Raw genomic sequence first — 1,042,894 nt, forward strand, 5'->3', positions numbered from 1 at the left:
TCTGGCCCCTCTTTCTCCTCACCATAACTCACCTGGCAAAACCTCTCCATGGATTCAACCCATTCCTCTGCCTATTCCACTCTTGTATCTAAGGAGATGAATACAGTTAGAGAAAAATGCAACCACACTGACTGTGTAGTTGTGAATTTATGAGTCCAAATTGAGCAGACCACAGCGTCATCCACCCCACTGATCCTGGCCACTTCACTCTCCTGTACTCCCAGAGAACAATCACCCCTTCTCTCTTCCAAAACTCATCTTTCTAACTCTCAGCTGATTCCTGATTATGATTTTGCCTGAGATGATGGAAATGATCAGGAAAGAACTTTCACTTCTTCCTATCTTGAAATTCATTAATCTATCTGCATCTCTGTCCATAATCCTGCCTTCCTACCTATGACAGTGGGTAAACTGTCACCTTCCTTCTGAGGCCAGCCCTTCCACTTGTGCTCTGAGTCCCATCTCCTCTTGCCTCCTCAAGGATAAGGCCCCTACAAAGAAATTTTTTAAAGGCTGCCTTCTTCACCTCCCCTTCAAGCTACTGTTACATTTCCTTGTCTCTTTGTGTAGAGAAATCTCCTAAAAGATTTGCCTTTGCCTGCTCTTAATACTTCATCCCTTCTGCTCTCTTGAACACATGCCAATCATTTTCACCCTCATCTTGCCATGAAGTTGCTCTTATCTATATGCAGAGCTTCACAGTACAAAGCCAAACTTTTGTCGCCCACCCTGAGCTTCCCTGGCATCTCAGGCCCATTTAGCATAATGCTCTCTCTTTCTTGAATCACTTTCTTCACTTGGCTTCTGAAGCACAGAAGCTGATCTATGTTGGCACTATTACTTACTAAGAGGAAATCAACATAAAAGCAGGAAAAACAATTAAAGGAGTTCCCTGTGACAGATATCTTCAGGCAAACTAACCCTCAGCTTGCCTATGAAATATGTGTCCACATTCACATAGGCATCAATTTATTGGTATTCAAGTACTTTTCCCCCCACAAAAGTATTGTTATTTATAGTCCCAAGCGAGGAAACAACCATTTATTTCATCTGTAGCAGCATTGGTTGATTTGATGTTGGAGAACAAAGGCTGAAATGAAAAGAGAGAATGAGAAAGAGAGGGAGAGAGAGAGAAAGAGAGAGAGAGAGAGGAGAGTTTAATATTTTCTTGAATACAGGACCAGCCTAAATAAAAAAATAATTGGCATTTGGCATTGATTTTTCCCATCTCCTTTTCTGAACCCTTCTCCATGTGTCTTGAGCACCTTATTGTAGCTCCTACCTTTTCTTCCGAAGGGACTCAGACTCCAAAATTCTTTCCTACACCCACCCTTATCAAAGTGTTCATTCCCTTAGTGTGTTTGGTTTGCAGAAGGTGGTAGGAGTCATGCAAATGTATTCAATGAACTAACTTTGCAGTAACAGCCCTTCAACATCCCAGAAATACCTCCATTTTTCCTAAACATGTTTCTAAATTGGTGGACCCTCAGAATTTCTTCAAGTAAAATGAGAAAGGATGTTATTAGATGATATGCATATGGGATTTCTGCCTAACTGAGTTTTGTACCTGCCTTCACTTCTGAAATCTACACAATTTTGAATCGTCTTCCTGACTTGGCAGCCATATTAGTTGGGAATGAGGGATAGGAAGTGGCAGAAGGGCATAGCAACACCTTCTTGAAGGAATGAGTTGTTTTGAAGTTGATGCTTCCTAAGTCTAACTAACCAGGAAGACACGGAAAAATCTGAACAGACCACTTATAGTAATGAAATTGAGCCAGTAATCAAAAACCTCCCAACAAATGAAAGTCTAGGACCAGATGTATTCATAGGTGAATTCTACCAAACAGTTAAAGAAGAAATACTATCTATCCTTCTCAAACTTTCAAAATATAGAAAAGGAAGGAATGCTTCCAAATCCATTTTATGAGGCTAGCATTACATGTCTGATGCCAAAACCAGACACTCTAACAACAAAAAATTACAGATCAATATCCCTAATGAACATAGATGCAAAAATCCTCAACAAAATATTAGCAAACTGAATTTAAAAAAACATTAAAATGATCAATGTGACCAAGTGAGATTTATTCCAGGGATGCAAGAATGGTTCAGTATCTACAAATCAATCAATACAATAATTCCATTAACAAAAGGAAGGATAAAAACCATATGATCATCTCAATAGATGCTGAAAAAGCACTTGAAAAAATTCAACATCCATTCATGATAAACACTCAATAAGGTGGGTATAGAGGGAACATACCTCAACATAACAAAAGCCACATACAACAAACCCACAGCTAACATCATCCTCAATGGCAAAAAGATTAAAGCTTTTCATCTAAGATCAGGAACAAGACAAGGATGCCTATTCTCACCACTTTTATTCAACAAGTATTAGAAGTCCTAGCCAGAGCAATTAAGCAAGAAAAAGAAATAAATGATATCCAAATTGAAAAGGAAAAATTAAAACTGTCACTGTTTGCAAATGACATAATATTATATACAGACAACCCTAAAGACTCCACAAAAAAACTAAGAATGAACTCAGTAAACTTACAGAATACAAAATTAATATATAGAAATCTGCTACATTCTATGTACTACTAGCAAACTATCAGAAAGAGAAGTTAAGAAAACCATCAATTACATTTGTATCATAGAAGAATAAAATATCTAAAGGTACAAATAAATGCAAAGATATTCTGTGCTCATGGACTGGAAGATTTAATATTCTTAAAATGTCCTTAACACCCAAAGCAATTTACATATTCAATGTAATCCCTATAAAAATTCTAATGGCATTTTTGATATAACTAGAAAAATACAATTCTAAAATTTGTATGGAACCATGGAACACCCTGAATAGCCAAAGCAATCTTGGAAAAGAAGAACAAAGCTGGAGACATCATGCTCCCTGATTTTACACTATATCACAAAGTTGTAGTAATCAAAGCAGTATGGTATTGGCATAAAAACAGAGACATAGCAAACAGGACAGAAGAGAGAGCCCAGAAAAAAATCCATGTATATATTGTCACTTAATTTATGACAAAGGATGTAAGAAAATGCAATGAGGAAAGGATAGTCTTTACAATAAATGGTGTTAGGGAAACCAGACAGCAACATGAAAAAGAATGAGACTGGACTACTATCTTACAACATGCACAAAAATTAACTCAAAATAGTATAAAGACTTGAATGTAAGTCCTGAAAGCATAAAGCTCCTAGAAGAAAACATAGGCTGTATGTCTTTGACAGTGGGTTAGTGATAACTTTTTGCATTTGACACCAGAAGCAAAGACAACAAAAGCAAAATAAATGGGACTACATCAAACTAAAAAGCTTCTACGTAGGAAAGAAAACTACTAAAAAATTTAAAAGGTAACCTACTTAATGGGAGAGAATATTTGCAAATCCATATATCTTATAAAGGGTTAATATCCAAAGGAAAAAGAACTCAAACAACACAATAGCAAAAAAGAGACAAACAATCCAATTGAAAAATGGGTGGAGGACCTGAGCAGACATTTCTCCAAAGAAGAAATACAAATGGCCAACAGGAACATGAAAAGATGCTCCACATCACTAATCATCAAGAAAATGCAAATCAAAACCACAATGAGATGAGCTACCACCTCACACCTGTTAGAATGGCTATTGTCAAAAATACAAGAAATAACAGTATTGGTAGAGATGTGGAGGAAAGGAAACCCTGTGCACTGTTGGTGTGAATCTAAATTGGTGCAGCCAATATGGAAAACAGTATGGAGGTTCCTTAAAATAAAAAAAGAATTACCGTATGATCCAGCAATTCCACTCCTGGATATTTATCCAGAGAAAATGAAAATGCTAACTTGAAGAGATATACGCACCTCCATGTTCATCACAGCATTATTTACAATAATCAAGATATGGAAACAACTTAAGTGTCTGTCAAAAGATAAATTGATAAAAGATGAGGTGGTATACATATATACAATAGGATATCATGTGGCCATTAAAAAGAATGAAATCATGCCATTTGTGAAAACATGGATGGGCCTTGGGGACATTACATTAAATGAAATAAATTAAATAGTGAAAGACAAATACCATATGACCTCACTTATATGTAGAATCTTAAAAGAAAAAAAACAAGCTTATGAATACAAAGAACAGATTTGGTGGCTACCACAGTGGGGAAGGTGGGAGAGGTGGTAAAATGGGTAAAGGGAGTCAAAAGGTACAAACTTCAGTTACAGACTACATAAGCATTGGGGATACAATGTACAGCATGGCAACTGTAGTTAAAAATATTGTATTGCATATTTTAAAGTTGCCAAAAGAGTAAATCTTCAAAGTTCTTAACACAAAATAATATCAATAGTTAGCTGTGAATAAATGTTGACTTGGTCTCTGATTAATATTATGGATATAATTAGAGTTAATAACAATGGAGTAGTCTTTCCTTGTTGCTTAATTTCAAGGAGCACAAATTTAAAATTCAGCGTGAATAGATCTATCAGGACACTGAGTTATAGTCACCATTCTGAATGAACATTGTCATCCTGTTTGTGTTTCTCATTTCAGTTTTAGTTAAATTCTTAACAGTCTCATGTTTGGAAATTTTGTCTTTTCCTGATTTAAAAAGAAGCACCATTTAGGGGCAAAAATTTCAATGTAATTACCATGGAGTGGTCACATTATTTCAGTATTTGTCAGGGACCATCTTTGTCCCTGCAAAACACATGTCTTCATTCCACTCCACTGCTCTGTGCCAGCAAGACCCTTGGTGCTGCTCTTGACACAGCCAACATCATTCTTTTCTTTAAGCATCATAAAACTTGACCAGAAAATTTCTACATCTACTCTACTGAACTGAGACACATGTCAAGTTAATGTTAAAGCTAGACTGACAAAGCACTAGAATGTTAGAATAGAGTCTGCATTTCTTTAATCATTAGTTAAGCAATCATATTTCTGATTTTATAATTCTCTTTAGGAAGCTGATAAAACTTCAAAATCCCCTGAGCACTATGGGAGTATTTCTCTTTTGACCTAGAAAGAGGAAACTATAATGGGTTTCCTGCTGCACTAATTCACAAAAAAGAACTATTTGGTAAATATAGTTGTTAAAAATCTCTATTTCCATTTTCATTATGAAAAATGTGAAAATGAAAACACCCAAGTTTTACCTTTTGCCTAGTGCATCTATCTGAAACTCATTTCAGTATTAGTCAGAGAGGAAACTTTGGCCAAGGCACCAGAAATTGAATTCTAGATGTCTAGCACTCTGTCATTAGCCCTGACAACCTGCTAAGAAACATTAATACTCTCCTTCCACAGTCAAGCTTATTCGCCTCTGAAATAGGCTCATGGTAAAAAGCCTATACCAACCCATTTATATCGGCTGCATAGTCATTTGTCCAAGTTTTCAGAAAACAAACAGTAGATGCTTACTTTAATAAGATGGAAAAGGGAATTGTCAGAATTGATACTGTAGTTTATTCTATGAGAATCTTATTAGAATACTTTAATGTTCTGTAGGAGAGTATGATGGGAAGAAATGGGCAACTTTGCTAAGCTGGGCTCACAGAGTTAAATATCTTGACTATACTTTGAAAATCCTGTATTCACTATCTTACTTCCTGATTAACTTTGAGAAAGATTCTCAAAGTTTCAGACTCTCTTACCTTCCAGTATGTCTGTACAGACAATTGTGTGTGGATGAAATGTTTTCAGGGGAAGTAACTAAATTAATAATAGTTGGATCCTTTTTTATTGATAGCTGCTAAAGCTGTATTTTGTCCAAACAACAGTCTATCTAACTTAAAATAAATCTAGATAATAACAAGCTTTCCGCACAGCCTACAGAAAAGAGTTTCTTCTGCAAAGGTCAGTGGATTGGTTCATTCATCATGGTTTGCAAGTACTTAACAAGAATGTGCATAGCATGTTTATCACTGTAACACTAGAATGTGGGATTTTTGAATTCATCATTTCAACTACTTATATAGTTTGCCATAACGAAACACTGGCATAAAAGGCAGCAGTGAGCTTTCCTTCTGATTTGAAATCTATATACATCTCGGTCAGTCGTGAGCAATGCTTTTTAGGCCTTTGTATACCTTGTTCTCAAATGAATGAGCATTCATTTTTCACAAATAAGCTGAAGACTCTTTGCAGCAGATATTTTATCCTTTGAAGTAAATTTAAAAGAGGTTTTCAGATATATTCTTTCTTAATTAGCAAACAGAAAATACTGTCCTAAATTTCACCTTCTGACATCTGGTAGAAAGCCTTACAAAGCAGGATCCACTCTACAAGCAAATGACAAACTCTCTGAAAATCATAATTTGCCCTTTTTAAACACACACTTTTCCACATGCTAGGGTTTGGAGGTTATTTCCTGTTATATTAGAAATACAATAAAGTCATTGCTTTAGAACAAGACAGCATGTGGCTCTTGGACTAATGAAATTTATGCTAAAAACTACAAATTTTGAAGTGTCTTGTTTTTTCATTTTGACGTAACTATGCTTTTTAAAATTTATTTACTAACTTCCCTTTATTCAGTGTAGAGCTATGAAAAAACTCCAGAGTAGAAAGAGAGCAAGAGGCCTCAGGTCTGGTCTAGGCTCTAGCATTTGTTTTTAGGAAGTACTAGTTTTTTGTTTTTTTTTTTGAGAGGACATCTCTCATATTTATTGATCAGCTGGTTGTTAAGAACAATAAAATTCTGTATAGGGGACTCAATGCACAATCATTAATCAACCCCAAGCCTAATTCTCAACAGTCTCTAATCTTCTAAAGCATAACAAACAAGTTCTTACATAGTGAATAAGTTCTTACATGGTGAACAGTGCAAGGGCAGTCATATCACAGAAACTTCCAGTTTTGATCATGCATCATGAACTATAAACAATTAGGTCAAACATGATTATTCATTTGATTTTTATACTTGATTTACATGTGAATCCCACATTTCTCCCTTATTATTATTATTATTATTATTATTATTATTATTATTATTTTTAATAAAATGCTGAAGTGGTAGGTAGATGCAAGACAAAGGTAGAAAACATAATTTAGTGCTGTAAGAGGGCAAATGTAGATGATCAGGTTTGTGCCTATAGACTAAGTATTAATCCAAGCTAGACAAGGGCAACAAAACATCCATGGATGCAGAAGATTTCTCTCAAAACAGGGGGGGTGAGGTTCTAAGCCTCACCTCTGTTGATCCCCAATATCTCACCTGATGGCCCCCCTGCGACTGTGCCTGTCTTAGGTTGTTCCTCTCTTGAGGAATCTTACCCGTCTCTGGCTAACCAGTCATCTTCTGGGGCCATACAGGGAAATGTAAAGTTGGTAAGTGAGAGAGAAGCAATATTCTCTGAAAAGGTTAGCTTTTTACTTCTTTGCAGATTTATTCCCTGTGGCTTCTATTCCCAGCATTTGTCTTGAGGTATCTTTACCACTTGGAAGAATTATGATACTCGGTAATTTTCGATATGAGGCACAAATTCTACTAAAGGGTTGTAATTAGGAAAGAAGAAGAAAAGCTATAGAAGTAGCAGACAGAAGAAAACATGGGAAGATTATTTCTTTAAAATCTCTTCTTGTAGAGTAACATAAGGATGTATAGGTTTTAACAAAGTACCAATTAAATTGCATACACACATTAACAGAATAGGAATACAGATACATAACAAAAGCAGACCTAAAATTACCAGCCATATCCAGTGAAACCAAGAAAACCAGTTAGGTACCCTAAGCATTTTTGAAAACTTAATAATATGATGGATATTGTCTAACTGAATTTGAATAGTTTGAGAAAAATCAGACAAATTAAAACAACACATTCCTGGGAACTGTTCACATTCCATATGTTCTTTTAACAGTAGATAGTCTGTAGTCGCAAGATTTTGGAGCACTGCAACTTGCAACTTCTCCTAATTCTTGGTTGAGTTCCGACAGTATAGATCCAGTCCAATTTGTTGTTTTACTGTATGCACAGGCCAGCTTAGATTTCTCTTTCTTCATTCCAATGGCAAGTCCAGGAACAGGCGGGATGAATGCAGCTACAACTGCAACAGTGCCAGGATCTTTGTTGAAGTTTTTTGATGATCATCTTCTGGAATGACTCTTCCAGAGGATGTTGATGTTGGAAGTTCTTCTTCAAATCGTATCTTAATTCATTTTCTAGGTAGCCAAATTAGGCTTTGATCCTCTGTATAAACACAAACAAACCCTTTGCCCACACTTTGATATGCCCTTTATACCATTGTGAAGAACTTATTGGAGATCACCACAGAGGAACTGGTTTTTTTTTTTTTGAAGAGAAAGGAATATTATCAGAAAAATGTACTTCCATAGCTGATCATCTGACACCCTTTAAATGACCAAAATTAAGGATATTTAAAGCATGCATTAATTGGTGATTTACAGTTAGTTTTATCCTATCAGGGAATAATCCCCCTTTTCTTTCTTTTTTTTTTGTTATCATTAATCTACAATTACATGAAGAATATTATGTTTACTAGGCTCTCCCCTATATCAGGTCCCCCTCACAAACCCCTCTACACTCACTGTCCATCAGCATAGCAAAATGCTATACAGTCACTACTTGTCTTCTCTGTGTTGTACAGCCCTCCCCTTTCTCCCACCCCTAAATTATGAATGCTAATCATAATACCCCCTTTCTTCTCCCCCCCCTTATCCCTCCCTACCCACCCATCCTCCCCAGTCCCTTTCCCTTTAGTAACTGTTAGTCAATTTTTGGGTTCGGTGATTCTGCTGCTGTTTTGTTCCTTCAGTTTTCCCTTTGTTCTTATACTCCACAGATGAGTGAAATCATTTGGTATTTCTCTTTCTCTGCTTGGCTTATTTCACTGAGCATAATACCCTCTAGCTCCATCCATGTTGTTGCAAATGGTAGGATTTGTTTTCTTCTTATGGCTGAATAATATTCCATTGTGTATATGTCCCACATCTTTATCCATTCATCTACTGATGGACACTTAGGTTGCTTCCAATTCTTGGCTATTGTAAATAGTACTGCGATAAACATAGTGGTACATCTGTCTTTTTCAATCTTGAATGCTGCATTCTTAGGGTAAATTCCTAGGAGTGGAATTCCTGAGTCAAATGGTAAGTCTATTTTGAGCATTTTGAGGAACCTCCATACTGCTTTCCACAATGGTTGAACTAATTTAGATTCCGACCAGCAGTGTATGAGGGTTCCCCTTTCTCCACAACCTCGCCAACATTTGTTGTTATTTGTCTTTTGGATGGTAACCATCCTTACTGGTGTGAGGTGATACCTCATTGTGGTTTCAATTTGCATTTCTCTGATAATTAGCATTGTGGAGCATCTTTTCATGTGTCTGTTGGCCATCTGTATTTCTTTTTTGGAGAACTGTTCAGTTCCTCTGCCCATTTTTTAATTGTATTATTTGTTTTTTGTTTGTTGTGGTGTGAGCTCTTTATATATTTTGGACGTCAACCCTTTATCGGATCTGTCATTTACAAATATATTCTCCCATACTGTAGGGTACCTTTTTGTTCTATTGATAGTGTCTTTTGCTGTACAGAAGCTTTTCAGCTTAATATAGTCCCACTTGTTCATTTTTGTTATTGTTTTCCTTGCCCAGGGAGATATGTTCAAGAAGAGGTCACTCATGTTTATGTCTCAGAGATTTTTGCCTATGTTTTTTTCTAAGAGCTTTATGGTTTCATGACTTACATTGAGGTCTTTGATCCATTTTGAATTTACTTTTGTGTATGGGGTTAGACAATGGTCCAGTTTCATTCTCCTACATGTAGCTGTCCAGTTGTGCCAGCACCATCTGTTGAAGAGACTGTCATTTCCCCATTGTATGTCCATGCTCCTTTATCAAATATTAATTGACCATATATGTTTGGGGTAATGTCTGGAGGCTCTAATCTGTTCCACTGGTCTGTGGCTCCATTCTTGTGCCAGTACCAAATTGTCTTGATTACTATGGCTTTGTAGTAGAACTTGAAGTTGGGGAGTGATATCCCCTCTACTTTATTCTTCTTTCTCAGGATTCTTTGGTTATTCAGGTCTTTGGTGTTTCCATGTGAATTCTTGAACTATTTGTTCCAGTTCGTTGAAGAATGTTGCTGGTAATTTGATAGGGATTGCATCAAATCTGTATATTGCTTTGGGCAGGATGGCCATTTTGACGATATTAATACTTCCTAGCCACGAGCATGGGATGAGTTTCCATTTGTTAGTTTCCCCTTTAATTTCTGTTAAGAGTGTCTTGTAGTTTTCAGGGTATAGGTCTTTCACTTCTTTGGTTAGATTTATTCCTAGGTATTTTATTCTTTTTGATGCAATTGTGAATGGAGTTGTTTTCCTGATTTCTCTTTCTATTGGTTTATTGTTAGTGTATAGGAAAGCCACATATTTCTGTGTGTTAATTTTGTATCCTGCAACTTTGCTGTATTCCGATATCAGTTCTAGTAGTTTTGGAGTGGAGTCTTTAAGGTTTTTTATGTAGAATATCATGTCATCTGCAAATAGTGATAGTTTAACTTCTTCTTTACCAATCTGGATTCCTTGTATTTCTTTGTTTTGTCTGATTGCCGTGCCTAGGACCTCCAATACTATGTTAAATAACAGTGGGGAGAGTGGGCATCCCTGTCTTGTTCCCGATCTCAGAGGAAAATTTTCAGCTTCTCGCTGTTCAGTATGATGTTGGCTGTGGGTTTATCATATATGGCCTTTATTATATTGAGGTACTTGCCCTCTATACCCATTTTGCTGAGAGTTTTTATCATGAACGGATGTTGAATTTTGTCAGATGCTTTTTCAGCATCTATGGAGATGATCATGTGGTTATTGTCTTTCTTTTTGTTGATGTGGTGGATGATGTTGATGGATTTTCAAATGATGTACCGTCCTTGCATCCCTGGGATGAATCCCACTTGGTCATGGTGTATGATCGTTTAGATATATTTTTGAATTCTGTTTGCTAATATTTTACTGAGTATTTTTGCATCTACGTTCATCAGGGATATTGGTCTGTAATTTTCTTTTTTGGTGGGGTCTTTGCCTGGTTTTGGTATTAGGGTGATGTTGGCTTCATAGAATGAGTTTGGGAGTATTCCCTCCTCTTCTATTTTTTGGAAAACTTTAAGGAGAATGAGTATTATGTCTTCACTGTGTGTCTGATAAAATTCCGAGGTAAATCCGTGTGGCTCAGGGGCTTTGTTCTTGGGTAGTTTTTTGATTACCATTTCAATTTCTTTGCTTGTAATTGGTTTGTTTAACTTTTGTGTTTCTTCCTTGGTCAGTCTTGGAAGGTTGTATTTTTCTAGGAGGTTGTCCGTTTCTTCTAGGTTTTCCAGCTTGTTGGCATATAGGTTTTCATAGTAGTCTTTAATAATTCTTTGTATTTCTGTGGAGTCTGTTGTGATTTTTCCATTCTCATTTCTGATTCTGTTAATTTGTGTTGATTCTCCTTTTCTCTTAATAAGCTTGGCTAGAGGCTTATCTGTTTTTTGTTTATTTTCTCAGAGAACCAGCTTTTGGTTTCATTGATTTTTGCTATTGTTTTATTTTTCTCAATTTTGTTTATTTCTTCTCCGATCTTTATTATTTCCCTCCTTCTGCTGACTTTAGGCCTCATTTGTTCCTCTTTTTCCAGTTTCGATAATTGTGATATTAGACTATTCATTTGGGATTGTTCGTCCTTCTTCAAGTGTGCCTGCATCGCTATATACTTTTCTCTTAAGGCTGCTTTCGCTGTGTCCCACAGAAGTTGGGGCTTTGTGTTGTTGTTGTCGTTTGTTTCCATATATTGCTTGATCTCTATTTTAATTTGTTCATTGATCCATTGATTATTTAGGAGCATGTTATTAAGCCTCCATGTGTTTGTGAGCCTTTTTGTTTTCTTTGAAGAATTTATTTCTAGTTTTACACCTTTGTTGTCTGAAAAGTTGGTTGGTAGAATTTCAGTATTTTGGAATTTACTGTGGCTCTTTTTGTGAGCTAGTATATGGTCTATTCTGGAGAATATTCCATGTGCACTTGAGAAGAATGTGTATCCTATTGCTTTTGAATGTAGAGTTCTATAGATGTCTATTAGGTCCATCTGTTCTAGTGTGTTGTTCAGTGCCTCCATGTCCTTACTTATTTTCTGCCCAGTGGTTCTATCCTTTAGGGTGAGTGGCGTGTTCAAGTCTCCTAAAATGAATGCATTGCATTCTATTTCCCCCTTTAGTTCTGTTAGTATTTGTTTCACATATGCTAGTGCTCCTGTGTTGGGTGCATATGTATTTAGAATGGTTATATCCTCTTGTTGGACTGAGCCCTTTATCATTATGTAATGTCCTTCTTTATCTCTTGTTACTTTCTTTGTTTTGAAGTCTATTTTGTCTGGTACTAGTACTGCAATACCTGCTTTTTTCTCCCTGTTGTTTGCATGTAATATCTCTTTCCATCCATTGACTTTTAATCTGTTCATGTTTTTGGCTTTGAGGTGGGTCTCTTGTAAGCAGCATATAGATGGGTCTTGCTTTTTTATCCATTCTATTACTCTGTGTCTCTTGATTGGTGCATTCAGTCCATTTACATTTAGGGTGATTATTGAAAGATATGTATTTATTGCCATTGCACGCTTTAGATTTGTTGTTACCAAAGGTTCTAGGTTAGCTTCTTTAGTATCTTACTGCCTAACTTAACTCAGTTATTGAGCTATTATAAACACTGTCCAGTGATTCTTTATTTCTCTCCCTTCTTATTCCCCCTCCATTCTTTATATGTTGGGTGTTTTATTCTGTGCTCTTTTGTGTTTCCTTTAACTGCTTTTGTGGGTAGTTGATTTTATTTTTTGCCTTAGGTAGTATTTGGTTGGTCTGCTTTCTTTGCTGTGATTTTATTTTCTCTGGTGACATCTGTTTAGCCTTAGGAGTGCTTCCATCTAGAGCAGTCCCTTTGAAATATCCTGTAGAGGTGGTTTGTGGGAGGCAAATTCCCTCAACTTTGGTTGTCTGGGAATTGTTTAATCCCTCCATCATATTTAAATGATAATCGTGCTGGGTACAGTATCCTTGGTTTAAGGCCCTTCTGTTTCATTGCATTAAATATATCATGCCATTCTCTTCTTGCCTGTAAGGTTTCTGTCAAGAAGTCTGATGATAGCCTGATGGGTTTTCCTTTATAGGTGACCTTTTTCTCTCTAGCTGCCTTTAAAACTCTTTCCTTGTCCTTGATCTTTACCATTTTAATTATTATGTGTCTTGTTGTTGTCCTCCTTGGGTCCTTTCTCTTGGGAGTTCTGTGTATTTCTGTGGTCTTATTGATTATTTCCTCCCCCAGTTTGGGGCAGTTTTCAGCAATGATTTCTTCAAAGACACTTTCTATCTCTTTTTCTCTCTCTTCTTCTTCTGGTACCCCTATAATACAGATATTGTTCCTTTTGGATTGGTCACACAGTTCTCTTAATATTGTTTCATTCCTGGAGATCCTTTTATCTCTCTGTGTCAGCTTCTATGCGTTCCTGTTCTCTGGTTTCTATTCCATCAATGGCCTCTTGCATCTTATCCATTCTGCTTATAAATCCTTCCAGATTTTGTTTCACTTCTGTAATCTCCTTCCGGACATCATCCCTTAGCTCTTGTATATTTCTCTGCATCTCCATCAGCATGTTTATGATTTTTATTTTTAATTATTTTTCAGGAAGACTGGTTAGGTCTGTCTCCTTCTCAGGTGTTGACTCTGTGATCTTTGTCTGCCTGAAATTTTGCCTTTTCATGGTGATAGAGATAGTTTGCAGAGCTGGCATGAATGACGGCTGGAACAACTTTCCTTTTTGTTGGTTTGTGGCCTTCCTCTCCTGGGAGAACAGCAACCTCTAGTGGCTTGTGCTGGGCAGCTGGGTGCAGAAGGACTTCTGATTCCTGTCCGACTGCTATGGAGTTTATCTGTGCTTTTGCTGTGGGCGTGGCTTGCCTCAGGCTGCTGCTCCGATATGGTGGAGCCCGTTCGAGGGGGAGTGGCTGGGAGGCTATTTATCTCTGTGAGGTGCCTCTGTGCTCCCTGCTGCCCAGGGGGTGAGAGTGCTCAGTGTGTCCGAGGATGCTTCTGTCTGGTTTTGGGGTCCCTGTCCATTTAAGACTTCCAAAAAGCACTCGCAAAAAAAAAAGCCACTCATTTTCCTTTGTCCCTGGGCACTGGCCTCAGGGACCCTCTCACAGGTCTTGCTGTCCTGTTTCCCTAGTATCCAGGACCACACGCATACACTGTGTCTACACTCTGGTCTGGATGGTTAGGGCTAGGTGTTTAGCAGTCCTGGGCTCCCTCTCCCTCCCCGCTCTGACTCCTCTCCTCCTGCTGGGAGCTGGGGTGAGGGGCGCTCGGGTCCCGCTGGGCCAGGGCTTGTATCTTACCCCCTTCGCGAGGCGCTGGGTTCTCGCAGGTGTGTATGTGGTCTGGATGTTGTCCTGCGTCCTCTGGTCTCTATTCTAGGAAGAGCTGTCTTTGTTATATTTTCATAAATATATGTGGTTTTGGGAGGAGATTTCTGCTGCTCTACTCATGCCGCCATCTTGGCTCCACCAGGAAGTACTAGTTTTTGAGAAAATTCTTAAACTCTTTGGGCCTCAGTTCTCCCAACAAAACTAAATACAATCTTCCAATGTCCCGGGTCTGCAACTCCATGACTTCATGACTTATAATCTAAAGGAGGCAATTTGGCATAAATAAGATGGCTTAAGTTCTTATGGAATATTAGTGAATTCTGGTATTAACTACCAAGGGGAGGAGCTGCCCAGGTAGGGTTTCAGAAAGCATAGCTGTGCCTGATAATGAAGTGTGCCTTTAGAATGCAACCTCTTCCTAAATTTTCATTCTTAATTTTCCTAGGGTATTATATACAACAACAATTGAATCTGTATTCAACATTATATCTTTTCTTTTAGGGAACTAACTATTCATCTTAAATATAATAAATATACTTTTCTCATAAAAGTGAGATGATATATGTATTTTTATTATATTTTTATCTCCTACAAATACATGAAAAGAAAGAAAATGGAGCTCTACCTAGCACACAATATGTAAGCTAAATCCACTTATAAGCATAATACGTTGCATTTAATTATTTTATACTATCATCCAGGAGTCACATAAATTTTTAGTATTTATCCATAGGTATATAGTGGTATTTGTATTTTACCATGGGAAAACAGGCAGAGGATAAACATTGGACCTACTCACGAATACACAGTAATCTATGAGCAGCTCAAAAATGAGTTTCCTTACTTCGCCATCCCAGTGAAAGAAGCCATTATGCTTAGCTCAGCACTACCACCTTCCCCATCTCAATTTCACAATTGGTGTATTTCTAAATATATTAATAGCACTGACAAAAATTTTGTCTAGAACCACTAACAACATCAAAACTTATACGCAAATATTACAAGTAAAAGTTGGCAATAATGTGACTATGCTTTTTTTTGTTATGGTATTATTAATATGCAATCACATGAGCAACATTATGGTTACTAGATTCCCCCCATAAGCAATTCTCCACCACATAACCCATTACAGTCACTGTCCATCAGCATAGTAAGATGCTATAGAGTTACTAATTCTCTACTCTGTACTATACTGCCTTCCCCCTACTCCCCCCTACATTGAGTGTGCTAATGGTAATGCCCTTAATCTCCTTATCCCACCCTTGACCCCCAGCCTCCACAGTCCCTTTCCCTTTGGTAACTGTTAGTCCATTCTTGGGTTCTGTGAGTCTGCTACTATTTTGTACCTTCAGCTTTTGCTTTGTTCCTATACTCACAGATGAGTGAAATCATTTGATACTTTCTTTTCTCCTCCTGGCTTATTTCACTGAGCATAATACCCTCTAGCTCCATTCATGTTGTTGCAAATGGTAGGATTTGTTTTCTTCTTATGGATGAATAATATTCCATTGTGTATATGTACCAGCTCTTCTTTATCCATTCATCTACTGATGGACACTTAGGTTGCTTCCATTTCTTGGCTATTGCAAATAGTGCTGCAGTAAACACAGGGATTCATGTGTCTTTTTGAATCTGGGATCCTGCATTCTTAGGGTAAATTCCTAGGAGTGGAATTCCTGAGTCAAATGGTATTTCTATTTTTAGTTTTTTGGGGCACCTCCATACTGCTTTCCACAATGGTTAAACTAATTTACATTCCCACCAGCAGTGTAGGAGGGTTCCCCTTTCTACACATCCTCGCCAGCATGTGTTGTTGTTTGTCTTTGGATGTTGGCCATCATAACTGCTGTGAGGTGATATCTCATTGTGCTCTTAATTTACATTTCTCTGATGATTAGCGATGTGGAGCATCTTTTCATGTGTCTGTTGGCCATCTGAGTTTCTTCTCTGGAGAAGTGTCTGTTCAGATCCTCTGTCCATTTTTTAATTGGATTATTTGCTTTTTGTTTGTTGAGGCACATGAGCTCCTTATATATTTTGGATGTCAACCCTTACTGGATATGTCATTTATGAATATATTCTCCCATACTGTAGGCTGTCTTTTAGTTTTACTGATGGTGTTCTTTGCTGTACAGAAGTTTTTAGTTTGATATAGTCTCACTTATTCATTTTTTGCTTTTGTTTCCTTTGCCTGGGGAGATATGCTAATGAAAAAGTTGCTCATATTTATATTCAAGAGATTTTTGCCTATTCTTCTAAGAATTTAATAGTTTCATGACTTACATTCAGGGCTTTGATCCATTTCGAGTTTACTTTTGTGTATGGAGTTAGACAGTAATCCAGTTTCGTTCTCTTACACGTAACTGTCCAGTTTTGCAGCAGCCATTATTTCTCATAGTTGTGCTTTTGTTCTGTTTTTCCTTTTCATCTTCCTCTTTATAAATTTCTTTTAAGTATGTGATTAGAGCCAGATGTAAAAACACATACAGTATCATGTGGTATTTCTATTTTTAGTTTTTTGAGGAACCTCCATATTGCTTCCCACAATGGTTGGAATAATTTACATTTCCACCAACAGTATATGAGGGTGCCCCTTTCTCTGCATCCTCGCTAGAATTTGTTTTTCCTTATCTTTTGGATTTTGGCCACCCTAATTTGTGTGAGGTGATATCTCATTGTGGTTTTAATTTACACTTCCCTGATGAGTAGCAATGTGGAGCATCTTTTCTTTTTTTTTCTTTAAATTTTTTTATTAAGGTATGATTGATATACACTCTTATGAAGGTTTCATATGAAAAAACAATGTGGTTACTACATTTACCCATATTATCAAGTCCCCACCCATACCCCAATGCAGTCACTGTCCATCAGTGCAGCAAGTTGCCAGAGATCCACTATGTCCCTCCTCTGTGCTACACTGTTCTCCCTGTGATCCCCTACACCATGTGTACTAAACATAATATACCCCTCACTCCGCTTCTCCCTCCCTCCCCACCCGTCCTCCTACATCCCTCCCCTTTGCAAACCACTAGTTCATTCTTGGAGTCTGTGAGTCTGCTGCCATTTTGTTCCTTTAGTTTTGCTTCATTGTTATACTCTATAAATGAGGGGAATCATTTGGCTTTTGTCTTTCTCCGCCTGGCTTATTTCACTGAGCATAATGTCCTCCAGCTCCATCCATGTTGTTGCAAATGGTAGGATTTTTTCTTTTTTATGGCTGAATACTATTCCATTGTGTGTATGTACCACCTCTTCTTTATCCATTCATCTACAGATGGACACTTAAGTTGCTTCCATATCTTGGCTATTGTAGAAAGTGCTGTGATAAACAAAGGGCTGCATATGTCTTTTTGAATCTGAGAAGTTGTATTCTTTGGGTATATTCCAAGGAGTGGGATTCTGGTGTCAAATGGTATTTCTATTTTTAGTTTTTTGAGGAACCTCCATATTGCTTTCCACAATGGTTGAACTAGCATACATTCTCACCAGCAGTGTAGGAGGGTTCCCCTTTCTGTGGAGCATCTTTTCATGTGCCTGGTGGCCATCTGGATTTATTCTTTGGAGAAGTGTCTGTTCAGATCCTCCACCCGTTTTTTAATCAGGTTATTTGCTTTTGGGGTGTTTAAGCATGTGAGCTCTTAATATATTTTGGATGTCAACCCCTTATCAGATATGTCATTTATGAATATATTCTCCCATACTGTAGGATGGCTCTTTGTTCTGCTGATGGTGTCCTTTGCTGTACAGAAGCTTTTTAGTTTGATGCAGTATCATTTCTTCATTTTTTTATTTTGTTTCCCTTGCCAAGGAGATAATGTTCAGGAAAAAGTTGCTCATGTTTATATTTTAGATTTTTGCTTATGTTTTCTTCTGTGGGTTTTATGGTTTCATGACTTACATTCAGGACTTTAATCCATTTTGAATTTACTTTTGCATATGCAGTTAGACACTAATTCAGTTTCATTCTCTTACATGTAGCTGTCCAGTTTTGCCAACACCAGCTGTTGAAGAGACGGTCTTCAATTGAATATCCATTGTATATCCATGGCTCTTTTATCATATATTAATTGACCATATATGTTTGGGTTAATATCTGGACCCTCTATTCTGTCCCACTGGTCTGTGGCTGTGTTCTTGTGCCAGTACCAAATTGTCTTGAATACTGTGGCTTTGTAGTAGAGCTTGAAGTTGGGAAATGAGATCTCCCCTGCTTTATTCCTCCTTCTCAGGATTGCTTTGGCTATTCGGGGTCTTTTGTGGTTCCATATGAATTTTAGAACTATTTGTTCCAGTTTGTTGAAGAATGCTGTCAGTATTTCAATAGGGATTGCATTGAATCTGTAGATTACTTTAGGCAGGATGGCCATTTGGAGATTATTAATTCTTCTGACCCAAGAGTATGGAAGGAATTTCCATTTATTATTGTCCTCTTAATTTCTTTTACTAGTGTCTTGTAGTTTTCAGGGAATAGGTCTTTCACCTCTTCCTTGGTTAGGTTTATTCCTAGGTGTTTTATTCTTTCTGATGCAATTGTGAATGGAATTGTTTTCCTGATTTCTCTTTCTGATAGTTCATCATTAGTATATAGGAATGCCACAGATTTCTGTGTATTCATTTTGTATCCTGCAACTTTGCTGAATTCAGATATTAGTTCTAGTAGTTTTGGAGTGGAGTCTTTAGGGTTTTTTATGTACAATATCATATCATCTGCAAACAGGGACAGTTTAACTTCTTCCTTACCAATCTGAATGCCTTTTATTTCTTTGTGTTGTCTGACTGCCGTGGCTAGGACCTCAATTAACATGTTGAATAAAAGCGGGGAGAGTGGGCATCCTTCTCTTCTTCCCAATATTAGAGGAAAATCTTTCAGCTTCTCACTGTTAGGTATGATGTTGGCTGTGGGTTTGTCATATATGGCTTTTATTATATTGAGATACTTGCCCTCTGTACCCATTTTGTTGAGTTTTTATCATGAATGGGTATTGAATTTTGTCAAATGCTTTTTCAGCATCTATGGAGATGATCATGTGGTTTTTGTCCTTCTTTTTATTGATAGAGTGGATGATGTTGATGGATTTTCGAATGTTGTACCATTCTTGCATCCCTGGGATGAATCACACTTGATCATGTTGTATGTTCCTTGTGATGTATTTTCTTATTTCAGTTTGCTAATATTTTGTTGATCATTTTTGCATCTTTGTTCATTAGGAATATTGGTCTGTAGTTTTCTTTTTTTGTCATGTCTTTGCCTGGTTTTGATATTAGAGTGAAGCTAGCTTCATAGAATGAGTTTGCAAGTATAGTCTTCTCTTCTATTTTTTGGAAAACTTTAAGGAAAATGGGTATTATGTCTTCTCTAAATGTCTGATAAAATTCAGCAGCAAGCAGCAGTGAAGCCATCTGGCACAGAGGTTTTATTCTTAGGTAGGTTTTCAATTACCAGTTCAATTTCATTGCTGGTGATTGGCCTGTTCAGATTTTCTGTTTCTTCCTTGTTCAGTCTTGGAAGGTTGTATTTGTCTAGAAAGATGTCTGCTTCTTCTAGGTTATCCAATTTGTTAGCATATAGATTTTCATAGAATTCTCTAATAATTCTTTGTATTTCTGTGGTGTCCATTATGACTTTTCCTTTGTCATTTCTGATTCTGTGTATGTGTGTAGATTCTCTTTTTTTCTTGATAAGTCTGGCTAGGGGTTTATCTATTTTGTTTATTTTCTCAAAGAACCAGCTCTTCGTTTCATTAATTTTTTCTATTGTTTTATTCTTCTCAATTTCATTTATTTCTTCTCTGATCTTTAAATTCTGTCCCTCCTTCTACTGACTTAGGGCCTCATTTGTTATTCTTTTTCCAGTTTCAGTAATTGTGAATTTAGAATATTCATTTGGGATTGTTCTTCCTTCTTTAAATAGGCCTGGATTGCTATATACTTTCCTCTTAGAATGACCTTTGCTGCATCCCACAGAAGTTAGGGCATTGTGCCGTTGTTTTTCCTTGTCTCCATATACTGCTTGATTTCTGTTTCAGTTTGGGCATTGTTCCATTGATTATTTAGGAGCATGTTTTTGAGCCTCCATGTGTTTGTCCCTAATTATTTTTAATGGTGTTTCTTTGAGTATACTACCAGTACCATAGTGTTACAGTAATACTGTTTATCTAGAATTAAGCTGAAATCACCTGAATTATCAAATAAGCCTATGTGAACTTCTCATTTGAGAGTGTCATGGCTCTTCTAGAGTGAGTGAGTGTGTGCATGTGTGTGTAAATACAATTTTATGCTTTCTGACCAATGTTTCTTGAATTTGGTTTTCTCCTAATTCCTAGAGCTAGGAGTAGTAAATAGGCGTGATTCACTTAACTTTTTGATGGAGCTGAGGAACTTTACCACAAAGCCATGATATATGTAATTGTAGCATGGAGCAAAATATCTTCTAAATTAAAAGCATCAGTCAGTTGTCAAAATGACCATTATGTGAAAACATATGAGATGTTTGGTTATTACATTTTTTCTTTCTCTGGTATCCAGCATTTTGAATGCCATACCTTATGCTTGCAATTCTAGTAGCTTTGAAGCATGTGGTGAGAAAGTTCTATCTAGAAGTTTGGAATATATTTTACATAACAGCAGCCATTAATTCTCATAGTTGTGCTTTTATTTTGTTTTCCCTTTCTTTCTTTCCTCTTTATAAATCTCTTCTAAGCATGTGATTAGAGCCAGATATAAATACACATGCAGTATCATGTGCAATTATACCCTTAGCTACTCTTAACTACCTGTACAGTAGAGAAAAAAATCATGCAGATGTTGGAAGAAGATATGCATTAGTATGCAGGAATACAGTGAGAGGTTAGAGGACTATATGGAATTGTAGAAATAGTGCTTAGGATTGAAAAAAAGTTTATTAATCTTTGCAGCATGATCACTAATGTATGGGGAAATGTAGGTTTATTTCTAATACAGGTAAAAGGCAAAACAAAAAGCTAATTATTGGAAGAAAAAAAGTTTTTTAATTTGAACTGGAAAAGTACCCTGATTAGGAAATATAATAAAAGGTATTTTAAAACTTTTTTTGAAAGCCTCTAATTTGTGCATAGTACTAACTAAATAATCATTGAGGTAGATGTAAGTTAAAGAAAATAAATGGATATATACAAAGCAAAAAAAGCTTTGTAGGACCCCCATTTAAAGTTAAATCTGACTTATTATACAGGCATTGCTATTGGAAATAATCTTTACTTTGGGTGGGACAGTGTTTTGAGAATTGTATTCCTGAAGGAAGCATTATTGGGACATCAGTTTTAACAAAAAATTAAAGTGTGGTGTGAGCATGTCTAGATTTTAACCTTGATGGAGGTAGGTAATGATGTTTGTTAACTTGAAACTGATTTGCTTGAAAATATGGCAACATATTATTACTACTCAAATAGCAAAATGCTCCCTAATAAGTGAAATTTTCCTTAAGATGGTTTTCAGAGAAGAAAATTTTTAAATATTTAAAACTCACTTCATTAACACTGTTAAAACATATTTTGGAGTATATAACTTAGGTGTAGCTCAATTGAGAAAGTCCAAAGGTAGAGTAGAAAAGCCAAGTTCAAGTGTATAATTGTATTGTAGCTATGAAATATTAGATTCTTATTTTTTAATTCTCTAAGAAGCTATTTTATCTCATTTATTAAAACATCTTCCTGTTAATTAATACCTAATACCTGTCCTCTGTACTCATCAGGGTTCCATTTACCTGTCCATACATTTATCCTCATAATCAACTTTATATATTTATTGAGACTTGAAGCATGGAGTCAGGTATAAAGTATAGCTGTTGGTAGAAGACCTTAGAGTATGGCAGCCTGGGAAAAGCTTCATTATCTGTTTTGAAGTACCAACTACATGTGTGCTGACATTATTAGTAACAGATGGTTTGTGACCTCTTAATTCCCTCTCCCCTCCCCGTCTTTCCCCATCCATATTTAAAATTAAATATGAATTAAATATGAATAACTGTTCTTTTGCTGTATATTTTACTTTGTTCAGTGCTCTTTGAGATCTTTTCATGTATGTACATCATATTTAAAATTAAATATGAATGGAATTAGGTCAATTTCCTATGTTTATTGTTGTATTCTAAGATTATTGCAAGATCTCTATTTTGTCTTTTAAAGTATTCTAATTTCAAATTTTCAGATATTTTAAATATTCCAATTTTGTTTTTTAGGTATCTTAAATAATCCAATGTCAACTTTCTATTTATAAAATGTGATGCCATTGTTGTTTAGATACCTCAGTTACTATTCATGGTCATCAATCCACAATATATTCTAATTTTCCTAATCTTTAAGATTTTTATATCCATTCAATCCACATTCTAATTGAATGTTTGGGTTTTTATTAAATTCTCAGAGTGTGACTAGTTTATTGATTAAGAAATTAATCGTTCTCTCGATATCTTATATTTTTAATATGGAAGGCATCTTCAGAGCTCATTATTATCTGAAAACTAATACAAATAAGCTGAAATTTAGGGTCTTCAAGTAGAATCCATAAGAGGCTTTAACATGATTTTGAGAAGGAGTAATAGTGACATGTGGGACAGCGTACAGTAATACTCTTCAAAGAATAGATTGTCTGAACTTGGATTCAAGATAACCTAACTCTGCCCTAGATGCTTGAAAAGGCTCTAAAAATCACTGTGTCTCTTTAATGTTTTCTCCTTTCTACCCTAAAAAACTTAAGTTGCTCTTCACTCCTATTACTACGTCTCTTTTCTAACACTCTTTTGATACTCTTGCTTTTTGCTTTTTTTGCGGGGTGGAGGGATAGTTGGAGGAGGGAAAGTAGTTGCATATGAGTATATATTAATTACGAAGATTAATGAAATATTTTGGAGCTGGACGGATTTGGAGAATAATCCAAATCCATTTTTGCAGATAAGGAAACATATTAAAGGGATAAAATGACTCTGCTAAGGTGCTAGTACTAGTTAGATTGGACTGGGTTATAGCTTTTTCAGGTTTGGAGCTCAGTATTTCATTTATTAGATCATTTGTAACAACTGAGAACTAGATTGCATGGATTTTCAAATTTATCATAGTTAAGGCCAATATGTGTATAATGCTCAATCATCTCAGATAAAAATATTTCTAACCACTTGCATAAATCTTATCAAATTTAATAGTTGATGTGACTGTAACAAAATATTTGAGTTGTAGAGAGCATTGCTTAGAGGCATAGTCTTCTTATTTGGTTTACAATTTTTATCTTTTATTCCCATTCCCGACTACCATTCACTCTATCTTTCCAAATCCTCACTTGTACCCAATCTAACATGTTTTATGTATGTTCTTGGTTATCTCTCTCTATCCTTGTAAAATTATGGAGTTCTTTTGTGTGTTTTACATCTGCATAACTGTTCTTTTGCTGTATATTTTACTTTGTTCAGTGCTCTTTGAGATCTTTTCATGTATGTACATCTAGTTCATTGCTTCCAACTGTGCAATATTTCATGGTTTGCTCCAGCACAAATTACTTACCAGTTCCTTTAATGATGGATATGCAGGTTGACTCCTACTACTGGGTATGAATAGTTCTGTAACAAACATCTTTCTAGGTATTGATTATGACTGTGGTAGAGTTTTCCTGGGGGTATATATGCAGGCATGATATTGCTGCTATAGGTTACTGTTGAATATCACATATTCAATTTCACTAAGTTCTGCCAGGCCATTTCTAAAATGAGTACACCAATTTTCACCCTCACCAGCAAGGTGTAGAAATTCCTACTTTTGGTATTGCACAACATCCTACATTTTATTCATTTAATTGTTGTTGAACAGAATTTCATGGTTGCTGTGATATGTATTTCTCTGTTTATGAGGAATATCAATCATTTCTTCATATCCCTGCTAGTCATTTTGGGTTTCTCTTTTCATACCTGACCTCTTCATACCCTTTGACCTTCTTTTTGGTTGGAATTTTGACTTGTTTCCCAGAGTTCCTTGTGTATTTCGAAAGCAGTCCCTTGGTGGTTTAAGAATAGCAGATATTTTACTAATGTATCATTTATAAGTTGACTGACTATGGTACAGGAATCCTTAATTTTAATGTACTTGTCTATCAAATTTTTCAGTTTGTGGGCAATAGACCATCCTTCCTGATACATAAATTGCAAAGATATTTTCCTAGATTTTCTTCTAGTAGTCTTGAAGTTTTGCCTTTCATATTTAGGTCTTTAATGTATCTGAAGTTCACCTTTGAATATAGCATTTCTTTCTTAGGAGCAGCAAACATAATAGTTAAGTGTTGGAATCCAGCTCCAGTGAGTATAGGAGTCCCTGAATGATGGATGGTATCAGTGACTAACCAAAATAAATGAGGACACAGACACTAGCAAAAGCTGAGCCTGGCCTTTAATGAAAAGTAGTAACTTGATTATAGACTCTTTAATTACATAAAGTACAGATTTTAATCATTTAATTGACACATAGCACGGTTACATGAGTTTAGAGAATGAGATTACATCATTTCACAGGTATTAGCAGTTAACTTGTTTCTAAGTAAGCTATGTTTTTAGTTATTGTGGCCAGAAAATTTTACAAAGGTTAGGTAGGTGCCAGACTCTTAGTTTCTTTAGCGATGACTATCTTAAGTTCACTATTCTATTAGTTTTATATAGGGCCTTCATTCTTTCATAGCTATACTCTCATTCCTCATCTCAGGCAGGAAAGAAAGAGGCTCCCTCTAAAAGGACACGATGACTTTTTGGCAGGCAAGGACAAATTTTATGGACTGTGCCTCGGACCCATTTTCAGTAATACTTACAATGGAGATTTTCTGATCTGGAGTTAGGTAATGCCCCGTTCTCATTTGTTTTGTAGTTTACCAGGCTGTTCTCTGGCTGGCTAACCACAGAATAGCATTTGTTCTCTGTACCCACCTGTTGCCATTAATCATTGAATACGTTATTTGGAGACTACATAGGGGTTGGGGAAGGAACCTTGACCAGGTAAATTTCCCGTATCTTTTTTCCATAAACTTGGGTTCAGTTCTCATGGGATATCACTTTCCCATCATCAGGGGTAGTCAAAGGGGCAGTAGTGGTCTTCTCCAATTCCTTTAGGGCCAGTACCTAGAATTTTCAGGGAGAATTAGATATGGCTGTGGGATTAATGGGCTTAATATATAAATCAAGTAATATAGAAATCAAATGTATGAAGATATGTGACTTGATTGTCTCTCCTACGACATCTGATGTTTGGTCAAGGACACAATGATTAAAGCCTTAAAAAGTTCCTACAGCTTGTGACCGCCCTCATATGGTTTCGGTGTCCTTGAGGAGTGTCCCACCCTTGGGCAGGACTCAAAGATAGATGATGAACATGTGCTGAACCCCCTACTCAGATTTCTTCAGATGTTCATTTACTCAGTAAATATGAGGAGTGCCTTCTCGGCATTACTCTTGAGCTGTTACGCCTTGAGTCCCCTGGCTGGTCCGTTCAGGTCTTCAGTATCTCATGGTGTCACCTCCTTAACCTGTGGGTCGGAGATGGGGAGGAGGCCGACATATGGCCTCTGCCCTGAAGGGGAAGTTTGAATTAAAACCATAATGAGAAAATTTATTAGGAGGGACGTTTTGAGCAGGAGGGATATCGGGGTTGCTCCTCTGGGAAGGCCGCTGTGCAGTCCCTTCCATCCAACTGCCTGGACTGTGTCATCAGGCTGGCGGATTGGACCAGCTCCTGACAGTTAAAAGAGTTTGGGTTATCCAGTAATTTACTAGCTCAGTCACTGTGGTCAAATTACTTAATTTCCCAATACTTGAATTTCCCCATATATAAAAAGGGGATGATAATGTCATTGTTAGGTTAAATGACATGTGTGAAGCACTGTGCCTAGTACATGTTTTAGCATTCAATATATATTCTTTTAAAAATTTGCTTACATGATTAGATTAAGTTTATTTGTTTTAAATATACCTTGCATCAACTAATACTTAATTTCATGTCCTCTTGTTGGATATTAACTGTATAACTGCTATCTAAGAGAATGTTGTTATAAAATTTGTTCATGGTTTCTGTATCTTTAAACTTAAATGGTGCTTAGTTCTGACCTTAAGAACAAGGATGTTTTTAAGTCAGTAGTACAATTGTATCTTAATTATATTCTTGATATGGATTTCTGCTTGAGGAAGGCTCCCTTGGACTCTTTTTAAGGGGCATTATTTTGAGAGAGACCTGGCCATGTTACTTTTACATATAATATTGATGTTAATTTCAAGAATAATGCCCCAGGGTTACTCTATTGCTTGAAACAAAGGAACCAAGCTCAAGGAGGCTAAACTTTATATTTTATATTTGAGTAGCCTAAGAAGTGTGAGGTCCACAGCTTTTCATACCATTTCATTCATTCAGTTTGGAATATATTTAAGAAGATGGTTGTATGTTTTTTTCAGACAGAGTGTGTTCTTGTGGTATATAGATTAAGGCAATCCTAAGACAAAACTTGAAACGATACCTTGTTTTGTGTGCATGTTTTAAGGAAGTTTATTGAGGTATGTAATTCACATACATCATTACACATATACATTTTGATATTTGACATACTTACACATCTATGTAACTACCACTGTTAAGCTATCCAGCCTTTCCATCATCACTGAAAGTTCCCTTGTAATCATCTCAGTCAACCCTTCCTACCTCTGGCTCAGGCAACCAGTGATCTGTTTTGATCACTGGAGATTAGGTTTACTGTTTCTAGAGGTTCACCTAAACAATCACAATGTATGTATTCTTTTATCTACCTTATTTTGCTCAGCATAATGTTTTGAGATTTAATCCATGTATCAGTAGTTCATTGCTTTTACATTGGTGAGTGTAGTATTTATAGGCTGGGTGACTAGTATTCCATTGCATGAATATACCACAATTTATTTACCCATTTACCTACAATGGATTTACTATTTGTGTTGTTTCTGGTTTTGCTATAGAATAAAGCTGCTATGAACATTCACATACAAATTTCTGTATGGATGTATGCTTACCATTTCTTTTGGGTAAATACCCAGAAGTAGAATTGCTGGGTCATATATAGTTTTAAGTGTATGTGTAACTTTGTAAGAAACTACCAAACTGGCTTCTAAAGTGCTTGTAACATTTTAGAATGAATAAATTATTTCAGAGAAGTTAAAGTATACAAAATTAATTCACAGAAATCTATTGCATTCCTATATACTAACAATGAATTAGTAGAAAGAGAGTTGAGGAAAGCAACCCCATTTACAATTGCACCAAGAAGAATAAAATACCCAGGAATAAGTCTAACCTAGGAGGTGAAAGGCCTATACTCTGAAAAGTACAAGACACTCATGAGAGAAATTAAAGAAGACATCAATAAATGTAAATACATCTTATGCTCATACATAGGAAGAATTAATATTGTCAAAATGGCCATCCTGCCTAAAGCAATCTGGAGTTTCAATGAAATCCCTATTAAATAACCAACATTCTTCAATAAACTACAACAAACAGTTCTAAAAATCATATGGAACCATATGAAAAGACCCAAAATAGCCAAAGCAATTCTGAAAAGGAAGAACAAAGCCAGGAAGGGGGTGGGGAAGCTGGGATTATGCTTCCCAAGTCAAGCTCTACTACATAGCCACAGTAATCAAAATAATTTGGTACTGGCACAAGAACAGACCCATAAATCAGTGGAACAGAATAGAGAGTCCAGATATAATTGCACACATGTATAGCCAATTAATATACAATAAAGGAGCCATAAATATACAATGGGGAAATGACAGCCTCTTCAACAACTGGTGTTAGCAAAACTGGACAGCTACTTGTAAGAGAATGAATCTGGATTATTTTCTAACTCCATACACAAAAGTAAACTCAAAATGGATCAAAGACCTGAATGTAAATCATGAAACCATAAAACTCTTACATGAAAACACAGGTAAACATCTCTTGAATATAAACATGAGCAACTTTTTCATGAATATATCTCTGAGAGCAAGAGAAACAAAAGCTGAAATGAACAAATGGGACTACATCAAGCTGAAAAGCTTCTGTACAGCAAAGGACACCATCAGTAGAACAAAAAGGCATCCTACATTATGGGAGAATACATTCATAAATGACTTATCTGATAAGGGGTTAACATCCAAAACATATAAAGAGCTTACATGTCTCAACACCCAAAAAACAAATAACCCTATAAAAAATGGGTGGAGGATCTGAAGAGACAGTTCTCCACAGGAGAAATTCAGATGGCCAACAGGCACATGAAAAGATGCGCCACATCACCAATATGGGTGAAGGTTGAAACCACAATGATCATGTGAAACCTTCATAAGATTATATATCAGTGATACTTTAATTTTAAAAAGTGCTTGTAACATTTTACATCAGGGAGATGCAAATTAAAACTACAATGGGATGTCGCCTCACAACAGTAGGATGGTCAACATCCAGAGGTCAAGAAAAAACAAATGCTGGCAATGATGCAGAAAAGGGGGGACTCTCCTACACTGTAGGTGGGATTGTGAATTAGTTCAACCATTGTGGAGAGCAATATGGATGTTCCTCAAAAAACTAAAAATAGAAATGCCATTTGACCCAGGAATACTACTCCTAGGAATTTACCCAAAGAATACAAGGTCTCAGATTCAAAAACACATATGCACCCCTTTGTTTATTGCAGCACAATTTACAACAGTCAAGATATTGAAGCAACCTAAGTGTCCATCAGTAGATGAATGGATAAAAAAGAGGTGGTACATATACACAATGGAATATTATTCAGCCATAAAAAGGAAGGCAGTCCTGCCAGTGGCAACAACATGAATGGAGCTAAATGGTATTATGCTCTGTGAAATAAGCCAGGCAGAGAAAGACAAGTATACAATGACTTCACTCATTTGCGGAGTATAACAACAAATCAAAACTGAAGGAACAAAATAAAAGCAGACTCACCAACTCTGAAAAGCAACTAGTGGTTCAAAGGGCAAGGTTGGGGAGGGTGGTTGAAGAGGGAGAAGGAAATTAAGGGGCACTATAATTCTCAATCACGATATAGGTGGATCTCAGGGAAGACAGTACAGCATGGGAAAGACAACGACTCTGTAGCATCTTACTACGCTGATGGACGGTGACTGCAGTGGCAGGGGTGAGGACTTGATAACATGGGTGAGTTGAAACCACAATGTTCATATGAAACCTTCATTATATTGTATATCAGTGATGCTTTAATTTTTAAAAAGTGCTTGTGACATTTTACAATGTATTAAAGTTCTAGTTGTTCCAATCATTGCAGACATTTTTCTATATTTTAATTTTAGCTGTTCCACTAGTTGTGTGGTAGTATCCTTTTGGTTTTAATTTGAATTTCACTGGTACTAAAGATATTTGAGTATCTTTTGATGTACTTATTGGCTATTTTTAAATGTTTTTTATGAACTGTCTGCTTCAATCATTTGTTTTTAATTAGGTTGCTTATCTTTATTATTGAGATACAAGAATTCTTTATATATTCTGAATCCATGTTCTTTGGTGGATATAGGTATTTAAAATAGTTTCTTCCCTTATGTGGCTTGTCTTTTGATTTTCTTAATGGTATCTTTGAAGTGCAAAACTTTAAAATTTTGATGAAATGCAATTCATAATTTCATCCTTTCAGACTTTGTGCCTTTTGTGTTCTAAGATATCTTTGCCCACTTCAAGATTTTTTGCTCCTGTGTTGTTTTAGGTCTGTGATCCACTTCAGGTTAATTTTTTTCTGTACCATATTTTGATGTTCATTTACAAGCTTGCCTGAGGTAGGCCTTGCATAGTTTGAAAGACAGAACAAGTTGGTCTTAATCATCAAAATTTGGTATGAGAATTTCCATTTGACTTTTTAGGAGTGTTTTTCAGGACCCAACTAAGAACTAAAGCTCAATATTGCCGGAGTCCAGCTCCAATGAGTCCAGGAATCCCTGAAGGATGAACAGCTTTGGTGACTGAATGAATGAGTGAGGGCACAGACACCAGCAAGAGCTGAGCCTGGCCTTTAATGAAAAGTAGCAGCTTGATTATATACTCTTTGATTACATAAAGTAAAGTACAGATAGTAATCATATAATTGACACAAAGCACAGTTACATGAATTTGGATAATGAGATTATATCATTTGGCAGGTCTTAGCAGTTAACTTATTTCTAAGTAAGCTTGGTTTTTAGTTTTTGTGGCCAGAAAATCTTACAAAGGTTAGGTAGGTGCCAGACTCTTGGTTTCTTTAGAGATGACTAAAGTTCACTATTCTATTGTTTTTATGTAAGGCATTCATTCTTTCATAGCTATACTCCCATTCTTCATCTCTGGTAGGAAAGAAGGAGGCTGTCTCTAAAAGAACACGGTGAGAGAGGAGCCAAGATGGTGGCATGAGTAGAGCAGTGGAAATCTCCTCCCAAAACCATATATATTTTGGAAAATACAACAAATACAACTATCCCTAAAAGAGAGACCGGAAGATACAGTACAACAGCCAAGCGACATCTACACCTGCAAGAACCCAGCACCTCATGAATCAGGTAAGATAGAAGCTGCGGCCTGGTGGGACCTGAGCACACCCGTGACCCCAACTCCTTGGTGGGAGGAGAGGAGTCGGAGCGGGGAGAGGGAGCCCAGGACTGCTAAATAGCCAGCCCTAGCCATCTGCACCAGAGCACAGACACACAGTGTGTGGTGTGCTGGATATTAGGGAAATGAAACAGTAAAACCTGCTAGTGGGTCCCCACAGCCAGTGCCCCTGGGACAAAAGAAAAGCAAGTGCCTTTTGAAAGTCTTAAAGAGATAGGAGCCTCACCGCTGGATGGAAGCATCTCAGCACACTTAGCCTAGCAGCTGGGAATCCTGGGGAACTCTGGGCAACCTAACCCCCTGGGCAGCAGCACAGCTCTGAGGGTCCTCACGGCAATAAACAGCCTCCCGCCCTTTCCCCCTCTGGTGCGGCCCCACCATAGCAAAGCAGCAGCCTGAGACTGGCCACACCCACAGCAGCCGCACGGAGCCTACTCCACAGACGCCTGGTCCGGACTCAGAGAACCCGCTAAGGCACAGCTGCCCAGCACAAGCCACTAGGGGTCACCATTCTTTCAGGAGAGGAAGGCAATGAGCAAGTGGAAGGGATTTTGTTCTCCCAGCTGACGCATGAGCCAACAGTCCATGACTACCTCTATTACCATGAAAACGCAGAAGAATTTAATACAGACCAGAATAACCCAGACACCCCTTGAGAGGAACTTGGGAAGATAGATTTAACCTATCTTCCTGAAAAAGAATTCAAAATAATGGTTATAACCATGCTGATGGAGCTGCAGAGAAAAATGCAAGAGCTAACAGATAAAGTTAGGAAGGAGAATACAGAAATAACACAATCTCTAGAAGGACTTAAAAGCAGAATGGATGAGATGCAAGAGGGCATTAATGGAATAGAATCAGAGAACAAGAATGCAGAGAAGCTGACGCAGAGAGAGATAAAAGGATCTCCAGGAATGAAAGAATATTAAGAGAACTGGGTAACCAATCCAAACGGAACAATGTCACCATTATAGGGGTACCAGAAGAAGAAGAGAGAGAAAAAGGGATAGAAAGTGTCTTTGAAGAAATAGTTGCTGAAAACTTCCCCAAACTGGGGGAGGAAATAATCGATCAGACCACGGAAGCCACAGAACTCCCAAAAGAAGGGACCCAAGGAGGACAACACCAAGATACATAATAATGAAAATGGCAAAGATCAAGGACAAAGAAAGAGTATTAAAGGCAGCCAGAGAGAGAAAAAAGGTCACCTACAAAGGAAAACCCATCAGGCTATCATCAGATTTCTCAACAGAAATCTTACAGGCCAGAAGAGAATGGCATGATATATTTAATGCAATGAAACAGAAGGGCCTTGAACCAAGAATACTGTATCCAGCATGATTATCATTTCCATATGAAGGAGGGATTAAACAATTCCCAGACAAGCAAAAGTTGAGGGAATTTGTGTCCCACAAACCACCTCTTCAGGGTATTCTAGAGGGATTGATCTAGATGGAAGCACTCCTAAGGCTAAATAGATGTCACCAGAGAAAGTAAAATCACAGCAAAGAAAACAGACCAACCAAATACTAAGTACAGGCAAAAAATATGATCAACTACCCACAAAACCAGTCAAAGGAAACACAAAAGAGCACAAAATAAAACACCAAACATATAAAGAATGGAGGAAGAGGAATAAGAAGGGAGAGAAATAAAGAATCATCAGACTGTGTTTATAATAGCTCAATAAGCAAGTCAAGTTAGATGGTAAGATAGTAAAGAAGCTTCACTTGTACCTTTGGTAACCACGAATCTAAAGCCTGCAATGGCAATAAGTACTTATCTTTCAATAATCACCCTAAATGTAAATGGACTGAGTGCACCAATCAAAAGACACAGAGTAGTAGAATGGATAAAAAAGCAAGAACCATCTATATGCTGCTTACAAGAGACTCACCTCAAACCCAAAGACATGCACAGACTAAAAGTCAAGGGATGGAAAAAGATATTTCATGCAAACAACAGGGAGATAAAAGCAGGTGTTGCAGTACTAGTATCAGACTAAATAGACTTCAAAACAAAGAAAGTAACAAGAGATAAAGAAGGACATTAAATAATGATAAAGGGCTCAGTCCAACAAGAGGATATAACCATTATAAATATATATGGACCCAATACAGGAGCACCAACATATGTGACACAAATACTAACAGAATTAAAGGAGGAAATAGAATGCAATGCATTCATGTTAGGAGACTTCAACACACTAATCACACCAAAGGACAGATCCACCAGTCAGAAAATAAGTAAGGACACAGAGGCACTGAACAACACACTAGAACAGATGGGCCTAATAGACATGTATAGAACTCTACACCCAAAGCAGCAGGATACACATTCTTCTCAAGTGCACATGGAACATTCTCCAGAATAGACCATATACTAGGCCACAAAAAGAGTCTCCTAAATTAAAAAAGTTTGAAATTCTACCAACCAACTTTTCATTTTGCAAACTTGTTTAAGGTCACACAGCTGTTGAGCAGATAGTGCAGAAGAAAACTACATTATTAAATTAAACATTAACACCAAACACCTTACTATTGTAATGGGATCATACAAGGCATTTATATTACAAAAGCAAAGCACTTTAATTCCATACTCTGGCAGAACAATCCCACTACTATTACAGAAAATCTGCTAGGACATTCAAATTTCATCCCTCTTATTTCTAGATGCTTTAAGTAATATATTAGGAATTTCTTCTATGAATAAACTGAGCATACAATGTTTCTGCCGAGGCTTTTTATAACACAGTGTAACTATACCTTATGCGTCAAAGTTTATTTCTGATTTTGCAAGAAGAATGCTCTCAGTACACCAGGATTTAGTCCATTTAGAGTTCCTATTTAGTATTTCACATGGCATTTTTGGCTTCTCTTTCTTGTAGAGTGCTAAAATAACGTCAGGATGATGGAGAGTACCTGATGGGTAGAGAGGGTTTGCTCCTTGGTACCAAAAACATTCCAAGAACCACAAATAGCTGGGCAATCAGAAGGCAAGTACTGAAGCATGTGAGGCCCCCATTGTCAGTCAAGGGGAAGGTAAAAAACAAGCAAGTCAGGATGTCTGGAGATCAATCCTCTGATACAATCATATTAAACTATTTCTGGTTATTGTTTCCAATTTTAAGTAATACTGACTTGGTCTTTCTAAGTATCACTTTCTAGTAGAAGATAACAATGATTATTTTAAGGTAAAATAAGAGATTGAAGAAATAATTAGAAATTTCTCATAACTGATTATACTACTCTAGCCTATGAAAAACTAATAAGGATTTTTCACTGTTTTAAAGAATGCTATATTATACAACATAAATTGTCCTTAAAAAAAGAAGCCCAGACAAAAGATTGGAGACTGACGAGAATTAGGCTTGAGATGGATTAATGATTGTACATTGAGCGTTGACCCCCCTATACTGAATTTTATTGTTGTTAACAACCATTTGATCAATAAATATGAGAGATGCCCTCTCAAAAAAAAAAAAAAAAAAAAAGCCCAGAAAGAAATGAAATTCAAAAAGCTACAATGTCTAAAATATCAGGTTCACCATGACACAAAAGAATGAAAGATTAAAAGCAGAATGGATGAGATGCAAGAGGGCATTAATGGAATAGAATCAGAGAACAAGAATGCAGAGAAGCTGACGCAGAGAGAGATAAAAGGATCTCCAGGAATGAAAGAATATTAAGAGAACTGGGTAACCAATCCAAACGGAACAATGACACCATTATAGGGGTACCAGAAGAAGAAGAGAGAGAAAAAGGGATAGAAAGTGTCTTTGAAGAAATAGTTAAAAAATCAGTGCACGTTTTAAGTGTCACTATTGCCAGCTGCTAGAAGCTTCAAGAAAGAAACAGAATAAAAAGAGATCCTCTCCATTTCTCTCAGTGACAGTTCCCCAGGCCCTGGCTGTACCTCAGAATGACAGAGCTTTTCCTTACTGGTACAACCACAGACATACAGGGCCTGAAAAACTAAGTCCATTTAGAGTCTCTCCACTTAGACTCCTTCTATTCTTTCACTTGTCAACAATTTATACAGAGTGCTCATTTAAAATATAGCTGGCAATTTGCATATGATACACAAGAGGACTAATCCAACACATTTTTCTCCTATTTTTCATATAGATGCTACTAATAAGATAAAAATTACTTACAGATGGAAATGTAGCTCAAGAAAGATTTCTCTGTGTGCACATGGATACTATAATTATGCTATTTATTGAGCTTTTTTGCTTACATCTTTAAGTAATATTTGTTTACTTTACCTAAGAAAACATCACAGGTTATTCCTGATTTACCAAAGTTTTTCCTTAGTTGTCTGGTTCGTACCTCTAGTAGATAATACTCCTCATAGCTATTAACTAGCACATGGTAAAGAGTACTATCTCTTTCTTGTTACTACTGACATAAGGAGACTCACTGGTCAGGGAACTTTAAGCCAGCTGCTTGCTTACCTCTGCACTGGCCCATCTCCCACAATCCTTTCTGCTTATAGAACATGAGTGCTAAGTTCCCCCCAATACCTCCTCTTATCAGAAGACTCCTTCAAAGGAATGAGGCTCTTCCTTCAACCTATCAAGGAATGTAATCTCTTGTTTTTCCCAATGGTTTCCTGCTGCCTGCTCTACTCTTTAAACTTCAACTCAAATTTCCTTTCAGATATTATTTAAATTTGATCAAAGAAATGACTTCTTCTTTACAGAGCTCCTTGGGCAACCTTATACGTTAGTATGACAGAACTGTCTAGGTGCTTTCAGGCTACCACTTTTCATTGTTACCAGAACTCTATGACCTATACTACCACCCCCACTTTAAGAGAAACTGAGGCTCAGAATTAGAGTGTAGAAAAGCCAGAACTTAAGCAAAGGCTCTTTTCCCTTACTCTGAATTTCTTAAGCATGTTTGTATTCTCTCTGTCAAATTATCTCACTGTTAATATTATCTTGTGGCCATTGGATGCACACATGTCAAGAGGCTTGATATCTTCATTACAGTATTGGCACTAACTGGACTAATTATGAAAGAAGCACTTACTTTCAACTCCACACACTGAAAATGCACTCATTTTACAGTGAACGTTAACATTTGGGGATCTGTTCCCCTATCCAATCTACCTCCCCACCTCTCTTTGCCCATGCCCTTTCACTGCCCTCAGGCACATGGCCTTGTCCATGCCCTCTCATGGCTCACTGGCACCACTGCTAGATGGTGGGGAAAGGCCTACGTCTCAAACTCTGTATTACTGATCTATTATGGAGAAAAGTTTTATGTGGGAAGAGGCTAAAGTAACTCTCTAAAATAAGGGTTTGATGCTATATGTGAACTATGCCCAATATCAGATATAAGCTTGTGTTGGCTACATTAAAGAAATTTCACATCATTTAAATAATTTAAATAATTAACTGCCAGGATTTCCTGATGCCACTGAGGCCAAGGTGTTCAATACTCTTATTAGTACCTTAATGTAGTGTTGTGGTGGATAAGATCTGTCAAGGGTCCTGGTGCTTTTCCTGCCCACACTGGGTCCTTTCTGCCTATTCTGTACCCTCCTCTTTTACTTTCCTCAAAAACATTCCCTTCTCCTTCCCTTCACTCTCCTGAATCAACATTCCACAGAGGGGTCTTGTTTGCTTCAGAGACTGAGCACCAAGCAATCAGTGCACGTTTTTAAAAACACTTCCTTCCTCTTTTTCAGTGTTGGAAAATTGCGGTCTTTTCAGAAGCCTGGCCCTCTGCTGATCTTCCTTGTGGAAACATCTCTTAGGCCATTTTGGATAGGGAGGTTGATGTACTCCCCAGTTCCCTGAATGCCACAAAGACTCTTCCCCAAACTGCTGGGCCCATCTCTCTGCCTCCTCTGTAAGGTAAGGGGGTGGAGACTATACAAAACTCATTTTCAAAGTAGGTTCTGTACAGCATCAGGCCTTCCCCCAAAGAGGTTTTCTAGTTAAATTAGTTTAAAAAATTACTAAATATACCTCCTTTGAATAATCACCATGCATAAAATCATATTAAAGGTTTTAGAATCTTTAAGCAAATTCTTTTAATCAAGCATTCCCCAAACTTATTTGACCACAAAATCCTTTCTTCTTGAGAAACTTTTGAAAATGCTGCACTAGAGGCACCGTAAGGCTCAGTAGAGTGTAAACATTTTATAATTCTGAATACGATCCAACACTTAATACTTACAAAACACCAGGATGGATTTTTATAAACTACCCATGAAAATTAGTCTCAATATAGCATGGACCAGAATATTCACCTAATAGCAGCTATATTACTTGGTAAACTAAGAGATTTAAATCTAGATTCTTTCCTACTGAAGCAACTCAATTAGTGAAATACTATATCCAGACCTAACTCTCTCTGTGTGTTAGAAAAAATGCTACCAAACACAACCTTAATTTAGGAAGTTCTAAAGCACTTAATGAATGGAAATTAATTACCAATAATCACAGAAATAGACACATTGGGGGGCCAAGTGGTCCTGAATTCACCTGAAGAGTGAATACCTAAAGTCAATAAATTTTTTTTCTGGTTAATTTCCATACTGGGCAATATTCCTACAGATATCAAGGCTCATATATGGAGCATTTGTAAACTTTTGACAAGAAAGGTGGTGACCACACACCACTCTGGAATACTGAGCATGGGGGCTGGGGAGTAGAAGAAAGGGTATTCTCTAGTACTTTCCCATCTGGCTCCAAGAGATTTTCACTAATTCCACTGTCATTTCTTACCGTCTTGCTGCTTACCTGGCAATAGTAGTTTCTCTCATACTCAGAAATCTTTTGTCCTTAAATTTTATAACCCCCAAACTCATTTCTCTTCCTTTCTCTTGTGCCAGTGATTCAGTGTGGGGGGCAGTCTGACATTTAGTCCATAGATAATCATATCTAATAAATTATATCCTCTGGCCTGGAACTTCTTTCAGATACTATATAAACTAGCTTTCTAAATGAGACGTGTTCCCTAAATCTTGTTTAACTAAAATGTAACTCCCAACTTGCAAGATACCCCATAAGATTTCATGTCAAAGTAGTGGATGTTAAGGTAACTTGAAATAAGATTTACAAAAGGCAATGCTTACCAGCTGAAGGGTGAAGGGTGAAGGGTAAGGAAGCATAGGGAAATGATAATGTCAAAAACGTTCTAAACTAGTTGCATAATGACAAGACTGAGGTAAGCTACACCTTTGACCCACCTCGTTCTTTTATTATATCTAAGATTGTATTGGTTTCAACAGCTTACATGAGGTGAGGTATATTTCCACCTTTCTAACTCTCAATATCTTAAAAGTCAGATAAAATGTGCGGGTTAGCTTATCAAGTGAAAACCACGGTACACAGGGCATACCCATGAGAAGATTCATAAGAAACAACATGAGTAAACCAACCTAGCACCTAATTGTTCCTATTAGGTTAAGAAGAAATATTCTCCCTCCCAGGCTTTCAGTAGGAACTGTTATAAAACACCATCTTTAAAAATTATATATATATATATATATATATATATGGCACCAATCTGATTTAAACACCTGAAAATTTTACCTAGTCTACTTAGTTTATAAGATGCACACAGCACAAAAGACAGTAGTAGAAGAAAGTAAAGAAAATACCAGTGGTCTGCATTTTTCAATAAATTAACCTGTGGATGCGGCACATCCTAAAAGAACAACATCTGACAATTCTTTTAAAATTTAAGGTTTGTTAAGTAAAATTACACAACTAGGTATCATGATAAAATTAACACCAAAGTATAATGTGAATCTCAAGCTTTAGTTACTTTTGCTGACCTCCAGGACTAGACTGCTCACCAAAAATCACAGAGGATGTACATTTTATCACTGACTGCTAATAATATGTCTAACTAATCTGACCTGTCAAGCCATTTATCATTTAGCTTTGTGGCACCCATCCCTTTTCACTATGAGAATTGAGATTGTAAAAAAGTTGGAAGACCCCCCGATAGTGACTGGAACTCTTTATCATCTCTTATTTGAAAAACATACACCTGAAAATGGATTTGAGGATTCCTTGAACTAAACTGGTACCCACCCCCTGGAATCTGAAGCCACAAGATGGGACTTCAGTTTAAAACAATCACATAAATACTGAGTCAAAAATACACAGTATTACCACTGTCTATTCAGTACACTGTACTGTTTATTCCTTAAGAGGGATTACCCCTATTTTACTAGTGAAATGGCTTGAAAAGCACAGTATCAGTAATGCACTTATTCTTAAATCTGCTATCGCCGTGACTTGCATCACTAAGCACAGGTGCTGGCACACAGTAGGTACTCATATTTGAGTGAATGAATCATTGACCAACCCTAGGTAAATCATTCAAGTACTCTATATACTTAAAAATTTCCATATATAAAAGTAGGCTCTCTCTGGCCTGCTTTATCAATGTTTGATTTGGCTTGATCAAGGCACTCTGAAACTTTGGCATCAAGGCAATCAGAAAAAAAGATGCTTCCATTTCATGCAAAAATCACACAGACAAAGTATATGTCATGATCACCATGTTCAGGCTCATCTGACTTTCACTGTACATTAAGCATCACTTCTTCAGAAAAAAGTCTCCCGAACCCCAAGTTAGTAACTCTCCTTGAACACTCTATTTTCCCTTTGCGGTACACACAATAGTCGTCATAATATCTGTTTTATTCTTTGTTTAACATTTGTCTTCCTCTCTAGACTTCAGACATCCTGAAGGTGGGAGTCATGTGGGCTTTGGTAACAGACCTTCTGTTTCTTGCACCTGGAAGTACCTGGCACATATGTTTAGTAAATATTTATTCAATAAATATTTGAGAGCAAAAAATCCAGCCAATGGCACTCCTTCAATATACTCAAATAATAAAAGCTTAGATATTAAGGGAAAGAACATGAGGTCATCAAAAGTTGAATGTTCAGAACATCACTCTTCTCTCAACTTGAAACTAAGTTTCTCCCTGGCAGTAACAGTAATAAAAGAAGTAACTGTGCTGTAGGGTATCCGTGTGCCATTTTACAGCTTTCAAAATGCTTTCATCACATATGTGGTCTCATGACTGAAAGTCTTCAAAGAGCTCATACAAAACTCTCTGTGGTTTGACAGGAATGTTTTAAAGCATGGTGACAGGTATATAACACCTATTTATCCTGAGAGATTTTCTAAATGACTTATAGACTTGTCTGGAAATTTTTTTTTAGTGCCCACTGCATAATATTGCCTCTGCAAACTAGATGGAACGAAGCCCCTTTTTTTAAAATTTCAGAGCACTGACATAAATACTGGTTCCAAATCAAGTCTTCAGCCATCTTAGAACATAGTAGCTCTATTTTCTCTAAGGACAAAGAAAGGCAATCTGAAGGTGCTGCATGCCAAAGGGACTTCCTAAGGATTGTTGGTAAATTGAGCTGCACATGGAATGTTCCATTGTGAATGCCCAACACCCTTTCAGAGGTGTGGAAAAGAATAGGAGAAAGACATATTTAAATAAAAAAACTTTAATGCTCTTTGGTGATTAATTTTTTTTTTTTAGTTTTCTATGACGAAAATTCATAAATAGTAAGACCACACAGTGGATCAGAATTCTGGCAAATGTTATAGTAATGGAAGTGCTATAGTTCTAAAAGTCTCTGACAGAACAAAGGGGACACATACAGCTTCCTATTATCTGTGTCTTAATAATCTCATTTTAAAACAATTTCATCTTAGAGGTTATGAACACCTCATACTATAACTTAACTAGCTTATATCTAATCCTACATCATTTTTGGATTCCAACAGGTCAAAACCCAAAAGAAGTTCTGTTTCAAAGCTTTGACACAAGCGAGCAAAATACTTGTCTTTAAAAAATATCTTGTTCTTTCTATCTAAGGAATATGTTTGGAAATATGGGTTTGCAATAACACACTATCTTACATCTCCATCAAAGTTTATGAATGTCAAAGTGTTTGATATACAGTATCTAATCCAATTCACACAATAATCTTGTGGAATAGGCAGACCAAGAATTTTATAAATGGAGAACATGAGGTTCCAAAAGGTTAAGTTTCTTGACCCAGGGTCATAAGTTACAAAATGGAAGAACTAGGGCAAGAAGACTTTCTGATCACTAGACCATTGCTATTTCTAAAGAACTCTACCATTCTGGCCCCTATCAAGCTGTTGTTCACTTTTTATCCCTCACCAAAACAAGCAATAAGATAGCAATATCCATAACTTCAAACATGTAGAATACATAAAGAGAGTGTAAGATATTTCCTTCTAAATAATGATCATAACCCACTACGACACTATATAGTTTCAGGTTTTAGAAACATTATAAAATTATGAGTTGCTATTACTTGGTCTTGTATCAAGCCTGTACAGAGAGCACAACTTTGCATCAGAAAAGGACAATAAGCATGTTTTCTCCCCTTATGAAAGACAAGGGAGTTTCCTGACAAGCATTAGAATCACTAAATTCAAGTTGCTCTACAGTCTAGGGTAAGGTTAGGACTCAAAAGTGGGATAAAACTCAAAGTGTCACCTTTCTTGTTTAGCAGGGCGGGGGTAATGGCAAGAGGGCTCAAGATGAAAGAATGCTGTGAACTATAGAATGTGGGTGAGAGAGGGCTTGTCTTTTTTTAAAACTGAGTGACTCAGTTTTTTAAAGGGAGAAAAGTTGGATTCTTTATGTAAAAATACCTTGAACATCTGTGAATCCTACAATTTTATAGGAAAAAAAATCCATGTTAAATTCTTTAATCTGTTTTCTTGTCTATAATGTACACTGGGCTATTACATCTGCACAACACCTAAGTAAAGATAGAGAAAGGCCTATCAAATAACCTCTGTAGAATATAAGGGTCAAAGCAGGATTTATCTATACAATAGGCCCAACTCTGACCTTTGGTAGCAAACACACTATTCTATAAAGCAGTGGTCTTCAACCCTGGATACATATTAGAATGAGTTTTTAAAAAAATACTGGTGCCCAACCCTGCTCCAGACCAATGAAATCAGAATCTCTTTAAAGTAGCAACTGGCTGGTTCCAGAGTCCAGCTGGAGTTGCAAACCTCTGGGCTAAGCACTTTATAATCCAGTATCAAATGCCCCAACATGACATCATTTTCATATTTTCCTATGAAAGAAATATTCACAGTACCAGGACCAATAACCTCAATCACTAGAAACATCAGAATTTCATAAGCTGAATGAGTTTATTAGTTCGATATAAGCGGACATTCTTTAGTTAGTTACAAATACTACACTTAATGAACACAAATCATTAAAAAAAGCAAAAATTCTTAAACCAGAAAAAAACATTAAAATTCTTTTTGAAAACACAGGAAAACTTTATATAATTATGAATGTGTAACTAGGTAATGCTCATTTAAGTATGGCTTAAGTATTGCACCATATTTTAAAATTTATCTTCAACTAAATAGTTGTATTCTACATTGTAAAATATTTGATTTTTGGAATTTTCCCACAGATATTAGAAAAGGCAAATAAAGAAACCAGAAGTACAAGACACCCTATTATACAGGTATATGAAATCAGTTCAAAGGGGAGTTTCCACTGCTTAGAGGACAAAGGACTTCTTAGAAACATTACTGCAATCATATTGCTCATTTCTTACTCAACACAGTACTACTGAAAAGGATGTTGCTAAGTTCCCACCTTAACTGCCTTATGTGTTGTTCCTGTTACAGCTGGACTCAACAAAGATAAGTTTAGCTTCTGGAAAAAAATGAAATGCCAACCTTCTTTATTTTTAACCTTGCTCTAAAACTCTTTCATATAATCTGATCTTACAAATTTTGCAATAGCTATATATTAGTTAAAGCTGGAGAATGAGTAACTAAACCTGGTCTAAGTTGTATGCTTAAGCAAATATAACAATAAAAACAAGTTCTATGCAATTTTTAGCATTTTATAAAGATCTATTCGTATTCAAAGGAGGCTTACACTAAAAATTTCAAAACAAAAAATATAAGACAATCTAAAACAGATAAAATATCCTAATTAAACCTAGGTGGCCTAGCTGGGAAAATATTTAAGATTTTTATTCTATAAACTTCCTAATTTAGAAGAAATCAATAGCTGCTACAGTAAGGATAAAGGATGATGAAAGGTTAGAGAAGAATTTTGTTTTTGTGTTTCCATTTCTAGGTCAGTGAGTTGTAACCAAATATATCCAGGTAAATGGTATAAACTTACATGACTTATCATAGATTGAACAGCTTTTACATAATGGTTTAGTTCCCAATCCATCATAGCAAATTCAACCATTGCCTTGTCCATACTGTATTCGCTACTCACTTCAGCTGAAAGAAAAAGAAAGCAATTATTGTTTTCCATTTAAAACACCATATCTGGAAAAAGTTACACCAATAAAATATATAGTCTAAATAATATATAGTCTAAAATTCTAAGACTACGCCCAGTAGAAGAAGGCTCAAAGGCAATGTTGTGGGTGGAAAGAAAAGAAGCCTGAGACTCAGGAGTTCCAGGCTGTGCCTTACTTGTGTGATCTTGACCCAGTCCCTAAACATCCCTCAGCCTCAGTTTCCTTATCCGGGAAAGCAGCCTGTCATACATCTGTACACAAACCTCAGAGGATTATTAGAGATCAGATAAGGCAGATTTTCACCTCTAGTAGGTTAGGGTATGTGGACCAATCCTCCTGTTGAAAGCAACTGAAATGACTGGATAAATAGAAAAAAAGGAAAGAAAGAAATCTTAAAAATAAAAGCATGAGAGGAGGTGGAGCCAAGATGGCGGCGTGAGTAGAGCAGTGGAAATTTCCTCCCAAAACCACATATATTTTTGAAAATACAACAAAGACAACTCTTCCTAAAAGAGAGACCAGAAGATACAGGACAACAGCCAGACTACATCCACACCTGCGAGAACCCAGCGCCTCGCAAAGGGGGTAAGATACAAGCCGTGGCCACGCAGGACCCGAGCGCTCCTCACCCCAGCTCCCGGCAGGAGGAGAGGAGTAGGAGCTGGGAGGGAGAGGGAGCCCAGGACTGGTAAACAGCCAGCCCTAGCCATCCGCACCAGACTGCAGACACAGTGCATGTGTGGGGTGCTGAAAATTAGGGAAACAGGACAGTAAGACCTGTGAGTGGGTCTCTGCAGCCGGCACCCTGGGGACAAAGAAAAGCGAGTGCTTTTTGGAAGTCTTAAAGGGACAGGGACGCCACAGCCAGACAGAAGCGTCCCGGGACACTTAGCCCAGCAGCAGGGAACTCCGGACACCCTAAGCCCCTGGATAGCAGGGCAGCTCAGAGGCCCCTCATGGAGATAAACAGCCTCCCGGCCATTTCCCCTCCGATGTGGCTCTGCCATATTGGAGCAGCAGCCCGAGGCAGGCCATGCCCACAGCAACAGCAGAGATAAACTTCATAGTGGCCGGGCAAGAATGAGAAGCCCATCTGTGCGCAGCTGTCCAGCACAAACCACCAAGAAGGGACGTTCTCCCAGCTGTCACTCATGCCAGCTCTGCAAACTATCTATCACCATGAAAAGGCAGAATTTTAGGCAGACAAAGATCACAGAGACAACACCTGAGAAGGCGACAGACCTAACCAATCTTCCTGAAAAAGAATTCAAAATAAAAATCATAAACATGCTGACGGAGATGCAGAGAAATATACAAGAGCTAAGGGATGAAGTCCGGAGGGAGATTACAGATGTCCGGAGGGAGATTACAGAAGTGAAACAAACTCTGGAAGGATTTATAAGCAGAATGGATAAGATGCAAGAGGCCATTTATGGAATAGAAACCAGAGAACAGGAACGCATAGAAGCTGACTCAGCGAGAGATAAAAGGATCTCCAGGAATGAAACAATATTAAGAGAACTGTGTGACCAATCCAAAAGGAACAATATCTGCATTATAGGGGTACCAGAAGAAGAAGAGAGAGAAAAGGGATAGAAAGTGTCTCTGAAGAAATAATTGCTGAGAACTTCCCGAAACTGGGGGAGGAAATAATCAGACCACGGAAGTACACAGAACTCCCAACAGAAAGGACCCAAGGAGGACAACACCAAGACACATAATAATTAAAATGGCAAAGATCAAGGACAAGGACAGAGTTTTAAAGGCAGCTAGAGAGAAAAAGGTTTCCTATAAAGGAAAACCCATCAGGCTATCATCAGACTTCTCAACAGAAACCTTACAGGCCAGAAGAGAATAGCATGATATATTTAATGCAATGAAACAGAAGGGTCTTGAACCAAGCATACTGTATCCAGTACGATTATCATTTAAATATGAAGGAGGGATTAAACAATTCCCAGACAAGCAAAAGTTGAGAGAATTTGCCTCCCATAAACCACCTCTACAGGGTATTCTAGAGGAACTATTCTAGACAGGAGTACTCCTAAGACTAAACAGATGTCATCAGAGAAAATAAAATCACAGCAAAGAAAGCAGACCAACCAAATACTAACGGCAAAAAATAAAATCAACTACCCAGAAAAAGCAGTTAAAGGAAACACAAAAGAGCACAGAATTAAACAACCAACATATAAAGAATGGAGGAGGAGGAATAAGAATGGAGAGAAGAAAAGAATCTTCAGACAGTGTATATAACAGCTCAACAAGTGACCTAAGTTAGGCAGGTGTTGGATGATCAGCTATGGAAGTACATTTTTCTGATAATATTTCTGTCTCTTAAAAAAAAAAAGCAGTTCCTGTGTGGTGGTCTACAATAGGTTCTTCACAATGGTATAAAGGTCATATCAAAGTGTGGGCAAAGGGTTTGTTTGTGTTTATACAGAGGATCAAAGCCTAATTTGGCTGCCTAGAAAATGAATTAAGATACGATTTGAAGAAGAACTTCCAACATCAACATCCTCTGGAAGAGTCATTCCAGAAGATGATCATCAAAAAACTTCAACAAAGATCCTGGCGCTGTTGCAGTTGTAGCTGCATTCATCCCGCCTGTTCCTGGACTTGCCATTGGAATGAAGAAAGAGAAATCTAAGTTGGCCTGTGCATACAGTAAAACAACAAATTGGACTGGATCTATACTGTCGGAACTCAACCAAGAATTAGGAGAAGTGCAAGTTGCAGTGCTCCAAAATCTTGCGACTACAGACTATCTACTGTTAAAAGAACATATGGGATGTGAACAGTTCCCAGAAATGTGTTGTTTTAATTTGTCTGATTTTTCTCAAACTATTCAAATTCAGTTAGACAATATCCATCATATTATTAAGTTTTCAAAAATGCCTAGGGTACCTAACTGGTTTTCTTGGTTTCACTGGATATGGCTGGTAATTTTAGGTCTGCTTTTGTTATGTATCTGTATTCCTATTCTGTTAATGTGTGTATACAATTTAATTGGTAGTTTGTTAAAACCTATACATCCTTATGTTACTCTACAAGAAGATACGTCAAAGAAATAATCAATCTTCCCATGTTTTCTTCCGTCTGCTACTTCTATAGCTTTTCTTCTTCCTTCCTAATTACAGCCCTTTAGTAGAATTTGTGCCTCATATCAAAAATTACCGAGTATCATAATTCTTCCAAGTGGTAAAGATACCTCAAGACAAATGCTGGGCATAGAAGCCACAGGGCATAAATCTGCAAAGAAGTAAAAAGCTAACCTTTTCAGAGAATATTGCTTCTCTCTCACTTACCAACTTTATATTTCCCTGTATGGCCCCGGAAGATGACTGATTAGCCAGAGACGGGTAAGATTCCTCAAGGGAGGAACAACCTAAGACAGGCACAGTCGCAGGGGTCCATCAGGTGAAAAATTGGGGATCAACAGAGGTGAGGCTTAGAACCTCACCACCCCCCCCCTGTTTTGAGAGAAATCTTCTGCATTCGTGGATGTTTTGCTGCCCTTGTCTAGCTTGGATTAATACTTAGTCTATAGGCACAGACTTGATCATCTACTTTACCCTCTTACAGCACTAAACTATATTTTCTACCTTTATCTTGCATCTACCTACCACTTCAGCATTTTATTTAAAATAAATAAATAAGTAAATAAGGGAGAAATGTGGGATTCACATATAAATCAAGTATAAAAATCAAATGAATAATCATATCTGACTTGATTGTTTATAGTTCATGATGTGTAATCAAAACTGAAAGTTTCTCTGTGATATGACTGCCCTTGCACTGTTCACCATGTAAGAACTTGTTTGTTATGCTTTAGAAGATTGGAGACTGTTGATAATAGGCTTGGGGTTGATTAATGATTGTGCATTGACCCCCCTATACTGAATTTTATTGTTGTTAACAACCATTTGATCAATAAATATGAGAGATGCCCTCTCAAAAAATAAAAAATAAAATAAAATAAGTGCATGCAATAAATCCATTATTTTGAACCTAAAAAAAAAAGTCACAAGGCTGAAAAGCACAGCATATGGAATATAGTCAATAATATAATAATTTTGTATAAAATTATAATTTTCTATAAAATTGTAATGATTTTGCGTAAAATGCTAAAACATTCTCACATGAAACTTATTTTGGTTCCTGATACTGAAAAATACTTCTTTGAATATTAAGTATTTTCATAAAGACTAAAAACAAGCCAAAGTTAGGACATTCTCTACAATTTGTTAATTTCGAGAATGGTGTCACTAGATAAATACCTGATATTGAAAGGGTTACAAAATGAATATGCTGTTATCTTTGCTTTTATGAAATTGTTTATTTAATAGTCAGATGAAATTATGCTTTTTCCTATAATATAAATTGAGTATAGTCTGGACTGTGATAGCATAACGTTGGTAAATGGGGCATATATCAGGTGATGGCATACTTTTACTGAGTTCATTTCAAGTGATTTATTTGGTAACATCTGCTTACGAGGATCAGTAATATATTTTGGAAATGCTCTTTGCAAATTATAAATAATGAATAAGTTAGGCCCAAGGACGTACTTTCACCTCTTCCCTAGGTTCTCTGTAGACCTAACTTGATCTGGAGAACAGTTTGACTGCTACCAGCTCCTTTTGTGCATCAACACCATATGATCACAGGAAACAAACCACAGACATGCCAGAACATTCCTGGCAGTCTGTACGTTTTGTTTCACAGATCCTACACTGAAAACAATGCACAAACCTTGAGATTACAAATGATCTTACTAACAATTTAAGAGACTTTCAATTTTTGACTTCCTGCCTGCAGGAAGGAAATGACAGTTGGAAGTGTGGAGAACAGGTGTTAGCCTGGACAGCATGATATCTTCTGCTTACTAAAATAAAAAACACTGCATCAACACTCCTACATGGAAGTCAGTTCTAACCACAAGACTCAGTCTTTCACCACAGACCCAGCTTCAGAAGATCAAATCTGTTTCCTACCAGGAAGTTGTTAAACCCAGCATTAAAGAGCAGACCAAGGGACAGAGTTCTTTGAATCTGTCTTGGACAAATCCAAGAAAAGAATTTGGGAATTTGGTTTGAAAATGTCCCCCTCCATGTCCTTCCAATTACTGGCAATGTAATTGCATGGCAGACTTGTCAGGGGACTTAGGAGGGAAAGAATCAGGATTGGTATAAACAGGTTCCAGCTGAAGGGTAGGTGATTTTACACTCCTTCTCATCTCCCTTTGTCTTTGTCCGCAAGTAATGAGTCTGGTGTTCTCACCTTCAAGTGGCTTAATGTTAGCATAATGGCATTCTTTTTCTTTGCTAAGCTAGTTAGTTGCTCTATCCTTCATGAAGAAACCTTCTTTGCCTCCCAATCTGTTCAAGAATTTAGACAGATGACATTTTAGAAGGGCTGAGGACTCTGAAATAATTGAAGGCTATGCCTTGGAATAGACAAATGCCAGACAGTCCTCTCCAGCCTCCTGCACTAATGGTTAGAATCCACTGTAGAATATGCATTCTTGAGGGCCCACGGAACAGAAAAAGTTGGGAAAGATATTTTAGCGCTGGGACATAGAAAGTCTTTGTGAATGCTTGCAAAGAGGTGTAGTCTTTTCCTGACATGCATCGTGAGATTAAGAACTCTGCAATCCCCATGGGCTTTGTCTTTTCTTTCCTATCTAGAGACCTTAAAGAGCCACCGCTATGGAGGAAGGGGATCTAGGAACTGTAATTGGGACCATGCAAGGCAACTGAAGCTCGTGTGCTGAGTGAACCAACAACTGTGTTGGAACATGTAGTACTTGAGTTCTACTTAAAGGGCGGTGTGAGGGACAGCATTCCCTTGGGGAAAAAATGAGTTAGCTATTAGGAAAGCCCCGCACATTCCCCCTGCTGCCCACCACTCCCATTTGTTCCTTCATGCCTTCCACAAATACGTTTTAAGGGCCTATTATGTGCTAGGCACTGTGCTGAGAAGGGATGATGCAAAGATGGAAGCAGATGTTCTCTGCCTTCCAGGGGCTTTTGGAATTTTAGGGGACCCGCGTGTAAACAGCAGAGGAAAAAGTGCTGCAGGAGCCTTGTGAGTGAATACAGTGTTCAAAGATGTTTTGACATAAATGAGGAAATGCTCAGCTTCTGCTTGGACAAAGAGAGTAAGGAAAGGTTTCACAGAAGAGAAGACGCTGACACAGGGGCCCTAAAGGTACAGGGTACCCTTTCTCACACTCTCCTGTGAGATCAGAAAAGGCAGTCAAATTCATCACAAAATGCCTATCCAAGAAACAGTTATTCAAGGCTTTCCCCTGTCTTCAGCTTGCCTTTTGGCTCTTTCACTGCTCTGTAGTACTGCCATTAAAGGGATACATGGAATGTGCTTAATTTTGTTTCTGCTGAGAAGTGAGGGAAAACAAATTGGTGGAGGGAAAATGAAAAGAGCAGGATGCATAACTTTTTATTGATCTGGAATTACTTTGTTTAATTAACTTTTACTAGTCTAAAATTGTCTTCTAATTTTTATGCTTGTGAAATGCTACAAGCAAGCGAGTAACAAATAAAAGATGAAACCTCCTCCACCCGCAACCACCCATCCTATACCCCCGGGATGGCACTGTTAACAGTTGATGAGTATCATTCTGGATTTTTAATTTATATTTAAATCTACAACTAAAATATTTTAAAATAAAAATGAGACTGTGCCACCCATACTGTTATTCCATAGCATCTGCAACTTGCTTCTCTCTCCTACCCTCTTCCCAACTCACTGTATTGTGAATATTCTTAGAACTATTTTTCAAGGAAAATGTCATTATATGATATAGAGAAGATTGCTTTTTCCGTTCATTATTCTCAAAGCCCTTTTGGTTGCAAAAAACAAAGATCCCATTTTTTAAGAATACATATGACCTGGTAAGTTCAATAACTGAGGGACTGGTCTTTTTAGGTGGGCTTGCATATCTCTGTTCCAGTTGTCTCACTCTCTGGACTGGCTTCCTTATTCTACTAGCTCTTTTATTCCCCCACTCTTTTATTCTCTCACTATTTGGCTTCCAGTTTTTCATCCATCCATCCATCGATTTATTCATCAGAGAGTTAGTGTTGACAACGTGCCAAGGATGGTTCTGGTACATACAGTTTGGGTTGCTCTAATTCTGACTTAAAATCATAGCTTCCTTTAATCCAATTATCAAATTCCTCCCATGTTTTTTAGTTCAAATTCCTAAGGATGAGAAAGTGATTGACCCAGTTTATGCCAGGTCATACTTAGATGGCTGGACCTTCTGTGCCCAGTGCCTGTTCATCCAAATGTGGCTGGAGAAGGGGGATGGAGCCCTGTGGGCAGAAGAGCCCTTCCCAACCTTCCCCTGCCCAACTCACTCCATAAATGTGCATCTGTGTCATCTCCCAACCAGAATGTAAGTCAGTAAGGACAATGTCTCTACTATGATGTGCACACATTAAGTGTTCAGTGAACAATGTTACACAATCATTCATTCCTTACATGGGATTGGGAAAGCTGGGGGCAGAGGTCAAGAATCACAATCTGCCTCCCACTCAAAGCACAGCTTGTTATCAGAGCATTCCATGTGGTGGAGAACAGCAGGTAGCAGCATGTGAGAGTGAACATCACATGAATGTTGTCCTTGAAGGTAAAGGTGAAGAGAGATAAGGAGAAAATTGTAGGTGAAAAATACAAAGTGAATTTCAGTTTTACATGGATATAAAAATTGAGCATTTTAAATTGGAATTACAGACGTGGGTAAGAGTCCTGATCCCTGGAGCCAGTCTGTTTTTCCTCAACAATTGTCTTCAAATGCTCAGGCCACAATTTTTATTAATACACAATGTTTGTAGAAGCAATTATACTACAGCATAGCTGATGACTCAAGGCAAATGGTTAGGAGGTCAGAATATAATTTGTATCTTGTACCTTTTAAATAGATACTTTTTCAGGATGATATAGAGAACTGATGTTGATTATATATTAGAAATGGTTGGTGGCAGAACCATTGCTCAAATGGTTTTCTGACCCATCCTTTCATACTCTTGTCACTGTTCTTCTAAATTTCTCCTTTCATTTGAGAGGACTTCGGTTAAACTTCAGCAGATTTAAAATTTGAGGTCATATAAAATAATCAGTCAGCTGAAGAAACTGGCTGAATTCTCCTGTAGTGGGAGGGCAGGAGGTGTTAATCCTCAGAGCCATCACCAGAATCGTAGATGCATCTGGAGCGCGGCAGGGCCCCTTCTGCAGAGGACCTGGGGGATAGGTGCCTAGAGTAGCATTGGCTTGCTTTAGTGTGGCAGCAGGCACAGGGGAGGCCACCTATAGAAGCAGGCTCGTGGCAGGGATTCAGTCTGTGTCTCGCTGCAGTGCTCTCTCCAGCATGGCACCTTCACTGGGGTAGCCGAGCTCTCAGCCCCTGCCACAGCTCCTTTGTGGTGTCCAGCTGGCTTCCTTGCCTTCAGGTTGATGCAGCTCCTGTCCTGCAAACCAGCATTCACTCTTCTTTCCAGTGGTCAAATGACATCTCTGTTCAGAAAATGTGCTTTTCCACTGCCCCCAACCCCACTCTACCCTCTACAAACCTGCCCCAAACACACACCCCAGTCCTGGAACATTCACATTCTGACCCCAGCTAATTCTCCTGCCACCACCTTCCCTGATTTCCTGCCCTGCCGCACCTGACTCATTACAGCTCCAGCCTCCTTACTTCCTTTTTCTGCTTAAAATGTCACTAACATCCGTCATCCGTTCTCCTCTTCCTTATCTTTCCCTCCCCTTCCCACAGCCCAAAGAGGAAGTTCTCCTCTGTGTTACCATAGCATTGAGGTTATACTTCTGAGTTCAGTTATTCTTTGTTATTTACAGATTTGTTTCCTCCATTGGACTGAGAGCATTTCAGGGCAGGAACCTGCTGTCACTTATTCATCTTCACACACCAACACCCCAGCACCTAGCAAAGTGCTCATTGCAGGTACTCAAAGTGGTTTTTGAAGGAAGGATATTCATGGAGGCAATTGTTGTCTTTTAAATATTTGATAAGCTTTTGGACTAGATATAGATAACTCTTAGTATTAATCCTGATAACAGGTTTCTGATATGACCATGTTTGTTTCCTGACCAACAAAATAAACGTTAAATCTGTGTTACATAGCAATTAATGTGCAGGAACAAATACATATTTCAAGCACCAGGAAGAAGTTTGGTTAGGAAATTGGCGGAGTGAATCCAAACTCCCCTTTCAAGCACTTGGAAGAAAAATGAGGGATAGTTTTCCAAAATGAAGATGCAGGTTTTGGATATCTGTTTTTGCCTGAATTTGCTTAGATATAAAAATAGGACATGGAATTTACTCTATTCTTCCCCTTTAACTCAAAATTATATTATTCCAATAGCTCTACGTAACAAGTGTTAAATTTTACATAAACGTTTTTTTGTGCTCAGATTAGCAGTAAAGGCTACTTTAAAAGGCCTGCTTTTATCATTGCTCCAAAGCATGTTCTGAAGTTTATTTGACTTATCATAACAGATGGGCAGACACATTAGGTGACCACTTCCACAGCTGCTGTTTCTTTAAGAGACCTCGGTTGTTAAGTTGGGAGATCATTGAACCATATGAGGGTCAATAAAAGAATAAAAAGCCACTGGTTAGTTATATGAGTACAAGGAACTTGATCCTACTTCAGTTATCTATGTCCATATTCTGCTCATAATCCAAGCAGGAGCAGCTTGCATGCACTCGGGATGGCTTCTGGAAAACTAATCAAATTTCTGGTTTTTGAGCTTCTTGAATTTGCTGCTTTCTCCATTCCCACGCTTGTGATTGTGGAGCAGTTTGCCACTGCCTATCAAAGTACAAGGAATAAAGATGAGAAAATGCACTATTGGCTAATTGTTTCCTGTTCAATTGCTTACGTGGCTTCAGTGACTCTATTGATTTGGGTTCCCATGAAAGTTCTGTTAAAAAAGAAACGTCATCTTTACAAAAAAATTAAAGGATGGTAAGTAAAATAATTGTCTAACAGTAAATCCCTGTGATACTTTCAGAGATTCTTTTTCATGTACTATGTGTTAGGATGTGAGCATAGCATAAATGTATATAATGTGAGATTAATGAGAAATAATTACCACCATTTCTATAAATGCAGTGTTATTATGGTATGTTCCATATTTTTTGTAGGGTCATTTCTACAGACTGATATTAACAAATTACATGTATTCATAAGATTGTAGTTAGCATGAGTCCATGATACCCTGAGTAGTAAATGTTGGACCAAATTCCTCTGTCCACTAAACTGCGTAAAGTTATCACAGTTAATTTACAGAAGTCATAATATCAATTATAACATATAATTTTATACTTTTGTGTATAAACCAGAAGTTGTCTGTTTTAAAATGTTTACATTGCATTGTTTTGCAGGTCTAAGGCATTAGATCATTAACCAACTGAGATTTAAGCAACAAGCTCCTTACCTTTAAAAAATATATACTATGTTAGCAAATTCTATTACCATGGTGGGGGAGAAGTACTTTAATAATAATACAAGTATTTTAAATAAATTAAGATTTAATGTTGATTTAAATGACAGTTTAGCTAATGACTGTATTGATCCATGTCGAGATACTGAGAACAAATAATCTCTGATACTAATGTATTTTTCCTCTTAGATCTTCAGGTCTGATTCTTGCTTATCTGGGATTTCTTTCATTTCTTTGATAAATTAATCTTTCTCTCATACTGTTCTTGTAAAGTTGAACAACATAGAACACATTTGAAAAGCGAGGAGCTGGGAATTTTAACATAAGCAAGGGCAAAAATGTAAAAATTATAGAAATAGCAATATAGCTAGAAATACCGTTAAGAGGATGCAGGAATGGAGAGCTAAAGCACACTTTAGGTACTGACTGGGGGTGTAGCTCCATAAACCTCGCCACAGGACTTTTAGTTCCCTGAGGGTAGAGCTCTTGAGGGGTTTCTGGAAATGACTTCTTTGGCACTGCTTTTACCAGTAGTATGTAGGGATTTTCTAAACCATGACCCAAAACCTGAGGATCACCTAAGGGGCGGGTCTGGAGCTGAGCTGGGCTCTCCATCTCTTGCACCCACTTGGATTTGCTTTGACTGTGTAAGACTCAAGGCTGGGTTAGGGAGCTTTGAGGGAATGGTGGAAAATCCACATGACTGCAGCAGTAAACCAATGGCAAGCTGGTCCACGCCATCCCTGGAAGCTGCTCTTTGATATTTTTTTTTGCATTGGTTCAAATGCCTAAGTTCTGAATATCATTCTGGCAGCAAAACTTCCTTATCACTTACCATCATCATCATCATCAAGCTATAATTGCTTCCTTAATGATCACTTGTATGCTGACAAATGTATAGATGAATTTCATTTCACTCTTTACCACCTCGTGAAGTAGACATTTTCAAGTTTATTATTCCCAAGAGAAAGCTAATGATAAGAGAGTCACACAACTTTACCAACCAGTTAACTAATGAGTAGAAGGCCCAGACTTTGGACCTAGGTCCATCTGATTCTGTAGTTGGTACTTCCAACAACTACCCTAAACTGCCCCTTTGAAATAAGAGGTTCCAATCTCCTGAGGTATTTGAGAGGGAGGAAGAGGGTAGTCTTTCTTTCCTACTCACTCCCCCCAGCCCTGAGCACATGTTTCCTCTGAGCCATGACATGTCAGGAATCCTGGGCAGTGAGGACTTTAAAAGACACCAACATTTTGGCCTACATTTTGCCTTTGTCCTGGGCTGTTAAAACAATGACATCATTCAGTGATTTCTTCTGGAAAGTGCCCTTCTGGCCTTTAGTTTCTGTTTGTGGGTGTGGCTGGCCACAAGAGTTTTAAATAATTTTAGATATAGGACAGGTTATCTATAATTTCAGTGAAACTGAAACTTTTTCCTCAAGGCCTCATTCATGAGCACTATCATATTGTTATCTCTTACTGACCCTAAAGAAAAGAAATAGTTACTGAGCAGTATTATAGAAGCTTTACACATTCTGTCCTATTATACTTAGACTTTATAACCAGAGAGGTGTGTGCTAGTATTCTTAGTTTATAGATGAAGAAATAGAAACTTGACAAAATGATTAACTTGGTCAAGTGACGAAACTCTTAAGTGGTGGAGTTGGGATTTGTGAGCCCAGATCCATCTGATTCTGTGCTGTTTTCTCTATGGCATGCAGCTTTTCTTTTATTCTTTCTGACTTTGACTGCCAGGTGTTGTTTGCATGAAAATTACAACCCTTTATTGTTATAAAGATATATTTTCTCCAAAGATAGATGTTTGGATATTATATATGATTCCCAAAGATGTGTATTTGGATATTTTAATATATGTGGGACTATAGAGTATGTCATGTATCTTAATTGCTAGATGAAGATGGTGCAAAAACAATGCTACTATAAAAAGTCCAGATTGAAAGTATGAGTTATTATTGAAGAACACTTAGATGAGTAGTTGTCTATGTGAAATTTCATAGATCCTTAGCATTCACAGATGCACTGTTGATGAGCCTGTTTGAGAACCTCCCTGTAGGTCTGTCCACTTGACATCGTTAGCCTTGTGAGGCTGGTATTCAGCAGAGAGCAAGCCATTGGCTAGTGAAGGTGTGCCCTGGCATTACAGCTGAGGGATGCAGACCTGAGTTCAAATTATAGCTTCGACACTGGCTGTGAGACATTGTATGAGCTATTTAAATTCTTTGAATTTTAGTTTTCCCGTGAGCAACACAAGGACACCCTAGTTTCTTCATTAGAGTGTTGTTTTAAGGAACTGAATAAGATTACACATATAAAGGTCCAAGCACAATGCCTGGCACATAGTATGAACTCATTGAATATTAGTATAATTACCTCAGGCTGAACTTAATTATTTCCATTTAAAACATGATGTTTAATCTTCAGAATGACTCTGAGGAGTGGTAGAAGTGAGGATAAAACTTGGTAACACTGGAAAAAATTATGAATAATACTCTTCAAGTTTGGAGACTCTTGTAGGCCTCTTATATCCTTTGAGAATAATGAGGGCCAGTACAGTGACATCATGAATATCTTGTAAACTATCTTGCATATTCACAGTTTCATTTTCATTTATGTTTCATTTTTTCACTTGACCTGTGTAGCAGTGTTGTGAAATTGACCAAGAGGTTCTGATTCCCATTTTGTAAGGCAGGAAACAATGTCAGAGAGCTTAAGACATACACACTAAATCAACGGTAGAGCCTGAACTTTAGTCCAACACACTTTCCTTTACTCTTGTTAAACACTTTAAGAAGTTCCTTTTTTAGGGATGCCTGTTGTAATTCATATTGGACTAGGGAGATGGTTTGAAGAAAGAAGAAAAGCTATTTATATACATATCAAATTGTATATCCCAGTAAATAAGATAAATCTTTTCTGGGATGTCAGTGAATATGTAAAACCATTGAGCTGCAAGGCTAGCCTGAAGGTGGAGCAGATTTCGATGAAGAGGGCACTTGGGGCAAAATGAGGACTTGTGCAGATTCCTGGACTGCCTTGGGACCCAGAACTATGTTTCAGGAATTCTCTTGGCTCTTTCAGAGTACAATTACTTTAGACCATAACATGTCAGGAACACTGGGCTGTGCTGAATTTGAAAGATACCAACATGTTGGCCCATATTTTACCTTGCTTAAGTCCTTAACGTATTTGATGAGATTTTGCTGTTGATTTGTTTGAGGTAGTGGTAGTAATGGTAATAGTTATAGTTGTAGTAAAAGAAGAACAAATATTCATTGAGCAGTTACTATGTACCAAGCATAGTTGTAAACATTGCCTGTGTTTAGATTATTCTCTAATATTTATAGTTAACAGTGTATATGGTGCCCACTTTACAGATGAGGAAATTGAGGCACAGAAGTTTAAAGACCACATAACCAGTTGAATAATGGAGCCAACACTGACCCCAGGGTGTTTGTTTCCAGAGCCTGGTGTCTTGAGCACCTTACTGTTACAGCAGCACACACAAGTGATGTGTATACACTAACACCTGGGACCTGCTGGACAGGCTGGCCAGCAGGAGAGAAACAGAGATAGCTCTTATCAGCTCCTCAGAGGTCACTGGTAAGTGACCATGAACTGAACACTGGTGCTGAACAGTTACTTCTTCCCAGAGCACTCCCTTTTCTGTCAGTGCATCTGTCATCTTCCTGTATACTCTGGCAATAATTCTGTGGTACTTGACTACAGGCTTTCTCTTCCTTGCCCCAACATATCCAGAAAATCAGCAAGAGCATATTTACTTTTGCTTTTCTCTTCTGCCTATGTAACAAGTCACCAGATCCCACTAATTCTTCCCCTTTTGTCTCTTGCATTAGCTGCTTGTTCTCCATGACTCTTTTCCTCACCCCAGTTAGGCTATCCTTTCTAGGGTCAGTGTACAGCGGCATGGTTCCCCAATTTTCATATATCCACTTCTAGTATCAGACCATTTTTTTCTGATTGTTTTGTTCAAGAAAGCATGAAGAACATTTTACTAACTAATGCAGGGGTCTGGCAACCTTCACCAGCTGGCATCCATGTCCTTTCCTTCTCTCCCACTCCATTTCCCTCTCAGTTCTTGTAGGCACAGTCTTGAAAATTGTTTTCTGCACCTTTCCCACCCTTAAAAATCCCCTTTTGCCCTTACTTTTACAATTCAGTGTTGGCATTATACCACAGAGTCCAAAAGCTGGAAGGTACCTCAGAGTTCTACTACACTCTCTCTCCTAGTGCAGATAGACCGTCTACCTCTGATTTTAAAGGGAATTCACTATCTTTTGTATCTCTAGTTATGAGAACTGTCTTTCTTATTTCATTATATTGAAATAAAATATGCCACCACATAACTTACTCCCCATTTTCTTCGTAGACTTCATGTCCTCCCTTTATATGCCAGTGAATTTGGCCATGGTCAAGAACTCTACACATTGCCTCCTGATTTCCCCTTTTTACGGCTTTTCAAGCAGCTCATTGGCTCATGATATAAACTGCCACTTGTGTGATGACAATTCCCACAGTTGTGTCTTCAGAGCTGACTTCTCTGAGCTCACTGTTTATGTTAAAGCTTTTCAAATACTTGAAGATAGCCACACCACTCGGCCAAATCAGCCATACCCCATCCAATCTGCTAAGTCTTCTCCAGAGTCCAGGTTTCATCAGTTATTCTTGTCCTGTCATCTCTGGACCTGTTTCTCTTTTGGACATCTCCTTGGGATGCTGGCTGGCTTGTCCATGTCTGGGGGGAACTCACTGATACCCTGCTGTCCCATTGGTGCAGCTGCTGACTTCAGCTCTTGATGTGATATATTGACTTCATTTGCAACCGTGTCACTTGTTCCATAACTGAATTCATGTTTGACTAAAACTCCTGGAAAAACTTGTTCTCATCTTGAGCTTGGGCCACTCCCATGAGCCTAGAAGCACCTGACAGTCAGAGTGTATCTGATATGACTTTCTATTCTTAGAACAGAGTACTGTACACACATTTAACAACAGTTTAGGTGAATGGATGAATACTTGAACTATTTTTTTAAATCTGAATTCAGTGATTCACTCTTATTTCTATTAAATATCATGTTGGTTTTAGCCATATTTTTAATCACTTGCAGTCCTCTAAATTCTGATTGTGTCCCTATTAATGCTAGCTGTCCCACCTGATATTGTGTCATCTGAAAATGAGATAAGCATATCTACCTCATATCCCCAGAGTTACGAATAAATGTGTTAGATGGCACAGTTTTACTAGAAATCCTCCAGGTTGGCAGTGATTCACTAATCCACTCCTAGGGTTTGTTAGAATAGCTGTGAATTCACCTATCTGAATTTCCTTCCAGTTCCCATTTCTCATTCATGCATTCCCTCTTCAATAAACATGTATTAAATAGCCATTGACTCTCTGACAGACCTGTCCACATGTGCACATCGGGAACACTAGTCTTACCATATCCTAGGACACCCTTGCATTCAAGATGGTCCATTCTCTGACTTCTATCTGTGTCTCCAAACTACTTCTTCACACAGATTCTTCATTCTAATCTACACGGTTCCCAGGCTACCATCAAGGAAAACCTGACTATATTATGTATTATCTCCTTCCTCAGGGCTATTGTAGTCCACTGTGGAGACTGCACAGTAAGTTACACAAGAAAATAATCTGAAACTAATTTAAAACTACATGCACTAAATCACAGAATACCACATGATCCACCACAAGTCCTTGATTAGCCTAGAGAAGAAAGTCATCACAGTTTAGCACTAAGAGTAGGGAAGGTGCCCTTTTGATTCATCCTTCCTACCCACCTATCTCAGCCCATTAGGGGACACACAGAGCTCTGCTGGTGGTGCTCTGATGTAGTCTTTCATCTGGAAATCACACGTCTACAAATCCTCTTCAGCCAATCTGTACTTTGGTTGCAATCTTGTGTTAGTTTCAGCATGAGTACACCTTCCAAGTATCTGATATTTCTAACCTAAATTCTTTACTCAATGTATTAGTTTCCTAGGACTGTTGTTACAAAGTACCACAGACTTGGTGGTTTAAACAACAGAAATTTATTGTCTCACAGTTCTGGAGGTCAAAAGTCCGAGATCAGATTGTAGCAGGGTTGGCTCCTTCTTAGGGCCGTGAGGCAGGCTCTTTCCTCCAGGCCTCTCTCCCAGCTTCTGCTGTTTGGCTGGTACGCTTTGGCACCCCTTGGCTTACAGACACATCGCCCTGATCTCTGCCTTCATCTTCACGTGGCACTCTCTTTGTCCCCTCATAGAGTTTTCCTTTTGTTCATGCCTGTCTCTAAATTTTCCCTTTTTATAAGGACACCAGTCATGTTGGATTAGGGGCCGCCCCAATGATCTCATTTTAATTACCTCTGGAAAGATTTCCGAATACAGTTCATTCTGAGGTACTAGAGTTGGGATTTCACCACGTCTCTTTTGGGGGACATAATTCAACCCATAATCTTCCCTGTGTCTCCCCCAGTCCACAATTCATGTTCTTTCCACATACAAAATAGATTCACTCCATCCCAGCATCTCCAAAAGTTTTACTCATTCCAGCATCAACTCTAAATCTAAATCTCAAAGTCCCAAAACTCATCATCTAACTCATCCAAATCAGTTATGGGGGAGAGATGGGCTATTCATCAGAGGGCACATCTGTAAACCTGCACAACCAGGCATTGAGTTATTTGTTTCCAAAATATAATGGGAGACTAGCAGAGGATATTCCCATTCCCAAAGGGAGAAATTGGAAGGAAAAACGGAGTCATGGGTCGCAAGCAAGTCTGAAACCCAGCAGGACGAATTTCATTAGATTTTAAGGCTTGGGAATAATCCTGTGTCTGGATGCTGTGTCCTGAAGGATGTCACCATCAGGGTGGGGGTGCCATCCCTTCCCTTGGTCCTGAGCAACAGCCCTGCCTTCTGGGTCTGAGAAGAAAACCTCTACCCTTGGTGGCAGAGACAGTGGCAGCCTCTCTGGCCTCTGAAGCATTATCAGACTTATTCTTCCCTTTTCTTGAAGAATAATATGTGTCCACAGCCAAGTAGCTCCATCAGCCCATTTCCTGCTGATTAAATCCCAGAAGTCTGACTGCCTCCCTTCATTTTGCCCCATTTCTGTCCCCCGTCAGTTCAAGCTGGCAGTGTTTCTGCTGAGATGTCTTATTGGATTCACACACCACACCCTTAATATTCACTCTAGCACGTGTTCTCATTTTTTACAATATGGATACACTGATAGTTTTCCAAATCTTCCAGTTCTGGTTCCTTTTTGCTAACAATTCCTTCCTCAATTTATCTCTCTCCTCTTGCATTTTACTATAATCAGCAGGGAGAAACGAAGCAATGCCTTCAACACTTTGCTTAGAAATCTCAGCTGAGTTCATCACTTGTAAGTTCTACTTTCTACCTAACAGAGCACAGTTCAGCCAAGTTCTCTGCCACTTTATAAAAAGGATCACCTTTCCTTAGTTTCCAATAACACAGTTCTTATTTCTGTCTGGGATGTCACCAAGAAACACCTTTAACATTCATATTTCTAGCAACATTCTGTTCATGACAATGCATGTGTTCTCAAAGGCAATAGTGGCTTTCCCTACAGCTGTCTGCTTTTCTGTCTGAGCTCTCACCAGAACATCTTTCCACTAACAGTCTCTCCTAGGCAATCTAGCCTTTTCTAGCATGTGTCTTCAAACTTTTCCAAACTCTACCCGCTACCCAATGCCAAAGCCACTTCCACATTTTTAGGTACTTGTTACAGAAGTACCTCACTTCCCTATAGCAAGATCTGTATTAATTTCCTAGAACTGCTGTAACAAACTACTTCTAACTGGGTGGATTAAACAACAGAAATGTATTGTCTGCCAGGCTGGCAGCTGGAAACCTGAGATCCAGGTGTTGGTGGGATCGGCTCCTCCTGGGGGCTCTGAGGGAGAACCTGCGTAGGCCTCTCTTCTGGCTCCTGGCGGGGTGTTGACATTCTTTGGCCTCCCTTGGCTTACAGCTGTGTCACCCTGACTAGTCTCTGCCTTCATCTTCCCATGGCATGGCTTCTTCCTTTGTTTCTTCACATTACCTTCCCTCTGTACATATCTTTCTCCAAATGTTCCCTTTTTATAAGGACATCAGTCATGTTGGATTAAGGCCCATCTTAATGACCTCATTTTAACTTCTTACCTCTGGAAAGACCCCATTTCCAAACAAGGTTCTATTATGAGGTAGGTTTTGGGGATTAGAACTTCAACATGTCTTTTTGTGGGAACATAATTCAACCCTTAAGACTGATGAATTATAAGCATGTGCTAGCAGTAAGTCAAGATTTTCAAACGCGAATTATCATTTCTGTTAAATACAACACAGACTTGGACTGGTATCAATTTATAATTCTTCTATCCATTCATTTGGTATTTATTGAATCCCTACTATGTGCCAGACATTCTCTAGCATCCTGAGGTTCTTGGACTTGAATGAGAAACAAGTGACATCTTTATTTTCACTAGCCTCTAATTGAAAGCTACATTCCTTACATTTTGAATGTTACAAATCACATTAGCAGGACCTGTAACTGTATTTAAATCTTTAATACCACATATCAAAGATCTTTCCATATCACATTATAAGTGTTACAGATACTTCAGAATATGGTTTATGATCTTCATTATCTTGAAATTATGGGTGAGTACAATTTCTACTTTATCTTGAGTACTCCAAAGAAAATAAAAAGGCAGTGTATTCATAGATAGACACATATATTATTATATCAAAACTTTAAAAGAATTTGGATAACTATTTTAGTGCAACTGCTTTGTTTTGTAAATCTATGTATTTTATTTTATGCTATTAAAAATTCTGTTCTTTGAAGGGTCCATAGGATTTACCTTATTATATGTGTTTCTATGTAAAAAAACTGTTGGATTCTCTCAAATAACTAAGAATTAAGAGTAATCCTTGGAGTACTCATCCTTTAGAGGTCAAGCTGAGAAAAGGACTCTATGAATGCTCTAGCCAGTTGTGCAATGCTGGGTGTTACAGGAATCTGGATCTGGGCTCAGAAGAAGAGGAAAAGCTACCAATTTAAAATCCTATAATATCTCTGGTTTTAGCAGGTAGTACTGAGTCTGGCTATGAGAAAGGGGCTATCATGCCCCCTAACTTATGTCTACACCTAGAACATCTAAGATGGGTGTGGGATTGAGAGGAGCATGACAGGACTGATAAATTCTTTGTTACTTCAAAGAGTCCAATACTTTTTGTACTTAGAAATACATTATCATATAAATGTAATTAATATAATATGTATTTAAGGAAAGGGGAGGTAAATATTTCTTTATAGAAAAGCTTTGAGCATATTTGTCTTCCCATAAATTTATGATGCTAAACATACATTTGAATTCTTCCTGTCATAAGGTAGACTATTATATACATATTATATATCAATAACTATTTGACTGATTGATCATGAAATGTATAAGTAGTGGTCCAAAAACGGTTTAAAAATTGATTTATATATATGATTTTTTGGTGTAAGTAAAAAATACTCAAGTGTCTCCACTTAAAGGCATAGTAAGTAATAGTATGCCATCTCTAAATGTGTTTTTTGAAAAATCAATTTTACAACATAGGGCGTCATATAAATTGAGAAAGTCATGCTATTCTTTTTTTCAGTTGGTCAACAGAGACTGAGCTCTTGGACAGAAGTCCAATTAATGAATTTTGGAAATATTGAACATCATTTGTCTTGTGCTGTGACACTTTTAGTAGTCTATGCTTTGCTAAGGATAGTTGATGCTTGAACAATGCAGGGTTTAGGGGTGGTAACCCCATGCAGTTGAAAATTCCCTTATAATTTTGGCCCCCCAAAAGTTAACTACTTATAGTCTATCATTGACCAGACACCTCACCAATAATATAAACAGTTGATTAATACATACTGTGCATGTTACATGTATTATATACTGTATTATTAAAATAAAGTAATCTAAATAATTTTTTTTCAAATTGTCACAAATTTCCAAAAGATTTTTGAAAAAATTTGGGTATATGTGGACCCATGCAGGGGTTCAAGGGTCAGCTGTATTTGGAAAACTCTCAACCTTTGTTCTAGAAAAGCATTCTTGTTGTTGCATGTGTTCCCCTTTGCCATACTCAAACATTTAGGAAATGGAAATAGGGAAGCAGTAGCTTCTTAGAAAAACTATAGATGAATGAACAGGAACTGCAAAATTAGCAAAATGTAGTAGAACTGTTGATCTTGTACATTACTGCTTTTGCTTATTTTTTCTCTTTTGCTAGGAGACCTGTTCTTATGATGTGTGTGGTACTTACCACACTTCCCAGCTTCAGCTTTTCAATAGCAGTGACTGAGGTATGGCATTTTTAATTTCTTCTGCTGCAAGATTTTGAGTTTTTAAACTTACCTCTATACCTGGAATTTGACAGAGCAGTGTGCCAAACAATATTCTGGAAGTTTATTTTATCTGTTCTTTTTCTAAGTTGCAACATACATATTTAAAGCACTAAGATCATTGTCACCTCTGTAGTTGTGGAGGAAGGTGTGTCTAGCATTCAGGTTGAAAAAATTGCTTCTGTGTTTATGTGTGTGAGACAGGGATAGGTTATTTCAAACAAAATAACAGAAAATCAAGGAATTTGAAAGTAGATCCACATTTTCTTCTTCTAACATGATGTTTTTCACAAGTGTCCTCACTTCAAAATGTAATAAAATAATATCTAAGAGAACAACCACTGACACTCTAATAAGACCTTTGATAATATATCCATTGACAAATGATTCACACATGATATATATTTGAAAATATATGTTTAGACTACATGCAGCTTCAAAAGGACTCTGATGTCTGTGGGAGAGGATTATTATAGGCAGAATTTTCAGGCTGTAAAAACTTTATTGTCCAAGAAGCTCAAAGAAGGATGCCCTTCTAATCTTATAATTTGCAAGGGGCTGTGAATAGATAGAATTTTTATTTCTCCAATGTGCACAACTAAAATTACTTTGTAATATTTCACTTATACGTTAAGTAGATATTCACTGAGTGCATCTTGCATGTTAGGCACTGTGTTAGGTACCAGGATAGAGCACTCTGGAAATCTGACCTTCAATAATTATTTATTGACAGTAGAGAGATAAACAAGCAGGCAGATTAGGTATGATATGTGTTTTGAGAGAGGTAATGTACAATATCATTAGATATAATTGTTAGAATAGGTCCTAGTTGCTATATTAGGACTATATAAGAATGCATAGAATAACCTTGAGAGGCCCCACAGATATACTTTGCATCAAACTGCAGCACATGAATACTTTAATCGAGAGTTATCATTTTCTCCTCCCTCTTCCCCAAAGACCTTGTAAAGTACTGGGGAGATTCCCAAGTTATTAAAAAAATGCAGTTTACAACCTTTCAAAGAAAATTACTATAATAAAAAGATGGTGTATCTGTGGCTTTATCACCTTTTTTTGGTTCTTTCCCATTATGTCTGACCCACTTACATATTTTTCTTTCCTACTTTTAACTTTTCACTGAAGTGTAACACATAGACAGAAAAGTGCACAAAACATAAAATACACAATATTAATGGAATACCACAAAGCAGATCCATGTGTAAACACTACTCAGGTCAAAAAATAAAACTTTGCCAAGTCCCTAAAAGCCACACCCATGCTTCTTACCATGACTACATTTCCCACCTCCCCAAAGGTAACTTCTACCTTAACTTCTAATACCGTACATTAGTTTGTCTGCTTTTAAAACTTCTATAATCTATCTATGTAATTTGTATCTGGCTTCTTTTATTCAAACGTGTGGTTTATCTATGTTTTTGTATTCAACTCTAGTTTATTTTCATTCTTATAGAATAGTTCATTTTATGAATACATCACAATTTATCAGTTCTACCTCTTGATAGCCAGTTTGGTTGGTTCTAGCTTTGGCTATTACAAATAATACTGCTGTGAATATCCTTGAACTTGTCCCTTGATGTACATATGCAAGCATTTCAGTTGGTTAAACATGTAGAAGTAGAATTGATGGGTCACAAATTATCCAAATGTTCAACTGTAACTGATAGAATCCGGACCTGAGTACCACCTTTCGAATAAGCCCCACCCACCATCACAGAGAGACCTAGGTGTCATCTTACCTAGGCTACAAGTATTCTCCAGAGGACATGTAAGCAAGCCACAAGCCCATCTTTCCCCTGACCCCTCCCCTCAAAGAGCCCACCAAAAACCCTGGCCGTAAAAAGCCTCTTGACCTGTTAGAGACCCCTTTTCCTTTGTTCTGCTGGCCAGGACAGAGGGGTCCTTCTCAGGTTCAGCAATAAACCTTCTTGGACTGTTGAGTGTTCACATCCCCTCTTTTTTCTTTCATCTATCCCCTCTTTTCTTTCACCTATTCCCTCTATCCCTTTCAGTAACAGAAAATGGCAGTTTTCCAAGGAGATTATACTATTTTAGAGTTACACGAGCAGAGAATAAGCATTCCTGCTGCTCCATAACCTCACCAGAACTTGCATTATAAGTCTTTTTGTTTTAGCCATTCCAGTGCCTATATTCTTGAATCTCATTGTACTTTAAATTGCATTTCCCCAATAATTAATGAGACTGAGCATATTTTCATCTTACCCATTTTTTCTATTGTGTTGCCTTTTAAAAATTGATTTGATAAAGTTACATATAAGTAATACAGATTTTACCCTCTGTTGAATATGTGTATTGCCCATATTTTCATACTTGGTGACTTAAAACTCTTGATGATATCTTTCAATGAAGAGAAGTTCTTAAATTAAAATTAGTTGTTTATCAATTTCCTTTATGAATAGTGCTCTTGGTAACTTCTCTGAGAAGATTTTTGTCACATTGTGAATCTGAACAAAGACCTGAAGGTATTCTGTATTATATTTTGGAGACTGTATTGTTTTACCATTCTCTTCTAGGTGCCCACTCCAACTGGAATTAGTTTTCATATATGTTGTACAGTAGGGAGTCAACTTTTATTATTTTTGTCTGAAAGTAACATCCAATGGACTGAGCACCATTTATTACAATCTGTCTTGCCACTTCCTGGCAGTGCCACTTTTGTTATACATGAGGTGTGTGTGTATATATATATATATATATATATATGTATGGTCTATTTCTGAGCTTTCTGTTCCATCCTATTCCTTAAATTTCTATTCCTGTGCCAGCACTGCATTAACTTAATTCTTGTAGATTTATGGTAGCTTTTTATATCCAGAAGAGTAAATCTAAAGTTTCTTTTTTCTTCTGGAGTGTTTTGCCCTTTGTGTTCCTATATAAATTTTAGAGTCAGCTTGTCATTTTCTACAAAAACTTGGAATTTTTATTGAGGTAGCATCAAATGATATCATTTTTTGAAATCTCATTTTCTCTTTGTTGTTAGTCTATAGAAATAATTTATCCATTTTAGAGGGTTTTCTCTATATACAATCATTTATTCTATGCATAATTATATTTTGTTTTTCTTTTCTTTTCAACACTAATACTCTTTCTTTCTTTCTCTTGCCTTATTATACTGTCTGGGACTTGTGCTACAATGCTGAATAGAAATAATTATGGTGGCATCTTTGGTTCCTGATCTCAAAGGGACAGCTCTGAACATATCATGATTAATATGGTGCTTGCCATGGTTTTTTTTTTGTAGATACCTTAATCAGATGAAGGAAGTTTCCCAAGCCTATCTGGGTTTACCTGAGCTCTCCCTAGACTCCAATGCTTGTTCCCCTAGCTATCAGAGCTGAGAACACCCAGAGGCTTTGCTTAGCAGTAGTGTTGCAAGGACTTGAGCATTCCACACTTACCAGGAATGTGCTGTGTTATTTTTGCATGTATTTACCAACGTCTGTCTTTAACTGAAAGCTCTTCCAGGGACATGAATCCTTATCACATCTTTAGAAATGGTTCAAAACCTTGTGGTCCTGAACACTTGAGAACCTGAAAGACAAGCTTCTAGTCCTCTAGTAAATGTGTTTGTAATTCACTTAGCACTGCTTTCAGACTGTTAAAATAATTTTGAACAAAGAAAGCGCAAAGATGTAATGCTTCTAAATGGTTTTTTGAAAACAGATTCAAAAGGATATGAATGGTTCTCTTGCTGTCTTACCTGATACCTTACCTGACCTGCCAGTTTCCCTGGTTGTGACTTCCTTGATCATGGTTGATATTATTGAAAAACTCAGGATATATCCTCTTAGAGGGAAGCAAAAGAGTAAGTACTCTTTTAAATATAAATTTTTAGAAGTTTGACATATTATTCACTTTTTCTGTCACCCTAATTGTTTAATGATACCTTTCCTTAGAGCTAATGTTACAATTAGAAGATTACAAATGAAGATATCTAAATATGATTATCTTTAAATCTACTTTGATAGATATACAGTTATTATTTGCTTTATGATAATATGAATAATAAATGAATAAAGTTATTAATGAATAAATATTTAATATGAAAACCTTAATGTTTATTCTAGCAAGAAAATTATCTAAGTAAACTATTATAGATTTGTATTTTTAGGAACTTTCTTAAAACCTTAAGTTTAGGTAAATAAATACATAGTTTATTTTGGATAACTTTGATACAGCAGTTAATGTGACTACTGCAATTAAGTCCTTGAGAATTATATGTTTTAAATTGTGGATTGTCAAAAATTAAAGATCACATAAATGCTGCATTCTTCCAAAGGGATCAATCAAAACTACATAGAGGTTGTTGGTCTTTAAAAAAAGGTATTTTATTAATCAAAAATATTTTGTTTGGTCAGTTCATGAATTCCCACAGCTTTCATTTAATTTCACGTGTTTATCATGTATCTGTGTTTAAAGTACTTGCAATATTTGGATGCTACAAGTATTGTATGGCTAAAATTTTGTATTTGAAATGGGTAAGTTTTATCTAATCACTTCCTCCTGGGTGGTTGGGGTAAATTGAGTGACTCATAGGAGAATGTTTTAGAGTAATAGGGATGACTATTATAGCTTGGAAGGAAGGACCAGGGAATCATTTTTGGGTCATGAAACACCACCCTTCCTGTCACTTTTGCTCCTCGTTTTGAAAAGCAAAACTGTGTTGGAGACCACCAGGAAACCTAAGACTCTGAGATTCACATTTTGCACTGTGTCCTGTGAGGGAAATGATATACTGTTGTGTTTAATCTAACACAGATGGCAAGTAGATAAAATGGCAGCCAGCGGCCAACTGCTGAGAAAAAGATACTCCCAACTGACAACTGTGCCCCAGAGTCAAGTTTATTTAACTTAAACTGAAGAGAGTTGGGGATCACCAAACCCTTTGCTACTTCTCTAGACTCCTTAGTGACATAGACCTCTTTTGAAATTGGACTGTTTTTAACAACCCTGTATTTTCCATGTTAATGTGAACTTTCTGTCCAACTTTTTAGTGAAGTTCTCTTTTAAAAAAATGCACATTATATTTTTGGGAATAAGTTATTGGCATCTTATATTTTAAGCGATGAGTTGTATTTTTAAAGGGAAATATTCCCTGTATCCAAAGTGATGATGACAGTGAGAGTTGAAGTAAGAGAACCCCAAAGAAAAAGTCAGTCTTGGGGGGAAGACTCTAGAATGTCTTATACAACTGCTTGTTCTCAGTTGAACAGCCTCCTTGAGTCTTCTCTGCCTAAACTTCGGAGAGTTACTATCTGGTGTAATAGCTCCACCACTGAATAAGACCATACTTCTTGTTCACTCAAAATACCTTTGTAAACATTAATTACACATGTTTTCAACTTTTAGGCAAACTTTGAACTCAGATAGTCTCCTGTATTCATTTTACCATGCATACCAATAAAATAAATTATGAATTTTGAATCCATGGAGTTTTCTCATCCTGTGGAACTTAATACATAAATCCATAGATATATACATTGTAGTATATAAATGTGAACATAAGCAAAGATGCTATAAATATGGCTTCACTGCATGCAGTACTTCAGAATCAAAGAGGTAGGGTACAGGTGGTTGATGAACAATGCCTAGAATAATTTGGCTCACTTTAGAAAATTCTGGGACAGGCAGTGTACTCTGTTCTGTGCTTGTAGCCTGAGCCTCACTTGGGAATATTTTCTAGTACGTAGATCTCACAGATCTAATAATGACAAGCCCTAGTCATGTGAAAAAATAATAAGAATACAATATATATCTTGATTGCCTCCAGGCTCTTACTAGTATCAGGGTACAAGTAAGCACACCTTAACATTTCTATTTGAATTTTGTTAGCTCAGTCCCAACCAGTTAATGACTAGACCTCCATCTCTCCTTTTCCCTTACTGTTCGTCTCCCATTTTTACATCAGACCCATGGCGAGTCCCCTGTGATTTGTTGGTGCAGATTGTTGAATATCCTATTGCTCCTGCTTTCCTTTCAGCCATCATTCTCATGCACAAACAACTTGGCTTATTTTCTTCCCACTGCTCCTGCTTGACTCTTTGCTCTAAACACTCCTAGTACTGCTGTTACCTGCCTCTGGGATTTGGCTTGATGTTCTGCAGTGTTTTAGACTGATTACCCTTTTTCTGCCAGTTGGAATGCTGACTTCCCCCCATTGAGTTCTGTTTGTCCCTAGTGGTCCTGCAAAGAGTAGTGGGACAGCTGTTTTCATTTGGAAATACAGCCTTGTATTCCCAGAATATATATATATATATATATATACCAACAGATTGGCTGGGCTTTAATGATTTCAAGTAATGGCCATTCTATTCTATTCCACAGGTAACCACTGTTCCCCTTCCTGTCACTAGATTTTGTGGCTGATTCTGAATCTACATTTTTTTCTAGTTTTTAACTAGTAAAAATACTTTTCTGACTCTGTTGAGAAGTAAAAATGATTGTGAAAGAAAGATAGGATGTGGTTAGAATGAGTAGGGTGATGTGTGTTTGAGTCAGGCAGGGGAGACAAGCCATGTTCAGAGTGCACATATATGGGTGGTGCGGGTGGTGTGTGTTCAGTGGGACCCTGTGATTTAAATAAGCATTAGAAGCCACTCGAGGTGACTGGCCAAGCAGAGGCTGGGGACAAAGAGTTAAGTGCCAATGGATGACAGCCAGATGATATCAGGATGATGACTGCATAGAATGTCCTCAGAAGACCTTGGGCATCTGCACATGCCCAGACTACTTGGCAACAATACTGGCCAGAAGAATAGGACTATTATGCACTGATTGTACATGCAGACAAATGGTGGGAGTCTTAGGGGGTTGTACAAACGGGGGTGGCAGCATGGTTTGGCTACATTAGGGATATCCACATAGTCAGAGGCAGCTTGCTAGAGGTGAGGTCCACAGGCTATTTGAATGGAAACATCAGAGTGCTGCAGAGGAGGTGGTTTCCACTGTCATATCAGTGAGAGGTGCCAGCTATGATGTTGGCAGTAAGGCTTTCAGATAAACCTGCTCACAATGGCCCTAGTCCAGTTCCTTCTGTGTAGTCTCTTTAATACCCAGACCCTTGGGCCAAGTGCTCCAGGACCTCAGCAGCATAGATGATTATTTCTTTAGATTAAATGCCTGGATGTGCAATTTCTGGCTCAAAATATGTGCAAGGTGTTAAGGTTTGGATATGTGTCAATCAATCAAATAATTCCTAAATAATGTCCTAATTTACCCTCTAAAAAGCAGTGTAAGAAAATACCTGTGTCTCCTCAACCTTGTCACACTGGATACCTTCCTTTTCATCTATGCCAATTTCATAGGCAAAAATAATATCTTACTGTTTTAATAATTTGCTCAAGGTAGTATCATGTTGAACATTTTCTGATAGATTTATGGCTATTTGTGTTTTTAAAAAAATCATGTATTTATGTTATTGATCTGTTTTCCTGTTGATATATTCACTTTTTTAAAAATTCATTTTGTTATCATTAATCTACAGTTACATGAAGAACATTATGTTTACTAGACTCCCCCCTTCACAAAGTCCCCCCCACAAACCCCATTAGAGTCACTGTCCATCAGTGTAGTAAGATGCTGTAGAATCACTACTTGTCTTCTCTGTGTTGCACAGCGCTCCCTATGCCCCCCCACATTATACATGCTCATCGAAAGGCCCCCTTTCTTTTTTCCTGCCCTTATCCTTCCCTTCCCACCCATCCTCCCCAGTCCCTTTCCCTTTGGTAACTGTTAGTCCATTCTTGAGTTGTCTGATTCTGCTGCTGTTTTCTTCCGTCAGTTTTTCTTTGTTCTTATACTCCACATATAAGTGAAATCATCTGATACTTGTCTTTCTCTGCCTGGCTTATTTCACTGAGCATAATACCCTCTAGCTCCATCCATGTTGTTGCAAATGGTAGGATTTGTTTTCTTCTTATGGATGAATAATATTCCGTTGTGTATATGTACCACATCTTCTTTATCCATTCATATACTGATAGACACTTAGGTTGCTTCCATTTCTTGGCTATTGTAAATAGTGCTGTGATAAACATAGGGGTGCATCTGTCTTTTTCAAACTGGGCTGCTGCATTCTTAGGGTAAATTCCTAGAAGAGGAATTCCTGGGTCAAATGGTATTTCTATTTTGAGCTTTTTGAGGAACCTCCATACTGCTTTCCACAATGGTTGAACTAATATACATTCGCACCAGCAGTGTAGGAGGGTTCCCCTTTCTCCACAACCTCCCCAACATTTGTTGTTCTTTGTCTTTTGGATGGTAGCCATCCTTACTGGTGTGAGGTGATATCTCATTGTGGTTTTAATTTTCATTTCTCTGATGACAAGCGATGTGGAGCATCTTTTCATAAGTCTGTTGGCCATCTGAATTTCTTCTTTAGAGAACTGTCTGTTCAGCTCTTCTGCCCATTTTTTAATTGGATTATTTGCTTTTTGTTTGTTGAGGTGCGTGGGCTCTTTATATATTTTCGATGTCAAGCCTTTATCGGATCTGTCATTTATGAATATATTCTCCCATACTGTAGGATGCCTTTTTGTTCTATTGACGGTGTCCTTTGCTGTACAGAAGCTTTCCAGCTTGATATAGTCCCACTTGTTCATTTTTGCTTTTGTTTCCCTCACCTGGGGAGATATGTTCATGAAGAACATGTTTATGTCCAAGAGATTTTTGCCTATGTTTTTTTCTAGGAGTTTTATGGTTTCATGACTTACATTCAGGTCTTTGATCCATTTCGAATTTACTTTAGTGTATGGGGTTAGACACTGATCCAGTTTCATTCTGTTACATGTAGCTGTCCAGTTTTGCCAGCAGCATCTGTTGAAGAGACTGTCATTTCCCCACTTTATGTCCATGGCTCCTTTATCGTATATTAATTGGCCATATATTTTTGGGTTAATGTCTGGAGTCTCTATTCTGTTCCACCAGTTTGGTTTGTAGCTCTGTTCTTGTGTCAGTACCAAATTGTCTTGATTACTGTGGCTTTGTAGTAGAGCTTGAAGTTGAGGAGTGAGATACACCCCACTTTATTCTTCCTTCTCAGGATTACTTTGGCTATTCGGGGTCTTTGGTGTTTCCATACGAATTCTTGAACTATTTGTTCCAGTTCGTTGAAGAATGTTGCTGGTAATTTGATAGGGATTGCATCAAATCTGCATATTGCTTTGGGCAGGATGACCATTTTGATGATATTAATTCTTTCTAGCCAAGTGCATGGGATGAATTTCCATTTGCTAGTGTCCTCTTTAATTTCTCTTAAGAGTGTCTTATAGTTTTCAGGGTATAGTTTTTCACTTCCTTGGTTAGGTTTATTCCTACGTATTTTATTCTTTTTGATGCAGTTGTGAATGGAATTATTTTCCTAATTTCTCTTTCTATTGGTTCATTATTAGTGTATAGGAAAGCCACATATTTCTGTGTGTTAATTTTGTATCCTGCAACTTTGCTGTATTCCGATATCAGTTCTAGTAGTTTTGGAGTGGAGTCTTTAGGGTTTTTTATGTACAATATCATGTCATCTGCAAATAGTGACAGTTTAACTTCTTTACCAATTTGGATTCCTTGTATTTCTTTGTTTTGTCTAATTGCCATGGCTAGGACTTCCAGTACTATGTTAAATAACAGTGGCGAAAGTGGGCATGCCTGTCTTGTTCCCGATCTCAGAGGAAAAGCTTTCAGCTTCTCACTATTCAGTATGATGTTGGCTGTGGGTTTGTCATATATGGCCTTTATTATGTTGAGGTACTTGCCCTCTATACCCATTTTGCTGAGAGTTTTTATCATGAATGGATGTTGAATTTTGTGAATGCTTTTTTAGCATCTATGGAGATGATCATGTGGTTTTTGTCCTTCTTTTTGTTGATGTGGTGGATGATGTTGATGGATTTTGGAATGTTGTACCATCCTTGCATCCCTGGGATGAATCCCACTTGGTCATGGTGTATGATCCTCTTAATGTATTTTTGAACTTGGTTTGCTAATATTTTGTTGAGTATTTTTACACCTATGTTCATGAGGGATATTAGTCTGTAATTTTCTATTTTTGTGATATCTTTGCCTGGTTTGGTATTAGGGTGATGTTGGCTTCATAAAATGAGTTTGGGAGTATTCCCTCCTCTCTTATTTTTTTGCAAAACTTTAAGGAGAATGGGTATTATATCTTCTCTGTATGTCTGATAAATTCTGAGGTAAATCCATCTGGTCCGGGGGTTTTGTTCTTGGGTAGTTTTTTGATTACCACTTCAATTTCTTTGCTGGTAATTGGTTTGTTTAGAATTTGTGTTTCTTCCTTGGTCAGTCTTGGAAGGTTGTATTTTTCTAGGAAGTTGTCCATTTCTTCTAGGTTTTCCAGCTTGTTGGCATATAGGTTTTCATAGTAGTCTCTAATAATTCTTGGTATTTCTGTGGGGTCTGTGGTGATGTTTCCTTTCTCATTTCTGATTCTGTTGATGTGTGTTGATTCTCTTTTTCTCTTAATAAGTCTGGCTAGAGGCTTATCTATTTTGTTTATTTTCTCAAAGAACCAGCTCTTGGTTTCATTGATTTTTTTTATTGTTTCTTCTCTATTTATTTATTTCTTCTCTGATCTTTACTATGTCCCTCCTTCTGCTAACTATAGGCCTCATTTGTTCTTCTTTTTCCAATTTTGATAATTGTGACGTTAGAGTATTCATTTGGTTTTTTTCTTCCTTCTTTAAATATGCCTGGATTCCTATATACTTTCCTCTTAAAGTGCTATTGCTGTGTCCCACAAAGGTTCGGGCTTTGTGTGTTGTCATTTGTTTCCACATATTGCTTGATCTCGATTTTAATTTCGTCATCAATCCATCGATTACTTAGGAGCATGTTGTTAAGCTTCCATCTGTTTGTGGGCCTTTTTGCTTGCTTTGTACAATTTAATTCTAGTTTTATACCTTTGTGGTCTGAAAAGTTGGTTGGTAGAATTTCAATCTTTTGGAATTTACTGAGGCTCTTTTTGTGGCCTAGTATGTGGTCTATTCTGGAGAATGTTCCATACGCACTTGAGAAGAATGTGTATCCTGTTGTTTTTGGATATAGAGTTCTATAGATGTCTATTAGGTCCATCTGTTCTAGTGTGTTGTTTAGTGCTTCTGTGTCCTTACTTATTTTCTGTCTGGTGGATCTGTCCTTTGGAGTGAATGGGTGTTGAATTCTCCTAAAATGAATGCATTGCATTCTATTTCTTCCTTTAGTTCTGTCAGTATTTGTTTCACATATGCTAGTGCTCCTGTGTTGGGTGCCTATATATTTATAATGGTTATATCCTCTTGTTGTACTGAGCCCTTTATCATTATGTAATGTCCTTCTTTATCTCTTGTTACTTTCTTTGTTGTGAAGTCTATTTTTTCTGATACTAGTACTGCAACACCTGCTTTTTTCTCCCTATTGTTTGCATGAAATATCTTTTTCCATCCCTTAACTTTTACTCTGTACATGTCTTTGGGTTTGAGGTGAATCTCTTGTAAGCAGCATATAGATGGGTCTTGTTTTTTTATCCATTCAGTGACTCTATATCTTTTGTTTGGTGCATTCAGTCCATTTACATTTAGGGTAATTATTGATAGGTATGTACTTATTGCTATTGCAGGCTTTAGATTCGTGGTTACCAAAGGTTCAAAGTTAATTTCCTTACTATCTAAGAGTCTAACTTAACTCAGTATGCTGTTACAAACACAATCTGAAGGTTCTTTTCTGTTTCTCCTCCTTTTTCTTCTTTCTCCATTCTTTATATATTAGGTATCATATTCTGTACTTTTTGTCTATCCCTTGATTGACTTTGGGGATAGTTAATTTAATTTTGCATTTGCTTAGTAATTAGCTGTTCCACTTTCTTTACTGTGGTGTTAATACCTCTGGTGATAGCTATTATACCTTAGGAACACTTCCATCTATAGCAGTCCCTCTAAAATAGACTGTAGAGATGGTTTGTGGGAGGCAAATTCTCTCAGCTTTTGCTTATCTGGAAATTGTTTAATCCCTCCTTCAAATTTAAATGATAATCTTGCTGGATAAAGTAATCTTGGTTCCAGGCCCTTCTGCTTCATGGCATTAAATATATCATGCCACTCCCTTCTGGCCTGTAAGGTTTCTGCTGAGAAGTCTAATGTTAGCCTGATGGGCTTTCCTTTGTATGTGATCTCATTTCTGTCTCTGGCTGCTTTTAACAGTCTGTCCTCACCCTTAATCTTTTCCATTTTAATTACTATGTGTCTTGGTGTTGTCCTCCTTGGGTACCTTGTGTTGGGAGATCTGTGGATCTCCATGGCTTGAGTGACTGTCTCCTTTCCCAGATTGGGGAAGTTTTCAGCAATTACCTCCTCAAAGACATTTTCTATCTCTTTCTCTCTCTTCTTCTTCTTCGGGTATCCCTATAATACAAATATTGTTCCATTTGGATTGGTCACACAGTTCTCTCAATATTCTTTCATTCTTAGAGATTCCTTATTCTCTCTGTTCCTCAGCTTCTTTGTATTTCTCTTCTCTAGTTTCTATTTCATTTATTGTCTCCTCCACCATATCCAAACTGCTTTTCATACCCTCCATCATGCTCTTCAGTGATTGGATCTCTGACCTGAATTCATTCCTGAGTTTTTGGATGTCTCTCCGTACCTCCATTAGAATGTTGATAATTTAATTTTGAACTCCCTTTCAGGAAGAGTCACGAGTCCATGTCATTTAAATCTTTCTCGGGGGTTGTATTAACAATTTTACTCTGGATCAGGTTTCTTTGGCGTTTCATGTTTGTATATGGCGCCCTCTAGTGTCCAGAAGCTCTATTCTGGATCTGCTCATCCCCTGAAGCAATGTCGGGGGTCTCAGGGAGCAGTGCTGGTGCCTGGAGGGAGGAAAGACCTGTTCCCCGCCTCCTGGCTGCTGTGCCTGTCTCCACTGCCTGAACCAGTGGGCTGAGCACACAGATATAAGCTTTTGTCCCAGAGCAGCCAGATATAGATCCCTGCTTTCTAAAAGCAGTTGGAATCCCAGTCTCCTGTGGAACTCCGCCTGTTCCAGCTTTCCAATCCCGTAATCGGAAGGGTATGATGAAAGCACCATGAAATGTAGGTTTGTGCTCCCAGTGCAGATCTCTGCAGCTAGGTATTCAGCAGTCCCCAGCCTTCCACTCCCTCCCTGCTCTGTTTGTCTACCTCCTGCCATTGAGCTGAGGTTGGGGAAGGGCTCGGGGGTTCTGCAGAGCCATGGCTCTGGTACGTTACCCCATTGGGTGAGGTCTGCTCTTTTCCCAGGTGTGTGCAGTCTGGTGCCATCCTGTTTCCTGTTGCTCTCTCAGGTTAGTTGCGCCAACTGTGTTTTCTAATTGTATCCAGTTTTAGGAGGAAGCCTCTGTCTCTCCTCTCACACTGCCATCTTTAATTTAAAAAATCCTCACTTTTTTTTTAACTGCAGATTTATGAGTTCTGTAATTGTAAGGACGTTAAGTTTTGCCTGTGATAAGATATCATATATCCTAGAGTTATTTGCCATTTTATTTTTCTATACTGTTTTTGATATAGGAAATTTTTAATTTTTATATAATCCAACCTATAAATATTTCCTTTATGGACCTTCTGTTTGGTTTTGTCAGGTGGAATCAACACAACTGTTATACTAAAGATAGTTTATTCAGAGACTTACCGGGGCTGTGGCCTGGGGGTCAGCCTGTCAGTGCACTCTGATGAGCTTCCCTGAGCCCCCTCCATTTGGAGACATCTTAACTCCTTCCTCTACAGCAGGGGATGCATGGAGAAAGGAGGTCACATTTATCAGTACATCAAGCAGTGTGACTAGAATACATTTAGTCATTTTCCTTAAAGATCATGCTGTAGACTTGCTAATGCTCCCTATGTGTGAGAGGAGACAAGGAGCAGGGTCTCATTAGGTCAGTGCCCTCATCTTCCTGCAGAGATAGAAGGGGCCTATATGACATTATCTTATACTTGCTGACCAGAAAACTCCTGACTGACTGCATTTCTGGGAGAGGTTGGAACTACAGTTAGGTTGATCATTAGGCCCTCGTTTGGTGACCTGGCCTGGCAGAGGTGACACTATGTTGGGCCAGTGTCTTTCTCTTTAACAGTGTTATGCTTAAAAAATCTTTTTTCACTCCAAGGTGATATGAATATTTAATAACTGTTTTCTCAAAATATTTTTGGATATAAGTGTTTAATGTAGAAAAGAAGTTGGATTTTCTGTGGGGTACACACTCATTAATGTATCAATATCCAATCATTAGACTTGATAACCTGTATATTAATTTACTTGATCTGGCAAAACTTTCAGACCCTGTGTCTATGGTATTTCTGTCCATTTCTCCCAGTATTCCCAACATATAAAAAGAGTGCTTTAAAATATCAATGCCAGTCTTAGCCTCCCAGATAAACTGAATCAGGATCTCTAGAGATAAAACTTGGGCATGTGTAGATTTTTAAAAAGAAAGCTGCATCAAATTCTGATTTATATCCCCAGTTAAGAGCAGTGTTTCTCACTTTTGGCACATTGGAATCATCTAAGGCGCTTAACATTTTTTGACTCTCAGACCGCATCCTAGATAATTATCTGATGGGGAATGGAGAGCAGGTACAAGTAGTTTTTAAAGCTCCCCAGGGGATTCACGTTTTATGAAATGTGACTAGAGTGGATGGGTAAAAAGCAAGCAGATTCAGCTGACACCTGTTTAAAGTCCCAGTGTCTGTAAAACAGAAAGGAAAGTTATCTACTGAGGGCCAAGAGGGATGGATGGAAGGAAGAGAATCTGTGATAGAATGGGCAAGGTTTGGAAAAGTGCTGTGGGGAATGGAACTAAAGTAGGTCAGGGATAGGAGTTGGATGAATGTGGGATGCTTAGGGTTTAGCAAGGGTAGAAACCAGGAACTTGTCCTGGGACCATCAAGATTATGAAGTTTTTCTTCAATGAGTCTGAGAAATCTGGGCACTGACTGTAGAAAAAAATAGAACTGTAGGACTGACGCAGGTTTGGGAGTTTGCAGACCAAGAATGGAAGAAGAAGGATCTGTTACTTTCTGAGATATTTCTTCTTATTATTGACCTACCAAAACATAATTTCTTAAAAGACTAGCAGTGATGATTTTTATTGAACTTCCAAGCAATTCGCAGTGAATCATGGAACACCTGTTAACATATATGCAGAGGCACTTATCCTTGGGTACCCACCAGAGGGATCTTTTCAGAACACGTACATGTGAGCTCTGTCTACTGGTCAGCATATCAGGGGACAGTTGTTGGGCCTCTGCATAGATGATTACTTCTTCAGGTTAAACGCCTACATGTACAATTTCTGGCTCAACGTATATGCAAAATTTTAAGCCCAAATCCAAATTCCTAAAGCAAACATGCTTTCCAGATTTCCTTGAAATGGAATTCATCACACCTTCATCAAAAAGAATGTATGAGATGCCACAGAAGGGAAAAGAATGCTGCATTTCTCTGAATAAAATGAATGGCATTTTGAGTTCCCTTTTGTTTCTTTTTAAGAAAAAGCTTATTATACGTTATGAGCCCAGCATGTGAGCTGGGTTTTCACAATGTGTTTTGCAATGCATTTGGAGAATATGTATAAGGAACACTGTGTTCAGGGCCATGCCAAGAAGGGGGAGTATTTCCTTTCAAACCCTCCCTTTAGTGTTTGGAAGAAGGAAGTTTCAGGAAAGTATGTCAGTTCTAGGATTTTTTCCCCCTTCTCCAAAAATCTGTAGCCATTTACCAGACTGAGGTAAGAGAAGAGTAGAATTTCTGATTTATACTTTGTAACGAAGTCCCAGCTGTCAGGATTAGGTCAGTGTGGACTGGGCAGAAACCATAGGGCAGCGATCCCTGTGCCAAAAGACACAGGACATTAGGTGCTGTCCAATCATGAGCTAGGGCTCCCTTTGATGAGTACGGCTTTATGTGATTTTAACAGTTTAACAGCTAATTGTTACTTTTTTCCTACATGGGATTTTTGAGATTCTTGACAGTTGCATGCTATTTTCAAAATAAGTATTTCAGAGAGACTGACAGGAATAAGGCAACATAAAGAATTCAGCATGCATTACTTCATAATACCAAGCCTTGTTCTTCATAACATTATTAACCAACAGAAGTTTATGGCCCCAGTGTGAAAATAAAGGCATACATCATTGATTTTCAATTATCTAGGTTCTCTTGTGTTGGATTGAAGAGGGTGATACAGGTCGAGCTGATGGCCTGCCAAATGTGCAGAGATTCGTGGTCATTTCTTGTTTACACTGTGTGTATATCGGTAGTGGGGTACTATGTATAGGAACACTGTTTTGCTCCAGCGCTGCTTCTACCTGCTATTTTAGGACCCCAAGTTCCCCAGTTTCTGGATGAGAATGGTTCTAAGGCTGCCTCCAATGAACTCACAGATGTTGTCTCCTCAGAAACACGTATCAGCAATTTCGGCACCTGACCATTGACTGCTGAGGCTGCTGGAGCCTTGGAAACCTTTGAAATGCTTTGAAACATGGCCGCCGCTCTTGGTGCCATTTCCCACTGATGTCTGCCTCTGACCTGCTGGGCTAAGCAAGAGCCCCTCTTCGCTGGCTCACTCTGTTGGGCCCAGAGCCATGTTATGCCCTCTCTTACCACTGAGCAATGCAGGTGCCCAGGCTGCACTGCCAGGAGCTCCTGATGTCTTGCAAGGCTTGTTAACTGAATCCGTCCTACGGTCCTCAAAGGCTCTCTCCAGGATCTAGGCCAGATAGCAATCTGAGCAGTAGACCCTGTGCAGGACTCCAGAGTCCTTCTTCCTGTTGACTGGGGGGAAGAAGGGTGGATGTTCTTCCTGTTGACTGGGGGTGGACAGGAGGTTGTTATGAGGCCTGGTTTTTATGCTTTGGCTACTTGCCTTAGTAGAGATTTTTGACAGTGTTATTTGAGTCTGTAAACTAACAGTGGAGGGGAAAATGTTTTTTACAGAAAAATTCTCTTAACATTTTACGTTGTGTGAAATCCAGAAACGATGCATTTATTTGTTGTCATATTTATGCAATGCCTGGCAGGAACCGAAACTGAACAGGTTTTAAATTTATTGAATAACAGTGCAATGCCTTTCATAAAGAAAGTTGCCAAAACTATCTCACAGCTGGGGCTGTATGCCTATGAGCTCTTCCACAACTGATGATGGGTTGAATATTTGTCTGAAATTCATTATCATTAATAATTATTATTAGCTAGTGAAAACTTGCATAACATTTTGAGCACAAGTGGTAGAATGTTGGTCAGTGTTTAAGCAACTGTCTCTTGGGGGACAGAGGTGAAGCCCTGATTTGTAGTAGCATTTGCCACTTTCTCTGGTGTATGTATCTCTACCATAACCATTTTCAAGCTGCCAAAGTGATGTCACAAAATACTGATCATGGAATTGGGAAGAGATGTACAGTATAGGTTCTTGTTAGCTGGTGCAAGCTGTCTCTGCTGTATCTGTAGGCTGGCATTTTTCTTTGTGATATAAACAGGCAAATAAAAGAATTACACTCATGACCTTGTTCAGGCTCTGTAGTGTGATGGAATTTCTCAAACTTTTTAACCTTCCCCAGTATATGGGATATTGGGTAACAGTCTAACTATAACCGAAATTTAACAAACTGTAATCACTTTTACTATTTACTGCGTTCTGATAGTTTCTATTGTATACTAATTCCTTTAAAATAATAAGTTGTTTAGTGACTGCTACTTTTATTTACTGAATACATATATCGCTATTTCTATGTGTCAAGCACTATTTCAAATGCTTGCATATCTTGACTACTTTTCACCACCCTGTTAGGTAGGTGCTGGGTTTCTTCATTTGTTATTGTGCACTGAGATTACTTGTCTTCCAGACCTCAGATATGCTCCTCAAAGGAAACACATACATAGTTGTATTGCCAATGGGTTTCAGCCCCTGGCAAGTTCACTATGGATTCAGTGTGACCAAAGAAATTACAGTAAAATGTTCTTGGGGTGAAAGGGTTATACCCAACTTTATTTCCATGGTGGCAAGTCAGTCACTAAAATTCAGTTCACTCAGAGTGAGTCTGCATGCAGTAAGCCCCTCTCTGCCTCTGGGCCCCTCTGCTCACACAGCCATCCTCTGGGCCTCTGCCCTTTGGTCTTAATGCCTGGAACTCCTGCTCTGGTTTCAGTTGTTGCCATAGCTCCAGTAAGATTCTATTTCCTTCCCATTTAATTTCCTTCCATCTGCTCCTACCTGTATTAAATCAACCCACATCTGGGTCCTCATAGCCTTCATAGTGCCCTTTAAATTCTTCTTGTGAGTGGCAGACCTTGTTTCTTTTCATGTTCTCATTGCTTCAGCCTCTCCTAAGTCTGCTACTGTATGTGTAACCTCGCTTATGGGCTGCCCTAAGTGAGGGGAAAGAATGGCCACTAGAGACCTAGAGGGATGTGGAAGCTGTTTGAAGCATAATATTTCTCATACCTCTAGTGGAAGTTTCTTCATCTGCGTCATGATTCTCTGATGGCATTTCTTATGCCTAGCATCTGTAACACCTGTTGGAGTTCAGCATACGTCTGCCATCTAACAGGAGAGGACGGTAGATCACCCTGATTGGGCCACACAGCAGGAAATTCAGCCATAAGCTAATCAAGTTGGGAGTGATTCCCTGGGGTCTGATGTGTACTTTGTAACCGCTGCTTCAAGGTGGGCTGAACTGTCAGGGAAGCCAGCTTTCTCATCTCTGATTCTGACAGAACAATTTCATCCACTCCTAATTCCCACAGATGCATGAGTCAAGCTGATATTGACTCCAAGGGCTTCTGCCTAAACCAGGAGCCCAAATCCACCAGCTCAGCCTGAGTATAGGGGTGGAGCATAGAGTGCTCCACGACCTGGGGAAGGGGCTGCTTCTCTCCTTGGGGAACCCTCAGCTGCTGGGTCTTTATTTTCTTTACAACGACTGGGTGTGCTTTCAGTAGAGGAGGGGTCAGTGCCCTCGGCACCACCCCTTCATCCTTCCCCAGCTCCTCCATTTCCGGGGCTGATGGCACCTTTCTCTCCCCTCCCCTGAGTGCCTCCTCTGTTACAACCTTTACCTTTTCTACTGTGCCTCGCAGCAATGCCAGCTCAGTCTTCAGCAGCTCTTACCTTCACCTTAGTGCTTTGCAGCGGGTGTTCTCGTGCCACCTCCACCTGTGCTTCCCTTAGGAGTCCATCTTTTTCCTTTATGGCCTTTCCCTCCTTCAGAGCACATGGCAGCACTGCTCTCTCATTCTGTAAGGAATCTTTTACCTCATCAATGGCACCTCGCTGCTGGCACTCTCATGCTGCCTCCTCTCATATCAATGTCATTTCCTTCTTCATTGAATCCACAACAGTTTGCAGCTCATGTTCTTGTGCCACCATTTCTTGGGTCTTTTTCCAGAGCATGTCCTTCTCTTCTGTAGACTTTTTTAATACTGTGAGAAGCAACCAACCCACAGTCCCCACTGCCTCACAAGCACTCTGTCTCTCAAAAGCCCTACTTACTAGACCAAGGGCCACCCCTACAGCCTCAGGTGTCACCTCCATTTGCCTGCAGTCCTGGAGTGGGGCCCAGCCCTCTAGGAGGCAAGCCACCTCAGACCACAAACCCACTGGGGGACAATCCACTGTCTCTCCATTCATAGGGGCAGCCTGCTGAAGTACCCCTCCCATAGCAGTAGCCTGTCATTTTCCTTGGTCAACAGTGTACCCTGCTGACTTTGCCAATTGTCCTACCAATGGGTTTCAGCCCCAGGCAAGTTCACTATGGATTCAGGGTGACCAAAGGAATGACAGTAGAACGTTCTTGGGGTGAAAGGGTTATACCCAACTTTATTTCCATGGTGGCAGGTCAATCACTAAAATCCCTTTCACTTAGAGAAGTCTGCATGCGGCAAGCTGGTCTTTGCCTCTGGACCCCTCTGCCCGCACAGCCATCCTCTGGGGCCCTCTGCCGGCACAGCCATCCTCTGGGTCTCTCTGTCCACACAGCCATCCTCTGGGCCCCTCTGCACAGTCATCCTGCACAGCTGTCCTCTGGGCCTCTGTCCTCAGCACTGCCACCACTCCAGCCTCTGCTCTGCTCTCCTGCAGCCTTGCAGCCCTGCCACTGTGTCACCCAGACCACTGGGCAGAGCTCTTTATATACAGTCAATAGCAATGTATTGCCCACATGTGTGCAGTGAGCTAGCCAACCAGGGCCAGGTAAGAATCCTGGCCACAGGAACTTTCATTTTATCCACAATAGTACAGCAAATAACAGTGTTTATAATTTGCTCTGGTGTGCATTTTAATATTTTGTCCTCTTATTGCCTAAGAGTATTATACCTGAAAGTGCTTTGTGTACTTAACATGTGCTAAAATAATTTTAATAAGACTGTTAAATTTTTCTTTTCCATATTTTTTCTCAGATTTTGTTATGTCTAAATCATTGCATTTTTTTTTTGTAGAATATTTTCCTTTCAGGAAAAATGAATTTTGGAGACTATTAATCAAGAGTATTCATGCTTTTTCTGAATAACTCTTTTAATTTATTTTCTTCTGGTTGCTGTGAATTCAGTAACAATCTCATTTTGCATCAGTTGCCAAACTGGACCCAAGAGCCTCTTTGCTGATGTCTCCATATCCTCCCTGTCCCTTCTGACTTCTTTACTCTTCATCTTTAGTGGCTTTCTATTGACTTTAAAATAAAGTTTAGAATATAAACCTTTATCATGGCCCATAAGGTTCTGTATAACCTGACTGTGCCACAGATGGTGTGGTCTAGTGGTTAAAGGTTTGAGGTTCAAGTTCCCATCTCTCTCTTTTCTAACCATGTGATTTTGTAGACAATTATTTATCACCCCATGCCTCAGTTTACTCATCTTTAACATGAGAAGATAATAGTATCTACATCATAAGGCTTTTTTTAAGGATTAAGTGAATTAATGCATAGAAAGGGCTTAGGACAGTGCCTAGTATATAGAAAAAACACGGAATATATTAGATCCTCTCCTCCTCTCTTCCCTCTGCCTTCCAAACCCTCACCAAGCCCTCTTTCCAATACATTGTAGCTGAGGGATCTTTACACATGCAGTTCCTACTACCTGGAAAGTGCCTTTCTCCATTCTTCACTTAATTTACTCCTACTTATTCTTCAGGTCTCTGGTTAACTGTCACTTCTCAGATTAGCCTTCCTGACCCTCTGTCTAATTCAGACCCCCACGATAGTCTCTTCACAGAACTGACTTTCCTTTTAAAGCCCTGCCACAGTTGATTCTTTTCTGTTTATTGATGTGATTGCAGGTGGGGACTGTTTCCAGATTATTTGCTACACCATACTCAATGCCCAGCTTAATCTTGGTACAGCATCTAAATTTTGTCTGCTCAAAACAGATGGCTGGGAACCTAAATAGTGCATTTTTAGTATTGACTTCATTCCTCTCTTGTTTTTAGGTGCTTTTCCTCGTGATTCTTCTCTCGTTACTTAACTTCTGTGGCTTTCCTATTCTATTTGCAAGAGGAATACATACTCACTCCAGAAAATTCCTCAGTACTGATTTGTTAGGTTGTCCTTAGTTTTCCCTATCTAAAATTTGGGGGAATCAAGTTAGAAATACATCAATATAAAGTGAAATGAATATGAGTTACCAACTTAAAGATATATCTGCGATCAAAATGACATTTCCTTAATTAGTTAGCTTGCTTGCACAGTGAAAATAAGTTGTTTTGGCAACTGGAATCAGATGTGGAAAACTACACAAATTGGCTGCTATTTTTAATTTTTACAGTGCAGTGTGAACCTCTCAGCAAGTGAGTAGATCTCTTTCTTCATGCTTATACCTTTTCTGTGGATTTTACACAAACAAATATTGTGTTAAACAAATAGAACACTAGCAACTAACAACAATAAAAAGAACTCCACCTGCAAGTGGAAAATTAAAAAATAATAATTTGGAGGGAAACTAATCTTATAGCCAAAGTGAATGGTATTGAATACATGAAAGTTATACAGCTCAGGGATAAAAATTCTAATGAGCAAATGATTTCTTGACTTTTCTAACTCTACTTTGCCCTCTGGAGGGCCAGTAGTACCCCTAAATGTAAAGTAGTCCCTATTGAGCTGTGGCAACATAGGAAGCTCCCACTCTGGGTTCACCAAATACACCAGGATTAGAGCCTTAGTATTTTATTAGAAATGAACTCTAGCCAAGAAATTCATAATTCATCCCATAGCTTTTATCCACGGATATTAAGATTCTTACTGACTGAAATGTTAATGTGTCATTTCTTAGATTGCCACTGAAACAATGCTGAATTTGCATTAGACTTCAAAATCCCAAATTATACATTGTGTTTTTCATGTTGACAAAGGAATTTGGATTTAATTCAAACAGCTTTATCTACTAAAAGAGGTGAAGGAGAGTTCTCTAGGATATGCTATACACTAAGAAACATATTTTCTATATTGATTTTTTTTTAAATGAGAGACATAATTGATGCCCGTGAGCATCTGAATTTAAAAAGAGATGTTTTATGAATATTAAAATTGTAGTAATTAGTATGTAATTTTCTTTCTTACTTGAGTATTATTTATTAAAATAGTACTCTTTCAGGCCACTGTGACATCTAAGATTGGTAAAGAAGTTTCTAAGGATTATGGGTCCTACCATTTATTTATGAATGATTCACACTGAAAGTAATATTTCATCAAGAATTTAGATTATCTTTTTAGTTTATAAATATATTCAGTTCACACTTAAAATTTTAAAATAGTTAATTGTATAAAAGGGAAACCAAGGTTTGTCCTTTAAACATCACCTGTTTATGGTAATCAAACATTTTATTAGTCATTAATCATAATAACATTTATTTTTAAATGTTTTCACTTTAGCTCAGTACTGTTCAAATTTTTATTGACTTTGTGTCTTTAACCTTTAGAGCTATTTAGTTTCATAACTTCCTTTAAATTTTGTCTTATCAAGCAATATGATAGCTCCACATGTTCCCTAGGTAAACTTTGTCAAGACCTAATAAATTCTTAGCAACAGCAATGGTGCTTAAACAGATCAGTGTTTGAAAAATAATGTGTTGTACCTTTCATGTAGAGAAACCATACCAGTCAACACTGCTAGTAAGCCTTGAGATCTGAGGATTCCTTCATATTCCCCTGTATTCATATTCAACCCCACATGTACACAAAGCTCTCACCGTCTTTCTCTCTCCTTCCATTTTCATCTTCCTCTTCCTCCCTCTCTTTGCCACACACACACACACACACACAGTGTGCCATTGGTGAGAGAATGCTTCAGGCATTCAGATGACAGGCATATTGACCAGGCATAGCCTACCAGCCACAAACAAGATGCTTTAGTCTAACCAGTCACACTGACTAGTTCAGACACTTTGGGACAAGAACAGCTTAAAAATCTTAGATTCAGAGTGTCACCCTTCACTAAGACTCTCTCATTGTCAAATAGACTCCCTTCTGAGCACCAACCTCTAAATCTGGAGATCTGGGTTGTAGTGATTAGACCATTGAACTTTTAAATTCAGTTAGTTTTATGACATTTATATGTTTTACAATCAGCACATGATATATTGCCTCTAAAACAGGTAACAGCAGCCATAAAGTTAAGATATTGTCAATTGAGGTCAAGTAAATCTGGGTGTGAATTCCAACTCTGCTGATTATGAACTGTGTATTCAAATTTGGGTGTCATTTTACATCTTGGGCCCAGTTTCCATATTTATAAAATGGGATAGTGGTCCCTCTCTCTCAACTTTTTTCTGAGTATTAAATGAGATAATGTGTGACAGTGCTTGACTCAGTAACCAATAATGGCTAGTGCTATGAAATGGTCAAAATGACAGGATTCACATCCAAGAAAACAAAGTAACATGAAGAGCCTTCTTTACCTCTGTATGTTTTTTTCTCTTTGCAACCCATTGTTGTCTTAAAGTTACATGAGTAAAGCAGACCTCAAATAAGAACACTTACAATTTTATTTTTTTAATTTAAATAAAAATTCAAAGTTTAAATTTGAAATTGTAATAAAATTTGAAAATTAAAAAAATTTAAATCAATTTATCACAGGTAATGAAGACAAGCACATGCATGCAACCACTTTGCAACAAGTAAAAACTGTGATGGACCAAGTGAGGCAAAAGGAAGAAAACCCTGAGCTTCCCCAGCCAGCCAGGATGACCCAGGCGTCGCTGCCACCAAGAGCCACCACACAAAGCTGGGCTCCTGCTCTGGCGGGACCTCAGGAGCCCTCCTTTCAGTCAGCAGTGCTGAGTACAATGTCGCAGCAGGACCATCGTGCTGAGATCTTCCTGTGGAGCTTTCTGCTGTGGTCCGACACCATAGAAATGGTGCGTGTGGCCGGCCACCAGGCGGTGTACAAGTCGGGCTGGGTATACCCAGTCTACATATTCAGTTTTATTTCTCTCCTTCGAATTATATTCACTCCCCAGAACCCTCTCCTCAATTCTCTGGGCATCCTGCTCCAGGATTTACCCTTTATTTTTGTTAGACTTAGTTTAATCATTTCCTTGGGAACTATCACACCCACACTGGGCCTTTGTAAAAATGTACTAGTGACTCTCTCTTATGTTTACTTCAATTACTTAACCAAATTCAGAGTTTTCTCTACCTTTGAAATGTCTTTATTTTAAAAAGAAAATGTAGTATATTCAAATCTCTTTATTATGCATGTAATCTTTTTTTCAGGGGCATAAGTTTTTGTACTGCATAAAACAATGAAGAATAGCTTGTACAGCATGAACTATTTTTAATAATAAAGTTAATATTTTAATAGTTTAACTGAAGCATGTAAGTTTATTCTTAATGTATGTAAGTGGTGCTAAATATAAGCAAAATTATATTCTTATAAGTTGATGTAAATCCGGGGAAAGGAAATCCCGGGGCAAAATACCCCTAAAAATCAAAATCAGTCAAAGGGAGAAATAAAGTTTAAAACCCTTTTATTGCTCACAAACTGCAGTCCCAGGCCGTCTTTCTTCTCTGCTCAAGCAGCAACCACACCGGCCCTCCCCCTCACCTCGCAGGTGCAGATAAGCCCTCCTTTGCCCGGGTAATTACCCATTGATATGGAGATGAACTTCTCCACCCCTGAGGAAAGATGCAAATGCACTAAAGCCATACTTCTTTCCACTTCTGAACACCTATTGATATGCAGATACACTAAAGCCAGGCAAGATATTCTGGAAATATTACAATTTTACCCACAGTTGGTTTCCCAAAATCCGTAGAAAATGTTAGTGGTTAATTTTAGTTAGCTACATATAATGCAGTTTTTCTCAAAATCCTCTTCAATGAAGCCTTAAAAAAAATTAGAACATGTTTTCCCAAGAAGTTAGACCAAGAAGAATGAGATTCTGTCATTTATATAAAGAGAATTACAAGAATTTATTAGTTAAAATTAATTTTTAGGAAACATATCTTAAGTTATTGAATAACTTTTAGATTATGCTTTAAAATTTTTTGATTTGTAGTTTTAGGGTCTCCTTCAAACATGGAATTATGTTCTTTATTCTACTGTGTCAAGGGACATTTGTGTAACTGGTTGATTTCAGCCTAAAAAGCAATTTTGTTTAACAGCTATTTGGGCTCAGTTTAGGACTTAGCTCTTTTGCTAGTACTGAGCTAACACAAATATTGTTTAATATAATGAAGTCCAGGTACATTAGATAATAATAAAGTTTATCTATAAAACTTTAGATCAAGTTTTATGATAAGGCATAAATTGAAGATGTAGATTTCAAAGTAAAATATATTTATGGAATCATATTTATTTGTGGAATTTGATACTATCATAAAAATAATCGCACATAAGCCCTGTTTAAAAATAGTAGTTCAACTTCCAAATACAATAGCTAACACATTAGTGTGGTATATGATAATATATTATGAATATCTTGATGTTAAATATTTAGGTACATACTGTAAGATAAATTCTAACCGAAATAAGCAGGCGACGAGACGCAGCAAAGAGCCAGGCAGTTTATTTGAGCGCAATCCCCGGCGAGGTTCACCAGTCTAAAACACAGGCGGGGAGTTTTTAAAGAAGGTAGGGGGAGGCAGAGCTCAGATTTACAGCGGCGCGAGAACTGGCTAGCCTAAGGCACCTTTTCAGGTTGGGACGGGGCAGCAGCCGGGGACTTTGGCACGTCATCAGTGTCCGAAGTGCTCACCCCTCTCTCCGGTGCCGCCAGCCTTACACATACTTATGTAATTTGCCTTCACTATATTGGGGCACTCTCAGGTATTTGAGGTATTTGTGATAGGGGCTCTCCATTTTGTATGAATTTTCAAATGCTAGAAAGATTTGTGAGGGGCTGTGTGCAAAGTAACGTTTCACATTGCAAGTCTCTGCAAACATCTGTGGTATCAAATACTTTACGAGTGAACGGATAACTGGACTTGCCTGCCACCCCTACTCTCCATGAAATTCCCATCTCACTCCACCCCTGCCCCTGCTATATGGTTTTTTCACACACTGTAAGAGAACTTCTGTCCACAGTTGTTAAAAGTTTAGCTTCTGGCCTCTTTATATGACTTGGGGCAAGTTTCTCTGACCTCTGTAGGCCCTAGTTTCCACATCTAAAAGATCAGCATAATAGGACTTTAGTAGGGTTAAATGGTTCTTTTGTAGATTTTAAGAGTATTAAATGAGTAGGGAATAGTCTCATCACAGTGGCCAATAATAACAACTTGATAAACACTAAGTATTTTAATTGTACCAAATCCCCAGGAAACAAGTGGTAAATGCACTGTTTTAATTTTCCTTTTTTATTTTTTTCTGTGTCCCTGATTACCCTCTGGGAATAAAAATCAAAACCATACATTTGTGAAAGATAATATGCAAGATCTTAAGGTTACCTCAGACTATAGTCTTTCACCTAGTAGTATTAGGTTCAAAAGTGAGCAATCTACTGAATATACAGATTAAAGCTGATGTGAATGAATATTCATTCCTCAGGCATGTAAGTTAGTGTACCTCCTGTGAGTTCTCATACAACCCTAATTATAGTACTTGATTACTACTTTCATTACTTATTTACTTTTCTGAGCTTTCCATTAATCTTTAAGTTCCTTAAAGGAAGCCTGAGAGTCTTACTAAACTATGCATCTTTATCTTCATCTGTCAATCCAACAGAAATTTATAATATTAGAGCTCTAAAAAAATTACAGTATAAATATTCAAATTTTGCCATAATAATCCTTTTTATTAAGAAAAACCTAGGACCAAGTAGGTGATCTGTAATATTGCTAAATATAAAAATATTTTATATATACTTGTATGCCTAAACATACAAATATTTTATATACACTTGTATTTTGTCTTTATATTGTAAATTTATAGCATGAACAGTGCCCAGATAAACTGTAAAGGATTACATATTTGACTTAAGATTGCATTTTGTATCTTATTTTGAATATGGATGTACCTGATATTTTGAGAAATCACAACACTATACAAATAATGAAGGCATGTACAAAAATTACACCTAGGAGGAATATTATTGATATCTAAATTTAATTTGATTTCATATTTTGAGAGTATACTCAAATTTATAAAATGTTAGTCTATGGTAGTTTTTTTTAATGTATTTCAATATTTATTATTTTTATTTTTTAACAGAAGTATATTTGACATATAATATATTAGTTTCAGGTGTAAAACATGGTGATTTGAAATTTATATATATTACAAAATGATCACCATAAGTCTAGTTACCGTTTGTAATCATACATAGTTATTACATTATTAACTATACTCCCTATGCTGTGCTTTACATTTTTGTGTCTTGTTTTAAAACTGCAAGTTTGTTTTTCTTGATTGCCTTCACCTATTTTGTGCATCACCCTCTCCCTTCCTCTGACAACCACCAGTTCTCTGTGTCTAAAAGAGTCTGTTTCTGTTCTGTTTTGTTTTAGATTCCATGTAGAAGTGAAATCTTGCAGTATTTGGTTTTCTCTGAATCATTTTACTTAGAATTATACTCTCAAGTTCCATCCTTGTTAACAATGGCAAGATATCATTCTTTTTTATGGCTAGTGATATTCTTTGTGTATGTATATGGCACATCTTTATCCATTCATCCAAGGGCACTTAATATTGCTTCCATATCTTGGCTATTATAGAGATAATGCTGCAAGAAACAGAGGGATGCACATATTTTTTTTGAATTAGTGTTTCCATTTTTTTTGGATAAATATCCAGAAGTGGAATTCCTTGATCATATGGTAGTTATATATATATATGTATACATTTATTTTAGGAACCTCCATACTGTATTCCATAGTGGCTGCACCAATTTACATTCCCATCAACAGTGCATGAGGGTTCCCTTTTCTGCATATCCTTGCCAACACTTATTTCTTGTCTTTTTGATAGTAGCCATCCTGACAAGAGTGAGATGACATTTCACTGTGATTTTGATTTGTATTTCCTTGATGATTAGTGATACTGAGCTTCTTTTCACTTTTCTTTTGGCCGTCTGGACATCTTTTTTGAAAATGTCTATTCAGTTCCTCTGCCCATTTGTATATCACATTTTTATTTGTTGAGTTATATGAGTTCTTTTTATATTTTGGATATTAACTCCTTATTAGATATTATGGATATTAACCCCTTATTAGATATGATTTGCCCATTTAGTAGGTTGTCTTTTCATTTTGTTATTTCCTTCACTGTGCAAAATGTTTTTAGTCTGATGTAATCTCAGTTGTTTATTTTTGCTTTTGTTTCCCATTCATGAGAACACAGGTCAAAAAAATAGTTCTGAGACTTAGAATGTCTGAGAGTTTACTGCCTGTGTTTTCTTTCAGAAGTTTTATAGTTTCAGTCTTACAGTGAGATTTTAGTACATTTTGAGTTTATTTTTGTGTATGGTATAAGAAAGTGGCCCAATTTCATCTGCATGCAGCTGTTCAGTTTTCTCATCTTTTCCTAAAAACACAGGCTTGCTCAAACAAAATATATGTCAGAATTAATCACCTGTTTCAACTGTTAGAAATGATAGGATAGGTTACTAAAGAATTTGTTGAGCTAATTTTTTTGGAACTATTTCAGAGGAAAAGAGTCACTGAGTTCATCTTACATGGATTTGAGTGGGTGTGAGGTACATGATGCTTGAGAAAGAAAAAGTCTAGATGGAAATGAAAGAGTTGAGCAATTGTCTTGCCAATTGAAAAAAAAAGGATTTCCTTTATGTCATATAAACTTCTTTAACTAAAGGAAGTACTAGTTAAAAACAACCATCATCAACAGCTAAACAAAAACCAGAACCAAACTTAGTAGAAAGATATAAAAAGGATGTTATAGGAGATGGATTTTATTTTAATGTGATAAAATATGCATACATAAAATTTAGCATTTTAACCATTTTTACATGTACAATTCAGTGGCCTTAAATATATTCACAGTGTTGTGTAATGTCGCCATTATCTTCACAACTTTTCATCATTCCAAACAGAAATTCATTAAACAATAGCTATCATTCTCTCTTCCCCTGCCAGTCCCTCTATTCTTTCTGTTTCTGTAAATTTGTCTATTCCAAATATATAAATGGAATCATACAGTATTTTTACTTTTGAGTCTTGATTATTTCACTTAGCGTAATGCTGTTTTCAAGGTTGTACATGTAGCAGGTATCAGAATTCCTTTTTATGGCTGAATAATATTCCTATGTATATATACCATATTTTTTTACTGTGCATCAGCTGATGGACACTTGGGGGTGTTTCTTTCTTTTGGCTACTATGGATAATGCTGCTATGAACATTGGTGTACAAATATCTGTTGGAGTCTGTTTTAATTCTTCTGGATATGTACCTTGAAGCAGAATTGCTGGATCATATGGCAATTCTCTGTTTAACTTTCTGAGAAATGGCCAAACTGTTTTCCACAATGTCTGTGACATTTTATATTCCCATCAGGAATGTATACCTGTTCCAGTTTCTCCATATCCTCACCAACCTGTGTTATTTTCTGGTTTTATTTTTGATAGTAGCCATCCTGATGGATGTGAAGTGATATTCCATCATGTTTTCATTTGCACTCTCCTAATCACAAATGATGTTGAGCATCTTTTCATGTGCTTATTGGTTATTTGTATATCTTTGGTAAACTGTCTGCTCAAGTTTATTGACCATTTTAAAGTGGATTGTTTTGTTGTTGCTGTTGAATTATCATTCTTTATATATTATGGATAGTAATTCCTTATCAGATACATGATTTGCAAATATTTTCTCCCTTTCTGTGGGTCGCCTTTTCACTCTTTTTTTAAAAAATTGAAATACAGATGACATACAGTATTATATTTCAGCTATCCAACATAGTGATTTGACTGTTATATATATTATGAAATGCTCACCACAATGTGTGCATGCCATATCACCATACAAAGTCATTACAAAACAATTGACTAAATTCCCCATACTGTACTTTTTATGCCTGTGACTTATTTAAATCCATAAGTGGAAGTTTGTACCTCTTAATCCCCTTCATCTATTTTGCTCATCTCGCACTCCCTTCCCCTCTAGCAACCACCAGCTGGTTATTGTATATATGAGTCTGTTATATCTCTCCTATGCTAATACCACACTATTTTGATATTGTAGTTTTGTAGTGAGTTTTGAAACTAGGAAAAATGACTTGAATCCTCCAACTTTGTTCTTTTTCAAGGTTGTTTTGGCTGTGTGGGATTTCTTGCAATTGCATATGAATGTTAGGATGGCTGTTTCTGTTTCTGCAAAAAATGTCATTGGGATTTGGATAGTGATTGCATTAAATATATAGATCTCTTTAGGTATAGTATTGTCATTTTGACAATATTAAGTCTTCCATTCTATGAACACAGGTTATCTTCCCATTTTTTAAAGTATTCTTTAATTTATTTCAGCAGTTTTATAGTTTTCATTGTATAAGTCTTCTACCCCCTTGATTAAATTTATTCCTAAGTATTTATTCTCTTGATGATATTTTAAATGGAATTGATTTTTTAAATTCCTTTTCATATTTTTCATTAATAGTGTATAGAAACAACTGGTTTTTGTATTTTGATTTTGTATCCTTCAACTTTGTTGCATTTGTTTATTAGCTATAACAGTTGTGTGTGTGTGTGTGTGCATGTATGTTTCAGGGTTTTCCATGTACAAACTAATGCCATCTGTGAAGAGATAATTTTCCTTTTTCTTTTCCAAATTATACTTACATTTTTTCTTGCCTTATTGCTCTGGCTAGAACTTCCAGTACTATGTTCTGAATAGGAGTGGTGAAAGCAATTAAAAGCAACTATAAGCCTTCAGAGCACACAACCCTGATATTTGGGGGACAAAGTCCTTTTTGTCCCCCCTGGCTCCAGCAATCTGCACCAGAAATTCAGTCTACCACTCTGCTCCTGCTGCCTGCCTCAAAGATGGGAGATGGAGGATGGTAGCCACTACTACAGGGAAAGGTTAAAAGAAATCCACCAAAATTTACCAGCCTCTCCATCAAGCTCGCCACTGGATGTTCCAAGTTTTCTATTAGAGTCTAGTTCCAAAATAATTACTTCAAATAATTCCTGCCAGTTGAATTGTTGGTTAGGTGGAATGATGGATTTCTAGAGCTTCCTATTACACCATCTTCTATGATATCACTGCCCCAAAGATAGACTTCTTTTTCTGTCATCTCTTTTAGCCTGATAAATCTTTGTTTCAATAAGGTCAAAGTCCTGGAGTAACTTCTTTGTGGGATAGTTGGCTTCATTTGTTTCAAAGTCACATATTTTACCACTGATTCTGGTTGGCTATATGTGTAATTAAAACAAAACAAAACAAATCCAAATGTGAATGTAGAGAGAATTCAATTAAATTTTTTTGCTTCTGAAATTGATATAAATCTACATTAGGCTGAACTTTCTGAATTTTTATAAATTACTTACATTTAAAAGAGTTTTTTCATGATAAATCAATGAAGCAATGTCATAGAAAGAAACATTTTGTTTCATCTGTTCTGTTTTATAACCAACTTGTTTTTTTTTCAAGAATTGGCTAAATGAAGAAGAAACATTTGCTCTGTATCCTACATTTTCACCATCTTTTTCTTCCTATCAGAATAATCTTAAATTTAGAATGTTAAAAAACAATCAAGTATTAAATAATGTATGGTATCAACTAAATAAAACACCATGTATTTACTATCAAAAATAATCATAAAGACTATGGAAATGTAAAAAAAAAAAATAAGAGAAAATCATAAGTGAAACAGTGAAAAAACCTTATAAAATATGTATTCTACAATTACAACTGTATATATGTATATATATGAAACTTGACTAAATAAAAAATAAAAAGTTAAAAAAAACAATAAGAGAAGCATGTCATGTTTCTTATTAAGAAGTGTATAACTTTATCACAAAGATGGCGAATCTTGAAACTTTACACTTGAAGATAAACTATTCAAAAAACATCAGTATTTCCAGTGGCTTCTTTTTGAATTGCTAACATTTACCACATTCCGCTTGTGGGTTGGCTTTCCAATTACTTTCATCTGCTTCAAAATGTTCTTAATTCATGTTTTACTATTGAAAAATAACAAAACAGTTGTTTATTATTAATAATATTAATAAGGTTAATATTAATACTGTGCTTAATGAAAGATATGTTACCATTTTTTTAAAGAAAGGATTAAACCCATCCTATAATGACAACTTTCTGACTCAACGAGCAGATTTTCTCCTAGCAAGGGGACCCTTCCAAACCTGAAGAAGATTGAAACTGGGTAGCAAGACTTTAATGCAAATGCTTTGCCACTGTTTTCTCTGGCTTTCCAGAGGACTTTCTAGGAATGACTTCTAGAACTTTCTCCCTCCTGGCCTTACTGAGATTCCCTTTTAAGTTTAGCCTGTCTTTTGCATTTCTTCTGGCTAAAGGAACAAAGCTCCATGTGAAGTGTTTCTTTTTAATTTTTGAAAGAAAAAAAAAAGAACCTTTAAGCACTGATAGGAAGAGTGAGGGGACCCATTTCAGCCCTTAGGAAAATGTTTCCACCATAAAACTGTCCTTTTTAGTGCCTCTCATTTCTGTCACTTTAGAATGGAGGTTGTCTGCTGAAGGACCGTTGATGCATCCACTTCCCAGACAACTTCAGGTTTCCGTCCCAGGTAATGGCCTCCAGCTTGCTCTCCACACAGCCCCATCGGAGAAGGCCTGAGGTTCAAAACTGTTTCACTTCTTCCCTCGCAGCAGGCCAGCCCTCACTCCTCATTTCCCACCATCACCCTCCCACCTCCCCCTTTCTCACCCCTCTCCCACACATGTCCCTCTATCCCCTTCCTCTGTGTCTGCGCTTCTCAGAAGTTAGCTTACAAAGCAGAGTTGTGACTTTGAATTCCTGTTTTTCCAGCTACCCTCATGTGACAGGATATCTCCTTATTGGAGGTTTTCCCTAATTTCAGAAGCCCTTTAAAAGCAAGAGCTTCCTCCGCACTTTCCAGCAGCACAGCTCGGAGAATGGAGTAGGGGAAGGGGTAATCGTGCCCTCATTGCTTTGGTTCTCGTTGCCCCTTCTCTCCATCAGTGGAAGAAAAGGAAAAGCTCTGGGCCATGAGGCGATCCCTGCTCCTAGTTTTCCTCTTTATTCCAGTGGCTGTGCAGCTGTTGGGTAAGTCGCCTCCGCGGTGGGAGCCTTCTGACTTGGAGTCTGGGTCTTACAGCACACCTTCCCTTTTGAGTCAGTGTTAAGAGGTTCCTTTCAACACCTGTGGCGGGGAGGAAGCCAGAAAATCCACCGCAACACCAGTTCTACGGGCAGCCTGTGGCCTCTACCTGGCTGCCTGGAGGAAGAGGGAGGCTGCTCCTCAGGTCAGAAGGGCTGCAAGGCCCCCACCCCAGGACCCCTGTCTTCCTCCTCATGTCTCTCATCTCCCATTGTTCCTTCTCTGCTTTTTTTGTAGAGGGGCTTCCTCTGTGGTCTGTGCGGTCTAGCTTTCAAATCGCAATACTTCTATCTAACCCCCGAAAAATATCTTCTGAGTGTTTTGGCCGGAAGGAGGGAGCACTGCTCTCTCTCCTCATATTAGGTCTAAGGATAGAATCACAGATCATCCCCCCAAAAAGGGATTCCTTGTGATTTTTCATAACACACCTTTTTTTCTCTGAACAAGCTATTTTAATCATTCCTGGTTTTTATTGTTAGAAAGTTCATCCTTATTTGTATCCTAAATTGTTCAAACAGATTTATTCCTGTCCCCTCTCCCCTCTGATTTTTTTTAAATGAGTGAGTTCTCATGAGGAGCAGATTCAGAGCTTTTCAAATCCTCAAAGTCTCTCTTATTGAGTCTCTCTTCTATTTCTCTAGACTTAACCTGCTTAAACTTTAGATTGAAAGTGTCTGTAAGAATTTTCATTCCCAGTTTTCTTTTGAGATCAGATAGAAGGGATTTCAACTTTGAATTGTTGGTTCCTGATCTCCCTCCATATTAACAAGCACTGTCTGCACCCAGTGTGTTCCAAGGGTACTCCACGCACTTCAGTAACGGTTGTGGGGGGAGGCCTGGAGAGACAAGGATAAGATAGAACCTCCCCACCACCAGGGAGCTTCCTGGGAAGCACATTTGATCACAGAAAATGTTTTATCATATGAGCATTCGTTAGTAATGATTATAAAAATATAAGCAAAGCCAGTAGGGTTTGCACCCTGTCCCTGCCAGGAAGCTACTTAATTTCTTTGTGTTTTAGCTTCCCTGCCTATTAAGTGGGGAGCCTAACATAACCTGTTGCAACGATTCAATGAGTTAAAGTGTGTAAAATGTTTGCGATATAGGATGGCCCAAAGGAATTGCTTCATAAGTGCTAGCTATTAAAAGCAGTGACATTTTCCCCCCGTAGTAGTAATTTTGTCTAACAAAAGCAATACATTAAGCATTTGTTGGAAAGATTTCCCAAAAAACAATGCTGAAGAAAGATTCCTGGAGCCCAGGGGATATTTTGTCTAAGTCCTGGCTTGAAAGTGTAATGCTCACTGAGCAAGGGGGTGCTGAAGGGGAAGCTCCTTAACTCAGGTGGGACAAGGCTGCCCAGTGGGATTGGACATGGTCACAGTCTTCATCTTGGAAGTCTGTTTTGTGCAAGAGGACTAATATATTCTCTTTGCCCCAAAAGTCCGAACTAAGACCAGTAAAAATCTTTTAAGGCTTGTGCTGTCTTAAATAAAGTGGTCTGAAGAAGTAAGTTGCCTGTCACTAACGGTCTTCAGATAGGAGTGGGATAAACTGGGCTGTGTCTGAGATCTGGACGCTAAGCCCAGTGCAGTCCATAATGGGAACCTAATTATGTAGCCACATTTAAAAAGTAAAAGGAAACAGGTGGCACTGACTTGGTAAATATATTTTATTTAACCCAGTATATCCAGATTTTATTGGTCAACATTAATCAATATAAAACTTACTGGGATAGTTTTATATTCAGTTTTAATAACTTAAATCTTCAAAATCCATTATGTGTTTTATACTTACAGACCATCTCAATTCAGAATGGTTTCATTTCAAGTGCAGTGCCCAGGGGGCTAATAGCTACCACATTGGGCAACACAGACACAGCCCCTGATTTTCCCTAAGTTGACTCTTAATGCCTTTGGGCAAAAGTGTTTCTCAATTGGCATAGGAACTTTTCCCTCCTTGAGACAGCAGGATGCCTTACTCTGATGGATGTCTTCCTCTTCATAGGCATAAATATGGGAGAAGCAGGGGGGTCCTGAAGATCTGTTTAGTTATAGAATAAGAAACAAACAAAACATGGGTGAAAGAGTCCCTTCCAGATTTTTTTTTAACTTGAGAGCCTCTAATTATTTCTCTTTTTCAGAGCACTGTTTAGTTAGTAACAGAATAAAGGGTATATGAATTCTCCAGTCTTCTCTTGGCTCCTACTGAATAAGAAACCCACAGAAAGATCACCCTACTTCCTGTGACTTATTTGTTTTCAACCCAGAACCCTTTCTCTCACTTTCCTGAGAGCACCCCACATCACCAGCACTATGAGCATGGCATACCCTGAGGGGCCGAGGAGACCCACCTAGCAGGGAGATTCTCTCCCCTCTTACTCCTCTCCTTCCCTGGCTATCTCTGGCTATCTTCTTAGCAGGAAGAATTGCATTTAGCACCAATATTTAAACCTCAGAGTAGAGATATGGGGAGTGCTGCTTAGACACAGAGTTTGGACCTCAGCAGAGAAGTGTAGCTGGAAATGAGACTGGCTCACAGGCAATGTGTTTTGGTAAACTTAGCAATTGGTTCTCAGAAGAGAAAAAGCTGATCTGTGGCATTTTCTGATTTCTGTGGTGTACACTCCCACCATAGGTGACTTAAAGCTGCCAATGTGATGCTTCTGGAGACAGATTGGGAAGAGATGCCCACAATCAGCTTGCACTAGCAGGGGAAAGTATAAAAGAAATATGGTCAATTTGGTATCTAGCACAGTCCCAAGCTGCAGCCAACCTCCTTGTTTTATAGGTAAGAAAATCAAGGTCCTGACAGGTTAAGTGATCTTTCCTGGGTCTCACAACTAGTTAGCAGCACAAACTGTTTTGTGCTCAGGACTCCTGACTCTCAGTGGAGTGTTCTTTCTACTAAACAGAAGCAAAGCATTTTTGCTGAATGAATGGTTGGTTTTATACCAACCTAGGATTTCTTCAAGAAATAATTCCCCTCTGCCATTCCCTTACTAGTTTTAATTTTCATAAAGTTCTCCTTATAATATGTCTACTTTTCTTTATTTCTAGTGTCTTCTTTCTTTTTATTTATTTATTTATTTATTTATTTATTTATTTATTTCTCATCTCACACTTTTCAAGAACTTGGAGAACCTTTGTTTTCAATTACGTGTCATCTTTCTTTTTTCCAATTGCTCTTGCATTTGCCTATTTTTCCTATTATTATTCCAAACTATACCTGAATTTTCCTGTAATTTGGAAATGGAGATCTGTGTATTTACAACAGTGTAGGTATAGGTAAGAAGATACTTGCTTTGTTGCATGACATTTTGGTGCCTTTTGAGGGTATTGTTCCAATCTCTAGGTAAGAAGAGTCATCACTGGTTAAATATGAACTTTAAGGGGTGAAATGTACTCAACCCCAGTTAAAGACAAAGACCCTTGTCTTCAGAAGATCCCCTTGTCCTTCAGTGCTCACGTCCCATAACCTGGCCCTGAGACTGAATCCTGAGCAGTTAAGGCAGAAGGAGGAGGTCACAGAGGCCACAAAAGTTGCTGAACAAAAGGAAGTTAGCTTTTGAAATAGTGTGCATTGGCATAGCAGAGAGGGAGTCAAACTGATGTCAAAACTGAGAATGGTCCTGGCATTTTGCCTCTTGGCTACCATCAAGTTTTGTTGAGTGGAAAAACCATATGGTTACGTTGGTCCACATGGGAGACTAGTGGAAATTAAGGGGAGCAAAAGAGGGAGTAGAAGGAGATAAGAAGGCAAGGGCTCTTTCAAAAAGAATTGTAACTGACATAGGAAGAAGAAAGTAGTCCAAGACAAATTCTTCCCAGGACAAACCAAGGTAAGGTCACAGAGCACTTTCAGATCCTTAATCCCATTAATTAATCACATTCAGATCCTTAATCACCCTTACAACAACCCTGAGAGGTGAGATGGGTAGATGTTAAGATTCCACGTTATTATGTAAGAAAACTGAAGCTCAGAAGTCAGCTAGCCAGTACAGACCAGAGCTAAATCTTGACCACGGTCTCCTGGTTCTGAGGCTAAGAACTAGGCATCACTTACCAGCTTGGAGTGTGTTGATTAGGAAAGACATGTGCTTCAGAACAATAGTATGTCAAAGAAAGACTGTATTTGTATAAGTTGTTTAGACTTCTCACTTGGAGAGGGGAAGGGAGGGAATTAACATTTGGGTGTTTACTAAATGCAAAATGATATGCTGGGCACTTTACATAAATTTTCTCACTTAGATGTTCATGGCAACTCTACCACAGAGCATTAATATCCCCATTTTACAGATGAGGAAATTGAGGCTAGAATGATGAATTTAACTAAAGCAATACAACTAGTATGTGGTGGAATTTGAATGCCCCAGAGAACATACCTCCTTCCACCACATCCCCTGTCTGTTAGGGTTGGAAACTCAGGGGCCCTCATTTTCTCTGTCCTTCTGTCCCTCTCCCTGCACTGCTGCAACAGCTCTCTTGTTTTCTCTAGTTTCTGAACCATTTCACACTATCTTCAAGACTGATTTTCCCAAAGCAATGATAATAATAAGTGAACATGTATCAAGCAATTTCTTTGTGTCAGAAACAATTCTAAGCACTTTATTTAGATGATCTCATTTAGCTCTCACAGCAAGCAGCAGGTCCTGTTTATTTCCCCCTCATTTTTTGGGTGGGGAAAAGGAAGCACAGAGTAGTTTAGAAATCTGACCAAGGCCACACAGCCAGTGACCAGTGAGGCTCTTGTCATGTTAAGAGCAGGTTGACATGATACAGAAAGATTAATTAATTAATTTGCATGGCTAGAAAAATAAAAAGTGGTGTAATGCCATTTTGGTACCTAAAGGTTCTGTTTGTTCATCTAATGTTGGGGGCAGAGGCTGGCATTGTGAGGTTGAAGATACAGGAGAAAAAGGAAAGGATAGTGAGTGGAAGGGCAGGAGTGGGTGGACTCCAGGACAGAGATGTGGGGATCAGCAGGCCAAGGGAGACCAAATGAGATGAAGGACCCGGGAAGGGTGTGGACATCCACATATTTGAGGTGGGAGGCACACAGTTGGTAGTTTCTCGCCTTTGGCCTCTCTTTTCTCCTTGCAGTCACAAGCTATGTTGGATTCATATTTGTACTTCCCCAATGGCCACATATGGTGACTTAGATTAGTAGGTTCTCAAAATACCTGATGAATGCATGACTGAAGTGAAAAAGTAATTTTCCATTTTTCCCCTATTTTTTAAATTCAATCTTTACTCTTCCTCCTCCCCCAATACTTGGCATAATTTTCTCTTGCATATAGTAGGTGCATAATAAATATTTGTTTTTCACTAAATTTATGTTCTTTGGGGACACAGGTAGGTTGTACATTCATATACTGAGGCTAATGGACAGATTTCTTAGTCTGGGTTGCTCAAGACCCTGACCTCTGACAAAGATTTGAGTGAAGTAATTTATCTGGGAGTCAGTGCCAGGAAACACTGGCAGAGGAGTGGAGAGATGAGGTTGAAGGGAAAGACAGCAGATAAAGGGTGTGTTAAGGAGCCATTGACCATTGTGGACAACTGGAGCTCAGCCCTGCTGGGACACTCTAGGCGGTGATGTGTTAGCCTTCTGGGTGGTATTCTGGGTGTTAGGTCTCTGAGCCTTCTTGTCTTTGCAGTGTGAGGGTGTGGGGGCTCTGATGGCCAGAACACACCCAGGGCCCAGAGATGATGGGGTGCCGGTCTTGGGGAGCTGGGCTGACATGCACTGAAAGGGCAAAAGGCAGGAAGAAATAAGCGGGTCTGGTAGTATATGCTACAAAATACTCATTTAGTTTCTTCTTATCCAGCTTCTCTATCTTCCACAAGTTATTTTCTTTTATGTTTTCATGTTGACATTTTATTTATTGATATTGGGGAAAGTCTAAAAATGTATAAGGATATCTAACATATAATAGTTATATCTCTAGTCACCTTTAATAACCTACTGCCCTTTGGCAATAAGTTTGGAGATTTAATCATTTGCTCAATGTTATGGAATAATCAAAAACGGTTGAAACATGCTTAAAAGGAAATTCACACCCATGTTGTTGAATATCTAGTCTTCAATTCTTTTTGTCCTGAGATACTGCATTGAAACTTACTGCTTCTTACTTAAATATATTATGTCCTTTGGTATTTCTGCCCTTGAACTGACCACAGCAGAGTATGAGCACAGTGTGGCAGGGAACTTGTCTCTGCTTTGTCTTTGCATTGTTGCTAGCATGGTGCCTGACACGAATCTGTTGAAAAATCAGTGTGAGATTAATAAAATAGAGTTGACATGGAAGGAGGGTCTTTTCAGTTCTGTAATTAAGTTTCTGATGTGTAAATATTAAAATAATAGAGAACACACTTTCAATCCCATAAACGAGATTGCAAAGAAATGAGTGCAGTTTTCGGTCCTCATTTGTTCATCTGTGAATATTTCTATTACAACAACGTAATTAGCAGAGACAAAAAAATAGAATATTTATACAAATAAAACATTGGTCTGAGTAACAGTGACAGAAATGCCACAAACTGCCTTTTGGTCAAGGCCTTGAATCACTTTCAGAGGAAGAAGTATGACTTCTCAATCAGAGACAATGGTAAAAGCCAAATTACATCTTGACTAGTTGGGGAGAAGAGTAATTTATGAATGTAGGGCCATAAAGTCATAATTTTAGATTTCCTTATATTGTGCAGTGAAGGCAATATCATACTTGCTCTGCTCCCTAATGTGAAAGATAAAAAAGGAAACAATAATAGATAAATTTGTATTGAAATAGAAGCTTTTTGTTTCAAAGTACTCCTTTCATAAGTACAAACATTTGCAAATTGCTCTTCGGTAAAAATAAACTTTCAGGGGAAAAGTAATATTGAATAGACCCATCACAATCAATTATTAAATCAAAAACATCTCTGAGTTACTAGTCAAGATGCTTCAGATTTAATAAATATTCTTTCATTCATTCAGCTAATATCTGTTGGGAGCCTCTTTTGCTCCAAAAAGAGAGAAAACTGTGCAGAACCAGAAAGATAAATTCTTTCTATTCTTGGAATTTACATTCCAGCAGAGGGGCACTGACAAAATATAAGTGAACACATTTTTTAAAAGAATATTTTAAAGGTGGTGGTTATGAATATTATATAGAAAATAAGAAAGTAAAATTAGGATAGTCAGCTCACAAAGGAGTTTACACTTAAGGTGGGACCTCAGTGAGCCTCCCAAGAAGAGGGAACTTGACATACGAAGTTTCTATATTGTAAATTAACTTGAAGCATTTGAGGAACAGAAGTGTCTTGTGGTTGGAAGGTGGTGAGTGAGAGCTGGAGAGGCAGAAATAAAGCAGAAAGGCAGCTAGGCAGGATTACACACCCCTGCTGAGCTCTGACTTGGATGCTGGATGTTTTTTCTTCCTGTGTACAGTAGTACACTGTTTTTTTTTTGATATCATGAATATACAATTACGCAAGCAACGTTGTGGTTACTAGATTCCCCTCATTATCAAATCCCCACTACATACCCCATTACAGTCACTGTCCATTAGTGCAATAAGATGCTGTAGAGTCCCTACTTGTCTTCTCTGTTATACTGCCTTCCCTGTGCCCCCTACATTATGTGTGCTAATAGTAATGTCCCTTTTTCCCCTTCTCCCTCCCTTCCCACCCTGCACCCCCACCACAGTCCCTTTCCTTTTGGCAACTGTTAGTCCATTCTTGGGTTCTGTGAGTCTGCTGCTGTTTTGTTTCTTCAGTTTTTGCTTTGTCCTTATGCTCCACAGATGAGTGAAATCATTTGGTTCTTGTCTTCCTCCACCTGGCTTATTTCACTGAGCATAATAGCCTCTAGGTCCATCCATGTTATTGCAAATGGTAGGATTTGTTTTCTTCTTATGGCTGAATAATACTCCATTGTGTCTATGTACCACATCTTCTTTATCCATTCATCTACCAATGGACACTTAGGTTGCTTCCATTTCTTGGCTATTGTAAATAGTGCTGTGATAAACATAGGGGTACATATGTCTTTTTGAGACTGGAAAACTGCATTCTTAGGGTAAATTCTTAGGAGTGGATTTCTGGGTCAAATGGTATTTCTATTTTTAGTTTCTTGAGGAACCTCCATACTGCTTTCCACAATGGTTGAACTAGTTTACATTCCCACCAACAGTGTAGGAGAGTTCCCCGACAGTAGTACACTCTTGAAAGCTTTAGATTGTTGGGGAAATATAGGTAAAAGCAAAATCTCCCAAGCTATAAAACCTTTCCACAAAGCTAGGAGAACAAGAAAATCATTTCATTACTGAATTAGCACTTAACATCACCAGCAATCTTCCAAACAGATTGTGAAAATAGAAATATGAATCTTATATAGCTAAGTAGAAATGACCCACACATTAAGTAGGTTTTGCAATTTGGAGTCAAGTGAGAAGGTAGACCCATGTCACCCAGGACCCTAGGAGATAAGGCATTACCTTCTTTGATGATTACATTTCAAAAAGAGGAAGATCAGAGCAAGACCATTGGCTTGGTTTAGGGTGGTGGCAATGGAGTTGCAGAGAAAAAAATGGATTAAGATATATGTATTAGGGTTCTCCAGAGAAATAGAACCTATAGGGTTTGTGTATATGTATCTATTCATCTAGCTAGCTAACTATCTCTGTCTGTCTATTTATCTTTTAAGAGATATTTCTTTTAAAAAATTGGTTCATGCAGTTGTGAAGTCTAGGAAGTCCAAAATCTAAAGGGTAGACTTGCAGACTGGAAATTCAGGGAAGAATTGATACTGCAGTTCAAGTCCAAAGGCAGTCTAGAAGTAAAATTCCCTCTTCTTCAGGGACCTAGGTCTGTTTTCTCTGAAGGCTTCAACTGATTGGGTGAGGCTCACCCACAGCGTGGAGAGCAATCTGCTTTATTCAAAGTCTACTAATTTAAATGCTAATCTTATACTAAAAAAAAGAAAAGTGCCTTCACAGCAACATCTAGACTAGTGTTTGACTAAATATGTGGGTACCATGACCTAGCCAAGTTGGCACATAAAATTAACCATCCCACTATATTTTTGAGTAGAGCCAATAGAATCTGCTTTTGTCCTATAGAGTGAAGGAAAGCTGGAATCCAGGATGACTCCTGGGTTTTTGACTCTAGGTGGGTGACGATGCCATTAATGATGAGACGATCAGATGTTTGCTCATTAAATACCATCATACTTAGAGTGAAATATGGATGAAAAAATTAAGATGGAACTACAGATGAAAATTAAATAAATGAAATAAAGTTCAAATAAGTATGAAAACTTTTGTGCAAAAAGACTTTCAAGCACCTTACCTTAAATGGCTGGTTACCAATTGGTTGGTTGACTGAATTTGGGCAATTAATAAGTGTTGGCTGCTCAACAATACAATCAAGTGACTGAAGTATCAGGTGGAAGATATATTTATTATTGACAATGAAAAATTACTGAGGAAAACTTTCTGAAAAGTGGAACATAAATCTAGATAGAAAAGCAGACAAATTAAATGTAAACGGCAGTACACTTGAGTTTACAGATATATGTGACAAAATTTTCAGAGTTCATTACCTTTTTAGATTAGAGAAGCCTAGATTTACATTTGTGTGTGAGAAATTATCATAGGGCTCTTTAAAAGAAAAAGCATAGTTTCCTATTTCCTAAGTTTTATTGTAAACAAAATGCCATCTGATTGAAATTAAAATTCAATTCCAATGCAGAAACTTGCTTATTCTGTCACACTGGGACATGGGCAGCAACAAAATGACAGCTAACCTAGGCAGGAGTTCAGCTAGACAGGAGGAGATGCCATCAAGCATTGCATGTTAGGTTGACATACGTCAAGTCCAGAGGAGGCAACAGAGGCAGGTATTCTGAATTTAGACTCTATTGAGTCCCAGTTCCAAGAAATCAAACCACCAGAAATGAGAAACACAACTGAGGAACTAGGCAGGGTTCAAAGCAGCACTTAATTAGGAACCCAGACCAGAGAGAGGCAGGAAGTCTCTAACAAGGGCAGGGCAAGAGAAGATAACAGGAGCACGGAAGAAGAAAATAATCTTTTGAGGCAAAGATCCACTATAAACTCTAAGTTAATGGTCCAAGAACTGCTCTCAGAGTGTAAATGGTGCTTTTAAACAGAGAAAGACTCTGCTAGTGGGATTATTATTACTTTGTCATATTACACTAAAATGATTTGAATAAAAGTAATGAGGTCATTTAATCAGACCCTAAAACATCTGTAATACTACCAGCTCATTTTGAGAGAGCCACTTAAATAGTAGCAATTTAGTAATCCCTCATAAGAAGTATTTAATTTGCATTTATGTCATGAAATTAAAACAGTTCCTTTCATTTGTCTATTCTTTAAAAAGTAAGCAAAAAAAGAAAAATCTTTACATGAGTTCGATTTTGATTGAAGGGGGAAAATATGATTACCAGATCCCTTTTTTGCGCGGGGTTTGGGAGAACAAGAGGAAGTCCAGTTTTGCCAGCTAGCATCTATGTACTATAAGTATAAACTGTCTATACATATTTATTTCACTTGAGCCACATATTACTAGTATGAAAAAACAGTTATTTGTAAAGTTATTCTCTTAAATATTACATCAAATGATATAATGCTATAAAAACTTACATTTATTTAACCCTTACTGCAAACTTTTACAAATTACTAGACTTTTAAATATGTTTTTTAAAAATCTTTTTATTATATAAAAGCTAGGTTGAGTATGCCAATGGAATGACAGTTAAGTTATATAACAGGTACTAACTTATTTCTAGATGTCATATCTCTGCTGTTGTAATGGAAAACAAAACAAAAAACTACTCTGGTTGCCCAGGCTTGGGCTACCCAGAAAGCACTTAGTTCAAAGATTCATTGAACAAAAAATAAAGGTAAAATTTCTATCTAATGTTATCAGTGGAATGATCAGATACAAGTTTCATCTATCTCAAAGAGGGAAAGGGAGGGTCAGATTTCAAAATTCTATTCCAGAATATACATACATTTAGTTTTACAGCTTATTGGATTCATATCCAATTTTTTTTTCTCAAATGGGTGTTATTTCTTTCTTTGTCACCTACCTTTTATGTTTACTCTGCTACAATTTGTATGCATTTAAGGCAAGCCTTTTCATACTTTTATAGTGAATTAGGACATCTCAAAGAATCCCAGCCCACTTCTGGCAGCCACTGCTTCTCAAGAGGGGCTCCTCAGTCCTGTCTCTCTCTAACTTCAGGGATCCCCCAGATGCTGAGCTGTCCTAGAGAATCAACTTTACCCCTTTTGCTGTGATCAGAAATCTTTAGAGAAATGTAAAGTTGGGAACTTTTGACTTAAAACATCATCTTTGTCACATGTATTAACTTAAACATTCTTTCTTCTTTTTTTTTTGAACAGACACTAGGCAATTTTTAATATATAATGAAGACCACAAGCGCTGTGTGGAAGCATTAAGTCCGAGTGCAGTCCAAACGGCAGCTTGCAACCAGGGCAATGAAGCACAGAAATTCCGATGGGTGTCTGAATCCCAGATTATGAGCGTTGCATTTAAATTATGCTTGGGGGTGCCGTCCAAAACTGATTGGGTTGCTATTACTCTGTATGCCTGTGACTCGAAGAGCGAATTTCAGAAATGGGAATGCAAGAATGACACCCTATTAGGAATCAGAGGAGAAGATTTATTTTTTAACTATGGCAACAGACAAGAAAAGAATATTATGCTTTACAAGGGATCAGGTTTATGGAGCAGATGGAAAGTCTATGGAACCACAGATGATTTATGCTCTAGAGGTTATGAAGGTAAGCAGCATGGAATTCTTTTGCCTTTCTGTCAAATGTTTCTCATCTTAGTTAGAAACTAATTCAAGAAAATAAGCATGTTCTTGTTTAGTCTGTACTAAAAATATTAATTGGTTGATTTTGTGTTTTGAATTATTCTGTGTTCTATGAGAACATGACAGTGAATAAATGGTCAAAGTCTTGAGTGATACTTTAACTATTTATAATTAATAGGAAGACATGTTTTAAAACTTTTGCTAAGTTTTTTTTTAACCATAGGTTAAAATTTTAGAAATTAATTTTCACTGTTGTCTTTATGCAAAAGCCTCTCATTTGACATTATACCATTGTAGTGATATATGAATTTAGCCAAATGTTTCTTTTCCTTTGGTTTAAGTTATACCTGGATAAATGATCCATGAAACAGCATTCTTTATCTGGTCAGATTGCCTAAAATTAAATCTTGGCATTCCTTGACAACTTGGGTTTCTAAATGGGTATTGAGAGACTGTAAGAATAAAAACATTAGAAAAACTGGAGGAATTAGTTTATAAATTAACACAGAGAGTATTTAGTCAGCTATTGTAGGAAGTGGCAGCACAGTGGGGCAGGAAGTAATTTTATATGAAGGTTAAATAAAATCTTAGAATTTAGTCTTCACAAAGACTTCTTGAGTCCGATGTTATAACCACATTCGAACTTTGGACACTTGGTTATTGTGAATTGTTATCTAGAACAACCTCAGGGTCAGAGAAAGCCTGCATTTTTGAACAAGAGATCACCTTTTTCCAAGCTTCCTATGTCACTGAGCCTGCCAAGATAGGCTGAATTTAGCTACAGTCAGCAAGCAGAGCATAAGATTTCTGATATTTGTAAGGTGGGAATTTGTCAGCTTTTAATTTTCTTTGTACATAAAGAGGAGGGAGAGTAGGAGTTGAAATAGAGTGAGAAGGAACATTCAGAAAGAAGGTGTCCTGAGGCATTTACTGAAGAAAATACAGGTTTAGAAGTTATATGAAAGGCAACCTAAGCAGTATTAACTTGGCCTTTCTATCAAGTTAATCCACTTAGTCAAATTTGGTTCAGTCTTGTCCTGCCCTATAATTTTCTGTCAGGTTAATCCTGCTAGAAGATCTAGACCATCAGAGTGATCTTGGAATCCATTCACTGGAATATGCATTAGGTCTGAAGACTATGCAGAGAGAGTATATGTAGTCCCCCTTTCTCTACAGAAAACTTGGGGGAAAAAAACAGCTGAGGCCAGGGATCATTTTAGAAATAGGATCAGAATTGTAGACTTAGAAGCACCTAAGGGTTGTCTGGAAGGTTGGACCATGTGAGAACAAGTAAATTCACTGTAATTATATGATGTGGCAGTGAAGTGGCTGGAGTGCAGGATTCTTTTGGCCTCATCAGTTCTTGGCTAAATAAATCAGGTTAGTTTGAAAAGTCCATTTCTGATTGACATCCAGAAGTCCAGCACTGAAAATTCCTTGCCTAATTTAATGAACAGTGCAAGTAGCCCTCAGATAATCTAAACAGGTTTTTTTTCACGTGAAGAAACAGGTATCCCACTTATTGAGGGTAGCATAATTATTTCTGAACCTAGCATGTTCCTTATACAATATATGGTTTTGAAAAGTAGTCCTGTAACTTAGTGGAACAACTAGGTCATTGGCAGAATACTAATTTTGAGATAGTCAAAAAATAAACCTACCTCTTAAAGAGAACTAGGTAAGTACAGTGAGTGAAGGAAAAGGAAAGGAGGTAAGGAACTTCTATGTACTATGTACTTAACACATGTTAGGTCCTGGGCTACATGTTTTACAAACTGTTATCTAAATGACTTTTAAGATGTCTATAAGATATTTAAAAATCTTAAGAACTTTTTAAAGTCACGGAATCTATAAAACTTAATTAAGAAAAGAACATTCCTATCTAGGACAAATTCTGATATTCATTGGTGGCAAAAGGCTAAATACTTCCATAATAGAAGGTTACTGTCTCCCAAAGGGGCAGCTCTACAGAGAGAGACTTTAAACATACAGGAGCATTTAGCTAGGTGAGTGGTGTGGCTGTCAGTGGAGAGAGGGACTTCTCTAATTCTTTTGACTTAAGCCAAACCAGAATAAACAATGATTCTACACTTTTTCAATTTTCCTTTCTTGGAAAACTCAGAGCTTCCCATTTTGATCTATTTGAATTCAGTTTTTTTTTTTTAAAGACAAATATCGATTGTAGGTGACATTTGATGGTTTTGAGTGATGTGTTTCCATGATGTAAATTAAAGTGTTATACCAAAATGCCTACCCTTTCTCACAGCCACTGTTGAAGGACTGAAGTGGAAGCTAGCTTGACAAGAAGTGGTTAGAGGGGATTTAACCATGTGCTTGTATCTCACAGCTATAAGGTTATTTTTCAATTTAGAAATCTAATAATTCTACAATTCCAACCAAGAGGAAGCATACCCTCTTTTCTGTGTTGGAGGAAATGGAGAAGTCAAAGCTGGTGTCAGTAGAGCTGACTACTTTTGCCTCACAAAAGGAAAGAGGAAAATCTGTTCTAAAAGACAACAGAAATGAAGTGGTACTAGACTTATCCTTAAGTACAGACTGCTGTACGTACTCAGCAAAAGATAGGGGTAGAAAGAGAAGAGCAATATAAGAGGATTCCTGGGGGGGGGGTACACCGAGTGTGATCCAAAGAGTAAGACCTAGTCTTTAGATATCCTCCTTATTGGAAGGTCAACGTTCAGAAGATTCACTTACATTCTAATTGCAAGCCAGTATGTCCCTTCTAGCCATGTACACCCTCCTGGGCAATGCAAATGGAGCAACGTGTGTATTTCCATTCAAGTTTGAGGACAAGTGGTATGCAGACTGCACAAGTGCTGGGCGGTCAGATGGATGGCTCTGGTGTGGAACCACTAGAAATTATGATGCGGATAAGCTATTTGGATATTGTCCATTGAAATGTAAGTAAGTTTATCATCCAGAAAAGTTTGGCACATTTAGTAGGGCAATGTAGTGTGATGGAACCTTGTGTTTATATAGAATGTTTCCCCTCAGACTTATTTCTCACTTAATATCTAATCATACTCCACAACCACTTTTTTTTAGGTGTCACTGTCCACATTTTATAATGGAGAGAGTGATTCATATTGGCCAAAGACCAGAATGTACATCTTCCACCTCTCAGCCCTGGGCTGTGCCCAGTGCCTGTATTTTCACCAACTACTTCTTTTTCTCAACTTCCACTGTTACTGTTGCTTACTTTCTAAGACTTTAGGACAAATTACACTGTAGATGATGGAACATATACTCAGCACCAGAGGTAGGCATGCCATTCCCCAAACCCGCAATAACTTTCTGTTATGAAGCTACAGATTAAAACAGAATTTAAACAATGCCACAAGCATGTGATCTGATGGAGAGAGAGATGAGGGGGCTCCTGAATTTTGTGTCAGTGTAATGAAAAAGACTCTGTACTGTGAACATGATAGTATTACAATTAGAAAGTTTAATTTAAGGAGAGTATCATTTAATTTAACACAGCTCTGCATCAAATGGAAGTGGGTCATGTGTATGCTTGAAGGGTTTTTAACATGGGGCTTTAAGTGGTATTGCAAAAATGCGAAGTAAGTGGCACTGCATTAAATCGAAGAGAGGAACATAGATGCGGTCTGGGATGGTGTTAAGGCCATCTGAACTGCAACGACTTTGCTTACAACTAACCTTCCAAGATCACACATACACACACAACCACATTATTCTATGCACATTGTAAAACAGAACAACTTACAAAAACTTTTAATTTGTCAAGTTAAAGTGAGAATTTGAAGAAACGTGTTTATCTCTTTTGATTTATAATCCCTAACCATCCCACTAAAAATACATTTGATTTCTCAGCCCCATGTATTACTGTAATGCTCCTCGTGTGTGCCATTCCTCCATTCGGGGTGAGTATCTGCCAAAACTCACAGGCTTCCCGTTCATAGTGATACTGCTCTACTGGTGAGTAAATGTATTCACCTCTCTTTAACATCATTTAGAGGTTTGATTCCTGTGGAACGTTTGTAGATATCTGATCTCTGTAGAATTTTTCTAAAGACAGAAATGGAGTTTTTTTTCCCCCTGAGATAAAGCAGTACTTGTTTATCAGCGATTGAGGAGTGTTTTTCTCCATTACTTAGAAGGAATGGTTTTTCTAAATCTGTTATTGTGGAGTTTCTTGGGGGTATAGATTTCAAAGGTCCAATTATAGCATACTGCACATAAATGGTGCTGACAAAGGAGTTGTTGGATGTATGTATGATTTAATGAGTCATTCAGTAAATCACAAAAAACGCTCACAACTTTGGGTAGATGTTTGTTGGAGGAGCATTCTGAGTATGTTCTAGAATAATCCTTCAGTCTTGTTACTTCTAATTTATGTCTTCAAAACCAAATTGTTTATTTTATAATTAATGTAAAAGTAACTGTAGACAAATTTAAAACTGATTTCAATACACATTAAAAATTTAAAGCACACTTAACACATTGCATGCGTTTTTAAAGGGCTTTGCAATTTCCCAGTCTATTTCATTTTCCTTGTGTTTCTTTCCAAACGAACATGTTATTTTATATTAACCTTAAATTAGCTGGCTCAATATAGGAAGATGGGATACCAGTTACTGACTTAGTGACACTCAATATATACTCTCATTGTCCTTTGCATTGTTTCTTGTATTGTTTTCCTTCTACTTACACATTTACTTTGGAGTACCATGAGAACAGGAAAAGGAAAACATCCTTTTCTCTCAGTTCTCCACAGCTTCAACTTTAGCTTTCACCTTCAGTTGTGCTGGTTAATTGTGGGAATTTGAACAATTTGGGTAGATGTAGAGTCAGCAAACCTATACATTCATTGAGAAACAGGTTTTTAATTCCTTGATTTAAAATGCAAAATACACTTTCTTGAAATTAAGGGCCAAATTGAATTCCACCTTTAGTCATTTATATCCCTTTCCTCCATTCCTGAACAAGAAAATAACCCCCTCTTTTTTTGGTCTCTCATTTTCTTGTATATTGTGAGCAAAAAATATTTATTTAAAACATTTCCATCTTCAAATAAGCCTCAATCCAGTCTCATCTGGATGATACCATGTGGAGAATAATCCATTTGCTCATTAAACTAGTAAGCCCTGCAGATCATGATAGTTTAAATGGAACATTACTAATTCAAATTTATTTTTTATGTAAATATATAATGATTTCACAGTTAAAACATCTTAGGAATCCCTATACTGTTGCCTGAATGAAATTTTGATATATTTTTCTTCCTCTTTTGTGTGCCATGGGACTGCAAAATTCATATCATAGTATGCAGTATGCACATCAAAAGGTTACTTCCTCATCAGATACAAAGAACCACAGCAGTGTAGGCTATATGCTTATGGAAAATTGCCCTATTTCTTAGCAAGTTGAATACTTCTCAGAAAATTTCAAAAGTTACATAATCCTTTATCTCTTCCTTACAAATAAATGAACGGATTATTACTTCACATGACGTGTATATAGAATTTTCTATTATTAAAAAGGCAAGAGAAATTTTCATAATACGAGGCACATAAAAATATTTCATTTGTTGATTGTTTTCCCAAACATCTTATATGTAAAATGCTATAAATAATATTTATCTATATGTATTATTGGCCTTTTATAGAGTATAGCCAATATATACAGTATATTGGGAATTATAAAATAGCAAAGGAAAGTATAAGCTAAAATCATTATTTTTTACTCTGAAGAAAGAAAAACTAACAATCAACATCTACTATTGCCAGTAGCTTATCTATAGGTAATATTTTAGAGATGAGAAAATGAGACTCGAAAAGTTAAGAATTTAAACAAGGTAAAACCACTGCTGAGTGACTGTGTCTGGATACAGGTCCAGGTCAGTCCGTCTGCAGTTTGTGACCTTCCCTTCTAGTGCCTGTGTCTTGGTCTGAACAGAACAAACTAGAAAATGCAGGCAAAATACTTGCTGAGAGAAGGTATATATTTATTTTCACCTCTCCCTTTATTTATTTTTTTCTAAATTAAGGAAGTTGGGCTGGTATCTTTATTCTTACTTGATTTTCATATTTTCCTCACTTCCCAACTCAAGTGATCCCAAATATCCCAACAGAAAAATAAGGAGACTGTGCCTCCCTTTTCCCTTAAACACGTGAAAGAGATTGATTGACCTTTTGAAAACTCCTGTTTTTCATTATCAAGAGTGAAGGAAATCTCATAGACACTTGAAAAATACAGAAAAAAGAAAGGAAAAGAAATACAGTGTTTCAGGCAATATTGCTACTAAGATTGTTTAAAAAGCATTGTTCAGTGAAAGTCTTTTCTTGCAGTTATTCAGCCAATCCCACTGACTTCTTTTACAGTTGAGGGCAGTGAAAGCTTATGGAATAAAGATCCATTGACTGGCATTTCCTACCAGATAAACTCCAAATCTGCTTTAACTTGGCACCAGGCGAGAAGGAGCTGCCAGCAACAGAATGCTGAACTCTTGAGCATCACAGAGCTACATGAGCAAACCTACCTGACAGGTAATGACATGAAAAAAAAAAAACCCCAATATCTTAAGATTATGATTATTTTATTCCTATATTTAATGTAAATGCAGACAGCACAAATGATTATAGCCATCATGATAGAGTCAGTCCTAAGCACATAGTACAGATCGTATGATGAATCTGCGCCCTAAAAAGAGATACCCAGGATGGCAAATAGGTTTCAACTTATGAGGCATCTGGATGCCTATCAGTTGTGACAACCAGAACTGAGCTGGGGATTCTGAGGATCAATCTAGGCTCAGAATAGAAGATACCACAATCAATTAGTGACGGTGTTCTTGGACACAGGTCAGGGGTATCGTGCTGTTCAGGTTTCTGGGTCTAACCTGAAGCCAGAGGTTTTCTGTTAGCATCACAGAATTCAAAATGATAAGATGAATGCTAATAAAATGCTGCCACCATTTCCAAGGGCTGATGAGGAGCTGCTCTCGGACTCTGCATCCTTTCTACCTCCTGTCTCTCAAACTCCCAGATGCTCCTCTTTTTCAGGCCTTATTGATAGCGTTGCTACAGTCTGTTGGTTTTTTTGAAGCATGTGTTCTTATAGGATTGTGAGGATTAAAAGAGCTAAAGTTGAGAAATTCTCAAGATGGCAGTGTGAGTAGGGTGGTGGAAATCTCCTCCCAAAACCATATGTATTTTGTAAATACAGCAAATACAACTATTCGTAAAAGAGTGAACAGAAGGTACAATACACCAGCCAAGCTATATCTACATCTGCGATAACTCAACAGCTCACGAAAAAAATCAGACACAAAGCCATGATCTGGAGGTACCTGAGCACTCCCCCCACCCCAGCTCACGGGCCAGAGGAAAAGAATCAGACTGGGGAGGGAGTGGAAGTACAGGACTGCTAAATAACCAGCCCTAGTAATCTGCACCGGGAGTACAGACACACATTGCATGGTGTACTGAATATAAGAGGAATGGAATATAAGAGGAATGGAAAAGCAAGACTATAAACAGGTTCCCACATCCAGCTGCCCTAGGACAAAACAAAAGTGGGTGCTTTAAAAGTCTTAAAGGAACAAGGGTTTAACAGGTGGACAAAATCGTCCTGCACACTCAACCCAGCAGGCTGGGAACTTTAAGGAACTTCAGGCACCCTAACCTCCTGGGTAGCAAGCAGCACTGAAGCCCCTAACAGTGATAAGCAGCCTGCCATTCATTTCCCCAATGGCACTGCAAGCAAACCAGCTGCCCTGTCATTGCAGCAGAGCAACTGGGGAGCAGCCCCACCCACAGCAACCACACAGAGGCTTCTCCCCATGCATAACTAACTGGGCCTGACCCAGAGGCTGCCCCCTGCCCATTGTCAACCAACATATACAGCAGAAATGGGCTCAGAGTCTGAAAGGCCCAAAGGGGCTTTATTCTTGTAGCAAACATGCGCTGCTTGCCTGCAACCTCTGCCAGTGCCCTAGGCCATCCTGAGGGCAGCCCCATCCACAGCAGCTCAGGGGATTAACCAAGGGGCTTCCCCCTGTGAGCAGCCAACTGGTAAGGGCAGAGTCAGCTGGTGCACAGTCTGGAAAGCATGTAGGGGCTCTGTTCTCACAGTGAATATGCATTGATTGCCTGCAACCACTGCCAGTGCCCTAGGCTATACAAGGGCCACCCCCCATATGGCAGCCCAGGGAATTAACCCAGAGGCTGCACCCTGTGTGTGGTTGATTGGCACAGGCAGTGGAAATGGGCAAGGTGACCAGCAAACAGGAAGGGACTTTGTTCTCACAGCTGACACACATGCCACTCACCGGCCATCACTTCCATTGTAATGAAAAGGCAGAAGAACCTTGTTCAGTTCAAAATCCCTCAAACATGAAAGAGAGGGCCGGGTGAGACTGAAATCACCAAGCTTCCTGAAAAAGGATCAAAATAAAAGTCATAAGCATGCTGATGGAGCTACAGAGAAATACACAAGAGCTAAGGGATGAATTCCGGAGGGAGATAACAGAAATGAAACAAACAATGGAAGGACTTAAGAGCAGACTGGATAGGGTGCAAGAGACTGTTAATGGAACAGAAATAGAGAACAGGAATACAGAGAAGCTGAGGCAGAGAGAGACAAAAAGATTTCTAGAAATGAAAGAATATTAAGAGAACAGTGTGACCAAATCAAAAGGACCAATATTTGCATTATAGGGGTACTAGAAAAAGAAGAGAAAAAAGGGATAGAAAGTGTCTTTGAAGAAATAATTTCTGAAAACTTCCCCAGTCTAGGGAAGGAAATAGTCTCTCAGATCAGGGAAGTCCACAGATCTCCCAACACAAGGGACCCAAGGGGGACAACACCAAGATATATAATAATTAAAATGGCAAAGATTAAGGGCAAGGACAGAATATTAAAAGCAGCCAGGGAGAGAAAAAAAGATCACCTACAAAGAAAAATCCATCAGGCTATCATCAGACTTCTCAGCATAAACCTTATAGGCCAAAAGAGAATGGCATGATATATTCAATGCAATGAAACAGAAGGGCCTTGAACCAAGAATAGTGTATCCAGCAAGATTATCCTTTAAATTTGAAGGAAGAATTAAACAATTCCTAGATAAGCAAAAGTTGAGGGGATTTACCTCCCACAAACCATCTCTATAGTGTATTTTAAAGGGACTGCTCTAGATGGAAGGGCTCTGAAGGCTAAATAGATGTCAACAGAGAAAATAAAACCACAGGAAAAAATGTAGACCAACCAAATGCTAACTAAATGCAAAATAAAATCAGCTATCCACAAAATCAGTCAAAGAAAACACAAAAGAGTACAGAATAAAACACCTAACATATTAAGAGTAGAGGAGGAAGAAAAAGAAGGGAGAGAAATAAAGAATCATCAGACTGTTTATAATAGCTTAATAAGAGAGTTAAGTTAGACAGCTGGACAGTAAATAAGCTACCCTTGAACCTTTGGTAACCACAAATCCAAAGCCTGCTATGGCTATAAGTAAATATCTATTGATAATCACCCTAAATGTAAATAGACTGAATGCACCAATCAAAAGACACAGAGTAATAGAATGGATAAAAAAGCAAGACCCATCTATATGCTGCTTACAAGAAACTCACCTCAAACACAAACACATGCACAGACTAAAAGTCAAGGGATGGAAAAACATATTTCAGGCAAACAACAGAGAGAAGAAAGCAGGGGTTGCAGTACTAATATCAGACAACATAGACTCCAAAACAATGAAAGTAACAAGAGATAAAGAAGGATACTACATAAAGATAAAGGGCTCAGTCCAACAAGAGGATATAACCATTATATATATCAATGCACCCAACACAGGAGCACCAACATATGTGACACAAATACTAACAGAATTAAAGGAGGAAATAGACTGCAATGCACTCATTTTAGGAGACCTCAACACACCACTCACTCCAAAGGACAGATCAACCAGACAGAAAATAAGTAAGGACACAGAGGCACTGAACAACACACTAGAACACATGGACCTAATATAGATCTACAGAACTCCACACTCAAAAGCAGCAGGATACACATTCTTCTCAAGTGCACATGGAACATTTCAGAATAGACAACATACTAGGCCACAAAAAGAGCCTCAGTAAATTCCAAAAGATTGAAATTGCCAATTTCTCAGATAACAAAGGTATAAAACTAGAAATAAATTCTACAAAGGAAACAAAAAGGCTCATGAACACATGGAGGCTTAATAACATGCTCCTAAATAACCAATGGATCAATGACCAAATTAAAATAGATCAAGCAATATATGGAGACAAATGAAAACAACAGCACAACACTCCACCTTCTGTGGGACACAGTGAAGGCAATTCTAAGAGGAAAGTATATAGCAATCCAGGCCTATTTAAAGAAGGAAGAACAATTCCAAATGAATAGTCTAAATTCACAATTATTGAAACTGGAAAAAGAAGAACAAATGAGGCCCAAAGTCAGAAGAAGGAGGGACATAATAAAGATCAGAGAAGAAATAAACAAAATTGAGTAGAATAAAACTATAGAAAAATATCAATGAAACCAAGAGCTGGTTCTTTGAGAAAATAAAGAAAATAGATAAATCCCTAGCCAGACTTATTAAGAGAAAAAGAGAATCTATACACATAAACAGAAATACAAAATCAGAATGGACAAATCACTACAGATACCACAGAAATACAAAGAATTATTAGACAAGACTATGAAAATCTATATGCTAACAAACTGGATAACCTAGAAGAAATAGGCAACTTTTTAGAAAAATACAACCTTCCAAGACTGACCCAGGAAAAAACAGAGAATCTAAACAGACCAATTACCAGCAATGAAATTGAATCAGTTATCAAAAGACTACCCAAGAACAAAACCTCCAAACAAGATGGGTTCACTGCTGAATTTTATCAGACACTTAGAGAAGACATAATACTCATTCTCCTTAAAGTTTTCCAAAAAGTAGAAGAAGAGGGAACACTTCCAAACTCATTCTATGAAGACAGCATCACTCCAGTACCAAAACCAGGCAAAAACACCACATAAGAAAACTACAGACCAATATCCCTGATGAACATAGATGCAAAAGTACTCAACAAAATATTAGCAAACCAAATTCAAAAATACATCGAGAGGATCATACACCATGATCAAGTGGGATTCATCCCAGGGATGCAAGGATTGTATAACATTTGAAAACTGTCAACATCATCCACCACATCAACAAAAAGAAGGACAAAAACCACATGATCATCTCCATATATGCTGAAAAAGCATTTGACAAAATTCAACATTCTTCATGATAAAACTCTCAACAAAATGGGTATAGAGGGCAAGTACCTCAATATAATAAAGGCCATATATGACAAGCCCACAGCCAACATCACACTTAACAGCGAGAAGCTGAAAGCTTTTCCCCTGAGATCGGAAAAAGACAAGGATGCCCACTCTCCCTGCTTTTATTCAACATGGTACTAGAGGTCCTAGCCATAGCAATTAGACAACAGAAAGAAATAAAAGGCATCTAGTTGACAAACTAGATTGGTAAGGAAGAAGTCAAACTGTTACTGTTTGCAAATGACATGACATTGCACATAAAAAACCCTAAAGAATCCACTCCAAAACTAGTAGATCTAATATCTGAATTCAGCAAAGTTGCAGGATACAAAATTAATACACAGAATTCTTTGGCATTCCTATACACTAATGATGAACTAGCAAAAAGAGAAATCAGGAAAACAATTCCATTCACAGTTGCATCAAAAAGAATAAAATACCTAGGAATAAACCTAACCAAGGAAGTAAAAGACCTATACCCTGAAACCTACAAGATACTCTTAAGAGAAATTAAAGAGGAAACTAATAAAGGGAAATTCATCCCATCCTCTTGGGCAGAAATAATTAGTACTGTCAAAATGGCCATCCTGCCTAAAGCAATCTACAGATTCAATGCAATCCCTATCAAAATACCAACAGCATTCTTCAACCAACAGGAACAAATAGTTCAAAAATTCATATGGAAACACCACAGACCCCGAATAGTCAAAACAATCCTGAGAAGGAAGAATAAAGCAGCTGGTATCTTGCTTCCCAACTTTAAGCTCTACTACAAAGCCACAGTAATCAAGACAATTTGGTACTGGCACAAGAACAGAGCCACAGATCAGTGGAACAGAATAGAGTCCAGATATTAACACATGCATGTATGGTCAATTAATATATGATAAAGGACACATGGACATACAATGGGGAAATGACAGCTGCTTCAACAGCTGGTGTTGACAAAACTGGACAGCGATGTGTAAGAGAATGAAACTGAATTATTGTCCAACCTCATACACAAAAGTAAATTTGAAATGGATGAAAGACCTGAATGTAAGTCATGAAAACATAAAACTCTTAGAAAAAAACATAGGCAAAAAATCTCTTGGACTAAACATGAGCAACATCTTCATGAACATATCTCCCCAGGCAAGGTAAAGAAAAGCAAAAATGAACAAGTGGGACTATATCAAACTAGAGATCTTCTGTACAGCAAAAGATACCATCAGTAGAACAAAAAGACACCCTACAGTATGGGAGAATACATTCATAAATAACAGATCCAATAAAGGGTTGACATCCAAAATATATAAAGAGCTCACACACCTCAACAAACAAAAAGCAAATAATCCAATTAAAAAAATGGGCATAGGATCTGAACAGACATTTCTCCAAAGAAGAAATTTAGATGGCCAACAGGCACATGAAAAGATGCTCCACATGGCTAATCATCAGAAACATGCAAATTAAGATCACAATGAGATATCACCTCACACCAGTTAGGATGTCCACCATCCTAAAGACAAACAACAACAAATGGTGGCGAGAATGTGGACAAAGGGGAACCCTCCTACACTGCTGATGGAAATGTAAATTTGTTCAACCATTGTGGAAAGCAGTATGGAGGTTCCTCAAAGAACTCAAAATAGAAATACTATTTGATCCAGGAATTCCACTCGTAGGAATTTACCCTAAGAATGCAGGATCCCAGTCTTAAAAAGATACATGTACCCCTATGTTTATTGCAGCACTATTTACAATAGCTAAGAAATAGAAGCAACTTAAGTATCCATCAGTAGATGAATGGATAAAGAAGAGGTGGTACATATACATAATGGAATATTATTCAGCCATAAGAAGAAAACAAATCCTACCATTTTGCAACAACATGGATGTAGCTACAGGGTAATTATGCTCAGTGAAAAAAGCCAGGTGGAGAAAGACAAGTTTCAAATGATTTCACTCATCTGTGGAGTATAAGAACAAAGAAAAAACTGAAGGAACAAAACAGCAGAAGACTCACAGAACCCAAGAATGGACTAACAGTTACCAAAGGGAAAGGGACTGGGGAGGATGGATGGGAAGGGAGCAATAAGGGGGAAAAGGGGGCCTTATGATTAGCATGTCTAATGTAGCAGGATGGGGTACTGGAAAGGCAGTAAAGCACAGAGAAGACAAGTAGTGATTCTATAGCATCTTACTATGCTGATGAACAGTGACTGTAATGGGATTTGTGGTGGAGCTTGATAACAGGGGGAGTCTAGTAACCATAATGTTGCTCCTGTAATTGTACATTAATGAGACCAAAAAAAAAATGTAGAAAATAAAAGAGCTACTGTTTGCTTGAGATAAGAGTATGTTTTAACTTCTGAAATTTGCACTTGGGAAATAGATTAGAATCAGAAATGAGTGTGGGAGAAAAAGCACCCAGAATTTGCTGCCCCAGGACCCCTTCACACTGCTCGCCCCTGCACTGCTACTAGATCAGTATACCTCTGATCCTATGACTGCCATGTTAAAAAAATCCTTAGTGATTTCCCATTTCCTCTCAAATAATTAACAAAACACTTTGCCTGACATTCAATCACTTCAATGGTTGGTGACTTCATCTTTTAAGGAGGAGGTTGTGTGAACTAAGAAAAGGAACAGAACAGGTCCCCAGCTGTGCCTCATTTTCTAACACTTCCCTTTCTCCAACTCTTTTCAGATGATGCTCTTCATCAATCAGAACACAATTCTCCTCATAAGTTGTTCTTATGTTTTGAAATTGAATTTAAAGATGTTTATTGAGTTCTTTTTTGGTGGAAAACAGTGTAACCTACATTGATTTACCACACCTTGTGAAATACATGTTTCTATTCTTAGTCATTTCTGAGAAACAAATCATGAACAGCTCCAGTGTAATGAAATGTTTCTTGCAATAGTTGGGCACCAAGTTTAACATTTATTAATTTTTTCTTTTACAGTATAGGCAGCAGTTCACCCTTTTCTTTCCATTATTATTAAGAAAACTGACTGTAGGGAAGCAATCTGACCTCACTGTGTATTCCTAAACCCAGACACAGGATAATGCCTGTCTGCTCAATTATTCTGTTTGGTATTGGGTTTATAACATGGAGACAAAATATCAGAATGATTAATATTTACAACCATATATAAAAATATAACAATTCAGAGCAAGAGAAGAAAGCACAGAAATAGAAAAAACTAAATTCATGTAGGTAGTTAAGGAAGAGGATTAAAGACAATTCTGGAGTTAGTTGTGCACACTTGGCGTGAGTGAGGGAAAAAATCTGTCAGGAGTGAAATCAGGTTTCACTTGGCTTTTTTTAAGTAATCTGTCCGTGGGTTGTATTATCTTGATTCTTCTGAGCTGAACTTCTTTTCTGGCTTTCTGGATGCCAAGGAATGGAGAGCACAGGTTACCTTTTAACTGTCTACCAGCTGCCTGGAGGAAAGGGGTTGGATGAGCAAGATAGCAACTCTGCCCAGCTCTGGACTGGTTTCCTCCTCCCTGGCTCTGCTATCAGTCTCCCGCTGCAGGAAATGCTCTCCTAATCAGCGAGTGTTATTATTGTGTGCCTCTGGAGAGCAAACAAGCCCTAAGAGATCCAGAGGTCGAGTTCACCTCAGATACACATTTGAATCTCATCCAAGTCCCTGGAATTTCAGTCAGCAAAATTTAACTGAGATCTGGATAAGAATGACTTCTCTTGTGATATTTGTAGTATTTCCTGCTTTTTTCTAAGTTAAAAATATCATGCATTAGGAGAAAAAAAGGTCTGATGGGAAATTTAAAAAATGAAACAGAACTATGTTTTTTTGGTGGAAGATTTCCATGACATTCAGGATTTATTGGGATATACTGAGGGAGAATCTACAAAATAATGGTGTGAGTGGGGGATTGTGATCTACTCCATTTTGGGCAATATGCTACTAAAATAAAACACCCACAAAAAGTTGTACTTTTAAAATAAAATTTATTTTATGAGAGGATTTTGAGGAGTAATATCATTACAAAAATGGATAAGCTATTTGTGGAGTATAACAACGAAGCAAAACTGAAGGAACAAAATAACAGCAGACTCACAGACTCCAAGCAGGTACTAGCGGTTACCAAAGGGGAGAGGTGGGGGAAGGTGGGTGAAGAGGGAGGGAGAAGGATGATTGTGGGGTATCATGATTAGTGCACATGGGGTGTTTGGGGTCATGGGGAAGACAGTGTAGCACAGAGAAGACAAATAGGGACTCTGTGACATGTTACTCCACTGATGGACAGTGACTGCAATGGAGTATGGTGGGGGGGACTCGATAATATGGGTAAATGTAGTAACCACATTGTTTTTCTTGTGAAACCTTCATAAGAGTGTATTTTATTGAAACCTTAATAAAAAAATGGATAAGATATGTTATGACCCTGAAATCAAATTATCTGTCATTTATTGAAGAGCTGTGTGTGTCAGACCTTGGGCTTTATTTCTAAAGCCCACACCAACCTCGTACATGAATATTATTGTCCCCACTTTATAATGAGATAACAGACAAGGAGAGAGAAGTTAGAAATTTGCTGGATGCCTCACGCTCAGAAAAGAGCTGAATTGGAATTGAACACTGTCTTTCCATTTCTCTCCGCCCGGGTCTCCCTCCCAAAATCAACGAGGATCTGGTAGTCCCCAAAGCACTAATGAGAACCCTTAATTTAAATGTCAACATCTCCTTGTTGCAGTGAAGTTATTTCTAAACTGATTTCACAATGTTTGCAGGGCTGACAACTTCTGCCCTGCCACCCATGCTTACATTACCCAGACTTGTTTCATTGCCTTTACTTCTAGTTCTACCAGCAAAACATGTCAGGACCCTCCATTTAATCCTCAATTCCTGAACCAGATCTACAACATATGTGAAGTATTAGGATTTACAGAACTGATATAAAATATAGGAAGTGAAATTTGGTTCTTACCCTGATTGTTTTTGCCTTGCATGTGGGCTAGGAAACAAAGTGGCCTGCAATATAGAAAAGAAAAATGCACTGTAATAATGAACATGAATACATCTTCCATTATAGCTAAGTTCAAAAGTAGGTATTGACCAATTCAGGCAACATATGCAGAAAGATTAAGGATTAAAAAGTTTAGCATGTAAAATCAATGCTTTGTATAGTAATACTACAAAAAATTTGGTCTCTCCTTTGTGAAATTATGAAAGCACATTAGAGAAAAAAATTCGTGGGTGATGCTCAACTGCTTAAGTATATATTTAACCCCAAATTTCTATTTTGTTTCTAACTCAGACTTTTTGCCAACCCTAATTCAGCATAATAATAATGATAGCAACAGCTTATATTTATTTGGTATGTATTATGTATTAGGCCCTGTTTTAAGATGTGTTCATTAATTTAATTCTTCAAAATAAACCTAGAAATACCAAGAGCAGATGAAGAATGTCAAAGGGTAGATAATTCTTTTAAAGAGCTATCATCTTTTCTCCTCAGGATAAGCAGTAATTTAATTAAGCAATCTTAGGCAAAATCTACTTTAATATTTCCTATACTCCGAATTATTTTTGGTTTTGAAAACTTAGATATGCTTATTTTCTTAACTGATAAGTTTTTTTTAATGCCAACATTTTTGACGTGGGGGAATAGCTATATTTAACATTTTTGAAATGTTACTTTTAGTATCATTTCTTCTAGTATACCTCTATGTAAGTATAGAGAAAATTATTATTCAAGTTAGTACAACTTCAAAGGATTTATGAAAGAATCATGCAATGTGCAATAGCATTTAATGGAGTAATTATTAACATAAAACACAGTCTCAATGTGACATTGATCTCAGAGTGACATTTCTAAGGTACAGACTTGTAGACAGGTGTTTCCTCCTGACACCCTGTAAGTTATCTATTTGCATGAATGAGGTGGGTCAGCACTTTATAGTTGCTTTCTTTTAACTTATCCTAAAGAGATATAAGTAATAACATAGTACTCAGAAAGGTTTTAGTAACTATATGTAAATGAATTAATAAATTAAAGGAAACCTTTGATGAGATGAGTACTATATAGTTGATTTCATATGCACGAATTCTTATCACTTCATAACTGTTATTTTTTTAATGAATACAGTTATTTTTACTGTATGAATATATTTTTTAATGAATACAGTTACATCATGTTTAATGATGACCATCCCAGAGATTTAAGACTAAAGAAATATAAAGATTTCCCTTTTTGATAATGTCATTTCCTTGGCATAGCTTTTAACAAGTATTTCCATTTTTTTTTGTAAAGTTGTAACTTTGGAGAACCAAATGCTGTCTTCACAGGTGACAGGAACGAGTTCTGGCATGGACTATTGTTTGGGGAGGCCCGACATGTATCTGAGATATCTGTCTTCTTCATTGTTCTTTGTATGAAGGTGCTCTAGCACTTAAAGTTGTCTAGAAAAGGTATTGCAATATTAACTCACAGGCAAATTTAACTTAAACAGGGTTTATATTCACTGGAAAAAAACAAATTAATCCCTGGGTTCCAATCCTAGTCCACCAATTCTCTGCTTCACTCTCCACAAAGTTCCTAACCTCTTTGTCCTCAGTTTCTTCCTCTATAAAATGAAGGAATTGGATTAGATATCTCCCAAGGTATCTAATGTACCTGAGGACAAGAGCCACGCTAGCTCAAACATTTTTTCTAGAATGCTTGTTAAAAATGAGTGAATGTGAATTAATTTTGATTGATTTTTTTTACATGCCAGTATTTAATTTCATCCCATTTTTATTGTATTACCTTATTTAAAGAAATCACACAATTGGGTTTACTTTTCAATAAAAAATCCAGCGTTTACTAAAATTCAGTTTATTAAGCATCTATCTACCTAATGAGTATCAATCTTATCGGTATCCTCAAGTGGGTTTTCCCTTGGCAAATGCCTCTCTGCTAAATGCTGAAAAAACTAAGTGCAATTTTGGGGTCACATGAGCTCTAATAAAAGAGTGATCACTTTTATGGAATTGAGTGCAATAAATGTGAGATGTGATTTTTCTGGCATTGAATTACTGTAACCTGTGTTCACTTGAATTTCTGTGTTATGAATTAATAAAAAGCTGGAGAAAATTTTAGTGACTTTGAGATATCTCTGTTGGTTACATCAATGTCATAAGAAACTGGGTATAAATTTCAGCTGTGTCATTTTAGCTGCACATGTCACCTGAACTCTTTAAGTCTCTTTTCCTCATATATACAATGGAGATAGCAGTACATAATCATAGTTTGTGAGGCTTAAATGAGCAAATACAGTGCTGAAAATAAAGTAAGTGGTAATTCTCATCATTGAAAAGATTTGATTGGGAATATATCCTATAGATTATAGTAAATGTAGATGGGTCTATTTATGTTTATCAGCATGTACAGACACTTATGGTATTTTATTAAAGACAAAGGGTAGTGTTCTTTGCTCATTAACTCTTTTTAATAAACTAACAAGGCTGTAGAGAGAACAGATAATCTATAGTTTTTTAAAAGGTATAGGTAATAACAGAATGAAGTGTTTGACACTGGAGGGCTGAGGTACATGTTGCTTCTGTGTTTTGTTTTATTCCATATCAGCCAAGCACAGAGCTTGAAACACTGTAATTATGATTTATTAACTGCCTAAATAAAGTGTTGTCATGGTAGCATAAGCATTTAGTACTTAGATTTAATAATCATCTTCATGAAAAGAAAAACTGATTTTTAAAAGTGTCATAAATTTCTTAAAATTTTTCATGATAGAAAACTGGCTTATACAAAATAAATCTCACTTGTGCTTGACAATGAAGTAAAAATGTTGTTATTTGATGATAGTCAAACAAAGTCATCTAAATTAGAAGCACATTCATACCACATTAGAAGAGTGGCAAAATGATGGGGTTAAAGTCTGTTGAGATCTGAATTTGAACCTTACCAAGAATCTCACGAGCTTACTTATGCTCTCTCTCCTCTGTTTCTTTACCTTCCAGCGGAGGTAGTAGTTGTACTTATCTTAGGTTTTTAGGAGAATCAAAGGAGAAATATTAGGCTTGATTTTTATTCATCCCCTCAAAGACATTTTGATTCAAGCACTTAATTCTGATTTTGATTTTGCTGTCTTTTCTGAATGTGAGTTTTGTTTTTGTTTTTGATTTTGTTATTTAGGACTAACCAGTTTCTTGACTTCTGGACTCTGGATTGGACTTAACAGTCTGAGTTTCAGCAGTGGGTGGCAGTGGAGTGGTGGCAGTCCATTCCGATATTTGAACTGGTTACCAGGTAGGGGTAAGTTTGTCTGTAGTTGAATTCATCTAAATTTAATTTATCTGAATACCATGAAGACCTTCATCATTTCACATGTAGACCTCAAAAAGAAGAATTGGGAAACTTCATCAAATATCCAAAATCCATTTCTCACCATGCTTTGAAATCTGCCATCTAGATTTGAGTATACTAAAACCATAAGGTTATACCAGCTTCCTGGGACAAGGACTTATCTGATTAGGATGATCACACAAATCAATACAGGACTTGGTTAAAATATATATTTTTGGAGTATCACTGATTTTCTAGGTGTTATATTCAAAATCAAAGTTCTGAATTTTACAATGTTTCTGTTGATAGTGTTTAAGTGATACTTATGAGATATATATAACATATACTACTACATAGCATATTAAAAGATTTTATACATATACTATGAATTAAAGTGAGTTTAAATTATTTGGGGTTGGAGAATTTCTCCTTACCTGGAGCTGTGAGATATTTGCAATATTTCTGTTTTTGTATAATTATCTTAAGGTCTATAACAACACCATATTCTCCTGTTTTTAATCTATCAGAGTTGGACTACAAATAATATTTAAGTCAGAGATTATGATACCCCATACTAACATAATAATTCATTAGCACTTTTGTTGGCAATTTGTAGTGTAATTGTAGAAAACCACAGTTGGAGGATGATCCAGCCTTCAACAGAATTTTTTGGAAGACAGAAAATGCTCTGAACTAATTATGTGTACATTGTCATAACATAAAGTTAACAGAACATAAAAGAGACTAAAGAATGTTTTATATATACAGCAATTACTCAGGGAAAAACAAAAGGACCAATGGTGACAAGTTTTCATCTTAGTCATCAATACTAACCGCTGTTAGTATGTGCTGGAGGCACTCTGCTGAGTGTGCCTCTGAGTTCCCTGCCCACACCCCAGCCCCGTACTGATCTAGGTTTATTAGAAAAGAGGCAGTTAACAATTAGTGATGTCTGCCATGGATGTGGAAAAGGATGGGTCTCATCTTCATTTATCAGTTCTGTTATGGAAAATACCAATGTGTTTTTTCATATACTCAGACTTCTTTTTTAAATCCATTGAATGTTTTTTGCATTTGACCTAAACTCTCTATTTTCTATATCACTTCTTATGATAGTAAAAAAAAAAGGAAAACTTCAAAAAAAATAAAATAAAATTCAGAACAGATACCAAACACAAATGGGACTTTTTAGAGGATATATTTTGGTTTGAATTGATTAGCTTTTACTATGAATTCCACTTTTAATGCATTCATTTAATATATGATGGTTATAGGACCATCACTAAAGTCAGCTCAGATTTCCTATGGAATATGGGAAGTAAATATTGCTGTCAGAGAATATAAAATGTCCTTTATGGATGAAGGTTTGATTTTTCTGCCTTAGATTAAATTGGAGAATACCAGAATACCAGCTGGGCTCAATCAGATCATTAAACAATAATAATCATTTATTATGTGACTAGAGTTTATTCTTTCCTGATTTGCTATTGTACAACATTAGGCTCACTTTATTTATTATTCAATTTTGGAGTGATTATTGTAATATCTAGCCACTTGCAATCCAACAGTTCAGTGAGAAAATCGGAGGGTTAACTTCAGTGAAAGTGGGGAATAAAATTGGAATATTATTGAGAAAGGAAAAGAAATGTCCTTCCTTATTAAACCAAGTTCCTGAGAAATAGGAGACAGGATTAAATCACCTTCTGAAATAATATGAGAGTCTCTTCCAACTAAAATAAGAAACCTTGTGGGATATTAGATGTTGCTGTTGTATAAATTGTTCAGTCAAGTACTGAACTATTTACCCAATAAGAAATATATTTACATTTGAAGCGAGGGTATTTTATGCAAATGATGTAAAGTGAGTTCAAATGTGTAACTGTGGTGACAATTAGTTGATATATTGAAGTTGGTAGTGGTGTTTGTATTGATAAATCAATACATAACATCATTTACTAGTTATATGTTAATTAATAAGCAGTAGCTATAAAATGTATTATTGTTTCTTGGAAGTTTCTAATATTGACATCTGTTCAGTTATATGTGAGTTTGGTCACAATAACAGCACATTTTAAAAACAACTTTATCTTTAACACTAACATTTCTTTTCTTTATGTGCTGTTCAAGCAACTTTCAAAAATTGTTCACAAAAGCTTTATAGAACAGGTCATATGATTCTCATCTTGCAGGAAGGGAAAGTGAGGTCCAGGTCCAGGTTATATGTATGTCAAAAGGCATGAAGTGGAGGCATTTGCAAAATGTGGCTCACCACCCTACTACTTCAGGTGTGAGATGCTAGTTTTTAGAGCAGGGGTTTTAAAATAATATATTAGTGAAAAAGTATGAGAAATGTGGGTGTCAATAAATGTGTCCATCACATTTGCAAAGTTTATTTTATCTGGTCCTTTAAGCAGCTTCCAGTAAGAAATGAGTTGAGGGGTTAGCTGTTTAAAATATTCTTCAATAGGCTGGGTTGAAAACCTTGAGAAAGAAGCTTTGTTGTGGGTGCACATTCTCGGCACGGGCTGTGTCTTGGTGCTGCTCCAGTGTTCCTTTCCCTTCATTTCTCTTCTACATTGTCTTTCTTTTCTGTTTCTTCTTTCTCACTGGACAAATTTTCCCACATCCACAAATTCTCTACTTTGGTCCTCCCGGTTAGTTGACTTAGATTTTTGGTAAGTAGCTACAGTGTTTATTATGGCCAGTTTGGAACATCATGTATTCTTTCTCGCTACATATCTCTCTATTATACACAATATGATCCCGTGTAAAGATTGTTCAGGACTCATGGTCTATCTTTATTATTTGATACTGTGAAAGAAAGTTATTTCAAAAAAGTAAACTTGTATAATCAACATTTTAAGCACTGGAATAATCCAAGAGCAAGGGAACAAATAGACATTCAACATGTGTTTTGCTCTATAGTCAGTAAATGTTTATTTATCAATGTGTAGCAAAAGACAGAATGGGGATCCATTAAATCCCAAGAATGAAGGCATAAGGCTGTGGGGGCTATCTCCTTGTAATACCTATAATAGTTCCACTTTGATTTTTCCTTTTCCCCAAAGGAAGTCCATCAGCAGAACCTGGAAAAAGCTGTGTGTCACTCAATCCAGGGAAAAACGCAAAATGGGAAAATCTGGAATGTGTTCAGAAACTAGGCTATGTTTGTAAAAGAGGCAACACAACTTTGAATTCTTTTATTATTCCCTCAGGTAAGTGATCTATTTCATCTGAAGTGTATAAAATAGGAAAATCTAAAGGTAAAATCATATCCTAGCCATAACTGTATGAAATGACAGGTTTGGTTGATAATTTATGGAGTAAACTCAATGATATTCCTACACAATTCCTTTTTGTTGTTACTACCTCTACTGCTAGCTAACATTTCCTCGTGTGCTGTGGTGTTCGGGCCTGTGGAAAGCCTTTGACAGGACATAAATAAGAATTTTATCTTTACGGCAGCTCACACATTCTGGACGAGGAAAAAGATATTCAGAGGATATGTAAAACTTTCACATGTGACAAAACAAATCCAAGCTAGGAAATAAATATCTGAAGGGGATGTTTTTATTATATCCTTACTATTTAAGGATCTGTCTGGGATGCAGTGCTATTCAGTTTAGCATCTTACTTTGAAGTCTTCATGGAACTGGAATAAAACATCCAGAAGTAATACCTGAATTTTATATATATAGGCTGGAGTCTAGGGAAGAAAATCAATTATACTCCCTATTATAATTTTATAGAAGAATTAAACTACTAAGGCAAGAATGCATCTTTTCTTCAAACTGACAGAAAGCAAACGAACTACATTTTATTCACTATTCAAATAAATAAACTATATTTATTTCACTATATTTTTAAAGGGACATAATACTTTAAAGGGATGTATGTATGTATATATTCTGCTGGGGCAATCTGACTGTGTGGCATTTTTGACTCTTCTCCTTGATATTTAAAATCAATTTCATTTATTTAAAAATGTGACTGACATAGCTAGAAAGTCAAAGGTACAAAATAATAAATAATAATGCTTTCCTCCTACTCTCACCTCTAACACCGAATTTCCCTCCTTGGTGAATAACTCTTTCTGGTTGTATATCTTAACCTAGTTATTCTATGTATATTTTTACTTAGTCTATAAATACATAAACAAATATGTTTATAATTATTTTTTCAGTTTTATACAAATATCAGCATACTATCCATATATTTTTAACTTTTTCACTTGGTAATGACTTTGGACATCTTTCCATATGGAACATACATAACTTCTTAGTTTATTTTTACGGCTGCACAATAGCCTTTGCAGAGAGAGACCATATATATTTTTCAATCAGGCATCTATCTAATCGAACTTTAGTCACTTCTACATTTCTATTATTACAAACAATCCTGTGGTGAATAATTTTATACATGTCATTTCATGTATGTGATGATTCCTAGAAGTAAAGATGCAGGATCAAAGAGTAGGTATGTTTGCAATTTGAGTAGATAAAGGTATGGCTAAGATCTCCAATGGATATAGATGAGGGCCCTGGTTATTGAGTTTTATTATATTTTACAGGGTCATCATTATGACTGTAGGCATGGCTTGAGGATACTGTAATCATTTTTGTACTTTATCTCCTCTATTCCTCACGTAAGAGAAATAGTATAATTCTTCCTTCTTGGGAGAGCTCATACAGTTCTCTAAGACTTGGAATTACCACTTTGGGGAAGATGAGAATGCCATTTTTTAGTTTCCTTGCACAGGAAGCAGAATTCTGTCACTTGGCCTTGTGACTTAATCCTCAAGTTTTAGGAACTTCATCCATAAAATGGAAACATTAACACCTGTTGTTCCTGTGAAAGTATGCTCATATTGTCAAGCACTCAGTAAATTACACTTATTTTTCTATTATACCTCACCTTGCTCCACTTGCTAACCTTCACTTGACTTGGTTTTTAAATTTCTCTATTCTTCCTAGATTAATCATTGTATTTTATATATAAAGCCAAATAAACCAGAGCTTGCAAAAGCATATCAAAGTTAAAGTTATGCAGTACATACAATTGGCGATCCTTGGGCAAGAGTTCCACCTCGTGTCCTGTTGGCCCTTGCACTGCTATCCTCTTGGTCCTTAACTCCCGTGTCTCTGCCGCTGACTGTCCAGTTCAGTAACCATGTACCTAGACTTCCAAGACTTTGCAGGGAAAAGAAAGTAAATAACTCATTTTTTAATTGATCGCATGTTGAAATGATGATATTTAGGATATATTGGGTTCAATAAAAATTTATTAAAATCAAATGTAGCTGTTTCTTTTTCTTTTTATTTAATATGACTACTAGCAAATTTTAAATTGTGTATGTAGCTTTCATTTGGGGCTTACATTAGATTTCTGTTGTACACTGCCCACTCTTGAGGAACAAGCAATGGTTTGTGGCTGCCCCAGGGAATTCCCCTTCATGGCATGTTGTCATGTTTTAAAACATTTTCCAAGTTTTTCTGTTCTGATTTTGAAGTCCTCAGCATTTGCTAATATTATTTTCAGCTTCCTAGGCAGCAAAATTAAAATATCCCATCAGAGGGCTCTAGAGCTATTCTAGCATAAATATATATTTGTAACTGCAAACAGTGTACAGTTTCTAATTGTATTAAGGGAACATTTTTTAAAGTGCATGTTTTTCTATTATAATCATACAGTGCTCAGTCGTCATGGCTGTTTACTTCAATGTCTGCTGAATGCAGAATATTGGGCTCAAAGGTGTTACAGACAGTCCCTGCCTTTAAGGGAAAATGGCTTTAAGAGAGTTATTAAAAATAGCAAAGCTACCCTATATTGAACATTTACTAAGACAGTACTTCTAAGAACATTTACTATCAAACAAATACATAAATTGATATTGATTTTGTAATATAGTCCCTCTTTAAGCATGGTATGTTGCTAAACTGCTGTTTGAAATAGCATCTGTAAAATAGTAATAATAAGCTGCTGTATATCCAATGTAACTTCAGTACTTTTTCTCAGCCAACATTCATTATACCTGCCATTGTGCTAGGCTTCATGCCAGTTGTAAGGCATATAGGGAATGAACAAAGTATCTTCCTTTGAACATCTTCTCCTTCTCTTTCCCCAGCTAATTATGATTATAATGCATTTTTGCAATGTATAATCAAGCTTTATGAAATTTGACCATAAGCAGTAGTAGCACTAATAAGGATGTTGGCCACTATTGATGGTTTAACTAAATCATAACTGTGTGCTGTTTGTAATGTATAGTCACATTATCTCAAATGTTTTCTAGTTGAGAAGAACACAGTGAGGAGAGTAGCTGAGTATTAGTATTATTAAGTTTTTACATATATGGAAACTTCAGTTTATGTGGTGTGGCTTGCCTAAGATCACAAAACTTGTGCCAAATTCAGGTTTTGCCTCAAAGACTTCTGAATCTAAGTCCCTGTGATCGCCACAATGTCACATGTCAACTTTCAGGAACAGGTCAGCAGTAGTGGGTCAGTTCAGAGGCACAGGGGACCAGCTCATGCTGCTACAGAAGCTCCTTGGTGACCCCTCTCTACAGAATAGAGGTGAATTGATATCTTTTAAGCAATGTATTATGTGTCAAACCCTTTTGTGCGTCCAACATTTACATAACATGCTTAGTACAAGTTTGCTGATGATAAAATGCAGATATCATGAATCATTCTATTCTTAGTATGCCTTCTTGTAGATACAATTTTTTTAAAAAGTGAGATTTCATATTTATCTCTTCTATTCCTCACATAAGAGAAATAGTATAATTCTTCCTTCTTGGGAGAGCTCATACAGTTCCTTTCCCTTCATTTCTCTTCTACATTGTCTTTCTTTTCTGTTTCTTCTTTCTCACTGGACAAATTTTCCCACATCCACAAATTCTCTACTTTGGTCCTCCCGGTTAGTTGACTTAGATTTTTGGTAAGTAGCTACAGTGTTTATTATGGCCAGTTTGGAACATCATGTATTCTTTCTCACTACATATCTCTCTATTATACACAATATGATCCCGTGTAAAGATTGTTCAGGACTCATGGTCTATCTTTATTATTTGATACTGTGAAAGAAAGTTATTTCAAAAATCAAATATTTTTTAGTCTAAAAGCAAACACAATTAGTCTATCTTCTTTGAAAATGTATGCCAAAAATGAGAACTGTTACCTTTATTTTCTATAACTGTGAACTATTTCACATACAGAATGATGGAAAATACGGTAATAATTTTAGAAAATTCACATACAGAATGATAGAAAATACGGTAATAATTTTAGAAAATCTTCCTTTTTCAAATGTTTTCCAAATTCTTCTTTTTCTAGAAAGTGGTGTGCCTACTAACTGTCCAAGTCAGTGGTGGCCATATGCAGGTCACTGTTACAAGATTCACAGAGAAAAGAAGAAAATCCAAAGGGAAGCCTTGATTGCTTGTAGGAAGGAAGGTGGTGACCTAGCAAGTATCCATAGCATTGAGGAATTTGACTTTATCATCTCCCAGCTAGGATACGGTAAGAAACCTCACATCCGTAATATGCTCCCTGACTTTCTACCCATCTCTGGAAGATGTAATCATGAATGTTAAATTTAATAAATTCAAATTAATGATTTACTTGACAATTTAAGAAATATAATAAATACTAATCATGCTTCAAATGTAAAAATTGCATAAAAATTTAAAGGATTTTTATTACTGACATAATTTTATTTTTCTTTTAACAATCAATTTATGGATAGTTTTTAAAATGTTATTTTTCTGTATATAATCTGGATTCAGAAGAGTCTACCTTAAATTTGTCAACAGTATTTCATTTATTGGAATTACGTATGTTTATATATTTTCTTTTCTAAGGCCCATATTTTGTCTCACAAAAGGAAGGGCCCTTAATGAACTGTCTCATACTTTGGATTTTATTTTCGTCACTAACCTCACTAGTGCTGCTAGAGCTAAGCAGTGAAAGAAATAGGGTATTTTATTGGAGTGGTTAGGTGTTGGCCTAAACATTTGAAAGAAGTTAATGTCTAAATTTTAGGTATGTAATTTAAGAAATACATAGAGAACGTGCTCACTAAAATATTGTTGTGTTTTTAAAAACTGGCCCTATCAAAAGGCAAAAAAACGTGGGTAAAATGAGTTGGGAATACTTATCCTGAAGAGGAGGAGGGTGAGGAAGACCTAATGGGGATGGGCACTCAGCAGTACCTGCTGATTAAATGATTATGATTTTCTGCTTCCACTGACGAGCCTGCTGAAAAGCTGCAGCTGTTCATTTCCAGCAATCAAAACAAGAGGAAATGGATGGTGGTGACAGTGAGGACAGCTTCCTGACTCCTCTTGCCTGAGAATTGATAGGCATGGGGGAGGGGAGAAGAAGAAACAATTAACAAATAGATGAGAAAAAATAAAGTAGTTGCAAAGGAAGATTGAAAAGACCTAAAACATTGCCTAGCACCTGTGCCAAATGGAATTCTTTCTCCTTCTCTTACTTCAGGGAGTTTAGCAGGCCATGATAACAGCCTACTGCAACCTGTAAATAATTTCTTCATGTTCTGTTATTTACCTATCTTGGAGAATTCACACTAGGCAAAAATAATGTAATCAAACCTGATATCTCTGAATAGTATCATGACATATATAAGTCATGATATTTCTGAGGTAATAAAGTATGTAAATGAGTCCATGGAAAATAGATTGAGAGACCGTTAAGAGACTGTTGGCCAAAAGAGCAAATTTGGCTCTACTTTCTATATCATGATGTAGTAATAGGACACAACCTTATGTTGTTACTGCTATAGTTACATAGGGAAGTTAGATGATAAAAGTTGCTTTTATTATTTGCTTATTTTTAAATGGATATGTAATTGGCATCCAGCATATTAGTGTTAAGCATGCAACATAAAGATCTAACATTTGTATTCATTGTGAAATGATCACCACAGGAAGTCTAGTTATCATCTGTCAACACATGAAGTTACAAAATTCTTTTTATGATGAGAACTTTCAAGATTTACTTGATGTCTTTCTAATGGGTTTCAGCCCCCCGTAAGTTTGTTATGGATTCAATGTGACCAAAGAAATGACAGTAGAACTTTCTTGGTGTGAAAGGGTTATATCCAACTTTATTTCCATGGTGGCAGGTCAATCACTAAAATCCCATCCACTCAGAACGAGTCTGCGTGCAACAAGCTGGTCTCTGCCTCTGGGTCCCTCTGCCTGCACAGCTGTCCTCTGAGCCTCTGTCCTCAGCACTGCCACCACTCCAGCCTCTGCTCTGCTCTCCTGCAGACTTGCAGCCATGCCACCGTGTCGCTCAGAGCACTGGGCAGAGCTCTTTATGTAGAGTCAATAGCAATGTATTGCCCACACCTGTGCAGTGATCTAGCCAGCCAGGGCCAGGTGAGAATCCTGACCACGATTTTCATTTTATCCACACTTGAACAGTTTTCAAATGTAAATAAAATATTATTGACTATCTTCTACATGCTGTACATAACATCCCATGACTTATTTTTTTACAACTAGAAATTTGCTCTTCTTGATCTCCTTACCCATTTTGCCTACCCCTCATCCCCCTCCCTTCTGACAACTCCCAATCTATTTTCTGTATCTCAGAATTTTGTTTTGTTTTGTTTGTTCACTTTTTTTGTTTTTTAAATACTACGTATAAGTGAGATCAAATGGTATTTGTCTTTCTCTGTCTGACTTATTTTACTCAGTATAATGCCCTCAAGGTCCATCCATGTTATTGCAAGTGGCAAAATTTCATTCTTTTTTTGTGGCTGAATAGTATTCCATCGTGTGTGTGTGTGTGTGTGTGTGTGTGTGTGTGTGCGCGATCCATCATCCACCCATTGATGTACACTTAGGTAGTTTCTATGTTTTTATTTCTTGGCTATTACAAATAATGCTTCACTGAACGTGGGAGTGCATACACTTTTTTTTGAGCTAGTATTTTTGTTTTCTTGAGATAGATGTCCAGAAGTGGAATAGCTGTATCATCTGGTAGTTCTGGTCTTTTTCTATGGACCCTCCATACTGTTTTCCATAGTGGCTGCACCAGTTTGCATTCTCACCAGCAGTGCTCAAGGGCTGCCCTTGCTGCCCACCCTTGCCCAGACTGTTACTGTCTTTTTGACACAAGCTATTCTGATAGGTATACGGCGATATCTTAGTGTGACTTGAATTTGCATTTCCCTGATGATTAGCAATGTCGAGTATCTTTTTTATGTGTTTTTTGGCCATCTGTATGTCTTCATTGAAAAAGTGTCTATTCAGAGCCTGTGCCCATTTTTAATGAGATTTGTTTTTTATTATTGAGCTGTATGAGTTCTTTATATATTTTACACATATTGGATATATGAATAGCAAATATTTTTTCCCATATAGTAGGTTACCTTTTTATTGGCTATTCTGACAGATGCTTTAAGATTAGCAAATGGACCTCCTTCACATATGGTTTAGGCTGTTTTCATGCTGCAGCTTCTGCACATGGGTTGTTAGTCTGAGCATGAGCTCTGTAAGACCAGAGTCTCCATTCCCTACAGCTTTGTCTCCAGGACCTACATCCTCTGGCTTTCAAAACCAGACATTTTGAGTCTGGTCTCTGCAGTGCAGGTGCCATGGGTTGGGATGCCTGAGGTGGAACACAAACCCCTCACTCCTCAAGGGGAAGTTCCTCACTTGTAAACCCCCACTTTTGGTTGCAGGTTGCCACAGCAAGGTGGGTCTTTTGGCAAGACTGCGTCTCTGTCTCTTGCGCCCATCTCAGTATGGCCCTTTTATCTTTTGTTGTAGAGTTGCTGCTCAGCTGGTTGTCAGGTCCCTTTCAGAGGGAAGTGTTCCCTGTGTAGCTATAGATTTGTTGTGCCCCTAGGAAGAGGTCGGTTCAGGATCTTTTTACACTGCTATCTTGGACAACCTCCATCACATGTTGCTTTTAAATTCAGTGTGAGAATTAGTTAAGTGTCACTATGGAAACCTTCCTGTTTTAAAATTATTGATAGGATTTAGTTATATAAGCAATAATGTCAATAATAGGATTTATTATGTAAGCAATACCAATAATATTGATAAAGATAAAGAAAAGTCATTAAATGATTGCTTCTAAAATGATTGCTAGAAAAACTTTTCTTGATAGTTGTATTGGTATCTTTTATATTAATCATGGAACTACAGTAGACAAATTGGGATCAGCACACATATGTTACGATTATATCAACTAAGACAACTTCCTTGATTTATAAAAATCAGTGTAACAACTTTATACTCACAAGTTTTTTTTTAATATTAAAAAATGTTACACATTTTTGTAGGATCCAGGCTGTGCTTAGGGATTACAAAAGCTATGCATGGAGAACAGTTTAGTGAGAAAAATATTTATAGGAAACTTTTAATATTTTATTATAATTCTAGACCTTATGAGTTAAAATTTTTATTAGTCTTGAGCCTAAATCCTAGAAGGGTATATGAAGCCATTTTGAAGCCTGTATTTGCTGCTAAAAAGATCACGTTTGGCCAAATTAAGTGAAAGGAAAAGAGGATCATCCTGGCAATGTCCATCATGCTTCTTGGTTCTGGAAACATCTGCTGGGGCTGGCACTGGGTCAGTCAGGAACTTCTCCAAAAACAAAGATGAACGACAACTTAGGAGGAAGAGACTAAACCATTTAGGGAAATTCCTATATAGTGTGGCATTTTCTCATTTCCTACTACAACATCATCTTATCATCCTTTAGCAAATAACTTCATTTAATCTATTTAAAGAACATAAATCAAACATTCATGATAGAATTACCAGTAATGCAAATTAAATAGATATTGAATTGTGCTTATTTTTCATTTTAAAAATTTGGAAATGTATGTGTTTTCAGCCGTGAAATCTTAAGCCTTCAATTATGTCTCATTTTAGTTGTGATATTTAGAATATTTATAACTACTGAGAAAATCAATGATGTTCACTCAGAATTTTAAAGCAAAATAATCATATTTAATATCTATACCAGGTTGTTTTTGATTTAACCTTTATTTCTTATTTGTCTTTTTCTGGTATTTCATGGTGAAAATGATTACAGATTTATTTATATTTTAGACTAATAAATAAATCCTAAATGTCAGGAGATAGCCTCCAGTTTGTGTATTTTCTCACTGTATAGATCATTTTCATTACTATTATAGTGAAACAGAAACACAGAAGTGTTTTTAATATTTATTATTTTACCATTTAATAATGCTCAAATAGATTTATATATAAATAAGCTATCTTATTGCCAAAACTGTGAGTGCAGGCTGTATGGTAAGTTATTCATTACAAAAAAGAGGTTTTACAAGAGAGAGGGTAATGATACAACAACCTCAACCTCACTTTAGCAGTCTTACATTTAGGAGATATAATTTACAGTAGCATAACAAAAGAACAGAGTGACATTCACAATGTAAAGAATATATTACACAATTAAACAGAAATTAACAAGACAGAATGTAGCTGATATCTCTACAGTATGTAGATCAGATTGACACTCAAGTGGATGGTCTTTTATGATAGTTACACCACCAGGGTTGTAGAGCTGCTGTTGATAAAGGAGAGGGCCCTCCTTTCATAACCTCCTGATCTATGAAAGAAACATTGTATAAATTCCTTGTTTTTCTTCCTGTTTAGAGCCAAATGATGAGTTATGGATTGGCTTAAATGACATTAAGATTCAAATGTATTTTGAATGGAGTGACGGGACTCCTGTAACATATACCAAATGGCTCCGTGGAGAACCAAGCCATGAAAACAACAGGCAGGAGGACTGCGCTGTGATGAAGGGCAAGGTAAAGCGGCCTTGATCAGGGATGTCTAGCAAAAGCTGCACGGATTTTCTTTTGCCCCAATTAGTGTGTGTCATCTTTTAGACGGTTTCTCTTCTATGTTAATTGACATAGATCAAGGCTGAACCAAATTGAGATTCAATTTTCTGAATCTCTCACTGTTTAGCTGAGTCAAATTTTCAAGAGGACAAGAAAAGCAACAGATGGAAACTTTTGTTTCACCAATGAAATGAACCAATAATTAATACTCATATTGTTCCTATGCTGGGTTCTAAATGGCAATATATATATATTGCTTGGCTGATCAAATTAGAGCTTTGGTTATACTTTTGACTGGTTGCTCTGAGTAAATGTAGACTTAGTTAGATCTACTCTGGGTTCCAGAGCCTGGAATCTGTACTTGGAGAGCTACATTTGTTTTTGTAGGTTACATGGTGGCGTGAAATGTGGAAAGATTGATTCTATGTCCTAAATATGACTTCAGCTACTGAAGAATATCATCAAATTATCTTTTGTTAATAGATGATGAACATGGTGGTTAAGAGGCTGGGTTTTGATGCATAGCTTATTTCCTTACTTGTAAAATGGGCATAGTAATTGTACCTTGCTCACATGGGTATAAGGGTTAAGCATGTTAATGTATCTAACATGCTTAACACCTGGCTGAAACTTAGTGTATGATGAGTATTAACTATCATTTTTGTCATGGTAGTTGTTGTCAGTGTGATTAATTGTAAGCTTAAGAAAAGAGTAAGTGTTAACTATAAAAAAGAATAAACAGAAGTATGTCATCCTGGGAAGAGGAAACCAGAAAGCATCAGTCTCGCAAAGCACTGAAAGGACAGTATGGCTGAAGTGTGGGAGTTATAGGTCCAAGGGTGGGTAGGAATACTAGCACTGAGAGTGAGAAAACACTCAGGAGCCCAGGAGTGGCAGTGGCAAGATCAAATATGCAATTTACAAATATTACTCTGGCTGAAGAATTGAGTACCAGTTTATAGTGGGAGATGAGTGAGAGATGAGGAGTTAGAGGTAGACAATACAGAATACAGTTTTCAAGGTGTTTAGCTGCTAAGGGAAGGAGAGTAGCAGTCATTTTAATGTGGAATCTCTAAGGAAAGGGGCAAGCGTGGAACGTGAAGCAGAGTGGAAAGTACAGCCTTAGATCCAGGAGGGACCCTCATCTTTAGAAATTGGAAAAGGTGCCATCACACAAGGGCTTACAAGGACTGTTAGTTTCTCTCTAGATCCCTCTAAATTATGGCTTGGCCAGCCAAGATATGAAAACATGTTGGAGCTACAATTTCTCTTTACATCTTTGTAGCCAGAGTTAAATGTGTTGTTCTCTTATAATATGTCAATTTGCCACTCCTTTTTGCTATTTTCTTATAAAACGCGATTTACCATTCCTTTACAAAGATGCCATTTTCTCTTAGCCTTGAATCTTTGTTTTCCTTTTCTGAGGCACAATTATAAGAAATATAATTACAGAGTCAAAGAAAAAAAATGTGAAACAACTGATCACTGATTTTTTCTCTTTGCTTTCTGCAGGATGGGTACTGGGCAGATCGGGCCTGTGAGCAACCCCTTGGCTATATCTGTAAGATGAAATCACAAACTCAAGCTCCAGAAACCGTGCATGTTGAAACAGGCTGCCGGAAAGTGAGTACAGAATTTCAGATCAGCAAATATAATATGTGATATCTTGGTTCTATTGTCTGTGAAAGTGCTTCATTGTGAAAGTATCATAGGTATAGTCAAATGTTTCAGCTGTGTAAGTGTTCAACAGTGTATTGTTACTGTTTGGTATTGTTGTTCTTCCTGAAGTCTTCTTCAGGTGTTGTTTACAGCTAATATGGGTATGTGGGTCAGTAACTTATTTCTGAAATTGGGGATTGGGGGAATGGAACAGGAATTGGGGGAGAGAGAACAGAGAATAAAATGACCCTCAGTTGGATGCTGGTAAGGGTAAAGATAGTAAGGCAAGTCATGGCAAAAGGGTCATTGAGGTATTGGTAATCAATGATGAGGTATTAGTCATCGATGATCCTATGGGTTACAAGAACATTTCCAGTAGATGACCTTGAGGTTTGGATAGCAAACTATCGTTAGTCACCTTTTCCACTTCACTATTTCTAACGAGCCTTCTTCTGGTGGGGATTCTTTCTGGTAGATGGCTGCAATGGGAGGCGGGACATCTAGACCTCCACCGTTGGTAGTGGGAAGTAAATCTGTTAAACTGAATGAAACCATATCAATTCTATTGTGCGTCCACCTCACCTGCAAAATAGTAATACCACCTCACAGGTCTTATGTTTCTCTGAAGTAAATGATTCCTGTGAAATAATTTCAAACATAGAGAAACTGTCTCACACAGGGCACGTAGTGATCACTGTCCTGCTTGACTGATGAGTCAGTCATCTTCCTCTTTCTCCCTTTTCTCACTTCTCTCGGTAAAAATACAGTAGAAACTAATTTTCTTTCCAAGAGTGACATGTTCTAATCAAATTATGTTACAAAAAAGACCAGAGTGCTGAGAATTCATGAAATATAATTTAAAAGCTCTACAAAAACCCGTAAAGAAATATAGAGCAGATACAGAAAATCCCAAACTGTTTGAGATGTAAAGCATCTTACTGATGATCAAAATCATTTTTCACATTCTGGAACTTTCAGCCCAGAGAAACTATAAGTTTATTAGAGCCTAGACCTCAGGCTTCCTGCTCCCAGAACAGTATAATTTCACTAGCCTTCATTTATATATTCTTTGCCTAGTTATATGCATAAACAGGAGATTGTATAATGATGCTAATTTTCTATAACTAATAAACCATCCTTAAATCTTATTACTCCTATAAAACCAAACTAAGTTGTATATATAAAAATCTATTAATTGTTATATCTACAATCTGGGATAAAATTAATTTAACCACCAGGATGGTAAAAAGAAATAAGAAAATATCATCAACTTTGTTGAATGTGATTATTATACTCTCAGTGATCTTAAAGGATATATATTATATTCCTGATTAGATAAAAGAGGAAACAGAAGCTCAGAGACATGAAATATTTTGGCCAGGTTAAAAAAAGCCTGCTCAAGGCAGTAACTTTCCCAAAGAGCTGGAAGACTAGGAAAAAAAAGCCATTCACCAGCCAAGGAAGACAAGATAGTTTTTTTTTTTCCTTTTTTTTTTTTTTTTTGAGAGGGCATCTCTCATATTTATTGATCAAATGGTTGTTAACAACAATAAAATTCAGTATCGGGGGGTCAATGCTCAATGTACAATCATTAATCCATCTCAAGTCTAATTCTCATCAGTCTCCAATCTTCTGAAGCATAACGAACAAGTTCTTACATGGTGAACGAATTCTTACATAGTGAATAAATTCTTACATGGTGAACAGTACAAGGGCATTCATCACAGAAACTTTCGGTTTTGATCACGCATTATGACCTATAAACAATCAGGTCAAAAATGAATATTCGTTTGATTTTTGTACTTGATTTATATGTTGATCCCACATTTCTCCCTTTATTATTATTATTATTTTTATTTTTAATAAAATGCTGAAGTGGTAGGTAGATGCAAGATAAAGGTAGAAAACATAGTTTAGTGCTGTAAGAGGGCAAATATAGATCAGATGATCAGGTGTGTGCCTATGGACTAAGTATTAATCCAGGCTAGACAAGGGCAGCAAGACATCCACGGATGCAGAAGATTTCTCTCAAAGCAGGGGGGGTGAGGTTCTGAGCCTCACCTCTGTTGATCCCCAAATTCTCACCTGATGGCCCCCCTGCGACTGTGCCTGTCTTAGGTTGTTCCTCCCTTGAGGAATCTTACCCGTCTCTGGCTAACCAGTCATCTTCCGGGGCCATACAGGGAAATGTAAAGTTGGTAAGTGAGAGAGAAGCCATATTGTTTGCAAAGGTTAGCTTTTTACTTCTTTGCAGATTTATGCCCTGTGGCTTCTATGCCCAGCACTTGTCTCGAGGTATCTTTACCACCTGGAGGAATTATGATACTCGGTAAATTCGATATGAGGCACGAATTCTATTTAAGGGTTGTAATTAGGAAGAAAGAAGAAAAGCTATAGATGTAGCATATGGAAGGAAACATGGGAGGATTGATTATTTCTTTGACATATCTTGACAAGATAGTTTTTTGTCTGAACCTGGGCACTTGGTGAGAGAGAGGTCTTTCTGGGAATACAGAACCATGGATGGGCCTGTGGTCATACAGATCTGGGATTCAGTTTTCAATTCACTGCTACCTATGAGGGAAAACATGAGCTAAGAATAATATTAAGTGGTCTTGAGTTTGCTAAAATTCCAGGATGTTTGACAGATGCAAATTTAAATCCCTTTTCCAGGCTGAGAAGGAATCTCACAGTTAAGTCTGAAATCCAGAATTATAAAATACACCACCAGGAGCTATAGATGGTGGAATTATGGATATAACATTAAAATGAATGTATTTTAAAATACTTAGAGAAATAAAAGGTGGAACCAAGTTTTGTTATTTAGTGTTTTCATTATCCAATTTGAGTTTCATTATCCAATCCAATTTTCAGTTTCCTTTAAGATTTCTTTGACCCATGAATTGTTTAGAAGTGTGTGTGTGTGTGTGTGTGTGTGTGTGTGTGTGTGTGTGTTGAGAGTGGTGGGGGTTTTGGTGGTAGTGATGGGGGTTTTGTTTGTTTTTTAGTTTCTAAATAATTGGGAAGTGCCATTGATTTTTAATTTCACCTCATTATTATTACATAAAGTTTCTGTTGTTATTTGTTAAGATTTTCTTTATAGTTTAGGTCAGAGTCAGTTTTTTAAATATTCTATGTGTGTTTGAACAGAATTATCTTTGATTATTGGGCTTATGGGTCTATATATGTCACCTAGATAAAATTTAGCATTTATAATATCCAGATATTCAATATTCGAAATATTTCATCTGCTTGACAAAATATTCTTCTTGTAATTCTGTCAATTTTTGCCTTATATACTTTGATTTGTGTGATAGCTTCCTGATGAATCAGTATTTTACTTCTTCTTTCATAATAATGCTTTTCTTTTTTTTAATCATTCAGTCAATTTTAAATAAGCTTTCTTTTGCACAGTATTTTCTTGAAATCTTTTTCCAACTGATTGCTTTTAACCATTCTGTGTCATTATATTCAGGAATGCCTCTTGTAAATCTATACCTGCATTTTTGTTTTTAAACTAATTTGAGGCACTGTCTCTGAACTGGCAACATACATTTAGATTTGTTTTGTATTTGGATTTGTTTCTACCACCTTATTTTGTGCTTTATTTTGCTAACCATTCTGTTTTCTTCCTTTTTCTCCTTTACTGCATTCCATTGGTTCTACTGAATATCTTTATCCCACTTTTTGAAATATTATACATTCTACTTGGTATTTATTTTCAAATAGAAGAATTTTTCCCTGCACCAAAACCCCAGCCAGATGACTAGACTCTGGCATTTCCTGGTTCTGTGGGATGGGCTTTCTAGCTCTCCTTTCTCAGAAGGGCTACCTTTGGTGGGTACCATCTTTATGTAAGGACTTCTATTCCACCAGCCTTAGGTGGGCTGATGGCCAAATATCCTAATCTGTATGGACATTCATACCCAGCCCCTAGATGCTAAGACCTAACTTAATCGAGAGCTGATACAGGACTGGATAGCTACAATCTTGGCTTGTGCATGTTCCATTTCACCTTTTTAGTTTTCTATTTATCTTTGGTACCTAGAGATCCCTCTTCTTCTCTCAAGCTCTAGTATAGGTTTTTTTTGTTGTTGTTATTTTTTTTGCTTAGCATTCCTGTGTGAAGTGCAGGAGAGGAACCATGCCAAATCATGTTGCCGCAGTGTGATAAGTGTCCTCTTGTGACTAGATGATAACAGCTTTATACTCAGCATCGACTAGTGGCTTCACTAGGTGACTAGGCTTGCAAGAGTGCAAATTATTTCCTAAAGTTGCCTCTTTTAAAACTGAAATCTTAGCCGTTCTGGTCAGTTTCCTGGTAAACATTTCACAAATCATTTTTTTGGAGAATGATCAGAAGTGGAGAGAATGACTGTCCCCTGCCCCCAATTTTGTATCTTAATTTGTCATAGGAGGAACCATCTGCTACTATTTTCTTTATTCCTATAAATGATTTTCATTGCACTTCAAATTATTTGGGTTTGAGTTCTTTAGAAACTTCTATTGTTTATTGATTTATGTTTCATGATACAGGAATTATTAAGATAATGTTATCAAATAAATATGCATCATAATCTGCTTGCTAACATTGATAGGACTGGAAGAGACATGGCTTCTACTGCTATTTGATTGGAAACAAACTTTCAACATTTACAGAAGCAAATCAAACCTGTGGAAATGAAAAGGCTTATCTAACAACTATTGAAGACCGGTATGCAACTATTTTAATTTTACTTGGAAATATGTAATGAAACATTTTCAGAAAAGCCTAAGTATCAACAGGCTCTAATCAGATAGTTCTATTAACACTCTAGTAAATACAATTATAGATCTAACTTTTTTCTGATATAGTCTATGTCAAATTTTTTAAAGCAGAAAAAGTAAGTAAAATTTGTCAGTTCAAAAACCCTACTATCTTTACCTCTACCTCCACCAAAAAACAGGGCAGAGAGATTTCCTGAATATTTTATTCATCCTTTCCATTCTTCCACTCCTTTCTTTGCTCTGCTTTGGTAGGTTTACTAGATTGGTAAGTCCAGAAAAATCACATGGACATAGAGGATTTTTTTATTTGGTAACTTTTGACCTCTAGAGTCCCATACCTCTTTGAGGTTTTAGTATTTATTTACTTTCCCCCTACTCTTTGCAGAGCTGGTTAGGCTAAGAAGAAACAAAAGAAATTTAAAGTGTTCATTTGATTTGCAGTAAAAAAGTAAGAACATACTGAGTTTTAATGAATAAGTTATATTTACTGGCCATTCAAGGCTGACCCTATAAAATGTAGAGAATGCTATTGATATTAAAAAAATCCTTTGAGAAAATGAAAGCTGTCATAGAATTTGTGTAGTCTTTATAAAACGAAATTTGTACTTGACCCCATCTCCTTTCATGTACAATTAAATGTCTAATATATTGTAAGCACCCTGATATAATGCTAACATCTGAAAATCAGAACACATGCTTCTTATCTAATGACACGGAGATGAGCTGCACATCTTTAATATCATAGAGATATATTCTGAGCTTCACCATAATTGATCTTTTGGTCTATTGGAGCAATGATTTCCCTATATTTTATATTCTAGATTTTTTTTTCATGTGTTTTCTATTATATTTATATTCAGGAGCTCATTAAGTGTGGTTAAATTTGGTTTTTACACATTAAAGAAAAATTAAGTTCGGAACTTTTAACTTCTTAGTTTATTTGGTCTAGAGAGTGACTGTTATTGGAGCCCCCTCTCCTTTCCCCTCTCTGCTCTTCCTGAAGGCACGTACACCTCCCTTTGTGCCTGGAAACTTTGGCCACCACTTTTGTCTTGCTCCAAAGAGAGGCTGTTGCCCATGGTGCTGCCTTATTGTCTATTTGTTGATAACGACAAACTTTGGTTGCTTTCCTAACCAAATTGTATTATCAGATTATGTCAAATACATAGATGAGATCCGAAGGGAGAGAAAATGTTGGAACTCATGATTTTGCTCCCAGTTCTTTCCAAATATTACATCTCTGCTTCTTTTATTTCTTGATAATTTTCTTTTTTGTTTGAGAGCTGAGATGAGAATGAAAATTGAGGAGAATGTGCACACAGGTTATTCCATTTGTATTATCCTCGATAATGTTACCTCTCAACTTCCTTAACCAAGAATTGTATGGAGTCTTTGAAATATTTGAAATATTTGAAAAGTGGACTGACTTTTAAACAATGTATTTTAAAATGCTATAATTTTCTTCTGTGCATTTTCAGAGTTCTCATATTTTGAGGAGGGGCAGAGAGGCTGGTGAGGAATAATAGAGAGAAATGGCTTGCGTGTATATGGACTGTTTTATTCACTCACCTCCATGGTCTTTTCCTTCAGAAGAACACATTTCCTTAGTGAAAACCTGCATAATTTAAATGACATATGAATATAATGTCAACAAATCATATGTTTGAGTTACCAACAAATCATAGCTCCAACATATAATTGAGATACTTTTTATGTTGATAATTAGAAAAATGCCTATGTTCCTAAAACTCAGTAACTTTTCTTTTTTAAAGATATGAACAAGCCTTTCTGACTAGTTTGGTTGGATTGAGGCCTGAAAGGTATTTCTGGACAGGACTTTCAGATGTACAAAACAAGGGAACCTTTCAATGGACTGTTGAGGAAGAGGTTCGATTCACCCACTGGAATTCAGACATGCCAGGTAAGCACAGCACTTCTGTCTGCCTTCTTCCTTCACCCTCAAGTCCACCAGGCCAAGCCCAGTAGCCCTCCATGTACCTTCCCAAAAAGGCCAGGTAAATTAACTTTGCTTTCACTATTCTATAGTTCATTCCCTGTCTCTTTCTCTCTGTCTCTCTCTTTTTAATTTTCCAACTAGTTTGCAGGGATCTAAGAAAACAAAAGATAAAACTAGTAGGTTATCTGGTACTGCACTATTTGAAAAATATTGATGAAATGTTAAGTAGCCACAGATGTTCCAAGTGGTTGTTTCTAAACACTTAAAGCTATAGTAAAGGGATACAAAGCTTTTCAGTGCAACAGTGAATAGCAATATTAGTGTGCCTGATTGGAGGAGCCAGGGATAGTGCTCAAGGGAAGCACTTTATTTCAGTATCTTGCATGTGCCACCCTGCTGAGCCCTTTACATGCCTTGAATTTTATTTTATTTTTATAAGAAACCTGTAATGTAAGTTTAGATATCTTCATTTTAAAAACGTGGAAACTGAGAATCAGAAAATTTGTGTGACTAGAAAGTATGTGTACACAGATTTAGACTAATCTGTTTAATTCCCAAATCTGTGCAATTTTATGCCTCCTGATAAATTTTGATGTGCCTTTCCTACTAAGTAGTCTCTGAAATAGACTGAAATACTGTTTGCCTGCATGATATGCCAGTATGACAGCAAATGGCATTATTCATTATTCACGTGGTATGACAACACCTGGGATGGGTGGAAAGCCTGGATGCCTGGGTACAAGCTAAGGAAGGGCTACCAGCTCCAGGGTATGAATTTACTACTTGACCTACCAAGTCCTAGTCTTTTCAGGAGTTCTTTTAATTTTTATTCTCATCTGTCCAATAAAGAAAATAAATCAGTAATTTGGATAGTGTGATCCCTGTTTAATTATTCAATGTTCTAAAAAGCAGTAAGATTTCAGTATATTTTAAAATAACAGCATTAGTATCTCTCTTCTGCATTTTCCCATCACATGTAGATTTTCCCACATGATTTGACACTCAGGTTTGGACTGTCTTCTGTGAGCATTGTCAGCCTTCAGTAGCACCTGTTCAATAATTTTGTATTAATCTATGTGTTAATATGTTTTTAATATGTATTTACCATCTATTTAATGCAGGGCGAAAAGCAGGGTGTGTTGCCATGAGAACTGGGATTGCAGGGGGCTTGTGGGATGTTCTGAGATGTGAAGAGAGAGCAAAATTTGTGTGTAAGCACTGGGCAGAAGGAGTGACTCACCCCCCAGAGCCCACGACGACTCCTGAGCCCAAGTGTCCAGAGGATTGGGGCAGCAGTAAAAGAAACTTGTGTTTCAAGGTCAGTTTTACTTGCTAAGCTAATAAAGGCTGTGGAATGTACTTCAGCCTGAAGAATCACCTATGGAGTTTAAACAAACCACCAAAACCCACAATGCCAGGCTCCCCTGTAGAAATTCCAATTTTATCTGGAAGGGGGTCTGGGCATGGCTTGTTTTTAAAGAGCTCTCCTCAGGTGCATGCTAATGACCCGCTGCATTTAGGGCAGGACACCACACACAACACAGAGGCAGCCCCCGGAGCCTCACCGTGCTGTGCCCTCATCACCTGCTGCCTGTCCCTCTCTCCCAGGATTTCTTGCCCTGGTCTGAGCTCCCACTTTTCATCATAATGAAATTTCTGCTCCCCCTCATGTTATCCCATTGCATCTCATTTTTGCCCTGGTCTTCAAGCTCAAGCTTTCAGGTAACTGAACTGATAAATGAAATTCCAGTAATGCCACACAGGTATCCTAGAGGTAATGCCTCATTGTTCTCATTTAACCCTTGATGATTGTGCCTGATGGGAGGTAAAGGCGTCACCACATGGCTGTTTGGTGCCCTTTAAGTGATGGTTTGACATCCTACTCTTACTTTATACATTCCTAGGCTGGACCATCCACTTTTTCCCTTATGTATTCTATTTACCAAAACAAAATCCCAATACTGAGCACCTGAGCCTTTTTCTTTCTCTCCTTGTAAGTCATATCATTTCTAGAAAAGGCTTTATTTAGACAAATACAGAAGTGTACTTATTCAGACAAATACAGAAGGGTAGTATTTATTTAGATAAATACAGAAGTGTACTTATCTACAACTTAATGATATTATTCTCTGAAGAGTCCCATTCTCAGGGTTCCTTTTGTTCATTCCTTTCAATGGCATATAGCCATGGTATGCCCAGTAAGACAGTACAAGCTGTGGAAAAACTGGCATTATTAACACGTGTCAGAATTAAATTGTTTAGTCTTCTCAAACTCAAAGGGGATGGCTACTTGGGTTGATAACTTGTACTAATAGCAATAGAGACTGTTGAGCTGTTCAGTACAGATTAGCCAGTCAGGTCTAAAAGCATAATTTACATAGAAGGGAATATATTTGGTCAAGACAAGAGAGAGGATTTTGTAAATGGACTAACACAAAGAAAATCAGATACTCATTGTTGCCTCTGGAAACTTTTGAGTTACCACACAAAGGCCAGGCTCTTCCTACACCCAGCCACCCACCTGAGGGTGGTAGGCTGTAGAGACGTGTTGCAGGATTTTGAGAGAAGCAGCAGAATTCTCCAGAGCTGGGCAGTGAACCAAGGGTTCCAGAAGAGATAGTATTCACCTGGGTAATACAAATAGTAAATGTGTTTAACAAAATAAAGTTTTATATCACAGTCCAGCAAGTTGAGGTGCTCACAGGGGTCTTGGGAGTTACTAATGTGGAAACTTGCTCAAGGCAACTTTGTGCAGCAAGCTCAAGCTGGGGTCAAGGTGAAGGCAGCCTTGGGTTGCATGGGGACAACTGGGAAGCCATAATCCACTGGAAGCAAATCTCACAAGCCTGTGATAGTGAGGGTTATGACTCATGAGAAACAGTGCATGAAAATTATTAAAGTTGATATATACAATGAATTGCTATATTGTTTGCATGTTTGGTGTTTCCCAGGTCACTGTGGACTCCATTTCACTACAGTCTTCTGGATAATATATTTCCTAAATTACATAATCTATTAAATTTACATCTTTTTAGATGCTCTGCCAGATAAATCTTTTGTGGCATGATCCAATAGTTGTAAAAATATACAAACATAAGGAAAAAAGACAAGGTAGTTTTGAAGGATACCACCCACAATGTATTGAAAGACTTTCAGGTTATTCGTTTAAGCTAAACTGGGTAACAGACTATGGCCTAATTTTAGGGAGGTTATTTGCCTTAAAATTTCCTAGTTTGTATTTACTTTCTCTGTATCAAAAGTTCTCTTTTTTTCCCCATCTCAGTGCTTCTTCTATATTTAAACAAGTTATTCCTGTCCTCTACAATGGTCTATATGCCTAACCAATATGCCTACAGTTTTTAATACCTCACTCTACTTTCTCCTATGCTATGAAATAATTTTATTTTCTAAGGCTTTCTCAGAAAAATCATCTCCCCAAATTTTTCTACCCAAATATCTACTCCTAAATTGATTGTCAGCAAAGAAAATTACATTGTTTGGAGCCATTGCAATGTCTTGCTTGTCTCTAAATGAAATATCATCAGAAGTAAATAATTATCTCTCTTGATTTGATAAGCACTGAAATGTAAAATAACTTCTGAAACTCTTATCATCTTCAGCTGTTTGCAAAAGGAAAACATGAGAAGAAAACATGGTTTGAATCTCGAGATTTTTGTAGAGCTCTGGGTGGTGATCTAGCTAGTATCACTAACAAAGATGAACAGCAAACAATATGGCGGTTAGTGACGTAAGTATCTTTTCTATATAATGCTCCTTTCTTTTACCTATTTGATGCTGATATTATGAAAATTCTTGTTTCTGAAATTGTTGACCCTTAATGCTACTGTGAGTATGTCATGTCCCAAATCCAGAGGCCCTTTTTGATCTAGTTTCACTTCCATATACTCCAATTTTATAGGTATAAATCCTGTGATAAACTGCTCTATAAATGTACAAGACACACAATACATATTGTTAAATGAATAAACAAAGTATTATCTTTCCATGCTTTACAATTACTTATCTTCTAATGGTAGCTTGTATTCAGTATCTTTATGGCTTGTACCAAAATGCACATCTCTTACATAATGCTTATATTCAGTCATTGAATCTCTTGACCTGTGTACTGATTATGTTTTGGAGGTAACTTTCTAATTTGATTAGTCCTCATAGGTAACCAAACTTGTTTCATGAAATGGCATAAGACTTCTCTATGTCTTATACATTATAGGGCTAGTGGAAGTTACCATGAACTATTTTGGTTGGGACTGACATATGGAAGTCCTTCAGAGGGCTTTACTTGGAGTGATGGTTCTCCTGTGAGTAATTTGACTTAATATATCATTTTCTTACTTTATCATGTATTTATTTTGATGTTGTCTTTGGCTTAGTCCAAATTTTTGGTAAGATAGATTATGATAGCAAGAAACATTTTCTATGCAAAACAAATGCTATTTTAGAATCATTATTCTGACCCTGTCCCAGTATAGTTCTCCTTTTCACCCATGGTGTACCCTTGGTTGACTGGATGAAAAAAAAAAAGAGAGAGAGAAAACTCATTCCTCTAGTTTATATAAAATCATGTATTCATTCTGTTGTGCAAAATTGGTGTGCAAATAGACTTCTTAAAACTTGAGATTTTATAGCCCTTTAAGGATCATGAGACTGGAAATAACTTTTGATAATCCATTAATAGGCTTTGTTGGGCTTCCTTATTCTCAGGAATGGAGAAGTGAGCTTGTGGCACATGCTGGCCATATTGCCCATTGTTATGTTAGTGACCCTCTAGTTATCATAGGAAGTGATTTTGGTAATTTCGGTTCTGCCTCATTTTCACACCCACTAGCAACTTGTCAAGGCATTGGTCACGGTGGCTTATTTGACAGTTCCATTGATATCTGGGTTTTTTAATTTATACCCCTGGAAAATAGATCATGATGTTTAGCCTAAAACCTTGTGGGCTTTGATTCCACATTGAAAATAGCCCTCCCATTTATTTCCACTGTTCACTGAAAGTTTGGTAGTTTTGTTAGCAACCTTTCATAAGTCTTTTTCTTTTATAAAAAGAACTAATTATATTTCTTTATCCTACCCATCTGATAAAGAGAAAATTTCCAACATCAACACCATACTGAAATATTATCTCTTAGGAAAGGGTACAGATTTAGGAACTCCCAGTACTGAGAAGTGGAGCATTTTTTGCCAAGGTTCTCCTGTATATAAGTCCCTCTTTTGTGGTCCTGGATCCATTCTATTTAGTAAGAATGAAGAACATTTTATGATTAATAACACACTTTATTCAACTTCAAAAGTTCCCATGTGATGAAAGCTGTTGCTTTCCCACCCATGTTCACAGACTTTGCCTTTAAAACAAAGCTATTGTGAAGAAAATGAAAAGTAAATTGATTTAAAAAGTGTAAATATATGTTTCCTTTCCTATTTGGATAGGTTATTGGCATTGGTCTGATATAAATGGTTAATGGTTGCAACATAATGTTTCTGACATAGGTTTCATATGAAAATTGGGCTTATGGAGAACCTAATAATTATCAAAATGTTGAATACTGTGGTGAGTTGAAAGGTGACCCTGGTATGTCCTGGAATGATATTAACTGTGAACATCTGAATAATTGGATTTGCCAGATACAAAAAGGTATGATAATCTACCGTCTCTTTTATCTGAGGTTAGAGAACTAACCTCCTGACATCCCCATATCTTCCCTTTATTAGCAGAACCAAACAAACAAAATAACAAAGTAAGGAATCTGGCAGGGGCCACCATTTCACAGGATAAGAATGAAGTCACTGAGCACAGATAAATGTTCTAAAGGAACAGAAGATCAAAAGGCCACCCGGGAATCCTGGACAAGAGTCACGTCCTCCAAAATAGTTCCCATGAGCTGTGATTCTGGCTCAGGTTCTATAGTGGTGGGTGTGGGTGGGTGTTCTACTCTGTACAGGGTAATGAAAAAGTCATTTATTTTTCAGAATTTTCACCCTCTGACCTACATAGTCATCCAGTAATTGAAAGTTTCTCTAAGTCCAAATAGTCTAAGGATTGATTCCTTTAGTAAATGTTCAACACAAAGAACAAGCACCATTTTGAGGCCCCTGGTGCTATTAAACCTACCATGTTATTGATGGTCAAAAATACCAATGCATGTATTAATCTTGATCTGTTAGAAAATTCCACATATACAAGTCAGGCATTGAGGCAGGGGATCTAGGTTCTTACATTAAGATAAACAGCCCCACCCTTGAACCATAACATACCTAAAGCTAAGTTCCTCCTCCTTTGTAAACATAAATGGAACTATGTTGCCCTCTGCTGTTGGGGAATGCTGGCTACTTTGCTCTCCTGCTATCTGCTTCTTTTCCTTACTCCTGCCTAGATTAGTGTTTTCAAGTTTTCAGAATGGAAGAATACATAATGGCCAGTTTTTCTTTAAAGGGCTCCTAGCTGCCTCTGACTGGTTTTTCTTATGTATTATTAGTAGCTCTATTCTTGCAGTTGTAAGTACATTAAACCAGAAGCTGGTTGTTTAATCAGATTCTAACAAAGTTCTCATATATCATTAGCTACTTGGAAAGAAAGATTTCATTTAAGTTTCAGTAAAATACATACTTAATAAAAATAAGATTCTTTGAAGGAAATTTTTTTATTAATAAACAGTTCATATTTAGTGGTTTTAAGTAATGAAATTTTAAGTATTTTCACAGCTAATTAGAAAATGTGTGACTGTAAAAATGACATCTATTGAGTCTCTTCTAAATAACAGTAACTCAAATATTTTACCCTACCTCTTCACACATACCACTAACTCCTTTTTGTAGATGACAAAATTAAAAGTTAAGCAGTCTAAACCCAGGTCTGGGATTTGAACCTAGGCTTTCCAATTCCAAAACTCTTGTTCTTTTCTTTCCTTTATATGGTACTACTTGTTCCTGAAAACTGGGTCCCATTTTATGGTGACTGTTATTGTACCTAATCTGTTGAACTGTTAATTAACTACTTACTTCTCCTCCTCCATAACATGATAGGGGAATTGGCAAGTGGGAAGGAGGGAGAGACAGAGAAAGGACAGCTAAGTTGTTAGCTATATTGACCCACGAAAATAGTGAAACTAGAAGAATATGTAATAGAAGTTCAAGCATACATAATATCTAATTTTCTTTTGTTTTCCAGGACAAACACCAAAACCTGAACCAACGCCAGCTCCTCAAGACAGTAGGTGTTTGTTTATTTCCTGATCTCCCTATTGACAGCCTTTCCCCCTCTTTCCTTTCTCAGTAAAAAAAAAAAAAATACTTATCCTAGGAAGGTGGAGAGCAGAGGTTCTTAATATCTTGGAGAATCTCATGAGAGTTTGGATCTCCCCCTCCAGATGGATGCTCACATGTACAAATATAAGGCATGATAATAAAAAGCCTCAAGAGTTCACAAATCTAATTCAAGGCCCAGGTTTCTTCTTTAGCACATGTATTAGTTTCCTATGACTGGTGTAACAACTTGTCACAAACTTGGTGACTTAAGGCAATAAGCCACCAAGCTTATTGTTTGGTGAAAAGTGCATTTATTCCCTTACAGTTTTGGGGGTCAGGAATATGAACTCAGTTTCACTGGGCTAAAATCAAAGTATCAGCAGGCCCACCTCCCCTTGAGAAGCTATTTCCTTGTCTCTACCAATTTCTAGAGGTGCATTACTTGTGTTTGTTGGTTCATGGCCCCTTCCTTCATCTTCAAAACAAGAAATGGAGCATCTTGTTTCATTTGTCACATTGCCTTCTGCTTCTGCAGGCAAATCTCCTCTGCCTCCTTCTCTAAGGAACCCTGTGATTACATTTAGGGTCCACCCAGATCATCTAGATTGTCTCTCCATGTCAAGATCTAATTGCCTTTACAAAGTACTTTTTCCCATATAAGGTAACACTCACAGATTTCAGAGATTAGAACCTGGATATCTCTGGGGGGTCTTGTTCAGCATTCTACAGCAAAGAACCCTAGAATTCCATGGTTTGGAAGAAGACTTAGGAGCTCTCCTGGTATGTGGCTTCCTGGATTCTCCAGCAAAGTCCAAGTTCTTTGTTATGTTGAGATGAAAGCTGATTTTGCTCAGCTTCCAACCCTTGAACCTAGAACATCACAGGTGCCTGTCTGTAAAGACTTCCAGCAATGCCATCCTACTGATGAAAGTCACATCGGGAGTTCTACCCAATAATGATGCATGGAACTTAGTTGAGAAGAAAAAGTGGCTACTTTATACGGAGTTGGTAGAAAGTGCATATCTGGCCTTAAATAATTCAATCTGTATTTGGCATAAACATCCCCTTATTCTGGGAACTCAGATCAGTTATAGCTAATCTGCCTTTTTCACTTTTGTGTACCATACATGCCAAATTCTTGAATTCATCTAAATAATAGTCATCACCTTTTTTCATTAATTTTTCAGATCCACCAGTCACTGAAGATGGGTGGGTTATTTACAAAGACTACCAGTACTATTTTAGCAAAGAGAAGGAAACCATGGACAATGCACGAGAATTTTGCAAGAGGAACTTTGGTGATCTTGTTTCTATTCAAAGTGAAAGTGAAAAGAAGTTTCTATGGAAATATGTAAGAATATGATTAATTTAAGAATGAAACAGTGACATATAATAAACAAAGATAATGTCTATGATTGGTACCTTGAGGGACAATTTCATGTTATATGCTGAATTGGAAACTTCTAAGGTCAGAGGTAAAGATGTGAATGCCAGAGGAGGGGAGAGAGGTGTTGGCCATAAGAGAGGTGAATGACATGATTGCTTAAGATCCATTCAGTACAGAATCACAGAACCCAGAAACAGTTTTCAAAGACTAAGATTTTTAACTAGTTGTTATGTATCAATCTTGGACTCTGTATAGTGCAGGTTGATTATTAATTTAAAAATCTGTCTCAGCTGGACCAAATTGTCAGTTAGTAGATAGTACAACTTTATTATTCACATCAAAATCTTTTGTGGTTATACCCAAACTGTTGGCTAACAGTGAAGGTGTAATTTATTTTTTCCAAGACTGCTTGGCTCAATCTTTCTCTTTAAACATATTCATGACATCCTCATTGTTTGCCAGAAAAGAAGTAAGAGGGAGAGCAGAAAAAATAAGCTGAATAGTAATGAAAGAATGGAAATTCTTTTGAGTTTGAATGTAGCCTGACTTATGTTCATGTTTGTGGATACACCTTGGTTTGAAATTCTCAGGATATTTCTTAAAACTGAACAAATATATATGTGAATGAAGAAGTGTTTCCTTAGTTGCATAAGCCTAAATGGCAACTTTGTTTTAAAGAATGTCTTCAATAACCTTTAATTACTTCAATTAAAGGTTCAATTACTTTAGGCATTAGATAGTATAGAGAATGACTTAAGATATTGGTTTTGTAAATGCAGGTTGTTTTATAGTATGCATATTTTTCTTTTTATTTCTATGAAAAACGTAACATTGAATATATACCAAAATTTCTGCATGAATCTGTTCTTAGAAAAGGCTCCAAATAGGGACCTCATGAGTATGTAGGTTTTTTTTATAAGAATTTGCTTATTACATAAGTATAGATTGAACTTTGTATAAACTTCCATGTTTTAGGTAAACAGGCATGATGCACAGCCGGCATATTTTATTGGCTTGTTGATCAGCTTGGATAAAAAGTTTGTGTAAGTAAATCAAAATAAAACAACTTTGTTTAGGATAGTTATCCAGTCTTATTTTGAGACTTTTGCTTTGCTGAATTTATTTTTAAATATTGCACTGAGTTCTCAATCTAAAAATCATCTTTGAAAAAAATAAAAAGAATTTTAAACTCCTGTTAAATATTTTCAATATTATAATTCTCACATAAACAACTCAAAATCCAACTTAATCTTGCAAAACGTCTATCTTTGTTGTAGGGTGTCATTACCTGTTAGCTAGTCATCTACTAAGATGAGCAATTATGCAAAATGAATACTGAATTTATCTTAAAAATTATGATGCCCATTTGCCCTGTCCTTGGTGCGCAGACGGAAGGGTGCCTTCATGTTGCCCTACTCACTGCTCTAACAGCCCTGCTCTGAGGAACCCTTTCAAATTCATGATATGCTTTCCCTTCAAAGGACAGACTGTGCTGTTTTTCATTAGATACAGGGGCCAGGAAAAGCAGCAGGAAGGAGGAAATTAGTGCATTTTGGGGGTTTCTTTCCTTGTTCATTATTACATGTTCTCCTAAGTTTGAAATGCAGATATGTTTTCCTGGCTCCTGCACAGATATTTTAGCCACTGTGTTGTTTCAGGTGACTATTATTGTCATTTTCGCGCAATGGAGACCTAGACACACACTCATTATTTTTAAAGATCAGAAATGTTTGAAGCTGTTTTGGACAAGCACCAGTTTTAATCATCTCTAAAATGAGAGAGTTGAATTCGTTGATCTCTTGGTCTCTTTCCAGCTAACAGTCTCTGAATTTGTGTAGTTTATGAAAATAAGCATTGGCCCACATACCTTAAGAGAAACCAGTGTAAACACAAAAATCAGAGAATGAGCCTAATGAAAAACTATATTCTCTGCCTCTCTTTGGGTGGTTTTGTTTTGTGGTAATCAGACCTAAGAAGTACTATGGGAGGATTTCTGCTTCTGGCCCACTTCCAGAGTAACTGGGATTCCTACTTTTCTCACTGCAAGACTAAAGGTAGCCTCTTCCAGGGAAGGAAAATGAGACTGACTAGCCAAGGCATTGGGTGTTATTGATAAGTATGTCATGGGAGCACTGATCGCCCCTGAGATCTGCCCGCTGGTCTCTCTAAAACTCCCTTGTGCTTCTTTCATCTGGGTTGAGTCACCCAGTCCCACCACTAGGTGGTTATTGTCATTACTGGATTGTTGTTAAATGCCTGAATTTTCTTTCCCAGTTGGATGGATGGAAGCAAAGTGGATTATGTGGCTTGGGCCACAGGTGAACCTAATTTTGCAAACGACGATGAAAACTGTGTAACCATGTATTCAAATTCAGGTAGACAATATAAAAATCCTCCTGAACTGGCTTTGTGTGTGGTGTGTCATATGCTACATCCCCCTAGGCTAAAACTAATAAATTATGAACCTAGTCAAAAAAGGAAGAGACAATGAAGAAGAATTGTAATTGTAGCAGCATACTGTTCAGTTTGTAAGAATGGGTGCTTAACATCCACTCTAATAAATGATGCAATCTTCTCACTTCTTATTTTATAAAACATTTTTCATGCTCTGATTTGAGGAAAATATCCAGAATGTTCATGTATCTACTTTATCTCTCTCCATATTTTTATCTATAAAATGGGAATAATGACAAGTTATCTGTTGTTGAGAAGATCAAAGAAATAATACATGTAAAACACTAAATAAATGTGTGGTATGTATAAAGCTTAGGTATTATCAGATTATTATTATTAGTTATTGCTGTTTAGATAAGAGACAAGGAACATCAAATATATGCTTGACTCATGGGAATCACTCTGTAAAGTTGAACTATTTTAGTTTAAGTGAAAGAGCAAAAGATTATTGCATAGACCTGTCTAGTCACTTGGGTAAAAATGATGCTTGTCATCTAAGTCATTTCTGAGAATATTATATATAAACTCTGTTTCCAAAAAAAGTTTTTAAATGTAACTATGTAAATCTAGAAATTCATAATAAATAATAGTAACAATAAAATAAATCAGTAATAAATAAATCTAATTTGGCTATTTTGTTCTTTGCCAGGGTTTTGGAATGACATTAATTGTGGTTATCCAAACACCTTCATCTGCCAGAGGCATAACAGCAGCGTCAACACCACAACTGTTCCTACCACGCCCCCCACCCCAGGAGGTTGCAAGGAAGGTTGGAATTTTTATAGTAACAAGGTACTAAGAGAATTAGTTGTAGTCTTGGCATTGATCAATATGGAGAGTGACAGTGCAAATCTTACAGCCTTAAAGTTAGCTTTGGCTTCACTCATCACTTTAGAACATTTTAGGCAAGAGTAGGTGGAGATTCCCGTGTCAAATACTCTAAGGAAACTGAGAGTATACTTGAAAATACTATCCAAATAGCTGTGCTCTTTTTCCCAAGGGGGAAAAACTTTGCAAAGAAAGTTTGTGGGTAATAAAAGTAACTTAATTTTTTAGATCTCTATTTGGCTGTGAGAAAGTTTATGTTTAGCTATAATCTTCATAAATAATGTTAATTTCTTTAGAGCAAATGCTTTTCTCCTTACTTAATCCCTATGCTTTTTTTTTTTCTCCATCCCAGTGTTTCAAAATACTTGGATTTGTTGAAGAAGAAAGAAAAAATTGGCAAGAGGCACGAAAAGCTTGCATAGGATTTGGGGGAAATCTGGTATCCATACGCAATGAAAAAGAACAAGGTGTGCAGGCCATTTACAAGCAAAGATACACTTAAATATGTAATATTTTTCCTTATAGCAGTAGAATGTTGCTGATAGTAAAAGATTTTTTTAGTCTTTCAGAGTAAAACCTAGAGAGGGGGAAAAAATCAAACACATAAGGAGAACTACAGTTAACCCTTGAACAATGCAGGGTTATGAATAGTGACTCCCATTAGATTGAAAATCTGCATATATCTTTTAAGTCCAGACACTTAAATACAGTATCCTGTGGTTGACTGGAAACCTTACCAGTAATAAACAGTTTAACACATATTTTGAATGAATATGTATTATGTACTCTCAACATTAAAGTAAGTAAAAGAAAGAAAACGTTTTTTCAAATTGTTGTAAATCTCCACCAAATATTCCATTATATTTGTTGAAAAAAAATCCACATATAAGTGGACTCATGCAGTTCAAACCTGTATTGTTCAAGGGTCAACTATAGTATTCAGGGAGCCTTGAGTCAAGGTTCTTGCCAGGTAAATGGTAGGGTATGGAATCATACTGGGTCTTCCAGCTTAAATTCCATTCTGTTTCCACCAAACCAGTTGTTTCCCTAAGAGCCAAAGAAGTAGAGTAGTCCTAGAAATAACATTTGAAAATACTGATTTACCATTTACTGCTCTTTTAGCCACTTGGTCACATAATTTCTAATGCAATAAAACTAATTTTTAAATATGAACTTTGAACAAATTGAGAAAAATTTTTTGATAAAACAGAAGTATAAGTCAGAGCTTTGAAGAAGAGCACTGGAGAAAACTTGCTCTATCCATAGAGCAGAGTACAGAATTTATTACACTGCTGTTTGGGAAAAGTACCTGACCACTTCTCCACTTTCTCCCTTTCAGGGCCACAGAGCCTACAAGACTTATTAGGTTAGAATTAGTGGCTTCTTGCTTTAGGAGGATGTTGCTCAGCAGCGGCCATTCAGATAAAAGTAACTGAACTAATGAAGGGTTTGGAATCACAGCCGGCAGCAAGTGAGGAGTGTGTGAAAGACCCTCATGTTTCATAGCCTGGAAAAGAGAGAATATGGACTCCTGTGTGGCTTCAAAAGGAAGACTTAGGACCAATGAATGGCAGTTACGGGGAAATAGATTTAGGCTCAAAATTAAGAGGTCATTCTAACAATTAGATATGATTGGATGGGGTGCTTCATGACTTCTCTTGAGGAGCTGTGAAAGGCTTATATTGGAAGGTTCTCAAATGGATGCTATAGAGTCATATATATTGACAGGTATGTAGCATGGAAGTTGATCAGTAAATGTTGAATAAATTTATGCATGATGGAGTAGCGATGTGGACTGCCTAATTTCCAAGTTCCTTTGGTTCTCAGATTCTTTGACTTTCAGAATCACTTACTGGAGAAAATGGTATGTCTCAAAAAAATGTAAGAAAGAAGAAAGACACTAGAACCCTGTATGGAGCTCTGCCAAATGTTTATTTTACTCCATAAATTCTTCCATGTGCTCTCTTGGAAAACATTATATGACAGAACAACTGAGGTTTCACTGAGAACCTTTCAGCGACTTTTCAGACACCAAAAAAAAAAAAGGAGGTCAAACCGTAGCACATTAAAAAAAAAAAATTGAGGAATATAACACTTACATTTCTCTAACTGGTCTACCATATCTTGGGTTTAGCTACCCAGCAGAGAAACACAATAATTGATTTCTTCTCTTAACCACAAAGTGCTGATTCCTGGCATTAACATAAGTAGAACCTGGGTATAGAGATGTGCAGAAGGAAACCATTTTCAGATAAACTAATATTATTCCTGGCAAAGCAGGCACACTTTGCCAAATTCTTATTGTGGCTCTTGGCAGAAAAAAGGTCAGTGCTGCAATATTGGCAGGTAGAGCTTTCTCACACTTCATGTCAAGTTGGGGATAGGGCAACAGTTACGATTTTTTAGGAAATAAAATAAAACCAAAATAAATAGCTACCCATGCTCTTCTTTCTCTTAAAAATATTAGAAGAAAAAACAAAAAAAGTTATTTCTGTTTTTTTTTTTAATTGAGAAATCTCTGAACAACGTGGTAACTGCTTCTACTACTTTGCAGAAAAGTAAGCATGTAGCCATGGCCCTTTCATGGAATTGTTTGTTCATAAGTAAACATATAATTGTATCTCTGTGGGCTTCTCTCTGTTGTGCATTTGCCCTTAGTAATCTAAGTGCTTAGTCATTAGGTTTCCTATTTGCATTCAGAGTGGTGTTTAAGCAAACGTATTTGGAAATTGTTGTTCTATAGGGCTGCTCCCCATTCACCTAGGTATCCATGGCTCCTGTCAGGTAAGGCAGCTGGTGGTGTGGGAGGCCTGGGGATGGGCTAATGGGGGGCTAATGTAGCATGTGTACATATAAACGTTTTACAGCTTCTCGATACCTGCCTCCTCTCTGCCACAGAACTGATATGGAAAAAAGAGGCCATATTTGCTGTATATTCTCTGAATTTCTTTAGATCTTCTTCTCTCCTAATGATATGAACACTCAACAACAGGATGCCCCTGGGTCTACTCATGCCCAGTGTATGGCCACTAACCCCCAGGAGTGGCCACTTAGGACTAGTTCCAATCAGGTGGCTCTTCTGATTTGGCAATTCAAAGTAGTGCTAATCTGACAGCCTAGTGTTTTCCTTTGACAACTGTTTTCATGTTCAGAACTTTTCTGGATTAAGAGCCCTCTTTGACTCCAAATTATTGCAATCAGATTATTTATAGAATCTGGACACCTGCTAATTCATAGGATGGTTGTGTATGAATTAGAAAAATGTACCTCTCCCTGCAGAATGGTAGGCAGCCACAATCCAGATTAGGGTGTAGGACATGGGGAGTAGGGCCTGGGGTGGACTTCGGAGTCCCTTGCCTCAGGGCCAGAGTGCCCTGGGCAAGGCACAGTCTGCACAAAGCAATCTGCAGTGGCCCCAGCGAAACCTAGACTTTCACTGAACGAAACTTTTCAAAGTCCAAAGCTGAAGCAATAACATGATGCCGAGGACAGAATATATGTATTTTCATGGCAAGTGCTTTTAAATTACCATAAAGTCATTAAATCACATGTGCAGTATTTTGAAGTTAAGTGTGTTTCAAATATTTTCCCCCAAAGTATAAAATTATCTTGTGAAACTTCTTTCAGCCTTTCTTACCTATCACATGAAGGACTCTACTTTTAATGCCTGGACTGGGCTGAATGATGTGAATTCAGAACATACATTCCTTTGGACGGATGGACGAGGAGTTCATTATACAAACTGGGGGAAAGGTTACCCTGGCGGAAGAAGGAGCAGTCTTTCCTATGAAGATGTAAATATCCGTTTCAGACCACCTCTCCGTACACAGTCAGTTTGCTTAAAGTCATCTTATTTGTAGTTTATCTTCTGTGAAAAATCAACTAGACTACTCCTTGATCTGTTGTATCCTTGTAGATTTTAACTGTTACAGGTGAAGCCAGCCTTAAGGGATGAGGTATAAATTTAGCTAAGAACTCCTCAGCTTGCAGGGCAGGAGATCGTGACAGTAAGGAATGGGCAGTGTGGGCCTGTGTTCAGTTAGGATGTGCCCTTGAACCAAAAATTATCAACTGTCTTCGCATCAACTGCCTCAGCTCTTGAAGCCTGTAGTCTTTGCAGCCCTGCCTGGAAGTTCCCACAACTTCTAAAGACAGCATCATGTCATCATCACTATCATCACTGAGCTGCCATTTGTAGAGTGCCTTCCATGTGCCAAACACTATGCTAAGGGCTTTTTTACGTTAACCTAAGAGACTATTCTTTCTTTATTCTACTACTCTTAATCCTATCATTGAATGTCAACCAATCAACATTAAACACCATACTAGGCATTGAGGAGAAACATGAAGAAACCTAAGTTTTTGTTCTTACCTTAAAGAAGCTTACATGTGTGCTAGCCCACAAATCTTATGTAAGCAAGAAGATAGTAAAGAAATGCAAGTGCATGAGGACAGAGTTCATCACAAAGCACTGGAGAACGTGGGAAAAAAGAAACTTACTATGGGATAAAGTGATCCAGTCAGTTAGCACTTATCTCTAGAGCCCTTTATTTGATGGAGAGAAACAATAGCAAAAAGATTCAGCTATGGGTCTTATTCTCAAGAAGTTTATATAATGATCAGAGAAGAATTTCTGTGAAGATATTGTTTGAATCCTCATTACATAAAGGAGGGCTGAAAACTTACTAAGTTAAAGTAGGACGGAGTGAGGTGAGGTTTGCTAAGAAAGATTTCTGGATGAGAGGTGAATTTTATGGATAGCAAAAAAAAATATTCTTGCACAAGAACTTTGTTTTTAGAACATAAAAGCAGAAACAACAAAACCAAAATCTGCTAATTTATGGTTAAATTTATTTCTAGACTCTTTCTTAGTGCACATAAAAATATGTGTTTATGCTTCACAAAAATGGAATCGAAACACATACTGCATTGTTACAATTTCAGGACTTGAGAAAATAGAGAGCATTAAATACAGTTTGATAGAAAGTACAAGAGAACTCTCCATATATTTTGTTGGTGGAAATGTGCTTGTTGTGTACAGGTTTTCTGGAGTAGAGCAAAGATTCTGAGCTGTAATGGAAGAGAAGAATAGCTAAGAAGGGAGATAGGATGAGTGGAGAGTCTTTGAGTGTAGGACTGGGATTCCCTGAGAGCTGGGGCTCACGGGACAGGGAGGCTGGAGGCAAGGAGGAGGGGGAGACAGCTGTAGCAGTGGGGCAAGCTGTGAGAGTGGTGGATGAGGGCCTCGGGCAGAGCTGTTTCTCAAACACAACCACATTATTAAGGATCGGGGTTCTTTCTGCCTTTCTGCTCCCATCATTATTGTGCTGCCCTCGCTCTTCATTCTTGCCTGGCACATAGAGAAGTTTCAGGTGTTACATCCAAGCAAGACAGTACCCAATCTTTACTTCCTTTGTGGCTTTGTATTAACAAGGAGCCCTTTCTGGGGAGCACTCCTGCCCCAGCACCCTTCCTTGCTGAAAAGTAATATACCACTGTAGTTAGATTCTATGCTAGGAGGCTGAATGCCTGGGTATGAATCCTAACTCTTACTTATTGGCTGTGTAATCTTGGACAAGTTACTTCCATTCCCCGTGCCTTGCTATAAAATGGGTTTACTCACAGCACCAGCCTCGCCAGGACAGATGGGAGTTCAAGTTAAGTGATACATGTGTAGTACTTAGCAATAGGTTGGATGCTGAGTATAAGCTGTAATTATTAGAATGATAGGTTAAAAAAGCCCAACACAGGATATAGTCAAAATCTTAATCTGACACTGGATGAAGACGCAGGTTTCATGAATTTTTTGCTCACTTTTGGCTTATGGATTATCCTATGGAAACTTGAAATCACAAACACATTCACAGAAAACACTTTTCTCAGCCTTGGAATAGTCCCCTGTAAAATTATGAATAAGATGTGAGATTTTCTAGTTATATTCCAACAACTTGCTCTGAATCCATATACTTCTACAAATTAAGTTAACAATGAGAAATATAGACTATGCCTATTTCCCTTTAATAATAGGATACTTCTTTTGGGATTTAGCTCATGATAATTTATATGGAGAGGAAATGGTATTCTCATATATTTGGTTCCTAAATTTTGATAGAGATTAATACAGTTTTTGAGAGTAAAATGTTCTCAGACCTGTCTCCAAAACTTCTCCAAAGCTATTTGGTTTTCAATTAAAATAGCAAGAGCTCAGTGTGAGGGATATACATGGAACATGAGTATGAACTGAGCATACTGCAAATGAATTAGAATGATCTTAATATTTGGAGGTCATGGATGAGGAAATTTTTTTGTTTATTATGAACTGATTTAAAAAATACTTTTCTTTTTCCTTTCTCCATGAATGCACAGGTTGACTGTGTTGTTGTTATTGGAGGGAAATCAAAGGATGCGGGAAAATGGATGGATGACACCTGCGACAGTAAGCGGGGCTACATATGCCAGACACTTCCTGGTAAGTTCTACCAAACCTCTGCTGCCCCTAAGTGAATATTGTTTAAAAATGACCTTCTCCTCAATTTTGCTGTGAACCTTAAACTGCTCTAAAAGGCAAAGGTTTATTTTTAAAAGTGGCCATTCCCTTGCACATCAACAGGTTTGTTTCATTCTTGCTACAATCCATCTATGCCTGTGACAGACAAACAGGGCAGTATTTTCTGTAATTTATTCATGGGTGTGCCTCCTCATCCATTACTGGAAAGTTTTGAGTACATTAAATTTTGAGCTGAAACTTTTTCTAATTTTGTTAGAAATGTGGGACATTTGTCTGCTTGTACCTGTTTGAAAATGTCAGAATAGGAATACCTCAGTTCAACCTACATGATTTGAGATTCATTAGTACAAAATGTGACATATGCTTCATTACTTGCTATCTGATTTGTGTCCTTATTTTCATCTTAGGATGCCTGCATAATGTATTTGAGCATATATGGGTACTTACTGAGAATCAAGATTATGGTTACACACATTTTGGTTTTTAGTGAAAATAGAATTAAAATGTCTACCTATATAGGAAGAGGGTCAGAAATTAAAAGCAATAATCATTCACATGCATATTTAAAATAATCTTTTTCTTCTTACAAACATAAGTGATAGAGTATTTGCCACCAGTAAAAGCTTATTGGAAAATTTAAAAATATTCTGTATATATTCATTCATGTTATTTATATCAATTCATGTTTTTATTCACATGTCTGCATACATGAATACAGAACAGTTTTAAAGCATATACAACACACTGAAATTTTAGAAAATATAGAAAAACATAAAGAAAAGAAAAAACTACCCACAATCCAACCACCTGAAAATAACCACTCAATATTTTAGTTTTCTTTTTGATTTTTTTCTATGAACGTTTAAATAAACAAGCAACTTGGACAGATGAGCTGTTTCCTAGTTGCATATAGTCTTCCATGAAACTTGTTTTTTAGCTTTATCTTAAGCCTCATTCCCAAAATTTTCTAGTGATACTAAGACAAACCTGGATATCCCCAAGTTGGGGAATGTTAGGACAGTTTAGTTCCTACAGGCTGTACAATTTAAGGGTCCTAGTTGGAGTCTCTTGGTTTAGTGATATTCTATCAACGCAAGGTGGCAGCAATTAGCTGAAGAAAGGGGAGGCTGCCCTTGCCTGCCGAGCTGAAGCTGATGCCTTACTAGGCATGATCAATTAAGTTTGTCATTTGGATAGTGACAGAACAAGGCATATGGTGGATTCAGCTGGCATGTAGTGGAACTGGTTGAAAATTGGCCAACACAAAATTTGTAGGCAAGGATATCTAGAACACTAGACTAGGGCTTGGAAAATTTTTTCTGTAAATAGATGAGTATAAACATTTTAGGCTGTAAATATAGTCTCTGTTGGAAGTATTCAACTCTGTTATGATCTTGGATAATAATAGACCATACATACACAAATGAGCATAGTTGTGTTCCAGTATAACTTTATTCATGGACATGAATTTGAATTTCATATATTTACATGTCAGAAAATATTATTCTTTGATTATTTATTTAAACAATTTAAAAGTCAGTCTTAGCTCAATGGACTACAAAACAAAAGCATTCAACAGGCCATATTTCACCTTCTAGCTGTCATTTGCTGACCTCTGCCCTAGAGCATCAATTAAAACACACAGAACCAAATGCTTTATTTGAGTCTTGACAATAAGTGGCACAAGGTATGGGTGGGCATAAGTGTATCTAAAAGTTATTAGTAACCCATGCCAGGAAATTGAGGAGGAAAAATCAGGAAGCCAAAGTAACTGGCTAACAAGGGCTCTGCCCTAGAGTCAGTTTGGATAAAACATGGGGGTCCTGGGGTAAGGGCATAGGAAATCATCAATGAGAGTAAAGCTTGATCCTGAGATCAAGGTTAAATGAACCAGGGACTGGTGTATGACTTAACTCTGGAACTTACACCAGTTTCCTGTAGGTACATTACTGACAAATGCAGTCGGATAGATATAGAGAGATGCAAATGCATCGACAGAGTGGAGCAAAAGTGGGGAGAGGGAGGAAGATTGCCTCTGACCTTGAAATTTGGCCACAAGGGAAAAATAAAGATGAATAATGCCAGAATGATAGGTGTTTTTAAATTTAACTGTGGCATTGCATTTCTTTCATCCAGATACTAAATCCTGCTGAAGTTTGCAAGTTTGTTTTTTAGTTTAGAAACTTGATCATATATCTAAGTTAATATTCTAAATAAAATTTGAAAGTTATTTAATTCAATCAGGCATTCAATTAAAAACAGAGCTTTGTTTATTGCAGCATTATTTACAAAGCCAAAATACAGAGACAACCTAAATGTCCAGTAGATGAATAGATAAAAAGTATGTGGTACACTAATCTAAAGTCTGCAATGGCAACAAGTATGTACCTATCAATAATCACCCTAAATGTAAATGGACTGAATGTACCAATCAAAAGACATAGAGTCACTGAATGGATAAAAAAACATAGATCCATCTATATGCTGCCTACAAGACTCACTTTAAACTGAAAGACATACACAGACTAAAAGTGAAGGGATGGAAAAAGATATTTCATGTAACTAATAGAGAGAAAAAAGCAGGATTTGCAGTACTTGTATCAGACAAAATAGACTTCAAAACAAAGAAAGTCACAAGAGACCAAGAGGACATTACATAATGATAAAGGGGTCAATCCAACAAGAAGATATAACCATTATAAATATCTATGCTCCCAACAGAGGAGCACCTACATATGTGAAACAAATACTAACAGAATTAAAAGGGGAAATAAAATGCAATGCATTCTTCCTAGGAGACTTCAACACTCCACTCACTCTGAAGGACAGATCAACTAGACAGAAAATAAGTAAGGACACAGAGGCACTGAACAACACATTAGAACAGATGGACCTAACAGACATCTACAGAACTCTACCCCAAAAAGCAGCAGAATACACATTCTTCTCAAGTGCACATGGAACATTTTCAAAAATAGATCATATACTAGGCCACAAAAAGAGCCTCAGTAAATTCAAAAAGATTGAAATTGTGCCAACCAGTTTCTCAGACCACAAAGGTATGAAACTAGAAATAAATCACACAGAGAAAATGAAAAATGCAACAAACACATGGAGGCTTCACAATATGCTCCTAAATAATCAATGGATCAATGACCAAATAAAAACAGAGATCAAGCAATATATGGAGACAAATGACAACAAGTAATTCAACACCACAAAAATCAGTGGGACGCAGCCAAGGCAATCCTAAGAGGAAAGTATATTGCAATACAGGCCTACCTCAAGAAAGAAGAACAATCCCATATAAGCAGTCTAAACTCACAATTAATGAAACAAGAAAAAGATTAACAAATGAGGCCCAAAGTCAGTAGAAGGTGGGACATAATAAAGATTAGAGCAGAAATAAATAAAATTGTGAAGAAGAAAACAATAGAATCAGTGAAAGCTAGAGCTGGTTCTTCAAGAAAATAAACAACATAGATCAACCCATAGACAGACTTACCAAGAAAAAAGAGAGTCTACACACATAAACAGAATCAGAAATGAGAAAGGAAAAAAATCACTATGGACACCACAGAAATACAAAAAAATATGAGAGAATACTATGAAAAATTATATGCTAACAAACTGGATAACCTAAAAGAAATGGAAAACTTTCTAGAATAATATAACCTTCCAAGGCTGACCCAGAAAGAAACAGAAAATCTGAACAGACCAATTACCAGCAACAAAATTGAACTGGTAATCAAAAAACTACCTAAGAACAAAACACCTATACCAGATGGCTTCGCCACTGAATTTTATCAAACATTTAGTGAAGATCTAATATCCATCCTTAAAGTTTTCCAAAGAGTAGAAGAGGAGGGAATACTTCCAAACTCATTCTATGAGGCCAGCATCACTCTAATACCAAAACCAGGCAAAGACACCACAAAAAAAGAAAATTACAGACCAATATCCCTGATGAACATAGATGCAAAAATACTCAACAAATTATTAGCAAACCAAATTCAAAAAATACATCAAAAAGATCAACCATCATGATCAAGTAGGATTTATTCCAGGGATGCAAGGATGGTACAACATTCAAAAATCCATCAACATCATCCACCACATCAACAAAAAGGACAAAAACCACATGATTATCTCCATAGATGCTGAAAAAACATTTGACAAGATTCAACATCCATTCATGAGAAAAACTCTCAACAAAATGGGTATAGAGGGCAAGTACCTCAACATAATAAAGGCCACATATGACAAATCCACAGCCAACATTATACTTAACAGCAAGAAGCTGGAAGCTTTTCCTTTCAGATCAGGAACAACACAAGGATGCCCACTCTCCCCTCTTTTATTCAACACAGTACTGGAGGTCCTAGCCATGGCAATCAGACAACACAAAGAAATAAAAAGCATCCAGATTGGTAAGGAAGAAGTTAAACTGTCACTATTTGCAGATGAAATGATACTGTGCATAAAAAACCCTAAAGAATTTACTCTAAAACTACTAGATCTAATATCTGAATTCAGCAAAGTTGCATGATACAAAATTAATACACAGAAATCTGTTGCATTCCTATACACTAATGATGAACTAGCAGAAAGAAAAATCAGAAAAACAATTCCATTCACAGTTGCATCAAAAATAATAAAATACCTAGGAATAAACCTAACCAAGGAAGTGAAAGACCTATGCTCTGAAAACTACAAGACACTCATAAAAGAAATTAAAAAAGGTACCAATAAATGGAAACACATCCCATGCACAATCCCAGGAAGAATTAATATTGTTAAAATGGCCAACCTGCTTAAAGCAATCTACAGATTCAATGCAATTCCTACCAAATACCAACAGCATTCTTCAACGAACTAGAGAAAATCATCCTAAAATTCATATGGTACCACGAAAGACCTTGAGTAGCCAAAGCAATTTTGAGAAGGAAGAATAAAGCTGGGGGGATTATGCTCCCCAACTTCAAGCTCTACTACAAAGCCACAGTATTCAAGACAATTTGGTATTCACACAAGAATAGACCCATAGACCAATGGAACAGACTAGAGAGCCCTAATATAAATCCAACCATATATGGTCAATTAATGTATGATAAAGGAGCCATTGATATACAATGGGGAAATGACAACCTCTTGAACAGCTGGTGTTGGCAAAACTGGACAGCTACGTGCAGGAGAATGAAACTGGATTATTGTTTAACTCCACACACACACAAAAAGTAAACTCAAAATGGATCAAAGACCTGAATGTAAGTCATGAAACCATAAAACTCTTAGAAGACAACATAGGCAAACATCTCCTGAATGTAAGCATGAGCAACTTCTTCCTGAACCTATCTCCTCAAGCAAAGGAAACAAAAGCAAAAATGAAATCGTGGTTTGACTACATCAAACTAAAAAGTTTCTGTATGGCAAAGGACACCATCAACAGAACAAAAAGGCATCCTACAGTATGGGAGAATATATTTGTAAATGACATATACGACAAGGGGTTAACATCCAAAATATATAAAGAACTTAAATGCCTCAACACCCAAAAAGCAAATAACCCAATTAAAAAATGGGCAGAGGATATGAAGAGACAGTTCTCCAAAGAAGAAATTCAGATGACCAACAGACACATGAAAAGATGGGCCACATCATTAATCATCTGGGAAATGCAAATTAAAACCACAATGAGATACCAGCTCACACCAGTAAGGATGGCCAGCGTTGAAAACACTAAAAACAACAAATGTTGGCGAGGATGTAGAGAAAGAAGAACCCTCCTACACTGCTGGTGGGAATGTAAGCTGGTTCAACCATTGTGGAAGGCAATTTGAAGGTTCCTCAAAAAACTAAAAATAGAAATACCATTTGACTCAGGAATCCTACTCCTTGGAATTTACCCAAAGAATACAAGTTCTCAGATTCAAAAAGACATATACACCCCTATGTTTATTGCAGCCCTTTTTACAATAGCCAAGATATGGAAGCAACCTAAGTGTCCATTAGGATGAATGGATAAAGAAGGTGTGGTACATATACACAATGGAATACTATTCAGCCATAAGAAAGAAACAAATCCTACCATTTGCAACAACATGGATGGAGTTGGAGGACATTATGCTCAGTGAAATAAGCCAGGCAGAGAAGGACAAATGCCAAATGATTTCCTTCATTTGTGGAGTATAACAATGAAGCAAAACTGAAGGAACAAAATGGCAGTGGACTCAGAGACTCCAAGAATGAACTAGTGGTTACCAAAGGGGAGGGCGAGTGGGGAGGGAGAGAGATGGGGATTGAGGGGTTTTATGTTTAGTACACATGGTGTGGGGGATCATGGGGACAACAATGTTGCACAGAGAAGGCACACAGTGCATCTGTGGCATCTTACTACACTGATGGACAGTGACTGCATTGGGGTATGGGTGGGGACTTGATAATATGGGTAAATGTAGTAACCACATTGTTTTTTCATGTGAAACCTTCATAAGAGTGTATGTCAATCATACCTTAATAAAAAATTAAAAAAATAAAAATACAAAAAAATGAAATCTGTTTTAACCTTTAAAAAAATGTAAGTGGTGCATATATACAATGGAATATTACTCAGCCATAAAAACAGTGAAATCTTGCCATATGAAATAACATGTATAGGCTATGAGGGTACTATCCTAAGTGAAGTAAGTCAGACAGAGAAAGACAAATACTAGATGATTTCACTTATATGTGGAATCTAAAAATACAAAATAAGCAAACAAACAAACCAAACAGAAATAGACTCATAAACACAGGTGAACAGACTGATGGCTGCCATAGGGGAGGGGTTGGGAGCATGCGTGCAACAGGTAAAGGGGGGGATTAGTGAGAATGTTTTATATTTTGATCTGGCTGAGAGTTATATGAGTATATACACATGTCAAAATTCATCAAGCTGTACACTATTTGTGCATTTGGTGTATTACTATATTATAAAAAATTAAAGCCATGTTTTCTGCTACAAAAATGGACCATGAAAATATCTTTAACACCTGATGGTAATCAGCTCTCCTGATTATTTTTACGATGTAGAAAATATAGTAGTCATGTAGTGATGGCATTCAAGTAATGTTATTTAGGTAATGCTAATGAAAATAATCTTTTTATTCCAGACTCTTCCTTGCCTAATTCTCCAGCAACAGTTCCAACAGATGGCTTTATTAAATATGGTGAAAGTAGCTATTCACTCATGAAATTAAAATTACAATGGTATGAAGCAGAGGATTATTGCAAGCTTCACTCTTCCCTTATTGCTAGCATTCTAGATCCCTATAGTAATGCATTTGCATGGATGCAAATGCAAGCAGTTAATGAACCTGTGTGGATCGCTCTGAACAGTAATTTGGTAAGATGCTGGAAACATGTGTGACTTGATGTGAATGATAAGTTGTGATTGAATATGATTCTCTTCCTGTTCATTCTGTTGCACACTTGTTATGTGTAGGCAACTGTGCCAGGCAATGTGAATGCTACTAACATGAACAAAACCCAGTCTTTCAAGATTCCATTGTCTCTAGAGATTTAGCAAGCTAATGAAGTGTATTAGAAACCAAACTAATATCAGTTCTCATATTGCTTTTGAATATTAAAATTAGATTCTGTATCTAAACAGTTTTATTTAGTAACTTACTTCCTTCTAGGACCATGATTACCATGCCATAGGAATTAAGAAAGCAGATCAGGGGCATAGTTCCTAGATAATGAGGACACTTTTTATTTTTTGTGGCTAGCCATTCTAGACTTGTTATCAGTCTGAAGTTGTGGAGCTTCCATCCATGTGTGAGACACTTCACTGCAGTCAATTCCCTGTGTTCTGTAGCAGAGAAAGCAAGGTTGGCAGAGAATGGGGTAGAAAGAGGGAGGAGGCACAGAACTATAACTGGTGCTGGATTTGCCAAAATACTCTTAAAGTGAGTCTTCTCTGATCCATCTATCCTCCAAACATATATCCATCTATCTAGCTAGTCAATCAGCAAACTTCCTAGTAGAAGAAATAGAGATGTCAACAAGTCATTAAGACATAATGCAAGTGTCAAAGTGAGGAATATACAAAGTGCTGGGAGAGGAGAGAAAAGGGATCCTTTGCACCAGGGAGGAGAACCAAGAAGGCTTCTCAGAGAAAGTTAAACTTCAGAGATGTAGTCTAGGACAGTGGAACATAAGTCTAGGACAGTGGAACATAAGAGGATAAAACTTAATGTAAAGAGGAAAGTAGATTGGTGTCAGATTTTATAGAGCATCTAATGCCATGATGCACAGATAGAAATTCACACCTCATGCAATGATTATTTCCTAAGTAGGGAAGTGAGTACCATAACGATTTCTGTGATTAAACTTATGCAAGATATTTTTATGTCTGTCCTGACCCTATTTTTAGTAATTAGTTCACTTGGTAATTCATTCATTTTCGTCTCACAGACATGTTCATAATTCTCTTATGAATCTAAAATAGGCTTTTATTTATCTTTAGAAAGATTAGTTTTTTACTGTACCAACATTTATAATTAAAACAGTAATATCATCTTCCTTACATCTATAGAATTAATGATTATTTAAGCATTATTTGATTAAAAATGATAAAACACTACAAAATTCTAACTTGAGATATCACATACATTTGATTTTGTCATTAGATCTTTGGTGATTGGCTTGGTAAATTAAATAATGCATTAAGGGGACACGTATTGTTTAAAGACTTAATTATCTCTGATTAATGTTATATATCATCTGTTCTTAGGAATTATATATAAAATCTCTTTTAGGCTATAAAGAATATTATTGATAAATAATATTTTTGATCTTATCAATTGATTTGTATGTGACCATAAATGTGTTCCACCAAATATAATAAGAAATTAAATGTGCAATAAGAAATTAAATGTGCAAATTGAATAAAAACAATCATCTTTGTAAAAAATGCCATTAAAAAATAATTTCAAAATTTTAAAATATCATTGAAAAGACCACCCAACTGGAAGGCAAGACACAGGCTCCTTTATTTTCTACGGGTGTAACCCACCTAAGGCATTTGTCATCTGCACATTTGAACCACTGAACAATGAGATCACAGGAGATTAGTGTTTCCCCCAAAGCTTCACAAGTTCAATGAAAATTACTTTTTATTATCATTTTAATGATAATACAATAAGTACTTTATTTGTTCTGAAGATGAAACTTCTCTTTCATACTGAAAACCTGCAAATAAGGACAGTTTTATAAGAGAAGATGTAGGTTTTTAAGACAATGTTTTTCAAATTAGCTTTCAAGAGTGGATTCCTGGGCATCTCCAAGAAAGTCTTTTTAAAAGGCTGCATTTACTGAATTTGAGTAGGTAGAAATGATTTATAATGTTCTTTTTATTCCCAAATCTTTGAGATTCTTGTCAAATGACAGCATTAAATATCCTTTTTGTTCCTCACTCAGTTCGTTTGTTATTTGCTAAATGAAGCACGTCTCCATGTTAATGGTTGTTTTTGTTCTTGCAGACCAATAATGAATATGTTTGGACTGATAAATGGAGGGTGAGGTACACTAATTGGGCGGCTGATGAGCCCAAAGTGAAATCAGCATGCGTTTATCTGGACCTTGATGGCTACTGGAAGACAGCACAATGCAATGAAAGTTTCTATTTTCTCTGTAAAAGATCAAATGGTAATTGAATATGCAAAAACAATCAGGGGATCTGAAATTATCTCAAAAAGCTGACAATAAATATTGCTGTTGATATTAAACAGTAACATATCTTAGGTAACTTAAGATAAAACATATTCCTTCACTTAGTAAAAGACCAATTTGGTACTAAGCAAATATACATAGGTCAAAATAATAGAGATAAGAAATTTTGTTCATTGCTCATGTTCATTTACTATTTATAAATTTCTGAATTTTTATTATTGAGATTATCCTCTGAATCTATGATGTCAGAGTCCCCAGCAAATTAAAAAATGTTTACTTTTGAAGTTAGTAGCATATCTATGTCAAAATAATTTTACCAGAATGCATGTAGATTAATCAGTCAGTGATATCACAGTACTAACAGCCCTGGGACTGGACAGTGATTAAGTCCTTGAATTTTACCTACAGCACAGATGTCAGCCACAGCTAAGAAGAGTTTACAGGGGTTAGCATCCCAGAAAAGGAAGAGCATCTTGAAGGGGGACTCCTTTGCAAATTATTTTTGTGTGGATTCTGTTTTGTGAACTTACTAACATCTTTGTAGATTTTCTGTAGATCTGCATTCTTAATCATGGATGTGATCAATTGCTACTGTACCATAGTGCATTCTATTGAAATATATTTAAATTGAAAAAATATGATGCAGTAAAAAGAAAATTCAGTAATAAAAGTGGAAGATCCAAATGATTACATTAAAACTTAAAAAATAAGGTGATAGGTAATAAAACTTTTTTAGCTGTTAACATATTATTCTATGTACTTACTATGAAACTTTAGGATGTACTTTATTTTTTAAAATGTCTTTTTATTAACAGAAATCCCAGCCACTGAACCTCCACAACTGCCTGGCAAATGCCCAGAGACAGAACACACAGCCTGGATTCCTTTCCATGGCCACTGTTACTATATTGAGTCTTCATATACACGAAACTGGGGCCAAGCTTCTCTGGAATGTCTCCGAATGGGTAAGTTCCACATTTACTGTAAGAAAATCTCACAATCATCTATTTTGGATTACCATGGTACTAATAACACTATATATTACAAACATAAGGATGTAAAAATACCTGCTTATTTTTTCTTACTTTGTCATTAATCTACAATTAGATGAACACCATTATGTTTACTAGGCTCTCCCCTACTCCAAGTCTCCCCAACAAACCCCATTACAGTCACTGTCCATCAGCATAGTAAGATGTTGTAGAATCACTACTTGTCTTCTCTGTGTTGCACAGCCTTCCCCTCCCCGCCCTCCAACATTATACATGCTAATCATAATACCCCCTTATCCCTTCCTATCCTCCCATTCTCCCCAGTCACTTTCCCTTTGGTAACTGTTAGTCCATTCCTGGGTTCTATGATTCTCCTACTGTCTTGTTCCTAAAGTTTTTCCTTTGTTCTTTTTTTTTTTTTTGAGAAGACATCTCTCATATTTATTGATCAAATAGTTGTTAACAACAATAAAATTCTGTATAGGGGACTCAATGCTCAATGCACAATCATTAATCCACCCCAAGCCTAATTCTCAACAGTCTCCAATCTTCTGAAGCATAATGAACAAGTTCTTACATGGTGAACAAATTCTTACATAGTGAATAAGTTCTTACATGGTGAACAGTGCGAGGGCAGTCATCACAGAAACTTTCGGTTTTGATCATGCATTATGAACTATAAACAATCAGGTCAAATATGAATATTTGTTTGATTTTTATACTTGATTTATATGTGAATCCCACAGTTCTCCATTATTATTATTATTATTTTTAATAAAATGCTAAAGTGGTAGGTAGATGCAAGATAAAGGTAGAAAACATAGTTTAGTGCTGTAAGAGGGCAAATGTAGATGATCAGGTGTGTGCCTATAGACTAAGTATTAATCCAAGCTAGACAAGGGCAACAAAACATCCACAGATGCAGAAGATTTCTCTCAAAACAGGAGGGGTGAGGTCCTAAGCCTCACCTCTGTTGATCCCCAATTTCTCACCTGATGGCCCCCTGCAACTGTGCCTGTCTTAGGTTGTTCCTCCCTTGAGGAATCTTACCCGTCTCTGGCTAACCAGCCATCTTCCGGAGCCATACAGGGAAATGTAAAGTTGGTAAGTGAGAGAGAAGCAATATTGTTTGAAAAAGTTAACATTTTACTTCTTTGCAGATTTATGCCCTGTGGCTTCTATGCCCAGCATTTGTCTTGAGTTATCTTTACCACTTGGAAGAATTATGATACTCAGTAATTTTGATAGGAGGCACGAATTCCACTGAAGGGTTGTAATTAGGAAGGAAGAAGAAAAGCTATAGAAGTAGCAGACGGAAGAAAACATGGGAAGATTGATTATTTCTTTGACATATCTTCTTTTAGAGTAACATAAGCATGTATAGGTTTTAAACTACTAATTAAATTGTACACACATATTAACATAATAGGAATACAGCTACATAACCAAAGCAGACCTACAATTACCAGCCATCTCCAGTGAAACCAAGAAAACCAGTTAGGTACCCTAGGCATTTGTGAAAACTTATCAATGATATGATGGATATTGTCTAACTGAATTTGAATAGTTTGAGAAAAATCAGACAAATTAAAACAACACACTCCTGGGAACTGTTCACATCCCATATGTTCTTTTAACAGTAGGTAGTCTGTAGTCGCAAGATTTTGGAGCACTGCAACTTGCACTTCTCGTAATTCTTGGTTGAGTTCCAACAGTATAGATCCAGTCAAATTTGTTGTTTTACTGTATGCACAGGCCAGCTTAGATATCTCTTTCTTCATTCCAATGGCAAGTCCAGGAACCAGTGGGATGAATGCAGCTACAACTGCAACAGCGCCAGGATCTTTGTTGAAGTTTTTTGATGATCATCTTCTGGAATGACTCTTCCAGAGAATGTTGATGTTGGAAGTTCTTCTTCATATCGTATCTTAATTCATTTACTGGGTAGCCAAATTAGGCTTTGATCCTCTGTATAAACACAAACCCTTTGCCCACACTTTGATATGCCCTTTATACCATTCACAGGAACTGCTTTTTTTTTTTAAGAGAAAGGAATATTATCAGAAAAATGTATTTCCATAGGTGAACATCTGACACCCTTTAAATGATCAAAATTAAGGATATTTAAAGCATGCATTAATCGTTGATTTACAGTTAGTTTTATCCTATCAGGGAGTAATCACCCTTTTCTTTCTTTCTTTTTTTGTTACCACTAATCTACAATTACATGAAGAATATTATGTTTACTAGGCTCTCCCCTATACCAGGTCCCCCCCACAAACCCCTTTACAGTCACTGTCCATCAGCATAGCAAAATGTTGTAGAATCAGTACTTGTCTTCTCTGTGTTGTACAGCCCTACCCTTTCTCCCACCTCCCCATTATGCATGCTAATCATAATAACCCCTTTCTTCTTCCCCACCCTTATCCCTCCCTACCCACCCATCTTCCCCAGTCCTTTTCCTTTTGGTACCTGTTAGTCCATTCTTGGGTTCTGTGATTCTGCTGCTATTTTGTTCCTTCAGTTTTTCCTTTGTTCTTATACTCCACAGATGAGTGAAATCATTTGGTATTTCTCTTTCTCTGCTTGGCTTATTTCACTGAGCATAATACCCTCTAGTTCCATCCATGATGTTGCAAATGGTAGGATTTGTTTTCTTTTTATGGCTGAGTAATATGTACCACATCTTTATCCATTCATCTACTGATGGACACTTAGGTTGCTTTCAATTCTTGGCTATTGAAAATAGTGCTGCGATAAACATAGGAGTTCATCTGTCTTTTTCAAGCCGGAGTGCTGCATTCTTAGGGTAAATTCCTAGGAGTGGAATTCCTGGGTCAAATGGTAAGTCTATTTTGAGCATTTTGAGGAACCTCCATACTGCTTTCCACAATGGTTGAACTAATTTACATATGCAACAGCAGTGTAGGAGGGTTCCCCCTTCACAACCTCGCCAACATTTGTTGTTGTTTGTCTTTTAGATGATAGCCATCCTTACTGGCGTGAGGTGATACCTAATTGTGTTTTTAATTTGCATTTCTCTGATAATTAGCATTGTGGAGCATCTTTTCATGGGTCTGTTGGCCATCTGTATTTCCTTTTTGGAGAACTTTCTGTTCAGTTCCTCTGCCCATTTTTTAATTGGATGGATTGTTTTTTGTTTGTTGAGGTGGATGAGCTCTTTATATATTTTGGACGTCCAGCCTTTATAGGATCTGTCATTTACAAATATATTCTCCTATACTGTAGGGTACATTTTTGTTCTATTGATGGTGTCTTTTGCTGTACAGAAGCTTTTCAGCTTAATATAGTCCCACTTGTTCATTTTTCCTATTGTTTACCTTGAACGGGGATATATGTTCAAGAAGAGGTCACTCATGTTTATGTCTAAGATGTTTTTGCCTATGTTTTATTTCAAGAGTTTAATGGTTTCATGACTTACATTCATATCTTTGATCCATTTTGAATTTACTTTTGTGTATGGGGTTAGACAGTGATCCAGTTTCATTCTCCTACATGTAGCTGTCCAGTTTTGCCAGCACTATCTGTTGAAGAGACTGTCATTTCCCCATTGTATCTCCATGGCTCCTTTATCAAATATTAATTGACCATATATGTTTGGGTTAATGTCTGGAGTCTCTAATCTGTTCCACTGGTCTGTGGCTCTGTTCTTGCACCAGTAGGAAATTGTCTTGATTACTATGGCTTTGTAATGGAGCTTGAAGTAGGGGAGTGAGATCCCCCCCCACTTTATTCTTCTTTGTTGGGATTGCTTTGGCTGTTTGGGGTCTTTGGTGTTTCCTTATGAATTTTTGAATTATTTGTTCCAGTTTGTTGAAGAATGTTGTTGGTAATTTGATAGGGATTGCGTCAAATATGTATATTGCTTTGGGCAGGATGGCCTTTTGACTATATTAATTCTTCCTAGCCATGAGCATGGGATGAGTTCCCATTTGTTAGTGTCCTCTTTAATTTCTCTTAAGAGCGTCTTGTAGTTTTCAGGGTATAGGTCTTTCACTTCTTTGGTTAGGTTTATTCCTAGGTATTTTATTATTTTTGATGCAATTGTGAATGGAATTGTTTTCCTGATTTCTCTTTCTATTGGTTCATTGTTAGTGTATAGGGAAGTCACATATTTCTGTGTGTTAATTTTGTATCCTGCAATTTTGCTGTATTCTGTTATCAGTTCTTGTAGTTTTGGAGTGGAGTCTCTAGGGTTTTTTATGTACAATATCATGTCATCTGCAAATAGTGACAGTTTAACTTCTTTACCAATCTGGATTCCTTGTATTTCTTTGTTATGTCTAATTGCTGTGGCTAGGACCTCCAGTATTATGTTAAATAACAGTGGGGAGAGTGGGCATCCCTGTCTTGCTTCCGATCTCAGAGGAAAAGCTTTCAGCTTATCGCTGTTCACTATGATGTTGGCTGTGGTTTTATCATATATGGCCCTTATTATGTTGAGGTACTTACCCTCTATCCCCCTTTTTGTTGAGAGTTTTTATCATGAATGGATGTTGAATTTTTTGGAATGCTTTTTCAGCATCTATGGAGATGATCATGTGATTTTTGTCTTTCTTTTTGTTCATGTGGTGGATGATGTTGATGGATTTTCAAATGTTGTACCATCCTTGCATCCTTGGGACGAATCCCACTTGGTCGTGGTGTATGATCCTTTTGATATATTTTTGAATTCGGTTTGCTAATATTTTATTGAGTGTTTTTGCATCTACATTCATCAGGGATATTGGTCCATAATTTTCTTTTTTGGTGGGGTCTTTGCCTGGTTTTGATTTTAGGGTGATGTTGGCTTCATAGAATGAGTTTAGGAGTATTCCCTACTCTTCTATTTTTTGGAAAACTTTAAGGACAATGGGTATTATGTCTTCTCTGTGTGTCTGATAAAATTCCGAGGTAAATCCATCCGGCCATGGGGTTTTGTTCTTGGGTAGTTTTTTGATTACTGTGTCAATTTCTTCTTTGCTCGTAATTGGTTTGTTTAACTTTTGTGTTTATTCCTTGGTCAGTCTTGGAAGGTTGTATTTTTCTAGGAAGTTGTCCATTTCTTCTAGGTATTCCAGCTTCTTGGCATATCAGTTTTCATAGTAGTCTCTAATAATTCTTTGTATTTCTGATGGCTCCATCGTGATGCTTTCTTTCTTATTTCTGATTCTGTTGATGTGTGTTGATTCTCTTTTTCTCTTAATAGTCTGGCTAGAGACTTGTCTATTTTGTTTATTTTCTCAAAGAACCAGCTCTTGGTTTCATTTATTTTTTTCTGTTGTTTTATTCTTCTCTATTTTGTTTATTTCTTCTCTGATCTTTTTTATGTCCCTCCTTTTGCTGACTTTAGGCCTCATTAGTTCTTCTTTTTCCAATTTTGATAATTGTGATATTAGACTATTCATTTGGTTTTTTTCTTCCTCCTTTAAATATGCCTGTATTGCTATATACTTTCCTCTTAAGACTGCTTTCACTGCATCCCATAGAAGTTGGGGCTTTTTGTTGTTGTTGTAATTTATTTCCATATTTTGCTGGATCTCCATTTTAATTTGGTTGTTGATCCATTGGCTATTTAGAGTCGTGTTGTTAATCCTCCATGTGTTTGTGAGCCTTTTTGCTTTCTTTGTATTTTTTATTTCTAGTTTTATACCTTTGTGATCTGAAAAGTTGGTTGGTAGAATTTCAATCTTTCTGAATTTCCTGAGGCTCTTTTTGTGACCTAGTATGTGGTCTGTTCTGGAGAATGTTCCATGTGCACTTGAGAAGAATGTGTATCCTATTGTTTTTGGGTGTAGAGTTGTATAGATGTCTATTAGGTCCATCTGTTCTATTGTGTTGTTCTGTGCCTCTGTGTCTTACTTAGTTTCTATCTGGTGGATCTGTCCTTTGGAGTGAATGATGTGTTTAAGTCTTCTAAAATGAATGCATTGCATTCTATTTCCTCCTTTAGTTGTGTTTATATTTGTTTCACATATGCTGGTGCTCCTGTGTTGGGTGCATATTTATTTATAATGGTCATATCCTCTTTTTGATCTGAGCCCTTTATCGTTATGTAATGCCCTTCTTTATCTCTTGTTATTTTCTTTGTTTTGAGGACTTTTTTTTCTGATACTGGTACTGCAACACCTGCTTTTTTCTCCCTATTGTTTGCATGAAATATCTTTTTCCATCCCTTGACTTTTAGTCTGTGCATGTCTTTGGGTTTGAGGTGAGTCTCTTGTAAGCAGCATATAGATGGGTCTTGTTTATTATCCATTCAGTGACTCTATGTCTTTTGATTGGTGCATTCAGTCCATTTACATTTAGGGTGATTATCGATAGGTATGTACTTATTGCCATTTCAGTCTTTAGATTCTTGGTTACCAAAGGTTCCAGGTTACTTTAGAGTCTAACTTAACTCACTTAGTATGCTGTTACAAACACAATCTAAAGGTTCTTTTCTATTTCTCCTCCTTTTTCTTCCTCCTTCATTCTTTATATATAAGGTATCAAATTATGTACTTTTTGTCTATCCCTTCATTGATATTGGGGATAGTCAATTTAATTTTGCATTTGCCTCGCAATCAGCTGCTCCACCCTCCCTACCGTGGTTTTACTGCATCTGGTAACAGCTATCCAACCCTAGGAGCACTTCAATCTATAGCAGTCCCTCCAAAATAGACTGCAGAGATGGTTTGTGGGAGGTAAACTCTCTCAGCTTTTGCTTATCTGGAAATTGTTTAATCCCTTCTTCTAATTTAAATGAGAATCTTGCCAGATAAAATAATCTTGGTTTCAGGCCCTTCTGCTTCATGGCATTAAATACATCATGCCACTCCCTTCTGGCCTGTAAGGTTTATGCTGAGAAGTCTGATGTTAGCCTGATGGATTTTCCTTTGTATGTGATCTTATTTCTGCCTCTGGCTGCTTTTAACAGTCTGTCCTTATACTTCATCTTTCCTATTTTAATTACTATGTGTCTTGGTGTTGTCTTCCTTGGGTCCCTTGTGTTGGGAGATCTGTGGCTCTCCATTGCCTGAGAGACTATGTCCTTCCCCAGATTGGGGAAGTTTTCAGCAACTACCTCCTCAAAGACACTTTCTATCCCTTTTTCTCTCTGTTCTTCTTCTGGTATCCCTCTAGTGCGAATATTCTTCCACTTGGATTTGTCACACAGGTCTCTCAATATTCTTTCATTTTTAGAGAACCTTTTTTCTCTCTGTGTCTCAGCTTCTTTGTATTCCTCTTTCCTAATTTCTATTTCATTTATTGTCTCCTCCACTGTATCCAACCTGCTTTTAATACCCTCCATGGTGCTCTTCAATCATTGAATCTCCAACCTGAATTCATTCCTGAGTTCTTGGATGTCTTTCCATACCTCCATTAGAATGTTGATGATTTTTACTTTGAACTCCCTTGCCAGAAGAGTCATGAGGTCCATATCATTTAAATCTTTCTCAGGAGTTGTATTAATAATTTTACTCTGGACAAGGTTCCTTTGGCATTTCATGTTTGTATATGGTGCCCTCTAGTGTCCAGAAGCTCTACTCTGGAGCTGCTCAGCCCCTGAAGCAATGTCGGGGGTTGCAGGGGAGTGGTACTGGTACCTGGGGGGAGGAAAGAGCTGTTCCCTGTCTCTTGGCTCCTGTGCCTCTCTCCACTGCCTGAGCCTGTGGGCCGGTCACATAGGTATCAGTTTTTGTCCCAGAGCAGCCGGATATGGATCCCTGCTTTCCACAAGCAGCCAGAATCCCAGTCTCCCCAGGAACTCTGCCTGTATTAACTTTCCAACCCAGTAGTCATGCAAGTCTCATGAAAGCACCATGAAATGTATGTTTGTGCTCCCAGAGCAGATCTCTGGAGCTAGGTATTCAGCAGTCCCAAGCCTTCCACTCCCTCCCTGCTCTGTTTCTCTTCCTCCTGCCCGTGAGCTGGGGTGGGAGAAGGGCTTGGGTCCCACGAAGCCACAGCTCTGGTACATTACCCCGTTTGGTGAGGTCTGCTCTTTCCTCCAGTTGTATGCAGTCTGACACTGTCCTCTTTCCTGTTGCTCTCTCAGGATTAGTTGTGCCAATTAAATTTTCTAATTGTATCCAGTTTTAGGAGGAAGCCTCTGTCTCGCCTCTCTCACCGCCATCTTAAATACCTGCCAATTTTTCTCACTTATTTATACTGTATTAGAATGCTCAACACCAGGCCCCTCAAATGGAATTTCCAACATTGTAGCCTCAATATTTTAAGGAATTACAGTAGAAAACAATCATTTGCTGAACATGTCTTAATTACTTTCTGCCTAATATTCTAAATTGTTAAGATTCTCATTCTCAGTTATCCAGAATGTTGTGCTCTCTTCTTATTACTGATAATCTCAGGTTCCACAAGTTCCCAGGAACCATTTTGCTTTGCCATTAATAGAAAATCATTTATATGTGGTTATCTTATTTGTGGGGGAAAAAACCCTCAAATAGACATGATATGGAAGGATAAATTCCCCCCTCCCAAAATGTCAAAGTAATTTTTCAGGTTCTATTTAAAAATCCACTTAACTAAATCCCACTGGATATTTTACTGAAAACTTTTTTACTATATTTTGATTATGCCCGGGCAGCATTCTTTATCTAACCATGGTGTGCAAGGATTGTATCCTCATTTCTTCAGGTTTGTCCAAAAGTCTGTCTTAAGTTTTGATGCTTTCTTCTTACTTTATGTTTTTTTCCCACTTTGCTGAAGTGCAATTGACAAATAAAATTATAATACATTTAAAGTATGCAATGTGATGATTTGCTATACATATACATTGTGAAAGGATTCCATGTCAAATTAATTAATACCACCATTACATCACATACTTACATTTTTTTTCTTTTTTGGCGAGAATGCAAGTTCTCCTCTCTTAGCAAATTTCAGTTATAAAATACAGTATTATCAACTATAGTCACCATATTGTACCTTAGATCCTAAGACCTTTTTCATCCCTTTTACCTTTTTGTACCCTTTTAGCAGCATCTCCCTATTTCCTACAATCCCAGCCCCTGGCAATATTGACTCTGCTCTGTTCCTGTGAGTTCGGCCTTTCTAAAAAATTCCACATATAAGTGATACTCTGCAGTATTTGTCTGTCTCTTTCTGGTTTATTTCCTTAGAATAATCCTCTCCAAGTTAATCAATGTTGTTGCAAATGGTAGATTTCTTTCTTTTAAAGGTTCAATAATAAATATTCTATTGTATTTACATGCTACATTTTCTTTATCCATTCATCTGTCAGTGGACACTTAAATTGTTTCCATGCCTTGGCTACTGTGAATAATGATGCACTGAACATGGGAGTAGAGATATCTCTTTGAGATAGTGATTTCATTTCCTTTGGATATTTATCTGGTAGTTGGATTGCTGAATCTGGATCATATGATAGTCTATTTTTAATTTCTTAAGGAAACCCCTTGCCATTTTCTACAGGGAATGGACCAGTTCACATTCATACTAATAATGTACAAAGGTTCCCTTTTCTCCACATCCTTGCTGACATTTGTTATTGCCTGTCCTTTTGATACTAGCCATCTTAAAAGGTATGAGGTGATATCCCGTTGTGCTTTTCATTTGTATTTCTCTCATGATTAGTGATGTTGAGCACCTTTTAATGTACCTGTTAACCATTTACTTGTAAGTCTTCTTTGGGAAAAAAAGTCTATTCAGATTCTCTGCCCATTTTTAATTGAGTGATTTGTTTTTTAGTGTCAAGTTGTGTAAGTTCCTTACATATTTTAGATATTAAATCCCTAATAGGATATACAATTTACAAATGTTTTCTCGCAGTTCACAGGTTGCCTTTTCATTTTGTTGGTAGTTTTGTTTGCTATGAAAAAGTTTTTTGTTTGATGTAGTAGTCTCATTTTTTATATTTTGCTTTATTGTTGCCTTTGCTTTTAGTATCAAATCCAAAAAAAATCATTACCAAGACTAATGTGAAGGAGTTTACCCACTCTGTTTCCTTCTTGAAGCTTTATGGTTTCAGGCCTTACATTCAAGTCTAACCACTTTTGGTTGATTTTTATGTATAGTGTAAGATAGGGATACAGTTTCACCCTCTTGCTTGTGGCTCTCCAGTTTTCTTAGCATTGTTTATTGAAGAGATTGTCCTGTTCCTATCAAATATTTTTGGTTCCTTATTTGAAAATTAATTGACACTATATGTGTGGGTTTATTTCTGGCTCTCTATTCTATTCCATTGAACTATGTGTCTCTTTATGCCAGTACTATACTGTTTTGATTACTATAGCTTTGTAAAATAGTTTAAGATCAGGAAGTGTGATCCCTCCAATTTTGTTGTTTCTCAGGGCTGCTTTGGCTATTTGGGGTCTTTTGTGTTTCCATACAAACTTTAGGATTGTTTGTTCTATTTCTGCTTCTTTCTCTCTCTCCTTTTCTTCTAGAACTCCCATTATGTGTATTTTGAAGCCCTAAGTGCCTACAATAAATAAGTTTCCCAGGTCATTTTGAGGGACTCTTGTCTGAAGACATGCCTCCAGACCTCATATAAGTGGGCAGTTTAAAACTCTGTCTTAGCCTTCACTTCCTGCTTATACAGATGCTCAAGGTCAGGTGGAGGTGAGAGCTTAGGAACTTCTTGAACCTTTCATGGGCATGTGTATATTCTCCAGTGCATGTTTGTTTTCAATTTTAGGTGACTATATTTTTGTGTAAATAAAGTTAATGATTCTCATTCATCAAAATATGACACAAATATTTCGAAATGGATACTATATATATGTTTAATAATGGAATATGTAATTGTGCAATGGAAACAATTATCAAGGGGATAATTCCAGACTTAGTAACATCAGATGCAGGCATATGGTTAAGAGTAGGTCCTCAAGATTCAGAATCCCTACACCATGACATGATTCTGCCCTCTACTGTCATTAGGATCTTGGCAAATTACTTACCCTTTGTACTTCAGGTTCCTTATCTATAAAATAGGATACCATTAGTACCCATTTAATAAAGTTGTTATAAAGTTTTAATGAGATCATACTTGTAAAGCCCAATGAAAATATCTGGCATGAAGTGCTTAAAATATATTAGTTGTTATTATTAAAAAGCTATAGATTTTTACTACAAAATCTAAAAATGACACTGAATCTAATATGAGTTGTCAATGCCATAGTCATCTAACTTTCAGTTTCATCCTCTTCTTACTTTGTACATCCTAGACATAACAGTTCTATTAATATTCCTATAGTGCACTGCATCATTCTGCTGCCTAGAAAAACTAAGTGCTCCTTATCACCACATTACCTTGAATACCGATCTCTTGTCATCTGCAATGAAGGTCTAACCCAAATATTTTTTCACCAATTGACCAGATTAGTCCAACCAAACAGCCATCTATTAATTTCTACCAGTAGACTTATCTGTCTATCTGTCTCTCTATCTAGTATCTATCTATCTATCTATCTATCTATCTATCTATCTATCTATCTGTATCTTATATCATAGCACCATAAACCAAATATGAAAGATTCCATGTATGTGTCAGTAGTATGCCTAAAGAAGCTCTATGTATCCCTCTTTGCCTTTTCTATTATTCCTCCTCTTCCTGAAATTATTTTCTATCCTTTCTATTTGAAATCCTGTGCTCCTTGATATTTAAATTCTATTTCCTCCGTGCTACCGTGCTTCCTTTTGATTGATTTAGTTGCTAAAAGAAATCTTCTCCCTATCTGACAGGTCAATACAGGTCAATAGCGTGTTGTACTTATTTTTGCCTCTATTACATTCCTTAATACTCTCAAGTCATTCCTACCATAGCTTATAACACCACTGAACCATAACCTTCTTAAAGTTAACCTACTCACTGTTGTATACCCTGCAGCAACTTTCTCAGTGCTTGTAGCACTTTTAAGCACAAATAATGCTTAAAATGTCATGTTTTCAGAATGGAAACTGAAATTCTGAGGGGGTGAATGTTCACTCTGAAATTGTTTCCCTTAAGTTAAGATGTTGGGGTGATTTTTTTGCTCCTGGTATCAATACAGTAATTATAAAAATATTTCCAGCTACTTAAAAGTACTTCTTTCATATTTGTTCTTGTATACTTGGCAGATTCCTCTTTGGTTTCCATTGAAAGTGCTGCTGAATCAAGTTTTCTATCATATCGAGTTGAGCCACTTCAAAGCAAAGCCAATTTTTGGATAGGATTGTACAGAAATGTTGAAGGTAATTTTTACAGAACACTTATTTATTAAAAAATATTTCAAAATATTGTGTGTAAAACAAGGTTTCAGTTCCACAAAGTCTTACCTTAAATAATGATTAATTTGTGAAGTTTAAAAACTCAAATTCATATTTCATTTCAAAAAATAAGTGGAATTTTAAATGACTCATATATGCTATTTTGAAAGTTGCTAATTAAAAGAATATCTTCTGTAGCTAAGTCAAAGAAGCTTTAAAAATATTTTCTATTTTTTGCCAGAAAAAAATTAGAGAAGGATAAGTATACATCTTTGCATTAATTAAGTATAAATTTTTAACTAAACCTATAAGAAATGTATTCATCTCATTTTCTTTCCGTATAATAATTGGTTATTCTAATCTTGTCTATTAAAAATCTGGTTCTAAAAAAAGCATTTAGAACAATATGCTTAGAAGTTTTTCGTGAATATGTAAAATTAATTTTAAGTTGGGTTATTTTTAACTTCTATTTTTACTGGTTTTATTTGATAACCAGGGAAGTGGCTATGGATAAACAACAATCCACTCTCCTTTGTCAACTGGAACACAGGGGATCCCTCTGGTGAACGAAATGATTGTGTAGTTTTATATGCATCTTCTGGATTTTGGAATAATATTCACTGCTCTTCCTACAAAGGATATATTTGTAAAAGACCAAAAAGTAAGTAAGAATTTGACACATATGTTCAAAGACTACAATTTCTCTCAAATATTAAAATTTCAGGTGTGGGATTATAATGTGATTATAGATCCCTTGCAAACTCTCCCCATCTCTAAGTGAAAAATCCTGTCTGCAGTGGTGATTAATTGTTGTATGCAACTCTGACTGAGCATGAAACACTCTCTGTCTACTTAGCTGACAGAATTATTTTAGTATATGAATGTATTTATAATGGAATATCCATGCATATGGATTTGTGAGGTTCTAAGCATTTTGAAAAGCCAGCCTACAAAGCCTTATGGCATGAGAGGAAAATGGATAAACTAATCACCCTGGCTAAACCAGCAGGGGCCAAGGCTCCAGAGAGGAATCAGAATTTATTATGTAATAAATCATGTAAGACCAATTAAGTCTCCTTCTAAGACTGAGTGGCAGGCCATGTAAGGACAGGGATTGAGGAAATTAATAGTGTTATATGCCCATGACATGATACTGTTGGGCTATAACAATATTTTTATGCCACTTAACTTCATATAATATCCTTCCCAAGAGATGCTATTATTAATTAGATAACACATTTGAATAAATAAATTAGGTAAATCAATGCTTTGTTCTTCAGTAGATTTTGCTGTTTTAGAATTGTGTAGTTCTTCAGTCTTTTAAAACTCTGTTCTGAAAATAGCATAATAAGTGATTTAAGGTAGACTGAACATGTAGATAGTAAGAAAGCTATCCTTGAACTTTTGGTAACCACAAATCTAAAGCCTACAATGGCAGTAAGTATATACCTAGTGATAATCACCATAAATGTAAATGGACTGAATGCACCAATCAAAAGATATAGAGTCACTGAATGGATAAAAAAGCAAGACCCATCTATGTGCTGCCTACAAAAAACTCACTTCAAAGACATACATAGACTAAAAGTGAAGGGATGGAAAAGATATGTCATGCAAATAACAGGAAGAATAAAGCAGGTGTTGCAATACTTGTATCAGACAAAATAGATTTCACAACAAAGAAAGTTACAAGAGACAAAGAAGAACATTATATAATGTTCAAAGGGTCCATCCAACCAGAAGATATAACCGTTATAAATATCTATGCAAACATAGGAGCATCTATATATGTGAAACAAATATTAACAGAATTAAAGGGAATAATAGAATGCAATGCACTCATCTTAGGAGAAGTCAACACACTAATCACACCAAAAGACAGATCAACCAGACAGAAAATAAGTGAGGAGACAGAGGCACAAAACAATGTAGTAGAACAGAACCTAATGGATGTCTACAGAATACTCCACTCAAAAGCAGCAGGATACACATTCTTCTCAAGTGCATATGGAATGTTTTCCAGAATAGATCACATACTAGACCACAAAAAGAAAAAAAAGATTGAAATTGTGCCAGCCAGCTTCTTAGACCACAAAGAAATGAAACTAGAAATAAATTATGCAAAGAAAATGAAAAATCCCACAAACACATGGAGGCTTCCCAACATGCTCCTAAATAATCAATGGATCAATGACCAAATTAAAACAGAGATCATGCAATAGATGGAGACAAAAACAACAACTCATCAGTCCCAAACCTGTGGGATACAATGAAGGCAGCTCTAAAAAGAAAGTATATAGCAATACAGGCTTACCTCAAGAAAGAAGAACAATTCCAAATGAACAGTCTACAATCACAATTAATAAACCAATTAAAAGAAAAACAAATGAGGCCCAAAGTCAGTAGAAGGAGGGACATAATAAAGATCAGAGCAGAAATAAATAAAATTAAGAAGAATAAAACAATAAAAAGAATCAGTAAAACCAGGATGTTGTTATTCTAGAAAATAAACAAAATAGATAAATTCCTAGCCAGACTTATCAAGAAAAAAAGAGAGTCTACACACATAAACAGAATCAGACATGAAAAAGGGAAAATTACAATAGGCACCATGGAAATACAAAGAATTATGAGAGAATACTATGAAAAATTATACGCCAACTATTGGATAACCTAGAAGAAATGGACAACTTTCTAGAGGAATACAACTTCCAAGATTGATCCAAGAAGAAAGAGAAATCTGAACAGACCAATTATCAGCAATAAAATTGAATTGGTAAACATAAAACAACCTAAGAACAAAATCCCTAACCAGATGGCTTCACAGCTGAATTTTATCAAACGTTTAAAGAAGACCTAATACCTATCCTCAAAGTTTTCCAAAAAGTAGAAGAGGAGGGAATACATCCAAACTCATTCTGTGAGGCCAGCATCACTCTAAGACCAAAACCAGACAAATACACCACCAAAAAAGAAAACAACAAACCAATATCCCTGATGAACATAGGTGCAAAATTCCTCAAAAAAATATTAGCAAACTAAATTTAAAAATATATCAAAAAGATCATCCATTGTGACCAAATGAGATTTCAGGGATGCAAGGATGGTACAATATTAGAAAATCCATCAACCTAATATACCACATCAACAAAAAGGATAAAAATCATATAATCATCTCAATAGATGCTGAAAAAGCACTTGACAAAATTAAACATTCATTCATGATAAAAACTCTCAACAAAATGGGTATAAAGGGTAAGTACCTCAATGTAATAAAGGGCATATATGACAAATCCACAGCCAACATCATAGTTAACAGTGAAAAGCTGAAAGTTTTTCCTCTAAAATCAGGAACAACACAAGGATGCCCACTCTTACCACTTTTATTATTCAACATAGTACTGGAGGTCCTAGCCATGGCAATCAGACAACACAAGGAAATAAAAGATATCCAGACTGGTAAGGAAAAAGTTAAACTGTCCCTGTTTGCAGATGACATGATATTGTACATAGAAAACCCTAAAGAATATACCCCAAAACTACTAGAACTAATAACTAAATTCAGCAAAGTTGCAGGATACAAAATTAATACACAGAAATCTGTTGGATTCCTATACACTAACAATGAAGTAGCAGAGAGAGAATTCAGGAAAACAACTCCATTTACAATTGCATCCAAAAGAATAAAATACCTAGGAATAAATATAATCAAGGAGGTGAAAGACCTATACCCTGAAAACTACAAGCAACTCATGAGGTAAATTAAAAAACACCAATAAATGGAAATACATCCCATGCCCATGGGTAGGAAGAATTAATACTGTCAAAATGGCCATCTTGCCTAAAGCAATCTATAGATTCAATGCAATCCTTATCTAAATACAAACAGCATTCTTCAATGAACTAGAACAAATAGTTCTAAAATTCATATGGAACCAGAAAAGACCTCGAATAGCCAAGACAATCCTGAGAAGGAAGAACAAAGCTGGGGGAATTATGCTCCCCAACTTCAAACTGTACTACAAAGCCACAGTAATCAGAACAATTTGGTACTAGCACAGAATAGATATGGCCAATTAATATACAACAAAGGAGCCATGGATAGACATTGGGGAAATGACAGCCTCTTCAAAAAATGGTGTTGGTAAAACTGGACAGCTACATGTAAGAGAATGAAACTGGATTATTGTCTAACCCCATATACAAAAGTAAACTCGAAATGGATCAAAGACCTGAATGTAAGTCATGAAACCATAAAACTCTTAGAAGAAAATATAGGCAAAAATCTCTTGAATATAAACATGAGCAACTTTTTCCTGAATATATCTCCTCAGGCAAGGGAACCAAAGTCAAAATGAACAAATGGGACTACATCAAACTAAAAAGCTTCTGTACAGCAAAGGACACCATCAGCAGAACAAAAAGGAATCCTATGACATGGGAGATATTCTTAAACAACTTATGTGATAAGGGGTTAACATCCAAAATATATAAAGAGTTCACATGCTTCAACACCTAAAATACAAATGACCTGATTAAAAAATGGACAGAGGATTCGAATAGACACTTCTCCAAAGAAGAAATTCAAACAGCCAACAGGCACATGAAAAGATGCTCCACTTCGCTAATCATCAGGGAAATGCAACTTAAAACTACAATGAGATATTACCTCACACCAGTTAAGATGGCCAACATCCAAGAGACAAGAAACAGCAAATGCTGGCAAGGATGTGGAGAAAGGGAAAAAACCCTCTTATACTGTTGGTGAGAATGTAAATTAGTTCAACATTGTAGAAAGCAATACAGAGGTTCCTCAAAAAACTAAAAATAGAAATACAATTTGACCCAGGAATTCCTCTTCTAGGAATTTATTTGAAGAAAACAAGACCCCAGATTCAAAAAGACATATGCAGCCCTATGTTTATCACAGCACTATTTACAATAGCCAAGACATGGCAGCAACCTAAGTGTCCATCAGTAGATGAATGAATAAAGAAGAAGTGGTACATGTATACAATGGAATATTATTTAGCCATAAAAAGAAAACAAATCCTACCATTTGCAACAATTTGGATGGAGGTAGAGGGTATTATGATCAGTGAAATAAGCCAGGTGAAGAAAGACAAATACCAAAAATGATTTCACTCATTTGTGGAGCATAAAAACAAAGCAAAACTGAAGGAACAAGACTGCAGCAGACTCACAGACCCCCAAGAAGGGACGAGCAGTTACCAAAGGGAAGGGGTTGGGAAGGGTAGGTGGGGAAGGAGGGTGAAGGAGATTAAGGGGCACTATAATTCGTAGTCACGTAGGTAGGTCATGGAAGGCAGTACAGCACAGAGAAGACAAGTATTGACTCTATGGCATCTTACTACACTGATGAACAGTGACTGCAATGGGGTTGGGGGGGACTTGACAGTATGGGTGAATGTTGAAACCACAATGTTGTTCATGTGAAACCTTCATAAGCTTGTATATCAATGATATTTTAATTTAAAAAAAATTAAATTATATTATATTAAAACTGTTCTGAGATAACCACACCCTTTGGTGCAATGTTGGAGTCTTATTTTACTTTTCTTTTTATTGCCTTGTAATACTTTAGACTTCATGGGCCAATTTGAAAACTGTTAGCCTAGAATATATCATTTATGTGTAGATTGAGTGGATTTTGAGGGTATCAGTGGCTTAAATACAATTTGGAGGATTGTATTTTCAGATACTCCAATGTATTCAAATTCACCAAACATCTCTAGGATGCCCTTACAGATACATAGATCAGTCTGTATAGCTGTATCTATTTTTCTATTATCTATCTATATCAAATCATATCCCAATAAACCAAATAGGGAAGATTCCATGTATCTGTGAACCAAATAATACTCACTATTCTACATGTAATAATTATGTTTTCTTAATATATGTATTTGATTTTCTCTTATTTTACATACAGTTGTTGATGTTGAACCTACACAGACATTAATTACAACAAAAGGTAAGACCATTATGAAATTTCAAGTCTGTATTGGTAAATGAATCAGCACAGTGTGTTTAGTTTTAAAACCATAATAATCCAGTCCTGTATTCTCAGTAGAATTGTTTGAGCTTCACTAGCCTTTGTCATTATTTCATCAACCTCTCTTGCGTGATGCTGTAGAAAAATAGGCCTTGGAGTTAGAATGGTGTTTATCATAGATATTATTAAAGACACTGATTGATCCATTATGAAGAGTTTCCTTAATGAAAACCCATGGAAGAAATTTCTGTGGAATCTTTTGGTTTTTCTCTTTTCTTTTTTTAAGCAATGTTTTAAATTTTGACTTAATTTAAATTTTTAAATTTAATGTTTTAAATTTTGCCTTGAATTAGGTAAATGATTCTATCTCATGCGTTTTGCTGGCTGCTAAAAAACTCAAAGTGAGTTTTATGGCTTGCCTGCAACTCATTATTAACCTTATGGGTACTTTTTGTTAATTAATTATATTCATGAGTTCATATTTCCACTACTCTTATTTTTCCTTTTCCCAAATTATCTCATACTTTTTACTGTCATCATTTTTGCTGCTGTTTTACTTATCTTCACATGATATATTTGTAAACAGCCTTAAGTTAGTTTGAGACAGGTATAAATATTTTAAAATATTGATTAACTAGCTCGGTGCTACACAGATGAAATATTCTTGCAACTTGATAATAATTTTAACATTTAAAATAATCAGTTATATCATATAGATACATATTTTCATGTCCTGTGTTTCTCTTGGACAAAAAAAAAAACGAAGTTGTGTTGTTCTCTGTATCATTCTACCCTGTACCTCCCTCCACATTCTTCCTAATGATTTTATTTCTCTGTAGCCAACTCAAGGAAGATGGACCCTCACAAAGCATCTTCCAGCGTGGCAGGAATAGTGGTCATTGTGATCCTCCTGATTGTGACTGGCGCTGGCCTTGCTGCATATTTCTTTTATAAGAAAAGACGTGTGCACTTATTTGGAGAGAGCACTTTTGAAAACACTCTCTATTTTAATAGTCGATCAACTCCAGGAACTAGTGATACCAAAGATCTCATGGACAACATTGAACAGAATGAACATGCGGTCATCTAGGATTATAATGTGATTTAGATATATTTGAATTTTATAAAATTAAAACTAAAATGTTAAGGCCTTTAATTCAATGCAATTGTTTCCTTTAGAATTAGTACTGTATTGCACTGGCCTGTCCTTTTTCTTTGCCTAATTGAAGACATAATTGCTCATTTTCAAGCCTGGAGAGATATTTTCAGAAAAGAGGGATAACAGTATGGATTACCACTTTAAAAAATATCTTAGGTGAATACACAGCACAATAATACCAATATTTAAGCATCACTGGTGGTAACTAGTGTAAATTGCACGCAGATCATAAGACCTCTAGACACCTAAACTTCCTGAAATGGTTTACAAAGATTTCAAAGAAAGGTTATTTATTAAATTGCAATTCAATAATTAGAAGATCATTAAAAAAAACAAGTGCAAATAATATCAGTGGAATAAAAATTTAGTCACTTTTCTTTTTTTACCAATCTTGATTTTCACTCCAATTATTTAGAATTATATTTGTACATGTGCAGAAAGGATGAGGCAGCTGAGAGTCTTATTTCCCCCCAAGAGGGGTTTTCCTGGCTGAATATTACAAATACGTCCTTTGTCCTGTTATATGTATATCAGGAGTGCAAAGATGTGAAATAAAAATGTAAATTTGCGTAACTGGATGTACTTGGATAATGTGAAATAAACATCAAAAACAAGGACTATTTTTAATAGACTTGTATTTTGGTGATCTTAGTAAATTTAAACTGTCTTTTAAATACAATTTATTTATCCAGTAGCATTTAACTTTACTCTGAAAAATAAACAATATTATTAGTAGACAAATTTAAATTAAGCCCTCCTTCTATTTGGAAAAAATAGACTGCAAAAGTGTATGTGTGAACTGACTTGTTTAATCATGATGACTTGCACAGTTTCCCCTGATCGTCCTATACAGCACTGGCTCAACTGTGAATTCCACGACCAAAGACATTGTTATTGAGAATTAGATTTCTAAGTATCTGTTTCTCACTTTAACAATTTCTTTTTGTTTTAAAATTTTTGCCTGAGATAAAGCTTCACATACATTGTGAGATACTTCAGTCTGGGTATCACATCTCATACAGATATCATCCTGTCTGCTCATGCTTGCCTTTCCCCATGGATTGCTCATGGGAAGGAGTTCCTTACCTCAGGCCCCTGGATTCCACTCCTTGGATGGTATTAAGGGGTCTGTAAAGGTCCCCAAATTGCATGCAGTTTACTTGCAGATGGTCTGCCCTACGGGTTTCAGACTAGCTTGGCCTGTCTGCCACAATTACCTAAGCCAGTTCCTTATAATGTGTCTCTATATTTGCCTGCCTATCTGTCTGTCTATCATCTATCTATCATCTATCATCTATCTATCTATCATCTATATCTATCTATCTATCTATCTATATCTATCTATCTATCTATCTATCTATCTATCTATCTATCTATCTATCTATCTATCATCATCTATCTATCATCTATCTGTCATCTATTATGTATCTATCATCCATCTATATCCAGCTATCATCTATCATCTATTATCTCTATCATCATCATCTATCTTTGTTAATATTTCTTACTTCCAGAGCCTGAAAGGATGAGAAAATTATCTTGGGGGTAAGAGGTGAAGATAGGGATGGACACTAGACAGAGGGTGAGATGAGAAAAGCCTCTGGTAGCAGATAGGGAATGAAGCGAGATGAATGAGGCAGGGGTGGAGTGTAAGGATCACACATTCAAGTACTGACAGGAGGCAGCTTTCCCTTGGGTCCGTCTTCCACTTTATCTGCATTCAGAGCACTTTGATATGGTGTCCACCTCTGCTGGTTGATTTAACCAAGGAAAGAATATATTTCATTAATTTTTTCCCTTAACACACTACCAAAGCTGTGTGTTTAATTTGGCCTAATTTAAAGAGGCCCTCAGAAATAACACTCCATTTGACTCAGACATTTGCATTTGGGGCCATTAAGATATATTCTAGCAGTGTGAAGAAGAATTAGGCTCAGAGACCCCTGGAGATTTAGAGCACATAACTGTGGGATGCTTGGAACAGTAGGCTTTTCTCTATAACAAAATTAGAGACAAAAAGTTCTACCTTAATTTAGAAACCTTTGTACTGTTAAGAATGTAAAGCACCTATACTAGTGAGAATTTATTCTTTGCTAATATCTTAAGGAAAACCTATTACATTGGTTCAAAATGGGTGTGTTGATACTGGTTGCACATTTTAATCCCCTGGCCCTCACCTCTGACTGGTGAAACTAGAATGTGGAAGCAGAAAGCAGGCATTGGTTTGACTAGCAGAACAGAACAGGGCAAACAAATAAAAACTCCTCAGGTGATTTTATGAACTGGGCAATGAAGAAATTACATTAAATAGTGGTAGCTTGAAGCTGTTAATTATCCTTCAGGGCTCCCTATGAGGTCACAATTCTCAAGAATATAAATATAGTGTTATGTCTCTCAATTACGGGATGGCAGTTGGTGAATTTCCTGATGCAGAATGACTACCCTTAATATGCCTGTTTTTTTTTTTAACTAAAAACAGATTATGACTAAAAATAGTAACATAATTTGGCTTTTCATATTTCTGGTTTTTCTTAGAGATTCCATACTGTGTCCAAATATCAAATAAGAAAACTTCCTTAAAACAAACTGTTTTTGGTTAAGTCTATATAGTTATTAACATAAAAATGTTTCAGGAGATTTCTTCCATTAGGAATTTTCTCCAAAAGTCTCAATAGCATACCAGGAATGTGTATTTTGATATTAGAATTTCTTTAGCCTTCTGTAAATAATGGTTTTCATTCAGAAGGGGCTACTGACTGGCAGCACCTCTAAACAAAAGGTGGCAGTGACATTGGAAAGGTTTCCTGAGTTGGCTGGAGTCCTGGCTCTACTGTAGGGGCTCTAAAAGAGTAAAGTTATTCATGGCAGCTCTGCACGATTAGGTTTTGGCAAAAGTCGTCGATCTCATTGAAGTAGTTCTGGGGGTTGAGTGAAAACCTTCCCCCTCAAGCTCTCTCCTTAGGGGTCTGATTCCAGCTCTTGTACACACAGTTCTCCGGGAGTTTTAAGGAACTCAGCAAAGCTGCCATGCTCTCTTTTCTGTTGACTTAATTTTTTTTTCTTTGAGAGCAGGAAAGTTCAAGACTCTGTAGGCTTGCTCCTGATTTGGGGTTTTGGCAGGGTTCTCAAACTCCGATTGGCATAAGAGCCATATGGAGAGTTTGTTCAAAATACAGATTCCTTTGGATTCATCCTTGTGGTTCTGATTAAGTAGATTAACCAGACTTGGATTGGAGTCCTGGAATCTGCATTTCACCAAGCATCCCAGGAGATTCTGATGCCCTCAGGCTATGATTTGTATGAGCACTCTCTTTTGGAATCATTTTGCATTGAGATAGCCTTTCCCCAAAGCTGTCAAAAATCTCACATAATCCATGAGGTAAAAGCAGTACAGCCAAATAGCATGGGAGTTAACCAAAGCTGCAGCTTTTCCATTTTTTTCTGTTCATTAACCAAAAACTGTAAATGCTAAAATCTGCTTGTGTACTTCCTTTCATGAACTGCTTTATACTCTCTGCTATAGCCTGAATGTTTGCATCTCTCCAAAATTCATATACTGAGACCTAATCCCTTATATGATGGTGCTTGGAGGTGGATCCTTGAAGAGGTGATTAGGTCAAGAGGGTGAAGCCCCCATGAATGGGATTAGTGCCCTTTTAAAGGAGACCCTAGAGAGCTCCCTGCCCTTTCCATCATGTGAGGTCACAGGGAGAAGAGCACGATCCGTGATCCAGGAAGTAGACTCTCACCAAACACTGAATCTGCTGGTGCTTCATTCTTGGACTTCCCAGCCTCCAAAACTGTAAGAAATAAATTTCTGTCATTTATAACCCACCCAGTCTATGGTGTTCTGTTGTAGCAGCCCAAATGTACCACATTCTCCTAATGCTATACTGTACCTACATTCCATTCACAGTCACTGTTACTGAGTATGTGTGAGCTGACAATTTGTCTTTCTTATTCAACCTTAGAGTATAAACTCCAGGAGGTGAGAGGCCAGACATTTGTGGTCCTGGGCAGAACCCTAGACCACTGTGAGAAGAACTGTTTCTCCATACTACAGGTGATAACAGAAAAGTGTCCCCATAGAGACTCCCATTTCATGGGTCAGGGTTTGCTTATCTTATAAAAGGAAGTAAATGGAGAACTTTTAAAGGTTCATGACTATCACAACTCTGTAATTCATCTTTATTCTCTTGAGAAGTGAGAGGGCAGAAGAAACCTTATCAATTTGAGAAGAATTGCAATAAATATTTCAAAGAGTATTCTGTCTCTTATTTTCCCTCAATTTTCTGTACAGCAGGGTAACACTTGGCTATCAAGATATAGGGAAACTGATTAAGTACCTATGCCAGGTACAATGGCATGTAATTAGACAAATTCCAGATGGTCTTAAAGTATATTACACTGACTGTCACATGCCACCCAATTCCAAAATTCAGAGGCCCTGGCTCTTGAGCTGTGGGGACACAGGAGGGGATTTGATTTTTCCAATGGAGCAGAAGGGAGGTTGTGGGATTGAGGGTGTCTAGGAAATTACTTCCCTGAATATGACAGTTGTTTACCTGACAGCTTTTGACTCCATCGAGGAAACACTGGGGTAAAGGTGGGCTACACCTCTAATCTCTGTGTTTGTGTTATTGATCTTGGGGTGTCAAAAAGTTCTGATTTCTGTGGATGTGTCCAGACATCTCTCTAGGGCCTTTGTTGCTGTGTATCAGTAGGCTGTAACTGAGATGGGTTATGTGAGAAGTCTCTTCCTACACCCTGTGTCCACCTCCCCAAACAAACTGCAGCCCTGCCAGATTCACCTGTATGGGTCTCAAGCCCCTGTGTGTACATATCACAAAGCAGGTACTGGGGCTCCTGCTTTTACTCTCCACAGGGCCACTACTCTTCCAGTGTGGACACCCAGACCAAACCTGCAGAGCACGAAGGTAAAGTGGGCTCCGTTTGAGAACTTGGCCTAAGCACTGCCAAGCACAGCAACCCTGGCACCGTCCTTGAAGGGCCTTGGACAACTGTAACTTTCGGAGCCACTACCATCCTCTGAGCTCCCCCTCAGGCTGCCTATAGTCATTGTGCTGGTTGTACTTCCTCCTGTTCTTGTATAAATGCCAGATCTCATTCTTGAAAGGCAGCAAAATCTTGGTATTCTGGGGTTTCCCTCTGGGAAGAGAAGAGCATGAAGAACAAGTCTGGGGAGGCCTGGGCAGTATCAGGTAACCTTTCCCAAAGTTGATGTTTGGAGTATCCAAGCCCACTGTGTCCTTTTGAACTGCCTTCAACCAGCCATACTCTATAGTGCCAAGCCTCAGGATATCAAAGAACCACTTAGAGAATACTCCCTCCCTCATAATAAGCAGAATGAGACTTAGCCACGAGGGTATCCCTGCCAACAAATGTCACACAGACTGAGACAAAAGAAGGTAGAAAAACCTAAACACAATGAGAGCACATTCTTGGTGGAAAGAGCCAGTCACCCCTTCTCCGATATTTCCTGTTATCAGCCAACCAGAGGAACTCCTATCAAGGCCATCAATCCTGAGGGACTCAACAGAGACAAGCAAAATGGAACATATGGTGTTTCAGTGACCATCATAGGTACCGCACTTGGTAGCCATTAATATCTATAATTCATGCATTTTTCAGCTCTGACTTTGTTTTCTTCAACTCCTAAGCTGTGTCATGTAGGAACATGCTGTTAAGAACTGATGTAGAAAACTGACAATGTAAGCTACAAATTCAGAAGCTGTTGCTGAGCCCTAGCCAAGGGTGATCCACCTGGACATACCAATCACAACACCACAGCTTCCCACACATTTGGCACATCTGCAGAGGGCATTGCCCTAGAGATTTCAGCAGGCCATTTTGTGGTAAGCACAGAAAGCATACCATTTGGTTAAGATCTGAGGCCAAAAGTACCATCAGAGGGATGGTCAACACCATCACCCCTAAGGATTCATGTCTGTGACATCAGTCATCACCATGAGGGCATGAAAAGTTGAGTTGACAATAATGTGTTCCTCATACCAGGGAGCCAAAGGCCACGCCCAGCATCACGTGCACACCATGAAACTTTATAACTTTCCAAAAGGAGGTTTAGATAGTATGTAGGTTATTGTTGACACAAATATCTAGGGTTGAGCCACTCTCAGTACAGTCTTGGCAGAGTTGATAGAGATGCTGAAGATGCTGGCAGCCGTCCCAAGTCTGCATAGATCCATTAGGCAACATGTGCTCATTGCCACAAAGCTTTTGAATGGTTCTTGGTAAACAGTTTTGACACTCGGTGGTCCACTTAATTTCTTTTTTCTTAAATTTACCTTTAAAGACTACAAGTGGGACTACACCCAACAGATACTTAATAGATTATGAAGGAATCATTGGAAGGGCTTTTATACAATGGGCTACTTCTGTATTAAGTGTGCTTGGAAATTTGGGGGGACATTTCTCCTTTTTTGATCTATCTAAGTCTAAATCAATCATTAATTTTATACATTATTTTGACGCAATGTAAAAGAAATACCAGATGCTTAATAGATTTGTTATGAAATTAATATATTTATAAAGGTTCCTTTGTCTTTTAAAATAAAAAAAGTCATATTGGCCAGGAAAATATACTAATTCTGTTAGCATAGGTGGTAGGTGATCCCAAGCTCATCATGGACTTAGAGTACTGGATCATTTTTCAACTAAATCAGATCTAAAGAGAGAATTCTGGTGGATCTTGACATTTTTCTCCGTTTTGATATAATACTATGACCCATTCTGTGAAATCCTTGTTGAGTAATAGATTTTGTTTTTGTAAATTGTCATTTAATTAAAAGAAAAGTAAAATCCTAGAAAAATAAATAAGCATGTGAATGAAAAGATGCCATGTGCATGGCAATAGATCTCAAATTTATATCTTTAGCCTTAACTTCTGCTTGCAACTTCTAACTTGCCTACTTGATTGCCCTACTTCATCATTTCACAGATAACTCAAATTTAACAAAACAGAACATGACCTTTTCCCCAAGCTGATACCACTCTGATCTTCATCTTGGAGAATGGTAACATGAGTTATCCAGCCACTTAGTCTAGAAACCCTGGAACCATTCTTTCTTCACCAATTTCTCTTACCTCCTATAGCTCTTGAACTTATCCAGACCTTTATCTTTCTATGGCTACCTCCTTGTTCTGCCATCATTATCTCTTGCCTAAAATACTAAAATAGCCTGCTGCCTGGTCTCCCTACTTCTACTTATGTTCCCTCTGGTTATCTTCCACAGTGCAGCAAGAATGAAATTATTAAAATGTGGCTATATTATGTCACTCTGTACCTCAATGTCTTTCAATAACTTCTAATTTCATTTAGGAGAATACCCAACCTTCTTATTCCATGACTAATAGACCAAAGTGATCTGCCCATGGCCTGCCACATACTCACTATCTAAGCTCCAGCCACACTGGTTCTCCTTCAGCATCTCAAACTGTAGGACCCTTACCTCAGGGCCTTTGCACATGCTGATCCCTCCATCTGGTATGCACTTTCTCCCTCTCTTTGAGAGACAGACCCATTAGATCCTTCAAGCCATTTTTGTTAAGGTAGTTTTCTATTTTGTCATTCTACAACCCATTCTTGCTGCTTGTATCCATCAGAACATGCATGACAATTCTTTAACATTTCCTCTTCTGTGTGTTTGTTTTCCCAACTCCAACATATGTGAACTCCATGAAGCAGGAACCATAGCATTTGACTCATGAGTCAGTTTTTAATGGGGACTCCACCACTGCATGAAAATCATGGAAAGTTTTTAAAAAGAACTGGTATTTGAAAGATGGTGGCATGAGAGGTGAGACAGAGGCTTCCTCCTAAAACCACATATAATATGAAAATATAATTAATACAACTAATCCTGAAAGAGCAACAGGAAAGAGGATGGTGCCAAACTGCATACACCTGGAGAAAATAATAAACCTCATGGAACAGGGTAACATACCAAAGCTGTGGCCCGGCAGGTCTCAAGCCCTTCCCCAACCCCAGCTCAGTGGCAGGAGGAAGAGAAACAGAGCACAGAGGAGTGGAGACCTGGGATTGCTGAATACCTAATTCCAGAGATCTACTCTGGTAGTACAAACCTACATTTGATGATGCTTTCATGGTACTCTAGTGATTAGGGGGATGGAAAGCTAAGACAGCAGAATACCTGGAGAGACTGAGATTCTAACCACTTGTGGAAAGCAGGGATCCATATCCAGCTGCTCTGGGACAAAAGAAAGGCGGGCAGTCTGAGAGACTTCCTAACAGCAAGAGGGCTGCTAAAGGGGCAAGAATTGCACAGAGCTTACTGCTCAGGAGAAAGGACAGGTAGACAAAATTGTCTGGGTGCACTCTGCCCAGCAGGTTGGGAGCTTTCACGATCTTCAGGTGCTCCAGCTCCCTGGCTGGCTACACAGCTCCAAGGAACCCCTTCATGATATGCAGCCTACTGCACCTTTCTCCTGGCCAGCCCTACCTGGCTTACAAACTGGCAAACCCCACCCTGGCATTAGGCCACCCAGAGGAAAGCCCTGTCTAAGCAACTACAAACACAAAGCATAGAGGCTTATACCTGTGTGCTCAGCCCACTGGTTCTGGCAGTGGAGACAAGCGTAGCAGCTGGGAAGCAGGAAACATCTCTTTCCTCCCCTCAGGCATGAATACCACTCCCCTGTGACCCCTGACATTGCCTCAGGGGCAGAGCAGCTCCAGAGAGTAGAGTTTCTGGACACTAGAGGGTGCCATACACAAATATGATATGCCAAAGGAACCTGGATCAAAGTAAAATTATGAATACAAAAACTGAGAAAGATTCAAATGAAATTGACCTCAGGAATATTTCTGAAATGGAGTTCAAAATAAAAATCATTAACATGCTCATGGAGGTACAGAAAAATATTCAAGAACTTAGGAATGAATTCTGGTTGGAGATCCAATCATGGCAGAACACAGTATCAGAAATGAAACATACAATGGAAGGTTTTAAAAGCAGATTAGATACAGTTGAGGGGAAGATAAATGAAATAGAAATTAGAGACAAGGACTACAAAGAAGCTGAGGCACAGAGAAAAAAAGGGATCTCTAAGAATGAAAGAATATTGAGCAACTGTGTGATCAATTCAAAGAGAACAATATTTGCATTATAGGGATACCAGAAGAATAAGAGAGAGAAAAAGGGATAGAAAGTGTCTTTGAGGAGGTAATTGCTGAAAACTTCCCCAATATGGGGAAGGAGATAGTTTCGCAGGCCATGGAGATCCACAGATCTCCTAACACAAGGGACACAAGGAAGACAACACCAAGACATATAGTAATTAAAATGGCAAAGTTCAAGGGTAAGGACAGAATATTAAAAGCAGCCAGAGAGAGAAATAAGATCACATACAAAGGGAAACCCATCAGGCTATCATCAGACTTCCCAGCAGAAACCCTACAGGCCAGAAGGGTGTGGCATGATGTATTTAATGCAATGAAGCAGAGGGCTTCAAACCAAGAATACTTTATCTGGTAAGATTATCATTTGAATTTGAAGGAGGGATTAAACAATTTCCATATAAGCAAAAGCTGAGAGAATTTACCTCCCACAAACCATCTCTGCAATGTATTTAGGAGGGACTGCTATAGATGGAAGTGTTCCTAAGGTTTAATAGCTGCCACCAGAGGTAATAAAGCCACAATAAAGAAAGTAGCACAGTTAATTACTAAGCAAATCCCCAAAATCAATCAAGGGATAGACAGAAAGTACAGAATATGATACAATTCTGTATATATAAATTTATAAATATTGGAGGAGTAAGAAAAAGGAGGAGAAAAAATAGCCTTTAGATTGTGTTTGTAATAGCATATTAAATGAGTTAAGTAAGACTCTTAGATAGTAAGGAAGTTAACCTTGAACCTTTGGTAACCATGAATCTAAAGCCTGCAATGGCAATAAGTACATACCTATTGATAATCATCCTAAATGTAAATGGTCTGAATGCACCAGACAAAAGATGTAGAGTCACTGAACAGATAAAAAAAACAAGACCCATAGATATGTTGCCTACAAGATGCTCACTTTAAACTGAAAGACATACACAGACTAAAAGTGAAGGGATGGAAATGATATTTCATGCAACTAATAGGGAGAAAAAAGCAGGTGTTGCACTGCTTGTATCAGACAAAATAGACTTCAAAACACCGAAACTAACAAGAGGCAAAGAAGGGCATTATATAATGATTAAGGGACCCATCCAACAAGACGATATAACCATTATAAATATCTATGCGTGCAAATACAGAAGCACCTACATATGTGATACAAATACTAACAGAATTAAAAGAGGAAATTGAATGCAATGCATTCATTCTAGGAGACTTCAACATACCACTCACTCCAAAGGACAGATCAACCAGACAGAAAATAAGTAAGGAGAAAGAAATACTGAATAACACATTAGAACAGATGGACATAACAGACATCTATAGAACTCTACACCCAAAAGCAACAGAATACACATTCTTCTCAAGTGCACATGGAACATTTTCAAGAATAGATCATATCCTAGGCCACAAAAAGAGCCTCAGCAAATTCAAAAAGATTGAAATTGTACCAACCAGTTTCTCATACCACAAAGGTATGAAACTAGAAGTAAATTATGCAAAGAAAATGAAAAATCCCACAAACACGTGGAGGCTTCACAACATGCTCCTAAATAACTGATGGATCAATGACCAAATAAAAACAGAGTTCAAGCAATATATGGAGACAAATGACAACAATAATTCAACACCACAAAGCCTGTGGGATGCAGCCAAGGCCATGCTAAGAGGAAAGTATATTGCAATACAGGCCTAGATCAGGAAAGAAGAACAATCCCATATGAACAGTCTAAACTTACAATTAATGAAATGAGGAAAAGAAGAACAAACAAGGCCCAAAGTCAGTAGAAGGTGGGACAAAAAAGATTAGAGCAGAAGTAAATAAAATCGAGAAGAATAAAACAATAGAAAGAAATCAATGAAAGCAAGAGTTGGTTCTTCAGGAAAATAAACAAAATAGATAAACCCATAGTCAGACTTATCAAGAAATAAGAGTCTACACACACAAAGAGAATCATAAATGAGAAAGGGAAAATCACTATGGACACCACAGAAATACAGAGAATTATGAGAGAATACTATGAAAAATTATATGCTAACAAACTGGATAACCTAGAAGAAATGAAAAACTTTCTAGAAAAATACAGCCTTCCAAGGCTGATTCAGAAAGAAACAGAAAATCTGAACAGACCAATTGCCAGCAACGAAATTGAATTGGTAATCCAAAAACCACCTAAGAACAAAACACCTAAACCAGATGGCTTCACTGCTGAATTTTATCAAACATTTAGTGAAGACCTAATACCCATCCTCCTTAAAGTTTTCCAAAGAGTAGAAGAGGGAATACTTCCAAACTCATTCTATGAGGCCAGCATCACTCTAATACCAAAACCAGGCAAAAACACCACAAAAAAAGAAAATTACAGACCAATATCCCTGGTTAACATAGATGCAAAAATACTCAGCAAATTATTAGCAAACCAAATTCAAAAATACATCAAAAAGATCAACCATCATGATCAAGTAGGATTTATTCCAGGGATGCAAGGATGGTACCACATTCAAAAATCCATCAACATCATCCACCACATCAACAAAAAGAAGGACAAATCCACATGATGCCAGAGTCCAGCTCCAGCCGAGGTGTGGGTCACGAAGGAAAGGATAACGTCGGTGAGTGAGGAGATGAATGAGGAGATGAAACACCCAATTAAGGTTGTAACATCTCCTGATATCAAGTGGCATGGTCTTTATTTTTATATCTTTTTAAGGTTTACATAATGTTACACATTTTCTTTGATCATGGATGGTACAATGTTTTTTCCTTTCAGTTTTTGTATAATTCTGGCTCATTATAGATGTTATCATTTTTTTGAACAGCTTTCTTGTAACATTTAATGTTTAACTTTCCCTTAACCTTTTTGGCCAGAGATATAGGTTACGTGCTAGGTGCTAGACAGGAAAATAGCATGTGGCAGTGTGTGGTTTATAATGTCTGCTTTTAAGCATAATGTCTGCTTTTAAGCATACAGTTTAAGATATGTGTCTAAGGCTATATAAAGTTTAAGCAGGTTGTATAAAATGCAAGCCATATATCTTTTGGTTATTAAGTATAACTATATTATTAATTAAATCTTTTCATACACATGTGGGTTGAGGCTTACATTTAAAGTCTAGGGATGGTACTCCTATCACCCATTCCTCAATATTCCTATGAATACAATAAAAACACCTTATTCTTTCCCAATATTCATTCCACAATTTCAGATGTTTACACCTTTCCTCCTGTGTCCACAGGCACCAGAGCCTTGCAGTCCTCTTTAATCTTTCTTATAATAACACTAAGTCTACTCTTACTACCTTACCATTAATATAATAATATTTTATCATAAATTCATTATAAACTTCTATATATGGGATAATTATAAAATGTAAATCTTCCTATTTTGCTCATAAATTCTTTCTATGAGGGGGATACCAAAGGTGTCTTCTAATATTACAAGCAACATAAGGGGAGCCCTGGGCCCCCAAACTGGGCAGTGGGGACTATCTTTATTACTTTACTGTTTCATATAAGTTTCTTGGGAAAATGGGTTTTTCTATGGCCCAGGTTTCCATAACTCCTTCTCTGCCAGTATTCTAAAGAAATCTTGGTTAATCATGTTTGAATTGTTACAAAGGGGAGGACAAACTGCATCTAGTTTTAAGAAAGGCCTGGGTTGTTCTGCCTCACTTCTTTGTGGCAGTATCCCTGGAACAGTTGGTCCCATAACACTGCTTTTGTTTCCAGAATTGCTGCTTTGATCAAGATTTTGGGTTATATTATTTACTAAAGATTAATAAATCTTAAATACATAAGATTTCCCATATATGAGCCCAATCACCAACATCATAACTGCAAAGATAAGTGTGGGAATTAGCAGGGGCCAGCTATGAGATTTCCGGTTTTCAGGATTCCTCCTCATGCCTGGACCTTGTCAAACAGCATGAGCAGCATGGCCCGAGCCAATATGATTATCTCCATAGATGCTGAAAAAGCATTTGACAAAATTCAACATCCATTCATGAGAAAAACTCTCAACAAAATGGGTATAGAGGACAAGTACCTCAGCATAATAAAGGCCATATAGGAAAAACCCACAGACAACATTATACTTAACAGTGAGAAGCTGAAAGCTTTTCCTTTCAGATCAGTAACAAGACAGGGATGCCCACTCTCCCCACTGTTATTCAACAAGGTACTGGAGGTCCTAGCCACGGCAATCAGACAACACAAAGAAATAAAAAGCATCCAGATTGGTAAGGAAGAAGTTAAACTGTCCCTGTTTGCAGATGACATGATATTGTACATAAAAATCCCTAAAGAATCCACTCCCAAACTGGTAGATCTAATATCTGAATTCAGCAAAGCAGGATACAAAATTAATACACAGACATCTACAGAACTCTACACGCAAAAGCAACAAAATACACATAGTACTGGAGGTCCTAGCTACGGCCATATATGGTCTATTAATATACGATAAAGGAGTCATGGACATACAATGGGGAAAGGACAGCCTCTTTAACAGCTGGTGTTGGCAAAACTGGACAGGTACATGCAAGAGAATGAAACTGGATCATTGTTTAGCCCCATACACAAAAGTAAACTTGAAATGGGTCAAAGATCTGAATGTAAGTCATGAAACCATAAAACTCTTAGAGGACCACATTCCTATACACTAATGATGAACTAGCAGAAAGAGAAATCAGGAAAACAATTCCATTCACAGTTGCATCAAAAAGAATAAAATACCTAGGAATAAACCTAACCAAGGAAGTGAAACACCTATACTCTGAAAACTACAAGACACTCATGACAGAAATGAAAGAAGATACCAGTAAATGGAAAAACATCCTGTGCGCATGGATAGGAAGAATTAATATTGTCAAAATGGCCATCCTGCCTAAAGCAATCTACAGATTCAATGCAATTCCTATCAAAATACCAACAGTATTCTTCAATGAACTAGAGAAAATCCTTCTAAAATTCATGTGGAACCACTAAAGACTCTGAATAGCCAAAGCAATCCTGAGAAAGAAGAATAAAGCTGGGGGGATTATGTTCCCCAACTTCAAACTCTACTACAAAGCCACAGTAATCAAGACAATTTGGTACTGGCACAAGATTAGACCCATAGACCAATGGAACAGCCTAGAGAATCCTGATATAAATCGAACCATATATGGTCTATTAATTTATGATAAAGGAGTCATGACATACAATGGGGAAAGGACAGCCTCTTCAACAGCTGGTGTTGGCAAAACTGGACAGCTACATGCAAGAGAATGAAACTAGATTATTGTTTAACCCCATACACAAAAGTAAACTCAAAATGGATAAAAAACCTGAATGTAAATCATGAAACCATAAAACTCTTAGAAGACCACATAGGCAAAAATCTCCTCAATATAAGCATGAGCAATTTCTTCCTAATGCATCTCCTCAAGCAAGGGAAACAAAAGCAAAAATGAACTCTTGGGATTACATCAAACTAAAAAGTTTCTGTATGGCAAAGGACACCACAAACAGAACAAAAAAACATCCTACAGTATGGGAGAATACATTTGTAAATGACATATCTGACAAGGGGTTAACATCCAAAATATAGAAAGAACTCACATGCCTCAACACCCAAAAAGCAAATAACCCGATCAAAAAATGGGCAGAGGATATGAAGAGACAATTCTCCAAAGAAGAAATTCAGATGGCCAACAGACACACGAAATGATGCTCCACATAATCATCAGGGAAATGCAAATTAAAACCGCAATGAGAGATCACCTCACACCAGTAAGATGGCCATCATTGAAAAGACTAAGAACAACAAATGCTGGTGAGGATGCGAAGAAAGGGGTACCCTCCTATACTGCTGGTGGGAATGTAAGCTAGTTCAACCACTGTGGAAAGCAATATGGAGGTTCCTCAAAAAACTAAAAATAGAAATACCATTTGACCCAGGAATTCCACTCCCAGGAATTAATACGAAGAATAGAAGTTCTCAGATTCAGAAGGACATATGCACCCCTATGTTTTTTGCAGCACTATTTAGAATAGCCTAGATATGGAAGGAACCTAAGTGTCCATCAGTAGATGAATGGATAAAGATGTGGTACATATACGCAACTGAATACTATTCAGCCATAAGAAAGAAACAAATCCTACCATTTGCAACAACATGGATGGAGCTGGAGGATATTAATGCTCAGTGCAATAAGCCAATCGGAGAAAGACAAGTGCCAAATGATTTCCCTCATTTGTGGAGTATAACAATGAAGCAAAACTGAAGGAACAAAATAGCAGCAGACTCAAAGTCTCCAAGAAGGAACTAGTGGTTACCAAAGGGGAGGGGTGTGGGAGGGGTGTGGGAGGGTGGGGGGGAGGAAGGGAGAAGGGGATTAAGGGGTTTTATGTGTAGTACACATGGTGTGGATGGTCACAGGGAAAATAGTGTAGCACAGAGAAGGCAAATAGGGAATCTGTGGCATCTTACTACACTGATGGACAGTGACTGCACTGGGGTATGGGTGGGGACTTGATAATATGGGTAAATGTAGTAACCACATTGTTTTTTCATGTGAAACCTTCATAAGAGTGTATATCAAGAATACCTTAATAAAAAAAAAAGAAAAAGAGAAAAAAAAAGGCAGTGGTATCTGAGCTGAACCTTAGGGGGAAAAATACTGTTGATTTGGCAGCTGAGGAGAGAAAGGGCCATTTCAGCCTGAGAGAAGGGCATGAGTAGCAGAACCTGGAGAATATCAGTGTAACAGAAGCAAAGGAAGGTGGTCTGGAGAAAAAGCCAGAGAGAGAGGCACTGGAGAATGACTTTTGATGGAATTACATGTAGAGCTTGTATAATAATTGCATTGTGACGATAGTCTCTTTATTGAGCTCATGGCTGTGTACCAGGTACCAATGCCATAGGGGCAAATGCTGTTCCTATCTTAAAAATGAAGAGAAGGCTCAGAGGCCCATTAAAAAGTCCTACTTGGGGTCAGTATTCTTTAATCCAGGTCTGTCTGATTCCTACTCTCACCACCTGCTTCGAAGAATTCTAGGAAGCATTCCTGGTGGTTGTAAAATGTGTCTCAAAGAGCTCTGAGCTGTTGTGGAGTTCCACAATGAAAATTACTTTCCAAAATAATTATCACTCTTCTCAGACTTATATATTAGGGTTCCTCTAAGAATTTCTTTTAAAAGAAGAGTTTTGCTGCTAAAGCAAATTAATTAGAAATGGAAAAACCTTTGATTTATGCCAGTCCTCTTTTAAAAGTGATATTTTTTTCCTGTTGTGCAAAATTATTCATGTTTATTATAGGAAATTTGGATAGAAAATAGAAGGAAAAATCACTTATATTCCTACCACTGGGGAACTACTATTAATATTAATTTATAACCAATATTCTTGCAATGAATATATTTGACATAGTTATGATCTATATAATATTATACAGAAATGTTTTTAATAATAACTTTTTAAATATACAATGTGTGTAATAATTGCACAAATACTGAAAACATCTCTTCATACTGAGACTAAAATCCACTAAATAATAAGCATTGTAAAATTTATTATGTAGGATGCGAATGCCTTTAGTTTAATCAATGTAAATAATGTTCAGTCATTCTTTCTTAGCAATATTTGAGTCCCGTATTTTTTAAAAATTGTCATTAACTTGCAGGATTTTCAAAAGATGGACATTTTAGTACATTACGTAATTTTGATAAATCCATTAATTGAAACCAAAATCTTAAAATCAGGATAAAATGTTAAGTAAGAATTCTGCTATTTTTCAATAAATATTTTAGAAATTGCAGGATTTCTGGTTTTGGGAGTAAAAAACTTGTCTAGTGGTTATGTACTTTAATATCCTTCCATCTCAAATTATAAAAGATTAGTTCTTAATTTTAGGATCAGGCAAGTAAGAAATTAAATTAAAAAGGAAACCTTTCCCAGTGTTTTAGACTGGTGCTCAAGATTCTGAACAAATATTAAAGGTTGAATATATGCTTCTTAATATTCGTAGTTAATTCCAGGTGGGCTTTGAAATGAGTAAAGTTTGAGAGTGGTTAGGGAATAAAGAAAGATGCAAGAAATTCTACCTTTACTTCCCCAGAAAAGAGAATTGATGAAAAATACAGACATTTGGAATACTATTTGTCATATTTACCCATGTAATTTCTCACCCTTCTTCCTTGGATACCTTTTAGCCCCCAAATGATCCCCACCCCCTGGTATTCACACCTGTATGATACTCCTGCCACTTGACTATGGGTGTAACCTGGATTGACTTCTGACCAGTAAAATATGGGATGTCACTCTATGATTACAATTGATAAGACTGCCAAGAACCATGTGAGCTTGAAAAGGGATCCTTCCACAGTTGAATCTTGAAAAAAAAACCCAGCCCTGGCCAACACTTAGGAGCCTGAGAAACTTGAAGCAAAGGACCCACATGCGCCATGCCTGGACTACCAACCCACAGGAGCTGTGAGACAGAAAAGGTGTCTTGCTTCTAGTCTACATTTGTGTTCATTTGTTATTCAGAAATAGATGACTAGTGCACCTATTTGTGCAGTGATTCACCCAGAGTGAGTCAGAAAATATTTGTGAAATTAAGTGGTCACCAGACCTCTTAATACCAGCTTTTCCCATGTGTGAAAATGTCACTTTAAGAAACAGAAAAAAGATGACAAGAGGTATCATAGTCCCAAGCAGCACCAGTGTTGCATTTGACTTAAATCAACAGAAAACTTGACTGACAGTATCTCACAGAGATAGGTGTTTATTGGTTTCACTCAGCCAGCACTCTAAGGACAGGCAGCTCGGGATCCTACGGTGACTTGGAGGATATCGTTAGGGCCCAGGCTCTTTCTTCTGTTTTCCTGCTCCTCCAATTTGAGTGGAGAGACCTCTGTTTTCCTGCTCTGACCTCACTGGGCCCACATGTGATGTGACCTCTGCATTCCAGGCAGGAGGCCCCCTTTGGTGTCCCCACAGACTTCCACTCACATGATCTCAGAACTGTGTCATGTACCTCCTTTTTAATAAGTCTGGACAAGTGCAGGTTTTAGTTGGATGCTTTGCTGCCTTGAACAAATGGAAGGAGGAGGAATGGATATTGTGGAGGCATTTAGTGAAGTCTGCCACTCAAAGCTTTATCTCCACAGAAGGAGCCAAGGAAGGGGGAAAATAACAAAAAGAATAGGAACTAATGAGATGGACAGCAGACTGTAATGAGGATTCATCTAAACCAAATGAAGGGGTTTTTGAAATGGTTTATCAAATAGGCACATTCCTAGCAAGACTGACGTGTATAATGAGTAAAAACAATGAGCTTCAAAATTATATATATAACATAATCCAAATTATGTTGAAAGAATGAAGAGAGACATTTGTATCTGTTACATACGGGGGAGAAGCCATCTTCTTTTTTTAGCTCTTAGATATATTTTACAGTTTTTTAAAATTAGTGATCATGTATGGCTTCTATAAGGAGAAGACAAATTTTTTTAAACATAAAACCATTTTTACTACCAGCTTCCAAATCAAAGAAAACCTCAAAGTCTAAATTTAAAACAGTCGATATTTTCTAATTGTTGGAAATAACAGTGATACAGCAGTATTATAGGATGAGAAGCTGTGTAAGACTAGTTCCTACCTTATAGGGGTTGCCTTTTCAGTTGATATTCTTTTTCCTCTAAGAGAAAAGTTTAGAAAATGAAGAACATTTGCTTCAAATGCCTGGTGAGTAGTCCCGTTAAGTATTACAGCAGAGCAGAGCCTAAGATTCTATTTGTTTTAAAGTTCTACTTTCTCTTAATTTCTTTTGTCTCTGAGAATTTGGAGGCTGAATGGGCTTTGGGGAAAATACAAAAATCAAAATGTAGCAGACTGTTTCCTTCAGGATGGGCTCTCATCCAATTCCCTTCCATATTCCCCATGCTGTGTTGTAAAAAGAAGCTTGGTAATTTGTCTGATTTCTCTCAGACTGTTTAAGTATAGTTGGACAATATCCATCATATCATAGACAAATTTTCACAAATGCCTAGGGTGCCTAACTGGTTTTCTTGGCTTCACTGGAGATGGCTGGTAATTATAAATCTGCTTTGGTTATGTAACTGTATTCCTATTATGTTAATGTGTGTGCGCAATTTAATTAGTAGTTTAAAACCTATACATGCTTAAGTTACTCTACAAGAAGATATGTCAAAGAAATAATCAATCCTCCCATGTTTTCTTCCGTCTGCTACCTCTATAGCTTTTCTTCTTCCTTTCTAATTACAACCCTTAAATAGAATTTGTGCCTCATATCGAATTTACCGAGTATCATAATTCCTCCAAGTGGTAAAGATACCTCAAGACAAATGCTAGGCATAGAAGCCACAGGGCATAAATCTGCAAAGAAGTAAAAAGGTAACCTTCTCAAACAATATGGCTTCTCTCTCACTTACCAACTTTACATTTCCCTGTATGGCCCCGGAAGATGACTGGTTAGCCAGAGACGGGTAAGATTCCTCAAGGGAGGAACAACCTAAGACAGGCACAGTCGCAGGGGGGCCATCAGGTGAGAAATTGGGGATCAACAGAGGTGAGGCTTAGAACCTCACACCCCCTGTTTTGAGAGAAATCTTCTGCATCTGTGGATGTTTTAATGCCCTTGTCTAGCTTGGATTAACACACATAGTCTACAGGCACACACCTGATCATCTACATTTGCTCTCTTACAACACTAAACCATGTTTTCTGCCTTTATCTTGCATCTACCTACCACTTCAGCATTTTATTAAAAATAAAAATAATAATAATAAAGGGAGAAATGTGGGATTCACATATAAATCAAGTATAAAAATCAAACGAATATTCATATTTGACCTGATTGTTTATAGTTCATCATGCGTGATCAAAACCGAAAGTTACTGTGATATGACTGCCCTTGCACTGTTCACCATGTAAGAACTTATTCACTATGTAAGAATTTGTTCACCATGTAAGAACTTGTTCGTTATGCTTCAGAAGATTGGAGACTGATGAGAATTAGGCTTGGGGTGGATTAATGATTGTACATTGAGCATTGACTCCCCTATACAGAATTTTATTGTTTTTAACAACCATTTGATCAATAAACATGAGAGATGCCCTCTCAAAAAAAAAAAAAAAAAAGAAGCTTGGTCTTACAAATAAAAACATGGGATTGCTTCACAACAGACAGTTGCTTCTTGGTAAAAGTACCAACTTTGCTGTGGACAGACCTGAATTTTTGTGTGACACTAGGTGTTTCTGAAATGTACAGTGAGTTCTTTAAGTTCAATTGATATTACATGAGAAAAGGTATGTGAAGTTGCTTAGCTCGGTGCCTTGGCATAAAAGATACACAGAAAACCTTATTGAACATCATTAAAATTATTATTTAGAGAGGTTAGTGTATTGGAAGAAGAGAGTGTAAGGGGGCAAATGAGGAGAAGCTAGGCCCAGGAGTAGCTCAGAATTTAGAACCTGATCTTACTGCTAGGGACGGCCCTACAGGGACAGCTGAGAAGCAGGGGAAGAGGAGCACAGGCAGCTCTGCCACCAACTAAAAGCCTCCTTTCCTCAGGATGTTTGCTGGACAACTGTTGGAGTAAGTATACAGATCTGTGATGATTATAAGAGGAAACGATGATTCCTAGAGTTGTACAGTGCCCAACCTGCAGAACTGTACAGGGCAGCCCTGAACTATGGCTCTACCCTATTTCAGTCTCTTAAGTTGGCACCATGTTGTATTTTTTTTTTTCATTTTTTTTTTGAGAGGGCATCTCTCATATTTATTGATCAAATGGTTGTTAACAACAATAAAATTCTGTATAGGGGACTCAATGCTCAATGCACAATCATTAATCTACCCCAAGCCTAATTCTCATCAGTCTCCAATCTTCTGAAGCATAACGAACAAGTTCTTACATGGTGAACAAATTCTTAGATAGTGAATAAGTTCTTACATGGTGACCAGTACAAGGGCAGTCATCACAGAAACTTTCGGTTTTGATCATGCATTATGAACTATAAACAATCAGGTCAAATATGAATATTTGTTTGATTTTTATACTTGATTTATATGTGAATCCCACATTTCTCCCTTATTATTATTATTATTATTATTATTATTATTATTATTTTAATAAAATGCTGAAGTGGTAGGTAGATGCAAGATAAAGGTAGAAAACATAGTTTAGTGTTGTAAGAGAGCAAATGTAGATGATCAGGTGTGTGCCTGTAGACTATATGTTAATCCAAGCTAGACAAGGGCAATAAAACATCCATGGATGCAGAAGATTTCTCTCAAAACAGGGGATGTGAGGTTCTAAGCCTCACCTCTGTTGATCCCCAATTTCTCACCTGATGGCCCCCTTGCGACTGTGCCTGTCTTAGGTTGTTCCTTCCTTGAGGAATCTTACCCGTCTCTGGCTAACCAGCCATCTTCCGGGGCCATACAGGGAAATGTAAAGTTGGTAAGTGAGAGAGAAGCAATATTGTTTGAGAAGGTTACCTTTTTACTTCTTTGCAGATTTATGCCTTGTGGCTTCTATGCCTAGCATTTGTCTTGAGGTATTTTTACCGCTTGGAAGAATTATGATACTCGGTAAATTCGATATGACGCACGAATTCTATTTAAGGGTTGTAATTAGGAAGGAAGAAGAAAAGCTATAGAAGTAGCAGACGGAAGAAAACATGGGAAGATTGATTATTTCTTTGACATATCTTCTTGTAGAGTAACTTAAGCATGTATAGGTTTTAAACTACTAATTAAATTGCGCACACACATTAACATAATATGAATATAGTTACATAACCAAAGCAGACCTATAATTACCAGCCATCTCCAGTGAAACCAAGAAAACCTGTTAGGCATCCTAGGCATTTGTGAAAATTTATCTATGATATGGTCGATATTGTCCAACTGAACTTGAACAGTCTGAGAGAAATCAGACAAGTTAAAACAACCCATTCCTGGGAACTATTCACATCCCATATGTTCTTTTAACAGTAGATAGTCTGTAGTTGTAAGATTTTGGAGCACTACAACTTGCACTTCTCCTAATTCGTGGTTGAGTTCTGACAGTATGGATCCAGTCAAATTTGTTGTTTTACTGTATGCACAGGCCAGCTTAGATATCTCCTTCTTCATTCCTATGGCAAGTCCAGCAACCGGTGGGATGAATGCAGCTACAACTGTAGCAGCACCTGAATCTTTGTTGAGGTTTTTTGATGATCATCTTCTGATATGACTCTTCCAGAGAGCGCTGATGTTGGAAGTTCTTCTTCATATCGTATCTTAGTTCACTTTCTGGGTAGCCCAATTAGGCTTCGGTCCTCTGTATAAACACAAACAGACTCTTTGCCCACACTTTGATGTGCCCTTTATACCACTGTGTAGAACTCATTGGAGGTCACCACACAGGAACTGCTTTTTTTTTGTTATCATTAATCTACATTTACATGAAGAATATTATGTTTATTAGGCTCTCCCCTATACCAGATCCCCCCTATAAACCCCTTTACAGTCACTGTCCATCAGCATAGCAATATGTTTTAGAATCACTACTTGTCTTCTCTGTGTTGTACAGGCCTCCCCTTTCTCCCACCCCCTCCATTATGCATGCTATAATACTCCCTTTCTTCTCCTCCCCCCCTTTATCCCTCCCTACCCACCCATCCTCCCCAGTCCCTTTCCCTTTCGTACCTGTTAGTCCATTCTTGGATTCTGTGATTCTGCTGATGTTTTGTTCCTTCAGTTTTTCCTTTGTTCTTATACTCCACAGATGAGTGAAATCATCTGGTATTTCTCTTTCTCTGCTTGGCTTATTTCACTGAGCATAATACCCTCTAGCTCCATCCATGTTGTTGCAAATGGCAGGATTTGCCCTCTTCTTATGGCTGAGTAATATTCCATTGTGTATATGTACCACATCTTCTTGATCCATTCATCTACCGATGGACATTTAGGTTGCTTCCAATTCTTGGCTATTGTAAATAGTGCTGCTATAAACATAGGGGTGCATCTGTCTTTTTCAAACTTGAGTGCTGCATTCTTAGGGTAAATTCCTAGGAGTGGAATTCCTGGGTCAAATGGTAAGTCTATTTTGAGCATTTTGTTGAACCTCCATACTGCTTTCCACAATGGTTGAACTAATAATTTACATTCCCACCAGCAGTGTAGGAGGGTTCCCCTTTCTCCACAGCCTCGCCAACATTTGTTGTTGTTTGTCTTTTGGATGGTAGCCATCCTTAGTGGTGTGAGGTGATACCTCATTGTGGTTTTAATTTTCATTTCTCTGATACTTAGCGATGTGGGGCATCTTTTCATGTGTTGGCCATCTGTATTTCTTTTTGGAAGAACTGTTCATTTCCTCTGCCCATTTTTTAATTGGATTATTTGTTTTCTATTTGTTGAGGTGGGTGAGCTCTTTATATATTTTGGATGTCAAGCCTTTATCGGATCTGTCATTTACGAATATATTCCCCCATACTGTAGGATACCTTTTTGTTCTACCAATGGTGTCTTTTGCTGTACAGAAGCTTTTCAGCTTAATAGAGTCCCGCTTGTTCATGTTTGCTGTTGCTTTCCTTGCCCGGGGAGATATGTTCAAGAAGAGGTCACTCATGTTTATGTCTAAGAGATTTTTGCCTATGTTTTTTTCTAAGAGTTTTGTGGTTTCATGACTTACATTCAGGTCTTTGATCCTTTTTGAATTTACTTTTGTATATGGGGTTAGACAATGGTCCAGTTTCATTCTCCTACATGTAGCTGTCCAGTTTTGCCAGCACCATCTGTTGAAGAGACTGTCATTTCACATTGTATGTCCATGGCTCCCTTATCAAATATTAATTGACCATATATGTTTGGGTTAATGTCTGGAGTCTCTAGTCTGTTTCACTGGTCTGTGGCTCTGTTCTTGTGCCAGTACCAAATTGTCTTGATTACTATGGCTTTATAGTAGAGCTTGAAGTTGGTGAGTGAGATCCCCCCTACTTTATTCTTCTTTCTCAGGATTGCTTTGGCTATTTGGGGTTTTTGGTGTTTCCATATGAATTTTTGAATTATTTGTTCCAGTTCATTGAAGAATGTTGCTGGTAATTTGATAGGGATTGCATCAAATCTGTATATTGCATTGGGCAGCATGGCCATTTTGACGATTTTAATTCTTCCTAGCTACGAGCATGGGATGAGTTTCCATTTGTTAGTGTCCCCTTTAATTTCTCTTAAGAGTGACTTGTAGTTTTCAGAGTATAGGTCTTTCACTTCTTTGGTTAGGTTTATTCCTAGGTATTTTATTATTTTTGATGCAATTGTGAATGGAATTGTTTTCCTGATTTCTCTTTCTATTGGTTCATTGTTAGTGTATAGGAAAGATTTCTGTGTGTTAATTTTGTATCCTGCAACTTTGCTGTATTTCGATATCAGTTCTAGCAGTTTTGAGGTGGAGTCTTTAGGGTTTTTTATGTACAATATCATGTCATCTGCAAATAGTGACAGTTTAACTTCTTCTTTACCCATCGGGATTCCTTGTATTTCTTTGTTTTGTCTAATTGCCATGGCGAGGTCCTCCAGTACTATGTTAAATAACAGTGGGGAGAGTGGGCATCCCTGTCTAGTTCCCGATCTCAGAGGAAAAGCTTTCAGCTTCTCGCCGTTCAGTATAATGTTGGCTGTGGGTTTTTTGAAAACTTTAAGGAGAATGGGTATTATGTCTTCCCTGTATGTCTGATAAAATTCCTAGTTAAATCCATCTGGGGTTTTGTTCTTTGGTAGTTTTTTGATTACCGCTTCAATTTCGTTGCTGGTAATTGGTCTGTTTAGATTTTCTGTTTCTTTCTGGGTCAGTTTTGGAAGGTTGTATTTTTCTAGGAAGTTGTCCATTTCTCCTTGGTTTCCCAGCTTCTTAGCATATAGGTTTTCATAGTACTCTATAATAATTCTTTGTATTTCTGTGGTGTCCCTCATGATTTTTCCTTTCTCGTTTCTGATTCTGTTGATTTGTGTTGACTCTCTTTTCCTCTTAATAAGTCTGGCTAGAGGTTTATCTATTTTGTTTATTTTCTCGCAGAACCAGCTCTTGGTTTCATTGATTTTTGCTATTGTTTTATTCTTCTCAATTTTATTTATTTCTTCTCTAATCTGTATTATGTCCCTCCTTCTGCTGACCTTAGGCCTCATTTGTTCTTCTTTTCCCAGTTTTGTCAACTGTGACATTAGACCATTCATTTGGGATTGTTCTTCCTTCTTTACATATGCCCGGATTGCTATATACTTTCCTATTAAGACTGCTTTTGCTGTATCCCACAGTAGTTGGGGATTTGTGTTGTTGTTGTCATTTGTTTCCATATATTGCTGGATCTCCATTTTGATTTGGTCATTGAACCATTGATTATTTAGGAGCATGTTGTTTAGCTTCCATGTGTTTGTGAGCCTTTTTGCTTTCTTTGTACAGTTTATTTCTAGTTTTATGCCTTTGTGGTCTGAAAAGTTGGTTGGTAAGATTTCAATCTTTTGGAATTTACTGAGGCTCTTTTTGTGGCCTAGTATGTGGTCTATTCTGGAGAATGTTCCATGTGCACTTGAGAAGAATGTGTATCCTGTTGCTTTTGGATGTAGAGTTCTGTAGATGTCTATTAGGTCCATCTGTTCTAGTGTGTTGTTCAGTGCCTCTGTGTTCTTATTTATTTTCTGTCTGGTGGATCTGTCCTTTGGAGTGAGTGGTGTGTTGAAGTCTCCCAGAATGAATGCATTGTATTCTATTTCCTCCTTTAGTTCTGTTAGTATTTGTTTCAGATATGTTGGTGCTCCTGTATTGGGTGCATATATATTTATAATGGTTATATCCTCTTGTTGGACTGAGCCCTTTATCATTATGTAATGTCCTTCTTTATCTTTTGTTACTTTCTTTATTTTGAAGTCTGTTTTGTCTGATACTAGTATTGCAACACCTGCTTTTTTCTCTCTGTTGTTTGCATGAAATACATTTTTCCATTCCTTGACTTTAAGCCTGTGCATGTCTTTGGGTTTGAGGTGAGTCTCTTGTAAGCAGCATAGGGATGACTCTTGCTTTTTTTTTTTTTTTTTTTGAGAGGGCATCTCTCATATTTATTGATCAAATGGTTGTTAACAACAATAAAATTCAGTATAGGGGGGTCAATGCTCAATGTACAATCATTAATCCATCTCAAGCCTAATTCTCGTCAGTCTCCAATCTTCTGAAGCATAACGAACAAGTTCTTACATGGTGAACGAATTCTTACAGAGTGAATAAATTCTTACATGGTGAACAGTACAAGGGCAGTCATCACAGAAACTTTCGGTTTTGATCATGCAATATGACCTATAAACCATCAGGTCAAATATGAATATTCATTTGATTTTTGTACTTGATTTATATGTTGATCCCACATTTCTCCTATTATTATTATTATTTTTATTTTTAATAAAATGCTGAAGTCGTAGGTAGATGCAAGATAAAGGTAGAAAACATAGTTTAGTGCTGTAAGAAGGCAAATATAGATGATCAGATGATCAGGTGTGTGCCTATGGACTAAGTATTAATCCAGGCTAGACAAGGGCAGCAAGACATCCACGGATGCAGAAGATTTCTCTCAAAGCAGGGGGGGTGAGGTTCTGAGCCTCACCTCTGTTGATCCCCAAATTCTCACCTGATGGCCCCCCTGCGACTGTGCCTGTCTTAGGTTGTTCCTCCCTTGAGGAATCTTACCCGTCTCTGGCTAACCAGTCATCTTCCGGGGCCATACAGGGAAATGTAAAGTTGGTAAGTGAGAGAGAAGCCATATTGTTTGCAAAGGTTAGCTTTTTACTTCTTTGCAGATTTATGCCCTGTGGCTTCTATGCCCAGCACTTGTCTCGAGGTATCTTTACCACCTGGAGGAATTATGATACTCGGTAAATTCGATATGAGGCACGAATTCTATTTAAGGTTTGTAATTAGGAAGGAAGAAGAAAAGCTATAGATGTAGCATATGAAGGAAACTTGGGAGGATTGATTATTTCTTTGACATATCTTCTTGTATAGTACCTTAAGTATGTATAGGTTTTAAACTACTAACTAATTTGCACACACATATTAACATAATAGGAATACGGTGACATAAACAAAGCAAATCTATAATTACCAGCCATCTCCAGTGAAGCCAAGAAAACCATTTAGGCACCCTAGGCATTTGTGAAAATTTATCTATGATATGATGGATATTGTCCAACTGTACTTGAACCATCAGACAAATTAAAGCAGCCCATTTCTGGGATCTGTTCACATCCCATATGTTCTTTTAACCATAGATAGTCTATAGTCATGAGATTTTGGGGAGCTACAACTTGCACCCCTCCCAACTCCTGGTTGAGTTCCAACAGTACAGATCCAGTCAAATTCGTTGTCTCACTGTATGCACATGCCAGCCTAGACAACTCCCTCCTCATTCCTATGGCAAGTCCAGGAGACGGTGGGCTGGATGCAGCCACAACCGCAGCATCGTCCGGATCCCTGTGGAGGCTTTTTGATGATCATCCCCTGGCACGAGTCCTCCAGAGAGTCCTGATGCCGGAAGCTCCTCCTCATATCGTATCTTAGTTCATTTTCTGGGTATCCAAGCTAGGCCTTGATCTTCTGCGTAGAAACAAACAGACCCTTTGCCCACACTTTGACATGCCCTCTATACCACTGTGCAGAACTCATTGGAGGTCAGCACACAGTAACTGCTTTCTTTTTTTTTTTTTAATTAAGAGAAAGGAATATTATCAGAAAAGAGTACCTCCATAGCTGATCATCTGACACCCTTTAAGTGATCAACATTAAGGATATTTAAAGCATGCGTTGATCTTTGATTTACCAATAGTTTTATCCTGTTAAGGAGTAATCCCCCTTTTCTTTCTTTCTTTCTTTTTTTTTTTTAAATTTTTAATCTACACTTACCTGAAGAATACTATGTTTACTATGCTCTCCCCTATATCAGGTTCCCCCTAACAACCACATTACGGTTACTGTCCATCAGCTTAGCAAAATGTGGTAGAGTCACTACTTGTCCTCTCTGTGTTGTGCAGCCCACCCTCCCCTTTCTCCCTCCCCCCATGCATGCTAATCTTAATACCCCCCTTCTTCTTCCCCCCCCTTATCCCTCCCTGCCCACCCATCCTCCCCAGTTCCTTTCCCTTTGGTACCTGTTAGTCCATTTTTGGGTTCTGTAATTCTGCTGCTGTTTTGTTCCTTCAGTTTTTCCTTTGTTCCTATACTCCTCAGATGAGTGAAATCATTTGGTATTTCTCTTTCTCCGCTTGGCTTATTTCACTGAGCATAATACTCTCCAGCTCCATCCATGTTGCTGCAAATGGTTGGATTTTTCCACTTCTTATGGCTGAGTAGTATTCCATTGTGTATATGTACCACATTTTCTTTATCCATTCATCTACAGATGGACATTTAGGTTGCTTCCAATTCTTGGCTATTGTAAATAGTGCTGCGATAAACATAGGAGTGCATCTGTCTTTCTCAAACTTGATTGCTGCGTTCTTAGGGTAAATTCCTAGGAGTGGAATTCCTGGGTCAAATGGTAGGTCTGTTTTGAGCATTTTGATGCACCTCCATACTGCTTTCCACAATGGTTGAACTAATTTACATTCCCACCAGCAGTGTAGGAGGGTTCCCCTTTCTCCACAGCCTTGCCAACATTTGTTGTTGTTTGTCTTTTGGATGGCAGCTATCCTTACTGGTGTGAGGTGATACCTCATTGTAGTTTTAATTTGCATTTCTCTGATAATTAGCGATGTGGAGCATCTTTTCATGTGTCTCTTGGCCATCTGTATTTCTTTTTTGGAGAACTGTCTGTTCAGTTCCTCTGCCCATTTTTTAATTGGGTTATTTGTTTTTTGTTTGTTGAGGCGTGTGAGCTCTTTATATATTCTGGACGTCAAGCCTTTATCGGATCTGTCATTTTCAAATATATTCTCCCATGCTGTAGGGTTCCGAATCTTGCTTTTTTATTCATTCTATTACTCTGTGTCTTTTGATTGGTGCATTCAGTCCATTTACATTTAGGGTGATTATTGAAAGGTATGTACTTATTGCCATTGCAGGCTTTAAGTTTGTTGTTACCAAAGGTTCAGGGTTAGCTTCTTTACTATCTTACTGTCTAACTTAACTCACTTGTTGAGCTATTATAAACATGGTCTGATGGTTCTTTATTTCTCTCCCTTCTTATTCCTCCTCCTCCCTTCTTCATATGTTGAGTGTTTTTTTCTGTGCTCTTTTTAGTAGTGCTCCCATCTAGAGCAGTCCCTGTAAGATGCCCTTTAGGGGTGGTTTGTGGGAGGCAAATTCCTTCAACTTTTGCTTGTCTGGGAATTGTTTAATCCCTCCTTCATTTTTAAATGATAATCGTGCTGGATACAGTAGTCTTGGTTCGAGGCCCTTCTGTTTCATTGCATTAAGTATATCATGCCATTGTCTTCTGGCCTGTACAGTTTCTGTTGAGAAGTCTGATGATAGCCTGATGGGTTTTCTTTGTAGGTGACCTTTTTTTCTCTCTGGCTGCCTTTAATACTTTGTCCTTGTCTTTGATCTTTGCCATTTTAATTATTATGTGTATTGGTGTTGCCCTCCTTGGATCCCTTGTCATGGGAGTTCTGTGTACCTCTGTGGTCTGAGAGGCCATTTCCTCCCCTAGTTTGGGGAAGTTTTCAGCAATTATTTTTTCAAAGACACTCTCTATACCTTTTTCTCTCTCTTCTTCTTCTGATACCCCTATAATGCAGATATCGTTCCATCTCAATTGGTCACTCAGCTCTCTTAGAATTATTTCATTCCTGGAGATCCTTTTATCTCTCTCTGAATCAGCTTCTCTGCATTCCTGTTCTCTGTTTTCTAGTCCATTAATGTTCTCTTGCATCTCGTCTATTCTGTTTTGAAGTCCTTCCAGAGCTTGTTTTATTTCTGTATTCTCCTTCCTTAGTTCTTGCATATTTCTCTGCAAGTCCATGAGTATGGTTATGACTTTTGTTTTGAATTCTTTTTCAGGAAGACTGGTTAAATCTGTCTCCCCAGGTTCCTTCTCAGGGGAAGATGTAGCAAATGCCGAAGCTGTCTGGGTTAGTCTTGTCTGGATCAAATTTTTTTGCTTTTCATGTTGATAGGTGCTATTGACTGTCAGCTAGGAGAGCCTAACTTTCCACTTGCTACTGGCCTTTCTTTACTGGGACAACTGCGACCCCTAGTGGCTTGTGTTGGGCAATTGTGTGTAGACTGGGTCTTTGTGTCTTGCCCGACCGGTATGGAGGAAGCTCCCTTGCTGAGGGCGTGGCCAGCCTTAGGCTGCTTCTCTACTTTGGCAGGGCCCTGGAGGGGTAATGGACGGGGGTGGGGGCTGTTTGGCTGTTTACCTCTGTGAGGGGTCTCCGAGCTGTTGCCCAGGGGGTTAGTGCACCCAGGTTTCCCTGGAATTTCCAGCTTCTGGACTGTGACCTGGGTTGTTTCTGTCCAGCTGTTGCATCCCTGTCCCTTTAAGACTTTCAAAAAGCACTCGCTTTTCTTTGTCACAGGGGCATCAGCTTCGGGATCCACTCAGAGGTCTTGCTGCCCTGTTTCCCTAGTTTCCAGCCCTCCACGCATGCACTGTGTCTTCACTCTGGTGCAGATGGCTAGGGCTGGGTGTTTAGCAGTCCTGGGCTCCCTCTCCCTCCCCGCTCCGACTCCTCTCCTCCAGCTGGGAGCTGGGGTGAGGGGCACTCGGGTCCCGCTGGGCTGGGGCTTGTATATTACCCCTTTCACCAGGCGCTGGGCTCTCGCACGTGTGGATGTAAGCTGGCTGTTGTCCTGTGTCTTCTGGTATCTCTTTTAGGATTAGTTGTATTTGTTATATTTTCAAAAATATATATGTTTTTGGGAGGAGATTCCCACTGTCCTACTCACACCGCCATCTTGGCTCTGCCTCTACCATGTTGTATTTTATGTTTCCTGGGAGCCCCTTTAAATTCTTTCTATGCCAAGGCAGGGTTCACATATAAATACATTCTCCTGACATGAGGAAGAAGTTTGAAACCCAGGCCACACCAAAAGGCAAAGCATTGGAACTGAAGGAAGAAGGAAGGATTGGTCAGTCTTCCCCTTCCTTCTGGCCTCTGTCTACTACATTTTCCTGTGATACCTAAGGAGGTTGCCCGTGTATCAGGAGATACTTCATCAGATGATAAATATCAATCATAACTAAACGAGCTCCTTCTTTACATGCTGTTTAGTGAACATGTGAAGCTCATTACCCCTAGAAGTTGATTGGGATTACAAATAAAACCATGTTTAAGAAAGGTTGACTTAAGGCTTGTTGGGGAAGCAGGCAGGTCGAGGACAGAGTTAAAGCTACAACCCAGAGCCGGGCAAAGAGGGTGATGCAGCCACACTCAGCCAAGAGTTTTGTTTCCTTATTCCTCCCCCTCTTCTCTTCTGTGATCCTCCCCTGCTTTTCCTGCCTCAGAACCTGCATGCAGGGCATCTGCCTGCTGCTCCTGATCTCTGCCTCCCATGGCACAGTAATCAGAGCCTGGCTGGTGGTTGAATTGTAGGTGTGACTATAAGGGTGGAGTGGGCCTCAGAGGCAAATGGAGCAGGCATGGGCCTGTGACAGTGTCATGTACTTGGGAACCTTGTGGCTTGTGGTTCGGATGGTGAGGGTGTTGAGGCAGCTGAGAGTAGTGGTTGGTGTTTGGAAATTCCTGCATGAGAAAACTCATAGATTGGGAGGGATTCCCTAGCCATAGGGAATCTGAGGCCAGGAAACATGTGACTTCCATGCTGGACTTCCAGGGAATCAGGAAAAAGTACCCAAAGTCCCAGCAGGGGCACTGTCCTGGGACCACTGGTTAGAACAAATCAAGATTCAGGTCTGCTACAATCAGGTAGGTTATGCAGTGGGACTTGGGTAGGGAGGGCAGGTTTCAGAACCTGTTTTTGGAGCTGGACTAGGAATCAAATGCTTAATTACAGAAACAAAGCAAAACAGAGGTGCCAAAGGTAGGGCTGGATAATTTGCTCAATAGATTGGGCCATTTTTCCTTAGTAATCTCCTAGGCAAGTCCCTGAGAATGAGACAGGGCTGAGCCTGCAAATGATTCTGGGGTGCCCCCCATTGTGGGGTGGCAGGAGGCAGGGGCAGAACGCTGCAGAGAGCCTGTCTAGGGAACCCTCTGCTCTGGGCCCATTCCCTTCCCTGCCTCCTCTGGATCCATGCTGGAAGGTCATGACCAACTACTTACCCCTCTGTTGGCCTGACGATTCTGGACTCCAGCTCCAGTTAATCTTACCATAGAGGTCAAGAGACTCAGGCCAAGTCCCTTACCTTGACATTTAGGTTAATCCAAGTTCTCTGTGATGTGTAATTGAAGAGAAGCCCAACATTTCTTGGTGCATTTGTTTTTCATATTTCTATCGGTGTAACCAGCATCCTCAGAGGATTATCTGACCCTTGTCTCACTTTTCATGTCCAGTTAGTGGCTGAAGAGACTACTTATCCCAACTTCTTTCTTTTTTCATTTCCTCTGTCCCCTCTCTTCCCCACCTACAGCTCACAGAATTGAACTCAGAATCTCTCTCCATTCCCTACATTCTGCAGATTCACACTGTGTTTCTACTATATGCAATTTACATGTACTCTGTCTACTTTGAAATTTTGGGTTTTAACTTCTTTCACTGCCTATAAAACTAACCACTTTGTTCTTTTAGTCACTTATTCACTAATGATTCATGGACAGCCTGTTTCACAGGGCCTGAAGGGCCTTATGGAATCATTTGGAGCACAGACTCTGGGATCATAATATATATCTCATACAGCTAAGTGAAGTTTCCCGGTAGCATTCACTTACTTCCCAGGTAAGAACTTTATTCCTTCAACAAGTACTTTTCTCCTTGTTTGAAAACATCTATTTATGAATTTATGAATGCCTTAAATATTTTAAACATCTGCACCTTATCAAATAAATAAAGTTCTAAACACTCTACCTTTTCAAAAAATCCTTGGGTTGAGTGTGAATAAAACAGTTATCACAGAATCAGCTGGGAAGAAAAAATTTTGACCCAACACTGAAGTCATTGACCACAAGGTCAAATCATTCGACCTAGATCTGTCCCTTAAAAGGCAAGCAGCTAAGAAATTCTGAAATTTCCTTAGAATTCTAAGAAAATTGGTAAATGTTGATATAAAAAGTCAGGTTCATTAGCCACATTTATTTGATTTTCCTGAAAATCTGCCAGACAGAAAGTTCTCACTTTCATTGTTGCCTACGAAGCTGCTTTCTCCATAGCAACTGAAAACTTCTCTGGGCTGAAATAATCCTCTCCAGCAACCACTGCACAGTCAAGGAATTTTAAAAACAGAGGATTTTGTGACCATAGAGCACTCTCCGAGATTTAAAAGGCCACAGAGCTCCAGATGCATAATTATTTATCTTTCTTCTAAAGGTAAGCACTGGGTTTAGAAATGTTTCTCTCATCTTCTACCATTTTTAAAATGCTAATGTGAGAATCTCAAATTCTCTCTCTTTTTGTTTTAACCACGAAAGTAATCCCGGTATCTTTGTTACTATTCTTCAGTCATTATTAGCTCATCACTGGGCCAAAATTGGACATGAGATGCTGTTCACATTTTTCATTCTTTAAGCCTTCAGTTGAAGAGATCAATTTTTTCCAGAAAGTTGATTGGTCTTAAAGTGGTCCCTCACACTTGTAGTGACCACTGAGTATATGGGCTTATCATGGCTCATGCAATCTTGTAACTCTCTTGTTTTTCTAAGATAGTTCATTCATTTAACAAACTAAAAACTAAAAAATGACTGGGGTTTTCTGTATGTCACTATTTCTTCTAGTGCTCTTCCTTATCTAAAATCTTCTTACTCAACATAATATTGATAATTTATTAACATTTCTTTTCTTTTTTCTTTACTTCCGTGGTGAGGACCACAAATCTCTGGGAATTCAACTTTCCCATGGGATAATATGAGGGTATTTCCTATTATGGATCCTATGACTTGTACTACCTGCAGGATAAACTGAGAAGCATATTCTTCCTAATTTTTTACTCTATATTTAGTTCAGAGAAAGGCAATACATGAACTTCTTGGCTGTTTTAAAGTTTGAAAGTCTACAACCAGGATCATTCCCTGCCATTTGGGGGTTATAAATGACCTACAGACTCCCTGTTGTTCAGGAACAGCTTGTCATTGCAAATCAGCTTAGCCACCCAATAAATGAATCCTTTCAAACATGTTGCAGGCACAATAATCAAAGCCTTTTTTTTCCACCCTTTACCACAGAAATTCCTGCCTTTATAAGTTTACACAGTGAACAACTCACCCATCTCCATCAAACACTGATTTGAGGTAAAGGCAGAGTGGACATGTGCGTCTGGACAAAGCTTTCGGTATTTTGGGTGCCACTGTTCCCTCTGCTCAGCCTTGTTTCCTCTGCTGAGACAGAAAAACCCTCAACCCCAGGCAGCAGAGGCACTTGGAGTGCAGGTCAACTGACAGAAGTACTACGAGTTCTCTCTCCTGGTGACCCTACACCGCTGAACCGCTCAAGAAGCCTCATCAAAACATTTTTGGAGAAAACTGGATGTCCACGGAGGACAAACGGAATGCAAGGAGATTGCAATCTGGTTAGTGCAATAAAATAGCATTGGGTACCAGGGCATGTTCCCAAGAGAGCAGTGGATTCTCTAGCATTTACTTCAGCAAAGTGAAATCAAATACAAACCTTCCAATACTCAGGGGGGCATGGTGGCATATTATCCCCTATTTGGGATACAAGTCAGTCAGCAGCCTAGATTTAGCCTTTAAAGATAGGGTGGATTTCTCTTTAATTAAAATGGTAGTATTTATATAAGCCTTTCTACAATCCCTCTGTGTGTGTAGGGGTATTTATTTGTAAGTGTGAACTTTTAGGTCTCCTTTCTTTCTGGTTTACTAACCCTTTTCTTGCATTTGCAGTGAATTGCACATGATTGCTTAGATAGATACTATTTGTTTTCTGTAGCATAATGATAGTGATCTGATGTTTGTCTAACCCTGAATTTTTAAGTTATTTCTCCTGGATGTTACTTAGTATTTTCTGGTACTTTGTATGGTGGGTAGTTAATGAATTGGATAATCATCTTTTAAAAAATGAGGAATCAAGCTGGGGGAGATAAGTGCGATTACTGGAGCTAAAATGAGATCCCTGGCTCCTACCTAGGGCCCATTCCCAGCCTTCCCCTAGTGTGCAAGTGACTCTCAAACCCTGCTTACACATCAGCAGTCCTGGGCAGGTTTCACATATAACCGTATTTGGGCCTCCTCCCCCTCTAGAAATTGAGATTTCACTTGCCTGGAATGGAGTTAAAAAAAAAATTTCTGCAGGTCATGTTAATGTAAAAGCAACATTAATGTAAAATTAGCATTTAATGAAGAATCAGAATGTCTTTATTTGGGTCGGTGGATGGCATGGTGGGGGGACTGGCAGGAGAAGCCCTCTAAAAATGACTTAAAGTGACTACAAAGTGAAAGCAAACAGAAACATTCTGCACTACCCCTTCCTTGACAGACAAGATTTTTCAGAATGAACCCCCCACAAACAAATAAATGAAGACAAAAACAAATATATACAAGCAAGTAACTGTTCCCCAAATAAATTTTGGCAGATATTCTCAATACGGCATACTGCTTAGTTCTAAGAGAAACATTAACGTGGCCAAGTGTTTTGTTCTGTTTTGTTTTTCATGCCGGAAGGGTCTTGCTAATAGAATTTTTCTCTACTCTGTGCAAACAATAAATAATTTAGTAATTAGTAAAATTCCCTAGGGTTCCTAGAAAAAAAACATGTGTTATAATAGGCAAGTCATCTGTGATGACATTAATTTATATATATAGCAACATAAGATTTCCCAATAGACATAACTGGGAGTCATATCTTATTAATGTCCTCTGAGAATTTGCTTCAGGGAAATGTTCTCCTCTAATGACAGAAATTGCCTTATTAAGGCTGGTTGAATATTAGTTTAGCTAGGGGAATGTAAACATGCAAAATTGTTCTCCATTTTTTGGGGGGAGGGGTTGTTTTGTATTTTTTATTTTCTGTGACATTATCAAGAGTTTGGCCAATTTAGCTTCTGTTTGAATTAGTTTCATTCCTAGGATATGAAACACTGTCTTTAATAGCTTTGCCCTCTTACTGCAGCTATTTCTCATTCTCTGAGGCAAAAAAAGGGGAAATTCAGCCCTGCTCAGAGCTCTACAATTCATCCAAATCACCCATAACCAAAGAGCCAGTGGAATCTCTTCTTGTCATTCATGAAAACCCAGGGAGACCAGTGTCCTCTTGACTTCACAAACACCCGCGTTCCAGTACAAACCACAGTGCTTCAGCTTGCTGTTGAATCTTTGTCTTTTTAGGCACTTTGTCCACTGAGAGGCAGGGTTCATATCCGAACTGCTGCAGTAAAAAGGGGGTGAGTTCTTATCCCTAGATATCTGAAAAGAGAGAGAAGTGGGTATCTTGAATTTGTGGAGAGGGAAAAAAAAAAGTTCCCGATTTCATTTCAGGTTTGGGTAAAAACTAAATTAACACATCCATCTGAAGTATTTGAGGGCACTCAAATTTGCATTTATCTAACAATATGCATTTAAAAATAGATTCACTCCAGCTGTCGCCTTTAAAAATGGGTGGTTTTGCCTGATCATGGCTTTTTCTTTTTTTATTGAGAAGGGTTAGAATGGAGGTTTATTGAATTTAATGAGGGATTTGGTAAGTCCAAGAGAAGAAATTCCACTGCAGTAATGATGAGAAGCAACACACTGTGTGGGTTCCAGAAGTGGAGAAAGGAAAAGAACCCAGCGTCTGGAGTCAGCCAGCAACAGGATGAATGCTTGTTCTGAGTCCTTCTAGCTGTTAGACATGGCAAACCTCAGTTCCTTACCCGTTAGTCCGAGGTGATGGTTCCTTCCCCAGGGAGCTTCTTGTGAGGACCACATGGCCTTATATGCATGTGCCTGGATAGAGGAGCTCCCTCCATCCCCTGACAGTCCCTGTGCTTCATGGAAGTTGCCAATCTTTCCTTGTCCAGGGACACCAGAGCATGTTTGTGAAGCACCTGCAGAACTTCTGAGAAATGAGACATTCCTCAACAGCCCCTCCTTCCGTCCCCCTGCCCTCCTCAACTGTGCTAGGGGCTTGGTATTTCTAACCACAATCTCCAGGCGATTCTAAGACACAGTCAAGGTGTAAAACCACAGCTTTAAGGTCCTGCATTTAACTCAACCCCCTACCCCCTAAATTTGTCCTATCTGTCATGGAATAAAGTGTGGAAAGCTTCAAGATTTAACTTGTTTATCTAACAAATTCATTTTAACTCTTCTTGGTTAAGACTTTTCTTTTTGTCATCCAGAAATGCCACTAAATCTAGTAGAGACTCCCAGAAAGCCAGCTCCTGCCATTAGCTGACATCCTTCCAGCTCATGGTTTGGCAGGAAAAGGAAAAAATACAACTTCTCTCTTATATTTTATAGTCAATTGTAAGCAACCCCTTCACAATGAAAAAACACCCTTTAAAGAAATCTAAGAACTTGAAAAGAGGGCAGTGGGTTTATGCATAAACCTGAATCAAATTTTAAACATCTTTTTTTATCATTAATCTACAATTACATGAAAAATATTATGTTTACTAGGCTCTCCCCTATACCAGGTCCCCCCCACAAACCCCTTTACAGTCACTGACCATCAGCATAGCAAAATGTTGTAGTATCACTACTTGTCTTCTCTGTGTTGTACAGCCCTCCCCTTTCTCCCACCCCCCATTATGCATGCTAATCATAATACCCCCTTTCTTCTTCCCCCCCTTATCTCTCCCTACCCACCCATCCTCCCCAGTCCCTTTCCCTTTGGTACCTGTTAGTCCATTCTTGGGTTCTGTGATTCTGCTGATGCTTTGTTTCTTCAGTTTTCCTTTGTTCTTATACTCCACAGATGAGTGAAATCATTTGGTATTTCTCTTTCTCCACTTGGCTTATTTCACTGAGCATAATACCCTCTAGCTCCATCCATGTTGTTGCAAATGGCAGGATTTGCCCTCTTCTTATGGCTGAGTAATATTCCATTGTGTATATGTACCACATCTTCTTTATCCATTTATCTACTGATGGACACTTAGGTTGCTTCCAATTCTTGTCTATTGTAAATAGTGCTGCTATAAACATAGGGGTGCATCTGTCTTTTTCAAACTTGAGTGCTGCATTCTTAGGGTAAATTCCTAGGAGTGGAATTCCTGGGTCAAATGGTAAGTCTATTTTGAGCATTTTGAGGAACCTCCATACTGCTTTCCACAATGGTTGAACTAGTTTACATTCCCACCAGCAGTGTAGAAGGGTTCCCCTTTCTCCACAACCTTGCCAACATTTGTTGTTGTTTGTCTTTTGGATGGCAGCCATCCTTACTGGTGTGAGGTGATACCTCATTGTGGTTTTAATTTTCATTTCTCTGATACTTAGCAATGTGGAGCATCTTCATGTGTCTGTTGGCCACCTGTATTTCTTTTTGGAAGAACTGTTCATTTCCTCTGCCCATTTTTTAATTGGATTATTTGTTTTCTATTTGTTGAGGTGGGTGAGCTCTTTATATATTTTGGATGTCAAGCCTTTATCGGATCTGTCATTTACGAATATATTCCCCCATACTGTAGGATACCTTTTTGTTCTACCAATGGTGTCTTTTGCTGTACAGAAGCTTTTCAGCTTAATAGAGTCCCGCTTGTTCATGTTTGCTGTTGTTTTCCTTGCCCGGGGAGATATGTTCAAGAAGAGGTCACTCATGTTTATGTCTAAGAGATTTTTGCCTATGTTTTTTTCTAAGAGTTTTGTGGTTTCATGACTTACATTCAGGTCTTTGATCCTTTTTGAATTTACTTTTGTATATGGGGTTAGACAATGGTCCAGTTTCATTCTCCTACATGTAGCTGTCCAGTTTTGCCAGCACCATCTGTTGAAGAGACTGTCATTTCACATTGTATGTCCATGGCTCCCTTATCAAATATTAATTGACCATATATGTTTGGGTTAATGTCTGGAGTCTCTAGTCTGTTTCACTGGTCTGTGGCTCTGTTCTTGTGCCAGTACCAAATTGTCTTGATTACTATGGCTTTATAGTAGAGCTTGAAGTTGGTGAGTGAGATCCCCCCTACTTTATTCTTCTTTCTCAGGATTGCTTTGGCTATTTGGGGTTTTTGGTGTTTCCATATGAATTTTTGAATTATTTGTTCCAGTTCATTGAAGAATGTTGCTGGTAATTTGATAGGGATTGCATCAAATCTGTATATTGCATTGGGCAGCATGGCCATTTTGACGATTTTAATTCTTCCTAGCCACGAGCATGGGATGAGTTTCCATTTCTTAGTGTCCCCTTTAATATCTCTTAAAAGTGACTTGTAGTTTTCAGAGTATAGGTCTTTCACTTCTTTGGTTAGGTTTATTCCTAGGTATTTTATTATTTTTGATGCAATTGTGAATGGAATTGTTTTTCTGATTTCTCTTTCTATTGGTTCATTGTTAGTGTATAGAAAAGCCACAGATTTCTCTGTGTTAATTTTGTATCCTGCAACTTTGCTGTATTTCGATATCAGTTCTAGTAGTTTTGAGGTGGAGTCTTTAGGGTTTTTTTATGTACAATATCATGTCATCTGCAAACAGTGACAGTTTAACTTCTTCTTTACCAATCTGGATTCCTTATATTTCTTTGTTTTGTCTCATTCCCGTGGCTAGGACCTCCAGTACTATGTTAAGTAACAGTGGGGAGAGTGGGCATCCCTGTTCTGTTCCCGATCTCAGAGGAAAAGCTTTCAGCTTCTCGCCGTTCAGTATAATGTTGGCTGTGGGTTTATCATATATGGACTTTATTATGTTGAGGTACTTGCCCTCTATACCCATTTTGTTGAGAGTTTTTTCCTGAATGGATGTTGAATTTTGTCAAATGATTTTTCAGCATCTATAGAGATGATCATGTGGTTTTTGTCTTTCTTTTTGTTGATGTGGTGGATGATGTTGATGGATTTTCAAATGTTCTGTCCTTGCATCCCTGAGATGAATCCCACTTGGTCATTGTGTATGATCCCTTTGATATATTTTTGAATTCGGTTTGCTAATATTTTATTGAGGATTTTTGCATCTACATTCATCAGGGATATTTTTCTGTAATTTTCTTTTTTGGTGGTGTCTTTGCCTGGTTCTGTTATTAGGGTGATTTTGGCTTCATAGAATGAGTTTGGGATTATTCCCTCCTCTTCTATTTTTTGGAAAACTTTAAAGAGAATGGGTATTATGTCTTCTCTGTGTGTCTGATAAAATTATGAGGTAAATCTGTCTGGCCCGGTGGTTTTGTTCTTGGGTAGTTTTTTGATTACCGCTTCAATTTCTTTGCTCGTAATTGGTTTGTTTAACTTTCGTGTTTCTTCCTTGGTCAGTCTTGGAAGGTTGTATTTTTCTAGGAAGTTGTCCATTTCTTCTAGGTTTTCCAGCTTATTGGCATATAGGTTTTCATAGTAGTCTTTAATAATTATTTGTATTTCTGTGGAGTCTGTTGTGATTTTTCCATTCTCACTTCTGATTCTGTTGATGTGTGTTGATTCTCTTTTTCTCTTAATAAGTTTGGCTAGAGGCTTATCTATTTTGTTTATATTCTAAAAGAACCAGCTCTTGGTTTCACTGATTTTTTTCTACTGTTTTATTCTTCTCAATTTTGTTTATTTCTTCTCTGATCTTTATTATGTCCCTCCTTCTGCTGACTTTAGGCCTCATTTGTTCTTCTTTTTCCAGTTTTGATAATTGTGATGTTAGACTATTCATTTGGGATTGTTCTTCCTTCTTCAAGTGTGCCTGGATCGCTATATACTTTCCTCTTAAGACTGCTTTCGCTGCGTCCCACAGAAGTTAGGATTTTGTGTTGTTGTTGTCATTTGTTTCCATGTATTCCTTGATCTCTATTTTAATTTGTTCATTGACCTATTGATTATTTAGGAGCATGTTGTTAAGCCTCTATTTTATACCTTTGTGGTCTGAAAAGTTGGTTGGTAGAATTTCAATCTTTTGCAATTTACTGAGGCTCTTTTTGTGAGCTAGTATGTGGTCTATTCTGGAGAATGTTCCATGTGCACTTGAGAAGAATGTATATCCTGTTGCTTTTGGGTGTAGAGTTCTATAGACGTCTATTAGGTCCATCTGTTCTACTGTGTTGTTTAGTGCCTCCATGTCCTTACTTATTTTCTGCCCAGTGGATCTATCCTTTGGGGTAAGTGGCGTGTTGAAGTCTCCTAAAATGAATGCATTGCATTCTATTTCCCCCTTTAGTTCTGTTAGTATTTGTTTCACATATGCTGGTGCTCCTGTGTTGGGTGCATATATATTTATAATTGTTATATCCTCTTGTTGGACTGAGCCCTTTATCATTATGTAATGTTCTTCTTTATCTCTTGTTACTTTCTTTGTTTTGAAGTCTATTTTGTCTTATATTAGTACTGCAACCCCTGCTTTCTTCTCTCTGTTTGCCTGAAATATGTTTTTCCATCCCTTGAGTTTTAGTCTGTGCATGTCTTTGGGTTTGATGTGAGTTTCTTGTAAGCAGCATATATATGGGTCTTGCTTTTTTTTTTTTTTTTTTGAGAGGGCATCTCTCATATTTATTGATCAAATGGTTGTTAACAACAATAAAATTCAGTATAGGGGGGTCAACGCTCAATGTACAATCATTAATCCATCTCAAGCCTAATTCTCGTCAGTCTCCAATCTTCTGAAGCATAACGAACAAGTTCTTACATGGTGAACAAATTCTTACATAGTGAATAAATTCTTACATGGTGAACAGTACAAGGGCAGTCATCACAGAAACTTTCGGTTTTGATCATGCAATATGACCTATAAACAATCAGGTCAAATATGAATATTCGTTTGATTTTTGTACTTGATTTATATGTTGATCCCACATTTCTCCTATTATTATTATTATTTTTATTTTTAATAAAATGCTGAAGTGGTAGGTAGATGCAAGATAAAGGTAGAAAACATAGTTTGGTGCTGTAAGAGGGCAAATGTAGATGATCAGATGATCAGGTGTGTGCCTATGGACTAAGTTTTAATCCAGGCTAGACAAGGGCAGCAAGACATCCACGGATGCAGAAGATTTCTCTCAAAGCAGGGGGGGTGAGGTTCTGAGCCTCACCTCTGTTGATCCCCAAATTCTCACCTGATGGCCCCCCTGTGACTGTGCCTGTCTTAGGTTGTTCCTCCCTTGAGGAATCTTACCCGTCTCTGGCTAACCAGTCATCTTCTGGGGCCATACAGGGAAATGTAAAGTTGGTAAGTGAGAGAGAAGCCATATTGTTTGCAAAGGTTAGCTTTTTACTTCTTTGCAGATTTATGCCCTGTGGCTTCTATGCCCAGCACTTGTCTTGAGGTATCTTTACCACCTGGAGGAATTATGATACTCGGTAAATTCGATATGAGGCACGAATTCTATTTAAGGGTTGTAATTAGGAAGGAAGAAGAAAAGCTATAGATGTAGCATATGAGGGAAACTTGGGAGGATTGATTATTTCTTTGACATATCTTCTTGTATAGTACCTTAAGTATGTATAGGTTTTAAACTACTAACTAATTTGCACACACATATTAACATAATAGGAATATGGTGACATAAACAAAGCAAATCTATAATTACCATCCATCTCCAGTGAAGCCAAGAAAACCATTTAGACACCCTAGGCATTTGTGAAAATTTATCTATGATATGATGGATATTGTCCAACTGTACTTGAACCATCAGACAAATTAAAGCAGCCCATTTCTGGGATCTGTTCACATCCCATGTGTTCTTTTAACCATAGATAGTCTATAGTCATGAGATTTTGGAGTGCTACAACTTGCACCCCTCCCAACTCCTGGTTGAGTTCCAACAGTACAGATCCGGTCAAATTCGTTGTCTCACTGTATGCACATGCCAGCCTAGACATCTCCCTCCTCATTCTTATGGCAAGTCCAGGAGACGGTGGGCTGGATGCAGCCACAACCGCAGCATTGTCCGGATCCCTGTGGAGGCTTTTTGATGATCATCCCCCGGCACAAGTCCTCCAGAGAGTGCTAATGCCGGAAGCTCCTCCTCATATCGTATCTTAGTTCATTTTCTGGGTATCCAAGCTAGGCCTTGATCTTCTGCATAGAAACAAACAGACCCTTTGCCCACACTTTGACATGCCCTCTATACCACTGTGCAGAACTCATTGGAGGTCAGCACACAGTAACTGCTTTTTTGTTTTTTTTTTTAAATTAAGAGAAAGGAATATTATCAGAAAAGAGTACCTCCATAGCTGATCATCTGACACCCTTTAAGTGATCAACATTAAGGATATTTAAAGCATGCGTTGATCTTTGATTTACCAATAGTTTTATCCTGTTAAGGAGTAATCCCCCTTTTCTTTCATTCTTTCTTTCTTTTTTTTTTTTTTTTTAAATTTTTAATCTACACTTACATGAAGAATACTATGTTTACTATGCTCTCCCCTATATCAGGTCCCCCCTAACAACCACATTACGGTTACTGTCCATCAGCTTAGCAAAATGTTGTAGAGTCACTACTTGTCCTCTCTGTGTTGTGCAGCCCACCCTCCCCTTTCTCCCTCCCCCCCATGCATGCTAATCTTAATATCCCCCTTCTTCTTCCCCCCACTTATCCCTCCCTGCCCACCCATCCTCCCCAGTTCCTTTCCCTTTGGTACCTGTTAGTCCATTTTTGGGTTCTGTAATTCCACTGCTGTTTTGTTCCTTCAGTTTTTCCTTTGTTCCTATACTCCTCAGATGAGTGACATCATTTGGTATTTCTCTTTCTCCGCTTGGCTTATTTCACTGAGCATAATACTCTCCAGCTCCATCCATGTTGCTGCAAATGGTTGGATTTTTCCACTTCTTATGGCTGAGTAGTATTCCATTGTGTATATGTACCACATTTTCTTTATCCATTCATCTACAGATGGACATTTAGGTTGCTTCCAATTCTTGGCTATTGTAAATAGTGCTGTGATAAACATAGGAGTGCATCTGTCTTTCTCAAACTTGATTGCTGCGTTCTTAGGGTAAATTCCTAGGAGTGGAATTCCTGGGTCAAATGGTAGGTCTGTTTTGAGCATTTTGATGCACCTCCATACTGCTTTCCACAATGGTTGAACTAATTTACATTCCCACCAGCAGTGTAGGAGGGTTCCCCTTTCTCCACAGCCTCGCCAACATTTGTTGTTGTTTGTCTTTTGGATGGCAGCTATCCTTACTGGTGTGAGGTGATACCTCATTGTAGTTTTAATTTGCATTTCTCTGGTAATTAGCGATGTGGAGCATCTTTTCATGTGTCTCTTGGCCATCTGTATTTCTTTTTTGGAGAACTGTCTGTTCAGTTCCTCTGCCCATTTTTTAATTGGGTTATTTGTTTTTTGTTTGTTGAGGCGTGTGAGCTCTTTATATATTCTGGACGTCAAGCCTTTATCGGATCTGTCATTTTCAAATATATTCTCCCATACTGTAGGGTTCCTTTTTGTTCTATTGATGGTGTCTTTCGCTGTACAGAAGCTTTTCAGCTTAATGTAGTCCCACTTGCTCATTTTTGCTGTTGTTTTCCTTGCCCGGGGAGATATGTTCAAGAAGAGATCACTCATGTTTATGTCTAAGAGGTTTTTGCCTATGTTTTTTTCCAAGAGTTTAATGGTTTCATGACTTACATTCAGGTCTTTGATCCATTTTGAGTTTACCTTTGTATATGGGGTTAGACAATGGTCCAGTTTCATTCTCCTACATGTAGCTGTCCAGTTTTGCCAGCACCATCTGTTGAAGAGACTGTCATTTTGCCATTGTATGTCCATGGCTCCTTTATCAAATATTAATTGACCATATATGTTTGGGTTAATTTCTGGGGTCTCTAATCTGTTCCACTGGTCTGTGGCTCTGTTCTTGTGCCAGTACCAAATTGTCTTGATTACTATGGCTTTGTAGTAGAGCTTGAAGTTGGGGAGTGAGATCCCCCCTACTTTATTCTTCTTTTTCAGGATTGCTTTGGCTATTCGGGGTCTTTGGTGTTTCCATATGAATTTTTGAATTATTTGTCCCAATTCATTGAAGAATGTTGCTGGTAATTTGAGAGGGATTGCATCAAGTCTGTATATTGCTTTGGGCAGGATGGCCATTTTGACGATATTAATTCTTCCTAGCCATGAGCATGGGATGAGTTTCCATTTATTAGTGTCCCCTTTAATTTCTCTTAAGAGTGACTTGTAGTTTTCAGAGTATAAGTCTTTCACTTCTTTGGTTAGATTTATTCCTAGGTATTTCATTCTTTTTGATGCAATGGTGAATGGAATTGTTTTCCTGATTTCTCTTTCTATTGATTCGTTGTTAGTGTATAGGAAAGCTACAGATTTCTGTGTGTTAATTTTGTATCCTGCAACTTTGCTGTATTCCGATATCAGTTCTAGTAGTTTTGGAGTGGAGTCTTTAGGGTTTTTTATGTACAGTATCATATCATCTGCAAATAGTGACAGTTTAACTTCTTCTTTACCAATCTGGATTCCTTGTATTTCTTTGTTTTGTCTGATTGCTGTGGCTAGGACCTCCAGTACTATGTTAAATAACAGTGGGGAGAGTGGGCATCCCTGTCTGGTTCCCGATCTCAGTGGAAATGCTTTCAGCTTCTCGCTGTTCAGTATAATGCTGGCTGTGGGTTTATCATATATGGCCTTTATTATGTTGAGGTACTTGCCCTCTATTCCCATTTTGCTGAGAGTTTTTATCATGAATGGATGTTGAATTTTGTCAAATGCTTTTTCAGCATCTATGGAGATGATCATGTGGTTTTTGTCTTTCTTTTTGTTGATGTGGTGGATGATGTTGATGGATTTTCGAATGTTGTACCATCCTTGCATCCCTGGGATGAACCCCACTTGGTCATGGTGTATGATCCTTTTGATATACTGTTGAATTCTGTTTGCTAATATTTTATTGAGTATTTTTGCATCTACATTCATCAGGGATATTGGTCTGTAATTTTCTTTTTTGGTGGGGTCTTTGCCTGGTTTTGGTATTAGGGTGATGTTGGCTTCATAGAATGAGTTTGGGAGTATTCCCTCTTCTTCTATTTTGTGGAACACTTTAAGGAGAATGGGTATTATGTCTTCTCTGTGTGTCTGATAAAATTCCGAGGTAAATCCGTCCGGCCCCGGGGTTTTGTTCTTGGGTAGTTTTTTGATTACTGTTTCAATTTCTTTGCTTGTAATTGGTTTGTTTAACTTTTGTGTTTCTTCCTTGGTCAGTCTTGGGAGGTTATATTTTTCTAGGAAGTTGTCCATTTCTTCTAGGTTTTCCAGCTTGTTGGCATATAGGCTTTCATAGTAGTCTTTAATAATTCTTTGTATTTCTGTGGAGTCTGTCGTGATTTTTCCATTCTCATTTCTGATTATGTTGATTTGTGTTGACTCTCTTTTTCTCTTAATAAGTTGGGCTAAAGGCTTATCTATTTTGTTTATTTTCTCAAAGAACCAGCTCTTGGTTTCGTTGATTTTTGTTATTGTTTTATTCTTCTCAATTTTGTTTATTTCTTCTCTGATCTTTATTATGTCCCTCCTTCTGCTGACTTTAGGCCTCATTTGTTCTTCTTTTTCCAGTTTTAATAATTGTGATGTTAGACTATTCATTTGGGATTGTTCTTCCTTCTTCAAGTGGCCTGGATTGCTATATACTTTCCTCTTAAGACTGCTTTCGCTGCATCCCACAGAAGTTGGGGCTTAGTGTTGTTGTTGTCATTTGTTTCTATATATTCCTTGATCTCTATTTTGATTTGTTCATTGATCCATTGATTATTTAGTAGCATGTTGTTAAGCCTCCATGTGTTTGTGAGCCTTTTTTTTTCTTTGTAGAATTCATTTCTACTTTCATACCTTTGTGGTCTGAAAAATTGGTTGGTAGAATTTCAATATTTTGGAATTTACTGAGGCTCTTTTTGTGAGCTAGTATGTGGTCTATTCTGGAGAATGTTCCATGTGCACTTGAGAAGAATGTATATCCTGTTGCTTTTGGATGTAGAGTTCTATAGATGTCTATTAGGTCCATCTGTTCTAGTGTGTTGTTCAGTGCCTGTGTGTCTTTACTTATTTTCTGCCCGGTGGATCTATCCTTTGGGGTGAGTGGTGTGTTGAAGTCTCCTACAATGAATGCATTGCAGTCTATTTCCCTCTTTAGTTCTGTTAGTATTTGCTTCACATATGCTGGTGCTCCTGCATTGGGTGCATATATATTTAGTATAGTTATATCCTCTTGTTGGACTGATCCCTTTATCATTATGTAGTGGCCTTCTTTATCTCTTGTTACTTTCTTTGTTTTGAAGTCTATTTTGTCTGATATTAGTACTGCAATCCCTGCTTTCTTCTCACTGTTGTTTGCCTGAAATATGTTTTTCCATCCCTTGACTTTTAGTCTATGCTTATCTTTGGGTTTAAGGTGAGTTTCTTGTAAGCAGCATATAGATGGGTCTTGCTTTTTTATCCATTCTATTACTCTGTGTCTTTTGATTGGTGCATTAAGTTCATTTACATTTAGGGTGACTATTGAGAGATACGTACTTATTGCCATTTCAGGCTTTAGATTCGTGGTTACCAAAGTTCAAGGTTAGCTTCTTTAGTATCTTACTGCCTAACTTAGCTCACTTATTGAGCTGTTATATACACTGTCTGGAGATTCTTTTCTTCTCTCCCTTCTTATTCCTCCTCCTCCATTCTTCATATGTTGTGTGTTTTGTTCTGTGCTCTTTTTAGGGGTGCTCCCATCTAGAGCAGTCCCTGTAGGATGCCCTGTAGAGGTGGTTTGTGGGAAGCAAATTCCCTCAGCTTTTGCTTGTCTGGGAATTGTTTGATCCCACCATCATATTTAAATGATAGTCATGCTGGATACAGTATCCTTGGTTCAAGGCCCTTCTGTTTCATTGCATTAAGTATATCATGCCATTCTCTTCTGGCCTGTAGGGTTTCTGTTGAGAAGTCTGATGTTAGCCTGATTGGTTTTCCTTTATAGGTGACCTTTTTCTCTCTAGCTGCCTTTAAAACTCTTTCCTTGTCCTTGATCCTTGCCATTTTAATTATTATGTGTCTTGGTGTTGTCCTCCTTGGATCCTTTCTGTTGGGGGTTCTGTATAATTCCATGGTCTGTTCGATTATTTCCTCCCCCAGTTTGGGGAAGTTTTCAGCAATTATTTCTTCAAAGACACTTTCTATCCCTTTTCCTCTTTCTTCCTCTTCTGGTATCCCTATAATACGAATGTTTTTCCTTTTGTATTGGTCACATATTTCTCTTAGTGTTGTTTCATTCCTGGAGATCCTTTTATCTCTCTCTATGTCAGCTTCTATACGTTCCTGTTCTCTGGCTTCTATTCCTTCAATGGCCTCTTGCATCTTATCCATTCTGCTTATAAATCCTTCCAGGGATTGTTTCACTTCTGTGATCTCTTTCCTGACATCTGTGATCTCCTTCCGGACTTCATCCCACTGCTCTTGCATTTTTCTCTGCATCTCATCCCACTGCTCTTGCATTTTTCTCTGCATCTCATCCCATTGCTCTTGCATTTTTTTCTGCATCTCTGTCAGCATGTTCATGATTTTTATTTTGAATTCTTTTTCAGGAGGACTAGTTAGGTCTGTCTCCTTCTCAGGTGTTGTCTCTGTCATCTTTGTCTGCCTGTAGTTTTGCCTTTGCATGGTGATAGAGATAGTTTGCAGAGCTGGTACAAGTGACCGCTGGAAGAGCTTCCCTTCTTGTTGGTTTGTAGCCTTTTCCTGGGAGAATAGCGACCTCTAGTTGCTTGTGCTGGGCAGCTGTGCGCAGACAGGGCTTCTGCTTCCTGCCCAGTTGCTTTGGGGTTTATCTCCACTGTTGCTGTGGGCTTGGCCTGGCTGGGGCTGTTCCTCCAAAATGGTGGAGCCCCGTTGGAGGGGGAGCGGCCAGGAGGCTATTTATCTCTGTAAGGGGCCTCTGTGCTCCCTGCTGCACAGAGTTAGAGTGCCCAGAGATCCCCAGATTCCCTGCCTCTGGTCTAAGTGACCTGTCCTGCCCCTTTAAGACTTCCAAAAAGCACTCCCCTTCGCAAGGCGCTGGTTCCTTGCAGGTGTGGATGTGGTCTGGATGTTGTCCTGTGTCCTGTGGTCTCTATTTTAGGAAGATTTTTCTTTGTTATATTTTCATAGCTCTATGTGTTTTTGGGAGGAGATTTCCACTGCTCTACTCACGCCGCCATCCTGGCTCCGCCCCCCGGGTCTTGCTTTTTTATCCATTCTATTACTTTGTGTCTTTTGATTGGTGTATTCAGTCCATTTACATTTAGGGTGACTATTGAAAGATATGTACTTATTGCAATTGCAGGCTTTAGATTCGTGTTTACCAAAGGTTCAAGTTTAGTCTCTTTAGTATCTTACTGCCTCACTTAGCTCACTTATTGAACTGTTATATATACTGTCTGGAGATTCTTTTCTTCTCTCCCTTCTTATTCCTCCTCCTCCATTCTTTATATGTTGGTTGTTTTATTCTGTGCTCTTTTATGTTTCCTTTAACTGCTTTTAGTGGGTAGTTGATTTTTTTTTTTTTGCGTTTAGTTAGTATTTGGTTGGTCTGCTTTCTTTGCTGTGATTTTATTTTCTCTGGTGACATCTGTTTAGTCTTAGGAGTGCTCCTATCTAGAACAGTCCCTCTAAAATACCCTGTAGAGGTGGTTTGTGGGAGGCAAATTACCTCAACTTTTGCTTGTCTGGGAATTGTTTAATCCCTCCATCATATTTAAGTGATAATCGTGTTGGATACAGTAACCTTGGTTCAAGGCCCTTCTGTTTCATTGCATTAAATATATCATGCCATTCTCTTCTGGCCTGTAAGGTTTCTATCGAGAAGTCTGATGATAGCCTGATGGGTTTTCCTTTATAGGTGACCTTTTTCTCTCTAGCTGCCTTTGAAACTCTTTCCTTGTCCTTGATCTTTGCCAATTTCATTATTATGTGTCTTGGTGTTGTCCTCCTTGGGTCCTTTCTGTTGGGATTTCTGTGTATTCCCATGGTCTGTTTGATTATTTCCTCCCCCAGTTTGGGGAAGTTTCCATCAATTGTTTCTTCAAAGACACTTTCTATCCCTTTTTCTCTCTCTTCTTCTTCTGGTACCCCTATAATATGGATATTGTTCCTTTTGGATTGGTCACACAGTTCTCTTAATATTGTTTCATTCCTGGAGATCCTTTTATCTCTCTCTGTGTCAGCTTCTATGCGTTCCTGTTCTCTGGTTTCTATTCCATCAATGGCCTGTTGCATCTTATCCATTCTGCTCATAAATCCTTCCAGCATTTGTTTCACTTCTGTAATCTCCTTCTGGACATCATCCCTTAGCTCTTGTATATTTCTCTGCATCTCCATCAGCATGTTTGTGATTTTTATTTTGAATTCTTTTTCAGGAAGACTGGTTAGGTCTGTCTCCTTCTCAGGTGTTGTCTCTGTAATCTTTGTCTGCCTGAAATTTTGCCTTTTCATGGAGATAGAGATGGTTTGCAGAGCTGGCACGAGTGACAGCTGGAAGAAGTTTCCTTCTTGTTGGTTTGTGGCCTTCCTCTCCTGGGAGAACAGCGACCTCTAGTGGCTTGTGCTGGGCAGTTGTGTGCAGACAGAGCTTCTGATTCCTGCCTGGCTGCTATGGAGTTTATCTCCGCTGTTGCTGTGGGCATGGCCTGCCTTGGGCTGCTACTCTGATATGGTGGAGCTGCATTGGAGGGGGAGCAGCCGAGAGGCTATTTATCTCTGTGAGGGGCCTCCGTGCTCCCTGCTGCCCAGGGGTTTAGAGTGCCCAGAGTTCCCCTGATTCCCTGATGCTGGACTAAGTGTCCCGGGATGCTTCCATCCAGCTTTGGGGTCCCTGTCCCTTTAAGACTTCCAAAAAGCATTCACAAAAAAAAAAAAAAAAGCCACTCGCTTTTCTTTGTCCCCAGGGTGCCGGCCTCAGGGACCCGCTCACAGGTCTTACTGTCCTGTTTCCCTAGTATCCAGGACCCCATGCATGCACTGTGTGTGCACTCTGGTCCGGATGGCTGGGGCTGGGTGTTTAGCAGTCCTGAGCTCCCTCTCCCTCCCCACTCTGACTCCTCTCCTCCAGGAGCTGGGGTGAGGGGCGCTCACATCCCGCCAGGCTGGGGCTTGTATCTTACCCCCTTGTGAGTCACTGGGTTCTCGCAGGTGTGGATGTGGTCTGGATGTTGTCCTGTGTCCTCTGATCTCTCTTCTAGGAAGAGTTGTCTTTGTTATATTTTCATAAATATATGTGGTTTTGGGAGGAGATTTCCGCCCTCTACTCATGTCACCATCTTGGCTCCACCTTACCTAAACATCTTTTGTTCAAAAAAGTTTTAATTTACTCTGTAGGTCTGACAATTACCCCATTAATATAGAAGGAGAAATATTTTCTACTGCTTTTTGTTACTGAGGCTCTCACCTAGCCTAAGCAATAAACAGGGCTGACTTAAGCAGCTAGGGCAATCTGATTGGCGATAGGGTGCCATAGAAAATTCTACCAAATAACTGGATAGTCCATTTAGATTAGTAAGTAGAGCTTCTTGCATTTTAACCAGTCTTTTCCCAAAGTTTATTTCCTCATGAAGTCTTTAAAACTAACTCCCAGAATCAGTGTTTTTCCCTCTTAAACCATATGCCCCTACCTCACAAGCTGAAAAAGAAAACTCCTGAATGAGTTGATTCTTTTTTAACAAAGAATAAGTCAGCACCTTGAATGGCTCTTGATCCCTATGGGGTGGACATATTTGCAAAAGTTTGCTAAATAAACATCTCCCAAACACAACTGAGCCACCTTAGCAACTTTAAAAACTTTAACTAAAATAAATATGGCAGTGATGAACTGAAAATGCTAGTCCCTGCACCAACCTCACAATGCTTTTAGTCACATCTCCTAGAGCAGGCTTTCTTCAAGCCACTGCCTTCTGTGTAAAGGTAACTTCTTTAAGATTGAAATATCATAAAAGGGCACAAAGTTTTCAGTCCATGGTTGTTTGATTCACAGTTAAGCCTTATTCAAGCAGGAAATTTAAGCAAGGTTTAACATCTGTTCATTCCAGATGACCAAAATCTCTAGTCAGACAAAATGAGATGCTGACACAATGATTTAAAACTTTTAAAAGTCAGAAACAAATTAACCATCCATGTTGTATGCTTTTTACAAACCATTTCTGGAATGAACATCTGCATGATTGCAGATATTACCCTATTTTCTGTGGCCCCATGCCACATCCCTAATGCCAATCCTCAAAAGGTACATTGAGAAGGAGCTGTGAAGTGACAGAGGTCTCAGGTACCTTGGATGGGATCAGGTGTGGCCACATGCACTGCTTTGTGCTGTCAACCAAGCCGTGGCCTCTCTGCCTGGTCTGGTGGCCTCATGGAGAGCCTACTCCTCACGTCATTGACACTCTTCTCACCTACCCAGTCCCATCAAATGACCTAAGCAGCACTGGAAAGTCGCTCAACAAGAACTGAACCCTCTGGTTATACCATGCTCTCAGTGATTGCTCTTAGAGCCTTACAGTTCCTTGCCTCTTAATTCACTTCTTCCTACTAAATAGGAGGGAGAGAAAATTACTGGTTGAAGGGACTTCACATCAAGTACACAGATGGTCAACAGCTTATGTTCTTCATGGCACAAAACAAATGAGTAAGATAATAAAGCCATCAGTGACAGGGCAGGAATTAAGACTGGGCAATCATGATTAGCTGTGTGGCTTTAGGTACATTACTTACCTTTTCTGAGACTTGGTTTTTTACATATACTGTGGGTACACTTTCCTTAAAAAATGAAAATATAATTCATGTTGATTCTGTGTACATCCTTGCTATTGCACACAAATGTACCAATTATTTAACTCATTATGCATTAAATAATTGGGTTATTGGTATTTCAAATACTTTATATATATTATAGCAGAAATATTTGATCAGTTAATATATAGACTGGGACATTTTGTTTTCCCATTTAAAATAATGGAATAAGGTTCCCACCATCAAAAATTCATTATCTGACATCTTTACCAGAACCAGTTAGATTTGTACACTGGGAAATGTTTGAATACATAAGGTGTTTAACACTGCCCCGAACAAATTGCTCCCAATAAATGGTAGCTAATACTACCAACAGTTTGGTTTTAGGAGGCTATTTGATGCAGAGAATGGCTTTATTGTACTTCTCTTTCAACCGATCCACTTCCTTGAGTTTTGGTGTGAGCCCTGCCAACATCTACCAACCTGTGGACTTTTCTTGTGGGCCAATTAGGGGTCAGAAAGGGGCTGCTGAGGTTTCCGTGGTGGAGCTTAATAATCCCATTAAGAGTTGGTCTTGTTGAGAATACCATGCCCCTCTGTTTGTTGAGTTCTTACCCCCTTGCAGTTAGAGGTGGGGATAGACGAGCCTGTGAAGCTTCTGAAGAAAGGGTAATAAACTGGATGACATGTTTCTTCCTGCCTCACATGGTAGGTACCAGATGTTGCCCAGTGGGATGCACAGCAGACATGGAGTTAGAATCCCTGAAACTTCCACCTCTGAGAAGAGATTAAAGTATAGTAAATTGTCCATCAGCCGGACAAGTCCTTCTGGGGCTCAGGACAGGCATCCCTCACTGCCTTTCCTGGAGGCTGATGCCTTGAAATGGGCTGACTTTTGGGATCCTAGGAGAATCTCAACGTGCTTCCTATTGTCTTTGAAGAAAGGCAGCTTCTGTCTTGGTGGGAGAGCTTTACTTCCCCAAGCCCTGTATGTCTCTTTTTCTCATTGTCCCACCACATTATCCCAAACACTTCTTCTTCCCAGAGTAGATGAGCCAGGTGTTTGGCCTTGGGCTGTGAAACAAGTCGTGGAAACATTTTTAGCAGTTCTCTTAGGTATGATAAAAGAGAGGCGGGAGGTATTCATTATTCCATTTCACACCTCCTGGATGCCAGGTATTGTGCTAGATGCTAAGGATACAACAGTGTACAGATGAAACCCAGTCTTAATAGACCACCTGTCCTCAATCGGAGGGAGGAAATAAACAAGCAAAGTAATTTTAGAATACTAGTGCTATGATGATAATAAAAAATAAAAAATAAATGGCAGCTAGAGCAGCCACAAATCACATGTGACTGTTGGACAGTTGAAATGTGGCTTGTCTGAACTGAGATATGCTGGTAAGTGTAATATATACACCAGATGGCAAAGACTTAGCATGACAAAAAAGAATGTCAAATAATTCATTAATAATTTTTTAAAATTCTAATCATATGTTGAAATCATTTCTTGGATATATGTTTCAATAAAAATTATTAAATACATTATTAAAATTAATATCACCTGTTTCTTCTTACTTTTTTAAAATGTGGCTACTCAAAAATTTTAAACGACATGTATGGCTGGTATTTGTGGTTTATATTCTATTTATATGGAACAGTGCCGTGCTGGAGATTATGGCGCGGGGGTGCTGGCTTTCTACAGGGTGTCCAAGAGGACATCCCGAAGTGGGTGGCACTTCAGTGGAGATCTGAGGAATGAGAGGAAGATTATCTTGGCATTCACCAGGCAGTACTTTGACGATGAAGGATAGGGGAAAGGAACTTGGAGAAACTGACAAAAGTCATAGGGGCAGAAATTTAGTGAAAGTGATAAAGAGAGGCTAAGTAAGATAGGGGGGGCAGGGTAGGCAGGATCCAGAGCAAGGAGAAAAGTGTAAGGAGGTTGGATTTCATTCTAAATGCAATGGGGAATCACTTCAAAAGCCAAAGTGTCAGGTCCCTTCCCTGTCTCTGACCCGCAGATGAGGGAAGAGACACGATTGTTCTTGGAAGACCTAAGGACCAGCCAGGGGACTCAAGGCGTGACAGCACAAGAGTGGTGCCGAGAAGGCATCTCTCATATTTATTGATGAAATGGTTGTTAACAACAATATTGGGGTTTCCATGCACAATCATTAATTAAGTCCAACACTCAGCAGTTTCACCTTCTGACGGATAACGAACAAATCCTCATGGTGAATGAACACAGAAACTCTGTCTTGGCTACTGTTTCTGGCTTAACTACAAATCATGAACCATAAACAAACCATCAAGGCAAAAGTGCTTATATATATGATTTTCATACTTTATATATAAATTCCATATAAATTCCCACACCAAAGAGTCAGCTGGTTTTACTCAAGGCAGTGAAGAGACCATTTATGACACTGTAGTTGGAGATAGAAGCATTATGCCTAGGAAGCAAGGGCTCCCTAGGAGGGCCTCATCGTTATATGAAAGTCCATGATGGTCTTGAGTATGGCTGTCAGGCCTGCTCACTTTCCCCTCCTATTCATAAAATAATAAGCAGTGGAGATTCTGTACTTGTTAGTGTTCTAGGACTATTTGCTAAGCTTTGTTTCTGTTTTTTGTTTTGCTATTTTTTTGCTTTTGGAACAGTGCATTGAACCAGATACACTGTTACTAATAGCTGAAGGAGATTTTGAAGACCAGCTCAGAGAAGATGTGATCCAGAGAGTTTCTCTTCTCCTCCTCTACTACATCATTCATCAGGAAGAGATCTGTTCTTCAAAGCTCAACATGAGTAATAAAGAGTATAAATTTTACTTGCACAGCCTCCTCAATCTCAGGCAGGATGAAGACGCCTATTTCCTTTCCCAGAATGAGACAGAAGATATCTTGGCATTCACCAGGAAGTACTTTGACACTTCAAGAAGCCAGGTAAGAAGAAGGGCAACATTGCTAACTAGCTCTGCTACTAAGATTCAGTCTCAGAGACTTGTTTTGCATCATTTATTTATTTCTAAATCAGTCAAGGCCTTCTAAAAGAAGCAGGCACTTGTGGCTTTTAGTTATGGGATGTTAAGTGATGCAATTTAAAATTCTAAGTCTTAGAGGGTTAATGTAATAACTAATTATTTAAAAATGAGTATTAGCCAAAAGTTGGGTGGGTGGGTGGGTGGGCAAGGCAGGTGACATGGCAGCTGTCTTGTGCAGAGTATGAGAATAAGTGTGACTCATGGCTTTTGATCAGTCTCTAAGGATGGACCCATAGCAGGGAGGGTACTGCATTTATTTGCCTTGCTTTCTAGCCAGGGAAGGAGAGGCAGAACCAGTTTGATAGAGATGAATTTATCCTTAGTTACTTCACTGAAGAATCACCTTGCAAAAAAAATTACTCATGTCAGTACAGATGATATATTTTTTCATGGCTTTTGATTTGTGTTACATATGTTCAGGGGTCCCTTGAAGTGCTTTTATTCTCTCAAAGCTCCCACTGTTAGGAAATGGGCACCTGTTCCCTTTGTCTTCATTACTATTCCAGCAAAAGGTGGCCTTTCAGTTACCCTTTTGCTTTGCTTTCTGCTTTGAGGTGAGAAGTTGAAACAGATAATGTTATGTGAACATGAAGTTTTTTTAAGCCACATTTTCTTCTTCTTTTTTTAAATTGCATCAGATTTTAATAGCTTTATTCTTGAGTCTCAGTAGCAGGAATATACATGCCAGGAAGACCAGATGTTTGTCCTTCCTCTTGAGAAACACTAGATAGCCTCTACCTATGTTACTACTTCTACAACACTAACTTATTTCTGCTCTAATTCTAAGTGGACACCTCGTTTAGATTTGTTAATATGGTTAGCAATCTGCTTAAGATTTTACATATTTCTGATATATTTCACCATATTGTTTCTGTTTATTTTTTCATTGAAGTATAGTTGATATACAACCTTATATTGGTTTCAAGTATACAATACAGTGGTTCAACAGTTAGTCATGGTATTAAAAGCTCACCCCCACTAGTACAGTTACTATCTGTCAATATAAAAAGATGTTATGAAATCTTTGGCTATATTCTCTGTTCTGTACAAACTTCCCCATGACCAACTTATATTATGATTAAGAATTTTTGTGTACTTTTATCCTCCTCACCCTCCCACCCACCCCAAACCCTCCTCCACGGTAACCACCAGTCACTTCTCAGTGTCTATGAGTCAGTCTACTGCTTCCAGGAGCCCAGAGATATCTGTGCAATCATGCTGTATCTTAATGACCAGCAAATATATCTTCCAGTTTGTAAATATGTTTGATTTCTCTTGCTAATGGCAGAATAAATGTAAAGACTGTTTACTAAGGACTGTGTAATATCACTAGGTAACTCTAATCTTGTGAACCTCAAAATTTGGCCACATTTTTGTTTCTATTTCCAATTGAGAAAAATGGGCTTCCTTTATAGAATTCAGTTTTCTGCTTAAATAAGGAGGTATGGTTACATGTAATTTCTTCAGTGCAATATCTACATGATACAAGATTGGTTCCAACTAGCCACTGGGATATTAGTCATCCTATCTGTTAACTGACCTTTGATGCAGATTAAATAGGAATGGAAACCCAATACTTAAAAGAAGATGATGTGTATATATTCAATGCAGATCTCTGGTTATCCAACACAGATGGCAAATACCTGGTATGTGTGAGGTTGAAATTCTAGAACAGGAGAAAATAATTCAGTGTTATGTGAAGCCCTACTTTATCCATCTATTCAGTCAAAAAGAATTGAGCTCTTATTGAGTCATCTGAGTGAATCACTTGAGTGAGTCACTGCTCCTGCTCAGTCCTTGCTAGGCCTTAGACCAGTTATCCCCTGGGGACACCACTCTTTCCAGTTCCTGGGAAGGGTCATTCACTTGGCCTAAAGAATTCCTTTAGGAAGGCAGCCTATCCAGATTTCTACAGGAGGCCTGTTAGTACCTCATTACAAACTGCTAGTCTCTCCAACTGTAGGTATGAAGTCCCCAAAAGTGCTGGCAGACCAGGCCCACCACTATTAGCATTTCTAGGTCTGGATCTGCACAGGACTTTACTGCCATAGGTCAAGTAACTAACAGCCATGCCAGGGGGGCCTTAACCAGCTCACCAAGAGAAGCGAACTTTCCACTGTAGTAGCCTAACATAGCCAACCTTCCTAATGGGCCAGATGTAAATATCCCTCCACTCCTTCATTCTCTCTTGTCCAAAGTACTCTGCTGTATCTTCCTGACTCAATCACTTAATGCTCCCACCTCTCTCCATTCTTTCCACTGTTGGCTGTTGCCATAGCACATAAATACATATCTACATAGAGTCTCCACTAACCCTGCCTCTTATATAGAGGATGGGTATTCATGACCACACATCAGGGATGAAAACTGATTGGAATTCACCTTTATCCTCAGTGACATTTTGTGACAGTTTACTTTTTCATAACCTGCATGAGAAAGAAGCTCATACTATCTGTTATTTCAACTTACTATTTTCATCCATGGAACCTCTGGCTACTTCTCTAAATAAAGCAAAATTAGGAGGATAGTGGAGTGGATGGCATTACTACTAAACAGTTGGCAAATCCAGAAACCTGAGTCATTTTTGACTTCCTGCATTCCTTCACATGTCACACCAAGTCCTTTAGTCTACCTTCTTAATATTCTTCAAATTATTCCACTTCTTTCCATCTCTGGTGCTACCATCTTAGGTCAAGAAATATCTTGGATTAATCAATAACTTCTTAACTATACTCCCTGCCCTTAAAGTCTATTCCTTTCCATTTACTACTTCACTACCAAAGTGACATTTCGAAAAGAAGTCTTATTGTATTAGTGGTCTGCTGTATCACTCATAGCACTGAATATAAAGCCCTCCTTGATCTTGCCACCTTCTCCAGCCTACTATCAGATGCACTTCCAGACACTGGGAACAATAATAGTAAGAGCTAAGATGAGCTGAGTATGTCTATGTGCCAGCTACTATATTGCTTTACATGTGTTATCTCATCTAATCTTAATAACCTTTGTGGTGAGTGGCATTACCCCTTTACACAGGTAAAGAATAGGAAGATTAGCAAGGTTAACAGTTTTGCCCAAGGTCACCCAGTTAGAAATAGCAGAGATAGTATTAAGGCTTTATCTGTCTGTCCTGTGTACTATACTATGGAACTTGTTTTGATAACATGAAAGTCCCATCACAATTCTGTGTTTCAATTTTTTCTGTATACAAAAGTAAGAATATTTAAGAGCATAGGCTATGTAGTCAGATCTGAGTGCAAACAGGGGCTCTGCCCTTTATCAGTCAGGGGACCTGTGGAGAGTACTCCCTGCAAAGAACTTTGAGAGAATGAAAAGAAAACATGTATGTAATGGATTTAGTATAGTACCTGACACATATTAGGCACTTAATAAATGATAAATAAATGAATGGAAATACTAGTGAGATGTAAGGTAAGATTCTAGCCTTTCAGTGTCATGGCAGGTAAGTGCTTTTCCAGTAGAGTTATATCTGAGACTGTAGAATGATGGTAACAATAGTCCCACAAACAATTCAGTCCTCTGTTAGATGAAGAACTTTCTTATCTTTTGGGGAACTCTTAAAGATGTTTTAATCAAAACAACTTCAGAGGTTAACATTTCTTTTTGCTTTGCCTCTCACTTCAGTGTATGGAAACCAAGGTGCTGCAGAAAAGATCAGGAATACTAAGCCGCGATGGTGCTGATGAAAACACACTTCCTCAGCTTGCAGCCACAATCATTGCTTTGTCCCTCCAAGGTGTCTGTCTGGGGCAAACAAACTTGCCTTCCCCAGACTTCTTTATGGAATATATTTTCAGTTCCTTGAATAGTACAAATACTCTCCACCTATCAGGTAAGGATGTTTTTCATGAACTGAACTTCAGTCACACCTACTAAATGAAGTGTGCCAAAAAATATCATGCTTTTTCAAGGACTAAATTTGTTCAGGTATGCTTTACACAATATTTTATCTCAGCATGTAGTAAGAAAGCTCAAATGGCCATTTCGAGTCTAATTTGCTGTGATGTTTATGGGTGATGAGGCCAAAGCACATGTTCTGCCCATTTCCACTGGAGTCTGCTTCAGGAACGTGGGTAATTGACACAGGCAGCAGATAAGGGCAAGGTGACCAGCAAGCAGGAAAGGACTTTGTTCTCCCAGCTGACACATGTGCTACCTGCCTACAGCTACCGCCATCACCATGAAAAGGCAGAAGAATTTGATCCAGTCCAGAATTACCCAGACAACCCCCAAGAGATGGCCTGGGGAGATAGACTTAACCAATCTCCCCAAAAAAGAATTCAAAATAAAGGTCATAACCATGCTGATGGAGCTGCAGAGAAATATGCAAGAGTTAAAGGATAAAGTTGGGAAGGAGAATACAGAAAAAAAACAATCTCTGGAAGGACTTAAGAGCAGACTGGATGAGGTACAAGAGGCTGTTAATGGAATAGAAATCACAGAACAGGAACACAGAGAAGCTGAGACAGAGAGAGATACAAGGATCTCCAGGATTGAAAGAGTACTAAGAAAACTGTGTGACCAATCCAAATGAAACAATATCCGCATTATAGGGGTACCAGAAGAAGAAGAAGAGAGAAAAAGGGATAGAAACTGTCTTTGAAGAAATAATTTCTGAAAACATCCCTAAACTGGGGAAGGAAATAATCTCTCAGACCATGGAGGCTGACAGAACTCCCAACACAAGGGACCCAAGGAAGACAACATCAAGACATATAATAATTAAAATGGCAAAGATCAAAGACAAGGACAGAGTATTAAAGGCAGCCAGAGAGTGAAAAAATGTCACCTACAAAGGAAAACCCATTAGGCTATATCAGACTTCTCAACAGAAAACTTACAGGCCAGAAGAGAATGGCATGATATATTTAATGCAATGAAACAGAAGGGCCTTGAACCAAGAATACTGTTTCCACCACGATTATCATTTAACTATGAAGGAGGAATTAAACAATTCCCAGACAAGCAAAAGTTGAGGGAATTTGCCTCCCACAAACCACCTGTACAGGGTATTTTAGAGGGACTGCTCTAGATGGAAGCACTCATAAGGCTAAACAGATGTCACCAGAGAAAATAAAATCACAGCAAAGAAAGCAAACCAACCAAATACTAACCAATTAAAATCAACTACTTAAAAAAGCAGTCAAAGGAAACACAAAAGAACACAGAATAAAACATCTAATATATAAAGAATGGAGGAGGAAGAATAAGAAGGGAGAGAAATAAAGAATCAACAGACTGTGTTTATAATAGCTTAATAAGCAAGTTAAGCTAGACAGTTATATAGTAAAGAAGGTAACCTTGAACCTTTGGTAACCATAAATCTAAAGCCTGCAATGGCAATAACTACATATCTTTCAATAATCACCTTAAATGCAAACACACTGAATGCACCAATCAAAAGACACAGAGTAACAGAATGGATAAAAAAGCAAGAACCATCTATATGCTGCTTACAAGAGACTCACCTCAAACGCAAAGACATACACAGACTAAAAGTCAAGGGATAGAATAGGATATTTCATGCAAACAATAGGGAGAAAAAAGCAGGTATAGCAGTTTTGATATCAGACAAAATAGACTTCAAAACAAAGAAAGTAACAAGAGATAAAGAAGGACATTACATAATGATAAAGGGGTCAGCCCAAAAAGAGGATATACCTGTTATAAATATACATGCACCCAATACAGGAGTACCAACATATGTGAAACAAATACTAACAGAATTAAAGGAGGAAATAGAATGCAATGCATTTGTTCTAGGAGACTTCAACACACCACTCACTCCAAAGGACAGATCCATCAGAAAGAAAATAAGTAAGGACACAGAAGCACTGAACAACACATTAGAAAAGATGGACTTAGCAGACATCTACAGAACTCTACAGCCAAAGGCAGCAGGATACACATTCTTCTCAAGTGCACATGGAAAATTCTCAAGAATAGACCACATACTAGGCCACAAAAAGAGCCTCAGTAAATTAAAAAAGACTGAAATTCTACCAACCAACTTCTCAGACCACAAAGGCATAAAACTAGAAATAAATTATACAAAGAAAACCAAAAGGCTCACAAACACATGGAGGTTTAAGAGCATGCTTCTAAATAATCAATGGACCAATGACCAAATTAAAACAGAGATCAAGCAATATATGGAGACAAATGACACTGACAGCATAAAGCCCCAACTTCTGTGGGACACAGTGAAGGCAGTTCTAAGAGGAAAGTATATAGCAATACAGGCCTACTTAAAGAAGGAAAACATTCCCAAATGAATCACAATTACTGAAACTGGAAAAAGAAGAACAAATGAGGCCTAAAGTCAGCAGAAGGAGGGACATAAGAAAGATCAGAGAAGAAATAAACAAAATTGAGAAGAATAAAACAATAGAAAAAAATCAGTGAAACCAAGAGCTGGTTCTTTGAGAATATAAACAAAATAGATGAGCCTTTAGCCAAACTTATTAAGAGAAAAAGAGAATCAACACACATCAACAGAATCAGAAGTGAGAATGGAAAAATCACAACAGATTCCACAGAAATACAAATAATTATTAAAGACTACTATGAAAACCTATATGCCAATAAGCTGGAAAACCTAGAAGAAATGGACAACTTCCTAGAAAAATACAACCTTCCAAGACTGACCAAGGAAGGAACAGATAATCTAAATGGACCAATTTCCAGCAAAGAGATTGAGGTGGTAATTTAAAAACTACCCAAGAACAAAACCCCTGGTCCAGATGAATTCACCACTGAACTTTATCAGACATATAGAAAAGACATAATACCCATTCTCCTTAAAGTTTTCCAAAAAGTAGAAGAGGAGGGAATACTTCCAAACTCATTCTATGAAGCCACCATCACTCTAATACCAAAACCAGGCAAAGACCCCATGAAAAAAGAAAATCACAGACCAATATCCCTGATGAACATAGATGCAAAAATACTCAATAAAATATTAGCAAACTGAATTCAAAAATACATCAAGAAGATCATACACCATGATCAAGTGGGATTCATCTCAGGGATGCAAGGATGATAGAACATTTGAAAATCCATCAACATCATCCACCACATCAACAAAAAGAAGGACAGAAACCACATGATCATTTCCATAGATGCTGAATAATCATTTGACAAAATTCAACATCCATTCATGATAAAAACTCTCAACAAAATGGCTATACAGGGCAAGTACCTCAACATAATAAAGGCCATATATGACAAACCAACAGCCAACATCATACTGAACAGCGAGAAGCTGAAAGCTTCTCCTCTAAGGTTGGGAACAAGACAGGATGCTCTCCCCACTGTTATTCAATATAGTACTGGAGATTCTAGCCATGGCAATCAGACAAAATAAAGAAATTCAAGGCATCCAGATTGGTAAAGAGGAAGTCAAACTGTCCCTGTTTGCAGATGACATGATATTTTACACAAGAAATCCTAAAGACTCCATTCCAAAACTACTAGAACTAATATCTGAATTCAGCAGTTTCAGGATTCAAAATTAATACATAGAAATCTGTTGCTTTCCTTTACACTAATGATGAATTAACAGAAAGAGAAATCAGGAAAACAATTCTATTCACAGTTGCATCAAAAAGAAAAAAATACCTAGGAATAAACCTAACCAAGGAAGCGAAAGACCTATACTTGAAAACTACAAGACACTCTTAAGAGAAACTAAAGAGGACACTAACAAATGGAAACTCATCCATGCTCTTGGCTAGGAAGAATTGATATTGTCAAAATGGCTATCCTACCTAAAGCAATCTACAGATTCAATGCAATGCCTATCAAAATACCAACAACATTCTTCAACTAACTGGAACAAATAATTTTAAAATTCATATGGAAGCACAAAAGACCCTGAATAGCCAAAGCAATCCTGAGAAGGAAGAATAAAGCAGGGGGCATCTCGCTTCCCAACTTTAAGCTGTACTACAAAGCCACAATAATCAAGACAATTTGGTACTGGCACAAGAACAGAGCCACAGACCAGTGGAACAGAATAGAGACTCCAGACATTAACCCAAACATATATGGTCAATTAATATATGATAAAGGAGCCGTGGACATACAATTAGGAAATGACACTCTCTTTAAAAGCTGGTATTGGCAAAACTGGGCAGCTACATGTGAGAGAATGAAACTGGATCATTGTTTAACCTCATACACAAAAGTAAATTCGAAATGGATCAAAGACCTGAATGTAAGTCATGAAAGCATAAAACTCTTAGAAAAAAATATAGGCAAAAATCTCTTGGACATAAACATGAGTGACTTCTTCATGAACATATTTCCCCAGGCAAGGGAAACAAAATAAAAAATGAACAAGTGGAACTATATCCAGCTGAAATCTTCTGTACAGCAAAGGACACCATCAATAGAACAAAAAGGTATCCTACAGTATGGAAGAATATATTCATAAATGACAGCTCTGATAAAGGGTTGACATTCAAAATATATAAAGAGCTCATGCACCTCAACAAACAAAAAGCAAAAAATCCAATTAAAAAATGGTCAGAGGAGCTGAACAAACATTTCTCCAAAGATGAAATTCTGATGGACAACAGACATGAAAAGATGCTCTACATTGCTAGTCATCAGAGAAATGCAAATTAAAACCATAATGAGATGTCACCTCCCACCAGTAAGGATCGCCACCATCCAAAAGGCAAACAACAACAAATGTTGGCAAGGTTGTGGAGAAAGGGGAACCCTCCTACACTGCTGTTGGGAATGTAAACTAGTTCAACCATTGTGGAAAGCAGTATGGAGGTTCCTCAAAAAGCTCAAAATAGAAATACCATTTGACCCAGGAATTCCACTTCTAGGAATTTACCCTAAGGATGCAGCAGCCCAGTTTGAAAAAGACCGATGCACCCCTATGTTTATCGCAGCACTATTTACAATAGCCAAGAAATGGAAGCAACCTGAGTGTCCATCAGTAGATGAATGGATTAAGAAGATGTGGTACATATACACAATAGAATATTATTCAACCATAAGAAGAGGGCAAATCCTACCATTTGCAACAACATGGATGGAGCTAGAAGGTATTATGCTCAGTGAAATAAGCCAGGCAGAGAAAGACAAATACCAAATGATTTCACTCATATGTGGAGTATAAGAACAAAGAAAAAACTGAAGGAACAAAACAACAGCAGAATCACAGAACCCAGGAATGGACTAACAGTTACCAAAGGGAAAGGGACTGGGGAGGATTGGTGGGAAGGGAGGGGTAAGGGAGTGGGGGGAAGAAAGGGGGCATTATGAATAGCATTTATAATGTGGCCGGGGGACACGGGGAGGGCTGTGCAACACAGAGAAGTAGTGATTCTACAGCATCTTACTATACTGATGGACAGTGTCTGTAATGGGGTTTGTGGGGGGTACTTGGTGATGGGGGGAGTCTAGTAAACATAATGTTCCTCATGCAATTGTAGATTAATTATACAAAAAAAAACAAAACTAGGAAATTATCCAGGGATAGGCATTTTATGTTGAAAATAATTTCCGTGTTTCAAACAAAGGAGTTGAGAAGTTTTAGCAGTGCAGTTTCCATTTCAACTGAAGGAATGCAGTGATTCCACTTTTAAATAATGTATAACTATGTCACTTGAAGGCTCAATTACCCTAAGGAATAGAAAGAGATTAAACTGCAATGGAGAATATAGTTAGAGGCAAGCTTGTGTTTTTAAGATCAAGGCAAGTTGTGTAGATATTGATCATCATAGACCCTGCTTAAAAAAGCCAAATCATTTCTCATGGGAGATGTTCACTATCATCCATTTGGGCAAGAATCAGCCACTTACATTTGAGAACTCAGATTTGGAGTTCTGCTGCTACTGATTATATTTTGGGGTGGGAAGGGAGAATGTATGTAATTTTAAGTGTTTTTTAAAATGTTTTAATCATAGAGATTCTCAAACATAAGCAGAAGTAGAAAGGTTAATATAATGAACCTCATGTGCCTCAACAATTACCAGCAATTGCATAATCTTGTTTTATATTTGCTTCCATTGTCTCCTCATCCCCTGATGATTTTGAAGCAAATGATCCATCTTAAATATTTCTGTATGAATTTCTAAAAGAAAAGGATTTTTAAAAGCGCCTTATTACCAATATCACAACTAAAAATTAATAATTATAAAGTCCATAAAATGCAAATTGTTGGTATGTCTCTTCAGTTTCTTTTATAGGTGTCATGCTTCCACTCTGATTCCACCGTCTCTATTTTGTGGCAAATTTTTTGGGTGGGAAAAAGTGCGTGGTGAATTCTTTATCCCATCTGGATTTTGCTGATGGCATTCCTAGACATTTAACATTATTTCTGTGCACTCTGTTTCATGCATATAGGTTTGTCATATGTGGGGGCTTGATTAGATTAGGCTGTATCTGTTTGGGGATACTGTCATATAGTCAGTATCTTCCATCAGAAGGTTTTTAACTTCAAGTTGTCTCTCTCTTTTTGAGAAGTTATAAGGTATTAATGATAATTCCCTAGATTGACTAATTATTTAGGGCTTCTGAAGTGGTGATCTTCTAATTTTCTAATTTTTTCACTTATTAGTGTTAAATTTCTATGATGGAAAAACTTCACCTCAGTACAATTTCATTTTATTGATGTTCTTAAAAGTAAATAAGGATAAATCCTTGATTCTTTAATTTCCACTTTGAAATAGTAACAGTCTCCTTTGCATCTTTTGAAGGAGAACAATGAGTTTTTAAAATTATCATTATGATTTCATATCTCTCAATCTATAGTCATTATAATCCTAATTAGTACTCAGATTGTCCCCTTTTTAACCAGTAGAATTTTAGTTGGTTCCTAAGTCCTTTTGACAAGACCCTTAAAACATTTTATATCTTCCTCTCCAGTATGGTTAGTCAAGGTTTGTCTTGTACATTTTCTGCTTAGAAGTGACATCAGTCATTTCTCTGAATAGCCTTTATATAAATGAAACAATCAAACTTTCATCTTATTGCTTGGATTATGAGTTATACTTAAGGAAGTTTTGCACATTCCACATAGATGAAGTCACCCTTGTTTTCTTGTAGTACTTGTATATTATCATTTTTTATCCATTTTGGATTAATTCTGATATATGTTGTGAGGAATTGATCCAGTTTATTTTTTCTATATGATATCCAGTTTTGCTTATATCTGTTATTTCAAATGCAGTGGAAATTGTTTCTTCTACTGATTTGACATGCCACTTTTATAGAGTAAAATGATAAATGCAGTCAGTTCTTTCTATTTTCTATTCCATTCTATTAGCCACCTTGTCTATTCATGTGCCGGTACCATACTGTTTTGCTTATAGTGGCTTCATAGTATATTTAAATGTCTGGTAAAGCCAGCCTTCTTCATTGCTTGTCTCAGGATTTTCCTGGGTTGTTTGTTCTTCCTAACAAACATTGACAAACTGTCAAGCTCTGGGAAAAATATCTTGTGATAATTTTATTGTGATGGCAGTAATAAATAAATAATAAAATAACTTAGAAATAATGTTTATAAGATGTTGCATCTTTATATCCAAGACCATCGTATGTCTGTGTGTGTTTTTGTGGAGTGTTTTATTATTTTACTCATAGGTTTTAGGCATTTCCTGCTACATTTATACCTAGGCATTTAACTTTCTTTTTGGCTGTTTTAAACAGGGTCCTCTCATTCATTATTTCTTCTAACTAGTTTTTATTTACATATATGATTATTGAATAATTTTATAACCTCCATGATTAAATTTTTTTATTTTTGTATTAGTTTTTTAGGGTTTTCAGGTATGTATGTATACATATCTGATATGTCTACATATAGATATAATTTTGGCACTTCTTTTCCAAATCTTGTGTTTCTGTTTGCTTTCTCATCTAGTTACATTGGTAAATGTCAGTATAACGCTAAATAGTACGGAGCATAGTTTGCATCCTTATTGTGTTTTGACTTTGAAAGAAAAGCCTGTAGTATTTCCTCATTGAGTTTAGACAATACATGAGAAAAAAAAATGGAGTCTTTTGTATTAAACCACATAGTTATATTTCTAGTGCTCTTCATTTCTTCCTGTGGGTTCAACTTACCATTTGGGTCATTTCTCTTTATGCTTCATTTAAAGAACTTCATTTACTGTTTCTTATAAGACAGGTCTGCTCTCAGTGTATTCTCTCATTTATTGTTTATTTGGGAATGATTTTGTTTCACCAGCATTTATGAAGGATTGTTCTGCTGAATATAAAATTCTTGATTGACAGATTTTTTCTTTTAGCTCTTTGAATAAATAATTACAGCTTTTTGGTCTCTTTTGTTCAGATGGGAAGTCAAATATTAATTGTACTAATGTTCCCTTGTATGTGATGAGTCATTTTTCCTGTTACTTTCAAGATTTATCTTTGACTTTCAAAAGTTTGATTATAACATGTCCGGATGTGGATCTTTTTATATTTACCTTACTTGATGTCTGATGACATCTTGAATATGTAAAGTTCTACATCAAATTTGCAAAAATTTTAGCCATTAATTTCCTCTAATTTTTTTTTCTACACCTTTCTCTTTCCTCCTTTCTATGATTGTCATTATGTATAGGTTGGTATACTGGCTATTGTATCCCCAGGTCTCTGAACCACTATTTTTTAAAATATTTTTTGTTTTTCAGATTAGATTATTTCTCTTAATGTACCTTAATGTTCAATAATTCTTTTACCATCTCAAATATGATATTGAAGTCCTATAGTGAATTTTTCATTTCATTTATTCTTCAACTCCAGAATTCACTATGATTTTGACTTTTTTATTGAAAATCTCTCATTGTTGATTTATTATTATCATACTTACTTTTAATTCTTTAAATATAATTTCCTTAATTTCCTTAAACATACTTATAGTTGCTTTGAATTCTTTACTAAATCCAACATCTGGGAATATTCAGAGACATATATATTGAGTGCTTTTTCCCTAGATTCTGGGTCACACTTTCCCGTTTCTTTGCATGTCTCATAGTTTTTTCCTGAGAACCAGTCATTTAAAATGAAATATTTTAGCAACCCTAGTTTTTTATTTTTCTTGCCACTGATGACAACAGTTCAGAAAATACCAGAGATATTTTATTTACAAGTAAGAAAATGAATAACCCCCAAAGATTCACCATTATATTTAATTATTCTCTGTATCATGAACCAATTCCAAAAGCCTAGAGGTATACCAAGGAAAACTAAGCTGAAATCTGTAAGCTGACAACCATACCACAGTAGCATTAGGAAACAAGTCAGTCTGTTTCTGCAGTCTCAGATCCTTTTCATTTCTTTTCTCTTTTCTGCACGAATACTTAGGAGGAAAATAATTTTATTGACTTAACTACATTAAAGTTATAGTTAATCTACTAAGGATACATAGTGCCCCAAGGAAATAAATTTCCTAAGAATTAGGTCAGTTTCTCTTTTGTTTACATTTATATAGGGAACATCTAGAAAAAAGAAATAGTGGGTTCGATAGAAAGGATTTCTTTGCTGGAATTGCCCATTCCATCATCTCTAGATGATAAAAATAGTGAGAATATCTTTGTAAGGCTGATTGAGTCCCGAAGCTTAGCCAGGACCTTGTGTGGGAATCAGTAGCCATATGAACTATAAATATTCTTTATTATTATTCAGAATAAAATCTTGCCTTTCATTAGAATCAAGTTGACCAAAATACCTATGCTGTGGCCATGTGAAATTGTGATTATTCTGAAATTGACCTGTTTTATTCTATGTGACACTAGATTTTGTGTGAAATTTCTAGAAATAGACCAACTCCTCAACACCCTCTGGACCAGGAGTACCTGTACCAGAAAAGATAAAATCCATCAACTTCAAAGGAAACAATACAACATAACAATCCATAATTGGGGCTATTCAAATCTATCTGTATTCCTGGACCAAGGGTCAGATGATGGCTCAGTTTCCTGGGATCAGGTATCGTCATTATTCCTCTTATACCATTATTCCCTACTGTGAAAAGTTGTGAAAGTCCTCTAAGAGTTGTAGAAATCTTAAAGGACATTGTATTTTTCCCTTCATGTAAAAATATTGAATATTTCTACAGAGAAATTAAGGTTTTTTCTTCTGTAAATGGTTCTCTATAGATATAAAAGTAAGTCCAAGATATCAGGAGGACTATATATGTATAACTCTTTCTCCCTTGGGTCTATATTGAATACATGAATAATTAACTCAGCAAATATATACTGAGCATTTACTATGTGCAGTCATGATCCTGGGCATTAGGAATACAATATTAAACAAAAAGCTCCAATGGAGCTTAGAGGAGAGTGGGAAGATACAGACAGAACATAAATACTTACAATGGTGAATGAATGCTTTAAACTTAAATTATGAAAAAACTGGTTTGGACTGTGTACAACAGAAAAATATTTTACAGTAGGTAGCACTGAGGTTTTTGAGAAAAGTCATACATGAGGCTGTAAACATCCACATCAGTATTTCCTCAAGTATTGTTCAACAGTACATCCACTAGTCTCCCTTGATGCTTCTTGAAAAGGGGTGTGATGATTAAATCAGTTTGGGAAATACTAGATATGCATATGGCACTGTAACATATTAAGTTGTCTGGGGAGGTACTTTACTAAATAAACTTCTTTAATATTATTGAACTCAGCATTTCTCAAACTTTGTTCATAGGATCCTTCCCTGCCTTAATCATACACAATCCTAAGAAATTGATATTTTGTAATAACAGCTTACATTATATACTATGTATCAGACACAATACTATTGTAGTTACATTGCCTCATTTAATTATTACAATAGCTATATGAAGTTAAGTTTTATTATCTCATCCTACAAAGGAGGTAATTGAGGCATTGAAATAATAAGCAATTGCTTAAGTTCACAAAAGTGAGGATATATAAACACATAGGTTGTCTGAGAGCATAGTCTCTCCTCTTAATAACTATGTTATTGTTTGGGAAATGTTGATTTTAAGTAAATAAAATTAGGCTTGTTATTTGTACCATAGAAGAACAATATTCTTATTGAGCACAATTGTACCTTAAAAGAACAACAGATCCCCTACATACTCTTAACAATAATGAATTCGGTTCCTGTAAGTTATGTGCACATGATTGGGCAAAGTACCACATACTTTTGCTATTATATATTTAAAACTGCCTTTGTTACTTCTGCCATATGTAAAAGACATCTATTAAAGTTGATTCTTTTGAACTCATGTTTATTGTATTCCAATCAAGGTGACAAGAGTTGATTGCTATATTAATCCTTGTTTGTGAGTCTCCTTAGATGTTGCTTCAGGGATGGTTCTTAGAGAACAGATTTGCATAATGGAAATCCTATTTACATAAAGAATGAAGGTTATTTCTTGACTTTTAGGGACTATTTGCTTAAGTCATGTGCCTTCTAAGAGCAGTAATAATCATTTTCTGTGCTGGTTATGCAAAATAAACAAAACAACCTCTTCCTTAATCTTCCTTTGTCCCAATATATCACTTCCCTTGTGACTCTTGATAGGAGACTGAATCGAAAGATCCTGCCTATATTATTTAGAACAGTTGGTTTTCAAAGTGCTTTGCCTGGTCCAGCAGCCTCAGCATTTCCTGGGAATTTGTTGGAAATGCAGATTATCAGATCCCACCCTTGACTCTACTTAGTCATAAATTCTGAGAATAGAGTACAGCTTTCTGTCTTTTAGCAAGCCCTACAAATGACTCTCAAAACTATTAGGAGCCACTGCTTTAGAATATGTCTGATGACATCAAAACAAGTATACACATATATTGAAGTTTTATTAAAGGAATAAAGATATGTCAAAGTTTATTGGCCAGTCTAATTTTTCATTCTATATTAAAAATATTTTGTGTTTGAAATTTTATAGAGTATAATGAATCACCTTTAAGAACATTTGTGTCAGTGACTTCAGAAGAATTTAAAACAACAATGACCTAAATAGCACAGGAAGAGCAAATAAAGATCAAGGGCACAGATGCTTTACTCTATGAGAAAGTATTCTAAAACTACAACTATTCAGTTTCTTGACAGTGAATGGGGAAAAGATGCATGGCATTCTGTTCATCTTTATTTCTCTGACCTTTAAATTACCAGTCAAGCATTTTCTAGTTAGAGCATTTTTTATGAAAGATTCACCATGAAAAGCTTGTTGCTAGTTTCCCTTTATTATTGTCAGTATTTTTATTGATTATATAATTATACTCCATTAATAACAAATGATACAAAAGAAAATATTGTCTTTGGCACAAATTATTTTGACAAAGGGGAAAAATCCCAAGCTTAGCTTTTTGTTGTTCCTTTTTGTAGTAAAAACCTTTTGGAGTTCTGCCCAGTCCATTTCTCAGAAATGCCTTCCTCACCCACAGTGGTGAGGCAGCAGTCATTTTTGAACAGCATGGTACTACCCCCTATCTCGTGTGCAAAACTGACCTAACCAGACGGACGTCTGACCCAAGAGAGCCCATCTGTGGATCTGCTGAAGCAGTCAGATCTCTGTCAGGACCTTCAGACTCAACTCCATCTTGGGTTTGTGGACTAAAAGTTCTCTTCAGAGTTGTGCTCACATAGGCATGTGTTTACTAAAAGAGAAAAGGCCAGGCTGCACAAGAAAGTAGATACATGCAGGGGGAAACAAAGGAGAACATATGTTGCCCCAAAGAGATGGAAAGAACACATCTTTGGTTCTGATTCTCTAGCATCAAGTTGAGTTCCTCCTGAGGTGTGACTATGCTTCTAATGTTAGAGATCTCCCGTGCCTTTCCTGATCTCCTGTCAGTTTCTGGTGGTTTGAGTGGGCTCTCTTCCATGTAACCAAACATTTCTTGATCTTACTTTTTTTTGTCCATGGCATCATATCAAAGGATTTTTATGTGGTAAAAGCCAGCAAATATATCATCGTCATTTTCTTATTAGCAACGTGCCTTTGTTAAAAATCCCTACATTTTGTGGCTTGGCAAATCACACAAGCCTAGTAAATCACTGATTTTTAAAAATACCTTACAGATTGCAACTAAAGACCACAAAGACATTGTGGTGAGATCTTAATTTCAGTAGAAGACATCCATTTGTGCTAGTGGAACTGTATCATTCTCATTCACATATTTCAACTTTTAAATACACAAAATCACCCAACACTTCTGAGATGCACAAATACCCTGGGCAATTTTTAGAGACCTGTTGCATTTGTTGTTTGTTTATAATTCTTATCTCTTATAAAGATGTCTATATAATACGAAAATTTTTCAAAGATGTAGGTAAAAATTAGTAGACAGTAACAATGATTTCACTTGCTTTTGTGAAGAGATGTCAGTTGAGAGGTAGTCCTATCATTGTGATGTTTATTTTATTTTATTTTGTTATCATTAATCTACAATTACATGAAGAACATTATGTTTACTAGGGTCCCCCCTTCATCAAGTCCCCCCCACAAACCCCATTACAGGATAAAGAAGATGTGGTGCATTGTGATGTTTTAAAGTGTTTAAATACCAGCTAGTTGATACAGCATTCACTTTTAAAAATGCTAACATAGTTTTATTAGTTTTCAAAATATATGACTATATAGGCTTATTGAATCAGATAGTATTAAAGGCAATGACCTCATTACCTCAGAGCTCCTGTTTATCTCACGAAGTCTTAGTTTTGTTCACACAAAGCCATTCCCCCAGAAAAACAACAAAAGCATCAAGCCTTCCTTAGATTGCCAGTTAGAACAGAATTCAACACATTGTAAAATACAGTGCATCTTTTCTGGAAAGAAAAAAAATGAGCAAAACTCATGCCAAGTAATACTCAAAATGAAAGTGAGATACGGCTGACTTTGATCAGAGATTAAAAATAGTCCAAAGAAACTGCATGTGGAGAAAAGTTTTCAGAGCTATAGTAAGGGCTTCATGTGTCAATTTTCGCCATTTTGTGTAGTTCTGACTCCTCAAGAATGCCAATGGATGGTGAATTTCTGTGCTGAGTTTAGTAACAATGTATGTTTCCTCCACACAGACTTGCTTCTCTGCTGGGCAACTGGTGGAGATATTTCTACAGAACAGGCTTTCATCCATTTCTAAGGAGGACTTTGAGAAAATGAGTCCGGGAATCATCCAGCAATTGCTCAGCTGCTCTTGCCAGCTGCCCAAGGACCAACAATCAGAGCTGCCCCCAACCACTCTGGAGAGTAAGTTTGGTTTGTCCCTCAGAAAGCTAATGTGCACAGTCTGTGCAATAATGACAGTGAACACAGGATGCTTATTATACACCAGGCACTGTTTGAAGCATTTTACATCTATTGGCTCATTTAATGCAACAATGACATGAAGTACATATTATTATCCCTATTTTACAATGAGGAAACTGAGGCACTTAGAGGTTAAGTGGCGCACTTAGAGGAGCTGGGATTCAAACCCAGGCCAGCTGGCCCCAGAGTTCTTCTTTTCAACCACTATGCTATATTACCTTTCATGAATATTTTGTATGCAATTTTTATAAATTGAATCAGTCCCTTATATATGACTCAAGAACCAACTTCAAACTCCACAGCTGAGAAGTGGCATGGTATAAGAGGGAGAACATCAGTGATGAGATCAGAAATGGAGAGTTGAGTCATGCCTTATATCCCCAGCCAACAAGGTCATCTTAAGCAATCTATTTCCCTAAGCTTGTCTTTTTTTCTGCACGGTCGGGAAGCAGTGATATCCAATAGGGTTTCCCATCCTTTTACACATCATTGCACATGATAAATAATAAAGGCACACTGGGGTAAGTGGAGGTGACCTGTGCAGGCAAATACCAGCCTCTCAGACCTGGCTGCACCCCCAGGAAGTGAACAGATCAGTATGTGTATTTACCTGTGTCGCACTGGTTGCTGCAATAGAAGAGCTCTACTCTAAGGCTTCATAGGATCCCTGTAAGTTTCAAATGGGGTAATGTGAACAAAAATGTGTGCTGTGATTTAAAGCACTGAATATTTAAAATAAAAAAAAATGATGCCCTGAAAACATCCATGATGGATTGTCAAAATGTGACAGCACATGCAACGTTTTAAGTACTACCATTGATTGGAGGGCCTTAATATATGTTTTTTCAGTTTTCTTTCTTTGAGGTAGTCTGCAAAGCCCATCATAGCTGAACTATTTAGCTTGCTTACTCCTAATTCACAGAGGATTCTAAACAGGCTCATGGAAGCCCCCAGGTTTCATGGTTCTGCCCTCCTCATCCATTTTTGAGCCATCACTGACCCCAGGTACTGAATTATTTGGCTGCTCTCTTTTAATGAAGCTTTTTTCCTCTCAGTGAATGTGGGGACTTGATATTTAGGCCTGGAGTGTGTTAGTGCTTATAAAATCTTCAAATAAGTGGTTTGACGTTGCAGAATCCACTGTGGATATATTTTTAGTTTATTGAGGAGCCTCCATCCCGTCTTCCATAGTGGCTGCACTAAGCTGCATTCCCTCCAGCGTACAATATTCTCTTTTCTCCATATCCTCACCAAGATTTGTTATTTCTTGTTTTTTGACACTTGCCATTCTGTCAGGTGTGAGATGATATCTCATTGTGCTTTTCATTTTCATTTCACTGATGGTTAGCAATGTTGAGCTTGTTTTCATGTGCCTATTAGCCATCTGTATATATTCTTTGGGCAAATGTCTGCTCAGGTCCTCTGCCCATTTTTTAATCAGATTGGTTTATTTTTTAATTGAGTGATAGAAGTTCTTTATGTATTTTGTATATTAACCCCTGGTTGGATATATGATTTGCAAGTATCTTCTCCCATTTAGTAGGTTACCTTTTCATTTTGTTGATGGTTTTCTTTGCAGTGCAGAAGCTTTTTCATTTGATGTAGTCCTGCTTATTTTTGCTTTTGTCGTCCTTACCTGAGGAGACAGATTTTAAACTATGGCTAAAACCAGTGTCCAAGAGCTTACCGTGTATATTTTCATTTAGGAGGTCTATGGTTTTTTGCTTCCTCTTAACACACCGCCAACTCTATTTTAATTTTAGACTACTGTATAATTTAAAACTTATAAGTCAATAAAAGTCCTCTTAAAATCACAAGCCTAATGCTGTGCTACCAGCTAGTATCATTAACATGATCTAATGTAGAGGGTTAACCTGCCAGAAAAGTACAAGAATTATGAGAATGGACTATTTTCTATTATAATAAACTTTGAGATAATAGTTTCTTAAAATCTACCTGGGCTTAAAGTGGTATGATTACTGTATTATTTGATTTAACTTATTTATCTGTAGTCACTAAAGGAAATGATAGTTTAATTTTGCAATTACCTTCCTTTATTGATACGACTTGTTAATAATTTCTAAATAAGTGGAAAACAGAATATTTGCTCTGAATATGTGCAACCAAAGGAAAATGGTGAAGTGAATAACCCTTTGTTCTCAAATCATTTATACTTGACTTTGAAGCCACCTTTTTCTCTTTTAATCTTTCCCCTTCTTCTCCCCTCATACAGACTTGGTTTGGCTTGCATAATCTTAAAAATTATACTTTCTGTATATTTGTTTAAAAATCTATAAGGATAAAAACATGGAATAAAGTTAGTGGCTATAAAAATTGTTGCAGTAATCCAAAATATAGGGTGTCCAGATATATATCATCAACTGTTACCCATTCACTGATCAGTTTTTACCAGTACAATCATTCATTTTAGTCACTGAGAACAATGAACACTTTTGACATTACAAATAATTTTGAGAATCTTTGAGTACTTATTTTGAATACAGTCCTTATTTTGCACGTAAACACAGTTCTGTGATGGGCCTCCCTGTGTGTTGGCTCGCTCTGTAATGCTGCTTCCTTGGCCTTCAGGAGGCTTAAATGTGATTAAGGGAGAATCATTACCAGAGTAAGTCAATGGATGGTGCAGTTTAAAGTGCAAGAAGTTAATTTCTTTGAGGGTGAGAGGTAAGGTAGGTCTTTGCTTGCCACAGTGATTTTAGTAAGAGGTAGGGTAACTTGAAAGCAACAGGTAATTTGGTGAAAGTCTTTTCATTCTGTTCTTAAAAATGAAAACTTTTTACCCAATACAGCATTTATAAAACAGTTTCATATCCCTAGAAACTGTATTGTAAAATGGATTCTTTGGGCCTTCTCACGAGCTGAGGCCGATGAGCACTGACTGTTTCGCACTCTCCTTCTGACTTAGAATATGGCTACAGCACAGTGGCCGTGACACTGCTCACGCTGGGCTCCATGCTCGGGACAACGCTGATCCTTTTCCACAGCTGTGAGGAAGAGTACAGGCTTGTACTGCAGCTGTTTGTGGGTCTGGCCGTTGGGACACTTTCTGGGGATGCTCTCCTCCACCTTATCCCTCAGGTAACTACCTCCTGTTTCAGATGGAGAATTTCTCATTTCTGTTTACATTTAGCCACAAAGGTGTCTATGCAAAACTTCATAGTAAATTGGATGAATAAATACAGTGGGTAGTGATTTCCTTGAAAATAAATATTATTTCCCCAAAGCACTTGCAAAAGAAAAGGGATGAGCAGTTGTTAGATTTACCATATGTTATTCTTATTTTTGAAATGAACAAAGGTGATCAGATGTAGAGTCTTTTAAGATAATTGAGGAAGCATATACTAATTATCTGTAAATAAAAATAAATGAGATATTGTACTGGTTTTTCTCCAGTTGTCCCCAGCTCTCACCGGAATCATAGTCTGCTGTCTTCTCTGCCCCAGAAAATTGTGTCTCCTTAGCTCTATCGCAAGCTAGGTTGTTGTTTGGATTGAGCACATGGGAGGCATAACAGAAAAGCTGGAGTAGGAGGAGAGAGTGGCGGGGTATTTCTTCCCAGCTCTTCCCTGTTTCTGGCACTTGTTCTAGAAGTGGCTGATTCGTTGCAGTATCACAGCTCCCATGGGTGGCCTCCTCTCCGGCTCCACCTCTCACTTCACTTCGATAACATTACCTCCAACCTTTGTCCTTTGAACCCCAAGAGTGGTAATAGTTTCCTGGGGTTGCTAGTTTCCGGGTGTCTCATTATCCCTTGTTCCTACCCTGGCTGCCCACACCTCTGTCAAAGCACTATGATTAATTGCTCTTCATTTGAACCAGCAAAATGAACTTCTCTTTCTTGCCTGACTAATAGTATCTGGGTTACCCTGGGGAGAAATAATTTCTCTTTCTTGCCTGACTAATAGTATCTGGGTTACCCTGGGGAGAAATGTCAACACTGGGAAGCTGGATCTTTGCTGAATTCTCCCAAGATTTTTCATTCATCACAAATGAAAGGACTAAGACCTGAGATATGAAAGAGTTCAAGCAGAGGGGTCTTCAGATGAAGCTTTCTGTTCCCTTGAAGTCTCTCTTATGATGGATCATGATGGACGAATGATCCCCCCTCTTGCAAAGCCTGAGATGTTAAAATTTTCCACAAGCCTCTCACAGTTTCCTTCAGGGTCAGTCTTGTTGCATAGAAACTGAATAATTATTAGATGTTCTGAAAATGGCAAAGTGAGCATTGGAAAAATGAAACCATTATTAGTTTTAATTTCCCTTGTAATCTAATTTTCTGGAAATATTTCAGGGCTTATTGGCTCGAGGCAGTGGCCAAGGCCTTTTTCTAGGTCACTGCAGTGATTGTGTAGCTGTTCCCTCCCTGGGATTCTGGGAAACAGCAAAAGGATCTTAAGGCTTCCTGGGTCTCCCCCATGGGGAAGCACATGGCTCCAGGCAGTGGACGTGGACTTGGGGTAGGTGGGGCTGACGGTGGACTCTGCAGACACATGTTACAGAGGTCAACTTAAAAGGTTAGCTAGGTGTCATCAAAATACGGAAGGCTTGAGAACAACAGCTATTGGGAAAAGGAAGAAAGATGCAGTACAAGTGTGGGGGAAGCTGGAGAAATCAGCAGCTCCTGAATGTGATCCATGGCAAGTGTTCCAAGGTTGCACAGCAATGAGAAAAATACTACTGTCATGATTTCGTTTTCTAACTAGGTACCTTAAAGATCTACATTTTATCCCGAAATTGTATGGTTTTCTTCTGTTTTGTTCTGTGACATTACAATGTCCTCTCTTTTGTGAACTAATGGCAATTATAAATAGTAGGTGGGTATTCTTTAATGTCTTTACCAAAAGAAAAAGTTGACTTATATTGGTTTTTATTTATTTCTATAAACTCAATGCATATATGTAGATGTGTAAATATATGTACACACACATGTGTGTGTATGAACACATATGCATGCAATATATACTCATATAATTTATTTTTCTTTTTTAAATTTGATGGTCAGTAACATAACTGAATGTGGAAACCACTGAGCTATTTCCCAAACTGCCTTTTCCTGGAGAGGGAATGTGATACACAATGATGTACTAGGTCAGAAAAATCATGAGGTCAACCAGTGGAATGAGTCAATCAATGGGATGAGCAACTAGAGGAAAATTCCTGATGCATTTCCTGTATCCTTTGTGTCCCAGGGAGCTGGCAATATTGCTGGGTATACAACCAATGGAAAAAGTCAGGCAGATTCTTACTTACCCGAACTTCAATTAAAGTTTTCTTTAATTGTAATAAGCATTGGGAGAATAAACCCCAGATGAAATGTATCTATATATTTGTTCTAGATATAAAATACATTGATTTGTTATAAAGCCTTGCTGTGCAAACAGATATGGATTAAAATCCCTGAAAAAAAAATTCAACGAAAGAACTGAGAGTGTATGAAAATTTAGGCCACTTGCTGAAATAAACTTAGACTTTACCCATGAGCAGAAGTTATTCAAATTTTTCCTTTCTTTTCTCTTGTACACATTTTATTTGACCCTGATTAAATCATATGGAGAGTAATAGATCATCAAAAAAAGTATGTGCTTTAAAAGATTTCAGGAGTCATCATGGGATTCCCCAGAATGAAAGTTGAAATATATTTTATACTGCACTTGCTAATTAATATTTCAGTCATCAAAAGTCATTTCTTTATGTCTCTCTTTTTTTTAAGGTTCTTGGTTTACATAAGCAGGAAGCCTCAGAGTTTGGACATCTCCATGAAAGCACAGGTCATATTTGGAAACTGTTAGGATTAATTGGAGGCATCCATGGATTTTTCTTGATAGAAAAATGTTTTATTCTTCTTGTATCACCAAGTGCTAAGGTATATTTTAAGCTTTAGTTATCTTTTGCATTAGGGGTTTATAATACTCATTTTATTTTAAAAGTACATGTTAAAAGTAACTGACATCTTCATGAAGTTGTCTGTGTAGGAGATGGAGCTCTGATTTCCAGAACATAGAGATTATTTTGACTGGCACCCTCCCTTTATAGGTTATTAAGTTTTTAAACATCCATGGGTGGTCTGTTAATACCCTTGTTACAACCTATTTGACCTTCATGGCTAGTTAGAAACTGGAGATTGTTTCATGTCTGGGAATGAAAGGGCCCAAAAGTCTAGCTGTTAATTGGTGTTTTAGGTGTTTTTCCTAACCAAAAACAAATCAATAAGCAAACAAAAACTCTTTGATACTATTTTTTGGAAAAGATTCTTTGAAAATGCTATGAAAAGTCACAAAATTACCCATCATTTTCTATCTTAAGGGCATTTAAATTATAAAAACAGCAAGCTCAGGAATGACATTTGTGGCAAATCTTTTTTTTCACATTAAATATTTGCTTTCATTGTGCCTATATTTGATCATTTTCTACATACATGGTGAGACATAACATTCAGTACGGTTTTCTTATGAATTTTTTTTTCTCTTACCCAGTATCTTATAAGAAAATAGATAAACTGTTTGGTGCATTGGTTAAAAAGGTACATGCTTGAAAAAGACTCCAGGAGATTAAAATAAAGCAAATTTCCTTACAGAGTCCTGGGGCTCTGCAGTCCTCTATGGTTTTCTAATTATTCCCTGGCTCTCTACCTGTTCATATAAATTTTAATGTATGTTCTCAAGGCAAATTCGGTAGTCTTTAAAAATATCAGCACTTATTTACAATCATTCCTAAATTTATCAAAATTCTATTTTATGCATTAAAAAATAAGATGGTTTTATGGATGGATAGAGGGATAATAGATGGCAAAATAGGTTGAATAAGATGTTAATAGTAGGATCTAGGGAATGAATATCTTCCATTCCCTCGATTCTTACAATTCTTTCAGCTTTTCTGTACATTTAAAATTTCTCATAGTAAGTATATTTTGAACAAAATCCTGTTAAAATTTATTTTTTAATGAAGCAAGGTTGTCTTTTGGCTTGGGGCCCAAACTAGGGTGCTATAGTAATTTAGAAATTAGGAATGCCATCTTTGAACGTGCTCCCACTCACAAAGTTCAGGAACTTAACTTCCACAGAAGAAGTTCTAATCTCAATAAACACAAAAAACTAGAATAGAGCCCCTTTACACACTAAAGATTAGCATACCTGGACTGGGAAAACAAAATTACAAAGCCAACATATCAACCTATGTGTAATAATAAGAAATCTAACCAGGATGGAAATGAGTGAAGTAAATCTGAACATTCAAAAATGGAGAGTTTGTTCAGATTGTCCTTAGATTTGTCAGGGAACTTAAAATGAGTTTTAAGAATGTAATTTCAAGATTCATGATATTACATAAAATAAAAGGAGTGGCAATGTTTTCAAAGCCACAAGTGCTTTAATTGATGAATACATTTCTGTAGATATTAAGCTGATAGTTATAGGGTGCAATACAGTTTCAATATCACCCTTTTGGTATCTCCATCAGAAATAATTCAAAATTTACTTTTGTAGTAAACATAATTTTTCAGTAAATACAAAAGACCATATAAAAACTACCACTGATCAAGACTTTTAAAATCATAACTAGACATTTTTAAAGTTGCATTCTTAAAACATTCTGAATGTGCATGATGTTTTGTTACGGAAAAAACCTGAAAAACCTGGACTGGATCGCTGACCGAAGAACCAAGCGGCACTTGGAGGTCTTGTGGAGGTTTTGTTTTACACCTGCGGGCTCAGAGGGGCATGCTCTCCCAAGGTCTGAGCCCAGAACAAAGGCAAGGGGAGCAATATACATCTTTCTGCCTCTGTATCTGCAACATTTCTACGTGCACAGCAAACCTTCAAGCAAGAGGAAGGAAGTTTCGGGAGTGAGTGCCTGGCAGAGGAATTTCTGTTGTCTTTGCTAAGAAGAGAAGCAGATGGGAGGCACCTGGACTAGATTGCTGTCCTTGTAAATTTCTCTCTATCAATTTCAAAACAATGCAATGCTTCTTCAAGGTGTAACATTTTAGCAAGTATTTATCATGAGATTATCCTGGCACTCTGTCTCCTTCCAGTGGCCACTGTGCAAATAAACAATATGTTAACTATAAGCATGGAATTGACAAAAGCTGCACCTGTGGTATTCTGGCTTCAGCACTAATTTTAAACCATCCTCATCCAGCAGGGCCTGTCATTGGTTAATGGGCATACGGGCCATTCCCACCACCTTGCACTGAGCTCTGAGTTAAGTGACCAGACAGGCAGAGGCAAATCTGCTTCAACCATCCAGTTGGTAGGTTACTGATCTGGAAAATTCTACTTATTTGATTACCTTCTTTCCTTAATTCCTTAATGAATAGATAAAATCTGTAGGATAGATAAATATAATCCACTTCTGATTTGGCTTTTCTTAACCATGATACTTTGGAAAAGTTTGCCAACCACCTGAAAGTTGTTTTAAAGAGTAAAAAGCATTTTCTACAGATTGAAGTCATTGCTGTCTGCACCACTTTAAAACATGTATGGGTCAGATTGACATAAAATATATTTTTGCAATCATTTTGTGTACAAGTTTTCATAAACCAGTTGACCTTTAGGTTTTCCATTCTGAGTAATCCTTAGCTATGGTTAGGTGGGGCCAAATAAATGTTGAGCAGAGATTAGTTAGTGTATGTGGAAGCAGAGTGTTCATTTCATACACAGGAGAGAACTGATACTGCCATGGGATACCTCATTGAAAGTATCTTCTGCTGCATCAAATTTTCCACAACAAAATTTTCCGTTTGAATTGTCAAAACATGACCTGTAATCAGGTTCAAAACAATATTCCCATTCTAATTCTCAAAGTAACAAGTAAAAGGACAGGAAAAAATGTGAAAGTAGTATATAGTAGTTAGAAAACTTGCTTCCTAGATCCATGGCCCCAGCCAGAGGAGGGGTTCACAGTTCAAGGGCAGATTCCTAATTGACTAGAGATAAGTAAGCTATTTCTGAGACATTAAAACAGCAAAATAGAAGTCTGGCGGTAGACTGCAGGTCTAGGGTGAACTCAGGGGTAAGGAAAAAAACATTTTTTAAAAAAGTGATTACAAAAGCCTTATTGTGTTTATTGCTTAGATGCTTTACATGTGGTTTGGAAGGAGATAACTTCAGACTTAATACTAGTTTTAAAATCACTTAATCTCCTTCCGTTTGAATGAAGGATTAAAAACTCCAGGATGCCTGTAAGCAAATCTCTGATGCTAATTCAGTGAGTTTTGAACTATTTGAATATACTAGCTTACTAGCAATATAGTCACCATCTCTTTTGTTATTTAAGATGTAAAATCAACTTAAACTAAATAGAAATTATGTGAACTAGGTAGTTTGGTTCAGTGTCCTATTTTTTTTTTCATGAAGGAGGGAAATTCATGATTCTTTCCAATTAACAAGGACTCTTGGATGTCTGCCTGTAAATTATAATATGACAATATATAGCTTTGGGGAAAATGAAATCCTAGAATAAATATTTGAACTCCTGTCTTTTAAGAGAACTATAGAGCCTTGGATTATAATTTTTTTTTGCTTCCTCCAACCCAGTGTTCTTCAGCTCTACCTTATTTCTCAACCATCCTTCTCCAAAAACAACCCATTAACACATCTTTTTAATAGCTGCTGCTATTCTACCATACGAACTCTAAATTCACTTTCTCTGTTTTACATTTTAAAAAAGAAGCTTATGTCTCACATTAAATTTGTCTCAAAGTCTCCACAACTTTGGGTAACAGAATTGTGTGAACATACTTTTAAAAGGATTTCAGTAAGCAGATACAAGTTTCCCTTGCTATCCAGAAGTAAAGCATTGCTGTGAAATCTTTCGTGAGCCTAATGGCATAAAGCAAAGAAGCAGTTACTATTAATTTCTATGGAAAATTTTTAGTGTTCTGAGACCCCCAAAAGAGCCTTTTTAAAGCTTTCCTGATACTTGAGGACACATCTTGCTAATGTACAGAGTAAATCAAGATAAAGCACAGATGCTGACAGACATAGGTCAGAGCTCTGGTGGCGAGATGCTGAGATGCTGAGAGTGGTTCTCGGGCAAGGAGCTTGGGGGGGCCACTCTCACTGAGGGGTGTGCACACTGCCTCTGTAAAGGCTCACTGCAAAACAAATGCTCAGTGCTGCTTTTGTTTTTCACCTTTTTCCATGAAAGTGACAATCCTCTTTGGAGTCTTTCAGCTAGCAAAACCAAGTACTAACGTAGGTCTTTTGTAAAAGTGTAATGGAGTAACTCAAGACTTTCAAGAAGTGGGGAACACTTGTAAAAAGTGTTCTTCTCATGTAATAGATTAACAGTCTGAGGCACAGAGAAAAGTGATTTTCCTGAAACAGAACTGTGAATCAGTCTCTGACGTAAAATCATGAAACCTTAATTCATAAAAGTCAATTTCAAAATCTCACTTTTTTGTTGTGTGAAAAGATGAAAAAAATGAATAAATTTACTGAATTTGTCTTTTGTTAAGTCTACTGATTTACCTTCTTAATTGGCAAGATTCTTTTACTGACTGGCAAAGCAACAAAACCAGAATATTATGCTATGACTGATGAGATGAGGTGACTGGTTGGCATGGGATTGCTCTCCATGCAGAATATACAATCTGTTTAAAGATCAGAAGGTGAACCCTACATCCACAGTGCACCATACGGAAGTATCAAATTAGGTCAAGAATCAAGAATCATGTTTTTCTACAGCTTTGGGATTCATAAAGGCTTACACAATTTAAGAGTCTGGACTATGGACTGTCTCAATAGCCTCTGGCTCTCTATGGAAGATTCTGATCTATATATGCATGCTGTTTTCATTGAAATGTAGATAGTGCCGAAAACATGCTCACAGACCTTCAGTTTTACCTTCTATGTTTGCCTGTGAAATTTAGAAGTTCTTACATACTCTAGAGTACTAAAATGTCTTTTAAAGTAAATCACTGTAACCCTTCAGATTTTTTCAACAAAATGATATTAATGCTAATCCTTCATTGGTTATTTATTTAAAATAGAAAGGCCCAGAAGATTCACAGGCAGCTGAAATTCCTATAGGAAGTATGGCAACCTCCAACAGAAAATGTGAGTACCAATTTTAAAAAGCTAAACTCTAAATGTAGGAGGTGCCATAGAAAAAGGTTATGTCTGCTTTAAAATAAATATGACCATTTAAATTTCATATTGATTATATATTACACAATTTAAAATGTCGCAAGTTTTCATAACGAACTCATTCCTGTTGGTCTTTCAGACATATTGCATATTAATATCAACTTAACTTCATTCTTTCAAAGTGATGATTTCCCCAGTTGCTTAAAACTGATCCTCTGAAAATTCCTATGAGTGTAAATTTGTATGTGGTCACCAGGGCTCCTTTAAGATCATTGCTAACATGATGACAGACCCTTTCACATCCAATGAAATGTGGAGACACTGGGCTTTGTCCTGAATCTCAGTCTCCTGAAACTCATCCCAAGTGTTTGTCTCATTTATGGTGCTGTCATTCAGACGGTGGAGGTCAAAACAGTGATACATCATGATTCACATCTTACTCTGTAACTCATTTGTACTTATAATTTTCAACCAACCTTTCTCTTTTTATGATTTTCTCTAGTTCTGAATTTATTTTAACAATTTTGGGTGGGACTTTATTCCATGTCACCTATGTTTCTGAATAATCCTTAGAAGTTTTTTTGGCTGTTTTGGTTTTCTCTAGTTGCTACTGAATCTTTGCCCAATTTTTCTCACTTACTCTTGTATGACACAAATTTCTAAATGTTTTAAAAGTTGAACAGTCATGATTAGTTATTCCCATTCTATCATAATCATAATAAGTTAACTACCCAATATTAAAAAGTGCTAACATTTATTGAACACTTATTAAATGCCAAGCACAGTGCTAAACATGACATGGATTATCTCGTTTAATATTCCTACAACTGAATGAAGTAAGAATAATTATTATCCAAACTATGGAAATGAAGAAAACAGTTGTTGGAGAGGCTAAGTCACTGCCCAGGATTAGAGCTAGTAAGTTTGTATCCAGTAACTAAGGACTGCTGATGCACCAGTGGTTTCTTTGTGATCATGCATCTGTGTCTTTTCTCATTCATTCATCCAAGAAGTGTTTGAAGATGCGCCACATTTCAGGCATTTCATATGCACTAGAGAGTAAAATAAGAATGGTCTTCATCCCTAATTTGCAATGTGGTTGTGGATATAAATACTGGTAAGAACAAACATGTTTGTAATAATCATTATAATCATTATTCTAAATGTGTTAGATATGTTAACTCCTGTAATTTATTCATTTGATTCAAAATATGTAAGTTCATAGCATGTCCAATTCTGCTTTCAGAGCATTGTTAGTCATAGTTTTCCTTGTAAATCTTTAGTTCCAGGAGATTGTAGAATGCCTGACACCTAGTAGGTCTGCAATAGACATTTCTTTGTTTTAGTTTTTGACAGAAAGGAAGAGGAAAGAAGGATACTCTCAGTCAAATAGGAGCAGGAAGTGATGCTAGGTCAGGGAGTAGCAATAGTCTTACCCAAATATTTTGTAGGCCTTATATCTTTCCCACTTTCAATATCAAGCTTGGCATATAGAATGAATAGTGAACAAATCCAAATTTGATTACTCAACTGCCCTTTTGCCAGGGACATATTGAATTAGCTTCAAATATTTGATTGCTTATTTCACATTACCTCATTGGTGGAACTCAGTTTGTGTTTCAGAAGACAGGATGTGAAAATACTATCCACAGTCTGATTTAAATAAACAAAACCCAACATGATACAAGGTCCAGCCCATGTTTCACCATGGAAAACCTCTAATAAGTCAGAATTGTGGAAATCAATATGACTGCCAGGTACATAAGGAAAGGCAAAATACTACTGATAATTCTGTAAAAAGGACATAAAATTACCAGCGAATGCATGTCTTATCTTCCACTGAATAATGTTTAAATTATTTTAAACACTATGCAAAATGTATTCCTTGTGGCTTACATGCAAGTATGTGTATTTGCCTGTGGCTTGTTACAATCCATAATCAGAGATAATAAAATAATAGACAACAAAAATAGGCCATACTGTTTCTTAGCAAATTATAAATTGGGTAAAAATTTTCCAATTGAATATATGCTGTTAATATCAAAACTACATGTAGCCATTTGGAAATCACAATTTATTTATATGCTGCAATGTTGTTGTATTACTTTAAATTGTTTATTTACTTTTATTTCTACAAAGAAGAACTTTATTTTTAAAGATTGGCAGGAATAGCTAAGCAATCTGGTAGCATTATTAGGCTCTGAGAGCTTCCAGGCAATGCCTATAAGAATTCCACAAATTCAAGAATTTGATATTTATTCTGTGTTTTTATGACTGTTGCCTGAAATTGCTCATTTTTAATAAAGAATAAATTTAATTAGTAAACCACAAGAACGATGTAAGTCAGCCCCACAGTGATAGTTCTAAAATTAAGCATGATTTTTAGAAATGAAATGCATGGGATGTCTGCAGCACAGTCAGCACCTCTCTCCTGGCTGATAGTCTGGGCTGTATCTGCTGTTTACTGAAGTTACTTATTTTATGGTATGGAATGTGACATGTGTCAAACCATGTTCCCCAAATAAAATGCAGACCATATTATCTTACAAGCATATTGGTTACAATATTTGCATCTCCAGTCCTGACTTATTTTGTAACCTGAAACAAAGTGGGGTTGCTTAATTTGATGCAATTTCAGGATATCAAAGGTGGATGGGGAAGTTGGTATATTTGAAGGATTCTATGAAACATCTAGTGTTCTATTAATGCTTCTTAAACCTTTATTTGGTTTCTTAGGCAAAACCATTAGCTTGTTAGCAATAATGATACTGGTTGGGGACAGCCTGCATAATTTTGCAGATGGCCTTGTGATAGGAGCAGCTTTCTCATCTTCATCCGAGTCAGGAGTGACCACAACAATTGCTATCTTATGTCATGAAATTCCACATGAAATGGGTAAGTCTGACAGTAGAACCACTGTTTCCTGCTTGCTGAGATGTGTCATAATATATTTCTAGCTATGGTTTACTAGGTTTCTTTTTCCAAAATACAATTGAGAGATGAGTACTTTCCATTCATAATTTATTTAAACCATAAGAAGAGAATTAGAAGAAAAATTTCTTGTACCTCAGGATAAAATTCAATTAGATTCCTTTATGATATTTCCCAGGGCCAGAAGTGACTCTTCTTAGATTCCAGAGCATTCTATATGGGAGAAACACATTCAGAGAAACCTCCTTTTAAAGAACTTTGGCAAAGATATTTAAATCTACATATTGAATGTGGGAAAAACATGAAGAGGGAAACTTCACCCATTATGTCAGCAAAGAGGCCAGTGAGATAAAATAACATTTAAATTAAAGCCAAACCATGGTTTCATCAGCCTGATTTATACAGAATGTCTAAAGCCAAGCATAAAATTGAAATGACAGGCGTATGGTAGCTGATGCATGTAAGACTCTTTTTCTGGATAATCTTAATAGTCCTGTAACTCAAATCCTGCCTCCCAGGAACCAAGATGAGACAAAATAGACATTTCTGAAACAGGCCCAGAAAGAGTAGAGGCTGGCTCCAGGCACACATGTGCTCCAGAGAGATGGCTTTTAGCACTCTTTCTGTTCCCATTTTCCAGCCTACATTGCCCCTATGGGCCACCCCAGCCCTCTGGTATTCAGTATCTTTTGCCTAAAGTCCTGTCACTGACACATCACTGACCTATTCCTCTTGGAACAGTTTATCTAAGGTCCCTCCTGAATCTATTAAAATGTACCTGGTCTGGGTACCATATCCTATTGTCCTGCTTTTAGAGGCTATAATAAAACCACAGGGGAATGTGACATTCTGTGGCAGGCCAGCAAAGATGTTTTAAGACCTGTTTGTATTCTGTAAACTAGACAACTCTGTCCCCAGGCAGTCTTTTTAGCTTCTTCTCAATCCTCAAAACTAAGGAATAGCAGCTCTTAGAGTTATGGGTAATTATTCCTTTGAAGGAAAGGTGTGGTGAGAATGAGATTGCTTTTCTATAATCATCAAGGCAGTAAAACATTTCTAAAGGAATAAATTGTTTTCTTTTGCAATGATTTTAAATCTCATATTAAGTAGTTTTCTTTATCCATAGCACTTCTTGCATAAGTAAATAATGAAAGTCCATATAATGTTTACTACCTTGTCATTTCACCTGGCAAGTTTCCAGGCAAAAAGATTTAGAAACCTTGGAACAGCAACTGCTTTATTTCACTTATATCCAAGTTGAAATGTCTCAGGACATCAGGAACTAGAGTATGTCACAGTTCTCTCTGTATATACTACCTTCAGGAGCAGTAAAAGGAGTAGAACTCTTGAAATGTAACTTCCTAATAATATCAGTTGGTTATGAAACCTAGAAAAATATAGGAAAGTGCTTTATTAGCCAGTCATTCAACTTTACCTATAAATTTGTTTCTATTTGTTGAAAATTGAAACAGGCTAATAGCATATTACCAAAGACACCATCAGTTAAACAATAATAATATTTTATTTTTCCCTTAAATTTCAGGAGACTTTGCTGTACTCTTAAACTCTGGACTACCTATTAAGATTGCCATCCTGATGAATTTTATAAGTGCTCTAACTGCTTTCATAGGACTATACATTGGCCTCTCAGTATCAACTGATCCATGTATCCAAAACTGGATCTTAACAGTTACTGCTGGGATATTCTTATATTTATCCTTGGTGGAAATGGTAAGCTTTGTGGCTTTTCTACTTTGTTTTTCTAAACACTGAAAATGTGAAACAGAAAAAGCAATAAAATGGAAGGATAGATGGGGAGAACAGAAGAATATAGATAACAATGTAAGACTAAGGAGGTATTCTGTGTAATCCAACAAAGTTGTGGGCAGAAGAAACACAGTATGAGATACAGAAAATTTTGGCATTCTTTCAGTGAATTTAAGTGGAATGAATGAAACCTTTATAACTGTCAAAAAGTGATCAGCTCATTCTGCTTTGGCTTTGTACCTATATATGATGCCTGTATATCCAGATGAAAAATGAAAAGTCTATTAAACAATTGACTATTTTGTTTTTACATTGGAAAATAGTTAACTGAATTTGTTATTGAATTAAATACCTGTTTGACTTAATTAAACAATCAACCTATTTTTTAAAATAATGATTTCATCTTTATTTGTTTTATTTGTCAAAAGCCTGCCATGTGGTGATGAGAAAGATGGTTCTAGTATTAGGTTGCTAAATTTTCAACATGTATTTCCCAAAAAGGTCCTTTTGACAAAAGGTAACTCAGTCATTACCCTACATCCTCCATAATCTTATGAAGAAATTGAACTTGGGAAATTTAAAAAATGTTTGTCTCTTAAATTCTGGTCTCTACAAGGTAAGCCAGTCTTTTTTTAAGGTCACTTTCTATTAGACTTGTTTACAGCTTGTAAGTCATGATTATCCCTTCTTATGGGTTGGAATGAGGCCAATAAAAATGAGATAAATAGACTGATGATCAATAGAAATCCAAACGAAAAGGAAGTAAAATATGTGATTACATGTATTCTGGGGAAAAAAAGTAAAATAAACCATCTTGAAGGAAATATGTGGAACAAAACCACTGGAATTGGCCAGTGCTGTGGTAGAATCCAGTTATTGTCTGGGAGAAGAGTAAAGATACATGTGTCATAAGGAAAAACGTCTGAAGGCCATAACCTGTTTTAATGCAACCAGAACAACAGGGCATTCTGGAAGCAGAATTCAAGAAGGGGACTTTCCAAGTCAACAGCACCATTTTAAACTACAGTGTGAACGCTCTGACTTTTTGGTTGTTTTACTTAATTCTCATGAGATTCAAATACATGAGGTAATACCAAAATGTACTTCCAGTTTAGAAATGTTCTTATGTATTATTTATGATCGAGAAAATTTTCTAATGTTAATAGAGAAGAGAGTTAAAAGAGGGACAAATTCTACCCTCTTTTCTAAGTCCTATTCCCCAACCCAATCCAGGGTCAACATTATAGAATCTTAACAGTCCCAGTTTGAGAAATTTGGATTTCTAGCCTTGTGAGACTTCAAAGCATACTGTCATTCATTGAATGTTGTGAGCTACTTTTTGTTTAAAATGTCTGTATAATCAGTCCTCAAATTCACTTTTGAGCTTCCTGATTTTCAGCTTCCTATTTTTAATTTCTTTTCTCTTATGAGTCAGTTGAGGGCAGTTGCGGTATTCTTTTGAAGTTTATTTTGTTTTTTAACACAGTCTGCATCTCTCTGTAACTATAATGGCTATATATGCATGTAGTCAGTCCTTTTTCTTTGTTAGGGAGTCTCCGCTCCCAAAATTGACCTGAGAAGATTCTCAAGAACCATTTGTCATGTGGAACCTTAATCTAAGTACATAATTTTCCCTTCAGTGTTTCTTCTCCTAGTTTTATAAGGGTAAGTAATTGCTTGCAAGGAAGCAATGTGGCTGTGACATCCTGTGAGATTCCAGCTAGAATAAATCTTGACCTTATTGCAAATTACTATTAGCCAAGGAAAAACCAGCATCCTGGCAGAAAGACAAGGAAGAAAACACACTGAGTTTCCTGAGGCTACTTGCTATAATCCAGGTCGCCTGCTCTCACGGCCTTTTGAGTAACTTCTAAACAAATACAACTCTTTCACATAGCAGCAAGTTTAGCTGTTGTACTCTGGGATTGTGCCAAAGAAAATAGTCTTTTGTCATTTATAGGGAAGAAAACAAGGTTTTAAGACTCTGTAAAACAGCAAAGAAAATAAATGACAGCAACTAAAGGGTAAGGGGGAATACTTTGATACACTGGTTGTTTCCTAAACCCTGGAAAATCACCAGGCACCTTCTAAGCAGGGTTAATGTGAAAAGATTAGCTAGAATTTGCTTTGCTTGTTTGTTTCAAAGAAATTGGGTGTGTTATTTCAAACTACAAGGAAAAGAATTTAGGGGGGAAAATGGGGCAATTAGCCATGAAGTCAACAAAGCAGAAAGTCTTCACCAGGGAAATCTGTTAGCCTTACTTCTCCAAAGTGGTATTGCCTTATCCAAGCATACTAACTCCCAGTTGCACTGAATGGTTTCTAAAGAAAGTTAAGAATGAATAGAGCTCTGGGTGGCTAGAGGAAATTCATTCTCTGTTATAAGATCAGTGTCCTAGATAGGGTTTCCCCCAAGCAAAGGCTAGGACTAAGTCATGTGTGAAGGCAGCTCATTTGGGAGGTGGTCCCAGGGGGCAGGAATGAGGGCAGGTGGGGAGAAAGAAAGATGAAAGTCAATAAAACAATGTATTTTCATTAAGTTGACTACTACAGTGGGGGATCTGCCCCACAGCATACCCCCACCCCTTTGGGTCATGCACATCTGGGGATGGGGGAGTTCCCATAGCAGTCTCATCCCCTCACCGGAGAAGCCCAGGGCCAGAGGAAGAGGAATGTGGTGTGGGCCTGAAGCAAGGCTCTGTGCAAATAACCTACCCCATCTTGGAACTGGCCTCTGCAGCAGTGGCTGGGGTGAGTGACGGGCCTGAGAGAATGCGAAAGAACACCCAAGTGATGTCCGTTAACAGTGGACCCCTGCCACCATTCACATGTCCTTATGTTCACCTTTCCTTTTAAGCCCCATCTATCCCAGAGTCCCTTGGGTAACCAGCCAAAAATTCCACAGACTTAATAATACACAGTAGTGGAACAAGCACCAAACCCTGACTTATTGGTTATTTTACTTAATTCTCATGAGATTCAAATAGATGAGGTAAATACCAAAATGTACTTCCAGTTTAGAAACGTTCTTATGTATTATGTCTTGAGACAGTATTTGGTATCCATCATCTCTGTCCTCCCGCACCCAATCTTGATTCTCCCCATCTCAGGTTGCACTTTGGCTGACCTAGATTTCTTTCCTGCAGGGCAACCAGTCTCCACTGTAGGGTCTGCTTTGTCCTGTCAGGCCCCGTGTCCTGTCGTTGCCTGTCGCCATTGTCACCAGGCAGGAAAGCACCGAGAGATGCTTCCAGGCATCCCCCGGTTTCTGGATCCATTCCTTGCTTCCTCCTCTGTGGTAACCAGTGACAGTTACCAGTATTGTGACTTTTTCTCTTCCTGGCTGATCCATTGGCACGAGGAGCTCACATGACCAGGTGGCAGTCGCAGTTCAAGCTCAGTGGCAGTGCACTCTGGCATGTTCTCTCTGGGATGGAGGATCTGTGGTCTGTCAGAAAGTTTTCACCAACAGGAAGCCAAATTCTAGAAATACAAAAACTGGCAATGATTTATACAATTGCTTCATGATTTTCTTTCTTGTTCCCGTTCTTTGTTATTTCCTTCCTTCTACTCACTTTGCGTTTAATTTTCTGTTTATTTTCTTGCTTTATGAGGTGATTTGATACATCATTGATTTTAGGTCTTTCTCCTTCTCTAATATAAGCATTTAACGTTATAAATTTCCCTCTAAGCACTGCTTTAGCTGAATCCCATGTGTTTTAATATGTTGTGTCTTCAATATTGTCCATTTTGAAATTTTTTTGAATCCCATATGATGTTTTTCTTTTTGGATCCATACATATATATAGAAGTATGTTGCCTAATTTCTTAACATTTGGAACTTTTCTAAATATCTTTTCATTATTGACTTTAATTCCTTCATAGTCAAAGTATACTCTGTACTATTCAAGTCTTCTGAAAATTTTTGAGACTTGTTTTATGGCCCAGCAAATGGATCTTGTTGAGTGGCCCCATGTGCATTTGGAAAGTATGTGAGTACAGCACTTTCTGGGCTTGGTGTTCTGGAAATGTCAGGGTGGTTCACAGCGTTATTCGTATTTTCAAAATTGTTTTCCACTGATATTTTTCTCTACTTGTTCTGTTAATTATTGAGGGAGCAATGTTAAAATACAGCCCTGTATGTGTGGGTTTGTCTGTTTTCATCCATAGTTCTATCAGTTTTGTGACCTGCGTTTAAATCTCTGTTATCAAATGCATGCACATTTGGGGTTGTTATATCTGCCTGATGAGTTGATACTCTCATCACACTGAAAATAATCTCTTTATTTCTGGTAAAACTCATTGCCTTGAATCTCCTTTGTTTGATGTTAACATTGTCACATCTGCTTTCCTGCTACAAGAATAAGTTCTTAGTGTTAAACCCAGTCAGTAAATAGGACTATCAGTAGTCCAGATGAAGAGCATCCATTGGCTTCTCTACAATTAGTTTAGTTTGGTGAATATAACAGCTTTGAGATAGTGAATTGGGTGAAAACATAAACAGCCTGACAAACAGCCACCTTTCCAGCTGGGCTTCTCTTTTCTTAATCACATGACTATAAAATTAATATAAAATCCTACACTTTTAGGATATGGATCCTAAAATTTTAGGAGCTACCTTCCTCCCCATCATTCTTTATCTTCCAGTTTATTGAGTTTGAGTCTTTCTTTCTCAGAGAAATCTACATAAATCCAGTGCAATTCTGCCAGTAATCTGCAATCACTAAATTTGTTCTGGTAAATTAGTCCTTTTTCCATCCAAAAAACGAATAAGCTACCCTTTCTTTGAAGTTTGGCAATACCTGGGTGTAATGCCCTTTCAACAATATCCATCCATAGAAAGGGGATAGTTTTACAAGATACATGTATATAGAATAACTTTGATATACATACTTGCTTTCAACAATTATTGCACTTGAAATCAGTGAGTAAAACTGACTTCATTTTTAAATATTCTTTTGCTGTGAAAAAAATGATAGGCATTTAAAAACCATTTCAGGCAGCAAAATTAATACCATTTAACAGTCACAATAATTCCTTCATAAAAAGAAGAAATATGAATCATCCTTACCAACAATTTTGAAAGGTTTCTATTCTTTTCTTTAAAATCAGTCAAACCCTTACATATTTTCTACTAGAAAAATGATTAATAAACCCAAATTGGATGAATGCTGAGCTCTGTAATTTAAAAAAAAATTGACTACCAGAAACGTTTGCATTTTTCTGCTCCTCATGTCTCTTTTCTTCTAGCTAGTGTTCCAAACTGTATGCATGTGTACACGCACACATGCAAATACACACACACACACCCCAACATATATCTTCTAAAGTAATCCATTTCTTAGGAAAATGCTAAAAGAGGCTGATGGCTCTCTTTGCTGAGCTATGAAATTAAGAATTGTCTATGTGAATTGCTTTTCCTAAGGAAAAGATGGGGAAGCAAATTGTTAAATACCAGTTAAAAGCAGGTAACATATTTGTCTCTCCAATTGTGACAATGATGTGATCTTTGTCTTATAACCCAGCTTTCAAAAGAGAAAATTTCCATTGATCATCTGCAAACTGCTTCATGAATTCTGTTGGGAAGATACTATTGGGAAGTTAGAAGCTTAAATATCCTGTGTTTGAATATTTATCAAATAAAATATCTAATGCTGAATTTAAAAAAATTAACCTTGAAATGAGCCTCCAATATGCTGATACTAGATACAATGAAGGCTGTAGTCCTTGCTTTCTTGCTTGTTAAGGAAAATTAAAACTGCTGTATTAAATTGTTTTGTGCATATAGCTACTGATTTACAAAGACCTAAATTCAAAATGGGACTTGCATCAACAGGAACAAATATCCCAATTTCAGGATATTGTTGAGTCAACATAATAGTCTGTGTTGAGGCTATTACTGGTAATAATAAAATATTATGCTAAAATAGAACACACTCTCATATCCTCCTGACATTGCTATAAAAAGAGATGACCAAGAAAATGAAGTCAATAAAACAAAGGAGAAAACTTACAGAATAAACAAAATAATAGATTATGTTGAAGCCATAAGCAAATTTTTATTGAATTAAAGTCTTAGGAGATTGTTAGAAGCAAGAATTGATACAATATTTTTCAGCAAATATTCCAGAGCAAATTTTCATTCTCCAGAATATTGTAGATAGAGAAATCCAGCAGGGCCCTCCTGGGATTTTGTAGCTGATAAACCTCCTTCTGTGGATAAGTAACCTTCCCCAAACCAGGTCCAGCCAAGGGAACAGCCAGGTTCCTTAAAGGAAAGAAGGTTCTACATTTCCCACCATGGCGTTACAGCAGACAGGCACAAAGAAATTTGAAACCGTCTACACTGCAGACTATGAAAAATAGGCATTTTCATCCCCCAGAAATGGATTATTTTAGGGTTATTAATGAAGAATTAGGGTATGAGGGCTGATTTTACTGTCTCAGTCCATTTGGACTGCTATAACAAAACCAACAAAACCAAAACATAGACTGGGGGGCTTAAACTACAAGCATTTATTCTCACACTGCTGGAGACTGGCAAGTCCCCAAGCTCAAGGTGCTGAGGATTTGGCGTCTGCTGAGGATCTGCATCCTGATTTCCAGATGGCTGTCTGGCATCCTGGTGTGGGGGAGAGCAGAGAGAAGCAAGCTCAACCAGGACCCTAAGAGCACTAAACCCATCATGAGGACTTTGTCCTCATGACCTCATCATCTAGTCTTAGTTACCTCCCAATACCATCACGTTGGGACAGAGGATTTCAGATAAAAATTTTGAGGGGACAAAACTGTTTAGTCCATATTTATGCTCCAGAACTTTGAGATCGCAGCATAACATAGGACTTCATGTTTCTCAATGCAAAGTGATGACAATGAATCCTTACCAGGCAGTAAATGACACCTCTTCCTGTCATTAGTTTCTTAGATGTAATTTATTGCTGTTAATTGCAGTATTATAATAAGCTAAAGAGGTAATCAAAGCAATGCTTATGAAACCTTGGTAAGAGAAAGAGAGAGAGGTGTGTGTGTGTGTGTGTGTGTGTGTGTGTGTGTGTGTGTGTGTGTGTGTGTGTGTTTATTTTGGTGAAATATACACATAAAATTTACCATTTTAACCATTTTCAGGTGTGCATTGAAGAGGCATTAAGTACATTCACATTGTTGTGCCACTATCACCATCATCCATCTCCAAAACTTTTTCATCTTCCCAAACCAAAATTCCATACTTATTAACCACTAGCTCCCAATTCTCACCTCCTTCTACTAGGAACCACCTTTCCACTTTGTCTGTATTATTTGACTATTCTAGGTACCTCATAGAAGTGGAGTCATATAACACTTTTCTTTTTGTGACTGACTTAGTTTGTATAAGGTCTTCATCCATGTCTTTATATGTGTCATAATTTCCTTTTTGAGGCTGAATAAATATTCCATTGTTTCATTTTGAAGTTGAACTCAAATTATAAAAAGACCTTAACATTGGCATATTAAAAGGCTGAATTTTAGGTAGATTTTTTTTTCCAGAAAATTACAACTCCTTAAGTGTCATGTCTTGGCATCTACTGATTTGAGTCAGGAAACTTGCTTAGCATGGAGACAAAAAAGGAAGATACTTCAAGGTTTCTAAGTTTCTGGTACAAATCTAAAAGAACATTTCTCTTAGCTCTGTCTCTGGACAAGGCTAATTGTCAACATTTCTTCTCTATATTTCCTGATCTTTTTCCTCAATGTTAACATACTCTATCCATCATTTCACCCCCTCTAGTCTTAGAGTAAAAATCAAGATGTGTAAAATCGTTCTAAAAAAGAATTGAATTGCCCTGAAGGAAAAGGGAACTTTTCTCTCTTGAAAGCCAGGGGAAAATGGTGACATTTAAACTCTTGTCAAGAATTTTAAGAAGAGAAAAACAAAAATATATACTCCTGAAAAGTAATTCATATGGATCTTTATTTTCCTTCACAATTTACTGACTGAATTGATAACAACAAGAGACAATGGGTAGATTCAAGCAAGTGAAACAGTATAATTAGATGTGGTTTGAGTTTTGGCATTTTGCATTTGTGTCTTTTGATTAGACTTTCTGTAGGACTCTGGTATTTTGGCATGTATCCAAGATACATTATGGTTTGTAGGTTCATCCATAATCCTCAAAAAAGGTCCAAGTATTGTCTCAAAAGCCAGCTTAGCTGATGTGAACCTGGAAAGTTCAGTTAGGCTGTCCAAATTAAAAATAAAGGTTCTCTATCAGTATAAGAATCTCTCAGACTTTTTTTGAAATACTGATTTTCATTGTTTGACCATCTCTGTGGGCTTGCAAAGTTAGTCTGTTTTGATAGTTTTTCCAAATGCATATTGTCTGCCTTGAAAATAGCATCAGTAACATGATATCTTTTATGAGAAAAACAGCATGATATCTATATACAGTGTTATATATTTTCATCACAGTGAGAGGACCTGGCATTTTGTCTTAGTTCTGACAGCACATCCAAATGACATTGAGTAAGTCATTATCCCCCCTGAGCCAGTGCTTCCTCATAATGAAAAGGAGTTAATAATTTTATCTCTTGCAGATTATGTGGAGTAAATGGGGGAAGGGTATAAGAAAGGGCATGATAAAATGGATATAAATGAAAGTAAGTATTGCTAAGACCTTCAACCAGAGTATCCTGGAAGAGCTTGAGGGAAACGTGAGCTGCTAGGAGCCACACCTGAAAGGACGGCAAATTATCATAGAACCAATTATTGTGATTAAAAAAAAAAGCAGGGAGGTATTGCAAAACTCCCCAGAAGACATTGCATTCCATGGGAATGCTGGCTCCTGGAGCTGTAACATGCTTATGACATTTTCTTGTGGGTGATGCCATCTGCATACTCAGAATAAAGGATTCTTGGTCTACTTGCTTGGAATGGGGCCTTTGTAGAGCCTAGAAGTGCTTACAAAAACATGTATTCAATTCTATCGTGTTAGATGCTATAAGCAAACCACGTCTATAAGGTTAGGCTGGTGAGAAAAATAATAGATAAAAACAGTTGTGTTTTAAAAGTGTAGCATTTTCGGATTTAGTTGGGACAAAAACTGAGATTTTGCAGGAATTCCCACAACACTAATTCTCTCTGTGTGTTTTTGTATCTAAAACTGTTTGGCTATCAAATCTACCTAATCAAGACCTGCTTCTTCCAAGCCAAAAGTTCTGAGAAATGTGAGGCAAAGATGGAAATTGAAAGGGGAGCTTTCTAAAATGTAGGATTAATAAGAGATTGATGGCCTGGAAAGTAATCTCAAGCTCTGTTGACCCAGAACCATTTTCACTGCCTTGCTTATATCTTGTTCGGTGTATTTTCCTCCATAACAATTCACTCAAAACAGTCATTATGGTCCAATAAATGATTCATATTTTATGAGTACTTGCCAAGAAAATCTTTCCAGATATGACTTCTATTACTTTATCAAAAAAAGAATAGCATCCATATGGCACCAGAGTTAGTAGAGGTAAAATAGACTATTAATTCAGCCACATCTTGTAACTGAATATTAATTATCTTGTTTAAAAAAACAAGGAGGAGAAGTAACTATACGGTACCTTATTCGAGTATTTGGAAGTAAAGTTAATCAAAACTTGAGCCTTTATGTGATCAGAGATGGCATAATTGTGTCTGACAAATACAATCTAATATACAAATTATTGAGACAGAAGGAAACTGGCTGCCTGGGTTCTCTGGCCTTGGAGTAAACTATTGGAAATTACTTACAAGCTACTGAGAATTAGATGCATTAGGGAACTCCAATATCTTGGTAATCCCCCAAGAATATCATCAGTCGCAAGTTCTTTGTGAACATCTTATGGGTATTCAAAATGTCATTTTAAATTTATATATATAATGAACCATACAGGATTTCTCTAAAATAGCATGGTTAACCTCATGCTTCAACCTGGTAGAAAACACCAAAAGGGTGTGTGATTTGTTAAGGCCGCCCATCCAGGACAACATTTCTGGATCCTACTTTGTTTTTGAATCCACTGCTCCATGGTGGGGTGTGAGACTGCAGATCACAATAATCCTAATCCTCATCCCATTGGTTTAGCTAATTAAAGGAAGAAATACCTGTCTCGAGTGCACGCACACACACAAAACATTTGGGATGCTCCTGTTCAGGAACTAAAAAGTACATCCACCTGTTCTCCATTGCCATAAATCTACAGCCCTTGAATGTTGTGTATATTTGACCTCTTCATTGCTAGGTAAAGTAATCTAGAAACTCTCAACCACAGGTGACCTTTACCCATCAGGGGACATTTGACAATGTCTGGAGACTTTTTTGGTCATCACAACTTGGGGCAGTGGTAACACTGACTGACCTCTATAGGGTAGAATTCAAGGGTGCTCTGATCACCCTGCAATGAGCAGTACGGCCCCCACGACAAAGAATTATCTGGCCTCAAATGTCAAGAATGCCAGGCTGAGTTAAATCTCCTCTCCAGTCCATGCTGACCTGAGCCTGTCCTCCAACAGAAACGACTGTGCCGTGAAGGAGAGACACTCCCTCCGGCCTCCTCAGGGTCACACAAAAACACTTGGAGGCTTTTCACACAGATGTGTAAGGGGACTTTCCTCCAGACAGTGTTATGGTATTTCACAAACATAAAATGGTTGCCACTTGTCTCTGTGAGAGTAAAATATAGCCTTAGGAGATGATGCTTTTATTGTTCTAAAGGTCAGGAAGACCTTGGCCATCTCTGAAAAGAAATACGTGATTTGTAATAACCAGTGCATTTAGCAGCTTCATAAACTGAACTGAACAGTCAAAAATAATACCTTTCATCTATTTTATATATATATATAAATATTTCACATTTAAGCTTTTTCAGAAAACAAAAGAGTTTGGTTTGCTTTCAGTTGATAACTATCACTTTAAGACTTCAGGCAACACTAGGATCCTTCTAGCTGCGATCAAGTTTATCTCACATTTAAATTTTTTGGTAAGAGTAGGTATTAAGTATTTTGCAACTGTTTGGGGAATTTTAAAGGTTATTAAGTTCTAAATAACAGAGTCTCTCATGTTTTCCCACCAAACTTTTCCCAGCAGTGAATATATCTGGGTCTTATTCTGGTTTTTTATTCTTTTTTTAGCTTCCTGAAATGACTCATGTTCAAACACAGCGACCTTGGTTGATGTTTCTCCTGCAGAACTTTGGACTGACCCTAGGTTGGCTTTCTCTCTTACTGTTGGCTATATATGAACAAAATATTAAAATATAAGTTAAAAATTTTGAAATTCTTCCAAAATTTATATGGTCTCATCTTGTTTTGTTGTACTCTACAAAGAGATGTAAATCAAGTATTTGTTTTCCTTAGATAAAATATCTTAGTTCATTAATTTATTGATTGTATAATGCAAGTTTATTTCTGTGCTTATAAATATCAGGTTGTCCTTAATTGAAACTTTGCTTTCCGTCTCCAACACAGTGAGGAAAACTCATACCTTTTTTAGTAATTAGTAAATTCTAAATTAAATCCAGTAAACTTTCAAATATTGTTTCCCTAATAAAGAATGTTGTTTTGTAATACTTGAAGTAGACAGGTACCTGTTGGAATAAAAATCTGTTGTGAGTTATTTGATGTCAATAATATTTTTTTTTCTGTGAAATTATAAACCGTAAACAAACTTAATTACAAACAAATGTAATAAAGTCTAGTTTTAATGTAATGGTTTGTATTACCTTCTGTTACTGGATGTCAGATTCTAAATCAGCTCTCATAGAACCAATTTAATATAGTTCACCTTGGAAGCATTACCCCCTGGCTCATAAGTGCTCATAAATAAGCAAACTTGGGACATCCAAAGGGTATATATCAACATTTTTGGGTATAACCACCAAATGAAATCTGCTCTAGGCAAGGAGAACTGGAAACCAAGGGGAAATAGAAAATGTTTTAAATAACAAAGCTTAAGTCAGGCAGTAGATTAATGCACAAACTCTTACAGAGTTAAGAGAATATATCTATGGGAATAAAATTACTGAGAAGTGAGATATGTTTTATATTGTTTCTGAAGAAATGCAGGCCCCTAAACATTACTTCAGTAGGTAAGTTCATGAAATATGCAAGAAATATTACTGATATCCCAGCATAATTATTAAAATAACCCTGGATTTGGTACTTTTTATTGGAAATAGATGTTTAATATTTTTCTTATTTTTTTATGATACATCTTAACACAGGAAAAGGCCCATTTTACTGCCAAAATGACTCAAGGCACTCAATCCAGTACATCTCTCCTACCTCTTACCAGTGAATAGTCTTTGCCATTTCCCACCCAAATACAGTATTTTTCCAACCATCCTTAGCTGATTTCAAAATGAGGTGGGTTTTTTTGTTCAGTTGTATTTAGAGCTTGATTTCAGGGGGCATCATGATAAAGTGCAGTAGTTCCCAAACTGGTTTATGTTAGAATCAGCTGGAGAATGTATTAAAACACAGATTGTTGGGCTCCATCCTGAGAGTTCTTCATTCTGTAAGTCTGGGACTGGGTCTGAGACCTTGATTTTGAACAACTTCCAGCTGATACGTGGGCTGCTGGTTGGGCCCCCTGCCCTCTGCTGTGTGGGCAAAGTCAGGTGCACCTTGTTGCAAGAGCTGTCTGTCACCCACGAGCTGTGTGATTTTTATTAAGTTGATCAACACTCAACAAACCTGATTCTCGACCTGAGTTCCTAGGTGGAAACCTCCTCTTTGCCTCCTTGCCTTTGAGCACTGGGTCAGTCACAGGACTTACTGGATGAGGAGTCCAAGTACTTTTATTCCTATTTGCCTTGAAAGGTAAGTAGATCTGACACAGAACTCTGCCCTTGTTTTGTTGGAGAATAATTCGTAGCTGAACAAAAACCCCTTTGTACACGTCAACACAGTATGCAGGTTACATACAAGGAGCAGCTGGCACTATCTGTGTTTGGGTTTCTGTGACTAAGTTCAGATTTTGACTTTAAGCCTAAATTTAAGCCAATTTAATTAGAAAAGCTCTGATAGATTACTTTGTTCCAAGTTCAAGATTAGAGCAGTTTGGGGCTAGCTAAATTAAAAATTTTGGTGAGCTACTGACTCCATAACCTTCAAGTTGGAGTGGGTTTAATTTGACCCCGAGGGTAAGGCTGTGCGCAGGGTGCAGAGAGGCCTGAATGGAGTTGGCTGTTGGAAAGATTTGGAGGGACATCCTCAGTGAGAAATTTGCCAGATTATAACCATGGTGCTCTAATTTCAGGCAGAGCCCTGACTTCACCAGAGATCATCTGCAGGGGTCATCCTAGAAATAGTGTGATACAGTGGCTCCCAAGGGCCCTTCTGTAGGTTCATCACTCCTGCCTCATACAACCTTTTAGCCGGCTCTTTGTCAGTCTGCATCAGCAACCCAGTAGCTGAGATGAACCTCTAACCACAAGCGATCTTAGAATTGCTAGAAATTGTCTTTTCCCAACACTGAGTGTTAATGATGAAAATATTGTGACAACTGTTTGCCTTCTAAATATCAGGGTCTAAATTCGGGAAGGCTGGATATTGTCATCCCTTTAAGTGGTTGTCTTGCCTGAGGGGTATTGTCCCCGGGCAAGTTCACTCTGAATTCAGTGAGACTGAATAACAATGGAATGTTCGGAGTAAAAGGGTATATACCAGCTTTATTCTCAGTGTGGCAGGTCAAGTGCTGGAATCATGTCTGCTTTGGGGCACAGCTCTTCATATAGCAGCACTGATAATAATGGGTCATTGCTGGCACGTGTGTAAGCAGTAGCCTAACTGGAGACCAGTTACATCAAGTAGTTTAGGCTCAGGTGAGGATCCTGGTCACAGGAACTTCCATTTTCCCTACAGTAGTCTAAATTGGGTTTTACTCGGTGAGCTTTGGGGTAAATGGTGTTTTCCTTGAAACCAAATTTCTCAATAATGTTAGAGTATTTCCATTTCCTAGGCCTAAATTTAGGATTCCACTGTATTTCTACTTGGTGATTGATTTGTTTTTTAGTCACAGAGCTAGAAATGGTCACAGAGAAAGCAAATCACAGGGAAGCAATGGTCACAGGGAAGAGCAAATCATCCAGCAATCTTATGTGAGCATCCATCATGCAGACAGAGCTGTCTTTAGGGAAGTGGAATTGGCCCCATGTTACTGTGATGCTGAGTTCAGGGCCTGGGAAAGTGGTTCCCCTGCTGGGCTGACCAGGACAAGAGTGTCATGCAAATGTGCCCATAAACTATGGTCAATACTACCCTCTGCACCCCTCCCAGAACCCCCACTTTGGAAGTGAGATTATGCCTCTACCTTCAAGACGCACCTCTTACTTGATAGCTTTAACTTTTTTCAACAGCAATTTCTTCTCATGTAAAATAAGGCTAGAAATAGACCCTACATCATAGGATTGTAAGCATGTGGTACTTACTGTGCATGAAGCACTTAGCACAGTGCCTGGGAAACACTACTGGCTCCATACAGATGAAACCACCACCATCATCATCACTAACCCCTTTTTTCATCCACGTTTCACAGCCTCCCTCTCAGGGCTGTACCTTGGGGCAAGGAAATGTTTTCTCTTGGTGCAGAATAGAGGCTGAACCTTTTTATGTATCTGCAATCCTCTACTAAAGCCCCCCAGCCAACCACACCAGTCCTTCACAGCTGTCCTGAATGCTGTTTCATGTTGACCCACTTTGAGAACTGAGGAGATGGAGCCCCCTCTGGTTGACCCCACTCTGTCATCTCCCTGGTAAGGAAGGGACTGTCCATGTGCCACGTGGCTTACACTTAGAGTGTACCCCTCTCACTATCACTCATAATAAATGAAAACCTGTTATGTTTCACTCCAGTCATACTTCTGAGGAGGTGGAGGTTGAATAATGGAATCTGATGGAGACAAACTTGTCAGGTCATGGTTATTGTCACAACTTGATTTCAACTCAGGGAGAGCAAAAGTAGTTCAACCAATTCTCTGTTTCCAGTGCACCTGCTGAGAGAATGAAACCAGGTCTGAAGAGTCCAGCCTGTCAGGGTAAACAGGTGTCTGCCTGCTCTAGGTCCGGTTGTTTACACAGGCTGATGCCCTGTAGCCAGTGGCACACACAGCATGCCCTGCACAGCCAGGGTGCCACACTCAGAGTGCCCCTCGGTGTGGGGGGATAAGCCCCATATTATCATGCTTTTACTTTTTTGAGCACCTCTCAAAACCCAGTTGAAATCACAGGAAGTTCAAGAAGCTAAAGAGAATTTGCTGAATCCAAAGTGATCTGACCCAACACACCACTCCCTCTTTGAAGGGCCTAGAAGAGTATTTGCTTGTCTTCCCACTGGACCCTCCCCTGTGCCAGCCCCTTGCCCCTGCCACACCGTTTACATCTCAGGGACAGATTCTCTGTCAATTGGACCCCTCCACCCCAGCACACTCCTCAAGCCCACCCCCTACTCCTTAACCTGCTTTGTGAAGCCTCTTCTTTCTTAGAAGCTTTCTTTCATTGCATAAATCTCTCCACCTCCCTAATCATGCTGAAAATATCAGAAAGGATTTTCCTTGTCTCTGCCCACAGAGAGGGGTGCTATGTCCAGCTGCCACCCACCTGGCCTCCCACCAATTCCTATCTGTACTCCTGGCATCACTCAAATTTTGGAAAGTATCTAGGATTTCTGGTGTATGGATTAGGTTTGTCTCATCATCTCAGCATTTCCCTTAAAATCAAGCCATGCATGGTACCCATGGACTCATCCCACAGCATCACTTAATGCTGGTGCCAGAGCCAACATCAGAGATTTCAATTCTTTGATTTTATAATGGTGAAGTAATAGCAAACATTTTTCTAGCACTAGTTACTATGTTCCAGATACTACTGTAAGGGCTTTATGAGAGTCATTTAATTCTCCATAACTCTGAGAATGTGGGTCTGGTATTGTTTTCATCCCCCTTTTACAGATGCAGAAATGGAGGCCCAGAGAGTTGGTTAACCTGCCCAAAGTCAGAGAGCTAAGGTGGGCTGGTTTCAGGAGCTGACCCTAATTCCTGCACTGCTCGGCCTCTGTAGAGAGATAATGGAGGTTTTGGTGAGTCTAAATGATTGCCCAAGCTCTTACCTCTGTAAAGGAGTTGACTCAGGACTTAATTCAGATCTGTGACTCCACATCCAGCACCTTAACAATCGTTGCCATCCTCCCTTGTCCTGCCAACAAAGCTTCTCACCTGTAAGGTCCCAGTCCCTGGAGGTTGCCTTTACCGTTCCAGTCCATGTGTATTTATGCCCAGGAGGATTTAGTGTTTATGCAACCAGGTTTTTTTTTTTAAATATAATTGAGACATAACATACTAATTCCAGGTATACAACATAATGGTTGTACACACACACACACACATATCACAAAAGGATCACAATAAATGTAGTTAACATCCATCACCACACAGTTACAAATTTTTTTCTTGTGATGAGAACATTTAAGATCTACTCTCAGCAACTTTCAAAGTATACAACAGTATTACTAACTACAGTCACCATTATACCGTACATTACATTACATCCCATGACTTATTTTATAACAAGAAATTTTGTACCTTTTCCCACTTCACCCATTTCCCACAAGTCTCAAACCCCTGCCTTTGGCAACCACCAATTTGTCCTCTGTATCTGTGTATTTAGTTTTTTGTTTATGAGCTCTGTTTTGGGGTGTTTTATTTGTTTGGTGGGGGTTTATTTTAGATTCCACATAAGTGAAATCGTATGTATTTTTCTTTGATTTATTTCACTTAGCGTAATGTCTTCAAGGCCCTTATCTGTTACAGCAAATGGCAGGATTTCCTTCTACTTATGGCTGAATAATATTCCAGTTTATATATACACACACCACACACACACATACACAATTTTTACATGTTATATTTACATATAAATTTTCTTTATCCTTTCATCCACTGATGGACTCTTAGGTTGTTTCCATGTCTTGGCTCTTATATGTAATGCTTCAGTGAACATGGGGCACAGATATCTTTTCAAGCTTGTGTTTTCATTCTCTTCAGACAGTCGTTAGAGTTTCAGTTTCTTTGGGGTAAAATGCTATTTCTTACTCATTTTTGTACCCTTAGAACTTAACATTCTGGCTAGAGGGTGCTAAATAGAAATTTGTTAAAATGTACTGTCTAAAAAACAAATCAGATCATGTCATTCCCCTTTTCAAAAAATACTTTGTTTTTCCTTGTTGTCTACAGAAATATATCCAAGTTACTTAACAGGGAATAAACACTCTGTGATTTGCACTCCTTGTACTTCTGTTGCATTCTCATCTCCTCCTCCTCTGTGTTTTATGCTCTAACCACATCCGACAGCCTGGGTATTTTCCTTGGACTCGCTGCTGCTCACCTGCATCAGTATGCAAGGCGGCTCTCTCTGTCTGGCATGCCTCGGGCATGACTTCCTCCAGAAGCTCTTCTCTCATTTTCTTAGGTTCCACCAAACCCAGTGGGATTATGTCCCCATCTTTTATCCTCCTGTTGATCCTCTGTCACAGCACCTATAGTTCTGTGGTATGTCCCTGTTTAGCACTCTTTCCCGCCAGACAGCAATCTTCTTCAAGGAAGATACTACATTTTGTTGATCTTGATATTTGCAGATCCATGATCTTTACCTGGCCCATAGAAGGCATTTGGTAACTTTTTTTACTTTTTTAAAATTGGAATATACTTGATATACAGTATTATATTGGCTTCATATGTACAACAAAGTGATTCAACAACTACATACATTGTTCAATGCTCACCATGGTAAGTGTAGTTACCAGCTGTCATTATTACAATCTCTTATTGGCTATATTTCCCATTTGGTACTCCATTCCTGTGCCTGATTTATTTTATTTTGAAGTTTGTACCTCTTTAACCTCTTCACCTATTTTATCTATCCCTCCACCCACTCCCCTCTGGCAACCAACTGTCCATTGTCTGTGTTTATGAATCTGTTTCTTTTTTGTTGTTTTTTAGATTCTGCATTTAAGTGAAATCATATAATATTTGTCTTTCTCTGACTGACTTCACTTAGCATAATACCCTCTAGGTCCATCCATGTTGTCACAAATGGCAAGATTTTCATTCTTTTTTATGGCTGGTTAATATTCCATCGTATATATGTGCCACATTATCCTTTCATCTATCAACAGACATTTAGGTTGCTTCCATATCTTGGCTATTGTAAGTTATGGTGCGATAAATATAGGGGTGCATACATCTTTTCAAATTAGTGATTTTGTTTTCTTTGGGTAAGTTCCCAGAAGTAGAATTGTTTGAGAAAACTCCATATTATTTTCCAGAGTGGTTGTACCAATTTACATTCCCATGAACAGTGTACAAGGATTCCCTTTTCTCCACATCCTTGCCAATACTTGTGATTTTTTTTTTTTTTACATTAGCCATTCTTACTAGTGTGAGGTGGTCATCTGGTAACTATTTGATGAATGACTGAATAACTCAATAAAAGTTCTTTGGCAATTGCCATTGAAAGTTATTCAATCAATATGATTTTAAATTCTTTCTTTTTGAAAAAAATAGGAAAACTTCAACAATTTACCTAATTGCTTGGTCTTCATAAATAAGAAGTAGATCTAATTTGTGTAAATGACAGTGAAAGATAGAAACCAACTCTGCTTCACACAAGTAGATTATTCTGCTACTTCATAGATTCATAAATTATTTTTGATTAGTGGAGATGTGTCCAGAAATATGACATTACATTGTTTTATAGAGCTATGGTGACAAATACTAATCTCTGATAAAGTTCTACAAATCTTTAGGTTACAAAGAATTTGTGCAGGATTTTAAAGATAGGTATATAATTCTCTCTTCAGGTTGTTTTATTACCAGCCTTTTGGAAAGCTTGGATTATCAAGAGATTAGGATTTTCTGAATTTTTTCTGAATTTTCTGAAATTCTTCTGGGATAAAATTTATAAATCTCCCTCTATATCTGAAACCTGTTAAGTAAAAAAGAAGGGACCCGTCTAATGAAATGCCAACCTAACCTTTTGATAGGATCATAAATAGAGTATTCAAAGTATTTACCCATATCTGTATAAGCATTAGTCTGGTGTTTTCGTGAATTATTAAAAAAATCTTTTAGTAATTATTCTAATAGTATAAAAAAGTGGATTAAAGACTGAGCCTTGTATTATAGACTAAATATTGTTTGTGTCCCCCTAAAATTCACATGTTGAAATCTAACCCCCAAGGATAGTATATGGAGGTAGGGCCTTGGGAAAATGATTAGGTCGTGAGAGAGCAGCCCTTTTGAATGGGATTAGTGACCTATTGAAAGAACCCCAGAGGGTCCTCATCCCTTCCAGGACATGAGGACATAGTGAAAAGATCGCCTTCTGGGAGCCAGGAAGCAGGCTCTCACCAGACACCAAATCTGGCAGTGCCTTGATCTTGGACTTCACAGCCTCCAAAACTGTGAGACACAAATGTCTAATGCATAACCGATACATTTTGATATAGAAGCTCAAATGAACTAAGGCCCCTTGTGTTTCAGTAAAGGTGATGCCAGTGAATCAGATACAGATTCTTTAGTCAAATTCAGAGGCTACTGTTAGTTCTACAACTAAACTGTTGACTTAACACTGTTCAGAAGTTTCCTTTATGACTAACAGGAAAAACGAAAGGTAAACAGTATGTCAGAATCTCTGTTTAGTTATCTTATATTGGGAGATAGTTATTTTATTGTAGAGATGACTGTTGGGGGAGCATCTACATCTTATGACAATGAGAATAACTCCCCCCCCCATACCACTGCCAGCGGTATGAACACCATTTTCACTTAAACACCAAAGGCATACTAGGTACCATGTCATATCCTTTAACCTGCAGTGCAACTTGAGTTGTTATTCCTACATGAGTACACTGATGTTTGTAAGATACTGGTGAGGGGTTAGTGACATCTATCTTTTAGGGTTAGCAATAGGAGTACATGAGAAAATGCATTTGAGAGTTTTGCAAACAGTAAATATCTATATTAATAGTAGATGATTTTATTCTGGACAATTTAAAGAGACACACCCAAATTGAAGCTCATGTAATAATATTTGTCTGATTGTCCAATTACATCCTACATCAAGAATCTTGCTGATTTGATAACTCAGAGCCTCAAGAGTTAAACAGAATTCTTCTCTGAAATGAACATGTGATGTGAGTCTATATGCCTTCCTGTACAGAATAGAATTCTAGGTCTCAGAGGAACCTGCAGTGGCTTCCAGTGCAACTCCTTTATTTTACAGATGTGGAACTTGAAATACCAGGAGGCTAGCTTAACATGGTGTGATCAGAAATATGTTCTTGGGAAACATAAGTTATGGATAACAAAGCACTGGCAACAAAAAAAGAGAAAGCTATGGAAAGAGGTTTGGAGAAACTGACCTGGCTTTAGGGAAAAGTTGTTGGGAGAGGAACCAGCTGTCCAGGCACAATGTGGAAAGGGGTGCCTAGCTCAGTCCTAATTCCAGAAACCTTTATATGGCACCAAGGAATCCAGACAACAGAGGCAGATGGGCTAGGGTTTGCGGCTCTGACCAGGATGATGGCATGGTCACTGCCTCTGCGTCTGAGTCCTCTCCACCACCACCCCACCAAGTCTGACTCTACTATGGACTCATCAGAGAATCTGGGAATCCAGCAAATGGTGGTTGGGGAACCACATTGGTCCTGGCGAAGGTGCTGCAACTGGTGAGTTGCAGAGTGGAGCCCAGAATCCAGGTCTCCTGACTGCTCATCCATCCTCCTTCATGCCTCTGTTTTAAATCTGTCTTTTTCTACGATCTTTCTTAGACCTCCATTGTCTCTTTTCTTCTACAAGAACCTTTCTTGCAAAGGGATTATTGGTGTTATTTGTGCAACTGTATAACTGGAGAGTGAGCTTTGGGAGAACATCCATGAGTCCATCACATCACATCACATCACAGGAATAGCTACCCCCGATTCTGTACTGTGGCTGGCACCTTCATTGGTGAAATATGTACGTGTACCGGGCACTACACTAGGCACCACGAAGGTATCCAGTACTTGGAGGTAGTCAGTCTTCCATGAGAACACTGATGTTTAGTTAAACATTTTTAATGTTGATCATTTAACAGTTTGAATGAGTTTACTTCTGCATATCTTCTCTTTACTGATAATGAAGTTTCCTTTTTAGTTCTACTTGCTATGGCCTGGCATGTTGAAAGAGCATGGTCTTTGAGGCCTGCCCCTGACACTTATGTGCTGTGTTAACTTCAGTGAATTCCTTAACCTCTCTGAACCTCTATTCCCATTACACTTTCTGCCTTGCAAGGATGACATGATATATGTAAGCAACCTAACATAGTTCCTGGCATGTAATAAGTCTTCCATAAATAATAGCTATTATTATATTGTTATTTCTGTTAACAGTATTTTTTATCAGTGCAATTACAAGAAAATGAATAATGCTTAAATTAGCCTATTTGGAAGCAATCATAATAATATTAGCAACATTTGCCAAACATTTTCTATATTTTGGGTACTGTTTTATCCGTACTGTCTTATTTAATCTGCACAAAAACCTTTAATGGCTAAAGTTCATTATGAGAATCAGTGAGTAGTCAGCATAGTTTCTGGCATGTAGTAAGTGCTATATGTGTTTACTAAAATGAAAAAAGGTAAGTATTATTATTTCCCCCCCTTTATCAAATAGGAAACTGACTCACAGAGATGAAGTGACTTGGCTAAAGTCACACAGCTTGAAAGAGGTGAAGCTGGGACCCAAACCCCAGCAGGCCAGGGTTCTTCAATCTGAGTGCCCCCAAAGTGTGCCAGCATTTCCCACAGAGCAGAAGTTTGCACCCCATGATGGAAATGTTAAGTGTGCATCCCACTGAGTTATCCTGCACGTACTTCTTTCCCTCGTTTCCTGAAATAATGATTTTCTTTCAACCCGTCAACATCCAGGTCTCTCCCTTCATCTTCTTGGGTGGGCCTTTGCCTCTCAGCTGATTCAGCCACACAGACCCCTTTCCTCTTCCTGCTCACTGTAGGGAACTTTAAAAGTCACCATTCCCTTTCAATAAATTTACTCTTTAAAACAGCCCCATTTCTACCCACACTGTGTGCTGCAGGTCAACCCAGATCAAAATCTGTCTGCCTTTCTTCCCCTCCTCTGTGAGTTTTCCCAGAATGTTCCTAACTCCCCCTTCATACAAATCTGTATATCCTTTGCCTAGAGTACCAGGAAACACATTCTGAAAATGTGTGTTTCTGTTACATAATTATACAGGAGAAATGTGGGTACATATGTTACCTTTTAGCTGTGTGGGTCCAGACAGCCAGGGGAGTGCTGGAATGTACACTCATCATTAGAACAATCATTCACCTTTGTTCCTGAATAACCTATATTGCATGCTTTTGCACAGAAAGCCTCATTTGTATGCTGAGTCTGTTATTTTGATCTGTACGATAAGAAAATCACTATCATTTGAATCCATAGCTTGTGGGGCCTGCTTCGCTTTTCAAGTACGATAAGTTCTTAAACACAAGCAAGATGAAAAACATATTGTGCATCCCTCAGGGACTATTTAAAATGTAAAATATAAATATTTCTCCTTTGAATGTACTTAACTTAGCAAGCCTTTGTCTGGTTTGTGTCCTTTCAGTCATCACACTGACACTGTGTTTGCTGTTCCTTCATCTAGCTGAGTCAAAATGAGCTGGAGAAGTGAAAATCAGCACTTGAGCCTTTTCTGCGGAGCAGCATGCACAAGGGTTGCCAAATCTGCCTTGATCACATAATGCCTTTCAGATAAGGTTAACTCTGCAGTAAGCCCTGCCTCGTGTTAGAGTTTCATGGTGACAGATATGACAGATATGCTGGCTCAGGGTCTCCTGTTGCAGTGAATCCTTCATGAGGAAAAGCTAAGAGGACAGTCACCCAGCCCTGGGGGCCACCCTTGGCCTCACTGGGTGTTGCACCTGAGACTTGTGGCCTTTGCCTTGTTAGTGCCAACTCCAAACCACCTCCCTCCTTCCCACCCCTACTCCTAAGTGGGGTGTCCTAAAGAGTTTCTGAGTGTAGAGGAGAAATGGAGATTGTGGCAACATCTTCCTCCTGACATCTTCCTCCCTCACCAAGCTTAACTGCTGTAGCTCAAGTAAGGCTGAGAATACCTTCAGGAATGTGGCGTGACCCTTCCTCCTGCCCTGTAGGTTAGAAGTGAGGGTGTGGAGGGGACAGGGGAAATGGGAGTTTGCGGCTCTCTGGTTCCATTCTGCTGGTGGAGTGTTAATCCTGATGCTTGTGGTCTAAGAGGATGAGATTTTCTCTATGTTCTTTTGGTAAGTCTTCTTTGGTTATGAGGAAAGTTAAATAATAAAAGAAATTTCACCATGTAAAGGAATAATATGTCTTTGTTAAGATTGTAATGCTAATATTGCAGGGACAGCACCAGGTGCGAATGAGCTTCTGAGCCTCCAGCCATAGACCTTGTCCTTGAGCAAAACCTCATGAGGGAGTCCCACCTTGAAATGGACTTTTCTGGTTAAAGGAAGTTGTTGAATGGCACCTTTGGGAAACAGGTGAGACTTTGAGAAGCAGAGCTGGAGGGACATGTGGATGGTAGGGTGCTCTGGGTCCAGTTCTGTGGGAACCATGAACAACATTGAAGAGATCAGTGTGTTAAGGAAGGACTTTATGGTAGAGAAGAGCTTTGATCTATTTCTTAAAAGTGAATGGCTTTTCAAAAGAAGAAGGGATTTCCAGAATCTCTCACCTGGCCTAGTGCATCTCCGTATCAATAGGTGTTTCCACCTCTATATCAGTAGGTGATTACAAGGAGGTGAGGATCAAGGGCATATCTGGACCAAAGAGGTTCGGTTGGGTCCTTTTGCAACTGGGTTGCAAGAGACGCTGGTGAGCATAAGTAGACGACTGCTTGTATGCAATAAATGGGTTTCTCCCACTTTATTTCTCCCTTTGACTGATTTTGGCTCCAAAGGTTATTTGCTCCAAGCTGGGAACATATTTTCCCCCTGGAGTTACAGTGCCAATAGGCCAAGTAAAGGTACAAAGGCAGGAAATTGTCACATTTGGGGAATGCTGAGTAGTTTGGGCTGAAACACAGAAGTACAAGGAGGTAAGTCATAGAAAATAATTCTGGTCTGATAAATTGAGATAAAATGGTGGAGGCCTCAGAAATCTCAGTAGTTTTAAATTTCATTTGATAGTATGAAGCTACTAGAGATTTCTGAACTATATATGCTCAAGCCTCCCTGACAAGGGCTTTGCTGGGTAGGAAGGATTATCCCATGTCGTTGTGTCACCCAGCCACTTATGGGTCTCTCTGAGACACCCCCCCACCAATGCCCAGATAACACCTGATGGCAATTGCTTCAGCTTCACTGCTATCTTTTTTCACTTTCTGGCCCAGTGCTTCTCTGATACTGTGGCCAGGAAGAGAGGGCAGGCCTCTAGAAAATACTCCATCCTGCCAGCCTGGATGCACAACTATATTAACTTACAGGTCAACCTGTCCCCAGTGGGGAGAGCAGTGGGTGATAAATGTGGAGGAGCTGCTAGGAGTGTCCAGCAGGATGGAACCCAGAATGTATTATGGAATTGTTGCCCTTATTTCTATTTCATTCTCTGCTCTATTCCTGTCTTATATCCTGGGATCTCTTCCCAAAATAAATGCCTTTGAGAAACGCCTTGTCTCAAGGTCTGTTCTCCCTCGGAAAGCTAGGCAAAGGCCCATGGGACTTGTGTCTGTGTCCTAGAGCAAGGGTGATAATAAGTTTTCAAACCACATTCTGATTCACTAACCTACTGAACTGTGTGTGAGGGGGTATTTTTTCCAATTTCTTTTCTGTTTATGGTAAAATAACACAACATAAAATTTGACCATTTTTAAGTGTATAATTCAGTGACATTAATTACATTCACAGTATTGTGCTACCATCATCACTTACACTTCAAACTTCTTTCATTATCTCAATAGAAATTACAGCCATCAAGCAGTAACTCCCTATCCCACCCCAAGCTTGGGTAATATTTAATCTATTTTCTATATGTATGAATTTATCTATTCTAGATATTTCACATAAGTGTAATTAGACAGTATTTGGCTTATTTCACTCAACATAATGTTTTCAATGTTCATCTAAGTTGTAGCATGTATCAATTTCATTGCTTTTTATGACTGAATAATGTTCTATTGTGTGGCTATACATTATTTTGTTTAGCCATTCATCTGGTGGACATTTGGGTTGCTTCCACATTTTGGCTATTGTGAATAATGCCGCAGTGAACATCGTTATACAAGTATATGTTTGAGTCTCTACTTTCAATTCTTTTGGGTATTTACTGAGGAGGAAAAATGCTAAGTCACATGGTAGTTCGGTGTTTAGCTTTTTGAGAATCCATCAAACTGTTTTCCACTGCAGTTGCACCATTTAAAATTCCCACCACAATATAGGAGAGTTTCAATTTCTCTACATCCTCATTAATGCTAATTATTTTCCATTATTATTATTATTATTATTGCCATTTTAGCAGGTATAAAATGATATCTCATTGTGATTTGATTTGCATGACTGAGGATGCTGATCATCTTTTCATGTGCTTATTGGTCATTTGTATATCTTCTTTGTAGAAAATCTTATCTTTTTTAAGTTAAGTTGTGTTTTTGTTCTAGGATCTCTATATATTCTAGAAACATGGTCAGACACATAATTTGCAAATATTTTCTCCCATTTTTTAGTTATCTTTTCACTTTCTTGATAATCTCCTTTTCACAAAAGTTTTTAATTTTGCTGAAGTCCTGTTTATCTATTTTATCTTTAGCAGTTTTTGATGTGTCATATCTAAGAATCAAAGGTAACAAAAATCTACTCCTTTGTTTTCTTGAACCTTTTTTTTTTGAAGACATGTCTCAGGCACTTCCCATATATAATCTTCTTTAATCCTTGAAGCAAACCTATGTAGTATTTTTATTCCCCTTTGCTTAATGAGGGCATTTAAATTCAAAATAATAATTTGCCCAAGACTGTACAACTAGTAAAATGATAGAGCAGGTATTTGAACTAGTCTTTCCAAACTCCTGAGAGATACTAATTTTGGGGTTCAGGAATGAGATACTGTAATTTACAGGATTTCTCAAGAATTCCCAAGTTATTTTTAAAATACTTTCAACAATCTTTATGCACTTTACTCATTGCTATGGATATCTTAAATTTTTTGTTTGATAAATTAGCAAGTTTAAATTCAGTAGTATTTATAAAGTATAGTAAATGTTCAAACACTGGAAAATGCCAGCAAACAGTACTGGCTCATATTCAAATAATATGGTATTTGGATCTCTAACAAGATTAACAGAACTACAAAAAAAATCTTGTGAAGAAATTGCCAATTAAAGGACTTATTTGCTTCTAAAACTTATTTCTTAAAACATCTTTCAAAGGATTTAAATAAGGCATACAATGTGTATAAACTTATTAATATTTATTTTATGTGCTAGAATGACTCACTGTTAGCAGCAGATAGGGCTGGAAGCATATACTTAAAACATGGCAACAGCTGCAAGCAAGACTGGATGATTAGGTTGTGAATATTCCTTTCCTATGTTGATTTTTAAATTTTAATTCTTGCTACAGAATTATAATCCTTTTCCTCTCTCCCCAGTTTCCTAACTGATTTTTTGCAGGAATTCTAAAAACATAAAATTTCTGAGAAATGCCAAGAAAGATTTATTGCAGGGAAACACTCATTAGAACCAGATCTGGGTTATTTATTTTTTTTGAGAGGGCATCTTTCATATTTATTGATTAAATGGTTGTTAACAACAATGAAAGTCTGTATAGGGGACTCAATGCACAATCATTAATCAACCCCAAGCCTAATTCTCAAGTCTTCAATCTTCTGAAGCATAACAAACAAGTTCTTACATGGTGAACAAGTTCTTACATAATGAATAAGTTCTTACATGGTGAACAGTGCAAGGGCAGTCATATACAGGAACTTTCGGTTTTGAACACGCATCATGAACTATAAACAATCAAGTCAGATATGATTATTTATTTGATTTTTATACTTGCTTCTCTCTCACTTACCAACTTTACATTTCCCTGTATGGCCCTGGAAGATGGCTGGTTAGCCAGAGACGGGTAAGATTCCTCAAGGGAGGAACAACCTAAGACAGGCACAGTCACAGGGGGGCCATCAGGTGAGAAATTGGGGATCAACAGAGGTGAGGCTTAGGAACTCACCCCCCCTGTTTTGAGAGAAATCTTCTGCATCTGTGGATGTTTTGTTGCCCTTGTCTAGCTTGGATTAATACTCAGTCTATAGGCAAAAACCTGATGATCTACATTTGCCCTCTTACAGCACTAATTTATCTTTTCTACCTTTATCTTGCATCTACCTACCACTTCAGCATTTCATTTAAAAAAAAAGGGAGAAATCTGGGTTATTTCTTTTAAAACTCATGTTCATGATATATCTGACAGCCTCCCAAATGAGGCTAAGAAGGAAGGGGAAAAGGAAAAGACCGTTAGGTTTTATGACTAGGAGGTCTTTGGTGTACCATCTTGAGAATGATTACTCAGTGTATTCGTTTCCTATTGCTGCTGTAACAAATTGCCACAAATTTAGTAGCTTAAATTAATGCAGATTTATTCTCTTACAGTCTGGAAGTCAGAACTCCAAAATCAGTGCCACTGGGCTGAAGTCAAGGTGTCAGCAGTGCTGCTCCTTCTAGAGGCTCTGGTGTTCTGTGTTTTTCAGCTTCCAGAGGATGCCTGTACTCTCTGGCTTGTGGCTTCTTCCTGATCCTCAAAATGCATCACTCCAATCTCTGCTTCCATCATCACATCACCTTCTCCTCTCACTCGAACTCCTCCTTCAGACCTCTTTTAAGGACCGTTGTGATTACATTGGGCCCACTGGATAATCTGGGTTCATCTCCCACATAGAAAGATCTTCAAATGAATCACATCTGCACCACACCTTTTTGTGATAGGGTAACATTCACAGGTCCCAGGGAATAAGAGGAGGACTTAACTCAGGGACTATTATTCAGCCTACTGCATTGGGCATTGTGGTCTACTGTTCAAGTAAGAATACAAGGCAGATAGAATAAAAGGACCTGAGCCACCTAAGGCAGGGTACTAGGGATGGTTCCAGTGGCCAGCAAGGTTTCATTTCACTAGGCCAAGTTCAAGGTCTAATAGAACTCAGCTGGCTCCTATCCTGAGCAAAGTCAAGGGCTGATGAGAGGTAAGCTGAATTACAAGGAGTTCAATGTGGAAGAGAAGGAGTCAGGGATCTAGATGGCTGATCCTCTGAAGTTTAAGTGGGCACCCATCACTGGGAGTCTGTTCGGCTCCAGAGCTGCTCCTTAGGCTCAGATTTAAAAAGAGGTTTAGTCTCTTGGAAGGAAAACAGAGAAGAATCAAGTGCAGCTTTAGGGTTCTCAGGATAACCACAGGAATCAGCTTGTGCCTACACTAGAAATTGAGATTGTGGAAAAATGCAAAAGCATAGTTCTTATGACCTGTGTGTCTCAGGAGAATGTAGGCTTTGGAAATCATGTTATCCCAACCTGGAATAATAAGTTATATGTGGAGTAGGTGAGCTGTGACTCAAGAAAAACAAGAGATTCTCTATGGGTAGAATTAGGAATAGGCTCAAGCCAATCAAATTTGCAGAAAGAAAGATTTAGTTATTCTTAAAGCTATTGAGCATTTACATCTTGCATGTATGGTATCTATGCACATGGGTGCATGTGGATTTTAGATTGTATTTTGCTTATGCACTCTCCCAAGTGCATTACAGCCACATTGCCTATAGCTTTATAATTCCAGAAACAATACTACAATAATTACCTCACATACTTCTCCTTACGGACCCATGTGAAGATTTCTTTGAATGTGTACCTGGAATATCATAGGGTACATCTAAGTGCCTGGTCACTCCCAGAATGTCAGCATCAGTGTATATTTCCTCCAACAGAGCATGAGGATTCAGATTTCCCCACGTCTGTCAACATTTGTCATTTTCCAACTTTCTAATTTTCTCAGTTTATTAGGTAATATCTCCTTGTAGTTTTAATTTGTATTCTTTGACTACAAGTGAGTTTAATCATTGTATCTTATGCCTTACAGTCATGTGGTTTTTCTCTGCTCTAATTTCTTCTTTGTATCCTTTGTTGACTTTATTTCATATGAAATATGAATTTTTTTCTTGACATATGAAAATGTCTTGTATTCTCAGATATTAGTGCTCCATTGTTTTAGGCATTGCAGATAACTTTTCCATTCTGTCAATCTATTAATTTTGTCCTTAATGTTCTTCACTAAACAAACAACGTTAATTTTTATATAATCAAGCTCATCAAGTTTTAGCTTAATTTTTTGCACTTTTGAGGTTTTAAGGATTTTCTGCATTTAACATCACAAAAATATTCCTATACATTTTCTAGTAACTTTATGTCTTTAATTCTCAACTCTTTGGAGCCCACATATCTGTTGCAATACATTTTTCAGTGAATGCAGTTTTCAGTTCTCTTGGATATATACCTGAGAGTCAAATTGCTGGGTCATATATTAACTCTGTTTAACTTTTTGAGGAACTCCCAAACTATAAAGTGGTTGCATAATTTTACATTCTCATCAGCGATGTATGAGAGTTCCATTTTCCCCACATCCTTGCGTATTTTTGGTCATTGTTACCTCATATGGTTCTGATTTTCATTTCCTTAGTAACTAAATGATGCTGAGCATCTTTCCATGTACTTGGCCATTTGTATTACTTCTCTGGAAAATGTCTATTCAACTCCCTCACCCATTTTTTAATTGTGTTACTCATCTTTGTATTGTTGATTGCAAGAGTCCTTTATACATTCTATATTATTTGTGAGTATTCTCTTCCATTCTGCAGTTGGAATTTTCACTTTCTTGATGGGTCCTTGAAGTGTCTTTCCTGTCAGTCAGAGACTATGCTTTTTTTTCAGTGTTCTGTCCAGTTGGAGTCATTCCTCATTCCTCTCTTTCTCTCTTAACCTACATCCAATCTGTTAGGAAGTCCTACTGCTCTGCCTATAAAGTATAAACAAATTCTGATCCTTTCTCACCTTATCTAGTCTTACCTCCAACAGCCCTATTGTCTTTTACCTGCATTATTGCTTAGGCTTCTAACTCTTTTCCCTGCCTCTCTACCAACCCTTAAATTATCTCTTCTCAGTATAGTACCAGAATGGATCCAGTTAGTGTCTAACTCAGACTGTCTCACTCTTCTGATCAAATCCTCCCCAAATCACTCAGAATAAAAGCCAAACTCCTTGCGGTGGATTAGGATACAAGGTCCACCCCACTCTGTGAATGCTTTTCCTTCCACTCACCCTCACTCAGCTCTGCGGTAGCCCCACTGACCCCTTGTAGACTCCTACCACTGGGACTTCGCAGTTCCTGATCCCCTCACTGTATGCATTCCCACAGATGATCACAGGATTCTAACTTTTCAGATGTTTGCTTAAATGCCATCTTTCAGGGAAGACTTCTTGTTGACATCATTTAGAAAGCACACTTTACCCTTCTTACCTCACCATGGCCCTCTCTTTCCTGGTTCTCTGGTTAATTTTTCTCTAGAGCACATGTCACCTTCTGACTATTATATGTTGTGCTTGTTTTTTGCTCTTGTCTGTCTCTTTGTATCCCCACTTTAGAAAGTCAGTTCCTCGAGGAAAGATTTTTCAAAAGACATGTAGATGCACAAGGGCCTCCAGGACCTTTTGAAACTTTTCTGTTTGGAAGTCAATAAAGCAGCGATTTAAAGTCTTTGTCTTTCATACATCACACAGATTTGGATGTGGTCTTTCCTCCTCTGGGCAGGGGGGCTTCTGGCATAGCACTATTAGCTCCACAACGGTGAAGATGGGTTCATTTGTTTTTGTTTGCTTTTTAAAATTAAAAAGTGAATGTGCATTTTAAATAATAAAAATGACTAGATCCTTAAAAATCAGTTCCTTTTCTCCTTTTCTCTTGTGATTACAATCTGGCTTCCTTCCCCCCTATAACATCCAACTGCTCCTAGCAGCTTCTGGCACTCACTGGAACCTAGAGGGGGCGCCTAGAGCTTAAACTTCATTAACTTCAGGGTAAACTGGCCTCTACTACCCAGCAATCCTGCTTCCGTTACTGAGACCATTCCCTCACACTCATCTCTGCCATTTGTATATTTTTCCCTATTAGTATAGCACGCATGTATGCAGAAGGCCCACAGACCCTAAGTGGACGGTGTGATGAGTTTCTACAAGGTGAACATATCTGCACAACCAGTACGCAAAACAAGAAATCAGATGCTACCCTTAGAAGCTTTCCAGTTGGATTTGTTGTACTTTAAGCTGATTAAAGAGGCCAAAGCCAACAAATGGACCACAAAATAATACATTTTTAGCTTGAAGATAAGACTGTTATTTTTTTTTAATGAGCTTCCACTGAAATATGTGCCTGATACTTCTGAGTTTCCCTAATGAACACATCTGATCATTGTGCACACATTTGGTAAATGGTTTACAGCAGCATTTTAGCTTTACTCTCTCTCTTTAAAAAATGAACTTCATGTTTTGTTGAGTGGGAGCTAATTTTGAGTATATGTGGCCAGTTTGTCTTTTGATGCAGGACGTGGATGGCTCCCAAGACACGAAGTGTAGCAAGGCGCCGTCTGACCTCACTCTAAGATAGCAACACTCTCAACATGTTGTCAAGCCCTGCTCTCCAAAGCCTTTGCTGGGATCCAGCCTCTAACTACCTCTGGCAAAGCAGACAAATGTTTATGCCCCAGAAGTGCTGAGAGAGCCTCAAGCTCAAAATATCCCACTTGAATTCTCTGGTTTCTCCTGCAGATTCTCAAGCCTGAGTCTTATTCCTTTACCTTAATACTTGTTACTCTTGGCAAAGACAAGTGCCCCTAGGAAGGCATCATTAAAGGCACTGGACTTCAAAAATTCAACAAGCTTTACACCCTTTCCTGTTGTAATGCTTTTTGGGAGGTAGGGTAGAAAGAATGATACTCTGGGGAGAAAGAGTAGGCAGAAGGAAGAGACATTTTTGAGAATTAGGACAGTTTAGTGTTTAAGAGATTAAGCATGGGGGATAGACAGAGGTTCAAATCCTAGGTCTGCTACTGTACAACCAGTATGGGTTACAGGTCATGGTATTCAACTTCCCTTAGCTTTTGGTTTATTATCTACAGCATACTACTGGTGTCCTGAGGCTCTGTAAAATGGGAGTCACAGTAATAGTGTGGTGAGGATTAAATGAAGTAATTTATTTGTAGTAGGCAGAATAATGTCCCCCTTTCCCCACAAAGATATCTATATCCTAATCTCCAATAGCTGTGATTATGTTACCTTGTATGTCAAAAGGGACTTTGCAGTTGATTACAGTTAAGCACCTTGAGATTGGGAGATAGTTCAGGTGGAATTAAGGGTACAAATCAGCTTACTTAAAATAGGTTATCCTACATTATTTGGTGGGTTCAATGTCATGGGATCCTTAAAAGTGGAAGAAGGAAGCAGAAAAGAAGGTCAGAGTGATGTGAAATGCTGTGATGCAAAAGCTTTACCCACCATTGCTCTCTTCTAAATGGATGAAGTGTCAATGAGCTAAGGAATACTGGCAGCTTCTAGAAGCTGGAAAAAGCAAGGAAATGAGTTGTCCCCAAGAGCTTCCAAGAGAGAACACAGCCCTTGGTCTCAGCCCTGTGAGAATGGTGTGTTAGATTCCTAACCTTCACTTTAATGTAATAAATTTGTGTTGTTACAGGAGTCATAGAAAACTAATACATAAAGATCCTAATGAAGTGCCAGGTATATATGAATTATCAATAAATAAATACATGTTGGTTATGCTTGGTAAATAGGGAAAAGGAATGCTGAATGCTTCTAAAAATTTAGCATTTCACAGTTCTGTCCAGGTTGACCTTATGCATGTCATTTAAGGCCTGGTCTTGCAATCATATAGAGAGTCCCAGAGCTGGGTTTAGAATTTAAAATAGTTGTTTCCCTTATTTATGGTCAGATCCTGGATTGCCATGTCTAGGTTCATCCCTAATCACATATACACATATACATACACTCTGTAATTTACATTAATAATAAATTAAACCCAGTCCTAGGCTATATAGCAATGTCAAATGGAGGTACCCTATTTACTGGTTATCACCATTCTAATGCATTTCCTCTTACACTGATGATTTTCGCAGACTTCCAGCAGGTATCCTGAACATTGGTGGCTACTGCCTTCCGACCCACCTTCCACATTGTCTTTATGGAGAATTTTAAAAATAGAGATCTGGTCACATCATCCCTAGTGTGAACTGTTCAGTGATTTTCCATAAACTTTATAGGAAAAAGTCCTAAAATCATCAGTAATTTTCAAAGGACTTCACAGTCTGTTTCCAAGCGATTTTCCTTTCTAAAATACTTGAGATTTCACAGCTTGCCTCCTTCAGCTTTCGCCCTGGCCTGCAGGACCACTCTGTAATCCCTAAACACACACTGTAGTCACCTACCCCCTTACTTTTGCCATGGTGTTCTCTCCTCCTGCATTGTCTTTCTCTGGCATCATGGCAAGTCTGAGTTTTATCCAACATTGTCTAAAGCCTTTACAGATCGGCCCAGCTAGATGTCATCTGCCCTTGGAATTCACAGAGCACTTCATAGTGCTCAGCTGCTGCTGTGTTTGCGGGCACTGATTTTCATACATGCCTTAACTTCTCTATGAACGTATAAACCTTACAGGGGAAAACAGGATGGGAACTGCGGGTATAATGTCTCCCATATTGATGAATCCCACACAGTATCTGGAACTGGGCCTTCCATTACAGTCCCCAGTACCACATGTTGCTACTTAGATTTAAATTAGTCAAAATTAAGTCAAATTAACAATGCCTTAGTCATACTAGCTACAGTTCAACTGTTCAATAGCCCCATGTGGATAGTGGCTGCCATGCTGGAGAATGTGGACATAGAACATTTCCATCATCACAAAGTTCTAATGGTCAATGCTGATCTAGAACACAGAGTGGTCAATAAATATTGGAGAAGGAAAGAAGGAAAGAAAGAATGAAGGGAGAGAGAAAGGGAGGGAAGATAAATAAAATTCCAGAAAGGTAACAGGTGAAAATGTCCAAGACTTGGAAATGAGGACAAGAGATTGGCTGTCCTTTCCTTAAAGGTCTAGCAACCCCTTTGGAGATTATCTGGTTCTGTAGGACTGTGCACCTTTGATTGACCTTTTATTATCTGGATTATTTTACATTCTCTGTAAGGGAAGAAGTTACCTTGCATGAAACGGATGACAATACAAATAAAGCAATACAAATGACAATACAAATAATGACAATACAAATAATGCAAACCTGCAAAAGTGTTTGTTCCACTAAAGAAACAATTCATTTCCTCCTAGTATAAAAGATAACTCAAACATTAATTTTATTGCCCCACAAGATATTAACCCATTTTTTGCATCTATTAACACATTTATTTCATGTTCTTAAATGACTATATATCCTTATTCTTCAGTCTTTTTTGATCTCATCTTAGTATGTTACTGGTTCCTTCATTAATTATTAAGTTGGTTAAAAGGTTGGACAGATAATTTATTTTTGATATATGCATGAGATGTATGTTTTTAACATTAAAAAAATTAGACATTAGGGATTTTGGAGGCTCCAGTGCAATGCTCAGATGGACTCACCTGGAAGCCTGCACTGCTTGGAAAAGTGGACATCCTGGGCTATTTAAGCCAAGGGTTGCCTTTTCTTGGCAGAAAGAAAAACAGAGTGAATAACAAAAGCAGTAGAACTTTAACTTTGCTGACTCTTGATATCTTTAGGTTCTTTATTTACTGTTTTTGTTTTTTGAATATGCGTATGTTTGCTTTTGATTCTATTCATGCAAGGCCACTAAGTCATTTCCCATCCATTGCAGCAATGCTGAGAGATTTAGTTTTATGGTCTAGATGGTGATTCTTACCAGATGGATGGAGAGGAATCTGACAGTCATGTTTTTAACTCTTTGAAGATAGTATTCTAGCAGAGCAAAGCCAGTGACAAATGCAAGGAAGTTCCTTTGCTAGTGATCCTTTTTGAGATACTGGTCCCTGGACATCTTGTTAAAGAAAATCAGAGCCTGACAGTAAAGTGGTAACAACAGGTTGTACTCTGTAACTACTGAGGTAGGAGAGGAGAGACCTCAGCATGGAACTGGGCTCAAGCCTGAGGACAGCATGAACAAATGGAGATTTATAGCCAGGGAGCAGGCTGAGGGCAGCGGATGGAACATCACTGAGAGGAAACAGTGTATCAGTGATACAGGAGGTTCTGGCTAAAGCAACTTGACAAGACTCATGCTGAAGGCAGGTGGGTTGATCAGATGTCACCTGGAGGTTGCCAGGGGACGAGGAATTCGATCATATATCAAAGTGATCAGATACAGAGTGTGGGGGGATTTCTCTAAACTGAGAGGGAGGATATATGCTAAAATAGGGCAAGGCAAAGATGGGCACAGCAGTCCACAGTTTGAGGCCTGGTTGAGAAGACTGTTCAGAGCAGCCTGACTGAAGCTTTGTTGCTGGGCAGCTGCATCTGGGGTTCCCTCCCTGCACAGTAGGTGAAGCTCTAGGAGAAACCTCAGCCTGGACCGGGTGAGCTCTAGACTCTGGATGAGAAAGAATTCATGGACAGGTCTGACGAGTGTAGGTAAAGAAGGAATTCATTAAAGCTAGAGTAGCAGGGAATGGCAGCTGCCTTGCAGGTGGCTGAGAGCAGGGAGATGTAGAGAGAAAGAGGGGAAGTTTGTTGAACTCCAACTCGGCCTAGGGCACGCTCCCTTGCCAACTGCTGGAGCCAGGGTCACCTGGCATCCTGTGTCTGCTTGGATCTGCACAGTGTGAGGACTAGCCCCTCACACTTGGATTTGGGGGAGCATGAGATGGAGTGAGAATATGTCCTGAGAATTTCCCAAAGAAAGGAAACTTGCAGGCAGGTTGCTAAGAGCAGATTGCCCAGCTGCAGTTCCTTCCAGATCACCAGATGAGCAGAACTTGGGTGCCTAAATCTGAACTTTGAACAGCCCCTTGCTACTTATCAGGAATAAAGTGGAGACAGAATGACGACTTGAAAACAGAATGAACTAGCAAAGAGACAAAACACAATAATTTGAGCAGTGAGAAAGCTTTATTTAAAAGTACTTAAAGGAAAGTGCAGGCTTCCTAAGAGAGGAGGTATGCTGAAAGCCTGGGGATTCTGTCTTTTAAGGCTTCTAAGAATGGGACAAAGGGCAGAGAGGGGGTTATTGGGCATAGGCTTGACTTGTGGTCTCATGATGTCTCTCCAGGGAAGGACACTGTGTCCTCATCCATAGTCAGTCCTCCAGATAATTCCGTAAGATAAACTTAACAAAGAATTTATTGATCCTGTTCCTCTCCAAGATAGTGGTTACCCTCAAGCAGTGGGGACATGTCATTTAGACTTACTTGTTCTTCCCTAAGGTAGGTAGGCTGATTACTAAAAAATATATTAGGAATCATATTTTTTAACTCTTGGCTTTTTAAAATGAAATCTTAAGATGGAGTCTCTGCAGTACTTACTATGCCATTTATACCTTGGCTTTTTTGGAAAATTAATCATGTTGCTTGTCCCATGTCTCTGCCCTCCCTTAGTTTGGTGAAAGAGTCTTTACCTGAACCAAAATGAGAGTTTGGAGTAGGTTTTGGGAGGAAGAAAACTGCTTTGCCAAATCTATAATCAGAGATTCTGGAAGACAGCAAAAATTGACAGAGTAACTGGCAAAAGTCATTTAAGGGTGAAAATGTGCTTCCAGTCCCTGAATATAGAAAATGGAGTACATATTAAAGGCAGCAACTGAAAACTGGAAACTTTTTGTGTTTATTTTTTGGATTAAGTTATTAACAGGAAGGAAAAGTCTTTAAAAAAAGTTTCATGTGGTCAAGGTGAAAGTTTGTTACTTTGACTTTGTCGAATTTATTTTTACTTTGTTACCTTTATACTTTGAAATGTTAAAAAGAAGAAGGAAGGGATAAGAAATAAAGTGAATATAGCAAGAACAGAGCTTTCCATGACGGATATAAAGAAAAATGGGAATAAATATAATGATCAGGGAGGAGACTCTTTACTTCAGCCCCTAACACTGAGTGCCCTGGGGCCTGCAAATTAAATTTACAACCTGCAAATTAACAGGACAAAAGGCAAAACATTTTTATTAATATGAACATGCAGGGGCGTTCACAGAAAAGAAGTGAAGTTTAAAGAAGTAGTTAGACTCCAGGGCTTATATATCTTTCTAACAACTTAAAAAGGTCGGGGAAGGCTGGGCTTCAAGAGATGATAAATTGTGGAGAGGTAACTAGGAAGTATATTGGAGAACTAGAGAAAGGTAAGGCTTATTTTAGTCAAGCCTGTTTATGCAGATCCATCTCTGTGTTGACTCCTGTGTCTCTGATGCAACAAGTTGCTCTTCTTTTGCTGGTATGGGGCAGGGCAGTGAAGAGAGAGGGGACACTTCCACCATAGGAAATGTATGCCTGTGTTTTTTAGGCAGAGAAGCGAAGGGCAGAAAACTCTTCCTGCATCTGTTGATTCTGAATTGTTTTCAGCTCAAAATAATCTTTCTCCCAAAAAAAGGGCATAGTTTGAGGTGGCATATTTTAATCCCCTTCAATGGCTTTCTAAAACCATATTAGGTTCAAATGTATAAAGCAAAAATTGAAGAAAGCACTTATTCATTCATTCAATACATTTTTATTGAGGGCTACCAGTGTGCCAGGCTCCTGGCCAGTAGCTAAAAATAGAGAGGTGAGGCATATTCTTTGCTCTTTAAGGCTTTCAAGCAAGTAGGAGACAGAAATGGAGGAAAATTAAATGAAATTCAGTGCTGTATGCACCGAAATATAAGTACCTGATATAAAAAGAATACAATAGGATACATTATCAGAGAAAAACATAGAACACAATACTGAAAAATGGGAATGTTGAAGTTACGTTCCATGGCTTCTGACAAGCTCTGAGTCCCTCAAATCCATCACTCTGTGACTCAGTAATGACTACTGTCAAACAGCAGACTTAGCCGGCAAATTAGAATGCACTGGAAGGTATGTTCAATCAACAATTCATTTTGAGATGTCATTTTGGGCAAAAATGCATGTCTTTGAAAGTTTTGCTAATTGCTTATTTTCTTCAAAAGGAAAATAAACCAAAAAAGTGATATTAATTGTACTTACATCCAGTAATAATATATCATGTAAATACATAGAGAGAGAGAATCTGGGCTTTCAGTAGAATCTCCAAAGTCTCCTTCAGAATGTCCTTTATACTAATGTATATACCAAATACCTGTGTCTGATTTATTTCTAATCTAGTCTGGAAAGCCTTTTGATAAAATGTTTTGGATTGAATTTTATGTGGTGACATCCGTTCCTTCTGTGAAAATGCATTAGCCAGATTTGTTTAGTTATTTCTATGCCTCCAGTTAATCTTTTTCTTAGTTTTCCCAATAACTTGCATGCAAATTCTCACAAGAACTCAAACTTATGTAATAGGCTTTTCATAACTAGCTAAACATATCTGAAATCTGTTGTTTTCCTAGCTGCTTGATATCTTTCTGCGTATCTATTATAATCCAATCTCAAATCTATTGCAAATAAACTTTACCTTTCTTAAGCTATCAATCACAGGCAGGATGTCTTTGAATTAAGTCCGTTGCCCTGAGCAACACTGAAGAGCTACATATTTCGAGGAAATCACCATAGCACTTGGAAGTAAACAGGGGTAATTTTCCATTCTTTTTTAGAATACTCTGTACTAGTAGAAAAATCAAACCTCAGTGTGACAATAATATAAATGTGTTGATTTTTAATCACAATCTGACTCAACTGCTGCTAATGCCAGAAGAAAGATTCTGTTGTGTGAAAATTCTTTTGGTGTCTTTGAACATACAAGAGTGTGTGTGGGCAACGGGGCGGCTGCGCAGGTGGCCCTGTTGGGCGATGACAGCTGCAAATGGCCATTTACTCTGAAAGCCGAGCTTGCTCACTCCTGTTTGCAGAGAACAGAGTAATGATTTGAAATTAGTTTTCAAAATCTTATCTCTGACTACCTCTTTTTCTCTTACAAAGGCTGAGTTCATTTTAGCTTGTACAATTTACAAAAGCATTTCCAGAATTAATTTTTGTCTAGCACCTTTTTTTTTTTTTACCTGGGTGTTTCTGTCTGGCTGCTCTGATTCTGTTGGAGCATCTAGTCCACGCTCCTGCCCACCTGCCATTTGACAGACCTGGAAACAGATGCCTGGAGAATGGTGGCTGCAGTTCCCACCGGCGGAGTTGAGAAGAGGGCTCTAGGCTGCTGGTGACAAATCCCACTTGAAGAGGGACTGTGTTCGGTCTAGAGGGTTTCGTTTAATCAGCTGTACACAGCAACTTGTGACCTTGCATAGTTCCTATTAGGATCCTTGAAACCTAAATATATACGTGTTATGTGGCTTACACTTAGGAGCACTGGTTACTCCTCTCTCAGTCTTTCACTTCTGGGAAGCCCCGTGTGAGGAGCTCAGAGCCTGCCTGCCTTCTCCCTTTCCCCCTTCCCCTTTCCTTCCCCTCGCTTTCCCCTCACCTGCCCTCCCCTCCTCTTTCCTTCCAGGCTTTTAGCCGTCTCCCCTCCTGCCTCAGCTATGCAGTGCTGCTGAAAGGGGCTGCCCACAGTCACCCATCACCCAACTATTCACCCTGCATAACGCTAAGTAAATCTTCCCACATTGCCTCTCAGACTCAAAGACAAGAAATAGTTCCCCAAACTTAAAACTGGGCTCTACAGGTCTAGAGGGGTTTGCTAACACCTTCTTGGGGAGTATAACTTCCCTTACAAACAACTTTAAAATGTTGTGTCTTCTTTTGAATGTAAGGGGTAAAATCAAAATAAATACTGAATCACCTGCTGCTTATAACCTAGTGTGGACAGGCAGCTTCAGAGTCCACACTGGCATCTGTATTTTTAACAGCCTCTAGAGAGCCTGTTAAAAAAATTAATGCGGTTTTTTTCAACTTGTGGTTGGAGCTATAAGGGACATTAGATTGAGTGAAATAGTGCCACAAGTTTTTTAAAGGGGACCTTTAGACACAAAATGGTGATTTTCAAAATTGAGCCCCTTTTTACAGAGCTTTCAAGGATTAAATACAATTATGCCCAGTGGTAGATGATTTTTGAATTGTCTCCCCTCAATCAGTGGCTGTTAGTTATATCTGCAGTGTGAGAAAGTACATGTATCTATTTGCTTTATCCCATTAGTTGGTTTTTTAGTTTTCTGAAGGTCCCGTAAGGCTGTGAGTTGTCAGGAGCTTTGAGATCAAAGCTTTCCTTCAGGACTGCGGAGCTTAATTAAATGTTCCCCACTGCAGCTCCTCAATCCTGCCTCCCACTCTTGTTATCTGTTCTCAGAGTGTGGTGACTGAGTTTTTTGAATTATTAGGTACACTTTTCAGCAGAACAGCCACCCTTGTCCTCCGTTTTCTGACTCCTCGCCGCTCTTTCAGTCCCGGATGACCATGTTTCTTCTCGCAGTTCCTTCTGGTTGTGAGATACCTGATGCTTTCATTTTTCCTCCCCAGGAGCACTTCCAACTTCGGCTTGAAGTAGAGGGTAAAGAAAGGAAGCATGTTCTGCTTCTTTGGGGGCATTCCTGACTTGTTTATCCTGCAGCTGGAATGTCCTTCTCATTTGTTTTTCTCATATTTTTCCCTCTCACTTCAGTTGCCTTCCTAACCCTTCTCTTCCATCTATCTCTGTGTCTGTCTCTGTCTCAAGCACGATGCACACACACACACACACACACACACACACACACACACACACATACACCCAAGACTAGTGTCTGATACATCGTACAGATTACTTTTGACTCCTAGGTTCTGTCCTACGTAACAAGCCTTGAAAAAGTAAAAGCAGTTATGAAACCTGTGATCTGTGTTGGGTACACTGCTAGTAAGAGTCACACACTGCGTCTGCTGACACTCTTAAGAAATTCACCTCTCACTCTGCCCACTTTTAGTCAACATAGTTTGGAGCATCCAAATTGGCAAGGAAGAATTTAAACTGTCCTTGTTTGCAGATGACATGATATTGTACATAAAAAACCCTAAAGAATCCACTCCAAAATTACTGCATCTGATATCTGAATTCAGCAAAGTTGCAGGATACAAAATTAATACACAGAAATCTGTGGCATTTCTATACACTAACGATGAACTAGCAGGAAGAGAAATCAGGAAAACAATTCCATTCACAATTGTATCAGAAAGAATAAAATACCTTGGAATAAACCTAGCCAAGGAGATGAAAGACCTATACCCTATACAAGACACTCATGAAAGAAATTAAAGAAGATACCAATAAAAGGAAACACATCCCATGGTCATGGATAGGAAGAATTAATATTGTCAAAATGGCAGTCCTGCCTAAAGCAATCTACAGATTCAATGCAATTCCTATCAAAACACCAACAGCATTCTTCAACAAACTAGAGAAAATCATTCTAAAATTTATATGGAAACACGGAAGACCCCAAATAGCCAAAGCAATCCTGAGAAGGAAGAATAAAGCTGGGGGATTATGCTCCCTAACTTCAGGCTCTACTACAAAGCCACAGTAATCAAGACAACTTGGTACTGGCACAAGAACAGACCCATAGATCAATGGAACAGACTGGAGAGCTCTGATATGAACCCAACCATATTTGGTCAATTAATATATGATAAAGGAGCCATGGACATACAATGGGGAAAGGACAGCCTCTTCAACAGCTGGTGTTGGCAAAACTGGACAGTTACATGCAAGAGAATGAAACTGGATTATTGTTTAACCCCATACACAAAAGTAAACTCAAAATGGATCAAAGACCTGAATGTAAGTCATGAAACCATAAAACTCTTAGAAGAAAACATAAACAAGAATCTCTTGAATATACATATGAGCAACTTTTTCCTGAATGCATCTCCTTGAGCGAGGAAAACAAAAGCAAAAATGAACAAATGGGACTACATGAAGCCAAAAAGAAAAGGACACCATCAGCAGAACAAAAAAGGCATCCTACATATTTGTAAATGACATATCTGACAAGGGGTTAACATCCAAAATATATGAAGAACTCACATGCCTCAACACCCAAAAGGCAAATAACCCTATTAAAAAATGGACAGAGGATATGGACAGACTATTCTCCAAAGAAGAAATTCAGATGGCCAACAGGCACATGAAAAGATGCTCCACATTGCTAATTATCAGGGAAATTCAAATTAAAACTACAATGAGATACCACCTCACACCAGTAAGGATGGCCAACATCAAAAAGACTAGGAACAGAAATGCTGGCGAGGATGAGGAGAAAGGGGATCCCTCCTACACTGCTGGTGGGAATGTAAGCTAGTTCAACCATTGTGGAAAGTAATATGGAGATTCCTTAAAAAAGTAAAAATAGAAATACCATTTGACCTGGGAATTCCAATTCAGAAATTTATACAAAGAAAACAAGTTCTCAGATTCAGAAGGACATATGCACCCCTATGTTTATTGCAGCACTATTTACAATAGCCAAAATATGGAAGCAACCTAGGTGTCCATCAGTAGATGAATGGATGAAGAAGAGGTGGTACATATACACAAAGGAATACTATTCAGCTGTAAGAAAGAAATAAATCCTACCATTTGCAACAACATGCATGGAGCTAGAAGGTATTATGCTCAGTGAAATAATTCAGACAGGAAAGACAAATACCAGATGATTTCCTTCATTTGTAGAATATAACAATGAAGCAAAACTGAAGAAACAAAACAGCAGCAGTCTCACAGACTCCAAGAAGCGACTAGTGGTTGCCAAAGGGGAGGGGTGTGGGAGGTTGGGTGGGGAGGAAGGGAGAAGGGGATTGAGGGGTATTATGATTAATGCACATGGTGTGTATGGGGTCATGGGGAAGACAGTGTAGCACAGAGAAGACAAGTAGTGATTGTGTGGCAACTTACTACACTGATGGACAGCGACTGCAATGGGGCGTGGGGGTACTCAACAATAAGGGTGAATGTAGCAACCACATTGTTTTTCTTGTGAAACCTTCATAAGAGTGTATATCAATGATACCTTAATAATAAGAAAGAAAGAAAGAAAAAAAAGAGAGAAAAGAAAAGAAAAGAGAAAAGAAAAGAAAAAAATTCACCTCTAACATTCATGCTAAAGAGATTTCTTGGCTCCCATCTGCAGAAGCTTCATTTGTCTTAACTAACACCTTTTCTGTTTTACACCACAGAATTTCAGCCACTGGAGGAAGATTAACCATTCATTCTGGTTTGAGTGCAAAATGCTAGAGGATGGCATGGTGGCTTCACCTGGGCCAGTTGCCCACCCTGGGATTAATCAAGTGGGACCAGGGACAGGGACATTTTTCTTAATATAGTAGGTCCTATATGGAGCCAGGCAAGGCCAGGCTGTGGTAGGAAGGAAGGAGGGGCTTCCAGGCAAATCATCCTAGGTGTCCATTTCAGGTATGTCATAATATAGGAATGTGTCAGCAATCACAGGAGGCCAAGATTACTATTCCTCTTATAAACAGCAAAGATTCTTGAAGGGCTTAAGTCACACAGATGATAGATGGCTGTTCAGATCAATTTCTGAGTCAGAATTTACCCCATTTCCACTATGACAAGACGCACAATAATGATTGGAGATGAACATTGAGCTGCTTTAGTAAAGAGCAACCTGCCTGGAGAGCTCATTCCCTAAGGAGCCACGGAGCTCACTCCCTCACCCACCTTTGCTCAGATGTCACCTTCTCAGTGAACTCCAGAAGCTCTATATCAGTCACTTAAGCTTAAAGAATAGCTTCTCTGCTTATAGAAAACAGTCATGAGGACGTCTTCCTATGGTGCTGAGAAAGAAAATGGCAGCCATCAGGGTCTTGGAAAACCTCAAGGCAGATAGGCTTTGCCCTGGAATGGCTCCACCTCCCCCTTCTGCCTCCAAATGCCTCCTTCCCCCACTCCCAGAGGCCACCTGTGAGGAAGCCGGGTGCTGATACTGCCCTTGGGCTGGGCCAAAGCCTCATGGGTCAGCCTTCTCCCAGGCATTCCCCACCCAAAGGCCCCTTCCCATCCCACTCTCTCCCCTCCCAGCTGCCATCCTAACCTTTTCTTCAAAGCAACTGACTCTGCTGAGTATGTTAAATCTGTGGGCAATGGGTAAAAAGTTAGCTGTATTTATTCTCTACATGGGCCGTTTGCATCTTGAAAGATGAATCTGTTTATCAACTGAATTGTTACATGGCATAAAGAAGCTATTTTTGACTAGAGAGGATCTTGTGGGGACCCAGGCCTCCTCTGGGACACCATCTGACACTGTGACAAGGTAGCAGCCTCAAGTGCATGAGATCTGGCTAAACCCTGATGTGTGAGGAAATGTTTTTAAAGTGCCATAAAAGGCAAGTCTTTAGTATAATGAGATTTCTATAGCAATATGCCCCAAATATTATTACTCAGTTTCTCATTTCACATAAATATTTTTTCAAGTTTAATTTTCCTGTAAAGCCGGTACCCTAGCATATGAGTGGGGCCTCTGCCTTTGGCAGAGACTGCTCATCAATCTCAGAATGTAGAGGTGGATGATCGTGGCTTTCAGGGTATGTTCTGTAAAGGAAATGTTAAACCATGGAGCAGGACAGCTTATCACCAGCACTTAATTTAATGTGGAAACCCAGCTGTTAGTTTCTCTAGAACTTTTAGTAACTATTAAGGAAGGTAAAGTGGTGGAATTGGAACCTGAATTCTGGTTCATGCGCCAAAACTGTTTTCAGAGAAATACCTCCAACCGGCTGAAAAGAGAGCTGAACACATCATGGTGGACAACCCCAGAAGGCAAAGCCAGAATTGATAGAGCACTCGAACAATATAGTTCGACCTCCTCCAGTTGTCCTTTGTTGGCCTGGGGCCAGAGGAAGATGTGTGAACTCCTGGGAAGTGTGCCCAGCACAAAAGTGCAAAGCTCCCTATTTGAATAGAGCCCCAGTCCAGTAGATAAAAGGCCGTCATCATTTTAGAAAAGACTGGGATTGGTGGGGGCGGGGTGGGGGGGTTGGTTTAGTGGCCTGATCTCTAAATACGTCTGAACAAGCTGGTCTCCCTGTACCTATTATCCATGTCTATTGCCTTTAATCATCAGCTTTACCCAGGCTTTATTTTAGGGGTGGGCTTAACAAAACAAGCACTTAAGAAATTACAGAGTAGTTAGAACAAAGGCTTTATGTAGAAAGGAGCAGCTGTATATAAATTCCCATAATATAATTTTCCTCAAATGGTAGGATTCTGACTTGGTGCACATGAAGATTTCAGATTAAATGACTGGTTTTGAAATGTATCACGTTAGGAAGAGCCAACTAAAATTTCCTCAGATTTAACTGGATACCTTAGGAGATTTCCCCTAACTTGCCATTGTCTTTTAAAGATAAGCAAGATACAATAAAGATCTTCTATAACTGATGTTTGGTTTTAAATTTGTGAGCTACTTCGTCGTAATTGGTAAGGAAATCAGAGCAACTCCATGCATGGTGAGGATTAAGGACTTAAAGAGGAGCGAAAGCTGCATCTTTCATCAGGTATTGTGTCGGTGCCTTGTCGTATTGGGTGGTTTCCTCAGAGCCAAGCACACCTTGTAAGTTCTCAGTGTTTGTTCAATGAATGAATAAGCAAACATTGGAGATTCACTTTTTAGAAGGTATAATCTTTGGGGGTCTATGAGAGGAAATGTTTATGGTATTTTAAAGCAATATGGGAAAGGCTGTATGATTGGAAAATTCAGGTAGATCATTTATGGAGAAACTGGTAACTCTGTGAGCACTTAGAACTGTTTGTGGGATGACTTGAGATAGAATATGATGCAGTTTGAGTCAAAGCCCATTTAGACCACCCAAGATGAGAAATTGGATAGGTTGGGAGTGGTCACATGGTATCTTCTGATGTTGGGAAAATATTGAGAGCTCCAAAGTAAAGACAACTGGCATAAGGTAAGTATGATTTCATAGACTGCCCCCAGCAGCCATGCATGGGAATGCACAGTAGGGGTTATGTCAACATCTCTTTGAGTTTTAGGCCCTAAGGAAGGGCCCCCCATAATCCCGGAAAATGAGCTGCTCTCACAATACCTGAGCCTGGGTGGGTTTGCAATGTATGTTCTCACCTGCTCTTTTCTTACCATGACTGTTTGGACTGGCAACACCAACTGCCTGAGGCCTTCCAAGAAGACCTTAGCGCAGGCAGCCTGGCATGGGCCTCCATCCAGCAGGCACTCGAGTTCTGCCTCAGTGTCCCATCTACCACTTTGGATGAGCCTCCACATGGAGCCAGTGAGAAGCGAGTTCAGGTGTCCCCACTTCATTTATCATCCATTGTCCACCATATTGGGACTGATTTGTTTTCATCACCATCCAGGCTTAGTGAATTGGTGGGGCCTGGGGTTCACCTTTTATGCTTTAGATTTGGCTCTGTCCTTGCAGGAAGAATATGGAGCTGAAGAGTCCCACGTTGCCACCCATGCCTTGGGGGTGGGAACTGTGAGGATGGTGGGTCTGGGAGAGTACATGTGGATACTTAATTCTGATGAGACTCTGACTAAATGTTTTGAGAAGCAATATTATAAAGGGGAATTTATTAAGATGTTTTATGCTGACTTCGTGAAAATCTAGGTCAGTAGTTCTAAAATCATTTTGATATGTTGTTATATCAGACCAACACTGGGGGCAATTTTTAAACTATTATTTGTATCTTTCCATTTATGCCACACACAAGGCATTTATTCACTTTTCAAGACCTTTTTGTCCTCTGTTAATATTCTGATGCTAATCAGTGAATTCTTTGGCATGTATTGATTGCCCACTTGGAGGTCAGCAGTGTGCTGGCCACTGTGTAGACAGCTGTACATGCCAAATCTTGAAATTCAGTCCCTTCAAAGAGCTTATCATCTACTTGGGGAAGTAGAACAACACAGGCGGGACCAAGGTTCCATGGGAATTCAGAGAAGGGGGCATCTGTGAAGGATGGGCCAGGCTGGGAAGGCTTCCTGGGGAGCTGGAGGTTAGGCATGGAAGGATGAGAAGGAGTTGGAATGAGGATGAAACCAGTGCCTTGGGGAAGGACAGCCCAGCGATCTGAGGTAGGCCCTGTGTGTGTTGGTAGGGCACAAAGGGTTGATCTGTGTTGATTCATGGAGCCCAGGGAGAAGTTGCTATAGTAATTGAGGCAGAGAGTGGTTAGGGCTCAGACCGGGGTATGACAGTGACCGTAGAGAATAGGTCGGGTCATTGAAATATGTGAAAAGAAACTAAATTGTAAATCATTTATGTCAACTAAATATAAGAACGTAAATTCTTGTTTTTCCTTTTCTCCACGCGTTTATGCTCTAAAGATCCTGTAACATGTTTCCTGGATTTTCTGAGTACTCTGACGACTATGTTATTTTCAACAAATCTAGCTACAGCATAAAACAGGAAATAGAATGAGAACATACAGCTTAGAATCCTAGGAACTTGTATCCCAACCTGGGCTCTTAGTCATGTGACCTTGGCCAAGCTAGTTAAATTTTTATCTTTGGCAAATTGAAGATAAGAATGCTCTGTAGCTTCTGATGCTTTGTAAGCTTTGTAATGCTTAAATGTAGGTGAGGATTCTTAGGATACGGGGCCCATTTTCTTTTTTCTTCAGAAAGTTCACAAAAACCTGGAGAACACTTGGTATGTTCTTTCCCAGATTTAGGCCAGAACTTGCGAAATACCAGCCATAGACTTTACAGGAGGCATTTGCCCTTCAGATTGCAAAATCAGAATCCCAGTACTTACAAAATCTGTACAAAGACCTCTCCCCACCATTGACTTATGTTGCCTCTTCCATCTACCTCAATAGATATTAGAACTTCTGACACAAAAAAATCCCCCCCCAAGAAGGCACATTCCCAGGTAGCCTGGAAGCAAAGACAGCCTTTGCTTCTTAAGGGCTCTTCTTACCAGGCCTTGATTTGACCTTTATATTAAGAATGACTCCGTATTTGCCTCAATTATCTTGTAAGTGAATTCATCTTTTCCCATTTCATTTTCTTTACAAAAATAAAAAGTTTAACTTCAGTAATAACAAGGTTGAATGTTCAGCTTATTATATTCCGGAAATACATCGAACAGCAGGCATTTAAAGAACAAGAAACATTGTGTTTGAATTAGTTTTTAGCCTTCTGATTGTCATTATTGCAAATTTTCCACCAGTTTCCTGTCTAGCCCTCGCCCACCTGCAGGCCAGGTGGGAAGGAGGATGGTGGAAAGTGCTTGAGACAGGAGGGGGTGCCTTTCCTCACATTAATGAAAAGTTCTTGGGAAGAAAAATGTACCCTCTATGAGCCTTAGAAGGAGTCTTAAGCCAGATTGTCTCTTGATGTGGAAAGCTGAGGACCTAATGTGTAAGGAAGGAAGGCTTCTGAGTTCAGTGTGAGTTCTTCTGGTTTTGTTTACCTAAGTTGTAAAAGACCAGGATTTTATTGCAGACTCACTGTGTGCTCAGTGTTGAAAATGGCAAGGACATTCAAAGCATCAAACGCTATGTAAGCAGAAGAAAAATGCTGTTTGTCAAAGCTGACAGAGTTTTGGACAGACTGCCTTAAAGAGAAAGAATACTACTTAAGTAGAAAAATGGTCTTTCTATGGGAAAACACCTAACAGGCCTGTAGATACTAGGGATAAATTTCAACGCTAGTCCAGACACAAGAGAAGGAAAGGTTGGCCTCTGAGTAGATAAGAGGAAAAATGTCCCAATTTATGGTGCCCTTACCAAAGGGTCTCAGTCACAAATACCAAAATCAGAGGTGTCCTGTGTCCAAGTAAAAACAAGTGTGAGATCAAACAGTTCTGACTTCCCCTCCCAGCTGCATGCTGCTCAGAATGCAGTGAATTCTTAACTTCCCTGGAGAATTCTCACAGACCAAATGCTGAGAGAACAGTGCTAACTTTGATACTTGAGATAGATAGACACAGATACTTCACAGGATTCAGCACAGAGTGGATGCTCACTGTGATTTACTCTTCCCCTATACAGCAGCTCAGGAGAATGATCCACATCTGAGATCTCACAAAAGGATTTTAGAAAAGGAAAGATGAGCTTTCCAAACAGAAACTTTTCAAACAGCGAAAAGGATTTGGGGCTTGGGTTTTCCTGTCACAGAATTTCTGTAACTGGTTTGTCTCTGTCCCGGCACAGGTAACATGGTTCTCAGTGGCAGTGGACTTGGTTTTTTGTTCCCTAACCTCCTTTGGGAACTTTGCAATGATAAGAGAAACCTGACTGATCAATACTGACCCCACCGCCACATTATTATTGACCAAACCCATGGTAAGGGAGCCAGGCTGCTGGAATTCTAACCGTTGAGCATCTATGTGACAGAATCACGAATGAAGGGGGAGTAAGTGCGGAATTTGCTTTCGATTCAGTTCCAGTGCATTCTGAATGTGCCTGTGGCAGGTGACAGCCTCAAGGCTCTGTCACCACCACAACTGGTCATCTATTTGACTCCTTTAGCCAGGATTAATGCCTTCCGATTAGTGAGGGTGATTCCGTGAGCTTCTTGTCCCTGAATATTTTCCTGTGGTTTGGACTTCCATAGAATAATGCTATGGCCCTGGTAGCAGCCCTTTTCTCTTCACAGCACTGTCTGGAAACACACTGGTATTTCTGAGAATGATGGCCTCAAAGCCAAGGCCAGGAAAAGAATTTCCAGAATGTCCACACAAAGGTCACATTTTAAAAGGATTGTCAGGCATACTCAAGAGCCTTCGGTATTTTGCTTCCACTCATCCTTCACCTCAACACTTCTTGCAAGGTCACCCGACCTCCCTCCATGGGTGGGGTGGGAAGAAGCTAAGCCCACTGAGGTTGTGCAGCATTGTAAACACCCTGAAATAGTGGTATTATTTTACTTCATTTACTATTCATTCATGCACCTGTTAAAAAAGCAGGGGTTTGTGGTCATGGGAATATGCTGACTGGGGTTGTTCTAAAAAGAAGGAAGATGAAAAAAGAATGTGAAGTAAGATTTCTTTGAGAATAGGTCTTTCACAGAAAGGGTGATTCCAAGCTCCAGACTGGATGTTTTCTTGCATTGGAAGAAAGTCCACAAAATTTGCTCTGAGCTTGTTTAACAAGGTGACTGTCCTTTGTCCATGCCCTACTAGTAAATATTTTAAATCATCGAGATTTATACAGTTGCTATAGGCAACATATTTCTCAAACTATTAAACTCTGGAGGGAGGTAAAGATTGCAAAAAAATCACATAATTGTCCTCCTTTGCAAAATAGGAATATTGTCCTCATAATCTGTCTTGCTGGAATATTATAAGCATTTTTTAAATAAAATATTTTGTGTTCTTCAGAGAGAAGCTCTATAAATACTAAGAGATTTTTCCCCATACTAATAAAATACTCTCTATTAGACCCATATCTGTACATATGGATTTTCTTGGACTTCAAGGGCTTTCTCTCAAATTCCCTTTAAATGAATTTTCACATTTACAACAGTTTATGAAAATCAGGAACAGCAAAACTAGGTTGCAAATATGATTGCTGTTTTACTATAGTTATCAAGTGGAAATGGTGTTTTTGTCCACTAGAAATTGTCCGCTGAGCTTACCTGAGTCACTCTTATTTCTTCCAGGTTTCTCGGCTCCTTAGAGGTTCTAGAGAACCACACCTTCCTCCACTCTTGAATAACAGGGTTTCTGTTACAATAACTAAGTGAATCCTCAGTGTACAGGGCAAATACGATCACACTTAATTATGTAATCTATTATTTTCTAGCAAGATTTCCATTTGAAAATGCCCAGGGTCCTTTAGAGAAGAGAGTCTGAACAGGACACCATATATCATCCATACGTCAGAGTGTGAAGATTAACCTTTTTTTTTTTTGAGAGGTGACCAAGTTTTCTTATATTCATCTCCAAGTACATACATATATTTAACAGGAATATTTCCTTTGTCAGACATGGAACCCCAGCTATATTTTTCTTGGAACTTAATTGTTAAAACTTACAAGTAATACTGGGATGAATCATTATACTAATAATTGTAGCCACCACTTATTGAGAACTTGACAGCACAATAAAAAGAAAACTTTACACAAATCATCTCATTTAACCTTCACAGTAACCTGTAAAGTATTACCCCCATTTTACAGACCAGGGAACAAAGGCTTACAGAGAGTAACTTGCCCAAGACACAATCCAGGGAGTGGCAGAGTTGGAGAGTATTTGCACAAATAACTAGATGGATTTTTTTTTTTCAATTTTCAGTGATCCCATGTGAAAGGAGAGTGAAATGTAAGCTTCTGCATATATTACTCTCTTTCTGATCAGCTGCGGGGCTACAAATTAAGCCAAGATGTCAACAAGTGTTTGTGTCTGTTACCCTGCCTCCCTGATACACAAAGGTCTAATTGACCTGGTGATACATTGATTAGTCCATTCATTTAACAGTTTCTTGTATGAGTCTTCTGATTTTATACATCCTCAGGCACCTGCTCAAATCTACTTCCTCCACAAAGCCTTCCGCAGTTTATCTTTAGCTGTTTGTCTTTACAGCCACTTCTTTGTTAGTCCATTATTCCTAAAATGTGATATAGGAGGTTTTGGGGAGACAAGAGATGGTTCTAAGTGATATATGGGTAAACACTTTTAATAGTTTTCGTTGTATGGTGTTAACTAGAAAAAAACTAATGAGCACATTAAATCTGTGATTTGCACAAGTATTATTGTTTATGATAAAGCTAAATTTGTCAATTAAAGATAATAAATGACAGTAACATTGAGAATATGATATGAGACTTCTGATGTTAAGGAGACTTTGGGGAATACCATGTATAGTGACACATTGTTTTATAATGTCCAGTTTTGACTGTGTAAGCTTTGTTTTGCAAACAAGACTGTTACCTTCACTAATACTTCTGAATACATACCACTTGTCACTCCTATACAAAACACATGTATACATCCTTTCAATTCTTTTTTATAACAATTCTGTGAGGTAGGTACTATTATAAACCCATTTTATAGAAAAGGAAACTGAGGGTCAGAGAGGTTAAGAAATCTGCTGAAGTATGCACAGTAAACAATAGAGCCAGAATTAAAATCCAGGTCTCTCTAATGCCAGGACTCATCACTCTGTCCATGGCCTCCTTCATGTTTGGGTGGTTCTCAAGGTTAGAAATTGTTCAAGTATTGTAGTGTCTGAAATTATTGCTGGAGTACTTTGATTTTTCAAAAAGTTTAAAAAGCTACAAATTCTCGGAAGCAGGAATGAATTTTTTAAAAAGAAAAAAAGACTGGTCTCTTTTAGAAGAACATAAAATAAAGCCAGATTGACTTCATTCCAAATTCTTCTAGTTTTAATAGAGGAAAAAAATATCCTTTATGTTTTATTGATGAACTCTGGAGGTTGATTTGGATTTTTGGTTCTTGGCATTCTCAATTATTAAAGTAGGTTCATTATGGTGATTATGGGAAGAAAACTCCATCCTACCCTTCCCAGGCCATTGCCTTTATGATTTTCAGTCTGAAACTGGAATGCTGAGTCCCTCTTGGGCAGGTAGCGAATGGCCTGGTCTCTCTTGTCTTGGCTTAGGTATATGTATTAGTCAGGGTTCTCTAGAGAAGCAGAACCAATAGGGTGTGTGTGTGTGTGAGTGTCTGTGCTTATATATACAGATATATAGAGAAAGATCATAAGGAATTAATTGTCTTGTGTGATTGTGGAGGCAGGCAGGGGAGTCCCAAGATCTGCAAGGTGGGCTAGCAAGTGAGAGACCCAGGAGAGGTAATGATGCAATTCTAGTTCAAAAGTCAGCAAGCTTGAGACTTAAAAAGAGCTGATGTTTCAGTTCAAGTCTGAAGGAAGGAGAAACCAATGTTCTTGCTCAAAGACAATCGGGCAGGAGAAGTGCCCACCTATTCATGGAAGGACCAGCCTTTTTTGGGCTCTTCAGCCTTCAACTGATTGGATGAGGCCCACCCATGCTAGGGAGCAATCTCCTTTTCAGTCCACTGATTCAAATGTTAACCTCATCCAAAAACAACCTCCCAGATGCACTTGGAATAATGCTGGACCAAATATCTGGGCACCATGTGCCTCAGTCAAGTTGACACATAAAATTAACTGTCATGGTATATTCTCAATACTGGGGTAAAGCAACTCTGGACTCCTTATCTACTAATTATTAGCCCCCAAGTTTGCAGACTTTTCCTAAGGTTGAACAAGTTCTGAGCTCCTTTTACACACTATTCAATGCGAGACCCTTAGCAAAGAATCAATAAATTCTTTTTATTGAAGGTGCACAATTTTTTTTAAGTGCCAGGGACAGTGAAAACTTGAGGGAAAAAGGCAACCATGGCCTCTATCATCTGAACTTCTATTTTCTGTACACTCTCATTCCAGGTGTTAGGAAACTAGACAGAGTTTCCTGAAGACAGGAACAAATGAGACCAGCAGATTGCATAACAGATTGTAGGTAAGAAATAAATGTTTATGATACTGAAGATGTTAAGGAGTGCTCTAAAAGGTACATTGATTGTCACCAACATACCAGATTTTTAACTTTTCCATAATTATTAAAATGAGATGGTAAAAAAATTTAAAAAGCATTATCATTAGAAATTATTGCATGGTTGCTTTAAGAAGGTACATGGTTGCTTTAAGAAGGACCTTTGGTACTTTGTTCCAAAAACGACAAATACTTCCACATGTTCTAGAAGATGAATGGGCATACAGGGTTTTGAGGATGAACTATAGCAATGATTGGCATTTTCTTCCCCATTGCCAAAAATAATGTTCATGCCTTTTGGTGTTCGTGGTGGAGAGAATAAATGCCCTTTGTCTTTCTCTATGTCAGAAACACACTAAATCATTCAGGATTGTTTGGAGTAACTTCTTCTATTTTTGGTCCTGTTTTCACAAGCGTGGAGTCTCTCTTTAGAATCTGGGGAAGGCTTTCTGTTAAAAAGCCTTATTACAATATGTTAATGTGTGATGCCATTTGAATATACATCTTGTGGTCTTAAGGGACCCAAGTCACTTTAGGGAAATGATGCCCTCCCCTTGACTGGGGCATTCAGCCAGAAATTGGGGGATTCTCTCCTGAACATCCTATTAGTTGTACAAAAGAACCCTGGCACCATGTGTCAAAACTATTTTTTAAGAAAAGTGAGTACACTCTACACGTTCTGTGCCAGGCAAACGACAATAACCTAGCACCTCATTCACCCAACAACCTGCTTTTCCAGAGTCTTTTATAGGTAAGTCCTCCGTGAACTTCCTCCACATTTTGTCACACTGCCCTCTGCTGGCCTGGCCTGTACTTGCTGATAAAGAAAATTAAAACTCTAAGATGTTGAGAGAGGGAATTTTAGAATCCTCTTCTGGATTTGACCATTGATGACAACTTCTCCAATGTGATCTACAAGTCTATCCCCCACCCCAAAAATGCCATTTATGCAGCACTTCCTGTTGACTTACTCTTTACCAGGCAATATGGGCACTGAGAATATCACAACGAACCAATCCTAGACCCTGATCTAAAGAAGTTTGTGGTCTAGCAGGAGGGATGGTCTGGCAAATTAGTAATTTTAGCAAGAGATAACAATGCCCACATTTATGAAATGACAGTGTTGGTGGTCTTCCTGATACGACTCTCAGTCTCCATACATATCCTGATGCACTGAACACAAAGATTTAACATCATAGATTTGTGACACTCCACGTTTCCTTGGGTGCAGGCTTGCTCCCCTGTTTATCTGGAAGATTAATGCTTAAGGATGCCTGTCCAGCAATTTGGAATGTGGGTAAAATATGGTGAATGGTTAGGCCAGTGTTTTAATCCACAGAGACATTCTGAATTATTAAGACATACCTAGAACAGCAACCCAATTTCTAAAGTGTTTGGTATTTTGCACCTTCTCACCAGTATTCCCTGCTCGCACAAACCCCATTCACAATATGGTCTGGTTGATTAAAGCTTAAAGAATAATGAATCAGTCATTTGCAATTACATCAAAAGTATGGCTATAATTTAACCCAAAGGCCTTTGAGGTAAATCTCCAAACACAGGTTACATGAGGTCAAAGTAAAGGCTGAGACGGAGAAGGCAAGCAAAGGTATGAGTTGGTGATTGAGAAAGGGGGCTGCGCTTTGCAGGTTTGGAGCTGCAAGATCAGAATCCCAGCCGAGATTATCAGCCGAGAATACTTGGCTGATAAAACTTTTCTGAAGTTCCGGTAATTGCCTTTCAGCGGAATCTTGGTCTAAAGGCATCAGTTAACAGAATCAAAGAAATTCAATAGTTTTCCTCTCAGTTGTGCTTTATCCATAATAACAGAATTCAAATAAAAAACAATTCAGTTAAGAAGCAATAAGCTATTTACAAAGCAATTTAAAGTAAGGCTGAAGGAATATACCCTTCTCACTAGTAAACAACTTATATTAATCATCACTTTGTTCAACCAATTTTTCTTTCATACTTGAGTAGGATATACCTCCTAATTCACTCTGACTTTTTGTTTTTGTGCCTTTTTTAGCATGTCCATGGCTTCAAGATCCCTATAGCTATCTTTTCATAAAAATTTCACATTGGAATTTTTCCCCTTGTTCTGGATTTTTCTCAAATGGAAACCAGTACCATTTTCATGAGAAATAATATTAATGTGCCTGCCTAACACTCTTAATTCTCTGAGTTCTAAAATGTTCTGGTGTGTTCCTTACAGCATCTATTTTTGTCGCCTGTACTATGGAAAATAAATAAATAAAAATATGAGGGGAAAAAACAACTTTAGAAAAAATACTTGTGGTGATTTAGTTGAAAGTATTCATTTTATCATTTAATTTTATTATAAGAGAAAAGTTTATACTAGGCTGTATTAATACCCCTTTTGCTATTTCTCAGCAACAGAGGTTAAATATTGGGGGTATCTGCCATTGTAGGAGAGCTAAGACTGAGAAACAACACTTGCACTGTGGTGGACAAGTCAAGCATGGGTAGATTATGTACCAGCAACCAACCAAAACTTACCACTGACTTCTAGCAAAGTCCTTAGTTTAAGCAGGTGAATGTTTGTTGAGTGAATAGTTGAATGAATGAGTAAATTTATTTCTGTACCTTGTATAACCAAGGACTATTTCTTATCCAAAGTCACACAATTACTTATTGAACACAGCTAGAAATGAAGCCCAGTTTCTTGACTTCCAGCAAATGTAAATGTGCCTCCTGTCATTCTACTGCCCATTGTAACTGGCAAAGAGTAACGTCACTCAGCTTCCCTCTTATCATAAGCTGTCACAGCCATACTCAGCTGATAGAGTCCAAGGGTGGATGACTACATCATCTCCATTTTCTCTTTTGGGAATTTTATCAGTGAGTTTTTGTTACTTATTATGGTTTTATAAGGAAGCAAAAAGTGGAAAAGGTAGAAGTTAAGAGAGTAAGAGATATAAAATTATAAACCTGTTTCTTAGGTGGGTTTATATTTGACAAGAACTGAGATGTATCTCACCCTATTTTCTACACCATAGAAAGTCAGGCCCTTTTCAGAAATCTTGTGACCCAGGAAATAGAGGACTTTATAATTACTGACTTCCTACCAGTTTGTTCCACCCCATTATGGTGATGATACTCAGTAACAAATTTCCTATATTTAAGATTACCCACATACCTCCAGCCCAGGGTAGTCTTGAAGGGTAAAAGCTTATAAATAGAATGTAGTTTGGGTGCTGAAAAAAATCTCAGAATCTTGAAAAACAGATGAAGTTAAATTGCTCTTAATTTATTTAAACTGAAAAATGTCCTTCTAAAAACAGACTTAGATCATGGGGCCAGTGAAGAGCGTATCTGAAGATTCTGCTGTCAGAAATAGCAGCGTTGACACCGGAAATGTGACCCTTTTTTGGACATGCAGTGGAGGCTTAAGTGCAGGTACTTTGACATTTTCTGATAAAGCGAAATGACTGAACATTTATCTTGTATTAGGAGTTTAACAAGGGGAAAAGAGGAAGCCATGTGGTCAGAAACGATCTACAGGACAGGAATGAAGTTTGGCTTCCTTTTTTTGAGTGCTTTTCAAATGTATTTCTATGTCTCTAATAAAATAAATATTCTCCAACACGGGATTATTTACATGACGGTGGCCCCTTTATAATCTACTCATGTTCTAAAATCTCTTTTATTACACTAAAATCTCTTTTATTACAGGTTTGTTCTTAATTAACAACATTGCTTTCTTCTATCACTGCGAATTTTAGTTTTTGTTTTAGATTTTCTACCTTTCTCACAAGGAAAATATATTGAGATTCTTAATTCTTCTCATCCAGTGGAGTACTCGAAATATACCAATGCACTGAGGTGACATGCAAAGCAGGGACCAAGATAGGTCGACTGCTTGGATTTAAGTCCCAGCTTGGCCACTGGCTCAGATCTTTGACCTTTGGATATTATTTAAGTGTTTGAGGCTAAGTTTTTGCATATTTAATAGAAAATTTAAAACCCATGTAGACTTGTTATGAAGATGAGATGAGATAAATCTCTGCATTTGGCCTTCAACAAAAGTTAGTTTTTAATGTTCTTATTTTGTCATCCCTAAGGTTCTGGTACTCTGGGGTTAGCAAAAATTAGTTAAAGTGCTGGATAAGTAGACAAAAGTGGGGAGTGTTCTTTCACAACCTTTAGAGCTTGGACTCTGGACCTCATTTGATTGTAAAAGGAAAGGAGTGTGTGTGTGTGTGTGTGTGTGTGTGTGTGTGTGTGTGTGTGTGTGTGTATGTGAGAAAGGCAGAGGAGGCAGAGAGAAAAATAATCTTGAAACTTCTCTTTGTTTCCATAACATATTTCTGAATATCCTTTGGCTTTTACCCTGCTTTATCTTTTTGCCGGCTCCATTTTCTCTGCTGGCCCCTCTTCAGTCACTCCTTGGACCTCGTTTCCCTCTTCACACTGTCCCTGGATGATCACACCATGCCCATGGCTTCAGCTTTCGCATATCTGATCATGGCACCAGCATCTCTATTTCCAGCTCTCCTGAGCCTTGTGTTTGTGTTCCAGTGGCTCACTGTGCATCTCCCTTGAATGTCCCTTAGGATTTTCAAACTGAATGTTTTTAAATCTGGACACATTATTTGAAGCCCCTCTCAGCTCTAACATGCTCCTCCTGAGCTTTTTTCTAGGTCAGTACTATCATCTCCTCCCCAAAACCTAGAGCTTAAAACCCTCAGTCATTCTGAACCTCATCTTCTGTGTCAACTCACCTGTCAGCTCTTCTTGTAAATCAACTCTCCTTTCTTTGCGGGACGGCTGAGGTCTATTTTATTGAAAACCAACACAGATGAACTCTAAAAAGCATTGGCTGCAATGTTCTTCACTGAAGTTTTCCGATGGAGAAAGAAAGCACTTGGCAGAACTCTTGAGAATGTTTTCTTTCTAAAGTTCCATTTCTTCATGGCCCCTGCGCAAAGCCTCCCCAGCTTCTCCTTCTTTCCCCTGTTGGCTCATCACCCCCTGCCTCCTTCTCCTTCCTGGGTCTTTTCCTCTGGGCATCTTCCTGATCTTATCTCATACAGGAAATTTTGGTCTCTGTATTCTTCTTTAATATAGGAATTAGAGTTCTAACTAGTCAATAGCACAGGGTGCAGTATATAAACAGAAGAAACAAAAGATGATAGAAGGCACAGATCCTGTGGAGTAAGATTGTTAAATAAAGACAACAGTGCTGTAAATTCTTATGCTTCATATATTGGCCTCTCTCATACCCATATGCCTTACAATCTGGTACCATTATGCTTTTTACCTGCTGAACTCTCTACTTTGAATGTTCTTCCCTTTCCCTGGGCTTCCGGTCCAGCTTTTCAGCTTTACCTACTCATTCCTTGAAGTTTAGATCAAAGTTCCTTTTCACTTTTTTTTTTCTGATTTCCTCTGTGGGACAAACTTGTATTTTCCTTATAAAACTTGAATTTACTTTGTGATGCTAAATTACTTATTTTTCTCTTCCATGTCTGAATAACCTACTCTAAACACTGGAGAGAAGAGACCTGGAGGGGAGAGGCATTCTAAACATCTCTTCCTGACATTTGCTAGTAATTAAGTATCTTCATTATCAAAAAAAAATGTTTTGGCTAAAATTCTAATACAGCAAATTATACCACTGCTAAACCTTAACAATAATTTAGAAAAATTGGTATGTCTTGCTAGTTATCAATGTGTTTTATTTTTGGTGACATTGGTCCCAGTAATGAATGGTGCACACTGTAAATCTGCCCGTTCTGGAAAAAACTGTTGTCACTCCCTGGTCACTCCATGTCAAGAGGAGAGGATTAACCATGGATTCCATGCAAGAGCTGTCTGGGACTATTTTAAGGTTTCCCTAATTCAGGGATTCTGAGGCCAGAAATTGGCTCAGAGAACACAAACTGATGCCAAATTTCTATGGATATAAACTTTCTCTTACATATTAAAAGTTACGGATTCTTGCCATAGCCTTATCTAATTTATGCAGTGAGGCTTGCATGTCCTATATTTCAATCTCTGAACTTTCACCCAAAAGCTGAGGTTCTCTGCTGAATTAACTCTTGACACCCGTGTGTGAATCGGAGATGGCAGAGCCCCCGCTGAAGCAGCAGACAGGGGTGTTATGCCCCAGGGGACCTCCCTGTCCTGGGCACCTGACACCAGGCAGAGTTTAGTCACTGATTTATGATGGGGTCTGGCACAAAAAGACAAGCTGTGCCCATCCCTATCCTACTCTTGTGTGTTGAGTGGGAAACATTGAGAGAGTTAGACAGTTACTAATGCGAGAGCATCTGGAGTCATGACGAGGCAAAAGTGGCCAGCAAAGCCATCCTGGGCGTGAGTACCAAGCTCATGAGGAAGCAGAAGTGATGTGATCATAGGACACCAGCTAGTAGAAAGAAGACAACCCACAAATGGGAAGTATTGCTGTTTGGAAATAAAAGTGTTAACTGGCCACTGGGGGCAGACCCCAGATATAGGGTCTGAAGGTTACACAATTCTAAGTGTCTTATATAAGAAAAAGAATATAAAATGACAAATATTAATCCACTAAAGCTTCTCCCAGATTCCTGGTAAAGACCCAAGGCAGTTGTAGGTCCTAAAGCTTAAGCTTTATTGAGTTCCTGGAAAACCCATCCCTGCTAATAACCGAGCAGGCTTGATTATAATGTTGTTCAAATCCTTTTTCAAGTTGGTGAGCATCTTCAAAATAAGCACCACAACTTGTGTGAGATTTTTTTAAAATAAATATCCAATCAAAGTATGTATCTATTAAGTACATTGACAGCAGGTCAGTAAATTAGTAGATGTATTTATTTATCTGATCACTGTGGTAACAGGAAAAAATATTGAATCCACTAACTAAAATCTATCTAGATCTCTAGGCTTTCTCTCCTATTAGCAAAGTAGAGGAAGTTTCCTCTATGGTAATGATGTATCTTCTAGGCTATTGGTGTTATATTCTGATACCTGCTTCTTTATTCTCTTTATTCTTTATACCTTCTTTATTCTTTTAGAACCTAAGTATGCTGTGGTATTGGAAAGGGTCTTGGAAGGAAAAATATAGAAAGAAAATTATCAAGAAGAATAAATTTTCTTTAAACTTTATGCCTACCTATGACTCAGTTTAATAATTTCAAGTTTTAACTTTAATGTAGTTAAACTTATCAATTTGTCCTTTATGGTTAATGTATGGGGATCCTTTCAATAAAAATAATGTCACAAAGTCACAAAGATATTCTATGCTTTCTTCTGAAAGTTTTATTAATTTACCTTTCATATACATATCTATAGCCCATCTAAAATTGATTTTATGTCATGGTATAAAGTAGAGACCAAGATTAATTTTTTTCCATATTCATTTTTTCATATACATATCCAATTGATGCAAATCATTTATTTTAAAGATGATACTTCCCCTACTGTACTTTGCCAGAAATCAGATGATTGTACGAATATGGATTTGTTTCTGAACTGTTCTGTGTTTCCATTGTTTTATTTGTCTATGTTTGGGTCAATATGACAATTTAAAATTTGTTTATCCAATGACAAGAGCATGAAAAGACAAGGCACAGAGTGAAAGAAGTTATTTGCAAAATATATATCAGACAAACTGCTAGTATCTGGAATCTATAAAAAATTCCTACAAATAAATAAACAACATGAAGAAAGACAACAACATAGAAACATAGGCAAAAAGGCCTAAATATGCAGTTTTTAAGAGGATATGCAAATTGCCAACACCTATGAAAAGATGTTCATCTTCATTGTTTACTCATTATTTATCAGTGAAGTGCAGACTAAATTCACATCACACAGCCACTGCCACCGAGGTAATTCTCCACAGGTCCCTCTAGTTTGTCGGTGTCTTGCAAGCAGAGGTAGCATTCTGCTGGAGACTGGTTTGTGTTCCAGACTACCTTTTCAAAGATATTTGTATAGTGACAGCCTTGGAAGATAAGAGTGTCTCCCTCTGGAGCCAAACAGGTCTGCTTGCTGCCCATTCAGAAAGATCTGGGTTCTGTAACTCAGGATTCCTCTCTTGTAGTACAGCTCACTACTCATTCGGGTGCCAGATGCTTTCATTGCATTATTCTGTGAGAAGTGGGGCTGTGGTGACCTATGCAGAAATGGGAATATTCTGGTTACTGTAATTGCTGTGAAGAAAACTGTCCTTCATCTCTGACCCAGGAATATTGAGTCTTCTTCCAAGGTCCATGAAGTTGGAGTAAGCTAACAAGTTTGAGTATAGCTACAAATCTCAGATCCTTTACTGTTCTTGACACGTGACATGTACACCCTTTAAAATGGCTAAAAATCAAAAGATGAATGATACCACCTGTAGGAAAGGATATGAAGCAGTTAGAACTCTCCCTCTTGTTAGGATTATATATTGGCACACCTACTTTGGAAAACTGTTTGACAGTGTCTACTAAAGCTGAACATCATATCCTTTGACCCAGTTAATTCCTCTCCTAGCTATACATCCAAGAGAAATATGTCCATATGTTTACCAAAAGACATGCACAAGAATATTCATAGGCATATTCGTCACGATTAACCAAGATACAAAACAGCCCAAAGTCCATCAACAGAAGGGACAGATAAATCATTACATATTCAAAGAATGAAATACTATACAGAAATGAGAATGGACAAACTACAGTTACACATAACAACTTGGAGGAACTATTTAAACAGCACTGAGTGAAAGAAGGCACATATAACAAAGTATGTATCACAGTCTATTCAAAATAGGAGAGCTACTATATCATGTTCAGAAACGTGGTAGTGGTTTCCTTTGATGATAGTTAGTGAAAGGCACGGGGGCGGGGGAACTGAGGAATTCTTATAACATGCTAATAATGTGGCCTTCTTTAATCTCAGTGCTGGTTACACAAATGTGTGTTCCTTGTATGAAAATGCATCAAGCTATATACACTCATGATTTGTACTTTCCTATACATGTTCTGTATGTATGTCAGTGAAAAGATTAAGAAAGTTACAACACTGAGGCTTTTACTTAGCATACTACATTACCTCAAGATAATCATTCTATATCTTATTCAAGACTAAACTCAGTGTAACTTAGAGTTTAATGGGTTTGGAGGGCATGATTCAAAAACTCCATCAAGAAAACAATCATTGTACTAAAATTGCTTTAAAAATGAAATATTTTTGTGTTTATGTGTCTTCTTGCCCACTCAAATATTTTTTATTTGAAATGTTGTGATATGTTATAGAGCAAATAATATACTGATTCAGATTATATTCATTAAGATAAAAATAAGAAATATACTTAGTTCAAGACTGTCTAGAACTAAAAACAAAAGCCAGACATACCATTAGTGATAATAACTATAGTAATACTAATAATGACAACAAACCCTTTTTTGGGTTTTCTAGGTTCAAAGCAATCTTAGTCCCTCATGGGTGTTGTTCCAGTGAATCTTCACAGCAACCCTGTGAAGTGCTGTAGTCCTTGAACTCTACCCTCAATTCCCACCCCCACATCACACTGGGACCATTTCATTTCTTTAAAGATTATTGCAGAATATATTATTGACCACCAACATATCAAAATAAACATAGCAATGTAATTTGTGAAATGACAGCACACTATGTTAAGAAGAGTTTAATTTTTAAGTAAAAGATTATTGACAATAATCACCATTCCCTCAAAACCGGTTCCACAAAACTTAAAAGAATGATTACTCCTAATACTTGGTCATTCATGTTCTGACTCATTTGCCCTTTAATATTATGTTAAACCAAGGTAAAAACACAAAGCTAACCCAACCTTGTCAAAGTGTATGGAATGGAATTACCTATAACAAATTTTAAAACAGCTCCTTTTAATTGGCTCTGCTCAGAAATCCCTATTTGTTGGGGCTAGTTCATTATCATGTTGCATAATACCAAAGACACAGGAGGAGTTATAGCCTAATGACCCTGCTTTTGTGTGCTGCTTCAAAGCTCTCTGCTTTGGGCTCTTGGTTTCCAATTCTAGTTTTTTTTAAAAAGGGTTAGGGATCATTTCTGAGGAGATTTTAAAATGAAAAATTAAGTAATTTTGTCTATTTAAATGTGAAAATTACCAGGTAAAAAGAGTCATCATGGTATAATTTTTACTAGAATATATGTTAAGTCAAGAGATGTATAATTTACCTGAGGTAATTAAGTCAATTTTTAAAAATTGCCTCTAGAAGTGATATGAGATGGCTGGAATAGGCCAATGCAGGATTGAATAGCCTTCAAAAATTGCCCTTGAAAAACTAATGTTCCATATGCTATACAAATGCAAGTAATCTGTGTTAAGGACTTTGAATCATGAATTTTAATCATGAATTATGACAATGCTATGGTAGTAACAGATTTTTGAAGTATCTGAGACCCTGTCAGATGTCCTTCAAAAGGTTTAATCTTTCTTTTTTGACAGTTTTGGTTTTCTTGTTCATTTCAGTTTTACTGTCAGATTATAGTATATAGTATTATGGAAAGAAAACTTTCACTTCATTAAAATATTTTCATGGGCTAGAGATCATAAATAATAATGAGCACTTCTAAACTTCTGTGGTCATAACAGATTGAAATTACATACATTTACTTTTACAAGCTATCCTTTTATAAAATTTCCTGAAAAATAGAACATAATATATTAAAGCAATAAAATAATTTACCACCCAAACATTTGAAAGTCATCCTATTATGGTCCCTCCAAATTTACATTTATAAAGTGAAAGCATGGATATGTCAGTGACTGTGTCTGGGGTCTGCTGTCTGTTTGGATGGTCTGAAGGACAGGCTAATTCATTTACCCATAAGCCAATATATGTGTCTGATTACTGTGTGGTAGAATGCTAGGCCCAAATCAGCAGAGAAGAGGGGACAGGAGACTGAAGGCTGAGGGTCTGGGGAGGAAGTGGGTACAGAGTTCTCCCTGAGACCAGCAGAGGCTGACCTAGCAGCAAGGCACTAGCAGAGAGAACTTGATAGAAAGTTTTCTACATTCTGGAAAGACTTAGTGACACAGTGCCTTGTTTCTTAAATGAATCTGTTGTCAGTGTTCAGATGTAAATGGAGAGAGTTCTCTGGGCCACCACGTTGCAGAACTTCCCAAATTGTCAAGTCAGAAATCCAGATTTGGTATTTTTGACTAGGATGATGACAGTGAGAAGAGAAACATAGAATTGCTTTGAAAGATAAGTGTAAAGGAGGAATTAATGTTGTTTCCTTATGTGATTGGGTGGAGAGACAAAGGAGTAGAAAGAGAACAGGGGAAGTTCCTGCTGAGGCAGTGAGGAGACCGGCATTTCCGTTGTGAAGGAAGTCAAGAGATGTGGTAGCAAGATCTTATTCTGGATATATTCATGGGTTTTTTTGTTTTGTTTTGTTTTGATTACAGTAATGTCAGAGTTGAATTTGTTCATCAGCAAGAAGATTTAAATGTGAGATTTTATGTAGTGCATCTAGAGCCCCCATGAAAATATTTTAATTATAGTGAGTGTCATCTTTTTGCAATTAGTTGGTGTCTGGCTTAGTAGTGTAGTTGTGGAGTAGGGAAAAAAATGTTAAGTGTTATCAGCCCTCTGCTTTTTATGAATGTTTTTTGTCCTTCTCTTATCCTTCCTCAGAATTGAGTGTGTATGAGAGAGAGAATGAGAATGAGATTTAGGCAGCCACGTTATCACTTGGCACAAAGAAAGAAGTCATGTTTTCACCCAACAAACAACTGGCAGTCCCTGTATAAATAACTCAGCATGTGAAGGGGTTACAGCTACCAGCTAGTGCTTTTGGAAGAGGCATTGAAGAGAAACAACAAAATTATTAATATGAGTTTTGCTGTAATTTCTTTCCCACCAACTGCCTCCTTACTGCTACCATATATAAGTGAAATTAACCAAACCTTGGGGAGCATTGCTCATTCTCTCTCTTTCGATAGGAAAGGGAAGGTGATTGATTAATATTTACCTGATCTTCAGAGAGGCCAAAGGATTTCTCCAAGGTCCCATAGAGCAGGATTGTCTTGTTAAAGGTATTCAAACCAGGGATAGCATGACACCAGAGCCAGTACCCTGAAAGCATTGAGCCGTTCTGCAAATTGTAGTTTTATTCAGATGAGAGGACTTGGACTTCCTGGCCTGTTTAGAACCAGACTGCATTATGCGGATGATGAAATGTCACCCTCTATCCAACAAAACTGCAACAGATCACTCTTTCTCCTTCCCTCCCACCCTTCATCCTCTTCCTTCTTTCTAAAACCCTACCTTTGTTTCATAGTTAAAATGCATGTCCACTGCTGGATGGCAAAATTTCACCATGTTGAAATACTGTTTGTTCATTTCATAGTTAGATGATTCCAAGACAGATCTCTAACACCAACACTAGAAATGATTATATTCCAATCAATATATGTATACATATATGTGTACATATCTATACATATATGGATATATATGTCTCTATATACATATATTTGTACCTGTGTGTGTGTATATAATCTGTATTTGCCACTGACTACCTGCTTAGCCTTAGGCAAGATTTTTCATCTTGCTGAGCATCTTTTTCCTCTTGGCAATAATAGGGACAATAATGGGACCCATCTTACAGAATTGTCATGAGGATTAAATTGACTAATGAATGAATTGCTTGCATAGTGCCTGGTACATATTTAGTATGTAATACATGTGAAAAGTTCAAGTTGTACATACATTTCATTGAAATATGAGATTTCTTTGCTTAGGCTTTACCCTGCCTGCTTATTTTTGTAAACTGTCTTTTAGTATTCCAGATCTATCCCTACCTTCCTGTGGTTGAAGAATCCATCACTGTGGCCAGGTAAACAGCCCTTCCCAAATTGTTATATGGCATTAATGTTTGTGATCAAAGACACACATCTGTTCTATCTAGAGGGGTAGTGCTTAACCATATTCACTTATGTGTATGAAACCCTTTGGGATCTTTTAGGATGAAAGAAAGGAATTTTCTATGTTATTATTGCAATATGACATTTTGGGTCTGTTTTATATTATAGTTTATTTGACACCACTGTGTCATTCTTCCCAAAGTCTTCAGTGCGCAGTATAAAACCTGCTTGCCATAATATTGTTTTACTTTATTAATTTGTTAAGTGTTTTAGAACACTTGAATTAAACATACCATGTTGATAGAAAATGTTATTACTAGTGCTCTAATTATAAAGTCCTTTTGGGTACTTCATCAAATATGATTGAGGCATTTTCCTTAAATATGTGATTCAGAGAGCTAGTAAATCTCACTTAAAGCTTGCTTATTAGAAGGGCACGAAACTTCTGAGCATGCGGCACAGTTGACTCATTCCAATGTGTAGTAAAATAAGAGTAGGCTCAAGAAACTGTTCTTTTATGTTCCAAAATCTACCAGCACATACTTTCTTACTGATCATGATAATGCGGGTTTTAGATTCTCTCTGCTTCTTTATTTGGAATACAGTATAAAGATAATTAATTGAATAAGCTGGAATATTTTTGAGAAAATTCATGTTGCCTTTGAAGAGGGCATCTCCAAACAACAGAAGGAGGAAGAGGTAACTATGAAACAGTACTTCACTTGCTTTCAAGTTCTTTTTCATAAAATCCTAAGATTTCAGAGCTGAGGGGAATCCTTAAAAGTAATAAAAACTTGCTCTAACTTCTTTTGTAACAATGAAGGAAATTAAAGTAACATAGGTCATTAGCATTTAAATCTAGAGTCTTGAGTCTTGAGTTCTTGAGTCTTCTGAACTACAGTGTCAATGTCATCCATAACGTTGTCTTCAAAACGCTATCTAGGTTACGTGGGGAGCTGCCTGTTGTATTTTGTGCCTTAGACGTGTCATTTAAACTTTCAGTAGCTAGAAGTCTTGACTTTCTGGAAGCAGTTTTCTGTTATATTTTGGAAAAGGCAAAGAAGAGTGGGAAGTGGGAGAATCAATTCAGTACCCTCATTTAAAATAACAAAACACATAAGATTATGTTTGAGTCAGTCTATCTTTACCATAATAACTGTTCATCCTGATATTTCCTAGGTCTTCAAGGTAATAAAATACTTGACATTTTGGAGAATTTTTCAATAAATCTCAGATTTCATCTGAATTTAGTGTATGAAAATATGTCCCCTGTTAAGTCTGGGCTAATGGAGGTGAACAGAGCTTTTGATAATGGCTTTTCAACTTTTTAAAAATTTCACATTCTAATTTTGATACACTTTTTAAAAAAGATATACAAAAAAATATCTTGCATTTTTGCCCACTGAAGTCTTTTTGGTAAACCCACCTTAATTATTTTTACTTTTCTTAATGGATCATAAATAATTTCTTTATGTTAAATTATAAACACAGGACACATAAACAAAGGCCACATGCATTAAGGCAATGGTTTCTTAGACACACCACCAAAAGCACAAGCAATAGCATAAAACAGATAATGGGACTTTACAAAATTTAAAACTTTTGTGCATCAAAGAACACTGTCAAGAAAGTGAAAAGAACCTACAGAATGGGAAAAAATACTTATATCCAAAATGTATGAAGAACTCTTACAAATCAGCACAATGAAAAATGGTTTGTTTAAAAATGAGCAAAAGACTTAAATAGACATTTCTTCAAAGAATGTCTATAAGTGGCCCAAACAGGTGCAAAGTGTTAAGCATGACTAGTAGGAAGATGTAAATGAAAACCACAGTGAAGAAACCCTTTGGCGGTTACTCGGATGGCTACAATCAAAACAATGGAAAACAGCAAGTGTTGGTAAGGATGTGGGGAACTGAGCCCTTGTACATTGCTGTTGGGAACGTACAGTGGTGCAGCTACTGTGGAGAACATCTTGGTGGTTCCTCAAAAGTTATATATAGAATTACCATATGACTCAGTAATTCACCTGTAAGTAAAGGACTGAAAAGAATTCTCTACCCCCAAAGAACTGGAAAGAAGTATTCAAACAAAAACGTGTACATGACTTTTGCAGCAGCACTATTTATATAGCCAGAAAGTGGAAAGAGCCCAAATGTCTGCAGTGGATGAATGGGTAAACAAAATGTGATGTACACATGCTGTGGAATATTGTTCAATTGTGAAAAAGGAATGGAGTTCTGACATGTGCTACAACATGGTTGAACTTTGAAAATCTTATGCTAAGTGAAATAAGTCACTCAAAAAAGGACATATACTATAGGATTCCACTTATATGAAATATCCAGAATAGTCAAATCGGTGGAGAAAGAAAGTAGATTGGTGGCTACCAAGAGCTGGAAGGAGGCAGAAATGCTACGTTACTGGGTAATGGTATAGAGTTTCCATTTGGAGTAATGAAAATGTTTCAGAACTAAATAGAGGTGATGGTTACACAGAACTGTGTATGTACTAAATATCACTGAACTGCACACTTAAAAATGGTTAAATTTTGTGTTATGTGAATTTTACCTTAATAAAAAAGAGAGATAAAGTATAGAATTATGGGCTAGCCTAAAGTAAAAAAAGGAGGTTCACAAATATGTCACTAAATATTGTGGGAAATGCTGGAAAAGTTTTGTTCTAAATAGGTGTTAAAGGTTTAGGAAAAAGTAAGCATTGTTCCCATATCCTTTTACAAAGATAAGAACCTTAGGCTCATGGAAGATTACTCCACTAAAAACCACTAGAATTTCACTAACTGCAAGTACAAACGTAGAAAACTTAACAATATTACTCTGACAGCTTGAGTGGCAGAGTACTGCATATCTGCTTGCTAGTAGAAATGTGGGAACAGTCAAAAATAGACATGATGTAGGAGTCATAACAAATGCTAGGGGCACATCTGTAATAAGATTGAGGTTGAATTGTAAAGATAAATTCTTTTCATTTTTTACACTAGTGTTTATTCAAGTCTTACTGAAATAGGGAGTAATATTTTGCTTAATTTTACAAGAATTTTACCAGGTATTAACTAAATAGCTAGAGACAGGATATGCATTGGTTGAGCACCAAATCTGAGTTTGTATTCAGCTTGGATCTTGGATGATTAACTTTCCTATGCCTCAGTTTTCTCATCGGTAAGATGGAGGTAACACCCTCCTCCATGTGCTGGGGGAGCATAAACAACAGATAGTTTATGTAGAGCAGACTGCCTGGCACAGAGAAATACCTATTGAAAATTAGTTCCCCATTGGAAGGAAAACCCTTTCAATCCTAAAGCCGTCTCAGTGAGCTTTATGTTTAGTATTTGCACCAGGTTTTGGATTTTTCAGGGAGGAGTGGAAGCAGAACTTCCTTAATTTGTTAAAATAGGAGTCTTTTAAGGAAGAGTATCATGGAGCTTTGAAGCTAAACCTGAACCTTTTCTGTGCTTTACTGAGTGGGCTGCTCTGAATAAAATTCTTTACACAGTTAAATATCATCTCAGAATAAACACATTCCTATTGCTATTTCTTATGGATATAATTTTCTAATTAATTATCTAAGAACAGACAGTACTGAAAATTGGGAAAACAAAAGTTGGACTCCTATCTTACATATCATACACAAAATTAACTCCAAATGGATCAAAGACCTAAAGTAAGACTTAAAACTTTAAAATGCTTAGAAGAAAACACAGGGGAAGTGCTTCCTGACATTAAATTTAGCAACAGGCAATAAAAGAATAAATAGGTGAATTGGACATCATGAAAATTAAAAACTTTTGCCATCAAAGGACACTATCAACAATAAAAAGGCATGGGAGAAAATATTTGTAAATCATTATCTGGTAAGGGATTAATATCCAAAATACATAAGGAACTGCTATAGCTCAAGACAAGAGCAAAGAAATCATGCAATTAAAAAATGGGCAAAGGGCTTGAATAGACATTTCTCCAAAGAAACTAGACAAATGTTCTATATGCACATGGCATTATGGAAATGCAAATGAAAAACACAGTAAGATACCACTCCACCCCCATTAGGAGAGTAGTAAAAATAAAACAAAACAGAAAATAAATGTTTATGAGGATGTGGAGAAATTGGAACACATGTGAGCTGTTGGGGAGGAGGTAAAATGGTGCAGCCACCATGGAACACAGTATAGCATTTCCCCAAATAATTAAAACTAGAATTACTATATGATCCAGTAACTGCACTTCTGGATATACATACACAAAGAACTGAAAGCAGGAACTTGGACAAGTATTTGTATACCCATAGACACAGCAGCATTGTTCACAATAGCCATAAGGTAAAAGCAGCCTTAGTGTCCACTGATGGATGAATGGATAAACGCAATGTGTAGGCACGCCATGGAGTATTATTCAGCATTAAAAAGGAAGGAAATGCTGACACATGCTATGACATGGATAAGTCTTGAAGACTTTATGTTAAGTGAAATAAGGCAGTCACAAATAAACAAATACTATATGATTTGCATGATTTATATGAAGTAGCTAATCATATTCATAAAGACAGAAGGTAGAATAGTGGCTGCCAAGGAGTAGCAGGAAACAGGGAGCTGGTGTTTAATGAGTGTGGCTTTTCAGTTTGCGAAGCATGATGAAGGAGGCAGTGGAGAGAGGAAAGAAACACTGAAGTAAGGGGGAGGTGGGAGAGGTGGTGGCAAAAGAGAAATTATAGAGGTATCTGTGTTTGGAAGAAAAATATGATTTTATCTTGGAACTTTATTTTTAATCTCTACTGTCTTCATATCTTAAGGCCAAATGAATTTTTTTGCTCAGCAGGGATATCAGAGGTTGAATATTATTTACCAAGTGCAAAAGAACTGGGGTTGTGAGGATAAGCTTCCTGGAACAGAGTTTAAAATAAACTGGAGTTAGCTGAATGGAGTAGCAGGTATGTCCTTCCAGGCAGAAGACAGAGTGATTAAGCATGAAGCAGGGAGGAGTAACTGTCCATCCATGAGCAAGAACTTCAAAGATTCAGTCTTACTAATTTAGAAGCATAAGCCACTTACTGCCTGAGTGATTTTTAGGAGATTAATTCTCTGAGCCTTAGTTTCCTTTTCCATTAAATGGGAACAGCAATACTACCATCTCAGAGTTGCTATGTGGAGTAAATGAAATAATCTATGTAAGGTGCTTAGTGTAGTGCTTGTACAGATTAAGCATTTGATAAAAGGTGGTTACTGTTAGCACACTTGGGTAGCTGCTTCAAATGTAGAACCAGTGCTATCACTATTCATACAGGATTTCAAAAATCCTGCCCATGGGATTCTGCACTCAGCATGGGTGTAGCGTGCTTGAAGCATTGGTTCATATTGACTAACACCATTCATAGCCCCAAAAAACTCCCCCATCTCATGTTCTGCATCTTTGAAACAGGACACGTTATGCTGGAGACGGACCCACATCTAAGTGTGCAGGATTTGAGTAGTGAAAGCAATGACACAAGGAAATTAAACAATTAAGAAAATCAATGAAACCAAAAGCTGGCTTGTTGAAAAGATCAGTGGAATTGATAAACCCCTAGCATGACTAATCAAGGGAAAAAGAATGTACAAATTATGAATATCAAGAACAAAAAAGGGAATGTCACCATAGAGCTTATAGACATTCAAAGGATAAAAAGAGAACTCTAATAACATTTTATGCCCATTAATCTAAGATGAAATGGACAAATTATTTGAATAACATGAAATATCGAGATTCAAGAAGAAATAGATAACCTGAACAGTTCCATATCAATTACAGAAATTGAATTAATAGTCAAAACTTTCCCACAAAAAAAAACTCCAGACTCACTAGTAAATTCTTCCAAATATTTATGAATGTATAACTAAGGACAAAATTTTCCAGAAAACTGAACAGGAGGAAACTCTCCTTTCTGAGACCAGCTTTCCCCGACATATAAACCAAGGTAAAGTTAACTTTAAAAGAAAAAAAAATGGTGTGAGTACTGATGTGATCACTAGGTTTGGTTAGGTTTGGTATGATTTATCAGAAAAACCTAAAGTAACAGAAGCTTAAGCAATATCACCGATCACTTCAAAGACGTCTACAAGCTGGCAATCCAGAGCTGGTATGGTGGCTTTCTGGTACCATCAGTGACCCAGGTGCCTTTTTATGCTCATTCAACTTCAGCATGTGGCTTTCATGTGGCTTCTGTGTCTAAAATGTCCACTCAGGGTTTAGCTAATACATCCACAATCTGGTCAGCAGGCAGGAAGAAGGGGAATAAAAGTATTTCTCTCCCTTTCACGGATACTTCCCAGAACTTCTTCACCACCAGAATGTAGTTGCATCTTGCAAGAGAGACTGAAAAACATAGAGCCGTTTATTCCAGGTACCAGTGGGCCCACTTAAAAACAGAGGTTCCATAAAAAAGAGGCATGGGTAACTAGAAATCTCAGCTACAGAGAAGCTTCTTACTGCTTTGACTGTGTAAATTCAGATGGGTTTCTTGAGAAAGCCGGCCTCGCTACTTTACAGCCCCATGACACAGGAACGTGGGTGTGGCTGTGTGTGTGTTTGCATGTGTACCTCCACCTCCTATGAAAAGGTAAGATGGCTTGGCAAGAAGAAGCAGGAGAAGCCAAAGATTTTGCTTATAAACGGGACACTCCTATCGAAAGAATAAAGCCAAGAGCAAATGAAAACGTGGAAATTTTTCATTATTAGTTGTCTCAACACCCCTCACCTTGCAACTTCACTTTCAAACTGTACTGAATTTCTTTACCTTCATTTTTATTGTCTGTTATTTTCTCCTGGAACAGTTTTTCCCTTGATCTTTTAAATCTCCTCCTGTAATATTTTGCACTTATGTTCACCATACTTTATCTGTCTTATTAAATGTTCTCTAAGGACAGGAGGATAGCTTGTTCAATGCTATTATCCTTATTGTCCTGAATTATAGCAGGTGCACACACACACCAGCATGAATTTAATAACATTTCTGCTATTCATAGCTGTTTGTGAACTGAGCACTTCTTCTAATAAGTATGTTATTGTCGCCACCACAGCACACAAGCAAAAGAAACATGTAAATCTGTTTTTCTAAGCCAGAACCCAGTCTTAGCCTGTGTGGCAGGGCTTTTTGATGTACACTAGGCAGGCACTGTGTTGAACTGAAAGCAAGTCTTAGAGTTGGGGTTTCAAAGATGTGTGCTTACGTCTTGACACTTGTCAGCTATTCAGGCTCGATTACGTCAGTCTCTGTATTCGTCTCAGCTCTATATTCGTTGAAATCCACTCTTTTTCTTCCGAAGACAAGCGACTGGACTGTATTTCTCAGCTTGTCTTGTAGGTTTTTCATGTGACAGTTCTAGCCAATAAATAGAAGCAGAAGAGACTTCCAAGCTCAGCCTATGAAAACTTGCAGGTGGCAGTGTCTGCCACCCCTATCTTTCATCTTTCTTTTTCTTCCTTTTGTCTCACCCAGATGCGAGCAACCATGGTGACCTTGGGAGCCACATGCTGAAGATGACAGTCGCTCAAGATTTGGTTCCTGAATGTCAGCATGAAGCAGAGATCCTTTTGATGGTGAACGACTACCCTGGTATCCAAGGAATACATGTCTTATTCTCTGATTGACTAATTATTTAGGATTTCTTTGTTAGAGCTATTGGACTTACCCTAATGAACACAGGGATTAGTAATATCTACCTCATAGGTGAGATGAGGTATATAAATTCTTAGCACAAAGCCTGGCACCTTGAGGTGATCAAAAATACCAGTTGTTATATTTATAATAGGGTTTGGATGAGAAATAAATAACAAATGAGTATGATTTATAAACTAAATAGTGCTATACGGTATTAGGTATTTCAGATCTCTGTCTCCCGGGTACTTCTAAGAATTCGTGAAATCTTATACTTCTATGAAGCCTTTTTTTTTTTTTAAGTGAACTTAAGCTTTCCTTGACCACTTGCACATTTCAGTTGTAACGTTTCACTGAACACACACACACACACGCACATGACCCTCCTAGCCTAGATTTTCTTGTGTCTTTGCATGCTTTTAAATAACAATCTGCAATTCAGGGCATTCATTTGATAGTGTCAGTTTACAAGAATCAAATGTGTGCCTTAGTGGAACGCATCATACCAAGTTAGGCCAGTGGCCAATATAGGAATATTCTTATGAAAATGCTAATAATGACAGAATCCAGAACCATATATGGTGAAAAATGATTTACTAAGTAAAATGAAAACAATCACGTGGCTCATATCTGTCTTAAAGAGCTCTTAATTCCAAGGTCTTAGTCACAAATGTACAAGCATCAGGAGTAACATAATTGTAATCACTGTTTCTTCCACTTTCAGGGAAGAAAAACAGTTCTTTTAAACTCATGGCTTCCTGGGCCAGTGTTTCTTACCAGCCCCTGTTCTTACTTCAGAGTGTTAGTGATGTCCAGAATATTCATGTATAAGAGGAGTAATGAGCACCCTGAAGTTTATATACAGCTTGAACAAATTAGTCATCTGCATTTGAATGCCGGCGCTGAAGATTGCACATCCATTATTGCTGGAGTGCATCTGCTTTATTTTTAACACTTAAAAGAATTAGGCTTTACTCATTAAATTTTAGCTTAAATCTGTGGCTTTTCAATATTACGCAAGTCAAGATAGGTTAAAAACAAAACTGGCCATGATAGAAGGCATCCTTGATCAGTTTCTCAACCTCTTTCCTTGTGTATTTATTCTGACTTTGTTCCCTTTTTTAGGTAGGGGTGCCATTGTGTTACTTTTTATGTGAAACATTTTACAAGCCACATTAGAGTCCTATGGGTACATTGTATTGAGTTACTGTTCAATACCTGTTAATTAAATTAGTACAGGTTATAAAGAAAGCATTAACATAATGCTTTCATGGGAGTCATGATTAGGGAAATGTCTTTGTATGTTAAAACTTGCCAAGTTGCATTCTGTTTTAAGACACGTGAACACAGATCATTTATTTATTTATTTATGTGACAAATGTTTTCAGGCTCCAACTAAGGGCCAGACTCTATGCTTCATGCTGGAGATACTAAAATGATTAAGACACAATTGGCTGCCCTCAGGGAACTGTCTAGTGGCAAAGAGAAACATAAGACAAAAAGTTCAGTATCATTAATTATATGAAATGAATATATTTTATCACATTTGAGAATTTAAACTTTATGTGTCCTTTGGCTCTAAGTATAAGCATTGTTACAATGATTTCCAAGGTTATTTTTGCTATTATGTAGTCTCAAAAAAAATCTGATGGAAGATAAAATTCTGCTTCTCAAATGGCTGTAATTGGAAGTGAATGCACAGCTAATTAAGTATACTGTAAGAAATCACATGATGTCATAGAAAAATACTAAGTTTTAGCAAACCTGTTTCAAAAAAAATCATTTTAGACTCCTTCCTTCTTTTCCCTTTCTTTTTCCTCCCTCCTTCCCTTCCTTCCACAGGTGTGTATTAATTGATTTATAAGTGCTTTTAATTCATTAATTTTCTAAGAGGCCTGGTCTTTTTGTCTGTGCTTGTCCAGTGGCACACAGTAGGAGCTTGATTCATACTTCACTGAATGAATATTGAAAGAACTCAGGGCAGTTTTCCAGATTCTGAGTGTGTCTTGGTGAATAAGCATGGCTTCTACCCACATAGAATTTATAGTCTAATTTAGAACTAGATTTAATGTTATCTCTGAAATTTAAACACATTTCAACATAAAAAACGACCATTTTTTACCATACCAGGACTTCTTTGTTAAGCCTGACTCAGACCAGTGTATGATGGCCATAGGTTCAAACTCTGCCAGAAGAACAAGTACCGTGTCCCATAATAACTTAATATCCTATGGCAAAATAGAAAAGACATTTGAAGCCGATTGTAGTAAATTTCTGCATGTATATTTCAGTTCACAAAACTGTGTAAGTTCTATTGTAACAAATGCCTGGATAACTTGTTCTACGGAGTTCCACTGTAGTAAGAAGTTCTTGAAACAAGAGGCTCCTTCCAATAGAAAAATGTGTCTTATTAGGAATATCTGAATGGAATGCTTTAAGTGGACATTCTTGCTATGGCCACTACCCTCTTATCAAAAGTTTAGGATGGTAAAGAAGTGCTTATTTTGTCCCAAACGTGATACTAAGACTTCGCAACTCCACAGAAAAAGCCCAATTCAGTGAGCAAAGTAGTGCTCTTTGGCAAAGATGAAGACAAACAGGAGTCATGAAGACAAAACTTGGCGCTAGGGGTTGGCAGTGGTCGATCTGGGCCCGGGAGGCGATGCCAGGGGTAGGTTCAGGGAGTAAGGGGGACCGCAATCTTCCGGTCAGCGGAACCCCTTCTTTCTGCCATCAGCAAATGCGGGGACAGCTGACGGCGCGTCCCTTGTAGATGCTTGTCCTCTGGGGCCGGGAGGCCTGGGCAGATTGAGGCGTGCCCTGCAGGGGCCGAGCCGCCCAGTCTCGGGAACAGGCGGCGCGTCCCCGCCCGCAGCTCAGGTTCCCGCGAGGCGGTCGGCTTCAGAGAGTCGAGCTCGGCAGCTCGGCAGCGGCTGCGGGCGCAAGGCCTCGCTCTCGCGCCTTTGAAAACTTTCCAGCGCGCGTGCCCCGGCGCCGCGCGGCGGCCCTGCCGGACCCCCGCGGGGAACTTCTCGGCGGCCCGGGGCCTGTCACTCCCGCTCGCCGACGCGCCTCCCCCGGGTTCGCGCTCCCGGACCGCCCTCCCTCTCGGCGAGGACCGTCCCCGCCGCCGCTCGCTTTCAACATGGCCCGGCCGCGTCCCGCGCGCTGAGCGGGCGAGCGCGGCGCGCAGCCCCTGCGGCCCCCGGAGCGGGGGCGGGGAGCGGAGGAGGGGACCGCCGGAGCGCCCGCTGCCTGCCCCGGGCCGACTTCTCGCCAATGGTCCAAAGCGACATGTCCAAGTCGCCTCCCACAGCGGCGGCGGCGGTGGCGCAGGAGATCCCGATGGAGCTGCTGGAGAACACGGCTCCCGCGGGGGCGCTCGGAGCGGCCGCACAGGTAGCGAGCGCGCGGCGCCTCCTTTCTTTGTGAGCCGCCGGGCGCAGACCTCCCCTCTCCCCGTGCCTCCCCTGCCGCCGCTCCGGCCTGGGTCTCCTCCGCCGCCGCTTCCCATCCTCCTCGCTCTGTGCCACCCGCCTCTCCTCTCCTGGCGCGGGGACCCTGCCCCATTTCGCCGTTCCCTGGCTTTTGCGCGGCTTCCATTTTTCTCTGCTACTGAAAAGCAAGTGGCAGGGCCGGGGGAACCTCCCGGGCTTCCGAGGCTGCCCGGGCCGGGCGGGCAAGCCCCCCGCGCCCCCTCCCGGGAGAGGCACATGGAGAGCCATGAACCAGACGAGCGGACTGGACCTGCTCAGGATCGTGAGTTCGACAGGGCGGGAGGGCTCCGCTGCCGGCGGCTGCGGCTCCGACGCGCACCCCTCCGGGCGGGAGCGAGGGCGCGCGGCCGGGGCGCCCTGCCGCTGGGTCCCGGAGCAGCTGACCCCCTGGGCCCCGGGCGGAGCGCCGCCTGACAGCTGCTCTCCACTCGCGGCACGTGCCGAGGCTGGCCTGACCCCTCGTTCCTTTCTCTAAAGAAGCCAGCGAGTTGGGGACGCGAAAGTTTTGATTTTTTCCATTTCCCCTAAAATGTTAGTCATTTCAGGGAGCTCTAGGACCACCTTCCTCTCTGGTTTTTAGAAAATTTGCGGTTTGCTACTCGTTGTGACATAGGAAGTGTCAGTTGTAGGCAACGGCAACGATAAGGTAGCTTTTACGTAAGGCTTTGGCAGGTAAATGTACATTACAGGCACCTCCGGGTCTCAGCAGTAAGCAATGTCTCAACTTTTATCTTAGCAGGGAAATGACTTTAAGAATCCTAGCTACGGGCAGCTTGGCGAGGGAAGTAAGGACGTCAGGGTTACACCTCAAGCACCGTTTTGCTTAGCGGTATTAGCTTGTTGATTTCAAACCTACATTAACTGGGCTGTAAATTGTGGCAAGAATTACATATTTTTTCATATTTATATAACACTTGTAAATATGCAGTTTACATATTTTATGTTTGTATATGCTAGAGAGAGCATGTCAGAGTATTATTTCCTAAAGTAAGGAAGGTTACACAAGTGTTGCTACTGTTTTGATGTGTCGTGGAAATGGACTGCTGTAGATATTTGTGTTCCTAATGGTGGTACCAGTGGCATAATGGTGGAGCTTCGGTGCACTTGCTTTTACCACCAGGGAATAAGCATGCTAACTTAAAACATAATTTGGCTTGAGGTAAAGAAAGGCTGTAGAAACCAAGAACCTATATTTTAGTTGGCCTGGGGCTGTTTCGGATATACAACCAGAGAGGGGACATGTATCTAACTACCAGCATCTAGCCTCTGCCAGAGGACCTGAATTCCTACCAACACATGTCACATTTGTTCTAGACTCCTGATTTTATCAAGACACCAGGTTAGATGAGAATGAGAAATGTACTCTTGACACTTAACAATATTCCAGGATGAAGGTCTTGAGCATTGACAGAGCAAAGGGACTTTTAGACCCTCTTTTTTTCTTTGACCTCCCTTCTGGGATTTTTTTTTTTAGTTTGTATTGTCATGATAAAAACAGAATTCTTGAATTTCTGGAGATGAAAGTTAGGGCTGACAGAAAGCATGACTGTTCAGATAAGACATGCCAATGTACTTAGAGATTTGTATAGTTAAATGTAAGTCAACAAATATTTATTGTGCAGCTGCAATGTGGAAATAAATCCGATGTGAGAGAACACCATTTCTGCCTTCAAAAAACTTATATCCAATAGCTGCTAGTATGACAACAATGGTATGGCATGGAACTGAAGAAATATTGAATCTTAAACGGTTTCCAAAGGGTAAAGATCACAAATATTCTGTGTGGAGTAATCTGTAAGGACTTCATAGAAGTGCTGGTGTTTGAAGGGCTCTTTGAAGGGTGCAGATTTCAACAGAGATTTTCACGGAGATGTTCAGGAGCTACACAGAAAGTAAAGTCTTGGAGGTCAGAAGTCTAATGGTGTACACTGATAATCTCTAGTTTGAAAAGAATGTGGAAAGGTGCAGATTGGGTCACAGGTAAGTATAAGACTGATGAGGCAGTTTGAGGCCACATCCTGGAGGCTTGGAATCCTGCTGTGTACTGTACAATAGAGAAGTGTGGAAGTGGTTCCGTATAGCAGCACATTAGGAAGAGTCACTTCAGAATGTTCTGGAAGGTAACTTAGGGTCTCAGAAGTCCAGAGATGGAGCTGCCAGAAGGGAGATGGATGAAACAGTTTGGACAAGAGGTAGTAAGGCCTAAACTAAAGAGAGAAAAAAGGTATAATGGATATGACAGGTTTCAGACTCAAATCCTCAGGAATGGGCAAGTGATTGCATAGACACATGGGAGAGAAGAGAAAGGGAGAAATGAGTGCTACATGCACGTAAGAGAGAAATATTCAACTGCATCAACATCCATCTCCTTACTTTCTCTGCCTTCCAAAATGAAAGCATTTTCCCATGGATTGTGTTCATATTGCATCTATTATTTGAGGGAAACATTGCCTTGTTTATTTTATATCTAATAAATCATGACATCATAGGACTGTGAAGTTTAGCAAAGTTTCTCTGGGCAGGCCAGGCCAGCAGTAAAACTGCCTGAGAAAGGGGGCTGTCTCAGAAGCATCCCTCTTTTTTGGTGACACTAATAGTAATTCTACTCAGAAAGGGAATTTTCATTTGTGCACAGTAGCTCTAATCAGTGACTGATTTTAAGAATCCTTTCTGTTTTACCTCTGGATTATATTACAAGTTCTGTACAAACAAAGAAAAAAATGTAGATTCACAGACTTCCTATTTTCCTTTTGTATGTCAGTCCTGCCTGGGGATGAGGCACCCTTATACATTCCAACCCCTTCGCTTCAGCACACTCTTATAAACAAAATGGACATATTTCTTCCATGAGAAGCCTGGGGGGTCTCTAACTGCAAATTCTTTGAAGTTCTGATTTAAGCAAATTGCATCACTTTTTGGGTAACGTGTTGAACAGCTTCAGTGCCAACTTGGACAGTCTACCTCCAAAGTCAATACACTCATTTAGTAGTCTCCCTCCAAAGCTCCAGATCTCTACTGTTCACTGTAGTAGCCACAGCCTCACGTGGCTTCTGAGCATTTGAAATGTGACTAGTCTGAGCTGAGATGTGCTGTAAATGTAAAATGCACACCAGATTTCAGAGACTTAATATGAAATAAAGAATAGACAACATTTCAGTAACAAATTTTATGATTACCTGTTGCAATGATAATATTCTGGATATATTGGGTCAAATACATTATTACAGTTAATCTCACCTATTGTCATTTACCTTTTTCATGTGGCTGCTAGAAAATTTCAGTTACATATGTGGCTTGTATTATTTTTCTGTTAGACAGCATGAGTCTAAAGCATGGTACTTGTAATTCTCTGAGGATTTGAATGGGTAGTACACGGCGGCCAGGTGGGTGGGAAGCAGGTGAAAGGGACTGTGATGGGATGGTGGCAGAGGAGGAAATGGATGAGGAAACAGAGCAGTATCTCAGCACAGTAGGGCTCCAAGAGATTGTAACTGGCACCTCCACCCACACCTGAAAATGAACATACAGGAACCAGAGGGCCTGTTTGTTTTGCTCCTAGCAACAGAACCCAGCTGGTTCCACCTCAGCTGAGCTTGCCAGATGCTTTTCAAGCATGTTGTAGTAATACAGCCTGGATGGCAATATCCTGAATGGCTGTAGCAAGGAGCTTTATCTGAAGAGAGCAGCAGCCATTCTCCTGTGGCTCTTGAACCATGTCAGTACCATTTTCCAGAAATATTTTTAGATCTGGTATATCATTTAGTTTTTTGTAGTCTCCAGACATAATGGCCATGGGTCCTGTGTTGCATGTTTTGCTAAAACCTTCACTGCTAACTGCTCTGGTGTTGCATGAGAGAAATTTAAAAACATGCCAATCACAATTTCCCAGTGTGTTTTAAAATGCCAAATAGAGTATCTGACTATTTGAGTGATTTGAAGTTTACTTGGCCTTGTCGTTTTTGTCTCGTTTTTTTTTTTTTTGTCTTTCCTTTTATGTAAAGACTTAGTTTACCTGTTACTCTACCTATTTAAGCCCATTGGATTAATTAATTCCATACGGTTTGTAGCCTTGGTCCTTTCCAGAAAAGCTGAGCAAATTGTGTTAACTCTGTAGAGGGTGGTGGTACTCTTCAGTTTCATGACCAGGGTATATGTCTACATCATACAAACAGTTCATGGCATGAACTTACTTTTACAATTACAGGCAGTCAAGATTAATTATGACACCATTTCACATAACTAGGTCTGTCTTGGAGTTCACTGGCAACTTCTGTAATTAACTATTACTGTTTACTTCAATCATACAGAAATTGGGTTTCACTTACCTGTTCAATGTGAATATTTATTTGCAAATGAAACTACAGTCCAATTTTAAAAGTTGTGTAGTATCAAAGATGACATTCACATGAAGCTGATATCAGCATTTGATGAATGTTGTGTATCTTTTATTTATGTATTTATAGAAATTTCTTAAATCCTATTTCTAATTTCTGAAATTTTAGCATGGTTTATGTTTTAGGAGAAGTAATTTAAATACACAGTTTTCTTTTTTTCCTTTTTGCCATGGTGACATAATGTGTTATTTTTAAGCTGCATAAAACTAGGAGGCAATGAGTGGAAATTAGTGACTTTTCAGACTGTTCTTAAGATTTTCAGGCTGTGTTCAAGAAGGACTTAGGGGTCTGCGTGTGTCAGGGAGAGTATTATGGGTTACACTTTGCACTCTGGCCACACCTGCTTTCTTCTCTCACTTTTACTTTCTGCAACCTGGGGCGCTCTGATTGTATTGGGTGTTCACATACTTAATGTTGCTAAAAAATATTTAGAAAAACCATTGGTCATAAAAGTGGCTGCCTATGAAGTAGCACCTTAGCTAAGAAAACTATACTTCTTTTCCAAACTTAGTTACCTAAATATTTGAAAACTTAATCTTCCTTGTCTTTTTCCATTTGGGGGAGGTTTGACCTTTCTTTCTTTTTTTTTTTCTCCCAATTCCTTCAGATAAAACATGTTAGTCATCATTTTCAAGGATCTAGAGTAACTCTAAAAAACAAGTAACTCCACCAAGATGGACTTAATTTTAAATAAGCATTGCATTAAAGGAAACCCCACTTTGTAATGGTAATATGTTTTTATTAATTTCTTTAATAGTACATTAAAATGAACTATTAGCTTCCAAAAGATGCTCTAATTTTTTTCTTGGTCTTGGATACTGTTATAAGAAATAACTAGTCATTGCATTTAACTCTACAGCTAAAAATTTTAAAAGGAGACTATAGAAGAGAAATTACTGCTAAAATTAATAGCAGAATTGAAGGTGAAATTAAACATTTATTTATCTGACTTTTAATAAATATGCTGTATAAAGAATAGGGATTTGCTATTGCACTATTAAGGCATGAACAAGTTAATACTTTGAATAAATTATCCCTTATAAATTTAAGTCATTGAATGACAAAGTATTTTCTCAGAACTATCCCCAGTTGGTGTGGGATTCAGTATGCCATAGTTTTTTCAGTGTACTGACTGTATGTTAGTACAGTTGAAAACTAATAATCCAACACGTATAACTTGCAAAGGTAGCCTAGTACATCTGCATAATGTTTAGGTGTTGTAGTCCTGGGGGCCTGGAAAAATTAATACACAACTAAAATTAGACACTTTTCAATTGTGTCTGATTTCTTGCAGAGAACTGCAGCCTCCACTGGGACATAAGGTCTTAAACCTCATGTGGTTTGCTCAGTGCCTGGTGTGCATGTGTGTGTAGTCGGGAAAAAGTCTCCACACCACAGCAGCTCAATAGTAAAACATATTTATCATTCAAAACCCACAGCAAATGCTGGTGATACAATTCCAAAGATGCTCTTTCAACTCATTTTAAAAGGGTACTGGAAAGATACATGAGCATGGGGTGAGATTATATTTTGTCTTTGATCTCAAAGATAACTTACGCATCTCCTGAAGATAGTGTATTTAACATAGATTTGCTCCCCTCCTCGAAACAAGTTGGGTCTTAAAAATGCTTTCAAGGTGATAAGTCTTTTTCCCCATGGAATAGTGTGAATTTTTTTTTCTTTTAATTTTAAGGAAAATTTCAAATTTCAGCATTCTTCAGCCTTGGAAGGCCTTCTGTCCAAACCTTTACATAATAATTGGAAAAGGAAGAATGTTGTTGAAAGAATGTTATTTTTTGACAATTACTGAACAATGTTTACACAAATAAGAAGAGTAAGCTGTTCAGAGGAGAACCTCATATGATACATTATGAAAGCCCAGCCGACATTGTCTTTCCTCTCCACGAAGCTGAGTGTTAATTAAATGCCATGGAAACACATTTGTATTATATAAATCCCTTAGATACTTGGAAGAGAACAAACATATTTAAGAAAATGTTTTGCTTTAAGATTATACCACACCCCCACTGATTATAAATGCGTCTAAATTACTGATGACACAATGAGTTTCACCTTGCCTAAGTGCTGTGTATATCTTATGATTTATCAGATACTTCCATTTTAATGAAGACCATGCAAATATATAACATATAACAATGTATCATTTTTAAAACCTGAGCATGGCAATTTAAAATAAGTAAATTTCTAAATTCTGATAATCTGATGAAGTCTCTGTGAGCCTGATAATTCTAAACACATTATACAATTTAGCCCACTTTTTTCCCCACCCTCCCAACTCTAATATGGGTGTTACTATTTAAAATATTATTTTGAGCCCTTGCCATATGCTCAGTCTTATACTAAATGCTGTAAATACAATATTTTGTTTAATATTTAAAACAACCCTATTAGATAAGTATTAATGTCCCCATTTTAAGGATTTGAAGACTGATACTTAGACAATTTAGGAAATTTGCTCAAGGCCTGCAATACCAGGATTCCAACCTGTGTACACTAAAGTGTAGAGCTCTGTGTCAAGCTGCTTTTCAATTCCATCTTAATGTTCAATAGTTGCAGTAACTCTATCTGGGTCTGAAATTAAACACAGATTGATGCATAGCTTACTCTGCTCTGAATGTGAACTGTAAATACAATAGAAAAAGTGAGTTCACTTGTACATATGTGTTTGGCCCAAACCTATTATTAAGACAAACATTCTGATTTCAAATGCCTGTTGTATTATTATAATACATTTTTCTTGCCTTCTCGGCATAATCACTAAGTTGTTAAAAAATAAAATTTTCATATCACATGCAAACCTAACAATAGGCCAGAAAATTTTACTCTGTATCTTAATTTCATATAACTCACTCCCACTTACTTAGCTATTTCACCACCTCTGAAAGCAATTGCTGGATCCACACAATAATATGAAGAATTGGCACCATGCTTTATCCGTTTTCCATCTAGACCTGCATATATATAGGTACGGAGGTAATCAGAATTCCTCTTGCAAAATGTTCTCCTGCTACCATATGCAATTCTTGCAAGTACCTCTCTAACATATGAGGACCAGTTGGATTACAGATTAAAACATGAAAATAAGCAAAAATGTATACTCAGCACCACTGGAAACAGCACATCGTTATGCACGAGTCCATTGCATTCATCTATCTGAGAGGTTTGACAAGTGACCTCCCAATCTCTCCTGGACTTAAATGGTTGCTTTTAAATGCTTTCATTTTAGTGGCTTCTGGTTCTTGATGACAGATATGCTAACCTAGCATAAATTATTTTAATTCACCTGTTTCTAAACACTTTGTCTGAAAACCTCTCTTCCCTGCAAACACACTGTTTTAAAATAGGCATTTGTCATTCCACTACTAAGCATTTTCTAGTGATGCTCATGCGGTGGCAATTTATTGCTGGTTTGGGGTTTGAACATTGTCTAGACCTAGGCCTAGATTCCTGTGAAAGGGTTTAATAATAATCTCATGTGTCTTTCCCCCCTTTTTTTGTAGTCATATGGAAAAGGAGCTAGAAGGAAACACAGACTGAAAGGGTCGGATGGGAGTACCTCTTCAGACACTACCTCCAATAGTTTCATCCGTCAGGTACGAGTGCTCTTAAATTCAAGGTCTCAAGCATACTAAAATGAATTAGTTTCCTTCTTTAAAGTCTTATCATCCTGAAAACTTGTCTATTATTATTATATTTGCTGTTAGTTGAAAAGTGCGCAGTTTAATGTCATAATTAAAATATTTAAATTTTAAGTGAGGCTGTGTATTAATTACACTCTTTCTTGGCAAATTGGGGGAAAGACAAATGTAAAATTCACCACAGAGGATTTCTGCACAACAGAATGAGTGAACACCGGCAGAAATTATTGCAGGTGGCGGGTTTGGGGGAAGAGTGAGCAATGAGAATCTGTGTTTGCAGCCATGAAGCTGAGATACTGGGGCTCCTCCGGCCTGAGGTGCCTTCTTTCCTTTTGGGGTTTGGACTGTAACAGAGAAAATCGTTCTTAGTCTGGAATGGTTGATGCTGCTAAGGTTAGTAAAGTGTGTCTTATCTTTGAGGCATCATTTAAAGTGCCTTTCGAGATGTGGCCTTCACTTCAGCTAACATGTGTAATTCTGACCAGCAGTTTGGGACTGCCCGCCTCCCCTCCCATGTTAGGACTCCTACTGTATAAACACTCATATATGGTGCCAGAAGGACTTTCATTACCAGACGGCAGCCAGATCTGTCAGAATAGGTTGCTCCTCAAAACTGAAGTGTCCTCAGCTTAGGAGGGCTCGCCTTTCTCTAGCCCTTCTTGGTGGGTAGGAGACTGCTGGAGAGGAGCTGTGCTCATCAGTCACCCCTGGGCAGGGACAGCTCACTCCCCCACACAGTGATGGTCAGTCTGAAAAGCTGCCCATTTCCTTTGCATGCCACTTCCCCTATTGCTTCTTTTTTTTTTGCAAATTTTTAAAATTATTAAAATGGACTTAAAAGTAACAAATTGTCTATCACTCACTTCTTAGGTTGAGAAGTGTTCTTTCAAGGTGTTTTGTTTTACATTTTTTTAAAGGGAACCAAGCTTGGTAGGTTTTTTTGTTGACTGTAGCTATTTTTCAAGCTACTGCTGCTTCTTTTTTCTCTGGCTTGTAAGTGTCCATGTTTGAAGTATCAGTAGGAATGTTTATTCCTGGTATCTGTGGTTCTGCCAGGGACATTCGGATTTTCTGATACTGAAGATTAGATGAGTCTGACATAATTTTCACTTTAACTTTATCAAATATATGGAATACTGTGTCTTCTATTTTAAGTGAAGGTATCTCATCATCATAAATAAGCTGTGGCTTTGGTTTGTGCTTTTCTTCAAAAAAGACTGCTCCCCCATTGCATCTTGTGTACATCCTGCCATGCGTCTGCCTCACAGTCGGTTAGCAGCTGAAATTCGCTCACCTGCTGTTCAGTGGGAATTGTGTTCTTGGCTGTTGCTGCCTCTTTATGCTTTCCTGGCATAGATGAAGGAGGATCCCTCTTCAGCCACCAGTTGCCCCCTCACTGCATTGAAAACACCAAAAGTATGTCTGAGCCCCTTCTAGGCAACTGGACCACTTTTGGTCTGGGCCAGTTGGGAAGTGTTTTGGTTGCAGGAGTTTAGAAAAAGAAAGTTGGTTAAGAAAGAGCAGAATTTTTTTGCTAAGAAACACTTAGAAAGAAAAAAGGGGTGAAGCCAAGTGGTGGCCCACCCCAGAGCTGTGTGTTAGCAGTATAAGAGGGGCTGAAGGTGTGGCAGTGGTCTGATGTCACAGGCTGAGTTCAGGCTTCAGGGTCCTGGTGTGAGAGAGGTGCCCTGAGAACCAGGCACTTGGCTTAGGTGAGCCAGATAAAGGGGAAGGTATGCAAGGCTGATTGCATGTCAGCCTTCTGTGTTTATCCTGTCTCTGGGACAAGGAGACTGAACCGCGGGGAGCTAGAATCCCCAACTCTGAGTCACCACCTCAGGGTTGAACATTGTAGGACCCAAAGCAGAAAAAAAAAATTAGCTTCTTAGGATGCATAATAGCTGCAGCAAAGCCACACAAAATAACAGGCCGTTTGTTGAAATTACAGGGAAAGAAAAACCAATGTGTTTTACGTGAGCAAGATATTGTGACTCGAAATTGACAGTACAGAGCCCATCGTTGCTCATTTTACTATAAAAATGCCATTTCAAGGCAGCTGCCCACCCCATTTTCTACCTGTGCCTCTGGCTGTGAATTCCTCTTTTATGGAGTTTTGAGAACTTAGTTCCTAGGGATCATCACAGTGTGTATAAATTAGCCGGATCTTGTTTTTCTTCCTTAAGTTCCTTTTGACTGTGTGTTCTTGGTGATATATGTGAGATGCTGTGCTGGCAACACAGTTGTAAGTGACAGAAGAGAGCTGTTAGACTCTGTAATGTAAATTTAGATGAATACTGCCAACACATATGTAAGCATGTTAAGAAGACAGAAAAATTTCTGGCTGAAAGGCCCTTGCAACCAAGGCCCATCTCCTTGCCTCTTGGTAGAACGAGGGGCTTGCTGCGGCCTGGATTTGGGGGTCTCGGTTACACAGGCACCAAGAATCTTCAAGTGCCAGCTTGCTTCTGTCACTGAAGGAACACTCGAGAATGCTGAATGAAAAGCTGTAATTTCCGTTTGGTGATTTAATCTCTATCCTGCATACATATTTTGCTACCACTGGAGAATAAAAAAACACTACTGTGACAAAGCTGGATATTTAATAGAAATGGTTTCATTGGAGTTATTTGCAGAACCGCATGGTAGATAGTAACAATAAACATATGTTAGATTATTAAACAATTTGAAGGAACATATTTTAGATGCTTTCTTTTTATCATAAGTAGGTGTCTTGTTAAACAAGTGACTTTGTCAGTATGTCACTTATTTGTGCTAGGGCATATAGGTAGATGATTGGTATTGAAAAGCAGTCACTGTAGGTGGGATCTATTTAAAAATGTCTTAAAATTAGATAATCTTCCTACCCTTGAATTAAAAATCATTTCCAAATGCTGTTAAAAATCTTAGAGTTTTACTTTCAGAAATGGTGTATTATTCGGAAAGACTTTTAGAGCTATTTGAGAAACACTAGGTACTTTTTGATGGTCTTCATAATGCTGAGATTGAATAGTTTTAGAGATTGAAAATGTAGAAAAGTACAGTTGGTGGAGTGTTAATTTTTGCTTTCCTTCCACAAAAGTCACAGGGACACATACTTTTTGGAAGCCTGAGTCCTGTTTTGTTTTGTTTTTTTTAATTAGAAAGGAACTCCAGTCTGAATCACCTGCAGGATCACGCTGGTCTGTTTTGAGGTTTGACAGGCTTGTGGTACAAGGCTCCAGGTCTGATGTAGGCCCATGAATTATCCTTATTGCGAATTGTCAGGCACATATATATAGCACCTGGTTTTATATTAAAGGCCGTTTTAGGAAGGTTTTTCAGTTTATTAGGGCCTTTGCTTTATAAATAGGCATTTTAATTTTAATTTATTGAGGAGCACAAAGTGTTAAGCAAGTGTAATTAGGCACCCTAATCAGAATTTATGAAGATTATTGCTCAAATTTTTTGTGTATTAAACGGTACTTAATACATAAATTATGGTTATCTTGGATTTATTGTTAAGATAATTAAGATATCAAGGATATCAGGATTCTGGTATAAACTCTTTGTACTCTTTGGCTCTGTATTATGAACAGACATCAATAGGAGAACTTCATTTATCACCATCATAAACTGAGAAAAGCTACCATTCTTAAAAACCTTTGCTTTTACTGTTTTGTGCAAATTTATAGTCTATTAAGATAATTATGTTCTCATATTATTTAGCTCTTTCCTCCTAACTTCATCAAAAAAAAAAAAAGAAGGAAAAGAGAAAAATATGCCTGAGGTCTGTTGGGAGGGAAAGAAAAGGGAAAGGGGCAGAAGGCCTCATAGTTTATTTTAGCACCAGAACCTAAGCAGGTATGTTAACTTCCAGACAGGAAATAGGTGGATAGGAGTAACAAGGCTGCCTGGCATTAAAGGACAGAATATTTGTGCTGTTCTTTTTGAGGGATTGTGCAAGAACTGCTAACTGTATAAATTCTTTGATATTGCCAAGGTCAGGCAAAACTGTGTACATCTGCAAGTAAGTGCTGGTCATCAAAGCTACAGCAGCTTGGATGGCCGGGCCGGGGAAATGGAGAGGCAGCCTTAGAAACTGCTTAGGCAGCCCAGTTCGTTGTCTCTCCCCTTCCCTCTATCTGTGTTTTTCCTTTTTAATGTCCTCACTTTTGTAAAGATGTGTTCTCCCTGGCTGCACTGACGTTCCTGGCAGTATTCCTAAGATGAACACCAAATGCTAAGGGGAGGACTGCCAGTTTGCTTTATTGTGATGATTCCAGAGCATGGCAACTTTCATTCAGAGTACACCATCATCCGAGCTCTTGTAAGCTCTGCCGTGTGGCTGGCACTTGCAAACTTTTTCCACCGATAATTTTTATGGGTCACTCTGTTGTACCAACCAGGGTCCTTTGTGCATAAAGTTGAGCCTTAGGAATCAATAACTCCTTTGGAAATTTCATGTGCCATTTTCTTTGTGGTTCACGGGGAAGAACTGCCACGGAGCGGAGATTTTGCTCACCAACATATGTTGTGGTTGTAACTAAATAATCCTGCAGCTTCTAAGGGTTTCCAGAATACAAATCAGGATGACAAAACGGAATGAACCAAATATTCAGCAGAAGGTCGCATGACACTTTCAAGACATGGTATTCTGAGCACATTCTATCGTCCTCCAGTGCCATGTTCTTGGTGCTGCTTTTCTGGACCTTGTATCAGTTCAGATTGGCTTTAAATACAAATGATTAGTCACAGAGACACACAGTCTATTTTTTAGTTTTGTTTTGCAAAGACAGATTAAACTGTGATAATGATTACAGACTCCAGGCCTGCATAGACTGATATATTTAAGGTTGGATAAATCTTTCAGCCCTTAAATACTGGCTTGCTGCCTTGTTATGCTGTATTCGTCACAAACACAACTATAAATAATAATGAGGTAGATTTATTGCTACCGTGATTTCCTGTAAATGTCTAACTTATTAGGCATTCACTTAGATTTTGCGAATGGCAGAATCTGTTCTGAGACCCCATAAGAGCTCTTCTAAATGTATCAGTATAAAAATAGTGAATATTTCAATAAAGAAATCCCTTATTCTTTCTAACGCATAAACTTTTATACTACTTGGAATGTTTTATTTTTTTCTTTTAAGAGATATACATACTTTTGAAAGTATTAAAACAAAATTTAGGTTTTGTACTTCAACATAATTAGCTTTAAAATGTCTTTTTTAATACAATTTTTGTGGGGGAACAAAGGCATGATTGTATATGAAATCCCCCTCATTTTCAGATTGTTTTCATGTGTTTGGAACACCTTCCCTATAAACTAGGTTTGATTAAGATGTTTATTAAAATAATTTTGTGAACTGAAGCATTTTTTTTTATCCTTACATATCTTTTTTTCCCATGGATACAAATACATCATTTTAAAACCCAGAATTATTTGTGCAGGTGTTTTTAGTTTCTTTGACTCTCAGATATGTTTCAAATTATACTTTGCACTTATGCCCTATTTTCCCTCATTATTATTCATCTTCTGCTTGACCCATTCTTGCAAAGTCTTAGGAGTCATAGACTGAATTAGCCCCAGTAGATTAGTTGAAAATTTTTAAGTGACCTAATATGGAGTAATTATTATGACTAAGAAAATGGTGTGTCATTACACACTGAATTCACAAAAAAAAGCACATGTTTCCATTGAACCCTAAACTTTTAGGAGCTGCCAAAGATCAGTTACTTGGCTTAAGGTTAATTATTAATGGGTCTCAGGTCTTCACAAGCATCAGACCCAAGACAGTCATCTGGTGTGACCACGGAAGAGTTCTCTCTTCCCTCTTCTCTCTTTTAGAAATATAAATATTGTCAGCTTCTCTCCCTATTGATTTGTTTCTGGAAATCTTCACGCCTGATGATTATCAGATGCTAAAGAAGTCCTTTTTGAGATTTTGGCTTACAGCTCAAAAATATTTGCTATGGTTCAGTTCACCAAGTAAGTATTCCAGTTTTATCTCATCATTATTCCATATTTGTGACCAAGCGTGTGTGTTTATTTCACAGACCGGAGGTGGAGAAAAGTCACTGAGCCCCACCTCTGCCATAGATTGTATCAGGTTTCCTTTCACCATCTGCTTATTTTAGTGTTTGAGGATAAAGGAGGGAAAAAAACCAGAAAGATGATCGCAGAAGGAGGGGAGGTCCTTTCTAGAGTTTTCCATTGACTTTTAATTGGGAAAATGTAGTTACAGCTCTTGGGGAAGTCTGCCACCATCTGTGTCATTCCTCCAAACCTCTCATCAAGTTTTAGAGAATTAGCTAGGGCTTCACATCCTCCTTCCTGGTTACTTTTGTCCTTGTGCTACATAGAAAAGTTCCAGTTTCCATTCCTTTCACTTTATACCTGCTGACAGGAGAGCCCAGGGGACAACTTGATTGTTTGGACTTCTGACAAGGACACTTTTCCTTAACTCTGCTTTCTCCTCTGCATCCTGTCTGAGTCTGGGCATTGTGACCTCGCCAGTTTTTCTTTCCTGAAAAGTCATGTTTTCTCTGAGCCAGGGGTCTTCTTTTGCATATAGGTGGAACCTTGAACCTTACTTCCATTTAGGTGTCTTCCTTCCCAGGAAAAAGTTGATTTATCTACAGTGCAGTCACTGTATCTGAAAATTAGAAAATGGCCAATTGCTGCTGTTTCTGCTGCTGCTGCTTCTAACAACCCTCCCCCAACAAGCAAAACAAATAAGCTAACTTTTCATTTGAAAGAAAAATGATATACATGGTGTATTCATTTTTTACAGTTGTAACAGAGTACTACAGGGTAGGAGGCTGAAATAACAGAAATTTATTATCTGGAATATCTTGAAGCTAAAAGCCTGAAATCAAGGTGTTGGTAGGTTTCTTCCATTCCTCCTGAGGCTGGGGAAGGAAGGATCTTCTCCAGGCCTCTCCTCTTGGGCTGCAGGTAGCTGTCTCATGTTCACATGGTGGTCTGTCTCTGCTGTGGGTCTGTCTCCAGTTTTCCCCTGCTTATAAGGACGTCAGTCATGTCAGGTCAAGGCCCATCCTGATGACCACATAGTCACTTAATTACCTCCATGAAGACCCTACCTTCAAATAAAGTCACATTTTGAAGTACTGGGGGTTAAGACTACAGCATATGAATTTGGGAGGGGACACAGTTCAATCCATAAGAGACAGTAACATTGTTATAATTAGCTTCAGGTATCAATTGTTTGTTTAATAGCCTAAGTGCTTACCATGAAGATAGGCTTACACTAAAAAGCATTGAGTCAGAAAACCAGAATAACCAGAAAGACAGAAGACCATCTTCGGCTAGAATATTAAGGGAGTAAAAGCTGCATTTCCCCCATATGTGTCAATATGATGCATATAGCTTCATGAATATGAAGACATAAATCTTCATATGCTTCTTATAATCTATATAATAAATTCAACTAATATTTTATGAACTCACTTTAATTTTCTTTATCACATGAATTTTTATTTAGATTATTCAGTTTCTTCAAGGTATAAAAGCTCTTCCTGAGGCCTTGGTAACTTGTACTGAGGACATGTCAGAGATTTATAAAATGTTTAAAAGCCTTGGAGTTTTTATAATTCAATTCATCAGTATGACCCAGAAGCTGATTCTCTAGCCTAATTTGTCTGATGGATAAAGTATCTATGACCTGTTGTATATCTGTAATAGATGGATTCCTTGTACTTCACTTCCTGACAGCTATGAATATACACAGACATTTATGCATATATGGGTATACACACCTAAACACAAACACACACATTTTTGCACAAATGTGTGTATTAATATGTATTCATGAAAAATTTTCCATTTATCCCTTTCCTCTCATATTTAAAAACAGAGTTCTATTTTTAAATGTGATTAGATGCCTAAATCAGTGTCCTTCATATGTATCAAGATTTGAGCTTATTAAAATAATTTTTTTACTTACATATCTCACAGTGAATTAAGTCTGTTGAATTCTCTAACTTCAAGTTTATAGACATTTAACATCAAGAAGAATGAGGAACTGAGATCCTCAGTCTTTCTCTCTGACAGTTATAAGGAGAGCTGTAGCAAGGAGAAAAACCACACAGTGGGTCAGAATGCTCTGTTATATATTAGCTACTTGTGGAAAAAACAAATCAAAGATTGCATGTTGTCCCTTGCTGATTCATTTGGGTGATGCTTACTGGCTCACTAAGGTGAGGATCATACTGAAGAATGTTATTTGTTCTTTCCAGTGTCTTTTCAGTAATGTTCATTTACCAAGTCACCTGTGCTTAGGGAGTCCAGCTGAGAATTCTGTATTCAGGATTCCGTAGCCAGGTGTGTTATTAGTATCAGAGGCCTGGCCTTGTGCATTTGGAAGCAGCTGCCAGTGCATCCTAATGCTTGCTCGGAATTAAGCACTATGACCTGGAAGAAATAACTACAGGCTGCATTCTAAAGAAAAACATCAGGTAGGAAGCAGCCACCAGGAAAGTAGTGAAATTAAGCATGACTTACTGACATAAACAACCACTTGGGAGGGACCTTGGAGGAAGTGTGGGTCACAGCAGAGGAGCCAAAGAAAGTCCTGTGTGAACTGTTCTATTTTGAATAGTAAGGATAGTGAGCATTTATCCCAAGAACAGTCTTATATTAAAATTTTCTATTTGAATTTAAACATTTAAGTTTAAATAAAAGTTTAATTGAAGTTGTTTCTGGGCTGGTAAGCGCCCAGGTGCCTGAAATGAGGGTGTGTGGCTAGAAGGTGGCTGATGAGTTTGGAGGTGTAGGAGGCAGCAGATCACAGAGGGCCTCTGGACCCTGGGGATTGATGAGGAAGCACCTGCGTGAGGACAGGTTGGAAAGCATGCATTGTTGGGTTGGCTAATTGGAAAATCCACCACTGTCAAAAAACATCTTTAAATAAACATGGTAGTAAGAGCTAGCATTTCTTGAATGCTGACACTGTGCCAGTTGTGCTGGTAAGCATTTTAGTTATTAACACAATTCACCCATTTCACAGATGATCAATTGAGGCCCAGATCAGTTAATTAATTTGCCCAAGCTCATGCACTGAAAAGTACAGAGTATTTTTTTCAATCAAATCCATGTATTCTTAGGAATAGTTAGGTGTTTGTTGGGCACTGGGAGACTTTAGACATTGGTGATGTTCAGGATCTGGGAGAAAGTGGCATGTGAGTCTGGATCTTCCAGCCAAAGCTAGTGTCTGTGACTGTGTGTGTGAGGCTGGAGGCCCAGCTTAGGTGGTTGCTCCAGCTCCAGCTCCTACGAGTAACCCAGGGATCACCTGTTGAGTAGTGACTGTACATGAAGAAAAAGAGTTTGTGGATAAAGTGAAGGTTCCTGTGGCCAGGATTCTCACCTGGCCCTGGTTGGCTAGCTAACTACACACATGTGGGCAGTACATTGTTATTGACTCTATACAAAGAGCTCCGCTCAGTGCTGTGGGCAACATGGTGGCATGGCTGCAAGGCTGCAGGAGACCAGAGACTGGAATGGTGGCAGCTCTGAGGACAGAGACTGAGATGGCAGCATGGGCATAGAGGCCCAGAGGCAGAGACTGGATTGCTGCATGCAGACTCGCTCTGAGTGGACGAGATTTTAGTGATTGACCTGCCACTGTGAGAATAAAGTTGGGTATAACCCTTTCACTCCAAGAGTGATCTACTGTCATTTCTTTGGTCACATTAAATCCATAGTGAACTTGCCTGGGGCTGAAACCCATTGGCAAGACAGAGATAGTCACAGGTAGTGAATCAGAGTGATGATTATACAGGTATTAACTGTATCACTCCTTAAATTTTTCTACAGGTTTGAGAAATTTCAAAGTAACTGGTTTGGGGCAGGAGGAGGCAGTGGGATGGGAGCAAGTGGGCAGATGCTCTGGAAAATCAAGGTCAGAGCTCTGTGAGGGAATGGCTCTAGGGCAGGGCTGGAAGAGCTATGCATGAAGGGGAGGAGCCATTTCACTCTCAGAGGTTCACTATATATACCATCTTCTTGCTGCCACTGCTTTGGAAGATGTTTCAGGGCTCAGGGACCTGGTAGAACAGAATGGGAGACAGGTTGATGTTTTTTCCTGGCAACCTTATTACAGAATTTTGCATTAAAAAATACAAGGCTTTTTCAACAAATAAAATAAAACCATGTGCAGGGACTTTTGTCCCCTCCTAGCATGAGCCAGGAGCTCTGTCCTTTTGCTTTATCTTTCTAAATAAAAGCCTCTCACATGCTCTTCTACCTTGAGTGTTTGCGAAGTTCATTCTTAAACTCTGCAGACAAGAACCCTGACATTATTTCTGGGGGCTCGTCCAGGATCACTTCAGAGATGGGAGCATCTCTTCAAGTTTAAAGCCAGACACACCTCTGGCATGCATTCTGAAGAATTGGGGGCAATTTGATCCCCACACCCGGAGAAAGAAGTGTCTTATCTTCTGCACACAAGCCACAAGGAAAGAAAATGGTCAAAGGTCCTGTGGACTACTACAATATAAAACTGGTTTTCTAAATCCTTTTATTGGAAATCTATTCTACTTACTGGGTTCATCATTATCCTAAAAAATTGGGAGGTTTTAAAATTAGACTCCTTGAGTCAGAAATTTATCTTCTGCAATACAGCCTGGCTTAAATCTCAAAAGAAAAGAATGCTTAAAGAGAGGCTTGACTTTGTCATGTTTAGTGAAGGTATTGTAAATAATCTAGGAAGGTTGTTAAGAATGAGTGAACTAAGTAAGTATAGTAACTGAACTTCTTGGCTGTAAGGTTGTTGGGTTAAGAACATCCCACACCCTGCAAACTTCCCAACATCAATGAACTAGAGGTGTTTCTCATTGGCATGATTACCTAGCCTCTGTTTTTATACCATCTCTTGGTTTAGGAGATGCAATTTGGCATATCAGATCCTTAACCAATTTTACTCAAAAGGCCTTAATACTAAAGTAAAACTAGTGCACCAAGCAGCTACACAAAATAGAATGGCACTAGACATCTTAACAGCAGCACAGGGTGGGACCTGTGCTATAATTAAAGGAGTATTGGGTGTACATTCCAAATTCACAAAATGTCTCTGATTCACTCCAGGACCTCCGAAAGCTTGTCCCTGCTATGGCAGGCCCAGAAGTCCCCTGGACTTGTACAATATGGAGCTGGTTTTCTAAATCCTTTTTTTTAAATAATATTAATTTTTTATTAAGTTATTATTGATATACATTCTTATGAAAGTTGCACATGAAAAAACAATGTGGTCACTACATTTACCCATATTATCAAGTCCCCACCCATACCCCAAAGCAGTCACTGTCCATTAGTGTAGTAAGATGCCACAGATTCACTATGTGCCTTCTCTGTGCTACGCTGTTTTCCCCGTGACCCCCTACACCATGTGTACTAAACATAATACCCCCTAATCCCCTTCTCCCTCCCTCCCCACCCATCCTCTCATACCCCTCCCCTTTGGTAAGGACTAGTTCCTTCTTGGAGTCTCCGAGTCCCCTGCAATTATGTTCCTTCAGCTTTGCTTCGTTGTTATATGCCACAAATGAAGGAAATCATTTGGTACTTGTATTTCTCCACCTGCTTATTTCACTGAGCATAATATATCCTCCAGCTCCATCCATGTTGTTGCAAATGGTAGGATTTGTTTCTTTCTTATGGCTGAATAGTATTCCATTGTGTATATGTACCACCTCTTCTTTATCCATTCACCTACTGATGGACACTCAGGTTGCTTCCATATCTTAGCTATTGTAAAAAGTGCTGCAATAAACATAAGGGTGCATATGTCTTTTTGAATATGAGAAGTTGTATTCTTTGGGTAAATTTCTAGGAGTGGAATTCCTGGATCAAATGGTATTTCTATTATTAGTTTTTTGAGGAATCTCCATATTGCTTCCCACAATCATAAAACTAGCTTACATTCCCACCAGCAGTGTAGGAGGGTTCCCCTTTCTCCATATTCTCACCAGCATTTGTTGTTCTTAGTCTTTTTGATGCTGGCCATCCTTACTGATGTTAGGTGATACTTCATTGTGGTTTTAATTTGCATTTCCCTGATGATTAGTGATGTGGAGCATCTTTTCATGTGTCTGTTGGCCATCTGAATTTCTTCTTTGGAGAACTGTCTCTTTATGTCCTCTGCCCACTTGTTAATCAGATTATTTGCTTTTGGGGTGTTGAGGCATGTAATTTCTTTATATATTTTGGATGTTAACCCCTTGTTGGATATGTCATTTACAGATATATGCTCCCATACTATAGGATGCCTTTTTGTTCTGTTGATGGTGTCCTTTGCTGTACAGAAACTTTTTAGTTTGATGTAGTCCCATGAGTTCATTTTTGCTGTTGTTTCCCTTGCTCGAGGAGATGCATTCAGGAAGAAGTTGCTCATGTTTATATTCAGATGTTTCCCTATGTTTTTTTCTAAGAGTTTCATGGTTTCATGACTTACATTCAAGTCTTTAATCCATTTCGAGTTTACTTCAGCATGTGGGGTTAAACAGTAATCAAGTTTCATTCTCTTACATGTAGCTGTCAAGTTTTGCCAACACCAGCTGTTGAAGAGGCTGTCCTTTCCCCATTGTATGTTCATGGCTCCTTTATCGTATATTAATTGACCATATATGGTTGGGTTCATATCAGGGCTCTCTAGTCTGTTCCATTGGTCTATAGGTCTGGTGCCAGTACCAAATTGTCTTGATTACTGTGGCTTTTTAGTAGAGCTTGAAGTTGGGGAGCATAGTCCCCCCAGCTTTATTCTTCCTTCTCAGGATTGCTTTGGCTATTCAGGGTCTTTTGTGGTTCCATAAGAATTTTAGAACTATTTTCTCTAGTTCGTTGAAGAATGCTGTTTGTATTTTGATAGGAATTGCACTGAATCTGTAGATTGCTTTAGGCAGGATGACCATTTTGACAATATTAATTCTTCCTGTCCATGAGCACGGGATGTGTTTTCATTTATTGGCATCTTTAATTTCTCTCATGAGTGTCTTGTAGTTTTCAGGGTATAGGTCTTTCACTTCCTTGGTTAGGTTTATTCCTAGGTATTTTATTCTTTTTGATGCAACTGTGAATGGAATTGTTTTCCTGATTTCTCTCCCTGCTAGTTCATTGTTAGTGTATAGGAATGCCACAGATTTCTGCATATTAATTTTGTATCCTGCAGCTTTTCTGAATTCAGATATTAGATCTAGTAGTTTTGGAGTGGATTCTTTAGGGTTTTTTATGTACAGTATCAGGTCATCTGCAAACAGGGACAGTTTAATTTCTTCCTTATCAATCTGGATGCCTTTTATTTCTTTGTTTTGTCTGATTGTTGTGGTTGGACCTCCAGTACTATGTTGAATAGAAGTTGGGAGAGTGGGCATCCTTGCCTTTTTCCCGATCTTAAAGGAAATGCTTTCAGCTTATTGCTGTTAAGTATAATGTTGTCTGTGGGTTTGTCATATATGGCCTTTATTATATTGAGGTACTTGCCCTCTATACCCATTTTGTTTAGAGTTTTTATCATGAATGGATGTTGAATTTTGTCAAATGCTTTTTGAGCATCTATGGAGATGATCATGTGGTTTTTGTCCTTCTTTCTGTTTATGTGGAGGGTGATGTTGATGGATTTTCAAATGTTGTACCATCCTTGCATCCCTGGAATACATCCTACTTGATCATGATGGATGATCTTTTTGTTGTATTTTTGAATTTGGTTTGCTAATATTTTGTTGATTATTTTTGCACCTATGTTCATGAGGGTCTATAATTTTCTTTTTTTGTGGTGTCTTTGCCAGGTTTTTCTGTGAGACTGATGCTGGCCTCATATAATGAGTTTTGAAGTATTCCCTCTTATTCTACTCTTTGGAAAACTTTCAGGAGGATGGGTATTAGGTCTTCACTAAATGTTTGATAAAATTGAGTGGTGAAGCCGTCTGGTCCAGTAAGTTTGTTCTTACGTAGGTTTTTGATTACCAGTTCAATTTTGTTGCTGGTGATTGATCTGTTCAGATTTTCTGTTTCTTTCTGGGTCAGCCTTGGAAGGTTGTATTTTTCTAGAAAGTTGGACATTTCTTCTAGGTTATGCAATTTGTTAGCATATAATTTCTCATAGTATTCGCTAATAATTTTTTATATTTCCATGGTCTCCATAGGGATTTTTCCTTTCTCATTTCTGATTCTGTTTATGTGAGTAGACTCTCTTTTTTTCTTGATAAGTCTGGCTAGGGGTTTATCTATTTTGTTTATTTTCTCGAAGAACCAGCTGTTGCTTTCATTGATTCTTTCTATTGTTTTATTCTTCTCAACTTTACTTATTTCTGCTCTAATCTTTATTATGTCCCTCCTTCTAGTGACTTTGTGCCTCATTTTTTCTTTTTCTAGTTTCATTAATTGTGAGTTTAGACTGCTCATATGGGATTTTTCTTCTTTCCTGAAGTAGGCCTATATTGCAATATACTTTCCTCTTAGCACGGCCTTCGCTGCGTCCCACTGATTTTGCAGTGTTGAATTATTGTTGTCATTTGTCTCCATATATTGCTTGATCTATGTTTTTATTTGGTCATTGATCCATTGGTGATTTAGGAGCATGTTGTGAAACCTCCATGTGTTTGTGGAATTTTTCATTTTCTTTGCGTAATTTATTTCTAGTTTCATACCTTTGCTGTCTGAGAAACTGGTTGGTACAATTTCAATCTTTTTTAATTTACTGAGGCTCTTTTTGTGGCCTAGTATATGGTCAATTCTTGAAAATGTTCCATGTGCACTTTAGAAGAATGTGTATTCTGCTGCTTTTGGGTGTTGAGTTCTGTAGATGTCTGTTAGGTCCATCTGTTCTAATGTGTTGTTCTGTGCCTCTGTCTCCTTACTTATTTTCTCTCTGGTTGATCTGTCCTTCAGAGTGAGTGGAGTGTTGGAGTCTTCTAGAATGAATGCATTGCATTCTATATCCCTTTTTAATTCTCTTAGTTTTTTTTTTCACATATGTAGGTGCTCCTTTGTTGGATGCATAGATATTTATAACAGTTATATCTTCTTGTTGGAGTGACCCTTTTATCATTATGTAATGTCCTTCTTTGTCTCTTGTGACTTTCTTTGTTTTGAAGTCTGTTTTGTATGACACAATTACTGCAACTCCTGCTTCTTTCTCCCTATTAGTTGCATGAAATATCTTTTTCCATCCCTTCACTTTTGGCCTGTGTATGTCTTTGGGTTTAGAATCAGTCTCTTGTAGGCAGCAATAGATGGTCTTGTTTTTTTATGCATTCAGTGACTCTATATCTTTTGGTTGGTGCATTCAGTCCATTTACATTTAGGGTGATTATTGATGGCATGTACTTATTGCCATTGCAGACTTTAGATTCGTAGTTACCAAAGGTTCAAGGTTAACATTCTTACTATCTAAGAGTCTAACTTAACTTACTTAATATACTATAATAAACACAATTTTTTTCCTCCTTTTTCTTCTTTCTCCGTTTTTTATATATTAGGTATCATTCTGTACTGTTTGTCTATCCCTTGATTGACTTTGGGGATAGTTAATTTAATTTTGCATTTTCTTAGTAATTAGCTATTCTTCTTTCTTTTCTGTGGTTTTATTATCTCTGGTGACAGCTGTTAAACCTTAGGAACACTTCTATCTATAGCAGTTCCTCCAAAATTTGTACAAGGTAAATTCTCTCAGCTTTTGCTTATCTGGGAATTGTTTAATCCCGCCTTCAAATTTAAATGATAATCTTACTGAACAAAGTAATCTTGGTTCACTGCCCTTCTGCTTCATTGCATTAAATACATAATGCTACTCCCTCTGGCCTGTAAGGTTTCTGTTGAGAAGTCTGATGAAAGCCCTATGGGCTTCCTTAGTATGTGATCTTATTTCTCTCTCTGGCTGCTTTTAATAGTCTGTCCTTATCCTTGATCTTTGCCATTTTAATTACTATGTGTCTTGGTCTTGTCTTCCATGAGTCCCTTGTGTTTGGAGATCTGTGCACCTCCATGTGTTGTGGGACAATCTCCTTCCCCAGATTGGGGAAGTTTTCAGCAATTACCTCCTCTTAGACACTTTCTATCCCTTTTTCTCTCTCTTCTTTTGGTGGCCCTATAATGCGAATATTGTTCCATTTGGATTGGTCACAGAGTTCTCTCAATATTCTTTAATTCTTAGAGATCCTTTACTCTCCCTGTGCCTCAGCTTCTGTGTATTCCTCTTCTCTAGTTTCTGTTTCATTTATCATCTCCTCCACCATATCCAATCTGCTTTTAATACCCTCCATTGTGCTCTTCAACGATTGAATCTCTGACCGGAATGCATTCCTGAGTTCTTTCCATACCTCTATGAGCATGTTAATGATTTTTATTTTGAACTCCTTTTCAGGAAGAGTCATGAGGCCCATGTTATTTAAATCCTTGTTAGGAGTTGTATTAATAACTTTACTCTGAACCAGGTTCCTGTGGCATTTCATATTTGCATATGGCGCCCTCTAGTGCCCAGAAACTCTCTGGAGCTGCTCAGCCTGGGAAGCAATGTTGGGGGTCACAAGGGAGTGTTATTGGTGCCTTGGGGAAGGACAGAGCTGTTTCCTGCTTCCTGGCTGCTATGCCTGCCTCTGCTGCCTGAACCAGTGGGCAGACCTCACAGGTATAAGCCTCTGTGCTTTGCATTTGTATTTACTGTAGACAGATCTTCCCTCTGGCTGGCCTAACGCCAGGGTAGGGTTTGCTGGTTTGTGAGCTAGGTGGGGCTGGTCAGGAGAAAAGCGCAGTAGGCTGCCTATCATGGAGGGGGTTCTTGGAGCTGTGTAGGCATCCAGGAAGCTGGAGCATGTGAAGATTGTGAAAGGTCCTAACCTGCCAGGCAAAGTGCACCCAGATAATTTTGTCTACCTGTCCTTTCCCCTGAGCAGTAAGCTCTGTGCAATTCCTGCCCTTTTAGCAGCCCTCTTGCTGTTAGGAAGTCTCTCAGACTGCCCACCTTTCTTCCATCCCAGAGCAGCTGGATATGGATCCCTGCTTTCCACAAGCAGCTGGATTCTCAATCTCTCCAGGAATTCTGCCTATCTTAGTTTTACAACCTCCTAATCATGAGAGTATCATGAAAGTACCATGAAATGTAGGTTTGTGCTCCCAGAGCAAATCTCCAGAGTTAGGTATTCAGCAGTCCCATATCTCCACTCCCTCCCTGCTCTGTTTCTCTTCCTCCCACTGGTGAGCTGGGGTGGGGGAAGGGCTTGGGTCCTGCTGGGCCATGGCTTTAGTACGTTACCCTATTCTGTGAGGTCTGCTCTTTTCTGCAAGTATATGCATTGTGGCACAGTCCTCTTTCCTGTTGCTCTTTCAGAAGTAGTTGTATTAATTATATTTTCATATTATATGCGGTTTTAGGAGGAAGCCTCTGTCTCACCTCTTATGCTGTCATCTTTAATCTCTAAATCCTTTTAAAGCCATGAAAGTGCAAATAGTGTTGGAAATGAACCCAGGATGAAAATGCGCATCTCCCGAGGCCTCTGGGCCGACCAGTGATGGAGACCTAGCTGCACCCCTTACTGTGCCCCCTCTCAAGCAGAAGCAGCCAGAGCAGTCATCGCCCCCTTTCCCTAGCAGCAGCTAGGGTCCCCATCTGTAGAGGGGTGAATGAGACACGGACCATGAGCTTAGACAGAGCAGGGTGAGGGCCTCGGAAAAACAAAGCAAGATAATCCACTGTGAGATTTGCTCTGGCCTGCTGAGGGGCCCAGCTTGATTTTTTTACTTTACCCAGGTGCTGCTTTTCTTCCTTCAGCCCTAATCAAGTGATTTGCAACCTGGGAAATTTAACAGGCAAGCCCAAAACAATGTAGTAAAAACAGGAAGGATGCCATCTTAAAAATAAGATTGCATTTGAAAACCCAATTAGTTAAAAAGTAAGTTTCTTAACATACTCTTTAACAAGCAGACAATAATTCAGCCCACCTTGGGAGCAAAGCAGGCAGTCTTGAGTGATATGTTCAGAGACCAGGAAGCTGCTATTCTGGCAGGAAATCAGAGCAGTAGATTACTTGTAAGTAACCAGGAACACTAATAAGAAACTTAATGTATCTTCAAAGACAAACATTTTGGGACCACCTTTCAGGTGTGCATCCCTATCCCTTTGTCTCTCAACCGCCTATAAAACCCCTAGACAACGCACCACCCTGGGGTTCTCTTGTCCCCTCCTGGCATGAGCCAGGTCTCACTTTGTCTCTAAATAAAAGCCTCTCACTTGCTCTCCTAAAAATAAATAAATAAATAAAACCATGTGCAAATACAATAGAAGAGGTTTTCTTCATAGATGTCAAGTTGAAGAAGGGTACAATGTTTAACCCTAGAGAGCTGCTTGTTGTAATATCATAGTGTGGCCTTTTCAGTGACTGTGTTCAAACTCCTTTGAACTAGTGGTGCCGATCAACAGCCGTTTTTCTTTGAATAGAAATAGTCATTAGAGGTCATCTAAGTTGACAATCAGCCAGTCTGTGTCTGCCTCAGGCCATTTGTTTGTGGAAGAGCAGTTGTTTGAGAAAAATAGGCTATTTGGTTACCAAGAGACACTGTCCTTTGCCCTATCTAATTACTCTCTTTTGGAAGAAGAATTACTTAGTATTTGTTAGACAACTTTTCAAGTCCATGGTCTTTGGGGAGATGTTTACAGTACTACTGTTACGGAAAAACTTGAAAAACCCGGGCTGGATCACTGACGGAAGAACTAAGCAGCACTTGGAGGTCTTGGAGTGTTAGGTTTTAATTTTACACCAGCAGGCTCACAGGGAAGTAATCTCCCAAGGTCTGAGCCCTGAACAAAGGCAAGGGGAGTAATGTATATCTTTCTGCTTCCGTATCTGCAACATTTCTACGTGCACAGCAAGCAAGGGGGAGTAAGTTTAGGGAGTGAGTGCCTGGCAGAGCGGAAATTAAGGGAGTCTTTTGTTTTTTTTTTTGCTGAGAAGCAGAAGGGAGCCACTTGGACTAGATTACTGTCCTTGTAGATTTTTCCCCATCACTACTACAAAGCAAGTCAAAACAGTTTTACTATTATTTCCCAGAGTTTGTCTCTATTTCTATTGCAGTTAATATGGGAAGCATCAGCATCCTGAAGATATAATATAGCATATGAATGTAATAAACTATTTTAGTGATTAAATAAAAAAAGATTGCATGTAGCCTGATTTTCAAGCATAGTTGCCTCAAGACCACACATCACTGTTTAGCTTTATTTATTCTAAGCGATAAGTTCTCTGGATTCAGAATTGGAAGGCTGTACACTTTATTATGAAGCAATGTCTCTAAGCCATTTGTTTGTGTGTATGAAACATTCTGGAAAAGGCTAGTGTGCATGTCCTCTCTGACTCTGCTAGATTTTATCTGCACTAAGTCCTTTTTGCTGGTCCTCACTTACTCATCTACTTACCCATTCATTTATCCATTTATTCACCAACATGTGGACTGTCTTTGCCAGGCACTGGGCTACACAGGGAATAAAATAAGAAGTTTTTTTCCAGTTATAAAATAAATAAGTCCCAGGGATGTAATGTTAAGGTGGTGACTATAGTTAATGACACTGTGTTGTATATTTGAAAGTTGCTAAGGCAGTAGATCTTAAATGTTCTTATTACAAGGAAAAAAATGTAACTATGCATATTAATGGATATTAACTAGATTTGCTGTGGTGATCATTGCACAATGCATACATACAAGAAATCATATTGCACACCTAAAACTTGTACAGTGTTACATGTCAGTTATATCTCAATTAAAAAAAACAGGTTTCCTAGATTAAAATGTTAAAGTATTAAATGTGTGAGTGCTTTAAAGTACATTGTTATGAGTTCTGTAGTAGAGGTAAGCCCCAAATGTGGTGGTACCCAGGGAAGAGACCTATTGATTCTACCATGGGGAAATGGAGAGGATGCCACAGAGGAGGTCATATCTGAGCACCACCTTAAAGAGTGAGATGAAATGTTCTAGGAGAAGAAATTGGGAAGGTACATGCCAGGCCAAGAGGGCTCATTCTGTGCCGAGGCAGGAAGACAAGTAGGATGTGGCATGGTCGGTTGGCTGTGCCTGGTGGCTGGTGGCTGGATGGGTGGGGGATGAGGCCAAATGAGCACAGGTGTCTGAAATTGAATCCTGGAGAAGGGCGTCCTTGTATCTGTGTCCCCTTGTGCAGCACATCTGTGGTGTCCTCTGGCCTTTCTCCCCAAGACCACTTGTACACCAGGGGAGATACTTACATGTCTTTCCAACACTTTGTTCACATACATCACTTCTGAATAAACAGTTCAGCACCTACTTTGTCTCAACAAACAACAAATAAGGGTTTGCTTTTATAGCATTTTCTGTTATTGTGGGACATTTTAAAAAGCAATATATTTATTAACAAGTGTCTTATGCCTTCTTATTTCCCTTCAAACTGACACTTAATTGACCATAGATGTTTACATTTCTGTTGTAGGTTTCTAGGTCAAAAATGTTGTGTTTTATTTTAGATTTTAGATCAAAAGTGGCCTCCTGAGAGTTATGTAATTAAAGAGCAGGCACTCAATATAACTTGGTCCTAAGTCCATAACATGCATTACTATATGTGTTCACATATATGTATAAATGTATGCATGTTGGCTTCAACACATGACTTAGGGGATTATATGTTGATGCAGTCTAACATGTATTAAGGTCATAAGTATTTCTGCTCTAAATTAGCAGTGACAAATCTTAAAAAATTAAGGCAGTTCAAATCTGAATTAGTTAATATCACATGTATTTAGGACCTCTTTTGTTTTCATCTCAGAACTTGCAAATCTTCTTGGATGTATGTTTAAGAGGTTGCATGCACTTTATTATTTTTGAGAGTAATTATTTGTGTACAAGTTCTTTTGGCTTATGAGGTCTAGTCCAGGGGGACAGAGGAAGGAGCAATTGTTGAGAGCCTCTGGATCTCTCCAGAGTGGAAGAGAGAAATTTCTAGAGCTCTGGGGCTAGCCCTTCACCCTCCACTGCTGCCCTGCTCCCACTCATTCTTAAAAGTAAAGTTGTCTAGAATAGTTTCCAGCTTCTTAAGGTAAGGGACCAATGGTACAGATGGCAGGGGTTGGCAGGGGTGTGCAGTGGGAGACACACCTGCCATTTTCCCTCTCATTGGACCCTTCAGCCCTGCAGCTCATCTTGGAAGTGATTGAGTTGACTGTGGAAAATAGTGTTTCATTCTAATAGAGGCTCTGCTGCTCACTACCTCAGTACCTATGTGACCTGATGAAGTTACATGAGCCCTAAGCTCTTCTGGAAAGTAAGGCTAATAATGCAGAATGGCCCAGGGGGTAGCCTGTGGGGGAAGTAGTCCTGCTCACCCCTCATCTCCATCATCACAAACCTACACTTTAAGGGGAAAGAGAACATTTGTAGGTGAACATGGCTTCAAGACAAGTGTCATAGCAGAAAAATGTAGGACCTGAGCGGAAATTGTATGCTTACCCACCAAATGTGGGTTCCCAACAAGACTCCCCAGGGAGCCTGCCAGCCTGTGCCAAGCAGCCTGTGGCCTCTGAGCCTATTTGGTGCTGGAACTCTGAATACTTGGTGTGAGGCAGTGGTCATGCCTCAGACATGCCACACACGATGGGGGCTGGATTTTTTTTTTCTCCTTGTTGTTTGTTTCAATTTGTTTTTTACTTTCCTAGGAAAAGAAATCTCAGGAGGCTGTTGATCAGGCTGAGAGGCACTGTGGCTGAACAACCTGCTACTAGAAGAATCCTTCACTAACATAATTAAGTAATTTTTTCCCATAGAAGTCAGTTTTGAGCAAAGTACCTTAGTACCTATGTCATACATAAAAGGGCCCTCATTCAGCACAAATGTGATTTCTTGCTCTCTTGTCCTAAATTTGAATCCTTCCCACCTACCCAGCCTTGTTTGATTTGTTCCCTGAAGCTCTACTTAGAAGATATCCATCACTGTCTTGTCTTCGTTTTCTGACTTCAGGAGCTGACAGATCCATTTTATCCATTGAGTTTTCCATACTTTCACTCAGACATTGAAAGTTCCAGCTTCTTCCTGTCAGTATGCTTTTCTCTTCTAGTGCTGCCTTTCTTTGGAAGATTGGCCTAGGCGATTTCATGGAAAATTAGTTTGACTGCAGAAATCTGTTTTGAAAAACAATTGTTTTCCCCATTATAAGCTCATTGTGAATGGCTCACCTTTATATGTGGGCAGTGATGTTAATTTGGTGGGGGCTTGTGTTTTCTGCAAAGATCTTATAAAGTGTGCTTGATCTGGAAATCTTTGCTTCCCTACAGTCTGTTCTCAGCCAGGAAATTTGAAAAACAGCTGTTTATTCATAATCTCCATCTTACATATATATATAATAAATGGTGACTAGGTAGTCAGACTAGCCTAAATAACACAATTCCATTAACATTGGTATAACACGATTATACCAATAACAGCTGTAATAGCAGGATTTCAAAGAAAATCAGGAGTGATATTACTGTCACATTGATGGTAATTTAAAAAACAAGCCAATTACCCTTGTGTGATATGATCTGACACATATTAGAAAAAATAACTTTAAAGATAGTCAGGAATAAATAGTGTGACCATTGGGTGATAGAGCTAGAAAAGCCTTCTTTGCAATAAACAGTTCTTTTGTATTCCACTTAAAATACCTGCTAGTATCATTCTTGTTTTATGTTTAAAAGTAGCTGAGGTTTTTGTTTTCTGATTATAAGACTAATCAGAAGGGTTGCTCAAGATGGCTATGTGAGAAGGGTGGTGGAAATCTCCCAAAACCATATATATTTTGAAAATACAGCAAATACAACTATTCCTAAAAGAGAGACCAGAAGATACAGTTCAACAGCCAGGCTAAATCTAAATCTGCAAGAACTCAGCATCCCATGAAAAGGGTAAGATACAAAGCTATAACCCAGCAGGACCTGAGCACTCCCCCCAACCCAGCTCACTGGCAGGAGGAAAAGAATCAGAGTCAGGAGGGAGTGGAATCATAGGAGTGCTAAATAATCTGCACTGGAAGCACAGACACACATTGCACGGTGTACTGGATATTAGGGAAATGGAAAAGTAAAATCCGAGACAGAGACTGCAAGGGGTCCCCACAGCCAGCTCCCCCGGAACAAAAGAAAAGTGGGTGCTTTAAAAGTCTTAAAGGGACAAGGGTTTAACAGGTGGACAAAATGTCCCGGAACACTTAGCCCAGCAGGCTGAGAATCTTAAGGAACTTCAGGAGCCCTAAACCTCTGGGTGGCAATGCAATTCCGAAGCCCCTCACGGCAGTAAGCAACCTGCCATTCATTCCCCACAGCTGGCACTGCAAGCAAACTGGCTGACCCACCATTGCTACAGACAACTGGGGAGCAGCTCAGCCCACAGCAACCACACAGAGGCTCCTCCCAGTGTGCAGCTAACCAGGCCAGACCCAGAGGCGGTCCCCTGTGCACAGTTGCCCAGCACAGACAGAGGAAGCCAGCACAAAGTCCAGAAGGCATGAATGGGGCGCTGTTCTCATAGGTGATCACGGACCCCATGCCTGCAACCCCTGGCAGTGCCCTAGGCTATCCCAAGGTCTGCCCCACCCACAGCAGCTCAGGGGATTAACCCAGAGACTGCTCCCTGTGTGCAGATAACCAGCACAGGCAGCAGAGAAGGGCAAGGCAACCAGCAAGTAGGAGGGGATTTTGTTCTCCCAGCTGACACACATGCCAGTTGAGGGCAGTCACTTCTATCACCACCAAAATGCAGAAGAACTTGGTCCAGTCAAAAACTACTCAGACGCCAGAGAGAGGGCCTGGCAATATAGATAAAACCAATCTCCCTGAAAAAGAATTCAAAATAAAAGTCATAACCATGCTGATGTAGCTGCAGAGAAATACACAAGAGCTAAGGGATGAAGAAGTCTGGAGGGAGATGACAGAAATAAAACAAACAATGGAAGGACTTCAGAGCAGACTGGATGAGGTGCAAGAGACTGTTAATGGAATAGAAATCAGAGAACAGGAATACAGGAAAGGTGAGGCAGAGAGAGATAAAAGGATCTCCAGTAATGAAAGAATATTAAGAGAATTGTGTGACCAATCCAAACAGAACAATATTCACATTACAGGGGTACCAGAAGAAGAAGAGAAAAAGGGATAGAAAGTGTCTTTGAAGAAATAATTGCTGAAAACTTGCCCAAGCTGGGGAAGGAAATAGTCTCTCAGATCATGGAAGCCCACAGATCTCCCAACACAAGGGACCCAAGGAGGACAACACCAAGACATATAATAATTAAAATGGCAAAGATCAAAGACAAGGACAGGGTATTAAAGGCAGCCACAGAGAGAAAAAAGATCACCTACAAAGGAAAACCCATCAGGCTATCATCAGACTTCTTAATAGAAACCTAACAGGCCAGAAGAGAATGGCATGATAAATTAAATGCAATGAAAAACAAGGGCCTTGAACCAAGAATACTGTGTCCAGCAAGATTATCATTTAAATTTAAAGGAGGGATTAAACAATTTCCAGACAAGCAAAAGTTGAGGGAATTTGCCTCCTACAAGCCACCTCTTCAGTGTATTTTAAGGGTACTGCTCTAGATGGAAGTGCTCGTAAGGCTAAATAAATATCACCAGAGAAAATAAAACCACAGCAAAGAAAGCAGACAGACCAAATACAAACTAAAGGCAAAAAATAAAATCAGCTATCCACAAAAGTAGTCAAGGGAAACACAAAAGAGTACAGAATAAAACACCTATCATATAAAGAGTGGAGGAGAAAGAATAAGAAGAGGGAGAAATAAACAATCATCAGACTGTGTTTCTAATAGTATAATAAGTGAGTTAAAGTTAAACAGATAGTAAAGAAGCTACCCTTGAACCTTTGGTAACCACGAATACAAAGCCTGCTATGGCAATAAGTACATATCTATCGATAATCACCTTAAATGTAAATGGACTGAATGCACCAATCAAAAGACACAGAGTAAAAGAATGGATAAAAAAGCAAGACCCATCTATATGTTGCTTACAAGAGACTCACCTCAAAACCAAAGACATGCACAGACTAAAAGTGAAGGGATAGAAAAAGATAGCTCATGCAAACAATAGGGAGAAAAGAGCAAGCATTGCAGTACTAGTATAAGACAAAATAGACTTCAAACAAAGAAAGTAACAAGAGATAAAGAAGGACATTACATAATGATAAAGGGGTCAGTCCAACAAGAGGATATAACCATTATAAATATATATGTACCCAACACAGAGCACCAACATATGTGAAACAAATACAAACAGAATTAAAGGAGGAAATAGAATGCTATAGATTCATTTTAGGAGACTTCAACACACCACTCACTCCAAAGGACAGATTAACCAGACAGAAAATAAATAAGGACATAGAGGCACTGAAGAACAAACTAGAACAGATGGACCTAACAGTCATCTACGGAACTCTACCCCCAAAAGCAGCAGGATTCACATTCTTCTCAAGTGCACATGGAACATTTTCCAGAATAGACCACATACTAAGCCATAAAAGGAGCCTCAGTGAGTTCAAAGAGATTGAAGTTGTACCAGCCAACCTCTCAGATCACAAAGGTATAAAACTGAAACTAAATCATACAAAGAAAAAAAAAAGGCTCCCAAACACATGGAGGCTTAACAACATGCTCCTAAATAATCAATGGATCAATGACCAAATTAAAACAGAGATCAAGCAATATATGGAGACAAATGACAACAACAGCTTCTGTTGAACCCCAGAAGCTTCTGTGCCCCAACCTCTGTGGAAGGCAGTGAAGGAAGTTCTAAGAGGAAAGTATATAGCAATCCAGGGCTATTTAAAGAAGGAAGAACAATCCCAAATGAATAGTTTAAAGTCACAATTATTGAAACAGGAAAAAGAAGAACAAATGAGGCACAAAGTCACTGGAAGGTGAGACATAATAAAGATCAGAGAACAAATAAATAAAATTGAGAAGAATAAAACAACAGAAAAAAATCAATGAAACCAAGAGCCAGTTCTTTGAGAAAACAAACTAGGTAGATAAACCCCTAGCCAAACTTATAAAGAGAAAAAGAGAATCAACACACATCAACAGAATCAGAAATGAATAAGGAAAAATCATGACAGACCCCAAAGAAATATAAAGAATCATTAGAGAATACTACAAAAAACTATATGCTAACAAGCTGGAAAACCTAGAAGAAATGGACAGATTTCTAGAAAAATACAACCTTCCAAGACTGGCCAAGGAAGAAACAGAAAATATAAACAGACCAATTAGCGGCAACAAAATTGAATCGGTAATCAAAAAACTACCCAAGAACAAAACCACCGTACTACACAGATTCACTGCTGAATTTTATCACATTTAGAGAAGATTTAATACCCATTCTCCTTAAAGTTTTCCAAAAAATAGAAGACGATGGAATACTTCCAAAATCATTCTATGAATCCAACATCACTCTTATACCAAAACCAGGCAAAGACACCACAAAAATAGAAAATTACAGACTAATATCCCTCATGAACATAGGTGTAAAAATAAAAATACTCAACAAAATATTAGCAAACCGAGTTCAAAAATACATTAAGAGGATCATACACCAGGATCAATTGGGATTTATCTCAGGAATGCAAGAATGGTACAATATTTGAAAATCTATTGACATCATTCACCACACCAACAAGAAAGGACAAAAACCACATGATCATTTCCATAGATGCTGAAAAAGCATTCGACAAAATTCAACATCCATTCATGATAAAAACTTTCAACAAAATGGGTATAGCAAGTACCTCAACATAATAAAGGCCATATATGACAAACCCACAGCCAACATCATACTTAACAGTGAGAAGCTGAAAGATTTTCCTTTAAGATTGGGAACAAGGCAGGGATGCCCACTCTCCCCACTTCTAGTCAACATAGTACTGGAGTCCTAGCCATGGCAATCAGACAACACAAAGAAATAGAAGGCATCCAGATTGGTAAGGAAGAAGTCAAACTGTCACTATTTGCAGATGACATAATACTGTACATAAAAAACCCTAAAGAATACACCCCAAAACTACTAGAACTAATATCTGAATTCAGCAAAGTTGCAGTTAAAGTTAAAGTTAAACAGATTTTAACTTTACAAAATTAATACACAGAAAAATCTGTTGCTTTCCTATACACTAATGATGAATTAGTAGAAAGAGAAATCAGGAAAACAAGTCATTTCACAATTGCATCAAAAAAACTAAAAGACCTATACCCTGAAAATGACAAGACCCTCTTAAGAGAAATTAAAGAGGGCACTAAGAAATGGAAATTCATCCTATGCTCTTGGGTAGGAAGAATTAATATTGTCAAAATGGACATCCTGCCTAAAGAAATCTATAGATTCAATGCAATTTCTATCAAAATGCTAACAGCATTCTTCAACAAAGTACAGCAAATAGTTCTAAAATTCATATGGAACCACAAAAGACCCTGAATAGCCAAAGCAATCCTGAGAAGGAAGAGTAAAGCAGGGGAGATCTCACTTCCCAATGTCAAGCTCTACTACAAAGCCACAGTAATCAAAATAATTTGGTACTGGTACTAGAACAGACTCACAGACCAGTGGAACAGAATAGAGTCCAGATATTAACCCAAACATATATGGTCAATTAATATACAATAAAGGAGCCATGGATATATGATGGGGAAATGACAGCCTCTTCAGCAGTTGATGTTGGCTAAATTGGACACCTACCTGTAAGAGAATAAAACTAGATCATTGTCTAACCCCATACACAAAAGTAAACTTGAAATGGATCAAAGACCTGAATGTAAGTCATGAAACCATAAAACTTTTAGAAAATACATAGGCAAAAATCTCTTTGACATAAACATGAGCAACTTCTTCAAGAACATATCTCCCCAGGCAAGGAAAACAGAAGCAAAAATGAACAAGTGGGACTATATCAAGCTGAATAGCTTCTGTACAGCAAAGGACACCACCAATAGAACAAAAAGCCATCCTACATTATAGGAGAATATATTCATAAATGACATATCTGATAAAGAGTTGACATCCAAAATATACAAAGAGCTCACTCACCTCAACAAACAAAAAGCAAATAATCCAATTAAAAATGAGCAGAGGATCTGAACAGACACTTCTCCAAAGAAGAAATTCAGATGGCCAACAGGCACATAAAAGATGCTCCACATCATAATCATCAGAGAAATGCAAATTAAAACCACACTGGATATCACCTCACACCAGTTAGGATGGCCACCATCCAAAAGACAAACAACAACAAATGTTGGTGAGGATGTGGAGAAAGGGAAACCCTTCTACACTGCTGTTGGGAATGTAAATTAGTTCAACCAGTGTGGAAAGCTGTAATGGAGGTTCCTCAAAAAACTCAAAGTAGAAATACCATTTGACCCAGAAATTCCACTCATAGGAATTTACCCCAAGAATGCAGGAGCCCAATTTGAAAAAGACAGATCCACCCCTATGTTTATCGCAGCACTATTTACAATAGCCAAGAAATGGAAGCAACCTAAGTGTCCATCAGTAGATGAATGGATAAAGAAGAGGTGGTACATATACACAATGGAATATTATTCAGCCATAAGAAGAAAACAAATCCTACCATTTGCAACAACATGGATGGAGCTAGAGGGTATTATGCTTAGTGAAATAAGCCAGTGAGAGAAAGACAAGTATCAAATGATTTCACTCATATGTGGAGTATAAGAAAAAAGAAAAAACTGAAGGAACAAAACAGCAGCAAAATCACAGAACCCAAGAATGGGCTAACAGGTACCAAAGGGAACGGGACTGGGGAGGATTGGTAGGAAGGGAGGGATAAGGGGGAAAAGGGACATTACAATTAGCACACGTAATTTAGGGGGTGGGCAACACCTGGCAGGATCCAGGACTGGCTGGCCTCCAAAAGCCTACCCAGCCCACTTAAAGCTTTTCCTTTAAGATTGGGGAAAGCAGTATAGCACAGAGTAGGCAAGTAGTGATTCTATAGCATCTTACTACACTGATGGACAGTGACTCTAATGGGCTATGTGGTGGGGACTTGATGATGGGGGGAGTCTAGTAACCATAACATTGCTGATGTAATTGTACATTAATGATACCAAAAAAAAGATTAATATAAGCTCAATTCAGAATAATTCACAATATAAAAATTGCCTGTAGTTCACTTACCTAGGTGTATTCACACTTAAAAATGATATGTAGAGAATTAGTGATTAAAGGCACAATTCTAGGGCAAAAATATCACTCTCTAAATAATACCCTTTGATTGAATTTAACTTCAGAGTACTTTGCTCAATCAATTTTAGTCTTTTGGCCCAGTGTTTATGTATGATAAGGTAGATATTTTGTAGTAGGAAGATTAATTTTTGGAGAATTTTTCTTTGCAAGTCAGAGTTTGTGTCTGTGCTTCTCACTGATACTCATGAGCCCTTCTTCACACATGTTCGTACCCTCTGCCCTTCCTCCCAGTGCTGATGTTCAAACATCACCGTTTGTCAGTTGGAACTGTCTGCTTCAGCAGATTGCAAGCAGGATGAAAGCAGCTTCCACGCAAATGGAATTTGGTGGCTCACGTCATTGTGAGGTGCAGGAGTGATGGGGATGGCTCTAGTCTCTGGGCATCTGATTGCTTTCCATCTCCCAGTTCTCCTGTCTCCTGGGTTTGCTTTGCTCTCAGCTCTGGGTGGTAGCACCATGGTGCTGGGTGTCTTTGGGACTACATCCATCCAAGTTCCTGTTCCATCTCATTGACTGTCATTGAATGACTGCAGAGCTGTGAACTAGCCTCTCAAGTGGATGATCTGGGGTCCCTGATGGGCCAGGCCCATGCCAGGTGCTCACTTAAGGGGGGAGGACAGTCAACTTGACATGAGGCAGTAAGAGTGAAGAGTGTGGTGACTTCCCAGGAGAAAGGACAAAGGGCTAGTCCTGCCAGGACGTGTGAGTGGATGGAGGATAGTAGAAAAGAGAACTGAGGTCCACATTAGAGGGTCAGTGGGATTCCTGGCGGTAACTTAGGAAAACACTCCACTGCAGGCACAGGTGATAGAATATGTCATTGGAACCCCTCCAGCCTTCTCAAACTACTGTGCTCCTTTCTGTCCAGGAGCAGAGAGATTCCTGATGGGGATGAATGAGTCTGTGAAAATCCAGTTTCCTGGGAATGTACATGTACACACATACACACAGGAATATGTATTCACAGCTGGTGCTGTCTGTATGTTTTTTTGTTATCATTAATCTACAATTACATGCAGAACATTATGTTTAATAGACTCCCCCCTTCACCAAGTCCTCTCCACACACCCCATTACATTCACTGCCTGTAAGCATAGTAAGATCCTGTAGAATCACTACTTCTCTTCACTGTGTTGCACAGCCCTCCCCATGCCCCCCACATGCTAATTATACATGCTAATAGTAATACCCCCTTTATTTTTCCCCATCCTTATTCCTCCCTTCCCACCCATCCTCCCTAGTCCCTTTCCCTTTGGTAACTGTTAGTCCATTCTTGGGTTCTGTGATTCTGCTGAAGTTTTGTTCCTTCACTTTTTCTTTATTCTTATACTCCACATATGAGTGAAAGCATTTAATACTTGTCTTTCTCCACCTGGCTTATTTCACTGAGCATAATACCCTCTAGTTCCATCCATGTTGTTGCAAATGGTAGGATTTGTTTTCTTCTTATGGCTAAATAATATTCCATTGTGTATATGTACCACATCTTCTTTATTCATTCATCTACTGATGGACATTTAGGTTGCTTCCATTTCTTGGCTATTGTAAATAGTGCTGCAATAAACATAGGGGTGCATCGGTCTTTTTCAAACTGGGCTGCTGCATCCTTAGGGTAAATTCCTAGAAGTGGAATTCCTGGGTCAAATGCTATGTCTATTTTGAGCTTTTTGAGGAACCTCCATACTGCTTTCCACAATGGTTGAACTAGTTTACATTCCCACCAGCAGTGTAGGAGGGTTCCCCTTTCTCCACAACCTCACCAACATGTGTTGTTGTTTGTCTTTTGGATGGTGGTGATCCTTACTGGTATGAGGTGATATCTCATTGTGGTTTTAATTTCCATTTCTCTGATGACTAGTGATGTGGAGCATCTTTTCATGTGCCTCTTGGCCATCTGAATTTCTTCTTTGGAGAACTATCTGTTCAGATCCTCTGCCCATTTTTTAATTGGATTATTTGCTTTTTGTTTTTTGAGGTGCATGAGCTGTTTATATATTTTGGATGTCAACCCTTTATCGGATATGTCATTTATGAATGTATTCTCCCATACTGTAGGGTACCTTTTTGTTCTATTGATGGTGTCCTTTGCTATACAGAAGCTTTTCAGCTTGATATACTTCCACTTGTTCATTTTTGCTTTTGTTTCCCTTGCCCAGGGAGATATGTTCATGAAGAAGTCACTCATGTTTATGTCCAAGAGATTTTTGCCTATGTTTTTTTCTAGGAGTTTTATGGTTTCATGACTTACATTCAGGTCTTTGATCCAGTTTGAATTTACTTTTGTGTATGGGGTTAGACAGTGGTCCAGTTTCATTCTCTTACATGTAGTTGTCCAGTTTTGCCAGCACCATCTGTTGAAGAGACTGTCATTTCCCCACTGTATGTCCATGGCTCCTTTATCATATATTAATTGACCATATGTGTTTGGGTTAATGTCTGGAGTCTCTATTCTGTTCCACTGGTCTGTGGCTCTGTTCTTGTGCCAGTACCAAACTTTCTTGATTACTGTGGTTTTGTAGTAGAGCTTGAAGTTGGGGAGCGAGATCCCCCTCACTTTCTTCTTCCTTCTCAGGATTGCTTTGGCTATTCAGGGTCTTTGGTGTTTCCATATGAATGTTTGAACTATTTGTTCCAGTTCATTGAAGAATGTTGTTGATAAGTTGATAGGGATTACATCAAATGTGTATATTGCTTTGGGCAGGATGGCCATTTTGATGATATTAATTCTCCCTAGCGAAGAGCATGGGATGAGTTTCCATTTGCTTGTGTCCTCTTTAATTTCTCTTGAAGGGTATAGTTCTTTCACTTCCTTGGTTAGGGTTATTCCTAGGTCTTTTATTCTTTTTGATGCAATTGTGAATGGAATTCTTTTCCTGATTTCTCTTTCTATTAGTTCATTGTTAGTGTATAGGAAAGCCACAGATTTCTGTGTGTTAATTTTGTATCCTGCAACTTTGCTGTATTCCGATATCAGTTCTAGTAGCTTTGGAGTGGAGTCATAGGGTTTTTTATCAACAGTATCATGTCATTCGCAAATTGTGACAGTTTAAGTTCTTCTTTACCAATTTGGATTGGTTGTATTTCTTTGTTTTGTCTAATTGCCATGGCTAGGACCTCCTAGCCACTGTTGAATAACAGTGGAGAGAGTGGGCGTCCCTGTCTTGTTCCCGATCTCAGAGGAAAAGCTTTCAGTTTCTCGCTGTTCAGTATGATATTCACTATGGGCTTATCATATATGGCCTTTATTATGTTGAGTTACTTGCCCTGTATACCCATTTTGCTGAGAGTTTTTATCATGAATGGATGTTGAATTTTGTCAAATGCTTTTTCAGCATCTATGGAGATGATCATGTGGTTTTTGTCTTTCTTTTTGTTTATGTGATGGATGATGTTGATGGATTTTCGAATGCTGTACCATCCTTGCGTCCCTGGGATGAATCCCACTTTGTCATGGTATATGATCCTCTTAATGTATTTTTGAACTCGGTTTGCTAATATTTTGTTGAATATTTTTACACCAGTGTTCATGAGGGATATTAGTCTGTAATTTTCTATTTTTGTGGTGTCTTTGCCTGGTTTTGGTATTAGGGTAATGTTGGCTTCATAGAATGAGTCTGGGAGTATTCCCTCTTCTATTTTTTGGAAAACTTTAAGGAGAATGGGTATTATGTCTTTTTTGTATGTCTGATAAAATTCCAAATTAAATTCATCTGGTCTCAGGTGTTTTGTTCTTGGGTAGTTTTTTGATTACCGCTTCAATTTCTTTGTGGGTAATTGGTTTCTTTAGATTTTGTGTTTCTTCCTTGGTAAGTCTTAGGAGGTTGTATTTTTTTTATTTTATTGAAGGGTAGTTGACACACAGTATTACATTAGTTTCAGGTGTACAACACAGTGATTTAACATTTATATACATGATAATTCTAGGTACCAGCTATCACCATACCAAGTTGTTACAATATTTTGACTATATTCCTTATGCTATACATTACATCCCGGTTACTTATTTGTTTTATAATTGGAAGTGTGTACTTTTTTTTTTTTTGTGAGGGCATCTCTCATATTTATTGATCAAATGGTTGTTAACCACAATAAAATTCTGTATAGGGGGGTCAATGCTCAATGCACAAACATTAATCCACCACAAACCTAATTTTCATCAGTCTCCAATCTTCTGAAGCATAACGAACAAGTTCTTACATGGAGAACAAATTCTTACATAGTGAATAAGTTACATGGTGACCATTACAAGGGCAGTCATCACAGAGGCTTTTGGTTTTGATCATGCATTATGGACTATAAACAGTCAGTTCAAATATGAATATTCATTTGATTTTTATACTTGATTTATATGTGGATACCACATTTCTCTCTTTATTAATATTATTTTTAATAAAATGCTGAAGTGGTAGGTAGATACAAGATAAAGGTAGAAAACATAGTTTAGTGTTGTAAGAGAGCAAATGTAGATGATCAGGTGTGTGCCTGTAGACTGTGTGTTAATCCAAGCTAGACAAGGGCAATAAAACATCCACGTATGCAGAAGATTTCTCTCAGAACAGGGCGGGGGGAGGTTCTAAGCCTCACCTCTGTTGATCCCCATTTTCTCACCTGATGGCCCTCCTGCGACTGTGCCTGTCTCAGGTTGTTCCTCTCTTGAGGAATCTTACCCATCTCTGGCTAACCAGTCATCTTCTGGGGCCAGGAGGTTGTATTTTTTTAAGTAGTTGTCCATTTCTTCTAGGTTTTCCAGCTTGTTAGCATATAGTTTTTTGTAGTATTCTCTAATGATTCTTTGTATTTCTATGGGATCCATCATGATTTTTCCTTTCTAATTTCTGATTCTGTAGATGTGTGTTTATTCTCTTTTTCTCTTAATAAGTCTGGCTAGAGGCTCATCTATTTTGTTTATTTTCTCAAAGAACCAGCTCTTGGTTTCATTGATTTTTCTATTGTTTTATTCTTGTCAATTTTATTTACTTCTTCTCTGATCTTTATTATGTCTCTCCTTCTGCTGATTTCAGGCCTCATTTGTTCTTTTTCCAATCTCACTAATTGTGACTTTAGACTATTCATTTGGGATTGTTTTTGCTTCTTTAAATATGCCTGGATTCCTATGTATTTTCCTCTTAAGACTGCTTTTACTGCATCCCACAGAAGTTGGGGCTTTGTGTTGTTGTTGTCATTTGTCTCCATATATTGCTTGACCTCTGTTTTTATTTGGTCATTGATCCATTGATTATTTAGGAGCATGTTGTTAAGCCTCCATGTATTTGTGAGCCTTTTTGCTTTCTTTGTACAATTTATTTTCACTTTTATACCTTTGTGGTCTGAAAAGTTGGTTGGTAGGATTTCAATCTTTTGGAATTTACTGAGGCTCTTTTTGTGGCCTAGTATGTGGCCTATTCTGGAGAATGTTCCATGTGCACTTGAGAAGAATGTGTATCCTGTTGCTTTTGAATGTAGAATTCTAAAGATGTCCATTATGTCCATCTGTTCTAGTGTGTTGTTCAGTGCCTCTGTGTCCTTACTTATTTTCTGTCCAGTGGATCTATCCTTTGGATTGAGTGGTGTGTTGAAGTCTCCTAAAATGAATGCATTGCAGTCTATTTCCGTCTTTAGTTTTGTTAGTATTTGTTGCACATATGCTGGTGCTCCGGTGTTGGGTGCATATATATTTAGAATGGTTATATCCTCTTGTTGGACTGAGCCCTTTATCATTATGTAGTGTCCTTCTTTATCTCTTGTTACTTTCTTTGTTTTGGAGTCTATTTTGTCTGATATTAGTACTGCAACCCCTGCTTTCTTCTCACTGTTGTTTGCCTGAAATATGTTTTTCCATCCCTTGAGTTTTAGTCTGTGCATGTCTTTGGGTTTGATGTGAGTTTCTTATAAGCAGCATATAGATGGGTCTTGCTTTTTTATTCATTCTATTACTCTGTGTCTTTTGATTGGTGCATTCAGTCCATTTACACTTAGGGTGATTATTGAAAGATAAGTACTTATTGCCATTGCAGGCTTTAGATTCGTGGTTACCAAAGGTTCAAGGTTAGCTTCTTTAGTATCTTACTGCCTAACTTAACTCACTTATTGAGCTATTATAGACACTGTCTGGTGATTCTTTATTTCTCTCCCTTCTTATTCCTCCTCCTCCATTCTTTATATGTTGGGTGTTTTATTCTGTGCTCTTTTGTGTTTCCTTTGACTGCTTTTGTGGGTAGTTGATTTTATTTTTTGCCTTTAGTTAGTATTTGTTTGGTCTGCTTTCTTTGCTGTGACTTTATTTTCTCTGGTGACATCTGTTTAGCCTTAGGAGTGCTCCAATCTAGAGCAGTCCCCCTAAAATACCCTGTAGAGGTGGTTTGTGGGAGGCAAATTCCCTCAACTTTTGCTTGTCTTGGGATTTTTTAATTCCTCCTTCATAGTTAAATGATAATCGTGGTGGAAACAGTATTCTTGGTTCAAGGCCCTTCTGTTTAATTGCATTAAATAAATAATGCCATTCTCTTCTGGCCTGTAAGGTTTCTGTTGAGAAGTCTGATGATAACCTGATGGGTTTTCCTTTGTAGGTGACCTTTTACCTCTCTCTAGCTGCCTTACAACTCTGTCCTTGTCTTTGATCTTTGCCATTTTAATTATTATGTGTCTTGGTGTTGTCCTCTTTGGGTCCCTTCTGTTTGGAGTTCTGTGTACTTCCATGGTCTGAACGATTATTTCCTTTCTCAGTTTGGGGAAGTTTACAGCAATTATTTCTTCAAATACACTTTCTATCCCTTCTTCTCTCTCTTCTTCTTCTGGTACCTCTATAATGCAAATATTGTTCTGTTTGGATTGGTCACACAGTTCTCTTAATATTGATTCATTCCTGGAGATCCTTTTATCTCTCTCTGCATCTGCGTTCCTGTTCTCTGGTTTCTATTCCATCAATGGCCTCTTGCATCTTATCCATTCTGCTTATAAATCCTCCCAGAGATTGTTTCATTTCTGTAATCTGCTTCCGGACATCATCCCTCAACGCTTCCATATTTCTTTGCAGCTCTATCAGCATGATTGTTACCTTTATTTTGAATTCTTTTTCAGGGAGATTGGTTAAGTCTATCTCCCCAGATTCCTTCTCAGGGGAGGATGTCTGGGTTAATCTGGTCTGTATCAAATTCTTCTGACTTTTCATAGCAATAGAGGTAGTTGTGTTGACTGGGAGAACGTCCCTTCTTGCTAGTTGTGGTCTTCCTCTCCTGGGAGAACAGCGACCCCTAGCGGCTTGTGCTGGGCAGCTGTGCGCAGCCCGGCCACTGTGAAAGAAGCTCTGTCCTGCTGCCTCACGCTGCTGCTTCACTATTGTGAAGTGGCATCGGAGGGTAAACGGGTGGGAGGCTGTTTAGCTCCATGAGGGGCCTCCAAACTGCGCTACCACCCAGGGGGTTAGGGTGCCCGGACTTCCTGGGATTCCCAGCTGCTGGGCTAAGTGTCCTGGGACGTTTCCATCCAGCTGTGGGGTCCCTGTCACTTTAAGTCTTTCAAAAAGCACTTGCTTTTCTTTGTCCCAGGGGTGCCGGCTTCAGGGACCCCCTCGCAGGTTTTACTGTCCTGTTTCCCTATCACACTCCAGTATCCAGCACCCCACGCACTGTGTCTGCACTCCAGTGCAGATGGCTAGGGCTCGGTGTTTAGCAGTCCTGGGCTCCCTCTCCTTCCCCACTCTGACTCCTTTCCTCCTGCTGGGGAGCTGGGGTGAGGGGCGCTTGGGTCCTGCTGCCTGCTGCTTGTATCTTACCCCTTTCCTGAGGCGCTGGGTTCTCGCAGGTGTAGATATAGCCTGGCTGTTGTCCTGTGTCTTATGGTCTCTCTTTTAGGGATAGTTGTATTTGTTGAATTTTCAAAAATATATGTGGTTTTGGGAGGAGATTTCCACTGCTCTACTCATGCCGCCATCTTGGCTCCGCTCCCACTCTGCCTGTATGTTTTTTAAATGGCCAAATCTTAATCTTTATGATAAAACCACCCCAGGTTGCCAGTATAAAATTAGAATATTTCAGTGTGGTATGTGTATGTTACATGTTTCAAAAAAGCCCTGGTGGGGAAAAGAAAACTAGCTAAATCTAATTATTGTGGTCTTGATAACATTTGAGCAGCGCCAATGTCCTAGAGGCAGAATAGAGGTATACTAGTTTGACAAACCAATAATTTGTGTCTTTGATAATGATTTTTTCTTATCTTGATTATAGTATTGTCAGGTTCTACCACAACACAAGACAACTTCGGCGAATTTAATAAATTGAAATTTTTACTAATAGGAGGAAATTAACATTAAGATTTAGGTTGTATTTTTTAAAGTAATAATAACTTTTGCTTGGAATCTTAATTCAATAGAAAGGAGGACTCGTTTGCCAGTGTGTGAGGTGTGGACATGGTGTGTTACATCTGGGGCTGCCGGCTTCATCATTAAGAGCACATTTGCTGCACATCCCCGGGAGACCTGTTCTTTTTTCCAGACCTCTGCAGTTACAACTGCCCACTGTGCTCAGGGTGCTGGAGATTCTGCCAGCAGGCTGGGTAGGCCTGTGAAGGACAGTCAGTCCTGGCTCCTGCCGGGTGTTAGGGTTCCTCCTGGCATGTGTTTTGCTTAGTTTCTCCATCCACAAATCTAAGGCTTGTCCTTTAGATTGTGACAAGTTAGAACTTTTTGGTTGTGTCAGAATCCCATCTCGAATTTGCATAAGCAAAAGGGGATTCGTTGCCACCCAGAACTGGAAAAGGCATGGACACAACTGGAGGTGGCAGGTGTGGCAGGACTGTGGCTCCCTGCCAAGGTGGAGGATCAACAACATTGCTCACGTAGGCAGGAGCATGGCACTGGGAAGCTCCAGACTCCCTTCTTGTCAGCTTTGATAACAGAGAATAAATAAAAGCCTGCTTCTTCTTCTTCACCTTTCCTAATTCTAGTTCAAAGAACCACAGAGAAGGACTCCACTGTTCATGCACTGCCTTTTGGACCAACCTCTGTGACAAGGGTGAAGTACTGTGATGGATCAGCTTGGATCGAATGTGTGTGTGTGAAGGTGTGTGTGAGGGTGTGTGTGTAAGGGCGGGCAGACAGCATGGTCAGAGTGAGCAAAGAACGAGGGTTCAACCAAGGAAGGAGGGCTGGCGGGGGTGTTCCCAGAAGAAGTCAAAAAGGATGCTGGGCAAGGCAATTACCAATGGAAATAGTTGACTTGCATTATGCATGATACTTATACAAGTGTCTCTCTGCCCCCACACAACGTACGAGGAAAGTGGCACATGCAGATCCTTTATCACAGCAAGGTCCTTTATCTCCATGAAGCAAGGATCCTCACTTAGATAAACATCTACAGGAAGGACAGAGCAAGGTGGGAGGCTAACAGATCTACCACCCTGGGGAATTACAAGACCCACCACCTCTTTCAAGGTGTGAAGAGCTAGTGCTTCCACCTGAGTAATTGATTGAAAATGCTTTTCTGCCATCTTGAATCTTTGAGGTTCCCCTTCTAGTCCATTCACATTGTCTTTCCGGTTTCCCATGCATCTTTTTCATAAATCATTTCTCTCCAATGATATAGTATCTTCTGAAGGTATGTAAATAGAAGTTCAAAGAAATCAGACCAAAGGCCTAGAGCTAGGAAATGGCAGAGGCAGGATTTAAACCTGGTGTCCTGTGCACAGTGCACCGCACCAGGCTATCTTTGGTGTCCCAGTTGCATATTAACATCAGTGTTATCAGCATTCACAGCTAAAACCCTACACCTATTTTACTTTACCTTTAATGTGTGTCTCACTTAATTGTCAAGCGTAAGAGCAGCATGTCAGTGTTTGTCATCTAGTAGCAGAACTGCCTGGGCATTATTAGTACAGACTCCAGAGTCAGATCATCAGAATTCACACCCACACTCTCAGATGTTCAGGTTGTCTAACTTGGGAAAGTTCCTCCACCCTTGTGAGTTTCAGTTTATCCTCAAATGGGGAAAATAATTAGGCCTGTTGTGAAAAATTAAAGACATGATGTAGATGAAGGGAAGGTATTTCATCAAATACAAAAGTTTACATTAGGACCTGTCCAGTACCTGGTAAACTCTACAAATATTGGCTTCAGAGGTGCTAATAAAACATTCACGCCAGTGGCTTATTTTAGGACAGTGTATATCCTTACAGGACACCCACAGGTGAGAGATGGACCCCTGATTGAAAGATTCTGGAACATGTTAAGAAAGACGGTTTCCTACAGCCTGTTACTAAGGTCTTAGGAATTTTGAATTAGGTTTTGACTTTTTAAAGTAGGCTTAAAGTTCGTTATAGTGTCAAGTTGATTGTTTAACATTTTCTGCCTTGGGAATTATCATTGTATAATGAAGCACTGGGGGGGTTTTGAATGTGGGAAGGCAGGCTTTTCAATTGCTGAATATAACATGTTTTCTTAACATGAAAAGCAAGGACATTGTATGTTTTGTTGATTTTAAGAAGTTTGTCTCCAGTGGTAGGACTGTTTCTTGTTACATTTTTGTAGGTTTTAAAAATTCTTGGCAATTCACTGAGATGTTTAAATGTTTAGATTTTACATTTTTGTAAAAGTAGCACAAAGATCCTTGTGAATTAATAAGCTTTAGGAGAACTGATGGTATCAGGGGTATTTTGCTAAAAGAAAGCTGAAGTTAGTGAGTCTCAAGTGGCCTTTATTAAATGAGGACTTTTTTAGTAAAAATCTAATAATAGGAACTTAATGGAGAGTGAAAAAGAGATCTATTCTAAAATAGCTCCCTTTAAATACTTTGAAATATTCATTAATATATTTTTTATCAATCAACATTAATGAATACTTGTCCTTGTTTAGTCTTACATGAGAAGTAAAAACTTAGTACTTTTGAAGGGGGGAGTCTGAGACTTATTTCTGACAGTGTGCCTTATTTGTTTGCTTGGTTCAGCCCTACAGGGGAAAGGAATGAGTGTGCTAGCCTCTGTTTCTGCTAGCATTCTTTCAAATTTAAATATAATTTGCATTTGTTGAGTACGACCTTTAAACTTTTCCCTTAACTAATACAAATGTTTAAAAAATCCATTTTCAGGAGTTGAGACTTAGCTTTTCATTGTGGCTTCAAGACTTGAAAAATGAAAATATAAGTTTAGAAGCACAAGTCCAAGTGAAGAGGCTACAGCATCAGTGAAATAACAATTATGTACAAATAAAATCTTCTATGATACATAAATAACCTTTAGTTTTGTTCTATGAACTTCCTTCAACTAGAGATTGATAAAACCATTTCACCTGGCTGATGAGAATTTACCTCATTACAGGGTCTTGTTTTTAACTCCTTTTAAACAAATCCATAGACTATTCAGGTTTTCTAGGTCAGTATTAAACACAATGTAATGTCGGTCAGTGTCAGAATTTGCAGTGCTGTCTGAAATGTAGCTTGTCCTTTTTGTTGCCGCTCTCCACACCAGTGCTGGTTCCTGGGGCATCTGCTCTGACTGAAGTTTCAGAGAAGTAGTGGAAACGTGAAAAAGATCTGTCCCCTCATGCGCATAGTTGGCCACCTTTTCTCTACTGGCTTACTTAATAAATTGCATATTAAATAAATAAGGTGAATGCAAGTTAGAGGATGTGCACTGTTGGGTTGGAATAAAACAATTATGTATGAAAGACAGGTCAATTATTGCAATATCAAATAAATATTAGGAACATAATATTTCATGAAGAATATTCATTTTGTTAAAGTTAATAGTTCCTGTTCACTAAGTATTCCAAAATTTCTTTCTACACACACACACACACACACACACACACACAAACCCCACACTACCCCACACAATATGCATATGTACACACAGAACCACTGCCACGGTAGAGGGGACTCTACTCTTCTGGCTTTTTAAATTCAAAAGATACCACCACCAGATTATTCTGGTGTTCAGTAGAAAGAAAGTACATTGTATACTTTTACAGTGAAACCAGGAGTGGGGGTGAGTTTTTGCTACTGAACTTGCAGTGGACATGCAGAGTGTTAAGACTGGATTGAATTCTGAATTCAGCATTTTGTAGATGAGAATACCTCTTACATCTTCATCAGACTCATTTCTAGTGTGCCAAAGAAAGCTTTGCACTCCATTTCATGATCACAGTGTCAACTCACCCGTCATATGAGTGCATGTATATTTGGCTTTGTACAAAAAGGATAAGGACAGGAAAAAGTATCAATACAGAACAGACAACGTTGCCTGATAAGGGCTCTGACCCCAAGAAGCTGACAGTTTTCAAGAAGAGCTGGAATATGCACACAGTGTATTTACCAGAGAAAGTGGAAATGTTTTAAATAGAGAAATAGGAAAATAAATTCTAGGAGTTTGGTGTTAGAAGACTGTGTGCTTCTTAGGGAATCATAAAAGTATGGCAGGAAAAATCAACTGTGCACATCCAGCAGTGGGGAGGAAGGGGGTTGCAGGAGTAGGGACCCAGGTAACAGACACAGAAGGAGGGATGCTGTGATTCTGAGGGAGAATAGCAAGGGACGTTTTGGTGTTCAGGGAATGGTAAGAATTAAGGGCAAGTAAGTGTAGAAAGATGTGCCAAAGGAAGAGATTGAGAGCCAGAAGGCCAGATGCAGGCCTTCACATTGAGAGGGGAAGACGTCTGGGAGTGAGATGTGCATCTGAGAGACTGCAGAGGAGGGGTCCCCTGTGAGCAGCCGAGCTCAGCGAGGAGTTTGGGTGGGAAGAGGAGATGCCCAGGGCTTGATAGTGGTGACCACAGAGAGCACAGAGTCAGGGTCTCCATGGCAGGCAGGACTGAGGGACCCATTTGTTCACACTGCTGTCTCCCTATCCCTACCTGTATAGACATTTAGTGTGGGGAAACTACAGAGGCAGAAGTGCCCTGTAGAGTCCCACTAATCACCCATGAAGTACAGGACATCATACTGAACTGCATCTAGTAAACAGAAAGTAGCCAGCTTGTATGTAGGAGGCATGCTGCATGTATTTTGGAGCAAAACTCTTGTCTGCCACACCAGGGTTGCCACCCCATGAGGACAGAGCTCTGCAGTGACTTCGGGCACAGAGCCTGGCTGCCCATCTCTGATGCCCGTGGTGCTCACACTCACTTTGTTTACTGGTGGCTGTTGAGGACAAAGGTTTGCAGTTGGGTGATGCAGAGGAGATGTGGCTTCGCTGCATTTGTTACCTCTTTGAAGGAGTAAGTCTGTAGGGATCAGGAAGTCACCTTTGTGATGCAGGACCCACCATCCCTGGCATGCTGTGAGTGACACCTGCTGTCCATTCACAGTGAACTTTAAACTATTTAAAGTGACACTGTTGAGGGGGTTGAGTTTTATTTTCCTTGGTTTTTATCCCCACCACAACAAAGAATTGAAGGGCAGAGAAACAGTAGTGAAGCAGAGTAATAGTTTTATTTGAATGCACTCCAAGAGAGGAGTGGGCCAGAGTCAAGGTAGATAAAAGCAGGTTTACTTGAATAAAGCAGAGAGGAAGGAAAAATTGAGGGAGGAAAGGGAAGCTCATTGAACTGCTGCTCAGCATAAGGGCACAATCCCTTGCCAACTCCTGAAGCCAGTGTCACCTGGCATCCTGTGTCTGCTTGAATCTTCACAGCATGGAAACTAAGCCCCCACCACCGCAGGATTTGGAGGAGCTGCAGAGCACTGGACAGAGTGAGGTTATGTCCTGAGAACTTCCCCAAAGGCAAAGACAAGAGATTTTCAGGCAGGCTACTACTAAGGAGCATGATCATATAGCTGCAGTCTCGTCCGAGTCACCCAGGCGATGGGAACTTGGAAGCCTAAATCAGAGCTCTCAGTCACCCCTCCCTACTTATCTAAAGTGGGACAGAGAGAGTGACACTCTCAAAGAAAGGCCAGGGTGGGCAACCTCAGAGAGGAGATGCGCTTAAGGGTTTGGGGCCTGGGGTTTTATAGGGCCTTTTTGGGTAAGGGTCAGCATAAGGCATGATGTATACAGGTGATTTAAACTCCTTTAAAGTTTTATCTTAAGAATAGGGTTATTTATATGAGTATGTTGGTTTGGGACTGAAGCATTCATTGTCCACCTGGGTTTATTTATACTTCCGAGGTCTGTCTCCTGCCCTGGTTACAAAGTTACTTGATTAGGGGCTGGAGGAAAAGGAAAAAGCAGCATATAGGTTAAGTTAAAAATAAGCTGGGCCTTTTTTGCAGGCTAAGTAGATTTTACAATGGCGTGATCCAATTGACACAGTGAGACATGGGCTGTGCTCAGATACTTTTCCTTATCTGGGGAGTATCTGGACATTCTGAGTAGCTCCTGGCCTTTGGAGCTTCAATTGATTAACTCATTAACTTTGTGAGTCCTTTCTGGCTTTCAAGTTTTATCTGGTTGACTCTCTAGTCACTTTTAGTAGGCTTTGCTGGCCTTTTCTCCCTCCACCCACTCATACCTATTTTTCTGCCTACCAGCACTTTAAGCATTAACTCTATCTTAGTCTTTGTGAGAGCTTAAGTAGTAATGAAACTTCTCAGACACATTCTCATTCAGGAAATATTTATTAAATATCTGATTTGTGCATGTCTGTCATCATTTAAGTACATGCCAAATACTGAAAATCATGGAGATTATCAGACAGGGGTCATGACCTCAAGGATCTGCTTAACCAACAGAATCTCTATTTTTACTTTTTGTATTCATTTTATTCTTATTCATTTCTTCAGGGAAGGATAAGGTCACAAGAAAGACAGTGATTTGGGGGTTTCCTTCCCTTTGGGTTTCCCTCAGCATGTATGCTGGAAGCATCTTCGGCTGAAGGTGAGGAGGAACGCATTGCTTAGCTGTGAGGACTAGCAGGAACTCAGTGACATCTGAGTCAGTGTCTCTTGCTTCTGCTGTGCTCTGCTCTCAAGTGTAAAAGGACTGGTCTTGGCATTGCCATGGGGATCCGGACTTTGAAGGAGCCAACATTGGTAAGTCTGTTTGAAACCCTGAGCCCCCTTTGAGCCCCAGGGAAATGGCACCAGATTGGCCTGGTGATGGAGCCTTGGGAGCGCCCTTGAGTGAATCAGCTGCCAAAGCCTGAGGGGGCCCAACCTGAGCAGCACAGAGCCCTTCACTCTACCTTTTCAAAGAGAAATGGAGACCTTCAGGCAGCTGTGTGATCCATTTGAGAAGTGCCATAAGTGGTTATTTTCTAGACCTTACTGTCTAATTTTTTTTTGTTAATTGCAATAATTACAACATTTCCACTGCAGTGTAAACTAAATACTATAAAATAAATGTTGGTAACTTAAATTGTTCTGCTTCCTTTTAGAAGAATATTAGAAAACATGATGACCGTAGTATGAGCCAAAAAGAGCTTGTAGATAGCCAGGAGAGTGGTCCTTGCTGTCTTGTAAATTGCTACAGATTGTTGATATTTATCCCTAACCATTAATAAGGGTCCTTTGTGCCCCTTAAAAGGTAAAAGAGAGGATGACCAAATTAGCTTATTGACAGTGAACTGTCATATTCCTTCCCACCTCTGTGCCCACACCCCTTCCCACAATACCACCTTCTTTTAGTCTGTAACCTACCTGCTCATTGTTGCTGTAAAACCGCTTTGAACTTTGTGGTCAGATGTGGTTTTTACAGTCTAGTAATGCTGAATGTGCCATAGTGAGACATGCGCATTTACCTCCTTTTGTTAAATTGTTTAGGATCTTTGGGTAAGGATGAGCTCAAATCAGTAGATGTCTAAAAAAAAAAAAAGAATGCAAGGATTTGTTCAAAATATTTAGATGAGCAGTTTGTATTTTGGTTTGGTATTTAAATTTTCTACAATGCCTTAATGAATACTAGTTATTTTCTTCTGCTTACTGGTACACACGTGTGCATATGTTGAAGATGTACTTTTAACATGAAAGAATGACATCAAAACTTTTAGTTCAGACAAGTCACCCAAACTCAGTTTCTTCTCCAGGAGTCTCATTTGTGAATTTTGCCTTTCTCTGACCTGCATGATTTCATAACACACTTTTAGTTCATTGTTGACAAAGGTGTTCTTCCTGCTGTTCCTCTTGGGTGTAGACAGATGAGGCTTTACAGAAAGATGAGTCCTGAAGATTCCATCCTTATGCTTATATATACAAGTTGGCATGACTACGGGGTCCACTTCCTCTGCTGGCTAGAACCAGGGCTATTTATAGTTTCTTTTCTTGGCTTCCAAGTTAGTGTATCAGCATGTATTTATGCAGCATAGAGCTCTGAGGCCATATAAGACTGTAGTTTAGAAACCTAGTAGCCTCATTTGCCTTTTACTCTCTGGAAGGAGAAGAATGATATATTTTGCCAACTTAGAAAGGTAACAGGATGGAGTGACAAGACATGTCACTGCAGCTTCTCTGAAACCACAGAGGACACAGCAAGGATGAGACAGAGTCTACCCAAGGGGGGAGTTATCCCAAGGCTGAGTGACAGCAGCATCTTCTGTGATGAGGGGTGACTATCAGCTGCTCTTGACAAACCTACAGTTCCTTTTGTAGGTGGGCAACACCTCAAGTTTCCTGTGCTCACCAGAGGTATTTATATTTTCATTGAAGCCAGTGATTTCCCATATGATTTCAGGCATGCCGGCTGATGTAACAGGAAGGATTTGGGCCAGATAAGACCGGATTTTTCATCTTGGGACCTGAATTCACACCGGGTTGGGTGATAAAATGAAGGTCAACCCCCCTGATCTCCAGTTTCCTCATCTGTAGGAATGGAAAAATCACATATTTCCCTCAACAGGCAAATAAGAGGAGTAGAGATCATGTCAACCACAAGGACAGGGCATGGAGCACGTGCTGATCAAATCCTGAAAATTCAGTGAAAGAAAGAAATGTCAGTGGTGCATAAGCCATCTCTCCCTCAAGGATCCACATTAAGGCCTTTAGCCAAAATGAAAAAAAGGGGTCAAATGTACCTTTGGGGTCCATTTCCCTTTTCTTCTTTCTCTGCCCTTGACATCCATTGACCCAGGGTGGCCTTGCCCTCTGAACTTTTCCATCACAGTCAACTCCTGGACTGAAATGAATTCACCTCCTTTCTCCCATGAAACTTCCTTCCTGGTAAAGGCAAAGCTGAGGCTTTAGGAAATTCTCACAATCAGTAAGCTTCATCTTCATGGTGAGTAGTGGTGAGCGCGTGGTGAGACCACTTTCCCTTCTGGGCCCTTAGTACCTTCGCTTACAGAACTCTGACAAGGTTTAACCTTCAGAGAAAATAAGCCATCTGCGGTGCTCCCTTGCTATTTTGCTTTAATGGCTGGAAGTCAGAGTTTTGAAATTGGAGGTTGACTTTGAACAGCATCCAAATGAATCCCAGAACCACCCAGGCATTCATATAGCCTTCTGCGGGCCTTTGTTGTGTGGGCTGATTTAGTGTCAAAGAGCAGGTCTGTGGGGAATGACAGGAAGCAGAAAACTAGTCAGGGTTCATGGGTGACTAGGAGGAAACAGCCCCTCTGAGCAGACCGTGGGCCACCTTCCTTTTGGCCCACTTGTGTCTGGGTGCTTGTTTACCATTTTTGAAAGTTAGGTAGAAGAGCTCAAAATATTAAAGTCAGGTAACATTTTATAGCAACGTAACTTGAAATTTCCGTGAGTTCAATCGTAATTTGCTATATTGCTGGTTTTTTTTCTGGTCATAAAAGGAACACAAGCTCATGATAGAAAATGTGAAAAAAAGTTTCAAGAGGAAAATAAAAAGCACTCATTCCCTACACCTAAAGGCATCTTGGGGTCTTTCTGCATGAATCCTTTTATCTCAGTCTTGCACACACTCACACTCATGTATGTGTAATCATCACACACATATATAATAGTTGAGAAAATAGTATGCAAATAGAATTGTGATGTGCTTTTATTTTTTTCATTAATGAGAGGCAGAATAATATGGTGGAGAGATTGTGCATGTGGACAGACCTGTGTTTACAACCTTGCTTTTCAGCAAAGTATTATTTGATGGTGGACGTAACTTTTAAGCCTCCATTTCCTTGTCTGTGAAATGCAGATACCAAGTCATCCCCACACCGTGGAGTTGGGACATTCAGTGCAATGATATCTGTGAAGTGCTGAAGGCAGTGCTCACATCAAGTCCCAGTTTTCTAAACTGTGGCTCAGCAGTTGGCCCTCAGCAGGCATTCCTGTCCCAGGAGCCATGTCTGCTCTGTCCCCTCTTTCTGCCCTGTCCTTGCAGCCATTTAAAAAATACCTTACTGGCCTTTTAGGGTCCACCTCAAATGTCCCATCTATAGAGACTTTCCAGTTGTGGCCATACTCCTAAATGTGGCTCTATAGGTGCTTCTAGAAGGCTGTGTGACATAGAGGTTAGTAGTCCAGTGCTTCACTAACTCCCCAGGTGCAAGGCCCACTCTGTCTGGCACTAGCTCTACATCCCTGGGAGAGTTGCGTGATCACTCTAGGTGCCGAGTGCCCCCCCGTGAAGGTGCACAAAGCAGGGCACCACCTAATAGGGTCCTTATGGGGGTGAAAGACTTATTCCTTGAAAATGCTTTGAATGGTGCTCAGCCTGTGGTAGCTGTTGTCACACGGGACATGGTACGTCAAGGTTAGGAGTTCAGTGCTGGGTTCATCTTGTAGGAAAGCATGGATTTATCTTATCTGTGTATTCACTGTAAATGCAAGCGTGTGGTAGCTGTCCACTCTACACATGTTGAACTTACTTGTATTGGGTTAACAACTCAAGAGGAAGGCAGGACTTGCTGAGATGACAGCAAACCTAGGAGTTGTTACTGAGGCCTCAGGGTTACTGGAAGTTTTTGGCACGGAAGTTTAAAATACTAAAGAACACTAAATTTTTTCTTTATTAACTTTATTTTAAAGCCATTTTAGATTTACAGAATCATCGCGACTGTGGTAGAGTGTTCCCATATGACTGACCCCATCTCTTGTTTCTCAACACCATATGTTATGTGGTATATTTGTTACAACTAGTGAACCGATAGTGATACATAATCACCTACTAGAGTCCATACTTCACACATATTTACTCACTTTATCCTTAATGATCTGTTTCTGCTGCAGAATCCCATCCAGGATGCCATACTGTATTTAGTTTCTGTATCACCTTAGGCTTATCTTGGCTATGATAGTTTCTCAGACTTTCTTTGTTTTTGATGACCTGAACAATTTTGAGGAGTACTAATCATGTATTTTGTAGAATGATCCTCAAATGGAACTTTTTTTAAAGTTGAGGTAATGTTCACATACCATAAAAGTCACCCTTTTAAAGTATACAGCAAACTAAAATTAAAATAGTTATTTGATAGCTTGATTTTGTTAAACTTAAAATTTATTAACAAAATCAGAGTACTTAAGTTGTATATAAAGTACTGCCAGATAGGAAACGTGTTATTTAAATTCTGTTTATATGGGAGCTCAGCTGCTTCTGGTGAGCGTTTATCTGAGCAGGGTTATAATGCATTTTGGCAAAAGGGAACTAGAGGGTCATCCTAGGTTTTCTGTTGCCCTGGAAATGTTGAAAGGAATGAATTTGTTCTGGCATCTTGGACTATTTTGGACACAGTTTCCAGCAGGGTACTGGTTTTTATATACTAACTGAAATAGTACTGATGTCAGAGTAGATTGCATTTGGAAAACAGAAAAGAAAATGGAAATATACCTTTTACCTTGGGGAAAAGCTGGCAACAGATAGGCAGAGATGATCAGAGAGTAGCAATCATGGTATGTGAGTGGGATTTCCATTTGTGCAGCTTGCTTTGCATACCCAGAACATTGATTGATTCATTCATTCATCAAATTGTTATTCAGAGCCTACCTTGTGCCAGAAACTGTCCTTGGTCTTTGGGTTATATCAAAGAGCAAAGCAGACAAAATCATACTTTCATGGAGCTTATATTCTGGTGGTGTAGACAGACTGTGAACAGAGGAACGTGTGTCAGGGATGACAAGTGGTTTGAAAAGGCATAAAGTGGGATCAGGTGATATGGAATGGTAGATGGGGTGTTTCAGAAAAATCTCTTTGAGTTGACATTAAAACAGAGGCACAGATATGTATTTGGGTAGAAGTGTGTCCACAATAGGGGAGTTCTCTTTGAAATTAAGTTCATTAAGTCTAAATCAGTAAAAAAATAAAATTACTGGAGTAGCTTTTACACAACTGTCATTGTACTATGCTTTGGGGATTTAATGGTCAGTAAAATACCTGGTTCCTGCTTCCAAGGAACTTCCTGCCTGAAGTGGAAACAAGAGTGTTAATTAAAAACAAGCCCTTCAGTGACAAACCCTGGGAAGTGCTGGGAAGGGAGAGCACAAGGAGCTGGGAGCTGGGAGAGGGGAGGAGGGGTCAGCCCCATCCGGGTAGTCAGAGAAGGCTTCCCTGGGGAAGGACACTGGAGGTGAAAGCCAGCAAGGGAGGTAGAATGAGCAGAAGGGCCTGGGGCTGGGGCCGGGATGAAGGCCAGGAAGCCTGGCACCAGGAGCAGGGCACCGTGAGAGGAACCTGCAGGGATGGGGGATGGGGGGCATCAGTTACATACCAGAGGAAGTTCTAAATCATTGGCGCCATGGTGTTCTTGGCAATGCATGTTTTCTACAGTTGTCACACATGCCTGGTCAATGGTAGTCAGTGAGAATAAGTCAATCTGAAAAAGGCCATCCAGTAGACTTGCTTTGACATTTCTGTAATTTAGAGTGTATGTCAGATTTTGCAAAGATAAGCTAGACTGTGTTATTAGGCATCACATTCCTGATACTTTGTTCCAATAGCCAAAAATTAGAAGATATAGATTACATGACAATGTTTTTAAAATGTCATGTTAATAAGAAGACAAAATAGTTTCTTGTTAGGGACACAGTTTTTAACTCAGGACATAGAGGATTCTTATATTTTTCTTGTTTGTTTTTTAAAAAAGTATTAGTGATATTTTAGAGGAGACGCTTAATTGTATCATACAGTATGGTTCTTAGAGGCAAAACAGCCCTCAGGGAATGTTTTTTAATCTAATAACATGAATTATCTTTGTTTAAAGCTTTTCCTCTAGTACATTCAGTTACTTACTGTTGTGCATCATCTTTTAAGAGTGTTTGGCTCTGACATGCTGAGTCCAGTGACTATGAAGACTGAGCAGTGCTTTTGCTAAGGATGCAGAAATGTATAATCTCTGGCTTTTAAAATGTTTCTGCCTTTTTAGGAAAATGATGATGTGATTGTGGATTACTATTAATCTATTAATAATGGAGGGCTGACAACAGGGGTGGGAGTTAATAATGCCAGGGTGATGGGGGGAGTGTAGGTTTCTTGGACTGTTGACATTACGTTTGGATTATGACCCTCCCATGCAGGTAGACAGCAGACCCTGTTTGTGACATCTGTGTACTGTTTCATTTTTCCATTAGCTAAAACAACAAGGAACACCCCCCACCCCCAAGTTCCAATTATCATTAAACTCCTTCTTTCTAAAGCTTCAAAATTTTGGTCAAATTCTGAAACTTAGGACCATTTTATTTGTGTATTTCTAATATTTTCTTTATCATGAAATAGTATATGCTTTATTTGGAAAATTTGGGAAGTAGAAGAAAGTAGGAGACAAATGTAATCTCATCATTAATCATCACCTTATATTTTAAATGAAAATAGTTTTCCTGTATTTTCCTGATTATAAAAATAATATATACTTATTGTAGAAAAGAAAGACACTATGTAATGAGATAACCACTTTTTAAGATTTGGGCTATTTCTGCTCTGTGTATGTGTGTGTTCCATGTTATAAAACTGAAATTCAGATTATCAGGAAGGGTTAAGGAATATACTTCAGAGGATTGTCTTTTTAAAGCATTTCTTCAAAGTAGATTCTTCCTGAAAATCTTGGGCTTTCACATTTTGATAATATTTTGATATTTTCAAACTGCCTAATTTCATAGTCTCAGTTGTGGCTCTGAGAGCCTGATTTTGAAAGAGAACTTAATGTTTGATATGAATAAGCCATTAAAAGTTACTTAATTTTTTAGGCAATTATTCATATTAATTGAAGAGGAATTTGAAAATAAATATTGCAAAGGAAGAAGTAAACTTGCAGCACACAACTCTCCAGATACTGTACTTCCGGATCCTTCCATGCTTTTTGGATGTATGTATTTCTGTGTGTGTTCATACGTAATTATTTCCTATTATTTGTACGGTCCTGTAACTTCTTTTCTCTGTAAGTTAAGTAATGTGATCCTTTTTCCATTTCACTTAACAGAATTTTCTACTAGAATTTTCAGTGGCTATATAGTATTTGATTTTTAGTAGTGCTGCAATGTAAACAATTTTTTTTTGTGTGAAACATTTGGGTTGCCTGTATTTTCTTCCATTTTGAGAAGCAGCACCATGGTGAACAAAGGTGGCAGATTATTGCCCCAAAATATGATTCCAGAAGTTGAATCATTCAGCACTGAGAATATGAATATTTTAAAGTTTTTGTTACATATGGCGACCTTCTCCTGGAGCACTTGAATAGCTTACACTACCACCACATTTTCCCTTATTTCTTCATCAACACTCGATATTATCACTCTTTCTGTTCTTGGTTATCTACTAAGCAAAGAAAAGGGGCTATTGCCTTTGGTTTCTCTATACCCTGGTCACCTTGACACCATATTTTTAGACAATTCATTTCACCAGTGTTCATGGAAAATCTGTAGGCATATTCTCATAAACCTCAGCCCTCAAGTGCTGATCCCAAGGGCATGGAGCAAATAGGATAGCAGTGACTGCAGATTTTGATCATAGAGCCCGGGAAAAGGAGCCTGGGAAGTTCAGAACTCATTCCTTCTCCCACGTCATGTGTGGTGTACATGCCACTCGGTTGGAAATTTATTCTTTGTGATGGTGTGTTCCCATCCCATACAACAATCAAACTATATAATGTCTGAGTCTATAGTCTATATATATTTGGTAGTAATTATTTGAGAGAGATTCTGTGATTTATCAAAAGAAAATTTAAGTTAAATATTATGTAACTTGTTTCAATTTCCACAATTAACTTTTGCTAGGATTTAAGGGGCACAGAATTGTGTAACTAGAGGAGCTTTAGGGCATCTTGTCCAGCAGTCACGTATGTGGAATGTAAGATGCGGGAAGGTACAGTGGTGCTTCTGGTCACACATGATCCCCGGGCCCAGGGAGAGTGTGTGTGCTGGTCGGGTGCTGTGTCCTTCCTTCTTGGAGCTTAACATGGACACCTGAAAAGGAGGGTGTCAGTTCCTCCCCTCCTGCCATTCAAACATGCCCAGGGCATGGACAGTCTTCAGGTCAAAACAACTGAGCAAGCTGAAAAAACACCCAAGATGGTGTTAGAGCTGGAAAGGGGTATGAAGGAAAACCACCAGAGAAATATTCTCTATCTGATACCATTGTCACATTTTAAATATTTTGCTTTTCCTAGAGTCCATCCCCGACTTTGTTTATCTAAGAAGTACATTTTTATGAGTGCATCTTTCTTAGTAGTTATAGATTACATTGATTATTATCTCTATATTTCCCAACACTGCCTGTGGCCCTTGCAGCTTCATGCATATGAAGATGATGGTCTGGACCCACTGCCTACAAGAGACGTGTGTCTCCCTGCAGGAGGAGATGGTTTGCGGAGAGCCATCCTTCTGTGAGTGGGGTTTCCATCTGTCCTTGAATAAAGCTTTTCTTTATGTGGAATTAATAGTTCACATGGATTTAAACCTCTAGCCTTATACTGAGGGTGGTGTCCCCTTCCTAAACATGCTAATGGGTCCATGGTCAGGGTCACAGGTCGGGAGCTCTGGGAAGTGGCTCTGAGACAGGCGGCAGGCAGGAGGTGTCTGAGCAGGTGCTCTTGGGATCAGAACCATCGGAGGTCGCGGGGGCAGGAAGGAAACCGGCTCTGTGGGGAAAGTTGAGATGCAGTTGTGGCCTCAGCAACCACACAGGGAGCCCAGGAGCTAAAATCACCTGTCAGGGTTGTACTGGTTGGGCTGAAATGGCTGGATTTTATTGTCTTACCCTCCCAGGTGAGTCACTGAGTGGGGACCTCACGTGAAGGGGCGTGACTGTGACAGACAGGCTTTCATTGAAGGGGCAGCAGGCACTCGGGGCCGCATCTCCCAGAGTTCACTGCAGCTGGCATCAATCACCTTTGGTTGGGTGTTGTGACCTGTACAAATGAAGAAAACATAATTGACCCTAGGATTGGAGATAGTGATTTTTATCTGATTGGTTAAACTCCAAGAATCAACATTGGTTGAACAGGATGGAATGCATCCCTAGTGTGTGTAAACACAAAAACAAGTGGGAAGAGATAGAATGTGTTGCCACTTTAATATCAAGCCTGAGTCTCCAGCACTGAGAAGTCTGTAAGCGGGGGGTGGTTTCTGGTAGTTGATAGTCTTTATGCCCTGTTGTAGGGAGGAGTGACTCCAGGGCCCTCTCCTCTTCCTACTATGGGTTGAAGGGTTGAAAACCTTAAGTACTACACATACCCCTCTTCATGTGGAATTTTGGTTCACCGGCCATAGAAGAAAAGGTCTAGTCAGGCCCAGCAAGGCTTGTCCACTGCCCATGGTTGTGCGGGTTGTGCCAATTGGCTCCTAGGAGGGACCTGCTAAGGTCCTCCTGCAAGTAGGATTTGAAATTTGGCCTGAGCCTCTGGCTGGAGTTTTGAGGAAGGGTTGCCTCTTTCTAATCAATTTGCCTGGGGAGAGTCAGCTTTGCAAATTTACACAGAGCCATTGTACATGCTGGTCATAGCCCTGTTCAGAAACCCTTGTTGAAGAGCTTTTTAAGTGGTGTGGTTATTGCACTTGCTTACATGTGCATGTGAATGAGTGTGTATGTTTGTGTTTTAAGGCTCTCAAAGCTCATGATATCAGGAAACTGAAAGTTAGGTGTTAGTGAGAAGAAGCAGGAAAAATAAGATAGGGCTGTACCCTAAAAGGCCTTGAGTCCCTATAATGGAGTTTGCCCTGGGGATAATGGGAAACCATTGAAAAGTTTCAAGCAGGGGTGTGGATCATTAGATTCGGTTTTAAAAGATGCCTTGCGGCAGAGAGGAGAATGTGTGGGAAATCTGCAAACTGGAAGTAGCAGCAGCTTCCTTAGAGGGTTAAGGTAAACCACGTGTGAGAGGAGGAGGCAGATGACGGCGTGAGGTGGGCTCCTGCACGTTCAGGTGACGGAAAAGAACCAGTCCGCTCCATGTCAGGAGGAAGGACTAACGGCACTGGGGAGCCATGTGTTCACAAAGATCTTTCTCTTCTCTTTCTCGTTAGACAGTTGAGATCACCTTGTAGGTAAGTAGGATGAGAATTCTCATCTACGTTGTATGGATGAAGAAACAGGTTCAAGTCAGGTGACAAGTCAAGTGAATTGTCTAATGATGCAGAACTGGTAAAGGAACCAGAACTTAAGACTGGTGGCCCTGCTGTATTGCTTCTTGAACAGTCCCACACTGGTTGTTTCCATGATTGAGTGAGGCCAGGGGAGAGTTAAATAGTTCCAACTCTAGTTTCCTTGATCTCCACTGTGGGAAAAATGACTAAGACAGGGGTTTGGAGGCAGGGACTGTGGATGGGGAGCCCCTTAGTCCTTAACAACCTTCTGCCCCACCACAGATCACTTCCTTTGACTTCTACTGGGTGCAGGGGTGAAAGGCATATGCATTATGAGGCTGGGCTTTGGACCAAAACCCCAGTGGATTTTGCAACTTGAACCTTCAAGGATTCTTTGTTTATGCAAAATGGATCTATGTGGCTTCTTTTGTTTTTTTTAAATTTGGTTTAAAAAAATAAGTCTTTGAGGTGATATTCATGTAACATTGAACTAAACGATTTAAAGCAAACAGTTCCATGGCATTTAATTCATTCACAGTGCTGCACGACTCCTGTCTCTATCAAGGCCCACCACATTTCCATCACTCCCAAGTCAAGCCCCTTCTCCACTGAGCAGTTTATCCACATCTTCCCCTCCCCAAGCCCCTGGCCACCACCAGTAGGCATTCTGTCACTCTGGATTTATCTATTCTGATATTTCATGTAAATAGAATATGTCATTTATGGAATCATTTAACCTTTTGTGTCTGGCTTCTTTCATTTAGCATAATGTTTAGTGGGGGGGTCCTCTACACTGTGGTATTTATCAGTACTTCATTCCTTTTTATGGTTGAATATATTCCACTGTGTGTTGTGTGTATCTGTTCATCTCTTGATGGACATTTGGGCTGTGTCCCACTGGTGAGAGCTGCTATGAGCGTGCATGTATTTGTATTTGTTTGAGTACCTATTTTCAGTTCTTTGGAGTATATACTCAGAATTTGGGGATCAGGTGGAGAGTCTATGTGTAAGTTTCAAGGAACTCTCAAACTGCTTTTTTACAGCAGATTAACCATTACACATTCCCAGCAGCAGTATTAAATTTTCTGCTCATTGTTGCCAACACTTGTTATTATCTGATTGTTTTTTATTTTTTACTTTTATTTTTAGTATAGCCTTCCTAGTGGGTATGAAATGTAAATGGCTTCTTATTAGGCTATTTTTGATTTCTACTTGAGGAAGGATCCCCTTTAAGTAGAAGAGTCCTGCCTTGTTTTGCCAGCTATTATTGGGAAGGATAGGAATCTCCAAGGACATGGCTCCTAGAAGGAGCCCTAAAACATAGTCATCCTTTGGAACTCAAGGGTTTAATCCCTTGGCCTTGACCCCATGATCTTCCCACTCTAGCTTGGAGGTTCATGGATATTTTACCTCTGAGGGACTTGCTCCTGCCCTCTCCCTTTTAGGGTGGAGTGAGTTGGCAGATTATGAAGGAGGATTGTTGGAAGGAAGCCAAAGCTTTCTGGACAGATAAAGGCCTACATTCATTCATTTATGAAGTATACGTTGTATGCAAGGCACTTGTCCAGATGCTCATGATACATCAGGATGGAGCAGATAAAGTTCCTAGCATTCATGAGCTTTTATTCTGGTGAAGGGACATAGATACTGGACAATAAACACAATAAGTGAATTACATAGGATGTTAGAAGGTGGTAAGTGCTATGGAAAAAAAGAAAAGTCAAGCATGGTAAGAAGGTTCTGGAGTCCTGGGGTAGGTGAAGTTTGAAGTATTAAATAGAACAGTGGGATAGACCTTTCTGAGAAGCTCGGACTTACACACAGCCTGAAAAGATGGAGAGATTCTCTAACTCAAACAGTTTACCCAGATAGAGATCCTCAGAGCAGCTCAGACCTCACAGCCAGGGTTCCTTTAATGAGCTTCATTTAGTCCCTACTTATTCAGATTTCCATTCTCTTAGTCATGTTTTGTTGTTCATATCTCCTTCACTTTGCTCAGTAAATAAACAGGTCTTTTTAGTTTTGCTGGCCTGGCTAGTGGTGAACATCAGGCACTGCAGGGCCTTGAGCCTCTGGGCCCCTTTGGTGGAAAGCCAGATGTGAGTGGAGGAAACCTCCCCACTGTAACTGAGATGGACAGAGTTGTAAAGACCTGTAGGCCCTAGCTAGGCTTGCTAGGAATTTTTTTCTTTTTTTTACTCTGTCCTCTAAAAGGGACATCTCAAAGATTATGGCAGAGTGTAGAAAATATGTAATTCTAAGACAGTCTGCACTTCTGGTGGTGTTCCCAGAGGGCACCCAGGTTTCAGCTGGACAGGTTTTTCTTTGCAGTTTCCTCCTTAAACGCAACTGTGTGTTCTGAGACAGGAGACCCGGCAAGGTGGGGGCCAGCATGGAGGAGAGACATTTGTTTAGTGTCTCCATCAGAAGACTAGTACTTGAAAGAGGAGAGTGAGAATCATTTTGACCCTGAGACCACATCCAAATGCACTCTTACCTTTGCAAGCCTGCCACTATTCTACCCTGAGTTTGTTTTATAAAATGAACACACCTGTAATGATGCTTTTAGCAGCCCCAGCTGTGCAAGAGTAGGGAACTGCCATATGGATACCATGCTGTCTGTTTACTTTAGAAATTTCTTATTTTGATTTTGTCAGATGATTCATTTTGGAAATATAATTTGCCTCTGACTTTAAATTTTTATCTCAGCATGTCCAGAACTGAACATAGGGTGATTATTAGTATATTCGTGGTGTCTAAATGCTGTTTTTCTCTTTGAATTTAAAAATATATGGCTAAGTATAATTAAGACAACATGTTTCTTTAAATATCCAGCTATTGCATAGGAGAGTTCAAGATCTTCTCCAGAATACTTTTCCAAAATGTAACGGGGGTTTGCTCTTTTTCACTTCAGTTATTTTAAGCAATCATTAAACAGTTGTTAGCCAGTTTAGTAAGTTTATATAAAAGTGCATATTTTGAGGCTTTAAATGCCACAGAAGTTCCAGTGTAAACAGACAAGAACAGAATCAGTGCTTCACACAGAAGCACCCGGCACTCTACCTCATTCCATTTGAGGACTTGGTTACAAGTGTAAGGCCACAAACATGGCCTAGTGCTAAAGAGGATCTGGGGTGATTAATCAGTTGAGGTCAGTGAGTGGGGCCAAAGGCCGAGTCCTGGTTCTAGTTCACTTTGGTCTGCGGTTACGGAGTGTGTCTCAGACCCTGGTAAATGTCTCATAAATGTGTTCTCATCAAGTGAGTGTGTGTTAATGAGCTGCTGGCTTAGAGCCAGCTCAACACCCCTTAGACAGGCGCGCCAGCCTGTTCTCGTGTTGGACAGCACATCAGCGCCTCAGGTGGGGATCACTCTTGCTCCAAGTGACGCCTGCCTTTGGTGGTAAGCTTTGGAGTCCACCCTAAAAATGGTGACGGGCTCTAATACTGGTCAGTTTCTCCCTGAGTTGCTGTGGAAAAAGAAAAAAGGAGTAAGAGCTGCTATTGCTTTCTATATGACATGAAGGAACTTGGATTTACCAGAAGAATCAATCCTTCGGTGTAGAGCATCCTGTTAATTAGAATGTTTTGATTAAAGCAAATGTTCCACATACTCTGAAAAACAAGCTTTAATCTAGATCTTTGCAATACCTTTTAAAAATCCCTGATTTCTGACTCCTCTTACTCTAAAAGTAGCAATAGTGAGGCTAGTACTAGCTAACACTATGCTCCAGGCTTTGCTTTGCAGGTTTTACAGCTGTTAACTAGTTTGATCCTCAAAAGGGAGCTATTTTTAGTATGACCACCCTTATTTTATAAATGTGGCCCAGAGAGGCTAAATGTATTGCTGGAAGTCACACAGTTCATCATCAACTGTATGATTTGGACCCAGAGTGTGGCTGCAGAGTTTACTTTCACCCCCTGTACAAAGCCGTTTCCCACAACAGCAGCAATGGAAAAAAAACTTTTTTGAGTGCGCTCTGTGTGCCGACTACACATTAAAACAACACTTTACTTTCATTATATCATTAAACCTCATAAAGCAAACTCATCTTCCTAACAAAAGGTTCCCCTATCTTTTCTTTCATTGCCACCTCTATGAATGAAATGCCTTTGAATGTGTGTCCTACTTTGTTCTAAAAATAATTTAGGAAAGCTGTAGAACAATTGTTTGCCAGGCAACCAAGCCTAAGTTACCAGTCAATTTCTCTATATTCCTGACTTTTCCAATATGATATCTATTGAGCCCATCCTGAGTTTCTCTTGTTCTTCCTGTCTTCGGATGCTCTGTTATGCTTCTCTCTCTCTCTGCCCTTTCTTTCTTCATTTTCCTTCCTCTTTTCATGTTTTATATGCAGTGCCTCTTTGCTACCTGGGCATTGGGCTGTTAGAATGCTCATGACCCTGGCTGATAATTTTCAGAGCTCATTGATGTCAGGGACTGTGTCTTACTTCTCTTGTCCTTCCAGCACCTAGCATTTGGGCCTGGCACATAAGGAATAAATGTTTACGGAATGAGCAAATCTCTTCCTTCCCATGCCTTCTTTTCCTCTGCCCATAACCTACTCCAGACACTCATTATTTAATATTTCATGCCAAAGGTATATCAATTAGAATGGTTTTGCCCGCAAGAAACAGCAAAGACAACTCAACCGGGCTTAAGCAATAAGGAATTTTGTTGGCTGACAGAATTGGAAGTCCAGAGATAAAGCAGGCCACAAGATGGACTTAATCCAAGCGCTCCAGTGTTTCTTTGCGATTCTCTTGGCTCTGTCTTCCTTTGGCCAACAGTGTGGTGGTTACAGGGGCTCAAATCCTAAAATTCAGCCACAAAGACATTCATCCAGCATCTTAAGAGTGTCCTTGTCCTGGAATTTTCTAGAAGATATCACTTTGTAGTTCTTTGAATTGGGTCACGTATCTGTTCCTGTGGCTAGAGGATTCTCATATTTTGATTTGTTTACAGCTGGATTTGTGAATCAGACAATGACAGGGAGGAAGCGATCACTGAGATAAAAATATAGTTGGGTCAACTTCTCCTGAAGTTGGGCTCTTAGGAGAGATGGGTGGAAAGCTGAATAAAATTTGGGGGAGGGGGTGGGTTTGGGGGTAGTAGTTCACAACACTAGGCTCTGCAGCTTCCTAATTAGGGTTCCTCCCTCCCTTCTAGTTATTTCCATGTACTGCCACTAGATTAATCTCTCTGAAACATGCCATTTGTGACAAAATACTGATGAGAAAATGTTAAGTTTTCTTCTGGAAAAATTGTCTGCTGGAAAATATTCTGATAGTCAAGTCTCTGTTCAAGGCAATCTCATTTTATATATTCTTGCAGATTTATCTGCCAGGCTTCTTGCATCCTAAAGCAGGTGATACCATTGAATGTTTTTTGTGCCCCACAGATTGGTATGTTGGACTCTTAAACCCTTTGTGCTGATATTAAGAGGTATGGCCTTTGGGTAGTAATTCAGTCATGAGGGTGGAGTCCTCTTGAATGGGGGTTCATACCCTTATAAAAGGGACCCCAGATTGCTCTCTAGTCTTCTTTCTGCCTTGTGTGAACACAAAGAAAAAACGGCCATCTGCAGTCTGGAAGAGTTTTCTCGCCAGAACCCAACCATGATGGCACCCTGATTTCAGACTTCTAGCCTCCAGAACTGAGAGAAATAGATCTCTGTTGTTTATAAGCCAGCCAGTCTATGATACTTTGCTATAGTAGCCTTAATAGACTAAGGTAGCCAGACTTTGTTCTTATTGGTTTACTGATCATTCTCTGATAACATAGGTTCATACCTTTGCTTCTGCACTCTCACGGCCTCCACCTAGAATGATGGCTTTTCTTCTCTGTGCATAGCAAAGTCCTAGAAGGAAACAGGAATAAAGCTCCTTGACAGGGGTCTTGGTAATGACTTTTTGGATATGACATCTAAAGCACAGGCAACAAATTCAAAAATAAGTGGGACTACGTCAAATTAAAATACTTCTGCACATAAAAGAAACCATCAACAAAATGAAAAGAAAATCTGTGAAAGGGTAAAGAAATAACTGCAAAGCATCTATCTAATAAGGAGTTAATATCTAGAGTATATAAAGAACCCACACAACTCAATAGGAAAAAAACAAATTAAAAAATGGCAAAAGACCTGAATAGACATTTCTCCAAAGAAAATACATAAAAAGATGCTCAGTGTTACTAATCATTAGGGAAACAAATTAAAACTACAGTGAGATATTGCCTCACACCTGTAAGACTGGCCATTATCAAAAAGGCCAGAGAAAACAAATACTGGCAAGGATGTGGAGAAAAGGGAATTACTGTTCTCTGTTGGAGTGGTGAACTGGTTTAGCCACTATAGAACACAATATGGAGGATCCTCAAAAAATTAAAAATAGAACCACCATATTTCCAGCAATTCCACTTCTGGGAATATATCCAAAGCAAACAAAAACATTAACTTGAGAAGATAATATGCACCCCTGTGTTCATTGCAGCATTATTTAGCAAGACATGAAAGCAGCCTTCATGTCCACTGATGCATGATTGAATAAAGAAAGAAGTGGTGGATTATATAAAAAATGGAATATTATTTAGCCATATAAACAAGGATGTCCTACTATTTGTGGATGGACCTTGAAGACATTACACTTAGTGAAATAAGTTAGAGAAAGACAAATACTACATGATCTCGCTTACATTCAGAATCTAAATCAGACAAGCTAAACTCATAGAAAAAGATATCAGACCTGTGACTAGTTACTAGAGGTGGAGGGTAGGACAAGGGGCAATAGGAGGATGGGTAGTTAAAGGTACATATGAACATCCAATCATAAGATAAATTAGTAGTAGGAATATACAACACAATGACTTCAGCTAACAGTCTTGTATGACATATAGGAAAGTTGTTAAGAGTAAATCCTAAGAGTTCTTATCACAAAGAAATGTTTTTTTCCTTCATTTCTTTTTATTTTATCTGTATGAGAAGATGATTGTTAGCTGAATCTGTTGTGTTAATTATTTTACAACATATGTAAACCATCATGCTATATGCCTTAAGCTTACACAGTGATATATGTCAGTTTCTCAATAAAACTGGAAAAAATCTGCCATAAATTGCTTTCTCTGAAGCATTTCAGGACCATTCTACTTGGATCAGTCTGCCTGTACTATAAATAATAAAGCATTTATTGATAGAGCATGGAATTCATAAGTTATTTTGTCATAGTGGATAAGTTTTCACTTAAATTTATCTTTTTTTAGTTTCTCCAAAGGTATAATTACAGATTTACATGCATTCATGGTCCTCCTAATATCTATGGTACTGTCTTGCAATGGGTAGATGTTCAAAACATAGTGTACATGTACCAGCGGAGGAAACTGTAGCCAGTAGGTATGGTAGAAGTGCTGACGAGTGTGGGTTCTGTCCCGCTCTTGGAAAATGGGTAGTATGAACATTTACTGCTACGCAACGCATCAGGCACTATTCAGCATTCTAGAGTTTACAGCAATGAATAACCAAAGTCCCTTTCCTCAGTGAGCTTACATTTCTAGTGGAGAGACAGACAAATTAACATATGGTAAAATATCAGATAATAACAACTGCTAGGAAGAAAAACCAAGGAGGTTAAGAGGACTGTGGGCTGTGGTAATTTGAAAGTCGAGTAATCATGGAAGGCTTCTAACCAAAACCCGGAATGGAGCTCCACAGGATGATACGGAGCAGAGGGAGACCCATGAGCAGAAGCCCCACAGAGACACCTGGCCCCGCAGGCCTGGGGCAGGCTGCAGGTGAGCATGCTCGGAGTGCGCTGCTGCGGCTGGAGGGGATGGAAATGTCAGGGGAGCCAGCTTTTGGGTAATGTAGGATTATATAGCCATAGCAGAAGTTCAGTTTACTTTTAAGTGATGCAGAATGCCTTTGAAGGACTTTGATCAGGACAATGGCCTGACCTAATCTGCATTTTAAGAAAACTACTTTGTCTTTTGTGTTTTGAGGAAGACCAGAGAGGAGGCTATCATAGAAGTGGAAAATGATGTGGGTTGGTCTAGAATGTTGGTGGTGGAGTTGGGGTGAAGGGATGGAATTCTGTATGCATTTGAAGGTGGGGGCAGAATTGATTGCTAGATTAGCTATGTGATGTGTGTGTGTGTGTATGTGTGATTATAAACAAAGATGAGAAAAAAAGAATGAAGTGAGATAGGTGTGGCTTTTCAAATAGAATACTTAGCTTGTATTACAAGACTTTGAACAGTGGACATTTTAAGCTGTTGTTACTAGAAAGTGCTAAAAAGTTCCAAGGTTATTTAAACATGCTAAATAAAGACGAAACAAAAAGGGCTAGTTGCATGTTCCCTTAAACAAGATCCCTTTCATTCCCCACCCACCTGCCCCGGGTAACCAGCATATCAATCTGTTTTTCAGGTTTGTTTGTTTGTTTGTTAGATTACACATATAAGAGATAGCATTTGGTATTTGTCTTTCTGTGTCTGACTTATCTCCACATGTGCTCTGCAAGGTCCATCCATCCCTGTTGTCATAACAACCATTTTTCCTTGTTTGATGTTTTTGGTTTTCTCTTTTCCTGAGTGTCTCTTTTGGGGGGACATGCCATGAGTGGATGCAGAAAAGCTTTCATTACAAAGGCAATAATTTCATTCAAGGTTAAAATGTTATTTTCCTATTTCCATTTTTTATATTCCATCAATTAGTACCTTTAAATAAGGATGACTTAGTGAGGGAGGAACTATAAGTAAATTATGTATTTATCTTATATATATGTATACATATAAATGTGCTTGAATGTGGATATACATTTTAAAATTACACATGAATGATGGCTGATTATTTTAGCAGAGGCTGGAGAATGAACAGCACAATTACATATATGGTAACAAAGAAAGGGCAGTCATTGTGTTGTAATTTCCCTACTCTGATTTTTTGCTAGGGACAGCTATTATGAAAAGCAGGTTGTTGGAACACAAAACACTAAATAAACAAAGAGCCGTTGTCTTGTAATAACATATCATAGAATCTGACTTTTGAAACAAAATAAAAATTTTTACAATCTGTGTTTCTCTGCTTATGCCAGTTATCCATTGTGTTGTGCCTCTTCACTTATGCACGGAAGTTTCAGTAGGAAAATACAGTCATTTTTATAAAGGTTAGATTTATAAGCCTCAATAAAAAAAGCTCTTTAAAACAAAAAAAGCAAAATGGCAATTAAAGGAGGAGCATATCCTTAGAGAAAAGAAAATAATAAATTTTAACATGATGTTGAAATAGACAAAGGGGCCCACCTTCATTCACCCTTGCACATGCTCATTTTGCTTCTGTGGCTGTGGTTCAGCTTACAGATGGTCCATGTGATAGTTGCCATAGAAACCAAACCTTTTTCATCAATCTCTCTCTGTTGCTATGATGTGTTTGGGTTTGTTACATGTAAACTTTTGTATTAAGTGTCATTTATGTTTTCTTGTGACTGATCTTATAATGAAGCGTATCAATTAAGCATTAACCAACAAAGTTTAGCATGAAATGATACATTACTGCTAAACATCAGTTGCTAAGTAGACTTGGTGGGCCTAATATTCCCTGTAGATGTGCACTGTGCATTTGTTAATCAGGCTATTCAAAACATTAACATGATAAAGAAAACTTGCTCTAAATGACGGAAGTAGAATCTTTTTTTCTTCTTGAAAGTGATTTTTTTTCTGGTAAGATTTAAGATCTCCTGTATGTTAAATCTGTAATAGGATTCAGAATTCCTGCATTGTGATTTTTGCTCTGACAACTTGATGTGTGGCCTTAGGTAAATCATTAACCTCTGGATTTAATAAAATAAGCAATGGCATGATTGAATTTTATATGGTGAGTGCCAGGAGGGTAGGGACACACATGTTTTGTTCATCCTTATGCACTCAGAGCCTGGTACAGTGTCTAGACAAGGAGCTTCAAAATAGTAAATGCTCAAAAGTACTTACTGAGTGCATGAATACTTGCTTCTGTGCAATACAGGCTGTTGCTTCTGGTTTGATTACACAGGCATCTCTAGACTCTATGTTAAATCAATTTCTAGAGCAGTCTTCATTTATATTAATTCAAATACTTGTTGAATTCCTACTTGTGATAAAATATTTCACTTCTTGCTGTATGCCTTACACTTTGGAAACAAAAATTTGGCTTTCGTTTGGAATTCTGTATTCCAGATTCTCTATTTACTAATCTGTAGATCTCAAGTGTTTTTTGTTGTGTTTTCACAGCTTAAGGTATGTGTTCTTGAATATAAATTTCCTGATCTTTCCTTTCAAAATACATCATTAACAAGGCTTTTTTGTCTGTCCAATGCTTAGAATCATGAGCCTTTGAGTCAGACAGACTCAAATGTAAATGTATACCTCTGCACCATCGAGAAGATGACCTCCCATAGCTCACTTCTGTTTTCTCATCTATATAATGGGGATAGCAGTGCCTACCTCATGTAGCTACTATGAGAACTAAATGGAATTCCTAAGATATTAAGCACAGCAATTAGCAGAGAGGGAGCTCCATAAAGGGTAGATGTTACTGTTCTTTCTATATGCAAGGAGGATGTGCTTGAGTCTAGATGATGGCAAAGTAGAAAATCTGTGGATTTCATTGTGTTGTGGTTCTATCTAATGCCTCTAATTCTGCTGGGCCAACTCTTTTTCACTGGGTGAAACATTAACATTAAACATATTCTATAACTTAGCAATCATTTTGGGTTATTAAAAGAAAAAAGTCCTGTGTAGTTTAAAAGTCCAGTCACAAATAAGCTTCAGCTCTGATCTCCACAACCTCCAGACCAGACTCCTGAGTCAGACGTGAGTGGGACCTGATCTGTTCACTGGTTCTTCCTCTCACTCCACCAACATAGAGCTGAGGCAGAAATAGGTGGTATTCAACTCTTCCCTGTCCCTCATCAAAGCCTAACACCTCCAGTACTGTGGTTTAGATGAGAACTCAAGGCAGCAAAGATTCCCTGTGACCTGCTGAGGTGAGAAGGTGTCTGCGTTCATGCTCTGCTCTGCTTCCATCTGTTGCCATTCAGACCTGTGCATGGGGCCCAGAAGGAGGGTGTGCATGGCTTGCAGTTTCTCCAGGCCCCTTTGTCAATGAGGATTCTCCAAAAAGGACACCACCTCTCCTCTGACTCCTGCAAGCAGCCCTCTTCCTTGGGCTGCGCAGAGGCGTCCCTCCAGGGCTGCCCACACGGAGCCCCGACACTTCTGCCCTGTGGCCCTGTTCTCTCTCTGACCACGTGCTCTGCCATGGTCCCTCTTTTCCCTGTTGGCAACAGCAGCTCCAGCGAGCCTTCTCCTCCTTTTGGGCATTTCTGAGGAAATGTGGAATGAGACATGGGCTGTGTCTATGCATTTCCTGCAGACTCCAAGGGAGCACATCCAGACGCCCACGAACTCCCCACCATGCTCAGACCCTCTCCAAAGGAAGTATTTGGTGCGGCAGAGGCACTGAGACTGGGCTAGCAGGGCTGAAGATAAGATGACAGTCTCTTTTTCTTGTTGGCAAGTGTGGGGAAGTTGGGGTTCCTATGGCCAGGATCCTCACTGAACTTAAAGCACTTGATGATGTAACTGGCCTGTTGCTAGGCTACTGCTTCCATACCCTTAGGCAATAAGCTATTTCACTATATAGAGAGCTCGGCCCAGTGCTCTGGGCGGAGGCAGAGACACTAGTGCTAGACCTACCACCAGGAGAATGAGCCGGGTAATAACCCCTTCACCCCAAGAACATTCTACTGTCATTTTTTTGGTCACACTGAATCCATAGCAACCTTTCCTGGGGCTTAAATCCATTGGCAAGACAATTGGTGATTTCGTCAGGGTTCATTGTTGACCAAGGAAAAAGAGAGGCTGCCCTTATGGGAGGGGTGCTTCAGCAGGCTGCCCCTATGAATGGGGAAACAGTGGATTGTCCCCCAATGGGTATGTGGTCTGAGGTGGCTTGCCTCCTAGAGGCCTGGCCCCACCCCAGGACTGGAGGCAAGTGGAGGTGACATCTGAGGCTATAGGGGTGGCCTTGGTATAATAAGCAGATCCTTTGAGAAGCAGAGTGCCTGTAAGGAAGCAGGGACTGTGGGTTGGCTGCTTCTCACAGTATTAAAAAAGTCTACAGAGGAGACCCAAGAAATGGCGGCATGAGAACATGAGCTGCAAACTGGTGGGATTCACTGACGAAGGAAATGGCATTGATATGAGAGGAGGCAGCACGAGAATGCCGGCAGTAAGGTGCCAATGAAGAGGTAAAAGGTTCCTTACAGAATGAGACGGCAGCGCCACCAGGTGCTCTGAAGGAGGAAAAGGCCATCAAGGAAAAAGACTAACTCCAGACGGAGGTGACGTGAGAATTCCAGCTGCAAAGCATTGAGGTGAAGGTAAGAGAGCGGCTGAAGACTGAGCTGGCATTGCTGCGAGGCACGATAGAAAAGGTAAAGTATGTAGCAGAAGAGGCGCTCAGGGGAGGAGAGAGAAAGGTGCCATCAGTCCCGGAAATGGAAGAGCTGGGGAAGGATGAAGGGGTGGTGCTGGAGTCACTGACCCCTCCTCTACTGAAAGCAAACCCAATCGTTGTAAAGAAAATAAAGACACAGCAACCAAGGATTCCCCAAAGAGAGGCACAGGCCCCTCCCCAGGTCGTGGAGCACTCTATGCTTCACCCCTATACTCAGGCTGCTGGTGGATTTGGGCTCTCGGTTTAGGCAGAAGCCCTCAGAGTCAATATCAGCTTGGTTCCTGCATCTGGGGGACTTAGGGGTTGATGGAATTGTTCTGTCAGGATCAGAGATGGGAAAGCTGGCTTCCCTGACAGTGCAGCCCACCTTGTGCAGTGATTACAAAGTGCACATTAGACCCCAGGAAATCACTCCCTCCTCAATTAGCTTATGGCTGCACTTTGTGCTTTATGGCCCAATGAGGGTGATCTACCATCCTCTTCTGTTAGATGGCAGACGTATGCTGAGCTCCAACAGGTGTTATGGGAGCTAGGCATAAGAAATGACATCTATAGTTCAGAGAATCATGGCCCAGATGAAGAGACTTTCGCCAGAGGAATGAGAAATACTGTGCTTCAAATGGCTCCCACATCCCTCTTTGGGTCTCTAGTGGCCATTCTTTCCCCTCACTTAGGGCATCCCATAAGTGAGCTTACATGTACAGTAGCAGACTTAGGAGAGGCTGAAGCAACGAGATCACAGAAAGAAAGAAAATCTGCTACTCACTAGAAGAATTTAAAGGGCCTCATGGAAGTTATGAGGACCCACATGTGGGTTGATTTAATATGGGCAGGAGCAGATGGAAGGAAATTAAATGGGAAGTCAAACAGGTTCTTAATGGAGCTATGGCAACAGCTGAAAGCAGAGCAGCAGTTCCAGCCATTAAGACCAAAGAGGCAGAGGTCAGAGACAGAGCCACAAGTCCTGTGTGTTTGCAAGACTTCCTGCTGGAGAGTGAGCCAGCCTCACTCGAGCCCACAGGAAGACGACTGGGGAACACGGTTTGACTGAGGAGAAAGTCGAGGTATCTGCCCTGAAGAACCCTGGGGGGGAGGTACCAGAGGCCACATGTTGCAATAGCTGTCCATTGGTCCCCAATGAACATACAACATGTCCTGGCTCTGGTGGACAGTGGGGCTGAATGTTCACTGATTCATGGTAACCCTGAGTTGTACTCTGGGACCCCCACTATCATAGATGGATATGGAGGGGAAGGCTATCAGGGTGAAAAAAGCCCAAATCCATTTGGGAATAGGGCGTCTACTCCCAAGAGTATACTGTGTATATATCTCCTATTCCTGAGTATATTTTGAGGATTGATATCCTGCAGGGTCTATGTTTGCAGACAACTGCAGGTGAGTTCAAACAGAGAGTAGGTGTGGTAAAGGCAGTTCTGAGGGGACATGCTAGGCACCTGCCCATAACTTTGCCTGTGCCTCGGTGGGTGAATAATACCAAACAATACAAACTGCCTGGAGGGCATAAAGAGATTGGAGAAACTCTCCAGGAACTGGAAAAGGTGGGTATTATAAAGCCCACCCATAGTCCTTTCAGTTCCCCAGTGTGGCCAGTAAAAAAGCCAGATGGCACCTGGCATATGACTGTAAATTACATAGAATTGAATAAAGTCATACCCCCTATGCATGCTGCTGTCCCCTCCATTGCAGACCTGATGAACCTCAGCCACAAATTAGGAACATACCATTATGTGGTAGATCTTGCTAATGCCTTCTTTTCCATTGACATTGAGCAGGAAAGTCAGGAACAGTTTGCCTTCACATGGCAAGGATGGCAGTGGACTTTCACCATCCTCCCACAGGGATACCTCCACAGCCCCATCATCTGTCATGGACTTGTAGCCCAGGACTTGGCTACATGGGAGAAACCGCCAATGGGGCGACTGTACCATTATATTGATGATACCATACTCATGTCCGATTCTCTTTCAGATCTAGAAGGTTAGCACCTAGACTGCTACAACATCTATAGGAGAAAGGATGGGCTGTGAACAGTACCAAGGTTCAGGGACCTGGTTTGTCAGTCAAATTCTTGGGGGTTGTCTGTTCGGGTAAGACCAAAGTTGTAACAGTAGCGGTTATACATAAAGTCCAGACCATTCCTACCCCTACAATTGTAGCATTGATACAGGAGTTTTTGGGTCTTCTAGGCTACTGGAGAGTGTTTATCCTGCACTTGGCACAAATTCTGAAGCCCTTATACCAGCTGTTACGAAAGGGCATCAAGTGGAACTGGGATGAGACATGTGCATCTGCCTTTACTATGGCAAAATGGGCAGTCAAAGCCATGCAGGCCTTGAATGTGATAGACCCATCAAGGCCCTGTGAGCTGGATGTTCATGTGACTGAAGACGTTTATGGCTGGGGTCTCAGACAGCGGCTTGAACGAACTCACCAACCTATTGAATTGTGGTCACAACTCTGGAAAGGGGCAGAGGTATGATACACTTTGATAGAAAAACAGCTGGCTGCCATGTATCATGCCTTGCTGGCTACAGAACCCATCACTGGAATGGCCCCTATAAAGGTAATAACCACCTATCCCATCTTGGGGTGGGTACGAGACTGGACCCAGAAGCCAAGGAGTGGTGTGGCACAAACGCCCACACTGGCCAAGTGGGGTGCTTACCTACAACAGCATAGTGCCCTCTCTAGTAACCCCTTGAGTGAAGAACTCCAATGCTTATTGGGGCTGGTGACATATACCAGTGAAAAGCAGGAATAACTTGCTCTTGAGCCACTGGTAGCCGAAAGTCCTTATCGGGAGGGAAGACCCCCCTATACCCAAACATGCATGGTACACAAATGGCTCCAGCTGTGGGCAGCCCCCAAAATGGAGGGCCATAGCTTTTCATACTCAGACTGAAACAATATGAATGGAGGACAGAGAGGGGAAGAGCAGCCAATGGGCAGAGTTGTGGGCAGTATGGATCATGATAACCCAGGAGCCCTCTCCTATAGTTGTCTGCACTGACAGCTGGGCTGTCTATCGGGACTTGACCCTGTGGCTACCAACCTGGTACCATGCCAACTGGCTGGTTGGTCACTGACCCCTTTGGGAGCAACAATTGTGGCAAGACTTATGGGCCTGTCATCAGAGTAAAATAATTACAGTATACCATGTGACAGGTCATTTGCCACTGGCATTCCCAGGAAATGATGAAGCAGATAAATTGGCCCAGATACATTTGTTAGAAGAAAAGCCTGCCTCTGATGTAGTCCAATGGTTACATCAGCGTTTTTGCATGCAGAGTAAAAGACAATGTGGGCTGTAGCCTGTCAGTGGGGCTTGCTTTTGACATTTGAATTTCAGAAGTGTGTGGTGTGCTCCAAAAGGGACTTAACCCCAAGTTCCACAGCCATATGGGACAATAGCTAAGGGGCCGACACCCCTCATCAGGTGGCAGATAGACTGTATTGGGCCTCTACCTGTGTCAGAAGGATATTGATATGCCATGACTTGTGTAGACACAGCTACTGGACTTCTGATCGCTTTTCCTACACGTTGTGCAGATCAGCAGAGGAAAAAAAGAGGCCTGGAGCGTCTCTTTGCCGCCCATGGCCGACCATAGGTAATTGAGAATAATCAGGGCACTCACTTTACTGGACATGCACTGCAAGAATGGGTGCGACAGTTGGGAATGAAATGGAAGTTTCATGTGCCATACAGTCCTACCACAGCAGGCATGATACAGAGGCACAATGGCTTGTTAAAATCCAGACTAAAGTCAGATGCCAATAGTCTGTGGGGATGGTCAGTCCGCTTATGGACCATCTACTGCATTTGAACAAGAGACCCTGAAAGGGAGCCCTGAGCCCCATAGACATGTTAACACATATGGCTGTCTCCCCTATGCAACTGCAAGTACAAACCAAGTTAGAATCATTGAAGATGAGGTTTGGCCACCAGAATAATACCTTGCTGCCAGCACCAACTGCACTGAGCCCTGGAGACTCCATTGAGTGGATGTGGCCTTGGACCTTTCAACACATGGACCAATGATGGCTGGCTCTCCTGGCACCTTAGGGACAAGGCCTGGAAGCTGGCCTCCTGTGTATTCCTGGAATAACAGCAGAGTGGTCTCCAAAGATCACAGTAGTATATCCTCAATGGCCAGAAGGTAGGAGCATCTTACTGTGGAGTTTTGTTTTATCATTATGGCCAGTGAATGCACCTCCAGTAGCACTATATATAGACCCTTCAGTAACCCCCATGGGGAAAGGAGTAAAAGTATGATATACTAGACCTGGAAGGGACCCCCCTTCCTGCTACAGTCCTATCATAGGACCACTCTCTTGCATGCATCTCACCTGATGGATAAGATTTGTCTATGTTGGTGGCATTAAAAAATGTGTCTTGGAGGAGCCAAGATGGCGGCGTGAATAGGACAGCAGAAATCCCCTCCCAAAAACATATATATTTTTGAAAATACAACAAATACAACTATTCCTAAAAGAGAAACCAGAAGATATAGGACAACAGCCAGGCTACATCTACACCTGCGAGAAACTAGCGCCTCATGAAGGGGGTAAGATACAAGCTGCAGTTCAGCGAGACCCAAGCACCACCCCTACCCCAGCTCCCTGGCGGGAGGAGAGGAGTCAGAACTGGGAGGGGAGCCCAGGACTGCTAAATACCCAGCCCTAGCCATCCACACTGAGAGCACAGACACACAGTGCGTGGTGTGCTGGATACTAGGGAAACGGGACAGTAAAACCTGCGAGTGGGACCCTGCAGCCGGCTCCCCTGGGACAAAAGAAAAGCAAGTGCTTTTGGAAAGTCTTAAAGGGACAGGGGCCTCACAGCTGGACAGAAGTGTCCCAGCACTCTCAGCCCAGGAGCTGGGAATCCGAGGGAATCCAGGTGCACTAACCCCCTGGGTGGCAGGGCAGCCTTGAGGCCCCTCATGGCAATAAACAGCCTCCTGCCTGTTCCCCCTCTGGTGCAGCCCCACCATAGCAGAGCAGAAGCCTGAGGCCAGCCATGACCACAGCAAACATGTGGAGCTTACTCCCCAGTGGCCCGTGCAAGAATCAGAGACACCGTCTGCGCATAACTGCCCAACACAAGCCGCTAGGGGTTGCCGTTCTCCTGGGAGAGGAACGTGGGGAGCAAGCAGGAAGGGATTTTGTTCTCCCAGCTGACACACGTGCCATCTGCCCATCGCCATGAAATTGCAGAAGAATTTGATTCATACCAGAATCACACAGACATCCTCCCCTGAGAGGGAACCAGGGGAGATAGAACTAACCAATCTTCCTGAAAAAGAATTCAAAATAAAGGTCATAACCATGCTGATGGACTTGCAGAGCAATATGCAAGAGCTAAGGAGGGAGAATACAGAAATAAAACAATCTCTGGAAGGACTTAAAAGCAGAATGGATGAGATGCAAGAGGCCATTGATGGACTAGAAACCAGAGAACAGGAACACAGAGAAGCTGATACAGAGAGAGATAAAAGGATCTCCAGGAATGAAAGAATATTAAGAGAACTGTGTGACCAAATAAAAGAGAACAATTATAGGGGTACCAGACGAAGAAGAGAAAAAGGGATAGAAAGTGTCTTTGAAGAAATAATTGCTGAAAACTTCCCCAAACTAGGGGAAGAAATAGCCTCTCAGACCATGGAAGCACACAGAACTCCCAACACAAAGGACCCAAGGAGGTCAACACCAACACACATAATAATTAAAATGGTAAAGATCAAAGACAAGGACAGAGTATTAAAGGCAGCCAGAGAGAGAAAAAAGGTCCCCTACAAAGGAAAACCTATCGGGTTATCATCAGACTTCTCACCAGAAACCTTACAGGCCAGAAGAGAATGGCATGATATACTTAATGCAATGAAACAGAAGGGCCTTGAAGCAAGAATACTGTATCCAGCATGTTATCATTTAAATATGAAGGAGGAATTAAACAATTCCAAGACAAGCAAAAGTTGAGGGAATTTGCCCCCCACAAACCACCTCTACAGGGTATTGTAGAGGGACTGCTCTAGATGGGGGCACTCTTAAGAGTAAATAGATGTCACCAGAGAAAATAAAATCACAGCAGAGAAAGCAGACCAACCAAATACTAACTAAAGGCAAAAAGTAAAATCAACTACCCACAAAAGCAGTCAAAGGAAACACAAGAGTCCAAAAAAAAGAAAAAAAAACACCTGACATACAAAGAATGAAGGAAGAGGAATAAGAAGGGAAAGAAATAAAGAATCATCAGACTGTGTTTATAATAGTTCAATAAGCGAGTTAAGTTAGACAGTAAGATAGTAAAGAAGCTAACCTTGAATCTTTGGTAACCACAAACCTAAAGCCTGCAATGGCAATAAGTACATATCTTTTAATAATCACCCTAAATGTAAATAGACTGAATGTACCAATAAAAAGGCACAGAGTAATAGAATGGATGTAAAAGCAATACCTATCTATATGCTGCTTACAAGAGACTCACCTCAAACCCACAGACATGCACAGACTAAAAGTCAAGGGATGGTAAAACATATTTCATGCAAATAACAAGGAGAAAAAAGCAGGTGTTGCAGTACTAGTATCAGACAAAATAGACTTCAAAACAAAGAAAGTAACAAGAGATAAAGAAGGACATTCTGTAGTGAAAAAGGGGTCAATCCAACAACAGGATATAACCATTATAAATACGTATGCACCCAATACAGGAGCACCAACATATGTGAAACAAATACTAACAATTAAAGGAGGAAATAGAATGCAATGCATTTATTTTAGGAGACTTCAACACACCACTCACCCCAAAGGACAGATCCACCAGACAGAAAATAAGTAAGGACACAGAGACACTGAACAACACACTAGAACAGATGGACCTAATGGACATCCATAGAACTCTACACCCAAAAGCAACAGAATACACATTCTTCTCAAGTGCACATGGAACATTCTCCAGAATAGACCACAGACTAGGACACAAAAAGAGCCTCAGTAAATTCCAAAAGATTGAAATTCTACCAACCAACTTTTCAGACCACAAAGGTATAAAACTAGAAATAAATTGTACAAAGAAAGCAAAAAGGCTCACAAACACATGGAGGCTTAACAACATGCTCCTAAACAGTCAATGGATCAATGACCAAATTAAAATGGAGATCCAGCAATATATGGAAATATATGACAACAACAGCACAAAGCCCCAACTTCTGTGGGACGCAGCGAAAGCAGTCTTAAGAGGAAAGTATATAGCTATCCAGGCATATTTAAAGAAGGAAGAACAATCCCAAATGAATAGTCTAAAGTCACAATTATTGAAATTGGAAAAATAAGAACAAATGAAGCCTGAAGTCAGCAGAAGGAGGGACATAATAAAGATCAGAGAAGAAATAAACAAAATTGAGAAGAATAAAACAATAGAAAAAAATCAATGAAAACAAGAGCTGGTTCTTTGAGAAAATAAACAAAATAGATAAGCCTCTAGCCAAACTTATTAAGAGAAAAAGAGAATCAACAAAAATCAACAGAATCAGAAATGAGAATGGAAAAATCACGACAGACTCCACAGAAATACAAAGAATTATTAAAGACTACTATGAAAACCTATATGCCAACAAACTGGAAAACCTAGAAGAAATGGACAACTTCCTAGAAAAATACAACCTCCCAAGACTGACCAAGGAAGAAACACAAAAGTTAAACAAACCAATTACGAGCAAAGAAATTGAAATGGTAATAAAAAAACTACCCAAGAACAAAACACCGGGGCCGGACGGATTTACCTCGGAATTTTATCAGACACACAGAGAAGACATAATACCCATTCTCCTTAAAGTGTTCCAAAAAATAGAGGAAGAGGGAATACTCCCAAACTCATTCTATGAAGCAAACATCACCCTAATACCAAAACCAGGCAAAGACCCCACCAAAAAAGAAAATTACAGACCAATATCCCTGATGAACATAGATGCAGAAATACTCAACAAAATGTTAGCAAACCGAATTCAAAAAAATACATCAAGAGGATCATACACCATGATCAAGTGGAATTCATCTCAGGGATGCAAGAATGGTACAACATTCAAAAATCCATCAACAACATCCACCACATCAACAAAAAGAAGGACAAAAAAACCATGTGATCATCTCAATAGATGCTGAAAAAGCATTCGACAAAATTCAACATCCATTCATGATAAAAACTCTTAGCAAAATGGGTATAGAGGGCAAGTAACTCAACGTAATCAAGGCCATATATGAAAAAGCCACAGCCAACATCATACTGAACAGCGAGAAGCTGAAAGCATTTCCTCTAAGATTGGGAACAAGACAGGGATGCCCACTCTCCTCACTGTTATTCAACATAGTACTTGAGGTCCTAGCCATGGCAATTAGACAAAACAAAGAAATACAAGGAATCCAGATTGGTAAAGAAGTCAAACTGTCACTATTTTCAGATGACATGATATTGTACATAAAAAAACCCCTAAAGACTCTGCTCCAAAACTACTAGAACTGATATTGGAATACAGCAAAGTTACAGGATACATAAGTAACACACAGAAATCTGAGGCTTTCCTATACACTAACAATGAACTAATAGAAAGAGAAATCAGGAAAACAATTCCATTCACAATTGCATCAAAAAGAATAAAACACCTAGGAATAAACATAACCAAGGAAGTGAAAGACCTATACCCCAAAAACTACAAGACCTTCTTAAGAGAAATTAAAGAGGATACTAGCAAATGGAAACTCATCCCATGCTCTTGGCTAGGGAGAATTAATATTGTCAAAATGGCCATCCTGCCCAAAGGAATCTACAGATTTAATGCAATCCCTGTCAAATTACCAACAGTATTCTTCAACGAACTGGAACAAATAGTTCAAAAATTCATATGGAACCACCAAAGACCCCAAATAGTCAAAGCAATCCTGAGAAGGAAGAATTAAGTTGGAGGGATCTCGCTCCCCAACTTCAAGCTCTACTACAAAGCCACAGTAATCAAGACAATTTGGTACTGGCACAAGAACAGAGCCATAGACGAGTTGAACAGAATAGAGACTCCAAACATTAACCCAAGCATATATGGTCAATTAATAAACAATAAAAGGAGCCATGAACATACAACGGGGAAATGACAGCCTCTTCAACAGATGGTGTTGGCAAAACTGGACAGCTACATGTAAGAGAATGAAACTGGATCGTTTTCTAACCCCATACACAAAAGTAAATATTTGAAATGGATCAAAGACCTGAATGTAAGCCATGTAACCATAAAACTCTTAGAAAAAAACATAGGCAAAAATCTCTTGGACATAAACTTCTTCATGACTTCTTCATGAACATATCTCCCTGGGCAAGGGAAACAAAAACATAAATAAAGAAGTGGAACTATATCAAGCTGAAAAGTTTCTGTACAGCAAAGGACACCATCAATAGAACAAAAAGGCATCCTACAGTATGGGAGAATATATTCATAAATGACAGATCTGATAAAGGGTTGACATCCAAAATATATAAAGAGCTCACACACCTCAACAAACAAAAAGCACAAACCAATTAAAAAATTGTCAGAGGAGCTGAATAGACAGTTCTCCAAAGAAGAAATTCAGATGGCCAACAGACACATAAAAAGATGCTCCACATCGCTAGTCATCAGAGAAATGCAAATTAAAACCACAATGAGACATCACCTCACACCAGTAAGGGTCGCCACCATCCAAAAGTCAAACAACAACAAATGTTTGCGAGGTTGTGGAGAAAGGGAAACCCTCCTACACTCTGGTGAGAATGCAAATTAGTTCAGCTATTGTGGAAAGCAGTATGGAGGTTCCTCAAAAAGCTCAAAATAGAAATACCATTTGACCCAGGAATTCCACTTCTAGGAATTTACCCTAAGAATGCAGGAGCCCAATTTGAAAAAGACAGATGCACCTCTATGTTTATCACAGCACTATTTACAATTGCCAAGAAATGGAAGCAACGTAAGTGTTCATCAGTAGATGAATGGATAAAGAAGATGTGGTACATATACACAATGGAATATTACTCAGCCATAAGAAAAAAACAAATCCTACCATTTGCAACAACATGGATGGAGCTAGAGGGTATTATGCTCAGTGAAATAAGCTAGGCAGAGAAAGGCAAGTACCAAATAATTTCACTCATATGTGAAGTATAAAAACAAAGGAAAAACTGAAGGAACAAAACCACAGTAGAATCACAGAACCAAAAATGGATTAACAGTTACCAAAGGGAAAGGGACTGGGGAGGATGGGTGGGAAGGGAGGGAGAAGCAGGGGAAGAAGAAAGGGGGCTTTATGATTAGCATGTATAATCCGGTGGGCACGGGGAGGGCTGTGCAACACAGAGAAGGCAAGTAGTGATTTTACAACATCTCACTATGCTAATGGACAGTGACTAATGGGGTATGTGCGGGGGGGACTTGGTGAAGGGGGGAGTCTAGTAAACATAATGTTCTTCATGTAATTGTAGATTAATGATACCAAAAAAAAAAGTTGATAAACGTAAAAATAAATAAATAAATAAATAAAACATGTGTCTTATCTTATCGCCCCTAAGGTCTTTGTGGATTAGGAACCTCCTCTGGCTTGAGGATTGTTCTAATTTTTATCCAAAATCTTTGTGTATTTTAATTTTTGTTATTATCTCTAAGTTGTTGTTTACTATCACCCCGAGGTCTTTGTGGATTGGGAACCTCCTCTGGCTTGAGGATTATTATAATTTTTGTTACCTGTATCAAAATCTTGTTGTATCTTAATTTTTGTTATTATATCTAAGTTGTTATCCTCTGCTGCTGTTGTGAAATCCGGTTACAGTGCTCCAGCTTTCTCGCACAGGGACCATTGCAGAAGATTGAGAGCATGTAGATTGTAAGGTAAGAATCCTGGAGGGGTGGAGTGTGGGGAAGTTGGTGTTCCTATGGCCAGGATCCTCACTAGACTTAAACCACTTGATGATGTAGCTGGCCTGTTTCTAGGCTACTGCTTCCACACCTGTAGGCAATAAGCTATTATTGCACTATATAGAGGGCTCTGTCCAGTGCTGTGGGTGGTGGCAGAGATGCCAGTGCTAGACCTAGTGCCGGGAGAATGAGCCGGGTAATAAACCCCTGCACCCGAAGAACGTTGTACTGTCATTTCATTGGTCACACTGAATCCATAGCAACCTTTCCCAGGGCTGAAACCCATTGGCAAGACAGCAGGTAAAGTAAGACATGCTCACATAGATAGCTAAATAAAATGTTTAAATCCACTATGGGGCAGTGACTAGTGTATCTTAGTTAATAACATATGTCCTAGAGCATTAAAACACATACAGTTATCATTTACCAAAAATTAGTTTATAATAAATATAGAAATGGTATGGTCCTTAAATTTATTAAGGAAAGCACCTGTGGTACTGTGGATAAAATGAGAGTTCCTGTGGCCAGGATTCTCACCTGGCCCTGGTTGACTAGCTCACTGCACACCTGTGGGCAATACATGGCTGTTGACTCTATATAAAGAGCTCCGCCCAGTGCTCTGTGTGTGACGTGGTGGCACAGCTGCAAGGCTGCCGGAGAGCAGAGCAGAGGCTGGAGTGGTGGCAGCACCGAGGATAGAGGCCCAGAGGGCTGCTGTGTGGGACGACTGTATAGAGAGGCCCAGAGGATGGCTATGTGGAATGGCTGTGTGGGACAGCTGTGCAGGCAGAGAGGCCCAGAGGATGGCTGTGCAGATATTGAGGCCCAGAGGCAGAGACTGGCTTGCTGCATGCAGACTTGCTCTGAGTGAACAGGATTTTAGTGACTGACCTGCCACCTGAAAATAAAGTTGGGTATAACCCTTTCACCCCAGGAACATTTTGCTGTCAATTTCTTTGGTCACATTGAATCCATAGCGAACTTGCCTGGGGCTGAAACCCATTGGCAAGACAGGTACCATACAGCTTAGAAACTTTGCATACATTTACCATTTGACTCTTCATCGTTCTCTCTTCTAGTGTATTTAACATGTGCATTTAATGAATATGAAGTATCATGTTGCATACCATATCAAAGGAAATTTAGCTACTTTTGTTACTTAAGAATGTTACTATGAAACAAAGTCATCATTTTATCAGCAGGAAAAAGAAATTCATAGTTTTAGTGTTAGATTTTGCAAGTTGATGTATGCATATTTAGTGTGTGCTGCTTTTCTTTTTTTAACCTCAAGGTCCATTTTAAAAAGATACAAATATTAGTCTTGTAAAATAACAGTTTAGCACATACTAAGTTCCAGACGTGTAAACATGACCATGGACTGACAATCCCTTTTCTTTGCCATTTATGAAGAGCTCCAAAAAGGTATTTTAGTGACAGTTGTCTATAATGGATTTGCTGCTATTCCTTATCGCTTTATCACCTTACTTTTTAAATTATCATTAGCAGATAGACTGAAGCCCAGACTGAGGAAGGTCTGAATCCTTTTCCATAGTCATCTTGGCTACTAAAAAGGCAACTCATTACTCATTATTTTAGAGAAGGTCTGAGCAACAGAAAATGCCATATTTAGAGAGAGAAAACCCTCGAGCACAGATGAACCTGAAGAATTCTAAGGAATCGTTGAATGCACACTTGTGTTCTAACCCAGGGGCAAGTGGAGCTCCTCCTGTGTGGGACTCCAGGTGTGCACCGTTAGTCTGTTTGATGACAGTGAAATCACTCTGGATCTCAGCTGGAGAATACTCATGTTTAAATGGAACCTGAGATATGCAGTGCAAAGCCAATAGAATCTTTCCCAGATTAGTTGCCCTCGCACACTACCTGCAGCACTGCCTCCTGCTTTTGTGGGTCATGGGCTCGAGGATGTGTGAAAAATAATGTAAATGATATGCGTTATTAGTGCTTCAGGAAGATCTGCTTTAGAAATGACTTTTTATCACATGCACAAAAAAATTGTGGCTTTTTAAAAAATTATGTGCCTTAGGGAAGAAATTTAATGGCAAGATCAAATTCATGGAGGACTAAAAATTTGCTGTGAATGATGGATGTGTTTCTCCAGGGGCTTTCTCCTTTAACGTACAAATGGTTATTAAATTTTCAATGAAGGCCTTCTTTAAACACCCAAGTCTACCTGATTTCAACTTTTCCAGCAGGAAACTGAAGTTAAGGCTGTGCCTGTCCAGCTGTCTCCATCTTGTTTTTCATTAACTGAGTGGTTTTATAAGTTGTTACCTAATTTTGATCTGTATCACACTGACAGTGAGAGGATCTGTTTGCAAATTTGTAAAAAAGTTTCACTTTTCACTTACCTTTCCTTTATCGAGTTGGGAAGAATTGATATATGTTAGCTATTGATATATTTTTATAAAGCATATTCAAACTTGAAGTTTGTTTTAAGGTCAATATGATACACTCTTTTGACCTTAGGAATAAGTATTTCCAAAATTACTAATTTTCTTGAGGTGTTTATGTGCTGAATATTGCTCTGGAGGTACTTAATGGGAGAAATCAAATACAGTCTGAAAAATAACTTTTTTAAGACCTCTATTTTATTGTGATCGTAAAAATATTAGTTTGGATATGCAAAAGAGAAGACAGTCTTTTTGTTGACATACTATTGAAAGCTCTTTATGAATGTCTGAGTTTTAGAATGGATAGGAGCAAAAAATAAAAAGATGTCTGTCTTAATACTATTAGCCACTTAAAACTAATTTCTCAGAGAATCTTTGCTGAAGTTGATGAAAGATCCCTATAGATTTTTGGGAAGAGAGAATGTTGTGTCCCTCAGTTTAAAGTCAGCTGCTTTACCTACCATGGCCATGTTTTGGTGACTCATATGGCAAGGGGACCGCCAGGCAAGTGCTCAGGTTTTAGAGCCTATTGAAATATTGTCTATTCAAGTTGGTGCCTGTCATCAATTATAAGCCAGCATAAGTATGTCAAAGGGATAATGCAGCCTCAGAATATAAACACACATACACATATGCAAGTGTATGTATGTGTATGCATACACATAACAATTTTATGCTAGTTACCAGCACCATGCTAATTGATTAAGATCCGAAACTGCACACCACTCTTGATAGAATCCTCTTTGAACAAACACGAAGAATTTTTTCCTCCACAGATGTTGAGAGTTGGCAGGGGTTGGGGTGGGCAGGGTTGGCAATAAATGGGGTGTGTTTGTAGTTAAAACCTGGGATTTTGGATGGCAGACCTGGGTTTGAGTGTGGTGGGTCTGCTACTTGCCAACTGTATAATAATTCTGTGTTACACTAACTTACCTCTTCTAAATCTCAGTTTTCTTGTCTGCAGACTGATCATAATAAAGGATTCTACCTCCAGATTTGTTGTTAGCCTCAAATGTAACATCAATATATTGTTTTCAGGGATCCAAAATTTAAAAGTAACTTAATTATGTTTTCCCCTCAACCTGTCACACCTTAACTGAGGTCAGGGAACTTAAATACTTCTTGAGTAAATGTAGAATATTGAGACTATTTTGCACACATATTATGGAAAGTGGAATAATAGACCTGACAAGAGTATGACTTTTGGCTCAATTTGTGGGTCAGGACCCTGGGTCCCGCACTCCCTATCTGTGTGCCTCTGGACAGGTTTCTCAGTCTTTGTAAATTCCTCTTTCCTCATCTGTAAATAGACATCATGGTCGTCACTGCTTTAGAGAATTGCTGTGGCGATGAATTGGGATAGTATCTGAAGCCCTGAGAAGGAGGAAATTCCCCCGAAGTAGCAGCTGTTATTGTTGCAGTGATAAAGAAACTGGGGAAGTGTGCAGGAAACTGGTTTAAAGGTGAGAAGTAGGAGAGAGAAACAGAAGAGTGGAAAATTAGGAGAAAGAAGGCAAACGAGAGCACAGACAGAACAGGAAACAGGAAACTCAGCTGGCTCTGAAGTGTAGTGGTAGATTCACATGTGACTTTTACTTGGACATTGGTATCATCTCTGAAACCCTAGCCTTTTAGATGAGTAATTCTCCATTCCTTATATCACCATTTACTAGTAAATAACTTCACTGGTCTGTTTTTAAAAATTCATCATGCAATTCGAAAGACATACAAAAAGGTATAAACAATAATAAAACATTGTATACCATCACCCACCTTCTTAGCTGGGTTCAAAATACTCAGTGTCCTTAGTGTTGGGTTTCCCTCATCCTCCTATTAGCAGAAACCTCTACCCTAAATTTCTTAAATCCATCCCATGAATTTTTCATGTTTTTATTATGTGTGTGTGTATCTTTAAGCAATGAATAGTACAGTCTTATGATTTCCTATAAGATGTGTTTACATGTTTCAGCTTTATATTAAGAGTTGAATACTATGGAATGCTTCTAACACTTTTTTTTCTGCAGACATATGGTTGTATAAATAGTCTATAATGTTACCAAGAGGGGGTGGTTCACTCATTGTCATGCAGTAGAGTATTCTATTGTGTGAAGATGGCGTGATTCATTTGCAGCTTTTGCGATAGAAAATAGATGAACATTTAAGTACAGTTGACTCTTGAACAATGTGGAGGTTAGGGGCACCAAGCCCCACACAGTCAAAAAATCCACATATGACTTTTGACTCCCCAAAACTTAACTATTAATGGCCTACTGTTAAGTGGAAGCCTTACTGACAAATAAACAGCCAATTAACACATATTTTGTATATATATTATATATTCTTAAAATAATCTGGAGAAAAGAAAGTGTTACTAAGAAAATCATAAGAAAGAAAAATAAATATCCAGTACTGTACTCCATTTATCGATACCAGAAGTTTATGTCGTCAGTTCGCAAAACAAATCATCTATATACCTGTATCACTCTTATATGATATAAAACACTGTAGATGTTCACATAATACTAACACTAGACTTCAAAAATGAAAAGATAATGTGAAAAAGAAATTCATAGTTATTTACAGATACTGTATATTTATTGAAAAAAATCTGTGGACCCATGCAGTTCAAACTTAGATTGTTCAAGGGTCAACTGTAGTTCCTTTTTTTTTTAGTTATGCTCAGCAGTAATGCTATGAGCTGTGGTACAAATGTGCAGGAGTGTTTCTAGGAAAATGCCTTCATGACCTCTTCTGGGTTATGGCATTTGTAGAAAATAATATTTCTGCAGGCCATTCAGAGCTGCAGCAACTGACCTCTCCAGGCTTCAGCTGCCCGTAAAGCTGAATAGGTTGTTACCTCAGCCTCACTTAAAACTCACTTGCCTCAATAGATTGATTGAGAAGCTTTGCTTAAGGTATACCTTGGAATGAAATGTCTGAGCTGTGGAGTGTGCATATTTTCACCTTTATTAGATATTGTCCAATTGTTCTCCAAAACAGCAATGCCATTTCTACATCCCAACCAGCAGGATATAAGAATGCTCATTCCCCACCTCCTTATCAACACTTAGAAATGTTGGCCTTTTCACATTTTTATCCATTTAGTCCACCTTTGCTTTTATAACTTGCCTTTATATCTTTTGCCACTTATCTATTGAGCCATTTGTTTTTTGTATTGAGCTGTATAGTGCATTTACATATTCTTTATGGCAACCCTTTGCCAGTTATGAGTGTTACAAATATGTACTCCCAATCTATGCATTGTATTTCCTTTCTTTTTTTGATGAGTGTAATTGTGATGTTAACTTTAATAATGGTTTCCATTTCTCATCTTGTAAGAAATCCTTCCCTGGTAATAGAATGGCATAAAACATTCTATATTTATTTCTAAAATTTTTAAGATTCTTGCTTATTTGTATTTATGATAGGAGGTAGGAATCTAATTTTATGTTTTCTGTTTGGATAATGAATTGTTTCAAGGTCACTTGTATAATGGTCCTCTTTCCCCCACACATTGGCAAGAACAGTTTTGCCACAATATCAAGTGCCTATTCTGATTTCATTTTTAAATTTGATAGGTTCTTATTTTGAAAATAAAGCTTCAGAAGAAAACTGTAATTCCCCCTTTTGAAATTAAAATCACCTCTTTGGAAATGAGAAGACTTGGGTTCTGGGCCAGGTTGAGATCAAGAGCCCAGTACCAGCAAGCAGTATATACAGCGCATATGGTCTGGGTCAGATGGGTTAGGCTTTGGGCCTTAAGCACAAGTCCCACTTTGGGAGCTTGTGGTAAGCACCTGAGGAAGAAAGGGAGCAGAAGACCCCGTCCGTCTCTCTAAGTGATCACCTCATGCCCAGGAAAGTCACTTGTGGGAGCGACGTAGTCACAACTCACTCTTGGGTCATTCACTTATGGCCTTCATATGACTCAAAGCCTGGATTCAGAGGGAAGTTCTGGGGCTGTTTTCTCCTCATAAGGGGTCTGGGGTGTGGTAGACCCGTGGCTGCCGGGGACTCTGCTTATACAGTGAGTCCTTAACCCCTTGAACCTGGGTTTCCAAATCTGTTAAATAAGGAACACGAGCAGGTGATTTTTCATGTCTTTGGTTTTTAGTGTTTGTGGCACGCAATTGTGCATAAATATAAATCAGTCACTGTAGACCCCAAAACCTGGCTGGTGGCTTCCAAAATCTGTTAGATGGGTCCATTTTTGGTCTTTCAAAGATGGGTATGGTTTCACTTTATAATGCCTGAACACTGTGCTTGAAATGAATGTCTGCTTAATTTTGGAGGGCTGAAAAATTTTATTCTTAACATACTTTCCCAACTTCATTCCATAAGGTAAATTATCCTATAAACAGAAGCACTTCAGTAAAATGCTCTACTGGTAGAAATGTGTTTAGCTTTATTGATGTGTTTTCAGTAACACACATCAAAGTTTCAGAGCACCTCTGTGAGTGAAATTTTTATACACAGTGGGGTGGGAAATTATTCTTTGATCTTTAGCACTCTGGTCATACACACCCAAAAATATTTCTTTTAGGCTATTACCTAAAAAGACTCTCTGGAGTCAGAGTTTCAGTGGTCAGGACCTAGGAGGATGACCCTGTGGAAGTTAACTAACTTCTCCAAGCCTTCGATTATTGTTTTCTTGTATGAAATGGAGATATAAGAGTAATTCATTCACATGGCTCTGAATTTTTAATGAAGTAATGCATGTAAAATACTAATGTTTGGTCACATAGTAACTGATCAATACATGGTAGCTACTTATATTATTATTAATATATTTCTCTAGTTCTTGATTTGTTTTTATTAAAAATCACTATATAGATCCAACTTCTGCTGAACTCTACCCACTGACTGGATTTTCCCCAGTACTTTAAAATTCTGTATACAGAGTTAAATATTATTTCCTTATAGCATTTTCTTTTTATCTGGGTCAGATTTTGTCTTTGAAAAGTGATTCCTCTTTATATCATTTCCATGTGAAAAAAACTATAAAGATAGAAAAATTTATAAAAATATTTTTCTAATATTCATCTATTTTTGTATGTAATATAATCCAAAAATACTTGGTAAAGATCAGTGTTCCAAAGACAAATTTTAACTTTGGTATTATAAAGGAAACTTCATCTCTTATAGGCAAATACCATATAGGTCAACTCTAACTCATTAGCATGTGCAAACAATCTTGGCTGTTAATAATTACATGTTTTATTAAACACAGTATATTTTGTATTAGGTTTATCTAGCAAGTAAATATAGCTTCTTTGCCCTGAAATTTGCATGATATTTTCCATCTAGTCGTCCCTGTTCCAAACTTCCTAAATACTACATTTTCTATAGAGTTCTTAGTAGTAACAAAAATACATAAAAGACTGCCTGTTAAATATTTTTAAGTAAAAGATTAATTTCTGATAATTTCCTTAGATTATCATAGTATTTCTGAACAAGAAATACTCTTTTAAATTTCTGTTAATAAAAATATTTCTACAAATGCAGTACAAACCTATGCTAACCCATTATACATGTTGTACGATTCTCTGGCTAGCGGTTGGCAACTTGGGAACACATAGAGAATTGATGATAAAGTGGGTTATTTTCCAAATTCCACATAGAACTAAAAAATATGTCTTTATGAAATTCCTAGTACTTTCTATTTTTCCTGTTACATATTTATACTTACAGTGAAATTTACCTTTATTTTTTAACCAAGTATGTAGGGGTAAGTTTAAATAAATTGTTAACATTTTCAGATAATGTAGAATTGTATATATGTATTACATGTCCTTAAAAGTATTTGGCTACCTAGGTCATTTAATTTCAAAAACTTAAAAATGGGTGAACAAAGGAAATCCATGACTTTGTGGACTATAACCCATTATTTGCTTTTCTGCTGCTCCTTCTAGTATGCACAAGCACAGGAACTCATGTAAATGGGTTTCCAAAGTTACTGCTTCTGTTGTTTATACCTGGTAATGTGCTGTTGTTCTTATTTATAGTGTTACTTATATGGCTAAACATTTATTTCACACCTGTATCTTTTTTTACTTTTTTAAATTAATTTTATTATCAGTAATCTACAATTACATGAAGAACGTTATGGTTACTAGACTTCCCCCTTCACCAAGTCCCCCACCACAACACCCATTACAGTCACTGTAAATCAGCATAGTAAGATGCTGTAGACTCACTACTTGTCTTCTCTGTGTTGCACATCCCTCCCTATGCCCCCCCCCCCACATTATACATGCTAATCGTAAGGGCCCCCTTTCTTTTTCCCCACCCTTTTCCCTCCCTTCCCACCCATCATGCCCAGTCCCTTTCCCTTTGGTAACTGTTAGTCCATTCTTGGGTTCTGTGATTCTGCTGCTGTTTTGGTCCTTCAGTTTTACTTTGTTCTTATAATCCACATATGAGTGAAATCATTTGGTACTTGTCTTTCTCCACCTGGCTTATTTCACTGAGCATAATACCCTCTAGCTCCATCCATGTTGTTGCAAATGGTAGGATTTGTTTTCTTCTTATGGATGAATAATATTCCATTGTGTATATGTACCACATCTTCTTTATCCATTCATCTACTGATGGACACTTAGGTTGCTTCCATTTCTTGGCTATTGTAAATAGTGCTGCAATAAACATAGGGGTGCATCTGTCTTTTTCAGACTAGGCTGCTGCATTCATAGGGTAAATTCCTAGAAGTGGAATTCCTGGGTCAAATGGTAAATCTATTTTGAGCTTTTTGAGGAACCTCCATACTGCTTTCCACAATCGTTGAACTAACTTGCATTCCCACCAGCAGTGTAGGAGGGTTCCCCTTTCTCCACAACCTCGCCAACATTTGTTGTTGTTTGTCTTTTGGATGGTGGCGATCCTTACTGGTGTGAGGTGATAACTCATTGTGGTTTTAATTTGCATTTCTCTGATGACAAGCGATATGGAGCATCTTTTCATGTGTCTGTTGGCCATCTGAATTTCTTCTTTGGATAACTGTCTGTTCAGCACCCCTGCCCATTTTTTAATTGGATTATTTGCTTTTTGTTTTTGAGGTGCATGAGCTCTTTATATATTTTGGATGTCAACCCTTTATCGGATCTGTCATTTATGAATATATTCACCCATACTGTAGGGTACCTTTTTGTTCTATTGATGGTGTCCTTTGCTGTACAGAAGCTTTTCAGCTTGATATAGTCCCACTTGTTCATTTTTGCTTTTGTTTCCCTTGCCCGGGGAGATATGTTCATGAAGAAGCCACTCATGTTTATGTCCAAGAGATTTTTGCCTATGTTTTTTCTAAGAGTTTTATGGTTTCATGGCTTACATTCAGGTCTTTGATCCATTTTGAATTTACTTTTGTGTATGGGATTAGACAGTGATCCAGTTTCATTCTCTTACATGTAGCTGTCTAGTTTTGCCAGCACCATCTGTTGAAGAGACTGTCATTTCCCCTTTGTATGTCCATGGCTCCTTTATCATATATTAATTGGCCATATATGTTTGGGTTAATATCCAGGGTCTCTATTCTGTTCCACTAGTCTGTGGCTCTGTTCTTGTGCCACTACCAAACTATCTTGATTACTGTGGCTTTGTAGTAGAGCTTGAAGTTGGGGAGCGAGATCCCCCCCACTTTATTCTTCCTTCTCAGGGTTGCTTTGGCTATTAGGGGTCTTTGGTGTTTCCCTATGAATTTTTGAACTATTTTTTCCAGTTTGTTGAAGAATGTTGTTGGTAATTTGATAGGGATTGCATCAAATCTATATATTGCTTTGGGCAGGATGGCCATTTTGACGATATTAATTCTTCCTAGCCAAGAGCACGGGATGAGATTCCATTTGTTAGTGTCCTCCTTAATTTCTCTTAAGAGTGTCTTATAGTTTAGAGGGTATAGGTCTTTCAGTTCCTTGGTAAGGTTTTTCCTAAGTATTTTATTCTTTTTGATGCAATTGTTAATGGAATTGTTTTCCTGATTTCTCTTTTTATTGGTTCATTGTTAGTGTATAGGAAAGCCACAGATTTCTGTGTGTTAATTTTGTATCCTGCAACTTTGCTGTATTCTGATATCAGTTCTAGTAGTTTTGGAGTGGAGTCTTTAGGGTTTTTTATGTACAATATCATGTCATCTGAAAATAGTGACAGTTTAACTTCTTCTTTACCAATTTGGATTCCTGGTGTTTCTTTGTTTTGTCTAATTGCCGTGGCTAGGACTTTCAGTACTATGTTGAATAACAGTGGGGAGAGTGTGCATCCCTGTCTCATTCCCAATCTTAGAGGAAAAGCTTTCAGTTTTTCACTGTTCAGTTTGATGTTGGCTCTGGGTTTATCATATATGGCCTCTATTATGGTGACCTGCCCTCTATACCCATTTTGTTGAGAGTTTTTATCATGAATGGATGTTGAATTTTGTCAAATGCTTTTTCAGCATCTATGGAGATGATCACGTGGTTTTTGTCCTTTTTGTTTATGTGGTGGATGATGTTGATGGATTTTTGGATGTTGTACAATCCTTGCATCCCTGGGATGAATCCCACTTGGTCATGGTGTATGATCCTTTTGATGTATTTTTTAATTCAGTTTGCTAATATTTTGTTGAGTATATTTGCATCTACATTCATCAGGGATATTTGTCTGTAATTTTCTTTTTTGGTGGGGTCTTTGCCTGGTTTTGGTATTAGGGTGATGTTGGCTTCATAGAATGAGTTTGGGAGTGTTCCCTCCTCTAATATTTTTTGGAAAACTTTGAGGAGAATGGGTATTATATCTTCTCTGTATGTCTGATAAAATTCCGAGGTAAATCCATCTGGCCTTGGGGTTTTTTCTTGGGTAGTTTTTTGATTACCACTTCAATTTCTTTGCTGATAATTGGTTTGTTTAGATTTTGTGTTTCTTCCTTGGTCACTCATGGAAGATTGTATTTTTCTAGGAAGTTGTCCATTTCTTCTAGGTTTTCCAGCTTCTTTGCATATAGGGTTTCATAGTAGTCTCTAACAATTCTTTGTATTTCCATTGGGTCCATCGTGATGTTTCCTTTCTCGTTTCTGATTCTGTTGATGTGTGTTGATTCTCTTTTTCTCTTAATAAGCCTGGCTAAAGGCTTATCTATTTTGTTTATTTTCTCAAAGAATCAGCTCTTGTTTTCATTGATTTTTTTCTATTGTTTTATTCTTCTCAATTTTGTTTATTTCTTCTCTGATCTTTCTTATGTCCTTCCTTCTGCTGACTTTAGGCCTCATTTGTTCTTCTTTTTCCAATTTTGATAATTGTGATGTTAGACTACTCATTTGGGTTTGTTCTTCCTTCTTTAAATATGCCTGGATAGCTATATACTTTCCTCTTAAGACTGCTTTCACTGTGTCCCACAGAAGTTGGGGCTTTGTGTTGTTGTTGTCATATATTTCCATATATTGCTGGATCTCCATTTTAATTTGGTCATTGATCCATTGACTGTTTAGGAGCATGTTGTTAAGCCTCCATGTGTTTGTGAGCCTTTTTGCTTTCTTTGTACAATTTATTTCTAGTTTTATACCTTTGTGGTCTGAAAAGTTGGTTGGTAGAATTTCAATCTTTTGGAATTTACTGAGGCTCTTTTTGTGTCCTAGTATGTGGTCTATTCTGGAGAATGTTCCATGTGCACTTGAGAAGAATGTGTATCCTGTTGCTTTTGAGTGCACACCTGTATCTTTTGATTATTTCTATGGAACCCCTCAACCTTCTTCTGAAAGGTACCCACATTCCAGTTTTCATGACTTTATTTCAAAATCGTTTTTAAAAAATTTGCAGAGACTCCTGGAACTGACTTGGAAATAAGTGTTTCTGTCTGAATTGGATTAAAAACAGAGGACCTTTATTTCTGCCTCCATTTCACTTTACATGGGGATGATCTGAAAAATTCTTAACACTTCTCAGGAGGTCACCCACCATAACTTTGCAGAGTCAACTCATAACCCCTATAAATGTTGGATCCTGGGGAAAGTTCCAGGCAGTTGATGGGATGGGATGGTTTTGGGGGCTTAAGCTGCAGCTCTTTGTGAACCAGTAAGGAACTGGTTTAGTATGTCAACAGCTGGTATGGTTGTCCCTATGTGTACTGCCTCAGGGTCTCACATGTGACATCTACTCCAAGATAATCTGCCCAGATTGGGATAGGAGGACGCTGGTATTTAATATTGCTGATCACAATAAAAATAATACTTATTACTTACATGGCTTGGGTTTCTTAAAAAAAAAATGATGAAAAATCCTTGGGCCCCATTGGCTGTGAAATGGTAGGGAACCTTATAGTGCCAAAATGATGACCACTGGGGGGAAGGTATATTGAGAATTCCCTCGCTCTTCTTTGAGGTTTCCAAATAGCAGTTTTCGGGAGCAGTGACATCTAGTGTTCCTTCTCAAGATAGCAGTGGCTCTGAGCTAAGTGTTTATTTTAGAAGTAGCCCACGCACTTGATTACTTCATCCAGGGCCCACTTTCACCATTTTTGAAGCCCATCACATTAATCTAAGTCAGGAGCCTTGTTTGTTCCAGATTTTCATAACCACTTGGGTAAGTCTGGCCGGGAGTCCGGACATTTCCTTGTATTCTGGCTCAGCTCCACACAGTACTTAGCTCAGAGGCCCCCGGGAATAAGGCATTTCTGGGACCAATCTGAGGATTTGTGAAGAATTTTAAATAAGCACAAAACTACTTTAAATATAAAAAGGGCACAACCTCAAGCCTAGCTTTCCTCCTAATGCGTTTTGACCAAAATGGTCATTTTGATTAGATGTGATTAGAAAGTTCTTAAGAAATAAAAATGAAATCTCATGAAAATCTTTGATGGCTGTACGTGTTCTGACTTTTGCTGCTCTTTATCAGATCTTTTTCTTTGAATGCTTGGGATTTCATGAATATGCATTTAATTTGTACTTCCTGGTGAGCATAGCATTAAGGAATTGAGTGATTTTGAGAAAGGAGACAAATCCTTTCAGGTCGCTATGAATCTTCCCCCATCCACTCCTCACTCCTAACCCTCTCATGTCCACCCTGATGCCAAATGGTTAGTTAAGAGTGTCTGTGGGTTTTGTTTCTGTTTTTATTTTTTGCCCAATGGTGGGAGAAGTAGGTGCTTTCACTGTTTCTTATTTAGATCACTTCTCAATGCTTTTCTTGCCAAGCTGTAAACAGTCCGGCTCATGATCTTGTGTACCTTTGAGATGCCCAGTCACTTGCCTTTCTCTAATTCTCCCTCTGTTTTAATTTAAGAACAAGTCTTGAAGTCTTCCCTGAAATTCTTGAGTATGAAACTATCTCTTGTAGGGTCTATCAGAAGACCTTTTCCATAGGCCCTTTCAGCTATTTTAGTTTTAAACAAAAAACAAAACATATATGGTTATTTCATTACTAACGGGCATGTCTTGGGATTACACCTCTGTGTGCCATTATTGGCACCTGAGTTGACTAGTGCTGTCAGTAATTCACTGCTAGAAGGCCTCTGTCACAATCCTTAAAAAACATTTATTTGTTGTGGACACTTTTTTTTAACTGAAAGCTTCTAGAGAATGACGCAGATGCTGACATCCCATTAGTTGTGGTGAGGGGGGTCAGGGTGAAGCACCATCTGCTAGAGCAAAACACTGCTTGGGGTCTACAAAACATCTTTTCTGTGAAATTCAGCCATTCCATAACCTCTCCCCAGTCCGAAACAGAGGTTTCATGAAATATTTCTTAACAGCAAGCATGAGTAAATACATGGGGATATAGATTTCTATGAGGCGCTGGGGCCAGTGACAACAGAGAAATATATATAGGTAGTCGGGACAGAGGTGCCATACATGCATTTCTTTACCCAGTCCATTTATTTGGGCCAAACTAACCAGTTTCTGATAACCCTGAGATTCTTCCTGGATTGCAAATGGAAGCTTTATATTCATTCATTTCTTCATGCACTGATTGAGCAACTATTAGCATTGTGCCATGAACCAGGCATATGGGCTGTATCAATGAACAAACATATCTTGTTATCCTGTATCCACCCCAGGAAATCCCCTGCCCACATGGATTTACATTTACTGGGGGATGCAGCTATAATCAATAAGCATAATAAGGGAGTCTAGTGTTTAGTATGGCAGAAACTTATAAATGTTACAGAAAAAAAAGGGAAATGTCAGCCAGGATAGGAGATCGGGTGGGTGTATTCAGTCTTAAGGAGGCAGGTCAGGACAGTCTCACTGAGAGTGTCAGTTGGGCAAAGCTGGCTGTGAGAAGTAAGTCCCACAGACATCGAGGAGGAACCGTCCAGGCAGAGGGAAGAGCATGGCCAAGGCCCGAGGAGGGAGGGTGGCTAGTGTGTTCAGAAACATCAAGGGCACCAGTGAGGCTGGGCACAGAGAGTGAGGGAGACAGTGTGTAGATGAAATGAGAAGGGGAATGGGGCCAGCACAGATGCTAAAACATTTTTGTTACCCTGTCTCCACCTCAGGAAATGCCTGCCCTAAATCACCTTTAATGGTTTTTCCTTGCTTGAGATAGTTGTGCATATTCTAGTTTTTCAGTAGGAGGTTTGCATTATTATGAAGACTCCTTGTTTCTTTGGTGCCTTAATGTGTCATGGTTGATGTGCCTTTTTGTCCTTGTATTACATTTTGGGGAACAGTCTAAAGGTTTTTGGGAGAACCGAATTCTAGCACATTGTAGCTGTGACACACTAAATCTGTGACACCAGAGGCCAGGGCAGACCACTTCTGTCTGACACTGCATTACCACTTTAATAGAAATATGTCTTGTTTGCCTAATTTTTAATGGGTGGAAATTCTTTGTTAGATTTGTCTTATTAAACTCTGAAGCTGTTTTGCCATTAATGGGATAACAATATACCATTTTGATCAGTTCAGTTAAACAACCTATTGATTAAGTCAGATGGGCAAACGTATCTGCTTTCCTGCTCTGTTGATTCCCGTGAATCTAATTCAGTACAAATAATCTGACATGGTAAAAGTTAGATTCTTTAAATTTTATACGCTGAGGGATAATCATTATTCTGTGTTGTAACTTTGTCATTCCGTAGGTGAGAAAATAGAGGACCAGAGAAATTTTTTTGATCTGCAGCAAAACCATTCAATCAGCTCTGTGTGTGTGTGTGTCTCAAATTTACCTCTTACTGAAAATTATTCTCCCTCTAGAATTCAGAATGGTATTTTTCCACTCTTGTCCTTACGAGAAGACAAGTGCATTTCAGAGATTTGGTTATAACTTGTTCCCTTTTTTACCTCAAATATAAAATGACTCAGCACTTATTGTTCACTGAAGGTGGGGAAATCAGTGATTTGAGCTGGTGGTGAAAAACACAATCGTCAGATGACCTGAAAATTCACTTTCCAGATGCTGTTGGCAAGGACAGACATTTGACCTTCTCAGAAAGGTCAGCCTCTAAGGACTAGATATTGTTACCTTTTAAATACAGTTACTAGAATACGTTGTTTTCCTAATTTTTCTGCCTTGTTCCTCTTAAAATGTGTAGCCCTGGAACAAGTTGTCAAAGACAGAAGTAGAATAGCACAGAAGGCATATTGAAAATTTTGTCTGGCTCCATATTTTACTTACAGATTAAATGGCCAGTTGGGGCATCCTTTGGAATATAAAAATTTAGGGAAAGTCAGGTATTATATTCCAATCAATTTTATATTTACATTTCCCTGAGGTTCAGTAGCTTCTAGTATTCATCTTATCTTTGGTTAATCTTGACAAATTTTGCTTTCCACCTTAGCTCCTCTTGTTAAGTAACTACTTCCTGGATATCATTATCTCTTTTGATTTCTATAGTCTAGAGGATTCTAAAGGATGAGGTTTTAATTTTTCCTTTTTATAGAAAAATACAGTCTCCCTTGTAGTAGAGAGAAATTAAACAGGACAGGGGATGGGACAATTCTGCCTAGCTAGCTGTTTCATTCTAGTTAAGAGAGGTGCTCAGCTGAGATGTAGAGGAGAGAAGGGGCCCAGTTAGCTTTGTGACCCCTTATAAGAGGTGCTTCCCAGAGGTCTTCTTCCTTGTCCTCATGTCTTAAGAACTTTCAGGACTTGATACTTGCTTATAATTCAGTGCAAGTATGTAAATCCATTCTAAGGTCAATTAACAATAACATTGATTGTGTCATGGAGTCATATGGAAATTAAGAAGTGACTGTTGCTCATTCTGTACTCCCATCTGCTAATTCCTGGAACTATTGCTTTTTTCTGTTAGAATGCATTAGCCATCTCACAAGGTCCAGTTAAAGAGCTCTCTAAAAGCATTTTAAAATACCTTTATAAGTCCTTTAAATTTAAAAACAAGTGAAATATTTGAAAAGGATAACTCTTTCTCCCCTAGCATAGTGTTCCCTTTATTCATTGAAGCCAGTCCAGAATCTTGGACTGCATTTGAGGTCACATCTTTATCAAAAACTATAATGTTTACTTTTTATAAATAGCAATGATGAAACTATTATGGTAACAGAGTGTCACTCTCTAGAAGTATACCAGCTCGAAGAAGGGATCAAAAAACTAGAATTTCATCATTCTGCAATCCTAATGATTGATAGGCTATAGGCAGTGATATCAGTAGTGGCTAACTTCACAAAGGAAGGGAGGCCTGGCATATGCTCTTCCTGATGATAGGAGTACACCATGCACCTTTGCCAAAGCATCCAAGTGCCCTCGTCAAATGCCCTTGCCCGATTCAGATAGGAACCTGATCAGACCTTTAGTGCAGCCGTCAGTCTACACTGGAACATGCTAAATGACAGCAGAAGGATGCAAAATCCAGAATGCATAAAACTCCACAGGACAAATAACCAGTTTTCGTATACAAGCAAATTGCAAGGGAGACACTGAGAAAAGATGGTGGGGAGCCTGTAGATTTAAGAAATTTGAACTGTATAAAGAAAATTTTCAGTTGCAATGTATAGACCTTATTAAGTTCCTGATTTAAACAAAAGGTAAAAAACGAATGCTGTGAGACAGTAGGGGAAATATGAATACAGAGTGGGTATTTGCTAGTATTAAAGAATTACTGTTAAATTTTTAGCTTAGGATAATGGTTCTTGGTATTGGGTTCTTTTTAAGTGGTACCAGTCTTCTAGAGATATATGCTGAATGCTTCGTGAAAGAAATGAAAAAGTGGTGTTAAACTTAGACACACATTGAATATAAATTATGCAAAACTTGTCTCAAAATTATGCTCTCATTCCACTGTTACTCATTTCTTGTTAGTATTCTGTGTGTTGCATGAATGACCTGTGAGTCCCATCTGACGCAGCCCGAGAAGTCTTGCTGTTTCTCTGACAGTCACATGTGTATGTCATAGGCATGACAAAGACATGTGAAGCCATTTCAATAGGATTCTGAGGGTTACTAATGTTGCTTCAGAGAGAATTCTTTGATTCCAGTACTTTTTGCTTAATCCCATATATCTGGTCTTCAAATATGAACTCGGGCTTAGATTGTATGCCCGCCCAAACTTGTGCAGTACTGGATCCTGACAGTTGACTTAAAGCATTGCAACTCCACAGCACTGTAGAAAATCATATCACTACAAAGGCCAGCCAGCAACAAGCATCCAGCCAATATTTGTTGAATGATTCAGCTTAAAAATCTTACAAAATAAAATACTTTAATCAGTAATTACTGAACAAGAAGAATGCATGAAGAGTACAATATTCTTATATTTGCATAAAAAAGCTAGTACACTAAATGGAATTTCAAAGACTGAAAATAAAAATATTAACAGTGATTGTGTCTGGTGATGAAATAGACTTTTTCTTTACTTTTGGTTTTTAATACCTTTTTAGTACTTAGAAAGCACACAAAACAGTGCTCCTACATTCCCTTTTTCTACATTAGGAAACTTTCTTTTCTTTATCAAAAAAAGATTTTTTTTCTTTATAAATTATTGCATAGTCACAAGTAAAAAAAACCAAAAGTACAGAAAAAGTCTAATTCATCACCAGACATGATCACTGTTAATATTTTTATTTTCAGTGTTTTTGAAAATAAAACTGTAATCACATTAAAAGACATTCTTGTCTTCAATTTTAGAGAGAGACTCCTACTGCATAAATGTTTTCTTTTAAGTTTCCTCTTGGTATCATTTTCGTGTAATAAAGCAGGAACTTCTAAGCATTTTAGAAAATGAGAACTCTTATGCAGTGAGATAAGTACAAAAGATAGACAGCATAGTCAACACTTACCAGTGACATATCACTACATCTTATTTTAAAATTTTTAAAAATTTATTTTCAACTAATTTTTTTTGCCCTGAGAACAGTGAGGCTATTTTAATTTCTAGAAATAGTGAGATTTTAGGTTGATAATTATGACTTTTAGATGGACCTAGAGATTAGTAATAAGAATGCAATATACCAAGATATAAAATAAAGTATTACTCCTTTGCAGTGTTTTCCTTCTGTAAACCTCTCAATTAATGGTCCTGTTGTATTTTTTCCTCTTTGCACTGAATGCTTGCTAGAATCCGGGGCAAGTAATCAAGTATCTTTTACTTTAAACATAGCGAAACTTTGGGACTCAGTCCCCTTGGCCTTAAACACGCGAAGACCTACCTTCTTTGTGTTCTCTTCTAATTTCTTCCTCCACTCCCAGTTTTTCCTCTCAAAAGAAATTTCTAATTCCTTTTCAGTCTCAAAGCTCAGCATGTGGATAGGAAACAGGCGTACACAACTAGAGATGAAGTCAACTGCAAGACATGAATTTTTATAACATTCAGGGCATTCCACCCAACTTGAGTAGATTTCTTGACTCCTTACCATCCCTCATTTTGTAGGTGCTTTATCACCTTTTTGAAAGGATCTCTTTCTCTAACCCATGAGGGCAGGGGACCGATAATATATTAGTGCAATTTTAGGAAGTGTGTGCAGCTTGCATCAGGCTAAAGAGCTTGTCCTTGGCCAGCTGGATGGAAACCATAGTCTTAGGCATCATAGACTTGGAGGTGATGCTTGGGGACAGGAAGCATATGTCCCACAACTGAGCCCATGACCAGCCCAGTGTTCCTCGGAGTTCAGTCTGCTGCTGGCTCACTCTTCCAAGGTCACAATTTTATAACAGGCTTCCATGGTCTGCAGAGCCAAGCTGAAGTCAAGTCAAGTCCTCAGATTGTAGGAACAGAAATTGTTTAAATGGCCTAAGCCATTTACTTCAACTCTACCATGTCCTATGTGCATCCTGACCTGATTGTTTGTCTACACCCCAGCCCATCACCCTTCACTGCCTTTTTCCAGATTATCTTAGTGTGGGCACCAAAAATGTTTGCATGTTTCTCTCATATTCTCCAAGGTCATTATTCTTGACTCATGCCAGCCACCCTTCTCTGTGCTCAAGACCAAGGGTACACAAGTGCTTAACATAGACATGTCATTCCCTTCATTATCCATGACTGCTATTTCTCAGGCTACTGACTTTGTATATAATAGACTTGAAAAAAAAAGGCGATCCACTATGTCTTCTATGGTCCTCCATGCCAGGACCTGGGTCTTGAGGGGTGAGCCAGAATTTTACCAGAGCCAAAAGGGGGACAGGTGAGCGCTTCCTGACTGAGAAGGAGAATTAGAGCACACTCTCGGAGGATGATGGGGAGTGGAAGGCTTGGCACATGAGTGATGAGCAGGAGGAAAGTACTGGCTGTGGGCTGGGGAGCGACTGAAGCCCTGGAAGCTCCATGGCAGAGGTTACCTGATCCAGAGCTCTGTGAGAATCAGGACCAGGTGGGAGGGTGGTCTGACAGTGGAGGAAAGCCTGGAGATGGGATACTAATGTCCTTTCACTTCAGTCCTCAATGTCATAAAAGTAAACTTGTCTATCAAAAGAGTGAGGAGAAGTGAGTGGTCTCCTCAATGTATCTTCTGAAAAGAAAAAGTCAGTATTCACCATTTTTGTGTTCTTTTAAGTGAGAAGTTAGCCTTTTCCACTGAGTGTCATTTTGAATACAAACGAAAACCTCACAGTGGAAAGATTTGATTATTTGATGGCTCATTAGAAAAAGAATACCCTTTGAAATACACTTCTTTCAGGAAAGATGGAAAGCATCTCCTTGACCCCGCAAGGCAGTTGTAGAGTAATAGTGAAGGACGGGGCCCCTGGAGACGCACTTCCTGTGTGGGAATCCTAGCTCTGCTGTGTCCTTGCTGTGTGACCTTGGGTAGTTACAGAGTGGGTACAACACTTAAAAGTGTGCATGGAACAAAGATTAGTCTATGATTAGTAGGTAAATCCTGTGCTATTTGTGCTCTAAGAGAAGTGACAAATTTTCATCCTTTTCTCATTTCAAAAATTTATTTATTGGATTTCTTTGCAGTTTTAAAAAGCATTTTTACAGTGAATATATATATATATAAGATAAAATATCTCAATTCTGTTTCAAGTAATGTTAATATGAGAAATTGGTATTAATCATTAGTTTGGGTAATACTGGTATGTTAATGCAGAAACGAAGACCAGAATGTTGCTAGTCTGAATAAATCCACAATTTCAGTTACATGATTTTATTTATTTATTCTTAGAAAACAAGAATGATTATTCCCATATTCAGGGTTTGAGGCAGAAGTTCAAAACTTTAGTTGTATTTCTGCTTGGGAAAATAGCAGAGATCTAAAATTAGTCTTATAAGGCAGCAGATACGTACCCAGCCAAATTTAATGTGGGATTTTAAAGTTCATGGAGTTAAATAGTTCAAGTAGCACTGTACAAAGCAAATAGAAAATGCACTTTTCAACATTTTTTTCAGTTTTCTTTGGTAACATATCAAAATCGTTTAAGGAATGTGTTTACATATTTATGATACTGGTACTTAAAATATTTGACATCATGAAAAATGTATTTAATAGTGTGGTATTAACAAAATGAGAGGCTTTTCTTTAAAGGGATTTCCATAGTAGGTATTATATTTATGACATCAAAAGAAAACACTCCTCTTTGTGGTAGAAGTTCCTAATTCTATGCAGCAGATTTCTATATTTATAATTTAATTTGTAGTTGTGTGTGCAGTGACAGGTGTTAAAACCATAATGTCAGAGCACTTAAAATGATTGAATTACTTTTTTTTATGTAGTTAAATTTGAATTACAGTGTAATCAAAGGAAATTAGATAAAACATTCATCCCACCATTTCAAACCACAAAACTGGTTTGTGTCATGTAGCTCCTTCAGGATTGAAACTAGGCACCCACTTTCAAAGCAAGAAGAAAAAAATGCAGAGAAGAATCTTGTCATCGATTCCTCTGTAAATCTACTTTGAGTCTTCCTAGGGTATGAGAATCCAGGTGAGAGCAGTTATTTTAACTGGAACCACTCTGACCAATTCTTCGTTCACCGATCATTCACCATAAACACCTAACAGGAAATTACTGGCATCATATTTTACATAGAGATTCAAAAGTGCTAACTTATTATTAGCAGGACGGCAGGAGAGGGCACAGAACCCTTAACCTCTAGAGATAGCATCCTCCACAATGGGGTGATTGGGGGGAAACGTGACAGAGGGGTGAAAATACCTGAAATTAACAACATATGCATTTCTGCAGTAATGTACCATTTTGTTAAAAGTTAAAAAATGAAAGCAAAAAGAATGAGCTCCATTTTGTGGAGAGACCATTTTCTATCACATTCATCTGTACCCCAATCTTTTTTTCATATGGTTTTTAAGCAAATGACCACAATATCCAGAAATGTTTTTCAACTATGGTGTGATTAGAACTGTTTCCAGTAAATAAAGACATATATTAGGGTATAATATATGGTTTCATGTGGTAGTTTCTTGAGATTTAAAAAGATTTCCAAGATACACAGGACTAAATAGTAATGGACCTATTGAAACTAGGGAGAAAAACTAGTTTTCTCTTGGGAAAAAATCTACAAATGATGACTGAAGCAAAACGTGCCATTCTTAAAGAATCATCATTTAGATCCAGAAGGAATCTTGAACCTTGTCAAAGCTCATCATCTTACTAGATGGTGAGAAATCTTTTATTTCCTTAATTAAAATGATAAATTATCATTTCAAGTCCCATGTGAACTGAGCTACGGAAAGGAGATCCAGGTAGGGGCAAGTTGCATTGTTCGTAACTTCTAGTCATCAGTTCTGTACATGAAAAGATTAAAACAAACCATAAGTTCTTCAAGGAAAAGAAAAAAATGAAATTGTGGGGTGGCAATATGCGTAATATGCAGCCTGGGTCAGTTCAGTACGGAGTAGGGAAGGTTAGTAGGCTGAAATGAAGGCTACTTCCACGTTTGTACATTACCGCATGTGTGGAAAGAGCCCTGGCTAGGAGTGGTCTAAATGCAAACCGAAAGTACTGCTGGAAATCCTAGGTATTTTGTTGTCATGCCTGATTAATGGTGTGGTATTCAACTATGTTGTCTTGTGTATCCCTTGTCTGTATTTGAATCCTCTCCTCAACTTGACTGCCATCTCTTTTAGGGCACATTCCATATATTGTAGTCTGTTCCTTTCCCATTATATGGTATCTAAAGTGGCACTCCATAAAAGCTGGATGGTATGGTTAGTTGCTGATTATTGACTACACCTTTACATGGGAACTTTGTGTTCTTTATCTACATGATTCAAAGGTAAAGAAGATCAAGATGTATGTTCTAAGTCAAATTCTTTTGTTCTCCCTGACTTTCTCTGAAGAGAGTTCTGATTGCTTTCTGTATCTTTTACTGAAGGTTTAACCTAGGAGTTACAGCCCTCAAGTCTTCCCTAGTCTAAACCTCCCTGTAAGCAACAAGAGCAATTTCCTTTTTTGCTGTTAAAAGTTTTAGCAACAATAGTGATTCTATCTGCATAAAAACATATTTGGAATGGACCAAACCCCCATGTAAAATACACTATTGCCTTGTTCGGGCAGTTTTCCTCTATTGGTTTTATTTTGTTTCCCTTCCCCAAGAACATAAAAACAACCATGAGGATGTTTGTACAAAACATTTTGAGTTCTCTTTTGAAGATTATGATGATATTTTATGGTTCTCTTTCTGTTGGGGTTAATAATCGAAGGAAACATTAAAAGCATAGTAAGAAGAATATGCCTTCAGGGAATAAGGCTGATATCACTAATTACATGTAATCACTCATTTAATTTTCATGAGCAGCCTGTGCAGTAGATAAGCTTATTATCATCCTCATTTTACAGACGGGGAAACTGAGGGAACAGACAAGAGCTCGAGTAACCTGCTCACAGTTACTCAGTCAAGATCTGAGCACAAACCTGGCTTCCCATTGCCACATGCTTAACCCCACTGTACCATATGGTCTCTTGAATGTAGGAAAGATACAGAAAAGAAAAATTAAAACTCATGATTTGCACTGTTTGCTTTACTGAGGGGTAAGAAGAGTTTATTGAATTACCTGTGATTCTTCAAGAACATGCTTTGCAGCCATCAGAAAAATACTGACTTTTCCTTTAATTGTCAGCCTCAGTAAGTTTATGTCAACAGGTGGCATCACTGAGCTGGTAGCTGTGCCACTCCACAATTTGCTCTCTGGATGGCCGTTGCAATTTTTGGAAACTTGAAAAGAATTCTTTTGTGTATTCATTAAAAGCAGAAGCCTAAGTTTCGCAGTATCTTTAAATAGTTTGTAGAGTTTGGGAAAACACGAAGATATGTTCTTCACGTGTGTTTTTTGGCACGAAACTGGCAGGAGTCGGGTATGGCAGCGGCACTCAGTCGTCCACAAGCGTTGACTCTCACGTTCGAGAATGACCGTCATTCCCGAGAATGCTCAGGCCGCCCAAGGCGACTTCCTGCAACGCAGTTTACACTAGAGGACAGAGCCCTTGAGTCAGTCTCTCAGTTTATTAGAAGTGTTGCCACTTTTTATGTGTTCAGTGACCTTAACTTGTAATTTTTGTGCATCGCTCTAAAAACTTGTAAGCACTTGAAACTTGGGAGCTACTCTAGTGGAAACAACTGTTTGCTTCTCTTGCTATGAGCAGCTAGGTTTCTTTGTAAAAAGGGATGGTGGCCTAAAAAAGAAAGAGAAAAGATCACTGCCCTGGGAGTTGAGGACTGGGGTATGACCTCCAGCTCTACCAAAACTGTGACTCCAAGTAAGACAGGTCAGCTCTAGGGGGTCATTGTTAAAATAGCCAAGCAATGATTGGGCGCTAACTGGTGGGCACTGTGCTAAGTTCTTGTCCATATCATTTTTAATCATCAGACATCTTTTGAACTCCCACTGTGTATGAAAGAAGTACTAGCCCAGAGTCTGTGGGAACACAAAGGGTATTTAAAAAAAAATCCCCAAGAGCTTATTTGTCAACATGTGTGCCACCTACATTACAATAGATCTTATCTGAAAATCCATTTCAGCAGTAACTTAAGTTAAAAAAAAACTACGTCCCCTTTCCTTTCTCCACCCCTGTGTTAAACATGCCAACAAGTGCTCTGTGGTGGCTGAGCATCGGCGGCTCAGCCAGAGTCACTGCCTGTGGAGAGAGCTGCTGTCACTGTGGGCCTGCTGCCCAAGAGCAGACCGGCTAACACCCCCCGAATCGCCAGTGTGTTCCTGCTCAGCCCGCAGGAGGAGGCCCTTGCTGTGGTGTAGTCCAAAAGGAGATTGGCGAGTCCTGTTTCCTGACACTAAGACACAGGCAGGACCCAAGCAGCCGGCGCTTGGCCTTGGAGCGTGGCGGCAGGTTACATCCTGCCTTAGAGGCCAGTTCAAGGCCGAGACTCGCTAACTAGGAGAGACATGCATTCTTCCACCTTGGCCTGAGGTTGTGAGGGGACACAGCTGGCATCTTGTTTCCTGATGTGCTTTGCACCGAATGTTGGTGTCTGAGGCATTTTTCTGGTTAGTATATCCTAAAATGAGAGTAAAGAATGCAGCCTTGGTAGGGATGTAACCTGGTGCAGCCACTGTGGACAACAGCATGGTGGTTTCTCAAAAAATTAAAGAATTACCATATGACTCAATAGCTCCATCTTCATGTATACACACAGAAGAATGAAAGTAGAGGCTTGAAGAGATATTTACACACCCTGCTTATAGTATCATTATTCCCAATAGCCAAAACATGAAAGCAACCAGGTGTCCACTATGGATGACTAGATAAACAAAACATGGTGTATCCACACAAGGGCGTGTTATCCAGTCTTCAACAGGAAGGATGTTCTGATACACGCTGCAATGTGGGTGAGACTTGCAGACATTCTGCCAAGTGAAAGAAGACAGTCATGAGAGGATAAATACTGTGTGATTCCACTTATAAGAGGTACTTGCAGCAATCAAATTCATAAAGAAAGAAAAGAGAATGGGGGGTGTCAGACTGGGGAGAGAGGCAAGTGGGGACCTAGAGTTTCCTGGCAATAGTTTGGGTGGGGGTGGATGAAAAGGTTCTGGAGATGGATGGTAGTGATTATTGCATGACAATGTGAGTGTATTTAATGACACAAAACCTATGTGTAAAAATGGTTAAGATGGTAAATTTTGAGTTATGTGCATTGTACCACAATGATTTAAAAAAAGAATGCAGCCTCCTTTTCCAGAAGAAAGGAGAGGTCTATTTGATGAAACTAAAAGTACATGAGAAGAAATGGTTGAGATCGGATGTTCATCTAGGCTGGTGGTAGTGCTGCTCTGTGGCTGCCAGTAGCTGAAGGCAGGTCAGGTGGGGCAAGCTGGCTCTGCTTGGTTCTGCCCTAGAGCAGCCCCAGACCCAGGTTGTCTTGCTGAGATTGTCAGCAGAAGAGGGGATGAGATTTTGGTCAGTTAGAAGCCAGGCCTTCTGATCCTATGGCTCCAATTTGGCTGCAGCCTGATCTGCACTCTAATCCTGGTCTATGCCATTATCATTCCAGTCTGCTTAGAAGCCTAGTCACTACAGCTCTTCCTCGATCTCTGGAATGGGAGTGAGACATTTATGTATTTGTAAGTGATCCTGAATCCATGAGCAACACATGAGGTACAGGGAAGAAGCAGGGGGCTCAGCAGGTGCTCTAGAGCTTCCCATTTCACTCCCCAGATAGCCCTTCATCTTACCTTGCTGCCCAGAGCCAACTCAGTTGGTCTCCCTAAGAGTGCGGGGACACCTTCTGCAGAAGCTTAAAGACCAAGTGTCAGTATTGGTCATGGTGGGTAAAGAGAATGGAGTGTACTAATTTTGGATCAAGCCACTGCAGAAAAGACATCTTCTCTTAGGAGACAAGTATTTCAAAAAAAGCTAGTGACCCCAAACTGTCAGGCTCTGGGCTACAGCCCCCACCCACTCTCTCTCACTCCCTGCTGCTCCCTGGAGTCACAGACCCTCTTGGAAATACTGTCTTTGGGACCCAGGCTTCTATCTCCCTACCCCCACCCGTTCTTATCCAGAATTTGGCAGCCTGAGCCTTCCTCAGCTGAGATCTCCTTTGAAGGATTGTTTCAATCCGACACTGTAGCTTACCCACAGGGAAAACGGCAGGGAGCTGGGTAAGATTCCAGAGCCAGACTTCAGAGAATTATGCTCATTCATGGGCTCAGAGTATTATGCACCAGGCAGAGTGCCCAGCAAGGCAATCACGAAAGTGGGAAAGAAAGGGGCTGTGCGAACCTGGGTATCACAGGCTGCAGGGTGAGGGAGTGGCACTGTGTCTCCAGTGGGGGCAGCGCTGTTGTAGAGGTACAAACAAAGGCTCAGAGCAAAGTGGTAGCAACTAACTCCTGCGGAGAGAATCAAGCAGGACGGGGGAAAGATGTTGGGTGGTTGAATTTTATTCCCCCAAAAGATGTGTGGATGTCCAACCCCCAGTACCTGTGAACCTGACTTTGTTTGGAAATAGAGTCTTTGCAGATGTGATCAAGTTCAAATGAGGTCACAGTCAGGGTGGCCCTAGTCCCATATGGCTGATGTCCTTACAAGAGAAACAGAGACACGTACAGAGAAGACATCTTGTGGACATGGGGGAGAAATTGGATTGAAGCATCTGCAAGCCAAGAAGGGTTAAGCTTAGACTAGAGCAGCACCAGAGGTTAGGGAGTCATGAAACAAATTCTCCCCTAGAGTCTTCGGAGGGGTAGATAAGCAAAAGGGAAATGAGCCATTGAGAAAGGGGTGCCCCCCTGGGTGTATAAAGAGGGCAGAGGGGTTGGGACAGAGAATAGTGGTGGAAAGACAGGCGGGAATCAGTCCAGACAAGCTATCTGTGGTGTGCTAAGAAGTCTGGACGTTATTCACTGAGGACTTCATGCTGAATGATTGTACAAAGGCATTCAGAGCCCACACGCTCTACTCTCCACCCTCCCTGTGGCTTAGAGCATATCCTAGTTTGGACCTGTGTTGTCTTGCCTGCTGGAGTTTTTCCAGACATAAGGTTGGGCCAGATGTAGACTGACTTTAGGACTGGAAATATGAAGACTATTTCTGAAACATCTCTCCTCATTGCATTTGGCATTCGGTTTTATATAGCTCCCCCCCATATCCAGCCCAGACACAACTTTATGATTGGCATATAGTGTGCTTGGACCCAAACCATGATTAAAGTCTGCTTTGTTTTTCAGATTCTTGGCACTGTTTCATGAAACTCTCCCAATTCTAGTCTGGTCCTCACTTAAAACCACAGCTTTTGATAGCTAGTATTCCAAGATTGCCTTCACACATGTGCCCTTATTCTGCTCTGTTGAAAGCCAAGAGTTTTGAGGCCGACTTTGGTTCAGTTTTTGAATTCTTATTTTCTTATCACAAACTCACTTCAGTCTTTTCATTTTTCTCATTAGCTGACTGGGATTTCCAAATTTTTTCTATTATGTTTTCTACCTACTGTGAATCTTAAAAAAAAAAAAAAACTCAGTTCGACATAAACTATTTGCTGTACTTTCTTAAAGGACCATTTTAAATCTTTTGCATTTCTAAGTTGCTTTAAATAGTGTAGCGTGAGTGAATTGACTGCCAAGGGGTATGGAATTGTAGCAATTCGTAATTTCCTCCTGTGCTACTCTAAGAATGACTTCATATTCACCGGAACAGCTTCATTCAGATAATGGTAACTATTTCGGTGCTGTGATATGAAAAACTCTGTGTGGAAAGTACTGACAGGAAGAGGCCTGAGTTTGAGCCCCTTCTCTGCTTTTAACTAAACAACAGCAAACCTTTCAACTACTTCTGGCCTCAAAATGGTGTTCTAGAAAATGAGAGGGCCTGGTTAGACTGTTTCTAAAGTCTACAATTGTGCAAGTGTGAATTTCCCTCATTACAGAAAGAGTGTGAACTCTGAGGATGTACTTTAACATTTGGTGGCAGCTATAACCCAAATACTTCCAAGATTTGAATCTTGTAAAAAAAAAAAAAAAAATTTCTTCAATGGTGGCAGTATTCTTTAGCAAAGTTCGCCACCTAGTGGCCTTAAAGACTGAAGCTGGGCATTGCTTTCAACACTTGAACCAAAGGAGGCTCTTCAAGTTTAGTTGACCATTGAATACAATTATTTATTAACTGTCAAGTTTTTAAAAAATTGAGCCCACTTTAAAAGTAGAAAACTTCTCTAAATACCAGGTAAGCTTATATCTTAATTCTTCTATATTTTGCATTTAGTTTCTAGATAACCCCCACCCCCCTCCATATCTTTAAAACACTAAATGCCTGTATTCGTCTCAAAGGAGAACTTGTGGGGCTCTGAGACCTGAGCCCATGCCTGGGTATTTGTACATTATCTTAGCTCTGTGGATTCCTTTTGAGTCTTACATAGAGAACTGTCTTATCGGCTGCAACAGCCTCACATGACCTTTGAGTAGCCTCATGTTTAAAAAAATTTTTTTGGAAATGTGAAGCATGAGAGGTTAAGTATTATCTTCATAAAAATATTGGATGATTGGAATGATGGAATAGGTCATGCTCTGAACTAGCATAACAAGAACTATGAGTATTCTATTGACATTAGACAAATGCCTAGAAACATATTCTACTTGACATTTCGCTCAGTTCCACTTGGACTCTCTCTTGGACAGTATTAGTCTACAGTCCAAAAAACATGTTGCAAAAGATTTGCGGTGACTCAAATAACTAAACATGTTTTCTTGCATTTATAAAATTTAACCGAAAATTTGATTAAAGTCTGCAGAGAGTTGATTGCCCTCAGAAGGATGCGTGCACCGCTCTGCATTTTGGTCATGTGCCTGCAGTGGGATAATGAGAAGGTGGAGGGAGGGCTTAACCAGGTAGCTCGTTATTCATCCTTCATCTGGAGAACAACCCCAGCTGCTTTCTTGACATCTCCTCTTGCTTTTCTCAAAGACACCTCAGACTCAACATGTCCCAAAGTGAACTTGGAATCTTGCCTCTCCCAGACCTGGCCCAATCCCTGATTTTCTCCTTCAGCAAATGGCCCCTTAACAGGTTACACAAACCAGGAACCTCAGATTCATTCTGATAACCTCCCATCTCAGGCCCAGTAGCCAGGCTTCCACGAGTTCCTTTAGCTGTGCCATGCGCATACTCTGAATAGATGCTTTCCTCTCCTGTCCCCGTCTTCTGCCAGCTAAACCTAAGCTGCCATCCCGTCCGCACAGACCATTGCAGTGGTCAGCTGATCTCCACCCTGTCCTCCCTCTGGCTCATTTCCCACGCTGCCTGCAATCTAAAGGTGGTAGAACAGGAAATTACTTGTGCTGCTTAATTTGTTTAGTTAGTTAATTTCTCTAAATGAAACGCACTTTAGATACTCCTCTTGTTATAACCCCTCATTGACTTTACATTATTCTTGTGACAAATTCAAAGCCCCTTAAAATTTCCTGAAGGCCTTGCATGGTCACGCGTGACTTTCCGCTCTTGTCTCAGCACAGGATCGCTCCATGCTGGCCTTTATTCAGGATGCCTCCTCCCTCAGAGCCTGTGCACAGGCTGGACCCTCTCCCTGGATTGCTGGTCCCATCTCCTTTTCACCTACTTAACATTATCATCTTTCAGATCTCAAATTTTGGCTCATTTCCTCAAGGAAATTTCAGGCCTGGTGAAATAGGAACTCAGTTCTCAGCTCTTCAACCACATAAGCTCCTTCATTGAGTCCTTTGTTACAGTTGATTCTCATTTTATTCCTTTTATTTTTTTTATTATAAAGATAAAATATTTTAAAATATATTAAAATACATGTAGACTTGGATAAATTGAAAAATAAATCAAGAACTTAGTTGAGAATCCTAAATATAGAGAGATATTTCATCCAATTCAACTTCATAGATTGTTTCATCCCTCTTAAAAATCAGAAAGGAATTCTTCATAAAGTGACAAAAAAAACTTTAAAAATTAAAATGTTGGCAATTTGAAAATCTAAAGGTGGTAGAACAGGAAATTACTTGTGCTGCTTAATTTGTTTAGTTAATTTCTGTCAAAAGTTTTTCTTGCTGTGGCACATAAGCTACCATGGTCTGCACAGTGCAGCTTTATATGGTCAGACAGGCAACCCAGGTTTTCCAACACAACACAGCACATTAATTACAGGAATGTTATAAGTATTTGGCAACACAGATCCTTTTGTGTAGCTATAATACAAAGGGGAATGTGTCCCACTTCTTACCTGTACATTTTTGTGGTTAGCTAACTATATCTTGCAGCCAACCTGAGCAACTTAGATGATGTTTTAATTGTTTTTATTTTTATCTATTTTTACTGAATTTTAAATATTATATGTGTATTTTACTGAGTAACCAGAGAAATGACTTTCGAAATGTTTGTAATAGTAACTATCAAGCTGAAAGGAGCCTCCATATCATGTAATGTTTTGAAGGAAATGAGTGGTAAGAAAGCAGATGAACAATTTTGGTTATTTTAATATATTCATGTAACAATAAACAAAAGAAAGGGATGCATTCAAAATATAATAAACCAACAGGACATTCCAGAAAACTCCCAACTGGCCTTTAATTTATGTAATATATAAATAAAAAAGAACACAATAAAATAATACAGTAAGACTATTTAACAAATAATGGAAAAATTGTATTGGGATAAATATTTAGCTACTTAAAAAAATTAGGTTCACACCTTTTGTCAAAACCTATTAGAGTTAAATAGAATATGTCCTTGGGTAAAGAGTTCTATATAAAACAAATCATGACTAGAATAAAAGTGTTGCTCTATCAGGACAATGGAAAGGTAAAAAAGTCTTTCTTAGTTTTGATGTGGTAGAAAAATGCTCACAAAGAATAACATACTGTTATTAAGCTGCATAACCAGAAAACAAAATGAAAAAGCCAGGAAAATGAAGCAAATATGGAAATGAAGAAGCAAAATGTCACATAAATAGTTTCTACAAATTGGCAAGGAAGCAACAATAAGGAAATGGAATTCAGAAATATCTGAAATATAAATGCAATTAAATAAAAATGGCTAAATTTTTTAAGAAAATATGCAAAAAGGTCTTCTAATTTGTATATGGAGACTAGTATTTTTAACTTATTTATCTGTTATAGTTTCAATAAAATTAAAACGAATTTATCAAATATCCTGGTAGATATGAAAATAAACTATTTTAGAACTCATAGGACTGAGATAAATCCTTTGATTTCAGTAACAGTGTAGACTCAGTGTTTTATTAATTGTAACAAAGAATAAACAAAAAGTTCCTCTTAGGATATTTATTTAGGTTAAAAAGAAAAAAGGGGGGTGATTCACAAGACTACTACATAGCTGGGACCTGGTGAGAGGGGAAATACAGTGTTTGAGGGCAGGACCATCCTGGTTTCTTAGTGGGAAATCCTGGTGAGTGTGGAAACCAGCAGGTGTAAGGCCACAACTGAAGAGAGTCTAGCTAAGTTTAAAGAACAAGGATTTTGGTGTTGTGAGGACTTGGAGCTGGAATTCTCACACTGGCACCCACCAGCAGTGTGTCCTTGGAAGTGTCATTTCAAGTTGGGACCCTGTTTCCTTAGTTGGAAACTGAGTTACTACCAATTATAGGGCTGCATTGCTGGGGAGAGAGGTAAAGGTATGCAAGGTCATCAACAGCTCGAAAGCGCTCGCTTAGGAGGAACCAACTGGCTTCTTCATAGTACAGCGTCCTTGCTATCTGCTGAGTAACCTTGGCTACAAGTCTGTTACATCCTCAAGAGGGATTTCAAGACATTAGAAGAACATCACCAAGGAGCCTGTTTGGAACCCCAGACATCTGGTTTCTTCGCTGAGATCCACATAGACTAAGATCATTGAATTCAGCAGTGAATTTCAGACATCCAAATTTTACTTTGAACAAACATCATTTATGAACTAAAATTAGAATTATTAAGCCATTTTCCAACTCCTATATGTTGGTGACCATTTAATGGGGGTCCCTGAAATATATGACATTGCCTAATATGCAACATAATCTCTCATGAAAAAATTGCCATGTGTATTGAGGTGAAACAGCATACTAATTCTTGCCCACAGCAGAGACATCTGTTCAGTGCACCTCAGAGGTTTTGTATGGATGTTTGGTTTCACTTGTTAATTTTAAATTTCTGAACAGTGTTCCTGATTCTCCTGTCAGCCTTCCGTAGGTGGACTTGAGTTATGTTATATATATGGTTCAGTACCATAGCATCCTTAGCAAAGGAATGGCCTCCTACCCGGCATGCACAAGCATGGGGACTGACAGATGGCCCCGCAAAGACATCTGCATCCTTCCCTCTGGAACCCGTGAAAATGTTTCCTTACCTGGCAAAATGGGCTTTGGAGATGTGATTTCATTGAGGATCTTGAGCTTGGAAGATCATCCTGGATTATCCCAGTAGGCCCGATGTAATCTCAAGGATCCTTACAAGGGAAAGAGGCAGGAGAATCCGAGCAGAAAATGGTGGCAGAGGTCAGAGGGATATGACCCTGGCTTTGAAGATGGAGAGGGGCCAGGAGCCAAGGACTGCAGCAGCCTCTAGAGAGGGAAGTGGCAAGGAAACGGGTTCTCCCCTTAAGTCTGCAAAAGAAGAGCAGTCCTGCCAGGACCTTGATTTTTTTTCCCCAGTGACACTCATTTTGGACTTCTGACCTCCAGACCTGCAAGAGAATATGTTTGTGTTGTTTTTAGCCAGTGAGTTGTGGGAATTTGTTACCCTAGCTATAGGAAATTAATACAGGCCCATGGTTTGTGAAACTGCCCCTCTGTGTCTGTTGCGTGTGTTTAGGAAGTAATCTTGCAATGTTGTTGTCTGTGTTCATTTTTATTTTTGCCCAAACAGTGCAAACTGTGTTTGGTTATTTGAGTTAGCCAGATTACCTCTTGTCCACCAGGAAGTGGGAAGGTGAACCACTACTTGGCATTATCCCTTCCAGTGAAACACATTCTAGGGCAGCACAGTAGAATTTCAGTGTAAAAGATTCAGAATCCTGGGGAGGAGAAGGTATGAAGATGGAGATGTTCCTACTTTCCTTTATACAAAAGGAACTTTCATTTATATTTATACTGACCTTGCTTTCAAATGTGCATAGTTCTCTTATTCATGAGGAGCTGGGAAGCAGTGGTGAGCATTGTTGTGTAGGTGTGGGGAGAGGTGAGAGCAAGTGCTCGCTGTGGCACTAGGAACTGCTCAGGAAGGATTCTCTGTTGGCTCTTCCATTCTGAGAATCCAGAGAATAGCTCTGTGCCAAAAACAGCAGTGCGTCCCTGGGTCCCTGAGGGAAAAAGCCTTTGGTGGCAACTGGATGCTGCAGTGGTTAAATACACCAACTCCATTCAGACCCCTAGAACCAAACGCTTGCTCCACTTCCCCCAGTGGTGAACATAAGCCAGGTTAGGTGACACCTCTGTGCCCAGTGTTCCCTTGTACTAAATGGGTACAAAAGTATTATCTTAATGGATTGGTGTGAAAATTAAAAGGAAGAAAATATAAAGTGCTTAGCACATAGTAAGCACTCCATAAATGTTAAACTATTGTTATAATTATTATAACCATAGAGGACATCAGATCTCATAAAGAGGGAACCAAAGGGTTCCTAGTTCCCTCTTTCTTTTTTCTAAATGTTTACAATATTTTCCCTACTTGTTCTGTTATACAAATGAGCCAAAGGCAGCCTCTGTGTGTTGGCCTGAAGCTTTATTTCATTATGGAGAGCTGAAACAGGTCAAAGGCTGCCTGGTGCCATTTTCAAACTTGTACACAAACCCTGTTGTTTCAGACAACGCATTTTTAGCCCTTTAGAGCCTTCCTACTTTTTTTTTGGGTATCATTAATCTACAATTACATGAGGAGCATTATGTTTAGTAGACTCCCCCCATCACCAAATCCCCCCCCAAACCCCATTACGGTCACTGTCCATCAGCGTGGTAAGATGCTCTAGAATCACTACTTGTCTTCTCTGTGTTGCACAGCCCTCCCCGTGCCCCGCCCTCCACATTATACATGCTAATTGTAATGCTCCCTTTCTTTTTCCCCACCCTTATCACTCCCTTCCCACCCATCCACCCCAGTCCCTTTCCCTTTGGTAACTGTTAGTCCATTCTTGGGTTCTGTGATTCTGCTGCTGTTTTGTCCCTTCAGTTTTTCCTTTGTTCTTATACTCCACATATGAGTGAAATCATTTGATACTTGTCTTTCTCCACCTGGCTTATTTCACTGAGCATAATACCTTCTAGCTCCATCCATGTTGTTGCAAATGGTAGGATTTGTTTTCTTCTTATGGCTGAATAATATTCCATTGTGTATATGTACCACATCTTCTTTAACCATTCATCTACTGATGGACACTTAGGTTGCTTCCATTTCTTGTAGAGCCTTCCTACTTTGCATCATCCACGAAATCTCACCCTACATCTACTGGCCTTTGGTAAGATAGAGTCTGTGGCAATAAGGTCCCAACCTGCTTCAGAGCTTTCTGACCCAAGGCTCCCACCATGCTGCTGAGTGACGTCACCTGGACATACACACCTCTCCTCCATCCTGCTCACCCTGTCCTCCTCCCCTTCTGAGGAGCAACCCTGGTGTGCCACAACCTTTGGACAGACTCTGCTGGGAGGGATATCCCCTGCATGCGAATGTGTCCGTCATCCCATAAAAACTTGGGTGCCATCACTGCCCCCAGGTCATATCCTTTCCCTTGATCAGCCCCCTCACCCCTGCGACCTCCCCCATCCTCATGTCCAGCTGACACCAACTCCCAATTATGGAACATTCAAGCACATTTTTGCTTTGCCCCCTCATGAAAAGCTAAATAGAACCAAGGACAGAAAAATAATTATCTCACGTTTCCCATAGAGTTGCCCAATTTGGGACACGAAGTGTTGGATAGAGGAAGATTGTCAGGGATGCCAAATATCACAAATGATTACATTGTTTCCATCACATCTTAAAGGAAATTGTACTAAGATTTGAGGCAAACCTCTTGGTACTTTCCAAAATCTACCAAATATGAGAAAAAGGAAATTCAGTTGTATAAACTTAAGCTTAGAAATTCAGTAGAAAAGCCTCACTTCTCCAAGCCCAATTAAGCTGATGTGAGGACCCAGCAGAACTGTTCTTTATGGAGGAAAAATGTTTATATCAAATATAATGAGTTGGAGCTTTCAAAATAGGAAAATTCAGAGTTCAATTATTTTGCCTTTGGAACTGTCTGGTTCATAAATGAGAATACTAAAATACTTCTGTGCTCTGATAATAAAAAAAAAATGGGCAAATAGATGTTTTTTTTAAAGCCCTCTATCCCTAACCAGAGGAGTCTCCCCAAGTTCCACTCTTTGATCCTACCTTTGAGACTTTTTCAGTTGCATCTGTCATGCTTCAGTGTTCTCAACTAATTAAGTCAGACAGGGAAGGGAAAATGGAGATTACCTCATCCATTCCTTTGCCTCCATGTTGCTCCATCACTAGTACAGTATCAGGAGAAGATGAACTTTCTGGAGATATCTTAGAAAAGAATGTCTCTGATCTCATTTGACTGCTCTCCCAAATTTCTCTCTGTGGTTCTATTCTGTAATTTTAAATCCTTAGAACTAACATCTTTTCATAGCCCATCATCCCTCTCCCCCACATCCTCACTTTTCTCTTCATCTATTTAGGTTCCAGGATCCATCCATGCATTCATTCTCAACTCTTGGCTTCTCTCTCCCTCTCCTTGGCCAGTACTCCTGAGAGATTGCAGGCGAGGCTAAATCTGACTCATATCTGCAGATGAGCGTGGTGGGGGAGAAGAACCACAGCTATGGGGACCGTTTTCCTTTAAGTGTAGGACCGCAGATGTCAAGCTGTCCCCAGTACAGCCTGCTCATCCCGGTTCCCTGGACGACCCGCTTGGCTGCTCCTGAGAGAACTCTTTCTCACCTTTCCCTCATCCTCAGACTCCAGCACCTTCTCAGTAGGTGATCTTTCTTCTGATTTCATCTGAGAGAATAGGAGCTCTCCAAAACAGACCCTCCAACTATTGCTGCCATTAAAACTACCCACTGGTGCCCAAGTCATCTGCCCTCCTTCCTGTTACAGAGGGCGAACCCACGGAGAGCCCATCTCAGCCAGCCACTCTGCCTGCGCATGTGGTTCCATCCCTCTGGCCCAACCGAGGACTTTGGTCCAACAGTTATCCATGGTTGCTCTTGTAACAGTTCCCACCTCACCCCACCCATATCTGTAACACCTCCCACTCAAGGAGAAAGTAGTCTTATTTCCACATCTCATTGCAACTGTGTTTTCATTTTTCTACTCTTTGCTAAAGAAAATCTTGAAAATATTCTTTCTACTCACTGAATCAAGTCACTTGCCTCCTTCTCTTGACTGAATTTATTTCAATCAGACTTTTGATCCAGTTCCTCCATTAAATCTACTCTAGTCACAAGCATCAGTGGCCTCCACCTGACCAGGTCTGGTGGTCTGTTCTCAGTCTGAGTCTCACTTGACCTGCATTATCACTGGCCCAGTGAATCACCTCCCCTGTCTTGCAGAACCACACTCTCCTACTTTCCTCCTGTATTCACTGGCCACTCCTTTGCTGGAGTCCCCTCTCCCTACCTCTAAGAGGTGAAAGCCCCAGGAATCAGTTTGTAGACCTCTTCACTATTCTTACTTCTCTAGGGAATTTAATTAAAGTTTGTGGTTTTAAAGACCATCTTTATCCTGAATCCCAAGTTAATATCTTGACCCAAACCTCTTTTCTGAAAAGTGAAATCATGTACTATATTGCCTACTTGACATCTCAATGTTGATGTCCTATAAGCCTCTCAAACTTAATAGCCCCCCAAAAGTATTTTTTTTAATTTTCCACCCAGGCCTGCTGCTCCCTAAGTGTTCTTCTCAGTAACTGGAACTACCACTCGCACAGTTGCTCAGCCCTGGTCTGCTCCCTGTCCCAAACTGGGCTCATTCCTGGTGTTTTTCTTGCTCTATAATGCAGCTTCAGTCAATTTTGTCTCCTCTCCCTTTGAAATATATCCAAAATCCTACCACTTCTCAAGATTTTCTCCCACCAGTGCCTTAGACCAAGGCCCTCTCTCTTACCTGGGCTACTGCAGTAGTCTCAAAAAAGTGATCTCTCTCTAGCCACTTTCGCTCCTTACACCCTTCACACAATGGACAGAATTCCACTTCTGAGATGCAAATCAAATCACACGTCCTTTTCAAAGCCCACCAATGGCTTCCCTTCACCATTAAAATAATCTCTCTTGGCAATTAGAGTAGACCTAAAGACCCTAAATGTCCAGCCCCTTGCCATAGGTGCAGTCTTGCTGTCCTTCTCATGTGCATCTCTTCTCAGTGCATTTGCCTCGACTTTTCTTTGCCCAGATGGTCACATGTCTCTCTCCCTCACTTTATTCTGCTCTAATCTCATTATTCTAAGAGGCTTTCTCTGAACAACTTAACGTAAGATAGAAACCTGTTCCTCCCTCTCATTTGTCCTGCATCATACAATGTATGAAAATTGCATGTTGACACTTTTTAATGTTTTTCCATTTCCGCTGCCTGCCCAGTTCTGTAAGAGTGGAGATCTTGAGTTGTTCAGGTGTATCTCCAAGTATCTGGAGTGTGGCCTGGTACACAGAAGGTACTTAAGAGATATTTGTTGAATGAACAAAAAATTTAACAAATTCTCATTATTTGCTCAACAAATAATTGAAGACAGCAATTAGGTCTTAGCTTAGGCAAGTAACCCCAATTTATTTTGTCTTTGCCAAAGGCCTTTTTCCTCAACATCAGCTTTGCATGTCTTCCCTAGTGTCTCTCAAGTTTTTAACATTTTTTACTTAACTCAGGAAACTCAGCACTAGATAAATATCTAACCAAATGTCTTAATGAATATAATTTGTCCTGTTTTGTTTTTTTTAAGGACTAACAGAAAAGGATAGGAAAGAAGAATATTACATGCTTTTGACAGAAAATAAACTAAAAAAACACACAAACTATAAAATTCAAAATAAACACCAGGTGATATTAATATCTAAGGTAGTAGCCTATTTTTTAGAGAGTTTGTTAGGTGTTTCTGAGCATCTACTCTAATACAGAGATACAGTAATTTTTAATTAACTCCATTTCTCTGACAGACCTTTTGTGGTCTCCCCTTTCAGCTTCTGCTTATGTCTAATTCTCAAAAAACAGTCTTAAAGAAATGTGAAAATTGGCCAATTTAATGACATGCCACAAAGCAATTTGTGTTTGACTATTTTAACACATCTTTCTAACTTGGTCCTTAAGGCCAGGCTGCTGGGCTCAGTTTTACTCATCCTCTGGGAAGTCGTCCATTCTAAATGTGGAGAGCAGTTCAGCAAACAGTGACTGTGGAAGAAAGTCTTTTACTTTTGGACAAATGAAAGATTTGAGATTTAAGATATCCAGATACACGTGACCACTATAGGTCTGGTGTTAGTGCCAAGGCAAACTGTTTGGAACTAGACAGCATTCATCCTTGGCTTCCTCTGTGTCCATTTCCCCCCCTCTGTGACCTTAAGCCCTTATCCAAAGACCCAGCACCATGCAGGCTTAAGGTGCAGCTCCCAGGTCTGCCCTTGCTCCCAGAGTGTCCATGCACTGAACCCACCCACCTCCTTGTCCCCATTCTCTGGAACATCCCCACACCGCTAGTGTTTGGAAGCAAAGCCATTTGCTTTAACTACAACCACAGGGGGAGGTGGTGCTGGCCTTGTCTCAGGTAAGGTATCTTAGCTCCCACTGAACTTCCAGCTTGATTACTGGATCTGTGTTGAACTGAGTCTGAAGGTCATTGTCAGCTAGTATTTACTGGAAGCTCATCAATGAGAAACAGCTATCTCAGTGGCATTATTTGAAGGACACAGAGTCCATCACTCTCTAAAATTCTGAAGGCCTAGTGCCTGGGAGCAGGAGCTCTGGAGGTCAGAGGATCTGAAGTCGGATCCTGTTTCTGTTGCTTATGAGTTGTGTGGCCTGGACTGAGTTGCTGAACTCTTAAGTTGTAATCCAAAGATAAGTCATGACCCTACCTTCTTCATCACTGGAGTGAGGTTTACGGAATAGTGCTCAGTCAGTGCCTGCATCAGAAAACTTCAGCTCTGTCTATTATTGCTGCTGTTGTTATTATTCTTGGGTGAGGGCAAATGTGTAGTGGTCTCTCCTCACTCCCCTGGAGTGTTCTATGGAAAGTTGCTTTGGTGAGACTTTGTTTCAGTGAGGGTCAGGCTGAGGAGCAGCTGCAGGGTTTGCCATCAGTGGTGCTGTTCCCCACTTAACACAAGTGTTCTTCTGAGCATTTGGTTTATTTTAATCTTATGGAAAGTAAATTATAGAAGTGACCACGTTTCCCTTTTTGAGTTGGCTGCTAGAAAGCTTAGTGCCAAATGTGTGGCTCATTTATAGGCAGTACATGGTTATTAAGGGATACATTTCAAGTCTCAGTTCTACCTCCATTTTATGTCTCCAACTTTACTATCCTTTTTTTTTCCTTGTAAGCATTCATGCTATATAAATGTTGTTCGAAAATTTTTTTTATAAATTGCCTTAAATTTTTTCTGAAGCAAGATGGGGTATAGTTAAATAGATAGAGATAGGTAAAATAAGGCTTCAAATAATTTAACCTGAGTAATTGATTTATAGCTTCTTTATTTCAGAGATGTTTCATTTTTGTAAGAAGATACTTGTTACATAAACAAATTTTCTAATTGGTAAAAATTTCATACTTTGCAAGAAAGACACAGGAGTAAGTTCAAGGGTGGGAAGGTTTTACCAAAAGATAAGGATGATCTGGGAACCCAGTTGAAGGGGAATCATGGAGTTCATGTTGGATGATTGGATTCATTAATTAATCATGTGTTCCCCTTAGAAAAATAACTTTTAGTTTCTATAAAGCACATTATTACATGCCAATGGAAGAAGAAACACTGAAGAGGCAAAGGAAAATTCTGTTTATTGTAGAAAGTGGAGGAAGTAAGGAAGGAGGGGGGAAAGGCCAAGAACATTGATGCGTTAAAATTTCCCAGCCACACTATTTATTTTTAGAACACGTTTGATCAGTTCATTTCCTTCATTATAACTACAAGGAAATGTAGCATGAATATAAGAAAAAACATTACACTTGGGTGGAAAAGGCAAAACGTACAGTTCATAGTGTAATATTTCATGAACAAATCTGTGATAATAGGATCACAGCAGCTAGTTTGATTTCCTGTGTGTTTGGCAAGACCAAGAAAGACAAACACATTTTCTCTGAAGCTGCCATGAAATACTCCTGATAGATTTTGGAATTCTGTGGCATATGTGTAAACCACATATATATTTTAATTAGAATCCTTACTTATCCTAAAGATTTTCATCAGCATTAGATCCACCACTATCTGATCTTTCTCTGCAATTTACAAAATCCATGTTTATTTTACTATTCCCTTTCTACATTATTAGTAATTAGGCAGGGTGAAGTATGCATTGTATGTTAAACATTGGATGAAGTTTTTTGAGAAGAACACCCCCTTGTTACCAGCCAAAAATTGAAAGAAAAATGTAAGAACTATAGAAGTTAAGCAAACTACCACGTGTAAGGCTGGAGCATAGGTTGAGGGCAAGAGAAGGAGGATGCTGAATGCCTGGGGTAATTTTTTTTTCCTTCAGTTTTTTTTGGTGTCATTAATCTACAATTACATGAGGAACATTATGTAGACCCCCCCCCATCACCAAGTTCCCCCCACATACCCTATTACAGTCAGTGTCCATCAGCGTAGTAAGATGTTGTAGAATCACTACTTGTCTTCTCTGTGTTGCACAGCCCTCCCTGTGCAATCCCCACATTATACATGCTAATCATAATGCCCCCTTTCTTCACCCCCCACCCTTATTCCCTCCCTTCCCACCCATCCTCCCCAGTCCCTTTCCCTTTGGTAACTGTTAATCCATTCTTGGGTTCTGTGAATCTTCTGCTGTTTTGTTCCTTCAGTTTTTTCTTTATTCTTATACTCCACAGATGAGTGAAATCATTTGGTGCTTGTCTTTCTCCACCTGGCTTATTTCAGTGAGCATAATACACTATAGCTCCATCCATGTTGTTGCAAATGGTAAGATTTGTTTTCTTCTTACGGCTGAATAATATTCCATTCTGTATATGTACCACGTCTCCTTTATCCATTCATCTACTGATGGACACTTAGGTTGCCTCCATTTCTTGGCTATTGTAAATAGTGCTGCGATAAACATAGGGGTGCATATGTCTTTTTCAAACTGGGCTGCTGCATTCTTAGGGTAAATTCCTAAGAGTGGAATTCCTGGGTCAAATGGTATTTCTATCTTGAGTTTTTTGAGGAACCTCCATACTGCTTTCCACAATGGTTGAACTACCTGGGGGAGTTTTTTGATGTTTTTGTTTGTGTTGAAAAGCGGAAACAAGCTCACAGTTGCTTTAGGGTGGGAAGAATCAAGGAGAAAGAAAAGGGATTTTTGAGAAGTGTTGCTGTGGGTTATAGGATTCTGTTCTGTTTTTTGAGCTGTACAATTAAAGACTGGCATTTGATTTCCTATTTTTTTTATTGCTAGGTCATACTTCTTTTAATATGACTGGGCTCTAAGAGACCTGGGATTTACTTGGGTTACATAGTTTGCTCACAGTCATGAGTATAATATATATTCTAGATCTATAACACAAAAAAATGTTCTGAACTTATCACTGAAGTCTAGCACATATTTTATGGCTGTTACTCATTTTGAAAGTATGACTTCCCCCCTATCTACATTGCATGTATTAATTTTTATTTACTTCTGCTGCTGTAATAGATAGGTGGTGAATAAATGAGTGATACCACTCTTGTTACTGAGAAGTGCCTGTTTGTTGGTCTGATAAAAACAAAACAAAGAAGTAGATAAAAAGAGAACCTAGATGAGAAATAAAAGACAGAGAAGGAGAGAAGGTTTTCAATCTATAGAAGCTGAAACAAAATGGACTGGTGATTTATGGGGGCTAAAACCATAGAGTTCAATGGAAGATATAAGGGGCCAGATAGAGGTTTTACTCAGGATTCTGTGCAGAGAAATGAGAATTGGCCAGAATAGAAGCAAACTGAAACTGACATGAAAATTAATATTATCATGGATTGTGTTTCTGGAGACTGAACTTCACTAATGGATGGAAATAGACAGAATGGAGGGATTTGGGAGCAGGTACCTTACATTAGGTTTCTTTTTTCTGCATTCTGTACTTGAACTTATTGACTTTTATTTCCTGAATATCTCATAGATTCATCTCCTTTTACCTTCCTCCTTCCACCTTAGTGGGAGGTACCATCATCTCTTACTTGGAGAATCACAGCAGTTTTCCAGCTAGTCTCCCTGCTTCCTCTTTGGCCATCTCCCAGCCTGCTTCAGCTCCACTACCAAAGTGTGTTTTAGATGATACACATTTGATCATACCTCTTGACTGTATGAATGGAATTGCACTGCTCTTATTACAAAGATTAAAGTCCTTAGTATGGTCCTCATCTGCCCTTTGTCATCTGCCCTCTGTCCTTGCCTATCCCTTTCTCCCCTTTATTTCCCAGCTACTTGAATGGATCATTCTCCCTCCTACCACAAAGTCTTCTGTCAGTGCCATTCCTCCCACTGGGAATGGCTCCTGTGGTCTCTCTGCATGCTTCATATCCCCTGCATTTGATTGATTCCTTCCCACCTTCAGACCTCAGCTCAATGGCACTTCCTCAGGGAAGCCTTTCTTGACACCTCAAATCCTAGAAGATGTCCACCTGCTGTACATTTTCATAGTTGTCTGTACTTTCTGTGAAAGAACCAGTTTGTAATTATACGTTTATAGGATTCTTTTATTGGCCTTGTCTTTTTCCCCTGGATTTCTACCTCCATGAAGTCAAGAACCATGGCTATTTAGCTTGTTCTCTTACCACTTGGTGCCCAGCAGTCACATGCACAGAGTAAGCAGCACCCGGGTTACAGTGTTGACTGAATGATAAACATAGACATTCGGTCTTTTTGTGGGTTTACTGAAATTAATGGAGAGGTTTCTTGTGCATCTAAGAACACTAGGTTCTGACTGGTTGCCTTTATGACAACATACTATGAAGGGGAAGCTCACTGAGATGGGGCTGAAGTGTCTGTCCATGGGGGGGGGCACTTGTTTCCTGGAACCAGAGCCACAGAAGCCATAAGCACCCATGCTGGGTCAGCCCTGGTGAGGAACCTTCAGGCCCCTGCAGAAGGCTTCTCTAGATCTGGTTTAATTCTTTGTTATCAAAATTTTCTTCTCACGAGAAGCACTTCATTCTGTGTCTAACATCTATTTGTACTTCATCCCTCCTAACTAATAATAGTGTAGAAAAGGAATAGTAAATAAACACAAATTTTCAAATTTTATAAAGGCTGCCCCAAAGTTAAATCAGTTGTAATTTAAAAAATACCTGGCATTGACATCATTTGCATTTATCTGCAATTATTTTTAATTTGTTGCTTTTGTCATTGTACCTCTCATTGTCACTTGTTTATGTTTTACTTTGATATATCTCACATTGTAGCAAAATAGCTAATCTAATGATTCATTATGTTCGTTTAGCTGCGTGAACTGAAGAGCTAGTTTTATTGACTTTGTTTTTTAGTAGATAAACATATATTACAGAGAACTACTGAAGTTCAGGAGCTTCAAATTTCTCACTAACACTGAACTCTTGACTAGTTTCTAAAATCAAACAGTCTGGAAACTTCTTTCCTATTTCTTAATGAAAGACCAGAGTTCCACACATAAAGGCTTCAATAAATCTGTGTGTCCTATGAGATAAAGTGTGAGCTCCAGGCACTGCATAGGCTAGCCCCAGCCAGCTCTCCTGACCCTACATGTCCTCATGTTTTCTCTCTCCCATTTCCCCACCTTCTCCCAAATCTTAGATTCTGTGAATTAATCATTCATTTGAGAAACAACTTGAAATACTTTTAAATACAGTATTAACTTCTATAACTAGGTCAAATTGGAAGTGACTTAAGCAATGTAGGAATTTATTTTTCTCTTTCACATTACCACCCAAGTGTAAGCAATATAGGGACCCAGGATCTTTCTGTCTTTTCCTCTGTTCTTTTGAACATACAGCTTCCTTCTCAATTAAATGGCTGTTCTAGCACTCAAAAATATGTTTACATTTGGGCCAGCAAGAAAGGGAGAAAGAAAGGGAAAGGCATCTCCATCCCCTCTAAGGACATGGCTAAGATATTGGCACATGTCATTTCCGCTCCAAGCATGTTGAACAGCATCTGGTTGCATGGCCATACCAAGCTGCAAGGGAGGCTGGAATATTTCTCTTAGCCCAGCAACCATATGTCCGTTTTGTTATTCTAGATGAAATAAAGAATGGGATAGTGAGTGGATAATCACAAATCTTTGTTTCTGTGTCTGTTATTGTGCCAAGTACTAGGGATATAGAGATGAATGAGGGCTGGATTTGGGGGAGCCAGTTTCATGTGAGGGACTTAGGGTGTATCTCTGTTGTCTGAACATATGAATATTTAATTCATATACATTCTTCACATTCTATATACACAGTATTTATTTTGTATATATTCCATATACAATCTTCTGTGCTTTTGCATTTGCAACCCATTGCTTGGGTTTCTTTCTGCCCCCATTTTTCCCTGGATGAGGTTGTGCCCATTCTTCAAAGGCTAGCTCAAGAGTCTCTACCTTTGCGAAGACTTTAGTGTTCCCTCTAGGGATCAGAAGGAGCTGTGTGGTTGATGTTCCCATGTACTCAAAAGTGGTGCTCTCTCTCCTCTGTTTTCTTGTAAGTGTCTGGAGGCATGTATAGACTGTAGTTGATTCATTTCCTATCCCATGTACCTAGTATAATGCTAAGCAAATAGAAGATGCTCAGTAAATGTTTGCTGAATAAAATTACTGCCTGAAATCCTTCCATAAATTCTTGAATGGTGAGAGAGACTTACAGATAGCACCATGAGAAGTGAGACAGAAACCTCCTCCCAAAACCACATATAATCTGAAAATATAGCAAATACAAATAATCCTGAAAGAGTGACCAGAAGGAAGACTGTGACAGACTGCCTACATCTGGGAAAAAGAGGAGAACTCATGGAAAAGGGTAAAGTACCAAAGCTGCTATCCAGCAGGACCCAAGCCCTCCCCCCACACCAACTCACTGGAGGGAGGAAGAGAAATGGAGCAGGGAGAGGGTGGAGGCCTAGGACTGCTGAAAACCCAGCCCTGGAGATCTGCTCTGGGAGCACAAACCTATATTACATGGTGCTCTGGAGATTAGTGGGGTTGGAAAGCAAAGGCAGGCAGAATACTCAGAGAGACTGACATTCCAGCTGCTTGTGGAGAAGAGGTACCCACAACTGGCTCCTCTGGGACAAAAGGAAGGCGGAGACATTGAAAGACTTCCCAACAGCTAGAGGGCTGCTGAAGGGCCAAGGATTGCAAAGAGCTTGCTGCTCAGGAGAAAGGACAGGTGGAAAAAATCATCCTGGTGCATTCAGCCCATCAGGTTGGGTAGTTTCAGGAACTTCGGGCACTCCATCCCCCTGGCTGGTGATACCCTCCAAGGCACCCTACTAGAATACTCAGCCTGCTGCTTCTTCCTTTTGCCGGCATTGGTTCACAAACCTGCTGCCCCGTCATTGCACCAGGACAGCCAGAGGGTGGCCCTACCTATAGCAGCTACAGGGACATAGTGAAGAGGCTTCTACATGTGCACACAGCCCATTGGCCCTGCCAGTAGAGGCAGGGACTACAGCTGGGAAGCAGGAAAGAGCTCTTTCCTCTCTGGCAGGCACCAGTGCCACTTGGCTGCAACCCCTGCCATTGCTCCAGGTGCTGAGAAGCTCCTGAGAATAGAGCTTCTGGGCATTAGAGGGCACTGCCTACACAAAGTTATTATTTCATGTTATTAATTACAAATGTGAAACAGCAAAAGAACCTAATACAAACCAAAATACCACAAACACCAGAAAGAGGGCCAAGTGAAACTGAACTCACCAATCTTCCTGATAAAATTTTCAAAATAAAAATCACAAATGTCCTCATGGAGCTACAGAACAATGTTCAAGACCTTAGGGAGGACTTCAAGAAAGAGTCAGAAACTTACAGTATCCAAAATGAAACATACAATCTAGAGATTTAAAAGCAGATTAGATGAGGTAGAGGAGATGGTAAATGAAATAGAAATTAGAGAACAGGAATACAAAGAAGCTGAGACACAGAGAGAAAAAAGGATCTCTAGGATTGAAAGAATATTAAGAGAACTGTGTGACAATGGAAACAATATTTGCATTATAGGGGTACCAGAAGAAGAAGACAGAGAAAAAAGGGATAAAAAGTGTCTTTGAGGAAATAATTGCTGTAACATCCCCAATATGGGGAAGGAAATAGTTTCTCAGGCCATGGAAGTGTGTAGATTTTCCAGCACAAGAGACACAAGGTAGACAATACTAAGACAGAATAATTAAAATGGCAAAGATCAAGGACAAGGAGAGAGTATTGAAAGCAGCCAGAGAGAGAAAAAAGATCACATACAAAGGAAAATCCATCAGGCTATCATCAGACTTCTCAGCAAAAATCTTACAGGCCAGAAGGGAGTGGCCTGATATATTTAATGCACTGAAACAGAATGGTCTCCACCCAAGAATACTCTACCTGGAAAGATGATCATTTAAATTTCAAACAGAGATTAAACAATTTTCAGATAAGCAAAAACTGGGGGAATTTACCTCCATAAACTGTCTCTACAATATATTTTGGAGGGACTACTATAGATGGAAGTGCTATGAAGGCTAAATAGCTATCACCAGAGAAAATAATAACACAGTAAAGGAAGTAGACCAATTAATTACTAAGAAAATGCAAAATTAAATCAACTACATACAAAGTCAGTCAATGCATACACAAAGAGTACAGAATGTGATACATGGAGGAGGAAGAAAAGAAGGGAGGAAAAAAGCGAACCTTTAGATTGTGTTTGAAATAGTGTACCAAAAGAGTTAAGTTAGACTGTTAGATAGTAAAGAAACTACTCTTGAACCTTTGGTAACCATGAATCTAAAGCCTGCAAAGGCAATAAGTACATATCTATCAATAATCACCCTAAATGTAAATGGACTGAATGCACCAATCAAAAGACATAGAGTTACAAATGGATAAAAAAACAAGACCCATCTATATGCTGCCTACAGGAGACTCACTTCAAACTCGAAGACATACACAGACTAAAAGTGAAGGGATGGAAAAAGATATTTCATGCAAATAATAGGGAGAAAAAAGCAGGAGTTGCAGTACTTGTATCAGACAAAATAGATTTCAAAATGCAGTACTTGTATCATACAAAACAGATTTCAAAATAAAGAAACTAACAAGACACAAGGACATGACATAATCATATAGAGGTCAGTCCAACAAGAGGATATAACCATTATAAATGTTTATGCACCCAACACAGGAGCACCTACATATGTGAAACAAATATTAACAGAATTAAAGGGGGAAACAGAATGTAATGCATTCATTTTAGGAGACTTCAACACACCACTCACTCCAAATGTCAGATCAACCAGACAGAAAATAAGTTAGGAGACAGAGGCACTGAAAAACACATTAGAACAGATGGACCTAACAGACATCTACAGAACACTCTACTCCAAAGCAGCAGGATACACATTCTTCTCAAGTGCCCATGAAACATTATCAAGAATAGATCATATATACTAGGCCGCAAAAAGAGCCTCAGTAAATTCAGAAGGATTGACATTATACCAACCAGCTTTTCAGACCACAAAAGTATGAAACTAGAAATAAATTATGCAAAGAAAACAAAAAGCCCACAAACACATGGAGGCTTAATAACATCCTCCTAAATAATCAATGGATCAACAACAAAATAAAAACAGAGATCAAGCAATATATGGACACAAATGACAACAATAATTCAACACTGCAAAATCTGTGGGATGCAGCGAAAGCTGTGCTAAGAGGGAAGTGTGCTGCAATACAGGCTTACCTAATGAAAGAAAAACAATCCCATATTAACAGACTAAACTCACAATTAATGAAACTAGAAAAATAAGGACAAATGAGGCCCAAAGTCAGTAGAAAGAGGGACATAATAAATATTAGAGCAGAAATAAATAAAATTGAGAAGAAGAAAACAATAGAAAGAACTGATGAAAGCAGCAGCTGGTTCTTCAGAAAATAAGCAAAATAGATAAACCCTTAGCCAGACTTATCAAGGAAAAAAGAGAGGCTATACACATAAACGGAATCAGAAATGAGAAAGGAAAAATCACTACAGACACCACAGAAATACAAAGAATTATTAGAGAATGCTTTGACTAATAATATGCTAATAAACTGGATAACCTAGAATAAATGGACTTTCTAGAAAAATAACAACCTTCCAAGACTGACCACGGAAGAAACAGAAAATCTGAACAGATCAATTACCAGCAATGAAATTGAGTTGGTAAACAAAAAACTACCTAAGAGCAAAACCCCTGGACCAGAAGGCTTCACCACTGAATTTTATCAAACATAATATTCATACTCCTTAAAGTTTTCCAACAAGTAAAACAGGAGGGAATACTTCCAAACTCATTCTATAGGGCCAGCATCAGTCTAATACTAAAACCAGGCAAAGACCCCACAAAAAAAGAAAATTACAGACCAATATCCCTGATGAACATAGATGCAAAAATACACAACAAAATATTAGCAAACCAAATTCAAAAATACATCAAAAAGATCATCCATCATGATCAAGTAGTATTTATTCCAGAGATGCAAGGATGGTACAATTTTCCAAAATCCATCAACATCATCCACCACATCAACAAAAAGGAGAAAAACCACATGATCACCTCCATAGATGCAGAAAAAGCATTCAACAAAATTGAACATCCATTCGTGATAAAAATTCTCAACAAAATGGGTACAGAAGATAATAACCTCAACAATATAAAGGCCATATAAGACAAACCCATAGCCAATATCATACTTAATAGCAAAAAGCTGAAAGCTTTTCCTCTAAAATCAGGAACAAGACAAGGATGCCCACCCTCCCCACTGTTATTCAACATAGTGCTGGAGGTCCTAGCCACAGCAATCAGACAACACAAAGAAATAAAAGGCATCCAGATTGGTAAGGAAGTTAAACTGTCCATGTTTGCAGATTACATGATACTGTACATAAAAAAACCCTAAGAATCCACCCCAAAACTACTAGAAGTAATTATTGAATTCAGCAGAGTTGCAGGATACAAAATTATAACACAGAAATCTGTGGCATTCCTATATACTAACAATGAACTAGCAGAAAGAGAAATCAGGATAACATTTTCATTCACGATTCCATTGAAAAGAGTAAAATACCTATGAATAAACCTAATCAAGGAGGTGAAAGACTTATATCCTGAAAACTACAAGACACTCATGAAAGAAATTAAAGAAGACACCAATAAATATATCCTGTGCTCATGGATAGAAAGAATTAATATTGTCAAAATGACCATCCTGCCTAAAGCAATCTACAGACACTATTCAATCCCTATCAAAACACAAACAGCTTTCTTCAACAAACTAGAATAAATACTTCTGAAATTCATATGGACCACAAAAGACCCCAAATAGCTAAAGCAATCCTGAGAAGGAAGAATAAAACTGGGGGGATTACATTTTCTAACTTCAAGCTCTACTACAAAGCCACAGTAATCAGAACAATTTGGTACTGGCACAAGAACAGACCCTAGATCAATGGAACAGAATAGTAAGTAAACGCAAGCATAAATGGTCAATTAATATATGATAACGTAGCTATGGATATACAATGGGGAAATGACAGCCTCTTTTAACAACTGGTGTTGGCAACGCTGGACACCTAAGTGTAAGAGATTGAAACTGGATTACTATCTAACTCCATACACAAAAGTAAGCTCAAAATGGATCAAAGACCTGAATGTAAGTCATGAAATAATAAAAATCTTAGAAGAAAACATAGGCAAAAATCTCTTGACTATAAACTTGAACAACTTTTTCCTAAATGCATCTCCTCCAGCAAGGGAAACAAAAGCAAATTGAACAAGTGGGACTACATGAAACTAAAAAGCTCTCTATAGCAAAGGACACCATCAGCAGAACAAAAAGGCATCTTACATGATGGGAGAATATATTCATAAATGACATATCCAACAACGGGTTAACAATCTAAATATATAAAGAATGCATATGCCTCATCACCCAAAAAGCAAATAACCTGACCAAAAAATGGGTGGAGAATCTGAACAGACACCTCTGAAGAAGTAATTCAGATGACCAAAAGGCACATGAAAAGATGATCCACATTACTAATTATCAGGGAAATGTGAATTAAAACCCCAATGAGATATCACCTCACACCAGTTAGGATGGCCAACATCGAAAAGACTTTTTTTTCAACCATTGTGGAAAGCAATATGGAGGTTCCTCAAAAAACTAAAAATAGAAAAGCACTTGACCCAGGAATTCCACTCCTAGGAATTTATACAAAGAAAACAAGTTCTCAGATTCAGAAGGACATATGCACCCCTATGTTTATTGCAGTACTGTTTACAAAAGCCAAGATATGCAAGCAACCTAAGTGTTCATCAGTAGATGAATGGATAAAGAAGATGTGGTACATATGCACAATGGAATACTATGCAGCCATAAGAAAGAAACAAATACCATTTGCCACAACATGGATGGAGCTATGGGGTATTATACTCAGTGAAATAAGCCAGGCGGAGAAAGACAAGTACCAAATAATTTCCCTCATTTGTGGAGTATAACAACAAAGCAAAAGTGAAGGAACAAAACAGCAGCAGACTCACAGACTCCAAGAAGGGACTAGCTGTTACCAAAGGGTAGGGGTGTGGGAGGGTGGGTGGGGAGTGAGGGAGAAGGGGATTGAGGGGCATTATGATTGGCACACATAATGTAGTAGTGACTCTGTGGCATCTTAGTATGCTGATGGACAATGACTGCAATTGGGTAGGGTGAGACACTTAATAATATGGTTGAATGTAGTAATAACCACAGTGTTGCTCATGTGAAACCTGCATAAGATTATATGTCTTAATAAAAGACATACCTTAATAAAAAGAAGATAAATAAAATGAGATAATATGCCTGGAAGTGCTATGTAAAGAGTTACACATCTTGCAAATGAAAAGTAAATGAGTTACTCAGGGTCAAAAGAAAGAAAAAAAAACTTGGATGACAAGGTGGGTTGAACCTCTAATGAACTGGGATCTCTCTCATATATAATAAGGTCACAGTTGATAAAAAGTTAACTGAATTCCATATCAGAATTGGAAACAGAGAAGAGATTGTGTTGCCATGTTTTCATCTTATTCTAACCTTGAGTTTATTATTTATTTTTATTCAGTTATTTGAGTAAATGTGTCCATGTGGAAGTTTGATGAACGGTCTTTAAGTAGAAGCTTAAACCTGAATTTCTCCCATATTATTCACTATATTTTTCACTAAGGTTTCCTTTAAAAACCAAATTGATATCCTACCTAGTAGAAGTATATCTTGTGTGGTCCAGAAAATGTTGTTTTTATTCTGGTACTTACTTGAAGAGCCAATTACATTGTAATTCAGAAATTTTATTTTGCTCCAGGTTTCTGACATAATCACAGAAATAACCTTATTGTCTGTATATAATATATCCATTGGTTCCCTTTGGGACCTTCAAATGCATGGAGGGTTAATCAGTATATGATAAAGCCATGGAGTTTTCATAGACTATTTAAATTATATAAATTACTAGGTGTTGGTAATATATAATTGCTTATGTAGCTTATAGACAAAACACTTGACCATTTGGGGCCTCAGTTAGTTCAGTTAAGTAAATTGCTTAATCAAATAACAACATTGAGCTAAAGCAGGATCTTTTTTTCAGCTCTAATAGCCTCTTGACTATTAATAATACAGAATTGTTCCTTGAAATCATAGGTTTTAAGGAAATACTGGTAAAGTGTTGAGAATTAATAGGCTTGCACTTTCCATCCATCTAAAAAGCATAATGGTGAGGGATCTTAATCTGTGACATGAAATAGTTAACACATCTCCTTAAGTATATGGAGGGATGTGGGTGTGAGGGCAACGTGGATCAATAGCTGTGGCACACTAAAAGGCTGTATGAATCCTTGTTTGTAAAATGGTTGATATTCAACTAATTAATAGTTTATCCCCAAAGGCCTTAATAATTCATCTTTTCAGGTGTGACATCTGCAAAGCCTCTTAGGAAGAACATTATGATCAGCTCAGTCTCTGCAAAGTGTGTTTTTAGAGAGGGATGCAAATTACAACTCACAAGGAGTATTCATTTGTAAGATCTCATGCTTTGAAGGCAGCCTGAGTTTTCGTGTCTCAAAATCAGAGGTGATACATCATCTAATTAATTAGGTCTGACACTGGTCAGATTTGCTTGCCAGAGTTATGTTTATTTAATGTGCTTTAATGTAGCAAATAAGTATTTCGCAGTGAGAAAAAAAAAATGCCGTGCAGCTGCAGTGATTGAGCGAGCCGGGTCCTGAGGCCACTCCAGTGATCCTTTCTACAATTCATCTGAAACACGTACTGCGAGAGAAAGCGTCTGACAATTGGGAGGGTGGTTCTGTAGTCCTAAGAATCTAGAGTGAATTAAAGTCTAGACTCCATAATTTTTCAGGGTAAAGGGAGGAGGGAGGAATTGCAGATCAGATATGCCCAGAGTGTTAGAAAGGTAACACCACCCAAGCAGGGATGCGCTGCCAGTCTGTGCGTTGTGAGGGAGGCAGGCATGGCAGCGCAGCGTCGGGAGCAGCCACGTTCTCAGAAGCAGCAACACAGACAGCGTCCGGAGTAGGCCTCCTCTCATAAAAGGCAGTCTGCTGCAGGCTGGTGACATGCAAGATTCTCTGATGTTTGAAAATCTCCCGAGTTGGGAATGGCTACTCTAAAGACGTTTCCAAGAAACTCTGATGATCCGGGCAGACATAACTGTGTGTTAGCAATAGTTATTTCAGGAAAATAAATGGTACTTTTGGTAGATTTCTGGTCAATAGACAACTCACTGCAGAAGCAGCTATCATATTACCCAAAAAAGAAAAACGGAAAACAAAGTTTGGGCATGCCTGCAGGAACGGTAGTGTTTTTAGAAACTACCTAAGAGGCAGAAGCTAAGTGTTGATATGCCCATGCCTCTTACCTGGGAGTACAAAGTGGGAAGAAATGGACAGTGGCTCTGATGAGAAGAGAAGCCCCAGTGCAGCTCGGTGAAGCCACACGCTGACTGCGTCCTGCAGGGCTCTTCATGCAGTGCTGCGGGCTGGTGCGTCGGCGGCAAGCGCGGGTGTCCTATGTAAGTTTCTATTGCTGCAGGATGCAGCTCGGGCTGGAAGTGCTGTTCGGGTCTGTCGGTGCATGTTGCTTCTTTCTGATGTTTTTAATCCCTGTGCTCAGGAGCAGCCAGAGAATCAATCATTTATACAATGAGTTTTCCAGGCACCTGAGTATTCTGGTATATGAGATTCTGAGATTTTTTTAAAAATCTATCTCTAGTGCCGTGGTACTTTGATAAGGTCGGAAATAACCGGCTGGAGGATTGTTGGGGAAGTCCATTGTCTCAGAGATCTGCATCAGTTTAAACCAGTTGATCGCCTCTTTTACCTAGAGTAGTCCTGTTTTCCTATTTGATGGCTTGAAACAAAAATCTTGAGAAATACTACAGAGTTTGTCAAATTAAAGATAGCCACAGAGGCTACCGCGAAATCCTATTCTGAACAGCTTCAGAAACATAGATAATAATCGTTTGATGGATGACACAGCTGTTGCGGTAACACCAGCATTTACAGCAGCTTTATCAATCTGTGACTGTTTCACTGAAATAGCCCTTATATCATGGACCTGCTGTGTCTTGCAAAATGGCTGTCTGAGCATTAAATTCTACAAGGCAGGCTTACACAAACACTGAAGTATCGGTACTTAAAATGATTGGATGCTAATTGAAATAGGCTGTGCAGTGCGCTAGCCGCCGGGCTCTGAGGAAGCCCCTGCTTTATTTTCACGCTCCTTTTGCATGCAGCTACTTTGTTTTCAGGGAGCAGTGTGAAAGGGAACAAGAGGTCTGTGCAGGCTAGCCAAACTGCAGTGCTGAATTACTGAGCGCTGGTTTGAAATTTCTGGCTGCAAAACAAACAGAAAAACTACAAAGAGAGCTAAATCATTACTCAAGGTTATAACATAAAGAAATCTGTGGCCTTGGAAAACTGGCCACTAAAAGAGATATATGTGACTTTTCCAGGACAAGCAAGGTCAACATCTGATATGATCTAAATAATAAAGTTGGAGACCAGGGGTGGGAGGTAAGGAAGGAATAACTATGATCCTATCAAACCTTCAAGATGATATTCAATTTTATTAAACAAGTAAAAGCATAAAAAAAACCTCTTCAGTTCAAAGGATTTTGTAGTTTTACATGTTCAGTGCCATTTGTCTTTTGAATGCAACAGTTGACACGTGAGGAGTAAATGTAGCAGTGAGGTAGCCAGCAAGGATTTTTAAAGACGACATCAAGCAGGGATGGAATTTTTTTTTCCAACAAAAAGTTAATTGTGTTTTAATAGGATTTCGGTGTAAGTGCTAGAAAGTTTTTAAAGTATAAAATTACCCATGTGCAGAAAGTCTTAAAAATAATTTGAAATTAAAAATCCAAATTTTTATAGAATAATGAAGACTGACAATTCCATAGCTTTATGGTTTTCTTTTATATAATGAATTAGAAGAAATCTGTGTTTAGGTAGCCTACTGAGTAGAGGACTTCTGAAATAAGCTTCTGACAAAGCAATTTTTACCCTTATTTTTGTCCTTTTCTGACATTGAATGTAAATGAATAGAAAGAAGATGCTGCATAATCTGTATTTTTTTAGAGTCTTGACTGAAAGTTTAGGAGATTGGTTCATCTGCTAATTCTCAAACGTTTTTACCCTGCATTTTGGTTAAGGAACCACAAAACATGTAGAGCAAATATATTTTAAAGTAAAATTCATATGCCTTGGTCACTAGAAATAAGTTTTCCTTTATTTGAGAGCATTTGTCTCTTGGGAACCCTAACCTGTACCCCACCTGCTGCTGTTTTAGCCTCTTTTTCTTTGGCAGTTTACTATACGGATCACAACTTTTTTTATAGATGGCTAACCCAAGGCTATGGGTTTGTAAAATCTGAAACCTATTTCACATCCTTGGAGGAAAAGAAACTTCTATGTATGTACCTGCCACTGAGATCTCTAATGTGCCTGCAAAACAGATGACATGTGGGGTCTGGAAGCTGCTCACTGAATGATCAGGTGGTCAACAGGGCAGAGGGCAGCCCAAGCCCTTCCCTGTACTAGTGACTGGGGCCTTGTCCACTAAGTTGACAGTCCTGGTGTCCCTTTTGAAGTCTCTTGTCAATTTTCAGGCATGATGACTTAAATCATACCAGTACTAAATTCCAACTAAATCTTATGAATTAAAAGTGTGCATATATAAAAATATATGTATTAGATGTAATATGCAAATCATTTGATACATGAGTGGTATGTATCTTAGTCCTCCACTAGTTCTTATGCCTTTTTTTAGCATGACAGCTTTCCTAAGGATTCCTCCTACTCTAACATTGTCTTTCAGAAAGAGTAAGAAAGTTATGTGGGTTTTGAACAAAGTTATGCACAGATGCCATAGTTCTTCACTTCCAGGTTTTCACCTTCCCCAGCTATCACTTGCCTCTCAGGCTCCCTCACCTGACCCTGGCAGTGCTGTCTTCAGTATTCAAAATTTGTCCTGTAGCAGGGGGCCTCCTCCCCTGTAGGCTCCGGCCCCTCTCTTTCTCTGTTAGACTCAATGTGTAGACCTCTCTTCTTGGCATTACTATCCAAACTCAAGATCTAGTCTTCATTATTTTGTCTATACCTAATGATCATTCTTTTCAGACCCAGCTTCCTATCAGAATAAATTCTTCTTTTTATCTAAACTGTCCTATTTTTATTTTATTAAATGACTTGAAAAATCTGTCAATAAATAAATAAAAGGATACATAAGCATAGTAAATTCTGTGTACATCTAGGTGAAACGCTTCTAAAATACTGACAATTTCATGCATTGGAGAGCAGGGATTGATATGAACTCTTTCTGGTTAACTTTTTAATTGAAGTATAGCATCGAGGCAGACAAGTGCAGAAGTGCCGAGGGTGATCAAAGTTCACAAAGTGAGCAAACCCTGTGTAATCAATACTGAAATCAAGAAACCAGCAATTGCCTTCTGCTCAGCCTCTCTTCTACTCATCAGTTGTCTTCCCCACCCCCAGGGGACTCACTAATCTGGCTTCTAATATCAGGGATTTGTTTTTGCTGTTTCTGAATTCTTTACAAATGGACTCATACAATATATGCCCTTTATTGTTCAGCTAATGTTGCTCATCATTATATTTATGAGATGAATCCATGTGGGTGCATGCAGTTGTACTTAGCCTGCTCATTGTCATTGCTGTATAGTGTTCCATTATGTGACTATACCATAATTTAGTTATCCATATTAGTGGTGATAGGCATTTGGATAGATTCCAGTCTGGGGCTATATAAATACTGCTGCTATAAACATTTGTGATGCATCATTTGGTGTTCATTATGCGTTTCTGTTGAATACAAATCTAGGGATGAAATTGCCAAGTCATGGGTTGTATATATATATTTAGCTTAAGAGATAATGGTAAACAACTTGCCAAAGTGATTCACTTAATGTACATACCCACCAGGAATGCCTCACCAAAACTTAGTGTTATCTTTTACATTTTAACCTGTCTGGAAAATGTGTACAAATATCCCATTATGGTTCTACTTGACACTTCTCTGATAACTTATGAAATCAAGCACCTTATATACTAATCGACCATTTGGATATCCTCTTTCATGAAGTACTTGTTCAAGTCCTTGCCTCTTATTCTATTAGACTTTTATTTTTAAGGCTTTTTTGTTCAGAAAGGAACAAACACGGAGAAAAGCAACTGATGATAAAATTATGAGAGACAAGGTGGTATGTATAGACATAATTAGAATGTGGAATCAGGCTAACTTGGGTTTGGTTTTTTCTTTTTTTAATTGAAGTATAGTTGACATAAAATATTTTACTTTCAGGTATGTAACTTAGTGATTCAACATTAATGTATATTATGAAGTGGTCACCTCGAGAATGCTATGTACCATCTCTTACCATTCAAAGGTGTTACAATATTATTAACTTTATTCCCTGTGCTGTACTTTACATGCCTGTGACTTACTTATTTTACAAATGGAAGTTTGTACTTTTTAATACCTGCCACCTATTTCTTTATGTATTTTAGATATTAGCTCCTTATCAAACACATCATTTACAAATATTTTCTCCCTTCAGTAGGTTGCCTTTTTCTTGTTGATGGTTTCTCTCACTATGCAGAACTTTTTAATTTGATGTAGTCTCATTCCTTTGTTTTTGCTTTTTTTACCTTTGCCTGAGGAGACAGACCCCACATACACACACAAAGAAAACATTGCTAAGACTATTGTCAAAGAGCTTACTGCCTGTTTTCTTCTAGGAGTTTTATGGTTTCTGGTTTTCAGTTAAGTCTTTAATCCATATTGAGTTTACTTTTGTATATGGTGTAAAGAAAGTGATCTAGTTTCATACATTTGCATGGAGCTGTCCAGTTTTCCCAATGCCATTTATTGAAGAGGTTGTCTTTTCCCCATTGGATATTCTTGCCTCCTTTGTTGAAGATTAACTGACCATATAAGCATGGGTTTATGTATGGACTCTATTCTGTTCCATTGATCTGAGTGTCTGTTTTTTATGCTGATACAATACTGTTTTTATTACTATAGCTTTGTAGTATAATTTGAAATCAGGGAACATGATAACTCCAGCCTTGTTCTTTCTCAAGATTACTTAGGCTAGTCAGGTCTTTTCTGGTTCCATACAAATTTTAGGATTGTTTGTTCTAGTTCTGTGAAAAATGCCATTTGTATCTTGAAAGAGATTGCATTAAATGTATAGATTGCTTTGAGAAGTATGGACATTTTAACAATATTAATTCTTCCAATCCATGAGCAGGAAATACTTTCCATTTATTTGTGTCATCTTCAGTTTCTTTCATCAGTGTCTTATAGTTTTCGGAGTACAGATCTTTCACCTCTTTGGTTAAAATTCTTCCTAGGTATGGGTTTGATTCTTGAAATTCTGGTTTATTTACTGTGTGATAGTTGGGAGTTCTTTTCTCTTTCTGAACCTGTTATCTCATCTGTATAGTTGGGACAATACTAAAAGCTTGAAGGTTTATTTTGAGAGTTAAAATAAAATAATGTTTGTCAGCACCTAGCATATTACCTGCTACATGGTTGTTTTTCAAAAACTGGTAGCCACTATGAAATGAAATTATGGAACAGAGGAACCATGGTAAAAGAGTAGTGGGGGATGGGTGTGAGGAAAATGGTAGATAACTTCTCTCTCCTGGCTTGGTTCCTGCCTGTGTTAGTTACTTAATATTACTAGTCTTAAAAAGCTTTGATCAGTTGGTTGGATGGTGGCCTAGTCCATATATTAACAATCTCTTATAAGAGTAATTGTATATAGAACATAACTTCTGAGCAATTCAGTACTCTAGTAAAAATTATGGTTGTTATAGTGACCTGATGCACATTTACATAGTCTTAGAATTTACAAAATATTTTTATGCCAATTATTTCATTTGACATTAATGAAACCTTTAAGAATAGCCAAGGCAAGTGATGACATCACCATCTGATAGATGAGAAAACTTCAAATTAGAGAAATAACTATATTGCCACAGGTCACAGAGTCAGGACGCAAGCTGAGGTTCAAACTGAGACTTATTCTTATCCATGTATAATGTTTTGTTCATCTTGTTTGGAATATATTTCTTTTATTTTATTTCTTTTTTTATTTTGTTATCATTAATCTACAATTACATGAGGAACATTATGTTTACTAGACTCCCCCCATGACCAAGTCCCCCCACATACCCCATTACAGTCACTGTCCATCTGCGTGGTAAGATGTTGTAGAATCACACTACTTGTCTTCTCTGTGTTATACAGCCCTCCTCGTGCCCCCCCCCCACATTATACATTCTAATCATAAAGCCCCCTTTCTTTTTTTCTGCCCCCTTATCCCTCCCTTCCCACCCATCCTCCACAGTCCCTTTCCCTTTGGTAACTGTTAGTCCATTCTTGGGTTCTATGAGTCTGCCGCTGTTTTGCTCCTTCAGTTTTTTCTTTGTTCTTATACTCCACAGATGAGTGAAATCATTTGATACTTGTCTTTCTCTGCCTGGCTTATTTCACTAAGCATAATACTCTCTAGCTCCATCCATGTTGTTGCAAATGGTAGGATTTGTTTTCTTCTTATGGCTGAATTATTTGGAATATATTTCTAAATTTAAATAATGGGATTATAATTGTTTAATTAATGCTAAACTTTTATAATACTTCTCAGTATAAAAATCAATTACCATTGAACTTGATAAGTGCTAAAATACCAGTTAATAGAGATTTCTGGTTGGTACAGTTATAGGTGGTATACTTTTTTGAATTAAAGTTTTTCTCTCACAATTCATACTTTTTCTACATTATCAGAATTGTCTTATGAGTTGAAATAAACTTAAGCTACACACTTATTTACTATGTATGCCTAGGAAAATATGTTTTCATGACAAATAACTTTTTAAAGAGTTTTTTTGTGCCATCACTGCTGATCTTCCACAGATAAAGAGTAAGATTCATATCCTTAGTGGTATATATGTATATAAATTCATCAACAAGCTCACTTCCCATTCAGGCCCAGAAGTTGCAAACCACTAACTTAATCTTCCCCTTTGTGCTTCTTAACATTTATAATCATGTTCATCTATTTCACTTTCTATTAATAAAATGTCCTCAGGTACTGAAGCTTATAATACAGTAAAATTTAAAGTTCTGCAAAAATTCTATCATCAAGTAGTATTTTCGTTATGAAATGTTTTAAATATTTGTGATTGTTATTTCTGAAGCTGAGGTTCAGAATAGCTGTGATATATGTAATGGAATATAATCTATATTTATGTCCCTCAAATCACTGGGAGCTTTTCCAGGTATGTCTTAAGAGGTCCTTGAAGGATGGTATTGGGCTTTTAAGACCTATGTCTTTTAAAGTCAAATTTATATGTATTTTGCCCGGTATGCTCTTAAAGGTATTTTCTCAAGAGATCAATGACTTTTCAGATTTGGGACTGTGTTTTAGTAGCTTTCAGTTTGGGCCATAGTAAAATCCTTAATTTGATCCTTCCAATTTTTAAGGTGCCATTAATCCTAAAATTTTTCTAACTTATGCTCATCTCCCTAGGATGTGAACATATCCTTCAGAAGATCTATGCTTACAGGAGAGCAGTAGACCTCAGCTTTGTAATTAACAACAACGAGTGTTTAGAACATTTTGCAATAAAAATATTACATGATATAACTTTTTAAGAGCTTTAAATTTTGTTTTAATTATAAGCTTCAGTACATGAGGAAGTTTTATTAATAGAAAAAGAGATAGATGAATATGGCTATTCCTGTTAAGAAGCAGAGAAGGGGAAGATGAAATTAAGTTCATGGTTTGCAGTTTCTGGGCCTGTGTGGGGAGTGAGCTTGTTGATGAGTTTTCAGGGGCACAGGATCCACCAGAAGCTTCAAAGCTTCTCAGCGCACCCCCAGTTATCACTCATTGCTTTCCCATCCCATTTGAGAGGCAGTTTGTTTGTTTTTTTGTTTATTTTTAGGGAGATAACTTTTTTCAGCTTTATTGAGGTATAATTGATGAATGAAATTGTAAGATAATTAATGTGTACCTCGTGGCAATTTGATATATGTATACATTGTAAAAGGATTCCTTTCATCTAATTAATATACCTATTGCCTCACATATTTATCTCTCTCTCTCTCTCTCCCTTTTTTTTTGGTGAGAATATTTAAATTCTACTGCCTTAGTAAATTTCAGTTATATAACCAGTGTTACCAAGTATAGTCATTAGATCCTCAGACTTTACTCATTTTATAGCTGAAAGTTTGAACCCTTTCACCAACCAATTTTCCTCATTCCCCAGCTCCTAGCAACTACTTTTTCACTCTCTGTCTCTATGAGTTGCCACATTTAAGGGATGTCACACAGTAATTATCTTTCTCTGGTTTATTCACTTAGCATAATGCTCTCAAGATCCATCCATGTTGTCACAAATGGCAGGACTTTTTCTCATGACTGATGATACTCCATTATAATATATATGCATATGCTGTAATGTAGATATAGACCCACTGTAATATATATATGCATTGTTATATATATATATATACATACCCATACATACATATCTCCTTTATCTTATCTGTTGATATACACTTAGGTTTCTATATCTTGGTTATTATGAATAATGCCATAATGAAGAGGGTCAATATGTGAAATATGTGAATGACAGACTCTGGGGAAGAGGCCTAAAATTTATACAGTTCAGACCCTTGGGCAAGTCACCCTATCATTCTGCCTCAATTTCCCTTTCTATTAAATGAGGCATAACAAGAGAATCTTACTGGTAGGTTTTCTGTGAAACATTACATGTGTTAAACTCTGAAAACACTTGGCACAGAGTAAGTGCTCAATTAAGTGTGAACTATTGTAATTATTGTTATTCTTACCTCCCTCCATGTAATTAAATAAGAACACCACTTCTCCTGTGGTAAAAAAGTTGTTGAAAAAGAGCCAGCACTTTTGGAAGGATGAATTCACTGTTTCAAAGAAAGCTTTTGTAAAGTGCATTTAATTATCTGGAGCTGCAGTAGCCATCATCCATCTGTTTGTTTGTGAAGTGATTGCTCAGCACATACTTTTGCCCAGGCATATCCAGAAAGTTCAAAACACAGAGAGGAATTAAAGTCCAAATCCCTACCTTCAGGGAGGCCTAGCCTAGTGGTGGAGATATACAAGAAGAACATTTAAATGTTTGACCTAACCAGAATATTTGACAATAGGAAGAAAATAAATGGTATTCCACCTTCAGCAGAGAATACCAAAAAAGCATTAAAGAGAGAAAGCTAGATTTCTATAGACTGACAGAGAAGGAGTCTACATTCTGAGAATATATTACATAAAACCAAAGTTATATATATAGTATGATCACATTTACTCTACATGTGTTTATGTCTGTATTACTATTTGCATAGGAGGTCTAGAAGGCTATACCAATGTGTGCAGTTATAGAGGAACAGGTGAGGTTTTACTTTTTATATCATTAGACATTTTATAATAAACATGTTTAATTGTTGTAATAAATATTTTATGTAATAAATGCCTTTAATTTATCCCTTACCTTCCAGAAAGGCTTATAAAGTATAAATAAATCTATATAATACATATTTTAGCTCATCAGAAAACACTAAAGTTGAAATGCATTGAGTGAAAATAGTCCAGAATTGAGGAATCTGTTAATTGAGAAACTTCCATATGCCCTCAGAGTTCTCTGAAAGGGGAAGGGCAAGGGGCCTGTCCTTCCATGGGGTGTGATGTGTACATGTGCTCAAGTGTGATTCAGGTCAAGTCTTTCACTCGGCATGCGAAGACACTGTTTCATGCAGGTTGCTCAAATCCTACTAAATTTATTTGCACTCTGACATGCCTTTAGTGCTAAGATGCTTCCTAAGTAAATGAAGATCAGGAGGAACATATGAGATCTGAGCACAGGACCATAAACCATCTTAAGAGATATGGCCATTAATTTATGCAGATGTAATGCATCATCCTCCACCAAGGACACGTGCCCCTCACGATAGTCAGGGAGCCTGATGCGTTGGTCATGGACCCCATTCCACTGTCTCACAATACTTTCCCCTTCACTTCTGATACCTCATTCTTCTGTTTCCAAATTTCTCTTCCTAATCCTTCTCATACATGTTATGTCCTTGGTTTCTCGTTTATATTGGTGTTACTTCAAGAGGTCACATATCTGTGTTGAATTCTTAGAGAAATTGACAAACAGCAACAAACATTTGAGAACGAAAACCTAAAGAAAGTAGACTTAGGAGAAATGGCCAAAATAACTGGGGACATAGTCTATGTATATGCTGATGGCTGCTCAGTCCATGTGCATAGCTTCAGACCCACATACCCAGACACCTCCATTCGGAAATTGCACAGGCATTGCAAACATACCTCCACAAGACTGACCTCCATCTTCTTCATCCTATTCCTCAGCACCTCTCTTCTCCTTTCATTCTCCCACCAAAACCTGTATCTGCTTCCACCTTATCAAAAGCATCTTTGTGTTGCCAGTCGTCAAGCTGAAACGAGTCACTGTCCCTCCCCTTTGCTGTCAGATCCAGCCAGTCAGTATGTTCCATCGCTGCAAACTCTCAAGAGCAGGCATCTGGCCTCTTCTCAGTCCCACCCGTCTCCACCTTCATCAGGGGACCTGCTAATCCTGCCCAGATGGCTGCGGCTCCTGACCAGTCTCCCACTCTGAGTGTGAATTCTTCAATAATCCTTTCTTCACCCTGCAGCTGCCATTGTGATTTTTTCTCATATGCAGTCATATTATTTCCTTGCTCAGAACCCTCAGTGGCTTCCTGTGCTCTGAGACCACAATGCAATCTGGTCAACGTGCTGCAAGGCCCTTCTGGATCAAGGCCTTGTGTGCCTCCGTACCTCTCAGCCACTTCCCACTCAGGTTCCAGCAACAGTGAAGGTCACTCATTCCTCACACCTGCTGCTCGCTTTTGCATCCGCTCCTCAGGAGAGTCTGTTCTCAAGTCCAGTCCCTTCCTACAACAGCGCTTACTATCCCTACCCTCATCACTCCTGGAATTTTGTGCCCCTCTTTGAACCATAAACTCCTGCAGTTTCCCTTGTTTTGTTGTATCCTGTTGCCCAGCAAGAATGCCTGGCCAGTGGCAGATGGTCAAGACGTATTTGTTGGATAAATAAATAAATAGTGCTGGAGAAATATTACCAAAGTCCTTCTTTTCTATTACCACCCTCTATTCCTAGTGGTCATTATCATATACAATTTTTATTTTATATTTCTGTAAAATTCATTATATCAACATACACATACAGCTTGGTGAGGACAGGAAGTTAGGTTCCAGTGGCTCTTCAGTATTTATAAAATAGAAGATAAATTTTGTTGCTAGAGTTTGAAACTGTGTAATCATTTACTCTTCAGGCCCTTTTTATTGCTTGGATTATAATGTGTTTATTTCCTTTAAGGATCTAGAGCAAGAACAGGTTTATTTACCCATGCCAAGGGCCTGCTGGAGTGCAAAAGAGATCTGAGCTTGATTTAAATGATGAAATCAACCAAAACCCACTAACTAACTTCATTTAAAAGTAGGAGTACAAAATAGGTAAATACATTTAAAAAAACATATTTTAAAGTATCATTAAGTGCAGCCATTTAAAAAAATAAAACACCACTGGATTATTTTTTATTTCAATGCTTGCATTAAACGTTTTACCAGCTCTGTGTATTAAACACTGCCCTAACATCTTTCCCATTGTAAAACTAGTGGTCCTATTTTAGGGGATGTGTCATTCCCTTGTGTTCCCCCCCATAATAGCTCAGGCAGGTAGCAGGGGTCTGAGGCAGCTTTTGTGTTGTGGTCAGAGACCTTCTATTGCCGGATGACCTTTCTGCTGAATAGATCTGCTTCCCACTGAGCTGGCCTCCTCTGTTTGTTCTCTTTCTTGGTATTACATTGAGATAACAGCCAATTCTCTTCTGTTTGAATCATCAGAAGTAGCTTCACTTTTTGTTTACTGTTTTTTTTCTCCCTTGCACTTTTGCAAAGAGCTTCTTACCATTCTCCTCCCCATCACCAAAGAAATAAATAATTTATATGCTCCATTCTGATTTCCAAACAGCAACACAGAATAAAGAAGGGCAAGCCACTTCACCCAGCTCTGTGACTAAGGCCCTGGGCATGCTGGAGTTTCTGCAGTTTCTATCTCTCATAATTTTCTTTACTTTATTATTATTATTATTATTATTATTATTATTATTATTATTATTAGTGATAGTCTTAATGAATTTGTGAAACTTCCCCAAGTGACTCATTGACTTCTGTTTAGTTGCTTCATTATTGGGAAAATCAGGTTGTTCTTTGGGGCATATACTAGACTATGAAGTAAAGTGACAGCTTCTTAAAGGGGGTGGGCTAGGACCATTTTTCTACAAAGATGAGTAGGAGACACTTAAGACCCAGAAGATTCGCTTCTTCATTGCTGTTCAAGAATTCTCATTGAAGGGGGACAGGGCAGGATGGTGGAGAAGGGGGAGTTAACAAAAGAATCCACTTAGAAGGTCTGGAATCTCTCTCCTCCCCTCCTCTCCAAGATCACACACCTCTATTTTAATAATCACTTTCCAAAGCATCAAGGGTGGGACAGATAAGGCAATTTGGTGACATCACTTCTTTTTAATTTACACCATAGAATTCATTGGCAGATCCCAGCAGTGATCAGCGGATTCTTTAGGTCACTAGCATGAGGATTCTTAGGGGTATTTGTCAAAAAAAAAAAAAAAAAATGCAGATCTCTGGGAACCATCCAGACCCGTAGAATGTGCATCTCAGGAAAGGATCTTCATCATTTAAATTTTAATAATCTCTCAGTGTGACTGTTGTGCTTTGAGGAGAGCTCAGAAAAGCAAAGGAAATTTGAAAGTGAGGATCAGTGGGTGTCAGGAATTGGGAGAATCTGGGTGTCCAGACTTGGGGCTCGGCTCCTGGGAGTCCTTTCTCTGCAGTGAGTCAGCTCACCTTGAGTCAGGTTGTGTCAAGTTACTCGAGGTTCACATTCCTAGGAGAGAGGCTCCAAGTGATCCAGCTTGATCCTGTTGGGCCACGAAAGGGCAGAATGACCTGACCAGCTTGCTCACCAAGTCTGCCTACAGTGCTGACATTCCCCAGCTACAGAAATGGAGATGATGGAAGAGATAGCTGATGACAATGGAGCTTGTAGGAGAATCCAGGATTGCTTTCCATTGGATTTAGTGCCTGGTAAAAAGTCATCAAGAGTGAAGACTTAATGTTTGAATTGATTTAAGTAACTAATAATGACATTAAAGATTTTATTCAGACATTCTGTAAATTTTGGCATCTTACTGAATTACAGTCTTGAATTACAAAGTTTGCAGAATCAGCTAAACAACACTGTGAAGAACACATCAGTAAAAGAGCCAAATAAAATACCTTGTATTTTTTAACTCCTTGCAAGATAAATCCAGGGGTCATATCATTTATTTCTCCTTCAGTAGCCCTGAGCTTATGGGAACCATGGGTCTAAGCAGACACAGTTCTCATAAATGTCTAGCATATAAGATATAATGCAGATTTCATCTTCCTACAATGATGGACAGTGACTGCAATGGGGTACTGGGGGGTTCGATAATAAGGGTGAATGTAGTAACCACATTGTTTTTCTTGTGAAACCTTCATAAGAGTGTATATCAATGATCTTTAATTTAAAAAGAAAGATACAATGCAGATTTCTTAGGAAGTTCTATTCTTGAGATTCTTATTATTTATCTATTTTGTTTATTTTCTCAAAGAACCAGCTCTTTGTTTCATTAACTTTTTCTATTGTTTTATTCTTCTCAATTTTATTTATTTCTTCTTTAATCTTTATTATGTCCCTCCTTCTGCTGACTTTGGGCCTCATTTGTTCTCCTTTTTCCAGATTCAATAATTATGAATTTAGACTATTCATTTGGGATAGTTCTTCCTTCTTTAAATAGGCCTGGATTGCTGTATACTTTCCTCTTAAAATTGCCTTTGCTGCATCCCACATAAATTGGAGTGTGGTGCTGTTGTTTTCATTTGTCTGCTTATGTTGCTTGATCTCTGTTTTAACTTGGTCATTGATCCATTGATTATTTAGGAGCATGTTGTTAAGCCTCTGTGTGTTTGTGAGCCTTTTTGTTTTCTTCGTACAATTTATTTCTAGTTTTATACCTTCTTTTTTTTTGAGAGGGCATCTCTCATATTTATTGATCAAATGGTTGTTAACAACAATAAAAGTCTGTATAAGGGAGTCAACGCTCAATGCACAATCATTAATCCATCCCAAGCCTAATTCTCATCAGTCTCCAATCTTCTGAAGCATAACAAACAAGTTCTTACATGGCAAACAAATTCTTACATGGTGAATAAGTTCTTACGTGGTGAACAGTACAAGGGCAGTCATCACAGAAACTTTCAGTTTTGATCACGCATTATGAGCTATAAAGAATCAGATCAAATATGAATATTCATTTTTATACTTGATTTATATGTGGATCCCACATTTCTCCCTTTATTATTATTATTATTATTATTATTTTTAATAAAATGCTGAAGTGATAGGTAGATGCAAGATAAAGGTAGAAAACATAGTTTAGTGTTGTAAGAAAGCAAATGTAGATGATCAGGTGTGTGCCTGTAGACTATGTGTTAATCCAAGCTAGACAAGGGCAATAAAACATCCACGGATGCAGAAGATTTCTCTAAAAACAGGGGGGGGTGAGGTTCTAAGACTCACCTGTGTTGATCCCCAATTTCTCACCTGATGGCCCCCCTGCGACTGTTCCCGTCTTAGGTTGTTCCTCCCTTGAGGAATTTTACCCGTCTCTGGATAACCAGTCATCTTCCGGGGCCATACAGGGAGATGTAAAGTTGGTAAGTGAGAGAGAAGCCATATTTTGAAAAGGTTAGCTTTTTACTTCTTTGCAGATTTATGCCCTGTGGCTTCTATGCCCAGCATTTGTCTTGAGGTATCTTTACCACTTGGAGGAATTAGGATACTCGGTAAATTCGATATGAGGCACAAATTCTATGTAAGGGTTGTAATTAGGAAGGAAGAAGAAAAGCTATAGACGTAGCAGATGGAAGAAAACATGGGAGGATTGATTATTTCTTTGACATATCTTCTTGTAGAGTAACTTAAGCATGTATAGGTTTTAAACTACTAATTAAATTGCACACACACATTAACATAATAGGAATACAGTTACATAACCAAAGCAGATCTATAATTACCAGCCATCTCCAGTGAAGCCAAGAAGACCAGTTAGGCACCCTAGGCATTTGTGAAAATTTGTCTATGATATGATGGATATTGTCCAACTGTACTTGAACAGTCTGAGAGAAATCAGACAAATTAAAACAACCCATTCCTGGGAACGGTTCACATCCCATATGTTCTTTTAACAGTAGATAGTCTGTAGTTGTAAGATTTTGGAGCGCTACAACTTGCACTTCTCCTAATTCTTGGTTGAGTTCCAACAGTATAGATCCAGTCAAATTTGTTGTTTTACTGAAAGCACAGGCCAGCTTAGATATCTCCTTCATTCCAATGGCGAGTCCAGGAACCGGTGGAATGGATGCAGCTACAACTGCGGCATCGCCTGGATCTTTGTTGAGGTTTTTGATGATCATCTTCTGGTATGACTCTTCCAGAGAGTGCTGATGTTGGAAGTTCTTCTTCATATCGTATTTTAGTTCATTTTCTGGGTAGCCAAATTAGGCTTTGATCCTCTGTATAAACACAAACAGACCATTTGCCCACATTTTAATATGCCCTTTATACCATTGTGTAGAACTCATCGGAGGTCACCACACAGGAACTGCTTTTTTTTTTTTAAGAGAAAGGAATATTATCAGAAAAGTGTACCTCCATAGCCGATCATCTGACACCCTTTAAGTGATCAAAATTAAGGATATTTAAAGCATGCATTAATTGTTCATTTACAGTTAGTTTTATCCTATCAGGGAGTAATCCCCCTTTTCTATCTTTCCTTTTTTTTTTTTGTTATCTTTAATCTACACTTACATGAAGAATTTTATGTTTACAGTCACTGTCCATCAGCATAGCAAAATGTTGTAGAATCACTACTTGTCTTCTCTGTGTTGTACAGCCCTTCCCTTTCCCCCCCATGCATGCTAATCTTAATACCCCCCTTCTTCTTCCCCCCCCATCCCTCCCTACCCACCCATCCTCCCCAGTCCCTTTCCCTTTGGTACCTGTTAGTCCATTCTTGGGTTCTGTGATTCTGCTGCTGTTTTATTCCTTCAGTTTATCCATTGTTCTTATATTCCACAGATGAGTGAAATCATTTGGTATTTCTCTTTCTCCACTTGGCTTATTTCACTGAGCCTAATACCCTCCAGGTCCATCCATGTTGCTGCAAATGGTAGGATTTGCCCTCTTCTTATGGCTGAGTAGTATTCTATGTGTATATATACTACATCATCTTTATCCATTCATCTACCGATGGACATTTAGGTTGCTTCCAATTCTTGGCTATTGTAAATAGTGCTGCGATAAACATAGGGGTGCATCTGTCTTTCTCAAACTTGATTGCTGCGTTCTTAGGGTAAATTCCTAGGACTGGAATTCCTGGGTCAAATGGTAAGTCTGTTTTGAGCATTTTGATGAACCTCCATACTGCTTTCCACAATGGTTGAACTAATTTACATTTCCACCAGCAGTGTAGGAGGGTTCCCCTTTCTCCACAGCCTCACCAACATTTGTTATTGTTTGTCTTTTGGATGGCAGCCATCCTTACTGGTGTGAGGTGATACCTCATTGTAGTTTTAATTTGCATTTCTCTGATAATTAGTGATGTGGAGCATCTTTTTATGTGTCTGTTGGCCATCTGTATTTCTTTTTTGGAGAACTGTCTGTTCAGTTCCTCTGCCCATTTTTTAATTGAATTATTTGATTTTTCTTTGCTGAGGCATGTGAGCTCTTTATATATTTTGGACATCAAGCCTTTCTTGGATCTGTCATTTACAAATATATTCTCCCATACTGTACGGTTCCTTTTTGTTCTATTGATGGTGTCTTTTGCTGTACAGAAGCTTTTCAGCTTAATATAGTCCAACATGTTAATTTTTGCTGTTGTTTTCCTTGCCCGGGAAGATATGTTCAAGAAGAGGTCACTCATGTTTATGTCTAAGAGGTTTTTGCCTATGTTTTTTTCCACGAGTTTAATGGTTTCATCACTTACATTCAGGTCTTTGATCCATTTTGAATTTACTTTTGTATATGGGGTTAGACAATGGTCCAGTTTCATTCTCCTACATGTAGCTGTCCAGTTTTGCCAGCACCATCTGTTGAAGAGACAGTCATTTCGCATTGTATGTCCATGGCTCCTTTATCAAATATTAATTGACCATATATGTTTGGGTTAATGTCTGGAGTTTCTAGTCTGTTCCACTGGTCTGTGGCTCTGTTACTGTGCCAGTACCAAATTGTCTTGATTACTATAGCTTTGTAGTAGAGCTTGAAGTTGGGGAATGAGATCCCCCCTACTTTATTCTTCTTTCTCAGCATTGCTTTGGCTATTCAGGGTCTTTGGTGTTTCCATATGAATTTTTGAATTATTTCTTCCAGTTCATTGAAGAATGTTGCTGGTAATTTGATAGGGATTGCATCAAATCTGTATATTGCTTTGGGCAGGATGGCCATTTTGACAATATTAATTCTTCCTAGCCATGAGCATGAGATGAGTTTCCATTTGTTAGTGCCCCCTTTAATTTCTCTTAAGAGTGACTTGTAGTTTTCAGAGTATAGGTCATTCACTTCTTTGGTTAGATTTATTCCTAGGTATTTTATTCTTTTTGATGCAATGGTGAATGGAATTGTTTTCCTGATTTCTCTTTCTATTGGTTCATTGTTAGTGTATAGGAAAGTTACAGATTTCTGTGTGTTAATTTTGTATCCTGCAACTTTGCTGTATTTCCATATCAGTTCTAGTAGTTTTGGGGTGGAGTCTTTAGGGTTTCTTATGTACAATATCATGTCATCTGCAAATAGTGACAGTTTAACTTCTTCTTTACCAATCTGGATTCCTTGTATTTCTTTCTTTTGTCTGATTGCTGTGGGTAGGACCTCCAGTACTATGTTAAATAACAGTGGGGACAGTGGGCATCTCTGTCTAGTTCCTGATCTCAGAGGAAAAGCTTTCAGCTTCTCACTGTTCAGTATAATGTTCGCTGTGGGTTTATGATATATGGCCTTTATTATATTGAGGTACTTGCCCTCTATTCCCATTTTGCTGAGAGTTTTTATCATGAATGGATGTTGAATTTTGTCAAATGTTTTTTCAGCATCTATGGAGATGATCATGTGGTTTTTGTCTTTCTTTTTGTTGATGTGGTGGATGATGTTGATGGATTTTCGAATGTTGTACCATCCTTTCATCCCTGGGATGAATCCCACTTGGTCATGGTGTATGATCCTTTTGATATACTTTTGAATTCGGTTTGCTAATATTTTATTAAGTATTTTTGCATCTACATTCATTAGGGGTATTGGTCTGTAATTTTCTTTTTTGGTGGGGTCTTTGCCTGGTTCTGTTATTAGGGTGATGTTGGCTTCATAGAATGAGTTTGGGAGTATTCCCTCCTCTTCTATTTTTTGGAAAACTTTAAGGAGAATGGGTATTATGTCTTCTCTGTGTGTCTGATAAAATTCCAAGGTAAATCCGTCCAGCCCGGGTGTTTTGTTCTTGGGTATTTTTTTGATTACCGATTCAATTTCTTTGCTCGTAATTGGTTTTTTTATCTTTTTTGTTTCTTCCTTGGTCAGTCTTGGAAGGTTGTATTTTTCTAGGAAGTTGTCCATTTCTTCTAGGTTTTCCAGCTTGTTGGCATATAGGTTTTCATAGTAGTCTTTAATAATTCTTTGTATTTCTGTGGAGTCTGTCGTGATTTTTCCATTCTCATTTCTGATTCTGTTGATTTGTGTTGATTCTCTTTTTCTCTTAATAAGTTTGGCTAGAGGCTTATCTATTTTGTTTATTTTCTCAAAGAACCAGCTCTTGGTTTCATTGATTTTTGCTATTGTTTTATTCTTCTCAATTTTGTTTATTTCTTCTCTGATCTTTATTATGTCCCTCCTTCTGCTGACTTTAGGCCTCGTTTGTTCTTCTTTTTCCAGTTTTGATAATTGTGATGTTAGACTATTCATTTGGGATTGTTCTTGCTTCTTCAAGTGTGCCTGGATTGCTATATACTTTCCTCTTAAGACTGCTTTTGCTGCGTCCCACAGAAGTTGGGGCTTTGTGTTGTTTTTGTCATTTGTTTCTATATATTCCTTGATCTCTATTTTAATTTGTTCATTGATCCATTGATTATTTAGGAGCGTGTTGTTAAGCCTCCATGTGTTTGTGAGCCTTTTTGTTTTCTTTGTGGAATTTATTTCTAGTTTTATGCCTTTATGGTCTGAAAAATTGGTTGGTAGAATTTCAATATTTTGGATTTTGCTGAGGCTCTTTCTGTGGGCTAGTATGTGGTCTATTCTGGAGAATGTTCCATGTGCACTTGAGAAGAATGTATATCCTGTTGCTTTTGGATGTAGAGTTCTATAGATGTCTATTTGGTCCATCTACTCTACTGTATTGTTCAGTGCTTCCATGTCCTTACTTATTTTCTGCCCGGTGGATCTATCCTTTGGGGTGAGTGGTGTGTTGAAGTATCCTAAAATGAATGCATTGCAGTCTATTTCCCCCTTTAGTTCTGTTAGTATTTGTTTCACATATGTTGGTGCTCCTGTGTTGGGTGCATATATATTTAGAATGGTTATATCCTCTTGTTGGACTGAGCCCTTTATCATTATGTAATGTCCTTCTTTATCTCTTGTTACTTTCTTTGTTTTGAAGTCTATTTTGTCTGATATTAGTACAGCAACACCTGCTTTTTTCTCCTCGTTGTTTGCATGAAATATCTTTTTCCATCCCTTGACTTTTAGTCTGTGCATGTCTTTGGCTTTGAGGTGAGTTTCTTGCAAGCAGCATATAGATGGGTCTTGCTTTTTTATCCATTCTCTTAGTCTGTGTCTTTTGATTGGTGCATTAAGTCCATTTACATTTAGGTTGTAATGTATGTACTTATTGCCATTGAAGGCCTTAAATTCGTGGTTATCAAAGGTTCAAGGTTAGCCTCTTTAGTATCTTACTGCCTAACTTTGCTCGCTTATTGAGCCATTATGTACACTGTCTGGAGATTCTTTTCTTCTCTCCCTTCTTATTCCTCCTCCTCCATTCTTCATATGTTGGGTGTTTTGTTCTGTGTTCTGTGCTCTTTCTAGGAGTGCTCCCATCTGGAGAAGTCCCTGTAAGATGCCTTGTAGATGTGGTTTGTGGGAAGCAAATTCCCTCAGCTTTTGCTTGTCTGGGAATTGTTTAATCCTGCCATCATATTTAAATGATAGTCATGCTGGATACAGTATCCTTGGTTCAAGACCCTTCTGTTTCATTGCATTAAATATGTCATGCCATTCTCTTCTGGACTGAAGGGTTTTTGTCAAGAAGTCTGATGTTAGCCTGATGGGTTTTCCTTTATATGTGACTTTTTTCTCTCTAGCTGCCTTTAAAACTCTTTCCTTGTCCTTGATCTTTACCATTTTAATTATTATGTGTCTTGGTGTTGTCCTCCTTGGATCCTTTCTGTTGGGGATTTTGTGTATTTCCGTGGTCTGTTCGATTATTTCCTCCCCCAGTTTGGGGAAGTTTTCAGCAATTACTTCTCCCAAGATACTTTTCATCCCTTTTCCTCTCTCTTCTTCTTCTGGTACCCCTATAATATGGATATTGTTCCTTTTGGATTGGTCACACAATTCTCTTAATATTGTTTCATTCCTGGAGATCCGTTTATCTCTCTCTATGTCAGCTTCTATGCGTTCCTGTTTTCTGGTTTCAATTCCATCAATGGCCTCTTGCATCTTATCCATTCTTCTTATAAATCCTTCCAGAGTTTGTTTTATTTCTGTAATCTCCTTTCTGGCATCTGTGATCTCCCTCCAGACTTCATCCCGTTTCTCTTGCGTATTTCTCTGCATCTCTGTCAGCATGTTTACGATTTTTATTTTGAATTCTTTGTCAGGAAGACTGGTTAGGTATGTCTCCTTCTCTGGTGTCTCTCTGATCTTGGTTTGCCTGTAATTTTGTCTTTTCATGGTGATAGGAATAGTTTGCATAGCTGGGACGACTGACGGCTGGAAGAACTTCCCTTCTTGTTGGTTTGTGGCCTTCCTCTCCTGGGAGAACAGCGACCTCTAGTGGCTTGTGCTGGGTAGCTGTGTGCAGACAGGGCTTCTGCTTCCTTCCCGGCTGCTATGGAGTTTATCTCTGCTGTTGCGGTGGGCATGACCTGGCTCGGGCCACTGCTCCAAAGTGGTGGAGTTGCATTGGAGGGGGAGCGGCCAGGAGGCTATTTATCTCCGTAAGGGGCCTCCGTGTTCCCTGCAGCCCAGGGTATTAGAGTGCCCAGAGGTCCCCGGATTCCCTACCTCTGGACTAAGTGTCCCGCCCTGCCCCTTTAAGACTCTCAAAAAGCACCCACCAAAACGAAACAATGACCACAGGAAAAAAAAAAATGGCCGCTCGTGTTTCTTTATTTTCCGGCACCACCCTCAGGCACCCGCTCACCAGTCTTGCTGCCCTGTTTCCCTAGTATTGGGGTCCCTATCCCTTTTAGACTTCCAAAAAGCGCTTGCCAAAACAAAACAACAACAACAAAAAATGGCCACTCGCTTTTCTTTTGTTCTCTGGCGCTGGCCTCCAATACCTGCTTGCCTGTCTTACTGCCCTGTTTCCCTAGTATTGGGGTCCCTGTCCCTTTAAGACTTCCAAAATGCACTCACCACAACAAAACAAGAAGAACAACAACAAAAAAAATGGCCGCTTGCTTTTCTTTTGTCCTCCGGCACCGGCCTCCAGTACCCACTCACCGTTCTTGCTGCCCTGTTTCCCTAGTAACCAGGGCCCCGCACATGCACTGTGTCTGCACTCTGGTCCGGATGGCTGGGGCTGGGTGTTCAGCAGTCCTGGGCTCCCTCTCCCTCCCACTCTGACTCCTCTCATCCCGCTGGGAGCTGGGGGGAGGGGTGCTCGGGTCCTGCCGGGCCGGGGCTTGTTTCTTACCCCCTTTGCGAGGTGCTGGGTTCTCGCAGGTGTGGATGTGGTCTGGATGTTGTCCTGTGTCCTCTGGTCTTTATTCTAGGAAGAGTTGTCTTTGTTATATTTTCATAGATATATGTGGTTTTGGGAGGAGATTTCCACTGCTCTACTCACGCTGCCATCTTGGCTCCGCCGCAACTAGTTTAATACCTTTTTGATCTGAGAAGTTGGTTGGTAGAATTTCAATCTTTTTTAATTTACTGAGGCTCTTTTTGTGGCCTAATATGTGGTCTATTCTGGAAAATGTTCCATGTGCACTTGAGAAGAATGTGTATGCTGCTGCTCTTGGATGTAGAGTTCTGTAGATATCTGTTAGATTCATCTATTCTAGTGTGCTGTTGAGTGCCTCTGTGTCTTTACTTATTTTCTGTCTGGTTGATTTGTCCTTTGGAGTAAGTGGTGTGTTGAAGTCTCCTAAAATGAATGCATTGCATTCTATTTCCTCCTTTAATCCTGTTAGTATTTCTTTCACATATGTTGGTGCTGCTGTATTGGGTTCATATATATTTATAATGGTTATATCCTGTTGTTGGACTGACCCCTTTATCATTATGCAATGTCCTCCTTTATCTCTTGTTACTTTATTTGTTTTGAAATCTATTTGGTCTCATACAAGTACTGAAACTCCTTCTTTTTTCTCCCTGTTGCTTGCATGAAATATCTTTTTTTTCATCCCTTTACTTTTAGTCTGTGTATGTCTTTGGGTTTGAGATCAGTCTGTGGTAGACAGCATATAGATGGGTCTTGCTTTTTTATCCATTCTATTACTCTGTGTCTTTTGATTAGTGCATTCAGTCCATTTACATTTAGGGTGATTATCGATAGATATGTACTTATAGCCATAGCAGGCTTTGGGTTCATGGTTACCAAAGGTTCAAGGGTAGCTTCTTTACTATCTAACTGTCTAACAACTCACTTATTACGCTATTATAAACACAGTCTGATGGTTCTTTGTTTCTCTCCCTTCTTTTTCTTCCTCCTTCATTCTTTATATGTTAGGTGTTTTATTCTGTACTCTTTTGTATTTCCTTTGACTGATTTTGTGTATAGCTGATTTTGTTTTGCATTTGGTTAGTATTTGGTTGGTCTGCTTTCTTTGCTGTGGTTTTGTTTTCTCTGATGAGATCTGTTTAGCCTTAAGAGCCCTTCCATTTAGAGCAGTCCTTTTAAAATACACCATAGAGATGGTTTGTGGGAGGTAAATTCCCTCAACTTTTGTTTATCTGGAAATTGCTTAACCCTCCTTCAAATTTAAATGATAATCTTGCTGGATACAGTATTCTTGATTTGAGGACCTTCTGTTTCATTGCATTGAATATATCATGCCATTCTTTTCTGGCCTGTAAAGCTTCTGCTGAGACGTCTGATGATAGCCTAATGGGTCTTCCTTTGTAGGTGATCTTTTTTCTCTCTCTGGCTGCTTTTAATATTCTGTCCTTGTCTTTGATCTTTGCCATTTTAATTATTATATGTCTTGCTGTTGTCCTCCTTGGGTCCCTTGTGTTGGGAGATCTGTGGGCTTCCATGGTCTGAGAGACTATTTCCTCCCCCAGTTTGGGGAAGTTTTCAGCAATTATTTCTTCAAAGACACTTTCTATCCCTTTTTTTCTCTCTTCTTCTTCTGGTACCCCTTTAATGTGAATATTGTTCCATTTGGATTGGTCACACAGTCTTCTTAATATTCTTTCATTCCTGGAGATCCTTTGATCTCTCTCTGCCTCAGCTTCTCTGTATTCCTGTTCTCTGATTTCTATTCCATTAACAGTCTCTTCTGCCTCATCCAGTCTGCTCTTCAATCCTTCCATTGTTTATTTCATTTCTGTTATCTCCCTCTGGAATTCATCCCTTAGCTCTTGCATATTTCTGTGTAGATCTGTCAGCATGCTTATGACTTTTATTTTGAATTCTTTTTCAGGAAGATTGGTGATTTCGGTCTCTACAGGCCCACTCTCTGGTCTTTAAGGGATTTTGGACTGAACAAGGTTCTTTTGCCTTTTCATGGTGATGGAATGATTGCTGGCGAGAGGCACATGTGTCAGCTGGGAGAACAAAGTCCCTTTTTGCTTGCTGGTCACCCTGGCTGTCTCCACTGCTTGTGCCAGTCACCTGCACAGAGGGTTCAACCTCTGGGTTGATCCCCTGAGCTGCCATGTGTGGGGCAGCCTTCAGGATGGCCTAGGGCACTGGTGGTGGTTGCAGAAGGTCAGTGTGTGTTTGCCACAAGAACAGAGCTCCTATGTGCTTTCCAGACTCCGTACCAGCTTCCTCTGCCTGTGCCAGTTGGCCACATGCAGGGGGCAGCCTCTGGGTTGATCCCCTGAGCTGCCATGAGTGGGGCGGCCCTCAGGATGGCCTAGGGCACTGGGGGTTGTTGCAGGCAATCAACGCATGTTCACTGTGAGAACCAAGCTCCTACGTGCTCTCCGGTCTCCACACTGGCTTCCTCTGCCTGTGCTGGTTGGTGTCATGGGTAGGGTTGCCCTTGGGATGGCCTAGGGCATTGGCAGGGGTTTCAGGCAAGCAGCATGTGTTCGCTGTGAGAATAAAGCCCCTTTGTGCCTTCCTGACTCTGCCCCAGTCTCCGCTGTCTGTGTCGGTTGACTGCAGGCAGGGGGCAGTCTCTGGGTCTGGACCATTTAGCCGTGTGCTGAGAGAACCCTCTGTGTGGTTGCTGTGGGCAGGGCTGCTCCCCTTGTTGCTCCAGAGCAATGGTGGATCAACTGGTTCGCTTGCGGTGCCATTGGGGGGGAATGAATGGCAGGCTCCTTATCACCATGAGGGGCTTCAGAGCTGCGTTGCCACCCAGGGGTTTAGGGCGCCTGAAGTTCTGGTTATTTAGCAGTCCTGTGCTTCCACTCCCTCTGCTCTCTGATTTTTTTCCTCCTGCCAGTGAGCTGGGGTGGGGGGAGTGCTCAGGTCCCCCCAGGTCATGGCTTTGTATCTTACCTTTTTCTGTGAGATGCTGAGTTCTCACAGATGTAGATGTAGCCTGGCTGTTTTACTGTATCTTCTGGTCACTATTTTAGGAATAGTTGTATTCGCTGTATTTTCAAAATATATATGGTTTTGGGAGGAGATTTCTGCCACCCTACTCACGCCGCCATCTTGAGAATGCTCCCTGCCCTGTGACTCTGGAGAAAAAGGCAGTCATTTGTCATTGACGCAGTTTCCTCTGTGATTGGATTTCAAGTTATAGGCTTAGATAACTGCTAGACCTCTGCTGGGCCTCACGTAAGTACTGATGTGCCATTTAGTACTACCAGAATTCGATTCCCAGCATTCCCCTGTTAGTGCCACGGCTGCTTCAGAAATGGGCAAGGCCAGCCTCACAGTGGGGGGTAGACACAGGAGACTGCAGGGGCCTGCATTGTTGATGGTGAGATCCTAGGTGCAAATGGAAGAGCGCACAGACAATTACTCCCATAGTAAATGAATTGGCCCTTGAAGAAAATTAAGTCTGTTTATATTCTCCCATGCAAAAATAGTTTTTAAAATTATTTATTTTAAATAATGGCTCCTTTTTTTGTAAAGTATAGACAAACACAATAAATGTTTTTATAATGGTTTCTAAATTACCAGTAGTCCATCTGAGCTCAAGATTTTAAGTTTCAGAGTAAAGCCCCTCCATCAGTTACTGTTAGTAATATGAACCAATTTCTCTGGTTTCAAACTATGTGACTTAATTGCAACCAGAATGGTGAAACTTTGATCAGATTAAATATGGAACTTAATGATTCAACTTTTCTTCATTCCCTGCCAATCTTTCATAAATTTCAATAGTATTAAAATTATTTTATAGTAACCTCAAATAATAGCTAATCAATAAATACCGAGCATCAGTGTGCCACGTATGGCTTTCAGCTTCATACAATAAAAAAGGTCAGAACTTTTGCAAACTTTGGGCAAAAAACAATGATCTCAGACAATATCATAATATGAACCAGGGTGAAACCGATGTAAGCAATAATAAAAAGAAGTGAATAATTATGCCAACCTTATTAGATATGCCAATCATGTACTTGCCACCCTGTAGCTGCCTACTATGTGAAATCACTGAACCCATTGCTACTGCCAAAAGACAACCCTATATGAGCTCAGAAACTGCACTTCCCCCACCTGAAAGGCAGCCAAAATGGGTCCCATTAGGGAAAGCACTTTGACTCAGGAATCTAAATGAGGAATCCACAGAATCAGTTAGCCCTGGGAGCAGGAGCTAAAAAATTGTCAGGGACAACAGAGTCATGGCCAGCTCAAATTTTGAGTAAAAATACTGTGAGGAAGCAGAAGCTATGTGGTGAAGGGTATACGTAGGACAAGGAGAGAATCTTCAAAGTGGATGCAGAAAATAGAGTTTTCAGGAAGCATGGCCTATGAAGATGGCCCTCAGGAGGTGGCAGGTCACGCTGATGGCAGAGCATGAAAGTGAAGATCTAAAACAGTTTTCTGGCCTCTCAAGTCTGATGGTTTAGCTTCTCTGAGTTCCTGCACATGTGTATCCTTTAAAGAAAGCCCTGACCCTTGTGAGGACTTTAGTGATCTCTGTCCTTTCTGACTAAATGGCCTGAACTCTAATAAAAAAAGAAAAAAAAGATCAGGAAACAGGAATGTGTGTCCCATGTTAGCAGAAACTTAAATGACATGAAATGACCTGTCAAGGCAAGGTAGAGATGAAATCTAAAGGCAGAGGGCATAAGGCAAGGGTGATAATTAAAATGACAGCTCATGCATTGTCAAATGAAACTGATGTTTTAGCTTAATGGTGTCTAGGTTTATTCAGTTATTCTATTTATGGCATGAAATAGGTCCTGCTAGTATGTACCAGATACTCTGTTATTCTTGGAGAATATAAAGGTGAATCAATTAGTCCCTTTCCTCAAGGAACTTAGATACCTGGAATAAAACAACGTTTCTTTCATTTTTAGGAAAACATACTGCTTCTGAATCATTAATCAAACTGTTACCGTTACTTTGGTAGGTCATTTATAGCAATTTGTTTGAGCCCCGTTTACTGTAACCAGTTATAATATAATATGCTTATTTATGGATATGGTTAGGCTCAAATCTTGGATTTAAGTGAGTAGCTTTAGTACTATCCAGAAGTGGATATTTTCTGGTTAACATATAAAGGTTTATGTGCCAGTATATCTCACTAGAAGGAAATGATTAGTCTTAACATTGCTGTTACTACACAGATTCATTTTAAGCCTAATCATATAACTGCTTTACATGTGTTATATACCTGAAACCAATATAATACTGTATATCAACTTCAATAAAAACAGATTCATTGAACAATAAAAACAAAAAGATTTGATATAGTTAGAAATAAGAAGCTGCCTTATTTGTGATCATAAATCTACATTGATGTGAATAGAGGCACTCACAGAAGACACTTTTGGTGGCTCAGGCAGTTGGATTCAAATGGGGAAAATCAGGGAGACTGCACTCTTTTATGTTCTGGATGTAGAACATATAGAAGGAGATAGAAGAACAGGACTCTTGGTGATAAGAGGCTGCTGACAGAAAGAAGGTGAACCATAAATATGGTGATTCAAATTTGTCCTAGTTTTACTCATGAAACATTATTCATTTAGACCAAAATTTTATTTGTAATAAAGGAAATAGAGAGAGAAAAGTCTCAGAAAGCCAAAGATAGTCACTTTGCATAACATATCTTACATTAATCACCCCTAAAAGTGATTTTTCTTAAAAATCTCTAGTAAGTTTTGATTGAAATTGAAGATACTTTTAAATCTCATGAATCCTTACTGCATAAATCCCTGTCACCCTTTTCTTATCAAGGACATTTTAATTTAGTTGGTTGGCCAAATTAATGAAATCTGAATGGCTTTGGCTGTCTTTTTGAAAGCCATCCCAAAACTGGTAAAAACAAATGGTTCTGCTCTTCCTGGAAGAGGTTTAGATAGCCCTATCCTCTTTTCCCTCCCCATTTCCCTTTCTCCCCTCCTTAACCAATGTTCAGTCAGAAAGAGCTAGAAAATGGCTTTGTGACTATTATTTAATGACAAGTCATTGTTGATGACTGTCTCCAAGGGTCCAGGATGCTGTGGTTAGACCCTTGCTTAAGAAGATGTTATGACATTTTTCCATGTCCTTGTCCTCCCTGGGTTTAGATTACTGCAGTGTGCTCTGCTGGGATGTATCTTTGAAGTTCACTTGGCAGACACTTATATTATCATTTCAGCCAAGATTTTTTTGTGTATGTCATAGTAATAGATATTAGAATGATAAATATGGTTCTTGCCCTTGGAGAATTTGTAATCTAACAGGGGTCAGCATTTAGTTGGTAAGTCATCACAGGATGATGAATTGTCATGAGAAATATCACGACACATTGACAGAACTTAAGGCAACCTTTGGAAATAAGCAGATTTGAAAGGCATAGTCACTGGCACAAAAATATGCATAATATATGCCGGATGAGTAAATGAGTGAAATACCATAATTCTGGGTAGATTTTATTTTCTCTCCAAATGACTATTTTCCTGGTATCCAAAATATGAGTGCAACTGATATTCTTGTACAGTAAGAAGGCTTCTATTTGTAAGTGACAAAACTCCAATTTAAATGAACAAGTAAAACTTAAAAGAAAGAAATTCAGATTTACCTCAACTGAGTTCAGAGCTCTTACAAGTCATTGGTTCTAATAGCCGTGGCTTGAGCTAAACAAAGCAACTTACTGTCCAGGAAAACAAATACCAACAGCTATTTAAAGTCATTAGAGCTAAATATTATAACCTGTCTGATTTTAGTAGTTCATCAATTTATTATATTCATCAAAAATTAAGAAAAACAAATGTATACATTGCTAACTGGCCTCATTCAAATGTATATAACTTATTTGATTTTGAGTAGACCTACATTCAATATGGTTAATACTGTGTGTTGTTCCACTACAGTTGGTATGCGTCTTCATTTGGATTATAAAATATGAGTTACGTTTATAGAACAATAATAATAATAAATGATAAGTATTCATTACATGGCAGGCACTATTTTGAGTGCATCACATGTATTTGATCCTCAGAACCTCTGAATCCGATAAAAACCTTTTCTTTGATTAGTGAAGAAACTGAGGCACAGAGCAACTGTGCCCAGAGTTGTACAACCGGTAAATGCCAGAGCTAGGATTTGAATTTGTATTCATTACACATAAGCCCTTTCTAGTCATTATGGCCCCTTTGTGTGTGCGAGAGGAAGGACTGTCTCTGAGTAGCCAAATTAGAAAAATGCACCCCCAGCGAACAGATATAGCCTCTTGTGATTTTGCCTCTAATTCGTATTTCAGCCAGGGTCTTTGTGCATTATGCAAAATGTGCAGTTCTGCATGGCTCATCTTTACCTCCTCCACTACCTGTCATTGCTTGTGCAAATCTCAAGTAACTTTCACATGCATGATTTTGTTTGATTTTGGCTTTAGCCATATTGGGTAAACATGAAAGTTAATTATCCTTCCCTTACAAAAGAGATACCTGAGTCTCAAACAGGCTTCTGTATTGATCACACAGTAAGTACATCGTGAAAGCCAAGCAAGAACCCAGGAACAGGGGGGTCTGGGTACTGAGCCACTGTGAGCTTTATTGTTCTCAAGCTTTACACATGGTTTCCTGCAGAGCTCATGAGAGCCCTGTGGGGTAGGTGTCACTTGAGTCTTTATGTGGAAACAGGTCCAAATGAAATTACATATAAACAATGGTAAGTATCTTGTTCTAGTTAACATATTTTCTAAACAGAGGAGTCAGAATTCAACTTTGGTCTGCCTAACTGCAAATCCATGCTCTTTCTTCCATGCTTATTCCATTTCTATTTGGGTGTATCTGATCATAGGTGTAGGCATACCCGTACAAAATAACCCTCATTAGTGTTGGGGAGTTGGAGTTTAGGATGAAGCACTGCTTAGAGAAGATTGCCTATGGAGGATACACTAGGGAAGATATTGCTTCCATTTTTAATAGATTAGAACAGAAAGAAGTAGTATTTTCAAGAGAGAAAACCACTTCCTTAGTTAATCAGCACATACTGGTCGAACACCTGTTAACTGCCAGGCAGCCATTTAGGTGCAATGGGAGAAACAACTCTGAAAGGCAAAGCACTTATCCCCAAGATGATCACAGTCTAATTAGTGAGATTAACTAAAGGGCTTGGATGTGAAAACTATAGCTATCAGCATCTTGGAGGACCTCCTTCAGTAGGGACTCTGAATTCACAGAAGAAGCACTCAACAGATTTGGAATGTCTACTCCCTTCTCTCCACTGAATAGAGTAGATGCATCTATTTTAATAACACCCTGTTCCCCCAAAGCAGAGCTTGAGAAAAGGACTCAGTGCAGGCAGTTTATCTCTGGGAGACAAGGAAGGAAGGAAAGCCACTATAAAAGGACATCACCAAGGTTGTGGGCAAAGAGGGCTAGATCGTACCAGGCCTCTCTGAAAGTGTACCAGAACTTCCCAGAATTGTCCACTCTAAGTATGGCCGTCAGGGGTTTTTGTTCACCAGCTCCTGTGCCTTAGTTATTGAGAGTTGACTCCTCCATATTTCTGGGCTTGCTCCTGGACTAAGTGGATGTTTGCTAGGTTTAAGACTGGGGCAGAGAGTGGAGTGTTGCATGGCTTAGGCTTAAAGTAGGACCCAGAGAATTTCAGTGGTGGCTGAAATTAGAGGTGGGTTGAGAGGAAGGATGCTACAATACTCTTTCAATTCCCTTAGTGGTGGCAGCACTAGTTGGCTGTTCTTGTTATCACTGAGAGATCGATCAAGTGGGCCAGTGTTGGCATCAGACTGTAGAGGGTCAAAGGTGGATGTTGCCAGTGGTCATTTAAACTCTCTGAGTCTCCATTTTCAATGAAAGGTACAGAGTAGAACCATATAGGTTATTAGGAAGACTCGTTAACTCAGTGAGATGATATTTTAATAGAATTCTTCCTAAGTACTCAAACTGTTGAGAAATAGAGACTTCCAAAAGACCTATATTGACTGGACCAGGAGTTATATTTAGGTGACGATTTTTTCCTTTATAGTCTAACTTGTTGTTAATTTGCCTAGTTTATCTTTTTCCAATTTTTAAAATTCTGCTTAGAAGGTCAATTAAAGGTCTGAAATAACCTTGATCAATGGGATATACCTGATTGGACACAGTAAAATTCAGTTCCTTTATTGAAAACACATACACTTAAAAGAAAATTCTGACCCACATCAAGGAATAAAACTTCCTCCCATTCTTTCCCTATATACTAGAAACAGAAGGGTTGGCATACAATTTCATAGCAGTTGTTGAGTTTGTGTTCATGACAACCTCTGACCTCTGTTATTTTGGGGAAATTGCTATGTACTAGGCAGTATGTTTGGTCCTTGAAATGGGATGGGTATATATATATATATATATATGTAATGACTCTCTTGTCTTCAGGTAATATGAGAGTGGTTGAACTTTTAGAGATAATGGGGACCTAGGGAGTACTAAATCACATCTTTGGCCCCAGTTTCACTTATCCAAAGCCAAATTAAGAAATTCAGTGGGAAAGGCATTCATTTGGGGCTCTTTGAGAAATAACTGTCTAAATAATTAGCTATGGAGACATAGGTGAGCATGACTAGCAGAAATCCATGCTAATGGAACATAGAGTTACACTCAGTCCCTTGCCTCGATGTGCATGGCAGGTTTACAGATGTGTCATAGCAGGTCTCCACAGACACCCTCTCCTCCTCCGTGAGTCACCTGCCCAGTATTCATGCCCTTGTACAGTCCCCTCCCTCTGAATCTGGGCTGGTCCTGTGACTCACTTTTGCCAGCTATAATAGGTTGGGGTACTGCTGTTTGGTTCAAGGCTGGGTACGAATCTTTGCAGCATCCTGCAGGGTTTCTTAGAGTGCTTAATCTTGGGATACTGTCTCTTGGAACCTAGATGGCATATTGTGAGAAGTTACAGCCACATGGACAGGTCACAGGTTTTGCTGTGGTAATCAGCCCCAGCCAAGCTCCCAAATGACAAGCAGCATCAACTGCCAGCCGTGTGAGTGAGCCATCTTGATGTCTAACCAGTTAAGCTGTCAGACGACTCAGCCTCAGCAGCTGTGTGACCGGAACCACATCAGAGTCCCCAAATGGAAACTGCCCAGCTGAGCCCAGTGAACCCACAAAACCATCAGAGATAATAATTTGTTGTTTTATGGCATTACATTTTGGGATAGTTTGTTATACATCAGTAGTTAACTGGCACAGGACATAAATCGATTATTTTAGATATCAGCAAAGTTTTAATTTTGTAAATGGTTGTTATATGAGGCTTGAAAGGTGTAATTTTTTGTTGTTTTTACTTTTTACTAACCATAAAGTCAATCTTTTGAAATAGCTTTGTGGAATAATACTGCTGCTTATCAGTTTCCTCATGATAACTTTGTAGATAAAATTCTAAATTTTTTGTGCCCTGGACACTTCTGTAGTCTGATAAGCTCAAGTTCTTTCTTAGGACAATATTTTAAGTGCATAATAATAAATGTATAGAATTACACAGGAAACTGATCATATGATAATACAGTTTTCAAATATTTTGAAATTCAAATCTGTGATTTGCTTCTTATGAGTGTACTAAATAACAGTACCAACAATCTTGAAAGAAACTTCCAGAGAACACCCATAAACTCTCTAGACTCCCCCATGAATATTTACTATACTTTATCACATATCTTTCTATCTAACCATCCATCATCCATCAATCATCAAACCATCCTGTTGTTTTTTTATGCATGTCAATATAAATTGGAAAACAAACTGCATGTGTCCCCTAAAAAATTTATATACAAATATATCATAAACTTGAAGTTGGATGCACTTTAGGATATCTGAAACAGCTGTAATCTGATATGAAAATAGATGATTTCTATAGCTGACGTCACAGGTACTGCTAATAGTGCTATGGTTTGTTGGTAACATAATTGAAAGAAATGCTCAATTTCAGCCAAAAGTTACTGAAAATTAGATGCAGTTATTTTTCTATTCAAATTCATGAGCTTCCTAACTTCTTTTCATAGACTCCTTGGATTCTAAAAGTCCCATGTTAAGGAGACCTCATATGTGAAATGTGCAGGCAGGCTATGAATTAAGTCAAATATATAAGATAATACAGGTATGCTTTAAAATTCCAGTTTTAAAGATAAATTCTGACATTTTTACCTTTAGGATTTCATAGTGAAATTAATGAAACAAGCTTGGAATACTCCAAAGAGTCACTGAAAAAGAAAAAGAAAGGAAGAGTTACTTAACTGACATCCGTACTAGTTTGTTGGGCCTGCTGTAAGTACCAGAGACTGGAGGCCTTAAAACAACAAAAGTCTACTGTCTCATAGTTCTGGAGGCCAGATACCCGAGATGGATATGTTGGCAGGGCCAACTTCCCCGATGGCTCCAGGGGAAAGTGCCTTCCCTCTTCTCGTTTCCGGGTTTGCCGGCTGTCCTTGGTGTGCCGGCTGTCCTTGGTGTGCCTTAGCTGACTGATGTATCACTCCAATTACACGGCCATCTCCTGTGCATCGTCACACCATCTTCCCTCTGTGCGTGTCTATGTTCAGTTCCCCTTTTTGTAAGGACGCCAGTCCAGTTGGATCAGGGCCCCACTCTAATGACCTCATTTAGCTTAATTACTTCTGTTAAAGACTTTATTTGAAAATAAGGTCACATTATGAAGCACTGGGGGTTAGAACTTAAATATGCCTTTTTGGGAGACATAATTCAGCCTATAACAACATCAGACCATTATGATTTAAAGGAGCAGAAGAAGTTTAATTGTAGTTTGAAACCACATATCTAGTCCTTTGACTTCAAGGGACTTGAAGAATCTGAAATATGTCTGGAGTTACATGATCCAGTCTTACTTTTATACAACTCCCTTCTAGAACACTAAACTTGTACTGGACATCCCTTCATGATTTTTAGGAAATTTAAAATATAAGGATACAACTCTAAGTAAGTAATTCCCAGTTGTTGATGTTTTAGTTAAAACATCAGGTTCCAGTTTTATAGCAATGATACTTTAATAAACAAAATAATCAGGTTCCAGATTGCTTTTTATTTTTCAATACTATATTGCAGAAAACTTGAACAGAAAATTATAATCAAAGAACTGTTTTAAAATAAATAATGGAACTGTACTGGAATTGCTAGTCAACAGTGGTTATCAAGCAACCATAAATACTAAATGCTACCCAAAGAGAAAAAATAGAGTAGAGATGAGCCATTTCTTGGGAGCCTGTATCATATGAGGCAGATGAGATTTACTCACACACACATAGACACAGGATGCACACAATGAAGGGGATCTTTCATTTTAAACACCCTTTTTACCTCGGCTTTCTATTTTAATTTTTCATCTGATTTTTGAGTTGGTTGAAAATTCTGTTCCCAGACCCTTTGGTAGTCTCCCATGACGTCAGTCTGTTAGTCAATCTGGTTACCCTTCTAGGAAAATAAAATTGGTGAAATGAAAACATGTTATTCATTTCTTTCATGGTAATTTATCTTTCAATATGAGAGAACAGTAGAATTTGGAAGAAAAACACAGTGAAGTGTGAATACCGTAGGTGGTTCCTCCCCCTTTGTATCTGAGCAGCTTTAGGTGGTCAGATCTTCTTTTAGCATATTCTCTCCAGCAGAACCTTCCAGAATGCTTCAGTCCTTTGACTTGAAGGGAGAACAGGCTTTCCCACTGGGGGCTTGGCAGCTGGCCAAGGGAGAAAGCAGAGGTCCGCCTGTATAATCCGATTTCATCAACTCACACTAATCACTACTGATAGTTGCAAAATTTAGCCTGGATCTGCTTAGTTAATCTAGATTGACAGGAGGTAAAAGAAAAGGGGCACAAGGACACAGAGACAAAGCGGGGAGAGCCAACCCTGACTTCCCAGCCTTGCTCTTTCTTCTGGGGCTTCTAATTTGCTCCCTTCTGGGGCTTCTGTTTTTCTTACCTTATAAACAAATGCTCCTGGTTGTTAGGAGACCAGCCTCTCCCAGAGCAGTTTCATAACAACAGGTGCGCTGTGAGACGCTAGGACTGCGGAGAGAGCAATACTGACAGAGGCTGCACAGAAGGTACTCACAGGTACACACTGTACCTGAGACTATGTATTATTTATTGAAACTGAGCTCTGCATTCTCTTTATCCTCTGGACAGCCCTGGAGCCGGACGCCTTCTAAAATGGATGCCACCAGCAGCTAACCTAAAAAGGTCTCCGAAGTGCTACTTGTTTTCACTATTTTTCTACCTAAGTAATTGTAAGCTATTGCTAGCAGGCTTTTTATTAAAGCTTGGGGAGTAATTGGGAATTGCAATTGAGCAGCTGAAGAAGGAATTCCTCTGTGATTTTTCGGACATTTCTACATGCATTCAAGTTTTAATGTTTAAGGAAGTACTCCACTCTGTATTTTGCGGCTCTATAGAAGATACTCATGTTGCAGCTTCTGTCTCCACATACTGAGTAATTATAGTAGTGAGTTGGTATGTGTGTGCACATGCTTAGTACCGAGAAGAAAAATGGATTACCTGCAGGTTATCTTCATTGCTGCTTATGATGGCTGTGTCTGGCAAACCAGGGAACTTTTTGCATTTGGGTAACAAAGCCATTTGGAACATACTCCATTGGATTTTCCATGTTGGTGAAACTGTTGCTGGCCACCTCAGTTCTGCATGTTGCCATGCTAAAGACACCTAAGGGTAAAAATGTCTCCTGGGTAAGTAGATGATGACTGCATAGCTCTTAAAAATATTTTTGAAGCAGAAACACGTAATTTGAGAACACAAAGACATCTTGTGGTTTCATGTTAGTAGAAGTGTTTGGGAGACTTTCAGAAAGTATCTGCCTTAGAAAAGCATATAAATATCTTTTTAAGTGTTAGAAATCTTTTGGCAAAAGCATGATGGTGTGCTTGCTAAAATATGAACTATAAAGGCATGTAATCTCTAGGTTGGTTTTGCCATGCTTAAGTTGCTTTGGATTTTAAATGCATTAAATGCACACAGAATTTAAAATGCATTACTACATAGTCAAGGTTATACTTTTAAGATGTTTTTAATGCATACTTTTAATGTTTGTGTTTAATAAAGATAGTGTGGATTTCTTTTTGTGGTATTAAGTCAAATTTTAAGGGAAAGATGAACAGTTTTCATAATTTAGGCATGTTGCTAAGTTCCTTTTTTTCTTAGAAAAAAGATAGCAATGGATATTTCTCAATTTTACCTGTCTAAATAATTTTTGTCAACCAATAACAGACATATATATTGAAAGTTTAACATTCCAGGAATAAAAATGGCATATTAATTCTAATCAAATTTGACCTTTTCGTGTTGTTTCAAGTTAGTTTCCTACCCAAAATACGAAATAAAATATGTCAGACTGAGCTCAAAATAATGAGAAAAATCTGTAAGGTCTTAAAGGAACAAGTGGCCTTCGTTCCCTGCTACCATTTTTAGTGAGCTTGATGCGTTCAGATTAGTAGGCCAGCAAAGGCCTTCTACTTGCCACATAAAGGTATATCTCCAGCACCAGTGTTTTAACTGGCATCAGCACATGCAACCTAACCACACTCATCACAGATTTATTATTAGATGTGATTGTGGTTTTCTTATTAACTCAGGAAAAATAACTGAGTCCATCCTTTTGGTCAAGAGAGAATTTTTATGACCTTAATTGGAAATTCACTAATTAGGTTATTCTTACTTTATATGAATTCGCACATTATTTGTCTGAAAATGGTGACTGATCTTTTTTCTGTTATGGACAGTTACTCTTCATAGTATGTAATTAAAGAGATGTGTCTTAGTATAAAACTCAACTCCCAAAACTATTTCCAAAGACTGACAAAATTTTTTCAAGTTGCTCATTTTTAAAAATTAATATTTTTGTCTTGGTATTGTAGCTAGTGTTGATTTTCATCCCCTCCTAATATGACCAAGGGGTACAATTCACAGAGAGATTCTTGGCCTAACCAGTGGAACTCTTTCCTTTCCTGTATGAATGGCTCAAGTAGCTAATTCTTATGCCCAAATGGATGTGTGTCACTTTGTTCCAGTGTATAAACATCGAAGGAAGAGTAGTTTCAAAAGTATATGCCCTCCTTCTGATTAATCATCCTACAGGATTAATCCTCCCAAAGCAGTGCCTGCTTAATGAAGTGATTCTACCATAAGGGCAAAACTTGAAACATTTTATAAGCTCAGACCACTGTTGGGTTTGGTTTACTATAGACTCAATTATGCTAATATTTTTTGAAAAGTTCAAGCTGTTGGCTAAAAACTTAGAAGCAGTTATATTAATAGAGTTAAAATACTTGTGTATTTTCTTGTTTAAAATGTAGGCTAACATGTCCCACTGTATAATGTTACTATATAAATGTCTCTCTACCACAGTTTGTCACCAGCAAGATTTACAAGTTTAGTTACTGTGGCATTATAGAGAATACAGTATTTTGGTTGGTGTGTATTGATTGTGCAATGAACAAGTAATATTATTGGTTTATTAATAGTATGAATGCCTTCTTTTGAATATAGGGTGTATACAGACTTTCACGTGTTGACCATCACTTCAATGTAATCGGTTGTGGTTGGTTTAGGAATTGAATGACCTTTCTCTTGAATTCTTTGGCTACATGGAGTGAAATGTGTCTGGTATCCCGCCTTTGCTGTGGGGCAGTTTCCTTCTGAGCATTCATGTAGACTTGAGTTCAAGAAGAGCATGAACTGGGCCATCTCACCTTGAACCATATAGTGAACCTTGTGGTGGTGACAGCAGGTCTCATCTCTCTACCCCTGGCTTCTCTAAAGTATTCCTTAGGTACGCTTTGTCCCATATGATGAAAGCAACATAAAAACACACATTGCTGACCACCACAAGCTCAGAGCAAAACACCACCTTTCTGTTCCTGGTGCCCACCTGTGGCAGCAGGTGTCGGGGCAGTTGCTTAACCATGCCTGAGAGTTTCTCTGGCTGCAAAATGAACAAGAGGATATTAACTCCCTATTTCTCTGAGATGTAGTGAGGATTATCATGTCATCCTGCTATAAGGGTTCAACAATCTTTCAGTAAATATTATTGAGTAACTTCTTTATGATAGGCCAGGCACTGAGGACATAGCAGTGAATAAGATACTTGAAAGTCCTTGTCCTTTGTCTCTAGTGAAGGGAGGCAGACAAAAAGCAAATATGTAGATAAGTAGTATGTAAGGTGGTGAATAAAACAGGGATATGGGTTAGGAGGTGACAGAAATTGGAAGGGAGTATTGTAAATTCATTGATTAAACTTTAAGCAAAGACAATGAGAAGGTAACAGAGTCAGCCATGGAGAAACATCAGAATCAAACTATTCCAGAAAAGGAACTATTCAGGTGCAAAGATCCTGGGCAGCAGTGGGCCCAGGGTATGTGAGGAATGGCAAGAAGGCCAGTGTGGCTGGACTGTAGTGACATTCTTAGAATTTCCTTATGTCCTTTGCATGTACTTGCATATCTTTGGTACTTGCTTCATTGGGGATTCCAAGACAGATCTATATCCCTCTCTTCAAATCTTGAGGGAATAGTGGTTATGTAGAGGCTTCATAGGCCAGCACACCTGCACTTGCCACCCACATAAGGGTACAGACAGCAGGAAGGAACAGGAGAGAAGTGATCGCCATGCCACATTCAAGCTTTACATAGGGTTATGGTCTTAAGAGTTCAGAAGCTTGTTTTTTATTTTTAATATTGTTGGGACAATTTCACAAATGTGCATGATGTTGTTTTTGAAGTACAGACATTAGAATAAATGTTAAGGTAATGTTAAGATGGTACTGAAGGAAGGTTTGGGAGGCAGGATCCAGACTGATGGAATGCAGCTCTCCCAACAGCAATTTTTATATTTTGTTAGGCTATGGTTAAGTACACAATGTACAAATTCATTGTGGAATCTCTGTATATTCTTTGGCTGTTAAAAACTTTTCTAGAGGTCTGTTTTTTGAGACATGGTCATGTGGACATTGGCTCATGAATGCTGTATAGACCCCTTAAGGCAGCAGATCTGACTGACCTCCTTTGTTGAAAAGTCACTTTGCCCTGGAAATACAAAAATAACAGATTCTCCCTTAGGATCATGTCAGTGAGTGAGCTCCGTTGCCATTCTTTTAATTCTCAGAAGCTGAAATCAGTCACACTAAACTCTTTGGTATTCCAAATCTGTAGTCCTTTCTGTAATAATTATTATTTTTGCATAATATATTTCACTAGCTATTGTTCCATTTTTGAAATTATGTACCATAAGAAACTAATAAAATTTATTTAAGGCAATAGAGTGAGGCCATAAAGAGCATCAGTGAATTACATTCATGTAACAGAGTGCTTGAGATGAAAGGAGTACTAGAAGTTCAAGACCTATTTTCTTTTTCTTGGTAGAGATGCTCCAGAAAATGCATAAAGCATACACATGCTATTATGTTATACAATGGGGGTTATAGAAATCGGCTAAAAGACTAACATGGAAAGTAAGCACAATGTGTACAGGGTGGGACACTTAATTCATCTCTGAAGTGGAAAAGCTGTCTTCCAAGAAAGACTCCAGCGCCTTACCTGGATCAGGTGACCCCCTGAATCAGTTTCATCTTACTTTCATGTAGATGTCTTTCTGAAATTGTCAAGAGTCACTATTCTTTTTTTTTAACCTCTCTGATCACTGTCGATGCATGTGTCTGTCTGGATCAATTTAAAGCTGCTTCTTCTTTATACTTTGCCAGAGATTTGCTTCTTGGTCTTGCTTCACTTGGTAGCCAAGTTTCACTGAAGCATCTCAGTCACTGGTCTTTCAGACAATAATAGTTTCTTAAAACATCCAGTTTTCTATTTTCCTTTTTATGCCTTGAACACCTATCACTGTCAGCGGAAGTGTTGCCCTAATGTTATTTCCTCTGTGCTTTCTCCTTGTTGGGCCACAGTAGAAGTTTTACTAAACTGATTTCAAACACCGGTGCACTCCCAGTTGACAGGAAATTAGGGTGTGTCTGGTGATACAGATAAATTATTTACTTTTGCTCACAGCTGCTAAGAGTATTTCAGAAACTCACACGTGGAGGGAGACAGTTTTTTCTTCCAATAAGCATTTTTTTCAGTAAATAGATGGGCTCTGCAGTAAGGCATGGAAACCTGAGAGATTACACCAGCTATCTCTAATAAATATAAATGTGGTGCTTAACATAGCCAGCCATAAATCGTAAGAGGTATGCATTTGTATAATGCCTGCCAATATTGTGTTTTTAACATTAACATGTGTACCCTTTAAAAATAATCATAGTTCTAACTTAGAGAATATTCATACATTTGAAAGGGAGTCAGTCATCATTCTCTGTCTCCACACTAACACTTTTCCCCTGCTTTTCTGTTTCCCATTTCTGTTACTGGTGACATTATTCTCTCATGTCAACAGATTTCAAAACCTTGTTGACAGTGCACTATCATGGGGACAATAGGAACTTTGGAGAAAGATTCTGAGTTTAAATCCTGGTTCTTCTAGCTGTGTAACCTTGGACAAGTTATCAATCTCTAAGGCTCAATTTATTCATCTGTAAAATGAGGATAATAAAACTTTTCCTATACGAGTAGTCAAAAAATACTGTACATAAAGTGCTTATTATAGTGCTAGCATAAATAATTTGTTAATGTCTAATTTGTTCCCGTTGTCCTTTCCAATCCTACAGCTGTCACACTAATTCAGGGATTTCTTGTCTCGTACCTACTAGACTCTGCAGCAGCCTTTGTAGTGTGTGCTAACTTTCAAACTTTCCCTTCTGCAATCCTTTCCAAACACTTGTGTTCAGTAAATTCACTTCAGTCCAGATTTTCCTCAGTTCTCTGGCAGACCAAAGCCTTTACAGACTCCTCACCCTCCACAGATAGAGTTAAATTAAACATGCCTGAACCCAACTGATTCCCGTCACAGAGAAGACCAAGGGGTCCACCGTCAGAGACTGGTGGCTGAGAGCCAGAGGCCCCTCTGCCTGCCCCTGCAGCTCCTTGCTCTTGGATTTGAGCACTGGTCTTAGGTGAGATGAGCTTCCAGCCTGTGGAGTTTCTTTCCCAGTTTGCTGTGACAGCATCTCTAGTTCTGTTAGAGCTAATGTCTGAGAGTGAGGGAGACCCAACCCCGTGTGGGGTTCACACTCATTGCATGCCATTGTGTCACGCTGGGGTGCGAACAGGTTTTCCCTTGGGGCTGGCGTCTCTGCCTGGGTGTTCCTGGGTCTGCAGATCATGCTCTGAAGGCCATCAGAGTGTGGATAAGGAAGGGTGAGGAAGATCGAATAAATATCCTCAAGTCACTAAGTGTTCTGTTGAGTTCTTCCCCTTTTACTATTGGGGTAAAGGTTAAAAAAAGCTCAAGCAGGGTCATGACAGATATCTTTTAAAATCTAAACTTGAGGGCACTATGTTCTGACTAACCAAGAAGTGTGACATTTCTGGGAGAAGGTGTTGATATGTCATCATTTGTCTTAGATGCCCCTGAGGCCTTTAAGGCCCAGGCATGGGAAGGCCAACTGTGACTTTTTCCCCAAAGATGAAAAGGTGGTAGAGTTTCCCTGGGTTACCAAATCACACTATGGTCAAAGGTGTCTGAGTCTGCATCCTGTTTTAGGATTTCGTTCCTACTGCCTGGCCTTCGTGCCGTCTGGTTGTGAGTGACCACTCTAGTGGGCATTAGCTGCCTTGATCAGCAGGTTCGACCCTTCAGAAAAAACACACACACACACACACACACATACCGCAATTCCGCTGCTTAGGAGAAGGCAGGTGTGGCGGCCATCCTTGTCTATAGGTGGAAGGTAAAAGAGAGGTAATAAAGACGGGGTGCTTCCTTCTAACTTGAAACTGCTGTGTGGGCTGGGTGGGGTGGGGCCCTGTGAGCAGTTAGATGGAGACATCCTCAGAGATGCTGTCTTTGGAGAAAAGGTTGGAAAGATCCCATTGTGAGTGATTTCAAATTAAGTTACCAAATAAATGTTAACCCTGTTTCAGGGATTCAGTCAAACTAGGGTGACCAGAAGCCCCATATTATGCCTATTGCTCCACAGCAACTATTAACAGTGTCTTTTTACACTTTCAAAAGTGTTTGCACAGCGCACTATATGGTCACTCTCATTGTTAGAGCAGAGTAGAGGTGGACAATTGCAGTGCAGAGAGCAGGGAGAAGGACCAGGGCTGGGTGAGCTTTCCCCAGATGGCTCTGCAGCTCGAACCCTGAAGTGGAGTGGAGGGGAGTGGGCGTTTGCCTGGGACTCACTGGCGTTAGGCAGGAGGCATCAGCTTTGTGACCTTGGCAGGTTAACCAATCTCTTCAAGGATTACCTTCTTTACTGGCAAAATGGGGATCATTATGCTTACCTTACATGGTGGTAGTGAGGATTAATCACAAGAATGCAGGAAATATACCTACGGGCAACAAGAGGGATCATAATGACAGTGAGCAGAGATTTCACCTGGCTGCCATGCTGCGTACAGTGACCTCTATTGCCAGCCTAGGTGTCTTAGCCTGGCCTCGGAGAGTGTCTATGTCTGGACTCAGTCTACATTTCTGGCCCACTTCCTACCACATCCATGGGTAGGACCTCTACTTTTCTGAACATATGTGCTGCTTTCACACCCTGGTGCATCTGCTCCCACTACTTGGTTAACAAGTTGACTCCGACACCCCTGTAATTTAATTGCTGTTACTATTGTACCAAATTCAGTACTAAGTCTTATCAGTGAAGGTCATGTGAAATAAGAGCTCCTAGAGTGACCCTCACTACGTGTATGTGTAGCCCTTGTGTAAGATAAGTTTGCATTTATGTCATTAAATCCAACAGAACATACTACATTTCAAACTTCTAGATTTGTGCAATGTCCTTGATGATTAACATGTTTAAAATATAACCAAAATCTGTTTGTTTTTACCATCAACACTGATGCAGTGACTTCTGGGAAAAAATTAACAGGTTATTCAGAACACACTGGGGAGGAAAGCAAGATGGGATTTCTCCAAAAAACTAATGCTAATCCAAAGAAGTGAGACAGTGAGTAAAGAGCACTGTTTTAACTTGCATTCTACCAAAAAATTAAGGTGAGATAGAAAGTATCCAAATGCAAAGGAAGCCCCACTCCTTTCAAAAAAAGGAGATGTCTGTGATCAGGAGCGCAAATGTATCAGTATTCCTCTCGCCATGGAAGTTTGGCATTTTTATCTCTGCTCCATTCACTAGTTTCCAGCTCTTGAATGTATGATGGTTATTAATTTCTCAAGTCAAAGAGTGAAATGAGCTGACTTAGTGCTTTCTGGGAGCATGAAGGAAAGCACATGAAGGGGGATGACAAGGTTCTTCTATGTCTTCTTTCTGATTAAACAAGCCCCACACAGTAAATCCGCCAAACCTCTTCCTAACGTACAGGCAAGACAGGACTATTTCACATTTCCTGGAGATAGGAAATCAAGAAAATAACCCAAGTTAAGCATTCTATTTAAATTACCATTAAGAAATGCTGGGAGTAAAAATGTTACCAATCTGTCAAAGCAGAAGGAAGAAATAGCATTCTCATAGATTTCTTAAAGTTACCAGCATCGGGCATCCCATCTTGACACAAGAGAAATAACAATGGAATCACTCATCTGGGAATAGAAGTGTTGAGGCGTCTCTGCAATCTTGTCACAGTGATCCCCACAACCTACACTGCAGGGGTGTGATGAGTACATTGGCAGGACGTCTGTGGCTGCGACCAGCTTCTTAGCTGCTCGCAGGTGTGAACAGCAGCAACACCAATGATGGCACATATTTTTGATTGTGAGTAACAGTCAGGTGTGGGGTAGACTGTTAGACCAGCTGGCAGATTGCAGCCGTGTGCCATCTGTGCTAAGCAGAGAGCCTGCTGTCCTCCTGGAGCTCTCTCATCGCTTCCTACCTGGACGCAGGTGTCCTTTAAGCTCTGACAGCTCACAGGGGTCCCTCTGTGTTCTTCAGTCCATGGCAGAATTCACAGTGAAGGCAGTCGAGCTGAAACCTTGGTGGCCACTGGTGGTGCCTCTGGAGATGAAGGAGTAGAGTTTATTTTTGTTTGGTTTTGTTTTTCCCTAAAGGCTGTGTGGGAGTACAGACAGAAAAGTAGGGATGTGAGAAATATTTGAGAGAGGGAGGTAAAAAAAGGAAGAAGAAACACATCTCAGTGCCCACACTGGCTTCTCTGCCTAAGAGCCAATACTGAGTTTGGCCTTACAAACGATGACAGCTCACATGAGTGGTTCAAAGGCAACTTCTCCATCGTGTAAAAACACTGCAGAGATGCCAGGGTCCTGCCTGGAGAGGAAGGCGATCCATCTGGGAGCGCGTGTGTTTCTGCCCTTGGCTGGTTGTGGCGCTAGTTAAGCTCATCTTCACGAGGACAGTTGTTTAGTCTTGACCCATGGGGTAGAGTCATATCTGGCCTACTCCTACCAGTGAAGAGCAAAAATGGTCTCCATGAGAGAACCCTCCACTATAAAACATTTTAGACATGTACTTCTTACTTTATTAAGATGAACATGAATTTGTTCAAGCTCTAAAATCTCAGTGTTTTAAAACCAGAATTGCAAGTCATGGTGGCAGTGGACAAGTGTATTTCTCCCTACACAGTGGGCAGGTGTATTACTTCAAATGAGGACATCAGCCACCCTTACCATCTCAGGGAATGGAGTGTGCCAAAAGTATGAAATACGTTTGTTTCTACTGAGTTGAAAAAATGGCTTGTTTTCCCAAATTTCCAGGTGAAGGATGTGTCTGTGCTCATTTTCACTCCTTTTTTTTCCTCCAATGTAACCTAAACCTTTTAATATCTATATTGAGCAAGGCTGACATGGTTGCCTGGCAACCTGGCTTAGTGGGCTTGCAAGGCACCAAAGCAAGAAATCAAATGTGCCTAACAAAACCTTGATTTATGCTGCCGTTGGGCAGAAAATTTTCCTTGTGTTCTCTGTGGATTTTTACTCTCAACTTATAAGTAAGTCTTTCAAAATGTTAACTCTGCCCTATAAGGAGTTTAAAAATTAAGGCATGTTAGGTAACATTTCAGTGTAGTTGAATGAGTATGGAGGGGACATCTCTCTGCTCTTCCTTAATGAAGACAGGGGTGTCCTTTTCTTTATAGGTCATCTTTTACTTTCCACTCTCACTTTTTCTTACCTCTGCAGAAAGATGTGTGTATATCACTCTTGGAATAAGATGTAATGAAAGTTGAAGTGTCAACATTGGGAAAAAGGTGTTTGGGATTAATTACTGCCAAACATACATTTTTGTATCTTACATAAGGAAGCAAAAAGGAGAGAGAATTAAAATGACTTTTATTTTTCCTTATGCAGATTTTTTTACCTTTCTGTCCTTATCTACATTCTTTTCTTATATTCTTCCCCATGGAAACTTTATCACCTCTAAAATTAAGACTAAGGAAATCTTTTGGGTTAAAGAAAATGAATATCACTCATCTAATAGACAACATAGGCTGTGTAACTGAAGCAGATTTTGAAATTTAAAGCTCACATTATTTTATTATCTCAGTTGTTTCATAGTTCACATTTTATTAGGTAAGTTCAATATTCAGAGGAAAAGTAAAGTAACAGACTGAATCAAATCCTTTTTGAAATAAGGTTGGGGATTAATATAAAGTAAAGCAAACAACTGGATGAAGTGAGGATGTGGGTAAGTCTGACAAGGGTGAGAAGAGCAGACTGGTGGGATGAACATAGTCATATCTGTGGTAATCTGCATGAATCCTCAAAATCTCCACTGAAAATATCTTTTGGTTCCTCCATCATGGAGGAAGCCAGTCTTTCATTATTACTTTGCTATCAAACCATCATTTATATCTATTTGACATTCTTCTTTCTTTTAGCCTTACTCCATAGTTGGTATGAATTACGGTTTTTCAAGACAAACTGGAAGTCCAGATTTTATGTAAAATCTTCTAATCTGTAAGTGTTGACTTCAGTGGAAACTAGCAACCTCAATGCTCTGCAGACCAAATAGAACATGCCTGGAAGCCAGGATTTGTCCATGTTTTGCCACTGGTGACCCCTGATGCAGGGGGAGAAAAGAGGAGGCACCCAAAGTAATCCTCATGTGTGAAGAGGCTGCACATGCAAGTGAGGTGCCATCAGGCAGGTGGGGCAGGAAACGGGATCCCACTTGATGCCATAGTAACCAAGGCTGGAGAGGATCTCAGGGGAAACAAAGGGGTACCTTCTGGGTCCAAAGTGACCTTCATGAACTAGCATTTGTGGTCTTGAGGAATTTCAAGGGTTGGTGACAGTCAAGTACAGATGCAACGAGTTCTAAGGCGTCTGTGGGTAATGAAAGTAGAAACAAGCCTGCATTCATATAGTCTGCATTTTCCAGAAGGAGGAAGTAGGCCACAATCATTTGAGGGGAAGTAAGTGGAGGAAAGATGTGGGCATATTTTGTAGGCCGAGAACAAATGTCTGGAGCAATTGGCTTAAGAGAAGACCAAATACAGATATCTAGAGTTAACTTTTGGAAGAATTAAGAATTTAAAGGGAAGCAAAATGCATGGATGAATATGTAAAATGTTTACGCGTGTGGTTAAAGTTGTGAATTTTGGGTTGACATTTTAGCCAATATATCTGGATTGGAGTAGAAATGAGGTCCTTGGAATAGGAGGAGGAGGGCGTCTTGAGATAGGAGGAAAAATGGGAAAAGTTTATTATAAAAGAATTGTATAAAAGAATTGTAAGCATTGTTGAGACTCAGTGATGGCTCATAGTAGGCATAGTCAATAAATATGTATTATATGAATTAAAAGACAGTGACAGGGTGGGAAGAGGGTCATGCAATTTGATGTCATGGACTTTAAAAGATGTGCGGTCACTGATAGAAATGAGTGGGAAATGCTTTGGAAGTGGCAGTAAGGAGCTTGTCTATTGTTAAAAATATTAAAGATAAAAATTTCCAAATCAGTTATAATAAAATAAATATAATTGATTCCAAGATTTGCTACCCTGCAGGAGACAAAGAAGGAGGTTTGATTTTTCCATCAGAAGCATATGCTTATTTCACAGCTTCAGTCAAATAAGCCAAAAATGTGGTTGGTTATAATCTGAATAATCAACACCAAAATCTTTATATTTTCATGTTTCTGGAAAGACTGTTATAAAATGGCAAATATGTTTTAAAATTGTAACGTTATGAAAGCATTTAGTGATTCTTGGGTTACCATTCAGTTTTCCCACAAGGTCACTTTCAGCAGTTCATGTGATCTGGCATTTGGGGTCATAATGAGTAGCAATTTGGAATGCATCAGCCTGCCAGAAACACCTCTGAGAGAGTCAGGGACAGGAGCCAGCAAAGCTATGGAAGGCATAAGGTATGCTTGGCACCTTTGGCTCTTGGCAAAATGAGTCAAGCGTATGACTTGACAACATTTTTGGGTGAACAAGTTGTCCCTTGTGTATGATATCAAGTCACTGATGTGTATTTGCTGATGTCAGCCAGAAAATAAAGCCCATTCAAATATGTAATGTTAAAACACAGCAGTGTTTGAATATACAATTACTCTGATTCTCATTTTGGTTTGGAAGCATTGCAGCATGCCCTTATCTTTTCTTCTTTTTTAGGTTTATGCCCTATAAATGTTTTTCCCCTTGGTGCTAACACTTTTTTCACTAAAACTGAAATTTTCAATATTGAAGAAAAGTGAAATTGCTGTCTGACATGTTCCCCAAAATTTAAAATATCAGGTGGTAACTTTCTGGACTAAGTCTGTTATATTTTATATGTGTGAAAGAAGGAAGGGAGAATGACTTCTGGATTTCATAAAAAGGAAATATTCAGACACAAAGAGGAAGTCAGAGTCAAAACATGTCCAGCAGTTATATCAATACCAGGCTGCCAAGAGTTTGTATATTGAAGCTAGAACTTGCCTAAGTATTCCCCTAGAATGGGAGGACAAGAGCTTCTAGGTCAGAGCCACGTGGTGATGCCATCATCCATTCTGTCCATCCCAAGGACCTGAACATAGCAGACCCTTAAGACACTGATTTTATTTGATCTGTGAATTTCTATTTGTTTCAGAATGGTTGTCCTGATAAATAGTCCACTGAGAGTGAAGAATCATGTATTTTTAAAATGCATATAATAAATGGATTATTGATTAGACAGTTAGGATGGAGATAGATGTGTCATCTAAAAATTAACACTAGATTTGCCGGTTTGAAATAAATAAAACAAAGATATCTCTGAGACCTGTTGTTATATGAAGAAATACTTCAATAATTAGTCAGTACCTGCTATGTCTACTAGGGAATCCATGATAAAGTCTTAGCTGTCAAGGAGCTTGGGGGAGAGAGAGGCACAAAATAGACAAACAAAATCAATATATAATATGGCAGGTGTTTCAGAAAGATGAGGTAAGGTAAGGAGATAAGGGATGATAACAGATCAGGGAATAGGATGCATTTGTCTTTTTCTTATTTCTTAAAAATTTTGTATTAAGGTATTGTTAATATACACTCTAATGAAGGTTTCACATGAAAAAACAATGTGGTTACTACATTTACCCATATTATCAAGTCCCCACCCATACCCCAATGCAGTCACTGTCCATCAGTGTAGTAAGATGCCACAGATCCACTATGTGCCTTCTCTGTGCTACACTGTTCTCCCACACCATGTGTACTAAACATTAATACTCCTCAATCCCCCTCTCCCTCCCTCCCCACCCACCCTCCAACACCCCTCCCCTTTCACTAATCACTAGTTCATTCTTGGAGTCTCTTAGTCTGCTGCTATTTTGTTCCTTCAGTTTTGCTTCATCGTTATACTCCACAAATAAGGGAAATCATTTGGCACTTGTATTTCTCCTCCTGGCTTATTTCACTGAGCATAATGTCCTCCAGCTCCATCCATGTTGTTGCAATGGTAGGATTTGTTTCTTTCTTATGGCTGAATAGTATTCCATTGTGTATATGTACTGCTTTATCCATTCATCTACTGATGGACACTTAGGTTGCTTCCATATCTTGGCTATTGTAAAAAGTGCTGTGATAAACATAGGGGTGCATATGTCTTTTTGAATCTGAGAAGTTGTATACCTTGGGTAAATTCCAAGGAGTGAGATTCCCGGGTCAATTGGTATTTCTATTTTTAGTTTTTTGAGGAACCTCCATATTACTTTCCACAATGGCTGAACTAGCTTACATTTCCACCAGCAATGTAACAGGGTTCCCATTTCTCCGCATCCTTGCCAGCATTTGTTGTTCTTAGTCTTTTCGATGCTGGCCATCCTTACTGGTGTGAGGTGATATCTCATTGTGGTTTTAATTTGCATGTCCCTGATGATTAGTGATGTGGAGCATCTTTTCATGTGTCTGTTGGCCATCAGAATTTCTTCTTTGGAGAACTGTCTCTTCATATCCTCTGCCCATTTGTTAATTGGGTTATTTGCTTTTTAGGTGCTGATGTGTGTAAGTTCTTTATATATTTTGGATGCTAACCCCTTGTCAGATATATCATTTACAAACGTATTCTCCCATCCTGTAGGATGCCTTTTTGTTCTGTTGATGGTGTCCTTTGCTGTACAGAAACTTTTTAGTTTGATGCAGTTCCTTGAGTTGATCTTTGCTTTTGTTTGCCTTGCTTGAGAAGATGCATTCCAGAAGAAGTTGCTCATGCTTATATTCAGGAGATTTTTGCCTCTGTTGCCCCCCTCCCCCACATTATGTGTGCTAATCGTAATGCCCCTTATTCCCTTTATCCCTCCCTCCCCACCCTTTCTCTCCAGTCCCTTTCCCTTTGGTAAATGTTAGTCCATTCTTGAGAAACCCCCTCAATTTTATTCCTAATAGAAAGCCACTGTTAAGAGTTTATGGTTTTATCACTTACATTCAAGTCTTTAATCCATTTCAAGTTTACTTTTGTGTATGGGGTTAAAGAATAATCCATTTTCATTCTCTTACATGTAGCTGTCCAGTTTTGCCAACACCAGCTGTTAAAGAGGCTGTCATTTCCCCATTGTATGTCCGTGGCTCCTTTATCATATATTAATTGAACATATATGGTTGGGTTTATATCAGGGCTCTCTAGTCTGTTCCATTGGTCTATGGGTCTGTTCTTGTGTGGGTACCAAATTGTCTTGATTACTGTGGCTTTGTAGTAGAGCTTGAAGTTGGGGAGCATAATCCCCCCAGCTTTATTCTTCCTTCTCAGAACTGCTTTGGCTATTTGGGGTCTTTTGTGGTTCCAAATGAATTTTAGAACAATTTTTCTCTAGTTCGTTGAAGAATGCTGTTGGTATTTTGATAGGAATTGCATTGAATCTGTAGATTGCTTTAGGCATGATGGCCATTTTGACAATATTAATTCTTCCTATCCATGAGCACGGGATGTGCTTCCATTTATTGGTATCTTCTTTAATTTCTGTCATGAGTGTCTTGTAGTTTTCAGAGTATAGGTCTTTCACTTCCTTGGTTAGGTTTATTCCTAGGTATTTTAATCTTTTTGATGCAACTGTGAATGGAATTGTTTTCTTGATTTCTCTCTCTGCTAGCTCATTTTTGGGACGCATTTTTCTACAGGGAATCAGAGATGCCTCTCTGGCTAAGGTTAATGTTGTTCCAGGAAGCTAGAATTTGATGTGTCACTCTGATAATATTCCAAATTGATGACAGTGCTATGAATTCCAGGCCTGTTTATAGATGTTCAGTTATACAGTTTCTAATATTTGCTTTATTTTCAAATTGTTTATTCTCAACTTTAAGTAGTTCAGCCTTTTCTTTGTTTTATGTTGTACTTTCAAAAGTGTGTTGGGAATCTCAGTCTTTAAAATTCTAGGACTTGCTGATTAAACTTGGATTTTGCAGTTCTTAACATTTGTTATCCTCTCTAAAATTAAATCTACTTTGATGTAGTAATTAGATTTACTGTATTTGTATGCCAAGAAAAACTATGTCATACAAAAAAATTAATTTTTAATTTAGACATAAAATATGTAGGTTATTTCTTTAATAATCTCTTTCTGGAAGTTTTTGTCAATTTTTTTTTTCCCTTCACTATCAATTTTTTTTCTTACTTTTAAAAATTCTGGCCACAATACATGCATATAAGGAAAAATAAAGCAAACAGCAGAAGGATAGAAAATGATATAAAAAAATTGTTCACTCTGCAGAAACCCGCTCAATTTTTTATTTTTTATTTGGTGTCATTAATATACACTTACATGAGCAACACTGTGGCTGTTAGATTCCCCATTATCAAGTCCCCACCACATACCCCATTACAGTCACTGTCCATCAGCATGGTAAGATGCTGTAGGGTCAACTACTTGTCTTCTCTGTGCTATACTGCCTTCCCCATATCCCCCACCCCCACATTATGTGTGCTAATCGTAATGCCCCTTATTCCCCTTATCCCTCCCTCCCCACCCTTCCTCTCCAGTCCCTTTCCCTTTTGTAAATGTTAGTCCATTCTTGAGAAACCTCCTCAATTTTATTCCTAATGGAAAGCCACTGTTTAGAAACTTTAGAAATTTTAATTCATATAGTGGCTACCAGTATAATGTGTTAGTTTATCTGCCATTTAATAATTTACTAGTATTAGATGCTTTGAAAGATGAGGAATTTGAAATACACTACCTCCCACCTAGCTTCTGGTTTTTGTTATGTGTATTAGTTATATTCTATGTTGAAATTGGAATTAAGCCTTTAGCTTCATTCATTCTATAGTATAACTTCTAAAATTGAAACCTGAGAAATGGCATTTACAACATCTTCATTATGAAAAGATCAATTTCATGTTGAATCCATGGAGGACAAAATGTATTCTAATTTCATTAAAACTTGCCCCTCAGAGATGACTCTTCCCTGTCTCCTAATCAGCAGATTCATCCTAACAATTTCCTCTACTTCTTGACAGACCTGTTCAACTGATAATGTGGTTGATATACCATGAAGTTCTTGTTCTTGGATTATTTTTGTTTTTCTGAAAAACCTTTAATTAAAAATATATGTATAATTAGTGTACTTTCAAAAATGTCTTCATTTTGATCTTATGCTTATTAATAAATTTTCTAGGTATGGAATTCTAATTTAAAATATATTTTTCCCTCACAATTTGTTTTCATTGTCTTTCTTCAATCATGTAGCATTGCTGACATGAAACCTAATATCAACATGATTCTTTTCTTTTATAGATAATTTCATTTTTTCCTATCTGGTAGCTTTTTATATTTTCTCTTTATCCCTGAATTTCAAATTTTTCATCAGGACAAGTCTCAGTGTGAGTCTTTTTCTCAATCATCCTGTTTAGCATTGGGTAGAACTAAGTACATTCAAACACATCTGTTTTTCTTTTATTTTTCTCCACTCTCTTATATGAGAAATGTTGAAACACTAGGACCTATCCATATTTCTTAACCTTTTGCATATTTTCTCTGTTTTTCTTTAGTTGTACATACCTCCATTTTAGTTTTCCAGTCCATCCATTTTATTAATTCTCCTGGCCATTGAATTTTTTTATGCGGGCAAGTATTTTCACTTCCAAGAACATTCTCATCACCTCCTTAGTACTTTATCATTGCTTCCTGTTCTTGTGCTATGAATGCAATAATCTCTTTGCTTCTCTGAAGATATTGATTTGGATGTTTAGTTTGTTCACATCTGCTAAGGTTCCTTGCTTTATTTCTGTTCCCTCATGGATCCGGTTTTGTATTTGTTTATTTGGGGTCTTCTTTTTTCAAATGTTCTTCATTTGTCAAATGTCTGTTTTTTTCTCCTTCACTCATTCATATTTGTGAATGGTTTCCTACATTGGTTCATATAGGCAGGGGCGTGGAGTCCTCTGTAATTTTTTAGTTTTGTGTCCCAGCAAGCACATCACTGTGGAGTTGGAAGGTGAACTGTGGTTCTGTGCAGGTGAATAGGACTAGGTGGCAGTTGGCCTTCCCTATAGGGTGTGGAATAAGGGAACTGCCAGGCAGGAACCCTGCAACTGCCAGACTTAGGGTGACACAGTTCTTGGAGGGTGTTGAAATGGTATCCACTGAGTTCTAGAGAACTCTCATGACTGACTTTTCTCAGTTTTCAAGGTCAAGCCCCTGAAAATTACTGACCAAGAGATGAACAAGTGACTGCTGACCTCTAGAGGAGACTCGATGCTACGAATGATCATTTTTCTGTGCTAATGACAGAACTGCCTTCAGATGGTGTAAGGAATGTGAACAGGGATAGTGCAAGTGAAGCACGTAGCCCAGTGCCTAGCGTGTTAGTAAGGACTCGGTGACTGTTACCATTTACTGTGGCTATATTCAGTAAAGCGCTGTCAGTAGAACACATTCGTATTTGCATGAGACAGAAACGTTTGTGCTTTTCTTTAGATGATTAGTATTCTATCTCCCCTATCTTGCCCTTTGTTTTGAGTAGTATTTTCTTAAGCTGGTATTATAATAATAATTCAGTTTTATAGCAGAGTTTCCATGATTGAGATTTTAGATTGGACGATTCCTCGTAGTGGGAGGCTTAACCTGTGCACTGCAGGTTTAGCAACATCCTTGGTCCCTGTGCACTGTATATCAGTAGCAGCTCCTCTCCAGTTGTGGCAACTGCAGATGTCTCCAAGCCTTGCCACATTTCTCCTGGGAAGGGCGAACTCACCCCTTGCTGGAAAGTGCTCTTTAATACAGATGCCAGTCTGTGTATTAAAAAAAAAAATCATTTTCCTCTTTGCTTCTCTGAATTCCCAGCTTTGGTGCTTTCTATCTTTTGCCCTAAAAACAGCATAGAAAATGTCATCACTTCCTTTTTCTCCTAAGCTCAGGGTCCAAAGATGAGAATGCAATTGAGATTAAATTCAAAGCTTTACTTAAATTAATAACCTAATTGTTTCCCATAACCGGTCAGAAAGCACTCTTCATGATCCTGACATTTGCTTACGTTCGCTGCTGCTAAGAGAATTGCAGATGTATTCCACCGAGGAAAGTGGAATGTTCCCCCAGTGGTGCAAAACATTGTACTCTTCTAGCAAATCATTTTCAAAAAGCCATTTCTATTTGTGGTTACTACAAAAATAGTGGTACAGGCCATCTATTTATGACAAAATTAATTCCTCTTCACTGAAATAGTAAAGGGTTTTGATGAAAAGAATCAATTTATTAGAGGGTTCTGGACAATCAACAAATATTTTAACTTGAAGTGTAAAATGCCAAATGATTACATGGTAACCTCAGAATATTATAAGCTTTTTACATTCAGTAAATATTGACTGTTGAGTGAATGGATGATTGAACATAAGTATGTTAAATTTTATCACATGGAAACCCTATATTTATAACTATACTGCAATCCCCATGTGGTAGGTTTCTAGAAAAGAAACCTTTTTTTTTTTGTATGACTGTTAAAAGGTGGGGTTTGGGGAAAAGAAAGAGCCATTTAGATGATCAACCTTTCAAAACATAATCCTAAGAAATATTTCTATTAGTGATTTGAATGTTAAACTATTCTGTTTGGATAAGAACACTGCAAAGATGCTCAACTATGTTATTCAGTAAATTGTTATATCATGAAAAATCAGGGTATTTTTCTCCTCCTTGTTCAAGTCTGAAAAATTACTTGCAGAGAGGTGAAAATACATTTAGACAATTGAAATTCCACAGTTCATCTTCCCACATTCATGAAAAAAACAAGTTAGCCTCTCTAAACACTGATCCAAAACAACCAAATCTATTACCACTGACCTCAGCTACCTCTCAAGGCCTTTAAACCCCATTTTATGTTTATTCTTTATTTCTGCATATGTATAAACCCGGTAACAGCTACTACAACAAAAGCAACAAGAATTACCACATATAAAAACCTGGTACTTCATACATAGCTCCTGAAATTAAGTCCATACACAAAAAAAGGACATGATTATGAGAGGCAGTAGAATAAATAAAAGGTTTGAGAGCACACAGTCTGAATCTAGACTTCTGGAACAGACTCCTAGCCCTGGCTACTTACCTCTCTGTGACCTTGGGCAAATTATTTAACCTCTCATGCCTGTTTTCTCATCTGTAAAAGGAGGATATGTGTGTGTATCCACAGAGTTATTTTTCAGGTTAAGTGAATTAATGTGTGTGAAGCACTAGAAAAGAACAGTCAGAACCCCGTAATGATTGGCTAGTCTTTATTCATCGATGGGCAGAAAAACTTGTAGCGCCCTTTGGTCGGTGTTTGTGAATGAAGTGTGCTTGAGTGTTTCACTTATATGTCGTGCAATCCTTGTGTGATTTTCAGCAAATGTTGATACGCTAAACAGTCATGTATTTCATTATGAGTAGAACAGCCATGGCCACAAGGGGTGTGACTAAAAGAATCATCACCTCACTTAATTTACTTGGTTTGTGATTATAACTGCTTGTGACAGCACTGGGAGGAGGCAGACCCCTCCGATTTTTCCTTCTGAGGAGACTATTAGTAAAGTCTCACCTCATGTAGCACACACATTGTTCCCAAAGAGCAAGCCGGGAGAAAACGTGTCTCTTAGAAACAAGAGGGATTGAGAAAGCGAGAACAGTTCTTCAGAGGAAGAGCTGAGGAGCTCTGATGCATCTGGCCTTGGGACATTTTTTTCAGACTAAAGGTTGATTTTGAACCTCTACACCTGCAATAGCCCAGTCGCTTCCACCGACCCTGACACAGCTGGTCACACTGATGACATCCACATGGAGTATAAACATGGCAGTGTACCTAGACTTGGGGAGATGTCTCAGCATGTGTTTCGCTTATTGCATGTGTTCAGGAGCCCTGCAGTACCCTGAGGATTTCATCAGTATCTTCCACTAGCTACAGGAGAATGGCGAATCGTGACCCAGACAGCAGTCATTCTTTGGGGGTTTAGTAGCCCCAGCCGTCCGGGTGTGTGGCAGCCACAGGAGCCATAGCCTCATCTGAGCTGTGGCCTGCTGATGGGGCACCTTCTGCTCTCGGCCCCCTTTGTACATTTTTTTTTTTTTTGTGATAGTGTATTTTTTTTTTTTGAGAGGGCATCTCTCATATTTATTGATCAAATGGTTGTTAACAACAATAAAATTCAGTATAGGGGGGTCAACGCTCAATGTACAATCATTAATCCATCTCAAGCCTAATTCTCGTCAGTCTCCAATCTTCTGAAGCATAACGAACAAGTTCTTACATGGTGAACGAATTCTTACATAGTGAATAAATTCTTACATGGTGAACAGTACAAGGGCATTCATCACAGAAACTTTCGGTTTTGATCATGCAATATGACCTATAAACAATCAGGTCAAATATGAATATTCGTTTGATTTTTGTACTTGATTTATATGTTGATCCCACATTTCTCCTATTATTATTATTATTTTTATTTTTAATAAAATGCTGAAGTGGTAGGTAGATGCAAGATAAAGGTAGAAAACATAGTTTAGTGCTGTAAGAAGGCAAATGTAGATGATCAGATGATCAGGTGTGTGCCTATGGACTAAGTATTAATTCAGGCTAGACAAGGGCAGCAAGACATCCACGGATGCAGAAGATTTCTCTCAAAGCAGGGGGGGTGAGGTTCTGAGCCTCACCTCTGTTGATCCCCAAATTCTCACCTGATGGCCCCCCTGCGACTGTGCCCGTCTTAGGTTGTTCCTCCCTTGAGGAATCTTACCCGTCTCTGGCTAACCAGTCATCTTCCGGGGCCATACAGGGAAATGTAAAGTTGGTAAGTGAGAGAGAAGCCATATTGTTTGCAAAGGTTAGCTTTTTACTTCTATGCAGATTTATGCCTTGTGGCTTCTATGCCCAGCACTTGTCTCGAGGTATCTTTACCACCTGGAGGAATTATGATACTCGGTAAATTCGATATGAGGCACGAATTCTATTTAAGGGTTGTAATTAGGAAGGAAGAAGAAAAGCTATAGATGTAGCATATGAAGGAAACATGGGAGGATTGATTATTTCTTTGACATATCTTCTTGTAGAGTACCTTAAGTATGTATAGTTTTTAAACTACTAACTAATTTGCACACACATATTAACATAATAGGAATACGGTGACATAAACAAAGCAAATCTATAATTACCATCCATCTCCAGTGAAGCCAAGAAAACCATTTAGGCACCCTAGGCATTTGTGAAAATTTATCTATGATATGATGGATATTGTCCAACTGTACTTGAACCATCAGACAAATTAAAGCAGCCCATTTCTGGGATCTGTTCACATCCCATATGTTCTTTTAACCATAGATAGTCTATAGTCATGAGATTTTGGAGTGCTACAACTTGCACCCCTCCCAACTCTTGGTTGAGTTCCAACAGTACAGATCCGGTCAAATTCGTTGTCTCACTGTATGCACATGCCAGCCTAGATATCTCCCTCCTCGTTCCTATGGCAAGTCCAGCAGATGGTGGGCTGGATGCAGCCACAACCACAGCATCGTCCGGATCCCTGTGGAGGCTTTTTGATGATCATCCCCCGGCACAAGTCCTCCAGAGAGTGCTGATGCCGGAAGCTCCTCCTCATATCGTATCTTAGTTCATTTTCTGGGTATCCAAGCTAGGCCTTGATCTTCTGCGTAGAAACAAACAGACCCTTTGCCCACACTTTGACATGCCCTCTATACCACTGTGCAGAACTCATTGGAGGTCAGCACACAGTAACTGCTTTTTTTTTTTTTTTTAATTAAGAGAAAGGAATATTATCAGAAAAGAGTACCTCCATAGCTGATCATCTGACACCCTTTAAGTGATCAACATTAAGGATATTTAAAGCATGCGTTGATCTTTGATTTACCAATAGTTTTATCCTATTAAGGAGTAATCCCCCTTTTCTTTCTTTCTTTCTTTTTTTTTTTTTTTTTTAATTTTTAATCTACACTTACCTGAAGAATACTATGTTTACTATGCTCTCCCCTATATCAGGTCCCCCCTAACAACCACATTACGGTTACTGTCCATCAGCTTAGCAAAATGTTGTAGAGTCACTACTTGTCCTCTCTGTGTTGTGCAGCCCACCCTCCCCTTTCTCCCTCCCCCCATGCATGCTAATCTTAATACCTCCCTTCTTCTTCCCCCCCCTTATCCCTCCCTGCCCACCCATCCTCCCCAGTTCCTTTCCCTTTGGTACCTGTTAGTCCATTTTTGGGTTCTGTAATTCTGCTGCTGTTTTGTTCCTTCAGTTTTTCCTTTGTTCCTATACTCCTCAGATGAGTGACATCATTTGGTATTTCTCTTTCTCTGCTTCGCTTATTTCACTGAGCATAATACTCTCCAGCTCCATCCATGTTGCTGCAAATGGTTGGATTTTTCCACTTCTTATGGCTGAGTAGTATTCCATTGTGTATATGTACCACATCTTCTTTATCCATTCATCTACCAATGGACATTTAGGTTGCTTCCAATTCTTGGCTATTGTAAATAGTGCTGCGATAAACATAGGGGTGCATCTGTCTTTCTCAAACTTGATTGCTGCGTTCTTAGGGTAAATTCCTAGAAGTGGAATTCCTGGGTCAAATGGTAGGTCTGTTTTGAGCATTTTGATGCACCTCCATACTGCTTTCCACAATGGTTGAACTAATTTACATTCCCACCAGCAGTGTAGGAGGGTTCCCCTTTCTCCACAGCCTCGCCAACATTTGTTGTTGTTTGTCTTTTGGATGGCAGCTATCCTTCCTGGTGTGAGGTGATACCTCATTGTAGTTTTAATTTGCATTTCTCTGATAATTAGCGATGTGGAGCATCTTTTCATGTGTCTCTTGGCCATCTGTATTTCTTTTTTGGAGAACTGTCTGTTCAGTTCCTCTGCCCATTTTTTAATTGGGTTATTTGTTTTTTGTTTGTTGAGGCGTGTGAGCTCTTTATATATTCTGGACGTCAAGCCTTTATCGGATCTGTCATTTTCAAATATATTCTCCCATACTGTAGGGTTCCTTTTTGTTCTATTGATGGTGTCTTTCGCTGTACAGAAGCTTTTCAGCTTAATGTAGTCCCACTTGCTCATTTTTGCTGTTGTTTTCCTTGCCCGGGGAGATATGTTCAAGAAGAGATCACTCATGTTTATGTCTAAGAGGTTTTTGCCTATGTTTTTTTCCAAGAGTTTAATGGTTTCATGACTTACATTCAGGTCTTTGATCCATTTTGAGTTTACCTTTGTATATGGGGTTAGACAATGGTCCAGTTTCATTCTCCTACATGTAGCTGTCCAGTTTTGCCAGCACCATCTGTTGGAGAGACTGTCATTTTGCCATTGTATGTCCATGGCTCCTTTATCAAATATTAATTGACCATATATGTTTGGGTTAATTTCTGGGGTCTCTAATCTGTTCCACTGGTCTGTGGCTCTGTTCTTGTGCCAGTACCAAATTGTCTTGATTACTATGGCTTTGTAGTAGAGCTTGAAGTTGGGGAGTGAGATCCCCCCTACTTTATTCTTCTTTTTCAGGATTGCTTTGGCTATTCGGGGTCTTTGGTGTTTCCATATGAATTTTTGAATTATTTGTTCCAATTTATTGAAGAATGTTGCTGGTAATTTGAGAGGGATTGCATCAAATCTGTATATTGCTTTGGGCAGGATGGCCATTTTGACGATATTAATTCTTCCTAGCCATGAGCATGGGATGAGTTTCCATTTATTAGTGTCCCCTTTAATTTCTCTTAAGAGTGACTTGTAGTTTTCAGAGTATAAGTCTTTCACTTCTTTGGTTAGGTTTATACCTAGGTATTTTATTCTTTTTGATGCAATGGTGAATGGAATTGTTTTCCTGATTTCTCTTTCTATTGATTCGTTGTTAGTGCGTAGGAAAGCTACAGATTTCTGTGTGTTAATTTTGTATCCTGCAACTTTGCTGTATTCCGATATCAGTTCTAGTAGTTTTGGAGTGGAGTCTTTAGGGTTTTTTATGTACAGTATCATATCATCTGCAAATAGTGACAGTTTAACTTCTTCTTTATCAATCTGGATTCCTTGTATTTCTTTGTTTTGTCTGATTGCCGTCGCTAGGACCTCCAGTACTATGTTAAATAACAGTGGGGAGAGTGGGCATCCCTGTCTGGTTCCCGATCTCAGTGGAAAAGCTTTCAGCTTCTCGCTGTTCAGTATAATGCTGGCTGTGGGTTTATCATATATGGCCTTTATTATGTTGAGGTACTTGCCCTCTATTCCCATTTTGCTGAGAGTTTTTATCATGAATGGATGTTGAATTTTGTCAAATGCTTTTTCAGCATCTATGGAGATGATCATGTGGTTTTTGTCTTTCTTTTTGTTGATGTGGTGGATGATGTTGATGGATTTTCGAATGTTGTACCATCCTTGCATTCCTGGGATGAACCCCTCTTGGTCATGGTGTATGATCCTTTTGATATACTGTTGAATTCTGTTTGCTAATATTTTATTGAGTATTTTTGCATCTACATTCATCAGGGATATTGGTCTGTAATTTTCTTTTTTGGTGGGGTCTTTGCCTGGTTTTGGTATTAGGGTGATGTTGGCCTCATAGAATGAGTTTGGGAGTATTCCCTCTTCTTCTATTTTGTGGAACACTTTAAGGAGAATGGGTATTATGTCTTCTCTGTGTGTCTGATAAAATTCCGAGGTTAATCCGTCCGGCACCACGGTTTTGTTCTTGGGTAGTTTTTTGATTACTGTTTCAATTTCTTTGCTTGTAATTGGATTGTTTAACTTTTGTGTTTCTTCCTTGGTCAGTCTTGGGAGGTTGTATTTTTCTAGGAAGTTGTCCATTTCTTCTAGGTTTTCCAGCTTGTTGGCATATAGGTTTTCATAGTAGTCTTTAATAATTCTTTGTATTTCTGTGGAGTCTGTCGTGATTTTTCCATTCTCATTTCTGATTATGTTGATTTGTGTTGACTCTCTTTTTCTCTTAATAAGTTTGGCTAGAGGCTTATCTATTTTGTTTATTTTCTCAAAGAACCAGCTCTTGGTTTTGTTGATTTTTGCTATTGTTTTATTCTTCTCAATTTTGTTTATTTCTTCTCTGATCTTTATTATGTCCCTCCTTCTGCTGACTTTAGGCCTCCTTTGTTCTTCTTTTTCCAGTTTTAATAATTGTGATGTTAGACTATTCATTTGGGATTGTTCTTGCTTCTTCAAGTGTGCCTGGATTGCTATATACTTTCCTCTTAAGACTGCTTTCGCTGCATCCCAGAGAAGTTGGGGCTTAGTGTTGTTGTTGTCATTTGTTTCTATATATTCCTTGATCTCTATTTTGATTTGTTCATTGATCCATTGATTATTTAGTAGCATGTTGTTAAGCCTCCATGTGTTTGTGAGCCTTTTTGTTTTCTTTGTACAATTTATTTCTACTTTCATACCTTTGTGGTCTGAAAAATTGGTTGGTAGAATTTCAATATTTTGCAGTTTACTGAGGCTCTTTTTGTGAGCTAGTATGTGGTCTATTCTGGAGAATGTTCCATGTGCACTTGAGAAGAATGTGTATCCTGTTGCTTTTGGATGTAGAGTTCTATAGATGTCTATTAGGTCCATCTGTTCTAGTGTGTTGTTCAGTGCCTGTGTGTCTTTACTTATTTTCTGCCCGGTGGATCTATCCTTTGGGGTGAGTGGTGTGTTGAAGTCTCCTACAATGAATGCATTGCAGTCTATTTCCCTCTTTAGTTCTGTTAGTATTTGCTTCACATATGCTGGTGCTCCTGTATTGGGTGCATATATATTTAGAATGGTTATATCCTCTTGTTGGACTGAGCCCTTCATCATTATGTAGTGTCCTTCTTTATCTCTTGTTACTTTCTTTGTTTTGAAGTCTATTTTGTCTGATATTAGTACTGCAACCCCTGCTTTCTTCTCACTGTTGTTTGCCTGAAATATGTTTTTCCATCCCTTGACTTTTAGTCTATGCTTATCTTTGGGTTTAAGGTGAGTTTCTTGTAAGCAGCATATAGATGGGTCTTGCTTTTTTATCCATTCTATTACTCTGTGTCTTTTGATTGGTGCATTAAGTCCATTTACATTTAGGGTGACTGTTGACAGATATGTACTTATTGCCATTTCAGGCTTTAGATTCGTGGTTACCAAAGGTTCAAGGTTAGCTTCTTTAGTATCTTACTGCCTAACTTAGCTCGCTTATTGAGCTGTTATATACACTGTCTGGAGATTCTTTTCTTCTCTCCCTTCTTATTCCTCCTCCTCATTCTTCATATGTTGTGTGTTTTGTTCTGTGCTCTTTTTAGGGGTGCTCCCATCTAGAGCAGTCCCTGTAGGATGCCCTGTAGAGGTGGTTTGTGGGAAGCAAATTCCCTCAGCTTTTGCTCGTCTGGGAATTGTTTGATCCCACCATCATATTTAAATGATAGTCGTGCTGGATACAGTATCCTTGGTTCAAGGCCCTTCTGTTTCATTGCATTAAGTATATCATGCCATTCTCTTCTGGCCTGTAGGGTTTCTGTTGAGAAGTCTGATGTTAGCCTGATTGGTTTTCCTTTATAGGTGACCTTTTTCTCTCTAGCTGCCTTTAAAACTCTTTCCTTGTCCTTGATCCTTGCCATTTTAATTACTATGTGTCTTGGTGTTGTCCTCCTTGGATCCTTTCTGTTGGGGGTTCTGTGTAATTCCATGGTCTGTTCGATTATTTCCTCCCCCAGTTTGGGGAAGTTTTCAGCAATTATTTCTTCAAAGACACTTTCTATCCCTTTTCCTCTTTCTTCCTCTTCTGGTATCCCTATAATACGAATGTTATTCCTTTTGTATTGGTCACATATTTCTCTTAGTGTTGTTTCATTCCTGGAGATCCTTTTATCTCTCTCTATGTCAGCTTCTATACGTTCCTGTTCTCTGGCTTCTATTCCTTCAATGGCCTCTTGCATCTTATCCATTCTGCTTATAAATCCTTCCAGGGATTGTTTCACTTCTGTGATCTCTTTCCTGACATCTGTGATCTCCTTCCGGACTTCTTCCCACTGCTCTTGCATTTTTCTCTGCATCTCATCCCACTGCTCTTGCATTTTTCTCTGCATCTCTGTCAGCATGTTCATGATTTTTATTTTGAATTCTTTTTCAGGAGGACTAGTTAGGTCTGTTTCCTTCTCAGGTGTTGTCTCTGTGATCTTTGTCTGCCTGTAGTTTTGCCTTTTCATGGTGATAGAGATAGTTTGCAGAGCTGGTACAAGTGACCGCTGGAAGAGCTTCCCTTCTTGTTGGTTTGTAGCCTTTTCCTGGGAGAATAGCGACCTCTAGTTGCTTGTGCTGGGCAGCTGTGCGCAGACAGGGCTTCTGCTTCCTGCCCAGTTGCTTTGGGGTTTATCTCCGCTGTTGCTGTGGGCTTGGCCTGGCTGGGGCTGTTCCTCCAAAATGGTGGAGCTCCGTTGGAGGGGGAGCGGCCAGGAGGCTATTTATCTCCGTAAGGGGTCTCTGTGCTCCCTGCTGCCCAGGGGGTTAGAGTGCCCAGAGATCCCCAGATTCCCTGCCTCTGGTCTAAGTGACCTGTCCTGCCCCTTTAAGACTTCCAAAAAGCACTCTCCACACCAAAACAACAACAGCAACAATGAGAGAGGGAACAGAAAGAAAGAAAAAAAAAAAAAGGAAAAAACAAGCGATTTTTTTTTTCTTTTTTTTGTCCTCAGGTGCCGGTCCCAGGCACCCGCTCACTGGTCCTGCTGCCCTGTCTCCCTAGCACCAGGGTCCCTGTCCTTTCAAGGCTTCCAAAAAGCACCCACCCACCGGTCCCGCAGGGAAGGAACGCTCGATATTCTTTGTCCTCAGGCACTGGTCCCAGGCACCCGCTCACCAGTCCCACCACCCTGCCTCCCTAGCACCGGGGTCCCTGTCCCTTTTAGGCTTCCAAAAAGCACTCGCAGAAAAGAGAAAAAAAAAAAAGGGGAAAAACGCGCGATTTCCTCTGTCCTCAAGTGCCGGTCTCAGGCACCCGCCCACCGGTCCCGCAGGGAAAAACGTGGGATATTCTTTGTCCTCAGGCGCCGGTCCCAGGCACCCGCTCACCAGTCCCGCCACCCTGCCTCCCTAGCACTGGGGTCCCTGTCCCTTTAAGGCTTCCAAAAAGCGCTCGCCAAAAAGAGAAAAAAAAAAGGGGAAAAACGCACGATTTCCTCTGTCCTCAGGCACCGGTCTCAGGCACCCGCCCGCCGGTCCCGCAGGGAGAAACGCGGGATATTCTTTGTCCTCAGGCGCCGGTCCCAGGCACCTGCTCACCGGTCCCGCCACCCTGCCTCCCAAGCAACGGGGGCCTGTCCCTTTAAGGCTTCCAAAAAGCGCTCGCCAAAAAAAAAACCGCTCCGGTTTCTTTCCACCCGCCGGGAGCCAGGGGGAGGGGCGCTCGGGTCCCGCCGGGCCGGGGCTTGTATCTTACCCCCTTCGCAAGGCGCTGGGTTCTTGCAGGTGTGGATGTGGTCTGGATGTTGTCCTGTGTCCTGTGGTCTCTATTTTAGGAAGATTTTTCTTTGTTATATTTTCATAGCTCTATGTGTTTTTGGGAGGAGATTTCCACTGCTCTACTCACGCCGCCATCCTGGCTCCGCCCCCCCCTTTGTACATTTTTTAGGGGAGTTAGGAGCTGTCATTAGTGAAAAACCTTTCTAAGATGCTAAAGGCCCTTAACAGTATTAAGCTCTGATGTCCAAGAGAACACAGCTAATGGCAAGAATCATTAAAATGAGCTGAATAACACCCAGAAAAAAATGTGATGCATCTTTCATGGATGAAACCTCCTGACATGACAGTGATGAGCAGGCAGTGGGCAGATATTCTGTGGTTAGCATTTGCTGGTTATTAAGGTTCTTTGCTGTTTACCAAATCAGTATTTTTGGTTGGTTGTTTTATTTGTAAATATATATAACAAGTTTTTTGCCCTATGAAAACATCCTAGATTTCTGTGATTTTACAAAATGAGCTTGGATGAGATGGAAGAGCAGCAATTATGAACAGTGGTTTGAGGGCTATGAAATATCTCTCTAAATTTCTTCTAAAGGAAATGGAGTGATATTTCATGTTAGTTATATTAACCTCAGATTTTAAAATGAATAAATGTGAAAAAAATCATGACTATGTTTGTGAGCCTAAAGCTTGAAGTAGATGACAAATTGTCAAAACATAACACTAAGGAGCAAATTCTTAAAATGTCTTATTTTTTCATTAGAGACCACAGCTGGCTAAGTCATTTTAGATTAATAGACTTCTTATGTTCTTTATATGCACAGTAGTCATAGCTTTATTAAATTTTACTTTCTGCCTGAAAAAGAAGTTTTTTTAAGGCTAAAAACAATTTTTTTAGAAACCAAACACACATAGAACATTGCAAGAAAAAAGCACCACACCGCCTTTTCTATACTTAAGCAAATAACTGCAAAGCGAGCCCCAATCAACCCCTGAAAAAAATTTAAAAATAGAATATTTACAGCAATTCCTAGAAACATCCCTCTGCCTCCTTATGTTTTCTAATCACTGTTACATGCTCCCCCTGCCTAGAGGTAACCACCATCCTGACTTTTGTGGTAATAAACTCTTGGTTTTTCTTCTTCATTTTATTGTCATGATTCCTGGGCACACCCCTAAACACTCTACAGGGTTTTTTTTCCTACTTTCTATACTTTTTGTGTACATGAAACCATACTCTTTATGCGCTTTGGAGGCTCGCTCTTTTTTTTCACTAACATTATAGTTCTGAGATTGATCTATGATGCTCGTTTGTCTAAAATAATCTGCAGTGGAAACTATACCACAGTCGATGTGCCCACTCCACTGCTGGTGAACAGTTGGGCTCTTCCTAGTTTTCGAGCGCTAACGATCATGCTGCAGTAATTAATGTTCATTGTTATGAACCTGGGTGATCAAGAAAAGGTGCACTTGGATTCCATATATTAGATGTAAGGATATGTGGAATTAGAGATTGTCTGCATCCGAATGCACCTAAATGTGATATTTTTTAGCATTTAAGGGAATTTAGTTTTAATACCGGAAAGTTCACTTACTTGGAATGTGCTAATGAAAAGATATAATCAAATTCAATACCTACACTGAACTGGGATGTAGAAGGCTAAGAAGGTACCTGTCGTGGATGGATTTTCTATCCTATTGTTTTTCTATCCAACCCAAAGGGGAGGTCTATCCAACAGTGCAGAAATTTTGCTGTCATTACCACCCCAAACTTGATGAATGGATGGTAGTGACGAAGGAATATTCAGGGAGAGATAAGTAAGCCAACTAGGAGGTGAGTAATATGGAATATGGAGCAACAGGAAAAGTATTTTTAAAGTAGTTACTCTTTATTGGGAACATATGTGTACCAGACTGCTTAGCACCTTATGTATGTATCTCAGTATTCTTCACACTAGCCCCATGAAAAATGGGCAGTGTCTCTAGGCATGTGACCTGGGCTAGGAGGGCCCCCCCTGTGTGTTAATGTTCTGCTTGTACCATCTTGAAATTCTTAATAATTTTGAACAAAGGGCACCACGTTTTCATTGGGCACTGTACCTCACAAATTATGTAACTAGTTTTGTTGCAGAAACTGGGACCCACAGAGGAAAGTCACTTGCCCTACATTACATAGCTATTAAGCAGAAGAGTGAAGATTCCAACCTTGTTTGTGATGCTGATTCCTGCTGTCTTAACTCTTGTGCTTGTCTCATTTGCCTTCAATTTTCAAGATAAATGAGTAACAGAAGCTAGAAGCAACTACAATTAATACAAGCTAGGATACTAAAACAGAAAGGAAAACAAATCATCAGAGTATAATAAAAGGTATTTGGAATGAATGAAACATGATTATTGTCAATGTTACCTTGAGTTAAACACAGAAATCCAAAATAAATAATTAAAAACTGTAAAGCCTTTCCCCAGAGTAAACAGAGCCTTGAATTCGGAATCATGCTCCAAGGTGACTCTGCTCAGTCTTGGCTATCCAAAGAGCAATGGGATGTTGACCTAGCTCTGCTCTTTTTAGCAATTTGTGCAAGAAGAGCCAAGCGCAGATTCGTGGTGGTATAGTCCAGGAAGGAGCAGATGGAGGTCGGCATGCAACTTCTCCTTGCTCAGACTCCATCGGTTCTGCTGTGCCTCCTGACTGCGTTAGATTAAACACCGCAAACACACCATATCCCGTTTCATGCTTAATAGACCCAGCTCACTTGGAGGAAATTTTAAGATATCCTCATTTTTCTTTGGAATATGTCAGTTTACTCCTCTAACTATGGGATATTTTTCAAATTTTTATTTATGCTTCATATTAATCCAGCAAGTACAAAGTAATGATTCTCAAGAGCACTTCATAGACCACCCTTCCTTGAAGACTAATAAGTCAAACTTCCATGATATTAAAGAATGATATTGTAAAACATTCCTGATTCGTTCATTCTGTTTGAGATAATGCCTTGAAATGTGTTCTTGAGTTATTCCAAAGCACCTGTGGGTTTCAGGGTCCAAGCCAAGTGACCACAAAAGAGCATGCCTGTTATATAAAGAACATGTTTTTTTAAGTATATCCATTACATGTTAGTAATAAAAACAACATAAATTCTCTTGATTCATTTCTTCAGCCTCCAAAAATATCAGATGCACTTAAAGGCTATCTTGTGGAAGTATGCACATCTGGAAATACTAGATTGTACCAGCAGTGTTTTTAATGACCACGTGCATGCCTGTGTTCTGTTAAGAGTGGAAGTTTAAAGCAATATCTGACTAACTTCCTCTTGTGAATTACCAGGGTTCAGCACATTAGGGCTTCTGGGGCCAGGGCTGACTGGGGCCTGCCAAGGCTGGCTTAAGACTTCAGAGCAAAGGGAACTTGTGTCAAAGACCTGAGTAAGGCAGAATGAAAAGTGAGGACAGGTCGGGAGTGCCATATGCTAGAGGCAGATAGAGTTAGGGATGGATAAAAAAAAAAGATAGCTTTCTGTTGAAAATGAGTAAGACCCTGTAACCAGTTCTTGAAAGGGAACCGGAAAAGATCCAAAGCACCTCAAGACAGGGTGTGTCACAGTGGCTTCCACTCAGCAGTCTGTGGGTATTTAAAGGCATCAGATGCTAGGTCTCATGGTATAAATTCAAGAGCTGCGAGCATTCACAGTTTAAAGCCTGAACAATGATGAAACCTGCAGAGAAAAGAGGAGAACTTACCATAGTTTCCTGTGTTGGGTGTACATGAGAATCACCTGGGGAGCTTTCTAAAATCCATACGGCAAGTTACATCCCAGGCCAATTAAGTCAGGATCTCAGGAGGCAGGATTAAGACATTGATTACACCTTGCAACAAGGTTGAGACACAGTGGTCTCAAGCAAGTGGTATAATTTTCCCACTTCCTGATTTATCCATTTATTTATCAGTGTTTACCTGATTTATCTACAAATGTATCATATGCATCATAATTCATAGATTAACCACACTTACATTTCAATATACTTATACTTAAGTTACATTAGATGTTTTGTCCACACATTCACTTGTGGAGTTCTACTTACCAGTCCTCAATGCACATCATCAAAGACTGGGACCTCTACATCAAACAGCTTATTCTGTCATCCTAATTTAAAAGGCCAGTGTGGCACAGCAAGACATCTATTCTAAAGAGACCACTTCTATTGAAATAGATTTGGGGCTATTATCTAGATAATAGAACCACACTATTATCGGGGGTCAAGGAAGCTGCAGAGTTCCTGACCCATTTGACCAAATCCTAGGTGAGAGATTTATAGTATATGATTTCATTTGATATTTAGAGAATAGGGAGACATAAAACCTTCACTTCTCCCAAATATTTATTTTGGGGTATTTGTGGGTAATCTTTCTTTGGATATCCAAGAGTTTTGATGTTGCAGATCTTCTGAAATTGTCTCAGGGTCCTCAGACCACCCTTTGAGAATACTCAGCTGGGGACTGTAAATAGTGAAAGATGTTAGGACTGCAAATCTGCAGATGAATGTATTTTCCAGTTTTCACTCAAATTAGAACTATGTGCTCTGTCCTTCACTTGTGAGAATTGTGTTTTAATTCTAAATTGTTTCCCTAATCCTCTCTTCCTTCAGCTGTGGTACATGATGCATTCATATTCCCTGTGTGTATTTTAGGCCATGTAGTCTACATAAATACTATTGATATGGATGTACAACTGCACTACAAAAAAGAATGATCAATACTCAGGAAAAACATTCTCCCAAGTAAAGTGCAGTTACTACTGTTTAATCACATTTTAAAACATTAATAAGGGTCCTGCTTGTGATATATTCCATGACTCGTCAAACAATGAAAGAAGTTGTCTCAAGTTTTTATTTCCGAAAAAACAAATGATGAATTATGCCTATAGTGTTTTTAAAATGTGGTTGTGAATATAGTTTTCTCTTGGAATTGGTACTCCTAAATAATCGTTTACAATGGAAATAGTTGGGTAGGGGAGATGAGAAGGTTAAAAAAGCGTCCACGTTTATAGTTAGAATCAGGCAGTAAACAATTATATTTTTGTACTTTACATCTAGAAAATAGGATTAATTTCGCTACTTCATTGGAGAAATTAGTAAAATGAAATCACATAGCAAGAACCACTAGATATTAGCTCAGTATCTTATTTTTAGCAGTCTTGTATGCTCTTTTTTTTTGTAATACCATTATTTCAAATTCATTGTCTCCTGCAGATCTATTTTCTTTATTGTGTTCTATAGCATTGAATTTATAAATTCATATTTTAAAAATTAGAAGTTCATCAGAGAGTAGAAAGTTGGTTGCCAGAAGTAGGAGGTGGAAAAAATGGGAAGTCACCAGTAAAAGGGTTCAAACTTTCAGTTGTAAGATGAATAAGTTCTGATGAATAACATTCTAACAATTAATTTAGGTAATTATATGCATAACATGTAAAGCTTGGTGGCCATAGTTAACAACAGTGTATTGTGTAATCGGAATTTGCTAAAAAGCTGGAACTTAAATGTTCTCGTACACATAGATAAATATCAGAGGTAAGGGATGTGTTAACTGTGGAAGAAATTCTTTCACATGTATACATATATCGAATCATCAGGAGGCACACTTTAAATATCTTACAATTTTATGTCAGTTAAACCTCAAGAAAGCCACGATTAAAAAAAGGAAGACTTAGAGGTTCTTTTTAAAAATAACACAAATAAATCATAAGAATCACATTATTTAATACTTAAAATGTTAGGCATACTTCATGTAGGTATAATACGAGTGAACGCAAATGCAGCCAAGTTATCAGATATACTTCTAGGACTCACTGTATCAACAAGCTTTAGTTTAAAAAAGAATTAGGTGAAAATTCAGTTAACCAAGCAAGTACCAGCTATTCTGACCAATTTTTTTTTTAACCTAAGGTAATTGTGAATGTCCTGGAGGTTATATATAATTGTCAGTTCTAATGGGTTGAGACTGCCTCATGAAGTCTTTTTCTTCCAACATGTTTAATAGAATTACACTTTCAGAACTGTTAGTGGTGGGCTAAGTCGTGAGACTCTCAGTGGAGGGACTAGTTGAGCAAGCTGTTTACACTGGAAGATTCTGAGGCTTCAGGCATATCAAGTAACTTAACTAGTTAGTTAATGGCAACAAAGCTGGGACTAACTCGGTTGTCTTAACTCTAAGTCTAATATGCTTTCCGTGTCACTGAATGTACTTCCAGGTTTTTTTTGGGATTATGGGCCAGATCGTACTACTATGAAAGCAGTAAGAGAGCATTCACAGTGATTGCATTGAATCTGAAACTAACACGTGGTCAAGACATAATTCTACACTCACTCTCATAGCAAGGCAAACATGACATCAAAATCAGTACATAAAGTCCCTTTGCCTAGCACTACATGCTGTAAAGAAAATCAAATAGGGTAATGGGATGGAGAGTAGTTCCCCCTTGGCCCTTGAGGTCAGGGCTTTGAGGACATGAATTGTGAAGTGAGCCCCGAATGGTGTGAGAAGAAGCCAACCGTGTGAGGGTCTATAAGGAAAGCATTCCAAGCAGATGCAGGAGAACTGTAGGGCTTCAGGATGGGAATGCACCATGTGCGGTCTGGAGACTGAAGGAAAACCAGGGTGGCTTCAGTGTGGTGGTGGCAGGGCAGGGTAAGAGGGATGAGGTTGGAGATGTGGCCGGAGCCAGCTGTCACAGGCCCTGCTCACTGATTATTTCAGTTGCAACCACATACTGTTGGAGGATTTTCAGCAGCAGAGTGATAGGAATGAATCATGTTTTTAAAAAGGCTGCTTTGGCTGTTCTGTGGAGATTGGGCAGCAGCCATGATATGAGTGAGGGACAAATGCTGGCTGCTGGAGTGCACAGGACTTGCTAGTGAATTTTTGGTCTGGATCACAAGGGGACAGCAGTGCTGTTCACTATAGTATGCAAGATTGGAGAGTTGGGGGAAACATCAGTAGTTCTTCGGGAAGCATGTAAGGTTTGAGAAGCCTATTGGAAATCCACAGAAGTGCCTAGGTGGCATTACAAGCAAGAGCCTGGAACTCAAAGGCATAGAATATTGAGGAGCACCACACAGAAACTGAGCGTAGCGGTCAGAGGTAGGGAACAGTTACTCCTTCGGTGCAAGTAAGAAGTGATCATCTCAGAAGGAAAACCCTTAAGATAGTAGGGCTGTTAGAAGAGCATTGGGGAATGGGATGGGGACAGGCTGATCTCAAAGCCCCATCACTGTGTCACCTCCTTAATCCCCAGCACACATCTCAGAGTGAATAATTGAGTGGCAGTTGTGTTAAAGGGAAATACTGAAACATTAAACATATTACGTTGAATTGCATAGATCCATTCAACTACTACAGAAAGTAATTGGCAGTTTTTCTTTTATAGGTAACTCTAGAAAGACATTTAATAATATGGAAAGAGTTTTACAATGTTAAATGCAGGTTGCAAGTACCAAAAAATTACAGACTATGCCTTTCAGGATCAAATTTACAATGGGACAGATCCACAGGGAGATGAAGAGGTTAAAGGAGCCCCCAGAACACCCACTTCTGAATTTTTCCTGTAATTGTTTGAAGTGGCAGCTTTGACATAGATAAAATTCCTGTGGCTCTTTAGTAACAATGCTCAAAGATATTTTCAAGTCTATCTTATTCAATAATGGGGGGAAGGCAACAGTGGAGGAGAGAGTCCCTTTCAGTTCTTGTAGTTGATTGGTTCTGGTATGTTTGAAGTTAACTCATCTCAAAGAGTAAGTTGTTTGCTGGGGTACATTATTAAATGATATGTTAAAAAGGACAGCTCTTCTGTCAAGGTAAGAAAAGGATGAAAAAGCATCTCTCCACCACTAAATTTTTGTTATATAAAAAGATGGGACCTTCATTTGAGTGACTCTGATTTAAATGAAAATTTCCCCCTCATCTGCAGCCAGATGGATTGGGGACAGGATTGATATGGGCTACTTAGAAAAATAAATTTTAGGAAGGAAATTTAATAGTACAGCTTTGAGATAAAATTACTCATTCCCACATTCTTCTCAGTCAATAAACCAATAGGTATTTGTTGGAATTTGTTGTCACATGAAATAAAATTTAAAAGGTAAAACTTAGAAAGAAAAGTCAATTGTGGATGTGACGATTTTTGTTTTGTTTTTGACTTTTTGTTGTATTTTACTATGGAATTTTAAATTGTTTCCAATTTTTATTTCTTGAGAAAACAATGTGTTTGATTGTCATTTACCAAAAACACATGTGAAGCTTAGTGTGTACACACACGTTAGAGTTTTCTTCTGCTATTATGCATGCCATCATTATCCATATTTGTACACATATCATAGCTTTTTGTGATCAAAGATGACACTATTGATGGCATCAGCTCTAAACTGGGGTGTGATCAAGGGAATTTTTTTCACAATCCTTGCTGGTTAAATAAACAGTCTAGACTTTGAAGTCTGGATTGGCCACTTGAAATATGTGACCTCCAAAATTCTGCCTTTTATTTTTTTGGTCTCTTGGCAACATAAGGTATTTATACTTTGGCCACCACCTCCCCATACAGAAATATCTGCTGCTGTTTTAAAGTTTAAAACAATAAATGGGAAAGTTGCCTCACACTGAGGATTCAGTATTACTGAAGCTGTCCTCGCTGCCTTCTGTTTATGTAGACCTCTAATAATAATGAATATGAAGAGAACAATAAAAAGAACCCTTCTCTGGGCAGATTAGTGAGTATGCATCTTTAGTTATAAAAATAGTGCTCCAGTAGTTCACTAGTTATAATGTCATTATCATTAAGTCTTTTTCACAGTTTAGCAAAGAGAAGTTGGTGGTTGAGTGGGAGTATGGTAGAAGGAAATTGGAAACAAGCTAAAGCAAAATATTATTAGTGTAAATGCCACTACAGACTGCAGAAACCTCAGGTCCTAACATCTGAAATCTGACACTGAGTGACTCCAGTGGTCTGGGCTTCTCCTGTCGAGAGTAACAGAATAACTAGGCCCTGGCTGAGCGCCCAGGGGCTGCCTCTGAGATGTTCCAAATTCACAGGGGTCTCCTATCGCTCCCTTTTGCCTCTTTAATCCCCCTCCCACTTTTGGACAACCTGAAGTAGATCTAGATATGATTTGAATTTTACATTCTGTCATCTTCAGTTATAACAAAGTATTTCATATCGATAGTATTGATATAAAGGGCACCTTCAGTTCCTCACCCTCAGTACTGTTATGCTGGAAAATTCTTTGTTGTGGGGGTTGGCCTGTGTATTATAGAATGTTGAACAGCATCCTTGGCCTCTACCCAGCAGATGCCAGTAACAACCCACTCATTCCTGCTTGGCAATCAAAAACCCCTGGACATTGCTTAATGTCCCCTGGGGCAAAATCATCCACAGCTGAGAAGTCCTGAGTTAGAGAAAAGAAAACTAATATTTATTTAGCATCCCTGATGTGCCAGAGGTATACTAGATGTTTTCTATAATCTGATAATTAACCTTTGAAGCCTTTCCCCTTTACCATAGATTAGGAATCTGAGAGATGGAAGGATAACTTTTGTTGTTGTTGTTTTTTCTTGGTTATTAACTTTTTAATACTCGACAATGAAAATGCATTTTAACCAGAGAAATTATTTTATACCTAAAAAAAATAGAAAATGTTATGGTTAATATTTTTACCCCATAATATGGCTGTGTATTTTAGACATTCCCTAAATTACAAACACTTAACTCAAAAATTTTCCAAAACTATGAAAAGCCAGAAAGTCATTACTGGATGTTGACCTTCCTTTATTTATTTATTTATTTATTCCTTATGTAATTTATTTATTTATTATAATTTTCTTTATTAAGGTATTATTAATATACACTCTTATGAAGGATTCACATGAAAAACAATGCGGTGACTGCATTCACCCATATTATTGAGTTCCCCCTCAACACCCCATTGCAGTCATTGTCCATCAGTGTAGTAAGATGCCACAGAGTCCCTATTTGTCTTCTCTGAGCTACACTGTCTTCCCCGTGACCCCGCACACACCATGTGAATTAATCATGATACCCCACAATCCCCTTCTCCCTCCCCACCCACCCTTCCCCTTTGGGAACTGCTAGCCCCTTAGAGTTTGTAAGTCTGCTGCTGTTTTGTTCCTTCAGTTTTGCTTCATTTTTATACTCCACAAATGAGGTAAATCATTGGTACTTGTCTTTCTCTGCCTGATTTACTTCACTGAGCATAATACCTTCCAGCTCCATCCATGTTGTTGCACATGATAGGATTTGTTTCTTTTTTATGGCTGAATAGTATTCCATTGTGCATATGTACCACCTCTTCTTTATCCATTAATCTGCTGATGGACACTTAGGTTCCTTCCATATCATGGCTATTGTAATAGTGCTTTTTGAATCTGAGAACTTGTATTCTTTGGTAAATTCCTAGGATTGGAATTACTGGGTTAAATGGTATTTTTATTTTTAGTTTTTGAGAAACCTCCATATTGCTTTTCACAATGGTTGAAATAGTTTACATTCCCACCAGCAGTGTAGGACGGTTCCCCTTTCTCTGCATCCTCACCAGGATTTGTTGTTCTTAGTCTTTTCGATGCTGGCCATCCTAACTGGTGTGAGGTGGTATCTCATTGTGGTTTTAATTTGCATTTCCCTGATAATTAGTGATGTGGAGCATCTTTTCATATGCCTGTTGGCCATCTGAATTTCTTCTTTGGAGAACTGTCTGTTCATATTCTCTGCCCATTTTTTAATCAGGTTATTTGCTTTTTGGGTGTTGAGGCATGTGAATTCTTTATGTATGTCAGATGTTAACCCCTTGTCGGGTATGTCATTTATAAATATATTCTCCCATACTGTAGGTTGCCTTTTTGTTCTGCTGATGGTGTCCTTTGCTGTACAGAAGCTTTTTAGTATGATGTAGTCCCATTTGTTCATTTTGTTTTTGTTTCCCTTGCCTGAAGAGATGCATTTCAGGAAAAAGTTGCTCATGTTTATATTCAGGAGATTTTTGCCTATGTTCTCTTCTAAGAGTTTTATGGTTTCATGACTTACATTCAGGTCTTTGATCCATTTCAAGTTTACTTTTGTGTATGGGGTTATGCAATAATCCAGTTTCATTCTCTTGCATGTAGCTGTCCAGTTTTGCCAACACCAGTTTTGAAGAGGCTGTCATTTCCCCATTGTGTAACCATGCCTCCTTTATCATATATTTATTGACCATATATGCTTGGGTTAAAGCTGGACTCTCTAGTCTGTTCCATTGTTCTATGGTTTTGTTCTTGTGCCAGTACCAAATTGTCTTGATTACTGTGCCTTTGTAGCAGAGCTTGCAGTCAGGGAGCATAATCCTCTCAGCTTTATTCTTCCTTCTCAGGATTGCTTTGGCTATTCAGGTGTTGGCCTTCTTTTTTTCATTCTCTAACACTGGAAAGTGACCAAATTGTCTTGGATTGGTTGTTTCTTCTTTTTTCTAGCAGGTAAACTCTCTGTTGTCTAAAAGATGCCATTTTCTTTGCTGCATGTATCTTGTTTGTCCTCTTTCCCTGTTTTCCATTCTCAGTAGTCTGTCATTGATACCTTATTTAATCTTTCTTCTGCTTTTCTCTTCATCTTGCTAGGGTCCTTAAGAAAATACCCCTCAACCCCATTTGCAAGAAACATTCCTAATTAATGTGTGAAAAGAATGATATACCTGTAATCAGAACATACTGTTGTTTAATGTTAGTTTATAGGAGCTTGGAAAGGCATGGATATTCTTGTATGTTCCATTCAGAATTTCTATCCAACTCCTCCTCTTTCCTCCTCTTCGAACCCCAGTTGTTTTTTGCTTACTTGAAATCAACATGAGTTATTGACATTTTAGTGAATATATTCTGTGAATATATTTCAGTGACATGATAAATTAATTGGGCTAAGAACTTGGCAGCTAACAACCATATAAATCATAGAAAAAAAATATTTTAAGTTGAAAACTGGCATCCAGGCAAAATTTTTCAAAAATTACAAAACGTTTCTCTCAAATAAATTTAGAATAAATATGTGTCAGAGATTTTTTAAATTCAGTGGGGAAATCAGCAAGATAGTAAACCAGCTTAACAGATTATGGTAAATACCTAAGTATTTGTGCTCACTGAAAGAAGAAATACTGGGCTAAGACTGTTGAATTAGATAAAGACTGGTTAATGCTCTACAGGGCAATAAAACAATAATTTGGGGGCTTATCTTTTATACAAGAAAGAAATCATTAGCATTTCTGCTAGAGAAATTCATTTCTATAGGACAAATGTATTTGCACTTCTGTTTTCTGCAAGTTAATATCTACCCTCATAAGAGCTATAAAATATAATAGTGAGTTAAACACAGGTTTCTAATTTCCCTAGAAAATTAGGCAACCCTTGGTTGCCTATAAGACACTTAAAACTCTCTGAGCTTGAAAATGTAATGTAAACCTATTATAAAAATCTGAAAAATAATTAATTTTTTTTAAAGGAGAGGGAAAAAACCACTACCAGATGCAACTACTGTGAACAATTCATGGATTTCCTTACAAGTTCTTTTTCTAAATATTTTTAACAGTAGAGTCATTATTGTAGAAAAACTTTGGTACGTACTTTTTTCTTTTACTTACTCTCACCTAGTGTATCTATTTTGTTATATAATGAAAGTGTACCATAAACATTTTAATGTCTACATAATGATTTTGCATTTTTTATTTCATTCTTTTCATGGTTTTTCTCATTCTAAAATTATTTATTTATTATGAATTTTTGAAAAATAACAAAAAGCATAGAAAATAATACAATGACCAGTGTTGGAAGCACAACCTAGTTTAAGAAATGAACTGTCACTGATAGAGCTGCCCTGTCCTCCTATGGACCCTCCGGTACATACACCTATCCCAGTGTAACTGCTAGCCGGTTTTAGTACTCATCTGTTTTTCTTTACACTTTTACCACATCCAGAAAATATAGAGTATTTTTGTGTGTTTTCAGACTTCATGCAAATTGTACCACACGTTCTTCAGGAATAAAGGTTCTGCAGCTTGCTTTTTTTTACTGTCATTATGTTTATGGGGATTTATCCATGCAGTTACTTAAAAACCACTCACTTTCAGTGCTGAATAGTCTTCAAATTTGTTTACCCACTTTCCTGTTTGTCCTCAATGAGGCTGTTGGCAGTTTTTCACTAGACACCCCCAGTCTTGCCTGGAACATTCTGTGCATATATCCCCCTGGACACTTGTGTGAGGGTTTCTCTGTGTGGGTACGAGGGGACAGGAGGGCAATCAAAGGATATGCGTATCTACAGCTTCCCTGACTTTTGCTAAGTCTCTCGCTGGCTGTACCAGTTTATACTCCCATCAACAACATAGAGAAGTCTGTTTGCTCTCCATCAAGGGTCGGCAGACCTTTTTGTGAAGGACCACATAGGAGATATTTAAGCCCTGGACAGCGACCTAGTCTCTGCCATAACTATTTAACTCCACTATTGAGCCAAAGCAGCCACAGAAGATATAAAAATGAATGAGCATAACTGTGTTCTTTGTTGAAGGGCACTAAAATTTGAGTTTCATATCATTTTCGTGTGTCGCAAAATACAATCTTCTTTTGATTTTTTTTTCAGCCATTTTAAAATGTAAAACACAATCTTAGCTTGCACATCACACAAAACAAGATAGCTGTTACTAGTTTGGCCTTCAGACTGTAGTTTGCTGCAATGGCCCCTGCTTGACCAAGATCTGGTGTTTCAGATATCTTAGATGTTTCTACTCTCATGGCTGTGAAATGGTAAATTCTGATTTCAATTTGTATTCCTGAATAGTAGTGAACTGAAACATTTTATCATGTTTATTTGCTCCCAGGGAATTCTCTGGTATGGTTTATTTATTCATGTTTCTTATTCTTTCAGATTGTGGGTCTTCAGTTTATTGAATTGTAGGAGTTCTTTCTCTTTTCTGGGTAGGAATCCTTTGTTACATACTTTGCAAACATGATCTCAGACTATTGTGATTATCATTTCCTTTTTCTGAGGTATCTTGATGAGGTGTTTTAATTTAAATAAAATTAAATCCATGCAAGTGATATTTATTTGACTGCATGAGAAAAGAATTACATTTTTCATACGCATTGAGAATTTGAAAGGTGAGCCAAGAAGAAAGATACCACTTTCTTGTATGCAACAGAGGAAATACTTCCTTACTGGGTGTAAGTGGAAGAATGTTCTCACTCTTATTCCAGACTCTTCCTTTGGTCCAGTGGTTCCTTTAAATGCCAGCAACTCGTCCAGTTAGTTGTGCAATCTGTGGTTCCACAGTGAGGAAGGCATCTTCAAGCACCGCTGTGGTCAGCACTGTCCGCGGGCCCCGCATCTGATATTAGGGAACTGTTACTCTGCTTTCAGGAGTTGGCAGGCTTCGCTCTTCTAAGCCAGCTGATGTCATTCAAAGTACACAAAGCCCCTCCCACTTGATTTGTTAATGGACTTTGATGGGCTTCTTGGCTGTGTCCAAGTGGTTTTGGAACAGAGAGGACCGTTGTAATCTGAAGAACTTTAGAAAGTCACACTGGCTGGACTGCACAGCCCCCAGCCAGCAAGAAAAAGGAAAACAGTTGATACGCTGCTCAGCGAGGCCAGACTTGGCTGCCTTGAGCTTTTTTACTGAGTTCTTGCTCCTGTGAAGCATTTCTTGCTCTCTGGAGAGCTGGGCCCACTTGGAACTGGGCTGGCATGCTTGACAGACGCTTCACGTCCTCTCAAACTAAGTACATTTTCTCTGGGGTAAGCATACGGGCAGGGAGGCAGGCCAGATGCATGGTGTGGTTTAAAGAAAACAGGAGTGTGCTGAATTGGTAATGAGCTCAAGGTAAAATCACAATAGTTGCTCCGCTTTCTGTTAAGTTTTTCTTAGGGGCTTTAAGCAAGTAAGTCTGTAATTCTGATTTTAAAATGTATCTTACTGAGATGGAAGAGAAGGAAGCAGAGAAACTTAGTGGAAAATGAAAATGCTTTTCCAGCTGTGGAGTCCCTTGTTGCCACTGAGATGGGTCTGTTTTTTGTTTCTGCTGTTTTCTGAGGCCTTTCTATGTAAATCAGGATTATTTGACTTCCTGTGTTCTACAAATTAAGATTTGATTGCTTTTTGTCACTTAACAAGTTTTTGAATTTAATGAAATACAAAAATAAGAGTCTCATATTTAAAATATGTAAGGATAATAGAGCTTTACCACACACAGATCAGATGTTTAGGTCTTTAGATTTGGTTTAGAACTTTTAAAAAGAAAAGACCGCATCCATGTTAGTGCCTCTCTAGGGAATGCTTCAGAAAAAAATGATAATTCTAGGACCCAAATGTAAACTGTAGCCTATAAAAATAATCATAAGGTTACAAGTATCTGTGCAAATAGGATGTATAAATATAATTTTAAAATCAGCAAAATACAGCTTGTCTAGAAATTCTTTCCAAGTTACCTTTTTTGTCTCTTGTAGTTCCAATCTACACTAAATTTAGTTTAACAGAGAAAAAATACTAAGAAATATCCGGTTGCGGTTGTCATTCGTTCTGTTGTATCATATAAAGTGTTAGCACAGGCAGTAAACTCTGAGATGTGTTGCTTAAACTATGTGATTTCAATGATGTTTTGTTATATTTCATTTTCAGTTTTCTAAACATAACAGTTTTCCTTGCTTATGTTTACCCCCATTAAATTTTGTAGACCCTGTTATATTACTTTAGGCTCCGACATGGCTGGCAATGTATATACTAATTATAAAGAATTTCTGGGCAGCAGGTACTTCACCCAAGTTTCTGAGCTTTCCAAATGCCACTCATGTTTAATTCAGAAATTATTCAACACCTGTTTGCTTTGAGAGGCACTGGCAGTCATCATTTCCCATAAACTTGCCTGCTTTCTAAGAATATGATCACACACAAAATAGCTGTTACAGTTTTTTCTACAGAGAAATTCTATTATGAATTAGGAAATTGTATAATCCAAAACCCAAAGTGCCAAGTATCCACATTGCCAAATATATTCCAGGGGCCATTTTGGATAGTTTCAGTGTTGAAATTGGGCACAGAAATATCACAGTTATTTGATTGGAACATTAGATGACTCTAAAACAGTTAATTGAATAACTTATTGTACAGTTAATTTCAGTTCTGTCTTGAGGTATTATGGGGAATCTGCACAGGAATATTTATCCTTTTAAGCTGCTTTCTCTTCCCCAATTCTTGATTTTTGTTTTCAATGGCCTAGTTATTTCTCATTTTAATTAGTGCCAGTGTTTGAATAGGGATGATACGTACATGGATTTTTGCTTTAATGGTTAAGTTTTAAAGTAAATCTACATAAAGACTTCATTCTCTTACCATTTAACACTTTCATCCAGTCAATCCCAGAGTTTCTGAACAGTGACAAAATTTTTCTTTCAGTTTGGGCAAGAATATAAGTGGAAAGAATTTTAAAAATCACACGTACATGTATTTATGTGCAATGTGCATGTATTATGGAATAACTCTTTAGGATGCTGAACTGTGTAGCCTTTATTTTTGTTCTAGCCAATTGGGACTTCAATTTTTATATCATTGGTACTTTTTAAAGTCACTACAAATCCCAAATGCATGAGAGCGTATTTAGAAGTATGTATTTAATTCTCATCTTGGATTAAAGTGAAATTAAGCCAATGAAATTTGGTATCAATAATTTTCCACTGCCAGGTGGGGAAAAATGACTGGCTAGTATTAAGTACATTTTTATGAATTCTGGTATTGTTAAGTTTCTTTATGAGTGAAAGTGTGTGCTGTTATTCTTAGACCAAAATGACCATTCTCTCTACCTCCTTTCTCTTTTCTTCAAATATTAAAGATCTTTCAGATTAGTGCAGGTTTTTCTATTGTACTTAATATGTTATTCATAATTTTAGTTTCTCTGACTGGTTAAGAGCAAGTGTTTGAGTCCATTTAGATTTGGCTTTGAATAGTTCCTCTTAAAAATGTGATGTGGCAAATTTTATCTTCTCTGAACTTCAGTTTCCTCATCTGTAAAATTCAATAATAATAATATTTATGCTCCAAGGTATTTATGAAAATTTTTGCTAAAAATCAGTGCAAATAGATTGCTTGCATAGTACCTACAGTTGTTAAAGGAATACATATATCTACCTACATTTTCTGTAACAGCTAATAATGAAGGAACTTAGCTCTGAGATTGTAAACTGTGATATCTAGGAGAGGCAGCAGTGGGAAGTTGGGAGTTTTTATTTGCATATTGGAAGAAAGATAGAGAGATTAAAGTAAATAACTGCCCTGGAAAGTGAAACTCCTACTTGGGTATCAGTGGATCCAGCATCAGAGGGCTGGGAGGAGACAAGTGAAACTACATGCAAATAGTTGAGTCTATATGTTTATGAATATTTTTGAACTTAAATATTCCCAAATGGTAAAGAAGCAGAGCTCCTGAATGGTAATCAGCCAAAGAGAACAAGAATAATGGAGGTTAAATATTGCAGGAAATCTAGTAATTTTTGAAGTATTATATATTCTTTCTTTAATCTTTATACTGCTAAAGCAGTTAAAAAAAGAAGAAGCAGCAGCAAGTTATATGTGTCTGTGCATTCTGTAGGGGAGGAAACTTTTCCCTTCTTCCTTTCTAGATTATTTGGCTGGTCTAATATTAAACTGATATAAAACAGATTAACAGGAGGAAAAAAACAAATTTAACTTCGTATATATGGGAATCCATAAAAATATGAAAGAGAAGGGCCACAGAAGACAGGTTTTATACTTTTAAGACAAAGAAACAGTATTGTGAAGAATTGACAGAATAATGGGATTTGGGCTTGGGAAGGCAAATAGTAAAGATGTAACAAGGTTTGTTTTTACAGCCTTCTGCGCCTTGAATTCCCTATCTCTGGCAAGAAGGATGCCTTCTACTCTCCTGGTTCAGGGAGGGTATCTTCACATGGGAGGTTGATTTTAGTGGGGCAAAGGAGGGTCAGGGCGTCATTCTTTCCCTGGTTTATTTTTAAGTGACTTTAATTCAAAATAATCAACATGCCCAAGTGGCACCCTTTGAGATGGCATATTCTGCTGCCCTTCAATTCCCATATTTTCCAGGTATCATTTGTATTTAAATGTAAGCATAATGTCAAAAAGGCCTGGCAGCTAATACATGTACCTGAGGATGCTTTAAAGGGTGAACATGGTAATGTTAGCTTCATCACCAGGAGATGTCCGAATGTTTGATTTTACATTGTCCTATAAAACAATTTGTGCAAACGATAATTTTGTGCAACTCTGACAGAGATTTGCCAAGTTATTTTTATTATTAAAATTGAAAACAACTTGAAAGAGAGCTTGACATGTCAAAGTAATTAATTAAAAGGTATCGGTATTAAAAATGGAAGATACATTAAAAGAAGTGTGTGGGTGGGTGCCCCTATAATTTCACCACTTTTCATCAAATTGTTTTATTCTGGCAAATTACATGCCAGTCCTCTTCCATAAGCATACATATTTTTAAGGTTGAAACTGTAGTGTCCATACAATTCTGGTTTCTACCTTTTTCCTTCAGCTGTATTTTGAGATGACTTTTAATAATGGCATGATAAAACTGTGTGTGGATTTCCCATAATTTGTCCAGATAAAGTGGTCATTTATTGGTGGACTTCTGGTTGATTTTGTAACTTTTTCATAGATAAATGAATTTATAATAACCATTTCTGAGCATATAGTTTTTGGTTCTATTAAATAACTTCTTTGTGATAAATTCTCATATTTGAAAGTTTTTACACAGTGAGTAGGTTTGAATACTTATGTCTCTGGGTTTGCTTTTCCAAATCTCATTTCAAGGTAATTATACCAATTGAGAATGCCAACCAAATATTGATAATATACTAATTTCATGACAATATACCCCATGTTAGATATTAATAATTGCTTTAAGATATAATTACACACTTTAATTCTTGTTTAACATATTACTAGCAAAGATGAACATTTATCTGAATATTTGTATATTCTTTGTATCTGCATATTTTAAGAGGTTTCCTGTGTTTAGATTCAAATGTTACTTTTATTTTTTAGATGAATAGGTCTTTACAGAATAAACTATTAATACAGTTTTTTCCTATTTAGTCTCAACCATCAAAATACTTTCTTTCATAAAACCTGATCTTAAATTGTAGCACTGTGCAGATGTCACTAAAGGGTGCTTTCATGTGAGACAAAAGAGTATTTGTGTGACTGGAAATCAGCACTAAACCAGGTAAAAGGTCAAGCCTTAAATTTGGAAAGTGGAACAAAAGTTTTTAAGTTTGTTTAAATATCTAACTTGTTCTCCACAGAGAGCTAATAGCGATTACACAAAAATTTTTAAAGAGCACATCTGGCACAAGCTGTAGTTAATATAAAAAGTGTAATCTGTCTCACCTGTAGGTTTTTAGATTTTGCACTGTCAAGGACAGTGTGAACCGATATATCATCAAGTTTTGCCATCAGAGCCCAGAAGGACCCTGCACCCTTGTATCTTCCTGGGGTGCCCCTCCTTCTAGTGGTCAGTCTCCTCCTCTCTTCCCATAGGGTTGGAGAACTGGAATATTCTGTACTCTTTCTGGGTACGGGACCTGCTGTCATTTTGACCTTGATGTAGTGTCGTGTCATTTGTTAACCTTACACACATCACTCATCTGCCTGTAAACCTCAGTCCAGTGATAGGTTTGGGTACCAGTTAGTGGCATTTTAGGTGTCGGAAAAGAGAAAGATCTGACCTCCAAAATCATATCTAAGATCCTTATCTAGTCTACCAACACATAAAATAGATCTGTCACAGTCCAGAAGATTCCACACCCCCTGATACAAGTGCCCTCTTTACAAAATCTATTTTGTGTCATCTCAGGCCTCCTAATCTTAGTTCCTCATGTAGGACAGAAAATGGCTTTGATCTGACAATATGATCAGGTGAGTGGAGCTCACTGCACGAGATTTTATTCTGTGCTCTGACTTCTTTCTTTGGGAGCAAGCTGATTAACATCTCTAGGCTTGTTTTATTGCCTATAAAGTGAAATCAATAATTCTTATCTTTCTGTAGCTCTATACAGGAGGTTGTAAAGGCTTATAAGAGTTAATACAAAATACTTGAAGTGTCTGAGAATAGCTATTTATGGCTGTGTATTTCCTTTGAAGCCCTGGCAATTGCTTAAAGAATGTACCTTCAATATCAATATGTACCAGATCAAGAATTTTAACTTCAGACCTTTTTTTTCTATTTTTTTCTTTTCTTTTTTTTCCTCTTCATTTTCCTTTCTTTTTTGGACTTCTCTTGTCTTGGCACCAACACAGGTATTTCTGCAGCATGGAACCTGATCAGCCTGAGATATTTCCTGCTGGGGCCAGGTTTATGACCATTTTCATGACTTTGTTTAATAAAGCTTAATGTTCAATAAAAACCCATGCTTGGAACCTTTCAAGGCTAAGTTCCCCATCAGTGGGTTTTGTGCATCATTCACAGCTGGGCTTACAAGGCTTTACAGTGAGCTCTCACAGTAGGCTGTGAATAATTAATGCTAATTTGATGTTTCACTATTTTTTAAGAGAAGTTTATACATGCACTCAAATGTAACCATGTGAAAAAGAAGTAACTTCATGCTAATGCCAAAAATATTAATCCCCTGCACATGATAATGTGTCAGGTACCGCCCAGGTGAAATTAAATGTGGTTTCTGTTCCTAAGGAAATTAGCATTTATTCAGATAACATAGCGAGATAAAAAAAAATGTCTGCAATTGTGCACATGATGGAGCCATGAATCTATTGCAGGCAAAATAAATATTTAAAGGATTCTCAGGGTAAAAGATTGGTTGAAAGCTCAGGAGTGGAGGAATTCAGTTCAATTTAACAGCAATTAAAGAATGGGTCTGTCAAGTGTCTGGTTAATGTGATGTAGTTACATTCTGAGTGTTTGGCCCTGTAGCTTGACTGTGAGGTCCAAGATGACGATGTGGCTGACTCTGAGCTCAGTAAAAGTTTCTATTTTAAAGAGATCTTCAACCTGGAGACCCTTCTGTGTATGTCATGTAAAAGGTAGTAATTCTCGGGCTGTAGGAGGTGCAGTAGGATTCCAGGTTCATGAAAGCAGCCACTTGTCACTGACTGTTTCCACATCACTTTAGAGAGATGTGTTATTGCGGCTGGAACAGCTAATTGGTGGAGATGTTGAAAGTCGTTTGTTAAGAGAGACCCAGAAAGGACAGTTGTCAGTGATCTGCAGGTTCAGCAAGCTGCCCAGGCTAAGAAAAGATAGCTTGTGTGAATAATTAAGGGTCCCTGTTACTGATCAGTACCTGCTTTTGGCTTGAGAAAATATGTATTTTTTAAATTTCTACAGCTGAATAAGAAAGCCTGCCTTCTCTGGGACTGTTTCTCATTCCACTAGCAGAAACCTAGCATTCATTGCATTAAAATTGAAGGCGTTAGGCTAAGTGAGCTACACCAGTCACAAAAGAACAAATACTGTGTGATTGACTTATATGAGGTACCTGGAATGGACAAATTCACTGCGACAGAAAGTAGAATGGTGGGTGCTAGGGGCTGGGGGAGGGAGAAATGGGAAATTTCTGTTTAATGGCTACATATTAATGTTTGGGAGGATGAAAAGAGTCGTAGGGGTGAATGGTAGTGATGGTTGTACAACAGTATGAATGAACTTAGTGCCACTGAACTGTATGTATAAAAATACCTCAAATGGCAAACTTGGCGTTATGTCTACTTTACCACAATTTTTAAAAAATGCAGCAACAACAAAAATTTAGTGAGCATGTATGTTGTATGCTGCCAGATTCTTTATGTGTATTATTTTATTTAATCCTCACTGCAACTCAGTGAAGTGGACACATTACTTCCCCCGCTTTACAAATGCAGAATCTGAGCACAGCCAGAAATGTCCCAAGTCTAGGAGGGCACAGGGGTCAGCAGGATAAGCCCAGATTCCAGGCCTGGGAGCAGCCTCTCAGGGGCACACACACCTGCCTGCACATGGCTATTTTTTCTTTCTTCCCTCAGATAATTATGCTCTCACTGCCCAGGCTCCCGTTGCTATTTCAGCCTTCCTTCTGGAATAGGGACTCAGAGTCAGGCGGCCCTCCGTGACTTCTGAGGCCCAAGTGCCTTGCAGCAGAAGCTGAGGCCTCCCAGCACACAGCCAGGAGTCAGCCGGCACTGCAGGCCTTCCAGAAGCAAAACCAAAGGCCAGCTGCGTCCTCACTTCTTCGCAGAGTTCATGAAAATCACCCAGCAGGCCTGCTACCAAGATCATGTTAAAATTAGCTCGAGCTTTAAAAATCATTTTAATCCTCTCTAAACACGCCACTTCTATTTAAACGTGTTTTCATCTTCTAGAATAGTCCATTTGAGATAAAAAATGAGCGTTTTTTCCTTATCATTATGTCCCAGTTACTTTTCAGAAAGTTAAGGACAGACTCATTTCTGCAAGGGAATGTATGTACAAGCCACGTAAAGATATTTTCGTAAAGACTGTGCATATACCATTTCTGTTACTTTTTTTCCTGCTGAAATCTGTGTTTATAACCAGATTTCACGTAAGGTTTTTTGTGTGTTTTAGGCGGTGGAGTGAGGGGGGTTGTTTTGTTTTGATATGTTTCCTTTGCAATTACAGATTTTAAACTAAGTATATGCTATATCCCTTCATCCTGTTAGGTGACAGATTAGAAGACAATTCTGTGATAAAATAAGTTTCATAAGGTAAGGGAACAAGTGTTTGGGAGATCTTTGCTGTTTGTGCTTTTTTCTGATCATTGTCACTTAGGTATGTTCCCCAACCTCTGTTTTTCAATTGGGTGAAATGATAAACGTGAAGACTACTTGCTACATCCAGAAATTTCAGTCTTTTAAAATCTTGTTGGGAACCCGTGCTATTCCATTATTCCCACTTTATACCTTTTTTTGTTCTACCATGGAAAACCAGATGGTCTGTACCCACTGAGGGAAATCATTTCCAGCCCATATATTTGCATAATTTCCTCTCCACCCTTAATCTGGAACAAAGAAAACACAATGACAGGAAAACACAGTGAATTAAGTCAAGTTCTTAATTACGGAATTAGGAAACTTTGTAACATAATTTAAGATTCTGTGCTCTTTCAAAGTTGATTTCTTTCAAATCCCTTGTAAACTGTGATCTCTGTTCAGAGCTTTTTCCTGATTAGTTCATCAATTCAATAAGTCAAAATGCTGACAGGTTTTACAAACCTAAGAAAAATAGTTATGACACTGAAAACACAAATATAGACATGCAGAATTTTAAATCCTCTTCCTTCTTTGTGCTTTCACAAGTCCAGTTCAGTTTCTCCTAATAAGGATGTTGGACCTGCTTGCAGGGCTCTGACAGATGATATTTTTACAGGTCTGTTCTTTCTGTGTATTCCGTACAATGCCTGAGCTAAACAGGCTAGACTGACCTTATCCCCAGAGGAGCATTCAGCCTAAAAGCATGTTGTAGCACCCAAGTCAGTCTCATTATCCTTCATTTTTACTCTCAGGAAAGGTCACGCCACTTTAGTTGGTGTTCATGTTTTAGATTGCATGAATTGAGTGATTTCTACACATCACATCCCGTGACAGGGCCCCTCCGTGACGCAGGGAAAAACATGGCATCTGGTGCTAATTCTTAGAACACCAAGAGAACATAATTGCTTTATCGCAAGGGGCTATGAAGATATCACATGTTACCACTGTACAAATGCTCTTAGGTTACGGAATTTGGTCAGCAACTAACGTTATCACAGAAGTGTACTGAAATAGAGAGCAGTGGGATTGATAAATTGGGAAAGAGACGAGTAGCCATAACAATCAGTGCACGATAAGCAAGCACATGGCTTAAAAGCATTCCAGGAGTTCCGTTTATAAGAACTCTTGTTTACTTTGTTTTACTCTCTGTTTGTTGCTTTGGAAGAGCTTCTCTTAACTAGATGTGTCATGTTTCAAAAACATATACCTCGCTGTTACAGGAGTGACAAGACAATACATGGGTTTAATTGCAGAACTGTGTTTTAAGTTATACTGAAAGGAACCATTTCTTCCTAGCATTTCATGGTTGTTTTTAAGGGAGAATGTTTTACATAAAATATTTAGCACAAGTTCAAATTATTAGTATATTGGATTTTCTCATCTTCTGAGCAAACAGGAATATATATATATACATTTGTATAACAAAAATGAATGGAATATGCAGTCAAATTTGAATCTATCAAACATATCATTACCAGTGAAGTTGTAAATTATAGTAATATTTTAATAAGGTTATTTGTGTTATAAAATATTATAAGTTGTTTGGTAGCAGGAAAATGTGATCTGCACAGTAAAATGATAATGAAAGATAAAACTTTTAGACTATTTTCTTAGAGAAATATGATTTCTAAACAATAAGATGGCCTAAATTTTAAATCTAGATGATCTTATGTTTCAAAATTAGAATTGGACACTTAAAAAAATTTATGATTCTCTATGAAACCTATATTTTTATGTACTTGGAAGAATCTTCACTGAGGCATTACTCTTTTCAGCTGCTTTTAGCTCCATAGCTTTATGATATAACGTAGTGTGTAAGCATTTCCCTTCTTTACGGCTGAGTGACCTGTGATGATTCAATGTAAATGAAATGATACCAAAGTAAAATGAAACACAAGGACATCTAAAACTAATCGATGGTGGAAAGAAAGCAAATGCTTGGTAAGACAGACTGTAATGTACCAAGGACGATGAACTACTGACACTTCTTATTTGTTGGACTCTGGCTTGAGAGTATGAATTTAGATTTCCAGTTTACTTTTTCTTAATGAATTTCTACTGCTCTGTGGCAGTTGAGGGCTCTGTGTTAATCATATTTATCCTTAACTGTCTGTTTAGTCTATTAACTCCAACAACAATCTTTATCTATTTCTTTGCCAAAAGACGCTAACGAACTATTATGAGCAAAGTGTTTTTTCTAGTATAAACTGTCTTTCTAGGCATTGACCAAACTCTTAATACTCTGGTTAATATTTTGAAAACTTGAGTTTATCAATACCAGCAAAAGGCTGGTAGCTTGATGAGTATTTAATTAGTATTAAAATGGAACTTAGGTCTCTTCAAAAATCAGGAGTAGGCTTTGGCCATATCACCAATTTAAATAAGTAAGTTGGACATACCCCAGTACCGCTGAGAATCAATTTCCCTATCTTCCAATTGAAGTAACAATGATATAAGCTATATCAACCTCAAGCATCAGATATAATGTGTATGAGAATCTTGAAAATCCTAAAGCACTCCACCCGCATGTCTTTTTCTTCCCGAGTTGGACTCTTCAACTGCTTCCCTGGAGATGTGACCTCTGAGAACAGTGTACTTGGTAAGATCCCATGAGAGCCACCCAGGTGCCTGGTCTAACCCCAGTCCACCCTCTGCCACCCTGCCCTGGCTGTGACAGGGCATGAAGGCTGCCACAAGTGTCCTAGAGAGAAGAAAATTATGCTCCACACCAGAACAGGTGTGGTGGGGCCAGGAGAGCAGCTGAAGAGTGTCCCAGTGGTCATTTGTGTTGTTTGCATCAGAAAAGAGAGCCAGAGTCATTACTGTATATTTGTATATTGTTGCTCTTTTGTTTATTGCTCATTTTGCAATTAGAGCCATGGGGATGAGGGAGCTGTCTTAAGAACTGTCTGAACACGTGGTGCCCCAGGCCCTGTTGCAGAGGACAGGGGACCTTATGAAAAGGTAGAGCAAACAGTTGGCAGTGTCTTCTCTGGATCTGAAAATAGGCTCATCATCTATGTGTTCTCCATCTGGGTTGGCAGGGCACAGAGGAGGTTTAACACAACCATTAGATCCACGTTTGGGTTCCTCTGCAGAAGTCACTCCTGAAGTGAACATGTTACATATAGTGTCTCCAAGTGCTCAACACAATACTAACACCTCTTGTTATTGGAGTTGCCTAGATTTTTGAATTCTTAATAAAGAGCTTATCTTCTGTAAATCATGCATACAGCCAATCTTTTCTAGGGATGAACCTTGTTAGGAAAGTCATCAAATTAAAAAAGTTTTTAAAGCCCAGGGTTTCCATCTATAACTAATTATCTGGTGTTAATTTTACATATGATTTGTTCTCAGGATTATAAATGATATCACATGAATGATTATAACACTTAACTATATGTAGCCTTTTATAATTTCTTTTCTATACTATGGGAGAGCCTCTGCTAAAGCCAGGAGCTCTAGTTATAATCAAAGAAGTATCTGGTGTGAGTCCAGCTGATTAGACTCCCTGTGTCTGATCTGACTTTTTGTGTCTCCTCTGTGGTGTCTGAATTAACTCACAGGTAAAATGTCAGGGTGGGATAACACCTCTCTAGGTTTTCATAAGGATGCTTCCTGCACACTAGCCCCCTTCAGGCCACAGGATACTGAGGTCCTTGCAGTCCATGCATGCCTGTGGTGCTGCTTACACAGCTCCCTAACTTTATGTGCTTGAGCTCCAGGAACCCCAAGGGTGCCACCATAGTCTGGACATCTTCCCAACTGTTTTCCTACCACACTGATGCCTGATTTATCCACATACCCCCAGCCAGTTCAGCACCCACTTTGTGTCCTTTTCATTCCTGACTCTGCCAGGAAGCCCATCGCCTAGTGTCTTGTCCCCTCCCACTTGCTGTACTTCATCATCAGTGATTTTTTTCCCCCCAATTCCTCCAACAAATCAAGTTCTTTCCAACCTCACGGCCTTTGCACTTGCTGTTCTTTTCCCTGAAATGTTCTTCCTTTCTCTTCCTCTTGTCCTTAAGGTTTCAGTTAAACTGTGATTCCTCAGAAAGGTTTTTCCCCACTACCCTCTATAAAGTGGTTCCTTCAATTTGTCTCCATCACAGAACCCAATTAATATGCTTCACACAAATGTCATTATTGGCTTATTTATTGTCTAGACTAGGGGTTCCCATTTCTAGCAGAGTTTCTTTTAACAATACATATGCTTCCTTTCTGATCCTGAAATGAACTTCATAGTTAATGCAAACAACCAATGCAAAATTGATAAAAACCTCAAAAAGTGGGCACTCTCTTGTCCCCTCCTGGTGTGAGCCAGGAGCTCTGTCCTCTCACTTGATCTGTAAATAAAAGCCTCTGCCTCACTCTCTTACCTTGAGTGTTTGTGAAGTTCATTCTTCGACTCCGCAAACAAGAACCCCGTCATCATTTTTGGGGGCTTATCCAGGATCACTTTGGAGGTGAGTATTGGCACCTGAGCCTGCCTTTTTCTTTCACTCTTCTTATACAAGGAAGTCATCTATGGCACATAACATCTGGCACTTGTCAGCCACTTAAATAGGACTAGCCTGGCTGCTGTTCTCAAAGTCTCAAGTGACAGGTTCCCCTGCATCTCCCTCAGTGGATCCCCTGTCTCCCTTGGGAGCCGGGAAAGTCAACTGAGTGGAGGGCAGGATTCCCTTTCAGAGGCATCTTCTCAGATGCGAGGGACTGAGGAAGGCTGTGGGCACCTGCAAGAGTCTAGGCTGAGGCTACACTTAGGCGGCTTCTCAAAGGCCTGCCTGTCTGCAATTGGACCCCGACAGCCCGACTGGGTATCCATGAGGAGTGTTCCCTCTGTCTCTCTGACTCCCAGCCTGCTTTATAGGCTGCCCTGGTCTCTAAGTGATTCTGGGGTGCTCTTTACTTTCTTTCCATGCCCTAAGTGTGCCTCTAACTTCATCAATCTCACGGAACCTGATGCTCACCACTGCAAGGTAGGAGATCTATGCTTTGCTCTTATTCCTGACTAAATGCTGTACTTTTTATCTCATAAAGATGTGTCTGGGCACCTGTTAGCCACTTAAAAGACGATTAGCATAGGCTACCAGTCTTAAGTCTCGGATGAAAGGTTTCCCGGTGTTGCTGCTCCTTGATCCCCTGCCTCCGGATGGGAATGGTGGGGAGGGACTGAGCCGATTTCCTACTTTCCTACCCTAATCTGCGGACTCCGAGGGCAGACTGGACTAGTAGACAGTGAGTGGTCCTGGATCTTGGCTCCGGCTGATTGATCTGATGGCACTGAGCAAACCTCAGGCTAGGCTGCTGCCTATGTGAGAGTCACAAATGACCCCCGACCTCTTGTCTCACAGGTCAGATTTCTTACAGTGGCTGACTTGTAGGGTAATTCCCAGGCAGTGGCAGAAACTGGTGTTTGAGAGTATAGACTCCCCCTTCATAACTGTCCATGGCAGCCTCTGTCTGAATTCTATCTTTGGCCTTAGAAAAAGTTCCCCTGCTCCTCATTTGAAGCAGTCCTCTTGGGACCACGCCAATTTCTTCTGTGAAGTGTGAATGAAGTTTGTGAAGTAGTCAACCTGAAAACTGAGCCCAACATGTAAATGGCTCTATTCTACTGACCTCTCTTCCTAAAAGACAGTCATCCTGGGGTACAGCATTTCCTTTTCTGCAGCCCCAGGGAAGAGGAACAGGCTTGTGACTCTGACCAACCACTCTTCTGGCAACGAGAGGTCACACAGTCCCTGTACTTATCAGACAGGCAGGGGCCTCTCAAGGAATGATCCCGAGTGTACTGTGCTAAAGCCCGTGCAGAAGAAATTAGGGTTTGAATTAGCACTCCCAAAAGGTGTAAAGTAAGAGCACACTGATAAGGTCCCACCAAATCCAGAGCTTTGAGGCGACTCTTGCTTGGTGGGAAAGCAAGAGGGAAATCAAGTCAAGGTACAGGCCATGCTGGTAAGGAGTGGTTAAATCCAGTAGACCTGGCAGAGGTGATTTACCACTGTCACCAAGGCCCCAAGGCGAGGGGACACCCTCACAAACAAGGCCGACCAGGTGTCGCACACCTGTCTTTCTCTCGCTTCCAGATGGGAGCATCCTCTTCAAGTTTAAAGCCAGACACGCCTCTGGCATGCGTTCTGAAAAATTGGGAGCAATTTGATACCCAAACCCTGAAAAAGAAGTGTCTTATCTTCTGCATGTAAGCCTGGCCTCAATACAAATGCTCTGATTAGAGAGGCTTGGTCCCTGAGAGAAGTATACAATATAATGTTATGCGGCTAAATTAATTTTGCCACAAGGAAGGAAAATCGTTAAAAGTCCTGTGGACTACTACAGTATAAAACTGTAGTTTTTAGATTTAGAAACTGTAGATTTAGAAAACTGTAGTTTTCTAAATCCTTTTATTGGAAATCTATTCTACTTATTGGGCTCATCATTATCCTCAAAAATTGGGAGGTTTTTAAACTAGACTCCCTGAGGCAGAAATTTATCTTCTGCAGTACAGCCTGGCTTAAATCTTTCAAAATAAAAGAATGCTTAAAGAGAAGCTTGACTTTGTCATTTTTAGTGAAGGTTTTATAAGTAATCTAGCATAGTTGTTACAAATGAGTAAATAAGTGTAGTAACTAAACTTCTTCTTGGCTGCAAGGATGTTGGGTTAAGAACATCCCACACCCTGCAAACTTCCCAAGCCTGCAACATCAATGAACTAGGAGTGTTTTTCGTTGGCATGATCACCTAGCCTCCATTTTTATACCATCTCTTGGTTTAGAAGATGTAATTTGGCATATCAAATCCTTAGCCAATTTTACTCTAATACTAAAGTAAATACTTTAATACTTAGTCTTAATACTGAAGTAAAACTATTTCTACTAAATAAAATGGCACTAGACAGCTTAACAGCAGCACAGGTGGGACCTGTGCTATAATTAAAGTTGAGTACATTCCAAATTCACAAAATGTCTCTGATTCACTCCAGGACCTCCGAAAGCAAGTCCAAACTATGTCAGGCCCAGAAGTCCCATGGACTACAATATGGAGCTGGTTTTCTAAATCCTTTTGAAGCCATAGGACTGCAAATGGTTATGGAAATGGAACCCAAGACAGAAGTGCCCATCTTCTGAAGCCCTCTCGACTGACCAGTGATGGAGACCTAACTGCACCCAGCATGAAGCAGCCAGAGCAGTCATTGCCCCCTTTCCCCTAGCAGCAGCTAGGGTCTCCATCTGTAGATGGGGGAATGAGGCAGGGACTATAGGCTTAGACAGAGTAGGGTGAGGGCCTCTGGAAAAAACAAAGCAAGATAATCCATTGTGAGAGTTGCTTTGACCTGCTGGGGGAACCAGTTCATTTTTCTGACTTTACCCAGGTGCTGCTTTTCTTCCTCCAGCCCTAATCAAGTGATTAGCAACCTGGGCAATTTAACAAGCAAGCCCAAACAATGTATTTAAAACAGGAAGGATTCCATCTTGAAAATAAGATTGCATTTTAAAACCCTATTAGTTAAAAAGTAAGTTTCTTAACATACTCTTTAACAAACAGACAATAACTCTGTCCACCTTGGGAGCAAAGCAGGCAGTCTTGAGTGATATGCTCCCAGACCAGGAGGCTGCTATCCTGGCAGGAAATCAGAGCAGTAGATTTCTTATAAACAAACCGTAAGACTAATAAGAATCTTAATGTCTCTTCAAAGATAAACGTTTTGGGACCACTTCGCAGGTGTGCATCCCTAGCCCTTTGTCTCTCAACCGCCCATAAAACCCCTAGAAAACGCACCACCCTGGGGTTCTCTTGTCCTCTCCTGGCATGAGCCAGGAGCTCTGTAGTCTCACTTTATCTCTAAATAAAAGCCTCTCACTTGCTCTTCTTAAAAAAAAAAAAGAAAAACCTCAAAAAGCAATTAACTTATTTATTCTTAAGAAGCATGTATTTCAGTTTGTGATTGTCCAGCATGACCACACTGCAAGTCCAGAGGAAGGAGTCCCACATGCCTGCCCCTACACACAGGCTACATGGATGGGGCCGCTCTAATGGCATGTTAGCAGGTGTGTGGCACACGTATGTGGCCCCTGGAAGTAACAGTTAACAATTCCTGGTGAAGTTGCGAACTGCAGTTTTCCACTGATTTACACAGTACTTTCATTTGTAGAGAATTCATTATATTGGACAACTATACAAAAATGCTTTGTGCCTGTATGCAAAATAGAGTTAGAGTCTGTGTTCAAATCATTTATAAACAGATTTTTCACCTACACAAACTGAAGTAGTGTGGTCAAAAGGCATGAGAGGTGCATGCCCAATTCATTATTGCATGGGACCATTGTGCATAATGTAGGACATTGATATCCTGGCCGCTGCCCATGAACAGCATGTGATCGCCCCTCACTTGTTGAGATTACCAACAGTGTTGCAACATAATCCCGAAACAGCGTTTTTGTAATGAACAGTATAAACTATAAGCTCCACTGAGTGCAGGAACCACGTTGGCCTTGTCTACCAAAGAAGCCTTGACAGTTAGCAGATTATATCAGAGCAGCAGTGCAGGCCAAATCGTTAGGGAATGATTGAGTGAATGAACGAATGAGAGGGAGTACACATTCCCTGGAGACAGGAAAACACATTCATCCATGCAACTAATAAATGTTTACTGAGCAACATCTCCATGTGCTAGGTGCTGTCTAGGGCCTAAGAACACAGCAGTCCGTGGGACTGATCTCTCCTCTGATGAACTGTCTCTCCATAGAGCGAAGCCCTTTGTGACTGCAGTGGCACCTAGATTTCCTAGATGAGCTGGCTGATTTTAGTGCATTGAGTTTTCTTTAATTGAGAACACTTACCATATATAGTTAAGTCAATTGATTATGACAGAGAAAGCTGGGGAGGAAATAAAAAGTGGGAAGGAAGTCATGTTGGTGAAAAAGAGGTGTGAAATGTGCTTAAAAACAAACAATAGAATAAAATAAGAGCCTGAAATAACTTATTTATTTTTAGATTCCTTATGTCTGTCAACACAGTATCACAGACCAAAACATTTAAATCTAAATCATTGCATTCTCATATTCATGGAATCACAGAAATGCTTTAAGTGACTCTTGCCTACAGGCAGTGCCTTTGACACAGGTGTGTTGGATGCAAATGATACGCCTCCTTAAATCAGGATACAGAGTAAACCTGAATGTTATGAGGTGCCCTTCTGAGCACTTTGCGATTCATACAAGTAACTTCATATTTACATAGCATTTGCTTTGGCATCAGCCATCCTTGGTTCAAACAGTCAATCAGTCAGGTGGCAATCAATCTAGGAGCCAAAAGGGGCTGAAGGAAGTTGGCAAAAGCTGCATGTGACTGTTAGAAGTTGAATGTTCTTCCTTGCAATTCCAGAAGCTTCAGTGGGAGATGTTCGGGCAATTTTAATATATGTCCTAATGGAACTGAAACAGTGGTCATGATTGAAAAGGAACATTTTGGGGTCTTAATAACCACTGAGACACTGGCTGTCATTTCCTTTTTCTTTCTTTTTTTTTTTTTTTTTGTTCTTCTGAATTATTTAGGGACCTATTTTGCAGGTATGACCTTCAACTAAAATTGCCAGTGCCCTCTGAGAAGCCAACATCCCCCACTACGCTTACCCACACAAAAAGTAAATGTGGTTTAAAATAATGTTTGGAATTTACAAATAATGTTCTTCTTAAATTGTGTTTATTGGCTACAGTTCTTGAGTTTTAAATATTATTCACTGAATTTTTCTGATGTTAAGATTGACTTTTAGGCTTCCTACTGTTGTGAGCAGCCCTGAAGAGCCCTGGGTTGTAAATCTTGAGTCTTCAGCACAAACTGCAAATTAAACTGTTCTGTATTCAAAGTAAGCCACAAATATGGGAACAGGATTTTATTCTGGGTTAACAGTAATACAGGAGAACAGAGTGATCCAGCGTAATGCAGAATAGTTGCTGAGGAATGATTTATTCTGGTAATAAATGGAGGACGCGTCAACATTGTAAGAATAGGGGTATGAAAATTGGCATTTCTTTGTTATCAGTTCTTCAAACAACTTCAGAAATAGTTGGTATTATCTTTTTCTCTGTCATATACAGAAGGAAGCCGAGGCTCAAAAGTTCATTTTAGTAAGAGTCAGGGAAAGACATCTACATTTCCAGCTAAGGAAACAGGTGCAGAACTTGAAGTGACAACTCTGATACAGAGCTAAGATATTATGGCAACAGGGCATAACTCAAGCAAGCAGACTCCAGAGCTTCCCTCTTAAACTCCTAGGCTCCCATGCAGCTCGGTGTCAGGTTAGGGACCTACTAAGTGCACAGCTGGCACGAAACAAAGCAAGGTATCTGACCCCAAAACCCATGCCTCCCCACCCCCTGCTGCAGACCCAGCTCCCTCCTAACTGCAGGAAGAAGGAAATGTGAATGCGTCCCTCATCATCAAAGCCGAGAACTGGTGTCCGCAGTCCTAATGCCTTCTGACCTTCCTCTTCAGTCCACTGCTCATCTCTCTGTGATGGCATTCTGTTTTCTTTTGTTTTTTTACTTGCCTCCTCTTTTTCTGAGCACAACTTCTTGGCTGATCCTTCTCCCCACATCTGCTAAATATGAGTGTTCCTGAAAGTTTTATCTTAAACTCTCTCTGTCCTTTTATCCACTGTGAGAACTATCTTGATCTCTTATCTACTCCCTGGATTCAGCTGTCATCTTAATGTAGCCATCTGTAAATAGAACCTAAAAAACAGTCATATAAGGGCAATTTGCTTGTTATACATTTCTCCATATTTTCTCCACCACTGTTACCCTATTTAAGGTAATATTCTTCATTGTTCTTTCCCAAACCAACTCTATTTCTAACTTCTGTATTATTCATAGTATGTATTTACACATATTTAGGTTAGTTTTTTATTTAACAGCTAATGGAGAGATTGTCTTATGGTAGTTCACCTAATGATATAACCCTCTTTTAAGTCTTACTTCTGTGTGCACCCAGATGTCCTGTTCTGTTTAGACATCTTTTTGACTTTTAAGGACTTCTTAAACATGCTCGTTAAGATACATTTTCAACTTAATATGTATTTCAAGAAGTAATTATCTTGCTAGTACTGTAGATAATTTTTAGTAATACCTACTTAAGAGGGGTTTACCTAAAGAGCTTTTCTTTAAATTGTTAGTAGCAATAAATACTTCTAAAATTCATATAAATTTAACTTATTTTTATCTAATTATTCCTTCACATTGTGTGATTACTATTTCCTCTTTTTTTTCCTAGTTTTTATATGAGAACTCTATTTTAGTCATTTTGGAGACTTAACACAGAAGTAGCCTTGGGTGAATTGATTTAAAATTCTTTTTTTAATTGAGATATAGCGGCATATAATACCATATGAGTTTCAGGTGGGCAGCATAATCATTACATTTGTGTATACTGCAAAATGATTACCACAGTAAGTCTAGTAAACATCCATCACCACACACAGTTTATAATTTTTTTTTCTTGTGACAAAAACTTTTTAAGATCTACTCTCTTAGTAAATGTAAGAAGAAAGGGGTGTAGAGGGTCAAATGGTACAAACTCCCAGCTATAATAAGTACCTCCTCGGGATGTGATGTGCAGCACAGGTGCGACTGTAACTAACAGTACTGTATTGTGTATTCGAAAGTTGCTAAGAAAGTCGATCTTAAACTTCTTAAAATTTAAAAATGATGGCAGAAATAATAAGTGAAGTAATAGATTTTAAAGCACATAAAAACTAAAATCCCTAAAAAAATGTATCGCTATAGGAAATGAGTAGAACCTTAAGCGAACTCTTCTTTAAGTGAGTTCACAAACTGTGCTGATCGGTTTTGCCAGTGAGTAAAAGGCTGCTAGTCCAGCTGAGGACCTCCCATCCACCCTCCCCTCTCTCAGTCACGTTCATACGTTGCCCCTCTCGCTCATGTGTCTCCTCACACATCCCAGTCTGCTCAGGGGCTTTTCTGCTTCATAGGCCATTGTTTTAGAAACTGCAGAATAGATTTCCTAAGGAAAGATGCTGACATCTTAGTCCCCTGTTATAGAATCTTGGGTGGCTCCTTTTTCTTTATAGGATAAACAGAGCTGGGCTTGCAGGCTGTCCCCAGCTTGGGTGGCTCAGGCACGAGCCTTTCCAGACACCGTACCTGCAGTGCCCTTACAAGCAATGATTGACTGAGTGAGTGAGTGAGTGACTGGCTACTGCCCACTGGAGAATGACCTGTACCCAGTGGCCCAGCTTCCTTCTGAGGTCTGGTTCAAATCCTCTCCTTCTTGGGGTCTGCCCTGATCCCCGTGGAGGGCTTCCTCTGATCAGGGCTTCTGTTTACTGTTTGTCTTGCTGGTTATTTATTGTCTGTTTTCAAAGAGGGTGTGCCCTCTAAAGGTCAAATTTTGAATTTATGAGGTGTTTATATTATTCCCTTCAGTCTTCTGTTCTTGTGAGTACTAGTCTGATATTGTCTAACAGCATCCTTTTTTATTTTATATAAGATATGACTAGACAGGCAGGATGATCTAGTTGAGAAAAGCAAGTATTCAGCTAGAGGGTCTGAATTTATACTCTTGCCTATGTACTCCTAGTGGCTTTGTGACTTTGCCCGTGGCACCTAAAATCTCTGCATATCAGTCCCTTTTTTGGTAAAATGGTAAGGATAGTAATACCAAATAGTTTAAGAACAAGTAAGTAATTTGGAAGAAGTGCATTCTACACCATCACCTGCTGTAAACACTCACGCTGGCAGAGCATTTTGTTCATGCTGCTACAATAACGTGGCCTTCAGGGAAGTTTATTCTGCTGGTCTTCCGATCTCTATCTTTTAACCCCCTCGCAACTTAATCCTTCCTCTCCTGCCTGCTGTACATCCTGTTACCTGTTACCTGTTTCCCAATTTACCTCTTTCTGTCAAAACCCTATTTTTCCCATGTAATATTTCTTCCTTCGTTATTCTTTACCATGTTGCCTTGTTATTTTGTACCATAGAGTTTAAAATTGACAGGAGATTAAAGAATTCTCCTAAGAACCACAAGTCTTTACAATTTCTATTTTTTTGCAGTAGCTTTCTGAACAAGTGCTGGTTTACTTGTATGCGCAGACTGTTGGAATGTTAGAGGTAGAGAGGTCAGAATTCATCAAATCCATTCCACCTGGTTTAAGGGTGAAAGCAAATGTCTGTAGAGTTAAGTGACTTGGCCTAGATCTTGAAGTTCATTACTGACTGAGTTGCATCAAGACTGTTTCTGTAGTTCAGCTCAGTTCTGTTTCTTTTCACTTCTGCTGTGCATTACGGAGTGTTTCCTGTCCTAGAGTTTAGTGAAGGATGATCTGGGGGTGAGTTTGTTCCCAGCAGGCAATCTAGCTGACTGGCTTTGGGTAAATTATTAACCTCTCTGGCCTTGAGATTCTCATCAGAACATGAGAGGACCACCTACTGTTCAAGCATCTTTATAATTCCCAATCATCCTTCATGCATATTTTAATAACTCTTTGGTGAACAAGTATTTACAGGTGTGAAGTAAGTTGGAATCTTGCACACAGTTTGCCTTTGGTTTTGTTTTTTTTTCCACTGTCACCCAGTGTTGAGCTTCTTTGGCCACTTTACTGTATTTCAATCTGTACAACTAACTAAACTTGTCCAGTATTTGATTATTTCTAATTAAAACATCATGGCTTCCTTGGCAGAAATCCTGTCCTTCTACTACAAGGATGCTTGTCAAGGCTTTTGTTATCATTTTCAAAAGACTGGAAGAAAATGAAATATTTGGCTGAAGTATCTTCTTTGGATCATGACATTGAACAGAAAAATGTGACATTCTTATAATATACTACCTGAAAGATGACAAAAGAGCCACATTATTCTTTATTTAAGGACCGTGTAGTATTAACCATTCATAGATTTCTTCGTATACCTTCCCACATAGAATATTCACAATTGAAGCAAATGCAGATTAAGAAACAAATGTATACAAGTATCTTTGTTGAGAAAAGAATAATAAGAATATGTTAAGTAGTTTTTCTTGTGAGGGATACAAAATCCAGTAAGCTACTAAGCCCTTTGTTTTTACACAAGCCAATACTTAAATTCCCTTTAAATTGCTAGAGAAACATTTCTACTTATTTAAATAAATGAGAAATAAATCATGCTCAGTATGTTTTTTCCCCATCTACCTGGGTTACTGTCATGTTTGTTAGCCTTTCATTGAACACTAGGACATTTTCCATGTCTAAGTCTGGGTCATGTAATAAAACCACTTAGCAGAAATTTGAATGAATATCCCTTGGCCCAACACTTTTTTGGGTGTTTTGCTTTTAGCAATATGTTAATGTTATATCAAAAACTGGTTTTGTTTGGTTGTGGAATTTTCACTCAGTTTGCCAGACTATCATTTCCTGAAGAGCTTGCAAATAGTCAGTTTTTTAGTCTTTTGGTGCCTGAGAGCCTATTTTAAAAATATTGCCAAGCATGGGAAACTAATAGCACTGTATTCCAGCTGTGGAAATATCACTATGATAATGCACTTTAGCTTCCTCTTACAGGACTTTTTTGTAGCCACCCTGGGAATCTAAGTCAAAGTGTGTGTAAAACATGTACCAAATGGCAGTGAGCATTCTGAAGTGGTAAGAAACTCTATTTAAAATTATTAATATCTAGCATTTTTTAAATCAGTTTTTCCAATCAGTTCAAAATTTGTTTTTAAACTTTCAAGTGCTTGGCATCGGAAATAGAAGACAAATAGCTTGTTTCAGAGGGACTAGCACAAATATTGAAAAAGTTCAGAACAGTGTTTGTCATTAATAGACATTTTGTAATTACTTGTATTCATGATTATTTTCATACTTGAACTTGGGTTTGAAATAGTTACCAATATCTTACAATGTCTTTTGAGAAGGTATTTCAAAAAGTCCTTGCGAAAACTATAGCAACTTAGATTATTAAAAAAAAAAATTCTGAACTTCTTAGTGAAATTGTGTCTGTTAAACAAAATTGAAAATAATTGAATCAGGAATATTTATGTTATAAAACTTTGTTTGATAGTTTGTAAACAGTAAATTGTTAGTAAAAGTTCACCCTAAGGAATGTTTTCTTTAAACATTAAAAAAAAGTAAATTAAGGGAATATATGTAACTAGGACATCACATTTATCTCAATTCATAAAACATCTAAAAATAAACGTTAATACAAACATAGTGTAAAATAAACTAAATATGTCATATATGCAAATAAAAGATGAAGCTGAACTTTAAGAGTTATATAGACACATTTTGAAATTGAAGAAAGGTATTTTAAACCATATGCTTCTTTGGAAAATTTAGGTTCAGTAATTACATTTCTGTTTCCTTAATTTCTTGATGAATTGAAATGATAATTTGATTTTATTTTTGAGATTTATAGGTTAATTACTAACAGTTTAAGTGCTAAGAAATAATCCTACATTAAGAATACATTTTGGCTTTCTGGTCATGTTCCCCTAATAACCAAATTCCCTTTTTAGGTGTGCGGGGGGCATAATAGAACGAGATGATTTCTCTTCTTGTCATATAACCAGGAAGAAAGACATTTCCTGAAAAACAACTGAGATTTCTACTTTAAACAAAGAAGTTGAAATTACAAAGTTTCCTGTGTGATTTGATTTTTATTACAACTCTTGGATTAAGATTATGATGATAGATGCAATTCTAGGAAAAGAGTTGAAGATTTTTGTTATAAGCTTGAAGATCCTCTTCTGTTATGTGGCTATTACTTTTTTAAGGTCCACTTTTGGCCCTTGGTCTTTGCTCTGAGGTCACTGTCAAGGTGAGCAAGAATTTTTTTAAAGAGTAGGATACGACTCCATTCGAATGTTACCAGGAATTTTAAGTGGTCGAAAAATGATAAGTTTCAGCATAACACATATAAAACTCCTACTAAATATATAATGCAGAAATGCAACCAATGGTTAAAGCCTTACTCTCTATTGTTATTGTCTACACGGTGTGTGGCTCATGCAGAATTTTCAAACTATGAGTTGCACTCAAGCATATGCTGTTAAGCAGGAAAAAGTGTTTTGAGGGATGTTAACATTTTAAAGAAAGCATTCCTGAAAATGAGTTATACATTTTTGTTATTTTTTAAATAAAAACTATAAATGAATGCAGAAATTATTTCCTAGAATACACCCCAAAGAGTATTTTAGGAATACAAACATCCATTAATTAGCTATCATGTGTTTAAAGTACACACCTGTTGCATATTATTATGCAAAGAGCAAGTTTTTCATGAATAATTTGCAACATTTTTTTACATAATTGAAGAAACCATATGCTCTACAATGAAGAATATATATTTAAATCATGCAGTCATGTTGAAACAGTTACAGAGTGACTCACTTTAAAAAAAAAGTGCCCCAAGTATGATAACAGGAACTTAAAGGATGCAGTGTTCATTTGAAGTGTGCTATTCATTTAAAGTCACTGTAAAGTCAATAATTTAGGCCATTTTGGTTATTGAGATCAAATTTGGAACATTTCTTAAGTATTAAAACGTTCTTAAAAACCTGAGAACTACATTGGAATAATCATTGAGCTCTTATACTTGAGTATGTTTGTTTTTAAGGGCAGATCTCCTTAACTGTTCAAAATAAACTGACATTGGTAATTCATTTTATTATTTGAAAGAACTGGTGACTTTTACTAATGTCATAAAAACAATTACATGCACTGTAAAAAAAATATTTTCCATTTCTTTTAGTTCCAAAGTCCTGTTTCTGTTTTTCTGTCTGTGAGGCAAATACTCAGTTTGTGCCACTAGTTTTTGGAGACTTGTCATTATAATTGAATATCTGAAATGTCCTTTATGTTGATATACCATAGTTGGCAGTAGTCTAAATTTTGATGGTTTTTTACCCCCTTTTATCTTATTAAAGTATCATGATATACAATCTTATTAAGCTTTCACATGAGCAACATTACGGTTACAACATTCAACCACATTATCAAGTCACCCCCCAAACTCCATTGCAGTGTCCATCAGCGTAGTGAGATGCTATAGAGTCACTACTTGTCTTCTCTGTGCTATACACCCTTCCCCTTGACCTCCCTACATTATATATGCTAATGCCCTTCCCCTCCCCTGACCCACCCTCCCAATGCCTTCTTTTTGGTAACTGCTAGTCCCTTCCTGGAGTCTGTGAGTCCACTGTTGTTTTGTTCCTTTAGTTTTGCTTTCTCGTTATACTCCACAAATAAGGGAAATCATTTGATACTTGTCTTTCTCCACCAGTCTTATTTCACTGAACATAATACACTCTAGCTCCATCCATGTTGTTGTAAATCGTAGGATTTGTTTTCTTCTTATGGCTGAATAATATTCCATTGTACATATGTACCACATCTTCTTTATCCATTCATCTACTGATGGACACTTAGGTTGCTTCCAGTTCTTGGCTATTGTAAATAGTGCTGCAGTAAACATAGGGGTGCATCTGTCTTTTTCAAACTGGGCTGCTATATTCTAAGGGTAAATTCCTAGAAGTGGAATTCATGGGTCAAATGGCATTTTCTATTTTGAGCTTTTTGAGGAACCTCCATACTGCTTTCCACAATGGTTGAACTAATTTACATTCCCACCAGCAGTGTAGGAGGGTTCCCCTTTCTCCATATCCTCGCCAGCATTTGTTGTTCCTAGTCTTTTTGATGTTAGCCATCCTAACTGGTGAAAGGTGAAATCTCATTGTGGTTTTAATTTGCATTTCCGTGACAGTTAGCGATGTGGAGCATCTTTTCACGTGTCTGTTAGCCATCTGAATTTCTTCTTTGGAGAAGTATCTCTTCATGTCCTCAATCCATCTTTTTTTTTTTTTTTGGTATCATTAATCTACAATTACATGAGGAACATTATGTGTACTAGGCCCCTCCCTTCACCAAGTCCCCCCCATAAACCCCATTATAGTCACTGTCCATCAGCATAATAAGATGCTGTAGAATCACTACTTCTCCTCTCTGTGTTGCACAGCCCTCCCCATGCCTCCCCCTACATTCTACATGCTAATCGTAATGCCTCCTTTCTTTTTTCTCCCCCCTTATCCCACCCTTCCCACCCATCCTCCCCAGTCCCTTTCCCTTTGGTAACTGTCGTCAATTCTTGGGTTCTGTGATTCTGCTGCTGTTTTGTTGCTTCAGTTTTTTCTTTGTTCTTATACTCCACGGATGAGTGAAATCATTTGGTACTTGTCTTTCTCCACCTGGCTTATTTCACTGAGCATAATGCCCTCTAGCTCCATCCATGTAGTTGTAAATGGTAGGATTTGTTTTCTTCCTATGGCTGAATAATATTCCATTGTGTGTATGTACCACATCTTCTTTATCCATTCATCTACTAATGGACACTTAGGTTGCTTCCGTTTCTTGGCAATTGTAAATAGTGCTGCAGTGAACATCGGGGTGCATGTATCTTTTTCAAACTGGGCTGCTGTATTCTTAGGGTAAATTCCTAGAAGTGGAATTCCTGGGTCAAATGGTATTTCTATTTTGAGCTTTCAGAGGAACCTCCATACTGCTTTCCACAATGGTTGAACATTAATTTACATTCCCACCAGCAGTGTAGGAGGGTTTCCCTTTCTCCACAACCTCACCAACATGTGTTGTTGTTTGTCTTTTGGATGGTGGCAATCCTTACTGGTGTGAGGTGATATCTCATTGTGGTTTTAATTTGCATTTCTCTGATGACTAGTGATGTGGAGCATCTTTTCATGTGCCTCTTGGCCATCTGAATTTCTTCTTTGGAGAACTGTCTGTTCAGCTCCTCTGCCCATTTTTTTATTGGCTTATTTGCTTTTTGTTTGTGAAGTGCATGACCTCTTTACATATTTTGAATGTCAACCCTTTATCGGATCTGTCATTTATGAATATATTCTCCCATACTGTAGGATGCCTTTTTGTTCTATTGATGCTGTCCTTTGCTGTACAGAACTTTTCAGCTTGATATAGTCCCACTTGTTCATTTTTGCTTTTGTTTCCCTTGCCCGGGGAGATATGTTCATGAAGAAGTTTCTCATGTTTATGTCCAAGAGATTTTTGCCTATGTTTTTTTCTAAGAGTTTTATGGTTTCATGGCTTACATTCAGGTCTTTGATCCATTTTGAAATTACTTTTGTGTATGGGGTTAGACAATGATCCAGTTTCATTCTCTTACATGTAACTGTCCAGTTTTGCCAAGACCAGCTGTTGATGAGGCTGTCATTTTCACATTATATGTCCATGGCTCCTTTATCATATATTAATTGATCATATATGTTTGGGTTAATATCTGGATCCTATTCTGTTCCACTGGTCTATGGGTCTGTTCTTGTGCCCATACCAAATTGTCTTGATTACTGTGGCTTTGCAGTAGAGCTTGAAGTTGGGGAGCGAGATCCCCCCTACTTTATTCTTCCTTCTCAGGATTGCTTTGGCTATTCAGGGTCTTTGGTGGTTCCATATGAATTTTTGAAGTAGTTGTTCCAGTTCGTTGAAGAATGTTGCTGGTAATTTGATAGGGATTTCATCAAATCTGTATATTGCTTTGGGCAGGATGGCCGTTTTGACGATATTAATTCTTCCTAGCCACGAGCATGGGATGAGTTTTCATTTGTTAGTGTCCTCTTTAATTTATCTTAAGAGTGTCTTGTAGTTTTCAGGGTATAGGTCTTTCACTTCCTTGGTTAGGTTTATTCCTAGGTATTTTATTCTTTTTGATGCAATTGTGAATGGAATTGTTTTCCTCATTTCTCTTTTTGTTAGTTCATTGTTAGTGTATAGGAAAGCCTCAGATTTTGGTATATTACTTTTGTATCCTGCAACTTTGCTGAATTCTGATATTAGTTCTAGTAGTTTTGGAGTGGAATCTTTAGGGTTTTTTATGTACAATATCATGTCATCTGCAAATAGTGACAGTGTGACTTCTTTACCAGTCTGGATTCTGTGTGTTTCTTTGTTTTGTCTAATTGTCGTGGCTAGGACCTCCAGTACTATGTTGAATAACAGTGGGGAGAGTGTGCATCCTTGTCTTGTTCCAAATCTTAGAAGAAAAGCTTTCAGCTTCTTGCTGTTCAGTATGATGTTGGCTGTGGGTTTATCATATATGATCTTTATTATGTTGAGGTACCTGCCTTCTGTACCCATTATGCTGAGAGTTTTTATCATGAATGGATGTTGAATTTTGTCGAATGCTTTTTCAGCATCTATGGAGATGATCATGTGGTTTTTGTCCTTCTTTTTGTTTATGTGGTGGATGATGTTAATGGATTTTCTAATGTTGTACCACCATCCTTGCATCCGAGATGAATCCCACTTGGTCATGGTGTATGATCCTCTTGATGTATTTTTGAATTCAGTTTGCTAATATTTTGTTGAGTATTTTTGCATCTATGTTCATCAGGGATATTGGTCTGTAATTTTCTTTTTTGGTGGGGTCTTTGCCTGGTTTTGGTATTAGTCCACCCATTTTTTAATTGGGTTATTTGCTTTTTGGGTGTTGAGATGTGTGAGTTCTTTATATATTTGGGATGTTAACCCCTTGTCAGATATGTTGTTTACAAATATATTCTCCCATAGTGTAGGATGCCTTTTTTTTCTATTGATGGTGTCCTTTGATGTACAGAAGCTTTTTACTTTGATGTCGCATTTTTCATTTTTGTTTTTGGTTCCCTTGCCCTAGGAGATGTGTTCAGGAAAAAGCTGCTCATGTTTATATTCAAGAGATTTTTGCCTGTGTTTTCTTCTAAGAGTTTTATGGTTTCATGACTTATGTTCAGGTCTTTGATCCATTTCAAGTTTACTTTTGTGTATGGAGTTAGACAATAATCTAGTTTCATTCTCTTACATGTAGCTGTCCAGTTTTCCCAACACCAGTTGTTGAAGAGGCTGTCCTTTCCCCATTGTATGTCCGTGGCTTCTTTATCATATATTAATTGACCATATATGCTTGGGTTTATATCTGAGCTCTCTGTTCTGTTCCATCGATCTATGGGTCATGTCTTGTGCCAGTACCAAATTGTTTTGCTTACTGTGGCTTTGTAGTAGAGCTTGATGTTGGGGAGGGTAATCCCCCCAGCTTTATTCTTCCTTTTCAGGATTGATCTGGACATTTAGGCTCTTTTGTGTTTCCATAGGAATTTTAGAACTATGTTCTAATTCGTTGAAGAATGCTGTTGTTATTTTGATAGAGATTGCATTGACTCTGTAGATTTCTTTGGGCAGGATGGCCATTTTGATAGTATTAGTTCTTCCCATCCATGAGCATAGGATGATTTCCATTTATTGGTGTCTTCTTTTATGTCTCTCATGAGTGTCTTGTAGTTTTCAGTGTATGGGTCTTTCACCTCCTTGGTTAGGTTTATTCCTAGGTGTTTTATTATTTTATGATGCAATTGTAAATGTAATTGTTTTCCTGATTTCTCTTTTCTAATACTTCATCATTAGTATATAGGAATGCAACAAATTTCTGTGTATTAATTTCATTTCCTGCAACTTTGCTGAACTGAGTTATTATTCCTAGTAGTTTTTGGGTGGATTCTCTAGGGTTTTTTTTATGTATAATATCATGTCATCTGCAAACAGTGACAGTTTGACCTCTTCATTACCAATCTGGATGCCTTTTATTTCTTTGTGTTGTCTGATAGCTAAGACCTCTAGTACTATGTTGAATAAAAGCAGGGAGAGTGGGCATCCTTGTCTTGTTCCTGATCTTAAAGGAAAAGCTTTCAGCTTTTTGCTGTTAAGTATAATGTTCTCTGTGGGTTTGTCATACATGGCCTTTATTATGTTGAAGTACTTGCCCTCTATACACATATTTTTTATTAAGGTACCACTGATATACACTCTTATGAAGTTTTCACATGAAAAACATTATGGTTACTACATTCACCCATATTATCAAGAAAACCCCACATCCCATTGCAGTCACTGTCCGTCAGCATAGTAAGATGCCCCAGAGTTACTACTTTTCTTCTCTGTGCTACACTTTCTTTCCTGTGACCCCCCCCACTCTGTGTGTACCAATCATAATACCCCTCAATTCCCTTATCCCTCCCCCATTCCCCCACCCCTCCCCTTTGGTAACTGCTAGTCCCTTCTTGGATTCTGTTAGTCTGCTGCTGTTTTGTTCCTTTAGTTTTGCTTTGTTGTTTTTACTCCACAAATAAAGGAAATCATTTGGTATTTATCTTTCTCTGCCTGACTTATTTCACTGTGCATAATATCTTCTAGCTCCATCCATGTTGTTTCAAATAGTAGGATTTGTTGCTTTCTTATGGCTGAATAGTATTCCATTGTGTATATGTTCCACTTCTTCTTTATCCATTCATCTACTGATGGACACTTAGATTGCTTCCTTATCTTGGCTATTGTAAATATTGCTGTGATAAACATAGGGGTGCATATGTCTTTTTGAATCTCAGAAATTGTATTCTTTGGGTAAATTCCTAGGAGTGGAATTCCCGGGTCAAATGGTATTTCTATTTTTAGTTTTTTGAGGAATCTCCATACTGGTTTTCACAATGGTTGAACTAATTTACATTCCCACCAGCAGTGTAGGAGGTTCTCCTTTCTCCGCATCCTCCCCAAAATTTGTTGTTCCTTGTTTTCTCAATGTTGGCCATCTTTACTGCTGTAACCCTCTGTACCCATCTTGTTGAGAGTTTTTCTTATGAATGGTTGTTGAATTTTGTCAAATGCTTTTCCAGCATCTATGAAGATGATCATGTGATTTTTGTCCTTCTTTTTGTTGATGTGATTGATGTATGATGTTGATGGATTTTTGAATATTGTACCATCCTTGCATCCCTGGAAGAAATCCCACTTGATCATGATGGATGATCTTTTTAATATATTTTTTAATTCAATTTGCTAATATTTTGTTGAGTATTTTTGTGTCTATGTTCATCAGGGATATTGGTCTGTAATTTTCTTTTTTTGTTGTGTCCTTGCCTAGTTTTAGTATTAGAGCGATGCTGGCCTTATAGAATAAGTTTGGAAGTATGCACTCCTTGTCTTTTTGGAAAACTTTAGGGAAGATGGGTATTAGGTCTTCACAAAATGTTTCATAAAATTCAGTGGAGAAACCATCTGGTCCAGGAGTTTGTTCTTAAATAGTTTTTTCAGTACCAATTCAATGTCATTGCTGGTAATTAATCTGCTCAGGTTTTCTGTTTCTTCCTGGGTAAGTCTTGGAAGATCATATTTTTCTGGAACGTTCTCCATTTCTTCTAGGTTATCCAGTTTGTCATCATACTATTTTTCATAGAATCCCCTAATAATTCTTTGTATTTCTGTGGTGTCCATAGTGATTTTTACTTTCTCATGTCTGATTCTGTTAATGTGTGTACACTCTCTTTTATTCTTGATAAGTCTACCTAAGGGTTTATCCATTTTGTCTATTTTCTTGAAGAACCAGGTCCTGGTTTCATTGACTTTTTTTTCTATTGTTTTAACTTCTCGGTTTTATTTATTTATTTATTCTCTGATCTTTATTGCTTTCCTTCTATGACTTTGGGTCTCATTTGTTCTTCTTTTTCTAGTTTCATTAATTGTGAATTTAGACTGTTCATTTCGGATTGTTCTTCTTTCTTGATGTAAGCCTATATTCCAGTATATTTCCCTCTTAGAACTGCCTTCACTGCATCCCACAGGTTTTGAAGTGTTGAATTGCTTCCATTTGTCTCCGTATATTGCTTAATCTGTGTTTTTATTTGGTTATTGATCCATTGATTATTTAGGAGCATGTTGTTAAGCCTCCATGTGTTTGTGGGCTTCTTTGTTTTTTTTGCATAATTCTAGTTTCATACTTTTGTGGTTTGAGAAGCTGGTTGGCATAATTTCAATTCTTCTGGATTTACTGATGCTCTTTCTGTGGCCTAGTATGTGATCTATTCTGTAAAATGTTCCATGTGCACTTGAGAAGAATGTGTATCCTGCTGATCCTGCTGCTTTCGGGTAGAGTGTTCCATAGATGTCTGGTTGGTCCATCTCTTCTAATGTGTTGTTCAGTGCCTGCATCTCATTACTTATTTTCTGTCTGGTTGATCTTTCCTTTGGAGTGAATGGGGTGTTGAAGTCTCCTAGAATGAATACAGTCCATTCTGTTAACCCCTTTAAATCTATTAGTATTTGTTTCTCATATTTTGGTTCTCCTATATTTTATTCATAGATATTTATAATGGTTATGTCCTCTTGTTGGACTGACCCCTTGATCATTATCTTATGTCCTTTTTGTCCCATATTACTTTCTTTGTTTTCAAATCTACTTTATATGATATAACTGCTGCTTAATTCTCATTATTTACATGAAATATCCTTTTCCATCCCTTCACTTTTAGTCTGTGTATGTCTTTGGGTTTGAAGTGAGTCTTTTGTAGGTAGCATATAGCTTGGCTTTGATTTTTTATCCATTCTCTAGCTCTATGTCTCTTGATTGGTGCATTCAGTCCATTTACATTTAGGGTGATTATTGATAGGTATGTACTTATTGCCATTGCAGGCTTTACCAAAGGTTTAAGAGTAGTTTCAAGAGTATCTTCTTTACTATCTAACAGTCTAGCTTAACTTGCTTATTATGCTATTTCAAACACAATCTAAAGGTTCTTTTTTTTTTCTTTTTCTTCCCTTCTTGTTCTTCTTCCTCCTCCACTCTTTATATATTAAGTGTCATATTCTGTACTCTTTGTGTATCCACTGACTGACTTTGTGGGTAGTTGATTTAATTTAGCATTTGCATAGTAATTAGTTGGTCCACTTCCTTTACTATGGTTTCATTTTCTCTGATGACAACTATTTACCCTTAGGAGCACTTCCATCTATAGCAATCCCTTTAAAATACTGTAGAGATGGTTTGTGGGAGGTAAGTTCCCTCAGCTTTTGCTTATCTGGAAATTGTTTAATCCCTGCTTCAAATTTAAATGATAATCTTGCCTGGTAGAGTGTTCTTCATTTCATTGCATATGATATAGCATGCCACTCCCTTCTCACCTGTGAGGTTTCTGCTGATGAGTCTGATGATTGCCTGGTGGGCTTTCTTTTGTATTTGATCTTTTTTTTCATCTCTCTCACTGCTTTCAATTCTCTCTCCCTGTCCTTTATCTATGCCATTTTAATTACTGTATGTCTTGTTGGTGTCTTCCTAGGGTCCCTTGTGTTGGGAGATCTGTGCACTTCCATGATCTGAGAGAATATTTCCTTACCCAGATGGGGAAAATTTTCAGGAATTATTTCCTCAGAGACTTTGTATTCCTTTTTTTCTGTCTTATTGTGGTTCCCCTATGTTTCAAATATTGTTCTGTTTGGATTGGTCACACAGTTCTCTTATTATTCTTTCATTCCTAGAGATCCTTTTTTCTCTCTGTGACTCAGATTTTCTGTATTCCTGTTCTCTAATTTCTTTTTCATTTCCCATCTTCTCTACCTCATATAATCTGCTTTTAAATCCTCTATTATATTTTTCCGTTCAGATAGTACATTTTTCAAAATTTCTGTCTCTTTCTTGAAGTCCTCCCTGAGAGCTTGAATATTCTTCTGTAGCTCCATGAGCATGTTTGTGATTTTTATTTTGAAGTCTTTATCAAGAAGAATATTGGTGATTTCACTTTCACTTAGCCCTCTTTCTAGTGTTTGAGGGATTCTAGTTTGTACAGAGTTTTTCTTTACTGTTTCATATTTCTAATGGCTCCTATGGAATAATTACTTTGTGTAGGCAGCATTCTCTAGTGCCCAGAAGCTCTACTCTCTGGAGCTTCCCAGCACCTGGAGTGATGGTGGGAGTTGCAAGCACATGCTGCTAACACCCACTGGGAGGAAAGAGCTCTTTCCTGCTTCCCGGCTGCAGTGCCTGCCTCCACTGCCATGGCCAGTGGGCCAGGAGTGCAGGGGGAATCGTCTGCTATGCCCTTGTAGCTGCCATAGGTGGGGCCACCCTCCAGCTCATCTGGCGTGTTTGAGGGGGCATCAGGTGTGCAGACCAGTGCCTGCTGGGAAGAAGGAGCAGCAGATGTGTATCATGGTGGGGGGCCTTAGCACTGCATTGCCAGCCAGGGGTATGGAGCTTCTTAAGCTCCTGAAAGTTTCCCACCTGCTGGGCTGAGTGTGCTGGGACGATTTTGTCCACCTGTCCTTCCTCCTAAGCAGAAAGCTCTGGGTAATCCTTGCCTCTTTAGCACTTCTCGCACTCTTGGGAAGTCTTTCAAAGTGCCCATCTTTTGTCCCAGAGCAGCCAGCTGTGGGTACCTGTTCTCCACAAGCAGCTGAAAACCCAGTCTCTCCAAGTATTTCCCCTGTCTTTGCTTTCCAACCCTTCTAATCTCCAGAGCACAATGTAATGTGGTTTTGTGCTCCTGGAGCAGATCTCCAGGGGTTGGTGTTTAGCAGTCCTGGGCCTCTATTCCCTCCCCATTCCGTTTCTCTTCCTCCCTCCCATGAGCTGGCGTGGCAAGAGGGCTTGGGTCCTGCCAGATCACAGTTTTGCTACTTTACCCTTTTCTGTGAGATCTTCTCTTTTTCCCAGAGGTAGAAAGTCTGTTCTGAAGTCTTCAGGTTGCTCTTTCAGGATTTGTTGTATTTGCTATATTTTCATTTTATATGTGGTTTTGCAGGAGGTTTCTGCCTCACTTCTCATGCTACTATCTTTTTCCCCTCTGTGCCTAAATTTTGATGTTTTTAATGCATCTGTATAAGAATTTTTACTTTTGTGGGAAGCTAGGTATTGCCATTTTCCCTGTGGTCATTGATGTGGTCTTATTTTTAATAAGAAACATATATCAATAAGAAATACAAAAAATCATACTATACTAGAGAACTTCCTTACTAAGAATGTGTATTTCCTTGGTATATCTCATTAGAGGGTAGAACTGGGGCATTAGTAGAAGTTTTAAGAAAGGGAGAATGTATGTCTCATTTCAGTTTAGAAAATAGTGAGCTCCCTGAGAAATGGGTTGCCAACTTTCCCTTCCTAGAAGTATTCTGTCCTACTTTCGGCATGTGCTAGCCAATGCTATTGAATAAAATCTTTTCTGATGATGGAATATTCTGAATCTGTGCTGTCCAGTATGGTAGACCCTAGCCTTGTATAGCTACTGAGCACTTGAAATGTGTCAACTGAAGAACTGAATTTGTAATTAAATTTAAACAGCCACACAGGTGCTTCTGCTTGACTCCTTTTTTACTCCTTCTACTCCTGTCTACTCAAAGACATTGGACCAGCAGTCCCAATGTCACCTGGGCGCTTGTTAGAAATGCAGGCTCTCAGAGCCCACCCAGAACTATTGAACCAGAATCCACATTTTAGCAAGATCGCCAGGTGAGTCATATGCTCATTGTCATTTGTCAGAGCTGGTCTGAAAGGCATTCATACACAGACCAGATGGTTAGATGAAATGAGCATCCCAGCTCCTTAGAGTCCTTAATTATTTTATTTCAGAGAAGTTCATTATTGAGATTCAAGGAGAGATTAGAACAGAGAACTTGAGGCTAGAACTGAGGTTGAAACCCAGCTTTGCCACTTGTTGGCTTTGTGAGACTTTGGGCAAAGGCTGTCTAAGGCTCAGGTCCCCTTCTGTAAGATGGGGATGGTAATGAACCAGTACCTACTACCTCCCTAATGGGAAGACGAATTGACAAAATGTAGCTGAAATATTTACACAATAGTAAACCCTCAATAAAGGATCAGTGTAACTCAAGTTCCATTAAGTTGTGCCTTTCAAAGTTAGACAGGAAGACCAAACAGCAGGCTTAGGTCATTGATATGTCTTTCTTCTTAGTCTAAAGTGGCTTTGCAGAGTCTAAAGTGATGGTTGCCTGCCTTAAAGAAAGAGGGTTTGGAGTCCAGTGGTTTGGTTTTTGTCACTTCTTTATTTTTAGGACTAAAATAATGGCCCAGCAACTTTGAACCACTGGGGTCCTTAAATTGGAGATTTAAGAGCATAGCAACAGCATCTTGATACTTTTACTTTAGAATTCCCCTTTCTCTTCCTCTCCTAGAGTTTATGGAATCCTCCATCACTGTAAAGTGTCTTCAAAATCCTGTCTCCCTCTATAACTCATAGTTAGGGCCACAGCAAAGTGAGGTCTGTCCTCCTGGATGCAAGATGTGGAGGGTTGTGATGGGGAGGCCTTCCTAAGAGCACAGCCAGAATTTCCTTTTCAGCCACTTCTAGGTTTTAAGAAAAATGAACCCAGGCTGAGCTCAAACCATTAAGTCACAAGTTTTCTTCTTTATTAGTGGTGCTTATCAGGGAGCTAATCCGAGTTGGGTGGGGCAAGTCTCCTAGTTAAAAATAAAAGCTCACACTTGTTTAAAATTCCCATCATTCTTTGACACTAAACTATAAATCCAAAGTACTTTTTATAATTTAACCATTTTCTTACTGTTGGATATTTAGGTTGTTTTAGACACACACACCCATATGTACTTTCTTTTGCCACATAGATGATCTCCCTAAGTAAACCCTTCAATTGTTCTTATAAAAAAATAAATTGGAATAAGGAATAATTTGACTAGTTGCATATCAATATTGGGCAAGCTGTATAATTTTAAACCAGGCATATAATATAATGCCCTATTATATAACACAGAAATTGACAGACTTTATCTGTAAGAGCCAGACAGTAAATATTTTCAGCTTTAAGGCTATACATTCTCTGACCCAACTACTCAGCTCTCATATTGGAGCACAAAAGCAGCCATAGGCAATTTGTAAATGACAGAGCATGGCTGTGCTCCAATAAAATTTTATTTATGGACACTGAAATTTGAATTTCGTATGACTTTCAGACACCATAAGCTATTATTCTTCTATTGATTTTTTTAAACTACTTAAAAATGTGAATGCCATTCTTAGCTCATGAGACATACAAAAATAGACAGCAGGCTGACTGGCCCAAGAGCTGTAGCTGGCTGTTCCCTGATGTCGCTATGTGGTTCAAGCCCTGAAGGTCTTTTTATAGCAGCAAAAGTATAATGCATTCTACACACACCTGATATAACGTCTGAGAATGCACTAAAGATGCCCCTTTATAGAAAGCTATTTTATTTGAGGTTTCTGAAGGTCATACTTGCATCTGAAACAATAACCTTTGCTCATTAATCCAGATGTTATATTTAAATTTCTACCCAGACTTGGGAACTGACTGAAAAAGATTATTATGAAATACACAGGGCCCTTTCACTATTTCTTTTGGCTATTTTGAAGGTCACTGTCTTTATTTTAATTAGGATCCAGGAACATTATGCTTAGCTGGAAGGTATTATCCTTACAGAAATGGTCTAGTCGAGTTTGCATGGGGGTGCAGGAAACCCCGGAGGAGGAAATTACAGGGCACCAGCAAAGAATATCCAGTCCATAATTACAGGCAACTTCTCCCTAGGCCTCTGCACAGATCCTGAAATGTGTCAGTTTGCACATTTGAATTATTATACTCTACTAACCACAGTATACTTGATGATATGTCAACATTTTAATTCTGAATGAGTGTGAATTGGGTATTTTAGTGCTGAAATTATTTGTTACCTAAAACACTGACACAGCCTGAAGTCCTCTGATTTTTATAATTACATACCACATACAGAATTTCTTTCTTTCGATTTGATTGCTTTACACCGAATGTATTTGAAGCACACACTTTAGATCAATTAATAATTCAGAACTGTGATTATTAGCCTCCACGGTGACTTAATAGTTAATGTCTTCCTGAGCCTGCCTGCTCACAGTTAGGAGCTGGTTGGAATTGTGAACTTAACTTAAAAAAGTAAAAAATAACCTCCCCTTGATGTAACGTACACGCTCATGACTGTAGTTAACACTGCTGCTGCATGGTAGATTTAAAAGTTGTTAAGAGAGTAAATCAAGAGTCCTCATCACAAGAAAAAGAATTTTTTTTCTTTTATCTGTGTGAGATGATAGATGTTAATCAAACTACTTGTGGTAATCATTTCACAATATATGTAAGTTTTACTATACACCTTAAATTTATACAGCGCTATGTGTCATTTTATTGCGATGTAACTGGGAGGAAAAATACCTCCTCTTCTTCTCTTTACCTCCTAACTGCCTAGAATCAGTGAGCCCCCGTGCCCACCTAGTGCAGCGCTGTTCTAGAAGGAGACTTGGTGGAGAGCAGTGAGCGGTCCTTGTTTTCCTGAGCTAACGTTCTGCTACAGTGTATTAGCTAGCCCAACACAGAGGATTTCTTGCTCTCTGTCAATTTTTGTTGTTCAAATATGGAGTCTTTCTCTGATTTCTCTATGAAAAACCATGTTGGTTTAAAAAAATTTTATTGTAGAATATACATAATAAAATTTACCAGTTTAACCATTTTTTTTAGAAAAAGTAAAATATTTATTATTAACTTCCTAAAATCTCTATAATAATTCTTTTTTTCTACTTAAATCCTCTATGATAGCCTCATTTTATTTTATTTTATTTATTTATTTTTTTGAGAGGGCATCTCTCATATTTATTGATCAAATGGTTGTTAGCAACAATAAAATTCTGTATAGGGGACTTAATGCACAATCATTAATCAACCCCAAGCCTAGTTCTCAACAGTCTCCAATCTTCTGAAGCATAACGAACAAGTTCTAACATGGTGAACAAATTCTTACATAGTGAATAAGTTCTTACATGGTGAACAGTGCACGGGCAGTCATATCACAGAAACTTTCAGTTTTGATCACGCATTATGAACTATAAACAATCAGGTCAAATATGAATATTCATTTGATTTTTAGTAGGTAGATGCAAGATAAAGGTAGAAAACATAGTTTAGTGTTGTAAGAGAGCAAATGTAGATGATCAGGTGTGTGCCTGTAGACTATGTGTTAATCCAAGCTAGACAAGGGCATTAAAACATCCACGGATGCATAAGATTTCTCTCAAAACAGGGGGGGTGAGGTTCTAAGCCTCACCTCTGTTGATCCCCAATTTCTCACCTGATGGCCCCCCTGCAACTGTGCCTGTCTTAGGTTGTTCCTCCCTTGAGGAATCGTACCCATCTCTGGCTAACCAGTCATCTTCCGGGGCCATACAGGGAAATGTAAAGTTGGTAAGTGAGAGAGAGGCCATATTGTTTGAGAAGGTTAGCTTTTTATTTCTTTGCAGATTTATGCCCTGTGGCTTCTATGCCCAGCATTTGTCTTGAGGTATCTTTACCACTTGGAGGAATTATGATACTCAGTAAATTCGATATGAGGCACGAATTCTATGTAAGGGTTGTAATTAGGAAGGAAGAAGAAAAGCTATAGACGTAGCAGATGGAAGAAAACATGGGAAGATTGACTATTTCTTTGACATATCTTCTTGTAGAGTAACTTCAGCATGTATAGGTTTTAAACTACTAATTAAATTGTGCACACACATTAACATAATAGGAATACAGTTACATAACCAAAGCAGATCTATAATTATCAGCCATCTCCAGTGAAGCCAAGAAGACCAGTTAGGCACCCTAGGCATTTGTGAAAATTTGTCTATGATATGATGGATATTGTCCAACTGTACTTGAACAGTCTGAGAGAAATCAGACAAATTAAAACAACCCATTCCTGGGAACGGTTCACATCCCATATGTTCTTTTAACAGTAGATAGTCTGTAGTTGTAAGATTTTGGAGTGCTACCACTTGCACTTCTCCTAATTCTTGGTTGAGTTCCAACAGTAGAGATCCAGTCAAATTTGTTGTTTTACTGTATGCACAGGCCAGCTTAGATATCTCCTTCTTCATTCCCATGGCAAGTCCAGGAACCAGTGGGATGAATGCAGCTACAGCTGTAGCAGCACCTGGATCTTTGTTGAGGTTTTTTGATGATCATCTTCTGGTATGACTCTTCCAGAAAGTGCTGATGTTGGAAGTTCTTCTTCATATCGTATCTTAGTTCATTTTCTGGGTAGCCAAATTAGGCGTTGATCCTCTGTATAAACACAAACAGACCCTTTGCCCACACTTTGATATGCCCTTTATACCATTGTGTAGAACTCATTGGAAGTCACCACACAGGAACTGCTTTTTTTTTTTTTTAAGAGAAAGGAATATTATCAGAAAAATGTACCTCCGTAGCCAATCATCTGACACCCTTTAGGTGATCAAAATTAAGGATATTTAAAGCATGCATTAATCGTTGATTTACAGTTAGTTTTATCCTATCAGGGAGTAATCCCCCTTTTCTTTAATAACATAATAATTTAAGCAATAGCACATGTCCAGCCAAACAAGCCTAAAATTTGCACCATATCTCTAAACAGAGGTTGGTATGAACCAGATAGTGTCTATTTCTTAAATCATCTCAAGGTAGGTTAGCTGCTTAAGAGATGTATTAACTATTTTAGGTCAGTAGGGTACTTAGTGGTACTTTATTACTAAATGCTCCACACCACTGGCGCTTTTCCATCCAAATCCCCAGTCGTGTAGCCTATTTTTAATATTAAATCTCTCTGAATCAAAGTCATATCTTTCTGGAAGGTTAGAATTTTAGAGCAGTATATTAATAATTTGCCACCAAATTACTGAGTCACTTGGCCTGCTTAAATATCTAACCTAGTATCAAAAAGTTACTTAAGCAGTCATATGAAAAAAGCCCAATGTTTCAGTGGAAATTTAAAACAACCATTTTAATACATCGTTTACAGAGAAAATGTAATACCTTACAATTTCTCTGTAAATGAAGTACTTTCCTTTTATTTCTTTTTTCTGACCTGATAATTCCTGCATCAAAATTTAATTTTTTTTAATGTTCATAGTCTTTCAAAAGATCCAGAACTTGCCTCTCTTACCCACATATAAAAAACTAGCAAGGTTAAATTAGCAAATTTAGGAAAATATGAAACTAGCCCTTTGCTAGACATTTCAATTACAATAAGGAGTTTTTTACCTCTATTCACAAAAATGGTAACATTACAGGAAACAAACTTTAAATTAGGTTCCTGAATTAGAACATAGCAGTGATTCCCACTCAATTTCTTCTGTTATTTTTGTGTACTCCCAATAATTTTACATCTATGAATATGTATTTATATAAAGATAGTTTTATTTTTTTACCAAATATTATCATAAACATTTGCCTATCATGCTCTTTAGTCTGTGTAACTATTATTAACATTGTATAATCAAGTGTGTGGGCCATAATTTAAGAATTTACTTAAGATGGGTCCCAGAAGTGAAATCATTAGTCTAGAACATATTAGTTTGAATTCATATCTAAAATACAAACTGAAAGAACATTGCTTTCCCAAATGGTTGTATAAAAGCTATCAATAAGATGTGAAAGCTTCACTTTTAATGTATCCTCCCAACACTGTGAATTGGTACTTTGCAAAGAGTACTGATTTAATGAGGAAATGGTGTTATGTAGAGACTGAACATTTTCCATATGCTTGTCACTAGTTACTTTTTTTTTTTTGTATTTGTAACCTTTGTCTATTTATACCTATTGCTCTCTTACTGTATTTCTTATCAATTAGTATAACTTCTATATGTACAAAGAAAATTTTAGAAGGTAAAATCTTCAAGGACTGAAGCCATACTCTTCTCTCAGCTGTGTGGTTCCCTGGAGGACATGTAATGATGACCCTTTCATGTCTGTGCAGTGACTGTTCATGGCCACCTGGGAGGATTCACCCCTGGAAGGCAGGAGCCATGATTCCTTGGCTGAATTGTTCTGCCACTCAAGGCAAGACTTACGGACATCTGTCGTCTTTTGATGTGACCTTTATTTAGGTTGTTCTAAGATGTTCTAAGGCTTGTATATTTGTCCAATTAGTTGCATTCTTTTTAAATACATTATCTAAAATTGCTTGAAGAATTCTCTCCCTCCTGTGCTAGCTTAATTTTTTTTAAACTGTGTCTTACTAGATGTTAATATGTATAGTCACATTTTCTGCTATGAAATTTATAGTCTTTTCCCATAGGAATGATGGGGTAGTACGTGAGAAGTAACAGTCAGTAAACAGTCATACAGTGTCATGCTTACAATGTATTTTCAACCATCTGTAAGAAAATTTTCAAGAATATTCTTTCTCATAGCTTTGCTTTCAGTATAGTCATTTTACAGAGGGGAAATGATCCTGGGAAATACTTACAGGACTTGTCTATGGCTAGACAATGAGTCATTAGCAGTTTGTGGTTGAAACTTTAAGTCCCTGGAATGAAGACATATAATTAGTAGGAAAAGAAACTTCATAGAAAGTAAGATTTAATCATATTTTTAAAATACAAAGTCTCTTACCTTTCTTGAAAGAAGGATGCTATATAAATGTTCAGTATAACTTTTTTTCCAGTGGTTTGTTTGTTATAGAAGACGTTATTTCATCAACTGAGCCAGAGTTGATATTTACACTAATTTAATGAACCTGGTATTTATGGAGGTTTGTGAAAAACACCAAGTATATATTCAGGCTTTGTTCTGTTCTTTTACTAACTATAGCAAATATTTATTGGCCATTCACTCTGGGTCAGTTAGATTGTTGTTGGTGTTTTCTTAGTTAAGGAAGGCATGAGAGAATGGTTGGAAATGTTTAAGACTATTTGGAAATATCGCAGTGCTAAGGGGGATCTATATAATGGAGGAGCTTCCAGACACAGACTACAAGAGAAATAGGCTCTCTCCCTTTGTTCACTCATTTAACAAAGATTTATAGAGCATGTATTTACATGCTAAACCCTATTCTAGGCACTTGGGATAAATGAATGAACTAAACAACAACAAAAAATATCTGGCCTTATGGATGTTATATTCTGTTGGAGGGAGATAGACACTAAACAGTAAACATAACAAGAGAATTATATGTTAGAAGGTAAGAGCACTATTTTTTAAAAAGTAGAACAGGGTAAGTGAGATTAGAGATTCCTGGGGGCAGTGGGATATATATTTTCCTTGGGATGGTCACAGAAGACTTCACTGAGAAGAAGATGTTTGAGCAGAGACTTGAAGGAGGTGATAGGCAGCGTGGGCATGTAGGGAGAGCACATCCAGGTGCCTGTAAGGGACATCAGTGAGGCTGGAACAGAAAGAAGGCTGTTGTGTGTCTGTTGGAGTGGGGGAGCGGGCGTGTAAGAATAGGTGGGAGAGATACCAACAACATAGCCTGAGGAGGAGCAGCCAACAGGTAAGAGGAAGCCTGAGAGGGAATGGTTTCTTGGCAGCCACGTTAGGAAGTGAACAAAGGGGAGGGCGCTGAATGACCGAGGTCAGCGCCACTGATAGATGAAGAAAGATGAGCAGTGGTACTGGACACTGGATTCAGCCATGTGTCACTGATGACTTTGATGAGCAGCATTGGTGAGACAGGAGGTCTGAGCAAGACATGGAAGAGAAATGGGGTGAGCACAGGCAAATTTTAGGTTCTTTGTCTCTGCAAAGCAGAGCAAAGGATCGCAGTGGGAGCTGCCAGAGAAAACAGATTCAAAGGGTTTCCTGGAGCAGAGAGAAGTAACAGCATGTGTGTATGCTGATTACAGTGATACCATAGAGAGACTAAAGGCGGAGGTGCTCACAGAGTTCCTGGCAGTATCGACACCCACCATGAATTCCTCTACCAAAAATTCCCTACGTCTGAGCCATCCACTTCTTTTCCCTCATTTAATTTTCCTCAGCAGTTATTTTGAGAAAGGCCAGCTCTTCCAGGCCACTACTTTTCTTCATCTTGCCTCCTTATTTCCATTTTCCTGCCTGAAAGGTGAAGTTTTTGGTAAGAAATTACATTAGCATGAAAACTTCTTGTCATCTATCACCATCAGTAAATATATTCTAAAGGCCTAAAAACCTCCCCAAACACACACACACCTACACATACACATATGCACAGTATTGTGATTATGAAGGAAAATTATTTACCTTGTGCCTAAAATCTAAAACTCAAAATCATTGGCCATTTAGTTTTAACTTTTTCAAAATGGATTTTTTTTGACAGTGTCAAACTTTGCAAATATTTGCAAAGAGGCTCCCTCTACAAAATATAAATAGTCATTGTACCCTTGCTTTGAGGAATAATTTGGTGCTAACAGTGTTTTAGTGTATTACTCATAAGGGTGTGTAAGTTAGTCACATCTCTAAGCTTGTAGACCTACTCTTTGAGCTTTTTAATAACTTCAGCTTCAGTGCTGAAAATTAGCCACTCTTTCTTTTGAACTGAAAGTTTACTTGGAAGATGCTTGAATTCCAGCCAGCGTCAGGCAAGATTAGCTGCCAGAACGGCTACTGATGACCAGCTTGCCAAAGTTATGTTCATTTTCAAGGAAGACAGAAATTTAAACAGCCAGTTTCTTGACTTCCATCGTTTTCCTCTTCTATTTACCTGCTTCCCATTGTAGAGCACTAATGAAAGGAACACTTTTCAATGTCGAGATACTCCGAAGCGAGGAAAATGTCAGGGTAGCAGCCAACTCTGAATGCTTCTTTCTAGAAGACAGGATTACACTGATGAATGAGAAATTATATGTTTCACGGTACCTTCATGGTGCCTTTTGGGAAAATAAAATTTGAGAATCTGTGAAGAAGTATTTGTGGTAGGGGTGTGTGTGAGAGAGAGACAGAGACAGAGACAGAGAGACAGAGAGAGAGAGAGTGCACCAAGTTTTATAAAGATAGAGCTAAAAACTTGGAAGTCATTATAACATGTTATGACCATTGGAAATGGCAATATGTTTGCCTGGGAAACAGAAAAAGGTATGTATTTGATTAATAGAAACATCAGTTGCCTGTAGGAATTTGTTGTGGCCTATATTTTTATGAACTGACATATGCATGGATCTTGAATTCAGATTGTTCAAAGGTGACTGGCCCCTGTGCCCGCTGATATTGGCTCTGTGACTTTGGTCAGGTAACTTACCTCCTCTGCCTTAGTTTTTTCTTCAGTGAAAATGGAGATGATTCAAGAATAAATTATTTAATGCTAGTGAGTCAGCACAGTGCCTAGTACAGTGTGAGCATTTATGAAAAGTTAAACTGATTGTTCTAATTATTAACATAATATAGAACAATCTCAAAAAAAGACTGATGTTAGCCTTTATGAGATAGTACTGGATTTGGTTCCAAAGCAGTAAACACTATATGCATCTGGTTGTGATTTTGTTTGCGTTATTTTGGTAAAATTTAACCTGTTCATCAGTACATACTTAGTTGCACAAAGTTTGTAAGTTTTCTTATGTTCATGAGAAAGTTGAAGTAAATACTTGACCTTTTACATCATCATAAAAGTACATCACAGGGATGAACTTCCATAGAATTACTCTGTTAGTATTTTTGCATTAAGCCAAAGGACAGGCCAATCACATTTGAGATTTTCATTTGAATGGATTTGAATAGTGATTATGTAACATTTAAAAATTAAAGTATACAATAATAATGAAAATGTGCTTCATGTCATAGCCCGTACCATTTTTTAATTTTTGGTGTCAGAAACTCTTACTATCAGTAAACAGGTTATGGCTTTTCTCCTGAACTACCCAACTAACCAGGGGTTAACAATTCATTTCTTGGAGACATCCAGATCACCTCACAGGAAAAAAAGTGAATTCTTCTGAACTGTGAAAAGAGATGAGACAGCCTGAGAAATGAAATTATTATCTCCCCAAGCCCATAAGAGCAGATAGTACAATAAAGAACCTTTTTCCCTTTGTCCTTGGCCTCAGAAGTCTGTCCCATTTTGCTTTTTTCTAAAAATGTGGGCCTAACCAGTGGGATGTCTGTCTGTCCCATGGCAGATCAGGAGGAAACATTTGAAGGCAAATTTGCCTTTGGCTTAGCATAGTCCTAAACATGAGATCAGTAAATCCTTGAATATTTTGGGTGGGACATACACATAGCTCATCCAGAAGCAGGGTAATCTTGGGATATGGAGAGAAATTGATTTGGCCCAAGGGCATTGCTTTAGACTTCATAGGAACATGTCCTGTTGAAATAAATAACCAATTTGTGATCCATGATGCCATTCCCGAATATGCTTATGACTCTTATCCTTTTCGCTGTAAAAGAAAAAATACAACAATGTGCAAAAAGAAAAAAATGATCCTGGAACTATGTATGATGGAAACAGTATAGCATCAAAAAAGCAAACTTTATCAACACAGAAAATTCTGTTTATGAAAAAGGGTGATGCTTTTTTGTGCAAATATTTAATATAAATTGGAAAAAGAAACCAAAGAATAGATAAAAACTTAAGTTAATCCAATTAAGTAAATTTTCTTGTAAGCAAAGAGCATGTATGTGGAGTGTGTTCTGATGAAGAGTCCTGTAATTTTCTGAGCTCCTTTTCCTCTTTTGAGGATGAAAGCAAATGGTCCAGGATGAGATGTTAGTAGACATTAAGTGCACATTGTATTGTGGAACTATACAGTGAGGAACATGAATATTCAGATGTGGAAAAGGAAATATGGGTCACCACTGAACTGATGTACCTATAAGGACAAATGCTACAAAAGTCCAGCTCATCACATTGTAGGAATCTGAGAGATCAAGGGTATATCTTGTGATGAACCTGTTCTGGAGTCACAGAAATGACTGCTAGCTGTTCCTGATTGAAGACTACTTGAGGCAGAATGACCCAGAAAGTTTATATGGTAGCAAAGGCAAAAGCTTAATTAGATGTATCACTTCTGATTGCATAAGTACACACTCCGGGAAAGAGGGAGATTAATTGTAATGTGCAGTTGGAAGGGTGACTTTCAAAAATGTAAGAACTCTGGAGTTACCCTGTGCTGCTGTTTAATAGTGGCCATCTTTGGGTGGCAGGATTTAAGAAAATAGTTATTTGTGTCTCTCTTTCTGCAAGGGGAACATGTAATTCTACGATGAAACATATTTGGAAAGGATATCCTCTTACAGATTCAAGGAATGAAAACAATGTGGCTCCTTCTATAAGCTAAACTAAACGTCAGTTCATGATCCCATCTCATATTGTAAAATAGTTAAAGGTTAATATATTGTTGAAAATATTCAAAAGATTACTGCCAGAAGTCAATGTAGAGTTTTCTTTTTTTTAACTGCTTATTTATTTAAACCTGGAAACAGGTCTCAATTAGCAAAGGACTTTCAAAATCATATTTTGTTCAGAAGGGACCAGGGTTGTACACAGTTGGGTGTGTATGTGTGTGTGTGTGTTGAACTTCCTCTTATTAAGGGGTTCTTAATGACAGAAACTTTGTATCTTCACTCAAGTATGACCTGAACCTTTGGCAGTGTGATTGGGGCCTGCAGCCTTTATGGATAGAGGATATTCCATAATACAAGCACCAAATTGTACTTCCAGGATATTTCTACTGTGCTACTCAGCTCTAGGAAACCCTCTAGGATGATTAGAAATTTCTTAGCATGTGTGTTGTTACAGAAACTGATATCCCCCTTATGAATTTTACTGGAAGAAAACAATTTTGCAATGCATTTTCTATCCCCCCTTGCATTTTTATTAATTTATGATGCCACAATTAAGGTGCATTTGATCTAGAACTTTTATTCTAAAGCCTCTATTTACCTGTATTTTCTAGCATTTATGTCATGAAGATTGGTCTTAGCCCAGAGATGGAAGGCAAGAAGGGAGGTAGAGAGGAAAGGAAGATCTTCTTAAGAAGGTTTTTCTGTCATTTTCATGAGACTACAAAATAATCACCACATCACCACACTCAAACATGTAGTTTGAAATTCAGTGAAAATTCTTGTTTACTTCAAGAAACCTGGAAGTGTGTATTTCTTCATAAACATTTAAAATCTAATACTGTTGGTCCAGGAAATTAATAACGAATCTTTCTTTCTCAAGCCTCAATTGCTTTATTTATAAGGGTCTGAGCTAAGTTGCTATATGAATCTTAACTCAAGCTAATAAATCAACCAAGCTTTGAAATTTCTTCGTGATTATTTTAACAATTCACACTGTTATTTATATCCGTGATTTTATTTTGAATGGTACTTTCTCAGTTGGAGAAGCAGTTGAACTCATTTTGAGCTCCTTTCAACTCATTGCTTAAGGCTGTGATTACTTTCATGTCCTAATTAAATGGGCACATCTCTCTCTTGCATCTTGTTTGCAAAGTCACAGCAGTCGAGGGCTATTTGATATTATGATTGATGAACATTATTTGATTTCTGCTGTCCAGTAATTATATGATATTTAATATCTGAATTGTTTTATGGCATTGGGTTCACTTTCTGAAGCAGGGTAATGGAGAGGGGTCATTAAAAGATCACATGCTTGTCTTTGAGAGAACGTTTCATCTGAAACAGAAACATGACAAACACACCATGTGCCTGTTACTATAGAACCGAAAAACCCTTTCCAGCTGTTTACACTTAAGATGCAAAATGGCAATTTGACACAGACTCACAGTGTGCTGTGAGCAGCTGCGTAAAAAGGCAGCCTATGGAGCATGCCCAGTGCGGGGAGCGCCCGCCCCCTCTAGATCTCTCAAGATAAGGCTTGAACTTTGCACTTGCAAATGTCACTGCATACGTTTTGCACTAGGGTTTTTTTTTTTTTTTAAAGGTTCTCTTACAACTAATTTTCTTTAACAATCTAAAAGCAGGGAGGAGATTATTTAGGGTAGTAAAATGCATTAAGTTTAGAACGAGTTGATGCCCGTCTCCTGTCTCTGAACGCACTTGAAGTGCTCTTTATTTTTAAAGCAACATAAAGCATTGGAGTGTTTATTTCCACCCCCCACCCCCCCGGAATGGAAAGATAAGAATCTCCTTGGATTGGAGTCCTTCGGGGTAGGGAGTGAAAGCCCCGGAGACAGGAAGGGACGGACCCGAGGGGCTTTGCCCAGAGCATGGATGGGAAGGGAGCGGGGCTCCTCCAGGGCTCTGCGCGTACTGAGAATCTGCGCTCGGGGCTGCAGCTGCGGGTGAGCCAGGCGCTGTCCGGCTGATGAAGGCCACCTGGATCAGGCTGCTGAAAAGAGCCAAGGGAGGAAGGCTGAAGAGCTCAGACATCTGTGTAAGCTCAAGGGCTTTCGTTTGCGGGAGACTTGATGTTGTGGTTGCTTGTGCTGTTGCGACAGTGGGTGCTGGCTGGGCTCTTGTCGTTTAGTAATAGGATCCTGACTGCAAGAGAGGGAGCGACGGAGAGTCCTGTAATTTTCTGAGCTCCTTTTCCTCTGCTGTGATTTACTTACTGCCTTAGGAGGTATTGGGGACAGGTGTTTTCTGTAGACAGCTCTTAATAAATATCTATTGAAGGGGATTGAAAAATGTGTTGCTTAAAGGTTGAGTGAAGCTCGCAGCTGTTGTCGTAGGGTTTTGTCAGAGAAGGTGTCGGGTGAATATAAAGGTAAAAAGGATGCTTAAGAATTAAAGTGGGAGCATCTCATGGTAGTGATATTGTTTGAGTTCAAGTTTATAACTCCTTAGACTTTCTTTTATGGCTTTTTTAGACCTACCTTCTTTCTAGTTGTAAATACTTGATTTGGCGTGCAGATGTTCCTGAAGCTATCCTTGAAACCCATCTATGCCCTTCAGCCCTGCACTGCATCTTGGAGCAGATTTAATCATCAAGGAATGTGTTCTGTCTTCCAGAAAGGTGGAAACTGGAACGCAAAGCTTGGAATGGTAACTTGGTAGGTACAACTATCCTAGCCAATGGTCTCCAAACCAGATTGTTATTTTTCTAGATAGTTTGCCACAAAGTGGGTCATTTTCTCCTCTTTTCAGGAACTTATAACACAATCTAGGAAGCTAACTGCCGTGTCAGTGAGACCTTTCCAATGCAAGCATCATAGATGGGATCTATTTTAAAATGTGAATTTTCCTCCCAAGGGTTCGGCAGACTCCTACACCAGCCGTCCATCCGATTCAGATGTGTCTGTGGAGGAAGATCGGGAGGCAGTGCGCAGAGAAGCCGAGCGGCAGGCCCAGGCCCAGTTGGAAAAAGCAAAGGTAAATCCACTTGTTCCCTGCCAAGCTCTTTGCCATTTGTGCTAGGACCCTGGGGGGCCACCTGTGGAAGGTTCTCCTAAAGTGTGTGTTTGGTCTCTCAAGGTATTTCGTTGTCTGATTTACAAGAGATACAAGAATCGGAGCACATATTCTTCCCTTGGTGGATAAAAGTGCAATACATATGAACGGTCTTGCCTTTTGTGTTGTTTTATACTCCAAGCAACTTATTTCCATGGGTGGATGGTTTATCTAGACACAGAAAAAGGATCCCTGAATTCAGAAAGAGGGAAAACTACATCTAATATTAAAATGATTTTGCTTCATTTTTTTTCCAGTTAACCATTTCTCTGTTGATAAAAACAAACTTTCTTCAAGCGAACATGTATGTTCTTAAACTTGAACCATTGTTCCCCCAAATTTTACTCCATAGGTATTTTATAAAAATATTTTCTTTTACTTAAAAAATGGATTGCATTACGCTTTTGAAAAATAAAGCAACAAAGGATTTTACTAATTAAAAATGCCCCCTCCCATTAATTACCATTCCTTCCATTCATTAAAAGGTGGTGAAATACGTGAAGAGGGGAAAAAAAATTAGTGAGAATGTTTGCTTATCTTGACCTGAAAAATGGTTACATGACTGTATACTCATGTCAAAATTCACTAAGCCATTCACTAAAAATAAGTGAGTACAAAGGAAATAAATTTTAAAAAATACAAGTGCACCCCGGGGTGGGGAGAAAAAAATATTTTAAACAAGAAAAAAAAAGTTTCTTCCCTTTTTGGGGGACCACTTTCTTCTCCATACCATATATGGAAAGGAGACCAAAAGTGAGATATGAAATATATAAGCACAGAATTGAGCTGAGATTGTGTTTCATTTCACAAACTGTAATGATTTGAGTTATTTTCCCCATACAGCCATTTGAACAGCAGCTGTTTCTAAAGCATAGATTGTTCAAGTTTAAGTTACCTTGGTTTGTGTGACACAGCAGAACTTTGAGATCATCACATTTTAACACAGTTGTTGGTTTTCTTTTTTAAAAAATTACTACTTTGAAAAAAAGTAAATACCATGGTGATCGTGCTAAAAGAATCAAGGGTAGCATCAGACACTTCTGGCTGCTTCATCCCTGAGATGAGTAAAATCTGTGTGTTGCTATGGGAATCGTGGCTTAAAGATTCTGGTTTACACGGACAGCCCTTATGCAATAGTCATGGCCTCCAGCACACATGCCATCCTTACAGTGGAACTGCCAGGAGACCTTGACTTATAAAAAGCAGTATTTCCATATATCAAAACAATACCTTAGCTGGCAGGGAAGTCATCTCTAGGTCTGACACAGTCTTGATTGCAAGACAGTTCGAAAGGAGCAGGAGCAGGCAGCTGATAAAGCAAGGTGTGGCCCAGTTGCCGTCCACTGATCTGCTGCACCCTAGTTAACCATTTCAATTGTTATCAGGCAACAACATGATGAACCTGGAGGACGTTATGGTAAGGGAAATAAGCCAATCACAGAAGGACAAACAGTAACTCCACTCATAGGAAGCATCTCATAGAAGCAGTCAGTAGCATGATGGTTGCCAGGGGCTGGGAGAGGAGGAAATGGGGATGATGCATAAGTTCGAGAGATCTGCTGTACAACATTGTGCTTATAGTTAATAGTTAGCAATATTATACATTGCACCTAATGATTTGTTAAAAGGATAGATATCTTGTTGTTCTTACTACAATAAAAAATATGAAGTTGAAATTAATGAACATATAACTAGTAAAGTTAATAGCCACTAGTTAGCAGTATAGCTATTAATATACATTGCAATTCAGAATCTGAATTCTACGTTTTGTATTTTGCACTAGGGTGCAAATACAAGAAAAAAAAACAACAGTTTTTATGCCAGAAATGGCTGTTTTATTTGCATTAATTTATTTGATTTCTCATACTAAAATTTAAGTCTCTTAGATTCATATCACATCCTTATAAACTCAGTATCAGTAGGTTTGATTTTCAAAGTCTTTATTATCTGATTGGGGCATTTTTGTCCATGGCTATATGTACAAGGCCTGAGTTAAGTGACGCAGCTGCATTAAATATCTCTTAAACCAGCATGTATCAAAATATTAGTCCTAAATCAAACCAGGTTACTTGTCATGCAGACTCAAAAATCTATATGTTCATATAATGTAGAAGATGGAAGAATACACAGAGAATTTAAAATAAGGATAAAGTAATTGAAAGGCTATTTCCTATGTTTAATGAAAATAGTTTATTTACATTCATATTTCTTCCTTAAAATTAGGTTAATATCTTAAACCTTTGATGTATTCAAATGAGCTAGCTAGGGTAAGTGGGAATTTGAATATGTTCTGAAAGAAGATAGGACTAGGATTTAAGTTTACTTTATTTGAAAATCCTGGTTTCATAGATCCTGTTTATGAATTCCAGTATCCTTGAAGAAGGAGTGCAAAAAAGGGATTGTAGATGGCTCATTCATTAGGTTATTTTTATCTATTTCCTTCTACCTTACCTTTATATCTTCATTCCTTTTTTTGGACCTATTTCCAAATGAAACCTTAAAATATATGCAAAGCCTTAAACTGTATATGAATATATGTTAATATATATATGAAGTCTTTAAAACATGAATTTATTGTTTTAGGTAATTTAAAACACTTTTTGCACATCCGTTTTGGAAGAGTAAAAAGTTGTCTACATTATTTTGCAATCATAGCATCCCTCAAAAGAAAGACTTTATAAGTGGGTGCTTTCATTCAGTGACCCTGCAGATCACATGCAATAAGTCTGTATAAACGCCTGGAATAAACCTCAGTAGCATTCTGAGATCCTGGCCCTCTGAAAATATGAGCGATAATATTCATTAATTGTCTTAATACTGTCTGTGAAGTAAGGTGATCGGCAAGTAGTGACACTAGAGGTACTGCTTTTTGAAATTAAGTGACCTACAAAAGGTTGTATAATTCAGTGCTTCCAATAAAACCCTTTACTTTTCCCTAGCACTTTATTATGACTTCTCTTAAACTAGAAGACTCCCCACTGAACAAATTATATATTAATTTTGAGGCAAATAAATACCACCTGTCATGACCCTGTTTTTTAACTTGGTGATTTCTGATCCCAAATGCATGTTGTGATCCCATTTAGTTTTGCTATACTTTATAAATCATTCCTGATTTAAGCTGCCTCTCTGAGTTTGCCTTAAAGACAAGTAATATATGAATTTAATATATTCCCATATTGATCATTTTTTAAAAATAGCTTTATTGAAATGTACAATTCAGTGATGTTTAGTATATTCACAGAGTTGTACAACCATCACCTACAATCAATTTTAGAGCATTTCATTGCTCTCCAAAGAAGTCCCATGTTCTAAATTAGCAGTCCCTCACTTTTCAACCCCTCAGCTTCTTCTATCTTTATACATTTGCCTAGTCTGTACATTGCATATAAGTGAAATCATACAGTAGATGGTCTGTTGATTGGCTACTTTCACTTACATAATCTTTTCAAGGTTCATCCATGTTGTAGCATGTGTCACTACTTCATTCCTTTCTATTGCTGAATAATATCTCATTGTGTGGATATATCATATTTTATTTATCCATTTATCAGTTGATGGACATTTGAGTTGTTTCTACCTTTTAGCTACTGTGAATAATGCTGTCATAAACATGTACAAGTTTTGCAGGCATATATATTTTCATTTCTCATATGTATATATCTAGAATGCAATTGTTGGGTCATGTGATCTTTTTTAGTTTGAAAGAACATTATTTTCTTTCCCCTGTCATTCCTGAGAATGATCCCTTCTGCCTTATAGTCAGAGATTGTGAGTTGGGAACTCTGGATGTGGAAGGGATTGGAGTGGATATGAAAGAGGTTCAGTGCATTATTCTCTGTAGAATGGATTAGCATTACATTTGAAGTTGGGTTCTCACATCAGTGAACGTCTACTATATTAAAGCAATTCTGTTAGGCACAGTCGGTAAGCAGACAGACTGCAAGGCCAGAACCACGAAGGAACAGGCAGATCTTTTCCCTGTAGAGAGCTTCTACTTGTTTAGCCACAAAAGTCTTGGCCTTAAACCATGCAAATTGCAGGTAGAATAGAAGCACCTTAGGGGAGCAGAGAGGCCTGCCAGCATCGGAGGAAAAGACTGCACCCTGCTGGCAGGAACGGAAAACCCTTCCTGGAGGAGGTGGTGGCTTAGAATTAAGACCTCACAAATGGCCAGCTGGAGCTTAGTTTATGAAGTAGAAGGCAGAGTGGAGAAGAGGGAAATGCCTGCTAGGCCTAATAAGTTGTGTTAAGTAAAGGCCAGCTGAAGGAAGTGCTTGGCAGTAAGAAAATATGGACCCTTCCAGAGACAGGTTACTTTGTTACCATCTTGCCAACTTGAAAATTACTTTATTCTAGCCTCACATTTAATTAATAGTTTTGGCTGGGTATAGCACTCATCTGTGAAAAACACTCCAGAATTTTAAGGACAATTATTTGTTGTCTTCTAGCTTCTAGTACTGTTGCCATGCTTGCCATCGTCCTTCAGTCTTTGTGGTTTTCATGTTTTAATTTTCTCTTTTAATGTTGAATACTTCCTTTGGTAGTTTGAAATCTTGCCTTAGTGTGCATTTTATTATTGTGCCTGGTTTCTCATATGAACATTAGTTGTGAGGGGCCAGTCACTTCAGTTCTGGAAGATGACTTAAATTTTTCTTTGATCACTTTTTTCTACTGTATTTTCCTCTTTTCCTGGCTCTCTGGTTTGTCAGAAGTTTGATTAGAGCTTTCTTCCCTACTCCTCTTTTCTCTACCATCCCTCTACCTTTTTGTTCTACAGTCTGAGTTTTTCTCCATTTCTAACCCATCTATTGAAATTTTTGAAAATTTCTAATTACCAGTAGCTTTCTTCTCCTCTCCCCTTTTATAGCTTCTTGTTCTTATTCTAGGGCTGAAATACTTTATCTTCTGTCTCTTAAGCTATATATGTATTTTTAAAGTTTTCTGTACTATCCTTGTTTTCTGAACATTGGGTTATTTTTTACACACTGGAGACTTCCTTCAAATGTTTGATTTGTGGTTGTTCATTCATAACTAAGAACAAGACATTTTAAAGCCGACTGAGCTCTTAGTGCAATGCCCAAGCTCCTTGACTGCTGGTCTTTTGTAGGGGAGTGGGGGTGAGGGTATCTTTTACCCTTCTCTGTGTCCCTAGAGACGACTCTGCAATCTCTTGGTACCTGCCATTCTCACTCTTTCTACTCTTTCAATTGACACAGTCTATCATTTTCAGTATTCTACAGTTTTGTGTTCCCTCATTTCTCGTTCTTTATATCTCTAGGTTTCTACTTTTCAAAAAAATGTTTTCAGGAGGAAGCATATATCCAGTGAACCATGTTTTAGTTTTCACACTTATCAGTAAACATACTATAAAGTAGAAAAAGTGTTTCTCATATCACCTTTATCCATAAATGCCTTAGACATTGGGATAATCCTACCCAATTAGAAATAATCCCCAAACTCACCTTTTTAGAAGAAAAAAGAAATGTGTGTTTGTTCACCTTCAACCTGAAGTTGAATTTTTATTTCAAAAAAATGTTAAACATATTTTTTTAAATGCTTCTTATTGAGAAAATTATGTGGGAGGTAGAGATGTATATATATATACAAAGTTAGACTATTGAAGAGAATCCAAAGAACACATGGCAGGTATCAAGTTAGTCAGCTACTCATAGGAGAAAATGCATTTAATTGGTAAAGATAAAATCCAGCAGAGAGAGCCCATTGTTGAAAGCACAAAGTATGATGGACATTGATTTCAATGCTGTCTTTTAGTTTCTGCATTGAAAAATTGCCAGCTCTTTTGCTCATAGCAATTATCTTCTAAATAGAGCTAGAAAAATGGGTAAATATGTCTTAATTTACAGCAGCATGGGTTAGTTTATTGTTCAAATACACATTAGCTTAGATTGCATTTTTTTTGCTACCTATAATAAATAAAAAGTGTGTGAAAGTTCTCTGGACCAGTGTTAGGTGTCCACTTTAACTCATTAGTATGACTAAGTAGGTACAGTCATCAATACTAGTGCTTTCATTCTTCACTTATATCAAATGTTGTCAATAATAGCAGTAATAGTAATGGCAACACTTGTGTGATTACTGCTTGTTATAGACAACTTGAAAGGTATAAAAGGAAAAAACAAAGCTTTGGTCTTCAGAGCATTTGGAAATACTTTCAAGCAGTTATGATCACGCAGTATGTACAGCATTGATTCCTAGACTGTATATTGTTTCAGAAAAATCCTTACTCATTCAGGTATTTGCTGCAGAACAAACTGCTCTCAGGTTCATGGCGTAGAATCGCCACCATTTTTACTTAGGTCACAGTTCTTTCTCTTCCATATATCACTGGCCAGTTGGCAGGTTAGTCGGTGACCAGATGATCTGGGACAGCCTCTTGCCTGTGTCTGCATGTTGACAGTGGTCAGCTTGGGTGTCTCAGTCTCCCTTGGGGGATCTTTCACACCCCCACCCCAGCAAGCTGGTTGGCTTATTTGCATACTGGTCTCTCAAGGTTACAAACATTTCAAGTAAGAACTAGCTCCAGTGGGTGATACTCACATCTCTTCTTGTGTCATGTGTGCTAATGTCCTGTTGGCCAAAGCAAGCCCTGTGGTTAAGCCTGGAGTCTGTGCGGGAGGGAGCTACCAAAGCATGGATTCTGGCCGAAGGAGATTGCTGCAGCCATTTTCTGCAAACAGTCTGCCACATCTCTGTTTTCCCTGACCTCGTGGAACAAGTAATGGTAATGTCTCCATACCTTTTAAAATAAACAGCCCTGCTTTCCCTCCCATCCTGTGTGTCCCTTCCTATTAGTGACATCCTTAATTACACCTTTATCCCCTGCATCCATTTCTTTCATTTCTTACCCGCTTCCTCAAACTGATTTCTGTTTTTCTCTTCCAGTTTCTGAAGAGTTTCTAATCAAGCCTACTGACCTTTTGTTAAGTGTTCCCTGACTTCTCTATAAGCCTTGCCCTGTTTTTCTTCTCTGCCAGTTCAATTTTTTCTCATACTGCTGGCTATAGCACAGTTCCATTTTTTACCACCTCCCTGCTTGTTCCTTTTCAGTCTCTTCTGCTACTGCTCTTAGTTCAGTCCAGTGAAGTGTGGAGATCCATCCAACCAAACGCTCAGACCTTGACCTTCTGGCTTTTATTGTTTTAGGCGTGCCTTTGGCTTTCAAGCAGATGGGCTACTCCAGAGCTGCTGCAGAGAGGTGCCCAGCAGGTGGGGTTCTGTGCACCTCTCCTGGCTCCAGTCAGTGCAGCTCTCTCCATTCCCTTGACATCTTGAGACTTCCCTGTGTCAGTTCTCCTGTGAATAAAAGTTTTACTTCCATAACAAGTTTTAAACTACTGCTGTATTTCCCTTTACTATCTTGTCCTTCCCATGACCTTCACTTTGTCTGCACCCCTGCCCCCATTTCCCTCTCTGGTGTTAGCATCTCAAGTCTTCTCTTTTTGACACCTCTATCCATTCCACCACCCATTTGTCATAGAGCTCCCCATTTTTTCCTTCAAACCCTTTCTTCTCTACATTTTCCTGTTTCTGTCAATGTTAATTTCATCTTCCCAAGCTTGAAGCCTTGTCTTGGAGTCAACAAATTTTTTCTTTAAAGGTTCAGATAGGAAAGATTCTAGGGTCCTGGGGTCATGTGGTCTCTGTTGCAGCTGCTCAACTTGGGGAACCTGGATTTGGATTCCATCACTACCTGGACTTGCTGCTTGACCTTTGGATGAATCGTGTGTGGTGGTCCATCATGGTTCTGGTAATAACTATGTGAACTGGTCTGAGTCAAGGCCAGGATTCCAGTCATGGCCTGAGATGGACACAGGCAGCCAGAACACAAAGCTCCTGCCACCAAGTTCACGGTCTAATGGGGAGTCTGTATTAATAGTTAGGAAACTACTATTTTCATTTGCTTTTTAGTTGTGTATGGCCATTGTATACTATTATATATAGTCACTGTTGTTTTCAAGTGATTTATTTCTAACTCCAATGTATGTGCTGTATGGCAGACCTGGAACGTCTAGGGCTACTGACAGGCATTTACTCTATCATTTGATCTTCACAGCAGCCCTCCACATCAGGTCCAATTGCATCACCATCCATCTGTGACTGAGGCACATGTCCTGCCTCCCAGACTAGACTCTGAGCCCCTTGAGAGTAAAGGCTGCTCTGTGCTTTTTAATCTCACTGGTCTGGATTCTTGCCTGTTTTCAGGACCGAGTTAACAACCCCTTTCTTGCTCCTCTCACATGCTGTCTTCTGAACAGCATCTGAGTCTTTTAGGAATAAAATTACGTATTTTTCCCTATTTCTTTATGGTTACATTTATCTTGGCAATCTACCACCAAGTAAGTTTTAAGTTTCTGGTGGGTAAGAGTTATATGTTTTAAAGAAAACCTGATACTCTATCTGATTAAACCATCTCTTCTAGTGGATTTATGGTTTTTATATTTAATGGAAGTTCTAGAGGGCTGACATTTGCCCACCTTTAAAACTGCACTCTTGTGAAAGAACCCTTAAAAGGACTGTTAACATAATACAGGCTTCTGGCTATTTCAAAACCATAAATGGATTGGGAAGGATTATTATAAACTTTGCAACTCAAGGTTTTTTTTCTTAGCTGTAGCTGAACATCTTTGCTGTGTCATTATAAATACAGCTATAAGTACATGATTCTTCCCCTCCTTTTTCTCTACCCAATATAAACAGGGAACAACACCAAGACCTTGATGCACAGCTTAAAATAGTCTCTCTGCTCTGATTTTTGCCCCACCAACAGCGAAAGGAGGGAGGGATGTTGAAAACTGAGCAAAAGTAGAATTTATTCACTTAGCAAACATTTGATAGGGGCCATTGTGCTTTTGAGCCAGGAGCTAGAAGAAGGGAAATCAATGATCTGTTGGATGTGGTTTCACCATCAGGAAACTCATGGTCTAACTGTGATGTCAGACATGTGTCACTGACAGGGAGTAATGTGGTGAGATGAGTAGTGGTGTGTGCCCAGTGCCGCAGGAAAGTAAGCAGGTGGAGCACTGCCCTGGGATCAGGGAGGCTGGAAGGCAGACCCTGGACTGTGGGCCTCCCCACCTGTGTGCAGGAGTCTTCATGGACAGTCTTAGCTAACCAGCAATATGCTTTTCTGGGTTGGCAAGGTGAATTGCTAACTGAGGGGTTCAACAAAGGCTGTTATTTTGGTTTCATTTTGTTTAAATTCACTTAATTCCAATTAACTTCAACCCACACCAAAATATTTTTTACCCTCTTAACCATTTCAAAGTGTACAGTTTAATAGCATTATAGGTTTATGTTGTTGTTTAACATCTCTAGAATTTTTTAATCTTGCAAAACTGACACCCTATACTACTGAACCCCAGCTCTCCATTCCCCATTCCCCCCTGCCCCTAGCAGCCACCATTCTATGTTTTGTTTCCATGATCTGACTATTCTAAATGACTCATATAAATGGAATCAGAGTCTTTGTCCTTTTCTGACTGGCTTATTTTATTCAACATGATGTTCTCAAGATTCATTCATGTTGTAGCATGTGACAGAATCTCCTTTTTTAAGGCAAATAACATTCCATTGTATGGCTATACTACATTCTCTTTATCCATTCATCCGTAGTGGACATTTGGGCTTCTTCCACCTTTTGGCTATTGTAATATTACTGTACAGCTTTTATTTTTTTAATCTTAGATTTTTTTAAGTGATCCTGTTAAGCTGGACCATCAGCAAGTATTAATTATAGCCTATGTTTGTAGAGTATTGCAATGTTGAACTTCCCAGTGTATTACTTTGCGTGGTCCTTGCAACTACTTAGTGAGGATGGGAGGGCAGAAATAGTACATTTTATGGGTGAGGGATTAATAGTAGATGCTGAAGGATCTTGCCCACAGTCACTGAGCTCCTGGGCAGGATCGGGACAAGGAACCAGTCTTCTGTCTGATAGGATTCTGTTCCCCTCTTAGAAAGATGGAAACAGAGAAGGTATTAATGTACCTCTTCCTCTTTGTTTCATGCTCTGGAAGGATTATTGAATTTTTTTTTCTTTAGTGACAAATGCAAAAAAAAAAAAAACAAGGCAGCTGTTGAAACAATTTTGAAAGTAAAAATACCACCTCCTATATTTTTGCTGTTGAGTCAAAATAACACAGTGTTCATAAGCATATACCTGTAGTCCCACATTTTAAGCTTAGTTTATGGTCCTTATGCTGATGATTTGGAATGAGTACATTTTTATGTTTTAACATCATTTAAACAAAAATCCTAAGCCAAAATTTGTTGAATCTAGTAAGTCATTGAAGGAGCTTACAGGATTTATATGTAGACTGTATTCTTGGTTAAACAGAGAATATAAATGGAATGTGCCTGAAAATATTTGAATGGGATCTTCCTCTAGAAAAGTGGAAAAATAATCAAATAGCTAGAAAATAGGTTGTGAGAAGAATGTTGAAGAAACAGAGTTTAAGTAGGGCAAGGGAGAGAAGATTGAAATTACAATGAAATTGAAAAGAGATTTAGTGAGTTTCATAAATTTTTAAGAAAAATAATTGAAAGGGATGGTCTAGAAATTGTAGCTGCCAAAAAGTAAAGTTAGATGTTATAATGGACTAGAGAGACGAGAATGTGTTGTAAAGAAAGACTAGGAAACTGCTTTACTAATGATTTTAAAGAAATTTTTGTAGCTTAGAAAAGTAAAAAAATCTTTTAACTAAATCCTGTCTTTGCAAGGATGATGCATCACACAATTAGAGGTCAAGGTTATTTATGTTCTACTGATACGTTTCCTGAGAGTTCTTTCTGCTGATACTGGCGTGCTTAATGACCACTGCTTAAAACAAAAGTGTCAGTTCTTAAAGATTTGTGGCTCATACCAGGCTCACCCTTCCCTCTAAGACTGGGCTGAAATGTGTTTGGCAGGAAGTAGGAAAAAATGTGGGTATCGGTCAGGTCTTTCAGCTTTCTAGATCCACTTTCTGCATCTTAACAACATAACTCTTTTTGTCTTCTTAGAGGAACTGTAGTTATCCTGGAATGAAATATTTACTGGACCAACTGTAACCTTATTGTTGAGTCAACCTGCATTCCTTACAGAGAAAGTCGTTATAAGTTTGTTTACAAGGTGTGACTCCAGGGGAAAAATCCCAGGGCAAAATACCTTTGAAACTGAAATCAGTCAAAGGGAGAAATAAAGTTTAATAAACCCATTTATTTCTTACAAGCAGTCATCCCCATCTCTCTCTTGACCAGGCTGCAGCAGAAGAGCTCTTCACCCAACCTCTCTGGTCCAGATAGACCCTCACATGCCCTTGTAATTACCTATTGGTATGTAGATGGACTACTTCTTTCCACCCCTTAGAAACACCTATTGATATACAGATGCACTAAAGCCAGGCTAGAGATTCTGGAAATACTACAATTTTACCCACAGTCCACCCCTTCAGAAATCTCGCCTCACAATCTACACATTCCCCATCTTCCACAATGGTCCCTGGCTGAGAAAATGAGCATTGTAACCAGACTAATGATGTACAGTAGTAACAGAAATAAAATCATGATAATCCCCAAGCTGGAGAATTTAGCTAGGTTCAAAGTCCTGTGCAGATGAAGTCCATAGCTCACCCATTCCACAGGCAGGCAGTAGCTGAAGAGGTAGGGAGTTCAGAGCAATCATCACACAGCAGCTGCAGCCAGGGGACTGGCCCAGGCCACAGGAACTGCAGAAGAAAATAACCTTAAAAGCGATAAGATACATGTTTTAATGACACCAGCATAGGCAAATCTTGTCCATCAGGTAGGATGCATGCAAGAGAGTGGTTCTGTGACAGGACAGTGGCAGGAATGGGATCTCATCCTGGTCTAGTATACCAGACTTTCACCTCTCTCCCTGTGAGTGTTGCTGATGGGTCTATATGTAGGGCTACAGGAGGCACATGCAGTGGCCACAATGGTAAGACAAAAAGATGCTCTTACCTTCTGACCTTTTGGGTTACACTAAAATCATCTTTTAGAGCTGCACATGTTTCATGCCAGCCCCATCTGATGCCCTTTTCTACCAAATGGCATAAGGGCTTCAGAACTTATGCCAAATGTGGAATAAACACTCTTCAGTAGCCTACAAGACCCAAAACATCTTGCAAAAATGCCATATTTATATGTAAAGTAATCTCACATGAGCATAATATCACACACAGTATTAGATGCCCTATTCCCAAGGGGATTTGGGCTGTTCCACTCAACCCCACCTTGCAAACAGTAGGAAGTAGATCCCTGGAAAACCCTCTAGGTTGCAGTAAATCATGGAGCACTCATCTCCTGTGTCCACCAGTGCTGGGACATGTTTTACATTCACAGGGGACCAATGAATTGCTAATTCTACGTGTGGCCTCTGGTCTCCACTAGGTCCTGCAAGGTGAGGGCCTTGATCCTTCTTTCAATCAAACTGCAATGCCCAATCATTGTCCTGTAGGGATGAGGGCCCAGGCAGAGCCTGAGTATTGTCTCCCAGGAAGTCTTGCAGGGATACAGGCCAGACATGGGACTTTGACTCTGGCTTCTGTGTCCTGGAACTCAGAGGCTGGAACTGCTCTGAGGCTTTATTTAATTGGTGTCACAATTCTAATAAGATCCTAATGGACTACCCATCAAGTTGTTCTTTCACTTCCCCAGCTTTTATCAAATCAACCCACATCTGGGTCCTCGAGACCTTCACGGGGCCTTTTGCACCTCTCCTTTCAGTTGTAGCCAATACTTCCTTCCAGGCTCGTATTGTTTCAGCCTCCCCCAGATCTGCTAAAGTAGGAGTAGCCTCACTTATAGGTTCCCCTGTGTGGGGGGCCAAGAGTAGTCACTAGGGACCCAAAGACAGATGGGAGAGCTGTATGCAGCACCAGATTTCTCATTCCTACAGTGAACAACTCCTCATCAGTGCCCTGGCTTTCATATTATAGATGATATTTTTCATGCCCAATTCCCACAACACCTGTTGGAGCTCTGCCTACATTTTCCAGCTAGTGGGTAAATATGGTTGGTCACCCTGATTGGGCCAAACTGCCCTGATGGCTGCTGTCAGCCATTCCAGAAGCACCTGATTCCCTGAGGTGTGACGGGCATTTTGCAACTGCTTCCAGAGAAGGGTACATAGTCAGGGAAGCCAGTCTACTCATTTCAGAACTCGACATAACAATGTTTTCCACCTCCATATCCCAGAGACACAAAAGCCATGTAGGCAGAGGTTCCGATGGCTTCTGCTGTTACTGGACACTCATGTCCACCAGCTTCATCTTGGGTATAGGGGCAGAGCATGGAGTCCTCCACAACCTGGGGAAGGGTCGGCTCCTTCCCCTCAGGAGCCCAGGGTTGTTGTGTTTTTAATTTCTTAATTACATCTGGGAGGGCCTTTAATACAGGAGAGGCTGGTGCCTCAGGAAGTGGCTTCAACAACAGATTGGCCCTTGGCCCCCACCCCCTCATCCTCTCCCGACACCTCCTCCACCATCTCCGGAGCTGAAGGCACTGCTCTTTCCTCCCCCTCCCCCATCACCTTCTGCAATGCATACTCTCCTGCTGCCTTCCCCCTTGCTGCTGCTAAGGAATTTTCCAGGAGTGTGACCTGTCTTCTCAATAACTGTCTCTCTTCCTTAAGGGCATCCTATAGGTTATCGCCCAGCTCCTCCAAGTGATGCTGAAGTTTATCTCTTTCCTGCCCAAGTCTCTCCTCAGTAACCCTCTTTCTCTCCTCAATAATCCTCTCTCTCTCTTCAATAATACTTTCTACTATCTTGATGAGAAGAGATCCTATGATCCCAGCTGCTATTTGACCACTCAGGGCCTCTTAGCAGTCTTCTATCTGACAGAGGACTAATTCTGCAGCTTCCGGTGTCTCCACCCTTCCCCAGTTCTGGGGAAGGCCCCACCTCTCTAGGAGGTGCTTTACCCTAGACCAATTCCCCACTAGGGGCTCCCCAATTGGAAGTGCTTTATAGGGGGTTCCCTAATAAAGCACTCTCTACCACTGCAGCCACTGGAGTCTCCCCATCATCCCTAGAGGCAGCCTGCCCAAGGGTCACACCCATTTAGACAGATTTTGAGTTCAGAGATCCTGCTGACTATGCCAGATGTAACTCCAGGGGAGGTGTGACTCTAGGGGTAAAATCCCGGGCCAAAATACCTTTGAAACTGAAATCAGTCAAAGGGAGAAATAAAGTTTAAGAAACCCATTTATTTCTTACAAGCAGTCATCCCCATCTCTCTCTTGACGGAGCTGCAGCAGAAGAGCTCTTCACCCAACCTTTCTGGTCCAGATAAACCCTCACATGCCCTTGTAATTATCTATTGGTATGTAGATGGACTACTTCTTTCCACCCCTTGGAAACACCTATTGATATGCAGATGCACTAAAGCCATGCAAGAAATTCTGGAAATATTTACCCACAAAGGCAACCCTGTGTCACACACATTCACCCAGAATGAAAGCAGATCTTTGGCATATGTAAGTTTAAGTCATCCAATGCATATTAATAAGTCATATTATGAATGGATACACAGTAGAGTATAGAAATCCTTTGCATGGATAAAAGTCTCTACATGTTTAATGCAATATTCATTCAACACACTTGCCTTTGGTCACCTGTCTTGTGATGTGTATAATTCTTGGGCATTTACAGTGTCAGGTCTTGATCCCTGATCTTCAGGAGCCCAATCTAAGAGGAACTTGTGGTAACTGTATGTAATGTACTCTACCTTCTCATTGAAGTCTTCACTCAAAATGAGAGACGTTGGTCAGACTGGGGCCCAGGACCCAAAGCTCTATGGACTGTGCACTGAGGTCTATGAACCACCATGTATTAATAGTGCCCATTTTCCTACATGGTCTGCCTGAGTTGGCATTTGAAACGTGGTAGTTGAGTCACCATCCTCTTTCCAAATGATCAAAAGTCAGCTAAAGAGATATATCCTAACCTTAAATATTTTATTTAAGCTTAATGTATTAGTAAATACTTACTCTACACTAATCTTTTGCTACAAAACCAAGGCCTGTTTTTTGAGCATAGTCTTCAGTTTAGAATCTAGTTGGACATTGGAGTTTGACCATATCCAAAGGGATTTGAGTCCCAAAACATACAAGAACTGTAAAGATTTTTAATTTTAAAATAGTCATGTTTATACCTCAAAATAATAACTTTCTCCTAAATATCTCTGTTTTATACAACATTAACCATTTGCTTCTAGTCTAACACTTGTGCTGAATGTCTTGGTAAAATAAAAAAGCAGGCATTTTTAAATGTAGTGTCTTTTAATAATAGAGGAATTTGAGTGATACTTCTTTTTTCCCATAAGTTGATATGTATGTAAAAAGGTTTGATATTAGTGACTGTTCTTGTTAACTGCAGCCAAGCCCAAGAAAAACTATCAGAGTTGGAAAAACAGAGTACTGATTAATAGTAGCCCTTAAATAATTTTTTATTTGTCTCAAATGGAGTTGTATATTGTTTCCTTGGCTGAAAAAAATGTTCATTGTAATATCACCAGCATGGAATCCTTTTTTAAAACACTGATTCTTCATAATCTCTGGGCTATGAATGTCTGAATATATGATGAAATTTCTGGCCTTTCTCTAGAGAAACAGGTTATATCTACACAGCTTGGCTTACATTTCCAGGGTCTTCCCAGACCCCTGAAACAAATCCATGTACCCTAAAGATTTGCAAAGCACAAGAAGCTCTGTTAAGAATCCCGTCTTCCTCCAGTTAGAATGGCTGATGTCTAAAGAACTGCAGGACACTGCCCGAACTGTATGCAGTGTTTTCCTCTGCTCTTTGATTCTGAAGGAGATGACCACATAAATCCTTCTTGGAGTTCTCATTTTAGCTGTAGTGTTTAGTCTAGTGTGGAACCAGAGGTTGGGCAAATATACAATACTTTAAATACTTCCATGTGCTATAGAGCTGTTAAGGGTATTCCAGTTTAAACAGTTGTCAATGACTAGCAATATCCACATTTTGTTGTGTTTTCAAATTTTCCAATCACCTGTGTGAAAGTGAGCAAAACCAAAAGATCCTTTCAAGCTGAGCAGATAGTGGGAGCTAATTGTGTGGTTGGGCCTGGCCGTGTGCCTGGGCCAGTCTACTAATCTGTGAGATTCTGAGCTGCTTTGTCTTGTGGTAAGTCCCATAAAATATAACCGGTGTGCTTACGCCTGTTTATTCTCACCTAGATCATCTGATTTGGACAACTGTGTGGAGGGGACCTGCCTGCAGGTTACACAACATTAAGGCTATCTGCTGCCTAATTGTCCTTTTCCCCTGGATTAGACAGAAATCTCCTGCCATCTTTCATCATTTCATCATTTAACATAAAATGTTAAATGTTCCCAGCAGCAGGACTTTTTCCTGACTGAAGGTGTAGGATTCCATTGAGAGATTCTCTGTCATTCAGTAGCCATGGCCCCTCACACTGACCCACCTCTACTGGCCACCTGCCCGCCTCATGTGACTTGTTTGCACTTCCTTCAGCCCTTCTCAGGGCATGCTGGGCTGTGTTCCTCTCCTCAAGCATGTTAACTGGGAGGGACTCGAGTGACGACTTGTCCTGTTGACACCTAATAATTGAACTCCTTTGTAGGTAGATGTGTAACAAACATTGGTGGACTGAATGAATCACGTGACCTACTGAGTGATGGGAATGTGTCCATGGAACCCTAAACCTTTGGATATAGTCACATTTTGGCCATCTGTAGCTCTTTTATGAGGTTCATATGCTGTCTCCACAACTATATGTGGCCTTGGAGGGGGAAGTATCGGAATGTATAGTTTCATTAGTATCTCCTTCCGTGTAGTATAGTGAGTGACATGCAAAATTACTTTTGGTTACTTTAGTACATTTTTAATGAAAAGTAAACATTGAGGGGTGATAACATGAAGAGGTCTTTGCAGGAAACTGGTAGAACTGGGTCACTGTCTCTGTGCTGCTGCACAAGGTGAGGTGCAGGGCTCACACAGTACTTACTGCATCTGAACAGAGGTGGCTCTGCAGCAGACAAGCATGCCCCTCCAGGTGGCCAGATTCCTGATTATCTAGTGGCTGCCAAGGCTGTTTCTCTGTCCATGGCGAGAAACTGTTCAACTGTTTTTGAGGAGCTGTTCTTTTATATAAAGATGAGGTTATAAATGGTGTTATCTTTTAGATAAATTGAGGTCTGCATACAAAATCTACATTGTGTGTATTCCATGAACAGATGCTCAGAATTTTGAAGTTTGATTATTGTCTTTTTTGGAATAATTAGTGAAGAAGAGAAATAGTAATAGAAAACACTCAAACATAAGACATAAAAAGGCCAGTGCACTCCCCTGTGCAGGCTGTCAGATCATTCAGCCTGCTTTTGTAACATGAGAATACAGCTGAAGAAAAAACAGCAGTTACAGAATTTCATCATTGGAAAGAGTTTGTCTTTGTACTGATAAATATGCTATCATGGAAAACTCATAAGTAATAGCGATATTTCTGCAGGAGTTGACTATAAATATTTCATATAATGAATTTATTAAAATAGGATGTCCATTTTGTCAATTATATTTTTCAATAAATTAAATAATACATATAAAAAAGTATAATATTAAGGTGAAAGCCTGCACACCCACAGCCCTCAGTAGAAACAACGAGAAGTGCTGATAGCTTCCAAGGCTCCCGTGTTGCTCATGCCATCCCTCCCGGCTGGAGACTGTCATTATGTTGAATGTGGTGTTCCCATTCTCTTCTTTCCATTTTATTTTGTCTTAACACATTATGTTCAAATTCCATACATCACATTACTTTGTTTTTATGTTTGGAAGTGCTCCTTAAATGACATCCTGTTTAGGTATTCTTTTGTAACTTGCTGAGGTTTATTTTGGATCAACATTTTATTTGTGAAATTCATCCATGACGATTTGTGTCACAGTAACTCACTCGCTGTACCAGTATGTGGTGCGCCAGGAGAGGACTTGCCGCAGTCGGTCTGTGGCCCTGTCTGTGCACCTGTGAGCTGCTGCATACAGTCTTCCTGTGGCACCTTTTGTACTTCTGTTAGCACACATGTGCCAGAATTTCCTGGGATACGTACGACTGACAGTGGAATCGTTAGCTCCTAAGGCGTGTGTGTTTTTACCTCTACTAGATAATGGCAGTTGGTTCTAAGAGGGGTTGTTTTAGTTTATACCCACACCACTGTGTTTTGTTCCACATTCTCTATAATGTTTAATACTGTCAGATTTGACTTTTTTTGCTAGTCTAGCAGGTACAAAGTTTAAAATCTCACTGTGGTGTTACTTGTAGTTCCATGGTTACTTAGGAAATTGAGCACTTTTCATATATTTGTTTGCCTTTGTTTTCTTCTTCTATGAAATGGCTGGGTTTGGCTTTGGACTGATTTTCTATCAGGTTTTTTGTTCATTTATAGGAGTACTTTTCATTTTCTGTATCCAGTGATTTTGTTGGTATTTGTGTTACGGAAAGGTTTTGATTGGTAGGTGCTCTTCTCACGTTTTTCATTCTTAATTTTAACCAAGATGTATCCAGTCCTTTTTGTCACTTTGTGCTTTGGGGATCATAAATAATTCCTTACCTTTAGCTTGTAAAGAGTTCCTCTATCTTTATTTCTAATAGTTTTTGAATGGTGTCTTGCACATTTGATTCCTTAATCTCTCTGGAATTGATTTTTGTAGAAGGACTGATGTAGAGACCTACTTTAATTTAAGATATCTGTTTGTTCCAGAGCTATTAATTGAATAGCTTATTCTCTCTGCACTGGTCTGAAGTGCCTGTTCAGTCACAGATCAATTTTCTCCATGTGAGCAGGTCTATTTCTAGGCCCCCTTACCTATGTCAATGCCATACTACTTAATTACCATAGTTTTAAAATAAATATTGGGCATGTCAACCCACTACTTCTTCAGGACAGAATTGGTTATTCTAGGACCTTTCTCTTCCATAGAAATTTTAGTAACATGTATGAAGTTCAACAGAAAAAAAAAAAAAAAAAAAAAACAAGAAAACCACAAACATTTCCAGCTGAGATTTGGAATTACATTTAAGTCTGTAGATCAACTTAGGGGGGAAAAATGCCCTTGTTAGAGAATTGAGTCATCTTATCCATAAATATAAAATATGTCTCCCTTACTTTGGTTCTTGAATGTTTCATAAATTTTTTCCATAAAAGTCATGTTTAAGATTTTTCCTAGGTATCTTATTTTTGTTAGTTGCTTTTACAATCCTTCCTTCTCACTTTCTCTCTCTCTCTCTTTCAAGACACAGGTTCTGTTTGCTGATGTACAAAAAGGCATTTCATTTTGTATGAGAACATTTATATTCATCAGTCTCTTAAATGCTTATTAAATGATATTAAATTTTCTGTAGATTGTTGGGTTTTCTATGAAACACAGATTGGACAATCATATCAAATGAATAATGAAAATTCTATTTCTTCCTCTCCAAACATTTTAACTTTTCACTTTCTTTTCATCTTACTGAGTGTTGCAATGTTATAAGTGGTTGTGGTGGGCAGCCTGGCCTTTGTGAACTTCTGAAGACAGTGCTTTTATGTTATACTACTTAGCGCAGTAATTGGTGTGGGTTTTCTGTAGATACACTTTATCATGTTAAGGAAGTTATCATCTATTTCTAGTTTTCTGGGTTTTACAAAAATCATGTATTGATATATTATTAAATACCCCTTTTTATCTCTTAACATAATAATGTTATCATATAACATTATTTCTTTAAATTTCTTTAAATTTCTTTAAATTTCTTGTGGTAAATTATATGAACAGATTTTTTACATTACATGGACTTTTCATCCTGGATAAACAATTTTCACAAGGTTGTCTTTTTTAGTATGTTGTCGAATTTGACTTTCTGAGGTTTTGTTTTTTTTTTTTTGAATGTGTGGTCACTAGGGAAACTTGTTTAATTTCCTTATTTTGCATTATTATCTGTCCTCAAGTAGTTGAAAATTGAAGTTTGCTTTATCATGAAATTGGTTTTTTTGTCTTGATTTTTCCTCCTTGGAAGACTTTGTTATATTCTGATTACTTATTCCTTGAGTATTTTCTAGAACTCCCTGGGTAAATTCCTATCCAAACTGTGGTTTTTGTTTTTTGAACCAAAGATTTCTTTTTTTAACCATTGATTAAAATTCTTCAACTATTATCGAACTCTGCAGAGATTTTGCTGCCCAAATGTCATTTTGGGTATTGCAACTTCCTAATTCTTCCATTTCATCTGTATTTTCAGGTTTTTTAATGGTAAACGTACCATAATCACCTCATCTTATTTAATCTCTGTGGTATCTATAGTTATATCTTCTTTTTCCTTCCCCCAATTTTATACTTGCTCAGTCTCACAGATACTCGTCTATTTGATTGATATGTTCAAAGGATAAAATGAAGTTTATAATCTCCATTTTCTATTTCATTAATTTCTCCTCTCTTTGTATTTTCCTCTGAGTTCTTTTTTTCTTTTTCATTTAAGTCAGGCACATGGCTCCTTTGAAAGAAGAGCCTTCATATCTCTTCTGTTAATCATTTATACTTTTTACATTTCTATTTAAGAACTGTGTTTTCTGTATCCAACAAATATTGATATGTTATATTTCATTATTATTACTTCCTAAGGATTTTCATTTTGATTGATTACGTGAGCTGAGATATTTATAAATGTGTTAATTCCCAGATATATGCAGGTTATCTTACTGTTTCTTTAATTGTCCTTTGACATTAGGTGTGTCTACTTTAAATAGGACATAGCTTAATTTTATTATTTTTTTGCTTGAGCATCAGAGTTTGTGTCTTTGAAAAATGTAGTACTTAATTTTACTTTGAGGTTACACATATTTATACTCATTTTGCACTGCAGTCACACTTTGTGTACGGCATATCCCAGTTTCTCTATTTTACCTCCCATCTCACTATTACTTTGTTTCAGAAAGATTATCTTTTTTGTTTTAAAATGTTTTTATTAGTTTAAAAATCATACATTATAGTTGTTTTTTGGGTTTTTTGTTTATTATGGATACCTTAGACATTGCAGCAAGAATTCTTAATCTAAAGTTAAGTCATTTCATCCTCTTTTGGGACAATTTGAAAGCTTTAGAACTTTTAAGCCTGATAACTCTTCCCTGACATGTTTTTGAAAATTTCACTTTATCTGCCTTATAATTCTACATATTAGATATTATTAATATTATTTATCTTTTTAAAAATAAATCTATGTCTATTTAAATTTATCAATATTATTATTCCCTTTTGCTCACCGTGTCTTTCAGGCATCAAGGATTCCTCCTGATAATCACTGTTGGTTTTCTTGAAGTTTATCTTTATAAGTTTCTTTTGTGAGAACAGTTTTGATGAGGAAGTCTCTATATTTGTCTGGAAAAAAAACTTACAAAAATAGTTTTGCTTGAAAACAATTTTAGAATAATAGTTATTTTTTTTCTTAGTACTCGGAAGATGATATTTTATCATCTTATGGCTTTTGGTTATTCAGGAGTCAGTTCTCAGTGGAACTGCCAATTCTTTGTAAACAGTCTCTCTTTTTTTCCTGGCTGCTTTAAGATCTCCTGTCTGTCTTTGTTGTTCTGCAGTTTCACTGCAATCTGTCAAGGTACACATTTCCTTTTTTTTTTTTTCCTTTCTTGAAACTTTTATCCTGATGAGAATTCATTATTTCACCAATCCTGGAAAATTCTCAAATGTTATCTCTGAAAATTTTAGAAATATAATTTATGATTGTTTATTCTTCTTTGGTGGAATAGTTGTCCAAAATGTCAAGTCTGCCTCACTGCCAGATTGGAAGATATATCAATAAAGGCTTATACTATATTACTGCATCTGAATTTTGGTAAAACTCTCTATTATTTTACAATCATTTATCTATCTAAATAGAAAACCAAGATGTTTAAGAAGGGCCATATTACCCAAAACAATAGGGAAAAAGAAACCATTCTCTAAATAGGATGGGTCTAATGTCAACAGACATACACTAAAATGAGGAGACTGAGTCTACTACTCTGTCTTAGAGCTGCATAGTCACATTGGGTGTTTACATTCTACATTTCCATGGTGTATGGAGGTAGGGGAAGAAGGAGATGGCATCTGTTTTTATCCTTTTAACTAATGTCATATGTAAAGTTTTTTTTCTTTTTAGAGTTCAATGTCTCAACAAGGGACTGGGTAGTATGAAATGTTCTGACCAGTGATTTGGGTTGTTGAGACAGTTTTCCAAACACAAATGACTAAAGAGAGTGGGTGTGATTCTGATATATAAATGAGCTCGGGGAAGGAAAAGTACATATGTACTCAATTCCTATTTATCCACATTGAAAAGCATTTATATGTTTGTATTTAATGTGTCAACCAAATGGATTTAAATAGATAATCTCTTAATCATTGGTATTTGGGTTTGGTCAGATGCTTTTATATATTTATATATAGACATCTCATTTTCTGGGATTTTTGTAATACTTCAAAGAAATGTGCAGTTAATGTCAGCATGTTCACCTTCTCAGTCCATTCACAATTTGCTGTGGGAATCAAATAAAACTGCTTTTCTCCTGATGCCTAAAGTAGGTCCTAAGCTCTTTTTGTAAACTTCTCAACACTGCCTAAAAAAGTCTATTTTGCCTTTTCCTAGGGTTATTGCTTGTAGGAGCAAACATACTCTATTTAAATTCAGAATGGCCTTCCATGGAGTTAGTGAAAATGCCAACTTAAACATAGGCTGTACTTCTCATAATCCACGATAATGAAAATTAAAAAAGATGACCACTTTTTTTTCCTGTTATTTAACAGCTCTATATATGTGAAGCAATATTTTGCTCCTTGAAAAGCCAAAACATCAAGGAAATTGTCTGAGAAGAAACTATTTATTTGTATTTATTTATTATGTATTCACATTTATTTATTTGAGAGCCAATTAGTTACTAGGCAATGTACCAAAGCTGCATATAGATAAAAGATGATCAGGATAGGATATTTCATGCAAGGGGACCAGCAGCATGTTCCCCAAAGCAGAAGAGAGCAAGATTTGTTTTAGGAACTGCAAGCAATTTACTATAATTGAATAGAGACCCCCCAAAATCAGTTTCTCTTTGGTAAAGTTAAGCTATTTTATATCCCAACATTTCTTATAACTCAATTTTAGTGGAAACCAGGTGATGGGTTAAGCATCAAGGGCTTCACTCTGCCGACCTCTGTTGGTTGTAGTGTTGTGACGGTCAAGATCAAGCATGTAAGAAAAACAGTTGTTTCTGCACCTCAGCACCTTTGAGTTGTATTGGTTTTCATACAGTGGGTCATAGAGCAGCGAGACTGTCTAAGAATCTGTGTGTGAATGCTGGCTGGTATTGATAAGCAAAGCCCTTTTTGTGTAAATGATGTATGTAATCAGATGATGGGTTTGCGAGTGATCTTTTTTTTTTTTTTTTAATTTTAGATAGAGGTCCAGGCCCCGTGATAGCTAGATGTTTTTTCCAGCATATGAAGCAAATCCGGGATTGATTTGATAGGCAAGTGATCTTTATGGTTGAAAAATTATAATTATATAAATACTCATGGAACAGTACATTGGTATGGCAAATTTGAAACTTCCTAGTCTCCAATTATTTTCCTCAATCAGAACTATTGTCTTTAATCAAGCGTTTGTTTTATAGTCACATGGAACTCCTTGAAGTACAACTATTGTGTTAGAACAAACCATTTTTACAGTATTCATATGCATTTCATCAAGAACTATGGTAATGTTATTGTGGATCCAGTTTGTTCTCCTTCGTTCTTGTTCTCACCAAAACAAAGAATTGGAAGGCAGAGACCCAGTAGAGAAGCAGAACTAAAGTTTTATTTGAATACACTCCTGAGGAGCAGCTGGCCAGAATCAAGGTAGACAAAGGCCCTGAACTTTTAGGGGAGGGTCTATTTATCTGTCCTAACCAGGAAGGGACTCTTTGATTGACAAGTGAGGTCATTTGATTGACAGCTCTAGTTAAACATCTGCTCCTCTTGGTGTGCCTGTCTTTTTGCAAAATGCACGGAAAAGACCAGGGGTTGGGGCAGAGAGGAGCAAAACCATGATTTTACTTTAATGAAATTATAATGAGGTGTGGTTTGGGCGATTCTTAGTTTTGTTTGATTGCGTCCGTGCTGTCATCTGGTTGGGACCAATTTGGCCTTGGTCCCAACAGGCAAGGAAGTTATCTTCCTGCAAAGTCTTTCTCTTCAAATGGGACCCCCTACCTGGGTGGTTTTCCTTGAACCTTACCTTCCCTGTACCCAGCTGCTCATGTCTGTCTTTCTACCTAACAATGTTGCATTTGTAAAGCTTTATCTCAGTTAATTTTGAGCTTTCTCTGAAAGGCAATTGGCATGTTTTATAGAGAATAACTGCTGTGAAATATATAACATTGAGAGTTTTGGCCATAAACTTGAATAGAAAATGCTTTGAGGGTAGGTTCTTATAAGTCACAGTGGGGATAGAGGTAGTGGTGGGGAAGAGATTTCCCACATGGTATGATTTAAGATGTATTAAAACCAAATTCATGGTATCTAGTATTGAGCATCAGTTCAATTCCCTCATGGTTTTGTCAAGAAAACAAGAACCACTTAAAATATTACATGGAGGGAGGAATTTAATACAGTGAATTAGGAGCTTACAAAACCAGAAGGTACTGAAGAAATAAAGTCAGAGTACACTTGGCATCTCTCAGCTTTGCCAGTAGCTTTTCGGGAATCAGGAAGTTGCCAGATTGCAGAATGCTACCAATGATAATCAGAGCTGCCTGAAGCAGTGGGTGGGTGACTCCCAGGATATAACCTAGAACAGCAGTTCTCAAACTTTTTCATCTCATTACCCCTTTAAAATTATTGAACACCTTCAAAAAGCTTTTACTTACATAGGTTACATCTATTGATATTTATTGCATTAGAGATTAAAACAAAACACAAGTATACAAACACACATTCCCTTAGGTCTCAGAGCCGTAAAGGTGTCACAGGTCATGTAGCTTCTGGAAAATCCACTCTATATTCATAAGACAAAATATAAGAAGACAAATAATGCCTTCATATGATTATAAAAATAGTTTTGACATTGTAGATTCTCAAGGACTTCCAGGGATTACTGAAACACGTGGAGAACTGTTGGCCTAAACATTCTGTGAGGAGTATTTTAAAAGGTAAGAGTTGTTAGGTAGATATTACCTTAAAAATTCTTAAGCCAGGTGCAGTAAGAGTGAAAAAGAGTGAATTTATTTAAATTTTATGTTCATCAATAGTGTCCCATTAAAAGAACTTTCCCCTCTTTGGTGGAGAAGTTTAGAGATGTCTGTTTAATTTCAAATTTGAATAAAATCTTAGCCATGTCAATTATACTTTGCTAAAGCAGCAATTTTGGCAGGAAAGTATAAATTGAACCTTCTGTAATAATTTATACCTGGTGAACAAAGCAGAGACTAACAACAATAAATAAAACCAACCACCCAGTCAAAGCAACACTATTTCCTTCCTATTAGTCATTGCCACATTCATCCTCCCTGCCTTCCACCAGTAATAAATAAAAATTAGGAAAGCACTCATAGGTAAAAGTTGGTCCTATTTAGACCATATATGTATATGGATTAATTCTCCTTGACATATATGCCTTTGTTGCTTACAAAGCATATTTGGTATTTTTTAAACAAAAACACCTGAAAAAATAATCAGACATTCTTAAACATACAAAATATTGCTAGATTCCCACTCCACATACATGCCCAAACCAAAATACCTAATGCAACTGAGCAAAAATAAATCATGTTTATTTTTTCTGTATACACTTAGAAAGAGAATATGTAAAAATAAATGCTCAGAAATATAAATTTGCCAGAGATTACTGCATACGTCTGAATACAAAAAATGGACCTCTTCCCAAAAAAATCATGGCTTGGAAGAAAGAGTCACCTTGTATTTGAACCTTCATAGAATGTCTCTTGGTGCAGGAAGGTAACTCACCAACTTAATTTTGAGTAATAATGGAGTGTTTGCTGAAGATACATGGGCCTGAATGATTTTAATCAATCTTACTTTGGGGTGTTTTTGTAATTCACCTGATAAATTTGACTTAAACACTTAGAGACTTAATATTTATTTCTGGGAATATGATCTCACATTCACGAATACTAGATGCTATGGCAAACTCAAAGATTCAAGAAAGTATTGATTCCAAGAACTTGGATGGCAGTTTCCTCTGGGAAGAAGTTAAATGGTTCCATGTCCTCACTAATGTCCATGAGACAGGTAAAAAGTTAAGAGAAGTTGTTTTTTGAAATCTGAATAAGGGTTGGAAAAACATTTGTTTCTAAATCAGTATATATTTATATAATGTGAAAAATAGTGTTGTGTACAACTGAAGTTTAAGTAGGCATTTGTGTTGGGACAAGTAATACCTTTTCTAACAACAGTCCTAGACATCTCATGGGTCTAACACAGGAGAGTTACTTCTGTTATGTCATCATCCAGTGCCATTGAGTGGCTCTCCTCCAAGCACTGACAAGGGGACTGCAGTCTTTAACACATGGTCTCCAGACCTACTACAAAAGGAGAGAATGCAGAAGACCACAGGACTCGTTTTACTCCTGGGAAATAACAGGCATCAATTCCACCCACATTCTGTCTGCCAAAACTCAATCATCTGGGTCTAACCTAACTCTGAGGAAGGCTGGGAAGGTAGTTACTTGTCCATGTTCTGAGGAGGAAAAAGGGTTAGCAAGCATCTAGAATCTCTGCCACAGCATTTGACTATGTTTTCTGATCCTAAGAGTTGGCCCAAAAAAGTCTTATAAATGTTTGTAATTTGTATAATATGAGATCAGTTTACATTTGGAAACTCCTTCTCTTGAGCATCCAGTATGTGTGTGTTTTTTTGGGGTTTTTTTTGCTACCACTAAGTAATTAACTCAATTCTGACACTATCCACCTGGAGATGGTATAAGATGCTACAGGTTAGAGACCCACAAGAATGCACACCCCCTCCACTTCAGGTGCCAATTGCAAGTCCAGGTTGTCACCTGCACTTATGACCAACCAGCTCTCCGTCAGAGGTTCCCATGACCCTCTTCTCAGGTTCCATTAATTTGCTAGAGTGGCTCACAGAGCTCAGGAAACATTCACTTACTAGATCACTGGGTTATAAAAGGATATAATTCAGGAACAGCCAGATGGAAGAGAAGCATAGGATGAGGTATGGGGAAGGGGTGGGGAGGTTCCATGCTCTCCAGGCACACCACCCTCCCCGCATTCCTTCTGCTCACCAACCTAGAAGCTCTGAACCCTGTCCTTTGGGTTTTTATGGAGGCTTCATTATCTAGACAGGATTGATTAAATCATGGCCATTGATGACCCATTCCACCTCTAATCAGTTCAGTTGTTAAATTCAACCCTGGGGATGGGACTGATAATTCTAACCCTCTAAATCATGGGTTAGTTCCCCAGGCAACCAGCCACCAACCTGAGGTGATCTGGAGGCTTTCCAAAAGTCACCTCATGAACGTAACAAAGACACCTTTATTGCTGGACTAAGGAATTCCAAGGGTTTTAGGAACTCCACACTGGGAATTGTGAAAACCAAGTACATGTTTCTTATTATAAATCACAATATCCCAAGTATATGGAGTAGTGACCACAAAACTTCAGAGTCATAAAATATTATTTATTATTAGAATTGAGCAGGGATTTGTATAATCAAGAGAAATTGAAATAGAAATAATATGAAGATTTATTGAAAACTGACTTTTCCACCAATATACTTGCATTTAATCATATTTAGTGCCTATTTAAGTTCAATTTCTAAAATTTAAGTATTAAGATTCCATATTCGTTCAAGACTGTTAGCTAGTTAATGACTTAAAAGAACAATTTCAGAAGTGAAAGAGGCATAGATCTACCCCAGTGGTTTTTAAACTCTTCTTATTAGTAGAACACTTTATTTTCCTTTCAAATGAAATCCTCTGTCACACCTCTATTGGTGATCTAGATAACACAATTATACTGGTAGAGTCAGGGAAGGGGACCTGGAACTTGGATAGTTGGGGCAAATAATTCTGCCTGTTAAAACATCTCATGGGTCTAATGCAGGAGAATCACTTCTGTGTGTCACAGTCCAGTGCAGTTGAGTGGCTCCCCTCCAAGCAGTGACATGGTGGAGCCTCTGGAGTAAGGGGGTTCCCTGCCATGGACAAGTTTGCTTTGAATCCAGTGAAACCAAAGTAGGAAAAAAGAAAGGGTGGGTTGGGGGAAAGGGGTTTCCCTCTCATAGCTCGCCCAGGTTCTCTCGACAGCCCTTGCTCCGTCCGTCTCCCATGGCCACGGCACATGCTCTCCTTTTCCGCAAGCCCCTTCCAGGAGAAACTCCCTGGGCAGGTCGTTGGTGACTGGCAAGCCCAGGCCAATTATGTACCAGAGAATGGCTGGTTCCTCTCCACCCATTTCCTCAGATCCCTGGGGGCTCTGCTGTGGTAAACATCCACTGGCATATAAATGAACCAAGGCTAGGTAGGAAATTCTGGACATTCTGGATGAAAACTTCCATTTTTTCCATACCTGGGGACTGCTATCTTCTTCTCCTTTCCAATGGCCACTAAAACATGCTTGAACCATTGCCTCTGAGCCTTGGGCTCAGAGAAACTGGGTTGGTCAACTGTTGATTTAATCTATCTTGCTTTAATGATGAAGGCCCAGATGCCCAGATCCGTCAGTTGGCAGGGAAGACCCCTCAGGGTGTGGTCCCAGACCACCTGTGCACTGCTTGTGCTTACACTGTGTCCTACCAGTAGTGATCCAGGCCAGTTAGCCATCTGCTTCCCTGTACTGCATTCCTCTGAAAAGCCATCTCTTCTCTTGGCTGGCAGCCAATGTCCTCTGCCAACAGTTCTGTTAAGAGCATTCTGATTTATATACAGTGAAAGTCTTCCTTGCTCTTACATAACTCTTAAATCCCAGTTGTCTTCCCTCTGGATCTTATGGAGTATATAATCACCTCCTCCTTTAAACCTTTTATTTTCCAGGCTAAAAATCCCCAAGTCCTTATATGACATGTTTTTATGCCTCTTTACTGATTCCTCCTGTCTGATTGTACATAAATATAGCCCTTACAAAGTGGAACACACATCGAATTAAATAGTTTAGTTGTGATCTAGCCAAGCACTAAATAGAATGGACTAGGAAGACATGTGGATTGGTGGTGAAGTGAAGGTTTGTTGGGAGGAAAAACGTTTCCTCTACTCTCTTAGGTTCATTCTCCCAGACTAGCAAATTAAAATAGATTAATAGGAGAAAAGGCATACAGTGTTATTAATATTTTAATGTCTGTGGAAGTTCCCAGAAAGAAGAATCTCAAAGAAGTAGACTCAGGGAATTATATACCATTGTAACAAAGGAAAGGGGTTTGGGTTTCAAGAGATGATAAATTATGGGGATGTGAATAGGAAATACAGAGGGGAAACTGATGGAAGGTAAGGGTTATTTTGGTAAGGTTTGTGCAGACTCATCTCAGAACTGACAACATCTCTGGTGGTAATAGTAGCCTCTTTGTTCCTGGTTTCAAAGAAGGAGACAGCTTCACATGGGAAATTTATGCCTGGTTTGGGGGCAGAAAAGGAAAGGGCAGGGAACTATTTCTGCATCTGTTCAGTCTCAGTTGTCTTCAACTCAAAATAATCCTTATGCCAAAGTAGCCTAGTTGAGAGTAGCATATTGTGATCCCCTTCTGTGTACAACATGATACCTGCCCCCCTACTGCAGTGTTTCTCTATTGCTTTCCTCTGGGGATGTAAGTCCCCACCTGTCACTACTGTCTTCAAAATCATGCTTTAAATACCTTTTCAGATTATCACACCGTGAATTAGGGTCCTTGAAGTTGTGTTGTTTTTACAGCTATAAACTGGATTAATTATTCTGTCATTCAGCATCTGTCAGCTTCTCCACAAGTGTAAGAGGTCTCATTTGATACTTGCTTCGCTCATTCTTCATTCATTCAGCTTAGTGGGTGCCAAGCCCTGTCCCAGCCACCAGGAATAGCAGTAAACAGGAGGATCATGGTCAGTTTGGGGGAAGCAACAATATGCCAATGTGTACATATGTAATGTGATGCAGTGGTAAATGCTAAACCATCCAAATTAAGAGCAAGATGATGAGGAATTGGGAGAGGTCGGATATGGCTTCTCTGAGGAGGTGACATTTGAGCAGACACCTGAATGGATGAGTGTGCGCACATGTGCATATATGGAGGACGAGCATTCCAGGCAGTGGGAACAACAAAGGTAAAGGTTGGGTAGCACATCCTGGGGGCAGCAGGAGACCAGGGCTTCTTAGTTCAGGGAAAGGCAGGCAGGCAGGCAGACCATAGATCAGGCAGGGCCTTGCAGGTGTGGGGAAGCCTTTGCACTTTCTAGTGAGTCCTGGGAGAATCTGACAGGAGGTGCTGAGCAAAACAGTGATGTGGTTTGAAGAAACCTTATTTTTTGTGAGCCCCCCAAAAAAGAAAGAAAAGCACTGGCTGTTTTGTGGGACAAGGCTGGGGCTGGGAATGAGTATAGAAGCAGGCCAGTCAGGCGACTAGTAGTCCAGATCCAATTATTTTACCTCATTCCTTGATCTACCAATTTAATAACCACAGGGAAGAATAAGGCTTCCTTAATGAGCTTTGTTTTTCATCCATTTTTCTGTTTTTATTATCTAAGCACTTTCCAGCTTATCTCCTCCTAATTCTTACAGAACATTTCACAATTGGAAAACTAGCCCTTTGAGTGAGGCAGACAAAGACAATGTGAGGAACAGAAGAGGCCTTTTCCTCTCAGCTCCAGTAGAGCAGTCTGAGACTTGGTTTTCTTATGCATAAAATGAAGGTCATTACACTTTTCTGAGACATACAAGGGATGAAAAATATTAAAGAGTTTTAAGTATATACAGTTCCTGCAACTCAGGCTCAACAAATCTTAGTTATTTTTCTACCCATTCCTATTTTGTTTAGCACGCATTTAACTTGATTGCGAAGTCTATAAGAATATGAATTAGGTTTTTTTTGTCCCCAGTGGAGTGCCTGAGGTTCTATATAGAGTGAATCAATGAGTCTGTGTAATCAGTGGCGAGTTAGCAACATCCTAACAGAAGGAAGAAGTCATTCCAGGTGAGGGGCACAGAGATGGTGGCAGACAGCAGTTTACCTGGAGTCCCCAAGGCTCATTTTCAGGTTGACTAGGTGACCCCCTAGGCCTCCAACAAGTGGCAGTCATGTGATGGGCCAGCAGATGTACCCAGGAGCCCTCCTGGTACATTTTGCTTCTCTGCTGGGCTTCCGCTGCTGTTCGTTTGTTTTGTTTTGTTTCCTGAACAGCTAAAGGGAAAGTAGTAGATCCAACTCTTCAGGTAGCCTTGAAGTTTATCAGCTACTTGGAGCAAATATTGGTCATGCAAGAGCAAAGATCTTCTTTATCCTCCTGGACAATTCAGTATAACATTAGAAGAGAGAGATCTGTTCGCCCATCTGGGGGCAGGGAACTAACTAGATGATATGGCTCATGTGTGCACTTTATTAGCCCACACTCTGGAAAATGGTCCCTCTTCATTACTCTTTGATGACCTTTTTCTTCCCTCTGTGGTTCTTTAAACCTATCCGGGATGTGCAGACAAGCAGAACGACAGCGCAGCCTGGACACATGGACAGAGCGGGCCCACTGAAGAGTACTCTTGTGAAATATATTTTATTTTAAAAATCCATGTATATTTTATCTTTAAAATATAATTTAAGAGAAAAATATTCTAGATTACAGTTAAATTACTTAAAACATTTTGCTCACAAATCTTCCAGTAAAATGAACAGAGCTGGGGAATGACTTGTACTGGTTTCTTAGAGGCTTCCTATAACTAGCTTGTGTTATGTAGCTGAATCGTGTCCCCCACAAATTCATATGTTGAGGCCATAACCTCAAAACATACCTCAGAATGTGACAATGGCTGTAGATAGGGCCTTTAAAAAGATATTAAAGGCAAATGAGGTCCTAGGGTGGGCCCTACTCCAGTATGACTGGTGTCCTTAAAAGAAGAGATTAGGCCACAGACACACACAGAGGGGAGACCAGGTGAAGACACAGGGAGAAGACGGCCGTCTGCCAGCCAAGGAGCGAGGCCTCAGAGGAACCAAGCCTGCTGACACCTTGATCCTGGACTTCCAGCCTCCAGAAATGTCAGAAGGTCAGTTCTGTTGTTTTAGCCCCCCAGTGTGTGGTATTTTGTATGACCTATCAAGCAGACTAATAAAATCATTGTGTCAGTGACCACAAACTTTGCAGAAAAGCACATCCTGTCACAGTTGTCTGTCAGGGAGGGCTCAAAGATTCTGGTGAAGGAGGTGTATTGCTAGGGCTGCCAAACTGAGCACCCCGCACTGGGGGGCTCCTTCTGGGGGCTCTGAGGCAGGGGTCTGTCCCAGGCCTCTCTCTTCAGCTTGTAGATGCTGCCTTCTCCCTGTGTCTCTCCACATTGAGTTCTGTATCTAAATTTCCCCTTTTAATAACACCACCAATCTTTGGATCCAGGCCCACCTGAATGACCTCCTTTAAAGCTGATTTCCTCTGTAGAGATCTTATCTACAAATAAGGTCACATTCTGAGGGACTGAGGGTCAGGACTTCAGCATATCATTTTGGGGGACACAGTTCAACTTATAACAGTGTCTTCTCAGAGGATGACACTTCTCAGGTGACTATAGTCTCATATTTCCCTTGCTTTATCTGAGGTTAGTGGAGTGAAAAGTCCCAGAAAGACCCAGGTTACAGTCTAGACTCTACCATCTATTTAGCTATGTGTCCTCAAGCAGGTAACTGAATGGATTGTTTCCTGTTTATGGAACAAGTATTTATATAAAAAGCATATGATTGCCAAGCATTGTTCTAAGCACTTTAGAGGTATAATCTCATTTAATACTTGCAGTGACTCCAGGAAATATGTACTGTTAGTATTCCAGTTTTATAGAGGGGGGGCTGTGAAGTAGCTTGCTCAAGGTTACAAAGTAGGTAAGGAGGATTTGAACCTATTGTTTTGTCCTAGAGTTAGTACTTACCCCCTGCAGTAGTAGTGGGGATTTCTGGAGTTTGTAGAATAATAAGCCCTTAGCAAATGTGGTTTTGAGAATCCGTAAATGTTACTTGCTTTCCTCTTTACATTTCATTCCTTCATATGTATATATATATACACACACGCATATGTATGGTTAGAAGATAAAGTGACAGATCTGCTGGCTGAAGTATTGGTGGAAGGTCCTGACATCTGCAGCTGTAAATCGAGGCAGCAGTGTAAACAGTGATGTAGTGGTAAAGAAACAGACGAGGAGCCGACTTCCTGGACTTTGTGTCTCAGAGTGCTGGTAAGTCACTGGTTGCACCTCTTTGTGTTTTAGGGAAGAGGAGAAACTGTTGTTGAACTGTTAATTCCAAGTGTTTGGTTTTTACCCAGTATTTGTGGCTCACTTGTTATATAACAGAATTCTTCCCAGTTATTCCTTATCCAAACTGTCTGATGTAGTGAGGATGGAAGGAGGAATTATCTGTGTATTTTGTTGCTGTCCAAGGTGTTTGTGGTAATTTATTTGTTGGCATTATTGTGCGTTTTTTTTTTTAGGTCAGTGTTATAAAATTTTACTGGGAAATTGAACACGTCAGGTTTCTCTCAGGAACAGGAGAGGACATTTTTTAGCAGCTGGCACTCTGGCAACTGATGCAAATTACTATGTCTGATAGTTTATCTTGAACTATGGTGTTTATAGCTACGAACAGAGCCTCAATTTAACAAAATTACAGCACTTAGCATTCAAAAGAGGTTTGCACTTTAAGGAAGAACATGGAGAATTTTCTTTTCCATCACACATGTACTGGCCAAATTGTGGTAAAGGAGTTTCCAATGTTGACAGCTTTGAATTTAAGAGCCTCCCTTTCCTTTCCTACGGAAGGGCAATGTAATTTGGTCCTTATTTATTTCAAGGTTATCTCTACAGCTTAATGAGCAGGGCACTCCTTTAGGTATGGCTGTGGAGATAAATATGTGTAAGAGACAGTTTATGTCCTTACTATGCCTCATTCTAAAGACTGAAGACCAGGTGTAACATGTGATGAACACAGTGCTACAGGATTTCCAAAGGGGCAGGGCTGATTTCTGACAGGGGCATCCGGAAGCTTTCTAGAAGTGGTAGTGTTGTACCTGAGTTGTGGAATATAGATAAGCTTTGAGAAGCTGTGGAGTTATCAGAGGGCTTTTCATGATGTAGCAAGAGAACAGCATGAGCAGAGCATGGATGTGAGGACAGGTGAGGGTCAAGGCCCATTTTAGATGAAACATAAGGTACAGAAGGATGGAGGCAGGCAAGCAGGGGCTAATCTGGGTTAGAAAGGACCTGGGCTATTACTTTCTCTATGACATTTCTACCTTAGTTTATGATGAAGATTTTAAATCAGGGAATGCAATGATCTGAGCTGCACTCTAAGCAAAGTAATCTGGCCTCAAATAGTGAAGCTAATCAGAGAATAATGAAGAAGCTAATCAGATTAGCTTCAAACGTTTGTGAAGTTAATCACTCATCTCTGTGTGAGAAGAAAAAGAAGTGGCAAAGGAGGCTGAGAAACAATGATCACAAAGGAGAATTGGTATCTTGCTCTCTTAGGAAATTAGTGTAAAACCTTGAAGACTAAGGAAGGGTTCAGCAGTGTTAAATGCTGCAGAGAGTTCAAGGAGGAGGAGAACTTCCAAATTTGGCAAATAAGGGGTTATCACTGGCCATGGAAAGAATTGCTTTAATAGAATGTGACAGTGATGGAAGCCCTATTTAAGGGGTCTTGGAGTGACTTGAAGAGAAAACATGAACAGAAAGCATGTCATATCCTTCATTTGCAGAACAGTACCAAGGACATAAAATAAATGTGTAGTGGAAATTTATGGGAGCAACAGGATTCAGATTCTTATTTTCTTCCTCAAGAATATATATGGGAGATCTGAGAGATAAAGAGGCACAAAATCTCAATCATAATATAAGTGGGTCACTGGGATGGTAGTACACATAGAGAATAAAGCCAGTGATTGTGACATCTTGCTATGTTTACAGATAGTAACTGCACTAGTTGGGGTGAGGATTTAATAATGTGGGTAACTGCTGAACCACTGTGTTGTATACTGAAACCAATATAATATTGTATGTTAACTATACTTCAATTAAAAAAAAGAGTAAGGGATATCACAACATGATTAAGTAGAAAAATAGAAGTAGAAAAGGCATAAGGAAGGGGTGTGGTGATATTTGCTGTCATCCTGAGTTCCCCAGAACAATAGTTCTCAAATGTTGGCCTGCATCATACTTATTGAAACACAGACTGCTCAGCTTCACCGCCAGAGTTTCCAACAGGGAGCCCAAGAGCTGGCATTTCCTGCAAGGTCCCAGGTGACACTGGTACTGTTGATCTGGGGACTCCAATTTGAAAGAAGAATGTGGAATCCAGGTTGCAGGTGACCAGCGAGCTTTGGAGAGAGAGAGACAGCTTTGTCAGAAAATGACGAGGTGTGAAAGTAAAAACTGGGTTAATGATCCATAAAGCTTTGAAGTTGGCATAGAATAAAGATGACAGCCCTGAGTTTAGGGATTAAAGATGGCAGCATGAGAGGTGAGACAGAGACCTCCTCCTAAAACCACATATAATACAAAAATATAATTTAATACAACTAATCCCAAAAGAGCAACAGGAAAGAGGGCTGCGCGCCACACTGCATATACCTGGAGAAAAGAACAGACCTCACAGAACAGGGTAACGTACCAAAGCTGTGACCTGGTGGGGCCCAAGCCTTTCCCCCACCCCAGCTCACTGGCAGGAGGAAGAGAAACAGAGTGAGGAGGGAGTGGAGGCCTGGAACTGCTGAACACCTAGCCATGGAGATCTGCCCTGAGAGCATGAACCTACATTGTATGGTGTTCTGGTGATTTAGTGTGATTGGAAAACTAAGACAGGTGGAATACCAGGAGAGATGGAGATTCCAGCTGCTTGTGGAAAACAGGGATTCATATCTGGCTGATCTGGGTGGGCAGTCTGAGAGACTTCCTAACAGCAAGAGGCTGCTAAAGGGGCAAGGAATGCACAGAGCTTACTGCTCAGGAGAAAGAACAGGTAGACAAAATTGTCGGGGTACACTCTGCCCAGCAGGTTGGGAGCTTAACTGATCTTCAGGTGCTCTATCCCCTTGTCTGGCTTTGCAGCTCCAAAGCCCCCCACCATGATATGCAGCCTGGTGAGTCTTCCTCCCGGCCTGCCTGTACCTTGCTGGCTTGCAAACTGGCAACCCCTGCTGTGGCATCAGGCCAGCCAGAGGGAAGCACTGCCTACAGCAGCTACAAACACAAACCATAGAGGCTTACACCTGTGTCTTTGGCCCACTGGTTCTGACAGTGGAGACAGGCATAGCAGCTGGGAACCAGGAAACAGCTCTTTCGTCCACCCAAGGACCAACACTGCTCACCTGCGATGACCGACATTGCTCAAGGGGCTGAGCAGCTCCAGAAAGTAGAGTGTTTGGGCACTAGAGGGCATCACAGACAAATTATGAAATGTCAAATGAACCTGGTTCCAAGCAAAATTATGAAAACACCTGAGAAATGAAATCGACCTCATGAATCTTCCTGAGAGAAATCTCAAAATAAAAAATCATTAACATGCTCATGTAGGTACAGAAAAATAGTCAAGAACTCAGGAATGAATTTAGGATGGACATCCACTCGTTGAAGAACGCAGTGGAGGGTATTAAAAGCAGACTATATACGGTGGAGGAGACAATAAATTAAATAGAAATTAGGGAAGAGGTAAACAAAGAAGCTGAGGCACAGAAAGAAAAAAGGATCCCTAAGAATGAAAGGATACTGAGAGAACTGTGTGACCAATCCAAACGGAACAATATTCATATTATAGGGATACCAGAAGTAGAAGAGAGAGAAAAAGAGATAGAAAGTACCTTTGAGGAAGTAATTGCTGAAAATCTCCCAAATCTGGAGAAGGAGATAGTCTCTCAGGCCATGGAGTTGCGCAGATCTCCCAACACAAGGAACTCAAGGAGGACAAAACCAAGACATACAATAATGAAAATGGCAAAGATGAAGGATACAGACAGACTATTAAAAGCAGCCAGAGAAAAAAATAAGATCACATAAAAAAGGAAAACCCATCAGGCTATCAGGCTTCTCAGCAGAAACCTTACAGGCCAGAAGGGAGTGGCATGATATATTTAATGAAATAAGGCAGAAGGGCCTCAAACCAAGAATACTTTATCCAGCAAGATTATCACTTAAATTTGAAGGAGGGATTAAATTTCCAGAGAAGCAAACGCTGAGAGTATTTTGCTTTCAAAAACAGTCACTACAGTGTATTTTGGAGGGACTGCTGTAGACGGAAGTGTTCCTAAGGCTTAATAGCTTTCACCAGAGGTAATAAAAAGGGATAGATAAAGAGTACAGAATATGATACCTAATATATAAAGAATGGAGGATGAAGAAAACAAGGGAGAAAGAAGAAAAGAACCTTTAGATTGTGTTTGTAATAGCATACTAAGTGAGTTAAGTTAGACTCTTAGACAGAAAGGAGGTTAACCTTGAACCTTTGGTAACCATGAATCTAAAGCCTGCAGTGGCAGTAAGTACATACATATCAATAAGCACCCTAAAAGTAAATGGTCTGAATGCACCAATCAAAAGACACAGAGTCACTGGATGGATTATAAAACAAGACCCAACTATATGCTGCCTAGAAGAGACTCACTTCAAACCCAAAGAAATACACAGACTAAAAGTGAAGGGATGGAAAAAGATATTTCATGCAACTAATAGGGAGAAAAAAGCAGGTGTTGCAGTACTTGTATCAGACAAAATACACTTCAAAACAAAGAAAGTCACAAGAGACAAAGAAGGACATTGCATGATGATAAAGGGGTCAATCCAACAAGAAGATATCACCATTATAAATATATATGCACCCAACACAGGAGCACCTACGTATGTGAAACAAATACAGAATTAAAGGAGGAAATAGAATGCAATGCATTCATTCTAGGACACTTCAACACTCCACTCACTCCAAAGGACAGCTCAACCAGAGAGAAAATAAGTAATGAGACAGAAGCATTGAACAACATATTAGAACAGATGGATCGAACAGACATCTACAGAACTCTCTACCCAAAAGAAGGAGAATGCACATTCTTTTCAATTGCACACAGAACATTTTCCAGAATAGACCGCATACTAGGCCACAAAAAGAGTCTCAGTAAATTCAAAAAAATTGAAATTGTACCAAGTAACTTCTCAGATCACAATGATACAAAACTAGAAATAAATTGTACAAAGAAAACAAAAAGGCTCACAAACACATGGAGGCTTAACATGTTTCTAAATAATCAACAGATCAATGACCAAATTAAAACAGAAATCAAGCAATATATGCAGACAAATGAAAACCATACCACAATGCCCCAATTTCTGTGGGACACAGCGAAGGCAGTTCTAAAAGGGAAGTATATAGCAATCCAGGCCTATTTAAAGAAGGAAGAACAATCCCAAATGAATTGTCTGAATTCACAATCATTGAAATTGGAAAAAGAAGAACAAATAAAGCCCAAAATTAGCAGAAGGAGGGACATAATAAAGATCAGAGAATAAATAAATAAAATTGAAAAGAATAAAATAATATAAAAAATTAATGAAATGAAGAGCTGGTTCTTTAGAAAATAAACAAAATAGATAAACCCCTAGCCAGACTTACTAAGAAAAAAAGAGAATCTACACACATAAACATAATCAGAAATGAGAAAGTAGAAGTCACGACGGAAACCACAGATATACAAAGAATTGTAAGAGAATACTATGAAACTCTATATGCTAACAAACTGGATAACCTAGAAGAAATGGACAACTTTCTAGAAAAATAGAACCTTTCAAAACTAACCCAGGAAGAAACAGAAAATCTGAATAGACTGATTACCAGGAAAGAAATCAAATAGGTAATCAAAAAACTACCCAAGAACAAAACTCCCAGGCCACATGGATTCACTGCTGAATTTTATCAGACATTTAGAGAAGACATAATACCCATTCTCCTTAAAGTTTTCCAAAAACTAGAAGAGGAGGAAATACTTCCAAACTCATTCTATGATGCTAGCATCACTCTAATACCAAAACCAGGCAAAGACATGACAAAAAAAGAAAACTACAGACCAATATATCCCTGATGAACACAGATGCAAAAATACTCAACAAAATATTAGCAAACCGAATTCAAAAATACATCAAGAGGATCATATACCATGATCAACTGGGATTCATCCCAGGCATGCAAGGATGGTTCATCATTCTAAAATCCATCGTCATCCACCACATCAACAAAACGAAGGACAAAAACCACATGATCATTTCCATAGATGCTGAAAAGGCATTCAACAACATTCAACATCCATTCATAATAAAAAGTCTCAACAAAATGGGTATAAAGGGCAAGTACCTCAACATAACAAAGGCGATATATGACAAACCCACAGCCAATATCATACTGAACAGCAAGAAGCTGAAAGCTTTTCCTCTAAGATCAGGAACAAGACAAGGATGCCCATTCTTCCTGCTTTTCTTCAACATAGTACTGGAGGTCCTAGCCATGGCAATCAGACAACACAAAGAAAAAAAAGGGATACAGATGGGTGAGGAAGAAGTTAAACTCCCTGTTTGCAGATGACATAATATTGTACATAAAAAACACTAAAGAATCCACTCCAAAACCACTAGATCTAATATCTGAATTCATCAAAGTTGCAGGATACAAAATTAATATGCAGAAATCTGTTGCATTCCTATACACTAATGATGAACTAGCAGAAAGAGAAATCAGGAAAACAATTCCATTCACAATTGCATAAAAAAAAAAATACCTAGGAATAAACCTAACCAAGGAAGTGAAAGACCTATACCCTGAAAACTACAAGACACTCCTAAAAGAAATTAAAAAGGACACTAATAAGTGGAAATTCATCCCATGCTCTTGGGTAGGAAGAATTAATATTGTTAAAATGGCCATCCTGCCTAAAGCAATCTACAGATTCAATGCAATCCCTATCAAAGTACTGACAGCATTGTTTAACAAACTGGAACAAATAGTTCTAAAATTCATATGGGACTACAGAAGACCCCAAAAAGCCAAAGTAATCCTCAGAAGGAAGAATAAAGCAGGGGAGATCTTGCTTCCCAACTTCAAGCTCTACTACAAAGCCACAGTAATCAAGACAATTTGGTACTGGCACAAGAACAGACCTATAGACCAGTGGAACAGAATAGAGAGTCCAGATATTAACTCAAGCATATATAGTCAATTAATATATGATAAAGGAGCCATGGATATACAATGGGTAAATGACAGCCTTTTCAACAGCTGGTGTTGGCAAAACTGGACAGCTGCATGTAAGAGAATGATAATGGATTACTTTCTAACTCCATACAGAAAAGTAAACTTGAAATGGATCAAAGACCTGAATGTAAGTCATGAAACCATAACACTCTTAGAAGAAAATATAGGCAAAACTCTCTTGAATATAAACATGAGCAACTTCTTCATGAATATATCTCCATGGGCAAGGGAAACAAAAGCAAAAATGAACATGTGGGTCTATATTAAACTAAAAAGCTTCTGTACAGCAAAGGACACCATCAGTAGAACAAAAAGGCATCCTCTAATATGGGAGAATATATTCATAAATGACATATCCGAAAAGGGGTTGACACCCAAAATATACAAAGAGCTCATGCCCTCAACAAAAAAAAATCAAATAAGCCAATTAAAAAATGTGCGGAGAATCTGAAGAGACACTTCTCCAAAGAAGAAATTCAGTGGGCCAACAGGCACATGAAAAGATGCTCCACATCGCTAATCATCAGAGAAATGCAAATTAAAACAACAATGAGATATCACCTCACACCAGTTAGGATGGCCAACATCCAAAAGATAAACAACAATCCATGCTGGTGAGGTTGTAGAGAAAGAGGAACCCTTGCACACTGCTGGTGGCAATGTAAATTAGTTCAACCATTGTGTAAAGCAGTATGGAGGCTCCTCAAAAAACTCAAAATAGACATACCATTTGACCCAGGAATTCCACTCCTAGGAATTTACCCTAAGAGTGCAGCAGCCCAGTTTGAAAAAGACATATGCACCTCTATGTTTATCGCAGCACTATTTACAATAGCCAAGAAATGGAAGCAACCTAAGTGTCCATCAGTAGATGAATGGATAAAGATGTGGTACATATACACAATGGAATATTATTCAGCTATAAGAAGAAAACAAATCCTACCATTTGCAACAACATGGATGGAACTAGATAGTATTATGCTCAGTGAAATAAGCCCGGTGGAGAAAGACAAGTATCAAATGATTTCACTCATCTGTGCAGTATAAGAACAAAGAAAAACCTGAAGGAACAGAACAGTAGCAGACTCACAGTTACCAAAGGGAAAGGGACTGGGGAGGGTGGGTGGTGGGGAGGGAGGGATAAGGGGAAAAGAGGGCATTATAATTAGCACACATAATGTAGGGTGGGTGCATGGGGAAGGCAGTATAGCAACCACAATGTTGTTCATGTAAGTGTATATTAATGATACCAAAGAAAAAAGATGACAGCCCCAGGGATTGAAGATTTACATATTAGAATCCAAAAAGTTGTCACTGTGGATATTCAAGTTCTGACAATGAAGATGGTACAGGCTTGGGGAAAATGTTGTGAACCAAGGAAGGTCGTGTAGAGGATGGAAAGGCCATTTTCATATATCTTCTACTCTCTTAGCTTCTCTAATGGGGTTCTGTAGATTAAACCAACAGAAAACGGGGTCATGAGAGAAAATTTATTTGCCCATGTGGTGCACACCACATGGGAGAAAACTCAAGAGTAATTCAAAGGGGTGGTTAGAACTTGGGCTCCAACACCTTTTCAGAGACGTGACAAAACAAAGGAAAAGGCCTTTGAGGTGGTAGTCTGGCAAATTCTGCAGGTTAATGTACAGAAGGAGCTGGTGGGGTAAGGCTTATTTGTGTCAGTCCTTCTTGGCTCCAGCTTTCTGTCATCTTCATGGCCATAAAACCTGCCCTGAAAGAAGGGGAATATGGCAGTCTCCAATTTCCAGAAGTTTTTATTTGGGGTCCCTTAAGGGAAATTCTGGAAAGGCATCTTTCTGCACCGCTAATTCTCATTTGTCTCAGCTCAAAAGAACCCTCTGCCACTGTGGCATATTTTGGGTGGGATGTTCTGGTCCCCTGGAATGAACTTGAGTGGGAGGGGTGGGCCTTCTGTGAGGTGGGCCATGATGGTAAGGGTCCTGTGGTCTAGAAATAGTACCAGGGGCAACAGGGGTCAGGTGAGTTCAGTTAACAAGAGTAGGCGATGACAAGGCCTCCACTGCAGAGCCGTGAGGGAATTGGTAAGCTCAGGCTAATGTCTGTTCCAGCAAGACCGAGTGAGCCGGGGTCTCACGCGGGCTCTGTGTGTACTGACTACTGCCATTCTCTTAAGGACCCCATGAGGTTGTACTCTTACCCTATTTTACAATGAAAGAAATGGAGTCCTGAGAAGTTAAGGCAGTTGCCAGGTTCACATGGTAAATGAGGAAGCTAGGGAATGAATCCCACCTGTGGGGAGCTTGTTTGAGTCTCAGTGAGCTACTGGGCCCATTCAGCTTCCCATCCTCCTCCTGCAGCAGCGGGGCCTCCCGAGGAGCCTGCCAGCCCCGGGGATTGCTTCAGGATGCCCTGCAGGGGCTGCGCTCCATCCTACGGGGTTGTTCTAGAGTGGCTGTTACTAGGTATGACTGGAGGAAATGGGCCGGTTAGGGTGGATATGGGAAAGCTCAGCGGTGTCCCGCTTCAGTGCCAGGGTTTGGAATAAGAAGCAGGACCAAGCTGGATGGCTCAGAGTGCAGACAAAAGCCCACCATGGAGCCCGTGCCCTCTGCAAAGGAAGGCGCAGGGCAGGAGCGCATGTCGTCAGGCTCGGCAACACCAGCTGTAAAATGTATGCTTGCTCTGTCTATTCCTTGGATCTATATAATTCTCAGACAAAGAAGTCTATAAGCCCAAAACTATACTATGAATGCAGTTCCAACAATCTTAGGAGGGAGTGGTTTGTAAAGTTTCTATGTGCAACGTTTCTCTTTATATCTGTCCTTTAAAAAGTAAAAGTATGTCATTACTGAATCCCTAGATTTGCCTGGAGGAAACCCTTCCCATTACACTAGGCCCACAGTCAGTAGGCCAAGCACATCCTTTAACTGGTTTTCTCATTTCCTTGCTAGATATTTTTGATGCCTTTTGCTTCATCCCCTAAAACCCAGCACTTTTAGTAATTTGAGAAAGACTAAGTAACGAATGTGGTGAATAAATAATGTAGTGAAGTAGCTCACCTGGGGTTGCAGCCAACGAAAGGTAGAATGTAGGTAAGGGAACCCCAAGAGCTGGTGCCCTTTTTCGTTTCCTCTTAAGAAAGCATTTCAGTATAACGTGAAATCATGCAGGAATAACCCTCACGTGCTCTCGTTTACTTATTTTTAATAAAGAGAAAAGAATCATACTAATATTGCAACATGTTACTTGGAACATATTTCAGTGGCTGTTGAAACACATAATCAGGAAATCAATGGCAAATATTGTAATCTTAGCCATAAATGCGATAAAAAATATGTTCAAGTGAAGAGATTGCTTGTATTCTAGACTAGATGTTGGAAGAAATTTGTGCAGAGCTGGAATTTGAAGGATGAGTAAGACTTGGAAGCATCTGACTGCGTCTCCCATGGTTCTTGCATTTGGCCTTGCTTCTCAGCCCACCTGATGTGAGAAAAGCAGCCTGCTTAATGGAGGCATCAAAAATAAGAAGCAGCCATCTGGGCAGTTTAAACTTATAAATTTCCAGTTGCAATTCTAAGAAAAAGTTGAGATTCATTCCAGCAGGCCCAGCATTACAGCACGGATAGCCCCAAAACCTCCCAGGTGTTCCTGGCCTTGTCTCAAATTGTGTTCCTAGATATTGCAGTCATGGGTCGGGTGCTTCTGTCATCAAGATTCAGCTGATCAGTCATGTTGCATTTACCCAGTTTTAAACTGGATTGTGACCAAATTTGTTCAGTAAGTTTTCTTGATTCAGTATGTATCAAGAAATTAAACAGCTTTAGAGCTCCATTCTGCCACTAAAACACACTTTTCACCTACAGAAAAATGACCATTTTCTTTGTAACTCCTATCCCGCAAAAGAGGGAGGCTCTTCACAGGGAAGGGCTCTTCACCCCACAGCCTCTGCACTCACATACCCGTCCCGTCACAGCTCTGTCTGTCCAGGACAATTTTTGCTCCTGACGATCACCAATGGTGACTTAGTCCATTATCTGCCCTGTAAGTACAGACACACAAGTGGAACCTGCATATTTATTGTGTTTAACTTTGAAGGCATGTACGTAACTAGCAGAGTGCTGGGTCATCAGGTCATACATAGTCTACGGTCCAGAGAGGGCTCAATACCACTGTGTGTGCCTCCTAACCTGTGGTCTTTCAGTTCCACTTTTTAACAGTTGCATAAATGCAGGTCACCAAGGGCAAAAGAGGTGGTCCATCCTCACCCCAGGGCTTATTCCTTCTGCACCATACACAGACATCCGTCAGGCTGCTGTACCACCACCACAGACTGGGTGGCTTACCAACAGCGGAGATGTGTGTGTCATGGCTCTGGAGACGGGAGCTGGGAGCATGGAGGGTTTTGGTGAGGGCCCTTGTCTGGGTGGCAGACGACCATTTTCCTGTATCCTCATGTGGAGAGAGTGGGACAGTTCTCTGAGGTGTCTTTCCTAGAGACACAGATCCCGTTCATGCGGGCTCCACCATGCAACCTCATTGCCTCCCTAAGGCCCTGCTGCTCAGGCCATCACATTGGAGGTTAGGCTTACAATGTGTGAATTCAAGGGGGACACAGATACTGAGTTCATACCATCCTGTAAAATTTTTCATCTTACTGAATTGATCTTATCTCAGTAAATTCTTTTGAAATTAGCCAGTATCCATAAATAAAAATAAACAGAATCATAGCAGTACATTAAAAAGAGAGAGATAAACAGAATCATAGCAGCACATTAAAAAGAGAGAGAATCTAGTCAATGATCCCATTGAAAAACTGCCTTCCCTTGATCTTTGCACCAGTGGAGTTTATCAGGGTTGCCCTTATAAATAGAGGTGCTCACTACCTAGGATGATTTCTAGATTTCTATTTGCCAGAAGAGTTTCCTGCCTCACCAACCGCATCCTGGCTACTTCTGCAGAGTCCAGTCATTCCTTAATGCACATGCCTGGTGGAGCCTTACCAGTGGGTACTTACTAGTGCAGGTGCATGTTGGCATACTCCTCTCTGACATCAGACTCCGGTGGAAGAGCTGAGGCAGAGGAATCCGAAACTGCCAGTCAAGTTCATTTTCTCCACAGCTGGGATTAGAATCAGGCCTTGGTAGTACAGAAAGTAGTATTTGGGAGAAAATCCTGTCAGCTGCTATGTTATGAACCAAACGTAACCATAAGGAAAAAAAGAACTCATTCCTTCTCTGACCCTTCATCACAGACCACATTAAAAAAAATATTTTTTTTTGAAAAACGAGAGATTGTATATGTTTTGCACTTGGTTTCTGGGCTCTTTGTTCAAACAGCCCTGCAATACTGGATCTACTTTCCTGAGAGTGTTTGTTTTCATGTCAGCTCTGAACAGTGGTTTAGCAGATGGTTGTCCTCAACTTATATTTGCTACCATACAGTGTCCCCCAGGGGGCAGCCTCCAGACTGGTGCATCCATGTCATCTGGGAGCCTGTTATAAATGTGAGTTCTCGGGGCCCTCACCCAGGTCTAATACTCTGGAACTGTGCGGTGGAGGCCTAGGCCTCTGGGTCTCACAGAGCCCTCTGACGTCTGAGAGCCACCGCTCTGTCAAGCACCTGCCCTCAGTCAGCTAACCATGTGGCTTTCATGTCTCCATAAAATTCAACCTTAGCTTCACCACCTCAATGAATCGAATTTTCAAATTCCAAAGTATTTTTTTCTCCCTTATTGCATTTGAGATAGGCACCTACAAGTTTTGTAGACAATTTATTTTACATTCTTTATGTAAAGGGGGGAGTTGAGAATTTTTGGCCAAATGCTTAGTTTATTTAGTTTACTATATTTCAAATAACCCCAGCCACTTAATACATAGATTTCTGTGGTATCATGTAAAGACACCAAGTTCACCAGAATTTCCTTGTCAGAAAGTGCTGTGTGTAAAACACCTGGTGTGTGACTGGCAGGTCACTGCAGGAGTGATACTGGGACAATCATGGCCTCCAGCAGGGGAGGGGAAAGGTACATTTACAGTCTACTTTCAAGTCCTTAGAAAGTCAGGCAACTTTACCAGTTCTCTTTTAGAACCAATAATTAGGAAGATGGTGGTTTTAGTTGCATACTGTGTAGAAAATAAAACATAAGACCTGGTAAGAAGTGAAGAATTGATCTAATAAACTCTCTTACTTACAGTCAAAGAGAGTTTAATTCCACTCATCAAGTCAACTTTCATGATAGTCCAAATGTAAATAACTCCCTACTTAAGAGGAGCTGAGTCTGGTAGAGAAGCCCAGAATGCTTACGGGATGGGTGCAAACCTACGTGGGCCAGAGCCTTTGTCCGAAAGGGAACTCTGGCCTAAATGCCTCACTGAACACATTGGTGGGCTCTTCAGGGGGAGAAGATGGGCCACAGCCAGGAGCCCAGGGTGGGGGATGCAGCCCTCACTAGCCAGATGTATGATTTTTCAACATATTACTTAGTTTAGATCCTTGATTTATTTTTAAGACAAGAAAAATAACACCTGTCTAGATGGTGTGAAGATAACATGATGTAATGCTTCATTTATTCAGGTAATTTGTATTGAGAACGGTAGCTGCATGTCAGGCCATATGCTACGGCTAGAAGCAAGATAAAAACCCATCTCGACAAACATCACCCTATCCACTCCGTTGCCCAGGCCCAGGCATCCTTAACCCCCATCCCCCTCCTCAGCTCAGGCGGTCTGTCCACATCCGCATCTCCCCCTGCTGCTGCCACTCCAGGCTTGTCTCCCCTGGACTGTGAGCCCTAGAACAGCCTTCCCGGCTGGCCTCCACTGCCATTCCCCTGCTCTTCCCTCTCTGCGGCAGCCAAAGTGATTTTCCTAACACTTAAATTGGATCCTTTATCTGTCCTGCCTAAAAACCTGTCACAGCTTTCCACTGCCATAAGATAAATCAAAATTTCTTACCATATTTTACAAAGCAGAGCACGGACTGGCTCCCACTGGCCTGACTTACTGGTATGTCCCACCCATCCCCACACCACCCTTCCTGCCTCGTTGCCTCCACAAGCTCTTTCTGTTTGTCTTGAGGCTTGGCGTTTCTTCTGTCCGTTGCACGTTGATGCACTGTCATCTTCCACGTTCCAACTCGTCACCTCTCAGAGATTCCTTCTTGGCCACCTACTTTCCTACCACACTGTTTATCTTCTCCATAGAACTTTAATGAAACAGCTCATAGATTGTGTCACATCTCTGTTTACCTGTCTCTTGTCTGTCTTTGTCACAATGAGGATGGAAGTGCTGGGGGGCCAGTATTCTTACTGGACTTGTTCACTGTCTTCCAGGACTGGGCGGAGCTCCTTAAGTGTGGGCTAAAGGGAGACAGTCTCTGTTCTCCTTACGTGCATGGTATAGTGAGGAGATAAAGTCCAAGGGGCATTTACAATAGAGCATGATCAGTGCTGTGGTCGGGGAGGATTCACTCAGAAGCATCCAGAGAAATATGACCAAATACTTGGAAATAAGAGGAAGCTTCTCAGAGAAAATGATACCTAGCAATTTCAAGAATACCTAATAAATAACTGTATTGGAGGTTACAGTATTACCATTTAATGTTTTATAATTTTTACATCAAGGCAGTGCTTTGATACTTTTTTTCATTATAACCCCTTAAAGACGAGCCTTTTACTAGCCAATTTGTTTTCCTAATCACCATATCCTCTTCCTAATGAGGTTGTATACTGCAAATATACTGGACAGCTCTGCTTTATGTAGAAAAAAAGTAAGGTTTTTTTCAACTTCTAAGAGCATTTTTTTGTCCCCTTTGCAATGAAATTGCACCCATTGAAGTATTTAATACAGAGCAGGATCAAGTTTTGAAAAAATGAAATTACTACATCTTTGTAGTACTTACTCTTTTAATGTCAAATGGATTGGGTACTATATTTTTTTACGTGATTTTTTTTCCATTGGGGATAAAAGGGATGAAATTTTTTAATATGATATACACGCTCACTGAATTGAAAAGCCACCATCAAAACTGTAACATGAGTTCACATAATATCTACCAGTACTCAATGGGACACCAACGTCCATCGAGAACATTAAAAGATACATCAGAGGAGCTTCTGTTTTTAGGGAAACAGTTTGCAAACAAGTGCAGGGTGATTCTTGCACCATCCCAAAAGGAAGATGTGAGGGGCTGGTGGATTCGGAGAATACTTGAGGTTTTACTGGGAAGGTACTAGTAGGAAGGTGTTGTCTAAGACATGATTTAGAAATGGGAATTAAATTATTAGGTAGTTCTGATAAAATTACCTGGAAGAATTAAGGGTAGGAGAGCTGCGATTAATGTTAATGGAGATAGAGGAAAACTATTTCACAGAAAGAATGAGTTAAATGGCTTAAATCCTGCTGTCGCTGTTGCTGGGGATGAATTCTGTTTGGAACTTGTTCATTAGCACAGGTAAACACCAAATGGCTCTTTCTTGGAATAAACAGTGTATAGAACTGGTGTGGGGAATGCTAGTTGAAGGAGTTTTTAATCATGGAAGTTAGCCCAAGGGCAACTTGTGTATCACTCAACACTTCCCACTTGCTTCTCTCTCAGGAATTTTAAGAAGGTTAAAGCACTAAGGTTGGTTAAGTGGTTTAACTCTGTGGGCTCCATTTATATTCTAGCTGTTATTTTGCTACTGTGAATGGATTCTGCTTCAGTATTAAGAAAGGCATAACCCCAAAAAGTGGTGGGCTTCTAATTCTGTACTTTTAGGAGAATTTCCTTCATTAGTCAGTAGAATTGAGCTTTACTGATGGGCAGTGAAATGAGGCATGACTTAGCCTGATGGTCCGTGAAGGATGCTCAGTGAGGGTGACATTTAGTTCCTTTAAAACTGATGATCCTGTGTATTCCAAGGATAGTTTTTGCAGTTGCCCAAGAGATAACATATTTCTTGGTCTTACCAACATATTCATCCTTTACTTTTATTCCATTTCCACTTAGCCGGCCTCCTTATTACCAGTTTTTCTTGCTTGTCTATTAAATGTAATCTTCACTTTCTTGACAGATTAATGTAGATCATCTCTTCCAAATGCATTTCCATTAAGATACTTTCTCCCAATCCATATTGCCTGGACAATGCTAAACTCCTTTATTAACTGGCTAACCTACTTTCCTCTCCAGACTTCTTTTTTCCTTATTCTCTCCAAATACAAACTCCAGTGTCTAATCAGTTCCTTTTCCTTAATTCTTCTCTATCCCATGCTTACAGCTTTCCTGCTGTTCTTTCTTGCAGCCTCTGCCTGGCCACCACTGGGGATGACATACGTACAGCTCATGGCTTAAATATATAATGAATCCTTTCCATACTAACTTCAAAACAAAGTGAACACCCCTTACAGTGAGTTCTAGCAATGCTTGGATATGGGGTTGTCACCCTATTTCACCCTTCCTTGGATATTATATAAATCAATCTTATGAATCTGTTTAACACTTAGCATGCCTTTTTACCCAACCAGTGTTCCAGCCCTGGAGATGGTTTGTTACCATGTACTTCGACATAATAGATACATGTAGTGATGGCTGCACTAAATAAATGGCTATTACATGCATTTCATTTGTTATTTGAGCACTTAACAAATGAGGAAGGATATCTGATGACTATTATTTGGATGAACATGTATACACAGAGTTTGCCCCTTAGGAAAATTTCCCCCTGCTTACAAGTTCACTGCTTATTACTATGGTGATCCACTGATAAGAATTTTTTTTGCAATTTTTTATTATGATAAAATATAAATACTAAATGTGCCTTATTAAGTATACTGTTCACCGCCATTGAAGCACATTCACTTTGTTGTGCAACCGTCACCGCCATCCACCTCCACAGCTTTTTGAAGTTCTCCAACTGCAGCTCTGTCCCTATGAAGCGGCAGCTCCCACCCCATGTCCCCCAGCCCCTGGCACCCACCATTCTGTTTCCTGTCTCTATGAATTTGACGGCTCTAGGAGTAGTAGTGCCTCCTGTAAGTGGCATCATCCGGTATTTGTGCTTTTGTCCTAGGCTCACTTCCCTTCGCATAATGTCTTCGAGGTCCATCCACATTAAAGCATTTGTCAGCATTCCCTTCTTTTTAAAGCTGAATGATATTCCATGGTATGTGTTTACCACATCTTGTTTATCCATTCATCAGTGAACACTTGACTGTTTCCAACTTGCAGTTGCTGTGAATAATGTTGCTGTGAAAATGGGGGTGCAAATATACCTCCAAGAACTTTCAACTATATTCAGAAAACTTATGCTGTTACCTTAGATTGTATGGCTTAAATTGTATCCCTCCTACACAGTGTAATGCCTCATTTTAAAATGCTGTTGGGTAATATAGTACTTTTCATTTTAAATGTGTACCAGCCTTGGCAGAATGGTGATCTTTTTCAGCAACTTCTTTTTAGAGTAAAAGAAAATTAAGAGAAAATGCTTGGAGATCTAAATATAAAAACAATTTATTTTTACTAAAATATGTTTGTTCTCAACACGGCTAATTTTTTACATGATCATCAACCTTGGACCACAAATATCTTTCACTAAGTCAGCAAATTATTTTTGAAATAATGACGCAGAGGTGAACCATCTTCCCAATTCTATTACAGTATTGGCTTTTATGAAACATTCTATTTAAATGTGTACAAGTGTTTTAAGCTATGCAAATATCTAAGTCTAAAAATAAAGAATAAAAGATATTAAGGTATCCATTTGCAAGTGAATTCATAGCCTCCTAAGCAGTAGAAATTCAAGATAAAAATATTGAACTCCTACTTGGAAAACATATTTGGCATATCTAATACTGTGCAGGTCAGGAAAACATGTGAAAACTTTATTCATGTCTGTGTTTCATTACCAATTTGCATGTAGTGAATTTCCATTGTATTGATTCTAAGACATTGTGCAAGTGCTACAATGAAGGGGATTTTGTCTGTTTTGTTTGTTGCACACAATAGGTGCTTGTTAGTATTGGATGCATACAAGTGAATAATTTTAACAGTTCTTCGGAACTTTTCTGTAGACTTTCTTCATGCCTTAAACTGGAATTAACAAACAGAATTTTAAGTAATATCCCATATAAGACCCAAAAAATCCACAAAAGACATAAATAATACAAGTCAAACTGAGATTTTTTTTCACTTTTTATTGCCATCTTAACTTTAATGCCCACCTAATTCAGGGCTTCTACTTGCAAGTATGAACGAAAGAAACAAAGTGAACTTTTATTAAGCTTTTAAAAAGTATTTGCAACAATACTTTTTACCAGCGAGTTTCACACCTCAGTGTTAAGATGCCAGTTTTTGCAGCAGCCACTCCTGGATAGTTTGTCATCAACATTATTCATCGTTTCCTTAAATGAACATTGGCAATTTGTAGTCCATTACAGGCCTTTTAATTTGTCTTTAAAAAGTGACTTTGAACATACATTGTTTTGTTAAATTACAGATGTTAACTGAGTATATTCTTTGGTTGCAAATTAATAAAAATATTTGCCTTTAATGGTAACTCAACAGTGAAGATGATTCTCTTCATGAATTTTTTTTTAATTCAGGTATCGACATATAGTCACATGAGCAACATTGTGGTTACTAGATTGTCCCCATTATCAAATCCCCACCACATATCCCATTACAGTCACTGTCCATCAGCATAGTAAGATGCTATAGAGTCACTACTTGTCTTCTCTGTGCTATACTGCCTTCCCCGTTACTCCCGCGCTCCCAATACATTATGTGTTCTAATCATAATGCCCCTTATGTCCCTTATCCCTCCCTTCCCACCCATCCTCCCCAGTCCCTTTCCCTTTGGTAACTGTTAGTCCATTCTTGGGTTCTATGAGTCTGCTGCTTTTTTGTTCCTTCCCTCAGTGTTTGCTTTGTTCTCATACTCCACAGATGAGTGAAGTCATTTGGTACGTGTCTTTCACTGCCTGGATAATTTCACTGAGCAAAATATCCTCTAGCTCCATCTGGGTTGTTGCAAATGGTAGGATTTGTTTTCTTCTTATGGCTGAATAATATTCCACTGTGTATATGTACATCTTCTTTGTCCATTCATATACTGATGGACACTTAGGTTGCTGCCATTTCTTGGCTATTGTAAATAGTGCTGCAATAAACATAGAGGTGCATACTCTTTTTGAATCTGGGATCTGGTATTGGTGGAATTCCTGGGTCAAATGGTATTTCTATTTTGAGTTTTCTGAGGAACCTCCATACTGCTTTCCACATGGTTGAACTAATTTAAATTTCTACCAGCAGTGTAGGAGGGTTCCCCTTTCGCCACATCCTTGCCAACATTTGTTGTTGTTTGTCTTTAGGATGTTGGCCATCCTAACTGGTGTGATGTGATATCTCATTGTAGTTTTAATTTCATTTCTCTGATGATTAGCAGTGTGGAGCATCTTTTCATATGCCTGTTGGCTATTTGAGTTTCTTCTTTGGAGAAGTGTCTGTTCAGCTCCTCTGCCCATTTTTAAATTGGGTTATTTGCTTTTTGTTTGTTGAGGTACATGAGCTCTTTTTATATTTTGGATGTCAACCCCTTATCAGATACCTCATTTATGAATATATTCTCCCACAGTAAAGGATGCCTTTTTGTTCTACTGATGGTGTCCTTTGCTGTATAGAAGCATTTTAGTTTGATATAGTCCCACTTATTCATTTTTGATTTTGTTTCCCTTGCCTGGAGAGATATGTTCATGAAAAAGTTTCTCATGTTTATATTCAGGAGAGTTTTACCTATATTTTCTTCTAAGAGTTTTATAGTTTCATGACTTACATTCAGGTCTGATCCATTTTGAGTTTACTTTTGTGTATGGAGTTAGTAATCCAGTTTCATTCTCTTACATGTAGCTGTCCAGTTTTGCCAACACCAGCTTTTGAAGAGGCTGTCACTTCCCATTGTTTATTCATGGCTCCTTTGTCATATATTAACTTACCATATATGCTTGAGTTAATGTCTGGACTCTCAGTTCTGTTCCATTTGTCTGTGGGTCTGTTCTTGTGCCAGTACCAAATTGTCTTGATTACAGTGGCTTTGTAGTAGAGCTTGAAGTTCGGGAACATAATCCCCCCTGCTTTATTCTTCCTTCTCAGGATTGCCTTGGCTATTTGGGATTTTTGTGGTTCCATATAAATTTTAGAACTGTTTGTTCCAGTTCATTGAACAATGTTGTCGATATTTTGATAGGGATTGCACTGAATCTGTATATTGCTTTAAGCAGGTTGGCCATTTTGACAATATTAATTCTTCCTACCCAAGAGCATGAGATGAATTTCCATTTATTAGTGGCCTCTTTAATTTCTCTCAAGAGTTCCTTGTCATTTTCAGGGAATAGGTCTTTCACTTCCTTAGTTAGGTATATTCCTAGGTATTTTATTCTTTTTGATGCAATTGTGAATTAGAATTTTTTCCTGATTTCTCTTTCTGCTAGTTCATCATTAGTGTAAAGGAATACAATAGATTTCTGTGTATTAATTTTGTATCCTGCAACTTTGCTGAGTTCAGATATTCTAGTAGTTTTGGAGTGGAGTCTTTAGGGTTTTTTTATATACAATATCATGACATCTGCAAACAGTGACAGTTTGACTTCTTCCTTACTAATCTGGATGCCTTTTATTTCTTTGTGTTGTTTGATTGCCGTGGCTAGGACTTCCAGTACTATGTTTTAAAAAAGTGGGGAGGGTGCACATCCTTGTGTTGTTCCTGATCTTAGAGGAAAAGCTTTCAGCTTCTCACTGTTAAGTATGATGTTGGCCGTGGGTTTATCGTATATGGCCTTTTTTATGTTGAGGTACTTGCCCTCTAAACTCATTTTGCTGAGTTTTAATCATGAATGGATGTTGAATTTTGTCGAATGCTTTTTCAGCATCTATGGAAATGATCATATGGTTTTTGTCCTTCTTTTTGTTGATGTGGTGGATGATATTAATGGATTTTCAAATGTTGTATCATCCTTGCATCCCTCAGATTAATCCCACTTGGTCATGGTGTATGATCCTTTTGATGTATTTTTGAATTCAGTTTGCTGATATTTTGTTGAGCATTTTTACGTCTATGTTCATCAGGGATATTGGTCTATAGTTTTCTTTTTTTGTGGTGTCTTTGTCTGGTTTTGGTATTAGAGTGATGCTGACTTCATAGAATGAGTTTGGGAGTATTCCCTCCTCTTTATTTTTTGGAAAACATTAAGGAGAATGAGTGTTATGTCTTCTCTAAATGACTTGTAAAATTCAGCATTGAATCCATCTGGTCTGGGGGTTTTGTTCTTGGGTAGTTTTTTGATTACTGATTTGATTTCATTGCTGGTAATTGGTCTGTTTAAATTTTCTGTTCCTACCTGGGTTAGTCTTAGAATGTTGTATTTTATTAGAAAGTTGTCCATTTCTTCTAGGTTATCCAGTTTGTTAGCATATAGCTTTTCATAGTATTCTCTAATAAATCTTGGTGTTTCTGTGGTATCTGTCATGATTTTTCCTTTCTTATTTCTGATTCTGTTTATGTGTGTAGATTCTCTTTTTTTCTTAGTAAGTCTGGCTAGGGGTTTATCTATTTTGTGTACTTTCTCAAAGAACCAGCTCTTCATTTCATTAATTTTTTCTATTGTTTTGTTCTTTGCAATTTTATTTATTTATTCTCTGATCTTTATTATGTCCCTCGTTCTGCTGACTTTGGGCTTCATTTGTTCTTCTTTTTCCAATTTCAGTGATTGTGAATTTAGACTACTCATTTGGAATGTTTTGCCTTCTTTAAATAGGCCTGGATTGCTATAAACTTCCCTCTTAGAACTGCCCTCCCTACATCCCACAGACGTTGGGGCATTGTGGTATGGTTTTCATTTGTCTGCATATATTGCTTGATTTCTGTTTTAATTTGGTCATTGATCTGTTGATTATTTAGGAATATGTTGTTAAGCCTCCATGTGTTTGTGAGCGTTTTTGTTTTCTTTGTGCACAATTTATTTCTAGTTTTATACCCTTTTGATCTGAGAAGTTGGTTGGTATAATTTCAGTCTTTTTTAGTTTACTGAGGTTCTTTTTGTGGCCTAGTATGTGGTCTATTCTGGAAAATGTTCTGTTTGTACTTGAAAAGAATGTGTATCCTACTGCTTTTGCATGTAGTGTTCTGTATATGTCTGTTAGGTCCATCTGTTCTAATGTGTTGTTCAATGCCTCTGTCTCCTCACTTATTTTCTGTCTGGTTGATCTGTCCTTTGGAGTGAGTGGAGTGTTGAAGTCTCTTTGAATGAATGCATTACATTCTATTTCCCCTTTTAATTCTGTTAGTATTTGTTTCATATATGTAGGTGCTCCTGTGTTTGTATATATATTTATAATGGTTATATCCTCTTGTTGGACTGAGCCCTTTATCATTTTGTAATGTCCTTCTATATCTCTTGTGACCTTCTTTGTTTTGAAGTCTATTTTGTCTGATACAAGTACTGCAACACCTGCTTTTTTCTCCCTATTAGTTGCATGAAATATCTTTTTCCATCCCTTTACTTTTACTCTATATGTCTTTGGGTTTGAGGTGAGTCTCTTCTAGGCAGCATATAGTTGGGTCTTGTTTTTTATGCATTCAGTTACTCTGTGTCTTTTTATTGGTGCATTCAGACTATTTGATTTAGGGTGATTATCGATAAGTACATACTTATTGCCATTGCAGGCTTTAGATTCATGGTTACCAAAGGTTCAGGCGTAACTTCCTTACTATCTAAGAGTCTAACTTAACTCACTTAGTATGCTATTATAAATACTATCTAAAGGTTCTTTTTTTTTCCCTCCTTTTCTTCCTCCTCCATTCTTTATATATTAAGTATCATATTCTATACTCTTTGTCTATCCTTTTTTATTACCTCTGGTGAAAGCTATTTAACCTTAGGAACACTTCCGTCTATAGAAGTCCCTCCAAAGTACACTGTAGAGATGGTTTGTGGGGCTAAATTCTCTCAGCATTTGCTTCTCTGGAAATTGTATAATGTTTAATTGGTCTACTTCCTTTGCTGTGGTTTTATTTTCTCTGGTGACAGCTATTTGGCCTTAGGCACACTTCCATCTAGTGCAGTCCCTTTAAAATACACTGTAGAGATGGTTTGTGGGAGGTAAATTCCCTCCACTTTTACTTATCTGGGAATTGTTTAATCCCTCCTTCTTATTTAAATGATAATCTTGCCAGGTAGAGTATTCTTGGTTCAAGGCCCTTCTGTTTCATTGCATTGACTATATCATGCCATTCTCTTCTGGCTTGTAAGGTTTCTGCTGAGAAGTCTGACGATAGCCTGATGGGTTTTCCTTTGTAGGTGATCTTTTTTCTCTCTCAGGTTGCTTTTAATACTGTGGCCTTGTCCTGGATGTTTGACATTTTAATTATATGTCTTGTTGCTGTCATCCTTGAGTCCCTTGTGTTGGGAGATCTGTGGACTTCCATGGCCTGAGAGACTATTTCCTTCTGCAGATTGGGCACATTTTCAGCAATTATTTCTTCAGAGACACTTTGTGTCCCTTTTTTTCTGTCTTCTTCTTCTTCTGGTACTCTCATAATGCAAATATTGTTCTCTTCTGGTACTCTAATAATGCAATCCATTTGGATTGGTCACATAGTTCTCTAAATATTCTTTCATTCCTAGGGATCCTTGTTTCTCTGTCTGCCTCAGCTTCTCTGTATTCCTGTTCTCTGATTTATATTCCATTCACTGTCTCCTCTTCCTCACCTAATCTGCTTTTAAATTCCTCCATTGTTTGTTTCATTTCAGTTATCTCCCTCCTGAATTCATCTCTTCGCTCTTGAATATTTTTCTGTAGCTCCATTAGCATGCTTATGACTTTTATTTTGAATTCTTTTTCAGAAAGATTGATTTCAGTCTCACTGAGCACTGTTTCTGCTGTTTGAAGGATTTTGGATTGAGCAAGGTTCTTTGGTCTTTTCATAGTCCTGGAGCAATGGGAGTGGTTGTCAGCGAGTGGCCCAGGTGTCAGCTGGGAGGACAAAGTCCCTTCCTGCTTGCCAGTCGCCATACCTGTCTCTGCTCTCTGTGCTGTTTAACTGTGCACAGGGAGCAGCCTCTGGGTTAATCCCCTAAACTGCCGTGGAGGGGGTGTGTGGCCCTTGGGATGGCCTAGAGAGATGGCAGGGGTTCAGGCGAGTGGTGCAGGTTCTGCCGTGATAACAAAGCCCATCATTGCTCCTGGTCTCAGTGCTCTTCCCTGGCTCCTCATCCTCTCAAAGGTAGGACTCTTCAGCACTCAGAACTTGGCGCTCTCGTTTTCTCCCCACTCTCCTCTCTGGATTCCAGCTTACATGAACAGCCTGTGTAGAATGTCCACCTGCCTGCTCACTCAGAGCTCAAACTTGTCCCAGTCAGACCACTTCTACCACCCAACATGTTCCTCTCTGACTTCATTTCAAAAATGGCCTTGGCCTCCATCTTCAAGATGAACCCAGCTTTACCAGTGCAGCTGTAGTCCAGGCCACCATCATCTCTCCTCTGTGCTGGGCTTCTCCTGCTGCTCCTTTATAACTTACTAAATAAGTAAAATTAGAGAAAGCTGACAGCATCTGTATTAAGTTGGGGGAGGAGGGATACATTAGAATATACATATTTTATAAGTAGAACAGCAGACTTAGTGAACCAGTGGGAAGAAGCTAAGAGGCAGACATCCAGGTTAAGGAGCTATTAAAACAGGGAAAATATGAAAGTTCTGACTAGATGACTTAATCCTTGGACAGGTTGAGTGGTGGGTAATCTGATGGATACTCTTGGAGGCATTTGATTATAGACAATGAACACCAAACCCTCAGGGCTAAACATACAGACACAGAAATCATCCATCCTAGCTTGTACCTAAAGCTGTGGAAGCAGATGCAATCCCTGGGAAAATGGCATAGCTGAAAAAATGAGCGTCTAGCCTGCTTCTCAGCCTTCAGGTGACTTCTTGCACCTCCCACCTGGTTCTCCTCCCAGACCCAAGTCTGCATTCTTTGCTTCTCTTCACAGCTGCACACTGCCTCCGTTTGCCCCTGGTTATTCCTTTCCCAGGATGCATGCAGAAAGAAGCCCAGGGTTCCCTGTTCCTTTTCAGCCTTGTAATTCACAAAGATAAGCACAAACATCCACTTTCTTTCTAAAGGTTTTGTTGCTAAACATTTGGCACTTAATAATCTTCCATTATCTAGGCCAAGCAGAGAGTGACAACACTTGACAAGCACATACAGTCACACCTTCCCACCCTGGGCATGACTTATCTGACATTTCAGTTTTGTTGCATGAAGCCAAGAATCTCAAAACAGCAAACGAAACCTTCAGCCATCAAAGTAATTATACCACCTAGGCTCTAACATTAGAGTCATTTTCATCTGTTTTACCTACACTTCTGAAGGAACTTGGTTTTCTGACTCTGGCTGTTAATTTTTGGATTGTATGAAAGTCTTGCACAGAAGGAGGTATCCTGGTGTTTTGGCAGAAGGAAGAATATCAGATTCCTTTGTAGCCACATAGCTTGATCATCCATTACAGAGGTAAGCACTTGAAGAGTCTGAAACAATTCTGAAGTTGTTCAGCTGAGATGATAAATTGACACTGCAACCTGCCTTTGTCACGAACATAAAAAATGCACTGATTTCAGTCAGCACTAGCATTCTGACTTCAGTGACCACTGCTTCACATGCTGTATTCTCACGGAACAGTCCGTCTAACTTTGGGATCAAGAACTCTTGGTGGTGTGCCCAGTATATGCCAGGTCCTGGGAAAACAATGATGAACGAGAGGTAGTTCCTACCTTGACAGGCTTACAGTTTGGTGAATTTTCAGTCTAGTAAGACAAGATCCGCAAAACTGATGCAGAGCAACACAAAGCGGTGGGTGTCAGGTGCCAGTGGAATAGTGTACATGTGAGCACTGCAGGTTTCACAGTGTGGAAGCTCTGGAGAAAACCATACTGTGGCCTCTGTAACAACAGTGGTCCAGAATCTGGGAGCCCAGTTCTTTTGACTTCCCAGCCCAACTCCTACGGCTTTACCTACTACTATGGAGCTTTTCTGTGAACCTGCTCCTCTTCTAAGCTCCTCCCTGGCCGAGTTGATCAGTACTCTTTCTTTGCAATACTAACACTCCTATTCTTTGTTCTTCCCTCTCTGGGAGGACTCTGGGAGACAGTTGTTGGCCTGTCTGTCCATCCTAGGAGGGTCTCAACTCCTTGACACTGAAGGTTTTGTCTTGTTCATTTTTTAATCCCTAAGGCCTAATACAGTACCTAGACTACTGTTAGTGCCCCTCAAACTAATGTTTCTTACATGAGTGAATAAAGAATGAATTAATAAAACATGAGTTGGGCCCTGAAGGAAGGTTGCTTCTGTGCATTTTCCAGTCAGTCAAACAAAAGGCCTTTACCTGGACATGGTAATCAGGTAAAGAAATTTAGCCTGCAGAACAGGGCTTGTCAAACCTCAGTGCCTGACTTACTTAAACCTATTAAATATGCAGATAATGCCCTCCCCTGAACTTAGAAAGTCTGAATCTCAAAGCATGAGGACTGACATCTGAGTTTTTTAAATGCTCCATAGGTGATATGCCACCAAGGTTGAGAAACACTGATAGACAAAATACCTCATTTAGTTGATGTCTTTGGGAAGGAGGCATTATATACTGGCTTTATAGATAACTGGACCTGGCTACTACAAACAAGCAAATATTTTGAGTTGTTATGGAAGTGTAAATAAAACACTCCCCCTATCTTCTTTAAAAGCGCCGTGCATCCTTTGGTATTGCCCTTGGGAGTTTGGGCCAGCCCGCTGGATGTTATCACTGGGCATCTCGTTCCTTCCTTCTTGCTGGCTGACCAGGGATCCCCTTGCCTGATGCCACTGTTATGTTGCTAATCCTCTGCCTCTCACATCATCTTAGCTTTGAATGTGCTTTTGGTGGGAATAGCAGGCAACCTGACTTGTTAGCAACTGTATTTTGAATGAAAATCAACCTCATGGACGAGGGAAACTTCATAAACAGTTATTTAGGTAACCCAAGGTGCTTTTGTTTACTTATGGCAAATTTTGAAAACAGGCCCAAACCTGGAAACCTGACCCCTGAGTGGGGTGGAGCTGGGGGGTTGGGGAGGGAGGGAGGGTTATACAATTACTTCAGAAGAGGTTATGAATATTTGGGTTTTAATCCCATTATTTTACATTCAAACAAACTGAAGCTTAGACAGATTGAATGATTTTCCTAAGAAAGAGAGTTACCATTAATAAACCAAGTTTAATAGAATTTGTGTGGTTTGAGCCAACAGCCACTATAAAATCTTAACTGCATTTGTGGAAGGAATATCTGGTTACCAGTAAGAATAAATTTAATGGTTGGTCCAATTTCTCTAAAATCCCCCACCTTCATTCTTTATTTTAAAACCTATCTTATCACATCTCTACTACTAATTTATGTTCGGTTTTTCCACCCTGACAAGTCACAGGTATCTTGAGGTTAAGGGACCTGGTTCTGTTTGTTTTATATGTAGGCCAATTTAAATATGGAATATGCTCAATGTTTTCTGCCTTGTCATGATGTAAACCTATTTTGTAGCCAGAAATGTATGTGAACTGATAAATGAACATTTTAAAAAGAATTAGGAAAACAGGGAGGAGCCAAGATGGCAGTGTGAGTAGAGCAGCGGAAATCTCCCGAAAACATATATTTTTGAAAATACAACAAATACAACTATTCCGCAGAGAGAGACCAGAAGATACACGACAACAGCCAGACTATATCTACACCTGCAAGAACCCTGCACCTCATGAAGGGGGTAAGATACAAGTCACAGCCTGGCAGGACCCGAACGCCTCTCACCCCAGCTCCCAGCAGGAGGAAAAGAGTCAGAGCGGGGAGGGAGAGGGAGCCCAGGACTGCTAAACACCCAGCCCTAGCCATCTGCACCAGAGCACAGACACACAGTGCATGGGGGTGCTGGATACTAGGGAAACAGGACAGTAAGACCTGTGAGCGGGTCTGTGCAGCTGGTGCCCTGGGGACAAAGAAAAGAGAGTGCTTTTTGAAAGTCTTAAAGGGACAGGAACCTTACAGCTGGAAGGAAGCATCCCAGCACAATCAGCTCAGCAGCTGGGAACCCGGGGAACTCTGGGTGCCCTAAACCCCTGGGTGGCAGTGCAGCTCCAAGGCCCCTCACGGCAATAAACAGCCTCCTGCCACTCCTGCTCCAGCACAGCCCCACCATAGCAGAGCAGCAGCCTGAAAGCGGCCACACCAACACCAACCATGTGCAGAGCTTCCTTCACAGCAGCCGGGCAAGAATCAGAAATCCTGTCTGCGTGCAACTGCCCAGGACAAGCCTCTAGAGATCGCCGTTCTCCCAGGAGAGGAAGGCCACAAACTAGCAAGAAGGGACATTCTCCCAGCTGACACATGCCAACTACCCACAACTATCTCTATCGCCATGAAAAGGCAGAAGAATTTGATACAGACCAGAATAACCCAGACAGTCTCCTGTGAAAAGGAGTCTGGGAAGATAGACATAACCAATCTTTCTGCAAAAGAATTTAAAATTAAGGTCATAACCATGCTGATGGACTTGCAGAGAACTATGCAAGAGCTAAGGAGGGAGAATACAGAAATAAAACAATCTCTGGAAGGATGTAAAAGCAGAATGGATGAGATGCAAGAGGCCACTGATGGATTAGAAACCAGAGAACAGGAACACAGAGAGAGATAAAAAGATCTCCAGGAATGAAACAATATTAAGAGAACTGTGTGACCAATCCAAAAGGAACAATATCCAAATTATAGGAGTACCAGAAGAAGAAGAGAGATAAAAAGGGATAGAAAGTGTCTTTGAAGAAATAATTGCTGAAAACTTCCCCAAACTGGGGGAGTAAACAGTCACTCACACCACAGAAGTACACAGAACTCCCAACAGAAGGGACCCAAAGAGGACAACACCAAGACACATAATAATTAAAATGGCAAAGCTCAAGGACAAGGATAGAATTTTAAAGGCAGCTAGACAGACGAGGAAGGTCACCTACAAAGGAAAACCTATCAGGCTATCATCAGACTTCTCAACAGAAACCTTACAGGCCAGAAGAAAATGGCATGATATATTTAATGCAATGTAACAGAAGGGCCTTGAACCAAGAATACTATATCCAGCACAATTATCATTTAAATATGAAGGAGGGATTGAACAGTTCCCAGACAAGTCAAAGTTGAGGGGACTTGCCTCGCACAAACCACCTCTACAGGGTATTTTAGAGGGACTGCTCTAGATGGGAGCACTCCTAAGACTAAATAGATGTCACCAAAGGAGAAAAAAATCACAACAAAGAAAGCAGACCAAACAAATACTAACTACAGGCAAAAAATAAAATCAACTACCCACAAAAGCAGTCAAAGGAAACACAAAAGAGCACAGAATAAAATACCCAACATATAAAGAATGGAGGAGGAGGAATAAGAAGGGAGAGAAATAAAGAATCATCAGAACATGTTTGTAATATAGCTCAATAAGCGAGTTGAGTTGGACAGAGGGATACTAGAGAAGCTAAGTTTGAACCTTTGGTAACCACGAATATAAAGCCTGCAGTGGCAATAAGTACATACCTATTGATAATCACCCTAAATGTAAATGGACTGAATGCACCAATCAAAAGACACAGAGTAACAGAGTGGACAAAAAAGCAAGACCCATTCATACGCTGCTTACAAGAGACTCACCTCAAACCTAAAGACATGCACAGACTAAAAGTCAAGGGATGGAAAAAGATATTTCATGGAAACAACACGGAGAAAAAAGCAGTTGTTGCAGTACTAGTATCAGACAAAGTAGACTTCTAAACAAAGAAAGTAACAGGAGATAAAGAAGGACATTTCATAATGAAAAAGGGCTCAGTCCAACAAGAGGATATAACCATTATAAATATATATGCACCCAACACAGGAACACCAGCATATGTGAAACAAATAGTAACAGAATTAAAGGAGGAAATACAATGCAATGCACTAATTTTTTGAGACTGCAACACACCACTCACTCCAAAGGGTAGATCCACCAGACAGAAAATAAGTAAGGAGACAGAGGCAATGAACAACACACTAGAACAGATGGACCTAATAGACATCTATAGAACTCTACATCCAAAAGCAACAGGATACACATTCTTCTCAAGTGCACATGGAACATTCTCCAGAATAGAGGACATACCGGGCCACAAAAAGAGCCTCAGTAAATTAAAAAAGAATGAAATCCTACCAACCAACTTTTTAGACCACAAAGGTATAAAACTAGAAATAAATTGTACAAAGAAAGTAAAAAGGCCCACAAACACATGGAGGCCTTAATAACACGTTCCTAAATAATCAATGGATCAACGACCAAATCAAAATAGAGATCAAGTAATATATGGAAATAAATGACAACAACAACACAAAGCCCCAACTTCTATGGGATGCAGTGAAAGCAGTCTTAAGAGGAAAGTATATAGCAATTCAGGCATATTTAACAAAGGAAGAAAAATCCAAAATGAATAGTCTAATGTCACAATTATCGAAATTAGAAAAAGAAGAACACATGAGACCTAAAGTCAGCAGAAGGAGGGACACAATAAAGATCAGAGAAGAACGAAATAAAATTGAGAAGAATGAAACAATAGAAAATATCAATGAAACCAAGACCTGGTTCTTCAAGAAAATAAACGAAATAGATAAGGCTCTAGCCAGATTTATTAAGAGAAAAAGAGAATCGACACACATCAACAGAATAAGAAACGAGAAAGGAAACATCACGACGGACCCTACAGAAATACAGAGAATTATTAGAGAATAGTATGAAAACGTATATGCTAACAACCTGGAAAACCTAGAAGAAATGGACAACTTCCTAGAAAAATACAACCTTCCAAGACTGACCAAGGAAGAATAAGAAAATCTAAACAAACCAATTACTAGCAAAGAAATTGAAGCAGTATTCAAAAAACTACCCAAGAACAAAACCTCCGGTCCAGATGGATTTACCTCAGAATTTTATCTGACATACAAAGAAGACATAATACCCATTCTCCTTAATGTTTTCCAAAAAATAGGAGAGGAGGGAATACTCCCAAACTCATTCTATGAAGCCAACAACACTCTAATACCAAAACCAGGCAAACACCACACCCAAAAAGAAAATTACAGACCAATATCCCTGATGAATGTAGATGCAAAAATACTCAACAAAATATTAGCAAACTGAATTCAAAAATACATCAAGAGGATCATACACCATAACCAAGTGGGATTCATCCCAGGGATACAAGGATGTTACAACATCCAAAAATCCATCAACATCATCCACCACATCAACAAAAAGAAGGACAAAAACCACATGATCAACTCCATAGATGCTGAAAAAGCATTCAACAAAATTCGACATTCATTCATGATAAAAACTCTCAACAAAATGGGCATGGAGTGCAAGTACCTCAACATAATAAAAGCCGTATATGACAAACCCACAGCCAACATCATACTCAACAGCGAGAAGATGACAGCTTTTCCTCTGAGATTGCATACAAGACAGGGATGCCCATTCTCCCCATTGTTATTCAACATAGTACTGGAGGTCCTAGCCATGGCAATTAGACAAAACAAAGAAATACAAGGAATCCAGATTGGTAAAGTAGAAGTCAAACTGTCAGTATTTGCAGATGACATTATATTATACATAAAAAACTCTAAAGACCACTGTAAAACTACTAGAACTAATATCGGAATTCAGCACAGTTGCAGGATACAAAATTAACACACAGAAATCTGTAGCTTTCCTATACACTAAAAATGAACTAATAGAAAGAGAAATCACGAAAATAATCCCATTCACAATTGCATCAAAAAGAATAAAATACTTAGGAATAAACCTAACCAAGGAAGTGAAAGACCTATACCCTGAAAACTATAAGACATGCTTAAGGAAATTAAAGAGTATACTAACAAATGGAAACTCATCCCATGCTCTTGGCTAGGAAGAATTAATATTGTCAAAATGGCCATCCTGCCCAAAGCAATATACAGATTTGATGAAATCCCTATCAAATTACCAACAGCATTCTTCAATAACCTGTAAGAAATAGTTCAGAAATTCATGTGGAAACACCAAAGACCTCGAATAGCCAACGCAATCCTGAGAAGGAAGAATAAGGTGGGGGGGGGGGGGTCTCGCTCCCCAACTTCAAGCTCTACTACAAAGCTGCAGTAATCAAGACAATTTGGTACTGGCACAAGAACAGAGCCTCAGACCAGTGGAACAGAATAGACTCCAGACATTAACCCAAACATATATGGCCAATTAATATACAATAAAGGAGCCATGGACATACAGTGGGGAAATGACAGTCTCTTCAACAGATGGTGCTGGCAAAACTGGACAGCTACATGTAAGAGAATGAAACTGGATCACTGTCTAACCCCATACACAAAAGTAAGTTCGAAATGGATCGAAGATCTGAATGTAAGTCATGAAACCATAAAACTCTTAGAAAAAAACACAGGCAAAAATCTCTTACACATAAACATGAGTGACTTCTTCATGAACATATCTCCCTGGGCAAGGGATACAAAAGCAAAAATGAACAAGTGGGACTATATCAAGTGGAAAAGCTTCTGTACAGCAAAGGACACCATCAATAGAACAAAAAGGTACCCTATAGTATAGGAGAATATATTCATAAATGACGGATCCGATAAAGGGTTGACATCTGAAATATATAAAAAGTTCATGCACCTCTACAAACAAAAAGCAAATAATCCAATTAACAAATGGGCAGAGGAGCTGAACAGACACTTCTCCAAAGAAGAAATTCAGATGGCCAGCAGACACATGAAAAGATGCTCCACATAGCTTGTCATCAGAGAAATGCAAATTAAAACCACAATGAGATATCACCTCACACCAGTAAGGATTGCCACCATTCAAAAGACAAAGAACAACAAATGTTGTGGAGGTTGTGGAGAAAAGGGAAACCTCCTACACTCCTGGTGGGAATATAAATTAGTTCAACCATTGTGGAAAGCAGTATGGAGGTTCCTCAAAAAGCTCAAAATATTCCCTGTATGGCCCCGGAAGATGACTGGTTAGCCAGAGACGGGTAAGATTCCTCAAGGGAGGAACAACCTAAGACAGGCACAGTCGCAGGGGGGCCATCAGGTGAGAATTTGGGGATCAACAGAGGTGAGGCTCAGAACCTCACCCCCCCTGCTTTGAGAGAAATCTTCTGCATCCGTGGATGTCTTGCTGCCCTTGTCTAGCCTGGATTAATACTTAGTCCATAGGCACACACCTGATCATCTGATCATCTACATTTGCCTTCTTACAGCACTAAACTATGTTTTCTACCTTTATCTTGCATCTACCTACCACTTCAGCATTTTATTAAAAATAAAAAAATAATAATAATAGGAGAAATGTGGGATCAACATATAAATCAAGTACAAAAATCAAACGAATATTCATATTTGACCTGATTGTTTAGGTCATATTGCATGATCAAAACCGAAAGTTTCTGTGATGACTGCCCTTGTACTGTTCACCATGTAAGAATTTATTCACTATGTAAGAATTCGTTCACCATGTAAGAACTTGTTCGTTATGCTTCAGAAGATTGGAGACTGACGAGAATTAGGCTTGAGATGGATTAATGATTGTACATTGAGCGTTGACCCCCCTATACTGAATTTTATTGTTGTTAACAACCATTTGATCAATAAATATGAGAGATGCCCTCTCAAAAAAAAAAAAAAAAAAAAAGCTCAAAATAGAAATACCATTTGACCCAGGAATTCCACTTCTAGGAATTTACCCTAAGAATGCAGCAGCCCAGTTTGAAAAAGACAGATGCATCCCTATGTTTATCGCAGCACTATTTACAATAGCCAAAAAATGGGAGCAACTTAAGTGTCCATCAGTAGATGAATGGATAGAGAAGAGGTGGTACATATACACAATGGAATATTACACAGCCATAAGAAAAAAACAGACCCTACCATTTGCAACAACATGGATGGAGCTAGAGGGTATTATGCTCAGTGAAATAAGCCAAGCGGAGAAGGACAAGTACCAAATGATTTCACTCATATGTGGAGTGTAACAATGAAAAACTGAAGGAACAAAACAACAGCAGAATCACAGAACCCAAGAGTGGACTAACAGTTACCAAAGTGTAAGGGACTGGGGAGAATGGGTGGGAAGGGAGGCATAAGGGCAGGGAAAAAGAAAGGGGGCATAATGATTAGCATGTGTAATGTGGGGGGGGCATGGGGAGGGCTGTACAACACAGAGAAGACAAGTAGTGTTTCTACAGCATCTTACTATGCTGATGGACATTGACTGTAATGGGGATTGTGGGGGGGTACTTGGTGTAGGGGGAGCCTAGTGAGCATAATGTCCTTCATGTAATTGTAGATTAATAACAAAAATAATTAGGAATTACTACCTGGAAATATGTATTTATGGAATACATTTTCTTTATTTAAGGTAGCCAGAAGCTTGTACTTGGCAAAGGAATGCAGGTTTTTTGTTTTTGTTTTTTTTACATGTATGCAGAAAAAGTAGTTCAGAATTATGTGAATGACCTTAATAGAAATACAAAATCTAGCTTAACATTTTCAGTGAAAGATAGCATCTTTCGGGGATAAAATGCCATATACCTAGGAAGCTAGGTAATGATGTGATGTGCCTCTTATAACTTGGCTTTTAAAACAAGCATTCAGTACTTTTGTTTCATGTGTTTAAAACTGCTGCCTCTATTCCTGCATATATGTGCATATTACGTGTGTGTGTGTGTGTGTGTGTGTGTGTGTGTGTGTGTGTGTGTATAGCACAGGTGTATCTCATTTTGTTGTGCTTCATTGTATTGTATCTCACAGATAAGGCTTTTTTTTATTCTTTTAATTTTTTTATTTTGGTATCATCAATCTACAATTACAGAAAGAACATTATGTTTACTAGGTTCCCCCCTTCATGAAGTCCCCCCCACATACCCCTTCACAGTCACTGCCCATCTGCGTGGGAAGATGCCCATGTCCCCCATGCACTATACATTGCTAATCGTAATGCCCTCTTTCTTTTTCCCCGCCTTTATCCCTCCCTTCCCACCCATTGTCCCAGTACCTTTCCCTTTGGTAACTGTTAGTCCATTCTTGGGTTCTGTGATTCTGCTGCTGTTTTGTTCCTTCAGTTTTCCTTTGTTCTTATACTCCACATATGAGTGAAATCATTTGGTACTTGTCTTTCTCCACCTGGCTTATTTCACTAAGCATAATACCCTCTAGCTCCATCCATGTTGTTGCAAATGATAGGATCTGTTTTTTTCTTATGGCTGCGTAATATTCCATTGTGTATATGTACCACCTCTTCTCTATCCATTCATCTACTGATGGACAGTTAGGTTGCTTCCATATCTTTGCTATTGTAAACTGTGCAGCGATAAACATAGGGGTGCATCTGTCTTTTTCAAACTGGAGTGCTGCATTCTTAGGGTAAATTCCTAGAAGTGGAATTCCTGGGTCAAATGGTATTTCTATTTTGAGCATTCTGAGGAACCTCCATACTGCTTTCCACCACAATGGTTGAACTAGTTTACATTCCCACCAGCAGTGTAGGAGGGTTCCCCTTTCTCCACAACCTTGTCAACATTTGTTGTTCTTTGTCTTTTCCATCATGGCAATCCTTACTGGTGTGAGGTGATCTCATTGTGGTTTTAATTTGCATTTCTCTGATGATTAGTGATGTGGAGCATCTTTTCATGTGCCTGTTGGCCATCTAGATTTCTTCTTTAGAGAACTGTCTATTCAGGTCCTCTGGCCATTTTTTAATTGGATTATTTGCTTTTTGTTTGTTGAGGCATGTGAGCTCTTTATATATTTTGGATGTCAATTCTTTATTGGATCTGTCTTTTATGAATATGTTCTCCCATACTGTAGGATACCTTTTTGTTCTATTGATGGTATCCTTTGCTGTACAGAAGCTTTTCCGCTTGATATAGTCCCGCTTGTTCATTTTTGCTTTTTTATCCCTTGCCCAGGGAGATATGTTCATGAAGAAGTCACTCATGTTTATGTCCATGAGATGTTTGCCTATGTTTTATTCTAAGAGTTTTATGGTTTCATGACTTACATTCAAGTCTTTGATCCATTTCAAATTTACTTTTGTGTATGGGGTTAGACAGTGATCCAGCTTCATTCTCTTACATGTAGCTGTCCAGTTTTGCCAGCACCATCTTTTGAAAATACTGTCATTTCCCCATTGTATGTCCATGGCCCTTTTATCGAATATTAGTTGACCATATATGTTTGGGTTAATGTTTGGAGTCTCTGTTCTGTTCCATTGGTCTGTGGCTCTGTTCTTGTGCCAGTACCAAATTGTCTTGATTACTGTGTCTATGTAGTAGAGCATGAAGTTGGGGAGTGAGATCCCCCCTACTTTATTCTTCCTTCTCAGGATTGCTTTGGCTATTCAGGGTCTTTGGTGTTTCCATATGTATTTTTGAACTATTTGTTCCAGTTTATTGAAGAATGCTGTTGGTAATTTAATAGGGATTGCATCGAATCTGTATATTGCTTTGGCCAGGATGGCCATTTGACGATATTAATTCTTCCTAGCCAGGAGCATGGGATGAGTTTCCAATTGTAAGTGACCCCTTTAATTTCTTTTAAGAGTGTCTTATAGTTTTCAGGGTGTAGGTCTTTCACTTCCTTGGTTAGGTTTATTCCTAGGTATTTTATTCTTTTGATGCTATTGTGAATGGAATTGTTTTCCTGATTTCTCTTTCTATTAGTTCGTTGTTAGTATATAAGAAAGCTACAGATTTCTGTGTGTTAATTTTGTATCCTGCAACTTTGCTGAATTCCGATATTAGTTCTAGTAGTTTTACAGTGGAGTCTTTAGGGTTTTTATGTACAATATAATGCCATCTGCAAATAGTTACAGTTTGACTTCTACTTTACCAATCTGGATTCCTTGTACTTCTTTGTTTTGTCTGATTGCCGTGGCTAGGACCTCTAGTACTATGTTGAATAACAGTGAGGAGAGTGGGCATCCCTGTCTTGTTCCTGATCTCAGAAGAAAAGCTTTCAGCCTCTCGCTGTTCAGTATGATGTTAACTGTGGGTTTATCACATATGGCCTTTATTATGTTGAGGTTCTTGCCGTCTATGCCCATTTTGTTGAGAGTTTTTATCATGAATGGATGTTGAATTTTGTCGAATGCTATTTCAGCATCTATGGAGATGATCATGTGGTTTTTGTCCTTCTTTTTGTTGATGTGGTGGATGATGTTGATGGATTTTTGGATGTTGTAACATCCTTGCATCCCTGGGATGAATCCCACTTAATCATGGTGTATGATCCTCTTGATGTATTTTTGAATTCGGTTTGCTAATATTTTGTTGAGTATTTTTGCATCTACATTCATCAGGGATATTTGTCTGTAGTTTTCTTTTTAGGTGGGCTCTTTCCCTGGTTTTGGTATTAGGGTGATGTTGGCTTCATAGAATGAGTTTGGAAGTATTCCCTCCTCTTCTGTTTTCTGGAAAACTTTAAGGAGAATGGGTGTTATGTCTTCTCTGTATGTTTGATAAAATTCTGAGGTAAATCTATCTGGCCTGGGGGTTTTGTTCTTGGGTAGTTTTTTGATTACCTCTTGAATTTCGTTGCTGGTAATTTGTCTGTTTAAATTTTCTGTTTCTTTCTGGGTCAGTCTTGAAGGTTGTATTTTTGTAAGAAGTTGTCCATTTCTCCTAGGTTTTCCAGCTTGTTAGCATATAGGTTTTCATATTATTCTCTAATAATTCTTTGTATTTCTGTGGGGTCCATTGTGATGTTTCCTTTCTCATTTCTAATTCTGTTGATGTGTGTTGACTCTCTTTTTCTCTTAATAAGTCTGCCTAGAGGCTTATCTGTTTTGTTTGTTTTCTCAAGGAACCAGGTCTTGGTTTCATTGATTTTTTTCTATTGTTTTATTCTTCTCAATTTTATTTATTTCTTCTCTGATCTTTATTATGTCCCTCCTTCTGCTGACCTTAGGCCTCATTTATTCTTCTTTTTCCAATTTCGGTAATTATGACATTAGACTATTCATTTGGGATTGTTCTTACTTCTTTAAATATGCCTGGATTGCTATATACTTTCCTCTTAAGACTGCTTTTGCTGCGTCCCACAGAAGTTGGGGCTTTGTGTTGTTGTTCTCATTTGTTTCCTTATAATGCTGGATCTTCATTTTAATTTGGTCTTTGATCCATTGATTATTTAGGAGCATGTTGTTAAGCCTCCATGTGTTTGTGAGCCTTTTTGCTTTCTTTGTACAATTTATTTCTAGTTTTATACCTTTGTGGTTTGAAAAGTTGGTTGGTAGGATTTCAGTCTTTTGGAATATACTGAGGTTCTTTTTCTGGCCTAGTATGTGGTCTATTCTGGAGAATGTTCCATGTGCACTTGAGAAGAATGTGTATCCTGTTGCTTTTGGATGTAGAGTTCTATAGATGTCTATTAGGTCCATCTGTTCTAGCATGTTGTTCAGTTCCTCTGTGTCCTTATTTCTTTTCTGTCTGGTGGATCTGTCCTTTGGGGTGAGGTGTGTGCTAAATTCTCCCAAAATGAATGCATTGCATTCTGTTTCCTCCTTTAGTTCTGTTAGTATTTGTTTCACATATATTGGTGCTCCTGTATTGGGTGCATATATGTTTATAATGGTTATATCCTCTTGTTGGACTGAGCCCTTTATCATTATGTAATGTCCTTCTTTATCTCTTGTTACTTTCTTTATTTTGAGGTCTATTTTGTCTGATACTAGTATTGCAACACCTGCTTTATTCTCTCTGTTGTTTGCCTGAAATATCTTTCTCCAACCCTTGACTTTTAATCTGTGCATGTCTTTGGTTTGAAGTGAGTCTCTTGTAAGCAGCATATAGATGGATCTTGCTTTTTTATCCATTCTGTTACTCTGTGTCTTTTGATTGGTGCATTCAGTTCATTTACATTTAGGTTGATTATTGAAAGACATGTACTTTTTGCAGGCTTTAGATTTTTGGTTACCAAAGGTTCAAGGTTAGCTTGTTTACTACCTTACTGTCTGACCTCACTTGCTTATTGAGCTGTTATAAACACAGTCTGATGATTCTTTCTTTCCCTTCTTATTCCTCCTCCTCCATTCTTCATATGTTGGGTGTTTTGTTCTGTGCTCTTTTTAGGAGTGCTCCCATCTAGAGCAGTGCCTCTGTGATACCCTGTAGAGGTGGTTTGTGGGAGGCAAATTCCCTCAACTTTTGCTTGTGTGGGAATTGTTTAATCCCTCCTTCATATTTAAATGATAATCGTGCTGGATACAGTATCCTTGGTTCAAGGCCCTTCTGTTTCATTGCATTAAATATTTCATGCCATTCTCTTCTGGCCTGTAAGGTTTCTGTTGAGAAGTCTGATGATAGCCTGTTGGGTTTTCCTTTGTAGGTGACCTTTTTACTCTCTCTGGCTGCCTTTTTACTACTCTGTCCCTGTCCTTGATCTTTGCCATTTTAATTATTATGTGTCTTGGTGTTGACCTCTTTGGATCCTGTCTCTCGGGAGTTCTATCTGCCTCCATAGTCTGAGCAACTATTTCCTCCCCAAGTTTGGGGAAGTTCTCAGCAATTATTTCTTCAAAGACACTTTCTATCCCTTTTTCTCTCTCTTCTTCCTCTGGTACCCCTGTAATGTGGGTATTGTGCCTTTTGGATTTGTCACACAGTTCTCTTAATATTGTTTCATTCCTGGAGATCCATTTATCTCTCTCTGCATCAGCTTCTATGCATTCCTGTTCTCTGGTTTCTATTCCATCAATGGCCTCTTTCATCTTATCCATTCTGCTTATAAATCCTTCCACAGTTTGTTTCACTTCTGTAATCTCCCTCCGGACATCTGTGATCTCCCTCTGGACTTCTGTAATCTCCCTCCGGTCTTCATCCCTTAGCTCTTGCATATTTCTCTGCAGCTCTGTCAGCATGTTTATGATTTTTATTTTGAATTCTTTTTCAGGGAGACTGGTTAGGTCTGCCTCTGCAGATCCTTTTTCAGGTGTAACTATCTTGGTCTGGACCAGATTTTTTTGCCTTTCATGGTGATTGCAGTGGCTGTAGGCAAGTTGCAGTTGTGTCAGCTGGGAGAAGAAAGTCCTTTCCTGCTTGCTGGATACCTTGCCCTTCTCTGCTGCCTGTGATGGCTACCTGCACTCCTGGAGCAGCCACTGGGTTAATCTCCTAAGCTGCTGTGGGCAGGGTGTCCGTCAGAGCAGCCAGGAGCCCTGTGGGGAGTGGCTGGTATGCCAGGTGTGCTCTTCCATGCTAGCGGCAACCCTGCCGGGCAGCTGTGTAGCAACAGCAGCCTTTGGGTCTGGCCCGGGCAGCTGTGCATTGGGCTGGGATTCCCGTTGGCTCCTGGGAGCGCGCCCCTGCTTCCTCTGGCTCCGCTGCTGGTGCGCACATGGCTTTTCCATGCAGGCTTCTACCAGGCTATGGTTTCACTGCGCCGGTGCGCGCGAGCCACACCCGGGTTGTTCGGTCATGCTGCCGCTGTCTAGCCCTGCGGCGCACGGATCTGCTCTCGGTTCCCTCTAGCGCTTCCTCCCCCAGCGCGCGCTCCCACTCTCCTGCTACTGGCCCCGTGTGTCAGGGTCTGCGCCGGTTGGAGGAACAACTTGCAGGCTGCCTAGTCCTTTGAGGGGCTTCAGAGCTGCACTGCTTCCATTTAGGGCGCCTAAGTTTCCCCGGTATTCCTAGCTGCTGGGACAACTTCGTCCAGCTATGGGGTCCCTGTTTTTTAAGACTTGCAGAAAGAACTCGCTTTTCTTTTGTCTCAGGGGTGCTGGTTGTGGGAACCTGCCCACAGGTTTTGCTTTTCCGTTTCTCTAATATCCAGCACCCTGTACACCTTGTGTCTGCGCTCCGGGTGCGGGTGTCTAGAGCTGGTCGTTTAGCAGTCCTGGGCTTTCACTCCCTCCCCGTTCTGACTCCTTTCTTCCCGCTGGGTTGTGGGGTGGGGGAGCGTTTGGGTCCCGCCTGGCCATGGGTTGTATCTTACCCCCTTCATGTGATGCTGAGTTCTCACAGATGTAGATGTATTCTTTCTGTTGTACTGCATCCACTGGTGTCTCTTTTAGGAATAGTTGTATTTATTGTATTTTCATAAATATATATGTTTTGGGGAGGAGATTTTCTCTGAACTACTCATGCCACCATCTTCTCGTGATCCCCCTGATAAGGCATTTTTTTAATGAACTGAAGGTTTGTGTAAGAATTGCATCAAGCTAATCTATTTTTCCAACAACATTGGCTCACTTTGTGTCTCTGTCACATTTTGGTAATTCTTGCACTATTTCAAACTTTCTTGTTTTTATTATATTGATTGTGGTGATCTGTGATGAGTGATGATTAGCAATTTTTAGCAATACAGTATTTTTTTTAAATTCAAGTATGTGCATTTGTTTTTAGATATATTGCTATTATGAATAGAGTATGGTACAGCGTAAGCATAACTTTTATATGTGCTGTGCAACCAAAAACTCATTTGACTCACTTTACTACGATATTCGCTTTATTGCAGTGCTCTGGAACCAAATCCACAATCTCTCTGAGCTATGCCTCCATTAAATGTAAAGTTTACAAGGGCCAGAGTTTCTATCTCTGGCCTTTCTTCTCACAGCCTGCCTTGGTTTGTTCATACCAAAGTCAGACAGTTCAGCAGATTCTGCTACACGGTGGTGCTTCACCCCCTTAAACTGATGTTCGTAAGCATTTAGCTTGGGGTTGATAGTGCCTGGCACGTGGGAGGCATGCCAGCATTTGCTGAAGTCTTTGCTGAATGCAGAGCACAGCCGGGGTGGTGCATGTGCCTGCGAAGCAGTTGGGTCCAGTCGCGCAGGTAGACACACAGAGCAGGAGGAATGTGAATGTGGGCGCCGGGCATACGGCTTTCCATTCCCCTGGCCCCAGACAGGAGCTTTAGTGGCATGGCCAACACCACCTCATGTCCTGCACATGTGCCACAGCCAAGGGTGAGTCGTGACTGCAGGCTATGGCGAGTTTGTCAAGTGAGTATTTCTGGAAGACCTTAAGGAATTTAAGGAATTATTTGCCCATGATTAAAAGTAATTTATCTTTTCCTCACAAAATCTTCCTAAGATGTATAGCATGTCAACAAGTCATTCCCTTTAGTGTTACTTTCTCCAACATGGGCAGCAGTTATCCTGCTGCAACTGGTCTTTATTAAACTGCCCTTAGTTGCAGCCTTTGTTTGGATTTTCCACTTCCTCCGGAGCACAAGTTAGTAAATGCCTAAAACTGGAGCAGAAATCATGGTATGCTGGAGCTGGAAACGGGGCAGAGTCCAGGCCCTACCATGTTCAGCCGTGTAGTTGGGGCTCCATCTGAGTTTCCTCGGATGCACACTGGGAGTGAGAACACTTAAATCACCTACAAAAGCATCTGGCACTCTGACTCCAAAGGGATCTTGAAAGTTTGAATTTCCAGTTAAGGTAAAGCAGAAATGGCTGTGTGGAGAGATGTCTGTAGTGAATGATGAAATGTCCGTAAGGCCATCTCACCAACGAGAAGGCCCTATGCAAACATCGCGCAGCAGCCATCGCCGTAACATGGCTGCACGTTTGTCTTCTGCCTGCCTGCTTTTAGAGCGACTACACTTAAGGTAACAAATACATCCTGCCCCGGAAATACTGAACTCCAGTACCTCCCTGTTTCACCATCTCCCTGCACGGCTTCTTTACAACCATCACCCCCGCTGCATCTGCTCCTTGATCTCAGAGGTACCTTGAGGCTTAGGTTCCTCCATTTTCTTTCGGTGGGACATTCCTTCTTGGCTTCACTTCCTTTTCTATTTCCTTAAATCCCATGGTCAGCCAACTAAACTGGTTTTTAATAAGGAGCCTCAAAATCTTTGACACTCAACCCGTCCTCCTACTCTGCCTGTCTACCTTGGTTTCATTGTGTAAGCCATCTCCGTGTCCCAGCGTCAGCACAAAGAATGGGCATGTGCAGGCTGATGGAAGAGCTTTTGTGACCTTGCTGTCAGATCTGGCTTAAAATTGTGTCTGACACAGCTATGTCTCCTGAACAGCCTTACTCGCTTATTAGTTTCAATTCAGATTTTAGAAAGCAAGGGGCCTTTTAGGAAAACTTAGAGCATCACTGCTATAGAACACATTTTCTTCACATGGAAATTCACATTCTTGCACATGGGGAGATAGATGTTAAAGTGGAACAGCAGAATTGTTCTTCTGTGTTATCAGTGGTTCTTAATGAAGACAAGCCTGAGAGTCAAGGTGGTGCTTTTGGAGGCATCAGGAAAAAAAAAAATACCATACTTTGGCTCCACCTGCTGGAAATTCGGTGCAGTACTTTCCAGGTGGGGCCCAAAACCCTTATTATTAAAAGTGTCAAAGGTGAGATTCTATTTGGTGAAAACACGGTATGGTACATCTGCCCTGAAAATAAATACATGCGATAGAGAGCAGTAATTCAGGATGATTTAAGTTATTAATAAATTAATAAATATAAAGCCAATATTGGAGTTGTTAGTGAACTTCAAGTAAAATTTCATAGAAGTCTACAGATTTACCATCAGTCTTTTTTTTTTAATATTGCCTTTACCCAAGCCCTGAAAAGAATGTTATGGTTTCTCCTTCCCTCAGTGAAATCACATTTTAAATTCAGAATCACCAGGGCTGGTTTACATTCAATTCAAGACAGCAACTCTAAAATAGCCTTAATGACTCATGCAAAGCATTTTCCTAGGAACTGTCTCTGGACTTATCAGTGTCTGAGGCCATCAGTCCGTACTCAGCTGGTGCACTGGTGTGTTAAGCAGTGCCAGAAATGTGTGCCTTCTCCAATTGGTCACATAGGGAATTCACGTAACTCACTTAAAATAGCTAAAGGGGAAAGGCCATTGACTTCTCAGCTGTTGCTTCTTAAGAACACCTTTTCTTGGCTAAAATAGCAATAAAAAACTACCATGTAAAGTTAGCAATAATTTCCTGAGATTTCAGTTGTTTTGTATCAGATCCAGGGCCAGGGTGTAATTGGACAAGGAGCATGGAGCCCAGGTGAGGCTCCCTGCCACACTGCTGTGACCTCGAGTGAGACCCAAAATTGCTGGGCTTCCTCTTTTCAATTTTAAAATGAGAGGGTTGGGTTCACTCACTAAGGGCTCTTGTAGATCAAATCGTCAAGATGATGATTCAAGATATTTTACTGAAATTTCTCACATAGAAAAAGGGCCTTTTAAAAATACATGAGATTTTTGGTGGGAAGGAGCTGTCACAGTGGGGGAGGGGAGTGTTGCACATTTGAACATTGCCCGGGCTCACAGGGCTATAACATGTTAGAACCAAAGGTGCCCAGAGACCAGTTATCTCACCTCCAAGGAACCGAGGGACAGAGTTCTGGACTTGAGTTCTGGAATCACTGGCAGCAAGCCAGGTGCTTAGTCAAGCTCATGGCCTAAGGCGCCTTAGTCAATCAGTGTGAATTGTTAGGGCGCTTGAAGGTGAGGAGGCAACTCTCCATTTTCCTCATGCAAGCACTCTCCCTCAGTGACAGCTCAGTCCCCTGGGAGAGGGCCCGGTTAGATGAGCTTGTAGCTGTGAAGTACATCAAAGCATCCAACTTGCCTTTTAAAATATCAGACTCAACACTGGCATTGTTAGCGTGGTGGTACCTACTAAATGGTGGGGTGCATGCCCAGCCATGGACCGCATTCAAGGAGTATGGCTATAATAATCATTGATCTTTGCATCAAGAGGCACCTTACTGTTGTGGTGTGCCCCTTCCACACCAAAAGAAGCAAATCTTACTATTTATCCAGTAGTACTAGAAGGGTGGAACTCATGATTGGTTAGGGAGGCTCCTCTGACAGTTCATTTTTTGACAGTTGCCATTTTTTGAGCATGTCCGGTACCAGGCACTGTGCTGAGAACTGTGTGTGTTCCAGCTTGCTTCAGATTGACAAAACACTTTTTATGAGGTGGGAACTGGGCTTAGAAAGGGTGACGTGCCCTGGGTCACGCCCTCGTGGCCAAGGCTCATCTACCAGGCCTTCTCAGTAATATGGTGACTGCATCCCTCCCTACTTTCCCATAGAAACACTGAGCAGAGAGCCCTGACTTCTGTTTAACTGCAGCTCAGAATTCTTAGGAATTTGGCAATTTTAACCTCCCTTTCAGAATAGTTTCCAATTGTGATATTCTGTAGAACTTGTTACAGATATTTAAAATGTGTACAGTGAAAAATATGTGCCAACTTGGCAGTGAGTTGACATGTCTAAGTAGTGAACTCCCTCCCACTGGCAGAGTAAGGGAGGTAGCTGGGGGCTCAGGTGAAGCCGTGGGCATGTTTTACCCACCTCGCATGACCCAGTGGTGAGGCTTCCCTTTCCACCAAGAGGTATACAAATTTGGCGGGTTTTTTTGTTTTGTTTTTTTTTATAGCTTGAGGCAGACCATGGAATACAAGAAGAACACAGAGTAGTTAGCAGAGCTGAAGGGCCACACAATAGAAAAGGAAAGATGTTCTCTGGTTTTTTGAGTAATTGGCATCAGGTTTCTCTCAGAGAACACCGGAAAGAAAGGGTTTTTATCTTTCATTGTGAATTAAATTATTTTAATGATTTATTATAAATTTTTATTGTAATTTTTATTTGAGGACCACAACTCATTTTTTAATTTGTTTTTTAAATATGAGAGCTGTGGGGTTGTTTTTTCTCTTCTGGTTTCCAATCCAGATACTAAAAGATTGGTGCTCCTTTTCTGTATAAACTTGGTGAACTGTGTGTTTATAGTTAACTTCAGGCAACCACAAACAGGCTGCTAATAACAACAAGGTGTCCTCTCCAACAAAAGCTGCCATCTTGGCAGCAATATACCAGTGGAGCCTAGACATATGAGAAAAGGAATCACTGTGTTGGACCATGATAGGTTTCTGAGCCTCCCAACCATGCAAGGAGTAAGTAATTAGTATAAAACCCGGCAATAAACCATTTGTAATGTGCTTGAATCTAGCCATACTTATGTTGCAGTAAGATAATATTGAACACATTTTTTCATTCTGTAATAGGGGTTCCATTTTTCTAATTCTTTGTTGTCTGTAGAAAGATCCGGATTAAAAAATTCCCTCCAAGACTGTCATCATATATTGGCCTGCCCATTAAGAAGAGCCACTGCAGGGGAGGGAATAAAGAGATTGTAAGAGGGTAACACATGTTCAGTTATAAGATGAATAAGGTTTGAAGCTCTAATCTGAGGCTCTATGACATGGTGACTGTAGTTACATTGTGTTTGTATTATTGACATTTGCTGAGAGTAGAACTTAAATGTTCTCAAAAAAGAAAAAAAGGTAAGTATGGGAGGTGATGGATGAATGTGTTAATTAGCCTGGTGCAGGGAATCCTTTCACAATATATATACATATCAAATCATCATGCTAGACGCTTTAAGTAATTTACAATTTTATTTGTCATTATACTTCAGTAAAGCTGGAGGAGAAAACGGCTATTTAGGAAAAAACTGTTCAAAGCTTTTCCCTCCCTGGGTGTCCTACAAGTTAGTTATCAGCTTAAACAATTATGAGAACAGTAGCACACCTGAATTTAAATACAATAAGCAAGATATGCAAAAGGACATGTAATTTGTAAATTTAGTAAATTATAGATCATTTCTTTGTTACTACTTCTTCCAAATTCTACCAAATCCTTTTGCATGTTGCAGTGGGGGGTGGCATCCTATATAACTGCTTGGGTATTTAAACTTGTGGTTAATATTTAGCATTTCTTTTTAAAAGTAGAAAGATGTGATGCAAGGTGGATGCGTGGATAGAGACATATATAAATGTATTCCTGAAACCCTCTCCTTGATTTTTTTCTGCCAAGAGTAAACACAAATAACCACAGAGTCTGTGATCTCATCTCTTGACAGACCTGTGCTGAGATGTTTTTGCAGCTGTACCTGGAGTTTTCAATGAAAATTCTAAGGCAACAACTTATGGGAACCAAGTAAGGAAACTTCAGAGACCCATGGTAGGGACTGACTTTATAACAAAAGTAATTGACAAAAATTGTTAGGACTGTCCTCTGAGGCACCCAAGAAGACAGCTCATTACTTTTAGAGTCAAGCAGTGTTTTTCATTTAAAAAGTTTATCTCCCAAGTTGACTTTTATCCATTAAACTTGGCTTTGAATGACTCTGGGCTGTTTCAGAAAAATGAACTTGTCCTCAAAGGAAAATGACTTATCAGTAATAAGAGCATTCAAAATGGTCTGCTTTTGAGTTTGTTGATACTTTCAAAAAATGAGTTTTACATAATTTTCGAGCTCTGGAAGCAACCCTGGAATAAATGTACATTTTTTCCAAGAATACTTTCTTGAAGGGCCAACACTAACTTGGGTAAGTTTATATATGCTTGATTTTTAAAAATTAACCAATTTAGTTGAGGATCACAACTCATTGTTTGTTTGTTTTTTAAATATTAGAGGTGTGGGGTGGTTTTTCTCTTTTTTGTTACCCATCTGGTTACTGAGAGATTGGTGCTCCTTGCCCCTCTAGAAAAAGACAAGTCCCTCTGCATGAGCCCTGTGCTGGGTACCATCACACGGAACGCGTCTCGTTTTGTTTGACATCACAAGGGCAGTGAGGGAGGGCTGTTGTTAGTACTTCTTTCTCTCCTGCTGGGATATTAGCCTCACAGAGCAAAATCATGTCTCTCTTATTGAGCTCTGTGTTCCCATGAAAAGGGAACCTTGCACACAGAGGAACTCAGTAAATACTTAATCAATTAAAGAGGAAAGTATTTGGTTACTGAGCTAATTCTACCAATGTCAGTAGGTCACCTGCAGAAAACCAGATTCAGAGCTTTGATATCTCCAGTCTATCATCTTGACTCCTAGAACTTAGGATCTATAAATTCAGGGCTCAGAGAAAATAATTTTATCCTGTCAGTGAGCAAGAGAATTAACACATTTTTCTGGAGGGCAATTTGGTAATATATATCAAATCTTCTCAAATATCAACATCTTTTGATTTAAGAATTTAAGGAAATGAGAGTAAAATGTTTTGGATGCGTGTAATAGAATCAATATTTGTGTGTTCCCCTCCCAAACTCATATGTTGAAATTGAAACCCCCCAGTATGAGGTTATTAGGAGATGGATCTTCGGGCAGTGATGTCATGAGGTAGAGCCCTCATGAATGGGAGTAATGCAGTTATAAAAGAGACCCCTGAGAGTTGTCCCACCTTCTTTCCCACTGCATGATACAAGAAGGTACCGATCTGCCTTCTTAAAAGGCCTCTCACCAGAGCCACACTGGCACCTTGATCTCAGACCTCCAGCTTCCAGTACAGTGAGAAATAATTTCTGTTGTTTATAAGCCACCCAGCTTATGGTACATCTTGTTTTATTATACTTCACTTTATTGTGCTTTGCAGATAATTGGGTTTTTTACACACTGAAGGTTTGCGGCAACCCTGAATCTAGCAAGTCTGTTGGCCTCATTTTTCCAACAGCATTTGCTCACTTTGTGTATCTGTGTCACATTTTGGTAATTCTCCTGATATTTCAAACTGCTTTATTATTATTACATTTGGTGACTTGTGATCAATGATTACAACTTGCTCAAAATTCAGATGATGGCTAGCAATTTTTAGCAATAAAGTATTTTGAAATTAAGGTATGCACTTTTTTTTTTAGATATACTACTACCCACTTAATAGGCTAGGAAATATGCACTGGGAGACAAAAATTTCATTTAACTTGCTTAACTACACTATTTGTAATATATATTAGGTATGTCTGTACTTTGTTATAGCAGCTTCAACTCAGATAATGTGTTTTTGAAATAGAAAAAAAAATGTTTAGTAATAGTGCAGAGCCCTCTTCTGCACCCTGTGAGATGCCCTCAGCCGCCCTGCCTCTTGTTCACCCGTCTCTGTGGCAGTCCCTCTGCATGTGCTCTTTCCTGCGGGTCCTCTCTGTGGACAGTGAGGGATTCTGGTGTAGGGCACTGTTCATGGTGTGCATACCCAGAGGCACGGTCCTCCCATCTTTGACCAGTAGGTGACTACAGTCACCTAAATACATTCTCCTTCTGGCAGACTGTCCGGATGTGGTTTATGTGGTTTCTCAGATGATGGTCCAGAAAAATCAAGCAACCATCAGACCTAGTGGTGGTCACGGCACTCACTACTGGGTCCTCATATTGTTTTTTCTCTCCTTTGCTTTACTCTGGTCCCTCACTTCTGTCCCTTGGTATTACACTCCTGTATAAACATTGTTTGGGAAACCCAGAGGTTATCTAATTGATTAAATAAGACATATTATTTACTCAGTGGATATAGCTGTATGCAACTGCACTACTTGGGTTGAAGATTTAATAATGTATCTAACTGTTTAATAAGCATGTTGTCTACTTGAAACCAATATAAGACTGTATATCAACTATACTTCAATAAAAAATAAACTTGAAAAATGATATGGAAAGATAACAGGTTTTCTTTTTTCTTTTTATATGAAGTACCTTTTTAAAATTTTTTATTTTTTATTGAAGTATTGTTGATATACAGTCTTATATTGGTTTCAAATATACAACACAGTGGTTCAACAGTTTCCCATATTATTAAATCCTCACCCCCACTAGTGCAGTTACTATCTTTCAACATAGGAAAATGTCACAGAATCATTGGCTATATTCTCCATGCTGTACTATATCCCCGTGACCAACTTATATTACAATTGATAACTTTTGTGACCCTTTATCCTCCTCACCCACCCACCCCAGTCCCTCTCCCATGGTAACGACCAGTCACTTCTCAGTGTCTGAGTCTACTGCTGTTTTGTTCCTTCTGTTTTGCTTTGTTTTTATATTCACAAGTAAATGAAATCATATGGTACTTGTCTTTCTCCACCTCTCTTATTTCACTGATCATAATACCCTCTAAATCTATCCATATTGTTGCAAATGGCAGGATTTCCTTTTTAATGGCTGAATAATATTCCACTGTGTATATAAGTCATCAGTTTTTTAAATGAAGTGAACTGGTTATAATATTGTATGTTTAATATGATACAATTATTGTTTTTAAGAAGCATGTGTATACTCTCTAAAGTGTTAGGTAGCCAATGAAATCATAGACAACATTTCCATTCTTTGGTTTACTGAATTTTCTACTTCCATGGTTAATTTTTTTCAAGGGAGAATTTAGCTAGGTCTATTTTTTGGTAAGAATTTCAACTGGGAAATATAAAAGGGACAAATGTAAAGGCTGTAATTGAGGAATAGTGAATTTAAATGATTTGAAGAGTTCAAAATAAGAATTAGTGAAACTAGGAGAAGGTATGAAATGAGTGAGCTTTATAGTATTTCCATGAGATATTTGGACGTGTAATTGGGATTTGGAAAAATTAGAAAATGGGTTAGAAATAAATGAAAATGGAAGTTTTACAAAATAAACTGTGATCTTTCTTGATGACAGTAGAGTGCCATAAGAGAACATGTGCTTTTGTAGTCAGAACAAGACTTAGATTTGGATCCTGGATTCTGGATCCTTGCTTACTAGACGCATGACCATATGGGTTTTTACAGAGACTAAATGAGATGTGTCTAAGCACAGTAGCTTCTATGTAGTAAATACTCATAAATTAAGGCAGTTATTAATTATTATAGTCTAGTAATATATAAGGAAACAAGTCAGTTTACCAAACTCATATCTTTCTACTGCCACAAATATGCCCAAGAAAGTCAAGGTTGATACTTCTTGTATTTCTCTTTTGCTTTCTTGGAAACCTTGGCTCACAGAAGGCCGTAGGGAAATTGGAAATATCCTGACCTGACTGAAGCTATCCTGAAATATTTGAGACGCCTTTAGTAAAGACCTTGAGAGTAGTGACAAGTGTTAAAGTGATTAAGCAAGGAGGCCATGAGACTAGGTGGCTCCAGTGCCTTGGGAACCTCCATAAGCACTCCAAAACATAGCCAGAGTCACTTCCTATAAATTCACTCATGTCTCAGAAAGCAAAATTTAAACACAACCAATCACAAACAGCCAACTAGGCTTTCCCAAATAAGGCAACTACTTAAGCTGTAGCCAAATAATTTCCTTGCTTTGCTTGCACGGTGTCTTTATGAAGGCCTCCCACCCACCCCTCAGTTCATGGAGCAGTCCTAACCACTTCTGGTTTGGGGATGCCTGATGTGAACTGATGTTTGCTCAAAATCTTGAAAATTTTAATATACTTCCATTTATCTTTTAACACAAGTTATTATCGGAGTTTAATTACAGATATTCAAATCATAACTAAATCTAAAAATATAACCCCATTAATACTCAGCATTTCTCAGTAGGAAGAACATTTTTCACACATGAAGCTGATTTCCGCCTTCCTTCATCATCTGCCCCTTTGGGCCCTGCTCTGTCCTTTCTAGCACAGTTCCAGTCGGTCAGTCACAAAGCATTAGTCAGGAAAGTCTTTCAACTTCAAAGTAAGGATAGCAACAAAGTCATAAAAGTTTCTAGAGAATAAACAATGAGACAGGAACTCATGTTCAGAACTTGCCACCCACAGCTCTCAGCACCAATTAATCTATTCCTTTTGCCAAAACATTTGGTGTTGGACCTAGATACTTTGCTCCATTTTTTTTCCCTTCTCAAGAAAAACAAAGCACTTAGCATGAAATAAACAATAACAAAATAAACACAAATCACCAGAACTATATGGACTTAGCTGAAACTGCAGCTGTTGGAGTAGAGAAGAAAGTGAAGATTACAGAATTAAAACAAAATACAGCATGTCTCCCCATGTTTGCCAGCCTGTACTTTGTGAAGGCTTTCCTTGGATTTGTTTAGAATGCTTCTTTGGAAATTCTTTGAAGTGTATAATTTTCTAAAATAAGTATGGAATAGACATTTTTATAACAGTTTAAATGCAAAGCAGAAGTTTTAGAAGAGATAACACTGCTTGTTCCTTGTCATGGAATGAAAGTACTGAGCAGACCCTTGATGGTGATGTGTAAAACCACTCAGTATCAGGTTCTAGATGTTTCTGGACTGCACTTTGTGGATTGAGGACATTCAAAGAAGGAGGTACCCTGGCCCTGTTGATAGGATCCTACATCACCACGCTTCTTTTTTTTTTAATATCTGTACTTTAAGAAAAGTAGAAATAGTATAATTTAGAGAAAGCAAGCTAAGAAATGGAACAGCTAAGTTGGTGAAGTATAACAGACAAGCCAAGAGAAAGAATGGAAATGCAAAGCTGTTATTCAGGAATTGGGAGTAACGACTTCACAAAAGATGCAGCCAGGCAACAGCAGAAGATGGGGAGCCCAACTACACAGAAATCCAGACTTTTCAACTGCCTTCACTTCAGTATTTTGGTCTAGTGTAGCCCCAAGCTCTCCAACCAGGGTCTCACCTGGCTTAAGGAAGGAAGCCCTGTACCCTGCACCACCCTGTCCTTCAAACTGCAATTCTGGATTTCAAACAACATAGATGCAAAGTAAGTATGTGTTGAAAAACAGGAGTGAATTTTATTGACTTGACATTTTCCTTATTTTCTCTGAAAATATACAGGAATTTTGGGTAAAGAAATTATCTTTGGTTATCAAAATAATGTCGAGTAAAGTTATGTTTTTTACTAGAAATATAAACCATCATATTGACTCGGTTAAGGCAACTGTTAGCCTGCTTGGGCCGCCGTACCAAATATCATAGACTGCATGGCTTAAACAACAGAAACTGATTTTCTCCCAGTTATGGAGGCTAGAAGTCTCCAATCCATCTGGCGGGCTCAGTTTCTCGCAGGCAGCCTCCCTCTCCCTGTGTTTACATGGCCTTTCCTCTGTGTGTGCTCAGTAAAGGTCTCTGCTGTCTCCTCCTTCTACCACAATACCAGTCCCATTGGATTAGGGCGCCACCCTTATGACCTCTTTTAACCTTAATTAATTCCATAAAGACCCTGTCTCTACATACTGGGGGTTAGGGTTTCAACATCTGAATTCTAGGGGACACAAACATTTAGTCTACAACAGCAACTGAAGGAAAGTTTTATGGTTTTTTGTTTTTTGTTTTTTTAAACAGCAAGCCTAAAGTGAAAGTTAATTGTTCTTGAATTATTAGCTTCTAAATAACTTTAGAGATACTGTTATCATGCTTGGTAAGACTAATCAGTTGAGTGAAATTAAGTATAAACAGTTCTTCATAAGGTACTGACTTAACTGAAATTTCTTCACATAAAAAAAGGCTGAGCTACATTCTCTTTTCTCTGTATGTATGTATGTGTGTGTATATATGTGTGTGTGTCTAATCTGTCATTAATCTTATTTACCTTAAAATGTTGATTCTGCAACTCTGAAGATTACCTTGATTTTAACATCCGTAAATGTTATCTTCATTTTTACTTCAATTAAGCTCTTTAAGGTAATTAATATCTAAAAGATTACTATTATTTACCTCCCAAGACACCCTTGCAAGAACTTACCTACTTTTTCATCATCTATTCAAAAAGGAAAAGTAGATATTCCATATTTTGCTTCATACACAACTTTAACTTATTTCACATTGTAATTGTTAATCATTCCAGTGGCTTTAGGGGGAAAAGATTCCAAACTTAGTTTTAAACATTTACTCCTTTGCTTAATATAGCTGTTTTAAATTTTTAAAATACATATGTACACGTGTATTTACATGCATGTATATCTATTATATCAAACAAAATCCTGATCAGACCACCTTGGTTTCATAATGGTTTAGCCATTCACTGTTTGTGGGCCTGGATCTGTGGTGACAGAATTGAGTAGGTAGCTTGATTTGGCTGCCTAGTCACCTGTTAATCGATTCCTTTAACAGAAAAGGATCAATCTCTTAATTGAGATTAAGTTATTAGTGTATACGTAGTGCTATGGTAAATGCTTGGAGGCTAGGATAAAAAAAGAGGACTATAAATCACTCACCTGAAAAGGGTTATAGAGATGGGGGGGGAAGTGGGTAAAAATGCTCCCAAATATATGTAGAATATATTTGCACACATACCCTGATACACTCTTCTATGAAATTGCTGTAGAAACTTCAAAGCAAGATGGGAAACAGTAGTTGTAAAACCATGATATTTTGGTGGGGGATTATGCTTTTTACTCTATTACCTGCATGATGTTCTGTATTCTAGTGTGCTGTGGCTAGCTTACCATATAAATCTGTGACCTTGACTGTCAAGTGGTCCTTTAATACTGCAGGCAGTCCTACCACCCTCCCATAGTCCATTTAATCTTCCACACTCTCAGATGACTATATTGCATCTTTCCCTCCCTCCTCAACCCTCTAATATCTTACTTCCTGTCTACACTCCCATTTCCTATTCCACTGAGAAACTGAGACAGAAGATGGCATTCCATCATCACAGAGGCCAGCATCCGTATTCAGACACACTGCCTCCTTGCCTGTTTCCAGAAACGAAAACCCTCCTGTCTAAGGCCATGTCCTCTGCTTGAGCACTGGAGTCCACTGCCTCCTCCACCTAAGCAGGGACACAGCTGGGCAGTTCTGTGCTCTTGTTCCTGTATCATCACAGTATTCCTCTCTGCTGGACCACTCCCATCAGCACAGACACAGCTGTTATTTCCCCTACTTTAATAGAAAAAAATCATGATCCCCTTTTTCTGCCACCTATCTCCCCATTTCTTTCTCTCCTTTGTAGTAAAATTCCTTAAAGGATCTGTATTCACTGTGTCCAGTTCCTCTTCTTCTGTTCTGTCTTAACTCCAGTAAGACTTTCATCCCTAGCAAGCTCAGAATTCCAACAGTGACCTCATTGCAAAATCTACACGGCAGTTCTCAGCCCTCACCTTACTTGGCCAATTAGCAGTATCTGAAGAGTTGATGACTTCCTTCTCTTTGGAACACATTCTTCCTGGAAACTACAGTCTTAGCCATCCTCTTGAATTGTCATTCCTTCTGAGCCTCCTTTGTATTTGGAGCACCCCAGGTACATGCATCTGCTTGACAATCTCATCCCAACTCAACGGCTTTAAATGCCATCAATATATCTCAGACTTACATATTCTATCTTTAGTGCGGATCTTTCTCCCAGACTTTAAGACCTTGAGCACTCTTCCGAACTGTACTTGGATGTTACATACAATCTCATGTTTTACATGTTCAAAACAGAACCCCTGACTGGTGCCTCCCCATGTCGTCGGAGGGTGCTCCATTATTCTAATTGCTCAGGCCCAAACATTTGGCATCATCGTTGACTCTCTCTCACACCCACATGAAATCTGCCAGCAAATCCCATTTGCTCTACTTGGAAAATGTATCCCAAATTGGACCATTTTTTACTACCTCCCTTGCTGCTTCCCTGATTTAATGACTATCATCTCTCCACCTGGATGACTGTGGTAGTTTCCAACTGATATCTGTTTGCACCCAAAAGTTCTCAGAGTCTTTTTTATAATTGAGGTACACTTGACATAATAGCATTATATTGGTTTCAGTGTCTAACATAATGGTTCTATATTTATAAGCATCGTGAAATGATCACCACAGTAAGTCTAGTTAACATCTATCACCCTACATAGTTATAAGAATTTTTTTTCTTGTGATAACTTTTAGATACACTCTCTAAATTACTTTCAAATATGTAATCAGTATTACTAACTATAATCACCATGCTGTATATTCTATCCCCAGAACTCACATACTTTACAACTGGAAGTTTGTACCTTCTGATCCCCTCCCCCCATTTCTCCCAACCCCCAGGCCCCTCCTCTGGCTACCACTAATCTGTTCTCTGCATCAGTGAACTTGATTTTTTGTTCCTTTGTTTTTATTTTTTAGATTCCACATGTAAGTGAGATCATAAGTATTTGTGTTTCTCTTTGTAACTTTTTTCACTTAACATAATGCCCTCAAGGTCCATCTATGTTGTTTGTTGCAAATGGCAGATTTTATTCTTTTTTATGGCTGAGTGATACTCTAATATCACCACCACATCTTCATCCATTCATCTACCAGTGGACACTTAATGTTGTTTCCATATCTTGGCTATTGTAAATAATGCTGCAGTGAATATAGAGATGCAAATATCTTTTTGGGTTAATGTTTTCCTTTCCTTTGGATAAATAACCAGAAATGGAACCTCTGGATCATATTCAGGAAATGGTAGTTGTATTTTTGTTTTTTTGATGAAACTCCATACTTTTTTCCATAGTGGCTGCAGTAATTCACATTCCCACCAGCAGTGCACAAACACCATTTATTGAAGAGACTGTCCTCTCACCATTGTATATTCTGGCCTCTGTTTATGCACAGGATTATTTCTGAGCTCTCTATTCTGTTCTACTGATCTGTTTTTATGCCAATACCATACTGTTTTGATTACTCTAATTTTGTAATATAATTTGAAGTCAGGCAGCATGATGCCTCCAGCTTTGTTCTTCTTTCTCAAGACTGCTTTGTCTCTAGGGTTTTTTAGGATTCCATACAAATTTTACGACTGTGTGTTCTATTTCTGTGGAAAAATGCCATTAGAATTTTGATACAAATTGCATTGATCAGTAGATAATTTTAGTAGTATAGACATTTTAACAATATTAATGCTTCCAATCCATGAGCGCAGAATCTTTTAACATTTATTTGTGTCTTCTTCATTTGATAAGTGTCTGTAGTTTTTAGTGTCCAGGTCTTTCACGCTCTTGGTTAACTATATTCCTAGGTATTTTATTCTTTTTGATGTAATTGTAAATGGGATTGTTTTCTTAATTTTTCTTTCTGGTAGTGTGTTATTAGTGTATAGAAATACAACAGATTTCTGTATACTGTATTTTATATCCCACAGCTTTACTGAATTTGTATATTCTAGCAGTTTTTTGGTGGATTCTTTAGCATTTTCTATATATAATATGACTGCTAAGAGTGACAGTTTTACTTCTTCCTTACCAATCTGGATGCCTTTTCTCTCTCTTTCTTGCCTAATTGCTCTGATTCCCAAAGTCTCTTCAATTCAACAGGCCCCATAGTCCTTCTAACCTGTCTGGTCACCTCACTCCTCTGTTATAGAACCTTCAGTGACTTCCAATCTCATTTAGAATAAAAGCCAAAATCTTGACTATGACCTGCAAAGCCACATATAACCTGAGAGCTCTGTCCTCATGTTTGGTTCTCTTCCTGCTTCACTTCACTTAGCCACATTCTGATCTGCTTGTCTTCCTCCAACACATCTGGCCTGTGCCACCGATGGGCTTCTGCACTGGCTGTTTCCTCTGCCTGGAGTTCTGCTCTCTGCCTTCCCTTCCCTTCCTCATGCTTCTGTTCACATGCCAGCCCCTTGATGCAGGCCGCCTGTGCTCCCATTTAAAACTGTACCTGCCTTGTCACCTTGCACCCTGGCTTTTCTTACCTTGTTTTTTCTTTTTCTACAGCATTCACCACCTTCTAACATATTATATACTGTTTAATATGTCTATGATGTATGATCTATCTCTCCCCTGTATAGTATAAACTCCTAGATTGCAGGGAATCTTAGTTTCTTTTATTCATTGATATATCCCAACTGTCCCAAACAGTGACTAACACATAAATAATGAATGTATGAATCATTGGATAAATGATTGGATCAGTGAGAACTCAAAAGAGGTTTTCCCTAACCACCTCATTTCATGTTGCCTGCCCACCTTCCCCACTATGGGTACACCCTACTCATAACCTTTTAGTAATTATAATTTTCTATTTTCTCTACTAGGATGTAAGATAAGCTACATGAGTGTAGGTATTTAAGATGTTAATGTGTAACTAATAGATATTTATTAAGTAAATCAATTCTGAAGAAAAAATTTGAATTTCTCAAACCAGTTAACTGCATATGTAAATTTTATCTTACAGCAAATCTGTTATTTGCTCATTTGGTCTGATTCAGTGCTCAGTTGTCAGAATTCATAATCAGTTGTTACTTTCTTTTTATTACTTTGCTTTGAATATTCAGACTACCCTTGTTAATTTATAATAAATTAAGCAAAGATTTTTTTTTTAAGTTCAATGACTGGCAAGACCAGAGGCAAGATTTTCATAATATACTATAAAATATTGTGCCTATTTATAAGGACTAAACTAAAATGAAGATTTTCATTCTATATTATAAGAATTTTTTATCACTGAAGGCAAAGTGATGCTAAGAAGTTCTGCAGAAGATAGCTGGAAACTGAAGTATTAATATGTAATAAACAAAGCAGATACCTGTGATCTTATTTCTGAAAGCACATCACCATCTCTGGGGTTTTTGAGTATTTCCTATTAAGACCCAATGGCTATACTCCCACTTAAGTCATTTAAAATTATTGAGGACTATAGCCATGTTTTATTATATATACACAAAGTATATCAGAAAATGGATTTGATTTTTAAGCTCTCTTTTCTATAGTGTTGTATAGGCATCTAGATCATTAAAAAAAAATTTTCTTTAAAAATATTGCAAGTTGGGTGTATATAATATTTAGAGAAATCCATTGTTGACATTAAAACATAAACTTGGATTTTCCTTTTATGTTATTAAGTATTGACAACTTCAGAATGAAAATGGAATAACATACATTGCTATGTAACAGTAGAATGTGTCTTTGTATTCAGAAGAACTCAGTACTAGAAAATTCAAGTATCTGTATTAATCATGATAGAATTACTTATTCTTATTTGAGTAAATTTCATTTTGCTTTTTAACAGTAAGTTAAAAACAGTAGGTTATCAGTAGCACATTTAAGAAACCAAAGGTAAACATTTTGTATCCATTAAAATAATTAGTTTCCATATTAGTTCAGTGTTAGTTTTCTGATTAGCCCTATGCTTTTGCCTTCTTTGGTACTTTTGGAAGCCATGAAACCACATGTATTTTAATATCTCAGTTCTTTTTGCATACAGTATAGCTTTATATGTTGTGAAGAAACTTCATATACAAATAAACAAAATCATGATTTGACATTGTTATTGATTTATTGTACCACAATTGATCGTACCACAAAGTGCAAAGAAGCAGAAATGAATGACCTTCACAAAAAATGCCCATAGTTCTAATATGTGACATTGCTCATTTAGTGTTTTTCTTTTTTTAAAGAAATGGACTAAATTAGGCTACAGGGCAGACTTGAGCCTAATTTTTTACTTTCTTCTATACCAAGTAATTTTTTAGCATTTTGTAAAATACAATATTTGAGTATTAAGGATTTCACATGGACATCTAGATGCTCTTAAGTTGCCATCAGTGTGCACCTGTGAATGAAAGGCAGTCTGGCACTACAGAGAGAACTCAGGGTTTTGAGTTGAGATAGTTGGGTTTGAATGTTATCTCTTTTGCTTATGGGCCAGAACTTTTTTGAGCCTCAGTTTCCTCATCTGGGAAACACAGTTGTTGCTCGGATTCAATTAAATGCAACAGTGCATGCACATACACCACACACTCCTCAGCACTGTGCAGACATCCCAAAGTGGTAGCTTTTATAATTGTCATAAGCTATGCTATGTACAAGATAAAGAAGGGCTTGGAAGAGAAGAATAATTTCTTTGCGCCTGTATTACTTACTGATTCCCTTCTTCAAACATATTTGAAAACACACTGAAGATACTGTGGGAAAATGAAAGAGCTTTAGTGTTGTTTGAGTACTTATACCTAATTGTTTGGATGATGAGATGCTCCACTCTTCTACATGATTTAAAAATCTTTTCCTGTTTAGTGTCCAAGCTAAAGTGCAGCAAACTTTGATTCTGGGTGCCAGAAAGGCAACTACAAAACAAGAGTGGTTCACCAACCACCCTTATGCTGCATAGCACGTGCCAGGTAGAAGGTATCAAAAAAGGCAAAGTCTTGGCACTGGAGCATGAGAAGCAAAGGCTGGTAGGGTAGTATGCCTCTGCATCACATGCTCAGCCCTCCATAGCCACAAAACAAGTTTGCCAGAGATCCAGGTAGCAGGCCATAGCAGAAGTAGACTCAGGCTATGGCACTGGCCTGATAATAAGGTTCTTAGGATATTAATGGTGTCAGAAGTGTAATTAAGGATCATATGGCCTCTCAATCAACTAAATATCCTAATGATTCTGTAGAGTAGGATGAGGATGAATCTAAATCTGGATTTAGATCCCATTCCACAATAGTCCATCCTGGTAGGACCCTACCTAGGGTTGTGGGCCATCTTTATATTTATGTTTTCTACCTTTCTTCCCCATCTTCCCCGGAGTTGGAGGGTGGGCAAAGGACAGCTTGAAGGGAACCTACCCCTGGGGCAGAGCCCACCTCTCAGAGCGTGCCATTGCTTCTGATCTGGGGTCCTGGGCAGCTTGGCTCCATCAAGGCCCAGAGCACCTCTTGGGTCCTGGCATGTCTCAGAGCTCTATATCTGCCTGTCGCCACGGTCCACTCTGCCCTGGGGTTTCTGGGAGGCCTCCACAAAGCCAGGGTTTGTTGGTTCACATTCTGGTCTTGCTTTTCAGGACTGTGCATTACCTTAGAAGGGAGCAAATAAGAGAGAGTAAACAGCTGCTGGCCGCAAAACATAAATGCCCTGAGAATCTGTTATAGTCACCAATTATTATGATGGCCTCATAGTGAGCTGGGAATTGCTGAACCACAACACAGGACCCTGATTAGAGACGTGACACTGGACACGACAGAAACACGGCAGCCTGAGTGAGTGTGTGAGCAGGAACAGGGGTGGCCTGAATGGTGAGGGGCAGAGGCCCTGAGGGCCCTGGACCACACTGTGGCGGGCTGAAATGCAGATGGTAACTGAAAGCATGAAATGGTTTCATGGCGAAAAATCCAAAGATTCCTTAAGAGATTTTTCCCCTGGGACTTCAAGTTTGTTCATCAAAAAACAAAAACAAAAACAAAAAACCTCTGTATCTTCTGAGGGGCACCAAAGAAAATCAGAATTAAAGAGAAGACACTGTAAGCGAAATGAATTTGGGAAGACCTTACCCTCATCTCATACTGGAGAGAATATGATGGAGGCACACGGCATGGTTGTCTGGTCTGACTGGTTCGGTCTGAGGAGCATCAGGGAGGCAGGACATGGAGGAAAGTTAGGTGTTGAGCCTTTAGGGATGAAGGAATGTGGAGAAACATTTATTTACATAGACCATTTCTTTTGATAGACAGCAGGTGTCCATTTATTGAGCACACTCTCTGTATACTGAATAGTAGCCTAGCCTTGGGATATGTGTTTTCTGTGAATTCAGGGATTTTTTTGCCAGGGCGTGGGTGGTGGTGATTTTAGATTTCACACAGATGTGAGATCGTGGGCTATTTGACTTACTATTTCACTGAGCACAAAGCCCTTGAGGTCCATCCATGCTGTCACACGTGGCAGGATCTCCTGTAACTTGGCCAAGCATTTTCTGTTATGTCATACCCTCCCTGCCAGATTAGGCTATTCACTCTCATTTGAGCCATGAGGACACATGCTCAGTGACAGTAAGGAATTTGCTAGGGCCACTCACCTAGTAAATGGCAGACTCAGCATTCATATCCAGTCTATTTAAAATCCCCTGCCCTTGAACCCAGATGAATGGAATTGATGTGGAAAGTGTCTTCCATGCACTCCTTATACATGCACGCCTTGAGCCAGACAGTGCTGGGGACAGAGTACAGGGAGCCATGAGACATTGTCATTTGACCCCTTTGGTTAGTGTCCTGCGGTCTTTCAAGCTGATGAGTGCCAGCTGGGCTTTACCTTTTCTTCCATCCCTGCTTTCACTGTTCTCCATTCGGATTTTAGGGGTGCAGTTCCTGAAGTTAAGGTATTGAGGGTGGGGCTCTGATGTTCTCTTTCCTCCGTGTGTGTGATAGAAAGCAGATTCCCGGGTGAAGCTCCAGATCTGCTGGCAGCACAACTGATGACAGGAAGTGAGCCAAGGAAGGAGGCACATTCTGGAATGATGTCTTAATCTAAGAACATAAAATTATTATCTGTGGCCCATGCTTTTATATGCTAAACTTCAACATCTCTTGAATTTACTTTTATTTTTCTTAGTGTTTCCTCTTTCTTTACTCCATGGTTTGAAAAGTTGATCATTGTGTAAAAGATGTTAGATTTTCTATGGGATCCTCTATAGAGTTGAACATTTAAGATTTATGCCTTCTGGTGATGAAAAAAATATATGCCTCCAAGAAATAAAAGACCCTGAGAAAAATGAAAGATATGCTTTTTCTTTTTAATCTTGATTTTTAGTTTTTTTTGTGATCAAAACTCTACTAAATAATGGATGGATCTACTCAAGAAAATCCTATTTCTAGTGGCAAAACTGAGTCTAATACTTCATCTTATTGAAAAAGGTAACATCATATTCTGCTGGTTGCAGTGTAAAATGGTGCAGCCCATTTGGCCAGTAGTTTGGAAGAGTTTTAAAAGGTCTTGATAACATACGGTTCACTCATGCTACCTCTGGAAATCTATCCCACGGAAAGGATTCTAAATAGAAAGAGGCTTTTCATACAACGATTTTTTCAAAGTAGAATATTTATTGCAGTGGAAACAAAAATTGTAAGCCTAACTATCAAAAAAGGGTGACTAGTTGAGGTAAGTTTTTAAATAGTAGATTAAAAAAATATATCAAATGAAAAATACTACATTATTTTAAAAACTGGATTAAAATTAAATATATTATGATTGTAGCTATAGGAATAAAAGCTATATAGTAGGTTTTTTAAATTTCAAGAAAAAATGGAAATGCCGTCACATTCTCAAAGATTGTGTTTGAGTGGCAGCATTATGGGCAACCTGAATTCCTTAAGTCCGTATTTCCGTGTGAGGAGCAGCACCTCTTATATCATGAAAATCATAATGGAGACCAAGATTTGGATTTCAAATATTTAAATACTGTGCCCATTATCTAGAACTTGGTTCCCCTTTCCCAGTCTGCATATTAAGGACAGATGTGAGAAACTTCATGGTCTTAGCTCGGTCCTCAACCCAGACAACAGTCTGGTTGTGAAGGGATTAGCTGTGGACATTTTGGAAATGAAAATGTGCTCCCTATTCCCTATTCCTGAGTCCCTTGTCATCCCTGACAAGTCCAGGTAAAGAGCTCTGTGAGTAGGAGAAACTGCTCAGAAGAAATCCATTTGCCCCAGTGTCAATTAAACAGTCTCTCTCTTCACCGTTTTTCTACTTGTTTTTTCACCTTGTAGGTAAATAGGTATTGTGTAGATAATACTTACCTAAATTTGCAAAACGTCAGTGATGAAGGATAGCTTAATTAAAATTACCATTTTTAGTGAGTGAATTCAAGGAAGAAAAATAAAATAAAAGATCATCGATTTCATAATTCCATGTAGCCATGAATAAGATACATTTTCTGTTTTTTTTTTTCATCCAAACCATTGGAGTTCCTAGCATTATGTCATCAATTATTAACATCAAAGATGTTTGGGGTGCGGGTGGCAGTTACTGAGTCTTTTTCACTGACACCAAAGAGCTAGGCATTCTGTGCCTGCGTGGGCTTCCTGATTTCCAGCTGCTACAGCTGTGATGTTATTAACACATACTCAGTAGCTCATCTTCACCTTCATTATTTGTAGTGTTCTCAAAGAGAAAGTGAACAGGCTCGCTTCAGTTCAGAATGGGTATGTCGCTGAGCGCTCGAAGATTTCATGTGTTGTGTGAGTACTAATAAGCTGTTTTGTGATGAAGGACCAAGCTGGAAGAAACCGTTGTAACAGTTACTCAGCGTACATTTGGATTTGGGAGCTGGTGGAGAGGAGAGGGAGCGCTGTTTTCTTACTTGTCTCACCCTTTCCCCTCTCAGACAAAGCCCGTTGCATTTGCGGTGCGGACAAATGTCAACTACAGTGCAGCCCATGAAGATGATGTTCCAGTGCCGGGCATGGCCATCTCATTCGAGGCAAAAGATTTCCTGCATGTTAAGGAAGTAAGGAAAATAATTTGAATTTCTATCTGTGCAGTTTTTCGCCTTGAAACATCATTTCTTATTTCTTATTACTGTGAAATAGCATTCTGTATAGCTGCAGTTGTATGATATATGCACGACATCACTGCCTCTCAATCTTTTCTAATATAAATACAACCTTTTTAAAGAAGAAAGAAGTCACAGAACTCTTGCAGTAACTTCAAGGCTCCCATGGGCTCTGTGACCCAGAAATTGGGAACTACTGGAATAGATTATCTTTTTTTATGTTTCACCTGCACTTTTTCTTTTAATTTTTAACCTTGACTTGGTGTCATTTTCCCCTCATTGTCTCTAGTTTAACCATCTGGGGAGGGTTTAATAATAATATCTAGAATTCATGATCTCTCCTCGCTGCTAACAGTGTCTGAACTTGGATGGCTGTTCCCTTTTTCCTCCTTTGGTGATAAATTTCTGGTTGTGAAAGGGAGAGTGGTAAGAATTGGAGCCAGTGAGACAAGGAACAGATAGAAGGAAAATCCTTTTTCCTCTATGCTAAAGCTTCTGCCTCACAGTGAACAGTGACTCAGATCTGTAAATTGGATAAATTGACCCTTAATTAAGGTTTATTTTGAGTCAACATTTATCAGATGCCTGCTGTGCAGAACACTCTATTAAATGACCAGAAATCCCCCTACGTGTCAGTGTGGGAGCATGAGGCTTCCTAGGACCCGCAGAACTTACATTGGGAGCACGTCCATCTTGGGGATGATAGGCCATGGGGACCATGTGTACATTTTTTTAAAATTTTTTATTAAGGTATTAGAGCATGTGTAAATTTAACTGCTCACTGTGCTGACGGCTGTGAGCAGGGGAGGCAGTGACGGCCAATGAAAAGAGACTAGAGAATTTAGAGCCTATGATTTCATTGACTTTCAGAAAGATGCAAAACATTAGCTGGGAAGGAATGATAGGGAAAGTTTTCGGAAGTGCTGGCATGCCTCGAATCTGACTGTACAGCGGGAAGTCAGATTAACCCCAGTTCTCCTCCTGTTGGCTGATGCCTAGAGAGAGACATCTATCTCTTTCCCCATGGAAAAGAAAAACTGAATGTTCTTTTTTGAAATGTTCACAAACAGATTTAAAAAATACTAATCAGTTGAGGCAAGTCAAACCAAATCATAAAGATTTAGGACAAATAGTCCATCTGTAAGAGAAAAATGGTCACATCAACATGAGTGAAGAAATAATCTGTGAACATCATACCATGGTGACTACAAACCCGTTGGCACAAATGTAGATTTTGCTCTGACAACCCAATATTTCAGGGAGATTTCAACATTTGTTTCTCACTCTTACTACTTCTAATTCACTTGATTATATAAAAGGAAGCTATCTGATGCTCCCTAGTTCCTAATGGTCCTTTGTAGGAAGGGCTGTTAATCTCTGCATAAGTGGGGTTTATCCTACTCAGTGACAGCAGCTGCGATGGAAACTGGGGCTAGTCTCAGGGCAGTACCAGGAAAGAGGAGGAAGAGGAAGGCTGCCAGGGATTGCTGAGCATGCCGAAAATGCTTCTCTTAGGTGCTCAGCCTGTGACCTAAGGGTTTCTTGAATTGTGATATTTGAGGCACAGTTCATTGTAACCACCACATATTTCTATTGAAAACCATTACAGTGGAAGAGAGAGGATTTGAAGATTTGAACTTCCATGCATTGATCTTAACAATTTTGATTTTGGGTTTAGAAATTTAACAACGACTGGTGGATAGGGCGATTGGTTAAAGAAGGCTGTGAAATCGGATTCATTCCAAGCCCAGTCAAACTAGAAAATATGAGGCTACAGCATGAACAGAGAGCCAAGCAAGGGAAATTCTACTCCAGGTATGAGAGAAACATAAGTGTTTGTGTAAAGGTTCAGATTCTAACATTGCTCACTGTGCTGTTTGCTATTATTCCACAGTCTTCTTTAGGAAAGGAGAAATTTTTGCCAAAATTGTTAAGGAAGCATGTGGTTTCCTCTGCCTTCTGAGGAGGCATCCCTGGTCTAGTGTTTGTCATCAGCTGAGCTTTGTAAGAACCTATAGGAATGGTAGGTACTAGAGCCTCCACTTCACAGATGAGGACAAAGGCTAAGAGAAGTTAGGGAATTTGACCAAGTTCACACAACTAGTATGTGGTAGAAATGGGATGAAAATCCAGTCAGTCTGTGTGTAGCCTGAGCTGGGACAGAGTACCGTGCTACACTGGGAATCATGTAGCCAGAGCCTGGCAGAGGAAGCACCTGGCAATCAAATCACTATTATTATTGCCATCTGTTATCACTTACTACATTAGATATTAGTTTTTGCTAACTGCATTTTTCCCTTAAAGGACTGTACATTATCTGTGTTTGAGGAGTGTAACATCTCATAATTTGTTCTAGGAAACTGAGTTACCTTTCCTATACCTGTATATATTTTCCTTTTATTTTCTTGATTTTATTTTGTCCTCTTTACCTAAGCTTTTGCCTAAATACATGAAAATATTTTGACTTGCTTTCAGAGGTGTTTACATTTGTCTCCTACCATTGTAAATACAGTTCTGCTTTGAGCACACAACCAGAATTCAGCAGTATTTAAGAACTCTGATGTACGTAAATTATAAAAATGGAAATCAAAGGCAGTAGAATTGAGGCATCCTTAAGAATGTGGAGTTTTTACACAATTAGAAGTTAAGGGCAATTTTGCATTCCGAACATTTTGATTCTTTGCAGTCTTTGTACAGAACTCAATAATACTTCTATTTTTATTAAAATCCAAAGAGATTGTATAACAAACCCATACTTGAATTGAAATTAGACTTACTACTTCAGAAAAAGAAAATGTTTTGGTCCTGGTAATGGATTCTTGTAAAACTGCCAAACATCTTTTCTATAAATACTTTTTACTGATGTTATATGTTATCATGTATCCTTGTTAAATGCCCTGGAGCATCTCTCAAGAACCTGAGAAAGATGTTGAGGCCTTTTGCTAGTTGCTCAAAGTCACTGACGGTTTGTCTGTTTGACACATGTGAGTGCCAACACAGTAGCAATAAAATCCAGCCTGTTACTGGTATTTTAGTGGAACTTACTATTTTTCTATTAATATTTATGCAGGTAAATACTGCCTTTTGATCCATAGACACTAGCATATTCTTTCAACTAGACCTTGGCTTGGCCTTGATGATAAACATTAGGCAATAAGATTGTCTTGCTGAAATTTCACATCACTCTTTTAAGATATTCTATTCCATGTTCATCTCTGAAGTAATGTTCTTTATTTAGTAATATGTTATTTAGCATACACATGTAAAATCAAAAATGCTCTTATTCTAATGTTAACTCCAAACTTTCAAAGACCCTTGTATCAAACTTTAGAATTTGGTAGTTCTGAAGCACACGGTCTTCAAATAATTTCTCATTTAATCAAGTTGAATCCCACACATTAGGTGTGCTTAAGAAATATTCCAGATACTCTTGGAGGGTTAAATCATATGATGCTGACAGTGTTCCTTCATGTCTTTTAAAGGGTAGCAAGTTTTGGTATTGCTGTGTTTTTCTTCTATGGGTTGCTCATAAAGCTTGAGTACTTTTAGTCTTAACACAGTAAAAATAACCAAGCTGAGACAGGAGCAGGAACCAAACAGAAAGGAAATAACAAGTTTTGGTGTTAGCCTTAGGGTTCCATGCATCGGAGAGTCTCCAAAATATATGAAGCAAGGGAAATCTCTGCTGTTATCCATCTGTGATCCTGGCAGAGAATTTGAAGGCTGCAGAAATATCCTAGTTTGCTTTCATTTTCTCAGGGCCTTTTCAAATTAAGCCTGAGTTTGAAACAGACACTATTCCATGGCTGTCTCAAACAGCCCAAGAATCTCCACTGGGAAATTACCATTTGCCTCCTTGTAGGAAAGACAGCTTTAAAGTTCAGTAAAAACACAATGAGTAATCATGTTTTTTGAGCAATGTAAATGTTTTAATATCTGAAATAAGTGTCAGATGTAATAAAACTTTCTGCTTTACTCCAGTAAATCGGGAGGAAATTCATCATCCAGTTTGGGTGACATAGTACCTAGTTCCAGAAAATCCACTCCACCATCCTCTGGTAAGTAAGTGATTCACACTGAGCAGTGCCTACTGCTTTTCTGGCTTTCTGGAGTCTTCCCTGGTGGTGTGAATGTACAGACACTGGCCCAGTGTGTGAGCCCTCAGACATGGGGGGATCCTCTACGGAGTTAGGAACAATGTGGTAAATTCTCCTCTGGCTTTGAAAAAAAGGAAGGATGTCAGTGTGTTCACTGTGAGTTGCTTAGATCGAAGTAATGAACATTTTTAACCTTTTATCCATGCCTGCCACATTGGTGCCCAGCACACTGTTGTGTGCAGTAAGTGGGTGAATGCCCACCATCAACCACGGTGCCACATGAGGTGTGGCCGCAGTGTTAAATAAAACCAGAAGGGCAGCAACTTCAGAAAGGCACGGAAAAGGGAATAAAGCAGTGATGCAGTGACTGGCCTAATGTGCGCTATCCCTGAAGGCTCAGAGAAGATGTGTAGAAGTATTAAAGGTAGAAACTGGAGAAGGAGTAACTACTGTTTTCTTTCCAGAGCAGTGGAGAAGGGCACCAAGTTAAATCTGAATTTTGGAGAAACACTGAATATTATTTGGTATAAGAAAATATTGTATAAGACATACTGATACTAAAAAATTATTCATTGCTTCTCTGAAATTCAAATCTGATTGAATTATTATTCAGTCTGACAACTCCACCATGCTGTGTAGAACTGGGAGTTCTATAGAAAAGGGAGACTGACTGGCTGAATGGCATGAGAGCCCATCAGATGCATTTGGGAGTCAGCGTAAGATTGTAATGAACTCCCGTGTGTGCTTTCTAGGAAGCTGGAAGTGGGAAGAGGTCAAAGATGGTAAACTGCGCATCTGTGGAGAAGTTAAGGAACTAGGTTCTCTCTAATCAGTGTGTCTTTAGAGCAGGCTCCCCGGTTAGTAACGATCAGCCCTTGTTCCAGGATGCTGGTGCTTTCAAGGATCAATCAAGGGCTTCTTGGTGAAAACTGCAGGGCTCATCCAATGAGTCCCATCTGAGCACAGTAAGAAATAAATCTTGTTAGGGTGCATACTGATTTTTAAAAACGTGTACTTACAAAGTGTAGTGCTTCTGAGTTGCCCAGAATTAAGTAAAATGGTATGTTTGAGATGAAGATGGAAGCCCTTTCGAGGATTACATACGGCTCATGTCTTTCTTGATTAGCCAGGAGTAGATATTTCCTGAAGGCACAAGGGAAGGGAGGCTTATCTCTGCTCCTTCTCAAATATGTGGAGTTGCAAAGATTATGGTATAAACCTTGTAATCTTCCTGTATATGTTAAAGGCTCCCTCAGAGACTCAGAGGCCTGTCACTGAGCTCCTGAAATGGGAAAGCGCTATATCACATTGTGACACAGCAGCAGCCTTGCCCACCGATGCCTCACTCCTGTGACCAGAATAATTCTCCCAGGGTGTCTAACTATACTGTTACTTTCTCATCATTTCGACAATATAAGGACAGCAGACCACATGCATTTTGAAGAATCAGTTAGTGTATTTGTAAAATGTCATTTCAGTTTTGTGGACAGATGTTTGTCATCACTAGACCTTCACCCAAGTTTTATACAGTTACAGGACGTTGGAATAACTTTTCTGAATACCAGTAGTAGAAAACACCTGTGATTGAATGGAGTGGAGAAATCTTTTGAGGAACCTCAGATTCCTGCTGTGATTTTCCTATCAATAGCACAAGCCACCTAAAGGGAAACATCAGAAAATTCTACAGAGAGGTTCTCCCACCCCACTGCCAAGGAAAACTGTCCAACTTATCAAATGTGGATTGGCCTGCAATTGTTTTCATCATTATTTCCCAGAGGCCCCCACCCATTGCCAGACCAAAGAATACAAGCATCTGCCTGAAGAAAATATACTTGGAGGTTCTCAGGGATTTGCAAAAAGATAAATTCCCACTTCACATCTGGGTAAGAGGGTAGTAGCTGTTACACAAAGCATACCCGACACTTACAGATGTATGTTTGCACATGTCACCCCAGCATGCCACTCATTTTGACATTAGTGTCTAAGATTAAATTAACATTTAGATTTCAAAAATGTTTCCAAGGCTCTCTTACCGTTCCCCACCACAAAAAAACAAAACAAAACAAATATTCTAGGGGGGATAAATAAAAGAAAGTACTTTCAAATTTACAGAATCAGTTTTTCCTAAGTAAATACTATTGTTTGTCAAAATATGCCAGTACAAGTATGAAATTAAAAAGGGGTGATATCTCTAGGTAAAAGGAGAACCATCTGAGTCCGATAAAGTCTATAGAACTATGACAAGAGGTAAACACGCTTCTTAAATGTCTTAGTGAATTTCTTTAGTGTGTTTTGAAAGTGGCCAAATGTTCTACAATTCTGTGTTTTAGAATGAACCCAGATGCTTTCAGATTTAAGTTCACCAACAGTCAGACTAGTAAACTGGAAAGTTCTCTGTTTAGTATTTTGAGCCCTTGTGTCCAAGTAAAAATAAATTTCAAACCTGACTCAGTGCTGGATAGCCATACATCTGGGCAGTGTCTCAGCTGAACTTAGGCATTTCCACTCTTTCTACGTAAAACTAAAAAACTCATCTAATGATTGTACCAGACCAGAATCAATGAACAAATTTTGATTTGTCCAATTCATGAACTTTGCCATTTGCATGGTCCTGCCAACTCTGAAATGCAAGTAGGTATCCTCAGTTTCAGAAAGACTTTCAGTGGGTACTGTCCCTTGAATGTGGCCTTTATAAGCCCAATAAAAGGCAAGAAAGGTGAAAATATATGGGCATTTACTACAGAAGGGAAACTTGTTTGATGCTAATTCATACAATAGGAATAGTGAAAAACTGACCAGATCCTCCCTGTCACATCCAGGAAGACACTAGTAACATGTTTCATAATAGGGATTCAACAAAAAGCATTATAGGGCCATGTAAAAGTCACCATCAATTCATTTTATAACGTTTCCTACCCTTTTAGTGCATCATACATAGAAAGGGCAAAGGAAAAGGCACATTTACTCAGTCTATCTAAATCCCTGGAATCAACTCAATATGCAATTACTCTCACTGGAGAGAGAGTCCTGCCTCATCCTGGTGCCGGGAAGAGCTGATAATTGCAACACTGTGCAAACAATGCCAGGTATTCACTCCAAAACAGGTTTTCAACCTTATCAAATGAAAAGGAACAATTAAACCAGACAGCCTAGTTTTCAGACAGGCTCAGTCATCTAATACCCATAACTTCAAAATTGCAAAGTCACATGATACCTGTTGGATGATCTCCCGTCCTTTGAAAGGTATGAGTGGCTGCCACGACCACCAGTTCAGCTGGTGTATCACAGGCAGTGGTAGCTGCTTGGCAACACCAAGCTGTCTGTTATTTCAAAGAGGAAGTTTGTCCCTTTGGTCTGAACGTCCTGTGGTTTTTGTTAGATAGCTTACAAGTGTGATACTGCTTTTTTGGGATGAGTAGATATTCTTTTACCTGAGCTCATCTCAACGATAGAATAACTTTTTTATGAGGTCAACTCTGCGATGCCTTCCTGAATGCATCCTCCCTGAGGACACATCCCCACTTGGGAAGCAAAGGGGGCCTGAAGAGTGCCACAGGAATGAGAAGGGACTTCACGTGGAGAGGCACCTTAGTGGAGGTGGAGGTGAGGACTCGCAGAGGCAGGAGAACTAGGTTCTGAGTCCTGGCTCGGCCATGTTTTTGCCAAGAAAAGTCCCTTCAACTCTTTATGAGCTTATTCCTTAAATCTTAGAAGCAGGAGGGTTAAAGTTGAGCTTTGAAATACTTTCCAGCTCTGATTCTACAGTTGCTAAAATTTCATGGTAATTACATGTGAAAGTATTTCATAGACTTCAGCATGAGATTACGGATCTTTCTTCATTTGACACTTAATCTTTAAGTGTCTTTTATTTTTCAGGGTGAAAGATTTTGAAACTGAAAGTGTGTTGAACTACAAACCTAAACCTCTCATTCTCCAGATAAGGCAGCCAGTGGAATATTGTCTTGGGTCTTTGTGCCCTTACTGTCTCTCATGTTAGATCCAGTGGCTTTATATGAATTATCCAATCTCCATATGTCACTGCATTAGCCTCATTTGATCTGGAGATCATCAGATCCAGTATTTTCCAATGAGGAGTCTCCAGTCATACCTGTCTAAGCATGTACATGCCATCTTGAAATCACTTTAACCCTACCCACCCCAGAACCCTCCCTCAATCATATATTTGCCTTGTGTGTGATTCCTTTGCATTGCCTGAAATTAGGATTTTCTATTCTCTCTTTCCCTGTTGCAATTTTAGTGAACCTTTTCACATTGTCCTTATTTTTTCACACAAAATGAAGCAACGTAAGAAATCTGAGGGTCGTTGTGATAAAGGTTTCAGTGTAGTTGCTGGTTGAAGATGTTGCAGGAAGTGAAGCCAGATGTTCTGTACCATATTTTTATACTTGAAACTACATATTAAAAATGTTTCTCCAAAAATATTACTTAAGAGATCTAGCATTAAACTGATATGTTCTAGCAGATATTATGAGGGGTTCTTTTTGCTAGATTTGATTCCATTGCATTCTTTATGTGTTTTTTAGCTTTAAATTTTACTCTGTTTACTATGCTGAGCACTCATGATAGACCTTTTACTGTGGTTAGTTTTATTTGCTTTCATTTTATTTTTTTCTTATAACCTGTTTTTCCTCTCCTGTCTACCTGATGATTTTTGAATTGTTTGTCTGTATATAGCTATAGACATAGATGCTACTGGCTTAGATGCAGAAGAAAATGATATTCCAGCAAACCACCGCTCCCCTAAACCCAGTGCAAACAGTGTAACGTCACCCCACTCCAAAGAGAAAAGAATGCCCTTCTTTAAGAAGGTAACATTAACTTCCAAGCTCCCATCTGTCCACCAGCTCAATTGCACTGCGTCACATTCCTAGTCCTGTTGACTGTCTGTGTCCTTTGATAAGCCAATAACATGCATGCTCTGTTATTCTTTGTCTCTTTTCCATGCTGCTGTAGCTAAGCAGAAGCAGAAATCGGTAAGTTTACATTAACATAAGCTGTGTTTATCCTGCCACTGGCATCATTAGCATTAAATCCCAGTTTTATTCAGTACAATCATTTCTGTCCTAAGAAAAGAACCTATCAAACAGCTAATTGAGTCCATGCATTTCAAACCAAAAATTCAGTGAGTGACCTGTTAAAGCACCATTACAGTACTTATCCTTTTTGATGGAATAATACCTACCACCAAGGCAATTTGCTTAAACACTCCAGGATGTCAAACACTGACAACTCCATATAATGCACCTCTATTGTGCATGCTTATTCTGTCTGTCTTTGTCTCTTTTAACTTATAATCAAGCATATTAGAACCATTATTAGATTCTGATTTATGATATCCAGATACATAGCTTGTGCTAAAAAAAAAATTCGATTTTTAATTTAGTCAGTATTTAAACTTCTAATCCACTAGGTGCAAAGTCTGCAGATGAACAAGACCAGTGGAAAACTGCAGGCTTGTTTTGGCGGTTTACTGTGAGTTTTTCCTCTTGTCATATGTAAATACTCTCCCAATGTCCTTGCCTCCTCCATTGGTCAGACTGCACATCTCACCTGTCGGACAGTGAGTCAGTGGCTGTGCATAAAGCCTTTGCCTCTGGCCACCCGAGATGCTACATTGTGATGCACCTACTCCCCTGGCTGGAAACTAGGGTATTCCTTACTCCTGACAAAGTGTTTCCTTCCAGCACATTCTGTGACTTCAAAGCATTATTTTTTAGGGATACCCACCCTTCACCCCTGACACACATAATTTCCATTCCTTCCCTTCATTTTACACACCGCTTTCCACAGCGGGCTATGCTGTCTTTCAGCGTCATACTTCTAATGTCACGAAGTCTGGCACAACCACAGGCTTATCATGACACAAGGGTGTGGTCTAAAGGCCTGCTCTGCCCCAAACTCTCCGTGTCCTAAATGACACAAGCATTTCACTCTGAGGAATTCTAGAGTCCTCAGTGAGGTGTTAGATAATGAACTGTGAAGTTTGTTGTGTTTTTTTTCAATAAATTATGGTTAATTTAGTAATGGAAGACCTCATCATTCCAGGCAAAAATTTAAAAACCTGGATTTTTGTGTTAACATAGGAAGTCCATGCTTGATGTACATCCACAACAGTGGGCCTATCTCTGACCCTATCTTCTCATCACATCTAAAACAGCCAAGCGGCTAGCTTTTATAGTACAGAAGCCTCGAAAATCACATCATTAAGCCGCACTTAATTTTAGAGCAGTAACATGAATTAAAACCATGTTCGTCAAGACAGGGTATTTTTTGGAGGGTTGCTTACTCTTCAATTCCAAAACTTAAAAAATGTTTATCACAATTTTTCTACTAAATGATTGTTAACAAAATAAGGTTAGCAGGAAAGGGTAGATAAAAATGATGGTGTCATTATCAATAGGGCACAAAGTACTAATATTCCATCAAATAAGGTAATTTCTGTAGTTACCCTTTTGATTAAGAAGCTGATTGATTACCAGCATGGGTAACCCTTTGCTAGTTGGCAGTCACAGATCAAAGGAACCAAAGACCTTATCAAATACTGGGCCACTTAATACTTACAGACTTGAGGTAAAATTTCTTGGTAGCTATTACTAAAATGCATGCAATTTATGTTCCTAATTCCAGTGGTGGAAAAGATATTCTCATACTGAATAGTTATAAGGGCTTGGCTTCGAAACATTTTCAGTATGATTGTAGGTGGTATAAATATAATAATAAACATGCTTATGATGCCTTGGGCACTGGTATTCATTCTTATTATGTTACTGAGTAAATGGTCTTCATTGTAGAGTTCAAAAATGAAACAAAAGCAAAAACAACGTGCAATGATAAGACTGTTTTCCATGTGTTAGGTTGCTTCTAGAGTGGTGCTTGTGTGGCATTTGTGCTCTCACTGTATTGTTCGTCTTGTTTTGTTTTTATTTTCTGTTTAAAAATGTATTCTACCCTTCTTGTTTCTATTAATATTAATTTTGAGCAATAGGTAAAATTTTAAGGTGTAATATCTGACAGCACTGTTGCAGTAATATTTTCTCGCCTTTGATTATATTTGTCTCTGACGATTGGCGGAATTTCAGATGGAAGCTTTTGATTTCGAAATACTTTTAACTCCCCCCTTAAGCAAGTTTAATACAACTGAAGTTGGAAAGTTGGTTATGGGCAATTTCAAGCAACAATGAAATGTTCTCAAGTAACAGGCTGATGCAGAAATTACATTCACGTTTGCACCTCAGTTTATCAAATTCTTAAAATAGTTTAAAGAGTATTTTTCATCAGTGTGACCCTTAAAATATATTTTTTAGACACTCCTTAATGCAAAAAGATTCATAGAACACAACTTTGTTTATCCCAGTGTCTAAGGCCGTATCTCTTCTGCATTTAAAAAAAAGTCATATACAAGTCAATTTAACAGTTTCTGCTATTGGAATATAAATTTTATATTTATAAATTTTAACATAAATTAACTGTTACCTGTTTGGAATTTTTTATTTTAATCATTTTATTTGAAGCGGTTAAGCTGAAAAATTTTGGAAGTTTTAGAAATTGCTGCAAAATTTAGCTCCTTTCCCTGCTCTTCCAAAAAGAAATAAATTATTGTGGAAAGGCATGAATTAGTTATGTAACAGGAACACTTCTGAAACCACTCTTGAGAAGCATATTAGATAAGCAAGTTGATAATGAACCTTGGAGGCCACCGAAGCATGCTTGAATCGATTATCACACACACAAAAATTATTTAAGTTCTTAAGTTCCAAGGTATAGAAACCAAAAATCCAAAACACGTTAATCACTGAACTGTGAATAGTGATCCTGATGACTGTTTACTGGAATGAGCATGCCTGCTAATTTAAACTCTCACAGTAAAATAGGAATTTCCAGGAATTTGATACAGTTACAACGTTTTTAAATTAGGTTTTATCCAGGTAAGGCAAACATCTAAGATGAAAAGGTAATAGGACCATTCTTTTCTCTGAAATTCTCTGTAATTGACCATGTTAGGCCTGATCATTCAACTCTTCAGGAAACTCAAAGCATCTGAAAAACAATATTAGCTTCCAGTCAAGCCTAACACACCTATTTTGCATGAGGCATGTTTCTGTCTATTCTACCAACTAGTTTTTGTTCAAGAGCAGCACCTCCTGCTTTAGGAATTAATACATCAGTAGCATTTCTTGACAGCAAGAAAACTATACACAGTTCAGTAACTTGAAAACTTTAGGAATATTAAACCCACCAGTCTTTGATGGGGTTTATTTAGAAAAGAGGCAAGTAAAAACATTTGAAATGTCTGGGAAGCCAGTGCCTCATATTACAGAGTTCAGAAAGAGCAGTTTATGCATAAAAGACTTCAGCTCCTGCTGCCTGTTAACTGTCTGAAGCCCTCTCCTCTCTCTGCAGACAGAGCACACTCCTCCTTATGATGTGGTACCTTCCATGCGACCGGTGGTCTTGGTGGGCCCTTCTCTGAAGGGGTATGAGGTGAGTAGCTGCCCTCTGAAACACACATGAACTTTGCCTACTAAACTGCTTTGTGACACCACTTCCCTCTCTTGACTCTTGAATTTAGAATTTAAGAGAGCTCATAGCAGCAAAGCATACTGTTTTTCAAGCTATGGTGTACACTGCTTCCTGTTTTGGTCTGTGTTGTTTCTTCAGCTATAGCTTTGGAGAGATTCCTGCTAGTTGCAGTTTACTCAGCCCCAGAAAATTGTATCAAATGGAGAAAGACTGAAACCACTTGCAATGTAATGTACTGTCACTTCAACATCAGGATAAGTTCAGGGAACTTTGTCTTTTTAATTGTTACTGTATTGGAGTCAGTGATAGAAAGCTGTTGGTGGCAGTGACACATGATAGTTTTTCCAAATGTGAATGCCAGACTTCCAAATGATCTTTAAGAGGAGTAAAATGTCTTGTAATTGGTAATATTTTTATCCTGTCTAAATTTATTGTTTGCTCAATTGTAGGTCACAGATATGATGCAAAAAGCATTGTTTGATTTTTTAAAACACAGATTTGAAGGACGGTGAGTATCTGGAAATACTGGGTTTTGTGCATTTTGTCTTGAAGATGATAAAAGCTGGGTAGAACAGGCATGTAACCCCAAGAGTCTGTGAAGTCTATATGGTGTCAGGAAATAAGGTTTCATTCAGTTCAGCGTGATGCAGTAAATATTTGCCATATTTGCCCAGGACATCCTCAACTGTGGATAATCCAGCTCTCTGGTCCTATACCTGCATCTATATACCCAACTTGGCCACATCCCGGCTGACTAGTGTCGTCTTAAAATCATGATCAACTTCCTGTCAGTGCTGCCCAGAAACTACTCAATATCCTTCTTTCATTTACTTACATACTTTTTCAGACTTTCTATCACCTTTTCTTTCACCAAACTTCTAACCCCCGCTTCTCATCTTGTTCATCCTGATGAACTTGCTGCTTATGTCTGAGGAAACAGATAATAGAAGGGACCTTCCAGGAATTCCCACCACCACACCTGCCCCCACTTCCAGTGTCGGCCTGAGTGCTCTGTTTTGTGTCCTCTTACTGTGTCCTGTCAATGGCCAGCCCACCCACCTGGGTGCTAGATCCCATTCCCCATCCCCACCCCAGCACAGCTATGACAATCCTTTTCTCCCCCCTCATCAGTATTTCTGATTCTCATGGAAACTCTACCAGCATATAAAAATGTCATTATTTCCCCCTTTGATAAAAAATTTGACCTCATATTCTCTTCTAGCTATCCCATTTTTCTCCTTTTCTTGAAGTGATACATGCTGGCTCCAATCTCATGCTCTTGAGCCTGCCTGATGGAGTCCCACGGCCATCATTCACACAGAACTAGTCATGCCAGATACCAGTGGCTTTGACATTGCTAAATCCAGGGGTGAATCCCGAGTCTTCTTACTTGACATGGGAGACTACACACTCTGAAATACTTTGGTGTCTGCAACTGTATTTCCTGGCTTGCTTTCTATCTCACTTTGTCTCCTTTTTCTCCTCTGCTGGTTCTTTCTCATCAGCTAAACATGTCAGAGAGCCCGGGGCTGAGTCCTGTGGTCTGCTCCCTTTGTCTACACTCACCTTGGGTGATTTCCTTTGATGTCAAGCTTTTAAATAGCATTCCTTTGCTGGTCTTTCCTGACTTCCAGACCCCATCTATCTAACTGCCTTCAGTATAACCTGAGATGTCTGATGGACTTCTCAAATGCAACCTCCAAACCTCCCCTCAACACCTGCTCCTCTCATAGTCTTCCATACCTCAACTGATAACTTCATTTATTAGTCCTAAGACCCTTCCACCCAAGAGGTCACTGAATTCTGTTCTTTTTCTCCTATGTCCCACATCCAAGTGCTGTTGTATCTTCGAAATATATCAAGCATCTAACCACTTCTCATATCCTTTGCTATCCTTTATGTCTAAGACACCATCCTCTCTTCCCTGGATTATTATAATCAATACCCTCCTCATCTGTATCCTTGCTTCTGTCTTAGACTATTCTCAGTTCAGAAACCTGAACAACCTGTTAAACCATGAGATAGATCCCATCACTCCTTTGTTCCTATCCACCCAATGAGTTGTTTTATTCAGAGGGAAAACTAATCTTTACAGTGGCCTATGAAAGACCCTCTATGGCCTGACCATCCACACTTTCACCCCCAAACCCCTACCTTTGACTATAATTCTTGCCACTCTCCCCTTTGCTCATTCTGCTCCTGCCACATTGCCTTATGTTTTCCCATGAGTGCTCCAGCCAGCCAGGTATGTGCCCACCTCAGGGCCTTTGCACTTGCAGTCTCTGTGCTGGAACACTTTTTCCTCTGTCTCTATGCACATGCACAGACATGTGCACGCATGTACACACACAACACACACACACACACACATTTCTTCCTTCCTTTTTCCAAATGACTCTTTTATTAATTTTATTTGTGTCATTCTCCCACACTTAGTATGAACTCCATGAGGGCAGGGATTTTTTTTCATCTGCTTTGTGAACTTTTGTATTCCCAGTGCCTGGAACTGTGCTGAGTGAACAATGAGTGGGTGAGTGTTGAATGAATGTTTCCTGTGTACTCCCTGCTGAAGAAATGCAGAGATGTTAAGGCTGTTGTCTTTGTCTATGAGCTCAGGTATAAACCTAAATTGAAACCCTGAGCAGTAAAAATATGAAGTGTAAATGAAAGGGCAGCTTAGCACATGTGTGTCCAAGGTGCAGGTAGCATAAAGGGAGGGAGTAACTGAGGGATGTCATCTCCCAGGAAGGGTTTTCCAATGGTCCCTAAGACTTCAAGTAAATTAGGAGAAGGGTGTGTCCAGCAGAGGCTGTAAAGTGTGGACGCATCAAGGTGTAAGGCAGGTGTCCAAGAGGTCTTCAAACCAGGTGTCTAGGCCAGGGGTGAATGGTAACGTCAGGGCCATATCCAGTGGACTGTTAGTCAGTGTGGACTTAATCCTTTGTCTCCATCTCCCAGTCTCCCCCTTTAAATTGCTGCAGCATATATTAATTGAGCTTTTTCTCTGTGCTAGGCCTGGTAAGGAGCAAAATCAGACAAGAGCCTTGGCCTCATGGAGCTAACTTACAGTCTATTGAAAGGCAGTCTTTAGTCAAATAATCACTGGACACCATGGTCAAAGTTAGGCCAATTCCTGATGCATCAAAGATACAAGACTCTTAAGTAGAAACTTCAAAATTTAAACTAAGAGTAGCTCAGAGGGCACCTGAGAACATCCAGGGCTGGTTTATATTTCTATATTTCTCACAAGATAAATGTAGTGCCTCTCTCCTCTACATTTCTTTCTTTCTGCCATTCTGACAATGCAAGTACAGTAGATATTATCTGAATGTTTCAATGTTGTCTAGATTTCCTAAGATAGTAGTTCTCCCTTAATCACACCTGTTCCCACACCATTTCTATTTGTTTACTGTCAGCAAGAGAGGCAAGGACAAAGAGGGAAACTTTCACAGCAAGACAAATATTGTTAGTGATGAGGCAAAGAACTGAAACAGAAAAAGGAACACAAACTATGTTTCAAAGCATAAAGACTTTCTAATCCAGATCTACTTAATCAAATGTTCCTCATGAGATTTTTTTGTTTTTCATAACTTTATGAAATTTTTTTAGTTTGTGCCAGGAAACACAGCCTTTGGCTTGGTCCAAGGCCATCAGGCACTGGCCACGTATAAAAGGCATACCTCTGGTCCAGACCATTTAGCTTCACTTCTTTATTCTTAGCTCTGTCATATATCACAATTTGCATTTGTGTCCATGAGTATACACACCCAGAAAATTCTGCTAGACAAGGCACTATGCCTTTCATGACTGAGTTTACCCGCCGCCCTTTCCTAAATGTCAGACGCAGAAATGCGATGGAATTTCCGGACTTACTAATTCTATTTAAACCCAGTAAGCTTTGAATTTGGAAGATTGATCTGGCCATAGGGTGTATCTTGGACCCCCGTTCTAAAGTGTCAGCCATCCAGAATGATTTCATTTAAGAGGCAAATAAACAAAATATCTGAATGCTGTATCAATTCACTGTTTCTGACCAGAAGTAACTTCCATATGGCTTTATTAACGGACATGCCTCAGCTCATCTAACTCACAGAGCTTAAGTTCTAAGCTTGTGATCACCAATTAAAGACCCTCAAAGGAATTAGTAGGGCCCATAAGATACAATTTCAAAAAGCCATGCAAAAATTTAGCTTTTTTACCCATGGCAAGACATCCCAAGTCCTTGAATCATTAAACGTCTTTGCTTTTGGCAAGCTAAGACAGCAACAGACATTGGAAACTCACCAAATGCATCAAGTTCATACATATACGTGTAATTCTAAAAGGAAAAATGAATTACTCCTTAATTATCTCTTATAAACTAAATTTACTTTTAAAAACTTAAAGCCGAAGAGGGAGAAAATATGAAAGGAGGTATTGATGAAAAGACTCTTGATAGAAATTCTTTTCTGTGTTTAAACCTAGTTAAGATCATTTGTTGAAGCCCTGAAGAGTCATCAGAATCATGACCCTAGTCGTTAAGTAATGTAAATGTGTCACATCAGAGAAAAGATGATAAATCATCTTTTTTTTCTGTTGTATGCAGCAGAGCAGCCCATTTAAAATCAGATCCACCCTAACCAACTGTGTCATGTAAACAAAGCAATCTTTGGATTCACCTTGTAGTACAGGTAAATTAACAAGGAAATTGAGGACAGGAAGGAAAGCTACCTTTGGTGGTGAATTTGGTTTTCCTCCCAATGACTGAAAATGTTGGCTCTCAGCACTGAAGTGTTTGTAATGTCAACTAAATTGCTGGAGGGATATGTGCAATCTTGAATCTTCTGCAAGGGAAGCTTGTTGGAAATCAATGATCCTGGAAAGTGTTACATCACTTTACTTTGTCATGTGGGAAATTTGCTTAGATATGAAATAGCTTATAAACTGGTGGTTGTCTACCCTGAATGCATATTAGAATCATCTGCATTACTTTAAAAATAAAACAAAAACCAGGGCTTATGTACCACCCATGACTAACAGAGACCAAATCTTCAAGGTGGGACCTGATATAACTTTAAAAGCTTATATGGCAGTTTTTCTGTACTGCGAGGGTTCAGGGCAACTACTCTCAACTGAATTGTCCCAGGTTTGGCTCTTAGGGTTTTAAGGTCTTTTGGCAGACTCCCAAGCAGTGACCATTCCCAAAGCCTAACTTAAGGAGTTGAAATAGGATGGTGGCCCATCTTCACACAGCCTCCAATGCTAACTACCTAAGCAGGCAGTAGAAGCCCCACTGAGCAGCACCATATGCAGAAAGAACCAAGCCACAAGGAGGAAGCTGTACTGTTACAGAAAACCCTGTCTTTCGGCTGAGCCACTTACCCATAGGCTGACTGTGAGGTGCTCCTGCCTTATCCATCTTGGCACCATTGTACCCCAAGCATGGTGCCCATCGCGGGGCAGCCTGCCTCCTGGTGCATGTCCAGACTCTTTAGAGGCACAGATCCGGACCCTGGTCATAGCAGTGTTTAGGTCAAGCTCACTGTCCTAGGATCCTGCCCAGGTGTCTCTTCCTTCTGCCTAGAACATTCCATCCACAATATCCATATGGCTCCCTTCCTCACTTCTCTCAGGCCTCTGGCCAGAGGTCACCTTTTCTGAAAGGTCTTCCCGGAACACAGACAATATGGTCTATCCTCATTGTCCTGTATTATTTTTAATGACAGAAATTTGAGTTCCATGAAAGCACCCCCACAGTTGGCCCACAGCAGGCACTCAATGAGTTTGTGTTGGATGAATGACTACTCCCTCTTAGCCCTGCAGGTGCTCTGCCTGAAGGGAGTACTTGGCCCACATCCCAGCAGAGATTTTCAGATTCACAGCCCTCTACTATGACACCCGTCCCCAAATAAATAAGAGCATTTTAAACAATTATTAAGCACTGAATGTTCCCGATTTCACTTGTAAATGCACCATTGTTTTAAGATTTTTGTTTTGTCAGTTTTCATATTGTATATAAAAAATGCATAAATCTTACTGTACAGCTTGATGAATTCTGATGTGGGTACACTCATGTAACCATTGTTCAGATCAAGACACCAAGCATTCTAATTTTTTTTCCCCCTTCACCTATTTCACCCATTCTTTCCACCCCTCTCCTATGGCAACCACCAGTCTGTTCTCTTGTGTTTCTGAGTCTATTACACAGTTGTTTGTTCATTTGTTTTGCTTCTTGGATTCTACATAAAAGTATTAACAGTTATCTGTCTTTCTCTGTTTGACTTATTTCACTCAGCATAATGCCCTCTAGGTCCATCCATGTTGTCACAGAGGGCAAGATTTCATTCTTTTTTTAATGGCTGAGAAACATTCCATTATATATATACACCACAACTTTATCCATTTATCTATCACTGGACGCTTAGGTTGCTTCCATATCTTGGTTACTGTAAATAATAATGCAGTGAACATAGAGGTGCATATATCTTTTTGATTAATGATTTTTCTTTATGTAAAGTCCCAGAAATAGAATTACTGGATCATATGGTATCTCTATTTTTAATTTTCAGAAACTTCCATACTGCTTTCCATAATGGCTGCACCAATTTGCAATCTGACCAGCAATGCACAAGGGTTCCCTTTTCCCCACATCCTCACCAACACTTGTTATTTCTTGTCTTTTTCATATTAAGCATTCTGACTGCCGTGGGGTGATACCTCATTGTGGTTTTGGTGTGCATTTCTCTGATGATTAGTGATGTTGGCCATCTGTATGTCTTCTTTGGGAAAATATTCAGGTCCTCTGCCCATTTTTTAATTGGGTTATTATTATTATTGTTTAGTGTTGAGTTGTATGAATTCTTTATATATTTTGGGTGTTAGCCTCTTATCAGATATATCATTTGTAAAATATATTCTACCACATAGTAAGTTGCCTTTCCAATTTGTTGATGGTCTCCTTTGCTGTGCAGAAGCTTTTTAGTTTGATGTAGTCTCACGTGTTTATTTTTGCTTTTGTTTCCCTTGCCTGAAGAGGCACATCTGGAAAAACGTTACTAATGCTTACGTTCAGGAGTGTACTGCCTGTGTTTTCTTCTAGGAGTTTTATGCTTTCAGGTCTGAAATTTAGGTCTTCAGTCCATTTTAAGATCATTTTTCTGTATTGTGGAAGATAGTGATCCAGTTTCATTCTTTTGTATGTATCTGTCCAGTTCTCCCAGTACCATTTATTGAAGAGACTGTCTTTTCCCCATTGTATATTCTTGCCTCCTTTGTCACATACTGACCAGGTAAGGCATGGGTTTATTTGTCAACATTCTCTTCCTGAAGTTGAACGCATTGTGAAATAACAATGAAACAAAATATTTTTAATTGATGGGTTTAGTGTCTCTTCTGGTTATTGCTTTATACAAGTTAAATAAAATTTTCATCAAAGTACAAAAAGTTTGAAAGTTAAATAGACTTGTTTTTTTTTTAACAATAGAGGTTTCACTCAGCAATAAAAAGGAATGAACTACTGATACACACAACAATGTAGCTGAATCTCAGACCCATTATGCTAAGTCAAAGAACTTTGACTTCAAAGGCTACAATGATATTTTGCAAGAGGCAAAACTATAGGGACAGAAACAGTTCTGTGCTTGCCAGGTGCCAGGTAGTGGGGAGTAATGATTACAAAGGAGGCAGCTCAAGGGATTTGGGGGAGGTAGTGGGACCATTCTGTATTATGACTTTATGAATAATACATCTATGAATTGGTCCAAGCTTATGGAGCTGTACACCAGAAAGAATACATTTTATGGTATACAGAAAAGCAAATAATTTCTTTGCAAAAGCCAAAGTAGTATCTCTCCACACTACCAAATGCCCTGCTCTCCAGATGGCCAGCCACTTTTCACTCTTCTAGCTGTATATTTTGGTATTTACTCCTTGCCTCTAAGTAATGTTCTTAGTTTCCTATGTGGGTTTTCCATGTTAGGCATTACTTGATTGCCTTCCCACCATGAAGAATATTGAGGTCTTGTGCATATTTTCCCATCTCTACCATACACACACCTGCACACATCTCATCCTCCAATTTTCCAACAGTTAATTCCTAATTTTGGCTGGCTCTGCCTTTAGTATTTATTATGACCATGTATATTCAAATGGGCCCTTTCATACACAATTCTTTTTCTTGTGTGTCTTCTTTGTGGTTTCCATGAGAGATTTTACTTTTTACTTACTTAATATTCTATATTTTTGGCGCTAATTCAGCCCCATATTCTTCTCAATTACAGATCTCTTCACAATATATTATGTGCTAACATTTTTTGTTTGGAAAATATAGCCGCCATTTATATTTAATAGTTAGATGAGTTTTAGGCATGTTTTTCAATCTCCTTTCATCAATTAATAATGTCAAGTCTTCTGTTACTTTTTCCCCAACAGGATATCCATCACAAGGGTCACCGCTGACATCTCATTAGCCAAACGCTCAGTGTTAAACAATCCCAGTAAGCACGCAATAATAGAAAGATCCAACACAAGGTCAAGCTTAGGTAAGTCCCTGCAATACTGATGAGCTTAAGCTATTTAAATGTTTCTCTGTGGAGGCTGCCAATGAGGTCTAACTAGATGGTATTCCATGTGTCGTGGAGCAGAGAAGAGATACATGTTGCTAATTTTTTTTTTTATTTCATGGTGTGATAGGATTTGTTATGATAGTTTCAAGTTAAAAATCCACAGGCTGTCCACATTAATATTTTGGTTGTGGTTTGTTTTCATTAACACAAGCTTTGTCTAGACTCGAAATTCTCCTGACTTTGCACCAGTGTCACCATGAACAAACTCATTTACTCTTCAAGGTCCAGTTTCCTCATCTAAGCATCTAACAGAGATAGTAGCTACCTTGTGGAATTACTGTGAGGATTCAGTATAGTATGTCCTACATATTTGATGATTATTATCTCAAACTCTCAGTAATTGAATTATATCATATTCAGGATAGTGGGGTATATACGGGTGTTGAGATAAAGGTTCATGAAGTCAGTTCCTGACCATTTTTAATGATTGTTGTCAATATTTATTTGTAACACTATAGAGATTTGGGTTAACATGTTTGCAAGGTTCTGTTTGGATACTACTTGTTAACCTGAACCACATGGATCACGAGTCCCTCTAGCAGCTACACTGTCTAGCATGTGCTTGGAGTTTTTGGTTACTCATTGTTACAGGTGCATCTTAGTGGGTTGTTAGGCTTCTGTTTTAAGTAAATTTTCTGAGGGTTGTTTGAGATCTTTGATCTTAGTTTGCTTTTTCTATTTATATATTAAATATAAAAACCCTGTGAGAGACTGGTTTTTAACATATTAGTGTTAATTTGCTCTGGGGTATATTACATAAATAATAGAGAAATCATTAAAAGTGTTATCTGTAGTAATGAGTATAATCATTTATAAAACTCAGTTTTGTTCTTCACCTAACAACCCTAAAATTTCAGTAATACAGCTTTAGAAATAAATATATTAGGGGGAAAGTGATGATACATTTTGCTTATGTAATTTTTTCATAACTATCATCTGTGACCTTTAAACTCTTTCTATACATTTTTGATGCTCAAAGAATTGTCACAAAATGCTGTTTTCTTTGATTCAGCTGGTTAACAGAGTGGTTTGTTTAGGCTCCTGAGTTGAATAAATGGCACATTAGGTTTGTTCAGAATACCAAGGCTTTTTGTAACTACCAGGTATATATTATTTTTAAATGGCTCTTCCAGACCACATACTTCATTGAGCATACAGTAGGCAGTGAATATCATGCTACAGCCTGGGAATAAAAGGATAAATTAGATGAAGCCCCTGCCCACAAGGAGCTTGGTGTAGCAATAAGGCAATTAAGTTAACAGTCCATTGAAATAGTGGATGGTGAAGCACAGCAGGCATGCATTGAACTGGTTTCCAAAGACCTAATGCTGCAGGAGGGTGTTAGACCACTGTCAGAGGCTTTCTCAAGGAGCTAAGCCTGAGCTAAGACTTGGAACATGAGAGGTTCAAGCCAAGAAAAAAGGGAAAGTGAAGGTGATTGGGATTTAAACAAGGGCAATAAGAAGCTTCTAGAAAATGTAGGTGCTTTACTTCAGCTGAATGTATGGCTTAAAAAGAGGGAGATGACACCACAGCGGATGGGTAAGAGGAAGATATTAGGGAATATAGAGCTTATCCTTAAGGCATTATGGAACCATGCATGCATTTATTCATTCATTTTATAAATACCTGAGTAGCAACCATGTGCTAGGCGTAAAAGTACTGGGGACATAGAAGGAAAGGACACCAAGTCCAAACTCTCATAGAATATTTTTTTCCATAGGGAAGACATGGGCAAAACAGAAGCAGCTGCAGACAAATATAGGTAGATAGATGGTTAGTGGTTGCTGAGTCCAAACAGGGCAGGCCAAGGGGTAAAGAGTAAGCTGAGGACAGTGTGGGGAAGTGAGGAGGCCTCTCTGAGGAGGTGTCATTTAAGCAGAATGATTTATGTTGTGAATTCTTTAGCCTTACAGTTACCTATGGCAAGTGTTCTGGGCAGAGGAAACTATACGTGCAAAGGCCCTGAGCAGGAGTAGGGTGTCTGATGTGGCTAAGGGATAGGAAGCCAGTGTGAGTGGAGTGGAATGACAAGGGAGATCAGAGACTGGAGAGCTGATTTTGTTGGACTTTGTGAGCCCTTTCTTGTGTATATGATAGGAAGCTGTAGGAAAGCAGAAAAGTGACACCATGTGACTTACGTTAAGAGGATCACTGAGCATTGAGAAGAAACTGATGGAGCTGTGCCTTTATTAGTAGCAGCAGGGTAGAGATAGGCAAGACCTGCACAGAGGGTTATTTAGGAAGCTGTTGTCATGATTCAACTTAGAGAGTAAGAGAGGCCTGAAACTAGACAATTGAAGAGGGATGAGTAGAACAAAAGGAATCCAGAGTCAGCACTTGGCAACCAGCTGAATGTGGAACATGGAGAAAACTCCAGGATGATGTCTGTGTTTGCTTTGAGGAAACAGGTGATTGATGGTTATTCTAGAGATAATGGGCTCAGAATGAGGAACCTGTTAGAGGGAGTACACTGGGAGGGGGTTAAGATGGCTTCATCTGTAACACTGGATTTGCAGTGTTGCTGAGCTTCCCAATATCTAGCAGGCAACTGTGTATAACAGATCTGGAGATACACAGACCTCACAGTTCTGGAGGCTGAAAGTTCACCATGAATGGGTTGGCAGGTTCATTTGTCCCAAGACCTCTGTCCTTGGCTTTCAAATGGCCACCTTCTGTGTCTTCCCATGGCCTTTCCTTCATGTGTGTGCATCCCTGGTGTCTTTCTCTTCTGAGAACACCAGACGTATTGATAGAGGATCCCATCCTATTAGCCTCATTTTACTTAAATCACCTTTGAAGGCCCTATCTCTAGTTACATGGACTAGAACCTGCCATATGACCCCATTTAACTCTACCTCTTGAAAGGCCCTATCTCCAAAAAGGGTTCCATTCTAAGGTACTGGAGGCTGGGACTTGAACATGCGAATTTTTTTTTTCTTTTCTTTGTGGGAGCCAACAGTTCAACCCTAAACTAACATTGTCTCATTCAGGCCTTCTGTGTCTGCCATGGAGCATTTTGCACCTCTCTTCCTCCTGCTTTGAATGCACTTCCCTCCCCTGACTCATGCCTTTGTATTGCCTGAAGAGCTGTCATTTTACATTCACTGAGGTGGTGCACTATTAATGTTTTTCTCACTCGTTTATAAGCCCTGTGAGTTCAGGATTGGATCTCTACTGGCTCATCATTACTTCCCCAGTACATACTGCAGTGACTGGCACAAAGTAAGTGCTTAGTAAAAAAATTATTGGGTATGTGGTGGTCTTTGACACTGCCTGCCCTCCTACCCGCAATTTTATGAACTTTGTGTTCATGCAAACTTGGAAAGTAGCTTTCTACTCAATGTTTGTTGTACATCACAAATTGATGCTTTTTCCAGAGCCAACAGGTTCTTTATTGTGGTATACTTTTGAGCTATAGTTTTGCTGACATTAAGTATATATTAAAGTGTAGGGGGAAGGAGAATGATTGCTACTTTATTGCCCCATAAGAGGATAAAATATCTGTATTAAAGTATCAACACTAAAATCTTTGCTTATATTAAAGTCAATTTTCTAACTCTTTAAACCAATTTCTAAGTCTGCGTGATAGATTCTCTGTGATGTTATTTTTTTTTAAGTGTTAACACTTCAAAGGGCTAAGTAAGATTAGTGCTTATGTTCAGTATTTGTGAGCAGCTAGAGAATGTGTTTTAGAGGAAAGGTAAACAATGGACTGAGTTTTGGGCAGGGACACCTACTAAGAACTTCTTTAAAGAGTTATTTATTAGCCTGGAACTTCTGTTGATCTATAGGTAGGTAGGGGTGAACATGGGGAGATTATTTTAAAAGCATCTTTTTTTCTTGTATATATTTAAAATAATTAAATTAGAAAATTTACCTCAAATTTAATAGATTAGACCAATTGCAGCAATTTTCTTTCTTTCAGAAAGGCTTAAAGAGCCAGTACATTGAAGAGGTAACACGAAAAGGAAGCAATTTGTTTTTTGCCCAAGTTTTAGAAAAGATTTTCTGCATAGGCAAAAGTACAGTACATTGCTCTTGGAGTACTAATTTATGCTAATTTACGACTGTATGATATGAAGAAAATGAAAACCCTGAAAAAAATGTGAAGCTTTAGGGACATACTTAGATAGCCAGGGTGGTACAGGACTTTATTGCATGTACAGACAGCTTTATTCAGGCTAATGAGAGTTCTAACCTTTTTTATCATTTGTAGTATTAGCATAATTTAAAACATTTATATTAGCTGTTAGTCCTACTTCTAAACTTGGTAAATGCAAATAAAGAGCATTATACTCTTAGAAATAAAAACACTACTTCAATTTGGATAGTAAAGGGCATAGTGATAGTTATGTGCCAATTCCAAATCCAGACTTCAAAAAATAATGAATTAAGATGATCACATTAGTGCTTTATAAAAAGATTTATCTTGGAATTTCTTTAAAATGCTCAAATTTATATGGTCTTCAATTATGGTTTGGTTTTACCCAAAGCAGTATTCCAGGGACAGATCAATGTAGGGAAATATGGTACATCTCTGTACCCATTTATACACAAATACGTTGGTCATGGTACATATTTATACCACAGGATGGCAAAAATCTATGTACCAAAAGTGGGAAAGTATTGAAAAGCTCAAACAGTAAGGGAAGCCAAAGCTAGACTGAGCTGTGCACATGGCAACAGTTACAACTGTGCAGAGTAAGGAAAGGCACTTGCTTTGTGTGTTAGCAACAGAAGTGGTAAGATAATAATGTTTTCCACTTGGTATTTTAAACCCAGTTGCAGAGCAAGCTTAGATAATTTAATAAATTTGTCACTCCTTGTGGTAATGGAACTACATTCTCGATTGTGATGGTGGATACACATGAACCTACACATGTGAAAAGTTGTATAGAGCTAAATACAAACATCCACCCAAGTACATGAGGAAGTCTGAATAAACTGGCAAATTGTATTACTATCCTTATTGTGATATTGCACTATATTTCTGCAAGATGTTTCCATTGGTGAAACTGCATAAAGGGTACAAGTGATCTCTTTATATTATAATTTCTTAAAACTGCATGTGCATCTAGAAATGCTTCATTAACAGTTTCAATTCAAGCTAATCATTGATACAGCACCAGGGACTGAGTAACTTGGACAAACCTGAGTGATCATCTAGAGTCCAGTGGTTCTCAAACCATACAGCATTAAAGGCCCTCCAGTCTCTGTTAAAAAGCCCACCAGGTGATCCTACTGTATGCTGAAGTTTGAGAATGGCTGGTATTGTTCAAGCCCATTGTTATTGGGCTGCAGTTAACATGGGGGTACAGATATCTTTTCAAGTTAGTGTTTCCATTTCCTTTGAATACCCAGAAGTGGAATTGCTGGGTCACATGGTCAATGTTTTCCATGGTGGCTTCACCAGTTTACATTACCACCAAGAGTGTACAAGGATTCCCTTTTCTCCTCATCCTCACCAAAACTTGTCTTTTTGATATTAGCCATTCTAACAGATGTGAGGTGATATATCACTCTGGTTTTGACTGGCACTTCTGTGAAGATTAGTGATGTTGAGCACCGTTGTGTACGTGTTGGCCACTGTATGTCTTCTGTGGAAAAATGTCTATTCAGATCTTCTGCCCATTTTTTTAATTAAGATGTTGTTTTTGATTTTTTTTTTTTACTTTAGAGTTGAGTTCTTTATAAATGTTGGATATTAACCCCTTACCAGATAAATGATTTGCAAATATTTTCTCCCATTTAGTAGATCGCCTGTTCATTTTGTTGTTTCCTTTGTTGTACAGCTTTTTAGGTTGATATAGTCCCACAGTATTTTGTTCTTGTTGCTTTTGCTTTATCAGAAAATTTAGTTATTTTTTTGTATAGTGATTTACAGTATCATACACTTCAACTATCTCTAAGACCTATGTCGAGGAGCTTACCACCTGCTTTATACTAGGTGTTTTATGGTTTCAGGTGTTATGTTCAAGTGTTTTAATACATTTTGAGTTGATTCCTATGTGTAGTTTCATTCTTTTGCTTCTGGCTGTCCAGTTCTACCATTAATATTTATTGAAGAGACTTTTCTCCATTGTATGTTCTTGGCCACCTTTGTCATAAACTAATTGATCATGTACGCATGGGCTTATTTCTGGACTCCCTGTTCCACTGATCTTTTTGTTTTTATGCCAATACCTTACTGTTTTACCATATAGCTTTGTAATAGGTTAAAATCAGGAAGTGTGGTATCTCCAGCTTTGTTATTATTTCTCAAGATTGCTTTGGCTACTCGAGGTGTTTTGTGGTTCCATTACAAATTTTAAGATAGTTTTTTTTCTATTTCTGTAAAAATTGCCATTAGAATTTTGATAGGGATTGCACTGAATCTGTAGATCACTTGGGTAGTATGGGAATTTTATTAATGCTTCCAATGTTTGATCATGGAGTATCTTCTATTTGTGTCATCTTCAGTTTCTTTCATTGGTATCTTATAGTTTTCAGTGTACAGCTTTTCCACTTCCTTAATTTACATTTATTCCTAGATATTTTCTTGTTTTATGTAATTGTAAATGGGATATTTTTTAAACTTCTTTTGATACTTCATTATTCGTTATAGAAATGCAGTGTTCTTTCTATAGTGATTTTGTATACTGCCACTTTACTGAATTTGTTCTAACAATGCTTGGCGAAGTCTTTAGGGCTTTCTATATATAATATGTCATCTACAATTCTATGTTGTGAGTTTTACTTTATCTCTTCCAATACTATATTGAATAAAAGTGGTAGTAGTGGGCATCCTTGTCTTAGTCCCGATCTTAAAGGAAAAGCTTCAGCTTTTTACCACTGACTATGTTGTTAGCTGTAGTCTAGTCATACCCCTGTGAGGTAGGCGATTACTGATTTGCCTTTTATGGAAAAATATATTAAAATTATCTTCAGGAATTTTTTGCATGCATCCAAATGCTTAAGAGGAATTAAAAGGCATTTTCCAGGCCTAACAGTCTCACAGATATGGCTCTCCATTACTACAGTGGGCACTGCAAGCCACGTATTATGTTATAGACCGTTGCTGCTTACTACAGTGCTTTTGTGTATTTAACTTTTAACTATTTCATTAAAAAAATTTAGTTGCTCAAGTGCTCAACAGTCACATGTGGCTAGCAGCTGGACAGCATTAATATATATAGAATATTTCCATCATCACAGAAAATTCCATGGAACAGTCCTGTTTTAGAGTCTGGGGAAATCATGGAGAAATAAATGAACTGAATAACATTTTCTTGGCCTTCAAATAGATTCTTAGATGCTTGACACTTAAGTTTTCTCTTATAGTTTGGAGTTCTGTAGTGCTGCCTCCAATAGATAACTGCATTTTTGAGACACGAATGTTGTGAGATCATTCTGTTGGTAGAAAATATGAAAAGTGTTTCCGGATAAGTTTGTTATAGATACTCTTAATGTCTCTCCTGTTTTAGGTTGTATTGCATCTTGCTAGTAAACATACTTAAAAAAGCACACCAATAGGAGATAAAAAACCCAGATTAAGCCCATGCAGTAAAGGAAAGGCTGGGATGATTGTTAGGGTAAGTGGTCAGAAAGAAACACATGAAAGATACTTTATAAAATTTTTATGAAATGATTTCATAGTGAAGTTTTATAGCACAAAAAATAAGTCAGCCAAGAGAAGAGAACCAAAAATTTCAGCTCTCACCCCCTGTTCTGAGAGAAATCTGCTGCATCCGTGGATGTTTTATTGCCCTTGTCTAGCTTGGATTAACACATAGTCTACAGGCACACACCTGATCATCTACATCTGCTCTCTTACAACACTAAACTATGTTTTCTACCTTTATCTCGCATCTACCTACCACTTCAGCATTTTATTAAAAATAATAATAATAAAGAGAGAAATGTGGTATCCACATATAAATCAAGTCTGAACTGTTTATAGTTCATAATGCATGATCAAAACCGAAAGTTTCTGTGATGACTGCCCTTGTACTGTTCACCATGTAACTTATTCACTATGTAAGAATTTGTTCTCCATGTAAGAACTTGTTCGTTATGCTTCAGAAGATTGGAGACTGATGAAAATTAGGCTTGGGGTGGATTAATGATTATACATTGAGCATTGAGTCCCCTATACAGAATTTTATTGTTGTTAACAACCATTTGATCAATAAATAGGAGAGATGCCCTCACAAAACAAAAACAAACAAAAAAAAGTACACACTTTCAATTGTAAAATAAATAAGTAACCGGGATGTAATGTATAGCATAAGGAATATAGTCAAAATATTGTAACAACTTGGTATGGTGATAGCTGGTACCTAGAATTATCATGTATATAAATGTTGAATCACTGTGTTGTACACCTGAAACTAATGTAATACTGTGTGTCAACTACCCTTCAATAAAAAATAATTATCTAAAAAAAAAAATTTCACCTCTCACACACAGTGTTGTACTGGAAGTAAATCTTACAGCTGGTTGAAAGAGGAATTCTCTAAATTCTATAGGTGTCTGGAGAAACAGCTCTTTCCAAAGGATACCTTTTACCAGCTTTATTACCTGTAAACATTAATCTTGTGACTGACCTACCTGCCTTCCTTCTGAAGAAATAGTGTACCATTTCATTTTATCTCAATTTGATCTAAAAAAATATATATTCTACCTTAAGTAATAAGACTCTGCTTAACCTTTTATAGCGGAAGTTCAGAGTGAAATCGAAAGGATTTTTGAACTTGCCAGAACGTTGCAACTGGTAGTCCTTGATGCAGACACTATTAATCATCCAGCTCAACTTAGTAAAACCTCTTTGGCCCCTATTATAGTATATGTGAAGATTTCTTCTCCTAAGGTAAGTAGGATAATCAAACTTTACTCAAATTAAAGAGAAACAGTAGTCAAAAAATTTAAGATTCATATAAGCAAAGCCTAGTTACTAGTTTTATGCCTGAAACAGCAATTACCAAAGTGTGGTCCATGGAGGTTCCAAGACGCTTGCAGACAGTACAGAAGGTTGTAACTCTTCCCATAATAAAACTAAGACATTTTTCACTGTTATGATATTTGCCCTGATGGTTAAAATTGCTAGTGTCTAAGCATGAGTCAAGACTGCTACTAGACATTACTAGCAGTTATATTCTCCACCACCATGTACTCGTATTTTAAAACAAAAGCCATAACCCACTTTCACTAAGAATGTCCTGATGAAATAGTAAATTTATAAATTACTTTTAAGTACAAGTCTTTTTAGTATTCTGTGTAATACATTAAAAGTTTTTCAGCTGCATACCAAAATTAGTTATTCTAAGCATAGGCACTGGTGTGATGATTCAAGTTGTAAACTAAACAAACCACTTTTTTATAGAGAACACCATATTTTTATTTGAAAGAACTGACATGGTATTCTCATTCAAAATTGGGTTTGGTAGGTCTTCAAAATAACTAATTGCATTTGTAAACAATAAAACTCAGGAAACCTGGTGTTTTAATATACAAATATTTGAGAGACCTGAAGAACTCAATGAACTATTATTTCCAAATGATTAATAATGCTTCAAGTCAGGATGTTCCAACTTTACAATAGACCAATGGATTTTAATGTTAAGAGTGAGAAACATTTGTTGATACAGTTTCAGATTTCACATGGCAGTGAACACTTAACACACAGTGTTTAAAAGCTACCACTTGTTGAGTTTAAGATAGTATCAACAATTACCTAAAACTGCTACTAAATTCTTTTCTGAATTATCTATAGGAGGCTGGATTTTCTTCACATATTTCAATGAAAACTGCACTGTATCAAGTTATACTTAGAAGCAGATAGGAGACATACCTCTACGAACCCAGAGATTACAGAAATATGCAAACAATGTAGCTATTTTTTAATTAAAATAATATATGCTAATATGTAATATTTTTATTGTAAACGTTTAAATTTCTCAGATATAGTCCAGATAAGCAAAAGCTCTTTGGGGTTACTCAATTTTTAAAAACAAAGTTTGATAACTGCTAGCTATCTTTTTTTAAAACTTTCAACTGAGATTTAATTTCACAGATAATCTTACATATATTTTACAGCTCAATCTACTATAAACCAGTTGTAAGGGACCCCAAAAAGGCGTGGCTAATGAACCTTTTTATATCTGCAGATAATTCTTCTGTTAAATCTTATCTTTTACAGGTTTTACAAAGGTTAATAAAATCTCGAGGGAAATCTCAAGCAAAACACCTCAATGTCCAAATGGTAGCAGCTGATAAACTGGCTCAGTGTCCTCCAGTAAGTCATTTCTATCTCTGTAGTATAATCCACTTGAAGACATCAGACCTGGCATTGTATTTTAAGAAAACCAACAAAAACCAGACAGGTCAACAGCTGTTGGGGTAGAGAATCATTCTCTACACCTAGCAGTGGTTATTTCTTCCCACCTCCTGCCCTAGTATGTGTCTAGATCAAGACCATAGCCTACCAAAAGCTACAGTAACTCTGTGGTAACCTCAGTTTAAGTGGAATGAGACTGTGGTTTCAAATATTTGGTTTGAAAAATAGATTTGGGGTTGGTTTATTATTTACTTCTAAGCATAGGGAGGCAAGTTGCCAGCTCTGAAATCTGTCTGAGCAATTGATATGAGGTCATGTAAAAACAAATTTCTAAATAATCAGTGACCTAGAACTATATTCAGGTAGAATCTACTCTTAACCCCTGATTTACATACCATGCTTTGGGCCTATAGATTACTTCTAAATTTTGTTTTGTTTTGTTTTTTAGTACAGGCACAGCAGAAGCTAAAAGAAGTCTTATTTTAAAGTTTTGGACCATGTCAAATACAGGCTCCTTGCTGTACTGCTCAGATTGGATTCTTTATATATACCTCTCTTTTCTGCCAAGTCCTTAGCAACTTGTACCTTTCTTCACTTTCTGGTCATTGATACTGGTTAAATATCAAGTGGTCTAGACTCTTACATTTAACTAAATAGGACAGTCAGCCTCCTTTTATGAGTGTGTGTTTATGTGATACACAGTCAGTACTGGGCTGGTTCAAGTGTGCAATGCTTGCCTCTGCAGGAGCTGTTTGATGTGATCCTGGATGAGAACCAGCTCGAGGATGCATGTGAGCACCTTGCTGACTATCTGGAGGCCTATTGGAAGGCCACCCATCCTCCCAGCAGCACCCTCCCCAACCCTCTCCTTAGCCGCACCTTAGCCACTTCAACTCTACCTGTCAGCCCAACTCAAGCCTCTAATTCACAGGTAAGGGCTCCTTTTTCTGGGCTAGAAACTGGGCCACCTCATGTCACATCACTGGGATCCAAGCCCTGACATGCACTGCTTATTCCAAGCTGAGCCACATGCTGAATCACTTGAGTTTTGTACTTGTAAGAAAAGCAGAGGAAACAATTACGTATTACAAACATATATAAACGTTAAAACTCCCAACTACATGCTCTGTAAAACAGGGATAGAACCTGCTATGCACCTTCTATCCCTGTTAAGCACCACAGACTGAAATCAGACCATGTGGTTTCAAATTCCAGCTCTACCTCTTGCCAGGTATATAAAACTTTGGAGAGTTCCTTATCTGCTCCCTGCCTTAGGAATACAGACCACAGCCTATCTCCTGTGGCTGGCATAATTGTCCCATGTCCTATTCTCATAGGGTTGTGGTTATTAATGAGTTACTATATTAATACCAGTGCTTTTTTTCCCCTTTAATACCTTAAGCCAAAATTGAAAGGCTTTTTAATCTCCCCACAGGGTATTCAAATGGAGGTGGTGACATATACACACCTGTGTTGAAAATCCCAAAGGTTTGTTTTTGTACCACAAGAGAACATATAAAAGAATGCCCTCCCTCCTTCAGTAAAAAAAAGTTACTCTGTGCACTTTTCTAGGCAGTTAGAAATTAGAGTCCAATATAATAAGTATAAACCTTAGTATAAATGCCACTGGATGTTATCAAAAGAGTAAGTAGCTGCACTAGATTGTATTTCATTTCAGCATTTTAAATGCTCCTAAGGATGGACTTGCCTTTGTGACACATTCATTCTTTTTGCTCGGCTCCCTTCACCACCAGGGTTCTCACAGTGCTCAAAGGACTGATCGTTCTGCTCCTGCCCGTTTCTCTTCCCGAGCTGAAGAAGACCCCTGCCTGGAACCAGTCAGGAAAGCCCAGCACCGTTCCTCCTCCTCTGCGCAGCACCACAACCATCGCAGTGGTACAAATCGAGTCCTCTCTAGGCAAGAGACCTTTGACTCAGAAACCCAGGAGAGTCGAGACTCTGCCTATGTGGAGCCAAAGGAAGATTCCCCCCATGACCACTACACCCCACATCATGACCACAGCCACAGAGATGAGCCCCATGGGAGCAGTGAGCACAGACACAGGGAGTCTCGGCACCGTTCCCGGGACCTGGATCGCGAGCAGGACCACAATGAAAGCAATAGGCCACGGAGCCGGCACAAATCCAAGGATCATTACTGTGACAAGGATGAAGGGATCTCCAAAAAACGGAATGAGGCTGGGGAGTGGAACAGGGATGTCTATATCCGCCAATGACTTTAGCCCTTTTGTGTTTTGTTTTGTTTTTTTTAGTCTTGTATACCACCACTCTCAAACTAAATCTTTGGGGTCTGCATTGCAGTCACATGTGATCTGTCTTGTATATTTTGTATTGCTGTTGCTTGAATAGCAATAGCATGAAAAAGAGTATTCATAATACTTTTTTCCTTTTGTAAGTGCTATATAAATTCACCTAGTATGGCTGCAGTCCTCTGGCTGTATACTGGGCTTGTCTGGGATAGCTGCCATTTGAACAAAATCTGCCATCCAGGTGGCATTAGTATTTTAAGGAACATACTTACGTTTTCAAAATTTAATTACTGTATCCAGCAAGCCAGAATTGGCCCAGATAAAAAAAAAAGTGGAATTTGTTGATTCTCCAGATTTTTAATATGTAGGCACCTGATCTGCATACTCACTCAACCATGGACCACTGTTTCTTGCTTGTACCTCTGGCTGACTAAATTTGGGGACAGATTCAGTCTTGCCTTACACAAAGGGGATCATAAAGTTAGAATCTATTTTCTATGTACTAGTACTGTGTACTGTATAGACAGTTTGTAAATGTTATTTCTGCACACACCTTCTTATAATTATATATTATATATATATATATATCAGTTTGATCACACTATTTTAGAGTCTTAATGCCAAGTCAGCAGATTTGCTTTATGAATTACAGGGACTAGAAATGCCCACATTCAGGAAATTTGTAATAACATTGTCTAGTCACTCATCCCCATTCTAGTAGGAAGTTTGTACATACTGTAAATATGTGTGTTTGCTTGACTTGAAACAGGTTGGTTTCTGAATGTTTTACCATCCTTGTAAGTTATAATTTTGACCATAAATTACAGTAAATATAACCGAACTCCACGGTTGTTCTAATCCATGCAGTTCACACTGATCGTGACGCATTCTTAGTAGCTAGTGTCTTGCCACTGCACTGGAGAATACGAGCTGGAACTCTGCAGGCATGTGCGTCTGTGTGTAGAGTGGCTGAGATGAATCTGAATGAACACGAATGAAGAAATTAGACTGAGATCTAGAGTTCCACCCACCTGGCTTTGTATTTGATTGTGCTACGTGTTGTTTTGCTGATCCCTTGAGCAGTCAGGGAATGTGAGGAAGCTTGCTGCCAAAGGCGACTGGGAAAGCATTCATCTGCTGGCTCCTTGTATTTGCTCCTAGAGAGTAAAAATACAGGCAATTTTTAACTGTGAGTGTTTCACTGGAACTGTACAATCGTTGTGTGTTCGAGTGTTTTAGTATGAAACGTTTACACGCTTGTAGATCTATTTCGTGGGGAAATAAATTTTTCTACCTTCTCCCACTTCCTTTTCTAACCTTGCCTGTTGTTCCTGTTTATCCCCCAGTTTACCGTCCTTTCACCCCCACCACCAACTCCAACAGTGTTCGTCAAAACCTAAAAGTGCTTCTTATAACCAAAGTTTCTGCTCTTCAGAAGTAATCAGGGCAAAATGAGGTGACCTGAAGTAAACAGAATGTTAGGAGTATCTTCCTACATGAACCCAGAAGATTCTATGTGCAAGCCTCAATGATACCACTGTACGCAGCTTATAAAATGTTTGTCACTCTGAGGCTGAAACCTTCTCCATGTCTCCTAATGCAAAATTTTGTCCAGTTATGACTGGAGAGGTAAGACAGTATTAGGTGTGCTCATACCTAGCACTTTAGTTTGTCCCTGGAAAATGCCCACCTATAACTGCGTAACTTCAGATCGCTGCATTATGTAATTATTATTATTTTGTTACATAAGTTAATCTCTTGTTTTGCTTTTAAACTCATTTCCCCTCTCCCCAAGAAAATTCAGTTTCAAAAATGAGTTATGTTTCATAAGCTAATACATGAAACATGTCCCTCAACCTCTTTGATAATTAGCTCTGTACTAGTGACATAAATTTATTGAATATAAAAACAATAGTTGTATTTTTGATATAAAATACATCATGGGAAACCTTGTACTCCAGTTAACGTTAATTTGATAAACTTTTCATCACACTAAGATGTTGCTGATCATCATCCTTTCCTACATGAAAGTCCATCCCAATTAATGACTTTGGAAAATTTAAATTCTTGATGTGTTTGGTCTGTCTTGCTGCTGCCACTAATCCCTTTCAAACAGTCCTGCAAATGGATTCCATTTTTAAAATTTTGTACCTGGATTCTTAGCTTCTCACTTTACTGTGAAACACCCATTAGTCCAAATCAGAATATTCCTCAAAAAACTGTATTGCAGGATTTGACACTAAAGCACCTATATGTGAAAGTGTATAGTGGGCATATGTGTAAACAGTGTATATGTGTAAATGAAATAGTCCCAAGGACAATGGGAGCTTTACTGGCTTCTAGAATGTAAAATTAGTCTTTTCACCCAGCAAAGGCTTCATCTTAACCTACTCGTAGAATCATGACTTTTGTAGTCAACCTAGAAAATGCTGGAAATGTGCTTAAGTAGTTCTGGTGTTTTGTCAAACCATTTTAATTTTTCCTATGCTTTTTCTCTACTGCTGTTACAAAAGGTGCTGCTAAAAGTAGGCTGTCTCAGTCATTGTACTTTGGGACAATGACACATTTTTAACATGGTCTGCTATGCATTCCTGGTAAATATTCACTGTCAGCTAGTTTGAAGTCATTCATATAAAACAAAGAGCTGGCTTCTGCACTGCTTATTATTAGTTGTATTAATTGCTATTTTAGGGCTGATTGTTACAGTTGAGATTATGTTAAATATTCAATGCCATTTCCCACCTGTGGAGCATCTTCCTTAAAAGCAGTGCCTATCTCTAATGTTATTTTAGTGATCCTTCCATAATGGCTAAATGATTGCTTATGGAAGGTGAGGGATCTTCTAAGAGAAGAGCACAGCAGAGTTAACTTCCTTCCACCTTGACTCTGATTCGTGATTCAGATTTTGAATTTTACTGTTCAATTTAAAAACAAAGATCTACCTTGATTTCAAAATTAATCCTCACCCTGTCCCTTTGCTCAATGAGTAATGCTGCTAGTCTTACATACTCTCATCTTTTGAATACATCAGGAATCACACAGAGAAAACAGGTAACTAGATGGTTCTGGACCAGTGGTATAATTTTGGCTAAATTATATTTTTCACTATTTGTACTTCACTCTAAGCTATAATGTGATACAGGATGTCGAATTAAAATGCTTTTTCTGTTCCACAGAAATATCTAAAAGACTAGATTATGTTAAAAGATAATATATTGATTTTCTTCCACATTTCCCTGATTTTTTCCTTTTTATTGTATTTTTTTTCTTAAATGTGTGTCTTTTTAAGATTGAATGCTTTCTTTTCCCAATTTGCCTTATTCTTTCAAGGAAAGAAATCCACTGAAAATGTCTATATCAAAGGAAAAAATTTAACAATATTCTTTATCCTGTTTTCAACATGCACGTATTTTTCTTCTGTTTTGCCTGAATTGCTTATATTTTGTTAATTGTTGGTTATATAGTTGCTATTCAGCTCCTCTCTACCATATTTGTTCCATAAGGCTTTGCAGAAAGCATGAGAAGAAAGGGATTTTGTGGATTTTTTACAACACATTTAAAGTTTGGGCAAGTGTTCTGAGCACTAGAATTAGCAGTACCACAGGGGAACAGTGTTCTCCCTTTAGTCAAATGACATCTACGGGACATAAGACAGAAGGACGGATGTAAAGGAGTCAGCCACTTTGGATCTCAAGAAGCTGGAGTACCTTTTCCGTCATTCAGTAAGTACATACTGATGGTCTGCTCTGAAGCAGTAGCAGGAAAAGACAGAGTTCTTTCCTCCAGGGCTTTCCTGTCTGACGGTTGGTACTAGGGGCTTACCTGATAAACTAGAATGTGGCACGTGCCATGAGAGCAGTATGGCACTAGGCTACCAGGCGCACAGAGAAATAGAGTCTAACCACTTCAGAGAAGAGTGTTCAGGAAAGGCTTCTTCAAATAAAAGGCCTTCTAAAAGATCTTAACTGACCCAAGAGACCTTGCAATCTTGACGGATACAATAAATTCGTAACAGAAACCTATGAGGGGGAAAAAAAAATTAGGCAATTCTTTCCAATTGTCCACTTTATGTACCCCATGCTCAGGAGGTTTTGGGTGAGTTGAATGAACGTTAACAAAACATGTATTTAACTACATGAGATAGCCTTTGACTTATAGCTGGGTAGTGCATATTTTAATATAGCTTATCTAGAAAGCAGGGAGGATGAAGTAAACTTAAGTTCATAATTTTTTTTTAAGTCACTTTGGCCACTATAGGGGGATGTGTGCTTGGGTGATAACATTTTTATCTGATTTCAGATTTAATTACCAAGTGGCCTTTTTTTTGTCTTACCTATTATCATGGTCACAGTTGCTTTTTCTGATGGTGCTCTGTGAAACATGTTCAATATGAGAACACCAAAACCTAGTGGGAAGTGCCAGGCCAGTTCCCAGGAATGAGAAGCCACTTTTCCCCACAGGTCACATCTCCAATAACTCACATGATGTGTTCCAATAGATGATCAGAGGCACCCAAATTATGCAGTACTTTCATATTTTTGATCTACAGAGTAAAGAAAATATTCATGATAGTTTTTACTTTAAAATGATGAAAAAAAAGGCGAACATAGTAAAGGCAGTTTACCAAATGGTAAGCAGGTAAAATACTCAGCTCAGTTACTGGCACATGGAAAATGTTACCGTTCCCATTCCCTGAATTCTTAAGGAACTACTACTTATGAATTCAGGAACAGAAAGCCTTTTTTATAACCAAATATTTTATTCCTTCTGTTAGACTGACCAATTTTAACATTAAAATATGACTTGCATTCTTTACAAATTAAAACACAAGACCCCAAATGAAAATATGTTCCAGACATCTGTAGGCATCTCCTTTTCTCTATACTCTGCTAAATCAATACACAAAAAAGTATTTTAAAAACACAAAATATAATCTCCTATCACTCCCAACTACTTCCTTATGAAGCAGTCTTGAGCAAGTCTCTTAACCCCTGGTGAAAAAGCTAGCAATGTTTTCTGTGTCCTTAGCAATCATGACATCAATCACTTAGCTGGATAACAGTTTAAGGAAAAAAAACACCTATGTTTGGAATTTCACTTCTAAAGATCCTTCTCCTATGTGTATTTGCCTTTTATGAATTTTGCTATGAAAAAACCTATACAATCCTTATTTGCCAGCCAAATCATGTCTCCTGTTACGGCATCTCTGAGAGAATCAATGTCAGTGTCCAGTAATGGCACAACAGATGGATCAAATCGCTGCAGCTGTTTCAGTTGTTCAAGCGAGAGGCCAGCTCCCATCATTCCTGCTCCTCCAATCTGTGGTTCCTATTTGGAGAAAATGAATGAATATGGATGAACATCCTATAATTAGTAAGTGTGCCTGTGTACAATGTCAGTTGAGAGAAAGAATTGAGTTGTAGCTACCACAAATTCCAAAAATAGAACAATGAGTAAATACCTTTTATTTTATGGAATGCCCATGCTGTTCTTCTGGCTAGTTGAGTGGCAAAACAGTCTATTGTCATCTGATGAGGGAGCAGCTCTTATGGCCCCCACATGCTTATCATATACCATAACATTTCAAAAGGCCTGAGCTTCACAGTTAGAAACACATGGATTCAAATCACAACTCTGCCACACTTAAGCTGTGTGACCTACTCTTTGCTCATCTACAGACAGATAAAATATTCACTGAGTCCTAAATAAGGTGGTATAATGCCTGGCATACAGTGGGCACTCAATAAATGGAATATTTTTACCAGTAACAGCAATGGATAAAAATTCAGTTTTATTTATCTGACTCTGGGCCTCTAAAGTTGCCTCTTTCTGATCCATAACAATTAGATGATACAAGTTCTCTTTTTTGTTGTTTTAAATGTACTCGAATCCATCAGGAAGAGATAATAAAGGCTATATCATTAGTTCACAGGAATACAGATTCATTAGGAATTGAGTGATACTTGCAAACCAGTACTTCAAAAGATCCATAATCTTAAGTCACCATTTCACAGACAAGTATCTATATTGTTAAAGGTTTATTTTCTTAGATTTATGTCTGGAAACCTATTGCTTATTAACCCATGGGGGAAAAAAATCCATCTGTTTTAGATATACATTGAGTATATGTACACACACACACACAAAGTGAATTCCATAGTCTCCCTTTTGTCTAAAATATATTGCCTTAAATTCTGAGTCAAGAAACCTCTCCAGATTGCCTTTTATGTATTACCTAACTAGAATTCTGTATAGAAAGGTACTGAAATTAGACATCCAATGTACCTGAATGAATGTGAGCATTATTTCAGATTTAAAATTAATCTTGAACATCATGAGTTAAAAATCTAGTCCTAAGTATAGTCTTAATAAAAACCATAACAGAAAGACAGTGGTAGATAAAGTACAAGAAAACTTTTTAAATTTTACATATTTTATATAAGAAACCATAAAGCATCAGTAATCTTGGGCCATTTCTTCTCCTCTTGGCTAGTCTTTTGATATCCTCGTTACTAACACCTGTTTGGGCTTTGGTGTGACTTAAGAAAAAATGCTCAACATTTTCCATATAAGAAAAATCTAGGACTGCTAGGTGAAAAGTACCCCCAACTTTCTGGAAACAATTAACATGAACAAGAGTCACAAGTGAAAGAAACATACAAATATGGCTCTCTGGCATTTTAACACAATGGCAAGGAATGAAGACAGGGACAAACTCCAGATATGAAAACTCTGGCCAGTCTAAAATGGATATAATTGGAGAAACATTCCTCTTTTTGCACTATTTCAGACATATTTCTTCATATAACACGTTGTGTTTATCACCATGTTTCATCTTCTCTGATTTATTAGATTATACAGAGAAAACCAAATGGTTCTTACCTGGGGATGAAGCTGAAGGCAAGGAAATGTTCTGAGGGCCCAGGCAACCTGCTCTTCATTTTCTGCCAGTGTGACTGTGCATGTACTATAAACCAGCACAGCCCCCGGCTTCAGCAGCTCAACTGCCTAAAGAAAATGTGATAAAATTATACGTACCTGAGATCAAATAAATATTTCAAGGGATTTTATTTCTGTGTGGTGTCTTTCAAGTGTTTGGGATAAATAAAATGATGTTCTGTATGACTGGATTTTATATCTAATTAAATGTTCCAGACCAGATACATTTCATTGTCTTGGAACTATTATAGTCCATTTAAATCAAGACTTTCCCAAATACCATCGTTCAGTTTCACGACTTTAGATACCATTTTTGATGTGGAAAACACAAATTTACAGTTCTTGAATTCCATACTCTCATATTCAATTGCCTTTTCAATATTTCTACTATCAAATCTGACATGTGCAAACTAAACTCCTATCTTCCCTCTGAAACCTACTGGAGAAATATTTCCATCCTTCCCAATGGTCAAGCCCCAAATGGTAGGTTTTTTTATGCCTTTCTTTTTCTCACATTCCCCATCCATGAGCAAATCCTGTTTGCTCAACCTTCAAAATATATCTAGAACTTGGCTACTTCTACAACTATCATTCTGGTCCATATCTTTTGCCTGAATTACTAGTCTCCTCCTTGGTCTACCTGCTTCCTCCCTTGCCCTCCTACCATCTGTTCTCAACAGAGCAGTGCTGTTAAAAGTTGCAGTTCTCAGCTCAAAACCCTACCTGCCCTCCATGATCACTTGGGAGTCAAAGCCCAGGCCCTTATAGTGGCTTTCAAACCCCTACACAAAGCAGGCCTCTTGCTGCCTTTCTGGCCTCACCTCCTACACTGTGCTCACTCTGCTTTTAGCAACACTGGCCTCTGCTCTTCTGGAACCCGCCCGGCACACTCCCACCTCAGGATCTGTGCATGAGCTAAGAAAGCTCTTCTAATTCTCTGCATTGTTTGTTCACAATTTTATCTTTGCTTAAATGTCACCTTTCCAGCAATGTCCTCCCTGACGACCTTGTGAAACACTGCAAATCCAGCATACCTATTCCTCTTTCTTCCTTTAGTTTGCTCTGTAGGACTGTTGCCTTGCAACAAACTACATAACTTACTCATGTTTCTTTTCCTCCCCAATTATAACAGACACCCCAGAAGAAAGACAGGGATTGTTTGTTTTTTCTCAACTGTGTTGTTAGCATCCAGATTAGTGTACATATGTGGTAGGTGCTCAACAGTAGGTCCAGTAAATACATGAATATGAAAATAAGGTGTTACACAAAACACAGTTTGAATTTGTCCCAAATAAAACTAAGGTTTATCTTTTCAAATTCCCAGATTTTATTTTTAAAATTCAAATGAAAATCTTTAATATATGTATGTGTGTATATATCTATATACATATGGAAAGAATATACCAGTGCTTTCTTAACTACAGTATGTTGATCAAAATTTAAGCTTTATTACTATGTGCCAGTTTTTGTTTTAACATTTGGCATGGATTTTCTCAATTTACTTTTAACCATACCCCTAGCCTGTGTGGTTATGATCTCCAATGGAGTAACCTATTCAGTAGAGTCGTTATGACCATTTCTCAGCTACGAAAATGGTCACTCAGTCATTATGTGGAGGAATCATAGTTCCAATCAAGATGCATCTGACTCTACAAAGTCCACATCCCCAATTGATTTCTATCCATGCCACATAGCATACCAGCTATATTCTAAATTCTCTCTCACACAGTGTCACCTTTTCATTGAAATCAATGCAACTACTCCTAAGTAGCCTTCATTTTCTTCCTGCTCTGACCAAAAAGAACAAAACACCAAGTTTCTTAAAACGGTATCCTAATTTTACTCTCAAGTCAAAGTGGGTTTCAGGAGTAAGGAAAGCTGCTCTTTTGATGCTTGTTGTTCTCACTGCCAGGCTGTGTTCTTCAGGAACTGTACAGAGGAAGAAAAAGTTGAATAATCTACTGCCAGTGCCACCTTTGTGTATTAAAGGAGACACCAGGAGAGATCCACAGAAATGTGCTCAAGGACAACTTTAGAGACTGAATAATGTACCCATTATTGTTGTAGCCTATGTGTTTAAAATTAGAGGGCTGAGAGGAAATAATAAAATCATCTTTGATCAAATGCAATCTTATTTTCTGTGAAATCTGAATCATTTTTGCAAAGCAGAGAAATCCTCAAATGTCCTATTTGGGCTTCCTCTGAATCATACTACAGACTAGCTACATTTGCAAAGTTCTTATGGTTCTTCTATATCCTACACTGGACAGCTACTTCCCCTTTTTATCAATGTGTTTCCCTCTATTAGACTTCCTACTTCTAACACACTAAGATGATCCAGGACCCCTATAAAAAAAGAGCAATTTATTTTATATCCAATTCTTTATACAGATTAGTAACTATATATTAAGAACCTATGACTTTTTGAAGATAGAACAGGATGTTCAAAATTCATTAAAGGTCTCAGTGAAGAAATTCTACAATTGCCTGTAATGAAAAAAAGTTAAAAGAAAGTTTTCAACATGGAAGCTCCTTACATTTAAACTAGGTCATTGTCCTTTTTTGTGTGATAAGATATTTATCACCAAATTTATCACTTTAACCATTTTAAGTGTACAATTTAGTGACATTAAATACATTCACACTGTCATGCAACCACAGCCATTATCTGTCTCCAGAACTTTTTCATCATTCTAAACTCAATCTCTGTAACCATTAAACAATAACTCCCCATTCTCCTTGTCCCTCCAGCCCCTGGTAACCCCTTCTGCTTTCATCTCCATGACTTTGCCTCTTCTAATTATGTCACATACATTGAATCAGACAGTATTTGTCTTTTTGTGTCAGGCTTACATCACTTAGCATGTTTTCAAAGTTCATCCATGTTGTAGTGTGTGTTGTAATTTCATTCTGACTGCATGTACACACCTCATTTTGCTTACTCTTTCATCCTCTGATGGACACTTGGCTTGTTTCCACATTTTGGTTATTGTGAATAATCCTGCTATAAACACTGTTCTCAGTCTTATAAACATCAAACTAGTGAAAGTTAACTTTCACACATACCACAGTGAAGAGTTTTCGTTGTAATGGTTGATATGATGTCACTTCCTTCAAAGTCCAGGAACAAGCCATGTTTGGTCTCTGTCCTAGTCCACTGCAGGGAGCATCAAGAAGAATTCGGTCAAAAGATTCTGGCAAAAATGGAGGTCCTCCTATAAAGAGAGTTATAAATGTATTTGTTTCCTGCCCTACTGGTCTAGAATAGAAAATGCCTGAGATATTAAAATGATCAGGGATTTTAAATCATAAGCTAGAATAGAAAGTAAGGAAAAACCTTTTCTCTTCAATCAAGTACCTGCTGAAACTAGTTCTGGCTACCAGGCAAAACGGTTAAATATGCAATTATTATAGTTGAGGGTTATTCTGTTGATACAGTGCAAACCCAGGCCTCACCAAATGAGACCTTGTTTCCCACAGTTCATCAGAGCCAGGACCCGGAATTGATTCTAGTCATACTGAGTGCTAACACTTCTCTTGGTAATACCTACTGAAGTCTGCCCCAGAAAAAGAGAGCACCTATTAGATTTTAGTCAGATACACCGTTTGTGTGCTTCCTCTGTCTCCTTGCGTCCATGGTCATCAGTACGGCTATGCTCTAGAAAGAGTCAACAGCCTCCCGGATCCAATCTTCCACAAGTTTCCCTTTGCATTCACTTGAATAATTTTCTCCACTTCAACTTCTGATCTATTTAATGTTACTGGACAAAGCCATGAAACTAAACAGTCTCTTATATACTTATGTTGACTACAAAGCAAGATATTGGTGCTGGCTGTTTTTAAGAAACTGGTTGATTACCTACAGAACTTATAGCAATGTTCACATCTTACTCCAAGATAACCTTCCGCTTTTCTCTGATTGCAAAAATCTCAGACACAAGCGCTAATCAACTGAACTCATTCCATCTATAACCATCCTTGCTTTCTTACTACTGCCTCAGAATACTTTTAAAAGTAAATTATTTTTAAGGCTTTTGCTACATACAATAAAATCCTCTAGAAAGAATATACCAATTTACACTTCGATTATAATTAGTGTACTTGTTTTCCCAAAATCGTCATCAAAGCTGGTAATTATTTTGTTGGCCATTTGTGTTTTTTCTTTATATAGTCACATTCTTTGTTTATGCCATTTTTCTACCGAGAATGTTTTTTTTTCTTGTTGATTAGATAATCTCTAATAAAGGATATTAATCTCTCCTTTAAATTTTTTACAAATATTTTCCACACAGTCATCTGCCTTAGATTTCTTTTTGTTTTTATACACATGTAATTGTTGAGTATTAAATGTGTATTTTTCCTTGTTGAGCTCTACATTTGCTTTCATGCCTTAAAAATCTTCCCCACTGAGATACGGATAAAAGATGGCGGTGTGAGAGGAGAGACAAAGGCTTCCTACTAAAACTGGATACAATTAGAAAATTTAATTGGTGCAACTAATCCTGAGAGAGCAACAGGAAAGAGGATGGCGTCAGACTGCATATACATGGAGAAAAGAGCAGACCTCACTGAACAGGGTAACATACCAGAGCTGTGGCTCCGTGGGACCAGAGCCCTTCCCCCACCCCAGCTCACGGGCAGGAGGAAGAGAAACGGAGCAGGGAGGGAGTAGAAGGGTTGGGGCTGCTGAATACCTAGCTCAGGAGATCTGCTCTGGGAGCACAAACCTACATTTCATGGTGCTTTCATGAGACTCGCATGACTACTGGGTTGGAAAGTTAATACAGGCAGAGTTCCTGGGGAGACTGGGATTCCGGCTGCTTGTGGAAAGCAGGGATCCGTATCTGGCTGTTCTGGGACAAAAACTTATACCTGTGTGACGGGCCCACTAGCTCAGGCAGTGGAGACAGGCACAGCAGCCGGGAGGCGGAGAACAGCTCTTTCCTCCCCCCAGGAACCGGTACCACTCCCCTGCGACCCCCAACATTGCTTCCGGGGCTGAGCAGCTCCAGAATAGAGCTTCTGGACACTAGAGGGCGCCATATACAAACATTAATCGCAAAAGGAACCTTGTCCAGAGTAAAATAATTAATACAAGTCCCAAGAAAGATTTAAACGATATGGACCTTGTGACTCTTCCTGAAAGGGAGTTCAAAATAAAAATCATCAACATTCTAATGGAGGAACGGAAAGACATCCAAGAACTCAGGAATTAATTCAGGTCGGAGATCCAATCGTTGAAGAGCACAATGAAGGGAATTAAAAGCAGGTTGGATACGGTGGAGGAGACAATAAATGAAATAGAAACTAGAGAAAAGGAATAAAAAGAAGCTGAGGCACAGAGAGAAAAAAGGATCCCTAAAAATGAAAGAATATTCACAGAACTGTATGACCAATCCAAGCACAACAATATTCACATTATAGGGATACCAGAAGAAAAAGAGAGACAGAAAGGGATAGAAAGTGTCTTTGAGGAGGTAGTTGATGAAAACTTCCCCAGTCTGGGGAGGGATATAGTCTCTCAGGCCATGGATATCCACAGATCTCTCAATACAAGGGACCCAAAGAAGACAACACCAAGACACATAGTAATTAAAATGGGAAAGATCAAGGATGAGGACAGACTGTTAAAAGCAGCCAGAGGCAGAAAAAAGATGACATACAAAGGAAAGCCCATCAGGCTAACATCAGAATTCTCAGCAGAAAACATACAGGCCAGAAGGGAATGGCATGATGTATTTAATGCCATGAAGCAGAAGGGCCTGGAACCAAGATTACTTTATCTGGCAAGATTATCATTTAAATTTGAAGGAGGGATTAAACAATTTCCAGATAAGCAAAAGCTGAGAGACTTTACCTCCCACAAACCATCTCTGCAGTCTATTTTGGAGGGACTGCTATAGATGGAAGTGTTCCTAGGGTTGGATAGCTGTCACCAGATGCAGTAAAACCACGGTAGGGAGGGTGGAGCAGCTGATTGCAAGGCAACTGCAAAATTAAATTGACTATCCCCAAAGTCAATCAAGGAATAGACAAAAAGTACAGAATTTGATACCTAATATATAAAGAACATAGTAGGAAGAAAAAGGAGGAGAAATAGAAAAGAACCTTTAGATTGTGTTTGTAACAGCATACTAACTGAGTTAAGTTAGACTCTTAGATAGTAAGGAAAGTAACCTGGAACCTTTGGTAACCACGAATTTAAAGCCTGAAATGGCAATAAGTACATACCTATCGATAATCACCCTAAATGTAAATGAACTGAATGCACCAATCAAAAGACACAGAATCACTGAATGGATAAAAAAACAAGACCCATCTATATGCTGCTTACAAGAGACTCACCTCAAACCCAAAGACATGCACAGACTAAAAGTCAACGGATGGAAAAAGATATTTCATGCAAACAACAGGGAGAAAAAAGCAGGTGTTGCAGTACTAGTATCAGACAAAATAGACTTCAAAAGAAAGGAAGTAACAAGAGATAAAGAAGGACATTACATAATGATAAAGGGCTCAGTCCAACAAAAGAATATAACCATTATAAATATATATGTATGTAACACAGGAGCACCAGAATATGTGAAATAAATACTAACAGAACTAAAGGAGGAAACAGAATGCAATGCATTCATTTTAAGAGACTTCAACACACCATTCACTCCAAAGGACAGATCCACCAGACAGAAAATAAGTAAGGACACAGAGGCACTGAACAACACACTAGAAAAGATGGACCTAAAGACATCTATAGAAATCTGCACCCAAAAGCAACAGGATACACATTCTTCTCAAGTGCACATGGAACATTCTCCAGAATAGACCACATACTAGACCACACAAAGAGCCTCAGTAAATTCCAAAATATTGAAATCCTACCAACCAACGTTTCAGACCACAAAGGTATAAAACTAGAAATAAATTGCACAAAGAAACCAAAAAGGCTCACAAACATGGAGGCTTAACAACACACTCCTAAATAGTCAATGGATCAACGACCAAATTAAAATTGAGATCCAGCAATATATGGAAATAAATGACAACAACAACACAAAGCCCCAACTTCTGTGGGACGCAGCGAAAGCAGTCTTAAGAGGAAAGTATATAGCATTCCAAGCATATTTAAAGAAGGAAGAACAAACCCAAATGAATAGTCTAATGTCACAATTATCAAAATTGGAAAAAGAACAACAAATGAGGCCTAAAGTCAACATAAGGAGGGACATAATAAAGATCAGAGAAGAAATAAACAAAATTGAAAAGAATAAAACAATAGAAAAAAAATCAATGAAACCAAGAGCTGGTTCTTTGAGAAAATAAACAAAATAGATAAGCCTCTAGCCAGACTTATTAAGAGAAAAAGAGAATCAACACACATCAACGGAATCAGAAACAAGAAAGGAAACATCATGACAGACCCAACAGATACATAAAGAATTATTAAAGACTACTATGAAAACCTATATGCTAAGAAGCTGGAATACCTATGGACAACTTCCTAGAAAAATACAACCTTCTAAGACTGACCAAAGAAGAAACACAAAATCTAAACAAACCAATTACCAGCAAAGAAATTGAAGTGGTAATCAAAAAACTACCCAAGAAAAAAAAAACCCGGGACAGATGGATTTACCGTGGAATTTTATCAGACATACAAAGAAGATATAATACCCATTCTCCTTAAAGTTTTCCAAAAAATAGAAGAGGAGAGAATACTCCCAAACTCATTCTATGAAGCCAACATCACCCTAATACCAAAACCAGGCAAAGACCCCACCAAAAAAGAAAATTACAGACCAATATCCCTGAGGAACGTAGATGCAAAAAATACTCAACAAAATATTAGCAGACCGAATTCAAAAATACATCAAAAGGATCATACACCATGACCAAGTGGGATTCATCCCAGGGATGCAAGGATGGTACAACATCCAAAAATCCATCGACATCATCCACCACATCAACAAAAAGAAGGACAAAAACCACATGATCATCTCCATAGATGTTGAAAAAGCATTTGACAAAATTCAACATCCATTCATGATAAAAACTCTCAACAAAATGGGAATAGAGGGCAGGTACCTCAACATAATAAAGGCCATATATGATAAACCCACAGCTAACATCATCCTGAACAGCGAAAAGCTGAAGGCTTTCCTCTGAGATCAGAAACAGGACAGGGATGCCACTTTCCCCACTGTTGTTCAACATAGTACTGGAGGTCCTAGCCACAGCAATTAGACAAAACAAAGAAATACAAGGAATCCAAATTGGTAAAGAAGAAGTTAAACTGTCACTGTTTGCAGATGACATGATATTGTACATAAAAAACCCTAAAGACTCCACTCCAAAACTACTAGAACTGATATCGGAATACAGCAAAGTTGCAGGATACAAAATTAACACACAGAAATCTGTGGCTTTCTTATACACTAACAAAGAACTAATAGAAAGAAATCAGGAAACAATTCCATTCACAATTACATCAAAAAGAATAAAATACCTAGGAATAAAACTTACCAAGGAAGTGAAAAGACCTATACCCTGAAAACTATAAGACACTCTTAAGAGAAATTAAAGAGGACACTAACAAATGGAAACTCATCCCATGCTCTTGGCTAGGAAGAATTAATATCGTCAAAATGGCCATCCTGCCCAATGCAATATACAGATTCGATGCAATCCCTATCAAATTACCAACAACATTCTTCAACAAACTAGAACAAATAGTTCAAAAATTAATATGGAAACACCAAAGACTCCAAATAGCCAACGCAATCCTGAGAAGGAAGAATAAAGTGGGGGAGATCTTGCTCCCCAACTTCAAGCTCTACTACAAAGCCACTTTAATCAAGACAGTTTGGTACCGGCACAAGAACAGAGCCACAGACCAGTGGAACAGAATAGAGACTCCAGACATTAACCCAAACATATATGGTCAATTAATATATGATGAAGGAGCCATGGACATACAAAGGGGAAATGACAGCCTCTTCAACAGATGGTACTGGCAAAACAGGACAGCTACATGTAAGAGAATGAAACTGGATCACTGTCTAACCCCATACACAAAAGTAATTCAAAATGGATCAAAGACCTGAATGTAAGTAATGAAACCATTAAACTCTTAGAAAAAACAAGGCAAAAATCTCTTGGGACATAAACATGAGCAACTTCTTCATGAACATATCTCCCCAGGCAAGGGAAACAAAAGCGAAAATGAACAAATGGGACTCTATCAAGCTGAAAAGCTTCTGTACAGCAAAGGACACCATCAATAAAACAAAAAGGTACCCTACAGTATGGGAGAATATATTCATAAATGACAGATCTGATAAAGGGTTGACATCCAAAATATATAAAGAGCTCACACACCTCAACAAACAAAAAGTAAACAATCCAACTAAAAAATGGGCAGAGGAGCTGAAGAAACAGTTCTCCAAAGAAGAAATTCAGTAGGCCAACAGACACATGAAACGATGCTCCACATCGCTTGTCATCAGAGAAATGCAAATTAAAACCACAATGAAACATCACCTCACACCAGTAAGGATCGCCACCATCCAAAAGACAAACAACAACAAATGTTGGTGAGGTTGTGGAGAAAGGGGAACTCTCCTACACTGCTGGTGGTAATGCAAATTAGTTCAACCATTGTGGGAAGCAGTATGGAGGTTCCTCAAAATGCTCAAAATAGAAATACCATTTGACCCAGGAATTCCACTTCTAGGAATTTACCCTAAGAATACAGCAGCCCAGTTTGAAAAAGACAGATGGATCCCTATGTTTATCGCAGCACTATTTACAATAGCCAAGAAATGGAGGCAACCTAAGTGTCCATCAGTAGATGAGTGGATAAAGAGGATGTGGTACATATACACAGTGGAATATTATTCAGCCATAAGAAGAAAACAAATCCTACAATTTGCAACATGGATGGAGCTAGAGGGTATTATGCTCAGTGAAATAAGCAAAGCGGAAAAAGACAAATACCAAATGATTTCACTCATTTGTGGAGTATTAAGAACAAAGAAAAACTGAAGGAACAAAACAGCAGCAGAATCACAGAACCCAAGAATGGGCTAACGGTTAACAAAGGGAAAGGGACTGGGCAGGAGGGGTGGGAAAGGAGGGATAAGGGCAGGGAAAAAGAAAGGGGGCCTTACGATTAGCATGTATAATATGGGGGGGGGCATAGGGAGGGATGTGTAACACAGAGAAGACAAGTAGTGAGTCTACACCATCTTACTATGCTGATGGACAGTGACTGTAATGGGGCTTGTGGGGAGGGACTTGGTGAAGGAGGAAGTCTAGTAACCATAATGTTCTTCATGTAATTGTAGATTAATGATAATAAAATGAATTTAAAAAAATCTTCCCCACTGTAAAATCAGATAAATGTTCATCTACATATGCTTCTAGTTATTTTCCATTTAATTCTTGACAGTAAACTCTTCAATCTATCTCAAAATTACTTTTGTGAACAATCCTGTCTCCCCATCCTCTAAGAGCTATTTACTAATTTTTCTTTCCTCCAGGTTTGAAATACTTCTTCATCAATACTAAATTTTTGTACACACTGTCATCTATATTGGGCTTTCGTGTTGTTCCAAATATGATAGTTCTTAGGCTGCTTTTTCTGAGCTCTGTATCTACCCTTCCCTCTTCTGCTATGGATGGTAAGGTGCTGACTCAGTGAACAATTTTCCTTTGCCTGCTGACTTCAAGATTCACCAATAGGAGGTAAAGGAGTGACGGGGGTGGTGTAGGGAAAAGATACAAGATAAGAGGGGTAGAAAATGGACTTTCTCCTTCCTATCTGCTGTTCCTGTCAAACCATCCTAGTAATAGCTCTTTATCTTAGCAGCTGCAGTTCCCAACTTTTTCCCTTAAATATTGGTTCATGGAGGACAGAACCCCATCAACTCCACAATGCTACCTGCTCTGAGTCCTCAGGAACAAGCAGCAGTACCCCCTTCCTTAGAGTTTTGAATTCCAGCTCCACTGACCCTCTCCTCTAAGCTTTTTGGTTCTCCTGCCTTTGCTTCTCCTGCTACAGGGGCAGTAACTGCTTTCAGCAGTTATTAGCTCTGGGATGCCTCACTGATCTCCTTTTGCTTTTTGCTTTTCCAGCTCTCCAACATGCATTTAACTGATTCCTTGTACTATTTATTTATAGAAAATTGTCTTTTTTTAGTTCCCTCCAAGTTCCCATAGCACTTTATCTTTTAGATAAACAGTCTTATAGTACAGTCACTAGTATTTATGTCTTACTTGCCCCAAGGTACTGAAAATTCCTTAAAAGCCAGGAAATCTTTAAGCCCAGTAGATACCTTTGTCTGAACTTAGAAAGCATCCTCACCTCTGGATGAATACAGTCCTGTACCATGATAAACAGATCATGGGCTAGATTTCAGCTTAAAATTCACCCCTTCGCTAGGTGGCCTTATACAGGCCACAAACACTGTGGCCCTGATAATGGCTACAGCAATGGCAAATCAGTGAGCTCGCTGTTACTAATAAGTACAACTTTCAAATAAGGTGCAGGTTGACTATACAGAAGTTGAATTAAGAAATTAATAAAAACATTCTATACTTGTCTTAGGTCAGACCAAGATCACCAAAATGACCCCCAAATGCACCTGGTATAAGAGAAATTTCTCTTACTCAAAACTAGAAAGGCATGGGATAAACTGGGCAGTGCAAGAGGCTTATAAGCAGTGCAAGAGTACCAGCATTTTTATACATTCAAACCTTTTTCTTATATATCTTACAACTGCTTTTAGTGATTTCTCAAACTGCATTATTTTGGGGTCATGTATAATTTAGGAGAAACTTTATGATAAAAATAAATGAGATTGACAAAATTTTGCAATTGAGGGCATGAGGAGTTCTGCAGATCTTCTCCCCAGAGAAACAACCATAACTATTAAAACTTACAAAACCAAACCAAACCACCATTTAGTCTCTGGAAAATGTCCAGGACATGCATCAAATGCAGAAACATTCATTTTTAAAAATCTAAGAAATGTGAGAATCTTTGGCATGACAGCCACAGCCCACTCCCATCTCTGCTAACAGCCAACCCTTCCCTCTAAGCTTAGGGAGAAAGAAGAGCCACTTCCTATAAGCACAGCCAAGAACACGCAGCTCCCTCCTCCCTAAGCTCCCAGTCAACAAGTATGGTATCTCTTTGGGAGGGGTAGGTCTGCCACCATTTCTCATACTCTATACCCCCAAGTCCTATGTTGCAGAAGCTCAATTCAAGGTAAGAGCAGCTGACAAATCCAGAACTGCCTTCCTCCATGCAGCCACCACTCACAGGTGGCAGCTCTACCCCAGGAACAGTGGCTAAAAATACAAAAGTCCTGACTGCCCTCACCCCCAACATACTGATTGTGAAGAGGTTTCATGCTTAGAGGCAGGCTGACAGCACAACAGGCTGTGGCTCCAGCCTAGAACTGGGCTCATTCATCAAGAGTCACTCCAAGAGAACCAGGCTACTATTGTGTCCCCACCTCTGGAGCAGTGGGCAAAGATCTTGTCCAAGGGGAGAGGCAGAAATTAAGAACAGAGAGCTCACTCTCCTCAATAACTTACAAAGTTAGTTTGAAGGTTAAAAGACAAAAGTATTAACGATTAGCATGTATAATGTTGAGGGAGGCACGGGGAGGGCTGTGCAACACAGAGAAGACAAGTAGTGACTCTACGGCATCTTACTACGCTGATGGACAGTAACTGTAATGGGGGTTGTGGGGAGGACTTGGTGAAGGGGGTAACCTAGTAAACATAATGTTCCTCATGTAATTGTAGATTGATATGAAAAAAAAAGACAAAAGTAGTAAAATCAAGCACATTCATAAAAATTAGTTGAGATACACAAAATAGAAAGATATAAAATGTCATATACTTGATTGTTTATAGTTCATGATGCGTGATCAAAACCAAAAGTTTCTGTGATATGACTGCCCTTGCACTGTTCACCATGTAAGAACTTATTCACTATGTAAGACCTTGTTCACCATGTAAGAACTTGTTTGTTATGCTTCAGAAGATTGGAGACTGTTGAGATATAGGCTAGAGGTTGATTAATGACTGTGCATTGAGTCCCCTATACAGAATTTTATTGTTGTTAACAACCATTCGATCAATAAATATGAGAGATGCCCTCTCAAAAAAAAAATATATATATATATATATGTCATATATATAAAACATAAAAGGAAGGGTTACAAAGATATAGTTCTTTCACAATGTGTTTGAACTCAAGCAACCGCCAGCCTAATATAAACTGCTGTCATACACAGACAGGATGCATGCTCTACAAGAACCTCACAGTAACCATAAACCAAAACCCAAAGTGAGACTTCAACATCCCACTCTACTTCAGTGGGCAGATCATCCAGACAGGAGATCAATATGGAAACAGTGGCTCTGATTTACATATATTAGACAGATAATACATAGACTATTTCATTCAAAAACAGCAGAATACACATTCTTTTCAAGGGAACATGTAACATTCTCCAATGTAGACAGCATGTTAGGCCACAAAATAAGTCACAATAAATTTAAGAAGACTGAAGTCATATCATCCTTCCTGACCACAACCCTATGAAACTAGAAATCAAATATAAGAAAACTGGAACACAAATATGTGGAGGATAAACAAGACTAGTACAAAATTTTATATGCCAACATATTGGACAACCCAGAAGAAATGTTTCCTAGAAGCATATAATCTTCCAAAACTGAATCAGGAAGAAATAGAGTATCTGAATCGTCCTATTATTAGTAATTAAAGTGAAGCAGTAATCCAAAACCTCCCCAAAAAAACAAAAAAATTACAGAACCAGATGGAATCACAAGAGAATTCTACCAAACATTTAAAAAAGACTTAGGCCTATCCTTCTAAAACTATTCCAAAAAACTGAAGAGGAAAGAACAATTCCAAGCTCCTTCTACAAGTCTGTTACCCTGATACCAAAACCAGACAAAGACACTGCAAAAAAGAATATTACAAACCAAGATCCCTGATGAACAGAGATCAAAAACCTTCAACAGAGTATTAGCAAACTGAATTAAAAAATATACCAAAAGGGTCAATTAGCATGAGTAGGTGGGATTTACTCCAGGGTTATTTATTCTAAGGATGGTTCAATATCCACAAATCAATCAGTGTGATACACATTAACAAAATGGAGAATAAAAATCACAGTAATCTCAAGAGAAAAAGCATCTGACAAAATTCAATATCCATTCACAATAAAAAAAAACTCTATATAAAGGGCATATCAAAGTGTGGGCAAAGGGTCTGTTTGTGTTTATACAGAGGATCAAAGCCTAATTTGGCTACCCAGAAAATGAACTAAGATACGATATGTAGAAGAACTTCCAACATCAGCACTCTCTGGAAGACTCATACTGGAAGATGATCATCAAAAAACCTCAACAAAGATCCAGGCGATTCTGCAGGTGTAGCTGCATTCATCCCACCGGTTCTTGGACTTACCATTAGAATGAAGGAGGAGATATCTAAGCTGGCCTGTGCATCCAGCAAAACAACAAATTTGACTGGATCTATACTGTTGGAACTCAACCAAGAATTAGGAGAAGTGCAAGTTGTAGCGCTCCAAAATCTTACAACTACAGACTATCTACTGTTAAAAGAACATATGGGATGTGAACAGTTCCCAGGAATGGGTTGTTTTAAATTGTCTGATTTCTCTCAGACTGTTCAAGTACAGTTGGACAATATCCATCATATCAAAGATTAATTTTCACAAATGACTAGGGTGCCTAACTGATTTTCTTGGCTTCACTGGAGATGGCTGGTAATTATAGATCTGCTTTGGTTATGTAACTGTATTCCTATTATGCTAATGTGTGTGTGCGATTTAATTAGTAGTTTAAAACCTATACATGCTTAAGTTACTCTATAAGAAGATATGTCAAAGAAATATTCAATCTTCCCATGTTTTCTTCCATCTGCTACCTCTATAGCTTTTCTTCTTCCTTCCTAATTACAACCCTTAAATAGAATTCATGCCTCATATCGAATTTACTCAGTATCATAATTCCTCCAAGTGGTAAAGATACCTCAAGACAAATGCTGGGCATAGAAGCCACAGGGCATAAATCTGCAAAGAAGTAAAAAGCTAACCTTTTCAAACAATATGGCTTCTCTCTCACTTACCAACTTTACATTTCCCTGTATGGCCCCGGAAGATTACTGGTTAGCCAGAGACGGGTAAGATTCCTCAAGGGAGGAACAACCTAAGACAGGCACAGTCGCAGGGGAGCCATCAGGTGAGAAATTGGGGATCAACAGAGGTGAGGCTTAGAACCTCACCCCGCCATTGTGAGAGAAATCTTCTGGATCTGTGGATGTTTTATTGCCCTTGTCTAGCTTGGATTAACACATAGTCTACAGGCACACACCTGATCATCTACATTTGCTCTCTTACAACACTAAACTATGTTTTCTACCTTTATCTTGCATCTACCTACCACTTCAGCATTTTATTTTAAAAAAAAATAATAATAATAATAATAATAAGGGAGAAATGAGGGATTCACATATAAATCAACTATAAAAATCAAACGAATATTCATATTTGACCTGATTGTTTATAGTTCATAATGCGTGATCAAAACTGAAAGTTTTTGTGACAACTGCCCTTGTACTGTTCACCATGTAAGAACTTATTCACTATGTAAGAATTTGTTCACCATGTAAGAACTTGTTCGTTATGCTTCAGAAGATTGGAGACTGACGAGAATTAGGCTTGGGGTGCATTAATGACTGTGCATTGAGCATTGACTCCCCTATACAGAATTTTATTGTTGTTAACAACCATTTGATCAATAAATATGAGAGATGCTCTCTCAAAAAAAAAAAAATTCTAATCATAAAAAAAAAAAAAGAAAAAAAAAAACTCTACACATAGTGGCTATAGAGGGAACAACCTCAACATTACAAAGCCCATATACAACAAACCTGCAACTAACATGATACTTGTGCCAATCAGAAATACAAATTTCTCAAGAATGTCATGAAATCAAATCTAAACAAAGACACAGAGAGAGAGTGACTTAATAAATGAAACAATTTATACTAAAACAAGATATGTGGCAGTTTTTCCTCCCTTCCCAGCTCAGCAGCCCCATTCTTCAAGAACAAAACAGTTCAGGAATTTTAACACTGAAAGGTTCAGAAGCTTTCTGAAATGTAACATGAAATTAAAACAAATACATACATCAACAATAAAAACCTTGACAAACTCTTGGGGTTTGACACTAAACTTAATTAAAACCTGGTATTTAGGGATGAGAAGTAAGTGAAAAGGTATCTATTATGGCAAAATCTCTTGGCCATATGGATATTTTAGGACTCAAATGATGATAGCAAAATCTGTTGCAAAAGCCAAATATAAAAGCCTTTAAAAGATTAAACTTAACTCACCTTCTGCATTATTAACTGTATCAAGTTTAAGTGCCTTTGTTCCATCAAAACAAAATGTCCTAATGGAATTCAGCCCTAACAACAAAGCATTCTGCTTTATTTTTTCTACTTTGTTGAATGTTTTATCCAGTGCTATTACTTCTCCCTAAAAAAAAAAAAAGAAATATAAATAAAAAAGTATAAATCCAAATCAGTCAAGAAAATAGAAAAATGATGAAAATTTATGTCCTTCTCCACTTTTTATCACATGCCTAATTTTAAAGCTGAATTCATTAACCAAATGTGTATCAAATTACCTGAATGCTTCCCTTCCCTTTTAAAAAACACACATACCAGATAATTAATTTTCTTATAATCCTCACTACGTTGATATTAACAGAACTCAAAACTATAAATAGTTTGCAGTCTTCTAAGGAAACCTGAAAACACCACTGGAAGTAAATACTAAAAATCAACAATTTGATGTGCTTTGTTCACCTCTGGAAGAACAGAAACTATGTTATGAGACATCTGCCTTTTAGTGCTTTGAAATGCAAATGAATGTTACCTGTAAAATCAATCCTCATCTCGATATTTTCTGAGCTATACATGAAAAAAAATTCACACATAAATTCTGACTCTAACAGGGAAATGTCAACCTATACATCACAAGATATTTGGACTGATATAAAATAGTTCAAAAATAGTTATATATGATAACACTTTGGTAAGTCAAAGTAAATAAAGACGAGGCCTCATTTTTATGAATATACTGTGACATTTGTGATATTTTAAAACATACCAGGAAATAATACTGCAGAGATGGCAAGATTAACCCTTCAATGTATTTTCTTGCTTTGCTTCCTTTCATATATACACTGTCCTTGTATTTTATATATATTCAATTGCATAGACTACAAAGGTAAACATCTGTTGATGATATTCCTAAAGGTGACACTAGGTTTATTAGAAGACATAGTTTCAATTAATGCCCTAATAGGATAATCATTTCAAATTTGTTGAATTGGAAAAGTAGGCAAAAACAACCTGAATATAGTTCAAATGCACTACAGTGGAAGAGACAGTGCAGGAGAATGCTGAAGGCTACTTTTACAAAGTGCAAGACTCAAGGCTATACTCACACAAAATCTGCAAAATCTGCATCAAAACAAATCAACAAATCAAAAGCAGCAACAAATCTGGGATTTATTTGTGTCTCATGTATTTCTATTCAGTTTGCTCATTTCTACATTTTTGGCCTTCTCTGGGAGATTACCTAATTCCAGTTCAACTCTCCAAGTATCCTCACCCTTCACCATTTACCTTGCAGTACCCTCCATTCTGACCTGGGCTCAGCCACAGGATTTGTGTTGGCCAAAGAAATGACAGTAAATATTACACAAGCAGGGCCCTGGAAAGCAACTGAACAGTTGGCCCTGCCCTGCTTTGTCCTCTGTCTAGACTAACCCTCAATAATTGCCCTCTGCAGCCTAGGCCTCTGGGCCTAAAACAAAGGTAAGAGACACACGAACCGGACGCACAACACCCTAATGTTTTTCACCTAACATATTTAAATAAAACAATAACAGAGAACATGTTAGGAGGCAGTCACAGATGGTGGTCTAGAAAAATCTTGAGTCAACCTCCTCCCACCTACTCACCTAATATACACACCTACACATGGAACAATAATCCCCAGAAAGGTTAGAGGCCTGAGTGAATGCTTCCACAATAAGGGATAAAACACATAAAGAACAGCTGGAGGGACAGACACACATTAAGGGAGAGTGCCCCACCCACTGAGGCACTGCAGGAGGGATATTACTATATCACTAGAGCACAGACTCATCTACCCTACGGTAGACAAAAAAAGCCACGAATTTATAGAGGGTTTAAACCTAACTGCACAGTCTGAGAGACTTCATAACAAGGAAGCCCTTAGCAAGACGGCTTCTAAAGGGGTAAGGATTGCACAGAGCTTACTACTCAGGAGAAAGGACAGGTAGACAAAATTGTCCGGGTGCACTCTGCCTGGCAGATTGGGAGCTTTCACGATTTCCAGGTGCTCCAGCTCTGTGGCTGGCTACACAGCTCCAAGGACCCCCTCCAAGATACACAGCCTACTGCACCTTTCTCCCAGCAAGCCCCACCTGGCTCGCAAACTGGCAAACCCTACCCTGGCATTAGGCCAGTGAGAGGGAAGATCTGTCTACAGCAACTACAAACACAAAGCACAGAGGCTTATACCTGTGTGCTTGGCCCACTGGTTCAGGCAGTGGAGACAGGCATAGACGTCAGGAAGCAGGAAACAGCTCTTTCCTCCCCACAGGCACCAATACCACTCTCCTGCAACCACCGACATTGCTTCAGGGGCTGATGAGCTCCAGAGAGTAGAGTGTCTGGACACCAGAGGGCGCCATATACAAATATCAAACGCCAAACAAACCTGGGTCAAAGTAAAATTAATATAACTCCAGAGAAAGATGACATGGATCACATGAATCTTCCTGAGAGGGACTTCAAAATAAAAATCATTAACATCCTCATGGAGATAAGGAAAGTTATTCAAGAACTCCGGAATGAATTTCAGTCGGGAGATCCAATTGTTGAAGAGCACAATGGAGGGTATTAAAAGCAGATTGGACACAGTGGAGGAGATGATAAATGAAATAGAAACCAGAGAAGAGGAATACAAAGAAGCTGAGTCACAGAGAGAAAAAAGGATCTCTAAGAATGAAAGAATATTGAGAGAAATAAATGTGTGACCAATCCAAGCAGAACAATATTCACATTATAGGGGTACCAGAAGAAGAAGAGAGAGAAAAAGGGATAAAAAGTGTCTTTGAGGACGTAATTGCTGAAAACTTCCCCAATCTGGGGAAGGAGATAGTCTCTCAGGCCATGGAGATCCACAGATCTCCCAACAAGGGATCCAAGGAAGACAACACCAAGACATATAGTGATTAAAATGCCAAAAATCAAGGATAATGACAGACTACTAAAAGCAGCCAGAGACAGAAATAAGATCACATACAAAGGAAAGCCCATTGGGCTATCATCAGACTTCTCAGCAGAAACCTTACAGGACAGAAGGGAGTAGCATGATGTATTTAATGCAATGAAGCAGAAGGGCCTGGAACCAAGCTTACTTTATCCGGCAAGGTTATCATGTAAATTTGAAGGAGGGATTAAACAATTTCCAGATAAGCAAAGGCTGAGAGAATTTACCTCACACAAACCATCTCTACAGTGTATTTTGAAGGGACTGCTATAGATGGAAGTGTTCGTGGGGTTTAATAGCTGTCACCAGAGGTAATAAAACCACAGTAAAGAAAGTAGAACAGTTAATTACCAAGCAAATGCAAAATTAAGTTAACTATCCCCAAAGTCAATCAAGGGATAGACAAAGAGTACACAATATACCTAATATATAAAGAATGGAAGAGGAAGAAAAGGAGGAGTAAAAGAAAAGAACCTTTAGAGTGTGCTTGTAATAGCATACTAAGTGAGTTACGTTACAATCTCAGATAGTAAGGAAGTTAACCTTGAACCTTTGGTAACCACGAATCTAAAGTTTGCAATGGCAATAAGTGCATACCTATCGATAACCACCCTAAACGTAAATGTACTGAATGCACCAATCAAAAGACACAGAGTCACTGAATGCATAAAAAAAAAAGACCCATCTATATGCTGCCTACAGGAGACTCACTTTAAACTCAAAGACATACACAGACTAAAACTGAAGGGATGGAAAAAGATATTTCATGCAACTAATAGAGAGAAAAAAGCAGGAGTTGCAGTACTTGTATGAGACAAAATAGACGTCAAAACAAAGAAAGTCACAAAAGACAAAGAACATTACAAAATGATAAAGGGGTCAATCCAACAAGAAGATATAACCATTATAAATATCTATGCTCCCAACACAGGAGCACCTACATATGTGAAACAAATACTAACTGAATTAAAAGGGGAAATAGAATGCAATGCATTCATTCTAGGAGACTTCAACACTCCACTCAATCTGAAGGACAGATCAACCAGACAGAAAATAAGTAAGGAGACTGAGGCACTGAACAACACATTAGAACAGACGGACCTAACAGACATCTACAGAACTTTACACCCAAAAGCAGGAGAATACACATTCTTCTCAACTGCACATAGAACATTTTCAAGAATAGATCATATATTAGACCACAAAAAGAGCCTCAGTAAATTTAAAAAGATTGAAATTGTACCAACCAGTTTCTCAGACCACAAAGGTATGAAACTAGAAATACATTACACAAAGAAAATGAAAAATCCCACAAACACATGGAGGCTTCACAACAGGCTCCTAAATAATCAATGGATCAATGACCAAATAAAAACAGAGATCAAGCAATATATGGAGACAAATGACAACAATAATTCAACACCACAAAATCTGTGGGATGCAGCCAAGTCCATGCTAAGAGGAAAGTATATTGCAATACAGGCCTACCTCAGGAAAGAAGAACAATCCCATATGAGCACTCTAAACTCACAAGTAATGAAACTAGAAAAAGAACAAATGGGGCCCAAAGCCAATAGAAGGAGGGACATAATAAAGATTAGAGCATAAATAAATGAAATCAAGAAGAATAAAACAAACAATAGAAAGAATCAGTGAAAGCAAAAGCTGGGTCTTTGAGAAAATAAACAAAATAGATAAACCGCTAGCCAGACTTATCAAGAAAAAAAGAGTCTACACACATAAACAGAACAGAAATGAGAAAGAAAAAACCCCTATGGACACCACAGAAATACAAAGAATTATGAGAGAATACCATGAAAAATTATATGCCAACTATTGGATAACCTAGAAGAAATGGACAACTTTCTAGAAAAATACAACCTTCCCAGGCTGACCAAGAAAGAAACAGCAAATCTGAACAGACCAATTACCAGCAACTAAATTGAACTAGTAATCGAAAACCTACCTAAGAACAAAACCCATGTGCCAGATGGCTTCACTGCTGAATTTTATCAAACATTTAGTGAAGACCTAATACCCATCCTCTTTAAAGTTTTCCAAAGAGTAGAAGAGGGAATACTTTCAAACTCATTCTATGAAGCCAGCATCACTCTAATACCAAAACCAGGCAAAGACACCACAAAAAAAGAAAATTACAGACCAATATCCCTGATGAACATAGATGTAGAAATACTCAACAAAATCTTAGCAAACCGAATTCAAAAATACATCAGAAAGATCATCCATCGTTATCAAGTAGGATTTATTCCAGGGATGTAAGGATGGTACAACATTCAAAAATCCATCAACATCATCCACCACATCAACAAAAAGAAGGACAAAAACAATATGATCATCTCCATAGATGCTGAAAAAGCATATGACAAAATCCAACATCCATCCATGATAAAAACTCTCAACAAAATGGGTACGAGGGCAAGTACCTCAACATAATAAAGGCCATATATGACAAACACACAGCCAAGATTATACTTAACAGCAATAAGCTAAAAGCTTTTCCTTTAAGATCGGGAGCAAGACAAGGATGCCCACTCTCCCTACTTTTATTCAATATAGTTCTGGAGGTTCTAGGTATGGCAATCAGACAACACAAAGAAATAAAAGGCATACAGATTGGCAAGGAAGAAGTCAAACTGTCCCTGTTTGCAGATGACATGATATTATACATAAAAAACCTTAAAGAATCCACTCCAAAACTACTAGAACTAATATCTAAATTCAGCAAAGTTGCAGGATACAAAATTAATACACAGAAATCTGTGGCATTCCTATACACTAACAATGAACTAGCAGAGAGAGAAATGAGGAAAACAATTCCATTCACAATTGCACCAAAAAGAATAAAATACCTAGGGATAAACCTAACCAAGGAAGTGAAAGACCTATACTCTGAAAACTACAAGACACTCATGAGAGAAATTAGATCCACTAAATGGAAACACATCCCTCGCTCATGGATAGGAAGAATTAATATTGTCAAAATGGCCATCCTGCCTTAAGCAATCTACAGATTCAATGCAATTCCTATAAAAATACCAACAGCATTCTTCAACGAATTGGAGAAAATCGTTCTACAATTCATATGGAACCACAAAAGACCTCAAATAGCCAAAGCAATTCTGGGAAGGAAGAATAAAGCCGGGGGACTTATGCTCCCCAACTTCAAGCTCTACTACAAAGCCACAGTAATCAAGACAATTTGGTATTGGCACAAGAATAGACCCATAGAACAATGGTACAGACTAGAGAGCCCTGATATAAATTCAACCATATATGGTCAATTAATATATGATAAAGGAGCCATGCAAGAGAATGAAACTGGATTATTGTTTAACCCCATACACAAAAGTAAACTTGAAATGGATTAAAGACTTGAATGTAAGTCATGAAACTATAAAACTCTTAGAAGACAACATAGGCAAAAATCTTCTGAATTTAAGCATGAGCAACTTCTTCCTGAACGCATCTCCTTGAGCAAGGGAAACAAAAACAAAAATGAACTCATGGGACTACATGAAACTAAAAAGTTTTGTACGGCAAAGAACACCATCAGGAGAACAAAAAGGCATCCTACAGTATGGGAGAATATATTTGTAAATGACATATCTGACAAGGGGTTAACATCCAAAATATATAAAGAACTTACATACCTCACACCAAAAAGCAAATAACCTGATTAACAAATGGGCAGAGGATATGAGGAGACAGTTCTCCAAGGAAGAAATTCAGATGGCCAACAGACACATGAAAAGATGCTCCACATCACTAATCATCAGGGAAATGCAAATTAAAACCACAATGAGATATCACCTCACACTCTAAGGATGGCCAGCATCGAAAAGACTAAGAACAACAAATGCTGGTGAGGATGCGGAGAAAGGGGAACCCTCCTACACTGCTGGTGGGAATGCAAGCTAGTTCAACCATTGTGGAAAACAATATGGAGGTTCCTCAAAAAACTAAAAATAGAAATACCATTTGACTCAGGAATCCCACTCCTTGGAATTTACCCAAAGAATACAACTTCTCAGATTCAAAAAGACATATGCACCCCTATTTTTATCACAGCACTTTTTACAATAGCCAAAATATGGAAGCAACCTAAGTGTCCATCAGTAGATGAATGGATAAAGAAGAGGTGGTACATACACACAATGGAATACTATTCAGCCATAAGAAAGAAACAAATCCTACCATTTGCAACAACATGGATGGAGCTGGAGGACATTATGCTCACTGAAATAAGCCAGGCGGAGAAAGACAAATGCCAAATGATTTCCCTCATTTGCGGAGTATAACAATGAAGCAAAACTGAAGGAACAAAATAGCAGCAGACTCAGAGACTCCAAGAATGAACTGGTGGTTATCAAAGGGGAGGGGTGTGGGAGGGCAGATGGGAGGGAGGTAGAAGGGGATTGAGGGGTATTATGTTTAGTACACATGGTGTGGGGGATCACAGGGAGAACACTAGCACAGAGAAGGCACATAGTGGATCTATGGCATCTTACTACACTGATGGCCAGTGACTGCTTTGGGGTATGGGTGGGGACTTGATAATACGGGTAAATGTAGTAACCAAAACCTTCATAAGAGTGTATATCAATCCTTAGTAAAAAATTAGGAAAAAAAAAACCTAATTGCCCTACAGCAGGGAAACTGCAGGGACTCTCTCCAGGACCAGAGGAGTTGATGCACGACTATGTTTATACTACCCTGGTCACTCCTGGTGTGAAGAGGAGCAGGGTCGGCACCATTGCTTACATTCCCCCACACCTCCCAAACACACTGTTAGCACTAACAGGAGCAGGGTGAGTACCACTGATTATACTCCCCCTTCACACTGTTATGGCAGACAGAAAAATGGTGAGCTATGTTGTTTACATTACCCTTGCACCTTGCTAGTGCAGAAAGGAACAGGGTGAGTGTCACTGTCCATGTTCCCCATGCACACTGTGTGGACAAGAGCACAGGCTAAATAAACAAACCAGCTCCAAATGTGATGGGGCACAGCCTCTCGGCTTCCACCCACATCCAGATACACCTGTCAGAGATCCAGCAGCCCCACCAAGGTGGTATTACCACAGTGATCATTAAGATTTACCTTGCACATACCCCTTCCACCCCTGAAAGCCTTATTTGTATGGCTCAAGCCAGGTGCCAACAAGGAACACTCTTGAAGTGCACCATCTACCCCAAGCAACAACAGTAACTTGGCCCTGGCAGGCACCCACTCAAGAAACCCCTGGACAGTGCTGCTCCATCCCCATTAACCCCAGTGAAACCAAGCCCACTGTCCACAAGAGATCCCTGGACTGTGCACCATGACACCTGTTCCCCTACCAGCACAGCCCTGCCTGGCAACCACGAAGGAGAACCCAGTCCAACCCTGGGAGGCCCAATACTAGGGTATGCCTGCCACACACTCTCACTTGGTCTCCAGCCAACCAAAACCACCAGGCACACCAGCCCACCCAGGGCAAGGTCTTACAAACGATAACTCTTCAAGACTGGAGCGGTAGCCCTTTCTGCTAACACATAGACTCAAGAACAGAGAATCAAACAAAATGAGAAGACAGAGGAATATGCTTGAAAAAAAAAGAACATGACAAACTTCAGAGAAAGAACTAAGCAATCTATTGGATAACAAGTTCAAACTAATGATTATAAAGATGCTCACAATGCTTAAATAATGGAGGAACTCAGTGAGAACCTCTACAAAGAGAGAAAATATACAACACAACCAATCACAGATGGGGAATACAATAAACGAAATAAAAAATACCCTAGAGGGAATTAACAGCAGACTAGAGACTGCAGAAATATAATCACTGGTTTAGAAGACAGAGTAATGGAAAGCACTCAGTCTGAATAACAAAAAGAAAAAAGAAGAAAAAGAAATGAGGATGGGTTAAGAGAGCTCTCAGACAACATCAAATGTCCTAATATTCACATTACAAAAGTTGGAGAAGAAGAGAGAAAGAGGTGGAAAGCTTATTTGAAGAAATAATACCTAAAAACTATAACAAATGGCTTGGGAAGGAAACAGACATCCAAATCTAGGAATCACAGAGAGCCCCAAAAAAGATGAACCCAAAAGAGGTCCACACCAAGATACATCATAATTAAAATGTCAGAGATCAAAGAAGACAAAGAGAGAACTTTAAAAGCAGATAGAGAAAAACAATGAGATATATACATGGAAACTCCATAAAGCTATCAGCTAATTTTTCAACAGAAACTCTTCAGGCCAGAAGGAAGTGGTATGATGCATTGATTGCTGAAGGAGAAAGACATATAACCAAGAATATTTTATCCAGCAAGGATATCATTCAAAATTGAAGGACAGATACAGAGATTCTCAGATAAATTCAGGTTAAAGGAGTTCACCACCAATGAACCAGCCTTAGAAGAAATGTTAGAGGGACTTCCTTAAAAGGAAAAGGAAAGGCTGTAACTGAAAGCAAGAAAATTATGAAAAGAAAAAATGTCACTGCTAAGAGCAAACAGCAAAAGTAGACCAATCAGATAAAAGCTAGTAGGAATGTTAAAAGGCAAAAGAAGTAAAATCAACTTATCTAAAATTAGTGAAGGGAATCATTAAATGGTATTAAAGATACCATATACATAAAAGGTGGAAGAGAGGGAGTTAAAAATGTAGTTTTGTTAGAATGAATTCAAATTCAAGTGACTACCAAGTTTCACACAGACAGCTAATATTTGTAAAACATCACATATAAACTACATGGTAAGCACAATCCAAAAACCTAAAATAAAGCGAAGGGAATCCAACCATAACACTAAAAAAGTCATCACACACAAGGGAAGACAGCAACAGAGGAAGAAAGACGAGAGAAAAACAACAAAACAAAGAGAAAATGTTTAATAAAATGGCAATTAAGTACATACCTATCAATAATCACCTTAAATATAAATGGTCTAAATGCTCCAATTGAACACAAGATGACCGAATGTAAAAAAGGAGAAAAAACCATCAAGATGCTGCCTCTAAGAGACGCATCTCAGACTTAATGACACACACACAGACTGAAACTGAATGGCTGGGGAAAGGTATCATCTGCAAACAATGAAAAAAAAAGGCTGGAGTAGCAGTACTTACATTAGACAAAACAGACTTGAAAACAAAAACTCTAGCAAGAGACAAAAAAGGACATTATATAATTAAGGGCTCATCCAACAAGAAGATATAACAATTGTAAATGTATATGCACCCAAGAGAGGGAAATTATGTAGTTATTCTAAATACATAGTTATACATGTAGAAAAACTATGTAGTTATTCTACTACACAGAATAAATATTAACATACTTTAAGAGAGAAACTAATGATGATAATAGCAGGAAACTTTAACATGCCACTTACACCAATGGATAGATAATCCAGACAAAAAGTCAGTAAGGAAACAATAGCTTCAAACACTACATGAGAGCAAATGGAACTTATATATATATAGACGTACTTGGAATATTACATCGAAAAATAGCAGAATACTCATTTCCCAAGTGCACATGGAACAGTCTCCAATATAGATTACACATTAGTACACACAAGTCTTAATAAATTAAGGAAGACTGAAATCATAAGAAGCACCTTTTCTGACCACAATGTTATGAAACTGCAAATCAATTACAAGAAAAAAACACCAATACAAGGAGGCTAAACAGCATGCTTCCAAACAACCAAAGGGTCAATGAACAAATTAAAGAGGAAATCAAAAAATACTTGGAGAATAATGAAAATAGAATCAGAACAATGCAAATTTTGGGGGATGCGGCAAAAGTACTTCTAAGAGGGAGGTTATTATTATTATAGGCTTACCTCAAGAAACAAGAAAAAAGTCAAATAATCAACCCTACATCTAAAGGAACTAGGAAAAGAAGAACAAAGTCCAAAGTTAGCAGAAGAAAGGAACTAGTAAAGAGCAGAGCAGAAGTAAGTGAAAGAGATTTAAAAAACAATACAAAGGATCATTGAAACTAAGAGCTAGTTCTTTGAAAAGATAAACAAAATTAATAAACCTTTAGGCAGACCCATCAAGAAGAAAAAAGAGATAAAAAATAATATACTAGCAAATTGGACACCCTAGAAGGAATGGATAAATGCCTACAAATATGCCATCTGTCAACACTGCACGAGGAAGAAACAGAAAATCTGAAAAAAGGAGTAATACCTATCCTTCTTAAATATTCCAAGAACTAGAAGAGGAGCAAATACTATCAAACTCATTCTACAAAACCAGCATTACTCTAATGCCAAAACTAGACAAAGACACTACAAAAAAAGAAAACTATAGACCAATATCCTTGATGAACATAGATTCAAAAACCCTCAACAAAATATTAGCAAACCAAATTCAAAACTATATCAAAAGGATCATCCATCATGAATGACCAAGTGGGGTTTATTCCAGGGATACAAGGATGGTACAATATTCATGAATCAACCATTGTGATACACCACAATAACAAAAGGAGGGATAAACACCACATCTTAATAGATACCAAAAAAGCATTTGACAAAATTCAACATCCATTCATAATAAAAACTCAACAAAATGGGTATAGAGGGAACATTATCTCAACATAATAAAGACCATGCTCACATCATACTCAATGGTGAAAAGCTGAATGCTTTTCCTCTGAGATCAAGAAAAAGACAATGATGTCCACTCTCACCACTTTTACTCAACACAGTATCACATGTCCTAGCCACTGCACTCAGACAAGAGACAAAAGGCATCCAAATTAGTAAGGAAAAAAGTAAAACTGTCACTATTTGCAGATGACAGGAATTTTATGACATTATACACAGAAAATCCTAAAGACTCCACCAAAAAAACTATTAGAACTAACAGCTGGATTCAGCAAAATAGCAGGATACAAAATTAATACACAGAAATCTGCTGCATTCCTATACACTAACAATGAACACGCAGAAAATCAGGAAAACAATTCCATTTACAATTGCATCCAAAAGAATAAAGTACCTATGAATAAACCTAACCAAGGACGTGAAAGACTTGTACTCTGAAATCTATAAGCACTGATGAAAGAAATGAACAAAGAGACAAATAAAATAAAATCTATCCCATGCTTATGGTTAGGAAGAATTAATATTGTCAAAATGGCCATCCCACCCAAAGGAATTTACAGATTCAATGCAATCCCTAACAAAATACCAACAACATTTTTCAATGAACTAGAGCAAATAATGCTAAAATTCATATGGAACCAGAAAAGACCCCAAATAGCCAAAGCAATCCTGAGAAAGAAGAACAAAGCTGGGGGATTATGCTCCCAGACTTCAAGCTATACTACAAAGCTACCATGATTAAACAGTAATGGTACTGGCACAAGAACAGACCCATAGATACAAGGCTCAATGGAATAGAATAGAGAGAGGTGGAGCCAAGATGGTGGCATGAGTAGGACAGTGGGAATCTCCTCCCAAAAACATATATTTTTGAAAATACAACAAATACAACTATCCCTAAAAAAGAGACCAGAAGACACAGGACAACAGCCAGACTACATCCACACTAGCAAGAACCCAGCACCTCGTGAAAGGGGTAAGATAGAAGCCGCAGCCCGGCGGTAGGAGAGGAGTTGGAGCAGGGAGGGAGGGGGAACCCAGGACTGCTAAACACCCAGTCCTAGCCATCCGCACCAGAGCGCAGACACACAGTGCATGCGTGGACTGCTGGAAACTAGGGAAGCAAGACAGTAAGACCTGTGAGCGGGTCCTGCAGCCGGCGCCCCTGGGACAAAGAAAAGCGAGTGCTTTTTGAAAGTCTTAAAGGGACAGGGACCACACAGCTGGACGGAAGCATCCCAGGTCACAGTCCAGCAGCTGGAAATTCCAGAGAACTCCAGGTGCACTAACTCCCTGGGCAACAGCTCTGAGACCCCTCATGGAGGTAAACAGCCAAACTGCCCCCCGTCCATTACCCCTCCAGGGCCCTGCCATAGCAGAGCAGCAGCCTGAGGCTGGCCACGCCCACAGCAAGGGAGCTTCCTCCATACCAGCCAGGCAAGATACAGAGACCCAATCTACACGCAATTGCCCAACACAAGCCACTAGGGGTGGCAGTTGTCCCAGTAAAGAAAGGCCAGGAGCAAGTGGAAATAGTCTTGACTCTCCCAGCTGACAGACGAGTCAATAGCATACCACTGCACCTATCAACATGAAAAGGCAAAAAAATTTGATCCAGACAAGACTAATCCAGACAGCTTCGACATCTTCTATATCTTCCCCTGAGAAGGAACCTGGGGAGATGATTTAACTAATCTTCCTGAAAAAGAATTCAAAACAAAAGTCATAACCATGCTGATGGACTTGCAGAGAAATATGCAAGAACTAAGGAGGGAGAATACAGAAATAAAACAATCTCTGGAAGGACTTCAAAGCAGAATGGACGAGATGCAAGAGACCATTAATGGACTAGAAAACAGAGAACAGGAATGCAGAGAAGCTGATGCCGAGAGAGATAAAAGGATCTGCAGGAATGAAAGAATATTAAGAGAACTGTGTGACCAATCGAAACGGAACAATATCCACATTATAGGGGTACCAGAAGAAGAAGAGAGAGAAAAGGGATAGAAAGTGTCTTTGAAGAAATAATTGCTGAAAACTTCCTCAAACTAGGGGAGGAAATGGCCTCTCAGACCACAGAGGTACACAGAACTCCCATGACAAGGGATCCAAGGAGGGCAACACCAAGACACATAATAATAAAAATGGAATAGAATAGAGAGCCCAAAAATAAACCTAAGCATATGTATGGTCAATTAATATGTAATAACAGAAGCAAGAATATACAATAGAAAAAAGACAGTCTCTTCAATAAATGGTGGTAGGAAAACTGGACAGCTACATTCAAGTGAATGGATCACCATGTTATACAAGAATAAACTTAAAATGGATTAAAGACCTAAACATAGACCTGAAATCATAAAAGTACTAAAAGAAAATATAGGCAGGAATCTACTTAACATCAGCATTAGTAATTTTTTTTTTCTGAATATCTCTCCCCAGGCAAAGGAAGCAAAAGCAGAAGTAAGTGAGACTACATCAAACTAAAAAGCTTCTGCACAGAAATGGGAACCATGAACAAAGTGCAAAGGCAACCGATTATATGGGAATATGTATTTATAAATGATATATCTGATAAGGGGCTAACAGCCAAAATATATGAAGAACTCTTACAACATCAAAAAAAACCTCCAATTAACAAATGGGCAGAAGACCTAAGCAGACATTTTTCTAAAGACATACAAATGGCCAGCATGAAAAGATACTCAATATCCTCATGATGAGGTAATGCAAATCAAGACTACGATGAGATATCACCTCACACCAGTCAGAACGAATAGTATCAACAAGGCAAGAAATAACAAGTGTTGGTGAGGCTGTTGAGACAAGGGAACCTTCTTACACTACTAGTAGGACTGCAAATCAGTGTGGCCACTAAGAAAAGCAGTATGGAGGGTTCTTAAAATACTAAAAATTGAAATACCATATGACCTAGCAGTTCAACTTCTGGCAGTTTACTCACAGAAAACTGACTTGGAAAGTTGTATGTCCTCCTATTTTCACTGCTGCATCATTTACAATAGCCAAGATATGGAAGCGACCTAAATGTCTATTGATAGAAAAATGGATAAAGAAGATATGGCATATATATATATACAGACACAATGGAATTTTACTCAGCCATAAAAACTGAAATCTTGCCACTTGCAACAAAATGTATGGACCTAGAGGGTATGATGCTAACTGAAATAAGTCAGACAGAGAAAGACAAAACCATGATTTCACTTATATGTGGAATCTAAAAAAAATGAACAAAACAGAAATAGACTCATAAACACAAAGAAGAGAATGGTCATTGCCATGCAGGAGAAGGGTGGAGAGGTGAGTGAAATAGTTGAAGGGAATAAAGAGGCACAAAATTCCAACTATGGTAAAAATTAGTCACAAAGATAACAGTATAGCATAGGAACATAGTCAATAATGCAGTATCTTTGTATGTTGACAGACAGTAATAACACTTACTAGGGTGAGCAGTTGGTAATGTATATAATTATCAAGTCACTATGCTGTAAACCCCAAACCAATGTAACACTGTTTATTAATTATACTTCAATAAAAGAAAAAAAACTATAAACACTTGTTTCCTCCAGCTAAAACATTCTTCCACCTCCACACTGCTCATCACCTTTAGGTATTTCCTCAAATACCATCTTCATGATAAGGATCTCCCTTACCACCCTACTTACCCTGCAAACTCACTCTCCCTCCCCTCCATGCTTCTAGTTCCCCAAACCCTGCTTTACTTTTCCCTACAGTCCTTATTACAGCCATATATATCAGATCTTTGATTCACTTACTATGTATTATCTGTCTCCTCTTGCTGGTATGTAAGCTCCATGAAGATGGCAATTTTCTTCACTGTGGTTTATATAGCTGTATCCCCAGTACTTGGCACTTAAGTGTATACTAACTGTTCAATCAGTCAACTAATTAATAAATTAAAGTCCAATTCCAAATGAAGGAAGCTATTGTAGGTAAAGATATTTATTTTAGGAACCATTTTTTTTAATGGTTTTTTATTTTAGGAACCATTTAGTTTAATGGAATTTGAAACAAATAGGAAAGACAGCATCAACTGGGTATACCCTTCTTAAGTTGAAGAATCTTAGTTGAAGTACAGAATGGTTATAGGCAACAATAAGATTTGAACACAGATAAAACTAGCCCATAATAAAAGAAAACACACTGGGGCAAATATGCATATGGAGGTAAAAGCAGTAAAATCTTAGCTAAAGTCATCCAAGAGTATATTCTGCAACAATGAAGCAGGCCTTATAATTAAGGCAGTTCTAAGGTTTTTATGAACCAAAAGAAGAACACACACATAATACGATCAATATGTGTTTGCATTTGTGTGTATATGTACTTATCATACATGTAGATATGTCAACAATGTGTATTTTGCACTTTAATGATGTACTGTGAAATTAATTTTTAATGGCAGAATTTATTTTAGTTGTTTAAAAGTGGTATAATTAAGAACATGAAAAGATCTCTGACATGTTTCAGTTAAACTTAATTTTTGAGGGAAGAATTCTATAAATGTAATAGGAAATGTGGGATTCAAGATGTTAAAATAGTCTTAACAAATAATGACTGTCTACTGAACTTTACATGTGATAAATGCCATCACTGAACAATTTTCACTTTGGCTAAATTTGAAACAAAGATTATAAATGCCTGAATAGTGTTTCATGTTACATGTAGTTCCATCTTCATAACTGAAATACGTAATAAGCTGAGAGTAGTTTGCTGTGACGACAGTCTCACCTGATCATGCATTAATGCTGCAATGTGTGTGGTTTTGCCTCCAGGTGCTGCACACAAATCTAAAATCTTCTCACCAGGTTGAGGATCCAGAACATGAGTTACCACAGTAGATGGCAAATTCTATAATGAAAAAAAAAAATCATAAATTATTCTATATCTTTTTAAATTTTAGAATCAGGGACTGTAAAGAGACCTTTAGTGGTAATCCAATACAGCATCCTCTGCTGAGCACATTTTTTTGTAAATATCCTTGTGTCAGGAGATTCAGTTCCTGAGAGTATCTCATGGTCTCATAATACATTCAGACACATGTATGAACACCCATGAAACATTTCCCAGATCACCTCAGCAAAAAAAGCACAGTTATTTTGCAATTCAATGGTTCTCAATATTTTGGAGGCCAGAGATTTTTTAGAAATGAGAAAGCTCTGGATCTTTTCCCCAGAATATGTACAGAATTTTGCAATTTCAGATCCTTCACCATCTGAATAAAGGCTAGGCAAGAGGCATTTTAAAAAAAAGTATAACTTTCCCCAAGGATTTTTCTAACAGATATGTAATCCCACCTATTCTGAAACATCTGTAATCTCACAGAATGGACAAAGGCTACTGCTGCCAAACTCTTGTGCTTACTAAATATTTCTTTAGGGTAGAAGTTCTTCAGCCAGTCACCCTATGAACTACCTCATCTTTACTAGTTAACCAGTTGCTGAAAATCATTCAAGTATCAGTTTTCTTAAGTTATAAGCCAATTCAGGCTTGCAATATTATATTCAAAGCACCTAGCACAACACCAAACAACAAAAAAAGAAAGAAAAAGGGCTGGCTGGCCAGTATAGATTACTGAAGAAGAATCTGTATAATTACATATATTAGGTTATGTATCCTATATGTCACATCATCATAATGTGAAATTAGATAACAACAGACATTAATAAGTTTTTCTATTTGTTCACACCAGAAATAATCTCTGGAATTATAAAATGTCTTTTAATTAAACAGTGGGCAGAGTAGAAAGCAAGCAGCATCTGCACTTAGGTTATAGTTCAGATTACTAATGATATGACCTTGTTCAAGAACCCTGAGAGATCTAAACTTTGGTATCTTCATGTTATATTGGGAATAATGATAATACCACCACCTAACCAGCAGATTATAACAAATCAAATGAGTTAATGTACATGAAAGTATATAATAAACTGGAAAGGCAAAACAAATTACTTGTTATATCACAGTAATTGATAACCAAGGACAAAAATGTTAGGAGTAAACCATTTGAATCTTACTCAAAATTACAAATGGACCCTTATATGTCTATCAAATGCATGCATTATTTGGGGATTAATATTCTGAGATGGAAAACAATAAATACATTACAATCTATTTAAGTGCTCTTGGGCAAACGAGGACAGAAAAAGTAGTTAAAAACCTGTTGCAAGAGTGCTCAAAAAGTTGTTTCTTACTAGTTAAGCAAAGGTAGGATCAGAAAATAGAACAAAAACAAAAACAAAAAACCTCAATTTCCTGTAACTATCTGAAGGTTTCAATGTCACTTTTACAAATACTTACCTGTAAAAATAAGTAGCTGGGCAGTACATTGTCAAATGAAGGGCTGAGATATACTGGTTCTGTTATTTTTATGCCTATACCTCTGAAAAGTAGGAAACTGAATATTAGTGTGTATAGATTAGTTTATGCAAACTCCATTTCTAAGAACATATCCAAGTAGCATGTCAAACATAAGATGCTCTGTCTTTTTAAAACCCCTCTTACTCAACACCAAAATAAAGAGTATTCCTGTAGATTGTTTCTGACTTTTTTCCCTATAATAGGAGGCCATCAGAAGAATTAGAGGATAAAGTTACATAAATTTTTCATCTAGGCAAAAATGAGTTTTTTAGAGATGTGAACAGACTGAGAAGTGGAGAACACTGAGTCTTTATTTACTGACTCATTCTAATCTTTCTGGTAACAGATTCATGATCATTGTTAATAGCCTTTCAATTCAATAAAATTTTATAAATGCTTCAGTCTGTAAGGCACTATGCTAGGTATTTGTATGAAAAATAGAAATATACTAAAGAATGATGCTGATGCTAAGCAATGACAAACTTGCTACATTGCTCTTCCCTCATCTCTTTGAAGAAAAATTGCCCCGAACTCACACAATCCTCAAGATAATCTCCTTTGTCCCATTTTAGAAAGGACCAGAGCAGGAGGGGCCAGGACCCATGATAGCAGGGCACACAGTGATTCACTAAGACAAACATCGCAATCTGAGAGAAGCTCTGAAAAACCTCATCAAAGGGGAGAGAGAGCATACAAATGCTATTACAGAAAGCCAAGTATGGCCTAGTGTCTCTGGCCACACCACAGGGAGTAAGAAAAGGAGGAAATCAACAGTGTTCAAGGCTTAGAGGAACACATAAAAAGTGCAGTCTAATCATAAAGGCAAAGATAAGAATCAGGATTTAAACCAGGCCCAAGAGTACAAACAAAGAAAAGTCTAAGTAGAGAGAACCAGAAGAGAGTCCTCAGACACAGTACGCACATAAGTTCATAGCTTATGAGTTGACTGTGGCAGACAAGCATCTACTCAGATGGTCTCCACACTACTTGATGTAGGCAAATGGGCTAATTTTACTCACTACACTACTGACATAAAATATGTGGGGTTTTTTTTCTCAGAACAACCAATTCTCCAACTGTCCAGATATACCAAATGAGTGTCGTACAATTCTATTCAATTCTAACACCACTTGGGGTTATTGTCAGATCCCAAAGGTTCAAGGGCTGGGCCCAACAAGACTGGCCCATACCAGATGCAAGCTCAACCTGGATTAAAATCTTAAACATAAGGCCTGAAGCCATAAAACCACTACCTCACCAGTTCCAATTCTGGGTATTTATCCAAAGGAAATGGAGCCACTAATTGGAAAAGACAAATGCATTCCTTTGCTTATTGCAGCATTATTTACAACAGCCATGATATGGAATCAACCTAAGTGTCCATCGATAGATGACTGGATAAAGAAGATGTGGTACATACACACAACAGAATATTACTCAGTCATAAAACAGAATGAAATTCTGCCATTTGCAACAACATGGAAGGACCTACAGAGTATTATGCTAAGTGAAATAAATCAGAAATACAAATATCATATGATTTCACTCATATGTGGAACCTAAATAACAAAACAAAACAGACTAATTGGAAGAGAGAACTGGTGGCTGCCACAAGAGAAAGGGATGGTGGGAAGGGATGAAAGAAGTGAAGGGGGTTGAGGAGTATATACTTCCAGTTTAAAATAAATAACTCATGGGGACATAATGTACAACATAGAGAATATGGTCAATAATATTGTAACAAGTCTGTATGGTGACAGATGGTAACTACACATTGTGGCGACCATTTTATAATGCATATAAATATTGTATCACTATGTTGTACACCTGAAACTAATACAGTATTTGTGTATCAATTTTTTCAAATAAATAAACAAAGCCAGTAACAAAAAAAAAAGAAAAAAGAAAAACAGCATGAAGAACACTGTGCTAATAATGAAGTAAAGGAGGAAGTCAAAATATCAGTTCCCTATTACAGACAGATGTTTATCTACAAAGATACACAGCAGATATATGCTACATCTTCATATTCCTAAAGCCTCCTAAGGGTAATAAAATCGTTATTTTTGGCCATTTGGAAAGTACTGCTATTTAGAACTAGGGAATCCAATAAGCTATGTCTTCAGAAGAATTATTTTCAATTATAATTCCAATTGCTGCAACATGAAACACTGTTCCAAGAATCAGGGATGTGGTCCAGTCTGGATGGATAAACACACAGCTTTCAGCATGCCTACAATGGTCAACCTTGGAGTGATGGAGCTCTCTACAGAACTCCTTAAATAACCTGAAATCCTAAACAGATTAAGAAACTGGATTATAGACAGATTTATTTAAAGCTGATTTATAAAACTGAATGTATTTTCATTTGGTTTGAGTAAATTCAAATATTAATTTTTCACCACAAATATTCATGAGTATTGGCTTTCTAGTAAAATTTATTTTTAATCAAGAAATGTTTAATTTATATTAAAATTATAAGTTTTTCCTTTCTCAAAATCAAACTCTTAAAAATGATCTCAATAGGCCATCTAATTCATTCTTCATCAAGTATTATTCTCTAAAGATGCCAAAATTTTCAAATTAGTGAAATGTAAAAGATAAAATAAAATTATTTGGCAATTATTGTGTGACTAGTTACTTACATATGTAGGCTATTCAATCAAGCATTTTCTCTTGTATTTAAAACATCTTTTCCAAGAAACATGAAAATATGGGTTAAGCAATTATTTTCCATTAGAACTCACACCAAAAGTTATTCATAGAATGCAATCAGATATATTTTACATTGTTTTTGAGCCAGAAAAAGGATGCTTATTTCTCCCAAACAAAACTTGATGACATTACTTCAGTTCAGGCAGCCCACTGAAGATTTGTTTGCGGCTTAGTTCAGAAATCCCATTTCCAAGAAACACTTTTGTTCCATCAAATTCTTTGGCTCCTTTCTTACATTTGCCTTTAATATCAGAGTATACGGAAATAACATCTCCAGCTTTCATAACTAGAGGAAGAAAATCAGATTATAGTAATCTCTCTTTTTGTACAAGACAAATGAAAATTCTTTAAACTAGACTGGGGATATCTGGGGCATCAATCTTGCTCATGACTGGGTCTAAATTGGCTCATTATCTCAATATAATCCCTATTAAGAAACACAACTTTTACTTTTAAATGTTCCCTGAAGAATTTTTTTCCTAGGAAAACAAAGAACTAAAAAAGTCTTTAAAACACCCTAAGTCTAGCTGAGCAGGAAAGAAAGGATACTTTCTATTTAAATTATTTTCCCCAAACCTAACATTACCTAAAAGACTTCATATAAATCTTGATGTGTTTCACTCAATCCACAAAGTTTTAAATATCCTTCAAAAGGATTCCTTGAAAACGCACAAAGAAGTCTTTCTAAATCCCTTAACTCAGATGCTATTTTTTTATAGGTTTCCTAATATAGCAATTAAAGCAGAGATTTTTAATGACAAGCACATATATTCATTCACATGTGTGGATGTGTATATATATGAATATATATACGTGTAAGTGTGTATATACTCAGAACACCTTGAAACTGCACAGGGTACAGAGTTGTTTTATGTGGTTGATTAAATCTAACTTCTGTAGTCATTTCATTAAATTATTTTCCATAACAAATCCCACTGACAGTAATAATGGAAAATTGTATTCCACTTCCAAAAAAATGTTTTAAGACCTAACTAATTGTAAATTTGTTTAGCCATTATCCTGACAATAGTAGTAAGTAACCTATCAGCTACTGCTAGAAAGACTATTCAAATTAAACAGATCACAGGTCAATGAACTTTTTGTGTTAAAGGCAAATATTGTAGGCTTTCCGAGCAAAAATAAGGTCTCTTGTCATACTTTTTTTTTTTAAACAGCCTTTTAAAAATGGGAAGACTATTCTTAACTTGTAGGACATATAAAAACAGACATGGCCCAGACTTAGTCAGTGAGCAATAATTCCCCAGACCCTTCTACAGGTCAAATTATTTCACAAACAAAAAAACTGAGACCCGGGGACTAAATAACTTCCCAATAAACTCAAACCCATGTCTCTTGATTTCAAGTCCAATAAATTAGCACTGAACCATAGTGACTAACTTACTAAGCATACAGAATATGCCAACAATTGGGTGAATAAACTAAGAATACTGAGTTTCATTCCAATATTAAGATTCCAGGTCCTGAATATTATCCTCACAAATGACAGCAGCAGCCTAAAGTTCGAGGACCATAGAGTTAAGAACACAAAATGAAATTTCACTGACATCTTATACTCTTACCAATCAGTAATGGTTATTTAAATAATTATCATCAGACACACCCTTACATGGAAAATAATTGGCAGAAAACCTTATATGGATGCCTAATTTGTTAGTCCATATCAGATAAATCCCTCACTATTTTAAACATAAAATTCGTAAAGTACCTGATGAAAGTAAATTTGAAATGCATTTAATTTGAGTGATAATTTAATGAATTTCACATTTGATAATGTACATACATTTTAGAGAATCTTTACTTTACAGATAAATCTAAGAATCACACTTACATTTGGAAGCTGACACAATTCCTGGAACATAGACATGGGCTCCTCTTAACACTGCATTGCCGCACAGGGCTCCAACAATGGCTTCACACTGTTGTTTTTTTATATTTTTCCTACGGATGTAAAAGCAGAAGAAATTTCACAGAGTGATATACCTCCAATGCCAACCGACCTTTTCAATGTTTCAGTCTAAACTCTAACTAAATAACCTCTTTAACTCTTGTTTATCCCAAGATAATGCCACTAATGAATGAGAAAAAAGAAAGAGGATAAAAAGACAACAGCTAAAAAAAAAAATGACTGGAAACAAAAGCAAAAATGAACAAATGTAATATCAAACTAAAAAGCTTCTATACAGTTTTTCGAAAGATTAAAGATGGCAGCATGAGAGGTGAGACAGAAGCTTCCTTCTAAAACCGCATATAATATAAAAATATAATTAATACAACTAATCCTGAAAGCGCAACAGGAAAGAGGACTGTGCCAGACTGAATATGCCTGGAGAAAAGAGCAGACCTCACAGAACAGGGTAACGTACCAAAGCTGTGGCCCGGCAGGACCCAAGCCTTTTCCCTACCCCAGCTCACCTGTGGGAGGAAGAGAAACAGAGCAGGGAAGGAGTGGAGGCCTGGGACTGCTGAATACCTAGCTCCGGAGATCTGCACTAGGAGCACAAATCCACATTTCATGGTGCTTTCATGATACTCTCGTGATTAGGGGGTTGGAAAGCTAGGACAGGCAGAATTCCTGGAGAGACTGAGATTCCAGCTGCTTGTGGAAAATAGGGATCTATATCCAGCTGCTCTGGGACAAAAGAAAGGCGGGCAGTCTGAGAGACTTCCTAACAAGGAAGCCCTTAGCAAGATGGCTGCTAGAGGGGCAAGGATTGGACAGAGCTTACTGCTCAGGAGAAAGAACAGGTAGACAAAACAGTCCGGGTACACTCTCCCCAGCAGGTTGGGAGCTTTCACAATCTTCAGGTGCTCCAGCTCCCTGGCTGTACACAGCTCCAAGGACCCCCACCATGATACGCAGCATACTGTGCCTTTCTCCCAGCCAGCCCCACCTGGTTCACAAACTGGCACACCCTACCCTGGTGTTAGGCCAGCCAGGGGGAAGATCTGTCTACAGCAACTACAAATGCAAAGCATAGAGGTTTATACCTGTGTGCTCAGCCCACTGGTTCAGGCAGTGGGAGACAGGCACAGCAGCTGGGAAGCAGGAAACATCTCTGTCCTCCCCCCAGGCACCAATAACACTCCATTGCGACCCCCAACATTACTTCAGGGGCTGAGCAGCTCCAGAAAGTAGAGCTTCTGGGAACTAGAGGTCACCATATACAAACATGAAATACCAAAGGAACCTGGTTCAGAGTAAAATTATTAACAGAAGAACTGAGAAAGATTTAAATGACATCAACCTCATGAATCTTCCTGAAAGGGAGTTTAAAATAAAAATCATTAACATGCTCCTGGATATAGGAAAAGATATTCAAGAACTCAGGAATGAATTCTGGTCAGAAATCCAATCATTGAAGAGCACAACGGAGGGTATTAAAAACAGATTGGATACGGTGGAGGAGACGATAAATGAAATAGAAACTAGACAAGAGGAATACAAAAAAGGTGAGGCACAGAGAGAAAAAAGGATCTCTAAGAATGAAAGAATATTGAGAGAACTATGTGACCAATCCAAACCAAACAATACTTGCATTATAGGGGTACCAGAAAAAGAGAGAGAAAAAGGGATAGAAAGTGTCTTTGAGGATGTAATTGCTGAAAACTTCCCCAATCTGGGGAAGGAGACAGTCTCTCAGGTCATGGAGATTCACAGATCTCCCAACACAAGGGACCCAAGGAGGACAACACCAAGACACATAGTAATTAAACTGGCAAAGATCAAAGATAAGGACAGACTATTAAAAGTAGCCAGAGAGAGAATTAAGATCACATACAAAGGAAAGCCCATCAGGCTATCATCAGACTTCTCAGCAGAAACCTTACAGGACAGAAGGGAGTGGCATGATGTATTTAATGCAATGAAGCAGAGGGACTTGAACCAAGAGTACTTTATTTGGTAAGATAACCATTTAAATTTGAAGGAAGGATTAAACAATTTCCAGATAACCAAAGCTGACAGAATTTACCTCCCACAAACCATCTCTACAGTGTATTTTATATAGATGAAAGTGTTCCTAGGGTTTAGACAAAGAGTACAGAATATGACACCTAATATATAAAGAATGGAGGAGGAAGAAAAAGGAGGAGAAAAAAAGAAGAACCTTTAGATTGTGCTTTTAACAGCATAGTAAGTGAGTTAAGTTAGACTCTTAGATAGTAAGGAAGTTAACCTTGAACCTTTGGTAACCATGAATATAAAGCCTACAATGGCAGTAAGTACATATCTATCGATAATCACCCTAAATGTAAATGGACTGAATGCACCAAACAAAAACTATTCAGCCATAAGAAAGAAAAAAATCCGGGGGCGGAGCCAACATGGCAACGTGAGTAGGACAGTGGGAATCTCCTCCCAAAAACATATATTTTTGAAAATACAACAAATACAACTAATCCTAAAAGAGAGACCAGAAGACACAGAACAACAGCCTGACTACATCGACACGTGCGAGAGCCCAGCGCCTGGTGAAAGGGGTAAGATACAAGCCTCGGCCGGCGGGACCCCAGCACACCTTCCCCCAGCTCCCGGAGGGAGGGAGAGGGAGCCCAGGACTGCTAAACACCCAGCCCCAGCCATCCGCACCAGAGCGCAGACACAGTGCATGCGCGGAGGGCTGGAGACTACGGAAACAGGGCAGCAAAACCTCTGAGCGGGTTCTGAAGCTGATGCCCCTGTGACAAAGAAAAGTCAGTGCTCTTTGAAAGTCTTAAAGGGACAGGGATTTAACAGCTAGATGGAAACAACACAGGTTACAGCCCAGTGGATGGATATTACAGGGAAAACTGGGCACACTTACCCCTGGGCAACAGCTCTGAGACCCCTCACGGAGGTAAACAGCCAAACAGCTCCCCCACCAGTCCATTACCCCTCCCGGCACTGCGAAAGCAGAGAAACAGCCTAAGGCAAAACACGCCCACAGAAAGGCAGAAAGGAAAATTCCTACACTTCGGCCAGGCAAGACACAAACACCCAGCCTACACGCAATTACCCAACACAAGCCACTAGGGGTCACAGTTCTCCCAGTAAAGAAAGGCCAGTAGCAAGTGAAAAGTTTGACCCTCCCAGCTGACAGTGATTAGCACCTGTCAACATGAAAAGGCAAAAAAATATGATCCAGACAAGACTAACCCAGACAGCTTCAGCATCTGCTACATCTTCCCCTGAGAAGGAACCTGGGGAGTTAGATTTAGCCAGTCTTCCTGAAAAAGAATTCAAAACAAAACTCATAACCATGCTGATGGACTTGCAGAGAAATATGCAACAACTAAGGAAGGAGAATACAGAAATAAAACAAGCTCTGGAAGGACTTCAAAACAGAATGGACGAAATGCAAGAGACCATTAATGGTCCAGAAAACAGAGAACAGGAACGCAGAGAAGCTGATGCAGAGACAGATAAAAGGATCTCCAGGAATGAAAGAATCCTAAGAGAGCTGAGTGATCAATCAAAAAGGAAAAATATACGCATTATAGGAATACCAGAAGAAGAAGAGAGAGAAAAAGGGATAGAAAGTGTCTTTGAAGAAATAATTGCCAAAAACTTCCCCAAACTAGGGGAAGAAATGGCCTCTCAGACCACAGAGGTACACAGAACTCCCATGACAAGGGATCCAAGGAGGGCAACACCAAGACACATAATTAAAATGGCAAAGATCAAAGACAAGAACAAAGTATTAAAGGCAGCCAGAGAGAAAACAAAGGTCACCTACAAAGGAAAACCCATCAGGCTATCATCAGACTTCTCAACAGAAACCCTACAAGCCAGAAGAGAATGGCATGATATACTTAATGCAATGAAACAGAAGGGCCTCGAACCAAGATTACTGTATCCAGCATGAATATCATTTAAATATGAAGGAGGGATTAAACAATTCCCAGACAAGCAAAAGTTGAGGGAATTTGCCTCCCACAAACCACCTCTTCAGGGCATCTTACAGGGACTGCTCTAGATGGGAGCACTCCTAAAAAGAGCACAGAACAAAACACCCAACATATGAAGAAGGGAGGAGGAGGAATAAGAAGGGAGAGAAATAAAGAATCATCAGACCACGTGTATAATAGCTCAACAAGCGAGTTAAGTTACACAGTAAGATAGTAAAGAATCGAACCCTGAACCTTTGGTAACCACAAACTTAAAGCCTGCAATGGCAATAAGTTCATACCTTTCAATAATCACCCTAAATGTAAATGGACTGAATGCACAAATCAAAAGACACAGAGTAATAGAACGGATAAAAAAGCAAGATCTATCCATATGCTGCTTACAAGAGACTCACCTCAAACCCAAAGACATGCACAGACTTAAAGTCAAGGGATGGAAAAAGATATTTCAAGCAAACAACAGAGAAGAAAGCAGGTGTTGCAATTCTGGTATCAGACAAGACAGACTTCAAAATAAAGAAAGTAACAGAAGACAAAGAAGGACATAACATAATGATAAAGGGTTCAGTCCAACAAGAGGATATAACCATTATAAATATATATGCACCCAATACAGGAGCACCAACATACATGAAACAAATATTAACAGAACTAAAAGAGGAAATAGAATGCAATGCATTCATTCTAGGAGACTTCAACACACCACTCACTCCAAAGGACAGATCCACGACACAGAAAATAAGTAAGTCACAGAGGCACTAAACAACACACTAGAACAGATGGGCCTAACAGACATCTACAGAACTCTATATCCAAAAGCAACAGGATACACATTCTTCTCAAGTGCACATGGAACACTCTCCAGAATAGACCACATACTAGGCCACAAAAAGGACCTCAGTAAATTCCAAAAGATTGAAATCCTACCAACCAACTTTTCAGACCACAAAGGCATAAAACTAGAAATAAACTATACAAGGAAAGCAAAAAGGCTCACAAACACACGGAGGCTTAACAACACGCTCTTAAATAATCAATGGATCAATGACCAAATCAAAATGGAGATCCAGCAATATATAGAAACAAACGACAACAACAACACTAAGCCCCAACTTCTGTGGGACACAGCAAAAGCAGTCTTAAGAGGAAAGTATATAGCAATCCAAGCATACTTAAAAAAGGAAGAACAATCCCAAATGAAAGGTCTAATGTCACAATTATCGAAATTGGAAAAAGAAGAAGAAATGAGCCTAAGGTCAGCAGAAGGAGGGACATAATAAAGATCAAAGAAGAAATAAACAAAATTGAGAAGAATAAAACAATAGCAAAAATCAATGAAACCAAGAGCTGGTTCTTCGAGAAAATAAACAAAATAGACAAGCCTCTATCCAGACTTATTAAGAGGAAAAGAGAGTCAACACACATCAACAGTATCAGAAACGAGAAAGGAAAAATCACGACGGACCCCACAGAAATACAAAGAATTATTAGAGAATATTATGAAAACCTATATGCCAACAAGCTGGGAAACCTAGGAGAAATGGACAACTTCCTAGAAAAATACAACCTTCCAAGACTGACCCAGAAAGAAACAGAAAATCTAAACAGACCAATTACCAGCAACGAAATTGAAGCGATAATCAAAAAACTACCAAAGAACAAAACCCCCGGGCCAGACGGATTTACCTCAGAATTTTATCAGACACACAGGGAAGACATAATACCCATTCTCCTTAAAGTTTTCCAGAAAATAGAAGAGGAGGGGATACTCCCAAACTCATTCTATGAAGCTAACATCACCCTAATACCAAAACCAGGCAAAGACCCCACCAAAAAAGAAAACTACAGACCAATATCCCTGATGAACGTAGATGCAAAAATACTCAACAAAATATTAGCAAACCGAATTCAAAAATACATCAAAAGGATTGTACACCATGACCAAGTGGGATTCATCCCAGGGATGCAAGGATGGCAGAACATTCAAAAGTTCATCAACATCATCCACCACATCAACAAAAAGAAAGACAAAAACCACATGATCATCTCCATAGATGCTGAAAAAGCATCTGACAAAGTTCAACATCCATTCATGATAAAAACTCTCAGCAAAATGGGAATAGAGGGCAAGTACCTCAACATAATAAAGGCCATCTATGAAAAACACACAGCCAACATTATATTGAACAGCGAGAAGCTGAAAGCTTTTCCTCTGAGATCGGGAACTAGACAGGGATGCCCACTCTCCCCACTGTTATTTAACATAGTACTGGAGGTCCTAGCCACGGCTATCAGACAAAACAAAAAAATACAAGGAATCCAGATTGGTAAAGAAGTTGTTAAACTGTCACTATTTGCAGATGACATGATACTGTACATAAAAAAATCCTAAAGACTCCATCCCAAAACTATTAGAACTGATATCGGAATACAGCAAAGTTGCAGGATATAAAATCAACACACAGAAATCTGTGGCTTTCCTATACACTAACAATGAACCAACAGAAAGAGAAATCAGGAAAACAACTGCATTCACAATTGCATAAAAAAAAATAAAATACCTAGGAATAAACCTGACCAAAAAGTGAAAGACTTATACTCTGAAAACTACAAGTCACTCTTAAGAGAAATCAAAGGGGACACTAACAGATGGAAACGCATCCCATGCTCGTGGCTAGGAAGAATTAATATCGTCAAAATGGCCATCCTGCCCAAAGCAATATACAGATTTGATGCAATCCCTATGAAACTACCAGCAACACTCTTCAATGAACTGGAACAAATAATTCAAAAATTCATATGGAACCACCAAAGACCCCGAATAGCCAAAGCAATCCTGAGAAAGAAGAATAAAGTAGGGGGGATCTCACTCCCCAACTTCAAGCTCTATTATAAAGTCATAGTAATCAAGACAATTTGGTACTGGCACAAGAACAGAGCCACAGTCAAATGGAACAGACTAGAGAATCCAGACATTAAACCCAGACATATATGGTCAATTAATATTTGATAAAGGAGCCATGGACATACAATGGCAAAATCTCAGTCTCTTCAACAGATGGTGCTGGCAAAACTGGACAGCTACATGTAGGCGAATGAAACTGGACCATTGCCTAACCCCATATACAAAGGTAAACTCAAAATGGATCAAAGACCTGAATGTAAGTCATGAAACCATTAAACTCTTGGAAAAAAACATAGGCAAAAACCTCTTAGACATAAACATGAGTGACCTCTTCTTGAACATATCTCCCCGGGCAAGGAAAACAACAGCAAAAATGAACAAGTGGGACTATATTAAGCTGAAAAGCTTCTGTACAGCAAAAGACACCATCAATAGAACAAAAAGGAACCCTACAGTATGGGAGAATATATTTGAAAATGACATCCGATAAAGGCTTGACGTCCAGAATATATAAAGAGCTCACACGCCTCAACAAACAAAAAACAAATAACCCAATTAAAAAATGGGCAGAGGAACTGAACAGACGGTTCTCCAAAGAAGAAATTCAGATGGCCAAGAGACACATGAAAAGATGCTCCACATCGCTAATTATCAGAGAAATGCAAATTAAAACTACAATGAGGTATCACCTCACACCAGTAAGGATGGCTGCCATCCAAAAGACAAACAACAACAAATGTTGGCGAGGCTGTGGAGAAAGGGAAACCCTCCTACACTGCTGGTGGGAATGTAAATTAGTTCAACCATTGTGGAAAGCAGTATGGAGGTACATCAAAATGCTCAAAATAGACTTACCATTTGACCCAGGAATTCCACTCCTAGGAATTTACCCTAAGAATGCAGCAATCAAGTATGAGAAAGACCAATGCACCCCTATGTTTATCGCAGCACTATTTACAATAGCCAAGAAGTGGAAACAACCTAAATGTCCATCGATAGATGAATGGATGAATGGATACACATACATATTGGAATACTACTCAGCCATAAGAAAAGGGCAAATCCTACCATTTGCAGCAACATGGATGGAGCTGGAGGGTATTATGCTCAGTGAAACAAGGCAAGCAGAGAAAGAGAAATACCAAATGATTTCACTCATCTGTGGAGTATAAGAACAAAGGAAAAACTGAAGGCACAAAATAGCAGCAGAATCACAGAACTCAAGAATGGACTAACAGGTACCAAAGGGAAAGGGACTGGGGAGGATGGGTGGGTAGGGAGGGATAAGGGAGGAGGAGAAAAAGGAGGGTATTAAGATTAGCATGCATGGGGGGGTGGGAGAAAAGGCAGGGCTGTACAACACAGAGAAGATAAGTAGTGATTCTACATTTTGCTATGCTGATGGACAGTGACTGTAAAGGGGTATATAGGGGGGACCTGGTATAGGGGAGAGCCTAGTAAACAAAATATGCATCATGTAAGTGTAGATTAAGGATAAAAAAAAAAAGCAGTTCCTGTGTGGTGACCTCCAATGAGTTCTACACAATGATATAAAGGGCATATAAAAGTGTAGGCAAAGGGTCTGTTTGTGTTTATACAGAGGATCAAAGCCTAATTTGGCTACCCAGAAAATGAACTAAGATACAATATGAAAAAGAACTTCCAACATCAGCACTCTCTGGAAGACTCATACTAGAAGATGATCATCAAAAAACCTCAACAAAGATCCAGGCAATTCTGCAGGTGTAGATGCACTCATCCCACCAGTTCCTGGACTTGCCATGGGAATGAAGAAGGAGATATCTAAGCTGGCCTGTGCATACAGCAAAACAACAAATTTGACAGGATCTAAACTGCTGTATCTCAACCAAGAATTAGGAAAAGTGCAAATTGTAGCGCTCCAAAATCTTACAACTACAGACTATTTGCTGTTAAAAGAATATATGGGATGTGAACAGTCCCCAGGAATGGGTTGTTTTAATTTGTCTGATTTCTCTCAGACTGTTCAAGTACAGTTGGACAATATTCACCATATTATAGGTAAGTCTTCACAAATGCCTAAGGTGCCTAACTGGTTTTCTTGGTTTCACTGGAGATGGCTGGTAATTACAGGTATGCTTTGGTTACGTAACTGTACTCCTATTATGTTAATGTGTGTGTGCAATTTAATTAGTAGTTTAAAACCTATACATGCTGAAGTTACTCTACAAGAAGGTATGTCAAAGAAATAATCAATCTTCCCAGGTTTTCTTCCGCCTGCTACTTCTATAGCTTTTCTTCTTCCTTCCTAATTATAACCCTTAAGTAGAATTCGTGCCTCATATCGAATTTACCAAGCATCATAATTCTTCCAAGTTGTAAAGACACCTCAAGACAAATGCTGGGCATAGAAGCCACAGGGCATAAAATATGCAAAGAAGTAAAAAGCTAACGTTTTCAAACAATAAGGCTTCTCTCTCACTTACCAACTTAACATTTCCCTGTATGGCCCCGGAAGATGACTGGTTAGCCAGAGACAGGTAAGATTCCTCAAGGGAGGAACAACCTAAGACAGGCACAGTTGCAGGGGGGCCATCAGGTGAGAAAATGGGGATCAACAGAGGTGAGGCTTAGAACCTCCCCCCCGTTCTGAAAGAAATCTTCTGCTTATGTGGATGTTTTATTGCCCTTGTCTAACTTGGATTAACACAGTCTACAGGCACACACCTGATCATCTACATTTGCTCTCTTACAACACTAAACTATGTTTTCTACCTTTATCTTGTATCTACCTACCACTTCAGCATTTTATTAAAAATAATAATAATAAAGAGAGAAATGTGGTATCCACATATAAATCAAGTATAAAAATCAAATGAATATTCATATTTGAACTGACTGTTTATAGTTCATAATGCATGATCAAAACCAAAAGCCTCTGTGATGACTGCCCTTGTAATGTTCACCATGTAACTTATTCATTATGTAAGAATTTGTTCTCCATGTAAGAACTTGTTCGTTATGCTTCAGAAGATTGGAGACTGACGAAAATTAGGCTTGGGGTGGATTAATGATTGTGCATTGAGCATTGACCCCCCACACAGAATTTTATCGTGGTTAACAACCATTTGATCAATAAATATGAGATGCCCAAAAAAAAAAAAAAAAAAAAGTACACACTTCCAATTGTAAAATAAATAAGTAACCGGGATGTAATGTATAGCATAAGGAATATAGTCAAAATATTGTAACAACTTGGTATGGTGATAGCTGGTACCTAGAATTATCATGTATATAAATGTTAAATCACTGTGTTGTACACCTGAAACTGATGTAATACTGTGTGTCAACTACCCTTCAATAAAAAAAAAAAAGAAAGAAAAAAATCCTACCATTTGCAACAACATGGATGGAACTGGAAGATATTATGCTCAGTGAAATAAGCCAGGTGGAGAAAGACTAGTGCCAAATAATTTCCCTCATTTGTGGAGTATAACAACAAAGCAAAACTGAAGGAACAAAACAGCAGCAGACTCAGAGACTCCAAGAAGGAACTAGTGGTTACCAAAGGGGAGGGGTGTGGTAAGGTGGGTGGGGAGGGAGGGAGAAGGGGATTGAAGGGTATTATGTTTAGTACACATGGTGTGCAGGGTCACAGGCAGGACAGTGTAGCACAGAGAAGGCAAATACTGAATCTGTGGCATCTTACTACACTGATAGACGGTGACTGCATTGGGGTATGGGTGGGGACTTGATAATATGGGTAAATGTAGTAACTACATTGTTTTTTCATGTGAAACCTTCATAAGAGTGTATATCAATAATACCTTTAAAAAAAAGCTTCTGTACAGCAAAGGACACCATAAGCAGAACAAAAAGGCATCCTACAGTATGGGAGAATATATTTGTAAATAACAAATGTGATAAGGGGTTAACATCCAAAATATATAAAGAGCTCACACATCTCAATACCCAAAAAGCAAATAACTCCTTTATAAAAATGGGCACAGGGTCTGAATAGACACTACTCCAAAGAAGAAATCCAGGCACATGAAAAGGTGCTTCACACTGCTAATTATCAGGGAAATGCAAATTAAAACCACAATGAGATACCACCTCACACCAGTTAGGATGGTCAACATCCAAAAGACAAGGAACAACATATGCTAGTGAGGATGCGGAGAAGGGGGAACTCTCCTACACTGTTGGTGGGAATGCTGGTAATGTAAATTAGTTCAGTTCAGCCATTGCAGAAAGCAATATGGAGGTTCCTCAAAAAATTAAAAATAGCAATACTATTCAACCAGAAATTCCACTCCTAGGAATTTACCCAAAGAAAACAAGATCTCTGATTCAGAAAGACAGATGCACCCCTGTGTTTACTGCAGCACTATTTACAATAGCCATGAAATGGAAGCAACCTAAGTTCCATTAGTAGATGAATGGATAAAGAAGATGCGGTACATATACACAATGGAATATTATTCCACCACAAGAAGAAAACAAATCCTACCATTTGCAACAACATGGATGGAGCTAGAGGGTATTATGCTCAATGAAATAAGCCAGGCAGAGAAAGACAAGTACCAAATGATTTCCCTCGTTTGTGGAGTATAACAACAAAGCAAAACTTAAGGAACAAAATAGCAGCAGACTCAGAGACTCCAAGAAGGGACTAGCAGTTACCAAAGGAAAGGTGGTGGGGAGGGAAGGAGAAGGGGATTAAGAGGCATTATGATTAGCACATATAATGGTGGGGGGAAGGGGACTCGGGGAAGGCAGTACAGCACAGAAGTAGTATTTATTTCATTTTATGATGCTGATGAACAGTAACTGCAATGGGGTGTGGGAGGGACTTGATAATATGGGTGAATGTAGTAACCACAATGTTGCTCATGTGAAACCTTCATAAGATTGTATATCAATGATGCCCTAATAAAAAAAAAAATGATGATGGGTGCCTGAGAAAAGAAAAATAAAGAGGTCCATCTGGTAGAAGGCAATAAAGTGCCACCAGAAAATGCTTAGTCATTTAAGAAGCACTGCTGTTTTCCTAATAGCATCAGGAGGGAAGGGAAGTAACGTCTTTGCCTTCAAGACTAAAACAGAGACTATACAAGGAATTCAAGAACATTTCTAAACCGGTGGACTGTTGCACAGTAAATTATTAATGCTTTAAACTCAATGGGCATAGATGTCTTTTCTTGCTTTGCCATCCAAATTTTTTTAATGTTTTGCAATTTCCTACCTCCCATTCTTTCCTTAGACCAGCAAAATCTAGGTATAGCTACTAGCACTCAGAAAAGCCTTTTTCAAAATTAAGGGGGTGCCTATGTTTTTCAGTTCCAGGTAAAAAACCTGCAGCAGAGTCTCTACTGAGTGTCCCCAGTTAGAAACATTTCACGTGTTGCCACAACTCTTCCCATATCTCCAGATGATCAAATCTTATAATACCTCTCACCTCTATACTACTTCATGGTCCCTCAGATTCACACTGCTCATTTTCTACCTACTTCTTAAGAAAGAGGTTCATTCTCCCCAAGTTCCAAAACATGCCACAATCTCTTTTCACTTTGCATTCTTACCCTTGGCAGTCTCAGGATTTCAATAATCACTGACAAAAATAATCTGTGTATTCTAACATTTAGGCTTTCCAGACTCTTGAACTGATATTTCTAATTACCTGCAGGTAGGTAGCTATATCCAGCTATCTATTCCACAGTTACTTCAAACTCAACAAGTACTAAACGTTATTTTTCTGATTCACACCCCAAATCTTTCCATTCTCCTATGTTTCCAGTCTTAAACAATGTTGTTATCTGCCTGGATAATAAAACTGGAAACCTCAAGATCATCTTAAATGTCGTGTTCCTGAAACCTCTAACTCAACATTGACTGAGTTACCAAATCATGCCAACACTAACTCTCTGACAGGCCTTCTGCCATCAGATGTACATTATCTCTTGATTACTGAACTAGCTTTACCTCTGGTTGCTTTTTCCATCTTGTCTGCAGTTTCAATCTGAAGTATCTAGACATGGTACATATTTCTAAAATATTCCATTAAGCATGACTTCTGTAAAAATTCTTTAGTATTTGAATTCCTATAGTATATGGAAAAAAAACATATTAATATATGAAAAAAAAATACTTTCCACCTCATAGCCTCCCTCTTCCAACTTCTTCACCCTCATCCTTCACCAACTTCTGTGAAAATCAATTGAGTAGCTAAACCTGTCAGGATGAATTGTCTTACGTTTCTGATGACTCCATACTTCTGTATATGCTTTCTCTCTACCTAGCATTTACATGGAAAAAAGTCTTCACCAGTTTCCTTACACTCAGTCCTTTCTATTCTGTTTTCTATGCGCTGGTGGCACTCCATTTATACCTTTACTGTGGCATTTGGAACAGTCTGATATGCAAGAAAAGTGTCCTCTCCTTATATAAATGTTCCATTCATCATGTAATACCCTTGGGTCTTCCACAATGCACCAACTTAAAAATGTTTGGTGCAGTGTAACCTTGTAGTGTTAATCAAAAAGTTTTTATAATGACAGTAACCATTTCATGGAGAGAATGAGGACTATAAAGAAGAGTTCATATAGCAGGCATGAATTACTACCATTTCTTTGAAAGACATTGTTACAAGACTTGACCTTGACTGGCATTTGGGAACTTAGATTTCAGAAGGGTTCCCACTATGAACTGGTAAGGGTAGCTCGCTGTTTCCAGATCGTTTGTATAAACAATATGGTTTATGAACAACAGGGATGTTCTTTCTGGAGGCTGGAATTTGGATTATGTACCAGGCAAGGAATGCCTACATGACCAGTCCAAAATAAAAATCCTGGACGCTGAGTCTCTAATGAATTTCCCTGGTTGTCAACAACTCCTACATTGTCAAACTCACTGCTGTGGGAATTAAGCATGTCCTGTGTGATCCCACTGGAAGTTTTCTCTGGACTTTGCCCCATGTGCCTTTTCCTTTTGCTGATTTTGCTTTTGATTCATTCACTCTAAAAAAATCATATGAATGTATGCTGAATCCTATGAGTCCTCCCAGAAATCACCAAACCAGGGAATGATCTTTGGGATCCCTCAATGCAAGAACTAATTGTATAAAAACATTAGATGTCATATACAAGTATCAAAGTATAAGTCAGCTTTGCTAGAGGGGAGAGTGTTAGCTAAGAAAGAAAAAAAAGGAACTATAAAAGTTGATGCACAGCCATAAAACACACTAAAAGGTTGATTTTTATTTCAATGTTTCTAAATAAAGGAATGAATCAACATTAAAGAAAGATGATTTTCCAAGAGTATAATAACACAGATTAGAGGAAAATAGTATGAAAGTACTTAGATTAAGAAAACATTAATAGCTAAAAAATGAATTAAGTAGAAATTAAAGATCAAGATTAAGGGAATGAAGGAGATTAAAGATGGTACCATGAGAGGTGAGACACAGACCTCCTCCTGAAATCACATATAATATGAAAATATAATTAATACAACTAATCCTGAAAGAGCAACAGGAAAGAAAGCTGCACCAGACTGTATACACCTGGAGAAAAGAATAAACCTCATGGAACAGGTAACGTACCAAAGCTGTGACTCAATGGGACCCAAGTCCTTGCACTACACCAGCTCACTGGCGGGAGGAAGAGAAACAGAGAGGGGAGGGAGTGGAGACCTGGAACTGCTGAACACCTAGCCCTGCTAGGAGATCTGCTCTGGGAGCACGAACCTACATCACATGGTGCTCTGGTGATTACCAGGGTAAAAAGCTAAGACAGGCAGGATACCTGGAGAGACTGAGATTCCAACCACTTGTGGAAAACGGATCCATATCTGGCTGCTCTGGGACAAAAGAAAGGCAGGCAGTCTGAGAGACTTCCTAACAGCGAGAGGGCTACTGAAGGGGCAAGGACTGCACAGAGCTTACTGCTCAGGAGAAAAGGACAGGTAGACAAAATGACCAGGTACACTCTGCCCAGGAGGATGGGAACTTAAGAGCTTCAGGTGCTCCATCACCTTAGCTGGCTAGGCAGCTCCAAGGCCTCCATGATATGTAGCATGCTGTGCCTTCCTTCCAGTAAACCCATATCTGGCTCGCAAACAAGCATCTCCTGCCCTGACATCAGGCCAGCAAGAGGGAAGCCCCCCTCTATGGCAGCTAAAAACACAAAGCATAGAATATTACACCGGTGTGTTCGGCCCACTGGTTCTGGCAGTGGAGACAGGCATAGCAGCCAGGAAGCAGGAAACAGCTCTTTCCTCCCCCCCAGGAAACAACACCGCTCCCTTGTGACCCCTGACATCACTCCAGGGGCTGAGCCGCTCCAGAGAGTAGAGCTTCTGGGCACTAAAGGGCGCCACATACAAACATGAAACGTCAAAGGAATCTAGATCAAACCAAAATCCCACAAGCACCAGAAAAAGGTAAAGTGAAACTGAACTCATCAATCTGCCTGAAATAGATTTCAAAATGAAAATCATAAATATGCTCATGGGGGTACAGAAAAATATTCAAGAACTCAGGAATGAATTCAGCATGGAAATCCAATCATTATGGAACACAGTGGAGAAATTTAAAAGCAAATAAGATATGGTGGAGGAGACAATAAATGAAATAAGAATTAGAGAAGAAGAATACAAAGAAGGTAAGGCACAGAGAGAAAAAAGGATCTCTAGGAATGAAAGAATATTGAGAGAACTCTGTGACCAATCCAAACAGAACAATATTTGTATTATAGGGATACCAGAAGAAGAAGAGAGAGAAAAGGGGATAGAAGGTGTCTTTGAGGAGGTAATTGCTGAAAACTTCCCCAATCTAGGGAAGGAAATAGTCTCTTAGGCCATGGAGGTGCACAGATCTCCCAACACGAGGGACCAAGGAAGACAACACCAAGACATATAATTACAATGCCAAAGATCAAGGATAAGGACAGAGTATTAAAGGCAGCCAGAGAGAGAAAAAAGATCACCTACAAAGGAAAGCCCATCATGCTATCATCAAACTTCTCAGCAGAAACCTGACAGGCCAGAGGGGAGTGGCATGATATATTTAATGCAATGAGGCAGAAGGACCTTAACCAAGAATACTTTATCCAGCAAGATTATCACTTAAATTTGAAAGAGGGATTAAACAATTTCCAGATAAGCAAAAGCTGACAGAATTTACCTCCCACAAACCACCTCTATAGTATATTTTGGAGGGACTGCTATAGATGGAAGTGTTCCTAAGGCTAAGTAGCGGTCACCAGAAGTAATAAAACCACAGTAAAGAAAGTAGAACAACTAATTACTAAGCAAATACAAAATTAAACCAACTACTGCCAAAGTCAGTCAAGGGATAGACAAAGAGTACACAATATGATACCTAATATATAAACAAGTTGAAGGATACAAAATTAATACACAGAAATCTGTTGCATTCCTATACACTAATGATGAAGTAGCAGAAAGAGAAATCAGGAAAACAATTCCATTCACAATTGCATCAAAAAGAATAAAATACCCAGGAATAAAACCCAACCAAGGAAGTGAAAGACATGAAAACTGTAAGACATTCCCAAGAGAAATTAAAGAGGATACTAATAAATGGAAATTCATCCCATGCTCTTGGCTAGGAAGAATATTGTTAAAATGGCCATCCTGCCTTAAGCAATCTACAGATCAAATGCAATCCCTACCAAAATACCAATAGCATTCTTCAATGAACTGAACAAATAGTTCTAAATTTCATATGGAATCACAAAAGACCCCAAATAGCCAAAGCAATCCTGAGAAGGAAGAATAAAGCAGGGGGGATCTCGCATCCCAACCTCAAGCTCTACTGCAAAGCCACAGTAATCAGGACAATTTGGTACTGGCACAAGAACAGACCCATAGACCAGTGGAACAGAATACAGAGTCCAGATATTAAACCAAGCATATGTGGTCAATTAATATATGATAAAGAAGCCATGGACAGACAATGGGGAAATGACAGCCTCCTCAACAACTGGTGTTGTCAAAACTGTACAGCTACGTGCAAGAGAATGAAACTGTATTATTGTCTATCCCCATACACAAAAGTAAACTCAAAATGGATCAAAGACCTGAATGTAAACCATGAAACCATAAAACTCTTAGAAGATAACATAGGCAAAAATCTCCTGAATATAAATATGAGCAACTTTTTTTTTAATGCATCTCCTCGAGCAAGGGAAACAAAAACAAAAATGAACACATGGGACTACATGAAACTAAAAAGCTTCTGTACAGGAAAGGATATCATCAACAGAACAAAAAGGCATCCTACAGAATGGGAGAATATATTCATAAATGACATATCCAACAAGGGGTTAACATCCAAAATATATAAAGATTTCACATGCCTCAACCACCAAAAAGCAAATAACCTGATTAAAAAATGGGCAGAGGATATGAACAGACACTTCTCCAAAAAAGAAATTCAGATAGTCAACAGGCACATGAAAAGATGCTCCACATCACTAATCATCAGGGAAATGCAAATAAAAACCACAATGAGATATCACCTTACTCCACTTAGGATGGACAGTATCAAAAAGACTAAGAACAACAAATGCTGGTGAGGATGTGGAGAAACGGGAACCCTCCTACATTGCTGGTGGGAATGTAAGCTAGTTCAACCATTGTGGAAAGCAATATGGAGGTTTCTCGAAAAATTAAAAATAGAAACACCATTTGACCCAGGAATTCCACTCCTACGACTTTCTCAGATTCAAAAAGACATATGCACCCCTATGTTTATCGCAGCACTATTTACAATAGCCAAGATATGGAAGCAACCTAAATGTCCATCAGTAAATGAATGGATAAAGAAGATGTGGTACATATACACAATGGAATATTATTCAGCCATAAAAAGAAAACAAATCCTACCATTTGCAACAACATGGATGGAGCTAGAGGATATTACGCTCAGTGAAATAAGCCAGATGGAGAAAAACAAGTACCAAATGATTTCACTCATCTGTGGAGTATAAAAACAAAAAAAAATTGAAGGAACAAAAAGCAGCTGACTCACAGACCTCAAGAATGGGAAAGGGACTGGGGAGGATGGGTGGGAAGGGAAGGATAAGGAGGAAAAAGGGGCATTATGATTAGCACACCTAATATGGGGCGAGGGCACGGGAAAGGCAGTATCACACAAGGACGACAAGTAGTAATTCTATAGCTTCTTATTACGCCGATGGACAGTGACTATAATGGGGTATGTGGTGGGGACATGATAATGGGAGGAATCTAGTAATCACAATGTTGCTCATGTAATTGTATATTAATGATACCTAAATAAATAAATAAATATATATATATATAAAATAAAAAGGGTTTACCCCTTAATGTCTCCAAGAGGGTCATATATCTCAAACTAAAATACACACAGGCCATGGAACAACCAATTCCACATTGTACCCATTTATCCTATAGATAATGCTTATGTAAGTATCCTAAGAATATTCACTGTTTTAATAATGAAATATGGGAAAACTAAATGTCTATCAATAGAGGGCTGAAAAAATAAAACTGAGCTCAATGATAATAGACTACCTATATAGCTATTAAGAAAAATGGAATTACACAGAATCAGGGAAAAATATGGACACCATGGAAGACATCCACAATATATTCTGAAATGAATCAAGAAGCATAACCTTGAAAGACCTGTGATTGTGATCAACTATAGTAACTTACTGAACAGTAAATCAGAACAGCAATTTCCTGGTAGGGGAGCAGAATGCAAGAGTATTTTTTGGGGTGATGGAAACTGTCTGTATTTTGATTGGATGGGTCTTGGCTGCACAGCTGTATAAAATTGCCAAAAGTCAGCAAACAGTACACATAATTAACATCTCTATTTCAGTGTATGCAAACTTCACCTTAAAAAATAAACAGAACAAGAAACTTATGAAATTAATTTTTCAATTGTAAAATTAATAAATGCTTATAGTAAAAAATAAAACAGAAATGTTACAAATGAAAATCTCCACTTACCCTTTTTCCCAATCCAACCTCCCCGGAGTTAAGACATTAACAAGGTTTTTTCGATACACATAAATATATATAAATGTGTGTATTTTAATTGTAAAAAAGACGTGATTATCCTACACATGGCAACATGCCTTTGATATTTAATCATAAACATCTTGTCTTATTGGTAAATAAAATTCTCCCACATTAAAGGATATGACAGTCCACTATTCCACTGCATAGGTAAGCCATAACTTACTGAACCACTGCTTTATTGTTGACCACTAAATAATCTTAAAGGTTTAACAAAATGAACACTTCTATATTTACTATAAATCTTAGGGGTATAAAAATGTACCATAATTAGGGACTGTAAAATGTTCCTTGGAAATATAAGTCCCATTATAATATGAAAGCCTGTTTTTTTTTTCTAATTTTCAAATATATGCTTTCCAAATATAAGTGAGAACAATGCCTGTTCTATTAGTACCTGATATTATAACTGTGAATTAATGAATAAAACTTTTCATCAGTTATGAAAGTAGGAAATATGCTGCTTTATATTTTTGTAGCTCAAAAAATGTTTTAATTTAGCAGTGGAATCCCTAAAGATATACAAATAAATAAAAAAAGTTTTTTGGAAAGCAGGGGGAAAAACTGCTCAACCCAACAGACCTAAATCCATTAATCTCAAGGTATATGAGCCTATTCCTCATTTCCTTTTATAATATTCTCCATGATTAAGAAATCAGCATTTATGAATGTGTGAATTCCTATCTATATAAAGTAGCTAATCATAGAGAAAATACCAAAGAGTAAAAAAAAGAACCTGTACAAATTTGCAGAATATAATTTCAAAATAAGTTACAAACCTAGGTCCAATAACAGGAATAAGTAAGACATCCTGAAGGTCTGGATGTTGAAGAATAGGAACACTTAATCCATTAAACTGCTGCTAAAAATAAATACATAAAATTATAAAGCAGTTATTTATTTGATAAATTTCAATTTATGGAGCTTCTCAGTGTCATTACCTAGCAGAGCATAAGGCTTGGTTTATAACATTTTCACTATGGGACACTGGGACACTATAAAAATCAAACACTTCAAAACAACTATTTTTCTCTATTACTTGATTCTGAACTATCATGACTTCTTTATGAAAGATCAGTTATGCTTATTCTTTAGCTTTATAAATATAAACCATGTTTACGGTAAGTGACCTACTTTGAAAACATATCCAATGTAGAATCGCATGTAGTACTTTTTTTAAGAAAAGCTCCTGAACAGGACACTCAAGATTGAGATTATTAAACACCATTTATTATACACTATTAACACTGGATGCCATGTCAGTTTTGATGAGAGAAATAAACGCTTCTTGGCCAAAGTTCAGGATTTTCAGTACCCTGTATCATAGTCAGCCTTCAGACTTCAGAAATGGATACAGGGCCAGTGGTATAGGTGATGGGGCCTGCTCACACAGTCTCAAAGAGAGCCAATTATATGCATCTCTTCCAAACTCCACAGTCACAATGTTAGCTTGAAATTGACCATGGTGGGAGTAGTTACACCACTGAAATCAGCAAATACTACAAAATGTTATTTTTCCCAGTTCAGTATATTCCAGCATACCACTGTTGCAGGCCAAAGAAGACTGGGCACTCCATACATCAGAACGAGAGCAGAATAGTGAATTGGACAGCAAGGACTATATACTCTATCAGAGGACAACATGCAAATATTTGAGAACAAGTTTCTACCATTGTAAGCCAGAGAATTTTCACATACTACACAGAAGAGCAGTAACAGATATTTGCATTGCTTTGTAATATCCATACATTACCTAGAAAAACATTTCTAAGTTAGTAATAACAGAGAAAAAAATTGTATTTTAGAATTCCAACTACATTTCTACAAAGTCAATAGCTCTCCTGACTTGTGCTTCTTTGAGGCAAAGGATATTTCAGACTAACCATATATAACATAACTATAAGAAAGCTGAAGAGTAAACTCATTCTCTCACTGTCCTATTCCTTTCTTTCCCTCTCTGTTTGATGACCTTCCAGACTATGGTAAACTGATCTTTCCAAGAAGAAGAAAGATAATGGATTTTGTCATTTGTTTTAAAAGTACTATTTTATAATTTGTTTAAAAGTATTATCTGCTTTATGCTATAGAGATCAGTCCTTCTCAAGCCAAGGTTTTCCTCTTTCCTATCAGATGTTAAAATGATACAAGAAATAAGTTTCATAAAACCACACATGTGCATAACTTCCATAAAACAACACAAGTAAACTTTTTTAAAACCAAGCATATCATCTTTTATTTATATTAAACAACTATATTAAACATATTTGTTTCTGCCCTATGCCCTTTTATAACAGCCTTATTGGGATTTAATTTATCATGTCATGCACCCATTTTAAGTGCACAACTCAAGGACTTTTAATAAATGTAAAGAATCATGCAACCATCATCACCACTATCCACTTTTAGGTATTTTTCATCACAAGGATTCCTCATGCCCATTTTTTGACAATCCTGTTACCAGATCCAATCCCAGGAAACCACTAATCTACTTTCTTTCTCTACAAATTTGCCTTTTCTATGTATTTAATATAAATGGAATCAAAATTTATAGGGCTTATATCTGGCTTCTTTCCCCCACTGATGTTTTTAATGTTCACCAAAGTTGTAGCATACATAACTCATCATCTTCATTGCTGAACAGTATTCCTTTGGGTGACTGTGCTACCGTTTGTTTTTCTATTAACCAGTCAATGAACATTTGGATAGTTTCTCCCTTTTGGCTATTATAAACAATGTTGCTGTGAATATTCAGGTTCAAGCATTTGTAATGACATCTATTTCATGTCTCTTAGGTAGTACCTAGGAGTGGAACTGCTGGGTTATATAACAAAGTTATGTCTAATTTTTTAAGTGACTATCAACTGTTTTCCAAATAAGCCAAAACCAAAAGAATGCAATAAAATAAAAAAATAAAATAAAAAACAAAGAAGCCAAATCCATTCGATGTTCCTACTTGCAATGTATGAAGATCCCAGTTTCTCCACATCCTTACCCACCAATTGAAATTTAAGTTATTAAATTTTAACATGTGGCCCAAAGACATTTGGAGACAAAGCACCTAACTACTCTTCTATCAGCCCACTGGGAACATCTCTTTAGGACACATGTGAGGTTTGGAACATGGAAGGGGAAAGAGAATCACTCCAAAACCTTCTCAAGCCCCCTTAAATGGTAGAAATACAAACTGCTCTACCACCAGCTTTCTATCTACTGCTCTGGACCCAACCTTCTCTCTTTAATCTTAACCTTTGAGGAAAAGGACTCAAAGCCAATCCAGAGTGATTCTGTCTGCCTCACCCATGAGATCTTGTATACCCACCAGACTAGGATACAGAATATCTAGGTTATAGGAACAACTGGCTGGGGAAAAAAAATTTGCATCTGCATGAGTTAGGGACACTTCTGATGGGCCTCTGAACAGTTTCCTTTCTCCTAGCTAAAAGTGTATGCATGACTATATAAAAGTACTCATTTTAGTTGCTTAGAAAAATACATATTTGGTCAGTCATATGACCAAATACTTATTTTCCAAGTATTATTTGATCTTCATCCAGTTTCTGAAAACACTGTGGTCTTAAAGGTGAAATGGGTGTCTTGACATGTTAATGAGAGACTACTGGACCCCCACTCAAGGGCAGGGGCTGGAGGTTGCATCAGTCAATGGCCAGTAATTTAGTCAGTCATGACTATACAATGAAGCCCTCACAAAAACCCCTGAGAAGAGCTTTTCGCCCTCTGCTCTCTTGGCTCTTGCTTCTCAGTGAGGGAGAGCCTCTATGCTTGGGGAAACATAACACCTCTATGTGCCCAGTGCCAGGCCCCAAGCTCCACGAGGCCAGAAGCTCCTGTATTTGGGGCCTTTCCCTGTATTTCTCTTCATCTGGCTATTAACTTGTATCCTTTATGGTACCCTTTATTTAACTGGTAAATGTGTTTTCCGGAGCTCTGTGAGCTGCTCTAGCCAATTAACTGAACCTAAGGGGGAGGTTGTGGGAAACTTCAACCTGTAGCCCAGTAAATCAGAAGCACAAGTAATAGCCTAGGGCTTGTGACCAGCATCTGGAGTAGGGAGTGGAGAGCAGTCCTATACGGCAGAGCCCTTAACCTGGGAAATCTGGTGCTGTCTCCAGGCAGGTAACATCAGAAATGAGTGCATTCTCCAGCACCTTGCTGGTGTTCGGGAATTGCTTGGTGTTATGTGTGTGGGAAGAACCCCCTCCCCACCCTGACAAACACACTGGAAACAGGTCGAGGAATCCAAACGGAGTTAAGCACACCCTTGAAATGCCTAATACCATTACTCTCAATAAAATTTTCACTATCAGTTGAAAGTCACATTGTTTTTTCTCCAAGTATTCTAACTTTTGGTCTCATACACTCAAAATACCATAGCTGGTTCTTAACAGCACAGTCACCTACCCACAGCTTGAAATTTATAGAACTGTTCTGAGAGTATTACATTCTATAAATGTAATGTGTTAAAGAAACTACTCAATACGAGTGATTTTTTTCTGAAGATTTCTTAATGTTATACCTAAACTGATAACAGAGCCTGTGATATACAAATGGAAGCCTTTTAATCTTGCTTGCCTCTGCTTTTAATTTAGATAGTAATTAGATAGCTTATTACAAAATGAGACTTCTGGGTTACAGTGGACCACTTCATATGTATTTTAATAATGAAGCAGCTAGGCCCAGAGGGATTGAATGAACTATCCAGTCACTAAAAATAATAATTTCAGGATCAAAAGTGCTAGGTTAAGTTCTGGCATTGCCACTATGTAATTTTGAACAATTTAACATTAATGATCCTCAATTTCCCTATTTGTTAAACTGGAATATTATTCTATCATTCGTAGAATTTTAGCAGGGAGCAACATGACAGACTATTACAAATATGTACATAATAATGACATAGAAAATTTGCACAAACCTTCCGAAGTTCATCAAGTAACAGGTTTTTCACATGTTGTACTGAGACTAGATGTGTATTTACTCTTACAGTTGTGAATGATGGAGGGTGTGACAAACGATTTAACAGAGTTTCAAACTTCCTTTCTGCTTCTTGTTTACCTAAAGCAGATACAACCTAAAAAGAAAGTTGATGTTTCAATTTCATTACATGAATTAAGAACATGAAGCATAATATGTATGCACATTTGTTTCAACTACTGAAACACCTTTCAGCAACTTCAGTTCTATTTCCCTTTACTGTATTGTTTATGTCTTAACACTACGGTAATGGTAATACTTCACAGGGTTCTTGAGATTTACTTGTAGTAATGAAGCTAACAAAATGTCCAACATAAAGGGCTTGGAAAAACATTGCCTAAACTTCCAAGCACTGTTAACATTTTGAACAGATTAATATCTGCAATTATTCATACAAATTCAGGATTTCATTCTTATTTATAATTAACCATTAAGTCATTTCTGTAAAGCTATTAACTTATTAACCTCATATCCTAGAACAGATTGGTTAGTGGCTTTTTAATATTTTATTAAATGTAACAACTATATTCCAAACAGGTAGCAAAGATAACCCATCAGAAATGAAGGTATAGTCAAACAACCAAATTTCCTTGTAATTAACTAAAGCTTTCTGAGACATGTATTCCCCCATTTTTTGTCATCTTCGACTACACCCAGCCTCACAGAATCTTCATAAACCACTTGCCTGCCTACCAGTCCACCAGCCTAATAGTTTCTCAAGGTTTAGATTTTTATTAAACTTGAATATTCTTTTATATCTATATTTTTACAAAGGAACAGCTTTTCTGTTTTTAAAATTATATACAGGTTTGAGGCAGAGATGGTGCCAAAGATATTTGGATCTTCTTTTATAAAAGAATGTTTACCGTTTTAAAATTGCTGGAAAAAACGCTGAACGCCTTTCTGTACCTTTATACGCTCCTTGTTATTTTAAGTGAAGAGAAGCTATTTTCTCTTTTATACTGTCTAGTGATCCCTTATTATCATCTTTGGAAATAAAATGTAGAAGTTTACAAGTTACGGCTTCAGCAACATCTTTAAAGATGAATTTCCACTTAAACGGTTTACTTTGAATAAAAAAAACAAAAATTTGGAAAATACAAAGTTACCTAAAGGCAGGAAGTAAAATGGAAAGAGCACAGGCTTAGCAATCAATTAACCTGCACTGAGGTCTTCACTGTTAGGCTCTGCTGGTAGCACACAGAATGAACATGTGCCCGAACAATGCCAGTTGCTTTCACATATGATTAATACCCTAAATCAACCTTATAATGTATTTTTAACCATCTACTTCTTGAAGGCAAAGAAAATCAAAGTTAAATAATGTGATTTACTCAAAGCACTGAAAAACAAATGAAGGGTGGGATTACAAATCTGTACCTTCTTTCATTGTACCCAAGCACTTCAGCTTCAGATTTCAGGATTGTTACTTCATGTCAATTTGGGTCAATGGTGTCAATGACTTGGGACCCTCGGGTCTCTCTCACCTATTCAAATGGAGAGGAAATCTCTACCAAAGAAAGAATGCGAAGACTAAGAAAGGTCTGCAAACTACCTAGCACAACTGGTGGCTTTTAAAAGGCACTCAACAAACTTAGAAGCCCTTCCACCTAAGTGCCAGAGCGGGCACTCGGTCCAGGTATACCACCTTCTCTACAGGACCAATTCCCCTTATCTGGCTTTTTCTTGTAACACCTTCAGTGCCATGCCTACTGCCAGACACATAATCGATTCTTTTTCTCCTCCCTTCTTTCCCATTCTTGTGTTAAACCGTCTACCTCATTTACCTCATGTCAGAAGACATATCAAATACCTGCGGGAAAATATTGGCTTTTTTTACATTCGAAAAGACAATAAGCAACACGAGAAACTTTACCTTCCTTTTAGACCTTTTTCTACTTTTCTATGTAAATATTTGCATTTTAACAAATATCTAACATGTCTGTCAGACCTACCTCCTTATTCATAAAGCCATCTTTAAGGTAACTTTCAACCTCGAGTCTCAAAGATATTTTAGGGAAAATAGACATTTTTTTCCTATTGCTTAGTCCTCCTCCAAGAGAAATGCTGGAAAACGGTGGGTTTTTTCACTTTCCGAATTAGTGAGCAGCGTCTTGACAATGAATAACCACCCACTAGATGCCGGGGCCACCAATGCCCCATAAAAACCACGCCGCTCGCGCCGAGTTGAATTCGGGAACGCGGAGGCACGTCCACGCTTCCTTGGCCGCAGCCGTTCACAGCGGCTTCCCCGCCTCAGCACACCGTCCTGGCTCCTTCTTTAGGGGCGCTCACGGAAGTCTCTGGGAGGCAGTGCCGTTCCAGTTGCAGAGAAGTACAGAACACAAAGTGCGTAACGAGCGAACCCGCGGTGAACCTGGCGGAGAGCTGACAACAGGCTGCCAGCGGCTCACCCACGTTTGCCTCACAGCGTTATTTCCAAACCCACGCTCCAAGTAGCTAGTCAGAATAGATGCTTCTGGTTTGCGTCACTTCCGGCGGCGGGCCTCACCCCTCCCTCCGCGACCTCTTCCAATCCGGAGCAGCATATTGTCGCTACGTCGCTTCTCCGGAGTTCCCGAGCCGCGGCCGTGGCACCTTCCAGTGCTGCGAGCCTCCGGTGCTTTCGCGAGGAGCAAACAAGTCTAGGGCCCTGGCGCCATCGGAAATGGGGAGATGACGTGAGTTGAGTCGAAGACTTTGCTGACCTGAATAAGGTGAGGGATTCAATTAGTCACTTCCTAAGTGATCCCCAAAGAAAGGATGAAGCCAAGTTTACTTGGACCCATCAGCCGCCCTTTGATTCCATGAAATTAGTTTACATCTCATGCATACCGACCTGACTAAAGTTGTGAATGAACATTAAATTTTTGAAAACTGGGTTAGAAGTACATTAATATCCACGAATGCTCAGGTGAAACTTAAAAACCCAGACAGTATTTAAATTAGTTGAATAAAACTACCAATTACCTCCATCATAGTGGATTTGTACTTTAAAGATGGAGAAACTCTTGGCATAATCTTATATTATAGATAAAAAGACACAAAGGGAGAAGGTACCTAACGACAGTCACTGGGCCATTTTATGATTGAACGGGAAACTATTATTCTGTCTCCTTGACTTAATGGGGTTTTTTTTGCATCATACCATGATCATTGGCACATAACTAGGAAAGGGTTTGGTTTTTTTTTTTTTTTTTTGTCTTTTTCTCTAGTTCTCACATGGAGATGTTTGTTGTTTTTTTTTAGGTAATACAGCTACTTTCTATGATACACGAACCAGTTCCTGCAGAGTTTTAAATTACAGCCTTTATGCTACAGGACCCCTGTTTGGTTGTTGTTATCTCTTACAGACGAATAAAAACAAGATTCAAGTAGCTGAAATAACTCCAGGCCTCACAATTAGTGAGAAGGTCAGGCTAAAAACCACAGGCATGTGGTTTCTAAAGCCAGTCCTACTCTTTTCACCACGGCTTATTTCAATAAATTCATGGAATTTTTCCATGGCTTAATCATCTGAAAGTGATTAGGATTATGTCTGGACCAGGCATTTTTTGGACCAAAGGAATTTTCTGCAGCCTCAACATTGTGGGGACCATAGCACCAATAATGGTTGGAAGCTGTAGGAGATAAGGGAGAAGAAAAAACAAGTTGAACTAGGTTGTAAACTGAGAGTAGAGACTTTAGCTCACCACTGAATAGGCACTCAAATATTGAATGACTAGATGAATAGATGGAGCACATCTTTGTGAACAAGAAAAAGAAAATGCTGATAAAGCATGTGTTTGCAAGAAATCAGTTCACCAAGCTCAGCACATGTGAACAATGCTGAGAACATTCAGACTATCCTTGACAGGCAATATTGTATTGACAGTTACGTTAATGAAGAGGCCTCTTAGTGCTCCAAGGTTGGGTCCAAGGAAAGCATACTATAAATCTGAAGTTGGCATAGTCAATACATATTGTCTAAGCAAAGGAAGACCCCTATGGGGGTGGGGGGAAAAAATTTCAGATACAATGCCATAATCTTAAATCTTAGTTTGTGGAGCTCCCAAGCTTAACCTTACAAGCAAAACAAAATTTAAAAAAAAAATCTATTCAGTATTTATTTCATGAAGAAGGCAGGAGATTTGGAAAGAAATGTCTAGAAAGGCTGGGAATCTATCAATCTCTACTCATCTGAAGACTGACCAACTAGACTTAAGTCACTGTGGACATTATCTTAAAGATTTAGGAGAATTTTTTTTTAGTTTTGTGTGTTTTTAAGTTTCATTCCTAGTTAGCAAAACATGCTGTCCCTGGACTCTTGGTTCAAGCTATGCATACAATTTATTTTTGTTAACTGAGTAATAAATTGATTTCCATACCGGCTGTAACTAGTTCTTCCAAGTATTATCTGTAGTTTATAGTAGTTCCTTGTAAGGAATATTAGATACAGATTATATTTCCGATTTCTTAATTCCTTTTACCCTTTGAAATTTCATTCTGTTTTGCTCTCAGAACATCTATTCCTTTACCTTTTTCTTCAGATTTGTTGAACTGGAGAGAAAAACTACTGGCATTCCATTTTAATTAAAGGAAGTTATTTCCAATTAATATTTAAGAAAATAAGTTATAAGCCTAATGATGGCATTATGTTCCTGTTTTTATAACTTCTTATTTCGTGAATTTCAATATATTTATATTCAAATAGCAACATTCCACAGAATTGTGTTACCTCCTTTGCATCAAGGGCTACACTGAAATTCATTTTTAAAAGATTTAAAGGGATGTTTTAAGAAAAAAATTTACAAAGGTATGTTACTCAAAATTTCCTACTTTGATTAAATTCCTAACAAGTATTTGTGCTACAATTTATATGTTTCAAATGCACAAGATGGACTAAAGTGTTACTTTTTTCTAACAGATCAGTAATTGTAGTACATCAGCATTTCTATTTAGATATTCCACAACTATTTCATTAATCATATTCATTTTTCAGTTGAGACTAATTTTTTTAACTACCAGTTAATAAAAATTTCAAGTTTCTAAATCTAAAAATAAAACTTTCTAATGTGAAAAAATATTTTAAAGAGTCCTGTTTTCAAGTAAATTGTAAAAAGATGACAAAAGAACCGTTCAAAATAAAGGTTCCAGATGTTGCAAAAGATTAGAACCAAAAAAATATGAACAGCCCTGCTCATATATATGCATTCCACTTAATTAAAAGTGAAAGAATAATTCAATTTACTGCCTCTAAAGTATCTTAGGCCATCACAAAAATATTTCAGAAATATGTACCTTTTTCCTTCAAAGCTCTGCCAAAAATGCCCTTTTTCCAGAAATCGGTTCTTGGAAATCTGAAACCAAGAAAAAGTAAAATGTAAGGTTTACATCTATGTCTAACAATTGAAGAAGCTACAGAATATACAGTTTGTTTCTACTAATGAAACTAGAACTAGAAATGTCCCTTTAAGCCTCTCCCTCCACAGTCATTTCTACTTATGAGCCAATTCAGTCATGAAAGTTATACTAATTTGCATAGGCTCAGTACATACCTTTTCCTTTATATGGGAGGTTAAAACTTGCCTTTAGTATCAGAAAGTTGGAGCACATTATCCCACATATAAGTCTTAAAAGGTCCTTGACATAAGACTGGAAGGACACGGTAAGTCATAACACTCTATGTACAGGTAACCAAAATAGTTTAGTGTGTTTTTAACTGACTAAAATCCATAGTCTTTTCAATTAAGTTCACCCCTTCAGCTGGTTTCATGGGAATTACAGTAAAGTTACGTGCCAGGGTGTGAAAACTTTAAAACTGTTAGAACCTGACCATGGACTAGAAACTGAAATTGAAACAATTACGTAGTGCGGCCCTTCCGGCAGCAGCCAGTTCTTCCAAGTATTATCTAAAGCTAGTTTATAGTAGTTTCTTCTAAGGAATATTAATATTATATACATATAATTTAATTCCCTAGTTCGACTTTTTTCCCTTGGAATTTAATTTCTTTTTTTTGCTCTAAGTAGCTTTGTCTTGAATTTTGCTGAAGGCGCTTGAAGCATTTTCTGTTTTACTGAACTGGAGAGGTTACTGGGATTCCGTTTTAATTAAAGGAAGTTATTTTCAGTTGAAACTTAAGAAAATAATTTTCTTATTTCTTCGAATAAGAATATATACGAATTTAATAATGTATTATAAGAATATATCCACGAAAATACCGAACGCTTTGCAAAACTGGGGGGCCTTAAGTTTATCACATAAGTTAAGTCTGGTTACAGGCATTCCATATTCCATAGATCGTTTCCCAATCAAGTCCATTCAAAATTAAGAATCACGGCAGAACTACAAGCCTGCCTGTCTGTACAGGGTGACAGTAAGAGATCAGTTGTCAAAAATACTCATTTAGGTGCAGCAAACCGCGGCTGTTCAGCTTGCGAAACTAGTCTATCCCCGATTTAAGGATCAGGGACGCACCTGCCAGACAGCGGAGCTTCAAGAAAGGGTAGCTGGCAAACACTTCGAAACGGCTTTTAGACAGGAAGCGCTCACTGAGGGAAAGTCCGTTACACCCACACACCCACACCCCGCCCGCCCACCGTAAAGTTTGAGCCCGCCTACCGGAAGTGAAGTCGAAGAAAACGCCACGTCTAAAGTCTGGAAAACGTAAGGTCTCTTACGTATGGTGCCGTCCTTCCGGCGGTTGGTGGTCCGCGAATAGGGACAGGAGGCGGAGCGGAGGTGGGGCTTGGAGCTGGTAGACGCTCTGGTGGTTAGGTGGGTTCCGATCGCGGGGGCTACGGGTCGGCGTTGGGCTCACTGGGCTCGAAACAAAAGACTCTCCGGTGGGTCCTCGGTGAGGCGCTTTCCGACGAGTAGCGGAGCAGCGGACCAGAGCTCCTCCACCAGCCGGTGGCACGCGGTTTCAGTGGGCTTCTCCGCGATTCCCGTAGCCAGCGCTGCGGTGGGGGGCCCGGAGCGGCGGCACCTGCTGCTGAGGGGCCCCGCGGCCCACCCAGGTGCTCATGATGGGGCTAATCTTCGCTAAACTGTGGAGCCTTTTCTGTAACCAAGGTGAGAAGGATGGAGCTGCACAACGGCTTGAATACGAGAAGTGTCTGGCCTCCAAGGGAACAGCAGGAGCGGGGCTCTCGGTGGACACAAACGGCCTGAGACCCTGAGAAGTGACTTAGTGGGGCGGGTAGGAACTCAGTATTTTAAGCTGGGAAAGGCGCAGGAGAGACATGGTGTGTGGAAGGAATGGGGAGTCAGAAGAGGAGGCATTTGGTGTCCCAGAATCCAAACTAAGAATTTTGGGATTTTAGCGAAAGCAAATCGGAAAGCACCTAAATGATACCTGGAAGCATTTTGAGGGCCTTGTCCTTCTCTAATTAAGCATCCTATGCTTCAGGATAAGTGTCCGCTCCGAAACCTACCAACCTTTTTCTTTCTTTTTAATTATTAGTGCTACTTTGTTTAACGCCCTGCTCTTTAAGCCAATGCGCCTTCACGTTTTCTGATTTCTTCTGCTGTCCAGGGCTCGGGAAAGAGTTGTCTTACTGAGATACACGGTTTTCTCCTTCATCCTAAACACTTTATTCCTTTCTTAGACGTTGACAAACTGAACACTTTTGGTTCTGTGTTGGCTATTGCATGCCCGTAATTAGTCCAGCGCTCGTTATGAGACATCTAAAAGTTGCAAGTTCAAAGGGCCAAGAAGTTGTAAAACCTGTTCTGAGTCAGAATGAGATGTGATGTCTTCTGAAAAGACAAAATACCCAGACCAAAACGGGGCCAACAATAGGTAAAGTTTTAGGTATTCATTTAACAGAATGTTTTCTTTTAACACAATGTTTTCCTAGTTATCGAAACCAGTTTTTAAGTTCAACTGGTTTCATTTTGCACTTAATAACCAGCTATAACATAAACCAGTATTTTAACGTGATACCAATTTTTATTGTTAATGTATTTTTTTTCTGGATTTAAAAAGTCGAGAAGAATGAATGGCTTTAAGTTCACTTCTTCCGTAGATTGATGATAACACTAAAGTAATTTTTTCAAGTTATAAATAAATACAGCTATATGCATAATACATACAGGTATGTATGTGTGTGTGTATATATATATATATGCAGTTAACACATGAATTTTCAAGTGGGTGAAACTGGCCTGTTGAACTCCTCATGAATATATCCATAAATTTAATATATTATTTTTTCAGCAGCTTATATTTTCTACTCTCTTATGTGAATTTGCTATAAAGCAGCATTTTAAAATATGATAAAAAGTATAAAGATCACTACAGTAATCACTTTTTTTTTCTATAGTTTAAGAAATACACCATTGTATAGTTTAAGAAATAAAACCAGGTCAATGGTTCTCCTTTGTAACGCATTCAGTTCCCCTTTCTTCCCTCTGCTTTGTTACTGCTCTTTTGAGTCTTCCTTATTGTGTGGAAGGGAGTGAAGGATGTAGAGGGCAAATTTGGGAGCTGAAGACAACATTCATGGGCTGCTGTTAGGGTCACATATTTGCTGAGGCTTCCTCAGTCCCTCTTATTTATTTAGAATTTTTCTTTTCCTTTAACTTTCCTGTTGAACATCTAAAACTAGTAGTTATTCTGTCATTTTATTCTCATTCATTCATGCAACTAACATTTTAGTCGTTGGCCCTAAACCAGCCTTCAGAGTTAGGTATAGAAGATAAAAAGATTAAAAGCAAACAGAAAAGATACATAGTAACTTCCTCTCAAAATATTCAAAGGTCAGTAAATAAGACTGAGGGGGGGAGGAATCTGTTAAAGTAAATTATTTAACAGATTATGTATAAAAGTGTGGTAATGATCCAAGAAGTAAGTGATTAATTATTCTCAGGTGGTTCCTGGAAGACTACAGAGAAGTATGCTTGAACTTTAATGATAGTTTACGTAGGGCATGCTAGGCCAACCTAGTGGAAGGAGCATGTTACTCTGGACAGAAGGATTAGTAATATGCAAATGGGAGAGAAATTAAATAGGTTGGTACATAGGAAGCTGAAAATAGTTTAGGTTGGCTGTATGGTAGTTTGTCTGTGGGGGGTTGTTAGAGGAGGTCAATCCTCTAACCCCGAGAACCAGATCACCAAGGGCCTTGAATGTCAGCTTAAGACATTGCACTGTATTATAGAACAAGATGGGAGCTGTTGAAGAGTTTGATCAATTTGTGTTATTTTTAAAGCAGACTAAATAATGTGATATGATAGATACTTCAGTCGTATATTTTTACTTAATATATCAACAAAATCAACGGACAATTTCAGTGTTACTATAACACATCTAATCCAGAGATACCCAAAGCACTCTATCTTGGTTACATATTAGAATAATATTCCCAAGACCCTACCTCAGACAGGTTGAATCAGAATTGGGTGGGGCGTCAGTGCCTTGGTGATTCAAATGCAGCCAGACTTGGTGAATTGCTTATCTTCAAGACCCCTTTGTCTCATCTTTCTCCCTGTATTTGCCTCACTCCCTTCTTTTCTTCCTGAAGTATTTTAGAGCACAAAGCATCTTTTTTGTAAATTTGATACCTTCCTAGGAATAAGTACACTACAGCATGCATTTTCTAAGTAAAACTATTACAAAGTACATAATAGCAGTCTTGCTTAATTTTCAGCTAGAAGAATGATTTCTTGAATACTCTTATCAATGAAGGAAGTAACTTCAAATCTGGTTATCTTTACAAACTTTGTATATATATCTTTGTGTTTGTTTAAAATACATGTGTGTCTGATCTCTTTAAACTCACCTCAAAAGTTAAGCATTCTTTTTTTTAAAGAAGTTTCTTTTTTAATCTTCATAGACCTTGGTCTTTTTCTCACTGTTGTCGTACTCAACAGCTGGTCATCAGTTATTCCTTGTTTTACCCAGAATTAAGGATGAATGGAATATGGTTTAAACTGTAGTTAATTTTCAGAACCAAATTACAATGACATCTTAATTCATCATCCATCATTTCTTATTGCTGAATGTCATGTTATTTTGAGCACTGATATCCAACTCTCTATGGCATTGTTAGTCTTCACTTCTGAGGGTTCAGATCTGGTGTGTTAACATTTCTCCCTTTAGTTTATTTGGTTCTTAATTATGGACTTTTTGCTGATTTCAAACCACCAAACTTAAACTTATCATCAGTTTACTCCCTGTTTTCCAGAACAATGTCTATCCATTCCTTCAAATAGTTCAGGTTTCTGATCAAATGTCACTCCTTAGAGAGGGCATCCCTGGCCATTTACCATCACACTTTACTCTCTGTCTTTACCCTCCTCTATTTTTATGAATAATATTTATCACTAGCTATAATCATATTGTAAGTTTACTTTTTGTTTCTTTCAATAGAAATGAAATCCTTGAGGCATGAACTTTTTTTTTTTTTTTGAGTGGGCATCTCTCATATTTATTGATCAAATGGTTGTTAACAACAATAAAATTCTGCATAGCGGGGTCAGTGCTCAATGCACAATCATTAATCCATCTCAAGCCTAATTCTCATCAGTCTCCAGTCTTCTGAAGCATAACGAACAAGTTCTTACATGGTGAACGAATTCTTACATAGTGAATAAACTCTTACATGGTGAACAGTACAAGGGCATTCATCACAGAAACTTTCGGTTTTGATCACGCATTATGAACTATAAACAATCAGGTCAAATATGAATATTCGTTTGATTTTTATACTTGATTTATATGTGGATCCCACATTTCTCCCTTTATTATTATTATTATTATTTTTATTTTTAATAAAATGCTGAAGTGGTAGGTAGATGCAAGATAAAGGTAGAAAACATAGTTTAGTGCTGTAAGAGGGCAAATGTAGATGATCAGGTGTGTGCCTATGGACTAAGTATTAATCCAAGCTAGACAAGGGCAGCAAAACATCCACGGATGCAGAAGATTTCTCTCAAAACGGGGGGTGAGGTTCTGAGCCTCACCTCTGTTGATCCCAAATTTCTCACCTGGTGGCCCCCCTGCGACTGTGTAAGGCATGAACTTTTATATTCACTATTGTGTCCCTAATACAAAACATTTTTAAAAAATTTTTTCAAATGAAATTTTACATTGAAGTAAGACATACACACTCTTTTTTTAATATATTTTTATTGATGTATGTTTGATATACAATGTTGGTTTCATTGTATAGATTGGTATACAATGTAGTGATTTGACAGTTATATATATTATTAAATCACCCCAACTAGTGTAGTTACTATCTGTCCATACAGAAAGATGTTACAACACATATACATTCTTTTAAAAAGTCATATAGTTAAATTCTTAAAATGATGCATGCTAATCAAATCTCTTTAATCTCTTACCAGTATATACATATTTCTGAATATGTAGAAATTTTAAACATTATCACCTGTCCTTTCAGAAATATAACTGACATATAATAGTTTCTGGTGTACTAATCATTTGTCTTATAGTAGCAGAGAAATTAGCTTTTATGCCCTTTTCCTTTATCATCCTAATATAGTTTTTTGTTTTAATCTGTAGTCTATCTTTTCATTGTTGTGACTAAATTTTGTTATTGCTGAGCCACATTGTGCTATAATTATATTTATCTTCTTTCTACAACTCTTTTCCCCTAGAGTAAATAATTATCTCATTGCCATACTTTTCTTTGTGCATTTGACTAAGTCATTTTCTGTGATCCAGAAGCGCTCTCTTTTTTCACATCACACCTATGACATGAGGTATCCTTCCTCACACTCCCTCAGTACTCCACCCTGCTCCAAACTGGATTTGCTTCCCTATGTGCCTGCTACACAGCTGTTGTGGACTTTTCTGTGCTATCATTCTAGGAATTCACTGTGCTTTTCTATTTTATTAGGACAATCTGGCTTTACTCTTACTTTGATGAAATGTCATTGAGAAATTTCCTGCAGATGTGTCCAAAGTGGTCATATTTTTACAATTCCAAATGCCTGAAAATGTATTGGTTTATCCTGACTTTTGATTTATAATTGGGCTGGATATAGAATTCTGAGTTGGAAAACATTTCTTTCCAAATTTTTGAGTTTTTGTCATTGTCCTCCATCTTCCAGTGTTGTTGAGATTTAGTGTGATTTGTGTTTTCCTATCTCTCTGTTCTTACAGGAGATTTCAGAATTTTGTGTTCTGGTATTTTTAACTTTGAAAAGGGTGTTATGTGTGTGTTTTGGTTCATTGTGCTAAAGCCCTCTGAGCCCTTTCAACATAAAGTTGCACTTTGTTTGGATTCAGAAAAAAAAAATTTTTTTTTTCAGGTTTCTTTTAGGATTTCTTCCTCTACTTTTCTGGAAATCTTATTGGCCATACTGTACTAAGTTATCACATATTCCATTTTACTGTTCCTTTTATTTTTTTGTTTTACTTTAGATGATATTTCCTTTATCTTCTAATCCTCCTATTGAATATTTTGGTTCAGCTATCATGTTTTCAACTTACAAAAACATTTCCTTTTCTCCTATATGGTTTTTTAATTTTTTGGTGCATTGTTTTGTAATAACGTTGTCTTCTAGATTTCTTTAAGGTTTTCTTCTGTTCTCTAATTTTCAATTTATTTTTATATTATCCTTCGACATTGGAAGCTTTCCCGATAAAGGTGTTATAACTAATTCCGTTGCATGAATATACAACACTTGTTTATTCGTTTGCATCATGATGGGTTGTAATACTCTGACTAACCTTAAGACTTCCTGTAGATATGTTTTAATTTCTCTTAGGTGAATATGTAAGAGTTTAATTTTTAGGTCATAGGTTAGATATGTGATTAGTTTTATCAAAAAGTGTTAGATTGTTTTCCAAAGTGGTTATACCATTTTTATACTCTCACCAGCCATGTTTGAGACTTCTACTTGTTTCACATCCTTACCAGCATTCGGTGTTGCCAGTTTTTAATTTTACCTGTTCCATTGGATGTGCAGTGATATCTCATTTTTACTTTAATTTGCATATCTCTGATGACTGTTCAGTTTTCAGCACTTTTTCATGTGCTTACTGGCCATTTGTGAATCTTGTTATAGAATGTTCAAATCTTTTGCCCTAATTTTTTTTTGTCTTCTTTTTTTATTAAGGTATTACTGATATACACTCTTATGAAGGTTTCACATGAAAAACAATGTGGTTACTACATCACCCATATTATCGAGTCCCCACCCAATACCCCATTGCAGTCACTGTCCATCAGTGTAGTAAAATGCCACAGAGTCACTGTTTTCCTTCTCTCCAACACTGTCTTCCCCATGATCCCCACGACACCATGTGTACCAATCATAATACCCCTCAATCCTCTTCTCCCTCTCTCCCCGCCTGCCCTCTCCCACCCCTCCCCTTTGGTAACCACTAGTCCCTTCTTGGAGTCTGTGAGTCTGCTGCTCTTTTGTTCCCTCAGTTTTGCTTTGTTGTTATACTCCACAAATTAGGGAAATCATTTGGTATGCGTCTTTCTCCGCCTGGCTTATTTCACTGAGCATAATATCCTCCAACTCCATTCATGTTGCTGCAAATGGTAGGATTTCTTTCTTTCTTATAGATGAATAGTATTGCATTGTGTATATGTACCATATCTTCTTTATCCATTCATCTGCTGATGGACACTTAGGTTGCTTCCATATCTTGGCTGTTGTAAATACTGCTGCAATAAACAATAGAGGTACATATGTCTTTTTTGAATCTGAGAAATTGTATTCTTTGGGTAAATTCGTAGGAGTGGAATCCCCGGGTCAAATGGTATTTCTATTTTTAGTTTTTTGAGGAACCTCCATATTGCTTTCCACAGTGGTTGAACGAGCTTACATTTCCGCCAGCAGTGTAGGAGGGTTCCCCTTTCTCCACATCCTTGCCAGCATTTGTTGTTCTTAGTCTTTTGGATGGTGGCCATCCTTACTGGTGTGAGGTGATACCTCATTGTGGTTTCAATTTGCATTTCCCTGATAATTAGCAATGTGGAGTATCTTTTCATGTGCCTTTTGGCCATCTGAATTTCTTCTTTGGAGAAGGGTCTGTTCATATACTCTGCCCATTTTTTAATAGGGTTATTTGCCTTTTGGGCATTGAGGCATGTGGGTTCATTATATATTCTAGATGTTAACCCCTTGTTGGATATGTCATTTACAAATATATTCTCCCATACTGTAGGATGCCTTTTTTTCTGCTGTTGGTGTCCTTTGCAGAAGCTTTTTAGTTTGATGTAGTCCCATTTGTTCATTTTTGCTTTTGTTTCCCTTGCCAGAAGAGATGCATTTAGGAAAAAGTCGCTCATGTTTATATTCAAGAGATTTTTGCCTATGTTTTCTTCTAAGAGTTTTATGGTTTCATGACTTACATTCAGGTCTTTGATCCATTTTGAGTTTACTTTTGTGTATGGGCTGAGACAATAATCCAATTTTATTGTCTTGCATGTAGCTGTCCAGTTTTGCCAACACCAGTTGTTGAAGAGGCTTTCATTTCTCCATTGTATATCCATGGCTTCTTTATCATATATTAATTGATCATATATGCTTAGTTTATATCTGGGCTCTCCAGTCTGTTCCATCGGTTTATCGTTCTGTTCTGTGCCAGTACCAAATTGTCTTGATTACTGTGGCTTGGTAGTAGAGCTTGAAGTCGGTGTGGGTAATACCCCCAGCTGTATTCTTCCTTTTCAGGATAGCTTTGACTATTTGGAGTCTTTTGTGGTTCCATATGAATTTTAGAATGATTTGCTCTAGTTCATTGGAGAGTGCTGTTGGTATTTTGATAGGGATTGCATTGAATCTACAGACTGCTTAAGGCAGAATGGCCATTTTGACAATATTAATTCTTCCTATCCATGACCACGGGATGTGTTTCCATTTCTTGGTATCTTCTTTAATTTCTCTCATGAGAGTCTTGTAGTTTTCAGGGTATGGGTCTTTCACTTCCTTGGTTAGGTATTTTATTCTTTTTAAGGAATTGTTTGCCTGATTTCTCTTTTTGCTACTTCATCATTAGTGTATAGGAATGCAACAGATTTCTTTGTATTAATTTTCTATCCTGCAACTTTGCTGAATTCAGATATTAGATCTAGTACTTTTTGAGTGAATTCTTTAGAGTTTTTTATGTACAATATCATGTCATCTGCAAACAGGGACAGTTTGACTTCTTCCTTATCAATATGGATGCCTTTTATTTCTTTGTGTTGTCTGATTGCCATGGGTAGGACCTCCAGAACTATGTTGAATAAAGGTGGGGAGAGTGGGCATTCTTGTCTTGTTCACCATTTTAAAGGAAAAGCTTTCAGCTTCTCGTGGTTAAGTATGTTGGCTGTGGATTTGTCATATATGGCCTTTATTATTTTGAGGTACTTGCCCTCCATACCCATATTTTTGAGAATTTTTATCATGAATGGGTGCTGAATTTTGTCAAATGCTTTTTCAGCATCTATGGAGATGATCATATGGTTTTTGTCCTTTTGGTTGATGTGGTGGATGATGTTGGATTTTCAAATGTTATACCATCCTTGCATCCCTGGAATAAATCCTACTCGATCATGATAGATGATCTTTTTGATGTATTTTTTAATTCAGTGTGCTAATATTTTGTAGAGTATTTTTGCATCTAAGTTCATCAGGAATATTGGTCTGTATTTTCTTTTTTTGTGGTGTGTTTGCCTGGTTTTGGTATTAGAATGATGCAGGTCTCGTACAGTGAGTTTGGGAGTATTCCCTCCTTCTTTTTGGAAAACATTGAGGAGATTGGTATATGATCTTCACTAAATGTTTGATAAAATTCAGCAGTGAAACCATCTGGTACAGGTATTTGTTCTTAAGTTTTTTGATTATCAGTTTAATTTCGTTGCTGATAATTGGTCTATTCAGATTTTCTGTTTCTTCCTGTGTCAGTCTTGGTAGGTTGTATTTTTCTAGAAAGTTTTCCATTTCTTCTAGGTTATCCAATTTGTTAGCATATAGATTTTCATAGAATTCTCTCATAATTCTTTGTATTTCTGTGGTGTCTGTAGTGATTTTTCCTTTCTCATTTCTGATTCTGTTTGTGTGTGTCGAGTCTTTTTTTCTTGACAAGTCTGGCTAGGGTTTTATCTATTTTGTTTATTTTCTTGAAGAACCAGCTCTTGCTTTCATTGATTCTTTCTATTGTTTTATTCTTCTCGATTTTATTTATTTCTGCTCTAATCTTTATTATATCCCTCCTTCTACTGAATTTTGTTGAGCCTCATTTGTTTTTCTAGTTTTGTTAATTGTGAGTTTAGAATGTTCATATGGGATTGTTTATCTTTCCTGAGGTAGGCCTGTATTGCAATATATTTCCCTCTTAGCACGGCCTTCACTGCATCCCACAGATTTTGTGGTGTTGAATTATTATTGTCATTTGTCTCCATATATTGCTTGATCTCTGTTTTTATTTGGTCATTGATCCGTAGGTTATTTAGGAGCATGTTATTAAGCCTCCATGTGTTTGTGGGCTTTTTCATTTTCTTTGCATAATTTCTAGTTTTATACCTTTGTGGTCTGAGAAGCTGGTTGGTACAATTTCAGTCTTTTTGAATTTACTGAGGCTCTTTTTGTATCCTAGTATATGATCTATTCCTGAAAATGTTCCATGTGTACTTGAGAAGAATGTGTATCCCATTGCTTTTGGATGGATTGTTCTGTAGATGTCCATTAGGTCTATCTGTTCTAATGTGTTGTTCAGTGCCTCTGTCTCCTTACTTATCTTTTGTCTGGTTGATCTGTCCTTTGCAGTGAGTTGTGTTGAATGGTGTCAGCTGTTTAGCCTTAGGAGCACTTCCATCTATGGCAGTCCCTCCAAAATACACTGTAGATACAGTTTGTGGGAGGTAAATTCTCTCAGCTTTGCTTACCTGGAAATTGTTTAAATCCCTCCTTCAAATTTAAATTATAATCTTGCTAGGTAAAGTATTCTTGGTTCTAGGCCCTTCTGTTTCATTGCATTAAATATGTCATGCCATTCCCTTCTGGCCTGTAAGGTTTTTGTTGAGAAGTCTAATGATATAGCCTGATGGGTTTTCCTTTGTAGGTGATCTTTTTTCTCTCTCTAGCTTCTTTTAAATGTCTGTCCTTATCTTTGATCTTTGCCATTTTAATTATTATATGCCTTGGTGTTGTCTTCCTTGGGTCCTTTGTGGTGTGAGATCTGTGGATCTCTGTGGCCTGAGAGACTATTTCCTTTCCCAGATTGGGGAAATTTCTAGCAGTTACCTCCTCAAAGACACTTTCTATCCCTTTTTCTCTCTCTTCTTCTTCTGGTACCCTATAATGTGAGTATCGTTCCATTTGGATTGTCACACAGTTCTCTCAATATTCTTTCATTCCTAGAAATCCTTTTTTTCTCTCTGTGCCTCAGCTTCTTTTTATTCCTCTTCTCTAATTTCTAGTTCATTTACCATCTCTTCTTCTACATCTAATCTGCTTTTAAATCCCTCAATTGTAAGTTTCATTTTAGATACGGAATTTCTCAGTGCTTGAATCTCTGTCCTGAATTCGTCCATGAATTCTTGAATATTTTTCTGTACTTCCATGTCCATGTTTATGATTTTTATTTTGAACTCTTTTTCAGGAAGATTGATGAGTTCAGTTTCACTTGGCCCTTTTCCTGGTGTTTATAGGATTTTGGTATGAACCAGGTTCCTTTTGATGTTTCATGTGGTTACCTCTAGTGCCCAGAAACTCTACTCTGTGAAGCTGCTCAGCCCATGGAGTGATGTCAGGTTTCTCAGGGGAGTGGCACTGGGCTGGTGCCTGGGGGAATGAAAGAGCTGTTTCCTGCTTCCGAGCTGCTGTGCCTGTCTCCACTGTCAGAATCAGTGTTGTCCTAATTTTTAAAGTTTTTTTGTTCTATAAAAATTACTATGTATAATTAATATATTCCAGAATTGTGTCCTCTGTCAGATATATATTTTGTGAATGTTTTCCCCCAATCTGTGGTTTTCCTATTCATTTTCTTGATGGGGGTTTTTACTTGTGGAAATTTTTAATTTTGGTGAAATCTAATTTCTCAATTTTCTTTTTTCTTTTCTTTTGTGACTGATGCTTTCTGTGTCCTATTCCTTTCATTCAGAACCTTTAACTTTTATGGTCACAGTCCATAAGCCATCTCAAATTATTTTGGGTTTATGATGTAAGTAGGGGTTCGAATTAATTATTTTTTCAGACATCTGCTTGTTCCAGCATAATTTACTGAAAGCTTGTCTTTCGCAATGGATTGATTTGGAGCCCATATTGAAACTCACATGATCATATAAATATGAGTCTTATCTCTTTCAACTTTTGCAGTGATGTACATGTATGTCTATTCCTATGCCACACTACACCATCTCAATTACCATACTACTTCATAGTAAATTTTGAAGTCTGGTAATGTCAGTCTTCCAACTTTGTTTCCTTACGCTTTAAAAAGATTTTAACTTTCTCTGTTGTTTCTGTTTTCTATTTTACTAATTACTGCTGTTTGTTCCTTCTTTCTAGGTACATTAGGTGTACTTTAATTCCCCATTCCCCCTTAAGGACAGGATGTGTGTCACTGTTCTCTTTTCCTTTCATATATAAACAGTTTAAAGTTTTAATTGCCTTCTTTAATACTGCTTTAGCTTCATTCCACAGATTTTAGTTTGTTTGTATTTCACTATTGTTTGGGATGTTTTTTGTTTGCCATCTCTTCTTTGACCTTTGGATTATTTATAAACATTTAGTTTCCAAAAACTTATTTTTCTGGATAGCTTTTTATTGGCTCCTAATTTAATTCCATTGTTCTCAGAAGCCTACTCTTAAGATTTCCATTTTTTTCAGATTTACTGTGAGAGTTATAGCCACTTGTGTGCTCTTTTGGTGCATGTACCATTTGTGCTTGAAAAGAATGTATATTCTGCAGTTGTATGCAATGTTTCAAAAATGTTTATTAAGTTACAGTGATAGTCTCAGATATTTTATATCTTAATGTTTATATCTTCTAGGGAGTGTATAGTGGGATTTTTTTTTAATCTAGTGTAAATTCCCTTTTTATTGGAGTGTTTAGTCTTATTGATATGGTTGGATTTATGATATGGTTAGATGTTAAGGTACTCTATTATTTGGGTTTACTGCATTTACATTGTTTTGTTCTTTTTTTTTTTGAGAGGGCATCTCTCATATTTATTGATCAAATGGTTGTTAACAACAATAAAATTCTGTAAAGGGGACTCAATGCGCAATCATTAATCCACCCCAAACCTAATTCTCAACAGTCTCCAATCTTCTGAAGCATAACAAACAAGTTCTCACATGGTGAACAAATTCTTAAATGGTGAATAAGTTCTTACATGGTGAACAGTGCAAGGGCAGTCATCACAGAAACTTTCGGTTTTGATCACGCATTATGAACTATAAACAATCAGGTCGAATATGAATATTCGTTTGATTTTTATACTTGATTTATATGTGAATCCCACATTTCTCCCTTATTACTATTATTATTTTTAATGAAATGCTGAAGTGGTACATAGATGCAAGATAAAGGTAGAAAACATAGTTTAGTGCTGTAAGAGAGCAAATGTAGATGATCAGGTGTGTGCCTGTAGACTAAGTGTTAATCCAAGCTAGACAAGGGCAATAAAACATCCACGGATGCAGGAGATTTCTCTCAAAACAGGGGGGGTGAGGTTCTAAACCTCACCTCTGTTGATCCCCAATTTCTCACCTGATGGCCCCCCTGCGACCGTGCCTGTATTAGGTTGTTCCTCCCTTGAGGAATCTTACCCATCTCTGGCTAACCAGTCATCTTCCGGGGCCATACAGGGAAATGTAAAGTTGGTGAGAGAGAAGCCATATTGTTTGAAAAGTTTTGTTCTTTTTTTGTTCATACTCTATCCCTCTTTCCCATTTTGTTTTAGGTTAATGATTTATTAATAGAATTTTATTTTATTTTATTTATGAGTTCTTAAGTAGCTCCTTTTGGCATTATCTGTATGATCCTAGGAGCTGCAACATACGTTCTTATGTTTTCAGCAGTTTACTCAGATTTAATATTAGCACTTGGAGAGTGTGAAAAACTTGAGACTCTACAGTTGTACTCTTAGCTCCCCTTGTCCTTTATAACCATACAGGTTAAAGTCATATGTATTGTGTCCACATGTTGTAAACTTCCTGATACAATATTGTAATTTTGCTGTAAATAATCACATGTTCTTTAAAGTTTTAAGAGAGGGTAAAATTTTCTCTTATATTTATCCACATTACTATTGATGTTTTGGATTTCCATCTAATGTAATTTCCTTTCAAGCCAAAGAACTCTCGCCTTTTTGTCATGTCATTCTTCTGCTGTTGATGGATTCTCTTATTTTTCTTTTATCTGAAAATTTATGCTGCCTTCATTCTTGAAGTATATTTCTGCTGAACATAGCATCTTAGGTTGATTTTTTTTTTCTTTTAGTGCTTTAAAATTGTCATCCATTGTCTTCTGGCCTCCTCTTTGTTTTTTTTTTTTTTTTTTGGTGAAAAGTTGACCAGCATTCATATCTTAACTTCCCATTTCGTACCCTGTCATTTTTCGCTTGTTGCTTTTCAAGATTTTCCCTTTATTTCTGGTGTTCATAGATTGAACATGACATGCTTAGCTTTACTTTATAGCTGTCCTCTTTGGAGTTTGCTGAGCTTCCTGAATTTGTAAATTTTTCCTGTTTCTTACTCAGTTCACTTGTATCTCAAACCCAAGGTTTTCTTTCTTTGTTTATCACCAAATTGCCCAATATAACTGATCAGCAAGTTTTAAAGTCAATTTAGTAAGGACCAGCATTTTAAAAAAGGAATGAACATTCTAAAATGGAAACTATCAGAATGTATCTTACTCAGAAAGGTATGTTTTTGGGAAACTTGTTTCATTTATGTGTCTTCTTGATGCACGATATGCAAAATGTACTTCTTATGCAAATGTACTTAACTGGGTCCTCTTCCAACATTTTGTAAAACCATGGATTGGATTGTGATCCTTAATACTTGCCTTCCCTACTGTAGCCTTCCCCTGGACAACATTTGAATTCTCTAAAGAACAACATTATGTTAATTTCAGTATCTCCTAATTTGAAGCCTTTATCATCACTGCTTTTGTTCAGTTACCTGGAATAAGGGGATAATTTTGGCCTCTAAGGTACTTCAACCTGGCCTGTGACCTTAGAGAGGTCAACTAATTTAGTCTCTCTTATGTTCTTTATCTGTATTTAATCCCATTAGCTAAACCTCTCAGCAACATGACCTAAAGACAGATGAGTTAATCTAAGACTGTTTCCTCTTCAGTGAAATGAGAAATAATATCACACAAAGATAGTGTGTCACCTAAGAATTTGTCTGAATTATGGCCCCTCCTTTTGACTGATGAGCTATTAGGACTTTAGAGTAGGAATATGACCTGATACCAAATGAGATGTATAATGAGAATTTTGATGTTCGTCATAGGTTAACAAGAGGAACAGATTGCTGATATGGAATATGTCAAATCATTGGCTACAAATCATTTGATTGTGTTGTGGTTCTTATGGCAAATTCTTTTTATACCCTTTTGAGGTTCACAGTTAGCTTTTTAAGCCTTCTGTCCTGAGGAAGAGGACTCTTTAATATAGTCTATATAGATTTAAATCTAAAAAAGGATTTATCTGGAGTGCTTTCTGTGTTCAAAGTAAGTTTCAGAATATCTACCATGTAACAGAAAAATTAGACTGGACTTAAAAACTGCTTTGAGAAGGCGGAGCCAAGATGGCGGCGTGAGCAGAGCAGTGGAAATCTCCTCCCAAAAACACATAGAGCTATGAAAATATAACAAAGAAAAATCTTCCTAAAATAGAGCCCTCAGGACACAGGACAACATCCAGACCACATCCACACCTGCAAGAACCCAGCGCCTTGCGAAGGGAGTAAGATACAAGCCCCAGCCCGGCGGGACCCGAGCGCCCCTTCCCCCGGCTCCCAGTGGGTGGAAAGAAACCGGAGCGGTTTTCTTTTTTTTTTTTTTTGGCGAGTGCTTTTTGGAAGCCTTAAAGGGACAGGGACCCCATTGCTAGGGAGGCAGGGTGGCGGGACCGGTGAGCGGCTGCCTGGGACCGGCACTTGAGGATGGAGGAAATCGCGCGTTTTTCCCCTTTTTTGTTCTCTTTTTGGTGAGTGCTTTTTGGAAGCCTTAAAGGGACAGGGACCCCGGTGCTAGGGAGGCAGGGCGGCAGGACTGGTGAGCGGGTGCCTGGGACCAGTGCCTGAGGACAAAGAATATCCCACGTTTTTCCCTGCGGGACCGGTGGGCGGGTGCCTGAGACTGGCACTTGAGGACGGAGGAAATCGCGCGTTTTTCCCTTTTTTCCTCTTTTTGGCGAGTGCTTTTTGGAAGCCTTAAAGGGACAGGGACCCCAGTGCTAGGGAGGCAGGGCGGTGGGACTGGTGAGAGGGTGCCTGGGACCAGCGACTGAGGACAAAGAATATCCCGCGTTTTTTCCTGCGGGACTGGTGGGCGGGTACCTGAGACCGGCACCTGAGGACGGAGGAAATCGCGCATTTTTCCCCTTTTTTTTTTTTCTCTTTTTGGCGAGTGCTTTTTGGAAGCCTTAAAGGGACAGGGACCCTGGTGCTAGGGAGGCAGGGCGGCGGGACTGGTGAGCGGGTGCCTGGGACCAGCGCCTGAGGACAAAGTATATCGCGCTTTTCGCTGTGGGACCAGTGGGCAGGTGCTTTTTGGAAGACTTGAAGGGACAGGGACCCTGGTGCTAGGGAGGCAGGGCAGCAGGACCAGTGAGCGGATGCCTGGGACAGGCGCCTGAGGAAAAAAAAAAAAATCAAGTGTTTTTTCCTTTTTTTTTTTTTTTTTCTGTTCCCTCTCTAATTGTTGCTGTTGTTGTTTTGGTTTGGAGAAGGCTTTTTGGAAGTCTTAAAGGGGCAGGACAGGTCACTTAGACCAGAGGCAGGGAATCTGGGGATCTCTGGGCACTCTAACCCCCTGGGCACCAGGGAGCACAGAGGCCCCTTACGGAGATAAATAGCCTCCCAGCCGCTCCCCCTCCAACGGGGCTCCACCATTTTGGAGGAGCAGCCCTAGCCAGGCCACACACACAGCAACAGCGGAGATAAACCCCAAAGCAACCGGGCAGGAAGCAGAAGCCCTGTCTGCACACAGCTGCCCAGAACAAGCCACTAGAGGTCGCTATTCTCCCAGGGGAGGAAGGCCACAAACCAACAAGAAGGGAAGCTCTTCCAGCGGTAACTTGTACCAGCTCTGCACACTATCTCTATCACCATGAAAAGACAAAACTACAGGCAGACAAAGATCACAGAGACAACACCTGAGAAGGAGACAGACCTAACCAGTCCTCCTGAAAAAGAATTCAAAATAAAAATCATGAACATGCTGACAGAGATGCAGAGAAAAATGCAAGAGCAATGGGATGAGATGCAGAGAAAAATGCAAGAGCAGTGGGATGAAGTCTGGAGGGACATCACAGATGTCAGGAAGGAGATCACAGAAGTGAAACAATCCCTGGAAGGATTTATAAGCAGAATGGATAAGATGCAAGAGGCCATTGAAGGAATAGAAGCCAGAGAACAGGAACGTATAGAAGCTGACATAGAGAGAGATAAAAGGATCTCCAAGAATGAAACAACACTCAGAGAACTATGTGACCAAGCCAAAAGGAATAATATTCGTATTATAGGGATACCAGAAGAAGAAGAAAGAGGAAAAGGGATAGAAAGTGTCTTTGAAGAAATAATTGCTGAAAACTTCCCCAAACTGGGGGAGGAAATAATCGAACAGACCATGGAATTACACAGAACCCCCAACAGAAAGGATCCAAGGAGAACAACACCAAGACACATAGTAATTAAAATGGCAAGGATCAAGGACAAGGAAAGAGTTTTAAGGGCAGCTAGAGAGAAAAAGGTCACCTATAAAGGAAAACCCATCAGGCTAACATCAGACTTCTCAACAGAAACCCTGCAGGCCAGAAGAGAATGGCATGATATACTTAATGCAATGAAACAGAAGGGCCTTGAACCAAGGATACTGTATCCAACACGACTATCATTTAAATATGATGGCGGGATTAAACAATTCCCAGACAAGCAAAAGCTGAGGGAATTTGCTTCCCACAAACCACCTCTACAGGGCATCCTACAGGGACTGCTCTAAATGGGAGCACCCCTAAAAAGAGCACAGAACAAAACACAACATATGAAGAATGGAGGAGGAGGAATAAGAAGGGAGAGAAGAAAAGAATCTCCAGACAGTGTATATAACAGCTCAATAAGCGAGCTAAGTTAGGCAGTAAGATACTAAAGAAGCTAACCTTGAACCTTTGGTAACCACGAATCTAAAGCCTGCAATGGCAATAAGTACATATCTCTCAATAGTCACCCCAAATGTAAATGGACTTAATGCACCAATCAAAAGACACAGAGTAATAGAATGGATAAAAAAGCAAGACCCATCTATATGCTGCTTACAAGAAACTCACCTTAAACCCAAAGATAAGCATAGACTAAAAGTCAAGGGATGGAAAAACATATTTCAGGCAAACAACAGTGAGAAGAAAGCAGGGGTTGCAGTACTAATATCAGACAAAATAGACTTCAAAACAAAGAAAGTAACAAGAGATAAAGAAGGACACTACATAATGATAAAGGGCTAAGTCCAACAAGAGGATATAACCATTCTAAATATATATGCACCCATACAGGAGCACCAGCATATGTGAAGCAAATACTAACAGAACTAAAGAGGGAAATAGACTGCAATGCATTCATTTTAGGAGACTTCAACACACCACTCACCCCGAAGGATAGATCCACCGGGCAGAAAATACGTAAGGACACAGAGGCACTGAACAACACCCTAGAACAGATGGACCTAATAGACATCTATAGAACTCTACATCCAAAAGCAACAGGATATACATTCTTCTCAAGTGCACATGGAACATTCTCCAGTATAGACCACATACTAGCTCACAAAAAGAGCCTCAGTAAACTCCAAAATATTGAAATTCTACCAACCAATTTTTCAGACCACAAAGGTATAAAAGTAGAAATAAATTGTACAAAGAAAACAAAAAGGCTCACAAACACATGGAGGCTTAACAACATGCTACTAAATAATCAATGGATCAATGAACAAATCAAAATAGAGATCAAGGAATATATAGAAACAAATGACAACAACAACACTAAGCCCCAACTTCTGTGGGACGCAGCGAAAGCAGTCTTAAGAGGAAAGTATATAGCAATCCAGGCACACTTAAAGAAGGAAGAACAATCCCAAATGAATAGTCTAACATCACAATTATCGAAACTGGAAAAAGAAGAACAAATGAGGCCTAAAGTCAGCAGAAGGAGGGACATAATAAAGATCAGAGAAGAAATAAACAAAATTGAGAAGAATAAAACAATAGCAAAAATCAACGAAACCAAGAGCTGGTTCTTTGAGAAAATAAACAAAATAGATAAGCCTCTAGCCCAACTTATTAAGAGAAAAAGAGAATCAACACATATCAACATAATCAGAAATGAGAATGGAAAAATCACGACAGACTCCACAGAAATACAAAGAATTATTAAAGACTACTATGAAAACCTATATGCCAACAAGCTGGAAAACCTAGAAGAAATGGACAACTTCCTAGAAAAATACAACCTCCCAAGACTGACCAAGGAAGAAACACAAAAGTTAAACAAACCAATTACGAGCAAAGAAATTGAAACGGTAATCAAAAAACTACCCAAGAACAAAACCCTGGGGCCAGACGTATTTACCTCGGAATTTTATCAGACACACAGAGAAGACATAATACCCATTCTCCTTAAAGTGTACCAAATAATAGAAGAAGAGGGAATACTCCCAAACTCATTCTATGTAGCCAACATCACCCTAATACCAAAACCAGGCAAAGACCCCACCAAAAAAGAAAATTACAGACCAATATCCCTGATGAATGTAGATGCAAAAATACTCAATAAAATATTAGCAAACAGAATTCAACAGTATATCAAAAGGATCATACAACATGACCAAGTGGGGTTCATCCCAGGGATGCAAGGATGGTACAAGATTCGAAAATCCATCAACATCATCCACCACATCAACAAAAAGAAAGACAAAAACCACATGATCATCTCCATAGATGCTGAAAAAGCATTTGACAAAATTCAACATCCATTCATGATAAAAACTCTCAGCAAAATGGGAACAGAGGGCAAGTACCTCAACATAATAAAGGCCATATATGATAAACCCACAGCCAGCATTATACTAAACAGCGAGAAGCTGAAAGCATTTCCTCTGAGATCGGGAACCAGACCGGGATGCCCACTCTCCCCACTGTTATTTAACATAGTACTGGAGGTCCTAGCCACGGCAATCAGACAAAACAAAGAAATACAAGGAATCCAGATTGGTAAAGAAGAAGTTAAACTGTCACTATTTGCAGATGATATGATACTGTACATAAAAAACCCTAAAGACTCCACTCCAAAACTACTAGAACTAATATCGGAATACAGCAAAGTTGCAGGATACAAAATTAACACACAGAAATCTGTAGCTTTCCTATACACTAACAACTAATAGAAAGAGAAATCAGGAAAACCATTCCACTCACCATTGCATCAAAAAGAATAAAATACCTAGGAATAAACCTAACCAAAGAAGTGAAAGACTTATACTCTGAAACTACAAGTCACTCTTAAGAGAAATTGGAACTCATAAATAAATGGAAACTCATCCCATGCTCATGGCTAGGAAGAATTAATATCGTCAAAATGGCCATCCTGCCCAAAGCAATATACAGATTTGATGCAATCCCTCTCAAATTACCAGCAACATTCTTCAATGAATTGGAACAAATAATTCAAAAATTCATATGGAAACACCAAAGACCCCGAATAGCCAAAGCAATCCTGAAAAGGAAGAATAAAGTAGGGGGGATCTCACTCCCCAACTTCAAGCTCTACTACAAAGCCATAGTAATCAAGGCAATTTGGTACTGGCACAAGAACAGAGCCACAGACCAGTGGAACAGATCAGAGACTCCAGACATTAACCCAAACATATATGGTCAATTAATATTTGATAAAGGAGCCATGGACATACAGTGGGGAAATGACAGTCTCTTCAACAGATGGTGCTGGCAAAACTGGACAGCTACATGTAGGAGAATGAAACTGGACCATTGTCTAACCCCATATACAAAGGTAAACTCAAAATGGATCAAAGACCTGAATGTAAGTCATGAAACCATTAAACTCTTGGAAAAAAACATAGGCAAAAACCTCTTAGACATAAACATGAGTGACCTCTTCTTGAACATATCTCCCCGGGCAAGGAAAACAACAGCAAAAATGAGCAAGTGGGACTACATTAAGCTGAAAAGCTTCTGTACAGCAAAAGACACCATCAATAGAACAAAAAGGAACCCTACAGTATGGGAGAGTATATTTGAAAATGACACATCCAATAAAGGCTTGATGTCCAGAATATATAAAGAGTTCACACGCCTCAACAAACAAAAAACAAATAACCCAATTAAAAAATGGGCAGAGGAACTGAACAGACAGTTCTCTAAAAAAGAAATACAGATGGCCAAGAGACACATGAAAAGATGCTCTACATCGCTAATTATCAGAGAAATGCAAATTAAAACTACAATGAGGTATCACCTCACACCAGGAAGGATAGCTGCCATCCAAAAGACAAACAACAACAAATGTTGGCGAGGCTGTGGAGAAAGGGGAACCCTCCTACACTGCTGGTGGGAATGTAAATTAGTTCAACCATTGTGGAAAGCAGTATGGAGGTTCATCAAAATGCTCAAAACAGACCTACCATTTGACCCAGGAATTCCACTCCTAGGAATTTACCCTAAGAACGCAGCAATCAAGTTTGAGAAAGACAGATGCACCCCTATGTTTATCGCAGCACTATTTACAATAGCCAAGAATTGGAAGCAACCTAAATGTCCATCGGTAGATGAATGGATAAAGAAGATGTGGTACATATACACAATGGAATACTACTAAGCCATAAGAAGTGGAAAAATCCAAACATTTGCAGCAACATGGATGGAGCTGGAGAGTATTATGCTCAGTGAAATAAGCCAAGTGGAGAAAGAGAAATACCAAATGATTTCACTCATCTGGGGAGTATAGGAACAAAGGAAAAACTGAAGGAACAAAACAGCAGCAGAATTACAGAACCCAAAAATGGACTAACAGAAGATCAAGGCCTAGCTTGGATACCCAGAAAACGAAGTAAGATACGATATGAGCAGGAGCTTCCGGCATCAGCACTCTCTGGAGGACTTGTGCCAGGGGATGATCATCAAAAAGCCTCCACAGGGATCCGGACGATGCTGCGGTTGTGGCTGCATCCAGCCCACCGTCTCCTGGACTTGCCATAGGAATGAGGAGGGAGTTGTCTAGGCTGGCATGTGCATACAGTGAGACAACGAATTTGACCGGATCTGTACTGTTGGAACTCAACCAGGAGTTGGGAGGGGTGCAAGGTGTAGCACTCCAAAATCTTACTACTATAGACTATCTACGGTTAAAAGAACATATGGGATGTGAACAGATCCCAGAAATGGGCTGCTTTAATTTGTCTGATTTCTCTCAGATGGTTCAAGTACAGTTGGATAATATCCATCATATCATAGACAAATTTTCACAAATGCCTAGGGTGCCTAAATGGTTTTCTTGACTTCACTGGAGATGGATGGTAATTATAGATTTGCTTTGTTTATGTCACCGTATTCCTATTATGTTAATATGTGTGTGCAAATTAGTTAGTAGTTTAAAACCTATACATACTTAAGGTACTCTACAAGAAGATATGTCAAAGAAATCATCATTCCTCCCATGTTTCCTTCCATATGCTACATCTGTAGCTTTTCTTCTTTCTTCCTAATTACAACCCTTAAATAGAATTCATGCCTCATATCGAATTTACCGAGTATCATAATTCCTCCAGGTGGTAAAGATACCTCGAGACAAGTGCTGGGCATAGAAGCCACAGGGCATAAATCTGCAAAGAAGTAAAAAGCTAACCTTTTCAAACAATATGGCTTCTCTCTCACTTACCAACTTTACATTTCCCTGTATGGCCCCGGAAGAGGACTGGTTAGCCAGAGACAGGTAAGATTCCTCAAGGGAGGAACAACCTAAGACAGGCACAGTCACAGGGGGGCCATCAGGTGAGAATTTGGGGATCAACAGAGGGGTGAGGCTCAGAACCTCACCACTCCTGCTTTGAGAGAAATCTTCTGCATCCGTGGATGTTTTGCTGCCCTTGTCTAGCCTGGATTAATACTTAGTCCATAGGCACACACCTGATCATCTGATCATCTACATTTGCCCTCTTACAGCACAAACTATGTTTTCTACCTTTATCTTGTATCTACCTACCACTTCAGCATTTTATTAAAAATAAAAATAATAATAATAATAGAGGGAGAAATGTGGGATTCACACATAAATCAAGTATAAAAATCAAACGAATATTCATATTTGACCTGATTGTTTATAGTTTATAATGAGTGATCAAAACTGAAAGTTTCTGTGATGAATGCCCTTGTACTGTTCACCATGTAACAATTTATTCACTATGTAAGAATTCGTTCACCATGTAAGAACTTGTTCGTTATGCTTCAGAAGATTGGAGACTGACGAGCATTAGACTTGAGATGGATTAATGATTGTACATTGAGCATTGACCCCCCTATACTGAATTTTATTGTTGTTAACAACCATTTGATCAATAAATATGAGAGATGCCCTCTCAAAAAAAAAAAAACTGCTTTGAAAAGAAGTATAGTTGCATGGCACCTGAAAGAGAAAGAGACAGAAGAGGTTTGTATTGTACAAAGAAAAAGTTTTGAGTTTACAACTCAACTCAAGAGTTGTAAAATCCAGATTGAAAAAGCATTAAAGACTAATCACTTACTTATCTGGAAATTAATAGAGGAAATTAAAACCTGGTTGAGAGTATGTGTATCTCATTAGTCCAGGTAAAACTTCAGTTTTATGTTTTAAAGTAGATTCTTAAGGGAAAGGAAGAAAAAAGCTTTGGTACATGAGTGGGAGAAGGTCCAGGTGTAAAAACAATTTGATAAAAAGTTAATTCAGTTAGGAGAGATGACATGCGGATATGTAAAACACATTTTTTTTTTATGAAAATTACACTTTAAGTCATATTGTCTTGTCCAGATTAGTATTTCGGTTTTCCTCCCAAACGCAAGTCCAAGTGACCAAGTTCTGCTGTGCTACCTGTTTCCCCATCTCCTCCATTCTTTGACAAGAGAGCTCGGTAGAGAACATCATAGTAGATTGCCTTACTGAAGGCAGGTTGCCTTGACATCACAGTTCTTTTTCTTTCTGTATTTTAACAATCCAGTAATAAATATCAAGTGAATGATTCTCATTAGAGAGCCAACTTATAATCATTGTTGAAAGCATGTAATTGTAATGTGCATCGCTGTTAAATGTTTATGGTTTGTTTTCTTTTTGTAGAACACAAAGTAATTATAGTGGGGCTGGATAATGCAGGGAAAACCACCATTCTCTATCAGTTGTAAGTATGGGTGTTTATGTAAACAGTTTTCATTATTTTAGATACTGTAACTAATTTTATATAATTAATTAAAGAATGAGATGACTTCACAATATAATGGAAAAACACATATAGTTTTGTATTTTATCATGCACAAAATTTATCTAAAAAATGAGTAAGAGAAATTAATACATGTTTGCTAAAGCCTTCACAAACACTGATCTCCCTTCTGGCCTTGAAAGAAAGAATTAATATTAAACTAAAATAAATAAAGCTTATATTATAGTGCTAGGGTAAGGTGATGAAGTACATTTCACTTAATTCTTCCACACTGAGGTTCATGTGAGTAGGTTTTTATTTCTAGGCTATTGCTGCCCTCCTGCCTAATAGCTCTCAATTGTAAACATAGCCAGACTTGTTAGACCAAAAGAAATGAAATGACCTCTGAACATATTGCACTAGTAGCTTGCAACATGAAGAGGCTTGAACTTCCAGAGAAATACATTAATACTTGAAGGAAATGTTAGCAGCCCATCAATCCACTTGTCAGAGTACCTCTCCATATTCTTGTAGCACCAATGCAGTGATCATTGTTAAGCCATGGAAGTGGGTCTACATCCCAGACATTTAACAGACAGTTATAAATTACAGTGCATCCTCACTGTGTGGCTCTTATCTCTTCCTATCTCATCTTAAGTATATCAGCTAACAACTCTGCAGAAATATCTCTTTTAAGCAGTGCTTAATGTATTTTTAGCCACTATGCTAAAAAGCTGCTAACCTGTGGCTTGTTGTAGAGTTGAATGACTACTCATTCTACTTTAAGACATTCATTGGCCATTATGTATTTTAATATGACTTAGCATTTCAACATCAAATATAAACATTTCAGAAACCTGTCTTGCTGAAATAACTGCAAATAGCATCAAAAATACATATAAAACCCAAGAGAGTTGCAAGCTTCTTCCAACGCAGTACTGTCATGCTGTAGACAAATAGGTTTATTGAATGAATTCATTAATGTAGCTTAATCAGTGATGATATAATGAGTGTGGTACAATATAGGTGTTCTAAATATATTTATAGTTAATTTTTATCAAAATTTTCATTTGTCCATAACCTTATCTTTTTTAAGAGTAGTTTAGGCCTGAACTAATTTTTATAGGTAAGCCCAAGTCTCAATTTTCTCATATAGACAACCCTCAAAATTATAGATAGCCTACTCTTCAGTGGTTGCTATTTGCAAGAATTGATGTCATAGTCCCCTAGAAACTTGTACACTCAGGATGGGACATTAGTTCTGCTCTAACTGATAACACACATAATAATGTTAGAACTTGGGCCGCAGAAATTCAGACTCATGCCACAGAGATCCCTTCTGTCCAGATAAAGCCTATAGTTTTACCATTTAAAAAAACAGTCCTCATCAGTTGTTCTTTGTCTAGATATTTGTTTGCACAAATGTTCTCCAAGGTTCTATTTTTGATACTACTGATTACCATCATTGGTGCAGATAAGGAAGAGAAGGTTGGTTTGTATTAAAAATATAGAGATAAAACTTGCTGCAGGCTCAAAATTTACATGAGTTTTTATGGTGTCTGTCTTTCCACAGCTTAATGAATGAAGTGGTTCACACATCTCCAACCATAGGAAGCAATGTTGAAGAAATAGTTGTGAAGAACACCCACTTTCTTATGTGGGATATTGGTGGTCAAGAATCGCTGCGATCATCCTGGAATACGTATTACTCAAACACAGAGGTATAGTATACTTAACTTACTTCTGAATTTTCATAAAAAGAACCAGAGAGTAAACCCAGAAAATTAGATAAGCTTTATGTAAGGCATATTGACAGTTGCCTTTTAATAAGATCCTTTTATGTAAAGATTTTGAGGCTTTCAAATAAGAGAATGGGCAAGTAGAAAGAGTTAAAGGATGCTGTTCGCTGGATGCTTACTGTTGTGCAGGTTCTCTCAGCTCCTCACAGTAATGCTGTCATTTCCCCAATGTTGGAGAAATTGGACAGTGGGACAAATTACATAACTTTTCCCAAGATAACACAGCTGGTTAGAAGAAGAATAAGTATTTTGACATAATACAAGATTTTCAAAGAATACATTCAAAATTTTGGTGAGAGTATATTTTAATTAAAAAACAAATGGATTTGCCTTCCCCTCCCCAAGAGTTCTCTGTTACTTATTAGATGTTCACTGCCAACCTAGGGAACAAATCTGGAGTAGCTTCTATTTCTGATTTTATTTTTTGTTAGAGGCAGATTTTTTTTAAAAACCATGCAGTGCTCTTGAGAGAGGTTTATTTTTTTAAATATTAATGTACAGTTGCATCAGTAACCTTCTTTGCAAAAGGGTCTCCCCTTTTTTTTTTTTTTGAAGGGAGGGGAGGGCATGCCAAGGAGGTAGGGGTAGCACGCAAGGAATTTTGGTGAATACATTCCTTTTTAAAACCATGTTTATTATAGATTTATATTGTAATAGAATGTTTCTGTGTGTGTATATTTCAGTGCAATGTATGACTGGTCAAACCAAGATGGCATATCATAGATATTCAGCATTTGTGGTAACACTTTTTTCAGGGGAGGATAGGTTGGTAAGAAACACAGTTGTAGGTTTAATATATATTTCTACAGTAAAATCGCATTCTGAAACTAAAATGTTAGTAGGGGAAGAACAACATTTTAGCATATGAGTGTTTAAACAGCATATCTGTTAGTACTTTTTAAAAGCTCAGAATTAATTCCAGGTGTGAAAAGAACAGTTCTCTTTGATGAATAGGTAAAGTTGATTCTAGCCCATCTGTATATTTATGGCATTACAGAAGGGTAGTTATTGAAATTGCAGAAACCCTAAGAGACTTAGCATGGATCCAGAACAAGACACATTATTACAGACACCATTTGTATACAGTGTTCTTTCAATAAACTATTTCTATTAAAGATTTTTAAATTATTGCAAAGAGCCCTTGACCTATATTGCAGCCTACCAGCCTAGCACATAGCATTCACAGTCTTAGATTCCAGGTAGGGATCTTATCTTTGTGGTATTTCCATGATCACTTTGTTCTTATTAACACTTGGATTTTACTGCTTGATGTGACTCATCATAATAAATTGTTCATGATGAAAAAGCAATAGACCGTTTTATGGTAATGATGACGCAGTGTGAAGAAAGTACTCTGTCACTTGAGAGTAGTTTTGCGAAAAACTTAAACATCCCATTCAGTTTCTCTTTTTTTTATTGTCTTCTAGTTCATCATTCTTGTTGTTGATAGCATTGACAGGGAACGACTAGCCATTACGAAAGAAGAATTATACAGAATGTTGGCTCATGAGGTAAATTTTGAAAGCAAATACTGGAGTAAGATATCTGTATATAGTAGTTTTACTTTTTTCCAAAGTTCATGTACTCTGTGTTGGTTATTTCATCATTAACAAAGTTTTATATATTAAATTAATGAAAGTCTTGAAGTCAAAATTTTTCATTACTTTTTCAGACTTTAAAAACTTAATTTGCAGACTACCACTGTTTTTGGAAAGATTTTTCAGTTAAAACTAACTATTCATGCCTTAAAAAGTCTGATAAATTAAGGCAAGAAAGAAGAAAACATAGGATTTTATTCCCCAAGAGTTTATAATAACTAAAAATTCTACTTTTTGGAAAATGTTAAGGAGGGTGGATATTAGGTCTTCTTTAAATGTTTGATAAAATTCAGTGGTGATATGATACCTTAATTTAAAAAAAGGAAAAAAAATAAAATGACAAAAATAATTCCATGGTGAAGCCATCTGGACAGGTGTTTTTTTGTCCAATAGTTTTTTAATTACCAATTCAATTTTGCTGCTGGTAATTGGTCTATTCAAATTTTCTGTTTCTCCCTGGATCATTCTTGGAAGGTTATATTTTTCTAGAAAGTTGTCTATTTCTTCTAGGTCATCCAATTTGTTGGCATATAATTTTTCATAGTATTCTCTAATAATTCTTTGTATTTCCTTGCTGTCCATAGTGATTTTTCCTTTCTCATTTCTGATTCTGTTTCTGTGTGTAGACTCTTTTTGTGATATATCTGGCTAAGGGTTTGTCTCTTTTACTTTCTCAAAAAGCCATCTCGTGGTTTCATTGACTGTTTCTATTGTTTTATTCTTCTCATTTTTATGTATTTCTGCTCTGAACTTTATTCTGTCCCTCCTTCTACTGACTTTGGGCCTCATTTGCTCTTCTTTATCTGGTTTCATTAATTGTGAGTTTAGACTGTTCATTTGGGATTGTTCTTCTTTCTTGAGGTAGGCCTGTATTGCAATGGACTTTCCTCTTAGAACTGCCTTTGCTGCATCCCACAGGTTTTGGGGTGTTGAGTTGTTGTTTTCATTTATCTCCATATGTTGCTTGATCTCTCTTTTTATTTGGTCAGTGATCCAGTGATTATTTAGGAGATGTTGTTAAGCCTCCATGTGCTTGTGGGCTTTTTTGGAGTTTTTTGCCTAATTTATTTTTAATTTCCTATCTGTGTGGTCTGAGAATCGGGTTGGCACAATTTCAGTCCTACTGAATTTACTTAGGCTCTTTCTGTGGCCTAGTGTGTAATCTATCCTGGAAAATGTTCCATGTACACTTGAGAAGAACATGTATCCTGCTACTTTTGGGTGGAGTGTTCTGTAGATGTCTGTTAGGTCCATCTGTTCTAATGTGTTGTTCAGTGCCTCTGACTCCTTACTTAATTTGTCTGGTTGATCTGTCATTTGGAGTGAGTGGTATGTTGAAGTCTTCTAAAATGAATGCATTGCATTCTATTGCCCTCCTTAATTCTAAGAGTATTTATTTAACATTATTTAGGTGCTGCTTGTTTATTTTGTTCATAGATATTTATAATGGTTATATCCTCTTGTTGGACTGACCACTTTATCATTATGTAATGTCCTTCTTTGTCTGTTGTTACTTCTTTGTTTTGAAGTCTGTTTTGTCTGATACAAGTACTCCTACTCCTGCTTTTTACTCTCTATTATTTGCATGAAATATCTTTTTCCATCCCTTCACTTTTAGTGTGTGTGTATCTTTGGGTTTGAAGTGAGTGTCTTGTAGGCAGCCTATAGATGGGTCATGTATTTTTATCTACTCTGTAACTCAATGTATTTCATTGGTGCATTCAGTACATTTACATTTAGGGTGATTATTGAATGATGTGTACTTAGTGCCTTTGCAGACTTTAGATTCGTGGTTACCAAAGATTCATGGGCAGCTTCTTTACTATCTAACAGTCCAACTTAATTCACTTATTACACTATTTCAAACACAATCTAAAGGGTTTTTTTTCTCCCTTCTTTTTCTTCCTCCTCCACTCTTTATATGTTAGGTGTCTTATTCTGTTCTCTTTATTTATCCCTTGACTGACTTTGTGGGTATTTAATTTTGCATTTGCTTAGTAATTAATTGGTCTACTTCCTTTACTGTGATTTTATTTTCTCTTGTGACAGCTATTTAGCCTCAGAACACATCCATCATGAGCAATCCCTTTAAATACCTGTAAACATGGTTTGTGGGAGGTAAATTCTCTCAGCTTTTGCTTATATGGAAATTGTTTGATCCCTCCTTCAAATTTAAATGAAATCTTGCCAGGTAAAGTATTCTTGGTTCCAGGCCCTTCTGCTTCATTGCATTAAATACATCATGCCACTCCCTTCTGGCCTGTAAGGTTTCTGCTGAGAAGTCTGATGATACCCTGATAGCTTTCCTTTGTTCACGATCTTTTTTCTCTCTCTGGCTGCTTTTAATATTCTCTCCTTGTCCTTGAGCTTTGCCATTTTAATTATCATATGTCTTGGTGTTATCTTCCTAGGGTCCCTTATGTTGGGACATCTCTGCACCTCCATGACTTGAGAGACTATTTCCTTCCCCAAATTGGGGAAGTTTTCAGCAATTTCATAAAAGAGACTTTCTGTCCCCTTTTCTCTCTCTTCTTCTTCTGGTACCCCTACTAATGCGAACATTGTTACATTTGGATTGATCACACAATTCTCTTATTATTCTTTCATTCCTAGAGATCCTTTTTTCTCTCTGTGCCTCTGCCTCTTTGTTTTCCTGTTCTCTAATTTCTATTTCATTTACCATCTCCTCTACTTCTTCTAACCTGCTTTTAAATCCCTCCACTGTATATTTCATTTCAGACACTATATTTTTCAAAGTTTCTATCTCTGTTGAAGTTCTCCCTGAGATACTGAATATTTTTTTTTTGTAGCTCTGTGACCATGTCTATGGTTTTTATTTTGAAATCTTTATCAAGATTTATTTCAGTTTCACTTATCCCTCTTTCTGGTGTCTTTCGGATTCTTTTTTGTACTAAATTTTTTTGCCATTTCATATTTCTAGTGATTCTTATGGAATAAGAACTGTGTAGGTAGCACCCTCTAGTGCCCAGAAGCTCTACTCTCTGGAGCTGCGGAGCTCCTGAAGCGATGTCAGGGGTCACAGACATGTGCCACTGGCACCTGCCGAAAGAGAAAGTTCTTTCCTACTTACTGGCTGTAGTGCCTGCCTCCACTCCCAGGGCCAGTAGGCTGTGCACACAGGGAGGAGCCTCTGTTATGCCCCTGTAGCTGCTATAGGCAGGACCATCCTCTGGCTAGCCTGTCACAATGGCAGGAGCAGCATGTGTGCTGACCGGTTCCTGCCAGGATGAATGAACTGCAGGCTGCCTATCTCAGTGGGGGTCCTCAGTGCTGCATTTCCAGCCTGGGGGATGGAGTGTCTGAAGCTCCTGAGAGCTCCCCATCTGCTGGGATGAGTGTGCTGGGACGATTTTTTCCACCTATCCTTTCTCCTGAACAGAAGGTCTGTGTAATCTTTGCCCCTTTAGCACCCCTCTTGCTGTTGGGAAATCTTTCAAAGTGCCCACCTTTCTGTTGTCCCAGAGTGACCAGTTGTGGGTACCTGTTTTCCGCAAGCAGCTGGAATCTCAGTCTCTCTGAGTATTCTGCCTGTCTTTGCTTTCCAACCCCACTAATCTCCAAAGCACCTTGTAATATGTATTCGTGCTCCTGGAGCAGGTCTCCAGGGCTACATGTTTAGCAGTCCTAGGCTTCTATTCCCTCCCTCTCCATTTCTCTTCCTCCTGACAGACTGCAGCTTTGCTACTTTACCCTTTTCTGTGAGGTCTTCTTTTTTCCCCAGATGTAGGTAGTCTGTTCTGCAGTCTTCCAGTCGCTCTTTCAGGATTAGTTGTATTTCCTCCATTTTCATGTTACCTTGTTTTGGAAGGAGATTTCTGTCTCACTTCCCATGCCTCTTTTTCCCCTCAACATATTACCATACTTACTCATTACCATATTGCTCCTACAAGTCAATAAATAAGATTCAGATTTAATTTAGTTTGAGCCTTTTGGCCCAACAACAGAAAAATAACTTTTAACTATCTAAAGTAATCTATCTTCATTAGGGTGAATTATTAAATTGTGGTGGTTTTGAGGGTTTGTTTTTTTTTCAGTAAAATTCTAAAATTAAATATCATTGCCTAATTATTTTAAAGTAGAGGGATTTCATCAGTACTCTCTAGTTGGTCATATTTCAACTTGCTTTGTTAGTTTCATTTGAATTTGATATTTCATTTATTAGAAATATTTCATATTGATTGCAGGATTTACGGAAGGCTGCCGTCCTTATCTTTGCAAATAAACAGGATATGAAAGGGTGTATGACAGCAGCTGAAATCTCCAAATACCTCACCCTTAGTTCAATTAAGGATCATCCATGGCACATTCAGTCCTGCTGTGCTTTAACAGGAGAAGGGTAAGTGCTCATCAATAATGAGAGGATGTGTGACTTTGTCCAGATTTCTTTCAACTTTTTTAGGTGAACTTGTTTTATTCTTTGATCTTGTTCCAATTAAAGATGGTTTTTATATTGTGCCTCAGGGTTACAAGGTTGAAATATTTTTGTCAGTTGCTATTTTTAAAAAACAATGGGTAACAATTTTTTGTAACTTTTACTGTAAACAGAATCTTTTACCAAAATAGGTAATAACAAACTTTTGAATGAAGTTTTCATAATCCAAAATTTTAGTTCTGGCTTTTGTAATTCACTGTCTGGGGCAAAAAACTGTAATGTCACCTGAATTAAGAAGAAAGCTTCAGAAAAGTTTGTTTTCTTCAAGCACCTTTACCTTTTTCCAGGATAACAATATTATCAGAAGTCCTTTGTGGAAGCATACATCTAGACAATATACATATAGACAAATGCCTTAGAGTTTTCTTTTCCTAAATACTTGACTTTGGATATAGTAGGCCAAGGAGAACCCAGTGTGTTATAGTTTATTTCCAGGAACTTTTTTTTTTTTTTTTTTTGAGAGGGTATCTCTCATATTTATTGATCATATGGTTGTTAACAACAATAAAATTCTGTATAGGGGACTCAATGCACGATCATTAATCAACCCCAAGCCTAATTCTCAACAGTCTCCAATCTTCTGAAGCATAACGAACAAGTTCTTACATGGTGAACAAGTTCTTACATAGTGAACAGTACAAGGGCATTCATCACAGAAACTTTTGGTTTTGATCACGCATCATGAACTATAAACAATCAGGTCAAATATGATTATTCGTTTGATTTTTATACTTGATACATATGTGAATCCCACATTTCTCCCTTATTATTATTATTATTATTATTATTATTATTATTATTATTATTTTTAATAAAATGCTGAAGTGGTAGGTAGATGCAAGATAAAGGTACAAAACATAGTTTAGTGCCCAACTTAACCATTTTTTTTTTTTTTTTTGAGAGGGCATCTCTCATATTTATTGATCAAATGGTTGTTAACAACAATAAAATTCAGTATAGGGGGGTCAATGCTCAATGTACAATCATTAATCCATCTCAAGCCTAATTCTCGTCAGTCTCCAATCTTCTGAAGCATAACGAACAAGTTCTTACATGGTGAACGAATTCTTACAGAGTGAATAAATTCTTACATGGTGAACAGTACAAGGGCAGTCATCACAGAAACTTTCGGTTTTGATCATGCAATATGACCTATAAACCATCAGGTCAAATATGAATATTCATTTGATTTTTGTACTTGATTTATATGTTGATCCCACATTTCTCCTATTATTATTATTATTTTTATTTTTAATAAAATGCTGAAGTGGTAGGTAGATGCAAGATAAAGGTAGAAAACATAGTTTAGTGCTGTAAGAAGGCAAATATAGATGATCAGATGATCAGGTGTGTGCCTATGGACTAAGTATTAATCCAGGCTAGACAAGGGCAGCAAGACATCCACGGATGCAGAAGATTTCTCTCAAAGCAGGGGGGGTGAGGTTCTGAGCCTCACCTCTGTTGATCCCCAAATTCTCACCTGATGGCCCCCCTGCGACTGTGCCTGTCTTAGGTTGTTCCTCCCTTGAGGAATCTTACCCGTCTCTGGCTAACCAGTCATCTTCCGGGGCCATACAGGGAAATGTAAAGTTGGTAAGTGAGAGAGAAGCCATATTGTTTGCAAAGGTTAGCTTTTTACTTCTTTGCAGATTTATGCCCTGTGGCTTCTATGCCCAGCACTTGTCTCGAGGTATCTTTACCACCTGGAGGAATTATGATACTCGGTAAATTCGATATGAGGCACGAATTCTATTTAAGGGTTGTAATTAGGAAGGAAGAAGAAAAGCTATAGATGTAGCATATGAAGGAAACATGGGAGGATTGATTATTTCTTTGACATATCTTCTTGTATAGTACCTTAAGTATGTATAGGTTTTAAACTACTAACTAATTTGCACACACATATTAACATAATAGGAATACGGTGACATAAACAAAGCAAATCTATAATTACCAGCCATCTCCAGTGAAGCCAAGAAAACCATTTAGGCACCCTAGGCATTTGTGAAAATTTATCTATGATATGATGGATATTGTCCAACTGTACTTGAACCATCAGACAAATTAAAGCAGCCCATTTCTGGGATCTGTTCACATCCCATATGTTCTTTTAACCATAGATAGTCTATAGTCATGAGATTTTGGGGTGCTACAACTTGCACCCCTCCCAACTCCTGGTTGAGTTCCAACAGTACAGATCCAGTCAAATTCGTTGTCTCACTGTATGCACATGCCAGCCTAGACAACTCCCTCCTCATTCCTATGGCAAGTCCAGGAGACGGTGGGCTGGATGCAGCCACAACCGCAGCATCGTCCGGATCCCTGTGGAGGCTTTTTGATTATCAGCCCCTGGCACGAGTCCTCCAGAGAGTGCTGATGCCGGAAGCTCCTCCTCATATCGTATCTTAGTTCATTTTCTGGGTATCCAAGCTAGGCCTTGATCTTCTGCGTAGAAACAAACAGACCCTTTGCCCACACTTTGACATGCCCTCTATACCACTGTGCAGAACTCATTGGAGGTCAGCACACAGTAACTGCTTTCTTTTTTTTTTTTTAATTAAGAGAAAGGAATATTATCAGAAAAGAGTACCTCCATAGCTGATCATCTGACACCCTTTAAGTGATCAACATTAAGGATATTTAAAGCATGCGTTGATCTTTGATTTACCAATAGTTTTATCCTGTTAAGGAGTAATCCCCCTTTTCTTTCTTTCTTTCTTTTTTTTTTTTAAATTTTTAATCTACACTTACCTGAAGAATACTATGTTTACTATGCTCTCCCCTATATCAGGTCCCCCCTAACAACCACATTACGGTTACTGTCCATCAGCTTAGCAAAATGTGGTAGAGTCACTACTTGTCCTCTCTGTGTTGTGCAGCCCACCCTCCCCTTTCTCCCTCCCCCCATGCATGCTAATCTTAATACCCCCCTTCTTCTTCCCCCCCCTTATCCCTCCCTGCCCACCCATCCTCCCCAGTTCCTTTCCCTTTGGTACCTGTTAGTCCATTTTTGGGTTCTGTAATTCTGCTGCTGTTTTGTTCCTTCAGTTTTTCCTTTGTTCCTATACTCCTCAGATGAGTGAAATCATTTGGTATTTCTCTTTCTCCGCTTGGCTTATTTCACTGAGCATAATACTCTCCAGCTCCATCCATGTTGCTGCAAATGGTTGGATTTTTCCACTTCTTATGGCTGAGTAGTATTCCATTGTGTATATGTACCACATCTTCTTTATCCATTCATCTACAGATGGACATTTAGGTTGCTTCCAATTCTTGGCTATTGTAAATAGTGCTGCGATAAACATAGGAGTGCATCTGTCTTTCTCAAACTTGATTGCTGCGTTCTTAGGGTAAATTCCTAGGAGTGGAATTCCTGGGTCAAATGGTAGGTCTGTTTTGAGCATTTTGATGCACCTCCATACTGCTTTCCACAATGGTTGAACTAATTTACATTCCCACCAGCAGTGTAGGAGGGTTCCCCTTTCTCCACAGCCTCGCCAACATTTGTTGTTGTTTGTCTTTTGGATGGCAGCTATCCTTACTGGTGTGAGGTGATACCTCATTGTAGTTTTAATTTGCATTTCTCTGATAATTAGCGATGTGGAGCATCTTTTCATGTGTCTCTTGGCCATCTGTATTTCTTTTTTGGAGAACTGTCTGTTCAGTTCCTCTGCCCATTTTTTAATTGGGTTATTTGTTTTTTGTTTGTTGAGGCATGTGAGCTCTTTATATATTCTGGACGTCAAGCCTTTATCAGATCTGTCATTTTCAAATATATTCTCCCATACTGTAGGGTTCCTTTTTGTTCTATTGATGGTGTCTTTCGCTGTACAGAAGCTTTTCAGCTTAATGTAGTCCCACTTGCTCATTTTTGCTGTTGTTTTCCTTGCCCGGGGAGATATGTTCAAGAAGAGATCACTCATGTTTATATCTAAGAGGTTTTTGCCTATGTTTTTTTCCAAGAGTTTAATGGTTTCGTGACTTACATTCAGGTCTTTGATCCATTTTGAGTTTACCTTTGTATATGGGGTTAGACAATGGTCCAGTTTCATTCTCCTACATGTAGCTGTCCAGTTTTGCCAGCACCATCTGTTGAAGAGACTGTCATTTTGCCATTGTATGTCCATGGCTCCTTTATCAAATATTAATTGACCATATATGTTTGGGTTAATTTCTGGGGTCTCTAATCTGTTCCACTGGTCTGTGGCTCTGTTCTTGTGCCAGTACCAAATTGTCTTGATTACTATGGCTTTGTAGTAGAGCTTGAAGTTGGGGAGTGAGATCCCCCCTACTTTATTCTTCTTTTTCAGGATTGCTTTGGCTATTCGGGGTCTTTGGTGTTTCCATATGAATTTTTGAATTATTTGTTCCAATTCATTGAAGAATGTTGCTGGTAATTTGAGAGGGATTGCATCAAATTTGTATATTGCTTTCGGCAGGATGGCCATTTTGACGATATTAATTCTTCCTAGCCATGAGCATGGGATGAGTTTCCATTTATTAGTGTCCCCTTTAATTTCTCTTAAGAGTGACTTGTAGTTTTCAGAGTATAAGTCTTTCACTTCCTTGGTTAGGTTTATTCCTAGGTATTTTATTCTTTTTGATGCAATGGTGAATGGAATTGTTTTCCTGATTTCTCTTTCTATTGATTCGTTGTTAGTGTATAGGAAAGCTACAGATTTCTGTGTGTTGATTTTGTATCCTGCAACTTTGCTGTATTCCGATATCAGTTCTAGTAGTTTTGGAGTGGAGTCTTTAGGGTTTTTTATGTACAGTATCATATCATCTGCAAATAGTGACAGTTTAACTTCTTCTTTACCAATCTGGATTCCTTGTATTTCTTTGTTTTGTCTGATTGCCGTGGCTAGGACCTCCAGTACTATGTTAAATAACAGTGGGGAGAGTGGGCATCCCTGTCTGGTTCCCGATCTCAGTGGAAAAGCTTTCAGCTTCTCGCTGTTCAGTATAATGCTGGCTGTGGGTTTATCATATATGGCCTTTATTATGTTGAGGTACTTGCCCTCTATTCCCATTTTGCTGAGAGTTTTTATCATGAATGGATGTTGAATTTTGTCAAATGCTTTTTCAGCATCTATGGAGATGATCATGTGGTTTTTGTCTTTCTTTTTGTTGATGTGGTGGATGATGTTGATGGATTTTCGAATGTTGTACCATCCTTGCATCCCTGGGATGAACCCCACTTGGTCATGGTGTATGATCCTTTTGATATACTGTTGAATTCTGTTTGCTAATATTTTATTGAGTATTTTTGCATCTACATTCATCAGGGATATTGGTCTGTAATTTTCTTTTTTGGTGGGGTCTTTTCCTGGTTTTGGTATTAGGGTGATGTTGGCTTCATAGAATGAGTTTGGGAGTATTCCCTCTTCTTCTATTTTGTGGAACACTTTAAGGAGAATGGGTATTATGTCTTCTCTGTGTGTCTGATAAAATTCCGAGGTAAATCTGTCCGGCCCCGGGGTTTTGTTCTTGGGTAGTTTTTTGATTACTGTTTCAATTTCTTTGCTTGTAATTGGTTTGTTTAACTTTTGTGTTTCTTCCTTGGTCAGTCTTGGGAGGTTGTATTTTTCTAGGAAGTTGTCCATTTCTTCTAGGTTTTCCAGCTTGTTGGCATATAGGTTTTCATAGTAGTCTTTAATAATTCTTTGTATTTCCAGGAACTTTTTTATCCTCACATCAACATAACCACCTTAGTTTTTCTCATACTAGAAATAGCTTATAACATAATAATTTGATGTAGTTTTTTGACCTGTACTTTTTAAGACTAGGCCATAAACATGCCATTTTTTTAGAATTTAGGAAAATAAGGTGAAATGAAGTTGCTCTTGTCTTTCTATAATGGGTTTGATTTTAGTTAATTTTAAAAGAGGGGGGAAGAGAATTTATAATCTTGATGGCAAAATCACCAAAGCTGCATCTTCAAGATGAGACTGAAGCAATTTCTGACATTAACTGATTAAGATCACCTTGTTTACATGAATCTTCTACTTAAAATTCTCTGTACTGTGTTGCCTACTATTGCCACTTACGTGTATAAATTATTATAGTAGTACCACTTTGGGTAAGGCTTAAAAAGTATGCTTTCAATTTTTAAATAGAGGTTTTTTTTTTCATTTTGAAATTACTTCTGTCTTTTGTTTTAGGTTATGCCAAGGACTAGAGTGGATGACCTCTCGTATTGGTGTGAGATAACTTTTTTGCTTGAAAGAGACTGCTCTATTTATTCTGTGACATGAACATTTTTCCTAGTATCTTTGGCTGCTAAGGCAGCAGCATGTTTAATTTATAACAACACAAACCTCTATGAGCAACACTTGAATCAAGTGCAGCTGAACTGGGACACAAAAGATTTTTTCTTACCTTTTTTTTAATGCACTAATCTTCAGTTGGATGAACATAATGTATAACTATATTTTCAGCGAAAGAATTCTTCTGACTGCTTATTCTAATTATTCAATGACTGCCTTGTAAGAAATGTTTGTCATGTTTGTTCCCTGAAGTATTATAAGTTAATGACCAATTTCTTTTGTTTCTTGACTACCCCTTTCCCCCACCAGATAATTACTTCTTTGACAAAGTAGTAGCAGAAATTATCAGATACTGCTTGCAAACTTAACCAGCACTAAATATTTGTTCCTTCTATAAACCACTTTTGAACAGAACTTATTATAGAGAAAGAAATGTGCCTAAAATATATGTACAAGATTAAATATCATGAGAACTGCCTTTAAATGTGCTGACTTCCCTCACATTATTGCAAGTCTTAGAATCATTTTAAATTACTATTAGCATGGAAATTAAGTAGGCTATTTATCCAAAAGAATTAAGTTCACTTTTCTGCCTAATTTACTTAGTTAAGTTAATCAAGGTGAAATGTTTATATGAAAGCCCAACTTTGATAATACATATATTGGATCTGGTATTTTAAGAATGTTGCATTATTCAATGCATATATAACTATCAGAAGTTATTAAAGCATACCAGCAGTAATATGAAAACAAGACACTTGGAATATATTTTACTCTCAACTTTAACAAACAAGTTTATTATCAGCAGAAAGTTCAACTGTTCCATTTGCAAGAGCCATCATATCTGCTTTGGGCAATAGCTAAAGCAGAAATATTGAACAGTTAATTCCATTTCTTAAAATTTGAAATTGTTTCTCTAAGAGTATTTCTACCACCAACAATATATTACTTAAAAGAGATAATGGCTTTTCTTAAATCTGTTTGAGATTGTAGTGTAATAGGCTTGAAACAATTGCCATCCTTATAGTTACACCTTGTGTTCTCAAGCTTTTTGCTGGATTATAGGAAACTGCTGGATTTAATCCTGGCTTTTAGACTGGAAGTTTGAGACTCATAGTTAATACACTAACAACTTAAAAATTAAAAAATAGAAAAAAAGTCATTATCAAAATTGTATTTATTGCATAGCATTAAGAAGTTTTCAAGGCAGTTGTCTAATATGAATAATAATCTAAATAGTGCCTACCGTAAGAGGGAGGACAAGTATTGTAATTTTGATCCTCTATTTCAAATGTATGATTTTGCTATAATGAAAGGATAAAATGTGTATTTAGAGTAATACTTCATTTTTACAGTATTTTTTGCCATTTGGGTCAAAATAGGATTCAGTATTCATAATATCAAAATAACCTGTTTTAAAGTGGTGTTTTAATTTTAATTTTTTTTATTGTAGGCTGGTTTAAATTTTGCTCTGTTTTCAAGTATATTTGATTTATTAGACTTAGTCTAATTTAGTTGATTGTGGTAACATTTTCTGATTTCTCTTTAGTAGTAGCACACCCTAGAAGTGAAAAGTGGCTAGAGGAAAGTTTCTAAACTTTGGGAACTGGTTACCTGTTAACTTTGTTTTGAACCTTTTTCTTAGTGATTCTATACCAGTTAGACAATAAATTTTGTTTAAAATGTAACCCATAATCAAGAATATGAGAGAAAAGCAGACATAATTCAGTAAGAATGCTTTGTGGTGTGTATGTGGTGGTGGGGTAGGAGAAATTATGAAAATACCCTTTACCTAAAGCATACTTGCCAGAATTTATGTCTTGGTTATATAGTTTAGCCATAAATACTGAGGATAATTCTCTTAACCCCAACCTGAAAAAAACATATTTAATAGTCCTGTATGTGTTCTTACTATGAAGTTTATCATCTTGTATCTAGTAAGATTGGCTGGCTCAATTTTCTTCTATCAAATTATTTGGTTATTTTTTTATATTACCGCATCAGCATTATACTGAAAGTGTTTTTAATAGTTGATGGTATTTTGTCAACTATTAGGATAGAGTCAAGTTTGCTATTTAATTTTTAAAATGCAATTCATTTTTTATTTTCTAAGTCCTTTTTAAAAAACATTTTGTTAGCTTTGGATTGAAAATGATTTATGTTGACTGTGTGCTAAAGATGAAATCAACATCCCATGAGATTTTTGTGCCAGTGATTGGGAAAAGGTCAACAGGAAATTGATGTAAGACTTTTAAAAGTATCTTATAAGTTCTCATTAGATATTTCCTGTACAGTAAGATGAAAACTGATTATCCTTTACTCCAAGAGAATGGCTAAACTCAGCCAAATATCTAATACTAAAGAATTGATTCTGATATTCACTGTATCAACAAAATCAGAATTTGACTAATGCCTTTATTCTTATTTTGAGCTGAGGTCTCAATTTTGTACTATACCTGTTCTTTAAGATTCAGATAGCAGGTAATTAATTTAACAATGAAATAATTTGAGTTTCACCCTCCCGCTCAACCTCTCAATTGCCTAGCAAAGTTTTTAGTAAGTAGTAGAAAGCAAAGGGCCACATTACTTTTGAGAAGTCATTCTACATTTTGTTTTTAATTTGAAGATAAACTAAATTTTAATCTTTCCCATGTGTTATAACTAAAATGTAAGTGCTACCCTTGTAAGTTCAAATAAGGTGGTTTTGTTAAACTTAGAACAAGTCTCATTCATCATATTTAAACTCGTTGTTCTTAATGAAGCTCATTTGGGAACTTTAGAATTAACAGGCCTTTTATATGAGGATATACTGTATATTTTGTACTAATGCAGTCTAATTCCTTAAAATCAGAAATAGTAGTAATTTTTGCTTTTATGTTCTGTTAGTATGCTTAAGGTATATATAATTTTATTCTACATTAGAGGAAAGATAAATTCAACTTTCATTGTTAAAAATAATTTTTAAATGGGTTACCACCCTTATAGCCATAATCATCTTGATGAAGCATAAATTCACTTTTATTATCTATATAGCATAAGATAAAACAGTTATTTTCCTGTGGAATCAATGATATAGGGAGCACTGTAAACTGTATTCTCTGAAGAATGAGGGGAGTCATAAAGCAAGAAAATTTAAAAGAAACAGTATTTTTTTTTTAAATCTTTTTGGTATAGTATCTTAGGATAAATTTACAAATGGAACCATTTCTGACTAGGCTCATTTCATTCTTAATTATGTAAAACTGTATTAGTAGAAAAAATATGCTGGTATTATGCCTATAGATGGAAAAATTCCATCAACCTTTAATTTTCAAGACCAGTTCATGAGTCTAGCTTTTCATCTGTGGCTTTAGATCCAAAACATTTCATTTCTAGTTCAGTTCTAAAGGACCTTTTATATCTCATCAAGGTAAAGTCACCTCAAGATACAGCATGGTGACTTGTCATCTGGTAGAGTAATGACTATCTGGCTATCTAAAAGGTGGGCTCAAATCCTAATTTGACCATTACTTACTTATTTGATCTTAAATTTACTGTCCATAGACCTTCTATTTTTCCCATACTTAGGAACTTAAGCAAACAAAACTCCAACATGTCTTTTGCTTTTAAAATCCTAAATTTTTACATACTACATTAAAATTTTAAAAAATTAGGAAGACATGTAATAAATTAATTTTTATCTTATTTGATGCCCACCTCATCATTTCACTTGGTATATGAATATTATCAACTAAGGAAACAAATTATCAACTATTAACAGCTACCCAACTTAAATCACACTAATAGCTAATGGCAGTGCAAAAGAGAAAATAAGCCATATTGCTAAGAAAATTATTTTAGCCTTATAAAAACACCAGTGTGTGTTGAAAATACTTAGTTCTAGAGATTAGATTAGCTTGCTTATTTTCCTCATTTTTACTAGTTAGAGTGGTTGTTAGCCTGTTCATTTCATTGACTTTAGATGCCACCCAAAACTCATATGACTTTTCAGTTTTGAAGGGATGGTATAGCCAGGATGTCGGTATTTTACAAACACATGCATAAATCTGAGAGTAGTGTATAATCAAGGTTAGTTTTTTATGTAATGTCTCATCCTTACTTATTTATTTAGCATTACTGTGGAGACTGAAAGCCAAAAGTCAGGTTCCCAGAAAGGATTTTTTAAGAGTTCCAGATGTCCCAAGCTAAACAGAGAAGGCCAACTAAAAAAAAAAAAAACAAATCTTCAACCACTCCATTTTAAATTTAAAGTAGAAAAAATACTGTGTTCAACAAACCTAAAATCCCCTTCAAATGTGTATGGTTTGGTAAAATGCTTGCGAAATGTTAATTTGGAGGAAAAGAAGAATATCTAGGAACAGAAGTTAAAACACTTGATAGTAAACATGGGGCAGGAAATCTTTTAAAGGATATTAAGTAATAGAAAATTTGAATGAAACAGTGAACACCCCCCATTTAAGGCAATTAAAATTACTAGAAAGGACAGTCATTTACTCTAGAACTGAATAGCCTATATTATTTTTAATGTGGCCAAAGCAGTGAAAATAGATCAGGCTTTTAGAATTTTGGAGTGTAATCACCTAAAGGTATCTTTTGCTCATTTTTTTAAAACAATAAGCTACATTTTCTTGAGAAATAATAAAATGTGCCATGCATATCTTTTGGAATAGAAAACAAAGTTCTAGAAGAATGGAAATCTTCTCTCACACAAATTTGTAAAATCTTAAACTTAAAAATTACCTCATTTTTCAATCTCTAAGGTGCTTTTGCCATTTGTGGGATGTTGAACCATCCCATAAATACTCCCTTCACCTAAACTGTATTTGAAATACACAAAATTCACAACTGAGAGCATTCCTTGGAGATTTTCTTTTATTCTTGTGTACCACCAGCAGGCTGACATGGTGTAGCAGATCCACAAATCATCATCATTAAAGCACACAGGCAAGTTCTGTCAATACTTAGTTTAATTAAAGTCAGATAAGGGAAAGGAAAACCTTAACAGTTGATTGGTTTTATTACACTGTGAACATATTTCCATCAATGACTATCAGTTTGATGTTATGTGTAATTTATTTGCATAATTGGGCCCTATTCACAAGAAATTAAAATCATTTTAATCTTCATACTTTTTCCCTCAGGAAATTCAGGGACTTTACAGCCCCTATTTTGTTCTCTTAGAGTTAAGTGTAGTTTTTGAAAACTTTCTATTTTGATTTTTTAAAAGTTTAGCTGCTATTTCATTAAAAGTAAATAAGATGATGGTTATGATTTTTCCAATTATGTAATAATTATAAATCTTACCCTATTCATTTATTGCTCAGAGCATGATGTAAAAGGAAAACAAAAATTAAAAGCAGTTAAAGCCTTGCTCTTGCATTTATTCTAGTAAAAATATAATGATTATAATCCCACATTGTCATGTTAACATAAATTGGTGCTTTAGAGCATTAAAGAACAGCAGGCCCTGTGTAATATATTTCTTGCCTCAGAATGTAAAACTACGTAAAAGCATCTATATTTATGTTCATTTCTTAAGGTTTAAATACAGACTTGTCATTATCCATCAAGCTTCAGGCTTTCTGCAAAAGCTGTAATAATATCCTAACTAATCAGTTTGGTCAAACAGAAGATTGTTAATAAGGCCAAAATTGTGAGACGGATCTCTCTGGACCCTCTGGCATTGTACAGAGGGGAAAAGAAAATGTCTCATGCCATAAACTATGCTGTTTAGCCCCAACCAAGCAACTAAAATGTGTGCTATCGGTCCAATATATTAGCATTAATACAATTTTAAAAAAAACAAATTACTTCATGCATTTATATCATCACTTCTTGAAAATGGTTCAAAGCATGTTCTTCTAATGTTGGGGTTTAAAAGACATGTTTTAAAATTTTTATAGCTTTATTACTGTCATAAAACACTCCTTTTTGTGCTAAGTTTAGGTTGCTGGTGCTCATCATTTTATATTTCTGCAATTATGTTATAATTAGTTACTTGCATGCCTACTTATCCAAGTAAAAGGATGTTGTTTGCTCTGGAATGTTCATGTTTTAGACAGATTTTGGCTCATTTGCGATCACAGTGCAATACAGTGTAACAGTCATTTGTTTTCAGTCAACAGTTTTATTTTTGTCATAATAAATACTTTTCCAATATAATGTGTCCCCAGTAGTTTCTTTAAAGAGAAAATCTACCATAACAGTCTTTTTGTTCCCAGTGGTGGAAACCCACTGAAGCTAACAGAGGAGAATGTCATTGTAAGGGTGCGGTGGTGAGAGCTCACAGAACCCATGATCGGGGATGCAGCTGGATTTCTGGAACAGGCTGGGACCCAGACACCCTGAAATACTGAGAAAGAACCAGGAAGTTCTCTTTCGCTCACTCATCTCTTCTTTCTCAGTCTTTCACTAGACTGGATTTTTCTGTTTGCTAGTCCATGTGGTAGGTAATGTCCAAATCATATAGTTCCTATCAGTAGGTTGTTGGTTACAATTCCATATTCCCTAGGGAAACTTTGTTTGCCTTCAGTGGGTCAGTTACTCTCTTGTTCAAACAACTTGAAGAAACCCTTGGGCAGTAGGAAGGAAATCCCAAGCAGTGTGTGTAGTATAATAGGAAATATATTTGGTCTTTGTCCTCTGTCCTGGTATAAAGCTCCTCAAACCCTGGAGTTTCCTGAATGATAGGTGTGTCTTATGTCATTCATAAGAAACCTCTTCTGAGCTTATGTTAATGAGGTGGTGGAGGTGGGACCCCTAGATAGCCTCAGGATGGGGCCGGTCACCAGAATGACCAGGTCAGAGGGTTGGGACTTGTCAGCCCTGCCCACCACTCCACTGGGAAGGGAATGTTGGGGGTTGGTGGGGAGGTGGTACTGCTGATGAAGCTCTATGAGAACTGGTGACAAGGTGATTTGATAAGCCTCTGGGTTGGGAAGCATATCCATATATGCCCAGAGGGGCGGTACACTCGGTACCATGGTGACACTTCCATACCTTGTCCTATTCATTTGGCTCTTCTGTAACCTTTATAATAAACAGGTAAATGCAAGCAAATTTTACTCTGAGTTCTCTGAGCCACTCTAGCAAATTAAACCCAAAGTGGGGATTTGGGGAACCTCCAATCTATAATTAGAAGCACAGATGACAATCGGGGTTGGATTGGCATCTGAAGTTGGTTGGATTGCAGACTTGTGAGACTGAACCTTTAATTTGTGGGATCTGATGCTGTCTCCAAGTAGATTGTTTAGAACTGAGCCAAATTGTAGGACATCCAGTCAATGTCTGCTGAGAATTGGAGAATTGCTCAGTGGTGTTGAAAAATAAAAATCGGAGTGTGTACCCTATTGTGAGATAAAATACAATTAGGCTGTTAAGTACACTGTGCTTTGTGTTACTAAAAAAAAAAAAGTTGACATGTAATCTAATACTCTATAGGATAAAGTTTCATTATATTCATGAATTAGATTCCCTGGGAGTTAACTACCCCTTCTTTCAAAGACCCCTTTGAGAATGTGATGAAAAAGATAACTGAAATTTTATACATAAGTGCAAAGTTAGAAAATTTGTATAGGTTAGGAATATCAAACACCTCAGTTAAAGAGGTCTGTTGCACTACTAGACTTAACATGCCTGAACATTCCAATATTTTCTGGGAAACACCCAAAACCAATAAAGTTCATCCTGCCTATATTTTTTAAACAGCTTTATGTAGGTATAATTAACATATTAAACTGTACAGGTTTAAAGTGTACAATTTGAAAATTTTTGCTATGTATATACCAGTGAAACAGACACAGACTGTGGGTATAAATCAGTAGCGTGAGGGCCCGCAGAAAAAGCAAGGCAGGATATTTACAGTCAGAGGAATGTAACTACATGCAAAGAAACCCCCTACCAAAACTCTGTTAAACATTAAGCTCTAGAGTCATTCAGTGAAATCAGTTAATATTTCCCAGATAAAGTAAAGTAGCCCATGTTTTTATTATGCTAATTGTTTGTAATCATATATAAGATTCACTTTAGCATGCTAAAAGGCCCAGGCCTATATGCTGTTTTTCCTCCAAACTTGAGGTGATTTGCAATCAGCTATTAATGGCAAGCAAACCCAGCCATAAACAACAGTAAAAGACAAGAAGGATTCCACCTTAAAGATAAGATTGCACTATTAATACCCAAGAAGTTAAGAAGTAAGATTCTTAACTTACTCTTTAGCAAACACAATACTTCAGCCCACCTTGGGGGCTGGGCACACAGTGTTTGACCAAGATGCCAGTATCTTGGAGAAATCAGAGCAAGAAGTTCCTTGGGTTAAGTTAATTCTAAATATTCAGGGGCCACTTAACAAGTCCACACCCCTAATACTTTTTTCACATTACCAAAAATCCTCAACTGTCTATTAAACCCCTAGACAACGCACAACTACAGGCTCTCTTGTCACACCAGGAGCTCTGTCTTCTCACTGTATCTCTAAATAAAGGCCTCTCCCTGGCTCTCCTACCTTGAGTGTTTGCAAAGTTCATTCTTCAACTCCGCAAACAAGAACCCCGACATCAAAACCATCACCGCAATCCAGATAATGAACATACCCACACCCAATTTGCCCGGTGTCCTTTGTACTTCCACCCTTCTGCTCAACTCCGCACCTCCAGATAACCACCTAGTTGCTTTCTGCTGCTGTATTTTAATTACATAGAATTTTATACTACCACTTGGCACAATTATTTTGAAATTTATTCATTTCAGTGTGTAGATCAATGGCTCAGTCCTTTTTGTTGTTAAATATTCCATTGTATGGATGTACCACTATTTGTTTATCCACTCCCTCTTAGTGTGCGTTTGGTTTGTTTCTAGTTTTTAGCCATTACAAAGAGAACTGCTAGACTGCTAGAACACTAATATAAACTTTGTATAAACTTTGTATAAACATTTGCTTTCACGTGTCTTGGGTAAACCAAGACCTAGGAGTGGAATGGCTGGAACATGGTAAGGGTGTGTTGAATTTTTCAGGGAACTGGCCAACTTTTCAAAGTGATTGTGCCATTTTACATACCTGCTGTTGATGTATGCAGGTCCCACTTGCTTCACAACTGGCCTGGTCACTCTGATTTTGGACATTGTAATAGGTGTCTCACTGTGGGTTTAATCTGTAGTTCCCTCATGACAATGATGATGAGCATCTTTTCATGTGCTTGTTGGCTATCCTATCTTGGTGGAAGTGTTTGTTCAAATTTTTTGCAAATTTTCAATTGGATTTTCTTATGTCTGAGTTTCAGTTGTTTATTTTGCATATAAGCTATTGATCAGATATGCTGTTTATAGCCATCTCCCAGTCTTTGGCTTGCCTTGTCATTCTCTTGTGCCTAGTTTTAATCTACTTCCTAGTTTACAGATGGCCAAACACAGCAGCATCAATAAGTGAATTTTGTCTAATCACATGGTTAAATTTACTTAACAGAATTCTGTGTAGCTGCCACATGTAATTTATGTGTAGTTCTCTTAATATCCAATTAGTTTTCTCATCACTAACCTAAGTTTGCTTTGACCATGCTTCACAGGAGCAGAATTTTTTAATTTATTTTCCCTAAACAGAAAAGCCTGATGTCAAAGTTTTGGGGGGATAATCGGTTCCAAGACACAAGGAAGTCAGAGCATAAGGTGATTATAATGAAAAAGCAAAGTAACAAAGACACTTACCACTGGAAAAGTGCAGAGACAAATGTAAGTGAGAGATTTATTTAAAGCAAAAAAATGCACACTCAGGGGGGAGTGTGAGCTACCTCAGAGAAGAGCCCTCAAGGGTGTAGAGTCTGGGGTTTTACAGGCGGTTGAGAATTTTCAAAGGTCTAGGGGTGTGGACTTGTTAGGTGGTCCCTGAATGTTTATCTTTGATGAGTCATTACATCTTTCTTTTGATTAGTCTTCCAGGTAATTCTGCAAAATTAACATAAGAAATTTACTCTTGCTTTCCAAAATAGCAGCTTTTTGGTCTGGGGGCAATCAATTAAGACTCTTTGCCCTGCCCTCCAGGATGGGCCGAGTTATTATTTGCTTGTTGAATGGTAAGTTATTCTTACTTTGTATATGCAAATCTTACTTTGTATATGCAAAGCTGTTAGCTCAGAGCCTAATACCCTATACATGTTCAATACAGCATCTATTCAATCAAGTGATTTTCTGCTTTAAGAGCACCTTGAAGCGATGTTTTACAAAGTGAGGCTACAGGCCCCCAGGAGGGCAGCAAAGCATTCCCAGGGACTTGCTGACCCCAGAGCTGCAACACCACCACCAGTACCAGCAACTGATTTCCAATTCCAATTGAGTTCACTTACTTCCCATCAGGTCTTCTCCTTGAAGCCAACCTTGCCTTCCATGAATTTACTTGTTAAATAAGAGAGAAAAATGCTGAGCAAGAATCAAAGACGTACTGACAAGTAATTTGGCCCGGTGGTTTTTGTCCTATTAAAAGATCTGTTAACACTACCAAAGGAGAAATTGGGAGAATGTACATACATCAGAAAGTAGTAGAGCTGTGTCGCAGAGCCAGTTGTGGTTTTATTGTTGCTCTTTGTCCCCAAGGACTATCAAACCCTTAGAGAGTTGAACTAACCAAAATACATATGTCCCAGGCAGACACCAGAAGGCTATGTATTAGTTGATAGTGAACCATACATGGACACAAATCAGAAATAGCTGGCATGGTCTCACCCCACAGTTCCTCCTTGTGGTCACTGAGCATACCCTCTCCAGGAAAGCACCTTTCCCGTGCCTGAGGAAGCTGCTTGGTGGGCATGGAATCAAAAAAAGGAGCATCAAAGAAGCACCCAGCCACATCAGCCATGGTGCATCCGTCTCTCCAAAAAATGTCCTCATCTGTGACACTAGACAGAGTTGGACCTGGTATGACAGTTCTGAGATGGATTCCGCGCAAAGCCCTGGGACTGTTCCCATATTCTCTCTTTACCGCATAGTCTGTCTGTTAACCTGGCTGCCATTCTGGATCCAAATGTCAACTTTGGCTAAACTCTGACATGTATCCACTTTGGTAGAAGGTAGAGTCTTGTAAATGCTACATACTTCCTGTTGATACATAGGAATAGGAAGTGTACCAAGTCTGATGGAAACAGACGAGTCCTAAATTTAAATACACTTTTAAAAGACAGCTTACAGAGGAAGAGAGGTGAACACACCCAATTACTATGTGACCAGAGAAAACTCTACAAAGGGCTCAGTGAGTCCATGGGACCAACAAAGGCAGTAAATTTAATGTGAACATTAAACATTACCCTAAATAGCATGGTGATGTAAGCATCCTTCATGGAGTTGCTCATGTCAGGTCTCCAATATGGAGTTGCTTACATCAGGCCCACCTGCTTTCACACTGACTGCCTCTGTAAACGTACCCCACCTTAAAAGGCATGCCAGTAAATGCCCAAACCAGATAACTCCAAATGTCAGGTGTGCCACTGAACGCCTGAGCTGGATAACACCACATGTGGACTGTCCCTCTTATTTTCGAACCCCAAATGGATGGACTGGACTATATGAGGGACTGGACACAGAGCCCCTGTGGCAAGCTCATCCTAGAGGTCCCTAACACAGACATGTGCTCCGAGGCTTGCTCCAGCTCATCTGCCTGCACTCCTGCCCCATCACGGACACACCACTTCACTAGAACTGTCTCCGCTGCTTTGTTTTCCCTTGGGACAGACGACAGGCTGACTGGGACAGTGCGGACCCTAACCATTCGTTTTGACTGGTATGAGATATATTGATCCGTGATATGTGTGATTTTTAGATATGTTTAATCTCCCTTTTGAGTGTTGTGTGAAAGGAAATTGCAAAATAAACCGTGTAATTCCTGCAACCATAAGGGTGTTAAGTTCATTACTCCATCGCCCTGTGGATCTGTACTTCCTGACCAGCTCACATCACACGGCCTTCCCTAGGCATGTGGAATCTAATCCTCGCAAACTGTAGAAAGGAGCCACAGAAACATGGCAACTTACGGGCCTAAAGTGCCTGAAAGGGAGAGAAAGGAGACTGGGTCTAAAGGCAGCAGGGGGCAGCGTCAGGGTCTTATGGTTAGTGCCGAGACTCCAACTCTACTTCCAAAAGTAACCAGGCAAATTAAAGCTCAAGGTGTCTCAACTTTTGACATTTCGGACCTTTTCTCCTTCCCAGGCCCTTCCAGCGTGACAAGGGGCGCTCTCCCTCCCAAGCGGGGAGCCACTGCCCGCTGTAGCACGCTGCGCCCTTAGCATCGCCCTACACGATCCACAACAGCTTTCGGCCCATTCCGAGGTCACCAGGGCCTCCGTATCTGAGCGCTCTGAGCACCTCCTACTCTCAACAGCTCAGGTCAGACTCCCACGCCCAATCCCCTGGCTGTAATTTGAAACTGCTACGGACGGTCGGCCGGAAGCTGGGGCGCCCCGCACGGGACAGCTAGCACTGGGCAGGGGAGGGAGGGATATTGGGGGGCAGGGGGCATTTGGGGTACTTTGTCCACACACCCCGAGTCAGTCTGACCACTCATCCAGCATTTCCCCTGGCTCACAGTCTCCTCCCGAAGCCTCCAAGCCCCCCAAGCCCTAGCTCCCCAACGTCCTCCAAGCCAAGCTTCCCAGTGCCCCCAATGCCCTCCAAGCCGCTAAAGCACCCCATCCCCCAGGACGCCGCTCCTCAGTCGCGCGCGGGACGCCCCTGCTTCAGGCAGCCGCCCACCCCTCGGCGACCCCCGCACCCCGCTGGCCCGAGTTCCCGCCCCGCGCGTGCCGCTCGCTCCATTCTTTCTGCCGCGCCGCTGTCACTGGCGCCGCGACCTCTGCGCCTGGCGGAGAGCCTCGGGGCCTCACCTGCGCGCGAGCGGCGGTCGCGGCGCGCAGCCCGGGCGGTTCGGCGCGGCGGGGGAAGCCATGCCCGGGACTCAGAGCCGCAGAACCGCCAGCGCCACCTGCTCGAGGCCATGGTCCGAGTCTGAAGGACGCGGCAGGCCGGGCTGCAGCTCCCCTGAAGCCCGGGGCCCCTCCTCCGGGACCCGGAGCCGGAAACCTGGCACAGGAAGAGCTGCGGCCCTGCCCCGGCCGCGTCCTCTCGCTACTTCCCGGGGCTAAGCCGCCGGCGCGGGGTCTGCGGAGCCTAGGCACGAGCGCCGCCGTGCCCGGGAGTTGGCAGCAGAGGGCGCGGCGGCGGCCAGTCTGCCCCCGGGCCCGGAGGAAACCTCGCACGACCCCTCCTGGGGGCCCGGCTGTTAGGAAATGCCACCGTGCGGCCGCCTTCTGAGCATTTGAGCGGTAGTGTGACTCTGAAACGAGTTGGTGCGGTTTTGCTGCCTGATCCGAAGGTTACGGTTTTCGCGGCTGCGTCTTGGGGTGTGACCAGCCGCATCGGCTGCTGCTTATGGCAGCCCGTCTGGAAGGAGGGCCAACCTTATGCATCTTCCCAGTGGCAGGTCACGCCACTGAGCAAGGCTGTTGTAGGGCAGAGGCTAGATTAACCTCGTCTTTGCTCTTTTGGATTTTCTCTCTGAAATGTTGTAGGCTTAATGTGGCATAGTGGGCAGCCTTGCTCACATCTGGGTATGTGAGGCCCACTCGTGGGTGTACTGAGCTGTGTGAAATCCTTAGTGTTTGGTGATGTGGAACTTACCTGTAGCCAGCCCAGGGCACACGAGAATGTACGGGGTCAGTACCCTATACGTGTTAGAACCTTTCCTTAATGTTACAGCCAGCGCTCCATTTCTAATGGTAGGCAGCGTATTTGCGACAGAAATCCTTGTAACAATTATCCAACACAGAACCAATGAAGGAAGGTATGGCATTAGGCCTACAGCCATAGAGGAAACTTAGTCCTCAAAAAACTCATGCTTCTGAGTAAATAGGCAGCTGCCATTCTAATATTTTTTTCTTTTTCTGAGCCATGCTTGCTGTGCTAGAGAGTTGAAACTTAGCACATTTTTAAAATATTTATCTTCAAAGTATTTTTTTAACCAAATACAATCATAGAATAACAAAGTTTATTAAAATAAGCCAATTTTATGATTTCCCATCCTTGGAAGAATATGTTTAAATGCCTCAAGTGTTTTACTAATAAAGCTGGTTAATAACTGGCTTATCTTGATAGAAGCTTACATATTAAGAAATAACTGATACATAGAATTTGCCGAGATAAACTGTAGCAATAAACATTTGCACTGTACTTGCAAACAATCCTATGACCTAGAGTTACCATTTGCCCTTTTTTACAGATTAGGAAACAGATATAAAGAAATTGAGTGTCCTCCCCAAACTCATGTCATTGGCAGATATAGCACTACACAATTCTATCTGGCCATTTTCATTTAGAAATTGTTTCCCTGGTTTAAAACAAAATATCTGTACCTTAAAAAGATGGAAAATGGCAAGACTAACTAGGGAAAGCTGAGGAGATTCATGAAGGACCAAGAGGTCAAGCATGAGTCTATTAAGTTAAAAACTCAGCTGTGCAAGGAACTGGGGAAGAACAGACTCTTCATGTGCACTGGCAGGAAAGAACTTTGGTTTTTTGACTGATATTTATGCAAAAGAATCCACCAGTACTGACTGATAACAATGGAGTGTGTACATGAAAGCATTTTCAACTTTATTTCAATGTTGGAGAGTTGGCTACACTTTAAAATATTTTCTTTCCATAATGATATTGTTTGAAACATAGTAGGAGCTGGTTTACAGAGATGAAAATATATACATAAGACATGTATATAATATATACATACTAACCATGTTTTGGTTCCTAGAACATGAAAACAAACCTCTTATCTGATACTACTAGATAAATGATCAATGAATTAACAAGGTAACTATGAACATTTATTGAGAAAAGAGGTTCAAACAGTTGCACTGAATGGATAGCAGTTTTTTGTGGATTTCATATTCTTAGGCAACACTGAATTCTAAAGAATTTAATTTTGGAAGGACTGATTTCTCTGAGATGTTAAGATAAAGGAATTTTCCCTATGACTGATTAGTTGGTTAAGTGTTAACAAGGGTGGGTGCCTCTGAAGCAGCCATTTTTGTTCACTGGCCAGTGATCACATGTATTGACTGACCAGCTACGTTGCCAAAATGTGAATCAGTACAAATCCTAAGAACGAATGGAACATTATGTACTGTTGGTGCTCTACTAAAATGTAGGGACATCATAAAAGAAAATGCATTAATTATATAATTCAGTCTATTCCCATACAGCGGCTCTCTTAAAAGAGAAGAAAATGTACTATTGAATCTTTTAATCTTATTGTCAGGGTTCTGTGGTGACACTGAAACCATCTGTTTTGGGGTTGACAACCCATGTTTTCCCCCATGATGTTGCCTTATTCACCATGTATTTAGGGGAAAGTATAAAGGGTTAAGTCTGGCTCACATTCACCTTTTCTATACTCAAATGGGGAGGATACAAGATTGCTCTTATTCTGTTACAACTGACAGTTCATCTGGGCTTTGGTGGCATAAATAGGAGTTATCCCAAATGCTTGAACAAATTAATTGCCCTAATAGTACCTTCTCCACTGATTCAAAGATCACTTGCATTATGCAGAGAATTCCCCCATTACTTTGGCTATTTCTGTGAATTTTACTGAGTCCTGTTGATTTTTGTATCTCTTTTGGGATAACTATTTTTAGTTATTATAAAATTTATTGTAATCTTACTATTCTTAATAGAAAGAAACTCCCATTTCTCTTTTTTTTTATTTTGATATCATTAATCTACAATTACAGAAAGAACATTATGTTTACTAGGTTCCCCCCTTCACCAAGTCCCACCACATACCCCTTCACAGTCACTGTCCATCTGTGTAGTAAGATGCTGTAAAATCACTACTTGTCTTCTCTGTGTTGCGCAGCCCTCCCCGTGCCCCACACGCACTATACATGCTAATCATAATGCCCTCTTTCTTTTTCCCTGCCCTATCCCTCCCTTCCCACCCATCGTCCCCAGTCCCTTTCCCTTTGGTAACTATTAGTCCATTCTTGGGTTCTGTGATTCTGCTGCTGTTTTGTTCCTTCAGTTTTCCTTTGTTCTTATACTCCACATAAGAGTGAAATCATTTGGTACTTGTCCCTCTCCACCTGGCTTATTTCACTGAGCATAATACCCTCTAGCTCCATGTTGTTGTGAATGGTAGGATCTGTTTTTTTCTCATGGCTGCGTAATATTCCATTGTGTATATGTACCACATCTTCTTTATCCATTCATCTACAGATGGACATTTAGGTTGCTTCCATATCTTGGCTATTGTAAACAGTGCAGTGATAAACATAGGGGTGCATCTGTCTTTTTCAAACTGGAGTGCTGCATTCTTAGGGTAAATTCCTAGAAGTGGAATTCCTGGGTCAAATGGTATTACTATTTTGAGCATTCTGAGGAGCCTCCATACTGCTTTCCACAATGGTTGAACTGGTTTACATTCCCACCAGCAGTGTAGGAGGGTTCCCCTTTCTCCACAGCCTCGCCAACATTTGTTGTTGTTTGTCTTTTCGATGATGGCGATCCTTACTGGTGTGAGGTGATATCTCATTGTGGTTTTAATTTGCATTTCTCTGATGATTAGCAATGTGGAGCATCTTTTCATGTGCCTGTTGGCCATCTGGATTTCTTCTTTAGAGAACTGTCTATTCAGCTCCTCTGCCCATTTTTTAATTGGATTATTTGCTTTTTGTTTGTTGAGTCATGTGAGCTCTTTATGTATTTTGGATGTCAATCCTTTATCAGATCTGTCATTTATGAATATGTTCTCCCATACTGTAGGATATCTTTGTTCTATTGATGGTGTCCTTTGCTGTACAGAAGCTTTTTAGCTTGATATAGTCCCACTTGTTCATTTTTGCCTTTGTTTCCCTTGCCCGGGAAGATATGTTCATGAAGAAGTCACTCATGTTTATGTCCATGAGATTTTTGCCTGTGTTTTTTTCTAAGAGTTTTATGGTTTCATGACTTACATTCAGGTCTTGATCCATTTGGAGTTTACTTCTGTGTATGGGGTTAGACAGTGATCCAGTTTCATTCTCTTACATGTAGCTGTCCAGTTTTGCCAGCACCATGTGTTGAAGAGACTGTCATTTCCCCATTGTATGTCCATGGCTCCTTTATCGTATATTAATTGGCCATATATGTTTGGATTAATGTCTGGAGTCTCTATTCTGTTCCACTGGTCTGTGGCTCTGTTCTTGTGCCAGTACCAAATTGTCTTGATTACTGTGGCTTTATAGTAGAGCTTGAAGTTGGAGAGTGAGATTCCTCCCACTTTATTCTTCCTTCTCAGGATTGCTTTGGCTATTCAGGGTCTTTGACGGTTCCATATGAATTTTTGAACTATTTGTTCCAGTTCATTGAAGAATGTTGTTGGTAATTTGATAGGGATTGCATCGAATCTGTATATTGCTTTGGACAGGATGGCCATTTTGACGATATTAATTCTTCCTAGCCAGGAGCATGGGATGAGTTTCCATTTGTTAGTGACCTCTTTAATTTCTCTTAAGAGTGTCTTGTAGTTTTCAGGGTATAGGTCTTTCACTTCTTTGGTTAGGTTTATTCCTAGGTATTTTATTCTTTTTGATGCTATTGTGAATGGTATTGTTTTCCTGATTTCTCTTTCTATTAGTTGTTAGTGTATAGGAAAGCTACAGATTTCTGTGTGTTAATTTTGTATCCTGCAACTTTGCTGAATTCCGATATTAGTTCTAGTAGTTTTGGAGTGGAGTCTTTAGGGTTTTTTATGTACAATATCATGTCATCTGCAAATAGTGACAGTTTGACTTCTTCTTTACCAATCTGGATTCCTTGTATTTCTTTGTTTTGTCTGATTGCCGTGGCTAGGATCTCCAGTACCAGGTTGAATAACAGTGGGGAGAGTGGGCATCCCTGCCTTGTTCCCGATCTCAGAGGAACCCATTTCTCTTTTTAAAAAAATTTTTTTATTTTCCTAGATTCTGTGTTTATCTGTTTATTCAAAAAAATTCTTAACAGGATTTTGATTGGACTTCCATTATGTTTATTAAATAATTTGGTGACAATGACATCTTGACACTGATCTTTTTAGAAATACCATCTTCAGAAACTTTCCTTTTAAAAACTTTTGTTAATTGCTTCCAAGCATAATAAAATAAGTGAACATAAAACATCATTTTAGTTAACTGGGAAGATAATTCCTACTGAAGTGGAAACACATAGGAAAGATACATTTAGGCAGATATTGTAAATTCTGTGTTCAGTTAATGATTATGAATGTACCTGAGCCACAGTGAGGCGGTTTACATCATTTCTAATCTGAATTCTTAAATATTTTATCTAAAATGAACAAGGTATCAAGAAAATAAAGTAGCAAAAATGTGCTTGAAGTCAGACATGATCACACTGATCACACAGAGATGTTGCCTCTCTTCTTCTGCAGAGCCTTCATGAGATCTGACATGAAATCCTGCTCCCCGCTTCCTCCCACACCGGGTGGTCCCGGGTTCTCTTGCCTCTTTGGAGGAACCGGAGGCCTCCTGGCAGCAATGGGGGGCCTCGTGGCTTCAGGAGCGAGGGTGGGGGGTGGCAGAGGCGGCGGCGGTAACGTGGACCCTCCCCCCGCAAAGGATGGTGGAGGCGGGGGCACAAAATCTGGGGGCGACTCAATAAAATCAGGGGGTGGTGGAGGGAGCTGGTCATTCCCTAGAGATGGTGGCGGTGGCGGCGGCGGCAGCAGGAGGTTGTCGGGCGGGGCTGGGAAGCCGCAGGGGGGCTTGGGCTTGGCAGAGATCACAGGGCTGCCGCCTGTGTCTGAAGACCGGCGCACAGGAGGTGGCGGCGGCAGGCTGGACTTGGGAAGGTGATGGTCCCGGGGCGCTCCTGGGTCGTAGGTACCATGGGCTGGCTTCTTCTCCTTAAACAAAGCAATAACCGTATTACTCTTGATAACACGGCCACCATGGAGATGACATTTCCATTGACAGGTGACAGCTGAGGGATGGAGGCAGCGTCTGCCCCCCGGGGAGTCTCCATCCCTCAGTTCCGGAGACTTTAGGGAGACCAGCTAGCTCATCTCTGCTCTGGGATAGGAGAATGACTCCATGTGGCCTTTACCGTTACTACCAATACTCATAATTTTAGTTAACATTATTACCTGGCACTATCTACCATGTCTTCTTCTATAAATGGAAGACTCTGCCCTATTTGAGGAGGTAGTTGTTATATTTAGATTATACACTTATCTGCTCCCAGTGGGCCTTACACCACAGTTTGCTGATGTCTTTAGTGGGACTGATTTAGCTGCTTGTTGGGTCACGTCTGTCTTTATTTACCCTACAGTCAGCCTAATGCAACTCAGAATGGAAGCAAAATGGCTCTTCTGGAATTCCCACTCAACAACCTTGGTTCCCAAGCAAAGCCTGTTAGCATGAGATCCACCATCTTAACACAGTCTCCATTTTGAGAAGAATGGTAATTTCTCACCTCAGCTCAAGCCATGAGAATACCTTGGTTGGCCCCTATCAACCCAACCACAAAAGCAACCCCAACAGTAACTGCAAAATTTCCTGCCTCCCAAAATATCTCCTCTCTCCGTGGATGGGGGCCTCAGCCCTTTGCTGGAGACAGCATCTGCAGGTTTATCTCCAATAAACCTGTGTTGATGTTGAGCCGTGCCTCCTCTATTTTCTTTCCTAACCTAAAACCTTACAAAGCCGCCATGGTCATGAGCATATTCAGCCACAATATTTTTTTTGGTCTGAATTTAGCTGGTTGTGAAACTCACCTGTCAGAAGCAGGTGTTTTATAAAATTTTGCTCCCATACCACACCTCCAGTGGCAGAGAGGTGGACAAGGAGCTTCCCAAAGCCTTCCCCAGACCTCTTGGCTTAAATGTCCTACTTTGACTAGCAGAAAAAAGATGGCAAGGACAAAGAAAATGGGAACAGTTCTCTCTGGGCTACAGGTAACCTTTGTGCATCTCTCTCAGCAAAGAACTGATCTGCCTGCTCTTTTGTCAGTGTTAACTTGCTTGAGTGCTGAGAACAAACCTGCCTTTTCCCAGGACGGTGGGCTACCAGGGAGGAGCCAATTATACGCTCTGATTCCTCTGGTATAACAGCTTCTAGAGAGATGGTGGATGGGCCAGAAATCTGAACACCTGGTCTATAGTCTTAGATTTACCTTTTCTTAACTGAGAAAGTCAGCTGGCCAATCAGACATAAAACAAACATCATAAGCTCTATTCTATGTCTCAAGGTTATGATGAGATCAATTGAGATAAACGTGCAAGTGGATCCTGAAAAATAAAATCAGGATGCTTGTGCTATTGGTAGACACCAGAACACCAAACTTGGCTAAAGGCTAACAGAGGCACAGTCTTTTACTAACAGTGGAATAGATAATAATATATTATATTTATATAGTGCAACCTCTCCAGGAATTTCAGGTAGTTAAATTCAAAACTGAATCCCTGTTTTAGGGTAATTATCATTGCAATTTACATTTTATCAGGCTTTCATTTTCTTTAGAGGTTTTTTTCTAACAAAGTACCTGATGATTGACTTTCTATTTTATTTAGTTTATTTGCTTAGCATGATAAATTAACTGGTGGTATATTTTTAAAAATTTCTGAGCAGGCAATTTGGGAATTGGTGTTCACACATAGTTAAGTGATTTCTATTCTGGGATCCTTTTATTCCTTTCAGCATTTAAAAATGTTTCTTTTTAGTTGGTATTATAAAAACATGAAAATAATAGCTGGAAGCACACTGCATGGTAAGACTGTCAGACTTGAGAAGCTAAAAAGAGGATTAGAGACACAATGGTTTTCAAAAATTATAAGAAGTTCAATAATTACAAGATTTAATTGTTTCTACCACTGGCTGATGGATGAAATGAAGGAGGGGGAATGAAGTGAAAAATTACCAAAGGTACAATTATTTAAGATTGTTTTGAATCACACATGGGAAATAATCAAAGGAATTTGTATAGTCAGTTGAGATGTTACCAATTGGATTAGTAACCAAATTACAACTTTAAGCTGGATTTAAATGAATCATCATTAATCTCTAAAATAAAATCCAGTTGTTGTTATACCAATTTGGCTATTATTTTAAAATGCGTTTTCTTCTCTATCATCCTAAGGTAACATTAAAGGAAAACTATGAAATACAGACTTTAGAGTAGAACCTTGTTGGTAGTCTGCTAGTCTGGTTTTGGGCTCCACTCAGCATTTACTATTGGGCTTCTAACTTAACTGGTTGCTCTAATTTATTCAGAAAAAAATAAGTAAAAATTCCAAGGGCTTAAGACTGGTGCCATTTTCAGAGAGTGCTAAAACCACTTGACTACATGGAGAAAATTGCTTTAGTCAAAGTAAATGTAGCTAAATTAAAAATATTTACCAATCCTTAGCATTGAAAAAAAATTCTCACACTTTCCTGAAGCAGTGTGATAATAGTTGGGTTTAGCTTTCCCTTCTAGCCTATGTAACTTTAAGAGAAAAAATATAAAGCAATTATCTAAATGAAATTCTAGTGACTTCGTAGTTGGAACTCCCTTTTCTCTTTTTAAAAGCAGTCATTAGGACCCTGGTAATGGTTTGGACTGTAGACGTACAGGTGAAGCTGCCAGGCCTTGTCAGTCACTCTGGCCTTACCCTCATTAGTTCAGCCTGTGTCTGGGCTTCCTCGACAACAGAGCTCATGGGATGTGCAGCTTGGGGAATCTGACCATTGGCGTGGCTGGTGTCTGTTTTGAGTCCTGCGAGGGAGGAAGAGAAACAAGAGTAGGCAAGCCATTTCCAACATTCTTCAAAGTTAATCTGAAAATATGAAGCAGTTTATATCGCCAAAGCAAAAGAAAAGGATGCACAGGTACACAGGCCTTATGAAAACCCTGAAGTTCTGTGGCATTACTTTGAGAGATGCCTTGTACATCTGACCCTAAGGAACATTTTTTTTTTCAACACTATTCTTTTTTTTTTTCAGGTCAAATATGATTATTCGTTTGATTTTTATACTTGATTTATATGTGAATCCCACATTTCTCCATTATTATTATTATTATTATTATTATTATTATTTCTAATAAAATGCTGAAGTGGTAGGTAGATGCAAGATAAGGGTAGAAAACATAATTTAGTGCTGTAAGAGGGCAAATGTAGATGATCAGGTCTGTGCCTATAGACTAAGTATTAATCCGAGCTAGACAAGGGCAACAAAACATCCACGGATGCAGATTTCTCTCACAACAGGGGGGTGAGGTTCTAAGCCTCACCTCTGTTGATCCCCAATTTCTCACCTGATGGCCCCCCTGCGACTGTGCCTGTCTTAGGTTGTTCCTCCCTTGAGGAATCTTACCCGTCTCTGACTTTTTTCAACACTATTCTTGAAGTTCACCTTGACTGTTTCTTTGGGAGGAGGGGTGTTGGAAGGAACACGTGGTTTGATTTCTTTGGGGTCCCTTGGCCAGATGTGGGTCCCTTCAACATTTTCAGAAAACCCTGCTGGTTTTGGGCCACAAGTTCAGGTGAACAGAGAGGCTCGATGGTAACACAGGGCAAGAACTGAATTTAAAAGATGGCATCAATTCAGGCAGGTCATTGTTGCTAAGAGGTGATCACGGTCATCAAGTGCATTTGTGGATATGTGTGAAAACACCCTTCTCTTTGATGAAATGCCTCAGCGGTGGGGCTGGGAAAACTGGACAGCTGCATGCAAGAGAATGAAACTGGACTACTGCCTAACATCATACACAAAAGTAAGCTCAAAATGGATCAAAGACCTGAATGTAAGTCATGAAACCATAAAACTTAGAAGAAAACATAAGCAAGAATCTCTTGAACAAAAGTATGAACAATTTTTTCCTGGACACATCTCCTCAGCCAAGGGAAACAAAATAAAAAATGAACAAGTGGGACTACATCAAACTAAAAAGCTCTTGTACAGCAAAGGACACCCTCACCAGAACAAAAAAGGCATCCTACAGTATGGGAGAATATATTCATAAACCTTTATGCACTAACAGGTTAAAATCCAAAATATATAAGGAGCTAACATGCCTCAACAACAACAAAAAACCTGATTAAAAAATGGGCAGAGGACCTGAACAGACATTTCTCCAAAGAAGAAATACAGATGGCCAGTAGGCACATGAAAAAATGCTCCACATCACTAATCATCAGAGAAATGAAATCAAAACCACAATGAGATACCACCTCACACCAATCAGAATGGCCACTATCTAAAAGACAAGAAATAATAAGCATTGGTGTTGAAGACCGGAGAAATGGGAACCCTCCTACACTGTCGATGGGAATGTCAACTGGTGTGGCCAATATGAAAAGTAGTATGGGGGTTCCTCAAATACTAAAAATAGAAATACCATTTGACCCAGGAATTCCACTCCTAGGAATTTATCCAAAGAAAGCAAGATCCCTGATCTGAAAAGATAGATGCACCCCTATGTTTATTGCTGCACTATTTGCAATAGCCAAGATATGGAAGCAACCTAAGTGTCCATCAGTAGACAAAAGGATAAAGAAGATGTGGTACATATACACAATGCAGTATTATTCAGCCATAAAAAAAAATCCTGCCATTTGCAACAACATGGATGGATCCAGAGGGTATTCTGCCCAGTGAAAGGTCAGGCAGAGAAAGACAAATACGATATGATTTCACTTATTTGTGGAACATAAAAACAAAGCAAAACAGAATGAACAAAACAGCAGTAGACTCATAGACACTGAGAAGTGACTAGTGGTTACCAAGGGAAAGGGGTTGGGGTTGGGGTTGGGGAAGGGAGGGATGTTGAGGGGAATAAAGGGTCACAACAATTCTCAAGTACGACATAAGTTCACAGGGATAGTAGTGCAGCATGGAGAAATATACTCAGTGATTCTGTAACATCTTCCTATGTTGACAGATAGTGACTGGACTAGTTGGGGTGAGGATTTAATAATATGGGTAACTGTTGAACCACTGTGTTACTGCCTAACACAAAGTACACAAAGTAAACTTGAAACTAATATAAGATTATATATCAACTATACTTCAATTAAAAAATTAAAAATAAAATGCCTCAGTGAGCAACTAAAGGGGAAAAAAATCCTGAACTTACACTGTTTCAGTTTATGCTTTAGAATTTACTGCCACGAGGACCTGTTGTCTGGGATTTTCAGGTCTAAAGAGCTCCATTAGTGATTAGCATGCAAGTCCCCGAAGATGAGCTTAGAAGGAGGTGAAGCCACTTTCAAAGAGAAGGTGAAGTGGTGTGTTTATTTTGAAATCTCTGCACCTTTGTTCTCTGAAGGGCTGGTGTCTACGGCAGAATCTAAGAATTTTTGACAAACAAGACAACACCAGCACCAAAATGGGTTAACTGACCATCTACTATGGGATGTGCCACTATGGGTAAGATCTCCTTTTAATCAATGTAAATCTCATCTGACTGCTGCAATGGTGTTTTTAAAAAGTTGGTTTTGAGCAAATCATTCAGGAAAAAATGGAACTAAATTTATTGAGCATTTAGTATTAAGAGTGTTCATTATTTTATTTCATCCTCAGAGACACCCTACAAGGTATTAATTCATTTTTTCATTTGTGCCTCAACTGTCCTCAAATTCTAAGCCAAACACCTATTGTCTGCCAGGCATTGTGCTCCAAGCTGGGTAAGTCATGACACCTAAAAACAGTCCTGGACCTCATGATTTCCTCAGGAGGGAACAAATGTAAACTAATAATTGCACAGATTATTAATTATGACTGACCTACAAAAGATAGTTCCTTTGAGACCCGAGGACAGGTAAGAATTGTAGCCACATGAACATCATAAACTGATGGAGCATCATCTGTGAAGTCCCTGAGGAATGCTGGTGCTTGGGCTTTGAAGGACTGGGGAAAAGAAAAGAAAAAGGAGAGAAAGGAGAAGAATGACACAGTAAAGCATGTCTATAAAGAAAGAAATAGGAAAGAAAAAAGAAAGCCTCTGTCTGGTCTTTGTCCTGGGTTCCTGGGACAGAACTCCTGAAACCTTTGGTGTCTCCAAGCCGTCGGAATGTCTCTGTCACATGAGCCCGTGGGGTCCACGACTGGGCAGAAGGCTCTAGCCATGATGTCACCAAGGCAAAATGCCTGGGTCGTGACTTTGTCATTGTTGTGGGCAGTCTGCTGGGTGCTGATGGAGCTCTGGACAAATGGAACATTGCTCTCTGAGGAACAGCTGCCTACCAGCTCGCCTGAAACTGGAGATCACCGTCTTATCCACCAGCCTCCCACGAAAGAGTCAACACTTTGCTAAAACTGGCTTATAAAGAAGCAGACAGAGGTGTATATGCGGGAGTCTGGAGCCCGACCATCAGAAGGGAAATATATTCTGTACAGTGTCTACAAAGTTCTGTTTTTACACGGTGTGTTGGACAGGTTTGTACATGAGCTTTGAACAGGTGTCAGAATTTCTGGTCACAGTACCTGTAGGAGGTGGCGCTGGGGGACCTTTGTTGATAGTGCCCAGGTTTGTCCACCGGGAGGCAAGGCCAGCCCTGGCCATGGCCCGCTGATAGTTATCATAGAGAGTCTTTCCATACTGCGGAGCGAACACAGAAGCAGCACAGTAATCCATTTATCCCAAGTTCTGCACTCAATTGCAGTACACATACTGGGGGTGGGGGGAGGAAGCACTTCTCCACCATTCTTTTTACTCCTTTCCGGAGACTTTTTTTTTTTACTGTAAGTATTTCGATTAAAAATCCACAAATTGTTTTTCATGTGAAAAGGATCCTCCAGCAGCAGTTAATATTTCATCTAGATGTTAGAGGAGAGCTTTAGCTATACAATCCTCATCATGTAAGTCTTTATATAATTGTACCAAAGATGACACCTCATGTTTCTTCATTACGCACTATACTTGCAAAGCTTTCCATGAGTAAATATCTGAGAAGTCGCATGCAAGAGTAGTCACTGGAGAGGCCCAAGTTTCTACCACTCTCCCCTGTTAAAAAAATCCAAAAGGCAAATGAAGAGATAATGTCTGTAGCAGTGACCCTTTACTGGCATTGATCCATAAGACTGGGTCAGCTGTCAATTAATGACTCCATAGCATCTTACCACACTGATGGACAGTGTCTGCAGTGGGATATGGGAGGGGACTTGATAATATGGGTGAATGTTGAAACCACAATGTTGCTCAAGTGAAACCTTCATAAGATTGTATATCAATGATAACTTAATAAAAAAAGGAGTGGGTCAGCTGTTCCACAGCAGCACAGTCAGAAACCGGTTAGCAAAGTCAGCAAGGGGTGGGTCCCTGTGCTCTCTCACCTTGGCGATCCTTATTCCAGTGACCCACTGGTTTAGAGTTCTTGCATCATCACAGCACAGATACTTGATATACTGGGACTCCTTCTGGATTTGGGGATGCTAGAAAAAAAATTATGTAAAGACCGTTTATAAAATCTTCACTTATTGGCACCTTTCAATACATTTGGAAAACAACAACGTATGCCATTTCCTCAGTGGCAAAAGTTACTGGTAGCAATTTTAAGATTAGGAAAAGGGGTATGCACTTGAAAAATGGGCTAAATTTTGAGAGGAATTAAGTCTGTGACATAATGTCATAAACACTTCATACTAGATTGTCAGTATTTTCATTTCTGCTTTTTTTACTTTTGAAAGCCTTCCCATCTATCCTGTCTCCATCCCCACAAAATATGAGTTATTTCTCCATTTACCAGATAAGAGAACATCCCTGATATCATTCTTAGGTCACAGAATTAATGCTTTTGTGACTCCCAGTCAGTCCTAGCGTTTTTTCTGCTACCAGGAATTCAGAGTTTTACTCTTTCTTAACTGTTGCCTTAATTCCCAACATACCTAGTGAGCAATTCTGGTTTCTGGATCATGGTCCATGAAGGAATATTTCTGTCTATTCTCAAGTGGCGATGGCTTGAGGTGCTGCACTAGGGGCCATCAGGCCTTCTAGGCACTCACAGTCCAAGAGTACAGTGAAATGGGCAGGCATGGTGGAGAAAGAGACACACAGGGCTCTGATCATATAGATCACCATTGCTCTCATCTTTCTGAATCCCCATTGCCCTTGAAGTTTCTGTTTTATGTCTGTTTCTCTGATGGACTCTGCTCTGTGAGGGTGGGAAGCACATCTGCCACTCACTGCTGAGGCCTTCACGTGTTTAGCCCATGGCCGGGGCATGGTCAGTATTCCAGTCCAGAGATAGAAATAGCAGTTAAAGGAAATAAACAAATGCAAGATTTCCTTTCCAGCCAGAAGTCTTGTGGCCATAAGGTGAGAGACAGGCAACCAAATCTAGGTTCTCAGATGTGTGCCGGTGCCATGCGAATTTTCATGGGTCCTTATAATTTTTAATGAGTCTGATGACACAGAAAAATAATTACCAACTATAACCACTGTGTGTGTGTGTGCACGCGCAAGTGTGTGAGACCTCTTCTTTTCCCTCCATTGCTCAGAGGAGTTCAGTAATCCCGCTAGGATGGGCACAGATGGGCGGCAGTGCTGAAAGTGGAAGGGAAGCCCGGAGAGCAGGAAGCCGTCTTCCATGGGGCAGAAAAGGAGCGAGGCTGTCCATTCCTCTTAGGGTGCCGTACAGACTGCCCACCTCACTTCTTCCAGCTGAATCATGGACCTTCTGTTAATGGCTATTTGCAAAGTTGATGTAGGCCGAGGGCGTTGTGCCTTTGACCTTCAGTTTGAATCTGAGAAGCAGCATCTGGACTCATCACCCTGCTGGTCTTTCTAATGACCCAGCCAGCAAGAGCGGGTGGTCTTACTGTCTTTGCGGGCAAAGACAAGACCCCTATAGCCTCCAAGAGCTTGATGAGAAGTAAATAATTTTTGGCTTTACAAATGAGAAAGCTGAGGCTGAGAGATTTCTACCCATTTTACCCCGTGGTCCACGGGAAGCTTGGGATCCCGTCACACTACCTAGAATATCTGTATTTATATTACATATATAAATGTTAACATATAAATAAATAAATACACACACACACACAAAGCCAAAATTCCAGAAAAAGGCAGAAATTATAAAGAATTCCTTCTTTTGGCCTTTGAGCCGATTAAAGAAGGTCTACCTTTATACTTTTATCTTATATAGACCATTCCCTTTATTTAGGTCCCCCAGCTCTCAGAACTTGCGTCCACATCACATAAAGTCAGTTCCTGTTCAGGAGGGACCACAAGTTCCCCTCCCCCAAAGGTGACAGAGACCTGAGTCCTCTGAACGTTGCCTGTAGTTTCCCACTCTGGCCGGTAGATGGCAGCAGACACTTCTGAAAGGCTGCTTGCACATTGCTCTGTCTTTGGAGAGACGCTTCCTCCTGAATTCTGAAGGTTAGATTTTATTTTTGCAATGTTACCCCAATAAGCATCCTTAAGATGGAAACTATCAGCTCAGACAATGTGGCCCAACAGCAAAACAGAATTTGGTACACTAATCACTGGAAGGTCATACTGGAGAAAAGTACACTAAACTGAGGACTTATTCCCTGGATGGGATGTGACATTCCTCAATTCCTACAGCACTGCCTCCCAACAATATAATTCACAGGCCAAACTGAAGTCCATGTCTTTCAGAGCCAGAAGTAGAGCTCCCTAAATGACAACAGCTCTCCCGTCCTCAAAGTCATGCAGGAGTGGCAAACATGGGTCTCTCCAGAAACGTTACTGTTCTTAGAAAGCAGCTGCTGGTTTTTTTTTTTTTCCTGAGAATTTAAGATGTTGACATTGTTACCATGGGCTTGGTATATTAGAATTTTTTTGGTTTGCTTTTTAGTGCATGTCATGGGAGAGCCAGGTTCCCAGGAGCAGACTAGAAATCACACTCTGCGCCCTGTGAAATGCACAAAGCAACTGTCTGCACAGAGGCATTCACTTTAACACAGTGATACACTGTTTCTTAAGTATGTTATTCATCCAAATTGAGTACAATGGGGTCATTTCCTTAAACATAATGGTTTCTGAGCATAAAGCAGAGAGGCAAGAACTCTTGACCTTGAGTTTGAACAATGGCTCCTCTATGATGATGAGGTAGATGTACAGACCTTGGTTCATTCTCTCCAAAATAAGTGGGGTGAGTCTCACCAGCTTCCTAATACCACACTTGTACTACAAATGCATACAGTAGGAGAAAGCATCTGATGACCTCAATGGTCTGCTGCAATTCTCAGATTTTAGGGTTCTCAGATGAACTATGGTGGGCACAAGAGTCCTTTCTGGCTCCCGTGATAATGCAGAAATCCTCTAGGCTCCCAGGACACCACAGGGCAAGTCACCATGCTTATTCTCCAGTCCTGTCTTGGGACCTCATCAAGGGGTGTCCAACCTAACTGAGAAAACCTAATTGCAAAGGGTTTAAGGAAAAATGCTGGTTTGGTGTTCCTAGCCAGACTCCTCTGCAATTGGTGTGATTGTTTCTGACAATAAAAGGAGAGCTGCTCTTGTAGGACACACAGCAACTGCAGAACGTTACTGTTCACAGGGTTCTTACAGATGCTCTACCCTGAGCTAACCACGTGCTGCAGAAGGAATGAGGAAGTGGGCAGAGTGCCACAGGGAGAAGAGAGCAATCACATCCTGAATAAAAGGGCCAGTGTTCCACTAGGGTTGCTCCTGACCCTTGTTCATTCCTCTATCCATCAGGCCTGCTTTCTTCTTCACCTGAGCCCTCTCCCCACTGGGGGGCCCCCAACCCTCTCCTGAAGACTCAAGCATTGGGTATGAGAAGTTTGGATATTAGAAGTTTGGTTCCATACCATGGGTCTTGGCACTGCCATCCGGTGCAGCCCAGGGTAGCCTGTGTCCCAGGTCAGGTAACTCACAGTTCAAGGACCTAGTTCCAGACTTGTGAGTCAGCACAAGAAACTGAGTTCCAGCTCTGCTCACTGTGTCTAAATCCTTATCCTGGAAACTTTCAGGTCTGAGATCTTGTCTTTCTATCCCTGTTCTGGTCTCTGGTCCTAACCTATGATTTGGGCCCCTACTCCCTTCTGACAATTTTCATTATGTTTGTTCACTCTGAAAGGTATTTTTTCACTAGCTAAGTCCTGGCTGCTGGTGTTTAGAGTTAGGGCATACTGTAGCCCTCAGAGTGCAGAACTTGTCTGTGCTTAGGAAAAACAAAGCTTTCTGGGCCCCATCTTTAAACATTTTGATTCAGTGGGCCCAGGACCCTGTAACCTGTATTTCTAACAAGTCTCACCTGATTCTGATTCAGCCATTTGACTAACCAGCATTTCAGAGCCTCAGTTCAAAACATTTTCTCTACCTACAGATGTGGGCGATGCTTCAGAGATGGAGGGCATTGCAATGCCCAGCTCCTGGACTAACAGGGGGGGCCTTACTAGTATGGGTGCTTCTGAAATGATACAGTGGGTTCATGATAAGCTGCAATGATGTCCTTGACAAAAAATATGTTTACTACACACATAAATGTATTGCCCTTTACTTGTGGAAATAATGTAAACCTATAGCAAAGACTTTGAACCACCTCCTCAGGAGAAAGGGCTTTGCTGAGAAGCACATGCACCCGAGTCCAGCAGCATAGGTTTCTGGAAACACGATAGCAGGGGTCATCTGGCGGTGTGGGCAGCTGACCTACAAAGGAACCTGACAGGAACCCATCCTCAATGGGAAAGGAGGAACCCTGACTCTCAGAAAGGATTTCTGCATGCAGCCTTGCACCATGCCATGTGAAACTAGATAATCTGCTCTCTCTGGTGCAAGATGAGGGGCTGAGAAGGGCAAGGGATGTGTGGTGTCTGAGGCAGTGGCACACAGCCAGGAGAGCTGCGTAAGTTCCTTGAATCCATTTCTAGGAGTCAGTTGTTACATGTGGCAGATGCAAGCTACTTCTGCTCAGCCTTCCAATGCACGGTGCTACTGCAAACCTTGCCATACACCTTAAGGTACTACCTTTTGATAAGACACACCTTAAAAAGTTTCAAGACCCAGTAATGCTACTTTGGAAAATTTTTAAAAATTTTCTCTGTTCTAGGAAGTCATGTCACATCCTTAATTTCTAAAAAGTTCTTACAGTGGGCTAAGAGCCCATTAAATAAAGAGTACACTGAAAATTTTTCTCAGTTTTACAGGTAAAATTGTAAACCAAGTTGGTTGAAAATGTAGAGCTTTCATTTTCAATAGGGATGAAGAAGCCCAGATTCTCATTAAAGTTTTAGACTCAGAAAACAGGCCTTGGGGAAAGTGATACAAACTGGTAGAAATGTTTTCCCTTTTCCTATTCTGGTTTAAAATAAACATTTGTATTATGTTATATAATGATGGTTAACTGTATAATATTTAACAATTTTTTCTTAAAAGGGACTATTAACTCAAGTGGCTTATGAATTAAATCAAGAACTTCTTATGACATACCTTTAAAACAAAGCAGTAGTCAGTGGGGGCTTTATATTTCATTTTACACTGAATCCCATAGTAAACGTTGACATTTTCAAACTGTATGAAACATGCCAGATCACGAGATGTCTGAAAGAGAAGGGAAAAAATAACCTTAATTGAGTTGACAGTAATTTTTCAAGGTTGTTCTTGATGGCACAACTAAGGGTTACATTTTAGTAAAAAAAATACTGAATTTTAGGTAACCTACTTCAGCATCTACGATGGAGAGTTTTCTACAAGCCAAACCTGCATATTAAGAGGCAAAAGAGGACAGGTGAGGGAAGACAGCATGCAACAGGCCCAGAGACAGAGCGAAAGATGACATTGTTCTAGTACCTCAACACGGGCTCCCAGGTCAGAGCCGACTGAGTGACCTTGAAACACCATGACTGATGCAGCTAAGACAAGGTGTCTGACCACCTACTCAGAAATTCCATTTTGGCTTTGCGCACTCTTAAGCCCGTGATGGATTTCATGATTGGACATGAAAATAAAAAGGCTCCCTAAGGCTGAACAATAAGAGATAAAATTGATGCTCAGTAAATTAGTACACATTTCATGCACTTCTTTCTGGAAAAAAAAGAAAAAGATTCCCTTCAGGCTCTCCCTTTAGTGCTAGTGGTGTTGCTATGGAAACAGAAACATCTCTTCCATGTGTAACATGGGCTGTGAGGACTGCAACCTCTAATCTGCATATTCGGTTACACTTCAGTTACAGATTTGATCTATTATTCTTTTTTCCACCCTCACATTCTATAATTCTTCACCTAATTAGTGATTAAAGAGCAAAGGGGAAATCACTACACCTCAGTGCACAATTATTCCTTTCCATGTAGTTGTCCACTTTTTTATTCTAAGTTATTTTTTATTGGATTTTCAAAGTTTAATTTTTTAATTGGAAAAATAAAACATTTCATCATAATTATAAAAACAATGTGTGTGTGTGTATATATATATATATATATATATATATATATATATATATATGTACAATAAAATGAGAATCTTCCTTCATTACCTCTTTTTCTAACTCCTCTTTTCTCCAGAGGTACCACTGTTAATTAACCCCACTGTTAATAGTTTGGGGTATTCTTCCAAATGTTTTTGGGTAAACACATATGTATGTTTAGACATACCCACATACAGATACAATTTTTAAAATATGAAGGAGATTTTACTATAAATGCTGTCCATGAACTTGTTCTTTTTGTAAACATCATATCTTGGGGTCTTTCTATGTCAAAACTTAGGAACTGAAGGTTATTTCAATATTTTGCTACAGCAAAAAATATTGCATATGAGTAAACATTTCTGTGGGATTGCCAAGTGTATAGATATTCTATTTCATATTGGCATAGATTTTGCTAAGATGTTCCCCAATTTGGCTGTACCAATTTATATTCCAAGCTTCTGTGCACAAGAGTGCCCATTTATCTTACCCACTCCTGCTGAAATTTGGACATTAATATTGTTAATTTTATCAACCTCATGGGAGGGAATATTTCTCTGCTTAATTTACATTTATTTCCCTGATTACTGAGAATAAGTAGGAGCAGCAGCTGCTGCAGACCAAGAGTTAGCAAACAAGCCTCTTCTGAATTCCAGCAGAGATAGCAGACTTCTGCTTCGTGGGAGCAGACCTGGAGATTCACCACGACTTCACCTGCCTGGGAATGTGGGGGTCAAGCCTTCTTGGAAGAAGCCTGAAATTTGTAAATATGCCATCTGGTGGCACCTTGGATTCAGCAGCAAAGGCAAAATGTCTCAGCTGACCCCAGATACACTAGAGATACCCTAAAGCTTTTTAAAGGTAACAAAAGATGGAAATGCCCCCAAACCTCTAAAATAAGGTCTTAGAAAAAGTTAATAGAATGAGAGTTAAAATTACATTTCAAAGATGAGTGATTTACTATATGCTTGTAGATTTGAAGCCTAATCCAAAATCATCAAGAAGGTTAATTAATGTCTAAGATGCTCTGCTAAACCAGGCAGGCAACATGTATAGTATATCTCAGAGAACAATTTAAACATTCAGAGTGTAAGGGCTAAAATCTTAATGAAGATCTGTCAAGACTTTTACCTCTATGATTCCCGACAAAGGAAGTTTTCTATACTGACTACAGAACAAGAGAGTAAAGATGGGGTGAGGGTGGGGGGGATCCTCAGAAGTAGCTATGGAAAGTAACAAATTAATCTCTAGAAAAGTGCTTCTGTCCTAATTTTTGACACATGACTTCAAAACTTTTCAGCTTCAAAAGCGAACTGTGGAAGAATTCCAGAGGATTTCTGTAATTCTGTCCTAATGGGGTATTTGTATAAACTTTGCGGTAACATGAATCTCAGAGAAAGAGTATATTCAAATCACCACCTGAGGATTTCTTTAGTTCTACTTTCAAAAAATGCTTTTTTGCTAAAGTGCTTTTTTTTTTTACTTCTGACCTTAGTCTTTCCTTTGGGTACATAATAAATTCCAGAAGCCCGTAAAAGAAAATAGCGCCTTTTCCACGATTTCTTTCCATCTTCTTTCAAATAAAGAGCTCCTTCCAACTCTGGCACAATGATGGATGTTCCACAGAAACTTTCCTAGAAAATTGAGATTCCAATGATATAAAACACAGGAAAGAAAAAAACACACACTTCTGTTCATATTTAAGCAAACTGTGGCAAACTAGCCTTTAAGCTAAAAGTCATTTTGTCTACAACTCAGATTGAATGCATGTGCTCACACTGCAGGCTGTTTGCTGTAAGGAAGAATGTGCAGGGGTTGAGCCTCAGCTCCTGAGTCCGCCTTCACAGCTTCTCCTCCACTTAGCTTTGTGACCCTGGGCAAGTTATTAAACCTCAGCTCCTCTACTTGGAAATGGAGCACGAACAGCCCAACTTCATAAGGAAGGTTGTGAGTGCAATCTTGGTATGTTGTAAAAATAAGCATGAAAGAAAGGCTATTACTGTTAATATAAGTGGTAAATAGAAAATACATTACTTTTCTGTAAGTAAAAAAAATTACTATTTCACTGCTAGCAAATAGAAAAATTAGAATATATAATTCTGTACACAATCTATGTAAGTTAATTTATTCTTGGGAGAGTTTTCTTATCAACTAATGAAGAAGATAAATTATTCATACTATAATCAAAAGAGGAGAGACAAAGTACATCTGCTAGGTGTAGATTTTTGAATGTCAAAACTTGCCTAGGCTTATATAATTCTCAATCATTTCTTTTAAAAAGCAATGCATATTATTCTATCTTCCAGTTCAAATACTCAAACTTTTATTTTTTGTAAGTCTCGATCTTCTTTCATTCCATGTCATCAATGTAGAATAAGTTTTAATTCTGCATCCTTCAACTAAATGTATATGTAGTTGAGCTGGGATACATTTTTGCTCACATTTGCCTTGGTGTCCTTCCAATTTATCTAGTATTAGTTGCCTTGTCAATGATCTCTTAAATTCAGTTGGATTTTTGGCCCAAATTAGAAAGCAGGATAATGCTGATTTTTTCATAGCATAGCATGCTTTGTATTTTCTTCAACACCCAGCTTTTAATATGCTGCTGAAGTCTTATACCAAGAACTACTCAGGCAATTGTATAAATCAAGGTATAACAGGCTCCCGGTGTACAGACAGCTGATATGTAAGCACTGATTAAAAGCAAATGGCTGTGGTGGGAGTCCACCCTTCCCAGTTTGTCAGTCTCCACCACTGCTTGGCCTGCTCTGCACTGCCTGCTGCCGAGGATGCCTGGTGCCTTCCCTCCCTCAGCGCAACCTGGGGTCTGTTTGGTAAATGCAGAGAGAATGTCCCCATTCCCACCTCTGGGCCTCCCTGGCAAATGCCCACTGTACTCCTGGCCCCGGGAACCAGAGCTAGTAACATGTTTTCATGAACCTTGGAGGGCAGCAAGAGTGCAGGGCAGGGGCAGGCGAGAGGGCAGCCTGTGCGGGGTGCTGGGCAGGCCTTGGTGAACGGGCGAGGGTGCTCTTCAGCACCAAGAGGGAATGAGGGCCCACGTATCACCAGGTCTTTTGGGTTTTCAAATATGCCCCACATCTAGGAACTCAAGAAAAGGTCACCATATAGTCGGGGGTCAAAGAAAACCTGTCTAGGGCTCCAGCATGCCCATCTGTGACCTGTGACTTGTTACTAATCTGCATTATGTGCTGGGAACAGAGCCCCGGTTGTTAGGAGAGTTATGTGAAAAGTAAATTAGGGGTTTCAAAAATCAACTGCCAAATGAACTCTGGAAACCCACCACTGTGGTGGTGATCATAAGCATTTGTACAGGCATCGACACACTGCTTCTTCTAGCTCCTTGGATTCCTGTAATGATTCAATATGATTCAGGAAACCAAGGGTCTTGCACTTGCCCAGTAACCCACGAGTCTCCAGGGGCAGACCCATACCTTCTACCATGTCTCTAACTCCAATTCTAATGCTTCCCACCACACCTGGCTGCTGGAGAGCACCCTAGAATTCACTGTAAAGAAGTTTTGGAAATCCTTATGTCTTGCTTCTTAAATAACGAAATCTATGGAATGTTAGGAGATGAGTTTTATGGCGATTCCTAAGTCTTTTAGTCAAGGATCACTAATACAACTTCATGAAGCATAACTATATTTGTTGAAAGCCATACTTTTTAACAATTGACTCAAAGAACCAGCTTAATTACCTAAATAGCTAGTAGTAATTTGATTTTCAAACCCTAAGTGAGAATTTCAGCATGTCTCACAATCTCTCACTGTTCTGAGAAGCAAATAACTTAAAAATAGATACAGGGAACATCCTCATTTCTTTTACTCTGCAAAATTAAACTTACCTCAAGTAAGCATTCCTTGTTCTTAGCATTCATTTTTTCACTTGGTTCCTTGCTTTCTTTTTTTCCTTTGCTATCCAAGTAAAAATTCTAAATAAAGTGTTAAAAGATAAGATCAGTAAGTGTTCACCACCATGTTAGGTACTGCAAAGAACTTGTGGACTTGCTGGAGAGAGGACACAAACCTGCATGAAATTACCTGGGAACCACTGCATATGGTAACTGTCCACCAAGTGCTCACCACCCAAGACTGAGGCTGAAGTAAGACCCCTCTTTTTCCCATAGTGCCCAGTCAATGAGGAAACAATATAAGGTAGAAAACCCTACCCAGGATACAAGGTCGTTTAGCTGTTAAATTCCACGGCCTAGAACACATGGCCAGGGCTGGAAGATGGGGAACACCAATGCGCTGGCAAGAGCCTAGGGTCAGGGGACAGCCCAGCCCAGGCTCTAAAAGGCAAGTTATTAAACCTCAGCTCCTCTACTTGGAAATGGAGCACGAACAGCCCAACTTCATAAGGAAGGTTGTGAGTGCAATCTTGATATGTTGTAAAAATAAGCATGAAAGAAAGGCTCTGGCAGCTGGATGCCATGTAGCATCCCAAGGACCTGTGGAGAGAGATTCTGGCTTATCAAGAGAAGCTTGACATCTGGGTTTTTGTAAATGTTTTTTGCATTTTCATGAAAACAAAATCACAGTGCAGCACCATCACTTAGAAAGAAAAAAAAGTTATTCTGAAGCTGAGGAAGTGAGAGGAATCTTAGAGAAAGACACAGCTGCAGATCCAGCCCCTTTAGGATAGCCTCATAAAATGAGCACTTCACAGTTTAGAAAGGCATTCAAGCCATGCCCCCGGTCACTCACTTTTTTTTTTATTGTTGTAAATATACATAACAGAATTTCCCTTTTTGATCACTGTTAAGGGTATAGTTCGGAGCATGAAGTGCTTCCACACTGTAGTGCCAAACTGACAACTCTGTGTCGTGATTGGCCCTTGCAGTTTTAAAAAATTGCAAGTAGTCACCAACACAAAGTAAATCTGAGCTGGAGATCAGGGAGGGCAGTCCTTGGAGGGACTGATGGCCCTTGGTTCAGAACGTCACCTGTCACCTGTCAGCCAGCTCAGTTTGGGCTGCTCTGTAGCAAGCAGTCGAACTCAGAAGCTAATTCATTACACGTTGCAGATGGAAACTGGACAATCTGAGCTGAACCATAAGGGAACTTTAAAATGGGAAATGAGACTTTCAGTCCCAGATTGCTCTCCTTTCCCACAACTTCTGAAAATGCAAGATGTGAAGGCAGCTGGATAGGAAGATAACAGAGCAGATATGTTACTTTTTAAATCTCACCTTCTTGGAATAAAGAGTAAATCAAGCAGTTATCAGCCCATTATATGTATTTGTGAGTACCCTTTACATGCAAAGTATCTCTGTTAAGAGTGTTTCTATCACATTGAGAAGATACATAAAAACAGATGGCTAAAGATCTATAGATGGGGAAACTATAGAAGACAATGCATAAATTCTAAAGGGGCCAAGTTCTGTAGATTTTCAGAGAGGTAGAAATCACTGTGAGCTGAGATGGTTGAGGTCAAAGTTTGAATGGGGTCTTGAAAGATGTTCAGTATACAGATAGGGAGAAGACATAAGGAGGGCATTCCAGGCGGAAGGAGGCGCATAAGCACGGGCACAGAGGTGGTTAAATGTTGGGTGTCCTCAGGCCACTGATGAACAGCCAGTCTGGCTAGAGCCGCACACCCAAGGCACATCAGAACGCCCAGCTCTCCCCTTCCTCCCGGGTCGATACACCGGGGCGCAGCGCCCGCCCCTAGATGGGCGGAGCTCACTTCCTCGCCCCTTGTGTTGGGCTTGGCCACGTGACTGGCTCCGGACAGCGGAACGGGTGGCAGGGACACTGCCCCAACGCTGAGCAGAGGCCGGAGGGGTGGTGGCACTGTGCGTCCATCCATCCCCCTGCACCCTTGCCCTTCCCCCTGGGGAGAATGTGTCACAGGTCACTGCTAGTCCGGTACTAAGAGACACGTGGAGCTACCGAATCTCCTCACATCCTGGAGCCAAGGACAGCTGACCTGTAGCCCAGGTGAGGGGAAATGTCATGGCTGTCAGCCACTGGAGTCTGAGGTCGTTTCTGTGCATCGAACACTAACGCATATCCACACCCACACTGGCTCCTGAGAGGCTCCCAGGGCTCTGACGTCAAAGTCGGGCTTGCCTTTGCAGCAGTCGCCCAGACTGGAGATCACAGATGTGATTACCCTGTGCCTTTCCTTCACGAGCCTGGTCCTGGACGGTAAGAGATGCATCTGGGTGGGGGGGAGGGTGGAGTGGAAGGGAGGGAAGAGACCACGAGGTAATTACTCTCCTGGTTTTTCATACATGGTTCCTGCCTCTTGGGAGCGAAGCTAATACAATTCTGACCCTTCCACACGTGATGTGCTTCTCTCTGCTCCTCATTGTGCACCAGCGGTAAACCACCACCACCGCCAAATTTTGGTTAAGAAACAGAACAAATGGTGGGATGAAAACTGCCTAAAATATCAGTAGTGATTATTGTTGGAATGTGGGATTATGGATGACTTAAATTTCCTTTATTTTTCAACTTTAAATAAAACCAACAGATATTGGTTTTTGGAGGCAGAAAAATGAAAGAGGTTATTGAAAGAAAAAGCAATTAGGTAAGCAAGCAAGCTCATATTCATAGATCTTACCAATACCTCCTTTGAAAAAGAGATTCTTTAGGATTCTAGCAAGAAGAATGGTTAATGTTAATACCAGAGGGTATTTTTATCCTGCTAACTAATCAGGGGGTGGGTGGAAAAAAGACTATTTGTTCATCACATTAAGAGATGTTCCCTCCCCCCAGTTTTTACTTTTTATGCTTAATTAATATCAATATAACTTTAAATGTTTTTTTTTAATGTCTTTATATTGTTTTAACCAGCTGTGTAATTTTTAAACACTTAAGTGCCTTATGATGACTGGATATAAGAATTTATATAGCAATTTATAAACATAACCTGTTTTCTGCGTGCTCAGTCTCCAGTAGTGGCTCAGAAGGACTACCGATAGTCTTGGATCTTCACTGAGGTTCCACAGTCAGGCTCAGGCATGGTCCCTGCCTCTTGGGCGTGAAGCTTAAACAATGACTGTCCCAAAGAGCTCCCAGCAACCAGTAGGAGAATTCATTACTCTTATTTTTCCTCATTTTAAATTGGGGTGATCTACCTCCCAAAATAGAGACCAGTCATCCCGGTGGAATTCCTTCTTAATTAAGCACCTTTGGGCCCATGAATTTGCAGAACTGGTTTCTCTCCGTAAATGCATTATAGATGACTTTATTACAGGTCAACACTGAATTTCGGGTGGGATCGCAGAAGTTTGCTTTTAACATAACTTCACAGTGCAGCAAGTGGTTTTCTGCTGGGTTTGATCCTGTGAGGTGGGAAGGGCAGTGGTATCACCAAGCAAATGCAGAAGCTGAAATTAAGTGCTGCCAGAAAGCCTGCCAAGGCCACAGAGTCAGCAAGTGACACCTGGGAGCCAGGTGAGCAAGGTCACTTTTCCAGGCAATACAGAAGACGGATGCCTTCTATTTGTGGCTACAGAAGCCATTTAGTTCCCTAAATCCTTACTTACTGCTGTCACTGGTATTTGAGCTCAAAACCTCTTTTTCCACTATTTTATGGCTTCTTCCCTAGATATATCCCCAGAAATAAGTAATTTGTAAAGGGCTCCTGTTACATATGAAAGATTTCAATTCTGGGATTTCGAGCATAAAATTGTACATAATTTTGTGCAGTTCACTGATTTTTCAGAACTGATACTATGGGCCAAATAAGCTCTTTCTCAACCAAACTGCAAACACTAATCCATGGGATCTATGTCTGCAGACCTATGAGAACATGCATCCTTGTTTACTAAGGACACAGAAGATGCCCTTTACTACATATAACAAGGTGACTGTTAGGCAGCCCTTGGTTTGGTTCTCCAGGGACAGTGGCCTGGACCAGGCCATTGCATGATATAGAGACAGCAGAATAATGAATTTGGACTTTCCTGATCAGGGCCTTTTGGAATCAGTCTCTTCACTGTGGGAAACTAAGCCAGTTTAGTAACTTCTGAGTCAACCCCATTTGTGTGGTACTGTATTGATAGTTGTATTCAATTAGTCTTGCTGAGGACTTTCACGGTCACTAAGTCTCACCAATGTTGTCTGGCATTCCTATAGTCTAGAGAGCTCTGAACAGAACAATCAACCTATGGAAATTGCTTATCAGTGTTCTCAATCACAGTCTTAAGATCATTAAGGTCAACCTTACTGTCAAGCAAAGGCCTCCTTTCTATCTTTGATCTCAGTGTTCTCCTCTGTAAAGGTGGAATAGTACATATCACTCTTAATCCTCATAGGTGTAAACATTAAAGATAATATATGCAAGGCTTGTGGCCTAGCATATAGTAGGTATTAAGTAAATAGTTTCTGGCAATTTCCCTCTTTCCCTGGATCATCAGTTTATTCCCTCTGCATTTGGTAACAAGTAGCTTTTGTTACAAACTTCCATGAAAATAAATTCTGTTGTTTAACACCTTAAAAATTGAGAAACAACAAAACTTCATATAAGTCAGTCCCTGTCACTATCCTTATCTCTAGAAATTTCACTTTGCAATCAGAGAGGCAAGCCTCTTAATCCAAATAAAGTTTTGGGGGATAATTGGAACAGTGGCAAAAATCCAGTCAATTCCTTTCCCCTTTTGCAAATAAATGCCTTAGACTCTGAGAATAGGTCAGATGGGAATCTCAAGAATGGAAAGATTTTCACTATTTCATGAGAAGAGGGAATCAACTCAAGGAAAAGTTTAGGAAAGTCTCTAATCACATTTATAGATTAAATATTGCCCATTATCCAGAATAATTAATATCCATATTATCCAGAAGAATTCATCAGGAGGATTTCTGCATCCCCCTAATGTAGAGCAGCTTGCAGTTAGACCAAAGCCCCACAATAAATTAGAAAAGCTGGATTAAAAAAAAAAAGACATGTTTTGGAGGGCTGCAGAGGCATCCAGGCCTCAAGGGGCCATGATCCAAGAGGAAAAGGTGTGTGGAAAATGGGAGAGCCACGCTTCCCTTCAGGGAATTTGTTGATTCTTAGCCCAAGGTGAGAGGCTGAGCACTAGCGCAGAAGCCTTGAATAGGCACTTCAGAAAGTGGATATTCACACAGATAATAAACATTTGAAAAGGTAGTCAAGTCATTGGCAATAGGAAAATTCAACTTAAAACCACAGAAGATACCACTAATAGCTAAAGTTAAAAAAAAGAATGGCAACATCAGGGACTGAAGAATCTGGAGCAATAGGAATTGTCATACAAATGCTCATTGGAGGGCCAGTCACAGAATCCCTTGGAAAACTGCTTGACAGGATCTCCTAAAGCTAACTGGGTCCATAACCTATGATGTAGCGATTGCCCTCATAGGTAATACAGACAACAGAAAAGTCTACATAGGTTCAACAAAAGACATGTGCAAGAATGTTCCCAATGGCAATACTTGTTAAAGCCCCAAACAAGAAAACAATTAAATATCCATGGATAATATAACAGATAAACATATTTTAGTATAGTCACACACAGAATAGTAGATGGCAGAGAAAAAGAACATACTACTGCTCAATGCAACAGCATGAATGAAAACTGGGTGAAAGTGCTAAACCCAAAAGAGTTGTGTGATATGATCTCAGTTTATATAAAGTTCAAAAATAGTAGATACTAAAGCCATAGAAGTCAGAACCATGATCACCTTTCCAGTGGGGACCAATGACTGGGAAGAGGCAGGAAGGAACCCGCTGGAAAACTGTTAATAACTTGATGTGGGTGGTGGCTAAATGGGGGCACACTTTGTAAAATGCATAGTGTGGTTATGTTTTGCACTAATTCATCAGACACCATGGTGAGCTGCATTTATCCACTAATACCCAGTTTCTTCCTCCTCTTCTTAGTTATATGGTACTATAACCATATTACACAATTCCTGGGCACCATTTATAGACTCAATATGGAAGATGCTTCATGGATGAGTGTGCAGAGTGGTGGCTCTGCATATAACTCCAATTTTAGCTGTGCAAGTGGTTGTTCAGATGGAAACTGCATTTCTCAGCTTCTCTTGTAGCTCAGTATCACCATATAACTAAATTCTGGCCAGTGGGATGGAAGCAGCAGTAAAGTGCCATTTCCAGGTCTTTCCAAAAAGAAATCTGGTTCTGTATACTCTTCTTGCTCTTCTCTCCCATCTTAAGGACAGGAAAATGGCCAAGTGGAAAAGCTGCCTTGGCCCCAGAGAAGGAAGCCATCCTCCTAGAGCTACCACCAGTGTCTCACTGGTTTGTGAGAGAGAATAATCTTCTAGTTAGTTGGAGCCACTGATGTAGCACATCTCTTTGTTATAGCAGCTTAGATGGTACCCTAACTCATGAAGGCATGGTATTGAAGTTACTTATGGTCTGAAAACTTTGTACTTTCACTGTTTGGTATTTGTCACAAATAATAACATTAATTGCTTCATTGTCAGTCAGCCACCATAAAACCTATAGAAGGCTCTAAAGAAAACCCCAGTATGGGGGAAAGCACACTTTCTTGTATGAAAAGTGCTCTATCTATAATGTCTTTCTAATTCTGCCCCTAGTGATATATGACTTGCTTTTTTCAACCTGTAAAATATAAAGGTGTGTGGTTCTGCTCAAGGATCTCATCCATGTCTAACATTCTTTAATTTCCTAAAAAGACTTACTGACCCGCATGCAATTACAGTTGGCTAGAGTCAGTAGTGGAAAAGGCCTATTCTTCTGTGACATCTTTGTGCACGTGACCAGAAGGAAGCTTTTGCAAATATGGATAACAGTGCTTCTTCTTATGAAGACTGTTTGTAGAACAAAATCACCATAAATTACACATTTTCCAGGTGCCCCTTTTAGCTATGCCAGCATCATAAGCCCCAAATATGAACAACAAAGACTATCCTAAAAATAAGAAAAGCTAATGACTCAGTGCACCCAGGTATACTGAATTAAGGTAGCCGAACAGAAGTCAGAACAGAAGAAGAGGATCAGTCAACAGGGAAGTGTGTTTTGGGTGCTTCATCAAAAGAAACACAATGAATTCTTTGCTTTCTGGATCCTTCAAGAGACTTTTAGTTTATATATGGCCTGAGTTGAGTTTGTATTTATTTGCAAGGAATACATTTGTGATATTTTATGATATAATGAATGATGTGGTTAGTACACAGGTGGCATTAACACAATCCTCCACACTTTATATGATTTAACAATATACAAGTCATCCTACCTGGGGGTTTTTAAATACAGCATATTTTTCCTCTTTCTCCAAAAATAACACTTTATTTTCCGTGTCTCTTGTCCAATCTGATAAGACTTCAACAACATTTTCATGGTCCTCAAAAAACCTTTCTGATGAAACAAGAAAAAGCATTCTTTCAAACCCAAACCATCAGGGTTTCCAAGAGAAAAATAAGCTAGAATTCAGTTAAACACAGTGCTTCATACATCTCTTTGGTTTTTAGGAATTCCTAATCTTACACAATGTGTCACATTGTAACATCCCTATTTACGCTAATTTTGATGTTAGGCTTTCAACTTATTTTCCATGGAACACATGGCATGTGAACCTATAGTACAGTGATAATGGTCAACCTCTGCACTTCTGTCATATTTGCTTTTTTGACTTGAAATAGTCCCACAGAGGTACACATCCTATCTGTAGGGAGGCCAATCAGGCAATAATTAGGTAAACACCTTTGAATGAGATTGTGAGGTATGTGGTGAGTGCTCTAAAATCTCAAAAACTCTAAAGCTCTAAAATCAGTGTATGACCATCTGAATCAAACCTAAACATATAGGAAGGCTTTCATTTCTCTATTTGACTCAGAGAACTGAAGCAAACTTCAAGAGCTAATTTCAGTGTAGATCATTTCCTCCAGAAAAAGGTTTCACTGCCAGCTTCTAGAATAGGCAATTCTTTATCTACCCAAGCTGTCCTGCGAGATGATTGTTCTGTGAATGATATAATGAATGGCAAGTAACAGAGTATTTCTTTAACTGCTTTTCTTTTTTTAAATCCATCAATTTCTACCAACTGTCCTTTGCTTTTCAGGGCTGAGCCTCTTCAACCAAAGTATCAAATGTTAGGTGAGTGGGAGAGAAGGGGGGTGAACATTGAGAGGAGGCAGAGTTATACTGTAGCTTAAAGCAGCAAACTCTGAAGAGATATTAGGCCTTCCCACAATCCACTCAGCTTACGAAGCACGCAATAAAATGCATCGTCCTGTCACTTTCTTTCCCTTATGCGTTCCCTAGAGAAATGGCGGTAATAATGTGTATGGTATTCCCTAAGGTCTGGCCACCTGCTACCACCTAAGTCTCTTCACCACAGAGAATTGAAGAGGCAAGCCCTGAAACTGACATCAAGGAAGTGACGTATGGGAAATCCTGCTAGCCTGGAACCAAACTCTTCTTCATAATAGATCCAAACCCATAATAAATCAAACGCACAGGTTTTTAGAGCAAGCCTATTGCTGGGGATGGGACTTACCGATTTGCAGTTCTGAGTATATTTCATAAAGACACCAGTCTACATTGCAGTCACAATGGGTTTTCTCAAAAAGGTTGTCTAAGACATCTCGGGCCAACTGCCGCTCATCCACCATCAATGACTTCGTGCTGTTGTCATTCATGTGCAACTTGACGACAAGCTGCAGATAAAGGCACAGAGCAGCCAGTGAATTTCAGCAGCTGGAGAGGGCCATAAAGATTAAGGTTTCAAAGCTGCTGCTGTTTCTGTGAATTTAAGTAAGAATGTGTCCCACGAACTCACTCAGTATGAACTTACTCATATGTTGAAGACTTGCTTAAGGTGCTAGGAATATAGAGGTACAGAAGCCAATTTATAAAAACAGAAAAACACAGTAAACAAACTCCTTGCATAGCCTTCAGAGAGAGACTCTGCATTCTAGTCAAGGACACAGAAAACAGAACCGAAGAAGTGCTGACTTCCTGGCTTTCCTGACATTTTTCCGTTCCTTGTTCAGGTTCATCCTGGAATCCAGAAGCATTGCTTGATGGAAAGCCATGCCCCTATCTTTATACTAAATTCTTCTCTTTTGCTTAGCTGGAGTTGAGTCCCATTTCATGCAACCCAAGAGTTCTGAGACACAGTCAGGTAAGAACACGTTGTTAATCTACAATTATTCTACAATTCTTTGGCAGTCAGGGGCGCACTGTGACAAAGCGTCACTGATGGGTCTTGTTGAGAGGCAGCTTTTGTCACAGAAGAACATGTTTGAGATTAGAGGTACATTCAATGAAATAAATGTTGACAGAGGAACAAGTTACTGTGGAGGCAGGCAGGCCAATCAGTGGCCAAGTTTACTTTTCAGCCCATTAAAAAATTCTACCACACCGAGTTCACAGCCAAATTGCTAGTTACCTCATTCTAAACCTGGAGAGTTTGGTGGCAGCAGAGTTTACTCACCTTCAGTAAGAACAAAGGGTTTCCCTGGCTTTTCCCAGGCAGCTTGTCACAGTTACTAACACTTCTTACTGATCCCTAAAGAGATCATGATTCTGATGCAATACAACAAACTTAATTCATGAAGTAACACAGCCAGGGTTTGGATTTTCTTTGACACCTGTGTATTTGTAGTATATTTTCAAGAACAATAGCTGTTACTTATGAATGCTATTGGTTATAATGGGGTTATAATACCAGTCTTCACAAGCAACAGTGGAAATGTGCCCACTAAGCCCGTTTAATACACAAATCTCTTTAAGAGAAGATTTCCTACAACTTCTGGGAAGACCTGTATTCTTATTTTATTATTTACCAAGATAAGTGATCCCACCAAATGAATTGCGAACTAGCTTGACTTAGAGTCCATTATGTTAGGGCCTATCTTTGAATGCAAGGTAGGAAGCAGGGGCTGCCTTACCCTTTCCAGACAAATCACTGCCAGCCTGCGGTACCCGCAAGAGGCCACACTTCACCAGCAGCAAGTTCCTGGAGATACCATCAGCCCAACCCTCATGACACTCTTGCTTTTATTTCTATTCTAACTTGGAAAGACAAGTGTGAGGCAGCTAAAGACAGGTTGCTCTGGTTATTCACAAATGAGGCAGTATTATTAAAAAAGATGGAGTGGAGAGAGAGACCATACCATTGGTAAGGGATTTCTTCCTCTCCAAAAGTTTGGGTGAGGGTCTGAGCAGCTGAGAAACCGCTCCTCCCTCCTGCCTCACTTCTGATCTGATCTTAAAATATACTGCAGTGAATGGCATGAGGACTGCAGTTCCTGTGGCCCGTTAGGCGGAGTTCCTGTAGCACTCAAGGGGGTGGGTGGCCATAATCTGGGTGAGGAGCAGGCAAGGACCCTGAGCTGAAGCGCTCATGGGCTGCTTTCTCTTCCCCTGACACACGAGAGTTAGAACGCAGACATCTGGGCAACAGAAGTGCATCTCCCCCTCATGGGAAAATTCAAATTAGAACTTTATTCCAGGCTTGTCTGAAGATTACTTTTCCCTTGAAAATCTTTAACCCAGAAACCTCTAATCTGATAGTTTCTTTCTTTTTCATATGTTTGTCTTCTGAGTAGCTTACATCATGGGCTCAAGTACCACAGTGCCAAAGATATATTCATCTGACCTGAGAAATGAGGCATGGAAGGTTGCAGGGAAAAAAAACAGAAATTCCCCAAATAGCAGTCTTTGCTATAATTTATTTTCTGTGGAAGGCACACTGGCTGCTCTCTGCTGAGAATTATTGCTATAAAGTAGCTGTATGTCCCTAAGAAACACTAGCAATGTTAGGGCTTAGGAGATTTAATCTTCCTGATGGAAAAAGTGATGTTTGATCACATTTCATTCTGGCTTAGGATTTCTTGAGAAAATAAAACATATGTTGGTGTTTTCTTTTGTTTTTATATGTAGAAAAAAACTAAGCCATCTAATTGGACAATGATGAGAGGTATTTTATTCTTTTTCTGGCAGAAATTGCAAATTAAATTTAATCCAAATGTAGTTATGATGCCAACAATTATAAAACTTAGAAAATAAGGAAGCCAAGAGAAGGCTTGCCAAGAGGACTTTTGGCAAGAAGAAATCATGTTTACTATTCTTCACAGATTCCATCACTTTTGCAAGCTGTACAGTAACTCTACTAACATATAACACCACTAAATCAGTTATGTGATTTAGCAAGCTAAGTACGTTTCATATCTACAGTACATGACACAGGGTAAAATGATTCAAGAATGAAAAAAAGGTCCCCTTTCTAATCCATTACAGTAAAGATTTTATAGTTTTTGTAATTTCTTCTTTTTCTTTTGCCAATTGTTAAATACAAGATTCCAGCCCTAAATCATTACAATATATATATATTTGCCTCTATGATAAAATTTAAAAAGGGAATTATTCTCTTGTGTCACTGAGCTTTAAAACAAAAAAGTTAATGAGTGAGTCCAATTCTGGTTCCAGTTCCAAAAGCTTTGTACCTCAAGCTGTGCACATTATTTGTAATCCAAAATGATGTCAACACCCCACAAGATACATGAGGGCAAAGTACTTCAGATAGACTTGACTTCCATCCTTTAAAAAACATGGCATAGATTATGTATGAGGACATTAATGTACAAGCGTGTCTCAGCTATTTTCTTAGTGATCTATGCCCCCAGACTTTTGCTTTAAGAAATACATTTGCAGGGTCTGAAACCAGAACAAATACACACTGTGGCTTCTTGGTTTTCTTCCCTTTCACACTGATCAGAGTGGCTTCTGTTTCACATCTTTGCTGAATCAAGGCAGGTTGTGCTCTGTGTTTGCGGTTCCAGTTCACCTCCTTAAATTAAGGCAAGGTTCCCGGGCTTCCTGATAGACATCAGGGAGTAACTGCTAGCTCCCTGCCCTGTTAACCTCCTGCTGAAGCAAAGACTGAGTGTGCTAGTTGTTCTGCCTTCTTAATCTAACAATAAACTTCTCTTTTTACTTCCTCCCTGAAAAAATTTATTCAACATGGTCCCCATTTTATAAATAATCCAGTGGTCTAAAATAGCTTCATTATGAATTTTATTTTTTCCCATTTTCTTTTGTCTTTTTCTCCCCAAGGTACTTGGTGACTCAGTCCAGCCTCACCTGCCATCCATCTGTAACACGACCATAACATTTCTCTCCAGCACAGCACTGTGTGTGCTGCGGCATGCCACCCTGCTCTCATCCCTCCCCTAACATCCATTTTCCACACAACAGCCAGTGTGCACTTTAAAAACCGTATATCATCCCCCATCAAAAACCCTTCAATGACTTCCCCTTGCCTTTATAACATACTCCAAAGTCCTCAGGCCTGTGAGACCTTGTAGCCTGGCCTGCCTCTGACCTCAACCCCTCCCTTTTCCTGTTACCCAACAGCTCTCTGAGCAGTGGCCACATGACCTCTGCCTGAACATGGCCCTGCCACACCCACGGGGGTGGGGTCTGGCTTCTTCTCGCCACTTTGGTCTTTGCTCAAGAGCTGTGGCCTCAGAGAGGCCTCCCTGGCCACTAGGTCAATCTTAGAGTCAGACTCTATCATTTCTTCCTGCCTAATTTTCTACACAACTTAACTTCCCATCTAGAATCAAACTGTACACCAGCAGTGACTTCACTCCTGGCACCTGCTCTGTGAGATGGGAGCATCAGAGAGGAAAACACAAACATTTCTGGAGGAGCTTCCATGGGGGTAAGGAGGGGATGCAGGCCATAAATAAGGGGAACTAGTGAGGTGGCTGGCATGTTGGACAATGATAAGCACTGAGGAGATGAAGAAAGTTGGGGGAGGAAGGAGAACTGGGTGCAGTGTGCAGTGTCAGGGAAGGCCTCACTGAGAGATGACAGGATAGGCAAAGCAAGTGTAAAGGGCCTGGGGCAGGGTACACCCAAGCATTGGAGGAGCAGCGGTGAGACCAGCCAGCTAGAATGGGGTGAGTGCTGGGAGCCAGCGGGTAGTTTGTGAGGACTTGGGCTTTTCCGGGTGAGGTTGGACACCATGGGAGGCTTGGAAGCAGAGGAGGGACAAAGGAGAGGTTGGGGCCCAGAGAGCAGAGGCTGGTCTTAGAAACATGGTGGTTCATCCACAGAAGCAGGAAAGACTACAGACTATATGCCACAGGTCCAGGCAGGCAGGTAGTGTGTTGGGAGCTGATTGCTTCTGTTTTCCCAGTGCAATGGGCAGTGACATCATGAGCTGAGGGAAGGTGGGAGCGGAAAGAGGTACTGGAAATTTTAACAGAGGGGACATGGTAGAAAGTTTTCTAGATTAGTGGGAGAGTGCATGGGCTGTTCAGGAAGCTGGGGCAGTACTGATGGTCCAGGCTGAGGAGGAGAGCCAGATTTAACCGGGGCTTAACAAAGTGAGTGCAATGAGGGGGAAGGGCGAGGCAGCCAAGGACGTGGGATTCCAATGACTGACCTAGGAAGTTAATCATATGTAGAGAGCAGGGACAGTAATGGTAAAAAAAAGTTCATGCACATGTGGAATGAACAGAATGAGACTTTGTGGAAAGACTCTCCTAGATGAACCCAGGAGTCTGGATCAGGGAGAGTCAAGGACTATTTATTGAACATCAATCAGCATGTACTGAACACCTTCATTCAAGGAACTATCTAAAGTCTAAAGCCTGTGAAAAGAACAGCTCACCCAGCTGCACGTACAAAGTTCCTAGTGAGCCCCAGACAAGGGCTCTGCTCAGTAGTTGAAGTAAGACCTTTCCCTTGATTTACCAAAATAACTATTATTAACATGTAACTATTATTAGGTATGTAACAGAGGAAAAGCTTGGAATCTCTGCCTGCATGCTGTATTTGTCTTCTTTTTTGCTTTAATCTTTAGGCCAAAAACAAAAAGGAAAAGGGCTTCTACTTCTGCTTGACAATCATCAAGAGGAATTTTGCTTAGTTAGGTTTCTGCAAATAGCTCCCTACCTGAAGCTCGCCTCTCCATAGGAGATAGAGAAATGTGTATGTTTTTTAAAATGATTGCCCTGCCAAAAATTTACAGGAACATGGTGACCAGACCTAGGCCAGCAGTCAATCAGGCAAGGACACAGAGTCTCGCAGCCCCCGCCTACCCTCGATTGTGCCCAGAGGCCTGCCGCTTTCAGTGTCCTCCTCACCCGCAGCCCCCCATCCCTAGCATAAGAGAAGCTGGAAATCAACCCTGAGTTAAGATGGTACTTTAGGACATAAGCCTCCTTCTCAAGTCTCCTGGCCTTCTGAATAAAGTCATTTTCCTTGCCCCAACACCTTGTCTCTACTTACTGGCCTCTCATGAGGCGAGAGGCATGAGCTTGGACTCAGTAGCAGGTATATGCTTCTATTGAGGCTAAATACATGTATTTCTGTTAAACTACAATATATGTGTTCCTGGAAAACCTGTGTTCTGCAGAAAACGCACAATAAAATTACAGGCTTGTTGGGAAAATAGGGTTGGGGCAGATGCTCAATACGTGCAGTTTTGACCCTAAAATGCTAGCCAGGATAACGTTTGGTGCCTTTGGACATCCAGGGCAGGCACTGGGGCTGGAGGCTGCCTCAGGGGTTATGAAAAATGCACAGAAACCATCGTGGAAACATTGAGATTAAGGCCCAGCAAAGGAAACTGAGCTCTGACCCAGTTAAGGCGGGCCCGGAAGGTGGCCCCACATGCTGTTACCTGAGTGCTGAGCCGAACCCAAGACCTGGGGGTGGAGATTTGCAAACTTGCACATTTACACTAACATAGGTCCCCTATTTATCAATCACAAAACAGTTACTGCTGTCATAGAAAGAAAAACTAGATAATTTATCTTTGTCCTAAAATTTTTTTTAATGACCATGATTTGGAAAGCACTGCTTGAAATTTAAATTTTTAGTATCATTAATAATAACAACGTCATTAACTGCCCCATGCAGAAGAGATTTGTCAGTGTACCTTCTTGACCTTGGCCTCCTTCAGTTTTTCCAACGCCAGCTTAATTTTATCAGCCTTGGCCTGGGCTTCTTCCTCTTCCTGTAACACAGCAAGGCGTTCAACACAGTCCATTAATGAATACCAGAATTTCAATGACTGGAACAAAAACCTTCAGCCCAGAGATCCAGAAGGCAGTCTCCCTTTGTATCTTGGGAATAGTAACTTCAGAGATGGAACGAGTACTCTAACATAGCTTCACCTTTTAAGACCACGAAAAATCTCTGCTTGGTTCAAAACTGGGGTCTAACTTGCAGCATTTACAGGTGGATCTCAAAGGATTTAAGAACTCCCTGAAATGAGGTACATTCTTCTGGAGTAGTATGCGTTTTCTGGGATTCCTAGTTTTTATTAGATTCCTAAAAGGGTCCTTAAGTCCCCAAAAGTTAAAATTTAGATTCAAACCTAAACTTATAATTCACCAAGAAAGCAGATGAACACACGTATGAGCAGGCATAAAAGAGAGCAGACTGTTACATGAGCCCAGAGCCCTTTGATTTTTGCAAGTAAGTATTCTGAGAAGAGGGTAATTAAGGCTCTCTCACCTATTTATAATGATGAGGAAATGAGCTGCTCCGGTTACATTTTGATTACTTAAAAGTGGACTATAGCTTCTTACATCCATGGTTCTTGAATTTCTGAGCCACAGATCCCTTCTGGAATATGTTGGAAGTGACTAAGCCCACGAGGCCTCACATGCGCTCGACTCTACAAACTCTAGGGAATCACTGCTTCCTGGAGATCTTCAGGGACTCCGTATGAAGAGCCTCTGCTCCTTAGAATGATATGAGATGGTGCTGTACACAAATACGGATTTTAGCCCAACTATAACAATCCCTGGATATGGCCTCGATATGTTCTTTATACACATCAGTGTGTCTTCACGGAGGACTCTGGCTTTGCAATAAACATAGTTGGTATCCTTGTTTTTTAGTATCTCAGAGCTCCAGCCATACAAACTTATCAATGTAACTATCACTTTGAAGGAAATGAAAGATCATGGGCAGCAGAGGTCAACAGTGCTTCCATCTCTGGCCCAACACACTTACCTGAGAGAGAGGTTCAGGAGGTGGGGGTGGCAGAGGAAGGTCTAACGTGGGATCAGCCGGTGGAGGTGGTAAATCATCCTTATATTGGCTAATACTAATTGCAGTAACATTTGCTCCAGCACCGAGAGAGGCTGCACTGCTGAGAGGTGAAACGTCCACAGATGCCGGGGGACACTGACTCTGAGAGGACTCCTGCGCCTGGATTGTCCTCTGCTCAGCTTCGCTTATGTCGGCTACAAGGTCTGCCATGAGAGCATCCAAATCTTGGTCTTCCAGGGCATTTAAGGACTCTGATGGGGAAAATCACATTAATGATATAAACAATGATCTGTACCTGAAAAACTGAAAGAAGGTAATTTTTCAGAGTAATATTTGAGTATTGGTTGCCAAGGGCTGGAGGGGAGAAAATAGGGAAAGGTTGGTTAAAGGTACAAACTTTCACTTATAAGATGAATAAGGCCTGAGGATCTAATGCATAACATGGTGACTATAGTTGATAGCACTGTATTGTATAACTGAAATTGGCTGAGAAAGTAGAACTTGAATGTTCTCAGAAAAAAAGTACATGTGTGAGGTGGCAGATGTTAATTCAGTGGAGGAAATCCTTTCACAACAGATACTTATATCAAATCACATTGTACTCTTTATTTTTATTTTTTTTTTATTTATTGATCAAATGGTTGTTAACAACAATAAAATTCAGTATAGGGGGGTCAATGCTCAATGTACAATCATTAATCCATCTCAAGTCTAATTCTCGTCAGTCTCCAATCTTCTGAAGCATAACGAACAAGTTCTTACATGGTGAACGAATTCTTACATGGTGAATAAATTCTTACATGGTGAACAGTACAAGGGCATTCATCACAGAAACTTTCAGTTTTGATCACGCATTATGACCTATAAACAATCAGGTCAAATATGAATATTCGTTTGATTTTTGTACTTGATTTATATGTTGATCCCACATTTCTCCCTTTATTATTATTATTATTTTTACTTTTAATAAAATGCTGAAGTGGTAGGTAGATGCAAGATAAAGGTAGAAAACATAGTTTAGTGCTGTAAGAGGGCAAATGTAGATGATCAGATGATCAGGTGTGTGCCTATGGACTAAGTATTAATCCAGGCTAGACAAGGGCAGCAAAACATCCACGGATGCAGAAGATTTCTCTCAAAACAGGGGGGGTGAGATTCTGAGCCTCACCTCTGTTGATCCCCAAATTCTCACCTGATGGCTCCCCTGCGACTGTGCCTGTCTTAGGTTGTTCCTCCCTTGAGGAATCTTACCCGTCTCTGGCTAACCAGTCATCTTCTGGGGTATTTTTATTTTTTTATTGCAGTACAGTTGATATTATACTGGTTTCACAGTATTATATTGGTTTCAAGTATACGAGACAGTGGTTTAACAGTTATACATGTTATTAAATCCTCATCCCAACTAGTGTAGTTACTACCTGTCAACACAGGAGGATACTGGGTGCAGAACCATTGGCTATATACTCCATGCTGCATTGTACACTTTAAATAGCTTACAGCTTTGTCCATTATACCTCAATGAAGGTAAACCTCCCCCGAGCCCTAAAAAAGGAGAAAAATGCATTTTCTACTCTCACAGATTAGCTATAAAGTCAGATCCAAGCACATTATTAGCTGCCTAAGGAGGGAATTCTTGTTTATTCTGGTGCAAGATCTTAGGGTTTTAGGAAAGTAGCGAGGGGAGATACTGGAAACGGAAGAGGAGTTCTCCCCTGCCTTGGAGGGTAGGCAGAGTACCACTGATGAATGTTTTTGGAAGAAAGTGGATCTCAGCCAGTTGGGGTTTAATGTCTGCAGCCCTGGGTGAAGATAGGTCTTCTGTAGGCACAGCACCTAGCAATAGAAACTCTCAAAGAAAGAGCCATTAATGATAAAGAGCAGGAAATGAAGCACTAAAGGGGCTGAGGAGTAAACAGTAATTTTTAAAATTTGGGATTAAGTGGTAAAAATGCCCTAACACAGAGATATCTTTAGAGGCAAGGGCAGACAGATTTTCAGAGTGAGGGCAAGGGAGGGCAGTTCTCCGCAGCATTTCCACGGTGTGTGAGACTGCTGAAGGACCGGAGGTGTCATCCTGGATGCCGACTGGACTGGGACGCACCAGCAGTGGTGTGGGTGAGCAGTGACAGGAGAGCACTTCAGACAGTCATGGGTGGTGAAAGGAATAAACAAAGGATGGGCAGAATGAGGAAGAGAATTCTAGCTGCTACGTGTAGGATGAACTGGCATAAGGAAATGGGAGCAGGGAAATGAAGCCTAATCAGTAGCAAATAAGCATCAAGCTTTGTGAAATGATTTATCGCCCAGCATCGTCATGATAAACATCATGTTTCATATTGCACTAATGCTAATCGTTTTTGGTGTACTGCACTTGGACTAAATTTGGATCTCCGTTAAAAAACAGGTTTATTTTCTTCTAGGCCATTTTTGCATATAACTTCTTTATAAAATCAAGTTAAATTAATTTTTAAATTTCAGAAAAAAATACATGTTGAACTAATGAAGCATACCCATAATTTCTCAATGGTGGCAGTTGCACTGTGACGGTTGACACATAAGAAAATGATTTTAATCCTTTATAAAAATTTTGGTGACAGAGTTCCCATATTAATACTTATATTAACAATTTCCAAACGTTAAATCATAATCCTAAATACATAAGTGTGGAATTGAGTAATATGGAATTGGGGAATAAGATAGAAATAGATTCTGGTCAAGAGAAGTTTCTCACTACTACCCTGAACAGCTTTGAGCAAAATATTTTTAACTCAGCAATGCTCTAAGTGGAAACAGAAAAAAATGTATTCTAACTCCCAATAAATTTAATTTTCAGTACAATCATTACTTTTGTATGGTCTTGTCCTATATTCAGATTGAGCCACATGTCTGTGCCTTATCTCCTTAATGACATGGATTTCTTGTTACTGTACTTTAAACATTATTATGTTTATATATTGTTGGCTTTTTTGTTTCTGTCCTTTTCAGTAATTTTTTGATACTAGTACTGAGCATTGAGTTCACTACAATTGATGAAGTGATTAAATTTTAATTTTAACCAAACCGATTAATGCACCCAGCTGTTATGAGTGCATTAAGGCAAATCTGCACAGTTCCTGTGTGCAAGTCTATGTTATTTACCAATGTCATAATTCTACAAAAGTGTTCTGCTTTTCTGAAATTTCATGAGTCTTACTATCATTCAACATTATGATGCGAATGACTAACAGGAATAATAAGTTTATATGACAAATAGAAAAGAGGGTGGGGAAAAGAGGAAATCAGAAGAGATGTATTATAATTTGTCAAAATATAAGCATCAGCACCTAAGAGTTTGTCAAAAAATTGCTAAAAATGACAGAAATAAAGAAACCCGGTGAGTGACAGAAATAGAACTTGGAACTCTGAATTTCTGTAACTGGGTTTCTCTATTATTTTCTTTTTCATTCTTTTGGTAGGCACTGCAAGTCTCTGGAAAATATTTTTCAAGAGTTGCAATGCATTCTCATTAATTTGGAAGCAATTACTTCAAGATTCTCTGTAATTTGATTAGCACATGGGTTAAAGATTGTCTCTGCACTAAGTAGGAAGAGAGATTTTTATTAATAAGATAGTATGATGATCTCAGGGAGAACAAAAAACTGTCAAACAGAGCAAATGTATTATGTGTAATAACATAAATCAAATATATTTTGAAGCAATCAATAAAGTGATTGAAAATATATTATCAATCACTGTAAAATAGCTCATTTTTATCCTTGAAGGGGCATTTCCTTAATATTTTCTTATACTACTGTACCTAACTACTTTTAGTAATAAAAGGACTTAGTAATAAAAAGAAACTCTCTTCACTTCTTAAAAAAATAAGAAAGTTTTGAGACTTTTTATGAACACAGGATCGTGTTCCCTTTCATTAGAGGCAAAAATATCCTCTTGGTCTCTCAATTCAATCCAGATACAATAAAACACAATCTGAAGTCCAGGTCTTAAAAAATTCTATTCATCATGATGTATGGGTACCTTAAATTTTGTTTTTAAATTATAGTTCTGTACAGATACTAGTCATCATTATGATTTCAAATGACTTAAGAAAAGAAATTATTATACTTACCATTTAAGTCCTTAAAGCCCACACTAAAGTTAAATTCAGCTCTGGGCGGTTTAGGGTCAGGAGGAGGAAGGGTGTCCACTCCTAAACTCTGTGAAAACAGATCCCCATCCCCAAAAGTTATTCATGATATGAACATTTTTGCAGCACATTTAAATCCCTATGTAAAAAAATCATTTATTATTTACACATTTTCTCTCCAAATATGTTCTTTGGAAATTGTATTCTCACTTGAAATTTTTTTCCCCTATAGAAAATGTAACTTAAAAATGATTCTAGAAGGTACATCTTGAAACAAAGTAGGTCAACTGAGAATAATAAGAATGAAATAATTTTTATAAATAGAAAAAGTTTCCTGTAATGATGCAATTGTAACACATAGACTATATACAATCATATGAATACTTAAGCAATGACATTTAAAAAAGAGGACTATTTAGTCCCTCAGAAGATAAAATTTGTTTCAGGTTGCAATCTGCTGTCATACAGTGAAAGGTTATGCTGTTATAACCTAATAAAACTCTTGTTAAAAAGAAATTAAGACAGAATAAGTTATTAATTTTATAAAAACATTATCTTTTAATTGAAAAGTGACTTCTTATATGAGCTATAGTACATAGAATATTTAAATCTTCAATAATGTTTTTATGTCTATAGTTTGAGAAGTGATTTCACCTGTTCTTAAACATCAATGTTTTCTTGACAGTGAGTGCACCCTCTGATTAAATTTGATTTGGTAAAGAATATCCCTGCTTGTGACTTAAATTTCTCAAGGAGACCAATCATTACATGTTTGAGAATAAATTAATAACATATGATCATTTATAGTAGAAAAGGAAAAAAAATGTTCATTAAGAAAAAGTTTTAAAAAACTAACACAAGCAAGCCAGAATTAAGGATAAAATGTAGGGAAAACTGACTACAACCCCAGAATTCATTCTAAGAAACAGAACGAGCAAGCAAAGATTGCCAAGAAAAGAGAGGTTAATGGATGAACTATAAGGCAAACACAGGAACAAAAATTTAATGAAAGTATAAAGAAGTTATTCCATAACTAAGAAGTCTAACATCACAATCAGGCTACCAACTAATGATTTTCTCAGGAATATAATTTACTATACTATTTAAAGAAATTAGAAGTAGTCGACCAACAATATATTAATACTAAATGTGTGCTAAAAAGGCTTCTAGTAAAATATGGAGAGAAGGAAAAAAGAAAGGGAAATGATCTTGGGGAGGAGTTCCTTTCATCACAGAAAAGTCACTGAAAGCCCAACATGAAGTCATGGTAGCATGTTTTTTCATGTCTGGTCTATGAAATGATTTCAGGTGAAATACAAAAACAGAAACAATTTAAATATAAATATTGCATACCTGTTTGTATGTTTATTAAGAAAACATTAAGTTAGGGTATCTAATCTACTTACGGTGAAGCTTAATTTTAAAAATCAATTGAAGACAAATATTAAGGAAATAACAGGATAGGTGGGTTGCCAATATGGCAAAAATCACAAAGGCGGCATATGAATGAAGTTTTCACACACTGCTCTGTACTAATTCACCTCCTTAAAAATCATATGCTTGAAAATGTACATCATTAAAACTTACAAAATGGTGATGTTCTAATTTTTTATTCCTTTAATGTTTAATCGGAATTACTCTATTAAGAACCTCTCTCATTAATTATTTGTTCATTCTGAAATACAGTTTGACTAGGGTCATAGAAAGACTAAGATAAATGCTTGATTTTTTTCCTTTTATTTATCAATTTTCAGAGTAATAAATTAATAGAGTGGCAATTTCCAATGGTGACCAATAAAGTAGTTTTGTTTTTGTTTGTTTTGGCTTTTGGGTATTGTATCTCACCTAGGAAAGGTACCCATATCTAAAGGTTGTACAGACATTTCTCTCATGTTTGTTTCTATATACATTTTATATAGTTAGATCTCTGACTCATGAAACTCATTTTGGTGTAAGGCCTGAGACAGAAATTCAGCTTTCAATTTCGCAGATGCATTCTCCAACATAATTTATTAAATTCTCTTTTTCTCCCTATTTATTTAGAATGCCACTTTCATCAAATTTTAAATTCCAATATATATTTAGATCTAATTCTCTTTCATGAATTTATTTTAATGAATCATTAACCTTCTTTTTCATATTTTCCTGGCTGTTTGTGTATTTAAGTTTTCCCTATATAAGCATTACAAATGGCAGGTTCCCCTTCTCCACAAAAACCCAGTCAATACCACTGGTTTCTAGTCTGTGTGTTTGTGTGTGTGTGTGTGTGTGTGTGTGTGTACATACATATAACACATGTACATATGCATAAATATAACACACAGAGACAGAATGATAATGAGTATGGGGTAATGGAAACGTTAACTAAGGAGAAATCTAGGAGAAAAGTAAGTGGGAATTCTTGGTATTATTTCTTCAACTTTTCCCTAAGCTTGAAATTATTTCAAAAATACAAATGTTAAAAAATCATATTGCTACATTTTAATTTCCTTTAAATTTTTCTTGTTTGGGACAGTAGACATCACTCACATCAACCACCCCTCAGTTTCAATAAACAGAATAGGCACAAAATTCACAAATGGGGATCAAATACCAGCTGTTCTAATGGCTGGGAAAATACCCAATAACCTCAAAGGGCAAATGATTAAGGCCAAACGGAAGAACAGGTTTTAGTCTCAAGGACGAAGTGGGGCCTTTTCTTTACCCTGAAACCTTGTGACATACCTGTGGGAGAACTGTATTAGCCCAGCCAGCCCTGCGACGTGCACACCTGCACACAGTGAAGAGCAAATCCCAGAAGGGCCTTGAGTAAGGGCAGGCCCAAGACACTCTGGGGGACCCCTTCCTGCCCTTGAGTTAGAGTGGCAATACCCAGCTGCGGTCCTGTGAAAACCCCCAACGCGACCAGGCACAACAGCCACTCCTCCCACCGGAGCGGAAGTGAGTGGATGGGTGGGGAGACCACGGATGCTCACTCAAACCCTCCCTGCCATGGGAGGAAAAGTCCCTGCATCTGTAGAAATGTGGTTACTATCCCAATATCACCTGCTCACCAGCAGCCCTTTCACTGAAGCCTACTGTCTCATTTTTTGTCTCTTCTTTCATAGAATCTAACCTTTCTTGAATTGTATATGGGATATAAAGTAGATGCTAATGAAAATTAATTTGTTTCCCCTAAAATAAACATTTCTTCAAAAATAAACTATTCTTCATTTGTTCTGTAGACAACTTTAAGATCCCTGTCTCACTAGGACTATTGGATTACTTTTAGGTTAGTATTTCATGCAGAAAGGGACGAGCCGCCTGTGCCCTGAATCAAAGCAGCGCACTGAGAGCACGGGAAGACACATGGCAGCTCACCTGACCTTACCACCCAGGCGGGGATCCTCAGGGGGGCAGCCTCTGGGCTGCAGTCAGCCTGACAGGGGGGTGATCTCTGAGTTTGCCTGGTCGTGGTGCCAGTGGCTTTTTCTTAGACGTGCACCCTGTGTCTGAGAGGCCTTCACGCTACTTTGAGAGAACCAAGTTCCTACATCCTAATCAGAGACCACAGTGACTCCCACTGAGTCCTTGAAAATGCAGCGTTTCTCAAAGATTGGTAAGGAATCTTTACCAAAGATCACATGATATTCTTAGCTAGTCTTTATATAAAGGTAACTACAGGGGAAATTGTTCGGTGGTGGTGGTTATGATGGGGGCTTGCTGGGGGGAAATTCCTCCCTTTGGCTGAATATTTGAAGATGACAAGTAGGAGACTCATCATAACAGAATGTATATGCGATCAATGTATTCAATTAACTCAGAGGGTAAAATCAGGATAAAGCTTTACTTTTTTTTCCCACTATTGTCACAGTTACACAGGAATGTATAAGACTGTCAATCTCCAGGATTTTTTTAAAGATAGCTTTCTTGTCATATTAAAATCAAATTCTGTAGCCCCATATTTTTTTCTAATTTGCAAGTTAAGAAGGGGACTGTACCTGGGTCAGAAGATCCATCTCTCCCAGCAAATTGCTGAACATTTGGTCTATATCTTCATTTGACTCATCCATCTGAAAGAGGAAGAAGCCCAGATATAAACAGAAGAATAAAAGCCCGATCCCTGGATCATTGTCCCATTTCTTTCTTTTCCCAAAGAGCCCATTCATGGTCAAGTGAGTCGAGGAGAGAAAGGATATGGAGAGGTAGGTTCATTTCAGTCTGAATTCCATGCCTGACCTCTCCCCAATTTGCCTCATCCAAGATTGAGCCAGACCTTAGGGACTGTCTCAGAGTGACAACTGGACTTTGTTTCTCCAGACTAAACTAGTCTCTTTGAGCCAAATGGACAAAATTCAGTAATTCACGTCCCATAGACACCCTGATTAGACAAGGAAAAAGCCTCATGCCACAGTTGATTGTGTCAGAGAGGTATAGAACTTCACTTCGCCTTAAAAACTTACACAAAAATGGTATGTCAGGTGTGAGAAAGCACATTTACCAAGTGATTCCCTGCTTGACAAAGATATCTCTGAGACAGCAGCTTCAGTACATTTATTTGAAAGTATTAGATGACACACACTTAGAACAAAAATGGTCACAAAACCAAGTGAAAAGAGATGGAAATAAAACATATTTTACATGATAACCTTCCTTTGCTCTAAACCAAATGAAGTGATGGTCCAACACAGGAAAACCTTTCCCACAAAATGGGCAGGGACAGCCCAGGAGGTGTAACTAGTTGCTTTCTTCCTGACATTTTTGGCGAGGCTGGATTAGGAAACTAGGAGACATGATTGCCCCCTTTCAACCACTAATTAGTAACATGCTGTCTGGCAAAGGGAATCAACTGCTTCATCTATAGGATGAGGAGTTTGCTGCAGATAATTTCTAAGGGTCCCAAATGCTCTGAAACACTAGAAGATTAGCGCCAGTTAACAGTCCAAACTAAGAAGTGTGGTGAGTGTAGAGGAGCAGCATATACTATTTAAGTCAACCAATATTTACATGTTGTCTGCATGTGTTTGTAGTTTACTCATTTTATATGGGAACTTTTCAATACATAGAAAAGTGGAGAGAATAATGTGATAATGTGATTTTCATGTACCCATTGTCCAGCTCTAACGATTATCAATTCATGACTGATCTTTTTAATTTAGGTATCATACTATATTTTCCTAACAGATGATTTTGAAACAAATATATTGTTCATAAATATTTCGCTATGTAGCTCTAAAAAAAAATTTTTTTTTTGCCATAACTGTAATATTATTACCTCTACACAAACATGTGTATGCTTCCATTTAAAAGACATTATTTGGCTAAAACAGGCAAAGTCAAGGAAGAGCTATCTTTCTTGAATAAATTTTCTTGAAAATGTATAGTTGTTCCTTTACCATAACTTCAAACTAATACTTGAGTAGTAATACTTTTTCATTTTGAAAGGCTTTAGCTAAGCAGGGTCTCTCTGTCTCTTTATAAAAAACGTATATGAAAAACTTCTGTCATACTGACTCTGCTTATTTAAAACCGACCTGAATAGTTCTGTAAAAAACAACAACAACCTAATTCTTACAAGTAAAGAGATGTAATGATCATGAGGATGACAGTTACCCAGCATGCCAAGAGCTATTCTACATGCCAGGTTGATATGAACATTAAACACCCAGCACAGCATTGACACCAAGCAATCAGAAAGCTGATGGCATAAAACCATGTGGCATGGAATCAGTGCATGTCCTCCAAACACCTACCTTTCAAAGCTAGGCTCAGTATTCCCAAATTATCTTCAACAGTAATCCTGGGTTTACATCACTTAACGAAATATGCTTGCTTAATTTTCTATCGTGCATTTTCTCCCTCCTGACTTTAAGAAGAAAAAATGACTTTCTACATTACATACTTCACCATCTTCCCTGAACAGGACTGAGAGTATTTTCCATGTGAATGTCCTGCTCCCCACAGGAAAACAGATGTTTGCTCTCCTTCTAGTGAAACACAAAAGCTACTCTGAGCTACAGTTATGGAGCACATTCAGAGCCATTTCAGGTTTTAAGTTGTGCATGTTTTATATTGGAGGAAGGACATTTGGATAGCTATGGCTGTTAATTTTCCAGAACACCCTGTCTGGCTTCAAGCAGAGGAGTATTTTGCAAGAGCTTGGGTAGGCATGAAACTGGGTTGGTCAGGAAGATCCCAGAAGGGTACTTCATTAAGACAGTATAGGTTGATGGTACCATGGGACAAGCACATTCCTAAGTTGTAGGCACACCTGAAAGAATCAGGTGTACACACGTGGGACAGGGACGCATGTGTTTGTATCCAAGGAATGCACTCAGCGAATGCTCAGGATCAGACCACACTAAGTACACAGGTGAGCACTCAGGTGTGGGGGTGACAGGTAAGGCAGACAGGTATGGGTTGATGTGTGCAGGTCTGAGAGGTCAGGGAGGACTCAAACACAGCATCAGTAAGAAAGATGGAAGATGTTCATCCCCTTTTATGTGGGTTACTGAGCTTAGTGTTTATCACAGTGAGAGGAACAAAAAAGAGAGTTGTGGGTGGGCCCTGCCTCCAGGTTAAGGGGAATCAACGCCAGGATCCACTCACATGTTGTTTCATCCCCTCCCAGTTGCTTACAAAGTATCTGAACCATACCCTTCCTTTTTCAAATTACCTACAAAATGAGGGGAGGAAAGCATTCACGTCAACAAAGTCCTCCTGGTTTCACAAACTGTCCCTCAGACGATTAATCTGGTATTCAAAATCTTACAACGGATGATTCATTCATTACTTTAATAAGAAGAAATTATAAGAATAAACAATAAAATTTCCAGAACTGTCATGTGAATTCATGCTCACTAGACTATTTTTATGCAGCACAATAATTTGACAAAATAGAGGAATCCTTCAGATGATTTATTATTAGTAGGGGAAGTTAGAAAGTAAGTGTCAGTGTTAACATATTTCAAATTTTTCATAAGAGAAAAGTAATCCATTTGGAGTGGGAAAAATGGGTTTATTTGCTGACTTCAAAACTTCCAGCCAGTATTACAATAAACTTGTAGGAGCCAAAAACGACACTAGTGGTATGAATCCTAATTGATGCTTTCTCTGAAATCATTAAATTTGGAAAAGCAGTAAAATGGTGAAAAATAAAGCCTTGAAGGATACATGACATTGACAAGTCAGAAAAAGCCACAGAGCCCAAAGACCTTAGTTTCTCAGCCTGTACACACCAGTGACACACAGCAGGCCAAGGACCTGCCAGCATGAATCACACACCTACAGTGGAAATAACTCAAAACAACAGCACATTCTCATGACCTCTGTGTAAACTCTCCATGTTCATCTGGTAAAAATCTTTCCCCCACCCTTTCATTCTTTCCACCAGAGTCTGTTGATATTGAATTATTAAAAAGAGTCAACACCAAAATTGTGCTATAAATCTATGGATCTATGGTCACAAGTATATCTGCTACTAAGTAAATCTCAATGAATCACAGCTTGCAAGAGTTTTATCCTTGGTGAAAATAAGACATTTGAGTCGAGGGCTATTACTAACATACATTTGGATTGATCTGTAAATTCAATCATCTTACATATTTACCCTCCCTGCCAAAAAACCGAACTGTTGGAATGGACAGAACAAGGATCACACAGATACATCTAGTGTACGCGCACACATACACACACACGGACGCACACACACGAGAAAATAAGGTTGTGTCCCTGTGCATGTGGGGTATTTTTCCAAAGGTCAAAAATCAAGATTAAAAAGAGACAGAAAGAAAGAAAACACCCCAGCTCCAAGAGCTCAGTGTGACTTGGGTTACCAGACCAGGAGGGTTGAGCAGCTTAGGGAAGCAATGCAGCGCAAAACAAGGACGCGAAGTACACATCCCGACTGGGTGCGATTAACATCTTTTTGTGAGTGTGTCATTTCTGAGTTCCTTTTGGGTCTTTGGCAGAACAACAAACTGCTGATTTGTTGGGTGGGTGGGGAATGGATAGGAGAGGGGTGGGGTGGCTGAGGCTGCACATCCAGGCTGGAATCCTGCCTTTGATACCCTGAATAACAATATTTCCTAACGCTTACTATTTCCCTAAGGCTTAAATTTCTAAGCCTCTGCTTTTATCCCTAAATGGTTTCTCTTCTCCACATATATAAATCTCTTCTCCACATCTATAAACTTCAGATATACATATTTTAAAAATCTATCCACAAGAAAAAATTATGTGAGGTGATGGATGTGTCAGCTGAACTTTTATAATATTTACGTGTATTACATCATTATGCTTCACACCTTAAAGTCAAAAAGTTATATGTCAATTACATCTCTTGAAGGCTGGAAAAATTCTAGGGACTCTGACATACATGTTTAACAGGACACAGATCTATGGCCAAGCTGGCAGAATATACTTAACTCAGTTTAGATACAGGCTTTATTGTCCTTTGGATTAGCACTTTCAGCCATGATTTGGGGCCTAGGTCAGGGAAGACCTCTCACATTACCTGCCTACAAACAGCCCACTCGACACCCACATGCATTTCCACCATTCTTACCCCTCTGATGCATTCTCCTTCCGCATGCCGCAACTGGGCTGGTGCTCATTATTCACTTACTAGTCCAGTTTAGAAACCTTAGTATAGTCCTGGACTCCATTTTTCCATCCAATCAGTCAAAAAATCCTGTTGGTTTTCCTTCAGAAAGCTCTCCCCTCCTTCATCTTCACTGTCACGCCAGCGTGGAGACCCTCAAAAGCTCACCCAGTCTCCAACCTCCAGCCTCCTGCACCCACATCAAGCCTCGCCATCATCACTGAAAATCTGAAATACAAATCCAAATGTGTTGCCCTCCTGCTGAAAAACCTTCCAAGGTGGGTCACAATGACATGGAGAGAATTTGCCCCTCAGCATGTTTTTTGGTCCTTCATAATTTGCCCCTGCTTTTCAGTGTTCCACTCTTGCCATTCAGGGCCATTGACATTGCCTGAACAGGCTTTTAAAAATTCTCTGCATCTTTGTATAGGTTACTCCCTTTAAGGAACATCCTCCTCCGTCTGCTTATCTTTCTGAAAATCTATTTGTCATTCAAAATCTAGCTTTCCTGTCAACACGTCAAGGGCACCTTCCTATGTGCTGGAGAGATTTGCTGTCCACTGCAGTGGGTGACCAGATTGGCAAACCTTGCTCCCAACAACCACCTGGATAAGGTATTAAACCTCTTCGGTTTGTTTCCTTGTCTTTAAAGTGGGGAAACTAAAACATAATTCATAGGGTTGTGTTAAACAAAATAGCGTGTGGTTGTTGGCATCAGCACTTGCCATACTGAATCATGCTCTTGCTTACCGTGCGCCAGAACCTCTTTCCAGGCTGGGAGCTGTTACTAAGTAAGGACCAGACCACACTCACTTTGTGTTCAAAATGCTTCGTTGAAAGCCTACATTAAGTAACCTCCCAGACTAACAGGCGGAAGTGAGCTAGGGTGCAGATCTCAGGCGGCAGGGAAAGCTCTCCATCGTTCTGTCTCCTATGCCCTCGACAGGGGTCCTGCTGCACTGCACGCAGTGCCATTCTGGGCTGGACAGTCCCGGAGGTCATCACATCCACGTTTCTTTTGACTATCAAGGCAATTAAACAGAAAGTCTTTTCATACGCTGTTGTCAGCGTATAGGTGTATGGAACTTTACTCATGATAGCAATAATTCAATTTTTTCAGTACTTTTCAAGTGAATAAACACTGATAGTTGTACAGATAAATTTGGTTGGTAAACCCAAAGATTTCACAGAGGCTCACATCTTTTTAGGCCTGAATCAGTTTTAAAACCCAGCATTTTTGTTGCATTGAAAAAATCTAATCCCTACCATGCAACTTGAGTGATATTACCAATGGCTTTCCTTCATACCTAATTCAATCTGGAGTCAGTTAATATTATAAGTAGTACTATATTTAATAACTATAAACAAGTTATGTCATCTGTCTTAATTATTCCTTCATTCACATCAATATCTAATTAATTTTAAACCCCAAACATAGATTTATATCTTACTTTAAAACAAAAATGTAACAGCTTAAGCACACAGTAACATATCAAGTTATCTGTATGACTTTAGTTATAACAATATATTTATATGTGTTTTGCTATTTACATAGACTTAAATGCCTCTGTCTTGCATTGGTATCAAAACAGATAATACATTATATGTATGTGTAGGTATTTGTGAATGTCACATTTTGGTTTTCCTGAATTTGGTTTTTCATGAATCTGTAAAAACAAAAATGAATACATATATGAACATGTTCAAGTTCTCCTCTCCTAACATACATGCTATACTTTCTTGCTCTGAACTGAATTTTGAGCATAATATTATAGATTGTTTTTTTGATACACTTAAACTAAAAGATTTATTCATAAAATATACACTTTTCATATTGAATAAAGCAGGTAATAAACTTATGAGAACTTTTCACAAAACAGAATGCTAATGAAAAGACTTACTTTCCATATAGGTTTAAAAACAGTAGTCCTAGCAACTTCCGCATAAAATCAAAAGGTTAAGATTTTTTGCCTTGTGATTATCAATTCTTGGTTTTAAAGAGACGATTTATTCAGTGGCAGTTAACATCAACATAGTGAAGAACTTCGTGCTATTTACGTTTTTATAAGGAATTTACTTGTCAAAACTGCTGATATATTATGAATGGTGGGTGGTCTCATTGGGACAGAGGCAGAGCTCATCTTTTCAGTGGTGCTCTTAGTTATGCACAATCGTTACCTGAATTGAGCTACGGAAACCAAAACACAATGAAAATGTTAGAGCACTAAGGATTAAAAGAAAGGACAGAATATCTGTGGGCAAAATTTAAAAAATGAAACAACAAAGGATATATAAAAATAACTTTCTGATCTTTAAAAAGAATCAGTCAATTAAGTTCAGACAGGTTAGAACTGGTTCCCAAATTCCATCAGGACAGAGACTACCTGTCTGTCTACCCAAGAAAACCCCCCCCTCTTATTTCTATGCATGGCTGTGGGTTGAGAGAAAGAGGAAGAGAGAGGAATCTCTACACTCTCTCTACTTTCCTGATAATAATAAAGATATCTATTAATACACTGTTAGCTGTTCTCACTCTGTGCCAAGCACTGTCCTTATGATTTACATGTATTGACTAATTAAATACATCCTCACAACCACCCTATATAGGACACTTTTATTTTCCCCATTTTACAGATGAGGAGACTAAGGCACCCGGACATCAAGCAATGTGCTCAAGGCAACAAAATTTATGTCGGTCAGCAAATATTTATTGATCCCAGACACTGTTCTTGGCTCACTGTTCTAAATCACCTCTGGAAGGCTTTCCTCCGTGGGTTTTCCACAGCCATCTTTCTCTTCATCACTGCATCAAGGGTTAAATGCCTAGACTTTATCTACATACTGCGTGTCTTTCCATTTTGCCTCCCTGCAGTGAGACTCACGGTTTTACCCTATGTCCAATCATGCATGTCTTAGCACAGAATTAATGAGAAACAAGGTCGAAAAATCTGAGCTCCTGTGAATATCATTTACTTTGGTATTGTTATTTTTAAATAAAAAAAAAATGGCTGGCCATTTTTTTTTTTTTTAAGGAAAAACATCAGCCCACACATTGACAACTACAGAGAGAAGAGAAAAAGTTTTCAAAACCTGTTCATAATAGGGATCACACTTGGTATGGAATATGTATTGCAGACTCCAGATGATCGCAGATGAGGGTAGAAAGTGTGAAGTGGCTAGTATACAGTATGATTGGAAATAACCAACCATAGTCAATTTTGCCTGATTCCTTCAGTGTAGCTTTTTTTTAAAATGCAATGAAAGCACTTATCAAGAGGAAGTGGTTCACTGAACAACACAGCACATGGTTAAAGGTTCTCGCAATGTTTGGGGAAGGTGGGGAAGCTACAGCTTGTGTGTAACATCAAACAGGAAACAGAGGCATCTCTAAAGTTACACATGAGAGCAAATAAAACTAAACAAAGAATTAAGATGAATAAATTTTCTGAGCCAACATAACCAGCTTTGCATGGTATCCTCAAGATTAGTGAAAATTTTAAGAAGTAGACTTACATAGAGTTAACAAGTTAATAGGATGATTACTACGGTTATGTGAAAACAGACCAACACAACAATCAACCACAAAGGAAATTTGCATGGACATTGTGGATATGCGTATGTATGGTCATATCAAAATAATAGCCAAGACAATAAGGTTCTTTGGTAAGCAATATTGTGATAGCAAAAATTAGATGAAAAAACATTTGTAAACAAAAAGGTAATCATGAAATGACATGATTTATTTAAGTAGCTTAAAAACCACTAAGGAGGTGCTTTAAAAAGCATTAGAATTTGTCAGTGTAGATGCACACACATAGAGAACATGAGATAGACTACCATAATTTTTAAAGGTATGATTTTTAAATGCATGTATTTGCAAACTGCTTTGCTACTGAGTTAGTGCAGGGTGGGTGGGGGAGAGCAACCTGTTCTAAGTCAAACTCCAGGGCAGGTAAAAAGTGAGATGGCTTAAAAAAGACCCAAGGCTGCTCAACAGGACTCAGAAGTAAACAGCATGTTACACAGGGAAACAGAGGTCAGTTCATGTGAACACAATACTCTCACTTCCATCTGTCCAGATGGCTTTTCTGTATCTCCGGGAGACAAGCTTTCGACTAATGTCACTTGGATCTATATGGAATGAAAAGAGAACTCTAAAATCTCAAGATTTTCTTAACTCCCCTCTTTATTCTATTTTGAATGCCTATATAAGGAATGGGGAACTGCTTTTGTATTTAGGATTTACTGTGACATCAAACCAAAGTGACAACATAATTTTGGGGTTTTTGAAGAGACAAAAATAGAAAATATATTATTTACTCATTTGTAAGTAAAAACTATGGAATTCATTCAGAAAACACCTTTGAATCATTATCTGTATTCAGGGTCTCCTACTCAACATCATTTTCCCTTGAACCTATCCTGCTGTGGCTGAAAGTGTAACTCCAAAATCCGTAAGCTGAAGCCTGCCCCCCAGTGCGATGGTACCAGGAGACAGTTAGACCATGAGGGATTGAGCACCCTTAGACGAGGGGATACGGAGCTTGTCTTCTCTCTCTGCTCTCGGCCACAGGAGGACACAAAGAGAAGGCGGCCATCTGCAAACCAGGAAGAGGGCTCTCACCAGACACTGGATATGTTGGCGCTGCACCTTGATCTTGGACTTCCCAGTTTCCAGAGCTATGAGAAATAAATGTTGTTTACACCACCCAGTCCCTGGTGTTTTTAGTATAGCCCAAAGTGGCCAAGACATACTTCTGGTGGCCTTTAGATCCCACGGTGTCACCAAACTGTTTGTGTCAAGGTTACCAATGACCTTCACGGTGCCAAACCCAACGGTTCCTTCTCAGCATCTTAAATAGCATTTAACACGGTTCACTGATCATGCTCTCTGTAAATACCTCGTCTCTGGGCATCCATGAGAGCCTTCCTTCCTGCTTTTCCTCTTGACGGAGGCCAGCTGATCTTGAAGCTCACACACTTAAGCTTGAGGGCTCCTCACCGGCAGGCCCTTTGTAAGGCTGCCTTTGTCTCCTGTCACCCTGTAGCAAGACGGAACACTGCTCTCCTGCTGGGAGATGACCCTGGAAGTGGCCCCAGGGCTTAGAGTGGGGCCAGTGGGCTGCATTCCCTCCACTTCAGCTGGACTCCAGCCAAAGTGGATCCACGGTAGATCTCACGGACTGTGGACTCCATCTTCTATTCCAAGGATAAGATCTAAAGGAGACGCGTTTTGCTTGGGACCCTGGGTGGGGTCACCTTGACCCAGGCTTCATGGCTATTTCACCCCCTGGCCAGCTTAGCAGTTGGGCGGGGAAGGAACTGATGTCTGTGGCACTGGCTGAGCTACGCCGGCTGCTTCCTGGGCCATCAGAGCTGAGCTAGTGGGAGAAATGCCTCAGTTCGCTGCGGGCCTGCTCCTGAGCAAGGTGCACTGCCAAAGAAACCACAGAGGAAGTGGCAGATGAAGCCTTACCTTAGAGATTATGAGACTGAAGTAAACTTTTTCTGAAGTATCGATTATAATGTTAATGTTGAGCCACCATGCTGAAGAGGAGATGAATTTCCATCCATTTCAAATCCATCCTCATAAGGAGAGGTAAGCAAAGAATACAAAGCCGAGAATGTAGGAAAGAATACATTCAGTGGTTCATTAGTAATAATAAAAATAAGTGTTATCTTTGGATTTGTGTTGTTTGTGGTATGTGTTCTAAAAATATCAGTAATTTGTTGCGATTTCCTTTCTCTAAATAAATATTTGTTTCTGTTCTTAATTTTTTTTTAGAAAGACTGCTTTAACTATACTGATATAGGACAATCTCCAGGATAAACAGTTACGTCTAAAAAAAAACCAAGTTGTTCTTAATTTTTTATTCATAATTTTGTATCTTTTTTGAAAGAGAGTCTCCGAAATAGTGTGAGATCTAAGCCCCGAGATCCCGGTGCCATCCCTGTCCACCTCCCTGGCTGCTCCTTCCAGCCTCCTCCATTGGTTCCTCCTCGTCTCCCGGACCCCCTGGTTTTCTCCTGGCATCTCTGCACTTCCCAGGTGATCTCACACCGTCTCAGGCTTTAAATACCACACACATGCAGCCAACTCCCAACGACAGCTCTCACCCAAACTTTTCTCACATATTCAGCTACTACTTAGCACTGCCCAACCCCTTGCCTCTCTGACTTTATCTCTTTGACTCTCTGCCCACAGGGGCCTCTAGCTGTTCCAGGTGCCCTGGGAGCCCTGCACGCAAGCACCTGCCCAGGCTTGTCTCTGTCTGGACTGCCTGTTTCCCACTGACCCAAATGGCCTGCTCCCCACTGCCTTTAGGTCTTTGCTTAAATTTTCCCTCCTTCCTTGACCTATTTTAAGTCTTTCCTACACCTTCAAGTTTTCCAACCATTTATGTTCTCTTCCCACTTACTAACTAGAATGTAAGCCCCCGGAGGGCAGGGATTCGACTGTTTTGTTTACTGTTGGATTCCCAGCAAGTAGAGCAATGCAAATATGTGACAGACACTGAGTGAATATTTTTGAATGGATAGATGAATAAAAAAATCAAAATGCAACATGTTCGTTTAAGCCTCACAGGGCAGGGGTCACCTCTGTATTCCTGCTGCTGAGCACAGTGCCTGCCTTGGTCATGGAAGACCTTCAAAAGTATCTGCTGTATAAACGAATGACTTCAGAGAGAGCAGTGGAGAAGAAATGAGGGCAGAGGGCAATACACAAAAGAACAAAAAAGGATTCTACTGCCAGCACAGTGGGTGGTAAGAATGAGTAAGAATGAGCAGCAGATGCTGACACCAGTGGGTGAAAGAAGGTTGGAGGATGATGCTCGTTCCAAGTGTCCACCCCACTCTGCTACATCAGACTCCAGAGAGGTGAGATGGCTGAGGAAGACCCAAAAATGCTCAATAAAACTCAGAAGTAAAACAGCAAGTGACACAGTATCACTGAACACTTCCAAAGGGAATACCTTCAAATGGAAAAATCTGGTGGACACAACTTCCACCAAATGATCAACTTTGGAGCAGCACCGATGGCACAGTCTGACCTCGCTGCCCATGACATGAACTGCCAAGGACACGGCATCCCCTCTCTTAGTTTATCCTGCCATGAAACATTTAGCCTGAGTCTAGTCAAGAGGAATCAACTGGACAAATCCAAACTGAGGGACAGTTTGCAAAACAAAGTGGCTGGTCTGGACTCTTCAAATGAAAAAAAGACATTATTGAGATAATTTGGAAAGTTTGAGCATGGAGTATGTATATCAGAGAATGTATTCAATCAACTGTATTTCCTGAGTGTGAACATTGTATTGTAGTTGTGTAAAAGAATGTCTTTGTTCTTAAGAGATAAAGAGTGAAAAAAGTAGTGCAAATGGGATAAAATGTAAATAGTGAACTTGGGGGAAGGGCATGTGGTTGTCCATTGCACTATTCTTACTCTTTGTCATTGTTGAAATTTTGAAACTTTTCAAAAACCAAAGTTGGGGAAAGAAGAACCAATCTTTTAAGTCAGAACTGAGTTTAAAAAAGCAAAATAAAACAGAACAAAAGAAGAAAAAGGAACAGGAAGAATGAAAAGCAGACAATGTAAAAGAAAAAATAGTCTATCCTGTGCACTGCTGATATGTTAACTCATCTAATTCTCATAAATGCTATGTGGTGAGTAGATGATCTCACCCCAATGTTATAGATGAGGAGCTTGTGGTCAGGAGTTTGAGTGATAGGCCCAAGATCACATAGCTAGTATGTGGCAGGACTAGATTCCAACTCAATCCCAGGCTTTTTCATTTCACTGCCCCTGCCTTACCCAGAATTTAAGTCACATAGACAGTCACAGCAGGGAAGGTGTGTGAGAGGAAAACACAGGTGGGAAATGCACTGAGACACATGTAACGCATCTGCCTGGACACAACACATATTCAAACACTCATAGAGAAACATGAATTTGTATGGGGATTACTTTACGATGTAGTTACTTTAAATCTTAAATGCAATCCTTATTAGGTCATAAAGCATCCACAAATGTGTTGCATTAGTATATCCTAAGAATGTATACCAATCACCCACTATTTTTTTGCCATTGTTCACTTATAAATAAAAAGTTCTAGATGGTCTCCTATTATCATCAGAAGGAGCCATTTACGAAACTCATAGCAAAAGCTCTCTGACTGCAATTTTCAAAGTAAGAATTATAAAGGGTTTACCTTTTAGGTAACAAATGCCTACCTATCAAATGCTGAATTGGAATTCAAGAGAAGTTGTTCAACTTCCAACAGTTCTGAAGACAATAAAGAAAAATAAATATTTGCATTTAACCAAACAAGAACTATAGAAAAATCCATGACTTTCTTTGATAAGCCTAAAAATTATATTGCGAACTCTAAAGGTTGTAAGGAATGAGACTATGCTGGTCCTGGGTAATGAGCAGCCAAGTGTCCTGGCAATGCTCTCCATGGCTTAGCATCTTTAGATTCTCAGTTTGAAGAAGTGAAGGCTCCCATTTTATTGTATACTAAAAATAAATGATTGTAACTCTGAATAACTGTGTACGCTACTATTTCCTAAAATGTTTCTGAACATTCAGTGCAGCATCTCCCACCTCCAAAGAGAAAATGTTGATGAATGAATCCATGAAATATGGTAACAATATTGACTGTTCTCAAGATGGTAATCACAAAGGGACCTTTGGTTTTCACCGCACAGAAGTCACTGGTTATCTCTGGAGGAACTTTGAGGGTGGAAGCCAAATAGAGTACCTTCAGATGTGAGTGAGAAATAGGGGTAACAACCCAAAGGACTTTTCTTAAATGGTGAGGCCCACAGAGTCAGTAGCAATAGTGAAACAGTTTCTTCTCTAACAATCAGAATTCTGCCAAAGTCACTTGCATGGCTGCCAGCATCTTTCAGGTGGGTGCACTACACCATCACCTAGTCAGTTCTCCAGTGTTGGGAATTTAGTCTGCTCTTCTTTTCAAGATAGGATTATATGAGCCAGATATTTCTGCTTGAAGAAAACTTATATGCAGCACAGCTTAAGTATGAAACTGCGGGGGTGGAGGGGGAGGGGGGTGACAATCAATTCTTACTTTCTCTGGGGTGAGAAATTTTGTTTTTGTTTCTTGGTCAATGTTCTGCACCAAAACCCCAAAGGACTGGGCTGGTGGACAACACAGTGGTCAGTGGTAAACTCCATTAGTGAGCTCAAGCAGTGTGTCCCCCACTGTGCCTGTATTTTTCTCTATTTGGAAGTATTTACAGCCATTTCTGTGACTGCTAGTGTGTCCAAAGTCTATTAGGGTGTCACGTGTCATGGAAAAATTTACATCAGAAAAATCTGAGGTACATTTAAGATTTTTCAGTGACAACCCAGCTATAATTCTTTTCCTGAGTCTCTTAGTAACTCTCCTTCTTCTTTAAAGATATTGCTGACAATACTTGCCATTCTTTAAGCAAGGAAGGAACTGAATTTTTACTCGTACACATTCAAAATGATTCATTCTTTAAAATAAAATGAAAACATCTAGTATTTTCCTCCAATATCATCTTCCATAAGTAGCCAGAGGTGTGGGTGTGTGGTGGGGGAGGAGAGGCAGCTTCTATTTTGTGTGCATCTCCCTTGTGACCCGTTGGCCCACTGAGCCATCCAGGGCAGACAAGACCCCTTCCCAGGGACAAAAACTGTCTAGAACCAGGATGGCTGGTTCAAAACTTTGCACTGCCACTTACTAGCTGTGCAACCCTGGGCAAGTTACCTAACCTCTCAGGGCTCTAGTTTGCTACTTTAAAAACGTGTGATACCATGTAAGAACTTGTTCGTTATGCTTCAGAAGATTGGAGACTGTTGAGAATTAGGCTTGGGGTTTATTAATGATTATGCATTGAGTCCCCTATACAGAATTTTATTGTTGTTAACAACCATTTGATCAATAAATATGAGAGATGCCCTCTCAAAAAAAAAAAAAAGGTGTGATAATAAGTCACCTCATTGGGACAAAGTAAGAATTCTATAAATTAATAAATGTAAAGTAGGTCACATAGGCCTGGCTTATATCTGAGAGCTCAGCAATAGTAGATTCTAATAACTTGAAGCAATCAAAACTGCCATGTTTTAGCCTCCTGGAAGCCCAGGTGGCCAATATGCACAGGCACAGCCTAGGAGGAACACACTCACCATGGTTTTGGAGTGACTGATGACAGTGACTATAGCACAGCATGTACTTCGATACGACTGGATCCTCACTCTCACCCCACCCTCCCCACCAGGGAAACCACCTGGCCTCAGGGACATTCTTGGTTGTAGTTAGTGGCATAGAGAGGTCATAAGTTGAAAGAAAATGGAGAGGGTTTAAAAACAAAACTGTATCTTTTGAGATCCTAAGGGAAACTAAGAATGCAGATCTCCTTTGTGGGTTATATTCGAACTGCCTGGAGTACACACTAGGGCCATGCTAACTGCACAGAGGTCAAAAGAGGAAGGCAGAGCTGGCATCTCAGGGTGGTTGAAAGCAAAGCCACCACAGAAATGTGCAACCTGCAGGAACAGCACCAGTGCTGGATCTGGGGGCCACACATGGTACAGCAGGAATGACTGCAGTCCTGGCACAGGACAGTCACGTTCATGAGACATGCCCTGGACTCCAGAAATGAGCTGGAGAGAGCTCTAAGCTGGGATTGCAGGGATGCCCTCGCAGGGGGCCAGAGCAGGGGCTGTTACTTAGTTACTGTTGTAATAATTTTACTTCCCAATTGTTTCCTTAGGTTGGTATGACCTGGAGAAAAGGGAACACACAAACACACACACACATAGTGACCCCTTATTTTCACATAAGTTTATTTACCTAGACAACGAATGCCAGGTTGGGGTTTTATACCATGATTTTTCACTTCTGAAATCATTCATTCATCAGCTCAAGATGCATTTATGGAATGCCAACTCTCTTCTAGCCCTGTGGTAATTGCTAGAATCCATACCTTAAATATTCGTGACATGAATACAGTTAAAAGTCTGAGGATGGTAGGCATGAAAACAATACTATACAACAATAATAGAAGAGACGTAAGTAAAATAAGGGATCAGAAAGGACAGACCATTAATTCCCTTGGGGTGAGGAGCTGCATGCTCCAAGCAGCCTGAGGATCATGGCATATATAGCAGGGCATGTGCATGCACGTTGGATTCTGGAAGACCTGGGTTCAGCATCGCACTGACTGTGGTTTAATGTTGGGAAACTTTTTTACCTTAATAGCTTCAGTTTCTAAATCTATAAAATGGGAATGTTTCACTGGGTTTTTGCAAGGATTATGTGCAAAGGGCTTACCAGATGCCTGATAGATGTTAAATGCTCGGAAAGCAGTGAGAGTGGTCTTATCATGGTTGTTGTACACCTATATTAAGAGAAGACTGACAGACTTTTGAACGCACATGGCAGGCTGACAGACTTGAGTCATCTAGTTAGGCCAAAGCTAGTCTTTGGATTTAGTTCTGTGTTTTCTCTGCAATGGTGATCCCCAAAGTGTGGTTCTCAAAATTTTAAACTTCTCTCTTACAGCTGTGATAACACAAGAATAGAATGGAAATAATGTCCTTGAAAACAAGAACGCTCTTTGTTGTTCTTTGTCAGTTTTATTTAGACCACTAAGCCCCTTCTCTATTTAATTCATGTATCAAGAAAATAAAAACAGTGAATAAGGGACTTAAAATTACCCTTGATCGTCATTCAGATGGCACATATTGAGGCTCTGCTGTATCATCAGAATACTTATTTGAGGTGAAAGTGGAACTGGGAGCCAAACCTGGGTTCAGTGCTAATTACTGCATGGCCAAGAGTAACCTTTAACTATGTCAGGCTTCAGGTTTTTCCTCTGTAAAGTGGGGATAAGAAAACCTAATTCATAAAGTTTCTGTGAGGACTAAATTAGCATCGTCAGGCCCTGGCATGGTAATTCACATGTAGTGGAGCTTACAAAAAGGTAGGTATATTGAAAAATGCACAGAGGAAGACAAATAGGGTATGAACTCACTTTTATGAACAATCTTTAAAAAACCCAAACCAAAAAACCCAAACTCTTCTGATACAGAGAACAGACTGGTGGTGGCCAGAGGCAGCAGTGAGGAGGTGGGTGAAATGGGTGAAAGGGGTCAAAAGGTAAAAACTTCCAGTTGTAAAATAGTAAGTCACGGGGATGTAATAAGGCATGGTGACCACAGTTAGTAATACTGCATTGCATAACTGAAAACTGCTAAGTCAGTAGATCTTAAAAGTTCTTAAAAAAATTCTAACTATGTTTGGTGACAGATTTTTTAACTAGACTTACTGTGATCATTTTGCAATATCTACAAATACAGAATCATTCTGTTGTACACCTGAAACTAATATAATGTTACACTTAATTATACCTCAGTTTAAAAAAAAGGACCAACGATGCCAAGTGTTGACGAAGTTGTGGAGCATCTGGAAACCTCATATACTGCTAGTAGGAATGCAAAAATGGTATATAGCCACTTCGAAAAACAATGTGGAAGTACCACATAAAGTTAACCATATGCTCACTATTCACCCTAGCAATTCTACTTTAAGGCACTAAGCCAAGCAAAACGGAACCACATGCCACCCTAGAAATGTGTTCAAATGTTTGTAACAGCTTCTTTATTCATAATAGCCAAAACTTGGTGAGTGAGTAAACAAACTGTGGCATATTCATTCTATGGAATACTACAAGCATTACAAAGGAACAGTTACACACAGAACAACATGGATGAATCTCAAGAATATTACACTGAGAGATGTCAAAAACATAAATACTGCAAACCGTATGATTCGATTTGTGTGAAATTCTAGAGAAGAATAGCTATAGAGACTAAAAGCAGGTCGTTGGGGCCAGGAGCTCAGGGGAAAGGATCAAGGACTAAGGGGCACAGGGGGCTTTTTTTTTTTTTTTTTTGAGAGGGCATCTCTCATATTTATTGATCAAATGGTTGTTAACAACAATAAAATTCTGTATAGGGGGGTCAATGCTCAATGCACGATCATTAATCCATCTCAAGCCTAATTCTCGTCAGTCTCCAATCTTCTGAAGCATAACGAACAAGTTCTTACATGGTGAACGAATTCTTACATAGTGAATAAATTCTTACATGGTGAACAGTACAAGGGCATTCATCACAGAAACTTTCGGTTTTGATCACGCATTATGAACTATAAACAATCAGGTCAAATATGAATATTCGTTTGATTTTTATACTTGATTTATATGTGGATCCCACATTTCTCCCTTTATTATTATTATTATTTTTATTTTTAATAAAATGCTGAAGTGGTAGGCAGATGCAAGATAAAGGTAGAAAACATAGTTTAGTGCTGTAAGAGGGCAAATGTAGATGATCAGGTGTGTGCCTATGGACTAAATATTAATCCAAGCTAGACAAGGGCAGCAAAACATCCACGGATGCAGAAGATTTCTCTCAAAACAGGGGGGGTGAGGTTCTGAGCCTCACCTCTGTTGATCCCCAATTTCTCACCTGATGGCCCCCCTGCGACTGTGCCTGTCTTAGGTTGTTCCTCCACAAGGGGCTTTTTTGAGTGAGGGGATCGTTCTGTATCTTCACTGTTGTAGTCATTATACAATTGCATACAATTAACAAAAAATTATCAAAATCACTGGATTTTATTGTTGTGAATAAAACCTTAATAAACAAAAAGGAAAAATCAATCCTATTCATTCTTTAAGCCAAGGTTTATGATAAATTTTTTAGAAATAGAAGATTAATAAAATAAAATCAAAGGGGAGGATGGGTGGGAAGGGAGGGATAAGAGGATGAAAGGATTTTATGATTAGAGCACATAATATGTGGGGGCACGGGGAAGGCAGTATAGCACAGAGAAGATAAGCAGTGACTCTATAGCATCTTACTATGCTGATGGACAGTGACTGTAATGTGGTATGTGGTAGGGACTTGATAATAGGTGGGAACGTAGTAACCACATGTTGCTCATGTGAAACCTGAGCATAAGATTGTATATCAACAATACCTTAATAAAAAAAAAAACACAATCCTGCCCCTCTGCAAAAAAATAAAATAAAAATAAATAAAATCTAAAATAAAACCTGAAATAAATAGAATACAATAAAACATGAAATTAAACAAAAAAAATAGTTGAAATAAAATGTAAAATTTAATAACATAACATAAAATTAAATCTAAAATAAAAATAAAAAATAAAATACAATTAAATGCACCAAACAACTTCTGGTTTCAAATATTGGGCAGTGAACAAACACTCTCTCCTAAAATCCCAGTGAAATGACTCTTCAACAGTCTGGAACGCAAGGAAGAATGGCATCACCAGACTAAAAATGTTGAAGAATTTCTGAAAGATGTCAGGGAGAAGGGACTGTACAGACTGAACAATAAGAAGTCAGGAGACAAAAGTTCAGTATGGGTCCAGAGAAGGGCTGTTAAACATAAAGCCAAGGAAAACACCCAAGCTCAGGTTCAGCAAGAATAGGAATCCAGGGATCCCTGATTGGAGGAGTGAGTATTTAAAGGACTGACTGCTATGGGCCATTTGAGTTCTCTGTCACAAGTAGCAGTGATCTGTCACTATGGCCCCCAACTTAAATCAGCAGGAACCTTTGCCGTAAATAATGTGGGAGAAGTTCTCGCTGGTTCCAAAGGTAGGTCTTGAGCCCTAAAAAACAGAGCAGTGCCTTGAAAGTTTGCGTCCCCATAAAGATAGGCAGATCCCAATACAAGCAGCCAACAATTCAATTAATCAATCAACCAATCAACCAGAAGGGAGTGGGAAGAGAAACATCCACATTCAGTGAAATACACTAAAAACTCTCAGGAGCTCCACCTCCAGCATGAAGCTTTCCTGGCCTCAGCAAAGAGTGCTCAAGGAGAGATGAAACTTACACGCCTGATTGTTATCCAAACCGAGGAAGGCTGCCTATCAATCCCCACATTGATCTATAGAACCCAGTACAACTAAGATCATGAAATATTTAAGGAAAAGCAAAAAAAATGAGAGCACCAATATTAAATACCAGAATATTAACCCCTGAGAAAAGAGTTGATGAAAGAAATAGAAAAGAGGTGTTTTTTTTAAGTTCCAATGGGTATTTTCAGATTTCAGATGACATAGCAACAAGAGTAAGTTGTTATTTAAAAAGCAATAAAAACCAACAAATCAGAATTACTTACAAATATAAATGCAAAAATCCCAAAAACTGATTGCAGAAATATATTAAGAGAACAATATGTAATAACCAGGAATGCAAGAACAGCTCATCAGCAGGAAATATATTAGAGTAATTCACTAAATTAAAAATGTTAAATGATAGACCATATGATCATTGGTCAATGCATGGTGAACAGGCAGTTGGTAAAATCCAATACCCATTCCTGATAAAAACCTCTATGGCTGAAATCATCAGTACTTTCTGTAACCTGATAAAGGCTATCTACAGAAACCAATGGCAACCATTATTCTAACTGTAAATATTAAAGTCAGACACAAGTCAAGAGTCTCATCATTATTATTACTATTTAAGTTTGTGCTGGTGGTCTTAGACAATACAATTCCAGAAAAAAGATCTCAAATTTATAGATACTCTGTGGCAGCATTTGGCAAACTTTCTCTATAAAAGGCCATAAAGTAAATATTTTAGGTTTTGCAGGTCATATGCTTTCTGTCACAACTACTCAAGTGTGCTGGTGTAGGGAAAAAAGTTGCTGTAGACAGTATGTAAACAAACAAGCATAGCAGTATCAATACAACTTTATTTATAAAAGCACTGCATTTTGGCACATAGGCAATAGGGAACAGGCAAAATTAGCATAATGTGTATATGATATGATTGCCTACATAGAAAAATCAAGAGAATCAAGTGAAATGCAGAATTAATAAGATGGCTGAAATAAGGTAAATATATACAAAACAACATTCATATATTTTCAGCAATACATGTTAGAAAACGGTAAGGCAAAAATATCAAATTTACAACAGCAACAAAAGCTATGAAAAATCTAGAAATAAAAAATAAGCTATTTGCTAATTCTAGATACAGAAAACTATATGGCATTAAAGAAGACTTGAATAAATGGAGAGATCTACCATGTTACTAGAAGAAAACATTCAGTAAGGTAAAGATGTCACTTCCTAAATGAGTATAAAGTTTTTGCAATTCCAAGTAAATCCCCAAATGGATTAAAACAAACAAAAGCTGAAAAACGGATTCTAAACTTCATTGGAGAGAAAAATGATTCTTAATAACAAAAAAATGTATTTTAAAGAAAAAAAATTTGGTACTTTAGGATTTACACAAATAAACCCATGGAAAAGAACAGATTGTATAATTCAAATTTAATATATGAAAAAGTTGGCAGTTAATAAATATAATAGAATATTTAATAAATGGCGATCCTATTTAGAAAAAATAAAATCAGATTCTTACCCCATCACTATACACAAAATGAATTCAAATTAGGTTAAGAATCTAAGTGTAACAGTAAAACTGTAAGAGTCATAGAAGAAAAAGGTTTTCTTTCTTCCCTCCCTCCGTCTTTCCTTTTCCTTCTCTGTAATTTTCTGGCAGATACTACCACCTGGCTTTCTGAACACTCTCTCCAAGTGCCTTTTATGCGATGTTACCATTATACTGAAGCTGGTAATCTAGAAATAATGTTTCCCACAATCCCTCGCAGTTAGGGTTCTACCTGTGATCCAGTCAAGGAGACACATTAATGTGAGACCTGCTAGGCGATGTGACATGATAGCTCATTGTGGTTTTAACTTGCAACCTGGATGATGATGTTAAGTTCCCTTTTATGTACCTGTTGGCCACATCTTCTTTGGAAAAATGTCTATTCAAGTCCTCTGCCCATTTTTTTAATAAGACTTTTTTTAATCAAATTGTATGAGTTCTTGATATATTTTGGATATTAACCCCTCATCTGATACATGCTTCACAAACACAGTCTTCCATTCTGTAGGTTCCCTCTTCATTAAATTCTGCTGTAAGGACTGCTCACAAAAAAAAAGAGGAAAGGACCGGGACTTTACTCTCCTAAACATTGCCAGGATCTACTTGAGGTGCCAAGTGCACTGCGCCAGTGCATGTCAGCAGTTCCTTGTCTCTCTTGCCTTGACTCAAAAAATTCTTAGTGAAAAGAAAACACACACACATATATATTTTATGTATTGTTTCTGATGGGCGAATTTTATGATGACTATTTTTTAAAAGGGTATCTTATTTGTTTACATTTTGTTACTATGCTTAGCAACTTTCCAGGGGGTGTTTTTCTTGTCAGCAGCTAATTATTTTCTTTATTTCTCTGGAGGCAACAACTGCAATTAAAAGTTTAGCATCATTTATCTTGGTTCAGAACTGGTTAATCATTAAACTTTCCAACCAAGAATATATTCTTTTATTTATATACATTATTTTGAAGACTAAATTAGTGTTATGCAGAAAATAATACTAAAGGTTTGACTTGCAAATTTTTTACCTTAGCAATGGTAACATATTGCCCATTTTCTCTCTATATTTGACCGATTAATGGGAAAACATAAAGTTAATTATACAGAATTTGAGTAAAACTTAGGCATTGCTTGGAAGAAAAACGATTTAGTCATTTTAGCTGTGACAGAGCTGGTCCTTGGGGTAGACCCTCTGCTCTTTGTTTTCCATCTTCCATATTCTTACTATCTCATCTCTGTAGATACTGTGCTGAGCGAAGCAGAAACAGCTTATTTGTGTCTCCATCTCTCCTCACTTGGAGCCCCACACTTCGACTTCCCGTCGTCTGCAGGGCATTTCCGCAAGGCGGTCCCAGCCGTGGTTCCTCCAGCTTTCTCTTCTTTGCCCACCCCCATTCCCCTGACTGGCCAGTATAGATTGTGGAGAAGCAAGATCCAAGCCAGGAGTGATGGTGGGAATTAGGGAGAAGGTGAGCACGGACCGGCTCTGGGTGGAGATCAGATCCCGGGGAAGGAGGGCAGCAGCGTGCTGAAGTGAGGCTGAGACTGTCTGGGCAGAAGACACCGAAGTCAAGTGCAAGGGTACCAGATTGTGGAACTGAAACACAAGCTCCACATTAGGAAGGCACAAAGGGCAGCGTCGGCCAAGAAACACGGGGCGCTAGCTTAATAGCTGTGGTGTTGCCACGACTAGGCTCTTGCTGCTAGGAGACACCCAGACACAGCACCCTTTACCCCACGGTATGCTCCTCCTCCAGAAACCCCATCCTATATTTATCTTGACCTACAGCCCAATTATCTCCCCTCTGCCATTCTCAGGAATGTTGGAGGCATCTTGTTACCCTCTCCTTGGGGCGCCCCCCAGTCCCATCAGACAGCACGTCTTATCAATTTAGCCTTCCTAATGCCTTTGAACTGTCTCATTCTTGCCACAACCATCACCTAGCTCACCTCCCTGGGTCTCATCTGGGCTCAGCCATCTGCTTATTATTTATCTCCCTACCTCTATTCGTTTCCTCTTAAATCCAGTATCTAAAATGCTGCCGAGTTTCCTTCCTAAAACCCAGTTCTGTTCATATTCTTTCAAGGAACAAAACTTTTCAGTGGCTCTCTCCTGTCTGTAAGATAGAACCTGAACTCTTCAGTGTGGCTTTTAAATTATTCTACAGTCCATTTCTCCCTCCCACCCCCCACCACTATCAACCTCTCCAACTTCACCTTTCAGACATCATGCTGCTCTCTCCATAAAACCTACTCTGCTGGGGAACTACTGTTTCTTTATAACCCCCTGGCCCACCAAATGCTTTATTCAATGTATTGAAGCCAGAGCACAGATTGCTTCTCATGCACCTTTTCATCTTCCCCAGTGATCAGAGCAGCAGCTTGGACATAGGCTTTGTGCTATTTTTAAAACAGCTTTATTAAGATATAACTGACAAACCACACAACTCACCCATTACAGCTCAATGGTTTTGGTCTTTTCACAGGCTTTTGCAACTACCACCACAATTTAATTTTAGAATATTTTCTTCTCCCTTACAAGAAACCCCATACCCACTGGCAGTTACTCATGATCCACCCCTCCCATCCTTGGCCCTAAGCAACCAGCGGTCTATTTTCTCTCCATATAAATTTGCCTATTCTGGATATTTCATGTAAGTGGAATCATACAGTATGTGGTCATTTGTACCTGGCTTCTTTTACTCAGCATTATGCCTTCAGAACTTATCCACACTGTAATATGTATCAGCACTTCATTTCTTTTTACTGCTGCTCTACCACTTCTTTCCATTCTTTCTCAGTTCCTGTTACTATTAAGTGGAATCCAAAAAAAAGGGGGGGGGGGAAGAATTAAAGAAAAGTAGGCAGTAACAATCTGAGTTGGTTTGTTTTTGTTGCTATAGGGCTAATAAAGCATTCTTGGTGAAGGTTTAAATATGAATTAAAATCGGGCTGCAGAGACAGGCCTCACACTAATAGAAGATGCTGTGTCTCCTTTCCTTTTCCCTTAAGCTTACTTCGTAATTCTTCTAATGTCCTCCATGTAGCTGGAAAGTCAACACATAGTTAGGATACAATATTTGTACAATTATCTAAAACCTGCACCATCCAATTTGGTAGCCATTAGCCACGTGTGGCCATTGAGCACTTGAACTATGGCTACTACTTTGGAAACTTAGTATGAAAGAACAAAGAATGAAAGAGTTCATCAATAATTTCACATTACTTAAATTTAATGTAATTTAATATTAGTGAAATGATCATTTTGGCTATATATATATTAAATAAATATATTACTAAAATTAATGTCACTTGTTTCTTTTTGCTGTTTCTAATGTGGTGGCTTCCTGAAAATTTTTAAGCATATATGTGGTTTGCATTACATTTCTATTGCACAGTGCTGGTCCAGAGTGTTACAGTTCTGTTATTACAAGTGCCTAAGCATTTGACTCAAAGATGCCAGATTGTGATGACTGTATCATATGCATATAATCTGACTATTACTCATCAACTGTTAAATCAGAACTGCTCCATTTCCTTTCCCACTGCACTTCATGCTCTAGCAGAGCCAAACTATTTCACACATGTGATGCCTGGGATAGGCTTAGGCTTCTTCCACTGGGCCGCCTGGAAATACCTTTATCCCTCAAAGAGCCTCTGGGCCAGCCACTGCCATATAATGTTTTCCCTGTAATCATCTTTACCATATTACTTCTGTACCTTATCACAGCACATCATACACAGTCATAAGTTAATTTAAAGGCCCATCTCTCCCACTAGACTAGAAGCTTCTTAAGGTTAGGGGTCATATCTTATTCTATTTTATACTTCCAACACTAACAGAATGGTTAAAGCTGCAGGATCCCAGAGACCTAGTTTTATGTCTCACTTCTTAAACTGTGTAATCTTGGGCAAATTTCTTAAACTCTCTACACTGTCATTTTAAATTTCTTAAGATGGGAATAACAGTGTCTTCCTGAATAGTTATTTAGCCTGAATGCCCTTAGCCTTACATATAATAAGCACACTTACTGCCAATTGATACTTTGAATCCATATCCAAAACTGAACTTCTGACCATCTCCCTTCCAACTTTCTCTTGTCCATAGATGACAGTTCGATCTTTCCACTTGTTTGGCCCAATAATTTTGGAGTCATCTCTGACCACTCTTTCCCTCACACCCCACATCCACTCACAGGAAATCCTGTTGACACTACCTTCAAAATGCATGCCGATTCCCCAGGCTTTCAAATGAGCTCCTTGCAGTTTATTCTCAAGCAGTTCAGGGTGGGCCTTTTCAGTGTAAGCCAGACCATGTGCCTCCTCTTATCAGAACCCCGCAATGGCCCCTCAATTTCACTCAGAGTAAAAGACTAAGTTTTTATAGTGGCCTATATGTTCCTACATCACCTGCTACCTCTTCCCCCTCCTTTTACCTCCTCAGCCACATCTGCTACTACTCTCAACCTGCTCACTTACCTCTAGCCACATGGGCCTTCTAGTACCTTGAATGCACCAGGCGTACCCCTGCCTTAAAGCCTTGGCACTGGCTGTTCCTTCTGCTTGGAATACTGTTCCCTCAGAGAGCCTCTTTGTTAACTCCTTCAAACCTTTGCTCAAATCTTCTGGGTGAGGCCAAACCTGACCACCTTATTTAATACTGCAACTTAACTTTGCTCAACTTTGTCTTTTTTTTTATAGCACTTCTCATTTCCTAATACCCATATTATGCACTTATTTATTATACTTATTATTGTATCTCCCCGCTAGAATATAAACTCCACAAATGCAGACATTTTGTCTCTTCTCTTTACCAACATATCCCAAGCACCAACAAGAGTGCTTGGCAAATATTTTCTGAATAATTGAATTGCAGTTAAAATGGAATTCTAAATAATATGGAAAAATGAGCAGTTCCGAGGTTACGTATTATTACCCTTAAAAGTTATAGCTACCCATCGATAAATCTTGGTCACATCACTAATGACTAAGATACCATGATCTATTTCCATGGCACTTAGTTTTAACCATTTATAATCCACTTTCTTTTTAAATTAAACTAAGTTGTCTTTACTTAGTAGGATACTATTTATGACCATGCTTTGAGTCAGTGGTGATTCTAATTCCAGTTTCCCAAGTGCCAAATTACTCTAATTCCCAGTTTGACATATATGCAAATGCATGGACATAGTTTCTAAATGCTTCTTAAAAGTCAGCACATTCAGAATAATGATGACCTCTAAAAAGGAGAATTCTACTGGGAGAAAGTCAGAAGATATAGAGCTAATATTTTACTTCTTAGGCTGGGTGATAGGTATCCAGAAGTCAGCTTTATTATTATTTGTTATAACTGACATATGTATCATACACTATCTTTTGTATGTACAAATATTTCATCATAAAACAAGGAAAAAGTAAATCTAGCCTAGTGTTTGCTTGCTGTACGACCACTCTATCTTCTCTCCAGCTTGATATGATATACTGCTCTGGACATTAATCTCCTAGCCAGTTTGTGGATATATAATTATTGTGTGGTTTAGTATTTACCCCCCTTTCCAGTCCAAAACCAACTCTTTGATAAGTCTATGAGATAAGATTGAATCAGAAAGATCCCCAGAAAACTTGGAAAAAAATGTTCTACTCATTGCTTCATTAGTTTAATCAATCTATTAAGTTATCAAGAAGGATTGGGATATAATAAAGAAAGAATGAAAATACACGATTGCTGCCAAAGCAGATTACTTTTTCAAAGACACATGGAAAGGTCATAACTTCACAATTGATTATAGTATCTTGTCTTCCCAATATTACAAGGCAAGTTCTCTGCTTGGTTGCCTTCATTTTATTCTCCCTTCCCTGACCCAGTGTATTGTAGGGATCAGATCGGCATGTGCTCCTACACACACGACTCTGGTCACATGGAGAATACTAGATGCCCGCTGTCTCCCCTAATAGTCTAGAAGCTCACCGAGGAAAGGCCCCATGGTGTTCACCTTCTGAGCTCTTGTGCCTGGTACAGCACCTTGGGCACTGGTATCAGACTGCCTAGGTTCAAGGTCGCTCTGCTTCTCACTCCCTGTGTGAGCTTCTTAAGCTCTCTGTGCTTTCATTTCCCCAATGTTAAAAGGAAGAGAGAAATAATATGCATCTAGGATGTGAGGATTAATGAAATAACACATCTAAATGAGTCAGCACAGGATATGGTACCAATATAAGCTAAATAAATGTAATAATTATTTACAACTACCATTTGTTGATATAGAGGAAATGGAGATGAGAAGAAAGAAAAAGATTTTGGTGTGATAGACTATGAAACGCAAATTTAATTGATTATAAGATTCGTGGACCCACTAAAAAGTTTTAGGTATAAAATGATTAAAGTAAGATCAAAGAGAATTATAAGTAAATAAAAATAATAATGTTTTTTGAAAGTAGGATGGCTTACAGAAATTCAAAGTAACATATCAAACATGGGCATTTATGGCAATGAATTTTATAAATAGCTCATTATAACAACAATATGAAAATATCTGGAACTTTTATTATAAGTGAAAAAAGGAAAAATAGTGGGTGATTGGCATACATTCTTAGGATCCAAAAAATTTTATGGACACTACATACCCTAGTAGGTACTGTGTTGAAGATTTAAGTATCCAGAGTAATCTGTATGACAAAGTTATATTTCTTGAGAAATAATTATTGAAGAATTTTGAAATCTAATATTGACCTGCTGCCCAAACTTGGGTCCACCAACTCTCTACCTTAGTTTCTCAATAAAATGGAAATCTGCTACCTTACACTTACATATCGGCCAGAAATTGACTCTATTTTAGAGGAATTTCTCAGAAACAAAAGGTCTCAAAAGTGTTGTTATTTCAGAATCTAACAAAATCTGTCACTATCATTTTCTCCATTTTCTTTTTTTCAAATAATCAGCAATTCTAACTTTGCCAGCATTCCAGACAGGACAAATCTAAAGAATTGTAGCAATTTCTCAATCGCAATTTTAATGACAATCTAATGCAATCCAGTAACTGCATTTCACTGAAGAATTACCTCTGGTCCGGAGAGGTTTGAGCAACTTTACCAAGGTCATCCTCAGCTCCTTAAAGGCAGATATGGAGCTACAGCCCAAGTCTCCCAAATACCCAGAGAAGATGCAAATATTAGTAATGGTGTGAAGATTATTAACTATTAATAGTCTGAAAACACCATTAAATTTCTTGACTCACAACACATTGAGCAGACAGGAAGTACCATCCGGAAGACATTACAGCAGATTTCTTAGTAGATACTAAGTAATCCCCTTAGTAGACTTCCAGAGGGAAAATTGCCTCCAGAGGTTTATTCAAAGGGACAAAGGCTCTCTTTCTGAGATTTCATTCAGAAGCCTAGAATGTAAAATTAGTAGTAGCTAGTATCCTTGCCTTTATTTGAACCATATCTGCCACCAAAAACACTAAAAGGCCTTCGTGTTTGCCTCCTCTTGTTATTCTCTGTTACTCCATTTCTTTCTGCAGTGATCACATTAAAGTGCTTTTTGAGCTAGCTGGCTCTGAGTGGCAGTAGGAAACAGTACATTTAGCATTCCACAATTGTATGAGAGATAAATTACTTCTCATACAAAATTCCAATTATAAAATAAATTAACCATGGGGATGAAAGTACAGCATAAGGAACATACTTAGTAATACTGGATTATCTTTAGATGTTGATGGTAACTATACTTAATGTGTGAGCATTTCATAACATATCTAACAATTGAATCACTGTGTTGTACACCTAAAACCAATATAATATTGTGTATCAATGATATTTTAAAAAAAATACCTTCCCAGAAAGAAACAGGTGCTCCGGACAGGCGCTGAGGTCCTCCGGTTATAAGGACAGCCTAGTTCCCTTCATGCTATAAAATGGACATTCTGGACATTCATTCCAAACTGGATTACAAAAGACGCGCCTGGGGTAGAAATCCTTCCTCTATCTTATTTTAAAATGAAAAGGACAAGAATTCGGAGAAGAGATTTTTCAAAATAAGGAACAGTTGCCTGAATGCGTTAAAGGAAGGAAACACTTCAAGGTGCGTCAGTCAGACTGCAATCGTCCCTCCCAAATTCTCACGAGTTGCATTTAATCTACAGCGCCCTAAAATGCCCCAGGAATTCCTTCAGAGCCGGTCAGGTGGGGTTCCAGGACCTATAGGGAAGGCGAGACTTCATACCGGCTCCCCGATAAACCTTGTAGCAATCTCTGGGCAGGAAATTAGCTGAATCTGGTGAAACCGAACGCGGGGAAGTGAGCCAGAGCCCTAAGTCCCCCGCGCAGCTGGGTCAGGGGTGGAAGGCACCCCGGGGATCCGCTCCCCTTCAAAAGCAAGGGGGGGGCGCGCGTTCACCCGGCCAGCGCCGTGGGCTGGGTCGGGCCGTGGACCCGACGGGCTTAGCACATGGCCCCGTGACAGTCACGAGGGTCCCGGCTGCGGCTCCCGGTGCCCCCGGGCCGGCGCCGCTTACTTACCTCGACAGCTCTGCGCGGCCTCCGCCGGGACTTGGGCGGCGCGGGGCGGTGTCGGGGCACCGGCGGAGAAGGCGACGCGGGCACTAGAATCCGCCGGCTCGGGGCCGCCGCCTGGGGAGGAAGTGGTGTCAGCCCTGCCCTTCCCACGCAGCGCGCAGACGGGCGGCGCTGCTGTGCATGGAGGTGCAAGAAGGGCGCCTGGCTGGAGACACACACGGAGAATAGATGTGGATCAAGGATCCTCACCCTCGGGCGCTGCCTTTTCCAGCTCACCGGGTCTGCCCCTCACTTCCTATTGCGCCCGTCACACAACTTGGAGGAAATTTTTTTTTTAATCCTGGGAAGGTGGGCCTTTCTCTCTCATCCCTCCCCCACCTTTGCCGCGCGCCCCCTCTCTCTGGAGCGTCCCCTCGCGGATAGACCCTTTGTCGCCTCGCCAAGCTAAGGGCTCGGAGCCCGATGACGGTTCCACAGAAGCCTGAGAACCTGATTCCTTTTGCAACGGTCTTCCTAAGTGTTGACTTCAGCCCTACTGCGCTTCCTCTTTTGTGCGGATTGCGCAAAGCCGTATCTCCCCGGCCCCGCTAAGCCCAGTCAGGGCGGACGCGGCGCCCAGGGGTGGGGCCAGGGCGTGTGGGGGTCCCTGCGGGAGCCCGGGATAGGCGGGCCGGCGCCGAAGGCCTCCCTGGGGCCTTTCCTCAACCCTCCGCTTGGCAACGCCCCCAAAGCTTAAGGACACTTGGTTGGTGGGTGAGGCTGTAGAAATACACTGCTGGTGGAAATCCAAAACGATGTAAGCTCTGTGGAGGGGAATTTGGCAACAGCTACTTAACTTACTCCTCATTTACACTTTGCCCCAGAGACCCCAGTTGTAAGACTCAATTGTAACGAGATAGTGAAGAAAATAAGGAATGTATAAGTAATGCACATGCATAAGGCCATTCGTGGCCATGTTTTGTAAAAGCAAAGAATTGACTGTAAATAACCCGTGACTGTTGGTAGTGGAGTCTCCTGAAAGTGGGGAGATCTGAAAATACGTAAGTTAAAGTAAGTTACGATTTATAAATGTGGGTGAATTAACCTTTCAAAGAGGAGGAATCCAGACGAGAGAGAGCTGTGCCTTCAGGGACTTATACGTGGAGAAGGTGGTGAATAAAGATATAAATTAGACTCAATATAAATTAAATACCTAATTTCAGATAGCTCCCTCATTTATTTAATGAGAAACTATTCTTCTAAGAACAATGAAAACAGTAGTGAAGAGAACATTCTTCCCCTCATGGGTGGTACATTCTAGTCAGGAGAAAACAGACAGGCAACAAGTTAATACTTCATATGTTAAGTAATATAAGTATTTTGAGAGGAATTAAAAGGTGAGATATGAGAGTCAGGAGTGGGAATGGAGTCACAGTATTAATTAGGATCAAGGAAGAACTATCTGGTAAGTGACATTTGAGCCTGACCTAAATGAGGTAAGAGGTTAATTCATGTGGATTTTGGAGTAAGAATATTTAAAGCCCAGAGTTAGTAGGGTACTTGAAATGTTGGAAAAACAGCAAGGAAGATGGTACGGGTGGAACAGAGCAGGAGGGAGACAGATAGGATATGGGATCAAAGAGGAAATAGTGTCCAGATCATGTGTGAGCTTTCTGGTTATGGTAGAGACTCTTTTTTTCTAAAAATGGTTTTCAAAGAGGAAGAATCCAGAAGAGAGAGAGTGCTGGGTTCACTATGAGAAAGTAGACAAGGATTTTCTTCATTTTGATAGCTGTGAAATAAGGGAGTTGTAAAGACACTATTTTATTTTGTAAAGTAAGAAAAGAAGGAGGGTCATCTGCTAAGTGTGAGATAGGAGGGAGGCAGTTCATAGATTTGGGGAGCTGGAGAGTTTGACAAGGTCATTGCAGAGCATGGGAGAGTGAGCTGATCAGAAGAATCTAACAAGATTTCCAAGTGGTCTGAGAGTGTTTGAAATTTGTGTTCTTGGTTGAAGCAATCCATTCAGTCCTGCGACCCTCCCGTAGGCCTAGGTTATATATGTTTGGAGAATGTTTAGCTATACTGGAGTAGCTGTAGGGATTGTGGTCAGAAGGTAGGCAGATTGAATTTTGCTTCTGGACATAAAGAGATTAAGTCTTTGATCCATTTTGAGTAAATCTTTGTCTTATTAGGTGAGGGTCCAACTCCATTTTTTGTATGTAGATATTCAGTTTGCCCAGTACTTTTTGTTGAAGAGACATTTCTTTCCCCATTCTATAGTCTTGGCACCCTTGTCCAAAACCCTTTGATCACATATGTGAAGGTTTATGTCTGGCCTCTCTATTCTATTCCCCTAGCCTAACAGTTATACCTTGTCTTTGATCGTCAGTCCAAGTCAGTAAAGATTTGTTCTTCAGTCTCTAAAGCAGATATTATTTGAATAATGTTTGTGTTGAAAAGCAGGTAGGGTTTTGTTGAGATAGTGGCAAACATTCCGATAAATATGATTCCAAAAGTCAGGACATTTGTACACATAGGGATGTGTGGGTGGAGGAGTCCTGTAAAAATAAAAATTAAAAACTTCATTTATCTAGAAGACAGATGGAATAGTTACCTTTTAACAGCATTTTGCTTACCATCTGTACAGTTTTGCCTTTTCCAGAATGTCATATAAATGGAATCATACAGTATGTAACCTTTTCAGATTGTCTTCTTCCACACAGCAACACATTTAAGATTCATCCGTGTCTTTGTGTGGTTCCTAGCCCACTCCTTTATGTCACCAAGTAGTATTCTACTGAATAGATAGACTATGCTTCGCTTATCCATTCACCGAAAGACATCTTGATTGCTCCCAGTTTTTGGCAATTCTGAATAAAACTGCTCTAAACATTCACATGCAGGATTTTATGTGGACATAAAATTTGAAATCAGCTGGGTAAATTTCTAGAAACATAATTTCTGGATCTTGTAGTAAGATTATATTTACCTTTGTGTGCATCTGCCAAACTGTCTTCCAAAGTGGCGGTACCATTTTGTATATCCATCAGCAGTACTCGAGAGCCCCTGCTGCTTAGCATCTTCAGCAGCAATTGGCATTGTCAGTGTTTTTTTTTTTTAGCTATTCTGATAAATACATCAATGTCATTTTGATTTGCATTTTCCCAATGACAAATTAAGTTGAACATCTTTTAAAAAAATGCTTAGTTATCACCTGTATGTATTTTTTGGTGAGGTGTTCATTCAGATCTTCTGCCCATTTTATTTGGCTTTGTTATAGTATTGAGTTGTAAGAGTTGTTTAAGAACACAAAATTTTTAATGTCCAAGTTCTACTCTTTCAGTATTAATTCTAGCAAGGTCTGAAAAACCTCTTCTGTCACCCCCATTTCCTTTCACATAATGGTGGCAAATTACAGCTACCACAGTCAGCTTTTGTATGAAAGACCAAAGTAAAATGTGTGAAATGCAGGCTGTAAAATCAACACTTAAAATCCTTTTTCTATTAAAGAGGTCATCTGTTTCCACTGTGATTTCCAGTGAGGTCATCATCCAGTGTGATTCTCAACCCTGGCTACACATTAGAACCACCAGCAGAGCCATAAAAAATACTGATGTGTACAACATGGATGGAGCTGGTGCTCAGTGAAATAAGCCAGGCAGAGAAAGACAAGTGCCAAATGATTTCCCTCATTTGGGGAGTATAACAATGAAGCAAAACTGAAGAAACAAAACAGCAGCTGACTCACAGACTCCAAGAAGGGACTAGTAGTTACCAAAGGGGAGGGGTGAGGAGGGTGGGTGGGAAGGGAGGGAGGGAGAAGGGGATTGAGGGGTGTTTTGTTTAGTATACATGGTGTGGGGGGTCACAGGGAAGACAGTGTAGCACAGGGAAGGCAAAGAGTAAATCTGTGGCATCTTACTACACTGATGGACAGGTAGTGCAATGGGGTATGGGGGGACTCGATGATATGGGTAAATGTAGTAACCACATTGTTTTTCCATGTGAAACATTCACAAGAGTATATATCAATAATACCTTAATTAAAAAATACTGATGTTAGTCAAAATGGTTAAATAATTGTTCATATCAGAACTTTTGCACTGACTGAACTGTATGAGACACTACTACATACCAACTAGAATGGCTACAGCTAACAAGACTGATTATACCAAGTGCTGACAAGGGTGTGGAGGAACTGGAACTCTCAGACACAGCTGGTAAGAGTGGAAATGACACAACTTAGAAAACAGTTGAGCAGTTTCTTAGAAGTTAAACATACACTCACCATATAACCTGGCCATTTTCCTTCTAGGTATCTCTCTTAGAGAAATAATAGCCTATGTCCACCCAAAGACTTGTTGCACAAATGTTCCTAGTAGCTTTATTTGTAATAGCTCCAAACTGAAAACAATCCAAATGTCCTTTGTAGGTGAATGGATAAACAAATCCTGTAATAATTATACCATGAAAACAACAAAAAGAAATAAACTATTGGTATACCCAACAATATGAGTGAATCTCAAACTAATTATGTTGAGTGAAAAAAGCCAGATTTAAAAAAGACATGTTGTGTAATCTCATCTACACAAAATTCTTGAAACTTCAAACTAATCTATAGTAAGAAAAAGCACTGGGCAGGGGAGGGAGGAGGGATAGAGGAAAGCCTATAGAGGGACACAAGGAAACTTCAGAGTGATAAACATGTTCATTATCTTGAGTTTGGTGATGGTTTCCATGGGTGTGTATATATTTCAAAACTGATCAAATAGTATAAATACATGCAGTTTACTGTATCTCAATAGAGCATTTAAAAAAAACCTTTGCACCTTGGACTGTTAATTCCATTGATTTCAAAACTAATTTTAAAAAATCTGTATATTAATTTTAGTTAAAATCTGATTCATCAAGGGAAAACTTAAATGTCTATACTACTAATATATATTTTTTGATGGAGAACAAAAGTTTATTCTAAAAATAGATCTCAGTAACAAAGAAATATATATTATAATGACCAACCAAAAGCTGGTCATTATAACAAAAAGAAAGGCAGCAGGAATTTGCTTTAAATTTTTTTCTGAAAAAGTACAAAATTATACTGTCAGTATATCTGAATTACTCATTTTTTGGATTAACCAAAGAAATTTTTAAATCATAGACCTGGGTTCTGCCTGATATTTAGACACAGATCTGGATTGCTTTTACCTTCAAGTAAATACATTTTCAAGGAATGCAAAAAAAACTGAACATTTGCTTAAGTAAGCATAATTAGGGATATGAATTTATGCTTGGGAAATATTGGTTTACATCACCATTTCCCTCGATTTTTGTAGATAACCAAAAACGCTGCATCAAAGTACTTGTATTTGAAAGAAACAAACTATACAACTTATATACAGAGAAAAGACATAAGTAAATTATTTCAAATCCAAAGCACAGGTGACTTTAAAGGCACATATTGAGAATCAGTACTTAAAAAGTGGTTTTACCTCTTCAAAGTGCTAACAAACAAAAATTCAAGAAAATTTCAGGCCTGTACCTTCAGCACCTTGAAGTACTGAAAAGTCAAGAATGCAGGAGACAAAACAGGTGAAAATTAGAAGGCCCTGGTCACTATAAACCGTATCTTAAGTACATTTTGTGAAAGGACAGCAATTAGGGCTAAGTTAGTAACATACAACTTACCTATTGGCCCACATCTCTTTTCAAGCTAATGTAAGTACATGTGGTTCATAGCTCCTCCACACTGCATGTGTCACATTATACCTTACAGCCGTATTTTGGATAATTCTTATTCACATTCATCATTTTAAGTGGCCATAATGCACAGTAAGTAGAAATCATTATATTCTTGACATATGGCATCCTCTGAAAACCAAAAGCTACACATTAATTCCTGTTAAATGTAAGGTACATGTTAGGACATCTTAGCTCATTTTTGGATTATCAAAAATTGGTGTCTTATTAGGACTAAATACTTCTGTCAAAACTTGACCCTGAGTTTTGAGTGCTGTAATATAAACTGTAAAACTGAATGAACTCCAAAGTAATTTGGCTAATATTGGTGTCCCTACAATACTGGGACTGCTCCATCTGTTAATGTTTCTTCAATAAGGGAGAAGAGGAGTGGTCTGAAGAACACTCATATAAAGATGCAGGAAGTTTCCTGTCTAAAAAATTCCTGTTTGAAAACTTCATGTGAATTTAGCCCAAAAAACAGTGGTAGTTTAGTATAAAAATGGTGTTTCCATAATCCTTGAGTAAAATGCAGTGTGTGAAAATGCAGTCATTAGGGATCTAGGCTTAGTGGCCTGAGGGGAGCCTACAATCCCTGGCTTGACAAACTGCATTAATCTAAGAGTTCTCACTACATTCTAAATGTTTTGGAAATCACATAAGAGTTTAAGTTAGGTGTGTTTACACTAAACATTTGTACATCTTGAAAGCAGCTCTACATCTCTTAATAATATTCACTAAGTATAAAATTAGTAGCTGAATATGAAATAAAACAATTTCCAGTGGTGACAGTATTCTCCCAGTAGCAAATAACCTAACTTTTTTAGTACTATTTTATTTTCTTTTTTTTTTTTTTTTTTTTTTTTTTTGAGAGGGCATCTCTCATATTTATTGATCAAATGGTTGTTAACAACAATAAAATTCAGTATAGGGGGGTCAATGCTCAATGTACAATCATTAATCCATCTCAAGCCTAATTCTCGTCAGTCTCCAATCTTCTGAAGCATAACGAACAAGTTCTTACATGGTGAACGAATTCTTACAGAGTGAATAAATTCTTACATGGTGAACAGTACAAGGGCATTCATCACAGAAACTTTCGGTTTTGATCATGCAATATGACCTATAAACCATCAGGTCAAATATGAATATTCATTTGATTTTTGTACTTGATTTATATGTTGATCCCACATTTCTCCTATTATTATTATTATTTTTATTTTTAATAAAATGCTGAAGTGGTAGGTAGATGCAAGATAAAGGTAGAAAACATAGTTTAGTGCTGTAAGAAGGCAAATGTAGATGATCAGATGATCAGGTGTGTGCCTATGGACTAAGTATTAATCCAGGCTAGACAAGGGCAGCAAGACATCCACGGATGCAGAAGATTTCTCTCAAAGCAGGGGGGGTGAGGTTCTGAGCCTCACCTCTGTTGATCCCCAAATTCTCACCTGATGGCCCCCCTGCGACTGTGCCTGTCTTAGGTTGTTCCTCCCTTGAGGAATCTTACCCGTCTCTGGCTAACCAGTCATCTTCCGGGGCCATACAGGGAAATGTAAAGTTGGTAAGTGAGAGAGAAGCCATATTGTTTGCAAAGGTTAGCTTTTTATTTCTTTGCAGATTTATGCCCTGTGGCTTCTATGCCCAGCACTTGTCTCGAGGTATCTTTACCACCTGGAGGAATTATGATACTCGGTAAATTCGATATGAGGCACGAATTCTATTTAAGGTTTGTAATTAGGAAGGAAGAAGAAAAGCTATAGATGTAGCATATGAAGGAAACTTGGGAGGATTGATTATTTCTTTGACATATCTTCTTGTATAGTACCTTAAGTATGTATAGGTTTTAAACTACTAACTAATTTGCACACACATATTAACATAATAGGAATACGGTGACATAAACAAAGCAAATCTATAATTACCAGCCATCTCCAGTGAAGCCAAGAAAACCATTTAGGCACCCTAGGCATTTGTGAAAATTTATCTATAATATGATGGATATTTTCCAACTGTACTTGAACCATCAGACAAATTAAAGCAGCCCATTTCTGGGATCTGTTCACATCCCATATGTTCTTTTAACCATAGATAGTCTATAGTCATGAGATTTTGGGGTGCTACAACTTGCACCCCTCCCAACTCCTGGTTGAGTTCCAACAGTACAGATCCAGTCAAATTCGTTGTCTCACTGTATGCACATGCCAGCCTAGACATCTCCCTCCTCCTTCTTATGGCAAGTCCAGGAGACGGTGGGCTGGATGCAGCCACAACCGCAGCATCGTCCGGATCCCTGGGGAGGCTTTTTGATGATCATCCCCCGGCACGAGTCCTCCAGAGAGTGCTGATGCCGGAAGCTCCTCCTCATATCGTATCTTATTTCATTTTCTGGGTATCCAAGCTAGGCCTTGATCTTCTGCGTAGAAACAAACAGACCCTTTGCCCACACTTTGACATGCCCTCTATACCACTGTGCAGAACTCATTGGAGGTCAGCACACAGTAACTGCTTTTTTTTTTTTTTTTTTTTTTTTTAATTAAGAGAAAGGAATATTATCAGAAAAGAGTACCTCCATAGCTGATCATCTGACACCCTTTAAGTGATCAACATTAAGGATATTTAAAGCATGCGTTGATCTTTGATTTACCAATAGTTTTATCCTGTTAACGAGTAATCCCCCTTTTCTTTCTTTCTTTCTTTTTTTTTTTTTTTTTTTAAATTTTTAATCTACCCTTACATGAAGAATACTATGTTTACTATGCTCTCCCCTATATCAGGTCCCCCCTAACAACCCCATTACGGTTACTGTCCATCAGCTTAGCAAAATGTGGTAGAGTCACTACTTGTCCTCTCTGTGTTGTGCAGCCCACCCTCCTCTTTCTCCCTCCCCCCCATGCATGCTAATCTTAATACCCCCCTTCTTCTTCCCCCCCCTTATCCCTCCCTGCCCACCCATCCTCCCCAGTTCCTTTCCCTTTGGTACCTGTTAGTCCATTTTTGGGTTCTGTAATTCTGCTGCTGCTTTGTTCCTTCAGTTTTTCCTTTGTTCCTATACTCCTCAGATGAGTGAAATCATTTGGTATTTCTCTTTCTCCGCTTGGCTTATTTCACTGAGCATAATACTCTCCAGCTCCATCCATGTTGCTGCAAATGGTTGGATTTTTCCACTTCTTATGGCTGAGTAGTATTCCATTGTGTATATGTACCACATCTTCTTTATCCATTCATCTACAGATGGACATTTAGGTTGCTTCCAATTCTTGGCTATTGTAAATAGTGCTGCGATAAACATAGGAGTGCATCTGTCTTTCTCAAACTTGATTGCTGCGTTCTTAGGGTAAATTCCTAGGAGTGGAATTCCTGGGTCAAATGGTAGGTCTGTTTTGAGCATTTTGATGCACCTCCATACTGCTTTCCACAATGGTTGAACTAATTTACATTCCCACCAGCAGTGTAGGAGGGTTCCCCTTTCTCCACAGCCTCGCCAACATTTGTTGTTGTTTGTCTTTTGGATGGCAGCTATCCTTACTGGTGTGAGGTGATACCTCATTGTAGTTTTAATTTGCATTTCTCTGATAATTAGCGATGTGGAGCATCTTTTCATGTGTCTCTTGGCCATCTGTATTTCTTTTTTGGAGAACTGTCTGTTCAGTTCCTCTGCCCATTTTTTAATTGGGTTATTTGTTTTTTGTTTGTTGAGGCGTGTGAGCTCTTTATATATTCTGGACGTCAAGCCTTTATCAGATCTGTCATTTTCAAATATATTCTCCCATACTGTAGGGTTCCTTTTTGTTCTATTGATGGTGTCTTTCGCTGTACAGAAGCTTTTCAGCTTAATGTAGTCCCACTTGCTCATTTTTGCTGTTGTTTTCCTTGCCCGGGGAGATATGTTCAAGAAGAGATCACTCATGTTTATGTCTAAGAGGTTTTTGCCTATGTTTTTTTCCAAGAGTTTAATGGTTTCGTGACTTACATTCAGATCTTTGATCCATTTTGAGTTTACCTTTGTATATGGGGTTAGACAATGGTCCAGTTTCATTCTCCTACATGTAGCTGTCCAGTTTTGCCAGCACCATCTGTTGAAGAGACTGTCATTTTGCCATTGTATGTCCATGGCTCCTTTATCAAATATTAATTGACCATATATGTTTGGGTTAATTTCTGGGGTCTCTAATCTGTTCCACTGGTCTGTGGCTCTGTTCTTGTGCCAGTACCAAATTGTCTTGATTACTATGGCTTTGTAGTAGAGCTTGAAGTTGGGGAGTGAGATCCCCCCTACTTTATTCTTCTTTTTCAGGATTGCTTTGGCTATTCGGGGTCTTTGGTGTTTCCATATGAATTTTTGAATTATTTGTTCCAATTCATTGAAGAATGTTGCTGGTAATTTGAGAGGGATTGCATCAAATTTGTATATTGCTTTCGGCAGGATGGCCATTTTGACGACATTAATTCTTCCTAGCCATGAGCATGGGATGAGTTTCCATTTATTAGTGTCCCCTTTAATTTCTCTTAAGAGTGACTTGTAGTTTTCAGAGTATAAGTCTTTCACTTCCTTGGTTAGGTTTATTCCTAGGTATTTTATTCTTTTTGATGCAATGGTGAATGGAATTGTTTTCCTGATTTCTCTTTCTATTGATTCGTTGTTAGTGTATAGGAAAGCTACAGATTTCTGTGTGTTGATTTTGTATCCTGCAACTTTGCTGTATTCCGATATCAGTTCTAGTAGTTTTGGAGTGGAGTCTTTAGGGTTTTTTATGTACAGTATCATATCATCTGCAAATAGTGACAGTTTAACTTCTTCTTTACCAATCTGGATTCCTTGTATTTCTTTGTTTTGTCTGATTGCCGTGGCTAGGACCTCCAGTACTATGTTAAATAACAGTGGGGAGAGTGGGCATCCCTGTCTGGTTCCCGATCTCAGTGGAAATGCTTTCAGCTTCTCGCTGTTCAGTATAATGCTGGCTGTGGGTTTATCATAGATGGCCTTTATTATGTTGAGGTACTTGCCCTCTATTCCCATTTTGCTGAGAGTTTTTATCATGAATGGATGTTGAATTTTGTCAAATGCTTTTTCGGCATCTATGGAGATGATCATGTGGTTTTTGTCTTTCTTTTTGTTGATGTGGTGGATGATGTTGATGGATTTTCGAATGTTGTACCATCCTTGCATCCCTGGGATGAACCCCACTTGGTCATGGTGTATGATCCTTTTGATATACTGTTGAATTCTGTTTGCTAATATTTTATTGAGTATTTTTGCATCTACATTCATCAGGGATATTGGTCTGTAATTTTCTTTTTTGGTGGGGTCTTTTCCTGGTTTTGGTATTAGGGTGATGTTGGCTTCATAGAATGAGTTTGGGAGTATTCCCTCTTCTTCTATTTTGTGGAACACTTTAAGGAGAATGGGTATTATGTCTTCTCTGTGTGTCTGATAAAATTCCGAGGTAAATCCGTCCGGCCCCGGGGTTTTGTTCTTGGGTAGTTTTTTGATTACTGTTTCAATTTCTTTGCTTGTAATTGGTTTGTTTAACTTTTGTGTTTCTTCCTTGGTCAGTCTTGGGAGGTTGTATTTTTCTAGGAAGTTGTCCATTTCTTCTAGGTTTTCCAGCTTGTTGGCATATAGGTTTTCATAGTAGTCTTTAATAATTCTTTGTATTTCTGTGGAGTCTGTCGTGATTTTTCCATTCTCATTTCTGATTATGTTGATTTGTGTTGACTCTCTTTTTCTCTTAATAAGTTGGGCTAGAGGCTTATCTATTTTGTTTATTTTCTCAAAGAACCAGCTCTTGGTTTCGTTGATTTTTGCTATTGTTTTATTCTTCTCAATTTTGTTTATTTCTTCTCTGATCTTTATTATGTCCCTCCTTCTGCTGACTTTAGGCCTCATTTGTTCTTCTTTTTCCAGTTTTAATAATTGTGATGTTAGACTATTCATTTGGGATTGTTCTTCCTTCTTCAAGTGTGCCTGGATTGCTATATACTTTCCTCTTAAGACTGCTTTCGCTGCATCCCACAGAAGTTGGGGCTTAGTGTTGTTGTTGTCATTTGTTTCTATATATTCCTTGATCTCTATTTTGATTTGTTCATTGATCCATTGATTATTTAGTAGCATGTTGTTAAGCCTCCATGTGTTTGTGAGCCTTTTTGTTTTCTTTGTAGAATTTATTTCTACTTTCATACCTTTGTGGTCTGAAAAATTGGTTGGTAGAATTTCAATATTGTGGAATTTACTGAGGCTCTTTTTGTGAGCTAGTATGTGGTCTATTCTGGAGAATGTTCCATGTGCACTTGAGAAGAATGTATATCCTGTTGCTTTTGGATGTAAAGTTCTATAGATGTCTATTAGGTCCATCTGTTCTAGTGTGTTGTTCAGTGCCTGTGTGTCTTTACTTATTTTCTGCCCGGTGGATCTATCCTTTGGGGTGAGTGGTGTGTTGAAGTCTCCTACAATGAATGCATTGCAGTCTATTTCCCTCTTTAGTTCTGTTAGTATTTGCTTCACATATGCTGGTGCTCCTGTATTGGGTGCATATATATTTAGAATGGTTATATCCTCTTGTTGGACTAAGCCCTTTATCATTATGTAGTGGCCTTCTTTATCTCTTGTTACTTTCTTTGTTTTGAAGTCTATTTTGTCTGATATTAGTACTGCAACCCCTGCTTTCTTCTCACTGTTGTTTGCCTGAAATATGTTTTTCCATCCCTTGACTTTTAGTCTATGCTTATCTTTGGGTTTAAGGTGAGTTTCTTGTAAGCAGCATATAGATGGGTCTTGCTTTTTTATCCATTCTATTACTCTATGTCTTTTGATTGGTGCATTAAGTCCATTTACATTTAGGGTGACTATTGAAAGATATGTATTTATTGCCATTGCAGGCTTTAGATTCGTGGTTACCAAAGGTTCAAGGTTAGCTTCTTTAGTATCTTACTGCCTAACTTAGCTCGCTTATTGAGCTGTTATATACACTGTCTGGAGAGTCTTTTCTTCTCTCCCTTCTTATTCCTCCTCCTCCATTCTTCATATGTTGTGTGTTTTGTTCTGTGCTCTTTTTAGGGGTGCTCCCATCTAGAGCAGTCCCTGTAGGATGCCCTGTAGAGGTGGTTTGTGGGAAGCAAATTCCCTCAGCTTTTGCTTGTCTGGGAATTGTTTGATCCCACCATCATATTTAAATGATAGTCGTGCTGGATACAGTATCCTTGGTTCAAGGCCCTTCTGTTTCATTGCATTAAGTATATCATGCCATTCTCTTCTGGCCTGTAGGGTTTCTGTTGAGAAGTCTGATGTTAGCCTGATTGGTTTTCCTTTATAGGTGACCTTTTTCTCTCTAGCTGCCTTTAAAACTCTTTCCTTGTCCTTGATCCTTGCCATTTTAATTATTATGTGTCTTGGTGTTGTCCTCCTTGGATCCTTTCTGTTGGGGGTTCTGTATAATTCCATGGTCTGTTCGATTATTTCCTCCCCCAGTTTGGGGAAGTTTTCAGCAATTATTTCTTCAAAGACACTTTCTATCCCTTTTCCTCTTTCTTCCTCTTCTGGTATCCCTATAATACGAATGTTTTTCCTTTTGTATTGGTCACATATTTCTCTTAGTGTTGTTTCATTCCTGGAGATCCTTTTATCTCTCTCTCTGTCAGCTTCTATACGTTCCTGTTCTCTGGCTTCTATTCCTTCAATGGCCTCTTGCATCTTATCCATTCTGCTTATAAATCCTTCCAGGGATTGTTTCACTTCTGTGATCTCTTTCCTGACATCTGTGATCTCCTTCCGGACTTCATCCCACTGCTCTTGCATTTTTCTCTGCATCTCATCCCACTGCTCTTGCATTTTTCTCTGCATCTCATCCCATTGCTCTTGCATTTTTTTCTGCATCTCTGTCAGCATGTTCATGATTTTTATTTTGAATTCTTTTTCAGGAGGACTAGTTAGGTCTGTCTCCTTCTCAGGTGTTGTCTCTGTGATCTTTGTCTGCCTGTAGTTTTGCCTTTTCATGGTGATAGAGATAGTTTGCAGAGCTGGTACAAGTGACCGCTGGAAGAGCTTCCCTTCTTGTTGGTTTGTAGCCTTTTCCTGGGAGAATAGCGACCTCTAGTGGCTTGTGCTGGGCAGCTGTGTGCAGACAGGGCTTCTGCTTCCTGCCCAGTTGCTTTGGGGTTTATCTCCGCTGTTGCTGTGGGCTTGGCCTGGCTGGGGCTGTTCCTCCAAAATGGTGGAGCCCCGTTGGAGGGGGAGCAGCCAGGAGACTATTTATCTCCGTAAGGGGCCTCTGTGCTCCCTGCTGCCCAGGGGGTTAGAGTGCCCAGAGATCCCCAGATTCCCTGCTTCTGGTCTAAGTGACCTGTCCTGCCCCTTTAAGATTTCCAAAAAGCACTCTCCAAACCAAAACAACAACAGCAACAATGAGAGAGGGAACAGAAAGAAAGAGAAAAAAAAAAAAGGAAAAAAAAGGAAAAAACAAGCGATTTTTTTTTTTTTTTTTTTTTTTTTGTCCTCAGGTGCCGGTCCCAGGCACCCGCTCACTGGTCCTGCTGCCCTGTCTCCCTAGCACCAGGGTCCCTGTCCTTTCAAGGCTTCCAAAAAGCACCCACCCACCGGTCCGGCAGGGAAGGAACGCTCAATATTCTTTGTCCTCAGGCACTGGTCCCACGCACCCGCTCACCAGTCCCGCTGCCCTGCCTCCCTAGCACCGGGGTCCCTGTCCCTTCAAGGCTTCCAAAAAGCACTCGGCAAAAAGAGAGAAAAAAAAGGGGAAAAACGCGCGATTTCTTCCGTCCTCAGGTGCTGGTCTCAGGCACCCACCCACCGGTCCCACAGGGAAAAATGCGGGATATTCTTTGTCCTCAGGTGCCGGTCCCAGGCACCCGCTCACCAGTCCCGCCGCCCTGCCTCCCTAGCACCGGGGTCCCTGTCCCTTTTAGGCTTCCAAAAAGCACTCGCAGAAAAGAGAAAAAAAAAAGGGGAAAAACGCGCGATTTCCTCTGTCCTCAAGTGCCGGTCTCAGGCACCCGCCCACCGGTCCCGCAGGGAAAAACGGGGGATAATCTTTGTCCTCAGGCGCCGGTCCCAGCCACCCGCTCACCAGTCCCACCACCGTGCCTCCCTAGCACTGGGGTCCCCGTCCCTTCAAGGCTTCCAAAAAGCGCTCGCCCAAAAGAGAAAAAAAAAAAAAAAAAAGGGGAAAAACGCGCGACCTCCTCCGTCCTCAGGCACCGGTCTCAGGCACCCGCCCCCAGGTCTCGCAGGGAGAAACGCGGGATATTGTTTGTCCTCCGGCGCCGTTCCCAGGCACCTCCTCACCGGTCCCGCCACCCTGCCTCCCCAGCAACGGGGGCCCGTCCCTCTAAGGCTTCCAAAAAGCGCTCGCCAAAAAAAAAAACTGCTCCGGTTTCTCTCCACCCGCCGGGAGCCGGGGGGAGGGGCGCTCGGGTCCCGCCGGGCTGGGGCTTGTATCTTACCCCCTTCACAAGGCGCTGGGTTCTTGCAGGTGTGGATGTGGTCTGGATGTTGTCCTGTGTCCTGTGGTCTCTATTTTAGGAAGATTTTTCTTTGTTATATTTTCATAGCTCTATGTGTTTTTGGGAGGAGATTTCCACTGCTCTACTCACGCCGCCATCTTGGCTCCGGCTTTAGGACTTCAGATTAAGATTTGGCAGATTTTAATGGGCAACAGAGTCCCATTTAAATGCTGGCCATAAACATTGCCCAACTGGATATAAGATCAACATAAGTTATTTCCCTAAGACATCTGGGTTACAGAAAAGGTCATAGTTAATAGAAGCATTAAATTATGGTTTGTATTACATTAAATAATTTTATATATCCTGCTTAGAGATGAAAGAAAACTATTTTGACAGAATTCCTGCACTACAAAATAAATCTCAGTTTCAATGAGAGAACTATAAAAGAAGTTATGGGAAGACAGTATTATAAATTTATGGTAGTTTGAGCTCTGGGTATAGTAATTATTACTTATTTTCTTTGAACATTAGCTTTTATGCACTAAGATTAATTTTTTTTTCATTTTTACAACAAATCTTTTCCTTAGTTGAAAAATAATTTACATACAGAGAAATGGGCAGATTTTAAATGTACAACTTAATGAAGTATACCCCATTGGTGATGTTAATTTTGATGAAGTATATCGTTTTTCTTTTATAATAAAGTGTTTTTTGTGCCCTATGAAATCTTTGCTTACCCCATGATCAAATATTTCTCATTTTCTTCTAGAAGCTGTATAGTTTGAGCTATAATTTTAGTTGTGCATCTGATCAGTCTTGAATTAATTTTTCTGAGAGGTGTGAGGGAGGAGTGTATTTTGGTTAGAGATGAGAGGCTGACAGATGACTTGATGTCCATTTAAGTTTATGGGAATTTTTAATGAGTTATGTATTAGAAAAGTTGTTGAAGATGGAAGCCTGAGAATGTGAGGCTAGCCTGACTGAGGCCTTGAGCTTCCTCTGGTGGTTTTCCCATTTATCAGCAAATGACCAGAGTCACTGACTGTGCATGTCCTTCCTGGGAGTGGGCAGCTGCATCTTTAAAGCCTGTTGACTGATTAGGTTAGGTTGTCCTGTGGGCTGTGTGTGCAGTTTTTGGAATCCTGCCTGAACTTGGAAGTCTATTTAGTTTGAATTATGATATAGTTAGGAGTTGATTGGAATTTTCACTAATGATTAGCTCACAAATTTTTGCATAAAGAAGACTGGTGCTTGTGTTTCAGACATTTTGTTTTTGAGTTTGCTTATTTCCCCTTCCCTTGAGCTAGTGTTCTTTTTGAATCATTTTGTACTTCCAAAACTAATGTAATATTGTATGTCTACTATGCCTCAATAAAAAAAAAATAGAAGAATTTGGTTTAAAACAATCAGCAACAGGAGAAAGAATGAAAAAAGGGGGAAGATACCTCAAGGGATTGCTGGGACACTAATCCCTCCAAGCATATTATTTACTATTTTATTTGTCAACTAAAGCTCAGTAAAGCTGAGAAAAAAGGAAATGATTGGTTCAGCAACTTTTTTATTCTCTCTACTGCATACATTCATATAGTCATAGGTACATGTATATATATGCTTATATATGAACGTGCCTATGTAGATTTTAGTGTTTAACAGTAGTTTCTTAAATTTAGAAACTTTGAGATCATTTTATCTGAATTTCTATTCTAAGATATCTTCGAGAACACTTTTTAACAGATAGTCATCTAATTAATTAGTGAAAATCATTGTGGACTGGAAAGTCATTATCTTTCAAGGTAGCTTTCCAAGGTGAACTTTTCTGTGGTACAGTTCTGGTGAGAATTGAGCTTAATTTTGAGCTATAATCTGATATAAAAAGTAGTTATATCTTGGATGTCTGCTCTGATTAGTGTGAATACCTGGAGAGTTGTGTTAGGAAAGATTCTTAGGTAGTGTTTGGGCTCAGAGGACAAGTGTCTTGACTGGTTAGTAATAATAACAGCATTCAGGCTGAATGTCAGTCACAAGCTATCTGGTAAGAGTTTTAGTTAAGTCTAGTTGTACTTAGATACATGGAATAACTTGGTCATTTTAGAAAATTAAATGTTATGTTATTTGCTTTCTATGTCCTCTCCCACTGTAATGCAAGCTTTTAAAAGCAAATGTTTATCTGTTTTTGTCATGCTCAGTGCCCGGAATAGTATCTGAGATATGGTAGGTGCTTGGTAAACATTTACAGAATGTTGCTAAATGAATTGTTCCTGTCAGGCAAGCCTTCAAGTCTCCATTTATTCTCTTCTGATGGTACACTGAAACTTTAATGGACCTAGTGGGGTGACACAGACCCCTCGGGATCTTATATTATTCTGAGAGAGGAAGGATGGAGGAGGTGGGGAGACTGTCTTGAAATTTACTGAATATTCACTCAAAAAAGACAAAGTCCCAAACTAGAAGTGACTAAGTTTTCCTTGAATGGCAAGACTGTTTTCTGTGACTAAGATAGAAAGCTTTATAGAATCTTTCTTGTATATATTGTGTAGCTAAGAGGAGTTTTTGTGTAGGTCTGGCTGTATTGCCCATCTCCTCCCACAGACCCACAGCTGTCCCTGTAATTCTGTGCCCAGCAGAGCCTATGACATTATGATTTGGCCCCATCAATCTTCTAAAGTACTCTTCTTTTATCAACAACAGAAAGAAATGTGGAATCTAGGTCCTGGCAGGTTTCTCTTGACTTTTCTTTTCCCTCCATGGGTTTGATTGCAAAAGTACATGCTCCAGCTCTTCCAAGCTCAGTGACTTCTTGATATCTTTCATCTAAATTTTTTTTTTCCGAGGAATTTTCAGTACTTCTGCAAAGTTACATTATAAACCATTTCTTCTTTTATTTCTTCTCACATAAATAGTAGTAAGTCTCTTAATCAAACTGTGAACTGTTATCTTGAAACTACATGCTGTGCAAACTGAAGGAACAAAATGGCAACAGACTCACAGACTCCAAGAATGAACTAGTGGTTACAAAGGGGAGGGGTGTGGGAGATCATGGGGAGAACAGTGTAGCACAGAAAAGGCATATAGTGGATCTCTGGCAGCTTGCTGCACTGATGGACAGTGACTGCATTGGGATATGGGTGGGGACTTGATAAAATGGGTAAATGTAGTAACCACATTGTTTTTTCATGTGAAACCTTCATAAGAGTGTATATCAATCATACCTTAATAAAAAATAAAAATAAAAAAACTCCATGCTGTGCATATCATCATCTCTCAACAGGTGGCTTTGGGTGTCTGCACATTTCTGAGGAGTGCCATCCTGGAATTGTACATTGGTGGCTATTTCCTCAGTCAAGAAGTGTAAGAATGTTAGACTGGTCAGATATGTGAAGAGGCTTCCCCTGCCCTGGTGTCAGTGACATGGCTTGTTCAGAACCTGGTGGCAACCAGCTGGCGAAGACCTGGCCTGGAGACCCTTAGGTACCCTCAGCCAAGTTTTCTGCTCAAGTCTATCCTGGGCTAATCCTGCAGATTAAAGGAAAGGCTTCCTATCTGCATCTTCCACTATGGACAGTGGACTGGTATGTAGGCAACACGTCTTATTGTCAATGTTTCTTTAAAACACAAGTGCAGAAACTTTCTCCATCCCTCCTTTAAGTGAAATAACAGTAAGGAACAGTCTGAGCCCAATGGGATTTGGACCAAACATCCTGAAGAGAACTTACAGAGTCCTGGTGTCAGCAGCAAGGCCCAAGCAGAGCCGGCTATGCTCTTGAAATAATGCCTCAAGAGTATAAATCAGTTTGCAACCAAAGCAAGACTTCTATGTGTATGATCTTCACATGCCACTTGGCTTGTTTTGATTGCCTCATGACACAGGACAGTGGTCATGAATGCACAGATGCCAACAGTGATGTGCTACCCAAGTATCATCTTATTTTTTAAATGAACTCTGTGTCTGACTCATGCAGATCAACCTAAGCCATGATGGGAAGACTGGATGGTTCACCAATGTTGGCACCATTGTTTGTTCTCCACCAGGCCTGGTGTTCCATGGGTCCCACTGGTGTCCACGAAGGGTTTTCCGTGATCTTTTACATCAGCAAGAATGGTACTGATGTGGGACTGATGAAAGACAGGCAAATCTGGTGTAAGTTGCCAAGACATGTCACTGGGTCTGGAGCAGCCAGGCTTCTGGCTAGAGCTCTGATGAACCCTGATCATCTCTCCCTGCTCACCTTTGTGTGTGGTAATGGCTCTGCTGCCAGTGTATTTACCTTCGTCTGGATCCCATAAGCAATTCTTACTATTCTTTCAGCCACCGTCTCCAAAACTTGGGCTGTCAGGAAAAAAGTGTTGTGAATCAACCTACTTACACCCTGTGAGAAACAGATGCAGCTGATTTCCCTGGACAGTTTAAGAGTGCTTAAGATTTCCTGCAAAGGGCATTACTACACATGCCTGTAATATAAGGCTGTTCAGCTCATGTAGTATAATTCAAATTACTTTAAATGAGTTGGCTCGTGACAACATGCCACCAGCCTCAATAGCTCAGTAAATTGGTCAGATGTCCAAGAGAAGCCTGTGGGCTGCTGTTAAGTCTGTTTTTTCTTTGAGGTCCACAACACACCGTGATCTCTTTCTCTAGAAGTGTGCATGGGAGGATCAATTAGATGGCCTAGGAACATGGCACCAGCCTCTCTCTTATGGGTTGCTTCCTAACTTTCTTGGAGAATAGAAAAACCTGATTGACAGCTTCGGGATTGCTCTGGCAGAGCACTACCCAGGGTTTACATATTGTGTTATCAACCTGTAAAAGATGTGTGCTTTGAAATATATTTCAGTCATTGTGAGCTGGATCAGGACATAAAAGGAAGACCCAGTCTATCTCTTTTAAATTATGCAGAATCTGGTCTTACTTATAGTCTTCTTTCTTGGAGATTGGAGTTCGAGTTGGATTAAATAGAAGCTCATATTTTAACTTGCTATTATGGTAAATTCAGTACTTTCTTACATTCATTAGACAGCAAAGCATGTTGCTAAATTAATGCCACATAATTCTGTAGATCTAACATAGGCTAAATGAACCTATACCTGTTCATAGGAACACTAAAAACAAATTAAGACACTAAGACAAATTGGTTCTTCTCACTTGCCATATTCAAATAACAACACTAAGGCTTTTTATGAATTAAAGTTGGATTTAATGAAGTTCAACATCTAAATGCTGAAACTGTCAGTCATGTTAGTTATGCTGGCACTGATTTTTTTCCTCACATTTATTATACTCTTGCTCTCTTTCTCTTTTTTTTCCCCCTACTTTAAGAGTATTTTGGGCTTACTTGCAAACATACTTTACTGTCTTATTCTTAGATCTCTCGAGAATTCTTCCTCTTTGTAGCTTGCGTTTATCTCGGCTTTGTTTCCCTTTTATTTTTTGTCCCTGCAAGTCAGTCTTTAGCAGCTAGTGTATGAATAATTGCCTGCCTTTCCCTCGTACTGATTCAGCCTATATAATGGCACTGCTTCTTTTAAAAACATAAAAATCACAAATTTGTTGCAAAGGAAGGACTGTGAAGAAAACATAGTATCCCACGTAGCCATGTAATGGGATCAAACTGAACACTGAGGCAGCTTATTACTGACGTCTTTGCAGGTGTTTGGGGGCGTTTCTGTTGGCACCTACAGAATCTTACTTGTTTACTGCTGCACTGATACTTAGGAGATAAGCACAGTGTCTTTTTTCTAGCCTGTAATTCAACTAATGAGCACAGAAAGGCAGACTTCATGTCCAGAGGATAATCAAAGGAGCTTTATATGACAGATAGATATGTTTACTACCAAAGGGAAGATAAAAATTCTCTGTTGCTTCAGCTATGAATAACCAGTATCTCAATACTCTTCAGTTACCCTACACCACTCAGTTACTCAATACACTGGGCTGAGTCTGCGTAACCTGGACTTGTAAGAGGGAGCCATGTGTCCTTGCTGTGGCTGTGAAGTAAAGCTTTGAAATGGACCGAAGGGCTGATGAGAAGTCAAAATCTCTGACCTAAGAGACTGTGATTGTTAAGCCTGCTGCAGATGGTGCTCTTGGCTGTGTGTGTGGCTTATTTACAGCCACATTAAGTGGCAGTGCAGTGTGCCTGCTGGTCACACGTGACATCAGCTAGCTGTGAAGGAACACTCAATTCATGAACGTTATAGTCATCAAACCTGTAAATTTTTTAAAGATATTAAAGATAGGAATATAGGATGTGTATAAAGTAGTCTACCCTCAGGGAATTTTCATTCAGAAGACATGATCATTATCTTTATGTTGGTTATTTTAATCCTGACATTTAAATATTTCTCAGTGATTTTAATGCAATGCTTCCTATTCCCATATTTAATCCTGTAGAAGTTAGTTTGCTCTTGAGGGGTTTCTGATGGACTATGTCCCAGTATTTCTAGCTTTTTAGCACCGAAGGCCTCTACTGGGAGCAAGCTGTAACCAATCGCACAGTAAATCATTTGCTGAAGCATTGGGGATGTACCATTATGCATACTACACATTTAAGTGAGCTCAACTGCTAAGCGTAAGAATTACAGATGCTTAAGGAATAGAAAACTTCTGAGGTTTATATTCCACTCACGTATGCTTCAGTAGTTGACTGGTGTCTTAGCCTGGGTTGCCATAGCAAAGTTTCATAGACTGGGTAGCTTGAATATTTTGAGAGCTGCAGGCTATGTAGAACTCCGATGATAGTATCAAAATAACTTACGTTAAGATTCTACTCTTGCGGGGCAATCTGGAGCCCAGCCTGAATGCTTGATAACCACACTCAAGTTGACCCAATTAAAAAAATTTGGTTATTTATTTTTCACTTGTGTCATCTGGGCAAATAGGATTCCCAAATATTTAAGGCTAGTTCTTCCTAGTATCTGGTGGTGTTTTAGGGCTACAATGCAGGAAAATCCACATCAGGATTTACCAACAGTGATCTGCTGAGCAGGACGTATCAAACGAACTTCTTAAAAGCATGAAGTCAGCAGGTGCCAGAGCAAGAGCTGGCTACTGGGCATGAATATGGACTTCTGACATGATTTAGGGCAGCTTTAAGGATGTGGCAAGATAAAAATAAACTAGAGGAGTAGTGATGAGGTTCCATCCAGTTCGGGACCACGCCTGCCCCGGGCTGGCTCTCTGTAAATGTGGCTGTGCTGACAACACGACAGCGCCATTGCCTTGGTTTCCATTGGAATCAACATGGTCAGAGAAATGCCTCCTTAGTCCATTTCTTTCTCATACTTTCATTTCACCTGCAGTTTGAAGACAGATAATGATTTATGGTTAAATATGACAGGAAGTAGTTGCCAAAGAGATACATCTATTACAAATGCAGGAAGCAACCTCTCCAACTGTATGCTGAGTTGGGCACATTTTTGCATTTATTTCAAATGACAGTTAATTAAAATCTGAAAGGAGGTTGTCACATAAAATTATTGTTCTTTCATTGCAATAGCAATTAAGTAGTTTTGTAATTTCCCTTTATAGTTTTCTTTATAATCGTTTACTAGGGATTTGGACCTTCTAATACCATGTTAAATTTGCAAAAGTGAATTTAGATAGCACTGCAGTGATAGTTTAACACACTTAAGGTTGTAAAAATAACTGCACTCTATTTTAGAGTGATGTTGAGATGACTAATTCAAAAAGGAAATGTCCACTGTATCTAATTGCATCAAAAGAAGAACCTTGTATCGGTCAGGGTCCAACTGGGAGACAGAAACCAATGGTCCCAAAGTGGGAATAACCCAAATGCCCATCAATTGATAAAAGGGTAAATAAAAGTGGTATATCCATGCCATGGAATGTTATTTGGCAATAAAAAGGAATGAAGCATTGATATGTGGCTGCAACACGGATGAGTTATAAACATTGTGCTAAATGAAAGAAGCCAGTCACAAAAGACCATGTATTACATGATTCCATTTATATGAAATGTCGAGAATAGGCAAAACCATCGAGGCAGAAAGCAGATTAGCAGTTGTCTCTGTGGGTAGAGGATGGAAGAATAGGAGGTGATGGATAAAATGTATGGGGTTTCTCTTTGAGGAGATAAAAATGTTCTAAAATTGTGATGATTGCACATATCTGAATATTCTAAAAATGACTGACTTGTTTTCTGTAATTGGGTTAATTGTATGCTATATGAATTATGTCTCATAAATGTCTCAATAAAATCTCAAGAAAATTGAATTGTTTCTCATTAAATGAAATACGCTTGGAACTGAGAGACAATGAACTGGTTACTGGCAAAAATCTCAGACTTTGGGTAATAATGTAGCCATTTTACTATGTTAAATTTTAAAGTTTTTTTTTCTTTTACAGGAAGCTAAGAAAAATATCTGAAGCTCAGACATTAAATGAGTAGCTCAGAACATAGTTTTCCTGATTCCCAGTCTACTGCTTATTGTACCAGACAATACTTCTTCAAGAGTTCTTAGAAAAAGATTTTAACAACCTTTGGCCTTCCCAGAGAAAAGCACTCCCTAAGAAATGTGTATCAGAACTTACTTATCTCTTACTCAAAGTTGTTAAGGGGCAGAGTAGCAAACAATTTATTCAGGTAAAAAATGTTAAGTCTGGGTATGAACATGGCCTCAGGTCCAGCTATGAAAAACAGCTGGTTGGAAAATACATCACCAGTCTGAAGATAAAAGGACTGTTGGTGGAATGAAGGTAGCACTTTGAATTAAAGTACCAGGAAGTTTGTACCGGGAACTTTTTGAGTTTTGATAAATATAGACTCTTCTTAATACAAGAGAAACTCTATTTCCTATGTGCACAACTCTTGTACTGCCTTCCATTTTAAGCACCCATGACATAAATCAAAACAGACACAATCTGGGATCATGCTTTACATAGCTTTTCTCACTCTGATAAGTAACAGCCAAGACTGTTTAGTTATAAAGCTCATCTTTACCTTTAGATGGTTTGTAATGATTTTCTCATTTTAATTTTATCTTTAGCACTGGATCTTTCTTCTATCATTCCTCTTACAACAAACAAGAACATGGAAGGCATGTGGCACATAGTATAGTAACATTACTCTAAATATATTGATTCTAGTTGTATTTAAGAGACAATTTCCTCCCTGGAACAACAGAAGTATCATAACAAACAAAGTCTGTATTATATTTTGGAGATTAAACCATCTGAAAAGACCAGGAATGTAGAACATTTATTTATTTATTTTTAGGACTGGGTCAGGTACCATAATAGTGGATGCAGGGATAGATTCAGGAATTATTTTCCTGAATGATAAAGTCCATTTAATAAATGCTTCCAGATCTTTGGAAAATCTGACAGAAAACCCTTATATGGGTGTTTAAAATTCAAACAGCCTGTTTCAGGACAAAAATTTAAAATATTAAATGGCTTTCACTGAAAAGATACAAATGTGCTAAGCAGTTTAAGTTCTTATAAATGTAGGAGCTTTCAGGTTTTAAGGAAACTCGCTTAATACTTCTATTTTGATAAGAAATTTTTACAGCTAGTTTTACAAAGATAACCTGAAGGGTGACATTCACTAAAAGAAAGGAAGCCAAAAGCTGAAACATGTTTACTCTCAGGTGCACTGTGCTGTTTTTGGCATTTCTTAGCTACCCTAGATGAAGCAGGTTGGACTTGCCCTGTGCCATGGGTACCACCTGGGAAGTTAAATGGTTCTGAGGACTGTTTGCCTATAGACTGCAGATGGGAAAGAGAGGACCTGAAAGAGCTTCCTGCACTATTACAGCATATGTGGGAGACCAGCAGATGTCGCATAAAGACACAAATCCAGGTGGAGCCAAGATGGCGGTGTGAGTAGGACAGTGGGAATCTCCTCCCAAAAACATATATATTTTTGAAAATACAACAAATACAACTAATCCTAAAAGAGAGACCAGAAGACACAGGACAACAGCCAGACTACATCCACACCTGTGAGAACCCAGCATGTGGTAAAAGGGGTAAGATACAAGCCCTGGCCCGGCGGGACCCGAGCGCCCCTCACCCCAGCTCCCGGCAGGAGGAGAGGAGTCGGAGCGGGGAGGGAGAGGGAGCCCAGGACTGCTAATCACCCAGCCCTAGCCATCTGCACCAGAGCACAGACCCAGTGCATGTGTGGGGTGCTGGAAACTACGGAAACAGGGCAGCAAGATCTTTGAGCGGGTCCCGAAGCTGGTGCCCCTGTGACAAAGAAAAGCAAGTGCTTTTTGAAAGTCTTAAAGGGACGGGGATGCCACAGCTGGACAGAAGCATTCTGGGTCACAGTCCAGCAGCTGGAAATTCCAGGGAACTCCAGGCACACTAACCCCCTGGGCAACAGCTCTGAGAACCCTCACGGAGGTAAACAGCCAAACAGCCCCCCGTCCATTACCCCTACAGGGCCCCACCATAGCATAGAAGCAGACTGAGGCTGGCCACGCCCACAGCAAGGGAACTTCTTCCATACCGGCCGGGCAAGATACAGAGACCAGTCTACAGGCAATTGCCCAACACAAGCCTAGGGGTCACAGTTGTCCCAGTAAGGAGGCCAGGAGCAAGTGGAAAGCCTTAGCTCTCCCAGCTGACAGAAAGTCAATAATAGCTCACCATTGCACCTATCAACATGAAACGGCAAAAAAATTTGATCCAGACAAGACTAACCCAGACAGCTTCGACATCTGCTACATCTTCCCCTGAAAAGGAACCTGGGGAGATAGATTTAACCAGTCTTCCTGAAAAAGAATTCAAAACAAAAGCCATAACCATGCTGATGGACTTGCAGAGAAATATGCAAGAACTAAGGAGGGAGAATATAGAAATAAAACAAGCTCTGGAAGGACTTCAAAACAGAATGGACGAGAAGCAAGAGACCATTAATGGACTAGAAAACAGAGAACAGGAATGCAGAGAAGCTGATACAGAGAGAGATAAAAGGATCTCCAGGAATGAAAGAATTTTAAGAGAACTGAGTGACCAATCAAAATGGAACAATATCCGCATTATAGGGGTACCAGAAGAAGAGAGAGAAAAAGGGATAGAAAGTGTCTTTGAAGAAATAATTGCTGAAAACTTCCCCAAACTAGGGGAGGAAATGGCCTCTCAGACCACAGAAGCACACAGAACTCCCATGACAAGGGACCCAAGGAGGGCGAGACCAAGACACATAATAATTAAAAGGGCAAAGGTCAAAGACAAGGACAAAGTATTAAAGGCAGCCAGAGAGAAAAAAAGGTCACCTGCAAAGGAAAACCCATCAGGCTATCATCAGACTTATCAACAGAAACCCTACAGGCCAGAAGAGAATGGTATGATATACTTAATGCAATGAAACAGAAGGGCCTTGAACCAAGATTACTGTATCCAGCACGATTATCATTTAAATATGAAGGAGGGATTAAACAATTCCCAGACAAGCAAAAGTGGAGGGAATTTGCCTCCCACAAACCACCTCTACAGGGTATTTTAGAGGGACTGCTCCAGATGGGAGCACTCCTAAGGCAAAACAGACGTCACCAGAGAAAATAAAATCACAGCAAAGAAAGCAGACCAACCAAATACTAACTAAAGGCAAAAAATAAAATGAACTACTCACAAAAGCAGTCAAAGGAAACACAAAAGTGTACAGAATAAAACACCCAACATATAAAGAATGGAGGATGAGGAATAAGAAGGGAGAGAAATAAAGAATCACCGGACAGTCTTTATAATAGCTCAATAAGCGAGTTAAGTTAGGCAGTAAGATACTAAAGAAGCTAACCTTGAACCTTTGGTAACCACGAATCTAAAGCCTGCAATGGCAATAAGTACACATCTTTCAATAATCACCCTAAAAGTAAATGGACTGAATGCACAAATCAGAAGACACAGAGTAACAGAATGGATAAAAAAGCAAGACCCATCTATATGCTGCTTCCAAGAGACTCACCTCAAATCCAAAGATATGCACAGACTTAAAGTCAAGGGAGGAAAAAGATATTTCATGCAAACAACAGGGAGAAAAAACCAGGTGTTGCAATACTAGTATCAGACAAGACAGACTTCAAAATAAAGAAAGTAACAGAAGACAAAGAAGGACATTATATAATGATAAAGGGCTCAGTCCAACAAGAGGATATAACCATTATAAATATATATGCACCCAATACAGGAGCACCAACATACCTGAAACAAATATTAACCGAACTAAAGGAGAAAATAGAATGCAATGCATTCATTCTAGGAGACTTCAACACACCACTCACTCCAAAGGACAGATCCACCAGACAGAAAATAAGTAAGGACACAGAGGCACTGAACAACACACTAGAACAGATGGACCTAATAGACATCTACAGAACTCTACATCCAAAAGCAACAGGATACACATTCTTCTCAAGTGCACATGGAACATTCTCCAGAATAGACCACATACTAGGCCACAAAAAGAGCCTCAGTAAATTCCAAAAGATTGAAATCCTACCAACCAACTTTTCAAACCACAAAGGCATAAAACTAGAAATAAACTGTACAAAGAAAGCAAAAAGGCTCACAAACACATGGAGGCTTAACAACACCTCCTAAATAATCAATGGATTGATGACCAAATCAAAATGGAGATCCAGCAATATATGGAAACAAATGACAACAACAATACAAAGCCCCAACTACTGTGGGATACAGCAAAAGCAGTCTTAAGAGGAAAGTATATAGCAATCTAGGCATATTTAAAGAAGGAAGAACAATCCCAAATGAATGGTCTAACGTGACAATTATTGAAATTGGAAAAAGAAGAACAAAAGAGGCCTAAGGTCAGCAGAAGGAGGGACATAATAAAGATCAGAGAAGAAATAAATAAAATAGAGAAGAATAAAACAATAGCAAAAATCAATGAAACCAAGAGCTGGTTCTTCGAGAAAATAAACCAAATAGACAAGCCTCTAGCCAGACTTACTAAGAGGAAAAGAGAGTCAACACAAATCAAAAGAATCAGAAACGAGAAAGGAAAAATCACACCAGACCCCACAGAAATACAAAGAATTATTAGAGAGTACTATGAAAACCTATATGGCTAACAAGCTGGGAAACCTAGGAGAAATGGATAACTTCCTAGAAAAATACACACTTCCAAGACTGACCCAGAAAGAAACAGAAAATCTAAACAGACCAATTACCAGCAACGAAATTGAAGCGGTAATCAAAAAACTACCAAAGAACAAAACCCCCGGGCCAGATGGATTTACCTCGGAATTTTATCAGACATACAGAGAAGACATAATACCCATTCTCCTTAAAGTTTTCCAAAAAATAGAAGAGGAGGGAATACTCCCAAACTCATTCTATGAAGCCAACATCACCCTAATACCAAAACCAGGCAAAGACCCCACCAAAAAAGAAAACTATAGACCAATATCCCTGATGAACGTAGATGCAAAAATACTCAACAAAATATTAGCAAACCGAATTCAAAAATACATCAAAAGGATCGTACACCATGACCAAGTGGGATTCATCCCAGGGATGCAAGGATGGTACAACATTCGAAAATCCATCAACATCATCCACCACATCAACAAAAAGAAAGACAAAAACCACATGATAATCTCCCTAGATGCTGAAAAAACATTCGAGAAAATTCAACATCCATTCATGATAAAAACTCTTAACAAAATGGGTATAGAGGGTAAGTACCTCAACATAATAAAGGCCATATATGATAAACCCACAGCCAACATCATACTGAACAGCGAGAAGCTGAAAGCTTTTCCTCTGCGATGGGGAACAAGACAGGGATGCCCACTATCCCCAGTTATTCAACATAGTACTGGAGGTCCTAGCCATGGCAATTAGACAAAACAAAGAAATACAAGGAATCCAGATTGGTAAAGAAGAAGTTAAACTGTCACTATTTGCAGATGACATGATATTGTACATAAAAACCCCTAAAGACTCCACTCCGAAACTACTAGAGCTAATATCGGAATTCAGCAAAGTTGCAGGATACAAAATAAACACACAGAAATCTGTGGCTTTCCTATACACTAACAATAAACTAATAGAAAGAGAAATCAGGAAGACAATTCCATTCACAATAGCATCAAAAACAATAAAATACCTAGGAATAAACCTAACCAAGGAAGTGAAAGACCTATACCCTGAAAACTATAAGACACTCAAGAGAAATTAAAGAGGTCACTAACAAATGGAAACTCATCCCATGCTCTTGGCTAGGAAGAATTAATATCGTCAAAATGGCCATCCTGCCCAAAGCAATATACAGATTTGATGCAATCCCTATCGAATTACCAACAGCTTTCTTCAATGAACTGGAACAAATAGTTCAAAAATTCATATGGAAACACCAAAGACCCCAAATAGCTAAAGCAATCCTGAGAAGGAAGAATAAAGTGGGGGGATCTCACTCCCCAACTTCAAGCTCTACTACAAAGCCACAGTAATCAAGACAATTTGGTACTGGCACAAGAACAGAGCCACAGACCAATGGAACAGAATAGAGACTCCAAACATTAACCCAAACATATATGGTCAACTAATATTTGATAAAGGGGCTATGGACATACAATGGGGAAATGACAGTCTCTTCAACAGATGGTGCTGGCAAAACTGGACAGCTACATGTAAGAGAATGAAACTGGATCACTGTCTAACCCCATACACAAAAGTAAATCCAAAATGGATCAAAGACTTGAATGTAAGTCATGAAACCATAAAACTCTTAGAAAAAAACACAGGCAAAAATCTCTTAGACATAAACATGAGTGACCTCTTCTTGAACATATCTCCCCCGGCAAGGGAAACAAATGCAAAAATGAACAAATGGGACTATATAAAGCTGAAAAGCTTCTCTACAGCAAAGGACACCATCAATAGAACAAAAAGGTACCCTACAGTATGGGAGAATATATTCGAAAATGAGAGATCCGATAAAGGGTTGACATCCAAAATGTTGAGAGCTCACACACCTCAACAAACAAAAAGCAAATAATCCAATTAAAAAATGGATAGAGGAGCTGAATAGACAGTTCTCTAAAGAAGAAATTCAGATGGCCAATGGACACATGAAAAAATGCTCCACATCACTAGTCATCAAAGAAATGCAAATTAAAACCACAATGAGATATCACCTCACACCAGTAAGGATGACTACCATCCAAAAGACAAACAACAACAAATGTTGGCGAGGTTTTGGAGAAAGGGGAACCCTCCTACACTGCTGGTGGGAATGTAAATTAATTCAACCATTATGGAAAGCAGTATGGAGGTTCCACAAAATGCTCAAAATAGAAATACCATTTGACCCAGGAATTCCACTTCTAGGAATTTACCCTAAGAATGCAGCACTCCAGTTTGAAAAAGACAGACGCACCCCTATGTTTATTGCTGCACTACTTACAATAGCCAAGATATGAAAGCAACCTAAAGGTCCATCAGTAGATGAATGGATAAAGAAGATGTGGTACATATACACAATGGAATATTACTCAGCCATAAGAAAAAAACAAATCCTACCATTTGCAACAACATGGATGGAGCTAGAGGGTATTATGCTCAGTGAAATAAGCCAGGCGGAGAAAGACAAGTACCAAATGACTTCACTCATATGTGGAGTATAAGAACTAAAGAAAACTGAAGGAACAAAACAGCAGCAGAAGCACAGAACCCAAGAATGGACTAATAGTTACCAAAGCGAAAGGGACTGGGGAGGACGGGTGGGAAGGGAGGGATAAGGGTGTAAAGAAAAGAAAGGGGCCATTATAATTAGCATTTATAGTGTTCGGGGGGCATGGGGAGGGTTGTGCAACACAGAGAAGACAAGTAGTGATTTTACAGCATCTCACTATGTTGAAGACAGTGACTGTGAACTTGGTGACAAGTAGTGATTTTACAGCATCTTACTATGTTGATGGACAGTGACTGTGAACAGGGATGTGGGGGCGACTTGGTGAAGGGGGGAGCCTAGTAAACATGATGTCCTTCATGTAATTGTAGATTAATGATATCAAAAAAAAAAAAAAGACACAAATCCTGAATTCCATCTCCCCTAGCTGAACAATGGGGTCCTGTTGCTTATATAAATGAGAGCAGCTGAGCGACTTCTCCCTTCCGGTAGCCTATTCCCCCTCTAGGAATATAGTAGCACGTATGACTCCCTGTAGAAGAATTATTTCATGCCCCTGGAGCCATCACCTCTACCCCACTCCCACACACATGGCAAGTCCCCACTCTCAGGATTCTTATTCTGTATTTCTGGAGTAACATCTAGGATTTTTCATTTTTAATAATCTCTAGAAATCATTCTGATAAACAGTCAGGGTTAAGAACTGATGTCTGAAGGAGTAATAACAAATATATGACTTTTGCTTCCTTGCATACTTGTTGGACATGCATACACATCCAAATGTTTCCTTGGATCTTACTTTTTTCCTGAAATCCAATTGTTGAGCTATTGATTCACTAATTAATTCTATAATTTCCTTAGTCTATACTGTGCCCCAGGAATTGTGTTAACTGTGGCTAACTAAGGAGGGTACCTGGCTGTGTTAAGAGAGATAAATAAGAAACAAGTAATTTCAACATAGGTGACAACTATGGTAGAGATAAACTCAGCAAAGAGAAGGAGATCTTAACCTAAGGAACACAGTCATCACATGACCACAGCATTCACCGGGAGGAGAGGGCCAGGAAGTAAGCCTGGACAGATATGGTGCACTGTCCTTGGTGCTGACCCATCGCCACCAGCTAGGGAAAGGAAGTTTTCCCAAATACCTGGATTTTGATGATTTCTCTACCACCTCTCCCTTTAATTCTGAACCACATGAGGAAAGGGATAGCAAAAATGGAGAAACACAGATATAAGCATATTTCTGAAAAGAGCCAACTGAGTGATTGACTTGATATGGATGTTTGGAAAAGTAGAGATTTCAAATAATTAATTCCCAAGAGGAAAGTTTCTCCTTTGGAAAGATAAGTATCCTAGAGCTTTCTACAGTGATATATTTATGATAGTGGAGTTTTTTCAGATGTGCTAAAAATCTGAAATGAGTATTGAAATACACCTCCAGGTGAAGGTGACCTGAGGCGCATTCAAAGAGAGAAGGCATTCTTATTTTTTTAAAAAAAGGAAAAGGACTTGCTCAAGGACCTACAAATAATTTAATATATCAAGAAAATGTAATGACATGATATACTGGTGAAAACATAGCTAGGATTGTATCACAGAGGATCGTATGTGTTCTTGGCCCACATACATCTTAACTGGGTGATAAGAATTTTTGCTACATCTGTGTTTGGAAGTACAGCTGGAAGGAGGTGCTCCTGCAACGACTGAGAACTGTTTGTTTGCTACAGTCGTTTGGGCTCATGAATGCAAGCCCAGCTGGATATTACAGCCAAGCAATCTGGGAGTTTGTCCATTGTGTGACTGCTGCAAAAGCTGGGGTGCCAGACATGTATCTAAACTCCTTCCAGGGAGATACTGGTGACTTGGGAGTGAGTTATAGGGAGAAGGTCAGAGATGTATACTCTGGCTCTCCTGATCTCTGGGGAGGATTGTAGCCAGTCCCCGGTACCTGCTGAATTAGAAGACTGGCCTGCAGGCAACAGCAGCTTTGAAAATATGCAGATAAACCTTTTACTGGGAAACAAATGATTTTGCAGTTCCCTCTGCACTGAAGCCTTTGGAGGGGTGACTTCAGGGAGGGCTCATTGTTAAGAATCACTTCTTTGTTTGCTGTAGTCCTGTGACTACAGGACTTTGGGACAAAGTCCCCTCCTAAACTTACCTCCTGACCAGTAATCGATGAGATTATGCTTTCTACAAGCAGAAAATCCTCTCCCCAACTTCTGAGAAAAGAAAGCTCACACCCCCAGGTCTAAATCCTTCTCCACAATTCACCAACCAAACGTTTCTGCTGCTCTTCTATGAAAGGCTGTGAAAAGTGGCAGAGAGAGACCTGGGAGCTGTTTCAACAGAAGACCTTTCAGCTTAGAAAGAAGCATTAGGATCTGGGAATCTGAATATTGCCCAAATCAAAATAAAATTTCAAGTGAACATTTAAAAAAATAATGTATATAAGAAACATAGTACCTGGCATACAGTAAGCTCCCAAAACATTGTAATTATTCATATTCCCATAATTTTATCCAGTCTGTGTATTACAACTCGGCTATATAACAACTATAAGATCTTCGAGTTTTTGATGCCGTTATCAATATTACTAATTATTATTATACAATATTACACAACATATGCAAGAGCAGAATTCTATTTTTTTCAAGTAATCTTATCAGAATCAGCTGTAGAGTAAGGTTCTCAAGATAAGAAAGGTTTTCTCTTAGCTCAGTGGATCACCAAGATCCCCAGGTTTCTCTTCTCCAGAACAGTTATACCCCGGGTATTTACATTTCCCTGGGGCAGGAGAAAGGGTTGTGTGAGGAGAGAAAGCTGAGGAAGAGAAGGAAGCAGGCCTTGAGAGTTTCACTGATGGAAGAATTGCCTTGACGGATTTAGCACTTTTAGTTCAGCTTCCCGTGGTGGCCTTATAATGGATTTTAAGTCTCCATAATCGTGTGACCTGGGCTAGTCTGACTTCCTGAGTTGCCCTGGTTTGAAGGTCTTTCCTCATCCCTGTCTGTGTCTCGTTCGCAACAGAGTTTACTTCCAAGTAATTACTGCTATGTCCTATAGTCCTTCCTTTTGCTGAATTACTAGAAAATACCAAATTATCATTATGTTATTAGATTTTGTGCTTTATTCTAGCATATTTCAATCTGCTAATCAAATGTAAATGTTTGAGCATGTCTGATTCCCATCTGAAAGGACTGTCCTAAGCCTTTTGGATATGAAAGGAACTGTTCATTAACATCGTTAAACAGATGATAGTATTGAAAGCTCAGGAGAATCAATATTCCAAATATCTGGTCTGAGCAAGTATTAGGCATGAATAATTCTTTATGGCTAAAGCACAAAAAAATGATAATAGATTATAAGAGGCATATAAATGCAACAATATGCACCCCTGGTTCTCCTTTAAGCTACACTTTCTTGAAGTTGTTTAAAGAGATTATATTTTACAGAATACTTAAGAACATAAGTTTTGCTTAAATAGGCCCAGAAAATGCTCAATGCAGATAATTTCTAGTAGGCAAAATTTTGATATTTATAGCTATTCAAACAAGTTTACAGTAAATCATGAAAAAGTAGTAAAATCTTGAAGTACAGCACCTAGAGGGCAAGAAAACCAAAGTTAACTTTAATTAAACTCTGCATAAATTTGGATGATCAGACGTGGAGGACCCTTAAAAAATGTGGAGGATGAATCAGGTCCTTAATAACACAGAAGAAAATAAAAACAGACTTATTAGAAAAATAGCAGTATACTGACTCTGGTCCATTTAAAACTGGACTTTCTAATACTTGGTTCAAAATAAACTGCATTTGGAACAAGAAAAGGAAACACTCAACAACTTGAGCATCAATCATATTTTGATTAGCTTAAACAATTTTAAATTGCCTCATAATTGAATTATAGTATTAATCAGATTATATCATTCCTTTGTACTTCACAATTTCTCAAAGATTTTTCTTTTCATCTATATGGTTCAGCACAATTATTCCCAGTTTTTCTTATGAGAATATGAGCCTCACAGACATTAAATGATTTGACCAATGTTTCCCAATGAGTAAAGGGAAGGCCAAGTTCCTAGGCTCATACCTATTCCATTTCATATGACTTAGATAATTTAATTTAATACTAAAGAGTCACTAAAAAACCTAACATTTCAGGAGTTAAAAACTCTGTTTTGATTTTTCCACAGTCCTGCCATCTGTTTCCCTACTTCCGAAGCTCAAAGCTGAGTACCAAGGGGAGTTATCACTTGGAATGTGCTTTAGATGTCAGAAGCTCCCCAGTTCTATTTCTCTCCTTTTCTAGACATGTACTACCATTACCCCTTTTATTTATTTGAGCAATGATCTTAGCTAGTATTTTCAAGGTCGTCTGACTTTTCCTAAACCATTTTACTATTGCAGGGGGTTGGACCCTTACAAATTATAATTTATTTGGTATTTGATATCCCAAACAACAGAAAAAGAAAACTCTGCACAACAGAAATGTCTGGGTGTCTGTTCCTGAAGATTTTTGTTTACTAATAAGAATAAAACCAGGAGTTCCGATGATTAAAACTAAGTATTTTATTCTTGCCCTGATGCCTCTTCACATTATAAAGGATTTTAAGTATATAATAAGGTATTTTCTAAAGTATATAATAAGGTATTTTCTTAAGTATATAATAAGGTACTTTCTAAAGTAAAGTGAGCAGTCTTTTCTCCTTTTGTTTTAGAAAAATCACCTAAATGGGGGTTTATTCTGCTTTATTTCCCACAAAGAACAGAAACTATGTAAAGGCATACTTTATTTTTCTCATTGTTTCTTAGACTGCTTGGGTAGATGGTTATTAGATGGATTAAGGTGCTGCTTTCTAACTTTAAAAACTCCTAAAATCTCCAGTACCTCCTTCTGGTTCCAATAAGATAAAGTGTCTTTATATGTGTGACCCTGTTGATATTTCATCTTCCAGCAAATCTCTGCTTTAATATTTCAAGTTTTCCAAAAGAGTCTCTATCTTCCAGAAATTTTTCCATGCTGTTTACTATTACAGCATGGCCCAATTTATTCATGATTTCCCACATCCACTCTTGGATAGTCCCATCCATACTGACCCCAAGCTCAGTCAAGCAACTTGCTTTGGCCAGTGGAATGCTGGCAAATGTCACACAAGCAAAGGCTGGAAAGGGCTTGTGGACTGGAGTTTACTCTCTCCTGCTGCTCTTGGGACTTTCTACCGGTATGAGAAGAAGCCTAGTCAAGCCTCCTGGAGGATGAGAATGTGGAGCAGATTATAACCCATTCTAGCTGAGACCCCTTTAGACCTACCAGACCATCTAACTTTCTTAAAATCGTGAGGGAATAAGAAATGTTTTTTGTTTCTGGCTATTAAGTTTCAAGCCGGTTTGTTGCACAGAAAAAAGCCAATTGGTATACAACCAAAATCAGCATCTTAGCCCCTACATTTTCCATATAATTCTTTGGCATACAGTTTTTCTTTTTCTTTTTTTCCTAAGACTACTCGGCTTCTCTACCACTTATCATCATCTATCATTTATTTCTTTACCCCATCAAAAGATGGTACATATTTCAGAGCTTATGAAAATAAAAACTGAGGTCCCTATTTTTAGCAAGTCAGTCCAATAAAATTCTTCTCCATATTATTTCTACAAGCAACAATTTCAGCGGCATGTACCCACTCGCAATATTTTTTCCAGTATATGCTCCCTCAGTGACCTGCATATTGAAGTTGCGTTGTACTTTGGCTTCAGTGAGCAAATACAACAATTTCCCACCACACAGAAGAGAAACATAGAATAAGGCGAGGAAACTGCATAATTGCATAAGAGAAGATGGTTCATATCCTGTTACACTGGCAACAGCTACTGAGAAGGCTGGGGCTCCCCATGCCTTCTGTTGCCCTTACAACAGGTCATGTAGGGCATGGGAAGGCCCAGTTCCCAGTCTTCTAGGTCTCTTCTTTGCAACCAGAAAGTGATTTTGCATCGTGTTCCTCCCCACCTATGAATCACTTCAATGTAAGATTATCTTTCCAGATGTAGAAAGGGTAAGAAAAGAGTGACCTCAATTTTTACATTCATAAACTCTGAAACATTGGCTAACTTTTGATTAGCTAGTAAATGGTAGGAAAAAAAGAGAGGGAGGGAATCAAAGTAGTAGGGGGAATAAATTGCGGAACCCAGATACATAGTGTTCGGCTGGAGGAAGGAAAAACAAGGACATGCAAACAGAACAGAGAGCTGCCACAGGGGGAGAACAGACCAGACCCCAAGGTCTGTGCCCTATATGGAAAGGGAAAAGCTCTTCCTGAATTCCATCCTTCTGATGTGCCAACTAACACCCGGATGTCAGCCTCCTCCCTGAAGATTTTTGTTTACTAATAAGAATAAAGCCAGGAGTTCTGATGCCGGGGCTCTTGTTTGCAGAGCCGAAGAATGAGCTTCACAAACAGTCAAGGTAGGAGAGCAAGGTACAGGCTTTTATTTAGAAATAAAGTGAAAGGACAGAGCTCCCAGCTCATGCCTGGAGGGGACAAGAGAGTTCGAAGTGGTGTGTTGTCTAGGGGGTTTTATAGGCAGTTGAGGATTTTTTGAGAACATGAAAAAAAACTTAGGAGTGTGGACTTGTTAAGTGGTCCCTGAATATTAAAAATTAACTTAACATAAGGAATTTCCTGCCTTGATTTCTCTCTGGGACACCTGTGCCTTGGTCCCACCTTGGTCTCGGAGCACATCAAAAGGCTTCCTGCCCAGGCCCCAGGTGGGCTGAGGTCTTGTCTATTTGCTAAAGAATCCTGCCTCTTGAACTACCTGGGTGTTAAAATGCAATCTTATCTTTAAGATGGAATTCTTCCTGCTTCTTACCATGTCGTCTACAGCTGGGTCTGCATGCTAAGTAAGTCGCTCAGTTTGCAAAATCACTTCATCAGATCTAAAGGAGGAAAGACAGCACATAGGCCTGGGCCTTTTAGTATGTTAAAGTGAATCTTACACATGGTTACAAATGATTAGCTTAATAAAACATGTGCTACTCTTCTTTATCTCGGGAATATTAACTGATTTCACTGAAGAATGATTCTACAGCTCAATGTTTAACATAGAGTTTTAGCAGGGGGGTTTCCTTGCATGTAGTTACCTTGCTCTGACTTCAAATATCCTGCCCTGCCCCCTCCCGAGGCCCTCAACCTACTCTGACTACATCCACGGTCCCTGTCTCATTCCCCCCTCTATGGATAGAGACCCTAGCTACTGCTAGGGAAAGGGGGCGATGACCGCTCTGGATGCTTCATGCTGAGAGGCACAGTAAGGGGTGCAGCTAGGTCTCCATCAGTGGTCGGTTGAGAGGGCCTCAGAAGATGGGCACTTCTATTCCAGGTTCCATTTCTATTACTATATGCAGTTGTGTGGCTTCTAGGCAAGATAGAACAAATTATGTTATTAAGTTAAGTAGCAGTATCTGGAGTTGGATTTTCCATTCTGGAAGGACAAACTTGATGAGATTAAGACTGCATGGTTGAATATGAGAACTAGAAATAGTAAAACTTTAATTGAAATGATAGGAGAAAACTAAAACATCTGGAAAATCATAGCTAGATATTTTGAAGAAGCTAGAGTTCTGGATCTAGTTTATATCTCAATGAGTAGTATCAGGATTTAGTATGGGTAAGGCTGCATTATTGAAACAATACTTTTCTCTAAAATCACCCTCATTTTTATTAGAAGTAACTATATTAAGAAAATTATTAACACTTGGCTCTATTATTTGCATAAGTGAAGCAATAAGAGCAATTGATTACATAGGCTCTTTTAAAGGTGCTTTGCTGGAACTTTTTATAAGGAATTTCAGATTGAACTTTTAAAGGCCTCTTGAGGCCAGACAGCCAAGCCAGACTTGCAATCAGGTTTTGCCTGCAGTAACTGTAGATTTGGGGGAATTCTTCTCTTCTCAAGGTCTTCAAGACATCCTGAGGTTCCTGCACCTGCCAGGAAGTGACCTTACTCACCTGTAAGGCTGCTGGGAACCCTGTAAGCAAGGTACCAGGCCAGTTCTTCCAAGGGTCTTTGTTGGCTTCATAAAGTCAACCTTAGTTCCTTAAAGCTGTTCATGACTGAGTTTATGCACATGTCTCTCAGGTATGACATTCCAGTCAAAGCCTTGGTAATATATATAAACTGTGTTTTTAATTGGTCCTCTTACAAGGAAAGCAGGTTCTTATTGAACTTATGCAAATAAACATACTGCCATGAAATATAAAAATAGTCACTGAAAGTTTTTAAATTCTGGAGAGATCAGGTAGAGAGAAAGATACATGTTTCAATTCTGCTTATAAAGATAGTCATTTACAAAACTGTTGTCAGTCAGCTCAAGAGAAAAAGCTTTAAACACTTTATCAGCAACAACTGAAACAAAAAGCCACAAAATCATCCTCCTTACTTTACTTAATCCTATGTAACCAATACCTGTTCTGCTGAAATCTAGTTCTTTACTAGTTGAGGAGTAATAAAACAATGACTATAAATAACAAAAGACTTACAAATGACAATGGTTAAAGATCTGATGAGAGCTTACTATAAGACAGCTGACATAAGAAAATTTGGTATTTCTGTAACACAAAACATTCAGTAACAAAGTTTAGCATCATTCCCTTTGACAGTGCTTTCCAGGTAAATATATATCAGACAAATAAGCCGAATTAGCCAAATACTTTCTCCAATGAGAAAAAAATTCCTCTGACATGTTCCAGGGGCGCTCTGGAAAATAATCAGAATTAACTAGAGGTAAAAGCACCTTTTTGAATTTGATTTTGGAAAGTTGTTAGAAGAAAGTTTCTTTGGCATTTGCTTAAATAATATTATAGGTTGCCATGAAGCAATACTTACTCATTTAACTAGAATGACAGCAAAATACCTCAAAGGCAAATAAAGAAGGTTACACAGTTGTTAGCAAAGTTTAGCTTTTATTCCTTTTAATATTGAGATCTCATTTTTTAAAAATACTCCAACAACTCACTGAGACATTTAAGCATGAGAAACTGCTTTGATAAAACAATTAGAGAACCGGGATTAAGGATGGCGGTGTGAGAGGAGAGACAGAGGCTTCCTCCTAAAACTGGATACAATTAGAAAATTTAATTGGTGCAACTAATCCTGAGAGACCAACAGGAAAGAGGGCGGCATCAGACTGCACACACCTGGAGAAAAGAGTAGACCTCACCGAACGGGGTAAGTACCAGTGCCATGCCTCTGCAGGACCCGAGCCCTTCCCCCACCCCAGCTCACTGGCGGGGGGAAGAGAGATGGAGCAGGGAGGGAAGAGAAGGCTTGGGACTGCTGAATACCTAGCTCCGGAGATCTGCTCTGGGAGCACAAACCTACATTTCATGGTGCTTTCATGAGACTCGCATGACTACCGGGTTGGAAACTTAATACAGGCAGTCCCTGGGGAGACTGGGATTCTGGCTTTGTGGAAAGCACGGATCCATACCTGGCTGCTCTGGGACAAAAACATACCTGTGTGACCGGCTTACTGGCTCAGGCAGTGGAGAGAGGCACAGGAGCCAGGAGGTGGGGAACAGCTCTTTCCTCCCCCCAGGCACCAGTACCGCTCCCCTGCAACCCCCGACATTGCTTCAGGGGCTGAGCAGCTCCAGAGTAGAGCTTCTGGACACGAGAGTGCGCCATATACAAACATGAAATGCCAAAGGAACCTTGTCCAGAGTAAAATTACTAATACAACTCCAGAGAAATACTTAAATGATACAGACCTTGTGACTCTCCCTGAAAGGGAGTTCAAAACAAAAATCATCAACATTCTAATGGAGGTACGGAAAGACATCCAAGAACTCAGGAATGAATTCAGGTCGGAGACCCAATCATTGAAGAGCACAATGGAGGGTATTAAAAGCAGGTTGGATACGGTGGAGGAGAAGATAAATGAAATAGAAACTAGAGAAGAGGAATACAAAGAAGCTGAGGCACAGAGAGAAAAAAGGATCTCTAAGAATGAAAGAATATTGAGAGAACTGTATGACCAATCCAAACGGAACAATATTTGCATTATAGGGGTAACAGAAGAAGAAGAGAGAAGAAAGAATAGAAAGTATCTTTGAGGAGGTAATTGCTGAAAACTTCCCCAATCTGGGGAAGGAGACAGTCTCTCAGGCCATGGAGATACACAGATCTCCCAACACAAGGGACCCAAGGAAGACAACACCAAGACACATAGTAATTAAAATGGGAAAGATGAAGGATAAGGACAGACTGTTAAAAGCAGCCAGAGACAGAAATAAGATCACATACAAAGGAAAACCCATCAGGCTAACATCAGATGTCTCAGCAGAAACCTTACAGGCCAGAAGGGAGTGGCATGATGTATTTAATGCCATGAAGCAGAAGGGCCTGGAACCAAGATTACTTTATCCAGCAAGATTATCATTTAAATTTGAAGGAGGGATTAAACAATTTCCAGATAAGCAAAAGCTGAGAGAGTTCACCTTCCACAAACCATCTCTGCAGTGTATTTTGGAGGGACTGCTATAGATGGAAGTGTTCCTAGGGTTGGATAGCTGTCACCAGAAGTAGTAAAACCACGGTAGGAAGGGTGGAGCAGCTGATTGTGAGGCAACTGCAAAATTAAATTGGCTATCCCCAAAGTCAATCAAGGGATAGACAAAAAGTACAGAATTTGATACCTAATATATAAAGAATGAAGAAAAAGGAGGAGAAATAGAAAAGAACCTTTGGATTGTGTTTGTAACAGCATACTAAGTGAGTTAAGTTAGACTCTTAGATAGTAAGGAAAGTAACCTGGAACCTTTGGTAACCACAAATCTAAAGCCTGAAATGGCAATAAGTACATACCTATCGATAATCACCCTAAATGCAAGTGGACTGAATGCACCTATCAAAAGACACAGAGTCACTGAATGGATAAAAAAACAAGACCCGTCTATATGCTGCTTACAAGAGACTCACCTCAAACCCAAAGACATGCACAGGCTAAAAGTCAAGGGATGGAAAAAGGTATTTCATGGAAACAATAGGGAGAAAAAAGCAGGTGTTGCAGTACTAGTATCAGACAAAATAGACTTCAAAACACATGTGTCCTTACTTATTTTCTGTCTGGTGGATCTGTCCTTTGGAGTGAATGGTGTGTTGAAGTCTCCTAAAATGAATGAATTGCATTCTATTTCTCCTTTAGTTCTCTTGGCATTTGTTTCACATATGCTGGTGCTCCTGTGTTGGGGCATATATATTTATAATGGTTATATCCTCTTGTTGGACTGATTAGAACTGTCTTAAGAATGAGAGTCATTTGGAAATAAAGTTGTAGCTCAAGTTTATCAAGACTGTACTGACATTTGTAAAAATACTGAGGTATTTTGGAAAGTAGGACTAATATTACTTAATCCAATTCAGTTGACTTAAAAGGCAATAGTTTACTTTGTTTATCTGATGATATTTATCACTGGACACATTGAGAGCTCCAGCACTATTCTAGGTCCCAAGGTTACAATGGCATAAAGTATAGTCACAATCCCTCTTGTGGAGTTATATTTTGATGGTAAGGATGAAAGATAAACAAGCAAACAACTATGCAATGTAATTTTAAGAAAAGCAAGCAGGGTAAGCTGACAAAGTGCCTGGGAGGCTCAGAAGTGGCTATATTAGAAGAGCTTTCTGCAGGCAAAGGCTTTCTGTGATAGTGACTGGTGGAGAGGGACCTTAAAGAAGTGAGGAGTTAGGCCAAAGCTGACAATAATGACATCCTAGACAGAGGAAAGGGAAGATCACAACCCCCAAGGCAAGGTCATGTAGCATATTTAATCAGGAGGGCTTGAGCACAGTAGGTTAGGGAAGGAGTGAAAGAATTGTGTGTGGAGAGAAAGGCAGAAAGCAGATCATATACGACTTAACAGGACCATGATAAGAAATGGCTTTTTATTCCCAGCCTGGTGGGAAGCTTTTGGAGCTTTGGAGCAGTGGGTGGATAGTCTGACATGTTTTAAGAAGGCATCTCTGAACATAGTAGGATGGTGGTTACCAGGGATTGTGGGGTGGGGCTAATGGAGAGATACTGGTTAAAGAGTGTAAGCTTCCAGTGATAAGATTACCAAATCTGAGGATCTAATGTATAGCATAGCGATTAAAATACTGTTATCAAAATATGATGAAATTATCACATACTGTGATAGAAATACTAAGTATGTGATGGGACCGAGGAGGTAGTTAATACTATGGTAGTAATCATTTTACAATATACAAATGTTATATACCTTAAACTGAAAAAATAAAAGATAACGTCTCTGGTCATTTTATGGAAGCTAACAATGAGGAGGAGGAAGAAGGGAAAGATAAGACTGGAAATATGGTGATGGATTCAGAGGCTATGGCAGTTATGAGGATTTGGTAGATTTAGCAACACTGGTACTTACTGAATATGTTAAATATTCAGATTTAGGATATTTGAAATCAGAGCTGATAGGACTCACTGATGAATTGGATGTGGGTGTGTAAGACTGAAAAGAATGAGGCATAATGCCTTGTTTAGTTTGTGTGTGTGTGTGTGATCCTGGATAACTGAGCCTACAGTGGCTTATCTGAAACCCTTGGGCCCAAATTTGACCTGAATTCATAACTTTTTGTATTTTAGGAAAGGTAGTGATATTCAAAAAATAATAACATTTAAAAATATCACTAAATATTCTCAGGAACAGTCTGGGTAGCCCCCAGTGAATACTTCTGCAACAAAACTTTTAAGTATTCACTGAAATAAGGACAATAAATGACCTCATTGATTCAGATCAGGTTTTGCTGCACCATTAAAATGTCTGGTGTTTAGAATTTAGGATTTTTATAATTGTGAATAAGGGATTACTAACCTGCCCCATTTCCTGAAATGGGAAAGATGGTAGTGAAAATAAAATGCTATTTTGGGTTCATGAATTTTGAGATGTCTATTTAGACACTCAAGTGGTTTCACACATAGACAGACAGCTGGCCAGATGAGTGGTCAAGGCTGAAGACATGAATTTTGGAGTCATGAATATATGGATGTATTTTAAATTATGGTACTAGATGAGATAATGTGGGGAGTTAAAATTGGTATAAATGAGAAGAGAATCAAGGGCTGAGTCCTCAGGCACTCCAACGTTTAGCAGTCAGGAAGACGAGAAGACACTAAAGGTGACCGAGGAGTGGCCAGTGTGCTGTGGCATTTTGGAAGTCAAGGGAAGATTGCTTTTCAAGAATGTCAAATGTCAAGTTTCAGATGTTCCTGAGAGGTCATGTGCACAGACTGTACACTGACCATTGGCTTTTGCATTGTGGAGGTCTTTGGCAATTTTGGCAAAACACAATAAAGTGGTGAGACAAAAATCCTCATAAGAGTGGGCAGAAGAGCAGGAGTGAAGGAGGATTGGGGACAGCATGTACAGCTAACCCTTTAAAGGAGGGAAGCAGAATGTTTAGGAACATTTGCAGGTAGGCAGGTGAAAAGCTGGTGATGGTCCCTGTGGTTACTTTTATTTTCTTAGTGAAATGAGAAGGCTATTTGCAGAGAGTGAGGAAGGGAGAGGGAGTAAGATTTGAGGAGAAGGTGTGAAACAGTCACCTCAGAGAGGAGTGTGACTAAGGAAATGCATTAGGATCAGCAGGCAATGCCGTGCGTCCACTTGTGATCACGTATTTAGACTGAGGTCAGTCTGCATCCCTGTGTTCTTTTTCCTGCCACATTCAGTTCAGCTGCTTCCATGTAGGCTCACTGAATATGCATAACTGGGTTCATATTTTACAGAGCTCATATTTTTGCAGAAAAGTGTGATGGATGAAGAAGAGGAAATGGTTTAAGAGTTTTAAGGTTTAAGATAAAAGATGATAACATGGGGTTGTTAATGATGGGCAAGGTCAACAGATCAGAGGTAGAGAAGGGGAAAATGAATTTCTGGAATGGGATGCTAGCTAGGATCAGTGACCTTCTGTTCTTAAAGCCACAAATAAATACAGTTCTGTACAGAAAAGCTTATATAAGAAATACAATTTGTGAAATCAATATATAATAGGTAATTTTCTTTATCTTCTCTTTATAGAAGCCCCCTAATGAGCTCCTTTACATTTCACAAGGCTTCTCTTCAAAATGGAAGAGGCTGTTAGTGTGGCCATTTCTGCAAAGAAAACAAAGTTGGCAGATCAAATTTTAGGTTGTTTTCCTTGACAACAGCCTTTTAAATATTGTATATACAGCAATAAAAATTGGCTCCAGAAATTAATGAGACTGTTTGGCTAAGGAAGTTCAATTCCCCCTTACACCTGAACTTTCCATAATGTCAAGAGAACACATACATAATAGGGCTTTCCCTTCACCTTTCTTCAGTGACTAAAATTTCATTGTTTATAATGTTGATGGCAAATTTCAATGTATAGATTGAAATCTATAGCAGCAGACCAAGCATTTGATGGACTGCTGCAAAATATGGTTTTAACTACATCCAAGAATGTGCAGATTGTCTCACTAAGGGTTGTTTTTCCTGTTTACATTAACAGTAACTTTAGTTCAACTAAATAATTCAGACTTAATCCTCTTTAGATTTAAACCATTTTATAAGTCTGAACATGCTAAGCAAGCAATCAATTGTCCCTTCTATGAGTGGTTTGCCATAGTTGAATTTTATAATGAAACAGTCACACACACATTCACATGAAGTAATGATTTTAATTTATTTGGTATAATCACAACTGCCATTCAGTTACTATATATTAATATTGTGCTTATCAGGCATATAGAGAAGTGAAAGTCAGTGTTTCTTTTGATTTTTTCACAGTGTCATTAGATATAGAATTTGGAGGGTCATGATATTTAAGAATTATAAGACTTCAATATAAAGACAACATGGAGATGGATTTTTTATCTACTTTTTCCAGAAATTGGATGTTTTTATGCAATAAACTAATTTGGGGATAATTATGTATGAGTTATGCAAATAGTTAAAAATTACCCTTCTTAAAGGTTTGCTGAATTTCCTATTTGGCATTGCAGGTTTGATCGTGTTTGAAGTTTGGCACCAAGGTAAATTACCCTCATATAATTTTGCATCCTTGGATCTTTGGTAGTATGTTCCCATAGTTGATGCTGTGAATTTTTGTGGCTGATAAATTGAATTTCCTTCTCAGCTCCTAAAGATCTGTTCTCCTGATTTCCCTCCCTTCAAGAATAGCCTGAATATGATCTAAGACTGCTGTTTATTCTGCCATCAAAGCTGTACTTAAATATCTGAAACTGCCAGTCCTATGCTTTGACTGGGTCTTTAAAGAAGTATAATTGGCTTCCTTGTTACTAATCCTGCACATTGTACTTTTACTTTCAAAATTTATTTCTTACTTTTACTAAAGTAATAAAATAGTTCCGTAAGACAATGAAACCAGGAGTTTTATTCCCCACCCCTTGGCAATTACCCAGGTCTGTCTCCTGAGACATTAACTTTCATTTTTTAATTTTCTTCCTATAAATCATCCTTATTGTAAAATAATAATTTTATGTAATTGTTTCTTGATTTATCTATTTTAAGCACAGTTACTGACTTCATATAGCACTTGCATGAAAATTTAGCATTCTAAAACCAAGGGCTAACCACTCCTATTCTGATACCTTTCCTTCTTCCTAGTGTAGTTGTAGTTCCATTCCAGAGAATCAGTATGTGGTGTTTATGGTATTATGACCAAATTGGCTTCACTTCTGAGCCAAGAAGTGAAATATAAATATGTTTCCTATAGCATATACTCCCTTTGTTTTTCCTGGAATTAATATCTCATTTTAGTTGTAATTTGGTGGCTTTGATTAATGTGTACCTATCACTCAATCTTTCCAAATTCACGAAAAGAATTATAAAACAACCTTCAGTGTATTTCCCACACTTTCAAGCACAGCATGTGTTCTTTTCTGTCTCACTCTTTCCTTGGAGACAACATTCTTTGAGCCTGTGATCTCCAGCTCCATCTGGGGCTCTCCAAGCCTGAAGCACCGCTATCTCCTGGTAGTGCCCTTTGCTTTCATTCTGGGAAATCCTTTCAACACTCACATGGGTTGGATGTTGTTTCATGGACCCCTTCTTTCTGGGTTTACTCTGATTTAGTGGGTGGGCTTCTCTAGTAGTTTCCTGAAATAGGGCACTTGAGAAATAAGTCTTTTGAAGTACAGTCATATATGAAAAAATATTTAAAATATTTTGATATAGCTTGGCTGGCTATGAAACAAGTTTAAATGATTTTTTTCAGAATTTTGAAAATATTGCTTTTCTTTTAGCTTTCTGTATTGCTACCAAGAAGTTTGATGCCATTTGGCTTTGATCTTTTTATAGGGTGTCCTTCCCAACTCCCATGATCCAGGAATTTCTACTTATTTCTTTTTATTCTGAAATTTCATGATAGTAACATTGGTGTGAGAATTTTATAATGGGAAGTTGGTTGGTCCTTTCAATCTGAAAATGCATCCCTTCAGTTTTGGGAAAATTTCTCCATTTTTTTAATTTGATAATTTTCTTCATTCTTTGTGGGACTTTTATGTTGCTTCTTCTGGAGTAAGCCTCAAACTTTCTTATCTTTCATTCCCTCTTGCCCATTTTTGCCTTAATTTAAAAAAAAATAAAAAATTTTAAGATTTATTTCTCAATGCCTCCAATACTTTTTAAGACTTGACCTCATTCTTATTTCCATTGATTTTCACTTGTTGCACTCTATATTCTATTATGCATGTAACGCTAATAGATCTGAAGTTCATTTTTGTTAATTAACAATTTTTTTTCCATTTGAATAGACTCTATTGAATTTCTCTTTCTGTGTGTTTGTTTCAGTTTATCTTTCATGTCAAAGGCCTTCCTCAAAGTGCTATCTGTTCACGTTTAAAAGAAAGGCACTGAAAGCTGACTGATGTTTAGTATGAATGGACAGTGTTTGTTGACTTGAGGGCTTCACAACTGGTGGCTCACAGTTAGTACTCAGTCATCTAAATAGGTGATTAGAAAATACCAGTATCCACGTGTCTTTTCTCTGGAGCTATTAATTTTCTAAATCAGAAAATAATCTAATCTCTAGTCTAGAATGTTAAAACCTGTTGGCCCCATTCTAGAATTGAAGAAAGGATTTGGGGTTATTCTGTTCATTATGTTGTTTTTAATTAGCTTCCTTTCTAAAATAAAGCAATTCACCTCTCTCGCCTGTGGCTTAATTTCACCAGAAAATAAAAACATCCCATTTCAATAGTGACGTGGCAGTACTGGCTGCTAGGTACTAAAATGAAGGTGTACCTTTCTTTACATAGGCTTTCAAATGAAACCCTACTTTTAGCCCCACTCTGACTCTCTGACTTTTGCAACACCTGGTATCTACAATTCCTGCATCTTTTCATGATTCTTCAAGGTGACACTTTTACTTCTAGCTGGTATCATTCACTAAGGTTTCTACTCCTCTATTTTTCAAACTCCCCCCAAAATGAGTTGATTCTCCTGTGTCTTGTTGTCTTCTTTCCCATTCAGTTTGTTCTTCTGGGGGATTACAACATTAGGCTGGCATTGGCCTATGAAATGGGGTTTAAATATTGTGTTTTTTCTTTTATATTAGGTTGCTTCTTGAGGAGATTTGAGATGAACCCTGATGAAGGGTAGGATTTGGATGCATAGAGGGGTGGGACAAGTGTCTCCATCTCAAATTCCAGCAGAGGCCATAACTGAGGAAAGTGGGTTGGGTTGGGACTCTAGCAGCTCAGACAGTAACTGCTGCCTCCTGGGACAGGAGCCACTTGGCTCAGTTTCTTTTTTCTTTATTGGAATATCAGCATGCAGTGGTCAGTTTTGATTTTTAGAGAAAAGTCAAAACCCAAATTTTTATGTAAAGTCCTTTGATTTTAAAACATTAGCAAATAAAGCTTTAATAAAATCAACTGGTTCAACATTTCAAGACCAAGGAACCACCATGTGTAACAGAATGCCAAAATGGAATTATTTTAGGCCAAGGACAGTGCAAAAGGTGCCAACCAAAGCCAAATGCTACATGCTGGACCAACCAGACAGGAAAACCAGTTGAGTGGAAAATGGAATCTCTGACATTACAGACAGCCCTCCTCCAGTCCATATTTAAGGGGAGATTTCAGGACTTACTTGGGAGTAAGAGCTGTCAGTGCGCTGGTATCCTCATCACCTCCAGAGAAAAGTCTGAAGGCAAGAGACTGTGGCTGGAACTGCCTTTGCCAGCAAGGAGAAAGAGAATCTAATGGGCTTCCACCAACATCAGGGCAAGGAGGCGTATGTTCTTCTGAAGGACAAGTGGACCTTTGGAAAAAAGCCAGCCTGGGTCAGTTCAAAGGAGATCCTGCCTAAGATGACTGCCTTGAAGTGTAGAGCAACTATACCAGGAAAGTCTGTGCAGAGTGGACCAGTGGAGCGAGGGATGAGGGATGGAGGGAGTTCTTAGTGATTAGGGAGAGGACAAGCATCACCTGCCTTAGGAAATGCAGAGGACCACAGAGGAAATATTTCCCAAAATCCTGTGTATGTGTGGATCCCACTAGAGAAAGTCAGCATCTGGAAGGAACCTACATAGGGAAGCAATTCTATCTGCTATATAAAACTGTGCCATTTCCCTTAATTCCTTCTCCTATCTGGCCTTAAGAGAGTAATGGGGAGGAAGGAAACTAGCCTGAGGCAAGTCTTGAGCTTTGTATGGAAAGGTGAGGCCGAAAGAAGCTTCACTTTCAAAGAATATGGAGTTTTGATTATTACACTGAGTGTTGGACATTTTGACTTCTGAAGTGAAACTTGTCTTGTGACTGTAAGCATCCTGAATTTCATCCAGCAGTGGAAACAAGGAAATCTAGAGGTAGGTGTGAAAGGACAATGGGGGTAAAAATAAAAGACTCCTTAGAGACTCCAGTATGTTTCTTAAACACACATCTATAAGCCAAAACTGTGTGTTCTTCATTTGCCATCTCAGGCATAGGGAAAGATGGTTAGAGTGGGAGGCAAGTACTGGATTGAGAAAGTTTGACCAATTCTATTCTGTAATAAAAGATGTCAAACTTGCTGTATGAAAAAGCTGCATTTTGTTTTGTCTTTTTTTTTATATTGTAGAATCCAAATGACCTTGTGAGGCCCTTACTACACATTAAGATGAGTGAAAAAAAATTAAGAGCACTAATGCTTTTAGACATGTATATGGTTATCTCCTTAGTTAGTAGACAATCCAGCAAAGACCATTTATCATTCTTCAAATGATAATACATACCTCATTGTAAACTCCATAAACGGTTTTGTATTCTCCTCTGGAGCCCACTGTAATTGATTTTTTTAAATGTACATTTCTCAAAGATTTAACAAAATCACCAAACTAAGGAACATTATTCTGATTACACAACTGCTGGAGTGCCATCATCTGAAATTTGTTCAAATACTGGTATAAACACATTGCAAAAAATAGTCCAGAAAGTCTTCCTGCTAATTGAAAGTTTATGCAAGTTAAAGAGGATTTTTTGGTATGCATGGTAAAGAATATTTTGGGGAACTGTTAAGGTTTTTGTTCTGTTTGAGTTCCTGGTAGTGTTTTGTTGTTTGGGGCTCTTCTAGATGCTGCAATGATTAGGATGAGGTTAGCACAGAATAGATGCTTTATACAATAAAGAAAGTGTGGTTGAAGAGCCTGCTGGTTCCCTGCCCACTTGCTGTCACCATAATAGAACTTGGGGGCATTGCACGGTCTGACACTCATTCTAAGCCTGGAAATTGTGTAATTCCCCAATTAAGTATGTCAAAGGCAGCACTAATGACTTTTGGCATCTGGCTATCTCTTGTCACAGAATCTTTTTGAGAATCAGACCTTATTTAAAAACATGTTGCACTGAATCAAAATAAAATTCATTAAGGATTGTTTTGAAATGTAACAATAAACAGTAGTTAATGGTTCACAAAACACAATAGGAAAATTGTTTCTCCCCTAAGTGAAACTAAATCACAAACTGAATATCTTCCTTCTGATTCATGAACGGTTTTAAAATTATACAGGCAAAGATTCTAAGTTACGTGATGATTTTATAACTCTAAGCCACTTCACATCAATAGGTTAGACAGTTAAACTTCAAATTCCAGGGAAGTTTGATGGAATCAACTTTTTGTGAGAATTTTTACGTGAGGCTTAGATTTGAAAGTCAAAAAGTATACACGTCTTCATTTATCTATTCATCATCCATCCATTTGTTCATTTACAAAGTTACTCATTCACTCATTTAATAAAATGTACTGAACTTCTACCATGTGCAGAGCTTGATGCTTGCTTTCTTGATGGATAAAAAGAATGGTTGTAAATCTTAGGATGTGGGACACTTGAAAACCAATAAGAGAGTTAGACATTGGCACAAATAATTACATAGATAATGAGATATTTATGTATTTGTAATGTATGTTACGTATTTATATATGTATATTTATATACACATAATCATGGTATATGTACAACTTGATGTCTGACTTGTTTGTTTTTATTACATTTTATTCACTGCTGCTGTTTTTTCTTTATATGTAATGTTTTAAATGGTAACATGAAGTTTACCTGTTTATTGCAGCAAAATTGTGCTGTTTCTAATTTAGGGCTGTTACATAGATAATGCTAGGAAACATCTTTCCCATATTTTATATTTTTCCTAGGACAAATTTCCAGAAGTAGGTATGCTGAGTGAAATCTAAACTTCAAGTGACCAACTTTTCAATCAATCACTCCCCTTATTTTCAAACCCACTCCTTCTAGCACTTCAACTCCAGCTTTTCTGCCCTACTGGGACCTCCAGTTCATTATCCCTTTACACTCTCTCTCTCATGCCCTTTTTCTCCCCTCATGTGCTCATGTTCCCCCAACAAGCTTTAGAGGCAATGGTCCATTATTATATCCCTTGCTTACATGCTCATTAACTTCCTTGTCCTTTTGGCATATACTTCCAGAAAAATCCTATTCCTGATTAGATCACATTCTCTGATCATTTCATGCCTACACTTTTGCAGCTGAATGCGGCTGGAGAAAAACACACAATTCTGACTGCTCTTATTTAAATGTATAACTAAGAACCTCAAGCACCCCCTAATTGTTGTCCACAAATCCACTGCCTTCCTAACTATGACTGACTGTTCTAAGCCTTCTCCTGTCTCCTCAAACCTGATGTTTCTGTTTACCTTGCTTTCTACTTCATTGAGCAAATAGATAACAAAAGATTCCCCACACCATGTCTACAACCCTACATGTCTCTGCCGAGTCATACTCTTACCTTTTCATCTATGACAATGAAGGAACTATTCGTGCTCCTGTCTAAATAAGTGTCCTACTAAGTGTCCTAATAAAATATACTTGTCACTCAAGGACATGAGTCCTATAGTTTACCTGCTTTAGCTTGAATTTTCCCCCTTTCTACTGTATAATTCTGATCAGCATATAAGTATATCATAATATTTCCAAGTTGAAAAATAGTAAAACCTTTTAAATTATGTCACCCTCCATCTAAGTCAAATTTCCCCTTTAGAGTAAAATTCTTCAACAAGAGTTACATACACATATTGCTTCTACCTACTCTCCTTCCATTTGCTCTTGAATCCACTCTAATAATTTTTTATATTTCCCTTTTCCAATGACCCCTCTCTTGTTAAAAATCATCAAAGGCCTCCATGTTCCCAAATCAACAGTTCACTGCTTGGTCTTCAGCTCTCTTGGTCCGTTAGCATACACTACCATTTCGTATAATGTTCTTTTTTGAAACACTTTCTTTACTGCTCCCAGAATAACACTTTACAGCTTCTTTTGTCTATTTCACTGACTATTTCTCAGTTTTCTTTGCTGATTTCTGCTTATTGTCCAACATTTGAATTTTGGAGTGTCTCAGGACTCAGTTTTCAGGTTAGTTGTCTCTTCTTTCTGGTAATATCCCTACAGTAATACCCGGTGTCATGGTGTAATAGTCTGTCAATCTATTGATTATCAGTGCCAAATCTGTATCTACAAGACTTCAAAATCCATATTCTACCCAACATCTCTTGTTGCTCAAACTTAACATTTCCGAAAACAGACTTAATTTTCCACTTATCTCTCTATAAAACTGTCTCTTCCTGTAGACTTTTAATCAAGGTAAATGGCAACTCCAGTCTGTCATTTTCTCAGGCTGGAAGTTTTGGAGTCATCTTCGACATTTTTTGCTCACATCCACATCTTCGTGCATGACAAAATCCTGAAGAATCTACTCAAAATTCAACCACTGCTGACCACCACTATTTCAACTTTTCTAGTCCAAGCCTCTATCATCTCTCACCAGGAGTACTCCCGCCTGTGATGGCCTGCCTGCTTTCTGCCTGTTGCCACTCTTGTACCTCAGCCATTCTTCACACAATGCTGGAGTCCGCCTTTAAAAAGAGAAGCTAGGTAATGTCACTTCTCTGTAGAAAAACTTTCATTGGCTCTTTATCTCAGAAGATTTGTGCTTCCTCCTCCACCTCTTTAACGTTTTGCCCTACCACTCTTCTTTTTTTCTCCTCCAGTTCCATCTACTGGCCTCCTTGCTTCTCCTAAACTCGAGGCACGTTCAGGCCTTAGGTCTTTTGCACCTGCCCTTTGCTCAACTGATATACGCTTGCCTCAGATGGCACATGGTAGGTCCACTCCCTCACCTCCTTTAGGGCTCTACTCTGCCTTCTCAGGCTCTTTTAAACTAAATACCTTTTATAAAACAGTACCCCAAATATTACTCTGTAACCCTTTACTCTATTTTAGTTTTACTTGTAACACTTAACCATCATGCATATTATTTTTTTCTGTAATTGCCTATCTTCCATTAGAGTGCAAACTTCATGAAAACAAGCACTTTTATTTTGATTTTGATTATGGTCTCTTTCTAGGGCCTGGATCATGACTGCAACCTAATTGACACCCACCACTTTTTTTGAACAGATGAATGAATAGCATTTATACATTCAAGTTATTGAATCATATTATCAAACTGTGTATTACATTATATCTGTGAGGTCTAGTTTCATTGCACACTTATGGGAGTTTTTAATTTTTTTTTCTAATTTAGTGAGAAAATATAATTACGTTTTTGATTACTTATATACCTATTTTCATTTTGTATCTCATGTATTTACGTAATTTTCAAAAACTTCGATTTTGCATGAATAGTAGACATGAATTATCATTTTATTAATGGCACAGTGTTAATATATAAATTAGATGGGTTAGTACATATTTATTTAAATTTTATTATATATAAAATAAAATATTAAATGGAAACAAAGCAAAAAACAAAACAAAAACAAAATATTTTTTAGAATATCTAATCTGCCAAATAAAGTATTTGGACTTCAGCTACTTCCTTTTCATGTGTTGCCTTATAGATATCATTATCTGGTTTATTTGTGACCAACTAGTTGATTTTCTCTTGAGACATGACAGTGCATTCAAAAGGATGCGGTTGTGAAGAATCTACTGTAGACTTTAGTAAATTAAATTTTGACATAGGGAAAGATGAAAATGTACTCCAATACTCTAGTCATCATAACTGAACTAAATAGTTCATCATATTTTATATTGATAGATTATAAATGGTGAATTGCAACCTACTATAACTTTCTGATTTATTAAAACAAGTGTGACAAAATAAATTTTGAGTAATTTGCAGAAAAGAAAAATAAAGATTGATAATAACCATGTGAAAGGGTATCTCACTGCGACCCTCCTTACCCAGAACGACTCAGGAGACACCGTGGGCCCACGCAAGAGATTTTATTATCTAAAAGAAAGAGTGGCTGCCCCCAGAGGGGTGGTGGGGGGAGAGAGAGAGAGAGAGAGGGAGCAGCAGCGTGGTGCAGAGAGTGGTGCCTTTTATTAGAATTTTTTGGAAGTTTTAGAATGCCCAATTTTTACAAGCGCTTGTCTTTAAATCAATTTTTATTAATACCATCCGGAGGTAGAAAAATATTTTTGATTTACACACTTAGACACAAACATACAGATTGAGATGTAATGATACAGTGAGAGGACAGACAGAGCTCCTGGCATGAGCCAGGAGGGGACAAGAGAGCCCGTGGTGGTGCATTGTCTAGGAGTTTTATAGGCAGTTGAGGATATTTGGGAACGTGAAAAAAGCTTAGGGGTGTGGACTTTAAGGCAAGTAGTAGGTGTTTAGGATTGCAGGGGAGACAGAGAGCTTGGTTCAGAGGTAGGAGAAAGCCTGGATACATGGATGGGATCTCTTTCCATTTGCCTGTAGGCTCACAGAAGTTGTTTAAGTTGCGGAGAATTTTAGGATCTAAAGAGCCATTTGGGGGCCATTTAGACTGATTGTCCAAGGGATATTGTGGCCAGATCTCATTACAGTAGCGAACAGGTTTGAGGTCTGGAGTGAGGTGGAGGGACTTTAGATTATTGAGTAAGCACCCTAGCGGTTAATCTGTGGGAACGGAGGGGCCAGATCCCATGGTGAGAATGAGACCGTTCAGAAGTTGCTGAGGCGTCCCTGAGCGATTGAGAAGGTCGCGGAGAAGACCAGGCACAGTTAGGGGGTCATCACCACCTCTGAGGGGTCGAGGCGAAAACGCCAGGGAGGCTCGGTACCTGGTACCAGGAGTTTTCGAGTCGAGTAGATAAGTAGATAAAGGGAGACGGGGCCTCAGTGGATGAGAATTCTCACTAGGGGGTGGCAGAGAAGGGTCGACTATGGGGATCAACCGTGACTCTGAAAGTCGTGGTTGGGGGTGCCCCTGTCCCAGAGGAGCCCTTTGGGGTGCCGGACACTCAACGGTCACTTCCCAGGTTCCAAAGGGACATTTAAGTTGACCATGAAGGGGAGACTCACCAAATTGAAGGCGTGTGTTGGGCGAGAAGACGAGCGACTGGGGAAGTGGACCGTGAGCCTGTGGAGAAGGAGGATCGGGCAGTGAGGGTTCCCAGAGCAGCTCAGGTTCCCAGAGGAAGAGCAAAGTCAATGGGAGACCCTCATCCAAAGTCACGGCACCAAAGAAAGGGTATCTCGCTGCGACCCTCCTTACCCAGAATGACTCAGGAGACACAGGCCCACGCAAGAGACTTTATTATCTGGAAGAGAGAGTGGCTGCCCCAGAAGGGGGTGGGGAGAGAGAGAGAGAGAGAGAGAAGGGGGACAGAGAGACAGAGACAAAGAGAGAGAGGGCAGCAGAGAGAGACAGACAGAGAGAGCAGAAAGAGAGAGAAAGAGGGAGAGAGAGCAGGGGGACAGAGAGACAGAGACAAAGAGAGAGAGGGCAGCAGAGAGAGACAGACAGACAGAGAGAGAGAGAGAGCAGAGACAGAGAGAGAGAGAGAGAGAGAGAGAGAGAGGGAGAGAGAGCAGGGGGACAGAGACAAAGAGAGAGAGGGCAGCAGAGCGAGAGAGACAGAGAGAGAGAGAGAGAAAGCAGGGGGACAGAGAGACAAAGAGAGGGCAGCAGAGAGAGAGAGACAGAGAGAGAGAGGGGGAGAGAGAGCAGAGGGCCAGAGAGACACAGAGAGAGAGAGCAGCAGCGTGCTGCCTTTTATTGTGGCGGGTCCTCTCGGCCTTGGGGGAGGGTCGGGATGTTTAGAGATAAGGCGGGGTAAACCCAGGCAAGCCCCAGGCAAGCCCAGGATTAATTCTCACCGGCTTATGTGCTTGGGACAATGGGGCAAATGGAGGATAAATTACTATATTCTTATACCATGAACAACATACATTATGTAAATCCAAAATTAGGTGTATTCTATTTAACTTTCACTTTTTTGTTGCCCAAAATTGTAAGCCACTCTGATAAGATTTACTTTGATAAAAGAAAAATACAAACAGTGGTGTATTTAGATTTTGACACAGGAATAATTATTTTGATTTTTTTCTGACATTAAGGAAACCCCTTTGAACATACTATTCATGGGCCTTCTTGTTTTAGAATATTTTTCATTATAAAAGTTCTTAGCCAACTTCAAATAAAAGTTTTTCTTTAATAATGAGTTTTAAATGGCTTTTTTTTTTTTTTTTTTTTTGAGAGGGCATCTCTCATATTTATTGATCAAATGGTTGTTAACAACAATAAAATTCAGTATAGGGGGGTCAATGCTCAATGTACAATCATTAATCCATCTCAAGCCTAATTCTCGTCAGTCTCCAATCTTCTGAAGCATAACGAACAAGTTCTTACATGGTGAACGAATTCTTACAGAGTGAATAAATTCTTACATGGTGAACAGTACAAGGGCAGTCATCACAGAAACTTTCGGTTTTGATCATGCAATATGACCTATAAACCATCAGGTCAAATATGAATATTCATTTGATTTTTGTACTTGATTTATATGTTGATCCCACATTTCTCCTATTATTATTATTATTTTTATTTTTAATAAAATGCTGAAGTGGTAGGTAGATGCAAGATAAAGGTAGAAAACATAGTTTAGTGCTGTAAGAAGGCAAATGTAGATGATCAGATGATCAGGTGTGTGCCTATGGACTAAGTATTAATCCAGGCTAGACAAGGGCAGCAAAACATCCACGGATGCAGAAGATTTCTCTCAAAACAGGGGGGGTGAGGTTCTGAGCCTCACCTCTGTTGATCCCCAAATTCTCACCTGATGGCCCCCCTGCGACTGTGCCTGTCTTAGGTTGTTCCTCCCTTGAGGAATCTTACCCGTCTCTGGCTAACCAGTCATCTTCCGGGGCCATACAGGGAAATGTAAAGTTGGTAAGTGAGAGAGAAGCCATATTGTTTGCAAAGGTTAGCTTTTTACTTCTTTGCAGATTTATGCCCTGTGGCTTCTATGCCCAGCACTTGTCTCGAGGTATCTTTACCACCTGGAGGAATTATGATACTCGGTAAATTCGATATGAGGCACGAATTCTATTTAAAGTTTGTAATTAGGAAGGAAGAAGAAAAGCTATAGATGTAGCATATGAAGGAAACTTGGGAGAATTGATTATTTCTTTGACATATCTTCTTGTATAGTACCTTAAGTATGTATAGGTTTTAAACTACTAACTAATTTGCACACACATATTGACATAATAGGAATACGGTGACATAAACAAAGCAAATCTATAATTACCAGCCATCTCCAGTGAAGCCAAGAAAACCATTTAGGCACCCTAGGCATTTGTGAAAATTTATCTATGATATGATGGATATTTTCCAACTGTACTTGAACCATCAGACAAATTAAAGCAGCCCATTTCTGGGATCTGTTCACATCCCATATGTTCTTTTAACCATAGATAGTCTATAGTCATGAGATTTTGGGGTGCTACAACTTGCACCCCTCCCAACTCCTGGTTGAGTTCCAACAGACAGATCCGGTCAAATTCGTTGTCTCACTGTATGCACATGCCAGCCTAGACATCTCCCTCCTCCTTCTCATGGCAAGTCCAGGAGATGGTGGGCTGGATGCAGCCACAACCGCAGCATCGTCCGGATCCCTGTGGAGGCTTTTTGATGATCATCCCCCGGCACGAGTCCTCCAGAGAGTGCTGATGCCGGAAGCTCCTCCTCATATCGTATCTTAGTTCATTTTCTGGGTATCCAAGCTAGGCCTTGATCTTCTGCGTACAAACAAACAGACCCTTTGCCCACACTTTGACATGCCCTCTATACCACTGAGCAGAACTCATTGGAGGTCAGCACACAGTAACTGCTTTTTTTTTTTTTTTTTAATTAAGAGAAAGGAATATTATCAGAAAAGAGTACCTCCATAGCTGATCATCTGACACCCTTTAAGTGATCAACATTAAGGATATTTAAAGCATGCATTGATCTTTGATTTACCAATAGTTTTATCCTGTTAAGGAGTAATCCCCCTTTTCTTTCTTTCTTTCTTTTTTTTTTTTTTTAAATTTTTAATCTACACTTACCTGAAGAATACTATGTTTACTATGCTCTCCCCTATATCAGGTCCCCCCTAACAACCACATTACGGTTACTGTCCATCAGCTTAGCAAAATGTTGTAGAGTCACTACTTGTCCTCTCTGTGTTGTGCAGCCCACCCTCCCCTTTCTCCCTCACCCCCATGCATGCTAATCTTAATACCCCCCTTCTTCTTCCCCCCCCTTATCCCTCCCTGCCCACCCATCCTCCCCAGTTCCTTTCCCTTTGGTACCTGTTAGTCCATTTTTGGGTTCTGTAATTTTGCTGCTGTTTTGTTCCTTCAGTTTTTCCTTTGTTCCTATACTCCTCAGATGAGTGAAATCATTTGGTATTTCTCTTTCTCCGCTTGGCTTATTTCACTGAGCATAGTACTCTCCAGCTCCATCCATGTTGCTGCAAATGGTTGGATTTTTCCACTTCTTATGGCTGAGTAGTATTCCATTGTGTATATGTACCACATCTTCTTTATCCATTCATCTACAGATGGACATTTAGGTTGCTTCCAATTCTTGGCTATTGTAAATAGTGCTGCGATAAACATAGGAGTGCATCTGTCTTTCTCAAACTTGATTGCTGCGTTCTTAGGGTAAATTCCTAGGAGTGGAATTCCTGGGTCAAATGGTAGGTCTGTTTTGAGCATTTTGATGCACCTCCATACTGCTTTCCACAATGGTTGAACTAATTTACATTCCCACCAGCAGTGTAGGAGGGTTCCCCTTTCTCCACAGCCTCGCCAACATTTGTTGTTGTTTGTCTTTTGGATGGCAGCTATCCTTACTGGTGTGAGGTGATACCTCATTGTAGTTTTAATTTGCATTTCTCTGATAATTAGCGATGTGGAGCATCTTTTCATGTGTCTCTTGGCCATCTGTATTTCTTTTTTGGAGAACTGTCTGTTCAGTTCCTCTGCCCATTTTTTAATTGGGTTATTTGTTTTTTGTTTGTTGAGGCGTGTGAGCTCTTTATATATTCTGGACGTCAAGCCTTCATCAGATCTGTCATTTTCAAATATATTCTCCCATACTGTAGGGTTCCTTTTTGTTCTATTGATGGTGTCTTTCGCTGTACAGAAGCTTTTCAGCTTAATGTAGTCCCACTTGCTCATTTTTGCTGTTGTTTTCCTTGCCCGGGGAGATATGTTCAAGAAGAGATCACTCATGTTTATGTCTAAGAGGTTTTTGCCTATGTTTTTTTCCAAGAGTTTAATGGTTTCGTGACTTACATTCAGGTCTTTGATCCATTTTGAGTTTACCTTTGTATATGGGGTTAGACAATGGTCCAGTTTCATTCTCCTACATGTAGCTGTCCAGTTTTGCCAGCACCATCTGTTGAAGAGACTGTCATTTTGCCATTGTATGTCCATGGCTCCTTTATCAAATATTAATTGACCATATATGTTTGGGTTAATTTCTGGGGTCTCTAATCTGTTCCACTGGTCTGTGGCTCTGTTCTTGTGCCAGTACCAAATTGTCTTGATTACTATGGCTTTGTAGTAGAGCTTGAAGTTGGGGAGTGAGATCCCCCCTACTTTATTCTTCTTTTTCAGGATTGCTTTGGCTATTCGGGGTCTTTGGTGTTTCCATATGAATTTTTGAATTATTTGTTCCAATTCATTGAAGAATGTTGCTGGTAATTTGAGAGGGATTGCATCAAATTTGTATATTGCTTTTGGCAGGATGGCCATTTTGACGATATTAATTCTTCCTAGCCATGAGCATGGGATGAGTTTCCATTTATTAGTGTCCCCTTTAATTTCTCTTAAGAGTGACTTGTAGTTTTCAGAGTATAAGTCTTTCACTTCCTTGGTTAGGTTTATTCCTAGGTATTTTATTCTTTTTGATGCAATGGTGAATGGAATTGTTTTCCTGATTTCTCTTTCTATTGATTCGTTGTTAGTGTATAGGAAAGCTACAGATTTCTGTGTGTTGATTTTGTATCCTGCAACTTTGCTGTATTCCGATATCAGTTCTAGTAGTTTTGGAGTGGAGTCTTTAGGGTTTTTTATGTACAGTATCATATCATCTGCAAATAGTGACAGTTTAACTTCTTCTTTACCAATCTGGATTCCTTGTATTTCTTTGTTTTGTCTGATTGCCGTGGCTAGGACCTCCAGTACTATGTTAAATAACAGTGGGGAGAGTGGGCATCCCTGTCTGGTTCCCGATCTCAGTGGAAATGCTTTCAGCTTCTCGCTGTTCAGTATAATGCTGGCTGTGGGTTTATCATATATGGCCTTTATTATGTTGAGGTACTTGCCCTCTATTCCCATTTTGCTGAGAGTTTTTATCATGAATGGATGTTGAATTTTGTCAAATGCTTTTTCAGCATCTATGGAGATGATCATGTGGTTTTTGTCTTTCTTTTTGTTGATGTGGTGGATGATGTTGATGGATTTTCGAATGTTGTACCATCCTTGCATCCCTGGGATGAACCCCACTTGGTCATGGTGTATGATCCTTTTGATATACTGTTGAATTCTGTTTGCTAATATTTTATTGAGTATTTTTGCATCTACGTTCATCAGGGATATTGGTCTGTAATTTTCTTTTTTGGTGGGGTCTTTTCCTGGTTTTGGTATTAGGGTGATGTTGGCTTCATAGAATGAGTTTGGGAGTATTCCCTCTTCTTCTATTTTGTGGAACACTTTAAGGAGAATGGGTATTATGTCTTCTCTGTGTGTCTGATAAAATTCCGAGGTAAATCCGTCCGGCCCCGGGGTTTTGTTCTTGGGTAGTTTTTTGATTACTGTTTCAATTTCTTTGCTTGTAATTGGTTTGTTTAACTTTTGTGTTTCTTCCTTGGTCAGTCTTGGGAGGTTGTATTTTTCTAGGAAGTTGTCCATTTCTTCTAGGTTTTCCAGCTTGTTGGCATATAGGTTTTCATAGTAGTCTTTAATAATTCTTTGTATTTCTGTGGAGTCTGTCGTGATTTTTCCATTCTCATTTCTGATTATGTTGATTTGTGTTGACTCTCTTTTTCTCTTAATAAGTTGGGCTAGAGGCTTATCTATTTTGTTTATTTTCTCAAAGAACCAGCTCTTGGTTTCGTTGATTTTTGCTATTGTTTTATTCTTCTCAATTTTGTTTATTTCTTCTCTGATCTTTATTATGTCCCTCCTTCTGCTGACTTTAGGCCTCATTTGTTCTTCTTTTTCCAGTTTTAATAATTGTGATGTTAGACTATTCATTTGGGATTGTTCTTCCTTCTTCAAGTGTGCCTGGATTGCTATATACTTTCCTCTTAAGACTGCTTTCGCTGCATCCCACAGAAGTTGGGGCTTAGTGTTGTTGTTGTCATTTGTTTCTATATATTCCTTGATCTCTATTTTGATTTGTTCATTGATCCATTGATTATTTAGTAGAATGTTGTTAAGCCTCCATGTGTTTGTGAGCCTTTTTGTTTTCTTTGTAGAATTTATTTCTACTTTCATACCTTTGTGGTCTGAAAAATTGGTTGGTAGAATTTCAATATTGTGGAATTTACTGAGGCTCTTTTTGTGAGCTAGTATGTGGTCTATTCTAGAGAATGTTCCATGTGCACTTGAGAAGAATGTATATCCTGTTGCTTTTGGATGTAAAGTTCTATAGATGTCTATTAGGTCCATCTGTTCTAGTGTGTTGTTCAGTGCCTGTGTGTCTTTACTTATTTTCTGCCCGGTGGATCTATCCTTTGGGGTGAGTGGTGTGTTAAAGTCTCCTACAATGAATGCATTGCAGTCTATTTCCCTCTTTAGTTCTGTTAGTATTTGCTTCACATATGCTGGTGCTCCTGTATTGGGTGCATATATATTTAGAATGGTTATATCCTCTTGTTGGACTAAGCCCTTTATCATTATGTAGTGGCCTTCTTTATCTCTTGTTACTTTCTTTGTTTTGAAGTCTATTTTGTCTGATATTAGTACTGCAACCCCTGCTTTCTTCTCACTGTTGTTTGCCTGAAATATGTTTTTCCATCCCTTGACTTTTAGTCTCTGCTTATCTTTGGGTTTAAGGTGAGTTTCTTGTAAGCAGCATATAGATGGGTCTTGCTTTTTTATCCATTCTATTACTCTATGTCTTTTGATTGGTGCATTAAGTCCATTTACATTTAGGGTGACTATTGAAAGATATGTACTTATTGCCATTGCAGGCTTTAGATTCGTGGTTACCAAAGGTTCAAGGTTAGCTTCTTTAGTATCTTACTGCCTAACTTAGCTCGCTTATTGAGCTGTTATATACACTGTCTGGAGAGTCTTTTCTTCTCTCCCTTCTTATTCCTCCTCCTCCCTTCTTCATATGTTGTGTGTTTTGTTCTGTGCTCTTTTTAGGGGTGCTCCCATCTAGAGCAGTCCCTGTAGGATGCCCTGTAGAGGTGGTTTGTGGGAAGCAAATTCCCTCAGCTTTTGCTTGTCTGGGAATTGTTTGATCCCACCATCATATTTAAATGATAGTCGTGCTGGATACAGTATCCTTGGTTCAAGGCCCTTCTGTTTCATTGCATTAAGTATATCATGCCATTCTCTTCTGGCCTGTAGGGTTTCTGTTGAGAAGTCTGATGTTAGCCTGATTGGTTTTCCTTTATAGGTGACCTTTTTCTCTCTAGCTGCCTTTAAAACTCTTTCCTTGTCCTTGATCCTTGCCATTTTAATTATTATGTGTCTTGGTGTTGTCCTCCTTGGATCCTTTCTGTTGGGGGTTCTGTATAATTCCATGGTCTGTTCGATTATTTCCTCCCCCAGTTTGGGGAAGTTTTCAGCAATTATTTCTTCAAAGACCCTTTCTATCCCTTTTCCTCTTTCTTCCTCTTCTGGTATCCCTATAATACGAATGTTTTTCCTTTTGTATTGGTCACATATTTCTCTTAGTGTTGTTTCATTCCTGGAGATCCTTTTATCTCTCTCTATGTCAGCTTCTATACGTTCCTGTTCTCTGGCTTCTATTCCTTCAATGGCCTCTTGCATCTTATCCATTCTGCTTATAAATCCTTCCAGGGATTGTTTCACTTCTGTGATCTCTTTCCTGACATCTGTGATCTCCTTCCGGACTTCATCCCACTGCTCTTGCATTTTTCTCTGCATCTCATCCCACTGCTCTTGCATTTTTCTCTGCATCTCATCCCATTGCTCTTGCATTTTTTTCTGCATCTCTGTCAGCATGTTCATGATTTTTATTTTGAATTCTTTTTCAGGAGGACTAGTTAGGTCTGTCTCCTTCTCAGGTGTTGTCTCTGTGATCTTTGTCTGCCTGTAGTTTTGCCTTTTCATGGTGATAGAGATAGTCTGCAGAGCTGGTACAAGTGACCGCTGGAAGAGCTTCCCTTCTTGTTGGTTTGTAGCCTTTTCCTGGGAGAATAGCGACCTCTAGTGGCTTGTGCTGGGCAGCTGTGCGCAGACAGGGCTTCTGCTTCCTGCCCAGTTGCTTTGGGGTTTATCTCCACTGTTGCTGTGGGCTTGGCCTGGCTGGGGCTGTTCCTCCAAAATGGTGGAGCCCCGTTAGAGGGGGAGCAGCCAGGAGACTATTTATCTCCGTAAGGGGCCTCTGTGCTCCCTGCTGCCCAGGGGGTTAGAGTGCCCAGAGATCCCCAGATTCCCTGCTTCTGGTCTAAGTGACCTGTCCTGCCCCTTTAAGATTTCCAAAAAGCACTCTCCAAACCAAAACAACAACAGCAACAATGAGAGAGGGAACAGAAAGGAAAAAAAAAAGAAAAAACACGCGATTTTTTTTTTTTTTTTCCTCAGGTGCCGGTCCCAGGCACCCGCACACTGGTCCTGCTGCCCTGTCTCCCTAGCACCAGGGTCCCTGTCCTTTCAAGGCTTCCAAAAAGCACCCACCCACCGGTCCCGCAGGGAAGGAACGCTCAATATTCTTTGTCCTCAGGCACTGGTCCCACGCACCCGCTCACCAGTCCTGCCGCCCTGCCTCCCTAGCACCGGGGTCCCTGTCCCTTCAAGGCTTCCAAAAAGCACTTGGCAAAAAGAGAGAAAAAAAAGGGGAAAAACGCGCGATTTCTTCCGTCCTCAGGTGCTGGTCTCAGGCACCCACCCACCGGTCCCACAGGGAAAAATGCGGGATATTCTTTGTCCTCAGGTGCCGGTCCCAGGCACCCGCTCACCAGTCCCGCCGCCCTGCCTCCCTAGCACCGGGGTCCCTGTCCCTTTTAGGCTTCCAAAAAGCACTTGCAGAAAAGAGAAAAAAAAAGGGGAAAAACGCGCGATTTCCTCTGTCCTCAAGTGCCGGTCTCAGGCACCCGCCCACCGGTCCCGCAGGGAAAAACGGGGGATATTCTTTGTCCTCAGGCGCCGGTCCCAGCCACCCGCTCACCAGTCCCGCCACCGTGCCTCCCTAGCACTGGGGTCCCCGTCCCTTCAAGGCTTCCAAAAAGCGCTTGCCATAAAGAGAAAAAAAAAAAAGGGGAAAAACGCGCGACCTCCTCCGTCCTCAGGCACCGGTCTCAGGCACCCGCCCCCAGGTCTCGCAGGGAGAAACGCGGGATATTCTTTGTCCTCCGGCGCTGTACCCAGGCACCTCCTCACCGGTCCCGCCACCCTGCCTCCCCAGCAACGGGGGCCCGTCCCTCTAAGGCTTCCAAAAAGCGCTCGCCAAAAAAAAAAAACTGCTCCGGTTTCTCTCCACCCGCCGGGAGCCGGGGGGAGGGGCGCTCGGGTCCCGCCGGGCTGGGGCTTGTATCTTACCCCCTTCACAAGGCGCTGGGTTCTTGCAGGTGTGGATGTGGTCTGGATGTTGTCCTGTGTCCTGTGGTCTCTATTTTAGGAAGATTTTTCTTTGTTATATTTTCATAGCTCTATGTGTTTTTGGGAGGAGATTTCCACTGCTCTACTCACGCCGCCATCTTGGCTCCCGCGAATGCTAAGTCTATGTTTAATCCTTTAAAATATGGCTAAACTTCAAAAAGGGATTGTACAATTACATTCCCACCTGCAGTGTACAAGAGTTGCAGCTTCTCCGTGTTTTCACTAGCACCTGGAATGGCAGTCCTTTTGATTAGAATCATTCTAGTGGGAGTGAAATTGTATCTTCACTACAGTTTTAATTTGCATTTCTCTGTTGACTGATGATGGTGAACATCTTTTCATCTGCTTATTATTCATTTGTATAACTTACTTGATAAAATGTCTTTTCGAATATTTTGCCTGTTTTTAAAATGGTTTAACTTCTTATTTTTAATTTTAAGAGTTCTTTATATATTCTGGTTGCAAGTCCTTTACCTGATATGTGACCCACAAATATGTTTTCTCCATATATCACTTGTCTTTCATTTTCCTACTGGTGTCTTTTGATGAGCAAAAGTTTTTAGTTTTAATGAAATCCAATTTATCTTTTTTTTCTCTTGTGGATGGTGCTTTTAGTGTCATACCTAACAAATCTTTGCCTACTCCCAAGTCACAGGATTTTCTCCTCTTTTCTATTAGAAGTTTTTGTAGTTTTAGCCCTCACTTTAAGGTCTATAATCCTATTTAAGTGTATTTCTATATATGGGTTGAATGAAGAGTCTAAATTAATATTTTTGTATACAAGTGACCAGTTGACTTGGGAACATTAGTTGAAAAGCCCATCTGTTTCCCACTGGTAACTTTATTAAAAATCAGTTGATAAAAATGTGAGGATTTATTTATGCTCTTTCAGTTCTGTTCTATTTATCCATATGTCAATTTACACTAATATCAACTGTCTTGATTACTGCAGCTTTATAGTAAGTTTCAAATCACATAGTGTAAATCATCCTACTTTGTTCTTATTTTAAAAAATTGTTTTGCCTATTCTATATACTTTGAAATTCCAGACCAATTTTAGAATCAACTTTTCATCCGCTACAAATAAGTCTGATGAGATTTTGATGGGGATATTATTGCATCTATAGATCGATTCTAGGGAATTGCCATGTTAACAATATCATCAACAAAATCTAAAACTGCCAGGAAAGGTTACAGAATCTCGCGTTGCGCATCCAGGAGGGGAGGGAGGAAGGGAGCGAGGAAGCCGGGGGGCGGGTAGCGACGGAAAGTTTGCACTCACACACATTTCCTCATATTACTGGAAGGTACAGCCATCCCACCATAGGCACCTTTATTGTCCTAGTCCTAAACACTCGTTTAAAAAATAACGCAGAAGCCAAAAGGAGCCGCTTGGTCCGAAACCTACGCGAAATTCCTTACATAGTGTGGGCTGCAGCGGGCAGCAGGGTCGTTGCCGCCCATTACTATACACACAGGTACCCTGTCTCCGGGCGGACAACTCTCCCTCATCTCGCCTCAGGACCTGTCCAGACAGTAGCAATCAGCAGACATTCCGCTGCTTAACAAGAGGTAGAGAACAGCACAGAAACGCCCCCGAGATAAGCAGACATGCAAGCAACTCACACAAATCAATAAACACTGTGAATGCAACCCGGGCAGCGGACCCGCGCGACCCTTGGGCCGGCCGCCCGGCTCCCCCACCCGCTTTCCACCCCAGACCCAGTGCGCCATCCAAGCTCCATTACCCGGGTGCAGCGCTCCGCGACTCTGGCCGGATAACAACTTCCCAAAAAAAACCAAAGAGAAAAAAGGCGTCCAAGCAGAGCCCCATCCCGGCGCGGAAAAGCAGCTCTCCCGGGAGAGGGGATCTGTCTGTGGTGCTTCCCCGTCCCTGAGACCAGGTAACAACTCCATAAAGGCACCTGCCGCCCAGCTCGCCGCCAGCTCCAGGTTTCCCGCGGCGGCAAGCAGGGGCCTGCTCATGCACGGAGTCCCTGGCCGCCGCACCAGCTCCACACGGAAAGTGGACCGCACTCCTGGGATTCGCCTCGCTGTGGCCAGCCGGGACCAAAGGAGCGGGGCCGCTGAGGGCCACGCGCCTCCGTCCCGCCCAACCCCCCCCCACTTCCGCGGGCGCGCCTCGCCGGCCGGTCCCAACATCATCGCCGCCTGCCCAGCACGGTCCGCCCGCGGCGCGCTCCGCCGGGACCTCCGCGCGACGACATGCAGCCCGCAGGCCGGCCCGGCCCGGCTAGGGGCTAAAAGGTGGGGAAAACCCGCTCCACTCAGACCAGAAAACTGGCCGTCCGCGTCCCGGCCGCCCGCCCAGCGCCAAGGATGCGGCGGCGGCGGCGGCGGCGGCGGCGGCGAACGGTCCCGGGGTACGGCAGCGGCGGCGGCAGGAGGGGCCAGCCGGAGAGAGACCGGGGAAGAGGCTCGAAGGCGCAGGGAGAGCGGAGCGGCTGCGGCGCGGGTCCGGCAGCTGCGGCGGGCAGAGAGCGCTCCGTTCCACTTGGCCGTCCCTGCTCCAGCCGCTCCGGCTCCCCTGACTCCGCCGCTCCTCGGTCCCCTCTGCTACTCACCGTTACTGCACCTCCGGTTCGTCGGCTTTCCGCACCCACACCTGGGATAGACCGTCTGCTCCTCCTGCGTGCGTCCGAATGTTCGAGCCACGTCCTGCACCTCCCCGTACCGTACCTGGTTTACGACACTCGCATTTTTACGGCTCACGTTCCTCAGACGCAGAGCCGCTTGCTCTACGGCGGGAACCTTGTTGCCAGGGAGAGGACAGAGCAACCAGCGGCCAGGGAAACGTTTCCTACAGGTGTAGTGGGATGGGGAGGAGACCGCTGGGAAACTAAAGTGAAAACAATAAAATATTACTGAAAAAGGGTGGGTAGGTAGTCAGGGGGAAGGGGATTAAAGGGCATTATGATTAGCACACATAATGTAGGTGGGTCACGGGAGGGCAGTCCAGCACAAAGACAAATAGTAACACTATAGCATCTTACTACACCTGATGGACAGTGACTGCAATGGGGAGTGGGGGGGCCTTGATAATATGGGTAAACATAGTAACCACCATGATGCTCATGGGAATCCTTCACACCATTGTATATTAATGATACCTTAATTAAAAAAACATTACTGAGAAAAATTAAAGAAGACTTGAATAAATGAAGAGAGGTGACGTGTTCACTGATTCGAAGATTCAGTTGGATGACAGGTCTTCCTAGATCGGCTGTAGATGCAACATAATCCCCATCATAATCCCACAGGCACTCCTTCTGGGCTCTGCTGACTTCTTCAAAGGTCAATGGCACGCCCACCGACGGGCTACCGCCCACATTGCCTTTTGCAATGTGTGCAACAAACGCTGATGTAACCATTGGGCTACAGCTGAGGCAGGCTTTCCTTCCAGCCAACGCATGTGGGCCAATGTGTCTGCCTCATCATTCCCTGGGGATGTCAAAGGCAAATGGCCAAATGATATACAGTAACTGTTAGTCTGACTAAAGGCCCATAGGGCTTGCCACAGCTCTTGCACGCAAAGGGGCCAGTGACCAACCATCCACGGCACAATGTTGGTAGCCACAGGTAAAGTCCCAGTAGACAGCCCAGCTGTCAGTGCACACAAGTACAGGGGAGGGCTCCTGGGTGATCATTAGCCATACTGCCCGTGGTTCAGTCTATTGATTGCTCTTTCCTTCTCCATCCTCTAACATCCACATTGCCTTAGTCTTATGATAGAAAATCACAACCCTCCACTTCGAAGGCTGTCCTAGACTGGAGCCATCTGTATACCAAGCACCTTCAGTTATAGGGGCTTTTCCCTCCTGATACGGACTCTCGGCTACCAATGGCTCAAATGCAAGTTCTTCTTACTTTCCATTGGTATACGTCACTGGCCCAAATAACATTGGAGATCTTGACGTAAGGGGCTATCAGAGAGGGTGCTATGTTGCTGTAAGTATGCGCCCAATTTGGCCAGTGTAGGCATCTGGGCCACACCACTCCCAGGCCTTTGGGTCCAGTCTTGCACCCACCCTGCAATGGGATAGGTGGTTATTACCTTGGTCAGAGTTGTTCTGGTGATGGGCTCCATAGGCAGCAAGGCGTGATACACAGAAGCCAGTTGCTTCTCTGTTAAGGGCTACCAGACCTCTCCTCCTTTCCATAGTTGTGATGAGAATCCAATAGGTTAGCATGTCCATTCAAGCCACTGCCAAAGGCCCCATCCATAACCATCTCTGATTACATGAACATCTAGCTCACAGGGCCTTGAAGAATCCATTACACTCAAGGACTATAACAGCCTTGACGGCTTGCTTAGCAGCAGGAAATGCAGCTGCACAGGTCTCATCATGGTCTCACCTGATGCCCTTTCATACCAACTGGTAAAAGGGCTTCAGAATTTGTGGCAAGTGCAGGGTAAACACCCTCCAGTAGCCCAAAACACTCAAAAACTCTTGTAAGACTGCCACAGTGATAGAGGTAGGGAAAGCCTGGGCCTTGTCTATGATTGCTTCTGGGATAACTTTAGTTTTATCTGACCAGACAACCCCCAAGAACCTGACAGACAAACCAGGTCCCTGAACCTTGTGCTGCTCACAGCCCATCCTTTCTCCTAAAGATGTTGCAGCAGTCTAGGAACTGCCCCTTCTAAATATGCAAGAGAATCAGATGTAAGCATGATATCATCAATGTAATGACACAACCACACCATTTGTGGTTTCTTCAATGTGGCCAAGTCCTAGACTACAAGTCTGTGACAAATGGTGGGACTGTGGAAATATCTCTGGAAGGACAGTGTATATTCACTGCCAGCCTTCCCACATGAAAGCAAACTGTTCTTGATTTTCCTGTGCTATGTCAACAGAGAAGAAAACATTAGCAAGGTACACAACAGAATGATATGTCCTTAGTTAATAACTGAGGGTGTCCACAAAGGCTGCTGTACAGGGGACAGCAGCATGCAAAGGGGTTGTGACTTTATTCAATTCTCTGTAATTCATGGTCATATGCTAAGAGTCATACAGCTTTTTCACTGGCCACATCAGGGAATTAAAAGGA

General features: G+C 38.7%; 7 protein-coding genes and 1 long non-coding RNA gene across 40 annotated transcripts; 6 read left to right on the top strand and 2 right to left on the bottom strand.

Moving 5' to 3' along the window:
- Positions 1 to 36,782: 36,782 nt before the first annotated feature.
- Positions 36,783 to 89,166, top strand: TMEM236 (transmembrane protein 236). Its single transcript, XM_037000795.2, has 6 exons — positions 36,783 to 36,921; positions 52,273 to 52,378; positions 53,127 to 53,405; positions 64,210 to 64,282; positions 68,024 to 68,165; positions 88,435 to 89,166. The coding sequence occupies exons 3-6, from the start codon at positions 53,149 to 53,151 to the stop codon at positions 89,016 to 89,018; spliced, it is 1,056 nt and encodes a 351-aa protein (XP_036856690.1). The 5' UTR covers positions 36,783 to 36,921; positions 52,273 to 52,378; positions 53,127 to 53,148; the 3' UTR covers positions 89,019 to 89,166.
- An 8,590-nt stretch (positions 89,167 to 97,756) lies between these two features.
- Positions 97,757 to 199,966, top strand: MRC1 (mannose receptor C-type 1). Of its 2 annotated transcripts, none has more exons than XM_073229164.1 (30): positions 97,757 to 98,017; positions 109,489 to 109,890; positions 112,670 to 112,843; positions 116,288 to 116,452; positions 129,421 to 129,540; positions 132,639 to 132,785; positions 136,908 to 137,093; positions 142,239 to 142,396; positions 143,945 to 144,055; positions 148,690 to 148,805; positions 150,631 to 150,779; positions 151,937 to 152,133; positions 154,436 to 154,563; positions 155,047 to 155,134; positions 156,324 to 156,468; positions 158,002 to 158,043; positions 159,266 to 159,429; positions 160,441 to 160,508; positions 161,740 to 161,840; positions 162,569 to 162,711; positions 163,100 to 163,214; positions 166,375 to 166,541; positions 169,114 to 169,216; positions 176,407 to 176,639; positions 178,780 to 178,945; positions 179,785 to 179,934; positions 192,046 to 192,159; positions 192,671 to 192,835; positions 198,128 to 198,169; positions 199,030 to 199,966. In XM_073229164.1, exons 1-30 carry the CDS (start codon positions 97,960 to 97,962, stop codon positions 199,278 to 199,280), a joined length of 4,368 nt encoding a protein of 1,455 aa, XP_073085265.1. In that variant the 5' UTR covers positions 97,757 to 97,959; the 3' UTR covers positions 199,281 to 199,966. The 2 variants fall into 2 exon arrangements, with proteins under 2 accessions (XP_073085265.1, XP_073085266.1); XM_073229165.1 differs by having other exon boundaries at positions 97,758 to 98,017; positions 129,421 to 129,534.
- A 32,908-nt stretch (positions 199,967 to 232,874) lies between these two features.
- Positions 232,875 to 301,189, top strand: SLC39A12 (solute carrier family 39 member 12). 2 transcript variants are annotated; one of them, XM_037000779.2, is made up of 13 exons: positions 232,875 to 232,981; positions 233,833 to 234,176; positions 255,069 to 255,350; positions 259,094 to 259,301; positions 269,256 to 269,428; positions 273,497 to 273,668; positions 276,655 to 276,827; positions 279,460 to 279,612; positions 281,886 to 281,996; positions 284,740 to 284,806; positions 287,573 to 287,731; positions 289,311 to 289,498; positions 300,666 to 301,189. In XM_037000779.2, exons 2-13 carry the CDS (start codon positions 233,916 to 233,918, stop codon positions 300,792 to 300,794), a joined length of 2,076 nt encoding a protein of 691 aa, XP_036856674.1. In that variant the 5' UTR covers positions 232,875 to 232,981; positions 233,833 to 233,915; the 3' UTR covers positions 300,795 to 301,189. The 2 variants fall into 2 exon arrangements, with proteins under 2 accessions (XP_036856674.1, XP_036856679.1); XM_037000784.2 differs by lacking the exon at positions 281,886 to 281,996.
- Positions 301,190 to 366,515: 65,326 nt separating this feature from the next.
- On the top strand, positions 366,516 to 768,413 carry CACNB2 (calcium voltage-gated channel auxiliary subunit beta 2). 11 transcript variants are annotated; one of them, XM_037000664.2, is made up of 14 exons: positions 366,516 to 367,122; positions 375,136 to 375,228; positions 636,047 to 636,166; positions 733,571 to 733,693; positions 735,417 to 735,553; positions 737,720 to 737,796; positions 742,531 to 742,664; positions 746,257 to 746,337; positions 746,826 to 746,884; positions 754,786 to 754,895; positions 763,679 to 763,830; positions 765,160 to 765,255; positions 766,043 to 766,228; positions 767,052 to 768,413. In XM_037000664.2, exons 1-14 carry the CDS (start codon positions 367,003 to 367,005, stop codon positions 767,532 to 767,534), a joined length of 1,971 nt encoding a protein of 656 aa, XP_036856559.1. In that variant the 5' UTR covers positions 366,516 to 367,002; the 3' UTR covers positions 767,535 to 768,413. The 11 variants fall into 11 exon arrangements, with proteins under 11 accessions (XP_036856559.1, XP_036856573.1, XP_036856597.1 ...); XM_037000678.2 differs by lacking the exon at positions 742,531 to 742,664 and adding an exon at positions 742,810 to 742,829; XM_037000702.2 differs by lacking the exon at positions 742,531 to 742,664 and adding an exon at positions 743,267 to 743,328.
- Positions 728,743 to 844,189, bottom strand: NSUN6 (NOP2/Sun RNA methyltransferase 6). 17 transcript variants are annotated; one of them, XM_017653331.3, is made up of 20 exons: positions 844,030 to 844,138; positions 842,853 to 842,911; positions 839,528 to 840,280; positions 837,514 to 837,669; positions 833,360 to 833,442; positions 813,546 to 813,655; positions 811,829 to 811,982; positions 808,922 to 809,003; positions 807,353 to 807,472; positions 790,972 to 791,116; positions 777,573 to 777,721; positions 774,450 to 774,575; positions 772,049 to 772,895; positions 771,901 to 771,938; positions 771,390 to 771,586; positions 768,599 to 768,724; positions 733,547 to 733,678; positions 731,497 to 731,711; positions 730,743 to 730,859; positions 728,743 to 730,268 (listed from the first exon to the last, which is right to left on the bottom strand). In XM_017653331.3, the coding sequence occupies exons 3-13, from the start codon at positions 839,600 to 839,602 to the stop codon at positions 772,683 to 772,685; spliced, it is 1,413 nt and encodes a 470-aa protein (XP_017508820.1). In that variant the 5' UTR covers positions 839,603 to 840,280; positions 842,853 to 842,911; positions 844,030 to 844,138; the 3' UTR covers positions 728,743 to 730,268; positions 730,743 to 730,859; positions 731,497 to 731,711; positions 733,547 to 733,678; positions 768,599 to 768,724; positions 771,390 to 771,586; positions 771,901 to 771,938; positions 772,049 to 772,682. The 17 variants fall into 17 exon arrangements, with proteins under 17 accessions (XP_017508820.1, XP_017508821.1, XP_073085272.1 ...); XM_017653332.3 differs by having other exon boundaries at positions 728,743 to 729,389; positions 730,059 to 730,268; positions 771,901 to 772,895; XM_073229171.1 differs by adding an exon at positions 732,984 to 733,462 and having other exon boundaries at positions 771,901 to 772,895.
- Positions 844,190 to 844,262: 73 nt separating this feature from the next.
- On the top strand, positions 844,263 to 888,437 carry ARL5B (ARF like GTPase 5B). 2 transcript variants are annotated; one of them, XM_037000774.2, is made up of 6 exons: positions 844,265 to 844,626; positions 868,078 to 868,138; positions 869,730 to 869,877; positions 871,383 to 871,466; positions 875,759 to 875,910; positions 882,171 to 888,437. In XM_037000774.2, the coding sequence occupies exons 1-6, from the start codon at positions 844,578 to 844,580 to the stop codon at positions 882,217 to 882,219; spliced, it is 543 nt and encodes a 180-aa protein (XP_036856669.1). In that variant the 5' UTR covers positions 844,265 to 844,577; the 3' UTR covers positions 882,220 to 888,437. The 2 variants fall into 2 exon arrangements, with proteins under 2 accessions (XP_073085277.1, XP_036856669.1); XM_073229176.1 differs by lacking the exon at positions 868,078 to 868,138 and having other exon boundaries at positions 844,263 to 844,626.
- A 5,119-nt stretch (positions 888,438 to 893,556) lies between these two features.
- Positions 893,557 to 972,857, bottom strand: APBB1IP (amyloid beta precursor protein binding family B member 1 interacting protein). 2 transcript variants are annotated; one of them, XM_073229167.1, is made up of 15 exons: positions 972,755 to 972,857; positions 972,380 to 972,490; positions 942,772 to 942,843; positions 938,774 to 938,861; positions 934,627 to 934,916; positions 933,542 to 933,619; positions 927,140 to 927,299; positions 925,877 to 925,998; positions 918,521 to 918,607; positions 916,143 to 916,286; positions 913,680 to 913,790; positions 908,591 to 908,689; positions 907,742 to 907,856; positions 903,928 to 904,031; positions 893,557 to 901,182 (listed from the first exon to the last, which is right to left on the bottom strand). In XM_073229167.1, the coding sequence occupies exons 3-15, from the start codon at positions 942,841 to 942,843 to the stop codon at positions 900,676 to 900,678; spliced, it is 1,977 nt and encodes a 658-aa protein (XP_073085268.1). In that variant the 5' UTR covers positions 972,380 to 972,490; positions 972,755 to 972,857; the 3' UTR covers positions 893,557 to 900,675. The 2 variants fall into 2 exon arrangements, with proteins under 2 accessions (XP_073085268.1, XP_073085267.1); XM_073229166.1 differs by having other exon boundaries at positions 972,626 to 972,852.
- Positions 918,615 to 933,532, top strand: LOC140847816 (uncharacterized). 3 transcript variants are annotated; one of them, XR_012128007.1, is made up of 4 exons: positions 918,615 to 920,828; positions 926,702 to 926,736; positions 927,716 to 927,766; positions 931,209 to 933,532. It is a non-coding gene; the product is annotated as an uncharacterized lncRNA (long non-coding RNA). The 3 variants fall into 3 exon arrangements; XR_012128006.1 differs by having other exon boundaries at positions 927,716 to 933,532; XR_012128008.1 differs by lacking the exon at positions 926,702 to 926,736.
- Positions 972,858 to 1,042,894: the final 70,037 nt, after the last annotated feature.

This window comes from Manis javanica, chromosome 2 (genome assembly GCF_040802235.1).
Source record: "Manis javanica isolate MJ-LG chromosome 2, MJ_LKY, whole genome shotgun sequence".
NCBI classification, from domain to species: Eukaryota; Metazoa; Chordata; class Mammalia; order Pholidota; family Manidae; genus Manis; species Manis javanica.

Excerpts from the sequence above, each read along its gene's own strand:
- NSUN6 (XM_073229169.1), bottom strand. The coding sequence starts at position 839,602 with ATGTCTATTTTCCCTAAAATATCTTTGAGACTCGAGGTTGAAAGTTAC. Across the intron at positions 833,443-837,513 it reads TACTTGATGAACTTCGGAAG|CAGCAGTTTAATGGATTAAG; the intron begins GTTTGTGCAAAT and ends ATTTATTTTTAG. Across the intron at positions 813,656-833,359 it reads ATTCCTGTTATTGGACCTAG|GAAAAATATAAAAAAACAAC; the intron begins GTTTGTAACTTA and ends TTACATCCGTAG.
- ARL5B (XM_037000774.2), top strand. The coding sequence starts at position 844,578 with ATGATGGGGCTAATCTTCGCTAAACTGTGGAGCCTTTTCTGTAACCAA. Across the intron at positions 844,627-868,077 it reads GAGCCTTTTCTGTAACCAAG|AACACAAAGTAATTATAGTG; the intron begins GTGAGAAGGATG and ends TTCTTTTTGTAG. Across the intron at positions 869,878-871,382 it reads CGTATTACTCAAACACAGAG|TTCATCATTCTTGTTGTTGA; the intron begins GTATAGTATACT and ends ATTGTCTTCTAG.
- MRC1 (XM_073229164.1), top strand. The coding sequence starts at position 97,960 with ATGAGGCGATCCCTGCTCCTAGTTTTCCTCTTTATTCCAGTGGCTGTG. Across the intron at positions 116,453-129,420 it reads TGAGCAAACCTACCTGACAG|GACTAACCAGTTTCTTGACT; the intron begins GTAATGACATGA and ends TTTGTTATTTAG. Across the intron at positions 137,094-142,238 it reads CATCTCCCAGCTAGGATACG|AGCCAAATGATGAGTTATGG; the intron begins GTAAGAAACCTC and ends CTTCCTGTTTAG.
- SLC39A12 (XM_037000779.2), top strand. The coding sequence starts at position 233,916 with ATGTGCGTCTGGACAAAGCTTTCGGTATTTTGGGTGCCACTGTTCCCT. Across the intron at positions 255,351-259,093 it reads TTGACACTTCAAGAAGCCAG|TGTATGGAAACCAAGGTGCT; the intron begins GTAAGAAGAAGG and ends CTCTCACTTCAG. Across the intron at positions 287,732-289,310 it reads TGAAATTCCACATGAAATGG|GAGACTTTGCTGTACTCTTA; the intron begins GTAAGTCTGACA and ends CTTAAATTTCAG.
- TMEM236 (XM_037000795.2), top strand. The coding sequence starts at position 53,149 with ATGGCTTCTGGAAAACTAATCAAATTTCTGGTTTTTGAGCTTCTTGAA. Across the intron at positions 53,406-64,209 it reads TACAAAAAAATTAAAGGATG|GAGACCTGTTCTTATGATGT; the intron begins GTAAGTAAAATA and ends CTCTTTTGCTAG. Across the intron at positions 64,283-68,023 it reads TTTCAATAGCAGTGACTGAG|ATTCAAAAGGATATGAATGG; the intron begins GTATGGCATTTT and ends TTTTGAAAACAG.
- APBB1IP (XM_073229167.1), bottom strand. The coding sequence starts at position 942,843 with ATGGATGAGTCAAATGAAGATATAGACCAAATGTTCAGCAATTTGCTG. Across the intron at positions 938,862-942,771 it reads AGATGGATCTTCTGACCCAG|AGTTTAGGAGTGGACACCCT; the intron begins GTACAGTCCCCT and ends CTGTTTTCACAG. Across the intron at positions 925,999-927,139 it reads ATACTCAGAACTGCAAATCG|AAAGGTTTTTTGAGGACCAT; the intron begins GTAAGTCCCATC and ends TTGTTTCATCAG.
- CACNB2 (XM_037000664.2), top strand. The coding sequence starts at position 367,003 with ATGGTCCAAAGCGACATGTCCAAGTCGCCTCCCACAGCGGCGGCGGCG. Across the intron at positions 735,554-737,719 it reads CAAGGGAAATTCTACTCCAG|TAAATCGGGAGGAAATTCAT; the intron begins GTATGAGAGAAA and ends GCTTTACTCCAG. Across the intron at positions 765,256-766,042 it reads AACTGGCTCAGTGTCCTCCA|GAGCTGTTTGATGTGATCCT; the intron begins GTAAGTCATTTC and ends TTGCCTCTGCAG.